General features: G+C 40.0%; 5 protein-coding genes and 2 pseudogenes across 7 annotated transcripts; 5 read left to right on the top strand and 2 right to left on the bottom strand.

Annotated features, from left to right (window-relative positions):
- Positions 1 to 40,977: 40,977 nt before the first annotated feature.
- CNOT6L (CCR4-NOT transcription complex subunit 6 like) lies at positions 40,978 to 111,042 on the bottom strand. The gene is given in 15 exon segments (XM_043970481.1): positions 40,978 to 42,771; positions 45,225 to 45,427; positions 47,401 to 47,628; positions 49,673 to 49,824; positions 59,976 to 60,130; positions 61,886 to 62,043; positions 65,047 to 65,115; positions 67,898 to 67,987; positions 69,886 to 69,971; positions 70,638 to 70,824; positions 71,793 to 71,914; positions 110,461 to 110,735; positions 110,737 to 110,784; positions 110,786 to 110,863; positions 110,866 to 111,042. Coding segments are annotated over 15 exon segments (2,241 nt in total). The 3' UTR covers positions 40,978 to 42,558.
- Positions 111,043 to 199,708: 88,666 nt separating this feature from the next.
- Positions 199,709 to 249,601, top strand: MRPL1 (mitochondrial ribosomal protein L1). 2 transcript variants are annotated; one of them, XM_043971540.1, is made up of 9 exons: positions 199,712 to 199,868; positions 205,836 to 205,944; positions 213,549 to 213,810; positions 216,441 to 216,524; positions 218,097 to 218,168; positions 221,464 to 221,575; positions 228,950 to 229,056; positions 245,235 to 245,316; positions 249,384 to 249,601. In XM_043971540.1, exons 1-9 carry the CDS (start codon positions 199,838 to 199,840, stop codon positions 249,503 to 249,505), a joined length of 981 nt encoding a protein of 326 aa, XP_043827475.1. In that variant the 5' UTR covers positions 199,712 to 199,837; the 3' UTR covers positions 249,506 to 249,601. The 2 variants fall into 2 exon arrangements, with proteins under 2 accessions (XP_043827476.1, XP_043827475.1); XM_043971541.1 differs by lacking the exon at positions 205,836 to 205,944 and having other exon boundaries at positions 199,709 to 199,868.
- Positions 249,602 to 307,632: 58,031 nt separating this feature from the next.
- Positions 307,633 to 823,355, top strand: FRAS1 (Fraser extracellular matrix complex subunit 1). The gene is given in 75 exon segments (XM_043971175.1): positions 307,633 to 308,007; positions 318,736 to 318,767; positions 449,660 to 449,767; positions 458,722 to 458,814; positions 470,879 to 471,038; positions 473,517 to 473,650; positions 491,987 to 492,070; positions 494,652 to 494,753; positions 495,085 to 495,276; positions 505,155 to 505,244; positions 508,413 to 508,560; positions 510,257 to 510,400; positions 517,762 to 517,896; positions 543,071 to 543,159; positions 543,161 to 543,208; positions 549,918 to 549,924; positions 551,136 to 551,276; positions 555,368 to 555,508; positions 556,814 to 556,987; positions 573,965 to 574,105; positions 587,278 to 587,421; positions 617,318 to 617,470; positions 617,694 to 617,840; positions 623,699 to 623,845; positions 628,068 to 628,208; positions 632,457 to 632,597; positions 636,130 to 636,270; positions 638,964 to 639,234; positions 641,995 to 642,079; positions 649,566 to 649,892; positions 665,165 to 665,318; positions 671,887 to 672,065; positions 676,993 to 677,109; positions 688,154 to 688,268; positions 688,801 to 688,938; positions 696,598 to 696,630; positions 703,738 to 703,869; positions 707,345 to 707,470; positions 709,312 to 709,559; positions 713,343 to 713,491; positions 715,588 to 715,750; positions 716,905 to 717,037; positions 719,133 to 719,323; positions 722,045 to 722,198; positions 722,683 to 722,946; positions 723,739 to 723,927; positions 726,238 to 726,357; positions 727,858 to 728,037; positions 734,925 to 735,049; positions 736,137 to 736,277; positions 737,719 to 737,946; positions 745,390 to 745,503; positions 753,428 to 753,578; positions 755,861 to 756,020; positions 759,331 to 759,499; positions 767,278 to 767,524; positions 769,848 to 770,192; positions 770,716 to 770,876; positions 771,246 to 771,393; positions 776,408 to 776,613; positions 780,317 to 780,473; positions 786,198 to 786,398; positions 787,893 to 788,080; positions 788,772 to 789,047; positions 791,286 to 791,518; positions 797,217 to 797,377; positions 798,545 to 798,759; positions 804,978 to 805,128; positions 807,188 to 807,295; positions 808,834 to 808,993; positions 810,934 to 811,050; positions 813,560 to 813,726; positions 815,366 to 815,571; positions 817,127 to 817,273; positions 819,819 to 823,355. Coding segments are annotated over 75 exon segments (12,000 nt in total). The 5' UTR covers positions 307,633 to 307,928; the 3' UTR covers positions 820,413 to 823,355.
- Positions 401,154 to 401,272, bottom strand: LOC122733056 (annotated as a pseudogene).
- A 12,041-nt stretch (positions 823,356 to 835,396) lies between the features above and the next one.
- On the top strand, positions 835,397 to 893,355 carry ANXA3 (annexin A3). 2 transcript variants are annotated; one of them, XM_043971303.1, is made up of 13 exons: positions 835,397 to 835,516; positions 840,235 to 840,290; positions 861,152 to 861,239; positions 861,640 to 861,734; positions 865,836 to 865,949; positions 870,167 to 870,257; positions 872,506 to 872,585; positions 876,123 to 876,179; positions 877,518 to 877,611; positions 881,752 to 881,847; positions 886,645 to 886,703; positions 887,770 to 887,892; positions 892,969 to 893,355. In XM_043971303.1, the coding sequence occupies exons 2-13, from the start codon at positions 840,273 to 840,275 to the stop codon at positions 893,026 to 893,028; spliced, it is 975 nt and encodes a 324-aa protein (XP_043827238.1). In that variant the 5' UTR covers positions 835,397 to 835,516; positions 840,235 to 840,272; the 3' UTR covers positions 893,029 to 893,355. The 2 variants fall into 2 exon arrangements, with proteins under 2 accessions (XP_043827238.1, XP_043827239.1); XM_043971304.1 differs by lacking the exon at positions 835,397 to 835,516 and adding an exon at positions 838,587 to 838,608.
- A 122,372-nt stretch (positions 893,356 to 1,015,727) lies between these two features.
- LOC122732275 lies at positions 1,015,728 to 1,017,176 on the top strand (annotated as a pseudogene).
- Positions 1,017,177 to 1,049,727: 32,551 nt separating this feature from the next.
- On the top strand, positions 1,049,728 to 1,152,965 carry BMP2K (BMP2 inducible kinase). The gene is made up of 16 exons (XM_043970356.1): positions 1,049,728 to 1,050,071; positions 1,082,343 to 1,082,461; positions 1,091,323 to 1,091,428; positions 1,093,888 to 1,094,030; positions 1,095,786 to 1,095,907; positions 1,097,523 to 1,097,604; positions 1,104,574 to 1,104,706; positions 1,108,564 to 1,108,667; positions 1,111,416 to 1,111,495; positions 1,119,547 to 1,119,707; positions 1,121,728 to 1,121,903; positions 1,126,997 to 1,127,089; positions 1,127,696 to 1,127,886; positions 1,129,912 to 1,130,066; positions 1,137,079 to 1,137,189; positions 1,145,951 to 1,152,965. Exons 1-16 carry the CDS (start codon positions 1,049,879 to 1,049,881, stop codon positions 1,147,396 to 1,147,398), a joined length of 3,417 nt encoding a protein of 1,138 aa, XP_043826291.1. The 5' UTR covers positions 1,049,728 to 1,049,878; the 3' UTR covers positions 1,147,399 to 1,152,965.
- Positions 1,152,966 to 1,153,433: the final 468 nt, after the last annotated feature.

The raw sequence follows: 1,153,433 nt of genomic DNA, 5'->3' as shown, positions 1-1,153,433 counted from the left end.
GGATGCTCTAAGGCCATCCAAGTAACTACATTGATGTCTTTGTATCTCCAGTGCTTAGCACAGAGCCTTGCACATAGTAGGCACTTAGTAAATGGCTATTAACTGACTGCTGACCAGATAAATTTCCTTATGGAGGTGAAGTAGGATATGTCTTCCTAAGCAAAGTGCTAAAGCATCCTTATTGAATCTTTTTCTATACTATGACTAAGTAAACTTCTTTTTATTAACTGATAAATGATTTACAAGTGTCATATTTCATTATAATATGGAATGTAATCTTGGACCCGGTAATAGGAATAGAATGTATATTGGTAGACCATGATCAAATGAGAATAAGCAAAGCAAACTACAGAAATGTAGTGCAGACTCAAAAGAAAAGGAACTCTGTGTGTGTTGGTGTGTGTGTATGATTGATTGAAAAAACACAAACTTAATTATAACTTTTAATGTGAATTGATTAAATTCCACTAATAAAAGAAATAGATAATGGATAATTTAACTCCATTAAAAATCAAATAATTTGTGGCATACAAGAAATACTTTTAGGGGCAGCTAGGTGGCACAGTAGATAGAGCACCAGGCCTGGATTCAGGAGGACCTGAGTTCAAATCTGGCCTCAGACACTTGACACTTACTAGCTATGTGACCCTGGGTAAGTCACTTAACCCTCATTGCCCCACAAAACAAAACAAAACAAAAAAAACAATCAAACTAAAGTTAAGGGGTAAGAGGAATGCTCTGGAAGAAAGGGAAAGGGAGAGATGGAAGATTGTAAAGTAGCTCACATAAAAGAAACAAGATAAAGCTTATGGAGTGGAGGAGAAGATGGGGGAGGAATGAGGGAGGGAGTGAGCCTTACTTTCATCAGAATTGGCTCAAAGAGGAGGCAGCTAGGTCATGCAGTGGATAAAGCACCGGCCCTGGATTCAGGATGACCTGAGTGCAAGTCCAGCCTCAGACACTTGACATTTAATAGCTATGTGACTTTAGGTAAGTCACTTGATGCTCATTGCCCCCCCCCACACACACACACAAAAAGAATTGGCTCAAAGAGGGAATAACATACACAGTCAAGTGGGTATAGTAATATATTTTGCCCTGAGGAAAAGTGGGAGGGGAATGGGATAAGGGGGGGAAAGGTGAAAGAAGGGAGGAAAATTTGGGGAAGGGGGCAGTAAAACGCAAAACACTTCCGAGGAGGGATAGGGTGAAAGAAGATAGAAAATAGAGTAAATAGAAAGGGTAATACACTTAGCAATAATAATCGTGAAAGAAATGATGAGCAGGATGCTGTCAGAAAGACAAATGAAAAATGCAAACCAGTAACAGAGAAAGAACTGATGGTATCTGAATACAGATTGAAGTATAATTTTATTGTTTAGTTCCTCTTTCTAAAGTTATTTTGTCTATTTTCTTTCACAACCTGACTAATGTGAAGATGTTCTGCATGACTTCTATTTAATTGCTTAATTTGTTAGGGAGGGGTGAGGAAGGAAGGAGGAAGAAAATTTGGAACACAAAGTTTTAAAAAATCAATGTAAAAAAAATTTTTTTTACATGTAACTTGGGGAAAATTCTAAAAAAAAAGAAAAAGAATCATTGCCAAAAAAGAAGAAAATCTAAAATTATGATCAAGTTGCATTCATATTGGTCTTACATGTATGCTTTTCATTATATTAAACAAACAAATCTTCCATGCTTAGCCTTTTTAAAGGTTTTTATAATAAATTAATGCTGATTTTTGCCAGAAGTATTTTATGTATTCATTGAAATGTTCTGTGATTTCTGTTATTTATATACCATGTTCTAATTATAATGTTCTTTTTTTCAAAGTATCTTGTGTTTTGAACAATGTCTCTGCCTTTTATTCAAAATAGTCTCCTGAGATTTGTTGATTTCTGTCTTTAAGGCTTGTTCTATGATTTTATAGAAAAATTTGTATTCAATTCATTCTTTGATTGCCTTTCTGAATCATGCTGATGGTTCTTGAAGTTGGTCCATAATTGGCCAAAAAAACTACAGTCATAAAAAAACAAAACCAACAAAAATTGTACAAGTATTTCTAAAAATACATTAGAAGCTCTTGATGAAATAACAGCCCTCATTTATATTAAAGACCTTAAAAAGCATAGGTATGGAAAGTCCTTAATGAATACAATCAAAAGCATATATCTAAATAAAAATGCCCATATTATCTCTAATGGATAAACACTAGAAAATTTTCCAGGACAAATAGAGGATTCCCCTTCTTCCCACTACTATTTGGCACAGTTCCAGAAGCACTAATTAGTGAATGACAGAAGAAATTTAAATGTAGTCAATCCTCAACTTTCATGAGGGTAAGGTTCCTAGAAAAACAGAGCAAAAGTAAAAGAGACAAATGTTATACTTTGAGCTTATAGAAGATGGGTTAGGTTTCCACAACCATCAAAAGCTGTAATCTTTCCCTAGAGATTACTGAAAATATACTCTTCTGAATACAATTCTTTCTTCATTTCTTTATTTTTGGTGAGGCAATTGGGGTTAAGTGACTTGCCCAGGGTCACACAGCTAGTAAGTGTCAAATGTCTGAGGTTGGATCTGAACTCAGGTACTCCTGAATCCAGGGCCGATGCTCTATCCACTGCACCACCTAGCTGCCCCCTGAATACAATTCTTTATAACAAAACATTAATTCTGATAATATTCACTTTTCCCAATAGTAACCAAGAAGTAACCCATAAAATGCAGTACACAAAATAAAATTGGTAACATGCAAAACATTGTTTTCCTAACTAGTAATTCCCTAGAATTCTATGACCTTTTCTGCCAACATCTCAATTGGAAAAAAAAAACAACTTTTATTTCAGACAAGATTCACTTTTCATAACCCATGAAATCTATAGTACCATAAATACTGTACAGCAAATAAAATTCTTAAAACCAAAACATATTTTAACTGAATCTTACCTTCGACTAAGTCAGATGGTGATGTGAATGTGTTGTACTATATACTATACTGCTGTAAACTTCTCTACCGTGGACACCTTCTGAAGATCAAGGGAGATATTGCTGGGATTTTAGTCAGTGCTGTTAGATGACACTGAGACTGACAAGGTCTTAACATCCCCTCCGACATTTTGTTCTTCACAGTTGATGAATGGCATTGGAAAGCAAAGGACACACCACCTTGAAATACTCTATCAGACATCTGCTTCAATGTCCTGTTTGAGATCCCTAAAGCTCTCAGGGTATGGAAGCATACTGGAGATGAGTTGTCATTTAACTTTGAGGCTGCAATCAATGATGAGATCAGCAGCCATGATGTTTCTACTAGCTGGTCAATTATGCCAAACCACCTTCAAGCTTGAAAAACATGAGTGGCACAATCTTGGGAGTTTGTTCGTTGTCATTTACTTTGCTGTCCTAAAGACCTTCCTAAGTCTCTCATTTTTTTCTCTACCACATATAGCTGTAAATGTGCATAGTTGCCAACTCAAAAGTGAAAACAAGGTTACTAATAAAATCACCAGAATGTTAAGCAAAGAGACAAAATTAACCTTATTTACCAGTGACAGGACAGCTTATTTAGAAAACCCAAATAATGAACCAATGGAGACAATTAATAGTTTTATTATAGTATACTAATACAAAATAAGCCCACAAAAGTCACTAGCATTTCTATGCAACATTCATAAAACTGAAGAAATTATTTTTTAAAACATTCAAAATAACTACAAAATACATTAACTTTTAAAGAATTCATCTACCAAGACACATATTGTTGTTTAGCTGTTTTTCAATCACGTCCAACTTTTCATGACCCCATTTGGGGGTTTCTTGGTAAAGATACTAAAGCAGGTTTGCCATTTCTCATTTTACAGATGAAGAAACTGGGACAAACAGGGTTAAGAGACTTGCCCGAGGACCAAGACACATACAAAATTTATAAAGAGAGGACTATGTCTATTGCAAATTATATATGTAGTGGACCTGATCCACCACATATTTATGCTATATAATCTTTTCTTTGTGGGTTGCTTTAAAGACCCTTTATGATCTCGTGCAAATCATAATAAATGACTTTTCCTAGATTATGTACACAAAAGACCTGGGTTCCAGTCAAGGAATCTGCCATGTTGCTTCCCACATGAGAAAACTTTTGTATAATGGAAAGAACACTGGACTTGAAGTCGGTCTCTTCATTTCTGAAGTCAAAGGCAAAACTTTGATTTTTTTTTACTAATGAACAAACACAACTTGAAAGCAAGGGTAGATGCAATTCTCCTGACTCAAGAGGAACAAACTTCCAGTAACATGAATGGTTCCCTAGCCACATTAATACTGGAAAGATCACTGGCTGTCAGAGTACCTGGGTTCAAATCCCAGCTCTTCCACATGCTTCATGTGACTTTGGTGAATTGCTTTCTCTCTGAGACTCAGTTTCCTCATCTATAAAAGTCAGAGTCAATAAATATTTGTGTCTACTATGTGCCAAGCACTGAGGATACAAAGAAAAACATAAGACAGTCCCTGCCCTGGAGAAGCTTACAATCTAAGAAGAGAAGATAACACATAAAAAGAAGTTGAAAAGTTGGGGGATGGATCAGTTTAGTAAATAATGAGGTGAATGTCCTGAGTGCCCCTCCTTAAGTGGTGGAGGTCCTGAGAGGTACTATCCACTCTCCACCCTCTCTAACAAGAAGGGAAGGAGGGGTGCTGAGCAGCTATGAGTTTCAGAGTTGATTCCATCTGGAAGAATGAATTTCTGGAGATCATTAAGTCCAGGAGAGCAGCCAGATAAGAAATGACTTGAAGATAAAGAGAGGTAGAGAAAAAAATGGAAAGAGGAATGAGAGTGATGCAGGAGGGTCATGAAAAAAAAGTCAATAGCTTGAAAAGCCAAATTGGCCAAATGGAAAAGGAGGTACAAAAGCTCTCTGAAGAAAATCATTGCTTAAAAATTAGGATTGAGAGAGTAGCTAGGTGGCACAGTAGATAGAGCACTGGCCCTGGAGTCAGGAGGACCTGAGTTCAAATGTGGCCTCAGACACTTGCCACTTACTAGCTGTGTGACCCTGGGCAAGTCACTTAATCCTCATTGCCCCACAAAAAAAAAATTAGGATTGAGCAAATAGAAGGAGGTGATATTTAGAGAAAACAAAGGCTTAGTAATTGAAAATGTACATTATTAAAGATTTTTTTCATGTATTTTTAACCTTGCTTCAACACTCATTTCCCCCCAGAGAAAGTGGGTTGTTTTCCTAAGGGAAAGCCCTCACAGTAAATGGAGAGAGATATAACTCCTAACTGGCTGAAAAAAATGCAGAACTTGACACTATATATCTGTCAAGGTCGATTGTGGAAGGCCCTTGGGAGGACTTGAGAAGAAATTAATTAAGAGAAGAGAGGAGAGCCCCCAAAGCCCCATGCATGTGGAGAAAACAGCCCACAGCATATCCCTTGACTTTGTGCTCACAACCCTAGGGACTGGGGGCAGCTAGGTGGCGCTATAGTGGATAAAGCACTGGCCCTGAACTCAGGAGTACCTGAGTTCAAATTTGGCCTCAAATACTTGACACTTACTAGCTGTGTGACCCTGGGCAAGTCACTTAACCCTCACTGCCCTGCAAAAAACAAAAACTAGAAACAAAACAAAAAAACCAACTCTAGGGACTGATGAGAGTAGACTCCCCTTGATGAGATTATTCTCCCTCTCTTGGATCAAACTGAAGTGTTTTATCCTGCTCCCAGCTAAAGAGCTTCTTTATTTTTGTGTATTCCTTGTCTATTTTAATCTGTATAACAACTCCTACTTCTGTTTGCTTTTTTCCTTAGATGAATGTGCTTTCTTTCTATTGTGTAACCATCATTTGGTAGGAGGGAGAGAAGATAGCGGTATTAAGCTATCACCCTCCTCTTGAAAACAATTATCAGAGAAAGCAGCATGTGCTCCTCCCCAACAAAGTACTATTCTTCTACATTTAGTAAATATTAGAGATATAGTGAAAAGATAAAATTCTATCCCAATATCCCTCTTGGAGACATGCTAGGGAAGCAGAAATGCTTACTATGACCCTCTTCTGGATCTTCTCAAAGGCAGAAATCATAATTTCCCATAGCGAAGGGTGGGCCAAATCCCAGACTGTATATCTATCAATGCCTCATGTGAGCCAACAATCTTTCATATTTACATGGTTCACACAAATGTTACATATTCATTCTTTCTTTCCCCTGCTTTTCTCAGAACACATTACTAGGACAATTTCCACCTAGGATTTAAATCTCAATTCTCTTCTTTGGAAATTCCAGAGAGACTGCCTGGGAAAACAGAGTAAGAGGAGAAAATGAAATGACACTATTTATGTGTCTGACTACAGCTTTTTTATTCCATGTTTGAGTGTTCATTTATTTTTGTTTCTATGTTACTTAAAACTAATAAATCACATGTTCATTAAGAGTGATTTTGGCAAAAAAAAAAATTTTAAATAAGAGTGATTTTGTAGGGGCAGCTAGGTGGCGCAGTGAATAAAGCACCAACCCTGGATTCAGGAGGACCTGAGTTCAAATCCAACCTCAGACACTTGACACTTACTAGCTGTGTGACCCTGGGCAAGTCACTTAACCCTCATTGCCCCACCCAAAAAAAAAAAAGAGTGATTTTGTATAAACCTATAAATTTATAGCTTAAGAGAAAGGAAAGTATGATATAGAAGAAAAGATTTCCCTGGTTTTACTTTGGGCCAGGGGACAAAGCAATTGGAGAGTTTTAGTCATTTTGATAACTTACTGAGTAATAATCCAGAACATATATATTAGACTGCCTCTGAACCTGGGAGGAAGAATTAATAAAGAGATAAGTAAGTAGTGAAGAGAGATGGAGGTTGGTGTGGTTGTTCTTGAGTGTACTTGGAAAGCACTGTATCACTTAACATATCCCATATTACCAAAAGTTTATACTGGAAATGACAACCTAACATTATCTACAATGGAGAAACATTTGAATCATTTCCATTAAAAACAGGTGTTAAAGAAGGCTATTCACTTGACATTTCCATTTAACACAAAGATTTAGAAATTGTAGCAATAGGAATAAGGTCTGAAAATGAATTTAAAGTCTGGCACAGTGGTCAGAGATAAACATTGATCAGCTGAGACCACAGATGCTGGTGACCTGCGCCAATCTTTGTTCTTTACCTGCCGGGGAGGTTTGCATTGGGTTCATTGCTCTTGTTTTGTCTGACTTCCCAACAGAAGGCTCTCCAATCCTCACGCTTGTTGGCTCTTCATCCCCACCCCAGCTGCTCCGTAGAAAGTTTGCTACTTATTTATATAGAATTGCTAATTGCAGAAGTAGTTATGGGCTGAAAATGGTGTCCGACATACAAACATGAGTCAAGTATAGAAGAGGTATTTATTTACTCCCACAAAGAGAATGTACAGTTTAAAAAAAAACAAAACAGGACTGTTAGATCAGAATCTAGTAATGTATTACTATTAATAGTAAGTTGAGGGGCTAATGTTTAAGCTTCTTGGAACATAAACAGTTTGTACATGACTGTTAATTAGCCAGTTCACATTACATCTCGAATGACCACAATCCAAACAAACATCAAGTGTGACCTTTTCCAAGGGCCTCCTCTAATGCCAACATTTTCCCTTGTCACAAGCCCAAGCCTGCTATTTCTGCAGCAATTGTGACTGCTCCCTCCTTCTTGATGGCAAATACAGGCCAACGAAGATTTGTAGATGATCCTGGCAAATGCCGAAGGAAAGATGGTTGGGGTCTCCTATACAAGACTGGCCAGTTGAATGCGCACTCCACATGGTTAGCACAGAGTCAGAGAAGGAAAGGACTATCCCTCCCTTCATCACCTAACCAGAGTCTCATATTGTCTTCATGAGATCTACCTTCAAGAGATCTACCAGCCAGAATCTGACTCTTCTTCTACCTCATGTTATCAGCACAATATAAACCCTTGAGTCATCGTGACTGGCCAGAAGCAGTCAGAGGGTAGATGGGAATGCTCTGAATGGTGAGGGAGACTGAATTTGCTTGTCTGGGAATATGTAGTGAGCATGATATAAAGGAGACCTCTAGGGAGAATATTTAATGGATAATCACTAGCAATCACAAAGATAAAGTAGTTCTTTGTACAATACTGCATATTTATAAAAGTCAAGACAGCCAACAACAAATAAATAATGGTGATGTTAAATATATTGAGCAAAGAAGCAGGATTTAAGATAAACCAAAGAAATCACCCGAATTTCTATGTGCCATCTATTGTTACTATTCACCCATTTTCAGTCATGTCTGACTGGTTTTCTCAGCAAAGATACCGGAGTGCTTTGCCAGTTCCTTCTCCAGCTCATTTTACAGATGAGGAAACTGAGGCAAACCGGGTGAAGTGACTTGCCCAGGGTCATACAGTCAATAAGTGTCTGAGGCCTTGAACTCAGGAAGATGAGTCTTCCTGACTCCAGGTCCAGCATACTCTCCACTATGCCACCACCTAGCTGCTTCTATACACCATTATCAAGTATTAAAAGAAAGTAATCAATCAATAAGTATTTTAAACACCTATAGGCCTGGCACTGGTGATAGAAAAACAAAAATTAAATACTCCCTAACTTTAAGGAATTTACATTCTATCAGGGAAAATAACACATAAGTTTAAGCAAATACAATGTATATATACAAACACACATATATAATGTATGTGTGTATGTATATGTATACTATGTGTATATTGTATATGTGTGTATATGTGTATACATGTATATGTATGTATTTATATACACACATATTATATATATATATATATTATATATGGAAAGCACTAACAGAAAAGACCTCTTATAAGACATGGTACTTCTTCTGCTGGTCTTTGAAGAAAGATAGGGATTCTAAGAAGAAATGAGAAGGAAGTTCATTCCTGTCATGGAGGACTGTGAATGCAAGGGTATGGAGAGAGGAGGTGGGATCCCATGTATGGGGAGCAGCGAGTGGACAAGGGCAGTTGAAATGTAGAGTGCATAGATGATGATGATGTTCAGTAAGCCAAAGAGGGGGTAGTCTGGAGCCAGATCACGGAGAGATTTAAATGACCAAGAGAAGAGCTTAGGTTTTATCCTCGAGGTCATGGAAAACTAGATGAGTTTTGGGGGGTTGGGTTTTTTGGTTTGTTTGCTTGTTTTGAGCAGCAGAGTTCTATGGTCAGTTTGTGCTTTAGGAAGATCCCCTAGTCAGTTGTGTGGAGAATGCATTATCAAAGGAAGAGACTTGAGGAAGGAAGACCAATTAGAAACCTATTATAATATCCCAAGCAAGAGGTGATGAGAGCCTGAAATGGGGTAATGGCTGTAAGGGGAGAGAAGGGACCAATGAAAGATGCAACATTGTGGAGGGAGAACTGACAGGCATTATTAGAAACTCCTGGGGCAGCTAGGTTTGGGAGGAAAAATCTTTTTTTGTTGTTTGTTTTGAAATAATGAGTTCATGGAGCATTCAAGGTGTCCCTAAAGCACTTGATGAGGTGAGACTAGAAAGAGCTCAGGAGAAAGATTAGGGCTGGATATAGAGGTCTGGAAATGATTTACACAGAGATTGTGGCAGGGGAATCAGTTACCAGGAAGCAGCAAGATGGCATAATGGATGCAGTACTGGGAACACCTAAGTTCAAATCCTGCCTCAAACGCTAGTGTTATGGCTAAATGGCCAAGCCACTCAGTTTCCCCATCCATAAAATAGAACAGCAGGGAATTGCTGCAACATTCAGATGAGAAACAATAATGTAACTATGAAGGGGGGTAACCATGGCCAGACCATATAAACACGTGCAGCATGCAGAGCTAGAGCAATCACCATTTGATAAGCCAGAGAGAAACAATACTTCTGCTGGCTCTGAATTGGGGAGCAAGGTCTTTCCATTCTATGTCATCACACCTTCCTGGAGGCTGCCTCCCCTGGCCTTGAAGGGATTGCATCAGCCCAGCATGCTTTGGAAACCAATTATATCCATCCATCTGGACAGGACTCCACACAAATGACATCAGGCTATACCCTGGGAGGTGGGGAGCGGCAGGGTTTAAATGGGAGACCAGCACAGCTGCAGCAGCAGCTGTCTGCACAAATAAGGCCTTAAGGAGGGTGAGAAAAAGCAGAGCACCAGGAACCCCACTAGGAGGGAGGAGGGTGATGCCAGGAGTGTGCTGGAGCCAGTTCCAACTGGTTCTCTAGAGCTGAGAGTTTAATTTTCAGTGTGCACACTTACACCTTGGAAATTAGCATATGCTACCAATTAGGGCTTGTTCATTGATCATTTAGACTTAAGAAAGTGAAGGAGAAATGTTCATGTAAATTAAACCTTAAAATGTGATGCAGGGGCAGCTAGGTGGCACAGTGGATAGAGCACCAGGCCTGGATTCAGAACGACCTGAGTTCAAATCCGGCCTCAGACACTTGACACTTACTAGCTGTGTGACCCTGGGCAAGTCACTTAACCCCCATTGCCCACAACAAAAACAAAAACAAACCAAGAAAAAAAAATGTGATGCATGCTTTTTTTTTTTTCCAGAGAGCAAGTTGTTAAACATTTACCAGAAACACCACTGGATAACAACTTCCCTCTAAAGAGCTCTTGGTGTGGCTTCTGAAACAAGAAATTAAGATCTAAGACCCAGGGTATGCTAATAATATTGTACCTAGACATCTGACACTGGGCAGTTCCACCCCATTTGGTAGTCCTGAGCTACCCAAATCTCTGTATCCACACTTGAGGGACTTTCAGGATGAGTGCCCATAGAAAGAGAGAGAAGATTTCTCTTAAAATGGGCTATTCTAACTGTAAGAGCATGGTGGAGATCAGAGGCCATCTGTCTGAATCATGGCAGCCAGTGACCGAATATATAAGGGGCTTTTGGACACTGGCAAACAAGTCACTATCATAGCAGGAAATACTTCATCCCAACAGGCTCACTAGGGCAATTTCTACTGTGGGGTTGAGAGAGCAGATCCCCAAAAGGACCAGGGAGATGAAAAAAAATGTTATAGGGATAAAGTGAAGGAGTCAAGTAGAGAGACTGATATGAATACACAAAGAATTCACCAACTTAGATTTTTTAAAAAATACAAAGATTGGGGCAGCTAGGTGGCAAAGTGGATAAAGCACTAGCCCTGTATTCAGGAAGACCTGAGTTCAAATCCAGCCTCAGACACTTGACACTTACTAGCTGTGTGACCCTGGGCAAGTCACTTAATCCTCATTGCCCCACGAAAACAAACAAAGAAACAAAAGACAAAGATGGAAACAAGGGAAGACTAAAGAGGATGAATATTAAGATGTAGCATGGCCTTATATAGTGAGTCAAGAACACAAAGACAGAATAAGCAGGCTGGAAAGTTAAGGGGGAAAATATTTTTAAGCCATATTTTTAAGCCATGTAATAAAATAGGAGCCCCACCTCAAAAAAAAAAAAAAGTCTGTAAAAACTACTGCCTTGGGTTGATGTGGTGATAACATATAACAAAAGAGAATTTTTTTTTAGGCGGGGCAATGAGGGTTTAAGTGACTTGCCCAGGGTCACACAGCTAGTACCTGTCAAGTGTCTGAGGCTGGATTTGAATTCAGATCCTCCTGAATCCAGGGCCGGTGCTTTACCCACTGCACCACCTAGCTCCCTGCAAGGAGAATGCTTTTTGGACTGTAAAGGAGAATAGAAATAGCTAATAGGAGAACAAAACACAAGAAAAGTAGCGAGCTGGTTGTTGCTGTTTTTCCTTCCTTCTCGAAGAGGATCATGACATTGGGGTGATGCCACAATTTGCAGTGAATTGGATTTAAGTGACAGAGGGCTGTGAAAGGTCACCAACCTCATTTTCCTCCAGAGCCATTTGGGTCCAGTGGCAAGACAGATATCAGAATGACTCTAGATAGATAGCCCTGGATGTATAAGGCAATTGGGATTAAGTGATCTGCCCAAGGTCACACAGCTAGTGTCTGAGGGGACATTTGAATTCAGGTCCTCCTGACTTCAAGGCCAGTGCTCTATCCACTGTGTCATGTAGCTGCCCAGGGAGATAGTAAGAACTAATTAGAAAGAAGCACCTAGTTAATTATAATTGGCAGGTTCAAGTCACGAGGCCCAGACAAAATGCATTCCAGTATACTGAGAGAACTGATGGACACAATTTTTGAAGATAAACCACTATTATAAGATTTGTTGGCATATAACCATGCAGGATAAGTTCTGTTAATGATGGCTTCTGGCCTTAGAATTTTAACTTCTTATTTATTTCCTTGATTTGATTTCCTACCTTCCTTTGTAACTAGGATAGCTAAAGGTTTATCAAATTTTAGTTCTTTCAAAAAATCAGTTTTTTAGTTGGATCAGTTGTATGCTTTTATTTCCATTTTAACTATTTTTCCTCTAATTTTCAAGATTTTCTCAAATTGGCTTACTTTGGATTTACTTAACAGGTAATTGTTTAAAAAGCACATTTCGTTAATTGATCTTTTTCCTATTTTATTAATATGTTTTCAGAGATCACCATTGCAACTTCCGCCTTTTTTATTTACTTGACCCAAAGTATTATTCCACCCTTTGGGGTTTGTTTTTGTTTTTTTTGTTTGTTTGGGGGATTTGGTTTTGGTTTCTTGGGGTTTTTTTATGCAATCAGGGTTAAGTGATTTTCCAAAGGTCACACAACTAGAAAGTGTCTGAAGCCAGATTTAAATTCAAGTCCTCATGATTCTAGGGACAGTGCTCTACCCATCACACCATCTAGCTGCCCCTCAAATGTTTCTTGTAAGCAACATTACAGGATTTTGGTTATCCAGTTGCTATTCTCTATTTTCATCATATTGTTTAATTTATTTACGTTTAAGAGTTGAGTTTATGTTTTCCTCCATTTATCTGTCTAATATTAATTACTTTTTTTGGTTCTTTCTCTTTTAAGACAGTACTTTGCCCCTGTGATTAGTTTTGCTTAATCTAATTTGATGCAACCCAGTTCACACAGGGTTTCTTCACGTTGTCAGTTCCTCCATCCTGTTTGTCAATCCTTTCCTTAGTTTAAGTTTTTCTCTGGGTTCTTTGTTATCTAAATCTTCCCCTCTTTTTCCCCCTGTCCCTTGTCACGTTATTTGAAAATCCCAAGGCAGCTAGGCGGCACAGTGGATAGAGCATCAGCCTTGGATTCAGGAGGACCTGAGTTCAAATCTGGCCTCAGACACTTAACACTAGCTGTATGACCCAGGGCAAGTCACTTAACCCCAATTGCCTCTACCCCCCCACCCCCCAAAAAAATACAAAATGAAAATCTCCTGATCTTTTGGTTAGTTTCCTCCTTTGAGTCTCTTGTTAAGTTTTTCCATACCTTGTTATCTCCATTAATTCTCTTTCTTTTCTGTTCCTAACTTTTATTCTATGATTCATGGTCCATATACTTCTTTCATTTGGGGGTTTCTCATGGAAGTAAAGGTTCTGAAGCACTGTTTCCCTCTCCAATCGATTTCTGTTAATGCCATTGTGGATCTGGCCGCCTTTTCTTCTGTTAATGCCTAAGTCTTAGAAGTATCGATTCATGAGGCCAGTGAAGAGGATAGAAACACTTCATTTCATGTGTGTAATTTAAGATTCTAAATGTGGATTCTAATCTGTTCCCCCAGGTTTGGGGGAAACTGACTAAAATCACTAATAAAACGAGTTTAGGTTTTTAAGGGTTTATTGAAAAATAGAAAGAAAAAGATTGAGAACAGAATTCCAACAGCCTGGCATTCCTATCTTTCCTCAAATTTCCTATGAAGTCCTCTGCCGCCACCACCACCAAGTCAGGAACCCAAAAGAGCGAGAGCTCTCCACGCAGGCTCTCTTTCCTCCTTCCTGTCTCCTCCCAGAAAATAGGAGGCTCCTCAAGTTGATTGGCTGGTAGCCTTGATAGACAGCACCCGTGAGCAAACGTCATTTCCTGACGCCAAGAAAAAGCCACATGGCCTTGCCCTCTGAGGCATTTTTCTCATGGTGGAGCTTTCCCACAGCAAGTCTCCAGTAGGTGGCATCATTCCAATCATTACACATGGTAGAAATTATCCATGTCTCACACTGTTCTAATTCTATCCTCTGACCTCCCCTTCCTACTTTTATCCATCACTCATGTATTCACCTCTTTGAGGTCTAAACCTAGTCGGAGCATTGCTGGGTCAAAAGGGTATGCTCAGGGGCAGCTAGGTGGCACAGTGGATAGAGCACCGGCCCTGGAATCAGGAGTACCTGAGTTCAAATCCGGCCTCAGACACTTAACACTTACTAGCTGTGTGACCCTGGGCAAGTCACTTAACCCCAATTGCCTCACTAAAAAAAAAAAAAAATGGGTATGCTCAGTTTTATTCCTTTTTGGACATAGTTCCAAATTGCTTTCTAGAATGGTTGGACTATTTCTTTTTTTCTTTCTTTTCAGGTCTTTATTGAATTTTATTTTCCCCATAATTACATGTAAAAACAATTTTAACACCCACTTTTAAAACTGTGTTCCAAATTCTCTTCCTCCCTGCCCACCCCCCATCCTTAAGAACATAAGCAATTCAATATAAGTTATACATGTGTGGTCATGCAAAACATTTCCACATTAGTCAGGTTGTGAAAGAAAACAGACCAAAAAAGGTAAGAAAAAGAAACTAAAATATATACGTGTGTATATGTGTATATATATATACATGTATGTGTGTATATATATGTATGTATATATATATGCTTCACTCTGTATTCAGACACCATCAGTTCTTTCTTTGGAAATGGACTGCATTTCTCATAAGTAGACTGGACTATTTCATAGCTCAAACAACAATGCATCAGAATACCTATTTTCCCACATCCCCTTATATCATCAAATACCTATTTTTTTCAATATCCATAATACCTTTATTCGTTAATGATTAGAATTATGCAAGGCACCTTATTTTGTGTAACACCTTGATCTCTTTGCTTTTCAGAATGTTATCCCATTCCTTGCTAGTTTCTGGTAGGTACACTAAAATAATCTATTATTTGAATTTCCTTCCCTTTTACACCTAAAAGTCTTTATCCAGGAAACTAGTTGACTCTATTGCTTGTCACTGGAATTCTTTAATTTAGCCAGTTTGTATCTTGGAATATGAAGCATAGGACTTTTTTTTTCCTCTGGTGACAATCTGGATTTTTTTTTAAATCAGTGTAATTTTCTATATTAAGAAGTTCTGAGACTTGACACTTACTAGTTGTGTGACCCTGTGTAAGTCACTCAATGTCCTGGAAGAAGAAAGTAGTAGTAGTAGTAGTAGTAATGGTTCTGGGCAAGATTTTTGTATTATTTTCTGCACTGTAGCACCCAGGTTTTTCAATTTATCATTTGCTTCAAGACCTATGATCTTTAATTTGTCTTAATGCATCCTGTCTTTGAGGTCAATGGCATTTACTTGTATAGAGATCATGTGTTTTTACTTCTTTTTTGCTTCTTCCATATTGTCCTTTATTTACATTGCAGATCTGTTGTTTCTATTTCATATCTTTGGCTAGGCTCATTAACGTACATAAGCTTCTGTTCTGTTTATTATTGTGTTCTGCAAAAATGGGAAGTCATATGTTTGTTCCCTCCTAATTTATTTTCTTACAATTTCCTTTTTTAGTGAACCATTCTGAAACATTTCATCATGCTTCCAAGCCTTTCAGATTTCCACACAATTTCTCATTTCACTATACATTGCTTCAGTTTCATTTGACATGACTTCATAAATTAAATCTGCAATCTTTTTGAGGTCAATGTACTTAGATAGCTTTCTAATTTTAGTATACCCTCTCTTGCATTATCTGCTTAAGCTCTAGGTTTTAATTGAATTTTATTCCTCCTTAAATCTGCTGGTTTTAAAGCCTTTTTTCTTTATATTCAACTCTTCCATTTATGGTTATGATTTCTGTTCCATTCATGGTAGACATATCCCCAGGACTAGACCACAACATTGCCCCAACATTCTTCCATGGTGGGGAATTGACTTTTCAACAGCCTTGATCCCTACTCCAGGTGCCTTCTGGGAAAATAGAACTCACTATATGTCAGTCCCCTCTTCAGATCTGGTATAGTCATGTATACTGGACCCTTGCCCCAGTTCCTTACTACTCTGACTGGATTGAATCAGAATCCAATGCTTCTTGCAAGACTGGGTGTGATAAGGTGTTCTGGATATCTCTGGAGTCTTAAGGTTACCAATCCCAAGGGCTACTACCCCAGGCAGAAGGAAACCGAAGACCAATTTCTGCAACTCCCCCTTCAACACGGATGGGCAGAGTCAATGTCAGCCTCTGGTTAAAATTGGGCGGGATCCTTATAGTCTCTATAACAGGAGAAGAAGTGTGATATGGATCCCAGAATATTTATTTGTAAAGGGGCGGGGCTCCAGCAGAATTTTTACAGTAGGAGTAATTCCTACGGGGATCCCTAAGTACAAACATATGAATCAGTTTGGGCACCTGACAAAGCAAGCAGATTGTTGAGGAAGAGGTGCTCCAGAAATGCCTTAAGGGTTACCTTGATATACATACATTTTGCTTTCTTGTCCTGTGGATTCAGCTGGAATTGATCTATTGCTGGAACATAATTCTCTTTCCTTTAAAAAAAAGAAGAAGAAGAAGAAGAAGCCTGGGATAGTTGTGTATGTAATCCCTACGATCACTTGAGCTCACAAAGAAGGGCTAAAGCCAATCAGATGTCCATCTTAAATCAGGCACAAACACGGTACCATGTCCAAGAACATAAAGTGAGATGGGAAAAGAGAGAAAAATAGACAGAGATAATGGGGGTGTCAGTAAATGTATGGTGTTCCATCTCCTTTGATCACATGACTAGGAGATCCTAAACTCATTAATTAAGCCATTTTCACTGACATCTGAGAGGCGAATAGCAATGACGGAAATGTTGCCAACATCGAAGACAAATGCTTCTCTGACACTGAACTTGAGTTTGATTGCTGACAGAACCCTAGAGCGTATTGTAAGAAGAATGATTGGTGGGGACAGCTAGGTGGCACAGTGGATAAAGCACTGGCCTTGGATTCAGGAGGACCTGAGTTCAAATCTGGCCTCAGACACTTGACACTTACTAGCTGTGTGACCCTGGGCAAGTCACTTAAGCCCCATTGCCCCGCAAAAAAAAAAAAAGAATGATTGGTGAATGATAAGGGAGTGGCAAGGCATCACCTTAATAGGACAGGTCAAACTGGCCTGCCCTCGTTTTCTTTTTTGACAGGATTAGGAGATTTGTAATCCGTCTCTAGCACATCATGGTCCTAAGAAGATTGCTAACACTAAAGTCAAAGGGTATGTTCAGGGAATTTCCGTCTTTGGGTGTGCCCTATTTCAATGAAATCACAAGTTCTGTCTCTATACCTACTAGGCTGGCAGATCAAGGAAATGATGTGCATATAGATTAGCTTAAATTTTAGCAAAGCATTTGACAAAGTCTATCATGTTTCATTAGTTGGGGATAAGATATAAGCTGAAGAGGAGTATAGGCAAGTGGATTCTAAACTTGCTAAATGGCTATACCCAATGAAGAGTTATTGATGGCTTGATGTTAGCTTGAAAGGTCTACAGTGGTGTGGTCCTGGTATCTGTTGTAACGATTGGAATAACGCCACCTGCTGGATACTTACTGTAGAAGAGTTCTGTCCATGAAGGGAAGGTCTTTGAGGGCAAGACCAGGAGTCTTTTCTTCAGGAGTCAGGAAGTGACGCGGACTAGTGGGAGGAGGAAGGAAGAGACTGGCGCTCAGTCTCGCGCTCTCTTTCCTCTGGACTATGGTGGAGAGCGGAGCTAGAAATGTGCTCTCCCTTTAATAGATAGGAATATAGGCCTTTCTCTCTCTCTTTACCAAATTCTTATTCTCCTTAATAAATGCTTAAAAGTCTAACTCTTGCTAAAGCTTATAATTTATTGGCGACCACTCATTGGCTATTTTAGACAGACTAGCTAGAATTTTAGCCCTTAACACTGTGTTGTTCTGTGGTACTGAATACTATTATCACTAATTTGGAGAAAGTCATGGATGGCATGCTTATCAAACTTGTAGATGATTTTTTTAAAGGATAGACAAGTAAAAAAAAAAAGAAAGAAAGAAAAAGAAAAATAAGGAGCAGCTAGGTGGCCCAGTGGATAAAGCACTGGCCCTGGATTCAGAAGGACCCAAGTGCAAATACGACCTCTGGCACTTGACACTTACTAGCTGTGTGATCCTGGACAAATCACTTTACCCTTATTGCCCCACAAAGAAAAGAAAACAAAAATAAAAAGAAAGGAAAGGAAAAGGAAAAGAAAAAAGAAAAAGGATAGTGAAATCTACAAAGATTCACACACTCAACATTGAGCATAACACTTACATAGGGTTTTAAGGTTTACGTAACACTTTTCACATAAACCATCTTATTTGATCCTCAAAACAATCCTGTTAGGTATCGGGTATTATCGACATTTAACACAAAAGGAAACTGAGGCTGAGATAGTGACTTGCTCAGGGTCACACAACTAATTTTATGTGAGGCAGAATTTGAACACACATCTTACTCCAATTGCAAGCCACAATGCCACTAAGATAGTTTAGATAAAAGTAAAGTCTGTGGGCAGTTTTTTTATCAGTTTTACATTGAGACAAACATGAAATTTCTGGGAAAACATTCAGAAGTGATATGTAAACCAAAAAAAAAAAACCTAGTGTGATTTTAGACTGAATAAGAACTAAGGAGGTGATTGGCCCCTCGTATGTAGTGCCTAGTCAGATGTTCAGTTTGAAGATGCTGAATACCAAGAACCCAGAGAATGTCCAGAAGATGGTGAAAGGCCTCGAGATTATACCACTTGTGGGAACTTGGTAGCCAGTGAGCTCCCCAAGCTCTTCACAAGTCTTCAGGCAAAGACTAGATGGCCCCTTTTTGTTGTTCTATCATTTCACTCGTCTAATTCTTCATGGCCCCATTTGGGGTTTTCTTGTCAGAGATATTGGAGTGCCTTACCATTTTCTCCTCCAGCTCATTTGACAGATGAAGAAACTGAGATAAATGGGGTTAAATGACATACCCAGGGTCACACAGCTAGTAAGTTTCTGAGGCTAGAATTGAACTCCTGAAGATGACTCTTCCTGATTCTAAGCCCAGTGTTCTGTGCACTTACAATCATAGCTCTAGAACCAGAAAAAACCTGAGTCAATTTAGTCCCCACCCAACCCTGACTATAGAGATGAGGCCAAAGAAAGTTAAGGGAATTGCCCAAAGTCACACAGTGTGAGAAGAAAGATTTAAAGCCTGGTCTTCAGGCTTTCAAGTGAATATTCTATCCATGGTATCATGCTGCCCTGTATATGTTTTGTTTGTTTGTTTGTTTGTTTGTTTGTTTGCAGGGCAATGAGGGTTAAGTGACTTGCCCAGGGTCACACAGCTAGTAAGTGTCAAGTGTCTGAGGCCAGATTTGAACTCAGGTCCTCCTGAATCCAGGGCTGGTGCTTCATGAATTGCGCCATCTAGCTGCCCCCTGTATATGTTAAAGATGGAATTCTTATTAAGTGATGATCTTTTATTAGAGAGCATCTAAAATAGCGTTCTTCAGGACTGACCAGATGCCATGTACAAAATACCTTTGTAAAAAACCCAGCACCGGGGCAGCTAGGTGGCACAGTGGATAGAGCACCGGCCCTGGAGTCAGGAGGACCTGAGTTCAAATCAAGCCTCAGATACTTAACATTTACTAGCTGTGTGACCCTGGGCAAGTCACTTAACCCCAATTGCCTCACCAAAAAAACCAAAAACAAACAACAACAACAACAAAAAACAACCCAGCACCAAACAAAACAAAAACAAAAACAAAAACAAAAAACCCAGCACCCTGGGTACTCATCTCTAGGTCGTATTTATAGAATTCAATCTCAGGCCCATTTTGCTCTATTCAGAGACCCTCGGTTCAACTCCACAAACACTGATGGAACATATACTATTCAAAAGTTATGAGAGGGTTGTGAGAGGGTGGGCAAGGAGAGGCAAAGCAGGGTACAATGTGAACACCAATTAAATCACAAGGAAAGCTGAGAAAAGAGAAAGCTTTGACATTGGGGCTATCAGGGAAGGCTTGAGACTTGGCATCTGAGGCAATGTGAGAGCACATTCCAGGTATTTGGGGGCTGGTCAGGGCAGGATATGGCATCTTAAGGAAAGGAGGGAACTAGTTTAGATTGACTAAAAAGTAAGTAGTGATCGGGCTACTATGAAATAGGCTGAATACATGGGATGGGGATTATTGAGAGACTTACATTTCTAAATGTGTATTTTACTAAGTGGGTGATGGGGAATTATTTAAGATTTTTGGAGGTGATGTAATCAGGCCTGTAATTCAAGAACATTCTTTTGACAGCTGTATAGAGGGGGGAGATGCTGGAAATAAGCAAATAAATTAGAAGGCTATTGAAATATTAGTCCAGGGAAATAACTGTTGAGAACCCTAACTAGTCTAGTAGCTGCCCGAGTGGAAAGGGGGGAAATGTGAGATATGCTATAGACCATTGACTAAACTCAGCCAAATCACAGAGGTAGGGGGTAGAGGGGTGCAGCTGGTGGGGGGGGGGGCTGGTCCAAAAGCAGTAGAAATAGAGCCAAACACCACTATTCTTCCACACAGATCTAGAAAATGCGCCAGCCTGAATCTCAAATAGGAAATCCAAGGGAAAAAATTTGGTGGAACTCTACTGCAGACTAGGTTAGCAAAGGGAGGTAAAGAGGGTTGGAGACGCAGGGTTTAGGCAGGAACAGCTTTATGGAGCATTCCAAGCCAGGGAGAGGCTGTAAGCCGGTGTAAGAAGAGGCCCCCAAAATAGAATGGAGAAGCATAAACATAAGCTGGGTACAGGAATAGGTGACAACTGGCTGCTCTATTGCTCACTACTCAGCTCTGGGTCATTGATTCAGAGCTTGGGGGGTTGCAGAGGAGAGAGAGGTTCCCAGATGTATTCTAAGCAAGCAGCAGATCAGTGGCTCTGACCCCAGGAATGGAGTTGGGTATCAATTCCAGTTTTCAACCCAGGCTAGGCATCCCAGATAAAAAGGGAGCTTGCAGTGCTGTTACTTTGAACCTGGAGAGTTTTCTGGATGGATGATAGTGGCTAGCTGAGTCCAAGAACAGGCTAGTCAAACTGTAAGCAGGTAAATCCCACAGTCCTCTTAATCAGACCAAAAGCCCAGATCATGAACTTATAGACCCAAGACCAGGGGGCAGCAACCAGACGTTGCTGGGACAGACCACTTTGAGAACACTGAAAGTTTGCAAGTTCCCAGCATGAACTAGCCCTAAGATCCTGGAAGAACACAACACTCAATATCTCAAGAAAGCAACAGGTCTAACTGACATTCCCTCCATAGGCAAAGAATCCAGGTCTAATACAAAATCCTCGATTAGGAAGCAAACTGGAAAGAATCTCAACACAAAAACTATTAATGTGACAGGGACACTCAAGACATAAAGTATAAACAAAGTCTCAAAGAAAAATACAACTTGAGAACAAGGAATAAAAGTTTTAAATTTTATTAATTCTTTGAATGAATGAAATGAGTTACAGGAAGAAAAAACAAAAAAGAAATAAGAGTTATGGAAGAATTAAACTGAAAGGAATCCAAGAGACATGAAACTTGAGCAAAGCAAACAAACTCTCTGGAAATTTTTGTTGTTGTCGTTTTAGTCATGACTGAATCTTTGTGACCCCATTTGGGGTTTCTTGGCAAAGTTACTGGAGTGGCTTGCCATTTCCTTCTCCAGCTCATTTTACAGATGGGGAAACTGAGGGAAACAACATGCAGTGACTTACCCAGGATTACACAGTTAATAAGTCTTTGAGGCCGGCTTTGAAATCAGGTCTTCCGGACTCAAGGCCCAGCACTCTACCTACTGTGCTACCTAGCTAATGATTGCAAAAGAAAACAAGAAATACCAAAACAAAGCCAAAAGGTTCTAAAATAGAAAAAAAAATGCAAAAACAATTTCAACCACAAAACAGATTGAAGAGAAATAAATGAAGAATCATTGGACAACCTGAAAGCCAAGACAAAAAGTGAGGGGGGGAGGGTGCCTAGACGTCATGCTTCAAGAAAAACTGCCCAGATCTCTTAGGACAAGAGAGAAAAGTGAAAATGGAAATGAAAACTCCCAGCAACATTACAGCCCAAAGCCGGAGCTCCCAAATGAAGGGGGGAAAAATTTGAAGCAAAATAAAGAAAATCATTTAAGTGCTACCATCGAGTTCTCATTAGATCCAATCAAAATCCAGAATTCTCAATTCAAGGAAAAAAGTATTGTAATCAGCCAGAAAGAAAGAATTCAATTACGTGCTAGATTATGTGTGACTCAGGATCACAAATGATTTAGCAACCACCAGTATAGAAGAATGAAAAATTGCAATGCAATATTCCATAAAGCAAAATGATCTAGGCTTACAACCAAGAATAACTTACCCAGCAAAACAAAATATGTAATCCTACATGGGGAAAAATGGACCTTTAATATAATAGATCTCAAAGCATCCTGGATGAAAATACCATAACCGCTGTGGAAATTTATTTTGATTTGGCGACCCTACCTTTAGGCTGAGATTAGAAAGCCTTAGGCCCTCAGGGTCTCTTCTGTGTGGGAGGTGCTGGTGTCCCTCCCCCTCTGCTTCAGCTGAGCCAAAAAGCCCCGTGGGCTGTACACCACCCCAGGTCAGACAGCTGGGGGGAGGGAGAGCTAGCTCCCTCCACCCTGAGCGGAGCTATCCCAGACATTCTGGGCTCATCCAGGCCTGGACTCTGGCATAGGCTGTGCTGAGGCACGGGATACTTGAGCATCCCCCCAGCCCCAGCCTCAGCCCTGGTTGGCGGATTAGCTTAGGGTGTGTGGGAGCAAAAAGCCCTGAGATTTGAGTGGAGAAAAGGAAAATATATATAGACCTGGGAGTTATACGGGGGGGGGCAGCAGACGAGAGACGGGACAGACAAGGGAAATGGGGGGCTACAAGGTACAAAGGCGCAGGAGAAGGCAAAAGGACTAGGAGCAAGGAGGAAAGGCCAGCAGACGAGAAGGAACAGGAACAGAGAAAAGAGAGGCCAAAGGGCAGACTGACAGAGCAGACAGGCAGACAGAAGGTCGGTGAGAAAGAAACACAGGGGTTCAGTGGTGGAAGTAAGGAGAGGAAAGTTAGAAGCAGGGGCATTTACAGAGTGAAAGGGGCTCAGAGTTAGAATAAAGGACCTGAGTACCCTAAGGCAAGAGGCAGCTAAGGCCCTTATTGTATTAAAAAAGTTCCAGGGGCAGCAGATGGAAGCACCAGAACAGAATGCAGTCAGGTTGTACATTTTATTTCCCTGTATTCTTAATTTTAAATAGTATTTCATAAATAAACTCTGCTTTGATTATTTGGTTAAGAGGCATCTTAATCTTTTGCTCATCAATTTGGGAGTGGAGCAATGTGGTGGAACTTTATAAATGGCCCATATTAAATTAATAGCAGTCACATAGCCAGTTAGTCAACAATCCCCAGATTAGTCCTCCATACATTAGTCCCCCCAAATTAGGTTAGTCATCAAAAATATTTTCACATTTGAATGGCAACTGCGGCAGAACTTACGGCCGAATTATAATTTTTCTGAAGCTTATAATTTTTCATAAGTCCAATTATATATTTTTTCAAATTAGATAGTTATTAATAATTTTTTTCACACCACTTAGAAACTTTGAAATGCAAACACGAGGAATCAAGAGAAACATTAAAAGGTAAAACATGAAGTGTCTTCCTGAGTTCTTTTCACCTACAGTCCTGTGAACACATAGGGGAATCAGGTCAGGAAAACCCAAGGCCCTGGGTAAAGCAAGAATGTAAGAGTGGATTACTTGATCAGGGGACCCTAGGTAAATGACCAAAACCTGAGAATCTGCTTTATCAGGACGGCCTAGGGACACCTTTTCCAAATACTCCAAGTGAAGCACAGCATCCAGGGGCAGAAGGGCTTCTTGGCTCATGGAGAAGGAAAACCAAGTGGCATCCCTGTTGCTGTGATCCTGGTGCCATCCTTAGCTGTTGCCATGGCACTGCTCTGGGCAATCATGAGATAGCAGCAGCAGCTGTGATAAAAGCCTGTTTTCCTTCAGTGCAACCCAATGCTAATCTCATTTTCTCCATCTCTCTGCCTACTCACTTGTCTACTTATGTACAAATGCATCCCATTTGATTAGAGAAGGAAGGGGACATTCTATTCTGGACAGGTGTTGGGAAGGGCATGTCCATCTATTGAGAAGGTATCATTGTTCTTCTGATGAGGGTGAAGAGAGATTGACTGGAGACTAAAGGAGAGATGCCAGATGTCACTAAGGTAACCAGCACTTTCACCTCTGACACTGTTCCCGACCAGGAAAATCCTGGCAATCCAGTCATCCTACATACCTTTTCTCTTGCCTGGTTTGTTTCAAGACCAGCTGTGTAAGTTGAGAGGGGGGGGGATTTTTCTATTGTGATTGGTCTTACTTGGGAATTTTACAGTCATTACTTTCTCCCTAACCACAACCCGAAGTGCCTACACTGAAGAAATAACCGTGATGGGATATTTTTGTCATTTAGGAATAGTATATGCGAAGGAGAGATAAAGCTTCAAAAAAAAAAAAAAAAAGGTAGCCATGAGCAAACAATCATGAGTCCCTCTAGACACATTCTGTAGGGTCTTTTGTTTTTTTGTTTTTGGTGGGGCAATGATGGTGGGGCTGCCCCCTGTAGGGTTTTTAAGAGTCAAAGAACCCACTATTCTTTGTCAAAGGCCTGTTCAGAATCAATTAAGATGATCAAGTGATCTTGGATGTTTTGAATTTTGATGATTATTTCCTAATGTTTTACTCTCCTTGAATGCCAGATATTAATCTCATCTGTTCATAATGATTTCTTGGATAAATCTTTGCAGTTTGACAGGCTACTGTTTAAAATTTGAGTCAATATTAATGACATTGGCCTATAGTTTATCTTCTGTGCTTTCTCTTTCCTGATTATTTATAAAAAAGTTTTAGGACTATATTTGTCTCATTAAAAAGAGGTCAAATTAGGGGCAGCTAGGGGGAGCAGTGGATAAAGCACTGGCCCTGGATTCAAGAGGACCTGAGTTCAAATCCAGCCTCAGACACTTGACACTTACTAGCTGTGTGGCCCTGGGCAAGTCACTTAACACCCATTGCCCCACAAAAAAATAAATAAATAAACAAAATAAAAGAGATCTAATTGGGAGGGAGGAGGGGGAATCTATTGACCAAATTTCTCTGATAACAATTTAGAACCTAAGATACAAAAACACATTCTCATTCTCTCTTCATACATACATACACACGTGTACATAAACACAGTGTGCTTATGTGTGTACATGTACACATATGTGGGTGTGCGACCAATTTTTATATACATGTATATATCATATGTGTGTGATAGATAAATTATATGTGTATATAACAATACATTAAATATATTTTATAACATATCCACACGTGTGTATACAGATGCATGTGTATGTGATATTTAAGTTATATATAATATAAAAATATATATGTCTATGACGTATAGGCATATATAGGAGAATAAATTTATAAAATCTATAAATACATATGCATGCATATACATACATATATGTATATAATTATAATTATATATACATTATATACACACCTCAGTAGATGAGTGTTCAAAAGATATGAATAATTAATTTAATAGTTCATAGCTGGTAGTTCTCAAACGGATCACAAAATTTATAATCACAAGAAATGACCAAAAAAAGGCAATAATCAATGTTGAAGGGATCAACAGGTATATGATTGCATTTTTTGGTAGAGCTGTGAGATGCTGAAGCCATTTTGGGGAACAATCTGGAATTATTCAACTAAAGTACTAAAATTTTCAATATCCTATGAACCAGAGACTTAAATACTGGGCTTATACCCTAAGGAAATCATCAATAAGAAAATCTCCATACACACCAAAATATTTATAGCATGATTTTTGGTGATATTGTCTATTGACCAAGGGAATAAAGAAATTGTAGTATTTGAAAATAATGGAATGCTACTGTGCTGTAAGAAATAGTGTGTGATGGATACTAAGATGCATGGAAAGATCAGCCTGAACAGATTCAGGGAAATGAGCAGAGCCAATAAAACAATAAACACAAAAATCATAAAAACAGGAAGCGGAATTACACACCAAAAATGTTTAAATTAATGTAACAAAATTATAAAGACCATGCAGAACTCTAAAGTACAGATATGAGAAGACACCCCCAACCTACTCCTTTAGAAGCAGGAGATCACAAGTGTTACACATTGCACATTTGCAGACTTTTTCAATGTGTTGATCAGTTGTGTTGATTTTCTCCCTCTAAAATACTGTTCGTTATATGGGATAGCTCTCATAAGAAACAGAAGACATAACAAAAATAATCATCACAAGGGAAACACCTTCCTACATTCTAAAATAGGAAAATGATGTGTCCCCTTCAGAAACCAATCTCATCAGCAAGTCTTATAGTGTCTGATTAGACACAAGGCATCAAAGTGGTTCTCTTCCACTTAGGTGACCTTAAAAGAATAATAAAGAAGGTGAAAAGGAATACATGGGAGGGAAAGGGTAGGGGAAATTATTTTCCATAATTGGAATTCTAAACAGAAAAGTGTAGGAAGAGTGGGTAACATCATTCATCGAAAGTGGTTAAAGGAGTAAAGAGTTGGTTACAAAAATATTTTCACTTAACTATTGTTGTTTGTCCTTTGTTCTCAAAGAGGACCAGGATATCAGGTCGATGTCATGATTTGCAATGAATTGGATTTAAATGAGGAAGGGTTGTGCAATGTCACCAACCTCACTCTCCTCCAGAGCCATCTGGGTCCAGTGGCATGATGTAGATCAGGACAACTGGAGATGACCCTGGTTTTAAGGCAACTGGAGATAAGTGACTTGTCCAGGGTCACAGAACTAGTATCTGAGGCAAGATCCAAACTCAGGTCCTTCTGACTCCAGTGCCAGTGCCCTATCCACTGCACCATCTAGTTGCACCCCCCTTTTTAGTTTGTTTTGTTTTGGCTGTCCCTTTTCACTTAACAAGGGAAGAGGAGAAAATTATAAGGGCAAATTATTCCTAAGCAAAACACATTCTAAGGATGTATATAAATATAGTACACCTCTTTTTAAGGTGGTAAATATTTGGAAATTGTGGAGGTGCCCAGTAACTGGCAAATATCAGAACAAATTATAGTGTATGTGTGATAGAATGTTAACCTTTAAGAATTAATGAAGATGTTTTCAGAGAAACCTAGTAACACTTGCATGAACTGATGTAGGCAGAACTGGAAACATAATTTCTCCAATAACAATACTGTATAGACAAATACCTTTGGAGGGCTTAGGAATTCTGATTAATAAAAATGACCAACTATGAATCCAGGACTCATGAGGAAAAACATGGAAAGACTCATATGAACTGATATATAGTGAAGTGAGCAGAACTGGAAGGACATTGTGCACAGTGACAGCAGTATTGTTCAATGAACAATTGTGAATGACTTAATTACTCTCAGCAATACAATGATCCAAGAGAATCCCAAGGAACTAATGACAAAGCATACTATCCACCCCCACAAAAAGAACTGATAAAAAGAGCACCTGTGGATTGTACATATATAACCTGGTTGATGTCTTGTGGACGGGAGAGGAAAGGGAGGGAGAAAAATTTGGAACTCTAAATCTTCGGAAAATGAATGTTGAAAACTACCCTTACATGTAACTAGAAAAAAATAAAATAAATGTTGCAAAAAAAAAAATTAATGAAGAGGATGTTTTAATAAAAATGACCAACTATGAATCCAGGACTCATGAGGAAACATTTCTACCTCATGACATAGATGTTAGAAACAATCATCTTCCGAAATGGTCAAAGAGGTCAGTTTCTTTGGCTTGACGATACATTTTTGTAAAGGGGGCTTTGTTGTCCTCTATTTCTCAATAGGGATGGAGAAGGATGGAAGAGAAAGAAATCGTCATTGAAAATATAAACAAAGAGGCAGCTAGGTGGCACAGTGGATAGAGCACTGGCCCTGGACTCAGGAGTACCTGAGTTCAAATCCGATCTCAGACACTTAATAATTACTAGCTGTGTGACCCTGGGCAAGTCACTTAGCCCCACTTGCCTCACTTAAAAAAAAAAGAAAGAAGATGGCAGAGGAAAGACATTAAAAATGCACCGGGCTCCTGATACAATCACCCCAAAAAGAGCAATAAAATAACCCTCGGGGCAGAAAAACACACAAAAATATGGGCTGAGAGTTTTCTCCAGCTATAGATAGATTTCAGGGGGCCATGCTAGGCCACAAATAAAGCCTAAGCCCGCAATCGGCCAACACACCAGACGAATTTGCCCCAGTGCCTCTGAATCGGTTGCAGCACCCATGTCTTCTGGAACCGAGCGTGCGGTCAGGCTGAACGGCTGGCCTGGGGGGTAAGTGCAGGGGTACCAGTGGACTGGAGGGAAGGATTCGACTGTCCCACCCCAGCGGGCAACCAGGAAGAAATCCTGAGTGGCGGGAGACCCAGGTGGGGAAGGGGAGCAGGGGAATAGTCTCATTGGAAGCTGAGAACCACACCACAGAAAGCTTTGCTGGTTGGTTTTTTAGTAAATAGGCCTGAGGTTATCTCTGGACCTGAGAACAGGCCAGGTGAGATTAAAACCTGCCCCGCCTCAACCCCAAACACCTGGGACCCTCTGAAGCTGAGAACAGGAGCATAGCCAAGAAGCAGGCCGCAGCCCCCCCCCCCCCCCCCCCCCCCCCCGGCAGTGGAGAGTTTAAAATCAAATGAAAAAGAGGCCAGGCAGGCTGAGAAGAAGCCCAATCACCCCCTGGGCCACAGTGTGTCCTGGAAGCAGTGCAACACTTTAAGAAGGAGTTAAGGGGCAGCTAGGTGGCGCAGTGAATAGAGCACCAGTCCAGGATTCAGGAGGACCTGAGTTCAAATCTGGCCTCAGACACTTGACACTTACTAGCTGTGTGACCCTGGGCAAAAAAAGAGTTAAAAGCCAAGAAATAGTAAGCCAGGATGAGTAGGCAGAGAAAGCTTCTTTGGGATAAGGTAGACCACAATACAACCTCAGAAGAAAACAACAGGGTCAAAGCTCCAACATACAAAGCTTCCAAGAAAAATATGAACTGGTTTCAGGCTATGGAAGCTCTTAAAAGGGACTTTGAAGAGAAAGTAGGAGAAATAGAAAGAAGATGTAGAGAAAAGGAGGAAAGAGTGGAAAGGGAAATGAGAGCGATGCAGGAGAGTCATGAGAAAAAAGTCAACAGTTTGAAAAGCCAAATGGAAAAGGAGACTGAAAAAGCTGTCTTATGAAAATAACTGCCTAAGAATTAGGATTGAACAAATGGAAGCTAATGACCTTATAAGAAACCAAAACACAGTAAAGTAAATCTAATTGAATGAGAAAATAGAGGGCAATGTGAAATATCTCCTTGGAAAAACAGCTGACCTAGAAAACAAATCTAGGAGAGAGAATTTGAAAATCATTGGACTACCTGAAAACCATAACCAAAACAAAAGCTTAGACAGTGAGGGAAAATTGCCCTGATATTCTAGAAGCAGAAGCTAAAATAGAAATTGAAAGAATCCACCGATCACCTCCTGAAAGAGATCCCAAAAGGAAAACCTCCAGGAATATTATAGCCAAATTCCAGAACTCTCAGGTCAAGGAGAAAATATTGCAAGCAGCTAGAAAAAAAGAATTCAAATACTGTGGAGCTCCAATAAGGATAAAGCAAGATCTAGCAGCTTCTACATTAAAGGACCGAAGGGCATGGAATATGATATTTCAGAGGGCAAAGGAACTGGGACTTCAGCCAAAAATCACCTACCCAGCAAAACTGAGTATAATCTTTCAGAGGCAAAAATGGGATTTCAATGAGAAAGAGGTCTTTTTTCAAGCATTTGTGATGAAAAGAACTGAACCGAATAGAAAATTTGACTTTCAAATACAAGACCCTGGAGAAGCATAAAAAGGTAAACAGGAAAAAAACTTCATGAGGGATATTAAAAGATCAAACTGTTAACATTCCTATATGGGAAGATAATACTTTGAAATCATAAGAACTATCTCAGTAAGCAATTCATAGAAGACAGGACTGAACTGAATATGAAGGGATTATTTTATCTGTAAAGCATTTATGTTTTGTTATTTGTAGGGCAGACAGGGTAGGGTATCATGTCTGCGGCTGGATTTTGGCTTGGGGCCTCCTGGGTCCAGGGCTGGTGCTTTGTCCAATGTGCCACCTAACTAATCCATGACATCATTAAAATAGGGTTGAGGTGTAGGAGGAATAAACTGGGGAAGGGAGAAGGGGAGAGATGGTCTGGGGAGAGGTAGTTCACATGAAGGAAACAAGAAGAAAGCTTACGGAGGAGAGTAGAAGAGGGGGAAGGAGTTGGGGAGTGAGTGAACCTTAATATCATCAGAATTAGCTCAAAAAAGGACTAACATACCTACTTAAGTAGGTATAGTAATATACTTTTGCCCTGGGGGGGAGGGAGAAAACGGGGTGGGGGGAAGAAGAAAAGGGCAGATTGGGAGAGAGAGCAGTAAAAAGCAAAACACTTTCAAGGAAGATGAAGATGTTCTGCATTACTGCACCAGTATGACATATTGAATTGCTTGATCTCATAGGGGAGGGTTGATGATGGAGGGAGGAAGAACAATCTAGAACAAAGAATTAGCTCAGAGACCCTGATCACATTGGAGTGGGCTCATGGAAGGAATAGCTTTCATACCCAATTGGGAGGAGCAATCTATTTAACCTGCAGGAAAACAGGAGGGGAAGAAGATAAGGAAGGAAGGGTGAAAAAAGGGAGTGCAGAGCGAAGGAGAGGATAGTCAGAAGTAAAACAATTCTGAGGAGGAATAGGAAAAAAGAGTAAATGTGATGGGAAGGGAGTGGGATGGAGGGAAATAGTTATGAAGATTGATTATAATGGCAAAACATATGGTACCTACTTTGCTGGGCTTTTATGAAGAAAATTCTCTGTCAAGTTTAAGGTACTATACACAGGTTATGATGAACAGGATACTATCAGAAAAACCTGCGAAGACCTACATGAACTGAAGCAGAGTGAAATGTACTGTATACAAAATAACAGCAATAGTGGGGGATGATCTGCTGGGAAGCATGTGATTATTTTCAGCAAGGCAATGATCCAATATAACCCTGAAGGACTTATGAAGATTGCAGCCCATCTGCAGAGAAAAAACTGATAGTATCTGAAAACAGATGGAAACACATTTAAAAAGGTGACTAGGAGGGCAGGCTGGCGGTGTGGGAGGAGAAAGTGAAAGGTTGGGATCACGAACTATGCTTTGGTCTTGTTGGGTTTGAGATGTCCATTGGACATCCAAAGATAGCTCAAAAAAAGATGAATAGGAATGATGAGAATTCAAGGGATGAATTAGGGACATATTGACATAGACTCACAAAGACATTATATATACATGTATGTGCATATAGACAGACTCAGGAGTCACCTACCTAGAAATCCCTGAGATGAAATGAGCTAATGAAATACCCCCAAAGAGAAAATAACGAAAAGAGCCGTGCTAAAGGAGGCGTCAATTCATAAAGATCCAGCAAAGACAGAGTCGTGATTGAGATAGAATGTTCTAGAAGTAGGGCCATGAAAGTAAGCAAGGAAAATGTTCTTTTGCAGACATAAAAAGTTTTGCATATATTTGCCAATGTAGCAAACACTGAAAGCAGAGGAAATTGTGAAGTGAATGGGTGGTGAGAAGTCTTTTTTTTTTTTTTTAAGTCTAGGAGTTTGTTAGAGAAAAGGATGGCTGATATAGGATGGACTGAGGGGATGACAGGGTCAAGTGAAGAATAATGGGGCAAAGGAAAATTGAAGAGAAGAGGAAAAGGAAAGGACAAGGAGGGAAGGGGAAGGGGAAGGGGAAGGGGAAGAGAAAAGGAAACAGGAAGGGAAAGGAAGGGGTGAGCTCCTGGAGATTTCTGAGGATGGTATTGGGAGCAAACAGGTGTACAGCAGGAGAGAATGAAGACAGATGGGGTTTGATATGGATTCAGAAAGAGGGAAATTAATGCTGAATATAAGGATGGTTGGTCTTTAGCTCAATAAGGCAGGAGGCAAGGACATCTGCAGAGAGGAGAGACTAGGGCAACGTTGGAAGTAGGTTTGGAATAGCTGCTGGGGAAGAAACAAAGTCAATAAAGAATAATTTTCTGTGCCTTGCAAAAGCAGTAAGGTTAGGCCTTCATAACATGAATCTGTTAAAAATCCATTCTGGAGGCAGCTAGGTGGTGTAGTGGATAGAGCACCAGCCCTGGATTTGGGACCCAAGTTCAAATCCAGCCACAGACACTTAACACTTATTAGCTGTGTGACTCTGGGCAAGTCACTTAACCCCAATTGCCTCACAAATTTTTTTTTAAAAAAATCCATTCTGCATGTGAAGCAACGGTAGCTCAGGACAACCAAGGGAAATGACGGGGGCAAACCAGAGCTTGATTGTAAAGGCATGACAAATGTTGTCGGGTATATAATGTTAATGGGTTCAACTAACTATCCTGCTTCTCTTGCTTTGTTTCCGTTGTCTCATCACCACAAAACATGGTGCTGGGCACATCCTAGGACCTTAATAAATGCTTGGTAACTATAGGGCTAACTGCAGAAAATAAAGAGCTAAAGGACAGCCTGAGAGAACAGAAAGGGATAGAGTCTGAAGATTGTAGTAAGGACAGGAGATTTGAGAGGCAGAGGGGCGAAAGGACAGATTATTTTAGGAGCAGAATTTCCTATTTCAAAATCATGGAGGTGGCAGAGGTTATTTCAGCCAATAGGCATTTAAGTGATTCTATTGTACATGTGTACATGTATATACAATCCACCTCATACTTGTTTTGTTTCTTGGTTACTAGTCTTTTGATTTCATGATCATTTCACCGTTTTACCTTTCACTGATGACAGATATAAAGATACAAACTGCCTCATACCCTGAAGCTCACACTTTATTGGAAAAGACATTTTAGTAACTAGATACATCTAGGATACACAGAGAAGATGGTGAAACGTAGGTCAAAGAGGTGGAGGTTAAAAAAACACCAAGCCAAGGTATTTGAAGGGAATGTCAACATACATACAAGGCTTTGGCCTAGTGGGTCATGTAGGTTCTTAACTCCTTAAGAAAGAAAAAAAGGTGGGGCAGCTAAGTGGCGGAGTGGATAAAGCACCAGCCCTGGATTCAGGAGGACCTGAGTTCAAATCCGGCCTCAGACACTTGACACTTACTAGCAGTGTGACCCTGGGCAAGTCACTTAACCCCCATTGCCCTGCAAAAAACAAACAAAAAAGATAAAAGGCAAAAGATTTATTCTATCTTAAGAAAAACTAGAGTATAACTCCTTAAGAAAGGAAACAGAGTTAGCAGGTTGCTAGGAGATGACCAAAATACCTACACTTATATGAAAAAGAGGTGAGCCTCAAAGTAGGATGGCTGTTTGAAGTGGGGAGCAAGCATGCTAACCCTCTGAGTAGTCAGTGAAGGGTAAAACAGTGAAATGATAAAATAAAAAAACAAAAAACCCAACTTCCAAGCATCAGGTGCATAAAGCCAATGCTCTTCACACTGTATCATGGGGACCAAGAAGCAGCACAGAAGAGACTAGAAGGAGTGGGTATCAGTTGGATGGTGACAAGAACACTGGGAACAATAGAAGAGGAAAAGGAGACATTTGCCAACTCCTGAGATGAGCAAATCAGATAAATTGCCCAGCCATTTTGGTTGGGGCTTCTCCCTTCCCAGGTCCTATAACAGAAAGCATCACTGGATTTCCCCATTCAAAGGTTCATGTTTCTGGGGTGATAGCTGTAGGGAGATTATGCCCAAAGTCTGGGTAGCAAGGGCTTGTCCTCCCTCAACAGTAAAATCCAAAAACAAAAAGGCAAAAGAATAGGGCCAAACTAAAAAATAACCAAGAATTAGGTCATGCCTCTGGTTCCAACAGGCCCTAGTTCTGTCTGGAGCAACTGAGGCCCAGAGCAGCAGTGCTTTCATAGCCTGTGGCCTTCTTTCTCCTGATACATGTGGGGAGGAAGGGGCCCCATTAATTCAAGCAATCCCCAAATAACCCGATAATTCTTTGTTAATCACCACCAAAGGTGATGAAATGTTAAGAGATGTACACCAATACAAAAAAGGGACACAAAGATGGCAACGTTGGGGTTTGGTTTGTTCATGGCATGTCAGAAAGGGTGTCTAACCTAATAAGAGATGCTGTAAAGACCAAGCCTTTTCCTATATGGCATGGCTGAGGGACTCTACACCTCCTACTAAGTGATTATGGGGCATATTATCTAAGTCATTGACTCAAATGCCCTAGGTACTGTGGTAAAATAATGGAATTTGGCAGACACCCAGGGGTCTGCAGAGTTTGAATTGGGTATGAATGAGAAACTACTAAGTACCCACTTAGATTTTAGCCACACCTGGCCTGCCCTGTTAGCCACCTAGTTTAAACTTGGCCAACCCTGAGGAGTATCCTCAGAAGCTGTGGACTGTGTCATCAACAGGGAACCAGTCTCAGCCATACTACTTGAAGGACCTCCCCTTTGGCCCAGGGAGATCAAGGTACAAAAGGGGACCAACAGGAAGTAGTAACACATTCTGTCTCAGGCCTTGAAGCTGGCTGATTCCCACAAAAATTACAGACCCCTGGTGGTGAGTTAAATGCAGCCCTTTGAATTAGCTGAGCTCCAAGTGAGTTTGGGTTTTTGTTTGTCAGAGCCAGGGAGATTATCCATTTTCCTTTTTCCCTATCCCCTTGTCCTTGACTTTATTAATTTCACCTTTGCTGTGTATTTTATTCCCATTCAGTGACACCTCATTTGTTTGTGGAAAAGAAGCTGTTGTGTTCCTTTCTTATTGGCCTGGGAGAAATAACTAAAAAAAAGCAGTTAGGAGGGGAGGAAACCTAGAGGTCCCTCGTTATTTTTCTAAAATGCACTATTACGGCGAGCCGCCCAATTAACTTTCCCCATATTAAATTTGGCCCTGCAGTACAAAGGGGCAATATGGAAGAGGGAAGGGTCTCCAAATTAAGCCATGCTAAGGCTGATTCTGAAAAACCGTTATTTCTTCCTATGCAGTGTAAAGATTTTTCAAGGAATGATCTATTATTTTTTCTCATAACTACTCTATCACTTAAGTATGGAGTAGTGTTGTAGTTAGGACAATTAACAAAAATATCTAACATAATAGCACATTAGTTTCACAAAAGGTTTCCCACAAATGATTTCATTTTTCAGAACAGTGGTGAAGTAGGTCCATTTTATAAGTCTGAAGTGGCTTGTTTAAAGACACACATTTGCTCATTGAGACAGGACTTAACCCCAAGTCTCCAAGTCTAGCACTTTATCCACTGCCATGCACCCAGCTGCTTCTAATTATACCATAAGCATAGCTTCTTAAAAAATAACCACTGTGATTTCCAGTCAGAAAATAAAGTAACACAAACCTTAATGCAACAGAGGGTGAGTCCACCCACCCACCCACCCACCCCTGGAATCCACTGACATTCCATCACCTGGGTTTTCTGTGGTTGCCAAAATTCTCCACTAGGCCTGAATCACGGCCTATTCGGGAAGAGACATCAACGCAGAAAAAGAGAAGCAACAAAAAATGGAGACCAAGAGTGTGCAGTTGCAAAACGGCCATTTATTGCCTACAGGGTGAGAAGAGGGCAGGGACAGAGGGGGGTACACGGGTGCGAGGGAACAAGCAGATATTTAGCCCTAGACAGCGTGTGAGCAGTACCCGATCTCCAAAAAGGAAAAAAAAAAAAAAAGAAATGCATTGTCATCTGACAGAGTAGTTAAGGTTCATAAGCACCTCCCTTCTGAGCTGCCACAAGATTGAAAAGGCTTTTTGTTTAGTCTTTCACATTAATGATAAAAAAGATCAACAACCGACTGTGTCTTCTTGCACTCACACATTGTACAGTATCCACTGTGAAAAATACCTTGGTTGATCAGCGTGGTCAATAGTTTCGAAACCTCATCAACTGGATAAATATAATAAATAGAAAAATAAAGCAGCTGGTGATTTAGTCTGAGTGTTCAACAAAAAAAGTAGAAATACTGTTTCTCCAGAGATGACACCGAGTACTGAAGTGAGAGCCCCACAGAACCGTTCTGTTTAACAGAGAAAACTACCAAGCTACAATTACATGGCACTTCAACTTTATTTCCATTTTTTTAAAAAGAAAAGCTAACATTTAAAACATTACTGCAACATTTTATGACAAATCGGGGTGGGTTTTTTCCCCCTAAAAATCAAAGCATAACTTTTAAAAACCTTTACATTTTATTTTGGAGTACTAAGTCATTAGACTCTGCAAGTGCTTTGTAAACTGTAAAAACAAATGAAAAACCTTACTCAGTTCTTCTGTGCTTGGCTTTCCAACCATTAGCTCCCCTAAAGTTACAACACTTTACAATCCACAAAAATGACAATTGTGCACAACATGAATTCTTCAATGCTAGGCAATGAAAAAGAAAGGTCCCCTTTCCCCTCACACAGAATGGTAAGAAGTTGGAGAGGCCAGCTGGCTTCATGGGGACAATCTGTTGGCACTTTTTAAAAAATAAGAGTTGGAAAAGATCACAATGGAGGAAAAAAGTTGATTCGTGGTTCTGTTTTTCCAGTGCCTGGCCTTTTTTTCAGCAAGAAAAACACACACTCATATCCCAAAAATACAAAACCAAAACAATATTAAAAAAAAAAAACAACCATTCACTGCTTTCAAAAACCTACCAATAAGCCCTAGGGAATCTAATCTTCAGCTCCTGAATGCAAGAAGATGGCCTGCATTTGGACAACTGTACGAATGCCCATAGTGCACTTCTCAGTGCTGCTGGTGTTGAAGAATTTGCCACTTACAACACTGAACAACCTCGGATCCCAGTGTGCAGTAATGCAGGAGTCCAGATGCAGGGCTACAGGGGCTGAAACCATGACACTCCCCCAGCCAGCAAAGCACTGCTTAGGGACTTCACAGGTAGGAAATCTATTCTTAGCAAGTTAAGCAAGGAGAAAGGATAGTGTAGTTTCCAGTGAATATAAACCAGACACTGTTTCACACACTGAAACTAATAACAACATATCAGGACTGCCCAGTAAAGAAGCAAAGCCAAAGCTTATTAAAACACATCACCACCGCCAATCTTATAAATTCAGAAAATCACAAACTAAGGAAACATGGCACAAAACACCACTAATTGCTTGAAAGAAATAAAAACCCACACTATTAATTTAAAATTTTTAAAATGTCAAAAAAGGATGAACAAGTGTCACTTTAAGAAAGGGCCACCGTGATCGTTACTCTTTAGAAAGAAAATAGATGCAAAGCAGGTTATCACTTAAAAGCTTGGGAATCATTTAACACCAATAACAAAGCATTAGAAGCAGAGCTACTATGACTTGGGAATTCTGTAAGCTCATACATAATGTGACCCAAAGAATCACATCACTTGGCACATCTCGCCATTGCCAGACTCCTGAAATAAATTCCCACTTGAGAATTTTACCTCCTCCTCCCATTTCAGGTGCTTTTTGTATTGTGTGTCATGTATGCTGCTAGTATTTGCTAGGCACAAACGGTCTCGGGAATTATTTTTGAAAAAGAAACTTTTTGTTCTCAGAAATGTTTGGCTACTAATAGGCTGCTATAGGCTCGTGCTGATTGAAATAGAATACTGAGACCAATAGTTACTGGTGAATTTTATGAAAGCACCACTACATCTAGCTAGACTCTTCATCGTTCCCACATTTTACTATGCTCCTGAAAGATCTACTCACTCGATAAAATGGCTCCGAGATAATGTTGGCCATGCAGGGTCAAAGGGGATCTTTTTACCCCCTTGCCCTACATTTTTTTTTTTTATGGTAACTCAATTTGTGAAGAGAGACAAGAAAAGAATCCTTACTATGGGCAGTAGGGTTTGCTTTTGAAAAGATTGAAAAGCAGATTATTTCCGGACAAGATGTACCAATTTCATTATTTCTTAACTTGAATGAAACATGTTAACGTACTGTTTATAGAGCATTCTAAGCATTTAACAGTGAGAAGGCTTCTATATTGGCAGTCACACAGGTTTTATTTTTCTCTTTCCATTTGTAGTTGGTCAGATACAGGATAGATATGCCAATAAATTGAAATATATGCAATTATCTGAGTTTTCTACTTATTCTTTGGAAAAAAGTTATCTTCAACTATCAGAAAGGTGATATAAAACAGAAAGGGAGGTATGTGAGAATTCACATATTTCAAAAGGGTTATTTCCACATAATTCTGTAAGTTCTTTGCTCCATCCTGTGACATTGCTACTGAATCAGTAACTTACTCTAAAAAACTGCCATAATAGTTCTGACTGGATAAAACATAAATATACTAGTAAATTATATTGCTTTTGAAAATAAAAACAAAAAGCTGGCCCTCAATTAGGCATGACTTGATTAGCCATCATTTTCTATGCATTTAATTAACACTGTCCCATCCACTGTTTTCTATGCTATTCTCCCTTGCCCCAACTATTTGATTAATGTATGTCTAATGTACTAGTGATTTCAGAAACCTTGTAAACGTCAATTTCAAATTTTACTCATCTAGTAACAAAATTACTAGATATGGTTTTAAAATATTTGTAGGCTTTCTGGTTTTCTGTGCCACAGCCTCTATCTAACAAAGTCACTATGGAACCAAGTGATATGAGCCTTCATTATCTTCCATTCCTTGTTTCTTTGTGATTTGATTTTCAGGAGTCGGGGGTCAAGAACTGGAATTTTATATTTCTGAAAACTAAAAAGCACACAGCGGCTTCTAAAACATTTACAAAGGATGCTTATTAGTAAAATTAAATATCTGCTTGTGAAAGGAATTTTAACAAGAGAAGCTTAGAACAAGGCAAATTGGGTAGAGGGGGTGAAGGAGCTGGTCTCAGAACGCATTGTGCCATCCCTGACTTCAATGTGTGATATCAAATGCTCACCCTCCTTACATCAAAGTAATGAAATGAAAATATTTAGCTACTTCATACAAAATTCTTTTTTACATAAAACATTGTAAATCTTTAACCGATTTTCTATATCGAATTTTAAAAAGTTGCCTATATAGAATGGTGTTGGGATTCTTTTCTCTGCTTGCTTTTAGGCAGTGCTGTTGCTTAAAAGTTGACACCAGGCACATTTTTAAAAAACAAAGTCAACAAGCAAGGAGCAGTATAAGGACATGAGCCTTTTTCAGATGTCAGTCCTGAGGATGCTGCGATATTCCCCATTACAATGAATAAAGCTATGAGGTGGGCACTGAGGCCCAATAGATATGGTGATGCTACATGCTCTTAAATGACCAATGATGGCAAATGGTACAATTTCCCTTTCCCAAACACTGTGTTCTATCAGATACACTTTGAAACCACATCTGACAACTTAAAAAAGCATAAATCACAAACTAAAAATGCCCCAATTTTTCGTCTCTTCAGAAGATCTGCAGCTCAATGGCATAAAAGCTCTTTTATTCGAAAAACTGGAAAGCATCTGGGTGTATGTTTTACTTCCAGAGAATACACACGTTTTGTCATTCTCTTCTTTTACACTAGGTACTGTCAAAGATCCAAAGGACCTACATTGTATTTTAGTAAGACAACACTGAGGACAGCAGCATTTCTGATCACCTGAACAGGTAGCTCAAAACAGATACTACTCCTTTTACAAAGGGAACTTATTAGGACAAGGGGTTTGTGGGTTTAGGGTAGTGAGGGACTAAAGGGAAACCGTACACATGAAGCTTGGGATATCAGGTCCCAAGGGCATGTGTGCCACCAAAAACATAATACAATTTACCCATTTCAACATGAGTTGCTACACATCTACTCAAACCGTGTTAAAAATTACACAGGATAATAAATGGTCTGAATGAGTGCATTTGGAAGCAGAGAGAACCCAATTACACACCTTCCTGCAACAGAGTGCCTCGGTCATACACAAAATAAACTTAAGCTGTTTACAATGTTTCCCAGTTTTTTTATTATTTTCCCCATAACATTTAACTATTAAAAAAGTTTATTATTAATAAATGGGCTCCTCTGTGGTTCATATACAATCATAGGTGAACGTTAAATTCCATTTTATACAAACATCTCAAAAATATTGGGAGTGAAGTATGGTAGGAAATATTGCTCACATTGCTAATTAACATGCGTCTATGAAAGGAGTAAAAGTGTTTTGTTAGTGCATACCTCCAGAGCAGAAAAGCCACCCAAAGTACAAGATACAGGAGCTGATGAAAAAAGGCAATGTCCACAAAATTAAGTTTTTCATGCTATTCTACTTTCCAGTACTATACTTTAGTTACTCTCAATTACTTGCATGGCTAAGATGTTGAATGCTTGAGGTATATAAGAAGGGATACCTGGAAAATCTGTTATCTTAAGGATTTTTTTTGGTGCTATAACATTTTTAAAATAATAGTTTATTTACATCCAACTTCACTCAGCTACGACGACGTCCAATTTTAACAGATGACAGACAAGGCCTCTATCACCAGGCACTTTTGAAAAGGGAGTTTAAGCTTCAGCAAAACCATCCGATGCAATCCCACAGCTGACATCACATAATCCCACCAACCCTCCTCCCACAAAAATAAACCCATCAGGGAATAATATTTTTATGTAGCCTGATTAATTTACTATGGATTAAATTATTATAAAACAAAGGAAATGCATCATTTCAAGACTAATAAAACAGCCTAAGATATCAGATCTGGAAGAAACAAATTGTATATATATATATATATATATATATATATATATATATATATATATATATTTAAAACTAATTAATTTAAATTTTGACCTACATGTTTTTATACGGAGAGACAAATATAGGCTATTTTAAAGTTTCACTCACATAATGGAAAATTTTTTGTTTAATAAAAATATCACATTTTGAGACTAGAAACAGTAAAGTGCATGAAAAGTTTAAAATATAAATTTCAGGAAACTCTTATAGCAGCAAAAAAGCAGAATAAAGAAAAACTTAAAAACACAGACACGACCTTTTCCTATTACTGTGCCATAATTAACATCAAACAGCCAACTAATTCTTCCCCCACCCCCCAGAAAATTGCATTATGTTTACTGCCTCCTGAGGCACAGGTGTTTTTTTTGCACTGGCCCCGCCTGGGCATAAATCACACATTTAAAGAGCATCAACAGTCGGGAACGAACCAGCAGCTTCTTAATTCAACCCTGACAGAGAACAGAAACAAGGATTTTGTAAAAGCATATGATGGTTATTTGGCAGCTAGGGTCAGGAAAAATAATCCAAGGCATGGTCTGGAGCTACTCTCCCTGTTGTAAATCTCCCCAAATCCTTCTTAAACCAAAGAGGTCACCTGGCGGCTACTTCCTCATTATATATACACCCTGGGCCATGCCTAGCATTCCTGTGACTGGATCGTTGTCCTCTTGAACCTGAGGTCTCTGGCTGTGTCAGGGAGATGGCCGATAGGTCATATTGGCAACGCTTTTGATATTCAAGGTCTGCTATGCAGCAAAGCAAGGAGGAAAAAAAAAGTTGGATAGGACTAGACAAAAAAAATCGCCATCTATAGGAAGTATGCACTCCACCATCAAACGGATCAAATTTTATTTTCAAGCCATGTGGCAATGTGTATTTCCCACTGTTTCCCCAGTAATCAAGTTGAGAGACAGCTCTAGGTCTCACCAATAACCTAAGACCTACAAATGTATAACAGGTAAGGGGGTCTTATTTGTGTTCGTCCCAAAATGCCAGAAAGTTTGCCCAACAAAACACTGTACTATTAAGCGCTTTATTTTCAAAGCGTGTATTTGTGTGTGTAGATCACAGTTATATACATAGATACGTACACACACAGATGTATTTACGTTAAGTATGATATACTAATGTGCAGAGTGAGCTGGAGAGGCAAACCGGTTTGTAGTAAAGAACAAGCATTTCCTTGCAAGAGAAACCGTTCCATTTTCCAATTTTCTTAATGTAATTAAAAGAAAACATTTTATTTTAAAAGATGGATAGCTCATTTTTATATAATTAGGCAGAAAATGCTTCTTGGAGCAATAAATACATACTGTTGGACCTTCAACTGATCATTTCTCCACTACGAAAGCTAACTCTTTAATAAGAATACGAAACAGGCCCAATATTTAAAACACACTAAATTAAAAACGCAGAAAGGGAGCAATACTTTGGTTCCAGCCCTAGTGCCAAATGATACCACTATGCACCAAAATGTGCAAAATCTTATAGCAAACACATAATGAAAGGAGCCTGAAGAAGCAGCTTAAGGATGGCCATACTTCACTCCTACACACTTTGATTTACAACTGTACAGGTCCATAGATCCCCGCCTCGGCAGGGCTGGACGCCACTACCTCCGATTGGGCAAGTGAACACCATTGACGAGAGGCAGGAGGGGAGGGTGGAGTTCAAGTTGTGTTAACAGTGAGAAGTGGTCTGAAGGGATGTGCGGGTGTGGACACCCAGTGATGTTGTTCTCAACCAGCCACTGAGGATCTAAAGGCCCCAGGACACCAAGCACGTTCATATGAGTCTTGGAATAGAAAATGTAGTCAATCACACCCTGTAAAGAGATTGGGGTAGGGGATGGGGAGACAAAAACAGGCTTTGAAATAAAACCAACACAAGATACAAAAACAATACACAATTCTTAGAGCAAACTGAATTTACAGCATCTCTTATTTAGAATAGGGGCTCAAAGACATTTTAGATTTTCCAATGTGGAGATTTTTTTTTTACATGACACCACCAAATTTTTAACTACAAAGCTTTACATCTTCAGAAACTGGGTATAGCTATATTTACACAAGCACATCTAGCCCTGTAAGCCTGGCTGGTGAAACTAGCAAGTTTGTTTATAAAAAATTTGTAATTTGAAAAAAGTAAACTAGATCCTAGACTGAGACCTGAAGGGGCCTGTCTAATCCAACTCCCTCCTATTACAAATACAGACAAAGATATTAAGGGCCTGGGGAGACTTATCAGCTGCCCAACATCATATACAGGGAGGTTTACGCTCATCCTGAGATGACTAAAGGTTCTTTCCACTTTATCACATGGCAAAGAGTCAAGTCATCTATCAAACTACTTCCAATCAGTGTTTAGAAACGCAGAAAGGCACAGCTGGGTTTCAAATAGCATGTGCACATATCCATATGTATGCAGGTATATATTATAAACAATGCTACGGAGTGGGTATAATTCTCCAAATAGATGCCAGGCTGAAGCCTGGCTTGGGGGAATCAGTCTATGCTATCCATCACAATGCCTATAATAAAAGTAGGATCCAAATAGCTCCAGACTGAATAGCAATGACTACGAGGAAGCCCAATGGCTGCAGGACCTCCTGGCTCCCACATGGCATGTGGGACAGTGCTGGGTCTATGACCAGCCATTAGACACACGCACTACACTGGAGGTACTCACTGAATGCTGAGAAGCAGCTTGTATTAGGGCTTCTAAGACCTGCGTCCAGAACTAGCTCACACTGGGGTGGAAAGTTGTTGTGGAATCCCCTTCTTCTCTGAAATGAGGTCCCACAAACTCCAAAGCCACATGGGGCACCGCCTTTCAGGGCAATGTTTCCATACACATAAAACATGATGGGAGGAGTCTAGACCAGAAGAAGGAGTGAGTCTACAGTGTTCTCTCTCTCACTGGGGAAGGACAGAATCTTCTTTTGTCTGGACCAGCTGATTTTATCACTAAACACCATGTCTGGTGCTTGCATTATTTAACTTCCTGACTGTTTTCAAACCAGCAGCTAGCTGCTGCAGTGGATAGAGCACTGGCCCTGGAGTCAAGAAGACCTTAGTTCAAATCCAGCCTGAGACACTTAGCACTTACTAGCTGTGTGACCCTAGGCAAGTCACTTAAAGCCAACTGCCTCAACATAAAAAAAGAGAATAATTCACTGCTTTCAATGAATAATCTCTATAATTGCTCCATATAATTTTACAACTTTATCCTAATATTAAGTTTAAAAAAAGGCAATAAGGACAGGTTTGAATTTGATAACCTTTTGAACATGGAAGAATGATTGCTCAATAATAAAAAGGGTAAAAAGCTAAAAAGGACCCAATTCAGAAATCACTTTCTTTCTTTTCAACACTGCTATGCTGGATATCTTAAAACTTCCTCTCCTTCTATTTTAAACATACTCCTACCAGATGCACTTTGAGAGACAGCAGGCGTTCTACAAGTTTAGTGACAACTATGGACAAACTGTGACTGAAATCTTTCTCCAAGTTTCTCCTGGAAGTTAGGAGTGTGCTGGTAAGAAGGACTTCAGGGCTGGGGAGGATAAATAACAATGGATATACTGACATCCATTACCCAAGAATAGTACCCATGCTATGATCTCTTCTAGCTATAGGAAATAAACATTTTATTTGTTGGGGTTTTCCATACCCTGCCCCAAATGAACACATTCTAGAAACCACATCTGAAATAATCTGTTATCACTTTTGATTTAACTCAAAAATAACTTGAGGAGTAAAAACCTGACATTTCAAAGGAGAAGTAAAAACAGTTGAGTCAAGTCTCAAACGTTTCTTGTCCTCACTGGAACAAATCTGAGAGCAGAGGGGGTGCGTAAAGGGAAAAAATGCCAGGGTTTTTTTTGGTTTTGTTTTATTTTGTTTAGTTTTGGGGTGTAGGTGTTGTTGGATCAAATTCTGTGAGCACATGTAAGGGCTAAATGGGAAAAAGGATCTTATTTAGGCAATCCTGAAGCTATGTCAAAATTATGTTTCTAAGCTGCTTATTCCTCAATTTAGGGGTTTCCACCATTCTATCAAGGTACCAGTTATTTTAAATCTGAATAACTGAAGGTTCAGCATAAAGTTTTAAAATGCTATCCAAGTCATTCCTTGCAATTTTAGCCTCATTTGTGGCCCACGAATCTGAAGTTTCTCACATGCAATCTGGCCAAACACAATAATGTAAAGTCTTATCTTTCAGGACACGTGCATAAGCATAAAAAATTTGCATGCCAAGCCCAAAGTTGTCACTCACTTTAAAGTCAAAGGTATAATTTGTGTAAGGCATCAAGTTATTTTCATAGGCGCTCTGGAGCTGGAAGCCATGCGTGATTCTTCCTTCTGAGGTACCGTTTTTCCCACTACAGCTGAAGTTCATGAGACACTCGTTATAGCGCAGTTCCTTAAAATCCTTATGGTTGTCGGCTACTCCTCCACTGCTCAAATATTCCACAACACCTGGTGGAGGGAACAAAGGAAGGCTACCATTTCTATTTCTGTCCTTTCACAAGGGGCTGCCCATCTCATAACCAACCCCAGCACAGAGTTAGCAAGATGAACAAACTTGGTTCACAGTGGTTTCAGCTGAACCTAGGGGTGGGACAAGTGTATTTAAGAGCAAGCCCAGAGCAGTCTTGGAAATGCCCCAGGTTTCTTGTGATTCCCCAGGCTGGAAGTAGAACCACGACTAGACTAACAAAACAATGCTCACTCAAGCTTTCTCCCAGTGTTTTCAGAGTTTTGCCAAAAAGGACCTCTTGAAAGAGGTGTATATGTATTCTGGCACTAACCATTCGTGGAAGTAACATGCCAAACACACAATACAACCTCAAATCATCTACGCAAAAAAAATTTTACAGCAAGGAAGAAGACAAGGTTCTTTTTTCTCTTGAAGGCTGAGAAACCAGCCTCTATTTTATGACTCAGCTTAGCCAGCAACATGTCTATTATCTAATAAATGGGCAATTATACAGAATAGGCTATTTATTAGTAAGCTAAAAATTAACAAACACAGCATTTCCCTCAAAATTTATGGGTTAACTTAATATACACCAACAGAAAAAAACATTTTTTAAATGGAACTTAAATTGCATTGGAATCAAGACAAAGAATTCATATCCATAGAAACTGGCTGTTACAGATGGCTTATATATACATTGTCCTGCTAAAATGATGGAGGGAATGTGAAAAAATTAAAACACTAATGTGCTGTTGGTAGAGTTGTGAACTAATTCAACCATTCTGGAGAGCGATTTGGAACTATGCCCAAAGGGCTATAAAACTACACACACCCTTTGGCCTAGCAATATCACTTCTAGGTTTGCATCCCAAACAGATTTAAAGGAAAAAAAAGGGGGAAAGGACCTACATATACAAAAATATTTATAGCAGTTCTTTTAGTGGTGGCAAAGAACAGTAAAATGAGGGGATGTCCTTCAATTGGGAAATTGAGTTGTGGTATATGATTGTAATGGAATACTATTTTTCTAGAAGAAATGCTGAGCAGGATGCTCAGAAAAACCTGAAAAGACTTATATGAACTGATGCAAAGTAAATTCAGAAGAACGATGTACACATGGACAGTAATATTGTACAATGATCAATTGTGAAGGACTTAAAATGAAATGTGCTATCCATCTCCAGAGAAAGAACTTATGAATTCTCAATGCAGACAGAAGCATGCTTTTTAAAAACTTGCTTTATCCTGAGGTTTTGGTCTGTTTTCTTTCACATGATGATTAATGCAAAAAATGTTTTTCATGACTGCACATGTAATTGGGGGAAAATAAAGTATTAAACACAAATTTTTAAAAAACAACCTCCTCGGGGCAGCTAGGTGGCGCAGTGGATAGAGCAGTGGCCCTGGATTCAGGAGGACCTGAGTTCAAATCTGGTCTCAGACCCTTGAAACTTATTAGCTGTGTGACCCTGGGAAAGTCACAACCCCAATTTTCTCACCCAAAAAAACCCAAAACAAAACAAAACAAAAACAAAAACAAAAACAAAAACTTCCTCCTGAGGAACTGGTACCATATTTGGATCTGACATTCAATAAATAAGTACTTAGTAATAGCTAACAAGAAAACCACCCAAAATACTGCTTTTATGTCATAGGTTTAATCAGCAAAACACTCAGGGTTAAAATTTTTACATTTAAATTTAAATTCTTTAAATGATATATTCCAAGGATCCAATCAAATTCTTTAAATAAAGGCTTCTAAATTACTTTACAGAAGATAAAAGTTTTATTGCCCAGCAGAAAATTTTCTTAATGGCCCTCTGATTTCAAAGTACACAACAGTTAACCATTATACCAGAGACCTAAATGATATGGAAGATGAAACATCTCTCCAGATATAGACATATCTGTATCTAGATTAACCAAAAGTAAAGGCAACATTTATGGCAAAGCTGAGACATGTCATAAATACCTGAATCTGGCAATGAATTAAGATCCGCACATAGCACCAGCGGGATGGAATTAGGGTCTGCAGATGGACTACCAGGTCTACTAGAGGCTTTCTCCAGGATGTTTTTTACTTCCGAGACAAACATCATAGTTTGAATGAGTTTCACATCAGAATATTCTGGATCCCAATGCATATGGGCATTTGCCACAATAAGTAGCTGTTTGTCCACAGCATGAATAGGCTTCATACCTAAATTCAATTATTTGAAAAAGACAGAAACAAAAACGTCACAATCCCTATGGACATTTAATAGTACAATATCCAAACAACTGGTATCCAAAGGTTTCTCAAAAATACCTATTGAGATCTTTTGGACTACTCTCATTCATTGAATTATTTAATTTCTACCTTCCTTCTTCAACAGTGAAAATGCATGTTTTCAAATCAGAACTGCTGAATGCCAGGGAATTTTGCTCTGGGAAATAATGTTCTGGAAACCAATAGTGGCAAATTGTTTTAATTACTATTTATGGCATCTTAGGACTCAAACTTTGCTAAGTAACAATCCACGTGCCTCCAAACATACAATACAGTTAAAAAAAAAAATCCAGTCACAGACTGGATGGATAAACTAATTTAGAATATAGGTTTACAGAGAATCATAGTATATTAGTCTACGCGTCTTGAACCACCAAAGTAGGACTTTTGTTTCCATAATAAAAAGATCCCATTCATAAAAAAAAGTCTCATCCCATACAGTGCACTGTACATGTGTAGGGATAAAATATTGATACCCAATTATAAAATTCCACTGGCTAAGCTGTTCATATCATTTTAATAGCTTAAATTATATCTATACATCTATATATACATACACACATACGCATATATAGACATGTAAGAATGCCAATAAACAGGATTTCCATAAAGTTCTTGTGCATACATATTCACTAATAATCTAAATAGGGTGATGTGACAAATGAAAAGGGACCCCCATAAATGAGAATACAAATGGTGCCCTAAGGCTAACAATACTGGTCAAACCACTCGTACAATATGACAACCACAGGTACCATTGTAGCATGTTTGTGACCTCTAACCCAGAAATTCCATTATTGGGCATTTAGGTCAATGGGAGAAAAAAAAAAGTCCCAAAGAACAAATTTTCAAACAGCACCTTTTTTAGAAGCAAAAAAACCTACAATCAATCAGAAGAGGTAGAAGGAGCTTGGTATGTGGGATAAAGTCATGATCCCAAAGGACAAACCCTTGCTTTGCCACTTATCTGTGAGCAGAAGTGTTACACCTCAGTTTCCTTATCTATAAAATGAGGTTTGAATCCGGTAAGTTTTATAATCCATTCCAGCTCCATTATAAAACCGAACTGGGCCTTAATCTGTCTACTCACAGCCGAATGCCCAAAGAAACTGATATGTGAAAGCTAGGGCCTGAAACTGTGCTAGAAAATAACCAATGAATATTAAGAATTCAAAGAAATGTACAACTGATATCAATTGATACTGCGCAAAGCAAACCATAATAAGTAACTAATGGACATGGAAATGGCTAAGATTAAAAGCACTGATCAGAGATCCAGTAATTCAGATGCATTACTAGAACACATTTATGAGTGAAATTTTGCATAAAGAATACTCAACTTGAGCAGCTAGGTGGCTCAGTGGATAAAGCCCCGGCTTTGGAGTCAGGAGGACCTGAGTTCAAATCCAGACACTTGACACTAGCTGCATGACCCTGGGCAACTCACTTATAACCCTCATTGCCTGCCCCGCCCCCCCCCCCAAAAAAACTTGAAAAAAGTTTGAACTCTCACTTAGCTAAACTGAGAGAAAGGCTAACATCAGACAGAGAAGGTTATGGGACGTTTCAACTTGCTACTTATAAATAACAAAAGGTGTTTCTCTTTTCCCTTTTCCTGCCCAACCATTCCCAGTGATCTTTAGAAGGCAATCAAAAGCTAGGTAGCAGGAAGAAGGGCAAAGCAAGCAACCAGTTCAGAAGGGCAGTGAGTTAAAAGACCTAAAAAGAGTGACTCACCAAAAAAGGTAATTGAACATACAGGGTTAAACTGAAAACCGTAAGCTAATGCAGCTACAAAAGGGAATGCTCATGTTTTCTGAATTTGGTCCCATTTTCGAAGGACCTCTTCCACCACCCTTGTTAGCCAGTCTTCTATTCCCTCATAAAATGTCATTTTGTTCGCACCAGAAATTTGATCACAAACTGAAATCTAACATAATGAACCAATCAGTTGTGATGTTCCCTGAAGTCTCACCTGCTCCAAATAATTCTTTGTGGACCTCTAAAACCACAGCCACGCCAATGTTATCCTTCGTCATGACTCTGTTCAGCATGGCTTCTGATCCATCGGAATTCGCCATGGCAACCTGGTTAAATTCCACCGTGTGCTTCTGCACCAGCGTGAATCTGGAAGGCACAATTGCATTTGAATAGCATCTGGGGCAATGACTATGTCAAACCTTACAGCGGCTCCAGAGAAAAGTGCTTTAGGGATGGAAGAGATTCTCAAACAAGGGTCACTTTTGAAGCCTATTTATCTTATTGTGTGCATTTAAAATTGTGATTTTAGCATGACGTCCACAGTCATCAACCTGCCCACAGGGTCCCATGAACATCTTGGACAGAGGGAGGGCATTGTACAGGGGGAATGTTTATGTTCTTATAACTGCCTCCAACTGAAGGCAGACTTCTCACTCCCCCTGCAATGGTCTACCTATGGAAAGTCTCAAACATCTGGGTCACAAGCACTCTTCTTTACCAAGTCAAATCCTACCTCAGACACTTGACACTTACTAGCTGTGTGACCCTAGGCAAGTCACAACCCCAACTGCCTCACCAAAAACAAAAATCCCACTACATCTTGTTATGCCTAACACATAGTAAGTGCTTAAAAATGTAATTTGACTTGACCATATAATACATTCAACATGGTAGATCCAAAGTGTCTTGCTTAAAACTTTTTTGAAATATAACACCAAATAAAATAAGCATTTCCACATGTGTCGTGTAACGGAGAGTAGGACAGGAAAATGTGGAAATCCAGCAGAATTTAAAGGAAGTAAATATGGAAAAAACCAACAACAACAATAATCACATGAGGGAACTTTTCCCTCATTTTTTAAATTCTGGTGACAAAGGTCCTTCTGACCCAAGTCCAACCCCTATCCTGAGGAAAGCAAACAAAAGCCTTTATAATAAATGTGCGTACGACAGAAAGCCATACCACATAAGGAAACTTTCTGAATCCTGTGTTTGGGGAGGAACATGGCTTGAAAGATGTTTTTCTTTACAAGACTATTACTGGACAAATCATTCCCCTGAACTGTTCTCTTCACCCTCCATTAGGTTCATACAGTTTTCAAGGTTTCTCTGAAACTGTCCCCTTCATTATTTGTGCCATATAATCCCAAGTCTCCAATTTTATTAAAACAGAAAGAGCTAATACAGGGGGTTTAGGACATGAGGATTCTTTTTGAGGTACAGGCCTAGAACTGTCAAAGCTTTGTGGGGTACCCATAACCTAATGAGTTTAGAACAGAGTTACAAACAACTCCAAAACTGCATTAAGTGCACCTATTTTCATGAATCACTTTGCCTTTTTCTGGCCATCTTTGCCAATCTGATGGATATGAAAGAAAAAACTGAAAAAAGCTGAAGAAAAATGAGACACCTATGAGCCTTCAACTGACTTGAACAATTGTGAATGACCTAACTACTCTCAGTAATGCAATAATCCAAGACAATCCCAAGGGACTATTGACGAAGCTTACTATCCACCCCCATAGAAAGAACTGATAAAAAGAGCACTTGTGGATTGTACATATATAACCTGGTTGCCATGGGGGGGGGGGGGGGGGGGCGAAACACGAGGCAGAAAGAAAGGAGAGAGGGAAAAAATTTGGAACTCTAAATCTTATGACAATGAATGTTTAAAAGTACCCTTACATGTAACTGGGAAAAATGTTTGTTGTAAAAATGCAAAAAATTGGGGTGGCTAGGTGGCACAGTGGATAAAGGACTGGCCGTGGATTCAGGAGGACCTGAGTTCAAATCTAGCCTCAGACACTTGACACTTACCAGCTGTGTGACCCTGGGCAAATCACTTAATCCCCACTGCCCAGCAAAAAATAAAAAAAATAAATAAACTACCCTTCAGTGGGATTCCCATTGTACTTGGAGTTTTGTGGTCAGTAGGTCTGCCACCTCTGATGCAGAGCCCTTTTCTGCTCAGATTGATGTGTCTCTTCATATACATTTTCATAACTTATCTACTAAGGAATGGCTACTTCCTATCCAATTTAGGAATCCTTTCTATTTCATCACTTACAAGAGTCACCTACCTCTATACTTGAATATCTCCATGACATTCATGAAATTGTAGTGAGCATTTCCCAACTTATATTAGTTTTCTTATGTCTTCTGACCCCTAGCCCAGTCATGGATCTTCCTCTCTAGATCATGAAAATGTTAGCCAACTACTTTGTATCATAGTTTCATAGCAGTGCTACTGAGTCTTCATTCCACACTAACGTAGGCCTCCCTTCTTTCTCCTCCTTCACCCTAGGAACAACTGACTGCACAATTAGTCATACAGATCTTTCCAAGTGCTCAAAGAAATTGGCCTCGGAGATATTTTACTTACTATTCCATTAAAGGTCCCTTCCCCTGTAGAGTCACACTGTCCTCATTACAGGCTTTTATCTCTTCAAATGCTATCTTCCAAGGCTGCCTATGATCTCGAATAGAAGGTCAGGTTCTAGGACTTTTTCACCCGGATCACAGAGCCACGGTTTATGAACTGCTTCTGTCTGGGTGAATTCCAGAGTTTTCTTTTTGGTGAGTGGAGCTCTTACTTTTGGCTATTACTTTCTAACCCTCTTCTTTTGGGAGTTCCTTTCAGGCAGTTATTAGTGGATTCTACCTTTACTTTTTTGTGGTCTGGCCAATTTTCATTTGTAAGTTTTTGAAACGCTGTTCTATATTTTTTTTAAACCATGGTTTTCAGAGAATCCAAACAATGACTTCTTCGTAAAATTATCAGTCATTCGTCTCTCTTCAGGCCGAGATGTTTTGCTTTTTTTTTTTTTTTTAATTTTGGGGCTAAGTGACTTGCCCAGGGTCACACAGCTAATAAGTGTCAAGTGTCTGAAACCACGTTTGAACTCAGGTCCTCCTGAATCCAGGGCCAGTGCTTTATCCACTGCACCACCCAGCCGCCCCTTGCTTTTTCTTTAAATATAAGCTCTTACACTTTGTCCTACTTTTCAATCTTTTGTTCTACTATTTCTTGCAGCCTCAAAGAATCACTCATATCTACCTGGAATATGCTAGCTTTGGAGGAATCTATTCTTCAGTAACACATTACTTTATATTCTAATTCTGTCAAGCGCTGACCTGTCTTGGTCTCCTCCATCCTCCATCTCAGAGCCACTGAGCCTGGGCAGTCACACTGGTGCTGCATTCATTCTGTCTTTGCTCAACTTTACAAACCACTGTATTTCCAGGATTTCCACCCTTTCTCAAGGGAGCTCAAAATTCCTTTGACCTAAAACAAGGTATATAGAGGCCAGTGTGCAATTTGCCATTCCTTTTTAAAAAATTTTTTATTCAATTATCCCACTGAGTTAATTATTTCCATTATTATCATTGATAAAAATGTTGAACAGAAGCAGGTAAAGTACAGAAGACCTTCTCTGCCAAACACCAGAGAATGCTGCATGTGCACAACATGAACAGCTCAATTAGGATCATAGAATGATTGCATCCTAGATAAAAGGTTGTAAGGAACCTTCAGAGACAAGAACCTCAGCAACCTCTGAGAAGGCAGAGAAAGCAAAATGTATCACTTTGTTAGCAAACATTTCATATTTCCAGAAATCAGCTCCTGGAGATCACGGCTATGATTGGAGCCCATTTCCTATCTCTATATCCACACAGCTAGTCATCCTAGCCTACATGTGGGATGGTCCTGATACTCCAGTAGTAGCTGGAGACTCAAGGGGCTGTATTCCTTAATTCTGACGGCTGCCCCTCAGGAGTGGCCTCTCTCAATTGAACATCATTCCTTTGGAATCAAGACAGAAGCAAACTAAGAGCTAAGTAAATCTCCTCTCTGCCTGTCTTCTGTTGACATTTTAACCATCTGTCTTAACACATTATTTCTTCAACAAACACCAACTAAACATGTATTTGAGGCATAATGTTGGGCACTGGAGAAAAAGGTACAAAATTTCAATAAGGAACTTAAATTCTACAGGTTCTATTGATCCCCAACATCATTAGTGGCTTTCTAGTAGTCCTTGGTGTTTTTTCTTTTTAACAGCTAAGTCTCAGACCATTGTGGACATTCTTTGACGCCACACCCTTTAGGGTTTTCTTTCTACTGTACTTACTCTTGGTTATAAAACCTCTAGAGTCAGAAAGGCCTGAGTTCTATCAAATCCAGCCTCAGATACTTATTATCTGTGTGACCCTGTGCAAGTCATTTCACTCTGTTAACCTCAGATCCCTCACCTGTAAAATGAGTTGGAAAAGGAAATGGCAAACAATTCCCGTATCTTTGCCAAGAAAACCCCAAATTGTGACATAACTGACTTAACTACAAATATCCCATCTCCTTTAATTTTCTACATGTACTTTTTTTAATAAACATTTTTATTTAAAGTAAAAAACAAATGGGGGTAAGTAGCAGTACAGAACTAGAAACAATGGGTCCAAATGTTGGAGAGCAGATCATCTGTTGTAAAGAAAATATACATTATAGTAACATGACAAAATGAGATGCTTTGGAAAGCAGTAGGTTCCCAATCACTAAAGGTCTTCCAAAAGAGCTAAACTTTAATGCTGCATTTAAAAAGCAGAGAGTTTCCATACAGAAATCAAAACATGCAAAAAATAGGACTGTATATGAAATTGTGAAATCTCATTTCATTTTTAAAGTTCTGCTTGTCATGTATTTGATCTTCCCTTGATTGAATCTGAAATATTACAACGCTCCTTAAGACGATTATTGCTAACAAAGCCTCCCATTAACTTTCCTTTCTTCCTCCCAAATTCTCTCCTCCACAATGGGGAAGTGGAGGTTAACCTACACTATGGCCACGTCTAAAAATACGGCCACGTCTAAAAAAATGAAAAAGAGTAGCATATTTCAAGTATTTTCAGGTCTCCTGGAGGCTTGATTCTTTGTATTTATTAGTTTCAGAATTGTTTTCCCTTCATCTTGTCCTTATACCGGTTTAATTTCTTCTGACTCTGCTTATTTCACTTTGTATCAATCAGTTCATACTACCCAGGATTCGATGAAGTCAACTCTCATTGCTTGCTATAATGAAACAATATTTGTCAAACCATTTTCCCAATTACCTAAGGCACCTTAAGACCACTTAACTTTTAATCGCTACATTAGGATAAGGACATGTTTTTATGACGACTCTTCTTAATGAAGTGCACCCTGTTCCCACCAATAACCTTAGTTTTACATACTCCTACCCCCCAAATTTTTACATCTATGATCAAGCTCCTTTGTGTATTTATATACACCTCACGTACCCCAATTATGTGAAATAAAAAGGTTCACCTTTCCTTTCTATTATGTTTTTTTTACCTGCCCCTGGGTCTTATCACTCTTCAAAACCATGTCCTTTTTCAAAGTTGAAGTCAAAATACTGCTTGGGTAGGCACATTAGTTTCTTTAAATCTTAATGGTTTCTTGTATTCTTGAACTAAAACCTTGTGGATGTGATGAAGAGATAATAGTGAGGGAACTACTCTGATACATAATGAAACCAACAGTTTGTCTACAAATGATTTAACACCAGGCATCCCTAAGTGTACTATCCATGGCTAACCAAGGTTCAAGAGGATGGTTTTGTTATGGTTGGCAGAGATGGGGAAGATTCTTTTCTTATAAGCCTCAAGAATAAGGAACTTTTCATTCTTTGTATTTCTATCCCCAACAACTAGCAGCACAAAGCACATAGAGGGTGCTTAATGCTTGTTAACTTATCAATATTTCCGATAATATTCTCAAAATGGTAGTTCCTATGCCCCTGAAATCTTAACAACCATGTTGGGGGCAGTCAGATGGCATAGCAGATAAACCCATCTCAGTGCTGTCCCTATGGCCAATGCTACCGTCACCATGTCTGGTAGTACATCACTTGTTGGCAGATTATCATGATTTTTAAAAAGATTATTGTTGAACTATTTTAGAATCAATACTATGAGCTTTATCTTGGGGGGAACTGAAGAATTTTTTGGATTACAAAAAAGCGGATATACATTTTATATTCACAAGTCTGCTTTGTAAAACCAAACTATTATACCCAGTCATCCATCCTCTCCTCTCTTCCCTTCCCGTTTATCCCCACATGCATCTGTCATGTTAGATATTTAGATGTATGTACACATACAAATACAAACACAAACATACATGTCACACACATGAGAAATAATGTGGTAAAATGGATGGAGACCTGGGCTTGGAGACCAGGTTCAAATCTTGCTTCTGATATTAGCTGTATGATCAGACAAATCATTTAACTTGTTTGTGAGCCTTAGGGAGGCATGGTAGAAAAGACCTACACCTAGAGGACATCTGAGAAAAGAATTTCAGAGACTTTAAATGAACAGTTTTGTTTTGTTGGGGTTTTCTTTTTTCTTTTTCTGTTGCAATATACACCATCTGCAACATGTACTCTCTGCAGAGACCCTCCCTTTGCAAGACCAATGTCAAAGTTCATGAGGACAAAAAAAAACCCTGCCACTCTGGACAAAACTTTCCTCTCTCCCTTTTCTGTATTGTTATTAACATATTGTTAGTTAGCATAGGTTATTATATTGCGTTATTTTTGACTGTTTCATCAAGGAAATGTCCCATTTCTTGAGGAAACAAAGCAGGGAACTGTAACGATTGGAATGACGCCACCTGCTGGAGACTTACTGTAGAAGAGTTCTGCCCATGAAGCGAAGGTCTTTGAGGGCAAGACCAGGAGTCTTCTTTGGCTTCAGGAAGTGAAGTTGGCTAGTGGGAGGAGAAGGGAGCTAGAAATGTACTCTCCCTTTAATAGATATGGATCTAGGCCTTTCTCTCTTTAGTCCTCTAGTCATTTTACAAATGAAAAAACTAAGGCCCAATGGGATTCAGTGAGTAGCTCAGGGTCACACATGTCATTTGCAGAGCCAAGATATTTTGGGGGGGGGGGGGTCAGTGGGGGTTAAGTGACTTGCCCAGGGTCACCCAGCTTATAAGTATCAACTGTCTGAGGCAGGATTTGAACTCAGGTCCTCCTGAATTCAAGGCCGGTGCTTTATCCACTGCGCCACCTAGCTGCCCCCAATATTTTTTTTTAAATCAAAGTATTTTAGTATTTTTTAGTTACATGCAGACAAAGTTTAACATTTGTTTTTATGAGATTACTAGCTCCATATTTTTCTCCCTCCCTCCTCCCTCCAAGACAGCAAGCAATCTGATATAGGTTATATACGTACAATCACATTAAACAAATTTCTGCATTAGTCATGCTGCAAAAGAATCAGAACAAAAGGAAAAAACCTCAAAGAAAAACAAAAAAAGTAGAAACAGTATGGTTCAATCTGCATCCTGATTCCACAATTCTTTTTTCTGGATTTAGAGAGCATCTTCCATCATGAGTCCTTTGGAATTATCTTGAGCCACTGTATTGCTGAGAAGAGTCAAGTCTATCACAGTTGATAGTGGATTCAGGAGGACCTGAGTTCAAATCCAGCCTCAGACACTTGACACTTACTAGCTGTGTGATGATGGGCAAGTCACTTAACCATCATTGCCCCGTCCCCCAAAACAAAAAAACAAACAAAACAAATAACAAAAAACGCAGGTCTAACTTGGTCTGATTTTCTGAAGACTCCTTCTAAGCAGAAGTTAGTTTTCTACTTATATGTACATTCTCTTCCCTCACTATACAAAATCCAAGAAAACATGATCATTATCTGCTCAAAAGCGACTTGACTGACCAGTTCTTCCTTATGGGTCAAAATTAATTCCAGAATAGGAATTTCCTTAAGCTTCTGAAATGTGAAATTATCAGAAAGACAAGTCAATAATTTAACAGATGCTCTCCTTTTAGCAAAACAAACAATTCTGCCTAACATTACCTTCTTACCGGGAATCCTAGTTATACTAAACGTCAACACAGCAAAGAGACCTCAACCTGAACGTGTCCAAATCAAGTCCCCCCCCCAAAACCATTAAAAAAAAACCCATCCCTGCCTTCTCAATGTACCACCAGCGTGAAAAGGGGTATCCATGCCAAGCTCACAGTAACATCACTTCACTATCTCAGCATCATTCTTAATTCTTCTCTCTCCCTTACTCCAGATATATAATCATTTGAAAAATACTGTCAGTTCTACAAATGTGGCTCTAATCGAAGAAAAGGCTTGGTTAAGGGTAAGCCCTATTCAATCAGGCAAACTCAGGAAAATTCTAAAATAAAAGCTGTTTATTTTAACATGCATGCAAGGAAAAGGCATTCTATGAGCAAAGGTTCTGAGCTCCCTCCGCAGCAGAATTGTCCTACCAAGAAAAAACAAAACCTGATAGGTTCACATTTCTGGGGGCCTTGTAGGGGGTAGGGGATGGGGGAAGAGAAGCTATTGTTTCATTAAAGGCAGGTTTACAATCCATGTAGGATGCGGATTTCGAAAAGGGACTGAGGCAAAGACCTAACTGGTAGGAGACACTTTTACCAGTGCAGCTCCCTCCCTCCACCCATAACAAGAGGGCATTAAAAAAAAAAAAAAAAGGGGGGGGGGGGAGGGAAAAGAGGGAGGAACAGAGGAGAGGAGAGAGAGATGGAAAATCATGAGTATACTTGGATTTACTTAGCAGTACTGGATAAAGTCCAGAATAATTAAATTGCGTGGTGGATACAACACTTATCCTGGCATCAAGGCCTCAATTATTCATTCACCACCTGTGTGAACCTGGTCAAATCGCTTCACTCCTGTCTGCCTCCGTTTCCTGAACTGAAAAAGAGAGATAACAGCCTACCTCCCAGTATGTAAAGACAACCATGGTAAAGTGGTTTTTAGTACAGTTCGAGGTTGGAAAAGATCCAACTGAGGTTGAGCCCTAAAAACCCATCTCCTCCCTCTGCCTTTAAGTCTACCCCCAAGCCTTCCCTTATTATGGAGAGGGCGGCACAGACTCAGTCTCAGTTTTCCCACTGCCTAAACTCAGGCGATGGGATCAGGATAGATCCGCCATCTTCAACTTTCTCCTTGTGTGACCAAGGATATGTCTTTGCAACCTCCATTTATTCATAACAGAGTGGGGTAATAATACACCATCAACACCAGAGACTTACTATAAACATGGGACTGTGCATTTAGCACAAATGTAAAGATATAGTGTTTTCTTAAGTAACCAAGAATACTCGTGCTTTTGACTACATATGCTGGTCAAATCCAGCCTCAGACACTTGACACTTACTTGCTGTGTGACCCTGGGCAAGTCATTGCCCCTCCCCCCCCAAGTTAATTGTTTGACTACATATGCTGCTGTTATTGGCAGCACAAAAACAAAGCTCACATTCTCTGTATGCTGGGTCACACTTCCTATAACCACCATCACAACCTAATGCAGGCCTTTGCCTCAAACCATGGACACAGCCAGGGACACTGTGACCAAAAATCAGCATCCCACAGAACACCACCCTTCCATCCTCCAAAGTAGCAAACGCTGCCTGAGAAGAGAGGCCCTATATCCTCAGCTTAAACACTGTGGCAGGCAACAAAGTCAAGCCGACTGAAGTACCAAGGCACCTCAAGGGGGGGAGGGGGAGAGACGGGAGAGAGGGAGAGAAGGGAGGGAGAGAACACCACACCGGGACAGGATGTGCAGCATGTGCTGGGCTGGTTACTCACCACCACGGACACCATACCCCTCACATTGCCCTGTATCCCAGAGCCCCAGAAAGAACAGCGTGCTATGGCAGGCCCCAGGTCCTGCCTCCAGCATTCATCTAGGAGAACCACTCTGGTTTAAAGGGGCCCAGTAGTCACATCAAGAAAAATCCAAGAATTTGGCTCCAAAGAGTTTGCCATCCTAGGCACCAGGAAAATTCAACATCAGACACAGGTGTGTTTTTGCAAATGACAGGAAAGAAGCCGTCCAACATCGGCCTTGTCACGCAACTTCTGGGCAGAGAATCCCAAGAGTAAACTCTGATCCTGTCGGGGCAGGGGCTGCCTGGTTCTTTTCTGTTGTACTTCCAGCACTTCTTCATATTCAATAGGAATTTTTTTCATTTTTTGATGTACTTTACCTATTTAGCTCCTAAAAACCCTTACTCCTATATTCTCCTGGCATAGTACCATGAGCTCAGTGAGAACCCAATCAATATCCACGGAGGAGTAAAATAAAGATAGTCAAATAATCATTTCGATAATAGCCAAGTGCCCCAAAGCCCCAGCGGAACCCCATGGTGGCCATGGAGGTGAGCAGTCTATTGTCCTTGGAATTCTAGGTATAGGAGAAGTAAGAAACTGCCTGGCTTCTTCCCTTTACTCACTTTTCTGTTTTGAAGAATATTGCACAACCGTCCACATGTTTTCTCTCCTGCTCAGACATGATTTTGGCACGTGACTTTGGAGAAAAAAATCCATCATATCCACGCTCCTTTAATGCTGGCAGAAAGAGGGTAAAGTATTGCTCTGTTTCCACTTCCTACAAGGGGAGAAGAGTTATCATCAACAAGACACTGAGGACAATCGAACTACGAAATATCAGAGCTCAGGACCATGAGATGAGGAAGGATTAATCCAAAAATTTTACAAGAGTCCCCATACAAACTACTGTTTTTACCAACTAAAATCTGAAGTACATTGGAACCTCATGGGTTTGTTGTAAGGAAATCTCTCTTTGAATTATTATATGAATGTAGTTTACTATTTAAAAAAACAACAACAATGAGCAGGATGCTATAAGAAAAACCTGAAAAGACCTACATGAGCTGATATAAAGTGAAATGTACTATATACAATGTAACAGCAATATTGTAAGATAAAAATAGCAATTAAAAAAACAAAAATCCTATGACAGAGTAGGTGTTGAATGAATAACAAAGATTTCCAGTTAATGGGAGAACTTGTTTTTAATAATGATTATGCATTTTCTCATTTTCCAGTCTCATGCACTGACCCAACAAAATTTTAAAGATAAGGTTGAGTGACTTGCCCAGGGTCACAAAGCAACAAAGGCATGATTTTAGCTCAGGTCTTGCTGCCTGCAGGGCCCAGATACACACATACTGCGCTCCTTTATCACACAAATTACTCCAGTAAATAGAGGCTGGCTAGGAAAAAGGGAAGGATTTTATTTATAGGTAACTAATAAAAATCAGAAATCATCTCTAATAAAAGCTCATCTATATATCAAAGGGTTTCAAGACTGAAGCTTGTTACTGAAAACCTAAGGAATATATCATTTCACTAGGGCTAATTTTCCTTTTCCCTCCTTCTGTCCTTGAGAAAATCTGGCTTTCAAAAGCATTTTGGGCAGCTAGATGAAGCAGTGGATAGAGCACCAGCCCTGGAGTCAGGAGGACTTGAGTTCAAATCCGGCCTCAGACACTTAACACGTACTAGCTGTGTGACCCTGGGCAAGTCACTTAACCCCAATTGCCTCACCAAAAAAAAAAAAAAGAAAAGAAAAAAATTCAATAAGCAAAAGCAGCATTTCAACCAGTGGCACTTGTTCTCCCCACCAACCCCCATCAAGTAGGAACAGAAAAGAATAAGAAATAGAATGGCAACTTAAAATTGTCATTTTTACTCCCCAGACTTGAAATATTGTATTTATGGCCTGTCTTAAATTTTGTAAGAATTTATGGCTGCAGACATTTTATAACCACTGGCAAAACCTGACCAAGAAGAAATTACATACAAATACTATAAAGTATTGAGAAACTATCAAACAAAAGAGGCCACAACAGTGTAGTTTCATTTCAATTAAATTTGCTTCAGCAAAATGACAAAAAATGGGGGGAAATCTAAACCTCATCTGAAAGAGTAAGGGGAGCATAAGCAATTCAGAAGCATTCTCCTTTCCTGCTAAATGCCACTTCTAGACATGAGCTTGCTTATCCATCTTCCTGGAAAGTATAATTTCATAATTATTCATTGATATTATATTATCATTTCATAATTTTCTGTCTTGTTGCTCTCAATAATGATTTGTTCCACATACATTTATTAGTCGGTCTCAGAATGACATACAATCAAGACAAACAAAAGTGTCTGAGACCTGCCAAATTTTGTATTAGCATGAAAATCTTCTCTTATCAAAATTACCCCTTAGAAAAAAAGTAAAGAAAATTATGTATAGTTTCCTTTTAGGCGTAAAGTGTTCATTCTGAAGTTTTGCTAAATTTTTTTAACCAATTTGTCTTTAAGTGAAAGACAATTTAATCTCTAGTGTTACCTGAAGACTAATGATATCTGCATCACAGTTAACAATTTCTTCCATAATTCCCTTTTTCCTGTACTCCCAGTTTAATGCCCAGGATGGGCAGTAGCCATATAGCTGCCGGGTGGCGTATTTATCACATAACACATTATAACACATAACCGTGAATGATGCTAGGAAGAAAAAGGAGAAAAAAAAACAAGGGACAAAAAGGAGAAAATTAGGCAGCTTGCTTTTGAAGAAATATAATGTATATGCACATATATGTACATACGAGGTAGAATTTATTCACCAAGGATAAACCAAGAAATTCATTAACACCCTAAACAAGATTTTCTATTAACTGAAATACACTAAAAACTATGCAAACTAATGGGACACTGATTTTGTAAAAAGTTTGAATTACAGAATCTTGTTAAAGAAATTCTACTTTTTTACTATAGTCCTGACCTGGACCAATAAAGCTCTGCCTAAAGCAGTTTCTTAAGCAAAACATACATTTTATTTTTTTGCAGAATAACAAATGTCTATAAACTTAAAAAGTGGTTTAAATATTCCTAATAAGATGTTATTTCTATGACTCATTTGCTTAGCAAAATTTTCCCACATAAATCTGAGTTACAAGTTTTGAAGAAAATTGACAAAACCTTTTTATCATCCAAAAGTCACTACACTTATACTCTAATCTCTTCTGCTGAAAGGCAGAAAGGGAGGAAAAGTCCATAAACCTTAGAGATCTGAAATAAGAATTTCAAGTGTTTGACATCGAAAATCTAATCTCGAGACTGAATTTACTGATACTATTTTCTAAGTTAAACCCTCATTTCCATAAAAAGTAAAAGGTCTATATCCAAACCTACAATGCTAAAAAAAACTATTTACCTTATAATCATGGGATAATAAAAATAACTCAGTCAGGCATATACAGCTTACTTCTATCTTCCCCACTCTGGGCATGGAGTCTGTGGTGGCCCAAGAGGTGTTGGCTAGGTCCATCCTTAAAAAGCTACCTCACATGCTGTGGACAACCTACACCTTCACAAGAAGTAAATATACTATACGAAATAAATATAAATATACTATTTATAGCACCTAATCCCTGGACAATTTCAAAGCCAATTCAGACAAAATACTTCAATGCTGTTAATACAAGTTGAAATCTTTCTACATTGCTAGCCCACAAAAACCATATCTTCCTAATTAGAGATCATATAAATAATTGTTTCTATCTAATAATTTTACTATCCCATGGAAGGTGAGTTGGCTTTCAGCCCAATTTCATGATTACACATCGTGTTTCTTAAAAAAAATAAAAATTTTGGGGCAGCTAGGTGGCGCAGAGGATAGAGCGCTGGCCCTGGAATCAGGAGGACCTGAGTTCAGATCCGGCCTCAGACACTTAACACTTACTAGCTGTGTGACCCTGGGCAAGTCACTTAACCCCAATTGCCTCACTAAAAAAACTAAAATAAACTAAAAATTAAAATTTTAAAAATCAGTAGTCTATCACAAAATGAACTATGTATAAACAAACAGAAAGGTTTACCTAAACCAACTGTCAATATTCAGAGGACTATCAAAAACTTCCATGACCAACTAAGAAACATAACCACAGATGAGAAACCAAAGTCTTAAAAGTCTTTCAATAAGAAATATCAGAAAAAATACTTTCTGAAGCTGACAAGCTAGTATCATTTCTGTTGTTCACATTATTAATCATTAATTATTAATCCTCTAAAGCCAAGAAACTTGCTGTGCAAAGCCTTAGTTTTTCTGATATCTCCAATGTTTAATTGGGGGGGGGGGGTTGGAGAAGAGAGAAATAAAGAGATAATTAGATATTCTGAACTCAATGTAGAACCTAAGTGCTTTTTAGGAAAGAATCATTATTACTGTGCCTGAATTTCTGGGAACTGGCCTCCCCATATTAATGGAAACAGTGACACAATCCAGCTAAGGAACAATTTCTTTTATAACAATACTGTACAATTAAAATCCATTCTATTACCCAAGTTAAGTTACAGATGTGTTTTTAGAAGCACAAGGCAAAATGACTCATTCTTGAGATATCTTCTCACTCTTACTCTTAAACTAAGTCAACTTGATAATGGAAGGTTTCATGACAACTACACACAAAACTAGTATTTCCTAATAATTACTTAGTATTAAAAAGGCAAACCCTTGCTCCTTTGATACTCAGGAGGAAAAAAAACCTGGGAGATAGGTGCTATTGCTATCCCAATTTTATATATAAGGAAATTAGGGCCAATAAAAGTTATATGACTTGTCCAGGGCCACATGGACGATCATCAAGTGACAGAGAAAAGAACAGTATTAGTTCTTCCCGATTCCAAATTACAATCTGTCCTCTACACTACGCAGTATTTTAATGAAATAGTGGCATCAAATGCTTGATAGGTGCTTGTGAGTCATCTGATTTTTTAAATTTTATTATGAATATTTAATAATTGTATTTTATTAAATTTTAAATGAAAATTATAAGCAGCTCTACATCACATTAGTCCTGCAGGATAAGTAATCTTCAAGAACAAGTCCACTGTTTTCAAAAGACCCCAGGAACAGAGAAATTAAAATATAGCCTCAGATACACACCCATGCTTTATTGCCAAACCATCAGTTATCTCACAATCACAGTAACAGTTTCTATTTTGGGGAGAATAACTAAAAGTCAGTGTTTAGTCATTTTTCAGTCTTGTCTGACTCTTCCTAAACCCTTTCTTGGCAAAGGCAGAGTGCTTTACCATTTCCTTTTACAGCTCATTTACAGATGAAGAAGCTGAATCAATTTGACTTAAGTGACTCGCCCAGGGTCACACAGCTAATAAGGGTCTGAAACCAGTTTTGCTGACTCCAGCATCTATCCACTGCACCACCTAAAAACTCTGCATTAAACTTTTTAAAAACACAGTGCAATCGATATAATTTATCTTTTTCCTGCCCTGGTTATCTAAGTCATTACTCATTATAGAGGCAATACTATAAAGACTAAGACATCTTCTTTTGAATCCATGGGTGACCTACTTATAAGAAGCATAACCTGTTAGTGAAATGGATGAGAGGCACAGAAATAAAGGAATGGCATACTATTAATTATGCATCACAAAAAGACCAAAGAATTTAAGGTAAAGTGAGAGGAGATAATAAAATCTTTTTACCTGAGGGCAGAATTTGGTCTCGTTCTTTTAGTGTAATCCATGGCCTCGGAGGAAGCTGCTCTGGATGAACTGAAAGATATATACACATTTTGAAAAATTATCATACATTTTAATACAAATTACAGATACAAGATCAAATTCTCATTTCCTGCTTAAATACAATTCCACAGAGAGGTAGTTTTAAAATTTGGGTTTCAAAATTCAATGAGACAGGGGAGCTAGGTGGCGCAGTAGATAAAGCATCGGCCCTGGATTCAGGAGGACCTGAGTTCAAAACCGACCTCAGACACTTGACACTTACTAGCTATATGACCCTGGGCAAGTCACTTAATGCTCATTGCCCAGGGGGAACAAATTCAATTAGACTTTGAAAACAGAGGCAAATTCCCTGTAGGTTTTCAAAAACTATTCATTAAATCGAATGCCATCACTGAAGTGATCCACTTATTGCCAAGAATTGTTATTTTAATACACTTTTAAAATATTAATATTCTTTTCTTAAGGTCATGAATTATAAATAACTTCCATACATTCTTTATAATATTTAGATTCAAAATATCCTCATTTTCTTCCCATTCAAACTTGAGGCAATGAAAGCACATACTGATTCTACCAGTATATCACTTACAAGCTGTAAAATATCTTATGAGGTTTTTAAAGTAGTGAACTCAAACACACTGGCATTCATGGGCCAAAAAGGAGTGAAATGTAATTTATAACTGGAGAAATTCATGAAACCAGGTATCTGAAAATTGATTGAAGCATAATTTTTTTCAGAGTCCATTAACATCAAGTTTTGTTTTTATCTGTTTTCTCTCACAACCTGGCTAACGTGGAGATGTTTTCCATGACTACTCATGGATAATTTATATTGAGTTCTTGGGGGAAGGAGGGAGGAAGAGAAGTTGGAAGACAAAAAGTTTTTAAAAATTGGTGTTGAAATTTGGTTTTATGTGTAATTTGGAAAATAAAATTCTAAACAGACAAAAAGAAAAAGAAAAAAAGAAACCAGGTTTAAGAATTTAAGAATCTATTGATCGATCCTCAATATCTACTATAGTGCTCTGAACAGTAAGGTCTTAGTATTTGCTCAATTTCTTGAAGATTAATATTGAAAAAAAGGGCTGAAAGACAAGAAAAGCCAACAGACTTCAATAAAGGACTGTTCCTAAGAAGCAGCACACCAGAAGATTTTAACTCTATACAACTGTGTAAAGAGAGCCATTTCCCTTCGTTCCCTCCCTTCCAAGAGGGCATTTAATCCAACCCAGGCCTACAAACAAGACTCTGTGCAACAACATACCCACCACACGGTCACCCAACCTCTGCTTTTTGAAGCCTTCCAGTGAGAGAGATTTGAAGCCAACTGAAAAAAGCTTAGTATTTATTCCTAGTAAATTTACCCTTTGTGGATTCAGTCCAATACTGGTTCTCTGTTCTAAAAATTATGAATAAATAATCTGGAAATGCTGTTGGACATAGATGAGCTAATTCAACTTACAAAAATAATATAATATGAAGGGGTGGTGTGGAGAGACTATAGGCAGAATACCACACGTAACGTCAATCATGGTTATAAAGTTTTGAGAAACTTCCTTTTTTCCCTTTATCTTTGTTACAAGAAATACATGGTTCACAGGATAGCAGAGAAAAAAAGAATATATTCAAAAATTACGGCACTACAAAGTGAAAAGGTACTGGCTCAGCATTTAATTCCTCAAAAATGAAGGCAACTGCTAAGGACTTAAACATTTTGGCAGCATTGGCATCCCTTCCCTTCCTTTTGGGAGGCAGCTAGGGGCTGCAGTGGAGTACCCAGCCTGGAGGCGGAAGACCTGGGTTCAAAAAATCACCTTCACACTTATTAGCTGTATGACCCAATTCAAGTCACTTCACCCTGTTTGCTTCAGTTTCCTCATAAGTAAAATGAGCTGGAGAAGGAAATGGCAAACTGCTGCTGTCTCCTTGCCAAGAAAAGCCAAATAGGGTCATGAGAGTCAGGCATAACTGCACTACCTAGCTGCCCCAGACTATATTTAATATGTCACTGATTTTACATCTGAGTGTTGTATCCCTTTGAGTAGTGCTGTGATAAATTTAAGAAAGCACATGTTATAGCAGAAACAACTGTAGTAAAGAATTTAATTGGGGAGAGAATAAGGCAGGAGACTAATGCAAAAATTAAGGTAACTGTGAACAGAAGTATAAATGAATATAAGAGATATAATTGGTGTGGAATCCATTTGGAAAATAGCCAACAAGACATAATTTTGGGAGGGAGATGGGCAGCCATTCAGGAATTGTATCGATATCCCCAGTGCACAGCACCAAGAACAAAGTACTTCCTAAATTCTTTTGTCTTGCATGTATGAATAAGCGAATACTGGTACCATAATCGATGTCTGTCAGAAAAACAACTTGAAAAGATCAAGACATCACAGGTTCACAGACTGGGATGGTATCAAGGGAGAATGGGGGCCAAGACACTTGGCTTGCCAAGAGTTGCACAGTAACTGAGAATATGAAACAATTTGAACCCAAGTCTTAGTGTCTCTGAATTCAGGACTCGCAGCCACTGCATCAAGCTTCCAAGTTTAAGGTGGCCTTATATAGCTAAGAATCAGATGGCTCCAGCGGGTTATTGGGGCAGGAGGTTTAAAGGTAAATAGGGCTCCACATGGGGAGGTTGAAACCATTCGATACTATTACAGAAAAGACTACAGGAATAAGAGATGAAGTGAAGAACAGAACCTTGAGGAATGCTTTGATTTCAAAGCCAAACGAACCCGCAGCAGAGGATGGTATTGTCCTAAAAGCCAAGAACAGAGAGAAAAGGACAGGGTCAAGTCACCTGCTAGATTGTCAAGCATGTAGTTCAGTAGCTTTCGGGTTCCATCGGGGTCCTGGTATAAGCTGAGAATATCCTGTGATAGAGGATTGCCTGAAACAAAAGAGCAAAATGCCATGACTTCCCATGGCTTGACACCATAGAACCCCAAGTAACAATCCTCTAAACTTTCTTCAATTGCATCACAGGGCCATTATAATCAAATGAGAACAAAAGGAAAAATATCTCATTAAAAATGGTCATGAATAGGGGGCAGCTAGATGGCGCAGTGGATAGAGCACTGGCCCTGGAGTCAGGAGTACCTGAGTTCGGATCCGGCCTCAGACACTTAACACTTACTGGCTGTGTGACCCTGGGCAAGTCACTTAACCCCAATTGCCTAACCAAAAAAAAATAAAATAAAATAAAATAAAAAAATGGTCATGAATAAAATTTGTCCTTTCTGGTTCAAAGTTGCACCTTTTTTCCCAAGATTTTTCAATGTATTGATTTATCAGCTGTACTGATCATTTTCCCTCTCTAAAAAATAGTCCTCATATGAGATGGCTCTAAAGTAGATAGGAGAATAATCAAGAACTATAATGATATAGTAACACTGAAAATATCAATAACTTGTTTTAAAAAAAACTCATTGAGGTCACAAACTGAAAAATTCTGACCTTTGCTTAAAAAGAAATTTTCTGAAAAAAATGACAAAATGACAAATTCAAGAAGAGAAACCTGGAATGGTTTGCAGATTACGAAAATTATTCACTGGTGTAATTATTCACTTTTCATAGAAAATGAACCAGAGATTTTAAAAAATTAGAAGTAAAGAAAGAGGGGTAGTAGTAGGAAGACTCCTGTGACCCAGAGATCCATTAGTGAGTTTATACTCCAACCAGGTCTGTATTTAGCCTAATAGGGCTAGTCAAAACTTGCCTCTCCATAAGCATGCCCTGGTCAAACCCCTCCATGGAGGTATGACAGCCATGCTTGTAGCCCAGACATCTTACCTGCACTCTTTCACAAGGAGTTAAGTATGTGTTTATTTAATGTCTTTTTGGCAAACTAGAAAAGGGCAACACATCCACAGCAGATAATGATTAACAGTAGAGAGATGATCCTGCTCTGCCTATAACATAGCTTAAAACCCATGTAACTTGAGGCGTTTTCCCACAAAAACACGCACCATACAAGTTAGATGCATCATATAATTCATGTCACATTGCTTATCTTCTCAAAATGTTAAAAAAGGAATGTTAAAGTGCATTTAAAACCTAAAAAAGGCACATGTATACTTAAGAACTTAACAAGCTAACTGGCTAGACTGTCTGTGTCACACCACTCCAGCATTATGCAGTGTTAGAAGACAGCTCAATTCTCTACCATAATGCACTACAGTGATGTAAAGGGAACATGACTTGGGGTCTAAGCAAGTTAGGGTATTGTTTTGGGTTTTATTGCGGGGAGGGAGATGGTGTAATATCAGAATCAAATGGAATATTTGGCTCCAGAAGCAAGATAAGAATTATTATCCAGGAGTCATTTTTAACTTATTTTTAATTTGAGCTTATCATAAATCTAGATTTTTACAAATAAATAAATTCATACCAAAACATAATGAAACTACTCTTAAATAAAATAGTTCTTGGTGGATCATGCAAAATGCATCATTTGGAACTCCACGGAATCCATGTACCTTTGTAATGTGTTTCCCCTTGTAACCATATACGTGCAATCTTGTCTACTCTGTCATATTAGAAGTAGGTTTCAAGTATAGTTTTATAAACAGAAGCAATATTTTAAAAAACAGATATGACTTAGAACATATCACCAAGGGAAATTCTATAATCCTATATTTCTATTAATTAGAAAACTGAAAATTTTTCAAACAAGTCACATATATCAATGATAAAACTATCAGCCTTCAGTCAATCCATTTATCCCCCAGGAGTAACTAAAAAAATTCAATACCTCATTATTTAAAAGGGAAACAAAAAGCTACTCACCTTTCAAACCTAACGTTTGTAGCTGGAAGAGCCGACCAAGTTCATAAGGCAAAACCCGTAACAGATTGTTATTTAAAAGCAATTCCCTATTAATAGAAAGAGTTTTTATGTGACGTTTAAGAAAGAAAATATAAACAACTTAATTCTTTATTACAAGCAAAAAAATAAAACCCTGAAATGAAACACTAGATTACTATTATAGAATTTGGGATACACAAAAATAAAAAACAGTTACAAATAATACATTTGAAGCAGTAAGAGTTTTCTATTTTAAACAGTGTAAAATTCTGAACATTTAAACTTTACTTATTGTTTCCCAAGTAAGACTAAAAAGAGTAATGTCTATAATTCAATTCAAGGTGAATTTAGAAGAACTTACAAAATTTTCTTAGACGCGGAAATTCTTTAAAGCATACCAAATAAGAAAGAAGCAGTGGAAATAAAATTTAATTTGAATATTGAATAAGATCAAATTATAGTCCATGTAATAAATATGTACTTAGGGGGCATCTAGGTGGCATGGTGGATAAAGCAACATGCCCTGGATTCAGGAGTACCTGAGTTCAAATCCGGCCTCAGACACTTGATGTGTGACCCTGGGCAAGTCACTTAACCACCCATTGCCCCGCCCCCCCCAAAAAAAGATGCACTTAACTATATAAAGCATATTCAATATCTCCATATGAGAATTAATACCAACTTACCATCTCATGATTCCAATTTTGAGAAAGAAAACTTTTATATTTGCTCACCTGAGAGACACCATGTTTCCTAGTTCTGCTGGTAAACTTCTGAGTTTATTGGACGACAAATCCAAGTAAACTAGATTATGAAGCTTGGCAATATCAGGTGGAATGCGAGTAAGATAATTGTCATTTAGGTGCAGAGCTGTCAAATGTGTCAATGACCACAGTGCTGGACTTAAGCTCCGCACTCTACCTAAAAAGCAAAATGTTAAGAGGTTCATTCAATGTACATTGGAAGTGAGGTTTTAAAGAAACACAACAGACTGCCTAGCTATAAAAACATTCTGACCCCCTTTGACACTCTAGTCTCCTATATGCCATGCAATGAAACACAACAAAAGGGAGAAGTAAGGAGACAACTGAACATTGTGACTCCAACACAACACTGCTTAAATTTACCACACAATCCTCATAGCAACGGATGTCATTACATTTTTGAAAAGGACCATCTTTAAAAAAAGAACAAAAACAAAAAACAACTTCCATTTCCAGAAAAAGAGAGAGGCCTGAACTTTTTTTCTGGTCAAGGCTGATTTGATACAATTTTGAGCCAGTCATGCTTTTCTGGTGTAAGAAGGCATTTTACTTAACGATTTCTTTCTGGTTAAAATGCCAATGACTGAGGGTGAAGATGGAGTAGGTCTTACTGTGCATAAAGGGAAGCTAAATATACAGTAGAGGAAAAGGAGAGGGGGAAAAAAGAGAAGAAAGCAGAGGCTAAATGCAGCAAACTAAGCTGCAAAGCAAAGTAAGGTGCTAATACTATGCACTTCACAAAAAAGACCCAAAATAATTAGTGAAAACAAATCACACATTTTCCATAATTAAGAAGTCATATGTTTCTTCTATTCACACTGGGTGACAGTTTGGTTTAGGAATGGCTCCAACTACTTTTTTTAAAAAAAACTTTTCTCAAAGTTCTTCGAAGCGGCATCCTGGTGTATGATAGGCAGCTCCAGTTTTTTTCCTTCATCTCCCAAAATGGCCAGCTAAGCTATTCAATTGTAAGTTGGAGACTAACAAATCCAGACAAATGTATGCATGCCAGAGTTAAATTTCTACAGAATAGTCCTTCTAGTTGAATGTGTGGGAATAAATACATATGTTTATTGCTTTGACTGCCAATGTTTGGGGGTTTTTTATCCTTTAGATGTGACTCACCAGAGATTTCTAATTCTGTCCAGTGAGATTTCTTTCCGTTGGCTACCTCCTCTGCTGACATGATGGTGTAAATTCTGCGAGGATCTGGGGGATCATATTTTTCTTTTGGCATCCCTGTTAGTCTGAAAAAGGTTTAGGGATTATGACAATGTATTCTATAAAACAAATGCTTTTCTTCAAGTACCAACAAAAGAAAAACAAAACAGAACTTCTTCGTGGTTGTTTTTATATGCTATCAAAATAAATTCTATGTAAAGCACTTGGAAAACCATAAAGCACAACATAAATGGTGGTTATTATTAATTTACATTTGATATGCCATAATAAGTTCTCACACGGGGATACACACACTGCCTCTGCTACCCTAGAATGTTGCTGGTGCTGAGCCGGGAAATTTCCAGAAGTAGTGACAATGGATGCAAAAGGATGACAAGGAGCTATCCATCAGAAACTAAGTGAGACTCAGAAAGGTCATTGTTTTGGGTGGGTCTGATCAGACCTGATGGGTCTTCTGGTTCCTGACTTCCTTCAGACTTGTACTTTGTGTTCCACTCAAATTGGAACTTAACTCTGAACCTCAGCACTCCATCTCCCTCCTTCCTGTCTTTACATACATAGTCCATCCTACATACATACATCTTCCCTCCTACATACTTGCACCTTTTAGCATCTCTAACTTTCCTCAAGATTCTTATCAGGAACCATCTGATAACCATCTTCCAACCCCTCCCATGTTTACTGCTACTGTCCTGCAATTCATGCCTGTGTGTACACATAAATAGCATAATAAGCAAGTATTCATTCTATTTTATTAATTTTCTATCTAATACAGTACCTTGACCACAGCAGGTGCAAATGCTGATGAATTATGCTGGATGAATACTTAAAAGAGGCTTCAAAGTACAATGGCAAAGAAAATGGATGCCCTATAAGTCCAAGGCCAAGTGAAAAGCCAATACACCAAAAGGCAGGTACCAAAGACAAGCTATTTATTCACACACAGACACACACCCAGTGAATAATCTGGAACTACTCAGGAGAAAGCTCAAAGTGGACACCCACTTGGCCTTTAGGATCACTAAATTTTAGGTTTCTCTAGAATGAATGAGGGGGCAGCTAGGTGGCACAGTGGATAAAGCACTGGCCCTGGAATCAGGAGGACCTGAATTCAAATCAGACCTCAGACACTTGACACTGTGTGACCCTGGGCAAGTCACTTAACCCTCATTGAAACTGGGAGCTAGAATGACTGTATGAATGACATACAGAATTATAAAGAACAGAGCTAACTGCTTATATATCAAAAAAAGTATATATAGGTATGTATCCAACAGAAGTCATCTCCTAAAATATTTAAGAGTAATTTCCTCCCTTTTCCTTAAATGGCCAAAGGGGTAGTTTTCCAAACCAATGTCTTTATTTTCACAGCAGTTCACTTACAGGCTTAATATTCTCATTTCAACTATAATTTATCATCAAATATGGATAAATGCTAAACCAGCTTAAGTGTCCAAGCTGCAGATGTTTGTAAAGCAAATTTCCAATTCCAAAGACACACAAACGGGACAGCTAGATGACGTAGTGGGTAGAGCACTGGCCCTGGATTCAGGAGGACCTGAGTTCAAATCCGGCCTAGCTGTGTGACCCTGGGCAAGTCACTTAACCCCCATTACCCCTCACCAAAAAAAAAAAAAAAAAAAAAAAAACCAACAAAAACACATACACAAAAAAACAAAACGCAAAGACACACAAACTCCATGACCTATGGCAAGATTTCAAACCTGTGCTAAACTGAAAAATACATACCTACTATGAAACATATACCTTGCTGTGTCACTCACTTCAATTTGCTTATTTTCTCTGAAGACAATGTTTCACATACAAAAAAGTAAAGCAGAGTGAAAAGGCATCAATAGCAAAGGCAATTAGAGTATTGTGGGATATTTGAGGCAGGGAGCGCACACAGGGGTTAATTGAAATTTCAGTAGTGGAGATACCAAGTAGACCAGCTTGGGTGGAAAACCAGAAAATAATGGAAAAAGCACACAAACCCAAGAAAGCATATTTTATCCCAAAAACAAGAAAGCTGCTAAAAGCTTAATGTCTCCTCACAATGACCATGTAAGAACACAACTGCAAACACACTTTAGTTTTATGAGACATAAGGAAATGAATGGAAGGAGCATGGCAGCATTAACAAATACACTGGATAGGTCATCAGGAGCACTGGGTCCTAGTTTGGTGACTGCCCATGTGGCTTTTGCCCTCGGTTGCACAGAAATAAAGTTAGGTCTTGAATAATTGGAAGGTATGGACAACAAAGGAAAACATGGGAAAAGGTGGAAAGAAAAATCTTAGTGCCAGATCTCAAATTGTATTACACAATGATTTGGAACTACTAGAGAAATATGGACAGCTGGGTGGTAAGAGAAATCTAAGTGTCACACCATAAGAATGCTGTTCTCAAAAACAAGGAACAAGGAGGGAGTCTGGGTAAGGAAGGAAGGTTGCAGAAGAGTTGGTTTTCAAGGCCAGAAGTCTAGTTAGTTAATTAAGTATGCCAAAGGTTAAGGCTAAGTTTGTACTGCACTTGCTTATACATATTAACTGGAAGGGGCAATAGCTTATTTAACATATATGCCATGTATCTAACGGGAGAGGAGACATGATATGGGGAAACATGTAGAGACGCTATGGGAAGATTGTACACATTCTAGTACTCAACCAATGATGATCAGAGGGGAGAGAACTTTGACTTAGGATTGGGGGTAAAAGAAACCTTGTCATGGCAAAAGAGCGCACCACTTCTTTATAGTGTGTGCCCATTCTTTCAAGGATGAAATAAAGCCTTCTTATATTCACCAAAAGGTAAAGTCCAGAATTTTATTTCTCACAGTGGTGCTGCAGTGAATTGAGTGCCAGGTCTGAGGGCAGTAAGACTATACTTCTTGAGTTCAAATCTGGTTTCAGACACTTATGAGCTGTGTGACCCTGTGGAAGTCCCTTAACTTTGTCTTGGTATCCTTATATGAAAGATGAGCTGGAAATGACAAACATTCCAGTTGCCAAGAAAACCCCAAAAGGAGTCACAAAGAGTCAGGACTAAAAAGACAACTACAAAAAGAAAAAGAACTGTCAGTAAGTGGAGTTGATACAGAAACAATTGAGAACAATAGCAGTGTTAAAACAAAAACAACAACAACAAAATAAAAAGAACCAAGAATTAGGACTTACTAGATGAAAAAAGGTAAAGTTTGAAAGCCACTTGGCAGATATGGTTTAAATACACCATAAAATAAATATATATACTCTTTAAAAGAATATTAATGGGCAGCTAGGTGGCGAAGTGGATAGAGCACCGGCCCTGGAGTCAGGAGAACCTGAGTTCAAAACCGGCCTCAGACACTTAACACTTACTAGCTGTGTGACCCTGGGCAAGTTGCTTAACCCCAATTGCCTCACAAAAAAAAAAAAAAGAAAGAAAAAGTATTAACTAGGTAAAAATTTTTGCAGTTAATATCTGCTACCTAAGACATGGTGAATAGGTCCAAATACACAGTGGGTAAAAAGGTCCGAATATGAAGTCTGTTTGAGAAGAGATAAAAACTATCAACCAAAAAAGGAGAAAGACTTAAAGAAGAGGATGATAAAAGCATGATAAAAACGGCTGATGGGGCTGTAAAGGGGCAGCCACGATTGAACTGGGTTACCAGTGCTTGTTAACTATTAGCACTGTCACTATAATCCCACTCTCCTCCCAAATAATCACGACTTGCTTGGTAACAAATATAACCAACCCATGACTGATCAGAGTTCAAATCTTTCTGAGTTGCTTTCCCCTACTGTTTATTATTATTAATATAATTAGAGAAACTATTCTGATTCCACAGGCTCACTTCAAAGTCAGACTCACAGAAGACATGGAAGAAAGCTCAGAGGCCATCTATTTCAGCCTAACACAAAATGAATCCTTTAATTAATAATGCCCAACAAGTGGTTGTCCAGACTCCTCTGAGCAGTCCAAGCTACTTTTTGTCAGGTCTAAATATTTAGGAAGTTTTCCCCTAAATCAAAACTCAAATCTCCCTGCAAACTCTCCCCATTACTACTACTGGCTCAGACCCCTAGCCTATACAAGTATAGATATGACAGGCAAATTAGGGACGGGGGGAGGGAGTTTACTTGTCATATCTATGGAGAGGGGAAGATTTTATGACCAAACTGGAGATAGAGAACATTATGATGCAAAAATGGATCAATCTGATCAATGCAACCAAGATTAGAAGGAAAGCAGAAATCTGGGAAATCATTTTTACAGCCAGTGTTTCTAATAAAGGTCAAATTTATAAGAATATAAGGGGGGGGGGCAGCTATGTGTCGCTCTGGATAAAGCACTGTCCCTGGGTCCCTGGATTCAGAAGGACCTGAGTTCAAATGTGAGCTCAGACACTTGAAACTAGCTTTATGACCCTAAGCAAGTCAACCCTCATTGCCCCACAAAAAAAAATTTTTTATGTGTAATTGGAAAATACTAACAAAACATTAAAATTAAAAAAAAAAAAATACAAGTCTAATCCCTGATCCACCAAATAACCTTTCAAAACCGTGAAATTATTATGGCCCCCCTTGGACCACCTTTTCTGAGGCTAAACATGCTGCCCTTCTGAATGCCTACCCATGTCTCTCTACATAAAAGTCGTATTACAGTACAAGATTATCCAATGTTTTTATGCCATTCACTTCTTGGATTATTCCCAAACTAATGAACATCCACACCATTTCCAGTACCTTTTTGTGTTTCAGAGTATCTTGACCTGCTGTTTCCTAAGGTTGTTTTAGTTTCATAACAAATTCACTGATCTGTTCTCTCTTTTCCATTTTCCCCTCAGTGCTGCTGTAATGTTTAGTTCATACAGGCCTTTTCCGACCTCTGATATACTTGGCATACATGCCTTGGAATGGTGCTATCACTGGATCAAAGGGTTTTGTGGACTTTGTTAACTTCTAGAGATAGACTCAAACTGATATCCAGATGATTGTTTTCTGCAGCAGTGTACCTCTTAGAACAACCATTATTGTCATTTTTCTCTCGTTATCCCTGCAAATCTAACAGAATGGGGAATTAAGAGCTCTTTTAATTTGGTTTCTCATATTCTTAATTCTGGATGTCTGTGGTAACTGATAGCTTAATATTAAATATTTGTTTTTTACATATTGTAATGTATGATCCATATCAGATTGCTTGCTGGCTTCCAGACACAGGAGAGGAGAGGGGAAGGGGAAGGGGAGGTAGAGGGAAGGAAAGGGAGGATGAAAAATTTGGAACTCAAAATCTTACAAAAATGAAGGTTATGGGGCAGCTAGGTGGCACAGTGGATAGAGCACTGGGCCAGGAGTCAGGAGGACCCGAGTTCAAATTCAGCCTCAGACATATGATACTATCTGTGTGATCCTGGGCAAGTCACTTAACCCCAATTGCCTCACCCCCCCCCAAAAAAAAGAACATTAAAAACTATCTTTACATTTAATTAGGAAAAAAGTTACTATTTTAAAATATCGAATATTTGTCTTCTGGGGAGTTCTTTATATGTGTGGATCAATTCCCTTATGTATCTTTATTGTAAATATTTTCCCCCGGGGTTAACTTCACTGCCAAACTAACTACATTCCTTGTTTGTAGACAAGAATTTTAAATTTTATGCTTTCTCTCCTTTGCTCAAAAATTCTTCCCCCATTTGTATTTGTGCCAAGGATCATGCCTGCTCCTCCAGTTCATATGGCTAGAGCATATAGCCTTTTGGAGCTTACTATGATTGGGATTTAAGAGAAATACCAAACTGCTTCCAATTTTTCCTGGCATTTTTTAATCAAATAATAAATCCTTACTATAGCCATTGATGTCAATGGGTTTATTCTGTTCTTTTACTACTAAGTCATTCTGATGAACACAATTACATGGTATAATCTGAAATCTTTTAGGACTAGGTTCGCTTTCCCCACTTTGTTTTTTACAAGATTCTGGTATAATTCTCTATTTTTATAAAAGAATATTTCTTTTGTAGTTTTGTAGCACAGCACAATCAATACTTGCCTATTCCTCAAAGTGTTTAAAATGATATAAGTCATACATCTTAAAAAGTGGACTCACATCCAAAATAATGTTGAATGGCGATTATTTTCCCCTCCTTCTACAATTTTAGGAAGCATAAAGAAAAGTTGGTGTTTTCTGGGGCAGTTTTTTCTTTATTTTTAGTTTTCTAATTATTTAGGCAAAATGTTTGGCTTTTCTTCGTACTAATACCAACAGTTTAATTTTTGTCATTGCCATTTTTAAAGTTATATTCTAGAACTCTTTCTAATTATTGTAGGTAACAATGGACATGCTTGCTAGACCCAATCTAACTGGAAAGCTCGCCTGCATTTCTACATTACTGCTTACCATGTTTGTATTTGTCCATTTGTTCCTTTGTTTTCTTCTTTGACAAAGACTTTTTTTTCCATCCATAAATGTGTTCAGTCTTCCTAATCCCAAACCAAGTCAGCATACCTCATATTGTTGGTGCAGCCTGTCACAGTATCTTCAATATTTTGCATCAATATTCATTAAAATATCTATTTCTAGAGCTCCCTGATTTTAGTATCAGGACCATATTTGTCTTAAAGGAGAATAGTAGAATGTTATTATTCCTTGGTTTTGAAAACTAAATGTCTTTTTCTGTCCTAATAAACCTCAGTTTTTAATTTGCAAAATGCTCATTTAATTTTTTGCAGTAATACAACTGAATAAAATTTCCTTTGTTATTACTAACACATCTTTGTTTCTATATTGGTTATTTGGTTTCCTCCTGCTTTTTGCCAATGATGCCGAACTTGCCTGTCACTCAGAGCATGAATTGCAGCCCTTGATGGATCGCTTCTCCCAAGCTTGCACGGACTTTGGCCTAACAATTAATCTTAAAAAGACGACAGTCATGTGTCAGAGTGCTGTGTCGCCTCCATTGATACACATCGGTAGCTACCAGTTGGATGGTGTAAGCCAATTCTCTATCTTGGCTCTATTGTCAGTGACAATTTGTCACTTCATTCTGAGATCAGAGGATTGGGAAAGCTACTTCAAGCATGGCTAAGCTTGCCAAGCACGTCTGGGCAAACAGTAAACTGACGAGATGAACCAAATTTGTCTGTAGAGCATGCGTCCTGAGTACCTTACTGTATGGCAGCGAAACATGGACTATGTATACTAGACAAGAGAAGAAGCTTAACAGCTTCCACATGCGCTGCCTTCAGGGCATCCTTGGCATATCTTGGTCAGATAGGATCCCCAACACAGAAGTGCTCTAAGGCGCGCAACTTCTGAGCATCTACACACTACTGAAACAAAGACGGCTGCGCTGGCTGGGTCACGTGCACCGCATGCAAGATGGGCACATTCCTAAAGACCTAAAGTTCCTAAAGCATTCCTAAAGTTAGCCACAGGCCAAAGACCTGCTGGACACCCCCGGCTTCGCTAGAGATGTATGCAAGCGAGACTTGAGGGCTCTGGGAAGAGACACTGGTCTCAGGCCACAGAGGGGCTCAAAAAGGACTTTGAAGATAAAGTTAGAGAGGGAGAGGAAAAAATGGAAAGAGAAATGAGGGGGATGCAGGAAAGACATGAGAAAAAAGTCAACAGCTTGAAAAGTCAAAGTGGCCAAACAGAAAAGGAGGTACACAAGCTCTCTGATGAAAATAATTATTCTAACAGAAGGAGAGGAGCCTTTGGCCTGCTTGGCGGGACTCCTGACGGCGCGGAACAGATTCTCCCTCCAAAGGTGGCCTTGTCGGTTTGGTGAGTTGTTATAAGGAATATAGACTAAGCTTAGACTTAAGACGATTTGTATTGTGTTTCTACTTTCCTATCCTTCTAACCAACATCACCTTGTGACTATCATAACTATAAATAAAAAGGTCTATCTAGAAAACCAAAAGCTGCTTCCATTTACTAGTTTGGGAGATAAATTAAGGGAAAGGTTAAGTAGGGGAGATTTATGATCTAATATCCAATTTTAAATCTCACAGTTTGGAGGGCAATGTGAAATATCTTCTGGGAAAAACTGCTGACCTGGAAAATAGGTCCAGGAGAGATAATTTGAAAATTATTGGTCTACCTGAAAACCACGATGAAGGAAAGGGCTTAGACACCATCTTCCAACATATTCTCAGGGAAAATTGCCCTGAAATTCTAGAAGCAATGTAGGAGTGGGTGGACCTGCCCCAGCAGCTGGTGGTGGTGCCCCTGTTGGAGGTGCTGCTCCTGCTGGCACAGCTGCCTCAGCTGAGGAGAAGAAAGAGGAAGCAAAAAAAGGAGTCTGATGATGACATGAGCTTTGGTCTGTTTGACTAAAGAATCCACCAATCACCTCCAGAAAGAGGTCCCAAAAGGAAAACTCCTAGGAATATTTTAGCCAAGGGGAAAATATTGCAAGTTGCCAAAAAGAAAGAATTCAAGTACTGTGGAGCCCCAGTCAGGATAGCTCAAGATCTAGCAGCTTCTACATTAAAGGACCGGAGGGCATGGAATGATACTCCAGAGGGCAAAGAAATTGGGATTACAACCAAGAATCACCCACCCAGGAAACTGATCATCTTTCAGAGGAAAAAATGGGACTTTAATGAAAAAGAGGACTCTCAGGTATTCTTGATGAAAAGACCTGAACTGAATGGCAAATCTGACTTTCAAATAGAAGCCCCTAGAGAACCATAAAAAATTGGAGTTGGGAGACTTTTAAAAGTATTCGAAATTTATTTAGTTCAAGCAGATGATTTGCATTTTCTATTATGGCAAAATACAACCTACAAGGTTTCTCACCTTGTCATGTTGGTCAGAACACAATACACTCATAAGATTAAATAACTGGGGGCAGCCGGGTGGGGCAGTGGCTAGAGCACCGGCCCTGGAGTCAGGAGGACCTGAGTTCAAATCCGGCCTCAGACACTTGACACTCACTAGCTGTGTGACCCTGGGCAAGTCACTTAACCCTCATTGTGTGTGTGTGTGTGTGTGTCTCTCACACCCACACCCACATAAAGTTAAATTAAATTAAAAAGATTAAATAATTGGCAGGAGAGAACTTGTTTTTATTGCCACTCACTTAGTGATCCAACTTTTTTGTAGCACAACCTGTATCTATAACTTCCCAATCTTCAATTCTATGGGAGGTAAAACTCACCCTACCTCTCTTAACACTACATTAATTAGGGCAGCTAGGTGGAGCAGTGGATAAAGCACAGGCCCTGGATTCAGGAGGACCTGAGTTCAAATCCAGCCTCAGACACTTGACACTAGCTGTGTGACCCTGGGCAAGTCACTTAACCCCAATTGCCCCACCAAAAAACAAAACAAAACAAAAATCAAAACCAAAAAAAAAAAAAAAAAAGAAAAAAAGAAAAAAAGAAAACCACTGAAAACAAAAAAACAAACCAAAAAAAGATTACATTGATTTAAAAAAATTTTTTAACATTGGTTGCCTAAAACCATTAGTTTCTCTTTGCCTTTGCTAATTACAATGGTGGTAAAACCTAATGTGAATTAAAAAAAAAATTTTTTTTAACTTTCAAAGGCACAAGTTCACTACATAAGCATGCTACCCATAAGCTTCTTCCTTACTTCTTTCAATGCTGATTTTTATATTTTTCAAGCATAAACTGGAGGATGTGTATGGGAGGACAGATTTTAAAAGCATATCATAAGGGAAATACAAAATTATGTCTGACACAGCTATGGAGAAGGAAAGTAACTTGCCATTCTGCACACCCATTTGAATGGAAGCATAAGCTTCTCTCTATAGACACCCCCAAGTGACACTTCTTGCCCAATACATATAATGTAATTAAAAACACTAATTTATGAAAGCTGCTCTAGCTGGTGATTTAGGCATGAAATAAAGAATCCCTTTTATAAATCAAACTTATAACTCAGAAGACCCAGACAAATTAATTTTCTACAAAGCTATTTCAATAACACTTTGCAGAAGCAAATTTAAGCAGAGATTCAAATGCTGGAAGAGTTCCTGCCTGGAGGATTAAAAGTCTAAAGTCAAGCTTGCACTTTTACTAGGGCATCAGAGTAACCAGCAGAGAGTGTGCTGGGCCTGGACTTAGAAATCCCAAAATGTCCTGTGCCTTACAACAACCAGTCCTGATTTTTTTTTTTTTACAAGACCTCTATTCGTGAAAGAATTTCAGATGTTTTAAAGCATGGATTTTCTTTTTTTTTTGGGGGGGGGGGCCAAGGCAATTGGGGTTAAGTGACTTGCCCAGGGTCACACAGCTAGTAAGTGTTAAGTGTCTGAGGACGGATCTGAACTCAGGTCCTCCTGACTCCAGGGCCAGTGCTCTATCCACTGTGCTACCTAGCTGCCCCTAAAGGATGGATTTTCAATATTAATCTAGATTTTTGTTACCAAAATTTCCTTAAAGAACCTGTGAATCACAGAAAATGTAATGCAACACAATAAAACTTAAAAGTCAGGGGGGCTAACCCCAGAAAATGGAGATCAGTATAGGAAACTAAGCTGAGTCTGTGCAAGACCAAGAAAACCACCTCTACTCAATAGCACAGCAGAGCCTCGACCTACATAAGTGCAAACTTACATTTAGTGCATAACTTCAATTCAGGAATTAAAGCTGGAGATGAATAAACCAAATAAAATTCCAACCAATATAAAAATTATAAATCTAGTAATTCTCCTAGAATATTACTGTGCTGTGAAAACTGGTGAATACAATCAATACCTAAGTATGAAAATATGACTACAATGAAATGAAAAAACAAGCACATAAAATATGTCAATGTCAAGTTAAAGAATGAGCTTGACACTCAACAAGATATGAGACAAAAAGTTCCAAGGGAGGGGGCAAAAAAAAAAAAAAAACCCAACACCACCTCCAAAAAAAAAACCCACAAGGGAGGGGGCACCTCGGTGGTGCAGTGGATAAAGCACCAGCCCTGGATTCAGGAGGACCTGAGTTCAATTCCAGCTTCAGACGCTTGACACTTACTTAGCTGTGTGACCCTGGGCAAGTCACTTAACCCTCACTGCCCCGCAAAAAAAACAAAAAAAAGTTCCAAGGGAATAGAACGCTTAAAACATTCAGAGTTTTTCAACGTATTGATCAGTTCTGTCAATTTTTCCTCCTTTAAAAATATTCTGTTACATGTGATAGCTCTCCAAAACATTACATAAATGAATGAATAACTTGAAATTGGACATGGGTAACCTATATCTAATTGCTTATCACCTCATGGAGGGAGATGGGGGGAGGGAGGGAGGAAATGAGAGGATAGAATTTGGAACCCAAAACTTTGAATGAATGAATGAATACAGGTGCTGGCTCTCTGGGATGTGGAAGAAAGTTTGGGGGTTAAGCAGAAAAAGTGATTTCATAAAAACTGCCAGGAAAACATGGATTTTCCACAGGGACCATACAAATAACCAGGGGGAAAATAGATAAAAATGGAATAAAAACATCAGAAAGAAGAACTCAAAGAAAAAGTAAGTCATTTAGAAGAGAAAGTGGCCAAGGCCAACTTGACCCAAATTAGTATAAACCAAACAGAAATCAATCATCCATGAGACAACAGGCTGAGAGAAAATGGAAAATATTTGAAGCTTCAAAACAGGTCAAGGAGAGAGAAATTTAAGGATTACTTGGACTCCCTAAAAACAATGATTTTTTTTAAAAGACTAGGACACTATTTCAAAACATATTAAATGAAAACTGCCCAAATTTATTAGAACCAGAGCAGAAGTCTGACCAGGACAGAGTATATATAGAAGGACTAATCACTTCTTTTTTCTGGAAAGCCATTCACTTTTATTTTTTAATAAACTTATTGTTTATTTTTAGTATTTTTAAAATTGAATTCAGAATGAGCTCTCCCTCACTCCACCTCCTCCCCTACCCACTGAGAATTGGTAAGCAATACATCAATGATACATGTGAAATCATGCAAAACAGAAAATGAAAGACAAAGTGAAAACATTATACTTCAATCTGTACTCAGTTCATCAGTTCTCTCTAGAAGTAGCATTTTTCAGCACGAATCCTTCAGAACTGTCTTGGATAACTGTATTAATCAGAACATTGTACAATGTTTTCCTTGTTCTGTTCACTTCACTTGGCATCAGTATACAAGTCTTGGGGGGGGGGGTCGTCTTTGCAACCACAATAGTATATATCATACACCACAACTTGTTCAGCCATTCCCCAACTGATAGGCATCCCCTCAATTCTTTGTCATGACAAAAGGAGCTGCTATAAATATTTTTCTTTATCTTTGATCTCTTTAGGATATAGATGTAGTAATAACAGCATTGCTGGGTCAATGGGCATGCACAATTTTATAGTCTTTTGCACACTGAGTTAGAACTGTTCTCCAGAATGACTAGACAAGTTCACAACTCAAACAACAGTACATTAGTGCTCTACTTTTTCCACATTCCCCCAAGCATGTCATTTCCTTTTCCTGTCATGTTACTCATTCTGATTGATGTGAGGTAGTATCTCAGAATCGTTTTAATGTGCATTTCTTTAATTACGTGATGGGGCAGTTAGGTGGCACAGAGTCCAGGCCTGGATTCAGGAAGACACAGCTTCCCAAGATCAAATCCAGCCTCACACATTTACCATTTATGGGTTCTGGGCAAGTCACTTGACCTCGTTTGCCTCAATTTCCTCATCTGTAAAATGAGCTGGAGAAGGAAATGGCAAACCACTCCAGTATCTCTGCCAAGAAAACTTCAAATGGGGTCATGAAGAGTCTGACATAACAAAAAACTGAACAATTAGAAGTGATTCAGATTATGTTATTTTTTTCATGACCATAGATCAAATCACACTTTGCCAAACAAGAAACCAGGATTGCTCCCACCTATTCTAGCTTATTCTTGGTGCAGTGCTTAAGATACCCAACTTTAAAAAAAAAAAAAGACAAACCCACAGAGTTTACTTCAATTTTTTTAAATTCTAGTCTCAAATGAACTCTATTCCTGATAAAAAATACTACAAAGAAAAAGAGCTGGCAGAGACACAGTCTCATAATTCACAACCTGGGGGGGAAAAAAGCCATTTGAATACCGACAAAAAAGGTATTCAAAGTATTTTTAGTAAAGAGGATAAGGGAATATTAATGCTTGAGAAATCACAAGAGCATCACTGATGAGGAAGTTACAATATATTACTACGAAATGGTTTCCACACACCAATAAAATTCAAATACATGCAGCATACAAGACTGCAACTTGCCAAAAGAAAAATCAACATACTATCAACTTAAAATAAACTAGGGAAAATGTTAAAATGCACTAAAACAGCAGCGTCATTTGGACAGGACACTGATGACACAAAGACTCTTTATAAAAAGAAATAAGGAGCAGCTAGGTGGCGCAGTGAATAAAGCACTGGCCCTGGATTCAGGAGGACCTTAGTTCAAATCCAGCCTCAGACACTTGACGCTATCTGTGTGACTCTGGGAGTCACTTAACCCCCACTGCCCCGGCAAAAAAAGAAAAAATAAAATTTCCCTAAGGATCCCTGGCCCCTACCACTCAATCCTTACAACGATATAATTTTGTTACACTGAAGCTACAGCTATTAGTGTAAGCTACTTTTTTCTCTTGGAGCCCCAGAGCTTAACAGTGTTTGACACATTATAAATGCTTACTAAAAATGTTAAAATGCTTATTCTTTCTCCATCATTCAACTCTCCAAAAGATATTATGTAGGGGCGGCTAGGTGGCGCAGTGGATAGAGCACCAGCCCTGGAGTCAGGAGTACCTGAGTTCAAACCTGGCCTCAGACATTTAACACTTACTAGCTGTGTGACCCTGGGCAAGTCACTTAACCCCAATTGCCTCGCTTAAAAAAAAAAAAAGATAGATTATGTAATAGAATAGCTTTGAATATTCCAATGATGTAGAATAAACCCACCTAGGTGACCATAATTTGAAATGCTTTTTACTTTACACTTCAGTGTTAAGACCACTAAGAAGTAGTGATAATAATAGCAGATATTGATTATCTTATCTGATCCACAAAACAACCCTGGAATGGGAGCTATAATTATGCCAGTTTTTAAAAAACTGAGGCTAACAGACTAAGTGATTCACAAAGGTTGATGCACTTCAGTGCCTGAAGCAGGATTTGAACTTTGATCTTCCAGGCTCTAAGTCTTTTATCTGCTACACTACCTAGTTACCACCAGAAGAATATTAGTATTAAAAAGTGGTCTAAGGTCACTGAAAGAATTTAACTGTGGAATATCACTTGTGAAAGCTTAGCTATTCACTTTTAATACCTTGACCACGGATGCTCCAAATGAATATGATTCTCGTTAAACTATTGTATACAGGAAAGTAAGGAAATAGGGAGTTATTGATGTTCTTTCATTTTGGGGAGTAGTAATAATACATGCAGATTCCCCAGTGCTTGACAAATGACTATAATCTCTATTTTATCCTGGAACAAAGATATTAATCTAAATTTCTAAGCACAAATTCTTAACACCTTTTTGGTGAACCTACATTCTAACCCCCAACCAGTGCTATTTGTGAACTTCAGCATCTTATCAACAGCCCCCCCCCAATGATTTACAATGTACTTTTCTCACAGGAAGCCTGTGTAACATATTGAGAAGTAGTCTAATTCCCTATTTGACAGATGAGAACACTGAGGATCACTGGGTTAGCCTGGGTCTTCTGACTGAGTCCACTACAACATGCAAGAAGGCATTGCTAGTTTCTTGGTGTCAAAGGAAATAAAAATCTTTGGCCTCCCTCCAAAAATAACCTTACTTAAGCAATTTTTTAAAAATACAAGGATTAGGATTCAAGGTAAAAGAGAGGCAACACCTAACGTGAGTCAGAGCTATAATGTATATATAGGTCACTCCACTGGTTTACATATTAGAACTCAGAATAGGACACAAGTAACATCACTAATGTAAAGGAGTATTCCTGAAGCTGGAGAAGAGTTTAAATCCTTGTAGTTGGTTCACAGATTAGAACATTTATAATTCACTAAGACTGCTTTCAGAGGAAGTCCTTATTGATTTGTTTGAAAGACACTCAGCTTTTTGCTTTGATACTGAGGTGTTAAAACAAGGTTGTACAATTTGAGTTGGAGGGGGTCTTTGAGATCAACTATTCCAACCACCACTTTTAGATGAATAAATGTAAAACATTAAGTGCTTATATTAGGTCTCTAGGTTTGTCTTTCATTTTTACAAATAAATACCCATGCCCATACAGGTAAGAATTTTGGTATTATTTTGGTTATGTTTCAGGATATCACCTTTATTTCAATTTAGTGACCTGTCAATGAGCAAATGCTCATGGGAAATTAGTAATTGCATAGTACTTATATGTTCTGTGGTCAAGTTTCAACAAAACTCAAATCTTCAACTTGGGAATCATACATAGAATGATAAGCTGTTTAACTTTTGGATGTGCTATCGTATGAACTAGACACTTGGGGGGCTTTTCTTGGCTTGAAAGTCAGGAGCTTTTCATGGACAATCAGCAAAGGAAGTTTCCTTTTTCAGGAGATCCACTAGACTAATCAACAAGCACTGGTAAATTTGCCTGCTGTGTGATGAGCACAAGGGATGGAAAGAAAAGCTTGAATAAAACTACTTTGTACAAACAAGATATGTACACTTTGAATTGTAGAAAACCTCAGCAGGAAGGCACTAAAATTAGAGACTTCATGACTTGTCCAGAAACACTAATCACAAGGTCACACAATCTGATTAAATTCCGTTTTTAAATAATGCCTTTCTCTCCCCACTGTATCCAACAACAGATGCCTCAGTTCAAGTGGAAGAAACTAGAGCAAGGACATTAAAATTATTCCCCTGAAAGATGGATAATAGAATAAATCAAGGGGAAGGGAATAGAATGGAAGGGAAACAGTTAACAATAATAATCATGAAAAAGAGAAAAGAGGGGAAATTGTACAAAAAATATTTACAGCAACTCTTTGTGGTGGCTAAGAATTAAGAATCAAGGGAATGTCCATCAATTGAGGAATGACAGAAGAAGCCGTGGAATGATTATGGTGGAATAGTCTTTTGCTATAGGAAATGACAAACAGGATGATCCCAGAAAAACCTGGAAAGACTCATGAACTGATGTATAGTGAAGTGAGCAGAGCTGCGAGGACATTGCGCATAGTGACAGCAGTATTGTTCAATGAGCAATTGTGAATGACTTAACTACTCTCAGTAATGCAATAATCCAAGACAATCCCAAGGGACTACTGAAGAAGCATACTATCCACCCCCACATAAAGAACTGATAAAAAGAGCACTTGTGCATTGCACATATATAACCTGGTTTTGGGTCTTATGGAGGAGGGAGGAGAAGGAGGGAGAAAAATTTGCAACTCTAAATCTTATGAAAATGAATGTTGAAAACTTAAAAAAAATCATTCCCATGTTTGCCAATAATCTAATAAGACATTCAAAATCTTATAAAAGTGTCCTCCTCAAACAGTTTAACTGTAGCCAAGTGAAAGGACTTGAGACAAATGGTACCTTTTCTCCCAACTGAAAATATGTATTAATGATGAGCCAACAAGAACCTACAGTACAGCTGGTTTCTTCCAAACAAGCAGAAAAACATCTTTGTTGTTCTAAACTAAATCGAGAATATGTTTAAACTCACTGAGACAAGTTGCAAGGGTGACTGTAGAATTATTGCCAATCATTAGAACCAAAGCCATTGTTAAGTGCAAAAATCATCAAAAATATGGAAGTACAGACACTTTTAAAAATCCACTAGAAAAATTGGAACAGCCATTAAAACTTAATTATGAAAAAACTAAGGGCCTTTTAAAAAACATTCCCCAAAACCATGCTATATCCTTTATCCCCCTATAAACTTGAAAATTTTGCTGGGTAAACACTTTGCTTTATAATTTGAAGAATAAAAAGCTTCAGATAATGTATTTATACTTTGATCATAGAAGAAATATCAAAACATATAAGTGTAAGAACAACAAATTTAACAATATTGTTCCAAACATTGCTTGGTTTCTCCCTTCTCTGTACTATAGAATACACCTTCAGCAAATTTTTTTTCTAATCACAATGAATAATGTGACAACTTTTCTATTCCTTGGTAAAGAAATGTTTAAAAATATTAAATACAAAGGACTATCTATAAAGACCTTCAAAATAATCAAACCATGTAAATTATCCTGAAGACCACTAATTTTCAGGTCAAATAATGCCAATAGCCATAACTGTTTTACTTCCTTTTAGCCTAAAAAACATCAAGGTGTTAACAGTAAAAACTCAAGAGACCAGGAAGAAACACATGAAACATGTAAATAAAATGAATTTTTTGTAAATTGGTCTTGTTTTACTAAGTCGGTTAATATTCATTAAAAAATCAGTACATGCCAAGCACTGTGCTGAAGTGCTGGAATCAGTGAGCCAGTCCCTGCCCTCAAGGAGCCTGGTCTAATGGGGTAGACAGTATACAGACAGTTATGCACAAACAAGCTATATAGAGAATAAATAGTCAAGAACAGATGGAAAGTGCCTAGGTTAAAGAAGGATCTGGAAAGAGTTCCTCTAGAAGGTGGATTTTATCTTAGGACTTGAAGAAAGCCAGAAGGTGGAGCTAACAAAGCACCCTGCAGTCATGGGGAATAGTTGGGAAGTGTCTTGTTCATGAAGCAGCAAGGAAGCACAGTATATTGGGGGGGAGGGGGGTATAATGTATAGAAAACTAGAAAGGTAGGGGAGGGCTAGGTTATGAAGGGTTTTGAACAGTAAATGGTGGAGCCACTGGAATTAATGAAAAGGAAAGCCACCATCAGACTTAAAAGAGATGTAGACTCCTTTCCTTAAAAGGGAGGCAAGTTACTACTGTTAGCTTGGAAAAATGAGTGGAGGATGGACTGGAATGGGGGGAGGCGGGGACACTTGTGTCAGTAGACCCACCAGCAAATTACTGCACCAGGGTGATGGCTATATCAGGAGACAAAAGGGGTATGTATTAACAAGTAAAAGAACAGGGGCAGCTGGGTGGCACAGTGGATAAAGCCCCGGCCCTGGATTCAGGAGGATCTGAGTTCAAAACTAGCCTCAAACACTTGACACTAGCTGTGTGACCCTGGGCAAGTCACTTAACCCCAATTGCCTCACCAAAAAAAAATAAATAAATAAAATAAAAGCCCTTGGCAAGATATTAATTATGTGGAGAGAAGAGGTAGAAAAAGTGAAGACATAAGGGAGACACAACTTAAGTTATAAGAATGAATGACTGGGAGGATGATGGTACCTTGAACGATAAGAGGGACGTTAGGAAGAGGAAAGTGTCTGTCAGGTAAATATATTAAGTTTAATATGTCTACAGGAAACATCTAGTTCAAGACGTCCAAGGTGTGAGTATTAGAGTATGGTGGTCAGTAGAGAGGTTAGCATATTTGAAAATCAGCATAGAGGTACTAAGTGAATTAAGAGCTGATGAGATCAAGTAAAGGAATTAGAGTTCAGAATTTGTGCTTAGAAATATACACGGGTAGTTTATGAATACCATGTTTGACTTGGGGTCAGGAAAGACCTCAGCTGTGTGACCACTGGCAAATTGCTTTACCTTGGTCTCTCATCTGTTCTGAGACTTATATGAATTAAATGAGATAATGCTCAAGTGAAATGCTTTGTAAGCCTTAAAGGTTTATATAAATGCTAACTAGAAGCTTTGATATAGGGGCAGCCAAGTGGCACAGTGGCCTTGGATTCAGAAAAGAACTTGAGTTCAAGTCCAGCCTCATACACTTGACACTTACTAGCTGTGGGACCCTGGGCAAGTCACTTAACCCTCACTGCCCTGCAGAAAAAACATAACAAAAAAACATAGAAGCCTTTATATTTCAGTAAACTACACAAGGAAACCAGATAAACCTTAGTAAGTGAGCTGAGACCAAACTTGAAAGGCAGCAGAGAAAAGATCCATCCAGGAAAAGGTTGGCAAGTTCCAACAACTGAATTATAAATGAATTCAAAAAAAGGCAGGGGCCAATACTGATCACATTCAGCTGACTAACTTAGGCATGAATTAGTCCTGAAACACTAACCATTCCACACATGATTCAACTACCAAAAACCTGGTGTGCTTTATGTTACACAGAAAAGGTACCGTAAAAATAGGGCTGAAAATACAATAATTGCATTAAAAGGTAAAGGAAATTTAAAAAGCTCTAAATGAAGCAAAAAGATGGTTTGGTTCATTTGAAAGCATAAAACCATGGTGAAATACAAGTACTCAGGTTTTGCTAGGAGAAGAAACAGCATTATCTGAGGCAAGAAAAACCTTTAACTAAGGGTTCCAGTTTTTAGGCAATCAGATATGCAGACAAACTAACAAAGCAAACGAATGCGCATTCTAAACACCAATTCTTAAACTGCCAACTGAACAATTAGGAGTTCACAAGAGCAAATCTCCTACATTATAAACTTGAACCAGTGCCTCACTCTCAAAGCTCACTGCCACACATGCTTTCTCCTCAGTCTTCCAAGCTGACAGAACCAACTGCATGTTTGTTTTTTCTTTTTCTTCTGATTCTTTCACAATGACTAATGCAGAAATGTTTAATATATAACCTAAATCAGATTGCTTTCTGTCTTGGGGAGGGAGAAAAAGTTGAAACTAAAAATCTTAGGAAAACAAATGTTGAAAACTCTCTTTATGTAACTGGAAAATAAAATATTTTTTGATCTAAAAAAAAAAAGAACCAAAAAAAATTAAGCTAAGAATTCCATCTTTAACATATACAGGGGGCAGCTAGATGGCGCAGTGGTTAAAGTGCTGGCCCTGGATTCAGGAGGACCTGAGTTCAAATCCAGCCTCAGACACTTGACACTTACTAGCTGTGACTCTGGGCAACCCCCATTGCCCCGCCAAAAAAACAAAAAAACAAAAAAAAAGGAAGAACCTACTCAATGACATGTCAGAGCACCAGGAAAAGAGAAGGAATGCAATGTTGTCTCATTCGCCAGCATTTCTTCAGAACCCTCTGAAATGGTAACCTGGCACCACTGACCTTGGAGTGAATTGTTACTCTAAATTATGCTGTCCCCAACTAACTAGCCAACATCAGTAAGTTCCTTAAGGATCTTCTCAAAATGCTCCTGTTTCCTATATATTACAATAAAGCAAAAACGCCAACATGACCTAAGTTAGCTTACAGATTTGGTGTTATTCTAATTACCACGCGATTCTTTTTACAGTCAGATAAAAAACTGTAGGCTATGGGTTTCTAGAGAAGACAAGCAAACATAAAGTGGTTCTATAGAATACCCAGGCACCAAATGATACACAACAATAATTATAAGAACTGGTTAAAAGAGACAAAAGGAACACACTAAATGCCATAAATAATTAAACTCAATAACTTAATAATAAACTAGTATTCAACCCCAAGGCTTGATAGAGGACTCCCTATGTACCACAAAATTCTGGTGAAATAAAATCAATTTGGCAATTCGGCACAGACCACCATCCTACATCCTACGCCACCCTGGTACATTTACATAAAGGCTGCGTCATGCAGGAATCAAATTAATAGGAGAACAAAGTTATGTTTACCAACTATGAGAAGGTAATCCTTAACTAAACAATGGACAGAGAAGATCTAAAAAAAATACTAGCTTCAGCACACTTCCCTGGCATCTCTATACATGATGCAGTCTCCACTTAACTTCATGGATCTCACTGCATGCATTAACAGCAACACTGTGTGATGACCAACTACGACAGACTTAGCTCTTCTCAGCAATACAATGATCCAAGGCAGTTCCAAAGGACTCGTGGAAAATGCTCTCCACAACCCAGAGAAAGACCATGGAGTCTGAAAGCAGATGGAGACGACTATTTACAATGGGGGGGGGGGGGGGTTTGTCCTCGTGCTTTTTCCCTTTTGCTTTTTCTTTCACAACATGACTCATGGGGGAAAATGTTCTAACACGATCATACAATATAGCACATATCAGATGCTTGCTGTCTTGGGGCAGGAGGGGGGAGGGAAGGAGAAACATTAGGAAGTCAAAACCTTACCCAAAAAAAATCAATGTTGAAAACTACATGTAATTGGGGGGAAATACTATTAAGTGAATAGACAGACACACAGAATGACACACAGAATGAGTAAATGAATAAATTATGGGAGCGACTACCTCCTTAGGGTTACTGGTAAGGATCAAATGAGATAGTATCTGTAACATGTTCAGCACTTAATTAGAAGATGATAGAAGAAAGCAGTACCTTCCATAACTATGGCAATGGGGGAGAATCCTTACCTAAAAGAGGAACTAAAAATGAACAAAAGAGAAAATGAAGTATTTAGATTACGAATTACAAGCTTCTGCATAAGCAAATTAAATGCAGTTGGAATCATTAAGGGAAAACATTTAGAGAAAAAATTCAACAAAAATTTGTTGAGAGCCATTCCTTTCTTCTCAGGTGAAGATATGCTCTAAATCACTAATGGTTCCATTTTACACTCATCGTATTAGCACAGATGACAAAAGAAAAATAATCACGGGAGCAGTAGGTGGAGGACAGGTAGATAAGTATACTATTTAAAGAGCTAAGAATTGGTTCAAAAAAAAAAAGTTGGTTCAAGTGTTCTAGAAAACTTTTGAAATGATACCCAAGAAAGACCAATCACACACACACACACACACACACACACACACACACACACACACACACACCCTTTGATCCTAAAGGTCAGACAAGAAGTGCAGGACTTGTATAGACAGTTCTGTGGTCTTCTTAGAGTTGTTTCCCCTCCTGAGTTATTATGGTCACTGAGTAAATTTTTCTGATTCAGAATCTATTTCTCAGAGTCTGTTATATTCCTCATTTCTCTTGGTGAAATAAAATATCATTGTGTTTACATGGATTCCTGTTTCCAGTACTTTGTAATAACAAAAAGGCATGGCTCAGAACTTCAAGGTAAACAGTAGCCAAACAGTAACTGAGAATAAAGCATTTTGCCCCACTTTTGTAAAGAAATAACAGACAAGGTACAGAATCAAATTATGGTTTCTCGGATGTGGCCAATGTCCTGATTTCTTTTCCTTGACTGGAGACTGAATGGTTGGTGGATAGACAAATATGAAATAGATCAAAAGTATTTTAAAAGTTAAAAAAAAGTCAAAGCAAAAAATACTAATAACAATTTCTGATAAGATCAAAGACTGTAAAAGACTGCTAAAGGGGGCAGCCAGGTGGCGCAGTGGATAAAGCACCAGCCCTGTATTCAAGAAGAGCCGAGTTCAAATCTGGCCTCAGACACTTGACATTTACTAGCTGTGTGACCCTGGGGCAAGTCACTTAAACCCCATTTGCCCTGCAAAAAAAAAAAAAAAAAAAGACTGCTAAAGAGTTGTGCCCATTTGTAGACTAAGAATACAATCAAATACTCCATCAGTATTCTGTCAGTCATTGGATCTGGCTTAACTCTACTATCCCTCACAAAGTGACAGTGGGGGATAAATAGCTACAAAAACCCTCTGTATAGAGCATTCATTTTTATGTGGAAGAGTTAGTGTGCAGGTAAATCAGCAGAAATATTTAGACATAAGTTTAAATTAAAACAAGATGCATCACATATAAGAAATATTGAGTAAATTTACTACATCACAAAACTAACCTAGGAATCTTCTCTTTCTCATGAGGAAATAAGGATGGGGTTAGAAATGGAGATAATGTCTAACCCTTAAAACAGTAATCATAAACTCAGATGACAACAATATACTAAGACCACAACCATCAAGATTAAGTAAAAACAGAACTATCTTCTGTTTAGAAATGTGGGCCAGAAGAAGCCCACATCTAAGGAAACAGGATCAAGAACAAAAAACAACAGTCTAAGACCAACTTATCAAGAAATGAAGCACAGTGACAGAATTTTGTTTAAAAAAAAAACCCTGTGTTTTCCAAAACCAATGCATCCTAGAAAGGAAAGCAGAAGCTGGGAAACCATTTTTACAGCCTATTTTTCTGATAAAGGTGTCAATTCTAAAACATATAGAAAACTGAATCAAATTTATAACAAAAGTCATTCTCAGAGCAGCTAGGTGGCACAGTGCATGGCCCTGGATTCAGGAGGACCTGAGTTTGAATTCGACCTCAGACACTTGACACTAGCTGTGTGACCCTGGGCAAGTCACTTAACCCTCATTGTCCTACAAAAAATAAAAAATTTAAAAATTTAAAGGATATGAACAGGCAGTTTTCAGATGAAGAAATCAAAGCTATGAAAAATTGCTCTACATCACTAGTGATTAGAGTACAAATTAAAACTCTTGAGGTACCACCTCAGTAAATGACAGAAAAGAAAAATGATAAATGTTGGAGAGATGTGGGAAAATTCGGACACTAATGCACTGCTAGTGAAACTGAACTGATCCAACTACTCTGGAGAGCAATAAAACTGCCTACCTTTTGCCCTGCAATACCACTACTAGGCCTGTATCCGAAAAAGATCATAGGGGCAGCTGGGTGGCACAGTGGATAGAGCACTGACCCTGGAGTCAGGAGTTCAAACCTGGCCTCAGACACTTGACTAGCTATGACCCTGGCCAAGTCACTTAATCCCCATTGCCTCAATCCCCCCCCACAAAAAAAAGAGATGATAAGAGGAAAAAGGACCCACGTGTACAAAAAAATAGCAGTTCTTATTGTGGTGACAAAAAATTGGAAAATATTGGGATGCCCATCAATTGGGGAACAGCTGAACAGGCTGTGGCATATGAACGTAATGGATATGCTATAAGAAATGACAAGCAGGATGACTTCAGAAAAACCTGTGAAGTGAAACAGAAACCAGGAAAATATTGTACACAGTAACAGCAACATGGTGTGATGATCAATTATGATTGATTTAGCTCTTTTCAGGAATACAATGATCTAAGACAATTCCACAAGACTCATAATGGAAAATGCTCTCCACACAAGAGAAAGAACTATGGAGTCTGTTCTTACATGTTTGTTTTTTTCCTTTTTGTTCTGTCTCTTCTTTCACAACATGAAATATTTTAAATGACTCCAAATATTACCTATGTCAAACTGCTAACTGTCTTCAGGGTGTAGGGAGAGAAAAAACCTGGAACTCAGTTTTAGCATCTTGAGAAATGCTGCTTTGCATTGCAATGTTTATAGTAGGTTACATTAATGCTGATTTAATGTACCCCAACCTATTTTTATGAGGCTTAAAAAAATATTTGCCCATAAGGAGAAATGTAACAATATCAAGAGTCTTAGACAGTAGTAATGAAGAGCTAGCTGTGAGTACCAAGGCTAATTCAATCTTACAGGATCATTCTTATTACCATCATTATTTTCAAAGATGTTTTTCTTCTTGCTTGAAGCATCCTGAGAAATGAGGCTTTAGATTGCAATATTTATTGTAAATTATATTAATGCTGATTTAATGTACCCCAGGCTATTTTTTTGGAGGCTTAAAAAATATCTGGCTGTAAGGAGAAATGTAACACAATCTCCAAGAGGCTCTCAGACAATAAGATATTGTTACTAAATCTTTTAAAAGGGAATAGAATCTTGAGATTGGCAGTTTATCTTTCTTAGAGACATTTGTGTTAGTTGGAAAGACTGAGAGGGCAGTGTTCATGAGAAGAAACTCTTATTTCCCAAAGAAATAAGAAGAAAATTCTTGAAGACTTTAATTGGCAACCCCAGAGAGCTAGACGTATGTATTCAGAATTGAGAATTCAGCAGTTAACAGTAAATAGGGGTGACTGGCTAACAGCTTATATACTATAATTGTCTGTTTTATTGTTTGTTACACTGTTGACAAACTACACCGTCAAGAACCTTAGGAAATTAGGGGGGTTGATATAGAGGAGTGGAAGCTTGTTGAAAAGGTTTCTCTTTAATAGACTGAGGGCTCAGAGCTAATTGATAAGAGATAAGAGATATCTGAATACACACTTTGCCTTGGGCCCCAGATGTGAGAACAGGTAGGAAAGATGAACAAGCAGTAGTAGCACAAATCCTTTACTACTGTGTTTCATAATTCAACTCAAGTCCTACCTCCTCCATGAAGACAAGTGGTATTTTGTGTTGGAACATGACAAATCTGATCATAATATAATCAAACTAATCCAACCTGTATGTAAACAATTACCTTCCAACCAAACTCACTACTATTGTTTGGTTCTAACAAAGCATTAAGCATTTACAATATCTAAGTGCTAAACCCAGCCTCAGACACTTGACACTTACTAGCTGTGTGACCTTGGGCAAGTCACTTAACCCTCATTGCCCTGTAAAAAAAAAAAAAGAGAGAGAATATGTAGTCTTAAGTGCTATGAACAGGGGATACAAATAAAAAGACAGTCTCTGCTCTCAGAGATTCCTTTCTAATGGGAAAAGACAGTATAGGGGCTGGGGGGTGGGGGGGGGGGAGAGGCCTGGCTATAGGTACAGGGGCCAGTTAAGAAGAAATCATGAGATATAGTTTCAGTACATCTTCCCCCACAAGTCTTTCAGATACTTGAAAAAAATGACTTTGGAAAGCCCTAAAATTCCATAATCCCACAAGTTGTGGTATATGAATACAATGGAATACTACTGTGCTGTAAGAAATGATGAGCAAGAGGAGTTCAGAGAAACCTGGAGGGTCTTGCGTGGGCTGATGATGAGTGAGATGAGCAGAACCAGAAGAACATTGTATACAGTATCATCAACATTGAGTGTTCATCTACTGTGATGGACTAGATTCTTCTCACCAATGCAATGGTACAGAAGAGTTCCAGGGAACTCATGATAGAAGAGGATCTCCAAATCCAAGGGAAAAAAAACAACTGTGGAGTATAGATACTGAATGAACCATACTATTTTTGGTTTTGGTGCTGTTGTTTTTTCTATTTTGAGGTTTTTCATCATTACTCTGATTCTTCTCTTATAACATGACTAATGCAGAAATAGGATTAATGTGATTATGTGTATATACACATATATATAACCTATATCAGATTACCTGCTATCTAGGGGAGGGGGGAGGGAGGGAGAAAAATCTTAAATTGGAAAGCCTGTATAAACAAAAGTTGAGAACTATCATCTTTACATGTAACAGGAAAAAAATAAATACTTTATTAATTAAAAAAAAAAAGTACTTCATCTACTTCATCTAAAAACTAGTCTCCAGTCCCCAACTTCCCTTGTTTGTGGCCCTCCTATGGAAACTCTAGCATGTACCTAGTCTTTCCTAAAATACAGACCTGAAGGGGGCAGCTAGTCATGGTGACACAGTGGATAAAGCATCAGCCTTAGGTTCAGGAGAACCCGAGTTCAAATCCGGAGTCAGACACTTGACACTTACTAGCTATGTGACCCTGGGCAAGCCACTTAACCCTCATTGTCTTGCCCCTCCCCAAAGGGCATCAAAAAAAAAAAAAAATACAGCTCTGGAACCAACAGGACACAGGTCAGAACAGAAGATACTAAAAACTTCCCTCTGAAGCACAAAATTCTGTTCTAAATCAAGAGGGTTTTTTAATAGCCTTATTCCTGGAACAACTAAATTTCCCTCATTTCTCCTAAGGAATGGCCCCAACTTGTAAGCAAGTGATTTCTTCTTTGTCAGAATTCCTGCATCAACTGTTGACTCATTTAAAATTTATGTGATGAAAGATGTCTTCTTTTGGGTCTACAATCTTATTCCTTCCAACTATACATTAAGTATTGAAGTTTTGAACTTTTCGACTCTCCAAGAGGACCTTAGGCCTTACTTACCTTAATAGTTGCTTATTCAATTTGTTAGTTTTTTATCCCACTGTGTCTCTCACTGTTCAGTACAATAAATGTAATAGTAAGGCCCTATTAGAGCTAAATCTCTAGCGATCCCAGGCGTTTGAATTTTTTAAATGAAGTCATGGGGGCAGCTAGGTGGTGCAGTAGATGAAGCACCAGCCCTGGATTCACGAGGACCTGAGTTCAAATTTGACCTCAGACACTTGAGGTTTACTAGCTGTGTGACCCTGGGCAAGTCATTTAACCCTCATTGCCCTGCAATAAATGAATAAATTTAATTAAGTCGTAATTCGATGAGATTAGTTTTAATTATGTGACCAAACCCAAGCACATTTCATATAAATAGGCAAAACTGGTTTTTAATCTTAGATTTTGTTAAGGGTTAAAATTCTAGCTAAACTGTCTAAAATATCTAATGAGTGGTCGCCAATAAATTATAAGCTTTAGCAAGAGTTAGACTTTTAAGCATTTATTAAGGAGAATAAGAATTTGGTAAAGAGCGAGAAAGGCCTAGATTCCTATCTATTAAAGGGAGAGCACATTTCTACCTCCGCTCTCCACCAGAGTCCAAAGGAAAAGCGCTCCAGAGCGAGCGCCAGTCTCTTCCTTCCTCCTCCCACTAGCCCGCGTCACTTCCTGACGCCAAAGAAAAGACTCCTGGCCTTGTCCTCAAAGACCTTTGTTTCATGGGTGGAACTCTTCTACAGTAAGTCTCCAGCAGGTGGCGTCATTCCAATCGTTACAATTTGTAACTTCTTTTAGAGGTGGTATAAAAAATGCTATCTAAGCAATGAGGTGACTAAGTAAACAGCACAGTGTGACCATCCATCTCTCAGGAAGAAAAAAAGGGCAACATGTTACCAACTACATAGAACAAAACTAACAAATTATGATAGTATAAAAAGATCAGTTTCTCTTTTTACTGAAGGATGAGTGAAGCTTATACAAGTTAAATAACTGATTTAGCTCCTTCAAATAAATTAAATATTGTCTATAGTGAAATTCAAGCATCCAGGCCTCTAAAAAGCTTATGAAAGTTAATATCAAACAAAGGATTCTACTCCCATTTCCCAAATTTGCCTTGAACAAGTCGATTCTTAGCTGATCAGAAAGTTATTTTAGCCTCCAAAACTCCTGCCTTAATAGTCAGAAATGAAACACACAAAATACTCACTAGAATCAGAATCTAAATGCATAGTTCCAAAACACAATTAAAAGCTCAAACAAATATTTTACAAGGAGAGACTCAAAGAAAATTATTTTATTAGCCAAGAAAAGATGTTATAAAAAACCAAAACAAATAAAAACATGGCTTTAGACATTAGAGGGGAAAAGGGGAAAATAGTCACAATAAGCGGTCAAATGAGATGAAGAATTTTCAGAAGAAAATATTGGAATGATAGAAAAATTCTCCAAACCACTAAAAATGCAAATCATGACCGATGTTTCCTCTCATACTCAAATCAGCAGATACTAAAAGACAGAATCTGGAGAGGCTGTAAGAAATCAAAAACAATATACTTTTGGTAAATATGTAAACTGATCCAAATTATCTGAAAAATTACAAACTCTTCTAATCAAATGACTATACTGTTAATATATTTGTGGTCCCACAAGGTATTTCACCAAGAAGTCATAGATAAAAAGATTGTGTCTGTATGTGTGTCACACCCATACCCATCTATATGTTATATTGAGAATGATCAACTCTGAGAAAGATGGAAGATGTCCTTCAGGTGTAAAATGAGGGGGTTACTTACCCCTTAGTCCCTTCTGTCTCTAAATCTAGGATCTTATGATCAACAGTGAAGAAAGCAGAAACCAAAAAGCAACTTTATCAATCAACACACATTTGCTAAGTGACTACAGAAGAATACCAGGCACAGAGGATATAAAGAGCAAAAGTGACTACATACAGTAAAGTAAATGAAAACACCACTAAAAAGATAAACAATGGGAGCAGCTAGGTGGTGCAAGCACCGGCCTTGGATTCAGAAGGACCTGAGTTCAAACCCGGCTTCAGCCACTTGACACTTGCCAGCTGTGTGACCCTGGGCAAGTCACTTAACCCTCATTGCCCCACCCCCCCAAAAAAGAAACAGTATAAAAAAGGGGGGGAGGGGAATAATACTAGTTGAGAGAAGAAAACACAAAATCTACCTCTAACTATAGGAAATTGGGGGGCTGCAGTTAGAGAATGTTAGGTATGTTATCAAATGTGGTTGCTTTGTCAAGTTTTCTTTAGAGGCTTTGTGATCCAACGGATAAAGTATGGGGATCTGGAGTCAAGAAGACCTGGGTTCAAATGAGGCAAGGACATGCTAGTTCTAGTGTGACCCTGGACAAGTCATTTAAACCTGTTTTCCTCAGTTTCCTCAATGGGGATAAAAACTCGGTTGTGAGGCTCAAATGAGGTAGTACTCAAAGTGCCTCCCTACATTTGTTTCAATGGAGGACTCATTGAAGGACATCCCATAAGTAAAATTATCCATTTGTAGTAATAGCTAATATTTAGCATTTTTAAGGTTTGCAAAGTGATTTGCATATTTTATATCATTTAATTCTCAAAATCTACCTGTGAGGCGATATTATCCCCAATTTACACAATGAAGAAACTGAAGCTATGAGAACTTAAATGACTTGCCCAGTATCACAGTGGGCTACACTAAATGAGAAGATTTTCTTGATTTTAATTACAATGGTCTACAAGGTCACCTAGCTACCTATGAGGAAATAACTGAGGCTTTAAAAAGGAGGGGCAGGAGTAAAGAGAGGAATTTTTTTAAATTTTCATTTTAAGCTTAATTGCAAAACAAGAAAAAAAGACATTTCCATGTAGGCAGCAGAACATGAAGATTCAATATAAAACAATAAATTTCCATTTCATTTCCAAAAAAACCTATATAATAAATACTGCAGATTGTTTTACTTCCTTGTAGATTTTCTTTTGTTCTGTTATGTACTTTTTACCTTATTTTTCTCTCCCACCCCAAGAAAGCTAAAAATGTGAATTTTATATATGTATACATATACATAGATATCTAAAAACCATAGACATATAGACATATACACACATACATATATATAAGACAGACTATGCATATTTACACTTGTTATCTCTTAAGATATGGATAGCATCTTCAAGTCTTTCCATGTTTTTCTAAATCATTTCCTACACCACAGCAGTATCCCAACCCAATCACATCTTATGTAAGAGACTGTCCATGAAAGTTTTTCCCCAACTTTTCTGCATTCCTTTTATTCTTGGCTACACTGGTTTTAATGATACAAGAAATGTTTTTATTTAAAATAATCAAAATTATCCATTTTACCCTTAAACCATGTTCTCGCCCTCTAATATATACCTTAAGGTCTCATACTGCTCAATCTTCCTTTACATATTTTCCCCCTAGTTTCTTTGAAACCCCTGACCTTTTGTTATTCCAAAGGAACTTTATGATTTTTTCTAATTCAGTAAGATAATTGTTATTAATTTGAGATGTCATTGAATAAATAGATTAGTTGAAAGAATAAAAACAAAATTCTTGGGACTAACCTCCCCTCCCCTGCTGCTCCCATAATCAGATGTTCTTCAATGATCATTTCCCCCAATTTCTCCAACATAAGAAGCTCAAACAGCTCGTTGGATCAAATTCATCAGCAAAGGTTTTCCTGCTCACCATAGTAAATTACTGTTACCTAGCCCTCTGCAACAAACAAGCTAATTTTTGTTATCCACACACCAAGTTCCGTCCATGCCCTCTGCCTTGCCTTTCCTCCTTCCCTTGATAACCATGACTTAAAAGCTCATCTTTGTATGGTCTCCCTTACCTAATCCAATCTCCACTCTAATCACTCCTTTAGTTTTCTCCTCTGTATTTATGTAAGGAGCTTATGTTTATTTTGAACTTATTACTCCCATGTGTTTTATTTTACCTTCTATGCTTCCTAATTAAAGGTCACTGAACTTGATAATTAAAAACAGTTGTCAAATAATACTAATTAATCTTCCTCTCCAACAACTTCAATTGAACAAACCCCTATTAAATACCTTTATGTGCAAGACATTGTACTAGGAGCCAGAGATGCAAGGGGGGGGGGGGGGGGGGGGGGGGAACAGAGCCTCAGATTTAGAGCTACAAAAAACTAATAATCACCTAGGTAATTCCTGATTTTATAGTTGAGGAAATGGAGGCTGAGGGGGTTTAAAGGCAATAAATGCCAAAAACATTTTCTTTTCTGAATCTTCACCCTTCTTTTGTCCTCTCTGCAGTCTCTGACACTGTCAAATCACCCTCTTCTAATTTCTGTTGTTTTCCAGTCATGTCTGACTCATGACCCCATTTGGGGTTTTCTTGGTAAAGATACTGGAGTGGTTTGATATTTCCTTCTCCAATTCATTTTAGAGATGAGGAAACTGAGGTGGACAGGGTTAAAGTCCAGGGTCACAGCTGGTAGCTGTCTGGAGTCTTCCTGACTTCAGCTCTGGCACTACCCACTGTGCCAACCCGGCTGTCCTCGTCATTCTCTTTTAGTGACAATCTCTCCTCCTCTGTCTGTCTCCCTGAACAGGTTACGGTTAGGCTGGCTGACTAGAGTTCTGTCCCAAGCCCTTGTCTCTTCTTCCATAGTACTTCATTTGGTCATTTCATCAGCTGCCATGGACTGCTTATTGCTGAGGATTCCCAAATCCACGACCGACAGACTTCTCCCACCGTCTGGTCAATGGCTCCACTAACTGGACGTCTCAAACTCTGCAGGTCCAAACCTGAACCCATTATCTTTCCCTTTCCCACTTTTCCTATTACTGTAGGAGCACAACCACTCTCAGTCACCTAGGCTCCCAATCTAAGCGTTGTGCTTTTTATTCTCTCGTGTCACCCCCACACCATCTACTATTACCAAGACTATTGATTTCTGCTTTGCAACACCTCTGGAATAAGCCCCCTCCTGTTGATGCCACCCGAATGACTGCAACAGGCTGCTTGGGGGGGGGGGGCGGCACCAGTCTTCTGCCACAAGCCTCTCCCCACTCCGGGCCATCCCTGATTCAGCCACCAAAGTGATTTTCCTAAATCAAAGGTCCCCCTCACAAGATACTCTTAACTCTTGCCTGGAAGGCTCTCCCTCCTCAGCTCCACCTCCTGGTTGCTTCAAGTCCCTGCTCGAATCCCACCTTCCCCAGGAAGCTTCTTCTTCCAACTCCTCTCACCTGTAATGTCTTCCTCCTCCTCTGCAGTATTTTCTGTCTCCACTTGATAGCTTGTTTTTACATCGTTGTCTGTATGTTGTCTGCTTCATTAGACTGAACTCCTTCAAGGCAGTGCCTGTTTTCTAACTTTCTTTGAATTTCCCAGGACTTAGCACAGCGTCTGACACACAATAGCATTTCTAAACAATGATCATTGACTGCCTGGCATAGGAACCCGGGTCTTTTGAGTTTGTTTTTTACAAATATATGGCCTCAAAAAAAAGTCCTCATCTTCAAAAACAATACACAGTGTGCAAATCCCTCTCTGACTGTGTCCTTGGCTACTTAGCTTCTCTGGGCCTATTTCATCATCTACAAAATAAAGTGTTCAGACTAGATCAGCAGTTCTACTTTTTGGTCTAGATTCCCTTTACTTCTTAAATATTATGGAGGCTTGTTTATGTGAGTTACATCTATTGATAAATAACACTGAAAATGAAAACATTTGGGGCAGCTAGGTGGCGCAGTGGAGAGAGCACCGGCCCTGGATTCATTGCCCCACCAAAAAAAAAAAAATTTAGTTTTATGGAAAAAAAAGGTTTGACCTCAGACCCCCTTTGTAAGGGATTTTGGGACAACCCCAACATACATACACATACACACACACACACACACACACACAACACCCAGCAGACCATGGTATAAGAACTGCTGAACCACATGATTTTTAGGACTCCATTTGATTCTTACAACTGCGAGGTAAGGAGTGAAGGGACCCATTTTCTAGGAAAGGAAACTAAAGCTCAGAGAGATTAAATGATTGCCTAAGGTGACCCAGCTGGTTCAATGGTGAGATTTAGAACTAAAGCACTGCATTTCTGTTTTCTAAGGGACTAACCCAGTGTTCATTCTGCTATGCCTATGCCACCCTGCCTCCCACTTCTAACAAGTGTCTGATGTCCACATTAGCATTATAAAACCTAAGACATTTCCCTCATTGATAGTTGCTTTTTGTGTTGCCCTGGTTTCTTCAAGGGACTATCCTAACTTCAGTGAATTTCCCTTTCCCAAAACTTAAATATTTTTGTCTGCTAGATTCACAGTGACTGTCATGAAATGCACTACCCCAAAATGGAAGGGGACAAAAAGGCATTTACAAAATATAATTGAAATAGCTTATTTACTAATGACTTGTATTTCATTCCCCAATTGAGAAATGGTCAAAGGATATGAACAGGCAGTTTTCTGATGAAGAAATAAAAAGTTATCTACTCCCATATGAAAAAATGCTCTAAAGAGGCAGCTAGGTGGTACAATGGAAAGAGCACTGGCCTTGGATTCAGGAGTACCTGAGTTCAAATCTGGCCTCAGACCTTTGATACTTAACTAGCTGTGTGACCCTGGGCAAGTCACTATTGATTAGAGAGATGCAAATTAAAACAACTCTGAGTTACCACCTGACACCTATCAGATTGGCTAATATGACAAAAAAGGTAAATAATAAATGTTGGAGAAGCTGTGCAAAAATTGGAATACTAATGCATTGTTGGTGGAGCTGTGAACTGATCCAACCATTCTGGAGAGCAATTTGGAATTATGCCCAAAGGGCTGTAAAGCTGTGCATACTCTTTGACCCAGCAATACCACTTTTGGGTCTTTTTATCTAAGAGATCATGGAAAGGGGAAAAGGACCCACATGTACAAAAATATTTATAGCTGCTCTTTTTGTGGTAGCAAGGAATTGGAAATCGAGGTGTTGCCCATCAATTGGGGAATGGCTGAACAAGATGTAGTATATGAATGTAATGGAATTCTATTGTGCTGTAAAGAAACTGAGCAGGAGGAGTTCAGAGAAACCTGGAGGGACTTGCATGAACTGATGATGAGTGAGAAGAGCAAAACCAGAACATTATACACAGTATGATTAACATTGTGTGTTGATCTACTGTGATGGACTAGATTCTTCTCACCAATGCAATGGTACAGTAGAGTTCCAGGGGACCCATGATGGAAGGGGATCTCCAAATCCAGAAAAGAAAAAACAAAACAAAACAAAAAAAACGAACTGTGGAGTAGAGATACTGATTGAACCATACTATCTCTTTTGCTTTTGGTGCTGTTTTTTTTCTTTTTTAGTGAGGCAATTGGGGTTAAGTGACTTGCCCAGGATCACACAGCTAGTAAGTGTTAAGTGTTTGAGGCCGGATTTGAACTCAGGTACTCCTGACTCCAGGGCCGGTGTTCTATCCACTGCACCACCTAGCTGCCCCCTGTTTTTCTATTTTGAGGTTTTTCCTCATTGCTCTGATTCTTCTCTTATAACATGACTAATGCAGAAATATGTTTAATGTTATTATGTATATATGTGTGTGTGTGTGTGTGTATTTATATGACCTATATCAGATTACCTGCTGTCTAGGGGAGGGGACAGGGGGGAGGGAGAAAAATCTGAAATTGGAAAGCTTGTATAAACAAATGGTGAGAGCTATTTTTACATGTAACTGGAAAAAAATAAAATACATTTATCAGAAATAATGACTTGTATTAACACAACTAATTCTAAGATCAAAAACATTTGTTCATTTAATGACTGTCATACATCTTTGTCATTAATAGTTTTGAGTAGGGATTCTCAATTCAGAATCTAAACCCTATATTCCAGTCAATTAAAAAAAAACCACATAGATTAGCAGAAGCCTGACATCTTGCATTTTATGATAAACAAAGCTGTTCCAGTACTTGTCAGAATGTGCATACATAAATGATGTGCTGAAACCTCAATGGTTTACTGGATTAACAAAAATTAACAACCAATGTTAATGTTACCAAGGCCTAACCTTGTTTTGAAAAACATTTGAGAAATGCCAATTCCAAACTTATACTATCTCCTTACATGTCCCCTACACTGATAACCTTTCTTCTCCCCCTCCAAAAGAAATTAGATCCCTGAAAATCAAATGAGCTCCTTTAACAATTTACAGAAACTATTAAAGTCCATACAGTTCCTTACGGTTGAATATAACCAAAAAGGACAAGTCACTTTAACATTCCTGATTAGGTAGGGAAAAGGAATAAGCATTTACTAGGCACCTACCATGTTGCCAGGTAAGTTGCTAAGCACTTTTTACAAATATCTCATCTGCATCTCACAACTTTTGTTTTCGTTCAGTCACATCCAACTCTTCATGACCCCATTTAGGGTTTTCCTGACAAAGGAAACCACTAGAGTGATTTGCCATTTTCTTCTCCAGCTCATTTTACAGATGAGTAAACTGAGGCAAACAGGGTTACGTGACTTGCACACATCTAAATAACCTTCGATTCCAGGCCCAATAATGCTCTGCCACCTTGCTGCTCTTCACAACTGTCTTGCTGCTATGCCCACTTTACAGTGAAGTCAAAGAGGTTGAGACCTGCCCCCAGATTGCACAGTAAATGTCTCAAGCCACATTTCGCTCTGTGCACCTCACCACCACTGCACCTCTGATAACTACATGATGGTCTATTTTCAATACAAACCAAATCTTCGATGCCTTTCTGACTCAATTACTATGGACACGAACTATGCTATATACACTTCTTATACATATACATATCTGACTCAAAATTACTCTGTAGGCAAACTGGTGTTACTCTACTGTATAATATACTATCTATACATCTGACTCAATCAGCATGAAGGGGAACTCATGGACTTATGGACTATATTTCTTTGGTGCATTTGTTCATTATGGGTATGTAAAAATAAACTATTTCCCTTTTTTTAAAAGAATTTTAATCAGGCAGCATTGTATACTGGAAGATCTGGTTTTAGTTCAACCTCTGTGGCTCTGTGACCCTGAACAGTCACTTAAACCTCTCAGGGCTACAGACAATTGTTGAGGAATAAGTTGCAGATAAGGTACCAGATCTGCATTTGTAGAGGGAATTTCCTCATCTGAGAGTTTACAAAGTCAATTAAATCACAGGTCCTGCCCTATCTTAAGGGCAGCAGTTTTCAAAAGTTTTGGTCCTAAGACTTCTTTACTCTCCACAAATAGATTTCTTCCACGAAGAACTTTTGTTTATGTGGGTTATAAAACCCAGGTATTATTGTGAAAAGAGTCTCAAAGACCTGGTTAAAATCAACAGTTTTAGGTTATAACTTAAAACTGCTTCATAAACAAAGGAAAAAACTTGTCAACTGAATAACCAAACCAAGAAATGGGGTTCCAAAAATAAATGTTTAAAATAGACTGTTGTTACACAATGTGGAGCTATTAACTTTTTGCTCCACATTTTTAACAGTTACATGATTATTTTGTATCTATATAATGTATGTATAATATACATATATGTATATTATAAATACACATCATATAAAATTTAAATATGCAAATATAATTTTATATATTTGTATATAATATGCACATGAGATTTATGTTACACGTTTGTGTATGTTTGCACTAATAAAACTAGGCTAAAATGTATATTGGATGGGACCAGTGATGGACCATATACCAGTTTTTTCTGAGACAGTCTAAATATGGTGGGGTTCATCACTAGGTTGAGTTAAAACAAATAAATCTGGGAGTGCATCTACCAAATAAAAAATAGACTGTTGTTCAGTCTATTTTAAGAAAGGTGTTAAATAGACTAAAACAATAGCTAAAGACTTTACACAAAACCGTCTAAAAAAGTTAGGACCACAGACAAATAAGGAATACTACAAACAAATATGACTTTACAACTAAATCAGTACAACTGGGGTTTTTCCCAAAAAAATTTCTACCACTTCACAACCAGATAAAGTAAAACTGATTGGAAGTTTTAATACTTACTATGCAAGAGGCACAAATATTAACATATAATAAAAAAGGGGCTGGTTGTGGTCTTGAGGCTAGAGAGCTGGGTCTGGAGTCAAAAGTCCTGAATTCAAATTTGCCTCAGATGCATAGTGAGACCCTAAGTAAATCACTTAACCTTTCTCTAAACGAGCATATCTGCACCTACGTGAAAAGGGTTGTGGTGAGGATCAAATGAGATAGTATTTGTAAAATGCTTATCACAGTGCCTTGCACAGAGTAGCCACTAGCAAATGTTAAAAATGCCAGAGGGAGGGGGCAGCTAGGTAGAACAGTGGATAAAGCACTGGCCCTGGATTCAGGAGGACCTGAGTTCAAATCCGACCTCAGACACTTGACACTAGCTGTGTGACCCTAGGCAAATCACTTAACCCCAATTGCCTCACCAAAAAAAAAAAAATGCCCCGTGGGGAAGGGGGGCGAAGAGATTCTTTTTTAAAAAATACAGGAGGCAGGGGCAGCTAGGTGGCGCAGTGGATAAAGCACGGGCCCTGGATTCCGCAGGACCTGAGTTCAAATCCGACTTCAGACACCTAACACTTATTAAGTGTGTGACCCTGGGCAAGTCCCTCAACGCTCACTGCCCCTTCTTCTATCTTGGTTTTGTAACCTAGAACAAGCCGCGTGGAAATCCTTCCTCTCCGCGTTGATCAGCCATAGCAATACTGCATCGACAAGTTGTGGGCTGTGATCTAGGGATGGCCGTCTCCCCGGTAGTAGTTACGGAAGCCGCCTCCCTGGTCCCTCTAGCGACCCGGGGTTTAATACCAGGTCGGCGGTGCCATCTCTGTTGTCTATCACACAGAGGCGGCCTCGTCAGAAACCCTTCTGCCCACCTGAGCTGAGCCGGCCACGAACGCGGGAGAAGCGCCAGGGCCGGGCCCCCAAGCAGCCTCCGACGGGCATCTGGGGGCTGGAATTAGGATTAAGCCGGCGTCAGAAAGCCCCCCGCTCGGGGGGCAGCCAAGATTCCGAGCCGGGGCGTCGGGGGGCCCCTCGCCCCCCCCTCGGCCCGAGTCCCCCCCCCTCGGCCCGAGTCCCCTCCCCTCCGCTCTCCCCCCCTCCCCCCAGGCAGGACTCGGCAGCCTCTCAGCCTCATCAGCACCGGGGCCGAGGGCACCCGCCCCCCGCTGGGAGCCCCCCAGCCGCGCCTCCCCGACGCTCCAGGATGGGGGGGGCTCCCCACTCCGCCCCACGGGGAGCCCGAGCGGGGCCCCTCCCAACAGCCCTCCTCTCCCCGTTTTCCGCTCCGACCCCCGCCCCCGCCGGCCCCCCTCAGGGGCAGAGGGGGGCGGGGGGCGGGGCGGGCGCGGTCCCGGGCGGTTAGGCCGCGCTGCGGGCGGGGGTCCGGCCTGGACCCGGGGACGCCGCGCCTCGCGCGTGCGTGTACCCCGGACACGCGTGCTCACAACACACTCGCCACGACGGCCTCGGCCCGCAATTCCGAGGCCGGGGCTACCTGCGCACCCGCGCGCCGCACACGCACATACACACGCACACACACACGCACACCCACGCACGGGGAGGTAATTCCACAGGCCGCCGCCTACGTTACACACCCACGCACACTTCCCCTCGGTCCCGGGGCCAAACCGCCCCGCACCCCCGCGCACTCCCCCACACGCACACCGCCCCCCAGGACCGGCCGTACCTCGCTCCCTCCTCCCCAGCAGCCATGAGCGCGGGGCTCCGAGCCGGGCGCGGGCGGGCGGGCGCGCGCGCTGCCCGCGCCTCCCGCGCTCCCCGCGCCTCCCGCGCGCCGCTCCCCTCCCCCGCCCGGCCCCCCGCCCCCGCCTCACCTGCATCCAGCGCGCCGGGCTCCGGGCGGCGGCAGCGGCAGCGGCGGCGGCGGCGGGGCAAGCGGGGGAGGCGGCGCGGCGGCGGCGGCGGGGACGGCGGGGGCGGCGGGGCTGAGGGCAGCCAAGACATGCAGGCAGCCCGCCGGCGGGGACAGGCACCGGCCGGGAGGGGCGCGGGGCGGCCGGGCCGGGCCGGGCCGGGCCGTGGGGAGGGCCGAGGCGGAGGCCGCGGCTGGGCGGCCCCGCTCCGAGGGCTGGCTGAGGCGGCTCCGCGGGGGCCCGGCTCCGCGCCTCCGGCCTGGGCCCGCCGCCGTGAGCTGAGGGAGCTCGGCGCTGGGCTTCGCCTGCTGGCTGAGGCCGCGGCCTCGGCGCCCGCCGCCTTCCGGTCCTTTCTCTCACTCACACGCCGCCCACGTTCCGAGCCCCCAGACCGGGGGAAGAGAGGAGGCGGCCGCCGCGCGAGCTGCGGATGGAGATTAACAACAAGGTGCCGAGTGTGGGAGAAGGAGGGCTGATTGACGTGGAGGGGCTGGCGGGAACCGGGCACGCCCCCGTGGCTCGGCCGGGGGCGGGGCCGCGCATGCACGCGGGGCGGGGGCGGGGCCGCGCCTGCGCGTCGGGAGGACGGGCGGCTCGGCCCTTCCCTCCCTACGCACACGCACACGAATACATACACACACGCAGACCTTCCGGTTGTTTGCAAGCATTGCGGGGTGTACGGGGTGTACGCGCGCCTGGGGGCGGGGGGGGGGGAAGGGAAGGAAGGAGGGGAGGCAGAGCTGAGATCACCCCGCCGTCTATTTTTACTGCGAACTATTTTCCGCAGTCCCTTTGGAGGCCGGTCTCGGGCGGAAAGGCCGGGGACCGCTCCTCGGCATCACCGCTGGGCTCGGATGGGTCAAGTTCAAGAGATGCTGCTGCGGCTGCAATGGGTTATGGGAAGCGCCGTCTTACCTGACGGAGCTCCCGCACCCCTCCCTTCCTTCCTTCCAAACAGTGAACGAAAGTAAATGCGCAGCCTTCGGCTCCCCCGCCCCCATCCTCCCTACTAGGGTTAATCCCGGCGAGTGCCGTGATAAGGCACCTCCTGCGGCCAGGAATGCCGAGCCTAGCCGAGCAGCATTTATTTAGCACCCACTGTGTGCCGGGCACTGCGCTAGAAGGTGCAGACAGAGACCAAGGACAGCCCCTGCTCCCAGGCTCCCAGTGTGATGATGAGAGAGTGTGCAAATACAGACGATCTGGAGGGAGGGTACCCCTAGCATTCCTGTGGTCCCCAAAGTCTAGAAGCATTTATTAGTCTCCTGTGGCGTGCCGGGCGCTGCGCTAAGCACCGAGGCTACCAAGGGAGCCCGTTCTCTAAGAGTTTATGGTCTAACCTCGCCACCAACCAGATACACCCTAGATAACGCGAACGGCCCAGCCAAAACAATCGTAATTCTTTTGAACTCGTTTGTGGTTTGGGTGTTTAAAGTTCCAAGGCTTTTTAATGGTATTAGTTTTGAGGGTCAGGCAGTACCCCGTCTATGGCAGATTACGTAAGGGGTGTAATATTGCTATTCAGATCTGACTTTAAGCCCCTTTGTCAGGGCTTGTTTTGGATTTATCAGTCATTATCAGGTTTGGAAGATTAATACACATTCACTATTGTGATGTTATTTAGCACACTGTTCTCATTGTGTTTATTTCAGTTAATCTTAAGCTTTATTATTGGGTGTAAAATGCATTCACCTTCCTCCATTAATAAAACATGCTGTGTAGGTGCAAATTATTAACCAGAGCTAAAAGAATATCATGTCCATCATTGCACAGGCCCGACTGCTCCTTCTTTTGCTTCTTTCAAGCAAGTGTGCTTGTTAGTGATGGAAATAGCCTTCAGGACAGAGAAGGGAACAGACATTTTTTTCCCCAGTACCGAGCTGGAGGATTCATAAAATGATTTTAAATTTCTTGGGGCTACCAGATGATGCTGGTGTTAATCCATGAAAATTAGCACTCCAATCCCCAACAATCTGGTTTGAAAGACTAAGAATTGACAATCACTATTTGGATTTGTAGACAGCAAAACCAAACCAATCACTTCGGAACTCCAGAATTGAATCGCCTATTTTCTATAAACCATCACAATTCTCCTTAGCTTATCCCAAAAAGTAGAGCACCACGTTAAAAAGAAAAACAAACCAAAAAATGTACATGCCTGAAAGCTACAGGTCAGATTTTGTTTAATCTTACCAAGTTGTTCATTTCTGTCATGTGACAGAAAAGCTAAACTGTGACTAACTGCATCTCACTCTTAAGCACTGTAGATAATTGTTTTGTATCAGCTAAAAAGAAACTACCAGATAATAGCTATAATAGTTAATCAACTCATCCCTATCTCATCTTTTTAATGCCAATGTTGCATCAGCCCTATAACATCTAGCCCACCTAACCCTATGAACTGTCAGGCTTTCAATGGAGAAGACTGGCAAATACAAGCAATTTACTTATCCCAGGAATCAAGAATCCCACTGTGCCTAACCGGCTGCAGATGCCAGTGGCATCTGAGAACAGGGACTCAGATTCCATTTCTCTCTCCAGAGTCATTCCACAAATCAGGAGTTACATCTCCTTCGAGTATGCTTTATGCAATGTAATGGGCTCTTTCTCAGCCATTCAGAAGTCACATGTTGCATGGTGGGCCTATCCTTCAGGCTACCCCCTGCCTGGCATTCAAATGTTATATAAGTAATTACAAAGTGATTTTTAAGAGGGACGATTAAAAAAGTCAAGGAAGGTTTCCCTGAGAAGATGGATAGAATCATCCATTGTTCATCTGAAAAACTATCCAAAATATACTTACTTAGGGGGCATAGTGGATAAAGCACCAGCCCTGGATTCAGGAGGACCTGAGTTCAAATCTGGCCTCAGACACATGACACTTACTAGCTCATTGCTCCACACAAAACAAAACAAAACAAAAAAACAAGTTGACTAGATGTGTCATATTCTGAACTATTGGTAATTGATTCATTTGCTTTGATCATTTACAACTAATCCTGGAGTTTGGTGAAAAAGCTCTGTAATATTCTAGGGCTTGATGAAATCACCATGATGTCATTCACAAAGAGGAACTCCAAAACAGGGGTCTCCAAAAATTGGGCCATAGCCCAACCAGTGTATGGTTGGCCACTAAACGATTCTTGTTTCCGACACTGCAGCTCCCCTTGTTCCCAGTCACCCCCTTGGCTGCTCTGTGCAAGATCCCAACCTCTCCCCCTTTGGATGGGCATTAGCCACTCAGGGCAGTTATAACCTGCCCACTCCCCTGACACCCACAGCAACAGAGCATTTCCTACTCTGCCAGATGCCATGGTGGCTGAAGTAGATGACCCTCTGGACATTAAGTGACCAGTAAATAGGAATCGTATTCCTCTTCTTTTCATTTTCAGTGGGACAGAGTGAGTTACAAGAGGATGAGGAAGTGCACATCTCACCGCATTATCTTTCCCCTTCCTGAGGAAGACAGCGGCTTCATAACATCAGTGTTATCTTTACTCTCCCTCACTTCACATAACCAGGTCACTGACAGATCTCCTTTTTACCTCCACACCTCTAGCATCCATCCCTTTCCCCCTTCTTTGGGCAGCTGGTGGCTCAGTGTTACCACAGGTCTGGAGACAGGAAGACGAGTTCAACTATGGCCTCAGACACCAGCCAAGTGGCCCTGGCCAGGTCACTCCATCACTGTCTCAGTTCTATCTGTAAAATGACAATTGTAATGGCCCCTACTTCCCCGGTTGTTTTGAGGATCAAATGAGATATTGTTTGTAGATCCTGCCACCCACGTAGTAGGCACTTTATAAGTTCTTATTCCCTTCCCATCCTCCCTCCTCACCTGGTCTCCAACCTAGTTCATCGCCTCTTCCCTGAACTCATACAAGGAACTCCAAATCAGTCTCCCTAATTCAGGTCTCTCCCTACCCCACACAGCTGCCAAAATGAGACAGATCCAACCCCATCACTCCCCTACTCAGTGGAATCTAATGGCTTCCTAGCATGGTCAGGATCAAACATTTCATCCCACCCAGCCAGCCTGGCTGACCCAGCAACACACCCAGAGGAAGGAACTGGAGGTGGCCTAAGCCTAGTCAGTCAAACCAGCAGGGCTTTGACCACCCCTTCCCTCAGATCCTGGTAGAGAGAGCCTGAGTCCTGGAAATCCAAGTCCCCCTGCCCCCATACCACTGGTCCTGCTTCCAACCTAGCATCAGAACTCTCCTCAGAGGAAGCAATGCCGGTAAAATCTGGAACTGTAAATCCTATGAAAATGAATGTTGAAAACTACCCTTATGTAACTGGAAAAAATAAAATAAATGTTTGTTGCAAAAGAAAGAAAAAATAAAATGAAAGGAAGCAATGCCGGCAGAGAAGGGGCCCAACAAACCCCCCAACAACAGTCATCAACCAGTTGCCCAAGAACCACGAGAAGTGCAGCTCTCCAAAGACCTTGCTACCAGCCCAGTTCCCACAGCCTTCATCCAGAACCACCCTTGTGGTGCTGAAATCCCCTCCTCCCTAAGCACTGAAGACTCAGAAAAGAATGTTCTCACCCACCAAAGTTCTTGGTATTCTCGCGTCATTTAATATCAGAAATAGTAAAGGCTTTATCAAGGGAAACAACATTAAAGAGTTAAATGAAGAGGCAGCTAGGCGGCTCAGGGGATAAAGCACTGGCCCTGGACTCAGGAGGACCTGAGTTCAAAATCCAGCCTCATACACTTGACACTTACTAGCTGTGTGACCGTGGGCAAGTCACCTTTTTTTGCGGGGCAAAATGAGGTATCTGTCCAAAAATAAAATAAATACAGAACCTCCTCCTTGAGTCCCTTACCCCCTCCCCCCCTCCCCCCGCCCCTGCCATCTGTATAGGTTATAAGGTATAACAAGCAATGGAGGCAAAAGGACAAAAATGAAGCAGCCCTTGGCCTCAAAGGGCTTACCTTCTGCTTAGGGGGAGGAGTACCATAGAGACACAGATCAGCGTCGTCTGCGTGGGACTGATGTGGGATTGGGGAGTTTAGGGAAGTCTACACAGAGGACACGGCTTCCCAGCCTCAAAAGAGAACGTGGATTCTGAGAATGCGCCCTTCCAACACGAACTTTAGTCAATGAGAGACTCTTAAACTGACTGGTCCGATGGGAAGGACCAGCTTTCTTCCTAGCTCTAGATCTAGCTCCTGGCATCTAGTATGAGTTAAAAAATCATAAATATAGATGCATTTATTAGTATTAAGGAATATAAGTTTATTATTTTGATTTCTATTTCAAAATATTTATTTGATTTCTTAAATAGCTTGACTAAATTGACCATTTTCCAAATGCTATGAAAAAATGCTACCTATTTCATTCTTTAGCTCAGACTCCTCTTACCTTTTGGTTTCCATTCCCTCCCTTGTTCACTTCCTCAGATCTTCCATTGCTGATAGAGCATCCCCTCTGGGGCCACTCCCCCAAATCTGCACTCACCTTGGCAGAGTGGATTCTCAGATGGGCAGCTACTGCCTTGGGTTCCAGGTATAGTTCGCTGTTGCCTATTCTCTTTACACAGAAGTTTCAGAGTCCCCACCAGGATCCTTCCCATTAATAATCAGCAGTTGCCTCCATTACTTTTTAGTAAAGGCATTTACCAAGATAGTATAGTAACAACAGTTGGTACAAAACATTCTCCCCACCCCCAAAGTCCAGGGAGCAATCACCCACACAGACAACGTACATGAGAGAGTGGACTCAGACTCAAAGTAAAATAGAAGTGAAGCACAGGAGTGAAGAACACATGTGTGTTCTCCCAACTCCTTACCCTAGAAGTCCTTTTCTCCTTTCTTGGAGTCCCCCCGAAGTCCCATTTAGGTGAACTTTCTTTCCTCTCAGCCAGGTAGGTTATTCAGCCAGACTCCCAGGACCTAGGCCTTGCTTAACTTTAGAGCCAGCAATTCTCTGGACCATAAAGAGGCATCCTTCCCAAATCTGTCAGTCCTTGGTGTGTTTCTCCTCCCAGTTGAGTTAATTCTGCAGTCAGTCACCGCCAAGCCCATTGATACCACTGCTGACACCATGGTTGCAGACTTCCAATACTTTGTCAGCTCACAAAATCACTTCCTGCCCACTACCATCTTGTGATATTTGTTTGCCTCAGATCAGAAAGAACAAATCCAAAGTGATGGAGATGGCCATGTGCTCACAAGCACCATGCTTACATAAATAAGGTCAGCATCCCTTCTCCCCACCTGGCTATGAGGATCAGCTCAAAGCCGACCTTCCTCACTCAGAGCTATGGAGGAAAGGAGAGTCAAGGAGGGCCCGCTGTTGATTATTTCTATTTTGTCTCGTCTATAGCTTGTTCATATGTAGTTATTTGAATACGGTCTCCTCTGTTTGGCCGTGAGCTCTCTTATCTTTCTTTGTATCCCTAATGCTAAGCACATAGAAAGTGCTTAATAACTATTTATCGACTGACTTTCATGTGTGTGTCTATGTGTGTACACACACATGGCTCTTTATAGTATGATGAAAAATGCCCTCCAATTGAGTTCCAAGTGTGAAGAGCCCCGAGTCACACATGGTCAGAGCAGGCCCCCAAAGTTCTACATGACTGACTAGAACCAGAGACTCTCTGCACATACTCTTTATAACCCACCAAGAAGGGTAAATCTGAGAATCCCCCCTCTGCCTATTATGCTGATGACCAGGCCTTAAAAGGCAACCATACGTGTGGCATGATATGAAGGGGGTTCTCCCCACCCACCCAAATGTCTTTATCACTTCCTACCATGGTTTCTGAATTTTCCCCACACAGGAACTTTTCTTTTTGGCATTGCCCCCCACCCAAGTTAAAAAAAGACCCAGGTATTTATTTCAATGCCTTGTCCAAGATTACATAGCTAGTTAATTGCAAAGTTGGGGCTAAAAGCCAGATTTCCAGTCTCCTGCTGAGTTTGTTGTTGCTTCCAGGAAAGGACCACAGGATAGACTAGCCCTTGAGGTGGAATCAAAAGGAGACAGGACCAAGCATCAAAAATGAGCCATCTCCCAATGAAGTCCTCCTGTCTATTCATGAAGTATTTGTGTTAGGGACACCAGTGGTTAGGGGTAAGAGGAAGTGGAAAATAAGGGGAAGGATAAGATAGATAGCATCCTGTTTGGTTCTCTGTTTCAAGGTAGACTAGAATATTCTTTCCATCTTCACTGTAACCAAATTAATATGCTTTTAGAAGGAGAAGAAATGTAGAGATCAGTCCCCATGTCTTTACAGGTGAGGAAACTGAGTTCCCCAAAGGTTAAGGTCATTTGCCCAAGGACACATGGTTAATAGTAAAGCTGAGACCAGGCCCAGACCTTCTGCATGCCAAAATAGGTGCCTACTTCCTTAATTGTGCAGTGCAAGATGATAAGCAAACCACATGAATTTTTGTTGCTTTTTCTTTAAGGAACCTGCCAAGCATTATAGCAGACAGTTTAATGAACAAAATGAGGTATTTGTGAAACTTTTTGTAAGCTTTAAAGCACTCTGTGGACACTTGCTAGTATTATTGTTGTTGATAGTATTTTTCTTAGCTACTGGCTGTAGAGGGTGTCCCGAAAGTCCCAAGATCATAGAGTAGGAGAGCTTAAACTAAAGGAAGGAAGGGAAAGAAGGAAACAAGCATTGATTAAGCACCTACTATTTACCAGGCACTGTGCTAAACACTTAACAAATATCATCTCTTTATTTCTCTGGGCTCTCAGTTTTCTTATCTGTAAAATGATGAAGGGGCTTGGACCAAAGTATGTTTTTTGATTACTTCCAATTTTCAGATCCTGTGGTTTTGTGGAGATTTTTATTTTCCCTAACAGAATATATTTCTCTAATTTTTGCTACCAATTTATTTTGGGGGCTTCTGTTTTGAAAAAGATTTTTTGAGACAATTTAGTGTTAGTAGGAATAGCACTAGATTTGGAGTTAGTCTGGATTCAGATCCTTGCCCAGACTTTACCTGGGGCAAACCAATTAGCCTCCCCAAGCCTTAGTTTCAACATCTGTAAAAATGGATATAAATACCCATTTCACTACCTATTTCCAAGACCATATCTATGAATCTTGGCCCATGAGGACAGCAGCACAAAAGGCACCCTCACACCAACGTTGTAATTCATGATGTGAAAATAATGCCAAAAAAGGGAAAATAATACAAAGGGAAATAATACAAAAAGCAATAAGACAATTCCATTGGAGCAGAAGGGGAGAACTTCAGGCTTGGGAGGAAACACAAGGCCTCATGTTGGGAATGACCCCAAGAAACTGGTCCATAGAGGAAGGGGAAAGAGTCAGGGGTTGACAGAGACTTTGGGATAGAATTCCTATGTTTGGAGACTTCAGATCATAAGACTAATGCCCAAGGTTGAGGGGCGGAGTTGAGTCAGTAGGAATTCACCTAGGCTGGGAGAAAGAAGAAGCACAGCTTTCTACTTTAATTATTTTTGCTAACTAGGTGCTAAGCTCATTTGTTTATCCACTGCAAAAATAGCACAAATGGTATCAAAATATAAATATAGGGGTAGCTAGGTGGCGCAGTGGATAAAGCACTGGCCCTGGATTCAGGAGTACCTGAGTTCAAATCCAGCCTCAGACACTTGACACTTACTAGCTATGTGACCCTGGGCAAGTCACTTAACCCCCATTGCCCCACCAAAAAAAAATACACTAATATATATAAAACATTTTTAAATTGTATGATCTTTTAAAATCATTATTTTAAATTTGTGTGTCCTTTAAATTTCAGTGACTGGGGCAAAGCCCTGCCTGCTTTGCCTTAATATTTTTCCAGCCTATATCATAGGGTTATTGGAAAGGACTTGGTAAAGCCTCATATAAAATATGTTACTGTTATTAAGTTTACTTGTAAAATAGCAGAGTTTACATAGAAGGGAGAATATTTACATATAAATGATGTTTTATTTTTAACAACAAAACAAATTAGCTAATTCATCTATAAACTTAAATAAATAAACCAACAGGGGCAGCTAGATGGTGCAGTGGATAGAGCACCGGCCCTGGAGTCAGGAGTACCTGAGTTCAAATCCGGCCTCAGACACTTAACACTTACTAGCTGTGTGACCCTGGGCAAGTCACTTAACCCCAATTGCCTCACCAAAAATAAATAAACAAACAAACAAACCAAAAAGTACCAAGTCGATAGGGATAGGTACCCGACATCGGGAAGGCATACAGAATGACAAGGCTAGGGATACAAATAAAAGTGAAATACACCCCAGTATCCAAGGAGCATACATCTTACTGGAGAAAACAATATACACAAGTAGACATCTACAGATATGGAGGGAAGGAGGTCACTAGCAGCAAAGAAGATTAGGAAAGGTTCCCTGTAGATGGTTGTTCATGACCTGAGTCTCCCCCCCACACACACCTCCTTGGGGCAATATGGGTTAAGTGACTTGCCCAGAGTCACATAGCTAATAAGTGTCAAGTGACTGAGGCTGGATTTGAACTCAGGTCCACCTGACTCCTGGGCCGGTGCTTTATTCACTCATGACCTGAGTCTTGAAGGAAACTGAATTCTAAGAGGAAAGGGGAAGGGAGAGTGCACTCCAAGCATGGAGTTATGGGATGATTTCATGGATGCAAAGTTGCAAGGAACTTCAGAGGTCATCTAGTCCAACCCCCTCATTTTTCTTTGTAAAATGAAAAAACTGAGACCAAGGGAAGTTAAGTAATTTGCCCAAGTTCACGGTCAGAGATTTGAAAAATTTAAACTCAGGTCCTCAAACTTCAGGTTCTGTGTTCTTTACCACTCTACCACATTAAAAAAAAATGACAAGGGGCAGTTAGATGGTGCAGTGGATAGAGCACCAGCCCTGGATTCAGGAGGACCTGCATTCAAATCTAGCCTCAGACACTTAACACTTACTAGCTGTGTGACCCTGGGCAAGTCACTTAACCTCAATTGCCTCACCAAAAAAAAAAAGACAAGGAAAATCCCCAGACACAAGCAGGGGTAGACTTTGCCACAAATTACCATTCTATCATCGAGAGAGAAATGTATAGCTTGAACAGCTCACTGTTTTAGGATTGAATCTGGTTTGGAACATCCCTCTTACTTCAAAGCTGCTGCTTGCTAATTCTCTGCACAGCTGCTGCTGATACCTTGTCTGCAAGTCTACTGGTATCACCTGCTGGGCTGCTTTCTCCAATGACCTGCTGAAGTCATTAACTGAGTTGCTCTATCTGCTGCTCTGCTTTAGCTACTTCTCCACTGACCTCTATCCATCTCCTGGTTTTCTAGTCATTTAAAGCTGCTACATTTCCTCTTCTCCGTGTGAGCATGTACATAGCCTATTCCATGACCTGAGAGTTATTTTAGCTCTTTTGTGAGTCAAACCAATAGTCATAATTAGTTCCCACGTGGAGAGAGTTCCTTGGGCTATTTGTCCTTTGCTTCCCTTTCAATGCAAACTCTCCCTAGACCCAAGTGATATTTGTGTTTCTGCACATAAATTCCCTTCCATTATAAATTCAGCTTCCATTATGATCCTGTAGGAAAACGTAGCTTCACTCAAATTAGCAGTTCTTCTCACAAGAAACTTGGCTGTCTGGATGAAGGGATGGATAGACAGACTAATACAAGTTTAAATAATAATTAATTAAATATAAAGAGATTTCTCCACAGGGAATATAGATTGGATCTTAAGGGCTCAGATTGGGAAAGTGTCCAGTGATCTGTTGTTTTTCATACCATACTCAGGTGTTTTTTTTTTAGGAATCCTGGGCTCAATCACTCAATCAGTTAGCTAACCTATACATAGTGAGCATGGTGCCTAGAATTGTTATGAGACAAAAATTAGATATATACAGTGCTTTATATTCCCATTCAAAGGACCTTTCTTTTTTCCTTCTTTCTTTCTTTTTTGTTTGCAAGGCAATGAGGTCACACAGCTAGTAAATGTCAAGTGTCTGAGGCCAGATTTGAACTCAAGTCCTCCTGAATCCAGGGCTGGTGCTTTATCCACTGTGCCACCTAGCTGCCCCCCAAAAGGCCTTTCAAAAAATCACAAAATCTCAAGGTTAGGAAGGACTGCAGAGCACAAGTCTAACCTAGTCCATCCATAACATGACCAACAAGTGGTAGCTTGAAGACCTTCAGAGAGAGAAAATATGCCACCTCCCTGGACAGTCCATTCTACTTTGGGATATCTCTAATTGTTTGGAAATTTTTCCTTCTAACAAGGCCAAATTTGGACTATATGAGTGTCAGCCATTATTACTTTGGCAAATTCTCTATAGAATTCCTCTATATCATCTGCTGGAACATAAGCTTCAACTATGGCACAATGATGATGGATTACTGGGCTTGGAATCTAGATACTTGGGATCGAAGTCAATCAGTTGCTGTCTATGTGACCATCATCAGGTCATTCTGGGGAGCTTAGTTTCCTCATCTGGGAAATAATAATAATAGCAATAGCTAACACCTTCATAGCACTATGTGCCAAGCACTCTACTAAGCACTTTACAATTATTATCTCATTTGATCCTCACAACAACCCCAGGAAGTAGGTGTTTTTATTATCTCCATTTTATAGAAGAGTAAACTGAGGCAAACAGAGGATGAGTGACTTTCCCAGAGTCCAGAACTCCCCCACAGAAGAAAAAATACTACAGGCATCTAAAAAGAGGCGGTTCAAGTATCAAAGAACTACATCGTTCAGGTTAAGGGTACTGCACCCCTGTGACCTTGAAAATCTGTGTAAAATCTTTTGACTCTCCTTTTGTACCAGAGAAATCTGAATAATTATGATATTAAATGATAAAATATGTAGATACTATACACTACTATGCATTTCTGAGTTTATGAATGTTTGCTGTGTTGTCTGTGGCTTCTGCAAAATTCCCTAAAAATTCTCATTTAATTTCTTATGCTGAACTCCCACAATATATCAAAACTGTGATGGGTAAAGTTACAATATGGAAGGGTTAACTGTAGTCCAGTGGTCACCAGATACCTCTCCTCACCTCTTACTTCTGCAAGAACTAAAAATTATAATAAGTAGGGGTTTGGGGCCTCTCTCAGACCAAGGTTCCTCATCAGTAGAATGGTGTTTCTGCTGCTTGTCTCCAAAGATTATTGAGAGGAGTACATTTTATAAACTATAAAGGGTTGCCTATACAGATGTGAGCTGTGATTAGGGTTATTGATCAGTCGTGTCAATCATGTTCATCAGATTCTTCTAAATAAAGGAGCACTTTAGTTAAGTTGCATTCCCTTCAAGAAACTACAGGGCCTAAAAAAGAAAATAAAATGAAAAATAAAATATAAATAAATAAAAACTACAGGGCCTCCCTGCACCAAGTCTAGATTACGCCTCTTGGAGGAAAGGTAATACACCGTCAGTGCAGAATGTGAAATAATTTCCAAATAAGACCAATACAAACAAAATTGTTTTACTTGACTATACTTATTTGTTATTGTTGAAGGCTTTTATTTGGGTTGGGGGATAGTAAAGGAAGAGGTGAAAGGTTAGTGACAGTGATGCAAAAAAAAAAAAAAAGGAAAGAGATAAAAGTGTTATCAATGAAACATTTAAAAAATACACAAGAAACCAGAAAGAAATTCAGAAGAGAACAAAAATAGACAGGATACTGTTAGAACTATCAGGTACACACATATGTACATGTGTGTATATATAGGCAAATACATACATGCCTATATATACATATAGATAACCTGTATTTAAGAAATCATAATTTCATATACAAGCCTTTGTTTCTTGTATTGTTTGTGTGTATATATACATACATGTATTTATACATGTATATGTATATATATATTCATGTTTGTTGATGATTCTCCAGTTCATAATAAAACAAAAATTTGTAGCCTTTCCAGATAGATAAAACCTTGACATCTTCTTGACATCTTCAAGAACCTAAGACTCTTATCCCAAAGAGATCATAGAAAAGGGGAAAGGACCCACATGTACAAAAATGTTTATAGCAGCTCTCGTTGTGGGGGTAAAGAAACAGAAATCAAGATAATGCCCATCAATTGGGAAATGGCTGAACAAGTTATGGTATATGAATGTAAGGGAATATATTGTGCTGTAAGAAATGATGAGCAGGAAGATTTCACAAAAACCTGGAAAGACTAAAGTGGACTGATGCTGAGTGAAGTTAGCAGAACCAGAACATTGTACACAGTAACTGCAACATTGTATGATCATAAACTGTGATAGACTTAGCTCTTCTCAGCAGTGCAATGATCCAAGACAATTCCAAAGAACTATGATAGAAAATGTTCTCCACATCCAGAAAAAAGAACTGTGGATTCTGAATGCAGATTGAACCATACTGTTTCTACTTTTTGGCTGGTTTTTTTTTTTTCCTTTTTGAGGTTTGTCCCTTGTGTTCTGATTCTTTCACAATATGACTAATGCAGAAATATGGTTAATGTGATTGTATGTATATAACCTAAATCAGATTGCTTTCTCTCTTGGGGAGGGGGGATGAAAGGGAAGAAGAGAGAAAAATTTGGAACTAAAAATCTTATGAAAAATAATGTTGAAAACTCTCTTTACATGTAACTGGAAAATAATAAAATACTTTTATGATAAAAAATAAACACATATATAAAATCACACACACATACACAAAAACAAACCCAAACCCTAACACTCTTGGTTCAAACTCCCTTGTCTTTTTTTTTTTGTGTGAGGCAATTGGGGTTAAGTGACTTGCCCAGGGTCACACAGCCAGTAAGTGTTAAGTGTCTAAGGTCGGATTTGAACTCAGGTACTCCTGACTCCAGGGCCAGTGCTTTATCCACTGTGCCACCTAGCTGCCCCTCAAACTAATATGTATAATTATATACTTCAGCTTTATTAGATATTTTTGAGATGACTTGGGTTTGGGAAATCTGACTTTATCATTTTGTCTCATGTAACTTTTTCTTTTTTTCCTTAAAAAAGCAACATAATTGGTGAGTAGTTATTTTATTAATAAAATATTTATTGCATTCTTTCCCTTGCAAACCTAAGATTGGACACTATCCAAAAAGTTAAAGAACGAGCAACACACAGTACTATAAAACTTAAAAGAAACAGGAAAAATGCAAACTTGAAAGACAATCAAAGGAAAGGCTCCAGGAAAAGTCATTTTTTTTTTAGAAGAGCAAAATTCAAAGCTTACTCAAAAGAGAAGTATAAGCACTGAGAATATCTAAAATAAAGTTAAGAATGGTACTAAGAAAATAAATCAAGCAAAGCAGACAAGTATCAAACGCACAAGCATTCATGGAATAAGAGATTGAAAACTGCCTATGAAAGAACAGAAAAGGTAAAGAGTAGGAGAGAATTATAAATCCCTCCAGTTCTGAGCCAGTTGGCTTGACTTCAGATCTTTTCAATATTCTGGTATCTGCTATTAAAGGGATAGTCACTGAATGCCTACTTCAGTCTCCAGTTGAGGTAGAGAGTACCTTGAATGGGTGAGACCTAGGAGAAAGGGACCTCATTATGAGTGTATGTGCCTTGCTAATGGCAGCCACAGCCAAATCAGTGCCAAGATACCTTCAGGCACAAACTTCACCCCCCCACTCCCAGCACAACATGACTTTTCAACTCATTTCTTTTAAGTCTTTCTGTCTCTCTAAGTTCAAAAGGAAAAGATTTGGCTTATGAGCTGAACATATATTAATGCTCTCTGGAAAACTAATATTAATAACAAATGTTCCCTTGATGACTCTGTCCCTCACTCAGCCTGGACTGGGAAAATTTCCTCTCATGTTAGGTTTGGCTTCTCATCTCTTAAACTTGTTGCACTCATTCATAGTGAGACAAACTCATGTTACATGTTCATGTGGGTTTGGGGATTTTTGTTTGTTTGCTTTTAAAGTGTAATATTTCAAATAGCACAGAAATGAAATACAGTTCTTAAAGGAAGAATTCCTTCAGCCAAAAGGGAACAGATAGTCAAAATGACTGCAACTCCTGGGATAGAATGTGTCACTGCTCCCATATCAACCCCATTTGCTCTGAGTCCCTTTCTCTACTAGGCTATCCACACCTGGACATCTCCACTGCCTTGTTCTTGGCCCCTGTTATTCTTCAGTTGCATCATTCAGGCCACTGCTGAGCTCTACATGTAGACAGTCCCCATGGACGTTCTGGATAGACAGTACTCTGTCCTGCCTGAGCTATGCTTGTCTTTGTGGCTGCCACTTCTCTACAGAAGTTCCTTCTAGGTCAAAAGCCACAAACACTTGGAAATTCCTGACCACCTACAGGCTGACAATTCCAACCCTGCATGGTAATAACTAGGGGAGAGATAATCTAGACTGAGGCAACAGCTAGATCTGGAAAAGGATGTATCCTCATGTGATCACATTTGCTGTCATGACTTCATCATGAATAGGTCATGAAATAAATTGAGCTATACTGATCTAATGAGATAGGATGCCATTGGGATCAACAAATGTGAAAAATATAAAGAAATATGAAAAGACTTTTATGAAGTAATGAAAAATGAAAGAAAAAAAACAGTGTCAATCAAAGGGAGCAGCCCTAACCATGACCATATAAGAAGAAAACTGGAGAATTAATAGACAAAGAATCTTCATGAGGACTAAGGGAATGTGAATGAAAAGTGGTCATAATACTTGATGCATTTACAGGAATATGTTTAACGTGATTATACATATATAACCTATATCAGATTGCTTTCTGTCTTGGGGAGGGAGGGAGAAAAATTTGGAACTCGAAATCTCATAAAAACAAATGTTGAAAACTATCTTTACATGTAACTGGAAAATAATAAAATACTTTTATGATTTAAAAAATACTTGATGCACTTCAATTAATTTTGAAGTAGGGGCAGCTAGGTGGCACAGTGGAGAGAGCATCGGCCCTGGAGTCAGGAGGACCTGAGTTCAAATCTGACCTCAGACACTTGACACTTACTAGCTGTGTGACCCTGGGCAAGTCACTTAACCCCAATTGCCTCACCAAAGGAAAAAAAAAGAAAAGAAAAGAAGAAATGAATAGTAAAAATAAGAGCTAATATTTGAAAAAAATTAATTTTGAAGTAAATAGTTACTAAGCAAGTTTAGGTTGTGATCTTCCATCATAAACTTTTAATTTAACTTTTTTGAAAAAAAGAGCAGTTATGGGAAACTAAGTATATTTCCTTTAAAAAAAAAAAGTAGGATTACTAGACTGATATATAAGGGTAATACTGTGAATATAGTTTGCCTAGATTTGACCAAAAGATTTTACCAAGACTTTTGTACCATCTTTGTACATAATCATAAATGAAAACTACCCAGACCCATGAGAACTAGAGGGTCAGTTAAAGATACAAGAATCTACTAATTCCCTCCTGAAAGGATTTTCACAAAGAAAAGCCCTAGGAACGTCTTGGCATCGACAAAATCAGGAACTCCCATAGCGAAGAAGTAAGAGTGCAGGCATCTCAAAGAAGCAAGTTCAAGTATCAAAGAACTACAGTCAAGGCATCACAAGATTTGGTAGAGTCCGTCCTAAATGAGAGGAGATCTTGGAATGCAATATTCCAAAAGGTAAAAGGTTTAGACTTCCAAACAAGCATCGCTTACTCTGCAAAGTCGGGTAAATCCCATGGGGAAAATAGATCTTTAGTGAAATAGAAGATTTAAATCATTTCTGATGAAAAGACCAGTGCTGAGGAGGAACTTTGAAATACAAGCACAGGAGCCCTGAGAAACCTGAAAAGGTCATTGTATTTCAGAAATTGGAAGGAGCTGTATGGTGATGCCAAGCAAACTTCTAATGAAGGAGAAGAAATAAGTAATGTTCTTGCCAAGGAGGCCAATCGCAAATGGCCATGGCTGTTTGTTACTTTCTATGAGAAGAGGCTTATGTGGCATCAATTAGAGTATGAGCGTGGAAACAAGAACTGATTCTATGTTCAGTCAGCCTCTGGGTTCCTGGGTCGATGGATTTGAAATGGATTGAAGGAGCTTTGTTTGTTTAGAGGACACAGAGATGGGCTGAAAAGGTGTCATTAGACAAAGGAACTGGTGCTTTGCTTGTGTCCTGTGGCATCCCAAGTACATTAAGCAGTTCTGGACTGGATAAGTTTGCCTACCCATTCCAAGGGAGGGAGAAAGTGATTCAGGCAGTTTTTTTGTACTTGTGCAGGGCAAAACTTGTAGAGTTAGGTGTGTGGGAGACCAAAGAGAGACTACAGCTCTTCAAAGACTGTCTCCAAGGCCTTCTATATAGTGTAATGTCTTCATTTTTATCCCACTGCTTTGTGTCATTTGGGCATCTGGCTGAAGTCCTAGGGGTAGATTATTTCTGATCTGAGGTTTAAAGTGAGAAGGAGAAAAGAGGAGAAATGGAGAAATACACTAGTGTATAAAGAAGGAAGGAGGGTGTAGAATTTGCTGTTTCATAATTTGGGTGTGTGAGAACAACCTATAAATATAGAGTAGAGGCTGTGGTGTAACATATAGGTGAACCTCACAATGGACAAAGGGAGAGTCGAAATGGACAAAGGAGGGTTGAACATAGAGACATATTCAAAGGGAGAATCATACCAGGGAGGTAATAATCTCATGGAAAACAATCGTCCTGCTCCTGAATGGGGGATTAAAAGTGGAGGAAGAAAGGCAAAGAATTAGAATCTACAGGAGTGCCTTAGATTGCCTCTTAGACAATTGGAGAAGGGCTGTTTGAAGTGTAGCATATGATTGTGTTGGGTGGTTATTGTGCTGGATGAAATGACAAAAGAAATCATTTCAGAGGCTTGTGAATAGTATGAAATGACTCAGTGAACTGAGCAGAAATGGGAGAACAATTTATGCACGGTTAGCAGCTATGTAAAGAAAAGCAGCTTTGAGTTTTGATCAATGTAATGACCAATCATGTCTTCCAAGGACAAAGGATGAAGCATGTTAAGCTCCTCCTAACAAAGAGATGATAGATACATGGTACAGACATACATTTTTGACATGACCATTGTATGGATTCATTTTGCTTGACTCTGCTTATTTGTTAAAGGGGTTTTTATTCTCTTTCTTTCTATTAGTTTTTAATTAAGGGGAGGGGTGTTAGCAATCATGATGCCAAAAATTAAAAGGGGACATTGTTACTTTATTTTTTTTTAATCATAGAAGAAACTGCTCTTCAATGTGGACTGAAGAGTCTCTCTTGGGCAGTTAATAGCTAAGAACTGCTGCACAGCCATTTTTCTGGGGGTCACAATTCAAAATCCCCTCTGTTCTGATGCAATTAAACACTAATTCTCAAGTAGACTATCCAGCAGTATTTTACCCAAGCAGAGCAGAAAGATACTGATGAGTGCTTCTCTCCGTGCCTTTCATTGTCTGCAAGGAGGTGCACTCAGTAGCCTAGTCAGAAGAAACCCACACAGAGAGAGAGGTTTGTTTCATAGTATCTGTGGAGCTCTTGAGGGCCAATCTGATCAGCCCCATATGCTCAGCTAAAAGACTCCTCTCCTCCAGATGGTCATCCATCAAATTATCCACCCGGGGGGAAATTCCACATCAACTGCACTAAGATTGAGACAGTTTCTAGCCACACTTCATCAGACTCTAACTCCCCTGAGTGACCTGGATTCAAAACAGGTGTGCTGCAGTCCAGTCATCACTAGTTGAATGGCTTCACCAGGCTACTATGGTGTTTTGTTTCTTTTCAGAGACAAGCAGGATTGAGTGACTTGCCCAGGATCATGTAGCTAATAAGTGTCTGAGAGCAGATTTGAACTCAGGTCCTCAGACTCCAGGGCAGGTGTTCTATCCTTTGGACCATCTAACTGCCCCTTTCAACAGGCTACTACAGAACTGAATTTTTATAGTTTTTCTAAAGGCTATCTTGTTATCTAATTGGTCTTTTCAAACATTGTCATTTTTCTACTCACTGAAGAATTTCAAACCTGCCCTTACAGAACATTCAGGTAACAGAACCTTGGTCTTAGTCAGGGCAGGATGAAGAGCAAAGTTGCTTCTTTAGTATTGTAAAGCCCATCTTTACAATACTAATAGCTTCTCAGGTCCATGTGGGCAAGAATACCTTGCTGTTTTACTGTGACCCTATCTGTCTGCCTGCTTGCCTGCCTGCCTACCTACCTACTATACTGGCCTTTGTTTTCGTTGTTTAGTCATTTCAGTTGTGTCCAACTTTTGATGACCCCATTTGGGGTTTTCTTGGCAAAGACACTGGAGTGGTTTGCCATTTCCTTCTCTAGCTCATTTTACAGGTGAGAGAACTGAGGCAAACAGGGTAAAGTGACTTGCCCAAGGTCCCACAGCTAGTGTCTTGGCCTTGGTCAATCAAATAGAAAATGGTGGTGGCACATGCCTGGGCAGAATTTTCTGACTGGCCAAATTGTATGTTTCAGTGGTACAAGGACCACAACAATAAAATGCATGGGATAAATATAGCATGGGTCCAGTTCCTGTTAGTTTACTTACTCAATAAAGAGGGTCTGTGTACTTTATATTTCATTAGATGCTACAAAAAAAGAGAGATCTAAAAGCTTTTCTGTTGGAAACACCAAGTACTGGGTGCCATAAAATTCAGGTTTGAGAACTACTAATAGCAACATCTTGAGCACCAGGAAATTGGGACCATATTGAAAACTTTAGCTTCAGTACTTTTGTGGGCGTTCCTCAGTTGAGGTGATTCATTTGTGTGTCTGTTCAGCTTATTAGTGAAAAAGGGTACCTGGTAATATCAGTTCCATTCACAATTCGAACTTGATGAAATATTTAAATAACTTTGTCATGCCCGGTTTGTTTTGCATTAAATAGATGGATTTTTTTTTTTGGTGGGGCAATAAGGGTTAAGTGACTTGCCCAGGGTCACACAGCTAGTATCAAGTGTCTGAGGTCAAATTTGAACTCAGATCCTCCCTGAATCCAGGGCCAGTGCTCTATCCATTGTGCCACTTAGCTGCCCCCAAACAGATGGATTTATTATAAATTTCACAACCTAAGAAGTTTCAGTGGCAGCAATAGAGAAAAGAACAATTATAATCAAGCCCCGCCCAGGAGGAATTCCTTGAATCTTGGGTGGTTTTTTTTTCATGTTAAACAAATTTCCACATTAGTTATGTTGTAAAAAAAAAAAAGAATCAGAACAAAAAACCATAAGAAAGAAGAAAAAAAGTGAAAATAGTATGCTTCAATCTGCATTTAGTCTCCATAGTTCTTTCTCTGGATGGGGATAGTATTGTCCATCATGAGTCTTTTGGAATTGCCTTGAATCATTGTATTGCTAAGAAGAGCTAAGTCTATCATAGTTGATCATCGATCAATGTTGCTGTTACTGTGTACAATGTTCAAGGTCTTCCTTGTATAGGAAAACGTTGCTCTCCTCCTCCCTCTACTCTCCCCCTTCCCCAGTTCGCTGTGACTAAAAGATCTTGTGAACTTCAGAGGGCTGGAGGATTTGGACGTTGTCATTAGCCTTCCAGCAGTTTCCCTAGAACTAGCAGGGTTAGGAGCTGAGTTCAAACTGAGGAAAGTGCTTCAGGACTCTTCAGAGAACCCAGATGGAAAGCTATACTTTGCCTGAGGGGAACATGAGAGTCCCATGAAAGGGAGAAAGAGTTTCAGCCACCGGAAGCTGTGATTTCACCCTTTGTGTTGCAGATATTTGGGGGGATATTTGTATACCAAAAAGCTAATTGAGTCTAGCTGGCTAATTGCTACCAACCCATAATTGTGGAAGAAGCACACTGGTAGGGGACTCTTAAACTAAGATAGCTCCACAATTTGCAACTATAACCAAAGGACTATTAGAACTCTTTGACTTAGCAATACCACTACTAGGTTGGTATCCTGAAAGAGATTTAAAAAAAAAGTTGAATTCGAAATTGGGGTGATACCCATCAATTGGGGAATGGTTGAACAAATTGTGGGTTGAGATTAGGATGGAACACTATTGTGCCATAAGAAATGATGAGCAGGATGCCGTCAGAAGGACTTATGAAAAAGGCAGTCCATCTACAGGGAAAGAACTGATGTTCTCTAAATATAGATTGAAGTATAATTTTTTTGTTAGTTCCCCTTTCTAAAATTTTTGTCTGTTTTCTTTCACAACCTGACTAATGTGGAAATGTTTTGCATGACTGCACATGTATAACTTATATTGAATTGCTTGAGTTCTTAAGGGTGGGTGGGGAGGGAGGGAAGAAGAGAATTTGGAACACAAAGTTTTAAAAATCGGCATTTGTTATGAAAAGACCTGAACTGAATAGAAAATTTGACTTTCAAATAAAAGACCCTGGAGAAGCATAAAAAGATAAACAGGAAAAAGACTTCATGAGGTATATTAAAAGATCAAACTATATTCCTACATGGGAAGATAATACTTCAAACTCATAAGAACTATCTCAGTAAAGATTTAACAAAGGACACAGGTCTGAACTGAATACGAAGGGATGTTATGTTTTGTTCTTTGTGGGGTGTCTTATGTCTGGGGCCGGATTTGGGCTTGGGGCCTCCTGGGTCCAGGGCTGGTGCATTGTCCACTGTGCCACCTAACTAACCCATAATGACATCCTTAAAATAGGGTTGAGGTGCAGGAGAAATAGACTGGGGGAGGGGGAAGGGAAGAGATGGTCTGGGGAGAGGTTGTTCACATGAAGGAAACAAGAAAAAAGCTTATGGAGGGCAGGGGAAGAGGGGGAAGGAATTGGGGAGTGAGTGAACCTTAATATCACCAGAATTGACTCAAAGAAGGACTAACACACATACTCAAGTGGGTATAGTAATATATTTTTGCCCTGAGGGAGGGGAGGGAGATAAGGGGGGGAGGGGAAGGAGGGAAGGGCAGATTGGGGGGGAGAGAGCAGTAAAAAGCAAAATACTTTCAAGGAAGGTAAAGATGTTCTGCATAACGGCACAAGTATGACATACTGAATTGCTTGATTTCATAGGGAGGGTTGAGGAGAGAGGGAGGAAGAAAATTTGGAACATAGAATTAGCTCAAAGACCTTAAACTCATCAGAGTTGGCTCATGGAGGGAATAACATTCACACCCAGTTGGGAGAAGTAATCTATTTAACCCTACAGGAAAGTATGAAGGAAAGAGGATAAGGAAGGAAGGGTGGGAAAAAAAAGGGAGTGCAGAGTAGGGGAGGGGACAGTCAGAAGTAAAACACTTTTGAGGAGGAATAGTTTAAAAGAAGATAGAAAATAGAGTAAATATCATGGGAAGGGAATAGGATGGAGGGAAATAGTTATGATGATTGAATATAATGGCAAAACATATGGTACCTACTTTGCTGGGCTAATATGAAGAAAAATCTTTGTCAAGTTTAAGGTACTTTATTTAGGTTATGATGAACAGGATACTATCAGAAAAACCTGGAAAGACCTACATGAACTGAAGCAGAGTGAAATGTATTGTATACAAAATAACAGCAATAGTGGGGGATGATCTGCTGGGAAGCATGTGGTTATTTTCAGCAAGGTAATGGTCCAATATAACCCTCAAGGACTTATGAAAATGGCAACCCATCTACAGAGAAAGAAGTGATAGTATCTAAAAATAGATGGAAACACATTTTCTTTTCTTTTCTTTTCTTTTTTTTTTTTTGGTGAGGCAATTGGGGTTGGGTGGCTGGTGGGTGTTGGGTGTCTGAGGCCGGATTTGGGCTCAGGTGTTCCTGGTTCCAGGGCTGGTGCTCTGTCCACTGCGCCACCTAGATGCCCCTGGAAACACATTTAAAAAAAATTTTTTTTTCTCTTTGACAATTCCTCAGTCTGAAGTTTTGGGAGTTTTTTTGACTGTTTTCTCTCACAACCCAGCTAATGTGGGAATGTTTTCCATGACTACTCATGTATAACTTATTTTGAAATGCTTGAGTTCTAGTGGGAGGGGAGTGGGAATGGAGGAGGAAGAGAAGTTGGAACACAATTTTTTTTTTAATTGATGTTAAAATTTGTTTTTACATATATTTTGGAAAATAAAATTCTATTCAATTAAAAAAAATCGATGTGAAAATTTGTTTTTACATGTAACTTGAGGAAAATTCTAAATTAATTAATCATTTTTTTAAAAAAGAAAGATAGCCCCAACCATCAGAGTTCCCTAGAACCTCAAAAAGAGAAATGCCCACCAAACTCTGAGGACCCAATTTAGCAGTATAAATAAGAGTTGTGGCAGTAACTCCAAAGCAAGGGGGAATCTTGTCTAGGATTATTTTTTCCCCTTGCTTTTCCTTTTTCTCTGGTAGGCAATTTAAATACTGGGCAAATTTTTTTTTAATTTTGTTTTGTTTCTTTTTACACAGCATTTCCTATATTATTGCTCAGGTATTGTTTTAATTTTTCCTTATTTTAAGCATTTTTATTCTAAGAATTTTAGTGTTGCTGTATGACTAAGAAAACACCAAGTATTTTATAATTGTCCTAATCAAATCTTAACTCTGGTGGATACTGCTATTATCATTCCTTGTTTGCACAGTTGGAATGGATTGAATTGTTTGTTTATTTGGGGTGGTGCTCTTTGGTGACTGAATAAGTCATATTAACATTGTGGACTGACTGAAAATGTGAGCGTGGTACTTAAAAATATTGCGATTTTATGGAAGTTCATATGCATGAGACACAACTGATACGTGAAATAGACAACTATTGCAGAGGAGAGATTGGGGAAAATATCTTCTACTCCAGAAAAAGTAACTTTTGAGCAAAGCTTCTTAAACTGTGGGTTGCAACCCCACATGGGGTCCTATAAATCAATGTGGTGGTTGAGAAAAATTCAGCAACAGTAAAAGGTTATGATTACCTATTTGATATGCCTATGTGGCCGGGGTCATGTAAAAATTTCTCCAGCAAAAAGGGGTTGATAGTGGGAAAAGTTTAAGAAGCCCTGCTTTAGAAGGCAAAGGAACAAAACTTATGTAAATAGAGAGAGACCTGGCCACTGTATTTTATTCAAAAGGATAAACCAGACTGATTCTATCTGGTAGAAGAACCACTATCATAAGAGATTTCCTGCTCCGCCCGGATATTCCTGTATGATTAACTACATCCCACTGGAACAAGCCTGATCTGGGGCAATTCCTCAGGGGCCAGGGCTAACATTTTCTAATGGCTGAGTAGCTTCACCTCATAGATACCTTTGACCAGCCACAACATTGACCTAAGACTATGTAAAATCCTATAAATGTATAGGAGGACATAACCATCCACCTGGCAACAGTCCATTAGTTGATGCTTCTCACACTTTTTATCTTATAGCCTTGCCTTCTGATATACTGAACACTAGTCAAACAAATGACAGCTGGGTGGCTCAAGGGACATGTCATGGGAAGATTATGGGCCCCGGTCACCCCAGCAATTCTCTGGGAGGTTCAAGGAACTTTTTCCTTGAAACCTCAGGGGTTTTCCCTTGAAATCAAGTAGGCCTCTCCTTGAACACAATCAAGGACACACACACTCACAGATGGAACTGAGCATGCTCCAGGACCATCACCCTACATTCGTCATTCTAAGCATCTGGATGAGGTAATCCAGGAGAAGACCACCTGGAACCGCCCATCAGCAGACTGCTTAGACCCATCAGGACAAAGTTGACACCCACCACCAGATCTCTCACGAGGGATTCTTCCAACCCCAGCGCAACTCGGGAAGACCACCAGCCCCTCACGCAATAAGAGACTCTTACCCACCCCCATCTAAACCCTATAAAATGGCACCCCACAAGTTAGCTGGGGGGGAAAGCGTTTTGTTCTGGCAAAACCTTCCTCCCGGCCGGTTTCTCTTGTACCCCAATAAACCTGTTCTCTTATTCCTAATTAGGTCTTGTGCGAGAGTGTAATTCTTTACAGAGGAATCCTAAGGACCCACATGCTTTCTCCTATCAGGTTTCCCCCCCATACCAGACAGAATGTTGGGTCTAGAGTCAGGAAGACTCATCTTCCTGAGTTCAAATTTGGCCTCAGACACTTCCTAGCTGTGTGACCCTGGGCAAGTCACTTCACCCTGTCTGCCTCAGTTTCCTCATCTTTCATAAAATGAGCTGGAGAAGGAAATGGCAAACGACTCCAGTATCTTTGCAAAGAAAACCCCAAATTGGGTCACAAAGAATCAGAAATGACTGAACAGTCCCAGCCAAACAGACCAACTTGGGAGGAATTCAGTTCCTGGGGGAGATCATGAACCTTTGGGTCTTGGGAGGGAAGTGAATGATGCTCTGGCTTTATTCTTCTGGAGAAAGGAGACAAGGGAAGCTAGGTGGCGCAGTGGATAGAGCACAGGCCCTGGAGTCAGGAGGACCTGAGTTCAAATCCAGCCTCAGACACTTAACACTTACTAGCTGTGTGACCCTGGGCAAGCAACCTCACCTCTGTTTTCTTCCGTTTCCTCATTTGTAAAAATGGAGATGATAATAACACACACCTTGCAGAGCTGTTGTCAGGATCAAGTGAGACCATATTTGTAAAAAGCACTTAGCCCAGTACCTGCACATAGAAGGTGATAGATAAATGCTTATTCCATAGCAGAAAAAGGCTATTCTCCAGGGCTATCAACTCAAGCCCTCATTCTTACGCATTCTCAGCCACCAGCGAATAGCACCCAAATTACATTTAAACAGTTAGCAGCAAACCGATTCAACCATTCTGTACCTCCTTTTCCATTTGACTTTTCAAGCTGTTGGCTTTTTTCTCATGTCTTTTCTGCATCACCCTCATTTCTCTTTCCATTTTTTCCTCTACCTCTCTAATTTTATCTTCAAAGTCCTTTTTGAGCACCTCTATGGCCTGAGACCAATTCATATTTTTCTTGGAAGCTTTAGATATAGGGGCCCTGGTGTTGACATCTTCCTCTGAGGGTGCCCCTTGGTCTTCCTTGTTACTGAAGAAACTTTCTATGGTCCTCACCTTTCTCTGTCGGCTCATCTTGCCTTTCTTTTACTTGACTTTTAGTTCCTTAAAGTGGGGCACTGTTTCCAGGCTACAGTATCCCAAACTTAAGAAGTCCCAGGTGGTATGATTTAAGGAGAATCAGGTTCTTCCCTCACCCAGCCTATTTCCTGGTCCTTAGATGACCCCAGACCAACTTGCCAATCAACCATCTTTGTGTGTTGTGGTTGTCAGCTCAGACAAGCCTGTGCCCCTCCCCCACTTGGGCCACCTCTACCTGAGCCTACCTCCTGGTTCTCAGCAGGGGTGCAAAAGCCAAGTTCTGCCTTAGCACCAGCATAGACCCCTGTAGTCTCCCCCCTGCCCAGGGCTCAGCCCACTCATCAGACTGTGAGCTTAGTTCCAGACGACACTGGTGCTTCAGCTGATTCAGAGGCTCTGGGGGTCTCCTTCTCTGGTGAGGACTTCCTGAGACTGGATCTGTGTCAGGGTGACTGTGGGGTTGGGCCTGACTCCTGTATCAACACAGTAGCTCCCTCCTTCTGACCTTCCAAGCCGTTCTTGGTTAGAAGATGATTTCAGCACATTCTTCTGTGAGTTTTGCTGCTCTGGGAATTTTCCTATGACCTTATTTTCCGATTCAACCATTCTGGAGAATAATTTGGAACTATGCCCAAAGGGTTATAAAACTGTGCATACCCTTTGACCAAGCAAATACCATTACTAAGTCTGTATCCCAAAGAGATCTTCAAAAAGGGAAAAGACACACATACAAAAATATCTATAGCAACTCTTTTTGTGGTAGCAAAGAATTGAAATTGAGGGGATGCCCATCAATTAGGGACTGTCTGAACAAGTTGTGCTATATGAATGTAAAATATTATTGTACCATAATGAGCAGGCCGATTTCAGAAAAACCTGGAAAGACTTACATGAACTGATGCTGAGTGAAGTGAGCAGAACCAAGAGAACATTGTACACAGTAACAACAACATTGCCTAATGATCAGCTATGATAGACTTAGCTCTTCTCAGCAATTCAATGATCCAACGCAGTGCCAAAAGACTTATAGTGGAAATGTTTTCCACATCCAGAAAAAGAACTATGGAGTCTGAATGCAGATCAGCAGATCGAAATACACTATTTTCACTTTTGTTGTTGTTTTTTGTTTTGTTTTGTTTCTTCTTTCTTGTGGTTTTTCCCTTTTGTTCTCATTCTTCTCTCACAACCTAATGTGAAAACATGTTTAACATGATTGTACATATATAACCTATATCAGATTGCTTGCTGGCTTCAGAAGGGAGGGAGAAAAATTTAGAACTCAAAATCTTACAAAAATGAATGTTGAAAACTATCTTTTCATGTAATTAGAAAAAAGTAAAATACTATCAAGTGAAAAAGAAAAGAAAACCAATTAACACTTTTCACAAGGGGCTATTTACTATCAAGTTATAGCAAGAACAGAAGTACAGTCATCACTGCCCACAAACCCCCAACACTTAGTGCCAGTTTTCCCTATGCCACCTCAGTCTCTGAGGAGAGTAAACTCAGATTTAATAGAATTCTCCTCATCGTGTTCATGAGTCTGCCTCTTTGCTGGTTACTTGAAGCAAATGATTCCAGACTTCACTCCTCACCATCTGTCTTCTAGCAAATCCTGCTTTGGACTACAGTTTCCATACTCTGCTGGCTCAAGCTCTTGACCTTCCAAAACTCAAAAGGCCACAGCCATTGTTAATCTCCTTCATCAAAACAGGAAAGAGTAAAGGCTAAGAGGCAAAGAACCGGGGCCTTCTATTCACGGACCAATCATCAAGTCAACAAGCATTTAAGTGCCCACAATATTCCAGCCACTGTACTAGACCACAGGATACAGAAAAAACAAACAAACAGTCTCTACTCTCATGGAGTTCATGATCTAAAGGGGAGACAACATGTACAGCATTAAGCTGGAGATAATCTCAGAGGGAAAGGGCTAAAATTATTGAGGACTCTGGGAACAACTTCTTACAGAAGGTGGGAATTTTGCTGAAACTTGAAGGAAACCAGAGAATCCAGGAGACAGAGATAAAGAGAGAAAGAATTCCAGGAACAGCAAGGCAGCCAGGGTTGCTGGAATACAGAATACATGGGTGGGGAGGGAGATATGGTAAGTAGGTTGGAAAGGTAAGAGAGAGGCAAATTATGAAGAGCTTTAAAAGCCACAGAGATTATACATGATGCTGGGGTTGTAGGGAGCCAGTGCAGTTCATGAGGAGGACCATGGTCAGGCCCGTGCAAAGATGAATTGTAGTGAGAGAGCCCCCCAGCAGTAGTCCAGTGCAGGTGGCAGCACCAGAGAAGATAAGGGGAGATACAGGACTCAAGAACTGATAGGATAGGGAGGAAGAGGACACTGTGAAAAAGTGAGGATTTGAGTTAATGGCCAGAGGCCTCTGCCCTCTCTCACCAGAACACAAGGGCAACTGGGGTGGGGGTGGGGGGAGAAGGTCCGGATCAATCAAGTAGGGGGCCAGGCCCTGGCAAGCTAGTAAGTTTTGACTATCTAGCCAATCAACTGATTGACTCATGCTGTGATCAGCAGACTAGAACCAGCTGTTTAGGTAATTCTGCTCCAGAGTGGGGAGCAGAGCATGTCCTTTTTGTATCATCATGCATTTCCAGAAGCAGGCTCCCCAGCCTCCTCCATATGAGGGATAGCTTGTCTTCTCCACACTCCCCCACCCCCACTCCCGGCCATTACAAGAATAAAAATCAGAAGACTATAGAAATATGTGTGTGTGTATATATGTATACATGCATGTATATGTGTGTATGTGCATATATGTGTGTATACACACACATACACATGAGAGTGAGGTCAGGAATACCTACTAATGATATTCTCTGTGAATAACCAAAGTCATGTGAATACTTAAGAATACCTGAAAAAATCCAGGTAGGAAATAGTATCTGGAAATTGGTTCACAATCCCCCATCTGAAGAGCAGTTATATAATAAACTTGCAGCACTAATGAATGGAAATGATGACTCAGATTCAATTTAAATCTGGGTTTAAATGTCATCTCTATGCAGAAGACTCCCAGATCTTCAGTCCTGTCTCAGGAAATATCCTGTTGTATATTTCAAAATGGGAGTCTTGGGCACATCTTAAATTCAATGTGTTCAAAAAACAATGTTGTCTTCTCCATGAAATCCTCCTGTTTTCCAAACTTCCCTTTTTCTACCACGAGCCCTGCGATCTTTCAAGAGTACATGTTGGGGAATAACATATAAGCAGACAAGAAAAGTAGAAGGGGGCTAGGTTATAAAAACCTTTGAAGGCCAAACATAGCATTTTATATTTGCTCCTGGAGACAATAGGGAAGCATTGGAGTTTATTGTATATAATCAGACCTTTGATTTAAGAAAATCACTTTAGTGGCTGAATGGAGAATGTATTAAAGGAGGAGAGACTAGAGGCAGGCCGACCTACCACCAGGCTAGAGCAATAACCAATGCCTGAGGTGATGAGGGGCCAAATCAGGGCAGCCCCTAGGTCAGAAGGAGAGATATGCAAAGGTGAGATCTGCAGTCCTTGGCAATAAATAGATTGGAAATCTACAGTGAAAGATAGTGAGAAGTTGAGGATAATAGTGTGGTAATAGGCACTTACTAAACACTTGGTTGATTGAGATATGAGATTCTTTTGAATCTTAAACTGAATGACAGTTCCTGAAAACCATGACTTGACAGTATAGTTGTTGGTAGAACGGATGATATTTTACAACTGAGTCAAGCACCACCTGGACCACTACAACTCATTAGTACCTGATAGAAATAGCCCAGCTCCCTAAACACAAGAGCCTTGAGAACTCCAGCCAGTCTCTGCCTCCTGCCCCCAACCCCTGAGGGCCAGGCTTTCAGGTAGGTGTGGTTTTAATTAAGTTAACTTTAAATGAGTTAAATCAGCAAAGTCAATCCAATCAATATTATCCCCTGGAGCAGGGCCTCTGGGCATCCCAAAACGCTTTATTTTCTCAGAGGAAGCATGTTTTTTAGTCATTCATACAAAAATAAAGGGAATCTTTATTAACTGGATCAATAACTTCATAATTTTCCCCTAATATATTAGCTTTATTATATCTATTATTCTTTTTTTTTTTTTTAGTGAGGCAATTGGGGTTAAGTGACTTGCCCAGGGTCACACAGCTAGTAAGTGTTAAGTGTCTGAGGCCGGATTTGAACTCAGGTACTCCTGACTCCAGGGCCGGTGCTCTATCTACTGTGCCACCTAGCTGCCCCTATATCTATTATTCTTTATTTGAAATTTTTATGAGTTTTTCAAAATGTTTAACTCAGTCACTTGCAGAAATTATTTTCACCCAACTTTAAGATATTCACAACAATTAATATTGGGTATCTACCAATATTAAATCATTAAAAACACAAATGGCATTTTCCTTATTTCTTATTCATCTGAATAAGTACACAGGTATTTGGCCAGTTATTCTAGAAACTATTTACACAGCCAAGCAAATTCTAGAAGACAAGCTGTGAACACATAAGTGCCAGTTAATGCCACACTGCATGGTCCTTATCCTTGTCTAAGCACAGACACTAATGCTGCAGAAACTACAGCTTTTGACTAATCTCTCTGGGTTTCAAGGCCTTTTTATGGCATAGATGTCCTTTCTAGTTTCTCTGTTTTTCTCTTCCAAAACTCACAGAATCACCGAGTATGAGAGTTGGAAGGGGCCCTATTTTCATCCAGCCCATGCCCATGAGGAGCCCTCACCAGTAGTTTCCAGCCTCATTTAAGTTCTTTCTTTCTGTTTCTCCCTTAGTCAAAAGAAACTGAGTGACTTGCCCAAAACTAGTAAGTGTCAGGACAAGGATTTATATCTAGGTCATCTGACTCAAATACACCATGCATTGTTATCAATGTCCATTTCATAATGTTTATTCAATTTTTAACTATGGAACAATTGCTCTTGCACATAGCCTGTGAGCCAACAATTTGATTTAATGAAGGAATTTCAAATGAAAATCCCTAAAAGCCTTTTGTTTAATGTCAAAACCCACTTAGAAAAGCCATCTCCTTTTCCTGTACAGAGATCCAGGTAGAGCAACAAAGTGGGGCAGCATGAATGTCCAGTCTCCATCCGAGTGGACCTCATGGGAATTTGGGGGTCCATCATTTGGCCCTATACGACTCAGTGATGGGTTAAATTCCTTGAATGCTTCCAGAGTCAAAATTCCATGTTTGTACTAATGGGGCAACTTGCCCCATAACTACTCTTTCCCTTCCCACTTTAAAATGTGAGAATGAGTGAGCTATCCAGAGATTCAGAGGGGCAGGTAGGAGAAAAGGAATTACCTGATGCTCACCTAGCCACATGTGGTGAACTAAAGTCTCCCCTAGGCAGACAGGTGCCTGAAATAAATCTACCTTTTTGTGTCTATTTTTATACAGAACCTTACCAGAACCTGGAAATATCCTAGAGGTCTGTGAATGCTGTGGGGGCATCTCCCACCAATAAGGCAGGAGTGATGGTATTCCTTGAACAGAGAACACGGTGAAGCTCTTGCATCAGGAATGGGCTGGAGCCAAGAAGAAGTCTGCATTAGAGAGAGGGCACTTGAAAAATCAAGTGTGGACAATGAAAAATGAAATATAACATGGCAAATTGCTTGTTGCAATTATACTTAAATATTAGTCTCCTGGCTGACTATACTAGTAGTAATAAGTTAAGCATCTGCCCTCTAGTCTAATCATGCTCTTATGCATGCTGTGATTCTCTTATGCTTATAATTCCTCTCCGTCTGTGGGAATAAAATGAACTGTTCTATACTTAATTCATATGGTACATTGGGTCCCTCTTTTACTTGCTCCCTTTCTGGGGAAACCCCTTAGATGTTCAAGCCCATAACTATTTTTAGAATTAGTAACTGTAGCTAGCAACTTTCCCCTAGGCCTGAAGTGATGATGACAAGCCTACTTTCTCAACTGAGAAGTCAGGTTCTGCCCAGCAGTGAACTCAATAGAGGTTTAGAAAGACCTGTATTCTGGGTACAGAGAACCCTGTGCAATTCTTGTAGACCCTTGTGAGTCCCAGCAGCAACCACTCCTAGCCATTGTACCAAAAGAAGAAGAAATATATTTAATAGTTTTATCCAGCCTCAGACACTTTGACACTTAACTAGCTGTGTGACTCTGGGCGAGTCACTTAACCCTCATTACCCTAAAAAAAAAAAAACAACACACAAGTATTTATGGTCTCTCCCTCCCTGTCCCCAAGTGTGTGTGTCGGGGGGCAGGGGGCAGGGGGAGGGGGGGACAGAAAAACAAAATGCTTGTAACAAATTTAAGGAGTCAAGCAAAGCAAAATCTTTCATGGACCCTGTCCAAAAATCTCATTCTTCATTTTGAGTCCATCACCTCTCAGTCAGGAGATTATCATAGGTCCTCTTGAATCATCAGATCAGAATTCTTAAGTCTTTCAAAGTTATTTGACTTAACAATGTTGTTGTTACTGTATAAATTGTTCTTGTTCCATTCTCTCCATCTTGCATCCGTTTATACAAGTCTTCCTAGTGTCTCTGAAACCCTCTTCTTATCACTTCCTACAATGAAATTATTTTATTACATTCATTCACATAAAATAATTTGTTCAGGCATTCCCCAACTGATAAATACTCCCTTGGTTCCCAATTCTTTGCTGTTGGGGAACCCAGGAGCCTCTCTGTTGCCCCTCTGACTGAGTTCCCCCTCCCCAGGCTTGGGCCATGGTCAATGAGGCAGCAAGTCACCTAGGAAACTTTGTGGTCAAGGCCTGAATTCCTGAGACAATGCTTAGCTGTCCTCCCAGGGGTCCAAAAAATCAGCTGTACAAACCTCGCTCTGTTAGAGCCTAGAACAGGTTCTGACAGGTCACGGCTGAAAGGTTGAAAGATTACTTTTATTCTCTAGAATTATTCTTGCAGAGATTTTATTTGATTAACTTTGTGGTTTTCTGCTATAAATACTGGGCTATCCTGGATAATAAAGTGCATGCAGTTTATCACACATAATGTGGTGCTGATGTGTCAATGATTAATCGTCTCCGATTCTTAACCCCCGTCGTTAGGGCATTGGCACACAACCCCGACAACTGGCTCCCAAGCAGGGACCCCACTGGGACCCTGGAGGGACAGTTGAAGCTGTGCCCAGAGTAGGAGGCTCTGTGTCATTGAAGATCACATAGGAGACCCCCGGGGAAAAGGAAAGCACGTACTACAGGATCTGGTGAGAAGCCAGGAGTGGGGGATAGGATCCAGAAGAACTCTGAGCACCTCCTAGCTCTGGTTAATTAATTTTCGCCCACTCAGATCCAAAATGGGACAAAATGTAACTCGAGGTTTAAAAGACCTCAATAAAGATGTATATACTCTGTAGTTAGTAACTGTAGGAAAAGGGATTAAGGTAAATCAAAAGACCTTAAAGCAGTTTATTAAGTTAGTATATGAACAGGCACCACTAACATTACAATGCAATCCTGGGAAAAGGTTGGGGAAGCTATCATAAGGTCGAAACAGGAGCTCCCACCTTCCTATGCCACTATATATAATGTTATAAAATTGTGTCTTGAGGATTCCCAATTCCTCATGCAGTTAGAAGAAGCCACTGATCAGAAGATGAGAATGAGGAACAAGGAGATGGGGGAGGTTACGGATGGGTCAGGAAATTTTGACAAATTGGGAAAAGGGGGTAAGGAGAAAATTGGATGTAGCCAAAAAGAAACATATGATAAATTGGGATAAGTCCAATTGCACTGACCTGAAAAAGAAAATGGCTGGTGTTTTGTTGCAGTGCTGTCTGGCCACAGAAACTCCCTTGTTCGGCTCTTCCCCAGGATGAGTATGCATTGTGTTTTTCCCCTCTGTTGCCTCAGAAACCTCAGTCACATTGGGTGGGCCCCCAAGGTCTGAAGTAGGATTTTTCACAGGTGTGGTCTTAGCCCAACCCACATTAAAGGGACAGGGAGAGAAAACATTCTGCATGACCCCTCGGGTGTATCTTTACAAATTTGGGAAAAAATAGGAAAAAGATTGGACATGGGTGAAAATGACTTTGCCACTACACAAAAGAGGTGCTATAAATACTTGGTCCATATGGGTCCTTCCTACCCCCCTTTCTAAAAATCTCTTTGGGGTATAGTTCTAGTAATGGTATCATTGGTTCAAAAAGTATAGAGTTTAGGGACTTTTGGGAAACAGTACCAAATTATATAATGATTGGACCCATTCATGGTTCCACCAATACTGTATTAATATGTGTGTTTCAAATCAATGAATCAGTAAACATTTATTAAGCACCTACTATGTGCTTAATACAAATACAATACAGAATACAAAAACAACGAAAGAAAGAAAATCCCTGCTCACAATGACCTTACATTCTAATGGGGGAGAGGTTAACCAGTATATATATATATATATATATATATATATATATATATATATATATATATATACATATACACACACACATACACATATATAAACTACCCAAACTAACAAAAGACCAAATTTAGATTTTAAATAATCTAGTCTCAGATGAAGAAACAGAACTAGCTGTAAAGGAAAAGATAGTAAGACATATTGTATGAGTTATCCACAAAAATTGAGAAAGAAAGCATTCTACCAAACTCTGGTTTTTGAGACAAAAATAGTCCTAATACCTAAATGAGGAAATGATAAAGCACAGGAAAACCAAAATTACACTTCCAGGGCCTGTGACCAGAGTAACTGGTTACCATAACAACCCAGCAGCAAGATACCACCCCTGGGCCAGACAATGAACAAGATCACTCCTCCAGAGTGTAAGGGGCTAAAATTCTAGCTATGATGTCTAAAATCTAATGAGTGGTCGCCTTAAATTAGAAAATGTATAGCACCAATCTTTGGGCATTACGTATTTATTAAAGTATATTAGGGGTTAGTAAAGAGAAACACATGGATCAAGTATGAAATTTTGCTTGTTCTCCCTATTCTGCCTGTCTCTTGCTCCCCTGCTGAAGTCTCCAACCCAAAAAGCTCTTCTCCTGGGGCTTCTCCCAGAAGCCTCCTGAGAAACTGGAAACAGGGCCTTACACACACACAGCTCCAAGCTAATTGGTTGGTAGCACCGCTTGACACAACTAACAGGTGGTAACTTCTGGACGCTAAAGTCACATGGTTTCCAAATCACATGCTTTCTCCTCATGGCGGAGCTTCCCTGCAGTATCTTTCCCAGCAGGGCCCTTCTCACAAGGGCCAACAACCAAAAAGACTTTATGAACTTTAGCAACTCAGCAAGTGGCTGGCACAAAAATGAGTAAAAAAAAAAAACATTGAAAAAAGTTTGACTATTTTGAGTACCCAAAAAGACAATTCAAGCACTAAAGAACAGTCAAGAACACGCAAAATTTGATAGCAGATTAAGAAGAGGAAAAGTTCAGAAGGTGATATTTCAAAAGGCAAAAGAATAATTTACCTAGAAAACCAAGTATAATCCTACAGGGAAAAAAAAATGGATATGAATGAGATGTCTCTATCCACAGTGTAGAGCTTCACACCTCTCACACAGGACATTATGTTTATCCACTCTCGAATGGAGATTTAAAGACTCCCATGGAATGACCACAGTTACAATTAGATTTTCTCAGAGTTCCAGAGGTAATCCTATATTTATTCCCCTACTCAGCACTTTAGTGCTTCAACATTTATATAAAATCCAGCTATTCACAATGATATCATGTTATAGTACTTAAGTCAAATGATCTCACAATAACACCAGAGGTATGTATGTGTGTATATACATGTCTGTATATACACATATACACATATATTTTATTTATATATATATGAAAATTCAGAAAAAAACAAAACCCCACAACATGGACACAAACCTCTGTAAGGTCAAATTTACAACAATAACCAGCCACAAATGGGGAGAATTATAGAATTTCTCTTTCACACAGTTCTGAAAGCTGTCCTTCCGCCTCTCTTTTATCTTTCTGAGTTCAGATCTTGGAGCTCCTCTGCAAGTAAATCCTCCTTGGCTTCAGTTAGTAGCCAAATTCTCATCTTCTAATTATGATTGGGTAAATTACATTGTGTCCCATAAGCATAGAACACTTCAGGTGTCCATAGTTCCCCAGTGATTAACCTAAAAGTTATTTGATTCTTTATATACCCATCCTTGAAGCATTGTGTTCCCCCATTTGCTCCATTATTCAACAGCTTGTCACATTCAAGTCAAGTCAAGAAGATTTATTCAGGTGCATCCTATGTGCCAAGCACTGTGCTAAGTGCTGGGAATACAAAGAAAGGCAAAAAAAACCCAATCCCTGCTTTCAAAAAACTCACAAATTGATGAGGTAAAAACATGCAGACTAGCTGGATACACTATAAATTGTAAGTAATCAACAGGGAGAAGGCACTCGTATTAAGGGAGATCAGGAAAGACGTCTTACAGGCGGAACTTCAGAAAAGCCAGTAAGCAGAGATGAGGAGCTAGAGAATTCCAGGCACAGGAAATAGCCAAAGAAAATGCCCCTGATTGGGAAGATGGATTGTTATGTGCAACGTTCAGAAATGAGGGACTGCTCTCTTGGAACTCCAAATCAGAGTGAATTGTTTCTCTTAGAACACACAGAACCTTTGAAAAGCAAACCCAGAAGACAAGACAGGCCTATAAAAGTAAATGCAGTGGAGCAATTGGAAGGAGCTCTAGGATAAGAAAGTGTTTGTATTCTAAGAGGAGGGGAAGAAACAAATATCCCTTCAGAACCCTAGTTTTCCAAGGAAGATAAAAAGCCTGGATTACATTTTGTACTGTTTGATGATTTTGAGGAAAACAAAGAGGAAAAGGAATATACTGTAGAACAAAGAGGGAAGAGGCAAGTGGAACTTAATAGTTTCACATAATCAAGTTGTACAAGAAAGTGATTATACAAACATGGAAGGAAAGGTGGGGGAAGCAGGCATCACATGCACCCTGCTTTCATCTGAACCAGACAGAGAATGGCTGAACATACATACAGACTTTGGTGAAGAAAAACATTCATTTGTATGTAGCAAGGCTTTGCATATCCCTAGATCACTTAAGATGGAAGCATCCATGTAGAAGGTACCAGGGATCTGATTCTGGGAGAAGGCATTCTGAGTTTCCCTACCACAAGAGGGAAAGAACAATCTCTTTCTATTAGCTGTGTAGCCTCTCTCCCTCCCTCTCCCCACTCCCGTCTCTCTCTGTCTGTCTCTGTCTCTCTGTCTCTGTCTGTCTCTGTCTCACTGTCTCTGTTTCTTTCTGTCTCCCTCCCTCTCCCCACCCCCTCTGTCTCTCTCCTCTGTCTCTCTGTCTGTCTCTGTCTGTCTCTGTCTCTCTCCCTCTCCTTCCCCCCCCCTTCTCTTTGTCTCCCTCACTGGAATGCAAACTTGAAGGTCTCATTCACCCACAATGTGGGTGCCATGCACTAAACTGTGCATAGGAAGGGTTTCTAACTCTGCCTTTAAGCCCCGTGGCCCTGCAGAATGGGCTTAGTGTTTGGTTTGTCTTTTTCAGTGCTAGGTATAGAGAGTGAAATTCCTGGACCCAAGAGCTCAATCCATGGCAACACTGGAACCAAGATTCCAGGCTGGATGTTGCTGGCAGCCCAGCTGGGGAGTCCTGAGCAGCCAGGGATGCTTTCAACTTGGAGCTTGATAGCCCTTGGACTCCATTAAAATTGAGTTAAACTGTGTACCTAATCACACCTGCCACCCCACCCCACCCCGGCCCCGAGGTATTGAGGGAGACTGTATATCTTTAGCGTTTGCTAAAGTTTTATTGATATCTTTTGAGGGGTTTCCTTACCACAGTTTTCCCCAGTGTTTGCTGTGCCTCTGACAAAAATATCCTTTGCAAAAGCTTATCTGGCCTTTAAGCGGTTAAATGGAACTTGGATTTGGGGGATCCCTAAAATTGAGAGAACTCAATTGGTGGAGACTTGAGCCAATGGCAAAGGCTAGACACTCCCAAACCTGTTAGGGTACTGGAAAACCCTGGAGGAGGGGTGAAATGTAATATCTGGGGCTCTCAGGCAGTGGGGCCCAGGGTAATCACTGTGACATATATGAATACAACTGCAAAACACTATTTACAGAAATTAAGATAGATGTAAATACCTGGAGAAATATTACTTGTCATGCCTAGGCCATGGCTGGGCTTGGGTAGAGAAAGGATGGGATTTTGCCCCTGCAGGAGGCTGGCGCACCAGAAGAGGGAAGATGAATTTGGTGAGGGCTCGTGTGACCGACTGAGGCCTTGTAGACCAAGAAACAGAGCAAAGCTTATCTAATAAAGTAGAAAGCAACCAGGCTTCCTGGGGTCAGCCAGCATCATTTTCTCTAGCAGACATACAACCAGACTGGAACACCCCAATTGGAGGAAGATCCTGAGAGATGCAGTGGGTTTTCCCCCCCAGATGCAGAGAACAGTGATCGAGGGTCATCTTCCTCCTCCTCCTCCTCTATTCCCTGCCTCCATTTATTTTGGTAGAGCTTAAAAAACAAACAAAAAACCCAACCTGGGTTTATTTTGTTATCTGCTGCCACTGCGGCCGGTGATATTTCCTCAGCCTGATTCTCTCTTTATAAATTAGTTCATTATCCCTGTTACTTTAGGTATCCGTGTGGCAGTGGGTAAATAGTTCCATAGCAACAATGTTATAAATAGGAGTTATGTTCCTGGAAATGAACATTCAAATGACAAAAGCTTTATAATCAGCTCTTTCCAGAGGCTGGAGAGAGCTCTGGACTGAACAAGGTGTGCTGAGGTGACTGTGATTAGGGTGGGGCTATGTCCTAGGGTTTGTGGCAGCAGAAGGAGGAAAGGAACACACATTTATTAAGAGCCTACTATGTAGGGGCAGCTTGGTGGCACAGTGGATAGAATACTAGCCCTGGAGTCAGGAGGACCTGAGTTTAAATCTGGCCTCAGACACTTGATACTTACTAGCTGTGTGACCCTGGGCAAGTCACTTAACCCCAATTGCCTCACATACACACAAAAAAAATAATAAAAGGAGCAGATTAAAGCTTTAAAAAAAAAAAGAGCCTACCATGTGCCAGGCAAGGTGCTAAGCACTTTACAAATCATATCTCATTTGATCCTCACAACACCCCTGGGAGGTAGGTGTGGTTATTGTCCCCATTTTATAGATGAGGTTAAGGGACTTTCCCAGGGTCACACAGTAAATATCTGAGAGGAAATTCTTCTTGGCCCAGAAGTCTATCCACTGTGGTACCTAGCTAACTCTCTATGCGTTTTTTTTTTTCGTTTGTTTGTTTTTGCAGGGCATTGGGGGTTAAGTGACTTGCTCAAGGTCACACAGCTAGTAAGTATCAGGTGTCTGAGGCTGGATTTGAACTCAGGTACTCCTGAATCCAGGGCCAGTGCTTTATCCACTGCATCACCTAGCTGCCTGCTAACTCTCTATGAAGGGAGAGCATAGAGAAGTGATTAGCTAGGTGATGTAGTAGATAGTGTTGGGCCTGCAGTCAGGAAAACCTCAGTTCAAATTTAGCTTCTGATAAGTACTGACTGTGTGACCCTAGGCAAGTCATTCAACCTCTGCTATCAAATAAAAATAGTAGTACCTATCTCCCAGGGTTGTTGTGAGGACCCATTAAGATAATAATTGTGAAGTGCTTAGAACAGTGCCTAGCATATAATAAGCACTATGTAAATATTAGCTATTTATATGAGATGAGATGATATTATAATAGTTAACTTTTATTATTTATTAACCAAAGGAAAAAAAGAGGAAAAAAAATCAATGACATCCTAGAAGAGGATAATGAAGGAAGACCAATTCTCTGATCCCTGGTAATTCTGTAATCCCTAACTTAAGATCTAACTGCAAAAAGGGGATTCTCAGATGAGCTTAAACTTTCTAAAGAATCTAATGTCCTCATCTGGAAAAGTACAGGCCATCACCATACTGGAAGGGTACTGAGTTCTTCTGTAACATGTGGAAGGGAGAGGATCATTGGAGGAAGTAGGAAAGTATAGACCAGAAGAAAATGAAACCAAGACTGACCTTGACAAATCTGGGCTTTTTGTTTTCTTGGTCGTATTTCCTTCATGTTCCAAAAAGAGCAAGGGAGACTGATGAACCTGGAGGTTTTTTCCATGCTGTTGGTGGCCATTTATTTGGGAATTGTTTATGTAAGGTGTTTAATGTTTTCTGAGATGTTTAAGGACCCTGAGGTCTGAGCTGGGTGGGTCTCATGAGTAAATCTGGAGGACTTTAGTGGGATCACAGATTTTTCAGATAGGGCTTGATTAGAATGTATTAATATCTTGATTGTGAAATGAAGCTTGCAATTGTTATAAGGACCATGGGGTATAACTCTACTGCACCAAAGCATCAGGTAGGGAGAAGGAAGGAAGTGGTGAATACATTTTTACCAAGTTGCACAATCCAAAGCTAAAGATCTTTTTTTTTTTTTAACATACCTTGAATTAGTCCCTCTTGAACACAACTGCAAATTTGTTCACAATAATACTCAAATGCACACTTTAAACGAAGGACTTTACATTTTGAAATTATGGCTTGCAGCATAAAGATGTTCATGAAGGAATGCTACATGTTGTGTTGCCATTTGCAAAGAGCCACATTAAACATTTATATGGGCAGATTCTACAAAAGGCCAACATCTTCTGATAGTACCGATAGACCCGAATGCAGCAGAATGTCAGAGCAATGCATCTATCTCTATGCTACCTGGACTATATATGTTCATTCATTGAGGAAATCGACAAAATGCCTACTATGTGCCAGGCACTGGGGATACAAAAAGAAGCAAAACACAGTCCCCAACCCCCACCAAGGAACTTATGATATAATGGGGGAGGCAATATGAAAACAATATGTAAGAAGCAAGCTCTGTGCGGAATAAATAGGAAATGAATAAAAGAGGGAAAGTGTAGAGGCCAGCTAGTTTTCAAAATTTTGATGACATAAATCAGAAACTAGGGGAAGCAAAATATCCTTTTATATGGTGATATAATTTAATATCATTCATATAAAATATTTAACATAGCTAACACATTCATATGTCATATATTAGAAATAATCTTACTATTATTTAAACATATATTGTCCTTTACAATTTAACATCTGCTAACATTTGATATGACATATTAATAATATGTAAATATAATTTTAAACTATCATACATTAATATATGCTATCCTTTATGTATAATTTAATATCCATACATATTTAATATATTACATACAAATATCTAATGGTCATATATTAGTATACACTTTTAATATTGTATAAATCTTTACTGTCCTTTAATAAATATAATTTAATATGTATTAATATTTAATATGTGAATGTTATAACATACTTTAAACTATCATATATTAATATAGTTTCCTTTAATACATAGATATAATTTATTATCCATACATGTTAATATATAATCTATGAATAGTAAATATTTTCTATATTAATATATGCTTTTTACTATTATAGAAAGCTACCCTGTCACTTAATATATAAATATGATTTAACATTGAATATGTATAAATATTTAGTACTTAATATACAAATATTTAGTATTATCAAAGGACAGTCTACTTCTTTCATTATCAAAGGGGTTTTTTTTAAATAGCCATCTTTTTTTTAAACAGAAATTACCAGTAAATTCGAGGACTATAGAAATGAGAAAACTTAATCTAAAAAAAATCTCCTGGAAAAGGAAAAAGATAATAAAGGGCCTATAACCCATGAAACAGAGAATCACAAAACTTCAGAAAAACAAAAAAGACCTCAGAGGCCATTGATCCAAGTGGCCCCTTCTAGACAATGCCTGACAAGTGGTCAACCCAGCTTTTCCTTAAAGACCTCCAGTAGAAGTTTTCCCTAACTGTGAAACCACCAAGTTTTTAAGCAGACCATTGTACTTGCATATCAGGAAGATTTTTCTTAGGTAGCATCCCTTTACCGAGAGTTGTAGTTCAGTTGTGATGTATGCCTACAGGACAGGTCTTAAATCCTCAGCATATTCTGATCCAAGGAGTATAAGGACTGTGATTTTCTCACTCTTCCTTCCCTTCCTCCCTTCTTTCCTTTCTCTCTCTCTGTCTCTCTGTCTCTGTCTCTCTCTCCCTCCCTCCCTCCTCCTCCTTCTCTGTCTCCCTCTCTGTCTCTCTCTCTCTCCATCTCTTTTCCTCCTTCTTTATCCCCCTGCCCCCACAAAGATACAGCCTTTATTTTAAGCATTTTGAATCAGAGACTTCAAAAGCAGATGTCATAGTCTTCAAAATATGTTAAGAGAAAATGCTTCTGACAAGGGTGACAAAAAGGGAATCTGTGAGAGTGGTACAGACAGCTCAAGGAAAATGTTTTTTGGCCTACTGTTCATCTCAGCAAAATTACCTCCATGCTCCGATGTTGACTCCTTGTTAGCAACAGCAATAAAAAGTTCTTGAAACAAAAAGGTAAATTCTAGGAGATAGGATTATCAGAAAATAATCAAATCTCTTGGATTTTGTAACAGAACTGGAATAGATATTAAAACCGACTGCTCCAAACAAAAAACAAACAAAAAACCGACTACTCCATCTGACACTACAATGATGTTAACTAATAATATTCAATCACTCCTCTGAATTTTCGTTGATATATAAAATTAAATTACCAATTAAAAATCAGTGTATGGGGGGGGGCTAGGTGGCGCAGTGGATAAAGCACCGGCCCTGGATTCAGAAGTTCCTGAGTTCAAATCCGGCCTCAGACACTTGACACTTACTAGCTGTGTGACCGTGGGCAAGTCACTTAACCCCAACTGCCCCGCAAAAAAAAAAAAAAATCCAGTGTATCTCCTCCTTGAACACCTCTCACTTTCACAATATTTTAAATTCGGTGTTGATGTCATTCAAAGACTTTGCCATTCATGAGTCAAACAACAATTCAAACAATATAACACATCCAGATCCAGAGGTAGATGTTAGTCTAGCAATCAGAACTGTAACATTTCTAAAATATAAAACAGACAAGGGACAGTTCATGCAAAAAGCTCTGGTAACCAGATGGTCACAAGACTAGAACACTGAACAAATTTAGTGGCTGATTCAGACATGAAGTTGATGGGTTCCCCCAAAGTGTCTCAAAGCTTCTTACACTAAGTTGCACCTCATGGTCTCACTAATTACAGGGACACGATTTAAATTCCTGAAATATTCATCATAGCCAAGGGTGTGTCTTAGGACAAATTTGTCTGGAATTTCAAATCCCACAAAGTCAGGTCTATGGCCTATGTTTTGAGGTGTCCTTTTCACCAATCAGCTAGCTTCTTTCACCATTTTGGGATTATACTTCTTGACCTAGGAAAGTAAAGCTTCTATCACATTGGCTGTGCCGATTTGAAGTGGCTAGGTGGCACAGTGGAGAGAGCCCTAGACCTGAAGTCAGGAAGGTCTAAGTTCAAATCTAGCCTCAAATCAGATTAGAATAGAACAACAACAGGGGCAGCTAGGTGGTGCAGTGGATAAAGCACTGGCCCTGAATTCAGGAGGACCTGAGTTCAAATCCAGACTCAGACACTTGACACTTACTCACTGTGTGACCCTGGGCAAGTCACTTAACGCTCATGACCCTGCCCCCCCCCAAAAAAGAATAGAACAACAACAAAATCAGACACTTAGTAGTTGTGTGACCCTGAGAAAGTCACTTAACCTTGGTCTCAATTTCCTCATTTGTAGAAAGGGCAATAATGACAGCACCTACTTTTCAGGCTTATGAAGATAAAATAAGAGAATATTTGCAAATTTTAAACTATTATGTGTGGATAGAACACTGGCCCTGGAGGTCAGGAGGACCTGAGTTCAAATTCAGCCTCAGACACTTGACACTTAATAGCTGTGTGACCCTGGGCAAGTCACTTAACACCAATTGTCTCACCAAAAAAACACTACTATGTAACTGCTACCTATTATTATTTTTATCCCTATTATTATTAATTATATCTTCAACAATTGCGATATTTTTTCCAGTTAAAGTGAGTTCTTGTGGGTGGGGGGGTGGAAAAGAAGGGAGGAAGAGAAGTTGGAACACAAAGTTTTAAAAAATTGATGTTAAAATTTGTTTTTGCATATATTTTGGAAAATAAAATTCTATTAAAAAAAAATTAGGGTCATTCCCATCAAATGCTTTTATGTCCTCGGGCCAGTTATTGGCCATTATAGTGGTTCAACAACCCTAGGAATTGATTTATCACTCTTCCTGTACAGTGCCTTGATATAATTCAGAAAAGAATTTATAGCTACCCTTGATAAAATGGTCTCTAGCCATTAGGCCCTGTCTACGATTAGTCTATAAGGAAAGAATACCTTTTCCAAATCTTCAGCAAAATGTTTAGGCACGCACAGTCAGCCCAGATCACAACCTGGTTCATTATCTATAATTATGATCTTGGGCTGAGGGTGGCCATGATGGCATGGGAATCTGGATGGCCAAAGAAGAAGTAGTGAGAGGCAGTGGAGGAATAAACAGGAAGGAAAAGTGGAGAGGAAGAAATGGAGAAATAAGACATGGCACCCAGCAAGCTAGGAAGAGTCTGAAATGGATCATCTTCTGAGTCTGTCTGCAATGGATGTCCCTGAAATGGATAATCTTCCTTTCTCCTTATTTTAAAGAAGGAAGAACTGAAATCTCTTAGGAGGTGAATGTACAAGCTTGCTGTAGGGCAAGTTGCCATTGCGACAGGGAGAGAGATCAGGGTGGCAATGGGATGGGGAGAAAGGGTTTCAGCCAGCTGCCCCTGTCAAGTGTCTCCAACTGTGATGCCCTGGCATCCTTGCTCAGACAGGCTACTTCAGATGAAGCAGAGCTGAGACAGAGCAAGGCACTGTCTATGCTGGCAAGCTGCCCAGAGCCACTGCTGTTCCTGCTGCTCCCACAACCACTACTGTTTACCTCAAATGGGAGAGGGGGCTGGAAAAAGATTGACTACACTATGGGGAAGATGTGAGGAGCACAGTGCTGAATGCTCTATTTGTTGAGCATGGAACTTGGAAACACCCTCTCAGCTTGGGCTTGTATCTATCTCCAACTTCTGTAAGATTAGGTCAGTTTTCTATATTTAGCAAACATTTAGAAAAACAACAGTTTTTCTAAGGTGTCATTCATGCTGCAAGTAGGTTAAGAGTGCTGGAATTGGAGTATGGAAGAACTGAGTTCAAATTCCACCCCAGACAACCTCTCAACCTCAGTTTCCCTGTTTTTAAAATGAATATAATAGGGGGTAGCTAGGTGGCACAGTGGATAGAGCACCAGCCCTGGAGTCAGGAGGATCTGAGATCAAATCCGGCCTCAGACACTTAATAGTTACTAGCTGTGTGACCCTGGGCAAGTCACTTAACCCCAATTGCCTCACTAAAAAAATTTTTTTAATGAATATAATAATATAATATAATAATAGCACCTACCTCATGGGGCCCTTGGGAGAATCAAATCAGATAACATATGTACAGAGCTTTGCAGATTTTAAAGTACTACATAAATACTAGCTCTTATTATTACAGTATTATCACCACCACCATCATCATTAATGTTTGGTTGGTGTTCTGTGGGATTAAATATACCAGAGAAGGATGCTTTGAGGGTTCTAACTGAACAAAAGATTTTGATACATAGTCATGGGGTACAGAGCACCCCAGAAGTTCTGGGGACACATCAAGGAATCTTCTCCTTGAGAAACTAAACCAGAGGACAGATACCCTAGACAGATAAGGAGAACCCCATTATAATATGATTATAGCTCCCCCAAAGCCAAGGAGAATAGATTAATCTGGACTTTCCTAGACATAGTTTCAATCAGCACTTTTCAGGTGAGAGAGAGTAAAAAGAAATCTTGATTTGAGGCTATGGATTTAGGCAAAGACTAGACCACACCCTCCCCACCTTGGAATGAAGGTGTGGACTGAAATGAAAATCACACCCACAAGGATCCTCAGAAAGCTCGAAGGGAGGATTAGGGAAATAGAGGTATGACCCAAATGGTTAGTTCCCCTCCTCGGCCAAAGCTCTCCTACCCCTAATCTCGACTAAATTTAGATCAAACCTAAATGGGAAGGCTTGTGCCCTCCACTCATTGCTTTTGGCTCTGTCTTCTGAGGCAGACAGAATACACCTAGCCCCCTTTTACCCCTGACGGCAACTATGTCTTCTGAGTCTTCTCTTTAGGTCCAAAAAACCCCATTCTTCTGAATCCAGGACTGGTGCTTTATCCACTTTGCCACCTTGCTGCCCCAAACCCATTCTTCTAGACACCAGAGGAATGTTAATCAGTTTCCTTCATAAAATGTGGCACCCGGTATTGGAAAAAAATACTCCACTTGTGGCCTAATCATAACAAAGCATTTTTTAGTCACTCAGTCATTTAGTATTTATTAAGCACCTACTAGGTGCCAGGCTGAGGTAGAGATACAAAAAGAGGCAAAAAAACCCAAAACTAATTCCTATGCTCAAGGAGCTCACAATCTAATGATTGCTAAGTCAAAATCATTAAGTTTTGACTATGTGCCACATAGTTGACCATGTGAAACATATCTTCAGAAAAAGTAGCCTTAGACAAGGAAAGAGAGCCTCTAAAACCATCAGACTGCATTTTATTCAACAGCAGGATGAGCCAGCCCGATTTTATCTGGAAGGAGAGCTCCTGCCCCACCTGGAGATAGTCTGACAAGATTAACTACCCAGCAGCTGATGCTAATTAATTATTTTATCTGCCAGCCTGTCTTCCTCCAGTAAACTCACCAAGGTGGGAAGAATAACTCTTCAGGAGGGTCTTAGGACCTCTGGGTGGAGGAATTACCCAAGAGTTTCAAATTACTTTCTATGATGGGTGAGCCACTTAACAGCTGTTAATATAACCAAAATTATATCCACCTGCCTGCCCTCCTACAACTCTTGCAAAAATTGCTATTTTCCATCTTTGTCATTCTGAAGATATGGTAACTATGAGTTAGCACATCAGAGTTTTAATTTCCATTTACATTTTTATTGGTCATTTGGAGGATGTCTTCATATGGTTATTGAAAGTTTGCAGTTCTTTTTGTTTGCTTTTTGCAGGGCAATGAGGGTTAAGTGACTTGCCCAGGGTCACACAGCTAGTAAGTGTCAAGTGTCTGAGGTCGGATTTGAACCCAGGTCCTCCTGACTCCAGAGCTGGTGCTCTATCCACTGCGCCACCTAGCTGCCCCCAATTCTTTTTTTTAACTCTGCCTTTTCATATCCTTTAATCCTATAGCTGGGGGAGGATGATTCTTGCTTTTATATAATTGCATTAATTTTCTATGTATCTTGTATATCAGACTTTATAAAAGAAATTTACTATAGAGATTTTATTTCCTAATTAACTGTTTCCTTTCTGATTCTAAGCGCATTGATTTCATTTTTTGCAGAAGTTTTTCAATTTTATGTAACCAAGATTGTTCATGTCATCTTTTACGATCTTTCTATTCCTTATTTTAATCAGGAACTCCCCCTCTACCCATTGTTGTGAAAAGTACTTTATTTCGGAGCAGCTGGGTGGCGCAGTGGATAGAGCACCGGCCCTGGAGTCAGGAATACCTGAGTTCAAATCCGGCCTCAGACACTTAACCCGTACTAGTTGTGTGACCCTGGGCGAGTCACTTAACTCCAATTGCCTCGCTTAAAGAAAAAAGGAAAAGTACTTTATTGTGACTTCTTTCTTTGAACCTAGAAGCAATACTGCAATCAAAGAATATGCACAATTCAATAACCTTTTTGGGAAAGTTCTTTGTGAATTCAAATACAACCTCAGATACCTACAAACTGTGTGACCTTGGGCAAGTCACTGCACCCTGTTTGCCTCAGTTTCTCATCTGTAAAATGAGCCAGGAGAAGGAAATGGCAAACCACTTCATTATCTTTGCAAGAAAACCCCAAATGAATGAGGTTATGAAGAGTCAGACACAGCTGAAAGGACTGAACAACATTATCATGATTTTATCCATTCTAACCTGAAGTCCTATGCATTTTTTTATATTTTTTCTTCAATATGATTTCTAAAAAAAAAACCCTAAATAAGCCTTTTGTTGTCCTTAGCCTTCCTCATCAGACTCAATTCATTCTGAAATTTAGCCTCCAGAAACTATTCAAAAAAGAGAATGCCAAAAGAATTAGAGATCCAGGAGATTCTCATCCACTGGGGGAATAACTGAACAAGTGATGGCATCTGATTGTGATGGAATACTATTGTGCTATAAGAGAGGATGAGAGGTGTGGTTTCAGAAACACATGCCAAGACCTATATGAACTGTTGCAAAGTGAAGTGAGTAACAGAAATATTATGATGATCAATTATGAAAGACTGGATTACTCTGATCAATATAGTGACCCGGGACAGGTTCAAAAGACATGAGGAAAAAAGAGAGAACTGATGAACTGAATACAAATTGAAATATAATTTTTCTTACTTTATTTTTCATGCCTTTTTGGGGGAGGTATAGTTAATATGGAAATAAGCTTTGCATGATTTCACATGTGTAACTGATATCATATTGCTTGCCTTCTCAGTGGATAGGAGAGGAAGTGTGAGAATTTGGAAGTTAAAATTGAGAAAGAAAAGAATGTTAAAAAGAAATAAATATTTTGAAGACAGAGTGCCAAAGGGTCTTTTTAAAAATATACCTTTGTTTCTATCTTTCTTTGTAGCTTTTAAAAATAAAGTTGGTTGGCAAGTTAAATATGTAGCCACAGTTGTCTCTTTATGAAATTCCTTGACTTTATGAAATTCCTTTATGAAATTCCTTAACTCAGGACAGTCGTTGGGAGCAATGGAAGGAGGACTGGAGTTGAAGTTGTGTGACCTAATGCAAGTCACTACACTTTTCTGTGCCCCAGTTTCCTCATGTTGAAAACGAGAGTTGAGGGGCAGTTAGGTGGCACAGTGGATAGAGCACCGACCCTGGAGTCAGGAGGATCTGAGTTCAAATCTGGCCTCAGACACTTAACACTTACTGGCTGTGTGACCCTGGGCACAAAGGTTTGTCATGCCAGGGTGGGAGTGGGAATACGCTCCCACTCTCTATAAAATGCTCCAATGTCGGCTCAAATAGCCTCTGACAACCGAAGCCCAACTCCTGGCCTTCTCATGGCGGAACAGTTTCTACTAACAGGAGAAGGGGCGAAGGCAAGTAGTGACTTAAAACTAGTCGCTTTGGGCAGGTGGGGCTTGTTAGCCTTGGCAGGCAACCCGCCTAGGGGAAGGAAACCCTGATTTTAAACCTCCACTGTCTTTCAGCTATACCCATATATGGGAAAGGCTTCAGGAGTTAACGAGAAAAAATCAGGAGTCAAGTCCCTCAGGCAGTTGGATGTTGGACATCACATCCCTCTGGCAACTCCTGCGGCGGCACTGGTACCAAACTGTACTGGCTCTGCCTCTCCTTTGGATCTACCAATGTCTCGGAGAGGGAAAACCTGCTGCATGGGCAACAGCTTGTTTTCCATATTGATCCGCCCAGGCCAGTGCCCTGGAGAGGACACTCCAGCTACTCCTCATGGGGTAGATACAACACCGGATGCGGCAGTTACTGGTTATAAGTCAGTCACTCAGGAGCTGCGGCTCCCGTATCGGACTGCACAGCCACACTGTGGCCTGTGGCTCTTCAAGGCGCTGATCCATGGTCCTCCTCGACTGGTGGAGGCCTGCTACTACTGACCCTGGGCAAGTCACTTAACCCCAATTGCCCCACCAAAAAAAAAAAAAAAGAAAGAAAGAAAGAAAGAAAATGAGAGAGTTGGGCTAGATGACCTCAGAAATTCATTCAAGTTCTAAATCTATGATCTTATAAAAAATATTTTTCCTCCTGACCAGAATTGTTTCTCTTTGAGTAATTAGAACTCGGTTCTTGTGAGCTCTCCATCTCTCCTTACCTTATAGAAGTGTAGCCTAGGGGTTCCTAAATATCCTGCCTGTGAATGCTTTGAAATCTTCCCTCCCTCCCTTAGCTTCACTTTCCTCCTCTGTTAAGAGATCTAAGATAAAGTGTAAAGTGGTCACTTTCCCTTAAGGTTCCCATCATTTTCATTTCACTGATCACTACTTGTGAGAAGAACAGAATTTCCCCTTGCTGCCTCCTCCACCTTTTCAAGAATAAAATTACCATTAAGGTAAGTCAAGAAACTGTCCCTGTTCTGCTTTTGTCAGAGAGAGCTCCAGCAGAGCCCAGTTAACTGAGGTCTATCCTCAGTGCTATACACTACCCCCCTGCCAACCTTGTGATTGGTTGGTCTCCCAAGTTCCTTATCTATTTCTTTCTGTTTGAGTGGTCTGAAATATTGCTGATGGTAATATTTTCTAATTATTTATACCTTGATCTTTACCCAAGTGTTTTTCATCGTGCTTCTCTCCCTTTTCTCCTCCCTTCCTCTCAGTTTCTGGATTTCTTCATGAGTGTATCTATTCTGCCTCCCCTCTCTTGTTTTCTTTTCAATAAACGATATCTTTCTGTTGAAACATCAAGAAACTATCACTGTCGTGATTCATCTCACAGTATCTGGTTTGTGATTTACATAACCCTTTTAATAAGGTATGTATAAGGATGTGTTTGCTTCTTAGAATTTTGTACGTGCAACTGACATCCTTCCTCTTGGGAATACAAATAAACTGATAGCATTTGCAAGAAAAAAACATAACCGATGCTGTATATACATTTATGCATTCAGACATGACTATTTTATTTTATTTTTTTAATTTTTAGGTATTTGCCTTTATTTTTTAGCAACAAACATTTATTTCATTTTTTCCAGTTACATGCAAGGGTAGTTTTCAACATTCATTTTCATAAGATTTAGAGTTCCAAATTTTTCTCCCTCCCTCCTTTTCCTCCCCCCTCCACAAAATCGCAACCAGGTTATATATGCACAAACATAAGTGTTCTTTTTATCAGTTCTTTCTATGGGGGTGGACAGTAAGCTTCATCATTAGTTCCTTGGGATTTGTCTTGGATCATTGCATTGCTGAGAGTAGTTAAGTCATTCACAATTGCTCATTGAACAATACTGCTGTCATTATGCACAACGTCCTCCCAGCTCTGCTCACTTCACTATACATCGATGTTCATTAGTCTTTCCAGGTTTTTCTGGGATCATCCTGTTTGTCATTTCCTATAGCACAAGACCATTCCACCACAATCATATAGCACAGCTTCTTCCATCATTCCTCAATTGGTGGACATTCCCTTGATTCTCAATTCTTAGCCTCCACAAAGAGTTGCTATAAATATTTTTTGTACAATTTTTCTCCCTTTTCTCTTTTTCATGATTACTATTGTTAACTGTTTCCCTTCCATCCTAGTCCCTTCCCCATGATATTTATTCTATTATCCATCTTCTTTCATCCTATCCCTCTTCAAAAGGGATTTGCTTCTGTCTGCCCCCTCCCCTACTCTGCCCTTCCTTCTTTAGCCCCTCTCTCTTTATCCCCTTCCCTTCCTATTTTCCTGCAGGGTTAGAGAGATAATCTTTCAGAGGAAAAAATGGGACTTTAACGAAAAAGAGGACTTTCAGATATCTGTGATGAAAAGACCTGAACTGAATGGCAAATTTGACTTTCAAGCACAAGACACTAGAGAACCATAAAAAATTGGAGTTGGGGGACATACTTGGGGTCATACAGTGGGTGATTGTCTTGTGTCTGAGGCTGGGTTTTGGCTGGGATCCACCTGGATCCAGGGTGAATGCTTTGTCCACTATGTCACCTGGCTGCCCCATGATGACATCCTTAGGGTTAAATTGAGGGGTGAGGGGAATGCTCTGAGGGAGGGAGAAGGGCAGAGGTGAAATCCTACATGAAAGAAACAGGAAAAGGCTTATAGAGTGGGAGAAGAGATAGGAGAGGAGCAGGGCAGTAAATTAATTTTACACTCTTCAGAAAATGTTCAAAGACCTTAAACTCATCAGAGTTGCCTCTAGGAACCACTAACACACACTCCCAAATGGGTGGAGTAATCTATTTAATCTGGGCAGTAAATGAGCCTAACACTCATCGGAATTGGCTCAAAGACCTCAAACTCATTAGAATTGCCTCAAGGAGGGAATAATGTACACACTCAACTGGGTGGAGTAATCTCTGACTATTTTAATAAGGAAGACCTTTCGCCCTTGTTTAGATACTTATATATTAGAAATTCATTCTTCACTTCCATTATAGAATCTGAGTTAGCAATTCTTGAGAAAATGACCCAAGGCCATATTCCACCTACTCCCTGAACTTCTGGGGAAGGCTCAAACCTAGGTTAATTGGCTATTGTTCTGTAAACCCACTTAGTTTTAATTGCTTCTCACTTTCTTTTGCTTACAAAAAACTAGCTGAGAAAGTTTCCCCCTGTTTCCCCAATTATAACTTTGTAGAAAAGTGTCCATATTGAATTGAATGACACCTGGGATAGATAAGATCCTCCCCATCCTCCTTGCTAGCTAACTTCCTATGGCATAGTCTCTTTCCCCACTTCAAGCAATTACTGTGCTCAAGGATCACCACATTTGAGATTCCCTACCAATCAATTGTCACTGGTGTCTGGAGGGGGAATTTATGTGGTGCAGTGGATAGAGCACTGGCCCTGAAGTTGGGAGGACCTGAGTTCAAATCTCACCTCAGACACTTACTATTAGCTGTGACCCTGGACAAATCACTTAACCCCAATTGCCTTAAACATCCAGGACCATCACCACTGGTCCTGATATATATCTTGTCACTGGACCCAGATGGCTCTGGAGGAGAGAGTGACATCACGTCGATGTCATCGTCCTCTTTGAGCATAAAGGACAAACAGCCACCAGGCTACTATCTTAGGTTTGAGATTGGAACAAAATGAGACACTGAACATTTAGCACTTGATAGAAGGAAGTTAACTTAGCCACAAAATGGAAAAGATATTCAAAAAGGTTGGGATATAGCTTCCTTGGCTGAGTGAGTGCATGGCAGTCTGAAGTTAGAAGCCTGAGGAAGCAGCCCAAGTTCTTCCTGCCCTTTTTGGACTCAGATAGCAAGGGAAGGATTTCAGGGGTCCCAGCCTTAGTCCTCTGAACCAGTTCAAGGACAGTCTTCACAAAAGTGAGACCAGTCTTTCTGATAAAAGAGAAGATACTGCTCCTGTCACAAGGGAAATCTCTTAAGTGAAAGAGATAAAACTTTTCCATTATAGGTAGCTTTTGGCTCGCTCCAAAGACAGTTTGGCTACATTTCCCTCCTGATGTACCGTGAGAGGGTTTGGGGTGTCCCTTTTCCAATTCCATAAGCTTGATCCCCTCCTGAATTTGCCTCTCATTGTTTGTTTGTTTGTTTGTTTTTTTAGTGAGGCAGTTGGGGTTAAGTGACTTGCCCAGGGTCACACAGTTAGTAAGTGTTAAGTGTCTGAGGCTGGATTTGAACTCAGGTACTCCTGACTCCAGGGCTGGTGCTCTATCCACTGTGCCACCTAGCTGCCCCGTTCCTCTCATCGTTAATTACCAATGACTAGCTTTTACAGAGGAATTTTGTTGTTGAAAAGTATATCAAGAACAAAAGTAAGGACATTCCTCCTCCAACACTTTAGGGGATCTCTCTCCCCTATCCTACTTCACTCTCTTGAAAGAGTTCAAACTTAGTTTAGTTCCTCATAACATTGTTCTCACCAAGGTCAAATCTATAGGATTGATTCTGCCTAAATCCTAGGCTCAATTGTCACTGGGCTGGCTTCTGAAGGTTGCTCCTTGCTCCTCTGGGCATCAATATTGAGCAGGCTACAAAGCCTAGATGATGTGAAGCCTGCTCTCTTGACCTTCTGAAACAAGTTTGGAGGCTCCAATCCCTTTACCTAGAATTGTTGTTGTTGTTGTTGTTTGTCCTTTGTTCTTGAAGAGGACCATGACCTAAGGAGGTGAGATGTCATGACTTGCAGTGAATTGGATTTTAGTGAGGGAGGCCTGTGCAAGGTCACTAACCTCATTATCTCCTCCAAAGTCATCTGGGTCCAGTGGCTAGACACACATCAGGCTGACTGGAGATGGCCCCGGATGTTTAAGGCAATTGGGGTTAAGTGACTTGCCCAGGGTCACATAGCTAGTAAGTGTCTGAGGCCAGATTTGATCTCAGAATGGAAAAGAGCAAATACAGACAATGAGAATCAAATGTCTTTTTCTCGGGGTCATATTGATGTGGGGTGTGGGTTTAATTAATCAAATTGATTGTGAAGTGTCCCAAACAATTACAAGACTCAGTGACTCAGTTTCCCAAGTTTTATTGGAATACTGTTGTTCACAGGGAGAGCACCATGGAGATAGGTGTCTCGAATAAGGGCAAGAAAAATAGTTATATTTATAGTGAGAAAAAGTCGGTAATTTCCTTATTATCTTAGTCTCCACCTTATGGAAAGTTTATGGGAGGTCATATCCTAATTTGGACTTCTTGGGGTCCTAAGACAACCTCCAATGTGGGTACCTTTTTCCTTGGAGGTGTGTTTTTGGGGTCTACACATCATAAAGTGAACCTAAGGACACATTTGGTCTTTTCTGCGTATGTTCCTAAAGACATGTTTAAAATTGTTAGACCCAGAGGGTCTCTGTGTTTATACCTCTTTACTTAAGATCTGGTTTCTAGGTGTTCTGCTGTTGGGGGTTAAGAGAAAAACCTAAGACCCAAGCTCTAATTTAGATCTGAGCTGTAAGAGGAATTCAGACCCCAGTTAATGGATAATTTAAGGTTTGGACCTTCATTAATACAAGTCAGGGCCTAGGTTCTTGCTACCCACATTAATCAGCACTCATAACAAGAACATAAAGAGGCAGGCCATAGAGACCTTGACTATAACAATGATACACAGACAGGGTACAGAAATTCTACTGATAAATGAAAATATTTTGAAACTAGGCATGGGAATGAAAAGGTGACACGTGCAGAAAAATGCCAAATTTGTCTCCAGATTCACCCTATGTATGATGTGTAAACTCCCAAAACACACCTCCATGGAAAAAGGTACCCGCCTTGGGAGTTGGCTTAAGCCTTCAGGAATTCCAAATTAGGATAAACCTGTACCTCCCTAAAGTGGAGATTATTAGAATGAGACTAATAATAATCAATTTATCCATACTATAAATATAACTGTCTTTTCTTTCCCTATTCAAGAGACACCCCCATAGTGCCCTCCCTGTGTTCACTCACAGTATTGCAATAAAACTTGGGAAACTGAGTCACTGAGTCTTGTAATTCTTTTGAGAAGACTCACAATGAATTTGATCCTAAATCCATCCCACATCACTGTCATCTAGGAATATTAATGGCTATTAATGGTTAATGGAGAGAGCGGCTAGTTGGCACAGTGGATAGAGTACCTGCCCTGGATCCAGGAGGATCTGAGTTCAAATCCAGCCTCAGACACTTGATACTTACTAGCTGTGGGACCCTGTGCAAGTCACTTAACCTTCATTGCCCCAACCAAAAAATGAACAAACATAAACAAAACAAAACAAAAAAATGATCCCTGGTTACTGTCTGTTGATGATGAGGGTTGATAGGGACAAACCATCTTGGTTACAGTAAGAACACAAACCTTAGTTTCTCTGTTAACCCTTTTAGGTACTATTGATAAGGACTCAAGCCTCAGTTTATCTGTTAACCCTCCTCCATCAACATGGCTTCAACATGGAGAAGGCCCCCTTCAGGCCTTTCCCCTTATAACACTGTGTCTCCCTGGACCTTTTCAGCAAAAGAATCAAAACACCAGAAGCAAAGAGAGAGTGGCTGAGGCCAACTGAGGGCTTTTCAAAGTTCTGGTTACTAAGCCATTTGAAAAAGGCTTCCCCAACCACATGGTTCGCAGCCTGAAGACAGCACCGGTTGTCCGCTCATGCTCCATGGCATCTCTAAGCCAATTCATTCCGTGTCATCAGGTCATTCTTGGAGGCAGCCTCTCCAGCCTCTCACATGGGATCAGCATCAGACAAGCACAAGGATGCACGCTCTGCATGGACCAATATCCTGGGATGCCTGTGGATAAGGGAGAACTGGAAAGCCATTTTTGGAGGAGCTGCCACAATCATGAGGCCGTGATTGAGATCATGACCTCAATCTGTGTCCATTCAGCTGCAAAGAACATGACTTAATAAATTCTTTTGGACACTGCCTCTGTGGCCCTCTTCTTCTGCTTTCTCTAAGAGCTTCCATTTTAAAGAAACCATCCAGGACTCAATTTTTAGTTCTGCCATATCTTTATGTGAGAATTCTCTCTCTCTCTCTCTCTCTCTCTCTCTCTCTCTCCCTCCCCCCCCCCTTCCCTCCCCCCTCTCCCCCCCCCCCTTCCCTCCCCCCTCTCCCCCCTTTTAGGCTTCCTTCTTTTTTTGTTTTTGTTTTTTAGTGAGGCAATTGGGGTTAAGTGACTGGCCCAGGGTCACACAACTAGAAAGTGTCAAGTGTCTGAGGCCAGATTTGATCTCAGGTCCTCCTGACTCCAGGGCCAGTGCTCTATCCACTGCACCACCTAGCTGCCCCCTAGGCTTTCTTCTATGTATAAGTTGTAGGTGCTTTGCTTCTTTCAGCTTCTATTTGTTTTTCTAGGGCTTTAACACAGGGCTTATTCCCATCACTTATTGAGCTCTTTTTTTGTTTTTGTTTTTGTTTTTGGTGAGGCAATTGGGATTAAGTGACTTGCCCAGGGTCACACAGCTAATAAATTGTCAAGTGTCTGAGGCCTGATTTGAACTCAGGTCCTCCTGACTCCAGGGCCAGTGCTCTATTCACTGCACCACCTAGCTGCCCCACCTATTAAACTCTTAATAAATACATGTTGATTTAAGTTGTGGTGTTTTCTCTTTTCCTCTTCCCTAGAGTTGTCATTGAGTCCCTCATTCTATTTCCAGAGTCATATTGCTGTCATGTTTCTCATACCACCAAATCTCAATATCTACGAGAGTCAAATTGTCTTCCTTGCCTTGTAGGCAACAGCTGAAACCAGTTTCTGTAAGACTAAATCATTTCTCTCTATTTGGTTAAACTTTTTCAGTGACTAAAATGAATGATGGGGGCAGCTAGATGGCGCAGTGGATAGAGCACCGGCCCTGAAGTCAGGAGTACCTGAGTTCAAATCTGGCCTCAGACACTTAACACTTACTAGCTGTGTGACCCTGGGCAAGTCACTTAACCCCAGTTGCCTCACTAAAAAAAAAAAAAAAAAAAAAGAATGATGAAGGAAAACCGAGCAATGAATAGAATATATTTCAATTTTAAAAGCCTTTCTAAAAATAAGGTTTTCTTCTAGAAATATTAAATAAATTTTATAATCATAGCATAAGGTGATTATACTTTTTTAGGGGTTAAAAACTTGAAGTGTTAGGAATCTAAGAGATAAAATTAAATGATTAAAACAAAATTATTAGCATTCAGATGAGGGGCAGCTAGATGGCTCAGTGGATAAAACACCGGCCTTGGATTCAGGAGGACCTGAGTTTAAATCCAGCCTCCGACACATAACACTAGCCTGTGTGACCCTGGGCAAGTCACTTAACCCCAATTGCCTCACCAAAAACAAACAAACAAACAAATAAAAAACATTCAGATGAGAGAGACTAATTAGAAATCAACTGGAAAGTCAGGTCATTGACATTTTCATTATAGATCTAGAATAGAAGATTAATAAGTAAGTCACAAAAACACTGCTGAGAATTATTTAGGCTAGAAGAGATTTTGAAAATTTTTCAATAGTTCCAGGAGAAACTAATAAGCCTTGGTAGTTGAGCAACATAGATGAACAACAGCTCATCTCACTGAAATATGCCAAAGGATTTTCATGTAATGAGTGCCCCTTGGATAGCTCCTATCTAATCTTTGTGGGCTGTAGTCATAACAACGACCCACACTAAATCAGACTTCTTGAATACAAGTGGCAGGGGAGGATTTATGTGGTAACAAATAATTTATAAGCTGGGGCTCAGAACCACAGCCTTGGGTTATGTGGCCAAGTTCATATCTGATGAACTCTAATAATTTTTACAGCTTGTTTTGCCCCCACACAGCACCTTCCTTGGACATATATCAGAACCAGCTTATGTCTTTTTCTTTGACTCAAACCACTAATCCACCAGGATCATTTTAGATGTCTATTTTATAGATCTCTCTCCATTTGTATACTTCTGTCCAATTTATTTCTATCTAACTATTTTATTTTATTTTTAGTGAGGCAATTGGGGTTAAGTGACTTGCCCAGGGTCACACAGCTAATAAGTGTTAGTTGTCTGAGGCTGGATTTGAACTCAGGTCTCCTGACTCCGGGGCCAGTGCTCTATCCACTGCACCACCTAGCTGCCCCCTCTAAGATTTCTAAGGCGCCGGCTTCAGCCAACTTCAAGACCATTGGAACAAATTGTTCTTATCCATCCATTTCCCCAAGGAAAAATCTTCAAATGCTTGGGGTAGACAACTCCCTAACTCACAGATGGGTTTGAGCCTGTCCATTACCCTGAACCTGGTTGAACCTGTCTGCCAAGTTTGTTTTACCCAGGTGCAGCCACTAAGAATGCTACAGCTTCTTGGAGCCACTGGTGATAGTTGCATGATAGGTAGACACCAAAGATGGATGAACAGCCCTGAAAAGGGCTCAGCAAGCCCTCACATGAGGATGCTAGTCCTCACTGAATACCCTATATAGCCCTGTCAACCTTAAAATATTTGTTAAGAGGGGGCAGCTAGGGGGCAGCTAGGTGGCGCAGTGGATAAAGCACCAGCCCTGGAGTCAGGAGTACCTGAGTTCAAATCTGGCCTCAGACACTTGACACTTACTAGCTGTGTGACCCTGGGCAAGTCATTTAACCCTCATTGCCCTGAAAAAAACAAAACAAAAAAACAAAAACAAAACAAAATATTTGTTAAGCATGAGCTATTGTTTCTAGCTCCCAGCACAGTGTTTAGCGCATAGCGGGGCCTTCATGTTATTGAATGCTTGAAAACAGTCATAACAAAAATGACAAAGGTGGTAGCTGATATAAAAAATGTTTAGGAAAAGAAATAATGCTATTATATACTGATGAACAGTGGTTCAGGAACCTTCAGATAAAAATAAGAAACAGGCTCGGACAAAAATCCCCCTGGGTTCCTTTTCCCAAATGCCAGTAGAAAGGAAATGCTAAAGTTAGACAAACAGCCTATTGTTTCTAAGGATGGAAGTTTGATGAAGGCTGAGGGTTAGTTTTTCCCCGTCCCATAAATATAGGAATCCATAAAGGTGCAAGAACTCAGAGTTTTGCTACAAGTCTGGGAAACAAAACAACAAAAAACACGAAAGTACAAAGGAGAGGAAGTGTGACAGTCATTTGTGACTTTTTATATGTCTTTAAACAAATTCTTCATTTGCTTAATTACTTTGATGAAAATTACAGGTCTGCCTTATGAATAGCATACACTCTTCCATATCAGGAAATTGGAGAAAAAAACATACATTTTACCGTGTGAATTGCTCTGTTACTATTGTTATTTTTTCTAGCCTTGAAAATGACTTTATTGTATCTATTTTTGTACCAATATTAAAAGGTTTTAAAATATATATTTTATAGGGGCAGCTAGGTGGCGCAGTGGATAGAGCACCAGCCCTGGATTCAGGAGGACCTTAGTTCAAATCCAGCCTCAGAAACTTGACACTTACTAGCTGTGTGACCCTGGGCAAGTCACTTAGCCCTCATTGCCCTGCCCAAAACAAACAAACAGAAACATCAAAGGAGGAGCACAGTGGAAGGGATAGCTTTTCTTTAGGACATGTGGGGTGGGGGTGGGGGATGGGAATTAGAAATTGGGCAGTTGGGGGGGCATGAAGAATGGGGTTTGAATGCTAATAATCAGAATCGTTGGGATAGGAAAGCTACGATGAGGGAAGAAAAAGTTCCTTAATCATTGAAGAATAAATACAGGTAGATTGGGATTATCCATAGGAGTTTAGCCTGAGAGTAGAATTTTCTCAGTTTTAGATGTTCAGGTTAGGGAAGAAGTGCGGGGAACTAAAGAAATGATGTTACTCTCCTCCCCCCAAACTAAAGATTAGGCTGGAGACTTGATGGCATAGTCTTATTCCTCTTTCGTGGAAGGGGATGAAGACCCCTGATTATAAAGAAGAGCATGTGGGATGGAAAACTAGAGTACTTGTGGGAAATGAGACTGCATTAAAAACTGGAGAATTCAGCTGCCAGAGTAACTATCTCCAGGAAGCAATGAAACCAGGGTCTGGCAGCCAATCCTTAGCCTGGCTGCTAAATTTTTTCCTGAAGGGGAGAAAAGAGATTTTGAGGCATGATTGTGTATCTCAGTGAGGCTCTAGAAAGAGTCATTCATTTTTTTATGAGCTGCTATAGGTAGGGACTTTTTTTACTCACAGTAATCCTTCTAGCCCAGGTTTCTCTGTCTCAAGAATAAGAGAGTCTAAAGGGAGAGCTTCAAGCTGCATGTGTTCTGTAAACATTTCAAAAGTGTAAGCCTAGCAGTTGGCCAGTGTAGATGGGAACACTGAGAAATTGAAGATGAGCTTAAAGGATTGTGGGAGTGGAGTGATATTACATTTCATCAAGCTCCTAGTTCCTCTCCCATCTTTAGCATACAGGGAGATCGAGGGGTGGCAGGCAGGGAGGGGAGAGTTAGGGATTCCAAGTATAGACTTCTCCACAAATACATACTGTCTGTGGGGAAATTAGGCAGAAACACTAAATACAAAATTAATGAGGCACATGTGGTAAAGAAGTTAACTCACAAATTGTAAGTGTGTATATGTGTGTGTGGGGGGTGTTGGGAAGTTCTTTTCTTCATCTGTAGAGTCCTAATAAAGTTTCCTTTAGGTGGAATTCTCTTTTGGGTCTGAGGATTTGTAGAATCCATAGACAACACTACTTTTTGTTATGAGGGGTCACATTTCTTGCCTTTCCCCATGTGACTATGACTTCCAACTACAATGTGTAGTTGTAAATCTCCTAAAGGTTTGGTCTCTCTGATCCCAACTGGATCAACTTGTCTGCTGCTGGTGTAGCCTTCCTGATGACATGGTCAATGAAGGACAGTCCTCTCAGACTCCAGCTCTTAAAATGGAGTCCTCTGAACTCTTCAACCATTAGAACATCTTGCTTCTTAACAGGCTGACTGATCTGGCTTGCTATTTTTACATGTCGTCCAAGAGGAGTGACCTGTTCTTCTCAACTAGTCATGAGATATTTCCTGTGAGATATCATCTGCCTTTTGTCTAAGAGCCAACATTCTATAAGCCTTTCAAACTGATTAGGTGCTTATTCACATCTAGTTTATGCTCTCCATAGACTGAAGAGTAAAAATTGGGTCGGAATTATAACACTTATAGTGTTATAATTATAATACCCATCTCCTTAGCTGTTGTGAGGATTTAAAGAAAAAATACATGTTGAATGCTTTGCAGATAAGAAAGTACCACGTAAATAAAAGTGCTCATCACTCCAATGACGTGAGAAAATCTCCCAGGTTACCTTCTGCTAAGGAAAGAGCTATAGAAGAATCATCCAATTCCAGCAGATCCAGCTGGTGACATCACTTCCTTGTTCAAAAATCTGTCCCCTGCTATGGCTAGGCAAATATTTTTGATTGCTAAATGACCTAGGAGTATCTCATTCTGCTCCAATACTAAACCTAAACTGCCAGGGGGCTGGCTTGTGTCAGGCCTAATCCAGAATGGCTTTTCTCATCATCTGAAATATTAAAGATATTGATGATATCTGAGATCACTTCCAACTCTAATTAGATGGTTGCTACTGAAAAGGGCAGGCCAATTTACTGCCCTGTGGACCTACTCATAATGACTGTGACCACTCACACCAAAAATTCCTGCTCTGTCCAACAATATCTCATATGTGTTGAATTCCCCTCTTAGAATACAAGTTCCACTAATGTATTGTTAGTGGAACTGTGAACTGATCCAACCATTCTGGAGAGCAATTTGGAATTATGCCCAAAGGGCTATAAAGCTGTGCATACCCTTTGACCCAGCAATACCACTTTTGGGTCTTTTTCCCAAAGAAATCATGGAAAGGGGAAAGGGACCCACATGTACAAAAATATTTATAGCTGCTCTTTATGTGGTGGCAAGGAATTGGAAGTTGAGGGGATGCCCATCAGTTGGGGAATGGCTGGACAAGTTGTGGTATATGAATACCATGGAATACTATTGTGCTGTAAGAAACGACAAGCAGGAGGAGTTCAGAGAAACCTGGAGGGTCTTGTGTGGGCTGATGATGAGTGAGATGAGCAGAACCAGAAGAACATTGTACACAGTATCATCAACATTGAGTGTCGATCTACTGTGATGGACTAGATTCTTCTCACCAATGCAATGGTACAGAAGAGTTCCAGGGAACTCATGATAGAAGAGGATCTCCAAATCCAAGAAAAAAAAAAGAACTGTGGAATATAGAATGAACCATACTATTTCTTTTGTTTTGGGCGCTGTTGTTTTTTCTATTTTGAGGTTTTTCATCATTGCTCTGATTCTTCTCTTATAACATGACTAATGCAGAAATAGGATTAATGTTATTATGTGTGTATATATATAACCTATATCAGATTACCTGCTGCCTAGGGGAGGGGGGAGGGAGGGGAGGGAGGGAGAAAAATCTGAAATTGGAAAGCCTGTATAAACAAAAGTTGAAAACTATCTTTACATGTAATGGAAAAAAATAAAATACTTTATTAATTAAAAAAAAAAAGAATACAAGTTCCAAGAGGGATGGAATGATCTCACTTTTATCTTTCTATCCCTAGTACCGAGCGCAGACTCTGACACAGAGTAGGAAGCTAATACAAGTTTACTAATGGATTGGAGAATTTAAAAATGAAGTCCATTTGCGTTATGTCATTTGGAAATGAACACAGTATCTGTGATTTTGTTGGTATATATGCTCTTTATTTCTCTTGGAGTCCCAGGAACTAAACTAAGGTTTCAATTTATTTGTATAATCAATACAATTAATTATATAGTAATATATTTCAATTAATTAGTATATAATTAACACAAGTACGTATACTTGTGAATGTATATCCATGCATGAATGTATATATGCAAATATATACACATACATGTATGTGTTTAGCCAAGATTTTCCACCTGGGGGTTCTTGCAGGTTGCTGCTTAGTCATCACTCCAGAATGATGTAGACAGTGTTGATGAAAGGCTGTCTACCTTCCTGAAAGGCGGAGTTGGCATGAGAACTTTGAGAGAAAGGAGACATTACTTCTTTTTTAAAAAAAATAAAAGTATTTTATTATTTTCCAGTTATATGTAGAAATAGTTTTCATCATTTGTTTATATAAGATTTCCAATTTCAAATTTTTCTCCCTCCCCTAGATAGCAGGTAATCTGCATTAGTCATGTTATAAGAGAAGAATCAGAGCAAAAAGGAAAAACCTCAAAACAGAAAACCAATAGCACCAAAAACAAAAGAAATAGTATGGTCCAATCAGCATCCATATTCCACAGTTCCTTTTTTTTTTCTGCATTTGAAGAGCCTTTTCCATCATGAATCCCTTGGAACTTTCTTGTACCATTGGATTGGTGAGAAGAATCTAGTCTATCACAGTTGATCAACACATAATGTTGATGATACTGTGTATAATGTTCTTCTGGTTCTGCTCATCTCACTCATCATCAGTTCATGCAAGTCCTTCCAGGTTTCTCTGAACTCCACCTGCTTCTCGCAGCACAATAGAATTCCATTACATTCATATACCACAACTTGTTCAGCCATTACCCAATTGATGGACATCCCCTCAATTTCCAATTCTTTGCCACCACAAAAAGAGCAGCTATAAATATTTTTGTACATGTGGGTCCTTTTCCCTTTTTTATGATCTCTTTGGGAAAAAAACCCAAAAGTGGTATTGCTAGGTCAAAGGGTATGTACAGCTTTACAGCCCTTTGGGCATAATTCCAAATTGCTCTCCAGAATGGTTGGATCAGTTCACAGCTCCACCAACAATGCATTAGTATTCCAATTTTTGCACAGCTTCTCCAACATTTATTATTTACCTTTTTTGTCATATTAGCCAATCTGATAGGTGTCAGGTGGTACCTCAGAGTTGTTTTAATTTGCGTCTCTCTAATCAATAGTGATTTAGAAAAAAAAATAGTGATTTAGAGCATTTTTTTCATACAGCAATAGATAGCTTTGGTTTCTTCATCAGAAAACTGCCTGTTCATATCCTTTGACCATTTCTCAATTGAGGAATGACTTGGATTCTTATAAATTTGATTTAGTTCCCTATATATATATATATATATATATATATATTTTTTTTTTTAGTGAGGCAATTGGGGTTAAGTGACTTGCCCATGGTCACACAGCTAGGAAGTGTTAAGTGTCTGAGGCCGGATTTGAACTCAGGTACTCCTGACTCCAGGGCTGGTACTCTATCCACTGCGCCATCTAGCTGCCCCTCCCTATATATTTTTAAAATGAGGCCTTTATCAGAAGTACTGGCCATAAAAATTGTTTCCCAGCTTTCTGCATCCCTTCTAATTTTGGATGCATTGCTTATATTTGTACAAAAACTTTTTAATTTAATGTAATCAAAATCATCCATTTTGCATTTCATAATATTCTCTATCTCTTGTCTGGTCATAAACCGCTCTCCTTTCCAAAGATCTGAAAGGTAGACTATTCCTTCTTCTCCTAATTTACCTATGGTATCACCTCTTATGTCTAAATCATGTACCCATTTTGACCTTATTTTAGTATAAGGTGTCAGATGTTGGTCTATGCCTAATTTCTGCCATACTATCTTCCAGTTTTCCCAGCAGTTTTTGTCAAATACTGAATTCCTATCCCAGAAGCTGGGGGTCTTTGGGTTTATCAAACAGTACATTGCTAATGTCATTTTCTACTGTGTCTCCTGTGCCTAGCCTATTCCATTGGTCCTCCACTCTATTTCTTAGCCAGTACAAGATAGTTTTGATGACTGCCACTTTATAATAGAGCTCCAGATTTGGTACAGCTAACCCACCTTCCTGTGCATTTTTTCATTATTTCCCTTGATATCCTTTTTGTTTTGTTTTGTTTTTAGTGAGGCAATTGGGGTTAAATGACTTGCCCAGGGTCACACAACTAGTAAGTGTTAAGTGTCTGAGGCCAGATTTGAACTCAGGTATTCCTGACTCCAGGGATGGTGCTCTATCCACTGTGCCACCTAGCTGCCCTCCCTTGATATTCTTAACTTTTTGTTTTTCCCGATGAATTTTGTTATTATTTTTTCTAGCTCTATAAAACAATTTTAGGTAGTGTGATTGGCATGAGACATTACTTCATAAAAAGGAAGCAATTTGATATCAGACCAACTCCCTTTACAAGGAGAGAGATAGACTTTTGGATGCTGCAAGGGAGCCAGGCTCCTCGATATGTTCCTGGTTTTCAGCTTGCCTCCCTAAAGACTGGTGATTTTCCCCCTGAGTGAGATTGGAGCCTTTCTCTTGGTTGAGCTGAGATCTCAACTCACTTCCATCTAAAAAGCTCATTCGCTCTTCTGCATTTCTGTACAACTTCTCTGATTTCTGTTTGCTCTCTGTTTACATAAGTGGGTTTACTTTCTATTCACCATTTGTGATGGTCTTTTGTGAAGCTAGTATTTGGTGGGAAAGGGTTAAACTTGAAGATATAATAAGCTTGGGGTTACCCTCCCCCCATTTAAGGGATAGCGACCAGGAAACTGGCTTTGTCTTAAACCGGGTTGTGCTCCTAGGCCAGCAATATTTAGGGGAACAGAGATATAACAGAGAATCTGGCACCCCCTCAAAGACTGGAGGAAAGTGTTCCCAGCATGGTGTTCTAGAGGCTTGTTCCCCTCTCCCCTCAACCCTGCAACCCCCACCCCAACACACACACACACATTCTCCCATCTATCAAACTGCCTTTCCTCTTCTCTCCAGGGGCAATTCAAACCCCAGATTGTACCTAACAATGTGAGCCACATTTAGACAATGCATTCATATCTTACATTCATATTCATGGAGACATACATACACCTCTTACATAAACGTCTATTTCTACATATCCACAAAAGTGTTACACTCTTTTAGATTCTCTCAACGTCATTCTCTTTTCATTGTACCCCATATTCAACAGCTCCTCTTGAATGGCCCATTCCTCTAAAAGTATCACAGAAAAATAGCTCAGAGTATGACTCTGGGACAATGTCTATTGATGCTTCATGGTGGAGGAACCTTCCTTTAGTCCTAAGTTCCTGGTCTACAGATAGGGTTACCAACATCAAAACTGCAAAAGGAAACCTGATGCATCAATAAGAAACAACTGTGATAGGATTCTAATTTTTTTTTTTTGCAGGGCAATGAGGGTTAAGTGACTTGCCCAGGGCCACACAGCTAGTAAGGGTCAAGTGTCTGAGACCGGATTTGAACTGAGGTCCTCCTGAATCCAGGGCCAGTGCTTTATCCACTGTGCCACCTAGCTGCCCCCCTGTGATAGGATTCTAACCCCTCAGGATCAGGCAACCCTCGCCATCCAAAATTATTCACTGGCGCTCTGAGATCAGATGTCTGCATTTGTGTCCCTCTTTTTCTTTTTTTTTCTTTTTGCAAGGCAGTGAGGGTTAAGTGACTTGCCCAGGGTCACACAGCTAGTAAGTGTCAAGTGTCTGAGGTCATATTTGAACTCAGGTACTCCTGAATCTAGCGCCAGTGCTTTATCCACTGCGCCACCTAGCTGCCCCATCCCTCTTTTTCTAGGAGACCAAAAGGCAGCTGACTGGGTCCACTTTAAATGAAAGTTTGAGTAGTTAGCTCAGATGAACAGAAGAAGAAGAAAATTTTATTCCTTATTTAGAAGGGTTTGGACTTATGAAAAAGGCCACAAATTTAATTGGAGAAGAGAAAGTTAGCAAAAATTTGGGGGGGAATTGAGGTCAATTTGAAAAAAAACAAACAACAATCTCTAGGTTCAAATTCTATTTCTAGTTTCCAGGAGACAAGAGGATTAAGGATTAGGGCCTGAAGAGAAATAAGAGTTGTTGTCCAGGCAAGATAAATAAGAAGAGGTAAGTAGAACAAAAGGTAGGTAAAGCAAATTGATAGAATAGATTAGTGAAAGAGATAAAAGCTGGGAGAGGCAACTGTAAAGTTACCAAGAGGTACAAAGAGTTTATTGAAGGGTTTAGGGATGAAATGTAAAGACACATGATTAATTTTTAAAAGGCTAAAAACTCTAATGACTATGGAGAATGGGGTACATTTTGTACTGATTTAATGAGTGTTGCAATGGTTATATTCCTACCGTAGTCAATGCTCCAAGTATTAGGCTAATCTTCCTCCTAGAAGTGAAGGGATTCAGGCTCCAGTTTGCCAAGAATGATGAAGTATTCCTTGGGAAAATGGAAGCACGGGTTTAATAGGAAAACAAAAAGAGGATGTGAAAAACATACAGGAGGGGAAGCTTGGTCCTTGTCAGGAGGCTGGAAAGCGGAAAAATGCCATACCGAGGTGTAAGTGGAGGGAATACTCTTCCTAGAGAGGAGGGAGAATTTGATGCTTTGAGGAGAAAGTAACTGCTTCTCTCTCTCTCTCTCTTTTTTTTTTTAAAGTGAGGCAATTGTGGTTAAGTGACTTGCCCAAGGTCACACAGCTAGTGTCAAGTGTCTGAGGCCAGATTTCAACTCAAGTCCTCTTGACTCCAGGGCTGGTGTTCTATCCACTGCACAACCCAGCTGCCCCTGAAAGTAACTGCTTCTCAAAACTGGAAAGATTTACATGAACTGATGCAAAGTGCAGTGAACAGAATCAGGAGAACATTGTACACAGTAACAGCAATACTGAGAGATGATCAACTATGATAAATTTAGCTCTTCTCAGTAATGCAATGATCCAAGATAATCTCAAAGGATTAATGAATTCTTCCAGAGGAAGAACTGATATTGATGGAACAGAGTGAAGCATGCTATTTCTTCTTTTTCATTCTTTTTCTTTTACTCAAGTCTTCTTATACAAAATGACTAATATGGAAATGTTTTACATGATTACACATGTATGACCTCTATCTGATTGCTCACTCTCTCAGGGAGTGGGGAGGGAAGGGAGGAAAGGAGGGATAGAATTTGGAACTCAAAACTTTAAAAATGTTTAAAAATTGTCAACATGTAATTGGGGAAAATATACATTTGTGTGTGCATGGATGTGTGTGTATATATTTGTATATACACATATATTTGTATGTATGTATTTATGCATGTGTGTATATAAAATCAGGTGATTAGAAAAAAAAAATAACTGGTTCTCTTTCCAGGCATGAAGCAGCAAGGTGGGAGATGAGTCAGTAAAGGTCAGAGGAAGGAATGAAGAATGATGTTTACTGGACAGCTTTTTGTTGGCCTGATAACTATGGAGAGGTCTGTTGTTTTCCTATAACCAAGACATTAGTCATTCAGTCGGTCAATAAACATTTATTAAGTGCCTACTTTGGACCGGGGGCTGTGCTAAGCACTAGGAATACAAAAAGAGACAAAAGACATTCTCTGCCCGTAAGGAGCTCACAATCTAAGGGAGGGAGGACAGCTAGGTGGTGCAGTGGATAAAGCACTGGCCCTGGATTCAGGAGTACCTGAGTTCAAATCCAGCCTCAGACACTTGACACTTACTATCTGTGTGACCCTGGGCAAGTCACTTAACCCCCATTGCCCTGCAAAAAAAAAAGAAAAAAGAAAAAAAAAGAACCAATGAATGTGAAAGATTCAGAGAAATGTGGGAAGGTTTGTAGGAAGCAACAGAGCGATATAAGTGCAGTTGAGAAGGCTCTATATGACTACTATAATATAAATTAAAGAACATTAAAAATAAGCAATGGAAAAAACAATTAAGGTCCCAGAGAGGAGGAATGAACTATACCTTCTCCCTCAATATAAAGAGATGGCAGACAGAATATTTTACACATTATCAGACAGTCTGACAAATTGTGTTTTTTTTAAACACTAAAACTATATTTTTAGATCCAAAGTTAACAAGATTTAAAAATTATAACTGTAGTATACAAGTAAAAAATACATTCTTCATCAATGGAAAATAAGAAGAGTTTATATTTCATAGACATTTTGGTTTTTTATAATTCTCTTCCCTGCTTCCTTAAAATATTTTGGTAGAAACAGAGACTTTCACACAAAGAAAAAAAGTAGAACTTATTTAATGAAATTGAAGATCCACAAGAAGAGACCACAGTTAGTCATGTATTTGAGAAACTTGTATTCAGTACCAGTTTTTTCATTTTTTTTTTTTTTAGGGCAGTGAGGGTTAAGTGACTTGCCCAGGGCCACACAGCTAGTAAGTGTCAAGTGTCTGAGGCCAGATTTGAACTCAGGCTCTCCTGAATCCAGGGCTGGCACTTTATCCACTGCACCACCTAGCTGCCCCCCAGTACCAGTTTTTACTTAATTGCTTTTTCTTTGTCAAAAAGGAGTGTTCTATATGGAAGACAGTTGAAAATCACTGTGATATGCAGACAAAAGCATCCAAAAAACATTTGTATTTTCTAAAAATGTATTTGCTGGGTGTTTTGCAAATCCAATCAAAGGGGTTTTACAGTAAAAAAGATAGGGAAGGGAGAAAACTGTCTCTACCAAGTTAGATACTGATGTAGGAGGCAAAAAGGGGTTAACAGAAAAACTTAAGACCCAAGCTTTAATTCAGATATTAGCTCTCAAAGGGAGTCAAACCCCAGTTAATGAATAACTTACAAGTCAGGATGCTAAGTGCTCACCCACAGAAATCAGTACCCATAATGGGAACAAAGTGAGCTAGGCCATGAAGACCTTAAATAAAATGACAAGGCTATAGAAATTCTAATGAAAAATGGGAGATATTTTGAAACTAGCCGTGTGAATCAGAAAGAGACATGTGCAGAAAAGGCCAAATTTGTCCCCAGATTCACCTTAGGACATGTAAACCCTCAAAACACACCTCCACAGAAAAAGGTACCCGCCTTGGGGGTGGGCTTAGGACCTCAGGAACTCCAAATTAGGATAAGCCCTCCCCTGTACCTTCCCAAGGTGAAGATTATTATGATGAAACTGATAATCAGTTTATCCATACTATAAATATAATTGTCTTTTCTTTCACTATTTGAGAGATACTTTTCCACTATTTTGGTTCTCTCCCTGTGGTCACCACAGTATTGCAATAACACTTGGGAAACTGAGCCACTGAGTCTTGTCATTCTTTTGGGATGACACAGCAATACCATAATGTAACTACAATGAAGAAAAGAATAAAAACAATAGAAATACCCAGAGGTTCACAAGAGACAAATTCCAAGAAAAGAACCAGGGGTAAAAATCTGTGAAAAGTAGGGTGGGTATAGAGAAGTGTTTAACAACTATCTCTCCAAAAAAATTTAAATGCAGTTATGGCATCCTTTTTTTTTTTTTTTTTTTTACATATAAGGTATTTTATTTTTTCCGTTACATGTAAAGATAGTTCTCAACTTTTGTTTATACCTGCTTTGCAATTTCAGATTTTTCTCCCTCCCTCCCCTAGACAGCAGGTAATCTGATATAGGTTATATCTATATATCTCTATACATATACATATATATATATATACACACACATATATATACACATAATAACATTAATCCTATTTCTGCATTAATCCTGTTACAAGAGAAAAAATCAGAGCAGTAATGCAAAACCTCAAAATAGAAAAAAAAAAACAGCACCCAAAACAAAAGAAATAGTATGGTTCAATCAGCATCTATACTCCACAGTTCTTTTTTTTTTTTCTTGGATTTGGAGATCCTCTTCTATCATGAGTTCCCTGGAACTCTTCTGTACCATTGCATTGGTGAGAAGAATATAGTCCATCACAGTAGGTCAACACTCAATGTTGATGATACTGTGTACAATGTTCTTCTGGTTCTGCTCATCTCACTCATCATCAGCTCACGTAAGACCCTCCAGGTTTCTCTGAACTCCTCCTGCTCATCATTTCTTACAGCACAATAGTATTCCATTGTATTCATATACCATAACTTGTCCAGCCATTCCCCAATTGATGGGCACCCCCTCAACTTCCAATTCCTTGCTACCACGTAAAGAGCAGCTATAAATATTTTTGTACATGTGGGTCCCTTTCCCCTTTCCATGATTTCTTTGGGGAAAAGACCTAAAAGTGGGATTGCTGGGTCAAAGGGTATGCACAGCTTTATAGCCCTTTGGGCATAATAAAATGGAAATTTTTTTTTTTTTTTTTTGCGGGGCAATGGGGGTTAAGTGACTTGCCCAGGGTCACACAGCTAGTAAGTGTTAAGTGTCTGAGGCCGGATTTGAACTCAGGTACTCCTGAATCCAGGGCCAGTGCTCTATCCACTGCGCCATCTAGCTTCCCCAAAATGGAAGTTTCTTAAAGATACCAATGTACATTCTCAGGAAACACTAATGATTAGATTTTTAAGATATAAACAGAAGGTAGAAGCAAAGAGGAGTAACAGGAAGACTATAGGAGGGTACCATGATTCTATAGTGTTAGGAGTGCCAAAGCTCAGAATGACAAAGCTCTTTAGAAAAACTGAGGCAAAAAAAAAAAGTTTCTCTGATATATTGTAGAGGGGGGAGGTGAAGGGACTGGACCTATTCTCTGGGTGAATGAATGAGCCAATGGTAACAATGGAGGAAAGGTAGAACTGCTCTTTTTTTTTAAGTTTGCTTCTGTTTTCAATGTGAAGTCCAATGACCTTTGCACTGGAAGCATCAGAACAGAAATTATTTTGAGGGGCTCCAGCTGCCCTTGATGAATTCAAGTGACCTGGACCATATAAACTACATCCTCATGAACCCAAAGAATTGGTAGGTGCAACTTCTGGGTCACTGTCAATGATATCTGAAAGATCATGAAAAAGATGAGAGGTATCCCAAGATTAGAGCAGGGCCAATGTCCCTATTTTTTTCCTTTCTTTTTTTTGGGGGGGGGGGGCAATGAGGGTTAAGTAACTTGCCCAGGGTCACACAGCTAGTGTCAAGTGTCTGAGGCCGGATTTGAACTCAGGTCCTTCTGAATCTAGGCCCGGTGCTTTATCCACTGTGCCACCTAGCTACCCCCAATGTCCCTATTTTCAAAACAGAGAAGACTATGTCATAATTTAAACACTGTAGGCCAATGAATTTGACTTTGTTTCCTGGGAAAATTCTAACAGATGGTTAAAGAGATGACAAGTCAGCATTGTGAAAATGGGTGCCTTGATTTGCTTGAGTACCCCCCAATTATCCAGGTAACCAGAACAACTGTATAAGGCCTGGCTGAACTGGCTAACACACCAACAACCCTTTGACCCAGCTGGTCTACAGGAAATCAGTAGCCCTGAAGCCAATGAAAGATTTATCTGATTTGGGGATATGCAACTATATGTATGGATCTTATCTTCAGTTATAATCCTTTTTTCTTTTTGAAGAGATCTCCACACCAAGACCTTGAACTGAACTGCCTATCTCCTAGAAAGCCAGGTGATTTGGGTTTCCAAGTCCACATCCTCACACACACCCTCCCTTTGGGAGTGGGCCTTTCTAATCACGCCTTTCCTCCAAATTCCTTACAGGTCTTTGTTTAAACTGTATATAAACCCTTGCAGTCTATTGCAGGGGGTCCTGTTTGGCAATTGACTGGGTAGCACCCATGATCTTGCTAGATTTTCTTCCCTGCTTAATAAAACCTTTCTTTTCATTTTTTTTTTTTTTAGTGAGGCAATTGGGGTTACGTGACTTGCCCAGGGTCACACAGCTAGTAAGTGTTAAGTGTCTGAGGCTGGATTTGAACTCAGGTACTCCTGACTCCAGGGCCGGTGCTCTATCCACTGCACCACCTAGCTGCCCCTCTTTTCATTTTTATAGGCATTGGCTTTCTCTGGTTTCCTTCCCTTTTTTTTTTTTTAAAGTGAGGCAATGGGGGTTAAGTGACTTGCCTAGGGTCACAAAGCTAGTAAGTATTAAATGTCTGAGGTCGGATTTGAACTCAGGTCCTCCTGAATCCAGGGCCTGTGCTTTATCCACCCTTCCCTTTTAAGAAGAATGGGATTTAAATCTTAAGAACTGGCCTTTGCATTCTCTGGAGAACTAGCTTTAGTGTTCCCAGGTTTTCCCCAAAGGGCAAAGAGATATAAAAATTTCTGTAAAGAAAGTGATTGTAAAATCTTGAAAAGAAAGTGGTGATTAGGAAGGAACAAATCTTATCAAACTAACTTTATTTCCTCTTTGACAAGGTTAGTAAACTAGTATGTTAACAGGATGCTATGGATCCAGTTTACTTATATTTTAACAAAGAATTTGATAAAAGAGCTTATCACTTTAGGTAGCAAAGTTGGAAGGGTAGTTAAATGGTTAGGTGGATAGAGTGCTGGGCCAGGAGTCTGGAAGACTCATCTCCTTAGATTCAAATCAGGCCTCAGACACTTACTGTGAGGAAATGGGGATTGGTCTCTTCTCAATAAGAATATAATAGTCACCATTCAAATGACAATCCTCTGGACCTGTTTGAGGAAAAAGGTCTCCTTATCTCCCCCCACCACACACACACACACACACACACCCCTCAAACAAAATCACATGGTTCAGGGAAACCCTGAGCTGGTCCAATTAGGTCTGCTCCTGATCTGTGTCCATATAAGGGAGGAATTGAAGAAGGAATCCTATATCACCTCTCCCATTGGCTAAGAAATACTGCATTTTGATTAGTTATTTTTTAAAAAATTTTTTTGGGTGAGGCAATTGGGGTTAAGTGGCTTGCCCAGGGTCACATAGCTAGTGTCAAGTGTCTGAGGCTGGATTTGAACTCCAGTCCTCCTGAATCCAGGGCTAGCACCACCTAGCTGCCCCCCATTAGCTAGTTTTTGGGTGTAGATTGTAACCCTTGATTAATCAGACCAATGGGCAGAGGCAGAGCCAAGATGGAGGAGAGGAGTCAGTAAGCTGCGGGAGCTCTCCTTCTGTTCCCTCAAAAAGAACATTAAATCAAGCCTCTGGACAGACTGTGAAACTACAGAACCTGCAAAGACACAAAGAGAGACACAGTCTTCCAACCAGAGATAATTTAGAAGACTTCAGGAAAGGTCGGTCTGACTCAGGCAAAAGGGCAGCACAGCGCAGAGTGGTGCCGAGGGGGTTGGGCCAAGTCAGCAGGAAGCTGTGGGCCACAGCCGAGCAACTGAGGCCCCTGGATCCTGGCTCAAAAATCTGGGAGTGCAGTAGGACAGTGGTGAAACCCACTTGCACCAGCCGAGAAGGCAGGATGCCAGCTGGAGGGCCACACACAGGGCAGGCGCGACCAGGCCTACTGATTCCAGCGTGCTCAGACAGGAAGTCCAGGGCAGGGGAAATCCACAAGCCACAGAGGCCTCAGCGTAAAAAGCCAGTGACACAGCCCCTATACGCCAGCACAAGAAGCTTGAAACAGGGACCCTGGTGCTCCCAGAGCAGATCTCAACTTTAAAAATAAATAAATAAATAAGCTGCAGTATGAGTAAGAAACAAAAAAGAACTCTCACCATTGAGAGCTTCTATATCAACAGGGAAGAGGCAAACACAAACTCAGATGAGGACAATACTCTCAAATTGCCTACATGTGAAGCCTCAAGAGGGAAGATGAATTGGTCTCAAGAACAAAAAGCCTTCTTGCAAGAGTTCAAAAAGGATTTTAAAAATCAATTGAGAGAGGTAGAAGAAAAAAATGAGAAGAGAGCTCAAAAAGGATTTCCAAAGTCAATTGAGGGAGGTAGGAGAAAAAATGGGGAGAGAAATGAAAGCAAAACAAGAAAATTATGAAAAAAGAATCAGCAGCTTGGAAAAGGAAGCACAAAGATTGACTAAAGAAAACAATTCCTTAAAAAATTCATCTGACCAAATGGAAAAAAAAGGTGCATAATCTCATTGAAGAAAACAATGCCTTTAAAAAAATCAGACCAATGATGAAAAAGGGGAGGGTTCGTTCCCATTAGGGATTAGGGGATAAAAGGGTGCCTGTGAGGGGGCAGCTAGGTGGCACAGTGGATAGAGCACAGGCCCTGGATTCAAGAGGACTTGAGTTCAAATTTGGCCTCAGACACTTGACACTTACTAGCTGTGTGATCCTGGGCAATTCACTTAACCCCCATTGCCTCACAAAAAAAGGGGGGGCCGGTGAGCCTCCATTTTTGGTCACCCCACCAGCTGCACACTGGGTTCCCCATTCTCACAAGAATGACCATAAATAAATGAGCCTTTGACACATCACTACTGCTGAGTTCCAGAAAATTATTGAAGGAGTCATTTTCCTTACAGTGACCTTAGGAGAGTCACTTAACCCTGTTTACCTAGGTTCCTCATCTACAAAATCAGCCCAAGAAGGAAATGGTAAACCAGTCCAGTATCTTTTTTTTTTTTTTTTAGTGAGGCAATTGGGGTTAAGTGACTTGCCCAGGGTCACACAGCTAATAAGTGTTAAGTGTCTGTGGTGGGATTTGAACTCAGGTCCTCTTGAATCTAGGGTCGGTGCTCTATCCATTGCACCACCTAGCTGCCCCCAGTCCAGCATCTTTGCCAAGTAAACTGTAACATAGGAGCTGGTTCAGGGGGCTGGATCACCCAAAGAATTAGAGATACATCAAATAATGCAAGATAAAAGCTTTATTAAGGGAAAAATATATGGCTGGGGGACAGAATCGCTATGGAAATTGTCCCACTGAATGGAAGAAAGGTTACCTCTTATACCATTACAGACAAAGAGGGCAACATGACAAGAGTAATGAAATCACAAAAACTATGAGGAAGGGGCAAAGGGAAGGGGCATTTACGGGTCAAGGGATGAGTTAGCCTGCTGATGTGTAAAAATAATTTATATCCCAAAAGTATGGAACTGGCATTTTATCTGTTTTTCTTACAGACCTTGGGACATTTATCAGTGTTTATACCATAGACAGAATTATCTCTAAATATTCTTTGATCTCCTTGCCCTTGCTTGGTCTATGCATTTTAGCAACATCACATTCCTGAGGGGGGAAACAAAGTTGTTTTCTTAATTCCAGGAGCCTTGGGTTTCGGCGTCTAAAGTTTAAGGAATACCCTAGGATTCCTTAGGGATCGGGGTCTCTAAGTTTCTTAGAGTATTGTGTCCCTTACAGTTGGGTTCAAAAAATCAGTTTCACAACTACAGGATGGAGAAGGCATAATTGGAAAGAATTTTTCTGAAAAAGATCCAGGAGATTAGAAGGAGTACAAGTTCTGGGCTTGGTGTAATGGACCAGTCAAGGAACTTCATGTCTTTTTGGACTGCATAAAGAGGGTCATGGTTTCCAGGAATAAGGAGCCAGTGGTCCCTTGGCATTCTGCCTTGGTCAGACTGCATCTGAAGTATTGTGTTCAGTTTCGGGTGGCACAACTTAAGGATGTTAAGAAGGACAAAATGTCCAGAGAAAGGCAGCCAGGCCATTAAAACTCTTTGCTGCAAATCTATGACTTATGCGGTGTATTTAAAGGCCCTGGGAACATTAGCCTGGAGGAGGAGAGATTCAGGGAAGACCTGCTAGCCCTCTTCAAGTATTTGGACGGCTTTCATGAAGAAGCAGGATTGGGACTTATTCAATTTGGATCCAGAGGCCAGAACCAGGAACAATGGTTGGAAGTTGCAAAGAAACAAATTTAGGCTTCTTGTCAAGAATACATCCCTTCCAATTAGAGCAGCAAAAAAAGTAGAATAGACTTTCTTGAGAGGTGCTGGAAATTTTTATTTTTATTTATTTTTGGAGGCAATCAGGGTTAAGTGACTTACCCAGGATCACACAGATAGTAAGTATCTGAGGTCAAATTTGAACTCAGGTCCTCCTAAATCCAGGGCCGGTGATTTATCCACTGCACCACCTAGTTTCCCCCCCCCCCCCCAATGAAATCTTTAAGCAAAGACTGGATATGTTCTTATGGATAATTCTTATTATAATGCGTTTAATAATGAGTATGTTAAAATGGGTATGGATTGACTTTATAAATGAGATCTCTCCCAAGTCTCAGATTCTCTTACTCTGGTCTTCACTAAGGCACAGCAAGAATTCAGAGCAATGAATAAAGTTTATGGTCACAAATGGTCCAAGTTCATACCTGTAAAATCTTGGTTGGCCGATGTTATAGTAGCAATCTTTGTTAGAGACCATTAAAATATAGGCCATTTCAGCTACTTTCTGTCAAAATCCATGTTCAAACTCAAGGCTTCTGCTGTTCACTAAGCTGTCACTGAACTTTCCATATTTTCCCATTCTCTGATTCCATTCTCAGTATAATTATATCTTCATTTGATCACAGCAAGGAGAATCATGCAAGGACTCCCTACAGAAATCCCAGTCTTTTCAGCCAGGGAAACACTATTGCTGGTAGACCTGACTGCTTGACATTGCTTATACTTATCAGGATTTTCCCTTCTTCCAGTCTTCCCAAGAAACACAACAAAGACCTCGGGGATAAGAAACCTTCTTTTCATCACTGTAATAGTTTAGATGGTTTCCTGTTTTACTTCTAGAAGAAGCAGTTCAGGGATCAGGGTTGAATATAAAATAGCCAAAGTTACAGAGGAGTCCCTACAATAAAGAGGGTTCTAGCAGCCTTATAGATTAGCTAGGGTTTGGCCATGTGTGTGTGTGTGTGTGTGTGTGTGAGAGAGAGAGAGAGAGACAGAGAGACAGAGACAGAGACAGAGACAGAGAAAGTTTGTTTGTTTGTTTTAGGGTAGAGGCATTTCTTTCCCTTAAAAAGGAGGTGGTAAATTTATGAAGGGGATCTTCCAACTATGTCATTCAGGCCTTGATGGCTGACGTAGACAGGCTTGACAGCTGCTTACCTGGTGTGGTTCCACAGCTGCAAAAAAAAAAGAAAAAAAAATACAACAACAGTCTGCCTAACTAAAAATAACCTATGCTTTCAGCTTGCCACAGTGCTTGAAATTCCTACCACCAAAGTCATGCCTTAAGAGAATTCTGAATGCTGCACTCAGTAGGTTCAGGATACAGAATGGAGAATTGACCAAAATTATCTGAGAGAATTGGTCATTTGTGAGTTAATTTCTGGATGGCATTTATAACACACAGATGAGAGGTACGTATTTTCAGTAATATTCAAAAACAGTCATTTACATCATTGCAGGATGTCAGTGTTTTATGACAAGCTTCTAAACAAAAGGCAGGTACATGTTTCTAATTCAGGATGTTTTAAAAAAATACATTTCCTAATCTATTTATTATAAAAGCCCTTGGATCAATTAATCTAGATGACACTTATAGTCTTAGGTGTCCAGGAATGATACTGCTTGTTAAACCACAGACCAGAACTCCTAGACAAGGAAAGTGGAAACCTGCCGATGAAGGAACTTCAATGGAAGATTGGTTGTTAAAAACACGTAGCACTCATCACGTTGTTAAATAGTGGCTTGCCTGTGTTAGCTATTTTGCCTCTAAAGATAATCTTGGGAGGTAGCCACTAAAGTAGTTAGCCTGTTTTATGGATGAGTAAACTGAGGTGTAGAGAGTGGGTGTTCTCCCAGTAAGCATAGAACCCAGATCTCTCTTGACTCAAAATCTCACCTTCTTCCTAATACAACCACCACCATCCCCCCATCCCAGCTTTGGCAGACAAGGAAAGGAGATCTCCCCCAGGGCTGACCAATCTGATGCTTCCTTGCCTCAGAAGTAGTGCAGGGGTAGGCAGCCCCCCTCCCCCAGCAGTCAGTCCCTTCCACAGCCCTCCATCCATGGCAAAGTTGCAGGTGCTTCTGCCAAGGCCAACTAACCATTCATATTCATGGAATGGATGAATTATTCACAAAACTCTGAGCTGACTCTTCCAAGAGCTTTGTAGTCCCGGGAAGTGAATAAGCTCAGGCTTGTCCAAAGACTTTAGGACCTCCTTTTCACCACTATTTCCAAGAGACTGTGGAATAGCCTACTCAGGACAGCTGGAGTTTAGGGTGTGGTAGAAACAGCTAAGATTAGATGCTGTGGGGATTGTTGTCAGACGGTCTCTCCTCTGACTCTGCTCTTGGGAGATGATAACCAGCTCTTCTTTAACACCCCTGAAACGGGACCATCTGCCTGTTTGACCAGAGAGAGTGATGAAAGAAGAGCTGTTGTAGAGTAAATAAAATATCTCAGAATTAGGCTTAGAGTTAGGAAGAATCTGAGTTACAGGAAAAGAACAAGCCTATTTTTTTTTTTTGGTGAGGCAATTGGGGTTGTGACTTGCCCAGGGTCACACAGCTAGTAAGTGTCAAGTGTCTGAGATCAGATTTGAACTCAGGTCCTCCTGAATCCAGGGCAGGTGCTCTATCCCTGCACCACCTAGCTGCCCCAACAAGTCTATTTTTCAGCAACAAACATTTATTTTATTTTTTCCAGTTACATGTAAGGGTAGTTTTCAACATTCATTTTCATAAGATTTACAGTTCCAAATTTTTCTCTCTCCCTCCCTCCCTCCCTTTCCTCCCCCCTCCACAAGACAGCAATCAGGTTATCTACAAGTGTTCTTTTTATCAGTTCTTTCTATGGGGGCGCATAGTAAGCTTCCTCATTAGTTCCTTGGGATTGTCTTGGATCATTGCATTGCTGAGAGTAGTTAAGTCATTCACAATTGCTCATTGAACAATATTGCTGTCACTATGCGTAATGCTCTCCCAGATGTTCATTAGTCTACAAGCCTATTTTTCAATTGTGCTAGGGATCTGTCTTTAAGAAAATCCTCAATATTTAATATCTAAAATTCAAAGGGCGCAGCCAGGTGGCACAGAGAACCGGGCCTGGAGTCAGGGTGACCTGAGTTCAAATCTGATCTCAGATACTTACCAGTGACCTTGGGCAAGTCCCTTAACCTGACTGCCCTCAAAATAAAATAAAATAAAATTCAGGAACTATAGTATTGAGGGCACCCTCTGTCATTCCCTGGAGATGGAGGTAGTACCAGGAAGTATAGCCAGTCCAGGTGCAATGCACTTTGTCTGTCTGTATCCCCTCAAATTACATCTCTCAACCCCCCCATGAAGTGGGCAATACTGGTTAAAAACAAAGACATTAAATGAAATGAAACAATTAGAAAGGTAGCACTAAAACATCCTCCCCAAACCTGGGGCACACTCTCCTGCAAATACATACTGCTCAAGTGGGAGAAGTGGGTACTAGTTACCCAAGCTATGAGGGCAGCATCTATTGCCAGTGGCTGTAAGTTTTGAGGTACACACTTGGGGGCTCTCATGGATGGGCAGCTCACCCGTATGAAAAGGCATAGCTGAGTCTTTCTTCTGCTAACATCATTTTACTATTTCTACTGGCTATTTCCTACTGGCTTTCTTCCCTTCAGATATCATGGTTGCCACTGGATACCACTTAACGAATTGTGTAATCTCTATTGGTCATTGTTTTGTTGTAGTACCCATGGCCTCCATCCTCTGGGTGAGGGAGGTAGAGGAGGGAATAAGCATTTATATAGCACCTTCTTTGTGCTAGGCACTATGCTAAGAGCTTGTTCTAAATATTATCTCATTTGGGATGTAGGGGCTATACACATCACTATTTTACAATTGAGGAAACTGAGGCCAAGAGAAGTTAAGTGACTTACCCAGGGTCACACAGCTAGTAAGTATCTGAGGCTGGATTTGAACTGAGGTCTTCCTGACTCCAGGCCCAACACTATACACTGAACTACTTACTAGTAGTCTCCTTTAAAAAAAACAAAAACAAAAACAAAAACAAAAAATGTAGAAATAGTAAAGTTAGGAATTTCATTTAAAGGAATCTAGTTTTTTAGATACTTCAAAATCGAATTACAATTTTTTTGTGGAATATAATTTTTTAAAGCCTGACACATATAATACCTTAAGGCTTACAATGCATTTGGAGGGGGGCGGGGCAATAAGAGTTAAGTGACTTGCCCAGGGTCACACAGCTAGTAAGTGTCTAGTGTCTTAGGTCAGATTTGAACTCAGGTCCTCCTGAATCCAGGGCTGGTGCTTTATCCACTGCACCACCTAGCTGCCCTACTTATAATGAATTTTAACAAATGTTATCTCACTTGAGCCTCACAGTGCTCCCAGGAGGTATTATTTTCTCTCTTTTTTTTAACCAATGAGGAAAACTGAGGCTGAGGTTAGTGGCTTGCCCATAGTCTCATACCCAGTAAGCATCAGTAGGCCTATTTGAAACCAGTTCTCCCTTGGCTCCCAGTCAAGAGCAAGGTCTAGTATACAACCCTACCTCTCTATGGTAAAATGCTTATTAAGGAAAATGGGAGGGAGTAAGAAAAGAGCCTTATTTTTCTGTGTTCCTGGATTACCTGGGAAAGCTCTGTTATTGAAGCTAGGATCTGCCAGTTAATTCACTCGATGTGACCAGAACTAATTGACCTTCAACAGAATGTGGAATGCTGTTGGGCCTAACTCAAGCCAGTTTTCTGATAGTTTATGGTCAATATCTGAACAAAATGGGAAACTCATAGGTCATTCAAAAAGAGATTGATTGGGGCAGCTAGATGGCGCAGTGGTTAAAGCACCGGCCCTGGATTCAGGAGTACCTGAGTTCAAATCCGGCCTCAGACACTTGACACTAGCTGTGTGACCCTGGGCAAGTCACTTAACCCCCATTGCCTGCAAAAAAAAAAAAAAAGGGATTGATTTAGCTGTATATGGACAGAATATTTGACAAGGCTAGGTATAGAGGACAGCTTGAGTTGATCCAGTTGAGCAAAAAATTCCTCAGTCTAAGTTGTCCAGGGGAGGAGAATACCTCCCCATTTCTCAAGGGGCTGCACTTATTTTTGGACTGCTTTGATTTCTTCATCACAACCAAGGGCACTTTCCTTTGCATTTTCCTTTTTTTTTTTTTCTCAGCTCAATGAGGGTTAAGTGACTTGCCCAGGGTCACACAGCTAGTAAGTATCAAGTGTCTGAGGCTGGATTTGAACTAAGGTCCTCCTAAATCTAGGGCTGGTGCTTTATCCACTGTGCCACCTAGCTGCCTCACTTTCTTTTGCATATGGTCTTCCTTCATTAGATTGTAAACTTCTCAAGGATAGAATGTAGCAAGGGTTGTTGTTGTTTAGTAGTTTCAGTCATGCCTGACTTTTCATGATCTCATTTGGGGTTTCCTTGGCAGAGTTACTAGAGTGGTTTACCACTTCCTTCTCCAGCTCATTTTACAGATGAGGAAACTGAGACAAACAGGGACTTGCCCAGGGTCATGCAACTAATAAGTATCTGAGGCCAGAGATGAACCCAGGAAGATAAGCCTTCCTGACTCTAGGCCCAGCATTCTATCTACTGAGCGGCCTAGCTGCTCCCTAGCACATGGTACTAACTTAATAAATGTTTCTTGACTACTGAGAACCTGGAGTTTCCTATGTCCACTGAGGCATGGGGATGGTCTTAGTAGCTTTTTTTTTTTTTTGGTCAGGCAATTGGGGTTAAGTGACTTGCCCGGGGTCACACAAGTAGTGTCAAGTGTCTGAGGCTAGATTTGAACTCAGGTCCTCCCGACTCCAGGGCCGGTGCTCTATCCACTGTACTACCTAGCTGCCACCATCTTAGTAGTTTTTAAGAAAAACTAACAACTTGCTTAGTGCCATTTTCATGTCCATAGCTCAGTCTAGGTAGGCTGCCTTGTACAAATGTGGGTAGGCTAGAGAGGGACCACAACCTGTTCCAGGGGGTTTCCAGGAAGTCATTTTGTCCCTGGGACATCTCTAGATATCTGATACCTAGATTGAGTCAAGGAGGTCTATTTCATCAGTAAGGATTTTAGACCCTCCTTTGAAAATTCCAAACCTCTGACTCATCTCCCAAAGGAAGAGGATCTCCAATGGCTCTCTGGACTTACCTAGAAAGGCTTCTTTGGCCTGAAACAGTCTGCGAATTTGTCCAAATTTGGATCTTTACCTCATGAAGCTGTCTCTTCTATTAATAGGTCCCTGAGTCACTAACATCTCCAGTTAAGCAGCCAGATAGGGGATTACACATGGCAAGTCCTTGAGTCACATATGGCTAGGAGTAGTTTTCTATCCCTCCCTCCACCCCCTCCTCCAGCTTACACATGGTCAACTGGAAGTAGTCATAGAATAAATTTGCCTGCTCTACGTTACAGTTGTAAAGTACTGAGCAATTTGGAATTATGACCAAAAGACGATAAAACTGTGTATACCCTTTGACCTATTACTGGGTCTATATCCCAAAGAGATCATAAAAACAGGAAAAGGATCTTACATGTATAAAAATATTTATAGCAGCTCTCTTTGTGGTGTCAAAGAATTAGAAATCAAGGGAATGCCCATCGACTGGAGAATGACTGAACAAGTTGTGGTTGGAATGGAATATTATTGTGCTATAAGAAATAATGAGGGGCAGATTTCAGAAAAACCTGGAAAGATTTACATGAACCAATGTTGAATGAAGTGAGCAGAATCAGAACATTGTACACAGTAACAGCAACACTGTGTGATGATCAACTGTGAAAGATTTAGCTCTTCTCAGCAAAACAATAATCCAAGACAACTCCAAAAGACTCATGATGGAAAATGTTCTCCACATCCAGAAAAAAGAACTGTGGAATCTGAATGCAGATCACATATAACCATCTGTGACTAGATTTTCACTTTTTTTTGGTTATGTTTGTTGTTTTTCCTTTCTTGTGGTTTCCTCCTTTTGTTCTGATTCTTCTTACACAACATGACTAACGTGGAAATATGTTTAATATGATTATTATGTATAACATATCAGATTGCTTGCTGGCTTTGGGAGGGGGAAAGGAAAGAAGGGAGGGAGAAAAATTGGGAACTCAGAATTTTTTTTTTTTTTGATGAGGCAATGGGGGTTAAGTGACTTGCCCAGGGTCACACAGCTAGTAAGTGTTAAGTGTCTGAGGTCGGATTTGAACTCAGGTCCTCCTGACTCCAGGGCCAGTGCTCTATCCACTGCGCCACCTAGCTGCCCCATGGAACTCAGAATTTTACAAAAATGAATGTTGAATACTATCTTTACATGTAATTGGGGAAAAAAATAAAATACTATTAAGAAAAAAAATTTTTTAAAGTACTTTGAAGGTCCTAAGGTGTTGTTATACATGACAGTATTTTATTATTAGCTTATAGATCTGAAACTGCAAGGGCCCCAGAAGTAACCACTAGGTTGCTTCAGTTTTCCCTACTGTAAATGGGATAATAATAGTATCTACCTCCCAGGATTATGAAGTTTAAATGAGAAGTCCAGAACCTGTCACATTGGTAGGTACTTAATAACTGCTTGTTTCTTTCCTTCCTTTCTTCCCTTCTTTCTTCCAAGAGCATCTAATCCAATAGCCCCCATTGTACAGATTAGAAAACTGAGGCCCACAAAATCTACTAAGACCATCCCCATGCCTCAGTGGACATAGGAAACTCCAGGTTCTCAGTAGTCAATAAACATTTATTAAGTTAGTTGCTCAAAGTCACAGGTGGGATTTGAATACTTTTCTCTATAGTATGCTGCCTTTTTAGCCTTTTGATTTAGATAAGATACAAATGATCCAGGGAGAAATCATTATTCTTCTAATGTTCTTTTGTGTTTAATGTTTGGTGGATTATTATACAGGTAGATATAATTAGTTGCTTTCTTTTTGAAATAAGACTGTTTGTTCTATGGTCAGGTGAATTTGGAATATGGAACCTCTGTATTAGCCAAGTTCGATAGTGCTGTATATATTGCAGGAACGTCGAAGGAATGTTTGGTTCTCCAGTTGGACAGCCCTATGTGTTTCAGGGCTGTTTGGAGAAATTGAAGGTATCCTGGATACTTCAGGGTCCCAAAGGGATTTATACTCAGGTCAATTTGGTTTCTCACCTACAGATGATGGAATGACTTCAAGGAGCCCTCATGTTCCTAATCTCTTTTGGGAGAGTTCTACATGTTTTAAGAACCTATTTCAGATTAGAGAGTTTGTGCTAGAGGGAGAAAACTCAGTTCTTCCTTTTCCTTTGTCCTACTTTTCACTTTTATTAATTTTTAAAAAGTATTTTTTTGTTCTTTGTTTAGATTAGGATAGACCTAAGTGCAAAACAGGTGGTAACCTCTCATCGGCTCTGTCATATGTTATTTACTTGTGAAATTTGCAGGATTTTGCATTTGGAGGTGCAATAAACAGCTCTTATCCCAGCATTCTTAGTTCAGGTTCAATGCTAGGATGAAATGAGGCACCTGAAAGCTACTGAACAATTAACCAAAGGTTTGCTTCACCCTAATAGCAAACATATGGAATAAAGATACAGTATTCATCAGTCTTCCTGGACCTGTTGCCGGCATCTCCATTTGGCAGGATATGGTGAAGGACATGGTGACTCTGGTGGTGTTCAGAAATCTGCCAAATTAGAAGGGACCCAACTGCACGTGCATGGGGTGATCAGAAAGCAAGTCAAGTGTCAAGGGAAAACTAATCTAAAGGGGGTTTCCTGGCCCTACCACAGAATGGGAATGTGATCTCTAGGCCCACCAACTGTGGGAGCTCTGGGACCCCACAAAAGGTTTTTTGTTTGTTTGTTTTTTTGCAGAGCAATGGGGGTTAAGTGACTTGCCCAGAGTCACACAGCTAGTAAGTGTCAAATTTCTGAGGCTGGATTTGAACTCAGGTACTCCTGAATCTAGGGCCCGTGCCTTATCCACTGCACCACCTAGCTGCCCCAAAAGGTTTTTTCTCAACTTTTGTTTATACAAACTTTCCAATTTCAGATTTTTCTCCCTTTTAGGTACTATTGATAAGGACCCAAGCCTCAGTTTATCTGTTAACCCTTTTAGCCTCCTCCATCACCAGGATCCAAGGAACTTGCTAGAATTGGGATATGGAAAAATTTGCTAATCATACCCGATTTTATTTGCTGAGGTCAGAAAATATTTAACCAAAGGAAGAGTATAATGAGAGTTACACCTCATGGAGCGTGTTTTGGGGTTGTGGAGTAAATATTTATTATTTATTTATTATTCTTTATGTATTAATATTATTTGCACCTAGCTTTATGTGGCTAGAATATTGTCTGACCCAAAAGCTTAGTGGAGAGGTGATTTGGGCCTCAGAGAGTCTGATAGTTTAAGGAATGCTTATGTATGGAGCAAACTGCCTCAGTTTACCCAAATAACTCGAGGAGACCACCAAGTCAAGCAGAGACAGATTTATTACATCCTCATGAGGACGGGCAAAACCCAATTACACATTGAAGTCTTGCAAAGATATGCCCAATCCTCTAGGTTTTTATAGTAATCTTGTCCCCACGTACACCTAGGGTGGATGAGCTCACAATCTAACATCCAATCCTGTCTCATCCAAGGTGCGTGTTCAGCTCGTGATCAATGTATGGAGACATGCATACGTGTTCCAGGAGCAAGGGGGAAAAGGGCAGGGGGAACAAGGTCAAAACAAAGGAAAAGGAAACAGGGGAGTGAGAGTCAGATGTTTCAAATCTCACAGTTCCCACTGACTCCCCTCTCCAGGCCCCTGTCTCTAAAGATAAGGATGACAGGGTTAAAATTTATCTTCGGCTATGTTGGGAAGTCAAAGAAATAATTGGCAATTAAACTTAAAGGAGACAGTGAGAATTTGACAAGCAATAAACTTCTAACAAACTATACTGGGGCAGGTCTGGGTACCTTCCAGACCCCATGGTCAGAGTTTAATCTGACTCAAATCCATAATCATATCATACACTTAGATCCCATCTCATGCTTGTTTTGGGTGTACCCAATTCTTTTGTTTTGATCAGTTTGACTTATCTGCTCATATACATCTCAAACTGGCCCTCCTTTGGTTATTACCTTCTGTCTTTGCCAGGTCAATCAAACAAATCTCTTTAAGTCCTTATCTAAAATATGTAATCTCACAAAGGAGGGGCCACTCCTTTCCGGCTCTCTTCCCTAAGAAAGGACCTTATGAATTTCTTTCTAAAACTATTTGTTTGTTTTGTTTTTTTGCTGGGCTATGAGGGTTAAGTGACTTGCCCAGGGTCACACAGCTAGTAAGTGTCAAGTGTCTGAAGCCAGATTTGAACTCAGGTACTTCTGAATCCAGGGCCAGTGCTTTATCCACTGTGCCACCTAGTTGCATTTTGATCATCGATTCATTTGCATTGAGCTGTTTTTAAGGAAAGGGAAGTTAATGAAATAGGCATTTACATAGCACCTTCTATGTGGCAGGCATTGTATTAATCACTTTTCCAAATATCTTCTTATTTGGTTCTCACAGCAACCCATTTTACTGATGGGGAAACAATGGAATTATATAGGTTAGGTAACTTGTTCAGGGTCACATAGCTACTGTCTCAGGCTGGATTTGAACTCATGTCTTCCTGATTCCAAGCCCAGTGCTCTATCCACTGCACCACCAGTGACCCCCTATTTTTAGAATTTTAAGGTTTATAGCGACAAAACTATGAATTAAATAACTGTTTGGGAACTGTAGGAAGGTTTTACAAAGACTGTTGGGTTCATACCTAAGAGAATGACTTCTTGAGTTCTGCCTTATAAAAGAAAGATGAATCATTGACCAGCAAAAGAAATTATAGGAAGAGAGAGACAAAGAAATAGAAGAGTGAGCTAAGCGAAGGAAGAGTCACTAGAAGCCGGGGACAGTAGTCATAGAAAACTTGCAGCTGGGACAGCTGCTCTGCTGATTAGAAGGGCAGCATCCCTTTGCTTACAGGTGGGAGAAAGGTCAGGATACCTGCTAGAAATTCATTGGAAGCAACCTGAGCTGCTAGGGGAAGAGCTATCAGGGCTTCTTGCACCACCTACAGCCGAGAGAGAGAAACCTCTCACAAGTGGCTCCTGAATAATGATGGCGGCTAGGCATTTCCATCCATCTCCTACCAATTCCCTCTCTGGTTTGAGCTGGAGAAACACAGGAGATACCGGCTTTACACCTTGTGGCTGTGAGATGTACTTTGTCAATGGAAAAGACTTGGAGCTGATTGGAGAAAGTAGAATCGCCTATTTTCAGATCTCTTCTAAAAGGTGGCTATGAGTGTAGAGTCTGTCATATGTAATAGGCTCAACAGCAGAAGAGAAACTCACCAGCAAAAACATTATGAAGGGCTGCAATTAGCAAAGAAGAACTCGGTGTGATACATTCTTCCTGAAGGGACCAAAGACATCAAAGCCTCTAGCCCGGAGTTGTGAATTGTTCTGAACAAATGGGTTTTCCCCGTAGTGTGTTTCCCCTAGGTTTCTGTATGCGTGTGCCCACTCTCTCCCCGGTCTACTGCATGAAATGGGAAAGTGTAACTCAGGTTTATGGTGGATAGATCTATTGTGATAATTCCTGCTCCTGTCGCCTGTTGAGTAAATGTTATGGTTACTAATGTTTTTGTTAGTAAATGATGTAGTCAAAGCCTCACTAGACAACACCCCAGCCAAATTAATTGATCTGCTGGGTGACTTCTCTTGATTCCTGCTTCTTCTAAGCTGTTCCGTCTCGGTTTACTCATCCCCAGCTACAATATCCATCACTTCTGGCTTCAAGGGTAATTGATGCAGTTCTGTGATGTATCCTTTCACCGGTCTCTCCTCTTTTGGGATTCAGCTTCCCTTTGGATAAATCCACCTTAATGGTTTGATTGGTGATCAGGTTCTTGTTTGTTTTTGCAGAAATCCCATGACGCTTAGTCATAAAACATAGAATGTTATTGTACCGGGTAGTAAATAGATTCTTTTAATCAGAGAAATTATCTCCTAATCATACTGTAATTCAGGTGTTCCTATTGGTTTAGGGACCAGATTCTTATTTTATTTATTTATAATCGCGGAAATTAATTGTTTTGCTGATGGAATGTAAGCTCCGTGAGGGCAGGAGCCCTTTCTAAACCTCTTATCTGCAAAAACAAAAAAAACCACAGAATAACTAGTTAACACGTGTTTAAACGATAGACTGTGGTTGGGAGCAGAAGAGGGAAGAAAATATTTTCAAGGGCCGCTGGACGCTAAACAACAACCGTCCATGCACGCTGCGGGTAGGCTAGAACGGAAAGAGGGATGTGGCCTGCTCCAGACCACGTGTTCTCTTGGTGGCCGACGATTGGCTCGAGCTCCATACTCGGTCGGCACGCGACACGTCCAGCACCCGGCCGGACGCTCCGACGCTCCGACGCTCCTTCGCTTCCGGCGTGCTTAGGTTTTCCCTCGGCGTCACCAGGTCTTTATCCTCAGTGGCTGACGACCCGGAAAGCGAAGCCCGAAGGGGTGGGGCCAAGGAGGAAGACCGAAGGTGTCGTCACCACAGAAGGGGAGGGGTGGATCTGCTCGCCCTTCCTACTTGGTCCTCGGCTCTTTTCGGTCCCCGCCTTCCGCTTCTCTCCGGCCGGAACCTTTCATCCTCCGGTCCTGGTGGAAGGGGGGACTGATTTTGACCTCGCGCACGCGTGTCGGTCAAGATGGCGGCGGCCACAAGCTGCTTCGGGAGAGGTAAGGAAAGGCGGGAGAGCCGGCCTTTCGTCGTCCTTTAGCAGGAGCGGCTCTTCCGGCTGTGCTGCCCGCGGGCAGGCCCTGGTCACCTCACACTTGGGCCGTCTCTTCTCACTGCAGTTCATTCTCCAGTCACGCCGTTGTCCTAAAGCGCAGGTCCGACCGTGTTACCCCTCCCCCGGTAACCCGACAGACTGAGCACGTCTTTACAGAGCCCGTGTCTGCACTGACCGTGATGACACCCCAGCCTAGCGAGGGCTCCCGCGTGGGGCCCTCCCTCTGCACCCGGAGGCAGGAGGACCCGAGTTCAATTCCATTCATCCCGCATTTATTTATTTAAATTAAAAAAAAAAGTTGGTGAGGCAATTGGGGTTAAGTGACTTGCCCAGGGTCACACAGCTAGTTCAGTGTCAAGTGTCTGAGGCTGGATTTGAACTCAGGTCCTCCTGAATCCAAGGCCAGTGCTTTATCCACTGCACCACCTAGCTGCCCCATAGCTCCACATTCTTAACAAGATTCAGAATTTTGGTGCTATTTTCTGTAGACAATTTCATATTATTTTATATATTCTGGACTCCACTAGTGTTAGAAGATGGGTAAATGCTGGTCTGTACAGCATTAAAACTGACTGCTATGATCACAGATTCAGTTTTTAATACTATTTATTATTTAAGTGACTTGCCCAGGGTCACACAGCTAGTTAGTGTCAAGTGTCTGAGGCTGGATTTGAACTCAGTTCCTCCTGAATCCAGGGCCAGTGCTCTATCCACTGTGCCACCTAGCTGCCCCAACTGCGTTATTTCACTGAGGAAAAAGTGAGATTTTCCCCACCCCTTAGTTATGAGTGATTTAATTATGGTAGTAATCGGTGTTATAGACTACAAATGATTATTTACTTAATTGTGAGTGTTCTCTAATCTTTTAGGTTAATAATAATATAGTACAATAATAATAATAATATTATAGTATAGAGCATAGATATGTATATTCTCTAGTTTAACTTGTCCTTAACTGATGTCCCTCTCCATGGTGGTTTCAAGGTACATTGTGGTTAACCACAATACTAAAAATAGTATCTTCTTTTTTTTTTTAGTGAGGCAATTGGGTTTAAGTGACTTGCCTAGGGTCACACAGCTACTAAGTGTTAAGTGTCTGAGGCCGGATTTGAACTCAGGTACTCCTAAATCCAGGGCTGGTGCTCTATCCACTGCACCACCTAGCCACCCCCAAAATAGTATCTTCTAAGGTGAAGTAGCCAATCAGCATTGAGAACCCTAAACATAACCCCATTTGGCTAACTGACTTGACCAAGTCCCTGACTTGGCAATCTGCCCCATGAGCCATGTGGACACCCTTGATCATGATTAACAAGTGGAAAGTGGAGGGCTTTGAGGGGAAGAGAGAGCTGGGAGCTCACATGGAAATGTTAAGTAGTAGGAGGTGAGGGAGGAAGTGTGGGAAGCCTGAGAAGAAGAGAGAGTGTTTTAAACTTCTTTTGTAGGGAGTGAGGGAGGAGAGAAGGGATTGCCTTGCTGTTAGCAGGTCCAGGTAAAGCTAATAACAGAAACTTATGTGAAGCCAGATGCCCAATTGGGCAACTTCTTACCACTCTGTTCAGCAGGTATAGAAGCTGAGGAGATGGGTGGTGGGTGTAATTCAAGGTTGGTTTTTTTTTCCTTTTTTCTTTTTTTTTTAAAAATTAATAAAGTATTTTATTTTTTTCCGTTACATGTAAAGATAGTTCTCAACTTTTGTTTATACAAGCTTTACAATTTCAGATTTTTCTCCCTCCCTCCCCCTTCCCCTAGACAGCAGGTAATCTGATATAGGTCATATATATATATATATATATACACACATAATAACATTAATCCTATTTCTGCATTAGTCATGTTATAAGAGAAAAAATCAGAGCAATGATGAAAAACCTCAAAACCAAAAGAAATAGTATGGTTCATTCAGCATCTATACTCCACAGTTCTTTTTTTTCTTTTTTTCCCTTGGATTTGGAGATCCTCTTCTATCATGAGTTCCCTGGAACTCTTCTGTACCATTGCATTGGTGAGAAGAATATAGTCCATCACAGTAGATCAACACTCAATGTTGATGATACTGTGTACAATGTTCTTCTGGTTCTGCTCATCTCACTCATCATCAGCTCACATAAGACCCTCCAGGTTTCTCTGAACTCCTCCTGCTCATCATTTCTTACAGCACAATAGTATTCCATTGTATATACCACAACTTGTCCAGCCATTCCCCAATTGATGGGCACCCCCTCAACTTCCAATTCCTTGCCACCACATAAAGAGCAGCTATAAATATTTTTGTACATGTGGGTCCCTTTCCCCTTTCCATGATTTCTTTGGGAAAAAGACCCAAAAGTGGTATTGCTGGGTCAAAGGGTATGCACAGCTTTATAGCCCTTTGGGCATAATTCCAAATTGCTCTCCAGAATGGTTGGATCAGTTCACAGCTCCACCAACAATGCATTAGTGTTCCAATTTTCCCACAGCCTCTCCAACATTTATTATCTTCCTTTTTTGTCATTTTAGCCAATCTGATAGGTGTCAGGTGGTACCTCAGAGTTGTTTTAATTTGCATCTCTCTAATCATTAGAGATTTAGAGCATTTTTTCATATGGGAATAGATAGCTTTGGTTTCTTCATCAGAAAACTGCCTGTTCATATCCTTTGACCATTTCTCAATTGGGGAATGACTTGGATTCTTATAAATTTGATTTAATTCCCTATATATTTTAGAGATGAGGCCTTTATCAGAAGCACTGGCCTCAAAAATTGTTTCCCAGTTTTCTGCCTCCCTTCCAATTTTGGATGCATTGCTTCTGTTTGTACAAAAATTTTTTAATTTAATATAATCAAAATCATCCATTTTGCATTTTATAATATACTCTATCTCTTGTTTGGTCAAAAACTGTTCTCCTTTCCAAAGATCTGATAGGTAGACTATTCCTTTCTCTCCTAATTTACCTATGGTATCACCTCTTATGTCTAAATCATGTATCCATTTTGACCTTATTTTAGTATAAGGTGTAAGATGTTGGTCTATGCCTAATTTCTGCCATACTATCTTCCAGTTTTCCCAGCAGTTTTTGTCAAATACTGAGTTCCTATCCCAGAAGCTGGAGTCTTTGGGTTTATCAAACACTACATTACTAGTGTCATTTACTACTGCATTTCCTGAGCCTAGCCTATTCCATTGATCTACCACTCTATTTTTTAGCCAGTACCAGATAGTTTTGATGACTGCTGCTTTATAGTAAAGCTCCAGGTTTGGTACCGCTAACCCACCTTCCTGTGAATTTTTTTTCATTATTTCCCTGGATATTCTTGATTTTTGTTTTTCCAGATGAATTTTGTTATTATTTTTTCTAGCTCTATAAAATAATTTTTAGGTAGTCTGATTGGCATGGCACTGAATAAGTAAATTAATTTAGGCAGTATTGTCATTTTTACTATATTAGCTCTGCCTATCCATGAGCAATTGATATCTTTCCAATTATTTAGATCTGATTTGATTTGTGTGAAGAGTGTTTGGTAGTTGTGTTCATAGAGTTCCTGGGTTTGTCTTGGCAAGTAGACTCCCAAGTATTTTATATTATCTACCGTTACTTTAAATGGAATTTCTCTTTCTATCTCTTCCTGCTGGACTTTGTTGGGCATGTATAGAAATGCTGATGATTTATGTGGATTTATTTTATATCCTGCTACTTTGCTAAAGTTGTTAATTGTTTCAAGTAATTTTTGAGTTGATTCTCTAGGATTCGTTAAGTATACCATCATATCATCTGCAAAGAGTGATAGTTTTGTTTCCTCCTTGCTTGTTCTAATTCCTTTAATTCCTTTCTCTTCTCTGATCGCTAAAGCTAACATTTCTAGGACAATATTAAATAATAGCGGTGAGAATGGACATCCCTGTTTCACCCCGATCTTATTGGGAAGATGGCTGAGCTTTTTATCAAGAAAGTGGAGCATTTATAGAGAATGGATGTTTCATAGGCATCTCAAACTCAGCATGTCCAAAACAGCTCATTCTCTTTGCCTTCAAATCCTTCCCTCTTCTGAGGAGGATTACTCTTTCTGTCGAGGGAGCTAACTTTCCTCTCAGTCATAACTCCATGCTGTCCTTGGCTCCTTACCCTCACAGTACATGTCTAATTAGGTACCAGATATTGTTGTTTCCACCTTCCCATCTCTCCTATAAATAACTCTTTTCTCCACTCACATAGTCATCTCCCTCGTTCAGGCCCCTTAATTGGCCTCCTTGCTTCAAGTCTCTTCCCTATTTCAATCTGTCCAATCCTATCGCTGACAAGGCCATTTTTGTATTGAATAGAATTTTATTTTCCAAAATATATGTAAAAATAAATTTTAACATCAATTTTTTAAAACTCCTCCACTCAAAAGAATCCAATCAATTTAAAGTAAGTTATACATGAGTAGTCATGGAAAACATTCCCACATTAGCTAGGTCGTGAGAGAAAACAGTCAAAAAAACCCCAAAACTTCACATTAAGAAATTGTCAAAGAGGAAAAAAATTTTTTTTAAATGTGTTTCCATCTGTTTTCAGATACTATCAGTTCTTTCTCTGTAGATGGGTTGCAGTTTTCATAAGTCCTTTAGGGTTATATTGGATCATTGTGCCAAGGCTATTTTTAAAAATTAGAGGTTTGACCACATTGTCCCTTCCCCAGTAAATTCCTCTGTTTGGCACTGAAAACTCTTCCTAAATCTGGCCCCTTCCTATATTCCTGCCTTTCCAGTCTTCCCTGCCTTCAAGTCACAACTAAACTTTCACCACTTTCCGCAGGAAATCTTCCCTGATCCCCCTTAATCCTAATGCTGACCATCTGTTGATTATTTCTAGTTTATCCTGCGTATAGTTTGCATGGATCCTCCCCCATTAATTAAGTGACCTTTGCCTCCTTGGTATCCCTAGCATATGGTAGGCAGACATTTATTGACTGACTCACTGACCAGTCTTCTTACACTGCCCCCACCACAGCCGCCCCCTGGACTACTTGCTGTTCCTCAGGTGTGATGTCCCATCCCCCCCCCCACCTGCAGCCGCACCTGCTGTGCTCTCCTTCTTAGGATGTACCCAGTTATTCACATATTATCTCCCCCTTTAGAATCTGAGCTTCCTGGGGGCAGGGAATTTTTTTTTTTTGCCTTTCCCTGCAGTTTCTTCTTGTTATTTTGAGGTTAGTCTTTTTAGTTTTGCAAACCAAGTCTTTTATTTTTATGTTCGTTAGTGTATCGTATCTGATAAATCATTTGCTGCAGCTGTATGTGCTAAAATAATAATGGACACACCTACCTGCTCCACCTGGGCCCTGTATGTGAAGGAATATAAAGTAGCTCCATAATAAAGACTTAGGGTATCATTGCACTGTTGTAAAGTAATGGACAATAGTAATAAGATACTGAACACATATGACCCAAATTACGACATGCATTTGGGCCAACAGTCTGTCAGATTTCTCTCTCAGTAGGTATTTCTTGGACAAACTGCAAATGGTTAATGAGCTGGGTCTGGACTTGAGTAGGAAAAAGAGATTGAGTTCAGCTGAATTTGGGAAGTTACACAGCGTTGTCTTTTGATACAAATGCCCATTTCCTTTGCCCCGGACAATGGCGTCAATCACATTCGCCAGAGCGCTGGAAACAGAAGGTCAGGCCATCCAGGAGCCCTGGTGCCCCAAGATACTAAAAATAGAAGCAGCCGGGCTCGAACCCAGGACAGACCTTCTGTGCAGGATGTATAGGAAATTGTGGATGGGAATTACATAGACCAGATGAGATGCTGGGAAGGAGTTGCCGTCTGTCATCTAGAACCCATGGGTAGTCATGAAATCAGGAGAGTTTTTTTGTAGAGCACTAATCCATTCTTACACTGAACAGACAATATGATTGTTTGATGTCGCTAATGTTTTCCTTTTCCAGTGTTCCTTCAGTGCCAGAGGCAGTGTCTCTCCAGGATCACATATAATACCTCTGTTGCATCTTGTGTTGTAAATGGTCAGGCAGCCAAAAGACATTATGTTGCTGCAAAGTAAGTACTTTTTTGGCCACTCATTTCAATGATTATTGGTTGGTTTCCATTTTGGGGAAGGGAGTTGTTTATTACAGAGGCTGTGAGGAAGTCTCTTCTTCAGATGATATCTCTCTCTCTTTTTTTTTTTTTTTTTGGTGAGGCAGTTGGGGTTAAGTGACTTGCCCAGGGTCACACAGCTAGTAAGTGTTAAGTGTCTGAGGTCGGATTTGAACTCAGGTCCTCCTGATTCCAGGGCCGGTGCTCTATCCACTGTGCCACCTAGCTGCCCCCAGATGATATCTCTTAAACACTACATCATCCAAATGATTTTATCTCCATGATTCCGAATTGAAAGTGTGGGACCCGGGAAGTACTCCTCTTCCCCTGTCTTGTCTTGAGTGACTATGTCACACCCCACACAACCCCCCATCCTCTCCCTGCCCTTTTGCTCAAGAAGCTTGAATGGATCCTTGCTGCCTTTAAGATAAAGTACTGACTCCTCTGACATTTAAAACTCCTCACAATCTGGCTTCCAGCCATCTTTCTGGGCTGACTCAAATTCTTAGCTTCACAGAACTCTACCTCCTCGCCAGGCAACTTTTCATGAGCAAGCTAGAATGCTCTTCTTTTTCACCCAAGCCTCGGGAATCTCTGGCTTCCTCCAGAGCTCAGCTCAGCTCCCACCCGATGCTGAGACCTTTCCTGATGCCCCAGATCCCTCTGTACAGATAGAAAGAAAAGGGGGGTGGTGGGAAAACAGCTCCTTCTCCAAAGGAGCTCACGTCTAGTAGGGGAGACAACATACAAACAAGATATATGGAAGATAAGCTGAAGGTGATCCTGGGGAGAAGGTTGAGGGGGGCCAAGAAGTGTTTCAGAAGGTGGGGAGTTAGCCAGTCAGGGTACCAGGACATAGAGATGAGGAGGGGGAGAATGTCAGAGGAAATGTATGGAGTTGGGAGACGTGTGTCTTGTACAAGGAAGGAGGAGCCCAGATTATGAAGGGCTTTTAAAGCCAAACTTATCCATTATTTATTTAATCCTGGAGGTGATAGGGAGCCACCAGAGGGTATTGAATGGGGGTGGGTGAAGGTATGAGTGTGACTTGGTCAGATTTAAGAAGATCAGTTTTGACAGCTGCGTGGAAGAAAGAGAGACTGAGCTCAGGACACCTCTGAAGGCTGGTGCCATAGTCTAGGCATGAGGTGTTGAGGGCCTGCACCAGAATGGGGGCAGTGTCCGCAGAAAAGGGGAGATATGCAAGAGGGATTGCAAAGGTGAAGCGGACGGGCCTTCTCAATAGACTGGACATGGGGGCTGAGAGAGTGAGAAGGGGGATTTGAGTCCTAGGCTGTGAGCTTGAGGGGCTGGGAGGGTTGGTATTGCCCTCCGGAATAATAAAGGAATCTGAGGCAAAAGATCATGAGTTCAGTTTGGGGCGTGATGGGTTTAAGATAATAGCTAACATTGATATTGAGCTTATATTCCAGGCATTGTGCCAGGTACTTTCTAAGTATCATCTCAGTGGGTATCTACAGGATACCTCATTGAAGATTTCCATTAGGCAGTGGGGGATCGTAATGCCTCAAATACCAGAACTGACTTCTGCCTCTCTTTGTATCCCCAGGGCTTAGTAAAGTGTCTGGCACATAGTAGGTCCTTAATAAATGTTTATTGAAATGATTCGGAGAGCTGGATATGCAGATTTGGTAATCATCATCGTTAGGGTGATAATTGTGTGTGGATGAGATCACCAATTGAAATAGTATAGAGGGAGAAGAAAAGTACGCCTAAGATAAAACCTCACCCTAAACTTGATGAAGATTCAGCAGAGGAGAAGGAAGTCAGACAGGTAGGTGAAGAACCAGGAAAGAGCAGTGTCACAAATACCTAGAGAAGAGAGTAACAAGGTGAGGGTGATCTGATCATGTCAGAGGCTGCAGAGGTCAGGAAGAATGAGGACACTGGATTTGGCAAGTAAGACGTTACTTTGTCCCTGAGATCAAAGAGAAAGGAAAAGGGCCTGGATGTACAACATGTTTATAGCAGCTCTTTTTGTGGTGGCAAAGAAGTGGTCGTTGAGGGGACTACCCATCGATTGGGGAACGGCTAAACAAGTTGTGGTACATGATTGTGATGGGACACTTGTGCTGTAAGAAAAGACTAGCAAGATGATTTTGGAAAAGCCTGGGAAGAGTTCCATGAACTGATACAAAGTGAAATGAGGAGAACCAGGAGAACACTGTGCACGGTAATTGGCCACTCTGATCGATGCAGAGATCCATCATGATGAAAAATGCTGCCTACTTCCAAAGAGAGAACTGAGAACAGATTGAAGCATATATATTTTTTTACTTCCTTTATTTTTCTTGCTTTTTTTTTTTTTTTTGCAACAAGACTGATGTGGAAATATGTTTTGTATAACTTCAAATATATAATGGGTATCATATTGCATGCCTTCTCAGTAGAGGGCTAGAAAGAGGGATAAATGAATGAATGAATGCACAAATAAAAAATGAATGTACAGTATTAAAATTTTTAAAATAATAAGTGGGATTTGAACACAGGTTCTGACTCTTTCCACTGTACCAGAGCCTTCCCCCTCTAAGGAAAAGAACCATTTTTGTCCTAGAGTAAGTTTAACCCATGCAGCACTCATTCAGTGAGTCCCCTGGGGGCTGAACCATACCTTTCCCCAGCTCCCCTCTCAGTTCCCATTCTATGTGCAGCTCAGCAGAAGGAGTTTTCCTCAATGAGACACCACATGAGAACAGATGGGAGGCATTTTAACGTGTCTTAATGAGACCTTCCCTAGGTGACCTACTTATATAACGCTTTAGCAGGTAATATGACAGGCAGGACTATCCATTATTTACCTTTACACAAATAAAAAATATATTTTTACTCAGACATAAAAAAAAAAGACTTTGGATAGAGCATTTTATTTTAAGTAAGGCAATTGGGGCCAAGTGACTTGCCCAGGGTCACACAGCTAGTAAGTGTTAAGTGTCTGAGGCCGGATTTGAACTCAGGTATCCTGACTCCAGGGCTGGTGCTCCATCCACTGCACCACCCAGCTGCCCCTGGACAACTTTATTTTTGAGTTAATTTTCTTCTTTCCCCATCAACCCAGTGTCACAGCATCAGTCTCCACATCTTTTCTGTGAAACCTCCTTTTTCTCAACCATTTTTGGCTTTGCCACAGCCCTAAATTTAGGCATTGAAACAGGAGATTAAAGTTGGTCCCACTCAATTTTCTTAGTGGCACTTGAGGTTTACAGAATGTGTAATTAGGGCACAATTTCATTTGTAGTACATGTGACCTTATGTAAGTGGAGTAGAGTGGAAAGATCCCAGGCTTAGGGTCTTGCTTTCTTTGCTGCTGATGGTCTTTGAACAAGTAACATCACTTCCTGTGACAGGAGGGAGTCATATCTGGTGATCTCTGGAGTCCTTGTCAGCTTTGAATTTCTCAAGTACCAACTATATGCCAGACACTGTGCTAGACACTGGGGATGCAGAGAGCAAAAGTGTTCTTGCCCTCAAGAAGTTTACATTGTCCTGAGGGAACAACATGTGCCCAGAGAAATAAATGGAAGAGATATATAAGAGACACACACAGTAGGACTTAATAAATGTTTATCGATTGATCGTCCTTTTCTCCGCCCTCATTTGACTTGGGCTCTGCCGTTTTTGACTCTTTCAGTCACCCACCTGGATGTTTATGTCTTCAGTCATGCTTTTCTCTTGATTTGTCTATCTGACTTGTGTTTCTCAGTCATTTTGGCTCTACATAGTCTTCTGGTTCCTGTCCACGTATGGGTATACCTCAAAGCTCTGTCCTCGGTCCTTTCCTTGACTCCCTGGGATTCAGTTATCCTCATTGTATAAATGATTCCCAAGTTTATTCAGTTCCAGGCTCGCATCATCATGTCTGCCTGGATGTCTCACAGGCACCTAAACAATTCAGCAGGTTCAAAAAACCTGATATTCCGTCTATTTTGCCCTCCTCCATCACCCTGCCCCAACCCTTTCTGATACTTCTCTCTTTTGCTTGTTTCTTGATGATGTTACCATCCTTCCATTCACCCAGGTTTGTTGCTTGCATTCAGGCTTCAGATTTCTCTCTTTCGTCTGCCGTACCCAGTAAGTTGCCACATCTGTCACCTCCTGAATCCAATATCCACTGCACCACCTAGCTGCCCTCCCATTCATTGTTCTTTTTTTTTTTTAAGTGAGGCAATTGGGGTTAAGTGACTTGCCCAGGGTCACACAGCTAGTAAGTGTCAAGGGTCTAAGGCCAGATTTGAACTCAGGTCCTCCTGAATCCAGGGCCGGTGCTCTATCCGCTGCACCACCTTAGCTGCCCCTCCATTCATTGTTAGTACCCTTGGGTTTAACTGCTTATCAGTGGTTGGGTTGCAGAGGGTGAAACCTCATTGCCACTAGGTTTGCTGCTTTTGGCAATGACTGTGGGTGCTGTGCTGGAAGCAGGGCTGGTGGTTTGGGGAACAGTTCTCTGGGCCCTTGGGCTCTGGGTCCACTGGCAAATCCACTGAAAAAAGGCTTTACCACAAAGAATGGGGGAGGGAGAAAATGCTGTCAGTGTGTATCTACCGTAGAGAGTAGCTACAGAGGAGAAATAGCTTGAAATTCTGAGAAGGCTCATTAAAGGCACAATTCAAGAACGGAGCCAGGAGTCAAATCTCCAAAGTTTAGGCCACTCACTACCCCTTCTCGCCTGAGAAATTTTTACGTGACCCCAGGTATATAGGTAGATAAATCAGACCTTTACTTCCAGATTCAGTTGTATGACTCCCTATGGGGGAGCCCACAGGTTAAGAAGCTTTGCTTTAGGAGTCCTGACGTAAGGAAGCCAATGTGATCATATATCCCTGAGACCTGGAGTCAAACATGTCATAGCAGCTTGACTCTGGGTGGATATAACTGACTCAGAAGCAACAGGATGGGTAAAAGGTGGAGCAGGATGGCTTAGCTCTGTTTATTTAGAAGTTACATTCATGAGGAGATGAAGGAAGGGGGGGCGGGCAGGGAGGGAAGCACCGTGGGACATTTCCCTGAAGATCCTGAGAGGGAGAAACAGTGTTCTCAGTGAACTTCAACCAGTGTCCTCAAGGCATCTCTGCAGCTGCACATTGACCTAGAAAATGACAAATCACGCATATCCATGTTGTAGTAACATTAATATTAATCACAAACATTTCCTAATTGCATTTTAATCCGGTGCTTTTGACATCTCTGGTGTAGACCTGCGTGGACCAAAAGAAGAAATAGATGAGGAGCTTGGGAAACAGATCCCAAGCCTGTACAAGATATAGGAGTGATGAGGGCCTGCACTTCCCTAGACATTTCTTTGTTAGCTTTCTCTCTGCCAAAAGCATAGCACCTAATGATTCAGTGACTTGCCTTAATAATTTCATCCATCAAAAGGTGAAGGAACCACTAAGGGGAAATTCTGGTTTCCAGCAACAAGAGGAACTGGATTTTGGGTTGGAAGTAATGGGAATCCTAGAGGGAAGTAGCCAGTCCCTCCTAGAGTTTGTGATAGAGAAGAAAGCCAGGCATAGTCTGACATAAACCCAGACTTCAAAGAGAAGATTTCAGCGGGTTCACAGGACTCAGTTTCTATAAATGAAATCAGCCTGGGAAGGATGGTAACCTAAAGAATTCAACTCTGGAGACACAAAGGAAACAAGTCCTAATGAGAGTTGAGAGTGGACCTAACTAGGCAGCTTTAACCAGTAAGCAATCTCATGTAGGTTTATACATGTGCACTCTTACCAAACATTTCCTTCCACATTAGTTATGTTGTGAAAAAAAGAAACAGAACAAAAGGGAAAAATGATGAAGAAACTAAAGTGAAACTAGTATCCTTTGACTTGGTTTCAGACTCCATCATTTCTTTCTCTGACTGTGGATAGCATTTTCCATTTAAAAGCTGTATTGGGGGAAAGGTGTCTCAAAGACGGGCTTGGACTGCTGGGGGCAACAGGATACCTGGCAACAGTTCTCAACAGGAAGTTGATAGTCAAGAGAAATATGCAGAGAATATAAGAGGTCATTGAGTTGCCTTTGATGAATTTAGGTTATATTGCTTAGATGAGCTCTGTTCTTTAGTGCGGAAAGAACTGGTGGGCGTGATTACTAAGCCATTAATTCCTGGACCAGTTTATTCTGGACTAGATCCTTAAAGAGATGGTTATCAAACATCTAGAAAGGAAATAGTGAATACAGAGAGCCATCTTGGCTTCATCAAGAACAGGCTGTTCCCTTTTTTTGGCAAGGCTTATCTTGCTAGTAGGTACTAGATATAGTTTATTTTTTATTTATCTTTATTTATTTAAAACTATTTTATTTTTTTCCAATTACATGGGGGTTTTTTTGGGTTTTTTTGCTTGTTTGCTTGTTTGTTTTTGGTGAGGCAATTGGGGTTAAGTGACTTGCCCAAGGTCACACAGCTAGTATGTATCAAGTGTCTGAGGTCGGATTTGAATTCAGGTCTTCCTGACTCCAGGGCTGGTGCTCTATGCACTGTGCCACCTAGCTGTCCCCTATAGTTTATTTTAATTTTGTCAAAACACTAAAACACCCTAAGCATGTAGAAAAGTTAGGGACATGAAATACAGTGAGATGGACTTGAATGGATTCCAAGAGTATTATTAATGGTTCAGTATCATTTCTCTGCTCGACCTTTCTCCTCTGCACTGATCTCATTGTAACTGAATGTTTTTATGCTGCTTTATTACCTGATCAGAATATAAGTTGCAAGAAAACGGGGCCTGTGTCCAGTTTCGTATTTTTGTCTCCCTACAGTGTTTCACACATTACAGTAGGGACTTGGAAAGCACTTGTCAAAATGAATTTAATGTTGTTACCATGAGAACTCAATAGCTTTCTCAATTTCATTTTTACACATTTATGTAACTCTTGAGAATTTACAAACATGAAAGAAAAGTGAGGGTATTTTTCCACAATATTTATTGTAGACAGGATAGATAATTATTTATACCCCATTTTCTGTTAACCCTGTTATTCCTGTGCTCAGTTAAAAATGAAATATGTTTTCTCAGGTTGGATATTTAAATATTTTGGAATAAACAAGGTGGGCGTAGAAAGACTTTTATGCCTCTGCTTGGGCATTTTGCTTGGATGTGTTCTGTTTTCCATCCAAAGGGCACCAGCAGACAATCAGAAATGAGTATCATCAGTATAACATTCTATTTTTTTAGCACTTATGTTGAATTACTTATGATATAGGAGGAACACGAGCAGTGATAAAGGTATGTAGAATATGGAATTTCATATTGGATTTGACTGAGTTTTCTCAGAATAAAAACTGCCTCATTTATTTCATGTCAATTTCAGTTCTAACTAGAGTAGCTATTCAGAAGAGAATTTTATTTTGGAGAAATTTCACTCTCTTAAAACTATATCTTTTTTTTCTTTTTTGTGAATTGATGAGCAATCTCAGAGTAAAAAGTCTTATGCTCAGCTTTTTTATTGTTCCTTTTCCTATCATGCATTTTTTAATACTTTTCTCTCTAGATATTTTGGAGTGCATGTTGTGATAGTTACTCTTCAATGTGTATTTTTTCCCACAGACCTGCAAAAAAGGAGAAAAAAGGCTCCAAAGTGCAAACTAAAGATGCCAAAACAGAGGATATAGAAAAACTAAAGACATATACTTACATGGAGGGTGAGCCTGAGGATGATGTCTACTTAAAACGCTTATTCCCAAGGCAGATTTATGAAGTGGAGAAAGCAATTAATTTACTAAAAAAATTTCAAATTCTGGACTACTCTAACCCAAAGCAGGGTGTCTATCTTGATTTGACACTTGATATGGCACTGGGGAAGAAGAAGGTATGGAATATCATTTAAAATAACTGAGTGAATGTGAACAAGAGGTTAAAGTGTAACTAAATGGTGGGTTTTATTGTCTGACCAAAAACTTATTAGCAAGAAAAACTTTTTATTTTTTTTTTTAAAGAAAATGTTATTTTGGAAAACAGAAGAAATAAAATAGCATAAATTTTCACCACAAATAATGGTTTTTGCTAACTTAGTTGTAGTATTCCTCTTTTACATTGGAACTGCTGATGGAGGTGTCATTTGTACAAATTATTTTGCAGAATCAAAGCCCAGAAGAGTTTATTTTCAGTACATTATTGTCTACTTTAAATGATTATAGCTTTAATAATGAATATTCGAAAGCACGCTTTTGCATTTTGTTCAGACGGTTCTGATACAATGCTGGGAAGAAAGGCTGGAGTAGCTTTTTAAACTGTTTTCTTTTTTTTTTTTTCCCTTTTTGTTTTTCTTAGTGAGGCAGTTGGGGTTAAGTGACTTGCCTAAGGTCACACAACTAGTAAGTGTTAAGTGTCTGAGGGCAGATTTGAACTCAGGTCCTCCTGACTCCAGGGCCAGTGCTCTCTCCACTGTGCCACCTAGTTGCGCCTCAAAATGCCTCTCTTTTAGAAAGCTCCCTGTTTCTGTCCCAGGCACCCAGGTTCATACCCTCGCTATTTCCCTGAAGTCCTCAGTCTTACCTCACAAAGCCAACGCTGTTTTTACCTTCGCGATATTTCTCCCACTTCCCTCTTCTCAGTACTAGCACTTCACTTCAGGTCCTCTTACCTCTTGCTTAGATTATGACAATAATGATGGGTCTACTTGGTCTCCCTGCTTCACTTTCCTCACCACTCCACTTAAGTGTAGGTCTGAGTGCTCGGCCAACTACAAAACAGAACTTCTCTTTAAAGGCCTTTCCCTTCCCAGTCTATCCTCCCAGCCTCCTCGGACATCGCTTCCCTTCTTACACTTGCCAGTCCAGCGTGCTCCCCACTCCATCTCCTGTTTTTGTGCCTTAGCATTCACTGACTGTCTCCCTTGCCAGAAATGCACCCTTCATTTCTTCCTCCTAATGGGCTGCTCTTTCTCTACCTTCTTCGTGAAGCTGCTTCTGATTCTCCCAGCTGCTAGTGCTCCCCTCCCAGGCTACCTTGTATTTATTTACTTTATGTTCTTGTTTATGTGCTGTGCATCCTTATCAGTGTACTTGTCTTCTCTGTTAGAATGTTAGCCCCGTGTCCACAGGGATCCTTTCATTATTTGTCTTTGTCCCCCTAGCTGCCCTAACGATCAGCTTGGTATTTTTTTTCTTTTTCATTTTTTCAGTCTTGTGCAGTCTTCATGACCCCTTTTGCAGTTTTCTTGACAAAACTACTGGAGTGGTTTGCCATTTCCTTTTCCAGCTCATTTTCCAGATGAGGAAAGTGAGGGAAACGGGGTTAAGTGAATTGCCCAGGGTCACACAGCTAGGTGTCTGAGGCTGGATTTGAACTCAGGAAGAGGAGTCTTCCTGACTCCACTGTGCTATTGACCCTTCCAACCCCCATCTCTCCCTGCCAGCAGCTACTTAATAAATACTTGTGGGCTGATTGATAGCTTCCCATGCATATCAATACCTCCTATCTTGCCTGTCTCTCTTTTAGTTTTCTGCTTTCTGCTTTAGTATTTAGAGGATCTGTGATTTTGTTGCTGAGGGCACTCATGTTGATTGCAACCCAGCTACAAATCAGTGTGTGTTCTTCAAGAATTTATGTGCCTGAAAAATTCCTGACCTACTGATGTGCCTTTGGATGACTCAGCCTTTCCAGTGTGTGTTCTGCTGGCATGGTGTCTGAGAGACCAGCGTTGTTCCATACTATATAGTAAGGCCTTAAGTGGAACATCCGGTATTTCAGAAAGGGAAAATACACTCCTCTATAAGAAAGAGTGTTGTCCTACCATTTATTGCATATTTCTTTTTTTCCAGGTACCAGTAGGAAAGTGTTATATAGGAACAGCACACGCATATATTCGAGCTATAGGGATGGAAGTGTGTGGCTCTCTTCCTTTCATTTTTCTCTTCCCTTCATTTGTAAAGACAATAGCACACCAGTTTCCAACTTCTTGCATTTTTGTAGGAATATTAGGAGAGTTGCTTCATGACTTTGATATATCTTATCAATGGCTGTGCACCCTCTGTCTCGACAAGTTGCTACCCATGCACACTTTCTCATCCTGTGTAACTGTTGTCTCTTTCTTCCCATGAGTCTTTTCAGTACCTTCCAAGATGGCCACCTGAATGGGAGGTGTGCCCCCTGGCTCCCACACACCTACTGTAGTTGTACTGTGTGACTTCACTGTGGCCATCTGTATACCATTTAGGACAAATTTGCTTTTTGGCTATTCATCCAAACATGACAGTTTGTCAGGATGTTTTGGTGTAGGGCCCCTCCCCATGTCCAGGAAAATACTACAATTCTAGACAATCTATGCAGCTTGAGTTTTAGAGAGGAAACCCTCTCCCATGATTATTTATGTAGATTACTTGTAGATTAATGGGGGAAGGGGGAGATAGGGTATATAGTGGAATATGTTTGTTGTGTGTTTATAGGCAATGGAAGATTTTTTAAAATCCTTAACTTTTTTTCTCTTATGCATTTTAGAAAAAGGTGGAGCCATTTGTCAGTGTCCTTAATTTCCCATATCCATTTATTTCAAAGACAAATAAAATTCTGGTATTCACGGAGGTAAGTAAACTTTATATAAAAAGATATTTAGTGTTAGAGATATCTAAATAATTATTTAGTCTGGTTTATTCTTACATGATGAAGTCATCTGTATTTTCAAGGACTAGTCAGAATGTTAGAATTTTTTTTAGGGGACCAAATATATAGAAAATTTTTTTAAAAAATTATTTTTATTCTTATGAATTAGATTTTTAAAAATATCTTCAGTTCAATACTAGGATTACAGGTGTGAGACAGTCACCGGCTCATGAACTTAAACTTTTCCTTGGGAAAATTGTTTCAATTTGAAGCCATAATCAAGTAATTAATATTTTCCATTTGGTTTTTTAAAATCCTTAGGTAATGTTCTGTTACTTCCAAAACTTCCTCGGATCCTCTTGGTGTATTCAGCTTCTTTTTCTCCCTTTTTTTTTTTTTGGCAGGGCAATGAGGGTTAAGTGACTTGCCCAGGGTCACACAGCTAGTAAGTGTCAAGTGTCTGAGGCTGGATTTGAACTCAGGTCCTCCTGAATCCAGGGCTAGTGCTTTATCCACTGCACTACGTAGCTGCTATCTTTTTCTCTTTAGTACTTTTGAACTTGTCATTCTTTGTTATATGAAGGTAGGAAATTAGAGAATAGACTTGAACAATTTATTTTAGTCCAGAAAAATCATGTTCTTCCATGTTTGAATCTTAAAAACTTTTATTCTAGCATATGTTTCATAGCTTTTCATTATTTGGTTTCACATCTCTATTAAAATCCTGCTCCTGCACTATGGCATGGAGGGGATCTTGGGTTTTGGAAGGGTCTGGCAGGTCACCCTTTGCTGGCCAGGCCTCAGATATCACCCTGAGTGTGTCCTGCCTGTCTGTGGCTCTCGAATTCACCTCCCTGTTGTCTCCTCGGTGCTGGGATGCAGGGGTTGGAAGGGGAGGGGCAGGGCTAAAACAACTCCTGAAGAACCATTGGCTAAGTAATAAAGGGTGTTGTGTTCTGTCACTAACAAAATCACAGGTTCTGAATACTCAAAAGGTATCGAAATAAAGGTGCATGATGTCAAGATGAAATAGGCCTTTGGTAATTGTGCATTTTAAATACCAGACCTTCAAATCTGTTCATTTACATCTCGTGCTTTCAATTTCAGGATTTACCCCAATGACATTTCCTACATTACTGTGTGATTACTCTGTGATGTTATTTGCTCAAGTTTATGTGGGAGAAGTTCTTGGAAATTTTTTGTCTTATCATTATTACAGAAAAACTTAGTTTAAAAGAAGTTAATATTTAAGAGAACAAAACGAAATAAGAGAATTAAAAGCTGTATTCCTTCTGGAAGATCACGCTTGGATAGTCCTTGAGACTTAGGTCCTGACATCCATTACGCTTGGTGTAGACCACTGAGGAAGCCAGCTGTGATTGTCTTTAGGAGATGTCATTTCTGTGTTGAAAAAAATGGCACAGTTTTAGCTTTGGTGTCTGAGTTGTTCATTTTCCAGTTTGGCTCAGACTGCTAACCTTGCTACCTTCGTGAGTACAACACGCCCAAACACAGATATGAGTTTGAGACAAACTTTTCTGTTTTTTCCCCCAGAAAGAGTCAGACATTAAAATTGCTGAAGAAAATGGAGCCGCGTTTGCCGGAGGATCTGCTCTGATTCAGAAGGTGCTGCCTTGCTTCCATGTCCAGTAGTTACTGCTGGATTAGGAAACTTCCCTTTGAGTTCATGGTTGGTTCTTGGGAGTTGTGGGACGTAGACAAAACGTTTCCTGTTCGTAGGCTTGGGTGAGACTAAGCGTCAGGGTGTTGAAGTCTGTAGTCATTTTAGCTTCATTTATTTAGTGATGTGTTTTTGTATGCTGTGGATAAGCAGACATTTTGCTGATAGAATAGGAGGAACATGACCAAGGAGAAAAGGCCTGGTAGGAGCAGCCAGGTGGCACAGTGGTTAGAGTGTTAGGCCTGGAGTCAGGACAGCTCAGTAGCATCATTTTATATTTCTTGGAGGCAGGAAGTTTTAAATAATGGTTTTAAATCACTTTACTTGGCTTTCATTATAAAGAACCTGCCCGTAGTTTTGAACCACTACTTGGAATTAGGTCTTTGGACTTTAATTCCAGTACTATTATAGCACATGAGTTTAAAATTAATCATTTTTTGGGTGTAACACTTCCATTTCTTGAATTAAATGTATCATCATTGAATAGACCACTTAGGACATTTCAAAGGGTTTAGCAATAGAAGGGCATTAGCAGAAGTATGTATGTCATCCTGAGGTCCAGTTAAAGAGGTCTTTATGTTAAATTCATGCTAACTGAGTTAGATTTGAATAGGGAAAGAATGGCCAACAAGAGGCCCAGGCTGTGAAGTGGTACTTGACTTACTCCTACCATATATACTTTTTTACCCCTTCTCAACCGCTCCATTCTTTTGTACTTTCCTTTCTTTCTTTCATTCGCTCTTTCCTTTCCTCTCCTCTTCTCCCTCCCTCCCCCCATATGCACACACAACTTTTCTTTCCGACATCTTAAGCCTGTCAGTTTTACCCAATGAATATTGCATAACCCCCTGAGCATTCAGAGCTTAGGAAGCTGTTGCACCCCCCCACCCCCACCCCGGCCCCCCCTTGGGAATTCTGTTCTCAGAACAGTTGCAGCAGGTGATCCAGAAGAGCAGCTGTCCCTGAAGTGTAGAATTCCTAGCTCTTGCTTTTGTTATATTTTTAGCTATATCTCAAAATCTCAAGATATGTAACAGAATTCTCAAAAAATAATTCATTTTAATTCACTTTAAAGACATACATTTCATGTGCACTTTTAGGAGCTGAGGGTGTAAAGTCAAATGAATAGAGGGTCAGGGTTTGATGATGTGACAACCCCCATCATTGGGAATTATTGCCTAAAGGAGTGTTCAAGTGAATGTGGTTTTGCCCCATTTTTAAAAGTCAAGGGTTTGAAATGTGTACTGACACAAATATTACTTGGCATTAGAAGCTTTAAAAATTGCATATGCTGCCTAGGCAATACCTTTTTTTTAAATTTTTTGTGGGGCAGTGAGGGTTAAGTAACTTGCCCAGGGTCACACAGCTAGTATCAAGCGTCTGAGGCTGGATTTGAACTCAGGTCCTCCCAACTCCAGGGCTGGTACTTTATCCACTGCGCCACCTAGCTGCCCTGGAAATACCTTTTATTTATTGATTGACTGATTGATTGATTGATTGGCAGGGCAATGGGGGTTAAGTGACTTGCCCAGGGTCACACAGCTAGTAAGTGTCAAGTGTCTGAGGTCAGATTTGAACTCAGGTCCTCCTGAATTCAGGGCTGGTGCTTTATCCACTGTGCCACTTAGCCGCCCCTGGCAATACCTTTTAAATGAATTATTTCATCTTATACATTCAAAAGGTAACACATCAAAAGGTAGCATTTAAAAGATAATAAAATGGGACACATTGTAGTACAATAATTTTTAAAAGTAACTGTTGTTGTATAGTTGTTTTTCAGTCATGTCCAACTCTTTGTGACCCCATTTGTGGGTTTTTTTGGCCAGAGATACTGGAGTGGTTTGCCATTTCCTCCTCCAGCTCATTTTGCACCTGGGGAAACTGAGGCAAACAGGGTTTGGTGACTTCCCCAGGGTCACACAACTAGTTAGTGTCTGAAGCCAGATTTGAACTCAGGAAGATGAGTCTTCCTTACTCCAGGTGGGCACTCCATCCACTGCAGCGCCACCTAGGTACCCAATGTTAAATAACCTCCTTGATCCATTTTGTCCTTTTTTTAGAGCACATGTTAATATTTTTGTTCTCTTTATAGAATTAAAGGGGAATATTGTCTGGAATACACAAAACAAACTTAAAAGTAAACTTGAGGGGCAGCTAGGTGGCGCAGTGGATAGAGCACCGGCCCTGGAGTCAGCAGTACCTGAGTTCAAGTCCAGCCTCAGACACTTGGCACTTATTAGATGTGTGACCCTGGCTAAGTCACTTAACCCCAATTGCCTCACTAAAAAAAAAAAAAAGTAAACTTGAACTTAATCTTTTTTAGAACTTAAACTTATCAAATATTGTATTTTATCTTCATATCTTCAGAATCTTTGTGAAAGTAATCACAAATTTAGTCTACTTGGTGCTCTCAAAATAGTATTGTTACTGATATCATCTTTTTTTTTTTTTTTTTTTTGGCGGGGCAATGAGGGTTAAGTGACTTGCCCAGGGTCACATAGCTAGTAAGTGTCAGGTGTCTGAGGTCAGATTTGAACTCAGGTACTCCTGAGTCTAGGGCCGGTGCTTTATCCACTGCGCCACCTAGCTGCTCTCTCTTACTGATATCATCTTAAGTGAATTTTGCAGTATGTATTAAGTTTTACTTATGATCTGTTAAATAATGAGCTTGATTCTCATATTTTGGGGCAAGCTTTTAAATTTAACTTCTTACGTTATACTTTATGTGATTACATGTGTTGCAAAAAAAATCAATACATTGTCCTGGCTTATACTACTTTTACCCATCTGAGACCCATATACCTGAATTTATCTGACCTTCACAACATTAAGGCTCCTTGAGGGTCTTCCTAACAGAAAGACAGAGCTGTTTTTAAAAAGATAGCAGCAAATTTTTGTTTCAGGGATAATATACTTTAGTAGGTTTTTTTGGGGGGGTTTTGGGCAGGGCAGTGAGGGTTAATTGACTTGCCAAAGGTCACACAGCTAGTAAGTGTCAAGTGTCTGAGGCTGGATTTGAACTCAGGTCCTCCTGAATTCAGGGCCAGTGCTTTATCCACTGCGCCACCTAGCTGCCCCAATAATATACTTTATTAATACACTTATCTGTATTATTCATATGAAAAGAAATTGTGTTTAGCATACATTTTCTAAGTGACTCATAAAAGTACTAATACTGAAACTTCACCAGGTTCAGTAGGCTCTAGATTCCTTATAAGACTGTGATCTTGTGATTTCCAGATTTTAGATGATGAGATCCAGGCAGATTTTTATGTAAGTGTTCCAGAAATGATGCCAGCACTTCAGCCATTAAGAAGGAAACTAAAAAAAAGATTTCCAAGGCCTTCCCAAAGTAAGATCACTTTTTCTTAATAGTTTATTGGTATCAGTAACTTCTCAGTTATGTTTGTTTAATTGCAAAATAGAACTGCTAATATGTATAAAGTAAGTTATACTGTACATCCCGCTGTTGAGTTTTGCACAATATTTAATTGTCAATGTCTAATTACTCCAGGGGTATTGTTGTGGGCAGCCCACTGTGCTTTTAAAATAAACCTATTTCATAGTAGTGCTCCAAAGTGAATAAATTTTACTTGTCATCCATTGGTTATCACTTAAAACTTGGTTTGTAGAATCAACAATGACAAAACATTTTAAATGGGCTCATTTTCCATTTTTCAGCTTTTAACTTGATTTGACAGTAATCTAAAGCAATCAGTGTACCACCACAAAAATATACAGTTTTCTTTCATGTTAATTTTATTTATTGGTAAATGTTTCTTTAAGAATCAAACAAATTTAAAGCCCAACCAAGGTGCAATAAATTTTCAATAATGCTTTTCAGTATTTCAATATTCAAATTCTTTCAATAATTCATTTCTTGCTACACTGAAATATTGTGCTATCTCATATACTGTCTAAAGGTAACTGTAAACTGAGGGTTGGTAGAATATTCATATCACATTCGCAAAAGTTAGATCAGCTTTTGTTTTATTGGTATTTATTCTGATTTATCCTGTACATAGCTTGTTTGGGGTTTTGTTTTGTTTTTTTAGTGAGGCATTTGGGGTTAAGTGACTTGCCCAGGGTCACACAGCTAGTAAGTATTAAGTGTCTGAGGCCAGATTTGAACTCAGGTCCTCCTGACTCCAGGGCCGGTGCTCTATCCACTGCGCCACCGAGCTGCCCCCATAGCTTGTTTGTATGTGGTTGTTTTCATTTTTATTTCCCGCTATACTATTAGGTTCTCAAGGACAGGGACCATCTCTTGCCTTTCTTTGTATTCCAATATAGTACCTGGCATGTAGTCCCTGTTTAATAAATACTTATTGACTGATGAAATTTGGTCCATGTTTTCTTGAACAAGACATGAACTTGGATTATTATTTTGAGATTTTTCAACAAGAAATAAAACTGTATCAGATAATAGCATATTTTGTGTTTTAACTAGTTCAAACCATCATTAGAGTCAGGACAAGACCAATTGTATACTAACTTTTGTCACCTATAACTGAATAGAAATTGGAACTGAATCCCAAAAGGTATTTTTTTTTTTACACATTATTACCCTGACTACTTTATTCAGTCCCACAACAATGCACCAAATACAGCAAAAGAGGGGAGAGGGAGCCCTCTTGTTCATTCCCAATACTGTAATATAGCAACAAGAGATAAGACTGGGGGGGGTGGTTAGCCTTCCTCAGTTCTCAAGGAGTATTGCAGAAATGGGTAAGATGAGGGTGAGATAATAGAATCCACCTTTTAGCTAGGTGGGCTTTGGAGTGGGTGGGACTGGGGAAGACTGGGTCTCCCCAACTCATCTCTAGTAGGCGGGTAACAGCAGTTATCTCAGGACCATGCCTCCAAGTCAAGATGGGAGCTGGGGTTGGTTGTGTCCAGACTGACATTATGGGGGGTGGGGCAAGAAGCCATCTAGACCTCTTCAGGATCTGTTGGGGAGGTTGGGACAGGCCAAGGGGAATCCGAGTCATGGAAGGCCAGGAGAGGGTCAGAGAAAAAGAAATCTTCAGAGCAGAGAGCTGGAAAACGTGCCATGGAGAGGTCAGAACAAAAGGCCCATCCTCGCCTTCCAGGGTGCTGTGTTCCCTTTGCTGCTTTGTCTATTCACTCATAGTTTTGACTTAACTACTTATTCTTTGAATTTTTCATCAGTGTTCTCACCTTAAAGTGAGTGGTCTGTGGCTTTGGTTTTTTTTTGTTTTTTTTTTTTGAGAATAAAAGCTTTTCAGACAATTTTTTCTCCCCTCAAATAATGAAAAAAATTTTTAAAAAAAGTATTTGCTTTCATTAACAGGCCTTAGTTTGTTTCTTACTTTCATAATAAGCCACATACTCCATGTAATTTGACCATTGAAAAAGACATCTTTCCTCTCCTTTAAAATTTTTCATTTTACCATAGCATAAGCAAAACATTTGATGTTTATGTGTGCCAAGCAAATGATTAACCCATCAAAAATGTTCAAATACATTGGAGCAAATGACTCTTGTAATAGGCATTTTCAGAGCTTATTCAGTTCTTCAATTAGAATCTTTGGATTCCTCTTATCTAGCAAAAGCCTTAAGGACAAAACATAAATTACATTTTGAACTAGTGGGTGAAGTGAAAAAAAAAAAACCCACACAACAAAACAACTCCCTGTAGCTGAGCTCCTCATATCCCCATTTTGTTCTGCTTTACTAATGATGGTGGGCAGAACCATGTTAGCTGAATTGAGTTGGCACATCTGCAGCATGTTTAATGCTACAGTTTTATTAGTTGTATTTTAATTATACAACTGCAGACAATCTCATGTTTTTCTCTTGTTTTTGAGGATGTCTTGTTCCACAAAAAACCTTTAAAACTGGTTTCTAATTGGAAAGGCAAAAACCGGTTTTGTTTGAATTTCGCCTACATAGATGTATTTTGACACAGACACACATCTACACTACTCTGAATTCCTTTAATTTCTAAATTAGATTCACTTTGTGCACAAATTATATTTTGCTTTGTTTCCTATTCATATTATTTGACATTTACTGAGTGTTGCTTTGAAAGAAATGAGTCACACATCACTGAATGCACTCTTTTCCCCTGTGTGTCACTTTTTGATGGTAATTTAAGCACTAAAAGAAATCTATTAACTCTAAAAATAAATTTTTTTTTGTTATTCTGTGCTTAAACACCTAATAATATGGGCATTTCCACATACAAAGAAGAGGGAAAAGGAGGGATTATTTATGAAATTGGATAAAAATAGCTTTCCACTTATTTTTTTCTCTCTATCTCTTTTTTTTTTTTTTTGGTTTGGCAATTGGGGTTAAGTGACTTTCCCAGGGTCACACAGCTAGTAAGTGCTAAGTATCTAAGGCCGTATTTGAACTCAGGTCCTCGTGACTTCAGGGTCGGTGCTCTATCCACTGCGCCACCTAGCTGCCCCATCCACTTGTTTTTTTGGAGGGCAATGGGGGTTAAGTGACTTGCCCAGGATCACACAGCTAGTAAGTGTCAAGTGTCTGAGGCCAGATTTTAACTCAGGTCCTCCTGAATCCAAGGCCAGTGCTCTATCCACTGTGCCACCTAGCTGCCCCATCCACTTGTTTTTTTAAAGACTATAATAAAGTTTGTATGTTTCAAAGCTTTCCTGTTTGTGCCCCTTCCAGTCTTTCTTTTGTTCTCTTCTGTTTTTTTTCACAATACTTTATCACTATCACTCATCCCTGTCTCCTTCCCCCACCTCTCTGCCTATTTATAAAACCACAGAAATGACAACAAACAAGCCAATAGAACTCTTTCTTGTGTCAAATAAGCCCTATCATATGAAAAAAAACCCACACTTCAACCATGTCCATAACTATTCATCTGAATTCTTTATGTCATGTCCATCACCTCTCTGCTGGGAGCCAGCTTTGTTTTAGGGTTCTGGACTCAGCGTTGTTTTTTGTATTGATCAGAGCTCTACAAAGTCGTTTTTTCTTCACAATGTTTTAGTCCCTGTACAATAGAAATTGTTCTTCTGGTTCTGCTCATTTCCCTCTTCATCAGTTCATATAAGTCATCCCATGTTTCTCTGAATTCATACCTCTTGTTTCTTATGGTGTAATCCTTTGCTCCCATATGAAATGCTCTTATAAATATTTGTGTCCATTTGGGTCCCTTCTCCTTGTGTTCAGTCTTTTTGCACTATAAATTTAATAGTGGTATTTCTGGGTCACCAAGTATGCTTTGTGACTTTTGTTGTATAATTGCAAATTACAGAATGGCTAGACCATTTCACAAGTGTATATATGCTAATCCTTCTGTAGCTAAAAAAATGATCATTTTGCTTTTTTAGTTGTATTTTCCAGTCTGATGGCTGTGAGTTAGGTTCCAGGATCAGAGTTGTTTTAGTTGTTCTTTGTGATTTGGTTCATTTTTTTCATTTAGTTATTGATAGATTCAGTTTCTTTCCTTGAGAGCTTCCTATTCATATCCTTTCAGTTCTTGCAAATATTTTCCCTAGTTACTATTTCTCTTCTTATTTTATCTACATTGATTTTGTTTGTGCAGAAGCTTTTCAGTTTTATGTTATCATTGTCTGTTTTATTTTCTATGATCCTTTCTATCCTTTGTTTGCTCAGGATTCTTCTGTCAATAGCTGTGAAGGGTTATCTCTCTCCTTCCTTTGCCAATCTGTTTATGGTGTGACCTTTTATAGCAAAGTTATGCATCCATTTGCAGAAACCATTAATTCTTTGGAGCGGTCCTTGAGAAACCACTAATTCTTTTAATTCATTTAGAAGCCGAAGAGAATACACTTTTCTGCATGTAATTCTTTACAACAAAACTGATAATAATAACTAACACTGTAACCATAAAATAACCCATAAAATGCAGAACACAAAATAAAATTAGTATCATGCAAAAACCATTTTTCTCTCACTAGTAATTTTTTAGAATTCTGTGACCCTGTGTGCTAATATCTCAATTAAAACCAACAACAACATTGCTTTCAGGCAATACTATACTGCTGTAAACCTGTCTAACTTGAACTCCCTCCGAAGACCATGGGAGAGGTGGCTGGGACTTTAGTCACTGCTGTCAGCAGATGCCATGACTGGCCAAGTCTTGACATGACCTCACACTCCAGATGCACAGGGAACTCTTTACAAGGGCAGAGTGAACAAGACCAGTGATGCCTCTCAGCATGGCTGAGAATGTGTGTGGTTGCCAATGTAAAAGTGAAAATGAGCTTACTAATAGTAAATTCATGTGGATGCTTGAACTCATGAAAATTAAATAGGCAAATGTTGAGGACTGACTGATTAGTGTAAACGAAATGGATTTTTGTCAACTTACATGCTATATTAAATTTTGTGGTCTTTGCTTAATTTTTTGTTTTGTTTTGCTTTATTTGCATCTTTGCTTAATTTTTTGAAACTTTTAAAGTTCTGTTTAAGATCATTTCTTCTTTTCTTCCTATGGACATGCTGATGTGTTTTCATCTTAAAACAAAACCCTTCATTTTATATTGCTAAGTAACTGCCAGCTCTCTCTTATCCTTCACAGCTTCTGGAATGAGTGGTCTGTATTCATGCTTCCACGATGGCCACTCTCAAGGATCACCATTGCTCTTTTCCTAGTTATCTTCCTTGATCTCCCTACATTTGCTTGCTCTCCTCCCTTCCTTGGCTTCCATGGTGCTTCCCAGCCTTAGTTGATTCTCTGACCATTCATTCCTTTGTGCCCTTTGCTGGTGTCTTTTCTTCCCAGCATTCTCACTGGGTGTCTCACACGTGCAGTCCTTGGGCTACTGATATTCCTACATTTACTCTTCCTCAGAGAGAAATCATTCTTTTTCTTACCATGGATTATAACTTCAATTGCTGAAGACTCAAAAATTAGCCCCCAGTCTCTTCCTTCATTCGAATTTCTTCTGTTCTGACTCTCTTCTGCTCCCTGTCCCCTAAATAGAGGCATTCTTCAAGGTTTTATTCACTTTCTTCATTCCCTTCTTTGACTGTCTCATCTCTCATGGCTTTCATTTTCATTTCTGTGATGATGAGGCCCAAATGGATATATTTAGTCCTGTGATCCGGGCCTTTATTTGCACCCGCCTGCTAGAGAGCTCTCTCTGGATATGTTTGTAGCATGTTTACCTTAGTACGTCCCATCTCTCCTCCCCTGCCCTCTTCTCCTTGATCCTTTTTTTCTCTGTAGGTTTTGGGGGCACCCCCTTGTCCTGGTTTTGCTCCTGCCTCTCTGACTGCTTCTCTGCCTCCTCTGCTGGATCACACCCTTGAGCCCTGGGTGTCAGTCAGGGCTCTGTCTGGGGCCCTCTTCTCTCTCTATGCTTGCTGGTCTCTTTAGCTCCCATGAATTCAGTTTTCCTTTCTGTGCTGATGATTCTCAAATCTGCTCGCCCAACGCTATCTCTCGACTGACTTCCAGGATCTTACATCTCTAGCTGCCAATAGGACACCCCAAACTCAACATATCCAAAACTTAACTCGTTATTTTTTTCTTCAACTCTTCTCCTCTTCCTAACTTTCCCATTACTGTATTTTTTTGTTGGTTTTGGTTTTGGTTTTTTGATGGGGCAATGAGGGTTAAGTGACTTGCCCAGGGTCACACAGATAGTTAAGTGTCAAGTGTCTGAGGTCAGATTTGAACTCGGGTCCTCCTGAATCCAAGGCCAGTGCTCTATCCACTGCGCCACCTAGCTGCTCCCTTTTCTATTACTATCAAAGGTACCTCCTAGTCACCAACCTCACCAGCTCACTCCCCATATTAAGTCTCTTGCCAAGGCCTGTCCATTTTACCTTCACAGCATCTCTTACATATATCTCCTCTCTCATTGCTGTAGTCCTGGTACATGCCCACCCATGTAGACTATTGCAATAGCCTTCTGCTTGGTCTCTCCCTACTCCATTTCATCCTCCATTCTGCTGTCAAATTTGTCTTCCTGGGGCAGCTAGGTGGTGCAGTGGATAGAGCACCAGCCCTGGATTCAGGAGGACCTGAGTTCAAATTCGGCCTTAGACACTTGACACTTACTAGCTGTGTGACCCTGGGCAAGTCACTTAACCCCCATTGCCCCACAAAAAGAAGAAAAAACAATTTTTCTTCCTGAAGTTAGGTCTGACCAGGCACTGCTCAGTACACTTGAGTGGTTCCCTGTCCCTTTTCAGGATCAGGGATTCCCAGAGGTGGAGGTGAGAAAGGAGGACATTCCCAGAATGCAGGAGCACCAGGGAGTACTGGGGAACAGAGCTAGGAGATGGAGGGTTGTTTGTGCAGAGGACGAGGGGGGGCTCGTGACTCACCCGGGTTTGTCTTAGAGATGAGGAGTTTGAGAAGCCTTTGCCTGTTAAGAATGTCCAGGAGGCAGTTGGTGAGTCAGACAAAAGAGGGCTTGGATATGCTCTGTATGTCTAAAGAGAGCAGAGCAGTAGCAGCAGGTAGAAGCCACAGAGGCCCACGGTTTAGCCTGACACCAGCAGAAACTTTCTAACGGTTAGGGCTGTCCTGGTGGAGAATGGGCTTCCTCTGGAGACAGGGTGTTCCCCTTGTTGAGAGCCTTTGGGAAGAGATTGGGTCAGGACCTGTCAGGACCAGTGGAGGTGGGCTTCAGGTCTGAACTGGACTAGCAGGCATTAGAGGCCTCTTCGTCCACTCAAAGATCCTGTGATGTTTTACCTCACATCTGAGAAACATTCAGTAAATGAGACTTTATATTTCTCACACCAGATTCCATCAATCATGACATTGTGAAAATGCTTCAGTTCTTTAAAGCTGGATATGAGATTGCGGTAGATGAAGAAAGAGAAAACTTTCTCCAGACCCAAATAGCATTGGTAAGTTACAGTGGGTATTATTGGTGCATAACTTTTTAAAAAATTTACAATAAAAAGAACAAAATGTAATAGTAACATCAGTAACAATTTTAAGACTCACATAACTTCTAAGGTACTTTCAAGAGTTTTGTGAAATTTTACACATTAAACTATTCATTAGTGAAAAACAAAACTGGAGGCCAAAGTAATGCCATATCTGATATCCATACTGTGCTTTGTGCTTTTTCCTTTTCTTTTTCCTTTTTATAATCATAAAAGCATTTTATTATTTTCCAGTTACATGTAAAGATAGTTTTCAACATTTGTTTTCATAAGATTTTTAGTTCCAAATTTTTCTCCCTTCCCTCCCTCCCCAAGACAGAAAGCAATCTGATAAAGGTTATATAGGTACAATCACATTAAACATATTTCTGCATTAGTCATATTGTGAAAGAAGAATCAGAACACAAGAGAAAAACCTCAAAAAAGAAAAATAAAACAGTCCCAAAGTAGAAACAGTATGGTTCAATCTGCATTCAGAATCCACAGTTTTTTTTCTCAACGTGGAGAACATTTTCCATCATGAGTTCTTTGGAACTGTCTTGGATCATTGCACTTCTGAGAAGAGGCATTTCTATTAGAGTTGATCATCACACAATGTTGCTGTTACTTTGTACAATGTTCTCCTGGTTCTACTCATTTCACTCAGCCTCAGTCTGCTTGTCTTTTTTTTTTTTTTTTTTTTGTGGGGCAATGAGCGTTAAGTGACTTGCCCGGTGTCACACAGCTAGTAAACATCAAGTGTCTGAGGCTGGATTTGAACTGGGGTACTCCAGAATCCAGGGCTGGTGCTTTATCCACTGCGCCACCTAGCTGCCCCAGTCCACTTAAGTCTTTCCAGGTCTTTCTGAAATCTGCCTGCTCATCATTTCTTACAGCACAATACTATTCCATTCCATTCCATTCATATACCACAACTTGTTCAGCCATTCCCCAATTGATGGGCATTCCCTCGATTTCTAATTCTTTGCTACCACAAAGAGATCTGCTATAAATATTTTTGTGCATGTGAGTCCTTTTCCCTTTTTTATGATCTCTGAGATACAGACCTAGTAGTGGTAATCCTGAGTCAAAGGGTATGCACAGTCCCATAGCCCTTTGGGCATAGTTTCAAATTGCTCTCCAGAATGGCTGGATCAGTTCACAGTTCCACCAACAATGCATTAGTATTCCAATTTTTCCACAGCTTCATATGACTTTCGTGTATATGGCTAATAATTTACCTTGTGCTTCTCAATCTCTTCCTCTTCGTGTTTGTCCTCCTTCCTTTGGAATCATACAAAATATGTAATACAATTATGCATAATAATAATTATAGTATCGACTACTATGTATTATCTTTTTTGTATAACTTAGGTATATGTTGTCATCATTATGAAATGGTTAGCTTTTTTAGGGAGGTTTATGCTTTTACACACACATTTGTGTTTGCATGTCTTTCCCAACCCCTATTTTCTGTATAGCCCTTCCGTAGGGTTCAGATTTGATTAATAAGTTCCATGAAGGCAGAGATTCTGTCTGTTTCTCCTGTTGATAAGGACAAAATTTTGTTCATAGTAGATATTTATTCTTTTTTTTTTTTTTTGGGTGGGCCAATGAGGGTTAAGTGACTTGCCCAGAGCTACACAGCTAATAAGTGTCAAGTGTCTGAGGCTGGATTTGAACTCAGGTCCTTCTGAATCCAGGGCCGGTGCTCTAGTCACTGCGCCACCTAGCTGCCCCCACAGTAGGTGTTTATTGAAATGAATTATTAAATCCACAGAATTGGACTGTAGTAAAGAAGGAGAACCTACCTCCTGAGGCAGGACATTCTACTTTTGGATAGCTGTAATCATTAATAATGTTATTCTTGGGGGCAGCTAGATGGCGTAGTGGTAAAGCACCAGCCCTGGATTCAGGAGGACCTGAGTTCAAATTTGGCCTCAGACACTTGACACTTACTAGCTGTGTGACCCTGGGCAAGTCACTTAACCCTCATTGCCCAACAAAAAACAAAACAAAACAAAACAAAAAAATAATGTTATTCTTGAACTCAATCTAAATTTGCTATATTGTAACTTCCAACCATTACTGTTAATGTTTTCTTCTGGGACCTAGAAGAAGTGTCTACTCCCTCTTCCACAAGACAAACCTTGAAGATAGTTCGAAGACTATACACCCTCCCTTCTTAAACAACTGCCATTGCTTGAACATGAGATCCATTGTCATCCTAATTGTCCTCTTCTGGACACTCTTCAGTCCATAAATGTCCCTCCTAAAATGTAGTTCCCAGAGTAGAACGCTCCAAATTGCTTCCCATAGTGGTTGGGTTTGTTCCCAGCTCCACCAGCACCATATTAGTGAGCATATCTTCATGCAGCTCTTCCTTAATCGACATTTCATCTTTCATAATCCTCTTTGCCAGTTTGTGGATGAGGTGAAAGATCAGAATTTTTTTGATACGTATTTCTCTCGTTAGTGATTTAAGCAATATTTCATTGTCAATATTCACAGAAATCTCTGATATGATCAAGGAAGATTCTCCACCAAATATTGTAGACTGCGGCCTGTTCTTTGTGACTTTGATCCATGTTCCATTGTCACTTCACCACCAGAGGGCTGTCCAAGATGCTGACATCTCTGTCACTATTTATCTGTGATTACTGGTGTAAGGGGCTAAAATTCTAGCTAGTCTGTCTAAAATATCTAATGAGTGGTCGCCAATAAATTACAAGCTTTAGTAAGAGTTAGACTTTTAAGCATTTATTAAGGAGAATAAGAATTTGGTGAAGAGGGAGAGAGAGAAAGGCCTAGATTCAGCTGTCTGTCTCAGGGAGCCAATGTCTCCAGCTCCTCTCCTCGCTGAGGTCCTTCAGAAAGAGACCGAGAGAACAAGCCTCTCCTCTTTTATAGACAGTACCCACGAGCAAACGTCACTTCCTGATGCCAAGGAAAACCGCATGGCTTGCCCTCAGACGCCTTCTCCTCGTGGCGGAGCTTTCCTACAGTAGGTCTCCAGCAGGTGGCGTCATTCCAATCATTACACTTGCCTTAACCATGTGACTGAACCATCTTTTTGTTGTTCTATTTTTATGATACCTTATGTGTCTCTTCTTGGAAGTTCCTTGTTAGTTATATGTCACAGCTTTGATGTGATATTTATTTTCAGTTCTTTGGATATTGCTGTGTTCCATTTTTCATGGCCATAGAGTAATACCAATAGAGTGTTAGCTTTTTTTTTTCTTTTTCTTTTTTTTTTGCAGGGAAATGAGGGTTAAGTGACTTGCCCAGCGACTCACAGCTAGTTAGTGTCAAGTGTCTGAGGCTGGATTTGAACTCAGGTCCTCCTAAATCCAGGGCTGGTGCTTTATCCAGTGTGCCACCTAGCTGCCCCCAAGTGTTAGCATTTTTAAAATAAACTTTTACTTTCATAGGAAGCTTGTTGTCAGTAGAGGATCACTGTAGTTTTCCAAAGGCAGTCCATCCTGCCCTCCTCCTGTTCAATTCTGGGCCCAACATGTTCTCTCTTTGTACTGTCTCTCCCAGGTATATCCATTGGCGAACAGGTTCTGTAGGTTTTCCATCCAGATACACGTTGTAATCTTACATTCTTCATCCACTTGGTCATTCTTGTGTGAATGGTTGGACCAAATTCTTTCTAAGAGCTATAGATCTCAGGAGGCTTTGAAAAGTTCTTGGTTTGGTGTGGCCAGAGCAGCAGTATCTGAATATAGTAACTTCTACAGGACCTTGTCATCCCCTTTCATTGGGCTGTCGTGCTACTTTTCCACCATGGTGATGGGGAGCATCTTTGTTGAGTGTGTGTCTCCTGTTTCATTGCTTATCTGGTGTTTATGATCAGAGCGGTGTTGATTTTATGTATGGTTTGTGGATGCCTTGTTGGGAGAGAACCTTAAAGGTGGCATTTTGTTGTATGGAACCAAATCTTTCTTATCGCTATTAATAGTTTGCAATTCTTTTTGAAACTGCTCATTTCCTTCAATTATTTTTCTATTGGGTAATGGCTCTTAGCCTTCCATATTCGTTTTCATTCCCTATTATCTTGGATTCCAGACTCTTACCAGAGATATTTGGTGCAAAGGTTGTTGGGTTTTTTTTACTCAATCAGCAATTTCCCTGTTCGTCTAAAGCAGCATTTATTTTATTATATGCAAAAGATTTTCAGTTTTATGTAATTGAAAGTATCTGTTTAATCTTTTCTGATTTATCTCTTTTTAAGTGAAAAATTCTTTTCATAACTATAGTTATGAGAGATACCTCTGTTCATTTTTTTTTTTTGTTTTGTTTTTTGTAAATTTTTTTTTTTTTTTTAGTGAGGCAATTGGGGTTAAGTGACTTGCCTAGGGTCACACAGCTAGTAAGTGTTAAGTGTCTGAGGCCGGATTTGAACTCAGGTACTCCTGACTCCAGGGCCGGTGCTCTATCTGTGCCATCTAGCTGCCTCTGTTCATTTTAATTTAATTTATTTTTTCTAAAAGAAAAATTACAAATGTAACTTTATTTTTAAAATTTTATTTACTTTAATTATTTTTCCTATTACATGTAAAGGTTTTTTTTGAGTTCCAGATTTTTCTTCCACCATCCCTTTCTTCCCCCATCCCGAGGACAGCAAGCAATTTGATATAGGTTATACATTACAGTCATGTTAACCATACTTTCACATTAGTCATGCTGTAAGAAAAGAATCAGAACAAAAGAAAAAAACTCAAGAAAGAATAAACAAGAACAGTAACAAAAAAGTAATAACAAAAGCAAAAATAGTATGCTTCAATCTGCATTCAGACTCCATAGTTCTTTTTCTGAATGTGCAGAGTATGCTCCACCACAAGTCTTTTGGCATTGTCTTCAATCATTGCATTGCTTAGAAGAGTTAAGTCTCACAGTTGATCATTACACAATGTTGTTGATACTGTGTACAATGTTCTCTTGGTTCTGCTTATTTCACTTAGCATCATTTTATGTAAGTCTTTCCAGATTTTTCTGACATCCATATGCTTATCATTTCTTTTCTTTTCTTTCTTTCTTTCTTTCTTTTTTTTGGGGGCAGGGCAATGAGGGTTAAGTGACTTGCCCAGGGTCACACAGCTAGTAAGTGTCAAGTGTCTGAGGCGGGATTTGAACTCAGGTCCTCCTGAATCCAGGGCCAGTGCTTAATCCACTGCACCACCTAGCTGCCCCCCATATGCTTTTCATTTCTTACAGCATAATAGTATTCCATTACATTCATATACCACAGCTTGTTCAGCCATTCCCCAGTTGATAGACATCCCCTCAATTTCCAATTTTTTGCTGTCACAGAAAGAACAGGTATAAATATTTTTGTACATGTGGGTCCTTTTCCCTTTTTTATGATCTCTTTGGGATATAGACCTAGTAGTGGTATTGCTGCGTCAAAGGGTAGGCAGTTTTATAGCCTTTTGGGCATGGTTCCAAATTGTTCTCCAGAATAGTTGGATTAGTTCAGAGCTCCACCAGCAGTGCATTAGTGTTCCAATTTTCACATATTTTATCCAGCGTTTATCATTTACATTTTTTGTCATATTAGCCAATTGGATAGGTGTGAGGTGGTACCTCAGAGTAGTTTTTTTTTTGCCTCAGTAGTTTTAATTCGCATTTCTCTAATCAGTAGTGATTGAGAACATTTTTTCATGTGCCTGTAGATAACTTTAATTTTGTCATCTGAAAACTGCCTGTTCATATCCTTTGACCATTTCTCAATTGGGTAATGACTTGTATTTTTATATATTTGATTCAGTTCTCTGTGTTTTAGATATGAGGCCTTTATCAGAAACACTGTCTATAAAAATTATTTCCCATCATTCTGTTTTCCTTCTTTTTAGTTTTTTAGTTTTTTTGTTTGTTTTTTTTTTTTAGTGAGGCAATTGGTGTTAAGCAACTTGCCCAGGGTCACACAGCTAGTAAGTGTTAAGTGTCTGAGGCCGGATTTGAACTCAGGTCCTCCTGACTCCAGGGCCAATGCTCTATCCACTGTACCACCTAGCTGCCCCTCTGTTTTCCTTTTAATCTTGTTTGTGCAAAAACTTTTTAATTTAATGTAATCAAAAATGATCCACACTGCATTTTGTAATGTTCTCTATCTCATTTTTGATCATAAATTCTTCCCCTCCACAGAGATCTGACAAGTAAATTATTCCTTCCTTTTCTAGTTTGCCTATGGTATCACACTTTATGGCTAGGTCTTGTACCCATTTTGACTTTACTTTGGTGAATGGTGTAAGATGTTTCTGCCATACTATTTTCCAGTTCTCCCAGCCATCCATTTAAATTTTAATATTTTCTATTATTTTGACCTTGACAAACAATAGGAACAGTTCCTTACATGAAAAGGGATAGAAAAGTAGGATTATCATGCGTGTATGTTACTGTTCATCTCAGTTGCAGCTTTTAAAAAAGTGTACATTAAATTTAACATGGTAATTCTAACATTCCTCTGCTTATGTGTTGCATTCTGAAATTGTTTTTCCCTACTGTGTGTTTTTTAAATATTTCACTATTCTTTTCTGGTGTTTTTTTCAGGGGCAGGAGTTGGTTTCACTATTACTTCCCCCTGTAGTTCTACCCTCAGTTAAAAAAAAAGCCTTCCCTTGTGATGAATAAGGTTAGTCAAACTAACCCACATATTTGTACCCCTGCCCCTTGAGGCTACTGTATGGTAAGCATGATCCATCTTCAGTATTCTGGAGATTGATTGTTACATTGGTTGTTGCATTGATAATAGTCCTTTTTTTTTTTTTTTTGGTGAAGCAATTGGGGTTAAGTGACTTGCCCAGGGTCACACAGCTAGTAAGTGTTAAGTGTCTGAGGCCAGATTTGAACTCAGGTCCTCCTGACTCCAGAGCCGGTGCTCTATCCACTGTGCAACCTAGTCACCCTGATCACAGTTCTTAGGTCTTTTTTTTTTGTTGTTTTTCGTATGATGGTAGCAGAGAATTGGAAACAAAGATGTTCTGGCCTTGGGAATGGCCTAACACACTGTAGTAGGAAATGGAATGGAATGGAATGTTGTTATTGTGCTGTAAGAAACCACAAGCATGATCCACGCAGGGAAGCACGGAAGGGGGTTTATAACACCTGATGAAAACTGAAGTAATAGAACCAGGAAAGCAATATGCATGGTGGCTGCTGCCACAGAAATGGAAAGAACCACCAGGAAACACCCCAAACTGGATGCCAAGTAACCAGTGGCCCAGGCAGGCCCCAGAGAAGAGAGGTGGCCTCTCCTAAGAGAAGACACACCCCTGCCACTGAAGAGCTTTGTGACTCCCGTGTGATGGACGTTCAGGCCAGATCTGAGGATAAGGGCATTTCACGCATCACCTACAGCTCCCACTGGCCCCGTGGAGCCGCGTCAGTCCCGCAGCTGTGGAGAGGAGGCTGACGGTTAGATGCCAGCGTGGGCACTGGCCGCTCCTGGTTCATGTTTCTGCACCGACTCACTGCACGGATGTTGGTGTTTTTTTCTTCCCCCCTTAGAGCTCTAGGGAGCAGCAGTTTCCTCCTGACCCATAGCTTCCCTTCCTGACCTCCTCTCTCCAGGACAGCCCCAGATGATCCACTCTTGTAGGAGCAGCTGTCAGACTAACAGTGAAGGTGTTGGCACCTGGGTCTGATTGTGCTGCTCCGTGAATGCTGCCGTGTTTTCTTGGCATTGCCACCGATCTTACCACTGCACCTGGGTCTTTCAGAAAGACATTGAAGCGGTTTAAAAAATCTGTTTGATTCAAGGGTCCAAATTCAATTCTGATGCACGGCAATTGCCCTGATGAAATTTGTTTTATTAGATAAAAGAGGCCTCGCACCAGTACCAATTCTTTTCTCATGAAGGTGGCCTGGTGTGATGCCGGTTTGGATGCCTGCGCTGGGGCATTTTGGTGGGCAATATGAGCGAAAAGCAGCCATCTTTTGGCTGGCCCTAAACTTGGAAGGATTAGCGGGGAACGGCAGTAAAGATAAATGATGATATAATTAGCCTATCAGCTGCTGTTGAACAAAGTGCGTAGAATCTTCCCCTAAAGTTATACAGTATTAATTTGTTTTACCAATTTTTTTTTACTGTATAGCTTCAGCCACGTCAGTTTTTGAGTTATTATTAATTCTGAATAACTAGGTCTTGGATTAATGAAGTTTTGGGTTTTTTTTTTTTTTTGATTAATGAAGTTTTTTTTTTTGTTTTGTTTTGTTTTAAATTTTATTTTATTTTATTTTATTTTATTTTATTTTATTTGCGGGGGAATGGGGGTTAAGTGACTTGCCTAGGGTCACACCTAGTAAGTGTCAAGTGTCTGAGGCTGGATTTGAACTCAGGTACTCCTGAATCCAGGACCGGTGCTTTATCCACTGCGCCACCTAGCCGCCCCCAATTAATGAAGTTTTAATGTAAAAAAAGGATCTCTTGCTTGAACATTGTGGAGCCTGACTATGGGATTGGCTTTATCTTGGATTATTGAATAAGTTTTCACCATTACACTATGAAATCCACTTTTAGTTTGTGAGGTCATAGAAATCATTCCAAAGGGCAATTCTGAAAAAAGTTTTTACTCTGTGTCGTGTGACCAGTATCCTAATGTCTTGCCCCATGCGGTTAAACCAGTTTTTCCTTCAAAGGAAAAGCTTGAGGTCTTAGTGACTTGGGGGAAAGGGGCTCAATGAGACTTCCTGGTTGCTTGAGTCTAAGAAGCTTTCCCTGGGCCCTGATACTTGAACCCAGGGGCCCCAGGAGCTTTCCTGAGCCACAGCCACCTCTTGTCCAGTCTTCCTCTCAGCACTAAGGCTGTGCTGGAAGAAAGAGGCAGACAGTCTCTTCCCCAACTCTTCATGATCCCGTTTGGGGTTTTCTTGACAAAGACACTGGAGTGGTTTGCCATTTCCTCCCCCAGATCATTTTACAGATGAGGAAACTGAGGCAAACAGTGAAGTGACTTGCCCAGGGTCTCACAGCTAGTAAGTGTTCATGGCCAGATTTGAACTCAGGAAGAGGAGACTCTAGGCCCAGCACTCTAGCCATGACGCCACCTGGCTGCCCTCCCTGAAAGAGTTTCTATTGCACATAAAAGGGGAGGGGAACCAGAGGGTAGTGGCACCAGGGGCATAGTGGGTAAATTGGGAGAGGGCAGAGACCCTTCCTCACTTGGAGCCTCCAGGAAGAACTCTTGTGACCGAAGGGGCTAAGGGAGCTCTGGCTCGCTTTTCTTTTTCTTTTTTTTTAAATGGTCAGATATTTTCCAAATGTTTCATTGAACATGCGTTACCATGTCAGCCTTGTCAGGCCTGGCCTGCAGTGCTTGGTCTGCTAAACACTGTTTCATCTTACAGTTAAAGTGACTTTTGAACCCGGGCCTCCTTCCACCAGAGGCATTGCTTACTAAGAAAACAATGACAGTGTGATCAGATTATAAAGCCTATAAAATTTATATGTAGGATTGAATTCCACAACCAATAAATGCAAAGAATTTTTACATATAAGGCTGTAAATCTGAGCAGTTACATTGCTGTGTGTATTTTTGTGTTTAAATAGACATCACTCAGACTGCAGAGCATTTGAAGCTGTCATTGTTTTCTGACCTTGCACATACTCAGCTCCTGAGAAATGCTGGAGTTGGCAAACCTGATCTTTTTAGACAGGTATTCAGGTGTACATGGACATGTTGGGGCCTGATCCAACTGGTCTCATAGCCATTTTCAAATCTGAAATTTTTACATGTGCCTGTCTTCCATATGGTCCATTTCTTCTGAAAGCAGTAAACAATTGGTCTCTCTATTGCATTTTGCTTATGTAATAAATAGCAACGTTGATATTTTCTGCCAAAAGATTATTGGCAGCCTAGCAACTGATAAAAACTGAAGTATATGTTGTAACAAAAGTAAATAAACGCAGGCCTGTGAATATAAGCATGATGGAATTAATTATATATGTTGAAATCTAAATGCCTTTAGTTTTAGTGAATGTGCTGGAATGGGAAAAAAGAACCTATGTCTCATGAGTTGAGAAAAACTACAAAATGTACATCTTTATTAGAGTCGCAGTTTTTGAAGGCTGCTTCTGCAAGACTGATGGGTGTGTGCATTGAGAAACACAGCCTGAAGGCAATCTATGGCTAAGTTAAGTTTAAAAAACCAAGAGTGGTTTACTTAGTCTTCTTACCCCTTTAAATTAATCATAAAACATAAAATTGTCATTTTTTTCTTTTAATACTATGGTATAATAGGTTTGATTTTCAGGAAAATATTCATAAAGGAAAATCTAAAAATGATGGAGTCACAAACCCCCCAGGACAATTCTGTCAGTACTCATTAGCACAAAGCAAAGTGAGTTAGTGGCAGTAGAATTTAGATATTTGAAGACCTGTGCCTCAGTGTCTCTTTAGGTAGACTGAGTCAGCGATCAGTAGTTTGCCTACCTCTAGGAAAATTAGAACAACGAAACTGCTTTTTTTCTCAGTGCCAATTTCCCAGTGTCTTAGAATATTATTCATCAGACCACTGGGGATTTCCCAGAATATTTGGGGATAGGAAGTATAACTGTCTCTTTTAACTTTGAAGCAAGACTTATATTCAATTCTTTTTGAAACAGGTAGATTTTAAAAATTTATTGATGTTGTCCCATCATTTTCTCCCAAGAAAGTGCTTCAACAGATTCTTTTTTTTTTTTGGTGAGGCAATTGGGGTTAAGTGATTTGCCCAGGGTCACCCAGCTAGTAAGTGTTAAGTTTCTGAGGCCGGATCTGAACTCAGGTCCTCCTGAATCCAGGGCCGATGCTCTATCCACTGCACCACCTAGCTTCCCCTAACAGATTCATTTTTACAGGAATGTAGTAAGCACCTACTTAATGAACAAGGCCCTCAGATCACCAAGGCAAAAACCAATGCTGTCCTGCCCTCGTGGCCTTGACGTTCCACTTACCAGAGCGGACCATTACATGTGGAAAGCAGATCACGTTTATGTGTCCCATAGGGAATTGAATTGTGTTTGCTAGTTGATGGACTAATGGTAACATGTCTTTTCTTTTAAAAATTTTTTCTTTTCTTTTTAAAAAATTTTTCTTTTATTTTAAATTTCTGGACAAAACAAGCGTTTCCATCACAGAATATAAGAATATAATTAAAAAGGTGCACATGAAACTCCAAATCTATTATGTACAACTTGCTGTTCCTTGTAAATATGTAATAAAGTTATCATGTACATATTTTTCTTTTACTTTCCCCACCCCCGTCCTAGAAATGGCTACCATTAGACACAAATAGTTGCCTATATAAAATTATTGCATTCATACTTCTATTTATGAGTTCTTCTCTGGATGCAGATAGTGTCTTTCTTCATATGCCGTGTGTGTGTGTGTGAGAGAGAGAGAGAGAGAGAGAGAGAGCGAGAGCGAGAGCGAGCGAGCATGCGTGGGGCCATGGAGGTAAAGTGACTTGCCCAGGGTCACACAGCTAGTGTCAAGTGTCTGAGGCCAGATTTTAAGTCAGGTCCTCCTGACTCCAGGGCTGGTGCTCTATCCACTGCACCACCTAGCTGCCCCTGCCCTTTATTTTATTTTATTTTTTAAAAAATTTAAAAATTTTTTTTTTTTTTAGTGAGGCAATTGGGGTTAAGTGACTTGCCCAGGGTCACACAGCTAGTAAGTGTTAAGTGTCTGAGGCCGGATTTGAACCCAGGTACTTCTGACTCCAGGGCCGGTGCTCTATCCACTGGGCCACCTAGCTGCCCCCCTGCCCTTTATTTTTTTTGTTTTTGTTTTTGTTTTTGCAGGGCAATGGGGGTTAAGTGACTTGCCCAGGGTCACACAGCTAGTAAGTGTCTGAGGCTGGGTTTGAACTCGGGTCCTCCTGAATCCAAGGCTAGTGCCTTATCCACTGCGCCACCTAGCTGCCCCCCCTGCCCTTTATTTTTAACTTGTGTATTGTATAATAGTCAAGATGACTTAGTCACTCAAAAGTTGTTTTTAAAACTATATTGCTGTTATCATATACAGTGTTCTCTCAGTTCTGCTCACTTCTCTCTCTTTCATGCAAGTCTTCCTGTTCCTTTCTAAGATCATTGAATTTATCATTTCTTATAGTGCAGCAGTATTCCATCAAAATTGTATACTACAACTTGTTCAACTGTTCCCCAATTGATGGGTATCCCTGCAACTTCCAGTTCTTTGCCACCACAAAGAGAGCCACTGTAAACATCTTATTCACATTCGAGCTTATAATCAATGCTTGTGAATTTCCCTCCATCTTATTTTTACTCACTGTTTTCCTTCTCAGCCTCTCTTTTTGCCCTATCCCTGTTACTTTGTCTTCTTTTCTCACACTCCTATTTCTTATTTTACCCATCCCTCTAAGAGTCCCTCCTTCATCTTCTGCCCCTCCCATGATAGTGGAAAAAAAAAAAAGATAGTCCTGAAAGGAAGGTAATCCTTTGTTTTCTGCAGTTAGCTTTGAGGAAGGTATGTCGTTCTTGTGAACTATTATTATTCTCTATCCCAACCCCAGCATTGTAAGGAGATGCCATTTTGTCTCACAAAAGCCAGAAGAAATAAAAGATTTCTTGATATCTAGGGAGATACTGCCTGTAATCTGTTGCCTCTTTAAAAATTGTTCTAAGTAGCTTTAGATGATGTCCTTAAAAACCAAGCTGTCCCAATCAAACATTTCCCCCCAAGGCAGATGGGCAAAATGTAGATGTGTGGGCATACAAACCTTGCCAAATCCTGCATAATGTGGTAACCTGGCAGTTCCATCGTGATGCCAAGTACTTTTTGGTGTGACTTTGCTAGGAAATACATTTTATTCTTCCTCCTTATGAAGGTGTTGGGTTAGCCAGCATGCCGTTATTAAACTGTGTGCGGGGCAAAAAACGGGGTTCCTGGCCCCAAGAACCTAGTGGAGTCCATGATCTCGCTCTGTATTATAACAGTTTGAGACACAAAGTCCCAGACTCAGTACCACTGAGTGTTTCCAGCTATGGGGCCTCACTGCGGGGTTCTCAGCCTTTCCATTGAATCCATTCAGTCTTTTCTCCTGGAGGTACTTTGTGGTCTGCTGCTTACACCCACTGGTACTGTATGGGGACCCTATCTTTCAGATTCTTAGGATATAAAGCATGGTGGAAATTGGAAACTGTTCAGGTTCTCCTGATCTTCAAGCAGTCTATTGCTTCCTATCATTGCCCCCACCCCCCCACCCCAATACTCCTTCAGCGCAAAGTAAAAACATCTGCCCCTAGGATTTCTGTCTGCTAGTGTTTTCTTCAGAGGAATTTGATAGACATATTGTATGAACTCCTATTATCTTTTTTTTAATTTTAATTTTAATTTTTTTTGGTTGGGCAATGAGGGTTAAGTGACTTGCCCAGGGTCACACAGCTAGTAAGTGTCAAGTGTCTGAGGCCAGATTTGAACTCAGGTCCTCCTGACTCCAGGGCCGGTGCTTTATCCACTGCGCCACCTAGCTGCCCAAACTCCTATTCTCTTACTAAACAATTTTGCCATTTAGTTAAAAATAATTTAATTTTAGAAGCTTTTTTCCCCCCTTAGGTGACTTCATTTTTCAAATCTTTAAATGTTCTGATTCACCTGGCTTAAGTAATTTGGTATCTTTACCCCCCCCCCCCAAATTCTTATTTGAATGTAAAACAAAAGAACTTCAGAAACATTTGATTTGTTTTTTAGGTTTTTTGTTTGTTTTGTGAGGCACTTGGGGTTAAGTGACTTGCCCAGGGTCACACAGCTAGTAAGTGTCAAGTGTGTGAGGCTGGATTTGAACTTAGGTCCTCCTGACTCCATGGCCGGTGCTCTATCCACTGTGCCACCTAGCTGCCCCTGTTTTTTAGTTTTGTGAACAGGACACATTCCTTGCTTATTTTGCCATTAGTATTTACTAAGTAGTGAAGTGATCCTTGTTTTGTTGCCGCAGTCTTTGGAATATAGGAAGATTAAGAAAACAGGAAAATGCATGGCATTGTATGTGGTGTGATTGGATGAATGATTCCAAGTTGTTTTGTGGAGGGGCTGATTAAAGTGCTGCCTAAATGTGAGGGGTTTTTTCCCTTTTCATTATTTTAAAAATATTCCAATAAACCGATTGATGCAAGGTAATTAGTATTGATTCCCAAGGGTATTTCTTGCTCTGCTGAAGTAAAGACTTGGGACAAATTGATTTGAAGACAAGGAATCTAAAGTTGAAACATTTTAGAAGGTTATTGCCAGTGTGGGTTAGGCCAGCCAAGTGTGGTTCCGTGTGTACGTCTCATTACTGTGGCATCAAAACTGCACGTCAACATGAGATTTATGTGGAGGGTTTTTTTTTTTTTTTCACAGTAGGATGTTTTATTGGGTAGTTTATAAGATTTAATTGTTTGTTATAAGATCGGGCCTGGTGGTCTTGAGACCACCGTGACAGTCATCCCTTAAGGGAGGCTATAGTTTATAAACACACTCATGGAGAAACACTGGCAGTAACATTTTTCAAAGTGTAATACAGCTCTGTCCCCCAAATAATATTGTTTGCCACCAGCTAGTTTTTCTGCCTTTTAGGCAACCCCCTAAGATAATATTTTGTCTACCACCATCTTGTTTTTCTCCTTGATAAGGAACCTTATAAATTATATTTGGCCCTGATCCCTCATATGCAACTTTATTGGCTCCAGGGGGGCCACCCGAAATCAGAGTATAAGGACCCCACCTCAGGCACTTTGGAGTATACCCGCCCCCTAGCAGAAGCATAGCTTCTTCCTGGAGCACTCTGTGCCTACTGACTGGATCCGTGACTGTGCTCCCCAACACAGCTACCCTCAGTGCTCTGTGTTGCTGTTATTGCCTGAATTGTACGTCAGGGCTCCTTTTCCTCTCTCCCTTTCCCCTTCTTCCCTGTTACTTGCAATAAAAGTTTGCATTGAAGGAATTCCCATTGTTTCACATGTTCTTAGCACCTGAACTCATTACGGGGTTCGATGTCTGGCAGGTCCCTGGGGCCTTTCCTTAGACATAAACTGGGTGTTCTGACAGGGACTTAGTCTGACCCTGCATCAGCACAAGAGAGCAGGGGACTGACTGGCAGGCAGCCCATTTGTACAAAGCAGTGGTTGGTCAGGGAGCCCCATGTCTCCCCAAGAGGGTCTCCTTTTTGCCAGAGTACTGTTACAAAATAGAAACACTTTGTTTAGTCACTGTATTTCCAATCATCTATTATCTCTCCTTGTTTCTTTTTTCTCACCAGCATGGATTTTATTTTGATACCACCCTTTACAGTAAATACTTCTCTAGTAACTTTCCTTAGCAAAAAAGAAAGTTTTATAAAACTGTTTAATATAGTAATTGAGGCTGGCAAAACATCACTTTCTACTCTTAGAGTCTATAATTTCTTTTTCTCTCTCTCTTTTTTTTCGAATCTATAATTTCTTAAATGAAAGAAAATATATTTAATGTAAGTCATCTGGAGTCAACATTGCCCATTGTATTTGACCTGAATTCTCTTGTCTTTTTTTTTTTTTTTGGTTGTTTTTTGGGGGTGGCGCAGTGAAGGTTAAGTGACTTGCCCAAGGTCATACAGCTAGTACTTGTCAAGTGTCTGAGGTCGGATTTGAACTCAGGTCCTCCTGAATCCAGGGTCGGCTGGTGCTTTATCCACTGTGCCACCTAGCTGCCCCTCTATTGTCTTTTAATGTAGTTTTTGTTTATATTGTTGTAGTTGTGCATATCATTCTTTAGATTCTGCTTTCTTGTTCTCTATCAGCTCATAAGTTTGCCCATATTTCTCTGAATTATTCATTGCTTAAGAGTGTAGCAGTCTTCCATTTCCAGTTGATGAGCACAGAGTATTTCCAGATTCTTGCCACTATAAGTAGTGCTGCCGTGATTATTTTGATGCACATGGAACTTTTCTTTTAGTTGACTGCTCTGATGTTTAAACCTCATCACTGAATAATTAGATTGAAGAATGGACCCTTTAGTCATTTTTTCTTAACTCCAAATGATTTCCCAGAACAGCTGGATCAAGTCACATCTGAGCCAACGGTCTGTTAAGAGTTTTTGTCTTTGCACGGTTTCTTTATTTCTTTTGCCATCTTTGCCAATTTGAAGATTGCTCTAGTCATGTTTCTGTATTGTTTATACTGTATCATTTTCTTTCAGCTGGATATGCCAACTAATGAGATAGCTGCTAATCTTCAAGCGGTTATCACCGATGTCTGCAGGCACAAACCACAGAGTAGTGGTAAGTTATCTGATGTGTGCAAACCTTAGGATACTGTGTATATACTGAAAATTTTAACGAGATAACTGGAATCTCTTAAAATTAGGATGGTGACGCAGATGAGAAGCATGTTGGGTCGGTATTTGTGGAGGGTCCGTGGAAGTACATAGTCTGGAGTTATCCATAATGAGAGAGCTTGGGTGGGTTCCGGTTTCTCGTCATCAGTAATAGCATGAATCCATTGAAGAACAGTGACTAATAGCCCTGGTAGAGTTGGGCGTTGGGGGACCACAGTAAATGCTTAATTGAATTCTACAAAAGATTCCTTTTCTCCTCCTCTTTGTGAATTCCAGTACACAGTTGGCAGGTTTTGTGACAATGTTGTTCTTGTTGAAAAGATGGAAGAATGTGGGCTCAATAATAGTACAGCTAAATGGACTCAGAACTGTTTGAATGGTTGGACTCAAAGAGCCTTGTCGGTGATTTGATGTCAGCTCAGGAGATACCCACGGGAGCACCTCAGGAATTGGTGCTCCGCCCTGCGGTCGCTCAGTGCCTTCACTCCCTTGTCCATTCACTTGTCCGTCCTTTGCAGTAAATTTTCCAGCCTCATCACTCAACTAAAACTGTTCTCTCTAGAGTTCCCATTGATGTCTAAATGGCCAAATCCAACAAATGGTCTTTTCTCAGAACGCGCCCTTCTGGGCATCTCTGCAGCACACACGGCTATGGACACCCTCCTCCCGGAAACACTCTCCTCTCTGTGTCTTTGGGATACTCCTGTCTATTCAGCCATGCTTCATGAATCTGCTTTGCTGGTTATTGTCCATATCATGCTGTCTCACTCTGAGTGTGCCCCACAGTTGTCTTTCCCATTTTTTGAACTCCTTATTTCTGTCAAGAGTACCACCATCTTTTCAGTCTTTCAGGTTCACAGTCTTGGCTTAGTCCTTGGCTCCTCCTTTTCTCTCACTTTTGTATCCAATCGGTTGAAAAATTCTGTTTTGCAATAATGTAACAATTACGTTTCTATTTATTTTGGGGGGGGCGGGGCAGTGGAGATTAAGTGACTTGCCCAGGGTCACACAGCTAGTAAGTGTCGAGTGTCTTTGACCAGATTTAACTCAGGCCATCCTGAATCCAGGGCCGGTGCTTTATCCACTGCTCCACCTGGCTGCCCCAACAATTATGTTTTATAAACAGATCATTATTTCAAATTCAGTCCTTCGATCTTCTGTCCTAACCAACCACTATCCTGTCTGTCTCATCTTTCTTGCTGTTTAATTTCTTGAAAAAGATGTTTGTGCATTAGAACTTTGATCGGTACATGACCAATTTTGACTTGAGAACTGACAAGGTCCCATGTCTCCCTCCCTCTTAGTAGAGAGAGGGTGGGCCAAAGTTATGGAATGAGACCTGTAGGGCATCTGAGATGGTAAGGGGCTTTGAGGTCATGTCGTATGACCATGAAGAGCTGGAGGAGGGAAGACTAAGGGCGGGGCGTGGTCGCTGCGTTCAGATAGGGAAGGCTTCTCTTACAGAGCCAGGAGCAATACAGGGAAGGTCCAAAGAGACAAATTCAGGATTGACGTCGGGAAAAACTTCCTAGTGGCTGATGTTCAGAAGCAGACTGGGCTGCCCTGACAGGTGGTGGTTCCTTCTCATTGGAGCTCTTCAGGCTGAGGCTAGATGACCATGTCAGGTGTGTTGGGGCAGGATTCCTTTTGTGTGTAGTTTGGACCCTGTATGGGGCCCCTGACTCTCGGGTTCTGCGACTTGATGAGATGCAGGATGTCTGGTTTGTTTGGCCGTCCCTGCTTGTTATAAGGGGGGATTTTATTGACCAAACTGGAGGAAGGGGTGGGATTTGTGCTTTTTTATGTTGGCGTCACTCCCCAGCGAGGGCAGCTAGGTGGCACCATAGTGTACAGAGCACCAGGCCTGGAATATGGCAGACTGACTCATCTCCCTGAGTTCAAATCTGGTCTCAGATACTTACTAGCTGTGTGACTCTGGGTGAGTCACTTCAACCTGTTTGACTCGGTTCCTCATCTGTAAAATGAGCAGAGAAGTAAATAGCAAATCACTCCAGTATCTCTGCCAAGAAAACCTCAAATGGGGGCACAGCTGATACAACTGAACAACAGCACTCCCCAGTGACATCCCCTCGACTTACTCCTATTTCTGACCTTACCAAGTCTGTGTTTGTGGCATCATTATTCTCCCAGTTGTCCACATTTGAAACTCTGGAATTATCTTTGACTTGTTAAAAAACTTTTATTTTACTTTTTTTCCTCAACTAATAAGTATTTATTTCTTCTCCCTCCCGCCTACTCCCCTCCAATTGAAAAAAGAAAAAACAAACCTTGTAATAAATTCATATAAGCAAGCAAAACAGATTTTCCTATTGACCGTGTCCAAGAATGTGTGTGTCATTCTGCATCTTGAATCCATCCCCCGTCAGGAGGCGAGTAACAAGCTTCCTCTTCAGCCCTCAGAATCCTGATTGGTCATTGCATTAATCAGTTCAGAGGTCTTAAGGCGTTCACAGCTGCCTCTACATTGTTACTGTTCTCTGGTTGATCATCTTGGACTCTTGCCTTTCACCTTTATGTCCAGTCATTTCTGCAGCATCCCTCCCTCTCCTCCTGCTGTCACTATGCTAGGATGGTCCCTCATTGCCAGCCGCCTCCTCTGTTGCCGTTCTGGCCTCCTCACAGATCATCCTGCTGTCTTTCCCTCTCCCAGTGCACAACTTCTGTGCTGCTACTGCTGGAATAAACATCCCGATACAGAAATCTGGTCGTGTCGCTTCTGACCAAAACTCTTCTGCGCCTGCTTCTTGCCTGCTGAATGAAGATCTGACTCCTTGGCACAGCATTCAGCCTTTCTGCAGTCTTGTGCTTCCGCTCCAGCCTCGCCTTGTTGTCCCACCCCGCAAGAACTCTGATCCAACCGTGCACGTGCTGAGTGTTTTCTGTGCTTGGAACGCCTTCCCTTTTCCCAATCCCAATTCTCACCCATCTCCACTGAAATGCCCCCTTCTACACACAGTTTTCCCTAATGTGTAGTAACCCTGTTGAACATGGATCTGTGATCTCATCAGGGTGGGTGTTCCCTGTAACAGCCCTTCTGTTCTAGCCCACTGATGCTGGGTCACCCATGTCCATGCCCTCTCATAAGTTTACCATCGATGGCCCAGCAAATTTCCTGTGGCCCTTCCTCACTTTCTCTTGCTTTCAAAAGGGTATTAGTGGAGTGCAGAGGCTGCCTGGTCATTATCCACCAGTTTGGCCACTTGACCTGCTCATCTTTTTTTCTTCCCATCATTCATTTCTTTAATGACATCATTTGCTTAAACTAGCAATCCGGTTCTGGCCAGCTCATGCTGACCTGCAGTCAGGTGTTTCCTTTGGGAAAATAGGCCATTTTTAAAGGAAGCTGTCACTTGGCTGATCACAATTCAATTTATCTATTTTTCAGGGAATCTTACTAAGTGGTGGCAAAGTAGCAGCTGTGCTGAATGTTTAAAATAAATATTTACAATCTTTTCACTTAATGTGAATGTCGCCACCTGCTCCTTTCTTTATTAACCTTGTCATAAAATGAGATTTGGGTGAATATCATCCGAGAAAGAGATGAATTGCTTGGTGAGCACAAGGATATTTCAGGACAGTTTGTCTTCTATGGTAAAAGGGAAGTCTTTTTTTTTTTTTTAAATGGGGGGAAGGGAAAGGTTTTTTTTTTGTTGTTGTTTGTTTGTTTTTTTGCAGAGCAATGGGTGTTAAGTGACTTGCCCAGGGTCACACAGCTAGTAAGTGTCAAGTGTCTGAGGCTGGATTTGAACTCAGGTACTCCTGACTCCAGGGCCGCTGCTCTATCCACTGCGCCATCTAGCTGCCCCCGGGAAGTCTTTCTTTAAAAAGACTTTTTAAAAAAAATTGTTTAGAATTGTAAACAATTCAGTAAAGAAGAGTACTTCCAGTTGAATACAGTTTGGTAGTCAGTGTTGCTTATTGCATATTAACATGTGGGTAGCAGGGCTTTGTTGAATGTAACACAAATCTTGTTTTGTTTTTTTTTTCTAGAACCTTTTGTGGTACGTGCATTTCTTCGTAGTTCAACAAGTGAAGGATTATTAATAAAGATCGAGCACTTAATGCCTCAAGAAAAAGTAAAAGCAGAAGAAAGCATTAAAGAAACTATTTAAAAAATTCCATCTTGTAAAATGACTTTTAATAGATTTAATAACTTGCAGATCACATTATTTATCATGATTTCAGAATAAAGACATGACTTATTTTTATCCTCGAAAGTAAATTTTTTGACTCAGATTATCAGATAAGAAGTATTTGAATAACCCAATCTTGGGGAAAAAAAATGAATGAGTCATAAAAGAATTCAGGACTAGATGGGCATACAAATTAATACCACTGGGGCAACTAGGTGGTGCAGCGGATAAAGCACCGGCCCTGGATTCAAGAAGACCTGAGTTCAAATGTAACCTCAGACATTTGACACTTACTAGCTGTGTGACCCTCGGCAAGTCACTTAACCCCAATTGCCTCACCAAAAAAACAACAAAATACCAAAAAAAACCCACAACCAAATTAATACCATTGAACATTTAGAGAGAAAAAATAAATTGCACTCACTTACTTTGGAATATATGAAATATATAAAGTAAGTATACTTACTAAGACATGGGAATTATGTTAATAAAATGGAAAATACTAGAGAAATAAAGGAAATCTTAAATATTTGATAAGGAATTATTTACTTGTGGTTGGAGTATGATAACATAATAATAACAATACTACCAGAATCAATTTACAAATTCCATAACGAACTAAGGATTATCTTTGAGATACCAAAGGATTATCTTTTAGAATTGCTGGGGGCTTAGTGACATCTTAAACTATACTACAAAGCAATAATCATTGAAACTTTTTTGGTACTGGTTAAGAAATAGAAAAGTTGATCAATGGAATGATTGGGTACACAATTATATTTTTAGATGAAAACAGTGGCATTCTCAAGGAAGTCAAATATTAGGGTAAGTATTAAATTAAATTCCACAAAACCTTCTGGAAAAATGGCACATGCAATCTGGCAGAAATTAGGTTCAAGTTAACATCTTACACCACATGCTTTATTGTGATAAGCTCAAAGTACATATATGACATAGCTATAAAAGGTCATGTATAAACAAATTGGGAAGTAGCGGAGTAGAGGAGGAGTACTTGAACAAGCAAGAAAGGAGCATGAGAAAAGTGGGCAGTTTTTAAATTGAAGTTTTTGCACAAATAAAAATACTCGTAAACAGAAGGGAAACGGCTGATTTAAAAAACTTAAATCCGGCCTGAGATACTTGACACTTACTAGCTGTGTGACCCTGGGCAAGTCACTTAACCCTCATTGCCTTGCCCCTCTCCCTCCCCCCAAAAAAATAAAAACAACCTTTCAAAGCAAATTTTTCTGATACAAATGTAATGTCCAAGATATGTAGAGAACCGATACATATGTAAGAACAAGAGCCTTTCCCCAATAGTTAAAATAGTCACAACAAATAAAAAGGAAATTTGCAGTAGAAAAAATGCAAGTTAACAACCGTATGGGAGTGCAGCTAGATGGTGAAGTGGATAGAGCACTGGCCCTGGATTCAGGAGGACCTGAGTTCAAACTTGGCCTCAGACACTTGATACTTACTAGCTGTGTGACCCTGAGCAAGTCACTGAACCCCAAATGCTTCACCAAAATAAAGCAAAAACAAAAAAATCCCAATTGTACAGAGGAAAAAAAAAGCTTCAAATCAGTGCGAATGAATGAAAGAGCATTTATTTTATTTTGTTTGCTTTTTGCAAGTGTCAAGCACAGTTTTATCTTTATATGAGCTTTTAGAGACTAGGTGACCAGAATTGTAAAGTAAACTTTAAAAAACACACAAATAAGTTTTGGAACTTAAATACTATCCCAGGGAGGAAGAGGAGAAGGGGAAAGTGGAGTTACCATCTTGAATCTGTTCCTCTGGCACGTTTAGTAAAAACAGTCCAGAAACTCCTCTTGGCCTTCATTGTTAGCGTCATCACTGCAGCTCTGGTCTCCCTTTAATGGCAATTGTTCTCTGCAGAAGATGCAGCATTTTTTAAGAGCTTACTGTATGCCACACTAAGTGTCAGGTATACAAATATAAGCAAGCCAGACAATCCCTCCCCACAGGAGCTTATATTCTAATGGTAGCTGGGTTGCACATTGAATAGAGTGCTAGAACTGGCCTCAGACCCTAGTTGTGTGACCATGGGCAAGTCACTTAACCTCTGTTTCACTTTCTTCACCTGTAAAATGTAAAGTGAGGATAATAGTAGCACCTACTTTCCAGGGTCCCTGTGAAGATTAAATGAGCTAACTTTTTTATTTGTTTTTGCAGGGAAATGAGGGTTAAGTGACTTGCCCAGGGTCACACAGCTAGTAAGTGGCAAGTGTCTGAGGGCAGATTTGAAGTCAGTTCCTCCTGAATCCAGAGCCAGTGCTTTATCCACTGCGCCACCTAGCTGCCTCCAAGAGCTAATATTTTTTTAAGTGCTTTGAAAACTCTATAGTACAATTTAAATGCTAGCTATCATTTCCTAGAAGTGAGCAGGCTGTGCACAAAATAGCATAGTTTGGAAGCATCTGAGAAATGAAAATAAAATTCTGAGATTTCATCTTATTCCTGTCAGATTAGCAAAGATAAGAAATAAGAAAAATTTAAATTGCTCAATAGTCATGCCAAATAGTTGTATAGATTTAATTAGAAAGGGCTCCATTCCCCAACTGATAAGTAGTCAAAGAATATGAACAGTCAGTTTTCAGGCAAAGCAATTAAAGCTATCTATAGTCACATGAAAAAATGCTCTTAATCATTACTGATCAGGGAAATGCAAATTAAAACAACTGCAAGGTACCACCTCACACCTATCAGAGTGGCAAATATAACACAAGAGGAAAATGTTGGATATTGGAGGGGAAGTGGGAAAACTGGGATACTAAGTCACTGTTAGAGTTGTGAACGAATTCAACCATTCTGGAGAACAATTTGGACCTATGCCCAAAGGGCTATAAAACTGCATGCCTTTTCATCCAGCAATACCACCGCTAGATTTATATCCCAAAAACGTCCCCCCCCCCCCCAAAAAAAAAAGATCTATTTGTACAAAAAGACTTATTTGTAGCAACTCTTTTTGTGATGACTAAGAATTGGAAATCAAAGGAATGCCCATCAATTGGGGAATGGCTGAACAAGCTGTGGTATATGACAGTGATGGAATATTATTGTGCTATAAGAAATGACAAGCAGGATGACTTCAGAAAGGCCTGGAAAGACTTAAATGAACTAATGTATAGTGAAGTGAGCAGAACCAAGAGAACACTGTACACAGTGACAGCAATATTGTTTGATGAAGAATTGTGACTGACTTAACAATTCTCACCAATACAATCATCCAAGACAATCCCTAAGGACTAATGATGAAGTATACACCTCCAAAGAAAAAACTGACATTGATTGAACACAGACTGAAGCAGGCTATTTTTCACTTTCTTTCATTTTTTCTTTTATTTGAGTTTTCTTGTACAAAATGACTAATATGGTAACATTTTACATAATTGCACATGTATAACCTATATCTGATTGCTTTCCACCTCAGGAAGACAGAAGGGGAGGGAGGGAGAAGGAATAGAATTTGGAACTCAAAACTTTAAATAAGAATGTTTATTATCAAAAAGAAAGAAGAGTGTTTCTGTCACGAGTAATACAGAAGTTCAGAACAGGGAAGGATTTTGGGGGGGGTGTGGCAGTGGAATAAGTAATAAGTTTTGTTTTGAACATGCTGAATTTGAGACGTTTGTGGGATGTTCAGTTCAAGATGTCCAAAAGGCAGATGGTGACACAGGACTAATTCAGAAGAGAGCCTGGGGCAGTATATATAGACCTAGGGATCATTTGTATAAAGATAATCATGCATGGGAACTGCTCACATCACCAAGAGATCTAGTGTAGAGCAAAAAGAGAAGAGTTAGGGGCAACTGGGTGGCGCAGTGGATAAAGCACCGGTCCTGGATTCAGGAGGATCTGAGTTCAAATGTGACCTCAGACACTTGACACTAGCTGTGTGATCCTGGGCAAGTCACTTGACCCTCATTGCCCTGCAAAAAAAAAAAAAAGAAAAGAAAAGAAAAGAAAAAGAAAAAAAAGGACAAGAGGGTAAGTCAAGTCAATAAATATTAAGTTACTACTGTGTGCTAGAAATTATACTAAGCACTGTGGAAAAAAAGAAAGAAAGAAAAAAGGTTGTGTATATGTGTAAATTGGTACTAGCATTTTGGTGGGGAAACCAAGATTGACTTGTTGAAAGGTAAGAGTTAAGCTGAGTCCACCATGACAACCCAGAGAGGAGAGCATTCAGGAGGAGGTGATCAATAGTGTCAAATGATGCTGAGAGATTAAGGATGAGGACTGAGAAAAGGCCATTAGATTTGGAAATTAAGAGATCATTAGCAATTTTGGAGAGGCAAAGATTATTTTGGGAGGGGTTTCTTTTGTTTGTTTTGGGGGGGGCAATGAGGGTTAAGTGACTTACCCAGGGTCACACAGCTAGTACATGTCAAGTGTCTGAGGCCAGATTTGAACGCAGGTCCTCCTGATTCCAGGGCCAGTTCTTTATCCACTGCACCAACAAGCTGCCCCGAGAGGGGCAAAGATTAACTGAGATTACCCAGGATTAAGAAGTGAAGGAGAGAAAAGGAAGTAGACACTTTGAGTGTAGATGGTTTTCTCAAGAAGTTTAGCTGAGAAGGGAAGGATGTTATAGGAAAGGAACTAGTAGTTACTAGTGATCAAGTGAGTTTTTTAAACATGGGGAATATATGAGCATGTTTGCAGCCACTAGCTAAAGAATGAAGAAAAGAGTGAGAATCATAGTGGAAGAAAATAAGAAGAGATAGGATCAAGAGTCCAGGGAGGAGGTTTGACCTCAGCGAGGAGAAGGGCTACCTACCTTAGAGAGGAGAGTGAGGGAGCGCTATGAGATGAGGAAGAGAGGACAGAGCTCTTTACAAATGGCTTCAGCTATTTTGGTTCTTTATGGTTAATAAAATATTTAACATTGCTAAGAGAATGGCAGCACTTAAGAGCAATGCAATAAAGATGACTTTTATTATTTTATTTTATTTATCTATCCATTCATTCATTCATTTATCTATCTATCTATCTATCTATCTATCTATCTATCTATCTATCTATCTATCTATCTATCTATCTATCTATCTATCTATCTATCTATCTATTTATTTTTGCGGGGCAATGTGGGTTAAGTGACTTGCCCAGGGTCACACAGCTAGTAAGTGTCAAGTGTCTGAGGCTGGATTTGAACTCAGGTCCTCTTGAATCCAGGGCCAGTGCTTATCTACTGTGCCACCTAGTTGCCCCCTAAAGATGACTTTTAGAGACTAAAATAAAATGTTTATTCTTCCAGAAATTACATTCTTAATATATATTTTAGTAAATAGAATATTAGACAAATCTCGGTCACCATTTTAATTTTGATTCCCAATAACCTGAATACATATATTCCAGAAATAGACTTGGTCTTTAATGCTCATGTGCTCTTACCTAGTTTACTATTCCAACAACTTGCAAAGAAGGACACCCCCTCAAGCAGCACTCATTAGGAGTCTTCAATCTTACCAGAACACCAACTCCAGAATGGGCTTGGACTCTATTTCCTGCATACACACAAGGGGATGGGAAAGAATGCTCAGCGTAAGGGGAAAAGTCATTGGCCACTGGGGCTTCTACGAGCATATATGGGCCAGGAAGAGCCCGGGCCATAATGACTTATATCTGCTTCTTTTAACTTTTCCAGATCTTTTCTTTTTTTTTTTTTTAGTGAGGCAATAGGGGTTAAGTGACTTGCCCAGGGTCACACAGCTAGTAAGTGTTAAGTGTCTGAGGCTGGATTTGAACTCAGGTCCTCCTGACTCCAGGGCCGGTGCTTTATCCACTGTACCACCTAGATGCCCCCCTCACTTGCTTTTTTTTTTTTTTTGCAAGGCAATGAAGGTTAAGTGACTTGCCCAGGGTCACACAGCTACTGTCAAGTTTCTGAGGCTGGATTTGAACTGAATCCAGGGCCAGTACTTTATCCACTGTGCCATCTAGCTGCCCCCTCACTTGCTTTTTATAAGAACTCAGTAATAATCCATTGAATACAATTTGTCAAATCATTACTATACAAAAAACATGCTTAAGCTCTGTATTATGCCCAGTTTAAGAGAATTTAATGGAAGTGATTAAAGTTATGTGAAATAATAGAATAGTTCAGGAGTGAGAGAACTGAGTAGAAGAGGGGAAAGGGAGATGGATTATAGGCCTTTGTATGTATCTTCTCCCTTTGAGATATAGGTCAGCCGATTTATCATTCTTTGAAAATTCTTCCAATTTGCAAAACTTTTAAGTTTTAAATGGCGCAACCAGAATAGCCCATGGAATGGAAATTACAACCAAAGAAATATTGGGAATCAGAGCAGTATCTAATCCCAGACAAGAGGTTGCCCAGTCCTGCATTAGATCAAACATATTTCTCTTTATGAGATAGAGATAAGGTTAGGATGGAGACCTTTGATTTCACTGGGGCTCAAAAATGAGGAAACTCCCTTTACCAATGTAGGTCCTCATTTTCTCATCAATTTATAGTGTTAGAGTTGCTTAGGACTCTGAGAGGCTAAGTGAATTACAAGCGGTCACAAAGCCTGTATGTGTCTGAAGTGGAACTGGAATCCAACATTTCCAGGCTAGCATTCTATCCACTCTGCCAAGATCATCTCGTTTGCTGGACAGAATTTATTTCATGTTTATGTTAGTATGCTTGTACAGGAGTAATAAATCATCCCAAACTTGCTTATAGTTTAAAAAAACCCCACAACCCTTGTGAAATTATAATGTTTTACTGGGGAAAAATTTACACATTAATGTTGTTTGCTAACAAAAGTAAAGTCTGAAAAAGCATGTCAGTTATCTAGATTGCATGATATAAATTTTAAATTATAATCACTCAAATGATCTCTCCTTTCTCCCACTCCAAGTTGTTTTTAAAAGTTTATCATCTTGGGGCAGCTAGAAGGCGCAGTAGATAGAGCACTGGCCCTGGATTCAGGAGGACCTGAGTTCAAATCTGGCCTCAGACACTTGACACTTACTAGCTGTGTGACCCTGGGCACGTCACTTAACCCCCACTGCCCTGCAAAAAAAAAAAAAGTTTATCATCTTGGGGGCAGCTAAGTGTCACAGTGGATAAAGAACTAGCCCTGGATTCAGGAGGACCTGAGTTCAAATCCGGCCTTAGACACATAACACTTAGTAGCTGTGTGACCCTGGGCAAGTCACTTAACCCTCATTGCCCTGCAAAAAAAGAGTATATCATCTTGATGCCAAATATGTAATTTATTTGTATACTACTATAATTTTCAGAAATCTTCAATTTTATGAGGCGATGCCCATCAATTGGGGAATGGCTGAACACATTGTGAGATGAGATTATGCTAGAACACTATTATGCTATAAGAAATGATGAGCAGTGGGGGCAGCTAGGTGGTGCAGTGGATAAAGCAACAGTCTTGGATTCAGTAGGTCCTGAGTTCAAAACCAGCCTCAGACACTGGACACTTGATACCTGTGTGACCTTGGGCAAGTCACTTAACTCTCATTGCCCCACAAAAAAAGAAAAGAAAAAAAAGAAATGAATGAGCAGAATGCTCTCAGAAAAACCTGGAAAGACTTACATGAGCTGATGCAAAGTGAAATATACTGTGTACAAAGTAACAGCAATATTGTTAGATGATCAGCTGTGAATGATTTAGCTATTCTCAGCAGTACAATGATCTAAGACAACTCTGAAAGACATGAAAAATGTGATTCATCTCCAGAGAAAGAACTTGATGTGATGAATTTAATTGATCAAATTGATCATGAGGCATTCCAAAGAACTGCAAGATTCAGTGACTCAATTTCCCAAGTTTTATTGCAATACTGTGACCACAGGGAGACCACCAGGGAGGTGTCTCGAAGAGGGAGAGGAAGATGGTTATATTTATAGTAAGAAAAATTTATTATGTCCTTATTATCTTAATCTTCTCCTTGTGGGAGGTTCATGGGAGGTCTTGTCCTAATTTGGAGTTCCTGGGATCTTAAGCCAACCCCCAGAGTGGATACCTTTTTCCTTGGAGGTGTGTTTTTGGGGTTTAAGTGTCATAAGGTGAACTTAAGGATAAATTTGGCCTTTTCTGCGCATGTTCCCAAGGACATGCTTAAACTTGTCAGTCTAAGAAGGTGTCTGTGTTTATATCTCTTTACTTAAGGTCTGTTTTCTAGGTGTCCTGTCATCTAGCATTATTAATGGCTATTAATGTTTAATGGTCCCTAGTTACTGTTACTGTTTCTGTTGATGGTAAGGGTTGATAGGGACAAACCCTCCAGGTTACTGTAAGAACACAAACCCTTTTTTGGGGTGGGGTGGGGCAATGAGGGTTAAGTGACTTGCCCAGGGTCACACAGCTAGTAAGTGCCAAGTGTCTGAGGCCGGATTTGAACTCAGGTACTCCTGAATCCAGGGCCGGTGCTTTAACCACTGCGCCATCTAGCTGCCCCCGCTTGCATTCTTAAAGCGGGGTTTGGGGAGAGAGGGAGGAAGAGAATTTGGAACACAAAGTTTTAAAAATGGACGTTAAAATTGTTTTTACATGTAAATGGGGAAAAATTCTAAATAAATGGGGGAAAAAAAGAAATCTTCAATTTTAGCATTACAGATTTCAGTGTTTTGGCCTCTGCAGACAATTATGTAACTAAGAAGGGAGTGTAGACCCTGAGTCAGAAGAGAAGTATGAATTCTCATGTCTTCTCTTCCTAACTAACTGCATAGCTCTAGGCAAGAAATAACAATCTTTCTAAGCCTCACCTCCAAAATGAGGGGGCTTAGATAAGAAATGTGATATGGGAGTGGAGAAAATGTGGGCTTAGAGTTTGAGCAGAATACATTTTCTGGTTCCAGCTCTGCCATTGACCTGCTATGATTTGGGCAAATGAATTCACCACTCTAGGTTTGTTTTTTCATTGTTCATGCAAGAGAGGCTCAGCAAGATAATTAACGGGGCCTGTAGTTCTAGCATTCTTTGAAGTTGTCTATATACATTAAGTAGGAAGTAGGCACTAATTTGAAAACTTGTGTGTTTAATTTTATGTTAAATGTAGCATGAAACAGGAATATAATGTTCCTTTGGCCAAATAAGGTTTGTCTTTCGAAAAATAAAACGCCATCTACGTGGATAAAAGCTTAATTGATATTTGTGACGCTTGGCCAATTGATAAGTCCTTTTAACAAGTAGTCAGTCATTAAGATGACCAGCAGGGGGTGATCTTTCTTTAGAAATGGTCACTGAGTTTTCTCAATATTACCTTGATTTTTCAGGTGAATGTGTAGGGAGAGTACAGTGCTAAAAAGGTCGTTTGATTTTTACTTTAGTTTATCATCATTTTTATGATTTCTCTACATACTCTGGTAAGCCTTCTTAGTCATTTTAATGAAATATCGATGTAGATGAAGACTTCCCTGTGGAAGACACCGTAAGTGCTTAATAAATTTTCATTTCCTTCCTTCCTCCCTCCTTCCCTTCCTTCCTTCCTTCCTTCCTTTCTCCCTCCCTCCTTTCCTTTCCTTTCCTTTCCTTTCCTTTCCTTTCCTTTCCTTTCCTTTCCTTTCCTTTCCTTTCCTTTCCTTTCCTTTCCTTTCCTTTCCTTTCCTTTCCTTTCCTTTCCTTTCCTTTCCTTTCCTTTCCTTTCCTTTCCTTTCCTTTCCTTTCCTTTCCTTTCCTTTCCTTTCCTTTCCTTTCCTTTCCTTTCCTTTCCTTTCCTTTCCTTTCCTTTCCTTTCCTTTCCTTCCTCTTTTCCTTCTTTTCTCCATCTCTCCTTCCCTCCCTTCCTTCATTTCTTTCTTCCTGTACCAGACTGAATAATGATTAAAAAATCTTATTAGAGGATCTCCAAATCCAGGAAAAAAAAAAAAAGAACTGTGGAGTATAGATGCTGATTGAACCATACTATTTCTTTTGTTTTTGTTTTTGGTGCTGATGTTTTTCTATTTTGAGGTTTTTCCTCATTGCTGTTTTTTCTCTTATAACATGACTAATGCAGAAATATGTTTAATGTTATTCTACATATATATATACATACATACATACATATATATATAAACACCTATATCAGATTACCTTCTGTCTAGGGGAGGGGGGAGGGAGGGAGAAAAAAATCTGAAATTGGAAAGTTTGTATAAACAAAAGTTGAGAACTATCTTTATATGTAACGGGAAAAAATAAATAAAAATTTTTTTTTAAAAAATCTAATTAGAAACTACAGTAAGTGACTTCTTACACCCCCAAACTGCCAAAAAGTCAGCAATAATAAGCTCAAGGGAAATAGGAAAAGGAGCTACCAACAAAGCCAGCACAGGCAAGGACAATTCAACGTTCAACCTTCCCACATGAGCAGAGACTGACCAGAGACAAGTGGAGACTTTGGATCTCTAAGTCCAGAGGCAGCAAGACCAGGACGATCACGAGAATTTCCAGGCAGTGGGAATCTCATAGGGAGAATCTTGGTAGCCCTGGGAAGGCACAGCACACAGGCTGGGCAGCTCAAATCTCCAGGAGTTCTAAGTTGCTAGATCTAGCCTTCTGTCCCAAGACACCATAGAGGGCACTGAAGACCCAGTGTCCTGAAGCACAAAGATCCAGAAGTGCCTAATTTGTGAATTAGAGGTTAGCACAGGAACCAAGGTGCCCCAGGTTGAGACCAAGCAGAGCTGACCTCCCCACCCATAAAGGCAGCAGGGGCAGAGCCCAGCACAAAGACCAAATTCAGGAAGATGGAGAAACATGTAAATCAAAGGAGACATAGACCAATATAAGAACTCATTGCTGTTCTAGAGATGCCCCAAAATCCAGCCTAGAAGAAGAAAGAAACTCTATAATAACTATAGCAGAGACCAAAGGAAAAAAATAGATTTTTTCCAAAGGAGTACATAGATATAGCTAAAAGAAATGAAGCAGGAGATTTTAAAAAATGACTTAGAAAACAGGTCCGGGAGAGAGAATTTAAAATCTTTGGACTCCCTGAAAACCATGAGAAAAAAAAAACAGTCTGGGCACTATATTTAATATATCATAAATTAAAACTCAGATCTATGAGGAGCAGAGGGAGAAGTAAAGTTACAAATAAACTTCCCAAAAGGAAAATTTACCAGGAATATTACAACCAAAATACAGGGTCAAAGAGAAAATCCTTTCAAGTATCCCGAAAAAGATTATTTGAAGAAACAAGGGACTATAATCAGAAGGACACAAGAAAGACCTGGTAGCTTCTCTTTTTTGTTTTTGTTTTTTGTTGAGGCGATTGGGGTTAAGTGACTTGCCCAGGGTCACACAGCTAGTAAGTGTTAAGTATCGGAGGCCGGATTTGAACTCAGGTACTCCTGACTCCAGGGCCGGTGCTCTATCCACTGCGCCACCTAGCTGCCCTGATAAACTCACTTTTAATGGAAGGGAGAACTATCAAGCATTTCAGATGAAAAAGCCTGAGCTAAGTAAAAACTTTGAGAAGCAAACACAAGAGTCCAGAAGAAAGTGAAAAGGTCAGTGTATTCAAGCAACTCCAAAGACCTGTATGGTAAGGTAGTACTAACATTCTAAGGTTCTTCAGAATCTTCATGTTTTCAAAAGCCTATTGAGGGAGTTGGGCAGCTAGGTGGTATTGCAGTGGATAGACTGCCGGACTTGGAGTCAGGAAGATTCATATTCCAGAGTCAAATCTGGCCACAGAAACTAACTGTGTGACCCTGGACAAGTCACTTAACCCGATTAGCTTCAGTTCCCTCATTTGTAAAATGAGTTGGAGAAGGAAATAGCCAACCACTCCAGTATCTCTGCCATGAAAATCCCAGATGGGGTCATGAAGAGTTGGACATGACTGAACAATGGAAAGTGGAACTGAGAGAGTTAAATCAGAAGAACGGAGAACCTGAGGCTGGATTAGTTCTGTTCTAGGTGTTTAGAGAAGGGAAAGAGAAGACAGGATAAAAGGAGGAAGGAAGGAGTAGAGCTTGCTATTTTTCCTAATTGGGTTGTATGAAAAGAACATAGAAGGTTAGAGTTATCCATAATGGACAAAGTGGGGCATGGGGGCAGCTAGGTAGTACAGTGGATAGAGCACTGGCCCTGGAGTCAGGAGGATCTGAGTTCAAATCTGGCCTCAGACACTTGACACTTACTAGCTGTCTGACCCTGGGCAAGACCCTGGGCAAGTCACTTAACCCCCATTGCCCCGCCAAAAAAAAAAAAAAAAGATCTGTAATTTAGGGGCAGCTAGGTGGTGCAGTGGATAGAGCACCAGCCCTGGAGTCAGGAGTACCTGAGTTCAAATCCGGCCTCAGACACTTAACACTTACTAGCTGTGTGACCCTGGGCAAGTCACTTAACCCCAATTGCCTCATTAAAAAAAAAAAGTGGAGCAGAACATAAATGAACAGTTCAGTGTAGAAATACATCATACTCAAAAAGGAAATAAGCATGGGTGGAGGAGGTGGGGATTAAGAGGGAGAGAAAAGCCACAAGCAAAGCAAATGTCTCCATTCTGAAGAGGAGAATAAAAAGGGAAAAAAGATAAGCAAAGAACTAGAATCTAAGGGGTGCCTATCAGTTGGGGAATGGCTAAACAAATTGTGCTATATGAGTGTAGTAGTATTGTTATTGAAATTTTTTCAGAGAATCCTGTACAGTAGGAACTGATAAAGAACGAAGTGAACAGAATCAGTAGAACAATTTCTTTCTTTCTTTTTTTTTTTTTGGTGGGGCAATGAGGGTTAAGTGACTTGCCTAGGGTCACACAGCTAGTAAATGTCAAATGTTTGAGGCTGGATTTGAACTCAGGTCCTCCTGAATCCAGGGCCAGTGCTTTTATCCACTGCGCCACCTAGCTGCCCTGTAGTTTACTGTTAATCTTCAGGTAGCATTTACCTTCTTTACTGACTACACAGAATTAAAAAGGGAATTTGTATAATGAAGTAGCTCAGTCTCTTTCATTTCCCTTACTAGGGAAGAAATATCCTTCACACACAACCCCAAGATCGGACATTATTTAATATTAACTCCATATGATAATTCAGGAAACTCCAAGGACTTCCTTTGACCCAAATCCACAATAATCAGCCTTGGAGCTACTGTAAGCACCCAGACAGATACTGGATTCCAAGAATTCTTCATGTCCATTCCCACATATATACTCCTTCGGGTCAGCCACTGTACCTGAGACCCAAGCAGGAAGTCTTCCAGTCACTTCCACCTAAAGCAAGGGTACTTCTTCCCTCAGTAGCTCATCCCGCTTGTCTCCACCATTAGAATGAAAACTTATTGTGAGAGGGGATTGCTTCATTCTTTGTTCTTGTATCTCCAATGCCCAACACAGTTCCTGGTGCATAGTGAATGTTTATTAATGAATACTTAATAAATGGATGAAAATTATTGATTGAGTTAATAGTAACTATGAAGTTATTAAGGGTCCTGTGGCATAATTGAAATTTAGCCACCTAGTTGCCTTATATTTGGCAGCCTCCTTCCCATGCCATGGAATTTTTAGAAATACTAAAATTGGGGCAGCTAGGTGGCGCAGTGGATAAAGCACCGGCCGTGAATTCAGGAGAACCTGAGTTCAAATCCAGCCTCAGACACTTGATACTTACTAGCTGTGTGACCCTGGGAAAGTCACTTAACCCTCACTGCCCCTCAAAAAAAAGAGAGAGAGATGAAGAGTGGGCCGGCGTTTATCTATATCTACATCTACATCTATACCTATACCTATCTCTATTTCTATCTCTGTCTGTCTCTGTCTCTATATTTATACCTATCTCTATCTCTTTTTTGTTTGTTTTTTGCAGGGCTTACAGTAGTAAGCCTGGGACTGTGCTAAGTGCTAAGGATACAGAGAAAGGCAAAAAAACCAGTCCCTGCTCTTCTTGAACTCCCAGACTAATGAGCGAGACAACCATGTACAAACAAGAAGTTAATTTTCTGTCTATACCCTTTTTTTTTTTTTTTGTGGGGCAATGGGGGTTAAGTGACTTGCCCAGGGTCACACAGCTAGTAAGTATCTGAGGCTGGATTAGAACTCAGGTCTTCCTGACTTCAGGCCTAGGCTCTAACTACTCTATCACCTAGCTGCCTTATAAAATAATAATAAGCTGCTTAATAAAATAAAAATAAATAATAAATTTAACAACAAATAATATAACTTTTACAATTTAAAATATTTTGTAATAAAATATTTTAAAATAGAAAATACTCCTCACCCATTTTTTTAAAGAGAAACCTTTTTTTTTTTATATAAGTGGGACAATGAGGGTTAAATAACTTGCCCAGGGTCACACAGCTAGTAAGTGTCAAGTGTCTGAGGCTGGATTTGAACTCAGGTCCTCCTGAATCCAGGGCCAGTGCTTTTATCTATTACATCACCTAGCTGCCCCCTGCTCTTCATTATTTCATACAAGTCTTTTCATGTTTTTCTAAAACCAATGAACTCACTTCTTATAGCACAAAAGAATTCCATCATGATCATATACCACAACTTATTTTGTTTTTGTTTTTTTTGGTGAGGCAATTGGGGTTAAGTGACTTGCCCAGGGTTACACAGCTAGTAAGTGTCAAGTGTCTGAATCTAGATTTGAACTCAGGTCCTCTTGGCTCCAGGGCTGGTGCTCTATCCACTGTGCCACCTAGCTGCCCCTATACCACAACTTATTTAGCCATTCCCCAATTGATAGGCATCCCCGTAGTTTTCAGTCCTTTGCTACCACAAAGAGAGCTGCTATAAAATATTTTAGAACAAATAGGTTCTTTTCATTTTTCCCTGATCACCTTGGGAAACAGACCTAATAGTGGTATTGTTGCGTCAAAGGGTATCGGAAGTTTAATAACTCTTTGGGCATAATTTCAGATTGCTCTACAAAATAGTTGGATCAGATTAATTAGTGTCCCAATTTTTCCACGTCCCTTTCAACATTTGTCACTTTCCCCTTATATCATTTTAGCCAATCTGATAGGTGTAAAATGATATCTCAAGTTTGGTTTAATTTGCATTTTTCTTATCAATAATGATTTAGAGCATTTTTCCATATGGCTATAAATTGTTTTGGTTTCTTCATTGGAAAACTGCCTGTTTATATCCTTGGACTATTTATCAGTTGGGGAATGATTCATATTCTTATAGATTTGACAAAGTTCTTTATATGTTTGAGATATGACTTTATCTGGGAAATTGTCCACAACATTTCCCCCCGTTTTCTGCTTCCATCTTTGTTATTTCCAGAATCATCTGATATTTGCCATAATTATTTCAGAAAACAATTATGCCTCTGGATATACAGGTACTTATTTTTAAAAAGTGAAATCAACCTTTTTTTTTTTGAGGGGTAGAAAGTTCTTATTACCATTTTTCTTTCCATTTTTGGATCTTTGCTTTGTCTGTCCACTTTGTGATTCATTTATTCTCTCCTGGGAAAGCAAAGATGACCGGGTGGATGACAGGTGGACAGGTGAAGTTGAGGGTGAAATGTACAACCCAGCCTTTGTTGCTGAAGAGGGAATCTCTGGAGCTCAGTCCAGGAAGCTTCTACAAGGAATGAGATCCTGATGGGAATACATGAAACATTTCCATTTATTGAACCAAGTTTTGTTTGTGTTTTTTCTCATTTTTGTTTTTATAAAGAGAGTTTTCCTAGAAAGAATTTCAAGAACAATTAATGCCAATACTTTTTTTTTGGGGGGGGGGCAATGAGGGCCAAGTGACTTGCCTAGGGTCACACAGCTAGTAAGTGTCAAGTGTCCAAGGCCGGATTTGAACTCAGGTCCTCCTGAATCCAGGGCTGGTGCTCATTCCATTGCGCCACCTAGCTGCCCCAATGCTAATACTTAACTGCAGTGTGGTCACTGGATTTTGAGTCAGCCCTTGCTGACTTGGGCAGTTCATTTAATTTCCATGGGACTTGATTTCCTTATCTGTAACATTACAGGTGTGGTAAAAATTATTTGTGGTAAAGATTAATATTCCCGTTTTTAGCTAACTCATTTGGGAGGGGCCACACCTGGCCCACCCCGAGGTTACATATGTTACTGAGCTCAGAAAGGCAGCTTTTGAAGGACCTCCCATTTTGGGGGAGGAGAGATTGAACACTCGCTGAAGGGAGGCAAGCTGCTTCCGGAACACTAAGTGTTTTCCAGAACTCGGCCTTTTCCTTCTGGGCCCTTGAGCTGGTGGTGTGTGTTCGTGCTCTGTCTTGGTGTGGCGACTGTGGTCCAGGTGGCACGGGAGCAACCTTAGACTGGCAGGCTATTCAGGTGTTTGGTGAGTTTAGTGATGGAAAACCCTAATAGGCTAAATTTAGAGTTAAGAGCATTTCTCTGTATTTCTATTGTCCTATTTCCTTATCTTTGATTTTTATTATTTTCACCTTTGTTGTTTAATTAATTCCCAAGTAATAAAATCTGATCCTTTTGTGAACTAAAGCTTAGAGGCTCCTTTTTTATTGGCCTGGGAGAAATATCTAAAAAGGGCAGTTCAGAGAGGAGGTTAAACCTAAAAGGGTCCCTCATATTTCCGGGACCCCAATATTAAGGCGAGTCACCCAAATAACGCTCCATATATCAAATTTTGGCCCTCACACAGGCTTGAACTAAATTTGTAAGCCTTTCAAGCAGGGTTGCCACTTCTTCCACCGTCCTCTTGCCTCTGATCTGGGAGGATGGAAACTACACTGAGGCCAGCTGCCATCCTGCCACCCCCTAAACTTTTTTTTCTAGGTCAATGTGATAGGATCGGCATTTTCCTGATGCATCTTCTTTTCTCCCACCCACAACATGGTGAGGCTTTACAAGGAAGAAGACGAAGCTGCCCCTGAGGCCTGTTCACCTCAACATCCCTCACCTAGCATCCCAGTCATCTCAAGGGTATGGAAAGTACCAGTAATGTGTAGTCTGGGCCTCTTAGACCACATGGGTCTTTAGCCTCCCACCCTGGTGACTTAGTGACCAGACACATTTCCAGATGGAGATGAAGGGGAATACACAGAGATGCTAAATAAGTGTCTCTGGACCCTTGTTGCATATTCTTGCTGTGTTAGGACAGTCAACCTCCTTTTCTAAATGCTCAGTGGCTTGGAAGGACCTCATTTCATCCCAACATTGCACCTAAATTAAGGGGGTGCTGATATTAGAGTGATACCACCAGTAGTCAAGAGCAAAAATGCCTGAAACTTGGGGAATGTTGGGCAAGCTGCTGTTTGCAGCAAGCTGCTGTTTTCTTCAATTGTGAAATGGTGATAATATCTAATTCCTAGGATTGTTTTGAGGATCAAATGAGATAATATTTGTAAAGGGGTCAACAGAGTTCCTGGCATATAGTATTCTTTTCTCTAACACAGCAAATTTTTTTGTTGTTCAGCTGGTTTTCAGTCACGTGTGTCTCTTCGTGATCCCATTTGGGGTTCTCTTGGCAAAGATCCTGGAGGAGTTTGCCATTTCCTTCTCCAGTTCATTTGACAGATGAGGAAACTGAGGCAAACGGGGGTAAGTGACTTGCTCAGGGTCACACAGCTAGTGTCTGGGGCCAGTTGTGAACTCATGAAGATGAGTCTTTCCGACTCCGTGCCTGGCGTTTTATCCACTGCAGTGCCACCTAGCTGCAACAAAGCAAGTAACACAGCAACAAGGACATAGTGACAACTGGCCTCTCTAGATGGGAGAAGGGCGTTGTCTTCTAAGGAAGCAGTTTGGTCAGCAGACTGGTCTGGTGTCTCCTGTGGTCTTCACACATCCAACAAGTGCAGGAGCACTGAATCCCTGTTGTTTTATGCCTTTAGGAAACCCAGAAGCTGCATTAAGGGAGTCAAGGTCCATCAGGTACCAGACACAGCTTTGTTGTCTTTTATGGAAAACTAATCCCTATTGTGTGGTGGGCTGGGAAGAGAGGGGATGCTTGGCCCTATCACAGATGATTTGTGAAGAGTGAAAAAGATGGCAGCTGACTACTATAGACAGCTCTGGGAGGGACCTTAGAGGCCAGTGAGTCCAACCCTAGAGAGGCTCAGTGAATTGCCCAAGTCACACAGCTGGTATATTTGTGAGGTTTGCAGAGAAGAAATCACACCTAAGTGACCTCATTTCATTTCAGGCCAATTCATTTCAATCTAAATCAATACTTTTGGGGGGGGCGGGGCAATGAGGGTTAAGTGACTTGCCCAGGGTCACACAGCTAGTAAGTGTCAAGTGTCTGAGGCCAGATTTGAACTCAGGTCCTCCTGACTCCAGGGCCAGTGCTCTATCCACTGCGCCACCTAGCTGCCCCCAATAATTTTTTAAAGAAGAAAAAAATCAGCATAACTGATCAATCCATTGAAAAAGTCTGAAACACGTGCCATGGTTAACACCTTGGACTTCCCATTCTCCATGAAGCGTTAAATTAGGGGACTCCTCTTGGATCTCGTCATTTGAGTTCTGATGGATCTTTATAATTTTGGTATGTTTAATTTTTTTTTTTGGATTGTAGTTGTTCTTTCCACTTACATTGTTGTGGTTACTCTGTATTTGTTTTCTTGGTTCTGTATCAGTTCATATAGATTTTTCCACGCTTTTTTGTCTTCATCACACACATCGTTTTTTATGGCACAACAGTATTCCATTACTTATGAACCACAATTTGTTTAACCATTCTCCAGTTATTAGGCATCTATTTTGCTTCTAACTCTTAGCTATCATGAAAAGTGCTGCTACAAATATTTTTGTGTATATGGGGATTTTCTTCTTCTTTTTAAAGAATTTATATACCTTTTATTTATTTACTTTTTTTTCTTTTGGTGAGGCAGTGAGGGTTGAGTGACTTGTCCAGGGTCACACAACTAGTATGTATCAAGTGTCTGAAGCAGGATTTGAACTCAGGTCCTCCTGAATCCAGGGCCGGTACTTTATCCACTGCAACACTAGCTGCCCTTGGGACTTTCAATCAGTGACTTATTGGGGTTATAAATCCAGAAATGAAGCTTCTGATTCAAAGGTTATGGACATTTTAGTCATTTTATTTGCACAATTCCAGGTTGCTTTCTAAAATAATTATGCCTTTTTTTTTTTTTTTTGCGGGGCAATGGGGGTTAAGGTGACTTGCCCAGGGTCACACAGCTAGTGCCAAGTGTCTGAGGCCGGATTTGAACTCAGGTACTCCTGAATCCAGGGCCGGTGCTTTATCTACTGTGCCACCTAGCTGCCCCATAATTATGCCATTTTAAAGTTTCACTCATAATGTATTAATGTGAGTTTCCTTTTTCAAGGAGAAAAGGGTTTTAAAGTTGTAAGGAACCACACATATCATCTAGGTCAGAAGTACCAAACATGGTTCCTATGGCCAACATGCAGCCCTCAACACTCCCCAGTGTGTCTGGAACCAGATTAAAATGTAATTGGAAAATATTTAACAAAATAAATAAAGATAAAATAAAACATAAATAACATTTTTTTTTTTTGTGGGGCAATGAGGGTTAAGTGACTTGCCGAGAGTCACACAGCTAGTAAATATCAAGTGTCTGAGGCCAGATTTAAACTCAGGTCCTCCTGACTCCAGGGCTGGTGCTCTATCCACTGCGCCACCTAGCTGCCCTGACATTAAAAAAAAAAAAATCAATAACTTGAATTGAAAATGTAGAGATCAAACTTATCAAGGCTAAAAATGACATAAATGTGGAAGGTTAGTTAGTATGTTAGATGGTAGAATTGGGGATTTTAAAAGACCTCTGTTACTCAGAATGCCAGACTAAAATCAATAGGAATAAATTTAATCGTGTTTCCAGTTAAGATGGCAACATTATGACTGTGGAGGAGGTCAGGTTTCCCACGTATAATCCAGCAATAGATCTCAAAAAGACATGAGCCAGAATGACCAAGACATCCAAAGAGAAACACTAAACTCTTCTATCAATAATAGCTCATATTCATGTAGTGCTTACTATGTGGCAGGCACTTTACAGTGATCTCATTTGATCCTCTCAGTAACACTGGGAGGGAGGTACTGTTATCATCCCCATTTTGCAGATGAGGGAACTGAGGGAGCCAGAGGTGAGGTAAGTTGCTCAGGGGGCACATAGCTGGTAAGTGTCTGAGATAAGATTTGAATTCCTATCCATCGCACTACCTTGCCACCTCTAAAACAAGATCAGTGCTCTGTAAAGACAGTCAGAATTCTGCCTGTGGGTACCAGGAAAAGGACCCTGTCAGTGATCTGATGAGTGATGCTCCAGGGGGTCTGCAGCATCTGCCTGGGGGCTCTATAGTGGAAATGACAGAAATCACCAAATATTATAATTTCCATATAAAAAGGAAATAAAACAGTGGCATATGAAAGCAGAAATCTCAATTATGTATAATTTTTAAAAATTATACAATAGGGACAGCTAGGTGGCACAGTGGATAAAGCACCGGCCCTGGATTCAGGAGGACCTGAGTTCAAATTTGGCCTCAGACACTTGACACTTACTAGCCGTGTGACCCTGGGCAAGTCACTTAACCCCCATTGCCCCACAAAAAAAGAAAAAAAAACATACAATAAATTTATCATGTGATTCCAGCTCTGTCCTGTTTTTCTGAGTCTCCATCCAAATTTCCCTCTTCTTTCTGGTCTAAACCAATGGTCTTTTGGCAAATGTTTAATACAACCAACTCTCCAAGAAAAAAAAATAGGAACATGAAACACTTTTAAGTTTAATTTTCATTATTAATATTTTCTCCAATACTTTCTTTCTTTTTTTTTTTTAGTGAGGCAATTGGGATTAAGTGACTTGCCCAGGGTCACACAGCTAGTAAGTGTTAAGTGTCTGAGGCCGGATTTGAACTCAGGTCCTCCTGACTCCAGGGCTGGTGCTCTATCTACTGTGCCACCTAGCTGCCCCTGTCTCCAATACTTTTTTAAGTCTAGTCAATCAACAAGACAATAAATCAAGCCCTGATTTGTAGCATTTGTCAATTTCTGAGGTATAAATACTCAGACTGAAAATTTAAGATTTGACTATCTTGAGATACTTTGAGCTGGCTCCACCACCCCCCGCCCTGGTCTAAATCAAAGTTTCCACCAAACTTCTTTCTACTTTTTCCAGCAATTTTTGTTAAATATGAATCTTTACTCTAGTAGCTGGAAATCTCTGGGTTCATCCAACACGGACATTAAATTCATTTGCTTCTGTATGTTGTGTTCCTTATTAGTTCTGATCTCTCTCTCTCTCTCTTTCTCTCTCTCTCTCTTTTTTTGGTGAGGCAATTGGGGTTAAGTGACTTGTCCAGGGTCACACCGCTAGTAAGTATCAAATGTCTGAGGCTGGCCCTCCTGACTCTAGGGCTGGTGCTTCATCCACTGTGCCACCTAGCTGCCCCTGATATGCTTCCATTTTGTCTTTGTATCCCTAATGCCTGGCACATGGTAAGTTTAGCAAAACAAAGAGCCAAGAGAAATTGACTGGGCGAATGGACTTCTTTGGGTCCTTTGGGGCTATCTCTCAAATATTTAAAGTTCTAGGAAATTACCCTCCCCTAGGACCAGGCAAGGCCAGACCTCCAGGCAAGTTCTCAATTGTTCAAAGCCCAAGTGACCCAGTAAGGAAACTTGCTAAGAAAGTGGCTTTCCTAAGCAAGTTTAAATTGTGCCGAAAGCCTCAAAACACTAAAGCTCAAAATAGACAGACTTAAAATATATTTTTTTTTTCTGACTCAGAGAAAACAACCCAGACCATTAAAGCACTTAGCTGTTTTTTTTGGTGGTGCAATGAGGGTTAAGTGACTTGCCCAGGGTCACACAGTTAGTAAGTGTCAAGTGTCTGAGGCCGGATTTGAACTCAGGTCCCCCTGAATCCAGGGCTGATGCTTTATCCACTGCACAACCTAGCTGCCCCTTAGCTGGTTTTTTTTTTTTAAGTGTAAAGTCCAGTTTATGGGAATATTAAACAGTAAAAGTGAAATAGAAATTCTTTTTCTCAAAATTGAAGAAAGATGTTCTTTGTCTTCCTCTCTCCTAGCATGTCTTTGCAAAAAAAAAAAGTAGTTTTGTTTTTTTTTTTCAAACTAAGGTACTGAGTAGTTTTTTTTCCCCACATGAGACCAATTTACTTTGGAAATGTGTGATTGCTTTTCTCTCTCAGACTGGTTTTTATTTACTTGACTTCTTCCTGGCTTTTTGTTGTTGTTGTTGGAGAGGAGGAGACTTCAGACTAGGTAATAGATAATTTGACAACATCCTACCTTTAAATTATGAAAGTCAACTGTGCCAGTCAGATGAGCAGTGGAGAAATGACAAACAGATGCTATTCAATCAGATCCATAATGCCTCCCTGGCTGTACTATATCTGCAAAGATTGATGGTAATTCTGTTTTTTCTCCCCAATAGCTCATCAGTAAGGGAGGCAGCACCCTCACAAGAGATCCAATCTATGTGATTTATCAAAAGAAGGTGAAGTTTCGGGATCACATCCTTCAAGAGCAGGGAAGGAGTCAAAGACAACTTCCAGTTCTGGTTTCTCTAAAAGGCTTTATAAATAAGAAAAGCAATCATTGTCACAAGTGTGGGTGTTCTGGCACCTCCCCGAAGTCCTACTCCTTGATGCTTCATTGCAGAGTAGAGGTGACCCCAAGTTCGAGAAAACTCTGACCATGGGGCATAGCACTGGCTCTACTATGCCACACAGGCTCTTCTTTCCAAGTAATAGTTTGACTAATTAGGGAAAGACTCATCACTGATTGACTGGCCACTTGAGGATGAATTCTTCAACTATGGCATCCCAAGAAACAAAAGAAAAAAATAGCCTGACTGCTTTCTGCTTCTGTGGAGTCAGAGAACCTGACATCTTCCAAGATGCCGCCAAGAATCACCTCATTTTTTGGATGATCTACAGATACTTACCTGACTGGTAGTGTTCAGTGTGAGATCTTTTTCCAGTGGACCTACCACCAAAGGGGGATGGGGAAGGAGAAGAGCAAGTGAAAGGGAATAAGCATTTATAGAGCACTTTCTATATAAGTAAAGCACTTTGCTAAGTGTTCTTGCAAATATTATCTCATTTGATCTTCGTAATAACCCTAGGAGGCAGGTCTTATTATCATCGCCATTTTACACATGAGGAAACAGGAAAACAGAGGTGAAGTGACTTGACCAGGATCACACAGCTAGCATGTGTCAAGTGTCTGAGGCCAGATTTGAAGTCAGGTCTTCCTGAATCCGGGTCTGGTGCTTTATCCACTATAGCGCCCCCTAGCTGTTCCCCCCACCCCCACTCCAGTATCTTTGCAAAGAAAACCTCAAATGGGGTCATGAAGAGTTGGACACAACCGAACAAACACAAACTTCCTGACTCCAGGCCCAGTGCTATTAAAAGAGCTAAATTTACAGATCACTTACTATCTGCCAGGTTCTGTGTTAAGCACTTTGCAATTATTCTCTAACCTAATCCTCACAACAACCTTGGGAGATAGGTGCTGTTATGATTCCCAGTTGACAGATGAAGAAGCTGAGTCAAAGTAAAGGTGAAGTGACTTGCCCAGGATCACACAGCCAGTGAATTTTTGAAGCCTAATTTGAACCCAAGTCTTCCTGATTCTAGGTCAGGAGCTGAATCCACTGTGCCACCAGGAAGGGAAATGTGTCCATCATGAAATTCTTGTAAAGGAAACCAGAAAACAAAAGGAAGCTACCACTAAATGAACCTCACAGGCTCTCCATGGAGAAGCAAATAAATCAGGTGTCACAGACAGGTAATTTGCCTTCAAAGGAAACAAGGAGTGCTATCTCATAGGGCACTTGGTCATCTCAAATTAAGCTTCTGCAAAAAGGTCACAATGAAAATAATTAAGCTACCAGCTGTTGCTGAAAATAAAAGACTCAATAAGACTCTCCAAATGAAATCTATGAAAATTTTAATATTCAATGACTTTAATGCAAAGGTGGGCATATGGGAGAGGCAGGGAGAAGGGAAGGGAAGGTAGGAAGGGGAACAAGCACTTATTAGGCACTGACTATGTGCCATGCACTGTGCTGAACAGCACAAAAATGATCTCATCTGATCCTTACAACAACACTGGTTTGTAGGTGCTATTATACCCGCTTTATAGTTGAGGAAACAGGCAGAGAGAGAGAGAGAGAGTAAATGACTTTTCTGAGGTTACGCAGTTCATGTGTGAAGCCAAGTATGAACTCAGTTCTTTCTGAGAGCTGAGGCTTATTGTTCTATTTACTAGCTTATTGTTGTTTTTCAGTTGTTTCAGATACGTCTGATTCTCCATGACTCCATTTGGGGATTTCTTGGCAAAGATACTGGAGTGGTTTGCCATTTCCTTTTCTAGCTCATTTGACAGATGAGGAAACTGAGACAAACAGGGTTGAATGACTTGCACACAGCTAGTAAGTGTCTGAAGCCAAATTTGAAATCAGGAAGATAAGTATTCTTGACTCTAGGTGTGGTATTCTATCCACTGTGCCACCTAGCTGCCCCCTACACCTTGGTGAAAAATATATTGGCAAGTATGGTTTAGAAGTAAGAAACAGGAGGCAGCTAGGTGGTACAATGGATAAAGCACTGGCCCTGGAGTCAGGAGGACCTGAGTTCAAATCTGACCTCAGACACTTGACAATATCTGTGTGACCCTGGGCAAGTCACTTAACCCCAATTGCTTCACCAATACCAAAAAAAAAAAAAAAAAAAAGGGAGTAGGAAACAAAGTAGGCTAAAAGGTTGTAAATTATAGGGAAGCAGAATGTGCTATCACCAAAAACAACAACCAAAAAACCAAAAAATTATTTGTTATATTTTAACTGAAAGGCTGTTGATATAGGACCTACTGATGTTGGAGCCATTTCCAAATTAGTTGTCTGTGTACAGTCAGACCATCAGCTTGTTGTAGCATTAATCAAAAGCAATGCCGGGGCAGCTAGGTGGCGCAGTGGATAGAGCACCGGCCCTGGAGTCAGGAGTACCTGAGTTCAAATCCGGCCTCAGACACTTACTAGCTGTGTGACCCTGGGCAAGTCACTTAACCCCAATTGCCTCATTAAAAAAAAAAAAAGCAATGCCAAATTAGAAAAAATAATTAAAATGGAAATAAGATATAGTATACAATTAAGTGAAATCCAATCTAACCTATTTAAACACACTCTTGATGATGAAAAATAAGAAATGAATAAAAGAACAGATATTGAAATAAACTGTCATCATTTCCTAAGGAAGTTTAACTGATAAAAAATTAATTACCACCAGAAAACCAAAGGAACTTGGGAACTAAGTACTCATGCAAACTTCTCCTAAGTGGACATATATGGAGGTGAAGGGCAACGCTAGTTTACAATATAAACTTGTTTATAAAATCTTATGAAGGAGGATACTGGAAGCTTATAAAACAACATGATCACACAAAACATTGAGAAGTAGAGAGAAAAGTCTAGAAACATTTGGTAGTGAACCTAATTAAGCCAGATCATTTTAAGGGCATTTAAGGATAAAACCAGAATGACAATGAACAAAGAGAAAATGGAAAAGACCTGTGAGATATATATTAAAATTTTTTCTCCATTAATGACAGTGAAGCCACCACATTTGAACTCCATACTGGGCTTGGTGCACAATACATTGGTCCTAAGTACAAAACTGGGATTTGGTGAAAATGAGTCAATGAGACAGATGGCAACAGCAACAACAACAAATTCCTGCTACTAGATAACAACCGAAAAGATATGGTTACTTAACAAGGACATATAATGACTTCAACTGATGGATGAGCACAGCTCTCCTTGTCCCCCACTTTCTCACGGAGATGAGCCCAGGTCAAAAATGGCAGTAGTTTGCCTAGGGGTAAGGAGCCCATAATATCTGATAAGCTATACTGTGTTCTTGATGCTGGCTTATATAGGTTTCTGATGTAACCAAAGGTGGGCACTCAATCCACTTATACCAACCTCCAAAGCAGGCAGTCTTCTATGACCAGGTTTGGAAATGGAGCAAACTACATATTTCTTTTTTGTTCAGATTTAATATTTTATTCCATTTTTAACATTCATTTAAAATTTTTTTAGTTTCAAATTCTCTCCCTCCTCTCCTCCCCCCCCCCACTTGAGAAGTCACGTAATTTGATATAGGTTACACATGTGCAGTCATGGAAAACATATTTCCATGTTAGTCATGTTAAACTACATTTTCCTTTTTGTTTTGTTTTGTTGTTTTTTGCAGGGAAATGAGAGTTAAGTGCCTTGCCCAGGGTCACACAGCTAGTAAGTGTTCAATTCTATTTTTTTTTTTTGAGGGGCAATGAAGGTTAAGTGACTTACCCAGGGTCACACAGCTAGTAAGTGTCAAGTGTCTGAGGCCGGATTTGAACTCAGGTCCTCCTGACTCCAGGGCCAGTGCTCTATCCACTGCACCACCTAGCTGCCCCTAATCTGCATTATTAATATTTTTCTTCATCACTTTATTAAATCTAAAAAATGAACAAAACAATAAATTAAGTCCTTATTTGTAGCATTTGTTGATTTCCAAACTATAGATGTTCACACTGAAAATGTAACAGCTGACTCTTGCAAGTTGGTTTGGGCTGGCTCCAGCCCACCTCAGCAAAGGCCCTTTTCATGCATTGGGTTAGTCCCCTAATGCTTCAGCTCCTATAAAAATAAGTAAAAGCCTAGAGCTGAAATGATATAGGGGCAACCAGAAAGCAAACTTTGGGAAGAAGAAGGAAGGGCAAAGGGAAGACAAGGTGGCAGCAGCATGGAAAGATGTGCCCCACCAATCCCCACCCGTTCTGGCCCATGGTTTTCCATATTGAGAATATGAAAGTGAGTCTGGGCTCTTGAGAAGAAGCAGGATCATGAGGCAAGTGGGGAGGCTGGAGAGGACGGAGGTGTGTCCAGAGCAGAGCAGTAAGTAATGAGGCAAAGCAGCTGGGAAGCAATTAGTATAGGACTCTAGGCTGGGAGGAGCTACAGGTGCAGAGGTCACAAAGGACTGGTGCTATTATAGTCTTTATTCCTTGTCTTTTACTTTTTTGGCCACGAGTAAAAGCCAGAAACAATCCATGTTTAGGGCCAACTCCATAATGTCTTGTTCATGTGATTAGAGTCCACTGAAATGCAGCAAACCAAGGAAGAAGATTGAATTTTCCTTGTGTGTAGTGCCTTGAGCAGAGATTCTAATTTGATAAGTCCTACAATAACCAATAAACTCCCCAGGCTAATGAGGTGAGTTACTACCTCTTCCAACAAGGAAGAGTTGGAAATAATAGCTCTCTAAACCATAGAGAAGTTGGGTTTCTCCCCAGCCATCCCATTGTGTAATAGTCAAAGGGAGGGACCCTATGTTTTTCCTCTTGAATAAGTGCCTCCGTCTCAATAAAACTAGAACAAGTTCCATGTGTTGGGATCTTCCTCTTACCCAATTCTTTTCAAGGCTTTATATATTTTTTTGTATTTTAGAACACTAGCTATAATATCAGACATTCAACACCCACTTACTGATTTCTTTATTGTGTACAGATTAATCAAATTAAATCTTGTTAGCTGCTCTGAATACTCCATCTGTTAGTTCTGACTTTCCAATTAAATTGTAAGATATAACTGAGGGCAAGGACAATGGCTTCCCCTTATTTTATCCTCCAATGGCACCTGGAAAAATACATCTCTCATGACAAGGACACTAGTAAATAATGTTCCTACCACACATATTGCTTCTATCACATCTCTGCTTTATGAAACAATACTCATAATTGTTCATCATCCTTCTTCATCAGATTTAGCAAATGAGTTTATATCCTAAACCAGCGCTCCCTTTGGCAGTAGTCATGTATCTTACTTTGCCAAGTAAATCAGATGCTTGCCGAAGATGACACTTTCTGGTCTGATTATGGAAATTAATTTACATTGAGTAAACTTCTGGATAAAATGATTATAGTTAGTGTTGATGTCATTTCTGTTGTCCATTTCCCATTTTTGAATTTCAATTACTTGCTTAAATAGTTCAGGGTTAAAGATGTTTCAATTGTGCATAATATTTTTTCTCATTACTATTCTTTTAAAAAAAAAACTAATTCTAATCTTAGCTCTGAGAAATCTGTGGTTTGACTGCACACAGTTCACTTAGGGATAACTGTCAATTCAGTGACAATCTTTTCCTGCGTAACAGGGCTTTGATGGATTCCCAAATTACCCACAATGGAGGCACTTATGTGGGAGATGCCAGGGATCTTCTTCTGGGAGAACACATTCTGCATTGGCTACTACATGTGTGGGAATAGCCCTGTTCTATGTTGCATCATCAGAATGGGCAGTATATTTAAAACTACCAGACTGGGATGATTTTTCTCTCTTTTGGAGAAATATAGGGTAGGTGTAGGTTTCATTAACAGACAGCAGAAACACCATGCATTAAGCTGTGCTGTGGAAAATACCTTCTTTACCCCTTTGGCCCTGTAGAAAAGAAATGGACTTACGGTTTTTTCTTTCTTTCTTTCTTCCTTCCTTCCTTCCTTCCTTCCTTCCTTCCTTCCTTCCTTCCTTCCTTCCTTCCTTCCTTCCTTCCTTCCTTCCTTCCTTCCTTCCTTTCTTTCTTTCTTTCTTTCTTTTCTTTCTTTCTTTCTTTCTTTCTTTCTTTCTTTCTTTCTTTCTTTCTTTCTTTCTTTCTTTCTTTCTTTCTTTCTTTCTTTCTTTCTTTCTTTCTTTCTTTCTTTCTTTCTTTCTTTCTTTCTTTCTCCTCCTACCTCCTCCTCCTCCTCCTTATTCTTCTTCTTGGCAAAGAGGGTTAAGTGACTTGCCCAGGGTCACATAGCTAATAAGTTTCAAGTGTCTGAGGCCACATCTGAACTCAGGTCCTCCTGAGTCCATGACTGGTGCTTTATCCACTGTGCCACCTAGCTGCCCATCCTTTATCCTTTTTAAAATTTTATTCTAGAGTACCAAGCATAATCTTAGTCTCAATAACTATTTGTTGGTTGGTTCATTATATACAAATAATCGTGTTATTGACTCTCATATTTTTATGTATGTTAGTTTCATCTTTCCAACTAGATTGCCAAATCTAGCTGAGGTCAAGGACAGTGACTCCTACTCATTTTATCCTCCTAGGACACCTGGCAAAGTAATTTTGTTAAAGGGAATCATTTCATTTTCTGTAGTTTCTTCTTTCTCCAGCAGGAGGAGCACAATGACCAATTGTTAAATTTATTTTTGAAATGGGGGAAAAAAAATCCTGAAAGACCAAACCTCCCCCCCCCCCCCCCAGGAATTGGAGAAGGTGAAGTATTGAGGAGATATCTAGGATTGTAATTTTTACTAATCCTGAGAACATGAAATGAAAATGGAGATGCCTGATAAAAGACAAATTCTAATTAAGCACTCAATTAGTCTGCCCTGTTTCTACCCCCTCCATTCAGAGACCCTCAGGAACTTTAGTGGAAAATAGGCAATGGGTGTCAAGGAAGGAGAAAATAGTCCTGGAGTCAGGAAGCCCTGGGGTTCTGATCCCAGCTTTACTGTTCACTAAATATGTAAACTGAGGCAAATAATTTTACCTGTCTGAGCCCTCTTTTCTTCATCTGTACAATACAGTTGACGTGCTAGATGATCACAAAAGCCATTGTTAGCTCTAAGATTCAATAATTCTAAGGAAAGACAAGGAATGGTTTCCAGTAGGAGTTCTTTTTTTTTTTTTTTTGCAGGGCAATGTGGGTTAAATGACTTGCCCAGGGTCACACAGTTAGTAAGTGTCAAGTATCTGAGGCTGGATTTGAACTCAGGTACTCCTGAATCCAGGGCCGGTGCCCCATCCACTGCGCCACCTAGCTGCCCCCTCCAGTAGGAGTTCTTACAAAGTGATAAATATGTAAACAGAAACTTAAATTTAACTCCGTGGCATGAAAGATTACCCAAGTATGAGAAGTTTAAGTAAAACAGAATTTAAATATTAAAAAATATTGTAAGATGGAGAGATCCAATATCTCTTTCTAAATTTGACTTTAGCAGCTACTAGATTTTTTCTGGGTTGGGGGCTCAAGCCAAGTGAGGTGCATTTATCAGAATACCCCCCCCCCACACACACACTATAAGCCCAAGCCTGTGATGAGTTAATGCCAATTGGCACACGGATGACTATAATGCAGGGCTAAAGGGATATTTGGCAAATGACTTTCTCTCCTGTATCCTCATCTTCAAATCCTAATAATTACTTCCTATTTGGAATCTTCTAGTAAAGAAGTATTCACCTTAATAGCCTATGCTTCAGTGCATCAGGAAGAACATTAAATGGGGAGTTAGAACAGCTGTACTGTGTAAACTTGAGCAACCTTTTTGGGCCTCTGAAGGGTCCTTCTAGTTCCAAAAGTCTATAATCCTCTTGGCGGCAGAAGATGGGTAACTGAAAAGATTAAGGATTCTATAAGATAAATGGGGAATATGAGAGTGAGAAACACTGTCTCAATTCATCCCACCAGGGAAGACATATTCCAAGGTGCCCTTCCCTCCCTGTCTACTACAGATACAAGAAGCACTGTAACTCAGGCAATAAGTTACAAAATATTTCCCCCCAAACTGGAAGTGCATTCCCTCCTGAATCTATTACTACTTGAGCAAATGCTTGCAACAACAATAACAACAACAACAACGTTAATAAACAAAATCCCTGCAGTCACAAACCTAACAGCTTATTGTTGTCAGCCATTTCTGATATTTCATGACCCCATTTGGGATTTTCTTGGCAAATATACTGAAATGGTTTGCTATTTCCTTCTCCAGCTCATCTGACAAATGAGGAAACTGAGGTAAATAGGGGGTAAGTGACTTGCTCAGGGTCACACAGCTAGGAAATGTCTGAGGCCAGATTTGAACTCGGGCCTTCCTGACTCTAGTCTCCATGCTCTATCCATGGAGACTATCTACCTTGGCCACCTCATAGCTTCTCCAATTTGAGATGGAACTGCAGATTGTGCTGAGATCAGCTGCTGTCATGATCGTGTTATTACCTTAGGATGACCTTCACCTCTTCCTTCTTCTTTCCTCATTCTCCTTTTTTTGTGTGTGTGAGGCAATTGGGGTTAAGTGACTTGCCCAGGGTCACACAGCTAGTAAGTGTTAAGTGTCTGAGGTCAAATTTGAACTCAGGTCCTCCTGACTCCAGGGCCAGTGCTCTATCCACTGTGCCACCTAGCTGCCCTAAAGATATTATGTAATCCCGACTACTTCCTTGGTACTTGAACTGCTTGGGGTTTTGGGGGTTATTTTTTGGTTTTTGTTGAGGCAATTGGGGTTAAGTGACTTGCCCAGGGTCACATAGCTAGTAAGTGTCAACTGTCTGAGGCCGGATTTGAACTCAGGTCCTCCTGACTCCAGGGCTGGTGCTCTATCCACTGCGCCACCTAGCTGCCCCTTTCCTCATTCTCCTAAAGAGTTCCCCAAACTCCTGCTACCATCACTGTAGAAACTTCCTACCTCCAGTTCAAGAGCTGTTAGTTTCCTTCCTTCCTTCCTTCCTTCCTTCCTTCCTTCCTTCCTTCCTTCCTTCCTTCCTTCCTTCCTTCCTTCCTTCCTTCCTTCCTTCCTTCCTTCCTTCCTTCCTTCCTTCCTTCCTTCCTTCCTTCCTTCCTTCCTTCCTTCCTTCCTTCCTTCCGTTCTTCCTTCCTTCCTTCCTTCCTTCCTTCCTTCCTTTCTTTCTTTCTTTCTTCTTTTTCCTTTCTTTTCTTTCTTTCTTTCTTTCTTTCTTTCTTTCTTTTCTTTCTTTCTTCTTTCTTTCTTTCTTTCTTTCTTTCTTTCTTTCTTTCTTTTTTGTTAGTTTCCTTTCTTCCCAAACTGGGGAGACCTACAAGTCCCAGGGGGTTTTATGGCTAACCAAACCCTTAACAGGGGGTATTATACACATGGTCAGGAACAGACTTCCAGAATTCTGATGGATATGTTGGATTAGAACCAGGCAGGAAATTATCTTTTCAGGCTTTCTTTGACCAATCAGGAAGGCAAATCTTAGCATGTGCTAAGGACTGGTTCTTAGTAGCCAGTCTTTCCTCCATTACACTAGCTAAACATTCTCCAAGGTGTCCAAACTTGTGCCGTTAATCTCAGAAGAATCCTGGAGAAAGTAGTAGGTACCCCAAATCCCTTTGAATAAAATAATATCCTAGCTGTATGTAGGTGTATGGTATAGGACAACCACGGTGCTTTAATTAAAAGCCATTGTGTTGAGAAATGAGACTACACGATTATAGGAAGGTTGCTAGTGAAAGCTGCTTATTACAAGGAGGGAAATTACCATGCATGACACTGAGAGAGAGCTCTTTTGCCATATATCATGGAGCAGATTAAAAGTGCTTCTTCCCTATGTCTCAGCTTTGTTTTTGAAGTAGGACACTTTTGCTGTTGAAACAAGGAGGAAGAAAGCCTTGCATCACAAATTGTGTACCTTAATTCACGTCTTCTTAGAAGTATGAAGCAAGGGGCAGCCAGGTGGCGCAGTGGATAGAGCACTGGCCCTGGAATCAGGAGTACCTGAGTTCAAATTCGGCCTCAGACACTTAACACTTACTAGCTGTGTGACCCTGGGCAAGTCGCTTAACCCCAATTGCCTCACTAAAAAAAAAAAAAAGTATGAAGCAGAATGTGCACTAGACTGGAAGATCATCAAACCTGTGTTCTAGTCTCTGGCATGCTGTTAATTAGCTGACCTTAGGCAAGGTTGTTTTTGTTGTTTCTCAGTTTCGTCTGACTCTTGGAGATGCCATTTGGGGTTTTCTTGGCAGAGATACTGGAGTGGTTTGCCATTTCCTTCTCCAGTTCATTTTTACAGATGAGGAAACTGAGGTAAACAGGGTTAAGTGAGTTACCCAGAGTCACACAGCTGGTGAGTATCTGAGGCCAGATTTGAATTCGGGTCTTTCTGACTCCAGGCCAGACACTCTATCCCCTGTACCACCTAGCTTTCCAAATAACTTAATTTGATAAATATTCATTGCATGCCTACTATGTGTGTTGTGAGTTGCTGTGTTAAGCACTGTATGTGCTACAACTCCATCTGGATAATTAGATAGTAGACCTCTAAGGCCCCTTCCAACTCCAACTTTCTTAGATTCCTTAGATGCAAGGTCTTTGGCAGGGGGTGGGGTGGGGTAGGTTGGGAGTTTGAAGAGGAGTAAGTATAGGGAAGTTGATACTTTTGATTTTCTGGAGGAGTTGAAAAATGTGTAGTACAAATGTATACAGCCACAAGGTGACTTGGGGATCATGTAATCCAACACCCTCATTTTATAGATAAGGAAACAGAGGCTAGAGTATTGAAATGACTTCTCCAAGGTCACAGAAGTAGCAAGGAGCAGTTGAGATTTGAACTTAGGTCTTCTAACTCCAAAGACTTGGGGCCTCACCACAGTTTTGAACTCTCCCTGGCACTTTCTTTTCTTTTTCTTTTTTTAAATTTTTTTTAGTGAGGCAATGGGGGTTAAGTGACTTGCCCAGGGTCACACAGCTAGTAAGTGTTAAGTGTCTGAGGCCAGATTTGAACCCAGGTACTACTCCTGACTCCAGGGCCGGTGCTCTATCCACTGTGCCACCTAGCTGCCCCACTTTCTTTTCTTTTAACCAAACTTTTCTCCAGGTTCATTTTATAATTTTCTTGTCTGTAGGATAGAAGAAGCCCTAATTTAGGTACTGTCACCCACAATTTTCCCATTCCCCTTTTGAAAGACAACTGACTTTGAGTGAATAAGTCATTTCGACTCTTATAAATACCCAACGGAATTGTAAAGGACATATGAAGAAAGATGCTCTCTGTATCCAGAGAAAGAACTGATAAATAGAAGTATGTATAGAATAATTTTACATATATGTATGAGTGTGTGTGTGTACACCTATTTGTATCTAACGGTAGCTATCTCAAGGGGTGGAGGGGAGAAGAAGAAAAGAAAAAAGAAAAAGAAAGGTACATGATAACGTTACTATATATTTAAAAGGAACAGCCAATTATAAAAATAGATATAAAAATAATGTAATAATAGATTTGCAGTTTCATGAGCAATCATCTTTTTATTATACATTATAGAAATGCTTGTTTTATCCCATAAATTATAAATTAATTCATTGATTTTAACAAAAGAAAAAGAAAGACAACCAACTGAAAAGATGTCCAGCAAATCTATTTTTATTCATCTAGCTTAGAAACTTTGGTAATGGATAGGATGCTTTGGTTTGCCAGCAAATCTAAATCCTCTGGTATCCTCTCAGCTTTCTTTTTTGTTTTGTTTTGGGTTTTTTTGCAGGGCAATGAGGGTTAAGTGACTTGCCCAGGGTCACACAGCTAGTAAGTGTCAAGTGTCTGAGGCCAGATTTGAACTCAGGTCCTCCTGAATCCAGGGCTGGTGCTTTATCCACTGCGCCACCTAGCTGTCCCCTCAGCTTTCTTACCATGCTTTCTACTCATACGCATACATACCTTTGGGTTTCTGGGTTTGAGCATTGCTGGCATGAAACTTGAAAATGCCTTCCTCAGAAAGCATTTTGGGGAGGGGAGAGAGACAAAAGGGGCGGGGAGAAGAGGGGAAGGAGGGAAGGGCAGATTGGGGGAGGGAGCAGTAAAAAGCAAAACACTTTCAAGGAAGGTGAAGATGTTCTGCATAACTGCACAAGTATGACATATTGAGAAATCATTTTCACTTAGTTATTATCTGCCTGTCCATCCCCGCCCCCCATATTCCCTTAGGATCTTTTCTAGCTTTAAATTCCATGATGCTATGATTCTTTTCAACCCCAATTTTCATGTATAAGGGACTCAAAAGGTCGATTTTCTCTTATCCCTACTCTGCTAGGGTTATAATTGTTGGTAGTACAGCAAAAGCATTCCGTTTTCTGCACTTCAGAAGGTTCCAGTGACTACAACTACATCAAGGCTGGTGAGGTTTCTAAGCTTTTCTTAAGTCTTTTTTGGGATTTTTGTTTGTTTGTTTTTGTGAGGCAATTGGGGTTAAATGACTTGCCCAGGGTCACACAGCTAGTAAGTGTCAAGTGTCTGAGGTCGGATTTGAACTCAGGTACTCCTGACTCCAGGGCCAGTGCTCTATCCACTGTGCCACCTAGTTACCCCCACCTTTCTTAGTTTTAATTGGATTTGTTTTGATTCAGTTTGGTTTTATATTCTTTTTTTTTTTTGGTGGGGGGCCAATGAGGGTTAAGTGACTTTCCCAGGGTCACACAGCTGGTAAGTGTCAAGTATCTGAGGCTAGATTTGTACTCAGGTCCTCCTGAATCTGGGGCCGGTGTTTTATTCACTGCACTACCTAACTGCCCCTTGATTCAGTTTGTAAACTAGAAAAAGATTCTTTCATTTACTCACATTCATTCATTCATCCATTCATTCACTCATTCATTCATCTATTAACAGTGGTGTCTACTATGTGAATTGCTGGTATTGACCTAGGTAATCTGGCAACTATGTCTTCCTGTTTCAGAGATCATTTATTTTCAGTTCTCCCCTATCCATACTTCAATCTGAACTAGAAAACTGTTCTTTCATTTCATTTTATTTTTAATTTATGGAATAAAACAAGCATTTCTATAACATCATCTAATAAAAAAGATGATTGTACATGAGACCACGACTCCACTATGTACAACTTGCTATTCCTTTTAAATAGACAAGGTTATCACATACATTTCTTTTTTCCCCTTTTTTCTTTTTTCTTTTTCTTCTCCCCCGCTTCCTCCCTTATTATACTTTCCATTTCTAACTTCCCCTCTGACTGGTATGACCTGGGGCAAGTTCCTTGGCCTCCTCTGTAGTTGTTTCATCATCTGTGAAGTAGGGAGGAATTTTCCCTCCCAGGAATTTTGTACATTGCAGTGTTCCTATTTGTAGTGAGAAATTCTGAAAGTGGACTATTGTTTCTATTCGGCCTGGAATGGGGCCAAGGACTGAACATTTTCTCTGAGGGCCATAGACTATATGTTTTGGTCTTGTACCACATTGACATGGTAGGTTGTTCAGTCTGGGAGTCAGATCTAATTTTCAGGTCATTTCCTGCAACAACTTACCATAGAAAATACGGGAGTATAATTCGATCCATACTTATTAAGGCTGAGAAGCTATAACCTTTTTGACATAAATACTACTTGATTAAAAAAACAACAACAAAAAATACTACTTGAGATCTAGGATGTATTTTCATTTCACTCAGCTATGGAACAAAAATGGCTTCCAATAACATGCCGTAGAAGGCTCCTACAATTTTATTATACTCTTGATATGATCTGATTCCTGTGAATTCTACCATTTCAACCTGATTCATTTAGATGTGGAATCTGGGCTCCAAAGTACAGATTGTGTATTAATCACACATGACCCTGTCAATCCCACACAACAACATGAGTATTGATGCCATTGGTATCCTCTGTGATGAAGTCACAGCTGTTCTTGAGTTTCACAAGTCTTCCTGTGGTTTATAATCACATCTGCTGTTGTGTGTGACACAAATACTAAGTCCCTTAAGATACCCAAAGAAAATCACAGTTTGCTTTTATTTAGTATTTTCTTTACTCGAGACCAAAAAAAAAGAAAGAAAGAAAGAAAGAAAATAATTTTGAAAGCAATAAGAAATATACTACTAATAAAGAAGACATTCTTGGAAGCCTTTGGGATAGGTTGGTTTTGTTTTGGCTTTGGTTTGGACCTCTGATTTTTGAAGTGTAGGAAACTCCCAGTATGGAAAGTCCTTTGACCATCTCCTCTATAAGTTATGGCCTCCAGGCACTGAGAGATTCAGTAACTTGCCTATGTTCACACAAACAGGATATGCCAGGGGTAGGGCTTCATCCTATATAATATAGCCCAATGGAGACTGGGCCTGGTGTCAGAAAGACTTGTTCTTCATTGATTTTAGAACTTGTTTCCTTCAAACCACTCATTTCATGAAACTGAAGAATAAAAATTTAAGTGAAGGGAGACAGGATGAAAAAGGAATAAAGGACACTGAAAATGGGAGTTTAAAGGCCCAATTTGATACCCTATTATGTCATTAACTCACTATGGGACATGAGGAAGTCACTTAACTTCTCTAAACCTCAGTTTCTTTATCTATATAATAAGGGCTCCAAAAAGCTATGATCCCACAACTTGTCACACTAAAAGTGAGGGGCAGGTTGTCCAGGGCTCCTACCTAAAAGTTAGGAAGAACAGATTTTTCCAATACAGCCTCAGAAATAGAAGGCACAAAAAGAGAAACTGAGGGTTAATTTTTACATAGATCTGTATTTCTATATAGCCCCATGCACACACACACACACACACACACACACACATAAACATAATACCTTTCACGGTTTTGGCTAATGTCTATACCTACGTCCTGATCAGTGCCAATACTGAATCCCAGGAAGTGGTCACATGTATTTGAATTTGTACTATTCAATGTTATAATTATGTAAAACATGGTCATTGGTTCTAGCCCAAAGGAAATGTGAAGTGCAAATATATTAATTCTTTTATAATTAACAAAAGATTGAATTGTATTTTTATTTATAATTTCATCACCATTTTGGGGGGTGGGGCAATGGGGGTTAAGTGACTTGCCCAGGGTCACACAGCCAGTAAGTGTCAAGTGTCTGAGGCCAGATTTGAACTTAGGTCCTCCTGAATCCAGGGCCAGTGCTTTATCCACTGTGCCACCTAGCTGCCCCCCTCATCACCATTTAAAAAAACCTTTTTGTCCTTTATTAAAGAGAATCTGAATTTCTTTAATTTTTAAAATTTCACAGCATGAAGTCAGGCTTTATATTTTTTTACACATTCATAATAACATGTAATATTCTTACACGTTCATAATGAACATTTTTATTTATAGTCTTGGGTTCCAATTTTTATCCTTTTCCCCCTCCCTCCTCTCCTCTTTCCCTGAGGTTGCAAACAATCAGATATTGGTTATACTTGTATGATTATGTAAAACATCACCATATTTGTAATTTTGTACAAGAAAACTTGATTGAAAGAAAGTGAAAAATAGCCCGCTCCAATCTGTGTTCCATCATATCGGTTCTTTCTTTGGAGGTGGATAGTATGTTTCACCAATAGTCCTTGGGGATTGTCTTGGATCATTGTATTGTTGAGAAAAAACAAGTCATTCACAGTTCTTCATCAAACAATATTGCTGTCTCTGTGCACAATGTTCTCCAGGTTCTGCTCACTTCACAATACATCATTCTTAAATTAAATAGACAGCCTTTAAAATAGAAGTGTAAATAGGAGTACAATGACTGAAATGACTAATTGTTCTTCCCATTGTGGAATATTAACTAGAGTTTAGTCTTGATCTATAATGGCATGGGTTGGTGTAATATGCTTGGGGGATTTATACTGGGGATTGAAAGGTGCTAATTCTTTTTTTTTTTTTTTTGGTGAGGCAATTGGGGTTAAGTGACTTGCCCAGGGTCACACAGCTAGTAAGTGTTAAGTGTCTGAGGCTGGATTTGAACTCAGGTTCTCCTGAATCCAAGGCCAGTGCTCTATCCACTGTGCCACCTAGCTGCCCCTGGGAGGTGATAATTCTAAAAGAGGATTTACAAAAATATTTTCATCAAACATTATTGGAGGAGGATGGAAGATTACCAACATCATGGCCTCATCAAGCAGGCACAAAAGCATGACATCTTGTAGGAAAATAGCTGGAAGGGAAATGAGAGATTCTTTAGTCCAACACTTTCATTTTACAGATTAGGGAAACTGAGGCTTAGAGAACTGACTTGTCCAAGCAGTAGATAGAGTGCTGGGCACGGAATCAAGAAGACTTGAGTTCAAATTTGGTCTCAGGACATTTACTAGCTGCGTGACCCTGGACTTAAGCTATGTTGGCTTCAGTTGCTCCAACTGTAAAACGGTAATAATAATGACAATAGGGGACAGCTAGGTGGCACAGTGGTTAAAGCACCGGCCGTGGATTCAGGAGGACCTGAGTTTAAATCTGGCCTCAGAAACTTGACACTTACTAGCTGTGTGACCCTGGGCAAGTCCACTTAACCCTCGTTGCCCAGCAAAATAATAATAATAATAATAATAACAATAATAATAACATCTACCTCACAGGGTTGTTTTGAGGATCAAATGAGATGATATTGGTAAAATGTGCTTAGCAGAGTGCCTTAATACATAGCAGGCACTAGATAAGTACTTATTTCATCCCCTTCCCCTTACAAGGTCACATAGATAGTATAGAAGGGTTGGGAATCCAGCCCATCAACTCTGCTTCCAAACCTCCTTTTGCTATACCATGCTAAGAGATATAATCATAACATGCCACTGTTCCCTAGACTGGAGGAGGAAGTCATAGGCACAGATTCATCAAGGTTGGAATGACACCGTCATGCTGCCTTTGCCACGCCTCTTCCAGGTATCACAAAGATGATCAGAACAGTAAATATGAAGATCAGCTGTTTGGGTGGAGATCCCCCAAGCTCTTCTTGTTTGACCCCCAGGTAATTTTGTCTTGATTTTGGGACTGGGAGAGGGGGCTGATGTGACTCCACTTTTTGCTTTTGATATTCTGGGAAAGAAGAGAAGGAAGCTGCCTGGATCAGGGAGAGAATCTCAAGAGAGTCTAGAGTGAGTGGAAGAGGTGAAGAGGCAGCTGTCACGAGGAGCTGGGATTCCTGAGGCCAAGTCAGTTTGATCAATTTATGTGGGAGACAGATCAGACTCTTCATTGCTGAAACAGGTGAGGACAACAGACCAGAGTCAGCAAATGCCATCCTTCCCAACCTTTCTCCTTACTCTGATTCTTCAAAAAAATGTTTTTCTCTCAATTGCCTATAAAGTCTTTTTTTTTTTTCAGAGCAATGAGGGTTAAGTGACTTGCCCAGGGTCACACAGCTAGTAAGTATCAAGTGTCTAAGGCTGGATTTGAACTCAGGTCCTCCTGAATCCAGGGCCAGTGCTTTATCCACTGAGCCACCTAGCTGCCCCTATAAAGTAAATTTTTTTTTTTTGGTGAGGCAATTGGGGTTAAGTGACTTGCCTAGGGTCATGCAGCTAGTAAGTGTCAAGTGTCTGAGGCTGGATTTGAACTCAGGTCCTCCTGAATCCAAGGCCAGTGCTTTATCCACTGAGCCACCTAGATGCCTCTAAAGTCAATTTTTAACATTCATTTTTTAAAAATTTAAGTTCCAAATTTTCTCCCTCTCTCACTTCCTGCCTCCCTTAGTAAGCAATTCGAGATAGGTTATACATGTGCAAATCATGCAAGACATATTCCATGGTCATATTGTGAAAGAAGACATAGACCAAAAGCTTTACTTTGATTCTTTGTTTTGTTTTGTTTTGTTTTGTTTTTTTGTTTGTTTTTTGCAGGCTATGAGGGTTAAGTGACTTGCCCAAGGTCATACGGCTACTAAGTGTCAAGTGTCTGAGGCCAAATTTGAACTCAGGTCTTCCTGACTCCAGGGCCGGTGCTTTATCCACTGAACCACCTAGCTGCCCCTTGATTCTTAAAAGAATTTTGTTAAATTTTTGGTTTTCGTTTTTTTTTTTTTAATATTCACTTGGTCTAATGTTTACTTTTCCCGAAGTGAGCATTTGTGTGTGGGGAAACTGCTAACCACCACCATTTCAAATCTGTGGGTATTATTGTTGGAATACAGTTGAGAGAAGGTGATTAGGGAGATTCCTGGGAGAGGAGAGAAGCGAGGTATTAAACTGGAGTATTTTTCTGAAGTTCACTCTCTGGCTGGGGTTAGAGCTATTGAAGAGAGTTTAATTAGTTTGTTTTTTTTTTTATAAATTTTTTTTTTTGAAGGCAACGGAGGTAAAGTGACTTGCCCACGGTCACACAGCTAGTAAGTGTCAAGTGTCTGAGGCCGGATTTGAACTCAGGTACTCCTGAATCCAGGGCCGGTGCTTAACCACTGCGCCATCTAGCTGCCCCATTAGTTTGTTTTTTAATAATTTCTTCAGGACAAAGAGGAAGTGAGATTTCTATAGTAGTAACTGGGCTAACACTGCAATGGAACTTCCTCCATTTTTCCCATTTGGTTTGAGAGAAAAGTCATTGAGAGTGGGGAGGCACCAAAGAAGGAGATGGAGAGAAAGTCACAAAAAAGCAGGAGCAAACCTAGACCACACAAAAACATGTGTGTGTGTGTGTGCAACTGAAAGCTCTGCTTCACAGCTAACCAGCTCAGCACAGCATCTTAGCCCACCACTGCTATAACCCAATGTTTAAAGCAACTGCTATCATTCTAAGTGGCATGTGTAAAGCAAAATATAATGTGTGTGTGTGTATTTCTTTCTTGCCATGATCAGTCCTTAACTATTCTTTTCCTAAGGAAAATACTCATCATCTAAAGGTATGATATGTCTTTATAATTTACATGCTGTTGGCCTCTTTCTTCCTAAACCACAGTTTCCCACATATTTCTCTCCATCCTCACCTTTTCCCACCTTTGCACTGAAGTCACCCAGTACCATAGCACATTTTGATTTCATTTGGAGGACCTTAGCAGATTTTTGGGTACAATTTCTTGACTTCATCCTCAGCCATCAAGACTGGTATGTAAGATGCAGTCATTTTCTTTTTTAAAAATTTAAAAAAATTTATCCAGTTACATGTAAAGACAATTTTTAACGTTAATTTTTAAAAAATTTTGAGTTCCACATTTTCTCTCTCCCTTTCTCACGTTCCCCTTCCTGAGATGGTAAACAATTTGATATCAGTTATATATGTTCCATCATGCAAAACATATTATCATATTGATCATGATGTGAAAGAAGACCCAGACCCACAGGAAAAATAAAACATGAAAAAATACAGAAAGTGAAAAATAGTATGCTTCAATCTGCATTTAGACTCCATCAGTTTTTCTCTGGAGGATAGCATTCTTCATCATTCAGAGTTGTCTAGCATCATGGTATTGCTGAGAACAGCTAAGTTATCATACACAGTTGATCATCTCACAGTATTACTGTTACTGTGTACAATGTTCTCCTGGTTCTGTTACTTCACTATATATCAGTCTTTTAAGTCTTTCCAGGTTTTTCTGAAATCAGCCTGCTCATCATTTCTTATCACGCAATGATATTCCATTACAATCACATACCACAACTTACCTAGCTATTCCCCAATTGATGGTCATTCCCTCAATTTCATTTGTTTTGTTTTGTTTTGTTTTTTTTAGTGAGGTAATTGGGGTTAAGTGACTTGCCCAGGGTCACACAGCTAGTAAGTGTTAAGTGTCTGAGACTGGATTTGAACTCAGGTACTCCTGACTCCAGGGCCGGTGCTCTATCCACTGGGCCACCTAGCTGCCCCCATTCCCTCAATTTCTAAGTCTTTGCCACTACAAAAAGAGCTGCTATATTTTTGTACAACTAAGTCCTTCCCCATTTCCTCCCCCCCCAACTTTTTTTTTTATCTCTTTGTGATACAGCCTAATCGTGGTTTTGCTGGATCAAAGGGTATGCATTATTTTATAGCCCTTTGGGGAGATGCAAGTATTTTCATAAGGCTTGTAGTAGGAACAATATATACCAGGGCCTTTGCCATGGAGTATAGGATTAAGTATTTCCCCCTAAAAGTCAAGGAAGATGTCCCTAGACTTGATTGACCCAAGGGCCTAAGATTTAAGTATCTTCTCAGTTACCTAAAGGCATAAAAGAGGACAGTCCACGAAGATGTCCTACAAATGAAATGGTCTCTTGGGAGTCTGTACATGTATCCATGCTAGTTGTTGTTGGTAGGGCCAAAGGGAAGAGTTTTTGGAGTCATTCTGTGTTAACACAAAACAACATTGGGTCCCAAGGGAAGTAAAAGGTATTTCCTTCCTAAAGATGATGATGAGGGAGGCCCTATTACTTTGCTATACCAGTTCCCCTTCCAATAATCCTGTGTGGCCTGTGAGGAAGGCAGATGATAAGATTGGCAGTTAGGTGACAAAGTGAATAGAACCCCTGACTTGAAGTCGGGAAGATGAGTTCAAATCTGGCCTCAGATATTTAACTACCTATGTGACCCTGGGCAAGTCACTTAACCTCTCTGCCTACCTCAATTTCTTCAACTGCAAAATAGGGATAATAAAAGCAACTACCTCTTAGGGTTATTATGAAGACAAAATGGCATAATAGCTGTAAAACATTTTGCAATCATTACAATACTACATAAATGCTAGTCATTAATATTATTATTATTATTAATTGGTGCTTTACAACAGACTATAGGGAGGTGAATAAGGTTGCCATGCTCACTACTGCAGCCATTTTAGATCATAGTGATGTCATGGACCAGGTTGCCCAGGTCCCTGGTAAGTGGTATGGGGCTGTCCACATCACTAGTAACTTTTTGTCTATTCCTGTAACTGAGGTTAGTCAGAAGCAGCCTGCTTTCAACTTTGGGCATTTAGGAGGCACAGTGGATAAAACACTGGCCCTGGAGTCAAGAGGACCTGAGTTCAAATCTCACCTCATGTGGCAGCTAGGTGGTGCAGTGGATAGAGCACCAGTCCTGGATTCAGGAGGACCTGAGTTCAAATCAGGTTTCAGACACTCGACACTTACTAGCTGTGTGACCTTGGGCAAGTCACTTAACCTCAATTGCCTCACCAAAAAAAGAAAAAAGAAAAAAAGGTTTTGTACAAATAAAACAAATGTAGCCAAGATCAGAAGGAAGAGAGAAAATTGGGGAAAAATTTTTATACAGAGATTCTCAGATAAAGGTCTCATGTCTCAAATATATAAAGGACTTTGTCAAATCTGTAAGAATACACATTATTCCCCAATTGATAAATGGTCAAAGGATATGAATAGGCAGTTTTCTGATGAAAAAATCAAAACAATTTATAGTCACATGAAAAAAATGCTCTAAATCATTATTGATTAAAGAAATGCAAATTAAAGCAACCTTGAGATAGCATTTTATACCTATCAGAATGGCTAAAATGATAGAAGGGGAATGTGACAAATATTGGAGGGGATGTGGGAAAATTGGGACACTAATTCACTGTTAGTGGAGCTGTGGACTAATCCAACTGCTTTTAGAGCAATCTAGAATTATGTACAAAGAGTTATTAAACTTCCTATACCCTTTGACCCAGCAATACCAAAACTAGATCTGTTTCCCAAGAAAAAAGGAAAAGAGCCTATATATTCTCAAATATTTATAGCAGCTTGCTTTGTGGTGGCAAAGAAATTGTGGGGATGCCTGTCGATTGAGGAATGGCTGAAGATGTTGTGGTATATGATTGTGATGGAATACTATGGTGTTTTAAGAAATGATGTGCTTGATGTTCTTAGAAAAAAAAACACATGGAAAGACTTGCACCAAATAATGAAGAGCAAAATGAGCAGAACCAAGAGAACCGTAGTAACAATATTGTTTTAAGAACAACTTGAGTGACTAAGTCATTTTGCTCTTATAAAATCCCAAATTAACTACAAGAGACATGTGAAGGAAATACTGTGTCCAGAGAAAGAACTGATAAGTAGAAGTATGTATAGAATAGTTTTACATGTATATGTGTGATATAGGCATGCACATACATACACATATATACATATACATACATACACACATATTTGGCAGCCATCTCTAGAGTGGAGAGAAGAGGAGAGGAAGAAAAAAGAAAAAAAGGTTACATGATAATTTTATTATATATTTACAAAGAATAGGGGCAGCTAGGTGGGCGCAGTCGATAAAGCACTGACCTTGGATTCAGGAGTACCCGAGTTCAAATCCGGCCTCAACACTTGACACTTACTAGCTATGTGACCCTGGGCAAGTCACTTAACCCCCCATTGCCCACCCCAAAAAAACCCCAAAAACAAAACAAAACAAAACAAAAAGAATAGCCAAGTTGTACATAATAGGTTTGCAGTTTCATGTACAATCATTTTTTTTCTATTCTACTATGTTATGGAAATGCTTGTTTTATTTAAATTCAGAATAAAATAAATAAAAATTTTAAAAAGAATATAAGCCCTTCATCATCATATAGCTCCTTTTATTTCCTCAAATGTATATTCATCTTTCTGCATTTCCCTCAACTCCTATGTTTGCATTTCAAAGTTGCTATTCATTTCTGGTCTATCTGGCAAGAATGTTTGTTATCATACAGAATCACAGATTTCTGTTTGGACCATTCTAATTTGGAAGGAATTGGGTAGGATCTTGCACTTCCTGTACTAAACTATTCGTTTTTCTTCCTTCTTTTTGTCTTGGCAGTCCAAATAGACAGGCAGACTGGAACCAGCTGTCATTTTTAGCATGTAGAAAAATTTATCTTATAGAATTCAAGGGGGGAAAAAGAGAGTTAAAAAGCAATCAACAAAAATCTTTTGTTCCTTTATCCTTTGAGCACAGCCCTTGAGCAGTCCTAGAAATCTCAGGAATCTCAGACATAAGTAGAGGGTAGGAGAGTGTTTTATTTATAATTGCAAGATTCCCTGAGTTGGCTCCTGCTTATTAAGGTGAGTATTGTCCTATAAGTTTTTCCACCCTAATCATAGCATATCAACAGGAATTGCTGAGTCAAACACATATCATGTTTTATAGAAGATTTGTTTTGTAATAAAGTGTGGGTTCAAATAAAAAATATATTTTTTTCCAAAGTAAGAATGTATTCCTATATAATCAGGACAAAATCATCAATTCTACAGACAAACCAGATACTTCTGTGTGATATATCTAACCATGATCAACTGTTTTGGGGCCATCAGAAGCTAGATTTCTGCACCATTCCCTTCTGTTTGGTCTGACCTAGGTATGTGGTCCAGACTGAATTCAGTCATGGGGGAGCCTACCTTTCTTTTCTTTGTTTCTTTCCTTCCTTCCTTCCTTCCTTCCTTCCTTCCTTCCTTCCTTCCTTCCTTCCTTCCTTCCTTCCTTCCTTCCTTCCTTCCTTCTTCCTTCCTTCTTTCTTTTTCTTTCTTTCTTTCTTTCTTTCTTTCTTTCTTTCTTTCTTTCTTTCAAGGCAATGAAAGTTAAGTGACTTGCCCAGGGTCACACAGCTAGTAAGTGTCAAGTCTTTGAAGCCAGATTTGAACTCAGGTTGTCCTGAATTCAGGGCCAGTGGTTTATCCACTGTGCCATGTAGCTGCCCCCAAGCCTACCTTTCAATGAGAGGGGTAGATGGGCTCCCTGCTCTCACACTTTCCTTCTCATTAACCCCCAACCCAAGCGCTGGAGGGATAATTTGTGTACAGCTTAGGTTTTGGCTCCTATTTTGGATTTTTCCAAAAGGGAGGGCCTTCCAAAAAGGCATTCAAAGTACAATAAGAATTAGTTATGGGGAAGATAGCTTTTCCCCTACACACAACAGGAATGCTAAATACAGAACACTCAGAAGTCAGTTTTTGAAGAAAAATAAAACAAACTGAAAGAAGGGTTCAGGAGAGCTTAACTTACAGCTACTCTTACATCTATTGGGAGGCTGACACGTGAGCCTCATGAAAGCATCAAGCAGTTTGTGTGATCACTGATGAGGCCTTTTACATTTTAGCTCACCTCTGTGCTATCCAAACAATTCCCAATAAATGTCTTCTGGTAAAAGGGCCAAGCTTGGCCATTCCTCTTATAGTTGGAAGTCACCTTGTGTGATGAAGGAATTTTCCTTGATACCAGTCAATTTCACTCAGCACCTCCAGATCACTTGAGCTCACAATGTTGCCTCCAAGCCTGGACATGCTCACCTTGGGAGAAACACACATTTACCTAAGATCAGGAAAGAACAGATAGAAAAGCAGAAAAATCAGCCTGAGGCTCAGGTACAAGTTTCCTTGGTAGGGTCTCCCTGAATCAGCTGCCACATGGTTGAGATTGCTAGGAAGTGGGAGTAGAGAAAGGCCTGTCCTTCTTACCTCTCATTGATAGTCTAGGGGCAGCTACATGGGGCAGTGGAAAGAGCACTGGCCCTGAAATTGGGAGGACTTAAGTTCAAATCTCACCTTAGACACTTACTAGCTATGCGACCTTGGGCAAGTCACTTTACCCCAATCACCTCAAACATCCAGGGCCATCTCTAGTTGTCCTGATGTATATCTTCCCACTGGACCCAAATGGCTCTGGAGGACAGCACGAGCTTGGTAACTTTGCACAGCCCTCGCTCACTTAAATCCAATTCACTGAAAGTCATGACATCATCCTGTCATGGTCTTCTTTGAGAATGAAGGACAAACAACAACAATCATTGATAGTCTAGGAACTACATATGATGCTACTCAGAAGGCTGAAGAGATTAAATTGGAGATTCTCTCTCTCTCTCTTTCTCCCCCCCCCTCTTTTTCTTCCCTAAACAGATGTAGCCTTCCCATGGGGCAAGGGGAAGGCTAAAGGACCACTCAGGGTTTGCTATGTCCTACTAAAGTGATAAGCCTTTGCTGGTTTACAACACATGTCTGGAAGCAGTCATGAAGCTGATTATCTGCAAAAAGGTCCAAGTGTTGAGTCCTATGTCCCTGGAATACTCAGAAGTTACTACCAGACATACATTTACTGGGATGACCCATAACTGAAATATTTCATATATTCATGTGTTCTAGAAATCCAATAACTTTCTGCTAAAAGGATAATTTTTTCTTTTATTTCTTCTTTTCTGGGGGACATAGGAGAATATTTGGAGTTAAGGAAAGATAAAAACATTTTGCAAAAATTTTGAAAAACTTTTATCAATGTATCTATAAAATGTCCTCAATTTTCCTAAGAGCTCATGAGAACAGCCCCAACTTCTGCCTAGTATTCTCTCACCCTACAGTGCTTGAACATAGCAGACAGTGAAACAAATATTTGTGAAAGGAAATCAGGATCCAATCTATTTTTTCTGGCCATATCTCTACATCCCAACCAAACAATAACTCTCTACACTTTTCTTCTCATCCTGCCCTCTTCAGTCTCTATGTCTTCACTTACATGGTCTTGCTTTTTGGGAGTTTTCCGTGCTGACTGGGGATGTGAGCTGGGCTTCAACGTTCTTGAGCTATTGTTTCAATGTATAAGTTTTTCTTCTGAATGGCTTTTAAATAGTTATTTTATTTCATTTCAAGGTGATAATTTGTTTCAGTTTCTAGATATCTCTTTATAATGAAATATTAATATTTGATTTCTTCTAAGTGTAAGATTTTTATTCTGCCAGACATCTGTTTCTCTCTTCATCTGAGATATCTTCTACTTTTTTTCTCTATGGTTATCATCTTTATTTAGTTTTTTCAAATCTCCCCTATATTCTCTGAACCCAAAGATTTCTTTTAGAAAAATATTGTCTTGCTTCTACTCTTCATAACAGACTTGGACTCATATCATAATTTGTTCCCCAATACTGGTTCCTTGAAACATTGTAGCCCCAATCCAGAGTTTTCAGGTCAAATAAACTTTCAAGCAGTCTTAAATGAAGAATTTAAGTACAGAGGTTCCAGTCAGGACCACCACATGATTTATTAGCCACAACCATGAAGGACAAGAGAGCTTGGGAACATGGTAATTCAGAAAGCAGAGGATATAGTCTCCAGCCAAGAATAATTACCAGCAAAATGGAGTATAGTACTACAAGGGAAAAAAGGATCATTAAGAAAACAGAGGACTTTCAAACACTAATGGAAAATAGCAGGAGCAGCATAGAAACTTTGAAGTCAGAAAACAGAGGTGAGAGGAACATTATAAACGTTAACATGAATGAAAAATCATAAGGGGATACAAGGACAAACTGTTTGCCTTCTAATACGCGGAGATTTAATACATTTATTCTCTTTTGAACCCTATCATCATCAGGAGTCATAAAGAGAGTCTAAGTAAACTGAAGTCCGCCTGTCTACTTAGAAGTACTTCTGTTATGTATTGATGATTTAAAAGAAAACTGAAAAGAGAGAAGGATACACAGGGATTATGCAAATAGAACTCTATGCCACCAAGGAGGAAGGGAAGGGAGTGTATGATATGGGAACCTCATTCTCATTTGAAATAGTCAAAGCAAAGAAGAATATATAAATAGACAGAGCTGGGTATTTTAGCATACATTTCACTCAGGGAAAAAAGAAAGAAAAAAGGGGGAGAAAAGGAGAAGGGGACTAGAGAGAGGGTAGAATAAGTGAAGGACTAATTCTAAACAAAACAAACTTTGAGCATGTATAAAATAATTATAGCTCTTTTTTAGATGGCAAAGAATGGGAATCTGAGGGGTACTCATCAATTGGTGAATCACTGAACAAGTTATATGTAAATATGATAGAATGCTATAAGAAATGATGAAAGGAATGGTTTTCAGGAAAACTGGGAAGAGTAGTATGGCATAGTGAAGTGAACATAATCAGGAGGATGATTAATACAAAGACAACAATATTATAAAAGAAAAACAATTTGAAAGAATCAGACCTCTAATCAGCACAATCACCAACCAAGATTCCAGAGGACTAATAATGAAACATGCTATCTACCTCCTGATAGAGAGGTGAAAGATTCAGAGTGCAGATGAGATGTGTGTGCATATATCTTTATTTGCATGTATGTATGACATATACACATTTCTTTAGTCATGGCCAATGCAGAAATTGTTTTGCCTGAGACTACACATGTTTGTAATAGAGATTTTGCTTTTTCTTTCTCAGATGTGGTATAAGAAATCAGGGAGAGAGAGAAGGAAGATTTTTGCTGCTTAAAAAAAATAAAATTCTATATAAAAAAACCCAAAACATTGGTTCCTTGAACATCAGTTTCCTTTGAACCAAGTGCTAATTTTCTTCCTCAGTTTACCTGACATATTATGGTCCTCAATTTTACATTTTTAAATCTTAAAAGTATTTAATTATTTTACGGTTACATTGTAAAGGTAGTTTTCAACATTTGTTTTTATAAGATTTTGAGTTCCAAATTTATCTCCCTCCATTTTTCCCCTCCCCCCAGAAAACAATCTGATATAGATTATATATGTACAATCACATTAAACATATTTCTGCATTGGTCATGTTGTGAAAGAAGAATCAGAACAAAAGGGAAAAACCTAAAAAAACCCACAAAAACAAAAGTAGAAACTGTATGGTTCAATCTGCATTCTATTCCACAGCTCTTTTTTCTGGATGTGGAGAGTATTTTCCATGATGAGTCCTTTGAATTGTCTTGGATCATTTTATTGCTGAGAAGAGCTAAGTCTATCACAGTGATCATCGGATAGTGTTGCTGTTACTGTGTACAATGTTCTCCTGGTTCTGCTCATTTCACTCAGTCCATTTAACTCTTTCCAGGTTTTTCTGAAATCTGCTTGCTTATCGTTTCTTTTTTAAAAAATTAATTAATTAATTAATTTTGCAGGGGCAACGGGGGTTAAAGTGACTTGCCCAGGGTCACACAGCTAGTAAGTGTCAAGTGTCTGAGGCCAGATTTGAAACTCAGGTCCTCCTGAATCCAGGTTGGTGCTTTATCTACTGCGCCACCTAGCTGTACCCCTGCTTATCATTTCTTATAGCACATCTAGCGTACATTTGTAATTGAAAATGTTTCTGTTCTCTGATTGTATCTTGATAGTGGTGATTTGGCATAAAATTGTTGTTCACTGAAGAATGATGAAGTAGGTCACATTTACTTCTGGTTCCATTCTCATTTGCCAATGCTTTGGAATTTAGCCTCTCAATAATCTTGCATGTCTATCCAGGACAGGGTTATAACAGAAGATAATTCTGCTTCTTCACTTGTATTGTACTGGTGGTGATCTTGTGTCAAACTGGTAGATTAGGTCCCCAGAAGGTGAGTGGCAACTTCTCTCTCTGCATTTTTTTTTAGTGAGGCAATTGGGGTTAAGTGACTTGCCCAAGGCCACACAGCTAGTAAGTGTTAAGTGTCTGAGGGCCGGATTTGAACTCAGGTACTCCTGACTCCAAGGCCAGGTGCTCTATTCACTGCGCCATCTAGCTGCCCCTCTCTTCTGGCATTCTTGAGGTAACCTTGAGAGACTGAGGGAGGGGTGAACATTCGAGTACTACTGCTCATGGGCCCCCATCTTGTCAATAGACCAGTTTACATCCCCACCAATTAACACCAGTTAGGTTTTTTTGTTTTGTTTTGTGAGGCTATTGGGGTTAAGTGACTTGCCTAGGGTCACGCAGCTTAGTAAATGTTAAGTGTCTGAGGCTGGATTTGAACTCGATTCCTCCTGAATCTAGGGCCAAAGCTTTATCCACTGTGCCACCTAGCTGCCCCACATGTCCTTATTTCTTAATGTTCATTATCTGAAATTCAGTCTCTTTCACACAAATTCTGCATTCTTCTTTTGGGAACATTCATTATTCATGTGTCCATCTAGGGCACCTATGAAATAAAAGAAAAACCTGCTTTTTCACTCATATCATGTGGTGGTAATTTGCACCAGACTCTTGCAACTTCTGTTCCCTTCTCATCTTCAGAAATCGCAGGACCTCGTCAGTCTTTCAATTATTTTTTCAACAGGCTGCTATAAACTTTTGTCTTTTAATTTTTAATTATTTTAGCAACTGAATTCAATTCAAATGTTTATTCTAGATATGGAATTTGCTAGACATCTCAGACCATGCCTGGCTATTTGGGTCATTGTGAGTCTACATTGACTCTTGGGTTGAGCCATTTCACCAACTTAAAAAGCAAGGTAGCCATTCGCATGGCAAATTTGGATGGCATATCTTCTTGTGCTATAATCACTGAGCTTTGTAGATGCCAGTTCCACACAGAGGCCAGCCTCTCAGCATCATTCTAGCTCTTGCAAACCTTCTTGATGTGTGATTGCAGGTTTCTCTGTCCTCACAGACCTCACACATTCAAAAGCATATCCTTCGAATCTTTCCACTAAATTAAACATTTTATCTAGCTCAGTTGCCTTCTAGCATTTTAGTCATACTAATAGCATGCCCTGTCCAAAGCTCTGGTGATTTTCCCCAGGACAGGAGTCCTGTCCCAAAAAGAATACTTACTTGAGCCTGTGATAATTCTATGATATAGGAAATCTATATTCAGTATGAGTTACATGTGAAGCATCTTTCTCTGATTTAAGCATACCTCTGAATTTTCCCACTGGCAAACCTTCTCTGTGCATGAAATCTTCCAGTTTTTTAATTAACTCCGCCTCCTCCTTGGAGGGTGATTTAGAGTTCAATTTTCACATACTCTCCCCTACTGTTACTTTATCAGGAATTTTTGAGTGAATAACTGAGCCTGGTAATTTGCAAAATACTGTAGTTTCTTCTGATCTTGCCCTGCTAATTATAACTTTACATTTTTCTAAAACGTGTTCAGTTCTTTTGAATAATCTTATAATGTCCTTATTCTTATGCTCAGGATACACTGAGACCAGATGCCCTTTGGACATTTTTACACCTCTTTGCCACACATGTTCTCTATTGGTGTGCCTCACTACTGTTGTATTTAATGTTTGTGCCCACACTTCAATTCATGGACTCTGAGTATATTTATGGGAGAATGTGCCCCAGACTTATTTTTTTGGGGGGGGGAGGGAACTTTCATTTTTTAAAAAAGTTATTTATTTATTTTAATTTTTCTTATTACATGTAAAGATACTTGTTGAGTTCCAAATTTTTCTCCCACTCTCCCTTCCCTCCCTGCTCCTGAAGCCAGTAAGTAATTCGATATAGGTTATACATTACATTGGGTCATTATGAGTCTACATTGACTCTTGGGTTGAACCATATTTCCACATTACTTCAGAACAACAGGAAAAAAAATGCAAGAAAAATAAACAAGAAGAATAATAAAAAAGCAACAACAAAAGTTAAAGTAATATGCTTCAGTCTGCATTCAGACCCCATAGTTCTTTTTCTGAATGTGGAGAGCATTTTCCACCATAGGTCTTTTGGCATTGTCTTGGATCACTGCATTGTTGGGAAGAGCCAAGTCCATCACAGCTGATCATCACAAAATGTTGTTGATACTGCATACAATGTTCTCTTGGTTCTGCTCATTTCACTCAGCATCAATTCATGTAAGTCTTTCCAGGTTTTTCTGAAGTCTATCTGCTTATCATTTCTTACAGCACAATAGTATTCCATTACATTCATATACCACAACTTGTTCAGCCATTTCCCAATTGATGGGCATTCCCTCAATTTCCAATTCTTTGCCACCACAAGGAGAGCAGCTATAAACATTTTTGTCCATGTAGGTCCTTTTCACTTTTCCATGATCTCTTTGGGATACAGACCTAGTAGTGATATTGCTGTGTCAAAGGGATACAGGGGGAACATTTTGTATCAATTTATTTTTCTTTCTTTCTTTCTTTTTTTTTTTTGGTGAGGCAATTGGGGTTAAGTGACTTGCCCAGGGTCACACAGCGAGTAAGTGTCAAGTGTCTGAGCCCGGATTTGAACTCAGGTCCTCCTGAATCCAGGGCTGGTGCTCTATCCACTGTGCCACCTAGCTGCCCCCAATTTATTTTTATTATGCCATATAAATAAATTCCTTTGATAAAAACAAATTGAGGATACTGGCTGATTGTTGATATGGAGCACACCAGTGGGGGATCAGGAAGCACAGTGTTGAAAGACAAGTTAAAAGTCAGTAGGGGACAGCTAGATGGCACAGTGGATAAAGCACCGGCCCTGGATTCAGGAGGACCTGAGTTCAAATCAGACCTTAGACACTTGACACTAGCTGTGTGACCCTGGGCAAGTCACTTAACCCTCATTGCCCAGCCCCTCCCCCTCAAAAAAAGTCAAGCCCTTTGTGGACCAACTTGTGAGTTTAGTGTAGATTGGGAAGAGTCACCCCAGAGAGGGTATAACATATATATATATATATATATATATATATATATATATATATATACACACACACATACATATACATACATACATGCATACATATATACACACACACATACTGGTTATTTCCCCTATGGGATGGAAGTTCCTTGAGGGCAGAGACTGTGGCTGATTTTTATCTTTTGTAACACCCACATCTAGCCTAGTGCTTGGCACAGAGCAGGCACTTAATAAATGCTTGTTGATCCAGAGGAGACTAATTGCCTTATTATTCATTCATTCCTACTCTGATGAGAGGGCACAAGATATCTCAGATCAAAATCTCAGTTTTCAAGATTTCTCTAAATAAAGAGCTGGATGTGACCTTAGATCATCTTCGGCACCTTCTCGTATGTATGACATTGGGTTCTCCGGTGAAATGCCAGCAAAAGTGGGCAGAGACAGAAATGTGAAGGTTGAATGCATTTCAGATCCCAAATGCCTTCCCTGTTTAGAAAGGGTTTGAGGCATGAAGAGCTCCATTACTTATGAAGAGGCTAGAGAGACAATGAATTTGTTTCTAGGGCACAGATTGCATTTATATCTCTTTGTCACTAGCTACTCATCTGCATGATCCCAAAAGGAGTCTGGGAAGTCTCTAACTGATTGAATTGGAACTGATTTACCCTAAGGCAAAAAAGAGTGCCTTACTGGGGGAACTGGCTTTGTCCCAGCAAGGATTGTTGATCAGGAAAGACTATTTCTTATCTCTTACCTGGAGGTGATCAACCTCTGTACTGAGGCCCTGAGGGAGTCACAGGGAAGAGGCTTTTGCCAATTCTAAGTCAAGGTTCATCATTGCCTTAGCTAGAAGAACCTAGTAGTATTTTAGCTGAAAAGAGCATGGCAACACATCAGTTGAGGAGAGTGAAGTACAACAAAGGCAAACCAGTGGCCAAATGTGGTGAGAGATTGAAGGTGCCCATCAAAGAGTAAGTACAGGGAATATTGACCCATCCTGTGGAGATGCCCAAGGCCTGCGAAGATTATGGTTGCCAAGTAATTGGACCAGTTTTGCAGCAATTTAGTAATCTACCTAGCCCATCCCATCATCTCTCCAGTGGCTGAGTGACCTGTCTGCTCTAGTCTGGAATCATCCAAGCCCATTGGCTGGACAGCCTGGTCAGTATAGCTCAGTAGCACCTAACTGACCTGTTCTATTCAGTCCAGTGGACTGCCCTGGGACACTATGCCTTGGGAGAGGTCAGCCCAGCTAAACAGTGGAATGACTTGCCCATTACTATTACCACCTTCACAACAAATGTTATGGGGACCCCTTGGAGGAAGAAATAATGCCAAGTTGGCCTTACATTCTAGAGTTATCAATTGCTCCGGTTATGTGTCTTCTCTGCAAACATATCTCACTACTACTATACTTTAAATGAATACCCATTCTTCTTCTCACTATGTGTATTTGTGGGAAAATGTGCCCCAGGAAATGCTTTGTAATTACTATTCTTGCTCTACCATTTTTAGCCTTTGCTAAAAAAATTGAGTATTTTTCTTTTCTTTACTTTTTCTGGCAGGGCAATGAGGGTCAAGTGACTTGCCTAGGGTCACACAGCTGGTAAGTATCTGAGGCCGGTTTTGAACTCAGGTCCTCCTGAATCCAAGGCCAGTGCTTTATCCACTGTACCACCTAGCTGCCCCCTTATGCCTGATTCTTGAGGAGATGAACACCTGTAGGGTCTTGTGAATGGCTGTCTTTTGAGCCATCTGGGTCCAGTGGTGAGATATATATTAGGCTGATGATTAAGGGCTAAATGACTTGCCCAGTGTTACACAGCTAGTGTCTGAGGTGAGATTTGAATTCTGGTCCTCTTGAGTCTAAGGCCAGTGCTCTGCACTATCTAGCTGCCCTGAGTTAGTGATAAAACCATAGTCACCTAGCAGGTTACCATTAGAACACTGAAAGTAGGGGCAGCCATCCTGCTGTGGGACTGAAATGGCTAGTACCGGTGGGAGTTGGAGAAGTCAACCCAGAAGATAATATTACATATGAAACTTCTCTGAGTCCCAAAGATGTTAAGCCGAGGTAGGGCTGGTAACTTCAAGTTCATTATTCTTTTCACTGAACCATATTGCTTCCCTAATGAAAGGAAATAATTTGTATATATAACACCCTTTGAACCACTACTATGTAGAAGAATATTGTTGGTGTTCAGTCATGTCTGGCTCTTTGTGACCCCATTTGGGGTTTTCTTGGTAAAAATGCTGGAGTGGTTTGCCATTTTCTTCTCCAACTCATTTTCCGATGAGGAACTGAGGCAAACAGGATTTAAAATGACTTGTCCAGGGTCACACAGCTAGTGAGTATCTGAGGATGGATTTGAACCCAGGTCTTCCTGATTCCAAGTCCAGCACTCTATCCACTGAGCCACCTAGCTGCCCACAGACAAGAACAGGACCCAGATATTCAGACTTCCCCCTCCTAACCCTAACTCCAATTAGAATGTAGACATTGTATACCCCAGGAAGAGGTGCTCAGAAAGTATATGAGCAGTATAGCTTACAGATATATATTATATAATTTTTATTTTTATTTATCTTACTTTTTTCATAATTTTAAATTAACACTTCCAAGTAATATTTGGATCAGCCAGAAATGATAAACCTCCCCAGGATTCATCAATAGTTATAAAATAAAGCTGGACAGCTAGTCGGAATGGAGTTGATTTACTTACTAGCTTAGTCTATAGCACTACTAAAAATGCTAACAGCATTATAGGCAAGTTGATTGCTAATTAGCAGAGATCTACAATAAGACTATGCTCTAGGGTTTAGGCCAATCAGAAGTTATTCTGATTCTTCAGCTTCAATTACATAAAATAATTAAGCTCAGATCTCTCATTTGGCATAATTAACAAAGCAGCTATAATTCAGCATTGGCATGGGATGAAGCCCTCTTATTTTGAAAACAAGTGGCTCAGAGTGCCCATGCCCAAACATTTCATTTCTTAAATCTTGGCGATTATGTTATAAACCAGATATCTTTCTTGGGACAATATCCTATTCCACTAACATTTTTTTCCTTGGATAAAGTAAAAGATGAATTTTATTTTAGATGGCTTAACAGAATAAAAAAACAACCTTTTTATTTTTAAAATTGCATTTATTTATTTTTCCTGCTTGGTAAAGCTAAATCTGAGCAAGGGACCTGTTTCTCTCTAGGCAGAAAAAAAAACACCTATGGATTCAATGACTATTTAAACTAAACAGGGAAGGGGAGAAATACAGTGCAGCTAAAAACACTGCCTGGACAGGTGGAGAAACAGCAGCAGTGGAAGGGAGGGGAGGTGTCAGGTCCTTTAGCGTGTCCTTTCTCGCCCCCAAACTTCTCTAAAGCATTGGGACCGTGTGGGGCACACACAAGTCGAACTCTCGTGTGCCAGGAAATCAGTAGGCTAAATAGTAAAGAACATGCTACCTTCCTCTCTTTTGCCTCGGTGGCACTAGTTTTGATCCTATCTTAGACGAAAGCCAAACTACAGCATGAATAAGGGGATCAGATTGCTGGTTCTCTTGCCCTCCCTCTCTCCCATCCTGCCTCCCTCTTCTGCTCCACCACGTGACTCTGGAATCTTGGCCAAAGCTCTCAGAGTCCTGAGTCCATTTCACACTGAGGGGGAAAGAAGAGCAGGAAGAAGGGGGAAAAGGAGGAGGAGGGAGGAGAGGCAGAGAGGAGAAGGGAGGAGGGGGAGGAGGGAAGGGAGAAGGCAGAGAAGGGAGGGGGGAGGAGGAGGAGGGAGAGGTAGATCGTCTTCCAAACTGGGAAATGTAGATGGTTTGATAGCCATCTACACGTCTTTTGGGGCAGCGCGTTCCCAAGCGCGCTAGACTTCCTAGATGGCGCTCACTCTCCGGGCTTCTCTTTGCCTTTGTAAACCTTCCCCCATGTGCATTTAAAAATTATGGTTCCCGTTCCGCCCCCCGATTCACTCGGCCGTGGAGGTGGCTGAGGCTCGCACACACAGGGTGGAGGTGGTGCGGTGGAAGCAGGTCGCGCCTCCCCGGCCCTGCTCCAGCACGCAGAGCCCGGGCAAGGCTGGGGTGCCCGCTTGGAGAGGGTGTGCGCGTGAGTGTGTGGGAGCGCACGCACGCGCGCGCGCGTGGGAGGGGGCCCCGGGAGGTAGCCAGCAGCACCTCCCCCAGGTTGTCCAGGAGCCGGGGAGCCGGTGGCGGCAGTCGGCTTTCGGCGGAGCCCCGGAGCCGCCCGCTGCAGCAGGAGAAAGTTTGCAGCTGGCCTGGGCTCCCCTGCGCCGGGAGCTCGCTAGTTGGTTCGCTCGCTCGCTCTCCAGCCTGCGGGGCTGCCGCGGGCTGCTGCCCCCGCGCTGCCGTCTCCCCCTCTCCCTACCTCCCTCGCTCGCTCTACGTAGCGCCCACGTAGGGTGGCAAGCGAAGTTTAAAAAGCTAGCCCGCAGGAGAGCGGAGCCGAGCGGAGCGGCGCAGCCCGGGGATCTCCATCGCCAGCGGGAGCGGAGCGGGGCGGCGAGGGCTGGGCGGCTCTCCCGGCTGGAGGACACGAACCGCGGCTCAGGCTCAGCTCCCGGCTCGCTCAGCTGCGGCGGGGGCGCGGGATCCATGGCAGCCTCTCGCCTCCCAGCCCGGCTCCCGGCGTCCCCGTGAGGCTGCGGACATCCCCGGCTCCTCGGAGCAGCTCGGCTGCCTGCGCCCAGGAGGGCTCCGCGACCCCCGAGCTGCCTCTCCCTCCCTCCCTGCCCGGCTCCGGCCGCCCTGACTATGGAGTACCTGCGAGTGTGGCTCGGCGTCTCGTTCGCCTTGGCGGAATTCACTCCCCTGCCTCCCGTGCGCTCCGGGGGTGAGTACGGGGGCTTCCCCAGCGAGGACCACCCCGACTGAGTTGGAAGGGGTCGGGGTTGGCGACGGGGTTAGGGTGCTTTTGGGGAGGGGCGGAGGTGGGCCTGGAGGGAGCTCCCTTGCACTGAAAAACCCTTCCCGGCTGCTTCTGCATTCTCATCACGCTCCCCGAAAAAAGCCCCGCGTGCGTTTTGGACCTGCGGGGAGGTCGCTCAGTGGGTTGGCATTTTCCGATTTCCCCAAAGGGAGATGGGGAGAGGGCTTCGGATGGGGGGGATCTCCTGTGAAATGGTCACACTTGTGATAAGAAAGGGATGCCCCAAACTGCACTACTCGCTCCTTGGGGGCAGGGACCTCAAGACTTTTGTCTTTGTGCCTCTTACACCTAGCTCAGTATCTGGTACCCAGAAGGCGCATAATACATGCCCGTTTAATGCTGGGAGAGTTGTCTGAGAAGCGCTTCCGCAAATCCCACCTATTAAGGAGATGCGAGATTTCCCTTTCTCCTAGAGTTTAGGCTCTGGTCCAGAACAATTAGAAAAATCTGAAAAACTACCCTGGGGCAGACCGTGCCAGACCCTCAGTTCCTGCCCACCCGGTAGATCCGGGTCCACTAGGAACTCCTTTCCCTTCTTAGCCTCGGGGTGTCTAGCAGACCCGTCTGATTTCCAGCCTCCAGGCGGCGGCCAGGGTGGCGGTGGCAGTGGGGAGAGCCTAGCTCCGGGCGGGTGGTAGTCCCCAGATATCGAAAGCATTCCACTTCTCCCCCCCCCCCCCAGATATAAAGCCCGAGCCGGGGGAGCGAGGGCGGGGGAGGAGAGCTAGTCAGTGGGGTGGTCGACCTGGCAGAAACTTAGCTAAACTGGCTTTTCCGAGCTCGGGGAGTGCGTGCACTGGGGAGAGGGGGAGGGGAGCGGGCGGCTTTGCAAGCGTGCAGGCTGAATTCCTTAGCTCCCGGCTTCCCATTCATTATTCATCATGCTGCGGGCGGGAGGGGACTTCACCTGCCAGTGCAGCCGAGGGGGGCTAACTCGGGCAGGTGGAGCCGGGGCCACCCCAGAGGCGGGGTCTCCGGGGCTTCTACCAATGGGGAAGCCCCGGGCCCCCCGAGGAAAGCCCCCTTCCTGCGATCTTGAGTGAAGCCCCCTGAGCCGGGCCGGGGGGAAAGGGCCAGGCACTTACAGTAAGGGTTGGAGGCTGGAGGTTGCAATCTTGGGAGACCCCGCACTGGGGGGACTAGGAAGTGAAGGACCGGGGCGGGGGGGAGTCAGGGCAGAATTCCGGTCCCCTTAGTTAAACAGAATCACAAGCATTTAAATGGCCATGGAGAAGTACGTGGTTGTGTTATCCTTGTCTTACTCAGAGAGTCATTCTGCAAGCTTTCATTCAAGTCATTCATTACCCAGCCCCAATCAATAACCAGGGCTCTTTTGAGTAAGAGGAGTTCCTGGTGGATGAAACTCGACCCTTGCTTTGGGTCATAGGATTATAGATCTTTTGTTATTAGTCCAACTCCACCCCACCCCCATTTCACTGATGAAGAAAATGATGCCCAAGAAGGGAAGCGAATTGAGCCATTTGCCACCGTATCAAATGCCCGTCATTAACCGTGTATTATTTGCTAGCTATTGGGTATATATAAGACTGTACCTACCCTCCAGGAGCTTCTGCGTTCTAACAATGATTTAAAAAACCCCAGTACTTTGAAGGAAGAGAAATGATTCGGAGACCTGTTATTTAGACACACCCACTCAGTCTAGAAAGTGATTTCTTGATGAAGGGGTGCGCTCTGAAGGATCAACATTTCACCAACCTAGATTCTCTTTCCAAGGGAACTCCTCCACCTTCCCCCCTACCCCCCAGTTTAGATGATTTGTCTCTGGAATGCAAATCCAGCCTCCATTTTTACTACCCTCGGGCCCTTACTTATAGGCTTCCTTTAGTTTCTTTAGGTTGCTTTTCCCTGAAGAAATGGCTTTTTTGTGTTTGGAGGGGGTGAAATTGATTCACTTAAACACGTAGCGGTTGAGTTGGGGCATTTGCTGTGGCAAAGAAGGCTCTCTCAAGATGAAAATGTAATTACAAAAGGTATTGGGAACAAAATGTAATTTGGGTTTTTACTTTTAGTGACAACTTATATTTAGAACCAAACACAGGAAGATCACAGTGTCTTTGAACCTCAGGTCATTGGACTATTCATGAAATACTCTCCTCCTCACAGCCTCCTGATTTTCTTTAGGGCCTGGCTAAAATCCCACCTTCTACAGGAAGCCTTTCCCAAGTCCCCTTAATTATAGTGCCTTTTTGGGGGGCAGCTAGGTGCCTTGGTGGATAGAGGACCAGCCCGGAGTCAGGAGGACCCGAGTTCAAATCCGACCTCAGACACTTACTAGTTGTGTGACCCTGAGCAAATCACTTACCCCCATTACCTCAAAAAGAAAGAAAGAAAATTCTAGTGCCTTTTCCTGTTGATTATTTCCAGTTTATTCTGTATATAGCTTATTTATACTTGCTGTTTGCATGTTATCTTGCCTATCAGATCGTGAGTTCCTCAACTGAAGAGATTTTTTTTTGCCTGTCTGCATCCCCAAAGCTTAGCACAGAGCCTGGTAAATAATAGTTTTTTGGGTTTTTTTGTTTGTTTGTTTTTTCGAGGGGCAATGGGGGTTAAGTGACTTGTCCAGGGTCACACAGCTAGTAGGTGTCAAGTGTCTGAGTTCAGATTTGAACTCAGGTCCTCCTGAATCCAGGGTCAGTGCTTTATCTACTGCACCACCTAGCTGCCCCCAATAATAGGCTTTCAATAAATGCTTATTGACTGACTGAATGGACAAGTTCTCTAAACCCCATCTGTTTCCACATCTGTAAAATGGGGTTAGTCCTACTTGTGCTAACTACCTTTCAAAGGCTATTATGAGGTGAGTGCTTTAAAAACCTTTGAAGGTTTTTAGAGGGGTGAACGGTTACTCTTAATTAACTGCAAAATGATGGGGTTGGACTAATTGATCTCCAAGGTGGTTTCCATCTGTAAGTCTTGTGCTCCTTACTGTGTCAGCTGGTTTTTGTTTTGTTTTGTTTTGTTTTTTTGCTTATAATAATAGCACCTACCTCCCAGGAGGGTTGTGAAGATCAAATAAGGCACAATTGCCCGGTACATGCTAAGTCCTATATAAATGTTAGCTATTATTATTAGCAAAGATGTGGGATGTATTATGTAAGTATTGTTTACAGATGGGGAAACAGAAGCCTAGAGAGAAACGACTTGCTCAGAATTACACGGCACTAACTAGTAAAGGCAGATCTTCAAAAGTTTCTAAGTTCACTGCTCTTTGCAACATATAGGACCTTATAAAACCCCAACCCAACAACATTAAGTACCTAGAATGTGCGTGCTTTATATGGACAAAATCTTTTCAGGTTTGATAGGTCTTTGGAATCTTTTAGAATTATATCTCTCTTTGACAAAGTTCTTTGGAAACCTACTCTACCTGGGGAGAAAATGAAGGCAAGGAATGAACTCATCTGGGAAACAGAGAATGATAGAGTTGCCAAAGTGTAAGGAGATTAGAAATCAGTCTCGGGGCAGCTAGGTGGCGCAGTGGATAAAACACTGGCCCTGGATTCAGGAGGACCTGAGTTCAAATGTGACCTCAGACACTTGATACTTGCTAGCTGTGTGACCCTGGGCAAGTCACTTAACCCTCATTGCCCCACAGAGGGGGAAAAAATCAGTCTCACCCTTGCCTGAAACAAGAATCTAAAGCAGGACATTGGCAACATCAGCTTCCACTTGAAGACCTCCAGTGATGGGGAACTCACTACCTACCAAGGCAGCCTATTTTGTGACCCTTAGAAAATCACTTCTTTGAGCTTATTTCCTTCCACTGCAAATGGGGCTAACAATGGCATCTATGTCACAGGGTTGTTGTGAGGTGCAAATAAACTACTATTGATTATTAGAATATTTTTCTTATATTGAACTGAATTTTATCTCCTGTAACTTTCACTCATTGATCCTATAGGATTTTTTGCTTTCTAGGGCCAAGGGGGAAGAAATCCAATCCCTTGTAATATGGAGCAGAACTAATTAAATTCTTATCTTTGCTCCTTACCTTCAGAGTATTTTCCACATTTCCTATTGGTTAGACACAGGGGTATCTGGAGTTTCAAGTCATATCTTAGGATACTTAAGGGTAACTGGGTACAATCAGTCAAATAGTCTGTTACCCAATGATTCTTTAACAGCTGCTGTGAATTTCCACATTCTTCCATTATTTCTTTAAAAAAAAATAATCCAACCAACCAAATTCCTGCTTCCAACTTCCCTGCTTCTCCACCCTCCCAAGCCCCACAAAAGCAAGGTTAAGAATAAGAATATAAAAATATCAAGATTAAAAATAGAATTAAAGGCTTCCTCAAGTTTTACAAATAGCCCTGTGGGTTACTTAAAAATGGACAATGCCATATTTATACTTTATAGTGATACTCTACTGTATTCTATTGCATTAAGCTTAATTGCAGCATAAAAATTACACTAATCCTTTTACAACGTTGTGATTTATAGGTAATTGCAACTTTCTCATTCTGAATTTTATTTTCATTTTAAGGAAAAAGTGGATTTCAAAAAGCATATACTTAGGCAATATCCTTTTACATTACCCTAGATTGCCAAACTAATTTAGGGCTAGAATTCGAACAGTTAATATCTCACAAGTTGGATTCCACTGGTAAACCTGATTTGCCTCTATAACAGTAAAACTCCTTAAGTCCCAAGCACTTGACTGGGAAATGAGCCCTTTGGTTTCCTTGTCCAACAGCAAAAGGAAGGAGGGACAGTTGTCTGTAGATTCCTGTGGCCCTGGGGCAGCTAGGTGGCACAGTGGATAGAGCAGCGGCCCTGGAGTCAGGAGTACCTGAGTTCAAATCTGGCCTCAGACACATAACACTTACTAGCTGTGTGACCCTGGGCAAGTCACTTAACCCCAATTGCCTCACTAAAAAACTTTTTTTTAAAAAAAGATTCCTGTGGCCCTTAGGTTAAATAGTAGTTCTCAAGTCATTGTCTGAGGACTCTTCAAAGTCCTTGAGACCTTTTTAAGGGATCCATGAGGTTGAAATTATTTTCATTATATTAAGACATTTAAAGTTCCAATATGGTAAATATTTATAGCTATAACCCACACAAACAAAAACTCTTTTTGAGGTAATGGGGGGAGGTCCTTAATCATTTTTAAGAGTGTAAAGGAGTCCGGAGACCAAAAAGTTTGAGAATTTATGGGTTAAAAGCATGGCCACTTGGCATGAAGGAGATAGCATTAGGTGAAGAGTTGGTGCTGACCGAGGTTCTGGCCTGGAATCAACCAGATTCTTCATGTGACTTTTGCTATGCCATTGGGAAGCAACATCGTCCAGTGGAAGGATTTGGAGTCAGAGTCTAAATTTGAATCTTGCCTCTGTGTTCTGTGTGAGATTTTCCCAGGTCAGTGCACTGGTAGTTTAGTTTTGATATTAAAACAAAATGAGACACTTCTAGGTCATTCGACAGTCACAAAAGGAGATTTACTTAGCCATAGCAGGAGAATATTCAATAAGGAAAGGTAACGAGGACATCTCTGAGTTGATTGAGCTGTTTGAGCTGTCCATCATGGTCTACTAGCCAAGTATCAAAACATGCCTGGGGTTCCTTATGGCTATTTTGTAGTCAAGTGACCAAAGAGTGTTGTCAATGGCGGAGTCTTTAGTATCCAGAGCCAATCAGGTCTTGAGTATGATTTCAGTAGCTTTTAAGAAAAAACAATTAGCCCAACCTGCAAGGAGATGAAGGGTTAGAATGTTGCTCTTACCATATTCTGTTAATTCCTACCAGTGGGACCACTTGCAAGTGACCTCTTTGATTGATCCCTAGATTTTCTTCTAGCTCTGAATCTATGACCCTCTGAACTTCTGTTTCCCCACCTATCAAAATAGGTTTAATACTAATTTCAAGGCTTTTTTTTTTTTAGCTTAAGATGAAGGCTCACTTTGAAAAGTGTATATAGGTATACTATCTCTTGAAGTAATTTCTTGTTAGTTTCCAGGGATGAAGTGGGAGGTTACTTTTGTCTTGGTACCTCTGTTGGCTCATGGGCCTTTCTAAGGGTGGGGCCTTCCAAACATAAATATGAATGTTACATGGAAGGAAACTTTGAATGGGGAGTAGGTCTTAGAGCAGCAACTTTAGTTTTGCTTTAGTTTTGTAAAGTATATACTGAATGGTTCATGGAAGGTTATGTGCTAAGGGTAATAGCCATTACTATCTTTACAGAGCTCTCTGTTTGCAGCTCCCCTCCTCCTTTTCTTTTAAGGAAGTCCCATTTCTCATTGTTCTCTGTAAAAAAAAATTTATTTATTTTATTTTTAATTTATAGAATAAAACAAGCCTTTTTATAGTATAGTATAGTAAAAAGATGATTGTACGAGAAACTGCAAAGCTATTATGAATAACTTGATATTCCTTTAATATGTAATATAATATGATAGATAACATATAATGGAATATATAGAATAAATAAATATATAATATATGATATAATAAAGTTATTACATACATTTCTTTTCTTCCAAAATTGCTACCATTAATCACACATATGTGGATGTAGATGTAAAATCTGTAACAATTCCCTCCTCTTCTTCCCCTTCACCCCCCAAATTACACAAAACTGAAATTCCCTTTAAAATCCAAGCAAAGCTAGGGGCAGCTAGGTGGCGCAGTGGAAAAGGCACCGGCCCTGGATTCAGGAGTACCTGAGTTCAAATCTGACCTCAGACACTTGACACTTACTAGCTGTGTGACCCTGGGCAAGTCACTTAACCCCCTTTGCCCTGCAAAAAAAAGAAAAAAAAATCCAAGCAAAGCTAGAAGAGCTAGCTTCTGGTGGAGGAGTATAAGCAAGGAAAAGAGGATAAGGGAATGAAGAACACTTTAGGGGTGGAAAGGAGTCTCCAACCTTCTTATTTTGTACATGAAGAGAGGCCCAGTGAGGTTAAGAGACATGTCCAAGGTCACACAAGAAAAAAGTAGCATTTTACTCTCAAGGGAATTTATGCCTCGAACCTCCAGATGGTTTATATTTGCAAAAACACAAATTGAGCTTATCCTTCCCCTCCCTAAGTGGCCTTTCCCTCCATTTCTCACCTAACTATTGGCATTCAAGTGAACGGGATTGAAACAGGTTTGAATGGCTGTTGGCATGTTAATACATTGCCACAAATATACTGAGAAACACTTCAAGGAGCACAAAATGGGACAGAAATAGCAAGTCTACAAGGAGCCACAGTCTGTTGCTGTAGGAGTGGGGTGGAAGAGCCGCATGGCTAGCATCTTCTTGATCCATCTATTTTTAAAGGAAAAAGTAAAATGAGGGAGTAAATAGGGCAGATGAATGAGGTAATAAGGTATCTCTGGAAAGCACAAGGGGCAATCTCTGAGTTGGTATCACTCATCCCATTCTATCATCTCCGATGGTTCTTGGATGCACCCATGGTTCTTTGCGACTCTCCACTATCATTGGGAAGTTGCAATGATTGATGCTGCTGTACAGAACCCACAGTGGCAGAATTCAGCTTGTATGGTCCAGGTGGGATGCTGTTCTGGCTCCAAACACCATCATTCTTCCCACATCTACCAATATCAAGCCTTCTTAGCCTTCTCATCTCCTTCTTGGCTTCTCTATCTAGGCCCTTCCCAAGGACAGGGTCAAAGGCACTCTGACTGGTTAGTTTTCACCTTAAGTCTGCAAACTCCTACTGAGCTTATGGAATGCTGGGTAGACAACCTCCTTTCCCCTCCTACAAGCCTTTTGGCTGAGCTCCAATAGATCTTTGATGTTAACAAGTCAGAAGTTATGGGGCAAAGATTCCTTTCTGCCCTGAATCTTGATTGGAATCATGATAAATGTTTCATGTGATTTAGGTAATATACTGAAAGGCTTACGAAGGGAGGAGAAATTAGGTCTTAGACATCATTCAGCAAGCATTTCTCAAGCATGCACTGCGGACCATCCCAGTACTGGCCCTAAGAATATAAAGACAAAAAGGAAACAATTCGTGTTCTCAAAGAGCTCATGTTCTACTTCAGGGTAGGGAAAGGGGAGTGAAGCAGATGTACATAGATGAGTAAACATTTTATGTTTATCTCCTCATTAATCTCCCAAGGAGTGAGAGTCACTCATTTAGTCAGTAAGAATTTTATTCAGGCTCTACTGTGTGCCAGGCACGGTGCTAAGTTCTAGGGATGCCAAGAAAGTGCTAACACATGGAGGAGGGGGTGGGATAAATAAGGATAGGCTTCCTGTAGGAGGTGGCATTTGAGCTAAGCATTGAAAGATGCTAGGTATTCTAAGAGATGGAGATAGTTTATTCCATGTATGGGAGATAGTCCCTGCAGAGGTACTGAGATGGGAGTTCCTGGGAGGGCCATTTCCTTTGAATGTAAAGTGTTTGAAGGTGAGTTATGAGCAATGAGCTTAGATGGAAGCCATATTATAGAGGGCTTTAACAAACAAAGGAGTTTATAGTTTCTCTCAAGGACAGTAGGGAGCCATTGGAGATTCAGTAATGTGGTCAGATTTGTGCTTTAGAAATATTAGTTTAGGGGCAGCTAGGTGGCGCATGTGGATAGAGCACCGGCCCTGGAGTCAGGAGTACCTGGGTTCAAATCCGGCCTCAGACACTTAACACTTACTAGCTGTGTGACCCTGGGCAAGTCACTTAACCCCAATTGCCTCGCTTAAAAAAAAAAGAAATATTAGTTTAGAAAATTAGAACTATTAGAAATATTAGTGGGGATTGAATTGGAGAGGGAGTCTAATAAGGAGGCTAATGCAAATATGCCAGGAAAATGTATGAATATGAATGATTGCTTCTTTTGAAAATATTTATGTTCTTTTACCTCTTCAAGAGAGAACTTTCTCTTCTCACTTTATTTATCCAAAGGTAAAAGCCTGTTCTGGTATGAGTTGAATGTACATAATGGATTTCTTTTTGTGTCATGGAGACAGTTTGACATAGTGGAGAATGCGCTGGATTTGTGCAGCCAGAAGTTTTATGTTTGCACCCCAGCTTTGTCTCTCACTGTCTGGGGGTGAGGGGTTTCAGGCAAGCCATCACTGAGCCTTGGTTTCTTCATCTGACTAATCCTCCTTCTGATTGGCATGGGAGCTCTGACCTACTCTGCTTCTGACCCGAGCCCATTTGCCCTTCCTTAGGCAACCTGGTAGCCCCTTGATCCCAGGAGTAACTACACTGATACCAAACTAAATGCACACACCCAATTGGTAGAGCCCTGTGCAGCTCAGAACTCCTGTGTTTAAGAGATGTGCCAGCCCTAGCCTCTCTACTAGCTGGGATTATAGGGATAATCCCATGCCCAGCTGGGATGTCTTTGTTTAATTGTTCTCCTTTGTCACAAGGGAGGTGAGTGGGAAATGACTATGATGTAAAGACAAAAGGCATTGGTAAAACGTATTTAAAATATTTATTGAGTGTGAGGCTCTTTAGTAGACACTGTGGGGAATACCAAGGATATAATTTTTTTTTTTTTTTAGTGAGGCAATTGGGGTTAAGTGACTTGCCCAGGGTCACACAGCTAGCAAGTGTTAAGTGTCTGAGGTCGGATTTGAACTCAGGTACTCCTGACTCCAGGGCCGGTGCTTTATCCACTGCGCCACCTAGCTGCCCCTCCAAGAATATAATATTAATGGTAATGGTAATGGTGATGGTAGTAAGCGTAGTAGTAGTTGTAGTAATAGTAATAGCAGTAGTAAAAGTAGTAGTAGTTATAGTAATAATAATAATAATAATAATAAAGCAGTTAGCATTTAAATGGAGCTTTGAGGTTTGCTGAGTGGTTTACAAATATTGTCTCATTTTATCCTCACAATCACTGTGGAGGGTATGTGCTATTTCTCCCATTTTTGTGGATGAGGGAGCTGAGGCAGAGAGAAGTGAAGTGACTTGTCCAGAGTCACACAGCCCATATCTGAGACAGGATTTGAATTTAAGTCTTTCTGACTCTAGGTTCATTACTTCACTCATTATGCCACTTATATTCTTATATGATACAGTCCCTGCTCCTAAGATGCTTATTGTATAGTTGTAGAGATAAGGCATTCATGGGGAATATTGAAATGATATTAGCATAAGAAGTGGTAAGCTATCACCAATGAATGGTTGAATTTAGAGGAGGATGTCAGTGGTCTGTCCTTGGGGAATGGAGGTGGGGGACTATCCATGAGCTGGAGGAAGGGGAGGCCATTATAGGCAGTGGTCATGGCCTTAGGGAAGGCCCAAGGGTGAGGAAAGCACATGGTGCATTTAAGGAGATGGAGAGTCTATCAAATAGCTGTTTTCCAGTAGAGTATTCTTGTGCAGAAGTAATGAGACACAAGGCTGGCAAGGTAGTCTGGGAACCAAAATCTTGGCAGCTTCTCCGAATTAATACCGAGGAAATTTTATAGTGTATTTAGAGCATGCCATTATAAATGAACTTGTTGAAAAATGTGAAAAATGAGTTTTAATGGCAGTTTTGCAGGGGTCAAGATGTATGGAAGTAGAAGGTAGTAAGAACCCACAGCTCCAGAGGGAAGAATTTCCTATCAAAGCCATTAATTCTCCATCTTCTGTGCTGATGCAGTATCCATCGCTATATAATGCATACTTTTTAATTCTTTGTTTTGTTTTTATCCCACAGGTGCATGTGTCTTCCGGGGCTCGTTCTTCTTGGTAGGTCATTTTTAATATACTTCGTCTGTTTATTTTGTGAGTAAAATAATTTCTGAAGGGTAACAGGTGAATTGGTTGACCTTATCAATTCTTAATATACATATTTTTCATCTGCTGTTTGAATATTATCTTCAATCGCAACACATTCATACTCATTTCCCTAGGGAATGTAATCCACTGGAAATGAAATTCACTGACTTTTTTTTCTTTGCATTATAAAGTGGCCCTGTTGTCTTCTTTCAATAATGTAGAGGAAATAGGGTCTACATATTGATGTCAGATACAGATTAGGGCACAGTTTGCTCACCCTCAACTTGCGCTGGTATTTTTCCAATCTCTCCTAATTCTAGTGCCTTCTGTCTATTTATTATCTCCTACTTGTCCTACATCTACCTTGTTTGGACAGATTCCTTTGCTCATTTCCCCCATTAGATTGTCAGTTCCTTGAGGACAGGGGTTGTCTTATGCCTTTCTTTGTTTCCCCAGTACTTTGCACAATGCCTGGGACATAGGAGATTCTTGATAAATGGTTATTGACTGATTGGCCCTTTTTGAAATGGAGCATTGAATTTATCAAGATTGGGAGGACTTTGGGGACGATACCATAAAGTTTTGTGTTGTTGTTGAATTGTTTTTCAGTCATGCCTGACTCTTTGTGTCCCTATTTGGGGTTTTCTTGGCAAAGATACTGGAGTGGTTTGCCATTTTACAGATGAGGAAACTGAGGCAAACAAGGTTAAGTGACTTGCCCAGGATCACACAGCTAGTAAGTGTCTGAGGCCAGCTTTCAACTCAGGAAGATGAGTCTTTCTGACTCCAAGCCTGGCACTCTATCCATTGCACCAGCTTGTTGCCCTAAAGTCTTGTATACAAACGTTAATATTTTACTTTGGAAACTTCCACACAGGGCATTATTCATAGATAATCTAGTAACATGATGATTTGGATCCAAAAGCTAACATTCACATAGTACTTTATATATATTACCTCATTTGATCCTCAAAACAATCCTGTGAAGTAAGTGCTATTTTTATCTCTATTTTATAGATGAATAAATTGAGGCTGAGAGGAATTAGGTGACTTGTCCAGGGTCACAAAGTTAGTAAGTGTCTAGGGCACGATTTGAGCTTGTCATCTTCCAAGAAGCCTGTTGCATTTGTTCCCTTTAATGGTGTTCTAGAATGAATAGTGGTGTGGACAAACTTCCTCTCTAATAAGTTGTGTCCCATGTCACTGCCACATTTGTTTTCTTAAACTTGACAATCAAGTTGATCTGAGATGCTAGGAAAGGTATTGCTCATTTCAGTCATTAGTGTTGATTAAAAAAAATTTACATTTTATATTGTGATATATATAACATCTAAGGGCCTAGAAAAAGCTAGCAATTGATAGCAACTTTACACAATGTAATTATTTCTCTGGGGATGGAGATTATAAATGAATGAATGAAAAGCATTTATTAAGGATTTAGTATGCTTAGCACTGTCTTAATTGATGGGATTACAAGCCAAAAAATCTGTCTCCCTTTCTGTCTCCGTTCAGGTATTTCACAGAAAAGGAAACTGAGGTTCAGACATTTCAAGACTTGCTTTAAGTCATATCATTTGGAGTTAGCATTAGAATCAAGGTCTTCCAACCTGTCTTTTTTGTTTTACCTCAGGAATATATTTTTGTATGTTTGAACATGGAAGTTAATGCTGTTCTGGGTGTTGCCTTCAAATAAAACAAAGGAACCATACCATTAAGACTTGATTCAGCAGGAGTTAATAAGGGGCTTGGGGGAGGGAGTCATTCCCCCTATTCTGGCCTCTGTTCAAATTTTCTCTGAAACTTAATCTGTGCTGGGAATAGACAGCTTATTTTTAAGACTAATTTGAAGGGCCACCTTCAATTCAAGTCAGCAGACATGTATCATGTGTTTATTATGTACAAAACATCTTGAGTAGAGATTGTCTCTCAAACCTTCCCTAGAGCAGAGGAGGTAGTTAAAGCCTTGATTTTCAAAGGGCTCTGTCTGGTATGAAGGCTACAGGCTAAGGGGAAAGTGATGAGGTTATTTGGCATATCAACAAAGCAAGTGATCAAGCTAGTAGGCATTATGTCTAGATAAACTTGAAAAGGAGATTTTCCAACGATAATAAATCCTCTGGATGGGCAACTGTATGTTATCCAAAACAACTTAGGATGAAGAGGAGTCACTGCATCTCTCTTAGTGTTGTGGAAAGAGAAATAGACTAGACTTGAAAACTCAGATCAAAACTATGACCAACCATGATTCCAGAGGACTAATGATGAAACATACTGCCATTGTTACCCATTATTCTGTCCAAGCCACCCATGATGAAACATTCTCTCTTCATAGAGACAGTGGACTCATATTACAGATTGAGATGTTTTTTTTTTTTCTGGCTATAGCCAATGGAGGAATTTGTTTTGCTTAACTATACACGTTTATAATAGTTTAATTTTTTCTTTCTTTCAATTGGGGGTGGAGCCAGTGGGAGGGAGAGAAGGCAGATCCTCTTTTGAAAATAAGATTTACTTAAAAAAAATTTCCATTCTTTTTTTTTTGTGGGGCGTTGGGGGTTAAGTGACTTGCCCAGGGTCACACAGCTAGTAAGTGTCAAGTGTCTGAGGCCAGATTTGAGCTGAGGTCCTCCTGAATCCAGGGCCGGTGTTTTATCCACTGTGCCACCTAGCTGCCCCTAAAAGGTCCATTCTTACCACTACGAATCTGGATCTCAGTTTCCTAAGGTCAAAATGTCAATGATTTGCCTATTTGAATGATAATTTAATGTGCAGTTATTGTTTTATGCCTACATAGACATCATTTTCTGATTATTTAGTATTTTATTTTTTCCAAAATCATGTGTAAAAACAATTTTCAACATTCGTTTAAAATTTTTTGAGTTCCAAATTCTCTCTTTTCCTCCCCGCAACCCCTCACTGAGAAGGCATGCAATTTATTATAGGTCATACATGAATGGTCATGCAAAACATATTTCCATATTAGTCACATAGACATTATTTTCAAGATACTCCTTTTTAAAAGGTACCTACTTTGATTGTTGGGGAGAAGGGAAAAGGAAGAAGTATTTATTACCCTCCTAGCATGTGCCAGTCATTGTGTTAAGCACTCTACCAAAAATGACCTGATTTTATTATCTCATTTTATCATAGGGATGTGGCAAAGGGCCACTTCACTTAAAGGACATTAAAATGTATGGGGTTGGAAAACTTGAGAATGCGTTGGTGGATTTTCTGAAATCATCAGATTTTTAATCTAGTTAGAAAACTCAGATCGATCTGGGATCTCATTGATCTGGGTCCTTTGTCCAATAATTCATCACTTCAAAAGGTATTTTATCAACAAACTACTACTGTGTTCCAGGCATTGAGGGTACAAAGACAAAAACAAAATCCTTGTCCTTAAGGAACTGAGGTACTATTGAAGGAAAACGATAGGAAAATGAAATGCAGGGAAATTCTATGGAATAGGGTATTAGCCACAATGGATGGTGTTGGGAAGGGAGGAGAATATTTGGACAGACTTCTTGTAGGAAGTGGGGCATAGCTATGCTGAGCCTTGAAGGAGTCATGAAGCAGGAGGGAGGAAGGAGTGCATTCCAGGCATGAGAAAAATCCTGAGTGAAGCCGCAGGAGGCAGAAGATAGGATCTCCTGTACCAGGAAATAGTACTTAGGCCACTTTATTTGGAATGTGGGAAGGGGAGTTAATGTACCTGGAAAGGTAGACTCCAAAGGCCTTTTAAACATAGGAGTTTGTTTTATTTTAGAAGTAGAAAGGAGCCATGGAAACTTCTTGAGCACAAAAGTGACCAGCTCAGAGCTATGATTTAGAAATACCATTTGGGCCACTCATGTTTACACATCCTGCAAGACTTTTCTTTATGTTGTAGGTGGTTAAGCCAAGTTTTTAATTTTATTTTTTAAAATTTTATTCATTCATTCATTCATTTATGTATGTATGTGTGTATATATATATGTATTTATCCATTCATTCATTCATTCATTTATCTATCTATCTATTTATTTATTTTAAGCCAAGTTTTTTAAAGTGAGGACAATTTGTTTATGAAACCAAGGAAAATACTAAAAGGAAAAGCCCTTACCTTTGCTTCTCCAGTGAAGAGGGCAGAATGTTGGAGAATGTTGAGAATCATAGAAAATGATCACTAGGTTATCATCATGGTCTTTCTTTTCTAAGGGTAATAGGCATGGTGATGTGACTCTGTATAAGGAAGACTTCTTAAGCTTACTTAAGGTTGACTGAATGTGGCTTCTTTCTTTTCTGCCCCCTCCGCCCCACTAATTCTGCTTCAGGAGTGTCCCTTAGAAGGATGTTAGCCTGGTACTTTTTTTTTTGTAACATGTAGAGCCAGATGGAGGGAACTGGGCACTGTGTACCTCAGGTGGTTTGGCATGCCCCTGCATTTCATATATCCTACATGAGTCATATGCTCTAGTCTCCTATTGGGTACCTGGATTTTGAAATTATTGGGAAGAAGAGAAGAAAAAGGCAAAAAGATTTTGTGTTTTTACTTGCAAATAATCAGTATGAATTTTAATGAGGTTTTACTCTCGTCCATTTTTCAATGTTAGAAGCAGATGTTTCAAGCCACCTAATAAATTTCTTATCTTTTGTTGTGGAATTAGAAGATGCTTCCCAGGCAGCAAGCCGTATTAATTACTTACGCTGTGCTTTTCATGGACATGAATGTTAGTTTTCTTGTCAAGCTGTGCACTCTCCTTTTTTTAGTCTGTTAATATTTCTGCCAGGTTTACAGTTTCCCTAGAAAATAGTCCTGTACCTTAATATCCTGCAGTTTTTCCTCTCCTTTGAAGGCATTTACTTATGTGAATGTTTACCATGTTAAAATTTTGTTCACTTTTAAACAAACCCACATTTAGTATTGCAAAGAAAATTATTTATTGATACTTATCATGTCCATCATAAGCCAAACAAGGGAATGTTTTAGGATCATAGGGGATAGTTTCTAAACTGGAACGAACCAATAAAGATCCAAGGTCCAAGGGTCCTTTGGCAGTCAGGTGACATCCATGGACCCTTTCTCAGGATAATGTTAAATGCATACAACAAAATACATAGGCTTACCAAGGAATGTAAAGGTTAATGAAAACAAAGACTTTTCCCCCCATTCAAACTCATAGATTTCCCCCCCCCCCACCAAATGTGTCCAGTTTAAGAAGTCTAGCCTCCCTCAGTCTGTAGTTAACATATCCTGAGGCTCAGAGATCTCAGATGATGTGCCTAATATTTCACAGGTGGAACCAGTATTTCCATCTATGTTCTCAGTTCCCAAGTCAATGCTTTCCCCACTCCCCCTCTGCTGACTATTTTCTTAGAATTTTAATGAGAACTACCTAAAGAAGGTCTCTCTTGTACAAGGAATGGATTTGAAAATTTCATGAGTGGCATTTTGATTCAGAGAGAGTGCTGAACTAGGACTGAGAACGTGGTAATTGCTTTTTGGACAGATATTAAATTGACATGCAAACCATCCATGCACGTGTGAATGTGATCTTTAGCATTTTTGTCCAAAATAGGTATATGGATTCCAGTCTCCTGGCTACATTAATATTTTTTAGCAACGATTTCTCAGAATCTCTGAAATTCTATTGTAGTGTCCATGAGAAGACCTATGACCCTTGTAAGCTTAAATGGAAAGGAGGAGAGTTGGAATATGTGTGTGGGAGGGGAAACTGCACGATGAGTAACAGTTCCCTGATTGTAGCAAGCAGGAAGACTAGATTTAAGAGTGACCTGCACATTCTTCCTTGACAGAGCCCAAGATTCTTCATTTATTAAATTAATGCCATGATTTTATTCCTAAGGGATATTGATTGGATTGGGGTGAGAATAATCCTCTACGTCTGAGGGAGGGTCACCATTCCTTTTACTTGCATTCTTGAAATGGTTTTGTGAGTTTGAAAAAATTGTTTAGCCTGTTCTCATTCATGCTTTGTAGTAAAATGGAGGAATGGATTGTAGGTTCCAGTGGGAGAGATTTGTCTATAGGAGGGAGAGGGAGAATGGAGGATGGGGGAGAGAGACAGAGACAGACAAACAGATGCACAGGGAGAGAGAGGGAGAGGGAAAGAGAGAAAATATAGAGAGCAATTTTAACCTGGAATAGTAGTAGAGAGTTGGAGATGGAAAAGGAAATGGCAAACCACTTCAGTCTCTCTGCCAAGAAAACCCCAAATGGAGGTTACATAGAGTGAGAGATGACTGCAAAATGACTTGACAACAACAACAAAAAGAGCTGGAGAAGACCTCAGAGAACATTTAGTCTGATCCATGGCATTGCAAGAATCCCTCGTACATTGTTCTCAACAAATCATTATCCAACTTCTGCATGAAGACCTCCATTGCCTCCCAAGGTAACACATGGATTTTTGTATACCTCTGAAGGTTAGGATACTTCTGACATCAAGTCTAAGTCTTCCAGACTACAATGTGTGTTCACCGTTTCTAGCTTAGCCCTCCAATGTCAAGGAGAGATCGTAATCTATTCTCTCTACAACTTTTCAAATCCTTCAAGATGGCCAGTCAAATTCCACCAAATCTTCTTCAGGCTAACCATCCCAAATCCTTTCAGCCGGTCTTTGGGTTTTTCAGAACTCTCACCATCCTTGTTGCCATCTTTTGTACACATTTCAGCTTGTCTATGGCTTTCCTAAGAGGTGGTGCCTAAAATTGAATGGGAAATATCAGAAATGTGGTTCTTCAGAATTGTCTTGGCCAGGGCACAATATGGTGTCTGGAACCCATACCTCTCTAACTTTTTTTTTGGGGGGGGTGAGGGAACTGGGTTGGGGAGGGGCCCACCACGTTATATTGTTGGTTCTTATGGAGCTCCATCAAAATTCTTAGAGCCTTTTCTTTCTAATTTCCTTTTTTGGTTTTGAAATTGACAAACATTAACAAAAAGGAATGTTTCAGTATTCAAAGAATGACAGGAAAAGAAGATTGACTATGAAGCTATGAATCTGTATGATGTTTAAACAGATGGCTTTATAATTTATAGTGTACTAAAATTAAAAAAATATATAATTATACATATATATATTTAATGCATGGTAAATATGTACTTAATATTAAATAAGAAAATATTTAAATTACATAAAATATGACATGGTAGTACCAACTCTGCTCTGCCTAAACCTCCTTCTGCTCTCATCCATGTATATTTTTAAAGCATCCATTGAGTCTTTTACCAGATCTTTTTCAGGGAAATTGGAATAGTTTAAGGAGTTATTTTTGAGCCATGCCTCCTCCTCCCCCTCCTCCTCTTTCTTCTCCTCATCCCTTTTGGAAATTTTTGTATTCCCCCCCCCCAATTATATGTAGTAACAATTTTTCCAAATGCTTATATTTCTCCCCAGTTACATGTAATAAATTCCCCCTCCAAATTTTGAGCTCTAAATCCCCCTATCTTTCCCCCCTTAAGAAGGTACTTTGACCTGGATTATACATGTACAGTCATGCAAAACATATTTCCCTATTAGCCATGTTGTGAAAGAAAGCAATCCTTCCCCCTTAATCCCTGCCCCCCCCCAAATAAAGTAAAAAATATTATGTTTTGATCTTCATTCAGAGTCCATTAATTCTTCCTCTGGATAGCATTGTCACCATAAGTCCTTTATAATTGTCTTGGATCATCGTATTGCTGACAATAGTTTGTCATTGATCATTATACAATATTGCTGTTACTATGTACAGTCCTCTGGTTATGCTCACTTCACTATGCATTAGTTCATGTAAATCTTTTCAGGTTTTTCCAAAAGCATCCTGCTCATCATTTCTTATAGCACAGTAGTATTCCATCACAATCATATACCACAACTTGTTTAGCCAGTCTCCAATTGATGGGCATCTTCTTCATTTCCAATTCTTTGTCACCAACTGAAAGAGCTGCTATAAATATTTCTGTATATGTAGGCCCTTTTACCTAAAAAAAATTTCTTTGGGATATAGACCTAGCAGTGGAATTGCTCAATCAAAGGCTGTGTACAGTTTTTTAGTCCTTTGGGTATAGTTCCAAAATGTTCTCCAGAATGGATCAGTTTACCACTTTGCCAACAATGCATCAATATCCCAATTTTTCCACATCTCCTCCAACATTTGTCATTTTCCTTTTCTGTCATATTAGCAATCAAATAGGTGTGAGGTGGTACCTCGGAATTGTTTTAATTTGCATTTCTCTAATCAGTAGTGGTATAGAGCATTTTTTTCATATAACTACATATAACTTTGATTTCTCTTTCTGAAAACTTCTTGTTCATATTCTTAGTAGACTATTTAAATATTGGTGTATGAGCCATGTGTTCTTTTTTTGGGGGGGGCAATGAGGGTTAAGTGACTTGCCCAGGGTCACACAGCTAGTGTCAAGTGTCTGAGGTCGGATTTGAACTCAGGTCCTCCTGAATCCAGGGCAGGTGCTTTATCCACTATGCCACTAGCTGCCCCCACCATGTGTTCTTAATACTGTATTTGTGAAGTTGATATTTACAATCCAAATAAAAAAATTTATATTTACATTTATTCAGTTTGATTTTATTAGGCTTTACTCATCATTCTAATAGGTAGATAGATGATATTGTGGAAAGAGTTTTGGACCTATGTTCAAGAAGACCTGAGTTCACATTTGGTCTCTGTTCCTTACTAACTCTGTGACCTTCGGTAAGTAGTTTAATCTCCGCTTCAGTTTTATAGGACCTGGGTTCAAATCGTGCCTCTGATGCTGTCTGTGGGACTATGAGCAAGCGACATCACCTCCCTGACCTCAGTTTCACCATGTATCTAGAGCTTGATGTATGATCCAAATAAATCCTGATACTCTTTGAAAAAAATTTTTTTTAAGAGTTTAGCTGACAATGTTAATACAAGCCACCAAACAGGAAATGATCTGTGAGTTCATTTTCATGGTGTCCTGAAAGTTGTAATTGAGTGATAGAAGGGAAGAGCAGCTGACTTGCACAAATGTCTTGAGATCATCTTTCAGGGAGCACAGGCTGAAGAATTGCATCCTCATCTCAAATAGTTGCTGGGATTTCTCTCCCACCCCTGTCACGCTGGTTGTGGAAAGGGAAGTGGTATTCTGGCTCCCCATTGTCACTTTCAGATTCTTCCTTTTGTATTTACTCTGTAACCTTTCCTTTTTTGAAAATGGCATTACAGATTTCTACCTTTTCCAAATAATGGTAGTTATATACTGTTCTATCCCCTCCCTGCCCTGGCCATTGTCCTATCTTTCTCCAGGAATTCAGCGCCTGGGTCACCATCTTCTTGCCTTTATTTCCTGTCCTTATATTTGTCATTGCTGTTCGGTTTTGTCTGACTTTATGACCTCATGGACCATTACTATCCAGGGGGATTTCTTGGCAGAGATTCAGGAGTGGTGTGTCATTTTCTTCTCCAGTTGATCAAAGCAAACAGAGGTTAAGCATTTGAGACTGGATTTGAACTCATGTCTTCCTGACCTAGGTCCTGCACTCTCTCCACTGAGCCACTTAACTGCCTCTTAGACAAACAGAGGTTAAGTGACTTGCCCAAGTTCACAGAGCCAGTATCTGAGGCTAGATTTGAACTCAGGTCTTTCTGACTCCAGATTCAGTGCTCTATCCACTGAGCCATCTAGTTGCCTTAGTTCTTTTTTTTTTTTTTAAGTGAGGCAGTTGGGGTTAAGTGACTTGCCCAGGGTCACACAGCTAGCAAGTGTCAAGTGTCTGAGGCCAGATTGCCTTAGTTCTAATACTAGAGGATTTTAATGTTCATGCAGGTTCTCCTTTAAATTTCCCAATCTCCCATTTCCTCAACTTCCTGAAATTCTATGCCTTCAAAATTCATCCACCTTAGCCACACATAGGTATGGACACACACTGGATCTTAAGTGCTCCATTTTCCTAATTAAAAGCTATAACAGGGGCAGCTAGGTGGTGTAGTGGATAAAGCATTGGCCCTGGATTGAGGAGGACCTGAGTTCAAATTTGACTTCAGACACTTGACACTTACTAGCTGTGCCCTGCCAAAAAAAAAAAAAAACAACACCAAAAAACCCTATAACATTCCTCTATCTGACCATCATAGCCCTCTATCATTCTGTCTCTCCATATGCTTAATCTCTTCTTTACCTCTTCTTTGTGGGGCAGTGAGGGTTATGTGACTTGCCCAAGGTCACATAGCTAGTGTCAAGTGTCTGAGGTTGGATTTGAACTCAGGTTCTCCAGAATTCAGGGCCAGTGCTTTATCCATTGCACCACCTAGCTGCCCCTCTTCACCTCTTCTTTATCCCCATTGTGACCTCCAATCCCTTGACCCTCGGCAGTAACTTAGGCCATTGCTAATACAAATTCTTCCCCTTCAAATCTTTTCTTTTTTTCAGCTCTCGGCCCTGGGTCTGAAGTTGGCTGACCAGCTTTTATTTCCTCTCTAGAGGGGACATTCCTGCGACCTTGTGTGTGGCCACAGGGCACAAACTTGAAAGGAGTGGACATATCCATTCAGGATGAGACCTGAAGAACTAGATAAGTTCACAAGGGCTCTTCCTGCCCCTGATTTTGCCCCTCTGCAGCAGGGGGGTGATTTCTGTAGCACTTCCCCTGGGAAGGGCAGCTATTCCCCTTCAAATCTTAACCTAGTAGTTAGCCGTCTCAACTCTACAGCGCCCTTTGCTTTTGTATCCCTTGTCCTCTGTCCAGTCCCTACCCTTTTCTTGCCTAACCTCAGCCCTGTATTATTCTCACTGTCCACTTCCTCTGATCCTACTCCTAAGCCGTGGATGAAGTGGCAGGAAATCTCACACCTGTAGTGACTGGGAACTTAATAAAGTCATATTTTCTAACCACAGTTGGGCCCTCACTCATTGAGGCAGTAATTTTATTCCTTCCTAATTGATTCTCTGACTCACTCACAACAGAACCTATTCTAAACCTTCTCTTCTTCCTTCAATGCCTCCATAACTCTCGTCTTCCTCCACCTCTCTTAGCTGAGGACTTTTCCTTTTACTATACTGAAAAAACTGAGGTCATTTGGCAAGAGCTCCCTTTTCTTCTAATCTCTTCATCTCTAAACTCCTTGACATCGTTTGTCACACTCTCCTTCTTTTCTCCCACTCTCCCAACAGAGACAGGCTGTCCTCTTTCCAAGTCCAATCCCTCTACATGTGCAATGGATGCTGTTCTCTCTTGTTTTCTTCAGATTGCAACCTCACTTAACCCCTTCTCTTCATAATTTTTCTAAACCTCAACTTCTTCCTCTCAATTGGTTCCTTTCTTCCTGCTTTCAAACATGCTTAAGTCTCCAACATCCTTTAAAAACTAACCATCCATCCACCCACCCACCCACATACCCCATTTCACACAAACTGCACTGGATTATACCATCCCCTCAAGCTATTATTATTATTATTATTATTATTTTTGGTGAGGCAATTGGGGTTAAGTGACTTGCCCAGAGTCACACAGCTAGTAAGTGTCAAGTGTCTGAGGCCGGATTTGAACTCAGGTCCTCCTGAATCCAGGGCCGGTGCTCTATCCACTGCGCCACCTAGCTGCCCCTATTAGCTATTATTATAAGAGACAAGGGATGTCTCTTCTCCATTTCTTAGTCAAACTCCTTGAAAAAGCTGTCTACACTCTTCCTCTCTTTTCCTTTACTCCTTAATCTTTTGTAATTTGGCATCTGACTTCATCCCTCATCTGAAACTATTCTCTCCAGAGTTACCAGTGATCTCTTAATTGCCAAATCCAATGGTCTTTTCTCAGTCCTAATCTACTTCTCAGTCTTATCTACTTTATTTGATGCTGCTTACTACCCTCTCCTCTTAGAGACTTTCTCTTTTCTGGGTTTTCATGACATTACTCTCTTATTTTACCTGCTGACTACTACTGAGTCTCCTTTGCTGGCACATCATCCATATCACACCAACTCTTAACCCAAGGTTCTGTCCTGGACCCTCTTCTTTTCTTTTATTTTCCTGGATTTGGAGATCCTCTTCTATCATGAGTTCCCTGGAACTCTTCTGTACCATTACATTGGGGAGAAGAATATAGTCCATCACAGTAGATGAACACTCAATGTTGATGATACTGTGTACAATGTTCTTCTGGTTCTGCTCATCTCACTCATCATCAGCCCACACCAGACCCTCCAGGTTTCTCTGAACTCCTCCTGCTCATCGTTTCTTACAGCACAATAGTATTCCATGGTATTCATATACCACAACTTGTCCAGCCATTCCCCAATTGATGGGCATCCCCTCAACTTCCAATTCCTTGCCACCACATAAAGAGCAGCTATAAATATTTTTGTACATGTGGGTCCCTTTCCCCTTTCCATGATTTCTTTGGGAAAAAGACCCAAAAGTGGTATTGCTGGGTCAAAGGATATGCACAGCTTTATCGCCCTTTGGGCATAATTCCAAATCGCTCTACAGAATGGTTGGATCAGTTCACAGCTCCACCAACAATGCATTAATGTTCCAATCTTTTCTTGTTGGATATTCCCTCCTTTATTAACTTTATCAGGTTTAAGGGGTTATAGGCAGATACATCACTAATTGCTTATTGGATGTTTACCACTAAATATCCTTGAGATTGATTTTATTTTACTAATTAATTAATTTGGAGGCAATCGGGATTAAGTAACTTGCCCAGGGTCATGCAGTTGGTAAGTGTCTGAGGTCAAATTTGAACTTGGGTTCTCTTGTCTCCAGGGCTGGTGCCCTATCCACTGTGCTATCTAGCTGCCCCCAAACCAAACTCATTACCTTTGTTCTGAAAACATATCCAATTCCAAAATCCCCCCCCCTTTTTTTTTGTAGAAAGTACTAGCATCCTTCCTGTTCACCAGGTTTGTAACTTCAGAGTTTTCTTTTTTTTCTCAATGTACTTTGCCCCATATATCCAATCAGTTGCCCGATATTGCCCTTTCTACTTTTATATTTCTCAAATCAGACTCTTCTGCATTCACATGACTGCCACCTTGGTTCAAGCCCTTATACCTTCTTGCTTAGATTATTGTGACAACCTCCTAATTGATTTTCTTGCCTCAAATCACTCTAGTCAATCCTACTCACTGCTCCCAAAGTAATTCTCCTTAAATGCATATCTGGATAGGTAATTCCCCTACTGCAATGGTGGCCGACTCAAATAGAAACAAGGGTGCTAATCCATACATATGGATCCCTGTTGGTTGCATAGTGACAATTTAAAAATATAATATCAATGTTTTGTTGTATTCTTAGTGAATTTAAGTGCTTCCCAATTATATATATATATATATATATATATATATATATATATATATATTTTGTGTATGTGTGTGTGTGTGAGGCAGTCCAGCGACTTGCCCAGGGTCACACAGCTAGTAAGTGTTTTAAGTGTCTGAGGCCAGATTTGAACTCAGGTCCTCCTGAATCCAGGGCCGGTGCTCTATCCACTGCGCCATCTAGCTGCCCCTTCCAATTATATTTTAATTTACCTTGGGCCATACTTTGGATTGTTGTGAATAACATGATTGACACCTCTGATGTGCTACATTAATTTCAGGGGTTTCCTATAGCCTCAAGATGAAGATATACCATGCTTTGCCCCTACCTCTCTTTCCATCATCAGTGGACGCCACTTCCCCATCTACCCTACTCCTTGGTGCTCCTCACACACGACTCTCCATCTCTGTGTCTTGGCACAGTCCTTCCAAGTTTTGAATGCGCTTCCTCCTTAGGTCTGCCTCACAGAGTCCCTCTCTTTCTTTAGCCCTTAGCTCAGGCATCTGCTTCTGCTCAAGCAGAAGCTTTCTTGATTGCCCTTCCCCTCCCTCTACTGCCCTCTTCTCCTAACTACCTTGGATTATGGGGTTTAAGGGGACATTCCAGGAGGACTAGCACCTCTGGAGGGAGGGCTGACTGAGCCTTTTTCAGGGCTCTTCATCTACCTTTGGTGTCCACCTGTCACCCGCCTCTCACCTGTGGCTCCAAGAAACCGTAAGAAGGCTTCGAGTGGCCACAGCCCAGTAAACCTGTTGAGCAGGGATTGTTCCATTCTTTGTACTTCTATCCCTAGCTCCTAGGACTGTACCGTGCCAGGCACAAAGTGGGCGCTGATTAAATACTTGTTGGTTGGTTTAAATGGCATCATTGAAAAGATGACTTCCTCTTTCCTTTTGTGTATTAGCTTAGCATAATTTTCACATGTAAAACTTGTAAGAGGGACATAATTTTGAAAATGTCAGAATTATAATTATGTGAGACATAAAAGAAATCTGCAGTTTCTAAATCACTGATATTAATATTCAGCCAAAGTCCAAGGCACAGTAAAACTCGAAATAATGGCACTCTTCAAAATAAATCGAATTTGGATCTTAGCAATTAAAGATCTGTTTAAGGATTTAAAGTTTACTTTTAGGTGGGACCATCTGTATCACCGTCTATGTCAGTGGCTCAAGTTTAGATTCTGGACCACAGTCAAATGTCTTAGAAGATATTTCCATCCTGAACAACCCCTGTTTTCTCTCCTCTTGCCACCCCATAATGTACCTGGGCTTTCCAGTCATGGATGGAGAAAAAAAGAAAACTGCTTTGGCCTTAGATCTAGAGTGAGAGGGGGCAGCTAGGTGGTGTGGTGAATAAAGCATGGGCCCTGAATTTAGGAGGACCTGAGTTCAAATTTGGCCTCAGACACTTGACACTTAGTAGCTGTGTGACCCTGGGCAAGTCACTTAATCCTCATTGCCCCACAAAAACCAATAAAACAAACAAACAAAAAAATGGTCCAGGTTCACCACTATCCTATCTACCCTGCTAGGCCATGGATAGAGTTTTAGACCTGGAGTCAGGAAGACCTGAGTTCAAATTTGACCTCTGACCCTTCCTATCTGTGTGACCCTGGTCAAATCACTTAACTCATGGCTGCCTCAGTTTCCTCAACTGTAATGGGGAATAACAAAAGCATCTACCTTCCAGGATACTTGTGAGGATCAAATGAGATAAAATTTGTAGAGTGCTTAATTAGAATAGTGCTGGGTACATAGTAGATGCTTGATAATGGCTTATTCTCTTTCCCCTTCCTTTTCCCATCTATGCCACTGAAAAAGGAAGTGTCAAGTTAATTGGCTTTCCGATTTTCCAGAGCATTGGACCCGAAGTTTTAGATTGGAATACTTTAGGTTTCTACTACCAGTTCCAGGAGAGCAAATCAATTATCTCCTAATCTCCTACCCTTTAATTATACAATAAACCTATCCCTGGCCAGAGAAGGATAATCCCATCAGAGGTTACTTAGGTGAGTCTGTATTTCCAGTGGAGGGGACTTGGTTTCCTTTGATTTTTTTCAAAAGTCCTTTGGTATTGAATAATTTAAGTGTATATCCTTAAATTCTCTGGTCACAGAGGGCCAAAGTTTACATGGCTCTCATCAAGGGCCTTCAACGATGTCCTATGACCCTATGATGTTGGGGTATAGCTTGGGGTTGCAAGCACTGTTTCCTCAGTGCCTACAGTTACTAGGAGGCTCTTGGGAGAGGTGAGTATAAGATACTCTATACCTAGAGTGCTTCAAATGACTTTTGCTCAACATTTTTATGACTACTTTAGGTATGGAAGATTCTCTAAGGATCAATGACCAGTGAACAGAGTTCCTTTCCACTGATGTCCTGGGTGGTCTGTGCCCATCAGCCAGTAAATGGGGTTACTAGAGCATGCTTCCTTATTAATGGTAGTTCTGAGAGAGGGAAAGACTTTGCAGACTTTTCTCTTTTGTGTTTGTGTGACTAAATTCTCTGCAGAAGATGATGGTGAATTACAGGAGACTTTCCTTCAGGTTCCCATTAGTTTAACTGTCATAAGCCGCTGACTCAACCCAAAATCTCTTTAGCCTTCGGTCACATTCTTGGGCCATGGGATCAATACAGAAAATGGAAGCCATTTTTTAGCAGTCTTGTATATGTTGTAAAACATTAGCAATATGATAAAGTAATTCCAAAATGGAAAAATACCACAGGTACTGACCTAAAACATTCAAATGCCTGTGCACAGACCATGAAAAAAACAAACAAAACAGTAATGGCCGAGAGTCACCCCCTAATGTCTAGGAGTCGAGAAAGAAAGGCCTATGGATAAATTGAAGTGAATCTCTATTTTTACAGCTGCTCTTACTAAGGTATGCTGCTTATGCAGAACAAGAAAAACAGTGGTCATTCTGCTATGGCAGCTGATTATATTTAATATCGATGGCCATGAAAATGGTAAGATTTCTGCAGAGCAGAGGATTAAATGACCAAGATCAAAATTATTTCTATTTGAACAAAAATAGCAGATATTTTGATGGACCTGAACAGCTGGCTTCCAACTTTTTAAGCTCTTATAAGGAGCCATCTGCCATCAGCTGGTACCCTTTAACTTTGTTGGTAAAGAAGGAATTGTCATTTGAAGCCAAAAAAGCAATGAAGACGACATCTAGGAAGATGACATTTTAAAAAAACCCCTTTGATGCCTCAACCAACACTTCCTGAAATTTCCTATCTAGGAGGTTTTTGTTTGTGTAGTAGTTGTTATTAGTGTTCTCTTAGTGGCTACTGAAGAATTTTAAGGATCATTTTTGTTTTTTGTTTTTTTTTTGCGGGGAAATTGGGGTTAAGTGACTTGCCCAGGGTCACACAGCTAGTAAGTGTTAAGTGTCTGAGGCTGGATTTGAACTCAGGTACTCATGAATCCAGGGCCAGTGCTCTATCCACTGCCCCACCTAGCTGCCCCTTAAGGATCATTTTTAATAGACATTATTATTATGCTATGCTTGATGGAAATGAGATCTAAATAACAACTTATCTCTTCCTGAGGTCTTGATGGTTACTTGGCAATAAGTGTGACATTTACAAATATCATATGAATGTGAGAGGAAAAAAAATAAGGCATTTAAGTTACCCAAAATAAGTTTTCTGCAGATATAAAATATGCATCCAGGAATATTCCTTACTTCCTTAACAGCCCCATCCTTTGGTGTGTTCTCACACAACTCTTCACCTACCATTTTATTATGCCCTCTGGAACCTCCTGTTTTTGTTATTGTGAACAAATTTGGTTTTTTTATATTAGACCTGTGCCCTTTCCTTGGAAATTACCTTTGTACACATTTTATTTTTGTATACAATTTTATTTTTACTTTGGCCTACCTATTTCTCCACAACAGTAGATTCCTGGAAGGCAGAGGCTTTTTTTTAAAAAAAATCTTTGTGGGGGCGGTTAGGTGGCGCAGTAGATAAAGCACCGGCCCTGGATTCAGGAGTTCCTGAATTCAAATCCGGCCTCAGACACTTGACACTTACTGGCTGTGTGACCCTGGGCAAGTCACTTAACCCCCATTGCCCCACCAAAAAAAAAAAAAATCTTTGTATTAATTGTGCCTGGAACATGGAATAACTTTAGAATTCAATTCAAGTTGTTAGTTACATTTTCAAAGAATGTCATTTAACATAACATTCATATTTTTAGATAGGAAGAAAAAGTAATGAGGTCAGAGAGCAATGACTTTTGGGTGGTTTACCAATGGATAAATTATTAAATTGTTATTTTAAAAAATAGCCTTTCATTCTAACAGTGTTTTGCTAAAGTATCTTTCCTAGAAACAATAGTTGAAGATAAAAACTAGGCTCTCTTATTCCAAATCCAGGATTCTTAATATAATGACAGAGAGATATCAATTAATTAGCAAATATTTATTGAATTCCTACTATATATTAAACACCTATATATATGATATATATATATATATATACATATACACACATATATACATTTATATGTGACATTGAAACAATTACTATAGACACAAGTTTTGGATAAGCTTATATTAATTTATCAATACTATACCAGTAAAGGATTGACTATGTGTCTCCCTAACTTCTCATGGTCCCATTCTGTGTGGTAGAGGAGGCAGAGAGAGAATTTCAGCATGCCAGTTAGCGTGAGCAGGAGAAAAACCCCAGAAACACATGTGGTCCTCCAGAGAGACAGCATGCGGTCCCAAGGAGACCCAAGAAGGAGAATGACCACGTGGCTACTTGTCCAGGTCTTTTTATCTCTTTTGATAAGAGGCATGTCATTATACATCAATTAAATCTAATTGGTTGACTTAACTTGAAGGTGGGCCATATTATAATGAAGTCCAAGGATGACATCAGAGGAAGGAATGCAAGACCCTCACTCAAAAGTTGTCAGAGCAAAATCCCTTTACTCTAAGTGTGGTTTAATCTCATCAGTAAGTGCTTGGGCTATCTAGACAAAAGAAATGATTTTCACTCCAAACTCCTTCATGAGCTTGAGTTTGACCTAGATAAGATTTGATGAAGTCTTTCAAGGACACTGGACTTTCTGGAGTAAGTGGGGAGAAAGGACCCGTCCTTGGGTCCCCCAAGAAATCTATTATTAATAATTATTTTCTCATATATATACACACATACATGCACATATATATGTGTGTATATAGAGGTATATATGTGTATGTGTGTGTGTGTGTTCTGAGTAAGAAACAGAAAAGTTTGATATGGTCCCTCCATCCAGAAGTGTTTCAGATATAATTAGGAAATATGGGAATTTGGCCAGTGGTCAGGAGGTATGTGGCCTGATGCTAGGCCTTGGAAGTTATATGAATATGTGGTGAATTGAACAGACTTTCACATCCAAATTCAGCAAAGTTTTGGGAGAAATCAAAAGAGACAATCGACTCTAATTTAAATTTGTTACTTTGTTTTCACAAAATCACTGTGAATTATTTACTCTGAGCACCTTTTTTTGGGGGTGGTGGTGAGGCAATTGGGGTTAAGTGACTTGCCCAGGATCACACAGCTAGTACGTGTTAAGTGTCTGAGGCTGGATTTGAACTCAGGTCCTCCTGACTCCAGGGCCAGTGCTCTATCTACTACGCCACCTAGCTGCCCCTCTAAGGACTTTTTAAAAAGATGATTTCTACTAGTTTAAAAAAAAAAGTCAAGTTACCTTGTTTTAGCTCAACCAGGAACAGTGAACTCATCATGTTCAACTTGGGAGTAATGTTTCCTCTGTTTCGTTTCAGGCTGGTGCCCAGGCTATTATGTATACAACAAATTAGAAGACATTATTGTATTATAGTTATTGGTGTATATCTCCCCCCAGCTTCCTTAGATGATAATAAGCTCCACTGGGGCTGAGAGAATGCTTTAATTTCATTCTTGTATTCTCACCCCAAGCACTGGGCCTCTCACATTCATCCCAGGTATTAAGATTTATTAAGATGTTTGTGGAATTGGATTGTTACAGGAGGAGCATGCATGTATGGACTCCGCCATTGTAATCAATTTAACACTAAGCTATTCCGACACGTATTTAATTATATACATAATTGTTTTGTTGCACAGCAATTAGGCAAGTAGTTTACATAAATGCTTGTATGTATCTGAATAAATTTTATTCTTCTCATTTTATTAATTCGGCAGTATAATGGTATGGCCTTCTACCTATGTCAACCTTGTCTAGTAAGTCAAGGTAGCACAATAGATAAGAGCACTGGGCCTGGACTCAGGAAGACCTGAGTTCAAATTTGACTTCAGACACTTACTAGTTGTGTGACCTTGAGCAAGTCACTTAACCTCTGTTTGCCTTAGTTTCCTCATATGTAAAATGGAGATAATAATAACCCCTACCTTTCAGGCTTATTGTGAAGATCGAATGAGATAATAATGGTAAAGGATTTAATACAATGCCTGGCACATAGTTGGCACTATAGAAACACTACAATCATTATTATTTTTAGTCTTTTGACCTCACAAGAACTCTACAGATAACTCCTCTCTTACAAGATAGTTTTTACCAAGCAAGTAAAGAAAGATGCAGATGCATTATACTCCTTTACTCCTGTAAAAGACAGAGTTTTTGAATCTGAGCTCCTAGTGGCTGTGTTCCTCCTTACTCCTGTGACTCAGGCCTGAATTCCCTGGAAGTCCTGGCCTGCTAGTGAGGGGTCTTGGAGCAGCTGCTCCCTGTCTTCACTCTGTCTTCATTAGATTGCTGTGTCGGTCTAAATGGTATTGGATTTTAGAGTACAAGTCTAAGTTGAGTCAATACTTCCAAATTAATGACGCTTGGAATGAACCTGTAACCAAGACCATAAGGTCTCGTGTCTTATTGCTTCTTCTGGGTACAACGTCCCTTTTTCTGCACTCACAGCTGCCCCCCTGGTTCTACCCTTTTGTTGTCTCGCACCTGGACTGTTGCAGAAGCAGCTTGATCTCCCTGCCTCAAGTCTCTCCCCACTTGAAGCTTCCCTTACTCAGTAAGACCCAGTGGCTCCCTATTACTTCCAGGGGAAGAAAGAAAATCTTTTAGGTGTTGAAAGCCCTCCACAGGCTGGCTCCTTCTTCCTCTTGGAGGCAGCTAGAATGTCAGGTACTTCTCTAGGTCAGGCTCCAATTTGGGAACAAGGCATGCATAAGTCACTGAACAATTAACAGAAGGAGAGCCCAGAGGGTAGGGGGACTCCCATGGGGTAAATTCCAGGCTTTTAGTGAGTCTTCAGGATGAAGCGGTTTCTGGGGCGTGGAATACTGCAGCCTGGAGAGGAACGTGTGCTGGGCACCAGGGCAGGGTGTGTGAAGGGCATGGTGACTCCCAGGGCCTTCAGGCATCTACCATGTTGGAGGGCTCAGATTGGATGGCTGGCACTTTTTAATCCCTTTAGGTGCCCAGGAAACAGGTCCCCGAGGACAGCTTTATCTCCTTTAAGGGAAAGCTCATCTCAATGGAAGGAGGGAAGGAGGAGAGGTCTGGGGCGGGGGTCTAATGCCATGTGATGGGTTGGGGAAAAGAGGCTACATCAGGGAAGTGCTGGTAACTCTTAGTCCTCTCATACCTCCCTTTCTTGTCTCCTCCCCCTTTACTCCCTTTCTTGGATTCTCCAACCCAATGATTTATATAATTCCTTCTATACTCCATCTCCCAAATCTGGATCTTGGGGCTGCCCCATCCACCTTTCCAGGAATGCGCCACCACCCCCCCCCCCACCTCCGTCAAAAAGGAAGCTTTTTTTTGGCTTCCTTTCAGACTCTACTCAAATTCTACCTAATTCAGGGGGGCTTTCCAATCCTTCCTCCCCCCTCTCGGTAGTGCCTTCTCTCTGAAGGTCCCTTCCATTTTTACTATCCATATCTTTTCTTGTAGATGGTTATTTCACATTATCTCCCCCATTAGACTATGAGCACATTGGGGCCATGTTTTGGCCTTTCTTTGTACCTGTAGCTCTTAGCATATATTAGCAAGTGCTTATAAATACTTGTAGAATTGACTGACTGGTAAATGATGCTTATTTACAAGGGGGCTATGAACTGGTATAATTGCAAATTTTTTCCCCCTCCTGTTCATAATAATGAAATGACATCTGATGTCCACCACTGTCAGTTTTAGGGACTGTGATCTTTTGCCAGAGTGTTTCCTAAATGCGATGCAATTGGCCCACTGACCATTTATTTCCCAGCTGCAAGTTAGCCACAAAACAATTTGATTAAATGAACTTCTTGGATTTCCAGGCAAACCTGTATTAGCTTGACTAGCTTGCTTCTTGAAGGGAGGGCCTCGACATGAATCGCATGTTATAGCATGCATTTGGCAGGAACTAACATGTAGAAGAAACATGTTTCCTAATTATAATTCTCTGGGAATATCTGTAAGTAAAGCAACCTGTGTAAAGTCTGTCTAATTGAGCAGAAAAAAAGCCCTGCCTTTTATTTTGAATTGGAAAAGCGTTGAAGTCCTTCCAGAGAGAAATCATATACCCTTAAGTGAATCGGGAAGGTCCTCCTTGATTAAATGTTAGACGCTGAGAAAGCCTCATTTAAAGACAAGGAATGTGTTCTCAGACAGTCTTTGCCACTGACAGTTTATCTCTGGAGTGTGTGGAGCCTGGGGCAGCATCCAAGAATTTATAACACAGTACCAACACCATCCTTGTCTAGGGCCTTTGCCCTCAACAGGCCCCCCTTCCCCCTTCCCCTCCTCTCTTTTTGTGGGGCAATGGGGGTTATGACTTGCCCAGGGTCACAAAGCTAGTAAGTGTCAAGTGTCTGAGGCCAAATTTGAACTCAGGTCCTCCTGAATCCAGGGCTGGTGCTTTATCCACTGCGCCACCTAGCTGCCCCCTTAGTTATTTCTTAGTTCTTTTGTGAATCAAAATTTACCTTTTGGTTACATGTAAAGAAAATTAATAGGTCATAGAAAAGTCTAAGGTCCAATAACTTCTGGCCTTGGGCCTATCTCTTGGTCTACCATCCAAAAAGCTTGATTTGGAAGTTGAAGGAGGAAGAAAGAAGAGGGAGTGTCTGGGTTTAGATTTAGATTGTAAACTTCTTGAGGACAGAGATTGTCTTCTGTTACTTTTTGTATCCCCAGGACCTAAGACACATAGTAGGTGCTTAATAAATGTTTATTGGTTGAGTGATTGATTGAGATGTCAATAGATTTTAACAGCATGTACTATATAAGTTAAATTCCTAACAAGATATGGGGGAAGATCTCTTTGGAAACAGAAAGCATAGCATTGCATGACAATAGATGCCTCTTCCCTTCTCTTGAGTTGACACTAAAATTTCTTAAGAGCAAAAGGAGGGGCAGCTAGGTGGCACAGTGGATAAAGCACTGGCCCTGGATTCAGGAGGACCCGAGTTCAAATCTGGCCTCAGATGCTTGACACTTACTAGCTGTGTGACCCAGGGCGAGTCACTTAACCCTCATTGCCCTGTGAAGAGAAAAAAAAAAAAGGAAAAGAGATATCACTAAGCACCCTAAATCCATGGCTATTTATTTTCTATCACAGTCATCATCCTCAGATGTAATGAATATAAATTAATTTTATTATTATTAATTAACATTTATTTATTAACATGTTAATATTATAAGCTTTCTAAACCATCTAACTTCTGGGGTGAAAGGCCATTGTAAAGGGAATACATTCTAGCTTCCTTTTACATAATAATAAAAATGATTATGGTGGTGATGCTGTTGATTAGCTAGTGATTTAAGGTTTTCCAAGCACTTTATATAGGTCATCTCATTTGAGCTAAACTGTTGAATGTGCCTCTTTGTTGACATTTTGGAAAAGTAGTGCCCAAACAGCTGCCAGACTCAAGTGCCTCTGTTCAAGAAAAGAAACCTTAGCACTAGAGAAGCCCCATCTCAATTTCTCCTTTAACTTGTGAAAAAAATGCAATAAGGGAGCTGAGTGCCCAGAATCTGTCAGACAGGTTGTAACCAGAGCGTGTTAATGGCTGCTTTCTTTAGTTATCAAATTGCCACTAAATATTAAATGAATGAACTCTTCATACCCATAGACTAATCTGATTTATTTTGTGAATGTTGGTCAAGATCATTATCACCTTGAGTGTGTACTTTAGAAAACAGTTCCACAAATTAACTCTAATTCTCCAAGTTAGGATGACAGATAGCATTCTTAAGAGGGAGGTTTTACTTTCCTGATAAATAACTTAGTTTCAGGAAAGACTTAGAGGAATACATGAGGCAAAATCCAAATAAAATTGGTAATGCAAACCAAATATATTTATTTCTATGAAATATTTAGTAAGTTCCTATTCTGTGAAAGACCTTTGCTAGGCAGTCAGTTTTCTTAGGATACAAATTAAATTAGTCAATCAGTAATCAATAAATATTTACTAAGAACCTACTTTGTGCCAGGCACACTGTGTAACTCAAGGAGCTAACATGTACATGTGTGTGTATGTGTGTGTGTTTATGATCTTTTATAGTGAGATCATGCATCCATTTGAAGCTTATTGTGGTATGTGGTGTGAAATGTTGGTCTAAGCCAAATTTTTGCCAAACTGCTTTCCAGGTTTCTCAGTAACTTTGTCAAATAATTTGTCAAGTCCTTACTCCAGTAGCTTGGGGACTTGGAACTCATCAGATATTAGGTTACTTCATTTTGATGATTATTTTTAATATTATAATATAGTTTGAGATCTGGTATTGACAGGCTCCCTTCCTTCTTTTTTATTTCTCTTGAATTCTGACTTTTTATTCTTCCACATGAATTTATTATTATTTTTTTCTAGCTGTATAAAATAATCCTTTGGTAGTTTGATTGGTATGACATTGAATAAGTAAACTAATTTAGGTATTATTGTCTTTTTTACTGTCTTGGCACAGAGCAACCATTAACAGTTACTATCTCCCCTCTTTTTTATGTATGTTTTTCTGTAAAGGGTGTTTGGTAGTTTTATTCATATAATTCCTATGTGTAGCTGGCCTTCTAAATATTTTATACAATCTATAGTTATTTTGAAAGGGATTTCTTTTATCTATATCTTCCATCTGAGTTTTGTTTATTATGTACAGAAATGCTGATAATTTGTACAAAAAGCAGAATTTCTATCCTGCTACTTTGCTAAAGCAATTATTTCTTTTTAAGTAATAAACATTTTTATTTATAGTTTTGGGTTCCAATTTTTACCCCTCTTTCCCTCCCCCTCCCCGAGGTGATAAACAATCAGATATAGACTATACATGTATGATTATGTAAAACATTACCATGTTAGTTATTTTGTATATGAAAACTTGAATAAAAGAAAAAAATGAAAGTGAAAAATAGCATGCTTCAGTTTGTGTTGCATCAGTATCAGTTCTTTCTTTGGAGGTGGATAGTATGTTTCATCAATAGTCCTTTGGGATTGTCTTGGATCATTGTATTGTTGAGAATAACTGATACGTTTGCTTCCTTTTTGCCTTTGCTTATTCCCTCAATTTTTTTCTTGTCTCATTTCCTGCATTTTTAGCACTATTTCAAATAGTAATAGTGATAATGAAATTCCTTGTGTTACCTCTAATTTTATTGGAAAGCTTTAATTTTTATCTTCATTGCATATGAGGCTGTCTCTTATTTTAGATAGCTAATATTTACCATATTAAGGAAAGCTCTTGGATTATTGGTCAAAGTAGTTAGGAATTTCATAGTTGACCATTGTTACAATATTGCTGTTACTGTGTTCAGTGATCTGGCTCTGCTCACTTCATTCTGCATCAGTTCATATAAGTCTTCCCAGGTTTTTCTGAAACCATCCCCTTTTTGTAATTTCTCATAGAAGAATAGTATTCTATCACAACCAACAACAAGCACAACTTGTTCAGCCATTCTGTAATTGCTGGGCAATCCCTCAATTTCCAATTCTTTGCCACCATAAAAAGAGATGTTATACATATTTTTTTACATAAAGGTCCTTTTCCCCTTTCTTTGATCTTTTTGGGATACAGACCTGGTAGTGCTATTACTGGGTCAAAGGGTATGTACAGTTTTATGGCCCACTTGGGCATAGTTCCATGCTGTTCTCCAGAATGGTCGTACAAGTTCATAACTCTATCAACAGTGCATTTGATTCCCTGTTTTTCCATATTTCTGCCAGTATTTGTCATTTTCCTTTTCTGTCATGTCAATCAGAGGTGTTTTAATTTGAATTACTCTAATCCATAATGATTTAGAGTATTTTTATATGAATGTAGATAGGTTTGATTTCTTCTTATGAAAACTGCCTGTTTGTATTGTTTGACTATCAACTGGGGAATGGCTCTTATTTTTATTAATTTGACTCAGTTCTATAATTAGTCTATATTTGAGAAATGAAGTCTTTATCAGAGAAACTTTCTATAATATTTTTTGATATTACTTCATTGTCTTTTAGCAAAATATGGTTTCCCCGGATTATCTCTTTTAATTAGGATTATTTTTGCTTTTATTTTGCCTGATATCATATACTAATTGATTTTCAAAGTATCAATTTTGTTTGTTTTGAAAATTGGTTGGTTCTCTAGTTTTTCCTTTCGTTACATTCTTGAACAGTTCTTATTCTTTTTTTGTTGTTGATGAAAGTGTTTAGAGATATAAAATTTCCCCTCAGGACTGCTTTGGCAGCTTCCCAAAAGTTTTGGTATGTTGTCTCATTATTGCCATTTGCTTTGAACTACCACCTTAGTACAGGCTTTCATTACATTTCGCAACAGTGTTCTAATTGGTCTTCCTCCCTTAAGCCTCTCAGTACTCTCATCCATCTGCTGGAAAAAAAAAATTACCCTATTGTAATTTTCCTTAAACTTAGATCTGATCAGGTCACTCTCCTAATCTACCAATGTCAGTGGCTTTCTCTTTCCTTTAGGATAAAGGAAAAACTCCTCTGTTTAGTTTTTCAAGCTCAACATAACCCGGCCCCAGACCTTTTTTTCCTAGTCTTATTGGACATTATTTTCATTCGTACGCTGTTTTCCAGCCAAACTCTCCATCTCTTTGTTTCCTCACACAAGGTACTCCATCTCTGGTCTCCATGCCTTTGAGATCACTTCTTGCTTGACTGAGTACAAAACAGACATTGTCCGATGCTTGGCTTGTAGAACACCAATGGCAACTTGGAGGAAGGCTTTCCTCAGCTGGACCAAATCGAGATGTCCTCAGTGCATTTCCTTGTTTACTATCCTTCCCCTACCATGAGTACATGTCTTTCCTATACTTCTTGAATGACCTAAGTGTTTAATTTTATTTTAATATTGAATTTAAGCTATAGGAGGGACAACCAATTAATTAATTAATATTGAATTTAAGCTATAGGAGGCCCAGAACTTTCTCCTCCTCTGTAAACCCTAGTGATTTCCTATTGCCCATATTAGCAAATAGAAACTCCTCTCTTTGGTTTTTGAAGCCCATACTTTGGCTCCAATTTCTATTTCCAGCCTCATTGAACATTATTCCCCTTCTCATGTTCTGCAAACTGGTCAGTCTAGCCTTCTTTCTGTTCCTCTCATGTGACCCGTCCATTATTTCCATGTCTTTGCACTGTCTATTCCCGTGCCTACCATGCGCCAGGCACTGTGGTAAATGCTTTGTAAATATTATCTCATTTATACCTTAGAACAGCCCTGGGAGGTAGGTACTGTTATCCCCATTTTATAGTTGAGGAAACTGAGGCCAACAAAGGAAATATAACTTGGCCTTGGTCAACATAGTTAGGAAGTGTTGGGGATTTGATTTAAACTCAGGTACACAAGTAAATACCCAAATGTTTGTTGATTGATCGGTTCAATCAGCCTCCTTAACTTTTCTTGGCAGTATCATTATTATTAATGGTCATTGTACTCACAGCTCTTTGGAAAGGATGGGAGGGAGATAATAATTCATCCGTTCCCCACTCATTTTTAGCTAGTACAATAGCTTTTGGCAAATGGGTTTTTGCATGCAAAATTAATTTCCTTGTTTTATGGATAAGAAATCTCCTTTCCCTTTTCCTCCCAACCCATTTTTTCCCCTCACAATCTTGAATTAATGTCTAGGAGAGACTAGATTAAACAAAGCTTTTCAAAGGGTCAAACAGGTGTTAATTCATCTAGACGTTGTCTAAAGCTTTTTTTAAAAAGAGCCAACTCATTTCACAGGAACACAAATCAACATGTTAATTAATCTAAATTAATACTTCTAAATTGGGTTTTTGACAACTTTATTTATTGTTTGGTGCATGCGAAGGAACAGTTGGCACTATCCTAATCTTAGCTGAGTTAGGGCAAGTATCTTTATTTGGAGATACAATAATAGAAATGATGAATCTGACTAATAACTACAGACATTTGTAATAATCTTTATAGTCCTAACAGGAGATTTTGGAATTAATTTGTACATTTAATGATCAGAGGTCCTGATTCAGTCTTTTATTGAATAACTAGCAATTTTTTTTAACTTCTCATCCCATGATTTATTTTACTTGAGTTTCTTTTACTATATGGTTATACTTTTCACATGGTGGAGGTTAGGGGTGTGGCGCCCCCTTGATCTGGTATAAAATTTTTTTGCCTTCCCTTTCATACCTGAGAAGGTTGAATTTTGTCTTTTTCTTTTATGGGTTATTTTTAGTACCTCACTGTAAAATTTGGGTTAAGTACTTGGTCATAAACTATATATAGATCAATGTTAAATAAAAATACTTTTTCTGTGTCATCTGCTGGCCTTTGAGTATTATCTGCGGCAAAATTCCCATTTAATTTCTTATGCTGACCCACAATATATCGAAATTTTGATGTAGAAGGAATAACTGTAAATGCAGGATTGCAATTTGATTCCAGATGAAACTCTAGTCCAGGCTGGAGCTATACCTGATGCAGTTCTTTTCTCATTAAACCTTGCCAGCACACCTTCAATTTCACTTGCTCCTAATTTTGTCACCATAATGATTAATATGAAACTCTCTTCCCCCAGCAAGGGAATACTATCAAATCCCATTACTTTGTGTGATTGGTAATAGCCTTGCCATGAGTATTAGCTCTATTAGTCTGAATAGCAATACTCTTGACAGATGGAAAACTTAATACTGTCTTCTTTAGTAAATCCTATTTTGTCTCAGCACAGATTTTGGGGATGTGTTGAAATCTACACCCTTATTCTTCCAGGGTTAAAAGAATTTCCCATATTGTTACTGTTTGGAGGAGGGAGGGAGGGAGGGAGAGAGAGAGAAAAGGAGAGAGAGAGGGAGAGAGGGAGGGGGTAACGAATAAAGATCCAGGGTAGATTTATGAAAACCTAGATTTAAATGTTGATTCTATCATGTAATTGGGTATGGGATGCTGGACAACTTATCTAACCACTCATTGCCCCAGACAACTTTTTTTTTTCTTAATCCCGCCTGCCAATTTTGAAAAATTCTGAACTTTCTAGACAACTTTCTAAGACTCATAATATGGGTTGAATTGTGGGTCCTGATCTGTATTGGTTTAGTGTCCTCATCAATGAAATACTAAGTCCAGAGTAAAAACAAATTCAGAAAACTTAACATTGGACAATTTATGAATAATTAGATCTGTAATATCAACTGGATTTTTAAACTTTATTTGTAGGAGCTCACCATATCACTACAGTAATTATTCAGTTAGAGTAATTGTTGGTCTTCCCACAGGAATTAACATATTTAGTTGATTTTATCCCCTTTCATGGGCATACAATTAATTAGCCTTTATCTTAACTTATTTGATATTGAAGGGTTAACTAGGATCTTAGGAGCAATCAATCCATTCACAATAGTTGATTGATTTTGCTTATTTAAACATAGTTTTATTCTTCCCAGGATACACATTCTGTTGTAGACCGCTTCTGTTAATGTGTTTTATCATTCCGAGCTGTTCTTGCTATTCTAGAAAGATTCATCCCCTCATTTCTTCTATTCCCAGGGTGTATACTTCTTTCATGCCTCTCTTTGGCATTTAAATCCCTTCATAATCTTGTTCCAGGCCACATTACATTACACATTACTCTTCCTTACACGCTCTACGTAGCAGGCAAAATGGCCTTCACATTATTTCCCACACATGATATTCCCTCTTCTTCCTCTGCACCTTTGCAGAGGCTGCATGTTCCATGCCTGGAGTATTCGCTCCTCATTTGTGCCTCTTAGAATCTCCAGCTCCAGCTCAGGCCATTTCCTTTCAGATGCCTTTTCAGATGCTCCCAGTTATTAGCCTCCCCTTCCCTCCCCTCTCCTATTGCTTTGTACTAATTTCATTTATATCTTTACTGTATTCACTTACTTGTGAACATGTTTTATCCACAAGTAAAATGTAAGCTCTCTGAGGGCAGGGACCTCCTTACTTTTATATTTGTAAATTGCCCTACCTCCCTCCAACACAGTTCATGGCTCATAGTAGATATTTAATTTAATAAAGACTAGTTGATTCATTTCACAATTATATTCCTTGGAGTACTTATAATTTTCTACTGTATTTTTTAGGAATTTTTTTTTACATACTACAGATTTGTTTATATTATCTGGATCCATGCACTATGTGAAATATATGACTCCTTAATTTCATTTTCTGTTGTAAAAGTTGTTGTAAAAGTTAGCATTTAAGGTTTGCAAAGTACTTTACAAATTCTGTCTCATTTGATCCTTACAACAACTCTGGGAGATAGGCATTATTATTATCCTTATTTTGTAGATGAGGAAACTGAGTCAGACAGATTTAAGTGACTTGTCCAAGGTCACACAGCTAGTAAGTGTCCAAAGGAGGATTTGAACTCAGGGTTTCCTAACTCCCAAGTCCAATGCTAGGCACTATGCCATCTGAGTCCCTTGAAAGAAGGAACAGGAAACTGAACTGAGCACAGAGGACTTAGAAGAAAATGGAAACCAAAACCATAGACTTCTAGTTGAGAGATGGATGATGCTTCCACAGTGAGTGCTTTATCCATTGTGCTGCCTAGCTGCCCCCTTCCAGCTGTTTTTTTAAGACCCTGCTGATTGGCTGGGAAGAGGCCAGAGTAGCTCCTGGAAGTTCATTGGCTGAGAACTGAATCCTACAGCTGTGTGAAAAGCTATTGAGCTTGTTGCTCTCAGGTACCATTTAAAGCCTGAGAGAGGGAAAACCTTTCATGGGTGGCTGTGTTGCTCTTTCCTCCCTTTCTCCTTAAGGAGGGACAAACAGAAGCAGAAAGACAAGGATTGCATCTATTTTGTTCTGAACTACGTAGTAAGATGAAGCTTGGAGTCAGTGGGTCAGAGCAGAATGCCCTGCTGTTTACATATCTGATGGATTTGGCAATTCTTTGGTATAAGGGAACTCCTTGTTAATTAAAGAGTGTAACACTTTCCTCAGTACTTTGGTAAAGGTGGCTGGGAATGAAAAGTGCTTGTTACCTCTTCATAGGGAGGAAGAAGAATAGTTTTGTCTGGCAGGAGAGTGATGGTGATCCAAAGGGGAGCATCCAATAGTGAAGTGGCTTTTGATTATGAAGGAACCAAGGACACTCACGCCTTCAGTTCACAGTTGTGAGTTGTCCTGTTGACATGGGTTTCCCCACTTAATTGTCTCCCTGCTAATTTTCTGGAAGTGTATATTCCCTTTCCTCTATGGACACTGTATGTATTGGTGAGAGACTGTGACCCAGGTCCCATATATGGAGGATTTTTCTGTCCTGTGATTTTATTATTGCTGTTTTTGTTTTCTCTAGATTAAATGCCATAATTTGTCTATGGATGAGTAAATGTTAGGATTACTTCTAATTTTCTCTACTGATGAGTAAATGTTATAATTATTCTTCCTTTTGCCTTATCATTTGATAAGTGTTTTGTGGTTAGAAGTTAATGGTGTCGGGGCAGCTAGATGGCAAAGTGGATAAAGCACCGGCCCTGAATTCAGGAGGACCTGAGTTCAAATACGGCCTCAGACACTTGACACTTACTAGCTGTGTGACCCTGGGCAAGTCACTTAACCCTCATTGCCCTGGTCCCTCCCCCCCCCCAAAAAAAGAGAAGTTAATGGTGTCATAGTGACTGATTTTATGTGAATGTGATCATATTGGTGGGGGCTCAGGAGTTGCAGTGACAAGTTATAGGAGTTTATTCCCTTGTGCTGCCTCCCTTCCCTACCCACAGAAAACAAGACTACACCGGTAATCACTGAACAACAAGCACTGATGAAGTGCCCCTTATGTGCCAAGCACTATAGTAGGAGCTTATGATTCAAAGATAGAAAGGAGACAGTCCATACTTTTTTATTTTTTTATTTTTTTTTGGTGAGGCAATTGGGGTTAAATGACTTGCCAAGGGTCACACAGCTAGTGAGTGTTAGGTGTCTGAGGCTGGATTTGAACTCAGGTCCTCCTGAATCCAGGGCCAGTGCTTTATCCACTGTGCCACCTAGCTGCCCCCCAGTCCATACTTTTAAGGAGCTTTACTTTCTGATGAGGGAGAGGGGTGGGTTACAAAAATCAAACGAGAGTGGTGGCCAAGAGATGGGAGTTTTGTGAGTTGAGCCACAGGGCGAGTAGATTGGCACAATCTCTTCAGTAGTATGATATTATTGATCTGATTATTCTTCCCAGAGAAAAAGCAAGATGTGGAAAGTGAGTTCTGGGGGACGCACAGGGAGGCAGGGCAAATCAACCAAGAAGCCTTTGTCAAGTACTTCTTTGTGCCAGGTAGAATACTAGTCCAGATATAAGTGTATACAGCATAAAGATAAAATGAATAATTAGAAGGTATATATATATGGGGGCAGCTAGATGGCGCAGTGGATAGAGCACCGGCCCTGGAGTCAGGAGTACCTGAGTTCAAATCCGGCCTCAGACACTTAGCACTTACTAGCTGTGTGACCCTGGGCAAGTCACTTAACCCCAATTGCCTCACTTAAAAAAAAAAGCCAATTTCCTAGAGGAAAGAGGAAGCAAGGAAAATGATTTTGGCAAGTGTGTAGAAAATAGATTAAAATGGTGAGAGGCTTGAGGTGGGTGGACCAATTAGGTGGCTCTTGTCATAATCTAAGCAAAAGGTGATTAGAGCCTGAACAAAGATGGTAGCCACATGAGTAAAGAGTTGGATTCAAGAGGTATTCACGGGGTAGAAAGAGCAAGATTGAGCAGCCATCAACAGCTGAACCATGGCCACCAATGGGCAGGTACCCCACCTCTCAAACCTACTTCTCACTCAGCCCCCAAATCCATCATCCTTGGAAGCAATTCTTGGGCAGAATGGTCCTGGCAACTGCTTGTGTGAAGATCCAAAAAAGAAAGTTCTCCCTTCCAAAGGTCTTGGCGTTGTCAAATGGTTTAATATCAGAAACTGATATAATTTTTCCATGGAAATGTCACTAAAGAGGAACCATTACCACCTGCTTTGCTGCTATACCCTAAGCACCATGGGGTGTTTCTATCTGATTTGCAGTTGAACCCTTCCATATGTGTTGCCTCCAACATTGGAATGTGAGCTTCTCCAGAGTGAGAACTGTATTGACTTCCATTTATAACCCCAGGGCTTATGTTCTATATATAATAGGTGCTTAATAAATGAATTTTTTGGGTAGGTACTCTATAAATGCTTTATGTTTTTCATTCTTTTTTTTTTTTTTTTTTTAGTGAGGCAATTGGGGTTAAGTGACTTGCCCAGGGTCAGACAGCTAGTAAGTGTTAAGGGTCTGAGGCCGGATTTGAACTCAGGTAGTCCTGACTCCAGGGCCGGTGCTCTATCCACTTCGACACCTAGCTGCCCCGATGTTTTTCATTCTTCATCTATTTACTCTCTTAATCCCAGCAACCTGCAAAAGCTCGACTTCAGACCTCAATCTTAGCCCTAAGGCCTACCAGTTAATTGCCTTTCCTAGTTCTCCCTGGCTCTGTGCCATTATCTTTTTATCTTCATCCTGGGCTATCTCGGTGCTTCAGACTCTCCCTAAGGGCCTTCCTTAGGACCCTGCACCAGCTAATATCCCAGATACCCATTTCTCCCTTTCTTTTGAAGGTCTTCCCAGGATAGGATCCATCTGCCTCTTGGAGACCCCATTCTTTGCCCAGTCTTCCCAGCTCCCCTTTGCCAGCCCAGGATACCTGACTTTGCCTCTGGCCTCGCTTCTCTGTCTGATTTTCTAAAGGCTCTTCATTCAGGTCCTACCCTCTAATTGTGGTTGTCTCCCATGTCTCTGTCCTGTATCCTTTTCTCTTTTTCTCTTTAGTTTCTTGTTTTATATTCCCTCCAGCTCCCAATTATTCTACAATCATCTCTATGCAGATCTATATATCTCTATGCTGGGTCTATATATCCAGCTCTAATCTCTTTACTGAGTTCCAACTCCCTCTTGGACATCTCCAGTTGGGTGTCCTGTAGACACCTCAAACTCAGCATATATAAAACAGAACTCCTCACCTTTCCCCAAAGCCTCCCCTTTCCCTAGCCTTGAGGGTACTGCCATCCTCTCAGGCACCTGTGCTTGCAATCTCTGTGTCATCCTTGACTCTCCTTGACTCCACACATTCAGTTGGCTCTTGGCAGGAGGCCTTTCCCAGTCTTCTCTCTCTCACATCCCAGGACCTTCTCTCTGAGATGACCTCCTCTTTACGTTGTATATCTTATGTATATACAATTTTTTCCATGTTTTCTCCTTCATTAGAAGGAGCCTGAGGACAAGAACCACGTTTATTAAAAAATAATCCTTAGAGCTTGGCACCTGGTTCCTGGTATACAGTAAGTGCTTAATAAATGTTTGTTGACTGATTGAACATCTGCCATGGGCTGGGTATGGTGAGAAGTGATGGTGAGGGTGGCACAAAGACAAAAACAAAATAGTCCTGCCCAAGAGGGTAGCTAGATGGCGCAGTGGATAAAGTTGCTGTGTGGCCCTGGGCAAGTCACTTAACCCTCATTGCCCTACAAAAACCAAAAGCAAACCTCCCCCAAAATCCAACCATCCCCCCAAACAGTCCTGACCTCAAGGAGCTTATAATCTAGTTGAGGAGACAATTCATAGGTACAAGAAACATATACAAACTAGATCCAAGGTAATCTTAGAGGTGAAGATACTTTGTTTCTCCTGGGGTGGAGTGAACTGGGCCTCTTCTAGAAGTTGGTGTTCAGTTGTTTCAGTCACGTCTGACTCTTTGTGACCTCATTTGGGGTTTTCTTGGCAAAGATACTTGAGTGGTTTGCCAGTTCCTTCTCTAGCTCCTTTTTACAGAGGAGGAAACTGAGGCAAACAGGGTGAGATGACTTGCCCAGGGTCACACAGCTAGTAAATGTCTGAGGTTGAATTTGAATTGAGGTTTTCATGACTCCGGGTCTGGAGCTTTATCCAGCATGCCACCTAGATGCCCTGTATGGTGCTTGAATTGAGTCTTTTAGGAAACCAAAGATTCCAAGAGGTGGAAGTTGGGAAGGAGTGGCCTGAGGGACGGCCAGGTCAAAGGCATAGGGATAATAGATGGTGTGTTAAGAACAGCAAGTAGACTAGTGTGGCTGAACTAGCTGCCTAAAGGACGGGAGAGCTTATTGCCTTATCTAGCTTCCTGAATTGGTGCCTTTTCACAGCCCAGTCACCAAATATTTTTCAAACAGTTCTCCTCACCCATCCCTCATGGGGCTCAATGGATCAATCATGACCTGTTGGTTGTTCGTGTTATTTATCAAGGCGATAGACCACGTGTCTAGCCTAGTCCCATGGGAAGTCCTATAATCCAGTTTGTTGCAATAGTTGTTTAGATTGTCCCTTCCCACCTCAAAAAAAGGTTCCCCCAGTGCATGTAGACTTCAGGCCATTGGACTGAGAACTGGGATACTTGGGTTATGGTCTTGAATCTTCCACTAAATAGCCAAATGATCTTGGGAAATTCATTTTACTTTTCTGTGCTTACATTAACTCATCCATGGTGATTTCCATGGTCTCTCTACAGCAATATTTGATGTTGTTTCCCTTTTTCTTTGTGTTAATAGAGGAAACTAGTTGACTGGAGATGGGATTAATCATTGACGTGAACATAAGGCCAATGAAATAAAAGTTTTGAGGCTCTAAGGAAAAGGAAATCTCATGATGGAAGCACAAGCTGTTTCTGTGAAGCTTGGGAAAATTCTCAGTTACACTGTTTGTAATAGCGAAATGATTAACTAGGAACTTGAGACTGCGTCTGCTGTGAGAAGTGATTTACGATGTGAATGCAGAAAGGATGTTTGCATCTGGCTATCTGATATTGCACTGGAGCCCTTTTAACATTATTTATCTTGGGGACACCCACTGCATAGACATTTTCCCTCCTTTATTTATTTATACAATTTATTGCCTTTCACAAGAGGTCAAGGCCAGTAATGTAGTTTTGAAGCTTCCATTCTTTAGGATTTTTCCAAGGGGGCTTTCATGCTGGTATGCCAAAGGACCCTGACCCCCCAGCCCCAAAAGACATTTCTTGAGTTTGTCTCCTAGCACTGTGTGTCTGGCACATTGTTTTCTTATTACTCACTCTCTTTAACAAAAGAAATGCCAATCAAAGTTAAACATAACTTTTGTTCTTCATGACTCTAGAAATGAGTGGTGGTGTCTGGGGTAAGAGCAAATAGTGTGGCAGAGTGGAAACAGTATGAGATTGGGCCTCAAAAGAGCTGGGATACCACTTAGTAGCTAAGTAGATGTGATTTTGGAAAGTCCTTTTCCCAGACCTCTCTGACCCTTGGCATCTGCATTTTTTAAATGGGGGCATGATCAATAATACTGGCGCTATCTAAATTACAGGATTGTAGTGAAGACTAAATGAGGCACTAAAAGTGAAATGTCAAATGGTATTATTGTTTTTATAGGAACTTTATTTCCATGGATCTTCTATCTTAAGACAATGTTTCTTGAGCGATTTATTTATTTTGAAAATATCATTTTCATTTTTCCAATTACATTCAATGACAGTCAACATTCATCTTTTATAAGATTTAACTTTTTTCCTTTTTTTTTTTTGCAGGGCAATGAGGGGTAAGTGACTTGCCCAGGGTCACACAGCTAACAAGTGTTAAGTGTCTGAGGCTGGATTTGAACTCAGGGACTTCTAAATCCAGGGCCAGTGCTTATCCACTGTGCCACCTAGCCACCGCCTTTTATAAGATTTTAAATTCCAAAGTTTTTCTCCCTCCTTTCTCCCCAAGTCGGCAAGCAATCTGATACAGGTTATACCTGTGTAATCATGTAAACATATTTCCACATTAGTTTTGTTGTGAAAGAAGAAACAGGATAAAAGTGAAAAAGCACAAAAAACCTAAAACCCCCAAAACAAGGTGAAAATAGTATGTTTCGATCTGCATTCAGACTCCATAGTTCTTTCTCTGGATGTAGAGAGCGTTTTCCATCATGAATCTTTTGGCACTGTCTTGGATACAATACAATTATTGTTGAGAAGAGCTAAGTACATCATAGTTGATCCTTGTACAATGTTGCCTTCATTGTGTACAATGTTCTCCTGGTTCTGCTCATTTCGCTCAGTATCAGTTTATGTAACTCTTTCCAGTTTTTCCTTTCCTTTCCTTTCCTTTCCTTTCCTTTCCTTTCCTTTCCTTTCCTTTCCTTTCCTTTCCTTTCCTTTCCTTTCCTTTCCTTTCCTTTCCTTTCCTTTCCTTTCCTTTCCTTTCCTTTCCTTTCCTTTCCTTTCCTTTCCTTTCCTTTCCTTTCCTTTCCTTTCCTTTCCTTTCCTTTCCTTTCCTTTCCTTTCCTTTCCTTTCCTTTCCTTTCCTTTCCTTTCCTTTCCTTTCCTTTCCTTTCCTTTCCTTTCCTTTCCTTTCCTTTCCTTTCCTTTCCGCAGGGCAATGAGGTTAAGTGACTTGTCCAGGGTCACACAGCTAGTAAGTGTCAAGTGTCTGAAGCAGGATTTGAACTCAGGTCCTCCTGAATCCAGTGCCGGTGCTTTATCCCCTGCTCCATCTGGCTGTCCCTTCCAGTTTTTTTGTCTTCTGAAATCTGCCTCTTGAGTGATCACAGCAAATTAAAATAACTGCCTTATTATTTTTCCCTTTCCCTTCCCCTTGATCCTGGTGAGGCAGCTGAAGCACATTGAGATTGACTTGACCAAGGTATTAGTTTAAATAAGTGAAAGAATTGACTTTCTTACCCCCCTTTGATTATCTGGTTTTTATTTTCATGTATTGAATTTTTGTTTTATTGTGTACTTACACACATATACATGGAGCATTTTCATGCACAAAGCAGAATAAAAAAAGAGGACTCTATCAAACAGTGATTCTTCATTTCATGTGGTTTCATTTTTTTTGTAAGTAAAGGTATAAAATAATAAATTCTACATTATTTTCAAAACTACCCTGCTTCCCTTTGCTTCCTTCCGAATTTCCTTCTGTGCATTTAAAAAATGTTACTTGTGGGGGCCGCTAGGTGGCTCAGTGGATAAAGCACCGGCCCTGGATTCAGGAGGACCTGAGTTCAAATCTGGCCTCAGACACTTGACAATTACTATCTGTGTGATTCTGGGCAAGTCACTTCACCCTCATTGCCCCTCAAAAAGAAGTTACTTGTATTGTGCTACCTCTCTATTCTTTATTCTTTGTTCCTTAAGTCTGTTTCCTTGATTATTTAGTGACATTGGAAACCATTTATATAAGGCTGCACAACAAGGTTTTATGGATATCATGTTATTTGGAGATATTTATTGCCCAACAGGATAAGATAGAATGCTGGATTTAAGCTGTGCAAATAAAATAAAATAATCTTTGATCCTGTAAAAAAAAATTCAGTAGCTTGTAAAACTTGCATTGGTTTCCATGTTTAAGGGTCTTTCCCTCTTCCTTTCCTAATCTTGGGTCCCATTTTCTGATGCTAAGAAACTTCAAATACTTGTTTGTACAGAGAAATGTATTATCCTGAATACTGTAGAAAGGTGACATTAGGGACCCACCATCAGACTATATGTGGCCTGAGGTGTTTTTTTTTTCTTTTTCTTTCTCATTAATGAATAGTAATGGATGTGACCCAAACTTGCTTTAGTTTTTCAGGTAGTACCTCTTATGATCAAGCAGGAGTTTATGGCAGAGCTGCCCATCATTAGGGATACATTCAGCATCCCCACACAAGTTTCCAAGAAAAAGGAAATAGAACGGGAAGCTAGAATGTAGTAAATTTCCTTTAGGGCTAGTGACTAATTTTTCTTTGCAGTATGCTCTGATTGTCTAGATGTAATTATTCTCATAACTATTTTCAAGTATTTTTCATTATAAGGAAACAAAAGGACATCTATTTTTATCTCTTTGGGAAAAATGCAAAAATAAGCAACCCAGACAGGGGAGAGCATAACAGATAATTAAAAACTAAAAAAATAAATCCTAGCCGAAAAATGATATTTGCAGTGCTCTTGTATTTCAACACAGGGCTTAATTTATTTTGAATTAAATATAGTTCTGTTTGTTCAAAGGCGGTTTATTCACTAGAGTTCAGGATTATCTCTACCCTATGGTCTCCACCCACTGTGCCCCGTTTTAGGAGTCTAGCAGACCTAGCATCTAAGAGGAGGGCTGAGGTGTGGGGTGGTCATGGGAGAGCAGTGTGAGTGACTTTATCTCTGTGTCCTGGAGCCCAGTGTAAATGCTCTGGGATTAATTGGAAGTTTGTGAAGTGGCTGGATCATTGGACCTGGAGTCAAGAAGACACGAGGTCAAATCCTGCTTCAGACACTTATTAGTTGTGTAACCCTGTGCTTGTCACTTAACCTCTGCTTGCCTCAGTTTCCTCAGCTATAACATAGAGATCATAATAATCCCCTTACTCCCAGGGTTGTTATGAAAACCAAATGCGATAATATTCGTAAAAAAAAAAAAAGCAAAGTGTGGTGTCTGGAACATATTAGGTTCTACATAAATGCTTATTCCCTTCCCTTCTCTTTCCCTTTTCAAATATTTTTCATTATATTATATGAAAACAAAAGGGCATCTATTTTTATCTTTTTGGGAAAAACATAAAAATAAGCAACTCAGATAAGGAAGAGCATAACAGATAATTAAAATTTTTTTGGAAGGGAATGAAGGGAACAAGTGTTATTAAACACCTACTATGTGCCAGACATTATGTTAAATGCTTTGCAAGTTTTATATCATTTGACCTTCATAACAGCTTTGGGAGGTAGATTCTGTTATTGCTATTTTACAGGTGAAGAAACCGAGGCAGGCAGAGGTTAAGTGACTTGTGCAGGGTCACACAGCTAGTAAGTATCTGAGGCAAGAGTTGAACTTGGGTCTTCCTGACTCCAGACCCAGTGGTACCAGGTAGCCTTTTTTCTTCTTAAAATCCGAAACCAGGGGAAACTAGGTGACACAGTGGATAGAGCACTGGCCCTGGACCTGAGTTCAAATCCAGCCTCAGACACTTAACACTTACTAGCTGTGTGACCCTGGGCAAGTCACTTAGCGCCAATTGCCCAGCACCCCCCCCCCCAAAATCCTAAACCAAGAAGCAGAAAATGAAACTGGCCAGTGTAATTTTAGTCTGCGAACAGTGCCAAGGGTAAAATAGTGTAGATTATAAAAAGGGAAAAAAAACAACACCCCAAATCAACACAACGGGACGCTCCATCTCTGCTCCAGGCATTTTCTCTGGCTGTCTCCCATGCCTAGAACACTCTTCCTCCTCCTCTCTGCCGTCTGGCTTCCCTGGCTTCCTTCAAGTTCCTGCTGAAATCCCACCTTCTACAGAAAGCCTTTCCCAACCTCTCTTAAATCTAATGCCTCCCTCCACCTCCCCCCTTCTTTTTTTAAGTTCTAGAAGTTGGATTTACTGCTTTTTATAATTTTTACACAAAAATGACTTGGGAAACAAGGGCATTTTATCTGGACAACTTTTAATGAGCTGCTGACCAAAATACTGGTTTAGTGTGGCATTAAAAATACATGTGTATGTGTGTGCACACATATATACATATACATACTTATTTAATTTATTATGAACCAATGTAGGATTTTGCTACTAAACCTTTTCTAAAGCGAATGCTGCTGCTTTTTTGCAACAGCTAAAGGTTTAGCTAAAACTGAGGCAAAGGAAACATCACCTTGCTCAGCTCATCTTGCAGAGCTCAAGCCTGTGTTCCTTCCTCTGCATGAAGGAAATGTGACAGACTGGGTGTATGTGTGTGGTCCACACAGGATAACACAGCTTGAGCACTGCATTATTTGCACGGCTCCTCCTATGATTTAGCTACCTGTTACCAACTGGTACTAAACGGATACTTTACTATAATTTCTGATAATATAATATCTGATTGATAGTGGCAAGGCTACAAAAGAGGAATCTTAAGATCCAAGTACTCTTCAACCTGAAACCTGCACTGTTGGTGCCCCATCCCTGAAATGGTAAAAATTGATGATGTATTTCCTGCTCCGGTTGACCTCCCCAGCAGCAGAGGGGCAGGTGGCTGAGCGATGGTCCCAGACTTTTGCCTCTGGCTCCACCCTTCCTGCCCCCTATAATGAGTGGTAGAGGGCAAAGTCCCTGTTGACCTCTGCTATCTTGTGCTGGTCTTGTTTCTTCTTGACCACAGGGCCTTGGTTATGGAAGGTATCTAGTAATTCATGAGATAGCTTCCTGGCATCAGCATTTGCTGGGGCTTATTCTTCTAGCATTCTTGAATTATCCATTTCATGGCTAGGAAGCGCTGGGATCTGTCACCCACCTAGTGGGTCTGGGGCCTGATAGAAGTGATTATCTTTTAGGATTCTGACCATTCCAAAGACAGGCTAACAGTTCTATAGGGCTTGGTGGGAGATGGCATATGGTACCTTCAATGACCTCCTGCTCCTCAGCTGGGGCTGTGTGGTACCTTTTACTGTTCTCTCTCTCTCTCTCTGTCTCTGTCTCTTTTTTTTTTTTGGTGAGGCATTTGGGGTTAAGTGACTTGCCCAGGGTCACACAGCTAGTAAGTGTTAAGTGTCTGAGGCCAGATTTGAACTGAGGTCCTCCTGCATCCAGGGCCAGTGCTTTATCCACTGCACCATCTAGCTGCCCCCTGCTTTCTCTTGAAGGTTTCCAGAGCCTGAGTCATCAGGGATGTGGTCAGCAGTTTGTTTCCTCCTTTCCTCACCATGTTGGTGACTGATCACTGGGTCCTTGAACCAAGAGCTTATCTTTGATGCTGGGGGAAGTTTGAAAATCTGTGTGATTCCAGGGTCCTACTTAAGCTCCTGCTCTTCAGTCACCTCCTTCAAGGAGGAGCTTAAGGTAATCCTTATCCAGTTGGGGTTCTTTGTAATTATCATCTCACCTGTGTCTTTCTGTCTGATGGTCTCTTTTGCCCCTTCTATTTTTGACTATTTCCTATTTATCTTTTACATAGCTTATTTTTACACGTTTCTTTTCTTTTTTCTTTTTGGCCAGGCAATGGGGGTTAAGTGACTTGCCCAGGGTCACACAGCTAGTAAATGTCAAATCTCTGAGGCCGGATTTGAACTCAGGTCCTCCTGAATCCAGGGCTGGTTCTTTAACCACTAAGCCATCTAGCTGTCCCTATTTTTACACATTTCTTGGCATGTTGTCTCCACCATTAGACCGTGAGTTCCTTGAGGGCAGGGACTGCCTTTTGTCTTTCTTTTTATCACAGTGCGTGGCATGGGGCCTGGCATGTAGTAGGCATCTAATAAATGTTTATTGACTGACTGCCCTATAAATATCAGGGAGAATTGACTAAAGGAGAAAGATATTTTTCAAAAACGCTATTTCAGTCTTGACCTTTTCTTCATGCTAACTGATGAAGCAGTCACTTGTGTTTTCCAATATAGAAACTTGGTGCAGCATTCTGACGACTTATTTATAACCTGCCTCAAAAGATTACTTTATATTCACGAAGGAAAAGCTCAATTATGCATTTAAAACAGTTGGTAGCTATGCTTAACAGTGTCAAGATGAAATGTTATCCTGCCTGTACCATGGTAGCATGCATTCGAACAAAATTACTCCTTGTTCCCACCCTCTTCCCTCTGTTTTTTTCTTTTTTTTTTTTTGGAAGTTCAGGAAATCAATTTGTGTTCAATTTCTTGTGTAGGGTAAAACCTGAGTCCATGTACAAAGCTGATGAGTGGAGTATCAATGGAATCTCTGTTAGCTCATTTTTCATCAGGGAGATACATTACTTCCCCAAAGCCGTGATCTAGGACCGTTGCCAAATGGAGTTTTAAAAAAAAATACGCAAACCCCAACAAACAACATAATTCTTTCATGTTGTGCTCTCTCTCTCCCTTTTTGCTTATCATGCTGCCGGGTGGCAAACCCATTTAAAACCCAAAATTCATTGGCACCTTTGCCTCAAGCCGTTTCTGGGTTTCACACTCTTCTAATCTTATGATCCATTCAGATATTTTTCCTCTGGTGGGGCTGAAAGGATAGAAGGAGAGAGAGGACCTTTGTATTTATAGATTTATGGAGAACCAGAAAGTAGAAACTTCCATGTAAGATTTAGCAGGGTTAGTTGGGTATGCTTAAGCTTTTAGTAGGCATCTGAATTCTGATATCATTAGCTGAACCTAAAGGTCGTCTTTAAAAATTTTTCCCTATAGAAATATCACTGCCTGTTCCTTTCAAAATATTTATATTGATTACTTTAAGATCAAGCTTTCGTTTGTTTGTTTGGTGTCAGTCCTTCAACTGAACTAGAAAGGAATAAAGTGCCCCTCCCATAGCTTGGTATTGATCTGGCTTATTTGAAAATAGCCTTTTTGGCAACATGGTCTCCTTATGACTGTGACATCATCATCCCAGTATGGGATGGGCATTCATTCAGTGGGCATTTTTTACCCTCTTAGGGGCATGTGGGTTCAGTTGATGTGTGAGATTCCTTAAAGAAGCAATGGTTTAGGTAAGATACCAAAAAAGATAGTGTGCACGCTCATTTTTAGCTATCTAAAAATGAACTCAGTTTCCAGAAGAGTGGATCCATTTTCAATGTATTGCCAGCCACTTGGGGACAAGGATAAAAAGTAGCCAGTAATTTCAGGTCGTCTAATTATTTGTCACCAAAATTATTTCATTGGTTTTTTTTGTTTTGTTTTGTTTTGTTTTGTTTTGTTTTGTTTTGTTTTTGCCGGTCAATGGGGGATAAGCGACTTGCCCAGGGTCACACAGCTAGTAATTGTCAAGTGTCTGAGGCTGGATTTGAACTCAGGTACTCCTGAATCCAGGGCCTGTGCTTTATCCACTGCTCCACCTAGCTGCCCCCACTTCATTGTTTTTGCTTTTATTTCCATGGACGTGGATCCCACACCCATTTTCGTGTTTTTACTGATACTTTATTCTTCGCTACTTCCACACAATTTCTCCTCTATCACTACTGTGGAGTAGTATGATGTTTTGCTGTATCTTTGCCTGGTTTCATATCTCTAGTAGAATTTTCTAGTTCAGCTTTTTCTGTATCATGCTAATTTTTCTCTGCAGTGAATGTGATAGCCTTATTTTGTAGAATATTAGAGCTGGAGGGGCCCTCTGGTTTAATTTCCTTATTGGAGCTTTGAGAGGGTTCAGGGTCAAATGTCTATGTAGGGAAATAGATATTAGATAATGTATAACTGGGGTTTTTTTGGGTGGGGCAATGAGGGTTAAGTGACTTCCCCAGGGTCACATGGCTAGTAAGTGTCAAGTGTCTGAAGTTGGATTTGAACTCAGGTCCTCCTGAATCCAGGGCCGGTGCTTTATTCACTGCGCCACCTAGCTGCTCCCTGTATAACTGTTTTGTAAACTACATAACCACCATGGAGTATGGGCTACAATTATTATTATAATCAATAGGTCTTGGATTAGAACTCAAGGGTCTTGGCACTCCCTAACATCCCTCATACACTGTGCTGAATCTCAGAGACAGAGGGAAGTTTGCTGCTCACTTAGGCTACTGATAGTGGGTGACATTTTCAAATAATTGACTGCCTTCCATTAAAATCCATAAATTCATCTATTTCAAACTGGAAGGAACCTTAGTGGTCATCTAAGTGAAACCCTTCATTTTATAAATAGGGAAACAGGTTCACAGAGGTTGACACTTGCCCAAGGTCATTTAGGTAGTAAGGTTTGGATATATGCAGAATATATACAAACTAACTGCAAGGAGGGAGGGGAATTGCAGTTGGAGATCAGGAAAGATTGAACATAAAAGATGATTCTTGGGGCAGCTAGGTGGTACAGTGGATAAAGCACTGGCCCCGGATTCAGGAGGACCTGAGTTCAAATTTGGCCTCAGACACTTGACATTTACTGGCTGTCTGACCCTGGGCAAGTCATTTAACCCTCATTGCGCCCCCCCCTCTGCCCCCAAAAGAGGATTCCTTTGATTCCACTGCGCCACCAAGCCGCCCTCCTGTCTTTGACATTTTGAGAGTATATGGCTAGTAATGGTCTCCCTGGGTCAAAGGGATATGCACAGTCTAGTGAATTATTTTGAATAGTTCCATATTTTTTTCTAGAATGGTTGGACCAGCTCATAGCTCTACCAACTACGTATCAATGTGTCTGTTGTTCCGTAGTCCCTCCTCCAACACTTATTTTCCATTTTTTGTTATCTTTGCCAGTATGCTGGGCATAAGATGGAATCTCAGCATTGTTTTAATTTGTATTTCTCTTATAAATGTTTTGTAACTTTTTTTCATAATTATTGATAGCTTGCCTTCTTTCTTTTCAAAAATGTCTTTTCATATTCTTTAACTATTCATCTTTTGGAAGGTGGCTCTTGTTCATGTTACATTTGTAATAGTTTCCTATGTAACTTGGATATCATACCTTTATTAGAGAAATTTGTTGCCAACTTTCCCTCAGTTGTTTTCCCTCTAATTTTAAACATAAATTATTTTTTAAAACAGAAAGATGTATTTTGTTAACTGATCTTAGAGTTTGCTTGTACGTTTTTACATCATTATTGCCTCGATTTTCTGATTTCTTCTTGAAGAGTATCTGAAGTTGCAGGTTCGGTTGATATGGAAGAATTGCAATCTAGTCTTGGTGTCCCATAGTGACCAACGTTGACCACTAATAGTCACTAATCAGTCTGGAATGATTAAGTTACATTTCCACTTGAAGACAAGAGCAGGGACTAAATGACACTTAGGAAAATGAGTCTTGAAATTTTTGGATTTCACCTTCTCATACTTACATTTATATTCTTTTCTTTCTTTCATTCTTTCCTTTCTTTCCCTTCTTTCTTTCTTTCCTTCCTTCTTTTCTTCCTTCCTTTCTTCCTTCCTTCCTTTCTTCTTTCTTTCTTTCTTTCTTTCTTTCTTTCTTTCTTTCTTTCTTTCTTTCTTTCTTTCTTTCTTTCTTTCTTCCTTCCTTCCTTCCTTCCTTCCTTCCTTCCTTCCTTCCTTCCTTCCTTCCTTCCTTCCTTCCTTCCTTCCTTCCTTCCTTCCTTCCTTCCTTCCTTCCTTCTTTCTTTCTTCTTTTTTTTTTTGAGAGGCAATGGGGATTAAGTGACTTGCCCAGGGTCACACAGCTAGTAAGTGTTAAGTGTCTGAGGCCAGCTTTGAACTCAGGTCCTCCTGAATCCAGAGCCAATGCTTTATCCACTGCGCCACTTAGCTGCCCCTCTTTCTTTCTTTCTTTCTTTCTTTCTTTCTTTCTTTCTTTCTTTCTTTCTTTCTTTCTTTCTTTCTTTCTTTCTTTCTTTCTTTCTTTCTTTCTTTCTTTCTTTCTTTCTTTCTTTCTTTCTTTCTTTCTTTCTTTCTTTCTTTCTTTCTTTCTTTCTTTCTTCTTCCTCTCTCTCTCTTAATCTTTTTTCTTCAATCTTAATAGTATTTTATTTTTTCCAGTTACATGTAAAGATAGTTTTCAACATTTATTTTTTATAAGATTTTGAGTTCCTCATTTTTCTCCTTCCCTCCCTTCTCTCCCCCCCTCCCCAAGACAGAAATCTGATATAGGTTATGTATGTACAATTACATTCCACATTAGTCATGTTGTGAAAGAAGAATTGGAACAAAAGGGAAAAACTTCAAAAAACAAACAAACCCCCCCCCCCCCAAAGTAGAAATAGTCTGGTTCAATCTGCATTCAGATTCCACAGTTCTTTTTTCTGAGGTGGGTAGCATTTTCCATCATGAATCCTTTGGAATTGTCTTGGATCATTGTATTGCTGAGAAGATCTTGCTTCCATTTCTTTTTTTATTTTTTCTTCCCCCCCGCCCCGGGGCAATGAGGGTTAAGTGATTTACCCAGGACCACACAGCTAGTAAGTGTCAAGTGTCTGAGGTCAAATTTGAACTCAGGTCCTCTTGGATCTAGGGCTGATGCTTTATCCACTGCACCACCTAGCTGCCCCTTTGCTTACATTTCTGAGAAAAATTTTCAAGTGGCTATTTAAGTTCTTAGTAGATACCACAAAGGTGAATAATAAGTGATAAAGAGAATTATGGTAGCTATTATTTCTATCTAGAGCCTCTATTCAAATGCACATCACTTATAGTTCTATAGTTATTTTTGAGACATATGACAAATGCTGATTTATTTGGATGGAAAAGACATTTGTGATTTGTTCCCAAGAACTGTAAATTGGGCCTCATGGGGGTGGAGGGGAGAGGAGCTTCCTTGTTATTCTTCCTGATGCTCCTGGAGAGGCCCACCCTAGGGAAACTCAGAAGCCCTGGGCCTGAGCGAGCTGAGATGCTACCAGACCTATAAGTTATGATGATGCTTCCTTCTGGACATCTCGCTCAACTGCTCCAGTGCTATGTTTTGGCTGAGCTTTGCCCTAGAGGCTGACCAAATGGATGACTACTTCCAACTTCATCAGGGAGATTATCTAGTTTTTACGTGCCTACTTGGTGATGCCCATCTCTTTGGACTTGAGTGTTCAGTGATCCTTTGTATCTGGCTGAAGGTCATTATGAGTGCCGTCTGATTGTTCCTCTGCATTAGATTTGTGATATAATACTATTTTACACATCTTTTGACTATTCAGCGTTCCTAATTTTTCTTTTTTTCTTTTTTTTTGTTGTTGTTTGTTTGTTTGTTTTGTGTGAGGCAATTGAGGTTAAGTGACTTGCCCAGGGTCACACAGCTAGTAAGTGTCAAGGGTCTGAGGCCTGATTTGAACTCAGGTACTCCTGAATCCAGGGCTGGTGCTCTATCCACTGTGCCACCTAGCTGCCCCCCTAATTTTTCTTGATTAAATATTTAATTTGGGTATATGAGAGAGGGAGATTTTGGAACGCTTCAAAAAGAAGGATATATCTCAGTAGTCTTTCTTGGAACACAGCTGTTATCCTTGGGAGATGCAGTCTATCACCATAAAACTGTGATTATGCCTGTCCATCTGATGATAATAACAATAATAACCAGCATTTATGTAATACCTTAAGGTTTTCAAAATGCTTTAAAATATTATCTCATTTATCTTCAAAAAAACCCTAGAAGGCAAGTGCTTTTGCTCCACTCTCCTTTTACAGCTGACAAAATTGAGGCTTATAGAGATCACTCAGGGTCACATAGCCAGTAAGTGTTTGAGGCTGGATTTGAATTCAGGTCTTCCTGACTTCAGGTCTAAAGCTCTGTCTACTGTACTGCTCAGCTGTCTTCAGCTAGATGATCGAACACTAGTCCAAAAGAATCCAGGACCCAAGTATTGGCTGTCAAAAGTGCATGGAAATTGCTAGGTAGATAAAGTAGATTTCATCTTATTTCACCACTAATTCTCCCAGACAATTTTGACTGGGGATGGGCACTTCAAATCCCAAACAAACCACACCACACAAACCTATTGCTCTTATTTATTGGGCAGGGATTGAATGTTACTGTTCAACACCTGTCCATTCCTGGGAAGCATGGAGCTCTATTTCACTTTGCTAAGTGAAGACGGAGTACAATGGGTTGCATTTGAAGATGTGCTTTTAAATGATTGCACAAACACAAATCCATCTTGTCTGTGGGCTCTCAAGTACGGAAATCCTATACATTTTCCCCAGCTGCCTTTGTCATTCTGATTGTGTTGATCCCCATTTTCTCAGTGCCTGATAGGTGAATGTTTTGCTTTTATCTGATAACTTCTGAGGCCCAAGTTATTTCTCTTGAAGCCAAAGGCAGAAGAGTTTTTATAGAGTTGCTTCTCTCTGAAGCATGGAGGGTATTTTTTCCCCTAAAGGGTAAAGAGAAGCTGTTAGACATTATTTTTGTCCTATGCTATGTTTGAGCAAACCATTCTCCATATGGGAACACAATGAAGCTGATCTTTGAGAGAGGGGAGCCTAAACAAATACTTATTTTTTTAAAAGCAAAAATATGTTTTCTTAAGTTTTTAGGGTCACAAAGCTAATAAGTGTCAAGTGTCTGAGGCTGGATTTTAACTCAGATCCTCCTGAATCCAGGACTGGTGCTTTATCTACTGCACCATGTAGCTTCCCCCTACCTCCATGCTTTTACTTTTTTCTTTTTTCTTTTGGTGAGGCAATTGGGGTAAAGTGACTTGCCCAGGGTCACACAGCTAATACATGTCAAGTGTCTGATGCTGGATTTGAACTCAGGTCCTCCTGAATCCAGGGCCAGTGTTTTATCTACTGTGCCACCTAGCTGCCACCCATGCTTTTGCTTTAAAAAAAAGTATATATATATATATATACTTTGCCCTCAGTTTTATAAGTTTTATATATATATATATATTACTTATAAAACTGTCCTGCTGGCCCATGCTTCTCTTTAAAAAACATTCTGTAACAAGTTTTCCATCTTAACTGCATAAAAAGCATGTCTGATTTGGTTGGAATGGATGAAAATGAGAAAGGCAAGTGGTCTAGGCGAGACCAGTATCTCTGGCAATGTGGTTGAATTTTCCATGGAGAATTCTAAGTGACTCCTTAAATGTGAAGCAATAGGCACATGCCACATATTTCATCATTTGTTCTCTCTGTCAGAAAGAGCATCGCTAGTTCTTGGATCTGGATGGAAAATTTTAGGCAGATGTAACATTAATTACTTGCTTTGGATGTGCTGGGTATTTTGTTAAGCCTCGGACAAACAAAAACACAAAACCAAAAACCATCCTCTCCTTTCAAGAAGTTTCGATTCTATTAGGAGAAGATAAATTTATAGAGGAAATCAGAAAGGAAGGTAGAACCAGTGGGTCCCTGGGTAATCTGGCTGGTGTGGAGGTGAAGCAGTTAGGTGGAAGTAAAATAAGCAATGTGGTTGAGGTTCCTCAAGATAGGATGATCCCATCCAGAGACTCACCAATCACTGAGCAGCCTTGACCCTTACAGGGTGGAGTTGGAACCCACTGGAGAGTGGAGAAGTAGGAGAAGTGAAATGAAATAAGTTTCATTGCCTTTACGGGGACTATTGAAGCAATTTCTAAACTAATGTAAAAGGTCTTATACATGTTTCTTCTCCAATTTTATTTTCTTCCTAATGAATATTTGTATAGTTGGGTCCGGATCTCTGAATCTCAGGGTTGGAAAGGCCCTCAGAAGCCATTTAGTCTAATTGCCACCTGATTGAGCTTCCATTGCATACCAACACAAGGAATCATTAAGGCTTTACCTCTCTGTAACCTTTGACACTATTGATCACCTTTTTCTCCTTGATATTCTCTTCTCTCTTGGTTTTTGAGACACCACTCTCTCCTGGTTTTCCTCCTTCCTCTCTGACCTCTCCTTCTCTGTCTCCTGACTGGTGGATCTGATCTTCCTGCCATATTCCATTCAATCACCAAAATTCTTTTTCTAAAGCAGAGGTCCAACTTTATCATCTTCCCCTACTCAATAAATTGGTTCCCAGTTGCCTCCAAGGATCAAATACAAAATCCTGTTTGGCATTCGAAGCCCTTTATAACCTAGCCTCTTTCTGTCTTTTTATACCCCACCATGTATTCTTTGATCCAGTGACTCTGGCTTCCTTGCTGTTCCTTGCACACATCACTCTATTTCTTGGCTCTGGGCATTTCTCTGGTTAGCCTCCATGCCCAGAATGCTCCCCCTCTCATCTATGCTTACTGTCTTCCATGACTTCCTTTTAAGTTCCAACTAAAATCTCATCTTCTTATAGGGAGCCTTTTTCAACTTTTAGTGTCTTCTCTCTGGTGATTATTTTCTCTTTATCCTGCATATAATGTGTTTGTACATATTTGTTTGTTGCCTCTTGCATTATTAGATTGTAAGAATCCTGAGGGAAAAAATTGTCTTTTGCCTCTTTTTGTATCCTTGGTGCTTAGCACAGAGCCTGACACATAGTAGGTGCTTACTAATTGTTTATTTTTATTTTTTTAGTGAGGCAATTGGGGTTAAGTGACTTGCCCAGGGTCACACAGATAGTAAGTGTTAAGTGTCTGAGTCTGGATTTGAACTTGGTACTTCTGACTCCAGGGCCGGTGCTCTATCCACTGAACCACCTAGCTGCCCCTACTAATTGTTTATTGACTGACCAACTGGACCATCTTATCTCACCATATCTGAACAACAATCCTTACAACACCCTAGTCAACAAGTGTTCTTCCAGCCTTTGTTTGAAGACTTCCAATGGAAGGAATAGGAAACCCACGCCATCCCAAGGCAGTCTGTTCTACTGTTGATTAGCTCGAATTTGGACATTTCCCCTCATATCAAGCCTCAGTGCAACTCTGCACTTCTCCTTATTCTGACATCTGAGACCAAGGAGAATAAATCTAAATCCTTTTCCAGGTGTCAGCACAGCTCACCAATTTTTTGAAGACCACTATCATATGTGTGTGAATATATATATATATATATGCATCTATCTATCTATCTATCTATCTATCTATCTATCTATCTATCTATCTATCTATCTATCTATCTATCTATCTATCTATCCATCTATCCATCTATCCATCCACCCATCCACCCATCCACTCATCCACCCATCCACCCATCTACCTATCTATGTAATTCTTCAGCTAGATCATATACTCCATGAGGGCAGGGATTGTTCAAGTATGTTTATATCACCAATAAGTGTGGCTTATAGTAGGACCTTAATTAATTGCATTTTATGATTTTAAGAAATCCTTTCCACCATACTTTCTCTCTTTCTTTCTTGGATTTCCAAAGACAGCTACATCTTTTATGTGCCTTTTCCTTATAACTAGATAAAATGGAGAATTAATCTGTTTTTTTTTCTCAGTCTCTGAAAAAATGTGTCTCTCCTTATACATTTTAACTTGAGCTTCACTGCTACTTAACTATAGGAGGCCTCCAGGCCAAGTTGTCCATCTGTGAAGTGAGGATACTAGAGTAGAAAATCACTACGTTCTTTTGTGTCTCAAAAAGAAAGCCAGGCACTATGAATCCAATTCCCTGAATGTTGTCAGGAACAAATCCTAGATAGTGTTTTCTATATTATGAAATCTGCTTCAGTGGAATGTTAAGGCGAAGCTTTCCACATGGTCTTTGGATCACTTTATTTTTTATTTTTAATTTTTTTTATTTTTGCAGGCAACGGGGGTTAAGTGACTTGCCCAGGGTCACACAGCTAGTAAGTGTTAAGTGTCTGAGGCCGGATTTGAACTCAGGTACTCCTGAAGCCAGGGCCGGTTTAACCACTGTGCCATCTAGCCGCCCCCTCTTTGGATCACTTTAAAATCCCATTGTCAGGGGGCAGCTAGATGGCGCAGTGGTTAAGCACCGGCCCTGGATTCAGGAGTACCTGAGTTCAAATCCGGCCTCAGACACTTGACACTTACTAGCTGTGTGACCGTGGGCAAGTCACTTTACCTCCGTTGCCTGCAAAAAAAAAAAAATTATTAAAAAAAAAAATCCCATTGTCAAATGATCATAAGCGCCAGTCAGATTTAGTAGTGCTTACTTAGTGCCCCCTCTTAGGTAGCATATGTCCAACTGGTCTTTCCATTGAGCACCTGGCTCAATGAGCAACAGACTTGTATGTTGGAAGGGCCTCCCACCTTCGACTTCAGAGCAGGTGCAATTCTCTTCCATTTCCCATTGTCCGTGAGGGCTTGGGGTGTGAACATACTGCGTGGTGACAAATATACTTGTCTGCAGAGCTGGAACTCCAAGCATGGACTAAAAGGGCAGTAGTGCCTGTCTCTCTGGGCCCCCTCTTCCTGCTGGCCTTGCAGTGCAAGGCTGACTTTGAAAGCTGCTTCATGGGTCAGGTTCTTCTAACCCAGCCACAGTCTGTAAGCTCATGGCCTCCTAGGGAAGCCTGTTCCTGGAATGGGGCCACATCTGTATGTGTCTTTTCTTTTTTCTTTTTCTTTTCTTTTTTTTTTAGTGAGGTAATTGGGGTTAAGTGACTTGCCCAGGGTCACACAACTAGTAAGTGTTAAGTGTCTGAGGCTGGATTTGAACTCAGGTCCTCCTGACTCCAGGGCTGGTGCTCTATCCACTGCTCCACCTAGCTGCCCCTGTGTCTTTTCTTTTTTGGTGTTGGAGTAGCAGGGTAGTGCTTTGGAGGGTGGTTTTCAGTGGTAAAAGCAGATGCAGATGCAGATGGAAATCCAGATCTAGATCTAGATGCAGATCTCGTATATAATATAATTCTGTATCCCTCGGTACATAGCTATGTTTGGTGCTTCTTTCTCACCATTGCATTGTTGAGTCGGTTTTTCAGTCATGTACGACTCTTTGTGACCCTATTTGGGGTTTTCTTGGTAGAGATGCTGTAGTGGTTTGCCATTTCCTTCTCCAGCTTGTTTTACAGATGAGGAACTTGAGGCAAACAGGGTAAAGTGACTTGCCCAGGGTCACATAGCTAGTAAGTATCTGAGGCTGGATTTGAACTCAGGAGGATGTCTTTTCGACGCCAGGCCCTGCCCTCTATCCTCAGCACTACCTAGCTGACCCCACTGTTGCATATAAAAATGTTTAGCTGTTCTTGTCCCTGATACCATATTGGATTAGGATTTTGTTGCCTTTATCCCGAAATTGCTGCATCCAAGTACAAATGCTACTACATTCCCCCACAGAGAGCTGGCCATGAAAAATGGTTTCGTATGTGGCCTTCTCCTATGAATGGACCATCATGCATTCTGTGATGTATGCTTCACTAACGCAGGAATCCATGATCCTAGGAAGCACCAATGTGGCGCGCCTATCATTGACCCAGGGGACAACTTTTCTTTATCTTAGTGGGTAGTCCTCATGAATTCCTGTGGTTGAGAAAAATCATCACCTGGTAGCCGTTGTTTCCAGACTTAGGTAGGGTGATCTTTGGATGATGGAGAGTCAGTAGCTGGATTCTTACTTGAATCCCTTCCAGTTTGGTTCCATCTGCTTGGTCTGCTTCTTGACCCACCTCTCCCACCCTCCCTCTCTCCCCACAGGGTACCAAAGGATCATGCAAAAAAAAATCATTCTATTTATCATCATCACATCAACATGTGTATGTATATATGAAGTTTTAAAATACTTATTATCTTTTTATATCGCCTTTATTTCAGAATATATGCCCCTCTCATTTCTGCCTAATAATTCATTCCTTGTAACTACCCTACCCCCCAAGAGAGAAAAAAAAGGAAAAGAAAAAGAAAAAAGAAAAAAGTTTAGCATAACTAACAAACCCATCCATTGAGTTGAACGAAGTCTCCAATACTTATGTTATCTTGTACCTTTGCAGAGGCAGGAACATTTTCTAGTCTCTTCCCTAGTGCCAAGTTTGGTCATTAAAATGACATAGCTTTAATTTATTTTTGTTGCTATTTATATTACATTGACTCAGTTGTACACAATTTTTTTTGGGGGGTGAGGCAATTGGGGTTAAGTGACTTGCCCAGGGTCACATAGCTAGTAAGTATCAAGTGTCTGAGCTCGGATTTGAACTCAGGTTCTGAATCCAAGGTCGGTGCTTTATCCACTGTGGCACCTAGCTGCCTCTAGCAATTTTTTTTTTTTTTTAGCAAAGATTTGGGTCTTGTCTAGGACTTTAAGAATTTGGAATTTTTGGGGGCGGCTAGGTGGTGCAGTGGATAAAGCACCAGCCCTGGATTCAAGAGTGCCTGAGTTCAAATTAGGCCTCAGACACTTGACACTAGCTGTGTGACCCTGGGCAAGTCACTTAACCCCTATTGCCCGGCAAAAAAAAAAGGAATTTGGAATTTTCAACAGGGAGAATTGTAATTTCTCTTAAAGAAAGTCTTTTACTAACCCCTTTTTTCATGATCTTTTGGTGGGGGATGCTGGGGTCAGTCTAGGTTCCGATTTTCCCATCCATTGCATGCCAAGCCCCTGCTGCTTTTGAGGAACGCCCCCAACGAAGAAAGTCAACTGGCACTAAAAGATTCTTGGAGGCTGGTCTCCCTCCTCTTTACAGCCATTGTATCTTGTTAATTCTGCTCATTGTTGGATTTTGTGAGGATGCTTTGTGTGTAAGATGGCTGGCACTATTAGTGGAAGACCGAATAGATAATGAACTAGCTGGTGTCAGTTTACATGTTGGCAACTCTTCATTGGGAAATTTAGATGCAAATTATGATCCGAGTTGTGACTGTAGCACCTAATTGAAGGAGAATTCTGAAAGCCTACTTTTCTTAATAAGGTTGTTAAGCTGTATCCTCTTGTTCCCCAAACCAACATGGGTTTACGGCATTAAGGAATCTGTAGTCATTTTCAGTCATCACTGCATTTACCCAATTTACTTAAACAGTGGACCTGAGATGGGATAAGAGGAACCATAGGGAACCATGAATTTCAGACTTTAGAGAAGAGGCCTTCCTTAAATTGCCATGTGACCTTTAGAAAATTGCTTCACTTTTCAGGTCTTCTCCCTGTGCAGTGAAGACAGTTATTGATTATAAGGTGCTTGGGTCAGTTTCTAAAGTAATGCAAGTGCACCCAGTTCAACAATTGGATTAGGAGAGAAATGGTATTGGGATATGTTACAAGAGGAGATAGATTCCTTTGATGGAAATCATTTTTATACCTAAATTGGGCACTTCTCTATCAATGAAAAAAAATGTAGATAAAAGAATATGAGTTCTTGTATCATTCTTCTATTTCTCATAAAGTAGAGAATTAATTTCCATTTCAATCACCAATTAATTGGTTTTTCACTAGGAAGTTTTGGATGGCATATCAATCAGCAAATATTCATCACATTCCTTTTCTGTGTCTTGTCCTCTGCATATGTATCTTGTTCCTGAATAAGGGATAAATGTTTAGAGACATGATTAAAAATATATATTTGCTCAGTGTAAAATGTATCTTCACTCTGAAAAAATGCTTCAAAGTATGTAAAACATTAAATGATAGCCTAGTGTTAGTTAGTTATAGACAGATAAATGGTGAGTGAAAAGAAGACAAAGATCGAAATCTGTAATTTGCTCCACTACCTGGTTTTCTCCCATAATCCTCTGTGAATAATAGCCTATTGACACCTATTAGTTTGACTTTTAAGGGCCCCAATTTTATTATTTGCTGTAAGTGTCAGACTGCTCCTCTGGAAGCTAGATTCTTTCCTCCCTGCTCCCAACAAGGTTTCTTTGTATTGGTTGTAGATTTATTTTGTATAGACCTAAATATGTACACGATGTCTTTTTCCTTTAAATGTTTTGAGGCAGGGACCGTTTGGCTTTTGTCTTTGTGTACCTGGCACCATGCCTTAATACTAGCTATTTAATAAATGTTCATTCATTCATTCATTCATTTATACATACATTTATTCATCTCATGAATTAAAATTCTACAGCAGAAGTCAGCCTGAGTGGGAGAGAAAGCTCTTTAAGAATGAGATGACTGGTATGAATTCCACTTATTTCCTTTACTTTCAGTATATACAGTAGACCAAAGAACAAAATCTATTTTAAAACAGACCCAATTTGATTGTCCTTCCCATCCCCCCTCCCAACCCCCCAGGTTTGCAACCATCCCCACTCTCCCACTCTCAGGCTTAGCTATTTTGAAGTGTCCCCCACCCCCCACCCCAGGAGTTCAAGGATGCCTCCATTTCCATCTCTATAAAGGTAAAGGAAATAGATTGTCCTGTGACAATCATGGTGGTTGGGAGCATGCCTCTCTCTTAGTCATTGCTGGCAAGATTCTTTTCAGAGTCCTCCTTAATAGGCCGATCCTTCACTTAGAAGATGGTAATCTACCTGAGAGCCAATGTGGCTTCAGAAAGGGTCGAGGAATGCTTGATATGGTGTTTTCTGCCCAACAACTCCAGGAGAAATGCCAGAAGCAGAACAGAGGTGGGTACACAATTTTCATAGACCTGACCAAGGCCTTTGATACTGTCAGTCATGAGGGCTTATGGAAAATTATGGTTAAAATTTGGTTTCTCTGAGAAGTTCATCAGTATTGTACATCAGTTTCATGATGGCTTGTTTGTCCAGGTTCTGGATGATGGACAATACTCTCGTGCTTTCCCAGTCACCAGTGGAGTGAAATAAGGCTGTGTGCCTGCTCTCATGCTTTTTACCATGATGTTTTTAGCCATGTTGTCAATGCCTTCAATGAGGACAAAGTCGGCATCAAAGTCAGCTACTGCACTGATGGTAAATTCTTCAACTTGAAAAAGCTACAAGCCAAGACTAAAGTGGAGGGAGTGTTTGTGCGTGATTTTTTTTGTTTGTAGATGATTGTACACTCAGTGTAGCCTCTGAAACTGAGATGCAACAAAGGATAGATTGATTCTCTGCTGCTTGTGATCATTTTGGTCTAACAATTAATACCAAGAAAACACAGGAGCTCATCAGCCAGCCCCGCACCATCTGTACAAAGAACCATCAGCTACAGCAAATCAAGAAGTTTTGAATATTGTGGATAAATTCACTTCCCTTGGCAGTGTACTTTCCAGGGATGTACACGTTGATGATGAGGTTGGTGCCTGCATTGCCAGAGCTAGCTCAGCATTTGGGAGGCTCTGAAGGAAAGTGTGGGAGAGGAGAGACTGACTACCAAACTGAAGGTCTGCAGAGCCATTGTGCTAAGCTCATTGTTGTCCGCCTGTGAAACCTGGACAGTCTTCCAGCACTATGCCAGGAAACTGAATCACTTCCATTTTAATTATCTTAGGAGGACTTTAAAGATCACCTGGCAGGATAAGATACCAGACACTGAGGTTCTCCCTCGTGAGATAAACTGCCAAGCATTCAAACTCTATTGCAGAATGTGCAACTCTGATGGGCTGGTTTCATTGTTTGAATGCCAGATGTATGCTTGCCTAAAAAAGTCCATTTTGTGGAGAAACTCACAGAAGGCAAATGCTCCATGGTGGTCAGAAAAAGCAATATAAGAAGGTCTCAAGGTCTCTCTTAAGAACTTTGGGATTTATTGAGGGACATGGGAGACACTGGCATAGGACCACCCAGCATGACATGCCCTCATCCAAGAAGGTGCTGTGCTCTATGAGCAAAGTAGAATTGAAGTAGCTCAAAAGAAATGCGAGATGCACAAATTTAAAGAATCCACCCCAAATGTTCACATGGATTATTTGTGCCCAACCTGTGGTAGAGCATTCCAAGCTCCTACTGGTCTGGTCAGCTATGATTGGACATACAGCAACTTGACTCTAACATAGTGATGTCATTTTGATCCTCTTCAAGAACAAAGGACAACAACATACCATTTAAGGTTTCCAGAAGCGTGGCTTATTTGTTTTCTTAGTCAGTTGCATTGGTGCCTTCTTGATTCAATCAGAAAGGTATTTGCATTTCCCAAAGGTATCAGTGAAAAAATTCATCTGTATGTCCTATTGACAATTTGCAATTTAATTCTTGGCTTTCTGTGACTACATTGACTTAATGTCACACGTGTGTGTGTGTGTGTATGTGTGTGTGTATGTATGGGGAACCCCTTCTCTCACATAAACAGCAAAGGATGAACCCAGAAGCATGGCACATTGCTGTCAGAATAATGTCAGGAGTGCTAAATCTCAGAATGAGGCAAAGCTGGAAAGGAATATTAAGGACAATGAACAGTTGATTTTTCCCAGGTAGTATAATGGATTTTTTAAAAAAGAGGGTCAAGGGGCAGCTAGGTGGTGTAGTGGATAAAGCACCGGGCTTGGATTCAGGAGTACCTGAGTTCAAATCCGGCCTCAGACACTTGACACTTACTAGCTGTGTGACCCTGGGCAAGTCACTTAAACCCCATTGCCCTGCCAAAAAAAAAAAAAAAAGAGGGTCAAAGGAAGGAACCATTGTTCAGGATGGATTGGATAATGGACACTGGAGGGATAGTTTTTCTTTTCCTTCTGTTTTCTTTTCCAAGGACAATGCTCTTTGGATTAGAATTGACAGAGTAAATATAGCTATAAAACAGTCGAAACCCAAGATAAGTAGTGAGATAGTAAGATATAAGGGTAAATGTAAAGTTTTATACCTGGGGCTCAAAGAGTCAACTTCTCAAGTATAAATGGGGGAGAAGTGGTGAGACAGCACTTTGAAAAATAGGTGAGAGTTTTATTGAACTGCAAGCTGATGCCAAAAAGTTTCATTTGATCTTGGGTTTCACTAAGAGAGGCAGAGCTTCCAGGAAAAAGGAGGCAATCGTCCCTTTGTACCTTTTCCTCATCGGAATCAGATTACATCCTGAGTATTTTGTTAGTTTCTATGTTCAGCAAGGACATTTATAAGTTGCAAAATATCCAGAGGAGGGCAATAGGGAAGAAGGGTGAAGGGTCTTGAGTTCATTCCATGTGAGGATCTTTTGAAGAAATGGGGGTTGGTGAAGTTGCTATGATGGTTGCTTTCTGACCCCTCTCTCCATCTCTCTCCATCTCTGTCTCTCTCTCTCACCCCCCAAAAAGAAAGGAGAATCAAGCCCTATGTCTCAAATATTCAAGGTCAAGCAAAACAAACTCATACATTGGCCTTATTTAAAAGTGTAGATCTCACCCTACATTTTGAGTTGAACCTGATAACAATCTTTAAGCATCTTATGGAAGAGAGTTTTGGCTTGGGTTAGCCATAGAGGGAAAAATCAAGAACAATGGGTGGCCACTGAAAACAGAGAAATTTGGTCTTGATGTCAGGAAAAACTTCCTAAGATTAATACAGTGACCAGTCATGACTTTAGAGGACTGACGATGAAGCATGGCACCTCTTGGCAAGGAGTGTCGGAACAATGTTGCAGAATGAATTATCCGTTTGCAGACGTGGCCAAGGTGTTGATTTGTTTCTATTGTTCCTAAGTGGATTGGGCTCCCAGAAAGGCCACTTTTAGTGATCTTTGCAAGATGATACCGAATGGAAGAGGTGCTCATCAATCACATCCTTCATACAGTCACAGAATTATAGAGTTGGAAGGAGCCTCAGCAACCATTAACTACAACCCAGAGCAGAAAATTCCTACTCTAACATACTTGACAAATGGATAGCCAGACTCTGCCTGAAAATTCCAATTGGGGGTATTTTTTAAACTCAGGTATAAGAAGGGGACAGTTGGTTTGAAAAGCTCCAGGTGTTTTAGGGAACTGTAAAGCTCAATCGTAAGACAACCATATGGTTTTTTATTTAGCAATAGTTTTTCTCAATGCTTTTTGTCTTTACTTTTTGCCATATTTATTTCAACAGCAAGCTCTCCCCTCCTTGAACCTGCACTTTGTTAAACAAAAGAAGCTAAGCAATGACCACGTATTTAATATTTCTACCTGCCTCTATCATGGGCGGGGATCAGGGTTCAAGAGGTGTGTTTTATCCTCAGTTCTGCGCAATCTTTTTTGGTTTTCTGTTACTTACAATTTGGTTTCCTTTTAGGAACCTTTTAATCGACATTGTAAAGTCATTATGTATATTGTTCTCATGGTTCTGTTTTATTTTTCTCTGTATCAGTTTATATATATCTTTACAACCCCCCACCCCAAGTCTCTTGGATTCCTTATTCTTAACTGCACAATAATATTTATTCATATTCATACACCATAGATTTTTCATCTGTTCCACAATTGATTAGGCACCCACCTTATTTTCAGTTCTTTGGTATGTGACAAAGAATGCTGCTATGATTGTTTTGGTATATATTGGACTTTTGTTTCTCTCTTTGACTTCCTTGGGTTATATGCTAAGTAGTAGCCCAGGCCAGTGCCCTGGAGAGGACACTCCAGCTACTCCTCATGGGGTAGATACAACATGGGATTTGGCAGTTACCGGTTATAAGTCACTCAGGAGCTGTGGCTCCCGTATCGGACTGCGCAGCCACACTGTGGCCTGTGGCTCTTCAAGGCGCTGATCCATGGTCGTCCGTGACTGGGTGGTGAAACCTCAGTGTTGTTTTGATGAGTATTTCTCTTACTCATCATGGAGTTGGTTTTCATGTAGTCATTAATAGTTTGTGATTTTTCTTTTGAAAACTTTCTATCCCTTGACCACTATCAACTGTGATAGCGCAGCCAAAAAATCAATGTGATTTTGGGCTGAATTAAGCTAGAGCCATTAGTTTCAGATTGAGGGAAATGGTTGTCTTAATGTCCTCAGATCTGTTCATACCTTGATGGAGTATTCATTCTGGGAGTTAATATTTTAGGAAGGTGATTTGTATCCCCTAATGCATGGAATAAGCCTTTATTCTTGCTCTCTGGGCTGGCTTATGCATGATATTCTGCCTTCACACTGGTAACCCTTTGATTCTCAGGGATAGAAAACCTTGCATCTACAACTCAACTATTCCATAGGGTCCTATGGGTAACTCTATTGGGGGCGTATTATGCTCCTTACTCCTCGCCATACTATCTCCTGAGCTCTGACTGGTGAGCTTCCCCATTTGCACAAAATCAGTATCATGACACTATACCTCAAACATAAAACATTCACTTAACGATAAGGCAAAATGTAGGAATAATCAAAATGTTACAAACCACCTCTAAACTTGAGTCATCCTTTGTGCACAGCGTCCACTGTGAAAGAATGAGGCACATGCTTGTAGAAGCCTGGTAAGAGGTTTGTACCAGTCGTGTGTACTTGTGGAATGCAGATCTTGATTTCCTCAGTCACTTTAGGAACAATCTGCAGGACACAAAATCACTTCTCTCATTAGCTCCCACCCTTCTAGTCCTTTCACTCTCCTTCTGGGGCAAAACTTCTCTTTTTCTGATATTAAGCTGATTAATTAGTGATGATCTTTTAAAACTTACTACCACTCTTGATGCTTAGAAAGTATTGTGCTGGGGGCAGCTAGGTGCCACAGTGGATAAAGCACTGGCCCTGGAGTCAGGAGGACCTGAGTTCAAATCAGGCCTCAGACACTTGACACTTACTAGCTGTGTGACCCTGGCAAGTCACTTAACCCTCATTGCCCCATAAAAAAGAAAGTATTGTGCTGCTGTAGTATAAGGCAGTTCCCTTAATACAAAGAAGTGAAAAACTCTTGCTGGCTCCCTGGGCAAGGAAGACAAGTCCAGCAAGCTCCTCATTCAACAGGATTCTGTCTGCTTTGTTCAATCATCTCTAACCATCTTTTGGAGTAGTTGTTTTTTCAGTCAATTCAGTCATGTCCAACTCTTTGTGACCCCATTTGACTTTTGCTTGTTTGTTTTTGATAAAGATATTGGAGTGGTTTGCCATTTCCTTCTCCAGCTCATTTTACAGATGAGGGAACTGAGGTAAACAGGGTAAGTGACTTACCCAGGGTCACACAGCCAGATTTGAACTCAGGAAGATCAGTCTTCCTGCCTCCAGGTCCTGCAGTCTCTCCACTGTGCCACCTAGCTGCCCAAAAATAGTAACAAAGGGTTCATTACACTTCATTGTTAAGTTGATCAGTCGTGTCTGATTCTTCTTGACCCCACTCTGGAGTTTTCTTGGTAAAGATACTGGAGTGGTTTGCCATTTCCTTCTCCAGAGAATTAAGGTAAATATAGGTTAGGTGACTTGCCCAGCCAGGGCCACACAGCTAGTGTGTATCTGAGGCCAGCTTGGAACTCAGATATTTTTGACAGAGCCCCGTGCTCTATCCACTGAGCCACCGACCTGCCTTCAAATGTTGTTGTTTAATCTTGTCTGACTCTTTGTGACCTCATTTGGTGTTCTCTTGGCAAAGATACTGGAGTGGTTTGCCATTTCTTTCTCCAGATCATTTTACAGATGAGGAAACTGAGGCAAACAGGATGGCGTGACTTGCCTAGAATCACACAACTAGTGTCTGAGGCTGGATTTGAACTCATGAAGATGAATCTTCCTGACTGGGTAGGCACAGTACTCATTGATTGTGCCATCTAGCTACCCTCTTGAAGCAGAGATAACAGAAAAACAGATGAAAAGCCTTTCATCTCTTTCTCCCTGTCACGGCAGAGAGGGAAGCAGAGAGAACCTCTGATGCTATAGATGGTCCTGGAGGGCAATAGCTCAGCCTGACAGCAGGGCTCAGTGTTTCTCCTAATGAGCTTCCCAGAAGCTTCTAACAGCCTTTTCTCCCGCCAATGTAGAAAGCAGCTGGTGGGCTCCCCGTGCAGTCTTCTCCTGCAGGTGACTTCATAATCAACACCTCCATTGCTGGCTCTTCCACCCTCCTGGTTACTTGGAATCAGATCAGGCAGACAGTAATTCATCTTTCTCTCACGATGCAAAACTCATGAAATTCACCTTTCTGTCAGGTCTTTAATCTTTCCACAGTTTCTAAAGATATTTGATTTATAATCTTGTCAGTTCTAACCTTTAGTTCTCTAAAAACAGTCACATGCAAATAAGCTGATGGTCCACAGTGCCCTGTAGGCTCAGTCATTTCTCTGCCTTCAAACAGGTCCATTAATCCGGGGTCTCTTCTCAGTTTTATCCTCTCCAGTCTGTGTCTCCATGTTTTACCTGTAAGCCGATTTTTGCAAGTAGATTTTTATCAGTTTTCCATACACAAAGTTCTTTTTCTGCCCCTTTGATCTCCAAACTGTCCCCATATGAAAGGGGCAGTACCGTATACCTGAATCTGCTGATCTTTTGAATAGGCCAGCCAGGGTAATGGTGAAGGGCTTGAGATCACCCTGTGTGAGAGGAATGATTGAAGCAACCTGGAGGTGTTTTGCTTAGAAAAAAAAGTCTTATGGGGGGGAATGTTGATCTCTGATGTTTCATGGGCAGAGGAAATCATCTTGTCCTTTTCTTGACCCCAAAAGCAATAAGAGCAATAGGTGGTAGTTTCAGAAAAAAAAACACCCCGTATTTTTGGTGTGATATCTTAAAAGAAGAATCCTAGCAGTTTGAGCTTTCACAAGTACAATGTGCTTTCTTGGGATGCCATAGTTTTTCCTTCACTGGAAAGTCATTGAAGCAGAAGAGATTATTGTTCAGGTAGAATTGAACCTTGGAATTTCTTTCAAACCTGAGATTAGGTATTGGGACAAGTACTTTTTGACTAAGAAAAAAAGACTCTGAGGGATTTATTAAATTTAACTCGGTCCCTTCCCCCCCTCCAATTAAATATGGAGCTGATGCCTAAGAGCTACACCCAAATTCAGGGCATGCTTGAGTTAGCATCTATTCAAAACCACAGCTTGTGAGCCTTTACCAACACTTTTGTTTTTCATTATACCAAAACAAAAGACACATTAATCCAAAGAAAAAAGTAATTCCTTTAACTAATAGCAAGGTAAATAACAAAGAAAATGCTTCCATATCGGCAGGGGCACTTACTCTCCCAGATTCCCTTGCTGCTGGTAAGAGGGACCATATGGAATGGCATTGATAGCAATGGAAGCTCATGTTCTAGGTTTGTACTGAATCCCCTCTTTACCATTGAAGTCATTGTTTGCCGCTTCCCTAAAGAGCTGCTGGTGTTATCTGTTGGCCTTCTGAGGTTGTCTGGGGGGCTACTTTCTCCACTGAAAATTTGAACTACTTTCCCCACTGAGCTGTAAGCAGCTGGTGTCATCTTCTGGGCTATTTTTCCCACTGCATTGCAACCTGCTGGCTCTTTGCTGATCCAATCTGGCCCTGATTATCTCCCAAGCTGCTATCTGCTGATTCTCTGCTCATTTTCAGCTGGTAGATGGCCTCTTCTCCAGAGAGAGGTGTTTGCATCTCTCTCTCTCTCTTCTCTCTTCTCTCTCTCTCTCTCTCTCTCTCTCTCTCTCTCTCTCTCTCTCTCTCTCTCTCTCTCTCTCTCTCTCCCCCCCCCTCTCCCCCCCCTCATCTCTCCCCCCCTCTCTCTCCCCCCTCTCTCTCCCCCCACTCTCTCTCCCCCCCTCTCTCTCCCCCCCCTCTCTCCCCCCTCTCTCTCCCCTCCCCCCTCTCTCTCCCCCTCTCTCTCCCCCTCTCTCTCCCCCCTCTCTCCCCCTCTCTCTCCCCCTCTCTCCCCCTCTCTCTCTCCCTCTCCCCTCTCCCTCTCTCTCTCTTTCTCTCTCTCATCCCCCCTCTCTCTTTCCTCTCTCTCCCTAGTCATCCCTTGCCAACCAGTTTAGATGCTGAGCTCAGGTCTGTCCTTTGAACTTCCTTGTGTTTCTTCTTCCAGTTTGTTTGCTATTTCAGTTTGGGGGAGAAAATTCCTTTACCTTCATGCTCTTTGGTGGCTCCATACAAATCAACCCATACTTCATTTAACAAGACCATCCGCATATTGTGGAGCTGGTGACTTGTATTCCTACAAAATAGACAAGCAAATACAAGTTCCTCAAGTTTTAGAGTAGGCTAAACTTGCTTCTTTAATAACCATATGAGGAAAATTATTGGCAAATGATCTGTGGCACTACAAGATCCAACATTGATTGTGTTCAGTAGAGAGAGTATGCTTTGTATTCTGTTTACTAAGGCAGGAAAACATATGCTTGTATTTTAGGAAAATTTTCATCACCAGGGTTTGAAATAGAAAAAGGTTTTGAATTAGCCCAGAGATTTAATTATCTAGAGTACTCCTATCCTCAAGTAATCTGGTTAATTAAGGCTTTTCTCTTCTTCTGGTTATATAGATATAGCAATATCAAAATAACAGAACAATGTGTTGTTTGCAGAGAGCTAATTCTGAAGGATATTGTTAAAGTATTCAAAACATAAAATAACCCACAGTATTTCCAGAATCTAGGGAATATGGAGTACTTTTCCCACTCTACATTGGTGATGTGTGTGTGTGTGTGTGTGTAGTGTGTGTGTGTGTGTGTGTGTGTGTGTGTATAGTTAGAATAAAATGATTTGGAGTTGAGGGGGGGAAGAGATTTTTTGTGCGTGTTTGTAGGGGGGGCAATGAGGGTTAAGTGACTTGCCTACAGTCACACAGCTGGTAGTGTCAGGTGTCTGAGGCTGGATTTGAACTCAGGTCCTCCTGAATCCAGGGCTGGTGCTCTATCCACTGTGTCACTAGCTGCCCCTAACATTGCTTTTACAAAGAAATATTTACTTCAAAAATGAAGCCCCCACTTCCCCCTAAAACCCATACCTGAGCTGAACATATGTAGTGTTTGCTCCCAAGCTGGACTCTCTGTGTATCTTTGGGAGTCAAGACAGGACCAGTAAGTCTGCACTAGATATGTGTAGTTGGGACCCTTGTAGATAAGCAGAATAGGGTCAGCTAGGTGGTACAGTGTATAGAGCACTGAGTCAAGAGCACCTGAGTTCAAATCTGGCCTCTGATACTTACTAGCTCTGTGACCCTGGGCAAGTCACTTAACCCCAATTGCCTTAAACATCTGGGGCCATCTCTAATCATCCTAATCTATATCTTGCCACTGGCCCCAGATGACTCTGGAGGAGAGTGAGGCTGGTGACCATGCACAAGCCTTCCCCACTTAAATCCAATTCACTGCAAGTCCTGACATCACCCAGATGTCGGGGTCCTCATCGAGATCAAAGGACAAACAATAACAACAGGTAAAGCAAACCCTTCTGCATTCTTGGTCTAGCAATTCCCAAGGGAAAAGAATGGGGCTTCTGCCCTTTGGGATGAGTTTCATCCTTTTCCTCCCTTTACTTCACTTTTCCCTCTCTCATGCCATGCCCTTCTGGTATTTCCTCCTTCCTGTGTCCTGCTGTCATAAATGTGCAGACTTCCATATGAATTGTGGACCTCTTTCCTATGGCTTTGGGTTCCATATGCATATTCACTTACAATTTTTTCATTTAAGTTTCATGAGGTTGTGATTGCCTGTTGACAAAGTGGGGGTGGGGGAGAGATGGAGTGGTTTGCTTTTCCTATATTACTCTTATTTCTTTCCATTTTACTTGAGGGGGAAACATTAGTGGAGGAAGACTCTTCCATAGTTTTTTTTTCTTTTTTTTTTTTTTCGTTAAAAAAAAAAAAAAAAGATTTACCAAATGCATTTGAGCCTGGCGTTTTGGATTGTATGTTGAAAAGTATCCTGTCGTGGTGTATGTGCTTGTTGTGCAATCAAAAGCTCATCACGGCCTCTCATTAAAAACAACACATTTTGTGGCTTTAATTTGAGTAAACAAAACATGGCTTATGGGTTAGGAAGAATACCACATTGTAATGAAAATGCCAAACTGAACAGCTCCTTTCCCAGGATGAAAGGAAAGATTTCACTGCTAGTAAACTTTTGGCTCTAGCTAAATGTTTGTTCATTTGTTTATTCACTGTACGATCTGGTGGGACCAACAGGTTTTCATCCAAGTGATTCCATTTACTAAATCACTTAACCCACTCGAGCTTGGGTCTTTATTTATACGATATGGATAATATTGCCTGCTCAGTGTAACTCACAAGATTTTCCTGAGCATCAAATGAAACAATAAGTGTAAATGGGGCTTGAAAACTCTAAACTTGGGTGCCCATCAGTTGGGTAATAGCTGACCAAATTATGGATGATCAGTTTAATGAATATCATTGGATCTTAAGATGTGATGGATTCGGAGAAAATAATAGGAAGATTTAGGAACTGATGCAGGGTGAATCAAGCAAAATTAGGAGAACGGTTTATATAATGATCATAATGTAAAGGAAAACAAACTTTGAAAGGTTGAAGAATTCTTATCAATACATGACTAACAGTGACTACAGAAGATTGTTGATGCAGCATGTTTTCTACCTCTTGGCAGAAAGAGGTAAACAAGAGGTACAGAAAAGACATTTTCAGACATACCCAATGCGTTCATTTGTTTTGCTCAACTATGCTTATTTGTTATAATTGTTTTCCATTATATAATATCTGTTATATGTAATTATTTGTTGTAATTTGTTGTAATTGTCCTCAATTTGGGGGCAGGAGAGTTGGTAAGATTGTGAGAGTGATTAAAAAAAGGTAGGCAAAGCAAAATAGATCGCCAATGAAACATTAAAAATAAATGAAAGGGGCAGCTAGATGGCGCATTGGTTAAAGCACCGGCCCTGAATTCAGGAGTACCTGAGTTCAATCCGGCCTCAGACACTTGACACTTACTAGCTGTGTGACCTGGGCAAGTCACTTAACCCCCATTGCCTGCAAAAAAAAACCCAAAAAAACAACAACAAACAACCAAAAAAAAAAATAAATGAAAGATCGTAGACATGACTCTTTTCAGAGAATCATGTGGCAAAATGTTTCCCAGTTAACTCCCCTCTGATTTTAACTGCATTTGATTTTTTTGGGTGCAAAAACTTTAAAATTTTATGCAATCAAAAATTTTTGGGTGGGGCAATGAGGGTTAAGTGACTTGCCCAGGGTCACATAGCTGGTAAGTGTCAAGAGTCTGAGGCCAGATTTGAACCCAGGTCCTTCTGAATTCAGGGCTGGTGCTTTATCCATTGCTCCACCTAGCTGCCCCCATAATCAAAATTTACTCTTCTGTGATCATATCTGTCTCTTCTTTGGCCACAAAGGCTTTCTCTTTCCATAACTTTTTAAGACATTTATTTCCAACTCCCCTACTTTGATTATGGTGTGTTCTTTTATAAGCAAGTCATATATTTATTTAGAGCGTATCCTGGAGTATGATATGAGGTATTGATCTAAGTCTAATTGCTGTCACACCACTTTCCAGTTTTCCCAGAAGTTTTTGTTAAATGTTGCGTTCTTAATTGCCAAATTTGGAGTGATTGTATTTGTGAAACACTTACCTATTTTTCTTTATGTTGTGTGTCTATTCTCCCCTATTTCTCAACTTTTCTATTTTTGTTGTTTGTTGTTTCAGTTGTATCTGACTCTTCATGACCCCATTTGGGGTTTTCTCAGAAGAAATACTGGACTGGTTTGCCATTTCCTTCTCCGCTTATTTTGTAAATAAGGAAACTGAGGCAAACTGAATTAAATGACTTGCCCGAGGTCACTCAGCTAGTATGTGTCTGAGGGCACAGTTGAACTCAGCAAGAGGAGTCTTCTTGACTCTAGGCCTAGCACTCTATCCACTGTGCCACCTATCTGTCCTTTCTATTTTTTTAACAAGTACCAAATAATTTTGAAAATGATTACTTCATAGATAATTTAAGACTTAGCCTTCTTCCTTTCTACTTTTTCATCATTTCCTTCGGATTTACAAGCCATTCCTCTTCCAGATAACTTTTGTTATTATTTTTTTCCAGTCAAGAAGAATTCTTTGGTAGTGTGATATGACACTGAATAAATAAATTGATTTAGGTCATCTTAATATAATGACACAGCATACTCAGGAGCAACTTATCCAGATATTTAGGGTTTTTTTTTGGTCTATTTCCATAAATAATATTTTATAGTTGTATTTATTTAATTCCAGTTTGGGTCTTAGTAAGGTAAATTCTCAAGTACTTTATCCATCCTATAGTTACAATTTCTCTATCTCTTTGTGCTGGGTTTTTTTTTTAATAGATAGAAATATTGATTTATGTACCTGTATTTTGTATTGTGTAACTTTGTCAAAGTTATTTCAATTAGATTTTTTAGTTTCTGCTTAAGGGTTTTGTAAATAGGCTGTTATATCATTAACAAAAAGAGAAGTTTTTTTCCCCTTTTACCTAGACATTATTATTAATATTAATATTATTATTATTATTTTGCAGGGCAGTGAGGGTTAAGTGACTTGCCCGGGTCACACAGCTAGTGTCAAGTGTCTGAGGCTGGATTTAAACTCAGGTCTTCTGGAATCCAGAGCTGGTGCTTTATCCACTGGGCCACCTAGCTGCCCATCAACCTGGACTTATTACCACTATTTCTTTTTCTTGTTTTATTGCGATCCTGGCATTTTAGCACTATATCAAATAATAGGAGTAAGAATGAACCTCCTTGTATTACCTTGGATCCTAGTCTTTTCTATTATATAGAATTCTAGCTTCATTTTAGATAGACTTTAATTACCTTATTAAGAAAAGTCTATTTATTCCTTTGCTTTTTTACTGTTTCTTTTTTTTTTTTTAGGTGAGGCAATTGGGGTTAAGTGACTTGCCCAGGGTCACACAGCTAGTAAGTGTTAAGTGTCTGAGGTCAGATTTGAACTCAGGTCCTCCTGACTCCAGGGCCGGTGCTCTATCCACTGCGCCACCTAGCTGCCCCTACTGTTTTTTTTTTAACCAGAAATGTGTGTTTAATTTTATCCAAAAGTTGCTCAGCCTCTATTACATAGTCATGTGGTTTTGAGTATTGTGGTTATTCATATGATATATTATGTTTATTGTTTTTCTTACATTGAGACAACCCTATACTCCTGATATAAATTCAGCCTGGTCATTGTGTATAATCAGAAGTGTATGATGTTTTGTTGGGGCCTCTTTGCCTACTGATATCAAATTTAATATTTTTTAGTGAGGATATTGGACCATAATTTTATTTCATTGTTTCATCTCTCCCTGGCTTATTATAGATGGAGTTTGGACCCTTCTTGACCTATTTTTGCAAATAGTTTATGTAAATATTGGGAATCATTCTTTGTTTGATAGAGGGCACTTATACATTCATTGGATCCTCATTTATGGTTTTGCAATTTTTTTCTGAAATTACATTATTTAAAAATTCCCCATTTTGTCTTCTGATTAATAGGACTATGTTATATTTTTGTAAATATTCATGTAATTCATTTATCAGTTTTGTTTTCATATAATTGGGCAAAATAGTTTCTGATAGTGTCTTTCACCTTTGTACTGAAGAGCCAAAACATAGTAAGAAAATGATTGATCAATTTCCCTAATGAATATTGACGCAAAATTCTAAATAAAATAATGTGTCCCAAAACCTTTATTTTTTTTTTTTTGCTTGGGGCAATTGGGGTTAAGTGATTTGCCCAGGGTCACACAGCTAGTAAGTGTCAAGTGTCTGAGGCCGGATTTGAACTCAGGTCCTCCTGAAATCCAGGGTCGATGCTCTATCCACTGTGCCACCCAGTCCTGTGTATTTTAGACATTTAAAAACATTATTCTGAGAGGGGCTCTTAGGCTTTCAATGAGGGTCCCATGACACATAAAATGTCTCCCTGATTTAAATCTTGTTGCTTATACTTATCAGCTTTGCTGTGTAGCCTCTCTAAGCCTCTGATTTTCTCATCTGTAAAATGGCAATAGTGATCCATTTGCAATTTACCTTACAGGGCTGTTGAGGGAAAAAGCACTTTGTTCATTCCAAAGCACTCTGGGAGGTTTAGGGGAATGTAGATGAAAAGGACTCTCTTTTAGGGATATGGGACAAATCCTGGTCCTGATCGCCTGCCTGTGGGGTGAAGAAAGTCAAAGCTGTGTGGGATTCCTGGAGGTGTTAGTGTGGAATTGGATTCAGGAATGGTGGCAGCTTTACTGACGTGTGCCTGCATGCCCCTAAAGTAACCCATTTATTATTTTTGTTGTTCTGAATTGCTTCCAAGTGACCACAAAAAATGAGAAGCACTTTTGGAGCCCAGTATAGTGTGAAGGGCCCAGAGTTAAGGCTGAGCTTGTGGGAATCACCAGTCTCTGGCCCTTGCCTCAACACACCAGCCATATGGAGCTGCTGACAGATCAGGCTATGCTCTTGTCATGTTCAATCCCTGACACGGATCTCTTGAAATAGCATCGCTGGTTAATATGAAACCAGGGCAGTCTTGAATGACAACAGTCTGTATTACACATAGAGGAAAATACATGGAGGGCAACTTCTAATGTCCATGTGGATGGGAGCTTTCATCTTTTTACCCCGGGCTCCTTTGGAAGGAGTGAAATGTTCTTTGGGATATTGACGATGATCTATCTGCTCAGGAAAGTCTTCTCTCTAGTCTTGTTTTGGCTCCCACAGTTAGATTTTTCAGACTGGTCAGTGAGTTAGTAGTTTGAGGAAACTTTTTTTTTTTTAAAAAGCAAAGTTCCATTTCTAATTCTTTACTCCGTTTGCCAACACAGCATTTTCTTTTATATCTCCAAGTAGATTTACTTCCTAGGGAGAAGTTAATACTTATTGAAAAGAAATAGATACCTGCTGCCTGATTTTTTTTTTTTTTGGACATGGCCAATGTGGGAATTTGTTTTAGTTAACTATACATGTTTGTAACTAGAAAATTGTTTTTCCTATTGAATTATAGCTAACCCTTGGTTATACTTTAATTCCACTATGGGCAGCCTCTTAAGGCTTCATAAAATAATTTTTCAGAAAAAAAGAAAATTTTTTTCTTGCTTTCTTATGGCGGGGAGGTTTGGGCTGGAGGGAGAGTATTTGGACTGGGAAATAAAATAAAACTTAATTTTATAAAAAGAATAGGAAAAAAATGTGACATATGCCCAGCCATAGACATGTCATAGTAAATGTAAGTGCACTATCTTTTTTTTAAATTAATAAAGTATTTTATTTTTTCCCGTACATGTAAAGATAGTTCTCAACTTTTCTTTATACAAGCTTTCCAATTTCAAATTTTTCTCCCTCCCTCCCCCCTCCCCTAGACAGCAGGTAATCTGATATAGGTTAAATGTGTGTGTGTATGTATAATATATATATATACACACACACACACATAATAACATTAAACATATTTCTGCATTAGTCATGTTAATAGAGAAAAATCAGAGCAATGACGAAAAACCTCAAAATAGAAAAACATCAGCACCAAAAACAAAAGAAATAGTATGGTTCATTCAGCATCTATACTCCACAGTTCTTTTTTTTTTTTTTTTTCCTGGATTTGGAGATCCTCTTCTATCATGAGTTCCCTGGAACTCTTCTGTACCATTGCATTGGTGAGAAGAATCTAGTCCATCACAGTAGATCAACACTCAATGTTGATGATACTGTGTACAATGTTCTTCTGGTTCTGCTCATCTCACTCATCATCAGCCCACGCAAGACCCTCCAGGTTTCTCTGAATTCCTCCTGCTCATCGTTTCTTACAGCACAATAGTATTCCATTGTATTCATATACCACAACTTGTCCAGCCTTCCTCAATGGATGGGCATCCCCTCAACTTCCAATTCCTTGACACCACATAAAGAGCAGGTATAAATATTTTTGTACATGTGGGTCCCTTTCCCCTTTCCATGATTTCTTTGGGAAAAAGACCCAAAAGTGGTATTGCTGGGTCAAAGGGAATAAGTGCACTATCATGAATTGATTTTTATCATAGGATAAGGGATTTTTGCCCCCAGATGGAGACAGCCGGGTGATGCCATAGTGCATAGCAGGCTGGGACTGGAGTCAGGAAGATCAAGAACAGTTCCCGCCTCAGACACTTAACTAGCTGTGTGACCCTGGGCAAATCACTTAACCCTGTTTGCATCAGTTTTTTCAATGGCCAAAGGGGGATAATAATAGTACTTACCTTTCAGAGTTGTTGGGAAGAGAACAAATGTGATAACTGTAAAATGCTTAGCATGTGGTTGGAGCTTGAAAATCCTTCTTCCCTTCCTCCCACCCTTCTTCCTTCCCTTTCTGGATGGGGAGACACTGTATACATGAATCAGTACATAGAAGACAAATACAGAACAGAGTCTTAAGGGAAGCCAGGAATTCGACCAAGAGAAGTGAGAAGAGAGAGTGTTACAGGCAAATGTTAGACTAGAAGTCTGAAGAACAGAGATGGAGTGTTGTGTGGAAGCAGTGGCATGTGATCCACCGTGGCCAGACTGTAGCATGTGTGGAGAAGAGGGATATAGTAAATATATGAATTAATATGTTAAATATGTTAGAATCCTGGAAAGATAGGATGGAGCCAGGGTGTAAAGAGCTTCCCATGCCCAACAGAGGAGTCCATATTTGGTCCAAGAAGTAGTGGGGCAGGCAGCTAGGTGGCGCAGTGGTTAAAGCACTGGCCTTGGATTCAGGAGGACCTGAGTTCAAATCCAGCCTCAGACACTTGACACTTAACTAGCTGTGTGACCCTGGGCAAGTCACTTAACCCTCATTGCCCCACCAGAAAATGAGAGAGCATCTGAGGATTCCACTGAGATCACATACCTGGATAACTGGGAGGATGGTGGTAATAGGCGAGAGGGATGAGTTTGGGGGGAGAGATAATCAGTTCTGTTTTGGATGTGTTGATTCGAGATGTCCATTAAGCAGAGGGTGATGTGGGTTCTAGAGCTTGGGAGGGAGACTGGGATCTATAAAGCTGAGATTCGTGGCATAGAGATAACAGATGAAATCATGGAAACTGTTGAGTTCACTAAGTAGGCTCACAGCGAGACCATTCAAACTGGAAGGACTCCTAGAAATTTTAGCCCCATCCTTTCAGTTTACACAGGAGGAACACTGACCGGCTTTGAGTTAAAATTTAGACATAATTCATGTCTATCTAAAGAGTGTGCTATGTTCTCTTTGGACTTTTCAGCATACGGCTAAGAGAGTTGTTGATGCTTATGGAGTTACTAAGGCCTTAAAAATTCTATTCAGATTTTAATTTTATTATGCAATATCCCATAAAAGATTTACTCAAGGATAACATGTCTAGAATTCTGGCCTCCAGGTCCAGCACATTATCTACTATGTCACCTAGCTGCCTCTGATGTCATGTTGAAGTATGATCATCCAGGCCAAGGATATTAAGAAGGATCCGTCAGACAGTTAGTGGAAGGAGCAAGGGAGAACACTTGTCAAAAGAACCCAGAGAGGAGAGAGTGAGTGCCCAGGAGGTCAGCAGAGTCAAATGCTGCAGAGAGATGGAGAAGGAGGAGGAGGAGGAGGGGAAGGAGGAGGAGGGGGAGGAGGAGGAGGGGAAGGGGGAGGAGGAGGAGGAGAGAAGGCTTGGTAATAATGGGATTAGTGATTACCTTGAAGAGAGTAGTTTCAACTGAGTGAAGAGTTAAGTATAAGAATTAGGTCGAGAACTGGGGAAACCATAGGATACAGTGGTCCCCTCCACTGAAATGGGGAAGTTCATAAGATGGCATAGATCTGGGACAAAAATAATGGAATCAAAACCCATCAACACCTGTTCATTCTATGTTACTCATTCTGAAAGGAAAAATAGTGTGTGTGTGTGTGTGTGTGTGTGTGTGTGTGTGTGTGTGAGAGAGAGAGAGAATGTGAGAGATTGAGAGTGAATTACTCAGTAGCCATTGACCGTCAGTGCAGATATGGTGGTCCAGGGACAGTGTAGGCATTTTGGGGAGGTGGTGGAAATTTGCCTTCTAGGTTGGATCAATTAGATTTGGTTCCAGGAGCAGCTAGTTGGCGCAGTGGATAGAGTACCAGCCCTGGAGTCAGGAGGACCTGAGTTCAACCGGCCTCAGACACTTAACACTTACTAGCTGTGTGACCCTGGGCAAGTCACTTAACCCCAATTGCTTCACAAAAAAAAAAAAAAAAAAGATTTGGTTCCAGCCTTGAAGAGCCGCAAACCTGATCCTGCCACGTAAGACAAGCCATCAGGGTGAGTATGGAGAGCAGGAGCAAATGTTAAAGGAGCTGGTGTCATTACATTGGAGACAAGCCCAGGACTGACTGTGGGAGGAAGAATGGGGTGTGTGACCTATTCTGTCACCCTCTGATTGGTTGACCATCCACCCCTCTGGGCCATTTCATGCCTACATTTGGAGATCACTGCTCCAGAAGGACAGTGAACAAGTATGAAAGGTCAATCGGTCAATCAACAGACATTTATTAAACACCTACTACAAACCAGGTGCTGTGGTAGGCACTGGAGATACAAAGACAGAAATGCAAGTCCTTGCCCTCCACAAAGTGCACATTCTAATGGACAAGCAACATATACACCTGTAAGCATGTACAAAATAAATACTAGGTCATTATTTTATTTTTATTTTTTTATTCATTCATTCATTTATTTTATCATTATTATTTTTAATACTAGGCCATTTTGAGGGAGGGAGCACTAGTAACTAGGGGATTCAGGAAGGTTTCATGCAGAAAGTGCCTTAAGTTGAGTTTTGAAGGAAGCAAGAGATTTTTAAGAAGCAGAGGTGGAGCATGGAATGTATTGCAAGCGTGGGGGATAACCAGTACAAGAGCTTGGAGGTGGGAAATGGCTTGGCAGGCAGTAAGACCAGTCTGACTGGATTGTAGAGTGTGAGAGAGGAGAGTACAGTAGTGTACGACAAGGCTAGAAAGGTTGGTGCTGAGGAAGGAAAAGGAGTTGACTGAGTAGGGGGTGACATGATCAGACTTGTGCTTTTGGAAGCGAGTCTAGGGAGACCTGAAGCCTGGGGGCCCTCTTTGGGTCTGAGATGGGAAGGGTTGCTCAGACTTGGTTGAGGCAAGGTGTGCTGCCATCCAAGCCAAAGCGAAGTCATCTTAGGGGAGGATTTCTATGATCAGCAAACATCTCAGTGCTGTCATTTTGCATTTTGTTTTGTTTATTCTTTTCCCCATTAGTTACCAAGTAGATTTCTTTTAGAAAAACCTAGTCTATGTCTCATGCTCCTTCCCACTTCCTGCTGTGGGGACCAATTTTTAATTGGGGAGTGTTAGCTAAGCAGCTCACCACAATATTGGGGCGAGGAAGGAGACCGGCAGCCTCCCTCAAAACAGAACAGGATTTATTTTAACAAAAACGAACTTAAAAAAACCAACCACAAACAGGATCAGTAGGATCAAGGAAAAGGAAATAAAATGGGGAAAGGGAAATTATACAACCTGAAAAATACCACCACCCAGGTATCAGTTGAGAATACACAGCAGAGCTCCTGTTGCCTTCCAGGTAGAATGGCGAATTCTCCCCGTTCCCAGAAACCCCACATAGCCCTCAACTAATTGTCTGGCTGCTCTGACAGTCACATGACTGCCCTCACTAGGCTTCCAGTCATTATAATTTTGCCATGCCCATGTAGGAGTCGGTGAGTGGTGATGATGTGAGGTGCCAGCGCCATGGCAACGGCTACAAACAGTGGGTGGAGCACCGTGCGGTTTGTGTAGCCCCAGGCCAGTGCACACTGAGGCATTAAAACCTCAAATAACAATTAATTCTTTAAACCACCTCAGCCTGTGGACTCCCCTTTTATAACATATTTCTCCTTGAAGACTTTCTTTGTTGTTGTTTTTAATCGAAATTTACTTGTATAAGTCCATAAGACTTCTAGACCAAATGCTTATTTGTTGTAAACAAATGTAATAACATCTACTCATTGGATTTTTGGTTTTTTTGCGGGGCAATGAGGGTTAAGTGACTTGCCCAGGGTCACACAGCTAGTAAGTGTCAAGTGTCTGATTTCAGATTTGAACTCAGGTCCTCCTGACTCCAGGGCCAGTGCTTTATCCACTGCGCCACCTAGCTGCCCCCAGACCAAATGCTTATTTGCCAGAGAACATGATTTGAGTCGTGACATAGCCAAATCTGGTCAAGCTAGGTTATAGAATTTTAAAAAATAAATTGTTTTTATTGTTATTCAGTAGTATCTGCCTCTTTGTGGCCACATTTGGGGTTTTCTTGCTAAAGATACTGGAGTAGTTTGCTATTTCTTTCTCCAGCTCATTTTACAGATGAGGAAACTGAGGCAAACAGGGTTAAGTGACTTGCCCAGGGTCACCCAGCTAGGAAGTATCTGAGGCTGGATTTGAACTCGTGAAGATGAATCTTCCTGATTCCAAACCCAGTGCTCTCTCTACTGTACCACATAGCTACCCAAAATTTAAAAAAAATTAGATCTGTAATTTCATTGATATAGAGAACTTCTATGGGGAAACTTACTGTATGAATGCAATCTGGCTTTTCTCTGCAATTTGTAGTCTTCGAGAGTTATTCTGGGTGTACTCTGAGAAATTAGGTGACTTTCCCAAGGTCACAGAGCTAGTGTTTGTTAGAGGTCAGGTGTTACTGACTCTGAGGTTAGCGCTCTATCCATTAGGTGACCTACCTCTTTGGCTTGGGATGACTTTTATTTGTAAGGAGGCAGAATTGAGAGACTGGTAAGAGGCTGCATCAAAGCTGGTATTGGGGATTGGTGCTCTGGTCCAATGTGATAGGGAGCAGGGAAAAAGCATCAAGACTGTGCTAAAATGAACGAAGCTCCCTGAAGTCATTGTGTCTGATGCTTGTTCCCATGTCTGCAGATGAAGATCAAGCTCACTAAGGGAATGAGGCAGATTAAAATAAAGAGGGTCTTTTGAAAGACATGATCATCAAGGAGATTTAAAAGCCATTTGGTTTGTTTTCAAGCACCCATGGAAGTTCCTGTGCTGAATTTTTGGCATCCTTCTGCTCACAGTTGCTCCATAAAATCCCATTTTGGCTTCCACAGAAGAGCCATTTCTCAGAACAGGGTGCGGAGGGCTTGGTGCTATGGGGATCCTTGACCTTCTGGAAGTGTGGCGCTTTTAAAATTTTAGTCTGGTGTTTGTGAGGAAAAAAAAAACCCTTTTTGGTAACGGAAACAAATTATGAAAGGTTGATGTATATGTTTAAATATGCATAATGTTTATACATTTAATTTTTAAATTATGAAGCAAATTATATATCAGATACATTATAAATTATATATATTATATATACTAAATTAAATAAGCATTTCCATATTCACAGTATGACAGAGTAAGCAGATTATATATGAGATGGAGAATCTCTCAAGTACAGCTTGCTTTTTCTTTAAATATAGAATAGTTTAATCCTGTAACTTCTAACTACTTCTTCTCCTTTTCCTCCTCCTTCTCCTCCTCCTCCTCCTCCTCCTCCTCCTCCTCCTCCTCATTCTTTTTGCGGTGCAGGGCAATGAGGGTTAAGTGACTTGCCCAGGGTCACACAGCTAGTAAGTGTCAAGTGTCTGAGGCAAGATTTGAACTCAGGTCTTCTTGAATCTAGGGCCGGTGCTTTATCCACTGTGCCACCTAGCTGCCCTGCCCCGAAAACTAATTCTATCATAGATTTCATTAAGAAGGGCATAATGTCTAGAACTTGGGAAGTATTAGATTTGCTGTGGACTTTGTTCTAGTCAGACTCCATATGGAATATTTCCTTTGCTTCTAGGCACCACATTTCAGGAAGGTAGAAGTGCATCAATAGTTAAAATAAAAGTAAAACAAGCTATCTACTCTGTGCCTACTATATACCAGGCATTGTGCTAAAACCTAAGGATACAAAAGGCAAAAGACAGTCCCAGGCCTGGACGAACTCACAGTACAATGAGGGAGATGGATATGTAAACAACAGCAATTGTCCTCATTCGTGATGTTATAGAAAGGATTCTTGGTCCAGAATGGGGTCAATTCATTGACCTCCTGAGGTCCTTCCCAATTTTGTGATTTGGTGATATAATGACTTTTAAAAAAACAGATAACTGAAAACACATAGCATTTATATAGTGCTTGAAGGTTTTCAAAGCACTTTACAAATATTGTCTTATTGGGGCAGCTAGGTGGCGCAGTGGATAGTAGGGTCTGAGTTCAAATCCTGCCTTAGACACTTATTAGTTGTGTGAGCCTAGGCAAACCACTTCCCCTGATTGCCTCCAAAACCCCCCCCAAAACAAAAAACAACTCCTCCACAAATATTTTCTTATTTAATAATTAAAAAAATTAAACAATTCTCATTCGATTCTTATAACAACCTGGAGAGGTAGGTATTATTATTATTATTATTATTATTATTATTCCCATCTTATAGGAGAGGAAACTTCAGCAGACAAATTAAATGCCATGTGCAGGGTCATAGATCTAGTAAGCCTCTGAAGCCTATTTTGAACTCAGGTCTTCCTGACGCCAGGCCCAGAGCTCTGTCTGCTGGCCACCTAGCTGCTTTTAGGCTGAGGTGAGGAGGAATAGCCAGAAGGTACTGGACTTCAGTGATGATTCCGTACAGTGTGATGAAATGAACACCGGACTTGAAATCAGGACAGCTGAATTTGGGTTCTATTTGATATATACTAGCTGTGTGCTTCAGTTTCCTAATTGGTAAAATGGAGATAATAAAAAAAAAATGTGGAGAGCTCATATTGGTGCAGTGCTTTAACTATAAGCACATTATTTCATTTCAAAGCTGTAATTATTATTATTGCCTCCATATCATAAAGAGGGTAAAGGACTTTCCCAGGGCCATATGGGTCATAGTATATCTGAGGTGAAATTTGATCTCTGCTCTTTCCCTTCTCAGGATTTTTGTATCCCCAGCACTTAGCACACTCCTCATCACACAGTAGGTGCTTAATGAATGTGCTGATTGTTTAATTGACTGGGGCAGGCAGGAGGGAAGGTGTAATGTTGGTCACTTGCTTAAAAGTCTTCTGATTTGCGCTTTCCCCAGCTGAATTTTGGCTCTCAAGATCTGCTTGGGTCAGCCTAATGTTAATGTCTTCAAATGAGCCACTAGTCTTCTTACCCAGTCTTTTTTTAAGGAAGGAGAGAAAAAGGAGAGAAGGAAGAGCTATGTACACAATCCCTTCTCATCCTACCACTACCACTCTATTATTGGTACCTGCACAATAGTGGAGATATTTGAGCCCATGGCACACATCAGTTTTTTGAGCCACTTGTCACCTCATCCATGTGGGTACACCCTCTAGAGACAGCTAGGTGGTTCAGCTGGACCTGGAGTCAGGAAGAAGTGAGTTCAAATTCAGTTTCAGACACTTATACCTGTGTGACCCTGGCCAAGTCACTTCCCATATATGGGCCCCTCAATTTATTTCAATTCCTCAATTTGGGGATAATGGCACCTACTTCTCAGAATCATGAGAATCAAATGAGATAATATTTGTAAAAAATGCTTCGCATAGGGGCTGGCATATAGTAGGTGCTTAATACATGCATTCTTATTCTCTTCCCCTTATCTGACTTCCCTCTCTCTGCATGCATCCTCTCTTTTCCCTGTTCCATTTTTTGTTCAAGTCCTCCCATCATTCTCAGGTAATTAATCTACCTAGGCAGAGTAGATCTTACTTTATTGCTTCCTTGCCATCACGTGGACGCCAATTGGGAATAGTGTCTGTCTGTGTCCACCGGTCATCCCCTTGTTCTCTTACTGCTTGCTTGGCCCACCTTCTTTTCTGGTTGTGGGGAACCCTTGTGCCTCTTGTTCTGTGAAGGTGAAAAAAGCCCAGGTTCCTCCCCACCAGCACTTCTGACCTGATTAAGGGAACCAACAAACCTTTGTGAAGTAAGAGAATTCCAGCTGGGGACGAGTTTTTCACCAAATATGTATTTATCAGTAAACCCCTCTTCACATCATGTTCATTAAGGTTTTAAACTGGATCCCAGAGTCAAATGAAAGGACCTTTTCTCTCCATGCACATTAAGTCCTATAATCTAATCTTACTCATCACAGCAAAGCCTGGAAATGAGATGAAATACCTTAAATGAGCTCAATTAAAATGTTTTCTTTCCCTGAATGCCAGGGTGCGGGGAGGGGGGGGGGGACGACGATGATGGGGACACGGCAGAGATCAAAACCATCCCTTCCAACTGCCACGCTCCCCTAACTGGAGACCGATTCAAACTTTTCCTTTTCTTTTGTGCTGCCGTCATAGATATACATATAAGATGAGAATCATAGAATCTGAGAGTTGGAAGGGACCTTAGCAGCCAGCTAGTCCAACCCATGCACAAAAGGAATCCTTACGAAAACATATCCAACAAGTAAGCGATTGTTTAGTTCAGCCCCTTCTAAAGACCTCCAAGGAGGGGGAACCCACCACCTCTTAGGTCAAGCCATTCTGCTGTTGGATAGCTGGAATACAACACAGCCCTTCAAGGCTTGAAGACAGCTATCTTTTCTCCACATTACTAAGCCATTAGCCACCATTTTAAAAAATTAAGTTTTTTGTTTTTCAGTGAATGAAAATCCACCTTCTCTCTCTCTCTCTAAAAAAAAAAAACAAGAATAAAAGTGAGAATAAAAAAAGCCATGTAACAGTCAATCAAAACATTCTCATTTAAAAAATTTAATTAAAATAAAAAATAAATAAACATTCTCACATTAGTTGTGTCCAAAACCAAACCAAACCTATGTCTCAATTTGCATTCTGTGTTCATCTCTGTCAGGAGATGGGCAGCATGTTTCATTCTGAGTCCTACAGAATCTTGGTTGGCCATTGCATCAATCAGACTTCTTAAGTCAGAGTTTTTTGTCTTTGTGATATTGTTGTTATTGGAGAAAATATTGTATAAGTTGATATATTGTGCTGTATATTTTATTGCATAAATTGGTTATTGTATAAAATATTGTATAAATTGGTATATTGTATTATTGTATATTTTACTGCATAAATTGGTTATTGTATAAAATATTGTATAAATTGGTATATTGTATTATTGTATATTTTACTGCCTAAATTGGTTATTGTATAAAATATTGTATAAATTGGTATATGGTGCTGAAAATTTTATTGCATAAATTGGTTATTGTATAAAATATTGTATAAATTGGTATATGGTGTTGTAAATTTTATTGCATAAATTGGTTATTGTATAAAATATTGTATAAATTGGTATGTGGTGCTGTGAATTTTATTGCATAAATTGGTTATTGTATAAAATAAGTGTATACAATATTATTGTATAAATTGTATAAAAAAAACCTCTGGTTCTGCCCATTTCTTTCTGTATTACTTTATGCAAGTCTTCACAGGTTTCTCTGAAACTATCCCTTTTATTATTTCTTATAGCACAATAATATTTAATCACATTAATCTACTGGAACTTGTTTAGCTATTCTCTCATTGATGGTGCCCATTTCTTTCAACACATCCATATATGTCATGGACTCAAGGCTCTTCTGACCATCTTCTGGCTTATAATTGTTGTTCTTGTGCTGCCTGGAATTGTACAGGGTACTGGATGAGGTCTGAGGAGAACAAAGCACAGTGGGATTATCACCTCCCTATTCCTGGAAGCGATGACGCTCTTAGTGCGACCCAAGATGTGATGATCTTTTTTGGGCTTCCACATCACACTGCTGGCTCATGTTGAACTGAATTCCTCCCCAATGTCTTTGGGAACAACTGTTGTCTTTCCTTCTCCCCTGTTTAATTTAATTAATTAATTTTTTTAAAGCCTACAGCACTTGGTATTCCCAGGTGGTCTCCAATCCAAGCACTAACCAGGCCCAACCCTGCTTGGCTTCCGAGATCAGAGGAGATCAGGAGCGTTCAGAGTGCTATGGCTGCAGATTCTCCCCTGTTTTATACTAGTGAAGTTGATTTTTTGCGTGCAAGTGAAAGACTTTGCATTTGTTTCTACCTAATTTATCTTATTACATTCAGCCCAGGGCTCTAGCCTATCATGATCTTTACGGGTCCTGGCTGTCCTCCTGCTTGTTAGCTCTTCCTTCTGGCTTTGTTTCATAGGCAGATGTGTTGAGAATAGAATCTATACCTTTATCTAAGTCATTGAGGAAAATGTTAAATAGCACAGATCCCTTGGGTCCCTTAGCTGGAGTCCTCCTGCCAACATGACTTGGAACCATTAACAGCTATTCTTTGGGTGTGACAATCCAACCAGGCCCAATCCCATTTGGTTATGTTTTCAGATGTTGGGGGAACCTTTAAAAACCTTACTTTTCCAAATGAGCCAAGTAGCAAATGAAAAAAAGACAGTCATTCCCTGCACAAATTTAATTGATAGGGGCAGCTAGGTGGTGCAGTGGAGAGAACACCAGCCCTGGAGTCAGGAAGACCTTAGTTTAAATTCTGCTTCAGATACTTACTAGCTGTGTGACCCTGGGCACATCACTTAACTCTGATGGCCTCAAACTTCTTTTGATTGCTATAAAGTACTTGTCACAAGTAGGGTGGGGGTGGCAAAAGAACCAAGATACCTACATAACTTACTGCTGCTTACTTTCTCTACAAAGTAGAGAGATACAACAGTAATGGGCAACGCTGATTTATAGAATCGTAGAATCTCAGACTTCAAAGGGACTTCAGAGAGGATCCCTTTGTGATCATCCAACTTTTGCTTAGACAACCTGCCACATTTGGAGCCAACTCATTGCACATGTATATGACTCTAATTATCGGGACACTTTTCCTGATGTCAAACTTAAATTTGCTTCTTTGTCCCTTGGCATTATATCTAGTTATGATCTTTGGGACCAAATAAAACAAGCGGAATCTCTCTACTGTGTGGTGACACAGCAGCCTTTCAGGAACTTGAAGACAGCAAACTATCATGCCACCCCCAGGTCTTCCCTTTGCCAGCTTGGAATGCCCAGTTCTTCAGTTATTTTTCTACTTAAATATTTTCTTTTGTTATTAAATTTTATAATTTTTATTTTATTAATTAATGTTCTGTTATTATAGTGTTATATTATTATATAGTATCATATCATATTGTTATTACATTGTTATATTCTTTTGCTATTTGTTGTTATTATATGTTATATTATCATATGAGCAGGTTTCATGTTGCTGATGGAGTGGCAGAGGGTAGGCAGTATAGTTCAGTGGGAAGCCCACTCGCTTTGGAGTCAGAGGACCTAGATCCAAATTTTGGTTTTAGTAGCTGTATGACTTTGGACAAGTCTTTCCTTGATCTTGGTTTTCAGGTAGTCCAATAATTTTCAAATTCTCTCTTCTGGATCCATTTTCCAGGTCAGTTGTTTTTCCAAGGAGATACTTCACATTGCCTTCTGTTTTTTTATTCATTTGGATTTGCTTTATTGTGTCTTGATTTCTCATAAAGTAATTTGCTTCTATTTGCTCAATCCTAATTTTTAAGCAATAATTTTCTTCAGAGAGCTTTTGTACCCCCTTTCCCATTTGGTCAATTTGGATTTTCAAGCTGTTGACTTTTTTTCATGACCCTCCTTCATCACTCTCATTTCTCTTTTTCTTTTTTCTTCTACCTCTCTTACTTTATCTTCAAAGTCCTTTTTGAGCACTTTTATGGCCTGAAACCAATTAATATTTTTCTTGGAAGCTTTGGATGTAGGAGCCCTGATATTGCTATCATCTTTTGAGGGTACACCCACCCCGTTCTTCCTTGTCACTAAAGAAACTCACCTTGCCCATTATTTACTTGATTTTTATCTCGTTAAAGTGGGGTACTGCTTCCAGGATGTACTGTCCCAAGCTTCAGTGAGTCTAAGGTGGTACAATTTAAGGAGGGGCAGGTTTTTCACTCACCTGGCCTGTTATCTGGTCAGTAGATAACCTCAGGCCAATTTTCTAATTAACAAGGCAGCAAAACTTTGTGTGCTGTGGTTGTCAGCTCCAACGAGCCTGTGCCCCTCCCCAACCTGGGCCACTGCTACTCAAGCCTACTTTCTGGTTCCCAGCAGGAATGAAACACCCAAGTTCTACCTCAGCACCAGCAGAGACCCCTGTAATCTCCCCCTGCCAACCACTCAGCCCTCTCACCAGACTGTGAGCTTAGTTCCAGACGACACTGACACTGCAGCTGATTCAGAGGCTCTGGGGGTCTCTTTCTCTGGCTCAGCTTGCCTGGAACTGGATCTGTGTCAGTGTGACTGCTGGTTTGGGCTCCACTCCTATCTCAGCACAGCAGTCCCCTCCTGCCGACCTTCTAAGCTGTCTTTGGCTGGGAAATTATCTCAGCCCATTCTTTTGTGGCTTCTGCTGTTTCAGGAATTGTCCTATGGAATTATTTGGAGGTTTTTTGGAGTGATCATGTTGTGAGTTCTGAGAGCTTACTGCCTTTCCTCTACCATCTTGGCTTTACCCCAGAAATCTCTACTCAACTTTGGACAAGGCTTGTGACTTTGTTGGACCTCAGTTTCTTCACCTATAAAATAAGGAGGTTGGGCTGGTTGGTCTCTTAACAGTCCTCCCTGCTTTAATTCTATGTTTTTGATTTTTTGTTTTTTAGTATTTGATTCTGAGTAAGCCAGAAAAGGAGCAAGGACTTATTTTAATTTCTTATGTGCCACTTGGGAAGTAGATATGGCTTTTAAAATTTTGTATGCCTGATTTTTATGCTTCTATGTGACTGGCTTTTGGGGGAGCATATCTTACAGGCTTACTATACCATTCTTTTTGTCCTATTTTTTTTTGTCACCGTTCTCACTCACCTTCTAATTTCACCTCATCTTCCTTATTAAGCAGTTGCTCATCTATTAAGCACCTACTGCGTTGGTAGGTGCTGGAGATACATACGTAAAAATGAAATCTTTCCTTCCCTTATGGAGCTAATATTTTAATGAGGACAGTCAACATGTCTATCTGTATGTTTATATGAGATAATTTTGGTGGGGAGAGGAGTCACTAGTGACTGAGGAAAAGTCTTATGTTGTAAATTGATCCTAGAGCTCAGTTCTAAGGAGACTGCTTTTAAACAATTATTGATCTCTTTGGTTTCTATGTCCCCTACATTCCCAATATATCCTTATCCTCTGTTCTTCCCATAAAGCTTTAACAAATAATAAAAAGAAAAAAGAAACCAGTTCAATGAAATTAACTAATACATTGGAAAAAGCTTCTCTCCTGTGCTCTAGAATGGGTGAGAAGGTTCCTTTCATATCTCCTTAGGGACAAGTTTGGTCTTGGTTATATCACAGCATTCGGTTTTGACTATTTTGTTGTTCTTTCCATTTTATTGTTGTAGTTATTATGTATATTGTTTTCTGAGTTCTGCTTGTTTCACCTTCAGTCAATTCATAAATCTTCCCAATGCTTTTCTGTATTCATAATTTCTTAAAGCAGAATAATTCTGTTACATTCATGTAACAAAGCCTGTTTTGCCGTTCCCCAATGGATGAAAATCTGCTTTGTTTCTTCTACAGGCATACCTCACTTTGCTCTATTGTGCTTTGAAGATACTACAGGTTTTTTGGTTTTGTTTTTTACAAATTGAAGGTTTCTGGCAATGCTACATTGAGCAAGTCTATCAGTGTAGTTTTTCCAATAGCATGTGCTCACATTATGACCCTGTGTCACATTTTGGTACTTTTCACAGTATTTCAAACCTTTTCATTGTTATTATTTTTTATAATGTTTTTTTATTCTTTCTTTTTTATTTTCTTTTTTATTTTTTTTTTTGGTGAGGCAATTGGGGTTAAGTGACTTGCCCAGGGTCACACAGCTAGTAATTGTTAAGTGTCTGAGGCCAGATTTGAACTCAGTCCTCCTGAATCCAGGGCCAGTGCTCTATCCACTGTGCCATCTAGCTGCTCAACACCTTTTCATTATTAATGTATCTATTATGGAGATCCGTGATCAGTGATCTTTGATGTCAGTATCATAATTGTTTTGGGGCACCATGAACTGTGCCCATATAAGACGATGAAGTTAATCTACAAATATTGTGTGTGTTCTGACCACTCCCCTGAAAGCCATTTCCACCTCTCTCCCTCTCCTCAGACCTCCCTATTCCCTGAGACACAACAATATTGAAGAATATTACATAAACTTAGTTGATAAAGTAGTGGCAAGGATTGAGAGGATGGATTCCAATTTTAAAAGACTTTCTACTGTGTATAAAATGCTGTCAAACAGTGTGGTGTGCTATAGAGAAATATTTCATGAAAGAAAGAGTCAATTAATGTAGCAAACATCATTGCTGTCTTACTTTAAAAAATTGCCATAGCTACCCCAACCTTCAGCAACCACCGCCCTGATCAGTCAGCAGCCACCAATATTGAGGCAAGATCCTCTACCAGCAAAAAGATTATGGCTCCCTGAAGGCTTAGATGATGGTTAGCATTTTCTAACAATAATCCACTTTTAAATTAAGGTATGTACACTTTTTTAGGGATAATACTATTGCACACTTAGTAGACTAACTTAAAAGTGTAAACATAACTTTTTTTTTTTTGGTGGAGCAATGAGGGCTAAGTGACTTGCCCAGGGTCACATAGCTAGTAAGTGTAAGTGTCTGAGGCCAGATTTGAACTCAGGTCCTCCTGAATCCAGGGCTGATGCTTTATCCAATGCACCACCTAGCTGCTCCTAAACATAAATTTTATATGAGTGGTAAACCAAAAAAAAATTGTGTTATTTGCTTTATTGTGGTGATTTGGAACCAAATCTGCAACATCTCAGAAGTTTCCTATACTTATTTATTACAAGTAGTGCTGGGGCAGCTAGGTGGCGCAGTAGATAGAGCACTGGCCCTGGATTCAGGAGGATCTGAGTTCAAATCTGACCTCAGACACTTGATACTAGCTGTGTGACCCTGGGCAAGTCACTTGACCCCAATTGCCTCACCAAAAAAAAAACAAAAAACACACACACACAAAATCCCAAATAGTGCTGCTGGTGAATATTTTGGTGTTTATGTGAATTTTCTTTTTGTCTTTCTTAACTGAGCAGTGGGATTTCTAGATTTCATAGGTATGGACATTGTAATCACTTCCTTAGTCACTTCTGAATCACTTCCCAGAAGGGTTGTTTAAACTCATAGCTTTAAGATTATTTCCTTAGTGTGCCTGTCTTTCCACAACCCCTCCAACATTGACTGCCCATTTTTTGAAATCTTTGCCAATTTGCTGGGTATGAGATGAAACCCCCAAGTTCCTTCTTTGCATTTCTTTTATTATTAGTGATTTGTAGTAATATTCAACACGGTTGTCATTATTTATAACTTTTTTACCCTTATTGATGGGTGAAGGGCTGTTGCTTTGTTTTTGTTTGTTATCTAAATATCATGGATTTTCAGGCCCCTACTAGAGATATTTGATAGGAAGACTTCTCTCCATTAACTACTGCCTTCTTATCTCAGTTGCCTTAATTTTGTTCATGCAAAAGCTTTTCTATTTCATGTCATTAAAATTTTACATTTTGCCTTTTATGATCCCCTTGTTTGACTAAGAATTCAACCTTTGGCCATAGGCAGGAGAGGCACCTAATCTTTCTTTTAATTTTTTAATGGTATGACATTTAATATCCAGGTGAACCTTGAGAGACAAAGATGACTCAGAGTGTAATCTCACAAAGGATTTGAGGCTATGCAGGCCCCTTTCTGAGAGACAACTGGATGGCTCAGTGGATTGAGCACTGGGCATGGACTCAGGAAGACTTTAGTTAGAAACTAGCCTACTAGCTGTGTGACTCTGAGCAAATCATTTGACTTCTGTTTGCCTTGACTTCTTTAGTTGTAAAATGGGGGAAATAATAGCACCTACCTCCTAGGGTTTTTATGAAAATCAAATGAGATTCTATTTGTAAAGTGCTTAGATCTTTGTAATTCCTGGTACACAGTAGTCACTTAATAAATGCTTGTTTCCTTCTTTTCCCCAGTTGCTTGATTTCCATGTATCTTATTACCATCTTAGATCCTATTTTTATAAATTTCCTATTTATAACTCTGGAAACGGATGGAAATCTTTTTTTCCCTTTTTTCTTTTCATTTCTTTCTCTTTCTTTCTTTCTTTCTTTCTTTTTTTTTTGCCTTCCTTGTACTTGTCTCAGCAGAAACCCAGTATCGCTAATTCATAAAATGCGACACCCACAGTTTCAGTGTCTGAGCCTCAGGAAGGGCAGAAAGCCCCTATTTCTTTTCATATGTACTGGTAGTAAGTCTGTCACTGGCTCCGTGCTGCTCACCCAGAGATCACTGCCTCGAGCAGAAACAGCCGCTTCCTTTCAGCCCTGTAGATTCATTCTCCTGCAAGGATGGTCGCCTTTATTGCCTTTCACTATGGGGGTAGTGGGGGAAGGCAGTAAGATTAAAAGCTATTGCTGTGGATCCTCCTGAGCTGAAATTATTGTGGCGAGTTTAGTTTTTAAAAGGTCAGTTCCAGAAAAATTTCCAATTTGGGAGTTGCAGAAACCAGGCAGGCGAGTACAGGTCTGGTCCGGGAATGTTTTAAGGCCATGTGCCTCTGAAGTGCCTCCCTTGAATGTGTGGGGTCACTGGGATACTTTGATACAGCATTGACTGATTACAGGGACTGTGGGACCAAAGGGAAGCAGGGCAACTTTGCTTCTTGCACCTTTGATTCTTTGTACCTTACTTCTTCTTTTTTTTTTATGAGATATTTTATTTTTTCTGTTACATGTAAAGATAGTTCTCAACTGTACCTTACTTCTAAGGTCTCCTCTCTCTGTCTGCTTCCAGTTTTCATACTATTCCCTGAAGAGACATTTAGGATGGTCCATCTTTGTAGGGTCTGCCTATTCCTTTTATTTTCATCTCCTTTCTATCTCCTCTCCCTCTACCCCATCCCAGCCTATCTCAAGCTCCATTTCCATAGTGCCTTGCTCCCAAGTAAGTAATTTGATAAGTTAATGTGGGGGTGGTGGAATGTAGAATTTAGAGTCTAAAGGCAGCTTATAACACCCCCCTCCAAGTTTTGCTTCTGACTTTTAGACTTTGCCATCATGCCTCAGTCCCTGAAGACGTCTCACTCTACAACATTCAATGGCCACCACAATCTCCTTGTCTTAGAACATCTGTCTACCAAGCTGTCTTCCATTATAGTGGGTGCTTTCTGGGGTCCTCTATTTTAAATAGAGACCCAGGACAGTCATTCTTCATTCTCCTTCTGGCTTTCCTTTTGTCTATCTACATTTTGCTGCCATGCCCCTTTGGAATTATTTCTCCTCCTCCACCCTCCGTATCCCTTTTCAGTTCCCTTTAGTGTGAAACAGAATCTACTTTCTTTTTTCTTGTATTTCTCTTGCCAGAGCTTACCACAGTACGCGGCACATTGAAAATGCTTCATAAATGTTACTAAAAGTCGTGTTTATGGATCTTCTAATTCAGTTCCCTTGTTTTACCTTTGAGGAAATTGAGGACCATGGATGAAATGATTTGTTTAGGGTCACGCATAAGTAGAATCAAAATTCAACCCCAAGACCATCATGCCTGGAAGAGCTTCAGAGTTTTAGAGTAAAATAAAGGAATGATCAGGAAAGGAGAATTTGACAGAGTGGAGATGGTGACCAGGACAGCTTCCAGATTGATTTTACTACATGGGTCCCTTACTTTACCAGAGGAAATGAGTAGTGTGCACGAGGGAAGAATGTGCTTGCGAAGATGGGGTGTGGGTCAAGTGCAACACAGGCTGCCTGACCAGTAGTGCTGTCTTTGTCCTTATTCAGGTTTAGTGCATCACAGGGTTATAGAATAAGAGATTTTGAACTGAAAGGAAACTTTGAAGTCATCATGTCCAACTTTTCTACTTTATAGACAAGGAAACCAAGGCCTAGTGAGTCATTGCAACTTGTTCAAGGTCACAAAACCCCAGCCCTATTGGGATGTTCGCCTGGATATCTAATACAACTTATTTTTTTCATGTTTATGGCATAAAGCCAAGCATTTCCATAAAATAGTATAATAAAAAGATTACTGCAGATGGCTAATGGACAACTTGGTGGTCCTTTTAAACCGATAAAAAAGTCATCATGTAAATTTCTTTTTTTTTTTTCTCCTCCCACTCCTCGGAACTAGAGATGGCTACCATTAGACACAAATAGGCATATAAATAAGCAAATAAGCAAACAAGCAAACAAATAAATAAACAAAATAAACAAATAAGTGTGTGTGTGTGTGTGTGCGTGTGTGTGTGTGTGAAATTATTCTATACATACTTCTGTTTATCAGTTCTTTCTCTGGATAATAAGACCAGGACATAAATACTTCTCACCACACTGTCAAAATCAGGGAACTAACTAACCAGCCAGTAGACGAGCTTTCTTAAAAGAAAAAAAAAAAAAGGAGTATGATTTTATCTGATTCTTAAAAGCTTCATTCCAGCTGCTGTGCTTCTAATGCCCAGGCAGGCTCATTTTGCTATTAATCAGTAAATGATCTTTCCTGGTCTTTGAAATGGAATGTGGGAAGAATGTCAGAAGTAAGTCAGCAGCACAACAAAGGGATTGAGTTGGTTGTCATGGACAAATTCAGAGTTTGATGGTTTTATTTCAGGTTATAGGAAGAAGGCTTGAAATGATTTCAAACACATTCAGCCTAAAAAACAGTTTTATTTTCTTTGAAAGAGGGAGAGGGAACTAAATGAGGTCTTTGTATGGGAAAAAAGTGTGGCTTTGGGGGGAAGCTGTTATTGCAGAGTGGCCTCCCCTGTAAGTCCTTGCATTCTGTGTGTCCGTGGGGAAGTCTTGTGCACTGGGTGGCCGGGCTAGGGACACTATGTGGCTTACCTTAGATGGGACAGTTTTCTCTTTAAGGAGGCAATGAGTCTATTCTGAGGATCTAACTGGACCAGAAGACTAAGGATTAAACCTTCGAGTTGGTCTAAACCTATTCCTTAAACCATATGCCCAGCCTGTGGGGAGTTAGTGTTTCTGACATTTGGTAGAATTTTCAATATCCTTCTGACCCAGTTTTGTTGATATTCCTGAATCTGAGAGGAGGAACAACTACTTTAATTAGTACTTGTACACTTTTAAATCTCTCGATGTAATTACACTTATTTTTATTGAATTTTGGAGTTCATCCATATTTCATTGCATCTCAGTCCGGAGCCTGAATCATTGGATTGGCTTAACTGAGATAAGACTGTCCAGGGGGGTAGGGAAGGAGGATTTCGTATTAGGATAGCAAGCGAAAACTGGGTAGTCTGGGAACAGGATTAGTTTTGGTCTGTGTGAGAACCTCTTTAGCCCCAGAGATGTTATCAGACACGGCCAGTATCTTTAAGTAATCCTTATAAGATTTGGACTCATGACTCTTCATCATCTTGGTGCCCATCTCTGGGCATTCTCTGCCATATTAATGTGTCTTTCTTTTCTTTTCTTTTTTTTTTGCAGGGCAATGGGGGTTAAGTGACTTGCCCAGGGTCACACAGCTAGTAAGTGTCAAGTGTCTGAGGCCGGATTTGAACTCAGGTCCTCCTGAATCCAGGGCCGGTGCTTTATCCACTGCGCCACCTAGCCGCCCCCCAGAAAGATCCATCTTAAAACAATTGAAAGTGAATGTTGCAAAATTATAAAGAATAAGCTTGGTGAGGCAGTTGGTGGCACAGTGGATAAAAGCACTGACCCTGGCTTCAGGATGACCTGAGTTCAAATCTGGCCTCAGACACTTGACACTTACTAGGTGTGTGACCCTGAGCAAGTCACTTAACCCCCATTGCCCTGCCAAAAAAAAAGGAAAAAAAAGAATAAGTTTGTTTTCAAAGAAAAACTATGAGAACTCCCCATCCCCATTTGCAGAGGTAGAGAGTCCACAGTCAGGTTTTTTGTTTTTGATATATTGATTGGTTTTCCTGAATTATTTTTCTTTTATAAAAAAATTCTTTGTTATAAAATGTGACTCTTTGGGAGGGGGTGGGGAGGACCACAAGGGAAACTCTTGGTGGTATATAAGCAAAAGGTAGCAATAAAACTCAATTTTTGGAAAAGGATAAAAAAATGAAGGTAGAGAAAGGATCATTGGTGATTTTGGAGCAAGCAAAATCTGACATAACCCATTCTTGATGAAGGTCTTCTGGCTCTTCACTATCTTTTTAATAATCCTAATAGCTAATATTTGGCAGTTACACCCACCATTTCTTTTCAAACAGATAAGATTGGTTGCAAGAACATGTTTTTCTAAGGGTTAGATGATTTTCGACAGCAGCATTCAATTTAATATAAGGACTGCAGAAAGTAGGGAATGGTTAGACCACTGCCAAGAGCTACCTATTAATGCATTCTTCCTTTGTGAACATGAGTCCCTTTCTCTCTCTCTCTAATTCATTTCCCTCTCCCAGCCCCACTCTGTGGCTTTCCAAGGTTAAAAGTTAATTGTCCATAAACTCAGGGGAACTTTCGAAGTTGGAAACATTCGTGAACATCATTGTTAGAGATCAGACATGCATGAATGATTTTAATACTGTTTCAGGTTCATTACTTAGAGTTCTTTATTTGTGTTTCTCTTTCACAGCATTGCCTGTAGAACAAAGTCCAAATTCCTTGACCTTTCGTTTAAAGTCTCCTATTATTCTGCTTTCATGGAAAGAGTGATGGCCTGGGAGTGAGGAGACCTTTCTCTTGTATTGGCTCTGCCCCTGCCTTATTGGACAGTCAATAAAAATGTATTACCAACCAATAACCAGCAATAATTTATTAAGTGCTTCTGTGCACCAAGGGCAGCTGGGTGGTGCAGTAGGTAGAATGCAGGGCCCGGAGTCAGGAAGACCCTAGTCCAAATCTGGCCTCACATCCTTCCTAGCTGCATGACCCTGGGCAAGTCTCTTCACCCTGTTTGCCTCAGTTTCCTCATCTGTAAAATGAGTTGGAGAAGGAAATGGCAAAAACCATTCCAGTATCTTTGCCAAGAAAACCCCCCAAAAGGGGTCGTGAGGAGTCAGATGTGACTGAAATGACTGAACAACAAAAATGGGCCAAGTAGTGTGCTAAACACCGAGGACGTCAAGAAAAGGAAAACCATAGTCCCTCCACCCAAGAAGCTCACATTCTAATGGAAGGAGACAACATGCAAATAACTCTGTGTGTGTGTGTGTGTGTACACATAGAAATAGAAATGTATGTATATATGTATATACGTATAAATATATGCACATACACACACATACATATCTATACACACACACACACACACACACACATACACATACATATGTAAAGTTTTCTCGGAGGGAAGGCACTGGGGAGAGGGACCCAGAAAGCAGGATTTCGGCCAAGTCCAGGGGAGCCAGGAGGTGCAGGTGAACAGAGAGAACCTTACAGGCATAGGGGATATAGTGTCTGTAAAATTGTGCACGGAACTGAGGGATGTTCTAGGAACAGTAAGAAGGTTCTGTGTTGTTGGAACATAGAGCTTGTAGAAGGGAATAAAGTAGAAAGAGGCTGGAAAGGTAGGAAAAGGTCAGCTCAAGAAGGCTTTAAATGCTAAACAGAGAGCATTGTGTACATGTATGTGTATATACACACATATATATATATACACACACACATATGTGTGTGTGTATATGTGTGTGTACATATGTATGTGTGTGTGTATATATACATATACATTTTGGGGGGCAGGGCAGTGAGGGTTAAGTGACTTGCCCAGGGTCACACAGCTAGTAAGTGTCAAGTGTCTGAGGCAGGATTTGAACTCAGATCCTCCTGAATCCAGGGCCAGTGCTTTAGCCACTGTGCCACCTAGGTGCCCTGAGCATCATATATTTGATACTGGAAGTAATAAGGAGCCACTGGAGGTTATTGAGTAGAGGGAGCGGCGTATTTAAACCTGTGCTTTACGAAAAGTATTTTGGCTTCTGAGTGGAGGTGGAATTGTAGGGGAGAGAGGAATAAGGGAAAGAGACCAACCCAAGGCTATTGCCAGAGTGGCAGCTGTATGAGGAGAAAGAAGGGGATGTATGTAAGAGGTGTTATGAAGGTAGAAACAATAAGAAGGAAGGAAACGAGCATTTATTAGGCACCGACTGTATGCCAAACACTGTGCTATCATCTCATTTGAACCTCACAACAACCCTGGGAGGTAGGTGCTGTTGTTATTCCTACTTTATAGTAGAGAAAACTGAGAGAGGTTAAGTGACTTCTCCAGGGTCACACAGCTAGCACATGTCCGAAGATGATTTCAGCACATTCTTCTGTGAGTTTTGCTGCTCCGGGCATTTTTGTATGGCATTATTTGGATGTTTTTTGGAGCAATCGTGTCATGAGTTCGGGAGCTTACTGCCTTTCCAGCTAGCACATGTCTGAGGTACACATTTGAACTCGGGTTAGCTGATTCCAGGCCCAGTGTTTTATCCATCTGCTGTGTCACCAACTGTAAGACTTGGTAAACGGGAAATGTTGTGTCCTAAGAAGGGGCTTCCTGCCTCAGGTAAAGGGTGTGGCCTGAGTGTGTCTGGATGGGAGGCAGGAGTTGATATTTCAAGGTGGGTCTGGCCTGGGTCCAGAGCACCAGAGAAGGCCAATGGGTGGAGGAAATAGGACAGGAATCAGGGCCCTGGGCTGAAGTAAAGGGGATTGAGGCAGGTGGCCTAAGTTAGCACTAATCCAGCCACTTGATTTTTCTGGGCCAAAGTTTCCTCATTCTCATAATGAAGAAATTGGACTCAGGAATGCTTAGGTCCTTTCTAGTGCTAATTTTCGATGGCATTCGCCTTAAGGAAGCCAAAGGAAACTCACTGTTCCTTTGCCTCTCTTTCCTTTAAGTCATTTCTTCTATCCCTTTTCGTCCTCTTCAGTCTTTGTTTCTTAAAACCCTACCCCTTCTTTTAGACAAATGCTATATTTGTCTAAACCCCAAATCCACACATACATTCTTGCTTAAAAATATTCTTATTTATTATGAATTTTGGCATCATCAACAAACCTGTATGTTTAGATGTTCAAAGAAGAACAAAAATAGTATTGTATATTAACTGGATCCTGTTACAGACAGGCTTTTTTTTTTAGAAAAAGAAAATCTGAAAAGGCAGTAACAAAATTGCCCTTTTGGTTTCCTCTTCTGAACTGTTGTTTTATTCTGTGTATTGTTTGTTTTTGGTGAGGCAATTGGGGTTAAGTGACTTGCCCAGGGTCACACAGCTAGTAAATTGGCAAGTGTCTGAGGGTGGATTTGAACTCAGGTCCTCCTGACTCCAGGGCCAATGCTCTATCTACTGCGCCACCTAGCTGTCCCTTATTCTGTGTTTTGTTAAACATTTAATTACGTATTCTTTCTTCTTTTCCTTTTTTGCCTCTCAGTCACCACCCACTAGCTCACCTCCCCTACTTCTCTCCTCCATTTCTTCTCCATCAAATAGTCAAGCACCATAAGTCAACATATTGGCCATGTTTGAAAACCCACATCTATTCCTGTCTCTCTAGTGCATGGCCTCTCATCACGAGTCTTCTAAAATCATGAGTAGATGATGCAGAGATCTGCATTCTGAAGACTTTTATAGTTGTTTTATGTGATTGTGGGCACTGCCAGTCTGCTGGTATCTATTAAATGTCTACTCTGTTAGGAACTGTACCAAGTATTAGGGATACAAAGAAAGGCAAAAACAAAACAAAACAAAACAAAAAACACAAAAACACAAACAAACAAACCAATCTATGCTCATAGTCCAATGGGGGAGAAACATAAGACCTATGTACAAACAAGCAGCGTACAGATAAAGTGGAGATGATTTCAGAGGGAAGGCACTAAGATTACGGAAGACCTGGAAAAAGTTCTTACAGAAGGTGGGACTTGAGCCAAGACTTGAGGGAGGCCAGGATACAGAGATGAGGAGGGAGAGTGTTCCAGACATGGGGGCCAGTCAGAGTCTGGAGTGCAATGTCTTGTTTGAGGAATAGAAAGGAGGCCAGTTTCACTGGACTGAGTAGTATATGGAGGGGGAGTAAGGTGTGAGAAGGTAGCTATCTGGTGCCATAGTGCATGGAGTGCTGAGCCTAGAGTCAGGAAGACTAATTTTCTTGAGTTCAAATCTGGCCTTTGACACTTGGTAGTTGTGTGACCCTGGACAAGTCATTTTACCCTGTTTGCCTCAGTTTCCTCATCTGTAAAATGGGCCAGAGAAGGAAAAGGCAAACCAGTCCAGTATCTTTGCCAAGAAAACCCCAAATGGGGTCATGAAGAGTTAGACATAACTGAAAATGGCTCAACAACAAACAGAAGTGTGAGAAGACGAGAAAGGGAAGAAGAGGCTGGGTTATGAAGGACTTTGATCCTGGAAGTAAGAGACCCACTGTAATTTATTCTTCTGCTTCTGCTCATTTTGCCCTGCATCGGTTGCTACAAGTCTTTTCTTGTTTTTCTGAATCCTTCTTATTTTTCATTTCTTTGGGCACAGTAATATTCCATCATTTCCATAGAACACCATTTGTTCAGATATTCTCCAGGTGATGGATACTCATTTTGTTTCCAGTTTGTTGTTATGAGAAAAAGCGTCATTCTAAATAATTTTGAACATATGAAACATTTCCTTCTTTCCTTGACTGACCTCTTTGGGACATATCTCTTGTAGTAGTTACTTTAGTCAAACGTGTGCATTCTTCAGTAGTCATTTGGGCTTAGCCACCATGAAAGATGGCAACTTTATCACCATTAAGTAATACCCCTTATTTGACTTTCTTTCTTTCTTTCTTTCTTTCTTTCTTTCTTTCTTTCTTTCTTTCTTTCTTTCTTTCTTTCTTTCTTTCTTTCTTTCTTTCTTTCTTTCTTTCTTTCTTTCTTTCTTTCTTTCTTTCCTTCCTTCATTCCTTCCTTCCTTCCTTCCTTCCTTCCTTCCTTCCTTCCTTCCTTCCTTCCTTCCTTCCTTCCTTCCTTCCTTCCTTCCTTCCTTCCTTCCTTCCTTCTTTCCTTCCTTCCTTCCTTCCTTCCTGCAATGAGGGTTAAGTGACTTGCCCAGGGACACACAGCTAGTAAGTGTCAAGTGTCCGATTCCGGATTTGAACTCAGGTCTTCCTGAATCCAGGGCCGGTGCTTTATCCACTGAACCACCTAACTGTACTCTCTGTGACTTTTTTTTTGATAGATACTGCCATTAACTTGTCTCATCCTATTCACATTTTGATAAAAACATCAACATATCGAAAAGTTAGCTGTCCTTGAAGAGTGGCCCATGAGAATGTTTTATATTTGTTCTGTTTAAAGTCAGTAGCTTTTTTGGACTGGCCAATCATGTTTTGCATTTTGAACAGCTGAAATCCGTGAGGGACTGTATGTAGGAGAAGGGCAGAAACCTAGCTTACCTTTTGTCCATCACTGATTTCCATTCATTTGACCACAAATAGCATTGTAGCCTGATTGCATTTTTACAATTCTGAGTGAATCAGGGGACAAGGAGGCAGAGTCCCAGAACTGGACACCTTCCTCCCAGCTATTGTGGTTCAGTAACAAAATCTCTTTGCATCAAGATAATGACTGTGGCAGAAGAGACTTTTCTTTCCTTTTCTTTAATAAAAATGGAGAATCCATTTGTAAACCTGCTTCTTGGAAGTTGAGATAAGTACAGAGGACTGGGGTTTGCCAAAAGGGTACAAGGAGACTGTGTCCTTACTTTTTAATTTTTTGATTCGGGAAGAGACGTGGGTTTTCAAATGTGGCCAATGTATAAGGTAGAGCTTGAATTGAGCTCCAAAGGGAAATAGGGACTCCAAGAGTTGGAGGTGAGAAGAGAGTGCATTGAAGGCATGGCAGGGGGTAGAGCAGTGGTTCTGGAGTCAAGAGGACCTGAGTTCAAATCTCACCTCAGACACTTACTAGCTATGTGACTCTGGGCAAGTCACTTAATCCCTATTGCCTTAAACATCCAGGTTCATCTCCACTCATCCTGATAGCTTGCCACTGAACCCAGATGGCTCTGGAGGAGAGAGTGAGGTTGGTGACCTTGCCCAGCCCTGCCTCACTTAAATCCAATTCACTGCAAGTCATGACATCACCCTGACATCACAGTCTTCTTTGAGAATGAAGGACAAACAACAACAAGAAGAAAGGTCTTCACCTTAGTACCTCTCCTACCAGTTTTTGGTTTTCAAGCTTATGGGCAATAAAAACAGATCTTTTTATAAGATGGTTGTGAATTCCTGGCCCCTTTACATCATTCTTAGAAGTCTCTTTCACACATTCCAACTTTCGGGGTGATACAAGTCATTAAGTAACATTCAATATACATTTATTACTATGGCCTAACAATGCTGAGTTCTGCCCTGGGAAGGACCGGGTGGAACCTGATTGTTCTGAGTGTACACATTCTCCTATTGGAGTTATTAAAGTGAATGGCCTTTTCTGAGGAATCATAGGATCCTAGACTATCAAACTCAACCCTGTAATTCTACAGAGGAGGCCCAGAGTGGAGGACTGACTTGTCCAGGGTCACACAGCTGATAGAATTCAAACTCAGGTCTTCTTGACTCCAAGTCCCACACTTTCTTTATTCGTCCACCCAGCTGCCTCTTTGAAAGCTCCTTGACAATTTCTTCCTACTTTTTTCCCCCCATGGGACATGAAATGAAAATCTTGGTTCATTTGGCCTTCACATCACTCTAAAAAAGTCCCTGGTTATGAATCTGCAACTCCCAGCTTCTTTCAAGTTGGGACAGTAGATTGTGAATTGGTAGAAGTGGGAGTGACATTTCAGGTTTATACTCTGCCCTCACTTAGATTGAACACAAAAGGAGAGTCAAAGGTGATGGGTTGTAAGAAAGAGCAGCTTTGTCTTCCCAATGCAGCCTGTCTTTATGTTCATCCTGTCTCTTTGTTCTGGACAAGGACAGAATCAGGCCAGTCCAGTCATTCAGTTTTTGGATTGGAATGTAAGGAGACACTCATAGACCTTTCATTGTTTAGCAAGAAGTTTACTTGACATAGGAAAGATATCCAGCGAGGATACGGCATCAATTTAGATGAGTATGATTCCCTTGCCTTTGTATTTGCTATAGTGGTCTGTCTGGTCTATGTCCAGCCTGAGGATTCCTGACTCTTCTTGTGTTGTGGTCACAGGAACTTCTTTCAGCAGTTTATTCCATAGGCCCTTTGACCACATAAACCATGGATAGTTTCATTGCCTTTTTTTGGGGTGGGGCAATGGGGGTTAAGTGACTTGCCCAGGGTCACACAGCTAGTAAGTGTCAAGTGTCTGAGGCTGGATTTGAACTCAGGTACTCCTGAATCCAGGGCTGGTGCTTTATCCACTGTGCCACCTAGCCACCCCTCATTGCCTTTAAAAAATATTTTTTTAGTTAGTTGCTTTTTTTTTTTAAGTTTCATTGACGTTTAGTTTGTTTTGTGGTTTTTTTTGGTTAGTCAATCGGGGTTAAGTGACTTGCCCAGGGTCACACAGCTAGTAAGTGTCAAGTGTCTGAGGCTGGATTTGAACTCAGGTCCTCCTGAATCCAGGGCCGGTGCTCTATCCATTGTGCCACCTAGCTGCCCCTTCATTGCCTTTTTTCCCCCCTTCATTGCCTTTTTTTTTTAATGTATAAGGTATTTTATTTTTTCCGTTACATGTAAAGATAGTTCTCAACTTTTGTTTATACAAGCTTTACAATTTCAGATTTTTCTCCCTCCCTTCCCTCCCTCCCCCCTCCCCTAGACAGCAGGTAATCTGATATAGGTTATGTCTATATATCTCTATACATATAGATATAGATATATACACACACACATATATATATACATAATAATATTAATCCTATTTCTGCATTAATCCTGTTATAAGAGAAAAAATCAGAGCAGTGATGTGAAACCTCAAAATAGAAAAAAAAACAACAGCACCCAAAACAAAAGAAATAATATGGTTCAATCAGCATCTATACTCCACAGTTCTTTCTTTCTTTTTTTTCTTGGATTTGGAGATCCTCTTCTATCATGAGTTCCCTGGAACTCTTTTGTACCATTGCATTGGTGGGAAGAATATAGTCCATCACAGTAGGTCAACACTCAATGTTGATGATACTGTGTACAATGTTCTTCTGGCTCTGCTCATCTCACTCATCATCAGCCCACGAAAGACCCTCCAGGTTTCTCTGAACTCTTCCTGCTCATCATTTCTTACAGCACAATAGTATTCCATTGTATTCATATACCACAACTTGTCCAGCCATTCCCCAATTGATGGGCACCCCCTCAACTTCCAATTCCTTGCTACCACGTAAAGAGCAGCTATAAATATTTTTTTACATGTGGGTCCCTTTCCCCCTTCCATGATTTCTTTGGGCAAAAGACCTAAAAGTGGGATTGCTGGGTCAAAGGGTATGCACAGCTTTAATGCCCTTTGGGCATAATTCCAAATTGCTCTCCAGAATGGTTGGATCAGCTCACAGCTCCACCAACAATGCATTAGTGTTCCAATTTTCCCACAGCCTCTCCAACATTTATTATCTTCCTTTTTTGTCATTTTAGCCAATCTGATAGGTGTCAGGTGGTACCTCAGAGTTGTTTTAATTTGCATCTCTCTAATCATTAGAGATTTAGAGCATTTTTTCATATGGGAATACCCTTCATTGCCTTTTAAAGAAAAACCAGCCAGTGTATGTGGAGTAGATGTTGTTCCTACCCTATGTCTCTTCTTCCTGGAATTTAGTGGCTGTTTGTATTCCAGATTAAGGCAATTTTTATAAGTCATTTCCTCAGGCTTTATTGCAGTGTTCATAGGATTGATTTATTGAAGAACCCTTCTTCAGAATATGATTTCTGGCTACCTCATCCTGATTGCCTCATTTTTGCAGATATTTGCCATGATATCATCAGTTTACTAAACTGAATTTAACCTTCTCCAGTACTTGTGGGAATATGGATAAGGATGCTAACATTGTGTTGTCCATGACACTTAATACTGAGTAATCCCCATGCACATACAACATCTTTGTGTACTGTGGTGACCTTCCACTGAATATCAAGGAACTTTCATTTAGAAAGGATGAGAGTTGTTCCCAATGAATCAGAATAATATAAAAAGATTTCCCTGAGAGTCTGTGTAAAGAACATCACATATAGATTGTGAATATTGTCAGCAAATGAACTTTAATAATGGACAGTCAACAACATCTAGAAAAACAAAAGGCTCATTACTGTGTCTTGAAGAAATATGGTTTTGTGGAAACAATGATGCACCTGGATACAGGATATCTAAAAGACTTGAATTTATGTCAAGATGCTAATTCTTGCTAGCTATGCTACTCGAGGGAAATAATTTGACCTTCCTGAGCTCCAATTTGCTTATTTGTTAAAACAAAACAAAGAAACAAGGAGGATGAGAATACTTGCATTACTTAACTTACAGGCAATATATTTTTCATACTGTGAGAATAACATTCTTTTTCTTTTGAAAAGTAGAATTTGAAAGATCAGAAATTGGGTAGCCTATTAACTAAACTACATTAGAAAGAACATATTTAGACAGGGCCTCAAATATACTAGACATTCCATAACTTCCTGTTGAATTGAACTTGCAAAAAAACCCAACCCCTTTTCCTTATCTTCCTGTGACTGTAGTAAACTTTGCTGAAAGGGTTAAAGTTCTCCAGCTTTTTCCAAAGTCTGTTGGATTTGCCACAACAAGTGATTGCTTTTAGCTCCATCATTTTATTTGGAGATTCTATTTGGTTGGGCTTAGGTTCTTTTGGTTCTTTTTTTTTGGCAGGGCAGTGAAGGTTAAGTGACTTGCCCAGGGTCACACAGCTAGTAATTGTCAAGTTTCTGAGCTCGGATTTGAACTCAGGTCCTCCTGAATCCAGGGCTGGTGCTTTATCCACTGAGCCACCTAGCTGCCCCTGGTTGGGCTTGTTTTGCCACATCTTGGATATCTGTCGAAGATCCTTACATTGGCAACAATTAATTGCCATTGTTTTTCTCTCCTGAGATTTATTCTTTCTCAATTTCACTGATAGGCAGGAATCCAAACTTGGCTCCTTTCCTTTCCATACTAGGATCAGGTAATGAGACCCATCCTTCTCACTGACAGGTTGGATGACAACCTTTTACGTTTCTTAACTTCTAGCACAGCTCAAGGACAAGGAGCGGTGGCTAGAATTTTATCTTCAGGTTCATAGATGAGTAGGCAGAAATGATGGGTGTTGGAGGGGATGCTGTTGATAATTTACTAAAATGGTGGGGAATTCTGGAGGTCAGGAGTGGAGTGAAGAGAACTTGGATAGCCTGGGCACTTCCTGAAATAGTAGCCCCAGCAAGGAATTGGTAGAGAAGTCTGTAGGGATGGGGGGGGGGCTGCTGGGGTCTTCAGGGTGAGAAGACTCCAGGCACAGAGATAGAAACATCCCAAGTGTTAGGAGCCAAGACCATGGCTGTTATTGATGCTCAGATTTTGGAATGCTGGCTTCCTTTAAGTCTCAACTAAAATCATACCTTCTGTAGGAAGCCTTCCCTGATCCCTCTTCATTCCAGTGCTTTCTATTTTTTTTTGTGGGGCAATGAGGGTTAAGTGACTTGCCCAGGGTCATACAGCTAGTAAGTGTCAAGTGTCTGAGGCCAGATTTGAACTCAGGTCCACTTGAATCCAGGGCCAATGCTCTATCCACTGCACCACCTAGCTGCCCCCTTGCTTTCTCTTTTAAAATTATTTTTCTATTTATCTTGTATATGGAGTTCTCTGTCTCTGTCTCTCTCTGTCTCTCTGTCTCTGTCTCTCTCTGTCTCTTTCTCCCTCCCTCCGTCTGTCTCTCTCTGCATTGTGTGTATGTATTTGGATGTTGTCTTCCCCATCACACTGTAAACTCCTTGAAGACGAGTAGTAACTTTTCCTCTTTTTGTATCATCAGGACTTTGTCCAGTGCTTGGCACATTGTTATTGTTGTTCAGTAGTTTCCAGCTCTTTGTGACCCCGTGGACCACAGTCTGCCAGTACTGTCTGTGAAGTTTTCTTGGCAAAGATACTGGAATGGTTTGACCTTTTCCTCTCTAGTGAACTAGGGAAAACAGAGATTAAATGACGTACCCAGGGTCACACAGCTAGTAAGTATCTGAGACCAGATTTGAACCCAGGTATTCCTGACTCCATGTCCAGTGCTTTATCCACTGAGCCATCTAGCTGCCTCCTGGAACATATTAGATACTTAATAAATGTTTACAACCACTCACTCATATTGCCTTATAAGTAACCGGGCTAATAATACATAATAATAATAATACATAATGTATTATTGTAGTAGTTATAATAGGCTACAGTTCTTAACATGGGGCAAGTCAACTTAAAAATATTTTGATAACTTTATTTCGTTGTAATTGGTTTCCTTGATAATCCTATGCATTTTGTTTTATTTTTTTAACACTACATTTCTAGAGAGAAAACAAAGGGAATGTATTCTAAAAAGGGGTCTATGGGCTTCACCAGGCTGCCAAAGGTGTCCATGATTCAAAAAAATGTTAAAGATCCTTGTCTTTGTACTTGTCAGACATTTACTCCCTTGAAGGCCCCCAACCTTAGCAGGAAAGGTCTTGGGTCTTTTATTTGCTTTATATAGTAGTGGTTCTGAGGTTGCCTGGATCACAACCTATTCATGGTTTTTTAATCCTATGTGATCCTTGTCCACAAAGTACCTACCTAATGTACTCCGCTGCCCCGAATGTCTTTTAACATTCCTCTCTGCCTCTCTATTTTTAAAAAAGTCATGTCAGGTCTTGACAGGCCCTCCAAAATGTTCTCTGTTCTAATACTTTCTGTCTGGAGTTGAGGATATTTTGGTACCATGGAAAAGAATCGCGAGCAGAGCAAGTTTTTGTTGCATTTTCATTAGGCCATGTGTTCTAGCCACATTTATAAAGTGGCCAAGGCAATAGAACATCAGAACTAAAGCAATAATAGATCGACAAAGCCAAATTCATTGGATTGCTCTACTGGTGGCTTATTTTAAGACTCATTATTTTAGAATTCTACATCCCCACCTGCTTTTTGATGCGCATTCTATTTGATTTGGGTGAAAATCTCAGATCTTCATGGCTTACTCATGAATTCATTCTGCTACAATTTCAAATAAAAAGGAAAATATTTCCTAAGGGGACTAACACTCATCCTAAGGAGAAAAAGGGTAACTTTGTATACAGAAATTTTTTTCTATTCAAAAGTTTCTCCACTTGTCAACTTCTTTTTTTGTCTGTCTTATGACCCGGTTATTCTTTCTGGAAACAGTTTTATTTCTTGTGGCAACCTGCCTTAGTCATTAGAGAGCTGAGCTTGGAGCCGAGAGGACCTGAATTTGAGTGCCTCTAATATATGTTGGCTGTCTGAATCAAGCCAAATCATCATCCTCCCAGAGCAGTTCTCTTAAGATTCTCAAGTTGCAGAGAAGGTACTGATCTGTGTTGGTAGAGAGAATTTCTGCTGGTGGAAGTTCCCTGTGTTGAATAATCTAGTTTGTATCCTTATCCAGTAAAGATGCATATAGAGAAATTGTGATGATGTGCAACTTCAAGGATTGGTTTCAAGGAATATGTAATAGTTGATGTAGTAGTAGTAGTAGTAGTAGTAGTAGTAGTAGTAGTAGTAGTAGTAGTAGTAGTAGTAGTAGTAGATGTAGTTATAGTAGTAGGTGTAGTAGTAGTTGTTTTAGTAGCAGTAATAGTAATAATAATAATAATAATAAATGTAATTGCTTTCCTATATATATATTACAAAATTATTTGGGTTGCTTGCATTCCGTCTTTGCTTATGATTTAGCATGTAAAAATAGCTCATCTTATAGGGTCTTCAAGAGGGTATATTGCTTATAACCTTTGCAAAATATTTGCTTCTAAAAAGTATCATATAAAAGATTGTTTCCCATATCTAATGGGAAGAGGAATGCCATTTGAAAGAACCGAGATCTTGTCTCCCATTCAGTGAATTGGTAGATGATAGAAAATGAAAATTTAAAGAACAATAAAATAAAGAGGATTGTTATAGGATTATCATAACCAGTCTGGTCTCTGTGAACCGATGATAAAATGAAGCACCCTTATTTTGTTGGAGTGGTGGTGGTAGTGGTGGGGAATATGGTTGTGGAACCTTGCATATACTCTCAGATATGATTGTGTTGGTTTAATTTATCAGATGTATGTCTGATTTTAAAAATTCTTTGTTGTGAGGGAAGTATTAGTGGGGGAGCGAAGCAAGGAACATTAAAAAATAAACATGATGTAAGAACACAAGTCATCAGTAAAACTTAAAAAAAATTAGACAAAATAGTGGGAAAAGCAATTTAAGTGTACTTGTAGGGTGTGGGGTGTGGGAAGAAGAAGAAATCTTGTTTGAGTTGTTTCTGGACCTATTAACATAAAGATGAAGTTGCTAGCCACATTGGCACAGAGCTTCCATGTTTCATAGAAGAGACTCATTTGCTTATTTCTCTATAAACTATGATCTGGAGCCCTAATAATTTCCATTCCCTTGCGGCACATAGTGACCATTTCTGTGTCTGCTCTGAATATGTTAGATTTTATCTCTTTCTCTTCTTTTCATTACAACTCTTATACCCTCACTGACCCTAAATTTTGTATTTGGTTAGTGTAGCTACATCTACATTAGGGATAAATTTATATTTGGAGCAACATAATCTGTCCCTGGGGCAGCTACTTGGCATGGTGGATGGAGAGCTGCGGCTGGAGTCAGGGAGATCTGAGTTTCAACCTGTCCTCAGACACTTCCTTGCTGTGTGATCCTGAGTAAGTCACTTAACCTCTGTTTGCCTCAGTATCCTGATCTGTAAAATGGGGAATGATACCACTTACCTCCCAGGATTGTTTTGAGGATCAAATGAGATAATAATTGTAAAGTGTTTAATACAGTATCTGATGCACAGCAAGTGTGATATAGACATTACCTATTATTATTAATTAATATCACAATGATACTCAATAATGAATTAAACATTCAATAATTAATAACTAATTATAATAATTAAATTATTACTAATGATAATAAGATAATAAGAATAATACCAATTCCTTGAGGGCAAGGACTGCTTTATTTTTGTTTCCCTAGTGCATAGCACTGTGCCTAGGCTGTAGCAAGTGCTTTGTAAATACATTCGCTTGCTTGCTTGCTTGTGGTGCCACTCTGGGATTCAGGCCACAGGCCACAGTACAAATGAAGAATCATTTATTAAGTGAATAGAATGTGCTAGGCACATGGGATACAAATTTTAAAAGTCTGGCAGTTCTTGCCTTCAAGGAGCTTACATGCTGATACAGGAAGACAATACATAAAGGGGAGAAATGGTCAGAAAAGGTGATTTTTTTATGTGTGTAGAAACCCACTGGGACCAGTAGTGGAGCCATTTAGGAACTGATTCTTTTCTTATCTTTGCTTCCTAGTGATTCTAATTTGGAGAGGGAGAAGGGAAAGGGGTGAGGGTTGCTTCCCTGTGCTGCCCTGCCCTGCCCTGCCCTGCCCTGCCCTGCCCTCTGTATTTGACTAGGCTAATTTTGTTGTATGAAGTCATCTTCATTTCCCAAGTAGCCAGTTGCTCTTTATTTATGCTATTATTATCACATTATTAAATAATATTGCTATTAATTTATTTCTGCTATTGTTGTCAAATTATTGAATACAATTTCTATGCTTTTATTTTTGCTATTTATCTACCCATCCATCTATTTTTAACATTTCCCCAATGTCCCTATTATAGTATCAAAGTTAGTGCTATAATCCCCAAGGCTGCTCAGTAAATGTCATTGATTGTTGGACAGAACAGTGACTGGGTTAGATGCTTTCACAAACCATTTTCTATCATCTCCATATAGTACATAAGTGTTCATGAAACCTGTCTAGACTGTGCTGATAGTGTTCCCCTACTGTCAATAAAACAAACCTGGAGGGTAAGATGAATCTTTTTTTTTTTTTTTTAGCCTTCAGTATATCTTGTGCACAGTTTAGATTCTAAATTCAATCTGTGGCTCTTTTGAGGTAGGAGGTTTTCTTAATTCTCCTCTTAGTCTCTTTCATCTCATTATTGTTTGCACAAAGGCCCAGCTCTGCAAACCACCCAGAAACCCTTCAGTTTGGCCCGATTTTTTTTTCTTTCTGCCAATTGACTGGTACTGTCAGCTAATTGGACTGGAAATATAAGATGAAAGCTGTATTCTTCAGCTGCCAAGTCTCCTCGCTTGGCAGGGAGTGGGTGATGCCAGTAATTGTACCAGAAGTGTAATTGCTTGGAGTTCAGACTTGGAATTTAACAAAGAGGCCTGGTTGTGGTCTTCCTCTGAGATCCTCAATTGCTGCTTTTCTTCAGCGTCTTCCTGGCAGTTTTGCTAGAAGCCTGGCCAATCAAAATGCTTGTGTTGTTAGGAAATACTGAAACTGTGTATTTTGCTTAGCTGGAGAGTGGATTTGGGGAGGGGGGCGCTCAAAAGACTTAGTTGACATGCTATTCTCGTCAGAACTGGCATCTAATTTTCTCTTGGTTTGAAATGGAGTGGGACCTGCATTCACCGGGGTGCAGATGCCACATGTCACTTGTGACTCAGGTTCATGGCATTCTTAGGAACAAGAAATGATGAAATACAGGAGCCCTTTTGGTGGAATATTTATGAATGGGGGAAAAGAAGCTACTACGTGGAAGAGTTTTTAGGAGCAGTGTGTCCTCATTGGTTCTGGAATCAGAACTCTTCAGTTTCCTCATTTGTAGAATGGATATAAGATAATAATAATGTCATATCGTGCTTTAAGGTTTGCAAAGCACTTGACATCTGCTATCTCAACAAATGCTTTTGTTAACTCCATTTTACAGATGAGAAAAATTGAGTCAGAGAAAGGATCTGAAGCAATACCTGATTCATGTCTTCCTGACTCCAAATCCAATATACCAGATATCAGTACTCAGGTGGCTTAGATATTCAAAGAAGACTGTATTTTGAAATAAACTCTGCTTTCTCAGGTGGGCTTCGGTCAGTAATGTTTGCCAACAAAGAAGGATTTGAATTCGGGGCTTCCTGATTCCAAGGGCATCTGTCCACTTTGACATGTTTCTACTCATTGCTAAGAAGACAATTATGCTGAAAAGGGGCTGTGTAAATAGATAATCCTTTGAGATCAGCGGGTCACAGGAGGCAAGGGTTCTTTGAGAGAGATGCTGTGTTTCTGTTTAGGTTTATGATTGTTCAATGCCTTCTTTAAATTTCATCCTTGGGGGAAAAAAAGCCAATCACCTTTGAAGATATCCCACTGTAAAAGTTGGCTTTCTTTTAAGCTGAAGACATCCCAGAAACCTGCCATTTTTGAGAGCATGAAGAATAGCACTAATGCTCTGGTGTTATCTTCAAAACTCACATATGGGTTTTCTTCCATGGTTCAGACTCGAGGCCATCACTGAATTGGATTCCTGATGTAGGCAAGCTAGCCATATAGCACATAGCCGGCTGGCTTCCTCACCGACTCTCTACAAATACTCCTTTCTGCCTCTTTGCCATTGCTCATGTTTACCTCTTCTTGGACTACCCTTCCTCTTTCAGTTTCCTTTCATACAGTAAGTGCTTAATAAATACTTGTTGATTGATCGATAACTCTGCTAACGACTGAATCAGACTGGACAGCTTAGCATTTAGTCAGGGATAGGGTAGCTTCTTGCAGCCAAGGTCATGGATGGGACATAAATTTTAAGAGACACAATGACAACCAGGTCAAGGTTCCGAAAATAGCCACAGTAATTGTACACCAAAGGCATCCTGACAAGACAATCGACTCCATAGCCATCTCTTTACCTTCCAAACAAAGGACATAAATTGCCTAAATGTCAAGGGTAATAGATAATTTTAGTTGGTGGAAATTTTGAGTTGTGTTTATCTTCCTTGCTTTAGAGAAGTGAAATAAGATGACTGGCAGCTGCAGTCCTCTGATGTCTCAAGGTGGCATGGAATTGACTCTAGATTCTTGAGGTCTCAGCCAGTGGGACACAAGTTCTGGCAAGCTCCGCCTTGCTGGAAGAAATAAACAAATAAATGAATTGGGGAATAGTCATTTATTAAATACCTATTGTGCCCAGGAGCTGCGCTAGGTGCTGAGAAGACAAATCCAAAAATGAGACAGTTCCTACCTTCAAGGAGCTTATGTTCAAATTGGGGCTATAGAACGTGGAGGAGTTTTTGTCTGAGGAATCACCGGGATTGAAGGAAGCCATAGGACAGCTAGTTGTCAGACCCTTTTCCATTAGCCCTGATTCCATTGGCTGTGATTATTCTTCTCAGAATGGATACAGAAAAGTGCTATGTTAATAAGGAAAATAACAAAACGCCTGGTATGCTGAAGGATGGCTGGATAGGGTGGGTTTTTTGTTTGTTTAGTTTTTGGCTTGGGATTTTTTTCCAGCGTGAGAAACCAATACAGTGGGATTTTTTTTTGGTTTGTTTTTTAATAATTGTAGCTCCTCATTGAATATAGCTCATTGGAGAGGTTGGAGGAGTGATATGATTGAAAACAGGTGGCTTATCCATCAGAGGTGTGGGGAAGTGGAGGAGAAGGAAGGATTGTCAAGAGGATCTGGATTGTGGTTCTTGATATAGTCAGATGGGTTGGTCTGGTGGCACATGGTTCCAGGGAACCTCTCTTTGTATTAGGTGGGTGGGTGGGGTTCATGGACCTGGATCAGGTCTCATGCCTGGCATTAAGGGAAGCCTGTATTATTTTGAGGGTTGGAACTTTTGTTTAACCTCGTCATGACTCAGATAGTGTTAGGGTAATGATTTTCGGTCTGGCCATTTCTAAGCTAGGTGATGTAGTAGATAGGGCTCCAGGGCTGGAGTCAGGAAGACTCATCTTCCTGAGTTCAAATCTGGCCTCAGATACTTGCTAGCTGTATGATCCTGAGCAAATCATTTAACCCCATTTGCCTCAGTTTCTTCCTCTGTAAAATGAGCTGGAAAGGGAAAAGGCAAAGCACTGTAGTATCTTTGCCAAGAAAACCCCAAATGGGGTCTCAAAGAGTTGGGCATCACTGAAAACTGACTTAACAACAACAAAAAGGGAAGGACACCCATGGGGCCAAGTGAATTGTGGGGAGGGGTCTCTGGGACCACTCTCTAAGGATTTTTTTTCTTTTTCTTAAGGCAGACATGAAGTACGATCTAGGGCTAGTTACATATAGTGAGTTTTTACTTACCCACAAATCAGCATAAATCAGACCCAGGAAGAGTGCTCCTCCAGGTTGGGTGTGACACACATGTATCGATGTTTCTTCTTTGAAGACTCTGGTCAGGAGGTCAATATTTCTGGCAGGGAGAAGAGTGGAAAGGTCCAAGGCAGATGGTGAAGTGCCCATGCTGGATACAACCTGGTTTCTTGGTAGATAGTTTGCTGGAGAGGATTGGAGTTTGATTCCAGCAGAAGCTTGGGTACTTTCCAAGGACCAGAATAGCTCAGAACAGGGAAGCTCAGCACCAATAGGCTGGTCATTTGGTGATGGACTTTTTTGGCCATGGTAACCTATGAAACAAGGAAAAATGCATAATTGCACCAAGTCCTGTGTGGCCTGATGGTGACAAAATGATGGAAAAGTAAGCAGAGGATGTTAAGAATCACACATTTTAAAGACCATTTGTAAATTGATGGAAGAAAAAAAATAACTGAAAATTTGTCTACTTGGAGCTTTCCCAATATTTGAATGGTTTAAGGCAGAAATATGAGGCAGATCATTTGCTCTGTCATATTTTCTTTAGTTACATTTCTGAAAAGTTATGGATATCTTTTTTTCTGTTTGTTTTGGAGAATTCTTGGTCTGAGGAAACACAATTATGTTAGAAGTAATGGAAAGGGAGGTACAGAAAAACAGGCATTTTGTAATCCATAATATGTTTCTTTGAAAGTACTATTGCTGGGGCAGCTAGATGGCGCAGTGGATAGAGCACCGGCCCTGGAGTCAGGAGTACCTGAGTTCAAATCCGGCCTCAGACACTTAACACTTACTGACTATGTGACCCTGGGCAAGTCACTTAACCCCAATTGCCTCACCAAAAAAAAAAAAAAAAAAAAGAAAGTACTATTGCTATCCATCTTCTTGACATAGAAGTGATTCTAGGTTGTTTTTGTTGAGTCATCTTCAGTCATGTCTGATTCTCCGTGACCCCGTTTGAGGTTTTCATGGCAGAGATACTGCAGTGGTTGGCCATTTCCTTCTCCAGCTCATTTTACAGATGAAGAAACTGAGTCTAACAGGGTTAAGTTACTTGCCCACTATCTCAGAAGTTTCTGAGGCTGGGGGGTGGTGGAGCCAAGATGGCAGGGGAAAGACATTAAATACACAGAGCTCCTGACACAATTACCCCCCAAACAACAATGAAACAACCCCTGGAGCAGCAAAACCCATAAAAAGACAGGCTGAGATTATTCTCCAGCCAAAGACAGAGAGGGCTGTGCTGGGCTGCAAGAAGAGTCCAACCCCACAATCATGCCCACATAGACCCCAGGCATGCTATGCCAGAGAAACTTATCCCTGAGCCTTCAAATCAGCTGAAGCACCAGCATCTTCTGGAACTAAGCTTATGGTCAGGTGAGAAGGCTGAATAGGTGGCCAGGGGTGGTGGTGGTGGTGGTGGTGGTGGTGGTGGTGATGGTGGAAAATACAGGTGTGTCTATGGGACCTAAGGAGGAATTCAGCTATCCCACCCCAGCTGGGAACCAGGAAGAAATCTTGAGTGGCAGGAGGCCCAGGTGGGGGACTGGTGCAGGCTCGTAGAAACTAAGAACCACCACAGCACACAAAGTTCTGCTCGATGGTTAATTAGCAAGTTGGTAACCTCAGGGACCGTACATCCAAAGCTTTCAAGAAAAATATGAATTTGTCTCAGACCATGGAAGTGCTCAAAAAGGACTTTGAAGAGAAAGTAGGAGAGATAGAAGGTTGAGAGAGGTGGAGAAAAGAATGGAAAGAGAAATGAGAGCAGTGTAGGAGAGTCATGAGAAAAAAGTCAACAGCTTGAAAAGCCAAATGGAAAAGGAGATACAAAAGCTCTCAGAAGAAAATAATTGCTTAAGAATTAGGATTGAACAAATGGAAGCTAGTGACTTTATGAGAAACAAAGACACAGTAAAGCAAATCCAAATGAATAAAAAAATAGAGGGCAATATGAAATATCTCCTTGGAAAAAGAGCCGACCTAGAAAATAGATATGGAGAGAGAATTTGAAAATCATTGGACTACCTGAAAACCGTGACCAAAATAAAAGCTTAGACATCATCTTCCAAGAAATTGTCAGGGAAAATTGCCCGGATATTCTAGAAACAGAAGGTAAAATCAAAATTGAAAGAATCCACCAATCACCTCCTGACAGAGATCTCAAAAGGAAAACCTCCAGGAATATTATAGCCAAATTCCAGAGCTCCCAGGTCAAGTAGAAAATATTGCAAGAAGCTAGAAAAAAGGAGTAAAAATACCGTGGAGCTACAGTAAGGACAACACAAGATCTAGCAGCATCTACATTAAAGGACCAGAGGGCATGGAATATAATATTCCAGAGGGCATAGGAACTGGGACTACAGCCAAGAATCACTTACCCAGAAAACTGTGTATAACCTTTCAGAGGAAAAAATAGCACTTCAATGAAAAAGAGGACTTTTAGGCATTTGTGATGAAAAGACCTGAACTGAATAGAACAGCAATAGTGTAAAATGATCTACTGGGAAGGACGTGGTTATTTTCAGCAATGCATTGATCCAATATAACTCTGAAGGACTTACGAAAATTGAAATTCATCTACAGAGAAAGAACTGATGGTATCTGAAAACAGATTGAAGCATAATTTTTTTTTCTTTTTTCTTTTTCTTTTTTGGTGAGACAATTGGGGTTAAGTGACTTGCCCAGGGTCACACAGCTAGTAAATGTAAAGGGTCTGAGGCCGGATTTGAACTCAGGTCCTCCTGGCTTCAGGGCCGGTGCTCTATCCACTGCGCCACCTAGCTGCCCCCAGTTTTTTGATAGTTCCTAAATCTGAAGTCGGGTTTTGTTTTTATCTGTTTTCTCTTATAACCTGGCTAATGTGGAGATGTTTTCCATGGCTACTCATGTATAACTTATATTGAATTGCTTGAGTTCTTGGGGGTGGGGGGTGGGAAGAGAGAGAGGAAGAGAAGTTGGAACACAAAGTTTTAAAAAATTAATGTCAAAATTTGTTTTTACATGTAATTTGGAAAATAAAATTCTAAACAAATAAAAAAAGACATATAAACTATGACCCCATCACCATTAGGGGTCTTTGGCTTAAGAGAAATGACCAAATGACTATCTTTTTTTTACTAATAATTTAATAAAATGATTATATCACCCAGGAAAAAAAGAAGTGTCTGAGACTGGGTTTGAACTCAGAAAGATGAATTTTCCTGAGTCCAGTCCCAGAACTCTATCTACTGTGCCACCTAGTTGCCCTTTCTTGGACACTAGATTCTAGGTACTGAAATAATAGAACTGAGGAGCACAAGTTCTGGTTATTTTGATAATATTAGAAGGACTTCAGGAATGGTCCTGGCAACAGCCTATGTCCACCATAGGGGACATCGTTATAGACCATGATGGTTGATAGGTTTATAATCAATAGGCTTCCACATGAGTTATGCAATTCATGAAACAAAGTGGACTGGGAAATTGCCAAGCAGACACTTTTTATAGACAGAGACTATCACAGTCTCTTGAGATTTCCAGACACCTACCATCATTTCAGTCAAGAGAGGCAATCTGTCTGGCCCTTGAGAGGAACTGTTACTTCATGTCTAGTATTTTTTAAAAATTAATTTAGGGGGCAGCTAGATGGTGTAGTGGATAGAGCACCGGCCCTGGAGTCAGGAGTACCTGAGTTCAAATCCAGCCTCAGACACTTAACACTTACTAGCTGTGTGATCCTGGGCAAGTCACTTAACCCCAATTGCCTCACTAAAAAAAAAAAAATTAATTTAAATTTTTTTTCAGTGAGCAAAAATCCCTTCTCTTCCCCGCAGTGAAAATGCAACCCCCCCCCAAACAAATCAAAATCCTTCTTACAAATGTGGGTAGTCCAGTCAAACAAATTTCTGACCACATAAAAAAGAAAAAATAATCTCATGTCTAATCTCCAAATCAACAAAAATTTATTGATCATATATTGCTTAAGCAAGGCACTGTTTTAGGTGTTGAGACCACAAAGACAAAAATACGACTCCTGGCCTTCTTGGGGAGAATACAAGGCAATTTTTTTTTTTTTTTTTGTGGGGCAGTGGGGGTTAAGTGACTTGCCCACGGTCACAGCTAGTAAGTGTCAAGTGTCTGAGGCTGGATTTGAACTCAGGTACTCCTGAATCCAGGACCAGTGCTTTATCCACTGCGCCATCTAGCTGCCCCCCAGAATACAAGGCAATTTGAGGAGTATTGGGGAGGGGCTTAGGATAAGCTTCATGGAGTTTGACTCATTCCACGGGTATTTACGATATGTGCTACATGCTGGGCATCCAAGTATAAAGAATGAAAAGCCCCTACTCACAAGAAGCTGATCTTCTAATGGGAGAGAGAACAAGAACACATCAAACTATATGCAGCAGAAATAGAAAGTTAAGAAATACAAATATATTCAAAGTTATTAGACGCAAGGCAAGAGCTAGGAGGAAGGGATGGGCATTGATGGCTGGGAGAATCTGGAGGGAGAGCATTTCAGGCATGGGGACTGGTCTGCCTTAATTCCAGAAGGTAAGAGAGGAATATACACTTTGTTAATTATTTTTTATTCATTCATTCATTTATTCGTTTATTTATTTATTAAATGACTTGCCCAGGGTCACACAGCTAGTTAAGTGTAAAGTGTCTGAGGCTGGATTTGAATTCAGGTCCTCCTGAATCCAAGGCCAGTGATTTATCCACTGCACCACCTAGCTGCCCCCAGGATAAACACTTTGGGGAATATGTGGCTAGCCCATTTTGGCTGGGGCCAGGAGTCGAGCTATGGGAGTGATTCAAAAGGAGGTTGCAATGGTAGGTTGGAGCCATGTTAGAAAGGCCTGAAAAGTCAGGCTTGTATGTGTGTGTTTTATCTACAGAAAAAAAGGACCCACTGAAGGTTACTCAGTCAGTCCATAATGATAACATGACATCTTAAAGTTCATATAGTGCTTTAATATGTTATTTCATTTGGTCATCACTTTGGTAAAAGTGATATTATTTGACCAATTTTACAGTTAAGGAAACTGGGACAGCCAGAGGTACAGTGACTTGTTCAGGGTCACACAGCTACTACTAGGTGTCTGAGGCTGGATTTGAACTTGGGTCTCCTTGGTTCCAGGTCCAGTGCTCTATCCACTGTGTCTGCTAGCTTCACTTGTCCTTGAAGACCCCTCTCACTCAGAAACTCTATCTCCTGAAGCCGTTATTTCACATTTGGACCCCTCTAAGTGTTAGGAAATACCGCCCTCCCATCAAAGCAGAATCTTCCCAGGCAACTTCTGTCCATTGTTCCTAGCTCTGCCTTCTGGGGCTGAGTAGAACAGTCCTTGAGTGTCAGATGCCCCAAATCAAGAAAATAAATGGATAGCAACTGATTCCCTTCCTTCAAAACAAAAGAATACAAAACCAACAACCCAAAATTCCCCCCTCACATCAGTTAGTTTCAGTAATAAACACTTTTATCTGAGTGCTTTAACCTCTTTCCAAGTCTCAATCACATCTGTTGAAACGAGGATGAAATACCTAAGCCACCTCCTTTTCTGAGTTGTTGACACAGGAAGATAACAGTTTGAGCACACCCTGAATTTGTGGAGTGTCCTTAGCGCGTCGGAGGTTCCGTTTGGATCTTCCTTCCTCTTGTCTCACCCTCTGTGATGCACGTGCCTCAGTGTACCTGTCTGCACATGCACACACTCTCACTTAGACCACGACACTGATGAATTTTATCCATTTTCCAGGGCTCCTTGTCAGTCAACAAAGCAAAGCTGCTTTGAGTTATATGCAGCAGCTGTCTGATTGTAACTCCTGCTGGCTCCATTTCCAAAGATGATAATCTGGCTGCCCCAGGTTCATTTTAGAGAGTTGGGGGAGGATTTCATTCCTGACAATCACTTAGGTGGTTTGGTGGGTCAAAAGGCAAGAAACTCAATGAAGACAATTATGTGGTATAGGGAAGTGGCTAGATCACGTCTCAAATATATGATTTGCCTTCTTCCCTTTTAGTTGGCATTTAACATGTGGGTGATACCCTTAAAAGGAGAGAATTTATGCAGTCAATAGCTATCCATCTTTTTTTTTTTCCTTTTTAAAGATCTGATCTGTGATTCGTTTGTTTTAGTTGTTTTTCAGTCTTGTCCAACTCTTCTTGACTTTATTTGAGGTTTTCTTGACAAAGCTACTGGAGTGTTTTGCCATTTCCTTTGCTAGTTCATTTTACAGATGAGGAAAATGAGGCAAAGAGGGTGTGGTGACTTGCCCAGGTTCACTTAGCTAGTAAATGTCTGAGGCCAGATTTGAACTCAAGAAGAGGAGTATTCCTGACTTCAGGCCTGGCGCTCTATCAACTGCACCATCTAACTGCCCCTGTGATTCATTATTTTGCTCAAAGTTGTTCCTTCTCCTTTTGGCAACTTGTTTGTAACTTAGAGAGTGACAACTCAGAGAGAGAGAGAGAGAGAGAGAGAGAGCGGGAGTAGAGTGAGAGTGAGAGAGAACGTGTGCTCAGAGGCACTGAGGTTTGACAACTTTTTTGTGGTCGGACACCTATTATATGTCAAGGCAGGACCTCGAATCCAGGTTGAAGGTGAGTCCTCTATTACACCACTGCCTGTAATTTAAAATAAAGATGAAGAATTAAACAATTAGTCCCTAAATTTTATGTAGATACCACACAGTAAATTATAATAACATTTAAAGGAAAACTGAATCTCCAGAAATAGTGTATATATCTCCAGTTGAAAAACATGAAAATTTCATTACACTTAAATAAAATCTGGAACGTAATTGCTTGTTGAAAACATTTTGATGGTTGGGGTGTGGAGCTTACCCACCACTAATTCCTCCAAGGTTCAGTGCAGTGGGCTCCGTGTTGTTCCTTGAACAACACACACCATCTCCTGACTCCAGGCATTTTCCCTAGCTATCCCCCCTGCCTAAAATTCTCCCTCTCCTCATCTATGTCTCAAGGTTTCCCTGGCTTCTTCCTAGTCCCAGCTAAAATCCTACCTTCAATGGGAAGCCTTTTCTGATACCACTTAATTCTAGTTCCTTCCCTCTGTTAATTATTTCCACTTTATCCTGTGTAGATCTTGCTCATATATCGTTTGGTGGTTATTTCCCCATTAGATTGTGAGTGTCTTCAAGGCAGGGACTGTCTTTTCTGTTATTTTTTGTTATCATTTTTTTTTGTGAGGCAATTGGGGTTAAGTGACTTGCCCAGGGTCACATAGCTAATAAGTGTCAAGTGTCTGAGGCCAGTTTTGAATTCAGGTCCTCCTGAATCCAAGGCCGGTGCTCTATCCACTGTGCCACCTAGCTGTCCCTGCTGTCATTTTTTTAGTTGCATTTTACTCTTTGTGTCTTTTATTTTTTTATGTCCCTTGCATATAATAGGCACTTAAATGTGCTCATTGCCAGACTGTGTTTGTGGATTCCTTTTCACCATTAGGCTCAGTTTTATTTTTTGCTTGGAACATAGTTGAGTTCCCTAAGTTCAGCTCCTCTTCTTTTGGAGAAAATGTGATTGCTAACCAAAGTTATGGAGAGAAAGAAGTCCCAGAAGTTTTTAAAGAGTGTACCTTTCTCATTTGCAGGCTGAGAAGCCCTGAGAGCTAAAATTATACATTTAATCAATATTTAAAGTACAGTTACTACACTGTTCAGTTGAAATAATATGTAGCGACAGTTAATACACCGACTTTGAAAATGATGCTTTATTTCCCCCAAAAATCCTTCCTGAGGGAAAGATTCATAAATTATTTACTACATAGAACTAATTAAGTGTTACAGTGAGCACTTAGCCTGGGAAGGCAAATTGAAAGGTTTTTAGCTGGTTTCAAAATAACTGACATGAATATAATGCTTGAAAGTTGTGAAGGCATTTTACATGGATGATGTCATTTGACAATTACAAAAAAGGCCATTCCCATTTTGTAGATGAGGGAGCTGAGACCAATGTGTTCTCTTTTCAGTGACCCGCCATGGTCACACATCTAGTCATAGGTGGAATTTGAACCAGGTTTCTTTTGATTCCTAAATGTAGCGGTCTATACTCTACCTCACTCAGCAGTTTTTTTTGGGGGGGGGGAGCGGGAAGGTGTTGGCAGATGGGAACATGTAGCGCTTAAGTAGAATTTGTTTATTTTTCTTAAAGAGAAATTTGATATAGATCACATTCTCATTATTTATCATGTTTTTTTCTATTCAGTCCCTCAATTTGTGCTTCATTTGAAGACTTTCTTAGCAAGATGAATTTACTAAAATGTTTTGGTTTTGGAGATAGGATGAAGTGGCAGAACTGTACTAATGACATGTAAAATATAACTTTTCCCTCAAGCTTTGCCTGTTGAGGCAATTCAGTCTCTGTGTCTATTATGAAGCACTATTATGAAGCTAGAAAAAGACCTGTAAAATTTCCATACTGTCTTAGAAATTATTTGGCAGTTCATTCAGCAGAAAAGTGACTCGATTTCTTTAACGTTAACATCAGACAATTAACCTGTAAGGTGACAGTAAGTTGAAGAATGCTTTAGCCATAGTCAGTGACCAGAAAATTTTTCTTCAAATGGTATTTATTTGAACAATGAAATATGATTGTAAATACAATCAAAATGGGAATTTGACATTTAATAAGAGATGTACAACAGATAGATACCCTTTGAAAGGAGCACAGGTATTTGAAATTATGTCAGTAAAATGAGAACGAGTAGAATATATGGAATATTATTCAAGTATCTGTTGTCAGTCAGAACACAAATAGTTACCCTCTTCCCACCTGGAGGCTCCAGTTCTGGGTTTGGTTGGAATGGATTTGTATCCTTGGTAAATCTGATCCCCAAAGTGAAGGGTTCCATCTGTTCACATACTCTCTAGCTCTTTACGTCTACAATCCAGAGTAGAAAGAACTATAGGGAAAATCCCTTAAACAAAGCTTAAGTATGGTTCCTGTCTAGGATTGCTCATAAAAAGATGAGCAAACGGGCAGCTAGGTGATGCAGTGGATAAAGCACTGGCCCTGGAGTCAGGATGACCTGAGTTCAAATTCAGCTTTACATACTTGACACTTACTAGCTATGTGACCTTGAGCAAGTCACTTAACCCTCATTGCCCCACCAGGAAAAAAAATCCCCACAAAATTTTGGGGCAGCTAGGTGGCGCAGTGGATAGAGCACTGGCCCTGGAGTCAGGAGGACCTGAGTTCAAATCCGGCTTCAGACACTTGACACTTACTAGCTGTGTGACCCTGGGCAAGTCACTTAACCCCAATTGCCTCATCAAAAAAAAAAAAAAAAGGTGAGCAAAGTCTGTTCTAGAAAAGTTATTTAATGTATAAAGTAGCAGATGTCAGGTATAGGACAGCTATTTATTTTCTCTATCACAGAAGGAATACTGTAAACACAAAACACCCTTAAGTGCACTTTGACAAATACTAAAAACATGACATACCCATTAATCCTACTATCATTTCTTTGGATATAAGAAAGAATCCCAGGGGATCGTGCTCTTGTTGAGTAAGCATTTTACTTTCACCTCAGATTTGTACTATCTGAGAGACTCACTCATGGTGTGTATCTTTTGACCATCCAGGCAGACATGGCTCATCAGATATCAATATAAATATTCCTGCAGAGCTGTAGTAAGTGCCTCTTTGAAAAAAAATGAACATTTTTATTTATAGTTTTGAGTTACAAATTTTAATCCCTCTTTACTTCCCTCCCCTTCCCCTTGCCTAAGGTGCTAAGCAATCAGATGTGTCTTATACATGTGCAATTATGTAAAATATGACCATTTTAGTCATTTTGTACTGGAAAACTTGAATAAAAGGAAGAAAACTGAAAAAGTGAAAAATAGCATGCTTCAGTCTGTGTTCAATCAATATCACTTCTTTCTTTGGAGGTAGATAGTCTGCTTCATCATTAGTTCTTTGGGATTGTCTTAGATCATTGCATTGCTGAGAATGGTTAAGTCATTCACAGTTCTTCATCAAACAATATTGCTGTCTCTGTGTACAACGTTCCCTTGGTTCTGCTCACTTCACTATACATCTGTTCATACAAGTCTTTCCAGGCCTTTCTGAAATCATCCTGCTTGTCATTTCTTAAAGCACAATAATATTCCATCACCATCATATACCACAACTTGTTTAGCCATTTCCCAATGGATAAGCATTCCTTTAATTTCCAATTCTTAGCCACCACAAAAAGAGCTGCATATATGTGTGTGTGTGTATTTTATTTATCAATTTATCTATCTATCTATTTATTTATTTTTGGTGAGGCAGTTGGGGTTAAATATGTCAAGTGTCTGAGGTCAGATTTGAACTCACTCGGGTCCTCCTGATTCCAGGTTCGATGCTCTCTCCACTGCGCCACCTATCTGCCCCAATATTTTTGTACAAATAGATCTTTTTCTCTTTTGGGGGATGTCTTTGGAATATAACCTAGTGGTGGTATTGCTGGGTCAAAGGGTATTCACATTTCTGTAGCCCTTTGGGCATAGTTCCAAACTGCTGTCCAAAATGGTTGGATCTTTTCACAACTCCACTGAGTGAATTAGTGTCCCAACTTTCCCACATCCCCTCTAATATCCAATATTTTCCTTTTTTGTTATATTTGCCACTCTGATAGGTATGAGGTGACTCCTCAGAGTTGTTTTAGTTTGCATTTCTCTTATTAATAGTGATCTGGTATTAAATTAAAAAATTTTTGTACAAACAGAAGCAATGCATCCAAAATTGGAAGGGAGGCAGAAAGCTGGGAAACAATTTTTGAGGCCAGTGCTTCTGATAAGGGCCTCATCTCTAAAATATATAGGGAATTAAATCAAATTTATAAGAATCCAAGTCATTCCCCAATTGAGAAATGGTCAAAGGATATGAACAGGCAGTTTTCTAATGAAGAAACCAAAGCTATCTATTCCCATATGAAAAAATGCTCTAAATCTCTAATGATTAGAGAGATGCAAATTAAAACAACTCTGAGGTACCACCTGACACCTATCAGATTGTCTAAAATGACAAAAAAGGAAGATAATAAATGTTGGAGAGGCTGTGGGAAAATTGGAACACTAATGCATTGTTGGTGGAGCTGATCCAACCATTCTTGGTTGGAATTTGGAATTATGCCCAAAGGGCAATAAAGCTGTGCATACACTTTGACCCAGCAATCCCACTTTTAGGTCTTTTGCCCAAAGAAATCATGGAAGGGGGAAAGGGACCCACATGTAAAAAAATATTTATAGCTGCTCTTTACGTGGTAGCAAGGAATTGGAAGTTGAGGGGGTGCCCATCAATTGGGGAATGGCTGGACAAGTTGTGGTATATGAATACAATGGAATACTATTGTGCTGTAAGAAATGATGAGCAGGAAGAGTTCAGAGAAACCTGGAGGGTCTTACGTGAGCTGATGATGAGTGAGATGAGCAGAACCAGAAGAACATTGTACACAGTATCATCAACATTGAGTGTTGACCTACTGTGATGGACTATATTCTTCTCACCAATGCAATGGTACAAAAGAGTTCCAGGGAACTCATGATAGAAGAGGATCTCCAAATCCAAGAAAAAAAAGAAAGAAAGAACTGTGGAGTATAGATGCTGATTGAACCATATTATTTCTTTTGTTTTGGGTGCTGTTGTTTTTTTTTTTTTCTATTTTGAGGTTTTGCATCACTGCTCTGATTCTTTCTCTTGTAACAGGATTAATGCAGAAATAGGATTAATGTTATTATGTGTATATATATATGTGTGTGTATATATCTATATCTATATCTATATGTATATGTATAGAGATATATAGATATAACCTATATCAGATTACCTGCTGTCTAGGGGAGGGGGGAGGGAGGGGAGGGAGGGAGAAAAATCTGAAATTGTAAAGCATGTATAAACAAAAGTTGAGAACTATCTTTACATGTAACGGAAAAAATAAAATACCTCATACATTTAAAAAAAATAGTAAATGAAAAAGAAAGAAAGAAAAAAAATAGTGATCTGGAACATTTTTTCATATGATTATAGATAGCTTTGATTTCGTTGTCTAAAAACTGCCTCTTCATATTCTTTGACCATTTATCAATGGGGGATGTAGTAAGCACCTCTTGTTACCACCTCTCACTGACTCTCGACCTTGTGAGCTCATGTTGCCAGGGCTGTCAACATCCATCTTAGGGTTGGTGTTGGGTTATCTTTGCTGAGAAGATGGACACACAAAGAAGAGGCAGCGGGGACTTGAGGTTACATCTGAAGCTCACCTGCGTAATTACATTGTCGATGCCATGTGTATGTTGCTGTTGGGGAGAGAACTAAGTGACATGCTGAAAGGAGAGGAAGAAATGGAGAGCAGAAGTTTCTCCTTTTCACCCTACTAAGTGGGTAGTTCTTTCTGCTCATTTACTAATTGTCTTCAACCCAACTTGCAGTGACAGGGTCCATGGGTAGCAATAAAAGGATTACTTCATTATTCCAAAGGACAAGTCCTTAAACACATAATGAGAACACATCTCTTCCTTTGGGTGCTGAGAATTTATGCTTAGTTCATGAGAAGCTGGCTTGTTATAGTAGGTCAGGACGACTCCCTTGGTTACCCCCATTATACTCTAAAGAATTCATATGTACAGTGTGGATCATTCAAAGGCATCATTTCTCTTCTCCCAAACCCACTGCCCCAAATAGACTAGATTGTATAGATTAACCAGAATGTTGTTTAGGTGAATTATTATGTACTTGTGAAATATGAGAAAAAGATGAACATACTTTTGTACACGTGTTATTTTGATATTATGCTAAAATTGATCTTTGTTTTTTAATTTAAATTTTTTTAAATTAACTGAACAAAGATCAACATTTGATGATATAAAGAATAGAAAAATGATTTTATATAAAGTGTGAACTTCTATTATATAGTTTTTCAAAGTGTATTTCCCCGCATTGCTGTGTCTCGTCTTTTCTTTTGTGTGCCTATTCTCTCTTTTTAAAATTCTGAATTTAACAAATGCCAAGTAAAATGGTCACTTCTATGTACCAGAGAGAATGGTACATGAAATCATAAATCTCTATTACATTCATAGTCGAGCAAGACATCTTATATATAGACTTCTTCTTCTTTTCTGTATATAGACTTTTATTGAAACTCACTGCAAAGATTTTTCCTAGTTACCTGTTTCCCTTCTTGTTTCAGCTGCTTTGGTTTATTCGAACACTTTTTCTGTAATAAAAATTGTCCTTTCAGTCTTCTGTGATTTCCTTATCCCTACATTGTCTACATTTGAAAATTTATGTCTTATTCTGAAATTTGTGTCCATCACCTTTCTGTCAAGAGGTGAGTAGCATGCTCCATCCTGTGAAATTATAGGTGTCCTGTGGAATTATAGTTGGGTTTTGCATTGAAGTCTTTGCCATATTGTTGTTTTATATAAATTATTTTCCTGGTTTTCCTCACTTAACTCCATGTAAGTTCACAAAGTCTTGCCTGGTTTCTCTGAAACCATCCTTTTTTCCCATCATGGTGCAATAATATTCCATTACATTTACATACCATAATTTGTTCAGTCGTGTGAATGAACCCCCTTAATTTACAGTTTTTTGATACTACAAAAAGAATTATAAATATTTTTGTAGTTACAAGTCTTCTTTTTTCATTCTTTGACCTTATTTATAAGATCTTTCTTTGATCTCTTTCTAAGATCTCTTTCTTTGATCTCTGTCTAAGATCTCTTACTTTGATCTCATTGTAAGATCTTATTTGGTTGTGCTATCATTAGGTTAAAGGGTATGTGAAATTTAATGACTTTGGGGGGACAGTTGCAAATTACTCTCCAGAATGGCTGGACCAATTGATAGCTCCACTAACAGTTGCATTTATGTGCCAATTTCCCCCAAATATTTCCAACAATTGTTATTTTTCTTGTCATGTTTGAAAGTCTGTTGGGTATGAGATGGAACTTCAGAATTGCTTTAATTTGTATTTCTCTAATAATTAGTGATTTGGAGCATTTTTCTTTTCTTTTACAATTAAATCTTTTTTTTAGTTGTTAAGCATTTTTTTCTCTTTCCTTTCTCATTGGGGGAAAAAGAAAAGAAAAATGAAACTCTTGATAAATACACAGTCAAACAAAACAAATTCCCATATTGGCTTTATATTTAATTCTGGATATATATTTAGTTCCTCACCTCTGTTAACGTTCTTCATCATCAGTCCTTTGGAATCATGATTGATCACTGAAATGATCAGAGCTCTTAAGACTTTCAAAATTTTTCATTTTTATAATAATCTTGTTATAGTATATATCTCCTGGGTTTGCTCACTTTTTCCTGTATCAGTTTATACAATTTTCCCCAAGGATTCTTTAAAACCATCTATTTCATTCTTTTAAATAGCATATTAGAATTATATTACTTTCACATACCATAAACTGTTCCATCATTTCATTCTTCAGTTCATGGGCACCCCCTTAGTTTCCAGTTCTTTGACACTACAAAAAGAGCTGCTATAAATATATTTGGGTCATTTTTATTTTCCTTTGATTTCTTTGGAGTGTCATTAGGTTACTGGTCTATGTGGGTCAGCTGGTATGCCCAGGTTAGCTACTTTTGGGGATGCTTTCCAGAATGGCTAGACCATTTAATTCATAATTCACAGTGCATCAATGAGTCTATCTTCTCATAGGCCTCGAACATTTGTAATTTCCTTTTTTTGGGTCAACTTTGCCAATCTGATAAGAATAAGGCAGAACTCCAATCTTGTTTCAATTTGCATTTCTCTCGTTGTTAGTGATTTGAAGCATTTTCCTTTAGCCATTTATCAATTGGGAAATGGCTCTTGTTCATACATCTTATATATAGACTACTTCTTTTTTTTTCTGTATATAGACGTGTTTTTTTTTTTTTTTTTGGTGAGGCAATGAGGGTTAAGTGACTTGCCCAGGGTCACACAGCCAGTAAGTGTTAAGTGTCTGAGGCCAGATTTGAACTCAGGTCCTCCTGACTCCAGGGCCGGTGTTCTATCCACTGCGCCACCTAGCTGCCCCCCTGTATATAGACTTTTATTGAAACTCACTGCAAAGATTTTTCCTAGTTACCTGTTTCCCTTCTTGTTTCAGCTGCTTTGGTTTATTCGAACACTTTTTCTGTAATAAAAATTGTCCTTTCAGTCTTCTGTGATTTCCCTATCCCTATCCATATATCTTCTCCTATTCATATACCTGAAAGGTATTTTCTTCTTTATTTCTCTTATAGGTTTATGATATGACCTTTTATATCTAAATCATGTGTCCATTTGGAGTTTATCTTGGTAAATGGTGAGAGTTGTTGGTGTGAACATAATTTCTACCAAATTGCTTTCTATTTTTCCCCAATAGTATTTATCAAATAAGGATATCTGAGGCCTGTAGGATTATTAAAACACGCATCTACTTTGTTAATATGTTTCTTATTTGGTGAACCTAGTATGTTACACTAATCATTCTTTCTTTTTAACAATTTTTTTTTGTCTAGTACCAGATAATTTTGATGATTATTGTTTTATAATATGGTTTGAGATCTGATGCAGCTACTGTTCACCCTTCTGTCTCTCCCCAACCCCCCCCCCCCCCATTATTTCCTTTGAGACTCCGAACCTTTTTGTTCCTCTGGATGAATTTTTTATTATGAGTAAATTAATTTAGGTAGTATTGTCATTTTTACTATATTGTCTAGACCTACTCATGAACAATTAACATTTCTCCATTTATCTAAGGTCTGTCTTTATTTCTCTAAAGAGTTCTTTGTATTCAGGTAGTTCCTGTGTCTTAGTAGATAGACTCCCAAATACATTCTATGATTGTTTTGAATAGAATTCCTCTTTTTTACTCATTTTGCTGGGTTTTATTGGTAATATGTAAAAAAATCAATCATTTATCTTGTGGGGACCAATTTTTAATTGGGGAGTGTTAGCTAAGCTGCTCACTGCAATATTGGGGCAAGAAGGAGACTGGCAGCCTCCCTCAAAACAGAACAAGATTTATTTTAACAAGAATGAACTTAAAAAAAAAACAACCACAAACAGGATCAGTAGGATCAAGGGAAAGGAAATAAAATGGGGAAAGGGAAAATATACAACCTGAAAAGATACCACCACTCAGGAATCAGCTGAAAATACACAGCAGAATGCCTGCTTCCACCTAGAATGCGCAATTCTCCTCCCCCAAACCTAGAAACACCCCATACAGCCCCAGCCAATGGGATGGCCGCTCTGACAGTCACATGACTGCCCTCATTAGGCTACCAATCATTATAATTTTGTCAGGCCCATGTAGGTGGCGAGTGGTGATGGTGGGAGGTGCCAGAGCCCTGGCAAAGGCTATAACCAGTGGGTGGAGCACTGTGCGGTTTGCGGAGCCCCAGGCCAGTGCGCGCCAAGGCATAAAAACCTCAAATAACAATTAATTCTTTACAATCTACATTTATCTTCATCCTGCAGCTTTACTAAATTTATTCACTTTTCATTTAATTTTTTATTTGACTTTTTCAGGTTCTCTAAATAGTCATCAGACCTTCATCTTTAAGTGACAGTTTTGTTCTTTCTTTGCTTATGTTTATTCCCTTGATTTCTTTTTCTTGTTTTAGTGCTTCAGCTAAGATTTTCTACCATGATGTTAAATACCAATGATAATGTAAATCCTTGCTGAATTTGTTTGGACTTTAACATTTCTACATTGTGCATAATGTAGGCTTTTGATTTTATATAGATACTAATAACCATATTAAGTAAAGGCCTATTTCTGTTTCCTAGTATTTTTTTTTTTTTAGTGAGGCAATTGGGGTTAAGTGACTTGCCCAGGGTCACACAGCTAGTAAGTGTTAAGTGTCTGAGGCCAGATTTGAGCTCAGGTCCTCCTGAATCCAGGGCCGGTGCTTTATCCACTGCGCCATCTAGCTGCCCCTCTAGTGTTTTTTTTAATGATAATGGGTGTTAGATTTTGTCAAAAGCTTTTTTTGACACACATAGATATATAAAATCATTTGGTTTACATTTTTTTTTGCTATTAAATATGATCTCTAAGAATTTTAAAGTTTCTTTATATTGAGCCAATCCTTTGTATATAACTCCCCCCTCAGACCTGTATCTGGGTCTAATGATGTATCTCTTGTGTTGGGTAGAGTGTTGCCGTGGCAAACTGATCCCCATTCCTCCCCCCAGCCCTGTGCCATGGCTTCAATACTATCTGACTGTCTGCCTCAGGTGCTGCTGTTGCCTTGTCCTGGGACCTGCTGCTCCTATTTTTAAAGGATTGCTATTTGAGAGTGAGAAAGCAGAGTACAATACTTAGGAATGGGTGATGGTTTTTCTCTCCATGGAAGGTGGGAGAAGCAGAACTAATTATAAAGAGATAGTCTACCTGGCCTGAGAGGAGCAGGAGCGATCTGTACACATGTGTTGGGATGGCTAGTGGCCTTCAGTCCTTTGGACACTGAAGGACTTCCAGGCTTTCTCATATGTTCCCTCTACAGACAAAATTTCCTTCCTCTGGTACTTTCATCTTTGGTGGGATCTTTCTCGAGACCTGGAGTTTGGCTAGAACTAAATTAACAGGAAATGTTCTGTTTCAAGGTAGACTTGGTACAATGCTTAAAGGGTTAAACCTAGTAATCACCTTTTTCATCACACTGATGTAACAATAACAACATCAATAACAGCATCTCTATAATGCTTTAAAAGCACTTTACAAATATCTCATTTTTATCCTCTGCGTAATTAAATTTTTTAAATGTAGGTTCTAATCTGTCCCCCCCAGTTTTGGGGGGAAACTGACAAAAATCACTGATAAACAAGTTTAGGTTTTTAAGGGTTTATTGAAAGATAGTAAAAGAAAGAGAAAGATTGAGAACAGATTTCCTATAACCTGGCACTCCTAACTCCCCTGTAAAGTCCTCTGTCACCACCTTGATGTCTCACAGTCCAAAGAGAGCGAGCTCTCTGTGCAGCCTTCGCTTCCTTCTTCCTGTTCTCCTCCCAGAAATGGGAGGTTCTTCTTTTGTTTTTGTTTTGTTTTTAATGAGGCAATTGGGGTTGAGTGACTTGCCCAGGGTCACACAGCTTGTAAGTGTTAAGTGTCTGAGGCGGGATTTGAACTCAGGTCCTTCTGACTCCAGGGCCAGTGCTCTATCCACTGAGCCACCTAGCTGCCCCTAAATGGGAGGTTCTTCAAGCTGATTGGTTGTCTGGGCCCGAAGGTGGTCAAAGTTCAAAGTTGCTAGCTTCCGAGAACAATTACTTTCTTAAGTACTCTTAAGTACCAGCCAGATGTGCTTAGAATCTAGTTAACTAGAATTCAGCCAGTAGTCCAGTCAAGCCAGCCACCATATCCAATTCAATCAGTTTAAATTAACCTCCAGGTGGGCTCCTGAGTATCTGCTAAATCTCATCTATCACATTTCATTATCTTGACAAACCTCACAACAACTCTGGGAGATAGATACCTTTTTTTTTTTTTTTTTTTGGTGGGGCAGTGAGGGTTAAATGACTTGCCCAGGGTCACACAGCTAGGAAATATGTCAAACATCTGAGGCCGGATTTGAACTCAGGTCTTCCTGAATCCAGGGCTGGTGCTTTATCCACTGTGCCACCTAGTTGTCCCCATATATACTATTTTTTTTTTTTTTGCGGGGCAATTGGGGTTAAGTGACTTGCCCAGGGTCACACAGCTAGTTAGTGTTAAGTGTCTGAGGCCAGATTTGAACTCAGGTACTCCTGAATCCAGGCCTGGTGCTCTATCCACTGCGCCATCTAGCTGCCCCCCCCATATATACTATTAATAACCTACTTTTACGGATGAGGAAATTGGGGCACAGAGAGATTAAGTAGCTTTCCCAAGGTCACTCAGCTAGTAATTGTCTGTGGCTGGATTTGAACTGAGGACTTAGTGACTCTAAATCCAAAATTCTGATTTGCAAAGATACAACACAAGCCTGAAGAAACTGATAAATCAGAACTATATAGGGCAAAGGTTCCATGGGTGCCTTTGACAGTCTGGTAAAATCTTTGGAACCCGTCCCAGATTTTTTTTTAGACTGTGTCTTCCTATCTGACCCAGGTTGGAAGTGAAGCAGCCACATATGGGCCCTATCCCAGGGATGTGGAGAAGCTTGTGCCTCCTTAGGCAGACTGGTGGAACCTGCTCTTGGGGGCTCGTCTATTGGTGCCAGGCTCACTGTGGACACCTATCTGATCAGCTTGAATCTTTTTTTTTTTTTTTGGTGAGGCAGTTGGGGGTTAAGTGACTTGCCCAGGGTCACACAGCTAGTAATTGTTAAGTGTCTGAGGTCGGATTTGAACTCAGGTCCTTCTGAATCCAGGGCCGGTGCTCTATTCACTGCGCCACCTAGATGCCCTTGATCAGCTTGAATCTTACCGAAGCTTAGCTTTCCAAGCTCAAGTAATCTACCAGCCTCATCCTTAGTGGTAGTAGGAGTTGTAAGCAATTGCCATCACATCCAATTAACAATGTTTTTAAGGGCATAGAGTTATAGAGGAAACCAGTTATACTGAAAATTCTAAAAATATTTTAACAAATGAGTTCATAGATCTCAGGTTAAGAGCCTCTGATGCAGGCATACATGCCACACACAGAGAGAAGCAAGGAGAAAGTGTGTCGTATGTACAAAACCAATTTTCAGGACAATATATTTCCTTCACTTGAGTTTTTTTTAGTGATTCATGGACACTGTTGTTTTGATAATGCAAAAAATTGGTGCCTGTGCATATCATTGATCATATTCCAATTCTGTGACATTTGAAAGGAATAAGAATAATTTTGTTTTTTAGAATCACTCCTATCTCTTTCTTACTTAAAAGTCACACACCTCCTACCTAGTTTCTTTTGTAGAGATGGGAAGTGCATGGTGTACTATGTTGCCCATATTTTTAGACTCTTATCGATGTATCGATCAGTTTTGCTGACTTTTTTCTCTTCTGTAAGACCCAACTTTCCCGAGATGGATTACTGATTTAATTGACTTTAATCACTGCCAAACAAATAATATAAGTGCTTGTGATTTATTATTATTATTTTTTGCCTTTTAATTTAGTCAGCCCCTCCTGTGGCTCCTGCTGCACCCATACTCTGAATGATTGGTTTTTAATTCAGAACTTATGTTTCTTTGCAGGATGACACCGTTTGGAAGCCTGATTCATGCCAGGATTGTCGTTGCCATGGTGACATTGTTGTCTGCCGGCCTGTTGTTTGCAAAAACCCTCAGTGTGACTTTGAGAAGGTATGATATCCACCTTATATATCAAAGACTGTCTGAATCACCAGTTTCCGATTTGATCTTTCTGGGGTTTTGGGAGTCTTTTAAGGCCCTAGTCAATTTCTGACTACTTTGTGTAGGGATGTTGTGGAATGATGTTAGTGTTTATTTTTTTTTTTATGTTTTGCATTCCTGTCATTATGTGATTTAATGATTTTCAAGGTAGAACCCACAGTGGCTTTTGCAGCAATAAGCAATTGTCCTTGTCCATTGTTATTATATTAAGAACCAAAAGAGTATCTTTCCTGATGATGAGAATGAGACCATGTTAAAACTGAACAGATAGGGGCAGCTAGGTGGCTCAGTGGATAAAGCACTGGCCTTGGATTCAGGAGGACCTGAGTTCAAATCCAGCCTCAGACACTTGACACTAACTGTGTGACCTTGGGCAAGTCACTTAACCCTCATTGCTCCACAAAAATTAAAAAAAAATGAAGAGATACTTGAAATATTACCAGACTTTGGTAAACAGTTAAAGATGATTACCATCTAAAGTATTTCTATTCTTTGAAATACTATTTTGAAGCGTTAGATATCAGTCAGCTGGATTCTCAAGATTTACATGTTCACTTTTTGTTTCTGTCTTTGTAATATCTCCTCAGGATTACTCTTCACCTCTCACTTGCAGGTTTGCAGATTGAGTGGTGGTGCTGGTAGCTTTTAGGGGTGTAACTTTCTGGGTTGTTACTGGTCCATGAACCCTCACCAAAGTGCTTCTCATTAAGAGTCAGCCAATGGGGGCAGCTAGGTGGCACAGTGGATAAAGCACTGGCCTTGGATTCAGGAGGAACTGAGTTCAAATCCAGACTCAGACACTTGACACTTACTAGCTGTGTGACCCTGGGCAAGTCACTTAACCCTCATTGCCCCTCCAAAAAAAAAAAAGAGAAAAAAAAAGAGTCAGCCAATAAAAAAATTCAATCATTCTGTAGAGTGATTTGGAACTATCAAATTGTGCATACCCTTTGATCCAACAACACCATTGCTAGGTTTATATCCCAAAGACATCTCCAAAAAAGAGAAAAAGAGTGATTTGTACAAAAAATATTTATAGCAGCTCTTTTTGTGGTGGCTAAGAATTGGAAATTGAGGGAATTCCCATCCATTGGGGAGTGACTAAAAAAGCTGTGGTCTATTATGGTGATGGAATATTATTGTGCTATAAGAAATGACAGCAGAATGATCTCAGAAAGGCCTGGAAAGACTAGTATGAACTGATGTATAGTGAAGTGAGCAGAACCAAGAGAACGTTGTGCACAGTGACAGCAATATTGTTTGATGAAGAACTGTGTATGACTTAACTGTTCTTAGCAATGCAATGATCCAAGACAATCCCAAAGGACTAGTGATGAAACATACTATTTACCTGTAAAGAAAGAACTGATATTGATGGAACACAGACTGAAACATGCTATTTTTCACTTTCTTTCTTTTTTTCTTTTATTCAAGTTTTCTCGTACAAAATGACTAATGTGGTAATGTTTTACATAATCATACATTTATAACCCATATCTGATTGCTTACCGCCTCAGGGAAGGATGAGGGGAGAGACAGAAGAAGGAATAAAAATTGGAACTGAAAACTATAAATAAAAATGTTTATTACTTAAAATAATAAAAATAAAACAATACCTACACAATAAAAAAAGAGTCATACAATAGCCACGATTAGTTTGCAGCATTGAAATTTACTGTCGTGGAATAGTAGCAAGCAGTAGCTTTAAAATATTCCTCCCTTAAACCTGAGGTGCTTTCTCTTTGAGATACATACAACATCTGTAGGAAGAGTAGACTCAAACTTAAGAGTACAGTAGGAAAAAAAAAGAAAAAAAGTGTACAGTAGTCAATGACGGATGTGTAGAATACATAGATAGTAAAAGTAACTCTAAATTCCTGGTACTGGAAGTTCTTTCATTTTCTGTAGAGTCCTCAGAAAACTCAAGTGGGTACAGCGTCTCAGCTGGACAGGTCGCACAATTGGGTTCAAAGGTTCTGCTCTTCTTTAGAGTCTCCTGTCTTCTGTGTTGCCAAGTAGTCTTGGTGCTGAAATTTGCTTTCTCCATGGAATATTTGTCTTTCTGTGTCTGTGTCTGTTTGGTCTATGTGTCTCTATTCCCTCAAATGGGTCTTGAACTCCCAGAGTTTTGAATGAGGTGCATCCCTTTCGGCAAGTAAGTACTAAATATGACGGCCAGTTGGGAAGAGGGGGTACAGAGAAATTACCTCTAAAAACCATGAAGGGTTTCCTTCTACAAAATGGTTCTGCTCCTGGAACTGATAGCCTGGAACTCTTTCTGGGCCTTAGCTTTTTAAAGCCTTGTAAAGGCCTACTAAAGTAGTCCCCTTAATTCCATAAAAGAAAGATGTTCACACTTTATTGAGGAATGACCAAAAATTTATAGTTAGCCTTAACATCTTGTCACTGCATTAAAACTTAATCCTGTGATTACATCAACTAAGTTGGAAGACAAATTGCATCTCACCTTGCTCATCTCTTAAAGACTTATTCCTCTTATGCTTATTCTGCTGAGATTCCACATAATTCTCTTCAACTAGAATTGCGATGAAGTACCAGATAAGATGTATCTCTCTTAGGTGTGAGATTTTTTTTCAGGTCTCTACTGGACTAAAAATGAGGATTGACTTTCTAAAGACCTTTAGGTAGCATATCAGTTTGAGCAATACCAATATTGCTTTGATATTGTCAGGCTGAGTGGAAATATGGCAATAACTTTATCTGTTTGCAGAAATCTATTTGTTTCAATTTTATGCAAATTACTATAACCCATGTTTCCATGCTCATCTCCTAAATATCAATATTGAGGGAATAATTGATAACAACCCTTTTATTTTTAAAGTAAAGCTATGTTACACATCTGATTTTGAATATCTGAAGCTCCTTGGTTTTTTTTTTTTGTTTGTTTGTTTGTTTTTTGCAGGGCAGTGAGGGTTAAGTGACTTGCCCAGAGTCACACAGCTAGTAAATGTCAAGTGTTTGAGGCCGGATTTGAACTCAGGTCCGCCTGAATCCAGGGCCGGTGCTTTATCCACTGCACCACCTAGCTGCCCCAGCTCCTTGATTTTTGTTTTTGTTTTTTTGCAGGGCAGTGAGGGTTAAGTGATTTGCCCAGGGTCACGCAGCTAGTAAGTGTCAAGTGTCTGAGGCCGGATTTGAACTCAGGTCCGCCTGAATCCAGGGTTGGTGCTTTATCCACTGTGCCACCTAGCTGCCCCAGCTCCTTGATTTTTAAAAAATGCTTCCCTTTCCCCCAGCAATATGGTTCTTTCCTATAATGTAGTTTAAATTTTTTAATAATACCTTTAAAGAGACTCCCAGTTAATACAGCAGTATGGAATATTCGAGGCATTTGTAGCTTCAGTGTTGCACACCTATTAATGATGAGGAAAGATGCAAAATTAAATTCCAAAGTCAAGCAGATATGCTACTAAGTTTCTCTACTTCCTAAAAAAATGGCACCACTAGGCGGGACCTAAGATGGGGATTGCTATAGGGCTCAAGGTCTCTTTTGGAAGATGATGCAAAGAACTGATGATGAGGCAGTGGGAGGGAATACTGGAGATGCCCCAGGAGATTAGTCTCAATCCTGTGTCAGCTCTGGTGGGGCTATTCCAAGGGCCAGAAGCTTGGCTGCACCCTGAGATCCTCCTGGTAAGTTACTGCCCAGTGAAGCAGGCAAAGTGTGAGCACGGAGCTGGGAATGCCCCAAGACACCAGACTATAGAGATTCCATGGCCACAGAACAGCATACACTGGATAGTACCAGTTGCTTCTTGGTACCATGTGTGGGATTAGTGATAGTATGATACAATACCCCATTTCATAACTTTAACTTTTGACATTTTCTCAACATGAAAGTATCTTCAAGGGACTGGCATCTTTTGTCATCTCCCCCTCACTTCTTCATTTACATTACTTCCTGCAGGACTTTATCAGCTCTCTATGTAGTCACCTACAGACAACTGAGGTTCGTTCTGTGAAGTATAATTTATGTCTGCTGCAGGCATGTAGTTAAGTAGAAGTTTCAGACTCTCAGCTGTACTAGCATCTGCTTATAATCCACCTCCTCGGGTGTTATGTATGGCTTTTATTCCTTTTTAATTACCACAATAGCTTTACTATCATGGCGGCCTTCAGAACACTCGTTTGAATCCATATAAGTCTTCCTGGTGCACATGTGCTGGAATTCTTAGTTAGCTAGTGTTACTAACTGGCTGTTGCAAGCCTGGGTATTGGTCAGGCTATCTCGGTGGATTGTTGTTGGCCCATACTTGCAACCTCACTGCGTACACTTTGCCTTTTAATTTCTCAGTGACTATCCATATCAAAACGAAGAATATTGGAGCAGCTAGGTGACGCCCTGGAGTCAGGAGGACCTGAGTTCAAATCCGGCCTCAGACACTTAACACTTACTAGCTGTGTGACCCCGGGCAAGTCACTTATCCCCAATTGCCCTGAAAAAAAAAAAAACAACACAAAAAAATGAAGAATATCAGTGTATATATGGGGTAATGAGTCTCACTGGTGATCAGACCTCTCGGGCACGTGCTTTCTGACAAACATCATTCTCTTGGTACAAGAGTACTCCCAAGCCCTCCAAGCTGACATTTGTTTGTATGCAGGACAAAGAGTTTGTTTTGATCTTTATGGACCAACACAGGTGCATGTGTGAGGCAAATAGCCAAGTTTTTGAAAATATGTTTACTTCTCTCTCTCTCTCCTTGTCTCCAAAGACAACTTTACATTTCCTGCCCTTTCAGCTTCTGATTCCTTTTGGTTACTCATATTTGAATGCGGTCATTCAATGGCTTGGCACTGGTAGTATAATTCCTGACAAATTTTCAATAATAATCTCTAAATCCTAGAAAAGTCCTTAAATCTTAAAGAACATATGGTTAGTACTCCCACTTCCTTGAGATCCTATGGTACAATGTATTTGTCAGAGACTCTCCATAAGAGGCACTGGTCAATTGGAAGCTTTAGGTCACTATCCTTTTATTTTTTTATTTTTTGTAGGGCAATGGGGGTTAAGTGACTTGCCCAGGGTCACACAGCTAGTAAGTGTCAAGTGTCTGAGGCCGGATTTGAACTCAGGTCCTCCTGACTCCAGGGCCGGTGCTTTATCCACTGCGCCACCTAGCTGTCCCCCACTATCCTTTAAGCTTATTCAATACTTGCATGATTATTTGCTCTTGTTTTTCCAGCGTCTCTTCAGAGATAATGATGTCTTTAAGGTATGCCAACATTTACAGGTAGTTCATGTCTAATTTCTTTCTCTTCTAGGGTTACAGGATCCTACTGTTGGGTATAGAATCACTTAAAGATATACTAAAATGACTCTAGGCTTTTAGTCCTCCACTCTTTTCTTTTTTAAAAAAGAGGAGCCATTCCTTTCTTTAATAGTTTCACTGCACATCGTCTGTACATCCATGCCAAAAATGGGACGGTAACTCCCTTTGGTGTTGAATGAAACTGCCAAATTCTGAAAACACCATCTACATCAATACTTCAGAGCCACAGAATATCTCAAAATCTTTGAAGCATTTTAGATAGGTGACTCCTGGGTTTCTGTACCTTAGGTTTCACCGATATTCAAGCACAATTTCTTTGTTACTTTGCATGAAATAATCCATCTTTTTCCCTTTCTGATGCTTGCCAGCCCTTTAACTGTTCTATTGCTTTCCTGGTTCTGATCATTGTAGACTTTTCCCCAGGAGGGAGAAACTCTGGTGATAAAGTTTATATTTGATCTTCTTTTTGCTGTGTATGCTATAGCATCTTGTTCTTTACCAGATCCCAGGTGGTGATTCTCTGTGCAACTCAGGGAACCTAGCCATTGTTTAATATACTAGTGAGTAATCTCTTTGTAGTATAGTGGAACCAACTTTAGGTCTTTTCTCAGGTGTCTTACTTTTTTTCTTATATAGGTAAGCTGGCCATCTCTCTAGGTACACATCTCCTCTTGGGAACAGAAAAAATGCAGTCAGAATCACCCAGAAATGAATATTTTGATTGTGATGGCAAAATTTAATTTTCTATGTAGGTGGAAGTTGAAGCTTGCTCCTCAACTGCTATATTGAGTCAGTCCTCTTTAATCATTAATATTGTGGCATATCTACAACTTTATTTTTCTTTGAGGGATGATTATGAACAAACTTTCAAGTACTGTTCATTGTCTTAATTTTGTTAGTTATTTTTAAGTATTTAATAGAGTTTGGTAATTTATAGAGCACATCTTTAGTGGATTCTCTTAACCTCATTTTAATAGGTACTATTTTATCCAGACTCTTCAGCTGTGCATTTCAAGACTTGTATAATATCTCCCGTTCCACAAGCAGAATCTATTCCAGTCATCATTAATTCCTTGAGAATGTTAACATTTCTGAAGTCACAGTATTTTGCAAATACCACACTCTTTTTTCCACAGTTGAGAGACATTGCCATTATCTAATCAGTCTTCAAAGAGTAGTTCAGTACTGACTAAATACAATAGCTAAACTCCTATTGATGAAATATCTAGTGAGAATCATTAGCAATATTAGCAGTAGCAAGTGTCAGTAATATATCAATTCTCAGCAGATTTTCAACAATAACACAAAAATAATTAGTTGTAACAATAATGTCATTCCCCTTGCACATTTATAGGCTATTATACAGTAGTCACTATTCACTTTGGCACAATCAGATAATAAGCAACAAAAGTATGCAATACATTCAACCCTCATACTTGGTCAATTTTTGTAAAGCTGCTATGCATAACTGTGAACTATGCATATTCCTTTCTGTTTCCATTCATTAATCACCAGAGATCTAGTACATCCAACTTTTCTATAACTCTCTTCAGGTTCTTATCCTCTCTTGTTTATCTTTTGGTTAGATTTGTTTAAGTTTGAGAAGGGTACAATGATATCTCCAACTGTTTTAGTGCCAATTTCTTCATGTAAATTAATTTTTCCTTTAAATATTTAGATACTATGCGATTAGATGCATATGTATTAAATATTAGTATTAATCTATTATGCCTTTAAACATGATATAGTTTTACCATTTATTTCTTTTAAATCAAATCTACTTTAGCTGTTACTATGCCTAAAGTCATGTTTGCTACCCACTGGAATTGTTAGAGAGCTAGATTTGTCCATTGATGACTATGTTGGCTGAGTGAGAGTTAAAAGTTGAGAATGACACTAATGTAGCAATCTTGGGTGAATGAAAGGATGGTGGTATTCTTAATAGAAAAAGGTAGTTCAGAGTAGGGGGTGAATATTTTTTTTGAGGAGCCAGGAATGATAAGTCCAGCTTTGAACTTGTTGAGGTTGAGCTGTCTATGGGACATATAGTTTAATATGGTCAGTAATACTTCGCGTTAGGGTGTTGGAGCTTATGAGAGACTGGGGATGGATTTGAGATTTGAGAGTCATCAGCAAAGAGATGATAATTAAACTCTGAGGAGCTAGTGAGGTCACAAAGAAAAGATGTAGAGATAGAATAGAAAAGAACTCTGGACAGAGCCTTGGTTGTTATAACTGTTAGAGGGTATGATATGAATGATGATCAAGCAAAGGAGACTCAGACAGGCATGGTAATAACCAAGAAAGGAGAGAACTTCACTTCTAATCCCATCTAGAGTTTTTTCATTGGGAAAATACTTTTTGGTAGATTTTTTTGTTTTAAAAGGATTAATTCTTCTATTCCTTCATCAAGCTAATAAACCTAAATCTAGTTCTCTCTTGATGATCTGTATATCGTGTACCTAGTGAAATAATTTTGGCAAACTTTTAGTTCATTAACTCCTTGTACTTACTTTTTGGTGAGGTAATGCACATAATCATCAACTCATAGAAGTCTCCTGTAAGTGTAACACTGTTTTTTAAGAACAGTTACTATTTCTTTTTAAAATTGTACTTTTTAATCTATAAGCATTTATTTTTTCTCTCTCCCTTTCTCATGTAAAAATAATGTAAAACCTTTTAGCACACACACACACACACACACACACACACACACACACACACACACATATATGTATGTGTCACACAAAACACACTCCCACAGTGTCCATATCTAAAAATGTGTGGCTCACTCTGAACCTGAAATACACCACTGTCTGTAACATATTTCATCCTTAGTCATCTGGAATTATCTTAGGTCAGTTCCCTGATCAGAATCCTTCAATCTTCAAAAATTGTCTTTACAGTGTTGCTGTTATTGTAGGCACCATTCTCCTGGTCCTGCTCATCTCACTCTGCATCTGTTCATATAAGCCTTCCCACCTTTCTCTGAATTCATCCAAACTATATGGTATATGAATGTAATGGATGCTGTTATTCCATTAGGAATGAGTACAGCATTTTCAAAGAAAGAGAACATGATTTTAAAAGCAAAGCAAAATGATTTAAAAAGTTTAATTTATACTCCTGTCACTTTCTATTTTGGCCCTTGCCATGCAGGCACATGAGAAACTCCTGGTTCAGGCATGGCCTTATGGTAACATTGGTTTTTCCTGCTTCCTGTCTCACCTTTTGTCCAGGCAAATAAATGAATATGAGGCAAGCCATTTAATCTTAAAAGACAGATTTGTTTTCTTTGCCCTTTATGTCCTATAAGCAGCAGAACGGATGCCTACACCTGACAACTGTAAGGGCAGGTTAATATGAAATGCAATAGACCAGCAATATTGTCATTAGAGTTTATGTGTTTTTAAGGGAAGAAGCTAATGAAGCAGTGTATTTTTTTTCTGTAAGGGTAACTCACCTTAAGAAGGAAAGACCTGTTTCATTACTTGGTGAAAGTTCTTACAAGATTAAGTGTGTACTTCCTGACACATGGTTCAATGATATATTCTGCCTCCTTACTTTTAAATTTAAAAAAATTAATGAACTGTTTTTAAAAATACTTAGGGAGAAGTGCTTCAAATAGCTGCCAACCAGTGCTGCCCGGAGTGTGTCTTGAGGACCAAAGGACTGTGCCACCACGAAGGGAAGGCCCATGGGGTAAGTGCTTTCTAGCATTTGAATTGTTTTCTGATTTTGTTGTTCTGCATGGCAAAGGGAAACAGATATTTATATGGAAGTTCATTAAGGTGCCATAGTGTAGGTCAAGAAATGTTAGGCTTGTTTGGAGGGGATTTAGGTTCAAATCCTATTTCAGTTACTTATGAACTGGGCGACCATGGCCAAATCTATGAACTTCTCTGAAACTTAGTTTTCTCCCCCGTGGAATGGGGGAATAATAATAATTGTGCTTGCCTCCTAACATTGGGCAGAAAGCACTTTGCAAACCTTAAGGCATTATATAAATGTGAATAGTTATTAGGTTGATGAGGGTAGCTTTCTTCCTTGTCTATGTTATGGAGTACCTGTGAAGAACTTGCATTTCTAGGCTGGGCTCTTAGGTTTCTTTTTTTCTTTTTCTTTCTTTCTTTCTTTTTTTTTGCAGGGCAATGAGGGTTAAGTGACTTGCCCAGGATCACACAGCTAGTACGTGTCAAGTGTCTGAGGGCAGATTTGAACTCAGGTCCTCCTGAATCCAGGGCTGGTGCTTTATCCACTGCAGCGCCACCTAGCTGCCCCTGGCTCTCAGGTTTCTTGAATAAAGTCTTCAGAATTATAATTTTTGTTTATTCTGTTGGTGTCCTCCAGCAGTGCCTCCACGTTGAGTTGTCTTTTTGGCTAGCAGGTGGTCTGGGACTATTAACAGAGAATGACTGTGATGTTTGAGATTGCCTAGATGTTGTCCCAGGTTTTTTTTTTTATCTTTTATTCTTAAATTGGTGGGCCCTTTTGGATGCAATTTTAGAAATGTGAAAAATGAAAGAAGAGCCTTTCTAAGAGTTTACAATAAAAATCACAAATAAATGGGTATATACCCCCAGGAGGTCAGAAACAGAAAGTCCTTTCAAAGTATTCATATTAGCACTTTTTATAGTTGTAAAAAATAGAAAAAGTAGATGCTCATCAGGTGTGAAACGGCTAAATAGTGATCCTGAATATAATGGAATATTATTGAACTGTAAGATATTGTGAATATGAGAAATTCAGAGACATATGGGAAGGTACTTATATGAGCTAATGAAGAATGAATTAAACAGACCCAGGAAAATAGTGACTACAACAGTACAAATGGGTTAAAAAAACAAAACCAAAACTTCCCCTCTATTTCCAAACCATGATTCCCAACCTCTGTCCATTGTTCTCTCCCCTTTCCCTCTCCCCCAACTTGGGCACCATTTTGGATTCTGTTGGGTAAGCTTTTGCCATATCTTTTTTCTCATTCATTCATCTACTCATTCACTTATTCATTCATTCATTCATTTATTTATTTATTTATTATTAATTTTGGGGGACAGGGCAATGAGGGTTAAGTGACTTGCCCAGGGTCACACAACTAGTAAGTGTCAAGTGTCTGAGGCTGGATTTGAACCCAGATCCTCCTAAATCCAGGGCCAGTGCTTTATCCACTGTGCCACCTAGCTGCCCAACTTTTGCCTTATCTTACCTGGATTCAAGCATTCACCTTACTTTTGGCCATCTCCAAACCATGTTGGGACATGTGAGTGTATCTTCACTCCCCACCCATTTTCAGTTCTTCATCATGTGTTAACCAATTAAATTAAATTCCTTGATGGCAGGGACTGTATTGCTTGCTTGTATTTATATTTCTACAGTGCCTGAAACATAGTAAACATTTAATAAATGCATTTTCTAGCTAATGAAATAGGGTTGTCCCCCCTCACTCCTGTCTTTGAAGAGTTAGGAGCCTATGGGTGTGGTGGTGGTTGTTGAATTGTTCAGTCATGTCCAACTCTACCTGACCCTATGGACCTTGTCTATGGAGTTTTCTTGACAAAGATACTGACGTGGTGTATATGTTTGTGTGTGTGTGAATATAGGTATAGGTGTGTGTGTATATATATATATATATATATATATATATATATATAAAATGGAGTCGTGTATATACATATACACACATATATTATACTTTTTTAAAAGTATTTTATTATTTTCCAGTTACATATAGGGATAGTCTTCAACATTTGTTTTCACAGAATTTTTAGTTCCATTTTTTTTTCCTCCTACCCTCCTTTCCCTCTCTCCTCCCCAAGACAGAAAGCAATCTGATATAGATTGTCACATATATTATACTTGACAAAGATACTGGAGTGGTATATACATTTCCTTCTCCAGTGTGTCCTCATTTTACAAATGAGGTAAACAGAGGTTAAGTAACTTACCCAGGGTGATATAGCTAGCAAATATCTGAGACTGTATTTGAATTTGGATCTTCCTGACTCCATGCCCGGAGAGCATGGACCATTGCAAATGTTGTCAGAATTGCTTGATGTGTTGGTTAATTTTGCCAAATTTCTTTTTTCCCCTCTATTTTTTATTTTCTGTTATGAGGGATGCCTTTCTGGGTGTGGGAGTGGGCAGGGATATGTTTTGAAATAAAGGGGATGTAAAAATAAGAACTATCCATTCAAATTAATAAAGGAAGTAATATGGGGTCATCGTTTTTCTTGCAAACTTTGACATTACCTACATCTAAAAGCAGCTATAGTAGGCCACGAATTGAAATTCAGTATGGCACAGAAAGACTTTTTGAGTTAATGCCTTACTTAAAAAAATGCCTTAGTTTCTGATTATGATAAAGGTGAGGGCATAGACTAGTTAATTTGCTCTGTCTGCCCCAGGCTACTCTTTAACCTGAGACTTATTATTACCTGAGTCATATTATCCATTTACCCAAGGGACTTAGTTGAAGCCTTGGTGTTTTGATTAGAGCTGCCGTTTTATAATTTTTCTAGGCACCAGTTTTCCATGCCTATAGAGGGTACTGCTAGAGAAGACCTCACTAGAGTTTGTTTTCTGGGAATTTGGGACCACCATGATACTGTATTCGATTCAGCTTGTAGTCTGTGTGTTACATGCAGTAGTATAGATTTGCAACACCGTGGACGTGCATGATGTGAAAAGAATGGGAAAAATAACACATGGGAAGAATGTTACTATTTGATGGTGATTGGAATAAGGGGTCAAGTGTAATGGGGGTTTTGGTGTATTCCCAGACCACTGAAGATGGTGTCACTCCTTTAGATGATGCTGGGACCTTCTTTTGGGAGACTGGAGATTGATTATTTGTGTTGGTCTACCATGCAAAATGTGGTTGGGTATAGCTTGATTTTGTTTTCCATTGACTGCGTAGCTATTATCTGGGTTTTTAGGCCAGCCTGACTGAGCTCCACAGAGGATTTTTGCTGCTCTTGTATCTCAGGTCTTGCTCTTGGGCCGGATTGAAGGCTCTACCCCCTGCACCTGTAATGGAAAAGGTCAAGACCCCAGGTTCATTTCTTGGGGCCACCTGGCCTCAGTGCTACTAGTGGTGAAATTACCAAAGGGTGTGAATGAAGAAGTCCTTCATCCTCCAATGGGAATGTAGCAAAAAATCCCAATGATGCTCAGTCAGATGCTGCTCAAGATGCAGCCACACAGCTAATGGAACAAAGCTATTCCCAACCACACCACAGGCCATTGTAGAATGTCTTCTACTGCCCTGAAAGGGCAGGAACTTGAGTCTTACATGTGTAAACTTAAATGCCCTTTCCACGGGGACTATAGGTACTGATAGGAAGAAGGGTTTCTAGGGGAGTTTTAATTTAACTTATTCTGGAGAAAGATAAGAGTGTGTGAGGCACAAAGAAAGGATTAAGAGAACTTCCTTCCTAAGAGAGAGAGTGAGTTAATCATCAAGGGGAACAAGTCTGAGGAAGCATTTTCTGAGGTTGGATTTGAATTCAGGGCTCCCTTACTCCAGCCCTGGGTGCTCTATCCACTGCATCCCCTTTTTTGTGGTGGCAAAAAGTGCTCTGTTATGGTGATGGAATACTACTGTGCTATAAGAAATTATGAGCTCATTGATTGTAGGAAAACATGGATAGACTTGCATGAAACAGTGAAGAGTGAAATGGGCGAAAAACTAGAAATTAAAGCGATGCCCATTGATTGGGAATAAGTTATGGTATATGAATGTGATAGAATGCTATTTGGCTACAAGTAATGACAAAAGAAACGGGTTCAGAGAAACTTTATATGAAGTGATGAACAGTGAAGTGAATAGAACTAGGTGAACAATTTATACAAAGGCAATGCTTACTGTTTGTTTAGACAGTAAAATTTTGAAAGATATAAGCCCTTTGATCAATGCAGGAATCCACCATGATTCTGGAAGACTGCTGATGAGTCATCTGACCTCCCAGCAGATAGGCAGTGGACTCAAGGTGCAAAATAAGACATGCACTTTTGGACATGGCCAATTTGGGAAATGGTTTTGTTCTACTACGCATGTTTGTTTTAAGGGGTTTCTTTTACTTTTAAATTGGGGGATAGGAAGGAGGGAGAAAAGAAATACTATTTAATTGGAAAAAAAGAGAAAATGTTGCCATTCTCCATGGAAAATTTCACCTAAATTTTGTATGAGGACCACAGTTGCTCCCAGAATAGGCATTGTCAAGTCAAGACAAGTCCTTCCTTGCATGAGCACCTTCTACAAGTCAGGGGGACACTTGAAACACTTGGCTGGCTCCGCAGGGCCACTTGAGATTCTCTGATGTTCTTGATTGGGGGATTGTTTCATACTTGACTGACCCCCAACTTTTGGACAGGTGCCCAACGTGAGATAGGGGGGAAATGGTGCACCACTGCCAAGCAGGTGATGGAGACAAGCCCCAGAGTGTTTGTTTAAAGAACCTTGGCAGGCTTTTCCCTGCTCCGTGTGCACACGTATTCTTGTGGAAGGCAAGGCCACAGGGGCCATTAATCCTCTTTTTCTCAGTGCTAATTTAATCCTAGCACCAGATAATATCTCGTCTGGGAAGATAGCTCTGAAAGTTTTGCCAAAAGAAAAAATGACAGGTGGTGATAGCCTCATCTGTTGGAATATAGGAATTTGGGTGTGGCCTGTTCCCTCTGCCTGCCTGGGAGGTTAAAAGGCAACTGGATTTAGGTGGGTGAGGGAAGAAACTAATGTGAATTCTGTAGGCTTGGTCTTAAAGTGGAAGCTTTAATATGTACCCGGAATTCTTAGTTCCTCATTAGTATTCTTGACCTATAACTTAATAACTGAAGGGAATTATACAAAGAAAGGTTGTTTTTCCTAACATCAGTAAGCAGGACAAATACTTTTATCTTTCCTTTAGATGTATGTTGAGAGCCAACTTGGCTCGTGTGCTCTCTACAGAGATGAATATTGTTTAGCCACAGTTACTTTTATCCAGTGAAAGCTCCTTTTTTGTTTTTTTGTTTTTTGGTAGTGTGAGTGGATCCAAGATGGCACCCAAAATATCTTGTGTTCTTAGAATCGTTGCTCTATTATTTGCTAATTCCCCCTCCACCCTCTGCCCAGATCTCCTTTCTTTCTTTCTTTCTTTCTTTCTTTCTTTCTTTCTTTCTTTCTTTCTTTCTTTCTTTCTTTCTTTCTTTCTTTCTTTCTTTCTTTCTTTCTTTCTTTCTTTCTTTCTTTCTTTCTTTCTTCTTCTTTCTTCTTTCTTCTTCCTTCCTTCTTCTTTCTTCTCCTTTCTTCTTCTTCTTCTTGGTGAGGCAATTGGGGTTAAGTGACTTGCCCAAGGTCACACAGCTAGTAAGTGTTACGTGTCTGAGGTGGGATTTGAACTCAGGTACTCCTGAATGCAGGGCCGGTGCTCTATCCACTGTGCCACCTAGCTGCCCCTGAGATCTCCCTCTTCTGTCCTAACTTCATAAAGGATGAGACCTTTTTTTCTTAGGAAGTTCTTATGAAAATTTCTTATGAAATGCCAAAAAATTAAAAATAACACCATATGTATATTGTGCCCCTAGAATTGTAGTGGAGGGCAGGAGTTATACTCTTTACCTCAAGGTCACATGCATGGTTAATATCAGTGCCTGTAGGGGATCCAGTCTTAGTTACCTTCTCTGTGCAGGCTTCCAAGCACCATCTTTGCTGTAGTTCTGACATTAAACAGTCCCTCTCCTCTGTGGAATGCACTCATTTTCCATAATTCTGAGGCTTATCGTGTAGGGAGCACACTGTTTAGACTTATGTCTCTTGAGTCTCCTTGTGATTGACAGTTAATTGCCAACGATTTGCCATTGTAATTAATTTTTATGATCTCTTTGGATGAAAGTTGGTATGAATTACAAACGGTTTACAAATGACTATAATTACTTCTTACAAGAAAAACTTAGCCCTTACTTTAATGAAGTGAAATGTCCAAACATTTGGAAACAGTAGTCCTAAGTTTTAGAGAATTAATATACAATCATATCTTACCTGAGGTCATTAATTGGTTGTAGAAAAACACAACTTGAGGCCAGTTAATGCTATAAAAACTAATATGACGGGGCAGCTAGGTGGTGCAGTGGATAAAGCACCGGCCCTGGATTCAGGAGGACCTGAGTTCAAATCCGACCTCAGACACTTGGCACTTACTAGCTGTGTGACTCTGGGCAAGTCACTTAACCCTCATTGCCCTGCAAAAAACAAAAAACAAAACAAAACAAAACAAAAAACTAATATGACACACAATGGCTCAGTGACCCGGGACAGTTCACTTCCTTATACTCTCTGTGCTCTACTCAACTGTCTAAAGCTCTAAGTTGTGAAGAAGGTGCCATCTTATATTGGTAGAAAGAATTTCCTCACCCTAAGTTTCCCTCTATCAGTGTAATGAAAGGTCTAGTTCCTAACCCTATCCCTATGAACACAGAAAAATGGATCATGGACAAAGGAAGGGATGATGACAGAGGTTCACAAATGCCCCCTTCCTCCCTCCTTCCTCTGTCCAGGTATTGTTATTACTTTCACTGATTCCAAGTTGTGTTGTATTTATCCCTTAAAATATTTTAACACTCCCTCCCACATACTTCCCATCCCCTTAAAATGTTTTACCCCTACTTCCCCTTATAGGCAGAGGTTTTGTTTTTGTTTTGTCTTTGAATCCCTAGTGTTTAACACAGTGTATTGTGTTTAGCAGCCTCTTAAAACAATACTTACTGAATGGAATTGAGTTACTGTTTCTAAGACAGTTCAACTAGTATAAATCAATTACCACTATGATGAAGCCAAAAAAGCATAGAAAAAGCACAGAAGCCAACAGACACTTGGTCTTCTTGCCAAGTGGGGAGATAGATGGTAGCCAAGGGCAACAGCAGTTTAGAATATAAATTCCCATGTGAAATCTCACCTTCATTCTTACAAGGCAGTTATAATACAGTTTGCAGACAAGAGGCATTATGGTATGGGCAGTGTTAATGACTGTGAGCTTCAAACTCCTATTGGTCTCTTCCTGCCTTCCTAGTCTTTTTATGCCTTACTTCCCTCCACATTTTCTTCAATCCAGGGACACTGACTTTCTTGTTGTTGAACATGGCATTCCAACTCCAGACTTGAAGCATTTTCTTGGGTTGTCCCATGTTCCTAGAACTCTTTCCCTCTTTCTCCTCCTTCTCTTCCTCCTCCCTTTCTCTTCTTCCTCCTTTTCTCTTTTTCCTCCTCTTCTCTTCCTTCTCTTCCTCCTCCTCTTTCTCCTCTTCTCTTCCTCCTCCTCCTCTTCCTTTTCTTCTCTTTTCTTCCTTCTCTTCCTGCTCCTTTTCTCTTCCTCCTCCATACTTTCTTCAAGTCAGTTAAAATCCCACCTTCTGCAAGCTTTCCCTGGTCCTTAATTTTAAATGCCTTCATTTTGAGACTACCTCCAATTTATCCTTTCTATACCTTGTTACGTGCATAATTGTTTACTTGCTGTCTACCCCATTAGACTGTGAGATCCTTACCAGCAAAGACTGCTTTTTTTTGCCTTTTTTTGTATCCCCAGTTTTTAGCATAGTGCCTGGCTCTTCATAAATGCTAGTTGACTGCCTGATGATATGTTTGTGGTGATGCCATGTGGCTGCAAATCATGGAATTCTATAGTCTTGGAAAAATCCACATTGCTGATCCCCCATGGGGCACCAAAGAGAAACAAAATGGGTATAAGTGGGATTTAGCATATTATCAAATAATAATTACACAGAAATTTGATTATAAAAGATGGTATCAGAGACTTATATGACTGAGAAAGGACTTGAAGAGGGGAAAGAAGAGGAAGGGGCAAGTAGGATTATAGTTTGCCCCCCAAAACATGAGAAGATAAAGAAGCCTAGAAATAATAACAGAAAACAAAGGACAACTTTTGAATAAACTTTAAAATGTTCAAAATTTGTAATCTTTTATTCTATAATGTATATGGAAAAGCACATTTTATTTGTTTTAAAAATTAATTTAAATTAAATTTTATTAAAATTAAATTAATTAGATAATTAAATTAAATTTTAATTAAATAAAAAAGAGAAAACCCATACAATAAAAAAAGAAAAGAACAGGACATGTGTAGGGTTACTGACTGATGGCCTATATGTCCCAGTGATATGGATGTAATGTCTTATGATCTAATGGTAATCACTGGTCCCTGTCCATTCTGGCAATCATTTTCTGATTGACTAGGCATGCCACTGTCCACCAATCACAGGGCATCCATACTGCTTTGCTGACATTACTTTAGATTTACCCAGCAAGCATTTTCTGATTGGTTGAATTTATCACTTTTTACCAAGTGACATCCTGATTGCTTTTACAGTTGAATGCCCCTGACTTAAAGATGGGGTGTTGTTATAATGTAATAAAGCTGTTATTGCCAAATGCTGATTAGGGCCAACTTATGGGGTTGTCCCTGCCATACGCTGCAGGTTATTTTGTTAGGGGGAGTTTTCAGATTTGGATTTATATTAAGAACTGTGCCTTGTTGTTAGATTTCCAAAATGCCATTTAAAATCCAAGAATTTTGTCTGTATCTGTATATGACCAGAAAATGCCATTCTCTGGGGAATGTCTTTCATTAAAACTATCCCTTATGAAATTTCCCTTTTAGTCATTTTGCAAATTTTAAAGTTTTAAAAATTTATTTATTTGTTCATTTGTTTATCCATCCATCTATCCATTTATTTATTATTTTTTTTGAGGCAATTGGAGTTAAGTGACTTGCCCAGGGTCACACAGCTAGTAAGTGTCAAGTGTCTGAGGCCAGATTTGAACTCAGGTCCTCCTGACTCCAGGATCAGTGCTCTATTCACTTTAAAGTTTATTTATAATAGAAATCATTATGCTAGGATAGATTACCATTGGAACCTATGTCTAGTCTTGTTGACTTGTAGTTAGCTAAATTATTATAGAATCAAAAAGAACAAGCTATACACGATAGAGTTGTAGTTTCATGTACAGTCTTCTTGTTCTATATGTATGAAAAAGCTCATTTTATGTTTTTTAAAAAAATTAAATCATAATAAAAAAGAGAAATGAGAGAGCCCATATGTTAAAAAAAGAAAAGGACACATCCCATCCCAAGAAGGATGGGATTTGGTCTGGTATTTATTAAGCACTCACTATGTGCCAGGCACTGGAATACAGAGGTAAGAAGAAAGATACCCCTGCCCTCTAATGGGTGGAGGAAAGAAGAAACTTGGAAAAAGGTTGGGAGAATGGGGAATGGGGAAGGAGGTAGAAAGAAGAGGGAAAGGAAAAGGGGGGCACCTATGATGGAGCATGGTAGAGAAAGACTGAAGAGTCAGGAGACCAGCCTAGAGAGGAATGAAGACATGGCTAGCCTGGGTGTCTCCTTTAAACTGGAGATTAGGGGAGGAGACAGCTGATCAGAGGAAGAGACTCTAGGGATGGAGGGTATTTTCCCTTGGTGAAGACATTTATTTGGCATGATAGAGAAAGTCTATAGAGTCAGGAATGCAGCCTGGAGAGTCTATTAAGAGGCATGAACACACTCATGGTAAGAACTTAATTTACTCAGTTTGAATTATGCTCGCTGAGTTGAATGGAAAGATAATTTCCATTTAGAATTAAAAATTATAGAATTAAAAAATATAACTGCAATAATTCTAATAAAAGTTAGGATATGAGTATGTAGAAAGATAATGAAGTCAAGTTGCCATATATTAATTTAACAAGTATTTGTTAAGTACTCATTGCCCTGTGTGCTGTGTTGCACAGAGGTAGGGGAAATACAATACATCTCAGCATCACCTCTGCCCAGGAGGGATTCCCAATTGAATAGAAGTGCTAGGACGTGTACAGAAATAAACAGAAATCTGAGTGGATAAGAAGGCAACAATGGCAGAGGAAGTTCTAAGGAAAAGCATTTGATGTGTCAACGCTTGGTTCATTCCACCTCTATTAACCCTGTGCATATGACCTGGAGCCAGTGAGTGAAAGCCTTTAGGGGGAGGGGAGTGAGGGAGCCAGGATGTGACACATGGTGACTGTCAGCTTGTGGTGGTAGTTGCTGTTGTTGTTTGTCCTTCAGTCTCAAAAAGGACCATGACATTGGGCTGATTCATGACTTGCACTCAATTGAATTTAAGTGAGACAAGGCTGTGCAAAATCACCAGCCTCACTCTCTCCCCCAGAGCCATCTGGGTCCAGTGGCAAGATATAGATCAGGACGACTGGAGATTGCCCTGGATGTTTAAGTGACTTACCCAGGGTCACACAGCTAGTAAGTGTCTGAAGTGAGATTTGAACTCAGGTCTTCTTGACTCCATGGCCAGTACTCTATCCACTGTACCACCTAGTTGGCCCATGGTGGTAGTGGGTAGGTAATGACTCCCCAATGGCCTGCTAATTGTATGTTGCGAAACATTTTTAAATTTTTTGTTAAAAATAAAAAGAACAGGTGGCCCATGTAGTAGACTCCTCAGGTTTCATGCTGTAGTATAAATGCCGTTTTTGTCTTAAAGGGTGCTTTAGCTTCTAATCTTCACTGCTATTTCTGAATGACCCTGACTTGGTCACTAGGTAATTAAATGATGGTACCATTCATCATCTAGCTCTGTTGAGCTTAAGAAGCATGTGCTGTGGGGGCAGCTAGGTGGTGCAGTGGATAGAGCACCTGCCCTGGAGTCAGGAGTACCTGAGTTCAAATCCGGCCTCAGACGCTTAACACTTACTAGCTGTGTGACCCTGGGCAAGTCACTTAACCCCAATTGCCTCACTAAAAAAAAAAAAAAAAACTTAAAAAAAAAAAAAGAAGCATGTGCTTGAGTGCAAGGCACTGTGGTCCCAGAGTCAGACAGCTACTAAGTATTTGAGACTCCAGGCTAGGCACTCTATCCACTGCACCTAGCTGCCCAATGATACTTCTACTCACACTATGTAACTAACATTTATATAGCGTTTTAGGATTTAGAAAGTGCTTTATATATTTTGTTCATTTGCTCCTTACCACAACCCTGTAAAGTGGGGATTATTCCCATTTTAGATACAGGAATTGAGTTTGAGAGAGGTTATATGACTTGCCCAGACTCATACTTTTAGGGAATGTCTGAGGCAGGATTTGAACTCAGGTGTTGATTCTAAGTCCAGGGCACTTGCCAACTATGTCACCTAGGTTCCTCTAGAGGGAAAGGCTGCTTTAAAGCAGATACATAGCTTTATGTCAGGAGGATTTAGCATTCCAGAAAAACCACAGTGCCTTGCACTCAGCACATGCTTCTTAAATGTTGAAATGAATAGTATTGAATAAAAATTAAGAAAAGCAAAAATGAAAGCCATACATAAACACATTACTCAGTATAGAGAGGAAGTGAATTAATTTTAATATCTGTTTTTGGAAGTCTTCTCTTTGATTTTGTTTATTTTGTGTTGGTTTCGTTTTGGTGGGGCAATGAGGGTTAAGTGACTTGCCTAGGGTTACACAGCTAGTAAGTGTCAAGTGTCTGAGACTGGATTTGAACTCAGGTTCTCCTGACTCCAAGGCCAGTGCTCTATCCACTGCACCACCTGGCTACCCCGCCTTCTCTTTGATTTCTGAAGCAGACTATGGAGTCCTCTAGTTCCAGTGGGCATGCTTAGTTTACACTTTTGCAAAGGAAGAAATTTACATTGAGCCATTAATTAATGAAGGGAGGGGCTCTGGTTGGTTGACTGAAAAATCTATGATCTTGGGCTAAATGTTCGTTCTTTCTTCTTTTCATGCAGCATGGGACAGAGTGGACAACCTCTCAATGCACCATTTGCTCTTGTAGTCATGGACAAGTCAGGTGCAACCAGAGGCCATGCCCACATCTTTCATGTGGGCCCCATGAGCTGGAATCCATCCCTGAAAACGCCTGCTGTCCCAAATGTGTGGGCCGGGGCAGTGAGTATCTCTTTGGGGAATGTTATTAAGGTGGGATTAGAGAGTTTTTCTCTTCCTTTATTGTCTAGCCTTATGATGAATTTTCCTGACTTCCCAGCTCATCACTGGAACCAATGTGCAGATAAACATTTCCTCAAGTAATTCTCTTCCATTGTACTGGCTTCCTGAATATTCTCCTTTCATAGATAAGGTGGGCCAAAAGGCAGATCTTCTGATAAGGCACTGGGAGCCGTGGTTGGCCCCAGCTACATCATGAGGACAGTTCAGAATATGGATCTCCTAACCTTCTCATCCTTGGCAAGATACTAGCTCTGGGAATTTTTTGTCACACACCTGAACTGTAGATACACTTTGAGAAATGAATCTGTTCTCTGTACAGCTGACTTTTTACACTGGTCATTAGTGCCTCAATGACTCAACTTCTTTCTGCAATACAAATGTGACATGGGATTGGTGTCTCTCATTTACCTTTTGTGGGGACCAATTTTTAATTGGGGAGTGTTAGCTAAGCGGCTCGCTGCAATATTGGGGCAAGGAAGGAGACTGGCAGCCTCCCTCAAAACAGAACAGGATTTATTTTAACAAGAATGAACTTAAAAAAAAAAACAAATAAAACACAAACAGGATCAGTAGGATGAAGAGAAAGGAAATAAAATGGGGAAAGGGAAATTATAGAACCTGAAAAAACACCACCACCCAGGAATCAGCTGAGAATACACCGCAGCGTCTTCCAGCAAGAATGTGGGGGGGGGGGAGACCGGACACACACTTCCTTCCTCCCAGCACAACCCACACAGCCCCCACCCAATTGGCTGGCCACTCTGACAGTCACACGACTGCCCTCACTAGGCTTCCAATCATTATAATTTGCCAGGCCCATGTACGTGTCAGTGAGTGGTGATGACATGAGGTACCAGTGGTTTGTGGAGCCCCAGGCCAGTGTATGCCAAAGCATAAAAACCTCAAATAACAATTAATTCTTTACACTTTGCTGCCTCATTTGTTTGTAACCCTGCAAAAATGAGGTGGTTGTTTGTCCTTCATTCTTTTTGTTCGTTTGTTTGCTTGTTTTTTTTTTTTTTTGTGGGGCAGTGAGGGTTAAGTGACTTGCCCAGGGTCACACAGCTAGTAAGTGTTAAGTGTCTGAAGCCGCATTTGAACTCAGGTCCTCCTGACTCCAGAGCCGGTGCTCTTCATTCTTACAGAGGACCATCACATGGGGGAGGTGATGTCATGACTTGCAGTGAGTTGGATTTTAAGTGAGGGAGGGCTGTCCAGAGTCACCAGCCTCACTCTCTCCTCTGTAGCCATATGGGTCCAGTGGCAAGATATACATCAGGATACCTGGAGATGATCCTGGATATTTAAGGCAATTGGGGTTAAGTGACTTGCCCAGGGTCACATAGGTAGTGTCTGAGGTTAGATTTGAATTTAGGTCCTTCCAACTTCAGGGCCAGTGCTCTATCCACTGCATCACCTAGCTACCCCACCAAAATGAGGTAACCAGCAATGTAATGGGCAGAGCCTGATGTAGGATTCAGGTTTGCCTTCTGTCCTCCCATTATCTCTTTGTTTCCCTCTCCGATGAAATTTCTGGGATATTTTCCACCTTCATGCCTCATAGACACTGTAACCACTCAGTTCTGATTTTTAAAAATCCACACCCATTTCCTTTACCATTCCAGGTTTCAGTTTTCTAGCTCCTTAGAAGAATATTCAGCCTTTCAACCCCCTCCCATGAACTTAGGAAGATACTCAGAAAGTGGTAGAAGTACAGTGTTCAGATATTAGCATTTACATAAAATGATTGTCAATTGGCTGAGGTGGAAGAACTCTGAGAGGAATGATGCTTCTGGAAACAATGGAGAATTTTGAATTTTGTCTTAGGTTTTTTGTTTTTGTGTTTGTGTTTGTGGGGTTTTTTGGGGATGGGGTAGGGCAATGAGGGTTAAGTGACTTACCCAGGGTCACACAGCTAGTAAATGTCATGTGTCTGAGGCTGGATTTGAGCTCAGGTCCTCCTGAATCCAGGGCCCAGTGCTTTATCCACTGCACCAGCTCCCCCTTAGTTTTTTTTTTTCTCCTCCAAATTCTTAATGCTTTAGATACTTTTCCGTTGGCCACAGAAGAGAGATTGATGTTTTGGAAACATGAAGGGGAGGGAGTAGGTAGGTAGGACATTGTTTCACAGTGACATTATTTGAGCTGCAGAAATTTCAGAGAAGGGGGCAGCTAGGTGGCACAGTGGATAGAGCACCAGCCCTGGATTCAGGAGGACCTGAGTTCAAATCCGGCCTCAGACACTTAACACTTACTAGCTGTGTGACCCTGGGCAAGTCACTTAACCCCAATTGCCTCACCAAAAAAAGAAAGAAAGAAAGAAAGAAATTGCAAAGAAGGATTGCATGAAGGAGGGGAATATGGGGGAGGGAATATGGCCTGATCATACCCATAAATCATGGTCATTGTGTCCTTTAGAGCCCTGTTCCTTTGATGGTCGTTTGCTTCTGGATGGTGAAGAAGGGCAGCTGAGCCAATGTTCTAAATGTGTGTGCAGAAACGGGACTCCCCAGTGCTTCACGGCTCAATGTCAGCCACTGCTCTGTGGCCAGGTAAGTGGGAGCCATGGAAGGAAACTGATATTTTGAAGGAGGAGTCTCATTTTAGAATGTTTGTGGGCCATGGAATGACTAGAAAAAAAGATATAAAGATTTTTTTTAAAAGATTGTTCTTTTAAAAGAAATCTATACTCTTGGCAAAAACAAAAGCCTTTTATCTGGGACATTTCTTTTACCCTTAATAACTTTAAAAAATAGGTCTTGTACTAATTGCATTGTGAAACTGGGTCTTAGGAATCATGGGATTTGAGAGCAAGAAGAGACATTAGAAATGATCTCATGCAATCCCCTCATTTTACAGATGAGGAAAATAGAGGGAAAAGTGACTTACCATAGGTCACACCGTTAATTTTTGATGGAGCCAAGTCTTCTTTCTACAATCCAGGGGCTTTTGTCTCCCATACAATGCTTGCCTTGTTTGAGTGGATACAGAAACAACCAACAAGTTGGTGAGATGCAGGAACTCACAAAGATAGTCTCAGAATGTTGGGGACGTTGTCTTCTAGTCAGTCTTGCTTCACTGTAACTCTCATTGTTTGGCATTAAGATACTTTAATATTTTTGTTTAAAGATATGGAGGGGGCAGCTAGGTGGCGCAGTGGATAGAGCATGGGCTCTGGAGTCAGGAGGACCTGAATTCAAATCTGGCCTCAGACACTTGACACTTACTAATTCTGTGACCCTAGGCAAGTCACTTAACCCCAATTGTCTCACCCAAAACAAATAAATAAATAAAATTAAAGATATGGAAACACTTGTAAAATAGGTAATTTTGTAGGTGATTATTTATATCATTTTAAACATTGAAGGGAAAGGAAGGGGATAAGCATTTATTTAATGCCTGCTGTATGATAGGCAATGGGCCAAACTTTTTTTTAAACAAAAATTATCTCATTTAATCCTCACAACAACCCTACGAGGTAAGATGCTATTATTATCTTTATTTTATAGTTGTGAAACCTAACTCATATGGAGGTTCAGTGACTTGTCCAGGATCACACAGCTAATTGATCTCTGAGGCTGGATTTGAATTTAGGTCTTCCTGACTTTAGGCCCAGACCTCTGTCCATTGCCTTTGAAGCTATGAGATCCTTTATTGCTTGAAATATGTTATTTCCTGATTCATAGGATCATTCATTTAGAGTGAGCAGTCATGTGGTCTGACACTTTCACTCTGTGGGTGAGAAAATTGAGTCCCAGGGAGATGGTGACTTTTCTTTTCTTTTCTTTTTTGGGCAGGGCAATGAGGGTTGAGTGACTTGGCCAGGGTCACATAGCTAGCAAGTGTCAAGTATCTGAGGCTGGATTTGAACTCGGGTCCTCTTGAACCCAGGGCTGATGCTTTATCCACTGTGCCACCTGGCTGCCCCTGGTACTTTTCTGAAAGTCATATAGAGTGTAGAGAATTTAGGTAATTTGAACCTGGATCCTGCTAGTTCAAACCCAGTGTTCTCTCCACTCCCAAATTTGATTTTCACACAACTTATAAGGAGATCAATCAGTCATCCTCAAAGCATTTATTATACACCTGCTATATAACCTACTATATGCCAGGCACTGAGGTACATATTGAAGATACAAGGAATGAAGTAATCCCAATAGAGTGAAAAATAGCTTGTATTTCACAGTTGGTATTCCCCACCATATCCTGCTCCCCCCCAGCTGTATGACCCTGGGCAAGTGACTTAGCCCCATGTGCCTCAGTTTCCTCATGTGTAAAATGAGATGGAGAAGGAAATGACAAACCACTCTAGAATCTTTGCCAAGAAAACCCCAAATGGAGCCGCAAAGAGTTGGATATGAATGATTGATTAAATGACAAAAACAATCCCTCCAAATGCTCCTCACTCCTAGAACCCCCCCAAACAAAACTCTCTAGTCTTTATAGTCAAGAGAGAGCCAGCCCAGCAACATGTCTAATGCCTCAGCATATGTAGCTGTACTCTAAAGAAAGAGCTCAAAGCCGACATTTCAGCTGATACAAAGCCCCTTTCTTTGTCAGATACAACAAAATCAATTTGTGTTTTACAGAGTGACAATTAGGCAATATTTTCACAGACAGACACAAGGCACTTAAATGAGATGCTAAATGCCAAATGGCAGGGGAGATGGATCTATTGGAGTGCCTGAATGGTGATGTTTACACCCTGCCAGCTGGTGTATGTGCAACATTTCCTTATTTCTTACAGAGTGGACCCAGCTGCAAAGTAATAGATGAGTCACTTGGTGGGGGTGCTCATTGTCCTTTATCATAGGCCTTCATTTCTTTGGGCAAGTTATTCCCCATTTATGCTGATTAAACACATTCCAGACTTAAGCCCAAGGTTTCAAACTGTTTGATGTATGAGGGATAATTAAGCAAGTTACCACTATAGTGTGTGTGTGTGTGTGTGTGTGTGCGTGTGTGTGTGAGTATATGTACATGAATCCCTGATGCCAACCTTTTACTTTGGGTTTTGTAACACTTAGCTGAGTGCCCATAAGGACACCCAGTGTTGAGACAGCTGAGAGCAACAGTATGTTATTAATTTCATTAATTTATCTATCTACGTACTTGCATATTTATGTACCTACCTACCTATGTACCTACCTACCTATCATCCATCCATCTATCTATCTGTTTGTCTGTCTACCTACCTATCATCTATATATTGATCTGTCTATCTATCTATCTATCTATCATCTATCTAATCTGTCTCTCTCTCTTTTGAATATATTGCTATACATCTACTTATCTATTTGCCTTTGTCCATCCATCCATCCATCCATCCATCCATCCATCCATCCATCCATCCATCCATCCATCCATCCATCCATCCATCCATCCTTCTATCTTTTTATTTTTCTGAAAGTGGGTTTCCTATTTCACCCATTCTGGAAGTACAGTGGCCACCCATGGGTCCAGCTCCCCCTTCCCCCCAGATGATCAACATGGAAGTTTGAGCTACTCTATTTCTAATCTGGCCAGGTTTGCCCTCCTTAGACAGCCTGATGTCTCTCTTCCTTGGAGCTTATCATGCTAGTGTCAGGCTTGGTGCCAATACCTGGCTGATTTTTGCCTGACTACAGTTTAGAACTCCCATACTCAAACAGTCCACCAGCCTCAGCTTCCCCAGTAGCAGGGACTACAGGCCCCTTTCCCAATTCAACAAATATTAAGAGTCTGTTAGGATTTGTGAATTCTGATCAGTTCAGTGACCAGTCATGACTTCATTAGACTAAGGACAAGACACGCCTCCTCCTATCTCTTAGCTCAGAGAGGATAACCCAGAAGTACAGGAGTTGTACGTTTTAGGATATGGCCATTGTGTTGATTTGTTTAGATTATACTTATCTGTTAAAGTGAGTGCATGGGATGAGTTACTGGGGAGTGATAGAGATGCAGAAGACAGAAAAGATAATTAATAAAACACAAAAAATTATGCAGAAGAAAACAAAACAAGTTCAGAATGGGACTCAAATAAATGAGGTGATTTTATTCCTACCTTGTTATTTTTAATTACACTTAAGGAAAAAAAAGGCAAATTCCAAGAGAAGCTGATGGTTTTCTATAAAATCTTTTTTGTTCTTTTTATATTAAAGTGTCTACGTTTTTTTAATGATTAAATTCATAATAAAAATAAAAATTTAAAAAGTCTTTTGTGTGCAAGGCAGCCTGGTATACTACATAGAGTCAGGTCCTGCTGCTGACACTTATTGACTGTGTGACCCTGGGAAAGTCACTTGACCTCTTAGGTAAGTCTCTAAGACTGTACTTTGCAGAACTCTTGCCTAACTGCATGGATAGGAGCTCCCATCGCCAATGAAATCATAGATCCAGATTGAAATCAACCAACCAACCAACCAACCAAACCATTTATAGAGTGCCTACTCCAGGCATTGTGCTAGGTCATGGCAAATAGATTAGGAAAACAATTTATGTGCAAAAACCTTGGCCTTATCTTTAAAACTGGTTTAGAATTCATCCATGGCTTATTGTGAGAATCAAGTGAGATAGTATTGGTGTTTTTTTTAAACACTTAGCATGGTTCCTGGCATGTAGTTGGCACTTTATAAATACTGCTGCTTCTTTCTCTTCCTCTTCCTCTTCTTCCTCCTCCTCCTCCTTCTTCATCCTACGATGATAATAATATTTATTCTGTGGCTACAGTGAAAAGCACAGACTGGATATATCTATGGTATACCTTTTATTTTAATCAGTTGAAATACAACCCGGAGACAGACGTTGTCATCCTTACCTCTAACACACTGTACAGTGTACTAGCTCAAAACCTTCAAGGCTTTTAGAAGGGCAATTTGACCCCATTTTGCAGATAGACATTGAGAAACCAAGCGAATTGTCCCAAAGGCAGGAAACAGTCTTAGCTGCTGTGACTCAGACTTCTGAAGTCCATTGTAGCTGGATAATAAGTAATTCATCCAGCTAGGTTTTGGGTCAGAGTCCTGTTTTCAAAATTAGGGAACTTCTGTGTTGAAATAGTGTTAAAAGTGCCTGCTATGATATATGAAGAGACCCCCTTCTTTTGAGATGAGAAAGGAAGCCCTTTCCTCCTGTGTCTAAGCTTCCGTGTCATTTATGTTATTCTCCTTCCCTACCCCCGTTTTAAAGTATTGTGTGTCTTCCTGTAGCTTCAGAAAAGCCAAGGGCAAGGAAAGGTGGGAACTGGTCTCTCTGATCTGCCAATTTTTGTCTGAGAAACTCCCCTTGGGACCAAAGAGACAAATGATTAGATGCCAGGGTGGGGAGGAACTGGGCAGGCTTGGGTATTGACAGATAACACCTACCTCTTGGCCTTGGTTTATTCCCTGGCATTTGTATGCCTGCTTGCTCTCCTGTGGACTTGTGCCAAGTGATTTGTAAAGATTACTCTAAATGAAACAGGGAGCTTAGTGCAGTCTTGCCTTCGAGATGAAGCTGCCTCTCCTAGATCACTAAGGAGGTAAAACAGGAGGGTTGCCATTAGCCTAGGTTGGAGTGGCTTTGGACAAAGAAGGCTCATTTATCCTTGCTTGGCAAAAAGATTACGAAAACAATTTATGTGCAGAAACCTTGGTCTTGTCTTGAAAACTGGTTTAGAATTCATCTGTAGTTTACTAACATTATTACCCTGCTCCTCGCTATGTCTGCCTCTTTCTCTTACTCATCGTTTTTCTAGGTTAAGAGTCTTCCCCGCCCTCAACCTAGGGAAGCCAAATCTAAAGGAACGTTAAGGAGAGGCTGAGTAATAGACATTTCTTTCAGGATCAGTGAATTTGTCATCCCATTACGATCCAACCGAAGGGCATTATTCACTATTCTTTCTTCATCCTGCTCCAATTTCCATGATTCAAATGAAATTTCCTCCCCACCTTCCTCCAGTCGTCTACAGGTTGAAATCCATATTTTCCTTCATGACCCAATGCATGCTCTTCAATAAAACTCAACACGGGTGCCCCAAATAGACACACAACAACTATGTGATATTTTAGGGAGGGGGTACTAGCTGCTTGGGAATCAGGAAAGGACTCAGGGTGTGGTGGCCGAGCTGAGCTCCCAGATTACATGACTCCCAGATTAACCTCTCCAGCTCCATTTTTGCCCCTGAGTTTTGGGATACAGTTCAAATTTTGTATGTCAGGGAGACACCTCAAGCTCATCATGCCTAAAACCAAACTCTGTTTTTTCCCCCCTAAGCCCTCCTCTTTTCCAAACTTCCCTATTTCTGTCAAAGTAACAATTATTCTTCTAAATGTCTCAGGTTTGCAATCTCGGCATTAACTCTGTTGTCTTACTCTCCCTCACTAAGTACACAATCGATCGCCAAATCTTGCTTTCTCTGCCTTCACATCTTTTCCATTGAATTCCTCGCCACTCACACAGCCACCTCTTAAATTCAGCCCCTCGTTACCTGTCACCTAGATTATCACAATGGGTTCTGAATTGGTCTTTTTGGCTTGAGTCTCTCCATACTCTACTATACACGGATTACTGCCAAAATAATTTTCCTTAAGCACAGATCTGACAATGCAACTCTCCTACCCAACCAATTCCAGTGGATTCCTATTGCCTTTAAGATAAAATATAAAACTCCTTTGATTACCTTTTAAAATTTTTTTATTTTTATTTATTTATTTTTTAAAATTAATAAAGTATTTTATTTTTTCTCGTTACATATAAAGATAGTTCTCAACTTTTGTTTATACAGGCTTTCCAATTTCAGATTTTTCTCCCTCCCTCCCTTCCCTCCCCCTCCCCTAGACAGCAGGTAATCTGATATAGGTTATATGTATACACACACACACACATACATACATATACATATATACACATATACACATATATACATATATATATACATAATAACATTAAACATATTTCTGCATTAGTCATGTTATAAGAGAAAAATCAGAGCAATGACGAAAAACCTTAAAATAGAAAAACATCAGCACCAAAAACAAGAGAAATCGTATGGTTCATTCCACATCTATACTCCACAGTTCTTTTTTTTTTTCCTGGATTTGGAGATCCTCTTCTATCATGAGTTCCCTGGAACTCTTCTGTACCATTGCATTGGTGAGAAGAATATAGTCCATCACAGTAGATCAACACTCAATGTTAATGATACTTTGTACAATGTTCTTCTGGTTCTGATCATCTCACTCATCATCAGCCCATGCCAGAACCTCCAGGTTTCTCTGAACTCCTCCTGCTCATCGTTTCTTACAGCACAATAGTATTCCATTGTATTCATATACCACAATTTGTCCAGCCATTCCCCAATTGATGGGCACCCCCTCAACTTCCAATTCCTTGCCACCACATAAAGAGCAGCTATAAATATTTTTATACATGTGGGTCCCTTTCCCCTTTCCATGATTTCTTTGGGAAAAAGACCCAAAAGTGGTATTGCTGGGTCAAAGGGTATGCACAGCTTTATCGCCCTTTGGGCATAATTCCAAATTGCTCTACAGAATGGTTGGATCAGTTCACAGCTCCACCAACAATGAATTACTGTTCCAATTTTCCCACAGCTTCTCCAACATTTATTATTTTCCTTTTTTGTCATTTTAGCCAATCTGATAGGTGTCAGGTGGTACCTCAGAGTTGTTTTAATTTGCATCTCTCTAATCATTAGAGATTTAGATCATTTTTTCATATGGGAATAGATAGCTTTGGTTTCTTCATCAGAAAACTGCCTGTTCATATCCTTTGACCATTTCTCAATTGGGGAATGACTTGGATTCTTATAAATTTGATTTAGTTCCCTATATATTTTAGAGATGAGCCCTTTATCAGAAGTACTGGCCACAAAAATTGTTTCCCAGCTTTCTGCCTCCCTTCTAATTTTGGATGCATTGTTTCTGTTTGTACAAAATTTTTTTAATTTAACGTAATCAAAATCATCCATTTTACATTTTATAATATACTCTATCTCTTGTTTGGTCATAAGCTGTTTTCTTTTCCAAAGATCTGATAGGTAGACTATTCCTTTCTCTCCTAATTTACCTATGGTATCACTTCTTTTGTCTAAATCATGTATCCATTTTGACCTTATTTTAGTATAAGGTGTAAGATGTTGGTCTGTGCCTAATTTCTGCCATACTATCTTCCAGTTTTCCCAGCAGTTTTTGTCAAATACTGAGTTCCTATCCCAGAAGCTGGAGTCTTTGGGTTTATCAAACACTACATTACTAGTGTCATTTACTACTGCTTTTCCTGTGCCTAGCCTATTCCATTGATTCTCCACTCTATTTCTTAGCCAGTACCAGATAGTTTTGATGACTGCTGCTTTATAGTAAAGCTCCAGGTTTGGTAGCGCTAACCCACCTTCCTGTGAATTTTTTTTTCATTATTTCCCTGGATATTCTTGATTTTTTGTTTTTCCAGATGAATTTTGTTATTATTTTTTCTAGCTCTATAAAATAATTTTTAGGTAGTCTGATTGGTATGGCACTGAATAAATAAATTAATTTAGGCAGTATTGTCATTTTTACTATATTAGCTCTGCCTATCCATGAGCAATTGATATCTTTCCAATTATTTAGATGAGATTTGATTTGTGTGAAGAGTGTTTGGTAGTTGTGTTCATAGAGTTCCTGGGTTTGTCTTGGCAAGTAGACTCCCAAGTATTTTATATTATCTACCGTTACTATAAATGGAATTTCTCTTTCTATCTCTTGCTGCTGGACTTTGTTGGGCATGTATAGAAATGCTGATGATTTATGTGGATTTATTTTATATCCTGCTACTTTGCTAAAGTTGTTAATTGTTTCAAGTAATTTTTGAGTTGATTCTCTAGGATTCTTTAAGTATACCATCATATCATCTGCAAAGAGTGATAGTTTTGTTTCCTCCTTGCCTATTCTAATTCCTTTAATTCCTTTCTCTTCTCTGATTGCTAAAGCTAACATTTCTAGTACAGTATTACATAATAGGGGTAATAATGGACATCCCTGTTTCACCCCTGATCTTATTGGGAAGGCCTCTAATTTATCTCCATTGTATATAATACTTGCTGATGGTTTTAGGTAGATACTGTTTATTATTTTAAGGAAAGCTCCACCTATTCCTAAACTCTCTAGTGTTTTTATTAGGAATGGGTGCTGTATTTTGTCAAAAGCTTTCTCAGCATCTATTGAGATAATCATATGATTTTGGTTGGTTTTCTTATTGATGTGGTTGATTATGTTAATAGTTTTCCTAATGTTGAACCAGCCCTGCATTCCTGGTATGAATCCACCTGGTCATAGTGTATTATCCTGGTGATCACTTGCTGTAACCTCCTTGCTAATATCTCATTTAAGATTTTAGCATCAATATTCATTAGGGAAATTGGTCTATAATTTTCTTTCTCTGTTTTTGCTTTGCCTGGTTTTGGTATCACCACCATATTTTGTGTCATAAAATGAATTTGGTAGAACTCCTTCTTCACCTATTTTCCCAAATAATTTGTATAATATTGGAATTAATTGTTCTTTAAATGTTTGGTAAAATTCACCCATAAACCCATATGGCCCTGGGGATTTTTTCTTAGGGAGTTCATTAATGCCTTGTTCAATTTCTTTTTCTAATATGGGTTTATTTAAGGATTTTATTTCCTCTTCAGTTAACCCGGGCAGTTTGTATTTTTGTAAATATTCATCCATTTCATTTAGATTGTCAAATTTATTGGCATACAGTTGGGCAAAATAATTCCTAATTATTGATTTAATTTCCAATGCATTGGTGGTAACATTATCCTTTTCATTTTTGATACTGGTAATTTGGTTTTCTTCTTTCTTTTTTAAATCAAATTAACCAATATTTTATCTATTTTATTGTTTTTTTCATAAAACCAGCTCTTAGTTTTATTGATTAATTCTATAGGTTTTTTGCTTTCAATCTTATTAATTTCTCCTTTAATTTTTAGGATCTCTAGTTTAGTATCTAATTGGGGATTTCTAATTTGTTCTTTTTCTAGCTTTTTAAGTTGCATGCCCAATTCATTAATCTCCTCTTTCTCTTTTTTATTCATGTAAGCATTTAGAGCTATAAATTTTCCCCTGAGCACTACTTTGGCTGCATCCCATAGATTTTGGTATGTTGTCTCATTATTGTCATTCTCTCGGATATAGTTATTGATTGTTTCTATGATTTGTTGTTTGGCCTATTCATTCTTTAGAATGATATTATTTAGTTTCCAATTGATTTTCATTCTACTTTTCCCTGGCTCTTTCTTACATGTAATTTTTATTGCATCATGATCTGAGAAGGATGCATTTACTATTTCTGCCTTTCTACATTTGACTATGATGGTTTTGTGCCCTAATACATGGTCAGTTTTTGAAAATGTGCCATGTACTGCTGAGAAAAAGGTATATTCCTTTCTATCCCCATTCAATTTTCTCCAGACATCTATCATGTCTAACTTTTCTAGTAATCTATTCACCTCTTTCACTTCTTTCTTATTTATTTTTTGGCTAGATTTATCTAATTCTGAGAGGGGGCTATTCAGATCCCCCACTAGTATAGTATTAGTGTCTAATTTCTCTTGTAACTCATTTAACTTCTCCTCTAAGAATTTGGATGCTATACCACTTGGTGCATACATATTTAATAGTGATATTACTTCATTATCTATAGTACCTTTTAGCAAGATGTAATTTCCTTCCTTATCTCTTTTAATGAGATCTATTTTTGCCTGTGCTTTGTCTGAGATAAGGATGCTACCCCTGCTTTTTTTACTTTAGCTGAAGCATAATATATTCTGCTCCAGCCTTTTACCTTTACTCTGTGTGTATCTCTCTGCTTCAAATGTGTTTTTTGTAAACAGCATATTGTAGGATTCTGGTTTTTAATCCACTCTGCAATTCGCTTCTGTTTTATACCAGAGTTCATCCCATTCACATTCACAGTTATTTTTACTGACTGTCTCTTCCCCTCCATTCTATTTACCCCCTTTGTACTTCTCCCCCCTTCTTTCACCCTATTCCTCCTCACCAATGTTTTGCTTCTTACCCCTGCCTCCCCCAGTCTGCCCTCCCTTTTTATCACCTTCCCTCTCTTTTCTTTACCCTTTTCTCCCTTGCTTTTGTCCTCCCTTCTATCAGTCCCCCCCTTTCCCTTCCCCTTTTGCTTCCCTAAAGAATGAGCTAAGTTTCTTTATCCCAATGAACATATATGTTATTCCCTCTTTGAATCAAATCTAATGAGAGTAGGGTTGAAACAATGTTCACCCCTCCTTTCTTTCCCTCTATTGTAATAGTTTTTTTTTCACCTCTTCATATGATATAATTCACCCCATTCCACCTCCCCTTTTCTCTACTCCCCATAGACTCCCTTTTTAACCCCTTAATTTTTTTTTGTATCATCACATCAAAGACAATTTATATTTATACACTCTGCGTAAAGTCCTTCTCTCTGCCCAAATACATTTACAGTTCTCAAGGGTTATGAGTATTATCTTCCCATGTAGGGATATAAACAGTTTAACCTAATTGAGTAACCTTTTTTTTCCCCTCTGTTTACCTTTTTAAATTTCTCTTGAGTCTTGTATGTTAAGATCAAATTTTCTGTTCAGTTCTGGTCTTTTCATCAGGAAAGATTGAAAGTCCCCAATGTCATTAAATGTCCATCTTTTCCCCTGAAAGAGAATGCACATTTTTGCTGGGTAGTAGATTCTTGGCTGCAATCCAAGCTCCTTTGCCTTCTGGAATATCATATTCCAAGCCTTGTGGTCCTTTAATGTTGAAGCTGCCAGGTCCTGAGCAATCCTGACTGTGGCTCCATGATATTTAAATTGCTTCTTTCTGGCTGCTTGGAGTATTTTCTCCTTCACCTGATAATTCTGGAATTGGCTACAATATTCCTTGGAGTTTTCCTTTTGGGGTCTTTTTCAAGAGGTGATCAGTGGATTCTTTCAATGATGATTTTATCCTCTGATTCTATGATATCAGGGCAGTTCTCCTTAATAATTTCCTGGAGTATGGTGTCTAGATTCTTTTTCTGGTCATGACTTTCAGGCAGTCCAATGATTCTCAAATTGTTTCTCCTGGATCTGTTTTCCAGATCAGTTGTCTTTCCAATGAGGTATTTCACATTTTCTTCTATTTTTTCATTCTTTTGATTTTGCTTGACTGATTCCTGGTGTCTCATGGATTCCTTATCTTCCAACTGTTCAATTTTAATTTTTAAGGCATTGTTTTCTTCAGTGAGATTATGCACCTTTTTTCCATTTGGCCAAATGAATTTTTTAAGGCATTGTTTTCTTCGGTGAAATTATGCACTTTTTTTTCCCATTTGGCCAGTCAATCTTTGTGCTTCCTTTTCCAAACTGCTGATTCTTTTTTCATGGTTTTCTTGTTTTGCTTTCATTTCTCTCCCCATTTTTTCTTCTACCTCTCTCAATTGATTTTTGAAATCCTTTTTGAGCTCTTCCAGGAAGGTTTTTTGTACTTGAGACAAATTCACCTTCCCTCGTGAGGCTTCACATGTAGGCAATTTGAGGGTATTGTCCTCATCTGAGTTTGCGTTGGCTTCTTCCCTATTGATACAGAAGCTCTCAATGGAGAGGGCTCTTTTTTGCTTCTTACTCATTATTACAGCTTGTTTATTTATTTATTTATTTTTTTTGCGGGGCAATGGTGGTTAAATGACTTGCCCAGGGTCACACAGCTAGTAAGTGTCAAGTGTCTGAGGCCAGATTTGAACTCAGGTACTCCTGAATCCAGGGCCGGTGCTTATCCACTGGTTTATTTATTTTTTAAGTTGAGGTCTGCTCTGTGGGCACCAGGGTCCCTGTTTTGGGCTTCTTGTGCAGGGGTATAAGTGCTTTTTGACTGGCTTTTTACTCTGAGGCCTTTATATTGTGTGCAGTTCACCCCCCTGCACTTCCTGTCTGAGTGTGCTTGGCCAGGCGCCTGATCCTGCCTTTCCCATTCATAGCCCTACAGCTGTCAACCTGCCCTCCTGGCCAATGCAGGTAGGTTTTTCCACTGTCCTTCTTGGCCACCAGATTTTTGAGCCAGGTTCCAGGGGCCTCAGTTGTTTGGCTGTGGTCTGCAGCTCCTGCTGACTTGCCTTGACCCCCTCGGTGCTGGGCTGCTGCCCTGCGCTGGGCCTCCCTTTTGCCCGAGTCAGACCAACCTTTTCCTGAGGTCTTCTAAATTATCTCTGGTTGGAAGACTGTGTCTCTCTGACTCTTTGCAGGTTCTGTAGTTTCGGAATCTGTCCAGAGGCTTGATTTAATGTTCTTTTTGTAATGGGGGAAAATGAGGTACGGGTTGGGCTAGGGGTTGGGGTTCTTGGGAATTCCTCTTTAAAGAATTACACCCTCTTGCACACAAAAGTAGTTAGAATAAGGTGGTAGTTTATTTAGGGCCAAGGGAAGGGAAGGGTGGGGGGAAGGGAAACCATGACAGAAATCCCTGGACTTCTCATGGGGAGATAGGCACAAAGCACATGGCTCAGAGGTACCAAATCTCCTCGAAAAGGAGAATGGAAGGTACTTTTATAGAAGACTGATGGGGGGAGGGGTGACCATTTGACTGTGGAAAGTTCCTTTAGTGAGGGAGGACCCTCCCCTACTGGTGGTAGCTGGGGGAATTGGGTGAGGAGTAGAGGACCATCCCCCGCTGGTAGTGACTAGAGGAATTGGGTGAGGGGTGGCTAAGGATCCCTCTTCAGAACACAAAGGCTGCAGCCACACCCAAACTCATCTCCCCAGGGTAAGGGAGACCAGAATGAAGGATGGGAATCTGAAGCTAGCTCAGTCCGATTTGGTTCCACTTATCTCTCTAGGCGTTATCTGTCCTCTGGTTTAGTTTCTCAAGGAGAAGATTCCTCAATGTGCCCCAGAGAAATTCTGGGGTGCTCTGCACCCTATGACATTTTTTTTCTCAACAAACATTTATTTTCCAGTTACCTGTAAGGGTAGTTTTCAACATTCATTTTCATAAGATTTAGAGTTCCAAATTTTTCTCCCTCCCTCCCTCCCTTTCCTCCCCCCTCCACAAGACATCAACCAGGTTATATATGTACAATCCACAAGTCTTCTTTTTATCAGTTCTTTCTATGGGGATGCATAGTAAGCTTCCTCATTAGTTCCTTGGCATTGTCCTGGATCATTGTACTGCTGAGAGTAGCTAAGTCATTCACAATTACTCATTGAACAATACTGCTGTCACTACACACAATGTCCTCTCAGCTCTGCTCACTTCATACATCGATGTTCATTAGTCTTTCCAGGTTTTTCGGGGATCATCCTGTTTGTCATTTCCTGTAGCACAAGTCCATTCCACTACAATCATATAACAAAGCTTTTTCCATCATTCCTCAATTGATGGACATTCCCTTGATTCTCAATTCTTAGCTTCCACCAAGAGTTGCTATAAATATTTTTTGTACAACTTTTCCCCTTTTCTCTTTTTCATGATTACTATTGTTAACTGTTTCCCTTCCATCCTATTCCCTTCCCCATGATATTTATTCCATTATCCATCTTCTTTCATCCCATCACTCTTCAAAAGGGATTTGCTTCTGTCTGTCCCCTCCCCGACTCTGCCCTTCCTTCTTTTGCCCCTCTCTCTTTATCCCCTTCCCCTCCTATTTTCCTGCAGGGTTATAGAGATTACTCTACCCAATTGAGTGTGTACATTAGTCCCTCCTTGAGCCAATTCTAATGAGATTGAGGTCTTTGAGCCAATTTTAATGAGTATTAGGCTCATTTAGTGCCCAGATTAAATAGATTACTCCACCCAGTTGGGTGTGTCTATTAGTCCCTCCTTGAGGCAGCTCTGATGAGTTTAAGATCTTTGAGCCTTTTCTGATGAGTGTAAAAGTCATTTACTACTCTGCTCCTCTCCCATCTCTTCCCCCGCTCCATAAGCCTTTTCCTGTTACTTTCATGTAGGATTTCGCTTTTGCCCTTCCCTCTCCCCCAGTGAATTCCCTTCACCCCTCAATTTAACCCTAAAGATGTTATCATCTAGCTAAGTGACACAGTGGACAAATCATCACCCCTGGACCCAGGGGGATCCCAGCCAAAACCTGGCCTCAGACACAAGACAGTCGCCCACTGTATGACCCCAGGTATGTCCCCCAGCTCCAATTTTTTTCTTTTTATGGTTCTCTAGGGTCTTGTATTTGAAAGTCAAATTTGCCATTCAGTTCAGGTCTTTTCATCACAAATATCTGAAAGTCTTCTTTTTCATTTAAGTCCCATTTTTTCCTCTGAAAGATAATGCTGAGTTTTGCTGGGTAGGTGATTCTTGGTTGTAATCCCATTTCCTTTGCCCTTTGGAATATAATATTCCATGCCCTCCGGTCCTTTAATGTAGAAGCTGCTAGATCTTGTGCTATCCTGACTGGGGCTCCACAGTACTTGAATTCTTTCTTTTTGGCAGCTTGCAATATTTTCTCCTTGACCTGAGAGCTCTGGAATTTGGCTATAATATTCCTAGGAGTTTTCTTTTTGGGATCTCTTTCTGGAGGTGATCGGTGGATTCTTTCAATTTCTATTTTAGCTTCTTCTTCTAGAATTTCAGGCCAATTTTCCCTGAGAATATCTTGGAAGATAGTGTCTAAGCTCTTTCCTTGATCATGGTTTTCAGATAGACCAATAATTTTCAAATTATCTCTCTTGGATCTATTTTCCAGGTCGGCAGCTTTCTGCTTCCTCTCCGCCATCTTGGCTCCGTCCCCTTTGATTACCTTTTAAACATTTTCACAACCTTGTCCTAATTGGCCATTCTAGCCTCATTGGATATTGTTCCTCCTCCCTCCCAAACTCTGGGAATCAGCCTTCTGTCTGTTAGTCAAAAAAAACTTCAGTTCCTGTCTCTGTGATTATCCACTGTTCCTTTAAGATGCAGTGCAGAACCATCTTCTGCATGAAGCCTTTATTTCGTGATCCTTTCTCCCCAACTACTACCACCCTCTCTCCCAGACTACCTTGTATTTAACTACTATATATTTGTATTTATTCACTTTATGTTTATGATGTAGATATTTTTAGAGGTACTTATTATCTCCCCCAATAGAATGTCTGCTCTCTGTGACTAAAGATTCCTTAGTTTTCTTATACTTGTATCCTCAGGGCCCAGAACACTGCCTGGCACTGAGCAAGAGTTTAATAAATACTTGGTGATTGATTGTAAGTAAGAGAGTGCATTCTATGTAAGGAAGACAGCCCATGTAAAGGCAAAGAAATATTGCTGTCTTGCCACTACATTTCCACCCAGACAACTTCTCTTCTGACATGCTTTTTAATTTTATTTTTAAATTCAAAATGTTTATTATTATTATTATTGTTGTTGTTATTATTATTATTATTATCTGACGATAGCTTTCTTTACAGATGGGCGTCCTTGTGTCTTCATGACCATAAAGCCTTTCCCTTTTCTCTTCTCTCCTTTTGTTTCTAAATATTTATCTTGAGATTTCTAGGAATGCTTCCTCTGATTAACTGTCAGGGTCAAGGTCCCTTCCTGCCTTGTTTTGGGGCACTGTCCCTACTTGTAGAAAGATGGTGGCAGATAGGATGATTGGGGGTGATGAGAGGCAGGCAGGAGATATATTAGCTAAGTCTGCTATCATCATGTGTCTGTTTCTATTTAGGGAAGAGTTGTGTTGAGGCTGAAAAAGGGGTGTAGAGAAAGGACTTTTAGCTTGTTGCTCCTGGCTTTCCTCTTGTAGAGGTAACAGAAATTAAGCGAGGAGGTTATATCACTGTGGAAATTATAGAAGAGCACAAAGATGGTATGAAACCACATGACCCCTTCCAGTCAGAAAAGGGACGCATCCTTTGTACTATTTTTTATCATAAAAGTATTTTATTATTTCCAGTTATATGTAAAGTTAATTTTCAACATTTATTTTCATAAAATTTTTAGTTCCAATTTTTCTCCCTCCCTCCTTTCCCTCCCCTCTCCTCAAGACAGAAAACAATCTGATATAGTTTATATATGTATAATCACATTAAACATATTCCTGCATTAGTCATACTGTGAAAGAAGAATCATAACACAAGGGAAAAACCTCAGAAAAGAAAAAAAAACAGCCAAAAAGTAGAAACAGGATGGTTTAATCTGCATTCAGAATACACAATTCTTTTTTCTGTATGTGGAGAACATTTTCTATCATGAGTTCTTTGGAACTGTCTTGGATCCTTGCGTTGTTGAGAAGAGTCAAGTCTATCACAGTTGATCATCATACAATGTTGCTGTTACTTTGTACAATGTTCTCCTGGTTCTGTTCACTTCACTCAGCATCATTTCACTTAAGTCTTTCCAGGTTTTTCTGAAATCTGCCTACTCATCATTTCTTACTGCATTACATTCCATATACCACAACTTGTTCAGCCATTCCCCAATTGATGGGCATTCCCTTGATTTCCAATTCTTTGCCACATCCTTTGCACTCTCAAAAAAATAGATGTTATGCCCTCACCTCTTCCTCTAAAAATACAACAAACCAGAAACCTCCACCTAGCACAGTACCTGGCATGTAACAAATGTTCATTGATTGAGCTTGACTAATTAGCAACCCTACTGAATGTTACTTGACTTTAGGTATAGCATTGTTTTTTTGTTTCTCTGTGGTTTCTCCTGGCAACTGTATTAGCATATAGTTCCTGAGAACTTATTTCTTAAAGTGCGTGTATTCCTGAGATTTAAAGGGATTTAGAAGTAGTCTTTTGACTTGATTTCTACCCGCCTCCCCCCTGCTCATATCCAGGGTTTACTTTTATGGTTGATTTATAAATGCCTGAAGGGCCACCCCCAAAGTCATATGTGGATATGTACACTTAGAGAAAAAGGCCAGGGAAAACTGGAGTAACTTAATTAAAGAGCTATAGTCCCACTCCTGGGTTTACCAGCAAATCTCATGAGAGCTGGTGTTGTTCTGAACTTGGCAAAGAGAAGGACATCGGACTCGAGTGGAGGGTCTTTGTACCACTTTTATAATGGAATTGGCCCTTGATACAGTTTCCTCATCGTTTTTTAATTTTTAATTTTTTCTTTTAAAAAAAATTTAAAATTTAATTAATTTTTTTTTCCAGTTTCCTTATCTTTAAAATGAAAGGAGTAGGGGCAGCTAGGTGGTGCAGTGGATAAAGCACCAGCCCTGGAGTCAGGAGGACCTGATTTCAAATCCGGCCTCAGACACTTGACACTTACTTAGCTGTGTGACCCTGGGCATGTCACTTAACCCTCATTGCCTCGCAAAACCAAAACCAAACCAAACAAAAAACCAAATAAAATGAAAGGAGTGGACCAGTGACCTCCAAATTTCCTTAAAGCTCATAGAATCCTGAGATCCCATAACTTTGATAGTGCTTGTTTCTATAAACACTTAGGGTCATGGGGCAGCTAGGTGGAGCAATGGATAAAGCTTGGCACCTGGAGTCAGGAAGACCCATCTTCCTGAGTTCAAATCCAACCTCAGATACTTACTAGCTGTGTGATGCTGGACAAGTCACTTGCCCCTGTTTGCCTCAGTTTCCTCATCTGTAAAATGAGGTAGAGAAGGAAATGGCAAACCACTACAGTATCTGTCCCATCACACCAAAAAACCCCAAATGGGGTCGCAAAGAATTAAACACAACTGAAATGACTGAACAACAAATGGATAGATGGATACTGAGAATAATTTTTTAAAAAAAAGAATGCTTAAGTATATATGATCAGGCTGATTGTGAATTAAATGAAAGAAAAGATGATTTTCCACCCTTTCCTTGTAAGGCCATCCCCACCCCATTGCACAATACAAGTACATAGTAGATAAATTAATAAATACGTGTTGATCTGACTGAGGACTTTGTTAATTTCTAACTTCTCCTTTGCTGTTTTCCCCATATCTTGGGTATTTAGGATGAAGAAGTGGCTCGCCTCCCTGGGAAATGTTGCCCGCAGTGTCTTCCCAGATCTTGCTCTTCAGCTGGAAAAGTGCACCAGGTAATCAATCAGTCTCTGGTGTACCCACCAAGGTGGCTTGACATGTGTTCTGACACCCTCCATGTGAACCTTCTCTCACCCTCTCACAGGCCTCCTGGCTGACTTTTTTGCTGGAATAAATAACTCCTAGAGAAGAAGCTTCCCCCCTTCCCCCCCTTCACAGAATCATTTTATGGGGGAAAAAGTTGCAGGGGATTAGAAATGTAAAGGAATGTTCTGGCATGTGACCCCTAGCACCATGTGCTAGTGGATGAGATATTTATTGCTCACACATTTTGAATCAGGAAATAAAATATTACTGGTGATAGCCACCTTATATGAACTGCTTTTCTCAAATCTCCTGGGACTTGGGCTAGATATATATGTGTATATATCTATCTATACACATATATTTATGTAGCTAGATGAGGATAATCTATGTATTTAAATAAATAATATACTTACATAGATATATGAAGATAAAGGGGCAGCTGGGAGGCACAGTGGAGCTCCAGGCTTGGAATCAGGAAGGCTTGTCTTCTTAAGTTGGAATCTGACCTCAGACACTTACTAGCTGTGTGACTCTGGGCAAGTCACTTAACCTTGTTTGCCTCAGTTTCCTCACTGTAAAATGAGCTAGAGAAGGAAATGGCAAACCTCTCCTGTTTCTTTGCCAAGAAAACCCCAAATAGGGTCACGGAGAATCAGACACAACCGATAATGACTGAACAACAAAATATGAAGATAAATATGTATACAGAGACACATATCTTTCTATATATGCATTAGCAGTACATAGAGGCCCTGTTGCACCATCAAAGTAAGTAGAGAAGTGAAGGTAGTATTTTTTCTATCAATCCCAAGTGCCTTTTACATAGTAGGCATTCATAAAATTTTGGTTGAATGAATTGAATTAATGAAGTCAAATTATTTCCCTTGAGTGTCTAGCAGACTGGGAGGTGATTCAAATTAATTAATGAGCCATCAGTTTCCTTTTGGCTGCCTCCGACTCTCAAGGCAACAGACTAAGAGCTGGACCAATGAAGCCTATTGGGAATTATTTTTTCAAGGGAGGTACTTTCAGAAATATCTTTGCTTTGGAAGGAGGTAAAGTTTTTTTGAAAATGACTGGTAAGGGGCAGCTAGGTGGTGCAGTGGATAGAGCACTGGCCCTGGATTCAGGAGGAACTGAGTTCAAATCCAGCCTCAGACACTTAACACTTACTAGCTGTGTGGCCCTGGACAAGTCACTTAACCCCAATTGCCTCACCAAAAAAAAAAAAAAAAAAAAAAAAAGAAAATGACTGGTAGATTAATGTCTTCAGTTGAGACTTAAAATTCCCTTTGAACATTTGTTTATTGTCATTCTGGAAGTTGATTTTACCTGGATGCTAACTGTTGTCCAGGAGTGGGTTCATTAAAATTTTATTAAGCAAATATATTTGAGGCAACCATGGTATAATGAGTTGGTCTTGGGGCTGGGAAGACCTTACCTCTCATACATCCTGACTGTGTGACCTTCACACAGTCACTTTACCTCTCATTGCCCTAGGTAACTCTCTGAGACTTTTAAGTTTCAGAGAAGTTGCTGATGTCCATTGGTATAGAGAGTTCCCTATTCCAATGTGGTAACAGCTCCCTCTCACTTACCCTCCACATGAGTGAAATAAAGTAAAATTCTTATCCCCAAATGATCAGTTTGTGATATCATACCTCCAGTGTTACTCTTTGCCATTTAACATTTCCAACAAGTCCTTGTGTGTCTTTGCCAAGGGGTTTTGAGTGGGATTTTCTTCAGCACTTAGGAAGAGCTTCATTCCTGTAATTCTTCCATGTAGGGCAGTCTGTTCTTATGCAAGCAGCTCATTTTATAGTCACCTTTCTCCAGTCAAAATGTGGTCAGTGATCTGGAGAGATGGGCTGCAGGTGCTATGTCACCTTAGAAATGCTTTGGATTTTTGGAAGGAATTTTTGCTGAGTTTTGTCTCTTTAGGGATATGAGAGAAGAAGAGGCATACTGACATTTTCTTGAGAATCTTCATCATTTGACTCTCTTTCTTTTTTCTTCCTTCCTTCCTTTCTATCATCCATCTATCTATATCTATCATCTATCTGTCTATCTATCTCTTATCTATATCATCTATCCATCTATCTATATCTGTCTGTCTGTCTATTTATCTATTTATCTATCTATCTATCTATCTATCTATCTATCTATCTATCTATCTATCTATCTATCTATCTATCTATCTATCTATCATCTTTCCGTCTACTTACCTACCTATATAGCTCTTTTTTCTTCAGGGCAATAAGGGTCAAATGACTTGCCCAGGGTCACACAACTAGTACGTGTCAAGTGTCTGAGGCCAGATTTGAACTCAGGTCCTCCTGAATCCAGGGCCAGTGCTTTACCCATTGTGCCATCTAGCTGCCCCAAATTATATATGTTTAGGTAAAGGACATTTCATCTTTCAGAACAAGTTTTGTCCCTCAAGGAGATAACCTTCCTCTCTACCAGCCAGCCCACCGTTTTCTTGGGTTCCCCTCCCCCACCCCCATTTTGATATTTAGCTGATACTTTTCTTTTTTCTCTTTCATACAGCATGGTGAGCAGTGGACTGAAGACGCTTGTACTACATGTGTATGTGACAGGGGAGAGACCAGATGCCATAAGCATGTGTGTCCTCTACTCACCTGTGAAAAGGTATTTGGGGGAGAATAGCTTCACCCTGAATCATGTTATTAATTTAAGAGTCGCGAGTACCTAGCCAATGTAGTTTACAGAGGAATCAAGCATATCCTTTCTCATCAACTCGATGCTGATGTATCTGCCCAGAGATGAGGAAAAGGTTGCTTGTGTCATTTGAACTGAAAACAGGAAATGAGTGGCCTAGAATTCTGGTAGCTTGTAGCATTATGATATGATTGATTCCTGTAATATACATGATTTTGTTATACTCAGGATTTTGACTTTCTCCCCAATCCCCAGTTCTTGACCAGTGATTCTTAGCTTTGTTCCTTTTTTTCTACCCTAGGGTCAGAACAAAGTACACCATCCCAGTGAGTGCTGTGACAAATGCATGTCATCTACGGGAAATTGCTTGTATGATGGGATTCTTAGGTATGATGGTGAAATGTGGAAGGGCTCAACGTGTGACTTCTGTACATGTGATCGAGGTCAGGTTGCTTGCCATGTTGGAGAATGTGCCGGTGTGAAGTGTACCCAGGTGAGAAACTAAGGTATTTTCCTTTAGCAGTATAAATGACCTTTACATGTAGTAAAGGTAGATATTTATCTGGGATGGGTTGAGTATTGTTCATCCGGAGGCAGGGGGGTGGTTTTGTTGAGCCTTCTGGGTCCCGTCTAGTCCAAAGAATCAATCTCAGACTGTTCATTACATGTTCAGACCAGGCTGACATAGGCCCAGGATTGCGATGAGTTTGTAGAGAATTTGGTTAGATGGGAAACCTGGACCAAAAAGGGCAGAACACAGTGGAACTAGTGCCTCTCTTGTATTCTCCCTTGTGTTTCATTCATCCAGACTGTCCATGGACAGACTACTAGATGAGAGAACGTGAAAGAGTGTAAGAAAATTATGTCTTTCCTGGTGGTAAGGCAGACCCCAGCAGGTCTCAACAGGCCAGCCTGTTTTATATCACCGTGGAAAGAACTATGACAAGATTCCCAACAATAAGGTGTCTGTGCCCTTGGAATGTCAGTAGTAACTCAGCATTTTTTCTCCCCACTGTTTTTTTTTTTTAAAGCAAAATTTTTTCCAAAGTTCTTGGGTTCTTACCAAACTTTGAATATTCCTCGTCCTTTTTAGTGTAAGGGGTTATAATTCTAGCTAGTCTGTCTAAAATATCTAATGAATGGTTGCCAATAAATTATAAGCTTTAGCAAGAGTTAGACTTTTAAGCATTTATTAAGGAAAATAAGAATTTGGTGAAGAGAAAGAGAAAGGCCTAGATTCATCTGTCTATTAAAGGGAGAGCGCATTTCTAAGCTCCCTTCTCCACCACATGTACACCGTCAATTTTTTATATTTCCCTGATTTCACCAAAACAGGGTATCCATTGCCTGCAATACCCAGGTACTCCCAGAATGGCCCTTAGCTGCTTCTTAGTTAATTCTGCCACTCTTTGGGCTTTTAATAAGTGATCATAATATGTGTCCTCAACCTTAAGAGTCACATGGGGTTTGTTACTCTGGGGAGGAGAATGGATTGTCCTTTCCTCCCATTCCAATCATTACATTAATCATATAAGCACAACTAACCTATATCTATATCACAACATGATGGTTTTTATTTTATTTTTGTTCTCAAAATTGACTTTTTTTTTGGGGGGGTGAGGCAGTTGGGGTTAAGTGACTTACCCAGGGTCACACAGTTAGTAAGTGTCAAGTGTCTGAGGCTGGATTTGAACTCAGGTCCTTGTGACTCCAGTGCCGGTGCTTTATCCACCGCACCACCTAGCTGCCCCAAAATTGACTTTTAAAATAAATTCTAAGGGAGGGGGGAGACCACATTAACTAAAAAAAAAAAGACTAGTATTCATACTTGTATTATCGAATGGTACATTATTTAGAGCAAAGTTTCTTAAACTGTGGGTCATGACCTCATGGGGTTGTGTAACAGAATGTGGGGGTCATGCAAAATTTGGCAACAGTAAAAGGTACCTATTTTATATACGTGGGGTAACATAAACATTTCTGGGGTAAAAAGGGATAATGAGTGGAAAAAGTTTAAGAAGCCCTGATATACAGCTCAGTTTACCTGCTACCTCCTCCTGTGAGGCCTCTTTTAATTGCCTCCAGCTGATATGATATGCCTCCCCCTCAGTAGTATCTTGTATATTTTGTATGTATTTAATACTATAGCTAGCATTTCTATAGTGCTTTAAGGTCATAAAGTATTTTACTAATTTTGCCTCTGTGACATTTAAAATTTAATGTGTGATCGCTGTATTCCTGTCCCAAGTATAGGGAAAATTAGCTAGGGTTACTTATAAATCAGAAGCTTTACCACCAGTTTTGGGCATTAATCATTTATTAAAGTATAGTAAAAAGAGAACACCTGGGTCAGAAAGTTAAGAAAAGGCCTATCTAGCCTAGAGTTCCAACCTCTCTTGGGTTTTCCTCAAGGCCTCCACTACCAGCTTGTTCAAGAGATGAACTGACCATCGCAGCCTCCTCTGAGTTTGGAGGAGAGATGGTCCATACACACTGCTTCAAGCTAATTGGCTAGCATCACCCAAATCCATTGGTTCACTGGACTTGAGGGTGGTCCCGTGTTGAAGTCCGAGTCCATAGACTCTGAGAACACACCCTCTTGAGAGCCAGGCAGGTGTGATTTTAATTGAATTAACTTTCCTTTTTTTAATGAGGCAATTGAGGTTATGTGACTTGCCCAGGGTCACACATCTAGTAAGTGTTAAGTGTCTGAGGTCAGATTTTAACTCAGTTCCTCCTGAATCCAGGGCTGGTGCTCTATCCACTGCACCACCTAGCTGTCCCCTTAGTTGAATTAACTTTAAGTGAGTCAATCAGCAGTCAGTCAATCCAAATCGATCCCCTCGAGCTGGGGTCTTTGGGTGTTGGCAAAACCCATTATTTCCTCACACCTTGCTTGAGGTAGTGTATTTACATTAATATATTTTATTATTTTTAATATAGTTCCATTGCCTCAGGTGAGGCAGCTCGGTGTTACAGTGAACAGAGCACTGACCCTGGAGTCAGAAAGACCTGAATTCAAATCCAGATTCAGATACTTCCTGCTCATGTGACCCTGGATAAGTCACTTCACTGCTACCTGCCTCAGTTTACTCATCTGTAAAATTGGAGTAATAATAATAATAATACCTACCTCAGGGTTCTTGTGAAGGACAAAAGGAGATAATACTTGTAAAATACTTTGTAAACCTTTAAGTGCTAGATGAATACTTGGTATCATTACGGCCAAATAAATAGACTAAGCAAAAATAAAATTAAAAAATAATAAATATAATGAATATATTTATATCGCAAGATTTCTTTGCATCCCTTGTGCTTAGAACAGAGCCTGACCCTTGTAAGTGCCTAGTTAAAACTTATTGAATGAATTATTGAATTGATTATGCCTTTTCAGAGAGACTATGAGTGACACTTGAATCAAAACCAAATTGGATTTGATGGGGGGGAGGGGCATGAGTTGAGAGAGGGAATTTCCCTCAGAGCATGGCCGTTGATTTCCCCCTGGGAGCTTCTGAAGGACAGAAGGCTTGGTGTGAAGTGGCTAAGGGGTGGAAAATGGTGGCAAAGGGTCAGGGGGACCATTCTGGGCTCTTCAGCAGATGTCCTCTTATAGCAGAGAGATTTAATTTTGTTTCACAGAGCAAGTTCTTGTAAGAGGCTTCTTGTAATCGGAGCCACACTCTCTATCCGGCAGGGTCCTGACGCAGTAGTCTGGGGCATTCAGGCCTTTTGACTATAAATAGCTTTCCTATTTAAGGTTTCCTCTCTCACCAGGCCTGAGTTGGCAGTGTTCTATAGGAGCAGGGACTGTTGTGTCCAAGTAGATTTTTGAGGGATGAGAAGAACCTTGTTGGTTTTTGCTGTTGAGGCACAGTTGACTTACAAATCTCCTTTTTTATTTTATTTTATTTTATTATTATTATTATTATTATTTTTTTTTTGCAGGGTAATGAGGGTTGTGACTTGCCCAGGGTCACACATCTAGTAAGTATCAAGTGTTTGAGGCTGGATTTGAACTCAGGTACTCCTGAATCCAGGGCCGGTGCTTTATCCACTGCGCCACCTAGCTGCCCCCTCCTTTTTTATTTTTAAAGAGATTTTGGGGACAACCAGGTGGCGCAGTGGATAAAGCACCGGCCCTGGATTCAGGGGGGCCTGAGTTCAAATCCAGTCTCAAACATTTGACACTTACTAGCTGTATGACCCTGGGCAAGTCACTTAACCCTTATCGCCCCACCAAAAAAAAAAAAAAGAGAGATTTTGGATGCATGCCTATTCGTCCTTGTTGATGCTCTGTTCCAAACATCTGAATAGCTTTCAGATATGGTGCACACTTTTTCAATGAGACATTTTATATATGTCTCCCATTGTAGAAGACTCTCTGATGACTTCGGGTCAACATTCATTATAATGGAGAATAAGGAAAATACTTTCTTTTTTCCCCTCTACAATTGCTTTTCAAGACCCCAGTAAACAGATGTTTCACTCATGCCCTTTGAAATGAATAAAGTGCCAGGGTCACAAAGAAACAAAATTAGGTCTTTGTTTACAAAATACACATATTTTGACTTAGATGAATCCTCAGATTAGTGCAGATGGCTAGCAGCACTAGGAAATTAAATTTATTGCAGACTGGAAAATAGACAAATACCTTTCTGGACCCCTACCTGCTTCTGTGCCCTTTGAAGTGGTTGAAGAGCTGAACAAGTTGTGGCACAGGATTGTGATGGAATACTGTGCTATGAGGAAAGATGAGGTTCATGATCTTAGAAAACCATGGGATAGTTTTGCACAAAATAAGGAAGAACGAAATGAGCAGAACATTGTATATGGTACCAACAATATTGTGGCTAATTTTCCCCCTTCCCTCCCCTCTCCTCCTTTCCTTCTTTTTGCGGGTCACACGGCTAGTAAGTGTCAAGTGTCTGAGGCTGGATTTGAACTCAGGTTCTCCTGAATCCAGGGCCAGTGCTTTATCCACTGTGCCTCCTAGCTGCCCCATGGCTAATTTTCTTAAAACAAATAGGAATCTGTTGGTCTTTGTGTTACACAGGATAAAATTATGTATCCAAAGATATATAACGATAATACCTGATCTAATATTAGGCCCCGATTATCATCCCAAGTGCCTGGATGCATTTGAAATATTTAAGGGAAAGTCATGGGAGGTAACTCAGTCTAGTCAGAGCCCTGTAGTAATGGGAATAAGAGCATGAATTTGATTCCTGTGCAGTTCTATGAATTCTGCCCTGTTCCAAGGCTGCAGACTGCACTGGTGATTGTGATCATTCATTTCATTTGTCTCCCAGATGAAGATAAAAGGATACTTGTCTCTTAATGGGTTTGCAGGGCTTTTGTCATTCATGGCCATCCATTTTTTCCAGTTATTCTCTCCCCCCCCCCCCCCATTCTCCGTGTTCCTGACACTGCTTTCTGGATTCTTCTCTTTTTACCTGCCTGACTATTCCTTTTCCATGCCCCTTCCCTGGATCATCATCCCTGTCCCACTCCTAGTGTGTGGATGTACCCCAGAGCTCTGTCCTGGGCCATGTCTTCTTTTTCTAAATTTTCTTGGTGAGCCAATCAGCTACCATGTGTTTAAGGATCATCTATAATCAAACAACTCCAAAATCTACATGTCTGTCCTCATTTTTCTCTTGAATTCTAGTCACATATCATCATCTGCTTGCTCAGCCTCTCTGCTTTGATGTCCCATTGGCTTGCTAGACTCAATATCTCCCACACAGAAATTCATTATCTTTCTCTCTCATTTCCCTATTTCTCTTAACTGTAGAACCACACTTCCAGTCACCTAAGTTTGCCACCTTGCTGTTATACCCAGTCCTTTCCCTTTAGCTCCATTGTTGTTATTTGTCCTTCATTTTTGTTTACATTTTTTGGGGGGCAGGACAATGAGGGTTAAGTGACTTGCCCAGGGTCACACAGCTAGTAAGTGTCAAGGTCTGAGGCGAGATTTGAACTCAGGTCCTCCTGAATCCAGGACCAGTGCTTTATCTATCCACTGTACCATTTAGCTGCCCTCTGTCCTTCATTTTTGAAGAGGACCAATGACATCACAGTGATGTCTTGATTTGTACATGAATTGGATTTAACGGAGGCAGAGTTGCACAAAGTTGTCAGCCTCACTGTCTTCCTGAGTCATCGAAGTCCAGTGGCAGGACAAAAGTTAAGATGACTGGTGATGGCCTGGGATGGCCTCAGCATCTTTGATGTCTGACCAAGCTCTAAGTGTTACACAGTGCCTGTTTTAGTTGCCTTTACGGTTGTTGGAACAAATTGTTCTCATCTGCCCACACAACCTTCTGTAAGGGCTAAAATTCTAGCTGTACTGTCTAAAATATAATGAGTGGTTGCCAATAAATTATAAGCTTTAGCAAGAGTATTTAAGTGTTTAAGTATTTATTAAAGAACATTAGGATCAGAGAGAAAGGTAAAAATCTAACTATTTCTAAGAGACCCCATCATCCAACCCACCACGATGAGGTCAGGAACAAAAAAGGACAAACACTTCCTCCTTCCTCCCAGAAGCCTCCTGTGAAACCGGGAACATCCCCATCACTCGCACACATAACTCCAAGCTAATTGGCTGGCAGCTTTGATAGACAGCACCCATGAGCAAACGTTACTTCCTTACACCAAGGACCTTGACCACATGGCTTGCCCTCAGATGCCTTTTCCTCATGGCGGAGCTTTCCTACAATAACTCTCCAGCAGGTGGTGTCATTACAATCATTACAGTCCCCCCTTTGTTTCTTCTAGGAACACTGTAGTGTTTCCTTAACAAAACAGTAAAAAACAACAGAATATACTACCCTATGCTAACAAACAATATGTCAATAACAATACAGAAAAGGGAGAAAGGGAAAATTTTGTCCAGAGGGGCAGTCCCTCATGAACCAGTGCTTTGACATTGGTCTTGCAAAGGGAGGGCCTCTGCAGAGAATACATGTTACAAATGGTGTATATAATAACAGAGGGGAAAAAGAAAAACAACAAAACAAAACTGTTCATTTAAAATCTTTGAAAGTCTTTTCTCAGATGATTCTTGGGATGTCCTCTGGGTGTGGTTGTGGAATGGAAGTCTTTTCAGGGGTTGATGTGTGGACGCTGGTAATCAGACAGGAAAATTTCCTACAAAATTGAGCTTAACACAACTTTAAAATAGCTTTGTCAATAATCAAATCAAACAATGAGAGTTCTTAAAAACATGTCTAAGGGAATTCAGAATCTTAGTTGTTACACATGAAACATATAATAAAACAAAAATTGAAATATTCTCTAAAACTTAATATTACTCTAGTCCCCCCTTGTGGAGGGTAAATTGAGAAGACAATTGCTGGGATATTAATTAAAAAATAATTTTTATCTTTGTTTCATCACTTTTTGAATCATCTGCCTAATTATCCTTATGCCATTATGAGAAATTAAAAAATCTAATATAAGTGGTAACAGATGTCAAGGCCAAATTCAACACTGTATTTATCATGACACCTGAAATAATTATGGGAGTTACCATAAAAGAACAGAGAAATGATGGGATATAAGCATTCCCACACTTGAGCAATATATACTGCTCATGCAGTATGCCAGGCTTAAAATAGGTGGATGTAATATACGTCCATGCCACCGAACATATTGGAAGAAACTGAGTCAGACTTAATCAAATGCATGGGATTGAGACGTCCATGGCATCAGGCATATAGGTGGGGGCATAGAAGCCAGGTGTAGAATGAGGAGAATAGGATGAAAACTCCCAGCCATCTGTAAGATATTGTGGGGGAAAATTAAACCAAGAGAAACCAACCTCAATATTTGTCAAAGCTATTCCCTTGGCCGTACCTTGACTTCATCCATGTCTCCCCTCATGTGACAGTTCAGTGTTTGCTCTTGCATGTATTCCTCTTGTGATCAGATGGCATCTTGGCCAACTGGCATCTGATAACTCAAAATGAAGGCGATTAATGTCTTAAATGATAATTTCCCATAATCCAAGTCTCATATGGATTTAAAAATTGAGGATAATAATGATCGCAAAAAATGTGAATGTACCTTGACTCAGAATACAGTAGAAAAGTCTCCACATGCTTGGGGTAGACATCCCCCTTAGTCACTGACAGGTTTGAGGCCTTTTGGATACCCTCAACCTGGTTTAGCCCATCTGACAAGATGGTTTTTACTGAGGTGTGGCCACTGTACATGCTGTGACTTGTTGCAGGTGAGAGTTGGGTGAAAGGTCACTCCTAAGGTAGAAAGCAGCCCTGAAAAAGGCTCACAATAGAGATGCTTGTCCTCAAACACCCCCTCATACCATGTTTCACTCAAGTGTCAAATCAATTGCCAAGGTTCTTTTCCTCAAGAATCTTCCATGGGTTCCTATTTAGAAGATTAGCATTTAAAACCCTTCAAACCAGTGAAAAATGCATGGAATCAGGAGACAGAGCAGTGCTTGAAGAATAGCAGTTAGGCCATTGTAGCTGGACCTAGGGGGTGTGTGAAGGAGAGTGGAAGATAGGAAGGTTAGGTAATGGAGGGCTTGAAACACCAAACAGAACATTTTTTATTTCGTCTTGGGGAAAATACGGAACCACTGGAGTTTACTGAGGTTGATGTGGGGACACACAAGCTTGAGGAAGCTCATTTGAAATTACTTTTTTTTGGGGGGGGCGAGGCAGTGGGGGTTAAGTGACTTGCCCAGGGTTACACAGCTAGTAAGTGTCAAGTGTCTGAGGCCGGATTTGAACTCAGGTCTTCCTGAGTCCAGAGCCAGTGCTTTATCCACTGTACCATTTAGCTGCCCCCTGAGGAAGCTCATTTGAGCAGCTAAGTAGAAGATGGATTGGAATGGGGAGAGTGTTGAGACAGAAGACTCCTTTTGTCCACTCCTTCAGAATGCTGTCTACATTAGATGCAGCTGCTTCCTAACCTCTTACTTGTCAACCTTCAGGAGTCTGGCCTCGTATCTCATTGCTCAGCCAAAACTTCCTTATCCAAAGTGACCCATGATCTCTTCATTGCTAAATCTAATAGAAGTACATATAGTGGAGGCTCCTAGTTTGTGGGTGAGAGTTGTGGAAGAGAGGAAGACCGTGAACTCACTGAGGGAAGAAGGAGACTGCATTGGGGTTTAGTAGATAATGGCTCTTAGGACCTGAATTAAATGATACAGTTCGATAGCAGGAACCTCGAAGGAATAGAGAGAGGAGATAAGGAAGGTACAGACAAGAGGAGACAGCTTTTTCTAGGAGCTTAATGGTGTGAAAAGGAGGAGGGATCTTTGAGTCAGGTAAAGAGTTTTTTAAGCATTGTGGAGATCTGAGAGATGTGTTTGCAGGCAGAAGAAGCGGACCAGTAGATAAAGTCTGCTTCAGAAGTAGGGAGTTATGGGTTATCGAAGGGAAGTGCTGTCTGAAAACACGGGAGAGGGCAGTATCATGATGTTGGTGAGAAGAACCTTTTCAACATCTGGAATTGGGGCAGAGGAACATGCTTAAGTGATTTGGAATATGGAATCACATGCTCTCCTTTCCAGCTAAACTGTCCTTCGAGAGCTTCCCAGATGTCAACATTCCAGCGCGCACCTCTGTCTCTGCACAGACTACCTCCCATGCTCGGAATGCCGTCCCTTTTGCATCCCTAATTCCCTTCGAGTCTCAGCTCGGCTGCCGCCTTCTACATGACACCGTTCCTGATCCCCACAGTTGTTAGCACTTGCATGTACCTGTAGAAATTACTTTGAACATCCTTTGTATTTAATTATCCTTGCACCTCCTGTGAAGTCATTGAGGGTAAAGGCTGTTTCGTTTTTGTCTGTGTACTCGCAGAGCCTAACACTGTCTTGTCTATCACAGACATTTAGTAAAAGCTTTTCGAATGAACAAATGAATGCGTGTAGGGTTTTTGTTAGAATGGAGACTGATTCCTGGTCAGGGAAAGATGTTTGGGGCAGCTAGGTAGTGCAGTGGATAAAGCACCGGCCCTGGATTCAGGAGGACCTGAGTTCAAATGCGGCCTCAGACACTTGACACTTAACTAGCTGTGTAACCCTGGGCAAGTCACTTAACCCTCATTGCCCTGAAAAAAAAAAAAAAGAATGGAGACTGAGGAAAGACTTGAATTTATAAGTGCAGATCCCATTCTCAGTAGCAGTAACACCTCACACTATAAACCATGGCCTGACTCTGCCAACTGGAGCACTCTTAAATAGGAAGGGTGGCCAGAATCCAGTCAAATGGACCATGGGGGGATAATTCAGATATTGAGTAATTTGTCCCAATCAGGTAACCGATTTGCTTCTCTTTTTGCCACTGAACTATTAATTTAATGAGTACTCCATCCTCCCTTTCTCTATAGGATGAAGAATTAATTCACCTGGATGGGAAATGCTGTCCTGAATGTGTTCCAAGACGTCAGCGCTGTATTTATGAAGAACATATAAAAGACGTGAGTATGAGAACAAAACAGAACTGATTTTCTTCCCAATATTTACTGAAATAATTTAATTTAGAACATGACAGTGATTATTATAGAACAGTGGGAAACTGCCACTTAAATTTTATTTTTTCCACCATTATTTACCATGTTTTAGTTCATTACACAGAGGGGAAAAAAATGAAAAGAGATTTTAGCCTCTCCAAATATTTCTCATTTCCATTTTATCAACTTTCTCTTAGTAAGGTGGGTTTTCATGGCACGCTTGATAAATTAAGTGAGATTTATTAGTTAAGACTTAGCAAGCATGAAAAAAATGCTTTGCTTTTTAAAAAAAAATAGTCATGGTAGAGCATATTTTTATAGCATTCTAGTGTTTATGAAGCTCTTTCTTCACAGCCTTGTAAAGTTACAGTCGTAAAGTATTATTACTAGAATTATAGGTTTTATAGCTGGAAGGGACCAGGGAAATCATTTAATTCAACACCCCCATTTTGTAGATAAGGAAAGTGAGGCCTAGAGAAATTGAGAACACACAAGAGCCAAACTTGGATTTGAATTCAGGTCATCTCCTAATCCGCTGTTCTTTTGTCTACACCACACTGAAACTGGCTCAGGGTAGCCCACTTCATCACATAGCTAATAAACACATGGCAAAACTGAGGCTGTGACGTGTTCTGATATGGACTCACTCTCTCTTGCTCCAGGGCTGATAAGGTGATACCTCTGTTGACTAGAAAGTTAGGATGAAAGAGTCTGATTTCTAGCCCAAGTTGGTTTTTTTTTTCTGTTTTTTTTTTTTTAAAACAACTTTACTTTCAGATTTGGGGTGGATCCTCTAATTCCCTTTCCTGTCTCCCAGTCCTATTATAGGGGGTTAGTGACTTCTATTTTTAAAGAAGTTTTGGAGATCCATAATTCTTTAAATGCTGAATTGTGGAATAGCCATAGGCTCCTCAGTCCTTCCCATCATAAGATAAGAATGCTAAGATTGTCTGTAGAAATATTGTAAACAAACACGAATCTTACCACTCCTTAGCATCCCATTTTTGGCATGTGATTTTAGATCCTTTGGCTTTACCTACACTTCACAGGAGGAAGAAGTAGATTTCACAGCAGGAATTACAATTCAGGTTTCTCCTGCCAACATTTTCCTTGAAATGTGATGTGCTTTTCTTGATTTGTATGTTTGTCACAGGCACTCTTAGTTTATTTGAGTAAAAATGACCCAAATTCCTATCTTTGTTTTATTTGCTGTAGAAATGATTTAGTGTTTTCTTCTCTGTATATTGAGCTCTTTATCAAATGTGAATGACACTAAATAGATTTCAGAACATGTTATATTTAAACATATAAACCTATGAAATTATTTAATAGCACAGGACATCTTAGGACAACCAGAAGTTTCAGTATGAGATCAGTTTTGCTGAAAATATGAGAGGGGATGAGGGAGAAACAGGATAATTAAGATTGGCTCAGGTTGGGGCAGCTAGGTGGTGCAGTGGATAAAGCACCAGCCCTGTATTCAGGATGACCTGAGTTCAAATTTGGCTTCAGACACTTGACACTAGCTGTGTGACCCTGGGCAAGTCACTTAACCCTAATTGCTCCCCCCCCCCCCAAAAAAAAGACTGGTTCCATTAGACATTGACTCTTCCCTTTATTCAGTGTATTTTGTTCTCAGCAAAATCCCTCATGCTACTGAAACTGAAACTCCTTATTTCTCCTATTCCCTATATGATGGAGATTTATTTGCATCTTTATCCTATCTTGGCAGGTTCTAGCTTGCCTGAGCAGATACAAAAGGGCGTGTGTGTGTGTGTGTGTGTGTGTATGTGTGTTTTGTGTGTTTGTGTGTACTGTGTGCGTTGTGTGTTCTGTGTATATGTGCATATTGTGTGTTGTATGTTGAGCCCACTAAAGTACATACCTGTGAAATAGTTGGGAAATGAAAGCATGGAGACTGTTGATACATCCTTCCATTTCACCTGGAAATTGATTTTTTTAAGAAAAAGTTTCTCTTTGAAGGGTGGTTTTTATTTTTCATCTGACAGACCAAGATAATGGTATCCAACTATTGTATGTCAGATTGGTTGGTTCAGTGGAGAATTTAAAACCATTTCATTTAAAAGCACTTCCTCATTCTTTCCACTTCTCTCTTTCTCTTTGCTTCCCGCATCCTGCTCCCAACCTCTGCCCCTCCCATTCTCACAGGGGTGTTGTGAGGATAAATGAAATCATCTTTGAAAAGTGCTCAGGATCCTAGGGCAGAACACTCACTTGCATGACCATCATCTGCTTGAGCACACAGAACATGTCAAGGTTGGAAGGCTTTTGGCACACGGCACATGCGGCGTACATTTCAAACCAAGCCTATAAAAGCATTTGCTTTAAGAGCACAGAGGCTTAAGGTCCCGGCAGAGCCAGGGAAATTCCCCTATGAAATTCCCCTCAATTATTACTGGAGAGTGCGCTTAACATGCTCTCCAGTTGGACAGGCTGAGAGTCACGTTCAAGTGGTTTTTGCTTATGAAGAGGCATCTACGATGGCTCTGGACCAGGGCTTCTTGGCTGCTTTTGTGCCATAGAAACTATTGGCAATCTGGCCAAACCTCTGTACTCCTTCTCAGAATCCTGCTTTTAAGTGCATAAAATAAAATGCATACAAGGAAGCCACTCATATTGAAATGTAGTCTTCTCTGTTTCTGCCCATCTGCCTTCCTCTCTTCTTTTTCCTCCTTCCCTCCCTTTCACCCCTTCTCTTTCCTTCCTTCCTCCCTCCCTCCCTCCCTCCCTCCCTCCCTCCCTCCCTCCCTCCCTTCCTCCCTTCCTCCCTTCCTCCCTTCCTTCCTTCCTTCCTTCCTTCCTTCCTTCCTTCCTTCCTTCCTTCCTTCCTTCCTTCCTTCCTTCCTTCCTTCCTTCCTTCCTTCCTTCCTTCCTTCCTTCCTTCCTTCCTTCCTTCCTTCCTTCCTTCCTTCCCTCTTTCCCTTTCTCTGTCTCTCACAGGTTTACAGATCCCAGCTTAGAAACCCTACCTCTAGGGGATGATATTTGGTATTTTTTTATGGTTTATTCGTGGATACTTATAGGTGCTCTCAGTCTGTACCTAAATTCCTGGGCAAATGAAGCAGGCATTGAAGGTCTTCTGGTAACATTGTTCATTCCTTTCTTCTCATATAGGAGGGAGAAAGGTGGGATGATGGTCCATGCAAAGTGTGTGAGTGCCGAGATGCCCAAGTAATCTGTTATCAACCCTCCTGCCTCCCGTGCCCAGTGGGTACATTGGCAGTGGAAGTCTCGGGACAGTGCTGCCCAGCTTGCAAATCAGGTGGGTACAATTTGGAAGCTATTTCCCCAGAGTGATGGGCATGCCAACAACATCCAGACAGAGTCCTCTGGGCTATTTGCCTGTCCTTGTTTCCTTAGAGTTTTGTTCTACCAGTTTATTTCTCCTCATTTTTTTCTCTTGAGTTGCTAACAGTCTTTGTGTAATTAAATTAAGTTGGCATAACAAAGGGCTTTTCTTTCTTTTGAAGATGCAGAAATGACTGCTCAAAGTCTTTTAGCTGCTCTTTTAAGATGAGCTATTAAACAAAGGCAATTTATTTAGGGAACCCTTATAATAACTTTTATAAGGTTATGAGACTTATAGATCTTTTAAAATGTAAAAGTTTATTTCTCCCAAAATAATGTATCTATTTGTTCTCCACCTCTGCTTTCAATTCACCAGGAGCTGAATCGCTTAATTAGTTCATGATAATTAACACACTAGGAGTTCCCCATGCTACTGAAATAACAGGTATAGACCACATGATGCAACAAAACAAAACAAAACAAAGCCCAACAAATCTTTTGGGAGGCTTGTTTATGTTCTCGCCAGGATAATTTGTCATTATATCACAAATGATTGCTAGCAATTTTTAGAATTGCTTTCTCCGCAACAGCATTTTGCTCATGTATGGATAGGTGGCATTTTCAATTTGCCTTTCACAGTTAATAGTTTTCATCTGTAGGTACTATTTTTTTTTATTGGCATCTGTTCTTGTTGTGTTTAACTTATTGTGGCTAATTGTAGTGTGTCAATATAGCGTGGAAAAAGGAAAGTAATTTTATGGTTTAATTAGGTTGCGTTCTCAAAAATGCCTCTAGTGGGCTTACCAGTAAAAACACACACACTTGTGTGTTTAGCATACAATTATTTCAGAGAGGCAGTCTTCCAAGGTGCCCAGAGCACTGGATTTAAAGTTAATAAGGGCTGGGTTCTAATCCTGCCTGAGATGTTTACTAGCTGTCTGCCTTTGGGCAAGTCATTTAACCTCTCTCAGCCTTAATATCTTCCTTTTCAAAGTGGGTGTGATAATACCTATAGCATTCACCTTACAGAGTTGTTGTAAGGCTCAAAAGAGATATAATATAGTAAATATGCTTTGTCAACTTGAAACTGCTATACAATACCAGCTATTATCCTTCCTCCTCCCCTTTTCATTCCTTCCTTCCTCCTTTATTCTGTTCATCCCCAGCATTCTCATCACCCCCCCATCATCATCCTCACATCCCCATTCTCCTATATTGACAACCAAGTACTTGCCGATTTCCAAATCCAAAGAAACCCCCGTGTAGATAGTGACACAAGATCAATAAGTTGCAAAATGCATAAAGTGGGTTTAGATATTAAAAACACATGTTACTTTTAAGCCCAAAGCTTAAGAACATCTAAACAAACAAACAAAAAATTACTTTCTAAATGACTTTAAAATCCTATCTGTTCAGAGGCTGGTCATTTGTAGTTTCTAGCATATCAGTCAGACAAAGCAGTATGTGTTTAGTGTTGTCTTCTGTATCTGGATGATCCTAATGCTCTTAGAGGGCATTAGGGGATCTGAGACAAGAGAGAGAGCATGTTGCAGTTTTTCTGTAGCAACAGATCTTTGTCACTTTTGCTCTTCTTCACGTTGTCTCCTGCCTGGAGAGCTAGGTTGCATGCCTTCTACTTACTGCTTCCTTTTCCCTGTCTTTGATTCCAGTCCCCTGTCACCCAGACTGCCTGGCTTGTTCTCAGTCCCCAGACCACTGTGACCTCTGCCGGGACCCCAGGAAGCATCTGCAGAGTGGCCGCTGTGTGCATAGCTGTGACCCAGGATTCTACCGGAGTGGGGGCCTTTGTTTAGGTATAATTGAATTCCAGTAGTATGGCTAGTACTTTTCACATTTGGGCATTAGTGCACCTGGGACATTATTAAGGCTGAGTGGATGGATAAATAAATGACATCAATGAGCGTTTATTAAAAGATTACTCTGGGGGGCAGCTAGGTGGCGCAGTGGATAAAGCACTGGCCCTGCATTCAGGAGGTCCTGAGTTCAAATGTAGCCTCAGACACTTGACACTTACTAGCTGGGTGACCCTGGGCAAGGCACTTAACCCCCATTGCCCTGCAAAAAAAAAAAAAAAAAAAGATGACTCTGGGCTAAGTCCTAAGAATATAAAAACAAAAGCAAGACAGTTCCTGCCTTCAAGGGGCTTACAAAGGGGAAATACCACACATATAGTGGAGTGTGAGATGTATGAAAACCCTGAGATACAGAATTTCTGGGTAATTAATAATCAATATATTAGTTAGGCTAGCTGGCAATCAATAAATTGATGGTCAGTGGTTTCTCTTGGTAACTAAAGATACCAAGGGAGATGCTGAAAGGCCTTAAATTTCTTCTGAAAGGGGACTCCCCTTACAAGTGAAAATCAACCTGGATTGGTGGACATTTAATGAGGAGTTGGGCTAAAAGTCTTAAGTCCCTCCTGCTGAGAATAGGGCTTGGTCATGAGATCCATCCGCTTCCAGCAATCCGGGCAGGGGAAGCCATTTCCATCTGCACCTCTCTCCTTCATGATCTGGGTCACTCTAAACTCTGATGGAGGGGATCAAGGACGGAGGTTCCTTCCCTCAGTGTAAGAGCTCACCCCAACTGGATTCTCTTTATATTCTAAACAGCAATTAGGTGTCCTCATGCCCAAAATTGATGAGCTAGGAGCAATCTCATTAGTCAGCCATGCCCTTCAGAGACTGATTGACCCTAACACGAGTTGGGCCTTTGCAGAAAATAGAAAAAGGGTGGATCACAATGAAAAATTAGCTTTCAATATGATAGTATAATATTAATTCCTCTCAAGTGGTCTGTGAGGAGGGGTGTTTTGTTTCAGACAGCCACAGGTATAACGAGTAGACTGATGCACCCTTTCCCGGAGCAGTGGCCAGATTGATTTGATTGTGGTTCTGTAGTTTAGAGGCAGGCAGGGGGGAAGGATCCATCAAGTGTGGCAGAGCAGATGGTAAACTGACCAGGGGACAAAGGGAAGCCTGACTGGAGCTCGCCTTGATGAGGCGCGCCCTGAGATGCGCTTTTGCATTGGGACCAGTGAAGAGGAGAGCTTTTACTTCTTCTCGTAGCCACTACTCCTGGTGGATGTAAGAAAGTGGTAAACTGATGGCTCCCATCCCTAATCATCCCTTTCCTTCCAACATTTAGACAAAGACTGAGAACATTAGTGTCAAAGGGGATCTTCTAGATTCTCTAATTGATTATCACTTTTGGTTGTTTTTTTTTTTTTTGTTTGGTTGGGTTTTTTTTTTTTGTTGTTGTTTTGTTTTGTTTTTTGGTGAGGCAATTGGGGTTAAGTGACTTGCCCAGGGTCACACAGCTAGTAAGTGTCAAGTGTCTGAGGTCATATTTGAACTCAGATCCTCTTGAATCCAGGGCTGGTGCTCTATCCACTGCGCCACCTAGCTGTCCCTGATTATTACTTTTGATGATGAGAGGCAGCATGACCTAGTGGTCAGAGCTGGCCTGATTGCTGGGAAGACGTGGGTGCAAATCCTACGTATGCCATATACTAGGTTTGAGATCATGGGCAAGTCACTCCACATCTCAGTGCTCTAGGCCACTCTCTCAGGCTGTGGTATGCAGAGAAAAGGTTGAACTGCATTGGTAGACTGAGTTTCCTCATCCTGGACTTCCTTGTACCAGTACAACCATAGGTTCCCATACCTATCCCTATCCCTATCTGACAATAGGAAGATTGCAACTGTGTATTAGCAGCTAGGTGGCGCCCTAGGGCATAGAGAACTAGGCCTGAAGTCAGGACTCGGCTTCCTGCGTTCAAATTTGGCTTCAGACACTTAGTAGCTGTGTCACCCTGGGCAAGTCACTGTGCCTTGTTTGCCTCAGTGTCCTCATCTGTAAAATGAGCTGGAGAAGGAAATGGCCAACCACTCTGGTATCTCTGCCAAGAAAACCTCAAAAGGGGTCACCAAGTCAGACATGATTGAAAACATCTGCAATAACAACAATTGATAAATTAACTCTTTCAGGGTATTGGATCTTATATATTAAACCACTACTCTAAGATGTAGGCTTTTCAACATAATTTTTAGAGTTGGAAGGGCTCTTAGAGATTTACTAGGCCAGTTATAGTTGATGAAATTGAACCCGAGAGGTTTTAAGTAACTTGTCAAAATGTCCCACAGCTTGTAAGTGGAAGGAGGTCAGGGGCTTGCCAGATTCCTTCACCTGCCTTATATATAACCTACCTGGTAAGAACTGACCCAATTGTAGTCACATCATAAAATGTATTATTGGAAGAATTGGACCACATTAATATTGACATCCTCTCCAAAAAAACCCACTAACCCAACAACAACATAAAACAGCCAAAGAATTTGTAGGTAAATAGAATGAGGGCTCACAGGTTTTCAAAACAACAACAAAAGATACAGCAGAATTGGCTTCATCATGCGCCAAAGGCAGTAAGAAATCATTCATGTGACACATGGTCATCTCATCTTGAAGGGCTAATAGTGCAATAAAGCATTTTAAATGAGGGAAAAGCAAGGGGATCCCTGGAAAGGTCATTGCAGCTTATGCATCAATGGAAGATGAAGACGTAGAGAAAATCTCTGGAGAGCTCAATGAGATTCTCTAAGTCAACATATACTGTGCTAGTTGGCAAGAAAACTCATTGCAAATGTGAGCACAGGGAAGGATGGTGAAAAGTCCTTTGGAGAATAAGTAAAGAAGTTCAAGGCTTGTAGACTACACAGAACCTTCATGTCTACATAGTAGAATTTATTTTCAAGACATCAGCCATGGAGAGCACTATATATCATCCCCTCAAATGAAACTGACTGTATCTCAGGAAACAGGATGTGATTGACAGCATCATGACGTTGCAAGATTGCTGAATTTGGAGGAAGAAGATCTGGAATCAAATGCCAGTTCTGCTGGTTGTGACGTTGGGCAAGCCTCTCTGGGCCAATCAACAAGGTTGGCAGGAGCCAAAGGACTATCACAAGCACACACCAAAGACATCCATACAAGATCACTGATAGCATTGAGAAATCATTTCATAGGATGTCCTAAAAAAGAGGGAAAGCCCCCTAAAGCATCATCAATAACATTAATACCCATTTAAAAAGGCATTTGAAAGGACTTCAATAAATGGCTGTTTTCTTATAAAAATCTTTATAAGGATCATTTATTTATTTTCATTATTTATTTATTTATTTTTGCAGGGCAATGAGGGTTAAGTGACTTGCCCAGGGTCACACAGCCAGTAAGTGTCAAGTGTCTGAGGTCAGATTTGAACTCAGGTCCTCCTAAATCCAGGGCTGGTGCTTTATCCACTGTGCCACCCAGCTGCTGCTTAGGATCATTTATTCTTGTAATGTATCCTTGATGAATCCATATGAAGGGAATAAGCAGGCTTTCACAAACAATTCCCTACAGTGGACCACATCTTTACAGTCACAGAACAGAGAAAACAGAATTTCACTATATTTATTGTTTGTTTATACCCCAAGTCCCTTCTCCCCTTAATTTGGACATAGCAGGAGAGATACCTTTCCACTGGAGAGATAGATACCTTTCCACTTTTCTGGTTCTCTCCCTGTGGTCACTCACAATATTGCAATAAAACTTAGGAAACTGAAAAAAAAATTTGGACATGGTGAAATGGAGACTTATCTTCTCCAACAAAGAGTCTTTCTTGAGTATATTAAGATCAGGCAAGGGGCAGCTAGATGGCGCAGTGGATAGAGCACCGGCCCTAGATTCAGGAGTACCTGAGTTCAAATCCGGCCTCAGACACTTAATAGCTAGCTGTGTGACCCTGGGCAAGTCGCTTAACCCCAATCGCCTCACTAAAAAAAAAAAAAAAAAAAGATCAGGCAAGACTCCTTTGTAAATACAACCAGAGAGATAACTTTGTTCAATGACCCTCTGACTATTAACATCAAATGAGGCATAAAACAGGGAGATGAATGTATGTGGAAGGTGGTTACAGAATGAGTTCCCTGCAGAGTTCAAGTAGAAGAGAGATTCCCTATAGACAGTGAGGTCTTCCAAATAGAATGAAATTTTGCTGTTTGTATTGGGCCTCAGAGCATGAAGTGACTTCCTAAATGCAATCTGTGATTATAAGAAAGTGACCTAATAATCCAAATGGGAAGAAAGCAAAGGGTAAAGACAGCCCCTCGTCCAGACTGTGACATGCAATTAGACAGTCCCAATTACATTTTTTTTTTGGATGGGGCAATGAGGGTTAAGTGACTTGCCCAGGGTCACACAGCTAGTAAGTGTCAAGTGTCTGAGATTGGATTTGAACTCAAGTTCTCCTGAATCCAGGGCTGGTGTTTTATCCACTGCGCCATCTAGCTTCCCCCTAGATAGACAATCCAATGAATGAATCAATCTATTATCTATCTATATCTATCCATCTATCCATCTATCCATCTATCCATCTATCCATCTATCCATCTATCCATCCATCTATCTATCTATCTATCTATCTATCTATCTATCTATCTATCTATCTATCTATCTATCTATCTATCTATCTATCTATCTATCTATCTAATCTATCCCTCCATCCCTCCATCCCTCCATCCCTCCATCCCTCCATCCCTCCATCCCTCCATCCATCGATCCATCGATCCATCGATCCATCGATCCATCGATCCATCGATCCATCGATCCATCGATCCATCGATCTATCCATCCATCTATCTATCTATCTATCTATCTATCTATCTATCTATCTATCTATCTATCTATCTATCATTTACCTATCTACCTACCTACCAATCTATCTATCTCCCTCCTTGCCTGCCTGTGTCTGTCTGTCTGTCTGTCTATCCATCCATCCATCCATCTATCCATCTATCTATCTATCTATCTATCTATCTATCTATCTATCTATCTATCTATCTATCTATCATTTACCTATCTACCTACCTACCAATCTATCTATCTCCCTCCCTGCCTGCCTGCCTGTGTCTGTCTGTCTGTCTGTCTGTCTGTCTATCTATCTATCTATCTATCAATCACTCTATCTCTTTCTCTCTCCCAGTCTGCCATATCCTTCCTTCCTTCCTTCCTTCCTTCCTTCCTTCCTTCCTTCCTTCCTTCCTTCCTTCCTTCCTTCCTTCCTTCCTTCCTTCCTTCCTTCCTTCCTTCCTTCCTTCCTTCCTTCCTTCCTTCCTTCTTTCCTTCCTTCCTTCCTTCCTCCCTCCCTTCCTTCCATCCTGTCTATGTACCAATCTATCTACCATATCCATTTCTCCATCCATCCATATATCCGTCCATCTGTCTGTCTATCTAGTGTATCTATTTGTCTTCTCTGTCTGCTCTCTGTCTGTCTATCTTTGGGACAAATTCAGTAGTCAGTGAGTTGGACCCAGAGTGGAATAAGTAAAACGAAGTGGGCGTATTTGGGAAGTTGTGCCTGGCTTTTCATGTTCCAAAGCTGTTCATTGGCACAAAGGCTCACCTTTTTTAACATGAATATTCCCTTGGTGTGATACCATGGAACACAATGGTCTCTGAGGAATCAGTTATGAATTCCCCAAAGGGCAGTGGAGAGGTGTGTGGAAAGTGTGAGTAGCTGGCAATGTATCTCAGACAATAACCCACAGTAAGGAAAATACTTGAGGAAATGGATGGCAATGAAAGAGGGTGGGTTGTCCAAGGCTTGATAGCAGTGGATGACAGCCAGAATTCCATAGAGATTTCCAGCAGATGTAAAAATAAGTCCATTAGCCCAATGGGTACATTTTCTTTAAAAGATCTATGGGAGGGGCAACTAGGTGGTGCAGTGGCTAGAGCACCGGCCCTGGATTTAGGAGGACCTGAGTTCAAATCTGACTTCAGACACTTGACATTTGCTAGCTGTGTGACCCTGGGCAAGTCACTTAACCCTCATTGCCCCGTTTTTTAAAAAAAATCTATGGGAAGATATGGAGAAGAATCACAAAGGAAGAGGAGGAATGGATGAGTTGTTATCTGCATCAATGAAGGGAATACTCAAATTGGTGTTTGATTCTCTGCCCTTGTCCTTGCCCCATGGTTTATTATCCAGTTTGTATATTGTCCAGATTCTTCTCTTCTTCAGAGGCTGGATTGTTGGGCTTGGAATTGAGACCTGAGTTCAAATTTGGTTTTACACCGTTACTGGTTCTGTGACTGTAGGAGATCCACTTAACTGCTCTCTCCCTCAGTCTTTTCCCAGGACTATTGGGGTGATAAAATGAAATAATGTTTATGAAGTGTTTAGCATAGTACCTGCCACTTAAGAAATGTTTATTCCTTTCTTCCTCCCTTTATTCCTTGAACATGTATCACCTTTAAGATTTCCCCCCTCCTTTCTTATGGCGATTAGTACTCCTTCCAGAGCTGAAGGAAAAAGGAGGAAAACCTTAAGCTAGTCCATTCTGTTACCGTCTATCGAATAAAATATGGCCGAAAGAAATTTGAAATTGTCAGCTGAGTTGTTTTTTTTTTAAGTTCTCTCGAATGTTTTTTTTTAAGCCTGGTTTTTCTTATCCCTCCATGATCACAGATAATCAGGGAGTGGCCCAATCAATCGGTGAATCAACAAGCATATATTAAGCTCCAACTGCATAGCGGGTACTATGCCAGAAGTACAAAAGGGAAACTGAGTCCCTGTTGTCAAGGTGCTTGCATTCTATTTTTTTTCTTCGGGGCACTGAGGGTAAGTGACTTGCCCAGGTTCACACAGCTACTAAGTGTCAAGGATCTGCGGCCGGATTTGAACTCAGGTTCTCCTGAATCCAATGCCGGTGCTTTATCCACTGCGCCATCTAGCTGCCCCAAGATGCTTGCGTTCTAATAGGAGAATACAACAGATGTAGGGGAATGGTGGCCAGCAAGGGAAGCTTTGGTCTAGGGAGTAAAAGGGATGGTGAATAGAGCCATAAAGTGGTAAATTGTCATTTCCTTTTCAGTTCCAATACTATTATTGACTTGATTATTGTTTCTGAAGCAAGAACAAATTGTGGAATGGAAAGTGCAGGGATGGATATTAATGAAAGCTGAGCAGATGGCACCTGTGTCGGATGGGGCATGGTATCTTGGTGGGATATGAAGCAGGGCCCTGGGTCATACATGGCTAGTCATTGAGATGAAGTCTTTGAGCTAATTGGATGTTTCTTCCTTTTTTTCCTGGACGTGGGCTGAGCAGCCTGCCAACGGGAGTGTGCCACTTGTACCAATGGGTTTGAATGCTCCTCGTGCCAGCCGTCCCTGCTGATGAAAGGAAGGCAATGTGTGGCTGCCTGTGGCAAAGGATTCTACCAGGATCACCACTACTGTTTAGGTAATAACTGGCAAGGAAGAAGGGTTGTCTGTGGTAGCAAACATCCGTTCTGCTAATGTGGTTTGTGCCAGCTCCTTTTTCTAGTTTCTTTTGAGATTAATAAGAAAAGATGCAAATGGATTTCCAAAAGATGAAAGAATAGAAGTATTGGGGGGAGGGGAGAGGTATGCTCACTGTAGGATATTTTTTATTGTTTTATAGATTAAAGAATATTAATGCAATGAAATGTGCCTGTAATATTTGTATAAGTCATTCTGTACATGCCTCAGGGCATTTGAACACTATTTAATTAAGCATATTCTTGGTCCAAACTTGTCATTTGGTTGTTAGTCACATTCCAGAGTGATGTAAGTACATGGTGTTTAAATAACAAAAGAATATTGGGAGCAAAAATCATTTTTATCAGATATGTGTATGGCAAAGCAAGAACTATGGAGTCAAAGAGTCCAGGGAAGCCGACTAAAGGATTGACACTGATCATTGCCACCCACAAAAGGACACGTCTTTTCCTTAGCTTGGTGTGTGAGGGAAGAGCGTTGTGTTTGGTAGACTGTTGTCCACATGGGAGTTGTTTTTCCTTTGCCCCTGTCCCTCATGCCCTATTGTGCTGTGACATGACGCTGGATTCCTGACAAGCTGTGCCAGTTGAGCAAGCTCTGACAGGTCCCGCTGAGCCGGGAAGGAAGCCCTTTCTATGCATGTCATGACACTGGATCCCCTTGCTTGGATTGGTGCCTTGGTTCATGATATTTGTCAAGTCCCTGAGATCTCCTAGGCCTCACGTTCTCCTTCTCTTGTCAAAGGAGCAATTTTGACTAGCTAATCTCTGAGGTTTCTTCAAATCCTAGGGCATCATCTCCATCCTGCATTAAGTGGTTTGCTCAAGGTTATAGAAATAGTGTGTGTTGAAACTGGGCCTCAACAATCAGATCTTCTAAACTCTGGTTTTCTGCCTGCGGTGGTCTTCCTTCCTAGTTTACTTCACTGCCTTTCTGATACCAGCCGATCTTAATCATAAGCATCGGCTCAAGCGACCTTCACCCAGGCCACAGGGCTCTTGGAAGGGACTTGGAAGGGCCAAGCAACTATAATTTTTTTTTTTTTGGTGGGGCAATGAGGGTTAAGTGACTTGCCCAGGGTCACACAGCTAGTGTCAAGTGTCTGAGGTGGGATTTGAACTCAGGTCCTCCTGAATCCAAGGCTGGTGCTTTATCCACTGCACCACCTACCTGCCCCCAACAACTATAATTTTTTAAAGCAACTATGATGTTCCAGTCACTGCTTAGCACTGGGGAGAGAAAGAAAGGCAAAAAATAAAAATAAATCGTCCCTTCTCTTAAGAAACTCAGAATCCAATGAGGGAGGCAGCATGTGAACACTTATGCTGAGATATCGCCGGGTAAATTGAGAGGGGGCACTAAGGAAAGAAGGGAGGGAGGGAAGGCACAATGATTCAGGAGGATTGGGAAGGACTTCTAGCAGAAGGTGGGACTTTAGCCGAGTCCCGAAGGCCTTTTCATTGGCCGATCTCTCTTGCTTCTTTATTCCTGGTTCTGCCCTCTGGAACCCGATAGAACAAGTGTAATCCCTCCTCCATGTGACAGCCCGTCACATATGTGAAGACAGCCTGACCCTCGGTAGCCAGGTGGTGCAGTGCATAGAGCGTGGGGCCCAAAATGAGGAAGACTCTTCTTCCTGAATTCAAATCCATCCTCAGACACTTACTGGGCGCACGACCCCAGGGAAGTCATTTAAACCCTGTTTGCCTTGGTTCCCTCATCTGTAAATTGGGCCTGAGAAGGACAGACCGCTTCAGTATCTTTGCCAAGAAAACCCCAAATGGGGTCACGAAGGGTCTAAAATGGCTGAACAACACTCCTGATCCTTTTGACCCTTATTCTCCAGGCTAAACATGTCCAGGGCCTTCACCCATTCTCCGTATGACATAGACTCAAAGCCCTTCACCATGCGGGTTGATTTCCTCTGGACAGTGTCCAGTTTATCACTGTCCATAAGCATTGGTGCCCAGAAATGAATACAGCACTTTAGGAGGTCTGACTGTAGAGTCCAGGGCAACTGGTACCTCCCATTTTCTGTAACTATGCCCCTTGTAAGGCAATCCAAGATTGTATTAGCTTTTTTGGCCGCCATGTTGATGACTTGTATTGATCTTGTTGTCTGCTAAAAAGCCCAGATCTTTTTCAGAACGACTTCTGTCGATCCGTGGCTTTCCCCTTTATTCTTGTGAAGTTGGTGCTTTGTGCCAAGGTGCGGGACTTTGTCTTCATGTCTAATGAACTTCATCTATTACATTTAGCTTAGGGGGTGGCAAACTCCATTTATAAAAGGTGAACATCATTCTTAGCTTGCAGGCTATGCAAAAATAGGTGGTGGGCTGGATTTGGCCCATGGGCAGTAGTTTGCTGACATCTGCTCCAGCCTGTTAAGATTCTTTTGAATCCTGACTGTATTGACCTGTGTGTTAGCTATCCTTCTCAGCTGTGTGTCACCTGAAAATTTGATGAGCCTTTTCCCTTCTGTTCCTTTTTTCCGAGTCATTGATGAACATGTTAAACACCCCAGGGCTTAGAATAGATTTCTGGGGTACTCCAGAAGAGACTTTCTGCCAAATTGATATTGAACCATTAGCAACTGCTCTTTGAGCCCGGCTGTCTAGGCTCATTTGAATGTTTTATTGTCCACTCTATAGCTCTCCTTTTTCTCCACAAGAAGAAACAGTCCCTATTCTTAAGAAGCTCACAGTCTGAGGGAGATAATATGTGAACAGCTAAGTACAGACAAGCTACAGATAGGGTAAATTGGGGGTTGTTGTTCGTCCTTTGTTTTCAAAGGACCAGTGATATCGCTGGTGATGTCTTGACTTGAATTTAAGTGAGGCAGACTTGTACAAAGTCATTGAAGTCTAGCGGGAGAATTAAAACATCAAGAGTGCCCAGGATGCAATGGATGACCCAAGCGTCTGCGATGTCTGAGCAAGCTCTAAGCACTCCACGTTGCCTTTATAGCTGTTGGAACAAATTGTTCTCATCCTGCCATTCTGCCAAGAGTTTTCACATGCTGGAAGTAAGGCTTTCTGAGCCCTTTTCAGGGCTGCTCCACCGTCTTTGGTGTCCATCTCTCTCACCCAACTCTCACCTGTGGGTCCAAGAAGCTGTAGCATGTGCATTGGAGACACCTTGGTAAATTATCTCGGCAGACAGGCTAAACCAGACTGAGTGAAACCAACAAGCCTCAAATCAGTTGGTGAGTTAGGGGAATGTCCACCCCAAAGCATGTGAAGAACTTGGGGGTAGTCTCAGAGGCAAGGCACAAGAATAGTATGAGATTCTTTCTTAAAAGCTTTGCTAAGATCTAGGTAAACTTCATCCATGCACAGGTTAATCTGGCATGGACTGTTCTCTCTTTTTTTTTTTTTCTTAATGGGGCAATGAGGGTTAAGTGACTTACCCAGGGTCACACAGCTAGTACGTGTCAAGTGTCTGAGGTTGGATTTGAATTCAGGGCCAATGCTTTATCCACTGAGCCACCTAGATGCCCCAGGCATGGACTATTCTCATTGAAAACATGCTGACTTGACGTAATAAATTACTTCCTTTTCTAGATATACTTACTTCAACTGACTCATGTTCTTAAATCTTTTCAGGAATCAAAGTCAAACTCACTGGGCTGGAATTCACAAACTGTTCTCTCCCCATTTCTGAAAATTAGAACATTTGCCTTTCTCCAATCTCGTGGTACCTCTTCTGTTTTCAAATATCATTGGCAGGGGACATCTGTGAATTCTTTCAGGACTTAATAGCTTATTTCATTTGGGCCAGGTGACTTGAATTCATCAAGGGCAGCTCTGCACTTTCTTATTCTTGCCTTATTTATTTGGATAGTTAAGTTGCAGAGTGGATAGAGTGCTGGTCCTGAATCCAGGAAGATGTGAGTTCAAATCCAATCTCAGACAATTAGTCAAAAAAACCCCAACCTCTAATCTGCTCCTCATTTGTAAAACTAGAGTAGCAATATTAAATAGAACCTACCTCCCAGAACTGTTGTAAAGATCAAATAAGGTAACATTTGTAAAGCACTTTGCATAGTACCTGGAACGCAGTAGGCATCATATAAATGCCTATTTCCTTCTCTCACTTCCCTTATTTATCTTTGGTTTCAGCTCACTGTAATAATTTTGCTTCTGCCCTTTCCAGACGTTCTCTGCAGCAGAGAAAACAAACAACATAAAATTCAAGTACCTTTACTTCTCTCTTTTGTAAGTTATTGTAGTTCCATCTACCCCAAGCAAAGATTTTGTCTCTATATGGAGTCTTCTTTTCCCCAATATAACTAAAGCAAAACAAAACAAACAAATCAAAAAGACCTTTCCTTCCCTTGCCAGCTGTAGTGCATTGTGAGCTTTTGCAGTCTTCATTCTATTTTTATTATATTCGTCTTTCTGTTGCCTGACCTTGCTTGAATCTTGTGTTTTTTAATCTAAGTTGGTTGGTGAGTTCCCTATGCATCCACATAGACCTCTTTAGAGAACTATTTTTTTTTCTTCCATATTGGAATTGTTCTTGTTTGCTTCTTCAGAATTTTATTCTTGAACACCTCTTATCCCTCCTGGGCTGACTTGCCCAGAGTGTTTAGTTTAACTGTCTTTGCTCTGAACCCTTTTGAAATTTGCTTTTCCCTAAATCTAGGGAGCGGGCATATAGACTATGCTTGGCTTTCTCCTCCATCTCTGTTACAAATTCTTGAAGGGAGGCGTCACTTCTCTTTTCACCACAGCTACCATTTCTTCCTTCTTAGTTTGATGCAAATCCAGGTTATATATTTTTTTCTTGTTGGTTCTTCTGCAAACTGATGTTTTTTTCCTTATCCCCCTTTTTCTGAGTTTTTTTTTTGGTGGGAGATTTTTTTTTTGTGGGAAATTTTTTTTAGTGTTAGGAGAGTATTTGTAGTTGAATGAGACAGTGAATATATTTGCCATTCTTCTCTCAATCGAATGGCATGGAGGAACAATGGGACAATATTGTGGGTGACTTGGGGGAAGAGAGTGGTATTAGTGAATATTACAGGCCTAATCTCATTTCTGACTATATGAAAGGCTTATGTAAAAGGGTAGCATACTAATTCATTTAAGTCGATTTAGTAGATATTTGCAGTTTCAGAGACCACAGATATTTCTGGTTATGTTTAATAGCTTTCTGGGAACGATGTTGATAAATGACAATTATGGTAGTGTTCATGTTAGTGAGATGTGAGAATTCAAGGTTGTTAAATACCTGCAACATTTGTATGAAATATATGCCTTTGTCTTGGATTTTTAGCTTTGGAACCTTTGTTGCAATGATATTCAAGTAGACATTCTCAGCAAAATGAGTCATACACCTGCTTCTTTTAAGTAGATACATGTGTTTTTCTTGATAAGCGTCTAAGGTTTGGGTAATTCTAGTAAACAGCCCAAATTCCAATTTGGTAAAGTTACTTAAATTGCTCTTTGCTGCCCCATCCCTTCTCTTCCAATAGATACCCTTTGAGCACCCCTGGGAGCCATTTTACCTTCAAAGGGTCATTAATTTTTCCAGACTTTGGTTCCCCCTCTCATTCATTTTGCTTTGCCACGTTCTTTCAATTCATGCCCAGGCTTTTGCCTGGTGGTGTTATACTCTCATAAGGCTAGTGTTTTGTTTGATTTCAGACGGAGGTGGTTAATTGCTTGTACATTCCATCCAAGAGCTCACGTGTGCGTGCCTGAAGTAGAAAGTTGCTGGGAAAATTTGTTCTTGTTTCCTCAAGGGAATTAAACCAATTTGCTTCAGTTCAGCTTGGCTGCATTTTTTTCCCTCTATAAAATAAGACCAGGAGGGGAGAGAAAGAGAGCTTCGAAAATAAACCCATAATCATTTTTCATAGATTGTCCCCTTTTTCAAACTTAGCAGTTCTGGCTACCTCTATTAGCTAGAAAAAACTTAACTGAAAAGCATTTGAAGACCCTGATCTTCCTTGTGATTTTTCATAATGAGACATTGGGAATCTGTCCAGTGTATTTTCAACTTTAAAAAAGTTTATCTTATTAAGATAAATAAACAATGTTCTTGGATGGATTTCTTTTAGTGGAGACTCAGCATAGCATGGTGCAGAGAGGACTAGCTTTGGCATCAAGAAGCTTACGAATATAGCATGGTGGAAAGTTCACTGATTCTAGGGCAGAGGCTGTGGGTTCAAATCTTACCTCTCATGGTTACCACCAGTCTGACCTTGGGTACACTTCCTTATCTACCTGTTTCCTCATCTGTAAAATGATGGGAGTGGACTCAAGGCCTCCGAGGTCCCATCCAGCTCCATACCTTCGATCATATGACGTCTTGCTTCTTCCACATGTTGTGTGACTAAGTCACTTGGCTTGCCAATGACCCCCCCCCCCCCCAGGCAACTCTCTGGGACTAAAAGTTGTTGATGAGTTACTGTTCTACATCGATGGAGTGATTTTCACATCAAGATGAAATCTGATGAAATCAGAAATCTGGCTTCAGTTTAAGTTATTTATTTATTTTTTTACTGTTAGTTTAATCAACATTTTTAATATTAATGTCCTTCGTAAAATTAAAGAATGTTGAGATTATGCCACATTCTGCAGGCCACAAGGAGAAACAAAGTCAAGGCACAGGACTGGCACAGAGTAGGTCCTTAATACATATTTGTGGGATTGAACCGCATTATTATGAGTTCCAAATAGGAAGCCCTTATAGCTGGTGGGGGTTCCATCGAAGGTGTAGACCTACCTTTTTTTTTTTTTTTGGTAACTTTTTTTCCCCTGTGTGGCAGTTGGGGTTAAGTGACTTGCCCAAGGTCACACAGCTAGTAAGTGTCAGGTATCTGAGGCCGGATTTGAACTCAGGTCCTCCTGACTCCAGGGCCGATGCTCTATCCACTGCGCCACACAGCTGCCCCATAGACCTACCTTTAACCTTTTCTAAATCAATATTTTTATATTCATCCTTTGTCAGGAGGGAATGAGGTTGCTTGACAAGTCACCCTATTACCACTTCTTCCACCCAGGCCTCTCTGTGTTTCTTTCCTCCCCCCTCCTCTAGATAGTGAGTGGGCTTTGTAGTGAGAGAGGAGGAGCTGTGCCCAGAATTCCTTGCTATTTAGTAGTGAAGCTGGGCCAAGAGCCCAGGATTCCTCCCTCCTTGCATTTTGGTGCATTAGATAAGGCTTTCACCTTCTTTTACAAAAACATAACAGTCCAAGGAATGGTTCTCGGTCATACGTGTTGCAGGCTCTCAAATTTTGGATCAAAAAAAATTTGGATCCAAGACTGGAGTCCTTAACCTGAGATCTGCGAATTTAAAAAAAATTGCCAACTGTATTTCATTGATTTGTTTTGCAATCCTATGTATTTTGTTTTCTGCATTGAAAATATTCTGAGAATGGTGACCCCAGGTGTCACAAGATTGCTGGTGTCTAATGAGACTTTCATTTAGGAAGTCAACATTTGTGAATTGCAGTTGTTTCATTCTTTGCATTTGTATGCCCAGCATGCAGTGTGATGCTTGGCACATAGTAGGTGCATAATAAATGTTTTGTAACTTCCCCATTACTGTCCAGGGTACTGTCATCCTCATAGCCACCCAGGCTCACAAGCCACATGATTCTTCACTGTTTCTGGTCTGTCATATTGAATCTGATATTAAGGCCTGCCAATTTTACCTTCATATTATCTCTTGTATATGCCCTCTTCTCTGCAGGCCTTATGACCCCATGCCTGGAGTATTTTTTTTTCTTTAGAGGAAATTGGGGTTAAGTGACTTGCCCAGGATCACACAGCTAGTGTCTGAATCCAGATTTGAACGCAGGTCTTCCTGACTCCAGGGTTAGTGCCTTATCCACTGCTCTACCTCCCTGCCCTATGCCTAGAGTATTTTAATAACAATGGTTGGTCGTCCCGCCTCAAGTCTGCCTACTTCAAACTGATCTTCCTAAAATTTGGGTCTGACCATATTACTCCCCTACCTTCTATTTTGTAAAGATGAGTGGCTCCCTATAACCTCCAAGATCAAATATGAAACCCCCTGTTTAGCTTCATGACCTGGCCCTTTCTTATTCTTCTGATCTTCTTATACTTTTCTTCTCTCCCCTCCACCGGGGCGGAGAGGGGGGGAAGAGGGGGAGAGAGAAGGGGGTGACGTATTCTGTGAGTCAGCAACTTTCTTGCTGTGTCTTGCACCAGTTGTCTCATCTCCTTACCATGGGGGATTTCACTGGTTATTATACAGTCTCTCTTCAAACTTCACCTCTTGGCTTTTCTCATTTACTTCAAATCCCAGCTAGAATCTCACCCTCTGCAATTAGCCTTTCCCAGCCCTTGGTCTTAGTGTCTTCCCACTGAGCCTGTCCCCATTTCATTTTGTCTGTGTCTTGTTTGTACATAGCTGTTTGCATAGTATCTCCCTCATTAGAATGGGAGCTCACTTAAAGCCAGGGCTATTTTATGCCTTTCATTGCATCCCCAGAGCTTGGCACAATGACTTGCACACAGTAGGTGTGTTTAATTAATAAATGTTTATTGACTGTGATGGATTGATAAAGGTTTAAGTCAAAGAGAATTATCTTTTAAAAATGACCTTTCTTGGTGGGCATTCTCAGTTGATATGAGGGGAAACAAGTTTTTGTTTTTAATACTTTGTATCTAAATCTCTGATTTAAAATAAATGCTAAAGAGATTCATATTTTTATAACTTAATACTTAGGTAAATGTATTGAAATATGGTTTATTTTATTATTCACAACTTATTTACAACCTTTTTAAGTGGGCTAGATTTTATGATGGGGGTGGTGGTTAGAGTTGTTTTTCTTTTCGTTTTTTTGTTATTTAGCATTTTATTTTCCCCCATTTACCTATAAAAACAATTTTTAACATCCATTTAAAAAATGTTGTGCTCCAAATTTTCTCCCTTCCTCCCTCCACACCCCTCTTTGAGAAGGGAAGCAATTCAATGAGTTATGTTTTTCTTGGCCAAGCTGGTGCTTATGTTTGGAAGTGAAAGATTACCATCTGGAAGCATATACGATGTTCAACCAGGTACTGATGTCATTGAGATTTAGGGACAATGCTTTTAGCAAAGGAGGTCTTAGTTACCTATTCCCTAGCACTGATGGTTGAGGGGAGAAGCCCAACTATTTGAGGTAACGATCAGCTGCTATATCTAGCAGAGGGAAGTCTTTTTTTTTTTCTTTTTCCTTTTGCGGGGCAGTGAGGGTTAAGTGACTTGCCCAGGGTCACACAGCTAGTAAGTGTCAAGTGTCTGAGGCTGGACCTGAACTCAGGTCCTCCTGAATCCAGGGCCAGCGCTTTATCCACTGCGTCACCTAGCTGCCCCCTAGCAGAGGGAAGTCTTAATGGGATGTTGCATTGAACTCCAGTATGGGGTTGAGTCCAAGATTGATCCTGCCCTAAAAGGCAACATTTGGAAATGTCAGGAAGTCTAGGATACATTTTCTTCAGTCGGGATATTCATAGTTTAGTTTTCTCACAGTTTCCCAAACATGTCATGTCTACTGTCATTCTATGCCTTCACTTAGCCTATTCCCCTTATTTGACATATACCCTCCTTTTCCCTTCTGTCTACCTGTCCTTCAGGGTTCAGCTGAAGTCTCCCTTTGTCCATGAAACCTTATTCAACTAGCCCTCCACCTTGTATTTAACTACTTTGTATATGTTGGATCTCTGTGTTCTTATTATTAACTTTATATTATCCCATATATATATATATGTATATATATATGTATACACACACACACACACACACACACACACACTTGTTATCTCTCCCCTTTTAATATCAGCTCATTATGAATAGGAATTGCTTCCTTCTTTATCCATGTATCCCTAGTTCTTACACGGTGCTGGAACATAGTAAGTGCTTAATAAACGGCAATTGATTGATTAATTCTGTTCCCCCTGAACTTCTCTGGCATTAAGTACATCACACAATTTAGCATTTAATGTTTTGATTATTTTGGGTTTAATCTTTTCCATCCAACTAGATTATAAGCTCAGTATGAACCAAAAAGGTCCCTTAGAGTTCTTATGGATTCCCCAAAGTTTAGTGTCGAAATATAATGCTAAGCACATAGTAGATATTGAGTAATCAATTCTTGATTGATTGATGCTATCAGCCATGGCTTGGAGGAGAAAGACTAGTGGTATGTAACTGTCCTTGGGCCTTGTACTCCTTGTATTAATAATAGGTAGCCTCCAGCAAAGTGTAGAGTCTCACTCACCTTCTCCTTGTATTTTATCTTTCCTCCTGTCTTTCAAGATGGCTGCACACTGTCAAAATGGCTACTGGGAGGCTATTAAAAATTTTAAAAAATAAACAATATCTGCTAGAAACAGCTGGTTGTGAGAACAACTAAGTCTGTGTACCACCATGCCAACTTTACTGGGCACTGACAAGTTAACCAGGGCACACCAGCTTAATTACCCGTTGCCATATTTACCTTGTCCCATTTCCTGCTGTATTTGGCATTTGGGTTTAGAATAAAGAGAGGACAAGAAACGTGAAGGATGTGGTAGGAGCCTTGGCCCATCTTTGCTTTAGCAGGAAGCTAGCAGGGTTAGGTATTTGTCTGGGCTGTTTATAGAGCCTTGATAAATGTGCCAGAAGACAAATCGGTGGGACCAAAGCTTCACAGGACTTAGCATGGTACTGGGTACATATTAAGTGCTCAATAAATTCATTCATTCATTCATATGTCAGTATAGACACTCCTTCACAAAAATAATTTTTATTTCAGACATATCCAATTCCTAGCAAATATGAATGCCAAAATGTTTCAGCTATGACTGAGAAATGGATAATAGACAGGTCTTTGGCATTTAGACCAGCATGTAGGGACCTCACTTATTTTAGCAAGGCTGTCCAGAGCATGTTCTTATCTCCCACCCTCCCTCATTCTCTCTCTCTCTGTGTCTCCCCCTCTCTGTCTCTTTTTCTCTCTCTCTTTTTTGTCTGTCTCTGTTTCTATGTCTCTGTCTCACCTCCCCTTCCCTTTCTCTTTCTGCCTGTCAGTTTTTGCTCTGCTTCTTATTCTTATTTTGTCTCTTGCTCTTGATCTTCTCTTTCTCCCCATCTGTCTCTTTGATTTTTTTCAATCTCTATTCTCTCTGTCTCTGTTTCTCTCATCTCTGTCTGTCTGTCTGTCTGTCTCTGTGTCTGTGTCTGTCTTACATTTCTACCCTCTGTACCACTGTCTCCTCACCCCTCTCTCTCTCAGATATCCAGAGCCGCCCTGAGTTTTGCAGGGAGCCGATGACTTTGAGAACGCTTCCATCTAAAGCTTAGTCTGGGCTGCTGTTTTCTGCCCTAGGTCTTTAGTTACTGTAGATATAGAATCCAGGTATCACTTGGAAATCAAGCAAGGAATCAGCTGTGTGCCTGGCACGGTGTTAGGTGTTGGAAATACAAATACAGGGAATGAAACAACTAACTTAGATTCTCAAGAGGAGAGGCCACAAATACACACAAAAGTCTACAGAATAAATGTGAAGAGAATAAACACAGAGAAATACAAAGTAGTTCAATACAAAGTAGATTGGCGGGCACTGGCAGCTCAGGAGATGAGGAAAGGCTTCCCGTGATACTTGTGTTTCATCTTGAATAAAAAGAAGGCTACTTTGAAGCGGAGGTGAGGAGGGCGTGCCTTCTGAGCACAGTGACTTTGTTCTGGCTCCCTCTCCCAGGGCCAGGCCGCTATAGCCATCCGCATCAGGGTTCCAGGCCCTAACGTGGAGAATTTGGAGTGTTTCTTTTCTCCTTCTATTGCTTGAGCCTCCACGGATACGTTCCCCACTGTTAGTGGATGGCAACTCAGTTCTATTTACCATTAATTAGTTTTCACAAAGGGATATTTGCTTCAAAGATATAGGAGGAATAAAGTACAAGATGTCTCTTGATACCTTATGGACACGTTCTCTCCACACCCCCATTGTCTCTGAAGGGTGTGGGCTCAAAACTTAGTTCCTACATTACATCAGTTCCACCAAGTTCATCTCCAAAAGCAGCACCGAGTCTTTGTCTCACCTACCACTGGGTTAAAGTTCTAAAGCTCATTCCTTGAAGGTCACTCCACGTTCCATGGAGCGTTGATGCTGTCCTGGCTGCAAACTGGACTCTAGGATGCCAGGAGGCTGAGAATCTCTCCAGGCTTTTTAGACAGAGGCTCCACTTGCTTCACTGATCACTGATCACCATAATTCAAGACTATGATTTACAGGCAGCTTGGTGGCTCAGTCAGATCCAGAGGAAGGAAGGCGGGAGATCAAATCTGGCCTCCAAAACTGATTAGCTGTGTGACCCTGGACAAGTCACTTAACCTCTGTTGGCCTCAATTTCCTCAAGTGTAGAATGGAGATGATAATAGCATCTTCCTCCCAGGGTTGTTTTGAGGATCAAATGGGATATTTGTAAAGTACTTTACCAACTTTAAAGTCCTTTATGAAGATAGTTATCATTATTTGCATTTTTTTCAAATTGTAATAATTCATGATCCAACTTGTACCACTAGGGAAACTTACAGAAGTTCAAGAAATTGGATTTTAAAAAATAATGGAACATAATGGTTGTCCTAGGCAATATGAACTGGTGGAAGGAGGTATTCTGCTGCAGCACATTCTCACTGTTAAGAAATGGTCATTGATTGTTTTAAAAAAAAAAATGAAAACCGAGGGATATTTTGAGAGGCACTTGTTTTAGTGAAGTTTAAGCAAAGTGATCACCAAGCTCTTTTTGCTGAGACAAAGAAGAAATGCCGGAGGCTGAGAGTCCTTCTTAAATACTTCCACAATTAATCAAAAAACTTTCTCCTCACCATATGGTTAGCCTACCAGAACAAGTTACAGGAAGTCTCTGAATGCTCTGAGACTCTTGAAGGCATATCTATACTATGTCATTGTAATTCTCCCCAGCCTCCTCATTGTGGAGAGATCCTCTCTGAGGAAGTTGGCATATGCCAGAACTTCACTACCCAGGTGTAGGGGACGGCCAGTGTAGAGACTGGAGATGGACAAGAGAGAAGTCATTTGGCCTCATCACAACATGCAGGAGGAGTAATAATGTCTGATGAGGCTGGGAAGATAGGTGGTAGCCAGTTGTGAAGGGTGTTAAAAGCTCAACAGAAGGAATAAAGAACCATTGGGGTCTGTTGAGTGGAGAGTGACACAATCAGATGTCTACTTAAGAAAAATCACTTTGGCAGCAGTATGTAGGGTGGAGTGGAGTGGGGAGAGACTTGAGGCAAGTAGTAGGCCTTTGCAGGAATTTAGGTGAGAGATGAGTGCCTGACCTAAGATGGTAGTTGTGTGACAAGAGGGAAGGGGTCTAGATTCAAGAGGTTTGATGGAGATAGAAGTGACAAGATTCAGCAACCAAATGGGAAATCAGTAGATATTTGATTAGCATGGGTTGGGAAAAGATCTTTGGGAGAATTACCTTAATATTGCTAACTTTTGTTTTTATGTCACTTTCATTTCTAAGTACAAACATCTCTTGTAACAAATATATACATCTTTTAAAAAGTCTGTTACTTATGGACTTCTTAGTTGAATTACTTGTTGAGTCTTATTCTGTAATAGCTATTTAGTGGGAAGTTAGCTGGTGCTATGTGATTTTTTTTTTAATTGGCAAGCACTCTATTTTAATTTGCAAGCAGAAAATAATAAAGCTGGCTGGCACAACCAAATGGGCAAAGCACAGAGAAAGAGTCTTGTTATGTTGCACATCAAGTCAAGTCAATAAGCTAAACAGCTATGGGTCCAAGATTGCCCAATAAACCAAATGAGGGAGAGGTCTGAGCCAATAACCAGTGGACCAGACCTCCTTCAATAAATGAGATCTCAGATCTTTTTTGTGATGTGAGATGCCTCCCTTCCCCAGGACCTTACTTTTATAGAGCTCAATACCCAGACACATAGAAGTGGCAAAATGAAATGCAGAGTCTCATTGGTTGATACACCTTGATTTTGACCCTAGGAGGACCAGAAGTGAGGCATAATCATGAGTGGTCACAGGATGGGCAAGGCAAGGGTCATCTCTGCTGACTCAGTGGTCCTAAGATGGGCCTTTCCTTGTGTTGGGCAAGATACAAAAATGAATTGGGGAACTGTCCATATCATGTCAAGATATCCCACCCATGCTGGGCATCATCATGTAGTCATCACCCAAAAGGGTAAAGGTCTTCTAGTCAGCATTCCTGTGGTTATGCAAGTGAACTTTATAATAGCTTAGTGAACAATAAACTTATAGCTTGCAGTTTAAAGTTTGGCATTTAATATAAGAAAGAATCTATTTAACATTATCTAATACATCAAAAGTATGTAAAATATGTATTAATATATGTAATTCCTATACTCATGTTAGTTGACTAGACTGATTAAATGTATATTAGTAGATAAGTATAATGCTAATAATTGATAACAATCACTACCCCTATGGAATCACATTAAGCTGATTAATACTGATTGGAGATAAGTCAGGAATAAAATAGAGGTTGAAATTAATCATTTCCCTCACTACTATGTGCCAAAGACTGTACTAAAAGTGGGGGATTTAAAGAAAGGCAAAAAACTCAAACAACAACAATAAAAGTAGACCCTGCTTTCTTCCTCCCCCCCCACATTAGTCATGTTGTCAGAGAAGAATCAGAACAAAAGAAAAAAAATGCAAGAAAGAATAAGCAACAAAAAAAGCAACAACAAAAGTGAAAATAGTATGCTTCAATCTGCATTCAGACTCCATACTTCTTTTTTATTTTATTTTATTTTTGCAGGGCAATGAGGGTTAAGTGACTTGCCCAGGGTCACACAGCTAGTAAGTGTCAAGTGTCTAAGGCCGGATTTGAACTCGGGTCCTCCTGTATCCAGGGCTGGTGCTTTATCCACTGCGCCACCTAGCTGCCCCGCAGATTCCATAGTTCTTTTTCTGAATGTGGAGAGCATTTTCCACCATTAAGTCTTTTGGCATTATCTTGGATCCTTGTATTGCTGAGAAGAGATAAGTCTGTCACAGTTGATCATCACACAATGTTGTTGATGCTGTTAGACCCTGCTTTCAAGGAGCTTGCAGTCTAATGGGGGAGACACCATGCAAATGATCATGTAGAAACAAGATATAGACAGGATGAGTTGGGGCTAGTCTCAGGCACTAAACTTGAGGACTGGGAAAAAGCTTCTTTCAGAAGGTGGGGTTTTAGCTGACACTTGAGGGAAGCCAGGAAGTCTAGGAGGTGGGGGAGATAAGGAGGAAGGAAGTTCCAGGCCTGATAGACCACAGTCCCAGGAGTTTGGAGATGGAATGTTGTACTGGAAGAAGAGCCAGGAGGCCAGTGTCACTGGATCATAGAGTTATATGGTAGGGGTTGGGGCAGGTCATGACTAGTTTTAAGCAATTTGGGTTATTGGTGTATTTTTACAAACAAAACTGTTTTGGCCATTTGAAAATCGGAACTAAGGAAGTATTCTTAAGATGTCAAAGCAACACTGTGTGACCCTGGGCAAGTCACTTAACTCTCATTGCCCTGCAAAAAAAAGAAAGAAAAGATGTCAAAGCAACAGCCAAGACAGTGTTAATGCTGCCGTAATGGCAGGGAAACCTTTCTTAAGAGCCAGATGGTCCAGGAAAGAAGGCCCCGGAACCTTTTCGCCTCTTATCTGAGCGGAGGGACTTTGAACAGAAGAATAAGACAAAGACCACCAGCCCATTGTCCCCCCGGTTCACAAGAATTTGTCATGAAAGCCAGATGCTGCCTATGGGAGAAGCTTTAGAAATTTCACTGGAAAAATATTTCATTTTTATCCTTTTGTAAGAGAAATTCTGGGTCTGATGTCTCTGCTTTTAGAATTACAAAGACAAAACAGTCATCTTTTCTTTTTTTTCTTCTTTTACTTTTTATTAAAGGGCCCTTCTGAGCAACATAATACCAAAATTATTTTCTTTTCTATAGATTGGATTTCAGAGCTTTAATAAGGTCACTGTAAGATCTATAGAAGGAAAAACCCCCAAAAGTACAATACTGCTAATTTAATTAAGAGTAACAAAAACCCTTATTAAATTAAGAATATAAATGCCTTTTCAAAACAGAGTAAAATAGTAACTAAGAATCTCAATTTAATATCAATAATTAAGATTTTAAAAAATCATGTATACTTTTAATAATCATCTTCAAGTTTAAAATACTTAGTTTTCTTCAAGCATCACACTATCATACATTCAGAACAGGTTCATTGTATACTTCCCCCCCCCCGGGGGGGGGGCAGTGAGGGTTAAATGACTTGCCCAGGGTCACACAGCTAGTAAGCATCAAGTGTCTGAGACTGGATTTGAACTCAGGTCCTCCTGAATCCAGGGCCTGTGCTTTATCTACTTTATCTACCTGGCTGCTCCCCATTGTATACTTTTTCTGACCTCTACCCTTGCATACTTTCCATTCCCTTCAACACTCATTTGATATTCCTTTGATTTCGTTTTTACATGAGGTAATTATTTTGCAGACATTGAGAAAAAAAAAACATTTTTCAATCATTACATGATATTTGAGTAAACAGCTTCATTAGTATTTTTGTAATCCAGATACCAAAGATTATGTGTCTCTTCAATTTATGTCCCCAAATATGCTTATACTTCATATGATACAAATGTTTTCAGAGCTTTAGGTGATAAAGGTATAACCGATCTTTCTTTTCAAGGCAGTTTTTATTTTGAGATATATATTGATATTGTTTGGATCAGAGTGACTCTTTCTTTTTAGGGTTATAGTGAGTTGTTCTATATGACAGTGCATAAAATTCTAGTTCTAGAGCTGCCAGAGACTACACGTTCTGTTTCATTCAACCTCTTCATTTTGCAGATGAGGAAAGTGAAATCCATAGAATTTCAGTGCTTTGCCTGGGGCCACACATGTAGGAGGTAACAGAGGTGGGATTTGAACCCAAGTCCTTTGCCTTCAGAGCTAATGATTTTTCCACTGTACCGCTTCTCAGATAGGGATCCTTTCAGATAAAGTATTGATGTGTTTGTTGTTTTTGTTCAGTCATTTCATTCATGTCTGACTCTTTGTGACCCCATTTGGGGTTTTCTTGGCAAAGATACTGGAGTGGTTTGCCATTTCTCACTCCAGTTCATTTTACAAGATGAGGAAACTGAGGCAGATATGGTTAAGTGACTTGCCCAGGGTCACACAGCTAGGAAGTGTCTGGGTCATATTTGAACTCAGGTCTTCTTGACTCCAAGCCCAGTGCTCTATCTGCTGTGCCACCTAGCTGCCCCATAGGTAGAAGAAGATGAGTTCTCCTTCCCTCGCACTCCCATTCAGTACCATGATTTATAGACAGCTAGGTGGCTCAGCTAGACAGCTCAGCTAGATCTAGTGTAAGGAAAACCTGAGATCCAATCTGGTTTCAGATACATAAGACCTTGGACAAGTCACTTAACCTATGTTGGCCTCAATTTCCTCAACTGTCAGATGGAGAAAATGATAGCATCTTCCTCCCAGGGTTAGTTTTTTTTTTTTTTGGTGAGGCAATTGGGGTTAAGTGACTTGCCCAGGGTCACACAGCTAGTAAGTGTTTAAATGTCTGAGGCCAGATTTGAACTCAGGTCCTCCTGACTCCAGGGCCGGTGCTCCATCCACTTTGCCACCTAGCTGCCCCTCCCAGGGTTGTTTTGAGGATCAGATGAGATATTTGTAAAGGACTCTGCCAACTTCAAAAGTGTTTTATAATTGCAGATATTATTATTTGTCTGTTTTAAAAATTATAATAATTCATGATCTAATATGTACCACTAGGGAAACTTGCATAAGGTCAAGAAATCAGATTTAAAAAAGAACCAAATATAATGATTGTCATATGCAACATGAGCTGGCAGAAGGGGTGTTCTGTTGTAGCACATTTCACTGTTAAGAAATGGTTATTGATTGTTCAGGGGGATATTTTGAGAGGAAGTTGTTTTAGTGAAGTAATAATTGGACCAGAAATTAGACAGACCCGTGTTTGGCTCCTAGCTTAGACTGTAGCTTGTGATGCTGTCAAGTCACTTAATTTCTATGAGCATCAGTTTCCTCATCTGAAAATTGGCATGATTATATATATATGCATATATGCTTACATATGTGTCTATATCTATATAAATTTTAATTTAATATTTTATTTCCCCCAATTACATTAGAACAAGTATTAACATTAGTTTAAAAAAAACTGTTGAGTTCTAAATTTTCTCCCTCCCACCCATTGAGAAGGTAAGCAATTTGAGATAGGTTATACATGTGCACTCCTGCAAAACATTTCCTTGCTAGTCACAGACAAAAAAAAAACAAACCAACAAAAAATAAAGAAAAAGTATGCTTAATTTGCATTCAGACTCCATCAGTTCTTTCTTTGAAGGTGGAGAGCAGTTTTCATCATAAACCCTTCAGAATTGTCTTGGATCGGGGGCAGCTAGGTGGCACAGTGGATAGAGCAATGGCCCTGAATTCAGCAGTACCTGAGTTCAAATCCAGGCTCAGACACTTAACACACTTACTTGCTGTGTGACCCTGGGCAAGTCACTTAACCCCCATTGCCCCGCAAAAAAAAATTGTCTTGGATCATTGTATTACTGACAATAACTAAGTTATTCACAGTTGATCATCATAAAATATTGCTGTTACTGTGAAAGATGTTTTCCTGCCTCTGCTCATTTCACTTTGCTTCAGTTCATAGAAGTCTTTCTAGGTTTTTCTAGGAACATCCTACTCTTTATTTCTTATAGTACAATTGCATTCCATGAAAATTGGGATGATAATATTTATACTAACATACCTGTATATGTGGTTGCCCTTTTGAGTTAATGCATTTGTGTAGGGTGTAGAGAACTTCTAGTAAGGGGGTTCCCCTGCCTACCTACACAGTGTGCAAAGTGTTGTTTTAGGGAGGTGTCTGGGCCACTCCAACTGTAGCAAAAGTGACTCTCTAGGTCAGGCAGACAGTATGCTGCAGAGGCAGAACTGAAGCTGAGATTGTGTTAATTCTTCTGGCACTCTTCTGCTTGTTATACCTCTCTGTAAACCTTAAAGGTCTGTATAAAGATGAGCTATTACTATGAGTAGTTAGATAACTGAAGTGCTGCTCTGATGGCTCTTTTTGGAGCGGGGAGGGGAGGCCTGGCTTATGGGAGGCCACGCTGGTCAAGCACAGGCTTTCACAGGTGCGGTTCACCTGGAAAGGATTTCAGACTGGGCCTTTAAAAAATCAGCTCAGATGGGTTTGGAGATGGTTATCACCTGAATATTGGCCATTGAGAGCTGGGCTCCTTTTTGTGGCTACAGGAATTCATGAAACAGTCTAAGGTGTGGTTTGGTCACCATCTATGTCATTGGAATAAGTAGCTACATTAATAATAATGACGACTAACATTTATCTAGCTTCTACTGTGTGCCAGGCACTCTGCTATGTACTTTATAAATACCTCATTTGGTCCTCACAAAACCCTGGGATATAGTGCCATTATTTAACCTCGTTTTATAGATGGGGAATCTGAGGCAAGTAACTTACCAAGGGTCTTACAGCTAGCAAGAGCCTGAGGCTGGATTTGATCACGGGTCTTTGGGGCTCTATGTCTGTTGCTCTATCCACTGTGCCATCTAGCTGCCCACATTGATGAAATAAAGGATTTTTTTTGAAGGCGATCCATAGTGAAGAATGATACTTGTTGTGTAGGTAACAGAAAATGGAGAGAACCATAATCAAATATCTACTTCATATTAGTAGCCCTCAGAAGATGATAATATGAGAGTAGATGAAAATGCAGAGAGAGAAAAGAGAGGGGAGGGAGGGGGAGAGAGAGAGAGAGAGAGAGAGAGAGAGAGAGAGAGAGAGAGAGAGAGGAGGGAGGGGAGGGAGAGAGAGGAGAGAGAGGGAGAGAGAAGGAGGGAGGGAGAGAGAAAATGGAAATGTAGGGATAGAAACAGATATGGTTTAAGCTTGGGTTCTAGTAAGGTGAGCTTCTTGAGGTCAGAGACTTTCACTTTTATTTATGCATTCCTCAGGACCTACCTAGCATGTAATAGATGCTTAATATACTTGTTGATTAATTGAGCAATGTCTCCAACAAAAGGATGGTGGGAGGAGGGGGGATAGCGAAGTTGCCAGGGAGCTAAGAAAATTCAGTGTTATTCAAGCTAAGGCAGGGGCAGAGTCTGAAGAAGGGGGGGTCAGCCTTGACAAATAGACTCCACGGAAATGAACATGGAAAAAAATCAATGCCCTTTGAATGAACAAGGGAGAAGGGACAGTGGCTTTAGTAACTAGGTGGCTGGGTAGGAGGGAAAATTGGCTTTTTTTCCCCCAGTGCTAGGGGAGATCTGGACATGTTTATAGGCAGGTGGAATTGAGTCATTTGGCAAAGTTATTGGGATGCTGGAGGTGGAGAGACACAGATTCAAGAGTACATGGTGTTGGGGCAGCTAGATGGCGCAGTGGTTAAACTGCTGGCCCTGGACTCAGGAGGACCTGAGTTCAAATGCGGCCTCAGACACTTGATATGTACTAGCTGTGTGACCCTGGGCAAGTCACTTAACCCCAATTGCCTCACTAAAAACCAAACAAGCAAAAAATAAAAAAAAAAACAAAACAAAAAGAGTACATGGTGTTAACTTCTGGGTCATGTGACTAGCAAACTGGAAGAATACATTTTTCTTCTGGTCACCATTACCTTTTTTTTTTTTTTTTTTGCTGGGCAATGAGGATTAAGTGACTTGCCCAGGGTCACACAGCTAGTAAGGTGTCAAGTGCCTAAGTTCAAATTTGAACTCAGTGCCTTCTGAATCTAGGGCCGGTGCTTTATCCACTGCGCCACCTAGCTGCTCCCACCATTAATTCTTAAAAAATACCCTCAAACAAACAATACCCTCCTCCCACCTCAAAGAGAGGTAAGATGCCAGGAATAGATCAATTGTACCTGAATATACAGAATAAGAAAGCAAGAGGCCCAACAAAATAACAGCAGTGAAGAACTATTATTCATAGTGTGCTCACTCAACACTCCTCCCCTACTAGCCTCCATGTTCTGGCAGATGAACAAACCAATCAATGTATTTGAGCTCCATTCAGACATTTCCCTCCTTCTGCAGAGATTTAACCTGCATACCCCACCCCTGCCTTTCTTCCAGTGCCCTGTTACAACTGACACAGGGCATCAAGTCTTCTACCACATGAGGAGAAGGGGAAGGTTTAGGAAAGGTGGGATGCAGGGTTTTATTAAAATTATTTATTTTATTCTGAACTTAAGATGATCAATGCTTGATGAATGATCAAGCATTTCCATAACATAGTAGAATAGAAAAAAAAAGATTGTACATTAAACTTCAGATCTATTATGTTACTATTTGCTATTCCCTTTAAATATACAACAAAGTTATCATGTAACTTTGTTTTTTTCCCTACCACCCCAGAGATGGCTACCATTAGACATTATATATATATAGTGGTTAATCTGGGTATTTATAATAGTCAAAAGGATTTAGCGACTCAAAGTTGTCCTTAAAACAATATTGTTATTACTGTATACAGTGTTCTCTTGGTTCTGCTCATTTTGCTCTTCATTATTTCATCCAAATCTATCCATGTTTTCTTAGATCATCGAGTTCCATTTCTTATAGCTTAGCAATATTCTGTCACAATCATATACCACAACTTGTTTGATCATTCTCCAGTTGAAGGATATTCCTCAATTTTCTAGTTCTTGGCCACCACAAAGAGAGCTGCTATAAATATTTTGTAATATATAGGTTCTTTTCCTTTTTCTCTAATTATATTGAGAAACAGACCTAGTAGTGGTATTGCTGGGTCAAAGGATATAGGCAGTTTAATAACTCTTTGACCATATTCCAGATTGCTCTCCACCAACAGTGAATGTGTCTACTCACTGCCTGAGTGTGGGGGTATATGGGGGTGTTTAAGAGGACTAGTACTTCTAGTGTGAGGGCTTGCTGAGCCTTTCTGAGGTCTGCTAATCCTCCTTTGGTGGTCTACTTGTCTCCCAACTGTTCTCTATGGCTCTAAGAAACTGTAGGATATGCAGTGGCCACACCCCAGTAAACCTTCTCGTCGGACAAGCTAAACCAGGTTGTTAGTAACTGATGGCCTAGCTCATCAGTGGGTTATGAGAATGTCTACCCCAATATGTGAAGACTTTCCCTGGCAGAATGGCAGATAAGAACAATTTGTTCCAGTGGACATGAAGGCAGCTGAAACAGGTGCTGGGGAATGCTTAGAGCTTGGCCAGACATCAAAGATGCCAACCTCAGCCACTGCATCATGGACCCTCACCAGTCACCTTGATTTTTGTCTTGCCACTGGACTTCAATGACTCTGGAAGAGAGAAGGAGGCTGATGACTGTGCAACTCTGCCTCACTTAAATCCAACTGAGGCCACAAGTCAAGACATCAGCTGAGAGGTTGTGGGTCCTCTTTGAAAACAAAGGACAAACAACTTGATTGTTGATCTTCACTACCCTTGAGCTGGGGAATCTACACCTTTCTACCCAAACAAAAGCATTTACAAAACTCTTGTTTATAGTCACCCAGAGGGCATTTAGAAAGTGTTACCTCTTAATGTAAAATAACAGTTGTTCTTTAAGTCAGAGCATTGTAAAGCTTAGCAAACAAACTCCCTTTGGGCCCAGCAGCTGCATTGTCCAACCAATAGCATGAATGCCTTTAATTAAGCTCATCAGGACACCAACATAGCCTTAAAGTCCAGTTGGCTTTTCCTTCTCAAGCCAGTGGTGGCAGCAGAGAGCAACAGACGCCTTTGTGAAGCCTCACCTCCCTAGACTTCTAGGTGTATCCAAGAGTAATGACTATCCTTGAAGTTCTTGACTGGTGAAGTCACTTCTCTCTCTGATCAATCAGGAATCACACAGCTAAAGGCTTCTATCAGCTGAATGCTTCTTAAGGTCACACAGTTCAGAAAGAGCAGCTTGTCAGTTCCACCGATGTGTCCTCAGGTTTCTAAGTGAGATTCATCTATGCTTGGTTCCTCTCCCATATTTTAAAAATATATTTCATTTGTTTAAATAACAGCTTTTTCTCATTGGATCAAATTTTATTCAAAATGCCACTACTCCCCAAACTTCCCCCTATCAAACTGATAATTGTTTTAAAAAGTCATGCCTTAGTCTCCAAATGTCTCATGATTTTTCATTTTTTAGTTTTATCTTCTTGAGTCAGATTATATATGCAAATTACTTTGCAAATTATCTGAAGTTCCATTAATGCTCTGGAACTGTGAAGAGTTAAATAGTCTTCTGTTTATTCAGTGTCTTGAAACTGTTTTCCTTACACTTCTATTTTCCCCCACTTTTTAATTAATAAAAGATCTTTTTTTTCGCCCCTTAAAAATATCATAGTGTTCCCACAAGAAGATTGAGTCTTTATGTTTACTTCACAGTTCATATTGTTTCCCAAACTGTTCAAATCACACCTGAAGTTATTTCTTCATACACATAGTAATATATGCATCTATTTCTTCATACTCGGATGAATATATTTGCATATAGTCTTTATTAAAACAGTTATTTTTCTATTGTTATTAGATATCAAATGTCCATCTATAATAGTGACAGTGTATCTTATTCTTTGACAATTAATATAAATCTCTTCCTTACCCCCAAATACTTTTTCTTGCTTCTTCATCATTAAATTGCTCCAAATGAAAAGAGACTTTAAAGGGATGATGTGCCTTATATCATCCCCATGGTAAACAATTGCTGTCAAATTTCCAGATAGGAAGGCTAGGCAACATCATTTAGCTACAAAAGGTCAAATATTTTATATCACAAACATATTTTATATTAGATCAACACTGCATAAATCTTTCTCACTCCAAACAATGTCTAAGCAAAAGTAAGCATCCCTAATATACATGATAATATCAAATAGGCAACAAATATGCAAATCACATATAAAATCTATATATGCAAAGATAACAATAACACACATAGATCAATATTTCATTAACCAATAAAATATATCTCAGTAAAACAAAAAGACAGCATCAAGGAAGGTACAAACGTGTCAAATTCATCATTAAAGTGGGGTGTTTGGTTCTATAACTACCTGTTGTCCTATATAGGGATTCCACAAGTGTAATATTTCTCTTACTTTTATTTTCTAAAGAACTGTGACTTAACTATTCCCAGTGATACCAATCCAAGATAATCCCAAAGGGCTATTGATGAAGCATACTATCCATCTCCAAAGAAAGAACTGATACTGATTGAACACAGACTGAAACATGCTATTTTTACCTTATTTCTTTCATTTTTTTCTTTTATTCAAGTTTTCTTTTACTAAATGACTGATATGGTGATGTTTTACATAAATTGCATATGTATAACCTTTATCTGATCGCTTTCCACCTCAGGGAGAGGGAAGAGGAGGGAGACAAAGAGGGATAGAATTTGGAACTCAAAACTTTAACAAAGAAGTTTATTATTTTTTTTAAAAAATTTAAAAAGAAGTAAACTTAAAAAAATAGTTAACTTTTTTGATGTCTGTTTTCAATCAATGCTTACCTTAGGAATTTCGGGTACCTCTTTTGTCTTGTGGGTCTCTCCATAGAAGTAATAATAAACAATTCAGTTTATATCATGCTTTAACAGTTTACAAAGTACTTTCCTTGTAATAGCTGTGGGAGCCAGAGTAGTAAGAGAAAATGTTTAGAAATCAGGTGTCCTGCGTTCTAATCCTATCTTTGATACTGTTTGACCTTGGGCTAGTAATTTATTTCTCTGGACCAAATCAAGGACTTGAGTAAGAGTTCCAAGGTTCTTAGCTCTGACATTCTATGATTTAAAAAGAATGAATCCTCATTTTATAGATGAGGAAACTGAGGGCCCCCTTTTTAAAGCTCATAGTACCAATAAATTGCAAAGCTTGGAGTAAGAGAGAGGTCTTTGGATAGATGAGGCACTTCATTTTCTTTTACACGTTGCCCCTTCTTAACATCTGAGGAAGAAAGGTTTCAGCATCCTAGTGATAATTCTAGACCTTTGAGATAAACATTTTAAAAATGGTGATTTTCATATTGTAGGCTGCTCAGTGATTGTGTGTTTTGCTTTCAAGGGTGCCACAAATCCTGTGCTACGTGCTGGGGACCAGCTGAGAAGAACTGCTTGTCTTGCCAGGATCGGTCTCAAGTGCTCAGAGACGGTTTCCTGTGAAGGCAGCTGTGGTCAGGGTTTTACAACAAGGACAGAGTCTGTGAAGTTAAGAAACTGTGGTGCCCAGTGTATCTGTGTCATCCACCGTCCCTCTTTTCCATTTCCATTGCCTCAGACACTTACTCTCTTTGTGACTTAACCCTATTTGCCTCAGTTTTCTCATCTGTAAAGGAGCTGGAGAAAGAAGTGGCCAACCACTCCTGTATCTTTGCCAAGAAAACCCACGGTGGGGTCACAAAGAGGCAGACATGACTGAAATGACTAAACAACAAAAGTTTATTTTGTTATCATTTCCTAATTGCATTTTAATCTGTTTGGAACCACACCTGAGATTGTTATTGGCCACATGTGGCTCGTGGTGTTTGACACCTCTTGGTTACAGTACATTGCCTCATGTGCGAGAGAAATTTCCACCATGCCATGCTTAACAAACAGCCATCCAGCCCCTCCTTGAAGACTTTGTTGGAAGGGACAACCCACCACCTTTTGAGACAGCTCAAAATTTTTTTTTTGAGACAGCTCGATTTTTTAGGCAGTTTTTCCTTACTTCAAGTTTTAAATTTGCTCTTTTGCAATTCCAGTTCCTGGGTTTTGCCTCTGCTGGGATCAAACGAAAATTCAATCCTTCCTCAACATCTAACCCTTCATGTACTTGGGAAGGGATAGGTGTCAGATCATCTCCTCTGAGGTTTATTTTCTCCAGGATAAACAGTCCTAGTTCTGTCAACCTGTTTATTATATGAACTCAAGGTCTTTCCCTGTCCTGGTTTTCCTACTCTGGGCATTTTCTGGTCCATCAATGACCTTCTTAAGCCATGGTGTCAAGAACGGAATTTGATACTCAAGTTAATATCTGGCTTGGGCACGATATGGGGACCGCCATTCCCCTCATTCTATATCGCACAGCTGATTCATTGAATTTGTCATCCACTCCAATACCCAGAATCAATTTCAGAATAATTGCTGTCTAACCCCCACCCCCATCTAGCATTTGTGAATTTGACCTTTTGTACTTATAAGATTTAACCCCGTTGAATTTCATCTTCTTAGGTTTGGCCCAGAGCTCTCGCTGCCCCAGAGCCTTATGGATCTCAGTCTTATCTAGTTTCTTAGCTCTCCCTCCCAGCTTGGTGTCCTTTGCAAATTTGATGAGTATTCCACCTGTGTTTTTATCCAAGTCTCTGTAAAAAATGTTCAATAGCACTGGGATAAATATAGACCCCGGGTCTCTCTCCTGGAGACATCCTGTCAATGTGACTTGGAACCATTAATAACCATGCTTCCAGTCCAGCCAGACAGCCAGGTATGACTCCTGAATTCTTAGAATAATTGTATTCTCATCTCATCCGCCTCTCTCTGTCCTCTCTTATGAGAACAAGAGTTACTTTATTTAGCACAGAGGTGTTCTGAGACACTCCTGAGTGAGGCCTGAATCAGATTAAAATGTAATTTGGAAATATTTAATAAAACAAATTACAGAGAACATTACATTTGAAAACTAAGCCAGTTAAACAGTCTGCATGGATCAGCAGCCCCTTGTTTCTATTGGAGTTTTACCCATTGCTTTAGCTGATGATTTCCCAAGATCTAGGCAAACTATATCCACATTTAGTAATTCTGGCAATAGAGGAAATGAGGTGAGTTTGACATTATTTTGAGGAAGTCATATTGATTCTTTGTCATCACCCCTTCCCTTTCTAGATCTTTGCCAAACTTTGCTGTTTAGTTATTTCCAGTTGTGTCTGACTCTTTCACGACCCCATTTGGGGTTTTCTTTTTAACTTTTTAATTGAAATTGAAAATTTTTAATTTTTTTCATTTGGGGTTTCTTGACAAGGATACTGGAGGTGGTTTGCCATGTCCTCCTCCAGTTCCTTTTACAGATGATGGAAACTAAGGCAAACAGGGTTAAGTGACTTGGCCAGGGTCACACAGCTAGTAAGTGTCTGAGCCATATTTGAACTCAAGTCTTCCTGACTCCAGCCTAGTGTTCTATCCACTGCACCATCTACCTGCCCCAACTGCCTGCTTAATAATGATTCTTCGGTTTTCACAATACATACAGTCAAGTTCACTGATGTAAGGTTTGCAGACTCAGTTCTCCTCTCTTTTTTTTTGAAAACGGGGACAACACTTGCTCTTCTCCAATCTTGTGGTATCTCTCTGGTTTTCCTGAACCTTTCACACACTATTGACAGAGGCCATCAGCCAGTCCTTTTAAAAAGCTGAGGATAGAGTTCATCTGGGTCAGGTGATTGAAGTTTTCCAGAGCAGTGAAGTGGCTTTCTTCCAATCTCCTTTCTTATCTCACTAGACATCTACGGACATTATGTTATCTTCCTGTGTATACATTTCCTGAGTAATGGTCATTCTTTGCAGCACAATAGAAATTTAAGCAACCTGCCTTATCTTTGTGGTTAGCTATCTCCTCAACCACCCCAAGCAAAGGTCCTATCCCTTCTTTGATCTTGTTTATTTCCTCAGGAATAACTTTCCCTCTTTTACCTTTTCTTTCCAGATTCAGCCCATTCTGAGCTTTTAGTATTCCTGACTATTTTTTTTAACAGTATCTTGGCACTTGAATTAATCTCTTATTATTTGGTATTGCTGACATCTTTAAAACTTTTCTTTTAAAATCTGAGGTGGATGGTGAAGTTTTATGCATTGACAAATCCTGTTGTTTTCCTCTGTCTTATCGGAATTTCATTCTTTTGCATTTCCCATTCTTCCTGTGTTGGATTTCCCTAAAACATTTTACTCCCAGAGTTCTTATCTTTTCTCTGAATTAAATTATTGGGTGTTCTACCTTTGGTAGGAAGAGAACTTCAGGACTTTTCTGATTAAGTGAAATTCCCCATCATTACTATATCATGCCCTTGGGGTTTGTGATCTGTTTCCCAAACTTCTCATCTATTTCTGCTTTCTGATCAAGTGGTCTTCAGTATACACCAAATAAAAATTCACTTTTTAAAAAATGCTCTATTGGCCTACATTCCATCCTCTCTATTGTGCTTCCCCTAAATCCTTCTTAAACTTATAGTGAAACCCAAAGCTCTCTCCACCCCCAGCTTTTTAATTGTGCGCGTGTTTTTTTTAAATCAGTTATTCCCATTCAGAGTCATGGGCCAGTCATGAGTTTCATCTCATCAATACCAGGGATGCCTATGATGTCTAATTGCTTCCTTTCCCAGAACTTCTAGATCTTCTTGTTTCTTGCCTGAATTTTGAAATTTGCACATAGGTATTTGAAGCCAAGGGTTTTACCACTAGCTCATTCCTGTATTTTTGGTTTTTTTGTGGAACTTATGAGTGTCTCAACTCTTATTCTTCCATCTTTCTGTCTATTCTTCATGGTATCTTATTTGGGGGATATGCAAAAGTAGCCTTCTGTTCCTTCCAGCCTTTTAAGTTTAAAGATTTTTAAAAAACACTCACTTGATAAACATTTATTAAGTACCTACTGTGTATTGGGCTCCATGATAGGTGTGACCTATCTACCCCTTGTCAGGTACATTTTATCTCTGTCTGGAAATCTGTCTTCCAGATATTTGAGGCCATGGCCTAGAAATTCAAGTCCCATTTTCAAAAGAGTCAGTTGTTCATATTTCAAATTTGTTTTTCTCATCTATATCCTTTCATTCGATGTGCAATGTGAGAAAAACTCAGCCTATGCCTCTTGGTCTTGAGTTTCTTACTGAAGACGTAACATCTGACTGTGCTTTCTAGGTTCCTTCTGCCAGTGTCATTTGTGTCCAGGGGAATCACAAGAAGTGAGAAATTGTTGTCTATTTTGATATTTCATGGCTGGCAGGTCCTTTGTTATATCTTAAGTATACATGACAGGAAGACAAAAGACCTCTCCATTGTTATTAGGTCAACAAATAGCTTTCTCAGAATTGGTGACAGGGAGTCACCAAGCGCTCCTAAGGGCAACTAGGTGTTATGGTATATCAGGTTGGGGGTGTGGAGTGGAGTGGTGAAAACAAGAAGACGTGAATTCAAATCCTGCCTCAGACACATAGCAGCTGTGTGACCCTATGCAAATTCTGTTTGCCTCAGTTTCCAATAACAGTAGCACCTGCCTCCCAGGGTTGTTGTGAAGATAAAAGGAGACTATATTTGTGAAGCATTTTGTAAATCTTAGAGTGTTATATCAGTATGAGTTGTTAGTAAATATATATTATTATCTCAATTATATAGTTATATAAATACCAGTAATTGCTATAGTTTGAATATTGTTTATTAAATATGTTATTATGAAAATATTAGTTATTATTGTTTATTCCATCTTTATGTTCATCTTCTATTGTTTACTGCACTTTATATCTTTTGTGGCCCCACTCTTCTCTTCAGAAAAAGCCATAAATTGATTTTAAAAATTGTAATTGTACATCCATCTCTCAGGATAGAACACAGATAATATTCATTTAACTATGATGGAAAAAGAAACAGTCCATGCTAGGTGCAAGGCACTGCATGATATCTTCTACCCTTCATAATGGTTGAGATTTTCAGCCTTGGGTTGTTTTTTTTTGTCTGCCATTGCTGTTTATAGGTTAATCCTAAACATCTGGTTACTACTTTTTTTTCTTCTGGTTGCTACTTTTATAGCTACCTCTTAATAAATTGACAATCCTATGCCTTCCTTTCCTTAATCTCAACAACTCTGGGTTCATACTCCATCAGTCTCCTGTTTAAGAAACCTATCTTTTTGGGGCAGCTAGGTGGCACAGTGACTAAAACACCAGCCCTGGATTCAGGAGGACCTGAGTTCAAATGCAGCCTCAGACACTTGACACTTACTAGCTGTGTGTCCCTGGGCAAGTCACTTAACCCCAATTGCCTTACCAAAAAAAAAAAATCCAATCCACAACAAAAGGAAACTGAGGCAGAGCTCTGAGCATGATCAGTTTATTAAGGAGACTGGTACTCCCTAAACAATTGGATCCAAGACCTTCCTCATGGCCGAGGATCCCTCTGCTCCTCTTTTAGGGCCTTTTATAGAATTGTAAAGGTCACAAATGAGTGTTAAATTCATGATTAGTCAATATCAGTAGTAGGGGAACTCCTGTGATTGGCTAAGGTAGATATCCATCAACCATTAATAGGTTGTCAGCAGAATTCTGCACTTTCCACAGGCTATATTGAACATTCACATCTATAGAATAAAGAGTCTAAGGAAGCTGTGGTTTTCTTAAGCACATTTCATTTAGGAGTTGGGGTTGGGGTGGGGAGGCTGGGTAGTGCTAATACAGCAAATTCCTAACACAAGTCGATATCAGGCCCAATATAGTATAGCTCTATAACTAATATATCAGGTAGAATTAATATGATCAATACACAGTGGGTTAATTAATCATAGCCTACATATCTTTTATTCTTGCAGTATTAACTAATGTAACTAAATAAAACTTAACTCTCTTCTACTTAACTCACTAATACAATCACCAATACCCATTAAATCACAATGAAGTGAGTAAACACTGATTAAATTGAGTAGGACTATCCAAATTATTTTCATGCAAGTAAGTCACATGATTTTTTTTTCTTTCATATTTGCTCCAGGTCCTTGTTTCTTGTAGGTTGCCCTCCCATCTAGCCTTCTCTCACAGAACCTGGAGCATCTTGGTTCAAGTATCAGTTCTCTTAGAGTCTTTGGCTATATCAGCCTGAAGCCACACAACCTTCCTGGGTCTCAAGCAGCTCTCTGAGATTGTAACATATTGAACAGTTGTTGGCCGGCTTTGGTAGAAGGAGTTTCCTTACACCACTAGACAAAAAAATCCCTCGATTAAGACATATAGTTGGGGGCAGCTAGGTGGTGCAGTGGATAAAGCACCAGCTCTGGATTCAGGAGGATCTGAGTTCAAATCCAGACTCAGACACTTAACATTTACTAGCTTGTGTGACTCTGGGCAAGTCAGTTAACCCTCATTGCCCCGACCAAAAAAAAAAAAAAAAAAAAAAGACATAGTTTTAGTTGCCTAGAACACTGTGATTCGTGTATAGCACCATACAAACAGTATCAGAGGCTAGGTCTGAACCCAGGCTTTCCTGATTTGAGCCTTCTCTCTATCCCCCATGCTAGGCTGCCTCTCTTGGTAGTGATTACTTGCCATAGTCTCATGGCTTCTATTCTGATGAATGACTTCAGAGACAGAAATACAATGGATGACAGGTTACAGGAGAATAACTGATATCTGCAGCAATTTCAAAGTCAAGTGTGGGGGGCATTCCAAAATAGCATGGCATTAGAACTGCAGAGTCTCACAGCTGAAAGAGGCCTCAGAGGCCAACACATCTGACCCTTATCAGGACGGGAATTCCCTTCTGTCTGACCCGACGACCTGTCCTCCAACCTTGAGCCCCTTGGGTAAGGTAGAAGCCTTTTCATCCCAAAGCAGCCAAAGCTTTAATAATTAGGGATTCTACCCCCCGCCACTTGAAGCCAACATTTGTCTCTTTGCAACATACACACATTGCTCCTACTCTGCAGTAGGTATTGTCATCCCCATCTTACAGAGGAGGGCGCGGAGTTTGGGAGAGATGAAGCCCCTTGCCTAGGGTCACATAAGTGGTTAGTGAAGGCAAGACTTAACCCAGGTCCTATTAGAACGTGTTGCCTTTCTTCCTACCCAGTGCAGGAGCTCAATAAATAAATCAGAATAAACCATTTGTGGAAAGGGTGGTTTTCTGAGAGTAAATGGAAGGGTTTTTTGAGATCCAGAACACTTTGTGAAACTCAGCAGTGTGAATGTCGTCTAAATCAAGTTTTGTTTCCAAGGGACATCGTGTTCATTTAGCCGTGAACAGAGCCCTAGACCTGCATTCAGGAAAACCTGAGTTCAAATTTGGCCTCAGATACTTACTTGCTGTGTAAGCCTGGGCAAATCACTGAGCCCCTCCCTGCCTTGGTTTCTTTTTTTTTTTTTTTCCTTTTTGCAGGGCAATGAGGATTAAGTGACTTGTCCACGGTCACACAGCTAGTAAGTGTCAAACGTCTGAGGCCAGATTTGAACTCAAGTCCTCCTGAATCCAAAGCTGGTGCTTTATCCACCGCACCACCTAGCTGCCCCCGTGCCTTGGTTTCTTTATCTGTAAAATGTACTACATAAACCTTAAGGTACCTATATAAATGTTCTCCATTGCATCTGCCACCCTGCCTGGTTTCAACTCCAGGGAGCAGGATGCTGTTCGTCATTCCTACACTCACCACTGCTAACTCAGGCCTCCTCTCCCTTCTGATTGGAGCATAGGCAGGCGGAAGACCAAACTCTCCCCCAGTGCCTTCCTCCAAAGAGGACAGGAACTAGACTCTCATCTCATTCCACTTTGTATCTGCTGCTTTACCTGGTTTCAACCCCATGGAACAAGATTCTCCCCCTACCACTCACCCCACCTGTGCCAGATACCTCCTGGTGTCCCATCTTCCCCCCATCTGCTTCCCTCTGCGTATTGTCTCCCCCAATTAGATCGTAAGCTCTTTGAGGGCAGGGACTGTCTTTTTTATTAATTGTATCCCCAGTGCTTAGTGTAGTTCCTGGCAGATAGTAGGTGTTTAATAAATGTTTATTGGGGAGGCAGCTAGGTGGCGCAGTGGATAAAGCACTGGCCCTGGATTCAGGAGGACCTGAGTTCAAAGCCAGCCTCAGACACTTGACACTTACTAGCTGTGTGACCCTGGGCAAGTCACTTAACCCTCATTGCCCCACCAAAAGAAAAATACACCAAAAAAATAAATGTTTATTGGATTGGAAACACGATTGTTATTCTTAGTTATTCTTGAGTTAGTAAGTCGCTGCTTCTCCTTCAGTCCTGACAGTTGAGTCAGCCAAGTCCTCTAAGAGGCTTGGATCAAGTAAATAGAATCTGGCCGGGTGGCCCAAGAGAATGAGATTGCTGTATTACAATCATAAAGAATCCCTTCTGCTAGTGAGTTTCCTCTATGGATTTTCCTCCCTCTTTAGCTTGTGACCCGTCCTGTGAGAGCTGTGGTCCGGAGAGTCCTCGCTGTCTGACGTGTGCCGAGAAGATGGTGTGGCATGATGGCAGGTGCGTCCCAGAATGCCCTCCCGGGCACTATCCTGACAGCACTGGCAGATGTTCAGGTAAGCCTTGTGGATCGTTCTTGTCATCCTCGTTAACATCACTGTGAGAAGGCATTAATGAGGGCTGTTGGAGGTGCCCCGTGCTATGACCTTCTGTGAATGGTCTAACCGTTTTGGGATCCTTGGACATAAAAGAATGAAAGGGGATGCTTTCCCCCTCTTTAATTTGGAATTCTGTCTGTAGGTTCTGAGGGGAGTTCGAGTGATTTAAAACAATGGCTTCTAAGAATATATATCATTTCAGGTAATAAATTGTTTCACTGAAGACTGAAGATGTGTTTTCCCTAAAGTCCTCATACACATTTAAACTTAAAAGCTTTCTTTCTGGCATATCTACAATAACTAACAATCCAAAGCAAATCTTTGAAAAATGAATCACAATTTGGCCTTATTTCCAATCTTTTTACTAATGAAACAATGCCTTTTTTTGAGAATAAATTGTGACTTGTGGTTGCTAAAATTATCAGCTAAATCATTATGAGCTGAGATGAAATTTCATTTCTACTTTAATGTGTCATTTAAAAATAGGTTGCAGGCATAGACATAGCAAAGTTTATTCAAGTTTCAAAACTAAAAGGCTGAGTTTATACATGGCCTGAAGATTTATAAAACTGAAGAGGCCTAATTTATGAAACTTCTCTTAGGTACTTTCCTTACAAATTAATGGCTGCCCTGACCAAGGCCCTCAGGAATTAATTCCACCCCCTCCCAGTTAAAGATTTCTCTCCCTTCCTTTTTTTTTTTTTTTCCTCACTTTTCTGACCCTTGTACAGCGTACCTCTCCACCCTCATCCTAGCTTCTCACAGCATCCCAGTGTGTGTTGGGAGCAGGATCATTGTGATTAAATGGATGATAATGCGAAAAAGACAGAGGAGGACATCTTTTTTTCTCTTGATCCTTAAAACTTTGTGTTCCAAATTCTCATCCTTCCTTCCTTTCCCCCCATTAAGAACTCAAGCAATCCAACATAAGTTATACACGTGCAGTCGTGTAAAACATAGCAGACCAAAAAAAACCTTTAGAAAAAGGAACTAACAACAACAGCAACAACAAAATATACTTCCATCTGTGTTCAGGTACCATCAATTCTTTCTCTGTAGATGGATTGCATTTTGAGAAGGACACTTTTTCTTTCTTTCTTTCTTTCTTCCTTTCTTTCTTTCTTTCTTCCTTCCTTTCTTTCTTTCTTTCTTTCTTTCTTTCTTTCTTTCTTTCTTTCTTTCTTTCTTTCTTTCTTTCTTTCTTTCTTCCTTCCTTCCTTCCTTCCTTCCTTCCTTCCTTCCTTCCTTCCTTCCTTCCTTCCTTCCTTCCTTCCTTCCTTCCTTCCTTCCTTCCTTCCTTCCTTCCTTCCTTCCTTCCTTCCTTTCTTTCTTTCTTTCTTTCTTTCTTTCTTTCTTTCTTTCTTTCTTTCTTTCGCAGGGCAATGAGGGTTAAGTGACTTGCCCAGGTTCATACAGCTAGTAAGTGTCAAGTGTCTGAGGCCAAATTTGAACTCAGGTCCTCCTGAATCCAGCACCAGTGCTTTAACCACTGCACCACCTAGCTGCCCCAGAGAAGGACACTTTTAAAATGCAATTAATTGGCTCTATCAAGGAGGGAAAGGAAGGAAAATTTATCCTGCTTCTCTACCCGCATTGCTTTTTCTTCCCCTTTTTTAGCACTGATACCTGATGACTCACATCAATTATTCTTCCTCTTGCCTTGGTGTCCCGTAGCTGGGAGCCTCCACTTTATTTCTTCTTACTCTCCTCTTAGCCCTTCATGATCTCATTCCGATGATTCTCAGATCTATCCAGCCTGTCACGACCTCTCGGCTGACCGCCAGTCTCCCATCTCCAACTGCTTTTCACACATCTTGAACTGCATGTCCAGTAGACATCTTACACTTGGAATGTCCGAAACAGAACTCATTATTTTTCCCCCCTAGAGCCTCCCTCACCAACTTCCTTATCATTATAGAGGATAACGCTGTCCTCCCAGTCCCTCAGGCTTATAACTGAGGAGTAACCCTCAACTCTTCAGTATCTCTCACCCCCCGCCCCCCATATCTAAGCTGTTGCCAAGGCTTGTTGATTCCATGTTTGTAGCATCTCTTGAATATGCCCCCTTCTCTCCTCTGACACTGCCACCACTTTAGTACAGGCTCTCATCACCTCATGCCTGGATTAGTACAATAGCTTGCTGGTGTGTCTGCCTGCCTGAAGTCTTTCCCTACTCCAGTGAGTTCTCTGTTCAGCCACCAAAGGGATTTTCCTAAAGCACACATCAGACCTTGCTAGCCCCGCCCCCATAAACCCCACTGTCTCCCTATTGCCCCATGATCAAATACAAAATGCTCTGTTTGGTATTCAAAGACCATCATAACCTAGCGTCCTCCTACCTTACTGGTATTCTTGTTCCTTACTCTTGGCCACATACTCTTTGATCCACTGACCCTGGCTTTACAACAAGACACTCCATCTCTGCATTCTGGGCATTTTCTCTAGCTGTCTCCCATGTCTGGAATATCCCCCTTCTCCCCCATCTCCTACTGGCTTTCCTGACTTCTATTAACTCCCATGTAAAATCCCATCTTCTGTAGGAAGCATTTCCCAGCTCCCTTTAGTTCTAATGCCTTCCCTCTTATTTCCTCTTTATCATGTATAGAGGTTATGTGTACCTATTTGGTGCTTTGCTGTCTTCTCCATTAGATTGTGAGCCAATCTCTAACAGTATTCTCCAACCCCAAGCCTAGCTTCTTTTACTTCTAGCCCCTGGATGGATGGAGCCTCTTCCTAGGTCCTGGAGCTTCCACAAGGAACTTAAGGTTGGGAGAATTTCTGAAACCTGTACCTAACAGGTATAGGGAAGGATGGTTCCAATCTCAAAGTGAAAGCTGCAATAGGAGTGTATTCTGGCAGATGTTTAGTCATGTCCAACTTTTCATGACCCCATTTGGGGTTTTCTGGACAAGGATACTGGACCGGTTTGCCATGTCCTTCTCCAGCTCATTTTACAGATAAGGAAACTGAGGCAAACAGGCTTAAGTGACTTGCTCAGGGACATATAGCTAGTAGGCATCTGAGGCCAGACCTAAACTCATGAAGATGAGTCGTTTTGACTTTAGGCCCAGCGCTCTATCTACCATGCCACCTAGCTGCCCTATATTCAGGTAGATTATAGGTCAAATAGGCTTATGTGGGTAGACCTAGGAAAGTGACTACCATAAATAACTTTATTTCAGTTAGAAAATATGTTCCTCATTCCAAACATCTAACTTGTGAGCTGACTTTTAGAACATAATCCATTTCTAAGTTGGGATCCATCTGTGTGTTTAGGAAATGTAATTCTTTTTTTTTAATTAAATTTTTTTTTTTTTAGGAAATGTAATTCTTAAAAGAAAATGCCATCACATTACTCTGTGTTGGTCCTATGCCCTTCCAATATTCATGAGTGCCTGTCATCTTCTTAGAGTCTCCTTGTACTTAAACAAGACATATGGTTAATGTGGGGATTTGTTTTGCTTGACTAGACATAATTGTTACAAGGATTCTCTTTTTCTTTTTTTATGGGGGTGAGGTGGGAGAAGGTGGGAGGGAGAGAAAATACATTTTTGTTAGCTGAAAAAAAAAAACCCAAAACTTTTAAAAGTCTCTTTGTACTCTATTCTCTTAAAATTCTGTTTCTTCCAAAGCTCACCTCAAGCTTTTCCCTCCCATGTGTTGAGACTTCTCCCGATCCCCCCAAAGCTAGTGCCTCTCCTTCTTTGTCCTTGTATCTATTTTGTGTATACGTGTTGCCTCCCTCAATGTGATTAAGATCCTTGAAGACAGGAACTGACTGATTTTTGTCTCTGCATTCTAAACCCCTAGCACAATTCGTGGGACCCTTATAAAATGTCTGTTGATTCAGAGGTTCAGTGGAAGTGGTTCATTGGTGAAGGGAAGTCAGGTTTCGTATCCACAGAGAGGCATACTTGGGGGAGATACATTGGGAATGCTATGGGATTGGTGGCTCTTTGCTCCATGCATCCATGTGGCTGGCCACCTTTCCTTCTTCGTAGGTGACTCACATCTCCTTGTATTTATTTCCCTTCTGTTGTCTTTTTCAGGTTGTCATGTTTCCTGTGCCAGCTGCAGAGGCCCCTCGGCTGCCCACTGTACTGCCTGTCCCCACTCTTGGGTTTTGCACCAAAACCAGTGTCTTTCCGACTGTGGACAGAGCTTTTACTCTGACCATGGCATCTGCAAAGGTATCAGAAGAACCCTTACTTTCAATTATAATGTCCTGCCACATGTCATTATTTCTCTCTGGGGATTTTCTGTTTTGAGGGGAGGGATTTGTGGTCACTGAATTTATAGGCACGAAGTTTACTTTGCCTCAGACATTTTCAAATTGTGCGACTTTGGACAAGCCACTTGTACTTTTCTTCGCCTCAGTTTCTTCATCTGTAAATGAGAATTACAATGGCACCTACTTTATAAGATTGATGAAGGGATTGAAAGAGATAACAGATGCAAAGTACTCTGTAAATCATGGCTCTTAATTTGTTAGCCGTCATTACTGTGGCTTTTAGTATTTTTTTGTGTAACTCTTATTCAAACAAATAGTTCTTTCCAAAGCTAGTTACCTAGCTTTGTGTGATAGCACAAATAACAGAGGTGTGCATTTTTTGTCTGTAGCCTTCGCTAAAGTAGCTGGTTTTTAGTTTTGTCCATGGATGACATGTGATTGTTTCTAGATCCACCCCAGCATGTCATGATTTTTCTGCCCATGTTCAGAGGAATGGATATTTTCTTTTTTAAAAAATTTAATATTTTGGGGGGACAGCTAGGTGGCACAGTGGATAAAGCACCATTCCTGGATTCAGGAGGACCTGAGTTCAAATCCGACCTCAGACACTTGACACTTACCAGCTGTGTGACACTGGGCAAGTCACTTAACCCTCATTGCCCCATTAAAAAAAAGACTTTAAAAATTTAATATATTTTTTCTCCCCAATCATGTTTAAACAAATTTTTAAATTTTTAAAAAGTTTTGAATTCCAAATTCCATTCCTCTCTCCCCTCCCTGAGACGGTAAGCAATCATATATAGGTTGTACATCCGCATGTGAATATTAGGAAATTAACATTTTCTTTATTAAACCCTCCCTCCACCTCAACTTTTTTTTTTGTTTGCTTTTTTCCCCATTTGCCCAACAAAGCATCTCAATTAATTATTAGTTTCCATTTTGTTCTCCTGAAAGGAACGTCAATGACTTTCATAAGCAAGTGGAATTTTTAATGATTTGCTCATTTGGGCAAAAAGCAACTTGAAAGTGGGCTTTGGCTAAAGGGTTTTTGTGCTTATTAGAAAGAAACTCATTAGAATTCCTGGCAACTTGAACATCACAAGAGACTACTGATAAAGAGACTGTTGGGAGAAATTGCATTAGTAAGTGGATTCATCCAGTGGGCTTTTTGAGTTGTTTTGGTTCAGTGAGGGATTTTTTCCTTCACTTAGGAGAAAACACCCCTGTATTAATTTTTACACAATGTTGTTATTCTTGGTTGCAGCTTGTCATCCTTCATGCCTGAATTGTGTTGGTCCAGAACCCTCCAATTGCACCCAGTGCAGGAAACCAGAAGAAGGGATGCAGGCTGAACGGGCATCTGGGGAAATCCTCTCTGGCATGTGTGTGGCCCAATGCAAAGCCCATTTTTACTTGGAGAATACTGGACTCTGTGAAGGTAAGCAATCCAAGAATATGTGGAGGGCAGGGGTTCTAGGTATACTAGTAGGCCCAGTTTTGCTGGGATTCTGGAATGTTCTGGGATGTTCTGGAGTGCTCCCAAGTTCTGGTTAGGTCTTCTTTTGTAGGCAGTGTGGTGTAGTAGGAAGAGCTCAGAACTTGGACCAGGTCCTGGGTTTGCTACTTAACTAGTTTTGAGACCGTGGGAAAGCCACTTAAGGCCTGAGTTTCAGTTTACTCTTCTATAAAAGGGTGATATTCATACTTCTTCTTGGTGCATCATTGGACTGTTGTGTTGAAATGTCCTGGAAAGCATTATGTAAATTGTTATTGTCCTAGAAAACCGGGTAGTTAAGTGAGCAGGGTATGAGGATAAAAGAAGAAAACAGAAAACTAGTGGAGTGAAAAATGAAAAAGAAGTGCAGTCCCTTTCCTCCTTCTGCTTCAGGCCAAGAAGACTATGAGTCTTTGTTCCTGACCTCTTCTCTCAGTCATCAAGAACAGGAATAGTTTTAGGCAGAAAATCTTGTTACTGGGAGGTAGCTAGGTGGCACAGTGGATAAAGCACCGGCCCTGGATTCAGGAGGACCTGAGTTCAAATCCAGTCTCAGAAACTTGACACTAGCTGTGTGACCCTGGGCAAGTCACTTAACACTCATTGCCCACCCCCCAAAAAAAAATAGAAAAAAGAAAATCTTGTTACCTCTTAAAAATGTCTTGTCAAGTACTATATAGATTCCCCCCCCTCCCAGAAAGCCATAGAGTTGGCAACTGGAATAAGTCATGTAGTTTATTCTACGAACTCAGTTGCCATGGATTCTAATTGCCTTTTAGAAACACACATTGGTAGCTTTTAAGCAAAATGTGGACTCATGTCAAAGTCAAACTGTGGTTGAGATGGTTCTTATGGTCAGTGGGCAAGATCGTCTTCAGGAATATGTCCAATACTGGGTGGCTGTCCTCTGTAGCTTGAAAGAAGGAAGATCATTGGAACTGTATTTCTGGGTTCATTTATGTTTTCTTTCTTTCTTTGATTGGTAAAAGGATTTAGAGATGGAAAATTTCTACTACATACTGAATCTGTCCACATCCCCCAAATTTTGGCATGTTATCTCATTGTTGTAATTATCTCTGTTGCTTTTGTGATTTGTTCTTTGTTCCCATCCCAATTCTTCTTTATTTAGTCTCTAATTCATTTAATACTTTCTTCAATGACCCTTTAATACAATTTTTATTCCATTGTGCTCATTAAAGGGTGTGTTTAATGTTTCAAGTTTTCTGAATATGTCTATGAAGTTTTTATGCCCTAATATATAGTCAAAATTTGCAAAAATGCTATGTAATGATGAGAATAAATGGGTAATTATATATAAATTCCTTTCTTTTCCTGTTCAGTAATTGCCAGAGAGTTATCAAAAAACCTAATTGGTTTTCTAAACATTTTTTTTAGGTCCTTAATTTTTACTTTTTTCATTATATTTGCCAAGGTATGAGAGGGATACCTTGTGGTTACCAACTATTATCATTTTACTGTCTATTTTTCCTCTAACTCATTTAACTTTTCCTTAAATATTTATATACTATGTTATTTGGTGAAAATAGTAAATATTGATATTAATTCATTGTCTGTAATGCCTTTAAGCACTTTGCCCACTTATCCCTTTCAATCATGTTTATTTTTGCTGCTGCCTATCTGAAATCCTGATTGCTACCTTTGGTTTTTTTAGTTTAAGTATAGCATAAGATTTTGTTAAAACCCATATATTAACTATGCGAGTCTTTATTTTTCAAATGTGTTTGTTGTAAATATATTTTTGGATTCTCCTCTGTCCTCTTATATTTAATGGTTGAATTCAACCCCTTGACACTTAGACCTATGATCATTAATTGTTTATTTCCATCTATCCTATTCTCATAATTCCCCTCTTTTCTCCCTCTTCCCATTATTTTTTAAAAAGGAAGAGAGGGTGGTGAGAAAGAAGTATGCTAAGCACTAGTGATCTATGCTTGGTACATTCTACTTTGACTCCCCTTTGACCAGTTTATATGAATGGGGCATTCAAGTGATGCACACCCTCTCCTCCTCTTTTGTATAGTCCTCTATTTGCAACCTCCTATTATATTTAATAGTAAGTTTTATCACCACTTTCTTCCCCTTTCTTCTCTAGTCTGTTTCTTCCCCTTCCTCCCCTTTTAAAATCATTAAAACTTAACAAAATTATTTTCAGGCCCTTGGTCTTATTTATTTACCTCTATGACCTTGAAGACTTTTGGGTGGAATGGGACACTTGTTTCTTTTCTTCCTATTAGAATATAAATACTTCATCTTCAAATGCTCAAATATTTATCTTTTTAAGAATTGTTTGTCTTGACTCCTGCATTTGCATTTCAGAGTTTCTACTCAGCTTTGGTCTTTTCATCAGGATTGCCCTAGTTTAACTGTTCTGGGGACCATCATTACATTAAAAGATTCTGATCCTGCTGACTTCACAGAGCAGATACTCTTTTCTAGTAATACAAATACTCACACCAGCACACAAATATTACATTTGAGTTAGTTCCCTGAGGCTATTGGTACTTTGCTTTTTGGTTTCTTTTCATGTATCAAAATCTAATTTTAAAAGGCAGCTAAGTGGCACAGTAGATAGAATGTTGGGCTTGGAGTCAAATCTGGTCTCACACACTTACTAGCTGTGTGGCCCTGGGCAAGTCACTTCAGTGTTGTCTTCCTCAGTTTCCTCAACTGTAAAATGAAATAATAGCACCTAACCTCCCAGGGCTGTTGTAAAGATCAAATGAGATAACATGTAAAATGCTTAGCGCAGTGCCCGGCACATAGTAGGTACTTAATAAATATTTGTCTCCTTCCTTCCTGAAAGAGGCTTTTATTTCAGGAGGGACATTTTTCTGTTTTACTTTTTAGTATTTTGAAATATACTGACAGCTAAAAAGAGCCAACAACATTCACAAGAAACAACATTCTGTGTCTGTGGAAACCTTGTGTTACCCTTAGGTGATAGAGCATACCTAATGGAACTTATACCTGAGTGTATATACTCCTAAGTACAAACCTGTGCTCTCATGGAATCTTAGAGAATACAGGTAGAAAACTTTTGTTAGAGAAGTCTCCCTTATGGCTAAACAAACTCAAATTTTTCTTGTGCTAGAATATATTTAGCCCATAGGAATTGAGGATATAATCTCCCTCTATCTTATCCATGACTATTCTTAGAATTCTGGGCTCCTCTTCTAAGAAATTGTGTGAAACTTGGATTGATGCGGAGGAGAATGAAAGAGAGAACCAAATATTTGGAAATCATGTTCAAGAGCATAAATCAGTAATGCTGGAATAATTCAGCCTGGAGAAGAAAAAGGATGATAAATAAACAACAAATGAGCAAAAACCAACCAACACACGCATGTGTGTATGCACACAAATGTACATATACATTGTATATATACACATATGTGCATCTATGTATGTGTATACATACACACATGTACAGGGTGAGCTAATAAGTCATGAAGGAGTTTTAATAAGTCCTTTCTTTTTTGTTTTTTAATTTTCCGTAGCAACATAAACTAGTTGTATATAGGAAATGAATTTATATTACATGTGAAAAATCAAATCTTATAAATGCAAAAAATAAAGAAAAAATAATTCCAAAGTTATTAAAACATTGTGACTTTTGGCCTACCCTGTATATCTCTCTTAAACATGTGAGGTATGTGATAGTCCTATGTCATGCCTATATACCCTTTCATAACATATACACAATATATGTCTGTGTATTGATGTTATAAGTATATATATCATACGTATACATATATGTATACCTGTGTGTGTATTTACATATTGCTACATAGATAATATCACTCTCCATCTTTTGTACAGTACATAGGAATTACTTAATAGTTGTTTGATCTACTAATCTATGAAGCAGATATAAGATACAGTGGAGAAGAGGGCAGAATTTGGAGTCAGACGGTCCTGGGTTCGAATCCTCAGTTTTTTAAACTTGCTACTTGTGTGTTTTTGCATTAGACCACTTTACTGCCTCTTTGGACCTTGGTTTCTCTATCTGTAACATGAAGGGGTTGATGGATTATGGTGACCTATAAATCTCTTCGATCACAAATCTATGCTCATATGATCTAAGCATTTTTATGCTGTAGCTTAAGGCCCTTAATTTAGTGTGTATAGGGATATTTGACAGGAATAAGTAAAGGGGGATATTTTGGGAATCTTGTGTGTAGGCTAAAAGATAAGGAAGTCCTATGGAAAATTACTTATTTGTGGTTTTGCTGACCTCTTTTTTTCTCCTTATCACCCCCGTGATTCTTGGCTGGTGGAATCCCCCTTTAGGGGGTCCTTGGCCCCCTAAAAAATGACCTTCTTAGAAATCCCCTGCTGCCTTCCTGCTGACCTACCTCCCCATAGGTAATTGAATCAATTGTGGCAATCAATTTATAGGTGGTGTGAAAGCCAGGGAAATCAGCTAATTGAGTTGCCTAAGCCCTTCAGGGAATTCAATTGCTCTTCCATTTGTCTGCTTGGTTTCCAAAATTCTGTTGTCTTTAATATTCCTTGAATATTGAGGTGACAGCTGATGAGGCTTGTGTCATTCATTCAATGTCTCTAGAAATCTTAGAAACTGTTTTAAACTGCTGATGATGCCTAGGAAATCAGGCCCAGCTACGCTTGCAGCATAGCTCTTTGCCCTGCCATATTCAGCCGACATGTCCTTGCCTGTTTGCAGAACCTAAAAAAGTCGTGTCATTGGGAGTTTTTTTGCCCCTTTGATCTCAGTGATTGTGCAAAGAAAAGGCAGGCAATGCTTCTCTGGAAATGTCTCACTTCTTTCTCCTACGGCAGCATGGAGGGATTAGAATTGTTCTCCTTTTGAAATAATAAACAGGGACCCTCTGTGTAGAAGCCAATTTTATGGTAATTGGAGGGGGACATATAATAATTTTCTTCTCCATCACACAACTATCATAGTAATATTCTGAGCTTATCTTAGGTCTCAATAAATTCCAAGTGCTCCTTGCCTTTGGGATGAAATACAGACTATCATGTCTGTCATTCAAAGCCTTTGACAACCCTTCTTCCAACCTTCATTTTAGCAGACTGGCCATCTTGCTGCTGCTCACATGTGACATTTCCCATCTCCATGCTTTTTGCCCAGGCTATTCCCTACAGCAAGAAGGTTCCCCCTCTTCACCTTTGCCCCTAGAATCCCAGCTTCACTTCCAAGTTACCCCCTTCTTCTCCTTCCTTAGGTAACCTTGTATTGACTTTGTGTGTTCTTATTTTGTGTGTATTTAAATGTGTCTATGTCTCCCTTCTCTAGAGAATGTAAGCTTCCTGAGAGCAAAGATGGTTTCATTTTTGTCTTTGTAGGACATAGTAAGAGCTCAATCACTGCTTCTGTATAAGTGATAGAATGCAAAAAATGAACAGTTTTCAACTCTGAGCAAAGTTACACATCAGAGAATTAATCTGGAAGATAGATGAATGTAGCAAAAGCTAAACAAAGTTATGGACTAAGGTTAGGCCACAATGGAAAGAGAGAGACGCATATAAGCAGAGACACTGGGCAAGTATACTAACCATGATTACCATGGGGCAATAGAGGGTTAAGTGACTTGCCCAGGGTCAACAGCTAGTAAATGTCAAGTGTCTGAGGTCAAATTTGAACTCAGGTCCTCCTGAATCCAGGGCCCATGCTTTATCCACTGTGCTACCAGCTGGTCTCCCTACCCCCTTTTTTATAAGATTGCTATACCTGGCCTTCATAATCGCTACTTTCTTTGCCTTTCTACCCCCCTGTCCTTGAAGCAGGAACGGTTTTTGACCTTTCTTTGTATCTCCAGTGTTTCACACAGTGCCACCCGTGTGGTAAGTGCTCAAAAATGCATTTTGATTGATTGATTATTGAAACATCTGCTTTGGGGAGCTGTACAGGTGATGTTTGAGGCCCCTTCCAGCTGGAGCAGGCAACAATTCTACATACTCCACCTGTTAAGCCTTGCATCTCACTCCGGGCTCAATTCTGAGGTTTTATTGTCTGTTGGCACTGACAGATTGAGATGTCTCTGGAATGAGGTTGTTTCATTTTTTCTTAACCTTTTTATTTTTTATACCCTTTGGAATTAGCCTCATGTATTTATTCATTCATTTATTTATTTTTAATTTATGGAATAAAACAAGGATTTCTACAACCATAGGATAATAAAAAAGATGATAGCATATGAAACTGATAAATCTAATTATGTACAACTTGCTATTTCTCTTTCAAATTATCATGTAAATATCTTTTTTTCCCTCCTCCACCCTAGAGATGGGCTACCCATTAAATGAAAGTGTGCGTGTATAAATTATTCTATACCTACTTCTATTTATCAATTCTTTCTCTGTATTCAGATAGCATCCTTTCTTCATATATCCTTTGAAGTTAATTTGATCTATTTATAATAGTCAAATGACTAATTCACCTAAATCAGTCTTATCGTCAATGTTGTCTGAAGGACAGGGACTGAATGTCAATGAGGCAGGCATTCTTAACCTTGGGTTGATGAATTTGTTTTAAAAATTTTCTTGCTAACTGTATTTCAATGTAATTGTTTTCCTTTGCAACTCAGTAATGTATTTAGAAAACATTTGGAGGAATTACTAGATTTTAGTATACCGCTAAAGAGACCCATGACATGAACCTGATTAAACACCCCTGCTCTAAGGTCGTTGGTGATGGGGCGTTGGGTCTCTGTCTCCCTTGTCATGTGAAAAGCATGATAGTTCAAACGTCAAAAACATCTGGGATTTGCTTCTGACTAGTTAACTTTATGACCTGAAGCAAGTTGCTTAATTTGTCTATATCTCTGATACCCCTGATGGAAATTAACCACACGACAGACACACACACACACACACACTCACTCACCTCACACTCTCATATTCTCTCTCTCTCTCTCTCTCTCTATCTCTCTCTCTCTCTCTCTCTCTCTCTCTTCTCTCTCTCTCTCTCTCCCTCCCTCCCTCCCTCACTGCAGTTTTTTCCAAATTGGAAAAAATTTCATTGAAATGTTCATTTCCAATGGAAACATGTCAATTATTTTTTAAAATCCCCAACTAAATACCCAGTTGGAAATCCTGAAAATCAAAGGAGAGATTAATAAAATTGAAAGTAAGAAAACTGTTGAATTAATAAACAAAACTAAAAGGATTCTCTCAAGATTTATTGAATATTTGTCTTTAATTAAAGAATAACCAGATCCCTCCTGGGTTTGGGACATTTCTTTCCAATACAGAAAATACAATGAACAGAGATCACAATTGTGTTCCCATGACTCAATCCAATTATTTTGGACATCCTAATGAGAAATGTGGATCAGTACTTAGAGTTTGGATGCTTTATTCAGAACTAATTATGAAGATAATGAGTCAAAGAGCTTGGGTTGGGCAAAATTAATGTGTATCTGGAGTTCAAAAATTCCCAAAGTGCAGTTTGAAGCCTTAATAGTTACTAAAGCTTTTTTAAAAAAACTTATTTGTGAACATGTTACTCCAAGGTTTGCTAAGTGCTTCACAAATATTATTTCATTTGATACCCACTACAACTCTTTTTTTTTTACATATAAGGTATTTTATTTTTTCCGTTACATGTAAAGATAGTTCTCAACTTTTGTTTATACAAGCTTTACAATTTCAGATTTTTCTCCCTCCCTCCCCTCCCTCCCCCCCTCCCCTAGACAGCAGGTAATCTGATATAGGTTATATCTATATATCTATAACATATATATCTCTCTATATATACACACACATATATATATCCATAATAACATTAATCGTATTTCTGCATTAACTCCTGTTACAAGGAGAAAAAATCAGAGCAGTGATGCAAACCTCAAAATAGAAAAAAAACACAACAGCACCCAAAACCAAAGAAATAGTATGGTTCAATCAGCATCTATACTCCACAGTTCTTTTTTTTTTTTCCTTGGATTTGGAGATCCTCTTCTATCATGAGTTCTCTGGAACTTTCTGTACCATTGCATTGGTGAGAAGAATATAGTTCATCACAGTAGGTTAACACTCAATGTTGATGATACTGTGTACAATGTTCTTCTGGTTCTGCTCATCTCACTTATCATCAGCTCACATAAGACCCTCCAGGTTTCTCTGAACTCCTTCTGCTCATCATTTCTTACAGCACAATAGTATTCCATTGTATTCATATACCACAACTTGTCCAGCCATTCCCCAATTGATGGGTACCCCCTCAACTTCCAATTCCTTGCTACCACATAAAGAGCAGCTATAAATATTTTTGTACATGTGGGTCCCTTTCCCCCTTCCATGATTTCTTTGGGACAAAGACCTAAAAGTGGAATTGCTGGGTCAAAGGGTATGCACAGCTTTATCGCCCTTTGGGCATAATTCCAAATTGCTCTCCAGAATGGTTGGATCAGTTCACAGCTCCACCAACAATGCATTAATGTTCCAATTTTCCCACAGCTTCTCCAACATTTATTATTTTCCTTTTTTGTCATTTTAGCCAATCTGATAGGTGTCAGGTGGTACCTCAGAGTTGTTTTAATTTGCATCTCTCTGATCATTAGAGATTTAGAGCATTTTTTCATATGGGAATAGATAGCTTTGGTTTCTTCATCAGAAAACTGCCTGTTCATATCCTTTGACCATTTCTCAATTGGGGAATGACTTGGATTCTTATAAATTTGATTTAATTCCCTATATATTTTAGAGATGAGGCCTTTATCAGAAGTATTGGCCTCAAAAATTGTTTCCCAGCTTTCTGCCTCCCTTCCAATTTTGGATGCATTGCTTCTGTTTGTACAAAAATTTTTTAATTTAATATAATCAAAATCATCCATTTTGCATTTTATAATATACTCTATCTCTTGTTGGTCAAAAACTGTTTTCCTTTCCCAAAGAATCTGATAGGTACACTATTCCTTTCTCTCCTAATTTACCTATGGTATCACCTCTTATGTCTAAAATCATGTATCCATTTTGACCCTTATTTTAGTATAAGGTGTAAGATGTTGGTCTATGCCTAATTTCTGCCATACTATCTTCCAGTTTTCCCAGCAGTTTTTGTCAAATACTGAGTTCCTATCCCAGAAGCTGGAGTCTTTGGGTTTATCAAACACTACATTACTAGTGTCATTTACTACTGCATTTCCTGAGCCTAGCCTATTCCATTGATCTACCACTCTATTTTTTTAGCCAGTACCAGATAGTTTGATGGACTGCTGCTTTATAGTAAAGCTCCAGGTTTGGTACCGCTAACCCACCTTCCTGTGAATTTTTTTCATTATTTCGCTGGATATTCTTGATTTTTTGTTTTTCCAGATGAATTTTGTTATTATTTTTTCTAGTTGTATAAAATCATTTTTAGGTAGTCTGATTGGTATGGCACTGAATAAGTAAATTAGTTTAGGCAGTATTGTCATTTTTACTATATTAGCTCTGCCTATCCATGAGCAATTGATATCTTTCCAATTATTTAGATCCCCACTACAACTCTTAAGAGGTAGGTGCTATTATTGTCCCCATTTTACAGATAAGGAAACAGGGAGACAGTGATTGAATTTGAACTTGGGTTTTCCTGACTTCAGGTCTAGTAGTGCATTATGCATTGCACTGTCTAGCTGCCTCTGAGCTCTTTGAAGGCATTTTCATTCTTGTCTTTGTATCTCTAGAGCCTCGTAGAGGGCCTGGCACATGGTAGGTGGTTGATGGATGTTCATTGAATTGTTTAATAGAATGTAATTGGCATCACTCAGTGGCCATTTATTGATACAGTCTTTTTTTGGGGGGGGCAGGGCAATGAGGGTTAAGTGACTTGCCCAGGGTCACACAGCCAGTAAGTGTCAAGTGTCTGAAGTTGGATTTGAACTCAGGTCCTCCCGAATCCAGGGCCAGTGCTCTATCCACTGCACCCCTAGCTTCCCCTAGGCTTATACTTTCTAAACAAGAGCTGGATAAATTCAGATTGTCAGAGTTTTGAGGAGCTTCAAACTCCATATTTTTTTTAAAGCCCCAAATTAAAGAAAATTTTAAAACCCCATTTTATGGACCTCCCATTTCAGTCCTGGCTTTTAAAAGAGAAATGCAAAGAAAACAAGAGACCCACTCTCCCAACCCTGTATAAACTCATGTTTTCAAGTTATCATACAACTTGGTTCAAGTAAACACTGCCCAACTTTCAGCTGTAAAGAATCATCCAACCACCTTCTTCTCCCTTCAAGTCAGTATTCCCTTCTCAAGCTGAATCTTGTTTTGTTGGGGCGCGGTTGGGTAAAGTAGCTACAGGCTTGGCCTCATTTCTTTTTTTTTTTTTAAATGTGTAATTTAACAGATGTTTTTTGTAAATAAATTAATTTGCTTTAGGTAAGAGGGAAGGACCAGAGTAAATTCTGGGTATTTTGATCTACTTCAGGGTTGCTAGGACGCAATGAGGGCCTCTGGTCAAAGAGTTTAATTATAGAAATCAAAGAAAACAGAGGAAACCTGCCAGCCCCCTGAGGGAATGTGGGGCCACTCACCTAGGTAGGCTGATATACCTCACTTTTATGTTAAATAAAAGATATAAAATTCACACCGTTAAGAACCTGTATTTCAAGAGAAATAACTACTTTTAACTCTACAGCCTTGGGATAAGAAGTACTAATAACTTTTAAAAAACGCCAGTCTTTGTCTTTCTTTTTTTCCCCATTGCTTTTTTCCCTCCAGTATAGGCGTCTTTTAAATGCCGCTGTTTCTCATCTTTTCTGTTGAGACTTTTCATCTCTCAGCTGTTTTTCTTTTTCATCTATCCTATTACTTTTTATGACCTCCAGAGGGTTAATGGCAACCTCCTTTTCACTTTTTTTCATCTTTTTGACCTGATTTCTCATAACCCCTTTGATTTTTCCTCTTACTCTATGAACACATCCTTGCTGCCATGGTGGGTTTCTCTTTGGTTCTTCTATTGATGAATTTTGTCAGATGAAAGGGATAAGCCTTCCGTTTTCATTCCTCCTCATATTTACACTTTTCCCAGTATAAACCAAATATTTCAATTGAGGCATTAGGGTGTAGTGGAGAGAGTGTTGGACTTTCCCCCAAGAAGTCTTGCTTCTAACAAGTAGAAGTTATATAATAACAATGGACAAATGCCCTTGTACTGACTTGACTGTCTCCTGTCCCTAGAATGTTATCCTTCTTCACTTCTGCCTTCTGACTTCATTTAAGACTCAACTGAAATGCCACCTTCTGGAGGTTTCCTTTCCAGGTCATCTTAGCTGCTAGAGCCCTTCCCATTTACTCTGTTGGTGTTTTTTTTTTTTTTCAGGGCAATGAGGGTCAAGTCACTTGTCCAGGGTCACACAGTTAGTAAGTGTCAAGTGTCTAAGTCCATATTTGAACTCGGGTCCTCCTGAATCCAGGGTCGGTGCTTTATCCACTGTGCCACCTACCTGCCCCCTTCCCATCTACTCTAAATGTATCTTGTATGAACCCATTTATTTGCATTTTATCTCCTTTATTTTAATATAAGGTCTATGAGGATAGGTGCTATTTTTACCTCTCTTTGTATCCATGTAATGCCTGGCTGTTAATGACTGATGGATCGACTTAACTTTTCTGAGTCTCAGAATACTTTCTAAGACTCTTACCTTTTACTGGTGGGTCTCCATCTGTAGGAGTGGAGGGATTTCTCCTAGCCAGGAAATCACCGATCCAAAATGGGATGAGCAAGTGACTAAAATCAGTTCTGAGATGGAGAGCCACAACATATACATTGATGTGGTTTGAATTGAAGGGTTTGGACCTTTTTCTTCAGGATCACTAACCAAAAAAAGGAGATTATGGGATCTCATTGAAGATTTCAAAGAGAGGTTGGAAACAAGTGAATAATGGATAGTTTAATTAGAATCTTTAGGGGATTCAAGGGTTTCACTAAGGAAGCATTTGCATCCCAGTAGAGGGCTCAGGGTCAGTAAAAATCCTGAGCCAGCAATACAAGGGTACTTTTTCAAAGCTACATTTAGTCATCTACTTCCTTCCTAGCCAGTCTCTGAAAGTGTAGGATGTGTGAAGGAGTCACTTGCTGAAACTCTTTCAAATATCTTTCATTATTTGCATGCTCATGGAGCCAGTCTCCCCTGAATGTTTCTGCCCCTCTGATGGGCACCCCTTCTACTTAATCTTGGCTTCCCTAAGAGAGCAGAACAAATAGAGTTTACTGAATGGTGGCAGACATTTTGAAAACCTCTACAGTGTTTGTGTCTTTGTATTAGGCAGATATAAATGGATATACTGGTAGTATCATAGAATCTCTTGGGAAAGGGATAGATTTTAGAAATGAAGGTGATGGAAAAATGAAAGGTAGTAATAAATTTTAAAAATTAACCAAAAAATTAAAGATAGGAAGACTTTATGAAAAGTTACACAGTCCTATGGAATACTTACTATGTAACAGATACTGTGCTAAGTGTTTTGAGGGGATCTTTATTCCAGATTACCAATCTTAATGGTCACTTTAGACATGGGAGCCTTTGACTTCCATTTTATTCTTGCTTTCATCTTCTCCTCTCTCTGTTTTGTAACCTCTGCTGCTGCCCTTGGCTACTACATCAGACTCTTTTGTATATTCTGGTGCTTTCAATGACAAGACTTGTATACTCAACCTCCTTACATGCTTCATCACGGCATGTAGGTGACCCCTAAGCTAATGCAGATTCTCTTAGGTGTTTAGCCTGTTCATCCTATTGGCTAGATTGCCATATGCGTCTGACTGGATGCTGGCCAACAGAGTACGTATATCTGTGACAGACAATACAAATTGGCCATGAGGTGGTTCTAGAGCTGAGGAGGAGGAGGAGGAGGAGGAGAAGGATCACTTTCTTTTGTGAAATTTCAGTCTTCCTTCTATTGATTATCTACAATTTATTCTGCTTTATGTTTTGTGCATAGTTGTTTGCATGTTGTCTCCACCATTAGACTGTGAAGTCCTTGAGGATAGGTATTGTTTTTTGCCATGATTAAGTCTATGCTTTTAAACCCCCCCATCTGAACTACCAAAGGAGCTATGGGGAGCCATGGCCCCAAAGGGATTATGATTATGTGGGTTCCGTGGAGTTGTTGAAATTTTCCTGTATTGAAGGGACAAGTGAAAAGGTTTCAGCTAGGTAACTAGGCAGAATGTGAGGGGACAGATTAGGATCATTTTGTTGCTAAGCAAAGAACCTCAGAGTTGTTTTAGTTTGCTTTCCTCTCATTACTAGTGATTTAGAGCATTTGTTTCTATGTGTATGTAGATAGATTTTATTTGTGTGAAAACTTTAATTTTATGAAATCAAGATTGTCCATTTTCTTTCCTGTAATCTTTTTCTAAGCTTGTTTTGTCAAACTTTTCTCCTGTTGATACTTGTAAAAGTTACCTCTTTTCCTAATCCCCTAATTTGTTTATAATATGACTCTTTATATCTAGATCATGTTTCCATTTGGACCTCATTGTGGTATATGGTATGAGATCTTGGTCTAAACTTAATTTCTACCAGATTGCTTTTCATTACTCCCCCTCCCCACCCAGTAATTTTTATTGATTATTGACTTTATCTCAGTAATTGGTGTTCTGGATTTTGTGTATTTAAACTATAACACTGATTTGCTTTTCCTCTTTTTAACTAGTACCAAATTGTTTTCATAATTATGGCTTTGTAGTATAATTTGATATCTGGAATTGATAGATCCTTTTCCTTTCCCCTCCATTATTTCCCTTAAAATTGTTTGCTTTTTTCTTCAGGAGAATTTTCTTTTTTCATATTTCTGTAAAATAACCCTTTTGTATTTGATTGGTATGGCACTAAATTCTTTGAAATAAACATTTTTATTTAAAGTTTTGAATTACAAATTTTATCCCTCCTTACTTCCCTCCTCTCCCTTCTTTCTGAGCAGTAAGTAATCAGATATAGGTTATACATCTCCAATAACGTAAAACATTACCATATTAGTCATTTTGTATAAGAAAACTTGAATAAAAAAATGAAAGAAAGTGAAAAGCAGCATGCTTCAGTCTGTATTCAGTCAATATCAGTTCTTTCTTTGGAAGTAGATAGTATGCTTTCATCATTCGTCTTTTGGAATTGTCTTGAATCATTGCATTGCTGAGATTAGTTAAGTCATTCACAGTTCTTCATCAATGAAGTTGTCACTGTGCACAGCATTCTCCTGGTTTTGCTCAGTTCACTATATATCAGTTCATACAAGTCTTTCCAGGTATGGCACTGAATTAAGTATTATCTGTATTAAGTATTATGATTCTTATTATATTGGCATGTCCCAACCATGAATAATTAATACATCACCATTTTTTTTGTTTGTCTTTATTTCTAGGTTTTATAGTTGTATTCATATAATTCCTATTCATTTTTGGGTAGGTAGACTCAAATATTATATATATGTGTATATATATATACTATAGTTATTTGGAATTGAATTTTTGTTTGTTTGTTTGTTTGTTTGTTTTTGCAGGGCAATGAGGGTTAAGTGACTTGCCCAGGGTCACATAGCTAGTAAATGTCAAGTGTCTGGGGCAGGGGGAGTGTCTGAGATTGGATTTGAACTCAGGTCCTCCTGAATCCAGGGCTGGTACTTTATCCACTGTACCACTTAGCTGCCCCTGAATTTTTTTTTTTAACCTTTTCTTTCTGGGTTTGGTGGACAATATACAAACAAAATGATCTTTTTAACTTATATCCTATTACTTTGTTAAAGTTATTGTTTTAATTAATTTTAACTGAATTTCTAGAGTTCTCTAAATAAACTATATGCAAAAAGGAATAATTTTATTCCCTTTTCATTTATTCTTATTCTCTCAATTTCTTTTTTCTTGTCTTATTGCTATAGAATTAAGTCAAATAATAATATTGACAAGGGATATCCTTGCTTCACATTTGATCTTATTGGAAAAGCCTCTACTGTTTATTCCTTAAAGGTTATATTAGATCTTAGTCTTAGATATTCTAGATTCCAGATTAATAAAGGATCCATTTATTCCTTTGCTTCTTTGTGTTTTTTAATGTAAGTAGATATTGAATTTTGTCAAAAAGCCCTTTCTCTACTGATGTAATTTTGTAATTAAAATTTGTCATTACTGTTATGCTTATAATTTTATTTACATTGAAACAATTCTGCATTTCTGATATAAATCTAACCTCATCATAGTAACTTTGTTGTCGATATTTTATTCAGTTTTTATTTTGATAGTCATTAGTTCTATTAGTCTATAATTCTTTTCCTCTCTTTCATCCTATTGTCTGCTTTGGTTTCCCCACCTTAAAATGGGATAATAACAGCACTTACCTCACAGGATTGTTGTGAGAATCAAATAAGATAATATTTTAAAGCATTTTGCAAACCCTGAAGTGCTATATAAATATGATTATTGTTGTTTGGTCATGGTTTTCAGGATGAGCAGTGTTTTTTTCCAGTTCTCTTTAACCTGTTTTCCGACTTGTTTTTGGTAATAGATACCTTACATTTCTTAAATTTTTTCAATCTTTTGCTTACGTTTTAACATTTCTAAATCTCTCCTGGGTTTACTCAATGCTTTTTTTGCTCCATTCTATTTTTCACAGAGTTAACCTTTTGTGTATAATTCCAAATTCCTTTCCAAAGTGGTTGTACTCTTTCACAGGTCCATGAAAAATGCATCAATGTGCCCATTTTTTTCTAAAGACCTTTCAACATTTATTATTTTCCTTTTTTGACATTTGCTACTCTGAAGGTTACTCTGATTTGTATTTCTCTAATTAGTGGTGATTTGAAGCACTTTTTCATATAAATAGCTTTGATTTCTTCCTTTGAGAATGGTCTATTCCTATCCTTAACCCATTTTTCAATTGGAGAATGGCTCTTTTTCTTATAAATTTGAATCAGTTCCTCATATGTCTTGGAAATGAGGCCTAACCTATTTATTTTTCTTCCATTTTCTTCCTCTAGCATTCGTAATTTTACTTTTCTCTTTTGCTTAGTTTCTTCCTAGTACTCTTGTAGTCCTCATGCCCCCCAGGCCCCCCCCCCCCCCCAGGCTCTTCTAGTCATTGTGGAGTTATATTTTTCTTCTGGCTTTACCTCTTGAGTGTCTCTTAACCCATAGGATTTCTGTATGTTTTACATTGTCTTCTTGCTCACTCTTGGCTTTAGCCTCAGTTCCCAGTTTGGAACTTTGTGCTAGTACTGGGCTTTGTTTCCTCCCATATTCTTGGATAGCATGTTCAGGTATAATGTGCTGGCAGGCATCCTGTCCCCACCTAAATAATTTCTGGCCGGTTTGCTTGCTGGTTTTAAGCCTGCTCACCTGTACTCACATTGGCTTCCCAGGTGGGACCCTCTCATTTAATCATTTCAAGCTTTTTGTCTTTTGGTGCAATCAGGGTCTGGATGGATGGAGGTGATTACTGTTAGGTAGTTGGCATTTTGTGATCCTTATTTGATTCAGTACCCTTTTTATATCCTTGCTAGGGTATATTTTGGAGAATTTGGCTACACTATGACCTTTTATATCACCATCTTAACTATAAGCCCCTGTTTTTCATTTTAACCCTATAGGCAACCCATGTTCTATAAATAATCATTTTGAAATATATTTTAATATCTCTATAAGGATGGATTGAGGAGGAGAGAGACTTGAGGCAATTGGGAAGCTGTTGCAGTAGTCCAGGTGAAAGTGAAGAGAGCCTGATCTTTGCTTTTGGCTATGTGATTAGAGAGAAGGGGATATATATGAGAATTGCAGAGACAAAATCAACAAGACTTGCTACCCAGTTGCTGAAGTAGGGAAGACACAGTTGCCTTGGGAAAGAGCTGATTTGAGTTATCTCACTCCAGAAGAATAAAAACATTGAGTATATTTTTACGTTTCTTTCCTTGTTAATCTCCACCTCTTTCTTTGTCTTTCTCCAGCTTGTCATGATTCCTGTTTGGCATGTCAGGGGAAGAGCCCAGACAATTGCACATCCTGTGTATCTTCTCATGTCCTCTTGGATGGCCGGTGCTTCCCCCACTGCCCAGATGGATTTTTCAGCCAGGAGGGTATCTGCTCCAGTAAGTGTTGCTCTGAATTTTTCCCATTGTTTCACTTGTGTGGTGTAATATTATTCCATTACATTCACTTACCACCATTTGTTCCACTGTGACTCATGATGGGTACCTCCTTGTGCTTCCAGTTCTTTCCTACTCCAAAAAATGCTGCTGTGAATATTTTGGTCTATACTTTTTATCTTTAACTTCTTTGCGTGGTAGTCAGGTAGATGGGTGAAAGGGTATGAAAGTTTATTGACTTTGGAAACATCTTCTCTAATGGTCCCTCTCCCTATCCTGCAAAGAGCTCAGCAAATGTTTTGGCAGTAATAATAACTTGTGCACATACAAGCATTCAATCCAACAAGCATTGATTATACATTTACTATATATAAGGTATTCTGCTAGATGCTGGGGCTATAAAGAAAACAAGGAAATATGACCTGCTTTTATGATGCTGATATTTGCTAGGGAGTAGAGAAAGGAAATACAATATGTTCAAAAAAGTATAAAGGAACTTCATTCTTGAAAAGGACACAAATGACATCACTCTGTTGGGGTCAAGGTACTGTGTGTCTGACTGTGGCTGACCAGACCAACACAAGCTCGGAAGGCTCTACCACTGGTTGGGCACAAATACTCCAGATATACCCATATTGAACCGTTTGGGATGGGAGAGAGCAATACTAGCCAAAGGAGCCAACAAAGACCCCACAAAAGAGGGAGTCCCTGAAGAGATCCTTGCAGGAAACTGTCTGGAAAGTGGCCTTAGTGTGACAGAACATTCCAGGCCTGGGGAATTGTGTAAATTCAGGGAGGCAGGAATTATAATACCAAGTTCAGGGAACAGCAAAGTCTAGTTTTGTTGGAACATAGAGTGTTTGAAGGAGAGTAATGGCAAATGTGACTGGAAAGGTAGGATCCTGATTTTGGAGGGTCTTAAAATGCAAGGCTGAAGGGTTTGTATTTTCTCCTTGATACAATAGGTGACCATTGACTGTTTTTGAGTTTCATAGTCAGACCTGTGCTTTAAGAAGATGATTTTGAGTGATGTTTGAACTAGAAAACAGGCTCCAGGCTGGGACAACCATTAGGAGTAGGTAATTACAAAAGTACAAGTGAGAGGTGATAATGACTGGACCCTAATGCTTCCTGTGTAAATAAAGACAAGGGGGCATTTAGTAATAACTGTGATGCAAATTAATTGTTTTTTTGATGTTCAGTATTGTTTATAGCAAGTCATTAAAATTTTTTTAAAAGGGAAAAGGAAAGTCGAGTCATCAAAACTTGGCGACTGATGGGATATTGGGAGTGAAGAAGAGGGAAGAATTAAGGAATGTCCCAAAGATGGGAAGGTGATGGTACCCTAAATAAAAATCGGGAAGTTTGGAGAAATTAAGGGTTTAGGGAAGGGATTCTTAACTTTTTGTGTGTATTATTCATCCTTTCTCAGAATAATATTTTTAAATGCATAAAATAAAATACATAGATTATGAAGGACACCAATTATATTGAAATAGTAGTTAATATAGCTGAAAAAATCAAGTTTATATACCCCATATTAAGGACCTTTGGTTTAGGGAAAATTATGAGTTCTGCTCTCTTGCTTGTCAATTGAAAAAGAAAAAGAAAAAGAAAAGGAAGTTGGGTGTGACTGTCAAGGTATAATGTGATGCTTGTGAGATAAGGAACCTATAAGGAAGAATGAAATATTAAAGTGATTGTTATGGGCCCAGACCACCCCAGAAGTTTTCTGGGGTACATCAAAGAAGTTTCTTCTTGAGAAACTAAACCAAAGGACAGATACACCTAAAGAGACAAGTGGCACCAGATCGGGACTGAACTAGTTCTGGGACCACCACCCTTCATTCCAGTCTCCCCCACTCCTGGGGAGATAAGATTAGGTGTGGCTGCTGCCTTTGTGGTGAGAGGAAGAGAGAGAGGGCTTGAGAGATCCGCAGCCACCCCTCACCCAACTCCCCCAGCCACCACCAGTGGGGGATGGTCCTCCCTCAATAAGGGAGCTTTCTACAGTCAGATGACCACCCCCACCAGTCCTCTATAAAAGTACCTGCCTGTCTCCTGCTCGAGGAGATTGGTATCTCAGAGCCATGCTCTGTGCCATGCCTTTCTCCCCATGAGAAGAACTCCAAGGGTTTCTCTCTTGGTTTCCCTTCCCCAGCCCCTAAATAAACTACTATCTTATTCTATTGGATTTGTGTGCAAGAGGGTGTAATTCTTTAAAGAGGAATAACTAAGGACCCCAACCCCTATCCCTATGCTAAATGCCCTATCCTATTTCCCTATAACATAACTGGCGCCCAACGTTGAAGGGTATGGGAAATTTCCTCTTTCCTCTTGGCACACAAAACCTGGAGGTGAGAACCTCCCTTCTGGGTTTCTTTTCTCCCTCTCCCACCTGACTCGACCTCTTGTTTGAGTCACGGAGAGGTAATATTCCCATAACATGATTAACAATAGGGAAAAAATTCCATATGAAAAATAAGAAGAGATGGAACCTGAAGAAGTCAAGAAGAATCCTACTGTGTGTCAGGAGGTTGAAAATAAGAAGAAAAAGGATTTGAATGGGCCAAGGCGAATCCTACTGTATGTCAGGCTAGGGGTGGGTTATGTCAGAGGATAGAAGAAGGTCACTCTGAGAACAAAGGGAAGAAGAAAGAACACTGAATGTTTGTAGTGAAGAAACGAAAAGGAGGCTCTTTCTGAAGAGATTGCAGCTGTATTCTGTGAGAGGAGTTAGCTCCTAGCTCTTTTAGGAATGAGGTACATGGATAGGTACCCTGAAGCAAGAGATCATCCAGTAAGAGTCAGAGGCAGAAGAGGCTTGTAGCAGTGATTCTTAATTGCTACCGAGGGTAAGTAAGGTAAGTTATTTCTTCTGTTACCCATAGAACCTACCAAGACTTGTCAAACAAGGTGACTAATACCTATTTCTGGTGATTCATGGGGGCCTGAATGTTATTGCCAGAAGGAACCTAGAAAGCATTGCTAAAAGTTGTGAAATCCTGGGCAAGAAACTCAAGACCTTAAGGCAAGGGTGTGTGGGAGCCAGCTCCAACTGGCTCTCAGGATGCAATTGTTAAATTTTCAGTGTGTGAGCATTTAGACCTCAGAAATCAGCAATCACGATAAAATAGCTTGTTTTGTTGATTGATTGTCTACACCCAAGGAAGTGATAGAAAAAAATGTTAATAATTCAGATATAAATTTTTTAAAGTATTTCTTGTATAAATGCACATTTTCTTCCCCAGAGAGCTGGTTGTTAAACATTTACCTACACACTGCTGTCTGAGGGATACAAGGTCGTATTTTAATTTTTCCTGCCTAACAAAAACAAAGGCTTCAGAAGAGAAAGACAAATTTGGAAGGTGAACATGTGGTTAAGAAGATGGAGTTTGAGAATGAGATTTGGATTTCTGATCTGTCACTTAAAATACAGGAATTAAAGTCTCCCAACCTTGGAAAGAACGTGCATAACAAGGGCTGGTATGAATATGATTACCTAGAATCTTAAAACAAACAATCCACACACTTTAAACTGAGATGAAAGGGATAGGGATAAAACTCCCAATGTGTAACCATACCCTAGAGAGAGGGAGTAGCTACATTGTAGGAAAATGAAATAAAAAGAGGTAACATGATGAAGTGAATAATATGTGAGACTTGGAATCAGGAAGACTGGGATTCAAATTCTGACTTGGACTTTAGCTGTGTGACCATGGGCAAGTCACTTAACCTTCGTGCCTCAGTTTCCTTACCTGCAAATAAGAGGATTGGATTCTAAGGTTCCTTCTGACTCTAAATCCCTGATGCTGTGATCCTATAAATATCAATAAAGATACCCTAAAGGTCACAAGGAACAAGATCAAATGTTTTTAAAATTTGATTTTAAATCATTAAACCTGTGGCTTTGGCCATCCCTACACAAATGCACAAAGTAGAGTGGGAGGGAGAACAAAAACAAATACTTGCCAATTAAAAATAATAATAAAATAATGAAAGAACAACAAAGTATAGGTAGCAAGCAAGATGAACGAGACAGTTTAATGCAAGCAGTCAAATATGTCCCATTTGGTGCCGCTGAGACTTGTTGAAAGAAAGCCCATGACAGGAATATGGCTTTTGAAGGGTATAATTTGTTCACGAGAAATAGGATAGCATCGGAGGAGAGCTTGTTGGAGAGCCTTTGGATGAAGACCAATGAGCAGAAACACTAGTTAGCAGTATTCTCATGAGAGTATATTCCGGACCGACTGGACAAAAAGAAGAAATAGATGAGAATTATAAGAAATAGACGAGAATTACGGGAAATAGATCTCAAGCCTAGAATAGTGGTAGATGGGGATGAGGTTGGGATGGGGCTTCAGAGATCCAGACATCTGCTGGTGTGAAAAAAGAAGAGCTGATAATAGTGTTTTGAAAAAGTTGTCTTAATGATAATTTCATCTGCCAAAAGCTAGAGTATGTAACATGGGGCATTTATTTTCTGGGTTTGATTTTTGTTGAATTGGAGACATTGACTACGGGAATAGAAATGATGGGGACCTTGTGGGGAAGTGACTACCCTGTTTTAGAATTTGTGATAGAGGAGAAGAAAACTGAGAGTAGTCTGCCATGGCTCCTAGATTTTGAGAGAGCTCATTTCCAGTATAGGAAGACTTCTATGATCTAAAATGCTATATAAGAAATTAGGCCAAGAAGGGATAGGAAACTCCAAGAATGAAATTCTGAAGACACAAAGAACATCATTTATGCCACTCCAATGAGGAAGAAAAGGGAAGTATTAGATAAAGAGACAGATCTGATTGTTGTCCATCCTTTGTTCTCAAAGGGGACCGATGACATCATGAGGGTGATTCCTTGACTTGCATGTGAATTGGATTGAAGTGAGGCAGAGCTGGGCAAAGTCCTCAGCCTTCGTCATGGTTTATGACTGATATGGAACAGGGCACTTAACCGCCTAATTGGATTTTTACTGGGTATATACATAAAATGGAAAATCACAGGATGAATAGAAAAGCATAGAATAACCCTTTAAGAAGAGATCCTCCATGAATTCTTCCTTCCCCTACTGAAAGTGATCTCTCCCTAAATTTCTCAGGACTCTTTACCTGAGTGTCACTTTGGCCCTTATCATACTTTTGCTGATTTCACAGTTGTTTGTGCTCAATGTCCTCCCTCCTCCCCTGTCCCCAAGCCCCATTGGATGGTTAGCTCCTTGGTTTGTCATGGTGCCCACTTATAAATGCTGATGGGCCAAGCTCTTCAAGGAAGACAGGATCACAAAAAGAGTGTCTAAAAAAACCTATATTAAGAAGAAGAGGAGGATCAGAGAAAGGACAAAACAATGGCAGCGGACAGAGAGAAAACAGACTTCCCTCGCTCTTAATCTTGCTTCTCTTTTTGTTTTGTGGTGTTTTAGGGAGAATGATCTTTGAATTGGAAAGGACAAAACAAAAAGGGAAGAGAAAATATCCATGAAATGTAAGGAGGTAGATAAAAAGTGGGCATCATTCTGGGGTAGTGAGAATGGGATTGCTTAAAATGGGGTGTTAAATTCAAATAAAAACGGGGGCCTCTAAACTGTACATAAGGATTCCCGTGGGCTACATATCGACTTAGAAAACCACATATGCTTAAACATTTAAAAAAAATTAATACATCAATCACTAAAATCACCTAGGAACTACATTTTAATCTGGTTCAGGCCATGCTCAGGAGTGTGTGTGAGCCGCATGTTTGATACCTTTGTTTTAGAAGATTACGGGGACAGCTAGGTGGTGCAGTGGATAAATCACCAGCCCTGGATTCAGGAGGACCTGAGTTCAAATTTGGCCTCAACACTTGACACTTACTAGCTGTGTGACCCTGGGCAAGTCACTTAACCCCAATTGTCTCACACAAAAAAAGATTATGGAGAATGACATACATGCCAACTGTATGCCAGACACTGCACTCAATCCTTTACAAATGTTATCTCATTTGATCCTCACAGCCACCCTGGGAGGTGGGTGCCATTATCACCCCCATCTGACAGATGGGAAAATTGAAGCAGACTTAGCTTAAGTGACTGGATATGGGTCACGTAGCTAGTAAGTGTCTGGGGCTGTATTTGGACACAGGACTTGCTGATTCCATGCCCAATGCACCATCCACAGTACCACCTAGCCACCTCAGCCATGCCACAGGATGTGAGAAGGTCAAAGGTACAAATTTTTAAAAGAAAGAGAATAGAGATTTTAAAACGACAGGCCCCTGAGCTTGAGGGATTCCTGGAAGAGGAACTATCTTTACATGTAGCTAGAAAAAAAAATACTCTTATCAGAAAAAAAAATAGAAAAAAAAAGAATATTATAGCAGAAGGTCTTAAGGGCTGGTATATTATATATACCAGGAGGTATTTGGGGCTGGTATTTTACATAAACTAGAAGGTATTTGGGGGTAGTATGATATAACAGACAATAATAGTAAAGGAATGACTAGTAAGCCTCTAGAAAAAGGCAGCAGAGGTGATCAGAAAGAGGGAGGCTGACTTTCTCAATGACAAGTCATGTCAGACTAACCTTACTTCCTTTTGTGACATGATTACATTGTAGACAAGGGTAGACACAGGTGGAGCTGAGACATGTGTGATATAGTCTATCTACATTTTTAGGAAGGAATTTGGTAAAGGCTCCCAACTTAATTCAGTTTAGATACTTAAAAAATTCAGTTTTATTTTATTTTCAGGGTCATGTTATCCCCTCCCCCCCCATATTAAGAAGTCAGGAAAAACAAATCTGATACAAACATTAACATGCATTTTTGAATCACGTGCCATGTGTCAAGCACTCTGCTAAGTATTGGGGATACAAAGAGGGAAAAAACCTAGTCCCTCCTCTTGAGGAGTGTGGAAAAGAGGGAAAGATGTGAATTGGATGATGTTATAATTAAGTGGAACTTAACTATTGAGTTATTAAGACCTTGGTGTTTGTCCAGGATGAGGTCCGCATTGAGGTGCCCCAGAAGTCTGCGTGGCCCTTTGGTCTTTGACTCTGCCGTGAAATCAAAGCCACTCTCTGGCAAGAGGTCAGATTGCTCAGCGTCCTTTATTGGACAGCTGGCTGGTGGGGAGACAGTCTCTTTATAACACTGTCCCCAGGGGCCTCGGCATCCCAGGGTTTTTATATCCTGGTCAGAATAGACAAGAAGAATACCACAAATGGAGTGTAAGATGTTTACGCGTCATGACTTCCTGAGTACAAAAAATGGGAACATCTTGTGGCTGCTGAGGCAGGGAGAACCAGAAATAGGAACAGCCTATGCAGGGCAGATTGAAGGACACTTTCTTACTAGGGAGTCATTGAAGCTAAGCCGGGTTCTACAGTCATAATTGATGACTAGGATAAAGGTAAATCACATCACATCTTTAGAGGATGCAAAGCCAACCCTTTGCACTATGGGATAAACATACACCAGAGATCTTGACAGGCTGGACCATTGGGCTATGTCAAATAATGTGAAATACAATAAATGTAAATTTGAAGCTGCCTTCTTCGGTTAAAGGTGGGTATGGCTAGGCAGTTGTCAATTTGAAGAGGGCCTGGTGGTTTTAGTGGACCACAAGTTCAATATAAGGCAATGGTGGCTGGAAAGCAACAGTGTGACCTCAGGAGGCATTAAGGGTCACAATGCCAGGAATTAAGGAGGGACAATCTGGCTGTATCTTTTTGTGTTTAGACCAGATTAGAACCATTGATTTCAGTTCCTGGGACCACATTTCAGGAAAGAAGCTTATTTCAGGAGACCTTCGAAAAGTGGGTGATTAAGATGGTGAAGGGCTTTGAGTTCATGTCCCATGGGGACTGGGTTGAAGGAACTGGCAATGTTTCTTGCAATTAAGAGAAGACTCGGGAGTGACAGGATAGTTTGTCTTCAAGTTCTAGAAGAATTTTCACAGAGAAGAGAGATTAACATTTGCCCTTCCTATCTCCAGAGTATAGAACTAGACATTCTAGGTAGAATTTGTAGAGGCAACTCTAGGTTTTAGGTTAGATAAAAGTTCTGAACCAGAAGAGCTGTCCAAAAGATAGCTGCCTTGGGAGATTCTGTAATCTGCTTCACTGGAGGGTTTTCAAGTAATGAATTAGTAGACATAGTTTAGAGTAAGGAATGTGCTGGAGCCAGCTCATGAGAGCTGATTGTTAAATTTTCATCATGAGTATTCACAATGTAATTCAAAGTATCCTCAGAAATCAGTAAATGCCACAAAGCAGGGGAGGTGTGTTCCTCAGAACTTTATTGTTCCATATGATGTGAATATGGATACTATGAGAAAATATTGATGCTAATGACATTTTCCCACCATTATGAGATATGAAAATATTACATACAGCAAAGTTTCCACAGGGAAATAACCATACTTTCTTCTTTTTTGCTCCAATGTTTCCCCAACTCCCATTTTCCTCATTAAATGCCATCATACTCCCAGGGTCCCTGGACCAGCAGTTATGGCTTACACCAATATATTTCATGCCCCAAAGTGATCCTGGACCACAATGGTTTGTGAAATGATACTTTATCCTATTTAAAATAAGCTAAGTATTAATTCCCTCCAGAACTTTCCTTGAAAAACATTTTTTAACCAAAGCATTTAAAAAGATGTTTATTCTCCAGGTGGGTTGTTTCATCTTTATGTAGGCTTAGCAGGGGAAAAATATAGTCCCCCTGCTTTCTAAATTTTTATGTCTGTTCAGAGCTATCAGTCTTTGCATATTTTCCCCCGAAAGTCTGTTTGGTTTCCCTGTGTTGTAATTAAATTTTGTTTGAAAGCGAAGTCAGAGTGCTCCTAGCACAAGCATTTGTGTTATACATCTTCTACCCACCCACACGAATTCTGGCAGATGGTACCATGGATCAGCGGTCTCCTCAGGTCACTGGGAGGGTGCTGGGAAAGGGGAGGAAACGCTTGTAGGGTTCATCCTGGGAAGATTGGAATCTGGTAGATTAGCTGCTTCCAAGTTCCATTCTCAGGAATGCAGAGTGAGTGACGACTGTTGCTGTTGCTAGCCTTTTGATCAGCATTCCACTTGCTTTTCTTGCCTTGCTGAACTCATCTTGGCTCTTTGCCTGAAGGAGAAAGAAGCCGTTGAGTTTCCCTGAAATCTCTGCTTTTGCTTTCCACAAGCCACCTTCCAGAAAAGAGGTTCTATTCCACCCCGGGTCTCATTCCTTCTCTCCCTTCCCCCCACTCCACTCAGTATCAGACTCCCTTAGACCTCCCTTGCCCTTGGCAAAGAGATCTTCCCATTTTCTCCCATGAGCTCAGCGCCTGCTGCCTGCTTTGGCAGCATGAGGTACCACTGCAGCTGTATTCTCTTTTTAGGCATTGCTGCCCTCCTTTCTTTATTACTCACATCCTAAGGTGACTCTTCTTAAAAAAAAATACAAGCTGTCTTGTCAGCTTGGTGTCTGTCATGTGAAGGGAGAGATAAATTACCTCATATCATTTTGATGAAATAATTGAATTTCAGATTCCGGAGCCCGTGTAGTGTAGTGTAGTGTGGTGTGGTGTGATGTGGGTGGAGTAATACTCTGCTCCCGTACTGTACTACTTTATGTGAGTCATGTGAAAAAATGCAACATTTTTTGCTCCATATAGTCTCCATCAGACAAAGCCAGGGTAAGGCATTTGTGCTCCCGAAGTGGAAGGGGGCAACAACTCAGTTCTACCTTAAGATCCATTTGGGGCAAGTAAAATTAAAAACAGAGCTGAAGAACTCATCTAGTACATACTCGACAAATGTTCCTAGGTAGGAACTAAGATCAACTGAGAAAGCCCAGAATCAGGACAGAATAGAGACCAAGAGGGAAAATTGAGTAGTGGTATCATTCTTATACACAGACACTCCCTGTTCACACAGGGGGAGTCTCCAACATATGTTCCAGATAAGTCCTAGTCTGAGATGACAAAGGGCTGTGTTGTTTATGGAACATGTGACTTAGATCCATCATCTTGTGGAAATTTGTGCCTTCCTGCTTCTGAGTATCTCTTCTCATAGTTCTCTTGGTGTAGTCCCAGAGGCCGTGACCACCACACTCTGCCTTCTCAGTCATCTTCTAATAAAGACCATCCTGGCTGAGAAGGTGGCTTTCTGGATCACAATATAGGGCTAGCTAGAGATAGGGTAGGTCTTGGGAAGTAAGTGATCTTGTAAATCTAAAGAATAGGACTTGAAACTAAAAAGGATTGGGAGGAAGGAGGGAGTAGACTGCTTCTTTCTATGCCCTAAAGTTAGATACTATAGAGAATAGATTGAATGAAGAAGATAACCAGGAGATAAAATTCAAGAGTGGAGTTAGTAATAACAAAAACAAAAACAACAGCACTTTAAGGTCTGCACGGTATTTTACTTATGTTAACTTATTTGACCATGTATATCCAAATGCCCAAAGTTTCAACATCAAACAAGAGGACCCAAGAGGACTTGCAAGGGGGGAAGTTTGGGCTTAAAGGCATCACTGAGACTTGGTTAAAGAAAGTGATGCCTCTGGATGGTTATACCTTATTCAAAAGGAACAAGACCAGTAAAAAGAATGGAGTAGGGCAGCTAGGTGGCACAGTGGATAAAGCACCAGCCCTGGATTCAGGACAACCTGAGTTCAAATCCAGCCTCAGATACTTGACACTTACTAGCTGTGTGACCTTGGGCAAGTCACTTAACCCTCATTGACTGGCCAAAAAAAAAAAAAAAAGAAAAGAAAAAAGAAAGAAAGAAAGAAAAAAGGATGGAGTAGGGGCAGGGAAAGAATTGTATATTCTGCCTAAAGACCTCCAAGGAGGGAAGCCCATCACCTCTTTTTTTTTTTTTTTTTTGGTGAGGCAATTGGGGTTAAGTGACTTGCCCAGAGTCACACAGCTAGTAAGTGTTAAGTGTCTGAGGCCAGATTTGAACTCAGGTTGTTCTGAATCCAGGGCCAATGCTCTATCTACTGTGCCCCCTAGCTGCTCCAGCCCATCACCTTTTGAGGCAGCCCATTTGTCCACTTTTAGAAAGCTTGAATTGTTAAAAAGTTTCTCCTGATAGCAACCTAAGTTTACATCTTCATAGTTTCAACCCCTGATACCTGGTTCTGCCTCCTGGGACCAGACAGAGAAATTCTAATCCCTCCTCCGAGCATAGCCTCTCCAATACTTGAACAGGGATGCCATTCTCCCAAGTCTCCTCTTCTTTTCTCCAGACTGAGAGTGTCCACTTCCTTTAATTGAGAGCTTGGTCTCATTAAGGCCTAGTAGTTGGAAGGAATGTATGCGAGAAAAAGGCTCAGGATCGAAGGAAGTTTGTTCATTATCGTGTGGTATAGTATGGAATGCTGTGGTTATGGTATGGTATGGTATTCCCAGAGGACACTGTGGAAAGGGACTTGGGTGCACTCGGGTTGAGGAGAATGCAGATTAGAGAATGCGTTTGGAGATGGTTTGTTCTTACGCGGCTGGTGATAGGGGAAAAACATTGATGGCAGAGGTGTATTGTTGCTGGGCAAGGGAAAGGGGGTGTAGGCTTTAGTTTCTCTACAGTTTCTCTACTGCTGCAGCTGGTGGTGGATGGAATGGACAGTCTCAAAGCTGGGCAGGAAGAGGACAGTGGGTCAGGCCTTGGTGATTACCTAGTTTGCTGCCCTTTCTGCTCTTCTCCTGTCACAGAGAGTGGAATTTTCTTGCATTAAAAACATGTGTGTTGGGGCAGCTAGGTGGCACAGTGGATAAAGCACCGGCCCTGGATTCAGGAGGACCTGAGTTCAAATCCGGCCTCAGACACTTGACACGTACTAGCTGTGTGACCCTGGGCAAGTCACTTAACTCCCATTGCCCTGCAAAATAAATAAACAAACAAATAAATAAACAAGTAAATAAACAAACAAACAAGTAAATAAACAAATAAATAAATAAACATGTGTGTTATAACAGTCATGTTTAGGAATGTCTCTTGTGTGGTTCCTACCTTTATGCCACTGACTGCCTTTGTTGTCTATCCTTGGTCCTGGCTCTTTTGACAGCTCTTTCTCAGGCAGGAATGGTTAGATTACAGGATTTGGTTTGTGGGGAGGGTGGTGGTGCTGGTGCCGGTAGTAGTGGTGAAGGGACAGTGGTATGTGAGATTGGTCACCTGCTCTATGACCTTGAGAACAGCGTTGACATTAGATACATCTAGCCAAATTTCCTTATCCACAGGATGAGCAAGAAAGTGCTGAATTGCAGCTCAACCACCATCTTCTACGTTAGGGGTTCTTAGTCTATTTTTGTGTCAGGGGACCCATTGGTCGATCTGGTGAAGCCTGTGGATTCCTCCTCAGAATAACGTTTTTAAATAACTGATGGAAATACTACATTTAAGTTAGGGGGTAGTGACAATAAGGGTGTATTTTTTTCCCCACATTCATTCAGTGTTTCCACATTTTCCATATTCATGAGGTCTACAGTTGGGCCCACAAGTGGTTTAAGGACTTCAGTTTAAGAAGTCCTATTATAGGGGGCAGCTAGGGGGCGCAGTGGATAAAGCACCAGCCTTGGATTCAGGAGTACCCGAGTTCAAATCCGGCCTCAGACACTTGACACTTACTAGCTTACTAGCTGTGTGACACTGGGCAAGTCACTTAACCCCCGTTGTCCCCCCCCCCAAAAGGAGTCCTATTATATGTGAAATCTTTTCAGATCCTCATAACTGGTAGTGCCGCCCCCCTTCAGTTCCCTCATAACTACTATAGATTATTTATTTTATATTTAATTATAATGTCTTTATTGTCTCTGTGGTTAAAATGTAAGCTCCCCTGGGAGAAGAAATTGTTTCATTTATTGTTTTTGTAATACCAACATCAAGTGCAATATAGTTGCTTAATAAATGCTTTTTGATTGATTGATTGATTGAATGCTGGGCAGCTTATCTCCATCTTGTTGGGGGTGGTGCTTGAATATTCCATCTGGAGGGGAATAGCTTCATGGGCATGAGAAATAGTCCAGCGAATGGTGAGGTCTTCCAAGGTGATTCTTGCTTGTCCAAGGGTCCTCAACAGTCTTTAAGTGGTCAGAGGACACACTGCCATCACCACTGTTAAGTATTCTGAGGAGTGTTTTTGACTTGTCTAGTAATGGCGTTTCTTTTTCCTGAACTTGACCCTGGAATTTTCTTTTCTCCAAGTGTGCCATCCCTCGTGCAGACAGTGCCAGGGCCCTACGGACTCTGACTGCATCAGTTGCCATCCCCATGCTCGTCTAGTGAGGGGAACCTGCAGGACCAGCTGTAAAGAGGAACAGTACCTGAACCTTGTGGGCTATTGTGTGGGTAAGTCAGAGTCTTGTGGAAGTCTCGGGAATCCATCGATTGTCCATAGTGAGTCCAGTGCTGTCCTAGGTCAGGAGATCAGTTCTTTCTCACTCATCTGCCAACAACATTCTGATACTTCTGAGAGAAGATTAGGTAGTCTGTGTTCATTTTAACAACGACAACAACAATAATGATGGGGGCAGCTAGGTGGCACAGTAGATAAAGCACTGGCCCTGGATTCAGGAGGACCTGAGTTCAAATCCAGCTTCAGACACTTGACACATACTAGCTGTGTGACCCTAGGCAAGTCATTTAACCCTCACTACCCTACAAAAAAAAAAAGAACCAAAAGTAAATCAGCTGCTATAAAACTGGTGGATTTCCCCTTTCTTCTTTAAACTCAGACTTCTGGAAGAAAAAAACTAGGAGAAATATAGAGAATCCAAATAATGACAAAGTCCTGTCATTGATTGTGTTATTTACCCTCTTCCTTGTCCTAAAGCCAGAGGTCTCTGAACTATTTTTACTCCTGTTAATACAAGTTTTTGAGCATGTGCCCCAATATGTGTATATTTACTTATTTCTAAGTTCTATACAGATACTACTCTATGAATAATTGTGAATATTATGAAACATGCAGAAAAATAGACGTCGAAACAGATGGGAGAAAAATGAAATAATATATTTAACATAATATTTTGCTTTTACTAGGCAACATTTTACTCTTACTAAAATATCACTCAATAATACCGATGATACTTTAGTAAACAGATGATTGAATACCCTTCATTATTCTTAAAAATCGTGGTCTAACACTTTGTGATAGAGTTATCCAAGGGTCTGGTTCTAAGTTTGGTTTATTTATTTATTTATTTTTTTTGGTGAGGCAATTGGGGTTAAGTGACTTGCCTAGGGTCACACAGCTAGTAATTGTTAAGTGTCTGAGGCCGGATTTGAACTCAGGTCCTCCTGAATCCAGGGCCGGTGCTCTACCCACTGCGCCACCTAGCTGCCCCCTAAGTTTGGTTTATTTTGATATTGGGTTTTAAGGCTTTTCAGAGCTGAAAAAGATGCTTCTTAAAGATTCAGATGGGAGATCCAACAAATATACAAAATGTTTTTGTTGAAATATAGCTTGTAAGTGTCCATTTTACCTGATGTCAATCCGTTGTTCTTGCCAGCTAATTGGAAGGTATTGTGTTTTCATATATTTTTTAAACACATGGGTTGAAAACCCACTGAGACTTCATTTGGAAGAATTTTAAACAGATTTGAAAGAGAGTCTGCACTGATGACACTCTTAAATTGTTTTTTGCAAGCCCAGGAAGAGCAAGTATGTAGGAAGAGACGGTTCTCAGTGATGTCAGATGCTTCATGGAGGTCAAAAAGGATGAGGATTGAGAAAAGGCCTTTGAATTTGGCACTTTTGAGATGAATGGATGAATGAGGCATTGATTGAGCACCTACTGTGTGCAAATAGAAAAGTGAGACAGTCCCTGCTCTCCCAGAGCTCACATTCCAATGGGGAAGAGAACACGTATGGAAAGTTTTAGTTATGTCAGATAGAAAGGTCCCATGGTCCTTAGGGTTGCAGACATTAGCGCCTCTTCTTTATTTCCACTGATAAAATCACATCAGTTTTTGATGTTGAACTATTTGACAATGTCAATGACTTTGGTGACAAGAACGTTCTTTTTTGGGTCTTGTGTACCTGTGGCTATGGCTCCTGTAGGAGCTGTTGCTAGGGTGCATGTCCCTAAGGATGATGGCTTAGGGCTCTGGGCCCAAGGCATATTGATTCCCAGGGCTCTTGGATTTAGTGCTCTCAGTCTTCCCCGATGGGGTCTGAAGGGAGATGGTGGTGGTTTGACTTGTGTGGCACATGCTGCTTCCTCAGAGTGGCTCGCTTCTTCAGCGAGGCTAGCTTGCCTTTTCTGTGAGGAGCAGTTAAGATGGTTGGCCCCTTCTGCATTGGAGTTGCTTTCCCAGATAATGGCTGTGAGGGTCTGGCTGGAAACAGACCTAGGGCTCTGAGGGCTGCACCTACTCCCAGAACTCCTATGCCCATATGCCTCTTAGTGGCAATTGGTTGATCCTTGTTACTGGTAATGATGAAGGTGGGTCCCTTCTCCATGCCGATTTCTCCCCTCATGCTTCTAGGGGCTGGGGAGGAAGCAGGTCTGTTTGTTTGGGGGACAATCCTTTTCCCAAGAATCTTGGACTCAGGGTCCTGGCTATTTCTATCCCATCATTGGTAACTTTGAAGAGAGCAGTTTCAGTAAAGTGTGACATGGAGGTTGAGAACCAACGGGAATGGAAGGATGGTGCCCTGGGCGCAAGTTTGGAAAAAGGCTTGGTTTGTGGGGAAAGATAATAGGATGAGATTTGTAATGTGGATCGCAACTCATCTATGCCTTTTTATCCCATGTGGCTCAATGAAAAGAAGCTTTTCTGAAGCACAGAGCCTACCCATCTAAGAGCCATAACCTACCTGCTACAGGTATGAGATGACCTGGGATGTAGGGTATGACACACTGGAGATGAGAATGGAATTTTGCCTTTACCACCCTGCTAGTATGGATATCTAAGTATGTATAACTTATTTTAAATTGCTTGAGTTCTTGTGGGTGGGGGGTGGAAATGGAGTGGGTAAGAGAAGTTGGAACACTGAGGTTTTAACCACTGCGAGGGGCCCACATCTCTAGAATTAGAGAGTTTATGAGAGTATGTAGCCAAGGATGCCACCTCTGGGAGGGGGAAGGTTTATGGGATAATAGGTTAAAGGAATGGTGGTGATGAAGTTGTATTGGAGACAAGCCCCATGATTGACTATCTTGGGGAGGATGAGATATGCCCCATTTTTCCACTCTTTAATAGGTTATCCCTTGGGGTCATGCAAGGCCAACTTAGGGATGTTAGGCTCTCACTTTGGAGACTGTAGGAGTGCTATAAGTGTGATCAGATCTTCATTAGAAACATAGAGCAGCCCCTTAGCTCCCTAATCATTCCATCATTCAACAACACTTACTGTGTGCTTATTATATGCCAGGCACTGGAGACACAAAGGTGAAAAATAAATGAGTACCTACCCTTAACTGTTACTGATTCCGATTTTAGAGGTGTTGTACTCTGAAGATAGTAGGGGCTGAAATTAACCAGTGGTACAATGGATAGATCACTGGGCTTAGAGTCAGGAAGACCTGAGTTGAAATCCTGTCACAGGCACTTGCTGCCTGTGTGATCCTAAGCAAATCATCTTCTGTGTTTATCTCAGTTTCCTCAACTGTAAACTGGGGATAATAATAGCACCTACCTTGTAGGGCAGTTGTTAGGATTTAATGAGATGATATTTGTTAAGTACATAGCACAGCACCTGGCAAACAGTAAGTACTTAATAAATGCACATTCCCTGCTATTCATTCAACCAGGAGAGGGTTTCTGAGTGCCAACATATAAGTCATTGTGCTAAATAATATGGGGGGGGGAACTCATGACATGATCACTCCAAAAAACATCCAAATAATACCCTAGGACAATTCCTGGAGCAGCAAAACCCACAGAAAAGTGTGCTGAAATCACCTTCCAACCAAGGTCATCTTGGAAGGTTGGAAGGAGGGAGCTGCTGTGCTGAGACAGTAGTGGAGCCCAAACCCACAGTCACCTTGACACAGATCCAGTCCCAGGAAGGCCTCACCAGAGAAAGACACCCCCAGAGCCTCTGAATCAGCTGCAGCACCAGTGTCTGGAACTAAGCTCACAGTCTGGTGAGAGGGCTGAGTCCCTGGCAAGAGGGAGATTACAGGGGTCTATGCTGGTGCGGAGGCAGAACTTGGGTTTTTCACCCCTGCCGAGAACCAGGAGGTAGGCTTCAGTAGCAGTGGCCCAGGTTGGGGAGGGGCACAGGCTTGTTAGAGCTGACAACCACAGCACACAAAGCTGGCTGATTAGCAAGTTGGTCTGGTGTCATCTATGGACCAGGGAACAGGCTGGGCAAGGGAAGAACCTGATTCTCCTTAAATCATACCACCTGGGACCTCCTGAAGCTTGGCACAGTGCAGTCTGGAAATAGTGCCCCACTTTAAGAAGCTAAAAGTCAAGTTAAAGAAAGGCAAGATGAGTAGACAGAGAGAAAGGTGAGGACCATAGAAAGTTTCTTTAGTGACAAGGAAGATTGAGGTGCACCCTCAAAGGAATATGTCAATGTCAGGGACCCTATATCTAAAGCTTCCAAGAAAAATATAAATTGGTCTCAGGCCATAGAGGCCCTCAAAAAGGACTTTGAAGATAAAGTTTGAGAGGTAGAGGAAAAAATGGAAAGAGAAATGAGGGTGATGCAGGAAAGACATGAGAAAAAAGTCAACAGCTTGAAAAGCCAAATGGAAAAAGAGATACAAAAGCTCTCTGATGAAAATAATTGCCTAAGAATTAGGATTGAACAAATGGAAGCTAGTGACTTTGTGAGAAACCAAGACATAATAAAGCAAATCCAAATGAATAAAAAAATAGAGGGCAGTGTGAAATATCTTCTTAGAAAAATTGCTGACCTGGAAAATAGGCCAAGGAGAGATAATTTGAAAATTATTGGTCTACCTGAAAACCATGATCAAGGAAAGAGCTTAGACATCATCTTCCAAGAAATTGTATGGGAAAATTGCCCTGATATTCTAGAAGCAGAAGATAAAATAGAAATTGAAAGAATCCACCGGTCACCTCCTGACAGAGATCCCAAAAGGAAAACTCCCAGGAATATTATAACCAAATTCCAGAGCTCTCAGGTCAAGGAGAAAATATTGCAAGTTGCCAAAAAGAAAGAATTCAAGTACTGTGGATCCCCACTCAGGATAGCACAAGATCTAGCAGCTTCTACTTTAAAGGACTGGAGGGCATAGAATATGATATTCCAGAGGGCAAAGGAATTGGGATTACAACCAAGAATCATGCATCCAGCAAAACTTAGTATAATCTTTCAGAGGAAAAAATGGGACTTCAGTGAAAAAGAGACTTTCAGATACTCATGATGAAAAGACCTGAACTGAATGGAAAATTTGACATTCAAATACAAGACCCTAGAGAACCATAAAAAATTGGAGTTGGGGGACATACCTGGGGTCATGCAGTGGGTTACTGTCTTGTGCTGGAGGCCGGGTTTTGGCTGGGATCCCCCTGGGTCCAGGGTGGATGCTTTGTCCACTGTGTCACCTAGCTGCCCCATGATGACATCTTTAGGATAAAATTGAGTGATGAGAGGAATGCACTGGGGGAGGGGGAAGGGCAGAGGTAGCATGGGGTGAAATCCCACAGGAAAGAAACAGGAAAGGGTTTATGGAGTGGGGGAAGAGATGGAGGAGGAGCCGGGGAGTAAATAAATTTTATACTCATCAGAATAGGCTCAAAGGCCTTAATATCATCAGAGTTTCCTCAAGGAGGGAATAACATACACATTCATTTGGGTGGAGTAATCTATCTAACCCTGCAGGAAAATAGGAGAGGAAGGGGATAAAGAGAGAAGGGCAAAAGAAGGGAGGGCAGATTGGGGGAGGGGACAGACAGAAGCAAATCCCTTTTGAAGAGGGATAGGGTAAAAGAAGATAGATAAGAGAGTAAATATCATGGGGAAGGGAACAGGATGGAGGGAAACAGTTAGCAATAGTAATCGTGAAAAAGAGAAAAGGGTGAAAATTGTACAGAAAATATTTATAGCAACTCTTTGTGGTGGCTAAGAATTGGGAATCAAGGGAATGTCCATCAATTGAGGAATGATGGAAGAAGCTGTGCTATATGATTGTAGTGGAATGGTATTGTGCTATAGGAAATGACAAACAGGATGATCCCACAAAAACCTGGAAAGGTTCATATGAACTGATGTATAGTGAAGTGAGCAGAACTGGGAGGACATTGTGCATAGTGACAGCAGTATTGTTGGATGAGCAATGACTTAACTATTCTTAGCAATGCAATGATCCAAGACAATCCCAAGGGACTAATGATGAAGCATACTATCCACACCCATAGAAAGAACTGATAAAAAGAGCACTTGTGGTTTGTTCATATATAACTTATATCAGATTGGTTGATGTCTTTTGGAGAGGGGAGGAAAGGGAGGGAGAGAGAAAAATTTGGAACTCTAAATCTTATGAAAATGAATGTTAAAAACTACTCTTACATGTAACTGGAAAAAAATAAATGTTTGTTGCACTGAAAAAAATAAATAATATGGGGTGGGGGGGGGAGAAAGTGAAGAACAGTTCCTTCTCTCAAGGAATTTATCATCTGGGTAAGGCAATAAGACCTTAAGATGAAAAGTTGCCTAGTAAAATAAGGCAATGGGAGCTTTTAATGATGAATACGATTAAGATTATATCTATTTTTAAAAATTTTTTAATAAATTTTTTCTTTCTCCTACTGCCACAGGGGGAAAAAGGAAATACAGAATCCTTGTAATAAAAAACTATAGTCAAGCAAAATGAATTTTCATTGACCACAGCCAAAGAATGTGTTTTTCATTCTCCATTTAGTCCACCACCTCTCTGCCAAGAGGTGGACAGCATCCTTCATCATCATCCCTCTGTGATCAAGATCAGAGTTCTAAAGTGATTAGGATTATATTTGTTTATGTCTGACTTATTTCTAAGTATGATATTGTAAAGCTTGTTGAACGTAAGAAATGTGTCTTACAGATCTTTGTATCTCCTCAAGTGCTTGGCCCCTAGGTAGCACAGTGGATAGAGTTCTGGACCTGGAGTCAGGAAGATTTGAATTCAAGTATGGCTTAAGATTAAGTGCAAGGCACTAACCCTTTCTTTGTCTCAGTTTCCTCATCTGTAAAATGAAAATAATAATCACCTGCCTTTTCAGGTGCTGTAAGGATAAAAGGAAATGATATTCATAAAGTGCTTTTTAAACCCCAAAGTGTTATGTGAATATTAGTCATCATCATTACTTAATAAATGTGTTAAAAGAATGAGTGAAATATGTGCAAGGAAGATGAGGGAAGGTATTCTCAGTGGGTAATGTCATGGCATTGGGTAGGAAGGCACATGTTGCATTTAAGTAGACCACCTTGGCTAAAATGGAATAACAGGCTGGGGTCAGATCGTGTAGGAACCATGAGCCCCTGGCTAAGGACTTGGGACTTTATCTAACAGGCAGTGGGTAGACATTAAATTATTTTGAGCAGGGGAGTGGTGCAGTGAACTTTGTGTTTCAGAAAGTTTAATCTGTTGGAAGGAAGTATGGAGGATGCATTGGGACAGCAGGTGATTGGAGGTGGAAGACCACTTAAAATGCATCAAATGACGTTTGTTGAGTAGGATAGTAAGTTCTGAAGTAGAGTGGTGTTCTATCTCTCCTCATCTTTAAATGTGGATTTTCCATTTGGAATCCATTCTGCATTGTACATACTTTTTTTCCCTGAGAAGTCAACCCTTTATTTTTTATTATAATAAAAGTATTTTATTATTTCCAGTTACATGTAGAGATAGTTTTCAACATTTGTTTTCATAAGATTTCTAATATCAAATTTTTTCCCTCCCCCCCTCCCGAAGACAGCAGATAATCTGATATAGGTTATATATGTACAATAACATTAAACATATTTCTGCATTAGTCATGTTATAAGAGAAGAATCAGAGCAAAAGCACCAAAAACAAAAGAAATAGTATGATCCAATAAGCATCCATATTCCACAGTTCTTTTTTTCCCCTGGATTTTAAGAGCCTTTTCCATCATGAGTCCTTTGGAACTTTCTTGTACCGTTGTATTGGTGAGAAAAATCAAGACTATCACAGTTCATCAATACATAATGTTGATGATACTATGTACAATGTTCTGGTTCTGCTCATCTCACTCGTCATCAGTTCATGCAAGTCCTTCCAGGTTTCTCTGAACTCCTCCTGCTCATCGTTTCTTACAGCACAATAGTATTCCATTACATTCATATACCACAGCTTGTTCAGCCATTCCCCAGTTGATGAGCAGCCCCATAACTTCCAATTCCTTGCCACCACAAAAAGAGAAGCTATAAATATTTTTGTACATTTGGGTCCTTTTACATTTTTTATGATCTCTTTGGGGAAAAGACCCGAAAGTGGTATTGCTGGGTTAAAGGGTATGTACAGCTTTATAGCCCTTTGAGCATAATTCCAAATTGCTCTCCAGAATGGTTGGATCAGTTCACAGCTCCACCAACAATACATTAGTGTCCCAATTTCTCCACAGCTTCTCCAACATTTATTATTTTCCTTTTTTTGTCATATTAGCCAATCTGATAGGTGTCAGGTGGTACCTCAGAGTTGTTTTAATTTGCATCTCTCTAATCATTAGAGATTTAGAGCATTTTTTCATATGGGAATAGATAGCTTTGGTTTCTTCATCAGAAAACTGCCTGTTCATATCCTTTGACCATTTCTCAATTGGGGAATGATTTGGATTTTTGATAATTTGATTTAGTTTCTGATATATTTTAGAAATGAGGCCTTTATCAGAAGTACTGGCCATAAAAATTGTTTCCCAGCTTTCTGACTCCCTTCTAATTTTGGATGCATTACTTCTGTTTGGTAAATACATACTTTTTTTTAAAAAAAAGAGATTTACACTGAAGCACATAAGGTACTTTTCATGAAGCAATGCAAATATTTTTTAATGTAAGGAGAAATGAGAAAGGTCAAGTTTCAAAATAACAGCATCAATGATGATGATGGTAGAAGTAGCTAACATTAATATAGTGCTTCAACATGCCAGGCAATTTGTTCCTTTTCCCATCAGTTAGGTGATTGGAGGAGTCATTAAGTCTCCAGCGCTGCTGGAGGTCAGTAATATAGAGAATTGTGGGGCTAAATTAAATGAAACTTCAGGCTTATGCGAGTCAAAATCCAATCACAGTCCAAGGAACTGAACATACGCTAGTGTTTCTGGAGATTTATTGTATTCAATACTGGTTTGGACTTTGGACCCCAATGCCTAGGGCTCAGAAATAATTTTCTTGTACAGAGATTATTGTAATCTTTTTGGTTATGGTGGGATTTGACTTGTAATTCTTTCTACTGACCTTTCCCAGAAACTCATTGACACCCAAGTATGTTTTCCTATTCAAGTAATTCCCCTCTAACCACATCCTCGCCTCTGTCCTTGGTACTACACTTCCTTCTTATGTAGAGGAATTTTAAAATGTTAGTCCTTTTCCAATGGTCCACTTTACTTGGTGTCTAGGATTCTGAAACCTCTTGTTAAAATAGGAGATGCTGGCTCAGTTAAGTTCATGGTGAGTCAAGTGGATTTTTAAATCTTTGTGTTTATAAGTGTCCTAAGAAGTACCACATTCTGATAGGTAAAGGAATAAACATTTATATAGCACCTACTATGTGCCAGGCCCTGTGCAAAGTGCTTTTAAAATTTTTTTAAATGTATTTTATTTTTGATTTACTAAATAAAACAACCGTTTCCATAGCATAGTATAATATGAAACTGCAAATTGATTATGTACAATTTGCTTTTCCTTTTAAATATATACTATAGTTATCATGTAAGTTTCTTTTTTTTTCTTTTTTTACTCCTCTACCCTAGAGATGGCTACCCTTAGTCACAAATTTTACATATATATGTATAGATGTATATATATGTGTATATGTATATATATATATGTATGTGTGTGTGTGTATATATATGAATACTTCATGGTCACCATCTGAATAGCTGTCTCTAAGGTGGCTAAGATTCTAGCTATACTAAAAAAAAGATTCTAGGTATACTGTCTAAAAATCTAATGAGTGGTCTCCAATAAATTAGAAGCTTTAGCAAGAGTTTAGACTTTTAAGCATTAGTTAAGGAGCATAAGAATTTGGTGAGGAGAGAGAAAGAGGCCAAGATTCCTTCATCTATGTATGTCAGGGAGCCAGCATTTCTAGCTCCACTCCCTACGAGGTCCTGGCGAAAGAGAGAGAGAGAGAGAGGGAGAGGGAGAGGGGGAGGGGGGGGGAGAGAGAGAGAGAGAGAGAGAGAGAGAGAGAGAGAGAGAGAGAGAGAGAGAGAGAGAGAGCGCGTCTTGCCTTTTCTTCATCCCACAAACCTCCTGCCAAAACTGGAAAACAGCCCATCCACACACACACACACAGCTCCAAGCTAATTGGCTGGTAGCTTTGATCAACAGTACCCACGAGCAAACGTCGTTGCCTGACACCAAGGAACCGACCTTCCAAGCCACATGGCTTGCCCTCAGAAGCCTTCTCTTCATGGCGGAGGTTTCCTACAGGTTTCTCCAGCAGGGGGTATCACACCAATTGTGTCTGTCTGTCTGTCTGTCTGTCTCTCTCTCTCTCTCTCACACACATACACACACACACACACACACACACACACACGCAAAATCATTCTACACATACTTCTATTTATCAGTTCTTTTTGTGGATGCAGATAGCATCTTCATTCATATATCCTTTGTAGTTAATTTGTGCATTTATAACAATTAAAATGACTGAGTTGCTCAAAGTTGTTGTTAAAACAGTATTGCGGTTACTGTGTACAGTATTCTCTTGGTTCTGATCATTTCTTTTTTCATTATTTCATGCAAGTTTAATCCATGTTTTTCTAAAATCAAATAGCTCATCATTTGTTATAGCACAGTAGTATTCCATCACAATCATATACCACAACGTATTCAGCCATTCCCCAGTTGATGAACATCCCCTCAATTTCCACTTCTTTGCCACCACAAAGAGAGATGCTATAAATATTTTAGAATATATAGGTCCTTTTCCTTTTCCCCTAATCATATTTGGAAATAGACCTAGGAGTGGTATTGCTAGGTCAAATTGTATAGGCAGTTTGATAATTCTTTGGGCGTAATTCCAGATTGCTCTCCAAAACCAGTTCACAGTTAGTATACCCATTTTTTAGTTTGAGGAAACTGAAGCAGAGAGAGGTTAAGTGAAATGCCCAGGATCATATAGCTTGTGTCTGAGGCTGGATTTGAACTCAGGTCCTCCTGACTTCAGGCCCAGTGCTCTATCTGCTGTTCCACCAGCTGCCTCTGTTGGAGACAGACCAGAGATTAGCGCAGCTCCTGGTGGCCCATTAATAGAATATGCTTCTACTCTCCTTGTTGAACTCATACCTTGTGGAGCTTGTAGGGTCCTTGAAGAATAGAATGCCCCTCATTCATTGTGTGCTGCATGTATGCTGGGAAACACTATTTCTAGGACTTTAACTCCTTGGATGCCGTATGAAAGGCTTTTCCAGAGACCTCTTCATTGCTTTTTTTTTTTTTTAATTGAGGCAGTTGGGGTTAAGTGACTTGCCCAGGGTCACACAGCTAGTAAGTGTTAAGTGTCTGAGGCCGGATCTGAACTCAGGTACTCCTGACTCCAGGGCCGGTGCTCTATCCACTACGCCACCTAGCCGCCCCTCTTCATTGCTTTTTTAACTGTTTGAAAAGGCATGTTACATTTAATTTATCCTGCAAATAGTGTCAATATCCTTAGGAGCAAGCCCAGTGACTCCACTGTAATTTTTTCTATGGACGCATAATCTCTTGCTATGATGCACCAGCTCCTCAGTCCCCAACTCCTCCCACTCTGATATATTCCAAGATGTATCCAGGAAAATTGGCACCTTGTGAAGCTTAGGCCACAATTGAAAAATTCCAACAAAAGACAAATGGTTCCAAAAAGAGGGAAAAATGCAACAGACATGATAATAAATGAAGCCATTTAAATGTTTTCATTTTCTATTCCATATGAATATTCTCTTTATAGCTTTTGTAAAAATAAATTATCTCTTTGCTCTTAGCAACCAGAAAAATATTTCAAAGCCTTGGGTTATTGCTACTTCGGTCTTGCAACTATAAGATTATTTCCTTTCTTCATAGAAAAGAGTAAGTTACAGAAGAAAGCATAGACAAGGGCAAGGGAGGAAAATGTCCGTGATTGAACGTGGAATTTCTCCTGTAAATATTTGTTAAATGTCTGCCATGTATAGGGCTCCAAGGCAGCTCCTGGATAAAGTTTGAAATTTACAAGTAAAACATGGTGCCCTGCTCTCTTGGGAGTAGTAGTAGGATATGCTACTTGTATGAATCCTTTCAATTAAAAATAATCCATTGGAGAGTTGTTGGGAAGTTGAAATCAAGTAGTTTGTGAAGGGGAAAAGGTCATTTCTGGCTAGGAGTATCAGGAAACATTACTTGGCAGATATGGCTATTAAGGTGTGTAGGCAGAGGTGGTAGCAGCCCAGCTGTAGAAGACATTGTGAGTGGACATATGGAAAAGTAAGCGACAGATGGATGACCCATGACCCATGACCTGTGGGAGTGATGAGTCATCTTTTTTTTTTTTTTTTTGGTGGCAATGAGGGTTAAGTGACTTGCCCAGGGTCACACAGCTAGTAAGTGTCAAGTGTCTGAGGCCAGATTTGAACTCATGTACTCCTGAATCCAGGGCTGGTGCTTTATCCACTGAGCCACCTAGCTGCCCCCGAGTGATGAGTCATTTAATAAGGTTCTAGTAGAGAGTAATATGGAGTGGAGTAACGTGAAAAAAAAATTGTGGAGAGGTACTGATTATGGAGGGCTTTGAATGCTCGGGCCAAAGGAATTTAGGCTCTACCTTTTATGTGAGAAGGAACCCTTGAAAAGTTTTGAGTAGAAGGAATGGACTCACCAGATCTGTGCCTCTAATGATGTATCCTTTCCTGTGACCTCCCATGTAGAAGGAGGGCTCAGGGCTCCTCCTGAATCAGGAGGCAGTGAGGATGCTCTTTCTTTGCAAGAAAGTGCTGTGAGCTGAAGAAGAATGAATGATGAGAGTCTGGACAGCACATTATCAAGCTATGAAAGGAGAAGGGAAATAAAGGTTAATTAATTACCCACTGATTACCAAGCACTGTGCTTAGAGCTTTAGAAATATTATCTCATTTGATCCTCCCACCAACTCTGGGAGGTTGGTGCTTATTAGTGTCCCCATTTTATAGATAAGTAAACTGAGGAAAACAGAGGTTAAATGACTTGTCCAGGGATATACAGCTTGGCTTTGACCTCAGATATTGATGACTACAGGGCCAGGGCTCTATCCCACACCAACTCGCTACCATTATAAGGGTGTATATATGTTGGGGGGGCTGTTAGGTGGCCCAGTGGGTAGAGCATTGGCCCTGAAGTTAGGAGAACCCAAGTTTGCTTTTCACATCTGACACTTCCTAGCTGTGTGACCCTGGGCAAGTCACTTAACTCCAGTTGCTTTAAAACATCCAGGGCCATCTCCAGTTGTCCTGATGTATATCTTGCCACTGGACCCAGATGGTTCTGGAGGAGAGAGTGAGGTTGGTGACTATGCACAACCCTCCTTCACTTAAATCCAATTCAGTATGAGTCATGACATCACCCTGATGTCACAGTCCTCTTCAGGAATGAAGGACCACCACCACCAACAAACAACATCAACATGTGCACTTGTGTGTGTGTGTGTGCGTGCACACACACGCGTGTGTATTTTATCCCTAAAAACCTTTTAGAACCTTGCTGTGATTTCCTCTTCCAATTCATTGTCATCCATGCTTCTAAAGAGAAAAGACCTGGAAAATTCAGGTACAGGAGAGATTTATTAGAGACAGTCAATGGAGTTTATCAGATTGAGATTGGGAAAGGGTTCTCCTTTCCTCCCTCTAGTTTTTGTCCTTACTTTTCTAACTTTTATTTGTAGAGAAAACAGATTGTACAAATGATTAACAAACATGCATTAAGCACTTGGTTTGTACAAAGTACTGTTCTTGGCTTATGGCTACAGTGATAACAGTCCCACAATCTCTGCCCAGAAGGGAGTTTACATTCTACTGAGAAAGATAAAGCCTGTTTGGTGAGCGAGTGCAAAGTGTACACAAAGCCTGTAGAAGAGAGACTATGCTGAGAATTCTGGAGAGCAGAGGGGGTCTCATGTGGGAGGTGGCAGCTGAGCTATGCTTTGAAAGAAGCTAGGGAGTTAATGAAGGTGGAGGTGAGACCAAAAGAAGGACATTTCCAGGAATAACAGAACCCTTGTACAAAGATCTGGAGATGGGAAGGGAATGAGTGTTTGGTGGAAGAGCTAGGAGGCTAGTTTGATGGAAATACAGTGTGTGGAAACAAGACAGGAGAGGTAGGTGGGATCCAATCCGCCAATGACTTTACATGCCCAAATTTTAAATCTGTATTTTATCTTTTTTTTTCTTGGAGGTAATCAGGGTTAAGTGACTTTCCCAGGGTCACACAGCTAGTAAGTGTCTGAGGTGAGATTTGAACTCAGATCCTTCTGATTTCAGGGCTAGTGCTCTATCCGCCGGTCTACCTAGCTGCCCCCTGCATTTTATCTTAAAGACAGAAGCAAGCCCTTGAAAATTTTTGAGCATGGCAGATCAGATCTGGGTTTCAGAATATTCTTTTGGCATCTCTGTGGAGGAAGGGAAGAGAATGGAAGCAGGGAGACCTATTAAGAAGCTTTTGAAATAGACCCCATGAGAGGTGATGAGGGACTAAAGTAAAACTAATCATGTTTTTATAGCACTACCAAGTCATGAATAATATTCTTCTTGTATTGTTGCTGTTTGTGTGTCTGTCTTACCCTTGCAACAAGATTGTATTGTCGGCTCCTTGGAGCCGAGGGCTGTCTCATTCATCTCTGTATCCCCTTCAGTGCCTCCCATAATGCCCTACTCATAGTAAGGATCCAATAAATATTTATTGAATTTATTAAATTTTAGAAAGAGCCTGGAGAGACCCCAAATTGCATTTCTCTGCCTCTAGACAAGGTCAGCTATGAGTCAAGTTAGTGTGTGCTTGTGTTTTTTTTTTTAAGACTGACTTACAGGTAGGACTGGACCACCATCCCCAGCCATGATGTCATCGAGTCAGCATTGGACTGGGTGGCAAGAGATCTGTATTCTAGTCTCGACTCTGTCACCAACTCAGGATAGAAGCACAAGCAAATGTCATTTCACCTCTTAGGCTCTAGTTTTCTCACTTGTAAAATGACGGAGTTTGACTGGTAGGTTTCTCGGACCTCGTTGGCCATAAAATTTTATGATTCTAGCCTGAGATGATGAGGGGAGAAATCGAAGAATGGTGATGGTAGCCATTATGGATGGGGCAGTGCCTCCTTTCTACCCTTTGAAAGTCGACCCATCCTATCCTAGAATACTGCCTCTTCTGTGCCTGCTGTGTCCTACCACAGTGAGCTCCGTTTCTCTGAAGAGATGCAGTATGGGAGGTTAGATTCAAAGCCAGTTTAAGAAGGGCTTTGATGACCTGCAAAGTGTCCGGGTTAACTGGGATGGTGTAGGATCTCCCGATCACGTCGTACTATATGATGATTGACCGAAGGACATGGGAATGTTTAGACTGAAGAAGATAAGGCTTCGGGGGAGGGCAGAACCTGAGAGTTGTATCTTTAGATGTTTGAATGACTGTCCAGTGCTCATTGACCCCAGTGGGCAGAAAAAAGAAAGGAGACAGGCATTTACTAAGCACCTACTAAATGTGCACTTTAAAAATACTATCTCATTTGAGCCTCACAACAACCCTGTGAGGTAAGGCCTGTTAGGACCCCCATTTTACAGTTGAGGGATCTGAGGCACATGGAGGTGAATGACTTGCCCAGGATCACAGAGGTAGTAAGTGTCCAGATAGGAGCTCAAATCTTCTGTCTCCAGGCATAGTGCTTTATCTTCTGTGCCACCTAAATGCCTCTGCATAGAAGCAATTATTGATGTAAAATGCAAATGTGGGCTCCATATAAGGAAAACATTTTTCATGATTAGGGAGGTGTCTAAAAGTGTAATGGGCTGTTTTGGGGACTGGGAGTCCCCTTCTATGGAAGTCTCCAAGAAGAGGCTGATGATCACTTGCTGGGCGTGTTGTAGAGGGAGTCAGGACTGGTGTGAGGACTTGCTGAGTCTTTTTCAGGGCTGCTCATCCACCTTTGATGTCCAACTCTCATTTGTGGCTCCAAGAAGCTATAGCATGCACAGTGGCCACACCCCAGTAAAACCCTCAAACCCATCAGTGAATTTGAGGGACGTCTACCTCAAGCATGTGAAGATGTCCCCCCAGGTGGAATGGGTAGATGAGAACAGTTTGTTCTACTGGCCAAGAAGGTGGCTGAAGCTTCAGACATCAAGGATGACAAGGTCAAACACTGTATCCCTGGCCATCACCACTCATCTTGTTCTTTTTCTGGTAACTGGACTTCAATGACTCAGGAAGAGAGAGTGAGGCTGACAACTTTGTGTAACTCTGCCTCACTTCAACCCAATACACACACAAGTCAAGACTTCACCCCAAGATGTCACTGGTCCTCTGAAAACAAAGGATGAACAACAGAGGGAGTCAGGTTGGATTATAGGACATCTGAGGTCCCTTTCATGGAAGGAATTGAGGATGACCTTGGAAAAGAGAACACCGGTGAGGAGATATGGAAACCCTTTCAAGTATTTGAAGGACAAAAATGTGGGAGGATTTGGTTTATTCTGCCTTGCTCCAGTGGGAAGGCATAGGAGCAGATATTACTGGAATTGTCAAGGGGCAAAATTTGGCTCCAACTTTAAAATTCATTATTTCCATTCCCTTACTTGGTGCTTACCATTTATTGCCTTGCATTATTGGAAGCAGCCTGGTGTTATCAAAGGAATGCTGATTTTAGAGACAGAAGACATGGAAATCTCAACTCAGTCACCTTCCTTTATACAAATCATAGATCCTCATTGGGCCTCAATTCTCTCATCTCTGAAAGGCAGAGGTTGGAACAGATGATTGCGAAAGTCCCCTCTAAACCCTGTGATCCCTGACTTATTTTAGAACTTCATCTATGAATAGTGTGCTTTGAATTCCTTAGTTGATGAACCAAGTGTTGCCCCTTCTGGAAAACATTCTTTCCATTCTTAAAAGCACTCCTTCTTGTATTTTCAGTTCCCTTCCTGCTCAGGGCTGTGAAAAATCTTCCTGGATTCCTATGTGGAGTGCCCAGTGGATTCTTTTTTTTTTTTTAGTGAGGCAATTGGGGTTAAGTGACTTGCCCAGGGTCACACAGCTAGTAAGTGTTAAGTGTCTGAGGCCAGATTTGAGCTCAGGTACTCCTGACTCCAGGGCCAGGGCTCTATCCACTGCGCCATCTAGCTGCCCCCCAGTGGATTCTTAATGATCAGAGCTCCAGATAATAAAAATAACACATCAGAAAGTAATACGACTTTTTATAAAAATTTAAAAAATATTTTGTCACGCATGTATCTTTTCTTCCTTTGTTGGAAGATTCACTGAAATCCAATAGATCAATAGAAGGTATCACACTAAGTGTCTACCAGGTTGAAGATAATAGGATGAGCTGACAGTCCAGTTAGATCTTTCCTCACCCAGTGCCCTACAGAGTGGGCACTCATCAGACAAGTATGTTTATTGAATGAAGACTGAAACTCATTGTTATTTATTAATGCTGGAGCAAAATGTGTGGCTGGGCATGGTGGTACCTACCCATAATTCTTCCTGCTAGGGAGGCTGAGGCTGGTATATTGCTGAGCTAGGGAATTCTGAACTATAGGAGGGTTAAAGCCAATTGGGTAGTCATGCTAAATACAGCACCAAAGTGAAGATGGGGGACCAGGCTGCTGAAGAAAATTGGAAACTGAGCAGGTCAGAGGTTCTGTGATCAGTGAAGTTGGGTCTGTGGATGGCCTGTGAATGGGCATTGCTCTTCTGGTGCCCCTCCTTGGCCCCATCCCTGCCCCCTCAAAAATACCAGAGAAACAAAACGTGTGGTGGCTTTGATGCTTCCTTCTACGTATCCTTGCTAATAGTTTTGAGATGGGAACGATAGAACTCTCCCAGTCCTTGCCTTCCTCAGTCATCACCTCTGTCTGACCTGCTGATACCACATCTGTATGCTGTGTCCCCCAGCTGTCCTGGCCTATGTGAGAGAGAAATCCTTTTTCCCTTTAGTCAATGGAGACGAGACGGAGGTTTTTCCAACGCAGCCTTTCCTAGAAAGGACGTAAAACACAAAACCTTCAAAATGAATGAAATCGAAGAGCACAGAATTTTCTTAATGTAACTGAGGCCTCAGTTTGTCTAGAATGTCATAGATTACAGACTTCTTTTCTTTGTCTAATTCTATCAAGGGAATCCTTCCCCAGAACCTGCTTTTTTAGCCATTAGATATTTCTCCCTTTTTCTTCCTTTCCCCCAAAATGCCCCTAAGTAACTTAGCCTGCTACTGGGCATATGGTACATACTGAATGAAAAGTGGTCAGATGTTTAAGGGACCATCTGCAGAGGAGAAAGAAACCATCTCTCACTTTTAGGGAACATGTATTTACAAACCCTTGAGCTTCTTACTGCCTTCCTACCTTATAAGGGGCACAGGTGCCAACCCCCTTCTTTCTAGTTAGGACATATTTGGTAAAAATTTTCTGTAATGTGAATAAATTCTGTGTCCACACATTGGGTATGGAATTTCACTTGCATTACTCCAAATAACCAAGCATGTTTGTTTTACTACATACATACATACATACATATACATGTGTTTAAGTGTCTGTCCTGAGTCCTCTTCTCCCTCCATAGTCTCTGTCTTGGCCATCTTAGCCACTCCCAGAAGTTTAACTATCATCTCTAGGTAGATGATTCCCACCCATCTCTACCCAGTCCCATTATCTCCCCTCAACTTTAGCTCTGCATTGCCAGCTGCCTATTGGCTATTTCAAACTGGCTATCCGGGAAATATCTTAAATTTAACATATCTCAACTGCACTAAGTAGCTTTCCCTCTAAACTATCATCTTATCTATCTATCTATCTTTCCATCCGTCTATCCATCATCTATCTATATCATTTATCTATCATCTATTTACTGATCCATCTTTCATCAATCTATCCATCCACCTGTCATTTTTTATCCATCTGTCATCTATCTCATCTTTCTATTGATTTGTCTGTCTGCCATCTGTCTAGTTTCTAGTTATAATTTGTGTGTATTGTTATTGATAATATTAACATTATTGTTATTTTGTAAACATGTGATTCATACAGTGTTTTTCCAAACACAAATAGCGTCCCTTCTTAATAAATCACAGAAGGGGTGTGTGTGTGTGTGTGTGTGTGTGTGTAAGGGGAGCTAATTTCTATTTTGCAGATGCAAGATCAAGGTTCAGAGATACCAAGTGGCATTAGATTTGGGGGTGGAAGGGGCCTAAGCCATGAAGATGTGTTGGACTCTAACCCAAGTTCATATATATTAAGTCATGGTTAGAGACAGAAGTAGAATCCAGGGTTTGATCTCCTTTGCAACCTTCTCCATTGCACCACGCTATAATAATGATGCCACAATGATGTTATTTCTTTCTCTTAACTCTGTTCTTATTATTAGCATTCTTTCTCTCTATTACTTCCTATTTAATTATCCATTGCCTTTTAAATTTCTCTTCTTTCCCTCAGGTTGTTTCTTCTCTTTCCATATTTCTTTCTCTCTCCCATCTGCTGTTTTCCTCCTTTTTGTTCTCTCTATTGTAATCTTTCCTCCCTTCCTCTTTTTTTGTCTCCTCTGCTTACTACACTCCCTTCGATCATTTGAAGGATGATTTGCATTCCTCTCCTCAATCTGGTACCTTCACCGATGGTCTCAACTCTGCTCCTCTGGTTTATATTTTATTTCAGAAGCCCTTCTTCCCACTGAAGACTGCCTGAATGTTTCAAAGCATCCCTTTCTTTCTGATTTTTTTTAAATAAATGGAATATGTGACCTTAATTTAAAATAGGGCATTTTTAAAAAGGTGTTTGTTTTTCTCTTGTATTTGATTTTTATAGAACAAGCATACCCACACATTTTTGGGGGGGGGGCCAATGGGGGTTAAGTGACTTGCCCAGGGTCACACAGCTAGTAAGTGTCAAGTGTCTGAGGCCGGATTTGAACTCAGGTCCTCCTGACTCCAGGGCCAGTGCTCTATCCACTGTGCCACCTAGCCGCCCCCATACCCACACATTTTTAAGTTTAATTGGGATTATTAATACTTTACTAAGTCTAGACAGTCCATAAAACAATAAATCAAACCCAGATCTTAAAGTCTATAGCTTTTGCTGATTTCTGAGGTGTAAATGTTCACACTGAAAATGGAATAATTGCTTCTCACCAGCCAGTTTGAACTGGCCCAGCCTGGTTCTACTTGAGGACCCTCCCAGTTCCAAATACACGATCTGATTGGTATCTAGTCCCTTGCAGACAGGTACCCACTGACATTGATGAAGGAGTTTCCATACCAGCAGTCCCCTTCACTGATGAAGTCCCAAGTCTGAATAACAACAATACCAAAGTCCACATTTATATCTAACTTTAATATCTCTAAAGAATTGCATTTGAAATAATCCCGGGGTAGACAGTACAAATATTGCCATTCTCATTTTGTAGATAAGGCAACCAAGCTTCAAAGAATTTAATCAAGATGCCCAAGGGCCTATAACTAGAAGGTGACTTGGGGCCTGGATTGGAGCCAGAGGCCCTGGCTGTCAATTTTGGCTCTGTTTCTTCCCAGGAGGCCGTGGGAGTCACTGGACCTCTCTCTTTCTCCATTTCCTCATCTCTAAAATAGTAGTGGGACAAGATCTCAAAAAGTTCCTTCCTGGTCTAAAATCTTTTATGCTTAAATTATGACTCTAAGCCGAGCTGCCTCTTAATAGCATTTTCATGCAAAAAAGAAACTGCTGAATGTGCTCTCAGGATGACAAGATTTCGAAGTCAGCCTTTCTGCGGCATGCATGTAGATTTCTCAGTGTGTTGGGGCATACCTGCAGGATGCAGTAAATTACTGAGAAACATGGACTTTTGCAGTAGTGATGGCCCATGCTAGGCACTTAATAAATACTTGTCAACTGTAACTGGCTGTAGTAGAAGGCCCTGCTGATCGTGTGTGCCCATGGTGAACCTGGAGCCGGGCTCCAGATTTATGAGAATATGGGGGAGGAAAACAGGATCCATGGGCCAGAATGGTTATGGTGCCGCCAGTCTGCCCATGATGCCCATATCCTAGGGCCATCGTCTGTAAAATCTCTGCAGCACATTGGTATGTAGTACCAGACTGGCTGGGAATCACTGCACTGACTCGATGCCCAGTGCAGATGATATGTTATATAGACACTCAGTCAACAAGCATTTATTAATCACCTACTGTGTACTGAGGGATGGATATACAAAGAAAGGCAAAAAAAGTATAAATTGGGAGAAGAATATTTTTGGAGAGGAGTGTACCAACCCAAATCTTCCATTGAAAAAGAGCATAGTTGGGAGTATGGGGGTTTATCAAGCAGGAACCCAAATCTACCAGTCAAGCAGGAAAGGGGAAAGGAGCAAGGCTTTATTTGTGTGTGTGTGTGTGGGGGGGGGGTGGCAATGAGGGTTAAGTGACTTGCTCGGGGTTACACAGCTAGTAAGTGTCAAGTGTCTGAGGCCGGATTTGAACTCAGGCCCTCCTGAATCCAGGGCCAGTGCTTTATCCACTGCGTCACCTAGCTGCCCGGAGCAAGGCTTTATTAAGTGCTTAGTATGAGGCGGGCACTGTAAAAAGCACTTTACAAAATGATCTCATTTGATCCTCACAATAGCCCTGGGAGGTAGGTACTATCATTCTCCCCATTTTACATTTGAGGAAACTGAGGCAGACAGGCAGAGGTTAAGTAATTTGCCCAGGGTCACACAGCTAGGAAGTGTCTGAGGCCAGATTTGTACTGGGGCCTTCCTGCCTCCAGGTCCAGCAATCTAGCTGCTGTACTACCTAGCTGAAGAGGGAGAGCCCCCTCCCCTCTGCCTCCTACATCTCATCAGTACTCATTTTTTTCATCCCCAATCCATAAAGAAGGACAGGATCAGATCACCTTTTGTGAAAGAGATGTGGGATCTGGCATTTTGACTTTATTCATTTAATTTATTTTTTTGGTTTTGTTTTTTTTCCTTTTTTTTAGTGAGGCAATTGGGGTTAAGTGACTTGCCCAGGGTCACACAGCTAGTAAGTGTCTGAGGCTGGATTTGAACTCAGGTACTCCTGAATCCAGGGACAGTGCTCTATCCACTGTGCCACCTAGCTGCCCCCATTTAATGTTTTTTTTTTTTTAAAGACATAACCCTTTCAATACTACAGTCTTTTTAGTCAGACCACACAGTTTAATTTCCCTGTGTTTGGACAGGTTGGGCAAGGAAGCTTTTCTTTATTAAGTAATCAGCAAACTTTTATTAAGTGCCTGTTCTGTGCTCGGTCCAGGGCATACAAAGACAAAAAATGAAATGGGCCCTCCCCTCAAAGAGTTTACATTCTACAGGTGGGACAGGGGATGCTTTGATGAGAACCAGTATCCTGTGTAAGTTCTCTTAATAGCTTGAAAACATCCAGTTTGACTGCTTCAGAAACCTAATCTACTAGCAGACCATCAAAAAATAGGTTACTACACACCTCAGCTTGTCTAAGCAGATCATCATTTGTCAGCTAAGGCATCATCAGCCCTTACAAACTAGCATCCAGGGCCATCTCAGTGACATGACACTTTACATGAATATCTTAGAGATTTCTTGATTCAGTGTCAGAAGCACAGAAGAAAGCATCTAGACCAAAGCAAGCTTTCATCCATCCATGCACACTGATCCTTGAAGCAAAACCTTGGTGACTCAAAGCAGGAATTGTGTTGGTGGGGGCACATGCTATTCCCTCACCAGCTACAGCATTATATATTGTTGGGTACCGCTCCTGTTAAGCCCAAGTATTATTCTTTTAGCCTATTTAAACTTTTATCTGGTGCCCATGTTTTGTGTGTTTGGGAAACAAATAGAATTGTTTGGCTTGCTTACTAGCAAGATGTATATCTCAGCTAGATCTTATGACATAATTCGTGATTCCCCCAATCATTTATTTATGCATTTATTTGTTCATAGTGCTAATTTATAGTGTCTATTAGGAAGGAGACACAGTTACCAATGGTTACAAATTTCTCCCCTTCCAAGGTAATCTATTATGATCTGTTAAAACGTATCCTCTCTTCTATTTTCCCTCTCAAATGTTAGGACAAATGCATATAACCACTCAAAATGCAAAGTATAGAAAAAAATCCAGAATCTACCTAATGAAGCAGAAATCTCAGGGTCATTTACTCAGCTTTTGAGATTGGTGTTTGTAGAGTTGCATGTTTTTTCCTTCCCTTCCTCCCTTCCTCCCTCCCTCCCTCTCCTCCCTTCTTATTCTTTTTCCATCCCTCCCTTCACTGACAGTTCAGAACCCCTTGGTTGATATTTTTGTGAATATATGTGAACAAAAAATATTATCATGGGCTGACCAGTCTTGGTCAACTTCTATACAATTAACTGGAATCAGTTTTCAGCATGGTAGGGCTTGCTAGAACTTGAACCCCTCTGGTAAAGTTTCCGAGAAGCCAGGGTCACCTCCTGGCTGTAGTAAAGCACATGACTGTAATTTGAGTGGGTATGGTTCTAGATAAATCAGTCGTTTCTTCTGTTTGTTTCCTGGTATCCATAGCTAGGCTTTTGCTGATGATTGAAACAATTGGTATGACAACCTAACCATAAATGGATGTTGCATTCCCACTGGATTTTTCTGATCACTGAACTATTGTCAAGTAGGGTAAATAACATTTGATTAGATATAGAGGATGCTATTAGATTCATTATCTTCAGCTGTAACAGCCAAAGCTATTGACTTATAGATAGAGATATATTCAGTTAGTCTCCCATGAGCTTTGGTCCTGCATCAGCGATTGCCTGTTGGACATTTCAAACTGGACATCCCAGAAGTATCTCGAACTCAATATGTTTAGAATTGAACTCATCCCCCACCACCCCAAAGCCTTTCTACTTCCTCACTTTATTGTTTCTGTTGAAGGAACCATTATCCTAGTCTCTCAGCTTCATAAACTTTGTATTAGTCATAGCACCTCACCCTGAATATCCAGTTACCAAATCTTGCCATTTCTACATTGACATTTCTCTCATCTGACACCCAACTCACAAGGCCTTACTTCAGGCCCTTGTCACTTCTTACCTGAAATATTGCAGTGTCTTCTTTTTTTTTCTTTTCTTTTTCTTTCTTTTTCTTTTTTGCAGGGCAATGAGGGTTAAGTGACTTGTCCAGGGTCACACAGCTAGTAAGTGTCAAGTGTCTGAGGTCAAATTTGAACTCAGGTTCTCCTGAATCGAGGGCTGGTGCTTTATCTGCTGCGCCACCTAGCTGCCACGCAGTGGCTTTTTAATTAGTCTCCCCACTCCAACACATCCTATGTCCTACTATCAGAGTAATTTTTCTTAAGTAATTTTTCTCTTACCTTGGCACTTCTCTACTCAGTCAATGCTAATGTCTTTCTGTTGCCTCTAGGATATCTATTCTAGGATATTGATCTATTAATTCCTCTGTTGAGCTTTTGAAGTCCTATCCACTCTGGCCGCAACCTGTGTTTCCAGCCTTGTTGGACATTAGTCTCTCTCCCACACTTCAGTCTGGCCAAACTGGACTTCTGCTTGTGCCCAACATATGGTGTTCCATCCCTTGTCTTTGAGAACTTGCCCTGACTGTCCCCTATGCTCGGGGGACAATCTTTCCTTACATCTGCCTCACAGGGTCCCTTTCTTCCTTTAAGGCACAATGGTTCAAGCCTCATCTTTTGCATTTGACCTTCCCTGATCCATTCCATCTTCTAGTGCCCTCCCCTTCAAAATACCTTGAATTTAACTACTTTATATGAATTAACTTCATGCATAATGTCCCCAAAGTCTTAGGGCAGTTTTAAGCTATTACAAGGTTCTAAAGCTTAAAACTGCCCTAAGACTTTGGGGGCACACTCTGTATTCATGTTATATGTAATCATTCAACATCTAGCCCATTGGAATGGAAGCTTCTCAAGAGCAGGAATTGTTTCATTCTTTGCCCCCATATTATAAGCACTTATCACAGTGCCTGGCACATGCTGGCTTCTCAGAAATCACGCCTGTTTAACGATTAGTTCTTATATATACATCAGAGGCGTTACCAGGAATTCTTTTTGCACCTTGGGAAAATTTAGTTTGGGGGTTTGGGGTTTAGATATATAACCCAAATGTTAGTCTGGTTCCCTCCTCCACAAAGATTATTTTGACAGTAACTGAAATGAGGAGGTTTTAGATTCTCCAAACATTAGGATTAGGAGAGTCAGTCTATATACTTATACACGTACATGTATGTGTACGTGTATGTGTATATGTACATATACACATATACATAAACATACATATATAATCTCTAAGTGTGTGTGTGTGTGTGTATACATACAGAGAGACTGAGACTCGTCTAACAGGGACACTATTTTACCTCCCTCAACTCTCAATTGAATTCTCTTTGGGTTCAAGATTGGGGGCACACCAATGGGAGAAGACCCCAATAGAGGGTTATTATAGCAGCAGAACTCTGAACATGGCAACCTGTAAGCAGATGGGGTCACAGCTATGGAAGCCGGCTGCTGGAAGCTGGAGGGGACCCGCTCCCCATGTTGGCGCCCAAGAACAAAGTCCAGCTGGCCTTTACCCTAGCTCTGGCTGTGTTTCACATTCTTACTCAGTTTGAGATGTGCCAAGAAACTCATTCCTATAAAGAGAATTTGACTTTTGGGTCCATCCCTATTGAAAAAGATATTGTTCTAGATTTAGCCATTTACTATTTTTCTTTTTAGTGAAGCAAAACATAACCCAATTAACTGCCTTAGGATAAAGATAGAAGAAGCCTCCACAGAGTTTTCTCATTGGTGCTCTTCTTCCCTTTCCCCCTCCCACTCCAAGGCTCCTCTGCATCTGGGCACACTCCCTTTCTTTGAAGCCAAGAACCAACAATTCTCCCCCAAGCCTACCTGAGTCGGAGAATTAACCAGCTTCTCATAGTTCCCATAACTATCCAGGACTCTGAAATTTACCCACTAGCCCGGTATGGAGTCCCTAGAACGTCATGCACTACATCCCCCAGACCAGACCAACCAAGTAGAGATTGTCCGGGTCTTCCAGAAAATTTCTCCCTCTCCTTCATTTCCTCAGTTCCTTTGGTGGGTAACCCCCCTGCTTGCCACGTCTGCTTTCCATTTTGCTTATTCCTCTCCTCTGACTTCCCCACCAGAAGCGTATTCAACAAAAAGCTGTGATCATGAAAAACAAGATCTGTGCTGGTTGATGGGATACTTCTCCACCAATGGAACAACAGATCTAATTCTAGAGACACCAGCAGACATTAGAGCATGGCTTGTAGTTTATTTAACCACCTTTTTAACTTGAGAGCTCCTTATATACTATGATATTGAGAGGCATAGGTTTGAATGAATGGGTTGGCATGTGATCCACTACGTTTTTCCTTTCTCTTTGACTGTACTCAGGACCAGGTGATTGGTATATTTTCTAATTTCAAAGAATGAACCACTAGTTTCCATAAGAAAGTGAGGTGCAGAGTAAGGTCTCTGGAAGGATTTTTACATGAGGAGATTAAATGTTCTGCTGAAGCAGCTGCTGTGGGGGTGGTTTGGGGTTTTTGTGGTGCCCCATATCAATTGTTTCTCCTGTAAAGTTCCTTTACTTACTGTGATCCATGTGCCATGCATAAGAAATCATAGAATCCTAGGAGATGGGGTCTTTTCTTTTTGGTCTACTTAATTCTGATCCCACTGGTTTTGGACAGCTCTGTGCCAATATCTCAACTAAATGGCCATGTCGAGTTTAAAGTTATATAATATCTCTATGGTGTAGTCTATTTTTCACTAATGTAAGACATTGTCCCCATAAATAGGGGATGATTTCTAGAGATCCCAAGGCTGGGAAAACCCGTGAGTGTTTGCTCCCAGTTCAGGATGTTTCCTAGTTGCCTTCTTTCTTTCCAGAGAGCTCCCCCATTTTTCATTGGTTTTTCAACTCTCCTGGTTGTATTATGGAAAAAAATAATTTGCTAATAATAGGCTCTACTACCTTCTAATCTACCTCTTAACTGGAAGGACATGTCTTTAGGGACCAGGAGACAGAGCAAGTTCAGAATAAATAAACTGAAATTCTCCGAATAGAAAGGTTTTAGCCTTTCCAGGGCTCCATATTCACTCACAATTTAAAGGCAGAGAGTAAGGAAACACTGGGCCCCTTCATTTCATGAACTGGTATCTAAACAAGTTTAATTGACTTGTGTATGAGCACCTCGAATTCACACTTCTGATGTGATGAAATGGAAACAGGCAGAGAAGAGCAAGGTATTTATTTTGTTTTGTTTTATTTTCAAATTGACAGTCAGCCAGATGGAAGGGAGCCTCCTTATTGTTTCCCCTTATAATTTGCTGAATTACTATAATGAGGATTAATTTGATTCACAGGATATCCTTCATTGTTCCTAGAGGCTGACAAAAGATTACTTGTAAAGTCTTCTTGAACTCTCCAAGTTCAGAGGAAGGCCAGGAATCATTAGTTTTTTGTGCTGTTGAAAAACATGTTTATGAGTCTGTCTTAATGCTTCCAAGATGGATACTCTTAAAGACTTGACTGGATTGGCAGGAAAAATCTGGATACTTCTCACCTGTGGGAAAGAGAGGACTTTGAATTTTTCAGGGGAAAAAGTGATCAGTTATTGAGAGAATTTTTTTTTTATTTTGTATTTACTTATTTATTTTTGGTGGCTCAGGAATGAGGAAGGCAGGTAATATATGTTTGGTTAAGGAAAATCCCATTACATTCATCTCAGAGGGCCTTATGAAATGTCTCATTGCAATGGCATTTTAAAACAATGAGAGTCTTGTTAGAAATTACATCTTCAAACTACGAGAATACGAGGTGATGATAGAATTAAAGATTAGGTTCTTTTACATGAATTAGCACATCAGTGCTTTGAATCTATAGTGGAAAGAAGAAAAAAAAAGGAGATTCCCAGAATACTCCTTCTTCCTAATACTTGGACCTCACTGGTGTTGTTTGGATGGATGCTTCCTGAGTTTAAGTGGATTCTGTTCCCAGATTGGAGTGTTTGTCATGTGAAGGCCTGAGATGAGTTGCAGGTAGGTAATCGCTACTTTAAGAGAAGACAGAAGTATAGAGAGCCCTCAGCTACAATAAAAACAGACTGCAATAATTATTTTTTTCCATTATAGAAAATGACTCTTGTGTGAGCAAGGAACAGAGTGGTGCATTGCTGTACAGAGGTCTTTCTTTGTCCATAGAATTAATTATAACCAGATCAATAGGACATTATTTGAGGTGGGGCAGGGGACCATGCCTCCTGGGATGTTGAATGAGCTTTTCTACATCAGTGCTTTTTTGGAAAAATGGTATTTATTGTCATGGGACTTTGCCTCTGGTTAAAAAAATATTGATATCTCCTTGTTTTCTATTACTTTCATTTCCAAATATATTCCCTCTCCTTTACCCAGCATCTCATCCCTTGTAACAAACAAAAAGAAAACAAAAACAAAAAAGAAAAAGAAAATGCAAAGAAAAAGAAAAAGAAAATCACTTTAGGAAAACTGACTAAATCTGATGCCGTATGAAGTTTTCCATATCCCTAACTCTCTGCTTCTGCAAAGAAGGGAGGAAGGTGTGTTTTCTCACCTTTTCTCCACTTTATCCAGTCTTTAGCTTTTTGTTCTCCAAAGCCAACCAAACATGTTAAATCTGAAGACTTCAGACTGTGGACTGCCCAGCCCTTTGGGAAGGGTAGAGTCTTGGAGTCTCTACTAAGGAGAGGCAAACTCAGCATCACCCTACAGAATGACAGTGGGTGCTCTCTAGTTCTTTGGGGTGCTGCTATTACTGCTTTTACCATTTTGATTGGTATCTTCTATTCTGATGACACCTTTGCTTCTCATTTTATGTCTCCTGTCACCATGCCGAGAGCTAGTCCTTATTACAAAGAATAAAAAAGAAAGAGGGGGAAACATGCCTGTTCAGCAAACCTAATCACCTCATCAGCCGTGTCTGATGATATCTGTAGTGTTGTGCAACGATTGCCCCTGTTTCCCCCAAAGGAGGAAGGGACATGCCCTTTCTCATGTCCTTTTCCTGGGCTTGGTCATTGAAATTACCCCAGCCTTTTGGGGTTCTCAAAAGGACCCCCAGTTCCTTTTGCCATAGCTTTTCTTCTTTCCAGGTAGTATTGTGAATGCCTTTTCTGTTTCTCAGGCAGATCCATGTCACACCTGCTCCTGTAGGGAAAGGCCAGCCAGCCTAGCGACAAGAAAAAACCCCATCATGGGACTGGGGGCCCAGTTATGTGATAAATTTTCAGACATAGAGTTGGTGCAAGTTCTAGGTATCTCATGGGTGGGCAGTAAAGGAAAACAACTTGTGCTACTTGCCTGCTCTCCAGGGAAGAATATTAGCAGTAGAAAATCCTTTTTTGGGGAGTATAGGGGTCACGAGATCATAATACTTTTAGATCTGGAAGGAACCACTTAGGTGTATAGTGCATAGGGTGCTGGGCCTGGAGTCAGGAATACCTGAGTTCAAGTCTGGCCGTAGACATACAATAGCTGTGTGACCCTGGGCAAGTCACTTAACCTCTGTCTGTCTCCATTTCCTCATCTGTAAAATGAGACTCATAGTCACTTCTACTTCCCAGGGTTGTTTTGAGGATCAAATATGATATTTGTGAAGAGCTTAGCCCATAGTAGACACTTAATATAGATTCCCCTTCCCTTTCATCCAGTCCCTCATTTTACAGGTAGGGAAACTGAGGCCAAGAGGTAAACTGACTTGCTCAGGGTCACATAAGCAGTGAGTAGTGGGGCTGGAATTCAAGCCTAGGTACTTTGACTCCAAATCCCATCCCCTTTGTGCTGTGCCAGGCCATCTTCAGGACCATCTGAGACTTCTGTGTGACATGGATATTGTCATTATCTTCATCATCATCATCATAATAGTTATTATTATTATTTTGTTTTACAGATTGCCACCCCCTGTGCCAACAATGTGTAGCTGACCTCCACAACACTGGCAGTATCTGCCTCAAGTGTCAGAATGCCCGCTACTTGCTGCTGGGGGACCACTGTGTTTCTAGTTGTCCCATTGGATACTATGCAGAGAATGGAGCTTGTAACCGTGAGTAGTCGCTGAACCCCAGAGCTAGAGATGCCCACAGAGGTGCCTGGGGCATCTTACGGGGTCTGAGACTCTCTCTGGACCTTCCTGTGTCCAGCCATGAGGTGGAAGAGGAGGGAAGCACGGTGTAGGGCTCTTGGGGTCAGATCCATGAAGCGATCCCCAGGGCTTGGTCCTTGGAGAGTTTGAGCTCAAAGATAACATCCCATTTTCTTTTTTTCAGGGTGCCACCTCTCCTGCAAAAGCTGCCATGGTTATGGCCCCTTTTCCTGCTCCTCATGTGATGCCAACCTTGTCTTGTCTCACAGTGGCTTGTGTACCAGCGCTTGTTTCCCAGGGCACTATCTTGATGAAAGCAACGCCTGCCAACGTATGTTTTCTACCAATCAGCTCTCTACTTTCTTTCTCATCTGGTACATTCCCCCCAAGGGTCATGGTATGGGGATCATGGCTCTAGGATTTATATTTCCTTCTCTTTAATCACCAACCTTCCTTTGATATTGTCATCTCTCTCGTGCTCCCCTCCCCGCAAAGCTTTATTCTTACTCCAGTCAAGAATCTTTGCTCTTTCTCATTGAGAGTGCTCCCTATGCCACTCTTGATTGCATCCCCTCTGACTTGGGAGATGTCTTTTTTTTTTTTTGGAGAGTTTCTATGGCCAAAGAATTCATCCTTTTGTGGCTGTCCTGGTAATGACCCCCTTTCAAAACAGGTTAGGCTGATCCCCTTACAACTACATACATATTGAATTATTGGACTTGTACTTGATGACTTTCCAGATTAGAAGGACCTCCAGAAATTTACTCCCCACTGGTATAGAATTTGAGAATCCAGGCCACCCACCTTCATGATAAAAAAAAAAAAGACACTAGAGGAGGTGTCCAGTGAAGGGCTGATTTTATGAAGTTTACCAATGAAAATTTACGTTTTATTTGTGTACCTATAATCTGTATAAAATATAATTGTATAGAAGATCAGAACAATAACCTGGAAGTGTAATCTATTTCACTCTAGCACGTGTGAGCAATTTTCTACCAGAGTAGGAATAGGAGGCAAGCAAGCCATTCCCAGTAAGTCCTTTTCCAGTTACCTTATTTCAATTTTCGAGATACTGTTTATTTGTTTTTAAAGCTATCCATTTTTATTTATTAAATAATGACAACAAGAATGATGCCAATATTCCCTTGGGAAACCAGAGAAGTTGAAGATGTCTGTTTTTGTTCATCCTTGACCTCTGACATTTGGGACATTTGCTAGGATCTGGTTGGGAACACATCTTATTTGATTATCTCAAGTAGTCTTGGGGAACTTTTAGGTTTTGTAAGATAAAAATGAATGTACATGAGTTTTCAACACACAAGCAAAGGTGCCCTAGTAGAGAAATAGTGACGGGGATGTCTTCCCAGTTGTGGCATTGTGGGAACAAAAAGTCGAAATGAAAAAATGGATTCCCTGCTATAGACTAGATGATAAAAATGCGTTGTATTAAAGTCATTCTCCTCTGGGAAGCTTCTTTTTATGTCCAATGTGACCCCTGCACAAGTCAAGTGTGTTTGGAGTGCTATCACATAAGTAGGGCTGTGAATTATAGATGGGATCATCTTCCATCCTGGGTCCTTTGCTAAAAATTAAGTGTCATCCTCTTAGGGGATAGAAAAGTCTGGCCCTGGGTTGGGAAATTGGGCTCTATTAGAGTGCCATACTAATATTCTCTGATGCCAGTTTGTGATTCTGACAGGTAGAGGCCATTGCGGTCTGAGCCAACTAAACGGATTCAGTGTCATTTAGAGGGTTATCACTCATCACTGATTACCTGAGGGGCAGTTCTATCCTCCCTACAGAAGGACGTGGGAACTGAGAGGCTGCCTCCCTTTGAGACAGTCTTTTGATTTTGATTTTTTAGAGAAAAGTAGCCCAATGCTTTGGTCTGTCAGTATGGAACTCTTTAGGAATTCAACACAAATGTGATGCTTTCTAAAATTATTGATTACAGTTGTGGTGAGAACTGAGAAACAAGTAAATCTAAGACTGTTTCAGGGCACTGGGCCCCAGAAGGCTTCTAGCTCAAGTTTCCACCCTGTACAAGATACTTTCTAAAGCATCCCTGATAGGTGGTTATCCAGCCTTGGCTTAAAGGCATAAAGATGCATTGGGAAAAAGCACTAGTTTATGACTCAGAAGACCTGGGTTCAATTCTTGTTCTTGATGTTTATTCCCTGTGTAACTTTGGACACTGACTGTCTAGACCTCATTTTCTTTATCTGTAAAATGACAGGGTTGGACTCAATGACACTTGAAATTCCTTCTTTCTCTAGGTTTATGATCCTATAACCTCCAGCCATGCAGTCATATGAAGCACTCCTCCCCCTCCTTGGTGATTCTTCTTCAAGTCATCTTTTCCACAATTTGCCCTAAAGAGCCCCACAGAACAAGTCCTGTCTTTCTTCTGTGACATCCTTCTAAACATTTGAAGACAGCTGCCCCTTTCCCCCCTTACCCTTATTTTTCTTAGACTAAGCATCCTCTATTTTTTGACCATTCCTCCTCTAACACTATTTCCATAGCTCTCTCTCTTGCCCAAATTCATGTAGACACTTATTTGTTAATATACATCTCCAAATATACTCCAGTAGTCAAACTTGATTTCATTCGATTTCCTTTCAATAATGTTGACATCAGGGCATCTAGGTAGCACACAGTGGATTGAGTTCCAGGCCTGGAGTCAGAAAGACTCATCTTCCTGAGTTCAAATTTGGACTCAGATACCTCCTAGCTGTGTGACTCTGGGTAACTCACTTAACCCTTCTTGCCTCAGTTTTCAGTTTCCTCATCTGTAACATGAGACAGAGAAGGAAATAGCAAACCACTCTAGTATCTCTGCTAAGAAAACCCCAGACAAGGTCACAAAGAGTTGGACACAACTGAACAACAGTGTTGGCATCAACCCACTCATGCACTCTCTTTATTTCACTACAGTGGTGTCCACCCAAAATACTAGAGGCTTGGATTTATTTTTCCTGACATTACTAGAGTACCAGTGGGAGATTCAGGCTGTCTTCTTCTCAACACTCTCACCTTGTGACTAGACCATCTTTTTTTCTTTTTAATCATATACAGCCAGGTCTCAATTCATTTGAGCAATGAATCCCCCTGGAGTAGTTGTATCATTCAAATTTCCATTACTCAAAATTATTATGATGTAAAATATGGTAACTGCTTAGCAGAAAGGAAATATGCAGTGCAAATTCAAATGATGTGACTACTTCATGTAGTTCCTTATTCGTACTATTCAGTACCTAACTGTATTTTCATTATTTCATCTTTTATTCCACTTTTTTCGGAATTCTTCCACTGTGACGTCTTAGGAAAAATCTATTCCAATGTATATCCCAAAAGAATCCATACTATGACATACCCAACAGGTGGACACCTAGACTCCATGCGAAGACCTCCCATGAGGGGGAACTTACCACCTCTCAAGGCAGCCTAGTCTACTTTGTGATAGCTCTAATTGGTGGAAAGTTTCTCCTGCCATCAGTCTCAAGTTTATCTCTTTCCATCTGTTGTACCCACAGCTTCTGTTTCTGCTCTCTGACATCAGACATAACTCCCAACCTTTAGCCACGTGATAGCTTTTCAAAGACTTGAACAAAGTTATTTTGGCCCCTTCCTTTCTTATTCTTTCCCTCCCACAATTCTTCCCTTCTCCACTTGTAAACATCCTCTGGGAATAGACTCAAGGCCCTATACCATGTGGTTGCCTCCTTTGAATACTCTCTAGCTTATCAATCTCCTTCCTAAATGATGGGGTCAAGAACTATATACAATATTGGGACGGCTAGGTGGCGCAGTGGATATAGCACCGGCCCTGGATTCAGGAATACCTGAGTTCAAATCTGGCCTCAAATACTTGATACTTAGTAGCTGTGTGACCCTGGGCAAGTCACTTAACCCCCATTGCCCCCAAAAAACAAACAAAAAAACAAACAAACAAAAAAGAACTATTTACAATATTCCAGATGTGGACTGATAAGGTCAGAGTACAGTGGGATTATCACCTCCTTATTCTTGAAAACTTTGCCTTTTTAAATACAGCTCAGGGTCTCATTAGGTTTTTGTTTTTGTGGGGGTTTTTTGGCTGTCATGCACATTGAGCTTTCAGTCCATTTCATCTTGTACTTTGAAAGTTGGTGCTTTGACCTCAAGTATAAGCTATTACATTCATCCCAATTTAATTTCATCTTATTGAGTCAAGTGTTCTAACTCCATTAAGATCCCTTTGGGTCCTGGTTCTGGCAATCTAATGTTCCTATTCTTTCCAAACTTTCTGTCTTCTGCAAATTTGATGAGGGTACTACTGATTAATTTCTCCAAGTCACTACTAAATATACTAACTAGTTCAGAAGCAAGGGGAGATACATGGAATGCTCCACTGAGGAGACCTCTTGCTAAGTTGTCATCCAGACATTAATGACTACTCCTTTAAGTCCAACCATTCAATCAATTCTGAATTCATCTTTTTGTTTTATCATGTAGTCTCTCTCCTCTCTCTCTGCCTCCTCTCTCATTTCTCTCTTCTCTCCTCTCTCCATCTTCTCTCCTTTTCTCTCCTCTTTCTTCAATCTTTTTCCCTTTCCTCTTTTGTCTCTTCTTCTCTCTCTCCTTTTCTCTCTTCTCTACCTCCTCTCTTTACAATCTCTCTCCTCTCTTTTCAGTCTCCCTTTCTCTTCCTCCCTCCCCCCTTTTCTCTCTTTTCTCTTCTATCTTTTCCACAAGAATGTGGTACTTTATCCAATGCTTTGCTGTAATCTCAGAATTCCCTTTACCTAGTATTTCTGTTAAAAAGGAAATAACAATAGTCTGGTCTGAAATAGTCTGGATGAAGCCATGCTGGATATTTGTAGTCACTTATTTCTTCTTTAGATGTGCACCAATCATCTCTTACCTTTTTTTTTTTTTTGAACATTGAAACAATGTTTGACCTTTTACAGTCTTGGGTACCTCTCCTGTTTTCCATGGTCTGTCAGATATTACTGGTAGTGGCTCAGTAATCACATCCATCATCTTGGTATCCAAGAATCTAGTTCATCTGGGCCAGGGCACTTGAATTCATCAAGGACAGCTAGGTGCTCTTGTACTATTTCCTTACTTATCTTGTCTGTCAATTCCCTATCAGCCATTTTTGTTTTGTTAGAGTATGAAAGTCACTCTTGTTGGCAAAGAAAACAGAAACAAAATAGAATTGTCCTATCTTATCAGTGTTGTCAGTTATCATCCCTGTGCATTGTTCCTATACTGTCTTTGAGCCTCTTCTTTTCCCCAGTAGAGCTAAAAACCAAACCAAACCCTTTTTTGTTGTCCTTAGCTTCCATAATCAGCTTCAATTTATTTTGAATTTTAGCACCCTAGACACTATTTTTATAGGCCTCTGCCATACTCCTAAGTTGATCTTTATTTACCTCGCCTTTCTTTCAGCTTCAGTACCATATATATATATATATATATATATATATATATATATATATATATATATATATATATATATGTATGTATGTATGTATGTATGTATGTATGTTTTTTTTTAAAAAAATGTAAATGATTGTTGAGTTCCTGGTACATCATCATTGGTCTATCCAGACATCTCCCAGTTTTTCTCCTCTTTACCATTTTTTCCTTTTGTGTCTTCAGAATTTCTCTTTTGAGAGTTTCCCTTCTGTCCTGGACTGAATTTCCATGTAGAATTTTTATCCATTGAGCCTAGTGCTGATTGTTTAAGCCTCATTTTACAAATGAGGGAAATGAAACTTATGAAAATCTCCCCAAAGTCACAAAGCTGCTACAGTTGGTACAGCTGGGCCTCATAACCAGGTTGCTGCCTCCACTTGTGGTGTTCTTTCTGGGATGTCTCATTTGTCTCTCCTAAGGGCATATTATTAATGAAAATAATGGGGGCAGCTAGGTGGCGCAGTGGATAGAGCACTGGCCCTGGAGTCAGGAGTACCTGAGTTCAAATCCGGCCTGAGACACTAGCTGTGTGACCCTGGGCAAGTCACTTAACCCCAATTGCCTCACTTAAAAAAAAAAAAAAAGAAAAGAATGACAAAGATAAGTTCTAACACACTTTTTCATATCTTTAGGGATAGTACCGTACCTCCTCATCCAAGCAGACTAGTGCTTGATACTTTTAGTTGTAATCATCTGGCCATTTCTTCCCCTGTGTCCGCTCAGCGTGCGATGCCCAGTGCTGGAGCTGTGATTCCCCATCAAGATGTACCTCTTGCCGGGACCCAGCGAAGGTCCTTCTCTTTGGAGAATGTCAGTATGAGAGCTGTGCCCAGCAGTACTACCTCGACTTGTCTACCAAGACGTGCAAAGGTAACCATAGCATTTCCCCGCCCCCCCAATTTTCTCTTTTGAAATTGTTAACTTGACAAACATGAATAAATATGAACATTTCCATATACAGAGAAGAGCAGAAAAAGCAGATTCCGTTTGAAGTGGTGAATATCTATTACATAGAGCTTTTGAAAAACATTATGTACATTTAACATAATGATGCCAACACTGCCCTGTTTGTCTTTGTCCCCTTCTGATCTCTCTTCTGCTTTTTCCTTTGTATTTTTATGTTTCTATGATACTCTTTTCTTTTTTTTTTCCATTTTGCATCTCTATTATTATCCTTCTTCCCTCTCCACTCCCCACTCTTGCAACAATTCTCTCATAAAAAAGCCCAGCCTTGTGATAAATAAGTACATCCAAACAAAACAAATTCACACCTAGGTTGTGTCTGCAAACACACATATTACTCTGTTAAGCAGTGAGAAGGAGCAGGCTTCATCATTACTGACAAAGGTCTTTTTCAGTGTGTGTTTGTATGTAAGTGATGTAAACAGTCCTTCACCAATAGTCCTACAAAGTTAAAGCCACCGTAGGGGGAAAGCAATTTTCTTGTACCTCCATGTACTTGGAAAGCACTGGTGGTACAGGGGTAGGGGGGGGTCTTCTGCCATCAAAGAATGTTTTCTTTTTTTATCCTTTTCTCCCAGTTATCTCCACAAATTCTGTAATTTTTATGGTGCCTTTTAGAAGGAATGAAGGGAATAAGGAATGAGAGACTCTTATTTTATTCCTGAGTGTACCTCTAAATGGTTTCTTTATTCCCTCTTTTCTACCCCCCCCAATCCCTGCTTCTAGGAGAGGAGCTGGAGCTTGGGTATTAGGGAGGTGGAAAAATTGGGGATACTCGAAAAGTTCACAAATGTGTGCTAATTCTCCTCCTGTCTACTTTCATGGTCAACTTAGTTTTGTTGTCCTTTGATCAAGAGCAGCATTTCCATTTCTTCCCTCCCCAGCTTGTGGTAAAAAGCCAAGACGGTCACAATTCTCCCTTGTAAATAATTTTGTAACTGAGCTGGCAGACTTCTTCAAGAATCTGTTTTACTGTTTAAACCCCCCTCTCCTTCCCCTGCCATGGCCCCTAGGTCTACATCAGCCAAATAAATGAATGAGATTAACATTTTAAATCTTCTTTGGAGCACAAGTACAGTCTTCCATGGTTACTAGCTTCTTGGGGACTTAGAAATATTGGATTCTGGACAAAAAGAAAGGTAGATAATGGGCTATTTCCACTATTTGGAACAAGGACTGGACAAGGCAGAATGTTGTAGAGCATTAATGAAAGTAGTACTCTGAGGATAAAGCACTTTCTTATCTGTTGCCTTGTCATTATTTGCTAGCTGGTTTATGGATGTGTCTTTCCTTCTCACCACCTACTATAAAAGATAAACCCAGGTTCCAGAGGCCACATCTTATGGGATCCTGGGATTTGGAGTTCAAGTGATCAATCAACAAACATTGATTAAGGACCTTCTACGTGCCAGACATTTTACTAGGCATGATGTAAATAATCTCTACTCTAAAGGAATTTATTTGAGAATGGGGAAGAGAAATTGGTGTAAAAGTTTATACCAAATAAATGAAAAGTAATGAAAGACAATGGAGAAGGACATGGCAAACAATTCCAGGTTCTTTGCCAAGAAAACTCCATGTATGTACGGGGTCACAAAGAATCAGACACAACTAAGCAACTGAACAACAATGAAAGACAAGGACTTTGGGAGGGAGGGCATTAGCAGTTGAGATGATTAGGAAGGGCTTCATGTAGAAGATGGTGCTTGATAGGTTTCTTTCTTTTTTCCTTTAAGATAGTATTTTTAAAATTTTCCTATTACATGTAAAGACTGTTTTCAACATTCATTTTTTTGAAAGATTTTGAGTTCCAAATTTTTCTCTTTCCCTCCCCTCTCCACAAGACAGCAACCAATCTGATATAGATTTATATATATACATATACAATCATGTTATACATATTTCCATATTAGCCATGTTATAAAAGAAGAATCAGAACAAAAGGGAAAAACCTGAAGAAAGAAAAAATAACAACAAATAAAGTGAAAATAGCATACTTTGATCTGCATTCAGATTGCATAGTTCTTTTTCTGAACATGGAGAGCATTTTTCACCATGAGTCTTTTGAATTGTCTCAAATCATTGTATTGCTTAGAAAAGCTAAGTCTATCACAAGTGATCATCACACAATGTTGCTGTTACTGTATACAATGTTGTCCTGCTTCTGCTTACTTCACTCATCATCAGTTCATGTAAGTCTTTCCGGGTTTTTCTGAAATCTGCTTGCTCATCATTTCTTATAGTATAATCATATTCCATCACATTCATATACCACACCTTGTTCAACCATTCCCCAATTGATGGGCATCTCCTTAATTTCCAATTCTTTGCCACCACAAAAAGAGCAGCTATAAATATTTTTGTACATGTTCATCCTTTTCCCTTTTTTATGATCTCTTTGGGATATAGACCTAGTAGTGGTATTGCTTATGCACAGTTTTATAGCCCTTTGGGCATAGTTACAAATTGCTCTCCAGAATACTTGCATCAGTTCACAACTCCACCAACAACGCATTAGTGTTCCAGTTTTCCCACATCTTCTCCAACATTTATCATTTTCCTTTTCTGTCATATTAGCCAATCTGATAGGTGTGAGGTGGTACCTCAGAGTTGTTTTAATTTGCATTTCTCTAATCAATAGTGATTTAGAGCATTTTTCATAAGGCTATAGATAGATTTAATGTCTTCATCTGAAATGATATGTTTGTTGAAGGAGGAGAGGAGGATTCTTTAAAATGGAGGTGAGGAGGGACTGTGCAGTCTAGGGATGGGGGACAGCTAATCCAATGGCAAATGGAAGCATGGAGTGCTGTGTGCTCTCCCAAGAAGAGAGCGAAGGCCAGGTTAGTTGGATCACAGGGTACAGAAGATGAGGGCCCTGTGAGCAGAGAGAAAGAGCTGGATGTGAAAGATTTTGTGGAGAGGGAAGCAGCAAGATTTGGCAACTGGATATGTGGAGTAAGGGAGAGTGAGGAACCAAAGATAATGTCAAGGTCATGGTCCTGGGAGACTGAAAAAATGTTGTGGCACCTTTGATGGAAACAGGGAAGTTTGGATCAGGGGGAGAGTTTAGAGTAGAGGAAGATGGATTCTGTTTTGGACATGTTGCAATTGAATTGTCTTCATGGTGTCCAGTTTGAAATGCCCAATAGGCAGTTGTTTACATGGAACTGAAGCTCAAGAGAGAGGCTGGAGATTAATATGTAAATCTAATGCACTTGCATAAAAATGATACATAAAACCATGGGAATTGATAAAGTTACCAAGAGCAAATAAAGAAAGAGAAGAGAAGAGGGTTTAGGACAGAACACATCTAATGTCATCTCTTCATTCTGCTGATAAGGAAACAGGTCCAGGGAAGTGTAAGTAAAAGAACCCATATTCATGTTCAAATACCCTGGCTCTAAATCCAGTGTTCTTTTTTCCCCTTTTTTTCTCTGCCTTCCTTCCTTCCTTCCTTCCTTCCATCTCCCAGAGTGCCTAGCACAGTGTTATGCATATAGCAGGTACTCATGGAACCATTTTGGAATGGATGAATTTGACTGCTGTAAATGATGGGTTTGTCATATCGTGCTGAACATTTCTCTCTGAATAGTGATAAATTCTACAAGATTTGTTCTCTTCAATAAAGTAACCAACATCCAGTCTTTGAGTAACATGTGCTAAATGGTGACAGCAACTGTATTTTGATCCTTGTTGTTGACATCCCAGTTAATTTTTTGGAAAAGCAAGAACAAATCTGTATGTTTCTGTGAGGATAGGGTGCTATAAATAAGTTTATGCTTGTATTGAAGCTCAAAATAAGGAAAAGGTACGTTGGAGCCTGGAGCACCAGAGAAGAGGCTTATCTCATGTTTACACATGCTTTCCAAACCTAGCAGAATCTGTAGCAGCCCTGATCCATCCACATCAGACATCACTAGGAAACATTTAATTATAGAAAAGAATCCAGGTTAGACATGCTCTTGTAAAAAAACTTTATTTATCTTAACCCTTTTATATTGCCCTCACTTTGTCTTCTACAGTGGAAGCTTTTAGCCACAGGTGGTTTCCAAGGGGTATTAAATGCTCACCTTCCATGTGTTCAGGAAGGTGGCCAATCTTATTTGCATTTGTTTCTTCTTTTTAGAATGTGACTGGAGCTGCAATTCCTGCCAGGGTCCACTGAGCACAGACTGCCTGCAGTGCATGGATGGCTATGTGCTTCAGAACAGTGTCTGCGTGGAGCAATGTTCACTTTCCTTTTATAGGGACTCCGACCATTGCAAGAGTAAGTCTCTATGTGCCTACCCCTGGCTTCTTCATTTTCACTCCGTGGTGGTCCTTCCATAGATCTCAGATACTGTCATAAAAGGGCAAATTCTTTACAAATTAGAGTGTGGGATCCTTGAGGGTAGAAACTTTTTCTTTTCTTTTGTTTTTTGGGGTTTTTTTGCAAGGCAATGAGGGTTAAGTGACTTGCCCAGGGTCACACAGCTAGTTAAGTGTGAAGTGTCTGAGGCTGGATTTGAACTCAGGTCCTCTAGAATACAAGGCCGGTGCTTTATCCACTGTACCACCTAGCTGCCCCCTTTTTGCCTTTCTTTTAAGCCTAGCACTTAGCACACTGTCTAGCATATAGTAGGTGCTTAATAAATGTGTATTTACTGACAGATTTTTTTACAAGCATTTATTAATTCTCTATCTCACTACCTCTTCTCCATATTGAACATTTTTTAAAAAAAGAAAAAGAAAACCCTGATGACAAGAATGCATATAGTCCAGGAAAGCAAATTCCTAGATTGGCCTTGTCCAAAAATATATATCTCATGTTACATTTGAAGTCCATCACCTCTCTGGCAGAAGACAGGTAATGTGAGTCACCTTCAGTCCTCTGGAATGGTGGTTTATCATTTCATTGATCAGAGTTCTAAAGTCTTTTGAAGTTATCTTTATAATGTTGCTATCACCATTCAAATTGATTGAGTTCTGCTGTCAGTATTGTCAAGTATTCAGTAACTTGTGTCAGGGCAGATCTTTGACCATCCCCTCTCCATGCCTTCACACCTACCCTTTGGCCTCTGGCCACTTCTAAATCTTCCTTTCTCTTTCCCTTTGTTCTTACTGAAGACCTCTTAGACCAAGGATACCCCATATCCACTGATAGCTGGTGGCTTTCTTATATGTTGCATTACTTAGAAAATGCCACTTATACTAAGAGGTATAAAAGAAAACTCCATGAGATCAGGTTCCCTGCATGCCATCCACAGTGCTCCTCTTCAAAGGGGGAGCTAGCGAAGATTTATATGCTAGTGAAATGATGATATAGGGAAGTTAGCTGTGTGGCCATCACGATTCTAGCTAAAACTTGATATGCTCATCAGCTTTAACCTTCTGGTGCCTAGGTCTCTGGTAATCCCTTTGAAATAGCAAGCTCTAAAGGGTGGAGCAGAATATATTATGCTTTCTTTTGAAGTAAAAAAAGCAGGGGTAGCAATCCTTATCTCAGACAAAGCAAAGGCAAAAATAGATCTAAATTAAAAGAGGTAAGGAAGGAAACTACATCTTCCTAAGAGGTACTGTAGATAATGAAGTAATATTAGTACTAAACATGTATGCGCCAAGTGGTATAGCATTCAGATTCTTAGAGGAGAAGTTAAATGAGCTACAAGAGGAAATAGCACAACTATACTAGTGGGGGATCTGAATCTTCCCCTCTCAGAATTAGATAAATCTAGCCACAAATAAATAAGAAAGAAGTTAAAGAGGTGAATAGAATGTTAGAAAAGTTAGATATAATAGATGTCTGGAGAAAATTGAATGGGGATAGAAAGGAATATACCATTCTCTCAGCAGTACATGGCACATATTCAAACATTGACCATGTATTAGGGCACAAAAACCTCATAGTCAAGTGTAGAAAGGCAGAAATAGTAAATGCATCCTTCTCAGATCGCGATGCAATAAAATTACTTGTAATAAAGAGCCATGGAAAGGTAGACTGAAAATTAATTGGAAACTAAATGATCTCATTCTAAAGAATGAGTGGGTCAAACAACAAATCATAGAAACAATCAATAACTCTATCCATGAGAATGATAATAATGAGACAACATACTAAAACTTATGGGATGCAACCAAAAGAGTGCTTAGGGGAAATTTTATATCTCTAAATGCTTATGTGAAAAAAAAGAGAAAGAGGAGATCAATGAATTGAGTGTGCAACTAAAAAAGGTAGAAAAAGAACAAATTTTAATTCCCCAACTAAATACTAAATTGGAAATCCTAAAAATCAAAGGAGAAATTAATAAAATCAAAAGCAAGAAAACTATAGAATTAATCAATAAATCTAAGAGCTGGTTTTATGAAAAAAACAATAAAATAGATAAAATATTGGTTAATTTGATTAAAAAAAAGAAAGAAGAAACCACATTACCAGAATCAGAAATTAAAGGGATGATTTCACCACTAATGAAGTGGAAATTAAAGCAATAATTAGGAACTATTTTGCCCAACTGTATGCCAATAAATTTGACAATCTAAATGAAATGGATAAATATTTACAAAAATACAAACTGCCCAGTTTAACTGAAGAGGAAATGAAATAGCAAGATCTTTGGGACCATGGAATGTATCTGTCTGTCTATATTCCTCAAGTCTATTCCTATATTCCTCAAGGGCATGTAATAGGTACTTCTGAAATGGATGTTGGATGGAGAACCAATGTTGTTTTAGATAGATGGTACTTATGCACTTCTAACAGTGTTAGATTTCACCCCAGTAATGCTTTCTCATCCTTTGGAGCTCCTCTTCCATAACCCCCCCAGTAAATATTCTTCTGGGGGTCTACCTAGGGTTCTGGGGAAGAGAGGAGTCTTCATCTGACCTCCTGACAGAGTGTATATATCAGTGTAATACCTAGAGAGTCCATTGGATATCCCTTACTCTAGTTATAGGAACAGGTACATGAACTCTAGTCACCCCTGTTTCTCACCTCCTAGTGTAGTTCTCAACTGGTAATGAATTATAGCCTGTTCATAGTCACCCTCCATTCCTCATTGGGTAAACCCCAATATTTTAATTCCCCAAAGACTGTCTTCCATGATGATCATCTTTAAACCATCATTGGAAGACTATTGATGCTAAAAAAAATGAGCCTTTATTTCAGGAAGAAGCTTAAGGACACTAAAGGAATGCTTTCCACCTCTTGTTCAATTTCAGGCTTGGCTTATTATCTATTTGCAGTGTCTAAGCTATATATATATGCTGTGCGACTAGGTGGTTTAGTGCTGATTGATGCTGGAGCCAAAAAGATTCTTCTTCCTGAGTTCAAATTTGGCCTCAGACACTTACAAGCTGTGTGATCCTGGGTAAATCAATTAACCCTGTTTGCCTCAGTTTCCTCATCTTTGAAAAATGAGCTGGAGGAGCAAATGTCAAACTGCTTCAGTATTTTTGCCAAGAAAACCCCAAATGGGGTCATGGAGAATTGGACAGGACTGAAATAACTGAACAACAAAAGCTACATGTACTGTGGACTGGCTTCATGTACTGTCTTTCACAGTGTGAACAATAGGCATACTTCATCCATTTGATGTATTCTCTGTGGGGGTAGTTAGGCTAGACTTTTGTTTTCTGTGAGATTATGGACATATTATGTCATTGACAAGGCTCTGTTCCAGGGCTTAATGCAGTCAGAACACTCATTCACAAACCGGAGCTTCTGGAGCATCTCATCATCTTTAAAGAATCCATTTTACATTTTATTTCTGCCCTATACCCTAGGTCAGTGACATACTATTGGTGAACATACAGGTCTTCCATTTTGGGCATCATTGGCATTAATAAGAAGAGAGTCATCAAAGTTATTATCTTATATATTATCTTTTATGTGATATTATATGATACTTAATTATATATTATACTATAAAAATTATGTCATATAAGTATACATTGTATAATTGTATATCATTTTATATAATTACAAAATTAAATTATATTATATATTATTTTATATATAATTATATGTTATCATATATAATATTTTATTACATACATTGGCCATATCTTGTTGGAGGAGAATATTTAGAGTAGACTTTTAATCTAATCAATTAATTTTTTTTTTTTTTTTTTTTTGCGGGGCAATGGGGGTAAAGTAACTTGCCCAGGGTCACACAGCTAGTAAGTGTCAAGTATCTGAGACCAGATTTGAACTCAGGTACTCCTGAATTCAGGGCCGGTGCTTTATCCACTGCGCCACCTAGCCGCCCCCATCAATTAATATTTTTAACAGTGAACAAATAATTAGTATAGGGGGGTTGTCTGTTCTCCATATGAGAATATAATTTAAGAAAGCTTGCCTCTACCTTTCTAAAACTAAGTTATCCTTGCAAAGATTTTGTAGACATGGGAAAGTAGGCATGTGAGTCAGTAGTTAGTGCTCCACCTTGATTTTTTCTTTGGGGAATTATATGACCCATGGTATTTTACAGACTAACTCTTCTAAGTTGTTGCTTCATTTGACTTTTTTTTTTTTTAGGCTGTGATGATCATTGTCTTGAGTGTCTGGGCCCCCATGAGTGTACTCACTGTGAAGAACCATTTTTCCTCCTTGAAGCACACTGTACCCAGAAGTGCGGCCAGCGATATTATGTAGACACCAGGACACAGAGATGCATGGGTGAGGCTTGTCTGAGGAAATGAAAATTGGCGGGGTATGGGAAGCATCTGTTATCTGCATGATAATTCTCAGGGAACCACTAGCTTTTTGGATCTAGGTATGGGAAAACCTAGGGAATAACCTAAAGTAATTGACAGCCTCCTATGCAAATTTGTCAATTACCAGACTGGAGAGTTTATAAAAATTCAATCCAGTCATTAATTCCTTTGTACAAATCATTTCTGCCCCAAAAGGTTGTTAGGGAGGAGGACTCAAAAGTAATGTATTATGGGGGAATTAGGTGGCTCAGTGCATCAAGTACTGGCGTTGGATTCAGGAAGACCTGAGTTCAAATCCAGCCCCAGACACTTGATACTTACTAGCTGTGTGACCCTGGGCAAGTGTCTTAACCCTCATTGCCCCACAAAAAAAATAAAAATAAATTTTTAAAAAGTAATGTATAATGGAATGAAAAGACTTCAGTCTATTGAGAGCATGATGTTGAAATAGATTTTAAAATAGCCCCTATTGTTGAGGGGCTAGAATTGTCAGAATATAGATTGGATCAGTTGGTAATCCATATAGTTACAGAATAGACTGGAAATTTCTTTTCATATGTATAAAAGTGCTTCTGGTTAAAACAGAAGAAACTAAATTATTTCTGTTGCCTTCTCTCTATGTCAGATGAGAGAGCATTTTTCAAGCTCATTTTTTCATATCTAGGAAAAACAAACAAACCAGCCAACTAAAAACATGTTCCAAGATCCATGATTTCATCATTGTGGGTGTTGTTCATCCTTTGTTCTCAAAGAGGACCAATGAAATCAGGAGGGTGATGTCTTGACTTACAAGTGAATTGGATTTAAGTGAACCAGGGCTGTGCAAAGTCATCGGCCGCACTCCACAGACACAGATCATTATTCCATTTAGTCAAGTAGACTTGGTGAATTGATGTGACCTTGTCACCTGGGGAACAGCCCTTTGAAAAGGAACCCCTTTAAAGATCGCCTGTGCTTGTCCTTAGATGGTAGAAATCTAGACTAGGGCAGAGTAGGACCCCACTGGTCAGAACGCCTGTTGCTCTGGTGTGGCTTTTGAGAAGTTGGCATTGGGCCCTTCCCTAACATGATGAGTGAGGCATCTGAGAAGGAGTTTAGTGGCAATTTGTTGTAGAATAATACCTTAGGTTTGTATGGCTCTTTAGAAAGTACTTTCACACATGTTTTCTCATCTAAGTTTGAGATTGATGTAAAGTAGAAAAGAGAGCTGATAGGTCTTCCTGCATTCTAACTCAGGAAATTGACTTGGAGACCTTTAGTGACTTGTCTAAAGTTATTGAGGTAGGAAGAGGCAGAGTCAGAACTAGAATACATGACTTCTGACTCCTGTTACAGAGTTTTTTTGAGTACCTAGACTCAGTACTTCAGTGGTTCTATGGTCTCAGTGTGTGTACCCCCCCCTCCAAGGGTCAGACTTCACCCTCCCAGACCCTTTTGTCTCTTTCACTTCTTTTCATTTTGCACAGAGGAGACTGAGTGATGCAGTGGATTGAGTGCTGGGTGTGGAGTTTAAATCTGGCTTCAGGGGGCAGCTAGGTGGCACAGTAGATAAAGCACCAGCCTTGGATTCAGGAGGACCTGAGTTCAAATCCAGCCTCAGACACTTGACACTTACTAGCTGTGTGACCCCGGGCAAGTCACTTAATCCCCATTGCCCAGCCCTCCCCCCAAATCTGGCTTCAGGTACTTACTAGCTATGTGACCCTGAGCTAGTCACTTAACCTCTGCCTGCCTCAGTTTCCTCAACTGTAAAGTAGGTGTAATAATAATACCTGCTCTGAAGGGTTGTGGTGAGGATTAAGTGAGATGATATTTGTAAAGCATTTAGCAGAGTGCCTGGCACATAGTAGGTGTTTAATAAATCCTTCCTTCCTTCCTTCCTTCCTTCCTTCCTTCCTTCCTTCCTTCCTTCCTTCCTTCCTTCCTTCCTTCCTTCCTTCATGTATAAAATCTACCCATGTCTTTTACTCCATGTCTTTTAACATGGCTTACGTACCAGCACAGCCCTCACTTAAGTTGTTCATCTATCATGCCTCACTCTTGCTGTATCACCAGCTCCCCTTTTTTTCTGATCCACCACTCCTTGTACACTGTCTTTTATGCTGTTCCTCATGCCTGTAAGGGCCAACTTTAATATGGGGAGAGTTAATTGGGTGGCTCACCATAATATTGGGGTTCAGAAAATAATGGGGGACCTCTAGGTTCAAAGTTTCCTCCCTTCCAAACTGCCTTTTTTAGTTATTTCTCTCAGGCTAATAAGAAAGGAGACTAACAAACTCTTTTCCACAAACAAATCAGGTTTTATTAATGGGAATAAAATATACAACAAAGGTGAAATGAATAAAGCCAGTGACAAGGGAATAGGTGAAGAGAAAAATGGATAAGCTCCCTGGCTCTAGCAAAGACTGACTCAATTCCCAAACCTGCTTCCAGCTCAGCTAATTCAAAGAGCTGGCCTCATTTCTATTAACTCACCACCTGGGGTCTGTAGTCAGCTGTGCGGCCCCTCTGTAGTCTGCTCTCAGAAGCTCACCAACAGGAAAATGAGCCCCCAGCCTCAGCGTTCTCTTTTCTACCTTTTCTCTCCCTCCCCCAAAAGGGAGGTCCTTCAAGTTGCAAAGCTGACATTGGTCCCCCTGGTGATGTCAGCAGTGTGTATATATATATATATAAATCTCCCACTCAGGGCAGGCCAGGTGTGGCCTATATCTAATCATCTCAAGTACTTAGTTTCTCAAACAATACTAGATCAAAATCAGGTGGGACCCCTGGGTGTCTGCCAAATTCCATTATTTCAAACAGAGTCTTAGCAGGTTCTACCAAGCAGAAAACATTTTTGGTCTTGTCCCAGTGACAGGTTGTTTCTTGTCTGTGGATCAGCCCAACTAAACAGGGGTGGACACATCACCAGTAGGTTGGTTACTGGGTGAAGCATTCTCTGACTATGGCAACTCATGAAATGAAGAGAGATGCAGCATGACTCCTGGTCCTGTGTGGTTCTCTCTCCACTTCTGCAGGGGTGTTGGAAAAGTGATAGGAAAGGGGTCCAAGGACAGAGAGGCACATGGGCTTCTGGACTATTTAAATAGAGTTACTAGAGATGTGAGATTCTTATCCAACCAAATTTATCTGTGTGATAGAAACTCAGAATGAGACACACAGCATGAGGACAGGGCTTTTATTTTATCTAAATGTTGTTTTCCTCTGCTATTTGTGCTTAGCATAATTAGCTGCTTGCAGTTAGGTGTACTAAGTGCTTGTTATGTAAATGCTGATATATACTGCTATGGGATGTTCAGTCTTGTCCTGTTTGGCCTCTGATTTGATTCCTGTTTGAGGTCACTGTAATTCTCTGTACAGTAATCACAGTCTTAATATTGGCTGTGGAGTCGTTTTCTCTTTTTTGCTTTAACTTTTGGCTCGAGACCTGGGAGCCCTGCAGAACCTCTGACAAGACTAATGGGGCTGCCTTGGTTGTTTCCTGTTCCTGACAGCCTGTCCCCCGGGGTGTTTGGAGTGTAACGAGAAGGAACGGTGCCATCTCTGTGACCATGGCATGTCTCTCAAGAACGGGCTTTGTGTTTCCAGCTGTGCCCCCAGCTTCTCTGGCCACCTTCAGAACGGAACGTGTCATGGTGAGTGTCTGCTGAGGGATTCTCCTCTGACAGTCTTGGGAATTCACCTCCAATTTCTCAATGGGCAGGCTGTGTTGTCAGCAGGAAAGGCAGCCTTTGTTAAGGAGATATCACTTACGGTATTCCCACTTTTGAGTGGGCATCTTGAGTTGCTTAGGAACAAAGGGCTTCTTGCAGATATTGGCAAAGGATGGTAGCTGAGCCAGTATACCCTAGGCTTTTTTTTTAAATGGGAGAAAATAATAAGCCACTTGTAACAACCCAATGTGTCAATATATAGACTGATTGATTGGGACACGATGGTATCTGCGTAGGGAACAGAATGCAGGCACATGGGGTATGAATGAATATCTGCAAAGTGCACATTTCTGAAACAAACAAACCAATTGTACATGTATAACCTATCCTGATTGCTTGCAACCTTGGGGAGGGGGGAGGGTAGGGAGGGAGGGAATGAGAGAGGGATGGAATTTGGAACTCAGAACTTTAAATAAGTAAGTAAATAAACAAATAAATAAATAAATAAATGAGCAAATGAATGAATGAAAGAAAGAAACAGACCAATTGCACATGTATAACCTATCCTGATTGCTTGAAACCTTGGGGAGGGGGGAGGGTAGGGAGGGAGGGAATGAGAGAGGGATGGAATTTGGAACTCAAAACTTAAATGAATGAATGAATGAAACAGACCAAGAAGTCAACTTTTCCATTATGAGTTCTCTGAAGAAACTAGAGGGTGGTGTCTCCAAATGCACAAATAAATGATTTACAATATCGAGAGAGGGTTGTTCATTTAAATTAAAACTGACACTTGAACACATCGCACTCGAAAGTGAGTAAATCTCTGAAGTTATTTTGTTATTGTCATTAATTTTTATCATTCTTGGCTGAATGACTCTCCCATTTGTAAATCCCACCGTAATTGAGAATTCAGCTTTCTCTTCTAGGCATGGAGTGGAGAAATCATCCTGTGAAAGTTAATTACATTTCCATCAATTAATAAGCATTCCTTAAGTACCGACTCTATGCCTGGCACCATGGAATATATTTACAGTATAAGATTTTCCACCCAAATTCTGCATTACAAAGCTGCCCCTTGTGATCTAGATCTAGAAGGGAGCCCTAGTCATTGAATTCCAAGTATTAGAGTTTGGGAGAGGGATATTGCATCCCTATATTTCATTCCTAGTAGTGAACAGGATTTTAGGACTTCTTAGCCCGGGTTAAATTTGCATCTTAACAAATGTGATGTCAGAAGTGGAATCCAAGCAGTGACTAATTAAGATGTGCTGCTCATGTATCCTTGCACCAAAAATACCAATTTTGAAAAAACATTCTGTTTTTGATTGCTGTCGACATTTCTCTTGCGTCTTAGTCTTAATGCAGGGGGTTTGTAGACTATTTTTGTCTAGTGAAGCCCCTGGACCTCTTATCAGAATGTTTTAAAATACACCAAATAAAGAACGTACTATTAAAAAGAAAGCTAATTATATTGCAATATAATTATCAATTTTTTAAAAATATTCATGGAGTCTGGGTTGAGAACCACTGCTTAATGAGATTTTTGTAAGGGTGACTTGGATTAGGAGGATCACATATCATATCATAGGAATATAGATTTTAAAGACTAGAAGAAGGAACATAAATTTGAAGGCTAGACCTTAGAGGTCATAGATTCCAATGCCTTCATTTTATTTTATTTTTTGGTGAGGCAATTGGGGTTAAGTGACTTGCCTAGGGTCACACAGCTAGTAAGTGTTAAGTGTCTGAGGTCGGATTTGAACGCAGGTCCTCCTGACTCCAGGGCCGGTGCTCTATCCACTGCGCCACCTAGCTGCCCCCCTTCATTTTAAATATAAGGAAACTGTGGCCCAGAGAGGTTAAGTGAGCTGCCTCAAGTCTAGCAAGTATCAGAGGCAGGATTCCAACTCAGCTCTTCCTGACTTCACATCTATCCCTTTCTTCACCATACTCATACTTCCCATCATGTTCATTAAGCTGGATTTTCATCCGAGCTAGTTCTGAATAAACATTCAACTATAGATTTGTGGAGTTTAAAATTATCCAACCTATAATAAAAGAAACTGAGGCAGAGCTCTGTCAATAGCACTTTATTAAAAGATCCACGGTCTCCTCTAATGGTGGATCTCGGCTCTTCCTCATGATCTGAGATGTCCCCTTCTCCCAGGGCCTTATTTTTATAAGGGTTGATAGCAGCTTTGATACCTAAACAGTCTTGAGGGGCTACACAAAATACAGAATCCCATTGGTTGCTAGACCTCGATTATAGAGCCCCAAATGATAATCAGCCCAAAACCAGTATAACGGGGGTGGGGGTCTCAGGTTGGGTGAAGCAGAGGGCACATCTGATGACTAATTGATCATAAAATGGTCACTTGGTCATGTCGGACAAGGAAGAATGGTCCAGAAGTACAGAAAAATGTTGGGGGAATTTCCATGTAATTAATTGAGTCACCTCTGCCACATTGAGCTCAGTCACCATGACAAGGAAGAGCAAGGATGCAGGACCCCTAGTTAGCTTCCTATGAACTTACAATCACTTCCCCAGTGGGAACATATCAGACTGCTTGGAATAGAGCAGGGGTCCAAATGAATCATTTCTCATTTATATGACACAGAAGCAGGGAATGTGGTCATGTCTGATGTTGCTAGTTTTGTGTTTTTTTTTCTAGGTGACACCTATACTCATATCCTTCAGCCCAATGCTTCCCTTACTCTGGGGATCGGCTCAGTGAGGCCCCTGGATTTCTCCTTGCTGCGTGCCCATGCTGTGGAAGGCAGGGGCACAGACCTCTTGTTCCATGTTGTCAGCGTCCCCACCAATGGCCAGTTGGTGCTCCTGGTGAATGGAAAAGAGGTCCCCCTGGGGGCGGCTGACCATTTTAACTGGGAAGACCTGAAAGAGAAGAGGGTGCGTTTTGTGCACAGCAAAGACAAGCCCAGGTGATTCAGCTCATGGTCTTTATCTTTCCTCCCTTTCTCTCCTTCCTCTCGACCTCACCTCTCCGTTTCTCCGGATGATAGATATCACCTAAGTACAAGGCAGTTTCATCTGACTGCCACCATCTCCCTGTAACTGCTCAGCAAATATGCTTCCGTTACAGACATTTTCACTTTATCACATAATTATGGGTAATTCTCTGATGTGACAGGAAAGTTCCTGGCACAATTACATAGCTGTGAAGTCCAATAGAGACCGAATCTATCATAGACACAGCTGTCCCAGCTGCTCTGTCTTCATCTATTTGAGTGAATATTTTATTTATTTATCATTTTATCATGAAGCATGCTCTGATAGGAGTTATTAATTGACAAGAATATTAAAAATGAGACCTAAAAGTACAGTCAACTCTTAATTCTTGAGTCCTTGGATTAATTGTGGTTAATTTTTCAAACTGATCCAGCTTTCCCCTGTCACTTGGCACACTCCTAGCCTTCTCCTCCTCCTCCTCTTCCCCCAGACAGTATATGTCCTGTGAATACAAACTGATAATTTAACATTGGGTGAAGCCAAGCATATTTCGATAGTTAAATTAAACCTGGCCATGCATGGTGGCTCGTGCCTGTAATCTTAGCTACTAGGGATGCTGAAGCTTGTGAATTTCTTGAGTTTGGGTGTTCTGGCCTGTGTTGCTCTAAGCAAATCAGGTGTCCCCACTCAATTCAGCCTCAGTGTGGTGGGTGTCTGGGAGTGAAGGGTCTACTAGGAGAAGTGAATAGGGGTAGGTTGGAAACTGAGTAGTTCAGAGCTTCCCTGTTGAGCAGTAGATAGGTTGGGCTGGTGAGAAGACCTTGTACTTCTAGCCTGGGCAACATAGGAAGACCTAGAGAAGGAAGGAAGGAAAAAAAAGAAGGAATGAGAGGAGGAGGAGGAGGAGGGAAGGATAGGAAGGAGGGAAGAAGGAAGGAATGGAGGGAGGAAGGAAGGAAAGAAGGAAGAATGGGAGGAAGGATGGAAGAGAGGGAAGAAGGAAAGATGGAGGGAGGAAGAAAAGAAGGAAGAAGGGAAGGAAGTGAGGGAGGAAAGAGAGAAGGAAAGAAGGAAGGAAGGGAGGAAAGAGGGAAGGAAGGAAAGAAGGGAGGAAAGAAGGAAGGAATGGAAAAAATGGAAAGACATCTAATCATTTAGACTGACTCTTCTATTGGATTATCCAACTCACTGCTTTTCATCCTCATATTTGTAGGTAAAAATAGGAATCTGGAATTAAAGGCATAGAAAGGAGATTAGGTGAATATCTATGGATACATGGATACATTCACTTACTCTCCAATTGAGTATTTCCCGTTCCAGGTCTGCCACAAAAGGAATAGGCAGATTGGAGAGGGGGGGGAGGGAGGGAGGGAGAGAGGGAGACAGACTTCTTTTTATATTAGCTCATTGTTGACAATACTGGGAACCTCAAAAAAATTCAATGTTAACTATAATCATAGCAGGAGTAATAAATGTGTCTCAGTCCTGAAGGAGGCCAAACAACACTTTGGGAAGAATTGCTGCAGATTCACCAATTCATTCTATGTGGGAGACAACATACACTTGTATAAATATATACACAACAAATATAGGAAATAAAAGGTATTTAATAAAAGAAAACATTAGCCTTTTAGCATCCTTAGCTTCCTTGAAGACTCAACTCAAATACCACCTTTTACAGGAAGCCTTCCCTCCACCCCCACCAGCTTCCAGTGCTTTCCTCTCCAAGGTTGCCTTCCATCCACTCTGTATTTTGTGTATACATGTGTATGTGTGTATATGCACACACATATATTATCTCCCTCACATACACATACACATACACACACACACATATATTATCTCCCTCACATACACACACACACACACACACACACACATATATTGTCTCCCTCTTTATAAGGTCCTTGAATCAGTCAGTCAATAAACATATATTAAGTACCTTCTGTGCTGAGCATGCAAAGAAAGGCAGAAGACGGTCCCTGCCCTTGAGGAGTTCACAATGTGTAATGGTTTGAGAGAAGGAACTGTTTTTGGATTTTCTTTTTATGCCTAATGCTTAGCTCAATGCCTGACACATAATACGTAACAAACTCTTAAAAGTTTATTGATTGACTGGAATTTTTAGCCTCAGAGAGTTGTCTGATGCAGTAAGAGGTTAAATGACTTACCCAGGATCACTTGCCTAGTATATGTAACCATCAGGACTTGAACCTAGGTCTTCTTGCTTCCTGGGCCCACACTTTATCTGCAACATCATGGCTGCCTCCAATATAATATGTACAGTAAATACTATTATTTTATTTGCTTTGTTGGAATCATTTTTGGTTTTTTTTTTGTGGGGTAATGAGGGTTAAGTGACTTGCTCAGGGTCACACAGCTAGTAAGTGTCAAGTGTTTGAAGCTGGATTTGAACTCAGGTCCTCCTGAATCCAAGGCTGATGCTTTATCCACTGCGCCACCTAGCTGCCCCATGTTGGAAGCATTTTTACAAATTTCACTGCCTTCATTTATATCAAACCCACCAGCCCCAAACATAACCCGTTGTATACATCATCATATTTATCTCCTGGCTCACACTGGTTCATGGTGAGTCAATGTCCACTTTGTCATAACCGCTCTTTAATCCAAAGCCCTGCTTTTGTACAGCACAAATAGATTTTGTCATGATCTCATTTAATGACTGACTTTATAACTTTTGCTTTGGTTTCTTTCTTGGATGCTTGTTTTAGGAAAGGCCATTTTTCCCTGAAAGTGAGTGACCAGCAATCCTTCTCTGAACCACAACTGATCAGCATCCAAGCCTTTTCCACACAGGTAATGACAAAACCTAATTTGGATTTCTTACGTCAGTTTGTTTGCGAAACCACAAGGGCCGAGCACAATTCCTGGAAATGAGATCATAAGGAATGGCACCAAATCGCTGCTTCCTTTGTTTTGTTTTGTTTTGTTTTTCCTCCAGGAAAAGGACAGTGCAGACAGTTTGCATTACTAGGGTCTTATAGACAAAACTAGCACTCTAGTCAAAGTTAGTAGACCTGAATTCCTCACTCTGCCCTATCCTTTATGTCCTCGGGCTAAACCATTAAGCTGTTTGAGTCTGTTTCCTCAGTTTCCTGACTCCAGGGCCAGTGCTCTATCCACTGCGCCACCTAGCTGCCCCCTCTTTTTTCTTTTTTTATGTCATTTACTTCTTAAGTTACCTCTAGCCTTAGATAATCTATTCAGAGAATTTATCCCCACCAAAATCTGAGTAGAACACAATGGCTTCCCCACCTGGGTGGGGTCTGGATAGAGAAGTTTAGCTCAACCTTCAGAGACTGAGGTCTTGAAATGAGGATAAAAGAAAAAGGGGCAAATCTGAGTCTTCTCAAATCGTTGGTTATTTATAATCATTTCTCTCAGTAGGATTTACTAGACTGTCAAAAGGGTCCAGGGCTCAGAACAGTTAAAAAAACCCCAGTCTAGTCCAAGACTTTCCTTTTGTAGAGGGGGACCCAGTGGATCAGAGATGGCCTCATATTAGGTCACATAATTACCTACATAGTAGAAGAAATGGAACTAGAGGGGCAGCTAGGTGGCGCAGTGGATAAAACATCGGCCCTGGATTCAGAAGGACCTGAATTCAAATCTGGCCTCAGATCTGTGATTTCATTAACAAAGAGCAGAAGTCAGCAAGCCATGAGGGCCAAGCCACCTGTTTTTGTAGGGCCCTGAGCTAAGAGTGGTTTTTATGTTTTAAAAACTTATACAATAAAATACTATTTTAAAATGTAAAGACCATTCTCTACTCACAGGCTAGATTTGCCCTCTGGCCATAGTTTGATGAGTCCTGCTCCAGGGTGATGATATGCATAAAAGACAAGAGTATGATATATATAAGACTAGTGCTGGTGAATATCATAAAACTCAAGAGTAATGACATTTTCTTCTCATAGTTCATCTCTGACAAGTTGCGTTTATATGTCTGACATAAATATTTGTGGTAGAAGCTTGATTCATTGAGGCTCATGCTCTTGAAGGGTCATCCACATGTGAACACAGAATGAGTAAAGACAGCCCCATGAACGACAACTGAACACCAAGAGAAGGCCTGTGTGGACATGAAAATGCCCTGTGATCAGACGCAGAATTAGCCCCAATTAGGGATGACTCGGGGATCAAACTATAATTAATTAGTTGCAAGCTAATTTCATTTGAACTCTATTCCATAAACGTTTTGAACCATGTAATGCCTTTTGAGCAGAGATAAGGTATTTCTTATGTCTGTAATTAAAATACCACATAGCTTTCATATAAACATGATCCCAAAGGGCCTCAGTCAATGATTGCCAATGGGTTTTCCCCCTCTTTCTCTATTTTTAACAAAATAATTTCTACTAAATGAGCCAAAGGATTAGGATTAGTGCTGGCAAAAAAACTTCAAACCGAGTTGAAACCTAAAATGCCCGGAGTTGGTGTTCTTAGAAACTCAAGCATCGATTGGTGAGAATGTTTTATGAGTGTGACATTTTCCAAAGATGGGATTTGGGGGGTGGGAGGTTATCGAGTTAATGATTTTTATTGCTTCCGGTTTTTGATCTCTTCTCTCTCTGGCAGACTTCTGAGTTTCTCTGAGATATCATCATGTAAATCAATTTGGTCATTTCCACTTTTATGTCTTTTTTTTTTCCACTTTCATGTTTTAAAATTGGCTCAGGCCTCTGCCGTCCACATCATAGTCTGCCAGGGTCATTCCCGTGCACAGACTCACAGCTCTGGACTTTTCCAACTGGTCTTTTCAGAAACGGATAATCCCCTAGCTTCACATCACATGGCTGTATTAATGCTGCATCAGTCAGACAGCTCTAATACCACTTTAATGGGGAGTGTATTTTGTAGAGGACATGGTGGGGGGGGGGAGCCTTGTGTGATTGCTAAGAAGGAGTTTTGGATTAAAGAAAGTAGGTTGTTAAATTTAGACATTTCTGTTTCAAAGGATACTGATATTTTTGTTGGCCCCTGGCCTTGGATTTTTGAAGAGATTTTACTGTTTTAGTTCTTTCAGGCTCATCTTGAAAGAACACTTGTAATCATGTTTACACTATGTTAAGAACATGACTTAACCCTGAAGAAAACAAACTTTGTGTAGTTGTTCTTTGTCCTTCATTCTCAAAGAGGATCATGACATTGGGAGGTGATGTCATGAATTGCAGTGACTTGGATTTAAGTGAGGCAGGGCTGTGCAAAGTCACCAACCTCGCTCTATCCTCCAGAACCATCTAGGTCCAGTGGCAAGATATATATTAGGACGACTATGGATGGCCCCAGATAGGCAGTTGGGGTTAAGTGACTTGCCCAGAGTCACACAGCTAGTAAGTGTCAAGTATCTGGGCGTAGTACATCCTATGCTATGGGGATTCACCAGGCCTTGTACCTGATGGCCTATTCCCTTCTTTCTACCCTAGGGCATGATCTTGTCAAGTGATAGTGGTAGAACTCTATTCAGATCATCATTATTATTATTTTTATTTAGGATGGCCCACTCACTGCTGAGTCCACTTGCAATGGGGAGATACTGAATTGGGGGAGGAATCGTGGTCCAGGGGAAAGATCGCTGGTTTTGGAGTCAGAGGACCTGAGTTCAAATTCTACCATTGATACATATTGCCTGTGTGACCTAGGGCATATCATCTAATTGCCCTGGGCGTTAGTTTCCTCAACTCAAAAATGAACTATGATAATAACGGTAACAGTAGCTGGCATTTACAGTGCTTTAAAGTTTGCAAAGTGCTTTACAGATTTAATCTCATAACAATCATGAGAGGTATTCTTCTATTAGTAAACCCCCCCCCTTTTTTTTTTTTAGTGAGGCAATGGGGATTAAGTGACTTGCCCAGGGTCACACAGCTAGTAAGTGTTAAGTGTCTGAGGCCGGATTTGAACTCAGGTACTCCTGACTCCATGGCCGGTGCTTTATCCACTGCGCCACCTAGCTGCCCCTAGTACCCCCCTTTTTAATAGATAAGGAAACACAAGGAGACAAAGGAAAAACACAAAAGTGTCTGAGGCTGGATTTGAACTTGGGTCTTCCTGACTCCACTCTATCCACAGTACTACCTAGCTACCGGACTAGATGGCCTCTGAGATCCTGTCTTGCTCTTGTTTTGTGATCCCGAGGGAAGAATTGCCCATCCCCCATTATTTCTTCCACTACCCCCCTATAATTCCCCAATTCCCCATCATACACATATAGGCATACATCTCTAGTGGCACTTTAGAGTTTCTTTATCACACCCAGTTTCATTTAAGCTCACCTCTAGGCTGTTTCCCAAGGGGGTGTGACTGAGTGTAGCATAAAAGGAAAATTAAAGGTTCAGAATCATGTAATCATGGATTTTTTTTTTTTTGGTGGGGATGTGGGTAGACAAAGGTAATCATTACTTCACTGATGAAAGACTTTTACCCATTTACCATAGATTTGCCCTACGGGTTAGTAGGCGGCAAGGGCATTCTGGCAGATGGTGATTAGTAGAGTAGAATCTTACTCAAAGTTTAGCTATCCGGAATGTAATTGAGAACAAGAAAGAGGAAAACAAAAATGGCTTCTGAGTGGAAGACATCAAGTTAATGCACTAGTCTATGTCCATGTCCACATGACTGAGGAAGGATGCTCCTTCTAGAATACCCTACTCAAGGTGAAACTAGGCAGCCCCTGGTTTTCCCAGCTCAGATCCTGTTTACTCTTACTTAACACACAATTCTGACAAGTTGTTGTCTGTTTTCCCAGTCTATAGCAGATTAGTAGCAACAAATTATAATGGGGAAGAGTGGCTCTTACAGGCAGGCCCATTTACAAAAGTAAAAAGTAAAACCTGGAAGCGGGAAAGGAGGTAGAAGAATTATAGAAAATAGGTGCAATGACTCAAAAATCACTAAGGTCATGGGATGAAACACTCCTCTCAGTAGGTCCCTGCATTGCCTGTATTACCAATCATACAATATCTGGGGTTCATAATGGTGACCTGACCCTAAGCCAATGAGAAAACATGAAAATTTCAAAAAAAATATGTTCTAAATAAGAAGGCAGGAAAAATAATGCATTTTTGAAAGATTCTCATTCCAAATGGTTATTTTTGTAATATATAGCACAAGGGACTCTGTGATGGACTTGTAGGTTTGTTGTCAAGACATTCATCACCAGGGGCAGCTAGGTGGCGCAGTGGATAGATCACTGGCCCTGGATTCAGGAGGACCTGAGTTCAAATCCAGCTTCAGACAATTGACACTTACTAGCCGTGTGATCCTGGACAAGTTATTTAACCCCAATTGCCTCACCAAAAAAAAAAAAAATGCTATTCATCACCAGGTTGGCCAAGAAGTGGGAAATGTTTTGGGTCACCCCAACTTTCCAGGTCCATCTATTAAGTCATAGAATTATAATCTACATCAGTGGCCCCATGGTGGTGGAATTGTAGAGGCATTTGTGGTCAGGGATGGGATGGGATCTATCACTCTTCTGATGATGGTTCCCTTCCCTTGGAGATTCTGTGATTCTGATGGAAATGTGGATCCCTAGGAATATTTGAGAAGCTTAAGGGGTCAAGTCCTCAGCTATGTAGAAACTTGAGATACTAGCACAAGTTTTATCCTAGGGAGACGAGGAGGGAGGTTTATTTACTTATTTATTTATTTTTGGTGAGGCGATTGGGGTTAAGTGACTTGCCCAGGGTCACACAGCTAGGAATTGTTAAGTGTCTGAGGCCGGATTTGAGCTCAGGTACTCCTGAATCCAGGGCTGGTGCTCTATCCACTGTGCCACCTAGCTGCCCCGGGAGGTTTTACTTTTGTGGGATAATTAATTGCATTATAGCACTTATCATAATTCAATGAGCCTTGTCCCATTTTTTCCTTTCCTGCTTCCTTAGCCTTCCTCTTATGATAGTCAACACTCCCTAAGTATCTACTGCTGTGGAGAGAGCCCTGTAATAGGGGCTCTGGGAGATAGAAATTACAAAGAGGATGAAGGCGCTGTCCTTGGAGTGCTGATCAACCAAACCCAAGAATTCTGAGATGTCTTCATTTACTAAGCCTAAAAATAATATTTTAAGGTGAAAATATAGCATGTCAATTTTTGCTATTCTCCCAAAAGGCTCTTTCAGTCAACCAACAAACATTTATTAAGCACCTACTATGTGCAAGGAAGTGTGCTAAATACTGGGGATACAAGAAGGGGCAAAAGACAGTTCTTGACCTCAAGGAGCTCGCAATCTAACGGGGGAGACAACATGTAAACAAGTATATACGAAGAAAGCTAGAAACAGGATAAATGGGAAATAATAAAAAAGAGGGAAAGCGCTAGAATTAAAAGAGGTAAGAGAAGACTTCCTGTAGAAGGCGGGATTTTACTTGGGACTTAAAAGAAGCCAGGAAGGTCAGCAGGTAGGGCAGAGGAGAGAGAGTGTTCTAGGGATGCGGGACAACCTTGTAGTATCTTGTCCAGGTAGCCAGTGTTACTGGATCAAAGAGTATATGTTGCGGAGCAGACATAAGAAGACTGGAAAGGTAGGAGGGGGTTAGGTTAGGGCTTTGAATGCCAAGCGGACTGTTTTGTATTTGCTCCTGGAGTTAATTAGGAGCCACTGGAAATTATTGAGGGTGGTGGTAGGGTGATGAGCCATTACTGAAGCTTTAGTGAATATGTCCTCCCAGGAATGTTCCTGGGCTGGGGAAGAGAATGCTTGGAAATATGGACAGTCACTGCTAAGATTTCTTTTTTCCATTCATACTCATGATTTCTTTGGTTTCGACTCAGAGTAAATGATGTTGAACGACCAAATGGAATCTCCCCACACCCAAAGGCCACTGTCTCCAAATTGCCATTTCTTCCATTATTTGGTAGAACATTTCATACCCTTGGCCAGGGAGCCTACTCCACAGGGTTATTCCAAGTAACCGAACCAGTGAAATGTCCAATGGAACATATGTTCGGAGAGTTTCCTGGAAGTGTATTAATGGTGTTACTATCCATAATCAAAGTTGGTGCCACCTGACAACACTTCAGGCATACAGAAGTAGATAATTGCATGCCAATCATGTGTCTCTGGGAACCTCTTCCATGAAGAAGCCTGTTCTAATTACCTGAGTTCTGTGCTATCTTGCTACTCTAATTACTTTTTAATATAAACATGTGAGAGACACCATGGGATGGTTGAGAGAAAACTACCTTCACTGGTAGGAAGAACTGGCCTCAGGGTCTGACTTTGATATGACCTGGTTGTGTTGACCCTGCTAAGCCTCTCGGTATGCCCTCAGGTAGCTTTCTAAGAATATGATTTTCAGAGCAAGTACCAGTTAATAACGAATGCGTTTTCCTCATGGGGAGCTTCTTGCAGCAGTGAAATCCTAGTTCCAGTCCCATCCCTACCCCCCCTCAAAAGACATCCATGGTTATGTCACTTAATATAATATCAGAGGGGCAGGTAAATGGCACAGTGGATAGAGTGCTGGGCCTGGAGTCAGGAAAACCTGAGTTCAAATATGACCCTAGACACTTACTAGTGGTATGACCCTGGGCAAGTCACTTAACCCTGTTTACTTCAGTTTCCTCATCTGTAAAATGAACTGGAGAAGGAAATAGCAAACCACTCCAGTACTTTGCCAGGAAAACCCCAGATGGGGTTACAAAGAGTCAGACACAATTGAAAAATGACTAAACAACAACTGAAACAACATAAGACCCTCAAAGCCAGCAGCCGTTTTGCTTTTGTATTTTTATCTCTGCTCTTAATACTGTAGGTTCAGATGGGACTGACCCAGAACATCCTCTGAGGTCCATTATTTCTCTGAGGACTCCTTTTCTGGACCTAGGGCACTTAGAAGTCACCTAGCTTAGAGTCTGGAGGAAACTTGAAAGTGTTGAGTCCAACTTGTGAGGAAACATTCTGGCCAGGAAGAGGGGACTTTTCAGTGGATCTGGGGCCCATCGTCGACTTCCAAGGAGGTCCTGGAATTGAGGATGAAAGGTTTCCTCAAATTCTAGAGGCCATGTGATCCTGGAGGACCCCCTGATTTCTAGACTGTAAACTTGACCTATTTGGGGTTTTCAAGGAATGGATGAGAGGTAGGTAGCAGTTCTATGAGGACAGTCGTCTGGATATGGTCTAGTCTTCTTTCTCACCTGAGACCTTTCTGGGGAACGTGGTCTGGCTGCTTGTGATGTAGTTGGTGTTTATCTTCATGACTCTTGACCCTACTATGTTCTTCTCTTGACTGTTAGACCCTTCTAAATCAACTGATCAAATCATTTCTCCTCCCTCTGCAGGCCCCTTACCTGCTGAGGAATGAAGCTCTTCACATCAGCAGAGGGGAGAGTACCGCCATCACTACCCAGCTTCTGGACATCCGAGACGATGACAATCCACAGGAAGTAGTGGTGGAGGTGGTGAATGCCCCTCGGTATGGACAGCTCCTCCAGCCGCTGCGTGATCCCGGTGCTCCTGTCCGTCAATTCCAGCTGGATGACCTGGCCAGAGGCCTTCTCTACTACTCCCATGATGGCTCAACTAGTACTTCAGATGCCATTCTCTTGCAGGCCAGTGATGGCTACTCCTTCCACAATATCCTCTTCAAAGTACAGATTGTGCCAAAGGTAAGCATCCGTCTTGAGACTGTTGTGCTCTAGCCTTTGAGCTAGAATACTGGTGCTGATAACATGTTCTCTTACGTTCTAGTCAATGTGCACACAAAAAATGTTTTATTGTGGGCCCAGGAAAGAAATGTCAGGCATGGTCCTTGTCCTTAATGGTATTACTGCCTATTTGGGAAGGGGATGTGGAGCATGGCCACAAACCAGAGAGCATCACAAGGCAGAACATAGAACAATTCTAACTTTGGTGGTACAGATTGTAAATGCTGAGGAAATTCTGGAAAGAGGAAGACCTCTATCCAACCTAGTCATCAGAGGTAGTTCCAACAATATTGGCAAAGGGTTAATGGAGTTTTTTGGGGGGTGTGTGGGGCAATTCGGATTAAGTGACTTGCCCAAGGTCACACAGCTAGTAAGTGTTAAATGTCCGAGGCCAGATTTGAACTCAGGGCCTCTTGAATCCAGGGCTGGTGCTTTATCTGCTTTGCCACGTAGCTGCCCTGGGTTAATGGAGATTTAACATTTTTTTTCATTTTTCAAATTTTGAGTTCCAAATTCTTTCCCTCCCTCCCCTCATTGAGAAGGCAAGCAATTTGATATAGGTTATACATGTGCAGCCATGTAAAACATTTCCATCAACAAGGATTTATTAAAAACCTACTATGTGCCAGCCATTTTGTGAAGAGCTGGGAATATGAATGTAAGAATGAAACAGTCCTTGTCTTCAAGGATCTTCTATTGCCTTCAGGGGAAACAAAATGTATAACACAAGTAAATACAGCATACAGACAAGGAGAAGAATTGACAAGCATCTTGTTTGAGAGAAATGATTTAAACAACAACTAAGGTTCTTTTGGTTTATGCACTTTGCAATTTACTGATCTGGGGTTTATTAGACTTTCCATTTATATGAAAGAAGTAGGCTAAGAGGGGATATGCCTTTCCAATTGTTTTAGCTCCACAATGAAGTAGTTTTTCATTACATGTGGCAATATAAATATTGTGGGTTTAGGAAATTGCTTCTGCTTTAGTTTCAAAAAAAAAAAAGAGCAACTTTTTTGTGCTTGTTGAAAATATTGAGGGTCAAATTGCTTCATTTTCTCCCAGTTCCTTTGTTGTCTGCCCTGGTCACAAAAATAGAAGAAGTCATGTTCTTGCTCTTATCTGCCTATCTGAAATAGTATATAAAATGTGAAGTTCATAGCTTATCCATATATCATGAATAAATAACAATTAAGTTACCCAGGGAGGAAAAGATGAGGGGACCTCATTTTGGGATCCAGTCAAAAATTCTTGAAAGACCTAAGATGGGCATAATAAGCTAGGAGTTGGGAAACCAAGTTCCATATTGAAGAGAATCTTTGTGGATTACATTTGATGAAACTGGTTGGAATCTCAGGGATTGCCTCTTGCTTGGTGATAGTTGAGGATTTCCTGACCTAGATGCAGCAGGGAGGTCTCTTTCCCATTCCCACAAGATAGAAAAAAAATTCATTCCGTTGGCACTTTTTACTCCCCAATAAGTACCTACTGACTCTTCCCTGGTGAGCAAGAAGAAATGTTGAGTTGCTGAAGATGTTTTATAAGTCACTAATCATTATCTCCCCAAAAGATCATTTCTATCTTGCAAGAGAGGATAATGAAGCTGGAAAGCTGAATTTAGGGTGGTTTATTAGTTAGTTTCTTAATCTCTTGTCTCTCATTATTTTAAAAAATCTTCTTTTGCCAACTCCGAGAGTGTCGGTGGTAGCATAATATAGACAGTAACACGGGGAGGTAGAGTTGGCAGATACCCAGCCACTCTTTCATCCTTATTATCGCCTTCCCGCAACAGCCCTGGGAGAAGGACTAGAGAAGCTGGATTTCTTAAGGAGACTGTCTAGACCCAGAGAAGGGAGTTTCTTTCCTTCCATTTTGGTTCCCGTCCAGAGATTGTTAGGACTTTCTTTCTTCCCTAGTGTTCGAATCTCTGCAAATAGAGCTCATTATAATGCACTGCTGAATAATTGTCTGTGGTGTGTCTTCATGTAAAGTTAGTTTGGGGATTTCAGCTGAGTTGGCTGTCCCACAAAGAAAAAATGGTGTTTCCATCTAAAGGGAGGGGCTTTTGATAGAGTGAAGATGGGAAATCAAGGACAGCTTGTGCCCTATAGCTCCTGAAAAGGAAGTTTGAAGTTGGCCCTGCAAGTCCTTTCCATGCTGAGTTTCACTGAGTTATTCACCTGACATCCTCTTGACATCTGTCTACCCTTTCTTTAAGTCCAAGGGAACCTAGAAATATTACCTCATTTTATCCTCACAGTGAGCCTGGGAGGTAGGTAATAATGCTATCACCATTTTACAGATGAGGAAACTGAGGCAAGGTATGGCTAAGTGACTTGCCCAGGGTCACTCAGCTAGTAAGTATGTGAGGAAATAGGGAAATACTGAGATCCTCTTTAGGAGACTCACTTTCTAGGTAGAGTTAACTCCTAGATTGAGGGTCAGAGAGGGTTCTCTGCCAGTTGAAAGACCAAAGTCTGGCCTTTCCAACCTTCCCCAAGGAACAAGGCAGTTGGTTGATGTTTCCTAGTATCTGGATTATCTTCTGGGAGTCCCTCCTAATGCAGAAGGGTACTGGAACCCTCCCCTGACTTAGTGTCTGTTTAATCCCCCAGCCCAGACTTATCCAGATAGATCCTTGAGCTCAGTGACAAAGTGACAAAGACAAGATAGAGCCTTGGTGAGATGGATCATAGAGCTTAACTATGGCTGTCAGCATTAGCTTATAGGGCCCCCTGGGAAGAATCCCCCCAAACAGACTCCTCCCTATAGCAAACCCAGGAAGTTATTCAGCCTTTGCTTGGAGACTCATTCTACTTTTGGATAATTCTAATTGTTAAGGGGGGGCGGGGAGTTTGCTTAAATTAAATCTAAATTGGCTTCTTTCTCCCATTGATCTTCTTTCTGACTGCTCTCTGGGGCAGCTGGTGGCACAGTGGATAGAACACTGGGCCCGGAGAGAGGAAGACCTGAGTTCAGTGGTGACCTCTGACGCTTACTAGCTGTGTGACTCTGGGCAAGTCACTTAATTGTTCCCAGCCTCAGTTTCCTCATCTGTAAAGTGAGAATAGTATTATTGTGAAGATAGCTTGTAAAGTGCTTTGCAAACCTTAAAGCACCATATGAATGCCTGTTATTAACATTAATCTCTTTATCTAGATCCTTGGTGACAGTTATTATATCCTCCCTAAGTCTTCTTTTTTTTGTGTAAGGCAATTGGGGTTAAGTGACTTGCTCAGGGTCACACAGCTAGTAAGTGTCAAGTGTCTGAGGCTGGATTTGAACTCGGGTCCTCCTGAATCCAGGGCCGGTGCTCTATCCACTATGCTACTTAGCTGCCCCCCTCCCTAAGTCTTCTTATTCAGACTAAGTATATTTTGTTCCATTCCTCCCATATGAGGGTTGCCTGAATTCCTGGGGAGAAGGGAAGGTGACTGTGCCCTTGTCTGGACAGATGTGAGAAAGCCCTGCACACCACTCTGGCCCAGGTGGAAGATGTGTCTCTTTCCTTTTCCTAATAGCTGAATTCTTTTAGAGTCCCCAGGGACAAGGAATCTGCTCACTTTAGGTTCCAGTGGATCTGTACTCATCTAGAGTTAGTAGGGAAAGCAAAGAAATCGGAAGTATATCCAAGGTTGTTGGTGGCGTTTCCATTTCCTTAGCAGTCTTTAGTTTTCCTAGACCCAGGATTGTGCTGGTACACATTTTAACAACCAGATCTCTAAAAATTAATGTATATAAAACATCCTTAACCTATGTCATTAATGTTTTCTCCATCACTTTAAACCTAGTCACTCATCAAAACAATAAATCATACCCTGATTTCTAGCATTTGCTGATTTCCAAGGTATAAATTTAACTATCTCAGCAAACTTAAAATTTAACAATCAGCTTTCTTGAACACAGAGCCTACTAGCCTTAGTAAATACCTTTCTTTTTGGGGTGATCTGGGTTGTTTTTGGTTCACTGTCTCTCTTTACTTCTCAATGTGATATTATCCATCTTTCCTTTATAGATATTTAGATCATTGATCCCAGCATTGAGGTCTATCAGTATGTACTGGGTGTTAATACTAATCTGATGATGAATATATATTATATAATAGTATAATAAAATTATATAATAATATAATAATGGAATTTATTTAGAGTCTTTCCCCACACATTTTCTTCATTTGTCTCCTTTACCCAAAAAAGGAGGGGGGAGGAGTGACAAGGGATTAAGTGGTTTGTCCAATATGTCATATGGCCACACTAAGTCTATGGCCTTTGATGAGCAAAGAAGACAACTTCCCTGAAGTTGTGGTCTCAAGTAGATGTGGCGCCAACCTTGGATGGTTAGTCATTTTTGTTTTGAATAGCCATCCGTGCATATGGGATGTGAGACTATGAACAATAAACAAAGCTGTTTGTTCAAGGTTGTTCACCAGCCAGTATCTGGCTCATGACTTAGTATGAAGGCAACGTGCTTTCAGTCTGATTCTCTGTGAGCGGCTGTCCCAGCCATTGCTGATAACACTCAGCATTTATCTTTGGCTGTCATTGCGAACAGACTTGTGACCATTCTGATCACAACAGAGACTTGTAGGGTGGGGAATTGACCGCCAAGGTGATACGTACCTTGGAGCCAAAGGGAGAAATATCCCATATACCTGCCACCCTCTTCTCCTCCAAACTCCAAATCTACATTCATAAAACTGTCATTTTTCATCTTGGTCTGGATGCAAACACTGTTGAATAACACCCAGAAGACTTCTGTTGGAGCATTTATGAAAATCAGGCTTCCAACTGGCAACCAATCATAGCCAACTGAGGTATGGAGCAGGAGAAACAAAATAAATCCTCAAGATTAAGGAGTGCTAAAGAGTGCTTTGCTGAAGAGTTTTGATTAATGGGATGGATTACTAAAGTAAAAAAGTTACTGGAGATATTCCTATAAAGCTATTTAGTATCTGACAAGGGTTAGGATGTGGCCAGAGGGAAGCTAGTTCTTGATGGTAAGGGCCATTTCCACTCTTTAATCATACCCTTTGTTTTAGTAAATGTTTGTTATTCTAGAAATCTTGCCTACTTCACGCATTTCTCTTTGGCAGTAAATCTGATAATCTTTACTGACTCCTTTTTTGTTTTTGTTTCAAGCTGATTACTTGCTACTCTTAGGTAGCTTTAATGTTGAAAAACCAATAAGTTCCATGTCATCGACTGTATGGAAAATTCTTGGGTTGCTGGGAGTATGCCTTGGCTATTTGGTTCTGGCTTTGTGCAGCTGGCTTCCTTGATTCTGTTAAATTGAACCACTCCCACTGGTTTTCCTGGGGAACGATGTTTTTCTTTGATCTGATGGTTGGTATTGATAAGGAAAAGTATGAGCAGGCTTTTTATATAATACTTTAGTGCTACAAAATACTCCGTGCTTCATACATCAGCTTGCTAGTTCTGAACTTGGCCACACTATCAGGTGTGGCCCTCATCCACTCACTCCCACGACATCTGCCTCCTGTATGGCCCATCTCTCATCTTGACTTTCTACCCCTTTCTCTTGGAGTGGGAATCAAATCATTGCTTCTAAAAGGGCCCAACATACTTCTATTTATTAATTCTTTCTCTGAATGTAGATAGTGCTTTCCTTTTATGTTCTTTGTAGTTAATTTGGGGATTCAGAATACTCAAAAAAGACTTAGTTACTCAAAGTTGTTATATGGTTTTACATATATAATAAATATATGTATACGTATGTATTTTTGTGCGTGTGTGTGTGTGTATATATATATATATACATATATATATATATATACATATATATATATATATATCCAATGGTAGCCATCTGAGGGGGGTGTTAGAAAAAAGAAAGAAGTTACATGATAATTTTCTTATATATTTAAAAGGAATAGCGAGCTGTACAAAATAGATATGCAGTTTCATGTACAGTCATCCTTTTTTTCTATCCTACTATTTTATAGAAATGCTTGTTTTCTTTCTTTCTTTCCTTCTTTCTTTCTCTCTCTCTCTCTCTCTTTCTTTCTTTCTTTCTTTCTTTCTTTCTTTCTTTCTTTCTTTCTGTGAGGCAATGAGGGTTAGGTGACTTGCCCAGGGTCACACAGCTAGTAAGTGTCATGTGTTTGAGGTCGGATTTGAACTCAGGTCTTCCTGAATCCAGGGCTTGTGCTTTATCCACTATGCCACCTAGCTGCCCCCTGTTTTATTTCTTAAGTTCAGAATAAAATAAATAAAATTTTTTAAAGGAGGGTGCATGACAATATAATGCCTGATGTCTCCACCATTCCTGTGACTCACAGACCAAAACTTCCTTTCCTGGACCCACTTCCTGATATGTGTTTTTTCCTTCTATTAGTGTTGAGAACAAATTTCAGAGAGCTCCAAGAAAAGATATATGGGATTTCATGCCCCAGTGTTCTCAATAGCAATGTGTTATAAGAGGACTCGGGTCTCAATTTCAAAAGTAAAATTCTGATGACCAACAAAAAATGATGGAAAAGGAAGCAAATGAGGAGGCGCCTAAAGATACCAATGTAGATGCACAGAGAACTTGACCATAGATTTACAAAAAACAGATACAGAGAATTTCTCACAAAGCTCTGACCTGAAAGTTTCCAGAGTAATGAAGCTCCTTCTAGAAATGCCTCAAGAAAATAAGAAACTGCCAAGCAAGGCAAAAGATCAACAAAGATCAGATGAATGAAAAACAACTCCCACATGGGAGAAAACCACAACCACCTTCACCAGAGCCAGTCTCCACCAACCACCAAGCAACAAGCCACACTGTCAGCCCAGGTCACCACTAGGTCCATTCTGGGCCAGTGCCAAGGTTCTGGAGGGCCTTTTGGCCAACTGGTGTCCTTCTCCTTTACAATCATGCTTCTGTAGGTCCCCTTTGCTGGCTCAGGCTCTGCCTCATGTGAACCTATGTCAGAGGAGAGTGGTTTGGAGACCACTTTTATCTGGTTAAGGCTCTACCTCAGAGGGAAATGGCCCAGAAACATCTGTCAACAGGGCTTGGCTACTACCTTTATCCAGCCTGAGGAATGTGCATTTTCTTCAGTTTTAGCCTTGGTCCTACCCTTAGGGATCAGCTTAACAGCAGAACCATCAATTTCAGAACCAAGAGAAATTTGGAAGAAACAGCAAAAGGGAGAGGATCGTCTCCTAGTCGAGAGAATGAAAAAATGTTCAAACTGAAGGAGAAAACCTAATGAAATAAATACTGTGTTATGGGAACCTGGGGATACAACTTCAGAAGGGAATAACTGCACACCAACAAAAACTTAGTCTTTGAGTCCATTAAAAAAAGAGAGGGTGGGGAAAGAAGGAATATACTTATGAAGAAGTGGGGCTCAGCGTTATTTCCTGGGGGGACTCTGCCTTGCCAACTCTCCCCTTCATGAGGCAGCATGATGTAGTAAATAGGACAATAGATGGGAGAGTTATGAAACATTACTAGCTGTGTTGTTGTTTTTGTTGTTCTTGAGTTGTTTCTCCATGACCCCATTTGGGGTTTTCTTGGCAGAGATACTGGAGGGGTTTGTCATTGCCTTCTCCAGCTCATTTTTTACAGATGAGGAAACTGAGGCCAACAGGGTGAAGCAACTTGCATACAGCTAGTAAGTGTTAAGTGTCTGAGGCCAGCTTTGAACTCAGGTCCTCTTGAATCCAGGGCTGGTGCTCTATCCACTGTGCCACCTAGCTGCCCCGCCTCCACCTCTTAAACCTCCTTCCCTGATTAATGACTTCCTCCTCAGAACCTCCACTTTTGAAAGTCCCCACACCACCATCTTCATCAATCATCCAGCTCACCTCCTGACTCCCCAGATTCATTTTCCGCTCTGTGTTCTCCTTCCTTACCCTTCCCCAACCCTTTCAGCACCACTTTTTTGTGTTGTCTTCACCCAATAGAATATAAGCTACTTGGTGACCAGAACTGTCTGTCTCTTTTGCTTGTATTTTTACTCAAGCTAGCATCTTGCTGGAACTATAATAAGTGCCTAATAAGCGTCTTTTCTATTCTAATCTGATAGCAGTAGCCAGCTGAAAAAAAAAAATCTTGCGCTAAGGACATTTGATCATAATTTAAACAGTGGTAAATCTAAACTCATTTAAGATGGGTTTGCTCAAGTACAACCCTGACCTCTTATGAAATTATGTTGTTACCTTTTATTATTCTGTACCTGACAAACCTTAACTAACACGAACATTTCCATATGCAAAGAAGCGGATTGTACGGGAAACCGTGCAGCTCTATTACCAAGAGGTTGCCTTTTTTCATAAAGCAAATAATAAATTGGTGTTAGTTTTAAGGCTTTCCAGCTTTGTTCTTCCCTACAAACCTCCTTCTTTTCCCTACTTTGCATGGGGTTTTTTTTGTTGTTGTTGTTTCTTTTTCATTTTTGCAAGGCAATGAGGGTTAAGTGACTTGCCCAGGGTCACACAGCTAGTTAAGTGTCAAGTGTCTGAGGCTGGATTTGAACTCAGGTCCTCCTGAATCCAAGGCCAGTGCTTTATCCACTGAGCCACCTAGCTGCCCCCTTTGCATGGGTTTTTAAAAATGCTTCACTGATCTGCTTATTTTGAGACATGACTTGGACACGGATTTAGGTTCCTGGTTATCGAGACTGGAAACCAGTCTAGCAGAAATTAGCTTTAGACCAAGATCTCCTAGTCCAAACTTCAATAAGCTCCAAATGGATATTGGTGACTTAGATATAAAAGGTCATGTCAGTAAAAAAATTAATGAGAAGAACTTGGAAGGAGATCTCGCTCACAGCTATGGAGACTGATAGAGAGTTCTTGATCAAACAAATTATAAAGCAAGTCAAAGAAGAATTAATGGACAATTTTGATTAAGCAAAAATGAAAAGCTTCTGCAAAAATAAAATCAATTCCATTAGAAATAGAAAGTAAGAGGGCAGATAGGTGGCACAGTGGATACAGCACTGGCCTTGGACTTAGGAGGGCCTGAATTCAAATTCAGCTTCAGACACTTAGTTTCTGTGTGACCCTGGACAGGTCACTTAACCCAGATTGCCTCCAGAAAGCCAAAGAATTAGAAAGGAAATAGTTAACTTTGCTGGGGGTGCGGCGGTGTTGTTGTCCAGGAGGGTGGAGTAGGCAGGGAGCCTTGTAACAGGTTTCTCTGAGATAGTTCTGATACCTAAGATACATAGGAAAATGATACAGATATATAAGAACAAGACCTATTCTACCAATGAAGAAGGGTATGTATTAATTATTTGGTTTATGTGCCTAGTAGTTGTATTACTGGGTCAAAAGGATATAAACAGGCAATTCTTTTTTTTTTTCAGGGCAATGAGGGTTAAGTGACTTGCCCAGGGTCACACAGCTAGGAAGTGTTAAGTGTCTGAGGCCAGATTTGAACTCAGGTCCTCCTGAATCCAGGGCTAGTGCTTTATCCACTGCACCATGTAGCTGCCCCCAATTCTTTTTTTAAAAGAAATTTTAATACATTCTTTTCTTTTTACATTTTGAGTTCCAAATCCTCTTCCTTTTGCTCCCCTCTCTCTTCCTTGAGAAGGCAAGCAATATGACATCAATATACATGAAATCATTCAAAAATATGCCTTGGGACTACAACCCAAGACTATGTATGGGCAATAGAGTCGCCAGTCAGTGTCAGCTATACCCAGTACCAGTCAGTGGTCCCCTTGAATCTCTTCCTTGACCAGTTGTTTGACTTCTTTTCTGTCTCTGGTCATGTGTGCGGGGGGAGGGTGGTGGTGGTGGTGGTGGTGGTGGTGGTGGTGGTGGTGGTGATGGGACACCTTCAGACACACTTCCACTCCTGTGTCATAAACTACTGACCACCTCCTAAGCTTTCTTATGCCAGAAAAATGTCTCACCATGATCTTTTGTTGGCTTTGCTGCTCCAAAATTTTTTTTTTGAGGCATTATTTTAAAGTTGTTTGGAGGGGAATGTTGAGAGAGTTCAGCTGTGTGGCCTCTAATTTGCCATCTTGACTCCTTCCCCTCCTAACAGGCAATTCTTTTTTTTTTTTTTTTTTTTTTTTTTTTTTTTTTTTTTTTTTTTTTTAGTGAGGCAATTGGGGTTAAGTGACTTGCCCAGGGTCACACAGCTAGTAAGTGCGTATTAAGTGTCTGAGGCCGGATTTGAACTCAGGTACTCCTGACTCCAGGGCCAGTGCTCTATCCACTGCACCACCTAGCTGCCCCGATAACAGGCAATTCTTAAAGGAAGAAATCAAAGCTATCAATAGTCATATTAAAAATTACCCAAATGACTCCTAATAAGAGAAATGCACATCTTGCCTCATGCATATCAAATTGGCAATGATGACAAAAAATGAAAATAGCAATTTGGGGAAGGAGTGTGGGAAGACAGGCACACTAGCATCATTGGTGAGCTATGAATTGGTTCAAATGTTGCAGAAAGCAGCTTGGCATTATACCCCTCAGTTCACTAATCTCTCGCCATCCAATGTTATCATTGCCAGGCAAATGGAAAAAAAGAGATACAAGAAAAAAAGGAAGAGATGTGCATATATGAAAATATTTCTTTCTTTTTTTTTTTTTTTTGGTGAGGCAATGAGGGTTAAGTGACTTGCCCAGGGTCACACAGCTAGTAAGTGTTAAGTGTCTGAGGCTGGATTTGAACTTAGGTACTCCTGACTCCAGAGCTGGTGCTCTATCCACTGCGCCACCTAGCTGCCCTGAAAATATTTCTAACTGAACTTTTTGTTGGATCAGAGTACAGGTACCATTATTTGGGGAAAGACCAAATAAATTGTCTCTTTTTTGAGAAACAGAGGCCATTAGATGTGAGCTTCATCTTCCCCCGTTTTCATTCTCTCTCATTCTGTCTTCTTTTACCTCCCTCTCTGACAGAGTGGTGGCACTTCTCCATGGCAAGGGCGACCCCTCTTCAGGTGCACTTGATCCCCTCTCTTCCTGTCTTCTCTAACAGATAGCATCCTCAGTTCATTGCCCCCCTCAAATTTTCGACATCTCTCTATATCCAGGTTCCTTCTAGCATACCTAAGTCTCCCCCATCCTTAAAAAACCCCCAAACTTCAGTAGACCTTAATATATCCCCAGGCTACTCTGTACTTTACACACAATACTCAAATCTCCCACCTCCAAGCGTTTTCTCTGGTGGTCTGTATTCCTGGAATGCCATTCTCCTTCCTTCAGCCTCACAGAGCCCTTCTTTGCCTTTGAGATGAAGTTTAAGGATTGCCTTCTGTACAAAGTCTTTCTTCATCTCCTCACCTTCTAATTCCCTTCTCCCTCACAAACTACCTGACATTTGACTGCTCTGTATATATTTGTTTATATTCCCCTTATATTCTTACTGTACATATTTATATAGGGCAGCTAGGTGACCTAGTTGATATAACACCATGTCTGAAGTCAGGATAGAACGCCGGGCCTGAGTTCAAATCTGACCCTGGATTGGTCACTTAACTTTGTCTACCTCAGTTTCCTCATCTTTAAATGACTCAGAGAAGAAAATGGCAAATTGCTTCAGTATCTCTGCCAAGAAAACCCCAATGGGGTCACTAAGATCAGACATGACTGAAACACCTGAACAACAACATATTTATATAAGTCCTTGTTGTCTCCCCCATTAGAATGTAAGCTTCTTGAGCAGCTAGGTGGCACAGTGGATAAAGCACTGGCCCTGGATTCAAGAGGACCTAAGTTCAAATCCGGCCTGAGCACTTGACACTTACTAGCTGTGTGACCCTGGGCAAGTCACTTAACCCTCATTGCCCTGCCCCCCCCCCAAAAAAAAGAATGTAAGCTTCTTGCAAGCAGGAATTATTTTATTGTTTTGTTCCTGTATCCCCCAGCTCCTAGGTCTTTCAAAGGCATTTGCTGGAGAAAAGGAGGAAAGCTTTCTGATAGTTGGAGGGAATGATGGGGTCTAATGAGGGTTTTCACAATTCCTCAATCAGCTCAACCTATCTGAACCTCAGTTTCCTTATTTGTAAACTGAGGTGATTGTACTAGATAACTGCGGAGGTCCTGTCTGGCTCTAAATCTGAGGATTGTCAGGCACCCTCTTGGTACTTGTCCCAAGGGGCCACCTTTCTTAACGGGACATATGAGAGCCTCCCTGGAAATGGAGGTGTGCATTTTATGGCTAAGGTGGGACAAAGCTTTTTGTGAGTCATCCAAATTCTGAATTTAAGTAATCCTTAGAGAGAAACATATATCTATATTTGTGCATATATATATATATAATCCTTTTATATATATGTTTGTGAACATGTATATAAATATATATTATTTAAATTCAAGAATTTGGATGAATTATATATATTTGCACAATGATTGATATACTTGTGTGCATGAGAGAGACAGACAGAGACAGAGAGACAAACAGATGGAGAGAGAATTGGGGAGAGAGGAGGAGAGAAAAAGAGATAATGGAAAGAAAAAGAATGAGTATAGGGACAGCTAGGTGGCACAGTGGATAGAGCACTAGCCCTGGAATCAGGAGGACCTGAGTTCAAATCTGGCCTCAGACACTTAACACTTACTAGCTGTGTGACCCTGGGCAAGTCACTAAACCCCAATTGCCTCACCAAAAAACAAAACAAAAAAAAGAATGAGTATGTATGTATATGTACACACATGTGCGCGCGCGTGTACACACACACACACACACACTGCCCAATAATGCATCTGTTGGTGAACATCCTATAACCAATGTAGCTTAGGCTGTTGCATGTATTAGAATGGATTATACTAAATCAGGAAGTTAGGACCAAGGATAACATTTTGGAAAATTCAGGAAATGACAGTCCTTTTTATATCATTGTAGTGGATAATTTCCTAATGTGCTGACATGTCTTTTAATGTTTTTGTAAATAAGATAATATAATAATTTGGAAAATTCCAAATTCCTCTGGATTTTTACTTATAATATTAATAAGTATAGAGCTGGTTGGATATCTATTCTCCCTATTCTCTTCCTGGCTCCCTGGTGCTGAATTCCACCAGCCCACTTAAGTGGCTCACTAGCCTGATTTGTGTACTGCGAATAGTCATAATTGCCTTCTGGGAAAGGACCAGTGCACAAATGTGGTGTGAGTATAAAGTGGTACCTGGTTTCTTTTTCATATGGGTATCCCCTTGTGAATACTGTTGGCTTTATTTTAGCTATCAATATATCTGAAAGTAGTGATAATAATATAGATAAAAATTCCTCCTGAAATAAAAGCCTTCCTTAAAACCAGATTTAGTGATTTTTTTCATCACTAAATCAATAAAACCAATGTTAACAATACTAATACCAATACTAATAATAGCTAGCATTTATATAGGACCCGAGCACCATGCTGAGCACTTTAGAAATATTATCTCATTTGATCCTCACATCTACTCTGCTAGGTAGGGGCTTTTGGTTTGTCAACTGATGATCTATCTGCATTCCCGGTTGGACGGAGGCCTGTTCAACGTTTCATGTCTGAGATCCAAAACCAGAGTGAGAGGTAGCGCCCTTAGAGACCTGCTTTGTGCCGATGATGCCGCACTTGCCTGTCACTCAGAGCATGAATTGCAGCCCTTGATGGATCGCTTCTCCCAAGCTTTCATGGACTTTGGCCTAATGATTAATCTTAAAAAAGATGAAAGTCATGTGTCAGAGCGCTGTGTCGTCTCCATTGATACACATCGGTAGCTACCAGTTGGATGTCATAAGCCAATTCTCGTATCTTGGCTCTATTGTCAGTGACAATTTGTCACTTGATTCTGAGATCAATCAGAGGATTGCAAAAGCTACTTCAAGCATGGCTAAGCTTGCCAAGTGTGTCTGGGCAAACAGTAAACTGACGAGATGAACCAAATTTGTCTGTAGAGCATGCGTCCTGAGTACCTTACTGTATGGCAGCAAAACATGGACTACGTATACTAGACAAGAGAAGAAGCTTAACAGCTTCCACATGCGCTGCCTTCAGGGCATCCTTGGCATATCTTGGTCAGATAGGATCACCAACACAGAAGTGCTCCAAGGTGCGCAACTTCCAAGCAACTACATGTTACTGAAACAAAGACAGCTGCGCTGGCTCGGTCATATGCACTGCATGCAAGATGGGCACATTCCTAAAGACCTACTCTATGGCGAATTAGCCGCAGGCCAAAGACCTGCTGGACACCCCCAGCTTTGCTACAGAGATGTATGCAAGCGAGACTTGAGGGCTCTGGGAATAGACACCGGCAGCTGGGAGGAGATGGCCAAGGACTGCGCCCAATGGAGTTCAGTACTGAGGAGCAGCTCGCTCTCAGCTGAGATGGGCCTTCAAGCTTAGGAGGAAGAAAAACAAATGAGATGCAGGAACCAACAGGTGGCAGAGAGTGCAGTTTTCTGATGTCCTTGTTGCGGCAGGAGCTGCAGCTCCTGTATCAGACTGCACAGCCACACTGTGGCCTGTGGCTCTTCAAGGCACTGATCCATGGTCGTCCACAACTGGTGGAAGCCTACTACTACTACTACTACTACTACTACTACTACTACTACTACTACTATTAGTGATTTTTAAAAAATATATAAAACAAGTCGAAAACCAGAGTACCAATAATTTCTTTTTTTGGGGGGGGGCAGGGCAATGAGGGTTAAGTGACTTGCCCAGGGTCACACAGCTAGTAAGTGTCAAGCGTCTGAAGTCGGATTTGAACTCAGGTCCTCCTGAATCCAGGGCCAGTGTTCTATCCACCGTGCCACCTAGCTGCCCCCAAGAGTACCAGTAATTTCACCAAGTCGGTTTCTGAAAAATGTAAAATATTCTATTTTAAATCATGCTTTTCTTTTAGTAGATTGTAAGCTTTTTGTTTTTCAATTTTTTATCTCAGCATCCAGCTTGGTACCTTGTACAGTTTTATTGCTTAGAATCAAGTATTGGGTTCATGAAATCATAATGTTAGAGCTTGGCGGGGGCGGGGGGGGGGTAGCCCTAAGGATACCTGCTACCACTCTGAGCATGTTCAGCTGAAGAAACTAGAATAAAAACACTTATTTAGTTGAATTCAATTGACTCGTAATACGTGAAACACTTTGTTCTGCAATATTAAAAGGAAAAGCGTCATGACTGTGACTTCAAGTCTATGGATCTTTTCTTTCTTGGCTGATGTCTTTGACAACTTATGGTAGTGCTGGCATCTTATTTGAAGTGAAGCCTTGTGGGCAGGTCTGTCTCAATTGCCCCTGGACTTAACCCTTCTCTTTCTCCTTTGTAGATTGAAGGAGACCTTCAGCTGGTGGCTAACTCATTGGTGTGGGTCCCTGAAGGAGGAATGCTGCCAATCACCAACAGGATCTTACGGGCTGAAGTGCTTGGGGCCAGTGACTCTGAAATCATCTATACGATTTCTCAAGACCGTCCAAGATTTGGTAACTTCCATTTATTTATTTATTTATTTATTTATTTATTTAAATTTATTTTATCTATCTGTCTAATTAATTAATTAATTAATTAATCCTTTGAGATGATAAGGATGGCCTACCATGACTCACTCCATCAGGGCATTCATATTACTGTGGTGTTAACAATACTCATACCAATAGTAATAATAGCTAGCATTTATATAGGACCTGAGCACCGTGCTGAGCACTTTAGAAATATTATCTCATTTGATCCTCACATCTACTCTGCTAGGTAGGGGCTACTATTATCCCCATTTTAAAGTTGAGGAAACTGAGGCAAGCAGAGGCTTAAGTGCCTTCCTCACGGTCACACAGACAGCATATGGCTGAATGTGGATAGGAACTTGTTTTCCTGATTTCTGTGCTCGATCCACCTAACTGCATCTCCTAACAGCCGTGACAAGGATTCCCTTGGTATATGTGAAGGACTTTATGGTTTCCAGAGCTCTTTCCTGTACCATACCTCCATTAATCTTCACAGTGATCCTTTGAGGGAGGTGGGGCAGGTATTCTCATCTCCATTTTACAGAAGAGGAAACTGAGGATCACAAATTAAATTGCTTTCCTGAGACCCCATTGCAAGCAACTAGTTAGAGATGGTATTAGAACTGAGGTTTTCTGAGATCCAGTGTGATGTTTTTTTCCCTCTTACATATCCCTGACTTTGGGTTTATTGATTATATCTATTTTTTTTTACATTTTTAAATGGATTAAAAGGGTTAATTATTTTCTTTCTTCAATTAAACAACTTTTTATTTGGCAAAACTCAGAGAGACAGAGACACAGAGATACACACACACAGGGGGAGAGAGAGAAAATGACAGAGAGAGAGAGAGAGAGAGAGAGAGGAGCTAGGTTCAGATTAGTGTGAATAATGACTCCTATGAAGTGATTGCATTATTCAACTTTGAACTGCATGTTTCCATTGGGCTGGAACCAATGACCATATTTTACATAATTGTACTTTCAATAATATATATTCTAATGCATGTGCCTAGTTCACAGAATTCATTACTTGTACTAATTGAGATCTAACTGCACTTGGACAAGGCTGTTAGGAATACAGCCAAAGTACAGATTTCTGAACATCTCCTTTTACCTTCTTGAACTTGGTCCATGATCACCATTTTCCCATTGGCCAAAGCATTTCTTAATTAAGCTTTGAACCTGTCACTGTCTGATAAGAAATCTTTTCAGAGTCTTTATTCAGGAACCTTTTTCTGTTTTCTGCCATGGTTTTTTTTCCTTTTCTATTTTTTTCTGCCATTTCTGTCATGGTTTTTTAATATCTTCTGTGTGAAGAGGACAAATGACTTTATAGGATATCCTAGTGGAGAGGCCATATTACAGCACAGTGGCATTATAAACCCAAACTAATGAAAATATGCTAGTACTTTAATCTCCCAGTGAATTTATTGAAAGTGATGAATTAAAATGTTGCTTATATTTACCTTGATAGATAATTAACCTATCCCCCAATTAAACACAATCCCTTCTGTGATTTATGTACCCATCACTTAATAGGCCTTTATGTATCCTGAATATCTGAATCCTTAATAAATATGAATAAAGCATTCATTAACAGATGAAGACCTAGCATTTTAGCTGAAGGAGGTCACAGCAGGTTTTTATTATTGTCGTTGTTACACTTGACTTTTAATCTCTTAATTTGTTGCTTCCATCACTTAATTTCCTACTTTCCAGGCAGCTAGGTGGGTCAGTAGATACTGTTGAGTTTGGAATTATGAAGACTTTAAATCTTTCTGTAGATACCTACTAGATGTGTGACCCCAGGCAAGTCACTTGACCTGTTTGCCTCAGTTTCCTCATCTGTTAAATAATCCGGAGAAGAAAATGACAAATCACTTCAGTATCTTGGCCATGAAAACCTCGAATGGGGTCACAAAGAGTCAGCCCCAGTTGAAAATGACTGAACAACAATAACAAATTATTTCTCTACCTTACACCATTCTTTTAATATTCTTAGAACTCATATTAGTCATAGTCAAATCAAAATATTATTAAAAAGAATCACTCCAGAATGAAAATGGCAGGGGAAGCTAGTAGGATGAGAACTTTAACCCCCTGAAACTAATCAGATTGAATCAAGTGAATTGAATTCAAATAGGTATGGCAGATTTGCTGAGTAATCCTATTTGCATCAACTACTCCATTGCTTCCCTCACTTCTTAGAATAATTAAATTGAAGTATCCATTCACTACACCTTGTTTAGAGAACTGAATTTGGATATACACAGGAACAATGCATTTACAGTACATATGTGATACATGTATGTACATTTGACCACAAATATAGGTGTATGAACACAGGTATAAACATGTTTGTGTGTATGTTTATATGTAAATGTATATATTTATGTGTGTAGTCTGTGTAGGTGTATGCATGTCTGTATAAATATGTGTACGTGTTTATATATACGTGTGTCTGTGTGTGTGTTTGTATATAGACACCCATATTTTTTTACTAGGCCCATGATTTCAATGGTATGTGGCACCCCTAGTGAAGAAACTCCCTCTACCAATGAAGATTGGCACTTGCTATGAAGTATTTAGGCTTATGGGGGTGTCTAATGCAGAGGTGTCAAACTCTCAGAGGGCTACAAGCAGCCTGAAAAACTCCTGTGGAGTCAAGATCTGATTGAACTATAATTGGGGAAAATTTATTTATTTATTTAGAATAATGAACATTTTTATTTATAGTTTTGAGTTGCAAATTTTATCCTTCTTTCACTCCCTCCCCTGCAATCAATCAGATATGGGTTATACCTGTGAAATTATGTAAAATATTGCCATATTAGTAATTTTGCACAAGAAAACTTGAATAAAAGAAAAAAATGAAAAAAGTGGAAAATAGCATGCTCGAGTCTGTGTTCAATCAGTTATCAGTTCTTTCTTTGGAGATCGATCTTATGCTTCATCAGTAGTCTTTTGGGATTATCTTGGATCATTGTACTGCTGGGAATAGTTGTCATAGTTCTTCATCAGACAATATTGCTGTCTTTGTGAACCTGGTTCTGCTCACTTCACTATACATCAGTTTATACAAGTCTTTCCAAGCCTTTCTGAAATCATCCTGCTTGTTATTTCTTATAGTACAATAATATTCCATCACCATCATAATATACCACAACTTGTTTAGCCATTCCCCAGTTGATGGACACTCCTTTGATTTCCAATTCTTAACCACCACAAAAAGAGCTGCTATAAATATTTTTGTACAAATAGTTTTTTTTCTCTTTTTGGGGATATCTCCAGGCTATAAACCTAGCAGTGATATTGCTGGATCAAAAGGTATGCACAGTTCTTTATAAGCCTTTGGGGATAGTTAATTGGGAAATATTTTTAAAATAGACAAAAATACAACAAAACATAGATAATGTTAATTTGTGTTTTCTAAGAAGTACACCCCCCCCGGCCCCACCCCTTTCTATTTAAGTCTCACACCACTGGTCTAGGGCACTGGAGGGTTAAGTAGCTTGCCCAGTGTCACACAACTAGTATATGTTTGAGCCAAAACTTGAACCCAAAACTCTGAGGCCTAATCTCCATCTGCTATTCCTTCCTGCCTCTCAGAACATTTATATTGCTCATCAAAGTTCACAAATCACATTCCTTAACAATGCAGTTCTGTCATTTAAGTATTATTACCTCCTACTACAAACACCATGGTTAACCCCCATATTGCTCCTCACCTGAACTATTACCTTCATTCACCTCCTGACTGCTGTCCTACTCTTTAATGTCTGTCCATCTAATTCGTCCTGCACACCGCTAATCTTCTTCATGGTCTGGCTTGATCAGGTCACTCAAGAATCTTTAATAGTTTTCCTTTGCTTATTAAATCATATTTAAACTCTTTTAGCCTGGCACAAAAGAACTATCCACAGTCTATCTCTAACTTCTCTCTCTCTGACTTCCTTCTCTCCCATTCTCTACATGTAGACATCTTACCGATCTTTCAAGCCCAATTCAAAGTCCGGATTCATTTGTGAAGACGTCATAATTATGGATGCTAAAAAATGAATGTAAATAGATAAGGATTGAAAAATGTTTTTTCTGCCTTTGTCAATTCTTTCAAGTGTAATTCTTAACTTATGCTTTGTGGGAGAAGAAAAGCGGTTGAACAGTCCGGTTTCTTCACTGAAACAAGAAAGGTCTACAGTTAAAACAATAACAACAACCAAACCCTTTTTGGCTCTGTCTGTCAGCTGTGAAATAATTCTGTTTAACCAAGATGTGATCACATATCAAAGAACGTTTGTTGTCATATTTACATGTTGTGTATGCACTCACACATGTATATTTAATTAGATCCTCTGATTTGCTTAGGACTTTTTCCACATTTATTGGTTGTCGCATTTGTATGAGAAGATGATTTGTTAGTGGCCCATATATACCATATATATGTATATATGTGTATGTATAGATATAGATATATAGATTTTTATGGAATACTTTAAAGTTTGCCACACATTTTATATACTTTCTCTCATTTGAATTCCACGACATTTGAGTCACCCAGGGTTGTTACAAGACAAGTACTATAGTTATTTTGTTATTGATGAGGCATTTCAGTTGCATCGGACTCTCTGTGACCCCATTTCTTTGCAAAGGTACTACAGTAATTTGCCATTTCTTTCTCCAACTCATTTTACAGATAAGGAAACGGAGGCAAACAGGGTGAAATGACTTGCCCAGGGTCACACAGCTAGTGTCTGAGGCTGAATTTGAACTCAGGTCCTCCTGACCCTGGGGTAGTACTCTTTCCAGTGAGCCACTTCATTTTGTGGATGGGGAAAATGAGTTCCAAATGGGACTTGAGTTCAGGTCTTCCTGACTCCAGGTCTTTCTCATTACTCTTTATTGGATGGCATAATGCCCTACTTGTTATATCTTAGTTGTCTCCATTGTTTGTTTCGTAAACATCATCTCTATGAAAAGGATAGTGTGGAGAAAATTCAGAGCTGAAAATAGGAGAAAATTGACTTTTTTTTTTTAAAAAGAGGCTAATAGTTTCAGGTGGGGAAAGATGTTTTATTTAAAGGCACAAATTTCACATTTTCACTTCAAATAAGGTTCAAAGAAATTGAGTAGTAAGGAACACTTTTAGAAATTATACAAGGGGAAGCTAGGTGGTGCAGTGGATAGAGCACGGGCCCTGGAGTCAGGAGTACCTGGGTTCAAATCTGGCCTCAGACACTTAACACTTACTAGCTGTGTGACCCTGGGCAAGTCACTTGACCCCAATTGCCTCACTAAAAAAAAAAAGAAGAAGAAGAAAGGAAACCAATTCTATTGAAATAGAGTTGTCAGAAATTATACAAAATGGGGCAGCTAGGGGGCGCAGTGGATAAAGCACCAGCCCTGGATTCAGGAGGACCTGAGTTCAAATCTGGCCTCAGATACTTGACACTTACTAGCTGTGTGACTCTGAGCAAATCACTTAACCCTCATTGTCCTGCAAAAAAAAAAAAGAAAGAAAGAAAAAAGAAAAAAAAGAAATTATACAAAAAAAGAAACCCTAAATATTGGTGTGATATGCAGATCACAGAAAATTGTAATGCAAACTAAATTCTTTAAAAATAGATTTTCTTAGGGGCAGCTAAGTGACGCAGTGAATAGAGCACCGGCCCTGGAGTCAGGAGAACCTGAGTTCAAATCTGGCTTTAGACACTTGACTCTGGGCAAGTCACTTAACCCCAATTGCCTCAACCCTCCAAATAGATTTTCTTGAGTTTGTCTCCAAATTATAGCTAACTTTTTGGTCAGCCTCTCTTTTTTGGGGGGAAAAAACCCTTCCTCTCCCCTCTTCTGTTTTGTTTTTTTTAAGATAAAAGTTGATCAATTCATAACAACACATTTTCACAAATCTCCATATTCTCATTTGGATACTCTTTGAAGATAGGGACTAGATCTTTGATTTCATTGATAGAGGTAACTCCTGCATGAGAAAACTCCTACCAATGGGGGTGGTAATTTCTTTGCAACTTAAATAAAGTCTTAGAGAATTTCGTAGAATTCTGAGGAGTGAAGTGATTTGCCGAGGGCCAGACTCAGCATATGATAGAGATGGGACTTGATCCAAGGGCTTTCTGCTTCAGAGGCCAGTCCTTTGTCCACTGCACCCCTTCCTCTCCCTTTGTCTCTTTGGTTCTCCTGTCTGATGTCAGTGGACATAAGTCAATTGTCTCATACTTTGCTTCTGTTTGCAGAGAAGGTAGGGCATTTCTTAGACTTTTGTCAATGAAGTCTTTGGTTCTGTACTGATTACCATCTTTTTTGATACCTCATCCTTGCTGGACAGTCAGAAAAGAAAAAAAAAGTCTGCTCTCTCAGGGGAGGGAGATCCTTGGATGAAACATGGCTATAGTCTACTACATGGGCAGCAATATCTGCCTGGTGGAAGGATAGAAGCTCCTGGCAGCCCATCCACCCTGGATATTTTAGAAAAGAGGCTGTAAAGGGTTCACACAGCCTGTCTACCTCGTGGTAATTATGCTCTGTGCTCCTACAGGGGAGGTGGTTCTTTTGATGAACATGCCTGCAGGCATTCCAGTGGATGGGAGGCAGCACCTGCCCGATGGGAGAATGGCAACACCCACCAACACGTTCACCCAGCAAGACATCAACGAAGGAATCGTGTGGTACAAGCATTCGGGTGCCCAGGCGCAAAGCGACTCCTTCAACTTCCAGGTACCCTCTGGCTCTTATCTCAGTAACTTCCAGTGTGACTCCAGCAACAACAGCAATGTGTGTGTACAGATAAATGAGACAACAAAGTATCTAATATAAAAAAAAAAAGGACTGGGTAATTTTATGTCGATGTCGTAATGAACACAAGCATTCTTACAAGCCCTTAAGATAGGTAGCTCCATCTGCCAATTCAAAGTGTTCTTCCCAAGGGATTTTAATCTATGGTTCTCCAAATAGACCCCTAGGAACAAATAATTTTTAATTCATTCCAGAAATGTTTATAGAACAGATTTAGTTCAAAATACCAAGAAAAACATGGGACACACTATCCCAAGCTGTAGCTTAAGTGGCTGTGAGCATCAAGGACCAGGCATTTTTCTTTCTGGTGGCTCTGTTTCCATCTAGTTTTCACGGTAACACATGAAATAAACCATTCCTCCACAAAAACCTTTTTCCAGTGCCTCCCTGAGGTGTAGAGGAGATCTCAGGCTCTTGAAGACTAGGCCAGTAAAGTGCAAACTTTGGTAGTGTATGGGGCAAACTGCCTCAGTTTACCCAAAGAACTCGAGGAGACCACCAAGTCAAGCAGAGACAGATTTATTACATTCCCATGGGAATGGACAAACTCAATACCTGAGCCGCGCTAGCTGATACATGCCTTGACCTTTTATAGGGGAAGTCCCCACGCATACTAGGTCGAGCTCACAATCTAACATCCAATCCTGTCTCACCCAGGGTGCGTGTTTAGCTCGTGATCAATGTATGGAGACATGCATACGTGTTCCAGGAAGAAGGGGGAAAAGGGGAGGGGGAACAAGGTCAAACCAAAGGAAGAGGAAACAGGGGAGTAACAGTCAGATGTTTCAGATCTCACAGTTCCCACTGACTCCCCTCTCCCGGCCCCTGTCTCTAAAGATATTCAACCTGAATAACAGGAAGAATCACTCAGGTGCTTCAGCATTGTTCTGCAGTCGTGTCAATTCTAGAAGGATGACAGGGTTAAAATTTATCTTCGGCTATATTGGGAAGAAAAGAATAATCCATTGTTGGGACCCCAGGGCCAAGGGGATTCTGCTCTGAGAAAAAGAGACATGTCACTTAACATCTGGTCTCAACTCAATTGCTGCATCCTGTGCCGAGGCCCATCCTTTCTTCTTGAGTCCTGAGTATTGAATTGGTGGGCAAACTCCCTGACCCACTCAACAGGGACTGGGGTTCTGATACATGATAGATTGCAGACAAAACTAATATGTAGCTGACAAGTGGGGAGACTGAGCAGAAGTAAAAATACTGTTAATTGGCAATAAAACTTAAAGGAGACAGTGAGAATTTGACAAACAATAAACTTCTAAGCGAACTATACTGGGGCAGGGCTGGGTACCTTCCAGAACCCATCCTCAGAGTTTAATCTGACTCAAATCCATAATCATATCATACAGTAGGAAGATGTCCGCTACAGTTGTTGGGAATGTAGATTCTTCAGATGACTCATATGTCATGTCACCCAATAACTAACCAATACTGTACAAGGTCTGAGTATGAGGTACCATGGTTGATTTTTGACATGCGTAATACCCAGATTAATTTAATCTTCTTCAAATTATTCACCTTGGGAGATGATATACTTATTCAAGTAACTCCCCTTCCCCCAATTTTTAAAAAATCTTTTTTTTTTTTGTGAGGCAATTGGGGTTAAGTGACTTGCCCAGGGTCATACAGCTAGTGTCAAGTGTCTGAGGCCAGATTTGAACTCAGGTTCTCCTGAATCCAGGGCTGGTGCTTTATCCACTGTGCCACCTAGTTGCCCTAACCCTCCCCAAATTATTTTTTTGTTTGTTTGTTTTGGTGAGGTAATTGGGGTTAAGTGACTTGCCCAGGATCACACAGCTAGTAAGTGTTAAGTGTCTGAGGTCGGATTTGAACTCAGGTCTTCCTGAATCCAGGGCCAGTGCTCTATCCACTGCACCACCTAGCTGCTCCCCTTCCCAAATTCTTAGAGGCATTTTTGAAAATGCTTTTCTTTGGAATTTCCTTCAAAGTCTGTGTCACATTCTTATTATTAGCCTTGCTAGGCAGCTAGGTGGTGCAATGGATAGAGCACTGACCCTGAAGTTGGGAGGACCTGAGTTCAAACCTCACCTCAGACAGTTATTAGCTGTGTGACCCAGGGAAAGTCATTTAACTCCAGTTGCCTTAAACATCTGAGGTCATCTCCAGTTATCCTGGTATCTATCTTGTTATTAGACCCAGATAGCTCTGGAAGAGAGAGAGTGAAGTTGGTGACGTTTGCACAGCCCTCCTTCACTTAAATCTAATTCAGTGCAAGTCATGACATCACCACAATGTCATGGTCCTCTTTGGGAATGAGGGACAAACAACAACAGACGATTCATTGGAGAGAATGCGGACTCTGGAGAGCTGAGTTCTGTTTGGCCTCAGACTCTTACTAGCTTTGCGACCTTGGGAAAGTCCCTTAATCTTCATTCACCTCAGTTTTCTCATGTTTCAAATGGGGATAAAAATAGCATCTCCCTCCCAGGGTTATTGTGAGGATGAAATGGAATAATATTTGTAAAATTCTTAACACAAGTCATGTGTCTTTTGCAGTGATATCCAAACTTGTATTTGAGAAGACTTTGGCTAAGATCAGCCTAGCGTTAGGTCCCCCCAAAATAGAGGAGATGGATCTATCTTTTTGTGTGACTCATACCTTGGTTCTAGAGATGTTCCCCAAGGAGGAGCTATAGAAATGCATGGTGTAATGACAGCATCAGCGGAGGAATCATTGAGCCTCCCATAATATTTCTCTGAAGGGGACAGAGCTCATTGAGATATCTGAGTTTTGTGAATGTTGTTATAAAGACACCAGACCTTGTATTTTTTATCTAAACCAACTTCCCTAAAAGTGTCTGTCTAAACGTGGGCTTGTGTAAGTGGCCAGTCATTTTCCATTCACTGTGTTAGTGGTATTAAATAGATCTAAAATGAGATAAATGTTGTGCTTTTATTTATTCCTGCCCTTCTCTTTCACCTTTTTGTTTGGTTTATGGACTAAATGAGATGAACTGAGCTCCGCGGATTTAATTCTGTTTTCGTCCCGAAATGCTGTCATGAGCTATCAATACCTTCCATCTGTTAGTCTGTGTGTTAAGACTCGGCATTTCTGTAATGTGTGTCCTATTAAAAGACACCGTGACTTACTTAGGGGAGAGCATGCCCATTCAATCGTCTTTGGCATGAGGAAGCTGCTGTCGTCTGGGGCAGACAGAACAGGATGTGCAACCTGGTCAGACCTGGGTTTGAATCCTGACTCTCACGTTGTATTTGGTGGGTAGGGGAGAGGGGAATAAAAAAGGAAAGAAAAATCAAATGCTCTCACTAGCAGCACCCCGCCCCCCAAAATAGATTTAAACAGTCTTGGAAGCAACAACCCCTCTCCTCCACCAAATCACTGTCACATACACCATCAGACTCACTTGATGCCTTACTTAATTTTTTTTTTTTAGTGAGGCAGTTGGGGTTAAGTGACTTGCCCAGGGTCACACAGCTAGTAAGTGTTAAGTGTCTGAGACTGGATTTGAACTCAGGTCCTCCTGAATCCAGGGCCAGTGCTCTATCCACTGCGCCACCTAGCTGCCCCTGCCTTACTTAATTTTGCTTCCTTCCTTTCCTTTCCTTTCCTTTCCTTTCCTTCCTTCCTTCCTTCCTTCCTTCCTTCCTTCCTTCCTTCCTTCCTTCCTTCCTTCCTTCCTTCCTTCCTTCCTTCCTTCCTTCCTTCCTTCCTTCCTTCCTTCCTTCCTTCCTTCCTTCCTTCCTTCCTTCCTTCCTCTTTCTTTTCTCCTTTCATCCTTCCCTTCTTTTTTTCCTTCCTTCCTTTGAATACTTCATTTGCAGTGGAAAGGATATATTTAACAAGGAAGGTGATGTTAAAACAAAAGATATCACTAAAATGAAAAAAAAATTAACAATAACAAGAGAATATGATGAGTGAACTGGAGGGCAAAGGGTGAAACATTGAAGAAACACAAGAAATTTAGAAAACCCACAAATATAAACGTGTATTTCACAAGCCAGAAAAAGATTCTCTATTTTGTGCCTAGTTGCCCTATTTAACCTCATCTCATGGTTGACCATCCTGGGTGTGTGTGGGTGTGTGGGTGTGTGGGTGTTAGCTGTCATGGGAAATGAGGGAACCTGAAAAACTCTGTTGCCTGAATCAGTAACCATCTCTGACCAAAGTCAGAGATGGAAGATGCTGTGAAGCCATTGACCAGGAGGGCATTTTTAAAAATCTACCATCACAGGCTCAGTCACTGAGCTATGAAGTGATGGTATCAAGTCAGAAATGAAACCGTCTCTGTTCTCAAAGAGCTTACATTTATCACACACACACACACACACACACACACAAACATATAAAAATACAGTGTAATGTGTGGGGGAAGCACCAGCAGCTGTGGGGATCAGGAAGAGCTTTGTATTGGCATTGAAGTTGGAGCTGAGCTTGGAGTAGGCAGAGGAAAGCACAGAGTGCATCGCTGGCACCAGGTGACCGATGGTATGAAGTCACAATGTGTGAGGAAGAAAAAAACAGTAGGTGATAAATATTAATAACCTACTGTGTACCAGACTCAGAGTGCTAAGTGTTTTACAAATATTGTCTCATTTCATTCACAATGACTTGGGAGGTTTTATAGTTGAAGAAACTGAGGCAGGGAGGGTTCAAATGACTTGCGCAGGATCACACAGCTAGTAAGTGTCTGAGCCCACATTTGAACTCAGGTCTTCCTGACTCCAAGCCTAGCACTCTATATCCCTCAAAAGTCTATCCATTGTGTCACCTCGCTGGCTCAAGTGTGTCTTGACTATCTCAGAGGGAATCTGTTCCCATCTAGTAGAGTCTTAACTCTCTGTCCTGCCGTCACAGGTATCCAGTCCAACTGCCCCCCAGGCCCATCTGGAGAACCAAGTATTCAACATCGCCATCTTGCCAAAAACACCGGAGCCTCCAAAGCTCTTCCTGGGAGCCAATCTGCATATGACCGTGAGTTTGGCGTGAGACGTTTCCTTGCCATTCCTTTCTTTAGACAATGCGATGAGAATGAAATGAGAATGAAAGTGTTGCTTCCTTCACACTAGGTGAACTCCTGACTTCACAGTGATCTTATTCATCGCCCCTTTGTCACTTAGGGTATCCACATATTTTTCCATTGGCTGCAGAGAGAATCATGGGATCTCAGAGCTTTGAACTCATTATGCAGAATGTGTAAGAATTTCTCGGTAACCCGTCTCGTGGGTGTTTATCCAGCCTCTCATCGAACACCTTCATCATAGGGGACCCATTAGCTCATAAGACAACTCCCTCTATTTTTAGGACATTTTCCCCTATGTCAAGCCTAAATCAATCTGCCTCTTTCAGCCATTTTCCCATTGCTCTTAGTCCTGTCTGTCCTCTAGAGCTAATCCCTTCATGTGACTGTTAAGCTGCGGGATGTCTTCCCTTCTGCGGATTTAGACCGCTGTGCTCTTCTTAAATGTTGGATTTTATATTTGTGCCGATACCATGCCTGCCAGTTTTTGTTCGGGTCCATTATTTCAGCCTGTCGAGATACTTTTGAATCCTGGGTATTATCAAATGACTTTGTTCTCTGTCTTTGCATCATCTGCAATTTGGTAAGCAGTTCTTTATCTGAGTTGGCACAAAAGCCAGTCTGGAGCCTTGAAGGATAGAGTGATTTGCTAGTCATAAAATATTCTCTGCATATGCATCTATGTGTATGTATACAGACATATATTTGTGTATCTTTATGCATATATGTATAGTTACTATTGTTCAAGACCTCCCCACATATTGATATTAATAAACAGTTTGAGTAAGTTTTTTTTTTACTGCTCTAAGTCCACATGACTGCTGTTATTCATCTCACGTTTTTCCTTCTTGTCCACAAGAATATTATGACTTTGCCTTTTTGAAATCATAATATGGTGTAATTTGCAGCTGCTGTCTAAGGACAGAGGGGCATCAGGAAATGAACATAATACTCAGATATTCTAAATATTGTCTTCTCAGCAGGGGATATAATGAGGCTATTGCTTGCCTTTGTTACCTCCTGCTGACATCAGGAAAGAAAGGAGGAGATTGACGGAGAGAACGCATTCAGATCTGACTGCTATTGAGAGGAAGAAAGCCGGAAAGATGGAGATTGAGTAAGAAGGGGAAAACTAAGAGGAGAAGAGGAGCTTAAGCCTGGGAATCATGCCAGAAAAATCACTGTGCCCCCTGAATTTGTCATGAAGGACTTATGGGGAAAGAGCACATCAGTGTGCTCTTGAGGGAGCTTTGAATGAGTCCAACGCACCTAGAATTATGCATGAAAGTTACCAGACAGTGCAAGCCCTTTGGCTTGGCTATATGGCTGTTACATCTGTATTCCAAAGAGATCAGAGAAAGGGCAAGAGTATGTACAAAAATATTTATAGCAGCTCTTTGTGTGGTGGGATACCCATCGACTGGGGAATGGCTGAACCAAATATGGTATCGGGATGTGATGGAACAGTACTGTGCTATAAAAAATAAGAGAAAAAATGTAATTTCATTGAGGCATAGAAAGTCTTACATGAACGGATACAGAGTGAAGTGAGCAGAACCACTGCAATATCAGTATTATAAAAATGAACCAGTTGGAAAGACTTAAAACTTGGATATTCTGATCACCTAAATGAATGCTACTATTCTAAAGAGGACAATGAATACAAGAAAATCAGAGCAACCTTGGAAATTGCTTTACTAACAGGAGAAGAGCTGGCTGGAAATGGCAAAGCTTGTCTCATGACTGATCCCTGGCTCTTCATGAAAGTACACCCCATTTTTTCACCACTAACATTTTACCAGCATTGTCATATGATGAGACATGGAATATAGTCATCTCTATAAATTTTTAAAATGAGTCTCACAGATATGAACAGTCTGGGACACATAATCAGTGAGGAACTCCAAAGAACTGGAGCAAAAGAAGTTATCAAAGAATTGTATGATAGTTAGAGAAGATGAGGGAGACCCAAACAAGGTCAGGGGAGGCCTCGTTCATCCAAGTTGGCTGGACCCCCGTGCAAGCTTATGGGAAGACAGAGACAAGTGTGATGCTTTTTTTTTTTTTTTTGGTGGGGCAATGAGGGCTAAGTGATTTGCCAGGGTCACACAGCTAGCAAGTGTCAAGTGTCTGAGGCCGGATTTGAACTCGGGTCCTCCTGAATCCAGGGCCAGTGCTCTATCCACTGTGCCACCTAGCTGCCCCCAAGAGTGATGCTTTTTTATTGTGCTGTTGTGATCTGCGTCACAGAAGGGAATCCCCTAAGCAATGAGCTCACAGATCAATTGAATGTTGAAGAAATAATAAAAACTAACATCTCCTACCATGTGCCAGGCACTGGGCAGAGCACTTTACAATTATTATCTCATTGGATCCTCACAACAACCCTGGAGGGTAGGTGCTATTATTCTTCCAATTTTATAGTTAAGGAAATTGAGGCAGACAGAGGTTAAATGACTTGTTCAGGGTCACTCAGGTAGTAAGTGTCTGAGGCCAGATTTGAACTTGGGCCTTACTAACTCCATGCCTGGGTAATCTATCCATTATGCCATCTACCCTTCTTATTAGAAGACTTGTATGCACGGGAACAGAGTGAAATAAACAGACCAACAGCACAAGAGCCATAATTTCAGTGAAAACAGCACTAAAAAGCAGCTGAACATGGATTCTTTAGAGTAATTCATCTTGGTCCTGGAGAACAAATGATGAAACACACCTTCCTTCTTTCTCTAGAGAGGCGGGGGACTATGGGATGTGTGGGATATGGACCGTGGGCTCTACCAGATACGGCTGCTTTGACAGTAGGCTTTACTGAACTCTTTTTCTCTCTTACAAGGGAGAGTTGAGTGGTGATGGTGGCTTGAGGAGGCCAAGGATGTAGGGAGTATTTTGGAATGTGACAATAATGTCAAGTTTTTAAAAGAAATGTAGGGGCAGCTAGATGGCGCAGTGGATAGAGCACCGGCCCTGGAGTCAGGAGTACCTGAGTTCAGATCTGACCTCAGACACTTAACACTCACTAGCTGTGTGACCCTGGGCAAGTCACTTAACCCCAACTGCCTCACTAAAAAAAAAAAAAAAGAAATGTAAGCAAGTGCAGTCCTCAATTCTTCTCTCCTGCTTCTCAAGGCCTGAAGAATCAGGCTGGAGCTGAGACATCCTGCTCCTTATGTCATTTGTCACCCTAAATATGATGGAAGAACCCATAAATAGTCTTGAACTCTTGGGTACCGTAAGGCCATGACCCTGCACCCATTGTTCCTGAGGGCCAACACTTCTTTGTTGTTGTTGTTGTTGTTGTTTTTGTTGGTGGGGCAGTGAGGGTTAAGTGACTTGCCCAGGGTCACACAGCTAGTAAGTGTCAAGTGTCTGAGTCCGGATTTGAACTCAGCTCCTCCTGAATCCAGGGCCGGTGCTTTATACACTGTGCCATCTAGCTGCTCCTGAGGGCCAACACTTCTGAAAGGTCTTCCCTTAGGCTTGAAGGCCTGGTCATTCCCCAGCTCTTCCTGGTGTCTACACTGCCCCCTGAGCATTCCAAGACAAGTAGGATCATATCATTATGTTCTCAAGGCACAATAGATGGATGAGATCAGAAAAGTGCTGTCTGTCTTTGAAGAGAAAGCCTTCCTTATGATCTGAACCTCCTGCTCTGCAATATTATAACCTTTTACTCTTGGGCAGATGCTGACTCTTGTTAAGCCCTGGAGTGCATGGAGCATCTGTTAATGATAATGCTGTCTTGCTAAATGTATAAGCAGGATGCCTTCCAACAGGATGCCCATTGAGTTGGTGCTTCCATATCTGTACATAATTGAACTCCAAGCTTGCAGGCTTGAACCACAACAAAGAGAAGACCTACAACTTCAGCAATGATGGGTTTTGGACAAGACAGAGACAAAAAGGGGAAAGAAAAGCAGGGTGTTTTTAATGAATAGGTAGTATTGACATTCACACTGTACGTCATAATATAAAAGAATTATAATTCATCAGCACTATAGAATCTATAATTTGTCATTCTGACTAGAGGAACTTGGGTTAATTTTTTTTGAAACTTTAATATATACTCATACACATCATTTTCTATGTAAACACACATGCAGGCGCAGTACTTACCCAATGACAATAAACAGTCTGATTTAGGGTTTAAAAAAGAATAGGTTAGGAGACATAGAAATTAGCTACCTTTCCTGATGCCTGCCAGGCTTCTAAAGTGGGCAAATGAGACACAAAGATCTGTATACATGTGTGTCCATGTGTATAGATTGTGTAAGGTCTATCTATCTATCTATCTATCTATCTATCTATCTATCTATCTATCTATCTATCTGTTTATCTATCTATCTATCATCTATCTGTTTATCTATCTATCTATCTATCTATCTATCTATCTATCTATCTATCTATCTATCTATTTTTGCGGGACAATGAGGGTTAAGTGACTTGCCCAGGGTCACATAGCTAGTAAGTGTCAAGTGTCTGAGGCTGGTTTTGAGCTCAGGTCCTCCTGAATCCAGGGCTGGTGCTTTATCCACTGCGCCACCTAGCTGCCCCATGTGTAAGGTTTATTTTACCTTTGAACCATCTCCAGTTATAACGTGCATTCTATATTTATTTTTGAATAATTTATGAAAAATTAGATATTTATAAGTTATATATTTTTAAGTATACCAACATTGATTAGTAGTTTTACTTATCTCACAAGTGATTCAGAAATTTAGCATAGTACCTGACACATAGTCAGATCTTAATAAATGTTTTTCATTCATTTTCATCCACATTAGATAATGCCTTTTGGAACCACTCTGGTTATGTTTATACACATTATATGCATAACTGTCTGAGTGTGTATGTATCGTTACATATACACGCTTATATTATTGAGACACAGTGTAGTCAGAGTACCAGCTTTGTATCCAGGAAGACTTGGTTTTCTGTCCTATCTCTGATCCATGCTGGCTCCACAACCCTGGGCATGCCGCTTAAACTCTCTGTACCCCAGGCAATACTCTGAGGCAGGAATTCTTTTTTTTTTTTTTTTAGGCAGGAATTTTGGTCATTGACTTGTTTGACAATCTAATGAATCCTATGGGTTCCTTTTTTTTTAATGGAAGGAAATACTCTTAGTGGCTAGTGACAATAAAGATGTAAATTTTTCCCCATCCAAGTTTTTGGACCCACGAATTTAGCACAGTGTCTGACACATAGTAGGTGCTTAATAAATGTTTATTGGTTGTTTTACTGATTGATGGACCACCTGAAATTTATGCACAAATCCATGGTCTGTGGAGCCCAAGATAAGAATCTGTTCTTTAAGGCCGTATGCGGCAGAATAATTGATAACCTGCATTGGTAGAGGTAATTTCCTCACTAGGAGTTCCCAACAGGTCTATACCAACAATAATAGCTTATACATAGATAACTTGTTGGTAAGATTCCTCCCTTGTAAAATCTTGTGAAAGTGAGAAGTCACGAATGATACAAAGTAGCAGGTCTAGATCAGAGGTGTCCTCATTGGTAATAGGAGAATTTGGAAGACAGATGAGTTTCAGAAGAAAGATCACAGGGGCAGCTAGATGGGGCAGTGGATAGAGCACTGGCCCTGGAGTCAGGAGAACCTGAATTCAAATCCGGCCTCAGACACTTAACACTTACTAGCTGTGTGACCCTGGGCAAGTCACTTAACCCCCATTGCCCTGCAAAAAAAAAAAATTAAAAAAAAAATCACAAGTTCTGTTTTGAGAACTTGAGTTTTGTTTCTGAGTTTGAGATGCTTCTGGGACCTCTAGTTTAAAATATTCAATAGGCAGCCTGTGAAATGGGCCAGGAAACTAGGGCTGGCTATAGAGAACTTGGAGTCGTCTGCAGAGATTCTAATTGAGCCTATGGACACTGGTAAGATCACCAGGTGAGAGGTTATAGAGAGAAAAGAGAGAGCCCGGGGGAGAGCCTTGGGGTATACCCATAGTTAGTGTTCATACATGATATGGATAAAGATCCAGTGAAGAAGACTAAGAAGGTATTGGGGGAAGAGAAAGACAGACAGACAGACTGACAGATAGAGACACACACACACACACACACACACACACACACAGAAAGTTGTGTCATGAAATCCCAAAGCTAAGAGAGTGTCTAGAAAGATTAACTGTGTCAAGTGTCAGAGAAAGGCCAGGATCTGGCACTGAAGATAATTTGTTGAATAATACCAAAAGATGTTTATCTCTGTGGGGACCCTATGAAATAGCCAAGACCCAAGGGCATAATCAAAAGGGGCTTCGTGGGTAGCAGCCACATGAACTCAGACAACAGTTGGATAAACCAGCATCAAACAAATGACTGAGCGGCCCAGATTTGTTTATAGAAATGCAGGGGTTTGTAATACTGATTCGGCATCATATCATTGCCACCAGAAATTACAGGAAGGTTATGCTTCAAGAACCAAGACATCTTGATCTTTACAGATTATGGAATGACTTGGTGGAAAATATGCTACATGTCAAGGCAGGTTGCAGAAATTTAACTCTCCACTCTCCAGAAGAACATGATCAGGGGGCTAGAATTATATACCATGTGATGACCCTAAAAGCCACCCTGCCCTGCTGAATGAAGAAACCCCAGGAAAGTTTAAAAAAGAAACAAACCCTGAGTCACCATGTCAGAGTGAGAGCAGCTGTAACAGCCCAAAGCACTTTTTCTGATGAGTAAGAAATATGAATATCAACCAGCCACCAATTCTCCACTAGCATGAATCAGCCCAAATTCTAAGTTCCAGGCTCCTGAGTCCTTCCCCCAATTCAAATAAGACCCCTATAAAACCCCTTAGAGGTTACTTGGGTTGCAGGTCTCCATTCCTTCCAGGGACCAACCCGTGTCTATTTTTCTTCGAAGGCCTAGTGGGCTTGTCCTAGTCCTGCCTTTCTTCCTCACTGGCCTTGTTAATATAAATACATTTCAATAACGCCAGCCTGCTCTTCTGTCTTCTGGGCTCCGTGATTCTTTGCATTGGATCTTGGTATCCTGAACCTTTCCAAGGTCCTACTGAAAGCTTACTACTCTTGACCAACTAAGAGAAGACACCTTCCTGCACTATAAATACAAATTCTAAAAATCCCTTTGAGAATTCAGCAGATAAACTGCACTGAACCAGATCATCAATACTGATAGAACTGTTGCTCACAATTACATGGACAGAAAATTGATCCTTACAAATTTAAGAACAGTGTAAGAAACATAAATATTATCATACTGAATGCTCAATAATCTCCCAACTATGATGAATGGAAAACTTAAAAAATATAAACACCCAGTGGAAGAAATCAGTGCCATATGGATGAAGACAAGATACTTCCGAGCAACCTTAAAGACATTGGACCCAACCTGTCTCGTCCTATGAATGAGGAAACTGAGCTTAAGCAGATTGGCCAAGGTCATGCAGCTCTTTGGGGTGTTATTTGCACTCATGTCTTCCAGACTCCTTAGTCCCATGCCCTCTCTGCTACACCATCCTCTCAAGCCATTCTTGTTTATTTTGCTGCTTACATTTTCCTGAAGATGCCTTTCGCCAAGGAGGTTATCTGGTAATCCGTAATCAAACAGTGCTGCCCGCCACTGAAAATAGACTGCCTGAAACTGAAGTGTGGATAAATGCAAGAACCAGACCTAGTCTTATCCTAGCTAATCTTAATTGTGCCCCAAGAACAGGCCGATGGTTGGGTCCTCTGGTGGAATTAAAAAAATATATTTCTAGTTATGTGTGTTCTTAAGTTATTTACCACATACTTTGATTGGTAGACTACTAATAAAGTTGTTCATAATAGTTTTCTATTGGTGGTCACTCTTACCAGAGAGTTCACCATATTATTATTGTTATTAGCTATTATTATTATTATTATCATTACAATATCACGTAACTGCTTATCTTAATAAATGCTTGTTGTCTGACTGACTTGGTGAACATTACCTCATTTGTGCCTCATGACAACCTTGTGAGGGGGATGGATACTTATTATCTTATCACCATTTTGCAGATGAGGAAACTAAAACAGATTTAATGACTCATCATTGGTCACATTTATAGTAAGTGTAGAAGACAGGATTCAGGTCCTTATCCTCTTGATTCTTTCTTGGTTCCCCCATGTTCTTCTATGCCCTAAAGTCTTTCCTAAGGTTACTTGGGTTTTTAACCGAGGGCATTTCAGGTTTTCAATTATCTGGAGTAAAAGGCTGTACAGGGAATATCTGAAGCCGTTAGGGTCGGTGCTTCATTGGACATTATAAAGCTAGTCCCGGCCATGCACATGTATTTTTAAATTTGTTTTTGTTACTTGACTGCTTTTGGGATGAAGGACTAGCTACTGTTTACTCTGTCGATTTTCCTAGCTCATTACATTCCAACAACCTGAAATATGACCCTTTACCAACGGGAATTTGTCCTAGCCTGCAAAAGATGTTTCTTTCAGGGACAAGCATACCTTGGGGGCAGCTCCAAAGCAGCTGGAGCATTCAGTCTTTTCTAATAGACTGCAGCCCCTCTCCTTCAGTATGCCTGAGCCCAGCTTAATCCTTCTTAAAATGAGAAAATTCCTTCTAAATGAAGCTCGGTTTTTAAATGGAGAGGAGTGCGTCTTGTTCACGTAGATGGTGGGATTAGAAAAGTTTGGAATGGTCTCCCCCTCCTCCACCTCAAGGCAGTTTGGGTAGCTGAGTTTTATTTCTTTTTCTGTGCTAATTTGCACCTTCACTCCTACCCCACAGGGTTAAAACTGGCTACAAGAACTCAAAATTTTGTTCAGTAGCGGGTGGGGAGGTGAAGAATAGGGAGGGCTGAGTGGCAAAGGGTGAGGAAACTGCTTTTTGGTGAAATGAAGCTTTACAAAGCTAGCTAAAACAGAGAGGGTTGGAACCTGCCTTTCAGAGAACTGCTCCCCAACTCCCTGCACAGTATCCACTAAGGGTTAATAGAGTGCACATATGTATAGGTGGCCTGGGGAGCTGAGACCGCTAGAGAGGGATGACAATTTTTAGCTTCTTTTAAATTTAAAAGTCCGTGGAGGGGGTGGGAAGGGGTTGGAGATGATAAGAAAATTTAGCTATTATAAGTGTTTGGTGTTTTTTTTAATCCGATTTACAAAAAAATCCCTGAAGTGTGGAAGTGCAGTTAATAGTGAGCCTGGTTTTGTAGTTAGGGGCAGTTTTCCCAGTTTTCACATTAAAACCACAAGTAATTAAATTTCCAAGTAGAATAGCTGGAGGGGAGAAGAAAGTGAAGCAGTAATAGAGCCAAAGAAAGAGGAAGGAAGGGAAGGAAGGAAGAAAAGATGGAAGGAAATAAGGACAAATTAGTGAAACATGAAACAATATACAAAAGGGTAATAATAAAAGTGAGACTAATAATAGTAATGATGATAATAGCCAGCATTTATATAGTGCCTACTATGTGCCAAACGTTTTATGATATTATTATGTTCAATCCTCAGCAACTCTGCGGGGTGGTTGATGCTATTACCGCATTTTACATTTGAAGAAACTGAGGAACACAAGTGAAGTTATTTGGTAGGAAGTGTCTGAGGACACATATGAACTAAAGTCTTCCAGACTGGCTTACTCTTCTATTTACTGCTATGCACCTGTGATAAACAGGGCAGTGTTAGTACTACTTTACTAAATTAAGTCTAATAATTTAATTTATGTATTAAATAAAGAAATAATATTTATGTAATAAATACACAATCTCTAAGTAATAAATTTCATATAGAACCTTCTTTTTCTCTTCTTTTTATATGGACATATTCATGCTTATTAATAGTTGCCACATCTGTAATTTTGAAAAAGAAAGGACTTTGGGAGAGTTAGCCCTACAGCATCTTGGTCCTCATAGAGCAGGGCTCTCAGGAGCAACCAAAGCCTAATTAATAATAGCTGAGTTGTCGCTATCAACTGCTAAGTCTTATTTACACACTCCTTAGCAGTCTCAGCCTTACGTAGATAATAGCTGATCAAAAATATGCCTCCCTGGAGTGGGCACCAGCAGAAATTGAAAGGAGAAAGCAGAGGTAAGAATTGTGGCCATTCGTTTACACTTCTATTAACTGGAATCCATCAACAATTTGTGGACAAAAAGTACTATCAAAGCCATCATTGAGGAAATGGATGTCTTGAAAAAGAGGGGGGCCAGCCATGAAGGGAAAATGAAAGTTAAATATTAGTACCCTTGAGATTTTAATGGGATCAGAACAAGGACAAGCACATTGGGCAGCTCCTCTGAAGATAATTTGTGGGAAGACCATAGACATGAATCATATAAAATAAGGAGAGCATGCAATTTGCATCAAGGGAGGGAGGGGTATACACGATTTTAAAAAGCAAGGAGCCGGGGCAGCTAGGTGGCGCAGTGGATAAAGCACTGGCCCTGGATTCAGGAGGACCTGAGTTCAAATCCGGCCTCAGACACTTAACATTTAACTAGTTGTGTGACCCTGGGCAAGTCACTTAACCTCAATTGCCTCAAAAATAAAATAAAATAAAAAAACATTAAAAAAAAAAGCAAGGAGCCCTCAAAGCATCAAGTCAACTGGTAAGCAAATAAATTAGGATTAATTGGGTTCTAAATTAAAAATTAAGCTTAATGCCCTTGTCACAGTGTAGGTGACAATCAGTCTACCGTGTTCTTAAACTACCTACCTTGTGCCAGAAAGTGATGAGAAATAGGCCAGGATGAGGGATATGATAGAGAGAGCATTGGACTTGGAGTCAGGATGACCTGGGTTCAAATCTAGCAAGTTTCGTTTGCCTCAGTTTCTTCATCTGCAAAAACGGGAAAATAACAGCACCTACTTTTCAGTGTTGTGAGGATTAAATGAGATAATATTTATAGAAGTGCTTCGCACAGTGCCTGGCATGTAGCACACATGATATAAATATTCATTTCCTTCTCTCGTTTCTGCCCCGTGTTTTGGTTTTCGTTGAAAGCCCTGTTTTCTTTTCTCTGTGTTTTAGGTTCAGGAGGATCGGCTGAGTGTGATACAACCCCGCCACCTCTCTTTTGTCGACTCCAAGAGTCCAAGTGGAAGGATTGTATACAATATTACTGCCCCTTTGCGGCCCAATCAAGGCAAGTGTTGCAGCAAAGGGGGCTTCCAGAGGATACTGGTAAGGTCCAGGTGCTGCCTGGTTATTGGTTACCCCCTGTGAAAAGCAACATTGTATTGTTAGCTTGTCCACAGTCAGAAGCTCGTGTCCGGTTATCTTGTTCTCGATTCTGCTAAAAGAGTGGAGCACTCTGCTCACCTTTTGTAAAGAGGAGAGTTTCGATGGGGGAGTGCGTGATTGTGGGCTCCGCAGCTGTGATAAGGCTCGGCTGGGCAAGAAGCGGCTCTCCTTTCTGCTGCTTGTGTTCAGAGCTTCTTGGGCAGGACTCTGCCTGGAACCAGGCAGGGCCTCCAAGTCTGCCTCTCCTAGATAAGAGTTGTCATGGAGATAGGCAGCCTTGGCCATTTGGTCTCCTTTGGGAGCCTAGTATATGACACCGTGGAATGAGGTCGTTGCCTTGTCGGGGAAGGCTCTGTGCCCGTTGTGAGGTGATGGTAGGTTTCCCATCCAGGGGCAGAATTGGTGGTAAGGATGCTTTGTGCTCTCTCTTGCAGGTATCATCGAGCACAGAGACAGGCCTCACTTCCCCATTCAGTATTTCACGCAGGCAGATGTTAACCAAGGAAAAATCATGTACCGGCCTCCCACTGCGGCGCCCCATCTCCAAGAGATCATGGCTTTCTCCTTTGCCGGTAACGTCCCTGCCCTGCTCCCCAGTAGATAGACACACAGCTCACAGTTGTTACCAGTGACAGGCTCATACTGACCTCTCCCTTAGCCCCTTCTGTGCAGTTTTTAAAGCTATTTTTCCAGATATTCTAAATAAACCTTGAAGCCAACAGGTCACCTAGAGGTTGATAGGTGGTACAGTGGATAGAGCTCTCTGCGTAAGTCAGAAAGACCTGAATTCGAATCTAACCTCAGACACTGACTAGCAAGTCAGAACCTCTGTCTGCCACAATTTCCTCAGCTATAAAATGGAGACAATAACAACATCTATTTTGCAGGATTGTTGTGAAGTGGGAATGAGATGATATTTGTAAAGCAGCACGGTGCCCAACACGTAGTAGGAACCTGTTTCATTCCTTCTTCCTTCAACACTGTGTTCAAAAGATGTCACCCTAGCAGGAGTGAGAATTTCATGTAAGATTTGAAACAAATCTCTGAACATCTTGGTGTCATCTGCTTACTGAAGGACTTGAGTCAATTATAACTTCATTTGGATACAAAGGATACCTGTTTAGATGGAGAGAAGACAAGAATTTAAAAAAAAACCAACAACAATGGAAAAGAGAGTTTTCAGTTGATTCATTTCTTATGTTTGTATCTTATTCCAGAGTGGAATTTGCCATTAAAATCAACGTGTGTACCTCCATTTAAACCCAAAGGACTTTTATCCTTGATAACATTCCACCTGAAACTTTTTCTCCTCTCAGTCTCATAAGAAGAGCTGCTAACTAAAGGGTAGCAATTATGAGTTACCACCCATTTTTAGTTCTGTGATTTGGGGCAAATCTGAAACCTTCCAATCCTGTTTCCTTGTCGACTTTATGAGAAAATTTTCCAATCTTGTTCCCATGTAGTCTATACAAACGTAAAGACTTTCTTGTTCCACCTGTGGGGAGAAGCAGTAAGCATGTGAGGACAGCTGGTTATTCGACTATGTGACCCTGGGTAAATCACTTAGCTTTTCATTGTCCCAGACACCAACTCTCCAAGACTAAATTTCACAGGAAGGGCCAACCAATAGTGTTACTTGGAGTTTCCTTAACAAAAATTCCCTATACCAATGAAATCACAGGTACAACCATCATGATCATTATAATCACCATCAGAAACTTCATTCCTAAGCCCTGATTATTTAAAAGAATTGAAATTGAAGCATTACTTAAATTTCAAGAGGGAAAAGCAGAAAAAGCCTGAAATTATTGAAAATCTACTTTTAATACAAATTCCAGAAGGGCTTCCTGGTAATGAACTGGAAAAAATGACACCAGTGTGTTGAGTGCCTTTGAAAAGAAGATGGGCCTACTTAGAATTCAGTTTTGAAAAGCCTTTTTGGAGTTATTATTAATAGACTTCTTGTTGCTGTTCATTCATTTCAGTTGTATCATTGTATAGATGAAGAAACTGAGGCAAACAGGGTTAAGTGACTTTCCCAGGGTCACACACATAGGAAATGTCTGAAACCAGATTTGAACACAGGAATTCCTGACTCCAGCGCCAGCTCTCTATCTACTGTGCCACCTCGATACCCCAAAATAATGTAACTAGCTACCAAAACATTATTTCCCTCCTGAAATGATTGTGAATGAACATATTCTCACAAAATTTGACATTGTATTTGACAAACATTTCCAGATTTGCACATAACAGGACATGCTGTGGCTGTTGCCATGGTAAAGACCACAGGAGGAAAGGAGTTATTGAGGAGTTTTCCCAAGGGCAAACATCAAATACCATCATAGAGAAATCTCTGAGAAAACTATTGAAGACCTGTGGAAAGAAATTGGAAAATTATATCAATATCTAGCCAGTTCACACAGAAGAATGCCTGAATACTATATTGTGAGAGTAAAGGCAATAGAGGAAATAGGCTGAATGGGATCTAGGAAAAAAAATATTTTATATATATATATATATATATATATATATATATATATATAAATTCTTGACAATTAAAAGTGAAAGCTAAAAGATGAATGTGAATAAGGAATCAAAGTAGAACAGGAACAAAATAATTTAGCATCAATAAAAACTATTATTTGTATAGAATTTATATATAAATTCATAAAAAATATATACATACCACACATAAAATCATGAAAGACAGTAGAGAAGAAAGAGAAGCCCCAAAGAAGAATATGGGAATTTTTTGTTTGTTTATAGTCTTGAAAGAAGTCTGTGAGATCTAAAATTGGATATTAGATCATAAATCTCCCCTACTTAACCTTTCCCTTAATTTATCTCCCAAACTAGTAAATGGAAGAAGCTTTTGGTTTTCTAGATAGACCTTTTTATTTATTGTTATGGTAGTCACAAGGTAATGTTGATTAGAAGGATAGGAAAGTAGAAACACAATACAAATCGTCTTAAGTCTATGCTTAGTCTATATTCCTTATTAAAACTCACCAAACCGAAAAGGCCACCTTTGGAGAAAGAGCCCGTCTGTGCCGCGCCGTCAGGAGTCCCGCCAAGCAGGCCCAAAAGCCCCTACTTCCGTTCTCTCCACCCCGGAAGTCAAGTGCCCCGCAGGCAGTCTGACATGCGCAGCAGGCGGACTGTTCATCTCCTCCCCAAAAGGGTGGTCCTTGAAAAACTGGCATCTTTCAGTTATCCTAACCGACTGTTAAAAACTTTCATATTTTACCACATTTCCCCCCTTTGCTTCCTCAAGAAACGGAATGTTTCCTTGATGGAACAGTAAAAAGAATATAATAACTATTGCTAACTAATAATATGTGAACAACAATATAGAAAAGGAAGAGAGGAAAGTTTTGTCCAGAGGGGCGATTTTTTTCTTTCCTCATGAACCGACGCTTTGACATTAGTCTTGCAAAGGGAGAGCCTCTGCAGAGAGTACATGTTACAGATAGTATATAACAGAAAGGAGATAGTAAAAGCTAATAAAGCAAAACAGTTCATATAAAGTCTCTGAGTTCTCTTGTCTTCTTGAAGTGGTAAGATGTCATCAGGAGGAAACTGGATTCTGGTCTGGAAAACTGGATTCTGGACTCTGGTCTGGATTCTGGACTCTGGACTCTGGTCTGGAATTCTGAAATCTCATTAATTTCACCAAAGACAGTATGATGGTAAAAATTGCGTGCTATGCTGCATAACTTTGAGGTAGTTATGCAATCTGTAACACTTTTTACCACCATGTGTCTGGATCAAAGCCAAATTTAGTATGTGTTCATGACACTCAACTGAGTGAGATAAAAAGATAATTAAGTTCAGTTAAATTAGTCGGTTAGGATAACTGAAAAACTGGCGTCTTTCAGTTATCCTAACCGACTGTTAAAAACTTTCATATTTTACCACAAGTCCAAAATACTAAAAACACAAACTGGATGGAAAGATACAGTAGGCTTGTGTACCATTAATATAATAAACAATATAATGGTTACATCAAGGGAAATGACTCTGGAAGCTTCTCTGTACAACTGGACAGCAGAGGGGCCAAATAAGATCAATAATCATTGGCTCAAACACCGCACAGTGGCAGATGAAGTGCCAGCTTCCTCTCTTTTGCAAGCCTGATCCCATATTTCTTTTTTTTCCTCCTTCCTTGCCCTCTTCTTCCTCTGTAACACTGTAAAAAATTTGACATAGGTTATATATGAGGAGTCATGTACAAAATATTTCCATATTAGTCATGTTGTAAAAGAAGAAAGAGAACAAAAGGGAAAAACAGTGAAAAAAAGAATGCTAATATAGCGTGCTACAGTCTGCATTCAGACTCCATCAGTTCTTCCTGTAGATGTGGATAGAATTTGCCACCATGAGTCTTGGAATTATCTTGGATCATTGTATCTCTAAGAAGAGCTAAGTTCTGGTCCCATCTTTTTTTTTTTTGTGGGGCACTGAGGGTTAAGTGATTTGCCCAGGGTCACAAGCTAGTAAGTGTCAAGTGTCTGAGTCCGGATTTGAACTCAGGTCCTCCTGAATCCAGGGATGGTGCTTTATTCACTGTACCACCTAGCTGCCCCCCCCATCTTTCTTAATAGAAGACATCCTATTTTTTATAAAAAGATGAGAACATCAGTGACCCCCTCCAAATGTAAGCCAGCTGCGTGATTTCATACTTGAGATCAAACATTCTTGGACTGTATCACTCAAAGAATCTATAAACACAAGAAAACAGTACGTTGTTTGAAGAGTAAAAAGAGTATGCCAAAATGTTTCAGGTGTGTAAAGAACAACTCATTATCAATTCCATGATTATTGAACAAGCTACCAGAGAAAGCTAAGTGACATTTATATTGCCTTTGTCAAATGTCACAAAGCCTTTGACTCATTTACACATTCATGGCTTAATCAACTGCTGCAAATATTTAAGATAGATCTGAGCATGGTGGGAACTCTAGCATAGTTGATGTCCACATGTAAAACTGTCCTCAGTTTAAAATACACTACCAACATACAAATGTCCAGAATAATTGATAGAAAGTATGACATCATTCAGAGAGATAGTTGAAGCCCACTATGGTTCTGCTTCATAGCATTAATCCATTAATATCATTCATGAATAGAACTGAATATGGCTTTCAAGCCAAAAAGGAAGTCCTACCAAAACACTAGATTAATCATTTCATGTATGTGAATGACATCGAGTTATATAGCTCAACTGAAAAGCACATTAAACACTTTTTACATCTTGTGGGAACTTCCCCTAATGTTATCAAAATATCATTTAGACTTGATAAGCACATAATTCTTAGTGTTCCCCAAGGAAGAATAGAAATGGAAGGATTTGAGCTTAAATACGAACCAGTGAATTTTGGGGATACTTAAAAATACCCTGGCCCTCCTCAGGCAAGACACACTCAATATAAGAGTATCAAGGATATTCTGCCTGTCATTGTTACTATACTGAGTGGCATGCAGAAGTCAAAGCCTAATGGGATAACGACACTTAGAGGAATTAACACTTACATAAAACCAGTCTTAACATATATTCTTGGCTCAATAATGTGCACAACACTGGAAGCAAAAGGCATTCCAGAACAACCACTCAACCGCTACAATGGCTTTTTTTTTTTTTTTTGGTGAGGCAATTGGGATTAAGTGACTTGCCCAGGGTCACACAGCTAGTAAGTGTCAAGGGTCTGAGGCTGGATTTGAACTCAGGTCCTCCTGAATCCAGGACCGGTGCTCTATCCACTGCGCCACCCAGCTGCCCCAATGGTTTTTTAATTAAATTAAAAAGCAAAAAATGAAAACCCTCATAATAAATATAAATACATTATATATAAGCATATATATTGGACAGGGCCAAAAATATGTGTTTCATTCTTCTTTGAATCCTTCACTTCTTTGTCAGGAGGTAAAACGTGGAAAAGGGTAAAAAGTTTATGGGAAAAATTTTTGTAACAAAAAGACAATTTCACAAAGCAGCTGTAAAGATTAACAACAAGTATACACTGTTGGATTTGTTGACTGTTATTGAAAGTGGTTTGTCTTCACAGAGGGTCTGTGAAATGACAAAGATCCCAAGGTGGAATTAAAAGATACTCAATGGGTGACATCCACATGAGCTCAACTAGCAGTATGTTTATAAAGAAGCAACAAACAAATAATTGAGTCATGCAGATTTATTTGTAGAAATGTAGGGGGTTGTGATAATGATTTAGGACTAAGTCATTGTCACTAGAAATGATGAAAAGATTGTCTTTAAGGATCCTAGTCTTAAATATGAATACTGATGATATAAAGAAGTAGTGGCAAGATTGCAAATATTTAGCATCTATCAAATATTGAGCAAGCCATAACCTGTTGGTGAGAATTATACCATAAAATCTCACACTGGTTTATAAAGTTACACATGACAGATCTCCCTGTTCCACAAATACAAACCCCCATATCCTTGAGAATTCAGCCCACAAACCGAACTGGAATGGAATATCATTACAGAAAGATGTATTGCCATAACTACCCAGGAATAATACTGATCCATAAAAATTTAGGACTGTTTTTAATCTCTGTCACCATAGCAAGTCAATTCAATTCAGTAAATATTTATCAGTCACCTACTAGGTGCCAGGCCCTGTGCTAAATACTAGGGATGCAAAAAGAAATAGAAAGTCCTTGTCCTCAAGGACCTTATAATCTAGTCGGGGTAGATACATAAAGGAAGCTGGGAAGGGGATACTGCAGAGGGGGGATCTTATTCCATGGAGTTCAAACCAAGTAGAGCTTGAGATAGAAAGTGAAGAGTGCGAATATTCATCTCTAAGCTGCACAGAATGAAAGGATTTCAAAACATAGAGGCCCAGAATGGGAGTTCAAAGCCAGGTAGGAACAGGTACAGCCTTTTGTAATATCTTCTACTGGAATTATATGGAGAATGCTTTCCATAACCTGAGTTCAAATTCAGCCTTAGCTACTTTTTACCTGTGTGATCCTGGACAAGTCACTTCATCTCTGTCTGCCTCCCTTTCCTCAACTGTATAATGGAGATCATAATAGCACCTGTCTTCCAGGTTTTTGTGAGATTTAAGTGAAATAATATTTGTAAAGCACCTAGCACAGTGTCTAGCATATAATAGGTGCTTGAGAAATACGTATTCCCTCCCACCCTTTCCCGTAGGTCTACATAGGATGAGGGGTGTATGGGGTTTTCAGAGAGGACTTGCATCTCTGGTAGGAGGGCTTGTCAAGTCTTTTTCAGGACCGCTCATCCACGTTTGGTGTCCACTTCCACCCCACTCTCACCCGTGGCTCCAACAAGCTGTAGCCTTTGCAGTGGCCACACTCTTGTGGACCTTCTCAGCAGACAGACAAACCAGGTTGAGGGTAACTGACAGGCCTCAAACCCGTTACAGAGTGACATCATCAGATGCTTTATTTTTCTGAGACTCAAAGAGGAGGAAAATGAGACATTAGTTCCTAAGATTTCTGTAACACTTTAAAGTTCTCAAGGGGCTTTTGCATATGTATGTTCTCATTTGGGTCTCACTATGTCTGTGGGATAGATCTTATAAGCATTATTAGCCCATGGTAGTTACTGATGGGGAAATTCATGGGGTTGGGGGAAGCCAAGTCACTTACCCATGATCAAATAGCTGTTAAGTATGAGCCCTGGAATTTGAACCTGGGGCTTGCTGACTCAAGTCTAGCACTGCCCATGATTCTAAGCTATATCTTGGAGAAAATAGGAGCCTAGATTATCTTGGGAGTAAATGACATGCGTTAAATCTCCTCTTTCTAATTTAGCGCATAAATCGAATTTTCAGGCATCATTCAATTCTCTAGTGAAACTGCCTCATTGGAATCCCTTGTCTTTGATATATGCTATTCTCCAGCATTCACTGGTTTGTAGGATTTTATGTACTGATAAAATGGAGTCTGAAAGGATGTGCTGTAAATCACTGTAACTGCCATGATGTAAAATTATCTGATTGTGGGATTTTGTTGTTGGTTTTACTTAATATGCAGTGTTAGCATTGAGTTCAGCATGATGTTGGTGAAGGACCTTGTGATTTCCCTTAGGCTAGGACAATTTAGGACAGCCTTCACTTCTCCCCTCCTCTACGCCAGTTTTTTCAATCTATCCCTCCTTAATCCATAATCCCCCCCCACCCCCGTCAGACGTAATGACAACATTTACATGCATATCCTTATTCTTTCAGGTCTTCCAGAATCCGTGAACTTCCGTTTCACAGGTATGACAGCCAAGTCCCCTTTTGTTAGATGATGCCATTTTTGTTGCCCGTTCCTAACCTGCTCCTTCTTTTTCTCCCCTGTTTTACCTAAAACGATTTTCTGGAGCTTAAATAAAGGCCATGTAGCACCTATGTCTTCTGTTCTAAAACTGATGATTTAAATGAATATGCATGGAAGAAAGTAAACCAACAGAAGGACCTATGAGTCTATTTTGTTTATGTCTGTCTTTTGCTGGTTTTCAGCAGCAAAAAAAGCGTATAATAAGCTTGGTCTAACCAATAGTTTATAGTTTTATTCTTTAAAATCCATGAGGCATGCAAAAATTCTCTTTGGCCCAATGGTTTTTGTGTTGGACTCTGCCCTATTTATTGCTATGACCTCTTGCTCTTGCTGACTAAGCCCACCTGATTCTACTTCTCTGTGTCTCAAAGCTAAGACAAAGTGTGTTTCTGCCGCAAACATACTCCCCTCATAGACACAGATTCTCATGATAGCGAAACAAAGTCAACCTAATTTAGGCTGACCATGATGGCTCCATCAGTACAGAATACTGATTTCTATAGCTGAGTAAGCTCTTGCTTATGCAAGTAAAAAACATGCAGTACCACCAAAGTAGTCACTCAAGGAAAAGGCAAGGCCTGATATTGGTGGTGACGTGGGGAGACACATGTGCTTGCTCATTATGGTGGCATTGTAATTGGGTCTGTCTTTCAGGAGAACCGTCTGGCAGTAGGTGGTACAAACTGTCTTACTATTTATTCCTTTGTCTTAAAAGTACAACTTTGGGGAATGTACAACAAGGAATAATCTAAAAAAATAGGGAAAGTAATTTATACAAAGATGTTCATAGTAGCCCAGATGCCCAATAATATGGAAAGGTCTAAGAAAACTATGGTGTATTAAGATAGTGAGCTACAAATGGCTTTTTACCAGTGATCTATATGTGGACGTTATCAATATTTGGAAATGTGCATAAGAAATGTATGTATATATAAGTATATGTGTGTGTATCTGTCCTCTAGACTCATGACTTGATTGTTGTAAGGAACTCCCTCTGTCAATATAGATTAGCACTTGTTGCCTGGGGCATTGAGATATTAAGTGACTTACTTGCCCACTATCATAAAATCAGACGAGGGACTTAAACACGTCAACATAATTCTGTAGCTAGTTCTTTGTCCAATACCCAGCATTCCAGAGAGACCAACAGACAAGGGGAGAGAGAGAAGAGGAGAGAGAGAGGAAAGAGAGAGGAGAGAGAGGAGAGAGAGGGAGAGAGGGGAGAGAGGAGAGAGGAGAGAGGAGAGAGGGGAGAGAGAGAGAGAGAGAGAGAGAGAGAGAGAGAGAGAGAGAGAGAGAGAGAGAGAGAGAGAGAGAGAGAGAGAACCACTTTAGGTGTGGGTTACTATCAATGCAATGCAAAATCATAAGATCAGCAAATGGAATGTTATGTGTGAGGAACAAGAAATCATTCCAGTATCACTGGGAAATAGATGGTATGGAAAGGAATATGCCAAACAGAGGATTTTCTGTTCTGATCCTGGAGAAAATAGGGAGCCATTGAAACTCAGTGACTTGGGGAAGGGGAGGAGGGTGATATAGTCAGATGTGTGCTTTAGGGAGATTACTTTGGCATCTGAGTGGAGGATGAATTGGAATAAGGAGAGGCAAGGAGACCAAAAAGGCTTTTGTCATAGTCCAGGAAAGAGGCGATGAGGGTCTGTAGTGTCTGTGTGAACAGAGAGAAGGTGGTACATTTGAGTATTAGGATGGTAGAAATGACACAATTTGGCAACAGATCAGATAGGTGATGTGTATGCAGAATCAAAGATGACATTGGATTTCAAACCTGCCTAACTGCAAAGTTGTTGGTGCCTTCAACAGGAACAAGATAGTTGGGCAAAGGGGAGAGTTTGGGGGCAAAGGTGGGTTCAGTTTTGGACATGTTGAGTTTGAGATCCTATGGGATATCCAATTGGAGATTTCCAAGTTAATGCTGCAGAGCCAGAGGTCAAAAGAGAGACTAGGGAAGGATAGATGGATCTGGGAATATCTGCATGGAGATGATAATTGAACTTGTGGGAGATGTTGAGATCACCAAGTGAAATAGTTCAGAGGGAGAAGAGAAAAAGTCCAGGACAGAGCGTTGGGGGACACCTGTGATTGGTGGATAAAGATTCAGAAAAGGAGCCTGAGGAGAAGAGCCAGGATAGCAGTGTCATGAGAACCTAGATATTAGTTAAAGTATCCAGGAGGAGATGATCATCAATAGTGTCCGATGACGCAGAAGAGTCAAGAAGGATGATCATTGAGAAAACGTTTGCATTAACAGAGGAAGAGAATTAGGGGTGATTTCAATAAGAACTTCCATTTCCCCTATAAAATCACTTAAATTCTTTTTTAAAGTGGTGCTCAAATCATGGAGAGGTTACACTTCAGAGCAGGGCTTCTTAAACTTTTTTCCACTCATCACCCCTTATCATCTGAGAAATGTTTACACCCCCCCCCCCCGGTATATAGGTATACATAACTTTTGGGGGGGGGCAGGGCAATGAAGGTTAAGTGCCTTGCCCAGGGTCATGCAGCTAGTAAGGGTCAAGTGTCTGAGGCCAGATATGAACTCAGGTCCTCTTGAATCCAGGGCCAGTGCTTCATCCACTGTACCACCTAGCTGCACCCATAACCTTTTCCTGTTACTAAATTTTTCATGACCCCCACATTCAGTTATGTGACACCACGTGGGGTCACAACTCACAGTTTAAGAAGCTTTGCTTTAGAGCAATGGTTTAGGGTCTTCACAGGTGACAGTGTTCATATAAATAAAGCCACATAATGAAAGGTTGCTGGGGAGAGAAGAAAACATAAGAACTTGACATTTGGAGTGCTCAGTGTCATGTCCCTTTGGATGAACAAGTCTTTAGATCTTCTTGAGATAGTAAGCAGCATTGGAACACCACCCAGGTCTTCTCTCTATCCTGACCCCATTAGAGATGCCGGGCCTCCCCGCTTTTCCTAAAAAGAGTTACAGCACGTGGTAGCCATTTAGGAATAGTCCAAACTAACCCCATCATTAGGAACTGTATAAATTGTAGCAAAAGAGGGGTTAATTTCTGAAGACACAATAAGGTAAGGAACAGTTAGGTGGCGCAGTGGATAAAGCACCAGCCCTGGATTCAGGAGGACCTGAGTTCAAATCCGGCCTCAGACACTTAACACTTACTAGCTATGTGACCCTGGGCAAGTCACTTAACCCCAATTGCCTCACAAAAAAAAAAGACACAATAAGGTAAAGATGAAGAAAAAGATTTTAAAGAGAGATGATTGATCTCAAAATTCATAAATCATTTTTTCTCTTCTACTTGTCACCTTCTCCCTCTCCTTCCAGTCTAGCAAGGTCTCCAGGATTACCATAAGGTCTAAAGAAATATGGCAGAAGGTGTTGACTCCTAACAAGTGGTAGCAGAGAGAGATGAGCTGCAAGGGTGTGGAATTGAATCTTAGGAAGAGAAAGGATCCTGTGCCTAGCAGGTCCTGGCAACTCAATTTAAGTTCCCATTATAGTAAAAAGCCATAGATTAGCAAGAAGTTGGGTCAGAATGAAGACTGCTGCCAAGGTCAACACAAGGATGAGTTTGCTTACTCTGGGCCAGGGCAAAAATAAGCTCCAGTGATAACCCTGGGTTTCTAGTAGCAACTCAGTACTAGGACCTGTGGCAATTAAAAAGGTTCAAGGGGGCAGCTAAGTGCCACAGTGAATAGAGCACTGGCCCTGAAGTCAGGAGGGCCCGAGTTCAAATCCGGCCTCAGACACTTGATACATACTAGCTGTGTGACCCTGGGCAAGTCACTTAACCCCAATTGCCTTACCAAAAAAAAAGGCTCAAGAGGCATGATTTCTAAGTAATTTAATCAGTTGATTAATGATGCAAGCATTTTTTTTGGGGGTGAGGCAATTGAGGTTAAGTGACTTGCCCAGGGTCACACAGCTAGTAAGTGTTAAGTGTCTGAGGCTGGATTTGAACTCAGGTCCTCCTGAATCCAGGGCCGGTGCTCTATCCACTGTGCCACCTAGCTGCCCTGATGCAAGCATTTTAATAAAAGGATGATCATTTGGCCATTTTTCTCTTAGACCAATGACAATCATTCCAGCCAGGTCATGGCTTATGTGTATTTTTGGAAGCGGAATTTTCAAAAGTATGGCATTCCACCTAATTAGCTAACAATTAATGAGAGGTGGACTTTACAAAAAGAAGTGGGTTACTCCAACGAGAGGCTTGAGAGTGATAGCATGTCATCCTTGGATAGGGATACTATCTCTATATTCAGACCACCCCAGTGTTGGGCAATTTAGACAAAATGATCTGTCTCTACCCATGGAATGGAATGCACAGATTCCTTGTAAGGTTGGGTGGGTTCTGCTAGAGGAGAAGGTTAGCTCAACCTTCAGAGACTGAGGTCTCAAAATGAGGATAGAGAAAAGGGGAAACTCTGAAACTCCCCAAATCATTGGTTATTAATGATTATTTCTCTTAGACCATAGTATGTTTGTTACCTTTCTATTCAATACATTTGGAGATCACCCATTGTAATGTTATCTTTACTGAAGATGAGTGACATCTAACTTTGTTCTGATATGAGTCAGTGTCCATGGTTTGCTTGGATCATTACTCTGTTGGTGTTCTGGCATCCTTGGTAACATAAACCTAGCAGTAATTTTATTTTGAGTAGACTTCGAGAACTCAAGGAAATGAAATCATTGATTGAAGAAATGTAGCTCACATAGCCTAATTCATAGAATCAGGAAAATTTAGAACTGGAAGGAGCCTTAAGGATCATCAAGTTCAATGTCATTTATTGATGAGAAAGCTGGAGCTGACATTGTGACATGACCAAGGGTTTTGTTGTTCAGTTGTTTTCAGTTGTGTCAGACTCTTGATGACCCCATTTAGGGTTTTCTTGGCAAAGATACTGGAGTGGTTGGCCATTTCCTTCTCCAGTTCATTTTACAGATGAGGAAACGGAGACAAACAGGGTTAAGTGACTTGCCCAGGGTCATGCAGCTAGTGAGTATCTGAGACTGGATTTGAACTCAGGAAAATGAGTCTTGCTGCCTCTAGACTGGGCAGTTTATCTTCACTGTGCCACCTAGCCGCCCCGTTTGTTGCTTAGGGAAAAAACAAAACCAAACCAAAAATCTAGCTTTCTATGAACAGAAACCCACTCACCTATTTCTCATGACTAATATTTCTTTATCAGCATATGACATTTCAAATGCTTAACAGTAGTTTTCTCCAGTCCTAATGGAGCAAATGGTCTTATTTCCATATACCAGTGGGGACTGTCTAAGTCTTCTCATCCTGTGGGATGTTTAGCACTGTTCTCCCATGCATCTGCCATTGGAGCTCTGTCCAGGGTGCTGGATGCCCTTTTCAAGACTTGTTCCAGGTCTTTTTACCCATATGTGGGTGCCATTGTGACATTTGGACTGTTCATCTTTTATCTGCTTTAACTCTTTCTATATGATCTCCCCACCTCCTTTTCTCTTCAGCCTTCCCCCTCCCCACACCCCCAATATATCTTTATACCATAATTTGTGTCATGTATATCATAGTGGTAATGGGCTACATGATTAGTAATGCTGGCATATACGTGGTTCTCTGTTGCTTTTTGAGTCACCCACCATTTTGATTCTTCAGAAATTGTTGTATTACATGCCTTTGAGCCACAGAGAATCACTAGGAGAACATCGGTCTTAAAATATGTGTTTTTGTCCAAGGGGGGAGCTTAGATTTGAAAATGTTGATTAAAAAAAGGAAAATGTTGTTCAGTACCCCAAATGCAATCTAACTTCTTCTCAAGTAATTTTAATATTCTTTAAAAAGTAATTATTTCAGGATGTATAAAACCTTCTTCTTAGAAAAAACTTACGGAAGGGCAGTGTTGGCACTAGTATATTAAATTTATTTATATATGTATATATGTATATGTGTATATATGTATATGCTCATATGTGCACATTTGGAACAAGCTATATATATTACATACTGCTCATATACAGTCCTCTTTTATTGCCTCCTTTGTATAGGAAAGTATTCATGTTTATTGATAATTTTCTAGTTCATCCCAGCTAGGTAGTGCAGTTGATAGAGTATTGGTGCTAGACTCAGGAAGACTTGAGTTCAAATCTAGCCTCAGACACATAGCAGCTCTGTGACCCTGGGCAAGTCACTTATCCTCTACCTTCCCCAGTTTCTGCATTTGTAATATGGGAGTCATAATAACACCTACTCCCCCAACCCAGATTGTTGCGAGGATCAAATGAAATAATATTTGTTCCTGACCCATAGCAAGTGCTTAATAAATGCCTGTTTTCTTCTTTCCTTAAAGGCAAGTCCATGCTTTTTGATGAGCAGGATAAAGAAAGTGCTAGCAAGAACTCTTTTTTTTCTTACAGGAGATCAATACTTACTTGCTTTTCAGGATATCCAGGAAAAGTAATTATTATCCATTATGTAGCATATAGAGCATGATAAATAAATGAAAATTGCATCATCCCTGTTTTCTTGCCTTCAAAATGATTCATTTGTGTACACTCCACCACAACCTTTGTTGTAAATGTTGAATTTTTGTTGTTGGAACAACGCTTCCCTTCATTATGGAAACACCTGCGTCATTTCAAAAGAAGACTATATGAATGAAAACTCATCTCTAGAGATCCAGAGGAATGAGCCAATCCAAAAGAATTCCATGAATAAGTAAATAAATGCCTTTTCTCACCTCCTCAGTGAGAGAATACTTTATGTGGATATTTTTTCATAAACATTTATCAGAATAACCTCGTTATAGAACTACCAGGCTGGTCTGATTGTGTCATTATGATCTTTTCAGCTATTTCTTCCCCAATTAAAAAAAAAAAACCCAACAACTTTGCTGGCTTGGTTCAGACTATGGTATTCTTTGTTTGCCTTCTATCCTGATTTGTTAGGTTCTCTCTTCAAAGTGCTGAAGCAATCTCAAAAAGATATGGGCTACATACACACAGAAACAACCTGTGTGCCATCAGGCTACAAGGTGATTTATTTACATGGGCTTTTCATCCCTTCCAGTTTCAAATGGAGAGCACACAACGGAAGAAATGATGTTTACCATCCACTTACTTCCCATTCATCAGCAACTCCCGCTGTTCCAGATCACAGTTCCATTTCTGGAGGTCAGCCGAGGAGGCCAAGCTAATGTGGGTAAGGAAGATCAATCGGGTTGTGGAGAGAAGCGGTTGTTGAAATGCAGCTCTATTAAGACACCGATCCCTCTGAATGTATTGAGTCTGTCCCAACTGGCACCAGCAGGCTATAACTATCTCCTTTCAGAAGATACAGGCACTGGTTTGTTCTCACCTTTGACCCTCCACTTTCCCATATACATATAAATGGGATGGAAATAGACCCTTCCGAGGACAGCTCTCACTGATGTAAGGCAGTATAGAATGTAGTTCCACGTTTCCACTTATTTGATTTATTACCTTCTCTAAAGTCAAAGAGAGCAGAGAGGAGAGAAAATTTCATGATGAAATATTCTTTTTTTCTCTTCAGCAAAGTAAAAAAAGTATAGATGGAAGAGAAATAGAGTAACTTAGGAGGGTATGAAGTGTCTAGGGGACCAGAGCCACCATCAGATTCACATTTGATCATGCATTTTCATTAGGAGTTTGTGTATTTTCTTTGATGGGAATGCATTTTGGTAATAAAGCAATGAGCGCCATGAGCCAGGAAATGTGTCTCAGCAGCCATCTTTTTTGGAATATGTAGCAATAGCCCTCAATATATCAACCCTTGACTTGGAAAGAGTTTATGACCATCATTGGCTGCCAAAATGCTACCATGCACACTCACAGAGACCTCACTACATTTCCGAGGGAGTTAAGATGAAAAAAAAGAAGTGAAGCTAGTTGGGAACCTGTGGACTAAAGAGATAGAGAAAGAAAGAAAAAATGGACAACGGAAAAATTTAAAGGGGAGCTGATTCCAAAAGAGGATTCCTATACAGAATGGGCCACCTGCATGTTGACTTCCCACCTCAAAATATCTTCCTCCATATTGCTCAGAACTCAGAATTCTTTAATTTTACTTTATTAAAAGTCTATGGGGTGGGGCAGCTAGATGGTGCAGTGGATAGAGTACCAGCCCTGGAGTCAGGAGTACCTGAGTTCAAATCCGGCCTCAGACACTTAACACTTACTAGCTGTGTGACCCTGGGCAAGTCACATAACCCCAATTGCCTCACTAAAAAAAAAAAGTCTATGGGGGGCAGCTAGGTGGCACAGTGGATAGAGCACCGGCCCTGGAGTCAGGAGTACCTGAGTTCAAATCCGGCCTTAGACACTTAACACTTACTAGCTGTGTGACCCTGGGCAAGTCACTTAACTCCAATTGCCTCACTAAAAAAAAATTTAAAAATTAAAAAAAAATAAAGTCTATGGGGGCAGCTAGGTGGTTCAGTGGATAGAGTACTGGTCCTGGATTCAGGAGGACCTGAGTTCAAATGCGGCCTCAGGCACTTAACAGTTACTAGCTCTGTGACCCTGGGCAAGTCACTTAACCCCAACTGCCTCACCAAAAAAAAAGTCTATGAACTTCCACCAGTTAGTTAAGATGTATCTTTTTTTAAAAATTCAGTCACCACTTGAAAGTTTAGGGATTAAATTATACCAGTTAATTAAAGAACTAATTAGTAAATTGATGCAATAAGGTTTTTTCTTCCTAATTGATGTAGACTAATTGCCCTCTGAGGTAGAGGTATAATTTTGAAGCATGTGATCTTAGTTGGTGTAAGGTAAGGCTAAGTTTATGTAGCTAGGTGGAGCAGTGGATAGAGCAGGGTAGACCTGCAGTCAGTAAGAACCGAGTTCAAATATGACCTTTGTTACTTACTACCTGTGTGACCTTTGATAAGTCCTGTCATCTTTGTCTGCTTTTATTTCATTTGTAAAATGGAGTTAATAATAACATCCAGGGATGTTGTGAGGATACAGTGAGATAATGCATGTAAAGTGCTTTGCAAACCTTAAAGTAATATGTAAATACCAGCTATTATTTTCATAGTTTGGTTTGTAGAGAACACCACAGAGAGGGACTCAAGAAACTGGATGAAAACTCTTCTTCTCTTACCTTCTTTCCATCCCTTCCTTCCTGTCCTGTCTTTTCCCCTCCCTTCCTGCCTCCTCTTTTTCCTCTGTTCCCTTCTTCTCTGTGTCCCTTCCTTCCTTCTCCCTGTCAGCATCTTGTGACCTCCTGTTTCCATGACCCTGCACTCAGAGTGAAATTGCTTTAGTCATACATAGTTCAGCTACATTGCGGCCTCAGTGGGTTTTCAAGACAAGATGGGGAGCTTAATCCACACATATTATTTCCATAGAAGAATGTATTTTGAATTCCCAATAACTGGCTTGCAATTGAATTTTTGGTATTTAGCTTGTTGGCCAAGTTGAAGGCTGCCTATAAGATCCAGGGATCCCAGGTTTAGAAATAGAAGGTGAGGAATTGAGGCCAAAAGATGTTATGACCTCCCTTATGTTCATATAAAGCCACATAGCTGCTAACTATCTGAAACGGGATTTGAGTGCAGGTCATCCTGACTCCGAGTTTGGGCCACAAAATTCCAAACTGTAAGAAAAATCATTGAAAGAGAGTTCGGAGCACAGTCATTTTATTAGAGATACTGGCGATTCCTAATCAATCGAGTCCAAGACCTTTCTCACAGTTAAGGACCCCTCTGCTTGAGGAAAAATTGCTTTCATAGCCATTACAGGAGTCCCCAAAAAAGAATGAGGTAGCATAATGCTATGATTGGTCAATTCCAGAAGTAGGGAAATGTTATAGTTGGCTCAGGGCAATATCCACCAATCATAACCACTTTGTCAACAGGCTTTTCACAGGTCATTAGTTATAGGTCATCAGCTAAAGGCTGTGAACTACTAGGCATCTCAGCAGGGGATTTCCAAAGGTCATAAGATCCTGTTAACAACATTTTAGAGTCTTTCACAGGTCATATGACCCTGTCATCAAGGTTTTTGGCCTTGTTGAGGCCTTCAAACACTAGTCTTTGGCCAATGGTATCATAGGGTCCAAGGAGGTTGTAGATCTGAAGCAAAGGTCACTAGAAAGTGAGTGGAAATGATTCCTGAGGGCAGAGAAGCGAACGATCCTTATCACAAGTATGCTTGTGGTGGGGGTGGGGGTGGTAGTGTAGCAGTTTCATTCTTATGACAGACCTAGCTAACAGTATGACTCTCTCTGATAAATCAAATGTAATTAATAAAATCATCAATACATGGTAGATTAATTGATCGTTATTCTCTTCCTAACAGCATTATCCAACATAATAACTTTACTCGTAATTCTATTCTGCTTAATTTGCTAAGACAGTCATCAATACCCATCCAACCACAGTAAGCTGAATAAATTTTGATTAAGTTGGGTAGGGGTATCAAAATGATCATCACCCAAGTTCAGCATTCTATCTGTGACGCCATTTTATTTATTTATTTATTCAGGGTGGATAGGAATTGAATCTGACACAGACCAGAGAACTCACAGTCCCTCTCCTGCCCAACATGGGAATTTTGGTCCCTGGTTCTTTGTGGGTTATTTACAGAAGACCCTTTACATGTTAGAAATTCTGAGAAAATATCATATCATCCTATCCCACTCTCTACAGGGATTCAGCTGGCAATGAGTGATGACACCATGACTCCTGAAGACCTTTCCTTTGAGCTGGTGAAGCCGCCCCTGCATGGAGCACTCTTCAAGAACACAGCTGAATTCCAAGGACAGATGAACACAGGTAGGAGGGAGGTCTCTTCTCCTCATGGCCTGCTGGGTGGACACTCTGGCAGGGTGATCATGAATCCAGTCTTGTATGTTTCCAAGGCACAGAGAGATAATTAATGAGATCCAGTGTGAGAGCTGTTTGGAGGTACTTGGAAAACAGGAGCTATCTGAAGGCCAATCTTGCCATGTTTAGCAGGCTTGGATTTGTGTTAATTCCCTTTCCATCCACAAAAATGTTATTAAGACATTTCCCTAACTTGTGTGAAACTGGCTTATTTTAAATGTATGTGTGGGGCAGCTAGATGGCACAGTGGATAGAACACCAGCCTTGGATTCAGGAGGACCTGAGTTCAAATCCAGACTCAAACACTTAATACTTACTAGCTGTGTGACCCTGGGCAAGTCACTTAACCCCAATTGCCTCACCCCCCCCAAATATATATGTGTGTATATATGTGTGTATGTGTATGTATGTATGCATGCACGCATATATATATATATATATATATGTACTTTTTGTGGAGTTTTGTGGGTTTTTGTATTTTTTTTTTAGAATTTTTGTTTTTGTTGTTAGAAAACCTTGTTTTTAGAATTACCTGGTCTGGGGGCAGGTAGGTGGGGCAGTGGATAAAGCACTTGAATTACCTTGGTTGAGGTATCATCTAGTGTTTTCCTATGACTGTCCCTCTACCCTTGAAGAGAACATGGGTAGAGAGCCTCCCATGATCCCAGCAGGCTTTTGAGAATCTGAGGAAACTTTGGTCCTTTTGGACTATGCTGAGAAGTTGGGCTGCAGAAACAGAATTCAGGGAGCTACCTCACCTCTGACCCTGCTTTTCTCAACTGTCCTCAAGGAGAAAAAAAAAACACCTGAATGAGTTCCTTGTAGCCTGCAGTGCCAACTGGCATCATTGTAGAATGTCTAGAGTTGAGAGGGATTTCAGAGTGTCTCTAATCCAGTCCCCCCCTTTTTATCAATGAGGAAATTGAGGATCACAGAACTTAAGTCATGTGCCCAAGGTCACCCAGCTGGTTAGCTTCAGAGGCAGGATTCAAATCCAGGTCCTCTATCTCCATATACTGAGCTTTCTCCACACCACCACACAGAAAATGAGCACTCAAACTCATGAACCCAGAGAGGGATGAATTGTGCTATCTATATCCAGATTCTCTGAGAGTACTGAATATCCTTTGACCAACTGGCACAGTGGACAAACCAAAGTCCTTCTTATAGGAGTCTGGTTGCCCAGAAAAAACATTCAGGCCACTTGGAACAACTCTGATGGTGTCTTGTCGGTTTTCCCAAGTTTTAGATCTTTTATTTTTAAACATTTAGACCCCAAAATAATTTGGCTTCTTTGCTTAGAAAAAAAATGCCTATTTCCAGGTCTCAAATTTTCTCTCATCTTCCTGTAAAAAGGAAGGGAGCAGGGGCAGCTAGGTGGCACAGTAGATAGAGCACCGGCCCTGGATTCAGGAGTACCTGAGTTCAAATCCGGCCTCAGACACTTAACACTTACTAGCTGTGTGACCCTGGGCAAGTCACTTAACCCCAATTGCCTCACTAAAAAAAACCAAAACCAAAACCAAAACCAAACAAAAAAGCCAAAAAGAAAAAAAAAAAGGAAGGGAACAAAGCACTGGCCCTGGATTCAGGAGGACCTGAGTTCAAATCCAGCCTCAAACACTTGACACTTATTAGCTGTGTGACCCTGGGCAAGTCACTTAACCCTCATTGCCCCACAAAAAACAAAACAAACAACAAAAAAAGGAAGGGAACAAGCTCTAGGCTTGTCACATGTTTTGAAATCTTGGTTCTAAAGGTAACCGTTGTCATTTTCTTGTTCTTGGAAGGCGACCCCTTCACCTATGAGGATGTCACTCACAATGCGCTGCAGTATGTTCATGACGGCTCATCAGCCACAGAAGACAGCATGGAGATCTCTGTCACTGATGGTGTGGCCACAGCCACCACACTGGTGAATGTGGAGGTGTCATGGACTGACCGCAGTGGTCCCCGGCTGGCCCCGGGCTCCTCGCTGACCACCAGCGTCCCCAGCAGAAGTTCCATTCCTCTCACTAGATCACATCTGGCTTATGTGGTAAGTTCCTCTTCATCAGTGATCCTAACTCAGATCTCTACTCCTTTCTGCAGTATTTCCTTCAGTCACTCATCAAGCATTTATTAAGCACCTATCATATGCCAAGCACTGTGCTAAATACTAGAGATACAATAAAAGGTCACCTTCTTGTTGGGGAGACAACTCACAAATAAGATCTATACAGAATGCATGGGAGGTAGTCCCAGAGGGAGGTCACTGACTTTAAGGGAGACTGCGAAACTCTTCTAGTAGAAGATGAGATTTGAGCTGAGATGAAGGAAGCCAGGAGATGGTAATGAGGACTGAGAGGACTCCAGGCATGGGGACGGCCAGAGAATCATCATGAAGTCAGGAGATGAGGGGGATCTGGTCTCATTGGATTGTAGAGTATGTGGAAAGGAGTGAGCGGTGAGCAGACTGGAAAGGCAGGAAGGGGCCACCTGAGTCCTTCTCTAGGCTTAGGTTTAAGCCTCAGAAGACTGTTTCTCTTTTGGCCTAGTTACCTTTTTTTGTTTGTTTGTTTTTTTGTTTTTGCAGGGCAATGGGGGTTAAGTGACTTGCCCAGGGTCACACAGCTAGTAAGTGTCAAGTGTCTGAGGCCGGATTTGAACTCAGGTACTCCTGAATTCAGGGCCGGTGCTTTATCCACTGCACAACTTAGCTGCCCCTAGTTACCTTTTTTTAAAATGGGAAATGTCACAACCGTGTCTGGACTATAGACATTGCTCAAATTATCATCGTCAATCAATCAATTAGGCACAAAAATGAATTAAAAATTTTTTTTTGTTTGAGTTCCACTTTCTTTGTATACCTGGGACCAGGAAACAAAATTATTTATATGTAATAATATTAATATATTCTTTTTTTGTGGTACAGTGAAGGTTAAGTGACTTGCCCAACGTCACACAGCTAGTAAGTGTCAAGTGTCTGAGGCTGGATTTGAACTTGGGGTCCTCCTGAATCCAGGGCCAGTGCTTTATCCACTGCACCACTTAGCTGCCCGCATATTATTATATTCTTTCAAGCTATGTTTTACCTGCCAATATATACACATATACACACAGATACACACACTTTGGCTGTGGTGTTCTTAGGGTTTCCAAGGCTAAAGGGCTTTAAAAAATTTGTTTATTATAGGTAAGTAATATGGATTAGAAAAATGAACCTGGCTCAAGACACCTACTTTTGATTTTTCCCTCTCTGACTGACTTAATTAATGTTGCTGAGGGAAGGAAGGAGATATGTTTCTTTAATCCTGTAGCTTTTACAAACATACACACATATGTTAATTAAATACACATGTATATGTATGTTAATAATGTATTAATTTATATATACATGCATCATCTTTTCCTTTAACTAAAATAACCTCTGATTATATGGAAAAATGTGTGTATGTGTGCATATATATATATATGTGTGTGTGTGTGTGTGTGTGTGTGTATGTGTCCTTTAACTAAAATCACACACATACATATATGTGCACACATTTTCCTGTATAATCAAAGGTAGTTTTAGTTAAAGGAAAAGATGTGGTATGATTTCCTAAACGTTAGTTCTTTGAATACTGAGATTTTTTCTTCCCAAATATGAAACCACAATCAATTATGATCTGACACTTTAAAAAATCATCCATATGTTTTAAATAACATTTATAGCTTAACTATAATTTCTAGTTCTGAACAGAAAGAGGGGAAATAAAGTGTTGGTCTGGGAGCAATTTCTTTTGCTCGGTTTTTATCCCCCGATTGTCTTTTTACATTCTGGGAAATCACTCCCCTCTGACACTACTGGGGGGCCTCTCACAGCTCAAAAGGAGCTCTCATTTTCTGTTTTTCTAATTGACAGGTGATTTTGGCCATAAATTCTGGCCTTTTGAATCTTATGAAACTCATGAATCCATAATGACATCTGAATATAGATTTAATCAATAGACCACCAGGGCTCGAAAAGTCACTGTCTCACATCCCAGAACATCTCTCCGGGAGAAGTTCCTGCCCATTAACCACACATCATATCCTGCATATCAAAATGCAGTCCTATTGGGCACTTAACACTGGTTTTAAGAAACTGATTGAATGTGAATTTGCCCAGCAGAGCAGAGAAAATTCAAAAGAACTATTTCAGGCTGGTGGAGGCATAGCATATATTCTGAAGACTTGCTTAGAGTTATTTAATAGGTTTTCTTGATAGCCTCTGAGGAGTCTTGTCTCATGGGAAAGCCTTTCTGGAATTGCTTTGCGGTGGCCTGCAAAGAGAATGCAGCAAGGTGGAGAAAGCCGTCATGTAAGCAGAATGGGCCTGAAATGAAGCAGATGGGTTGGGAACAACTCATGACACGTCAGTAGATTTGCAGGAGCACGGAGGGGTACAAGAGTGGAGGAAGGAGGCAGAAGGTGATGTTAGGATTCAATTCTGTTCAACACAAGCATGTATTAAGTACCTAGAAGCTACTTAAAAGACAACAGAGGAGGATAGAGAGATGAATCGGACATGGTCCCTGTCATCAGTGAGTTTACTCTCTAAGTGGGAACTATACGGGAGCTGGGTGGTGTTGGAAAAGGCCTGACCTCGGCATCAAGAGGCTTGGAGGTAGCAGAATAGAATGGAAAGAATATGAAACTTGTCATTGAGTTTGGAGTCAGGCCACCTTGTCTATCTGATGCTTGAGCGAGTCACAGAATTTCTCTGAGCCTTAATATCTTCATCTCTACAATAAAGGAGTTGGGCTGAATGGCCTCTGAGGACCCCCCCCCCCCCAGCTCATCAAATCTCCTCTTTCTCTTTTCCATCTGCTGGTGACAAGACTTAGAACATGTAACTTCCCTCTCTGGGCCAGAATTTCTCCATTGGTAAAATGAGGTGGCTGAGATCTTTCAAGTCTCTACCACTTCGTGAGGCACATGTATAAATACATATGAACCAAGTGAAGCAATATGTATGATAGATATACAAACAAAATACTCATCATGGTTCAGTGGAGGAAGACCTCTCTGGAAATCAGGAAGGAATTCCTAAGAGGAGGTAACATTTGAACTGCACCTTGAAGGATCAGATTTATTTGGTACGACATGGTAGACACAGGGAGCATGAGCAAAGGTAAAGAACTGGAAAAGTACCCAGGAGTGGGTAGGGATATAGTTTGGCCAAAACCTGAGCCTTGTGAAGAATAGTGATAGTAACTGTTCAAGGCACTGATTCAGTTATGGTCAACAAAGGATCGTATAATAGCCACTACCAAACTTGGAGCTAAATACATAGAATCCAAAAATAGCTCAGACACAGACTCTGTTCTCAGGGAGCTTAAAATAATACAATGTAAATAGTAGTCAGATGGTGAAATCCCCCCTGGCACCATGCAAAGAGTTGACCTGTGTTTCTGGAGATGGATAACTCCAGGCTTCTGTTTTCTACTGGGTAGGAAGCTTGAATAGTAGGTAGGACCTTGCATGGATAATGTCAGAGCCTGGTGCAGCCTTCTGTCTTCCATCTCTTATCCAAATTCCACTTTACTTTGGTTACTTTGACTAAGTCGGCATGGAGGTCCTAGAGTATTTTCAATTAGGTATTCTGGGAAGGACAAATTTGGAACCTATCAACAGCTGAGAATGATTTCTTTTTATACCAAAATAAATGACAACCTTTTAGTGAGTAAAAGGAGAATATATACATACATACATACATATATACATACATGCATATATATGTATAAAAATGATCAAATGTGCCAAGTTTTGCAGAATTATGGATTCATGTGTTATCTTTTTTTTAAAACTCAATTAGGATAATTCTTCCCCTGACTCAAAAATATGGATTCATTTACTTTCTTTACCGATGTATGGGACTCTCACAAGAACATCAGGACTAACGGTGGAAGAGCTTTCAGAGATTTCTAACTTCACAATGGAGGATATCAACAACCAGAAAATCAGGTAACTGTTTTGTTTCCTTGACCAATTTTGCTGCTGCTGATATTTTTTCCTTATTCTTGAAGACTCCATTTTCTTCCTCTTTGTATATTCTGTAACAAATCGAGGCTGTCCTTGGAGTGAGGAGTCTTCCACAGTTATTTCCGCTTCAGGTTTGAGTGTTGCTGGTCACAATTAGCCTTTGGGGAACAGTAATTTTAGTGAAGTGGAAGGAGAAATCTGACTTGGGTCATCTAGTGTAAAGCTTTCATTTTACAGAAGAAACTAAAGGTCTCACATGAGACAAGTATGAATTGCTAAAGCCAGGATTTTAATCCAGCTCCCCTGACTCCAGAGCCAGTTCTCTTTCTGCTAGATAACTGATTTGTCATTCAATCTCTCATTCACTCATTTACATATTCATTCATATTTGAATTGAGTGATGAATTCATTGGCTAATTAATTTCTATCATACAAGGGTACACATGATACAGAAGAAATGGTACCTATTCCTAGGGAGTTTGCCATCTAATGAAGAAGAGGCAGTGTGTGGAGTGGCTAACAGATTGGCTGTAGCGTCAGGAAGTCCTGGGTTCAAGATCTGATTGACGCATACTGTCTGCGTTGACCCTGGGCACATTGCTTCATTTTTCAGTAGCCCCAGCAGCTCTCTAAGACTTTAAGTTGCAGAGAATGCACCAATCTGCACTGAGAGAGGGAACCATTTTTTGGGAAATCCCCTCTGCCAATGAAACCACAAGTTCAGTCCCTCAAAAATAGCATAAAGATATCAGAGATGGGGGAGGGGCACGGAGGAAGAGAGAGAATTTAGAGCTAAAAACTTTTTAAAAAAACTTTAAAAAATTGTTTAAAGATGTAATTGGGGGGACAGCTAGGTGGCGCAGTGGATAAAGCACTGGCCCTGAATTCAGGAGGCCCTGAGTTCAAATACAGCTTCAGATACTTGACATTTACTGGCTGTGTGACCCTGGGCAAGTCACTTAACCCTTATTGCCCCACCCCCAAAAATGTAATTAGGGGAAAATAAAATATTATGTTTTTAAATAGCATAAACAGGCCACAAATTCAAAATAGAGAACACTGAATGAATGAATGTGAGAGCATAAAGCATTTATTAAGCACTTTCTGTATGCAAAGCAGTAGGGATAGAAATAGAAAAGCAAGACCATCTCTACTCTCAAGAACCTTACAGTCTAATGAGGGAAACAACACATAAGGAAGGTTTCAGCTGTAAGTCAAATGAAAGGTCCCATGAGAGCTAGGTGGCTCTTTGGATAGAGAATTGGGCCAGGTGTCAGGGAGACCTGGGTTCAAATGCAGCCACAGACACTTATTAGCTATGTGACCCTGGGCAAACCACTTAACCCTGTTTGCCTCCATTTCCTCACCTGTAAAGTGAACTCTAGAAGGAAATATCTTTCTGCTAGATAAATGATTTGTCATTCAATCTCTCATTCGCTCACATATTCATTCATACTTGAATTGAGGGATGAATTCATTGGCCAAGAGAACCCCAAATGGGGTGATGAAGAGTCAGACATAACTGAAAATGACCGGGCTGAAAATGACCATTCAGCAATATGGTCCTTAGGATGCGTCATCAAAGCAGGGGATAATGCTTTTTCCTTAAGGTCTTTTCCACTATCAAATGATATCAGTTTCTGATCTTGAGCTATTTTGACAGTGCCAAGAACTTTGGTGGCAAGAATGTTGCTTTTTAGATCTTCAGTAGCTACTGCTGTAGCTAACTTTTAGAACAGTTGCCAGGACTCATCTCCATTGAGGTTGCTTCCCAGGATGATGTCAAGGGCTGGATGCATCGCTGCTCCCCACACTCTTGGGCATTGGGTCCTGGGCCGAACCTCTCAGGGGTTAAGGAGAGATCAAGGTGGTGTTGCTCTAATTTATCTAGCATCCGTCAAGGTGCCCTGCTCCTTCAGCTAGTTTCCTTGCCTGTCCTGTGCAGATAATTAAATAACTAGTTGCTTCTTCCTTCAAAGGATACTCTGTGACTGGGGGCATTTTGAAACCTGAGTGTAATTCTTTTGCCTGTCTTTTCCTGTGACTTACTAATTTTATTCTTATTTTGACTTACATAGGTACTCAACTTCATTTGAGACAGACAGTCAACCAGTCACTGATATTTTCCAATTCTCTGTCTCTGATGGTGACAACAACCAGCTGAACAATCAGAAATTCACCGTCATTATCACCCCTGTCCAGAATCCGCCTCCCATTTTCACTTTTGCTGACCTTATCACTGTAAGTAATTTTCAGGACAATGGACAGTGCCATCAGTAGCCCTCAGAATAGACAATGTGTGAATGATTCATTTTCTGGCTGAATAAGCCTTGTTCCCTCTCCTTCCCTGAGCAGTCCTATGTTTCTGACACTGGATTAATGGTAGAAATGACTGTCTATGTCAGGATGGGGTGGCCAGTCTGTTACTCTCTTTTGAGACAAGGTTGACATGCCTTCTTCAGGTACTACCACAGCAGGGGTAGAGAAACTTGGAGAGGCTGAGAGATCTGATCCATCGTATGAAAGCTCAGAAATGTTCTACAAGCTCTCACTCCCTCTGTAGCTGTCTTCTGAACCCCTTGGCCCTTCTTCCTTCCCAGGCAGTCCTCCTGATAGCAGAGTGTGAACCTCTGCCCTAAGGCTTCAGGCTGGTTCTGCAGAGAGGCCAGGAGACCATCACTTGTAACCACCTTGAGGTCAGGGACTGACTTTTGTTTTGGTGCTTGATAAAAATTGCTTGATCACCCAGAATACTAATAGAGAAAAACACATGGCCTTAGGCTATGGAAGAGAGAAGAGAATAAGCATTTATACAGCACCGGCTGTGTGCCAGGTAAGCTGAATTCATACAGCTTGGGACACAAGGAAGGAACTGATTTTGAGAAGTGGCTTGTATTTATTCCTCCCTCTGCCTCGGCTTTAAGGCCTGATGGAGTCAATCCTTTCTTCCTTTTGACCCTGACATTTTAAAAAGCACAGAATTTTTATACTGAAAGCAGTAAAGATAGAAACCTGAGCCCTTCTCTCCCAGTCCCTAGGAAACAAGGCCAGATGGTCACTTTTCAGATGGGATGCAGGTTTTTTGTTGTTCTTTTTTTTTTTAATAGGATGGTTGCAGAAAGATGGATGCAAGGACTGGAAATCCTGATGGCTTTAGAATTAGCTTCATTTTGTAGTGTGACCTGGGTTTGAAGAGAGGTACTGACTGCATCACGTGTCATCTTTTTAACTGTGGCTTGGAAAAAACTTTGATGCATTCACAGTTTGCAGCCTCCTCTAGCCTGCAGTGGGTCTAATTCAGTTTTCACTGCAAGGTCACCCCAGGTGGCACATTTTTTTCCTCTCCAGTACACAAGACTATCCAAAGTGTCCTTTTCCCTTTTTCTCTTACTTAGGTTGATGAAGGAGGGAGAGTACCACTCACATTTCACCATTTCCTGGCTGTGGATCCAGGGAACCTCCAGGGAGATACAGAAGTCAAAATAAGCACTTTGCCTACATATGGCTTCATTGAGAACACCAGGACAGGTACCCGAGAGCCCTTTGACTCATGGATCTTTATTGGTTCATTATTCAATAGTGAGAAGGGAGGAAGTATTGTGTTCGCCTAATTGGAGCCTGAGATGAGATGTCTGGGTGAAATCTTTGAACCGGCTGTGTCAGTGAAATTGGGACTCCTGTTCTGTTACCAAGAAACTTCTCTAATTATTCAAAGTTATTCCTCAGGCATATGCCAGGTTGTCCTGAGAGTGTGGCCTGAATAGAAAGATGTAATGAGCTATCTGGATTTCCCCTGACCCCCTCTCTTACCCCCCCATTCCTAGTCTCTTCTGGGGCCCCTGTCCCAGGTGGCTATCCCGGATTAGAAGAACTGAAAGGTGGGAAAGTATTAGTTGGCCCCAGGTCCTTTCCTTTCTGATGGTACCTTTGTGATGTCAATGATGGGCAGAGATGAGTGTGCCTAACCATTGTTTCTCAACTTGGCCATAATTGGAATGTTTGCTAGCAAGCACAATTGCTTGGCAATCTCAACAGCCTGGCAACAACTGGAGTGCTTGTTAGCAGCTCCCACAAAGAGGCAGTTACCTGAATGATCTGGGATGGAATTCTGACCCCCTCCAGCTTGCTTGGACATGGTCACTGTTTTCATAGAAGAAGGTTCTGTGTCTTTCCCGGATATGTTTGCTTTAACTGTGTGGAGGGTGAACTGGAGAGGGAAGAGACCTGAGGCAAAAAAAAAAAACAATTAGGAGGCTATTAAAATAGTCCAGACAAGAGATGGTGAGGGCCTAAGCTAGGATGATGGCCAAGTGCACAAAAAGAAGGGGATGGAGATGAGAGATTGCAGAAGGAGACAGGATAACATTTGGCAACTAACTGGATAAGTGGGATGTGGGAGAAGGAGGAGACAAAAACAAACATGACAGGAAGACTTCTTCAGGAATAGGCAGCTGGGTGGTACAGTGGGTAAGAGTGCTGGACTAGGACTCAGGAAAGCCTGCGTTCAAATCCCACCCCAGAAAATTGCTAGCTAAGTAACCCTGAGCAAGTCACTTACCCTTCATCAGCCTCAGTTTCCTTATCTGTAAAATGGAGATGATAATAGCACCTACCCTACAGGGTTGTAAGGATCAAATGAAATGATCTGTGAACAGCACTTTGCAAATCTTAAAATGATATATAAATCCTAGCTATTATTAATAGGGATGGATTAGGGGGAGCAAAGGTTGTTTGGTATCAGGGAAGAGAATTAGCTGTTTTGTATATATTGAGTTTGAGATGTCTATAGGAAATCCAGGTTCAAAATATCCAATAGGCAGTTGGAGATGTGTTCCCAGAGCTCAGGAGACAGACTGGACGTTCTGAATTTTAGCAATAATAATTATGATGATGATAGCACTTATAAAGTGCTTTAAAACACTTTACAAAGAGTATCTCATTTGATCCTCATAACGACCTTAGGAGGAGGGTATTATATATTACCCTCATTTTACAGATGAGGAAACTGAGCCACATAGAGATTAAGTGTCTTGCTCAGAGACACACAGTAAGTGTCTGATATGTAAGAATCAATAATAAGAATATAATTAATTATATTATAAAAATACATTATAAATAATAATGCCCAGTCACCAAAAAAAAGAAAGGTGCAGAGAAAACAAGAATCCCCTGTGTTTATTTTTCTTTTTTTCAAAATATCATTCATTGATTCATTAATTTGTTCATTCATTCATTTATGTTTGTGAAATAAAACAAGCATTTCTATAACAATAAAAAGATGATGCAATGAAATTGCAAATCTGTTATGTATAGCTTGCTTTAAATATAAAATAACATTATCATGTAAATTCCACCTCCTTTTTTTCTTCCCTCCTCCCCCCTCCCTGCCACAGTTCCTGGCACATAGTAGGCATTTAATAAATTTAATAAATACTTATTCCTTTCCCTTCCCTTCTCTTCACTATGCCATCCAACTACCTGGTTTTTGGCTCCTTCCACTATGACATACTGCCTCTCTTTAAATGTTAATTCAGTCCTTTCTGATCATCATGTTGTCTTTCTAACTTGGTTCAATAAGTAGGAATTGCTCAGCAGGGTTTAACACCTCTCTCCTGTTATGTAGGTAGTCGTTTTGGCCCTGGAGGCAGCGGTGACCTGGAAGCATCCTTCCCCTTTCAGGATATTCTAGAAAACCACATATACTACTTTCAGAGTGTCCATGAGAGCATTGAGCCAACCAGTGACGTCTTCAGCTTCTATGTGAGCGATGGATTTGGCCGTTCAGAGATTTACAGCATCAACGTCACCATTGAGGTAAAGACATTAGGAGCTCGGCCCCTGGCCACAGGCATCTGGCCCTTAAACTAACAAGTAGAAATATGTCTACAGTAAAGATGATTGGGTTTGGCTTTCACCTCTGATTGTCAATATTAAAATGACACCACCACTAGCATAGAGAATGTCAAAGGACTTGAGTGACAATATTGGGGACAGTGGGACTCAGGAATCTAAATGTCTGCTTTCAGAGCCCAGTTTGCTAGTTTAGTGTGTTCAAGAGGATGCAAAACCTCTCTTTACATTAAAAATATAGGTTGCAGGGGCAGCTAGATGGCACAGTGGATAAAGCACTGGCCTTGGATTCAGGAAGACCTGAGTTCAAATCCAGCCTCAGACACTTGACACTTAACTAGCTGTGTGACCCTGGGCAAGTCACTTAATCCTCATTGCCCTAAAAAAAAAAATATATATATATATATAGGTTGCGGGGCAGGTAGGTGGCGCAGTGGATGAAGCACTGGCCCTGGATTCAGGAGGACCTGAGTTCAAATTCGGCCTCAGACACTTAACACTTACCAGCTGTGTGACCCTGGGCAAGTCACTTAACACTCATTGCCCCACAAAAAAAATATAGGTTGCCAGAGGAACAAGGTATACGGTAACAGCGATATTGTATGATGATCAGCTGTGAATGACTTTAGCTATTCTCAGCAAGACAGTGATCCAAGACAATTCTGAAGAACTTATGATGAAAAATGCTATCCAGGGGGCAGCTAGGTGGCACAGTGGATAAAGCATCAGCCCTGGATTCAGGAAGACCTGAGTTCAAATCCAGCCTCAGACACTTGAGACTTACTAGCTATGTGACTCTGGGCAAGTCACTTAACCCTCACTGCCCCATCAAAAAAAAAAAAGAAAGAAAGAAAGAAAAGAAAAATACTGTCCACCTCCAGAGAAAGAACTGATGGTGCCTGAATGCAGATTGAAGCATATTTTTCTATATTATTCTATATTGTATATTTTTATATTAAATTGCTTGCCTTCTCAATGTGGGGAGGGGCGCAGTGAGGGGAGGAAGGAAAGGAAAGAGGAAAGGATTTAGAACTAAAATTTTTTTAGAAAACATGTTAAAAGTTATTTTTACATATAATTGGGGGGAAAATAAAATATTAAAGTAAAAATATAGGTTGCTCCTTTATACCTGATATTTCCTGTGATTCTTAGTCTCACTTTTCTTGGTGGTTTATAAATCTACTTTAAAGTCAAAGAAGTCTCCTCTTCCCTCCTCATCATAATAGTGCCTACTATGTCCCAGCCTTGGACTACGTTCTTACAAATAATACCTGTTTGATTCCCCCAACAATCCTGAGAGGTAGTTGCTATTATTATCTTCACTTTACATTTGAAGAACCTGAGGCAAACAGGTGTTTAGTGACTGGCTTGAGATCTCATGGCTAGTGTCTGAGGTCAGATTTGAACTTTTTGACTCTAAACCCAGAGCTCTAATCACTGTGCTACCTAGCCACAATTAATGTATTCTTTAAAATCAAGTCAAGGTATCATTGGATATATTGGAATGCTGATGGTTTGTGCGGACTTACTTTATATCCTGCTACTTTGCTAAAATTATTAATTGTCTCAATTACCTTTTTTTAGTTGATTCTTTGGGATTTTCCAAATATATCACAATTTTGTCTGCAAAAAAGACATGGTTTTGTTACCTCGTTCCCTATTCTGATTCCTTTTTGTTTTCTTATTGCTATTTCTAAGATTCCCACCATAGTACTGAATAATATTGGTGACAGTGGGCATCCTTATTTCACACCTGGTCTTACTGGGAAGCCTTCCAACTTAGCCCATTACAAATAATGCTTGTTGATGGTTTTAGATGAGCTATCATTGGAAGGAGTGTATTTCCTTGTATGTTCTGCCATCTATTAAGTGGTAGAGAGGATTCAAACCCACGTGCTTTGACTCCGAAACCAGAACTCTCCCAATTACATCACTCTGCTTTTTTTTTGTTTTTTTGTTTTTTTGTTTTTTTGGAGGGCAATGAGGGTTAAGTGACTGGCCCAGGGTCACACAGCTAGTTAAGTGTCAAGTGTCTGAGGCCGGATTTGAACTCAGGGAGTCCTGAATCCAGGGCCGGTGCTTTATCCACTGCGCCACCTAGCTTCCCCATCACTCTGCTTTTTTAAAAAATAGACCCACTTGCTACACACACACACACACACACACACACACACAAGTATAAGAAAGAATTGAAGACCTTTTCCCACCTTTTCCAATGCACACAGACCCATAACAGCAAGCATTTAATAGTTTGAGTATATAACTGTGCAAATAAAACCCGCTTCCTCTAGGAGACATCTGAAGACACACTTTGGTAGAGTGTTGGAATTCACTATGATCCAATTGAGAGCGCGTTGGAATCAAAGGCTCTCCCATCTACTCAATCCTTTTGTGACCTTGGGCAACCTACTTAAGCTTTTGAACTAAATGCCATCTAAAGTCTCTTTCAACTCACAATCCTCTGATCCTATTTATCCGATATTACTTTTTCTTTTTTTAACAAGGGGATATTTTGTGTGTGTGTTAACTCTACTCTCAAGTTACGTTGGTTTGATCATGGTAATTGGGTATAGATAAAATGTCAAGGGTGCAAATGGCTAGCATGATACTTTGAGCTGTGTGAGCGTTTTTTCCTCGAGTTTTTGATTTATGCATGTTTGGCATGTTGTGTTCTACTTTAATTAGAAGAAAAATGATGAGTCTCCCAAGATGACTATTCAGCCCATCAGGGTGCAAGAGCGCTCAGGAGTGGTGATCAGAAATACATCTTTGAGTCTGCAAGACCTGGACACTCCCAGTAACGAACTGGTGTTTGTACTAACCAAAAAGCCCGACCACGGTAAGACATGTATATCCTTCAGAGTGTTTCTTCTTAAGGGAAGTTCCTCATTGCCATTACTGTTAGTTCTAAAGGGATGACTTGGATTCTCCTTTGCATCTCCCATAGAAGCACCCCCCATTTTGCATAGGAAGAAATGAAGATTTAGCAATAAAGCCCATAGGGCAGGGTGTGGTCCTTGGGCTGTTGGATGGCCACATCCATCTGCTTCTTCTTGCAAGATTCTAACTTGGGCAGCAGAGATGGTGGGTCTTCTGCTTTGGTGGTGAGGCCATGGTGGGAAGATGAGGGTGGCAGCATTACTTGGCAAGATGTAAACAGCTACATTGTCATGAGGTTGACTCATAGTCCTAGAAATGTTCATTTGTATCATTGAGTGCTTTTGGTGAGGGTTTCCCGGAGTCATCCAGCTTCGATTTGACTCACAGGTTCTCAAAACGATAACTCGGTTCTTATAGCTGCCTCAATTTTTTTCCTCCCTCAGGTTATCTCCATCGAAGACAACTCTCCTCGGAGCCCCTTGAGAATGGCCGGATCTTATCCCAGGGATCCTCCTTCACCTACCAGGATATCCTGGATGGCTTGATTGTCTATACCCCTGGTGGCCCTGGTGTGACTGTGGATGAGTTCCGTTTCTCCCTCACAGATGGCCTCTACACTGAGACAGGGAGGGTAGAGCTATCCATGGAAATCCCCAAGAGCGAGCCTCCCCAACTGGCTGTTAACCGAGGCCTGCAGCTGTCAGCAGGTATTGAGGGGAAGGGTGGCCAACCAGCTACCAGGGAGAAAAATGGTAGTGGTGACCTTAATTCCTTATCCCTTCCTCATCTGGGTGTGTTACATCTTCCTCAATGGTCTTGTGGATATGCCAGATCAAAGTGTTCAAAATGTGTGACTTTTAGTTTGTGAATGAGAGAATTCTGCTCATGAAACACCATCTCAGAGCAAGTCGGCCTCTCTGGGGCCCAGCTTCCTCAACTGTAAAATGGGAATATTAATCTTTATTCCCACCTCACAGGGTTGCTGTGAGCTCCAAAGAGGTAATGCATGTTAAGCAACTTGCCAGATTGATAGCATCATGTAAATGTCATCTGGTATTATCATCATCTACCTTTTTATTATTATCAGAGGAAGGAAAATCTTCCTAGGGGATAATTAGCCAATTAGGGAGGTATTGACCTGTTTAGTGCCTGGAGAAATTAAATTTCGGTCTACAGGCCCTTGTGATCAACAGTGACCTTCCTCAGCATGTATGGTTTGAGAAGCTGTAAATAATAATGTCTTCCCTGGTTCCCAGCATGAATCTGGCAAGCACCTGAAATGATGGACCACTAATTTAGAGGGTTAGCATAGAGTAGAGATGGTTGGACTAGCAACCAGGACACCTGAATTCTTGTCTCAATTCTGTCACCAGCTATCATCGTGACCTCAGCCTAGTTTTGTGACCTCGGACTATTTTGTTTCCTCATTTGAAAAATGGGGGAAATTGGGAGTTAGCTCAAGTGACTGGAAGAATCTTAATCATCTTCCTCTTCTCTAGGTTCTGTAGCCCGGATCACAGATCAGCACTTGAAAGTGGAAGGCACCATTTTGGATGACCTGAAAGTTATGTACATCATGAAGAAAGATCCCAGTGTGGGGCGCTTGCAGCTGGCAAGGAATGACAATCTAGAACAGATCTCTGTTAAGGGACCAGTCAAGAGTTTCACCCAAGATGACATCAGCCAAGGTGAGCAGGTTCAGTCCTACCAGCCCACCTGCCTAGGAATGCTAACTTCTCTTGTAGCTCACTCAGAATTACAGTGCCTAATTACATCCTCCCTAATTCATGATAGAGAACAATGCTTTCTTCATGTCACCTCTTCTGTTTTGTGTTTGAGCTAGGTTATGTCTTCATTTTCTCCCATGTTTTTTTCCTTCTTGGTTTTTTTTATATTTTATTTTTAATTTATTTTTTTGTTTTTTGGCAGGGCAATGAGGGTTAAGTGACTTGCCTAGGGTCACACAGCTAGTAAGTGTCAAGTGTCTGAGGCCGGATTTGAACTCAGGTACTCCTGAATCCAGGGCCGGTGCTTTATCCACTGCGCCATCTAGCTGCCCCTTCCTTCTTGTTAAAGCAAAATTTTGTATAAGTGGGAGAAGTCTCTTTAATCTTGTTTGCTTTTCCTTAAAAAAAAAAACAACACAACTGTCTTCTTTCTGTCTGGAATTTACTGATGCTTTTGCCCCATCACTGATAGAATTCTGGTTTAATTGTGGAGGGAAATGAGGTTAAAAAGTTGTGTGTGTGTGTGTGTGTGTGTGTGTGTGTGTATGAGAGAAAGACAGACAGACACACAAGGACAGAGAGACAGATAGGTGGGATGAGGGGATAGATTAAGGTGAAAATGATGTCTTCCTTAGGTGGGCAATTTCTACATTTCCTGCTCCCCAAAGAGCACAAGTTAATGAACTAAGCAAAATGGAAGGACATAAATCAGAGCTGCCTAGGGGAAATTACCTGGTTCATTCCTCTGTTAGGAAATGCTGATGCAGTGTGAAAGCAGAAATGTTAAATGTTACCCTGTTACTGAGCAATGCTTTCTAGCATTTCGTTTTTCTAAAGTTGAGTTGCAGGGATAAGATGGGGTAAGGGCAGCAAGGTTTTGTGCTAATGGCAGGCTCAGTTTAGAAGTGAGGGCATCGGGGCAGCTAGGTGGCACAGTGGATAGAGCACCGGCCCTGGATTCAGGAGGACCTGAGTTCAAATCCAGCCTCAGACCCATGACACTTACCAGCTGTGTGACCCTGGGCAAGTCACTTAACCCCCATTGCCTCACCAAAACAAACACACAAACAAACAAAAAAGTGAGGGCAGCATCCCTGGGGGCAGGGGATAGCATCTCTCTTTAGGTATCACTCTCTGTGTGATGGGATGATGCATCAGCGCCCTGCACCTTCATCCATGCTGGTTAAACTGCATTGTACCCAACTCTGGGTCAGACGGATAGAAAGGAGGAAGGCCTCAACATGGGCATTGCTTTACCACTCAGTTTGAAGGTGGTCACGTCTTGACAGAAGTTGGACCACAGAAGATTGTTCTAAGGGACAGGGACAAAAATAAAGCTGCTAGTTTTTTTTTTAAGAGTCATATTTTTTATTAAAAGAAACACCCAACCTGGTCTTGATGAGCTGCCATTCTTTTGTGGGAGATAACATGTTGACAAAGCTACAATTTCAAGTTCTTTGGCATCTGGGTGTTAAGGCTAAAATTCTAGCTGGTCAGTCTAAAATATCTAATGAGTGGTTGCTAATAAATTATAAGCTCTAGCAAGAGTTAGACTTTTAAGCATTTATTAAGGAGAATAAGAATTTGGTAAAGAGAGAGAGAAAGGCCTACATTCATCTATCTATTAAAGGGAGAGTGCATTTCTAGCTCCCTTCTCCAGCAGCGTCCTCAGGAAAGAGAGTGAGTCAGAGTGCCAGGCTCCCTCTTCTTCCTTCCACAAGCAAATGTCACTTCCTGACGCCAAAGAAAAGACACATGGTCTTGCCCTCAAAGACCTTTACCTCATGGTAGAGCTTTTCTACAGTAAGTCTCCAGCAGGTGGCGTCATTCCAATTGTTACATGGGGACATCGACTACAGGCTCCTTTCTTTCTTTTTTTTTTTTTAAGTGAGGCAATTGGGGTTAAGTGACTTGCTCAGGGTCACACAGCTAGTAAGTGTTAAGTGTCTGAGGCCAGATTTGAACTCAGGTACTCCTGACTCCAGGGCCGGTGCTCTATCCACTGTGCCACCTAGCCGCCCTGACTACAGGCTCCTTTCTTCTGACTTTGCTGGGAGAATGACTTTGGTTGGGACAGAATAGAAAAAAAAAAGTGGGAGGAATTGCGAATTGTATTCCTCTCCATAAAAAACTTCTATCTCAGAAGTGAGGCACCCTCAGTCTTAAAATTGAGGGGAAAGGTTAGGAACGATCCTCTTGTCAAATTGTTGTAAATAAGGGGAATGCTACCAGCAAATCTTTACTCTCCGACATTTTTCCTCTTCTTTGCAGGATGGGTCGAATACAGACATGAGAAGGGAGAGTCTGGTGGCAGTTTTGCTTTTAAGTTTGATGTGGTTGATGCTGAAGGCAACAAGCTGACTGACCAGTCATTCTCCATCAGTGTCCTAGGTAAAAAGAAGGTATTGGGCTTCTGAAAGACGGATTGTTTAATGAAATTATCTAGGTTTTACTTACTGGGTACTTTTGGCAGGTCTCAATTTATGGTGGGAAATGTAGACTGTGAAAACCGAATCGTTTTTCTTCATCTGAGGGAATCACATGCCTACTCTTCAGTGGAATCGATTGTAGCTAGTTTTGGTGGGGCCTTCTTGTCGTGCCTGAGGACTTCTGCGGAGGTCAAGGCTGGTAGATTGCTTGAACTCAGGAGTTCTGAGCTACATTTGGGCTAAAGCTGATCAGGTATCCACATTAAGTCCAGCACCAGTACAGTGAACCCTTAGGAATGCTAGTATATGTATGGAGTGGCAACCAGCCCAGGTTATTAAAGGAACAGCTTAAAGCTTTAATATGGGGAGCAGGCTTGTGATTGGCCACTGCATTTAGAGCTTGTAAAGATGGGGGAACCCCGTCTCCCCTCGCCATCTCCCCCCAACAAAAGGAACAGGATTGTCACCTATTACTGCATCAGACACTTAACTAGTTATATAACCCTAGACAAATCAGTTCCCTTTGCTGAACAAGTTTTCTTATCTATAAAATGGGATAACAATATTCATGCTATCTACCTTAGTAATAGTTAACACTTATAATGTGTTTTAAGGTTTGCCAAAGCACTTTTCAAGGATTATCTCAGTTTTGTTTCACGATGACTCTGAGAGGAAGATACTATTATTATCCCCATTGTAGAAGAAAGTGAGGCAGACAGAAGCCACTAATGAAGTGTCTGAGGCTAGATTTGAATTCAGATCTTTCTGACTGAAGATCTGGAGTACTTTTCTCTGAACCACCTCCCTGTCTCAGTTGCCTACCTTCCACCATTGTTTAAGCACTTTGCAAACTGTTAAAGTAAACTGTTGGCATGATTATTATCAGGAATGAAAGGCAATGTGGCCTGTGAGAGAAGGACTGCAAGATCAAAGATATACACTGGCCTTGTCACCTTGGTCAAGTCACTTAATCTCTTTCCAATACTATAAATTGCAGAGGAGTTGCCAATCTGCATTGGTAGAGGAATTTTACTCACCTTGGAAATCACCAGCCAGGACCAAATGAAAAAAAAAAAGATCAGGAAAGCACTTATTTGTTGTTATTGTTCAGTCATTTCTGCTTCTTTGTGACCCCATTTGGGGTTTTCTTGCCAGAGATACTGGAGAGGTTTTCTATTTTCTTCTCCAGCTCATTTTTACAGATGAGGAAACTGAGGCAGAAAGGGTTAAATGATTTGCCACATAGCTAACATCTGAGGTCAGATTTGAACTCAGATCTTCCTGATTTCAGGCCTGGCACTCTATATCCACTGCTCACTTAGTGTCTTGTATTCTTGGTAAACAGTGTGAGTATAGTTAATCACTCTGGCATAAATATTTGATACAGAAGTGGTGCAGCAATCATTGAGAAAAGGTCAAAATGGCTTTTTAATTCTTGTCACTTTGTTCCCAATGTTTTCAGAAGACAAATTCCCACCTGTCGTCATAGTTAACAAAGGACTGGTCCTGGATGAAAACTCAGGAAAGAAAATCACGACTCTGCAGCTGTCAGCCACTGACCAGGACAGTGAGCCTGGGGAGTTAATCTTCAGGATTACAAAGCAGCCCCAGCTGGGATACTTGGAACATGCAGCATCACCAGGTTCTTTTTTTAAAAAAATACATTTTTTGTGCTTGCCTTCTCAAGGACGGGGCAGGAAAAGGAGGGAAGGAGAGAATTTCAAACCCCAAAAGTTTAAAAATTGTTATTACATGTAATTGGAAAAATTTATTTTATTACTACTAATTGTTATTAATTACATTTTATTAATACCTTTTGTTTTTAGATCACAAGGAAGAATGGAGTGGGGGGGATCAGCAAAACTATCTCAGGTCATTTCTTGGCTGACTGTTGTGGGTATTGTCGCAATGAAATTTTGAATTCCTTTTTGTGTTTTTCTTATCCTCTGGGTCTCTGAGAAAGGTCTGGAGACAGCAGGAATGGTTGTTATACTGAAAAGAGCTTTCTCTTAGAGGTAGTATAGAGGGGAAAGCCCTGGAATTAATGTGTTATGTGTCTCTGGGCAAGTCTCTATGTGTAAAATAAGCAGACTGGCCTAAATGATCTCTCATTCCAGTGGCCTGCACTCCTAGGATCCAATAGCATCCAAGAGAAAGCCCTTCTGTCTCCAGAGTTTATGGCCTTAAATAGAGCCACGTTATTGCTTCATTTCAGCCGTGTTTCTATGTCAAATATAAGCAAATGTGTCTTTCCACTCACATGCCACGTGGTCCCTTTTTGATTAAGAAAGCAGAATATGACTTGTGAGAGTTGTTGCCCCCAGGGGCCAAAGGATTATGTGCAAGGTTTACTTACCAAATGTTCCAGAAACAGCATTAAATCGGGAATTTTTAAAAAATCAGGAATTTAACCCAAAATACAGAGATGAGATAGAAAAACAAGGTCTGGTATCACACCTTAAATGATACTCTGATAAAGGCATTTAAAGCAAGAGCCACCATGTTGTTCCTAAGTCATTGCTCTCTGGCCTCTGTGATTTCATCTGCTTATGAATTAATGGCCATGACCTTGAAACCTTCAAAGTCCCTTTCTTACCCTTAAGTTCTGTGATATTGTTTAGATAATTAGTCATTCACACAACCTCCATGGCCATGTGAATTGTAGGATCATCCTAGTCTAGATTTTAAAATAATCTAGAAGCATTCATTCAACAAGCATTTATTAGTCAACTGTCACTATGCTAAGTAAATGCTCTGGATGCAAAGAAAGGCAAAAGAAAAGTTCCTGCCCTCAGAGAGCTCCCAGTCTAATGGGAGAGACAATATGCAAACAACTATGTAAAAAGATACAGATGGAATTAATGGGGGGTGGGGCAATCTTATATGGAAAGTTCATTGTCCTCATAACAGGGATTGGAAAAGTCTGCTTGTAGAAGGTAGGATTTTAGCTGGGACTGGAAATTAAGTAAGCTTGTTAGGTACCTCTTATGTGCCTTGAACATTGCTAGAGACTAGGAGAATAAAATATGTGTCTGTCTGTCTATCTCTCCAGTCCCAGTCCTGAGGAACTTTTGTTCTGTTGGGGGTAACAGTATACGTAAATATGCACAGAAAACAAAAATAAGTACAAAGTATTTTTGCATGGGAGGGTCCTATGGGTATCAAGATAAGTTTCGGGATAGGGTGGTACTTGAACTGAATCTTTTTTTTAATATCATAAAAGTATTTTATTATTTTCTAGTTACATATAGAGATAGATTTCAACATTTGTTTTCCTAAGATTTCTAGTTCCAAATTTTTCTCCCTGCCCCCTCCCCAAGACAGCAAACAATCTGATATAGGTTATATATATACAATCAAATTAACATATTTCTGCATTAGTCATGCTGTGAAAAAAGAATCAGAACAAAAGGGAAAAACCTCAAAAAACAAAAACAAAAAAGTAGGAATAGTGTGGTTCAGTCTGCATCTAGATTTCACAGTTCTTTTTTTCTGGATTTGGAGAGCATTTTCCATCATGAGTCCTTTGGAACAATCTTAAACCATTGTATTGCTGAGAAGAGTCAAGTCTATCACAGTTGATCCACACACAATGTTGTTGATACTGTGTACAATGTTCTCCTGCTTCTGCTCATCTCACTCGGCATCAACTTGAACTGAATCTTAAAGAAAATGAGGAATTCTAAGAGGTTATGGCGAGGAGGGAATGAAGTCCAGGCTTGACAGCCCGCCAACCCAAAGGAATGAAGATGAGACATCACAGAATCATAGAATTTGAGCATTGAAAGGGACTGTTGGGCCTGATCTCTCCAGTCAGCCCATTCTAGCCCAAGACTAATCCATCCACATGGCAGCCCATCAACTAATTCAAGACAGTCCTCAATACCACCCTGAGTCTTCTCATCCTCCTATGAAATGATAGGATTGGAGCACTATGCACGAGAAACAGCAAAAACATCACTTTGGCCAAGTCAGAGAGTAGGGGAAAGGAAGTAACGTACAATAATTTTGGATGGGCAGGTTGGCTCTTGATTGTGAAGGGCTCCAAATATCAAACAGGGAAGCTTCTATTTTATCTCAGAGGCAACAGAGTCCCTGGAATTTGCTGAGTAGGGAATGACATAGCCAAGCCTGTACTTAATGCATATCACTTTGGCAACTTTATGAAGGGTGGATTGGAGACAGGGAGGGAGATGAAATTTTTTTGAGGCAATAAGGGTTAAATGACTTGTCCAGGGTCATATGGCTAGTAAATATCTGAGGTTAGATTTGAACTCAGATCTTCCTGACTCCAGGGCTGGTGCTCTATCCACTGTGCCACCTACCTGCTCTCAAGGGAGATGAATTATGAGGCGACTGCAATAGTTCAGGTGAGGAAAATGATGATGACCCGAGCTAGGGTAGGGACCTTCTGAGTAGAGGAAAGGGGTCAGATAGAAAAGATATTGTGGAGGCAGAAATAATAAAATCTGGCAACTGATTAGATATAATGAGATGAGGGAGGCTGAAGCATCCGGGATGATACTGAGGTCACAAGCCTGGGAGACTGAAAGGATGGTGGTTCCCTTGATAGGGAAATTTAGATGAACTGGGTAGGTTTTGAGGGAAAGATAACTAGTTCTGTTTGGGACATAGGTTTATTCAGCTTGGAACGTTCACTATACAGTGACGTGGGACTGGAAGTGGGGAGAGACACTAAGGCTGAGGATAAAGATCTGGGAGTCATCTCTACATAGAGAGAACTAGCCTCTCTTGAATATTTTATCAAAAAAAAAGCATTAACTTTCAAGTGGCTTTTTATTAGATGACATTTCCATGATTAAAAGTAATCCCGAAACCAGGAATCACATTACATGCAGTGGGTATAAAACATGTTACGATGACACTGCAGGATGCATATTATCAGGGAGACCAGGTTGATGTTGTCTGCATCTTTTCAGTTTCAGTGAGTTTTCATCTTAAGCTCATTTTTCTGAGTTAGTCAAGACTGAATCAAAATTGGCTCCTTTTATTCCTCACGGAACAAATGTATTTTCCATTTGTGCCTGTGGGTATTGGACCCTAAATCTATTAAATCCATCCCTAAACTTGAGCTCGGCTGTTTCTGAGGCATTTCTTGGGATTGGATCGTTTGCCCTTGTTGGTGTCAGCAAAAAAACAACTTAGCTCATTCATAAAGAGCAAAAGGAAGCCCTTTGATTTAAATGTTCCCTATTTGATTCTGACATGAGCAGCACTGCTTTTTATCATTAGAAAAACAAAACAAAAAACACCACCGCAAAATCCTACCAACTTCCACAGTTTAAATTCACATCCCTACTTGGCGTTAACCATTTCTTAAGAAGATAGAGCAGCCTCTTGCTCTGCCGGGGCATTAGCTTCCCGATGAGGCATTTTATATTTTCTGTGTTTGCAGCATCAGCTCTTAACAGGCTGGAACCGAAGTGGTCTGTCTTATAGATTTCTGTCTAACCCTGCAAGGCAAAGCTATATCTCTCTTGGAAGATGTAATAACATCAGGCTAACCGCATTGAGATTTCAAATGTTGTAGGATCCTAGAATGTTACAGCTAGAAGAAACCGTAGGGATCATTTAAGAGAAGCCTCTTGTTTTACAAATGATTCCAAAGCCCAGAGATAGGAAGTGACTTATTCAGAGTGTCAACTCTGAAAATAAATGACTGAAGAGTCACAGAGGTTATACAACTGTTGTTAACTCTGAAAATATCAAAGAGCTCCCACAGGTTATCACAAGCACAATTAACTATAAGCAATAAAATCAAATAAAAACACAATAAAATCAAAGCATATAGACAACAGTGGTCATAAGCAAAAGGCTTTCTTTATTCCTTTGAAGGAGGGAAACCAGATACATGTTCCGGGGCCTCCTCTAGGCGGGGACCCTCTTTAGCGAGGCTAAACCTTGATGCATATAGCAATGGCTACACTGTGAGCTGTAGTCCTGACAGTGAGGAGTAACAGCAATAATGAGACGAGTTTGATTCGTAGCAGGGCTTCATGACCAGAACATGATTTCTACAGGTATTGGTCTGAGCTCAGAGACCACCTGGTACTGGTGTGAAACAACAGTTCTTTGGTTTTATTCATCCAAGGGGTAAGCTCAAAGGATTGTTGTTAGGCCAATCTCAGGCTACAGCTTGATGGCTGGGCCTTAGCTCTGGAAAACAGGGCGTCTCCTAATAGTAAAAAGAGAGGGTGTAGGGGGCAGCTAGGCGGCACAGTGGATAAAGCACCAGCCCTGGATTCAGGAGTACCTGAGTTCAAATCTGACCTCAGACACTTGACACTTACTAGCTGTGTGACCCTGGGCAAGTCACTTAACCCCCATTGCCCCGCCAAAAAAAAAAAAAAAAGAGGTGTGGGTAGTCTTGGCACAGGGATCCTGACAAGAGTCAAACCATGACCAGTTAATGACAGAGACAGGGAACAGGCCTCTTATTTGTCGGTCTAAAAGCCAACAATTCTCATTTTGAACATACTCCTTTATATATCACCTAGAACAATCCATATGGATTCCCAGATTAACCCTTCCACAATAGCACACAGCCACATGAAGAAGAGAAGTGCTTATATGAACTTGGATTACATTGAGGAGGGTGACAAATCTAATATGAAGTAGATGATAGTCCCTCAGTACTCTGCCCAGGTCAAACCATGTCTGGAGTTTGGGGTCCCATATTTGAGAGGACATTGCCAAACTGAGGCATTTCAGGAGAGGGCCGCCAGGATGGTAAAGGAAGAGGAGATCATGTCACATGAGTATAACCAAAAAAACCCAATGATATTTAGCCTAGAGAAGTCCAAAATGAGTGTGGTAGCTGTTCAGCTCTTTCTTAAAAGAGAAATCAGATTTGTTCTGCTTGGCCACAGAAGACAGAATTAGAATCAGTACACAGAAGATTCAAAGGGGCAAACTTGAACCTAATATAAGAAAAGATTTTCTCCCAGTCTGAGCTTTCCTAGGGGGAATGGCCTGCCTTGGGAAGTAGTGAATTTCTCCTTATTGAAGCTTTTCAAGAGAAAGTTGGACAACCACTTGTTTTTTGTTTGTTTGGGGTTTTTTTGGTGAGGCAATTGGGGTTAAGTGACTTGCCCAGGGTCACACAGCTAGTAAGTGTGTAAAGTGTCTGAGGCCGGATTTGAACTCAGGTCCTCCTGGTGTAGTGCTCTATCTACTACACCACCTAGCTGCCCCGTGACAACCACTTGTTAAGAACATTATAGAAGGCAGTTAGGTGTCATAGTTCATAGAGCACAGTGACTTGAAGTCAGGAAGACCTGAGTTCAAATTCTGCCTCAAAAATTACCTATGACCCTACAAAAGTCACTTGATTTCTTTGTACATCCGTTTCTTTATCTGTAAAATGGGGATAATGATAACACCTACCTCCTACAGTGGTTATAAGTGGTTATAAGGATCAAATGAGATTACCTGTTTAAAGAATTTTGCAGGGCAAAGTTAGTACTTATGCAAGGTTAAAAAATGATGAGAATGGGGGCAGCTAGGTGGCATAGTGGATAAAGCACCAGCCCTGGATTGAGGAGGACCTGAGTTCAAATCCAGCCTCAGACACTTGACACTTACTAGCTGTGTGACCCTGGGCAAGTCACTTAACCCCCATTGCCCCACGAAAAAGAGTCTTGCAAACCTTTGAATGCTCCATATAAATACTAGCTGTTACAATTATTATTGTCATCTTCTTCACAATTATTATTATTACTCGTTTAGATGTGATTTGAACTCTGAGGTCCCTCCCAAATTGAAGATTCTGTCTCACCTTACCAATATAACTGGGGCAGCTAAGTGGCAGGATAGAGCATTGGCCCTGAAGTTGGGAGGACCTGAGTTCAAATGTCACCTCAGACACTTACTAGCTATGGGACCCTGGGCAGGTCACTCAACCCCACTTGTCTTAAACATCCAGGGCCATCTTCCATCATCCTGATGTGTATCTTAGCACTGGACCCAGATGGCTCTGAAGGAGAGAGTGAGGCTGATGACCTTGCACAGCCCTCCCTCACTTAAATCCAATTCAGTGCAAGTCATGACATCCCTGCAGTGTTATGGTCCTCTTTGAAAATGAAGGACAAATGACAACAATAACAATAACAACAACATATGGTTGCAGGCCAAATGGGAGATGGTAAAATTATATAAAACATAGATGAGATGCTTTTCTTTCTTTTTTGGGGGGGGTTGTTTTTGGTTTGTTTGTTGGTTTTTTGGTATGTCGTGTTTTTTTGGTGGGGCAATGAGTGTTAAGTGACTTGCCCGGGGTCACACAGCTGGTAAGTGTCAAGTGTCTGAGGTCACATTTGACCTCAGGTCCTCCTGAATCCAGGACTGGTGCTTTATCCACTGTGCCACCTAGCTGTCCCCGATGCTTTTCTATTATCTTGATTTCCAGAGGTGGGGCTGGCCCCCATTTCTCTTATCAGTTCTTTTTCTTTCTTGTTTCTTTCTCTTCACCCTTGGTCATTGAGTGTTTCTCTTTTCCCCTTTTGCCAGGCATCCAGATTAGTTCCTTCACTCAAGCGGACCTAACTGCTCGAAGCATCCAATATATCCACACCAGTGAAGTGGAAAAACACAGTGATGCCTTTACCTTCACAGTCTCTGATGGAGCCAACCTAGTGAGTGATGGAATTCTTTCTCTCTCCTTTCATAAGGGATTTCTAACCAGCTACAGTTTTCTGTTCAGTATTTCAATGGATTCAGGTGGGCATTCCCTTCCAAGGACAGTTTTACAAGGAGCTAAAGCCAAAATATTTGAGTTCCATTTCCAGGACTAAAATCACTGTTTTTACAGATTAATAAGCTCTACTAACAGAGACTTTAACAACCCAGGCAGCTAGGTAGTATAGTGGATAGAGCATTGAGCCCAGAATCTGGAAGATCTGAATTCAAATCCAGCTTTAGGCACTTACTAGCTGTGGGACCCTGGACAATTCACTTGACTTCTATTTGCCTCAGTTTCCTGAAGTGCAAAATGGGGATAATAATAGCACTACATCCCAGGGTTGTTGTGAGGGTCAAATGAAATTATATTTGTAAAGTACTAAGCACAATGCCAGGCACAGAGTAGGCTCTGTATGAATGTTGGCTATTATTATTGTTAATATTATCATCACTATAATCCATAGTGCCTGCTGCCGGATAGCTGAAGTTGGCAGTTCATTTGAGTTTGGAAGTTCTGAGCTGCAGTGGGATAAAACCCATGAGTTGTTTGCCCTAAATCTGGCAACAAGGTGGTGAACCTTTGAGGGAGACACCAGGTTGTCTAGGGAGGGATGGGTCAGCCTAGGCTAGAAAAAAGTTAAAAAATATGCTGATCACTGGTGGGATGGGACCCATTAGTGGGAACTGTATTTCCAATCTGGGCAAAATAGGGAGACCCAGTGTCAAAAAAGAGAGAGAGAAAACCCAGCATCACCTTCACACCACAATACAGACACACAGTGAGCACCAAAGCAGTGATTTAGTGAAAGGTGGTGTGATAATAAAAGGGTTACATTTTCTTTAGCCTCTTTTGGACCCATAACTATATCTCCTTGAGGACGGGTAGGTTGAGCTATAAAGACTTCCTTGAAAAACTTCATGCATCATAGGTTTTGTCCTAATAATCATTCTAGAATTCATATGTTGGGTTGGGGGTGGGTGAGTGAAGATGAATGTTGAGAAAGGAAAAAACCCACCCCCATGCTTTTCTCCTCATTTTAGGTGAGTCAAACCTTTCCCATCACCATCAATGCTGTGGATGACTCATTACCCATTGTACAAAACACAGGGATTCGAGTGCAGGAAGGAGTGCGGAAAACCATCACAGAGTTTGAGCTTAAAGCCGTTGATGCTGACACAGAGGTAAGGCCAACTCTTGTCTGGTGATGCTGAGAGGGTGTGTGTGTGTGTGTGTGTGTGTGTTGTCTGTGTATTTGTGTCTGTTTTGGGAGGAACTGGGGGGATGGGAAGAGGGGAGTTGGTGATACTCAGTTTCCAAGTTAAAAACCATGGAATTTATAATTACGATTTTTAATCAGGATGTTAGGAATATGTGACCAAACCTATCTCTTTCATTGTTTTTGTTATATTTTGGGGGGGAAGCATGAAAAATAAACATTTAATAGAGGAAGGGTATTGATAAACTGGAGAGGAGCCAGGGTGCTTCCGGGCTTCAAGGATATGGCTTGGGAAGTTTAGTTGTAGAACTTGGAAATGAAAGATTGGAGGAGAGAACAGCTAGGGGCTGTGATAGCTTCCTTTAAATATTTAAGGGTTGTCAGTATGGTAAGTAAAACTATATGTGGTAGCCCTATTACTGTCCCAGGTTTAGGGAAAATTAGGGGGGGGTTATTATATATTTGTTACTTAGAAATTAGAGGCTACTCCACCAGTTTGGGGGCATTAAGCATTTATTAAAGCATATTAGATATTAATAAAGAGAGCGCTCATGGCTCTGAAAAATGGAAAAGCCTCGCTAGGAGAGAGGAGAAAGAAAATGGGGAACCATAGTGAGCTACCTCTGCTCTCACCAAGTTCCAGGGCCAAGAGCGAGATCCTCCAGCGTTAGCTCTCTGAGGGAAGGGGGAGAGGCTGCCCTTACACACTGCTTAAAGCTAAGTGGCTAGTGTCATTCAAGTCTATTGGTTCACTGGATTTGAGGGTGGTTCAGCATAGCCGTGCTGATGTCAGAGTCCAGAGAACAGATCCTCTGGTGGGAACAAGGCTTTCAGGTGGGTGTGGTTTTGAGTGAGGTCACTTTCTGACTCTGGGCTGGCCTTAAGAAAGGTCAGACCATAGGGGCAGCTAGGTGGCACAGTAGATAAAGCACTGGCCCTGGATTCAGGAGGACCTGAGTTCAAATCTGGCCTCAGACACGTGACACTTACTAGCTGTGTGACCCTGGGCAAGTCACTTAACCCTCATTACCTCACCAAAAAAAAAATAATAATAATAATAAAAGAAAGGTCAGGCCATCGGTTTGTGGGCTCCTTGAGAGCAGGGACCATCTTTTACTTTTCATTGTATCTCTACACATAGCAGTCTCATGGAAAAAAAGTAATATTAAAGGGTTATACAGTCACCATTGAAGGGACTAGAAGGAATTTCCTGGGCAGAGGGAGGGCAGCTAGTACCATTTCTTCTTGCTTTCCCTTTTAAGGTACTAAAAGGAAATCTCAATTTCCACTTTATAAAGACCCTTGGACCCTTTTTTATTCTCTCAGGATTCGTTAGGGAAAGCAACAATAGCGAGCCACTTGTCTGAGTTGTTTCTTTTTCCCTCTCCCCTTCTTTGCCTCCACAGGCAGAATCGGTCACATTTACCGTAGTTCAGCCCCCGCGACACGGCACTATTGAACACACCAGCAATGGGCAACATTACCGCCAGACCACCACGTTCACCATGGAAGACGTCTACCAGAACAAGATTAGCTACAGCCATGATGGCAGCAACTCCCTCAAAGACCGTTTTACCTTCACTGTATCTGATGGGACTAACCCCTTCTTCATTGTCGAGGAAGGAGGGAAAGAGGTAAGAAGAGAAAGTCTGAACAAAGATTCTAAACACTGACCCAGAGGTTTTTTCTCTCCTTTTCCTTCCTTGTGGCCAGTGCTGTGGTCTCGTCTCTCGTGGCTGTGGTATTTCTTTCCCCTTTGATGTCATCCTTCAGCTGCATAAATGGTTCTCATTGCTAGAATACATCTTCTTAAACTAGCAGAGGAGCCGTCTCTATAGGCACAGAGCTAGCAAATCAACTTCCTTCAGGGGGATTATTTTGTTTGAATGGCCAGTTTTTCAGTGGAAATTATAAGATGCCCCATAAGCCTTCATTCTATCTTTAGCTAGTACCCCATAGCAACACCGTCCTTCCTCAGAGGGCACATCCTCTTTCTGGATATGACCAAGGAGAAGCAATATTGATAATCCCCAGGATCATTTTCCATAGTGCCACCAAGAAGATGTGACTTGTTTGGTTATTCTTCTTTAGTACTGTGCAGAGTGAATGACACTGTTTTTTCTCTTAACTTCTCTCTGGCTTTTGATCTTGACTACAAAAGTCCCTTTCTCTTGGATATGCTCTGCCTAGTTTACATGACACTGCTCTTTCTGTTTCTCCTTCTTTCTGTCTGTTCCTCCTCTTCCTCAACCTCCTTTGGTTTGTTAGCATCCTTCTTCTACCTCTAATTCTCTGCCCTGGCCCCCTCCTTTTCTCTTTCTATAGTCTCTCTCTTAGTAAACTCATCGGCCATCAAAGATTTAATTATCTCTATACACATGACTCCTGTAGCCATCTCCCACGTTCTAATTCTACATCATTGCCTACTTATTAGACATTTCTACTTAGATATTTCCTGGCCCATCTCAAGCTCAGCTAGTCAAAAATGGGAGTGGTCATCTTCCTTGCTAAACCTCTACATTCTCCAAACTTCTCTAATTCTGTTGAGAACATCAGTGACCCAAAGTTTGCAACCTTGCAGACATCCTGACTCTTTCTCCTCATTTTTTTTTTGTGAGGCAATGAGGGTTAAGTGACTTGCCCAGGGTCACACAACTAGTAAAGTGTCAAGTGACTGAGGTCAAATTTGACCTCAGGTCCTCCTGAATCCAGGTCCGGTGCTTTATCCACTGTGCCACCTAGCTGCCCCTCCCCTCATTTTTTACCTCTCATCACTTGCCAAGTTTTGTTGATTCTCCTTCCACAAATTATCTGGCATCTGTATCTCTCTCTCCATTCAGAGAGCCAACATTCCAGTCCAGGTAATGTCTCACTTAGACTATTGCAGTAGCTTCCTAATTCGTCTCTCTGTTCCCTCTCTCTCCCTCTCTCATCTAGTTTCCACAAAACAGCCAAAATAATTTCCATCAAGCACAGGTCTAACTATACCTCTCTACTCCTCAAAAAACTCTCAGTTGCTTATAAAAGAAAATTTAGCTTGATATCGAACACCTTCCACAATCTGGCTTCAGCCCACTTTTCCAGTCAAACTCAGCAAGTTTTTGTTAACTCAATGCTACAGAGCACTAGGAAAATAAAAAGAGCAAGGATAAGAGTTTTTGCCCTCAAAGAGCTGACATTCTTCTTGCCGATCACAATCGACTGAAAGGTGCTAAGAATACAGAATGTCTATTGTCTCTTGACTATAAGAAAAACATTTGATTCATTGGAGCAAAACAACTTTTCCAGACCACGACAGGTTTATCATTTTTTAGATAATATTTTATTTTTCCCCAATTCCATGTTAAAATAGTTTTTAGTGTTTTTTTTAATGTTTTGAGTTTCAAAGTCTATGCCTCCCTCCCTCCCTTCCCCTCTCTTCCACTGTCCTTGAGATTGTAAGCAATCGGATATAGGTTATGCATGTACAATCATGTAAACCATTTTCATATTAGTCATTTTGTACAAGGAGACTTGAAGAAAAAAGAAAGAAAAAGAAAAAATAGTGTGCTTCAGTTTATATTTAGATAATATCAATTCTTTCTCTGGAGGTGGGATAGCATGTCTCATCATGAATTCTTTGGGATTGTCTTGGATCATTGTGTTGTTGAGAAGAGCCATGTCTGTCATCTCTGTGTTTCTGTTACTGTGTACAATGTTCACTATACATCAGTTCATATAAATCTTTCCAGGTTTTTCTGAAATCATCCTGCTTGCCATTTCTTATAGCACAATAATATTCGATCACAGTCACATACCACAACTTGTTCAGCCATTCCCCAACTGATGGACATCCCCTCGATTTCCAGTTCTTAGCCAACACAAAGAGAGCCACAGCAGGCTTATCTCATATCACACTCCTTCATGCGTCCTCTGTTCTGGCTAAATCAGCCCACACTCTTCCCCAAACCCTGTGTTTCATCTCTCATCTCCGAGCGTTTGAATTTCCTTCTCATCTCTACTTCTTTGAGTGCTTCTCTTTCTTTAAGACTCAACTCAGGTGCAACCACCTCCATGAAACCTTTCCTGATCCCTCTTGCTGTTAGTGTTCTCTCCTTTCTTGAACTATCTTATATTTGCTCATCCAATTACATCACAAGTCCATAAGCATTTTTTTTGCAGGGCAATTAGGGTTAAGTGACTTGCCCAGGGTCACAAGCTAGTAAGTGTCAAGTGTCTGAAGTCAGATTTGAACTTGAGTCCTCCTGAATCCAGGGCTGGTGCTTTATCCACTGAAACATTTTTAAGTACTTAATATGTGCCATGTATTTTCTAAGGGCTGTTGAATCTTACAAGAGAACATTAGCTTTCTGAAAGAGGGCACCATTTTTTCTTGTGCTTGCATCCATAGCACGTGGCACAGTGCCTTGCCCTGATAAGTGGTATGTGTGTGTGTGTGTGTGTGTGTGTGTGTAAGTGTAATTAATCTGCGTTTGCCTCAGCAGAGAATATGACAAGGGAAGGAACACCTGCTGTATCTTCTGTAGAGCAATCAGCCTGGGAATGGGTTATACTAGGTTAACTTTGTGTTCCAGTAAAGTCTCCTGGGATTATCTCTGCTATTTGAACACCTGCATTGTCATTACTGATCAATCGTCGGTTTCATTTTCCCCTCTCTCCTAGTCTGCACTTTTTCTGCAGTTGGTTTGTTTTTCAAAATATCAGAATGGCCCAGGATGTGGCAGTGAGGGACCTATTTGTCCTCTGGTTGACAAGGGGGATGCAGTAGGTCTCCAGGGTGATTCTGGGAGATGAGGAAGAATGAAAATTAAAAACCTGACTTCTCAACATGATGGTAGAATAAGTCATTCTATGCAGCTTATAATCATACCACCCTTGACATGTTTTGATAACTGCATGGATCTATGATCACCTCAATGTGGTTGTTCACATACAATGCATCTCCATTTTCTTACCCTGTATGAGTGACTCTTGTCCATATTCTCCTACCATGCTGTGGGTCTTCTTTTAGATCTCTTTGAATTATGTAGCTACCATTGGAGCACTTGACTGGTTGAGTCAAGCCAACAAGTATTTATTTGGTACCTACTATTATCCAGGCACTGTGCTAAGCCCCGAGAGTACAAACAAAGGCAAAAAATGAATTTTTTCTAGATGTCTAGACTGCATCTTTTCAGTACTTCATCTACCTACTGATATACTTTATGTCATTTCTCCTATGCAAATCTTGGTTAATATGCTATAGCCTATTTACACCCACCATAGACCTCTCTTTGTTGTCCTTTGTGTGACTTACGACTTTAATGCTTTTCAGACTGTGGTGTTCTATGTCTTACAGCTATGCAGTATCACTGGATGAATAATGGAACTTATTAAAACCTCTGTGCAACTTTCCTAACTGTAATATAGCTCATGTTCCTTCTCCTGTTCATTCTGAATCCAGTTCACCATCACCTACAGCATCTGGCCCAAATCTCTTCCATGACACTTGCAAACACATCTTCATCTTTTATAGCTTCCATGATGTTAATGAAAAGGTGATTGAACAAAATCATCTATCTTGTTCCATTGTTCAAGGAATCCGGTATGATTTTAATATATGCATGAGAAACCTGTGCTTGAAGAACTTTTAAGACATCATTTTCTTCCACTGAATCAAATGCTTTTATATTGTCATCAGACTTATAAGCATTGTGAAATCTTGTGTCCTACCTTTACATCAGTTATGTGACCTCAAAAATACATCCTTGCAAAAGTCTTCATCGTCCCTTTCGTGCCTTCAGGAAGGAGACCCCCCCATATATGTAGATTATTCTCATGAAAATTTATAAATATAGGATAGTAGACACATGACTTAATATTTACTGATATTTTCTCGAACATTTTGTCAGTAATAAACTCTTTCTTTAAACAAGCATTCAGCTCTCTTCTTTTAAATATCTTGAACATCAAATCCCCGATGCTCTCAAAAATTGAGTTGCAGCCAACATAGAACTTCTTTATATTTATTTGCTCTAGTCATACTCCTTTTTGCTTTTTTATTTTCTTGAGCACCATTTTTCCTTCCTCATGCAGCACTTTGGGAATGATAATATCCAGGTGGTTTTAGCTCTTCTTGATGGAGAAAAGGGTTTGTTATAGAAATCTTCACAAATCTTTTTCAATTTTTCAGCTGTTTGCTCTCCATTTTTCAGTGTCATGCATGAATGCCCTCAGGATAATCTGGGTTAGTTGTGACTCAAAAAACTCTCTATAAGTTTGTCCTTCCCTTATTCTTTCTTTTCATTTTGGCAATTGATTTGCATTCATTACAATTCCTTAGGAAATTGTTAATCATAGGTTTCATTTCTTTCTATCCATTTCTCATTATTTATCATCAACAGCTTGTTTAAATAGGTCAGCTTAGAGCGACTTCTGTTCCATATCATTTTCTTCTCATTTTTTATTCTTTCTTATAATTGGGTAATGATCGATGGGGCAGCTGGTGGCACAGTGAGCTGGGCTTGGAATCAGGAAGACGAGTTCAAATCTGTCCTCAGACACTTCCTAGCTGTGTGATTCTGGGCAAGTTACTTTACCTTTGCTCACCTCAGTTTCTTCCTCTGTAAAATGGGGATAATAGTAGCAGCCTCCTCCCAGGATTGTTGTGAGGATCCCATGAGGTAATATTTGTAAAACACTTAGCACAGCACCTGGCAGCATATTTACTTCCCTTCTCCCTTCTCTGGTTTTGACAAGACAATGATCTGTTTGTATACAGACAGTTGATTCAGAAATGACAGCCACTCAGTATAATTTGCTGTCTGCTATAAAAGTTTCATTTCTTTTAGCATTTTGTGTGACATTGTTTGTTATCATCCTGTCCAGTGACGGCTGCCTGACCCTTTCTTAAAGAAAATACTCATAGCAAAGAAATAAAACATCTCTGTAACCTCCAAGCTTTTACTTTCTCCCATTTTTTTATTCCTAAACCTATTTTAAAGGCACTTTTCACCAGCCTCCCCCGTGACCACTTTTGCATCGAAGTCCCCAAGGATTAGAGTATATATGGATATAACTTAGAGGGTTTAATCACTTTTAAAAAGAATCTCTACCCATATCTTCTACAATACCTGTTGGTTTATGGGCAGAAGTTATTTTCATGATGACATTTTGGCAAATGATTTTTTTCAGCCCTACAAGTCAAAATGACTGAGTGTCCTACCAGATGATGTTTCTTGTCACCTTTGAATATGTGTTAAAACCAAGGCCACCAACATGGAAAGACCTCAGGCCAGTGGAAGGATCTCTGGATTTAGAAGCAGAGAATCTGTGATCAAATCTTGGCTCTGTCATTTACTACTTAGACCAGTAACTTCCCCCATCTTGACTTCATTTTTCACATCTGCAATATTAGGAAATAAGACCTTGATGGTTTCTAAGGCCCCTTCCATCTCTGTGTATCTTATGAGCCATTCTTCCATTAGCTTCAAGTTCACTTAGCCTTCTATTTCCATTTAAAGTCATCATTTAAAGTGAGAATGTCAAGACTGATAGGATTCAGTCACCCTAGTAGGGTGTCTACTCATTGATTGATTTCTTGGAATATGCATAACAAAGTTAATGTTTATGCAAGGTCAGAAAATGATGAGATTGGGGGCAGTTAGGTGGCAGAGTGGATAAAGCACCAGCCCTGGATTCAGGAGGACCTGAGTTCAAATCTGGCCTCAAACACTTGATACTTACTAGCTGTGTGACCCTGGGCAAGTCACTTAACCTCATTGTCCTGTCCCCCCACTCCAAAAAAAAGAGATTCTTAGCAACCTGTATCTCCTTTTTATTGTATCCTATTTTCATTTCATTTTCATCCTCTTCTTTCATTGACCTAAACTGAGAAACTTTTTGTATTTTTTTCTTGTTCTATGAGTTGTTATAGGCACCCCACTGGTGATTAATAAGCATTTCTATGCTGAAATCTAGAGTTGGAAGGGACCTCAGAGGACATCTAGCTCAATCCTTCATTTTCAGAGAGAAAACAGAGACTAGGAGAAGTTAGGTGACTTTCCTGAAGTCACATAGATAGTAAAGATCAAAGGCAGGATTTGAACCCAAATCCTTTGACCATTGAGCTAGTTCTCTTCCTATTATATTCCACAGTGAAGCCTTTGTTAGGCTAGACCATGGAAAGCAGGTCCAGTTCATGGCTGTTACTGTACTCAAAGCCTCACCATGGTGGTAGAGCCTTGAAGAACCCAGGGTCACCTCCGTGCCACAAGGGGGCATCAGAGTTGGACTTTGTGCAGGTAGCTCAGGCAAAGTAAAGGGAAGAACCATTGAAATCTACAAGCTGAAATAGCCCAAACATTTATTGTAAAATATTATTATGAATTGAATGTTTTCATTCTTCGCCCTAATGTTTCTTCTACTTCCTTTCCACAATTAGGTGCTCCCCCCCTCCCCACCAGAGACAAGGAAAAAAAGCCTATTCCAGGAAAAACAGGAAGATTTCCCCCAAAGAAATTTAACATTGCCATTTTAACACTAGAAAGACCAGAATTTAAGAATACCTTGAGGGACCAAACTGTGTCAACTGATGTAGTACATTGTGTTTTTTATTCATAGAGATAGTGGAATAAAAAATTATTTCAAAGTAAAATTATAATAAATATATTATAATAGGTTAATATGATACTGTTATATAATAAATTATAATTTATTTCAAAGTAAAATTATAATATTTTTATATTGATTGATATGCCTGGCCCTTTGTATTAATAATAGTTGTGCTTAGCTTCTCGTGAAAGAATGTTATGATTTATAAAAAGGGAAATGTTTATTTTTTTTTGTTCTTTCCCTGAATGATAGTAAAAGCCACAAAAAATCCAGATGGTTAAAAAAAATCTGCACTGAAAATGGAAACCCCATGAGTGTGTATCCTTGGTTCCTTTTGTCTCAAACTCTTGCCCCCAACTTGCTACTGTCCTCATTGCACAATGCAAGCTGGTGACCCAAGTTCCTATTTTCCACTCCCAAAGTGTCACCAGTTCAGAAGGGTTCCATTTCTCCCATCCTGAATGTTTTTGGCTTCCCTCCTTTAGATTGTGACGGCAGCACCCCAGCGGTTTAAAGTGGACATCCTTCCAGTGGATGATGGTACCCCAAGAATTGTCACCAACTTGGGCTTACAATGGCTGGAGTACGTGGATGGACAGGTATGCCCTTCCTAGCTCTGTCTGCTAACTTAACTTCCTTAAATCACTCTGTTTCTCTTTCTGCTCTGCTATATAAAGAGTGACTTCTGAGTGTACAGGTGTGAACCCTACCCAGCTCATCAAAAATGTATGTCCTCCTGAAAATGAACATCTGGTGAACAATTTAAATCCTTGTTGCCCTATTTAAGGAGAAGGCAAAAGGATACGAAAAATTTCTTCTTTCTTCCCTGATTTATTAGGGAAAATGAAGTGCTCTTAGATAGGATAGAAGAAAGAATGTAAGAATGGACCACAAAGTGAAAGACTTTGAAAAGACAGAGGAGAATCAAAACTAGGACCAAACATTTGGTGAGCAGAAGAACATGACACAGGAGGTGAAGAGGTGCTGAACCCCTTGAGCTGCCTGAGATGGGTGTGTGCCTTTTCCTGCAGGACATGGAATTGGAATTTCAGAGAAAGAAGCATCCTCCTGTGCCTTATGGGACAACAAGGGCAACAGGTAGCACTGTTGTGGAGAGACTTCTTAATGGCTGGGGACAGGCTGTATAGGGGCACATGGCCACTCAGGAGAGGTGTGATCCTTTTAAATTATTTAAAAGCCTTTAGAGATTTTTTCAGTCCTATTCACTGTGACCTATTTCTGGTATTTCGCATGAGGTTGAATGACAAAATGATATTTTTTTATTGCATTAGAAAGAGGGCGAAAGGGGGTAGCTAGGTGGTGCAGTGGTTAAAGCACCGGCCCTGGATTCAGGAGAACCTGAGTTCAAATCTGGCCTCAGACACTTGACATTTATTAGCTTTGTGACCCTGGGCAAGTTACTTAACCTTCATTGTCCTGCAAAAAAAGCAGAAGAAGAAGAGGAGGAGGAGGAGGAGGAAGAGCAAGAGGAAGAGGAGGAAGGAAGAAGGAAGAGGAGGAAGGAAGATGTTGTTATTGTTGAGTCATTTCAGTAATGCCTGACTCTCTGTGGCCCCATTTGGAGTGTTCTTGGTAAAGATACTAGAGTGGTTTGCCATTTCCTCCTCTAGCACATTTTACAGTTGATGAAACTGAGGCAAACCAGGGTAAAGTGACTTGCCGAGAATCACACATCTAGTAAGTGTCTGAGGCCGGATTTGAACTCAGGTTTTCCTGACTCCAGGGCTGGTGCTCTATCCATTGCACCAAATAGCTGCTCCTAAAGGAGTATATAACAGGTGAATAGCTATGTGGATGGCATTGAAGGACAGAAATTGTTTTATGGAACAAAATTTTTTAACATGAACAAAAGACTTTTTGAATGAAAAAAAAAAAAACCAAACCACCAGTTATCTAGTACTTATCATGTACCTAGTTTAAGATGGAGAATGTCCAGAGGAGAACAAGCAGGATGTAACGGGGGATATCTAGCCCGGGGAAGAGAAGGCTGAGGGATGACATGGTAGCTGTCGTCAAGCATCGGAAGGGTCATCATGTCAAAGGAACATTAGACCTATTCTATTTGGACTCAGAAGGCAAAACAAGGAACAGTGGCTCAGAGCTGAAGAGTGGGGGGGAATGAGGCTTGATGTCAGGAAATACTTTCTGCCAATTAGAGTTTTCCCAGAGAAAAAATGGTCTGTCTCGAGAGGTATCTTTGGAAGTCTTCAAGCACACACTGGATGACTAAACACCAGTTCTCTGTGAGCAATCCTGTATGTCGTCTGGTCATGTATGGGTTGGACTGGGACCTTTCCCAACTCTCCACTTCACTGAGTTCTGTCTTCTCTCTTCTCTGAGATGGATCAGATTTTGACTTGTAGTCAAGTTTGCCTCTCAGAAAGCAAAGGAAGAAAATGAGGTAATTTTGGTATCAGCTTAGTAGGGGAGGAAACCTGCTTGATGAAGGGAAATCACAAGAGAGGACATTTTAATGATGGAAGAGAATGCTGAATTTCATCAGCCATTATTCACCTTAGATGTTGGAGAGGCAGGTTGCCTGAAAGGGAGTTGGGAAAGGGTGGAGCAGGTATATGCAGGACCACAGGGTTTGGAACTGGTGACTGGGAAGTGAGGTAGATGCTTGGTTCTGGGTAATCATTATTATGAACCTAACTGGATAACAAAGCAAAAACAACAACAACAACAACAACTCAAGCAAAGACTCAAAGGAAATAAAAAATTTTTTTGACAAGGACCTTATGAATATCTAGAAGACTTTAATCAAGAGATGAATGGCTGAGTTGGGATTCAAGGGAGCAGCTGGGTGCCACAGTGGATAAAGCACTGGCCCTGGATTCAGGAGGACCTGAATTCAAATCCGGCCTCAGACACTTGACACTTACTAGCTGTGTGACCCTTGGCAAGTCACTTAACCCTCATTGCCCTGCCCCACCCCCCAAAAAAGAGTTGGGATTCAAAACCAGGGCTCCTTCCCAATATACTACACTGTTCAATTGAGTGAAATACATATTGGACAGCCAAGGATATGAGCCACTACTTGAACTCCAGTGTGGTTCACTTTCCTGCATATCGGTCTGTTTACCATCACCAGTGCTGACTGTGAACACATAAACATTATTCTTTTGGAACACACTACCCCACAAAATTATTTTTTACCTAAGCTTAAGTTTTTGCGTACAGTTAATGGCCTTAGGTGAAGTCATGTCTTTTTGTTTTGGCTAAAGAACAAACTCTCGCTCATGTCGTTATCCAGAAAGACCTGACTAAAGCCCACCTTGCAAAGAAGCATGAAGAAGGGATTTACTTGAGTAAGGACATTCATCCAATGCCAGTGGCTACAGCCACTCTTAAAATATTCATACTTGCTGGTCATTAATGGTAGCAATTTTGTAAGTGATTTGAATTCTTCTTGTAGCTGTACTAGATAGATCTTTATATTGGGAGTTCTGTGATGATCGTGGTCATGTCACTTGTGGCTCATAAATGTCTTCCTCACAGCTTGAGGAGAAAGAATTGAAAATTTATTGGACTCTCCCTGAAGACCATGATTTTTTTTTAGGTAGAGGGTTTTTGTTTGTTTGTTTTTTTGCAGGGCAATGGGGGTTAAGTGATTTGCCCAGGGTCACACAGCTAGTAAGTGTTCAGTGTCAGAGGCCGGATTTGAACTCAGGTCCTCCTGAATCCAGGGCCAGTGCTTTATCCACTGCGCCACCTAGCTGCCCCGATTTTTTTTTAGAAAGCCTGAGAAATATGTTTCAAGAATTCATAATTTATATGATCTGGGAGCCAGTATACAAAAACCACTCTTATCTTGATTGGATAAAAATTCTAATTGAATGAAGATGAAAGAAGGAGGTGGTTGCTGAGTGATAGCAGTAAAGGGAGGGTTTTGCCTCTTCCTCCAGAGCAGTATGTCAAGGGGTGTGACCATGCTCTGGGGTAGAAAGGATGGCCAGGGATGCTGGGCTGTGAGTGGGGAGCCTGCTCTCAGTGAAAGCCAATAGATGAAAGGAATGTGAGAGAAAGAGGTTCAGAATGAAGGAAAGGTTATTGGCTATGATATGATAACCCCAAAGGGGTTTTTGGAAAGGGTGGGCAACATTGGAGCAGGTCATGAGGTGGGAAGACTGTAGGAAGATGTAGATGAGAGTGGGAAGCAAAGATTTTGTTCTAATGTGGTCAGTGATTAAGTGATCCTGGAGAGAAAAAGTGTTGGCAGATAGGCATAATTGTACTAGATGAATAGTAATGCTCATTGTCTCAGAGGTTTTTTTTTTTTTCTGTGCAAAGACTAAAGAGTATAGGGCTCGAGTCATTGCATTCTGTTTGTCCTATTATATGTTTGATATGAGGTGATGCTGCAGAGTCTCTTACGATGTTCAGGGACTGAATCCAGGTCATTCCCTTGGCATCCATTCCTTTCAGTGTGGCTGAGGGAACGATACATGGACGGGTGTTGTCGCAGCAGTCAGAGATCCCCGAAAGACATGAATTAAATTTTAAAAATCATAAACAGACTGAGAGAATTAGGAGACTTTGGAGTAAATAACTACAAGATAAAGGCAAAAGGGGGAGAAAAGGAAATTAAAGCACTTCACTGGTTTCCTCAATATATTTGAGAAAAAAATTCCCCCATACTTCTTAGTAGGGAACACCCTAGTCTTACTCCCCTTTCACAATGCTTTCATTTTTCTCTTCCATCAGAGTTCCTTCTCTGTCCATACTTTTAAGCAAAAGCCCCTTCTCTGCTTCAGTTCAGTTAAAAAAATCCTAGTAATGTGGGACTTTATCTCAGGGCTATTCATTCATTCATTCATTCATTATTTCATTCTCCCTTTCTCCTCTCTTCTCCCTCCCTGCCCCCCCTCTCTCCTCTCCCCTCTCTCTTCTCTCCCCCTCTTTTCTCTCCCTCTCTTCTCCCTGAGGATGGGGAGGAAAGAAAGCTGTTTCTCCAGGATTACAATTCCTAGGATTTCTACTTAGGTCCTGGATGTCTCCCTCTTACCCAAAGAGGGCTTGGTCTCCCCCAAAGGCCAAAGCTAGAATGGAAGGTTTTCTTTGTGAGGAGAGGAGAGTTTGGGGGTAGTAGTAGTAATGCAAAAAATGATAAAATAGTATTGACAACACATTTAAAAATATATAGAAGGAAGTTCAGAAGGGATTATATGCAGGCAGTATGTGGGCCATTGTTGGTACTAATGTTAAATTTAATATTATATATGTATACAATGTATGTGTATTTTAACAACAAGATGTATATAATAGATTCATGGTTTCTTATACAATTTTTTCTGGCTGCCTTTGTATATGGAAATGTTCATGTTTATTGATGATTTTCTATTTCATAATTTTAAAAATTAAATATGTTTGGAGTAGGTGAAAGAATAAGTTAAGGAATGAACCCCTAGCTTGGAGTCAGCAGTGTAATGTTAATAGATGACAGAGAAAAGGAAACTACTCAACTCTCATTTTTAGTTTGTCTTTTCTGTCAAGGAGAGTGATCATCAGACCGGAAAGGGCAAAACAAAAATGGTTAAGGGGAAATTGAAACCTTGTTTAGGCAAAGAGTGGGAAAAGGGCCCCTAGGTGCCTGAAATGAGTTCAAGTCTTCTAACCCAGACAGATTCTCCCCAGGATACTAAAAGAACTTGCAGATGTGATCACTGAACTACTTTCAGTAATCTTTGAGGAATCCTGGGGAATGGAAGATGCTTTGGAAGACTGAAGACACAGTGGGCAGGTGTCCTAAATACAATTTTTTTAAAAAAGCAAGAAGTTAGATTCTGCAAACTGTAGACACCGTTTATAACACTGCTCAAATGCTAGAACAAATTATGAAATCTATGGTTTGGTGAGCACTCTAAGGGAGAAACTATGCCTTCATTGAGCCAGCATGCTCGACTGACTTCACAAGAACAAGTCATGGTGGACCAATGTTGTTTCTGCCCACCCCCCTTTTTTTTGGACAAAATTACTTGTCTACTGGAGCAGCTAGGTGGCACAGTGGATAGAGCGCCGGCCCTGGAGTCAGGAGTACCTGAGTTCAAATCCAGCCCCAGATACTTAACACTTACTAGCTGTGTGACCCTGGGCAAGTCACTTAATCCCAATTGCCCTGCAAAAAAAAAAATTACTTGTCTACTTGATCAGGCGATTGAAGTAGATACCATTGTAGTTGGATTTCAGGAAGACATTTAACTAAGGCTCTGACAGTATATTTGTGGAGAAGGTAAAGGAGCATGGTATGAACAATGTATGTTAAAATTAAGTGGATTTCTGGGGGCAGCTAGGTGGCGCAGTGGATAAAACACCGGCCCTGGATTCAGGAGTACCTGAGTTCAAATCCAGCCTCAGACACTTGACACTTACTAGCTGTGTGACCCTGGGCAAGTCACTTAACCCCCATTGCCCTGCAAAAAAAAATTTTTTTTAATTAAGTGGATTTCTAAAGATAGAGAAACTGTGGTCATTGAAATTTTTGGTGACAGAGCTGGAAGAGATTGACATCACATTGAAGGACAAAATCAAGATCAGCAAAGATCTTAATGGACTAGAAGAATGAGCTAAGTCTATGAAGATGAAATTTAATGGATGCATATACACATATATACATGCATACACATATATATATATAAAAACATATAAATTCTTTCACAAGTTCAAAAAGTCAGCTGTACAAACCCAAGATGGAAGAGACATGGCTAGACAGCATGATTGCTATTCATGTGATAAAGGAGTCTAGACACATTACTCCACCACTCTCAGCCTCAGCTTCTTTATCTATAAAATGGGAATGATAACACTTACACACTTTACCCCACATGGTTGCTGTTCAGGAAGCACTTTGTAGACTTTAAGGTCTGGGAGTTATCACCCGCCCCCCATCCCCATCCTCATCACTATTATTCTGCCTCATCAGGCCACCTCTAGAGTTTTGTGTTCAGTTCTGGACACCTCACTTTAAGAGAGACATTGACAAACTGGGGTGTATTTATGGGAGGAGGGGGAAGGGAACAAATGTGACAGGCATTGTGCTAAACATTTTTGTGTGGTTTTTTTGTTTGTTTTTTGCGGGGCAATGGGGGTTAAGTGACTTGCCCAGGGTCACATAGCTAGTAAGTGTCAAGTGTCTGAGGTCAGATTTGAACCCAGGTACTCCTGAATCCAGGGCTGGTGCTTTATCTACTGCGCCACCTAGCTGCCCCTGTGCTAAACATTTTTACAGATATTATCTCATTTGTTCTTTAAAGTCATGTTATATAAAAATTGAAGTAAACATCTATGTGTGTGTCTAATATATACACATATTTGTATACACTTCTTATTTATTATATGTATGTATGTATATAGCATGGAGGAGAAAAGACATCACTGTCATGAACGGTCTCATGATTTTGATTTAGTTTTTCCCACTTTAAATTTTCAGAAGGATGGTAGAGGGATTAGACTGACTCTGTGACTACAGAGAACAAAACTACAAGTAGTGGGTGAAGGTTAAAAGGAGGCACTTGTCTCAATATAAGGAAAATTTTCTGCCTAAGAATTGATGTTGCTGTTGTTCAGCTGTTTCAGTTGTGTCTGACTCTTGGTGATCCCATTTGGGGTTTTCTTGGCAGAGATACTGAAATGGTTCACCATTTCCTTCTCCAGCTCATTTTACAGATGAGAAAACTAAGGCAAACAGGGCTAAGTGACTTGCCCAGGGTCACACAGCTAGTAAGTATCTGAGGCTGGATTTGAATTTAGGTCTTCTCAATTCCAGGCCTGGCACTCTATCCACTGTGCCACCTTGCTGCTCATTGCCTAAGAATTAGAAATACCTGGAAATGAAACAGCCTACCTCATGAGCTAGTTAGCCTTCATCACTAGTTATCAGGGACATTGTAGGAGGGATTCACAAATCAGTTGTCATTAAATTCTATAATTTCTCGGGTCCCTTCCAACCCTGAGATTCTACCATTAATGGATAGCTAGGTATCTGAAAGAATATTCTCATGAGCCCTTCATAGAGTAGTAGGGAAGAAGGTTTTGGGATTTTTGGGGGGGTTTTGGTGAGGCAATTGGGGTTAAGTGACTCGCCCAGCATCACACAGCTAAGTGTCAAGTGTCTGAGGCCAGATTTGAACTCAGATCCTCTTGCATCCAGGGCTGGTGCTCTATCCAATGTGCCATGTAGCTTCCCTGTAGTAGGGAAGAAGGAAAGGAGGATTTATTAAGTGCCTACTGTCTACCAGGTGCTTTTCACATATGATACTATTCAATCCTCACAACAATTTTGGAAGGTGGGTGCTATTGTTATCCCCAGGCAGACAACAGTCAAATGATTTGGAGAGGGTCACAGAGCTCATAAGTTTCCAAGCCTGGATTTAAACTCAGGTCCTTCTGACCTTAGGACTAGTACTCTATCCTCTTCACCACCTAGATGCCCTTAAAGAAGGAGGGAAGAACCCTGTTTAATTCTCCCTCCAAGAATAAAATTGTTTGGGGTTTGCATTCTAGGCAACCAACTTGATCACTAAGAAAGAGCTATTGACCATGGACCCAGACACAGAGGACAAGCATCTCATCTATGAGATAACAACTGGACCCAGACACGGCTACGTGGAAAACAAGCTTCATCCAGGCCGAGGTGCCACAACTTTTACTCAAGGTAGGAATCTCCATGTCCCCTGTCCTGTTTGGACCTCTTCCGATCCTAGATAACGGAGGGACTTTTCCCATCCATCAGCCTCATAGCCACTACATTTATTTCTGAGCCTCTGATGAGCCAGTTTATATATTCTTATTATCTCTCCTTCTCCTGGGCCCTATACCTATGATCCAATGTTTCCCTTCCTTTCTCTACTGGTTGCTTTATATCATGGCCATGTTTTAGAACAGTATTCCTAACCCAGGCTCCATGAACTTTAAAAAAACAAATTGGATAACTGCATTTTCATAGAATTTGATTCCTTTGCGATCCTATATATTATATTTTATGCATTTAAGAGTATTATTTTGAGAAGGGGCCCGTGGCTTCCCCAGAGTGTAGCCAAAGGGATCCAGGATCTGCAAGATAAAGAAGTCCTAATGTATGCAGCAAGGGCCTCATATTAGGGCTTTGGGAATTTATTTCTTCCACGCTCATCTTTTACATCTTTTCCTTTGTTTACCATGGCCTGATTTAAAGATTTTTTTGTTTTCCCATGAGGTTTACTTTTCTGCCTAACAAAAACACAAATGATATGGGGTTTTTCCATTCCTAAGAAAAGCATTTTTAAAAAACCACAGTACTTTTTAAAAAAAACCTTTTAAAAACAAATGATTTGGGGGTTTTAAATTTTTTTAATCTTAAGGTATTTTTGTCATCTCTTTTAGAAACAATAAGTTTTTTAAAAAATTTATTTGTAGCATTCTTTTTTTAAAATTTGTGTTCCAAATTTTCTCCCTCCTACCTCCCATCTATTGAGAAGACAAGCAATATATCAGTTATACACATGAAATCATGCAAAACCTATATCCATATTAGCCATGTGGCAAAAAAACACCTAAAAAAAATAAAGGGAAAAATATACTTTAATTTGTAATTAGAGTTCATAGGTTTTTTCTCTGCAGATAGATGGCATTTTTGATCATGAGTCAGAATGAAAAACAATACTTTTAAAGAATACTTTACAATATTGCTGCTATTTTGTATACAGTACATTTCACTTTGTATAAGCTCATGTAAGTCTTTGCAGGTTTTTCTGATAGCATTCTGCTCATCATTTCTTATAGTACAACATTGTTATATCATATTCTCATCCCACAATTTGTTCAGCCATTCCCAAATGGATGCACATCTCCTCAAGAATGACTTAGCTATTCTCAGCCCTTTATAATCACTTTTAAAAGAATATTTCTTGGGGCAGCTAGGTGGCACAATGGATAAAGCACCGGCCCTGGATTCAGGAGGACCTGAGTTCATATCCAGCCTCAGACACATGACACTGACTGGCTGTGTGACCCTGGGCAAGTCACTTAACCCCAATTGCCTCACCCCTCCCAAGCATATTTCTTAAAAAACATAAATGATGTCGAATTTTTTTTTACTTTTAGGAAAAGCTTTTTATAATCTCTTAAAAACACAAACACTTTTTCAATAACCCTTTCAAAAAATTAATATGTTTTTAACTCATAAGAAAAGCATTTCATAATCACTTTTTATTATTCATTCAACAGAAATAGTTTTATGTTCATAGTTCTTTCTAGTGGGCTCATTTTATTAAACAACCATTTATTAATCACAAAATGCTAGATGTTAAGGGCTGGGGATGTGAAGATTTAAAAATGACATAGTTCCAATCAAGAAACTTTTCCATTTGAGGTGGGAGGGGGTACAGCATGACATGTACAAGGTCAAGGGTAGAATGTAATGGGGACAGAACAGGTACAAACAAAATGCACTAGGAAAATTTGAGAAATCAGAGAATCTTTTCAGCTTGAGGAGGATAGAGTGGAAATGGGGAGAGAGGACAGGTGTTGTAGTTCAGGGAAGGCTAAATGGAGGAAGAGGTGGCTGAGCTTTGGAGGAAGCTGAAGCTAAAAGGCAAGATGACAAGGGATTGAATCCCATATATAATTACATAGAGAGATTTTCTTCCTGTTTTTTTTTGGGGGGGGGGGGCAAATCAAGTTGTAGCTGCTTTTGCAAAGCTAATAACTCATTACGTTCTATTTTTTTTTGTCCTGCTTCTGCGGTCCCCATAACCATTAGCTGAGCACCCCCTCTCCACCAAGCTGTTACTGTTTTGGCTTGAAAATTCTATAGAATCCTTTCTTTTTAAGATCCACTGACCCTTTCTACTGCAATACTCTCTGTAAGTCATTCAAGGAAGTAGACTTGAGCATTTCATTTCAGAGGTGTTGCCATTCCATGCTTGAACTGACTCATGGACCATCTTTCCCCCACAGAGGACGTGAACTTAGGTTTGATACGTTATGTGCTAGATGAAGAGAAGATCCATGAGACGATGGACAGCTTCCAGTTCCTAGTGAAAGACAGCAAACCCAATGTCGTCAGTGACAGTGTCTTCCACATCCAGTGGTCCCTGATCAGCTTTAAACATACCAGGTACCAATATCATTTTGTTTCCCAAAATGGAAGAATACCTCAAGTAACCCTGGAAATCAACCTTAAGTCATTCAATCTGTCAGCATTTATAAAGTGCCTACTATGTGCTAGGTACTCTGCTAAGTCTTTTGAGGGGCATCTCATTCAAGAGACATACACTGAATTTTTGTTCCACGTATGTAGGTTTTGTTGGCACGGTGAGTAGATTTCTGGGCCTGAAGTCAGAAAGTCTCATTTTCCTGAGTTCAAATCTGGCCTCAGACACTTACTAGCTGTGTCACCCTGGGTAAGTCACATAACTTTTTTGCCTCAGTTTCCTCATCTGTAAAATTAACTGGAGAAGGAAATGGCAAACCACTCTGGTATCTTTACCAAGAAAACTCCAAATGGGGTCATAAAGAGTCGGACATGACCGAAATGACCAAAGAGAAATATATAGGTTTTGTTTGGAATTAATCTATGGAAGCTGGTTAAAAAAAACAAAACACAACAACTCATGACCTAAAAATAAGCATTAGACTCTGTGGTTAAGGCATGAAAGAAATCAGAAATGAGGCACAGAGCCCAGTATATTTAAATAGATTGTCCTTCCCATTCCTCTGTCCTTGGTGCTGAGTTTTCAAAAGGATTTCTGGAAGGAGGGGGTGTGTGTGGGGGGGTGAATTCTGAGGCTGCAGATATTATGGTAATAGGAGAAGGTAGAGGTATGCTGCCTAACATATGTAGCAGGTATAATCCAAACCTACCACAGTGAATAAGAGCTTGTGATGTTTGAATCATTTTGCAAGAAGAGTGTTGACAATTTATACTTCTAAGCACTAAGTGTGAAATCAGAGTATAAGGAAATGAAACTTGCAGAATAATTAATGCCATGGACTCCAGGTATGGCCTACATCCTTCATCCACGTGCACTTACAGAAAAGCAGTTCACAATAGAATCTGTAAGCGAAACTGTGTAATAATGTGCTGTTTGACTCTTTGTTGTGTTTTTCCAAAATAATGTTCGCTATTCTGAATTAAATGAAATGGGTCAATTGGTGCATTCTGCATGGTTACAAAAGCAGTAGGGGTTGTAAGAATCACCCTAAGGAGGTGGACAAATCCCCGCAGTGTTTCCTCTCTAGGTGAATCCTGTAGCGATATTCAGAATCTCCCAGGGCCATTTGTCAGGTTGTCTTCAGGGGTTAATGTGAAAGAAGAAGGTAGGGAGCATGTGACGGAAATATAATGTAACAAATGAAGATGAAGCACCTGTTTCATTTAAACTTTTATCTTTTACTAAGTGACACAATGCCCCTGTTACAAAAAGAGTTAAAAGAAGTCACTGCTTAAAAGTCTTCTAGAACTCCAGCTGTCCAAATCTTTGGGCTGATAACCAGCTTCACTGATCTTTTCCCCAAGTCCGGAGCTGCCCGAGGTACTATCCTTAGCTTCTACCTGGTCTGCTCCATGTTGTTCCAGATGTTCATTGGAGGAAACATGTTTCATTTGTCCTCTTAATACCTCCCAACATTCTCTGGGCTCTCCCTGTGGCACATTTTCGCTAGGGTGAGATAATCCTTAGTCTGCCAACTGGGACAAACCCACATGCACTAAATGCCTGCCAATCTCTCAACGTGGTGGTTTATGACATATCTACGTTGTTGTTTAGTCATTTCAATTGCATCCAACTCTTCGTGACCCTATTTGGGGTTTTCTTGGCAAAGATACTGGAGTGGTTTGCCATTTCCTTTTCCAGCTCATTTTACAGATAAGGAAACAGGCAAACAGGGTTAAGTGACTTGCCCAGGGTCACACAGCTACTAAATATTTGAGGCCAGATTTGAAGCAGGAAGATGAGTCTTCCTGCCTCCAGGCTTGGCACTCTGTGCACTATGGCGCCACTTAACATCCCTATACCATCTCTGTATCCATGACCTAATTCATTCACTTGGTAACCTTGACTTTCAAAGACTAGTTCCTTCACTTAACAACTATGCTTCTTAAAGGTGCCGAGTTATTTTTCTCTAAATGCTAGTAATCAATTAAATCCCATACAAAGAATGTAGTGGTATAATGGAAAGAGAGGGCCTCTTAGTCAAGAATTAGTCACTCACCAAGGACAAGATGTTCTCTATTGACAAGGGGCTTTCATTCTAATGGAGGGGACAATAAGGATGTGTAAGATACATATAAAGGATAACATCCAGAGCAAACAAATACAAACACATATAAATTTCCTAAGCACAAAGGAGTTTGGGAACAAGGGCACTAATTGGTTGATTGCTATCCTTCCTGCTAGAAGAGGTCCAAAATGACGCGGTCAAGGGACAGTGTGTCCAATTATGGCTGATCTGACTGATATGAGTTCAGCATTTGGAGGGGAGATGTCTCTAAATGTGCACATCTTGCATTTCTTTTGAGCTACTGCAATTCTGCTTTGCTCATAGAGCACAGCTTTTTCTTTGATGGGGGCTAGCTCCCATGTCTTGCAATCGGTTCCAAAGTTCTTCAGAGAGACCGTGAGAGGGTCCTTGTACTGCTTCTTCTGACCTCCTTGTGAGTGCTTGTCTTGTGTGAATTCTCCATAAAATAGTCTTTTAGACCAGGGCTTTTTAAACTTTTTCCACTCATGACCCTTTTTCACCCAAGACATTTTTACCAGACCCCGGGTATATATAAGTATATAAAAGAGGTAGGCCAATCAACAAATTTTTGAGACCCTCCCACATTCAGTTATGCAGCCCCATATAGAGTTGGAACCCACAGTTTAAGAAGCTTTGTTATAGGCTTTCGAATAACATGGCCGACCTTTTGGATTTGCGCTCTCTGCAGTAGAGTTTGAATGCTTGGTGGTTCAGCTTGAGAAAGGACCTCAGAGCCCCATAACTTATCTTGCCAGTTGATCTTCAGTTGTTGGGGGAGAGGGGGAAGGAGATTAGGAAAGGTTTTCATGCAGAAGGAAGAAGATGATGCTTGAGCTGGTTCTCAAAGGAAGAGGACTATGAGGCAAACACAACTATGAGGTCCTCACAACAGCCCTGGGAAGTAGGTGATGTTATTATTCCCATTTTGCAGATGAGGAAACTGAGACAAACAGAAGTTAAGTGACTTGCCCAAGGTCACACAGCTAGTAAGTGTCTGGGGCTGGATTTGAACTCAGGTCTTCCTTTTTGTAGGTGCACTGCACCATCTAACTGCCTATGCCAATATAATCACAGGTCCAATTTTTAAACATCATACAGAATGTGCATGATTCTTAAACAAATTTATACTGGTGCCTCTCATAATGACAGAAGAGATTTATAGCCACTTGTTCTTATATTCCAAGCTACAACGTCAGTGAGAAGGCCGGCTCTGTCAGCGTCACCGTGAAGAGAACCGGGAACCTCAACCAATATGCCATTGTCCTGTGTCGAACTGAACAGGGGACAGCCATCTCCAGTTCCAACCCAAGCTCAAAACATGGGCACCAAGACTACGTGGAGTATGCCGGCCAGGTGAGTGGATAAGGACGGCAAGAATCTCATTCTTGATCCTGAGCGGCAGAGACGCCCCTCACCTCCGTGGGAAGTTTCCTTTGGCCCTCTTCTCCATCTCCTTTCTGACTCCCCTGCCCTCTCCTGGTATCTTCTGCCTTCTCTGGTCCTCCATCTTAGCTCTCAGATGAGCATCTAATTGCTACTATCTTGTCAGCTTATCATTGAGAGAAATTATTAAATAACAAATTACTGGGGAGGTGGAGGGAGTTTTTCCCTCCTTTATCCTCATCCTCTACTAGGTAAAGTCAGCATTTGAGAGACTTTGCTGATGAGATCGGATTAACTTTCTCCTCAATCTTGTTTGTCCCCACGCAAGTTGGGAAACCCATTTGTGTTCTACTCAGGCTTGGGGACAGGGAGGGGGTGGGGATAGATCCTTTGTCTAGATTGTCCATGGCTGGGGTGGTCTGGGAACTAGAGTGATAAGTCCTCTAGCCCTTCATTTGAATAAGTCAACCTCTCATGATATTATTCTTCTCATTACTTGTTAACCAATCAGAGGTGATTGTCACCCTCAGGAACACCCACAGTTCCAAGGCCATGTAAGTGTTTAGTGGGTTCCATGAGAGGTCTTTGCATTTGAGAATGTCACTGGCCCCTTTTATTAATTATCTGCTAGCATAATTAATAAAATCATTAATTACCTCCAAAACTGTATCTCTCAGACTTTTTTATACATCACATACTTATAAGATGTAATAAACCTTACTAGGGAAATTTTTGTTTTCTGGAGACTGAAAAGTCTTAAAGATTCAAAGGGATGAATAATGTTGGAATCTCAGGGAGTGTGAAGGTCAAGGAGACCTTCCCAATGTCTCTCAAATCATGTTACATACATAGGCCCCCACTTAAACCACCTAGACACAAGTCTCACCCTCTGCTCAAGCTCCTGTGAAAAGGGTCACTCTGTCTGTCAAGTGGAATGAGTTACTCTAATTGATCCACATCCTTCTAAAAGGGTCTGGGCTCATGTTTCACTGCAGTGTTTTTATGATGCCATTGACTTTGCTATATCTATGAGACTTAAGTGAAGAGAAGAGTGAAGCCAAATATACATTAATATATAACATGACATGACATAACAATGTACATTATCTAAAAGATTAATGGGTCAGATTACATCTTTTAAAGAGAATATTGAAGGGCTAACTAGATTTAGGCCTTATATTTAGACAGGCAGATATTTCTTTTCTTTGAAAGAGGAAATGTTTTGAAATAAAAACAGAATTCGACTTGAATTGTTATGTTTTTGAATTTTTATCAAAATAATTTCTTTTGTGGATTTTTAATGACCCTAGAGGTTTATGACTAAAGACATATAAACCACAGATGTTTCAGTTTATGCCAAGGTCAAGCAAAACCCATTTCCCCATTTCCTTCTGTTTTTTTTTTTATTCATAAAGCTCCTCATATGTAGGTTTTAGTTTTCCATTCAAAGTAAAACTGGAATAAAGCCATCAAATTCTCTCATCATTTATTTTATTTTATTTTTAATTTATGGACTAAAATAAGCATTTCCATAACACAGTACAATAAAAAAGATGATTGCACTTGAAACTGCAAATCTACTATGCACAAATTGCTATTCCTTTCAAATATATGACAAAATTATCATGTAAATTTCTTTCATTGTTTTATTTTTAAAATTGTGCTGATATGTTTTGTTTTACATTATCTACATGACCCACTGTATCCCCACTCCCTCCTCTAGCCCCTGTAATCAAAAATTCATTTTTAAGAAAGGAAGACTAGGGGCAACTAGGTGGCGCAGTGGATAGAGCACTGGCCCTGGAGTCAGGAGGACCTGAGTTCAAATCCGGCCTCAGACACTTGACACTTATAGCTGTGTGATCCTGGGCAAGTCACTTAACCCCAATTGCCTCACTTTAAAAAAAAAAAAGGAAGACTAAATGTTCCCCCAAACTAACCAACATATCAAACAAGTCTGAGGTCATATGGAATGTTTCCTCCTCCTCTGCAAAGAAGCAGGGAGAGTTCCTTCTCATTTCTCTTCTTTGGGGCCTGGCTATGTCATTGTAAGTCTGAAGAATACAGCGTCAGCTGTTCTGTTGTTTCCATTTACGCTGCTGTCATCATTGTATTTATTGTTTTCTTGTGTCTGCTTACCTCACTTACTTCTGCGCTCTTCTGTCAGTTCATATGACGTTTTCCATGTTCCTCTATTGATCGCATTCGTCATCTCTTACAGCACAGTAACGTTCAGTTATATCCATGTGCCACCATTTGTTTAGCCATGCCCCAGTTACTGAGAATGTATTTTGTTTCTAAATCTTTGCTAACATAAAAACTGCTACTATAAATATTTTTGCTGTAGAAAGGCTTTGGACACTGTTGGAGCACACTGTTGTTCAGTCATTTTTCAGTCGCATCTGTCTCTTTGTGACCCCATTTGGGGTTTTCTTTGGCAAAGATACTGGAGTGGTTTGCCTTTTCCTTCTCCAGCTCATCTTACAGATGAGGAAACTAAGGCAAACAAGGTTAAGTGACTTGCCCAGGGTCACACAGCTATTTAGTGTCTGAGGCTGGATTTGAACTCAGGAAGATGAGTCTTCCTGACTCCACGTCTGGTATTCTGTGCACTGTGGTACCACCTAATTGCTCTGTTAGTTTGCCTGTCTTTCCACAATCCCTCCAACATAGAACATTCCTATCTTTTACAGTCTGTCAGTTTTCTAGACAAAATGTCAAACCTCAAGGTTGTTTTTATTTTTGCATTTTGGATATTATTAATGACATGAAGCATTCTTTCACATGATTGTTAATAACACGAATGTGGTAAAATACCATGCTTTCAGAAATGTAGTATAAGAAATGAGGAAATAGATCAATTCAAAGAGACTTGGAAAGATTTGTATGAACTGATAAGAGTGAAATGAGCAGAACAAGCAAAAAATTCATGCAAAACATCACTATTTTTTGTTTTTTGGGAGGGGCAGGGCAATGACGGTTAAGTGACTTGCCCCAAGGTCACACAGCTTGTAAGTGTCAAGTGTCTGTGGCCGGATTTGAACTCAGGTTCTTCCTGAATCCAGGGCCAGTGCTTTATCCACTGCACCACCTAGCTGTCCCCTATAACATCACTATTAAAAGTGAATAATTTTGACAGCACTATCTAGCTCCTGATAGAGAGGTGATTTATTCAGATGCAGAATGAGAAATATATATTTTTGAACTTTTCAAATAAAATTATTCATTTGGCTTGCCTATGCATATTTGTTACAAGGAATTTATGGTTTTTTCTCCAATGGGGTACATGGTAGGAGGAAGAGAAAAAGAGATTTCTCCTAATATTTGCAATTCTTTTGAGAACTGTTCGTTCATATCCTTTGAGCACTAACTCAGTGGGGAATGGATTTTGGTTTCATATATTTCTATTCATTGACTATAAATATTGGCCATCATACCCCTCTCGAAAATATTTCATACAAAGATTTTTCCCAGTTGATCATTTCTCTTAAGTGAATTTTTTAATTAAAATTTTTTATTTTCAGTTCCACATTTTCTGTTTCCACGCACCCTTCCAAAGCAATCATGCAAAACATATTCCCATATAAACAATGTTGTAAAAAAGAGAGAGAGAGAAAATGCATTAATTTTGTTTGTTCAAAAGCTTTTCAACTTTATGTAATCAAAATTTTCTATTTCATCTCTTTAAACTGCCTCTGTCCCTTATTTGGTTAAACATTCACCCCCTACCAATATATGTGCACATATATTTTTTTATAGTATGGCCTTTAATATTCAGTTCATATGTCCCTTTTGAATTTATTACAGAATATGGCTTAAAATGTTTGTTTAAACCTAATTTCTTCCATATTCGTTTACAGTTTTCCTAGAAATTTTGATCAAATAGGGAATTCTTTCATAGGTAATTTATGCTTTCAAGTTTATCAAACACTATTACTGAATTCCATTATTTAGGATTCTTCCTGGTCCAGTCTCTTCTACTGAACTACCTTTCTATTTTTTCAAACAGTTGTCAGTAGTTTTGATAGTTACTGCTTGATGATATAGTTTTAGGTTTAGAAGTTTTATTCCCTCTTCATTCCTATATTTTTCATCATTTTCCTGACATCCTTGTTTCTACAAATGAATTTTGTTATTATTTTGTCTGTCTTTGTAAAATATCCCATTGGTAGTTTGGTATAGGATCACATCTGTGAATTAATTCCGGTAGCTTTTTTTTATTATGCTGCTGTGGTCAGTTCATAAACACTAAGTATTCCTCCCAGTATTTAAGCTCTTTATTTCTTTAAGAAGCATTTTGTAAATATACCTACACAAAAAATTTTTATGCTTTGGTAGGTTGAGTGACTACCAAATATTTCATATATTTTATGGTTTTTTTGATAGGATTTTTCTTTCTATTATTGATCCCTGGTTTTTATTATTGCTATATAGAAATGCTATTTATTTTTGTGTATAATTTTGTAGCCTGCAACATAACTGAAACTACTATCTCAATTAGTTTGTGGTTTTTTTTTTTCTGATTCCTTAGGATTTTCTAAGTAAGTCATTACATCATAAGCGAATAGGGATAGTTTTGTCTCTTCTTTGCATCTCTTCAGTCAATCAATAAACATTTATCAAGCAGTAACTAGGTGGCAGATACTATGCAAAGTTCAGCAGTTACAAAAAAGGGCAAAAACAGATCTTGATCTCCAGATATGATTGAATTGGGTAGATTTCATCCACATTATCACTAGGTATGTACAAGATACAGGCAGAGTCAGTGGAAGGTAACCTTAGAGGGGACACCTCAACTTGAAAGGCTTTTGGCAGGCTAAAGGGATTTAGCTAAATCCTTTTGTCAGTGTTGAGGAGCTGAAGTGGCCTGCTGCGATCAATCACAAAACTCCAAAAGAGCCAGATTAAAATGGACCCGGGAAATGTTTAACAAAATAAATATAAATTTAATACAACATAGATAATGATAATCTGTGATTTTCTAAGACACTAAAAACTCAGCAGGTATCTGATTCTTTTTGAGTTTGACACCACTGGTGTTGTGGATAGGATTGGAGTGAGAAGCAGAGAAATCGATTAGAAGGCTATTGAGAGTTAGAAATACCAATATATGACAACGGATATCTTTAAGCTTTTGACTTACTGCTTTTGTTAGCATTTCTAGAATTGTGTCAAAGAATAGCAGGGCGAGGGAACATACTTGATTTATTTCTGTATTTATTGGGAAAGCTTCTAATGTTTATTTAATGCAAATAAATGTAGCTTTTAGTTTTAGATAGGAACATTTTAATCATATCATACTTTTGAAGTTTTTTTTAATTTTTAACATAAATGATTGTTGGGTTCTTTGATTTTCCTTTCCTTGACATTTGAAGGTATTTTTCCTGGACACATGCAGAATTTCTTTATCATCATTGGAATTGTTAAAATATAATCACTATGCAACTTGGAGTTTGAGGTGCACAAGTTCCTTCCCCCTTTCCAGGAATGATTTGTGGGTTTTTTCTATTGGTATTTTGTTCTCCATATTCAGAAATTCTAGGTAGTTTTCTCTTATATAATTTTCTACAGTGTGATTTTCAGGTTTTTCCAATCTGTCATGTTCTTTTGGGAGATCTATGCTCCTTAAATTGTCTTTACACATTTTATCTTCAAGGCTATGTAAGCACTTTTGGCTTTTATAGAGTATGTGGTGGTAGTCTTGCCGCTGTTTTTTTAAGATTACGGCATTTTATTTTTGCAAGATTTTTCTCTACTTCAATATTTTTGTATTCCAGATTTGTTAATATATCTCCTACTTCCTTGGAAGATTCAGAGTTTTTTAATAATCACTAATTATTTATATTTCAAGAGTAGTAAATTACAACTTTTGCTCTTTTCTAATTTTTATTTTGTGAGTATCTTTTCTTTTATACCTTGTATATATACACTTTGGACTATCTTCATCCTGTTGTTCTGTGTTCTCTTATGATTCCACAAGGTTCTGACTTTTATCTGGCATTGGTTCATTTTTCATTTGTCATATAATATTTTTAAAGAGAACATTGTAATGTCTTTAAGAATTTAGTGCTTGGGGCAGCTAGATGGCGCAGTGGTTAAAGCACCGGCCCTGAATTCAGGAGTACCTGAGTTCAAATCCGGCCTCAGACACTTGACACTTAACTAGCTGTGTGACCCTGGGCAAGTCACTTAACTCCCATTGCCTGCAAAAAAAAAAAAAAAAAAAGAATTTAGTGCTCATCTTCTCTTCTAATTTTAGGATCTTTTCTGTTGATTTATCTCCTCGTTCTCTGAAACTTTCTTCTTCAATCTTTGAATTTCAGTCTTTTTTCCTCGCATTCACCCATCACTCACTTTTTACTTTCTCACCACTTTGATAGTGGGTACAATTCTCCTGATGTCATCTCCAAAATTTCCTCAATCTCCTCCCACCTTATGGGATTTCTGGTTCACCAACCCTATATAGCCTCTGGTGGTGGGGAAGGGGGGCAGGACTGGCTCCAGAGAAGTTTCAGTCCCTTTTCCATAAGTTTTCCTAGCTTGACCTGAGTCTGCATCTGCCACTTTTTGTAGGGTTTGAAAGGGTGTTCTGGAATTTCCGTAGTCTTGGCAGGTCTCTGACTTTGGGGTGCCTGATGTAGAAAGCATCATGATCTTTCTCCCCCACATGACTAGTCAGACTAATTGTTGCTTGCTTGTTGCCAGTAGGGGATTTGGGGGTAGGGAGGGTTGGCAGAGGCTGAGGTGTACAGGAGAGGATCTCAGAGTGCACCCCAGGAATAAGCCCATGGATGCTTTCTGTTGTTCCCTGCAACCCTGCTAGAAGTATAGATACTGGTGAAGGAGTAACCTTGTATGAATTGGCATTCTTTGGTGGTAATTGATCATTACATCCCTCTTTTATGCTGTGGATTCAATTGTAATTTCCCCTTTTAGGAATTTTTGAGAATTTGGGGGGAACTGTGGGAAATGTCTCATTTATCATCATGTTGCTTACATGATAATTAGTTCCTCCATTATGTTCACTGTAGGAAATAATTCCCCAAGTTTGTTCCAATTGTATTCCATCTATTTTAGACCCAGCTTATTTTAATAGTGAAAAATTAGCTAAAGATTCAACCTATCTTATGCAAACCCATTTCTGTAAGTTTGTGCTCCATTTTCCTTTTGTTTTAAATGCCAAAGCTAGACAAGTCTTATATAGGGTTTGGGGAAATAAAAAAAAAACATTCCTTTGAATCTGGCACTCATGTAGGTAGCACTAACTATTTCAGTGCAAGAGAGAAATTTTCTAGACTCAAAAATATCCAGGGTTACTCATCAAAGAGTAAGGTAGTAAAGTTAATTATATATTTTTCATTACTTGAGGATTGAAAGGTGCCCTCTTATTTTTTATAACTTTAGGCTTAGAAGGTACCTTCTTATGTTTTTATAACTTGAAAATTGAAAGATATCTTCTTATATTTTTCATAACAAAAATTAGAGGGTCCATGTAAAGCAGTTTCCATTTTTCAGAAGAAGTAACTGAGATGTAGAAATAGAAACCCCTTTGTGGATGGATGCCAGGTAAGTTGGTGTCAGAGCTTAACCTAGAACCTCTTTTTTTTTGGGGGGGGGGTTAGTGTTTCATCTACTAGACCTCTTTTCAGGTGGTACCTGGAAAGGAGGAGGGAACAGGAGATGCTTATTACTCAGGGCAACTATTACGGGCTTCTAACGTGGACCCCTTGTCACTCTCTCAATGACAGGTACAGTTTGATGAGCGAGAAGATACAAAATCCTGCACCATTGTAATTAATGATGATGATATATTTGAGAACATTGAAAGCTTCACCGTGGAGCTCAGCATGCCAGCTTATGCCTTGCTGGGAGAGTTCACCCAGGCCAAGGTCATTATCAATGACACTGAAGATGAACCTACGTTACAGTTTGATAGGAAGATCTACCGGGTCAATGAGAGTGCTGGGTTCTTGTTTGCCCCTATTGAAAGAAAAGGTCTGTACATTAGCCCCCTTGTTAATTCTGTTGTTGTTGCTCTTATGTGTGGCCCTGGTCAAATCCATCTTATTAAGCCAGATTCCTTCCTGTGCCAAGGGTGTTCTTGGGAAATTAACCTGGCCCTCAGCATTCACTTCAGTGTAGCTATTCCCACATAGTCCCTTAGTGGATGCAAAGAGGATTCATCTTCTTCAGGATGAATGAGTCAGTGTTGCTCCCTTCAGTATCTAATAATGAGTAGGAACGTCAGTATAGAGAAGAGCGGAGCTTTCTGTGTCCCAGTTTCTCAATCTTTAAAATAGCACAGAAAATATTTATCACCCGCCTATCTCAGCAGCATAATGATATTTCATCCTAGGCCTTTCAGAGCCTTACATAAAAGGGCCTGGATTATACATAATAGAAAATAATAGCACTGGGCTCTGAAAATGCCATTCTTTCCTCAGTTATTGCCCCTCAACAGAATAAGGGGTATGCAGAAGGCTTCCATTCTGTGCATGTTCTTACAGGTCCTCTGTAAGCTTAATTCAGCCTTGCAGACAGGCTTCCCTGGATGAGTGCCTATCAAAAATGTGTACAAGGGGGCAGCTAGATGGCGCAGTGGATAAAGCACTGGCCCTGGCTTCAGTAATACCTGAGTTCAAATCCAGCCTCAGACACAACACTTACTAGCTGTGTGACCCTGGGCAAGTCACTGAACCCCAATTGCTTCACACGCACACAAAACAATGTGTACAAGCTTTCTAGTCCCACCCCAGAAGGCAAATAGAAAAATCAGTAGAATCTACTCCCTATCAGCAACCTGAATCACAGATTGTTTTTGCCTTGGTCTGAGAAGGGAAGTAACTATTTATAAAGTGACCTGACCCTCCGGGGCTTGGAGGTAAAAGAATGCATTCCAAGATAACCCTGTGAGACTGAGCTCAGTGAAGAGAGAATAAAATCAAGGATAAGGTCAACCCTATGTCTATGAGTCCGTCATTTTGGGGTCTCCTTCCATCAGCACAGATTACAAGCCCTTTATAATTTAGTGGGTGTCTTAGAAGGTTGCCTAAGGGCAAAGGCTGAAAAACTATGGCCCCTGGCTTGTCATCACCTGCTTTTGTATGACCCTCAAGCTAAGCATGATTTTTACATTTTTAAATAAAGTTTTATTATATTTTAAAATGTTAAAAAAAATCCTTTCTTGAGACTTATAAAAACTGACTATAGCCAGATTTGGCCCTGGGGCCATAGTTTGCTGACCCCGGACTTTGGGCTCAGAGGGATATAGTGATTTACCCAAATGTTAAAGGCAGAATTCCTTGAGATCCTACCTTGAGATGCAGCACTTCCTCCACAGCACCATGTTGCTCTTTCTGAACCATTCCTGGTAGAAATCAAAACAAAAATTATGGGGATGTATGATTTTATGATGGTATAAAATAAAAATTCTTAGGAATTAAATCCCCTTAAAAGACATGGAGTTGCCAAGAGAATGAGCATTTTTCTTTAAATGGTTGTTAGGTTCATTATTGAATCCACTGACTAGAAATTGATGTAGCAAATATTGTATGCTCCATAAAGCCATGGTGTTACCATTTGGAGAACAAGGTGGGTTCATTGATTTCTTTGGGCGAAAAACCAGACCTGATCATGGGCTGATAAAAGAGAAACAATAGAGAAGATAAGTAAAATTATTTCTATAAACATGCATTTTTTTTTTGCAAACTCGTTCCTTTATGGGAGTTTAACTGCAGAAGTAGATTCATAAAACCTGTGAACTGAGAACTAACCTCCAGGAGACAAGTACTTTGCCTCTTTTAAAGCAATGAATATATCCCTTATCTCTCCAAGCACTGTGCTTGTAGATAGAGGGTGGGCCAGGAGTGGGTAATGAGTCTTGTGAATTAACAGAGCACTCAATGGGAAATCTTTCTCTGTCACTTGGGTAAAATAGTATGGTACAGAGTCATTTGACCTTAAAAGAACTGACAGTTTAGAAAATGTCCCAGCAGACCTTTGAAGGAATTAGCTATGGGAGGAAGACATCCAGAGGGTGGCAGAGTTATGCAACAGCTATCAAAAATTTACATGAAAATTTAAGAAATATTCCTCCTCATGGGCAGCTAGGTGGCACAGTGGATAAAGCTCCAGCCTCGGATTCAGGAGTACCTGACTGAGTTCAAATCTGGCCTCAGACACTTGACACTTACTAGTTGTGTGACCTTGGGCAAGTCACTTAACCCCCATTGCCCCACAAAACAAAAACAAACCAACCAAAAAAGAAAAAAGAAATATTCCTCCTCACATTTTGGTTGTCCCAACCTTTCCATTTCAGGAGATTCCAGCAGTATCATATCTGCCATTTGCTACACCATCCCCAAATCAGCTAGGGGAAGCAGCCTCTATGTTCTAGAATCAGGATCTGATTTTAAGTCAAGAGGAATGTCATCTGAGAATCGTGTGATATTTGGACCTGGTGTCACTACTTCCACCTGTGATGTCATGCTGATTGATGACAGCGAGTACGAGGAAGAAGAGGAGTTTGAGATTGCGCTAGCAGGTGCTTCTGACAATGCCCGAATTGGGAGTGTGGCTTCAGCCAAGGTGTTCATTGGGGGCCCCAATGATGCCTCCACTGTGTCCCTGGGCAATACGGCATACACTGTCAGTGAAGATGCAGGTAAGTAATGCCAAAATCCCACTATGTCCTTCTGCCTCCCTTCATTCCTTTTTCCTTACAATCAAAAGTAGCCATGAGAGCAGTCAGCCTTCTCTAGTGTAATATGTTGTTGTTCGGTCTTTTCAGTCGTTTCCAACTTTTTTGTGATCCCATTTTGGAGTTTCCTTGGCAAAGGTACAACGTGGTTTACCATTTCCTTACTACTTAAGAGTAGAATACTATTTGTGTCTAATGGTGACCATCTCTGGTCAGGGTGGGGGAACGGAAGAAACAAAAGAAAAAAGAAATTTACATGATAACTTTGTGGTACATGTAAAAGGAATATCTAATTATACATAGTAGATTTGCAGTTTCATGTGCAGTAACCTTTTTTATTATACTATGTTATAGAAATGCTTGTTTTATTCCATAAGTTAAAAAATAAAATACAATTTTAAGAAAAAAGAATAGAAAGGCCATTCTATTAGAAAAAAACATTGAGTCTCAAGGCCATTACCAAAAATCTATATTGCTTTCCTCTTAGGCACAGTGGAAATCCCTGTGGTCCGGCATGGGACTGATCTCTCCACTTTCACATCAGTATGGTGTGCTACCCGCCCTTCTGACCCGCCTTCTGCTACTCCCGGGGTCGACTACATCCCAAGCTCTAAAAAGGTGGAATTCCGACCTGGTGACACTGAAAAGGTGCGGGGACACAATGATCACCAGAGAATAAAATAAAAAAGTTGGAGAGCCCTGATGGAATAGACCCTTAATAATATATATGTGTTAATTGGTTGGTTAATGAAGCCATCTTTTATCTTTGTGCTCCCATTTGGCCGCGGTGATATTCTTTTTGCATCTTTGCAGTCTGTACTTTCTTTAGAAACAAGGAACAAGGACTCCCCCTTTAGGGATAGCCAATGATGTATTTATATATGGAAACCCTAGAAAGGATGTAATAAAGAAAACCACCTTCTCAAAGGTTAAGATCCAAGAGCGCCCACAGATGAACTGTCACCCAGCCTTTGGTCTACCAAACTCAAATATATTCTTGTTTTTATCTTCTTTTAGCACTGCACATTGGTCATCTTGGATGATGCTCAATATCCTGCAATCGAAGGATTGGAGACATTTGTGGTTTTCTTGAGTTCAGCACAAGGGGCAGAGATGACCAAACCTTTCCAAGCCATTATTGCCATCAATGACACATTTCAGGACGGTAAGATCTAGGATGAGCTTCCTCAAGCGGTGACTCTCATGGCATTTCCATACTTCCTTCAAAGTTTTCTTCTTTGAGGGTGAATGAGATGGAAAAAAAGAGTTTTATTTCATGGCCAAAACAAAACAAAACAAAACAAACCAGAACACAGTGTTTTTGTGGAGCAATAGCTGTAACAAAAAAGGCTGAAGATTAGAAGGGGGGAGATAAAATGATTTTTTTTTTCCATTTCGCAGAGGATTTAAGCATTGTTTGTCCTTTTGCAGTAAGGGAAAATTCAACTTTCTCTCATTTTCCTCTTCCTTACTTCCTTTTATTTTCATCTCTTAGAACACATTAGTAGTTGATCAAATGCTTCCTACATAATAGTGCTTGTTATATATACCCACTCATGCCACTGTAGTCTCTGTCTCTCCTTTTCCTTCTCTCCTTCCTTCCCTCCCTCCCTCCTCTTCTCTCCTCTCCTTTCTCTCTGTCTCTGTCTCTGTCTCTGTCTCTCTCTCTCTCTCTCTCTCTCTCTCTCTGTCTCTCTCTCTTTTTTTTTCTCTCTCTCTCTCCCCCTGTCTCTCTCTCCCCTCTCTCCCCTTCCTGGTGTTTAATATACACAGCATATGCTGTTTTATTGCTTATTGATATTCTATTGAATATTGACATTGGTGTTTACTAGACTCACAAGGTTGATAGAGCCCAAATTATGAACCACTCAGGATAGAGCACTGTGTCTTATTTATCCTGGAATTTACCATGAGCACCTGGCATACATGGCGCATTGTACACACTACATGTTACATGCTTAATGAGGCATTGAACTGAAATTGGTTTGTGTTCTAAGCTTCAAGAAGAATTGCACCAGTTTCTCAACAAAAACGAATCTGTACAGTTTCATCTGGGGCCTTCAGAGAAGAATATTCTACAATTTCTTTCAATGGACCCTTGGATTCTATGAAAATAATCTCTGCTAAGTTCTTTGATTTAGCTAACCTAAATCTACATTGAAAAAGGTCCTGTTTTAGCCCATTTTCTCTCTAGTTCTCACCAGAGGTGGATAGCCAGCCTCTGGTCACCATCATGCTCCTCTTAGTCCTCATTGTTGTCCATCATCATTATTACGATCGCATATGTGTGTGTGTGTGTGTCTATGTATGTGTATGTGTATGTCTGTGTTTGTGTATTTGTATGTATATACATGCACACATAAAAATACACAATATACACACCGCAAATATACAGTGTCCATGCACATTTGTGTGTACACCTGTGTACAAATTGCTATAATGCGTGTGTGCATGTATGTGCATGCACTGCATATATAAATGTGTATGCATGACATACATATTAGCACATGTCTATATATGTACTTGTGCATATGTGCTTATGAACATGAATGTGCATGCAGTATTTATATAGACAATACATATATTCATATGCACACTACATATACATGTTCATGCTTGTGTATATATGTATTCATGAAGATATGTATTTGTGTGTATGCTTTTATATATATATATATATATACAGAGAGAGAGAGAGAGAATATGTGTGTATGTGTGTATTTTGTCTAGACCTGTGATTTTACTGATATTTTGAACTACTGAGGAGACTACCCTTACCAACGCATATTTTGGCACCTCTTCTGCAAACCATTACCTTAGAGACTTGCTAGGGCATTGTGAAGCTAAGTGACTTAGCCAGAGTCACTCAGTCAGTATATGCTGGAGTCAAGATGCAAATCCAGGGCCCTTCTTACTCCAAGTTAATATAGTTAGTGCGAATATATCTAAAGACCACTAGAGTCACCTCCAGATTAAACAACCTCATTTCTTTTTCATCTTTTTTAAAAATAATAAACATTTTAATTTATAGTTTTGGGTTCCAGTTTTTATCCTTCTTTCCCTCCCTCCCCTCCCCCTTCCCTGAGGCAGCAAACAATCACATATGGGTTATACATGTATGATTATGTAAAACATTCCCATATTTGTCATTTTGCACAAGAAAACTTGATTAAAAGAAAAAAATGAAAGTGAAAAATAGCATGCTTCAATCTCTTCCATCAATATCAGTTATTTCTTTGGAGATGGATAGTATGTTTTATCATTAGTCCTTTGGGATTGTCTTGTTGAGAATAGTTAAGTCTTTCACAGTTCTTCATCAAACAGTATTGCTGTCTCTGTGCACAATTTTCTACTGGTTCTGCTCACTTCACTATACATCACTTCATGTCTTTCCAGGTTTTTCTGAAGTCATTCTGCTTGTCATTTCTTATAGCACAATAATATTCCATCACTGTCATATACCACAGCTTGTTCAGCCATTCCCCAATTGATGGGCATTCCTTTGATTTCCAATTCTTAGCCACCACAAAAAGAACTTCTATAAATATTTTTTGTACAAATAAGTCTTTCTCTTTTTGGGGGGATGTCTTTGGGATATAAACCTAGCAGTATTTCCTTTTCATCTTAACCCCTAGGTCTTATCCCAAACCCTTTAATCATCTTTGTGGCTCTCCTTGAACCATCTCCAAATCCCTCTGTAGCTGTAGAGTCCAGAGCTGGAAATGATGATGATGTTGGTGGTGGTGATGGTGGTGGTCGTGATAGCAGCTAACATTTATGTAGCATTTTAAAGCTCACAAAGCATTTTACAAATATTATCTCATTTGATTCTCGCAATGACCCTGGGAAGGACGTGCTATTATTGTCCTCATTTTACAGATGAGGAAACTGAGACAGAGAGAGGTTAAAATAACTTGTCCCAGGTCACACAACTAGTATGTATATAAGGCAATATTTGAACTCAGGTCTTCTGGACTTCAAATTCAGGACTCTATCAACTGTGCCACCCAGCTGTCTATAGTACCCAGGTTCTGGTAACCTCAGAGTTCCTGCATGTGATCATATTTCTATTTATGCAACCGTACTGTCTACCACCTATTTTCCCTAAACCTTGAAGGAATTTTGAAAATGTCCTTTCAATTCACACTGACTAACCTTAAAAACCTTACAAGTTTCAATATTACCGTGGGTATCGGAGTTGACGTTGACTCAGAATATTATTAAGAAAATCTATGAATTATTGATTGAACGAGCCCCTACTGTGTACAAGACTTTGTCTCAGTTCTTTAGCAGACAGCAAGAAATTTAAGGATGAGCCCCACCATCTGGCTGGTTCATTGATTAAACACCATCGACATTCTCACCTTCCTTTGCCCTTGTCTTTGATTTGATACCAACCAGCTCAGCTCTGCAACAAGCAGGGCCCTACATAAATTATTGTGAGCAAAGCTCTCTCCATGAGAGCTTGGGCTGATTTCAATCCATTTGCTCATCCCTTTCAAGGTGGGAGTTGGCATCATCACCACAAACCTTTCGTTTTACCTGCTATTTTCATGTGTCATGGCCAAAATTTATTGAATTGAAGGTACTACTAATAATACCTAATGCCATTACTTTTCTTTAGATGATAGTCTTCTTTGAAGAAGAGTCTTTTGAATTTTTTTAGGAGTAAATTTTATCTGGTAGGTTTAATTTAGATACTGGATATATACTTTTTACTAATGTCAGTAGTCTTGGATGCCATGCATGTTTTAGGTAAATCAAAGAGAGTGTTCCCAATGCTTCTAAACATCACTGGATTAGGTGGTACTTGGATATTCCTCCTCACCCCACATTTCCAGGTTTGGCAGGCTCAAGAGGTCATAATGGGAACGGATCAAAAGCTGTTCTAGAGACTAGACTGGATACAGGGAATATTAATGTTTGTCTTGGCAATCCCCACAAAGCCCTAAGCACCCCCATGGGCCAGTACCCTCAATGATTACTTCTTTCAAAATGCTTTCAAACTGAAAGGATAGCCAGGAGTCAACAGCATGTCAATTAGTCATTAGTATTGATGGATAAGCCATGGGCAGATGGCAATGTAGAATGAATACTGGTATTGGAGTCAGAATCTTGGTTCAAATCCCAGACCTGTTTCACATACTAGCCTTCACTAAGTCATATCTATTACCTAGACTTGAATTTGCTCATCTAAAATGAAAATATTCTATTTGATGCCAGCTCCAATCTATGAGTCTAGAATCCATACAACTTTGTATTAGGGATTGTTAGGAAGAAAAGAAAGGAAATATACAGTCACGACTTCCAAGGAGCAGACAAACAAATGAGAAAAAGTGATCATAGAAATACTGGGAATATATAGACAGAAGTGTTTGTGGGTAGCTGGATGGCATAGTGAATGGAACATTGCACCTAGAGTCAGGAGGACCTGAGTTCAAATCTAGCTTCAGATACTTACTAGCTGTAATCGTCAACAAATCATTTAAGCTTCTCTCAGCCTCAGTTTCTTTATCTGTAAAATGAGGCTAATAATAGCACCTGATTCTCAGAGTTTTTGTGAAGCTAGATTGAGATGATTGTCAAGCACTTTGTCAACCCTAAAGGACCATTTAAATATGACCTGCTGTTATTTGTAAGATATACATCATCTTTCCTTAAAACGATGCATAAAAGTGTATGCTAAAAGTGTATGTGACCCTGAGCAAGTCACTTGACTTCTGTCAAGTGCTGGGGGGCAGCTAGGTGGCATAGTGGATAAAGCACCAGCCCTGAATTCAGAAGGACCTGAGTTCAAATTCGGCCTCAGACACTTGACACCTACTAGCTGTGTGACCCTATGCAAGTCACTTAACCCTCATTGTCCCACAAAAAAAAAAAAAGTGTATGCTAGAATGCAAACCTCCCAATGATAGCGGCCTATTTCCCCAGAGAGCCCCTTGTTCTTAAGAAACCACATCCTCTTCTTGCCCCATTTTATTCCAGAATAAAATGTTCCTCATTTTAAGAACAAGCACTGTGCCTTGCGGGCCAGATGTGGTGCATCCCATGTCGCTTCTGTGGGTTTTCATTGCTGCTGTCCCACTGTGCAGCTGATGAGTTCTTTCTTCATTCAGTGGCCACAGAGAAACTCCCGGGATGCTAATGAGGATGCTGTTCTTCCCTTCATCCTTCCACAGTGCCCAGCATGCAGTTTGCGAAGGATTTGTACCTAGTGAAAGAAAAGGATGGTGTCTTACACATCCCCATCATTCGAAGTGGGGACCTGAGTTATGAGTCCTCAGTGAGATGCTATAGCCAGAGCCAAACAGCCCAAGTCATGGCGGACTTTGAGGAGAGAAGGAATTCGGATGATTCCCGTATCACATTTCTGAAAGGGGAAAAGGTGAGTGCACCACAGAGACCACGTGAGACATCACTCCTCTCTGCCTTGATATGCTTACTTTGGTAAAGTCTGGGAACTTTGACAAATTCTCAACCCTCTAGGAACTTATTGTTAATACTTACTCCTAATATGTGGTGGCTGGTTGACACAGTGAATAGAGCACTGGGCTTCGACTTAGAAAGACTTGAGTTTAAATCCCAAATATCAGCAGTGACAAGTGCTACAGAGAAGTCAAGAAGAATATAAGGTTTGAAAAAAAGTCCTTTTCTAATATCTGGCAATTAAGAGACCACTGTTAGCTTTGGAAAAGCAATTTCAGTTGAGTAATAAGGTCATAAACCAGATTGCAGAGAGTTTAGAAGAGAATAAGACAAGGGGGAACAAAGCCTTTGATTGTAGCCAGCTTTTTCCAGGAGTTGTGCTGAGAAGGGTCAGAAGTATGTGGGGTGAGAGCTATGTGGGGATGGCAAGATCTACTGAGGGTTTTTCAGGATAGGGGTGACTTGGACATGTTTGTAGCCAGCAGAAAGGATACCCCTTCATCCAGTAAGTTGGTGGTTGTCGTCCATCGTTCTTAAAGAGGACCAAAATGACATCACTATGTTGGAGGCAAGGTATAGCATGTCTGACTGTGGCTGATCAGACCAATACAGCTTGGACAGGTCAGGGGCAAATAGTCCTTATGCACATTTGGAGTAAAGATGTCTCTAAATGTATGCATCTCTCCTTTCCTTTGAGCTACTGCAATTCTGCTTCATTTCCAGTAGATAGGGAGAGAGTGAAGCTTTTTTGGGTAGTGGGAATGACTGGAGGAAGTCTTCTGAAGGAGATGGGAGGGGATGGGATCAAGGGATTATAGAGGGATTAGTCTTGGCCTCCATCAAAGACCAATATGAAAGATGAGATAGTTAGAGATGCTGTCAGATAAGAATGACCTTGATCCTTTTGCCTCCTCTAAGGCTAGGTCCTCAGCTGAAAGGGGGGAAGGGAAGGGAAGGGAATGTGCCATTGGAGGCCTGAGGAGATGAATGCTTTGGAAAAGTGAGTGAGAATTAGGAAGGAATCAAAGGATTACCTTGCTATAGTGGAATTGATATTGAATGACTTAATTTGTATTCGATGGTTTATGATATTCTCCAGCTTCATTCAGGAACATATGAGTTGGAACGATGGAAGCAGATACCGAGTCATTTGGAGTTGAGATTTGGCAAGGTCAGATTGTTGATAGGGCAAGGGAGCATAACGGAGAATGTCGAGTTGAAATGGTCAAAATTGTGAAAGGAAGAGAGGATAGAGAAGGGTTGATGGCCTGGAAAAGTTCTGAGAGGTAAAGAGCTCATTGAAAGAAGAACAGGTTTAAGAGTAATGAGACAATCTTGGCTGATTTCACCCAGGAACTATAGCCATTTTCTCTTCTCTTTCAAGGTGGGAGTTGGTAATAAGGAAAAGGGAGAGATGGAATAATAATAAGAGATTATAATGGAAGAATTTTGGAATTTATGAACATAGAAGTGAAACACTTGTGAGTAATGACAACATTAAGGGTATGACCATCCATATGGGAGCTGAGGTGCCGTGGAAGAGGAGTATTTCATAGGGTAGTGCAGGAACTGGGAAGTAAGGGTGTTTGAGGGAGCATCAACATGCATGTCCAAGCCCACTAGTTTGACAATAGTTAGAGTGGAGAGGTAGAGGGAGTCAAGCCCTGAAAGATTAAAGAAAAAAGGAGAATGTCCCAGAAGTCATTAAATGATGCCACCAGGATTTGGATTTTGTGATAAATTTGGATAAATGTGAACCTCAAAGAAAGAGAATGTGTTGAGGCGGGGGTAGTAGAAGAAGAGTCTAGAAGTATCAATAGGGAAGCAAAGAGTATTCTACCCACTCCACTGTGACCAGTGAGTTGGAGAAAATAATATATTATTATAGATATTATTATACATTATATATTGTTATAAATTATGTAGGAGAAAAGACAACTGGTACTGTAAAAGATAGCCAGAGTCATTGTTACACTGAAGAATTCTCTCAGAACCACTGAGATAAAACTATACCAGTAACCCACAGAAGAATATTTCTTTTGTGTATTCCTATCCATGTCGATTTTTACTGAGCTATGTCCTTGGCAACAGCTAGTGTGACTTAGAAAGTGCCAGGGCTGGATTTCTCCATTATCATCTGAAGTAATTTTTTAAATCAAAAGAAGTCTTTTCTCTTAATTGTAAAAAATCTCTACTGAAAGAAAGGAAAAGTAATTCATTTTCTAACAAATGCATTATGACCTGTGTGTAGAGACTCAGCCCTCAGCAGGCCCCTACTAGTGTCTAAACCAACCTGGCCCAAATGGAGAGGAGCCATTTTGGGCTACTCCTAAGAACCGTTGACTCTGGCTTTAGTGGGAATTTCTTTTTCTGTGTCCTCTCCTGCATTTGAATGTGGGTTCTCTGAGATCAGGGACCATTTTGCTTCTCTGTTTGTGTACCAACTGCTAAGCATGGTGCTTTATGCATAGTAAGCAATTAATAAAGACTATCTCCCCAATTCATTCATTCTACCTTTTAAAGTCATCAAAGACTGAATGTCTTGTAACCATCTCCCTTCTAACACCTAGAGGTAACTGGTGGCAGAGTGCATAAGTGCTGGGCCTGGAGTCAGGAAGACCTGAATTCAAATCCAACTTCAGATATTTATTTACTTGCTATGTGACCCTGAGCAAGTCACTTGACTTCTGTCTGCCTTAGTTTCTTCAACTGTAAAATAAATATAAAAATAATACCTATCTATCAAGTAGGTGCTTAATAAATACTTGTTTCCTTCCTTCTTTGTTCTTTATGAATTTGAGCTAAAAATGAAAAAAATCATCATCCCCATAGCTGCCATTTATGTAGTGATTACTATGTGTCAGGTACTGTGCTAAGTACAGTTCTCATCTCATTTGAACCTCACAACAACTCTGGGAAGTAGGTGCAATTATTATCCATTTTCCAGATGAAGAAATGGAGGCAGACAGAAGTCAAGTGACTTGCTCAGGGTCACACAGCTAGTAAGTGTTTGGGGTCAGATTAGAACTCAGGTCTTCCTGACTCTAAGCCTGGTCTAGAGTCTATCCACTGTACCAGCTGACTCCCCAAATCACCAGTAGTTAGGATCTGGCTCGAAATTTCTGATGCTTTCTATCTCTATGGTTCAGTGGTAGGGAAGTCACTTAATCTCCATGACCCTTAGTTTCCTCATCTAGAAAATGAGCCATGGGTGGGACTAGAAAGCTTCTAGGTCCTTCCTGCTCTAATTCCATTATTTTTTTAATTTTTTTAATTTTTTTAATGGGGCAATGGGGTTAAGTGACTTGCCCAGGGTCACACAGCTAGTAAGTGTCAAGTGTCTGAGGCCGGATTTGAACTCAGGAACTCCTGAATCCAGGGCCGGTGCTTTATCCACTGCGCCACCTAGCTGCCCCGCTCTAATTCCATTATGAATCTGAGCTGGAAGGATCCCAGCATTGAATCTGTGAAGTAAGAAATATACCAAAGTGTGTTTATGTGTTCTCTTCTACAAATGGATGCATTTGGCTCTCTCCGCTGTATTTCTGAGGAAATAGATCTCTGCAGCACTTCCGGCATCTACTGAATAGGATAATCTTCTAAAAATGTCCAGGATGTTGTTGAACTCTCTTTTCCTATCTGAATCCATGTGACCGATATAGGTGAAGAACTGCACTGTCTATATCAACGATGACTCCATCTTTGAACCAGAGGAACAGTTCAGAGTCTACCTTGGCAATCCTCTTGGAAACCACTGGAGTGGAGCAAGAATAGGGAAAAGTAACATGGCCACCATCACCATATCCAATGATGAAGATGGTAAGATAAAATAAAGTGCCTTATTGATCTCTGGCTTGATCAGGAATGTGATGGTGTTTATATAATTAAGAATTAGAAATACTTTGGAATCAGAAGGTTGTTTTAAAAATACATAATGAGAACATGTTTATATAACTTTGGGCAACAAGTGACACCTTTTTTGAAGGTTCATTCTAAATGACTACAAAGAACTCTAAGAACATTGTAGCTATTACCTAATCACTCTTCACCATGTTCCTGACAACCACCAAGTTCCTCAGTGACATTTTTAAGCCCTGAAAAGCTGATCTAAAGACAAGAAAAAATGGGCATTTTCCAAACATATGGTTTTTCAGTCATGTTGCTAAAAATAGAATTCACCTACTGGAGGCCAATATTTCCTTTGCTTCGAAAGATTGTGCAAAGAGTCTTGGGTAATGTATTAGCTTTCCTCTTTCAAAGTGGTTCATCTGATGACTTAAAAATAAAATGCTTAAGCAAGTTACTATTGTAATGATATAAGCAAGTTTGTTTGATGTGTAATTACCATTTTCTATCCCTAGTACTGGAGGGGAGGGGACATTGAATGAGTAGGTATCCATAGCCAACAGGGAAAGATTTAGGTATTGGGGAGAATCAGGAAAATACAGTTTTGGAGTTTGAAGGGCAATTTAGCAAGGTCAAACATTTATTAAATGTCTGCTGTGGGAAAGGTACTATGCTAGGCACTGAGAGGGATGCAGTGATGAATAGATGGATCATTTGTGGTTCTTGCCTTCAAGGGAGATCCATGTTTGAATCCTTGTCCTAATCTTTGTCCTCCCCAAAGGCAAGATAGTTTGACAACTTGAGGGAGAGTCGATCCTAAGTGCTTGGGATGGGGTGCGTGCATAAAAGAAGTGTCTCTGAGGTATTGCCCTTTGAGGTATTTTCAAAGGTATTCTCATGGTTGAAGACCATGACATTATAGCAGATAGAAAACTGAAGAGACTTCCAGAGAGGGTGTCTTTCCCTCTCTCCTTCCTAGTTCCCAATAAGATTGTTCTTTCAAACTTGAGCTATATGATCTAGCCAGTTAGTAGTAAAGATAGGTTTCTATTTCATCCTTGGTACTATATAACTTTATGTATAACCATCTTTGGTATTATTCATTCATTCCACAAACATTAAATCCTTCCCATATATTGTGTACTTTATGAGGGTTGGGGAAGATCGTTCATTCATTCAAGAAACATTAAGTGCTTCCTATATATTATGCACTTCGTGAGGGTTGGGGAATCAGACATGGTTCAGTAGAAGTTTATAAGCTACTAAGACATAAACACACACTCTTTAAAAAAATTATTTAGGGGGCAGCTAGATGGCGCAGTGGATAAAGCTCTGGCCTTGGATACAGGAGGACGTGAGTTCATATCCAGCCTCAGACACTTGACACTTAACTAGCTGTGTGACCCTGGGCAAGTCACTTAACCCTTATTGCCCTGAAAAAAATTATTTAGTATTTTCTTTTCCCCCAGTTGCATGTAAAAATAATTTTTAATATTCATTTTTAAAATTTTGAGTTCCAAATTCCCTTCCTCCCTCCCCATCCCTCTCATTGAGAAGGTAAATGATTTGATATTGGTTATACATTTGTAGTCATGCAAAACATATTTTTATTTTAGTCGTGGTTAAAAAACAGACCAAAAAAAAACCAAATTTAAAAAATATGTTTTGATCTATATTCAGAGATCATCCATTTTTTTTTTCTCTGGGAATGGATAGCATTCATCAGAAATCTCTCAGAGTTGTCTTGGATCATGGTATTGCTGAGAAGAACTAAGTCATTCACAGCTGATCATCTGACACTACTGCTGTTACTGTGTACAGTGTTCTGATTCTGCTCATTTCACTTTGCATCAGTTTAGATACACATCCATTGCAAAATAAATAAGTGGATAAGGGAGGCATAAAGTTCTATGAGATAAAATGGAAGAGAATTAACGTTCTATCTATGGCAGGGGTTCTTAACCTTTGGTTGTGTGTCATGGACTCCTTTGGCAATATAGTAAAGCCTATGGACCCCTTCTCAGAATATTATTATTAAATATAAAAAATGCCCAGGAAACCAATTATATCGAAATACAGTAATCAACTTTTTAAAAAAGAAACAAGGTGGTGCAGTGGATAAAGCACTGGCCCTGGATTCAGGAGGACCTGAGTTCAAATCCGGCCTCAGATACTTAACACTTATTAGCTGTGTGACCCTGAGCGAGTCACTTAACCCCAATTGCCTCACCAAAAAAAACCCAAAAAAACCCAAAAACCCAAGTCCACAGACTGCAGATCTTTGGAGATCTAGGAAGGCCTCCTAGAGATGATGACATTTGAACTGGGTCTTGAATTGCAACAGGCAGAGATGGGGAGGGGAGACGTTCCAAGAAAAAAGGGAACAACACGAACAAAGGTTTTGAGGTGGGAAAGCTTGAGGTGTATTTGGAAGATGGTGATTAATCTTTTTTTTTCTGGGCAATGGAATATGTGATGACGAGTAGTATGAGACAGGGCTAGAAAGGCAGACTGGAATCAAGTTGTGGAAGACTTTGTCACGGGGCAGGTAAAGATCAGCATTTGATAGATTCTCAATCTCCTTGGCCATATCTCTTTGCTCAAATCTTATTTTACTTCTCTTTTTTTTTCTGTCAAAAAAGGAGTGATCGGAGCAGCTAGATGATGCAGTGGATAGAACACCAGCCCTGGAGTCAGGAGTACCTGAGTTCAAATCCGGCCTCAGACACTTAACACTTACTAGCTGTGTGACCCTGGGCAAGTCACTTAACCCCAATTGCCTCACTAAAAAACAAAACAAAACAAAACAAACAAACAAAAAAAGGAGTGATCTTTGAACTGGAAAAGATAGAACAAAATGGACTATTAGGGAATCAGTGCCTAAGATAATGAGGGAGATAGTAAGAGAACACCAAGTTGGCCTGAATGAGTTCAAGTGGTTCAACCCAACAAACTATACCCCAAGGTTTTCAAAGAGCTGGCAAACATGAGACCTGGTAACTGATCTTTGGAAGATCATGGGGAACAGGAAAGGTCTCCTAAGATTGGAGAAAGAGAAATGTCCCAATTTCCAAGAAACAACAATTACAATCTGAAAATGTAACCGAGCTTGACTTCAGTTCTTGGTCCAGATTATACAATTTATTATTATTATTAGCAGGGCAACGAGGTTTAAGTAACTTGCCTAGGGTCACACAGCTATATACAATATATTATTAAAGGAATGGTTAGTACACATCTAGAAAAAGACATGATGATCACAAAGAGCCTTCATCAAGAAGCTATCTTGCCAGATTAACCATATTTCCTTTCTCTTTCTTTCTTTCTTTCTTTCTTTCTTTCTTTCTTTCTTTCTTTCTTTCTTTCTTTTTGCGGGGCAATGAGGGTTGTGACTTGCCCAGGGTCACACAGCTAGTGTCAAGTGTCTGAGGCCAGATTTGAACTCGGGTCATTCTGAATCCAGGGCCTGTGCTTTATCCCCTGCACCACCTAGCTGCCCCCTCCTTTCTTTTAATAGAGTTCCTAGACTTGGTAGTTTGGGGGTAATGCTATAGGTTAGAGTATATGTAGATTTTAACAAAACTTTTGAGCGTTTCTTGCGATTTTTCTGGTCAAGATGGATGGTGTGGGCTTGCTGATGGTATAATTAGGCAGTTCAAAACAAATTGAAGAGGGAAAGGGCAATCTTGGCTTCCAGGGAGCTCACAGTCTAAGGAGGAGATAACAAACAAATGAGTATTTACAAACAAGTTATATACAAGACACATAGAAAACAATGAACAAAAAGAAGGCACTAGAATTGAGAGGGGTTGGAAAAGTCTTCCTAGAGAAGATAGGACTTTAGCTGGGACTTAAAGGAAGCTAGCAGAAGCCGTAGACCTCATCTTTTGAGAAAGGAGCACATTTCAGGCATGGGGGTCAGTGTAGATGTCCAGAGCTGAGAGATGGAGGGTGGAACAGCCAGGAGGCCAGTGTCACTGGATTGAAGAATTCACAGTATGGAGTAAAGTATAAGAAGACTGGAACGGTGGGAGGGGGCTAGATGAGGAAGGTCTAATAACTCCAAGAAGATTTTATATTTGATCCTGGAGGGGATAGGGAACTGCCGGTGTTTATTGAGTAGGGGAGGGGTGGTCAGATGCATACTTTGGGGAAATCACTTTAGAGTCTAAATGGAGGATGGATTGGAGTGGGGAGAGACTTGAGGCAGATGAAACTAATTAAATGATTTGCCTAAGTCCACATGGATAGTAAGCGACAGGGCTATCATTTGAACCAAGGATTTTTGTTTTTGTTTTTTGGCAGGGCAATGGGGGTTAAGTGACTTGCCCAGGGTCACACAGTTAGTAAGTGTCAAGTGTCTGAGGCCGGATTTGAACTCAAGTACTCCTGAATCCAGGGCCAGCGCTTTAACCACTGCACCACCTAGCTGCCCCCTGGAGCTCAAACTCTGAATCCAGCATTCTTAGACTACCTTACAGGCCCAGTTCCCAAATTGTGTGCTGCAGGTACTGCAAACTCACAAGGACACCATGGTGTATTTAAAATGTTTGAGGGAAACACAATGATAGGAATGGTTTAGGAATCTCTTTTGACCAAGGGGCACTTTGAAAAAATTACCGAGACATCAAGCATACTGTGAACTGAGAAATTTTGGGAACCTCTGCCCTAGTCATTTGTACTTGGCCCTGTCCTCTTTAACATTTTTATCAGTGACTTGGATAGAGGTACATAATGAATGCTCATCAAATTTGTAGAGAGCATAAAGCTGGAAAGAATTGCTAACACACTGAATGACAGAATTGGAATCCACAAAAAGGTCTTGGCAGGCTAGAGTGTTGGGCTGAATCTAATAAGATGAAATTGAATAGGGATGAATTTAAAGTCTCACATTTGAGTTCAAAAAATCAGCTTCGCAAGGACAAGATGAGAGAATCATGACTATACGACATTTCATCAGAAACAGATTTGGGGGTTTAGTAGATTATGAGTTTGATATTAGGTAACAGCATTATATGACAGTAAAAAAAAAGCTAATTTAATGTCCAAGACCAGGGAGGTGGCAACCCCACTGTGCCCTGCCCCAGGCAGACTGCATCTAGGGTATTGTATTCAGCTCTGGGAACCATTTTAAAGGTATTTTATTTTTAATTTATGGAATAAAACAAGCATTTCCATAACACAGTATAATAAAAAAAAGATTGCACATGAAACTGAATATTCCAGAAAATTCATTGAAAAGCTAGAGAGCATGCAAAAGAGGATAACCAGGATGGCGAGGACCTCAAATTCATGCCATCTGAGGGATGGTTGAAGGAACTAGGGATTCTTAGCCTGGATAAAAGGATATGTGATGGTCATCATGAAATGTCTGGAAGGCTTTCACGTGCAAAAGAGATTGTACTCATTCTCTTTGGTGTCAGAGGGGAGAAGGAGGAAGAATGGATGAGAATGGGGAAGAGTGAATGTAGGCTCGATGTTGGGGAAAATGTCCTAACTGTTAGAGCTGCCCCAAAGTTGGGTGGGTTGCCATGGGTGGTAATGGGCTCTTCCTTCCCAGAGGTCATCAAACAAAGACTGTCATGTTGAAGGGGATGGAGATGAAGAAATCAAATTCACACTGATTTGGATTCAATGATCTCCCAGCTCTGAGATTCTGGGATTCTTACCCCCTTTCCCCCAACCTTGTTTCCTTAGCCCCAACTATTGAGTTTGAAGAGGCTGCCTACCAGGTCCGGGAGCCTGCTGGGCCAGATGCTCTGGCAATTCTGAACATCAAAGTGATACGAAGAGGGGACCAGAACAGGACTTCCAGGGTCCGCTGCAGTACCCGCGATGGATCTGCCCAGTCTGGTGTGGATTATTACCCAAAGAGTCGTGTCCTGAAGTTCAGTCCTGGTAATGAAAGGGAAACCACAAGAAGTGGGGTTTATTCTTTGGAATGGGGTGTATTTGGCATTGGAAGAAGGGATTAAGCAGAGGAAGGAAAGAGAAATAAATTATATCTAAAAAGCATTTGCATATACTGAAAAAGTTTTGATAGTGATTTAGCAAAAATAATGAGGATTTTTTTAGCTCCATTGTATTAAAACATGCTCTCTCTTTCTTTCTCTCTCCCCCCTTCTCCCTCTCTCTTTTCCTCTCTCTCTCTTTCTCTATGTACATTATATATATATATATATACATATATATATGTATATATGCATATATACACAGGGAGAGATAGCATGTTTTAATGTTCAGTAAGTTAGTTCAGTAAAATGATATGCTCATGAAATTGCTTTCTTGGTCAAAATTGTATATGTTTGTGTGTGTAGGTATATAATTTTGGCCAAGAATACAACTTCATGAGCACATAATTATATGTATATATATATACACATATGTATATATGTGTATATGCAATTATATGCATGTGTATATGTTTGTGTGTGTGTGTATATATATATATATATACTATTATATATATACACACTGTTTTATATATATATATATATATATACATACACATACATATATAAAATGTTGGCCAAGGATGCAATTTCATGAACATACAATTTTACTGAATAATAAAAGAACATACACAGCTTCCATCTTCCATGCATTTGTTGCTCTCTCAGGTTTACAAAGAAATATAAGCTATGATGTTAGGAGCTATTTCATTAGGGGTTTTGTGCACAGTATTTATCACAGGAGGCCGTAATGGAGACAGGAGCTGAGGGAGGGTGAAGAATGAGTGGGGTCAAGCTAGTAAGATCAGCCAAATTAACTGTGTGGTTTAAAATGACTCATCAGGATTATTTAATAATGAGGTTTGAGTAACCCAGGCTTGGTGTCAGTGCTGCCAACATCTGTAGAGTAGTGGGAATGGGCAGCAGTGGTATGGGGAAGTTTCAGGTAATCCTTCCTAGCAAGACAAGGCTTGGAGGAAAGGAAGATCTTGCTTTGCCTTGAGAATAGAAATCTAAGTCTTGGACTAGAACTACTGCAAGGCCCCCACAATTTCACCCAATTTTCCTATTTGGGTAGTCTAGCACTGTAGTTCAAAGAATTGATGCTCTTCAGGGGACGGATGTGAGGATGTGTGTCAGTAAAAGAGAGAAAGAATTAAATGAAGACACGTATCCAGGGTGGAATCTCTTTCAAGCCATAGATTTTTATTACATCCAACGATCATCGGAAGAGCCTCATTAATCCTCATATGGTCTTGAATAATACATCTGCAGGTGAATGTTTCCGAGCTTCTACCACAGTGGGGGTTTTGTCTATCAAACGGACTCTCTTCATTTTAAGTAGTAATAAGGCAATTAGCAAAAAACAGGTGAAGATAAAATGGCTCAGTGCAGAACCATCCAGGGCCTCTCCAACATTCTCTTTACCTCCGTGGTACAGGCGTGGACCACATGCTGTTTAAAGTTGAGATTCTGTCAAATGAAGATCGAGAGTGGCATGAGTCCTTCTCCCTGGTCCTTGGCCCTGATGACCCAGTGGAAGCAGTCCTTGGTGATGTGACCACCGCAACGGTGACAATCCTAGACCAGGAGGCTGCAGGGAGTCTCATCTTACCAGCACCACCCATTGTAAGTGACTTATCAGAGAGAAAGCAGGGGCAGCTAGGTGGCCCAGTGGATAGAGCACTGGCCCTGGATTCAGGAGGACCTGAGTTCAAATCCAGCCTCAGATACTTGACGCTTACTAGCTGTGTGACCCTGGGCAAATCACTTAATCCCAATTGCCTCACCAAAAAAAAAAAAAAGAAAGAAAGAAAGCATTCCCCCCAGGTGGCCCTTGGGGAGAATATGGGAGGAAGGTGGAACTTGTAATTTAATGGGGTTTTTGGACCAGATTTGTAATTTCATCCACTTAGGGAATTCCTTGGTGAGGAAATTCCTCCCACTGACAGATTGCCACCTTCTCTACTAGTCTTAGAGCCTGGAGATCTGAGAGGTTAAGTGACTTGCCCAGAGTCACACAGTCAGTGTGTGTGTCAGAAGTGGGACTGGAGTCTAGGGATTCTGAATCTAGTTCTCTCTATACACTACATGATGGATAATTTAATAATTGGGTTACAAATACATTTATCTGTACTTCATCTCTTGCTGTTCTGTATTATTTTCTCAGGGAGCCCTCTTTTCATAAATTCCCATGAGGCGTAACAGTTATGCTGCCACCAAAAGCAATGCCATTTCTGGGATGCTTGTGGGAGGTAGCGCCCAACTCATCATCCTGTTGTCTGGGCTCCCCTGAAGCTTTGTTGCTCTCGTTTTGCAGGTGGTTATGCTTGCTGATTATGATCATGTGGAAGAAGTGACTAAGGAAGGGGTCAAAAAATCTCCTTCCCCAGGGTACCCGCTGGTCTGCGTCACTCCTTGTGACCCTCACTTCCCCAAGTATTCCATTATGAAGGAACGCTGCATGGAGGCAGGCATCAATCAAACCTCTGTCCGGTTTAGCTGGGAAGTAGCGACACCCACGGATGGTAATGGGGCAAGGTCTCCGTTTGAGACCATCACTGACAACACACCATTCACCAGTGTCAACCACATGGTATGTATGATGGCCAGGGTGGGATGAGGAAGTGTAGACTTGCTTCCGTGATTCCTTTAGAGAGCTATGAAATAAAGTGGTTGTTGTTTAGTCTTGTCAGTTGTGTCTGACTCTTTATGAACCTGTGGACAGTAGCACGCCAATACTATCCATGGGGTTTTCTAGGCAAAGATACTGGAGTGGTTTGCCATTTCCTTCTCCCAAGAATGAAGGCAAACAGAGGTTAAGTGGCATGCCCAAGGTCCACTGAACTACCTACCTGAAATAAAGTAGCTAGAATTAAATTCTTTAACATACATGGTATGAGGGGTTAAACACAAACAAGGGGATGCAGTCTTTTATTTACTTTTTTTTTTTTGATGAGGCAATTGGGGTCACACAGCTAGTAAGTATCAAGTGTCTGAGGTCGGATTTGAACTCAGGTCCTCCTGACTCCAGGGCCAGTGCTTTATTCACTGCGCCACCTAGCTGCCCCCTTTTCTTTACTTTTAACTCATCAACATGTATGTATTGAATATCTACTATGGACCTCTTCCATTTTAGAAAGCATGGGAAATTAAAAGGAAAGTAAAATGTAATCATTGTAGGGAAAACAAGATTATTTGGGTAAACAATTGAGTGATAAGCAACAGGGTTGGTTTCCCTATATTAATGAAAAATAGACCTTTTTGTCACTTTCTCACAAAAAGAAAAGTTGCAGGGAGTACATAGCAGTACACACAAAAAATATTGTGCTTTACCTTTGGAATTGTCTTGATCTGAGTCTAGCCTCTTCTAACACAAAGGAAGCAGCAAGGTGATACTGTTGGGCTTGGAATCAGGAAGCCCTGAGTTCAAATCTGGATATTGACACTTTATTAGCTGTATGACCATGGTCAAGTCAATTAACCTCTGTGTGCCTCAGTTTCCTTATCTGGAAAATGAATATTGTAATAGCACCTCCCTCCCAGGGTTGCTGTGAGAAACAAGTCACAACATCAATGATATATTAATTGCTATCCAGAGCTTAGACTTCTAGTACTACAGCTAGGAGACCATTTTTTCTTAGTATGTGATCTTAGCTGCATTTTATTCATCTTCTCTGTTATTGGCCAGTGACCTATCTCTTCTTTCACCTTGCATCAAAATTGACATGAATGGTATCTGACATTTATCTCTCTGGTCTACAGTAACTTTCAAGGGAGTTTAGACTGCTCTTAAGGAAACTTGGTTCATTATTATAGGACAACAAATTCAATTTGTGATTCAGTCTGCCATCTTGAAGCAAGATAACAGCTGATCCCTTTTAAATGAACAAATCGATAGCCTTTAACGAATTTCAGCAAAGACTTTAAAATTGGTCTGTAGCTAACAAAAACATGAGTTTTTTTCTTCGTAGAGCAGGGATTCTTGGTATGAACTTCCTTTTTAAATATTTTGATACCTGTATTTCAATATAAGTAGTTACCTTTATATAGGCATCTATATACATAGAATTGTATTATATAATATAATATTATGATATATTTTATGTTATATGTTGTGATATTATATTATGAAATACTATATTATATGATACCATGATATACTGTGATATATTCTATTGTATTATGTTTTATTGTATTATATCATGTGATGTGATGATGTGATATGATAAATACAAAGGATTCTGTGTATTTCATCTTATGCTTTTAAAAGCATAATGGGGGGTAGCTAGGTGGTACAGTGGATAGAGCACCAGCCCTGGATTCAGGAGGACCTGAGTTCAAATCCAGCCTCAGACACTTGACATTTACTAGCTGTGTGACCCTGGGCAAGTCACTTAACCCCAATTGCCTCACAAAAAAAGCATACTAGTCTGAGAAGGGGTCCACAGGCTTCCAGAGCACAAAAAAGCCAGGTTCTGAACCTGCCTGTCATCAAATTCCGATACACTCAATAAATTGACCTGATGAAAAAGAGGATGCTGGTGTCTCCATCCTGAATGTGAAGTAACAACACTGTTCCCACTCTGGCAAGGCTGATGGTTAACATGTCCATGGCAGCCGTTGGCTTTGGCCAATGTACCCTTTAACTGGGATGAAGCTTTGAGCAACCATGATGCTGAACTCAGTGCCTGAAAACACCAACTCTCAATCGTAGAAGCCTTGGAGTTGAATGGAGGTTACCGAGGATGAGACCTTTGTGAACCACCAATTAGACAGGCTAGAGAGCTTGCTTTGGCCAGTCTGGCTGAGCTGCCTTCTTGTTCCTTTGCAGGTACTGGACAGCATCTACTTCAGCCGGAGGTTCCACGTGCGCTGCGTGGCGAAGGCCGTGGACAAAGCGGGGCACCTGGGGACCCCGCTGCGAAGTAACATCGTCACCATAGGGACAGACAGCGCTATCTGTCACACGCCTGTCGTGGCGGGGACCGCCAGAGGCTTCCAGGCTCAGTCCTTCATTGCTACCCTGAAGTACCTTGATGTCAAACACAAAGAGCATCCCAACAGGTCAGCCAGGTGTCACCCTCTACGGAGAGAGGTTTGGCCGAGTCCAGCACCTTTCTCGTGTTTCCTACAACACTGTTTTACTGAGCATGTGTGTGTGTGTGTGTGTGTGTGTGTGTGTGTGTGCGTACTTAACCAATGAGAAAGCATTTTTAAAGAACCTACTGTGTGGTAGGCACTGGGCTAGATGCTGGGAATGCAAAGATAAAAATGACACAGTCCCTGCCCTCAAAGATCTTACATTCCATAGGAGGAGAGATTACTGACACAGTAAGTAAACATTAGGAACTGCCTAGGGATACAAAGAAAAGTGAAAGACAGGCCCTGATGTCAAGGCACTCACAGTCTAATGGGGGAGACAAGAAGCAAACGACTGTTTGCTAGATGTAGGATATATAAGATAAATCAAGGGTTGGGAGAAACTTCTTGAAGATGGTGGGAATTGAAGGAAGCCAGGGAAGTTGGGTGGCAGAAATGAGAAGGGAGGGCATTCCAGGCATGGTGGATGGCCAGAGAAAATGCCCAGAGTCCAGAGGAGTATTTTTTTTTTGTTTTTTTTTGCGAGGCAATGACAGCTAGTGTCAGGTGTCTGAGGCCACATTTTGAACTCAGATCTCCTGAATCCAGGGCCAGTACTTTATCCACTTCACCACCTAGTTGCCCCTTAGAGGAGTATCTTGTTTGAAATATGTACAAAATGGGTCAGATAAGTGGCGCAGTGGATAGAGTGCAAACCTCAGAGTCAGGAGGGCCTGAGTTCAAATCCAGCCTCTGACATTTACTAGCTGTGCAACTTTGGACAAGTCACTTAACCCTGATTGCCTCCCAAAAAAATTTCTTCTATGTATATGTACAAAATAAATAAAAGATTATTTCAGTGAGGAGACACTAGTAATTGCTGTGCAGATCAGGAAAAGCCTTATGTGGCAGATAGTGTTTGAGCTGAGCTTTAAAAGGAATTAGACATTATAATGGGCTGAGGAGAGCAAAGAGTGCGTTCCAGGCAGGGGGAACAGCTCAGGCAATAGCATGGTGTTGGGAGAGAGGAAGTGTCATGCGTGAAGAACAGAAAATAAGGCCTAATTGGCTGGCCTTTATATTTGTGTGTGTGTGTGTGTATTTGTGGGGCAGTAAGGGTTAAGGGACTTGCCTAGGGTCACACAGCCAGTAAGTATCAACTGTCTAAGGTCAGATTTGAACTCAGGTCCTTCTGAATCCAGGGCCAGTGCTTTATCCACTGGGCCACCTAGCTGCCCCCTATATATTTGTGTTTACACTCAGAGGTACTTAAAGTATCCCTTACATGTGGTAAATATCCATTATATTGCAGTATGCTTACATCCATATGTCAACTGAGCCCAGAAAAGTTAGTGTATCTGCGTAACTATTGTGAACAATAATAACTCACATTTATATGTAACATTTTAAAGTTTACAAAACACTTTCTTCATGCTAGCCCTGTGAGGTATATAACATGAATACCAGTGCTGCCACCTCCACCATCACCACTCCTCCTCCCCCTCCTCCTCATTTGATTACCATCACCATTTTATGGATGTAGAAACTAGACTCAGGGAGAATTAGTGCCTTTCCTAGGTTCCTGCGCTCTAAAGCATCAGAACCAACACCAGGCCAGCCCTTCTGATTTTGATACTTCTCTTTATATTGTGATGTCTCTTAGTACTAGAACTAGTCTGGGTACCAAGGAGACTCGAACCCTGATCTACGTTCCTAACAGAAAGAAAATAGGTGACTTTGGTGACAGGGCACCAGCAGCGCCATCCTAAGACACTGGAGATGTTTCAGACCTACCTGAGGATGAAGCTTGGTCTTTCCAGTGTTTTAAAAATGGCAGGTATTCAGGGGTAGCTAGGTGGTGCAGTGGATAGAGCACTGGCTCTGGAGTCAGGAGTACCTGAGTTCAAATTCGACCTCAGACACTTAACACTTACTAGCTGTGTGACCCTGGGCAAGTCACTTAACCCCAATTGCCTCACTAAAAAAAAATGGCAGGTGTTCACTGCAAGGCAGTCATGCTAATGGGTGGTGGGCCTGTGATAGACTGCAAAAACAAACAAAGGAGGGGCAGCTAGGTGGCACAGTGGATAAAGCACCAACCTTGGATTCAGGAAGATCTGGGTTCAAACCCGACCTCAGACACTTGACACTTGCTCGCTGTGTGACCCTGGGCAAGTCACTTAACCCTCATTGCCCTGCAAAAACAAACAAACAAAAAAACCAAAGAAAGTAAAGAGTCATAGAAAGAAGGGAGTGGTGGCAATTGAGGAAGAAGAAGGTGACACTGGAGTTTTTGTTTTCATCTGACATGAGGAAGATAATCACTAAACAGCTGAAAATGCCAGTAGTTTAAGGTTTGCCTTCATCTTGTCTGATAACCAGTTAGACCAGATGGCTAAGCCATGAGACAGTGATGGGGACAGAGGGAAGCCCCTCCTCACCTCCTTCTCTACTAGAGGTCTTCCCTCCCCATCACAAGCCCTGCCCTGGCCATGCTGCTTCTTGATGGTTAAAGTGAGGAAAGCGGATGGAAATGTTTCTTCTCCCAATTCCCTGCTATTCCATGCAGCTAATATACCAAGGCCACCAGTTTTTCAGACAAGAACGATGATGTCAACTTGGTCCAAACTTTTGGTGCATCTTCCCCATGAGAGGTGAGAGAAGAATCTCCAGAGGCCCCATTGGTTACTCTCAGAAATCCCCCCAGCCAGGCGCAGCTTCCACCACACACTGTTTATTCCCCCAGTTACTCAAGGTGGGGAAAAAAGGATAAAGGGAAAATATCCCAGCTACTACTGTATAAACATTGCTACCAGTTTGGAGAAAGATAGACTAAGCCCAGAAATTCTGCTGCTCTCTGGAAGCATGCTCAGATTTTTGCATTTGGTTGTGGAAAACCAGCAGCCAAAAATTAGTGCAAATCACAAAAACGATTTCCTTTTAATTCTGGCTCAGCTCAAAAAGCATTTTTTAAACATTTTTTTTTTGCAGGGCAATGAGGGTTAAGTGACCTGCCCAGGGTTACACAACTAGTAAGTGTCAAGTGTCTGAGGTCGGATTTGAACTCAGGCCCTCCTGAATCCAGGGCCAGTGTTTTATCCACTGTACCACCTAGCTGCCCCCATTTCTTATAATGATGGCAACTCTGTGCTGGAGAAAGGATCCAGAGTTTGAAGACTTGTATTCCAAATTGTACTCTATGACTTCATCTCTCCAAGGCTATTGTTCACTTATCCATAAAATGAGGGGTGAGACCACAGGGCCTCCTGAGGTTCCTTCAAAATCTAAAATTATAGGGTTCCATCTATCTCTCTTTGCATTAGAGTATTGCACTACAGAACAGTAGATATTGCACTGCATAGTATTAAACAGTTTTGTGCAGGGTACTGTACTGGGCACCCTATAGAAGGAATGTTCATCTGTTTTCAGTAGCTTATAATTAAGCTGAATGACAAAATAAACAGTGACAGTTTGTTATAAAGTGTGTTTATAAACATACGAGGAACAACAAGAGGTTATAATTGAATGAATTATGCCATAGTACAAATGCTATGCTGGAGAAGGAAATGGCAAACCACTCCAGTGTCTTTGCCAAGAAAACTCCAGATGGGGTCACAAAGAGTCGGACGCGACTGAGACGACTGAATAACAAATGCTATATAAAAATGCTCAGTGCAATATGCCTCTGTGCCTATAACCTCTCCCCACTTCCCTCAGGTAGAGAGCCCTAAAGCCCTCCATTCAGAGGTTATGCCACCAGACACAACCTGCTCTTACAGTCTTTTTCTCATCACTCATATACTCCTGATGTTGTGTGTTGTTTGTCCTTTAGTTTTGAAGAGGACCAATGACAGCACAGGTGATGTCTTGACTTATGCATGAATTGCATTTAAGTAAGGCAGAGTTGCACAAAATTGTCAGCCTTACTCTCTCTTCCTGAGGTATTGAAGTCCAATGACAGGTCAAAGGTCAAGACTCACCCTGGTCATGGCCCAGGATGCAGTAGATGACCCTGCTGTCTCTGATGCCTTACCAAACTTTAAAAGCTCCAAGGCTCCCATTTCAGCCACTTTTGTGATCACTGGAGCAAATTGTTCTCATCCACCCATTCCACCGGGGAAAGTCTCCACATGCTTGGAGAAGACGTCCCATCTAACGCACTGACCAGTTTGAGATCTGTCGGTCACTGTCAACTTGGTTTAGCCCATCTGCCGATGTGTGTGGCTTCTGTGTATGCTATAGCTTCTTGGAGCCACGGGGGAGAGTTGGGTGAATGAAGCGGACACCAAAGGTGGATAAGCAGTCCTGAAAAAGGCTCGGAAAACCTGAATTCTTCCTGAATTCCCATACACCCCATACTCTTAGTATATATTGGTGGGGGGAGGGGAACACTAGTGACCAGGTCACAGCCCAGCCCCCACATATGGCCTTCCTTACAACAAGGCTCTTCCCCTAGTGTGGGCTTCTCAACCCCAAACTTATCCTGACCTAAATTAAGTAATGGCCTTCCTCACTATTCCCGCATGCAATTTGAGAAACATTTCTCACACTGAATGTGTCTGTCCCTACCATACCTGGCTCACTCTCCCACCTGCCTGAAAATTTCTTTTCCCAACCATCACTCATCTTTTTCTGTTCTCTTGATGACTGCTCCCTGGCTAGGTCCTTCACCTCCAAATTGCCAAATGGGAGCTCAGCCTACTCCAAAAGATCCCCATGGAATTTCGGGCATACACATTCCCTTTTAGCTTCTAGGATACACCTGTTTTTCCTTTTTATATTCTTGGCTCCACAGCATTCTAACCTCCTGATACAAGGTAGGGTTGGTACTTATTTAGTTAGAGATGAAATGAGTCTTGAAGAAGGTGATATGGAATAATAGAAAGGAAGTAGGAGATCATTCCAGAGAGAGAGAGGAGGATGAGTAAAAGGTTGGCTGTGGGAACAGGTGAGATATGTAGCAGAAAACTGAATTCACAGTATAAGAGCTTGGTGGTATCCTGAAATTCATGGAGAGGGAGGAGAGACAGAGACAGATAAAAGGAGAGAAGAAGGGGGAGAGAGGGAGGGAGATGTTGGGAGAGAGAGAAAGAGAGAGAGAGAGAGAGAGAGAGAGAGAGAGAGAGAGAGAGAGAGAGAGAGAGAGAGAGAGAGAGAGAGAGAGAGAGAAAGAAAGAGAGAGGGAGGGAGACACAGATTCATCCTTATAAGGGAGCCCAGTACAGTGGGGAAAAGTGTTAGCTCTGTGGTCACATGATTGGAGTTCAAATACTACCTCCAATGTTTGTTACCTAATAAATCTTAGCCAAGTCACTTAGCCTTCTGGTGTCTCAGTTTTAATGAACAGAATTCACTTAATAGTTTGACTCTATAAGGAAGAAATTTATTTCTGACAGGAAATAAAAATAGAAAGTAATCTGATCTAATCAAGTAAAAATTCTTTGTCTTTCATGGCAGTATAATTCTAGAGGGTTGAAGATACTTTCAAAGATTGGATTCCATAAATATAGACATTACCTTTGCACACGAAACCCAGCTTTAAACATTATAGCTGGGGATCATTTCTGACATTCATAAGGGAAAGGAAAAAGGTAGTTATGAGAGGGAAATCTGCTGTCCTACTCATTAACTATAATGAAGATAAATTTGGACTTGAGCCTAATCCATATTGACTTTTCCCCAGGATCCACATCTCGGTCCAGATCCCACACCAGGACGGTATGCTGCCTCTTATCTCGACAATGCCGTTGCACAATGTGCATTTTCTCTTATCGGAGTCCATCTACAGACATCAGCATGTCTGCTCGAATCTCATCACCATTGGGGATCTGAAAGGTATCTCAGGTAAGCCCAGGGAAAGCCAATACCTTGCTTGCTTGACTCAAGCCTGGAGACTAAGTGCTACAAGGGATTAAGTTTCTTCTGCTTGGCTCAAGAAAACAGAAGTGGGTGTAAAGGATGGTGATTCCCTGCAAAGCAGCAGATATAGACTGGATAAAAAAAAAGATCTTAACAATTTGAGTTATCTGAATTGAGTAGGCTGCATTGGGAGACTGTGGGTTATCCTTCACCAAAGTCTGATGGTGACACAGTGTATAGAGCACTGGGCCTGGAATCAATCAGACCTGAGTTCAAATATGGCCCCAGACACTTAATAGATGCGTGACTCTGGGCACATCACTTAACCTTGGTCTACCTCAGTTTCCCAACTGTAAAATGGGAATAATGATAGCACCTGCCTCCCAGGGTTGTTGTGCAATTGTTACGAAGATCAAATAAGGTAATAATTGAAAAGCATTAAGCATAGTGCCTGGCACACAGTAGGCACTTAATAAATGCTTGTTTCCTTCCTTCCTGATGGTTTTGATACCATGGAGACTATTCTTGTCTAAGTTAGATTAAATTACTTTTGACATCCTTTCTATTTCTGAGACTCAGTAATTCTGAGTTTCCATGAAAGCATTCAGAAACTATAAACGCTGACGCAAAAAAGGACAATTTTCTTGCTCTCTGTTACAGTAATTAAAAAAAAAAATCAGTATTTGGAAAGTTGAGAATTGCCGCATCGATGCATTTCCCCTGCTGTCATTTTGTTGCCTAGTAACTGAGTCATGAGGCATAACATCACATATCTGACCTCTCGGGGTGGGCAGCTGGCTGTTAGGAGAGAGCCAGTGTTGTTTTTTTTTTCCTTTCTGCATATCTGGCTACCAATTTTGCTTTCTTCCACCCAAGATCATTTGTTCTTCATTTCTTCCCAGCTTCCTGCTGTCTCTTACAGGATTAAATGAGCCAAGCTAGTGTTTATTTTGGCAGCAAGCACTGCATTTAACACATGGCAATGGGCACTTAACAAGGCTTGCATATCATTATCTCAGTACGTTTGAAGTACACACATTGTGCTATTAATAGTCACCCGGATAGAGGAGGAAAGATTGGAGCGGTCCCTGATGACACCGTTGCCTAATAAAGCTCCCTTGCATCAGAGATGGCTCCTTTTCTCGCCCACAGAAGCGGGATTCTTGGATGAAGTCATCTATGACGACATCGCCCTGGGCCCGGGCTATGATCGTCCTTACCAGTTTGATCCCACCGTGAGGGAGGCCAAGACCATCCAACTCTACAAGCACTTGAACCTGAAGAGCTGCACGTGGACCTTTGATGCTTATTACGACATGACTGAATTGATTGATGTCTGTGGGGGATCTGTAACTGCTGACTTCCAGGTGTGTTTCCACACTTTTCTCTCTTCCCCTCTCCTGTTTTCTCTCCTCGGTGTCATCTTTTCAGACAAAATCCACGTCTGATGATGGAGCACCTGATTTAGCACCTGACATGGCTCTTTCTCCATTGGCTGAATAATGTCGCCTTGCAGAGAATGAGTGTGGGAACATCACTCCCATAAAATGAATCAAAACTCCAAATAAAGGAGACAGGCAGCAATTATACAAGTTGTTATCATTTTTTGTTGTGCATAAAATATTTGAGAGGCAACATGGTACAGTGGATAGAGAGGCTCACCTTGGAGTTTAAGAAGAGCTAAGTTTGAGTGCTGCCTCTTGATACCTCTTGGCTATGTGATGAAAAAAAGAAGGAAGAAAGGAAGGGAGGAAGGAAGGGAGGAAGGAAGGAAGGAAGGAAGGAAGGAAGGAAGGAAGGAAGGAAGGAAGGAAGGAAGGAAGGAAGGAAGGAAGGAAGGAAGGAAGGAAGGAAGGAAGGAAGGAAGAAAGGAAGGAAGGAAGGAAGGAAGGAAGGAAGAGAGGGAGGGATGTGGAAAGCAAGGGAGGGAATGAAGGAAAGGAAGAAGAAAAGGGAGATGGATGAGGAAAGAAGGAAGGTAAGAAGAAAGGGAGGTAAAAAGGAAAGGAGAGAGAGGAAGGATAAAAGGAAGGAAGGCAAGGAGGGAGAGGCAGATGAAAGGAAGAAAGACAGGAAAGAAGGGGGAGAGATGGAGAGAAGGCGGAAGAAGCAGAAAAGAAGAAAGAAAATGGAGGAAAGGGAAGGAAGGCAGGTAAGGACAGACTTTCTAAATGGGAGGTAGTCTAATGTAGGAATAAGTGTGAAACCAAGATTCAGGTTTGCCACTAACTAGTTGTTGAATTTGGTCAAATCACCATAATAGCCTGGACCACAGTTTGCTCAACTTTAATGAATGGGGCCAACATAGATGATCTCTGGGGTCTTTCACGTGCTATAGTCGGAGTTTCTCAGTCTAAGAGCAATCAGTGATCCTTCCTAAGAAGGGACCAGAAAGAACACTCTCTCAGCGGCCATCTTGTCCAACCTACACACCCATGAATCCATCATGCCTGTACACACCTGGCCAGTCTGTGCTTGAAGACCTCCAAGGAGGAGTAACCTACTACCTCTTAAAGAAGCCTGTTCCCCTTTGGGGTACCTCTAATTAGGAAAGAAGGAAATTCTTCCTGGCATTGAGCCAACACTTATCCTGGTTAGCAACATCCATATAAATAAGTTCTTTGCCCAGGCTATTCTCCCTCCTCGGCCCCCTGGGATATTTCTCCCTTATTATCACCTTGGCATCTCATATAATAATAACTCACATTTCTCTGGCCCTTTACAACTTACAGAATACTTTCCTCATAACAGTCCTATGAGGTTGAGAGTGCGTTTTCATCTCCATCTCCTAGGTGAAGAAGTGTAAAATGTAAAATCACTTGGGGTGGCCAGGGTCACAAAATTAAGAGGCAGCAGATCTGGATTTTATTGTTTTGGGTTTTTTTTCCCCTGTGTGGGCAGTGAGGGTTAAGTGACTTGCCCAGGGTCACACAGCTAGTAAGTGTCAAGTGTCTGAGGCTAGATTTGAACTCAGGTCCTCCTGAATCCAAAGCTGGTGCTTTATCCACTGTGCCACCTAGCTGCCCCAGATTTGGATTTTAGCATGGACTCCAAGCTCTGAGTTCACCATACTGTGATGATTCCGTATTATAAGTAAGAGTGTCCCATGTTATGTGATGTTCAAGCCACCCTCGTGTGCCATAGCTAGACCGTCATCTCCAGAAGAGTGGAGGCATCATCCTATTCCATCATCACCCTCAATATCTATCCCAGTGCTTTGCACAAAGTGGGCCTTTTAGAAGTGTTCCAAGCTGAATTCAGTAGACAACTGTATGCTTTGTAGACAGAAGTCCAAGTCATAGGAGAGGAATGTCATAGTCAATACACATTTGAAAGGCATGCAGAGGAAGGCATGAGACCTTCCTGCTCCCGAGGAGCTCATCTGATGGGGGAATGCCCTAAGCTGTTCCTGTGAGGAAGTTCATTTCCAAGGTATCCTTGAGCAGAGCAATTAGAGGGAGTTTTTTAAATCCACTATTTGCTCCCCAAGTAACAGCTCACGCTTTTCAGCCAGACTTTGGGCAGCCCATAGAGGGACTGCATAATGATTATTTAGGGAAAATATCTTTAATTAGAGTAAAATATTTCATTTGTACAGCAGTGATTTTCCTCATTTTGAGTGTGCCGCTGCCCTCTGCTGGAGAGAATTTAACACTTGCACGAATGGTCAGTTCCTTTTTTTTTTTTTTGTGGTAATTAATCATAGAATCATAGATTGAGGACTAGAGGGGATGCTCATACAGTTATCTCAATTTATAAAATTATCTCCCATTTACAGGAAACTGAGAGCTGGAAAAGGTATTACTTGTCCAAAGTGGCAGAATTGTGATTCAAACCCAGGGCCTTTGATGCTAAATCCAGGGGTCTTTCCCAATAGACCAACCACACGGTTCAATTAACTGAAAAGCATAATGGACTGTGAAAGATAAAATGAGCCAGTCCTCAAACTCCATGTCAGTCTTTTCACTGTCACCATTGCTGAATGTGACTGCATAAACATTGTTCCTTTGGAACGTGCTACCCCACAGAATTATTTTTGTCTAAAGTTAGGGATTTTTGTATACAGTTAAGGGTTCCAGGTGGGGTCTTTGCCTAAATAAGAAACTCTAGCTCCTGTTGTTATCCAGTAACAGCTGACTAATGACCAGGAAGGATGTTCATGGAGAGCTGGTGGTTTCAGGTTTTTCTTATAATACTCACACTTGCTGGTCATTAATGGGGCCAATTTAGTAAGTGCTGTGAGTTCTTATTGTATCTATATTAGACACATCTTTCTATTGGGATCCATATGACCATCACAGGGCTCATGTCACTAGTGGATCATAAGTGTTTTTGTTGGCTGTGGTCACTTACAGTTTGCAGGTCACCCCATGACTGGCCTTTGACAAAGAGTAGCCTTTTCCTCCTTCAACCTCATGTAGTCTGCCTATCCTGTTCTGTTCTATTTTGTATTATGGGCATTATGTAGCTGTTTTATTTATTTAATATAATTTTTAATTTTTTCGTATGGGGCAATGAGGGTTAAGTGACTTGCCCAGGGTCACACAGCTAGTACATGTCAAGTGTCTGAGGCCAGATTTGAACTCAGGTCCTCCTGAATCCAGGGCTGATGCTTTATCTACTGCGCCACCTAGCTGCACCCCCACACAATATAGTTGTTTTTTGTAGTATTGTATATTTAATAGGCTGATAGATTTAATTCTGGGAAGGGACCTTAAAGGCCATCAGAGTCCAACCCATTTATTTCACAGATGAGGAAACTGAGGCACAGAGTGGTTGCATTACCTGCTCCAGGTCATGTTATAGCTAGTAAACACGTGAGGCAGAATTTGAACCCTGACCCTAAGTCTAATGCTCTATCCACTGCATAATACTGTATATCTATTATGACCTCCCAGTTAAATTATAAGCTTTGTGAGGTCATGGGGTATAGGTCTTACCTATACGTATCCTCAGTCCCTCGCATATAGCAGGTACTTGTCCATTCTACTGAGCATAATTAGGAAACAGCGAGATCTTTCCTTCTCTGTCTGAAGTAACTATGAATAGTGTTAATGCGTGTACTTCAGACAAATGGAAGACTTGTTTGTGCCCTTGTCAGCAAATGATTGTTGGATGATTTGAATGAATAAATATATCCCTACACCGGGAGAACACATGAATAATTCTGGACAACTTAGGGGAATCCCCTGGGCCTAATTAAAAAAATCCCTAAACCACTGATTCTTACAAGATTGGCTGTATGCCCAGCAAGGCCCTGACCTCAGTGACCTTATGCTATATTGCCAACCAGCTTATTCTGTCAACTTTTGACTTTCACCTTTCTTTGCTTCTGTATGATACTAATTTCACTTTTCCAACAGCATTCTTACTACTCACTCCTTGTCGCTGAACTTCATATTCTTTGAGGAGTATTGATAGACATGCTATGTTCCCAGGCCCTCAAGGATAAAGACCTTTTTTTGAGGTTTCCCATTCTATAAACCAGCACCAAGGGGTACACAAAGCTATTCAAGGCATATATTAAAAAAAAAAAAAGGATAGAGGTAACCAATCACATCGACCCAAATTTAACCCAAGCAATAACAGATTTAGAGAGTTTATGAAGAGAGACTTGACAGGGCGGGATAATTTTGCTGGTTAAGTAGAGTAGAGAGTGGCTAAGCCTTTTGGGACGGCCATCATGGAGTTGTGTTAGACACAGAGAGATTGGTGCTAAGTGAGTTACTGGAAGGAAGGAAAGAAAAATGCGTAACAAGACTCTTGAGGCAGGCTGGAACCTGTGTGAGGAAAGCAGAATGAGTAATTCTGAACTGGATCTTGGAATTAATAGAGTCAGAAGAGGCTGGTGAGAAACTTTACACTAGAATCTTAAATTCCGGGCAACCTGGGATGATGTGAAAGGCGTCTTGGGACGGGGGACTCGTTCTCTCCACGTTTTATTGGTTTAAGCACCGAACAGGCATATAAATCTTCCCTTGAAGTACCTCTGTGAGGTCTGAATGTTCAGTGTTTCATTCTAATTTGAGACACAAGAGAATTTGAAAGCAATTGACGTATTAGTATATAATAACACCTTGCCAAAAATCGAGTGATAACATTTAACATGATATGTCTTGTTCATTGAGCCTCTGGAGGAGATGTAGGATTTTCTTTTGCATTAAATTATTCCAATGGGGCCCTTCTTAATTAGGGAACCTCTTTGCCTTGAATAAAGTGGAAAATTGACCCAAATGTATGGCATAAGAAGATAGCTTGCATAGCATTTTATCTCCACACTTCAGTGGGTGCCTTCTTAGGAAATCTCTTAGGTGGGTTATCTAAAACATCTCATCCTGGAGGAGGAAATGGAAATACTCCACTAACACACAGCGTTCAGACTCAGGCACATAGGCGATGTCCTGTATCTTCTACCAAAATGTGCCCTAATTTATGTAGACCCTTTGTAAGGATATTCGTTCTTTCTGGCTGTTAGAGAATGTGTGAAAATCACATTATGTTGGTATGCTTCCTCATCTATAAAAAAAAATAAATAAAAATAGGAGATTTGACATGGTCTAAGAAGTCTAAATCCTAAACCCTTTCCAACTCTGAATCCCATGGCTTTGTAAAGAAAGGCATGGGGGCAGCTAGGTGGCACAGTGGATAGAGCCCCAGCCCCGGAGTCAGGAGTATCTGAGTTCAAATCCAGTCTCAGACACTTTGCGACCCTGGGCAAGTCACTTAACCCCAATTGCAAAAAAAAGAAAAAGAAAAAAAAGGCCTGAGTTCAAGTCCTGCTTCAGGTCCTTACTAGCTGTGCAACCCTGGGTAAGCCACTTGACTTGTGCTTGCCTCAGTTTCTTCATCTGTAAAATGGGGGTAGTAACATCACCCACCTCCCAGGATTGTTGTGAAGATCCAATGAGATCATTGTAAAGTGCCTTGTGCATACTAAATGTTATATAAATGTTGACTATCATTCTGATTATTAAAATTGACTAACAATCTTTTATCAAGCATGTGTTATGTGTTGGATACTACTCTCGGCACTGGGAATACAAAGGAAGAATAAAATGGCCCTTGCCTATAATGAGCTGACATACTATGAGGCAAAAACTATATACCAGTTAACTGAAAGGTAATTTGTGGGGAAAGTATTAGTATGACTTAACATAGCCATCAGGAAATAACTTAAACATGGAGGGACCATTTGGCTCATCTTTGGGATGCAGACTGAAAAGGGGCCCTAGAGTTCATCACATCCATCTACGTCATTTTATAAACAAAGCGCTAAGCCCCAAAGAGTGACTGGCACATAGTAGGTGCTTAATAAATATTGATTGATTGGTTGCTATTGATTAAGTGACTTGCCAAAAAGCAAACAGGCAGTATGTAGCCCAGAGTTCAAGTTCTTGCTTGAACTCTTTAGCCAATAGGTAAAAACCAGAAAGCTACTAAAGGTGAAATCTAAGCATTACCTGTACATTTACAAAGCACCTGGTAACTTAGTTTTGCCTAATGGATGTAGATTTATGCCTGTTTCTCCTCCTCCCCTCCCCTGAGTGTTCTAAAATCAAGTCTCTTCTCTTTTTTTGTTTGACAGGTGAGAGACTCTGCTCAGTCGTTCCTGACAGTCCATGTTCCCCTGTATGTGTCATACATCTACGTGACAGCACCCAGGGGCTGGGCTTCCCTTGATCACCACACAGAAATGGAGTTCTCTTTCTTCTATGACACTGTTCTCTGGAGAACAGGTACTCATATTTCTCTCCTCCTGCCTCCCATTCCTCAGCTTGGGGGTGCCATGGTTTTACCCAACAGCCTTCAACAGGGGCCAAATCCTTCTCTTCAATACACTCTGTGCATTGTCCAAAGGAATAATCCCATGGTTCTGTACACTGGATGCATCGAAAAGTACACATCCATCTGGGCCTTGAGAAAGCAGAGTATCCACATTTGTCTGATGCTAGGGGAGCAATTGTCAGATGCCAGGGCTAGCTAATGCCATAGGATAACAAAGCGGGAGGTCCTAACCTGCCCTGCACTCAAACACAAAGGCTCATACAATTCTGGACAGGAAGATATCCATCCTCTGTGACTTGAAAACCAGAAACAAAGCATGTTGCTTGAATAAAGAGAATGTCCTTCAAACCTCAAGAGACTTCTTGAAATTGAAAAATATGTCAGAATTTCTGTCTTACCCAGATGAGTCCCAGAGAGCATTGTTTTCTTTCATTCTCACATGCAGAAATTCACATCCTCGGACCAAAGGGGGCTGGTGGACATTGGTCTCGGCCTTTGTTTAATAGTGTTAGCGCTGGTCTTCCATTTCCTCTAATTACACTCATTTTAGGGATTCGGGGTTTCGTCATGTATATATTCCTTTCACCAGCATAGGTTTCTTTCTGTACCTTAGCTTATCTTCATGAGTTTCCATGGCTGGACAAATTCATCACCTAATGGTGAGTCTTTTGGGAATGAGCTGCTTAGCTAAGTTGGCCCTCAGACAGAGGACCTGTCTCTGGGTCTCTGGGCTAGTACTTGAACCGTTTCTAGCTCAGTAGGGCCCTGTGGGAAAGTTTTCCTTTGCTGAAATGACCATCAAACACTCAGGTTCCCTTTGTCATTATAGTGAGTCATCAAACTAAGGGATCACTCAAGGCTGACTTACTTCATTTTGTTTGTTTGTTTTGTGGGGCAATGAGGGTTAAGTGATTTGCCCAAGGTCACATAGCTAGTAAGTGTCAAGTGTCTGAGGAAGGATTTGAACTCAGGTCCTCCTGAATCCAGGGCCAGTGCTTTATCCACCGCACAACCTAGCTGCCCTGACTACTTCACTTTAATAAAACTCAGTCAAGGAAGTTTTCCCAGAGTTATACCTGAAATTTTCCCATTTTAAAACCCCTTTACCCCCCGCCCCCACAATGATTCAGTTATTAAAGCTTTTGTGTATCATGATTCAACTCGCCAATATTAAACTGTGACTTAGTAATGTTCTATTGCTCATACATGACTTGACTTTTATAAGCTTCCCTTTGGATCTCTCATGGTCTGCGCCCTCCATTTATCCATCAGGTCTCTATTAACCCCTCAGAAATTGCCATTGAGGGAATAAAGTAAAGTATACAAATTGCTACCATACTTTACATTATTATAATATGAAATCAGCTATTTCAGAGCATGGGATGGACCGGAGACTGTTTCTTGGTGGTAAGGGGATCATGACGGTATAGAGAAGGCATATTAACAAGAGTGGATTTATGAAGACAAACCAAATGTTATTTCTCTTTCATGCTCGAAGACGACCAAAATGACATCATGATATCAGGGTCAATGTACAGTATGTCCAGCTGTGGTTATTTATTTGTTTTTTGTTTGTTTGTTTGTTTTTGTTTTTGCGGGGCAATGGGGGTAAAGTGACTTGCCCAGGGTCACACAGCTAGTAAGTGTCAAGTATCTGAGACCGGATTTGAACTCAGGTACTCCTGAATTCAGGGCCGGTACTTTATCCACTGCGCCACCTAGCTGCCCCCTGTGGTTATTTATTTTGTTAAATATGGAATGGGGCAATAATGAGTAATGGTGGCCTTCACCTGGACCATCATAAAAGGTTAATTAAGAGCTCATCTATGGATAGAGTGCATAGTCTGTGTAGGTACAATATATTACAGTGAATTTAAATATAGTCATTGTTCTCTTCAGCATTCCATAATTTAGATGGGCCCCTTTGGAAGATGCTAATGTTGATCAGTGTTTTCCTTTGTCTCCCTCTATCACCTGACTTGAATTGTTGTGTGTCATTTGCCTTGCTAGGAATTCAGACCGAAAGCGTGCTCTCCGCAAGGCTTCAGATAATAAGGATCTACATTAGAGAGGATGGTCGTCTGGTCATTGAGTTCAAGACCCACGCAAAGTTCAGAGGTGGTATCTGTTGTGTTTTAGAGTGGAGGCTTCTGCCCCATCCGTCTTTCCCTTTTGTATGAAATGGCCTTTCTTGGTCTGAGGCTACACACAGGCTATCAATAATCCCAAATGTAATTATTAAGCAGCTTTGACCTTTCAGAGAGTCAAGGCTTATGTTGATATTTTAATCAATATGAAATTGGCGAGGAGTGAGTCGACCTTCAACCAGGGAATCCAATATTATTACACAAATAAGAGCTAACCCAACTCCCCAAATCACTGCCACATGCAAGTAAAATAAAATTACTAATAGCACACCCTCCTATTCATCTCCCACCCAACTGATCTCTGTAACAAGCAGTCCCCTTTTGCATTGTTGTCTGTGTTACATTTGTGAATATGATAATGCCTTGAGATACTGTTTTTTGTGGTTGTGGTATCAAGAAAAAAATTGTTCCTTCTTTTTTTTATGGCTATAGTGAGTCCTAGGCAGAGACTAGGAGTGGAGGATAGAGAGTAAAACTAAAAAACTAATATGACATGGTCCTAGAGGAGAAGTGAGATCCATTAGGGTGCCAATTCCAATTCCATAGTTTCAATGGTAATTCTTGGAATATAAAGAAAGGACAAATGGACACAGAATGAGCAGCATTTGGAGAATGGTCTAGTTTATCTCTTATGTGTTCACATAGGACTAGGAGGAAGATGATGAAGACAGTTCATTGAGATGCTATATATCTGGAATTCAGGCAGCCTGATGTCTGTTGTCAAATGTAGACGGACATGTTAAGGGGTGAAAAATCTGGCAGGTCTTACTGGACAACAGTCAGTTTGGGGCCTTGCTTAACAGTCGTTACCATCTCTAGTGGCCTCACCCAAAGCTTCAGGGTTGTGTGGATTAATGGTTACATCTTATATGAAACTCCTATCCACACATACCCTAAATTCATTAGACTCCATTATGGAAATGTTAGCGGCCAGCAACCCTCATATTGCAAATAATAGACACAGAACTATGACTGTTGCCACAAAGCTCAGGAACGGAGCCTTCTGAAACATCGATGTATTTTAAATCAATATATATTGATACATTGATCACTATCAATACATTGGCAAATCAAAATCAATATATTTCAGCAGCTCTTTTTCCTAAGGATATGTTGTCTAAGTTTCAGAGCTCAATTTTGCCTATAAATGGCTACTATTAATCTCATTAGCATCTCTGTGAAGCACATTCATATCGTTTATACAAATAAAGAGAATTGTGATCCCTGTAAGTATTTGTAGGGTGATGGTCCGGTGTGAGATCTCACATTTTTCCATCTAGTAAAAGGAACATTCTAAACTCTGGAAATAATATGTGGTTTGCAGTAATATTTAACAGTTACAGTAAATGCAGTTACTTTATGGTAACAATCACAGCAAACCCCATGATACAATTACAGCCAAGTTCTGGGCCCCATCACAGCTCCTAGAGTAGATGATGATATAAAGTGTATTTCTTACTAAGACGCTACAATCACATAGTGAGTGTGTTTCCCCCCTTCTTGGTACAGGATACTTTGTCATGGAGCACCACACCCTCCCAGATGTGAAGTCTTTTATAATGACTCCAGACCACCTGGGAGGAATTGAGTTTGATTTACAGCTTCTGTGGAGTGCCCAGACTTTTGATTCGCCATACCAGCTGTGGAGAGCAACTAGTTCTTATAACAGGTGAGTAGCTCTCTGATGTTTACAGCTATTGTTTAGAAGTGGGGGCAAGAAGACTTAGTTTCAAGGTTTAAAGAAAGATGTCTGTGAACAAGGTGGTCCAGCCGAAGATTTTGGGCAAAAGAGAGAATCTGGAGAAAGTGGCCCAGTGGATAGAGTGCTGGGCCTGGAGTCAGGGAAGATTCATCTTCTTGAGTTCAAATTCAACCTCAGACACTTATTATCTATGTGACCCTGGACAAGTCACCCTGTTTGTCTCAGTTTTCTCATCTGTAAAATGAACTGGAGAAGGAAATGGCAAACAAGTCCAATAGCTTTGCCAAGAAAACCTCAAAATCGGGTGATGAAGACTTAGCAGAGTGCCTGGTACACGGGAGGTACTTAATAAATGTTTATTGAGTAATTGACTGGCCCAACATGGCACTTAATAAATGCTTCCTGACCTAATAAGAATACCATTTAGAGTACAGCAGCATTTAATTAGGCTCAACAGGTATATATCGAGTACCTATTACATGCCAGGCACTGTGCCCTCAAGGGCCTTACACTCTGCTGGAAGGAAAAGTACATGGGTAAATAAAGAGAAAATAAATATGTAATAAAGATATTGGGAGTGAGTGGATAGGAGGGAAGCCATATGTTCTAAAGAGCCCAGAATTTCATCTGTGTCAAAGCAGGGGAGGGGGAGCATGCAAACTCTTACTCCGGGTCCTTTCCAACCATTGGATTCCCTGTCAACATCATCAGTTTCTCTTATAATCCTATATATATAAATGCATATATATGCATTTAAAAAAATAATTCTGAGAAAGGGTCCATAGGCTTTATCAGTCTGCCACTGGGGTCTATGACACAAAACAAGTTAAAAAACTATAGTAAATATAGTAAATGTAGCTCTACAGGGATTCCTTCTCTCGTTTGGATTCTCTCCTGTCCCCCTATGATAGTGACACCTTTGGCAAACGTGTATCTCCTTATATTAGCCCTTTCTTGCTATTTATATGTAGAAGGTACATCCAATTCTTTTAAAAAAAAATTTTTTGGTGAGGCAATTAGGGTTAAGTGACTTGCCCAGGGTCATACAGCTAGTAATTGTTAAGTGTCTGAGGCTGGATTTAAACTTAGGTCCTCCTGAATTGAGGGCCAGTGCTCTATCCACTGTGCCACCTAGCTGCCCAGGTATATCCAATTCTGTGGCCTGGTCTGTTGACCCAGGAAAGTTGCCCAGGTTTTAAGAAATCTTATCGGGATTGGCTAAATGGATGGTTAACTTCTGAATAATGGACCATAGGTGGTAGCTTTTATTTTATCCCATTAGGAAGTGGTAGAGTGAGGTACCTAGAAGATACTGAAGGCAGTGGCTCCAGCCAGCAGGGATCCTTAAGGGCAAGCAGGGATCCTTAAAGACTAGGGGAATTTTCTGGGGGAGGGGGGTGGGGAGTGTTACAGGCTAGCCCATTGATAGATGGTAAGTCTCAACGCTCCCCCCCACAACAGTGAGGGCAGGGAGATCTTGCATGCAGTGTTACTAATGGTATGGTCACACCTCTTCTCTGCCATGGTTTTCGTGAATTTGGCTTAGTAAATAAAACCTATCTCAACCCACTGCTCCTCTGTTGGTGGGTTCTCAGTCAATAAGCAACACAAAGTAGCAATTATGAGGGAATTTTCACCAAGAACCAAAAGAAATGGCCAAAATTTGTGTCTCTCTGTGTGTTTTTCCCTTCCTCTCAGATTGTAAACAATTTTATTTTCTCATCTGTTATGGTAGGAGCTCAAATAAATGGAGGAAGCATTATTTTCAAGTCTCTGAGTGATGACCTGAATGTTAAAACAACAGCCTCTGTTCTACAGAATTTGCTGTGCATGAGTTCTTCAAACGCAACTCTTTATTTAGTGAGGTCCACCTCTCTTGTAACTCTGCTTCCTCTTTGTATTTCCAGGAAAGACTACTCAGGGGAGTACACGATCTACCTCATCCCCTGTACTGTACAACCCACACAGCCATGGATTGACCTCGGAGACAAGCCGCTGCCCTGCACAGCACATGCTCCAGAAAGGTGAGGGAATGCATTGGCCTGGCCCTTTATTAAGCCAACAGCGGGACTGCCAAGGCCTGGATGTGCAGACCATCTGAACCTGGGAGTGGGACTACAGAGAAAATGTCTGTAGGAGAAAGGACCTAAAGAGTTAATTTGAAGGAATGCTGATTAATTAATTAATTAGGGTTACAGGCTTGGAAAGCAATCCAGAGGTCTTTGGTTTAAAACAATATGTTGGTGGATAAAGCACCAGCCCTGGATTCAGGAATACCTGAGTTCAAATCTGGCCTCAGACACTTGACACCTACTAGCTGTGTGACCCTGGGCAAGTCACTTAACCCCCATTGCCCCGCAAAAAAAACCAAAACAAAACAAAAAATAATATGTTGGGGGCAGCTAGGTGGCTCAGTGGATAAAGCACCAGCCCTGGATTCAGGAGTACATGAGTTCAAATCTGGTCTCAGATACTTGACACTTTCTAGCTGTGTGACCCTGGGTAAGTCACTTAACCTTCATTGCCCCACCAAGAAAAAAAAAGAAAAGAAAAAGAAAAAAAACCCAAAACCCCAATATGTTGTTCCCATGCCATTACAGACAAATCTCTAGGACCTGAGAAAAGAAGAACTAGTGGTAAGGGAAGCATGGGAAATGTTGAGTCAAGGTTGGAAAGTCTGAAGAGACGATGGACCACAGGAACATGATTGAGACTTAATGTTGGATGGAAAATAGAGACAACCATTGATTTTCACCAACACTCAGTAATCTCTCTTCTTTTGATCCACATCTTCTACACAATCAAAATCCTGAAATTACTGTCTGTAGTGATAGTGTTGAATTCAAATAGAAATGGGGTCCACTAAACCTTAATGAAGGATACCTGTAGGCCACATATTGACTTAGAAAACCACACATTAACATTATCTATGTTTTGTTATATTTTCATTTATTTTGTTAAATATTTACCAGGTACACTTTAATCTTGTTTAAGCCAGTCAAGAGTGTCATGGGCCACATGTGACTCTTCTGATTTACAGATCTCCCCTTCCTTCCTCAATGACTTCAATACCTGGTTTATAATCTTACTTTCCTCCCCAACTCCTGCCCTCACAACAGGATATTTCAACATACATACACACATACATGTCTGTATACGCATATACATAGATACACACACACACACACATATATATATATTTATAAAAATAGATACTGTCCCTCAAGTACCCTAATTGCTCAGTTTCTCAACCTTCTTACTTTCCACAATCGGCTTCTCCATCTCACCTCAGCCATACACAAAGATGGTCATGGCCTTCATCTAGCCATCACCTACAAATGCACCACTTCCATGCTCAAAAATTCTGAAATTCCCTTACCTGTTCAGGGAAGGGACTTTTGACCTAGATGGCTAATAGCTCAAAATTCCAGGGCTTCTTTTTTTTTTTTTGCGGGGCAATGGGGGTTAAGTGACTTGCCCAGAGTCACACAGCTAGTAAGTGTCAAGGGTCTGAGGCCGGATTTGAACTCAGGTCCTCCTGAATCCAGGGCCAGTGCTTTAACCACTGCACCACCTAGGTGCCCCCTCCCGGCTTCTTAATGGAGCCATAAGTGGATAGGTTGTCATACCTTTCATGGTAATAAGGGGAATGTTGATTGGATTGTTAATGCCTAAGAAAAAAGTATGTTTGGATCAGGGTCATATTATGGCAGGTCAGAAAATGGATTCCTCCCTGGTCCTGCCTAATGGTCAAAGCAGGAGTTGATGAAATCCTGGGGAAAGATTTGACTATTGAGTGGTGAGGCCCACCAATCCTCACCAATTCAACTCTGTCCCAGGACTCATATCAATTACTGAATAGCACCAATTATCTCCTCCATGGGGAGAAAGACTCAATACCCTGGTCCTTTAGCCTCAATGACTAAGAATGTTTCTGTATTAATTCACTGTTACGTGGAATTGTTAGCAAAATTTTCCTTATATTGAGCTAAAATCTGCCTCTGTTTCCTTTCTACCCAGAGTTCTTAGTTCTTATCTCTGGGACCAAGAAAAGCAAGTGTTCTTCTATGTTATAGTCTTTCAATAACCTTAAGTCAGTTATCAGTTAGTTATCAGCTCTTCATTGGTCCTGGAGCCAAGAACACCTGAGTTCAAATCCAGCCTTAGATCTTAGCTGTGTGATCCTAGACAAGTCACTTAACCTCTATCTGCCTTAGTTCTCTCAAATGCAAAATGTGGATAATAATAGTGTCTACCTCACAGGGTTGAGGTGATGATGAAATGAGAGAATATTTGGAAAGCACAGCACCTAGCATATCATAGGCACTTAATAAATGAGTATTCCCTTCCCCTCTCCCCCAAGTCTTCTCTTATCCATGCCTCCCCTCCCTGCTTCCTTCTACCAGTCCTCTCATGGTCTCATCTCCAGACAACTCAACGTCTTGGTCTTCTATGCTCAGAGCTGTGATGAAGTCAGAATTGTACAAAGCATGGTCCACCCCCTCATGGAGCTCTCATTTCTCTTCCATTTAGATTTTTGATACCCATTGCATTCCAGCAGACTAACCGTCCGGTGCCCGTTGTCTATTCCCTCAACACTGAGTTTCAGCTCTGCAACAATGAGAAAGTGTTTCTGATGGACCCCGGCACATCTGACATGTCGCTGGCAGAAATGGATTACAAAGGGGCTTTTTCAAAGGGTAAGCTTGTCATACAGCTAGACCTGGATCTCAGGGGAAAAAGGAACAAAAACGAGACAGACATCCCTTCACCTAAGCTTTCACTTTGACATCCTAAGAAAAAATTCCCCTAAGAGTGTTTCTACGGAGGCTAAAGCAGCTTAGCATAGTGGAAAAAACACTGGAGTCAGAGGAACTGGATTAAAATCTCGCCTTCCTCTAAGGCCTTTAATGACATCTGATAGGTTACTTAACTTCTCTGAGCTGTGGTGTCCTCGTTTTCAAAATGAGGGGATTGGACTAGAATAGTGGTTCTCAAAGCTGTTGGTCTCAGGACCCCCTTTGCCCTCTTAAAAGTTGAGTACCCTGGGGCAGCTAGTTGGTGTAGTGGATAAAGCACTGGCCCTGGATTCAGGAGGACCTGAGTTCAAATCCGGCCTCAGACACTTGACACTTACTAGCTGTGTGACCCTGGGCAAGTCACTTAACCCTCATTGCCCTGCAAAAAAAAAAGAAAAAGAAAAAGAAAAAAGAAAAGTTGAGTACCCCAAAGAGCATTTGTTTGTGTGGGTTAAATCTATTGATATTTAACATTAAGAATTAATGTTGATAAATGTTAAAATATCCATTAATTCATTTAAACCATAATATATAATAATATTTAATACAACAATATTACAGACAATATAATTATATAAGCATAATAAACCCATTGCATGTTAAGACAAAATTTTTTTATGAAAAATAACCATATTTTTTCAAAGCAAAAAATTAGTGTGAAGAGTGATATTGTTATATATACTTTGGCAAATCTCTTTAGTTTCTGGCTTAATAAAAGATGCCTAGATTCTCAAATCTGCTTCTTTATTCATTCTGTCATGGTAATGTTGTTTTGGTTGAAGTGTATAAAGACAGTCTGGCCTCACAAAGATATGATGTTAAAAAGGGGGAATTATTTTAATGGGCAAATAACATCTATTGTTATGAAAATGATTATAATCTCATGGATTCTTTGAAAGAGTCTTGGGGACCCCAGTGGACGCATGGACCACACTTTGAGAACTGCTGGACCAGATAGCTTCTAAGTTCTCTTCCAAACATCCATCTCTCATTCCTCTACGTTTTGACCAGACATCCTTCTTTTCTGTTGATTCACCTCAAGGTAGCACCACCTGGTATAGCCCCAAGTACTGATTAGCAGTAAGACCTAAACCAGCCTCTGCCATTAATTCACTGAGTAACCTCAAGCAAATCACTCAGTCTCTCAGTGCCTTAGAGAAATAACGCCTCCCTCCTTTCTACTTCTTCAGTGTATTTTAATTTTTTTATTTTATTTTATTTTATTTTATTTTTTTGCGGGGCAATGGGGGTTAAGTGACTTGCCTGGGGTCACACAGCTAGTAAGTGTCAAGTTTCTGAGGCCGGATTTGAACTCAGGTCCTCCTGAATCCAGGGCCAGTGCTTTATCTACTGCACCACCTAGCCACCCCTTCAGTGTATTTTAAGACCAATGACATAACACAGGTGAAAACATTGGAAGAAATCCAATATGCTATTATGTAAATTACACTATATCCTCTCTACCTCAGTGTCCTTCCTGTGGTTTCTTTCTCTCCTAAACTGAAATCCCAACCCTGTTCCTACCTCCATGTTTTTATAGGTCAGATCCTTTATGGCCGTGTACTTTGGAATCCTGAACAGAACCTCAACTCAGCTTATAAACTGCAGCTGGAGAAAGTCTATCTGTGTACTGGCAAGGATGGCTATGTGCCCTTCTTTGACCCCACTGGGACGATCTACAATGAAGGGCCACAGTATGGATGTATTCAACCTAACAAGCACTTAAAGCACAGATTCCTGCTGCTGGTATGAAAATTACTGCAGGCCAGAATATGAAAGTTCTGGCTTGGTCCATTCCCTGAGTTTCTTTTATTTCTTTTTCTTCTTTAACCAGATGAATTTTTTTCACCTCATCCTTCAGTAACATAAAATATCAACTCTCGGTAAGGCAGAAATAGTGTCCGTGGGTGATGATAAAAGTTCCCTCCATTTTGACCTGAGAGAGATATAAAGTTCCACCCCCTTGAAAAGAACATCCATATTTACCATCCAAATGCTGTGTGTTCATAGTGCAAAGCCTAACCCCAGGACAGGAGCCCTTATGGCAAAAGGCTCCGAGGCTGGTTAAGAGGATGGTGTCTGACAATAAAACTTTGATTTCTGTACTGCTGTTTAAAATACAGACACACTGGGCTCCTGGCTCAGGAACAGAATGCATCTAACAAGGATTTTCAAGTATGTTTTTCTCTAGAGTTTCTAAGATCCAATCAAAAGGAAACAAACTTTATACTGAAAAGATTGCCCACCATTGTAGAGTAACTGAAGTATAGGAAGAAGGCCAGTAGGAGAGACACCAAAAATTCACAGGAGACAAACTCATAGAAAGGAGCCATTAATAAAAAACACAGATGCATATGTGTATATGTGTATATGTATATATAAATAGCTATGTATACATACATATATATATATATATACATATACACACATACAGATTGTCAAAATATGCTTACCAAGAAGCTCAGCTTGAAATCCTAAGGCAAGAAAAGAAATTTGAACTCAATAGATTTGGTGATATGAAATCTATGCCTGGAAAATGGCTCATATGGGTTGCATTTTATTCAGACAAAAAAGGGCAGGGAATGAAGTAGCATTCTATATTAAGAATGTATATACATTTGAGGAAAGACAGTAATTGGGAGTGAATTGTGATGGAGGTGAGGCAAGGATATAATTTAATATGTCTAACAAAGGCTTTGATAGAAGTATGGATGGCATAGTTACCAGATTTGCAGACAACACAAACTGGTCTGCTTGTTTCCCAAATTCAGTGTTCTGTCATCTCTCACCATTGCCCCAGCTGTCCCAAATGCCTGGAATGACCTCCCCCCAATTCCCTCCCTCCCTCCTACCCTCCCTACCTCTTTCCTTCCTTCCTTCCTTCCTTCCTTCCTTCCTTCCTTCCTTCCTTCCTTTCTTCCTTCCTTCCTTCCTTCCTTCCTTCCTTCCTTCCTTCCTCCCTTCCTTCTTCCTCCCTTCCTTCTTCCCTCCCTTCCTTCCCCCTAGCTTCTTTCAAAGTTCAGCCCAGATGTCATCTCCTCCAGAAGGCCTTTCATAGTCCTTTTCATGGTTAAGGCTTCCTCTCTCAAGTTATATTGTATTTATTTATCTTATTTAAATGTCACATCTTCCCCACAGGAAAAATGTAATCTCTCTGAGGTCAGGGCCTGATTTTCATTTTATCTTTGTTGCCCCTGAACCTGTTATAATACCTTGCACAAAGCAAGTGTTTAGTAAATGCTGATTAAGTGAATAAATATTTCTGTTCTTCTAAACTAATTGTTTCTCCTGTAAATTCTAGGATCGAAGTCAGCCAGAAGTCATCGACAAATATTTTCACGATGTTCCTTTTGATGCCCACTTTGCATCTGATTTATCTGATTTCCACATGGTCAGTAGCATGCCAGGTGTGGACGGATTTACCCTGAAAGTTGATGCACTTTACAAGGTAGGTTTTATGAGAAATAACAAAGTAGGGAACTAAGTTTCTTTTAAGCACCACAAGAGGACTTGGATTGACTCTGAACTTGGTTTTTTGCGGGGGTAATAATGACATCTATCCCAGGATTTACATGAGGATCAAATGAAGAATTGCCCAAGACATTGATATAAAGGGTGTTATAAAGAAATAAGTGATGAGACTAACCAATGGGCATCCCATCTGCTCTACCTGCAACATCATGAGGGCTAAAAGAAGGCTCCTGGCACATTGGTAGGACCACTAAAAAGGACTGATGGGAGGGCATGGACAACAACCTCATAAGGTATGGATGAGATATGATGGGGCAGCTCTATCAATGAGATCATGGGTCCATCCAAATATGGAAGTATGCTTGATTTGAAACAATTACTAGTTCAGAAATGGAAGATGGAAGTTTAATTTTAGTCAGGTTCAATCATTTTTTACAGCATTATTTTGAAAGTGCCAAGAACTCTTTGTGTTCTCCAATATGTACTGTGTAGTCATGGTTTCTCAAATCTAAAATTATTTTTTTAAATCATTTCTATATGAAGTAGAGATTATGTAGTAATTATACATTGAGACACCATGGAATAACAATCATAATAAGAAAATGTGGACTCCGTACGGCTCCACCAGGGTCCTTCTTTAATGCCTTATTATGTTGGCAAGATGGTCCTGGCTTCCCCAAGTCAATGCCTGGGAGTGTCAGTGTCAGCACTGAGGTTTTCTTCTGCTGGGAAAGGTGTCAAGTATAGCCACAGTAATGAACTGTCTGCTGTCTGAACTGAGTTTGGAGGTCAGAGATTTAGAGCTGAAATGAGCCTTAAAGATGATCAATTTCCAACCCCCTCTTTTTATGGATGAGAAAACTGAGGCCCAGAGATTTTAAGTGACTTTTCCAGAGTTATGAGGCAGGATTCAAGCCCAAGTCTTCCTGACACCAAGTCCTGCATTCTGTACACTCACTCTACCATGTTGCATCTTCACATAGACCTGAATAATTTCAGGATGGTGAAATTATTTAGCCAAAGCAAATTTTCCTATCTCATCTAGACTGGAAGTGTGGCAACTACTCATAGGCTGCATCCCTCTACTGATTAGCAAGGGAGCTTGTCTGAACTACTCTGTTTCCAACCTGGACCTGTTCACCCCTTCTTGGACAACCTGGTGCCTGGACTCTTGGGCGCTCACCATATCAATGCCAGATTAGTACAAACACTCAGTTGGCTTAACTCTACTACAGCTCACAACTCTGGAGCTTAAGAGATCTGTCAGCGATAGCCTCTCCAGGAGTTTGGATTATAAGTATCCCACAAATCCCTTCTCTATCCCCATTCCTATCCCTAGACATGGCAACTTTCTTTCTTGGTAGTATTTTATTTTATTTTCCAATTACATGTAAAGATTATTTTCAACTTTCATTTTTGTAAGATTTTGAGTTCCAAATTTTTCTCTCTCCCTCCCTATCCTCCCCCTTCCCCAAGACAACAAGCAATCAGATAGAGGTGTGTGTGTGTATGTATGTGTACATATATATGTATATACACAATCTTGTTACACGTATTTCCATATCAGCCATTTTGTGAAAGAAGAATCAACAAAAGGGAAAAACACAAGAAAGAAAAAGAAATAAAGAGGGGCAGCTAGGTGGCACAGTGGATAGAGCACCGGCCCTGGAGTCAGGAGTACCTGAGTTCAAATCCGGCCTGAGACACTTAATACTTACTAGTTGTGTGACCCTGGGCAAGTCACTTAACCCCAATTGCCTCACTAAAAAAAAGAAAAGAAAAGAAAAAAGAAAAAGAAATAAATAACAACATGTAAATAAAATGAAAATAAATAAAGTCAACAACAAATAAAGTGAAAATAGTATACTTTGATCTGTATTCAGACTCCATAGTTCTTTTTCTGGATGTGGAGAACATTTTCCGTCATAAGTCTTTTAGAATTTCCTTAGATCATTATATTGCTGAGAAGAGCTAAGTCTTTAACAGCTGATCACCACACAATGTTGCTGTTACTGTGTACAATGTTCTCTTGGTTCTGCTCACTTCACTCATCATCAGTTCATGTAAGTCTTTCTAGGTTTTTCTGAAATCCTTAGCCATGGAGACTTTAAAAGAATATCTACCAATTTGTAGAGAAGGCTTATTATGTTCCAGTAAAGTAAATACATCCAATAATTGACAACAATCATGGGTCTTTGAAGTGATGAATCAGACTATATAAACACAGAAAAAAAATTTAAAGGGAAAAAACCTATTTCTACTAATAAATATTAATGTGGAAAAAATAATGTTAGGGCATAAAATAGGGTCCAGGCTCTCTGATCCCACAATTCCATAAATAATTGTGAAAAACCACAACTGTTCCTATTGCTTTTCTTCCAGCTATTTACTATTTTATCTATAGTCTATTATCTTTTATACCATTATCCAAAATTTTTCACGTCTTATGTCGTTTTCTCTACCACTCAGAGTTACTCCTTTGCTTCAGTTGAAATGAGCTCTTTGTTCTTCTCTCCTTTCAGGTGGAAGCAGGACACCAGTGGTATCTCCAGGTCATCTATATCATCGGCCCCGACACCATCTCCGGGCCACGAGTGCAGCGTTCTCTCACCTCCCCAGTAAGGCGCAGCCGCAGGGACTTTGTGGACCACACAGGCCGACTAACCCTTGATGATTCCCTCATCTATGACAATGAAGGAGACCAAATTAAGAATGGCACCAACATGAAATCGTTGAATCTGGAGATGCAGGAATCAGTTGTGGCCGCTTCTCTATCCCAAACTGGAGCGTCAATTGGGAGCGCCCTTGCCGCCATCATGCTCCTGCTGTTGGTGCTTTTGGTGGCTTATCTCATCACCAGAAAATGCCAGACACAAAAGAAGAAAAGGGCTCCAGAGGACATCTTGGAGGAATACCCTCTGAATACCAAGATAGACATATCCAAGAGGAACCCAGACAGGCTGGAAAAGAACACAAACAGGCAGTACTGCACCGTGCGAAACATCAATCTACTGAGTGAGAATGAGGGGGCCTACAAATTCAAAGGTGCTACGGTCAAAAGAGTGAACCTGGAAGTCAAAGTTCATAACAATTTACAAGATGGAACTGAAGTTTGATGGCAGCGACCCATCTGTATTTTTTCTAAGAATCTTTTTATAAATGGTTAAAAAAATAATAATTAAAAAAAGGTTACTGGTATTTTTATAATCTTGTGGAAAAAGGGAAAACTAGAGCTTTGAGTGGTGGCCTGCACTATATCACGTGCTTCAACTCACAGCTGAGCTACCTCATCCAGGGATAAACCAAGGGAGGCCCTCAGGACGGGAAACACTGAGTAGGGGGTATTTCTGTGGATATCCACATTCATTTTTTTTCAACATCAGGAGATGAATCTTTTTGTCATGGTGGCCTTGGGAGACTAGGATATCATCTATAAGTTGATAGGGATATGATGATTTTTTTAAAGCGATGTGGTATAATGGGGAAAGCATCGAATTTGGAGCTTGGAAGACGGGGGTTCAAATCCCAGTTCTGCCATTAACCCCCTGTATAAATCGAAGGAAATCACTTCATTCCTCTAGGCCTCCATTTCTATAAAATGAGGGATTTGGACTAGATCACTTCAGTGGCACCTTTCAACTCCAAATCCTGTGATATGAAGGTATTCACCTTCATTTCCCCTCTGCCTTTCCTAAGCCCTTGGATGGCCCAGCCTGGATTTGCTGACCCCATGCACTCTCATTTGGATTTTTTAAAATGTGTTTATTGTTTCCAAGCATGATTACCATTTATAATCGCTATTCATACTTCACACTGATAGTGCACTTTTCTCCAAGATGTTTCAAAATGCTTTCTAGCCCTTTTCCACAGCCCTGATGAGAAAGCTTCAGGCTTCCCTGGGTAGCTAGCAGGCATAGGTAAGTGCCCACTTTCTAGTGCAAAAATTGGGATCTGGAAAAGTCAATGGCTTGGCCAACATCTCAGAGCAAGTCATTGTTTGTTAGTTAGATCAGAGTTTTCATTTCCTGACTCCTGTGCTATCATGATGCTATCCAGAGAGATGCATCGATGAATATCCAGAGGGATGTATCAATGCGCCAAGTCCTTCTTTGTCAAATGTCTGCATGCATTCCCATTCAACAGCAGTCCATGTGGTCATGGATGCACTTTAGACTTGAGTCTCTCCTAGAAAACCCACCATGATATCTTGTTCCCCCAGGTTTTATCTATCTACTACCTGATAATGGAATACCCTGTGCTCTTACTTGCTGTGGATTTTAGAGTTACTCGTATTTCAGGAAATGTATATGTTGTATTTAATTAGGACAAATTACAGAAAAGCCAAGGAGAGAATCCAGTTAGAATTGAGCAGAGGACAGCTGGGTGCTTCCTGATTCCTTTTGCTATTTCCATCTGTCCTCCCTTGGTGTCTCCTGACAAAGCAAGTCAGGAATTTCTTTTAAGGGTTTCTTATCTGGTAGCTCAGGTGCGTGATTTGGCCACATCTGTTCATGGTAAAGTCAGGGATACGTGGTTTTAATATAATGCTATGGCCAGAGGTCAGTTTAACTACTGTAGGTGCATCATATGCTCGGCTTGCTTTTTTGTTGTTGTTGTTGTTTTTAATCTTTGACGTAGCCTTCTTGGCAAATAAATAAGCATGTGTGCCTGAGGCAACTTTGAATTAGAAACCACATACTTATCCAGGTTTAGAAGGATGAGAGCCACTCACCCTTGATGCATGACTTCTCACAAGCACGTCTTATAACCCTGGTGATCCTATTTGTACTTGGAAGAGCCCAGCTATGGGTGAATCTTCAGAACTGGAAGCAGTGTACTGAAAGCATTAGTAAGAACTAACTGTGAAAGGCTTTGAGGCATTTAGGGAAATGATGAGGAAACAAAACTAATCACTAACACGGTGTTATCAAGAAGGCAAGTAGAGGACACTTTTCTCCATGCATGATGGAAACATCTCACAGTTGGGCAAAGACAAGACAGTGTCAGTGAGCTGGATCTGATAGCAGCACCACTGGAGGATGAGCAGAAAGCGAACCCATGGTCTATCTGATGGCAGCTTGGGTTAGGATTATGGACCAGGTCCAGATGCCTCCGATGCCTATATTCTTCAGTAAATTACATGTGCACGGGAAAGAGGAGACCAAGAGGTGCTGGCATCCATATCTAATGTCTGAGATGCTGAAAATACTCTCCATGCTTTGCTTTCATGTAACAACTTCCATGTCAATGCACTTATTAAGCACCTACTGTGTACAAAGCACTGAATACCGAATAGCTGAAATGTGTTTGCTACCAGCATGGAGATTATCTTGGAGAAAAGAAACCCCCCCTCCCCTGAAATATCCCTCCCTGCCTTCTTCCCATTACATACTCAGATGAAGGGTATGGCTTCCTCTAATAAATGGACACACTGAATGTAAAGTGCTAAGATATGTGGAACTGAGATTTTTCTTGTTTGGTTCACCGCTCTCAACATTTATTTTTATCGACTCGGGATGTGATGATCTCTATCATACAAGGGATGACTTTCATGGTATCTGATTTCAACTGGGTCTATGCCCTTGTCTTGTTATTACTTGTTGCACATCTCTCTGTATTTCACCATGCAGGTCAGGAGGAACAAAGACCTATCTGTACTGTGTTTCTTTCCATGTAAGGTACAGTGCTAGTTAGCTTTAAAGAGGAAGAGGGTGACCCTTTGCCCTGGTTGTCCTTTGTTGTCCTTTTGCTGAATCGTGCACACATTGGAGGACTCATGGATTCTTCTTGTGGGCAGTTCAGTTGCCAGCAGTTCCTCGTCTAGTGAGTTCTGGAGTTCTCTGTCTCGGTGTGTGGAAGTTGATCTTCCTCCATGATTGTTACTCAGAGTATTACCCTATCACCCACAGCCCTGATCTGATGGTGTGACCCATTTGTGGTGCTGTCTTCCTGGTTTCTTGAATCTCTTGTGATTTTTGTATTTTCATTGCTAATCTATGTGTTACAGATTTCTGATTTCTCCAACAGCACATACCATAATATGGATTTTTATTAATAAATGGCATTTTGATTGCTTATTTGCTACATGTTCTCGTTCTCCTTTTATTTATCTCAATGCTATATCAATTCTGTAAAGCAAAGCTATTCTTAATACAGAGGGAAAGGGTTTGGAGAGACTTTTAAAAACTGGCCTCCTAGAAAGAACTCTTGGAGAGAAGAGCCCATTTTCATGGGGGCCTGTAGCTGATTCATACCCAGACTCCTAGCAATAAATTAAAGCACACTAAAATGAAAGAAGCACTCACTGGCTCAGAATTCAAATCTAACCTCTGATGCATGCTATCTATGTGACCTTGGGCAAGTCATTTAACTTTACTTGGCCTCAATTTCTTCATCTATAAAATTATGGGTGTGGACTAGATTATCTTCAAGGTCTCTTCTAACTCTTAATCTGTGATCCTATGATTTTTATCTAACAGCCTATTAGACCCAAACATAAGAAAAATGTGAATACTTAAAATCAGATATATACTTTATCAATTTTCAGTGAATTTAAAAGTATGAACAATTATGGGTATGGTTTTATGTCCATGAAAAATTCTGTATGGGAGTTGGAAGAAGTATACGGAATAATTAATATGTGCTTGATAGGAGCCAGAGAGGAGGGTGTTGCAGTGAGGCTAAACCCAATGAAATTCTCTCCCATGTCCAAGGCACAATGCGTCCTCTGCCCTACATAACTAGATATATGGACTGAGAAAGCAGACTGCGGAATACAAGCAAATAGAGGATTTCAAACTTGCCTATATCTTGCAGTGTGAAAAGTTGGAAATTTTGGATGCTGATGGATATGGGATATTACTGCAGGCAAAGGAAAAAATCAAGGATGATGACTAAGAATACCTTATTGTCACATCTTTTGGCAACCAAGAGGAGCAGCAATGAGACTGTATTTGGCAGTACTCAGACTATTACAACTCAAGTTCAAGGACTATGAAGATCCATGGTGCCCTGTCCTGAGACACCAGAGAGTAGGCTGAAGATTCAACTCTCGAACTCAAAAAATTCAGGGGATCTGGAAACCTACTAGTGATCTTAGTGTAGACATACCTGGGGAAGTTAAGGTTAGCCCAGGAATCCACTCTACCCAAAAGCACAGCATGTGGCAGAACCTGGGACAAAAACCCCAATTCAGGAACTAAAGCTGGAGCTTTATGAGTAAACAGAAGAAGACACTGAAGAGTATTTAAAAATATTTTAGAGCCAGAGATATCCCAACCTAGAAAAGGAAATCCTTTCACCCTAATAATTCACTATCCCACTCACTACAGCAGCTTTCATCCCTCCTCAAAGTTCTCATGGCTTCCTCTCACCCTACCCTCATAACTGAGAACCTTGCCTCATATTTCACAGAAAAAATAAATTGAGGCCATTCACCAAAAGCTCCCTCTTCTATCACTCAGATGTCTTCCTCTGCTGTCTTTCACCCCTGTTTCACATGAAGAAGAAAATTTTCTCTCTGCTAATGAAAACTCTATGTGTACAAGTGACATTGTCTCCCCCAATGATAACCACTTTCATAAATTCTCAATCTCTCCCCCCACTTTTCTTTTACAATCCTCATACTTCTTAACCTTTCTGTTGCCTCTGACAAAATTCATCATCTTCTTCTTCTTGGTACTCTTTTCTCTCTAGGTTTTTGTGATGTTGCTCTCATCTAGTTCTACCTTTTAGCTGTCTGACCAATCCTCGGTCTGCTTTGCTGGGTCTTCATCCAGGTCACACCCTGAACGTGATGCTAACCATGTGTCGTAGGCTGCTCTAACCCCAGAATTCACATGTTTCAGATTTGATGTTGGTATAAAATGAAGCACTTGCAAGTCATCGAACAGTTAACAAGACGAGGTTTACTTTTCTCTAAGACAGCAAAGATGTACCACAAGGAAATAGTGGCACTTTGATTCTCTGGATGCATTCCATAGAAAAGTTCATCTTGTCAGCAGGGCAGGATATGGTGAAGGACATGGTGACTAATGGTCTTCCAAAATGTAATAAGTTGGGGCAGCTAGGTGGCACAGTGGATAAAGCACTGGCCCTGAATTCAGGAGAACCTGAGATCAAACCTGGCCTCAGACACTTGACACTTACTAGCTGTGTGACCCTGGGCAAGTCACTTAACCCCCATCACCCCACAACAAAACAAAAAAAGAAAAAAGAAAAAAATGTAATAAGTCAGAGAGAACCCAATGCATGTGAGTGGGATTTTTGTTCCCTTAGGTGTCTTGGGGAAGTTGTGTCAGAGAAGAGAGGTTAATCAAATGTTAGAACCACTTTGTTTCTTTTTAGGGAATTCCTATTGTAGGAGGGTTGTGTCTAAACTATGTTGTAGGGAAAGTATCCCCCAAGGATCTGTCCTAGGCGCTCTTCCTATATTATTTTGCTTGGTGATCTCTTCAGTTCCCATAGATTCAATTACAATCTCTATGCAGGTGATTCTCATATCTATTTGTAAGACTCTCCTGACTTCCAGGCTTACATAGCAATATGATTATTGTACATCTCAAACCAGATGTCCTGTAGACAACTTGATCTCAAGCATGGCCAAAACTGACTCATTTTCATTCCTCCTAAGGCTCCTCTCTTCCTAACTTCACTATTTCTGTTGATAGTACCACTATTCTTCCAGTCATTCAGGCTTGCAACATAGGTGTCATCCTTGACAGCTCATTCTTTCACACCCTCCATAAACAATCTGTTGTCAAGTCCTATCGATTTTACTTTCATAACATCTCTTATACGTACCCCCTTCTTTCCTCTGATACTGCCACCATGCTAAGACAAGTCCTTATTGCCCCACACTTAGGCTATTATTATGACACACTTCTGATTCATCTCCCTACCTAAGTCTCTCTCTACTCCAGTCCATTATCCATACAGTTGTTCTTAAAGGCCAGGGTGTTACATACAGGCACACCATGCATTCAATAAATGCCAATGGCTTCCTATTATCTCTGTACCCAAATATAAAATCCTGTTTTGCATTTAAATCCCTTCATACCCTGCCCATTCCTATCTTTCCAGTCTTCTCATGTCTTCCTTTCCTCCATATACTCAAGTTGGGCAGCTAGGTGATTCAGTGGATAGAGCACTAGCTTTGGAGTCAAAAGGACATGAGTTTAAATTTCACCTCAGACACTTAATAGCTGTGTAACCCTGGGCAAGTCACAACCCCAATTGCCTTAATTTTCTGGGGTCATTTCCAGTCATCTTGATGTATATCTTGCTACTGAACCCAGATGGCTCTGGAGGAAAGAGTGAGGTTGGTGACCTTGCACAGCCCTCCCTCACTTATATCCAATTCACTGCAAATCATGACATCATCCCCATATCATGGTCCTCTTCAAGAACTAAAGACAAATAACAACAACTCTGAAATCTGGGGACATTGGCCTCCTTGATATTCTTCATATCTGCTATTCCATCTCCTGACTAAGCATTTTCATGGGCTGCTCCCCATGCTTGGAACTCTCTCCTCACCTCTCTCTCTCTTTCTTTCTTTCTTTCTTCCTTTTTCTTTTGTTTTGGTGGGGCAATTGGGGTTAAGTGACTTGCCCAGGGACACACAGCTAGTAAGTGTCAAGTGTCTGAGGCCGGATTTGAACTCAGGTCCTCCTGAATCCAGAGCTGGTGCTCTATCCACTGCACCACCTAGCTTCCCCCTCCCCCCAGTCTTTCGTAATCTTAGTGCCTTCCCTCTGAGATTATTTCCAATGTTTCCTCTCTGTTTCTTGTTTGTATACAACTGTTTGCATGTGGTCTGTCCCATTAGACTGTGAGGTCCTTATGAGGAAAGACTATTTTTTGCCTTTCTTTCTATACCCAAGGCTTGGTCCAGTTCCTGGAATGTAGAAGGTGCTTAATAAATGCTTATTAACTAGCAAACTACAAGCAAACTCAAGGGAAAAATGGATTTTTTCTCATAGGAACTATACAAATACCTGGAAGAAATGAAGCAACAGAGAGAAAGAAAAGAAAAGAAAAACTCCAGAAAGAAATGGAAGAAGAAGAAATACATTAGAACAGAAAGAGATAAATCTTACCCAAGTCATAGGTAGAAATGACTAATTCCATAAGACAACAACTAAACAGAGTTCAACCATATCATAAAGCTATAAATCTAAAGATTGGAAAAGTAAAAGATGAAAAGTGCCTGCCACCAGAAACAACTAACCTAGAAAATAGGTCCAGGACCTTTGAAAAGCATAGAGGGGGGCAGCTAGGTGGTGCAGTGGATAGAGCACCAGCTCTGGAGTCAGGAGTACCTGAGTTCAAATCCGGCCTCAGACACTTAACATTTACTAACTGTGTGACCCTGGGCAAGTCGCTTAACCCCAATTGCCTCACCAAAAAAACAAACACACACACACACACACACAAGCATAGAGGGAGGGAATTGGGGGGGAGGGGTCATATTTCAAGAAATCATAAACCAAAAAACTGGGAATACAGGCACATTACTATACTAAGGGTGAAGCTATCAATTGCTCCAGCCATTCTCAAAACAATTTGGAATTCTGCTTCCTAATTTATTTAACTATACATACCCTTTGACTCACTGATCCCACCTCTAGGCCTTTACTTCAAAGAGATACAGAGGAAAAGAACCCTCAGGTACCAAAATATTTATCGCTTGTCAATCACTACTTTTGTTACTAATAAATCACCATTACATCATACTTTAAAGTATACAAAGCATTTTCTTCACAAAAACTCTATGACAGAGGTATTGCTGGCATTATTATCCCGACATCATAACTGAAGAAATGGAGGTCGAATTGAATTGTATAGGATCACATAGCTGGCGGTAGAGTTGGTATTTAAACCAAGTTTACAACCCCATTGTCCAGGGATCTTTCCACTACACCAAGTTACCTCTCCCCAAATTAAAACCCTTTTTATCCTATTGTTTTTCCAACGTGTGTTCATTAACTAGAGGATTCATGAAGGCAGATCCTAGCCTCTCTACTATTTCTTCTTTCTTTCTTGGGAGATAAGATGGTTTGAGTAAACGACGGTCTCTGGCAAGGATAAAATATATCAAATAGCTCCAGGACTGTCTGTGTCCATCATCAGAGAACAATGACAAAAAGTCCGTCTGCCGTGGTAGGGGTAGAAACCTCCATGCCAATTATTATAAACAACAGTAGGCCTAGACTTCTTAAGTGAATCAACTAAAGGCATAAACTAAATTCAAACAAATCTTTAATCAGTTTGGGAGGAGTGAGTAGTTGTGACCTTTGGATGAAGATATATGATGCATGGAATGTCTTGTGATTAACCAAAAGAATGAGACGCTCCTTGGGGCCTGTGCATAACACAGAAAAACAGTCTGAAGTTGTGAATTCCAGTCTCAGTGGAGCAGTTATCTTATCCAGTGATGAAGAATCCTGAGAGAGAGGGGTGGCGAGTGTTGTTTCTCTTTCCCCTACCCCCTTATGTTCCATTGACTAGGTCAAGATTTTATGAACTTTTGAAGGATGGATGTTTGGAGCTTTCATTGCCATCAGTAGCAGCACCCCCAGAGCAGTGGTTGTTGATAGCAGCATCTCCCTTGGGAGCTATAGTCTTCATGAGTTCCTATGGAATCTATATCTCTATATCCACATATATATCTCTATATACACATACACACATGTAGACATACAGGTATGCATATAATTATATTTTATATAATATGTACATACATGTACGTGTGTATATATGAATTTGGATGTATATCTGTATTGTGTATATATGTATATATGTATATGTATGTATTTATACACACACACACACCTTGTGACCAGTTCTCTGGTGAGGAGCCTTATACTTTATTAGACTGAAGCTTGGACAGTAGATAATTGAAATCTTTCCAGCTGGGGAGGACCCACTCAACCAAATACTCAGCAGCATACATTGTCTGCAAGGTGCTATGGTCATTTCATTATCATAGTGAGACTTCAGAGGAGGATTTTGGTGGAGGCTATTCCCATTAGGGATAGCTAGGTGGTTCATTGGATACAGCACTGGGCCTGAAGTCAGGAAGACCTGAATTCAAATACAATCTCAGACGCTTAGTGACTGTGTGACCCTGGGTAAGTCACTTAACCTCTGTTTGCCTTGGCGGCAGCTAGGTGACTGGGAGGGGGGGGAGAGAAAGAGAGATATGATAGAGATAGAGAGATGACAGAGAGATTAGATAGATAGATAGATGGATAGATCGATAGATATTAGATAGATAGATAGATAAATAGATAGATAGATAGATGGATAGATATTAGATAGATAGATATTAGATAGATATTAGATAGATGGATAGATAGATAGATAGATAGATGGATAGATGGGTAGATAGATATTAGATAGATAGATGGATGGATAGATAGATAGATTTATGGATAGAGATAGATAGATATAGATAGATGATAGATAGATAGAGATAGATAGATAGATAGATAGATAGATAGATAGATAGATAGATAGATAGATAGATAGATAGATAGATAGATGGGTAGATAGATAGATGGATAGATAACCATTGAGGTCAGGATAGAGAACTGGGTCTAGAGTCAGGAAGTCAGGATGACCTAAAGTCAAATCCAGCCTCAGAAACTTACTAACTGTGTGACCCTGGGCAAATCACTCAACCTGTTTGCCTTACTCTACTGGAGAAGCAAATGGCAAACCAAGAAAATCCCAAGGACAATATGGTCCATGGAGTCACAGACAGGACTGAACAACCGAACAACATTTCCATTACTATTTTCAAATAAGCTTACTGTAATAGTTCCTTCCTTGTCTGCTGGTTCAATGATGATGAAGATTCCATCTCTGTTACTGTTGTGAGAAATAAAGATATGACTATCCCTAGCTTATATGAAAAAGTTTTCAAAAATATACTTAAATTCATAGTACTTTTGCAACTGGCTAATTTCAGTGCTAGGCTAGAATATAAAGATGCAAGCCTTTTCTATTAGCATGATGTGACTGGCTCGTGGATGTACATTTATAAGTTTTTCTTTGTGATTTAGCTCTCTACATCCTTGTTACAACTCACTAACACTATTACACGATTCAATTCCATTATAAATAATCCAAGACCCAAATTCCAAGGACAGTATTACAATGATATTTCAATGTATGCAGTTAGGATTTCAGCACAACTTTGTTAGAGAATCTCCTAGATGCAGGAGTAAGTGGTCCCTTGATGCATAAATTCACAAGTCTTTGAAGAAGCTTATGTTTCTCCATTGCCTATAAATGTGAAAGAATTCAACTTACTCAAAAGTGTAATTAATGCCTGAATAACATCATTAGACTGTGATTGTCTATATTACTAAAGCTTGTAGATGATTAGCATTAATGAGACTTCAAAAGGCTTTAAACCAATTGATTTCAAAAGACTGACAAGATTATTATAGGCTTCCAAATGACCTGGATTAACCTAAATGTTGTCTCCTTAATTTTTCCCTTTACAACAAAATGACCTGTGCTAGAAATTGATCAAGCTTAGTATTTAAACCACCTCCCCACTCAGATGCCAGGAGATGTTGCACTAGGGGAATATTCCTCTAATGAACATTTCTTTTCAGTCTTATTTTCACATCTGGGAAGGTTGGGGAGGAGTTTTTTGTTTTTGTGGGATCTAAGAGTTTGATAGTCCTAAGACATAGGAAAGCTTTACAACAAAGCTCTAGCATGCTCTATGGATGTCATTACAAATTGGTAAAGGAATCTTCTAAGGATGAGAATGAATATGAGGATGGGAATATTGCCTCCAAGAGTCTGAGATGAAATCTCAGAAGTCATTTTGTCCAAACTAACTGAAGAAGACACTCAAATTCATCATTTCTTAGACCATCCCATTTCTTGTCTTTCTTTATATGTGCTTATATGGGTTGATGAGGGCTATGTTCGCAATAAAAAAAGAGAACATTTTAAGTGAAAAAAGAAGAATGCCTTCTATACCAACCCTCCCCCATAAAGTGATCTCTGCTTTTCATCCACACTGGGGGGGAATTCTGAACCAGCTCATTTTACTTAGTAGCTCTGGATATTAGAACCATTTGCCTTAAATCAAATTGAAATTTGACTTTCAGTAATTGTACATACGTAAGATATCAGATTGCTTGCCATCTTGGAGAGGGGGGTGGGAAGGAGAAAAAATTTGGAACTCAAAATCTTATTAAAATGAATGTTGAAAACTATCTTTACATGTAACTGGAAAAAAAATACTATTAAGAAATTTGCCTTTCAGGGGCAGCTAGGTGGTGCAGTGGATAAAGCACTGGTCCTGGATTCAGGAGGACCTGAGTTCAAATATGGCCTAAAGCACTTGACACTTACTAGCTGTGTGACCCTGGGCAAGTCACTTAACCTTCATTACCCCGCCCAAAAAAATTCCTTTCAGCAACTTCCACCCATTGCCATTAGTTCTTCCCTTTGGGGGTCAAGCAAATATGATTGTTCTTGCACATGGCATAATTTCAAATGCTTAAAGACAGCTATAAATACATGATCTCATTGATCCTTATCACACCCCTATCAGGTGAGTAGTAAAGGTATTATTTGTCCCCATGTTACAGATGAAGAGACTGTGATTTATCCAGGGTCACATAGCTAGTATATGGCTAACAACATCTGGCATCATTTGAACCCAGGTTTTCCTGACTACTTTCTATGCTCTATCTACTATACCACACTGCTTCTCAAACAACAACAATGCACAGTATTTCCCAGTGGTCTCCAAAGAGGGAAACTGTGGCCTGATTTCAATGGGCATCTATTTTCCAATCTACCAGGTGGAAGAGGAGGAAAAGGGTTGCAAATATTCCCTACCCTCATAGCCAATGTGGAGCTTGTCTCTAACACTCCTTCCCTCCTTTTTCTCTTTCTCTTTTTCTGTGTCTCTTTCTCTCTGTCTCTCTTTCTCTATGTGTGTGTGTCTTCCTCTGTCTCTCTCTGTCTCTGTCTCTTTCTAGAGTCTGTCTCTGTCTCTCTATCTCTGTCTGTCTGTCTGTCTCTCTGTTTCTCTCTATGTCTCTGTTTCTGTCTTTCTGGCTCTGTCTATCTGGCTCTCTCCTGTGAAAATTCTAAGATTCTCTCATTCTGAGCTGGCCTTTGCAAGGTAGTCATACCTAACCTGGGTACCCATAGTAGCAGCAGCCCTTGGCAACTGTTTGGATATGGGGTATGAGAGAGTGGGGAGTTGAGGATGACACATAGATTGCAAGCCTGTGTGATTGGGAGGATGGTGCTACTCTCAAATGGATAGGGAAATTAGAAAGAAGGAATGGTTGAGGTTCAAGATAGAGACCCACAAATGACACATTCTCCTTCCATCTCTGGTAAGCCTCACTTTGGGGTGGCTAGATGGCAAGTGGCTAGAGTGTCAAGCCTAAAGTCAGGAAGACTCATTTCATGAGTTCAAATCTGACCTCAAATCTGACTTACTAGCTGTGTGACCCTGGACAAGTCACTTCACCCTTTTTGCCTCATTTTTCTTCACCTGTAAAATAAGCTGGAGAAGGAAATGGCAAACCACTCCAGTATCTCTTCTGTAAATGGGGTTACAGAGAGTTGGACACAAATGAAATGAATGAACAAGAAGCCTCACTTTCCCCCAGGACCTATATAAAGTTGAGCTTAATCATCAATGTAAAAAGATAGATCTTTTGAAAAGAAACCTATTTGAGACATTCCTTCATGAGCAATGTCTCACAAAGCTAAGCAGAGCATTTGAATTGAAAATATTCCCTACAAGGAAAATAACTACAATTATTTAGAAAGACTACGCAATGAAATAAGTTTTTAAGCTATTTTTAAAAGAAATTACACAAAATAGGGACCATCAAGAGTCAAAAAGATTTAGTGAGACCTTAAAGAATGAAGACAAGGGAAAGAAGAAGAACTGAATTATTATTCTTTGGACCAAATCCCATGTTCCCTTATAAGTGATCCAATATCTTTTGTTGGGGAATAACAGTCGAAAGTTTGGGAGGAGAGAAAGGAGGGAGGCAAGAGATAGAGAGGAGCTAGATAAGAACTTTTACCTAGCCTGGAGGTGAGCAGAGAAAGTATGATCATTTCTTCATCTCTCATTGAGTACAAAGGTAAGAAAAGTGGAAAGAATTTAATGGGGGAAAATGAAAGTTTTCTCTTCCCCTAAAAGAGCAAATGCTAAGTTGCCTTTAAAGAATAATTCTTGGGGCAGCTGGGTGCCTCAGTGGATAAAGTACCAGCCCTGGATTCAGGAGGACCTGAGTTCAAATCTGGCCTTAGACACTCAACACTTACTACCTGTGTGACCCTGGGCAAGTCACTTAACCCTCATTGCCTCCTCCCCACCCCCCAAATACTTTGGAACTCATTATGGATAAATGTTCTCCAGAAAAAGGAACTGTGGATTCTGAATGCAGATTGAATCATACTGTTTCTACTTTTTTGGTTGTATTATTTTTCTTTTTTAAAAAGTTTTTTTTTCTTGTGTTCGGATTCTTCTTTCACAACATGACCAATGCAGAAATATGTTTAATCTGATTGTACATATATAAACTATATCAGAGTGCTTGCTGTCTTGGGGAGGAGGAGCAAAGGGAGGGAGGGAGAAAAATTTGGAACTAAAAATCTTATGAAAACAAATGTTGAAAATGATCTTTACATGTAACTGGAAAATTAAAAAATACTTTTATGATGAATAAGGAGAAGAGGGAGAAAGAGGAGAAGAAGAAGAAGGAGAAGAAGGAGAAGACGACTTTGGGATGAGGTGGGAAGGTATGTGTATAGTGCTCAGAGACAAGGGCCTTACCTACTGGGGTAATGGGTACAATAGATCACCTCCTCTAAGGAAGGATTGTGCTTCCCAGGACTGTATCCTATGCTGGGAGATATATGGGAGATGATGGCCAGCACCCAAGGTTTTGGAGGGGTGAATCTGTGAGAATAGACTAGCATCAACTTAATATAACATAAGCAAAACTAAGTGTTGTCTTCAAAGAGGAAAGGAATAAATAGCAACACAAAGGAAATAAATGGAATTATAAGCCTGGGGTGCAAATATCAAATTACCATAAAATTAAAAGGAAGAAGTTCTAGACTTGCTGGGATCCTTGCTATTTTTTAATGACAATAATTTACCTTAATACCCTAAAATTCCAGATACCGTTGAAACGTCATATATCTTTTAGGGAGCCTTTCTCTCTCTTTCCTTTCCTTTCTTTTTCCTGTAATTTTTTTTTTTGGTGGGGGGAGGTGGGGCAATGAGGGTTAAGTGACTTGCCCAGGGTCACACAGCTAGTAAGTGTCAAGTGTCTGAGGCTGTATTCGAACTCAGGTCCTCCTGAATCCAGGGCCAGTGCTTTATCCACTGTGCCACCTAGCTGCCCCTCTTTCCTTTCTTTTTCGGCAACATGGCTAACATGGAAACGTTTTGCCCAGCTTCCCATGTATAATCGCTTTCATATCGCTTGCTTTCTCGGTGGGTGAGGGAGGGGTGGAAAAGAGGGAGAGAATTTGGAATTCAAAATTCTAAAAAAAAAAATGAATGTTAAAATAAAGTATACTTTTTAAAAATTTTAGTGCCTTCCCTCTGTTGATTTCTAATGTACCCTTTCTATAACTTGTTTGTACATTAGTTGTTCACATGTTGTCTTCCCCGATTAGCTTGTGGATCCTTGAGGACAGTTTCCGCCTTTTACCTCAGTATCCCCATCACTTAACAGTAACTTTCCAGTGTCAGGTACACAGGAGGGGCTAAGAAAACGTTGATTCACATACTTGAGGACAAAGAGCGCTTCACTCTCGTCTTTGAAAACCCAGAATCTAGCATGCAGCAGGTGCCTAATGAATGCCTGAGGTCTGATTAATTGCTAGATTGAGACCGTGCAGCACATTAGCTTAACGAAGAGTCCTGGGGAGATGTCATGGGGAGAGGCAATAAGAGAGGCGGGGAGGGCAGGAAAGCCGAAGGAGGTAGCGGACGGGGCCATTACCGGCAGGATGGGAGAGGCCGGGGTTCCTGGCCCAAGCAGGTGGGGCCGGAGGGGGACGATGATCTCACGGAAGGGGAGGGGCGCTGGCCCGGGAGGACTGACCCAGGCTGCCTTCCTGCCCTTCTCTGCTTCTCCTCCGCGCCTGCAGGTCCCTGAGAGTGAATTCCTGAGCCCCGTGGACGCTTTAAAGGGTAAGCGGGAGCGTTAGAGGACTCTAGCGGAATCCCGGGCGGGGCTTTGGCTGCAGAAAGCTCCCGTTTCTGCCCCCTGGGGCTCCGGACTGGGAAGCTTCCCTTCTCACCTGAGAGCTTCTGTTGGGACACCGCTTCTGACCAGCAAGTGTGGAAGTGCTACGGTGTGGACGTGATGGGGGGGGGGAGAAAAATGAGGGGACCCCAAGGTCATTCCGGGGTAAGAGAAGCATCGGAGAATCGTAGAATTCCTTTAGCTAGACTTACAAACTGGCTGGTCACCTCCCGGACAGCTAATGGATAGATGTGCTTGCTTAACTGGAATAGGGCACCCTTCAGTGTAGAGGAAAGAAAAAAAAAGGGGGGGGGGTGTGAGTGGAAATTGGGAGATAAGACCTTTTATTCTTGGAGAAATTCACTTTTTAAAACAAGTTGCAGGAAAATCAGCCACCAATGATTTCCCTGTGAATTACTTAGTTGAAAATTGTTTTGTGGATTACTGAGTTTGTAAATTTGAAAATCAGGGTAATTGACTGCAACTGATGGCGTTTGGGAAGCTGTAGGAGGGTCTGGGATCCGGCTCGTGGAGAGTAACGGGCCGGGACCGGGTCCTGTTGTCATCCCTTTGACAACATCCACAGCAGACTGGAAAAGGTTCCCCTCAAGGGAGAGGAAGAAGCTAAGCCGCTACCATTCAGCCTGCCCCTCCTCGTCTGTTGCATCACTGCAGAGAAACTCAGCGGGGAGAGGAAGGGAGTGTGAGAATTTAACAACCAAAAAACGAAAGCCCGGAACAAAACCTCATTTTCTAACCCAGCCAGGTTGTGAAATAAGGGTGGAGGAGGAAGTAAAAGGACGTTTATTTTAGCATTACCTGTTCATGAACTTACCAAATACAAATATTGAGCTAATTAAAATTTTAAAAAATTTATTTGGCCTTTGCTGACTTGGAATTATCCACGAGATTTTAACTCTTTAGTCCTCAAACGGGAATAACATTTTAGAGGGTAAAGCTTCCAACATAAGCTTATGGTTTCAATGTATTTCCATTTCCATGTGGTTTCTTTATCCATTTGTGCATTGGTTCAACATTTATGAAATACTACTATGTACTGTCGCTATGCTAGGTGATGAGGGAGATTGGGTTTAGAGGTCATCTAAGCCAACCCTCTTATTTTACAGATGGGGAAACTGAGGCTCAGGCAGATTTTTTTTTTTCCTAAGTGACTTGCCAAATGTCTCCCAGATGGTTAAATGGCAGAGCTGAGATTTGAGGCCAGGTCCCCTGACTTCGAATCTAGCACTCAATGTAACAGTTGAAAACTTTTTCATATTTTCACCATTGATTCTTCATTCCTTTCTATCTGGAAGAAAACAGGTGCTTTTTCTTTTATTTTTAGGCAGGGTAATGAGGGTTAAATGACTTGCCCAAAGTCACACAGCTAGTAAGTGTCAAGTGTCAGAGGTCTGATTTGAACTCAGGTCCTCCTGAATCCAGGGCCAGTGCTTTATCCACTGAGCCATCTAGCTGCCCCCACAGGTGCTTTTTCTTTACCAACTCTAACCTCTTTTTTTTTTTTCCTGGGCTCTTGATCCCATCCTTTTCCATGTTTGTTTGTTTGTTTTTGTGGGACAATGAGGGTCACACAGCTAGTAAGTGTCAAGTGTCTGAGGCCAGATTTGAACTCAGGTCCTCCTGAATCCAGGGCCGGTGCTTTATCCTTTTCCATGTCTTTTTCAAGGACCTTTCTAGTGATTTTTTAAAAATCTGAAGTCTCTCTATTGTCTTTGTTCCTGTTTGTGACTTATTTGGTGATCTACTGTAAAAACCCTTAATCTACCCTAAAAAACCTCTCCCTCAGTTCTACTACCCAGAAGTACTATTGTGCCATCCCTTTCATTCCCTTAAAATGTAGCCTGGCTATTTTCATGGCACATGCCTGTAATCCTTGCTATGGGGTGGGGAGGCTGAGAATGGTGGATGTCTTGAGCTTGGGACTTTTGAGTTACAGGAGGGCTAAAATTGGTTGTCTCCACCAATATAGTAAGCCCCCAAGAGCTGGGTACCAGCAGGCTGCCTAAGGAGGGGCAAATCAATCCCAAACTAAAAATGGAGCCCATCAAGTTCCCATGCTGATCAGTATTTGGATAGGACCTGTGAATGACCACTGAATTTCCAGTTTGATGAGATAGGGGGACCAGTCTAAAATTTTTTTAAAAGATTGTTTTTGCTTCCTCTTTTTCTCCGATTCTGTCCTCTACCTGTTGCAGAATAATAGACCAGATAAATAAAGGGAGGGACTCAAAGTCAGGAGGAACTGGGTTTAAATATTTTCTCAGATACTTTCTAGCTGTGAACCTTGGACAAGTCACTTAAGCACTCTAGGCCTCAGTTTCCCCATCTGTCAAATGAGAGGGAAATGACTGGATGACTCCTATGGACCCTTCCAGTTCTGTTCCTATGATCCTCCTACTCCTGCCTTTTTGCTGAAGCTATGCTTTTTTTTGGGGGGGGGGTGGAGACAATCAATGTTAAGTGATTTACCCAGAGTCACACAGCTAGTGCCTGAGGTCAGATTTGAACTCAGGTCCTCCTGACTCCAGACCAGGTGTTCTATTCACTGCATTTCCTAGCTGCCCCTGAAACCACTTTCAAGAGTTAGCAGTGACCTAATAATCACCAACCCAGTCCTTACCCTTGTGTGTTGCCTATAGAAGTTGGCACTGTTGGGGCAGCTAGGTGGCGCAGTGGATAGAGCACCGGCTCTGGAGTCAGGAGGACCTGAGTTCAAATCTGGCCTCAGACACTTAACACTTACTAGCTGTGTGACCCTGGGCAAGTCACTTAACCCCAATTGCCTCGCTAAAAAAAAAAAAGTTGGCACTGTTGATGCTCTCCATCTTGGTGCACTCTCTTTTGGCTTCCATGATATCCCATTCCATTGATGCTTTTCATACTTCTCTGGCCACTCCTCTGCCTCCTTCCCCAGTTTCTTTCATTCTTCCCACCACCTGTGTTATCTCCTTGTTCTCTTATCTCTCTTCCTAGTCATCTTGCCTGGCTCCCCTTAGTCCTCATGCCCCTGACACAGGTAAGCACGTCATCTTATCTCTCTCCTTGGGTAATCTCATTCTTCTTATCAGCTTCAGGGATCATATCTGCACGAATGACACTCATATCTCAACCTCTCTTCTGAGCTTCTAACATGAATTTTTAGCTGCCTCCAGGACATCTTATTGTTGCCTCATAGTTGGCTATCTGAGACTAAACATTGTCATTTTCCAAGCCTATTTATTCTCCAGGATTTCTGATTTCCATTAATGCCATCTCTCTCTCTTAATGACCTATATTTATAGGCTCAGTGTCATCTCTGACTTCTCATACTCACATCTCGTGTGCAATGTTACCACATCCTATCAATCCTACTCTTTAATCCTTTAATATCTTTTTCATTTCTACTACCACCATTGAGTTCAGTTCTGTTACCTGAACTAATGCAGTAATGTTCTAGCTCAGTAAGACTAGAAGTGGGGCAGGTTATAAAGGCCTTTAAAAGCCAAATGTTGTTATTGTTGAGTCATTTTTCAGTGTTGTCCGACTCTTCATGACCCTATATGGGATTTTCTTGGCAAAGATACTGGAGTTACTTGCTATTTCCTTCTCCAAGTCATTTTCCAGATGACGAAACTGAGGCAAACAGGGTGAAATGACTTGCCCAGGGTCACGCAGTCAGGAAGAGTCTGAGGTCTGATCTGAACTCATGAAGATGAGTCTTCCTGACTCCAGAACCAGTGCTCTATCCTAGCTGCCCAGTGTTTGATTAGCATTAGACTCAAATTCTTTTCAACCTTCCAATTCAAAACTTATTTTATGCAAAGGATTTACAGTGCTGTTTCCTGTCAACTTTTTTTTTGGGGGGGGGGGTGGTTGGGAGCATGGGCAGAAAGGGTATGATTAAACATCATTGGATATTTGGATATTTTAAAATAGTTCCTCGACCAGGGAGGAGGTATTTTAATTTCTCAACCAGACCTGAAAATAACCCAGTAAGTGTATTTAAATAATGGATCCTCATGGGAAATATGCCTTGGATTCTTTGCCAGGACTCCTTCCAGGAATTGTGCCTTTTATTAGCATGGTAAAAAGCCTTGTGAGAATCAGTACTGGGCATCTTCCTACTGAAAAATTTGACTTTTATTTGATGTCATAGAATTAGACATTGAGGAAGAAAACACATGTATTGCACCATGAGAATTATTAATAAATTTTTTAAAAATCAAATCAGAATACTATCAGTTTGGCCCCAAAGGAGTCGAAGTAAAGATAGCTGTGGCCTTAGCAGACCTCATGGGCCTATTTGGTCCGAGAAGGTCTGACCCATGAGAAGGGAAGTAATGGCTAAACATAGTTTAATTGGATTTTATAGAAGAAGGATAATTTGAAAACTCCTCAAAGTCAGGGATTATATTTTCATCTTCTGTGCATGGGGTGATTATGCAATAAATATTTTGTGAAATTAATAAATGGAGGAAGAAAGAAATCAATAATATACTATTTCAGTTGAATGCTTCAGTTAAATGTCTTCTGGGAAAAAAAGTTACTGTAATTTTTGTCTTGTGATTATTGGGGGGTAAAGAGAAAAAGTTGATGTAGGGATTAATTTAGCCTGGAGTTATAGTATTTATACTTAATTTATTGAGTTTCTCTTTTTTCATAGGTGTGCAAGTCCTCAGCTTGAGGTGAAAGTGGGATATCATGGCATCGTCAGTGTGGGTGAGTAAAGACCAAAGCCTTCTTCATAGCTCAGATTTTCTGAGATCTTTGACCAAAGGATCCCTTTCTTTCTGATCCTTGTTTCCACTCGGTGCTCCCCTTGCCCATGCAGATTAAAAAAACAAAACAAAACTGAGAAGTCTGTAAGGAAGCCTCTTTGGGATAATAAACCAGAAGTACTTCCAAGAAAGCCAACCACAAGAGAGCAATTTTCAAAACAAAAGGAAAAAAAAGCCCACTCTGTGAGATGGGCCACACAGGATAAAAACAAGAATGTCCCATAAACTCAAGTTAATTGGCATTTGTTAAACACCTACTCAGTTCTATAGGCATTGTGCTACCTGGCACCCATGTTCCCATTTATTTCTATCTTTCATCTCAAGAGAAAGAAATAGATGGAGGAAAGGGAGTAAATGGGTTAGAAAAACTGCAGAAAGTGGGGATAGTTTAAAAAAAGGTAATGGGCTAGAGAAGGAAGTCAAAGGGGAGAAGTGATAGTAGAGGAGAACAGACATTGGGAAAGAAGTGGAACAGCAATGGAATGATTGTAAAGGGATATTGGTTTTACTCTAAGTCACTAATGTACAGAGCAGCAGACTTGGAATCTGGAGATCCATTTGCCCTGATACTGACCATGGGCAAGTCATTTGATTCCCCTGAACCTTAGTTTCCTTCATAATAAAATGAAGATAATAACATTGGTACCCTGCACTTCATGACATTTTTTTCAAGGACAGCACTTGCTAAACCTTAAAGCACTATGCAAATGTGAATTGTTATTATTATTATTATAAATTAAAATGTTGAAAATAAGGCCATGTGTCAAGCTTTATTATTGGATTCCTTTCACCTTACATTAGAGTCAGTAAGGTTTAGGGGATGGAGCATAACAAATTTTGTCACTGTCTCCATTTTTCTTAGGTTTGCACATGTATAGTGGTCAAACACAATTGAAATTTTTCTAATTCTATTCGTTGAATTATGATCTGTGGTTAGTTGGGTAATGACACCACTAAGAACACTTGTACCATTATTGACATGGACAAGGCCAGTGCAGATCAAATTGTGAAGCAGAAAAGATTTCTCTTCGTGGCTTCTCCTTCCTTTGTGCATACCCTGGATACCCCACCCTTGGGGGGTCTACTCTCCTTGTCTCAGAATATACTGATGCCTAAACACTCGGGTTGAATCATAACCAAGTGGCTGTCCCCCTTTCTTCCCTTCCGACTAGCTTTACCTATCCTGTATCTCCTCATGTTCCCTATGCCTTTCAAAACACCTCAAGTTTCCATTCAATTTCAACACAAGTCATGAGGTAGATGTGAAGGTCCTGTAATGATTGGAATGACCTGAAAGGGCTTACATTTGAGGGAGTACAGTTTGAGGGAGAAATAGAACATTACACAAATGAATAAGTGTATGTACAAAATAATAAAAAAATGATTCACAGAGAGAGGGAGGATGAGAGAGAGAGGAAGAAATAAAGAGAGGGAGAGGGAGAAAGAAGAGAAGAGGGGGAGAGAAAGAAGGGAGGGAAGGAGAGAGAGAAGGGAGAGAGAGTGTGAGCACTTTAGTAAGTGTCTGAGTTCGTATTTGAACTCCAGAGGTTGAGTCTTCCTCATTCCAGGCTTGGCGCTCTAACCACTGCACCACCTAGGCTACTTTCTGTCCATATGGCTAATTTAAAACTTATACCCAAACACTGACTATGTTATATGCGTATGCATACACTAAATGTTCCCTTTGGGTTCTAGTGTCTTTTACCCCGGGGCTGAAAGATCTATATAATCAATGGCTTTACATAGACTTTGCTTTTTTTTTCATGGTCCAGCTAAGAGGGGCATTTTCCCATTTTGATTAGGACTTTTCTTATCAGGGTGGTTGCAGCTTCCTGTCTGGTGTACCTACAAGCAATGTTTCTTCGTTGGGTAAATATTGGAAAAGAGCAAAGCTTAGACAATTACACAAAGGGTCCATACAGGAAGTTGAAGAAGTGTTGGGTCCAGACTTCAAGTCCAGGAAAATGTCACAGATGATCATGAGGCAGGGGCTAGGAAGAAGCTTGGAGAAAGCTGGGAGTGACAGAGGAGGCTTTGAAGGAAGGATTCAAATGAATTCATCACACAGTTCTTAATCTTTTTGGGTTAGTGGCTGTCCAAATCAATCTAAGGCCACCCCACAGGAGCCCAAACTGCCTTCACGGCCACTGCCATCATTGTCACTTGCTAGGACAAGTCACAAAACCTTTTGAAGCCTCAGTTTCCTCATCTCTAAAATGAAAGGGTGGTGCTGATGGCCTGCAAGGTCCCTTCCAGCTCCGACTCTACAACCCAATGATTCTGGGATACTATGATCATCTCATCTGCTTCCATTGCACTTCAAGGTTTCATAAAACATAATTTATTCCTCATGACACCATGAGGCAGATAATGCAAGGATCCCTAGTTCAGGATTGAAGAAATCAAAGCCTTGAGAGGTCAAGGGACTTAAAGAGGGACAGAGTGATTGTTATAGGACCTGAGTTCAAATCCCAGCTCTGCCACTTACTATGGGTGTGAGCTTGGACTAATCAGGACCATTGATTGCATACCTACTATGTGCCAGGCAACTGTGCTTGGTGTTGGGGATACAGAAATAAACATGGAACAGTGCCTGCCCTGGAGAAGCTTGGGTTCTCTCGGGGGAGACAATTGTATGTGCGCGCACATGCACACACACACACACACACACACACACACACTAATTACAAGATAAATCATGAAGTTCCAGTAGGAAAGTCCTTGTGGAAGAGATGCATAAGCTCGGCTTTGAAGGTGCCATTGAGGAGGGAATGCGTTCAGAGGATGGAACAAATGATGGAAAGTACATATGAGGGATAGTGAGGTAGCTAGTTTGGCTAGAGAAGAGTGAGCCAAGGGGAGTCATGTACGAGCCTGAAAAAGACAGATCGGAACTGGGCTCTGAAAGACGTTGAATGCTAAACAGAGAAGTTTGTATTTGATCCTGCAGAGAATGGGGAAGAGAAGAGTGACAGGGTCAGCCCTGTGCTTTGGGGACAATCACTTTGGCAGCTGTGGGTGGGGAGGAGGGTGGAGCGGAATGGAAAGAGCCTTCAGGAAGACAAACAAAGAGCCTATGGAGATAATTCAGGCAATAGGTGGCAAAGGCCTAGCCTGTGGGGGTGGCTTTGTGAGTGGAGAGAAAAGGATGGGGTGCAAGAGGCTGGAGAATTGCCATGATCTGGCAACTGAACCTCATCTGTGAAATGAGAGGATTAGACTAGCTGGTCTCTAAGGTCCCTTCCTGCTTTAAATCCAAAGAGAGGGGGTGGGGGAGAAGCAAAAATACAGTCCCTGCGCTCAGGGGAAATGGGAAAGATAGGATATAGTCCTTGTACATACAAGGTCTATATGTATTATTATTATTATTATTATTATTATTATTATTTAGTGAGGCAAGTGGGGTTAAGTGACTTGTCCAGGGTCACATAGCTAGTAAGTGTTAAGTGTCTGAGGCCGGATTTGAACTCAGGTCCTCCTGAATCCAGGGCTGGTGCTCTATCCACTGAGCCACCTAACTGCCCCATATATGAGAAACTGCCCCATAAATAGAAGGGAAACTCAGAGGGAAAGCACTAGCCGTGGGGGCAATAGGAAGAAGGGACCAGAAAAGGCCTCCTATAAAAGGTGAGGAAGGAGAGCATTGTAGCTTCCAGAAATGGGGGGAAGCCAGTGAAAAAGCATTGAGTCAGGAGACGGGGAATAACCTTTGGCAGGAACAGCAAGAAGGCCAGTGGTACTGGATTGCCATCACAAGTAGGGCTATAGAAAGACATAGTCAGGCTACCCTGAGACATCCCCTCTCCATTTAGAAAATCAAGAAAGCAGTTGAGATGAACTTTGGGATTTGTTATTTTTTATTATTATCGTTATTATTATTGTTATTAGTTTAGTAAATCATTTTCTCCATCTTGCCCAGTCATTGGAGCTTTTGGGAGGGGCAAGATTCACAGTGGAGCTTTTGGGGCCACTGTCCCCAAATTTGCAGAATGTAGAAGCATTTCTAGCATCTCCCCTGAGCTCTCGCCAAGTCACAGGTGCAGCCTCTCCTTTCTAGTTTGTCAATACTGGAAGGATGCTGAGTTCCTCCCTCGTGCTTTGTAAAATGGTCAAGGAGATATTTGGGCAATGACGGCACCCTTGTAGGAATGAGCTGACCAGGCCCACCTTAATTTTTTTACCCCATTCTCGCATCCTTCTCGAATCACATTCAGCCCTGTACTCTAGTCAGAGTGGTGCCAATTCCCTTCTCGATTCCTCACTACTGACACGTTTCAAACACTCATTCTAGGGTATTTCCTAATGAGACTCACTATGTTTGATCAGATTTTATATGAACCATTTTGCTTCCTGGTAGTTTGGAAACAGCCATTTAAGTACTGAAATGTTCACATTGCAGCAAAAACGAAAAAACCTCTCCCCAGATGTTATGGACTCGAGGCACAACCAAGTCGCTGGCAACCCATAGAACTTACACTGTAGAGTCGAATAGCAAACCATCCTGCTTTAAATCAATCAGTTAGCAAGTATTTATGGCTAAGCATTAGGAGCTAGAGATAATAAAATAATCCTTGCCTTCAAGCAGCTGACATTTTATCAGAGGAGATAACTAAAGTTTATTATACAAAATAAATTCATAAATACAGAATAACTTGTAAAGGTGGAAAGGAACTAGAAGCTAGTAAGAATGAGGAAAGGTTTCATTCCCATTTGTCGTGGAATTTCCTCTTTGGATCAGTGCCCTCTCACCCTTGTCAATTCTGGTTGCCCACTTAAGTGCTAATTTTCTTTCTCCTGAGACAGCATGTTATACATGGAGGTATAACACTCTCAGAGGAAGTGTTCTCCCTGTGCACACACTCTCTACAGCTTAAATCCATTGTAAAGTCCCCATCTCTCATTATAAACTGTACTTCTCCCCACATGGGAGTGCTCTTCAACAGGACCCTTTCCCATCACAGGGTTGAGAGTTCCTCCTTCACGACCTCCACCTTTCTTCTTTCTCAGAGACTAGAGGAATTCTCTTGCTTTCATTGCTTATCTGTCACTTGATTAGGGAACATCATATATTCTCCTCTATCCTCTCCTTCCCTTCTCCCCTTCACCAGTTCACCAGAAATAAGATTGAGATTTTAGGATTTAGCTGTGATGTTTCAAACCTGCTCTTTTATCATTACTTCTCCTGTTTCTTTAATTTATATTTTAATCTTAATGTTTAAAATCATCTTAATTTTTAAAAAGAAATCTGTTAATGGTCTTTCTTGTTGTTTTAACCCAATGGATGTCTTTCTGGATTTTTAAAATACTTTCTGGTGACAGGAATAATTAATCTTTTAACTTATTCTTTCCTTGGTTGGGCAAAATAGCTCCTAATAATTGCTTTAATTTCCTCTTCATTGGTGGCAAGTTTGCCTTTTTTATTTCTGATACTGGTCATTTGATTTTCTTCTTTCTTTTTTTAAAAAATCAAACCAACCAGTGTTTTATCTATTTTGTTGTTTCTTTGTCATAAAACCACTTCTTATGAATGGTGAAAACTATCTTTACATGTAATTGGAAAAAAATACTATTTACAAAAAAAAATTTCCTTTAAGAATTTAAAACAAAACAAAAACAACAACCCAGCTCTTTTTTAATTTCTTAACTCAATGGTTTTCTTACTTTCATTTTATTAATTTCTCCTTGGATTTTCAGTATTTCCAATTTAGTATTTAATTGGAGATTATTAATTTGTTCTTTTTCTATTGTATTTTTAGTTGTCTGCCCAATTCATTGATGTTTTCTCAATTTTATTGATGTAAGCATTTACAGATATAAATTTTCCCCATAATATTGCTTTGACTGCATCCCATAATTTTAGTATGTTGTCTCATTGCTGCCACTCTCTAATGAAATTATTTATTGTTTCTATAATTTGGTTTTTGTCCCACTCATTGGTTAGCATTAGAGTAGTTCCCAATTAATTTTTAGTCTGTTTCCACTGCTCTTTGATGAATCTAATTTTATTGCATTATGATCTTACAATAATTATCTCAAAAGAATTTCTACCTTTCTACCTTTCATTTTGAGGGATTTTGTTTGTTTGTTTTTGTGGGGCAATGAGGGTTAAGTGACTTGCCCAGGGTCACACAGCTAGTAAATGTGTCTGAGGCTGGATTTGAATTCAGGTCCTCCTGTATCCACTGAGAAAAAGGTATATTCATTTGAATTACTATTCAGTTTTCTCCAGTGGTCTATCATTTCTAACTTTTCTGAAATTCTGTTCATCTCCTTAACTTCTTTCTTGTTTATTGATTTATTTTTTTGCTTAGATTTATCTAGTTCTGAGAGGGAAAATTTGAGATCCCCCATTAGTATAGTTTCATTGTCTGTCTCTTCCTGTAACTCATTTAACTTCTTTAAAAATTTGGATGCTCTACTTTTTGGCAAATATATGTTTTGTATTGATATTATTTCATTGTCTGTAGTACCATTTTAGCAATATGTAATTTCCTTGTTTGTCGATTTTAATTAGATCTATTTTTGCTTTTGCCTGGTCTGAGATCATGATTGCCACCTGCTTTTTTTGCATAATAGACTGTGCTTCAGCTCCTGTATGTATCTCTCTGCTTCAAGTGTGTTTCTTGTAAACAACATATTGGAGGATTTTGTTTTTTAATCCACTCTGCTATCTGCTTTAGTTTCCATTCATAGTTATTATTACTTTGCATTTCTTTCCATCCTATTATTCCCCCTGTCTATCCTTATTTTTTCTCCTTTCACCCTGTTCCCCCTCACCAGTGTTTTGTTCTGAACACCACTTCCCCTTCTGTTCTTCCCCACCCCCACCCATTTCTTAATCCCTTCTTCTCCTATTTCATTATAAGATAAGAAAGATTTCCATATCCACCTCAGTGTGTTATTCCCAATTTGAGCTCATTTCAGTGAAAGTAAAGGTCAAGCATTGCACACCCAAAATCTTCCCCTTTACTGTAAAAGCCCTTTCTTGTTCTTTTATATGAGATAATTTATTCCATTCTATTTCTCCCTTCCTTTTTTCTAATGCATTCATCTTTCTCATCCCTTATTTATGTATTTATGCATTTATTTATTTATTTTGGATATCATCCCATCATAGTTAACTCATATCCATGCCCTCTGTTTATGTATACTCCTAATAGCCATAATAATGATAAAGTTCTTAAGAGTTACAAGTATCATCTTACTGTGTAGGAATGTAATCAGTTTAAATTTATTGAATCCCTTAAGCTTTCTACTTCCTGTTACCTTTTTATGTTTTCTCCAATCTTGTATTTGAGAATCACATTTTCTATTCATCTCTGGTCTTTTCATGAGGAATGCTTAAAAGTCCTATATTTCATTAAATATCCATCTGCCCCTGAAAAATTATACTCAGTTTCACTGGGTAGGTGGTTCTTGGTTGTAATCCTTGCTCCTTTGCCTTCCAGAATGTCATATTCAAAGCCCTCTAATTCTTTAATGTAGAAGTTGCTGAATCTTGTGTTTTCCTGATTGTTGCTCCACAATACTTAAATTGTTTCTGGCTTCCTGAAGTATTTTCTCCTTGGCCTGGGAGATCTGGAATTTGGCTATACTATTCCTGGGAGTTTTCATTTTGAGATCTCTCTTAAGAAGTGATCAGGGGATTCTTTAAATGTCTATTTTACTCTTTGCTTCTAGGGATCAGGGCAGTTTTCCTTGATAATTTCTTGAAAGATGATGTCTGGGCTCTTTTTTTTTTTTTTGATCATGGCTTTCTAATAGTTCAATAATTCTTAAATTATCTCTCCAGGATCTATTTTCTAGGTCAATTGTTTTTCCAATCAGATATTTCACATTTTTTTCTATTTTTCATTCTTTTGATTGTTTCTTGATGTCTCATGGAGTTATTAGCTTCCACTTGCCCAATTCTAATTTTTTTTTCCAATTCTAGTTTTTAAAGAATTATTTTCTTCAGTGTACTTTTGTACTTTCTTTTCCATTTGACCAATTCTTCATTTTAAGGTCACTGTTCTCCTTGCCTGTCCTCTGGTTTGTAAGTGACCACAAGCACTCTCTTGAACTGTGACCTGGATCCCTGCTTATCTATAGTCACAAGTTTTAGTGTGGTAATGCTCCTTCTCACCCTTTTGAGTGGGATGGGAAGTACACCCACTTACTCCTGTAATAGAGACTCGAGGAGAAAGGAGGCCAAAGCACTGATTTTATTTCTTTCAAAAGAAAGGTGTAACACACTCACTGGGACAACCAGGAGGTGTGACACACCGGGATTAGGAAACCAAGCAGTTTTTATACTCTTTACAGACATCTAATTTGAGCAAAATCCGGTAATTGGGTTCAGCAATAAATCATTTTCCTGGAATGTTCAGTGATAAGTCTCTCTCCTAGTGATCTGATCTCAAAGTCTTAAAGCCCCTTAGAGCCCCCTATTTCTCTCTCTCTGTGTTTTTTCTCTAGAGAGAGGCAATAATGGGAAGCTACTATCCCCCTTTCTAAATATAGGCATATCAACTTAAAAATTGCTTCATAGAGTCTGCACCAAGACATTATGTAGACATGATACATTGTTGCAGAAACAGAAAATTTTACAAAATAATCTAACAACCCAGGAGAGAGATAAGTTGTTTTGTGCTAGAAAATTGTTTCACCTCATCATTTTGTTGGTTCTGCCACTCTAGAATGTGTTTTAAGGTATTATTTTTGAGTTGTTTGGAGGGAAATGTGTGAGAGCACAGGTGAATTCTACCTTTATTTCACCATTACTTTATTTTTTAATTGAGGCAATTGGGGTTAAGTGACTTGCCCAGGGTCACACAGCTAGTAAGTGTTAAGTGTCTGAGGCCGGATTTGAACTCAGCTACTCTTGACTCCAGGGCCAGTGCTCTATCCACTGTGCCACCTAGCTGCCCCTCACCATTACTTTTAACACTGACCAAGAGCATTTCATGTGTTAGCTCATTTGATCCTTGCAACAATTCTGTGGGGTAGGTACTATTATTATCCCCATTTAAAAATGAGGAAACTGAGGTTTAAGAAGACATGTGATGGGCAGCTAGGTAGTGTAGTGGAAAAAGCACTGGCCCTGGATTCAGGAGTACCTGAGTTCAAATCCGGCCTGAGACACTTAATACTTACTAGCTGTGTGACCCTGGGCAAGTCACTTAACCCCAATTGCCTCACTAAAAAAAGACATGTTACAGAGATGCTGTAGTGATTATATAGTCTAGTCTCCTTATTTTTCAGATGAGAAAATAGAGGTCTAGGAAGGCTTCCCTAAGCACTCTTAATTCCAGTGCATTCTCTTTTAATTATTTCCTACTTATCCTGTATATAGTTGTTCTGCAAATATTTGTTTGTCTCCTCCATTAGACTGTAAGTTCCTTAAGGGCAGGAATTATCTTTTGACTCTTTTTGTATCCCCAGTATTTAGCAAAGTTCCTGACCCATCGTAGGTGCTTAATAAATATTTGTTGCATGAATGGATGCAGTGACTTGCCCAAGTTACAATGGCTTCAAGTTGAAGGAATAGTCTTCAAATACAGGTCCTCTGATTTCAAATCCAACAATCTTTTTGCTACCCTATATGAGCCTTCCCCTCCACCTTCATCAAACCTGCCTGAGATGCACTCTTTGTCTCAAAAAAAAAATTAATCTAAAAAGACAATTTAGAGATCGGTGGAGAGGGGAGAGAAGCTATGTCTTCAAGAATAAAAAAGAGCCTTAGCTGTTACTCTCTCATGCATTCCTTAGTTTATTTATTTATTTATTTATTTTTGGCTCCAGTTTCAGTATTTTCCCTAGAGCATGGAGAGTTCTGGTGTAAAGAAGGTGGAGCTTTGCCTAAATATGATTTTATTTTAAATGATTGTTTCTGGGAATAATACCAACTTAGGTCACTACATGAGAATCCAGTGATCTCAGGAATGTGCTATCCAGGAATTTACTTTACAGTGAATAGAGGCTAAAAGCTGGCTCTGAGATCCGGCATGATAGTGAGCAAGAGAGAAGACAGCAGTGCAAAAAGCTTTGTTTGCTTTTCAATCAGCCAACATTCCTGAAACAATGAGTTCATCAGTTATCTCTCCTTCCTCCTCACACAGAAAGGAATTTATGATTTGTTAGGTGGGTTTGGGTGGTTTTTTTCCTCGGAGCGGGGGGGGGGGGGGGTGTTGCTAAAAGCATCCAGAGTCAAAAATTAAGAGATGCCCTTTTACCATTAATTTTTTGGGCATAACATGTTATAAATATTTCAAACATTTTGCAACCAATATGGCATAATAGAAAGAACTCTGAAGGAGTGAGGCTATCTAGTTTTTTATTTAATTATTTAACTTTCCCAAGCCTTATTTTCTTCATCAACAAAATGAGAATGAAATATTGGACTTGTTGATTAAGGTCTCTTTCAACTCTAACATTCTCTGATTTTGTAACTCTATCTAAGGAACAATTTTGCTAATTTAAGACAGGGTAGATAGAGTGATTGATGGATAGATTTTCGGGGTTAGGTACATCTGCATTAAAATCTGACTTCTGCCACTATTTTACCATCAGCACGTCACTTGACTTTTCTATTTTTTTTTTTTTGTTTTTTAGTGAGGGAGTTGGGGTTAATGACTTGCCTAGAGTCACACAACTAGTAAGTGTTAAGTGTCTGAAGCCAGATTTGAACTCAGGTACTCCTGACTCCAGGGCCGGTGCTCTATCCACTGTGCCATCTAGCTGCCCCTCACTTGATTTTTCTAAACCTCAGTTTTCCCACCTGTTCAATGGGGGTAGTACCTATAGTGCCTGTCTCACAAGATTTAGGGGTGAAGGTTGAGGAAAAAAAACCCATCTAGAATTAGTATCAGATGTTTTATGCTTTTTCCTTGAGAGTGTTCCTTGTTTACCTTGATAAGACAACAAAGTGGTACAGGGCTTGCAGTCAGAAAGACTTAAATTCAAATCCTGATTCAGACATTCCCCTAACCATATGACCCTGGGCAAGTAACTTATTTGTTCTATGTCCTTAGTTTGCTCATCTACAAAACGGGGATAACAATAGCACCTACTTTCCAGGGATGTTGCCCAAAATAAATGAGTTGGCATATGTGCCAAGCACTTTATAGACCTTATGCTACATACATATTAACTGCTATTGTTATTCCACTTTCCCTCTGGAAGACCATTCTCTATTTAAAACGTGCCACCAACACAAAAATGTCAACAATAATTCATATAAAACAATTTCTCACAAAGACTATTGAAGTCCATTGAGGTTCTGCCTTAAGTCTACTATCATCTTAGTCTTAAATCCGTTAATATCTCTTTAAACAGAACTAAATGTGACTTCCACATTAAAGAAGAAATCAAAACAGGATGTCTTATTAATCACTTGATGTAAAAGGATGAAATTAAACTATATGATTCTACTAAAAACACTATATGGCTCTCCACTTGTGAAATCTTTCTCCAATGATATTAAAATATCAAAGAACAATTAACTTGGATAGTGCATAAACTGTTTGGGAAAAATAGGAAAAGAAGTAATCCTACAAAATTATTTCCATGTTACAAATGTAGTCTTGTCCTATTTGTACAAAAAATATTTATAGCAGCTATTTTTGGTGTGGCTAAAAATTGGAAATCAAATGGATGTCCATCAATTGGGGAATGGCTAAACAAGCCGTAGTATATGATTGTAATGGAACATTATTGTGCTATAAGAAATAACAAGCAGTGGGTCAGCTAGGTGGCACAGTGGATAAAGCATCAGCCCTGGATTCACGAGGACCTGAGTTCAAATCTGACCTCACATACTTGACACTTACTAGCTGTGTGACCTCGGGCAAGTCACTTAACCCTCATTGTCCTGCAAAAAAAAAAAGCAGCAAAATATATCAATTGGACTCAGTAAGCACTAAGCACAAATTTCTTAAGGTAGGCCCAGAAAAGAGAATGAAAGCTTCCAGTTTGAATCTGAAAGTTGGAATGGACTAATAGATGAAGAGAATAGCAACAAATACTTTGGTCTTCTTCAGGCACTGCTTATTTAGTATGAACCTATAAAATGATCCACAACAGATTTGGAAAACATCCTTTTCAAAATCTGTATAATATTAATGAAACACAGGATCCATCAACCTAAGGCAACTATACAAAGATTAATAGTTTCCTTACCAAACAAGGAAAAAAAGATTTATATATAGCCTCAGAGAATATTATAAATAGGTGATAATTCTCTTCTTGTTATATATTGGGAACAAACAGATGACACCTCACTGTGCAACACTAAAGGCTAATAACAAGTACATATCCTGGATTGTTTGATGTAACTGAAAGCAGATTATCTCCAGGTGGAAACCTATACATTATGGTCACTAAAAGGTGTGGTTAATATTTCTGTTTTTCTGAATTTATGAGGCTTTTATGCCCTAATATGGTGTTGTTTTATAAGAAGCCAGTACTACATAGCATGCAGTAGTAAGATTTTTTTATTTTCCTTTTTATTTCCATTTAATAATCGCTAGAAATCCAGCATATTCAACTTTTCTCAAATTCTTACTCAGGACTTTCATTTCCTTCTTTTTGAATTATTTTATGTCTGAAAGGTCTACATTTAAGTATTATCATTTTCTTTTCTATTTTTTTTTTCATCTAGGTATTCACAAGATTTTTCTAAATCTATCTTGCTTGTCATTTCTTAGAGCACAATAGTATTTCATCACATTCATATATTATAACTTGTTCAAACCATTCCCCAATTGATTGACATCTCTTCAATTTCCAATTCTTTACCACTACAAAAATGAGCTGTTACAAATATTTTTGTACAAATATGTCCTTCTCTCTCTCTCTCTCCTCTCTCTCTCTCTCTCTCTCTCTCTCTCTCTCTCTCTCTCTAGCTCCTTGGGATACAGACCTAGTAGTGGTATTGCTGGTCAAAGGGTTTGCACAGTTTTATACCCCTTTGGGTTTAGTTCCTAAATTGTCATCCACAATGATTGGACCAGTTTACAACTCTACCAACAGTATATTAGTGTCCTATTTTTCCACATCCGCTTCAATGCTTGTCATTTGTCTTTTCTTTTATGTTAGCCATCTGATAGGTGTGAGTGGTATCTCAAAGTTGTTTTCATTTTCATTTTTCTAATCAGGAATGATTTACAGTATTTTATGTGACTCTAAATAGCTTTAATTTCTTCTTCTGAAAATTACCTGTTTACATCCTTTGGCCATTTGTCAACTGGAAAATTACTTTTATTTTTATAAATTTGACTTAATTGTATATTTGGGAAATGAAGCCTTTATCAGGGAAACTTGTTATAACACCCTCCCCCCATTTCTTGCTTTACTTCTAAATTGGCTGCCTTAGTTTTGTTTGTGCAAACCTTTTTTTAAATTTCATGTAATCAAAAGTATCCATTTTACTTCTCATGATCTTCTCTATCTTTTGTTTAGTCATAAACTCTTTCTTTATCCATATATCTGCCAGGTAAATTTTCCATGTTCCCCTAATTTACTTATGATATTATCCTTTATTTCTAAATCATTTATCCAATTTGACATTATTTTTATATATTTTGTGGGATAATGGTCTATGCCTAGTTTCTATCAAACTGCTTTCTAGTTTTCCCAGCAATTTTTGTCATATAGTAACTTATCCCCAAAGCTTGGATCTTTGGCATTATCGAATATTAGATTATTCTGGCCATTTACTACTGTGTATTGTACCTAAACTATCCCACTGATCCACCACTCAATTTCTTAGCCAGTACCAGATTGCTTTGATGATTACTGCTTTGAAACCTAGTATGAAATCTGGTACTGATAAGTCAACTTCCTTAACATTTTTTTCAGTTGATTCCCTTGAAATCCTTGACTTTTTGTTCTTCCAGATGAATTTTTTTTTTCCTAGCTCTATAAAATAACTATTTCATAGTTTGATTGGTATGGAATGGGATAAGTAAATTAACTTAAAATATTGACATTTTTATTATATTGGCTCAGTCTGCTCAAAAGCAGTTAATATTCTTCAGTTGTTTATATCTGTCTTTATTTGTGTGAAAAGGGTTTTATAATTATGTTCATATAGTTCCCAGGTTTGTCTTGGCAGGTAGACTCCCAAGTATTTTGTATTGTCTGTAGTTATTTTAAATGGGATTTCTCTTTCTATTTCTTCCTGATAGGAGTTGTTGGTAGTATATAGAAATGCTGATGATTTGTATGAATTTGTTTTATACCCTGCAACTTTGCTAAAGTTGTTAATTGTTTCAACTAGTTTTGTTTGTTTGTTTGTTTTGTTTTGTTTTAGTGAGGCAGTTGGGATTAAGTGACTTGCCCAGGGGCACACAGCTATTAAGTGTTATGTGTCTGAGGTCGGATTTGAACTCAGGTCCTCCTGACTCCAGGGCCGGTGCTCTATCCACTGCACCACCTAGCTGCCCCTAAACTAGTTTTTTTTTTTTTTTAGTTGATTCTCTAGGGTTCTCTAAGTATTCCATCTTATCATTTGCAAAGAGTAATAGTTTTGTTTCCTCATTACCTAGTTTTATTCCTTTAATTACTTTTTCTTGTCTTATTGCTACAGCTAGCATTTCTAGCACAATATTGAATAATAGTAGTGATAATGGGCCTCCTTAATTAACCCTGATCTTAGTGAGAAGTCTTTCAGTTTATCCCCATTACAGGTAATATTTGCTAATAGTTTTAGATAGTTACTACTTATCATTTTAAGAAAGTCTCCATTTGTTCCCATGCTTTCTAATTTCTGCTGGCCTTTGCCCCTGTCAGCTAGTGGGAGAGGTCAGCAGGTTCAGAGTAACAGAATGGAAGCCTCCCCTATCCTGGTCATTCAGAGACAGGTCTTGGATGAGACTGAGTATTAAATCTGTGGCCCTATCATTAGGGGGTTGGTGCACACAGATACTGTTCCTCTTGAACCTTTCCCAGTGCACATCTTCAGGCCAGGTCTGAGCTAGATCCATGCCTGCTCCTTACTCTAGCTCATAGCTGAAGGTCAGCCCCATGTCTTGTTGTAGGTGCCCTCCTCAGTTCACTCTGGATCTACCACCCAACTCTGGAGTTAGAACAACAAAGCTCCTGGTTGTCTTCTGTTGCTGCTCCCGGCTCTTTCCATTGGATCTCACTGAGAAGGTCCAAGTCCATTCATAACAGATTCATGAATCCAGGCACACAGCCTTCTTTCTAAGACCTCTGCTTTGGGCAGAAGTGAGAAAATGGGTGAGAGAGAGGTCACATTATTGAACAATGTGGTCCTGGAATTTCTGAGAAGAGGCATGGTCGAGAGAATAGGGATGGGCTCAGAAGGTTTTGTCAGAGAAGGAGCTGTTGACAGAGGGTCATCATTGCCAAATGACTTGGTGTTTTCTATGTCCTCAGACGGTTTGCATTATTTCCTGTTGCATTAAACCTACCCAGGGAGATGTGTAATATAAGGAAACAAAGATACATGACAAAAGCTAACTAGGAGAACAGATGTTCTGATACTGTTAGCATAGCACAGGAGACAATCTATGTCATCTCATGATATATAATATGGACAAGTAGATATATAGCACAATATAGGATAGGAGTAGTTAATATATTTTCTTTTTTATATGACAATCTACTTTAGTATGAAAAGATTAAAGGTTTTAATCAGAACTTAGAGAAACATGTAGTATAATACCTTAAGCTATTTAAATGTAAGGCATGGAATGGGAGCCATTCAGTGGATTGGTTATATGTTGTGGGCTACTTCAGTCTGCATTTGTCAATATTCTAAAAAAATAGCTGTAATACCAGTCCAGAGGCTCTGAGTCCTTCCTCTCTGCTTTTATCTATTGCCCAAAGACAGCTTTAGAAGGGAAAAATTGTTAGACCAATATCTCATCCTATATACTAGAATAAGGTCAAAATAGGTACATGATTTACACATAAAGGATGATACCAAAAGCAAATTAAGGGAGTATGGAATCATTTATCTGTCAGATTTATGGGCAGGGGAAGAATTTAGGACCAAAGAAGATATAGAGAACATTACAAAATGTAAAATAGATAATTTTGCTTATGTAAAATTAAAAAGCTTTTCCACAAACGAAACTAATGTAACCAAGATTACAAGGGAAGTAGAAAACTGGCAAAGAATTTTTGAAACAAATATCTCTGATAAGGGCTCCATTTCTCAAATATATAGAAAATTGAGTAAAATTTATCAAAATACAAGTCATTCCCCAATTGATAAATGGTCAAAGGATATGAACAGGCAGTTTTCAGACAAAGTAATCAAACCTACCTATAATCATATGAAATAATGCTCTAGATCATTATTGATCAGAGAAATGCAAATTAAAACAACTCTGACGTATCACCTCATACCCATCAGAATGGCAAATATAACAAAAATAGAAAACATTGGATGTTGGAGGGGATGTGGGAAAGCTGGGAGGCTAATCCACTGTTGGTGGAGTTGTGAACAGATCCAACCATTCTGGATAGCAGTTTGGAACTATGCCCAAAGGGCTAGGGAACTGTGCATACCCTTTTATCCAGCAATACCACTGCTAGGTTTATATCCCAAAGACATCCCTAAAAAGAGGAAAAAAACCCCTATTTTTAAAAATATTTATAGCAGTTCTTTTTGTGGTGGCTAAGAATTGGAAATCAAAGTAATGCCCATCAATTGGGGAATGGCTAAACAAACTGTGGTATATGATAGTGATGGAATATTATTGTGCTATAAGAAATGACAAGCAGGATGACTTCAGAAAGATCTGGAAAGACATGTATGAAATGATATATTGTGAAGTGAGCAGAACCAAGAGAACACTGTACACAGAGACAGCAATATTGTTCACAATAATACAAAGATCCAAGACAATCCCAAAGGATTATTGATGAAACATACTATTCACCTCCAAAGAAAAAACTGATATTAAAATGGAACAGACTGAAGCATGCTATTATTAATTTTCTTTCATTTTTTCTTTTAATCAAGTTTTCTTATACAAAATGACAAATATGGTAATGTTTTATATAATCATACATGTATAACCCATATATGATTCTTTGTCAGCCTCAGAGAGAGGGGAGAGAGGAAAGGAGGGTAAAAATGGAACCCCAAACTGTAAATAAAAATTGTTATTATTATTTTAAAAAAAGATTGTTGGGGCCATTGGCAAAAACTGCCCCTTTCTGCTCCCCTATCTGCTCCCCCCATTAGTCCAGCCTCCCTGATTATGTGAATGTTCCAGGCTAGGAATGATTCAAAAGTAGAAACCTACAGCTGAAGTGTTGGTGGTGTTAACAGACTCTTTTATATTATATAGTCAATTAACAGCCATTATCTTCTAGCTCTTTGGAAGAGGGCACAACAATGTATCAGGATTATGGAATGCAAATCTCAGAACTGCTAACAAGTAGCAAAAACCCATTTCTGTGGCCTCTTCTTTCTCTAGTTCTGTATATTCTGTTACGTTTGGCAAAAAACAGTGAAAAGGAAAAAAAGTGAGAAGCATTGCTTGTATAATTTTCAAATAACCAGCTGCTGATAATGGCTTTGTTTCCTTGTACCAAGTAACATTCTGTACTAGATAAGTAGAGAATGACTAAATAATGCAGATGGAGGCACAACCTAACCACCCAAGCATAGGGAGATTATAGGACATCATCATCAAAGGGAAGATGTAGCAGTGTATGAGGAGCCATTGTAAGTTAGTTCCACACTGATTTTATTGACAGTGCCAGCCTTTCACCTGTTCTCTGTTCAGAGCACCTTGACAGACGGTTGTTGAATAATTATAATTACCTTAGTATCTAAAATTCTGTATTTTGACTGGTTTAGGTTTTTCATCAATTAGATTGTATTGAAACAGATTGCTCAATTTAATCTATTGACTGAGCAGACATAGTATCTCATTTTTGTCTTTGTGGGAACATTAATTCTCTATTCACTTTGAAATGACAAGATAATAGCCTTTCACAGAAATGATATTAAGCACTTGAGGAGAGACCAAATGAAGTCATGTTAATACAAGACAACAGTCAACCTTAGAGAGATATATAAAAGGGAAGTCACATCTATAACAGCTTGAAAAAGAAATCAGATTATGCTAATGAAGGAACAGCTACACTATGAAAAGGGATTGAGGAATGGAGAAAACCCATCAAATGGATATTTATTTTCATTTGTCTTACCTTTTTTTTTAACGTATTGTTTTTCCTTTTTAAAAATGTCATTGGGGGCAGCTAGGTGGTGCAGTAGGTAAAGCACCAACTCTGGATTCAGAAGGACCTGAGTTCAAATCCAGCCTCAGACACTTGACACTTAACTAGCTGTGTGACCCTGGGCAAGTCACTTAACCCTCATTGCCCCGACCCCAAAAATGTCATTGATATATTTTATATTACCTTCATTTATTTAAATAGTATTTAAAATTTTTTTTTTACAATTGCACATAAAGATAGTTTTTGTAAGATTTTGAACTCCAATTTTTTCTCCCTTCTTCCCTTCCTCTCCCCCCACTCTGAAGCCAGCAAGCAACCTGATATAGGTTTTACATTACAATCATGTTAAACATATTTCCACATTAGTGAGAGAAGAATCAGAACAAAAGGAAAGAACCACAAGAAAGAAGAAATAAGCAAACAAAAAACCCAACAGCAACAAAAGTGAAAACAGTCTGCTTCAATCTGCATTCAGACTCCATTGTTCTTTTTCTGGATGTGAAGAGCATTTTGCATCATGAGTCTTTTGGCATTGTCTTGGATCATTGTATTGCTAAGAAGAGCTAAGTCTATCACAGTTGATCATCAGACAATGTTGTTCCTGTATCACCTTCATTTGTGAATACATCTCCTCCCTACCCCTAGCCAGACATTCCATATAACAAAAAGTATAATAAAAAAGAGGAAAATAATTTTAGCCAAACCAAACAATGCACCAACCAAGTCTGAAAGTATTCACAGTGTTCAACCCCTTTAATTTCCCACCTGTACAAAAACGTAAGGAACATGCATTTCTAATCTCTATTGTTAGTAGCCAAGCTTGGTCATTAAAGTATACTATTTCAGGGGCAGCTAGGTGGCACAGTGGATAGAGCACCGGCCCTGGATTCAGGAGGATGTGAGTTCAAATCCTGCCTCAGAGACTTGACATTTACTAGCTGTGTGACCCTGGGCAAGTCACTTGACCCCAATTGCCTCACCAAAAAACCCCCAAAACAAAAGCATACTATTTCAAAATTAAATTTAAAAAATTATTCATCCCTCTTTTCTGTAACATATATTATTAGCTGGTAATAAAAGGGTTGTCTAAGTAAACACTGTAATCTAGTGGTACACGTAGTGGAATAATGCCTAATCAACAATATTTTGAGAAAAATGCATTGAGGAAAATCACTTAAACACGAAACTATTTAGTAAAACCACTAACCTTATTGTTCTCTGTAGGTGAGAACTATCCATCTCTCACCTCTGTACTTGTGTATAACTGGGTTTCCATGCTTGGAATGTGCCTCTTGAAATTCCTTGCTCTTTTCAGAGATTAACAGTATTAACAGTAAGAAACTTTAAAATGTTTATTTATTTGTCTTCTTCTCTGGATGAGTCTTTTCTAGCCGACTGGCTAGATTTTTGTAAGTCATGGGTCTGGGAGGGTGCTTAAAATGTGTGCATACCATTTTCCCACTTGTTTGCTGTGCCAAATAATTCACAAAGTCAACAAAGCCATTCAAAGGGGCTTTCTCAGCAGATACTACACATCCTTTACAAAAAAAAATACAAGGATCCTTCTAATTACCCCAATTAAATATAGAAGAAAGGGAATGAAAATGTGCTTATGACATGTATAATTCAGGCTTCATAATTCTTGGACATGCATGATAACAAGTGGTAGGTACATCCTACATATTGCTCTGAAGAAATGTTTAACTTTGGTGAAGGTATTTAAGAGGCAAAATGGTGTAGTACAAAGGTGTCAAACCCCCAAAATTCCTCAGTGGGATGGGAACCAGATTAAAATGAAACTGAGAAATATTTGACAAAATAAATAAAACTACAATATACCATAGACAATGCTAATATGTGGCTTTTTAAAGTCAATATGCTGTCAGTAGGGATCCTTATGTACAGTTTAGTGGCTCCTATTTTTATTCAAGTTTGACACCACCAGTGTGGTGGATAGAGAACTGAGCTTTGAGTCAGGAAGACAACTTCAAGGTCCAAATTTACTGTATGGTGGCTTGTGACCTTGGCCGAGTCACTTAACCACTCAGTCCTAAAGTCTACTCTTTAAAGCTATTAAAAGTAAAGTGGGGAAAAAAAGGGGGGCAGCTAGGTGGCACAGTAGATAGAGCACCAGCCCTGGAGTCAGGAATACCTGGGTTCAAATCGGGCCTCAGACACTTGACACTTATTAGCTGTGTGACCCTGGGCAAGTCACTTAACCCCAATTGCCTCACTTAAAAAAAAAAAAGTAAAGTGGGAGCAGCTAGGTGGTGCAGTGGATAAAGAATGGGCCCCAGATTCAGGAGGACCTGAGTTCAAATCTGGCCTCAGACACTTGACACTTATTAGCTGTGAGACCCTGGGCAAGTCACTTAACCCCCATTGCCCCACCAAAAAAAAAAAAAAAGTAAAGTGGCCACTGCATCTGCTTTTGTAGAAGTACTTCACTGTGACCTACCTTCACTGATAAAAATCACAGTTTTAGACCAAAAAATAAAATTTAAAAAGGATCCAAGTTAAGCATAGGTTGAGGGTTTGTTAAACACATACTTTGCAGCTAAAAAGAATATTTCATTTTTCTGTGTTCTCCTGTAGACTGGGAACAGAGGGACAGTCCGAGATTACGCAGGCTTTAACCCATCTGCTGATGCTGACACTATCCGGAAGGCCATTCAAGGAATTGGTGAGTAATGTTCCACATTTTATATTACCCCTCTCAATATTAATGAGGCCAGAGGTGTCTATATAGGTGCTGTTTGGCAAGTTTATTTTCTGTATTAGACAGATAAAGACAACCTTTATTTTGCTCCCACTGATGACATATCCTTATGCTGTGAAAGGACATGTCTCCTTTACCTCAATGCAAGCATGACTTTCTTTGTTGTACTTGTGCAAAGAAAAAAAAAGATATGGATAGATGAACATCTAGATGAAACTAGCCTGATTAAAACTTGGAGATTAAACTGGAAGTGCTCAAGTTTCTGCATTATTTATAATCATTAATCATTATCAGTGTTTTCAAGATAGATATTTAGCAAGCTTGAGTTGAAGTCTTGTACAATTATTTTTCTTCATGAAATTAGGTACCGATGAGAAAACTCTAATTCACATTCTGACAGCAAGATCTCATGCACAGAGGCAGTTGATTGGCAAGGAATATCGTGCAGCATCTGGAAAGGTAAGACTTAATAGTGGAAATGAGTGAAAAGATAATCACATATGCGATATGGAAGGTAATGAATGAATGTGCCTATAAAACCCTATATCTCAAGTTTGATATGTGGTAGGAAAGAACGTTAGACTGGGAATCCAGAAATGGGAGTTCTTTCCCTCGTTCCACCATTACTAACTATGAGCTATTTAGCAAGTCACATAACCTTTAGTGTACTCTTTGATAAAAATGTGAGTTGGCTCTGGAATCATCTGTATGTAAAAATGATCTCAACTGACGCATTTTTGGAAAAGATAATGCACATGTAAATAAGTAAGAATGTCATATATTGATGCCAAAGGGTGCTGTGGTAGTGTTGGCATATTTTATTTTCATGAGGTTCTGTTGGTGTTTTGATCCTTGTGACTTCCTGTAGTTATATGTTATAGTGATTTTTATTTTGCAGCATTTTATTTGTTTCATCCATACCCTTTACTATGATATTAGATTCAATTTTGAATAGATCTCTTCCCTCAGCCTAATCACTGAGCATTCCTTTAAAAACAAATAAACAAACCCACAGCAGGTTATCAAACCCAACTGACATATCATATTACTGGTGTATGTCTATCCACATTTATAACATTTCACACCCATCATTCTCTAGCTCTCCAACAAAAGGAGGGAGGAGCATTTTCTCACTTCTTCCCTAGTATGCTGTCCAGATTTGCCATAGCTTTCCTTCTAAGGAACAAATATATGTTTTTTAGTTTTATGGCTTCAGTTGCCCTGTTATCTTTGAAAAGTTCAAGAATATAAAATCTGACACTGCTTTCATTTTTTCTGCTCCTGTTTGCTAGGAAGTGATGGAACCAGTTCCTAGGATCTTGATTTTTTTTTTTTTGGATGTTGTTTTGTTTTTTTTTTTTTTTTTTGGTGAGGCAGTTGAGGTTAAGTGACTTGCCCAGAGTCACACAGCTAGTAACTGTTAAGTGTCTGAGGCCGGATTTGAACTCAGGAACTCCTGAATCCAGGGCCGGTGCTTTATCCACTGCGCTACCTAGCTGCCCGGATGTTAAGTTTCAAGCCAGCATTAACACTCTCCCCCTTCACCCTCATCATGAGGCTTCTTAATTCCTCTTCACTTTCTGTCTTCTGAGTGGTATCATCTGCATTTCTGAGATTTTTGATATTTTCCCCATCAACCTTAATTCTGGCTTTTGGTTCATCCAGCCTAGCATTTCTCATGATATCCCCTTGCATATAAGCTACATAAATAAGGTAACAATATATAGCCTTATACTCCTTTTCTGATCTTAAACCAATGAGTTGTTCCATGTTCAATTCTAACTGTTTCTTCTTGGCCTTCATACAGGTTCCTCAGGAGAAAAGTAAGATGAACTTGTTCTCCTGTCTCTTTGAGGATTTGCCACATTTTGTTTTGATCCACATAGTTAAAGGCTTTAGTGTAGTCAATGAAGCAGCAGTTGATGCTTTTCTAGAACTCCCTTGCTTTTGCCATAATCCAGTGAATGCCGGCAATTTGGTCTTTAGTTCCTCTGCCTCTTTGAAAACCAGTCTGCTCTTCTGGTGATTCTCAATTCACAAATTACTGAAGCCAAGCTTGTAGAATCTTAAGCTTAACCTTGTTAGAGTGTGAAAGGGTGCAATTCTTCAGTAATTTGAACATTCCTTAGCATTGTCATTCTTTAGGATTGGGACATAAATTCATCTTTTTCAGTCCAGTGGCCACTGTTGAGTTTTCCAAATTTGCTGGCTTATTAAGTACAGTACTTTAACATTATCTTTTAAGATTTTAAATAGCTCAGCTGGAATTCTGTTACCTCCACTAGCCTTATTGTTAGCAATGCTTCCTAAGGTCCACTTGACTTAATTCTCCAGTATGTCTGGCTCTAGATCAGTAAGCACATTATCATGGTTATCATTGATGTTAAGATCTTTTTTGTATGGTTCTTTTGTTCTTTTATCTTCTGATAATGAAATATCTATTTCTATGAATTCACACCTTCACTTATATCTTTTGAAAATGTTGCACTCTTCATAGCTTCTCTGCTGGTCATCTCTGATCTCCTGGTAACCAATGAGGCATGTAGTCTAGTTTTGTGCTTATTGCTTTTGTGACCACTGAAGTATTGCTTCTTGCTCTTAGCTTCTGGGCTCATCTTTTCAGAGCCACTTGCTGGTCATTTTGACTTCAGTGTGCTAGGGCAGGGCTTCCTAGACTTATTCCACTCTCGACCTCTTTTCGACTGAGAAATCTTTATGCAACCCTGGGTATATAGGTATATAAAACAGGTGTATATACAACCTTTTACTGTTACCAAATTTTTCACTACCTCCACATTCAGTTACATGACATCATATGGGGTCACAACCTACAGTTTAAGAAGCTTTGTGCTAGGGTATAGTGGCTAGAACCTCTCTTTGATTAAAAACAAACAAACAAACAAAAACCCCTGAAAGTCATAGGTGCAACCACCAATTAACAGAACTCAGGCAAGGTGACCCAAAGCTGAGATTGAAGGTCTTCTACCTTTATTTTTATTATTATTAATTTTTTTGCAGGGCAATGAGGGTTAAGTGACTTGCCCAGGGTCACACAGCTAGTGTCAAGTGTCTGAGGCTGGATTTGAACTCAGGTCCTCCTCAATCCAGGGCCAGTGCTCTATCCACCGTGCCACCTAGCTGCCCCCAGTCTTCTACCTTTATTGCCCCTGAAATTAAAGCCTGAAAAGATAAGTAATTTAGTATCATATAGTTCCAAGATCCTCTCCTTTGGGACTTCTCTCACTGGTTTTTCCCCATAGCCCAGGAAACTCATTATTGGGTTGATTTCGGTATCTTGTAAGATCTCATCAACCTTGGGGATATGACCTCCAAACCTCCATTAAGGAGAGAGCTCAGCTCAGATAGGTTTTGTGACTGACTTTATCATGTCCCTGATTTGGGTACCTCCCCGCCATTTTTTCAGCTTCCACTTGTATGTTTTCTTTCCTTTTGACATTGTAGGCTCCTTTTGGAGAGAAACTTCCTTCTTCCTTCCCTTCATTCTTTTACTTCCTTCCCTTCTTCCCTCCCACCTTTCTTCCTTCCTTCTCTCCTTAATTTCTTCCCTCCCTCCTTAATTTCTTCTCTCCCTCTGTACTTCACTCTTTCTTTCCCCTCTTTCCTTCCCTCCTTCCTTTCCTCCTCTCTCCTTCCTTTCTTCCTTCCCCTCTTTTTTCCTTTCTTCTTTCATTTCCTCTTCTCTCTTCTCCTTCCTTCCCTCCTTCCCTCCTTCCCCTTAGTACTTAGTACAGTGGCCTGGCACACAGTAAATGCATAATAAATGTTTATTGGTTTAACACTCTAATGAATTTGAGCCAAAACAAAGAGTAAGTTAAGTAGGCAATATCATTGTTCTCCATGCACCTATCCCATTTTCCTCTTTATTATTTGTATGTCAGAAGCCTGATTGCATTGGTGCTGTATCTTTGATCATCAAAAAAACCTTAGTTCTTGCACATGTATAACCTACATCAAACTGCTTGCCCTCTCAGGGAGGGTCAAGGGGAGGGAGAGAGAGAATTTGGAACTCAAAATTTTGAAAAACAAATGTTAAAAATGTTTACATGTACTTGAAAAAAAATTTTTTTTTAAGCCCAAACTTAGTCTTTCTATGTGGAGTAGACCCACAGTCAAACCAAATCTTTCCTAGTATAGGAGGAACATTAAGAGAGAGAGAATATGGAACTCAAAATTTTGAAAAACAAATGTTAAAAATTTTTACATGTAATTGGAATAAAAAAACATTTAAAAAAGCCCAAACTTAGTCTTTCTACGTGGAGTAAACCCACAGTCAAACCAAATCTTTCCTAGTATAGGAAGAACATTAAGCAGAGTTCTCTCTCTTCAGAGATTTTCTTCCTGAGCCCAGTCTAGTAGTAGATTAAGGAGGAAATCTTCAAATGTTAGGCAGCAGTAACTAAACACCGACAAGTGAGTTGGGTGTGGATGGGTGAAGGGTGTGCCATCCCCAGAAGAAAATATTGCCCTTCTCTTCTGGGCCAACCCGTGAGAAGGAATGTCCAGTATTTAAAATGTTTTATTCTGGGTGATTTGTTTTAGGATCTGAAAGATGACTTGAAGGGTGATCTGTCTGGCAACTTTGAACGTCTGATGGTGGCTCTTGTTTATCCACCAGCTGTATTTGATGCGAAGCAGTTAAAGAAAGCCATGAAGGTATGAGTCCAGTGGAAATCTAAACAACCATGTGTGCTTGCTTATAATCTGCATGACCTCAGGAAATAACTCTTTGAAAAAATAACCCACAACTTTAGTCATTGAAAAAACATTCAGTTAGGAGAATGTGGATTCCTACAGGATAGGAATGCTCTGCTGTCAGCTTATGTTTTCAAGCCTAGCACAATGTTGAATTTACTCATTGATTGATTCAGACTTGACTTTTATTCGGCTGTTCTGCAGCAGTGTGGAGAGTGGAGAATCCTACAAAGTGTTCTTCTGAGTTCAGGTCCTTCATGGGCTAAAATGGCAAAAGGTTGCTTTAGCTCAATGTCATTTTAATTTGCCTGCCAGGGAACTACGTCCTACTGAGGCAAGGGTGCTTGTGAATTATTGATTTGCAGCAGAAAAAGCTTTTCTGGGATTGATCACCACAAATTTCACAAGCTTATCAAGTCAAATAAAAACTCTTCCTGGTTTTATTATGAAGGAGATGTGTGATCAGAAGCCCTGCTATCAGTAAAATGTAAGCTCACTGAGGGTAAGGGCTGTCTTTTTAAAAAAGTTGTATCTCTGGGCAGCTAGGTGGCGCAGTAGAGAGATCACCGGTCCTGGATTCTGGAGGACCTGAATTCAAATCTGAACCCAGACCTTAACACTTACCAGCTGTGTGACCCTGGGCAAGTCACTTAACCCCAATTGCCTCACTGCCCCCCCCCTGCAAAAAAAAGTTTTATCTCCAATACAGAGTAGCTATTTAATAAATGCTTGTTGAATTCAATGAAAATGTAGAATTCAGACCCTGAAATGTGAGCCATTACTTCATTTTCCCTAGAGTGATTTTCATCACTCATTTACTTCTCATGAAAGTATTATAATTATAACAATTAGGAGTATACATATTGTTTTTCAGTTCTTTCAGTTGTGTCTGGCTCTTCATGACTCCATTTAGGGTTTTCTTGGCAAAGATACTGGAGTGATTTACCTTTTTCCTTTTTTTTTTTTTTTTGGTGAAGCAGTTGGAGTTAAGTGACTTGCCTAGGGTCACACAGCTAGTAATTTTTAAGTGTCTGAGGTCAGATTTGAACTCAGGTCCTTCTGAATCCAGGGGCGGTACTCTATCTACGGTACCACCTAGCTGATCCTACCATTTCTTTTTACAGCTCATTCTACATATGAGGAAACTGAGGCAAACAGGGTTAAGTGACTTGCTCAGGGTCACACAGCTACCAAGTGTCTGAGATTAGATTTGAATTCAGTAAGATGAGTTTTCCTGACCTCAGGCCCAGACCTCTATCCACTGAGCCACCTAGCTTCCCATTGCTGTATTATTAGTAGTATTATTAGTGATAGTAGTAGTAGTATTGGTAGTATTAGTATAAATAGTAGAAGTAGTAGTGGTAGTAGAACTATTAATAATAGTGGTGATGGTAGTGGTGGTGGTACTAGTAGCATTAATAAAAGTGTATTATTAGTGGTAATATGAGTGGTAGTATTCATAATAATAGTAGTAATACTAGTAATAGTAAGATTGATAGTATTACTAGTGGTGGTAATATTAAGGATAGTAGTACTACTAGTAGTACTATTACTAGTAGCAGATTAGTATTGGTACTATTACTAGTAGTAGATTAGTATTAGTACTAATACTATTAGTAACATTCATACTAATACTAATAGTATCTGTGATATTATTTTGATAGTAGTCTTGGTAAAGTTAGTAGTAGTATAAGTATTACTAGTAGTAGCAGCAGCAGTAGTAACAGTTAACATATTATAGCTTTTAAGTTTTATGTAGCTCATTCGATCCTCACAATTACTTTAGGCAAGTACTATTATTTCCATTTTGTAGAAAAGGAAACTGAGAGATTAAATTAAAAGAAACTGAGAGACCGAAAGAAGTAAAAGTGACTTGCTCAGTGTAACACAGAGAACTGTCAGAGTGGAATTTGAACTTGGGTCTTCCTCATTCCAAGTCCAATTCAGTTCTCTATCTACAATGCCATTTATAAGGACCCTAAGAACCATTTGTGTCTGAGTCTGATGCCACTGCCCTATATCATCCAGCCCTGAGCCAATAATCCCATTCCCCACTATTGTTCTTGTAATGACTGTAACTCAGTGGGCTCAGTTCCCACAACGAGCCTGAGCCTCTGACAACCTGCCTTCAACATAATAGTACTGTGATACTGCCCTGTCTATAGAGCAACAGGGATAGAAAGAGGAATCATTTAAAATATTTCAAGACCCCTTTAAAATAGTGTGGATTATTTACATGCTTGAGAATAACAATCTCACAGATTCACATAATTTTAGAGTTAGGAGGGACCCAGTGATCATCTCAGTCCAGTTATACATAAAAGAAACCCTCACTATTTCACACCCAGAAAGCCTCTCTGCTTGAATACCTCTAAGGAGGTCACATCCTAAGGCAGACCCTTCCCCTTATGGGCACCTCTGATCATTAGCATGTTTTTCCTGACATCAGTCCTCAATTTTCTTCTTTGCTCCTGGTTCTGGCCTCTGGGGTCAAACAGAACAAATCTAATTCCTCCTTCATGTGACAGGCCATGATTTCTGATTTTAAGGTTCATGGTCCTTTCATATTAAAATGATTTATTCATATCTAACATTGAAGAACCACTGGTCACACAAGCTGAAATACTGTACCACTCCCTTCCCTGATAATGAGCCTGTCTCTGAACCCAAGCACATGGTTTGGATGGGTTTTAGTCCTAGGGAAATCTATCCTCTACTGAGAGGAGTCAGGCTTCTTTTTCTCACATCTTTTGGGCTCATTAAACCACCACTGCAGTGCCTTGGGGGGAAATTTTACTGATAGCTTAGTTTATGGCTGAACTACAGTGTTTTTCCCCAAAAGAAGTGTTGAAAGGTACTTGGTGTACAATATAAATCAGGTATGTAATAGATATTTTATTTCTACACACAAAATGCTAATATATATACATATATACATACATACATACACACACACATATATACATACACCATGTACATTAAAAGAATAGCTTAAAACAAGATTCACTAACTTAATTTAGAGCTACTCTTATAATCTGATGGGAGGCTGATACTTAAACTTAATCAGAAAATAAAGTGGTTTTTAAGATTGTCAATCAGATATTTCACATTTTACCTTGGCCCTGGTCTGTCCAAACAATTCCCACTATATGTATGCTGGGAACATGATCAAGCTTGGGCAAACCTCTTTTCAGTGGCTGGCCTCTCTGAGAACTTTGGAGTAGTTATTGGAGCCTCCTCCCTGATAACCAGTCAGCTGTGACCTAATGGAACACAAGAACTCTAGCACTTTCAAACTCACAAGGCTACTTTCAAGCCTGGACAGCTCCATCTCAGGATAGACACTTGTTTGCCTAAGGTTAGGAGAAAACAAATTCAAAAGAGGCAGCTCAAATGCAGGCTCAAGTTTGCCTAAGTAACAGATGTGCTTTGGGGACCGTGTGCTCACGGCCGCATGGGGGCCAGTATGTTGGGAGAATTGAGAAGCAACATGTCCATTTTCCCCAGCTCCATCTTGGGAAGAAGCTCAAAGTAGTGCTGACAAGGTTTGTGGCCAGAAAGCAAGAGAAGAGCTGAGGGTGGGGTCAGTTCTTTTAAAATAGCTACTGAGTCATCCATTTTTCCAGCTCTGCATCCTATGAGAACACCCTTTGTCATCTCAAAGTATAAGCATTTTTTTTGTAGGGCAGTGAGGGTTAAATGACTCACCCAGGGTCGCACAGCTAGTGTCAAGTGTCTGAGGCTAGATTTGCACTCAGGTCCTCCTGAATCTGGGGCCAGTGCTTTATCCACTGCACCACCTAGCTGCCCCACAAAGTATAAGCATTTTAGCCTGAGTCCCACATGGCCCATAGCACACCTCCAAACTCCCATGTAATTGACTGGACTTAAAAATGGCAGCTCTGAGGTATGTACCAGGGGATGGCCAATTCAACCTCCCCTACACTTGGAATGACTGTTTTCTTCTTTTCTAGAAGCTCGTTATTTTTTAATGCTAGCTAATTCTGGAATATTTGTGTTATGTTAATGACAAAATGCATTGAGGCTTAGAAAGCTATTTTAGTGTGATATGTGATATAATTAATTTGCTGGAAACTATTTTTCCCTTCTGGGAAGACTGAAATTAAAAGGATGAAAATAAAATTAACATTCTTAGAAAATCCATACTTCTGTTTCAGGGTTCTGGAACTGATGAGAGTGCACTGATTGAAATTCTAACTACCAGGAACAGCAGACAACTGAAGGAGATCTCCCAGGCCTATTATACAGGTAATGGGATTTTCCATTGCGTGGCCAGTTTAGGGGTAAGTGATCAGGTATATGTTGGAGGAGAAGCTGTACTTGGGAAAGAGAATTGTATTTAGAATAATGGGATAGAGAAACTTGAATATGACTTGAGTTAGAAGCTGTTACATAGGGTTAAGAGGGAGAGGAATAAGAATAAAAACTTATATAGCACATAGTATGGGTCAGGCCCTGTGCTAAAAGCTTTTACAATATTATCTCATTTAATCCTCACAACAACCCTGTGAGGCAAGTATTTTTATGATCACCATTTTACAGTTGAGGAAACTGAAGCAGACAGAGGTGAAGTGACTTGCCCAGGGTCACACAGCTAGTAAGTGTCTGAGGTTGCATTTGAACTCAGATCTTCCTGACTCCAAGCCCAGTGCATGCTACACTGTACCACCAGCTGCCATAATTTATGTGTTTGAGCCTATAGTTAGAGCAGCTTCTACCCTATAGAAACATTGTTTAATTGAACCAGCTGTCTGGGTTAATGTGAGAAAAATTATATACTAATGCATATAATCATAAGACCAGAGTTGAAAGCAGTATATTAATTAATATGTCATCAGAGAGGAGGTGAAAACAGTATAGTTAGGCCTATAAAACTCTAAACAGATTTTAAAAAATGCACGAAGCCAAATCCTGTTGGGGAAATCCAAGAAAAAGTCACAGTGAGTCACTTTTCCAGCCCAAGTTGGCATAGGAAAATAGAGAGATCTATAGACATGGGGGATGGGTTCTGACCAAGAATACCACAGGGAGCATTCGAATTTAGGGAGAACCTGTGTGCTTGGGTAGGCACAGCTCCCTTACCCATACCTGGGCACCCCCAGAGCCACATGAGGGGCCTGTAAACAGAGACAGGTAAAGGCAGCTTTGTTGCCCACATGAAGTTGAGACAGTTTCAAATAAGCTATTTCAAAAGGCAAAGGTTATAGACTTCCAGCCAAGAAGTAGTTACCCAGCAAAACTTGAGTATGATGTTACTGGGGGAAAGTGGATTTTTAATGAAACAGAGGACTTCCAAGCATTCCTGATGAGACAATCAGATCTGAGTAGAAATTATGAACTTCAGAGCAAAGAGCATAAAAAGCAAATCCAAGTGATCTATTAGAAGACATATGGATGAAGTATTTGCATTCTAATGGGAAAGGGTGGTTGGTATGTGTCAGCAGGAGTCACAGAAGAGAACAAATAAGACAGAAGACCTGGGAGTGATTCTTGTTATGTTTTGATCATTTTAAAAGAAGAAATGATTCAAAATTTTAAAAAAAGAAGAAAGGAGGGGCATCTAGGTGGCTCAGTGGTTAAAGCACCAGCTCTGGATTCAGGAGGACCCGAGTTCAAATCTGGCCTCAGATGCTTGACACTTACTGGCTATGTGACCCTGGACAAGTCACATAACCCTCATTGCCAAGCAAAAAAAAACATCAGGGGAAGGAAAGGGGAAAAATGGGGGTGCCAAGAGAACTTATCTTGCACATTTGGGATAAGTTGAAGTCTATGCTAACGAAGAAGAGGTAGAGAAATGGGCATCCTTTGAACTGATATAGAGTGAAGTAAGCAGAAGCAAGAGAACAATTTAGAGTATAACAACATTGTAAAAATGAACAATTTTGAAAGACTTAAGAACTCTGATCAATGCAGTGATCAGCCACAATTCCAAAGCACCAATCATTTCGAATGCTGCCCACCTCTAGAGAGAGGGAGAGGTAGCTAGGTAATGGAATAGCTATGCAGAATGAGGCATATACATTTGGAGATGGCCAATGTGGGAATGTGGTTTGCTTAACTATGTATATTTGTTGCAGAAGCTTGTGTGTGTGTGTGTGTGTGTGTGTGTGTGTGTGTGTGTGTGTGTGTTAGGAGGAAGGTGGGGAGAAAGGACAGATGCTTAATTGAAAAAAAATCTCAGGGGTCCAAGGGAAAGAATATTTGGAGGAGAGGGAATACCAAACTTCTTTCATTTTAAAAATTCTTTTAATTCTTTCTTTTTGATTCCCTGCTTTAAAAAAATAAAAATAGTTTTGATTTTGTAAAAATGAGCAAAAAAGAAATAGAGTGAAGGTCCTAATACTCTTCTCAGGCAGAATAAGGTCAAACAGTTACCTAATAGCCTATTTTTTTCTCTTCCATTAGATTTTCATATTATTCTGAAAGTTTTCTATGCATTACAATTGCATTTTCCAGTTCACAGCAGCTTCATTTTATTTTTGTTTGGTTCTAGCCTATAAGAAGAGTCTTGGTGATGATATTAGTTCGGAGACATCCGGAGACTTCAGGAAAGCACTGTTGACTTTGGCAGATGTAAGTTTCTGCTTCTTCAATATCAATCAACAAACATTTATTAAGAATTGGTTAGGGGGCAACCAGGTAACGCAGTAGATAGATCACCAGCCCTGGGGTCAGGAGGACCTGAGTTCAAATCAGGATTCAGACATTTACTAGCTGTGTGACTCTGAGCAAGTCACTTAACCCCAATTTCTCCCCTCTCCCCCACAAAAGAAATAATCACCTATGTGTCAAGTTCAGCTCTAAACCCTGAAGATAGAAATACAATGAATGAAACAATCTCTTCTCTCAAGCACCTTACATTTTAACAGAGGAAATAAATACAGATATAAGTATATGCAGAATAAAGATAAAGAGAATAAATTGAAGGTAGTTAGATACAAGGAGGCAAGCCCAGAGTCAGGGAGACTTATCTTCTTGAGATCAAATCTGGCCTTGGATACTAGCTGTGTGACCCTGGGCAAGTCACTTAATCCTATTTGCCTCAGTTTCCTCATCTGTAAAATGAACTGGAATAAAGGAAATGGCAAACTATTCCAATATCTCTGCTAAAAAATAAATTGGAGGGAGAGAGGGAGAAGCTAGGTGGCTCAGGGGATAGAGTACAAGCCCTGGAGTCGGGAGGACCTGAGTTCAAATCCAGCCTCAGATGCTTACTAGCTGTGTGGCCCTGGACAAATTGCTTAACCTAAATTACCTCAAAAACAAAAACAAAAACAAAACTCCAACCTCGAATGGGGTCACAGAGTTGGACATAACTGAAATGACTGAATAACAACAAAAAAGTCACAAAGGTGTTGGGGAGGGAGGGTGTCTAAGAAAATCTTCTCATAGAAAGCGGTACCTAGGGGCAGCTAGGTGGCGCAGTGGATAGAGCACCGGCCCTGGAGTCAGGAGTATCTGAGTTCAAATCCGGCCTCAGACACTTAACACTTACTAGCTGTGTGACCCTGGGCAAGTCACTTAACCCCAATTGCCTCACTAAAAACAAAAAGAAAGCGGTACCTAAGCTACATTCTGAGGGAAGGGAAGGATTCATCCTACGAGGGCACAGGGAGGAGGAGTGCCCTCCAAACATGGGGGACAGCCAAGATTTTTTGATATACATCCTCTGAAGTTCTCTATGAATGCTTCATGGTGATGTGAACGTTACCTGATGTTCTTGAAAGCTATGCAGGCTCTGGTCCCACCAACCTGAAAAGGCTTAGAGTAATAGGTTTAGAGGCCTGGTCAAAGATAGTATCCCTTTCATCAGTGACTAGATTAGACCAGTTGAGAGAGGCTAATCACAAGTGGTTGGTCACCAAGTATAGATTTTTTTAGCCCCCAGCAACCTTTGAGGGTCATCTACTAAGGCAGAGAAGGGTCAATTAATGATTTTGTGGATGCTTAAAATATATTTTCCATGTTGGTCACCAAGTATAGATTTTTTTAACCCCCTACCCCGCCCAGCAACCCTCGAGGGTCAATTAATGTTTTTGTGGTTGCTTGAAATTTACTTTTCATATGTATATAGTTACATAGTATGCTCATAGACAGAATTACTGTTTATTGACTAGAACACTAAGGTTTACAAAGTGCTTTCCTCTAGAGGTGAGATAGCTAGTTCAGATATTATTATCCCCATTTTGCAGATGAGAAAATGGAAGTTGAGAGTGATTTGGTCATCCAGATAGTCACAGACCAAAGATCCAGGGCTTTGTGTTTGTCTAGTCCAACTTCCTCACTTTACAGACGTGGAAAGTGATGTCGGTGGAGGTCACGTGATTTGTGTGAGGTCACCTAGGTGATAAATCACAGAACCAGGATTCGAACTCAGTCCTGAGAATCCAAATTCAATAGAGCCAGCGGTTCTAACCCTAGGTTCCATGACTCCAGGCCAAGGCACTTTCTACTAGATCAGACTGCCTTCCAGCTATTCAAACATTTGCTTGGCTGTAATTAGTTTCACATCAGTCGTGTCCTTCAATCGATCTAAAAGTCCATTAATACTTGTACAATCCTGCTCACCTGATAGTGATTCCCTTTACAACCCTCATGGTTGGACCTTACAGCCATGGCTGAGGTACTAGCACCACCTGGTGGCCATCTACCCTAATTTCAGGTTCTGTTCTGTTGTGAAACGAAAAGACTGAGGACCCCATATTTATTTATTTATCTATTTAATTATTTAATTATTTAATTTATTATTTTTGTTTTGTCTTGTGGGGCAATGAGGGTTAAGTTACTTCCCCAGGGTCACACAGCTAGCAAGTGTCAAGTGTCTGAGGTCAGATTTGAACTCAGGTACTCCTGAATCCAGGGCCCATGCTTTATCCACTGCGCCACCTAGCTGCCCTGAGGGCCCCATATTTAGAGCTGAAAGAGCCAGGACAGCAAATGCATGCGCCAACATACACATCCTATGGGTATTTTTTTTTTATTGAAATGCTTGACTTGATGTTTTATTTCAAATATAACATTCTTATTCCAAAGTTGTCTGCATATTATTGTCTCCCCGTTAGACTGTCAGCTAATTGAGGGCAGGGATTCTCTTTTCCCTTTCTTTGTATCTCCAGCATTTAACACAGTGCCATGCACACAGTAGGCAGTTAATAAATGCTTATTAAAATGGATTAAAAATATTTGTAGCCTTTTGTTTGCTCAAGACCTGAGTTCAAGTGTGACCTCAGGTGTGCCTCACTTTCCTCAATTGCAAAATAGAGATAATAATTCTACCTCCCAGAGTTGTTGTGAGGATGAAATGGAATACTAATTGTAAAGCATTTAGCTCAGTGCCTTCACATAGTAGGTGCAATATTAATGTTAGCTGTTATTGTTGTTGTCATTATCTATAATCAAAGGGAAAGTCACCAGACCATTGAGACTTTTCTTGAAGATTCACACATCATGCAGCAAATCAGAGACCTAATCTATATAATGTATTCCAAATTTTCTGCCCCATTGACCTCTTCATACACTCTTCAATCCTTCACACACACACACACACACACACACACACACACACACACACACACACAAACCAAACGCCCAAGAGTAGAGTGTGTGCCAAAATCAAAATTGTCTGACGTCAAACTAACCTTAGTCTTAGAAGAACTAAAAGTAGGATAGATAAGAAGAATCTAACGTGCAAATTGTCAGCCTACCATATCAGCAAGTGCCTATTGTTGGAAATGGGAACAATATCACTTAGGAGCTATTGGTTTCTGAATGTGGCATTCTGATAGAATTTTCTCAGTAACCAAGCATGACCAGTCTGCTCCAACAGACCTTTACCAGAATTGATCATATATGAGGAAAGATCACAAGATGACTTTCAAATAATCCAAAGTGACTGTAGCTGCTACCGATCCATGGAGCACATGGACCAAATATCCAGTTGACTGTGTGTTGGGTAGATGTGGCACTAGAGGGACCCTCTGAAGTCTCTTGCTGGTTCAGAGTGTGTTGATAACCACATGTTCTATGTAATAAATGTATTTTGGATAGAGGAGCACTAGGGTTTTCTCTACTTTAATGAATGCCTCCTTATTTTGTTTGTTTTTGTTATAGGGCAGAAGAGATGAAAGTCTGAAAGTGGATGAACATCTTGCAAAAAAGGATGCCCAGGTTAGAAAGAGGGAATGTCCCAGATTCTGATTCTTCCCCTCACCTGCTTAACATCCCTTCTATTTCTGCCTTTGTGGTGACAGAGGGGAGGAACCTTCATTAATTAGTGATGGATTTAGTTTCTCTTCCTTTAAAGGAGAGCACACTGGGGAATTCGGTGTGCATAGCATGAGCTTCCCCACTGTCCCTTGTGGCTCCCATTACTTGCCTTGTCTCATAATGCATTGTTTCACAGATCCCCGTAGAGAAAAGTCTTACAAGTTGTGGCTAATAAAAGAAAAATTAGAAAAATGTTGGTCTGAAATTGGAAAAATCTGTTATTTCTTTAAGTAGTTAAACTGAGCAATTTTTATTGTGATGGAATACTATGTTATAAGAAATGATGAATTCAATGATCTTAGAAAAACATGGAAAGATTTGCATGAAATAACAAAGAGCAAAATGAGCAGAACCAAGAGAACATTGTATACAGTAACAGCAATATTGTTTTAAGCATGACTTTGAGCAAATAAGTTATTTTGTCTATCACAAATAACCCCAATGGCAGCTAGGTGGTGCAGTGGATAAAGCACCCACCCTGGATTCAGGAGCACCTGAGTTCAAATCCGGCCTTGAACACTTGACACTTACTAGCTGTGTGACCCTGGGCAAGCTACTTAACCCCCATTGCCCCACAAAAAACAAAACAAAAAATAAATACCCCCAAAGAACTATAAAGGACATATGAAGAAAGATGCTATCTGCATCCAGAGAAAGAACTGATAAACAGAAGTATATATAGAATTATTTTGGGGCAGCTAGGTGGCACAGTGGATAGAGCACCAGCCCTGGACTCAGGAAGACCTGAGTTCAAATCTGGCCTCAGACACTTAACACTTACTAGCTGTGTGACTCTGGGCAAGTCACTTAACCCCAATTGCCTCACCAAAAAAAAAAAAAAAAGAATTATTTTACATATGCACACATATGCCTATTTGTGTCTAATAGTAGCTACCTCTAGGGTGGGGAGGAGGAAGAAAAAAAAAGAAATTTACATGATAACTTTATTATATATTTAGAAGAAAAAGCAAGTTGTACATAATAGATTTGCAGTTTTATGTGTGGTCATCTTTTTTGTTATATGATGATATGGAAATGCTTGTTTTATTCCATAAATTAAAAAAAATAAAAGGGTCACATCAACCCTTCTTCCAGTTCCTCCCATATCCTTTTTTTTGGTGGAGAATGAGGGCATCCCATATCCTTTTGAAACAAATGTTTTTGTTTTTTTTAAAAAACCCTAACACACTTTGGTATATGCACTGTAGCACTGACATGATTATCTCCCTCTTGCAATAGATTCTTTATGATGCTGGTGAGAAGAGGTGGGGCACGGATGAAGACAAATTTGTGGAGATCTTGTGTTTAAGAAGCTTTCCTCAACTGAGACTAAGTATGAAAGTGGTTCATCTCAGACCATATTTAAGTGTTTTTACCCAAGTTGGTCTTGATTTTGACATTCAGAGTGCTGGTGAATGAAGATGAATAGACAGAGTCATGGTTGCTTGTATTTTTATTCATTACTTTTTTGGGGGGAAACAAGATAGGAAATTGGAGCCATAGCCCTAGGTAAGAGGGACCCCATTTGTCTGAAAGGTGGGTAGGTTATAGTTTAAGTGATGGTATAAAATTAATTGTAGGAGAGACTGGAGGAAGAGGGGAACTCTTTTCGTGTGGTCAGTTAGGATATAGATGAGGAAAGGGCTCAAATATAATAGGCAAAGGATTCCCCCAGAGCCATCCCATCCAGGGAGTCAGAAATTGTCAATGGATTTTAATGATGTTATAATATAGCTTTAACATATGCCAAAATTTAATCCTTTCTGGTAGGTACAAGATGGGGGTGGGGGGCATGACTAAATAGTAATTAATCTAAAAAAGGTCTCTCAGTTTTAACAGACTGAAAAGTTCAGCTGTGTAGGAGGTATTTCTACATCAAACTCTTTGTGTGCCTGTATTCTATGCTCTTTTAACCAGTTTACATGCAAGTGAGACTCAAATGATGCCCACTTCCTTCCTTCTTGTTTATATAGTTTTCAATTTTGCACATCCTGATTATGTGAGATAGTCATTTCCACTGCCTTGCTCTCTCTTTCTTCCCTAGAGTACCCCCTCTCTGTTCTTCTTTTCTGATCATCAGAACACAATGAAACCATTTTCAGGCCATTTAATGCTGTCTGATAACCCCTGATGATATTAGGATTCCAAGGGAACACAGCTATGATTTTTCCTTTTAGAATGTAAACACTTCATCCTTTTAGAATCCCTTTTGGTTGTTGAGTCAGATCTACCTTTTTCTGTTTCTCTTGACTACTGTGTTTGTATTGCAGTTTCTGTTCATCTTTGGTCTTCTTATCAGGAATGCTTAGAATATACAGAAGGAAGGAAGATACAAAAAAGAAAGAAGGAGGCAGGGAGGGATGGAAAAAAAGAAGGAAGGAAGGAAACAAGCATATACACTGTGATAAGTGATGTGGATACAAATACAAGCAAAAAGAAAAACTGTTCCTGCCCTCAGGGAGCTGATATTCTAACGTGCACACAAAAGTTTAAAAAAAAAAAGCTGGCAGTGAGGGGAGGGTACTTGCATGGGAGCATGGTTTTGAAGTCCAGAAAATCAAGAATAAGACTGAGATAGGAATGAAGGTAGGCCATCTTGGGCCCCTCCACAAAATACAGGCTCTAGAAATAATGGGGGGGGGCAGGCCCTGTGCAGAGACATTCCAGGGTTTTCAGGTTCTAGGAATGGTAGCTGTTCCAAGGACAGAAGTCTCAGGTGCTAAGGGAAGTTCCAGGTTGAGCCAGAAGTAAAATAGGGCATGGTTTTGAGGTCCAGAAAGTTAGGAACAGGGCCAGGAAGTGAATTCTACACACACACACACACACACACACACACATATGAATGTATATGTACATATACATATGTATGTATGTATAAGTTTATATACAGGGTGTACCAAAAGTCACAAAGGGTTCTGATGTTTTAAAAATTTTTTCAAAATTATTTTTAATTTTTCATTATTTATAAGATTTAATTTTTCACATATAATATAAATTTATTTCTTGTTTATACTGTATATGATGTTATGGCACTGTAAATTAAAAATGATAGAGGTGTTATTAGATATTCACAACTTTTGGTCCATCCTGTATATAAACACATGTGTGTGCATGTGTGTGTATATACACAAACATATATGTATACACATATATTCACCTTAAATTTGTTCTGTATATATTGTATATGAATTTGTTGCCTCCCCATTAGACCATAAACTCCTTTTGAGCAGGGACTGGTTCATTCATTCTTTTTGTATCCCAAGCACCTAGCACAGTGCTTGGCACATAATAAGTAGCTAATGTATATTTGATGGATTGATGGACTTCCTTGTTTATTGGCCAAACTTCTGGTGGAAAGCCTCACTTTACTTGGGTAGAGTGGTACATTGACAGCAGAGTTCTTTACAGGGACTCTACTTCAAGCTATTCTAGCTGATAGGGCTGACCAGAGCTTAGGTTTTTTTTTTTTTTTAACAGAGTCTTTAAGAACCCCTGGTCACTTCCAAGCCACTAAATGCTTCCAAGAAGGAATTTTGTGAAGACTTAACCTGATGAAATATGCTGTTCTATCAAATCCAGCCATAGAAGGAGGTTCCTATCTGGAGGTGTGCAAGGGCTCCATTGTTAGTCCTTGTTTCTACCAGTGATACCATGGTGGCAAACCTGCTCACTGTAGGTGTGGGTGCTGACAAATTAAGTTCTAGCTCAGGAATCTGGTTTACGCCTTCAAGAAGGAGACCACAAAGGGGTTATCAGTCAGGTCAGAGCAAAGAAACTCCTTTCTTTGGATACTCACTGGGAAATCATGCTGGCAGTAAGCAGTAATGCATCAATCAGACTTTAATAAGGCACAGGGGGTAGAGAGGTGGATCGCATGGGGATGGCTCAGGCAATGGGCCAGGGAAGAGGGAGGTAGATAGTGGGGAGAAAAAGTTGAGGGAGGGAGAGGGGCACATAAGGTTATGTAATTGCAGATGAGTTTGGAGCATTTGGGCAGTATGAGCCCTTAGGACTCCTTGAGGGTTTGGGGGTCCCAATCTTATAGAGTAGGGGAGGGTGGCCCAACTGTTGTCTGTACCATTTTTAGGTTGGTTTATTAGCATATCATTTCAGTTATCAATACTACCTGAGGGATTCCATGTTAGCATAACGTTCTTCTGGTTCTACTGCTCATATCTAGTGCATTTTGTGGGGAAGTTCAAATGTACCTCAGACACTCACTAGCTGTGTGACCTGGGCAAGTCACTTCACCCTGTTGGCCTCAGTTCCCTCATTTGTAAAATGAGCTAAAGAAGGAAATGGCAAACCGCTCCAGCATCTTTGCCAAGAAAACCCCAAATGGGGTCACGACTGAACCACCACAATAAAACAGGTGCTTATCTGCAGTTTGTAGGTAAAGGGTCATTTATTAGGGCCTCCTAGCCGGCTCCTCTTAATTTAGTACATAGTGTCTGGATGTGGCCTTAATTAATTTAGGAATGGCTTCTATATTCCCCCTTACATTCAGTTCCCATTTCCTATTTATTGTTACCTTACACTGGCTACCAACATAATTATTATTTTTTTTAATATTTTTTTTATTTTTTTGTGAGGCAATTGGGGTTAAGCGACTTGCCCAGGGTCACACAGCCAGTAAGTGTTAAGTGTCTGAGGCCGGATTTGAACTCAGGGCATCCTGACTCCAGGGCCGGTGCTCTATCGACTGCACCATCTAGCTGCCCCCCAACATAATTATTACACTAAGTGGTGGAGTGGCTGTGGGGACCATAGCGAGATATAGTTTCAACATACATATATGTGGGAAGATACGTATTTTCTCAAACCTGCTTATCACAATGCCTGGAACATAGTAGGTGCATAATAAATGCTCAGTCCCTTCTCCAACTCTCCTTTGCTTGTACATAAATGATTAAGGGGAAGACATTTACAGATGAGGAAACTGAGGCGAACAGGGTTAAATGACACAGCTAGTAAGTGTCTGAGGCCAGATTTTAACTCAGGAAGATGAGTTTTCCTGACTCTAGGCCTGGCACTCAATCTACTACAGTGCCACCTAGCAGGCTTATAGTAGGTACTACATAAATGCTTTTTCCCTTCCTCTTCCACTGTGTACATAATATTTAAGTTACTGTGCTGCAGTTTGAAACAATACAAAGTCAAATGTATTCATTGTACTTTTCTTTAACCTTTCCAGCTAATCTTAGTAAATAGCCTTAGGAAAGCATTTGCCTTGAAAAAAATGTAGTTAGAATTTTGCCTCCTGATCTTTTCCACAAAGAAAATGTTAAATGACTGTAGATGCTGATGGCTTAGAAAAGCAGTTGTGGCAATTGGCTGCTTATGAGCTTTGCCTGATGCTGATGAGGCTCAATAACGGTAATGACTTCTAGTTTTCCAGCAAACCTGGGATGATTTGTTATTGTACTCCTGCCTTTGTGTATTATTTTTATTCATTTTTAAATTTATTTTTTAGCATTTGAAGAATACAGAAACATCAGCCAAAAGGACATTGAGGACAGCATTAAAGGAGAGTTGTCAGGTCATTTTGAAGATTTACTGTTGGCTATAGGTAAGCACCTGCTTGGCATTTACTTAGATCTTTGTACTTATTTTAAAATTATCTTCATAGGTTGTTTAATTTGTCTTATCTCTCCCTTAAGAACAGAGGTTCTTAACCTTATTTGTGTCATGGACCCCTTTGGCAATCTGGGGAAGCCTATTAACTTCTTCCCTGAAAAATGTTTTTAAATGCATGAAATAAAATATACAGGATTGCAAAGGAAACCAATTATATTGAAATGCAGTTATCAAGATGCTTTTTAAAGTAAATGCCACAGGGGACAGCTAGGTGGCTCAGTGGATAAAGCATTGGCCCTGGATTCAGGAGGACCTGAGTTCAAATCTGGCCTCAGACACTTGACACTAGCTGTGTGACCCTGGGCAAGTTTCTTAACTTTCATTGCCCTGCAAAAAAAAAAAAAAAGTAAATGCACAAATACAGATTTAAGTTATTATTGTTGTTGCAATAATCAACCTCATGGGTGTTTTGCTATGAGATCTCCCTTTAAAGTACTATATAGTACTTTAGTTTACTATAAAGTACTATAGTTTACTATTTAAAAAAATGAGCCAAGGGAGCAGCTAGGTGGCCTAGTGGATAAAGTACCGGCCCTGGAGTCAGGAGTACCTGAGTTCAAATGCGGCCTCAGACACTTAACACTTACTAGCTGTGTGACCCTGGGCAAGTCACTTAACCCTAATTGCCTCACTTAAAAAAAAAACAAAAGAAAACAAACAAACAAAATGATCCGGATGCTATCAGAAAAACCTGGAAAGACTTACATGAGCCGATGCAAAGTGAAATATACTGTCTACAAAATAACAGCAATATTATGAGATGATCTGCTGCAAATAACTTAGTTATTTTCAGCAGTGCAATGATTCAAGACAACTCTGAAGGACTTAAGAAAAATGCAATCCATCTACAGAGAAAGAACTGATGGTATCTGAATACAGATGGAAGTATATTTTGTTGTTGTTAGTTCCTTTTTCTAAAGTTTTTTTTTTTGTCTGCTAGGTTTTGCATGACTGCATATGTATAACTTAAATTGATTTGCTTGAGTTCTTAAGGGGGGATAGGGAGGAAGGAAGAGAATTTGGAACACAAAGTTTTAAAAATCGATGTTACAATTTGTTTTTACATGTAAGGTGGGAAAATTCTAAATAAATAAATATTAAAAACAATAACATGAGCGGTATGGACAAGATAAAAAAAATAAACTCACAGAACTTAGTTTAAGAACCTTTGTTTTAGATTGTAAAGTTCTTAAGAGCTGGGACTATTTCTTCTATCTTTCCCCTCTGTGCCTCTGTAGGTAGGCAGGTAAGAAGGATGGAAAGAAGGAAGGGAAGAAGGAAAGAATGGAGGAAGGGAAGGAGGGAGGAAGTGAGGAAGGAAAGGAGGGAGGGAGGGATGGAAGAGAGAAGGAGGAATTAAGGAACAAAGGGAGAGAGGGGAGGAGAAGAGGAGGATATAATTTATTAAGTGTTTACTTTCTGTCAGTCACTATGCTAGGCCAGTCTTTTTTTGTTGTTGTTGTTTTGGTTTTGGTGGGGCAGTGAGGGTTAAGTGACTTGCCCAGGGTCACACAGCTAGTAAGTGTCAAGTATCTGAGGCTGGATTTGAACTCAGGTCCTCCTGAATCCAGGGCCGGTGCTTTATCCACTGCACCACCTAGCTTCCCCCATAGGCAAGTCTCTTCATTTGTGGATAAATAAACAAGCCAAGAGGGGTGAAGTAATCTCTGCAAGGTAACATAAGTAACAGACAATAAAGCCTGGATTTGAACCAAGAATCCAGTCCGTCCATCAGGCCATTATTTGTGAATTTTTTTCCTTTGTATTTTCTTGATTCTTAGCACATTTTGACTATTTGTTTCTCAGCCTATTGTTGCTAAGCAGTAAGATTAAAGGAACTAGAGTGAAAAGTCAATGAATTCTGGCATAACAAACATCCTTAGAAATGTTTTAATTTTTAAGGAAAAGATGAGGCGAGAAGAACCAAAAATTCAAATGTGGATGTGGGATGGGCGAGATAACTATTAAATGTCATAGAATAGCAGGACTTACTAGGTCCCTCAAATTTATCTTGAGCAAAACTTGCAAGTGTTTGATAAAATATTAAGGCCATTAAATTTGTGATGCCTTGGGACTTTGGACTTTGAGCTGAAAAGGAACATTGAATCATCATCTAATCCAATCCCCTCACATGACAGATAAAGAAATTGGGGCCCTGAGTGATTAAGGAACTTATTCATAATCACACATTGCCTTGGATCAAGGAAAGACAGTTTGTACACTAATCCTAGGTCTGTCATATTTGTCATTTTTTTGGGTAAAAGAAACAGACTTTAGAATTGCTGATTTGAAATTCAAGTAGCTTCACCCCATCAGGGTTTGGGGTTTTTTGGGGGTTTTTTTGGAATTGAGAAAGTCACTTTTGAGATTGTCTAACCATGTGATCTGCATGTCCCAACTTATAGAGAGACTCCAATGACTAACTGTCATGTATGTAAGATCTCCCTGTTCTGCAAGATAAGCTACTCTAAGGGGAGAATATAGCAATCTAACCACAAAAGAAACACACACACACACACACACACACACACACACACACACACACACACACACATCTTAAAGAGCAAGAATAAGACTGGTGGCACATAAAAGTTTTGTCATGATTAAAGAGGTTTGAGAGACATAGTTTTGTGTAATTTAGTCATTTTATTAATAAGGCTAACGTTATTAATAAAAGGAGAGTCATTTGGCCATCTCTCTTAGAGCAAAGACAATTATCATGATGGGCTTACAGTTTATATACCCTTCCAAGAGTAGGTGTTCAATGAGGGGCTGAGAATAACAACTTGTCGAAAGTATCTATATACTCAGACCAAGCACAGCCTTGGGCTTTGTAGACAAAAATATCTGTCTTCACCCAAACTTGAGTAGAACACAGTGGGCTTCCCCATCTTACCACTTGTAAGGTTGGGTGGGGTCTGACCAAGATTGAGGAGAGTTCATTCAATCTCATTATCAGTAATGTCCTTCCAGAGACTGAACTTTTTAAAATCAGGAATTTGGATTCTCCTCAAGATATTGGTTATTAATAATCATTCTCTCAGCTTGAGGGTTATCTGGATATTTCATTTTAAGGCAGAACTGTTTCTATTGTAGACACTGGCTTAAGCTCTCTTTGGTTAAGATTCATGGGATACTGGGCCTGTAAGTACTATATCTGAAAGGGATAAGAAAGACACATGTATTTTCTTTCTTTTTTTCTTTCTTTTTTTTTTTTTTTTTTTGGTGAGGCAATTGGGGTTAAGTGACTTGCCCAGGGTCACACAGCTAGTAAGTATAAAGTGTCTGAGGCCAAATTTGAATTCAGGTCCTCCTGACTCCAGGGCCGGTGCTCTATCCACTGCGTCACCTAGCTGCCCCAACACATGTATTTTCAAACCTTAGTAAGGGTGGTTAAGTTTCAGGAGACCTGGATTTGAATCCTGCTTCATTTCTTCCTATATGGGTGACTTTGGATAAGTTCCTTCATCTCTCAGAGTGTCAGTTTCCTTATCTGCCATGTGAGGAGGTTAGACTAGATCAGGGCTTCTTAAACTTTTTCCACTCATAACTCCTTTTCACCTGAGAAATATTGACACAACCCAGGGTATATAGGTGTATAAAACAGGTACACATAACCTTTTACTGTTGCCAATTTTTTTGCAACACCCATATTGACCTACACAATCCCATAAATCAGTTTAAAAAGCTTTGGACTAGATGACCTAAGTCATCACCAATTTTAATGGCCTTCATTTTTTAGCAAACACTTGCAAGCTTTACTCAAGATAAATTTGAGGGATCCATTAAGTCATACTATGCCGTGACATTTCATAGTTACCTCATCCTTCCTCTATCTACATTGGAATTCTTAGTTCTTTTCTCCCCATCTTTTCCTTACATCTCTAGCAAAAAATCAAAAGAATTCTAACTTTTCTCCCAGAATATTTACTTTCTTCATGTAATTATGGGAGAATTATGCTTCCTGATCTCGAACTGCTCCTCCGAATTCATTAACTACATAATCTATTCACTGCTCTGCCGATCAGATTTTTAATATTTCAAGAGTAAAAATGTCTTGTAATAAATAATGGATTTATTTCTAGCAGAATTTGGTGGCACTTATGATTTCATTGTTATTCAGGGGGAATTCATTTCTTCATGTTTTCACCCATTTATTTCTCATATGTTGTCTCTACTTGCATATAAGATGAAGAGCTGGAGACTATGGTATTTTTCAGATGACTTGTTCTAGATCTAGTCTAATTACTGTATCCTCTTTACAAATACAAATCGTATCATTTAAAATAATATGTTGGCAGTGGAAAGTTTCCTTTTTAAATTCAACATTCATATCTTGCCTAATGAGATATTTGGGTGAATACCTTTGTAGCTTTTTGTCCCAATAAGATTGCTTTAATGGAAAACCCTGACAAATTTTGGAGTGTAATCAAGATAAACCCAAGTGACTGATACCTTGAATAATAAGGAACATTGAGTCATCTAGTCTATCCCTTTCATAAGTGACCCAGGGAGTTGGTGTGACTTCGGTGAATGGTCTCATGATTCATGCGGCCGATTAGTGTCCTGAGGATTCATGTAAATGGGTCCGCGTAGAGTTCTGGAGTGACTTTTTAAAGCATAGTCCTTTCCTAGTTGTATACAGGTTGGCTCCTAAAAGTCTTGGGAAAGCATTACCATAGATCAAATTTGTTTACAAACTGAACCATATTTTGCTTTTTTAAAACAGTTCGTTGTGTGAAGAACACGCCTGCCTTTTTAGCTGAAAGACTGCATAAGGCTTTGAAGGTTGGTCTCCAATTTAATCCTGAAAAGGAGAGAGGAAAGGAGGAAGAGATAAGAACAACACAAATGTGGGGTTCAATTCTTGAGATTTTTACATTTATTTCGTATTTGAATTAAGTTACCTTCTCCATAGTTAATTTGCATAGTATCTGTTACTAGATAGAAGAGGTGTGTGTGGGGGGCAGAAGTCATTATACCTAATCTCAAAGTATATGTGTGTGCATATGTATGTAAGTATATATATGTGTCTATATATAAAAATATATATAGTATATGCATCAATATATACACATATGTGTGTGTTAGTATCAATTGATATAAAAGGAAAAAATGAAGTCCCAAGTAATGGTACACTTCAAATATAGTAAGAATGAAAGACTTATTTCCCTTTAATCTACCTCTTTCTGTCTTGATCCATTATGCCCTGCTGCTTCTTGCTCAGCGAAATGTAATAATAAAAGTAAGCTCCACCAGAAACATCATAGAATTCTAAGTGGGAAGGAGTCTCAAAGGTTCATCTAGTTAGACCCACTCAGTTTATAGGGGAGGAAATTGAGTCCTAGTGAGTTGAAATGGCTTGGTAAGATGGTCACACTGGTCATTGTACTGATTATAATACGACTTCAATAAACATTTATTAAGAGCCTACTATGTGTCAAGCACTGTTCTAAGCACCAGGAAGAAAAAAAAAGGAAAAGAAAGACAGTCCCTGGCCCCAAAGAATTTATAATCTAATGGGGCACAATACACAAAAGGAAGCTAAAAAAGTGAGGTAGGGAGAAATACGAAGATTATGGAGTCAAATCCAAGGAGTGCAGCTGGTTGGATATGAAGAGATGACTGGTCTTGTGAGCCCTTTTTATATGGAGGTTCTGAGGAGTACCTCAGAGGAAGCATTTGAACCCAAGTTGTTTCACTGCCGAGTTAGTGCTTATTCTATGGAAGGTAGGTATCCTGGTGATTCAATATCTTATAGCAAATTTGTTATTTCTTCTCCATATAGATGAGTATAGATGTTGGTTTTCTGTCTAGCGATATTCACATTATTAATATCTTTATTTACTGACAGGGTGCTGGCACTGATGAATTGACTCTGAGTAGAATAATAGTTTCCAGATCAGAAATTGACCTTTTGGATATTCGAGCAGAGTATAAGAAGCATTATGGAGGCTCCCTCTATTCAGCCATTAAGGTGAGACTTTGACATCATTTAAAAATACATAGATTAATTTTTTCAACATCTTCAATTCCAAATCTGCCTTTTCCTTAGAAAGTCATTCCTAATAACAAAGAATAAAAAAGACTAAGAGAGATGGGGGAAAGGCAGTTCAACTGATCATCTAGTTTGACAGTGCAGTATTCCTTACTCCTACAAAGGAAGTAGGGAGGTGCGTTTTATTTTGTTAATCATTAAAATTACTAAGTCTTTATTCTGGGTCTTGTGGTGGTTGTTGTTCCCATTTATGTCATAGTCATTGTGCAGATCATTTTCCCAGTTATTCACTAAGACTTTTTATTTTTTTATAAAGAAATTCTCCTTACCTCTTTTTCACTGCTCTGAACCCTGCAAAAAGGAATTTCCTTATCTATATTAGTGTGTGAACTTGTGATCATCCAGCTTTTTTTTCAACTATCTTGAACTTTTTTGTTGTTGTTTTGTTTTTGTTTTTGTTTTTGCTTTTTTGTTGTTGTTGTTGTTGTTGTTGTTGTTGAGGCAATTGGGGTTAAGTGACTTGCCCAGGGTCACACAACTAGTAAGCGTCAAGTGTCTGAATCCGGATTTGAACTCAGGTCCTCCTGAATCCAGTGCTGGGGCTTTATCCCCTGCACCACCTAGCTGCCCCATCATAGTAAAGTTCCAGTTTCAGAAGTGGAACTCCAACTAAGGGAAAACAGGTGAGAACAGGCTGAAACATAGGCTTCTATCTAAAGGCTGGTTGGTTGTTGTCTTTCATTCTCAAAGAGGACCAAAATGACATAAACTACATTAGAGTAAAGTTATAGTATGTCTGACATGGGCTGATCAGACCAATATGAGCTCGAAATGCACTACCACAGATCGGGCACAAATAATCCCTGTGAACATTCGGGCTAGATTCTCTAAGTCTGCACATCTTGCATTTCTTTTGAGATCTTCCATTCTGCTTTGCTCATAGAGCACAGCACCTTTTCTGATGAGGGCACACCATGCTGGGTGGTCCTGTGCCAGTGTCTCCCATGTCATGCAATCTATTCCAAAGGGGTTTTTTTGGTCATTGTGTGTGTGTGTGTGTGTTTTGCTGTTTTTGTTGTTGTTGTTGTTTTTGCAGGGCAATGAGGGTTAAATGACTTGCCCAGGGTCACACAACTAGTAAGTGTAAAGTGCCTAAGGCCAGATTTGAACTCAGGTCCTCCTGAATCCAGGGCCGGTACTTTATCCACTGTGCCACCTAGCTGCCCCTAATTCCAAAGTTCTTAAGAGAAACCTTGAGTGTTCTTATATCACTTTTTCTGACCACCATGGGAGTGTTTGCCTTCTGTGAGTTCTCCATAAAATAGTCTTTTATTTTATTAATTATACTGTATGTACAATTAGATGATAATATATGCAGAGAACTTTGCAAACCTTAAAGTACTAAATATTAGGATTGTTGATGTTGCTATTATTGTTGTTATTGTTATAGTTATTATTATTGCTATCCTCTTTGTTATCATCATTATGCTTAGAATAATAATCCTGCAAGCCCTGCAGTATGCTTAGGAAACACTCAATCAATAAACATTCATTAAGCACCTACTATGTGCCAGGCATTGTGCTAAGCAAAGAAATATTAAATTAGATTTGCTCTCATGTACTTACTAATTCAGTTCAAGTCAGTTAAATTCAACAAATAAATATTAAGCTCATGTTATGCTCAAGTGGGCCCCAAGGTAGCACAATGGAGAGAATGCCAGGCCTAGAGTCAAGAAGACTCATCTTGGGGCAGCTGAGGTGGCGCAGTGGATAAAGCACTGGCCCTGAATTCAGGAGGAGCTGAGTTCAAATGCAATATCAGACACTTGACACTCACTAGCTGTGTGACCCTGGGCAAGTCACTTAATCCTGTTTGCCTCAATTTCCTGATCTGTCAAGTGATCTGGAGAAGGAAATGGCAAACCACTGCAGTATCTTTTCCAAGAAAACACTAAATTGGGTAATGAAGAGTTGAACATGACTAAAAAACAACTGAACAACATGTGTAAATTCCTACTATATGAAAGCTATGTCAACGTATAAGACAAAAGTGAACCAGTCCTCAGCTAGCTTAAATTCTACTTGGAGGATACAACATACACATAGATGCAAAGATATTTTAGAAGGGAGAAAGTACCAATGGATGAAGGTATATGAGGACCAGGATGCTAACCAGAAGGCTTCAGTGGCAAAATACCACATGAAATGAACCTTGAAAGAAGCTAGGGCTTCTGGGAAAGGGAGGTGAAGATGGAGTGATTCTAGACGTGGGAGAATAGCTTGTGCAAATGTATGCATTTGAACCCAGGTCCTCTGACTCCAAACCCAGCTTTCTTTTCACTTTGCTTCAATGCCTTCTTTATATATGATTACATGTTGTTTCCTTAGATGGAATGCAAGTAACTTGAAGGGAAACTTTTTTGATTTTTGTCTTTATATTGCCAGAATCTTCAACAGTACCCAAAACATAGTAGGTGCTTAATAAATGCTAATCAAAGGATTGGTTGATTCTAAATATTGCTCATGCCTAGAATGCTTTCTTTCAACAAGGAATTCGGGTTTTTTTTTTTTTTTTCAGTATTGGGTGTTTTTTTTGTTGTTTGTTGTTATTGTTGGTTTTTTGGCAGGGCCATGGGGGTTAAGTGACTTGCCCAAGGTCACACTGCTAGTAAGTGTCAAGTGTCTGAAGCTGGATTTGAACTCAGGTACTCCTGAATCCAGGACCGGTGCTTTATCCACCACACCACCTAGCTGCTCCCCAGTAGTGGGTGTTTTTCTAAGAATAAACAATGGCTTAAGGCATCAAGGAAGAACAAAAATATGTAATGTTTTATTATTTCCTTAGAACCCTGATTCTAAAGGACCAGTGTTGGCTTTTTTAGTGAAATCGCTTAGGAGGCACTGAAAAAATTGCTTAGCTGCTTCTAATTCAAGAGAAACTTTACCGTGTAGAAAGGAAATAAGAATAAAAGACCAGTGAGCACCAACCTTAAATGGTTAATGAATCTGCCCAAAGGAAATCTATGTGCTACCCCTGGGAGTCATTCTAATTCAATTACATGTTAATGATTTTTATGACATCTCTTGTCCTTGCCCCATTTCTAGTGACTTTTCCCACCTTGCTCCTTTCCATTGGAAGTATTGCATTTATACAACTTGTCAGATAATGAGATTTTCACCCATTGGTTTAACCTCCAATAAAATAAAAATCACAGGGGATTTCTAAGTAAGACAAACAAAGATGAGACTTTTTTCCTAGATAAAACCTTGCATTCTAACAAATCTAGTGTCCTTTTGGAACCAGAATGATTTGGGATGATTTTAGAGAAAAGAGACTGGGGAATCTACTTATAGAATGTGTTTTTTAAAATTAGCTACTATTGCTAGAGATATCAGTTTTGGTGGTGAGTATATATTATTATTTAATATGATATACCAGTAAAGGATTGACCACTTGTCTTCCTAACTTCTCATGGTTTCTGGCCACGTGGTAGAAAAAGCAGGGAGAGATCTTCAGCATGGCAGTTAGCACAAGCAGGAAAAAAGCCCCAAAAGATCCATCCTGTCTCCCAGAGAAACAGTACGTGGTTTCAAGGAGACCTATGAGAGCTCAGAAGACCTAGAAGACCCAGAAGACCTCTAAAACCCAAAAGGGCTCTAATGGTGTGTTCAAAGGGTTTTTATCCTCTTTTGATAGAGGCAAATCATTATGCATTGATCAAAGCTAGTTTGTTAGCATCATTCGATTCCATTGGTTGACATGATTTGAAGGTGGTCTACATTAAAGTGAACTCTACAGATGACACCAGGGAAAAGAATGCAATAGACCCTCACTGAAGTTGCTCAATGCAAAGTTCATTATCTAGGTGTGGTTTAAAATTAAAAAAAAATTTATTTTAATTATTTTTCCAATTACATGAAAAGATTTTTTTTGAGTTCCAGATTTTTCTCCCACCTTCCCTTCCCTCCCTCCTCCCAAGGACAGCAAGCAATTTGACATAAGTTATATATTACAATCATATTAAACATATGAGAAGAATCAGAACAAAAGGGAAAAATGCAAGAAAGAATAAACAAGAACAATAACAACAAAAGTAACAACAAAAGTGAAAATAGTATGTTTCAATCTGCATTTAGACTCCATGGTTCTTTTTCTGAATGTGGAGAACATTTTCTGCCATAAGTCTTTTGGCATTGTCTTGGATCATTGCATTGCTAAGAAGAGTTAAGTCTATCCCAGTTTATCATCACACAATGTTGTTGATATTGTGTACAGTGTTCTCTTGATTCTGCTCATTTCACTCAGCATCAATTCATGTAAGTCTTTTCAGGTTTTTCTGAAATACATCTGCTTATCATTTCTTACAGCATAATAGTATTCCATTGCATTCATATGTCACACCTTGTTTAGCTATTCTCCAACTGGTGGGCATTCCCTCAGTTTTTAATTCTTTGCTACCACAGAAAGAGCAGATATAACTATTTTTGTACATGTGGGTTCTTTTCGCTTTTTTATGATCTCTTTGGGATATAGACCTAGCATTGGTATTGCTGGGTCAAAGGGTCTGCACAGTTTTTTGTTTTGTTTTGTTTTGTTTTGTTTTGTTTTGTGGGGCAATAAGGATTAAGTGACTTGCCCAAGGTCACACAGCTAGTAAGTATCAAGTGTCTGGGGTCAGATTTGAACTCGCGTCCTCCTGAATCCAGGGCTGGTGCTTTATCTACTGTGCTACCTAGCTGCCCCATTGGTGTTTAAAAAAAAAAGTCTCAGGGCAGCTAGGTGGCGCAGTGGATAAAGCACTGGCCCTGGAGTCAGGAGTACCTGAGTTCAAATCTGGCCTCTGACACTTAACACTTACTAGCTGTGTGACTCTGGGCAAGTCACTTAACCCCAATTGCCTCACTAAAAAAAAAAAAAAAAGACTCCCTTATACCACAGAGAGTCATACCTCTTCCCAAAGATCTAGTGTTTTGCTTTTGTTTTTGTTTTTGTAAAAATACTCTTTTATTAATATTCTCTCCATTTCACTCCCTACCTCCACTTTGTCCTTGCAGTCAGATACTTCTGGGGACTATGAAATTGCCCTTCTGAAGCTCTGCGGGGGAGATGACTGAGGAAAGATAATCTCCAAATGCCTCTCATCTTCCTGTGATGTCTCCATCATCTGCAGTTAACTGCTTCCTTGGAGCCAGGAAATGCATAAGCCAGTGGAAACAGCAGCTTGTTTTCTTAATTACAATTTTCATTGTTTCATAACAAATAAAACCTTACTTTCAGTGCATGTCATATATCATGGAGCTGTTTCTAAAAAATGAGCTTTAAAAAAAGTCAGATCAAATCATTCCAAAACGGGCATCTGCCTGGGAAGTAGGAATTCAATACTGCATTTGGAAAAGCATTATCTGTAAAATGGGGCAATAAAAGTTATCGTTCTCACTAAATATCATTTGTCTGAGTTCAGTTCTTTTCAAACCTGTTGGGCTATTCCTGCTAGAAACAATTTTTTTTTTTTTTTTTTAGTGAGGCAATTGGGGTTAAATGACTTGCCTAGGGTCACCCAGCTAGTAAGTGTTAAGTGTCTGAGGCCGGATTTGAACTCAGGTACTCCTGACTCCAGGGCCAGTGCTCTATCCACTGCGCCACCTAGCTGCCCTAGAAACCCTTTTTTAAAGAGCATTGTGTTATAAAATGATTACTGGGGGGAAAGAGTCTAATGAGCATGAAAAAAATGAAAGGTGATCTGGTTCAACCCGATTCCTCTAAAGTGCTGGTGGCTATATTGGAATGGTAGAAAAACATGTTAATTTGACCTTTGGTAAGTATCGTCTAAATTATGCAATTAATTGTTCCCGTCCAGAACTGTGCTCATTCATTGTAGCTCGTTTAGATTCAATAGTGTTTTCCCCAGGATAAGAGCTTAGAACTCTTTTTCATCTCTCTCCCCAGTGATTTGGCAAAAATAATTTATTTGGAAAAATCCCATGTAGGGATTTGTAGTTCAGAGGCACAAGTGTTCCCTTTCGGCCCAGATGGAGATTTGGACGATTTTGATGGTTGATCTGGGAGGTGGATTTGAGTCATGTCCAGGAGTTTTCAAAAAGGGACCCGGTCTGTGGGAAGAAAAACAAAGCAGGAACTGAAACTACTGCTTGAGCCCAGCAGCCGCAATAGTGGAATCCTCAGCATTGCCACCACTCCCCTCCCTATCCTGCAGCACTGGGACCTATGAGAAGTGGCGTTTGAGAAGGGTGGGAGAGATCAGAGAGACAGAGATGGAAAGAAAGGAGACAGCAAGGCAGGGGGTGGAGGGAGGGAGAGATGGAGACAGAGAGACAGAGACAGGAGAGAGAAACAGAGACAAGAGAGACAGAAAGAGAAAGAGGAGAGATGGAGGCAGGGGGTGGAGGAGAGAGACAGAGACAGGAGAGAGAAACAGACAGAAAGAAGAGAGAGACAGAGAAAGAGGAGAGAGACATGGGGTGTCGGGGTGAGAGATGGAGAGAGAGAGAGAGAGAGAGAGAGAGAGAGAGAGAGAGAGAGAGAGAGAGAGAGAGAGAGAGAGAGAGAGAACAAAGATCTTGAACTAAAGCTGCCAGTTGCAACCTCCCTTTCAAAGATTGAAGAAAAGTCCTAATAATAGGCACTGCTGTATACTCTATTCTGTTTCTTTTATCTAAGATGTCTCCTTTATCCTGATTTTGTCTTATATAGAAATCCGTGGTCAGTCATAAAGGCTTACATTACATGTCTCTATACTTTTTTTTTTCTCCTGAGAAAAAAGGGAATAGAGGAAGTCATGAGTTAGCTAGAAATAAACAAAATTTAAATTAGGTCAGGGAATGAAATCTTTGGGTGAATGTTAGGAATTTTCCTAAGAGTGTGAACTGTTATGATCACAATTAAATTCTATAAAATGACAGAAAATGGGGCCAAGTGAACCTGAAGACCACCATGTTGTACCTAAATGTTGTAAACTAAATGTTGTATTGTGGTTTCCCTATTACATCTCTAATATCTTACATGAGAGACGAAGGAGGCAGGTAATCTGGCTTCCAACTTTATCTTTCCACTGAAAATGTTGTCTCCAAAATTACTAATGATATCATTTCCAAATCCAATGACCTTTTCTTTTTCATTTCCTTTTTTTTTTTTTTTTGGTTTGTAATGTTTATTTAAACTTTTTCCCCCCACATTAATTTTTTTAGTTTGAGTTTCAAATTTCCTCCCTCCCTTACCCAATGACTTTTTTCTCAATCCTCATTGTCCTTGATCTCTCTGTCCTGTTGACATTGTTGATCACCCTCTCCTCCTTAATATTCTCTTCTCTCTAGGTGTTTGTGACACCCCGCTCTCTTGGTTCTCCTTCTACCTATCTGACCACTCCTCTGTCTCCCTTGCAGGATCCTCCTCCAGATCATGCCTTGAAATTGTAGATTTCCCTCAGGATTTGGTCCAGAGCCCTTTTTTCTTCTCCTATAATAACTTCACTTTGTGATTTTATCAGCCCCCAAGGATTTAATTACCATCTCTGTGTTTATGATTCTCACATCTACCTATCCTCTCCCAACCTCAGATCTCCAGTCTCACTCCTTTCAGATATCTCAACCTGGATGTCCAGTAGACATCTTAGGCACAATATATCCAAAATCTGGCTCCCTAAATCCTCTTTACCTTCTACCTTCTGTAACGATTGGAATGACGCCCCCTGCTGGAGACAATGTAGAAAAGCTCTGCCATGACCTCTGCCAGAGGGCCTCTGAGGGCAGGGCCATGTGGCTTTCTTTGGCATCAGGAAGTGACATTGGCTTGTGGGAGGAGGAAGGGGGAGGCTGGCACACTGGCTCCCTCTCTTTCCTGAGGACTCTGGTGGAGAGGGGAGCTACAAATGCTCTCTCCCTTTAATAGAAAGATGAATCTAGGCCTTTCTCTCTCTCTTTACCAAATTCTTATTCTCCTTAATAAATGCTTAAAAGTCTAACTTTTGCTAAAGCTTATAATTTATTGGCGACCACTCATTAGATATTTTAGACAGTATAGCTAGAATTTTAGCCCTTACACTTCCCTATTACTGTAGAGGACAACACCAACCTTCCAGTCCCATAGGTACACAGCCTGGGAGTCATGCTAGATTCCTCACTATTTCTTTTATTTATTTTTAGTGAGGCAGTTGGTGTTAAGTGACTTGCCCAGGGTCACACAGCTAGTATGTGTCAAGTGTCTGAGGTCGGATTTGAACTCAGGTCCGCCTGACTCCAGGGCCAGTGCTCTATCCACTGTGCCACCTAGCTGCCCTCCTCACTATTTATTAATCCCCCTTACTCCCTACCCCATATTCAATCTGTTGCTAAAGCTGGTGGGTTTCACTGTTGCAACATCTCTCTTTTTTTTTTCAAATCTCTCTTTTAAAAAATATTTTTAACATTTTCTTTTCAGTTTTCTTTTTAATTTATAGAATAAAGCATTCATTTAAAAAAATTTTTTTTGGTTTCAAATTTTCTCCCTCCCTTCAGCCCCTTGTCCACCCACTAAGAAGGATAATTATATGATGACCATTATATGTGTGAATGCAAAACAGCTTTTTATTTTAGCCATTTTGCGACATCTCTTGAACACACCCCATTCTTTCCTCAGACTTTGCCAACACCCTAGGGCAGGCCCTCTTCACCTCCTGCTGGGATTATTGCAATAGTCTGAAGGTGTGTTGGCCTTAAATCTCTCCACACTCCAATCCATCTTCTGACCAGCCAGGAAAGTGATTTTCCTAAAGCACAGGTCTTAACTATGTCACCCCCTTACTCAATAAAAATTCAAAGACTTCCTATATTGCCTCTAGGATCAAATGTAAAAACCTGTGTTTGGCACTCAATGCCCTTCATAACCCTAACCCCTTCTAGCTTATTATATCTAGTTCCCTGCCACAAACTCTTCAATTCAGTGACACTGGTCTCCTGGCTGTTCTGTGAACAAGACACTTCATGTCTCAACTCTAGGAATTCTCTCTGGCTGTCTTCCATGTATGGAATTTTCTTCCTTCTTCACTCTGACTTCTGACCTTCCCAGCTTGCTTCAAGTCCCAACTAAAATCCTGACTTTTTCCTGGAAGCCTTCCCCAGCCTCAATTAATTCTAGTGTCTCCCTCTGTTAATAATATCCTATTCATTCTTTATATAGCTCACTTCATATGTTTGTTTGCATGTTGTCTAACCCATTAGGGCAGGGACTGCCTTTTGCCTCCTTTTGTATCCCCAGTGTTTAGCACATTGTCTGGTACACAGTAGGTACATAATAAATGCTTATTGATTTTTGAGATAGGAAAGGACAGAGACCAAAGGAAAGATCATGCCTTGAACTGACTTCATGGGAGGAGATAGGCATGATCTGTAAAGTCAATGCTGCTCCTTTCCAGAAAGAGGGAGAGAATAGGAAGGAGATAGTACCAATTAGTCAATTTTTCTGTCCTCTATGACACCTGATGGTTCCACATATCTGAACAGGAAAAAGCTTCACTTTGGTGGATTTGTGAACTATATGGGTACTCTGACAATCAGTGTGGATCACATTCTACCCTTGCCTTTGTTATCTTGGGTGACTTTGTGTAGATCCTTCCCAGAAATCTTCTGTGGAGAATCTAGAGGCTCCCTCTAGGTCTCTTCTGCTGAAGTGAAATCTATGGAGCATCACAGTAATATTTGAGGTTTAGCTCTTAGTGTCATATGGCAAGAGCAGGAAATAATGCTTCTCCTTCCCTCCATATCGTCTCAATGTTGTTACTTTTGTTGCTGACTCTTCATGACCCTATTTGGGGGTTTTCTTGGCAAAGATATTGGAGTGATTTGCCATTTCTTTCTCCAGATCATTTTATTGATTTGGAAACTGAGGCAAACAGGGTTAAGTTACTTGCCTAGGGTGATTCAGGTAGTAAGTATCTGAGGCCAAATTTGAACTCAAATCTTCCTGACTCCTGACCTGGTGCTCTATCCACTGTGCCACCTAGCTATAAATTATTACTCAGGTTTAAATAAATGTAGCAATTAAAAATAAAATAGAGGAGGCAGAAGCTGTTCTGAAAAAAAGACCTGAAGGTTTTAGTGTGAAGGTTCCATAGGAGTCAGTGGTATGAAGAGGCAATCACAATCTTGAACTGCTTCCAAGAAAAGCAAGGACAATTGTCATTGGCTTGAGTGAGACCACATATAGCACTATTGTTGTCAGTCTGCATACCCATGGTTTAGAAAAGAGCATGTAAGTCAGTGGTCGTCCTGAGAAGATAAACTGGGATAGTGAAATGTTTTGAATTCATGTTATGGATAGATAGGTTGAAGGAAGTTAGAACATTTAAGGGGGGTGTTGGTGGGGCATCATATTCGTCATCAGATGCTTGAAAGGCTGTGGGAAGGGGGAATTAGTGATCGTTCTGCTTGACAATGGGCAGGAATTGCAAAGACAAAAATTTAGGCCTGATGTCAGGAAAAACATCTTTATAATAAGAGCTATCCAGAAGAAGAGAGGGTAGACTTACCCTCTTGGTTGACTTTTCATTAAATATCTGACCGTTTTGGGGGGGGGTGTTGGTGTGGAGATTCATTTTTAGGTACTGGGTTGAATTAGATGGGTCGGGTCCTTCCAACTCAGGAATTCTGTGATTAAATACCAAAAGGCAAAAGAGATATGCCTATAACCAAGAACAACTTAACCTGCAAAGCTGAACATAATCTTTCATGACCAAAAAAATGAACATTAAACAGAGAACTTTGAAACATTTCTGATGAAAAGATTAGCACTGGGAAGAAACTTAGAAATACAAACACAAGATTCCAGAGAAGCCTAGAAAGAGAAATTTATTTGAACAATTAGAAGGGGTTATGTGATGATCTAACATTCTATTAGCAGTGAAGAAAGCTGTCTTTTCAAAATCTTGATGTCTTCAAAGGATATTGAGGGAGTTAATTAAGAACTTGAATGAGATTGGTTCTATTCTGAGGGTTTGAAGAGGGGAAAGAGAAGGGAGGGTAAAAGAAGAAATACTCTTGTCTAGACTGAAGAAGAGGGTGCAATTTGCTATCTCTCAATGTGAGAAAAAAGGCAACAAATATTAGGAAAGGGGTGGGTGGAGCAGCCATCGAATGAACCTCCTCACACATCTGAAATGGACAAAGGAAAGATGATTTGCATGGACCCCATACACATAGTTTGGGGTACACATACATCAGACTCCATAGGGAAACTAATGGGGATTGAGAATTGTTAGGAGAGAAAGGATTATACTGAAGGAAGCAAAACAAACCTCCTGATCCTGAAATTGGGAGTTAAATGGGGGTGAAGAAGAAAAAACAGCAAAATCTAGTATCTAAGAGCATGCCTTAAGCATTTGGGGAATGGCTACATGAATTCTTGCATACAAACGCAATGGAATATTATTGCACCATAAGAAATGATGAAAGAAACTATTTCAGCATATTCTGGGTATTGTGAAGTGATGTAGAATGAAGCGAGCAAAACCAGGAGAACAATACATGCAGATATTGCAACTTTGTACAGGAAAACAACTCTGAAAGCTGCTGATCAATGTCATTGATCATTGACTAAGCCTGGCTCTCAAGTACTTATGCTGAAGTGTGTTACCAACTTCTTCACAGAAAACTGATAGGAGAAAGGGACAGAGAGATAGAGAGAAGGTGAGAGAGAGAGAGAAACAGAAACACGCAGAGAGACACACAGAGAGATGTGGACATAGAGAGAAGGAAGAAGAAGAAGGAAGAAGAGAAGAGAGATGGATGGAGATAGATAATATAGAGAGATGATGGTTGACAAGATAGAGAAGCTAGAGAGATGGAGATAGGGTATATATAGATATAGATAGTTTAGATAGAGATGGGTAGTTATGGCAATATTGATAAAGATATTTGGTTGCTTTGCTTACTATGCCTATTTTTTGGGGGCAGGGCAATGGGGGTTAAGTGACTTGCCCAGGGTCACACAGCTAGTAAGTGTCAAGTGTCTGAGGCCAGATTTGAACTCAGGTCCTCCTGATTCCACAGCCGGTGCTTTATCCACTGCACCACCTAGCTGCCCTGATACCCATTTTTTAAAGGTTTCTTTTCCCTCCCTTTTCTTGACTTATAATCAAGGAACTTGGGAGGGGTTGGCAACCCCTCAAAAAGGAGTCATAGAAGGAAGTTTAGAAGACAGCCTAACCAAGTAGGGCAGTTTTGAAAATGATCTCATCCCATCCTTCTGTGGGCGCTGCTGCTCCAAGGTTGTCTTATAGCATTATTTGAAGCAATTTGAAGGCATTTGGGGGAGAGCTTCAAGAAGCCACTGCCTGTCTTCTGCCATCTTGGCTCCCAAGCAGGGCGGTTTTGAATGTAATATGTGGAATTATTTTTTAAGCAAATGATATGATTTTTTTCTAATTTTTAAATCTTTAAAGAGAATTCTCCTTTTTTCTGTTGTGTACATGAAAATGCTCACTTTTTGCTGATTAAATTCATAATTTTAAAAAATTAAGACTAGCCAATAGCCTTTAGTGTGCTGTTTTGTCTGAGAATGCTTCTGACTTCCACTAGGGGGCAGGTCTAGTTAAGGGTAGATTGTCGTAGATCATACTGGTAAATCCTCCTTGCTCCAGAAATGTTCAAAGGAGAACTTTAGGAAAGTCTTCCTTATTGGATACTTGTAGAATGATTAGCAAAGATCAATTTCCAAAGCATTTTCTTGTTACAGTGAATGCCCTTTCAGTCGATAATCCAGAGACCATTTATTTCTGTTTTTTCTCAACATCATTTGCATATGGGGGGAAAACCCCACTTAATTCTAGGAGTGTGCTTAACTTAAAAATGCAAGGCAATCTATCTTAGGGAGTGGAGTAACCACTTAATTTAGCCTTTTAAAATAGCAACTGGAAAGAAAATTGATTAATTAAAACTGTAATGTGCCTGAATACGTGTGGTTTATCAAAAAAGGAAGGCATAACTGATTTGGAGTGTGAGTTCAGGGTTAAATGCCACAACATTTGTCCTAAAGGTTAAAGCTTTCCAGAAAATGAAACTCAAGACATTTAGATAAGAGAAATGAGCACTCCCTAAACTCACTGCTAGGGGAGAAGTGGGGGAAATTTTAAAGAATCCACAGCAATCTTTGTTCTTTTTTTCAATGTACCTTTTTCTCTGTCTCCCCTAACACTTTTAATATCACCCTTAATGTCACATCAATTATCTCCATCTCTGCACTTTTGCTTTTCCTATAGCAATGGCTAGAAACGCTTATGAAAAAGGAAAGTTCCTTTCTTTTTTCTCCCTGAAATCAGCAGAAAGTTATCTAATAGATCCTAAGAGAACAGGAGAGGGGGATATAGTAGAACTTGGAAGTTTATAGTCCTTCCTGCTCACATAATTATTAAAAACAAACCAGGGGCAGTTAGGTGGCACAGTGGATAAAGCGCTGGCCCTGGATTCAGGAGGACCCGAGTTCAAATCCAGCCTCAGACACTTGACACTTACTAGCTGTGTGACCCTGAGCAAGTTACTTAACCCTCATTGCCCTGAAAAAAAAAATGCAAACCATCTTGGTTTATAGTTGAAAAGGATGATAAAATAGACTTCTTGTTGATCCTTTACCAATGGCACTTTGTGTCGTTTTAATGAACTATGGAAAGTACCCAGTTTTTTTCCCCCAAACTTTTCAAATTCCAACCTTCAACAGAAACCTGACAAAGATATATCTTTCCAGCCCACTTCTGGCACCATCCCCACAAGTCTCAGGGACTAAACAGAATTGAAATGCATATTGGTTGTTCCTGTCTAACAGCCATTTTCCTGGTGCTGTAGATCTTCTTTTGCCACAAAGATCAGCTTGTGTCAGTGTGATCCATTGGTGTCAGCCCTGTTCTGAGAAAAAATTACTGGTTGCCATGGATTTTACAAAGCCAAAGAACTTTGTTTAATCCTGGAAGATGGTAGCAAAAGGGGAAAAAATGAATTAGTTAAAACTACAGTGTTCCTAGATCTATGTGGTTTACAGACCAAGGAAGAAATAATTGATTTTTAGACGCGAAAGGAAACAATTTTAGAGTGTGGGAGATAGGGGGACCTCCTAAGGGGATTTTCAGAGAATAGGGGATTCACTGAAATGACTCTGGATGAAACTTTACATAATCATCAGTCCTTCATTCCTTTCCAAGCCCCACTCCTGATTTTCTGAACTACTTTATATATCCTTTTCCAGTAGCCACCTCAACCCAGGAAGCATCTTCACCAGCATGATCCAGCAGCCTTCTTACCTAGAAGAATTCTTGTGCCCTTATGACTCCTTCCTTTGATTAGTCAGTTCCTCCTAGAACATACTTTGTTTGTTTGTTTTTGTGAAGCAATGAGGGTTAAGTGACTAGCCCAGGGCCACACAGCCAGTAAGTGTCAAGTGTCTGAGGTCGGATTTGAACTCGGGTCCTCTTGAATCCAGGGCCGGTGCTTTATCCACTGCACCAACTAGCTGCCCCCTAGAACCTACTTTTTTTTTTATAGCGAGGCAATTGGGGTTAAGTGACTTGCCCAGGGTCACACAGCTAGTAAGTGTGTGTTAAGTATCTGAGGCCAGATTTGAACTCAGGTACTCCTGACTCCAGGGCCGGTACTCTATCCACTGCACCACCTAGCTGCCCCTAGAACCTACTTTTTAAGGAAGGGTATTCAAGCCAGCCATGTTCAGTCCATTCTTCCTTGGGTCAAGTTCCTGACTCTCCATTTCTTCCCCTCCTATTGTTTTTCATCTTCTTTTTATTTGTTGTAGACCTGTTAGAGCGTAAACTTTTTGCAGTCTACAACAGTCTTTCTCTTTGCTCTCATGCAAATCTCCAGAATTCAGCCCAGTGTTTGGCACAAAGTAAGCAGTTAATAAATGCTTCTTGTTGTTGACTAACCCCACTTCCACAGAAGTCTAGGGTGGTTTTCTTGAGGGACAGTTTTGTGACCTGAACAGCATATGGTGTAAAGGGATCCTACTCTTGATTGGCAGACATAACATCGACCCATCGTGCTGTACGAGTAAAGTAAGGACTTCAATTTGTGGGACAAACACTTTAAGACAGGGTCTCGAGAAGCAGATTATGATAGAAATAGAGGGCAGAATGTTTCATGGCAGCCTGGAGTACCAGGGCATCTGACATGCAGAGGAGCCCCCTCATCTACCTTGATACCTGAAGCCTTTAGAGACTAATGACATTGGACTCCCTTTCAGTAAGATCATTCTCTCTCCTGGTTTGAATTGAAGCTTTATTTCACTTCCAATAACTTTTCTAATTTTTGTTTACTGATTTCTTTATCAAAGATAAAGATTATCTTTATCAAAGAAATCTTTATCAAACCTTTGTCTAGTCTTGACTGTTTTGAACCATTCTCTCCCCTCCCTGCCCAGGAGTGTTGGTTGTGACAGCACAGTCCTCTTCCTACTCTCTGCAAAGGTGGATCGGACCTCAGGTCATATCTAATCATGCTACCCACAAGCCACATCTTTTATATTTAGACAGTGACACACACACACACACACACACACACAGAGTATAGATAGAGTGCTAAAAGTATTGTTTTAAACTTTCATGGTTTAAAACTGCATTAAGGGGCAGCTAGATGGCGCAGTGGATAGAGCACCGACCCTGGAGTCAGGAGGACCTGAGTTCAAATCCGGCCTCAGACACTTAACACTTACCAGCTGTGTGACCCTGGGCAAGTCACTTAACCCCAATTGCCTCACTAAAAAAAAAAAAAAAAAAACCTGCATTAAGACTTTTGGGATAGGGGGGCAGCTAGATGGCGCAGTGGATAGAGCACCGGCCCTGGAGTCAGGAGGACCTGAGTTCAAATCCGGCCTCAGACACTTGACACTTACCAGCTGTGTGACCCTGGGCAAGTCACTTAACCCCAATTGCCAAAAGAAAGAAAAAAAAAAGACTTTCGGGATAACCTATATGTGCTCTCAAATACAGATATCCATACTTAAATTTAAAAGAAATATCACACCTAAGAAACTGGAAGACTAGATGATTTTATTTTTGATATCACTATTACAGACTTTTCCTTTTTCACTCCCCATTAAAATCCAAGAGAAAGATGGAAACAATGAATTGTAACAAGTAAGCCTGGTCCACAGGGTGGCTATGTCCAAAAAATGTATATTTCTTTCTGCATCTTCTGTCATCTGTCAGGAGGTAGGTAATGTGCTTCATCTCTGAAAAAGCATTAGTCATTGCTTTGATCAGAGTTCTTGGGTGTTTTAAAGTGGTTTTTGGTGTTTTGTTTTTTTTTTAGAGCAGGAAGATTTCTGTTTACTTATTTATTTACCTGTCTATTTATTTATTTTTAGGCAATAAACATTGTTATTTATAGTTTTGGGTTCCATTTTTTTATCCCTCCTTTCCTCCCTCCCATGCCCCCTCCTTGAGGTAGTAAGCAAAAGATAGCATGCTTCAGTCTGTGTTCCATCAATATCAGTTCTTTCTTTAGCAGTGGATAGTATATTTCATAAAGTGTTTTTTCTTTACAAGGTTGTTGTCCTTACAGAAAGTGTTCCTCTAGTTCTGCTCACTTAACTGTGTCTCAGTTTGTACAAGCCAGTATTCTTTTAAATAGTCTTTTCATCAATAGTGTTCCATTACATTCATATACCACAATTTTGAAGGGACACTTGCTTCTTCTCTTCCATTAGAATGTTAGCACTACATCATCATACAGCTCTTTCCATGTGCTCAAACACATTTTCTAGGTCTCTCTGGACTTTTCTGCTTGTATTTCAAACTTTCCTCCAACCAAGGACAGAGGTTTTACCCGAAACAAGACAAAGTTGGCCCCTGCAGCTTGCCTTCACTAGTACAGCTACCTGGTCATCTAAGGGCATAAAAGTCCCAGAAACATGGAGTTTATACCTCTTGCATTTGGTGGATTTCTGAAGACTATATGGGTTACCATGTCCTTCACCATCTCCTGCCCTATTGACTAGAAGTGTTTCCATATGTAGAAAAGGGGGACCTTGTTTAGAAAAACTAAATACCATTGTTTCCTTGTTGCATTTCCTTGCTGTGCTAGGGTACACCAAACCTCCCTTACTTAAACTGTTCAATGACTTGTGAAGGCCTCATTTCATCCCAACACTCAATTGGAATAAAAGAGTCATGAAGGAGAGTGTTGGTAAATATTTAACAACTGACTCTCTGAAAAAAAATGTACACATCACACCTTTTGGTTTAACCTGAATAATTAACATTCTCTCTATCACTTCCTTTAGGCTAAAAAGCAACCAAACAATAAATCAGACTTTGATTTGTAGTATTTGCTTGTTTATGAGGTATAAATGCACACACTATAGATTTAACAATCAGCTCTTAAGAGCTGTTTTGAGTCCACTTGAGGCAGCTCCAGGACAGTTCTGGAGCCACACCTCCAACAAAAGCCTATATTTTTGCTTTTTGAAATATTGTATTCTGAGATCTTTAATTAACAATAAAAGCTGCTTACTCTTATATGATACCGACTTGGTATTTTACCTGCTTCTTTCTGGATGTTTGCAATATTTTTTTCTCTGAAATATGAGCTCTGGATTTGAGCTATGAAATACCTTCAACTTTTCTTTTTGGAAAAAGGTGATTAGTAGATTCTTTCTCTTTTTACTTTGCCCTCTGATTCATATATATGATGTCATGTATACATATATATGTATATATACACATATGTATGCATACATTCATAAATTTGTAGATATATGTGCATATATATACCACATACACACTGTAAATATACACTCCCCATATCTGTACATGTGTGGGCAAATGCCTATATGCATATACATATATATTATATACATGCATGTTCCAGAGCCATATTGTATATATTCTTCTTTGCCAGACAGGGGCAGTAACACTGGTCAGGTATGATTTCAGTATACAATGAAGGGCCTGAGAAGACTAATGTGGATGAAGATACCTTGTCTAGAATCTCATGTGACACCAGAGCTGTAGAGATCTCAGGAGAGGCAATTATGGTAGCTAAGGAGGGGGGCTATAGCAAAGATGAAGTCTGTCTGAGAACTTGGGAGCAGACAACATACCAGTTGGGCAAGTAAACCTCATTGAAGCTATCTTTCTTGGCCCTATTGTCTGTGGCTGACTGGCAGTGAGAACAGATGGCCGATGAAGGGAAGTGATACGAGCCAAAAAATAAGGAACTGCTACTAATAACTCTAAATTCTAGTCAGCAGGGAGCACCTTACTGCTGAGACAATTGAGGAACTTGGAACTATGCAATGAAGTGCTGTAATGGGTTGTGACCGATTCCATGCACGGAACTAGGATGCTACTGGTGCTGCCCAGAACATAGTGCCCAGAAGCCAGGAATGCCTGAAATGATAACTTCATATGCATGAGTCCAAGAAAGACCCTAGAACTGATAGGAGATAGATTTTACTGATCAAGATGTCTACAAATATTATCCACATGAAATATGTGCCCTATGTGTGCAAAGAAGAACATTACCAATTCATTCTTCCTATTTGGAGAACCTAATTCCCAGCAAGCCTTTGGATTTTTTCTAGATCAACTTTCTCTATAAGAAGACAGTAAAAATGTGTGCCATCTTAGTGGTGACTGAGTATTTCACCAAATTACTGTAATTTCCCATAGGGTTCTATCCCATGCCCTCTTATCTTCTCCCTTGTTATACTTGTTTATCTCATAAATTCCTATGGATTTAATTACCATGCCTATGCTGATGATTCTAAAATCTACCTATCCTACCCTAACCTCTCTGCTGATTTCTGATCTTGCATCTCTGCTTTTCAGACATCTCAAGCTAGATTGCCAGTAGACATCTTAAACTCAATATGTCTAAAACCGAACTCATGATCTTTCCCACTAAACCCTCTCTGCTTCCTATCTTCCCTATTATTTTAGAGGACAATAGCATTCCCTCAGATCCATAATCTAAGTCTTATCCTTCAATCCTCATTATCTCTCCATATCCAATCAGTTGTCAAAGCCTGTTGATTTCACCTTAGCAACATCTATTGAACATACCCCATTCTCTCCTTTCACATGGCCACCACGACATGTCAACATGCCCACCCTCAATATCTCATGTCTGTTCTACTGCAGTTTCCTGCTGCTGGGCCAGCCTGCCTCAAGTCTCCCCCTACTCCAATCCATTCTCCACTCAGCCACCAAAGTGATTCTCCCAAAGTACAATTACTACTATGTCACCCCCTTCTCAATAAATTCCAGTGGCTCTCCATTGCTTCCAAGATCAAATAAAAATCTTCTTTTATCATTTAAAATCTTTGATAACCTGCCTCCCTTTTATATCTTACTCCCCACTACCTACTCTTTGACCCAGTGACAATGGCATTCTCGGGGTGGCTAGGTGGCGCAGTGGATAGAGCACCGGCCCTGGATTCAGGAGTACCTGAGTTCAAATCCAGCCTCAGACACTTAACACTTACTAGCTGTGTGACCCTGGGCAAGTCACTTAACCCCAATTGCCTCACTAAAAAAAAAAAAAAAAAGAAAAAAGTGACAATGGCCTTCTGGCTACTCCTTGCACAAGATACTCCATCTCTTGGATCTGGGCATTTTCTTTGAGAGTCTCCCATGGCTGGAATGCTCTCTTTACATATCTCTATCTATCGACTTCCCTGGCTTCCTTTAAGTTCCAACAAAAACTCTACCTTCTGCAGAAAACCTTTCTCTATCTCTCTTAATTCTAGTGCTTTCCTTCTCTTATTTATTTCATATTTATACCTTGTTTTTGTATATTTGTTTTCTTGCTCAGATGGTGGTTCCTTGAGGTTCTTTTTCACCTTTTTTTAATCCCTATAAATTAGCACAGTTCATGGCATATATGTGCTTAATAAATGTTTATTGGTTGACTGACTACCAGATATACATAAACATAACCAACCAGAAAGCATCCATTGTTGTCGAAGCCTTGTGAGTTTCAGTGTATGGATTACCTTCTAGAATCCATCTTGATTAAGGTAGAGACTTTGATAGCAAGCTACTCTAGCAAATATTGACTTTACCAAGTATAAACAAAGTCTAAAATAACTCCTTCCCATAGCCTGAATGTTTCAATAGGGAAAAGGGAGAGAAGAGAATAAACATTTATATAGCTTTGACTATGTGCCAGACACTATGCTAAGTGTTTTACAAATATTATCTCATTTATCTTCACAACAACTCTGAGAAGTAGGTGCTGTAATTATCCTCATTTGACAGTTGAGGAAACTGAGGTAAACAAAGGTTAAGTGGTTTGGCTAGGGTCATACAGCTATTGTCTGAGGCCAGATTTGAACTTGGGTCTTCCTGACTCCAGGGCTGCATCTACTGTACCACCAGTTGCCTGCAAGGTGCTCACTTTTGAATACATTGGGAACTCTGAGACCAGTATAAAAAAGCTCAGTGGAATCAACATGTGTCATTTCTAATACCTGATATAATTCTACCAGGAATGATGCTCTGGGCTTTATACCAAACTTGCTCCTACTTGGCCAATAACTGCTAGATGCAGTAACTTGTGTTTTGATATTTCAGATGAAGATGTTGATGAATCTATTCACACTGAGTATATCAAGAAAAACCCCAAAGAGACCTATCAAATATTCATGGCTGGAGCTCAGAAAAGAGATGACAGAAACTAAGGGTGACATATTGCTAAAATAAGTTATCAAGGTTTTCTATGAGGAGATAGTTTTACTGAAAAACCTTGATATTCAAGGGACTCACAGGTTAGCTGACTGATGGAGCTAGCCTATACAAAGTTGTTGAGGGAATGAGAACAGAGCCTACTAGAAAGAAGGGGCCCTATCAAGAATACTCGCCACGACCACCTATTGGGTGTAGGAGCAGGTTAGCCAGACTTTCTAGTGGAGAAATGTGATAGATACTCACCTCTGTGAATGCCAGCTCTCTACCAATTGTAAAAGACTCCGTGAGCCATATGGAAACATTGAAAATGATTTTTCTAGGCAGATTTCAGGAAAAACCTAGAAAGACTTACATGAACTGATGCTGAGTAAAGTGAGCAGAACCAGGAGAACATTGTACACTGTAACAGCAACATTGTGTGATGATCAGCTGTGATAGACAGCTCTTCTCAGCAATGCAGTGAGCCAAGACAATTCCAAAGGACTCATGATGGAAAATGCTTTCCACATCCAGAAAAAAGAACTGTGGAATCTGAATGCAGATTTCTACTTTTTTTGTTTTTGTTTTTGTTTTCTTTTTTTGAGGTGTTTCCCTTTGGCTCTGATTCTTCTTTCACAACATGACTAATGTGCAAATATGTTTAATGTGATTGTACATATATAACCTATATCAGATTTCTTTCTGTCTTGGGGAGGGGGGAGGGAAGGAAGGGAGGGAGAAAAATTTGGAACTCAAAATGTTATAAAAACAAATGTTGAGGGGCAGCTAGGTGGCACAGTGGATAAAGCACCAGCCCTGGATTCAGGAGGACCCGAGTTCAAATCCAGCCTCAGACACAACACTTACTAGCTGTGTGACCCTGGGCAAGTCACTTAACCCTCATTGCCCTCATTGCAAAAAAAAAACCCAAAAACAAAAAACAAAAACAAATGTTGAAAACTATCTTTGCATGTAACTGGGAAAAATAAAATACTATTAAGATTAAAAAAATGAATTAATTTAATTTAATTTTTTAAGTGATGTTTCCATTGGAGACTGTGTTTATTATTAAAGTATTATTAAAGGTCAGGAGGACTGAATCCAAAGGTAACTCCTTTCTTCCCTAGAAATGCTAGAGATTCTTCAGGGGGTACAAAGACAATTCACAGATTACAAAGCTAATGAGAGCCAACCTGCTTCTGCTCTCAGCCTGGGCAGGGGCAAGCAAGTCTCTACTGATCTTGAGGGTTAGCTATCTGCTTTCTCAGATCAGAAGGGACAAGTTACTTAGACTGGTCATTAGACCAATCACTAAACTAACTTACGATGCTAGAGATGAACCTGATACACATGTATCCAGGTAACAATACTTGAGAGTGTCTACTGGATATGTGCCTTTCGTATAATTGCATATTGTTCCTGATGCATAGGTTCATGAGTATACTTGTTTATTATTTTGCCACTATGTTCATTTGACTATGTTGTGATATGTTTATGCTATAGTAATATCTGTTAATGATTTGTCCATTATGTGTGCATGTATATATGTACATATGATCATATCTACTGTATATTTTACATACACATATTGATTGTGAAATTGTTACAGTTAGCTAAATTTGCTTTGTTAGTAAGCCATGCTTTCTTGGTTGTTTATGATTAATTGCTGTGTATATGGATAGGAAGGTACTTTTGATATATGCCTTGCTGTTTTTCTTATAACTTAGACACATTGTCACTGAAGTACTCTACCAGGTTACATATATTGTATAATGCCATGTCTACTACATGTAAACTGTGTATTAATTTATTTGGTTTTCATTGATTGCTTATCTGGGATGTGAGGAAAATCACTGATGAATACTGTATTTATTCATGAATACTGTAACTGCATAGTTACAGGTTTCAAGCTTGCTCCAGATACATTTTAGTTTTTTGTTTTTGTTTTTTGTGAGGCAATTGGGGTTAAGTGACTTGCCCAGGGTCACACAGCTAGTAAGTGTCAAGTGTCTGAGGCCGGATTTGAACTCAGGTCCTCCTGACTCCAGGGCTGGTGCTCTATCCACTGCGCCATCTAGCTGCCCCCAGATACATTTTGGAAGGGGCCACAAAAAGTTTCAGCCCAAGAAAGGAATGTAGTTCTATTCCTATATGGACTTAGTGGGGGTCAGGCCTGTGATACTGCAGTAGCATGTGAGGGACATTGACTCCTGACTGACTGAGTGATTTCTGGGAGAGAAAAGCAAAGAAAGAATGAGAATTGGAGTCATGAAGAAGTAAGGTATGGACTTTGAACAGCAAATGGAAAATCCCTTAGAGCAAGGATGTCAAACTAAAATAAAAATTTGTATGTAACAATCTCTGTAACTTGCATGTTGACTTAGTTTTAAAATATGTTTTATTGCATTTTATTTATTTTGCTAAATACTCTCCAATTGCATTTTAATGTATTTGGGCTATGTGGGGCTTGACCAACAAATCATATGTTTGGACACCCCAGCAGGCATGTAGGAAAAACTTGGCATCCCAATGTGGTCATTGAGTTGCCGTGCCTATTCCCCCAGAAACTACTGAGAGTGGACTTAATGAGTGACATCATGTTTTCTGTAGTCGAATGGAGATTTCAGCTCACTAACTTTTATGTAATACTATCATCTAAATGATGTGGCTTTCCCAGTTATTATTTTACCTGATTTCTTTAAAATATACATCTGTTGGGGGCAGCTAGATGGCGCAGTGGATAGAGCACCAGCCCTGGAGTCAGGAGTACCTGAGTTCAAATCTGGCCTCAGACACTTAACACTAGCTGTGTGACCCTGGGCAAGTCACTTAACCCCAATTGCCTCACTAAAATATATATATATATATATATATATATCTGCTTGTTCTACTTTAGTACTGTAGTAGAATCATTCCTCGCACTGCTTCCCTTTGTATCCATCTTGCCAGAAGCAGGCATGAGAGAAAATAATTTAGAGTAACTAGGAAAGATGGTTTTAATACCGAATCCTAAAAGAATCAAATGATATAGTAGAGATATTTAATTCTAGCCCAATGCCCTCTTAAAAATAGAAGAACAAAAGAATAATCACTCAACTATGGCTATCTTCCCAGAAAGGCGAAAATCCAGTTTCTTCAGAAACATTAGGTAGGGCATTTCCATAGGTATCAATATGACACTGATACATATAGGTCTTCTAGCATTTTTATTGTATTTAATTCTAGCATTTTTATTGTATTTAATTACTTTCCGCCTTTGTTTTATAAGTTTATTATTTATGTATTTTTAACATTCTTTTAAAAATCTTAATTGCAAATACTCTCCCTCTCACCCCTGCCCCGCCTACTAAGGCAAACAAAATTATATCAATCATACACGTGAAATCATACAAAACATATTTCTATATTAGCCATATCACTCCCCCAAATCAAGAAAATTATACTTCAGTTATACACAATTTTATTGTGTTGTGATCAGTAAATGATGTTTTTACTGTTTCTGCTTTTCTATATTTTTGGTGTTCTAATATATGGACAATTTTTGGAATGACACCAAAGTTATTCAGACAAATTGACATTCTTCCTTCTCTGCTGTATTATCTTCATGTGGGACCATTTGAAGTTGTTTTGCTTATAATTAGCTAAGTATCATTTCAACCACGTCAATAGCTAAAGATAGTCTAATAAAGCTTTTTACACTTAGCAATTTTGTGAGCAATCTTATGTGATACAATCTATACTTTTGACACCACAAACATGGTTTTTGAAAAAAGAAGCTGGTTTTTGCTTAGTAAAAGCATCTATTTTCCCCTGAAAAGAATACTCTTGACTTGCTAATATATTTTGCAAGTATACTTTTAAGATGTCATTTCACTTTATTGTTTCAGGCCATCTGCAGTCAAAGCTATTGTACAAAATTAACACAGTAGTCTTTCTTCTCCATCAATAACAGTACTGGAGAATCCTAATGATAACTATAATGTATTGTTTTATTTTTATTTGGGTTCTTTAATTTGTATTTATGCTACTTAAACTGTCTCCATTGTCTGTTGTATATATCAGTTCAGCTGTTCCAGTGACCTTTCTCTTCAACTGGTTATATATATTTGTTCATTACAAAGAGATATTATCTTTTTAAATGATAAAAGTTACAGCTTTCAAATCTATAACTCTTCTCAAATTATTGCAATTTTAAAAGTTTCAGTTTTAAAATTAGTTTATTATATGAAAAATTTTAAAAAGATATCTTGGTACTTTTAACTTCTGCATAAAATTGCTTAATTGTAAATTTACATACTTCTCATTCAAATACAGCAGTCAATGTGATACCACAAATCATCTGGTGGGAACCTACTTTGATCGGTGACTGGCAGACAGGAATGGTGGTGGATTACTCTTATTTTTAAATTTTAATTTAATTTAATTTTTTTGGTGAGGCAATTGGGCTTAAGTGACTTGCCAAGGGTCACACAGCTTATACGTGTCAAGTGTCTGAGGTCAGATTTGAACTCAGGTCCTCCTGAATCCAGGGCCAGTGCTTTATCCACTGTACTACCTAACTGCCCCTAGATTACTCCTATTTGATCTTGTTTATGTACATAGTATTAAATTATCATTTCATTGCATCCACTGTCCTTTGGAGCAAAATCACCATGTTAGGTCTAACTTTTGTTGACTTTGGTTCAAACTTTGTTTTAGTCAAAGTCATGTCCCTTTCTCCAAACTCACACCTCTTCAAAGCTTCCATCTTTCTTACAAGGTACCACCAGTCACCCACGTTTGTAGCTTTGGTGTCATCTTCAGCTCGTCTCTTCTCTCAGGCACTGCACATATTCAATTAAGTGGCCACTTCTGGTTTGGAATTCTACAATAGCTCTTGGAACTTCCCCTTGCATTCATGTTGTTTGCCTGCTCCAAGTTTGTGACTCCTACAATCCATCCAACATATAGCAGCCAAAATGTTCTTTTTTTCAAAGTGCAGGCCTGACCTCCTTTCTCTCCATAAACTCCAGTATCTTCCAATTATCCCTAGGGTCAAGCACCAATCTCTGTGCGGCATTTAAAGCCCTTTACATCCTGAACCCAACTTACCTTTCCAGTCTTTTTACACATTATCTGCCTTCATGAACAATATGGTCCAGACAAACTGTGTTCTTACTGTTCTTCATAAATAGAACTTCATCTTCCCTCTCTGTACCTCTACAGTGGGTGTACTCATTGCTGGAATGTCCTACCTCTTAGAACCACTCAGTTCTTTGAAGGATCGCCTTCTATGTGAACTCTTTTTGGATCTTCCCAGATGCTAGTGTCTTCCGCCTCCAAAAAATTATCTTATATCAATCAATCAATGTGAAATTATACAAAACATGTTTCTATATTAGCCATATCATCCCCCCAAAGCAAGAAAATTATACTTCAATTATACACAATTTTATTGCATTGTGTGTGTGTATAAACACACAGACGCACAGACATTTGTCACTTTAAGTAAATCCACATTATGAAAATTCAACTTTATGTAAAGAATTCTACTGAGGGAGAAGGGCAGACAGAAAGGGCTACACAAGGGGTTTCCACTTCCCAAGAGGAATTAAAGAGAAAGTTGCTTAAAGGAAAAAAAAGATATAACGAGTATAACAGAAACATGTACAATGAGAATTTTGGGCGGAAAAGTATGCCCCAAATTCATTTTCCTGACTTTTGTTAATTTAACAAAGATGAAATTTTTGAGGAGTAACCAGATTGTAAAATTATCATAAGAATTGGAGCTCAAAGTCAATGAGAATGATGTGGAGGAGTTGATTGAGTCTCATGGAGACCTGTCCAATGAGGATCTGATTAAACTGCTGCTTGCAAAGATTGCAGAAGAAGAAAGGGAAATTTTGGACCCCAAAGACGAACCAAAAAGGTTCACAATGAAACAGTTGGCAGAAACATTATACTAGTTGAGTGAAGTTTTTCTTTCATTGAAAATGTGGATACAAATTGGAGCTGGGGGATATACCTGGGGTTGTACAATGGGTGACTGTCTTGTGCCTGAGGCCGGGTTTTGGCAGGGATCCCCCTGGGTCCAGGGGTGATACTTTGTCCATTGTGTCACTTAGCTAGGTGATGACATCTTTAGGGTTAAATTGAAGGATGAAGGGAATTCCCTGAGGGAGGGGGAAGGGCAGAGGTGAAATCCTACATGAAAGAAACAGGAAAAGACTTATGGAGTGGGAGAAGAGATGGGAGAGGAGCAGGTCAGTAAATGAATTTTACACTCATCAGAATTGGCTCAAAGACCTCAATCTCATTAGAATTGGCTCAAGAAGGGAATAATGTACACACTCAATTGGGTGGAGTAATCTCTCTAACCCTGCAGGAAAATATGAGGGGAAGGGGATAAAGAGAGAGGGGCAAAAGAAGGAAGGGCAGAGTAGGGGAGCGGACAGACAGAAACAAATCCCTTTTGAAGAGTGATGAGATGAAAGAAGATGGATGATAGAATAAATATCATGGGGAAGGGAATAGAATGGAAGGCAAACAGTTAACAACAGTAATCATGAAAAAGAGAAAAGGGGGGAAAATTGTACAAAAAATATTTGTAGCAACTCTTGGTGGAGGCTAAGAATTGAGAATCAAGGGAATGTCCATCAAATGAGGAATGATGGAAAAAGCTGTGCTATATGATTATAGTGGAATGGTCTTGTGCTACAGGAAATGACAAACAGGATGATCCCAGAAAAACCTGGAAAGATTAATGAACATTGATGTATAGTGAAGTGAGCTGAGCTTGGAGGACACTGTGTGTAGTGACAGCAGTATTATTCAATGAGCAATTGTGAATGCCTTAATTACTCTCAGCAGTGCAATGATCCAAGACAACCCCAAGGAACTAATGAGGAAGCTTACTATGTACCCCTATAGAAAGAACTGATAAAAAGAACACTTGTGGATTGTACATATATAACCTGGTTGCGATCTTGTGGAGGGGAAGGAAAGGGAGGGAAGGAGGGAGAAAAATTTGGAACTCTAAATTTTCTGAAAATGAATGTTGAAAACTACCCTTACATGTACCTGGAAAATAAAATAAATGTTTGTTGCTGATAAAAAAAATGTGGATATAGATACTTAAAAGATTTTTAAAAGTTCAAACACACCAAGAGAACATTATATACAGTATCAACAACATTGTGTGATGATCAACTGTGAAAGACTTAGATCTTCTCAGCAATACAATGACCCAAGATAATGCCAAAAGACTCATGGTGCAAAATACTCTCCACATCCAGAAAAAAAGAATTGTGGTGTCTGAATGCAGATTGAAGTATACTATTTTCACTTTTGTTTTTATTTTGTTGTTGTTGTTTCTTCTTTCTTGCATTTTTTTCCTCTTTTGTTCTGATTCTTCTCTTATGACGTGACTAATGTGAAATATGTTTAATAATATCACATTGCTTTCTGGCATTCAGAGGGGGGAAGGGAGGGAGGAGAAAAATTTGGAATTTAAGATCTTAGAAAAATGAATGTTGAAAATTATCTTTACATGTAATTGGAAAAAAATAAAATACTATCAAACAGAAAAAATAAAAGTTCAAACACTAGCAAGAATGATATTACTCACTATCATTGTCAGATATATGAGGAAAAAAAAAAGAGAGCCACTCTTCAAACATCTCCTGATAGCATTGTAAAAAAGGTTGCATACCTATCTACCAATGATAAAGGCCCTAGGTACAGCGGGTGGGGGAGGAACAATACACTCCACACTTATGTTAACTTTACTGTACAATACCATCCATACTTTATCATTAGCTTTGCTTTTTATTTTTTTAATTCTGTTTGTCATGGTACAATATTTATTATGTCTACATTTTAGCACATTTATAAAGGTATTTTGCATAAAGGTATTATGTTATTTTGTGTGTGCCTTTGTTAGACAGACTAATTAGGTGATTGGGGAATATTCACATTATATAAAAATTGCTTTACATAGAAGTCTGTGGAATTGTTCACTTATATGGAGTGAGAACTGTGTATTTTGTATCTCATATATATTTTCAGTAACTTTTGTTTGTTTTTGCAAGGCAATGAGGGTTAAGTGACTTGCCCAGGGTCACATAGCTAGTAAGTATCAAGTGTCTGAGGCTGGATTTGAACTCAGGTCCTCCTGAATCCAGAGCTGGTGCTTTATCCACTGGGCCAGCTAGCTGCCCCCTCTCATATATATATTTTCTAGATAACTATTTAGTCTCCTATTAGTTTTTACTTCTTCCTCTTCTCACTTATTCTCTCTCCTCTCTCCCTTCCTATCTCTCTCAACACAATTGATAAAATATTTGCTGATTGAGTTGAGTGTATGAAAAAAATTAATATATTTATGTGAACTTGAAAATATCTGATCATTTTGGCCATTGTTTCATGCCACTCTCCTCCTTCCTCCACAAAAAATGGACATACATTTCATAAGGGAGGCATTAGCTCAAGTTTTGAAACCATTAAAAGGCAGAACTTTGGAAAAAATTATTTTGAAACCTCAAAAGTCCTCTGAGATACCAACATCTTCAAGAATACCTCACCCTTTGTTCTCACTCACCTCTTATCTCTTCCAGTTCTAGGAATCTATGAATCTAGGCCTGATTTATTCCCTAGAGAATATGAAGAACAATACTAGCCTGACTACCTCAAGTTTATACAGTGGTGCTTCTCAGTAGTTAATAAATATTTGTTGATCTGATTTTATTTGAGACTACTTTATATTTGCCGAGATTTTTGGCTGATGCCCATGTGTATTTTTTTTTTTGCAGGGCAATGGGGGTTAAGTGACTTTTCCAGGGTCACACTGCTAGTAAGTGTCAAGTGTCTGAGGCTGGATTTGAACTCAGGTACTTCTGAATCCAGGGCCAGTGCTTTATCCACTGCGCCACCTAGCTGCCCCCATGTGTATTTTTTAAATCGAAAATTTGCAGATCAACTGAATAGTAAAACATTTTACCAGTCCAAAACTGCCAAGGTAATAGAAGGCAATTTATGACCCAAGGGCTTCAGGCACATATCACACACCACTCCTAGCTTTATTTAAGTAGAGGTTTTACATGTTTAATTATATATGCATTGGGTTTATAATGATAATGGCTACCACTGACTCTCTACTCTCCCTCATATTCAAGTCAAATATTGTTAAAGCAAATGTTATACATTTCCTTCCTAGAAATATACTCAGATCAGATAGAAAACCAGACAAGCTTTCCTATATAATCTTTACTGTGCTAGCTTTGGTGCTTGGCCTCTTCTTTGCCCAAATCAAATGAGATAATATTTGTAAAGTTCTAAGCACAGTGACTGACACATAGTAGGAACTATATCAATGTTTATTTACTTCCCTTCCTCTTTCCACAAAGGAATCTTTGTATAATGGGGGCCAAGCCATGCTCTCTTCATTACAACCTGACAGTAAAGGGTGATATGATAGGACTAATATTTATATATTATTAATAACGATATATTATTATATTAATTGCATATGTTAATTATATATTATTTATTATTAATAATATTTATGTATTATTATTTTACTATACCACTTGCTAGGGCTCTGTAATCACCCTTTTCCCTCTCCCCCTTACTTGGATCAAGCCCATAACTCTTCCCTCCATCCTTCAACAGGGATTAGTTTTCCCTAAAAGGAGACACGTGTATCTTTAAGATCCTACTTTCCTTGAACCAGCTCACTGATTGCCTAAGGGCATAAAAAGCCCTCAGAATTGATGGAGCCCTGAGACCTCTTGAGTCACTATACTGTTGACCAGATGAGTTTCCATAAGGACTTTAGGATAGTTATGTGTAAGTTAAGTGTCCCATATCTTTTATTGTATATTCTTTCGGTGTTACAGCAAAGCAAACCTCCTTTTGTTATCTGCTTAGTGATATACAAGTGACTCATTTCATCCAAAATCAAAACTCAACAGAGTGTTGGCATTAGACCCTAAACAGAAGGCCTCTGTTGGTTTTATTATTGTAGGCTCACATTATTCTTTTTTAAAATATTATTTATTTAACTTTAACATGTAAAACATTTTGAGTTCCAAATCATCTCCCTCCTGCACCTCCCCCGCCCATAGAGAATGCAAGTAATGTGATATCAATTATATGTGTGAAATCATGCAAAATATTTCCATTTTAGCCATGTTGCAAAAAAAGCAAGAAAGAGTTTTGGAAAATTATACCTCGATCTGCACTCAGACTCCATCAGTTCTTTCTTCCCTTTTTTTAGGGGGCGGGGCAATGAGGGTTAAGTGACTTGCCCAGGGTCACACAACTAGTAAGTGTCAAGTGTCTGAGGCTGGATTTGAATTCAGGTCCTCCCAAATCCAGGGCTGGTGCTTTGTCTACTGCGCCACCTAGCTACCCCCACCATCAGTTCTTTCTCTAGAGGTGGATAGCATTTTTCATCATAAGTCCTTTACAACTGCCTTATATCATTGTATTGATAAAAGTAGCCAAGTCTTTCACAGTTTATCATTGTTACAATATTTCTGTTGATGTGTACAATGTTTTCCTGGTTCTGCTCACTTCGCTTTGCATCAGTTCAAATAAGACTTCTTTGGTTTTTCTGAAATCATCCTGTTCATCTTTTGTGGTAGCACAACAGTATTCCATCACAGTCCTATCCATACCACAACTCCTGGAAACATTCCCCAATTGATGGGCATCCTTTCAGTCTCATATTCTCCTTAAGAGATTTCATGGCCGTCGTTCTGATGGTAGCCACCAGTATCTCCTTTCTAACTCCTATCTTTCAGTGACAGTCACATAAGGAGAATTTAATCCAAGCCTGACTACTGGCCATTTACTAAGCCTATAATTTACAAGAATCTGGACAAGAGTTCATTCCAGCTACTTGATAGAATTCTGTCTCATCATCCCCTTGGAGTTTCATTTAAAAAAAAAATCCCTAATAATTAAAAAAAATAATATAGTAGCTTTTTGTATTTTATCCCTAAATAAAAGCACTTAATAATTAATTAACTATTAAGGTAATTATTAAGACAATCATTCACATGGCACTCATGAGTGATTCCATCCCTTGTCCTTTGTTAATCATGATGAGGCCCTGCTTTTAGCCCAAGTAGCAACTCGATGAAGTCATGCTGCAAAAAAGCAAAAGCTATGGAAATTGAGTTTTCAGAATGACAAAAATCACAGGCATTCACTTTCTACCCCCTCAATCTTTATTCTTCCACTTCTGCAGGCTGAGAACAAGAGCAGTTCAAGAACTTGGGAAATAGTAGCACTTTTGAGATAGCCACCCCTACTTACAAACATACTCCTCCCTCATGACCTCATGCAAGCCAGATAATATCAAAAAGACAATGACAATCCTTTAAAGCTACATGTAATTCTGCAAAACTCTTGGTCCATTGCAAATAAAAAAAAGGGATGGTTTGATTTCACTCCCCACATTTAAAATCAAAATAAAAAAGCATCAATCTAGAAACTAATTAAAAATCAGTTGATGGCATTTAATAATGGCATTTTTAGGATGGTTCCCAGGCAGATGGACTGGTGACAGTGCACCAGGGAGCTGACAAACTAACCAGGCTCCTGGAGGAAATGGGAGGGATCAAAATCATGGCAGAAAGCAAATTTGAATTTCCAGGGGGAAGAGACATTGTTTGCAAAAAGTCAGGGTAATCTCACCTTTAAAAAAAAAGAGAGCTACAGAGACAGACACAGGGAGACAGAGAGCTCAGCCTTGAGAGTTTGTAGTACCAACCTACCAAAATACTTTATGATTTCTGAACAATAAGAGGAAGAAGTCCATACAGGACTCTTATTCCATACTAGATTATGAAATTGGGAATAGGAGTCTGTGGCCCATGTGATAAAACTACAAGGACAGCAGAAATGAGCTCTTTCATCTTTACTGTCTGGCAGAAAATCCTCTTATGAATTCGTTCTTTGCTCTTAACTTCCAAGTGAGCCTGTTAGCAACTTGTACCATACTGCGAGCCAGCCTTCCAATCCAAACCTGCCCCTGATACACGGAATCTTGGGAGTTGGGAACATCCTTAAAGGTCATCTAATAAAACCTCTCACCCAATGTATTTCGTTAATATAAAACCCTTCTCTAAGAAAGATTTTTGTTTGTTTTTATTTTAAATTTTCCATTAGAGACCATCAACCAAGAAGCACAAATTGCAGCTGGGTGGTTCTGAAGATGGAGCCTGGGCCTGGAGTCAGGAAGATGCAAAACATGAATTCAAATCCAGTCTCTGACACTTACTAGCTATGTGATCCTAGGCAAGTCATTTAAGCTCTGCCTGTATCAGTAGTACATAACTCTGTGGGCTGTTATGAGGATAAGATGAGAGTATTTGTAAAGCACTTTGCTTTTTAAAAAAAAAACACAGGGGGGGCAGCTAGGTGGTACAATCGATAAAGCACCAGCCCTGAATGCAGAAGGACCTAAGTTCAAATCTGGCTTCAGATACTTGACACTTACTAGCTGTGTGACCCTGGGCAAGTCATTTAACCCTCATTGCCCCGCAAAAAGAAAAAAAAAAGCACAGTGTTATAGAAATATTAGTTGTTATTATTATTGTTATTATCTGCTGTAGCAACTGTGTTGTTGTTGTTAATATTCACTTGGTATTTATTATTCCTTGCAGAAAAGATACAAAAGATTAACATCCATTTAAAAAAATTCAGGGGGTTTCCTATTTTTACAAGTATCTCCAAGTCTGTGAGTGATTCTAATTAACCCTCAATCTGTTTCATGAAATTTAAATCTTCCCAATTTTCCTGAATTAGTAGTAACTATTAAGAGGTACAAGCCCTGAGGCAGATGCACAAAGGCAGCCCACCTCCCACCACTGCAAATAATACTATATGGTTAAACTGGGGAAAGGTGATATTGGGACAGTTCCTTCCCTACCCCAAGAATCTCGTGACATCTAAATTAGGAGTTGGTAGCAAATTAAGGAGATTTAAACTACTTTCCAGCAGAAACCTCAAACTGCTTGCTTGGGGGTGATTTCAGCTATAAAAACATGAGCTGAGATTCAATTGGAAGCCAGTCAAATCCTGAAATAGTTGAAGCAGAAACAGTCATTGTGCCAGGATTTTGAAGGTTCAAGGGAGGCCTGGAAGGGAAAAGGAAGGAAGAGAAAAAACTGAATTCTTCAGCAAGAGGTACTCTAGTGTGGCAATAGCCATCCTGAAGGGAGATGTTGGTAACATCCTCTGGGGGGAAGGGCCAACTACTGAAACTCCAACAAAACAGGAAACAAGACTTTTGCCTCAAATGAACAGCACAAAGTGGAAGCACAATTAAATCTTAAAGACACAGAGCCAGGAAGGAGGAAAAACAAACAAACAAACAAATTAGGTCTTTTTTCCATTTTAAAGGAGCATCTGAATTCATTCACCCCTTTTGATCTATTTTCTTACAGAGATACTTGAACCTCAATTATCCCTGTGAAAAGGACATTAAAAACAACTCAGATCCCACTCTCATCAATTCCAAGGAAGTTCTGTTGTACTGGAATTTTCTTGACCCAAGTGAATCAAGAAATGGACCTTGAAAATTTGTTCTACAAAATATTTCATATCAAAAATCTTTTTTATTATGCAATTTGGTTCTCAATATTTGGTTCTCATAAGGTATAACTTTCATCTCATTTATAACCATAATTTCCTTCCCTGCCTTTCACAAAACCATTGATTAAGTTACATTTCAAGATGCTTTCTTTTCCCTCTGAGCTAGGGGTTAGTTGAAAGGTAAAACTGTCAGAAAAATGGGCTAGAAAACAAGAGAAGCAATGTGACTTGGTTACTGGGAACAGCTCTTTTGAAAAATTGATAGCTGTCCATACTGTCCTTTTCTAATGTGGTATAATAGTAACTAATGGATGTGTAATGTCATGCTATTAGTCCCCTGTGGTTACTGTGTAAATACTCTACTATGACAAATGTCACTGTCTTCTGAAGTGCCCCACGTACTTCACAGAAGAGTGATCTTATCTCATTTTTACAAAGAAAGGATTAATGCAGCTAGTATTTTTTCCCTCCAGGCAATAGAATATGTGCGCACACACATAAACAATACATATATGCACACTTGTGTGCATATATACAAATATACATGCATGCACACATGCATATACACATACATGCATACATACATAAGCAATGCTTAAATTTCCCAAGCTTTCCTCCCTAAGGAGAGAAGATCAAAGTGGTCAATAGAATTTACAACATTCTGGGACCCTTATGACTTGTCAAGACAGAGAAATTTTTACACCCAAGTTTAGAAGTCTTATTTCTCATTAGATGATCATCCCAACACTTGGGCAGACAAGTCTAGACAACAAGGGCACTTAAGGATGACCCAGGGCTATGTAGACTCTTCTTTGACTCATGTGAATTGACGTGCTCAGCCAGTTTAGGAAATGATTACACAAGTAATTTTGGTTCCACTTACAAATCTGGTTTTTCAAACATCGGGACACAAATAGATGCATAGGCATGTCCACACAAGAACACTATAGGGATTAGGGAGGAAAAACATTAGCCTATTTTTCTTAGGGATCTGTGAGATAATTTTGGAAGCTATAAATGCAGTAACCTAATCTGGTGCCATTCTTTCTTGTCCAGCAGTAGTCAGGGATACCTAATGGGTCCTTCCACTCTAGTCATGCTTGTGTTATGGTGAAATAAGGGTAGAGGGTTTGGGATAGGGATGGGGTTTGGGGTTGGGGTCCTTAGGAATTCCTCTTTAAAGAATTACACCCAGGGCAGCTAGTGGATAGAGCACTGGCCCTGGATTCAGGAGGACCAGAGTTCAAATCTGGCCTCAGACACTTAACACTTACCAGCTGTGTGATCCTGGGCAAGTCACTTAATCCCCATTGCCCCACAAAAAAAAAAAAAAGAATTACACCCTCTTGCACACAAAACCAATTAGAATAAAATAATGGTTTAGTTTCTCAAGGAGAAGGTTCTTTGATGTACCCCAGAAAACTTCTTGGGTGCTAGACCCATAACATTTGTATGAAGGGATATGCTGGAGATCCTAGTGTTAAATTTTCAATGTGAGCAATTATACCTCAGAAATTAACAAATGCTACAAATAAGGACTTGGTTTATTTATTTTTACTGTCTAGACTTAAAATGATAGAAAAATGTTAATAACACAAATTAAACTTAAAAGTGTTTCATGCTGCCCTCACCCCCACCCCCTTTTTGTTTGGCAGAACATGGTTCCAGCACAGCCTGCTTATAGGTAAAATTATTGAAAGGACTAATGAAAAGAATTTATATTATATTTTATACAGTGATTCACCAGACTAGAATTATGATTCCAAGAATTTTGGGGTTATTAATATTCATAAATTGTCTTTGAAAAATTTTCAAGAGGACTAATTAATCTGATGATCATTTGCATATCTAGAAATCTTTCCTTCAGCAAAGAAAGCTAGCAGAAGAAAATTGGCTCCGAGGATTACAAGTAGTGAGTTGTAATCCCTTAAGAATTTGGGGGGGATGTGAAAGAAACAAAAATGTGAAGGGCATTTGCAAGCTTTTACCTCTTGAAAAATGCTTATATTTCTCCTGGCCACTGAAATGATACTGTTACTTAATATTTTATGAAACACCACAGAGGCCTTATTGCTATATATTTAAATCTATATCTCTGTTTCTAATCTCTCTCCTGAATTCCAGTCACATTTTGCCATCTTCTTGCTGGAAATCTCTTGGATGACTCCTTGGAATCTCAAACCCAATGTGATGACAACAAAACTTGTTACATTTTTGTAAAAACTCATTTCTTCCCCAAACTCCCTTATTGCTGTTGAAGGTACTACAGCCTTTCCAGTCACTCAGGTTCTCAAACCCAGGCTTATTTTCCTCTCCTGTACCCCACAGATCAAATCAGTTGCTGAGTCTGGTTAATTCCACCTGTTCACTATCTCAAACATACATTCTATTTTCTTTACTCACACTGCCTCTGTCTTAGATGATGTTCTCATCATCTCTTGCCTGGACTAGTCTTCTTTATTTTTTTTAGATTAGAACAGTGGTTCCCAACAACTTTTATCATGTGAACCCTTTTCAATAACAACAACAACAACAAAAAGTGTTGTGAACCTCCAGGGTACTTTAATATGCTACTCATAAAATTCTTTAAAATTTATTCATAAGCGTTTATAATAACCATAATGATAAATTTTGCCCCCCAAAATCCAATTTAAATTTACATTACATAATTTTGACTATAAGATAGATAATCTTATTTACCTATAAGTAAGAAAGCTCTAAATAGAAAATTATAAAACTCCATCAAATAATTACAAATATTTTATGTAGGACATCCTGTTTTTTGTTTTTTATAATTTATTTAAAATTGTATTTTATTTTTAATTTATGGAATAAAACAAGCATTTCTATAACAGTATAATAAAAGATGATTGCATATGAAACTAAAAATCTACTATGTACAACTTTCAAATTTCTTTCAAATATACAACAGTCAACATGAAATTTTCCTTTGTTCACTTTTTTCTTCCCTTCCCCTACCCTACCCTAGAGATGGCCACCATTAGAAACAAATAGGTATATATATATGTAAAATTATTCTATACATCTATTTATCACTTCTTTCTCTGATAGCATCATTCTTTTTATGTCCTTTATAGTTAATTTGGGTATTTATAATAGTCAGAATAATTTATTCCCTCAAAGTAACTCTTAATATTGCTATTACTGTACCCAATAGTCTCTTGATTCTGCTCATTTCATTCCTACTTTGTGTAAATATTTCCATGTTTTTCTAAGGTCATTGAGCTCATCATTGCTTATAGCACAGTAGTATTCCATTACAATCAGCTACCACAACTTGTTCAGGTACTCGGCAATTGATGGGCATCCTTGCAATTTCCAGTTCTTTGTCACCACAAAGAGAGATGCTATAAACATTCTAGAACATATAGGTTATTTTCATTTTCTTCTAATCATCTTTGGAAATACACTTAGTAGTGGTATTGCTGCATTAAAGAGTATAGGCAGTTTAATAACTCTTTGGGCATAATTCCAGATAGCTCTCCAAAATACATTACATTAATTCTAACATTCTGTAAGAATTAAAAGAAGCAGTCCAGCAAGACCTCATTGGCTTTACTATTATCTCTAAGACCTCATACTAAATTTCTTTGTTTTAAAAATTTTTGTCAAATATAAACACTATTTTTATTAAATAAATTATAACTTGAGAGCTGTTTAACATAACAATAATTATACATAAACTGAATTTCAGTTTATGTATAATGCTTCAAGGGCAGCTAGATGGCGCAATGGTTAGAGTGCTGAACCGGGAATCAGGAAAACTGGAGTTCAAACGCAGCCTCAGACACTTCCTAGCTATGTGACCCTGGCTAAATCACTGTAACTCTGTTTGCCTCGGTTTCCTCATCTGTAAAATGAACTGGAGAAGGAAATGGCAAACCACTCTAGAATCTTTGCCAAGAAAATCCCAAATAGGGTAACAAAGTGTCAGACATGACTAAACACTGAACAATACAATGCTTCGAGCATTAACATGCTTTCTAACAGAGGAAAAATATATTTGTAACATAATTGGGCAACTATTTACTGGTTATGGGGTCATTAAAGAACTTTTAGTTCAACCATTTTAGCTTGGATCCTTTTCTAGGATATAGGGAGTTCATTAACCAGTCAATGGGAACCACTGGCTTAGAAAAAGAGGGTGTGAAAAAAGTGAATTTCTCTTGCATACTTTTTAGAAGGTATATAATAAATTGAACATGATACTTTCAAAACTGTCCTGTTCCTTCTGAACTTCAGTTCTTTTTTAAAAACTGATTTAATGATGTTCTTTTCTTCTTTTTTGGTTATTTTACCATTAGCTCCCCTCTCCCATCAGAATCTTCATGCTCTTTACCACTCCCTGCCCCATACAAAAAAGAAAATAAAATCCTTGTTACACCGAAATACAATCAGGCGAAAAAAAAGTCATGCAGTGGTGATGTCCCCAAAATGTAAGCCTCATTCTCCATCTTGAATTTATCACTACCCTATCAATAAGTGGATAGTTTGCTTTGTCTTTTGTTTACTGGAATCCTGGTTCATCCTTGTATTGATCAGAGTTTGTAAGCCTTTCAGAGTTGTTTTTCTTTACAATGTTGTTGTTACTATAGAAATTGTTCTTCTGGTTCTGCTCATTTCACTCTGTGACATTTCATACAAACTTTTCCAGGTTTTTGTGAAACTATCTCTTTCATTATTTCTCATGGCACAATAGTATTCCATTACACTCAAATACCATAAATTGTTCAATTATTCCCCAACAGATTCTTTGCCACTCCAAAAAAAAAAAGATCTACCACAGATATTTTTGTAAATATGGGTCTTTTTCTTCCTTTTATCTCTTTGGGGTAGAGGCCTTGTAGTAACACCACTGCGTAAGGGGCTAATAGCCCCTGTAACTTTGGGGTTAAGTTTTTGGAAATAACTTTGGGGGACATATATTCAAATAGATTTCCAGAATGGCTGCACAGACCCCAATTACACCCAAAACCTCAGAATTATTTTAAATGAAATTTCATTTGGAGCATTTCTTTATGTGGCTGTTGATCAACTAAAATTTCTTCTTTCTTGTATTTGTGGGTGTTTGCAAGTTGAACAATCTACTCAGGTTTGTTTGAATTGCCCAGAAATGCTTCACATACCTCAATCGCCATCTTCTTTCATTATTGATTAAGTTCAGGTTTACAGGGAATGTCATTTCAGATTGTAACCTGAGCTCCTTTGCTTTGCAAGAGGTTATTTCATTACTTTTGGTGGTTTCTATCACATTCAGAATAATCATTTTATGTGGATTTCCTTTATATTCTAAGTAAATGCTAGTGCCTTCCCTTGAGATTATCTCCCGTTCATCTTGTATGTATCATGTGGTCCCAAAGCCCACTGATATGGGATTCTCCTCATTGGTGGAGATCCATCCCCAACACCTGCATAAGAGGCAGAGCAGAATTGATAAGAGAGAGAACCTGTCTCTTCAATCTCTTCAGGTTTATCTGGCTTCCAAACTTGAGAAAGAAGATGTGTGATGCCAGCCTTTCTTCGGGTCACTGAATGAAGAGAAAGACACTAGGAAGAAGCCAAAGTAAGACATGCTGATGGTCTCTATCGTGTGTCTGTTCCCAGCTGACTGTACTAGAGACTTCAAGTCATTTCTCTTTGGTTTAGATCTGGGACCCTCTGTGTCTCTTGGCTGAGGTAAGTTACCTCACTCCTAATGGGAGAGTTCCTTCAATTTGTATTATCTGGCATATATTCTCACATATATACTTTCTGCTATTTCTGGTTTAGTATCGACATTGATAAATGGATTTATCTGCTTTTTGCTATGTATGTTTGTTTGTTAAGAAGGGAGTTGAGCCTTGGATATAATAGTGGAGATCCTCCTTTTCCATGAAGATATAATGATGGGAGTTTGGCTTAATCTTTTTTTTTTTTTTTTTTGTGAGGCAATTGGGGTTAAGTGGCTTGCTCAGGGTCACACAGCTAGTAAGTGTTAAGTGTCTGAGGCTGGATTTGAACTCAGGTACTGCTGAATCCAGGGCCGGTGCTCTATTTACTGTGCCACCTATCTGCCCCAGCTTGATTTTTAAAATTACATTACCTAGACTAATAATATTTAAGAGAACAGATAGAATTCTATCCTGGTACCTCCTCTCTCTGAGGAGAAAAATGTGACTGGCTTTTGACCCCAACCTCCTGGCAAGAATTAAAGCCTCTCTTTGAGAAAGGTGGGAGGAAGATATTCTAGAGATACTTTTTCTTGCTTGCCTGCCCCATGTCAATACCTCTGGATATATTTGTATATGATATTTGTATACCCTCTCCCCTCTGTGAGCTCCTTGAGTACAAGTGCTTTTGCTTTTCTTTATATTTCCAGCATTTAGCACAATGCATGGTACATGGTAGGTACTTAATAAATGCTTGTTGAATTGATTTTAATTGATTTGAAGGTCTCTATCCTAGTCACTTGAAGAATTTGGTCTTTGTCATTGGAATTGTTAAATTTAAACAATATGTGCCTTTGAAATTTGGATTGTAAAGTGGTTGAGGTCCTTGAACTTATTGAATATATGCTACTGTGTTTGCTTGTTTGTGTATATATGTTTTGTACCTAACCTGTTCTATTGACTGCTCTCTATTTTTAAAACAATACTAAATATTTTTATGATTACTGTGTTTTAATACAGTTTGAGATCTGGGACTGTTTTCTATTTTCATTATTTCCCTTGAGAATCTTAACTTTTTGTTTCTCCAGAAGAATTTTTGCAGGGCAATGGGGGTTAAGTGACTTGCCCAGGGTCACACAGCTAGTAAGTGTCAAGTGTCTGAGGCCAGATTTGAACTCAGGTACTCCTGAATCCAGGGCCTGTGCTTTATCCACTGCGCCACCTAGCTGCCCCCCAGAAGAATTTTTAAAATTACTTTTTCCTAACTCTTTAAAGTAATTAAAAAAAAATAGTTTGGTTTAGTACTGAGTAAGTAAATGGAATTAAGTATTATTGCCATTTTTATTATTTTGGCATGGCCCAACCATGAACAATTAGTATGTCTCTAGTACTTTGAAATAACTTTCTAATTGGCCTCCCTCTGCCTTCAGTCTCTCTCCTCCCTAATCCATCAAAGCTGCAAAATTAATATTTTTTAAAACCACTTCAATTTCCTACTCAGTGACTCCATATACCTTTTAGAATAAGACACAAAATCCTCTGGCTGGCATTTGAAGCCCTTCACAATTTTGCTCCAACCTGTCTTTCAAGATTACTTTCACAAGATTCTTCTCCGTGCCCTCCTTATTTCATTCAAACTGGCCTTCTGGATAGTTTACAAGGAGTGCTTTTCACTCCCACCTTTGTATCTTTATGCAGGTGGTCCTAATTGTCTAGAATGTACTCCCTCCTTCCTTTGTCTCTTAATCCTTAGCTTCTTTCAACGAATGTCTTAAATGCTACCCCCTACATAAGGCTTTTCCTGATGTGTTATATTTATTAGTGTTCTCTTCCTCTTGTATTTACTTTGTATGACTTTGCATTTGCTTTTGTATTTTCTTATCTACGTATGTTTTGTACACCTGAAATATAATGTAAACTTCTCTAAGTCAGGAACCATTTCTTTTTTGTTGTAATAGTCTGGCTATCTGGCACAGTGCCTTGCTCATAGTAGACCTTTTAAAAAAATGTTTGCTGAATTGAACTTAATACATCTCTTACCTCATTTTAGTTTAATATCCCCATTTACATATACACCAAAGAAATGAAATGTCCGCGATAAGCACTGTGCTTTGCACACCATGCGTCTTCTATAACTATAGGTTGAATGAATACATGAAGAAATAAATGAATTAATTTTGATTTTTGAGGCCCAGAAAACCCAGTGACTTTCCCCAGGGTCTGCAAACCAAAGTCTAAGTTGGGGTTAAAATACAAGTCTTTTGACTTGTAACCCAATCTTCTTTCTGCTATATCATAAAAGTTCACTTTCCATCTTGATGCCACTTTCTTGGTTTATTGATGGTTAAAGGCCTTTTTCAGAAGGCCCTTAATGGAGAACCTAAGCTGATGGCCTAGCATAACATTGAACATGCCACAAAAGAGTTAGCATTCATTGGCACCTCTCCCAGCGCTCCCATAGCAATGCTGGGCCAACAGCTATTGTCCTTGACAAGTGACTCTATTGGCAACCCAGGATTCCTGTAAACAAGTTCTCTACATGGATAGCCAGTAAGGAGTTCCATTTCAAACAGTGCCCAGTTCTCTCACATAAGCAAAGTAGTTATTTAATCTTGGAAAATGTACCAGAACAGGTTGGTGCTATGGTCATTGTGGTTGTCTAACTGGAAAGGTTAAAGGCTTAAGGTTAACAAATGCAATTTATTTTTCCGAGAACATTTTGCCAAAGGAGGGGATTTTTCTTTTGAGAAGTCTGAGAAACAGTCCCAGTCCTGAGAAACTAGAAATCTGTTTGAGCAAATGACTCAAAGATGTGTTTCTTGGATGAATATATTGTATGGAGAGGAGGCAACTATCTATTGCAATAGACTGCTGGTGGGTTTCTCTGCCACAAATCTCTCCATACTCTAAACCATCCTCCACTCAGCTGGAAAAATGATCTCTCTAAAGCATAGACCTGGCTGAACATATCACCCACCCACCCTCACTCCCATTCAATCAACCCCAGTGGCTCCTTATCACCACCAGGATCAAATGTCAAATTCTCTATTTAGCATTCAGAGCCTTTCACATCATGGCCTCCCATTACCTTTCCAACATTTTTACACTGTTCTCCCTACTATGTATTCTGGGATCCAGTGACACCAGCCTCTTTGTTGTTCCTTGCATGTAGTAGTTCACTTCCAGACTCCAGGTGTTTTCACCATCTGTCCCTCATCCCTGGAATATTTCCCCTCCTCATCTCTGCCTCCTGGATTCCCTGGCATCCTTCCAGTCTCAGTTAAAGTCTCACCTTTCCTCATCCTCCTTATTGCTAATGCCTTCCCTCTGAGACCACCCCCAATTGATCCTATCTGTATCCTGTTTGCTCACAGTTCTTTTCACATCTTCTCCCCTGTTAGACAGTGAGCTCCTTGAGAGCAGGGACAATATGTCTTTTGCCTTTCTTTGAATTCCCAGCACTAAATACTGTACCTGGAGCATAGAAGGTACTTGCAGTGATCCAATCATTCACATCACTAAGAATACAATGTAGGTCCTTTGATAATTGATCCTTTCTTATACTCCGTCTCTCTACTTGTAGCTGAATCTTGGAATATATCATGAGGAAGCCCAATATAATCTTGGTTATTAACTGCCGGGAAACAGTATCTCTTCTATTTGACAGAGTAGTTTTACCAGGCACATTCGTGTGCCTCTTGTAAATTTCGTAAGGTGGTACAGTTGACAGAGCACTGGGCCTGGAGTCAGAAAGACTTACATTCAAATTTGGCCTCAGACACTAAGTCATTTACCCTCTATTTGCCTCAGTTTCTTCAACTATAAAATGAGCATAATAATAGCACCTACTTCTTAATTTTGTGAGGATCAAATGACATAATGTCTGTAAACCACTTAGCACAATGCCTGGCATATAGTAGATACTTAATAAATGCTAGATCATCTGATAATAAATACACAAAGAATACTTAATTAAACCAATAACCTCATTCTATTAAAAAAAAAAAACCCAAACCAAACCAAACCTTGGTTCAGCCATTCAACTAATGGAAGGAGACTTGCTTTCAACTTACTTTCTCTCCCCCCACCCTATCTCTGTCTTACGCTTTACAAAGTCAAAGCATACTCAATCAATGCACATGTATAACCTGTATCAAATTGCTTACAATTTTAAGGAGGTGGCAAGTGAGATAGGATGGGAGAACACTTGGAAATCAAATCTTTAAAAAATGAATATTAAAACTTGTCTTTACATGTAATTGGAAAAAAATTAAGTACAATTGAAAAAATAATAATCAAGACAAATTCTAGAGACAAATTAATTCATCTGTTACTGGGGACCATCCTGTGACTTTGTAGATGTACAGTGTTCTCTTACACAGACACTTGACCTTAATCTCTGATTTTAACAATACTTCTTTCCCCTCAAATCTGAATACAGGTGGTGTCTCCTCCATGTAGTATTTCATGATCTGCCTTACTAAAAGTGTGTGTGTGTATGTATATGTGTGCATATATATATATATATGTATATATATATATACATATACATATAGTCAGGGGGGAGAAACAGAGAAATAGACACAGACATAGACACATGCAGGCAGAGACAGACAGACAGAGAGATAGGGACAGAGAGATACAGAGACAGAGAGAGACAGAGAGTCTATTTTCTGAGCATAATAAGCCAGTTTCTTCATATCTCAGTGCCATTGATCATTATGATTGGTAGCAATACCTATCAATGAATCCCAGATGAAACAATATTCAACAAAAAGTATATTTTATAAAAGTACATCAGTACTTCTTGCTGACTTCCAAAGCCTGTCTTGGTGCTAGAAATGCTCCTCCAACACAAAGGCAACAATGAAGAGACAAAGACAAAGAAAATCCAATTTCGTGTCTCCTAAGGAAAACTGGTTTCTACAGAGCTTCCTAGGACACATGGCACTCTTTCCAAAGGGATTTAGAGTGCAGGGGTCTCAGCTACAGTTCCCTCCTCACCTTCAGATAAAAAACCCAATTCTGTTGGGCTGGAGCATTGTTAGCACTTTCCCTCTTTGTCCAAGTCCCTCTCTGGACCTCTTCTCTGAGCCTACACTCATAGAATGAGTTTAAATGTTATAAAGTTTGGCACTTCAGAGCATCTGCAGGGATTCATGGCTGTTTCCTATTGGCTGGCTCTATGATAATAGTCTTTGGGCCACTTACTAAGACAGAATGGACGGTGCACACAAAAGTATCCATCCAGTGGTGAATCTTTCTTTTCAACTGTAAAGATGACTCTCTGAGCTTTGGAAAGTCCTTGGAGGGTCGGAGTTGAGCCTCCTCTCCGTGGTCCAGTGCATGAGTGCATGGGCAATCTTGTATCTGGGATGGGACTATCTGCCTTCTATTTATGTCTTCTTTTCAAATGCTCACATGGATTATTTGTGCCTGACCTTTGGTAGAGCATTCCAAGCTTGTATTGATCTGATAAGCCAGTGTTGGACACACTGTAACTTGCCTCTAACATGATGATGTCATTTTGATCTTCTTCCCGAACAAAGGACAACAACTATCCCTGTCTTCTTTCCTTTATTACAGGGCCTCATGAGATTGTGAAAGGCACGAAGATTTGTCAAACACCTGACTGGGTGCCCTGCTCATATTCCCAGGACCAAGCCCTCATTAGCTAGACCCTTGTTACATAAGTTTCTTGAGGGCAAGGAAACTTTTCTTTTTGCCTTTGTAATCCTAGTGCCGAGCACAGTGCCTTGCAAATGGTAGCTGTTTAATGAATATTTGTTAAATAGAATTTGAACATAACTAATGAATTCTAACTCAGATAGTAGCACTTAGTAATTGGAGAACAACTGGGGACAAATATCCTATGCATTATTTTGGAAGAATCCTATAGGAGGGACACGGTTCTTGCTCCGATTATGAGAAAATTTGGCATACAATTCCAGCAGTCCCTCCTGACTTTCCAGGAATCCAATGAATCCTGGCATTTTAACCTCTTCTATCTATGCAAGCAGAAAAGGATCCTGGGCAATATCGGCCTTGGGAAAGTTCACCTCCTCAGTACCAGTTTCTTCCTGTGTAAAAGGAGGAATTGGATTGGAGAAGCTCTCAGGTTCTTTCTTTTTTTTTTTTAAGTGAGGCAATTGGGGTTAAGTGACTTGCCCAGGGTCACACAGCTAGTAAGTGTTAAGTGTCTGAGGCCGGATTTGAACTCAGGTCCTCCTGAATCCAGGGCTGGTGCTCTATCCACTGCGCCACCTAGCTGCCCCTCTCAGGTTCTTTCTTGCTTCCCTGTAAATTTTATCCTTATAGTCATTTACACTCTGAAACGTATTTATAGTAATATATTCTATTGCTCAGGCTATTTGCCTTTTTATTCAATTCAATTCAACAAGCATTCATTAATGTCATCTACTCTGTGGGCCTGTGGGGAAACCAAGAAAAAATCCGATCAATTTGTTTTCAAGAAGTTTCTACTCTACCAGGGAAAGACTCACATGCATATCAATAAATACACACTATATTCAGGGTTTGGTGGGGTTGATCCAGGGACCCCTTATCTATTAAATCTCCTGCAATTACTTGATGAAATTACAGGTTGTCAGAATTTGAGTGGCCTATTTGCACACTAAAGGCTCTGGAAATTGTTTGCTAAGAATTGTCAGTCAAAGGATTTGTCCCATTTTCTTTTTTTTAAGACTGTTCTTGGAACAAACTGAAAATACAGAAGCCCTTTTCTGTGCAAAGGTTCTATTCCAAGTATGACACTCTAATTTCATAAAGTGGATTGGGGGACCCATTTGATGAGGACTCCCTTGATAAAACAATTTTCTCCACCCAAAATAGTCATTTGGGGGCAGAAGGAGAGCACTCACAACCCAGGAGGTCGGGAAAGGCCAGATGAAGAAGTGGTCTCTTACCTGAGCTTTGGGGGGAGTTAAAGACTCCTAGGGGAGGGATAATATTCTAGTCCCAGAGGACAGCCCACAAGCAAGTCGAGCAATCCAAAGGCACAAATGCAGGAAACAATTTTTATTGTATGTGGGGAGCATCAGGTCAGCCATTGGACTGGAACATAGAGTATATAAAGAGGAGTTGAGAAATCAGTCTCAAAAGACAGGTTGGAGCCAAGTCACAAAGGCCTTTAAAGGCCAAGTAAAGGATTTTATTCTTGAGGCAATAGGGGATCATAGATTTTTTTTTTGAGAGAAGTGAGACAGACAGAGAGAAAGAGAGAAAGAGACAGATGTATGATATGAGAGCTGTATGGTAGGCATATCAATTTAGTAGCTGGATGGACAATGGGATGGAGGAAAGTGGAAAAATTGGATGCAGATCAATTAGAAGACTATTGTAATTCTCTGGGTTAAAGGTGATGAATGAACAGAAGGAATATTTATTAAGTGCTTACTGTGTGCAAACAAGGACTTGGGATATGCAAGGTATGATTCAAAAGTAATGAAAATGAATCCAAGAGACATACACCTTTATAGCCCTTCAGTGAATGCTCAGTCTTCATAATCCCATAACCCATTGTACATGCAAGTAACTTTTTAAAAAAGGAAACACTGCTTGTATTTAACAAGTCCTTGGATAGGAACTAGCCCCACTTATGTTTCCTGACATTTTGTCTTATGGGTTTCAAGAGTAACTAAGAACACTTTGAATATAGATCCTGGATATTTTAAAGTGTGCAAGAATGAGTAAGTGGACAAGAGACACAGTATGCTAAATAGTCAATTAAAAGAGTTCTACAAGTTGACCCTGGATTAGAGTGGTCCCAAGACGGCAAATTCAGTCTTGGGGGAAGCTGAGCGCAGATGAGCCATAAAACCCAACTTCTATTCTGGAAATAAACTGGGAATAGAGGTTTGCTAAAGAATGGTCCAAGGGGCCAATTTCATTCATCCCAGGAACACTCTTAATATGGATTCCACATCTTCACAACAGACTTCCTTTAAATTGCTCCGTACCATTAATTCTGTGATCATGCTTTTCCTTTTTTTATTGTATCATTATTCACCTTAACCCTGATCTAACTGAAATTTAGCATTTTCCTTAATCATTAATATCTTTTTTTGTGGGGCAATGAGGGTTAAGTGACTTGCCCAGGGTCACACAGCTAGTAAATGTCAAGTGTCTGAGGTCGAATTTGAACTCAGGTCCTCCTGAATCCAGGGCTGGTGCTTTATCCACTGCACCACCTAGCTACCCCCCATTATTCACCTTAAACAACCACTGTTGTGATATCTCCCCTGGTATCAAGATAACTCAACCTTTTAGCACTTACAAGACTAACAGGGGTTTTCAGGAACTCAGCTGAAGTTATAAATTAGATAAGAAAAATCATGAGCTTTGGCTCCGTGCCACAGTGATCTGGAAAAGCAAGATTGATAAGTTTGATTCTGACCAACTCCTCAAGAACCTGGCTTTTTTGATTTTTCCCCCAGATATCTACCTTTCTCCTTGCTGCTTCCCCATGTTTATGTCTCTTATCCTAAAAAAAAATCAAAATAAATATAAATATGGCTTGTTTGGACATGCCCAGTTCACCTAACATGGAGGTGCCTTTGGAGCATGTCCTGATTACCAAACATGGAGTCCTCTTCATTCATTACCATGTGTGGTAGCTTCCTTTCATTGGTTGCCTGCATCTTTGAAATGGGAGAGACTGAACCGGTTACCACTCTCTATTTGGCCATTCTTATTTACTATATCTAGAGCATGAAGGTCTCAGTTCACTCACATTATGGGCACCATGAACTTAAGTTCCTCTTTTACCTTGGCTCTGAGAAAGAGGTCCTGGAATGTTTGTTTCTGTTCTGTCTTTATTCTCCTTAAGTTCAAGTGCCAGAAGTGATCCTCGTGGGATCCAAGAGCTCAAGCCATGACGACCTTGGAACCAGGATTGTAGGGGGGATGGTGTAGCTAGCTTGGCAGGGAAGTCTTGTCCAGAGAGAGCATGGTGCCTGGGACTACAATCCAAGGTGCGGTTTTGGACTTGTAACTGGGGCTATGCTCTATAGAAACTGAGCTAAGCTATGAATCAAATCCCCTTCCCTTCCCTAAAGTCTGAGGTGGTATAAAGGAGAGGGCTTCCAGCTCCTGCATGTTGGGGGAGTGAGTATGTATATTTGTGATAAACTTTTTGAAGTAAGCATTCCTTTGCAAAAGTGAATCTAATTGTTAGTTGCTAAATAGAACTAGGGTCTAGGCAACCACCCCCTATGATTAAGGAAAAATCATCAATAGGGGCTAGAGTCATTCACTAGACACCCCCAAACTCCTTAAAGGGTACCAGAGAACATGGCAAGGGGTGAAATAGGGTTTGTCTTTTAAGGAACCAGTCACGGTTATCTTCTCTATTAGATTATAAATTTCTTGTGCATAGGGATTATGATTTATTTTTTAGTCTTTATATCCTTAGAACCTAGTTTATTAGAAAGGGATTACCAAATATGAGAGATAGAATTCTTTGTTTGAAATAAATCAAAACCTAGGTAAAAGGGGTCTGAAGTTACTTCCAAGAGACTTGGTTGGGGGAAGGTATTTGTTAAGTAAGAAGAGGTAAACATGTCTATTTCTAAAAGTACAATTTGGCTCAGACTGGGAAGGAAATGTAGCACTGCATTTACTCAATATTTTCCATCTTTACACATGTCTATCCTTTCTGCTCCCATAGGAGAAAATATGTAGTATTTTTATGGCATATTTTCTGTCTTGGGAAATTTCCATATACGTTGATGTACTCGAAGAGAAATAAATCATTTCACTGTTGTGCTGACCTCTCTGGTGGGGCCCAAGCTAATTCTTTCAGGAATGGTAGGACTCAGTCAAGTGGAGAAGCAAAGGAAATAAAGTGAATGACAATGTGGAAACAGGAATGTTCATAGCTTGTTCTGGAAAGGGTATGGCTGAAAGCTCTTCTGAGTAAGAAACTGGTTCAGTTGGTTCAAGGGTTGCCTAGGAGGTAAGTTATACATAGGTACAGAGCTACTGTAAGGGGCAGAAATAACCAGTTTTGCTGTTTAGTGATTGCTCAGTCATGTCTACCTCTTTGTGACCCCATCTGGGGTTTTCTTGACAAAGATACTGGAGTGGCTTGCCATTTCCTTCTCCACCTCATTTTACCTATGAGGAAACTGAGGCAAACAGGGTAAAGTGACTTGCCCAAGGTCACATAGCTAAGAACGTGTTTGAGGCCAGATTCAAACTCAGTAAGATGAGTCTTCCTGACTCTAGGCCTGGCATTCTACCCATTGCACTACTTAAGTGTCTGAAATAGCCAATAGCCATCTCAACTTATATATGAATTGGGGAGAGTAGGACAAGAGGGGAGTTGTGGGAACTGGAAGTGATACGAGCATAAGTTCCCTTTCAAGAAAGAAAGAGAGTGGGGGAAATCCAGTCATTATACAAGAGAAAATGAAAATTAAGAAGCAATCAAGAAAGGGAAACTACAATGGGGAAGAGACAACTCAAGATGAAATGGAAATTAAAGGCATTAGGGGGAAAGAAACACAGTATTTTTTGATTGCTCACAGAAGGCCGTTCATAAATCCAACCAAAGATATTTGCCATTAGAGAAAAGGATAGTTTGGTGAGGTGTTTACCTTAGAAAGGAAGTGGGATTATTTTTTACTCAGCATTAGATTCCACTGCCAAATTCTCCTCCTCCTGGCCTCAGAAGCAATGTACACCTTTCAGAATCAAATATTTGATGAGTTTCTACAAAGTTTCTAGCCAGAGGTAAGGGCTATGAGGGATATATAAGCTATATAAAACTTGCCTTCTTGTTGGAAAGACAAAGAAATAGGAATAAATAGGAATAAAAAGGGCATTTAAAGACAAGATATAAGAAATAACATATACCATAGAATTCAGAAGAAGGAGCAATCTCATTTAACATATGTCAGTCAAGGATTTCTAGAAAATATTTCAATCTCTTTCTAAATTAGAAATGTTGACATCCATTGAGATCTTTGTCTAAACTTCAGGAACCAGGATCTGCCAGGAAGTCCCTCTGGAAACAGCATTTACTATTCTTGGAGTAGAATCTAATCTGGGGCAGTGCAATTGCCAAAGAAAATAATTTGACAGGGTTCAAACATAACACTACTTTTCCTGTTCCAAGGCTTTGCCACATTCCACCCAGAGTATGGTATGAGGTTTTCCTGTGTAATGAGAGGACCCAGTTTTGGGGTGGGGAGGATTATACAGAGAATGCATAATATTCCCTTCCTGGTTAACCCAACAGGTGGCAACTTGGTATGTTAGCTTTCTTTCTATTTTTTCAGGGTGATGAGGGCTAAGTGACTTGCCCAGGGTCACACAGCTAGTAAGTGTCAAGTGTCTGAGGTCAGATTTGAACTCAGGTCCTCCTGAATCCAGGGCAGGTGCTTTATCCACTGTGCCACCTAGCTGCCCCAGTCCATTAACTTTCAGCCATGAGTAACTGGTGCAGTGTGCCGAAAATTTTCTGGTTGGGTAAATTCACATTCAAAAGGATCCATAACTCAATACTTTAATCCATATTATGCACTCTTCTTTATTGGCTTTTGATTGAAATAGGACTGCTGTGAGCCAGTGAGTAGGGAGAAAGGACATCTGCTCCTCCATGGAGATGGTCTGTGTCCCTGAGAGCATGATGCCTGCCTCTCTTAGTCTTTCCTGATCTTAGGTGAATGAGTATCAGGATATACAACTGACCAGGTGACAAGACTGTGAGCTTCAACCATCAAATGGCCCCTCAACAACCACCAAAGATGATATCAGCAGCAGCTGGGGCTAGTGAGGGGCCAGCAAAGCAGCTAAGCAATCTGCTTAACCCACCTCAGTTGTGAACTGGCCCATAAACTAAGACCCTACCGACTGGAAGATGCTAGCTCAACTGAGCAAGCAGGCAACTTGGCTGTCAGCAGTTACTCAACCCAAAAAGAACTTGGTGGGGACTCCACAAGAAGAGGATTACCCTCAAGGATCATTCTAAACCTACAACCTCAGTACTAATGGACTAGAAACTTAACTCCTGCACACTTGAAGTATTTTTTGAGCATCAGGAGAAACCAGAAGAGTAGGAATACTCAATAAACACTTTCAAGGTGTTTTTATTAAAGACAGCATAAGCTAAAAGAAATAACACAAATATTATAGGGGACTTTGGATATTACATTGACCTTGGTGGGAAAGGATAACTACAGGAGGATTGGGGGACATTAAAATGTTTGACAAGAGGAGAGAAATTGTTTGGCACACCCCAAATATTTTCACTGGAAAGTCTGCCAGAGGAGATCATGTGGGAGGCTAAGCTGACATCACTATGAAATGAGTCTGTGTTTTGTCCTTTTCTGGTCTCAATGCATAAAAATGGTTGAGAGGCACTCCACTCTCTAGGCCCATCTGACAACTCTCCAAAGAATCTAGGCAAGTTATTGTTTTTGTTCAAGTTGTACTTCATTGAAATTCCTTCTAGAGGGTCCCTTTTGATTACAAGGTCTCCATCCTGTCTGGTAGCCAAGGGCATAATTTGGTTCAGGTCCTGCCCTTTTTTTAAATTTATTTTTTTTATTTCATGGCTCTGGCACCTCCACTTGGGCTATCACAACCCTAAACCTGTCTTTCTCACAATCAGCCTTGTGTCTTGGCATTAGTATGCAAGACCTTCAATAAGGAGATCATGAGAATAAGTTATACTCTTAGTTCTTTCCCACCCCCTTTGGGTCCTTCCCATTTCCTTCTCTGGGTTACCTTTAGCAGTTGGCTTTATCTAACTTCTGTGCTACTAAATTCCAAAGAGAGCAAGGCCACTGATTTCAATAATTTTATTGTGAGAGTTAACTTCCTTCTCTGTATAATTATTTTTATCATATTAAGATAGAGAATAGAAATAGAATGAAGAATCCCTTTGAAGGCACTATTCCGATTCTGGAAAAGCTGAGTCTGGAACACTGTAGTTCTATGCCTGTCCCAGATGCAAACACAATGGGGAAGAAAGAGCAGCTATTAAAATAGAGGATTATTGTTTCTCATTCAACAGCTTCTGTTCAGGGATCAGTCCCACTGAAGCTTCTGTTTCCCCCTTTTCCCCTTCTATGGGGCCATCCATCAGTGCTTGGGAATATGGAGTCAGAGACCAAATGGCTTATTTGAGTTAGAATTACAGCATTCCATATTTTCAAGGAGCTTCTATATTCATTGTCCATTTCATTTTCACAACACCCATACAAGGTAACTAGGCAAGCCTATTTTGTTAATGAGGGAAATGAGACTTGGAAAAAATGGTTTATCTAAATTCACAGAGCATGTTAGTGGCTGGCCCAGGACTGAATCCATGTGCCACACCACTGAGGCCAATCCAGAGACATGTTCTCAGGGCAATCATAGGACAGGCTCAGGGTTTGGTGGGCTCAGAAATCAACTATCATAGGTTTAATAGTCAGGAAAATGATGAGTTAATGACTAAATAACAGGCCATAAATGGGGCATTTTTGCTTAAATGAGCCACAGTGAAAATATAATGAGGGTAATGTTAGGGTTAAAGGCATAAAAGAGGTGGGATTGAAGTCAATTATTCCTTAAGAGATAAGAGAAGCTGTGCAAGGAAGGTCCCACACAGGAACCAAGCAGAGCCAAAGCGATTTAGGAAACTCATGGGTGACAGGCTATGACAAAGAAGGGAGAAGCTAAAAAGGTTACACATTAGGAGCTTGGTCAAAGCCAGGAACAATTAGATGGGTATAAAGTTCTGATGTTGACATCTCTTCCTATCCTTTATTGGTCTCACTGTTCACCTGAACTGAATGCTATAAGGTATCATTTTTTTCCATTGCAAAGTTTCCCTTAAGCTGATAATTAGATGATATATCCACTGTATCACATTGCTAGGCTACTGTAGTCTGTCTAAATCCCTCAGAGAGTTGAGGAAAGCTGAAATGTTTTTGTGAGAGCTCTAAAGTAACCAGAGGAGCTTTATAAGGCTTCTATATAAGGATTTAATTCATTAGCAATAACAAAGAACAGCACCTTTTCTTTAAGCTATCCAGGAATAAATCTTATTCCCATCTCCCTTCACTTCACCCCATCTTCCCACTACAAATATGATATTTCATTTTTCCAATGCATGAGCTAAATTTTCTGGGTTTTCCCCCCAGTTTTTTCAATTAACAAACATTTATTTTCTAGAAGAAGAGGAAGAAGACAACGAAGAAGATGAAGACAAAGAAGAAAAACTAAAATCCTTATAACAAAAATGCTAGTCAAGAAAAATGAATTTCTGCTTTGGCAACATCCAAAAAAAATAGAGGACTTTATTCTACATCTTGTAGCCATCTTGTAGCCACTCTCTTCTGGGAGTAGGTACCCTGCTTTATTATGGATCCTCTGGAATCATGTTTGCTCATTGCATTGATTAGAGTTCTTAAGTTTTTCAAAATTGTTTATCTTTATAATGTTGCCAAGATATACATTTTTGTCCTGGTTCTGCTCAATTCATTATGTATCAGTTTATAAAAGTCTTCACAGGTTTCTCTGAAATCATCCTAAATATGATAATTTGGAAGTTAACCCTACTCCTAACCTCTCACTTCTTCAGATCCTTTAATAATTGCTTATCCTGAAGGCTGATGACCCTAATGCCTTCAACTACATTTAAGATACATATATCCTCAAATAACTGTCAATCAACCAGCATTTATTAAGCACCTACTATTTACTAGGTATTATATTAGTCTCCAAGGATAGAGATGAAAATAAAACAATTCCTGGCTTCATGGAGAGAATATTCCATAAAGACTACAGGTAGGATCATATATATGTTTTGGAGAAAATAGGAATTCATTAGGCATTTGTTATGGTCAGAAAAACTAGCAAATTTTTCTCATTTACCAAAATGGTAGCATTTTCATTGTTTTTGTTTTATTTTTGTTTTGTTTGTTAGGGGTTTGTTTTTGTTTTTGTTTTTTTGGTGAGGCAATTGGGGTTAAGTGACTGGCCTAGGGTCACACAGCTATTAAATGTTAAGTGTCTGAGGCCAGATTTGAACTCAGGTCCTCTTGACTCCAGGGCTGGTGCTCTATCCACTACAACACCTAGCTGCCCCTAAAATGGTAGCATTTTCAATTCAACTCAGTAAACAGCTATTAAATATTTGCCAGGAAGGAAGCACTGGGGGTAGAAAGACAAAAACAAAAGAATACTAGATTTCAAAAAATGTATATTTTATTAAAGGATGAAACAAAGTATAGCATAAGGAAAAATGAGGAAGAAGAGAATGCTACCCAGTAGGGGCTTCAGGAAAGATTTCATAGAAATGGCAGTGCCTGAGTCAAGCCTTACAGGAAAATAAGGATTCTGAAATTAGAACTAAAGAAGAAATGGATTCCAGGCCATGAGAGTGGTCTGTTCAAAGCCAAAGAGGTAGGAGATGCAATGTTGAACTGGTAGAACATCTAATAGTCCAGTTTGTCTGGACATTAGAGTTCATCAATAATTCTACTAAAGGAGGCAGGAGGCCGACTGTGGAAGGCTAGAGAGTTATCTTATGGAAAGTCTGGAGTCACTGAATGTTTTTAATATGGAAGTGACATAGTCAGGCTTAGGGTGCAGTAGAGGATGGAAAAACTGGAAGCAGGAAGACCAGTTAGGTTATTACCATATTCCACGTGAGAGGTAATAACACTCAGCTGATGATTACATGAATAGAGAGAAGGAGGCAAATGTGAGAGATGTGTTATAGGTAACATTGACAACAATTGGCAACTCGTTAGATGAGCTGGAGTGGAGAAGGTCAAAGATGATTCTGAGGCAGTGAACCTAGGTGATTAGGAGGATAGTGGGCCCTCAAAAGAAACAGGGAAAGTTGAAGGAAGGGAGAAGACAGTAACATTGAATTTCAGATACCCATGACATCCGTGAGGCAGCTGAAAAGGCATGCCTCGGGTGAGAGAGAGAGAGAGGGAGAAGAGAAGAGAAGAGAAGAGAAGAGAAGAGAAGAGAAGAGAAGAGAAGAGAAGAGAAGAGAAGAGAAGAGAAGAGAAGAGAAGAGAAGAGAAGAGAAGAGAAGAGAAGAGAAGAGAAGAGAAGAGAAGAGAAGAGAAGAGAAGAGAAGGGATTAATAATACATTCATGAATGCATACATACACAAATATGTTTGGACATATGTGTATCTATTCCTATATCTCTCTGTAGATAGTATTTATCTAAACCTAGGTAGTTATAGTATCTAGTTGTTGATGATTATGTTTTTCAGTCGTTTCAGTCATGTGACTCTTTATGACCTCATTTAGGGGTTTCTTGGCAAAGATACGAGAGTGGTTTGCCGTCTATTTGTAGCCAGCATTTATCTTTCTATAGATAGATATATGGATATGAATCATCTGTATAGAGATGATACTTGAACCAATGGGATCAGATGAGATGAGAGAGAGAGAAAGAGAGAGAGAGAGAGAGAGAGAGAGAGAGAGAGAGAGAGAGAGAGAGAGAGAGAGAGAAGGAAGAGACAGACAGACTAGAATAATTGTTTTCCAATAGAAAAGGAAAGAGCCCAGGACAAGAACATTGAAAATCACTGACACTAAGTGGAAAGGACATAAATGATTTTTATCTAGCAAATGAAACTTAGAAGAAGAGAGCAGAGAGTGAGTAGAACCCAGAGAGAACAATAATGTGAAAGGCAAGGAAGGAGAAAGTATCCAAGAAGAGCATATGTTCAATAGGATCAAAATCTTCAAGATCAGTGAAGATGAAGCCTGGAGAAAGGGCACTACATTCAACAGTTAAGATATTGTCACGCCAGTAGCTAACGGTGCTTAATGAATTTGATGTGGAACACTTTATAGACATTCAAGTATTTTTTCACAATATCCCTGAGTTAATTAGTGCAAATATTATCACCCCCATTTTATATGAGGCCACTGGGCTCACCTCCAACTCTTTTTTTAGATGTAAAAAAAAATTCTATATATTAAATATGCATATAATATATATGTAATATGTACTATATTTTTAAAAATCTTCCCTCTTTTCCAGTGTAAGTTTAACTACAGGTATGTGCTATTCTCTATTAAAATTTTATTTTGGGAGGAGCTAGGTAGTGCAGTGGATAGAGCACTGTCCCTGGATTGAGGAGGACCTGAGTTCAAATCTAGCCTCAGACACTTGAGGTGTGTGACCCTGGGCTTAACCCTCATTGCCCTACCTGGAAAAACAACCAACCAACCAAAATTTTATTTTTAATTTATGGAATAAAACAAGCATTTCTTTAACATAGTCCACTAAAAATGTATATGAGAGGGTCAGCTAGGTGGCACAGTGGATAAAGCACTGGCCTTGGATTCAGGAGGACCTGAGTTCAAATCCAGCCTCAGACACTTGACACTTAACTAGCTGTGTGGCCCTGGGCAAGTCACTTAACCCTCATTGCCCTACAAAAAAAAATGTACATGAAACTGCAAATCTATGATGTACAAGTTGCTTGTCCTTTCAAATGTACAGGGAAGTTGAGTTCCCTAAAATGGGGCTGACTCCTTTTTTCACCAGGGTTCTAGGGGTAACCTTGAGTGGTTGAGGCTTTTTCCAGCAAGGTCATTCACAAGTCATCCTGTGTGCTCCCCATGGATCGCCAAATAGCCAGCCAGAGGTGATTATCTTTTTAAAATGGAGTATTTACTAACCAAGTATAGCAAGGACAGTTGTTATAGAAACATTTCCCAAAGAGGGAGTACAGTCTCCCCTTGCTCATAAACAAGGTCTCTGGAGAAAATGGGATTATTCTTAACTCTTAGCCTTAGAAACCTCATATGTCCAAAGGGTAAACTCACAGTTCAAGGCCTTTGGAAGTATCTCTTCATTGAATCCTCATGAAATTCCTCTTTGGTCTAATTTTCTGCTTATTCTTAGGTTGGCACCCTTACAGAGAGCCCTGAATCTACCTTTCCTAACTGTCTATTTTGTCTCCAATGTGTTTCTCAGTGCAAATGAAAATGCTGCCATTGGCCAGTACTGTCCTGTGAGACACCATCACAGGCTCCAGTGAACACTGCTACTGAGGTCAATGAAAACTCCACATTTTCCCACCTTTTGAAGTTTACAAGGTTATCTTCTGGTCAAAGGAGAGGGGGTATGTTTCCACTGGGCTTGCTCATAAATTCCCCTTTTGGGCAACCCTCTGGTGCAGGGTTTGCTCACTCTCTGGAAGCTTGAATAACTCCTATTGTTAATCCTTTCTCTTATAGAAATAGGCAGATAAGTAGGTTTAAGTCTTTCAACCAATCCATATACATTTTTCTGTGTAGGTAGAATCTGATTTACTCCATTTGGAAGCTCTCAAATTGATTAAGGAATGGTTCATACCAAATTTACATTTTGGATGGATTCTATAACTAAATAATCAGAGATGTTCTTACCTGACAAAAGCACCAGGGAGTAGAGAATCTTCTTGGTTCCATTAATTGGGGTTGAGGGATGTGGAATGGGCCTCATATATAGTAGAACATACTCTCACATATAGATGAGCTCAGAGAGTTAAAGGAAAATGCAAGAATGTGGACTCAAATCCAGTTTTGCTTGTTTTTATCCAAGGTCTAGAGCTTTTTCCTTTTTTTCCTTTTTTTTTTTTTTTAGTGAGGCAATTGGGGTTAAGTGACTTTCCCAGGGTCACACAGCTAGTAAGTGTCAAGTGTCTGAGGCCAAATTTGAACTCAGGTCCTCCTGAATCCAGGGCCAGTACTCTATCCACTGCACCACCTAGCTGCCCCAAGCTTTTTCCTTTATGTCATACCTTCTAGTCAGTAATGGCTAGCCACACCTTTGTTAGCAGGATTTATTGAAGGTATGCTTAGCAAACTGGTAGGTAGCATTGATCCTTCTACATAGAACACAACCTGAGATAAACTGCTAAGACAACCAAGATAAACCAAGCAACTTCTCTTCTACATTTATACCATAGAGCAGTGGTGTCCAACTCAAATAGAAAGGGATGTCTGTGTGCTATGCATAGACTTAAAAGATGACAAATTAACATCTGTGATTTATTGTTTTTTAAGCTTAAACAATTTGGCCACATAATGAAAAGAAAGGGGTCATTGGAAAAGACCTTGATGTTAGGAAAGATTGAAGGCAAAAGGAAATGGGGATGGCAGAGGATGAGATGGATAAATGGTGTCATGGAAGCAATAAACATCAGCTTGGACAGATTTTAAGAGATAGTGGATGGGGCAGCTAGGTGGCGCGCAGTGGATAGAGTACCAGCCCTGGATTCAGGAGGACCTGAATTCAAATCTGACCACAGACTTACTAGCTGTGTGACCCTGGGCAAGTCACTTAACCCTCATTGCCCCACAAAAAAAAAAAAGAAAAGAAAAAAAAGAAGAGAGAGATAGTGGAGGATAGAAGAGCCTGGTGTGCTATGGTCCATGGGGTCACAAAGAATCAGAAATGACTGTATAACAACAAGCAAAAAATATAATTTTTTCAAGCATTTCCCAATTACATTTTATCTGGTTTGGGTTGCACTCAAGGAGTTTCACAGCAAGTTTGCTCTGAAATCAGAGGTCCCTGGTTCAAGTCCCATCTCTAGTGCTTGGATCTTTCCTGAAGCCCCTGCTTGATAGCATTCTCTTCTTCCTCATTTTTCCTTATGCTATACTTTGGTTCATCCCTTAATAAAATACAAATGTTTTGAAATCTAGTATTCTTTTGTTTTTGTCTTTCGAGCCCCATTGCTTCCTTCCTGGCAAATATTTAACAGATGTTTTACTGAGTTGAATTGCAAATGCTACCATTTTGGTAAATGAAAAAAATTACCAGTTTTTCTGACCATAACAAATACCTAATGAATTCATATTTTCATCAAAACATATATATGATCCTACTTGTTGTCTCTATGGAATATTCTCTCCTTGAAGTCAGGAATTGTTTTGTTTCCATCTCTATTCTTAGAGACTCATATAATACCTAGTAAATAGTAAGGGATTAATCAATGCTGGTTGATTGATAGGTATTTGAGGAGATATGTATCTTAAATGGAGTTCACCCTCAAATGAGGGAAACATCTCTTTACAAAAAAGACAGGATAAATTGGAGGTAATCATCAGAGCGAAGGCACTAGAACTAAGGGAATCAGGAAAAGCTTCTTGTAGAAGGTATGATTTTAGGAAGCCAGGAAAGCCATAGGCAGAGATGAGGAGAATATGCTAGGCAGGGGAATAGTTGGTGAAAATGCCTGGAGTTGGGAGTTGGGGTGTTTTGTTTCAGGAAAAGCAAGGAGATCAATGTCACCACTTGGAAGAACACATTATTAGGGATGGGGGGGGAGAGATATAAGATAACTGGAAGGTGGGTAGGGTATGAAGGGTCTTGAATGACAGAGGAACTTATTTTTGATCCTTAGCCACAGAAGAGAGGAAGGAAAGCTAGCAGGGATGGACTGATCAAGTAAGAATTATTTGGGGATGGGGGAAGAGATGGGCTTGTTTCTAAGCAGTAAAGAAGCAGCTGATAGGCAAGAAGGAATTGAAGATGAATGAGAAAATGGGATAACAAAGGGGATAATCAGCTGGAGGAAATGGGATGGACTGGGATCACTTATGCAAGTAAAGGGGTTTGCTTTGGCAAGGAAAAGGAGCCCCTCACTATGTAAGACAGAAATGAAAGAGGAGATAGTGGGGGCATGTATCTGTGAGATGTGAAATGAGGAGGGGAGAGATGAAGGAACTGTCAGCAAATGACCTCATTTTTTTTCAATAAAACATGAGGCAAGGGGCAGCTAGGTGGTGCAGTGGATAGAGCACTGGCCCTGGAGTCAGGAAGACCTGAGTTCAAATCTGGCCTCAGACACTTGACACATACTAGCTGTGTGACCCTGGCCTAGTCACTTAACCCCAATTGCCTCACCCCAAAAAACCCAAAACAAAACAAATAAAACATGAGGCAAGTTTTTCTGCTGAGAGAGAGGGGCAGCAAGAAGCCATGGGATGTTTGAGGAAGGATGAAAAGGTTTGGAAAAAGCAATGTGGTGACTTGGAAAGACTCACTTAGGGTGGTGTAAAAGAATGATTTCCTTAATGCAATAAGGGCCCAGTTGAAATTACAGAACATACGTTTGTTATTTATGGTCAAAATTGGCAAGAATCTAAGGATTATAGGCTAAGTTAAGGATGGTTGCCCTAGCTTAAAGAGCCCTGTACCACACTAGATGAAGAGACCACACTAACCCTCAGTTAAGCCAGTTGTTGAAGGTGGAAAAGACTGCAGTTGCCCATCAAAGAGTGAGCCCAGGGAATCCAACAGATTGGCCCATCTTGCACAGATATCATCCCTGAGAAGAGCCCACTGGCCAAAGATCCTGTCAAACCCAGCTTGGCTGCAGCTTTCTGGTGGTAGCACAGTCTGCCTGGCAGTGTACGGAGGAAGCACAGTGACCAAGAGGTCTGCTTAAGTCAGTCCGGTCATAGATTGGCTGGCCCAGACAAAGCACCACACCTGGGAGGAACAAGCTGTGTTGAGCTGCTGGTCTTCCAGAGACACTATGCCCCATGAAATGCCAGCCCAGGTGAATATCAGAGCAATTAGGTGTCTGTCCATCACTGCCACTACCTCCCTCACCAAACCTTCCAAGGACTCTTCAGAGAAAGCAGACTTTGAGACTCTGCAGTTCCAGAGTTGTGAATTGCCCTGGCTCTCTGTGTTTTCCCTAAATAAGGGCTTCACTCTAGTTTTCCTCTAAATCCCTATCTATCCTCCCTACCACCTTTCTTTTGCATGCCCAGCCTCTGGGTGTACTTGTGGGAGAGTATACCCTTGGTGCTGGGGAAAATGCTTTGTAGCTAGTCAAGTAAATAAATATTTATTAAGACCCATTATGTTTCAGGCAAAGAAAGGCAAAAGACAATACCAGCCCTCAAGTTCTTCACAATGTAGTCTGTGTGTGTGTGTGTGGGGGAGAGACAACACATAAACAACTGTGTGTGAACAAGCTATATACAAGATAAATCGCATATAAGCTTAGAGAGAAAGCACTGCTATTAAAAGGGAAGAAGAGGGGCAGCTAGGTGGCGCAGTGGATAGAGCACAGACCCCGGATTCAGGAGGACCTGAGTTCAAATCTGACCTCAGACACTTAACACTTACTAGCTGTGTGACCCTGAGCAAGTCACTTAACCCCAATTGCCTCACCCCCCCAAAATAAATAAAATAAAAGAAAGAATAGGTACTTTAAAAGGGGGGGAAGAGGAGAAGACTCTTACAGGAGTTAGAATTTTAGCTGGGATTAGAAGAAAACCAGGGTGGTCAGGAGAGCAAGATGAGCAAGGAGAAAATTCCAGGCAGAGGGGACAGTGCATGAAAATACTCAGGCAGAAGATGTGGTGTCTTGGGCTGAAACAGTAAGGAGTCTGGTGTCGCTGGATCACAGAGTACACGAAGGGAGCAAGGCATAAAAGGCTAGGAAATTGAGGCAAAGAGGCAGATTATAGAGGACCTTGACCATGAAACAGAGGTAGTCACTGGAGTTTATTGAATAGAAGTAGCTGCACATGACATAGTCAGGCCAGGTTTGAGGAAGATAAATATGACAGCTGAATGGAGGATAGACTGGAGTAGAGAAAGACTTGAGGCAGGGAGACCAACCAGAGGCTATTGCAACAGTCTAGGGAAAGATGATGAGGCCCTGCATAAGAGTGGTGGCAATGTCAGAGGAAAGGGAAAGGAAGAAGAAGCATTTATTAAGTGCCTACTATGTGCCAAGTACTATGCTAAGTGTTTTATAAATATTATCTCGTATGCCCTTCACAGCAAGTTTGTATGTTAGGTGCTTTTCTGTTCCCCAATTTACAACTGACGTAACTGAAAAGTTAAGTGACTTGCACAGAGTCACACAGCTAGGAAGTATTTGAGGCAGGTTTTGAACTCAAGATTCCTGACTGCAGGCCCAGTGCTCTGTCCATGGTGCTACCTGGATGCCTGATAAAAGAAGAAAGCAGCTCATAGGAGAAATGTAGAATTGATAGGAAGTGAGGCAGGAAAATGCAGCCATGTCAGAAAGGCCGGCTCTAGCAGGGACTCGTGGTTAAAAGAGGATCGCCAGAAAGGGATAAAGTTGCACCAGGCAATCTTGGAGAAAAGATAACTACACAGTAGAGTAGAGCAGTACTGGTTAACCTCCAAAGGAGTCAGGGGCATGGCAATGAGAAGAACACGAGGTTTCAAATGGCAGCACATTCATGGATTCAGTTTCCCTTCCAGTAGGGAAGGTGTGCATGTCAGATGGACTCCATGGCTCCAGTGAGTTCAAACCCACCAAACATCTCTGGAGAGGTGGCATTGATTGGAACTAATTCCAGTCTATTCAAAGTACTGGCAGAGATTTTTTTGTAGGGCACGAACTGAGCTCAGCTCCTGGATTCTTTGACAATTCTCCTGTGTGGAAACTTAAAAGGAAATTGAGGCCAGCGTCATAGAAAGCACCAACACAGTCTAACAGGTTATGAAATGAGAAGTGTTTAGGTCAGCAGAAAACTTGCTCTGGGGAGGGGACCCCACCTGTGGAGGTGGAGCCACAGGCAGGCCCAGCAGACCTTTCCCTTAGTCAAAGCCTCAGCTCCACTCCTCACCCTGGGGCCAGCTCAGAGAATGTCCAGGGTATTAAACTCATCTGAAGCACTGGCCTATTTACTGAGTCTCTCTCCCCTAATCCACTGTTTTTTGTTTTGTTGTTGTGGTTGTTTTTCCCCCTAATCCACTGTTTTAACTTGTTTGGTCCCAGGTAGAAATCAGGAAGTCCTGATTTCTCTGCTTTGTTAGGGAGTTCATAAAAATATTTAAAATATAGGTCTTGAGCCCACTGTGGGATAGTACCCCCTGTCATCAGTATACTTTCTCTTTACAACAGTTGGGACATTCAGATCAGAGAGAGTAATGCCTGATCGCTTTCTCTAACCAACAAATTCAAAAATGATTCCACTGGAATTCTAAATGACATTTTAAAGACCAGAGATAACCTTTAGAATGAGAATGTGCTCTCCCTGGAGAAGGGTGGAGGAAGGTTGCTCTTGGTCCTTAGAAGTTGTCTGCCAGGAGAAATTCAGTACCTAAACCAGGGCTTCTTAAACTTTTTCCACGCCTGACCTCTTTTTTACATAAGAAATTATTAAGCGACTCCAGGTATATAGGTATATAAAATAGGTATATATGACCTTTTACTGTTGCCAAATTTTTCATGACCCCCATATTCAGTTATGTGACCCCCATAAGGGATAATGACCTGCAATTTAAAAAGCTAGGGCCTATACTAACCACACTTCTGAAGTGTCGATGGTGTAAATGTTGTTCTCAGTGCCTATGGTCCCTCTCCAGCTTCCACTATTTCTCCTCTCTGGCTCATAGGACTCTCCACTGAATGGCTGGCTTAACATCTTAGCTCACACTCACACTGTAATGTACAATGCATCCAGATGGCTGATTTAACATTACTTACGCTAACAAGGAGACACAAGTATTCATTAAGCTGAGACTTCTCTATGCAAACAAACTATTTCAGTCAAATGTCCTCTTCAACAAACCACCATCCTGACATTTGAAAGGTTCCAATTAGTTTCTTACTTGTCTCAACAAGGTTCACTCTCTGCCCAGTCACAGGTCTTGTATCTCCCTCCTGGGAGGTCATCTGCCATTATCCATCAGCCCCACCCTCAGATTGATATGGGCTGCTTGAGTCTGAGGTGTTACGAACACAGGAGGCAGCTCCAACCACACCCTAGGCTAATTATGGCGGTGGCCTGGGGTAGGTTTCCAGACTTTTGGCTACCCGTGTTCCTAAGTTGTTTAGCTCCTCATTGGATTGGTGGTTTACTTCAATATTAGTGATAAAAGTGTTCATAATACTGTTTTAATTGGTGGTCTTTCTTATCGGATGCTTCACATGTGTTTATCAATTTAAAAAAAAACCACACAGGTTGTTAACGATATCACACCACCCAGATGTTTCTTGTTTTTGAAAAATATCTTAAAGGAAAAGATCTTCCTCAAAAGATGTCAGTGACAAACTAGTCTTAAAACAAAATGGAGTCAGTTATACTTAGTTGAGAAACTTTTATTAAGGTACTAAAATTTATTCTCACTACACACACACACACACACACACACACACACACACACAGAGTTCCCTGCGAATACTTCTCCTTTCTCATGCTGAGATTTCTACCCTCTTCCTCCTTCAGGAGAAGGGAGGAACAACCTATCTTTCCCTCCCTGCCCCCCAACTCAGGGCAGTGACAGCCTCACTGTTTTTAGGAGCTCTCACAGACAGATGCTGAAGACTTTCTTCACTCATTTCTCTGGGTCTGTAGTCAAAAAGACTAGGGTTCAAATCTAGCCTCAGACACTAACTAGCTGTGAGACCCAAGGGAAGTCACTTAACCTCCATCTGCCTCAGTTTCCTCAACTGTCAAATGACGAATAGCCCCTTATAGGATTGTTGTGAGGATCAAATGAGATTATATTTGTAAAGTACCTAGCATAGTTCCTGGCACATAATTTATTTTTAATAAATGCTTATTCCCTTCCCTGTTCCCTATCCTCCAGAGAACTGACCCCATTACATAAGCACTGAAATCTCTAATATAAGGGTGGAGCAACAAAAAGTTTGATTTAGTTGACTCTCCAATGCCAGAAAGAGAAAGAGAGAGAGAGAGAGAGAGAGAGAGAGAGAGAGAGAGAGAGAGAGAGAGCTCAAAGCAAAAGATGGTATGTTCTCTCTACATTATTGGTTGTGGAACATGATCATGAAGAAACATATCATTCACTTCAATGACCCAGAGCATTCTAGGAAAATTCTACATAGCACAAGGATCTGGACAAAATCTTGTACACCCACTAGCATTGGCAGGTTGGGTCTCTAGAGTCCAACTACTCTCCTTGGGCTTCTAAGAGTAAACTGAGGGACTAGAGGTGTTTCCTAGTACCATCACTTACAAGCCCCCATTGGATGAGTTTCCTTTAATGATTATCAGTTGAAATCAATTAACCAGTCTGAGTTAATTGGTTTTTACAAAGGAATATTTACTGAAAAGAATTGGGAGTCTTCTCTTCTCTATACTTCTCAAGGTAGAGAGTGAACTCCAACTTAAAGTGGTGTTTACAAAATATTCCCTTCGCCAAGTCACTTCTGGGAGTGGCGTGGGCAATGGAGCCACCCTTCAGGTCTGGCTTGTCATTTAGCTCAGCTTTTGCAGCTATTAGCTGACTCTGCCGTGGACTCTAGTTGTTAGACTTCTGATAACTGATCTAACCTTTTGAAGCTCACAAGGTTGTGACCTGATCCGATCCATCTCTGGATACTCATTCACCTAAGATCTAGAAAGAATGGAATACCACACGGGGGCAGCTAGGTGGTGCAGTGGATAAAGCACCAGCCCTAGATTCAGGAGGACCTGAGTTCAAATCTGACCTCAGACACTTGACACTTTACTGTGTGACCCTGGGCAAGTCACTTAGCCCTCATTGTCCTGAAAATTAAAAAAGGAAAAAATGAATGAAATACCACAGAGACAGAGACAGAGGCAGAGGTCGCACTATTGTATCCATGACCATGAGGCAACTGTTGAGGGAGAGAAAGAGAGAAGCAGAGTCCTTTTTTTATACTTTAAAAAATATTTTTAGTGTAATAAACATTTTTATTTATAGTTTTGGGTTGCAATTTTTATTCCTCCTTCTCTCTGTCCCCTCCCTCCTCCCTGAGGTGGCAAGCGATCAAGTATGGGTTATACATCTATGATTAAGAGAAGCAGAGTTCTGTCACTCCTGCCATTGCTATCTCCTTCCTTACCCAGAAGCTTATAGCAATTCTTGCCTCATTTGCCACCAGGGAAGATTAAGAGCTTTTGTGTATTTAAATGTTTTATAAACACTCTACTCTAGCTCAGCAGCCAATTAAGACAACTTTTTCTTCACTATGCAGTAAGTTCATAGGAAAATAGCATATGTCTGGATACTCTGAATCAGAGAGAGAAAAGGCCCTTGCACCATACACTTACTAAAGCAGACTCGCCAAGGTTCCGCATGGATTGGAGTAGGCAGAGAATACTAAGCAGAAGTAGGGCTTCATTGGCCAGTCCCGTCACATCCACATATAGAATCCTAGCCTAATTTTATACCACCCTACTTGTCTGACCTCATCTTCTGTTTTCTGGCTTATTTCTCATCCTTAATTGGGCATTTCCAAACCAGATCCATGCTCTGTGTGTTGTCAGGGTGATTCCTATTCAAGTATGGGTTGAACTAGATGACCTTGGGGGTCCCTTTCCATTCTTAGATTCCAATTCTGTGATAAAGAAGTCAATTTAATGGTGGCATCTAAAATCAATCAATCAATAAGCCAGCTGTGAACATGCTGGGATAGAAACACAAAAACTAAATAGTCCCTGACATTAAAAAAGCTTATTTTTGCTCAGCTCCAGAATCCTTTCCTTACTCTCCAGTCATCTTTCTCCACTGTGCCATAGCAGCCTTCTAACCCCAGAATTTCACTCCAGCCCTGTGGACCCTTCCTCTGCTCAATTTCTCCAAGAACACCTATTTTTTGGTGGGGCAATGAGAGTTAAGTGACTTGCCTAGGGTCACACATCTAGTAAGTGTCAAGTGTCTAAGGCCAGGTTTGAACTCAGGTCATCCTGAATCCAGGGCCAGTGCTTTATCCACTGTGCCATCTAGCTGCCCCAAAACACCTGTTTTAAGGAAAGTGCACAGGCTGGCCATGTCATCATTCTTCTCCTAGGTCTTTAAGGCTTCTTTCTGCATTCCCCACTTGGCTAACCCCCCATTACCCACAGTCCCCTTTTCAGTTTCCTTTTATGTGACATATTTCCCCATTAGAATATAAGCACCTTGAGGACACTCTAGCATTTGACACCATCGAACACTTATTCTTTCTTAATATTTTCTCTCTTCTTTGGCTTACATGTCACTGTTGCAGTTACCCTAGTTCTCCAGCCTTTTTGACCTCAACTTTTGTGTCTTTTGCTGGTCTTCATCCTCTTCCTCCTGCCTTCATTGTGGGTATTTCCTAAAGTTTTGTTTGGTGCCCTTTGTCCTTTTCTCTTCCTCTATTCACTTGCAGTTTTCAAAGTCACCACAAACCAGACAAGTCCCAAACCGAACTCATCAGCCACCTCACCTTTAAAGGTTGCTAGACTTGTACAGCTGCTTTGTCTTCTGACCAGCTGTTGCTGCAGTCAGGGCCAGAGGGGAAATGAACAACAAAAAAAAAAGATTTGTGTATTTCCCCATAAAGACTAGAGAGTGGAAAAAATACAGTTGTGGAAATCACATGAGTTTATACAGCTTTTCAACTATATCCTTTCAACCATCCCTTTCCTCTAAATGGGCTGAAATGTTCAATGCTCTCAAATACAGAACTAAGAACTAAGTAGGTACCCATTAAATAGTTTTTTTTTAATTTAAGAGAAGCCTCAAATTCGGAAGAATTATAATGACCAGACTTGATCCCAGAGAAGAAGCAGTGCGGTACAGTGGAACGAGTGGTAGATTTGGAATCAGAGCACCTGAGTTTGAATCTCAACTCTGCCATTCGTTAACTGTGACATAGAACAAGTGATTTAATCTCTCTGGGCCTCAGTTTCTTTTTTTGTTTGTTTTTGTGGGGCAATGAGGGTTAAGTGACTCGCCCAAGGTCACACAGGTAGTAAGTGTCAAGTGTCTGAGGCTGGATTTGAACTCAGGTCCTCCTGAATCCAAGGCTTTATCCACTGTGCCACCTAGCCGCCCCTCAGTTTCTTGATATATTAAAAAAATGAAGGGATTAGACCACAAGATTTCTAAGGTTCCTCCTGGCTTTAATCTATGATCCTATAACCTTTCCCCTCTGGGTAGAGATTCTGGGGAGTGTGGGTATAGGATGTCTGACACTATTACTTAGGTTTTGGTTTTGAATGTTAGGAATTTGGTTTTGAATGTTAGGTAAGGAATTCAATTCAATGTAAAGGTTGGGCAACTACGTGGAGCAGTGTATAGAGCACTGGCCCTGAAGTTGGGAGGATCTGAGTTCAAATTTTTCACCTCAGACACTTACGGGATGTGTGACCCTGGGCAAGTCACTTGACCCCAATTACCTTGACCATCCAGGACCATTTCCAGTCATTCTGATGTATACCTTGCCACTGGACCCAGATGGCTCTGGAGGAGAGAGGGAGGCTGGTGACCTTACACAGCCCTCACTCACTTAAATCCAATTCACTGCAAGTCATGACATCATCCTGATGTCATGGCTTTCTTCAAGAATGAAGGCCAAATAACAAAAACAGTGGAGAGGTAGATTGGAAAATGATTCTAATACAAAAAAGGGGCTTAAATGTGAGGGAATGAATAAGTGTTAAGGACCAAGTACTGTGCTGAATAAACACTTTATAATCATTATTTCATGATCCTCATAACTACTCTGTGAGGTGGATTTCATTATGATCCCCACTTTTAGTTGAGGGAACTAAAGCAGACAGAGGTTAAATGACTTACTCAGGGTCACACAACTAGCTAGTGTCTGAAGCTGGATTTGAACTGATCTTTCTGACTCCAGGTCCAACGATCTATCCATTACACGATCTACTACCTCCAAATAAAATTTATTTGTTGAGAATAGGAGAAAGGAAAGAAGGAACTGTTTCTGATGTTGAATCCACAACTCTAACTCCCTATGCTCTAGACCCAAATTTCTAAACTTATTTATCCTGACACACCTACAACATTAGACTGAGGTTGTGTTAGGGTTATGTCATTGTAGAAATCACCCAACTTGAACAGTTTCTGGTGATGAAATCATCTCTGTTCTGGGAATCTCTAGCATCATCTAGGCATGTACCAATGTGTCATGGCGGGTATTTTACTGCTTAGTTTTTGGAGCCTGCTTGGTCTCTCTCCAAACCTTGATTATTTTACTCATTTATTTATGATCATTCAATGGACTCCTAAGCTTTTGGGCTTTAAGGTTACTAAGATTCGGGGCAGCTAGGTGGTGCAGTGGATAGAGCACTGGCCCTGGAGTCAGGAGGACCTGAGTTCAAATCCGGCCTCAGACACTTAACACTTACTAGCTGTATGACCCTGGGCAAGTCACTTAACTCCAATTGCCTCATTAAAAAAAATAATAAATTTTTTTAAAAAGGTTACTAAGATTCTGAGGAACCCCAAATGTGGCAGTTAGACAGGCTAGTGCTGAGGGTGAGCCTTCCATGTGGGACCCTCATTGTGAAAGCAGCTGTGCTAATCCTTACCTTTACTGAGCTGCTACCAATTCCTCCTCATGAAGTGAGAGTGACATGGTCAACAAGCATTTGTTAAGCTCTACTGTGGGCCAGGTGATGGGCTGAATACTGAGGATAGATGTGTGTGGTGTGTGTGTGTGAGAGAGAAAGAGAGAAAGAGAGAGAGAGAGAGAGAGAGAGAGAGAGAGAGAGAGAGAGAGAGAGAGAGAGAGAGAGGAGAAGAAGAAGAAGAAGAAGAAGAAGAAGAAGAAGAAGAAGAAGAAGAAGAAGAAGAAGGAAGAGGAGGAGGAGATGGAGGAAGGAAAGGAAAGGAAGAAAAAAGAGTAGAAAGTAGGAAACACAAATACATAGACCCTTCTCTCAGGGAATGTATATTCTAATGAAGGAGAGAATGTGAAAATAATTAGGTACATACAAGGTGTTTACAGAATAGGTGAAGGTATCTGGGGAGATCAGGAATGGTCTTCTGCAGAAGATGGGCTTTGAATTGAGTTGTGATGGAAGCAAGAGAAATTAAGAAGAGGTAAGGGGACAGAGCATGGGAGATAGGCAGTTCAAAAGTATGGAGTATTATGTCCAATGCAGACAAGCATAGCTGAATCATAGGCTATGTGGAGAGGATTGACACATGAGAAGACTGTAACAACCCTTGGTTTGGCCACCCGTAAGGAGGTCTGGTTCTAGAGACCATGGGAGTCTTATTTCTTTCCAGGATAGAAAGAGAGTAAGCGATCAGGACCAGAGGGTAAGTTTTTCCCCCTAAGTGGAAATTTTAGAGGAACTGTGTAGTGGAAGCATGGAAAGGACAGAAGAGTGGGACTTTCTGTTGACACATGGACCTAACGTCGACCTTTTCAGATTTATTATATGTGGCCTGATTCTCTTCAATTGCTTGTTTCTTCTCCCTACCAAATTACCTTGGGGGTAGAGGTTGGGAGATTTTTTTGTACCAACTGTTCTTCCTATATCAGCTTAGTATAATGCTCCTTTCTAAGAGTTAATCTTCCTAAAATGATTCTCTACTGACAGTATTGTAGGGAGTGGGGTAAGAGCATACTGATGGGGGCTCAAGCTGACACATTAGACAATAACTCTAGACTTCTCAGGGCACCCCTAGACTACTGAGAGGGAGATGTAGCTTTCCTCTGGGATCTGAGATACATCTTTGAGAATGAGAAGTGGGAGAGGCATTCTATAGGCAACACAAACTCCCATATTTCTTTTGAGGTCTGCATTATTCTTTCAGTTATTCAGGTTTGAAACCTTGGTGTCCTCCTTGATATTTCACTCTCATTCCACAAATCCATTATGTTGTCAGATCTCACTTCTGTCTCCATATTATCTCTCATATCCATCCTCTTCTCTCCATACACAAAAGTATCACTCGAGTTCAAGCCCTCAACACTTCTAATCTGGACTATTTCAATATCTTTCTAACTGGTCACCCTACTTCAAACCTTTCTTCTCTACAATCCATTCTCCACAAAGCTGCCAATATATTAGTCCTAAAATAGGTCTAACCATGTCATTCCCCTATTTAATAAACTACAGTGGTTCCTCTTGCCTCTAGTATCAGATATAAATCCCTTTTATGCCTTCAAACCCCTTCACAACCTGGCCCAATATATTTATTGTCATATGTATTTATTTTGTATGTTTCCATATATATGCAGCTTTTCCCTTGCTAGACTCTTCAAGGACAAAGAGAGTTTTACTCTTGTTTATGTATACCCAGAGCTTAGCAAAGGTTCAGGCACATAGTAGGGACCTTTTGGATGCCTGTAGATATGAAGTAAATAGAGAAGTAGACTTGAGAAGTGGGTTCAAATACAGATTCAGACACTTCCTAGCTGTATGAAGTGAGTCACAACCTCTGTTTGCCTCAGTTTCCTCAACTGTAAAATGGGGACAATAATAGTACCTCTCTTTAAGGGTTGGTGTGAAAACCAAATAAAACAATATTTGTAAAGTGATTGGCAGTGCCTGTCACACAGTAGGTATTTGATAAATGCTTTTTTCTCCTCTACTCTTTCCTTTGATGATTGTTGAAATCAGTGAGATCACAGATCCATGCAAGTAACTTTTCCAATACTTCTAACACTGCTCTAAGGGACATCCCTAACAATTGGAATGATTCAAAACTGGAACAAGCTATTCTAGGAAGTAGTGTAGTCCTCCTCATGACAGGTCATTAAGCAAAGACTGGATGCCCATTTGCTAGTGGTGTAGAAAAGATTTTTCTTATCATGAGCCGGTGGATTTCAGAAAAACCTGGAAAGACTTACATGAACTGATGCTGAGTGAAGTGAGCAGAACCAGAACATTGTGCATAGTAACAATACTGTGCAATGATCAACTATGATAGACTTAGCTCTTTTCAACAATACAATGATCCAAGACGATTCTAAAAGACTCATGATGGAAAATGCTCTCCACATCCAGAGAAAGAACTATGGAGTCTGAATGCAGATCAATGCATACTATTTTCACTTTGCTTTTTTGTTTCTTGTGGGTTTCTTCTTTCACAAAACGACGAATGTGAAAATACGTTTACCATAATCGTACATGTCGAACCTATATCAGATTGCTTGCCAACTTGAGGAGTTGTGGGGGAGGGGGAAAATTTGGAACTCGAAATTGTATAGAAATGAGCATTGGAAACTAGCTTTGCATGTACTTGAAAAAAATAAATTCCTATTTAATTTTTTTTAAAAAAAGGAAAAGATTCATCTTCATGTATAGGATACATTAGATCAAGGGTTGCAAACTACTGCCTGAGGCTGCCTGCTTTTGGAGGCCCTGCAGCTAAGAATGGTTTTCATATTTTAAAATACAAAAAGCTTTATATTAAAATGTGTAAACCATTCTTAGATTGAGCACCAGACCTGACAAAAGTAGGTGGTAGACTTGATCTGTCCCTTAGGCAGTAGTTTGCTGACCCCTGGACTAGTTGGTCTCAGAGAATCAGACACCTCAGATATATGTGTGCATGTGTGCGTGTGTACGTGCATGTGTGAGAGAGAGAGAGAGAGGGAGGGAGGGAGGGAGATCCTTTTAGTTACTCAGGTTTACAATGTTGACACTGTGTATATATATATACACACACATATACATATACATGTATATCTACAGATACATATACACATACATACATGCACACATGCACATGAATAGTTAACCCTACCATATTGTGACTTTCTCCAACATTGTTTTGATACATTGTGGGTTGGCATCAGAAATTAAACAGGATTTTGGGGGGAGTTTTGTGGAAGCCACAGATGACACACAAAGGCTAGCAGTTTACAGAAAATGTTTAGAAACTCAGAAATGCATAAAATATGTGTGTAGTTTTGTATAATATCAACCCGAATTTTACTATAAAGTACTGTAAGCATCCCATAAAAGAGAAAAGAAAAAAAATCAGACTTCTTCTCTGGTACTAATGGAGGGCCAAAAATTTTATATGGATTTTCCAAATCATGGGGGCATCACACCCCTACTCCCTATGATGTAGAAGGGATAATTGTGTGTGTGTGTGTGTGTGTGTACACACACACACACATATATACACACACACATATATGTATATATATATATATACACACAAGACACCCCCCACACATATGTATAGCCCCCTCATACTGCCCTTCCAACTTAACCTAAACAATGAAAAGATTAATGGGAGGACATATGCTTGGGGCTCTTTTTAGGGGTCTAGATTAACTGAAGCCAAAAATATAATTGTGAGAGGTGTGCTTTGTCCTCCCTATGTCTCATCAGATGCTATGGCTCTCCCAGCTGTTAACCCAGGAACCCCAGTGTGCATATCATCCCTAGATCTGATGGTGCCTGCAAGTGCTTGCTTCCAAAGTCCTGGTGGGAATATTGTATCTCTGCTCTGGATCCAGGTCTCACCTCTGGCTGATCCCAGGTACAGCAGATAATGGCTCTGGGGACTGGTGAAGCAGCATCCAGACCAAGAGTCAGTTTGAAAGCTTCTGTGTTGATTATCTCTGCATCTCTCTTTTTTCTGAGATACTTATTTTTTCTGTCACCCTGGCTCATTTGACATAAAGTGTCTTTAAGGGCAAAGGAAAAGGAAATTTGGAGTTGAGGGAAATACACACGCATACATCTCTTCTTATTTTCTCTATTGACTCACTCATCTCTTGCCCTTGGTTAAAACCAAAAGGGTTAGAGCCACTAGGAAGACTTACTGTGTAATAATGGAGGCAGTTTGTTTAATGGATAGAGGATTGGCCAGGAAGACCTGGCTTTGGAACTTGTCTCTGATGCCTTGCAATTACGTGACCACTGGGAAAGTCTCCCTGCTCTAGATCACTCATTAAGACTAAGTCACTGCTGAATTGCTGATGACTCACTCTGTAAGGGTCAGGATGACCGTGGTAGTAGTGACAGTGGCCACGGAGGTTTTCACCACCTAATATGACAATCACATTGTAATTCCCCACCTGCCTGTGGTAGGGAAAAGCACAGCCTCCACAGTTTTGCTTTCTTCCTGTAAGTCCTGAATTCTAGGGTTACGAAGTCATTCGTGGCCCTGCCCCACCTACCCAAAATGGCTCCCACCTGAATAGAACAGTCATGATTCATTTATGTATCTGATCATCTTTAATCAAGGCAGATGAATTATATCAGGACAAAAGCAAAGTAATGACGTGAAGCATTGTGACACTAGCCAAAAATGTCTTGTCAACATTTCAACGGTAATGATAGCTCATCATTTCCTCCACTCCCCAGGGTGGAGTTCAGTCTCTTTGCTCTCACTGTCCCTGCTGTTCCTGAGTTGCAAGACATCTGCAAGGTCAAAAACGCATCATAAAACCTCCTTTCCTTAGAATGTGAACTCTTTAAGAACAAGACTGTCTTACCTTTCTATTTGTACCCCAGGGCTGTTTTGTACAAAGTAAGTGCTTATTTAATACTTTATTAATTCATTCAGTCTTTCATTTCTCCCTCACAACAGTAGCAGAGATGGCAGAGCAGCAGTGCCAGGCTCAGGTTCAATAATTTTCCTAGGGGATCAGATTTTGATCTCTTTGAGAGCAGGGACTGTCTTCTGCCTTTCTTTGTATCCCTGGTGCTTATCACAGTGCCTGATGCACAGTAGGTGATTAATAAATGCAGTGACTGGCTAGGAGAGCTATTGTGTGAAAATTACTTCAGTACTGGCCTTTTGCAGCATTTCCTTCAGAGTCCTCGAAATTCTAGCTCTCTCTGGTGCACTCCTAACTTGGACCTTTTCAGCACAGAAGGCCATAGCTTCACACCTGGGGTGTCCTTACACAGGAAGTTATTGACTGAGAGTGTTCTGAGAATCTTAGATAAGGAAGGAATAGAAAGAAACCTCAAGACTGGCAAACTGGAGGATTCATGACCAGTGGGAATCTAGGTCTGCACGAACCCTTCTTTAACTTCTCTTTTCCTTCTGCCTCCTTCCTTGTTCTTCAACTTATCCTTCCCACTGCTCACCACTCATCACTCTTCTGTCACTTTGACCCAGCCAACCAATGGGATCTGGGCTGGGACTGTAGCCAATACCAGTGACGTTGAAGTACAGGGAGTTGCTAGGGACACATTGCCCAGAGACTCCAAGGTTGCATGCAAACAGATATGTCCTTTACCTGGGACCATGCATTTTAGTCCATGGCAGAAAAGAATCCTCAGTAGTCTTGAGAGCTAGAAATAATAAATGCCAGGGTCCCTACCCTGTTAATCAGGATAGTTTTTCTCCCCAAAATCAAGGGAAATGTCTCTGAAATTTGATTGATCTGGAAACTAAAAGATTCAAGTCATTAATGGGACTTTCTTGTTACTTAACAGTAATAAAAGAGGCCAGACCATGATTGGGTCAGTGCCCTTCACATGTCCAATTGCTCTGTGAGTCACCACACTCTGATGACCAGATATATTTCTGTATGGAGACAGTGGGGCCAGGTCTCCCCTGAACTAATGCTATGTCCAAGGTGAATGCACCTTCCATGCTAGAAGACTAAGTCAGTCATCTTCCCTTTGTTAACTGTTAGATGGCCTACAAGTGTCTCATTTCATTTCAATCTCAAACCTTAGTCACCAGACTGGCCTGAGTTAGACCTAGTTTATAACATTATCTTGTAGTGGAAAGGATTGAACAGAAATTACTTATATCATGGTTGAAGTGGGGGAAGGGCAATGTAGATGCAGAGGATGGGGAAGCATGGTACCATGTAGCAATGGGACAGAAGACTCTCCAGTGACCTGATGTAATTAATTGAGTATAAGTTAAAGGAGACTGAATAGGAGGATAAAACTGATGTCAAGGGGAGCATCCTCCAGTTATTGCTAATAGTGCAAGAGAAACTAAAGTACCAGCATGAGAAAAATAAAAGCTGACCAAACATGTTTAGCAACTAGACTAAGAACTTTTGATTTTTTTAAAAGGACCATTCCATGAAGGCAGCTGATTGACTTAGAAACAGGGCAAGTTAAAGGGGTGGCATTGATGAAGGCTGGGACCACTGGGCTGTGGGCAGGAGGTTTGCCTCCAGCTCTGGTTTTGCTGGAGAACGTGTTCAATCCTGATGATTTATTACAGACATAAGAAAAGAGAATGGGAGCCAAAGTAGAGAGGAGAATGTGGAGCCATATGTCGCTAGTGGTAAGAAAACCTTGGGTTTATCCTTCTAAGTACCCACCCAAAGCATGATTTCTTCCACAATGGGCTTGGCGGTTTTCATCACCAAAGAACCAGGGAGGTCATAGAATTTTAAATGACAATGTGAGTCACCAGAACATGGTTGTTGAGAATGTGTTCCAATTGAGCCAATTTAAAAATCCTCTCCCCAGCAGAGTTCCTTGTACTTGGAATGCTTGCAAAAGACTTACTATTGCAAAGCAAACATACAGAGGTTCCTTTTTCTGAGGACATTAATTCATACCACTGTATTAATGACCTAATATCAAGCAGGCAGATGAGGTCATGCTGGCAGATACCCTAGGATGTATGGGAATGGGGACAACCCAGATACTTCTAGTTTGAATTAGTTCTTTATCTATCTTGAAAATACGAGATCAGAGAAACTTAAAAAAAAATTCCCCCTAGTTACCTGTTTTGTTTCTAATTTTTTTTATTCCTTTTCTTTTTTTTTTAAACTTTTTTTTTTTTTAGTGAGGCAATTGGGGTTAAGTGACTTGCCCAGGGTCACACAGCTAGTGAGTGTTAAGTGTCTGAGGCCGGATTTGAACTCAGGTACTCCTGACTCCAGGGCCAGTGCTCTATCCACTGCGCCATCTAGCTGCCCCAGTGTTAGGTTTTAATAAGACATCAGATTATAATAAAACTGAACAGATGCTACTTAAAGTAGCTGCCCCTGTTTCTAATTTTAACTGTATTTGTTTTGTTTGTGCAAAACTTTTTTAACCTCGTGTAATCAAAATTTTCAATTTTAGCTTTTGTAATTCTTACTATCCCTTATTTCATCAGACACTCTTCACCATCAATAGATCTGAAAGGTAATTTCACCTTTCCCTTTCTAATTTGTTTATAATATGACTACTTATATTTCAGTCACACATCCATTTGGAACGTATCTTAGTATGTGGTGTGAAATGTTAGATCTAAAGCTAATTTCTGACAGACTGCTTTCCAGTTTTTCCTAAGTTGAAAGTGTGGTGGAACTATAGGCACATGAATGCATTTTTTGTGTAGCTGTCCATTTGCACAATTATTTTGGAAAGCAATTGGGAAAATTTGCAAACAAAATAACTAAAATGACCAAAAGATTCCATTACTGAGTACATACCCTAATGAGGTCATTGACTTTTTTTTTTTTTAAGACCCCATATACACCACAATATTTGTAGCAGAACATTTTGTGGTAGCAAGGAACTGGAAGTAAAGTACAGATTCATTATTGAAGGAAAATTTAAACAAATTGTAGTACATTAATTTAATGGACTATTATGCTGTAAGAAATAATATGGTAGATACAGAAAAGCATGGACTTAAGTGAACTAAAGTGGAATGTAGTAAGCTGAGCAAAGAAAACCATATAGATGTTAACCCCCAACAATGTAAATTAAAAACAACCACCACCACCACTACAACAGAATGGAAAAAGAATATTTCAAAATTAAAAAGAGTAAGAATGTCCTTTGCAGAGATGGGAAATCTTGAATTTATTTTCAGACTTTGGGGGTACATTGATCAGTTTTTCTAATTTTTTGCTCTTCTTTCCTTGCTTTTTTTTTTTGCTTTTAAAAATTATGTTATATGGAATAGCTCTCTGAGAAGGAGGAAGAGCAATGTGGGGGAAATATGGACAATAATAGTTTATCATTGTTCAGTCCCATATGATTGCTTATTCATAGTTCCTTTTTTGTGTTTCTCTTGACGTTTTGCATTTCCAAGTGTCCTTTTAAGGTTTGGAAGTCCTCTATTTCATTAAAGATCCAATTTACTCTGGGTTGTAAGCATATATCTTTTGCCCTTTGAAATATTTTCCAAGTTCCCTACTCTTTCAGGGTAGTAGCTGACAAATATTATGTGATACTGACTATGACCCCTCAGTAATTGAAATCTTTCTGACTATTTGCAGTATTTCTTTTTTAATCTGGAAGCTCTAGATCTTGGTTATGACATTTCTGGGAGTTTTCATTCAAAGTTTGTTTCAGGAGGTGGCCAGTGAATTTTTTCTATTTTCATTCTGCCCTCTGATTCTGGGCAGGAATCAAGGGCATCCCTGGAGCACGACATCATAGGAGAAGAGCCACAGAAAGAGAAGAATATAGGGAGTGGCCTGAAAGGTCTGTTAAAGGGGTGGGGAAGGTTAGGTAGAGCTTAAAAATTGGAAGACTTGGATTTCTCATTTACATCAAAAAGAGTTCCAACCAAAGCTAAGAGCAGCTTGTAGAATCTGCTTTGGGAACTGAGAGCAACACCAAAGGGAAGCTGGACACACACTCTTTAAAAGAACTGATTCTGGAGGGGGAAAGAGAAATTGGAACTCAAAGTTTTTTTAAAAAATTGATGTTAAATTTTTGTTTTTACATATATTTTGGAAAATAAAATTCTATTCAAAAAAAAAGAAAAAAAAAGAACTGATCCTAGGAACCCAGCAAAGAGCTATGGGAAACTTTATGAGGACTCTATGAAGGGAAAAAAGAATTTCCTATGGCCAGGGGCTATGAATTTTTCATTTGGTCGCACATACTCTAAGTTTGAGCCCATGCTTCTTTGGGTATCTTGCTTGTTGAAGGGGAGAGTAGAGCATATTTCTATAGTAACTATCCTTGTTAAACCTGTCTAAATGCTAATTATCTGGCTGCTAATTAACAGAACATATACTTACGGGGATTTGTGGTGACATGATGAGAAACACCAGTTACAAATTCAGAATATGGCTAGCAATAATACGTGATACCTTATAATTATACTTTTCAAAAACACCCTCATATATATTATCCCATCCAGTCTTTGGCAATAACCTTATGAATCAGATATTATTCTTATTTATAGACAAGGAAACAGGGGCATATAGAGCTCAAATAACTTATCTAAGGTCTTTCATTTGGTTGGTAAAGGAGTTATAGTAAGAAGCCCAGTGGAAGAGTCCAATATCTTCTATACTGCCTCAGAAGTAGTTAGATGTGCTTTTCAAGCTTGATTATACTCAATCTCATCTTCAAGACTGTTGAATAGTCTTTGAATAGTCTTCATCATCTCAGGTTGCTCTTCCTTTAAAAGGGAAAAATGGAGGGAGGTACAAACAGATGCAGAAACAGAGGGAGATTAAGATGGTGATGAAGGCAGAGAGAGACAGAGATAGACAGAAATAGCAATAGACAGAGATAGACATCTATTGATCTTTTGACAGATGAAATGAGATAATATTTGTAAAAAGAGCTTAGTACATGATCTGACATACAAAAAACACTATATAAATGTTTATTTCTTTTCCTTCCCCACCCCCTCTACTCAACTCTAAAACATAACATCTTCTTTAGGTGTTGTTATTTCATGTATAGCTTTTAAGAGAGAGCATGGTGGTTCACACACTAGATATAGAATCTTAAGGTAATCAGAAGGGCAGGATTTGAATACTATCTCAGACATTTGCTAGTCATTTGACCATGGGTAAAACACAACATCTCACAACCTCTGTCTCCGCAAAATAGAGAGAATATCATGCATACAACCCACTTCATAGAATTACTATGAGAAAAGTACTTTGAAAACTTTAAAGCACTATCCAAATGTGAGTTCTCATTAAGTTGTTGAGGCCTTAAATTATAGACCCTTAGAAGGAAGATCAACCAAGTCATCTTTGTGTCCTGATTGCCACTGAAGTAAAGGGTGGGACTTGATAGAGAAATTACATTAGTGAAAAGAAACGCGCCCACACCCACATGTATGGATATCTTTGCAGAACAAATGTGTCTTTTTTGAAGCCGAGCATTCAAACTAATAGGGAAGCTAGAATTGAGTTTACAGATAAACCACATTCCAAACTAAGGGAGGAAATGTGCTTGTCGAATGCTACCCACAAGATATAGCTCTCCAGGAAGGATAGCTACCCATGTCATAAAGGAAAAACTTGCATGGTAATACAATATTTTTTTTGCACAGATGGGAAAACATAGACTCCTTGTTAACCATTTAAGCAGCTTTTCCCTGTAGCTCTATTATGTAAGGATGAGGGTCTCCCAACTAATCACAAAAGGCCCAGATATCTTAACTGAATCAATCAAAAGTTGAGTACTCAAATCCTTAATCAGTTTGAAAGGATCATAGGAGCTTTGGGCCATTGGATGAAAGTACATGATGCCACAAAGGAAATATCTTCTGATTGGTTGAAAAGAATCAGTCACTTGCTATGGGGTTGTGTGTAAAACAAGACAATTCAAGAGTCCTGCCAATCTACCAATCTGTGGTACAAGCCAAGTCCCTAAAAGAAGATCTCTTACAGGGAGGAGAGAATTTTTCCTCTCTCATCCTTCCCCCACAAGATGGTCTTATTAGTTCAAGAGATCCAGTGGTATCATTAATAGTCAATAACATTCATTAAGTGCCTACTATGTTCCAGGCACTGTGCTAAGTAGGACCATTAGAAGTCCCGCCAACAAAATAGAGGTCATAGAAATGACCACTAGAGCAGTAATGGCCTTTGACAGAGGAAACACCCACAGACAGATGTGGAAAGACAGCTACAGGTCTTCAGTGAGTAAAAGCCCTGAGAGAAATAAATACTAACTATGGATTCTAGAAAGACTCTGATATTCAGAATCCAGCAGAGAATTTTACTTAAGGGAAATTCACTAAAATTCCATAGAGAGAGAAAAGAACTCATAGTTCCAGGACTTATGAAGTACCCATTTGCCTTAAGTGTTTGCTATGCGGATATACTTCCTTTGTACTTTAACTTCAAGCCCACTGTCCCCAAGATAAATATATATACTTGTGTGGTTATTTTCTTCTTTAATGTGTCAAGCTGTAGTAGACTGGAAAGCAATGGATATCAGAACTCTTTTTTTAATGATTAAAGGACAAATGTAATTTATCTAATTGTAGATAGAAAAAGAGATTTTTGGTTACTAACCAAAAGGTAAAATGAAGTCATTCGCAGACAGAACCCAGAAAAAATGAACTCAGAAAAATGAAGAGAGAGTGATGAAAGATAGATTTCAGAACTACATCAGTTGAAAGCAATGAATACCACAGTTGCCACTATGGAATAATTCCAGCTGAATAGAGGAACAGGCTGTTAGCAAAGAATAAGCAACATCACCTAGCAGATTGACTAGTTTGGCTGAGACATCAGGGCCAGTGAGGTGTTAGCCAAGCACAGCACTGATCAGCAGAGCTTTACAGCAGAAGCATCTGTTCAACAAAGAAGCTACTATTATCAAGGATTTTTTATGGAGAGTTCCTGACAAGAAAGAGAACATCAAACTTAAAAGTGCCTTCCCTGTGAGTTACCTCAAGCACATAGGTTTTCTTCATTCATATGTCTCCTTGGGAGGTTTCTGTAAATGTCTATCTGCTCTAACCCATAGATACTGAATGCACTGATGGGAGAGTATGACCTAAGTTTATATGTGGCATTATTATTTCACAATCACTTTAATATGTGAGTACAGTACCTATCATATTATTAATTTTCCTTATTGCTAAGTAAATGATTATGCTTAAGATCTAAAAGTATCATTATTATGGTACCATTTCATTTTTCCATATCAGTGGGGGCTTGATAATTGAAGTGATAGATCAGAATGTGTATTCCCCCATGACAGGGTTACTCCTAGGACCCTGAGAAAATTGGAATCTGACCATTTAGTGGTGATTATTTTGGGGCTACCTAGAACTGCCAATTTGAGAACAGGTTGGTGGGGAGAGATCCAGCCTGGAATGAATACGTGTCCACACACCTGAAATGAAAAGTGTGAAGGACGGTAATGCATTCCTTGTATGTCTTTCTTCTTCTTCTTCTTCTTCTTCTTGTGAGGCAATTGGGTTAAGTGACTTGCCCAGGGTCACACAACTAGTAAGTGTTAAGTGTCTGAGGCTGGATTTGAACTCAGGTCCTCCTGAATCCATGGTTGGTGCTCTATCCACTGTGCCACCTAGCTGCCCCCTCTTCTTTTTCTTTTCTTCAGCCCCTTTGGACCTATATTCTTATTAATAAACCATATGCCTTCTTTTTCCAGGGTTAATATGGTGGCTCTGGACCCAGTATTCACAAAAGATAGCAAATACAGAATCTGGACACTCAGAAAAGCATGTGGAAATGAATAAATCCCCCACCTCTTGTGATGAGAGATCATTAACTCGTGTTCTGCCAGAGTTTGTATGACTTTATTCTTGCCAGCTAATCTCTTTGAACCTTAGTTTTAGGAAGATATTTCTCAATGTGAGCTATTTACCAGCTGGAACTCTGGGGCATACTTTCAGGCTCGATGAGATAGTACATGTGAAGCTCTTTGAACTGTTTATACTAGGAGCTATCAATCTCAAGTATTGCTCCTTGACTTCCAGGTACACTATGAAGATTAATGAGAGATAGTAACAAATGCTTTGGGCTTCTCAGATAAATGGTACCACATAAATAGAAACCCTTTTATTGTCTTTTAAAGATAGAATGCTAACAACGAGTTATACAACATACAACATGGGCATATGATCTCTCAAGGGTTGGGGGATGACTGATTATTACTGCCTCAATGCTAAGGCAAGTGATACTGTGAGTTTTTTGTATGTGGTTTTTCATCACAAGTCAAAATATCTTGGTAACCAACCACAATACATGGTATGTTTACCCTAGTCACTTGCATAGAATTTTGGGGAGGAAACTGATTTCATAGCTCTGTTTTGGACACATATTTGAGATGCCTATTCAGGGGAGTGGGTGATATGGAACTGGAACTGAGGAAAGACAATAGGACTAGATCTGGAAGGCATCCGAATAGAAATGATTGTTGAACTTACAGGAGCTGATGAGGTCAGCAAGAATCTATATAGGGGAAATTTTAAATGCCCCAAGTTAGAGCTTTGGGACATGCTCACAGTTAGAAGATGCAATCTAAATGATGATCTGGCAAAGAAGGCTAAGAAGGAAGTGTCAGAGAGGAAGGAGGAGAACCTAGAGAGAGCCTTTAGAAGGGGAGGGTGGTCAACTGTATCAAATGTAGGAAGATCAAGAAGAATGAGAACTGAGAAAAGACCAATGGATTTTATCATTGAGACCATTTGGAAGGACAGCTAGGTGGTGCAGTGGATAGAGCACCAGCCCTAGAGTCAGGAGTACCTGGGTTCAAATCCGGCCTCAGACACTTAAAACTTACTAGCTGTGTGACCCTGGGCAAGTCACTTAACCCCAATTGCCTCACTAAAAATAAAAAATAATAATAATAAGAGACCATTTGGTAACTTTGGACAGAACAGTTTCAAGAGAAGGTAGAAAGTGTAGACAGTAAGTATGGACAATTTTTTTTCTAGGACCTTGGTTGTGGAAGGGATAGGAGTGTCAAGTGAGGGTTTCTTTCAGAATGTAGGCAACAGGGAAGGAGCAATTCGATAGGGACAGACTGAGGTTTAGAAGGTGAAGGAACAAATGGAAGTCAGTGGAAGGATGCGGTTCCCAAGATCCCTTGGCCCTCAGAAGTGATCCATACAACTGCAAGTCTAAGAACCTTTTGTCTATACCCTTGTTATCACAGAACATAAGCTCCTTGAGAGCAGGGATGGTTTATTTCTTGCCTTTGTATCCCTCATGTCTAGCACAGTGCCTGATTTATGGTAGGTGTTTAATAAATGTAATGAAGGAAGTATCTTCAGTACTTAAAAACATTCATAACTTCTTTTATATTTGAGCCTCTTGACATCTGGAAATAAGATGGCTAAAATGCTAAGTGCTCAAGAAATAGGGGGTAAATTCAAGCAAAGAGAATGGTAGCATCATTCATTAAGAAACAAGAGAAAGGGGGCAGCTAGGTGGCACAGTGGATAAAGCACTGGCCCTGGAGTCAGGAGGACCTGAGTTCAAATCTGACCTCAGACACTTGACATTTACTAGCTGTGTGACCCTGGGCAAGTCACTTAATCCTCATTGCCCCACAAAAAAAGAAAGAAACAAGAGAAAGTAGACTACTAGGGAGGGAAGTGAGGGAAAGGTGTCTCTACACAAGGCAAACATAAATAAAGGTAGTACAAACCCCAGAAACTGAAGGTATCTGAAGAAAGCAGAAAAGGGAGTTGAGATGAAGAGAGTTTGTGTAGCATGACAAGGACAGGGAGCAGACATTAATATAGTTAATATTAACTATATTAAAAGAAAATGAGAGAAAGGGAGAGAATGGGGGGGCGACATAATACTGTGCTTCCTCATGAAATCAAGATGGCCCCAGGATTCTTGAAGGTCCTACGTATAGGGCTAGCTCTGGTAGATTCTACCAAAGCTAGAATGAATGATCTGGAACAAGGAAATCGATTGTCTGTGCCGAGCTGAGTGCATAGACCCTGGCCAACAGAAGGCTGGCTGTCAGGTGACAATTTTTTGGCCATAAAGATCCATATAACAGTTTTTTTTCCCAAAATTGCTCCCTGCAGACTAGATGAGATGGTGAAGTAGAGGAAAACAATTTGGCCCAGCTTTCACCAGAACTATTCCAATGGTGATCTAAGAAGAATGTGGGACCTATTAGTGAATGGGGAATAAAAAGAGAAATCACCAATTTGACATGCAGGTGAGTGACCAGGGGAGGAACTTTGTAACAGGGATTAGTCTGGACCCTTGATGCAGCACAGAGCTCTGAGCTTGACTAGTGGGACAAGGACACCTAGAGCTGATCCCCTGGGCCCAAGCCCAAGCCAACAGGGAAAAGTCTCCCAGAGGGTCCAGAATCCTAGACTCAGCATCAAGAGCTCCAAGCTAGGCCTGTAGTACAGAGACACCTAGAACTCATCTTGAACTAAGGCCAATGGCTCAGGATTGGGAGCAGCAACTGAACATGGGCTAAGTGCCCAGAACCCCCAGCATGAAGGGTCCCTCAGGGCAGATCTTGTACTCGGCCCACTGCCCAGGAAAGCAGCTCAGAGGAAAAGGATAGGGGAGCTTCCAAATGGGCTCTGGCCATTTGAAACAACTCCCAGCTAAGCCAGAAACACTGGGTTGCTCAAAGTAGATTTCTATAAGAATGACTATTTAAAAAAAGATAGAGAGTTGGCATGGGGCCAAAGATGCCCAAAGAAGAAGAGAAGATTCCCAAGAACCTCCCAGCAAAGCCTCCAAGAAAAACATAATGGCCACAATGACAAATGGAATTCTTGGGAAAGATGATGCGAAAGCTTTTAAAAATTAGTTTTAAAATGGTATTACAAGGGGGCAGCTAGGTTGCACAGTGGATAGAGCACCGGCCCTGGACTCAGGAGTACCTGAGTTCAAATCTGGTCACACTTACTAGCTGTGTGACCCTGGGCAAATCACTTAACCCCAATTGCCTCACTAAAAAAGTTTTTAAAAAAGGTATTACAGGGCAGGTAGATGGCGCAGTGGATAAAGCACCAGTCCTGGATTCAAGAGGACCTGAGTTCAAATCCGGCCTCAGACACTTGACACTTACTAGCTGTGTGACCCTGTGTAAATCACTTAACCCTCATTGCCCCGCAAAAAAAAAATAAATGGTATTACAAATGAAATGAGAATGAAAAGGGAAAAAATTGGAAAAGATCAATAGAAGAAAGACTTTGAAAAATAATTAAAAGCTTGGCACAAGAGGTACAAAACCTTCTCCAAATAATTCCTAACATTTACATAGTGCTTAGTATGTGCTAACCCCTGTGCCTTAACAGGCTTTACAATTGTTACCTCATTTGATCCTCACAATAACCCTGGGAGGTACATAACTATTTACCTTTTGTTCTAGATCAAATTCATTTGACTGCTAGAAAAGGAAGAGGAAGGAGGAGGAGGAGGAGGAAGAAGAAGAAGAAGAAGAAGAAGAAGAAGAAGAAGAAGAAGAACAAGAAGAAGAACAAGAAGAACAAGAAGAAGAAGAAGAACAAGAACAAGAACAAGAAGAAGAAGAAGAAGGTGGTGGTGGTGATGGTGGTGGTGGTGGTGGTGAACTTCTGCTCAAATTGGTAGTTTGGGTCCCCAGAGGTCAGTGACTACTATCCTCAGATAACTTAATAAAGATAGTTTATACAAACCATTTTCTAAGAATCTAGTTCATACCTTCCCAGGCTCTGTGCTTTATCCACTGAAACATTTGGTTATCTCAGTAGAGATTAATAGGCTCAGCAGGCACGTTCCACCATGAGACCCTTTGAGCTATGAATGACCAGTAGAGACTGCCATGCCCAGCAGTCACCACAAGACCAGCAGAGCGATGTCCAAGTGAGACCATGTGTTCAACAATCACTGTCAATCACTATGAGACCAATGGAACAATGTGTCTATTAAAGACACAACCCAACAGGCCCAGTGAGAATACAAATGACATCACTAAGAGAAATTCACAGTCCTGAGTTATCAAAGTCATACATGACCCTTCCAGCCACGTGCCCTGGTCACACATGTTCCCTACATGAGTGCCTCTCATGCCTGATCCCAATTCATACTCAGTACTGTTAGTATGTGTATTTGTGGGGGAAAGTGCCTCAAGTTAATGGGAATATTTTATTGTGAATTTTCTTTCTATGCTTTCTTATTAAATGCCTTTGTTTTGAACCAACTGTGCTGGCTGACTACAGATAAAGTAAATACATCAGTAGAGCTCGTGAACTATGGTTCTGAATGTGTGTGAACCCACAGAGAACCTTGAACCTAGGGTAGTTATTGGGGGAACCCCACATGGGAGCAGAGGGTGGGGTCTTCCAGAAGTTCCAAATGTAAGGACAGTCAGAATGGGGAATAAAATATTCCTCATGGAGAAGTGGTCAGAGTATCCTCTCCAATTCTACCCCACCACCATTGCTCTATCAGGAGATGTTTTCTAGACCTAAGAGCTGATCGCATGCTTTAGCATAACTTTGTGGAATAGACCACCACCATAGAATGTTTCTTCATGGATAATCATCCAAGGAGGGGGGAATTAGATATGGTTAGGAATCAAAACAGCTTTCTAAATCTCACTGATAATACTTGAGGTCAGAAAATGGACAACTTGAGCAACCATCCTTCCTACCACCCCCAAGTCACACCAAACAAAGCCTTATTGTTCTGGCTATGGTGCTTGTTTTGGGAAAAGACAAAGCTTTAGCTGTGAGTTTGTGTTTGTAGGGCTGCCTCTGGACTTATTCTGTGCGCGCAGAAAAGATGCTGAAGGGGCCAGCATCGGGCAAAGGACAAAGGATCAATATGCAGTGAATGCCCCCAAAAGAGAATACGCCCCCATGGCATCTTCCCAAAACACGGACCTATATTTGCTGGTTCTCCTTAGTTTCTGATTCTTGGTTCCCTGGTACACACAGCCAGAGATCATAATGGTATTCGGGCAGACAGCCTATGCCTGGTACAGATTTCTTCTCCAAGATGTAAACTCAAAAAGAGTCTGCAGAAAAAAATCCTCATTAAAAATACTTAATCATCATATTAAGGTGGCTTTGAGTATAAATCTCCCACCTTAGTAATATTTTCAGGTCCATTTATTTTTTATAGGGATGTATGTCATCAGGAGTGAGGGGAAACTGGCAAGGTGCTAAGTGTGTCTTTCACTGATTCACAATAGTTATTACAATGGTGTTATATTACTGAGAAGTTTATGAGAATTATTTTAAAATGAAATCTATTTCAAATAAGTGTTTTAATGGCTTAACCCTATTGTTCTGGGTTAGATCTAGCTGAGCACAGTCCTCTTGTAGTTTAGTTTTAATACTGGAACAAAATAAGACACTCAGAAATTGCCCATAGCTCAATAATCAATAAGGATAGACATAGAAGACATTGCAAGTCAATTCAGCTGAGAGAGGCTCCCTTGACTGAATTGCCCATCATGGTCCATCAGCCAAGCCTTGGTAATCCCCTGTAGATCCTCATGACTGTTTTGTGCTTGGACAACCTGGGAGTGATATCAACAGCAGAAATCTTTAGTCCCCTGAGCCAACCAACACTCAAGCATCATTTCAATACCTTTGAAAGAAAAAAACTAACCTAATTTTCATGAGGGGAGGGGCTAGCATTAAAAGTGCTAATCCTGATGAGCAGAAAAAATCTCTCTACTTTCATGTCTCCTTTCCTTTCAAATTATTCTACTTGATTCTTCCTGATTATAGAATGAAATTATAGATTATGATTCTGCTTGATTGTAGAATGAAAAATCAAAGAACATTTTTTCAGTTGCCCAAAGGGTGAGCTTATGACCCCCAAGAAGGACATTTTGTTGAGACATTTCAGTTGTATCCTACTCTCTGTGAACTCTTTTCAGATTTTCTTGGCAAAGATACTGGAGTGGTTTGCTACTGGAGAGAAGTGACTTGCCTAGGGGCACACAGTTAGCAAGTGCAGGAAGATGAGCCTTTCAGATGTCAGGTTCAGCACTCTATCCACTGTACCACCTAATTGAAATCAAGATATAATTCTTATTTTAGTACTTCAATGATCTGTGATAGCATGGGCATGAGTTTTCCCTCTGATACATATTTTAATTCCTATACAGCTTTGAAGACTGCTGTGGAGTGTTTCTGTAGTTCTTTTTTTTTTATTCTGAAAGTTCTACATTTGAAAAAAAATAAAAATAAAGCAATAACCTAAGAGGTTTGTACCACTATCCTTCCTCATTCATTCCCTTCCAGTGTAAATCCCCTCAAACCTAAGGCACTGCTCAGCTAGGACAATGAATGTGCCAGGGATGCTGGAAGTACCAGTGGTGGTCCCTTGGCTCATGCTCTAGGTGCAGGGAAACCCCTCCCTCATTCCGCTCCCATTGGGGAATTAATAAAGACAGGGAAAGAAGGAGGCACCCTTTACTCTCACCTTACCCTGTCTCCTATCACCACCACAAGTGGGGAAGGGAGAGAAATAGGGAATATCTGCCCTAGGATCACAACTGGGGGGGCTAGCAACATGAGAGGGGTGCATGGTTCATAAAGATAGTTTGAGGTTGTATGGAGGCAAAGCTAGTGAGAATAAAGGACCACAACAGAAGCATCACCTGGACCATAGTTTGGGCCAATTCCACAGATGAGGGGCAGGAACAAGTGAGCTATGGGCAAGGCTATGGGGAGAGCAACCATTACTAGGAACCAAGGGCAGTTACAGTGAGAGTGAGGAAACAACAAACCATGGGAAGTTACCTTGGTAAATAACAGAAGTGAAAGGTTTGGTAGAAAGAGGATTGGTGGGTAGGGGGAAAGATAGAGGAGGAAAAGGATTGCTGAGCTGTGAAGCTGGAGTGATCACCCATGGTGACTGTTTCCAGGAAGTTACCTAAACACATTCTCTCTCTGTCTCCTCTTTCTCCCCAGACTTCATGGGGTAGGGTCTTAAAGCTGGGAGTGTGGCCCCTTCTCTCCCTTGCCCATGCCTTCCAGTCCCAAGATATCCTGAGCTACAGTGGACAAACCTGGCTTGACTTTCTTTAAGGAAGGAAGAGCTCTTGAGTTGGGGCCAGACCCTGGGGTTTGGTGAACTGCAGGAAGGAGATGATGTCTGAGGACTAGCCTAAATCGTCATGAGGTTGGATGCAGGGCGATGAAATTTTCACCTACAGAAACACTGCTGGCAGCTAAGGTGGCACAGTGAATAGAGTACTGGTTCTTAAGTCCAGAAAAGTCATCTTCCTGAGTTCAAATCTAGCTGTGTGACCCTGGGCAAGTCACTTAATCCTATTTGCCTCAGTTTCCCCATCTATAAAATGAGCTGGAGAAGGAAATGGCAAACCACTCGAGTATCTTTGCTAAGAAAAACCACAAATGGTGCCTGCTTTGGCATAATATATACTAAAATTGGAACAATACAGGGAGAAAAACACAAAGGGAGTCATGAAGAGTCAGAAGCAATGACTGTACAACAACAACAATAAAAAAATCCTCAGACAGTAGACATACAATTATACATTCCTGTCCCCATAATTAAAAGACAATGAGTTTCTTCTGGTTTTCCATTCAAGAACCTAGGGTTACCTCCACAAAGAGGCTTCCAAATAGGACCTTAGTAGAGGAAATGTAAGATAAAATGATAATAATCATAACTCTTGAAATTTAAAATTTTTAAAAAGTGAATTCAATATGGTCAATATTCCTCCTCAGAGTAAGAGAAGGGTCAGAGTCCTGGGAGCAGCTAACGCTGTCCTATGGGTCTGAGCTGTGGAATTAGGATTCTTAAATGAAGCCCAAGCAGACTTGTCAAACTGGTTTGGGCAGCACCCAGAACTGTTATTTATGACTTACTTGCTTTTGTGATTTCTCACCCTTACACAGGACTGGAGGGAAGCCTGGGACTGGCTTTTATGGGAGATAAAAAGCTAGCATTTATGAGACAACTCCCAAGGGAGAGTAATTCACAATTCCACAAGTGAATAGTATTGGATGGGGGAAGAGTATTTCATGTCCGGATTTGGTGCATTATAGAGAAATTTTATTGGGCCCAGAGCATCCAGAAGGTAACCTTTCCATAGTTTTTGGTGCCGATGCTTTGGAGTCCTCTCATTTCCCCTGATGGTGTAGGAACTGGATTAGAATCCAGGAGGCCAAAGGTAAGAGGCCAAAGGTACTCTACAAAAGAGCTGACGATAGACACCATTCCCAGTTCTGTCTCCAGGTTTTTTTGTTGTTTCCCCCTTATCTTTCTCTTCTTCCTGGCACTGTTCTGGCTTTTTTTCAGGGTCATTTCCTGAGGGGAACCTCTGTCCTGCCTTTCCATTTCCTTCCTCTTCCCTATACAGAGTAACTGAACTCTATTTGAAAATTACTCAAAGTGGGAACAGCTGAAGGCTGTAAACAACTGTAGCTTTAAACTTGGCCTGCAAAGGACAGAAAGAAGAGTGGGCCAGAGGAAGAAGTCATGTCAAGAGGGGCTTAAGGACAAGAAACAGAGAATGAATGATGAGGTTTGAGGTTCAAATGGCCATCTGTTTATCAGGAATGCAGGGATACAGCAGAAAAGGTTTCCTGAAGCCATTTGAAATTTCAAAGGATCCAGTACACTCCAAGATATCCCTTAGGCAATAGAAAACACCCCCTTACTCAAAGCTTGCAATTCATGTGACCTTAACGTAATTATATGTATGTATGTGTGCATGCATGTATTCATATACATTTAGGACATATTAATATGTCTTATGAATAGACAATTGCTAAATATTATATAATAGTAAACTATATATACACTATATGTGCTACAATATACTCTTTATTATGTCAATATAATATCTACATCTAGATATAGGATATAATATTTATATCTAGATATTATATGATTGTTTATGTCTAGATACTATGATATATAATGTTTATATCTGGATGTTGTATGATATAATATTTAGAGGCAGCTAGGTGGCCCAGTGGATAGAGCACGGGCCCTGAAGTTGGGAGGACCCGAGTTCAAATTTGACCTCAGATACATATTGACTGTGTAACCCTAGGCAAGTCACTTAACCCCAGTTGCCTTAAATATCCAGGGCCATCTCTAGTCATTCTGATATATAGCTTACCACTGGACCCAGATGACTCTGGAGGAGAGAGTAAGGTTGATGACTTCTCACAGCCCTACCTCGCTTAAAGCCAATTTCATGCAAGTTATGACATCATCCTGATGTCATGGTCCTCTTTGAGAATAAATGACAAAGCAACAAATTCTATATTTATATCTGGAGATTGTATTGATATAATATATCTAGTTATTATACTGATATAATATTTATATATAGATATCTAGATATATTTATACCTAGATAATATACCTAGATATTATCTTGACATAATATTTATATTTAAATACATTTCTGACATTCATATAGAGCTCTGCAGTTTACAAAGTGTTTTACAAAGCTCATTGTTCTCTTGTTAATTGTAACCTTAATCACTAATAAATATAAGCTTTTTAAGATACAAAGAACAAAAGGATTGTGTATGAAACCATGAACTTCTATTTAATTTTCACATATATGGGTCCTTTCCCTCCATCACTGACCTCTTTGAGAGGCCTCTGCCTCAAAGTGGTACTGCTGAGCCAAAAGGTATACACAGTTTATCAACATTTTGATGTAATTTCAAACTGCTTTCCAAAATGGCTGGACCAATTCACGGCTCCACCAACAGTGCCCCCTGTGCCTGTCCTCCTGCAGCCCATCTGAAAATTGCCATTTTCCCATTTTGTCATTTTATTAGTGGTGTGGAACATTGCCATTTGATTCTCACAAGAGCCCTGTGAGAGAAGTGATAAAAAATATTATTATCCCCATTTGACAGATAAAAAGACTGAGGCTCTGACTTGCCCACTATCACACAACTAGTTGTGATTTGATCCCAAGTCTTCTGGTTCCAAATCTACTATAATACCACAAGGAGTTTTCCTGAATTGATCATGTGTTATATATATGATTTAATAGAGTTATAACATTAATTATATTATAACAGAATTCAATGTATAATTCCCATTTTAAGGCATTTTAAAGCAATCATCTTTATTTTTCACAACAAAGTTATGGTTTTCCTGTTATTGTGACTCACAAGGCTCACTGTTGCTTTAAAAAATAATAATAATTAATAAATATTCCTAACTAATCCAATACCTCATTGAAACACTAACTAAATGCTTGGCTTATCACCAGTAAACAAGCACTTTTCTTATGTGAGAATAAAAGGAACTCTTGGAAAATAAGGTTCTTCTATAAGTAACATTCTTTCTCCATTACCCAGGCGATAAAATACAAGAAGAGGACATCAGAAGGAAGTACTGGTAACAGATGAAAAAGGGGAGAGAGGGGGAACTAGGTTTTGCAGTGGATAGAGCACTAGCCCTGGATTCAGGAGGACCTGAGTTCAAATCTGATCTCAGACCCTTGACACATACTAGCTATGTGATCCTGGGCAAGTCACTTAACCCCAATTGCCTCATCAAAGAAAAGAAAAGAAAAGAAAAGAAAAGAAAAGAAAAGAAAAGAAAAGAAAAGAAAAGAAAAGAAAAGAAAAGAAAAGAAAAGAAAAGAAAGAGAGAGAGAGAGAGAAAGAAAGAAAGAAAGAAAGAAAGAAAGAAAGAAAGAAAGAAAGAAAGAAAGAAAGAAAGAAAGAAAGAAAGAAAGAAAGAAAGAAAGGAAGGAAGGAAGGAAGGAAGGAAGGAAGGAAGGAAGGAAGGAAGAAAGAAAGAAAGAAAGAAAGAAAGAAAGAAAAAGGGGAGAGAATTGGTCATTGAGGTCCACGGCCTTCCAATGTTGGAAACATCCCTCTAACTTGCCCCAAAGTGTATGTGGGCATGGGTTTGTGTATTTACTTTGCCATCTGGTTATTAGTTCTAGCCGTATGAAGAATATTGAACTAAGAAATATAAGGCACACAAACATTCCTTCTTGGAAAGGGGTGATGTCCCAAAGATTAATAACAACACCAGCCCTGGAGTGCTTTGTGTTTTACTCTATAAGTTTGCACAGGTGTTTGTAATATTGGTGTGACTAGCTACACCTTTACTTGCAGACACCCATTCAAGTCATCAGAAGCCATCAAAAGGAACAAAGGAACCTGACAGCCAGATTAATGGTTGTTTCCTAAAAATATCAAGAAGTTGGGGGCAGCTAAGTGGTGCAGTGGATAGAGCATTGGCCCTGGATTCAGGAGGACCTGAGTTCAAATCCAGCCTCAGACACTTGACACTTACTAGCTTTGTGACCCTGGGCAAGTCACTTAACCCCAATTGCCTCACACCCCCCCCCAAAATGTCAAGAAGCATTCAGTAAGCACCTATTATGTGCTAGAGATTGTGTCATACATAACCTAGACTTCCACTCAAGAGGTAGGCCAACATCTCCCTGTGAGGGTTCTTGGCAGTATTTTGCAGGGTATCTCTTTTCTATTGCCATCAGCTTAAGCCCCCACCAGCAGGTAGTGCAGCAGATAGAGTGCCAGGCCTGAAGTCAGGAATATTCAGCTTCCTGAGTTCAAATCTGGCTTCAGACACTTACTAGCTGTGTCACCTTGGGTGAGTCACTTCACCCGGTTTGCCTCAATTTCTTCCTCTGTAAAATGATTTGAAGAATGAAATGCCAGACCACTCCAGTAACTTTGCCAAGAAGACCCCCAAAGGGGTCACAAAGAGTCAGACACAACTGAAACAAGTGAACCAAAACACTGCTCTTCCTTCTGTTGTTATGGGGCAATAATAAGGGACACAGTTACATTTATACACTTAACATGGAAGGACTTTTACAAAGAGATTATTTGCTTGAAAGATTTAGAAAGAATGACATATAAATACTTTGGAGGGCATGCTCTACTACCTTAGGCACTGGGAGAGTAGATTCAACTTATCTCAGTTCCTATATAACCTAGCTTCTTAAACTGTGGATCTTATACCTGGGGTTGTGTAAAAATCTCTCGGGCAAAAAGGAGTGGAAAAGGTTCAAGAAGCTGTGTTCTAGAGCATTGGTTCTACAGAGTTCATGTTCAGATGTGGCACAGCTGGATGAGTTTGCATCGCAGCTACCACAGGCCTACATCTCCAATGTTACTCCCTCCAAAAGGGACTTTGACTTTTCCTGATCCTAGAACCCAGACTCTGGAACACCAAGATACTCCAGACCTTTCAATCTCACAAGGTCATGAAGATTCTGCTCACTTCACCCAGAATGAAAAAACAAGCAAAGAGAGGCCACAGACTGAGGCTCTTCTCAGGTACACATGACCTCTAGTGGGAGAAGACTCAAGGCCTATCCTTTTGTCCTGTGGTCTCTCAAGGAGTCAGTCACTGAGATGTCCCAGAAATGAATGAGGCAAAAAGAAAGGATGCTGCTGCTGAGTCTCTTAGGGTGTCCCTGTAGTAAATCAAAGACCATCTTAGTCACCCTGTACTCAGCTGACTGAAACCAGTTACAGAGAATGTCCACATACTCCACAGTCTATCTAGCACATTTCCCTTATATATCATCCCTAGTTTTCCTGGAATCCAGCTCCATAGTCCCTTCAGTGGGGAGAAACCATCCCAAGTGTTCTGCATATGCACCAGAGCCCCATTACACATTAGTACTCACAAGTACTAAGTACCTACTAATTGCTATGGGGCAGTTAGGTGGCACAGTGGATAAAGTACTGGGCCTGGAGTTGAGAGGACCTGAGTTCAAATCTCACCTCAGACACTTGTAGCTGTGTGACGCTGAGCAGGTTGCAACCCCAATTGCCTTAAACATCTGGGGCCATCTCCAGTGATCCTGATGTATATCTTGCCACTGGACCCAGATGGCTCTGGAGGAGAGAGTGAGGTTGGTGACCTTGCACAGCCCTGTCTCACTTAAATCCAATTCACTGCAAGTCATGACATCACCCCAATGTCATGGTCCTCTTTGAGAATGAAGGACAAATAATGATATAGTCCAAACTTCATGTTAGGTGCTGTTTATATAGCTCGAACCCTGAAAAAGCTAGCCTCTTTTTTTAACAGCTTGAGAGAGTACAGGTCTTATTTTTAAACACCCCAATTTTTCTTTCACCATTTCCTTTCAAGAACTATTTCTCATCAGTCAAGCCTGCACAGACTCTTCCTGCCTCATTGCCCTGCTGATCTGATGAAGGACAAGATAAGCCCTGTTTAGAAGGCAGATCTTCATCTCTACGTCCTTAACAAGTCTCTTAAGGGTTGCATCACTGGATTTCTGGCATGTGTGTATGCCTGCAGTTTCATGTAGCCCCTAATAGGCACCCTGAAGGACTTTCAAAGTTGAGAGATGGATTCCTGTGTTTAAAGGGAAAACAGAACACTGCAGGCTAACTAATTGGGAAAAAAAATATATCCCAAGAGGCAGATCAGGGAGAAGGGGTTACAGACAGAGGGGGGTGGGTGGGGGGAACAATGGCAGCCAATGAGGGGCATTCTCTGGAGCGCTACTGTTACCTGGCAACCTGGGGTATGGCACTCATGTCCCAGAGCAATGTCAATGCCTTGAATGAGGACAAGCACTAGTGCCCATTTCAAGTGGGTGCAAAGTTTATTTGTGGGGTTTTTTCAGGGCTGCCCCAGTTTAATCAGAGACTCAAGTAAAAGAGACTGAATACATTGGGTGCTAGCAACTGAAGAAATTGGCAGACATGTTATGTCTAATTTGCTTTCAGAGTTTAAATAGGTAGAGATCTTCTGGCATCTCAGAAGTTTTGTTTAGAAAAAATAAGGGAGATTCAGTACTTTCCTCTTTTTTTTTTAACAAGGGTGTGTATGAAGGTATGAGAAATGTATACTCTACCAGTAAAAGAAGATGGGGATCTGATGTATGTGAACAGAATAGGAATAATAACACTGTATGCACTAGAATGCAATGATTATTCAAAGAGGCACTTGTTTTGCATTAAAAAGTGACTTGTCTAGCGGGAGTCTCCTTCCAGCAGAATAGAACTCACTGCTCCAGAAAAAAAAAAACTGTCATTGGCCCATTGGCCACTGGAATAATCTGCATTTTTTTCAGAAGAGAATCACAGAATGTAGAGTTTAAAACAAAGTTCAGCAGCCATTTGATCCATCCCATACCTTAATGGAACCTCCAAAAATAGCATGCCAATTGGACATACAACCTCAGCATGGATTTCCAAGGAAGTTATTCTTTGTATTATTAACAGTGGCCTTGGGAAGGTTGGGGAAGCTTGTCCCTGGTAGTAGGGCAATCCTGTCATGCAAGGAATGTTTAAAATGCCTAACTTGGTAGAGGAGTCTTCCCAGCTCTAGAAGACAATTTGGGACTGGTGCACTGCAAAGAAGCCACCAGAGATTACCCTTTCCCCATTTAATCTAGTCCTCAAGTCTCTAAATATTGTTGCTATAATCAGGATGCAGGATCTAGGAGGGTACAAATGCAGTTAGATGAATTCTCCCAAGGAATGTCCTTTCCACAGTGGGAGGCCAGGGATAAGAGAAGGGAGGATCTGGTAGCAGTTTTAGAGATTCCATAGGCTTTTAAAACATAGGGTCAACTAAAAAAATGAGGGGTGGAGCTAAGATGGAGGAGAATAGGTAGGAACTTTCCTGAGCTCTCTTCCAAACCCCTTTAAATAAGGCCCCCAAACAAATTCTGGAGCATCAGAATGCACAAAAGGATGGTGTGAAACAATTTTCTAGCCCAAGACAACTTGGAAGGTCACCAGAAAAGGTCTATCACAAGAGGGTGAGAGTGGAGCACAGGGCAGTGCAGGCTGGGCCAGCACAGATCAGACCCCAGAAAACCAGGCCTTGGAAGCCACTGAATCATCATCATCATCATCATCTGCTTTTGGAGCTCTCAGTCCTCAGATGGTAAGGGGTAGAACAACTGATTGGAAGGAGATTGCAGGGGTCTCTTTGCTGGACTCTGTTGCTTTGCCTATACTTGGATCTGGGTTGAAGTCCTAAGTGGCAGTCCAAGGGTGAGAAGGAGTAGTAGCACACCAGAACTTGAAGCCACAGTGGAGCAGGGACCCATGTCACAGTTCCAGGGCAGGAAAGAGTGTTTGTGCTTGCTCACAGACCAGAGCACAGGCCAGGAGAGTAGTAAACATGCTTCTCTTTAGATCATACCACCTTGGAAGAACTGAAAACTTATAGGTCCTTAGAAGTATCTCTGAAAACAGTGGCAGAAAATCCCTGAAGCTTGAGACAGAACACTATCCACCCTAGAAGCAGAATTCCACTTTAGCATAGAGTAAAAAGTCAAGAAATAGACTAGAAAAATGAGGAAACCACAGAAAAAAATCTGACCATAGAAAGTTACTATGGTAATAAGGAAGATCAAAATACACACTTAGAAGAACAAAGTCAAAGCTCCTACATCCAAAGCCCGAAAGAAAAATATGAATTGGTCTCAGACCATGGAAGAGCTCAAAAAGAATTTTAAAAATAAAAAAGGATTTTTTTTTAAAAAGAGAGAGTAACAATTGGTAAGAGAAAGGAGAATGGTGGAAGAAAATCATGAAAAAAGAGTGAACACCTTGATAAAAAAAGGCGCAAAAAATACTGAAGAAATTAACAACTTAAACAGACTAGGTAAAAGTGGTACAAAAATCCAATGAAGAGAAGAATGCCTTGAAAAGCAGAATTGGACAAATGGAAAAGGAGGTACAAAAGTTCACTGAGGAAAAGAATTCCCTAAAAAAGAATTGAGCAAGTGGAAGCTGATGACTCTATAAGACATCAAAAAACAATCAAACAAAACCAAAAGAATGAAAAAAAGAAGACAATGTAAACTATCTCATTGTAAAAACAACTGATTTGGAAAATAGATCCAGGGGAAATATTTTTTAAATTATTGGACTTTCTAAAAGCCATGATCAAAAAAAGAGAACCTAGACTTAATATTTAAAGAAATTATCAAGGAAAACTTTCCTGACATTCTAGAAGCAGAGGGTAAAATAGAAATTGAAAGAATCCATTGATCACCTCCTGAAAGAGAACCCCAAATGAAAAATACCAAGAATATTATAGCCAAATTCCAGAGCTCCCAGGTCAGGGAAAAAATATTGCAAGCAGCCAGAAAGAAACAAAGTATCATGGGGCCACAGTCAGGATAACACAAGATTTAGCAGCATCTACCTTAGAGGATTGGAGTGTTTAGAATATGATATTCTGGAGGACAAATGAGATAGTATTACAACTAAGAATCACACACTCAGCAAAACTGGGTATAATACTTTAGGGGAAAAAGAAATTGAGGACTTTCAAGAATTCCTAAGGAAAAGACCAGAATTGAATATAAAATTTGACTTCAAATGCAACATTCAAGAGAAGCATAAAAAGGTAAACAGGAAAGGGAAATCATAAAAGGAACTTAATAAAGATTAAGCTGTTTACATTCCTAATGGGAAGATGATACTTTCATTATTAGGGCAGTTAGAAGGAGTATACATAAACAGAGGACACAGGTATAGATTGAATATGGTATGATAATATCTAAAAAAGTAAAATTAAGGAATGAGAAAGAAGAATGTACTGAGAGAAAAGGAAAGGGAGAGGTAGAATGAGGTAGATTATCTGACATAAAAGAGGCACAAAGGAGAAGATGGGGGTGATGGTTGGGAATGCTTGAACATTACCCTCATTGGAATTGGCTCAAAGAGGGAATAACATACACAATCAATTGGGTATAGAAAAATATCTTACCATACAAGAAAGTAGGAGGGGGAAGAGATTAAAAGAAAGGAGGGCAGTGCTCATAGAAGGGAAGGAGGATTGGGGGAGACAGTAGTCAGCAGCAAAACACTTTTGAGGAAGGATAGGATAAGAAGAGAGACAGAATAGAATAAACAGGGGGGAATAGGATGGAGGGAAATACAGTTAGCAATCATAACTGTGAAAAAAATTTTGGAGCAAGTTTCTCTGATAAAGGCCTCATCTCTAAAATATAGAGAGAAATGAGTCAAATTTACGCAAATAAGAGCCATTCCCCATTTATGGAAATAAGAGCCATTCCCCAATTGATAAATGATCAAAAAATATTACAAATAGTCAGTTTTCAGATGAAGTAATCAAAGCTGTCTATAGCCATATAAAAAAATGATCTAAAATCTCTATTGATTAAAGAAGCACAAGATAAAATCATCTGAGGTACACCTATTAGATTGGCTAAGAGGATAGAAAAGGAAAATGACAAATGTCAGAGGGGATATGAGAAAATTGAGGCATTAATGCACTGTTGGTGGAATTGTGAAATGATTCAACTATTTTGTAAAGCAATTGGGAACTGTTCCCAAAGGACTATAAAACCCTTTGTTATTTTTTAATTTTTTAATTATGTTTTTGTATTTTATCTTTTTCCCATATAAATATTTTATTATTTTCCAGTTACATGTAGAGATAGCTTTCAAAATTTGTTTTTATAAGATTTCTTGTTTCAAATTTTTCTCCCTCCTTCCACTCCCTCACCCCTCCCCAAGACAGCAAGTAATCTGATATAGGTTATATATGTACAGTCACATTAAATATATTTCTGCACTAGTCATATGAGAGAAGAATCAGAGCAAAAGGGAAAAACCTCAAAAAAGAAAAACAACAACAAAAACAATAGAAATAGTATGGTTTGATCTGCATCCATATTCCACAGTTGTTTTTTTTTCTGGATTTGGAGAGCATTTTCCATCATAAGTCCATTGGAACTATATTGGACCATTGTATTGCTGAGAAGAATCAAGTCTATCACAGTTGATCAACACACAATGTTGTTGATACTGTGTATAATGTTCTCCTGGTTCTGCTCATCTTACTCATCATTAGTTCATGCAAGTCCTTCCAGGTTTCTCTGAAATCCACCTGCTCATCATTTCTTACAGCACAATAGTATTCCATTACATTCATATACCACAACTTGTTCAGCCATTACCCAAATGATGGACATCCCCTCAATTTCCAATTCCTTGCCACCACAAAAAGAGCAGCTATAAATATTTTTGTACATGTGGGTCCTTTTCCCTTTTTTAAAGATCTCTTTGGGAAAGAATCCTAATAATGGTATTGCTGGGTCAAAGGGTATGCAAAGCTTTATAGCCCTTTGGGCATAGTTCCAAACTGCTCTCCAGAATGGTTGGATCAGTTCACAGCTCCACCAATAACATGCATCCCCTTTGATCTAGCAAAGCACTAGTTCTGTATACCGAAAGAGATGAAAAAGAAAAAGGAAAAGGACCTATATTTACAAAAATATTTATAGCAGCTCTTTTCTGGTGGCAAAGAATTGGAATTGAGGAGGTACCCATCAATTGGGGAATGACTGAGCAAATGATGATATATGATTGTGAAGGAATACTCTTGTGCTATAAGAAATAATGAGCTAGATGCTCTTAGGAAAACCTGGAAAGACTTAAAAGGTCGAAATATAGACAAGGAATGACTGTAGGGTCTGGGAGGAGCTAGGTCACAAGGGGACAATGTAGTTTCCATCTCTGCAACCCACAACACCTAGAACAGGGCCTTGGGTATGGCAGGTACTTGGAAAGCAATGGAAGAGTTAAATTAAAAACAAACAAAAAACAACCAGTCTTTGGCTTCTGTTCTTGCTGACACATTTTAATCTTGGTCCCCAGTAAACAACAGCACCCTTGGGAAAAAATGACGAAATGGGGAATCCCACCTAAATTCATTGTGGAGCTTAGTTTCCTAAATAATTAAGCAAGAACTGGTGTTAAAAAAATAGAAAGCAGTGCCTACTGAGCTAACTAAATTATCCCATTGGGGCTTTTCTACATGATCTATTAGAAACTTACTTGTGTATTCAATCACTCTTGAGCTGAGCAATGCTTTTTTCAGTCTCATTCCCTTTTCTCTTGTAATGTAAATAGATTCCATTTAACTAGCATTTGGTGAGTGATTATTATATCCTCAGCATGGTGTTGCATCAAAGGCCAGAAGTCTCTCTCTTGGTTCCTCTTTGCCCTGGCTTTGGAGGTCTCCTCACCCTCAAACACATGGGAAAAAAAAAGACACTTCCATCCTGGGTCGCTAAACTTTCTGAGAATACAATTCCTCAGGTCACTATTACTGTACTCTAATATGTTTTTGTTTTGTTTTGTTTTTTTAGTGAGGCAATTGGGGTTAAGTGACTTGCCCAGGGTCACACAGCTAGTAAGTGTTAAGTGTCTGAGGTCAGATTTGAACTCAGGTCCTCCTGACTCCAGGGCCGGTGCTCTATCCACTGCGCCACCTAGCTGCACCTCTAATATGTTTTAGTGGGCTGATATATGTGAAGGCAGCACTGGCTCTTTTCTCTCCCCGTCATTATTGTTTGAAAAAATAATGTTTTTTTAATTATTATTTTATTTTCCCTTCCAATTATGTGTAAAAACAATTTTAACATTCTTTTTTCAAATTTCGAATTCGAAATTATCTCGCTCCTTCCCTTCCCCCTCTCATCGAGAAGGCATTTGACATAGTCTATATATGTGTAGTCATGCAAAACACAGAAAAAACAATGTTTTAAACCTTGACACTGTTCCCCCTCCCCACCATAGACACGACTGCCTTGACACTTGGACCTTTGCTGAGCGCCTGTTCCTCAATTATCTATTACTAAACTGCAAAGGGTGGCAAAAACCTTTAATAGGGATTGGGTTTGGAAGACTCCTCATCCTGACACCATCTGACAAAAGCGATATCTCAGATCTTTGTCACCATCCCCTCCCAGTTGTTAGGCCCCTATCCAAAAATAGAGACACATTCGCCAAGTTTTTCATCACTAGGAATCAGTTTAAGAACAAACTACGGGGGCAACTAGGTGGCGCAATGGATAAGGCACGAGCCTTGGATTCAGGAGGACCTGAGTTCAAAACCCAGCCTCAGACACTTACTAGCTGTGTGACCCTGGGCAAGTCACTTAAACCCCATTGCCCTGCCAAAAAAAAAAAAAAAAAAGAACAAACAACATGTCTCTCACCCTTATTCAAGATTAGATTCCAAACCAGGCCCATCAACCAGGAGTCATGTGCAATGTACCTCTTGTGTGCGTGTGTGTGTGTGTGTGTGTGTATTAATTCTACCACAATTTGGGATTGAAACAAGGGAATTGGCACCAAATGAGAGTCCAGTAAGGTCCCTAAGGATTCACTGTCCCAGATGTCTGACCTGGTATTCCTACTCGTTGAATCCCTTCTTCCCTTGTATTTGAAAAAGAAGGGACCAACGCTGAGATCTGTCAGTGCGGGATCAAGGAGAATGGATGCTCCAGTCAACTCATACTTGCCCCAGGAAACTCCTATTTCTTCCATCCCTAATCCTTGAAATACAGAGTTGCTGTATGCAAAGACAAAACTTCTTTCCTTTACTACTACTACTCCTTCTCTCATCCCCACCTATCTCAGCTCTACCGCATCCCAGGTACTGTCTCCCTTGTCCTCTGCTTCCATTTTGTCCTCTGCGGCCCCAATCTATGATTAACAAGTTTCCCTTTATCCTAAGCCTCTATTTTTCTACAATAATGGAAACCTGGTTTATTCGTTCATCCAACTATCCATTCATTCATTCCCCCAGTATTTATTGTGCAATTGCTTTGTGCAAGGTTCTGTTCAAGGCAAATGGGCACACAAAGAGACAGAAAGATGTACAGATAGACAGACACATACCAGTCCCATAAAGAGCTTGTTGTCTATTAGGAAGAATGCAACATGAAAACAGATAAGGAATATATACATATATACACACATATATGTGTATGTAAGTATATGTATGTGTGTATGTATATGTCTATATTGTATATATATGTGTGTGTGTGTGTGTATGTATCTATCTACTTATCTATTTATCTATCTATGAAATAGAGGGTCTGATCAAGGGACCTTGATCAATCAAGTGATTGACTAGGTACTCTTAAACCATTGGATGAAATTATAGGATGTGATGACTAATATGGAAATATGGTTTACATGAGTGTGTGTGTATGTGTGTGTGTGTGTGTGTGTGCAAAACCTATGCTTACTGTTTTTGGGGGGAAAGAGGAAGGGAGAGAGAGAAAATTTGGAACTCAAATTTAAAAACCTAATGTTAAAATTTTTCTTTATGTGTAATTGGGGGGAAAATATTAACAAAAAGAAATTACAGAATGCAAGTACCCCAGCAGGCCCCACTGCACAAGATCGTCAGCAGGAGATAGGGCCAAGGCTCTGCACAGACCAGCTACCACATTAGAAGACCCCATAGAAGACAGTCTTCCTTAGGGCCATCACAAAAGACATTGCCAACAGAGCAATCAGGATGCCACAGCTCTTGTGGCCTTCCAGAGAGGCCTACAGCCATTGAAATGAACAATATCTGGGTAAGATCTGTCAGAGCTATAGCAGGAGACAGAGCCAACTCATGGTTGGGATTTGAGCAAGAAGGAGAAAAGCCAATGACAAAATAATTTAAAATAATAGTTGAAATTCATATAGTGCTTACTGTGTGCTAGGCACTGTTGATCTTCACAACAAACTTGGGAGTTAGGTGCCATTATTTTCCCTATTTTGTTGCTGTCGTTCAGTCATTTCAGTTGTGTCCAACTGTCTTTGATCCTCTTTGGGGGTTTCTTGGCAAAGATACTGGAATGGTTTACCATTTTCTTCTCTAGGTCATTTTCCAAATGTGAAACTGAGACAAACAGAGCTAAGTGACTTGTCCAGGGTCACACAGCTAGTAAGTGTCTGAAGCCAGATTTGAACTCAGGAAGATGAGTCTTCTCGACTCCAGGCCTGGCACTATTTTATAGATCTAAGCTGCCCCTATTTTATAGATGAGGAAAATGAGGCAAAATAGACCCTTCCTCAGGGTCACCCAACTACTAAATGTCTGAGGCTAGATTTGAACTCAGGTCTTTCTGACTCTAGGTCCACTGTGCTGCCTAGCTTCCCCTTCAGCTGTGCTAGGCCGCAAGGAAACATAACCAGAAGCCAGGAATTCCAGCACAGGTTGAGGCATCCTAGATACTTGATCCTGATGCAGAAGCAGTGGCAAACAGACTACAAGATAGCAGGAACCCGGGGCCTACCTGCCCCATCCAGGAATACAGCACGGATCAGAACCTGGACCTTGTACAAAGATCCAACCTAGAAACGGAGGCAGGAAACATAAGTAAGAGAAGAAAATGTAAAACACAATGAAGAAATACTATGGATTAAGAAGTCCATGAGGTAAATCCAAAAGAAGGGAATAGCTCCACAACATTTGAGAGCCTCAAATTTTATAAAAAGAAGAAAGAGATGCAAAGCTATCAAATAGTCATTTGAAAAAATGCCTCAAACCATCAATTGTTAGGAAAATGCAAATGAAAGAAACTTTGAGGTTCTACCTCATACCCAACAGATAGTGAAAGATGACCCCCCCACACCAAAAAAAAAAAAAAAGGAAAATGATAAACACTGGAGGGGATATTGGTAATCAGGAATATCAACACACTGTTCCAACCATTCTGAAAAGTAATTTGGGAATTTACCTCCAAAGTTACTAATCTGAATACCCTTTGACCCAGCAATACCACTATAGGCATAGAACCCAAAAAAAAAAAAACAAAGAAAAAGCTATGCATAAAATATTTATGGCACTATTCTTTTGGTAGCAAAGAACTAAAAACAAAGTGGGTTACCATCAATTGGGGAATGGCTAAACAAATTATAGTGCACAAATGTAAGGGAATATTATTTTGCTATAAAAATGACAGAAAGAGCTATTTCAGAGAAATTTAAGATGTTTAGAAACCAATACAGTTAAACGAGTAAGAACCAAACAATTTGTACAATGGCTACATCATAAAGGTGGAAGATGGATATAATTCTCATCAATAATAGGGGCAACTAGATGGTGTTGTAGTGAATAAAGCACCAGCCCTGGATTCAGGAGGACCTGAGTTCAAATCTGGCCTCAGACACTTGACACTAGCTGTGTGATCCTGAGCAAGTCACTTAACCCTCATTGCCTTAAAAATTTTTTTTAAAAATCTCATCAATAAATGACCCAAATCAACTCCAGAAGAAGGGTATTGAATCATGCTTCCTACCAGAGAGGTTTTGGATTAGAGGTACAGAGATGTAAATATTCAGACAATGCCAGTGTGTGGATTTGTTTACTTATTTATTACCAGAGAAGTATTTTTGGGGGGTTGTTTGTGGTTCGGGAAACTCATGGGCGTGTATAGAGGGTTAGTAATAGTAATACCAAAGAAAGAGAAATCATCATTGAAATATTTAGAAAAACAGAGAAAAGAGCAGTAGGAAGTTAATATGTGTGTATATATATGTATATCTATATATGCACATATATACAGAGACATACTATTTATATTATAGTATTTATAATTATGGAATATATTGTATATTATTTCTTTAATATGTATATTACATATATGCACATATATATGTAAAATAGAGATTTACAGTTTCACTTATGTAGCATCCCTGACTTTCCCCAATTACCACAACCCATTGGCAGTTGGATTCTTCTGGATCGAGAGGGAAGAACACCATTTCTCTCTCAGGGTCCCAAGGGTAACCAGGAGGGTCTGTGGCTCTGATATCATCACTTGCAACCCCATCCCCACTAGGCATGTGAGATTTTTTTTCTCAGTCATACTCAAGTCAATTCTCTTACATTTTTTCTGACCTCTGTTCACTGTCATTGCCTGTTGTCTGAACACATAGCCCCCTTCTTTTTCACCTGAATTGTTTCTCTTCTGGATCACAATTTCAGCAGTAACTTCCCATTATCAATCAAGGAATAGACAAGGAATAGACCCTTTAGAAAGGGTATTTATTAAGGTGTGGTGACCAGAATAGTTGTTATAGAGTACCCTCATACTGGAACACTTTCTTCTTATTCACACAAAGTGCTTTCAAAGAGAGGGCTAAAACTTAAGAGTTCAATAGGAGTGGGACATACTATAGAGGACACAGGTGCACAGGGGTCCCTTCTGACTCCTGGGCCTGGGAGTCCTTTTTATGCTTTTGTGGAATCCTCATGTCTTCCTTAGATATAACCTTCTGCTGATTGCTCTTTTTCTAGAATCCATAGCTAACATTTTGCTTTATCATGAGGAGAAACAATCCCAGACTAACCTTCTACCTCCACCTGCAGGTGCTCAGGCGGTCTCTCCTAGCAACCCTGACACCTTTGAGGGATCTTTCCATTCTCTGGGCACTCACTCCCTTCTTGAACCATTCATCAGGAAAGAATAAACACAAAAGAATATGGTACCAGCTACTTTGAGATAAGTGGTGGCTGGAGATGGGGATAGGGAGGAGGAAAGTGTCAAGCTTCCCCTCAAGCAGGACCTCAGAACAATCAAACCTTCCTTCTCTCCTAAGGCACCAGGGAGAGGGAGAGTGACTGCTCTCATCTTTTATATTCATGCTTATTTCCAGTTCAGACTCTCCTGAATCATCATCAATTGGAAGACTTCATTATCACAGGGAACTAATCCTGAGTCATCATGGCCAAAGCTCCTTTTCTGCAAGTTTCCGCATGATATCTTGGCATGAGACAAGGCAGGGAACACACATGCTTTAGGAACTGGAATGCTGTTTCCAGTCCTGAGCCCCCCGCCCCAATTTAAAATATAATATTCTTTTTATGGTCCTTGTGAAAGCGGCGTGTGCTGTGTTTTGTCCACAAAAGTTATTCTGTATGTCCACATTGGTCTATCCAGCTGTGGTTCACTGGGAGGCATGAATAGATATTTCTAGAATCTTCTCCTCCCACCTATCTCCGAGGAAGATTTTGATTCCTGCTAGGAGGGGGAGCAGGAAGTTGGTACAAGAAGCCAACCACTTCATTTTCCTCAGAGAGAGGGTACCAGGCTAGACATATAGCTGTCTGCTATCTCCCGGAGGGGAAATAATGCTTAGTTTCAAGCTGTATAACCTGCTCATTATCCCTCAACAAAGAAGGAGTACCTGAGGCTTGCCTCCTTCCCACTAAATGCCAGTTCCACAAAGAACACATGTCACAAATAGCAAATGAGTACATTTTTACAAGCCAACTGCAGACAGAAATCAAAGAAGATATTCAGTTGAAAATAACACCAGATAAAACACAGAGTGAATGAGCTTTCCCATTGGGAGCAAGATATCTCATCTCAACCAAGAAAGTACCAGATCTCACCCAAAGGGAAATCTCCCAAAGTCTCCAGTATAGCAAGCTGGAGATGGTGACATGATTTAAGTTCTGGCTTCTCTACATGTTGGCTGCTTCCCAGAGTCCTTTTTCTCCCTTCAAGGCAAGAAGTCCCAGATCCAGCATTTCCATTTATTTGCATTCCCAATCAGTTATTGTCTTTTTTATTTCTTTAGTGAAACTGGACACCTGACCTTCACATTTTTCTTTTCTGTTAACTCTTTCTGCTGTGCTGGCCATAAATTCTTTCATAATTCTTATTTCTCTTTTAAACCACTCGATAACATCCTGTTATAATTTCATGCATGCTCTCTTGGCAATCCAATAGTCCTCTGCCTTATTAGGTGTTGATTCATTTTTCTTTGTCTCACAATACTTATTCATAGATGCCTAAACTCTTTTACTTGATCCGGAGTCCATATTTCCTTCTGCTATTAATGTCTTCTCTGTTGGTTTATCTATTTAGTCTCAAGGTCTTTGAGTTTTCTTTCTTCTGAGATCTTCTGCAATTTCAATCTTTTCCCCCTTCATGTTCCTTTATTGCTCACTTTCTGAACTCATCTCAAAAAGTATTAGCCTCCTTCCACACACGACAAGTCATGGTTGTCCATCCTTAGTCTCTGCCCCAGGAGACTTATAGGGAGACACAATTGTCCCTAGCTGGATAATGGGCTTTTCCCCCTCCAGCTAGGTGGAGAGCCACACAGCCTCTCCTATGATGTTCTACCATGGATCTGGCTATTCCTCTGTTCTCTGGCCAAGTTCTGCTGTAGCACAAGATACTGCCATGCTTCTTTCACAGCCTGAGCAAATTTCTGCTGTTTGGATCTCCATGGCACTGGGACTGAGGGGGAGATGTTGAGGTGTCAAGTTCAGTTTTGTTGCAAGCCCATGGGCTGGCTTGTGCAGTCTTGCTACTGGAAGCATTGTATACAGTGGGAAGGGAGTGCTCAGTGAATTCTTTAGGGGTTAGTGTTTACCTTTCCTGTTAATCCATTGGGTTTTTATCTTCTTTGGGTTCTTGGTGTCCTAGACCATAGAGACAGCTAAGATTGCTTTGTTATTGTGTATTATTCCTACATTAGAGAAGTTTGAGAAATCTCGAGATCAGAGAAAATGTCTAGTTCTCCATCTTATTCTAGATACAACATAGACGAGCCTCAATTTCTGTAGGGTGCAGTAACAAGTACCATCTGGGGCTTTGTTGCTTACTTCAGAGCTCCAGGTTGGACTAAGGAGGGGCCCTGCACCTAGGGGTGGTGGTACAGTGTGAGGAGCAGTCACGGGACCTAGGTTGTAAGAAGAAAGTTTAAAAGGAAGCAGCAATTGTGTGGCTCAGATCCCAGGACCTGAGCAGGTTCTTAGTTTCAACTTCCAGCCCAGTCTGAAACATGCCGAAGAATAACCAGGGCAGCAATTTCAGACCAAAGGGAAGCCTATCCTTCTGCCATTCTGAACCAGCAGAGCTTTCCAGCTAGTGGCCAAAGATAGCAGCATTCTACTAGAATTCCAAACAAGGAAAGCTCAAGTATTGCTCAGACCCAAATCCAGGTCAGGAACTGGCAAAGCTCAGAACAAGAAGGCAGTAATCAGAATTTTGCCTGGATCGGACCACTTTGAGAGCACTGAAAGCTTACGGGTTTCTTAAATGAGTTGGAGAAGGAAATGGCCAGTCAACATCTTTACCAAGAAAACATCCAACACACAAATCACAAAGAGTCAGATGTGTGAAAAACAACTCAACAACAACAAATTAAGGGAGGAATTAGACCTAAATAAAACAAATCCTAAAGATGTATAAAATCCTTATAGTAGCTCTTTTTTTCCATAATAATTATATATTTTTGATATAAACCAATTACTCTTTTTTTACATGTTTTTTTTTTGCTTTTTTGGGGGGGGCAGGGCAATGAGGGTTAAGTGACTTGCCCAGGGTCACACAGCTAGTTAAGTGTCAAGTGTCTGAAGGTGGATTTGAACTCAGGTCCTCCTGACTCCAAGGCCAGTGCTTTATCCACTACACCACCTAGCTGCCTCCCTTTTTTTCCATAATAAAGAATGGGAAACAGGGGATGCCCATCAATTGGGGAATGACTGAAGAAGTTATGGTGTATAAATGTGATAAATACTATCATCCTATAAGAAAAGTCGAAGGAGGTGGTCTCAGAAGAACCTGGAAAGAGCTGAATGAACTGATGTAGAATCAGGGAAATGGTTTATGTAATGACAACAATACCCTAAAGACAAACAACTTTCAAGGACTTGGAAATTCTGATCAGCATAATAAACAATCACGATTCCAGAGGATCCATGATGAAACACGTTACCTGCGTCCTGATGGAAAGGTGAAGTCACAAAAGAGCAAAATGAGAATCTTTTTTGGACATGGTCAATGAAGAAATTTTCTCTGCCTGACTTTATCTGTTTGTTGCAGGAGTTTTATTTTTCTTTCTTTCATTCTCAATTTGGAGAGATGGGTGGGGGAATGAGAGGGAGAAAAGGCAGAGTTCCATTGAACTGAAAAAAAAATAAATCAAAAGTTTATGTAACCTCAATTTCCAGAACTGGATCATTATAGACATACAGCTCAATGTCTTACCATTTTTTTCTAGAAATAAGAGTATGCTCTGGGTTTTTAACTCTGGTATATTTTGTGAAGAATATAAGAACTGATGCTCTGTGTCTGAGAGATACACATGTGGTTTCATTCTCTCTTCAAAACTGACTACAGGGAAAAGAGAAAGTATTTGGATGCTACAAATGTGTAGAGAGGGGAAGTGGGTTACTCAAAATGTCCTTCATTTCCAATTTGTCTCCCTAGAGACTTTAGTGAATTTCTTATGAGTGAGAAAGTAGTCTCTTTTGGTTGGAAGGTGAACCATCTCACTCCAAACTGGAGAACTCTTTCACGTTTGTGTATTTTCTGTTATATTCTAATATATAGGATTTCTCCAAATTCTATTGGTTATTTTGCAAAGATAAATGACTTTATTCACTATACACTGTGATTTTGCATAAAGACGATTTGGAACTAAGAGGACAAGTCAATGGCTATGAGCAAGCTTGGGGTAATCCTCCACCGTTAAGAGTAGGGTAGGGGCAGCTAGGTGGTGCAGTGGATTCAGGAGGACCTGAGTTCAAATCCAGCCTCAGACCCTTGACATTTATTTGCTGTGTGACCCTGGGTAAGTCACTTCACCCCAATTGCCTCACCCAAAAAAACCCAAAACAGCTTTGTTTTGGATTTATTGTACTTCATGACCAACAATATTTAGGTGGAAGATGGATATAATTCTAGACCAATATCTCCTAGAAATAGGTCATGGAAAGATCAAGCATCCAGACATGACCCTTCTATGGTTTTTCTCAAGTTGAATATTAAAATTTGCCTCACAATCTGAATCTTCAGATTCCAGATATATTTATTATGATAATACCTAGCATTTACAAAGCAATTTAAGGCTTATAAACCATTTTATAAATATCAAGTTATTTTATGCTCAGAACAACCCTGGAAGGCAGCTACCATTATTATCCCCATTTTACTGATAAGGAAACTAAGACAGACAGAGGTTAAGTGGTTTGCTCAGGGTCACACAGTTCATATCTGAGGCTGGATTTGAGCTTAGATTTTCCTGACTCCAGACATGATGCTCTATTCCATGAGTCACCTAGCTGCCTCTATTTATTCATGTTTCCCTGTAAGCTATGTTTCTATATGTTTAGACAACCCATTTATAGATACATGACCTGCATAGGTACACACACATTTTATAGGAATAAAATCACCAAATAATTAAGTTTTTCTAAGATTTTTTTATTCCCTACTTATAACAGATATTTCCTGATATTTGCTCAAGCATTTAGTATTGTGGAAAGGAAGATATAGCTTTTTGTTTGTATTATTTATTATTATTATTATTATTATTATTATTATTATTATTATTATTATTATTATTATTATTTTGCCAGGCAATGAGGGTTAAGTGACTTGTCCAGGGTCACACAGCTAGTAAGTGTCAAGTGTCTGAGGTCGGGTTTGAACCCACTTCTTCCTGAATCCAAGGTTGGTGCTTTATCCACTGTGCCACCTAACTGCCCCCTTTTTGTTAATTTTTACCTCAAATGTTTCATATCTTCATTTTTTGTATTCTAAACTTAATAAACCACCAAAAATTGATCATTTTCATATATCTATATATATAGTAGAACAGATTGTATATCAAACTACAAACTTCTATTATATAGAAGTTGTTTTCCTTTTTAAGTATATAATAAATTCAATATGTAACTTTCAAAGTTGTCCTGCTTGTCTCTGATTTGACAGGAGAGAGGACCTTATCCTTAGTCACCTTCTCCCTCCCACATACTCCTCCATTTGAAAAAAAAAAAGAAAAAGAAACCCCTTGTAAAAAAGATACATAGTCAAATAAAACAAAGTTCCCTATTAGCAACATCCAAAAATTTATGTCTCAACCTGAGTCTTGAGGTGATCAACTCACTATTAAGTAGGTAGCTTACATTATCAATGTTCCTTTGGAATCATGGTGGGTCATTTCATTGATCAAAGTTCTTAAGTCTTTCAAAGTTGTTTTTCTTTATAATATTGTTCTTTTGGTCTGCTCATGAAACTGTATCAGTTCATACAAGTCTTCCTGAGTTTCTCTGAAATAGTCTCCTTTTTTGTCATTTCTCACATTGCTATAATAATATTCCATCACATTCCTATGACATAATTTGTCCAGCTATTCTCCTATTGATGAATGCTTTTTCATTTTCTAGGGGGTTTTGCCATTCCAAAAAGAGTTGCTATAAATTTTCTTCTACACATGGATCCTTTTCCTCTTTCTTTGATCTTTTTGGAGTATAGATGTGATAAGAGTATCAACAGATCAAAACATACACAGAGTTTAGTGACTTTGGGGACTTAATTCCCAATTACTTTCCAGAATGGTAGGACTAATTCATAGCTTCACCAACAATACATTAATGTGCTTTTTCCCCTCATGTCCCTTACATTTGTTATTTTCCTTTTCTGTCATTTTTGCCAAACTGAGTATGAGGTAGAGACATTTCAAAGTTCCTTTACTTAGCATTTCTCTAATTATTAGTGATTTGAAGAGTTTTTTCAATGAAAAATATTTGATTAAAAATTGTTAGATAAGCATTCCAGGGGCAGAGCCAAAATGGTGGAGAAAAGCTAGGAAGTTGCCTGAGCTTTCCCATATTGCCTCAAAAACAACATTAAATCAAGCCTCTAAACAGATTCTGCAACTACAGAACCTACAAAAAAAGAGACACAATCCTCCTACTTGAGATAATTTAGAAGACTTCAGGAAAGGTCTATCTCACCTGGGTGAAAAGGGAGGGCAGCTCAGCACTACTTATCTCAGCTGGCAGCTCAGCTCAGCTCATTGAAAGAATCCACTGAACACCTCCTGAAAGAGACACCAAAAGGAAAACTTCAAGGAATATAGTAGCCAAACTCCAGAATTATCAAGTAAAGGAGAAAATACTCCAAACAGCCAGAAAGAAACCATTTAAATATCATGGAGCCACAGTCAGGATGGCGCAGGACCTGGCAGCTTCAACATTAAAGGACTGCAGGGCTTGGAATATGATATTCTAGAAGGCAAAGGAGCTTGGATTACAACACATAATCAACTACCCAGCAAAACTGAACATTCTCTTTCACAGGAAAATATGGACATTCAATGAAATAGGGGACTTCCAAGGCTTCCTGAGAAAAAGACCAGAACTGAACAGAAAATTTGATCTCCAAATACAAGACTCTAGAGAAATATAAAGAGGTACACAAGGTGGCGGGGTGGGGGGCGGGGAGGCTATTCAATGATGTTAAACTACTTGCATCCCTATGAGAGAGGATAATACTTTTAACTCTTGGGATCTGTATTTCTGTTAAGGTATTGTTATTAAATCAACTTTGATGTGATGATATAAAGAAACTTTAGGGGCAGAATAAAAGAAGACTAGGGGGAGGAGAGGAAGAGGGAGGTGGAATGGGGTTAATTACATCATATGAAGAAGCACAAAAAGGACCCATTACAATAGAGGGAAAGAAGGGAGGGGGTGAGCATTGTTGCAACCTTACTCTCATCAGATTTGATACCGGGAAGGAATAAAATACACTCCCATTTTTATCAAGGAATTTAGCTTACTCTTTAAGGAAACAAAAGGGGAAGGGGAAACGGGGTGGTATTAATAGAAGGGAGAGCAGAAGTGGGGGGGAAAAGGGACAAGAAAAAGAAGGGCAGCTGATAAAATTGAGGGCAGATTGAGGGAGTCAGTGGTCAGAAGCAAAACACTGGTCAAGAGGAATAGGGTGAAAGAAGGGAAAAATGAGTACAAACAAAGGGGAAAAGAGGATGGAGGGAAATAGTTAATAATTTTAACTGTGAATGTGAATAGGATGAACTCTCCCATAAAACGGAAATGAATAGCAGAGTGGATTAAAAATCAGAATCCTACAATATGTTGTTTACAAGAAACACATTTGAAGCAGAGAGATACACACAGATTAAAGGTTGGAGCAAAATATATTATGCTTCAGCTGACGTCAAAAAAGCAGGGGTAGTAATTCTTATCTCAGACAAAGCAAAAGCAAAATTTGATCCAATTAAAAGAGATAAGGAAGGAAACTGCATCTTGCTAAAAGGTATGATAGATAATGAAGTAATATCAATATTAAACATCTATGCATCAAATGGTATAGCACCCAAATTCTTAGGGGAGAAGTTAAATGAGTTATGAGAGGAAATAGACAGCAAAACTGTATTAGTGGGGGATGTGAAACAGTGTAATAAAGTAGACCTTTTCACTTGTTTATAAAACTTTGTACAAATTAAGTTTCATCTGATGCTTTGATATAATTTTAGAACCAATTTGATTTTTTTACTCACCTCTGTACAAAATGCACTATTTTACAACTGTGTGATTTTTTTGTCATTTAAATTGTTACTTTATTATGTAATTTAACAATTGGGTTGATCTTTTAAAAATATAAATCTACTCAAGTTAATTAAAAGTAAACTTTTCAAGAAATGTATTCTATTTATAGAAAAGGTATTTTAAATAAAGCATGTCATATTCAAATTTTAAAATCATTAGATTAAAAAAAAAGAAAATAGCATGTTCACATCTTTTGGCCACTTATCTGTTGGGAAGACAAAGCTTTCACTAGGAAATTATCTTGAACAGTCTTACTTTTCCCTTCTTGAAAACAAAAATTACATACTTGTCTTGTTCAGTGTCAGTCCTCCATTCCTTTCTCATTAGAGGCTTGGCAGCCAGAGGCTAGACTAAGATTCATTAGAAAATATTTGTTAAGCACTTTGATATGTCAGGTGAAAGAAGCATGCACTGATATAATTTCCTTGCTCTGTGTGTGTGTGTGTGTGTGTGTGTGTGTGTGTTTGTGTTGGGGTTGGAGAGAATGATGTATTTATCAAAAGACTTTCTTGGAAGCTTAGGTCAGGAAATCTCTTGCTGAATTGAAAGACCAAAGACAACACAGATGTGATGAGGATATGATATCTCCAGTCAGCCAAATGTGAATGTGCACACCACAGTGAGGGCAGTTTTAGCAATTGTCTAACACTGGCTTTGCCAAATCTATTTATTGTTTAATTGGGGGACAGGAAGATCACTCCCAGTTTATTATAGTGGGAAGAGCACTGGGGTTGGTGCCAGACCTGCAGTCTGATTCCAACTTTGCTTACCTGCTACTTGTGAGACTAGGACAAATCATTGAAATGAATCCAGTGAAAATGTTTCACTCCCTCAACTCCATGCCTCATTGACCACATGCATTTGTTGCTGGTTTTTAACAGTAAAATGAAAAATAAAAATGTTAAAGGTAAAAAATAACATTCACTGCCATTTCAAAAAAGCATTCATATTATCCATTCTCATCCTGTTGTGTGTGGGGCAGCGAGGTGGAACAGTAGATTGAGCATTGCCCCTAGAGTCAAGAGGATCTGAATTAAAATCTCACCTCAGATACTTACTAGCTGTGTGACCTTGGGCCAGTCACTTAACCTCAATTGCCTTAAATATCTGGAACCAAGGTTCCGGGGTCATCTCCAATTGTCCTGGTGTATATCTCACCACTGCTCCCAGGTGGCTCTGGAGGAGAGAGCGAGGTTGGTGACCTTGTACAGCCCTCCCTCACTTGGATCTAGTTCAGTGCAAGTCATGACATCATCCCAATGTCACGGTCCTCTTTGAGAATAAAACATATGGCAATAACAAGAAATAGTGATTCTCCTTCCATACTATCTTTTTTTTTGTGAGGCAATTGGGGTTAATTGACTTGCCCAGGGTCACACAGCTAGTAAGTGTTAAGTGTCTGAGGCTGGATTTGAACTCAGGTCCTCCTGAATCCAGGGCCAGTGCTCTATGCACTGCGCCACCTACCTGCCCCCTTCCATAGTATCTTAATGTTGCTGCTGCTAACTCTTTGTGACCGTATTTGGGGGTTTTCTTGTCAAACATGCAGCAGTGGTTTGCTTTTGTCTTCTTCAGCTCATTTTACAGATAAGAAAACTGAGGCAAACAGAGTTACGTGACTTGCCCAGAGTCAAACAGCTAGGAAGTGTCTGAGACCAGATTTGAACTCAGGAAAAGGAGTTTCCTAACTCCAGGCCCAGCACACTATCCACTGGACCACCTAGCTTCCCCAATAGAACCATCTCAATAGAAAAAAGTTGAAGTTTTATCTTTGCTTCAGAGAGATGGTTTTTCAGAACTCCTTGAAATCCAAATACAATTTTTTGTTATGATTATGCAAAATAGACTCAGCTGATTTTTTATTATTTTTCCTTCAGTTTATGGTGACATAGGTGTTTGCCATTCCCCTAGGGAAACCCGTCTCTCTGCTGACCACAAGTTTACAAAAGTGGCTTTGGAAGCTATGATAAGAACAGAAAGGAGATCTGTAATAACCACCAACTAATTAAACAAGTGAAAACTTATCCACGCAAAAGAAAGGGTAGCTAAGCCTTCTGGCTGCAAATACCAAAATGTAGAATGTTTCTGATTGGATTGAAATTTGCTGTCTTAAAAAAGATGGAACGAATTCAAATTGCCTTCATGTGTAGGAATTAAAAGTGCATTTTGAAACCAATCACCCTTAGTTGTAATAGTTGAAATACAGCCACCATGCTTTTAAAAGCCCTCTTTCTCCTGCTGTTAGAGGGCAAAACAACTTTATTTTGTGTGCTTGGCACATAGTTGGTATTTAATAAATGATTGTTTCCTTTTCTAACGTATGCTTGATTGAACCATCAGTCAAGATGTAGGTTTGATATTTGTTTTTGGTTTTTTGGTTTTTTTTTTCAGGGCAATGGGGGGTTAAGTGACTTGCCCAGGGTCACACAGCCAGTAAGTGTCAAGTGTCTGAGGCCAGATTTGAACTCAGGAACTCCTGAATCCAGGGCCGGTGCTTTATCCACTGCGCCACCTAGCTGCCCCTGATATTTGTTTTTAACTAAATATTTTTTAATTCAGTGGACAAAACAGTTGAACAAACTCAGAATGTTATCATTTCGGTTACAATACATTTTGGCAGTTGTAATCAGTTTTGGCAGGGCAGCTAGGTGAATAGAGTGCTGGGCCGAGAGTCAGGAAGATTCCTCTTACTGAGTTCAAATTTGGCCTCAGATGCTGTGACCTTGGGCAAGTTGCTTGATCCTATTTGCCTCAATTTGCTTATCTGTAAATGAGCAGGAAAAGAAAATGGCAAACCACTCCAGTATCTTTGCCAAGAAAACCCAAAAGGAGTCACAAAGAGTTGGATATTATTGAAAAATGGGGGACAGCTAGGTGGCTCAGTGAACAAAGCACTGGCCCTGGATTCAAGAGGACCTGAGTTCAAATATGACCTCAGACACTTGACACTTATTAGCGGTGTGACCCTGAGCAAGTCACTTAACCCTCATTGCCCTGCAAAAAACACCAAAAAAACAAAAAACAAAAAACCAACCCCCCAAAAAAAATGACTGACTAAAAATTATTTATGATAAAGGGGGTTTCCTAATGACATGGGGCTTAGGACATTTGGAGGAATTAAGGGACTATTAAAGTTTAAACTGGTCAACTAATCAGGACAGACATACCTAAGAATCAGGGGAGATAACATTCTATGGAAGTAGAGTCAATTAGGCACAGCTACTACCTGGGGCCGAGCCAGGGGACAGAGAACTCCAGAAGTCAGGACCACCACCCCTCATTCAAGCTTTCCACACCCCCAAAAAAGAACTTTCCATTGTCAGGTGGTGGTCACCCCATCTATCCTCTATAAAAGCTTTTGCCTTTCTTCTGTTCTTGAAGGAGAATGTTGCTCCTTCCCTAGAGGCAAAGTCTTCAACTTCCCCCTCAATCACTTTCTCCAGGGTCCAGATAAAAGACCATTTTATTCTAATTGGACTGTGTGTGAGAGTATAATTCTTTACAGAGTAATTCTTAAGGACCCCCAGCACCTATTTCCCCTTGAAACTAACCAAGGACCTACATCAACAAAATCAAATGTAAATTATTGAATAATTCTAAAGAAATGAAATTTTGTTCCTATAGCAAAAAACAAACCAAATCAAAACAACTGACCCTCTGGAATCCCATATTCTCATCTTGGTTTTGTCACAATTTGGTCGTGTCTATAGAGTCATCACGTCAACGGGCAATTAAGAATGTTCTTCTGAGGGGGCAGCTAGTTGGTGCAGTGGATAAAGCCCCAGCCCTGAATTCAGGAGTACCTGAGTTCAAATCCAGCCTCAGACGCTTGACACTTACTAGCTGTTTGACCCTAGGCAAGTCACTTAACCCCCATTGCCCTGCAAAAAAAAGAGAAAAGAAAGGAAAAGGAAAAGGAAAAAGAAAAAAAAAAAGAAAAAAGAAAAAGAATGTTCTTCTGTGTGCCAGAAGCTACCTGCTAAATGCTGTAGATACAAGGAAAGACCAAACTAGGCCCCATCCTCAAGGAGTTCACATTCATTTTTTAAAAATAGTATTTTATATTTATAGCTGCTCTTTACATGGTGGCAAGGAATTGGAAGTTGAGGGGGTGCCCATCAATTGGGGAATGGCTGGACAAGTTGTGGTATATGAATACAATGGAATACTATTGTGCTGTAAGAAATGATGAGCAGGAGGAGTTCAGAGAAACCTGGAGGGTCTTGCGTGAGCTGATGATGAGTGAGATGAGCAGAACCAGAAGAACATTGTACATAGTATCATCAACATTGAGTGTTGATCTACTGTGATGGACTATATTCTTCTCACCAATGCAATGGCACAGAAGAGTTCCAGGGAACTCATGATAGAAGAGGATCTCCAAATCCAAGAAAAAAAAAAAAGAACTGTGGAGTATAGATGCTGAATGAACCATACTATTTCTTTTGGGTTTGGTGCTGTTGTTTTTTTCTCTTTTGAGGTTTTTCATCATTGCTCTGATTTTTTCTCTTATAACATGACTAATGCAGAAATAGGATTAATGTTATATGTATATATGTATATACATATGTGTGTGTGTGTGTGTGTGTGTGTATATATATATATATATATATATATATATATATATATATATATATATATATATATATATATATATATATATATATAACCTATATCAGATTACCTGCTATCTAGGGGAGGGGGGAGAGAGGAGAGGGAGGAAGAAAAGTCTGAAATTGTAAAGCTCGTATAAACAAAATTGAGAACTATCTTTACATGTAACGGAAAAAATAAAATACTTTATTAATTTTTTTAAAAAGTATTTTATTCCCCCCGCCCCCCAGTTACATATGGAGTCAAGCTGAACATTCCTTTTCAAAAAAAATTTTGACATCCAAGTTTTCTCTGTCTCACTCTCTCCTGTCCCCTCCCCGACAGTAAGCAATTTGAAATTTGAATATTGTTGTTGTTTGAAATCCTTTATTCTGAAAGAGGACTATGACACCAGGGTGATGTCATGACTTGCAGTGAATTGGATTTAAGTCAGGCACAGATGTGTAAAGCCACCAGCCTCACTCTCCTCCTGAGCCATCTGGGTCCAGTGGCAAGATATACATCAGGACAATGGGAGATGGCTCTGGATGGAGTGGGAAACCTTGGCCTTTTGAAGCTGAGGCCTTTCACAGCCCACAGTTTGCCTGGGGCAACACCCTCTCAGTGATTAAGTCTAGGTAGGAAATGAGATCAAAAATGGCCTCTTTTAACCTAGTTTTTAAAAAAAACAATCTAGGAGGGGAAGACCCTCAAGGTTTCTGGCCAAAAGAAAAATAATTGCTATTTACACCCATCAAAACCCAAATAATGACCAAGTGAGGCTTGGGCTAGACCCTATTGTTGACCAATCAGTGAAAGCCTGAGCGATTTGGGTTTGAGGCCCTTTCAAATAGCTCCATTTGAATCCAAAAAGGCTTTATCAAAGCCTGGGTTTCCAATGCTGAATTTCAAAAAATCAAAAATGAAATTATGTGGGGTAAAAGAATTAATTTCGAATATTCCTTTTAAAAATTTTTTGACTCCCAAATTCTCTCTCCCATTCTTACCTCTCCCCTCCCCAAGAGTGTAAATAATTTGATATTTGATTATACATATGAAATCATGCAAAACATATTGCCATATTAATCATCTCGTGAAAGAAGACATAGACCCAAAGGGAAAAAAAATGAAAAAAAATACAGAAAGTGAAAAATAGCATGCTTTAAACTGCTTTCAGATGTCATTAGGTTCTTTTTTGGAGACAGCATTTTTTGTCATGAGTCTTGCTGAGAATAGCTAAGTCATTCACAGCTGATAATTGTACAGTATTGCTGTTCCTATGTACAATGTTCTAGTTCTGCTCATTTCACTCTGCATCAGTTCATATAAGTCTTTCCAGTTTTATTTCTCTGAAATCAGCCTGCTCATCATTTATTGTAGCACAGTAATATTTCATAATAATCATATGCCATGACTTGTTCAGCCATTCCCCAAATGATGGGCATACCCTCAATTTCAAATTATTTGCTACCACAAAAAGAGGTGCTATAAATATTTTTGTACAAATAGGTCCTTATATCTCCCCCATCCTTTAAAAAATCTCTTTGGGATATAGTCCTAGTGGTGATGGTAGTGGATTACTAAATCAAAGAGTATGCATAGTTTTACAGTCCTTTGGGCAAAGTTCCAAATTGAGGAGCTCACATTCCAATGGTGGATATGACTTGCAAAAACCCCCCAAACTGTGTATTAACAAGATATAGACATGTTAAATTGGAGATAATTTGGTGGGGGGAGGCACTAGCATGATGCAGGTTGGGGAAAGACAATAAAATGAGGGGATTGACTGTATGATCTCTGTTATGGGGTTAGGATTAAAGTTTAAACTGGCCAGCTAAACTAAAGGACACGGGGCTGGGTTAACTCTACTTGAGAAGCTAAACTGAAGGATGAACACACCTTGAGAAGCAAAAGAGATAAGAGATAAAACGTGGCTGCTGCCTGAGTGGTGCCAAGGGGATAGTTCCAGCCACCCCTCACCCGACTTCTCCCAACCCACCCTAGTAAGGGGCATTCCATCCTCAGGTGATCACCCCCATCAACTATCTATAAATCTTTTGCCTTTTCTCCTGTTCGAGGAGATAGGCATCTCAGAGAATCATCTCTGAACTATCTCCTGGTCTCCTTTCTCTAGTGCTTAAATAAAAGATTATTTTATTCTAATTGGATTTGTGTGCAAGAGGGTGTAATTCTTTACAGAAGAATACCTAAGGACCCCCACCACCAATTTCCCCCATGACAATCTCTAAGGTGCCTTTCATCTCTTAACATCCTACGGTCCTATTTTTAGGTACATATCGTGTTTGGGCTAAGTGTTGCTTCTTTGAATTCCTACTTGAATGAACATATAAGAATGATTTGAAATTACCATACCAAAGTACCAGCCTAAGCAGCACTGATCTCTGCTTAGAACATAATTACAGTATTTCTTGATATGTAAGTGGATAATTCTAAAGTGCTCAAAAAGAGTTTGTTCTCTTAAGTGTATGTCTTATATGAGTTATTTGCGTAGCAATTTTCACCAAAGTTCAACTCAAGAAATCTCATCCTGAAGTTAAAATGACTGGTTTCTTAATGACTTTTCCAGTGGAAGACATGCCTTGACAGGTGCTAAGAAATTGGACCTGGTAGCTGATGGTGAATCTGTTATCTGAGGACCAGCCTCCTGGAGTTTCGACAGGCTCGTCATGAGAGATGGTAGGTGGGGCAGAGGATGAAGTTTTTCTATCTACAGTGACCTATAAAACATCTACTAAAGTGAGGAGAAATTGTGCTCGACACTAGTAGAGGGAGTACTCAATATAAATGAACTCATAGATGACTTCAAAGTATTGAAGTTAGTATCTGCTTAGCAAGTTTCAACCCCCACCCCCTGCCCCCTGCTTCCATAGATAGCATAAAGGTAGATTTCAACCCAGTTTCTCAGTTACCTCTTTCTTTTTTTTCTTTAAAAACATTATTATCTTTAATTATCAAATATTTGGGGGTTTTCCCCCTTCATCCCACTTCCCCTTAGCCACTGGGGTGGGGGAATAGAAAAAAATACTTCTGTATTATGGAACTACAGTCAAGCAAAGTCTCCATGTTGGTCATGTCCAAAAAAGTCTTTCTCATTGTGCATTTTATTCCATCATCTCTCCGTCTTGAGTTAGGCAGCAGTCCTCTGGAATAATCATGGCTGATCATTTAGTTGATCAAAGTTCTTAGGTATTTCAGAATTAGTTGTTTTTTAATATTAAATATTAAAATATAAACTGTTCTGGTTCTTCTTATTTCACTCTGCATCAGTTTGTATAAATCTTTCTGGGTTTCTTTGAAACTATCTTTTCCCTCATTTCTTATAGAACAATAATCTTCCCTTCTATTCATATATCCTCATTTGTTCAGCCATTTCACAATCAATGAACACCCCTTCATCTCATTTTTACTGCCCCCTCACAAAAAAGAGCTGCTACGTATATCTTTTTTGCATATATGGGACCGTTTCTTCTTTCTTTGATATCTTTGTGATAACTGGGTCAATGGGCATGCACTATTAAGTAACTTTTTTGTGCAAAAATATCAAATTGTTTTCCAGAATAGGTATATCCATTAACAATCCCACCAACAATCCACAAGAGTGCTTGTTTTCTCCCAACCCCTCCAACATTTCTAATTTTCTTTTTTGTCATCTTTGTCAGTCGCATCTTGCACAAATTTAAATTGGTGAAGTTCCTTTTACTGAGATTTTACTGCATTCATTTTTTTTCCTTTTTCCTTTCTGGTTGGCTAAAAGATCCCATGTTTTACTTTTACATTTTAGCCGTTTCTTGATCTGTTTTGTTTTTACATCACCTTTATTTCTAAGTATATCTCTCTCCATTTTCCTATTCAGCAAAATGATAAAGAATTAAAATAAAGGGGGGGGCAGCTAGGTGGCACAGTGGATAGAGCACTGGCCCTGGAATCAGGAGTACCTGAGTTCAAATCCGGCCTCAGACACTTAACACTTACTAGTTGTGTGACCCTGGGCTAGTCACTTAACCCCAATTGCCTCACTAAAAAAAAAAAAGATAATAAAATAAAGGGGGGGAGCAGTCTAACAAAAATAAGACTACACACACACACACACACACACACACACACACACACACACACACACGCACACACACACATACACACAGAGTTGCTTCATCTAGCCAGGGGGTTGAATCTGTCAGTGATATCTTCTCTGATGCAGAAACTTCCTGACTTCAGTCAATTCTAACCAAGAGATACAAGATCTCCCAATCTCTTATACTCATAAGGCTCTTCCAAGGTTGGACACGTTAATCTTGAAATTGTTGGTTAGTCATCTATGTTCAGGAAAGAAACACAAAGCATAAAAAAAGGCAGCGAGGAACCCCAAAGTCAGAACACACACATATGTGCTTATATATGTGAATATATAAATGTAAATACACACGTATATTTCTCTGCTTATAGGCTCTCTTACTTACAGAAACTTGTGTTTATTTAGGGATAGAATTTCAATATTCTTTTACTGTATTTGGGATATTCAAATAGAGAAACTGTTTACTCCTGTGCCTCTCATGTCTCAGTGATATTGAAGCAGAAATTTGTCTCTTGTCCCTCTACAGAGGTCTCAAACCCTCCCTTAGTATCTATCTACATTAATTTCACACCAGAAAAGGATTCAGTGACAGTTGGATTTTCTTTTATTTAAAATGAAATACAATTGTAAAAATGAAAATATGGTGGGGGGGGATGAGAAGTTCATTAGATAGAAAGAAGAAAGAAACTTGTCACTTAACTTGTCTAAAAAGGCTCAATCCCTTTTCCTCACTTTAATTTCCCCCACACACACACAGGTAGAGAGGAGAGACAGAAGTCTAATGAGTTTGGCAGGTAATGGAGAGTTGCTTCCTTGTCTAGGACAGAGATAGGAAGCTAGAAAGATGTGTTAGTACAATGCTCCTATCAGTTAAATCCAACCATTATTATCAGCTCTCAGTACTGTTTCTGGTAGCTTATCTCATTGATCAATCTGTTCAAGAAGAGCAACCCACCAAAATCTCAGAGGAAAGGGGAACATCTATCCATATATGGAACAAGCCCCTCATTGTGACACTCGTAATGTAAGATGGGCAACCAGCTTCTTATGGTTTCTCTCTACCAGTATTCTCAAAAAAACCCAACCTCCCCAAACCCACTGTTCCACAAGGCCAGTTTTGGAAGATGCCACCATACTGGTGAACTCTGGGATAGTGTCTGCCTAAGTCTCTCATCTCCATAAAGAGGTTATCTAGGCTAGGAGCTCAAAAACCCAGAGCTACATGTCCTTTCCTAAATTACCTTATTATTACCTAAATTACTTGCCTTAGAATAAGTAGGAAAAATAATTTAAAAAACATATGGTAGGTAATATTAAGGGAAGACATGTCAATTGACCTTTATAAAAAGTTTTATTGAGTGGTTCAATGCAATGGAAAGAGTAAAATCTCTACTCTGAAGATCTTCATTTAAGTTAAAGCTCTAGCACTTATATGACCCTGAGCAAGTCACTTAACCTCTGGATGTTTTAGTTTCCTATCTGAAAAATAAGAGGGCTGGACCAGATGAGCAGAAAGGTCCCTTCCAGCTTGCAATCTATGGTTCTATGATTTTCTGCCCAAAATATAACATGTATGCTCATCCTTTAGACAGGAAAGCTTAACAATCACTGCTTAGTAATTACTCACGCTTCTAGTCACTTTTAGGTTACAGAAGAGAAGGAGATTCCTGAAATAAATGCCACTGCATTTACACCTTTTTTTTTTTTTTTTTTGCCAATGCTGATGCAAAGTAAGTCCAAGCAAAAACTAAGCAAGTGACCCCATGATTTGAGAATGTTTTTCAGAGTTGTGGAATTTTCCATTATGAAACATTTGTCTTTGTGCTGATCTTCTGGGGATCCCATACCACTTTGCATTTATTCACTGCGCTACTGGTCCGCTCACTGCTAACCAAAGATTTAGAATACTCCTTCCCTTATGAATATTTTTTCCTTTTTTTCTGTTTAGAGTTTTATTTTCCAAATTACATGTAAAAACAAATTTTGACATCAATTTTTTAAAACTTTGTGTTCCAACTTCTCTTCCTCCCTCCCTTCCCACCCCCCACCCCCAAGAACTCAAGCAATTCAATATAAGTTATACATGAATAGTCATGGAAAACATCTCCACATTAGCCAGGTTGTGAGAGAAAATAGGCAAAAACAAAACTTCAGGTTAAGGAACTATCAAAAATTATGCTTCAATCTGTTTTCAGATATCATTAGTTCTTTCTCTGTAGATAGATTGCAATTTTCATAAGTCCTTCAGAGTTATATTGGATCATTGCATTGCTGAAAATAACCACATCCTTCCCAGCAGATCATCTTACACTATTGCTGTTCTTTTGTATATAGTACATTTCACTCTACTTCAGTTCATGTAGGCATTTCCACATTTTTCTGATAGCATCCTGTATATCATGACCTTTTTATAGTACCTTAAACTTGACAAAGAATTTTCTTCACAATAGCCTAGCAAAGTAGGTACCATACATTTTGCCATTATAATCAATCATTATAACTATTTACCTCCATCCTATTCCTTCCCATGATATTTATTCTATTCTATCTTCTTTTACCCTATTCCTCCTCAGAAGTGTTTTGCTTCTGACTGCCCCCTCCCCCACTCTGCTCTCCTTTCTTTCACCCTTCTCTCCTAATCCTCCTCCTCTCCTACTTTCCAGCAGGGTTAGCTAGATTACTCCTCTCAATTGGGTGTGCCTAATGAATATTAATATTCACAATAATGTAATCTGCTTCACTACTCTGTTGTCCAAAATTTATTGGTTTTCCTTACAGTTGCTAGAATACAACTTTATTTGTTTTAATTTCCCATGAATTCTGTAGGAATTTCATGAGAGGAAAAATTAATTCTGTATGAAAGCTGTTAAACAGATGAAATTAGTAACTTGACTAATTTTTTGAAAATCTACTAGATAGTAGCAGAACTGAGACTTGGGAGTATGCAAAGTAGATAGCAGTATGGGGGAAACAAGGAGGGGGAGAACACAATTAGACACCCACTTAAATGGTAATTTTATAATAATGTTTTTATTGCCAGAAAATTCTCTCCTTGATAGCTATGTACGTTTGGGTATTGTTGTTGGTTTTTGAGGGGGTCAGGTGGTGAGAGTAAGTAAAATTCCAGATGTTACAGTACTTACTGCTTGTGTGACCTCTCTCTCTTTTTTTTTTATTTTAGGCAATGGGGGTTAAGTGACTTGCCCATGGTCACACAGCTAGTAAGTGTCAAGTGTCTGAGGCCGAATTTGAACTCAGGTCCTCCTGAATCCAGGGCCGGTGCTTTAACCACTGTGCCATCTAGCTGCCCCCCTGTGTGACCTCTCTTGACCTAGGTTTCCTCACGTGTACAAGAAGAGGTTTGGACCAAATGCCCTCTGATGTCTGTCTAGCTCTAAGTCTACATTATGAAGTAGGACACCTGGGATGGAAGCCTCCAATTGATAGTAATACACACACACACAGAGACAAATCACGATCTCTCAATTTCATGGAGAAAAGAAATGTCTTTCCCTAGTGGGTCTCAGTTATAAGTGGGGCAGGATGAGATGGCTCAAAAGTGGGAAATACAATGTAATGCAAGTGTTCTGCACTGGGGATTCCAAACTCACCCCAATGTTAGCCAAATGCTGATTTTTTTCTGATGGCAACTTGCTCAGTGGCCCAAGTCTTGTTCATAGAAGACAGGAGTTCTCTTTTCATCACAGTAGATACTAACTGGAGTCTTTGGGGGGGGTGCATTTTTAGTATGGAGGCCATGGGGGTCGATGAACCTGGGTATTAAACTCTTTTTCTCCCTTTTGTAAAAAAAATTGAAGCTGTCAGAGTAAGCAAAACATATCCTGGTTTGAAGCATACATTAGTCACAACACCATCTTTTATAAATATAATGCTCAAGGGAAATAGAAATTAAACTTTCAGAATTTAAAAATGGCTAATACCCCAAATTTGTCTTGGAAAATAGTCCTCTCAAAAATGCCATCTATTGTGCTATTGAATCTGAAAATTGCATGAATATGTAAAGAGTGTCTAATCAGTGAAAATTTTTAGGCTATTTCCTAATACCTGTATGCCATTTAGAAACCTATTCCCAAAGAACATGGATATAAAGGGAAATGATGAAGCAGAAAATGCTCTCTAGATTTTGTATTCATTCTAAGACAACAACGAAGAAATGAAAACCTCCAGTCCAATGTTGGCAGTGTTCTAAGGAAATGAGGTATAAGAAAAAAGTTTCCATGTGACTGGAAGAGTACCTAGAACAGTGATAAAAAGAACTATTTGTACAAATCTTTTTGACAGAGCCAGTAATAGTTCCATGTAGATCCTTGGAGTCTACATTGAATATTTCTTCACTACACCTCTGGACCAATGTAGCCATGATCCCAAAGAGCATCTGAAGCATGAAGCATCACCAAAGCACCAGTTGTTAGACAAGTTAACAGAAATTTTTGCCCCAACATCACTCACAAGTCCACACAAGCTGAGAGAATGCCTCCCACTCATCACCTTCCTTCAAAACAGACTCAAGCACATCCTGGCAGCAGATGAGGTAAGGAAGATCTGAACACAGTGATTCATCAAGACTGATGGGAAGGTTTACATTGGTACCCAGCTGGATTCATAGATGTCATCAGCATTGAGAAGACGCCTGAAAATTTCTAGCTGGTGTATGACACCAAGGGATTCTTTTCTGTTCATATCACAGCTGAGAAGACTATACATAAGGCTTTGTGAGCACAAAAATCAACCTCCACCTGGTGACCCTTGATGTCCGTACTGTGCATTATCATAAAAGTGAATGACACAGGGGCAGCTAGGTGGTACAGTGGATAAAGCACTGGCCCTGGATTCAGGAGGACCTGAGTTCAAATCCGGCCTCAGACACTTGACACTTACTAGCTGTGTGACCCTGGGCAAGTCGCTTAACCCTCATTGCCCTGCCCCCCCCCAAAAAAGTGAATGACAGCATTCAAATTGATTAGAGACTGGTAATATCACGAACTACAAGTTTGGTAACCTGTGTAAAGGGATGAGTGAAGCTAACTTACATCAAATTGATACAGTCACAACCAGAGAGAAACACTGTGGCATCCTGTATGCCAATGGCAATAGTTTCTTGAATAGGCTTTCAAACAGTTTCATTATTAGCAGAGGAAGCCTTAGATCTCTCTTCCCCAAAGAAGCCAAACAGAGCACTAGATAGATGATTGCAGATTCAAATTAGCAGAATTTCTTCAAATAGGATATTAAAAAGTGATTTTTAACAATAAAAAAGAAATGGATAATTACCTGAAAACATAAAATTTACAAATGAATAAAACAAGAAATAGAGATATTAACAACCTAATCTCGTAAAGTGAAATTGAACTAGCTATAAATGCACCTCTCCTTCTTTCCTTAGATTGAGAGGACTGTGGGTGTAAATGTTGCATAACATGGCAGAATATGTTGTTGGTGTTAGTCAGTTTTCCTTAATCGCTTTTCTTTCTTACAAGCAAGATTTGCTGGGTGAAAGAAAGATGGGCGATTCTTCTCAAAATTACTAATGGAAAAATGAAAGGGGTCAATAAAACTTTTTTTTAAAAAACAGTTGACTGAATTTTTAGTTTCAGTCAGTTGCTTTTAGTAAATAGAGGACAGTTACAGAATGTTTAGCACACAGAGGTAAAGGGTGATATGATGGATGAGGAGAAAGCCTGCTGTATTTGGAATCAGAGAATCTGAATTCCTCTCCCAGTGACCTATAACTGGGTGACCTATAAATTTTCTTCCAACTCTAAAGCTGTGACTTTTTTAAGACTGACATATTATTCTATTAGTCAGTAGGATTCATTAAGTTATCAGAGATACAACATTAGAGAATAAGAAAAAAATTTCCAGTGAGGTGAAGGAGGACCTAGAAGAGTAATAATAATAATGACTCATATTTATACAATCCTTTGTTGTTACAACACATTTCATAAGCAGTATCTCATTTGTTCCTCACAGCACACTGTAGAGGTACAGATAAAGAAACACACAAAGGCTAGAGCTGGAAGGGACTTTGTGGTCCAAATCACTGACGCTCAGAAGAGTTAGCTGACTTATAAAAGGCCACACAGCTAACAAACAATAAAGTCCATATTCAAACCCACGTCAATGTATAAGTCACAGAATATTAGGTCCAGAAAAGACTCCCATTGTCTGAACAGTTGTGGGGAGGCAGTGCAGAGGTACTGGGCATCTTTGAGAGAAGACTTCATGGTATTGCCTAGGTTTACCTTTGTCTCTCAACCAAAGTGTATATTTTCCAAGAGTGTTATACACTGCTGCCCCAAAATCCCCTTGACAAAAGAGGTTTGACAGATGTAAATGATGGATAACAAGATATATTTACATAACCTCTCTATGACCAGTGCTTCTCTCAAATTGGTTTAGGATGGGCTTTTTCAGAAACCAGTGATAAGCATGCCATTTCAATGATTAGAAAATGAATATAACTTCATTAATAAAATCTTCACAAAAACTGCTGGGAAAACTGGAAGATAGTATGGCAGAAATTAGGCTTAGACCAACATCTTACACCTTATACTAAAATAAGGTCAAAATGGATACATGATTTAGACATAAGAGGTGATACCATAGGTAAATTAGGAGAGAAAGGAATAGTGTACCTATCAGATCTTTGGAAAGGAGAACAGTTTTTGACCAAACATGAGATAGAGTATATTATAAAATGCAAAGTGGATGATTTTGATTATATTAAATTAAAAAATTTTTGTACAAACAGAAGCAATGCATCCAAAATTGGAAGGGAGGCAGAAAGCTGGGAAACAATTTTTGAGGCCAGTGCTTCTGATAAAGGCCTCATCTCTAAAATATATAGGGAATTAAATAAAATCTTCAAGTAACCCAATTGATTCAGAACTGTAATTTTAAATTTTACTTTTCTTTTGTCTGCAACAGAAACTAGAAATACCAGTGTACAAACTGGAGTCTATTGAACTTCTACCCAGAAGTTTTTTTATTATTTTTTTTAAAAAATAAGCCATCTTGAAATAGCCAGATATCATAACTTAGTTTATACAGTATACCTAGGTGGAACAATATGCATTACTACAATAATGCAGCATTAAAAGACAACGAAACTGAGATTAACTATAATGATAGACCTTGGTCCAGTAGTGGAGACAAGGAAACTCACTTTCCATCTCTTTGTGAAGAGGTAAGGGATTATGGATATGCAATGTATTAAGTTTTAATTAACTATCCTCTGGGTGTCTCTCATACTTGGAATATTACTGTCTCCTCACCCCTGTCTTTTGGAATCTCTGGTTTTCTTCAGTCTCAACTCAAGTATCACTTAGAAAAAGCCCTTCCTGACTTTTCTTCTTTTTCTTCTTCTTCTTCTTCTTCTTCTTCTTCTTCTTCTTCTTCTTCTTCTTCTTCTTCTTCTTCTTCTTCTTCTTCTTCTTCTTCTTCTTCTTCTTCTGCCACTTCCATCCCAAATTAGTTTGGTTTGGGTTTTTTTTTTGTTTATATAATGATAATAATGATGCTAATAGATAGTATTTAAGGTTGGTCAAGTACTTACATAAGCAATTTCATTTGGTCTTCACAGGACCCTGTGGTAGGTGCTATTATTACCCCCATTTTATAGATGAGGAAACTGAGGTTAGGAGTGGTTAAGAGATGTGTCCAAGGTCACACAGATATTAAGTGTCTGAAGTAGGATCTCAACTCCTTCCTGATGCAATATCCAGTACTCTATGCACTGTGTCATCTAGATGCTTCATATATATTTTGTATATTATTTATGATATGCATGAGCAAGTTGAAAAATGTGATGAACAAGGATCCTAAGAGAAAAATAGGCATAAAGGATATCATGAAAGACTTCCATGACAGAAAGAAAAGATGAGTTGGCTGTATGGAGAGAACTAGGGATGATAGGTAGATGGTCAGTGTTCTCCAACAGTACCCCCCTCAAAATGTTGGGAGAAATTGAAGACCTCCAACATGTTAGGGGGAACTTTTTTGAGGACATGGATAAGAGTTTCATAGAATAATCAGGAATAGGTAGCATGTGATCTGTATTATTGGGATTTTTTTGAGGGATATGATTTTTAATAACTATCCCAAAAGTATACATACAGAATTTGTGCATATGGAAAATGACTGCTTTGCCAATGCAATCCCATCTCTTTTTATTTATTTATTTCTCTTGGTAGTATTTTATTTTCATTTCCAATTACATGTAAAGATTGCTTTCAACATTCATTTTTTTTTGTTTTTTGTTTTTTTGGGGTTTTTTTGCAGGGCAATAAGGGTTTAGTGATTTGCCCAGGGTCACACAGCTAGTAAGTGTCAAGTGTCTGAGGCTGGCTTTGAACTCAGGTCCTCCTGAATCCAGGGCCAGTGCTTTATCCACTGCGCCACCTAGCTGCCCCTCAACATTCATTTTTATAAGATTTTGAGTTCCAATTTTTTTCTCTTCCTCCCTTTCCTTCCCCTCCCCAAAACAGCAAGTAATCAGATATATGTTATCTCTATCTCTCCATCTCCATCTCTATCTCTGTATCTATATATACAATCATGTTATACATATTTCCATATTAGTTATATTGTAAAAGAAGAATCAGAACAAAAGGAACAAAGCACAAGAAAGAACAAAATAACAACAACAAATAAAATGAAAGGAATCTGTATTACTGGAAGAGAAATTCCAAATCAATGAGATTATGGATGGGAATTTGAGCGTATGGAATATGCTTATTTGTCAATATGTCTCGCCTGATAGTTTGCACATTTATTGTGGGCAGACACTGTTTTGTTTGTGTCTTTGTATCCACAAAGCCCTGCACACTGTCTAGCATATAGTATGTGTTTAATAAATGCTTGTTGAAGTCATTCATTCATAAGAAAGAAGAGAGCAAAAAAGCCTCAGTGAAAATTAGTTACCTAGTAAAGGGATTTCCAAGCCAAGCCAGGAGGTCATTTATTATTTCACAAAGTTCTCAGACAAATCTATTTAGATTTACTCTAATGCATAATAAAGTATGCCATGTGGTACTTGCGGGTGGAAAGGAAGGATATGGGGGGGGGAGGGCAGTGTGAAAATGTGGTGAAATGCTTTCCAAAAGTAATTTTTGTAGAGTTCCTCATCTGTACCACAACACAATTTTGCGCTTTCTTTTTTGTACTATTTTAGTATTGTTCTCAAACTGTACTGTGATACTTAAAGCACCACAGAAACACGGGGGCACAGGTGCATGGGCTGGATCCTGGGCTAATATAGTGGAAAAGGCAGAGGGCACAGGTGGATGGGCTGGATGCAAAGGCAGAAAAAGCAGCCACAGGCAATAACAGGGGTTGAATCAAGGCAAAGAAGCATTACTTGGGAAGTCTCAGAGGCAAGATAGAAACTATAGGTGGCAGGCTCTTACATCTTAAATCTATAGTCATTTACCGAGCATTGTCCTTAGCTATTCTATGACCTCAGACCTGATGCTGGGCATTCTGGTGCTGATTGCATGACCAGGCTAGCTGACATAGCTTCTGAAACTTCCCCTTCTCTCCACATGCATGAACCTGAGTCTTCCTATCAACAGATATGAAGGAAGAAGGAGGGTTGGTTATCCATTTTGGTTTCCTCTCTCTGTCTTATGGCAATGATGGTAGCGTAAGATGAAAAAACAAAAGGCTTTGCTCACGGGCAGTCTCAAAGTACAGGTTCTGAGAATGGTACCTACTTATCAAGGCAAGCCTTTTTTTGTTTGTTTGTTTTGGTGAGGCAATTGGGGTTAAGTGACTTGCCCAGGGTCACACAGCTACTAAGTGTCAAGGGTATGAGGCCGGATGTGAACTCAAGTCCTCCTGAATCCAGGGCTGGTGCTCTATCCACTGCACCACCTAGCTGCCCCTAAGGCAAGCCTTTTTTAATGATATACATGATTAGCCCCAAGGCCACAGATAGAAAACTGAAGCTCAAGAATTTCAAAGTCGATTTATGAAATAAAGAAAAGCAAGAGGAGGTATGGACTAATGAGCTAGAGTGACTCCTCTCAGCTTAAAATGAAATCTCCCCATTGGAATGACGCAGAAGTCTCTCTACCAATTTCCATCCTGGTAACTATTGTCTTCCCAACACAGAGCAAGATGAATGTAGGAGGAGGGAGAATGAGGACAGCAAAAGAGGGGAAATGAACTACTGGATTGGGTAGGAAGGATAAAACAAGTATAACCAAGAGTGATTGATACAACAAGTTGTGAAACAGTCATTCAGCTAATCAAGAAACATGAAGTACCTGTCTACATGTGGCCTAATTGTTCAGGGTGAGCAAAAATTATGGCAGCTGAACATAAAGGAATGCTAATTTATTCCAGTTTACTATCTAGGCACTTCAAAACAGAGCCTACTCTTGTTAGAATTTTAGCTTTCTGGGAGGCCAGAAAGGTATATAAAGGTATATAATCAATTAATGGGGAGGAGGGAAAAAGTAGTTACATCCCAATTTCTGCAGGATAATTAGCCAAGGGCCTTGTCTCTGACTAAACCGCCAACCCTTCCATTATCCTAAATACTTCCCAACTCGACTCCTTCCCACTGCTTTGAAAACTCCCAACCTCTCCCTTCACTGGGTTTGTTGGCTTTGTGACTCTTAAAGCTTTATAAAAGTCATTATTACTTAAAAACAAAGGTCTTTTATATTTGTATAGATAATTGAATGTCGGCTATAACTGTGAAAATGAATGATTGTAGAAGAGGCATGAAGGATGTCATTAAAGAATCGTATGATAGGAAGAGAAAGTGAATCGGTCATATTGACAAGAATGAGGGAACTTTCTAGGCCTTGGGAGAAATGGATGAAACAACACATTTGGGGAATTCCAAATCAATGACATCACTCATCTATTTAGGTATTGAGAGACTATTAGACAATTCCAGGGGTGTGCTAGTAAATTTTTAACAGCTGGATTTCAAACAATAAAAATAATGTTCTTTAAAAAATAAAAATAATGTACGCAAGGTTATACTTTTAAGTTTGATCTGCATCATTAATATTTTCTTCATCATTTAAATCTAGATAATCAAAAAAACAATAAATCAAGCCCCTATTTGTAGCATTTGCAGATTTCTGAGGTGTAACTGCTTATATTGACAATTTAGAAATGAGCTTTCTTTCTTGTTTGAACTGGATCCAGCACACTTCTGGACAATTCCCTGAGATTTTATTTTATTTTTTAAGACTTAATTCATATCCTCACTATGAATAGATATCTTCAAAGCTAAATAATTATCTTTTTTTAAAAAAAGCATTTCTAGGGGCAGCTAGGTGGCACAGTGGATAAACGCCGGCCCTGGAGTCAGGAGTACCTGGGTTCAAATCCGGCCTCAGACACTTAACACTTACTAGCTGTGTGACCCTGGGCAAGTCACTTAACCCCAATTGCCTCACCAAAAAACAAAAAACAAAACAAAAAAAGCATTTCTAAAGGTTAAAAATATGACATAAATGACAATATTAAAAATAATCTCCCTTTCCCTCCTCCCCCTCTTTCTTGGAAACAAGTTGATTGAGATGGGGCAGAAGTAAGCAATAAAAGAGAAGTGAAAAGGGATTTGAGGAAGTAAAATGAGGCCCAGTGTGGCTGGAATACTTCATCGGAACTTGTTAAATGGGGAACTCCAAGATACCCTGTTTAGGGGCAAGAGCTGTCCTTACATTTGCATATTTTGTACAAGGTTGTTCTAAATAAAATGAGGAGTATATTTAGTAGAGCTAACTAGTGAAGTGAGCAGAAAAAATGGGCACACACATACCCTGCACAGTTTCTGATCAGAATCCAGCTACACAAAGAAAGGTTGTTCCCATTCCCATCCAATGTCTGAAATGATTAGGGGAAGTCCTTGGCCCACAGATCCACCGGCTAATCTAATGGTCATAATGTTCTTGCTCTTAGTCTTGGAAGCAACATAATGAGTTCATTTCTCCCCAGGAAAGTGGTTGATTGGGAGTTTTTGTAAAGGCTTTGTAAACTGATGATACTTGGCAAGTGATTAGATTGCCAAGGTGAGGAGAGTAGAGAATGACTCCCAGGTCACATATATATGGGTAGCTAAAGCGGATAGCAGCTTCCCCGACAGAAAGAGAGAAGGTTGAAGCAATAGAGGGTTTGGAGGGGAAAATAATGAATTCTTTTGTGTTTGGAATGCTAAAGGAACATGGAGATGGAGGCATATGATAGGTGGATACAGGACTGAAGTTCAGGAGAAAAATTAAAACTAGATGCTTTAACCTGTGGTGGCTGATGTAATGAGGAGAGAAGACATACATGGCTCTCTTGGGGACATCCCCAGTTAGGAGGCCAGAAAATGGATGATGATCTAGTAAAGGAAACTGAGGCATGCTTAGACTGACAGGAGAACTAAGAGAAGACAGTGTCATGGAACCCAAAGAAGGAGAGAATATGAGAGAAGAGGGTTCCACAGTATCAAAGGCATCAAAGAAGTCAAGAAAGATGAAGCTGGAGAAAAAGCCATTGTATCTAGCACCTAAAAGAGATCATTGCTAGCCTTGGAGAGAGTAGTTTGGGTTGAGTTGTGGGGTTTTAGGAGGTTAAGAAGGGAGTAGGAAGGGGCAGCTAGGTGGTGCAGTGGATAGAGCACCGGCCCTGGAGTCAGGAGTACCTGAGTTCAAATCCGGCCTCAGACACTTAACACTTACTAGCTGTGTGACCCTGGGCAAGTCACTCAACCCCAATTGCCTCACTTAAAAAAAAATTTTAAAAAAAAAAAAAAGAAGGGAGTAGGAGGTGAAGAATTGGAGGTAATTAGCCTAGATGGCATTTTCTTAGGGTTCCTCTAGTGAGAAGTTCCAATATCATAGTCATAAGGAAGACTAAAGCCAAGTTTGGTTCTTTCCAGAGTGGGTAGTCTAAGCATTATAAAGTGAACTGTGCCAATGGCCCAATTGTCCCCCCCACCATCTGCTATTTATACTTCCAGAGGCAGGAGTATGATGGGGCTAGCTCAAACCAGCACATGCACCCATTATTAAAATTTCAGTGTGAACATTTATATCTCAGACATGACTATAAGTAAGGAATTTATTTACTGTTTTGGCGATTGCCTAGACTTAAGAAAATGATAGAAAAAATGAAAATAACATAGGTTAAACTTAAAGGTATGCTGTGCATTCCTTTTTGTCCCTGAGGGAGCACACCTCTGGTTAGAGATATTTCTTTGCACTGATCTTTCCCTCCTTATGCCATTAGTAGTTCTCAGTGCCCTCTTTGTATTCTCATTTACATGAAGATGGAATGTGGTCAGGCTTGAAGTCAGGAGGACTGGGTTCAAATCCTGGCTCTGTCACACTAGCCAATAAAACCTTTGTTAAGGCACTTAAACTAGACCTCAATTCCCTAATTTGTGGCGGGGAAAGGACTGTAATAGTCACATTATCTTTATTGCTCAGTTGTGAGGAACAAATGATACAACTCATGAAAAGCACTTTGTAAACATTAAGGAGCTAGCTATGTGAGCTATCATGGTGATTTGTGTACATAGATCATTGTATCTCTTTCATATACTTAATTAATAGCCCCCCATTTTAATGGATCTATGATCCCACTGATATGGACATTCTTTTGTGGTTATTTTTGTTGTTTTAGTCATGTCTGACTCTTGGCGACCCCATTTGGGGTTTTCTTGGCAGAGATATTGGAGTGGTTTGCCATTTATCTCTCTAGCTCATTTTACAGATGAGGAAATTGAGGCCAATGGGGATAAGTGACATGCCAGGGTCACACAGCTAGTAAGTGTCTGAGGCCAGATTTGAACTCAGGAAGATGAGTCTTCCTGACTCCCAGCCTGGCACTCCATCTACTGCACCACCTAGCTGCCCAAACATTGCTTCCATTAGTATAAATTACAACCCACTCTCTTCCTCTTCATGATTATCTCATGCATTTCCCCTATAGATCCTCCACATAGCATGGGTCCAATGGGATGTGAGCCTTCCCGAGGCTTCTCCTAGACATTTTTTTTTATATTTGCCGTACTAATATATCCTCCTACATACTCATCTGTCACCTCTTGTTTTGGAAACACAACCAGCCAACAGCCTTTACAATCATACATTTCCTTCTGCCACTTCTTGTAGGCTGGTCATTGTTGGAACTGAGCCTCCATGGATTTGTGTGTGCCCACTGAGTCTCTCCACTGCACTTTAAGCACTGCAGCAATCGCTTAGAATTTTGGAGTTTATGGTACTTGCAGTACTTTGAGGTTACAAGGTATTTCATCATCCTTTTCTCATTTTTGCTTCACAACAACCTCATCAAGATGGTAAGGCAAGTATTGTTCTTCCCATTTTGCAGATGAGGAAATGGGTATTCAGAGGACTGGCTCATAGTCATTGTTGTTGTTTGTCCTTCCTTCTCAAAGAGGTGCAATGACATCACATGGGTGATGTCTTGACTTGCGGGTGGATTGGATTCCAGTGAAGCAGGGCTGTGCAAAGTCATCAGCCTCACTTTCTCCTCCAGGGTCAGCACAGTCCAGTGGAGAGACATAAGTCAAAATGACTGGCGATGGCCCAGATGCTCACAGTCACATGGCTAGTAAGTGTTAAAGTCAATACTTAAGATCCAGGTCCTCTAACTCCAAGTCTTTTTTAAGTGTAAACCAATGTTGGAGTTCTTTAGAAAAAATATTTTTTTCAATTAACAAAAATTTACCTTCTTTCTCTCTCATTCTCCCCCTCCCTCCATGTTTTGAAAAAGAAAGAAAAATAAAACCCTTGTAATAAATGTGCATGGTTAGGCAACAAAAAAAATTCCTATGTTGGTCATGTTCAAAAAATGTATGTCAGACTCCAACTTTCATGTTATCTCCATTACAGAATGCTGCCTTACATCTACTGCCCTAAGATGAGGCTAAAGGAAGATGTGGCCTTAGAGATAAAATGCTTTCACTTTCCAAACTTTTTCTCCTATTCAGGGAAAGAAAATGTGGAGACCATGAAAGTTCTTATCCCTGAAAAAGCACTTTAGAAGCGACATTATTTAATTGAGTAAAAACAGATTAAAAACAAATTAATAAAATGCTACAGAAAAGAAGTGGAATAGACCCACACAGGTGGTAAGCTAAGTTCAGCAATATTAACGTGTGCTGGTTTTGGTTTGTTTTGTTTGCAAATAGACTACTATCTACCCTCTGAGATTACCTTTCCTTATACTATATACACCTCTTGCATGTACTTCATGTAACAGACACTTCCTAGCTGTGTGACCCTGAGGCAAGTCTCTTAACCCTGTTTGCCTCAGTGTCCTCATCTGTAAAATGAGCTGGAGAAGGAAATGGCAAAGCACTCTAGTATCTTTGCAAGAAAACTCTAAACGGGGTCACAGATTGTAAGACATGACTGAGAAATGATACAACATAGTATAACATCTATGTTCTGGCTCCATTTCTCAGGGCCAGACAGACTATATTTGCCCCTAGGGATTCTAGGGTCCCCTGAGGGCTTTGTGGGGAGTCTCTTTTCTCTGCTAGTCCTTGAGCCTCCACTAGCTATTCCAATTTGGGGGGGGGGCAATGAATGGCTCTCTAGTCCCATTTAACCCCTTGATGATTGGCTGCAACATTTGGCCTGGCATTCTGGACTCACATATCCTCATGGATCTTGCTCTCAGACCAGAGTGGAGACTCTACTCCCTTCTCCTAGAACAGAAAGTGCAAAGACCCTGGCTTGTTTCTTGGGAACCATATGGTCTCAGGGTGTAGGGAAAGGCCCATAGTTTTCCCACGGCATAATACTCACCAGAAGCCATTAGTGAAAGATTAACCTCCCTTCCACAGATGTGAATGCAACCATGAAGGCCCATCAGCAGTTCTGGCTAAGCAGCCAATGGAAAAACCATGTAGCCAGACCAATCAGAAACAGTTACAGAATGTTCACCCTTGCTCCAGTTTTCACGATTCTCCCAGAAGCCATTCTCTTGTGTCCTCTATATGGATGATGCCATGTTAGCAAAATGTTGAGGTCTGCACATTCACCAGACCCTCTTAAAAGAGGTATTTACAACTGCAAACGCATACACACACAGAGCTATGATAAATATTCTGTTATCAGTAGAATCTTTCTGTTCAAATATCTTGGTCAAAGGGGATGGGCATTTTGGTCACTATCTAAGCATAATTCCAAATTAGTTTCCAGAATAACTGAAACACTCTACAGTCTTTCCACACTGGCTTACCTTTTCAAAGTTAAAGAGGTTAAGTGTTCATATAGAGGGGGACAGGGATTCTCTTTGCTAGACAGATGAATGTTTTCCACTTACCTACTTCCCAGGAACAACAGAGGTAAGTCATTTAAAGTGATTTTCCATAAGCACATTTCTGACCATGTCACTTCCCCACTCACTAAGCTCCAGGTACTTCCTATTCCTTCCAGAATCACATATAGACTCTGTCTAGTTTTTAAAGCCCTTCACAACCCGACACCAACCTAGACTCACTGCACATGACTCTCCCTTCCATACTTGGCAATGTAGCCAGACCTGGCCTTTTCTCTGTTGCTCACATACAACACTCCATCCCCTATCTTTCTCTGCCTTTTCTCTGATTGTTCTCAGTCTCATGATCCCTCTCTTCCTTGAAGATGGGCCTTAAGCATCCCTATCTCTTGGTACCTTCCTTCTCAACCACTTTGTATACAAATAGGAATTGCTCCATTCATTGTATTCATGGCTCCAGTGTATAACTCAGTTCCTGACACATAGTAGGCATTTAATACATACTTACTGATTGATTGATAGGATAAATTTAAAAATAGAAAAGTTGTCTATTCGTGCAAATAATATCATTATAATTTCATCATTAAGTCATAGAATGGGAAAAGACCTTAGAGTTTATCTAGTCCATTTTACAGATAAGGAATCTAGGGCTTAAGAAGGCAGAGTGATTATCCCAATGTCACACAATTAGTGTAGTGGTAGAGACAGGGCCACTTGTCTTTCTGCTCTCCCTTCCTCTTCATGCCATGCCCTCTCCTAGTTTAATTGGAAGAGATAGTACAGTTCTATTGAATGCACTAGGTTAAATGAACCATAGCTATTTGCCATTTGGACTAACAGATTTGCTGATTTGTTTCAGTAAGGTAATTTTTAGGTGGAAAATGTGGTAAAAATTTTCTATCTACATGGTCAATTATACATATTGAGCATAATTAGGATGTGAATTGAAGTTTTTAAAAGGACAATAGAGTCAAAAAGAAATAAAACAAATCACCAATCCAATACTGTTATTTTATTCTTCTCAGTTTTCCGTTAAAGGAGATAGGCAGGAAAATGTTCCAAGCAGTTCAATATTTTCTAAATTGTAAAAATGTCTAAAGTCAGCGATAGCCTACAAATTAATACTTTCAAAAATAAAATCAAAAATAAATTGCACAGAAGAGAAATATCAAATTTTTTTTGCATTTGGGGCACAAACCTGCCAGAGACAATTTTGTTAATTAAATTATTCTGATTCTAAGCATTTGTGCTTATAAAAAGAGAAAATCCCAAGGGACCCAAGTATATCCCTTCTTCAAAAATCTCTCTCTCCAACTAAATTCCAGTCACTGTGCTAAATATTTATAATATTCCCAAACAAAAGCCAGAATTCTATAAGAGAAAACAGCAACAAGGTTTAGGTAATGATTTATTATGGTTTATTTTTTGTTTTGTTTTATTTTTTTGTTTTTGGTGGGGCATTGGGGGTTAAGTGACTTGCCCAGGGTCACACAGCTGGTAAGTGTCAAGTGTCTGAGGCAGGATTTGAACTCAGGTACTCCTGAATCCAGGGCCAGTGCTCTATCCACTGAGCCACCTAGCTGCCCCCTTGGGGTTTTTTTTTGTTTGTTTTTTGTTTTTATGAGATAAAGGTGTTCACTTTGGTACCATAAGACATGTTGCATTTATTCAAAATATGTCTCCAAATAATGTTGGACATTCATTAAATATCATTTCCTTGCTACAAAAGATGCAACTTTTGTTTTATTTTGGGTTTGTCCAGAAATCTAAAAAAACCATATTGAAATACCACACACTCAAATACAGAGTAATACAATTAAAAGGAAACCCATCTAAGAAAATTTTTAAAAAGGAGAAATAGTTATTTGTGAATGTGACTGAAAAATGATAGAATTTTTATAGCTTTATTTAGATATAATTAAGTCCATGTTCAAGATGTGATATATGCATCATAATTACCATAGTTTATAGATAAAGAAATAGACACCCAGTCCTTCACTTAAAATAAGCTCTCCAGGTATTGTTGGGACTAAAAAGCAACTTCCTTGACTCCCAGCCTACTGCCACTTTTTCCACTACCTGGTGGAAAGTTTTAAGAATCACATCAAACCACCAGCTCAATGCAAATAAACAATATAACTGGTTTGTTCTTTCTTCTTTCCTGTGAATATACCATGTAGGAATTGTTTGGTAATCATTTGGCTTGTTGAGTGTTTTTTTTCCTTGATTTTTAACTCATACTTTTCCTAACATTATCATTAAATTTAGAAGTCTTTTGTTTTCAGCTCCTGCTAGCTATTCCAGTAAAAACAAAAACAACAACCCCCACACACAAAACACAAATATATAAATCAGATCATGGTATAACCAACAAATCAAACATACGGTTAGCACTATCATTAAGAACTTGAATGTGTCCTCAAATTCATGTGACCTGAAAGTTAAATGTCCTAACTTTAAAATGTTATTAAACACAATTGCTGCATCTGAAATCACTTCAATTTTGTTCATTCAAAACTAATTTGTGCAAAATGGCCAGAATTTTTTCCTTTGTTATTTTGCTCTTAAACAAAAATGTAGTTAATAATTTCATGTAAGTTTGTAAAATCGATTTAGTTAGGGTACATATCCAAGTAATTTTATTTATTTTTCTTGTGCACACATTGATTGGATAATCAGTCAGTAAAGACTATTCTTTCTATTCACCAAATAAACTACAAGAATTAAAATTAAAACTAAAATTAACAAGCCAGGGGCCTATAGGTGATGCAGTGGATGACCTGCCAGCCCTGGATTCAGGAGGACCTGAGTTCAAGTCTGGCCTCAGACACTTGGCACTTACTAGCTGTGTGACCCTGGGTAAGTCACTCAACCCTCATTGTCCTGCCCCGCCTCAAGAAAATTAACAAGCCAACCATAAAAATGCAAACTTAAAACATTGAAATGAGGATTTCCATTTTTTGGAGACCCACTGTGCCTGGCTCACTTGGCAGAGCCTGTATGCATGTCCACAGATCTGCTATATTTTCATTTTTTCTTCTTCATAAAAATGGGACTTCCTTTCATGTCAGAAATGGGGTAGTCCTTATTCATTGAGAAATTTCATGTCTTACAAGATAATAATATAGTATCTTGAAAGTGATTTATAAACAATATTTACTGTATTCATAAGTAAAGAATAAAATGTAGATATGAATTTTAGTTTGATTATATACTCTGTAGGGAATGTAGTGAATTGGTATGAATAAAAGACTTCACATAAGCAACAGTATAACTAAGTCAAATGGGTTTATCCATTTGACATATTTTTCTCCTCAGTTTTAGCATTTCAAGGTTTTGTTAGTGCCAGGTTATAGAGTATTTAGCAATTCTGACTGGGTGGAATAGCAGAATTGGTGATTAGTTTCTCATTGCTTTGGAAATGAGATGCAACATTATGAGATATTAATGTGATGGCCTAATTGCTAATATACATTTTTTCTGATTAAGAAATTAAAATATGCTTCATTTTCATTTTGGAACGTCTCTGTATTCTTTTTTTTGTAAGGAAAAAATATTAGTCTTTTCATTAAAGGCATTTAGTTATATCCAAAAAATTGATAGAACAACACTTCAATTAAATATAAAATGTGGGTCATTAGCTAGGGACTGATTGGCTCAATTTAAGAGTAGTGTTGTTGAAAAATAAAAATGACACCATCAATATCATTGCTGTTATTATTATAGGATTAGTCAATGGTATATTTTTTATCCAAGTTCTTTGATTAAACTCTAAATAATCTTTTTTGGATATTATTTCAATCCATTAAGTATTATTTTTGGATGTCAGTGACTGTAGATTTCATCCCATATTTTCTAAATTAAAATCATATCTTTCATTGGTGTTCTAGAAATAAATTCCATGATGTTCAACTTTGTTTTGTTCTGTTGTTCTCTTTGTGTTTAAATACCAAATCCTAGGATTTAGTGAATTTGTATGTCTTAGAGGAAATTTTGCAGGAGAAGATGGGATGGAATGAGATCACTTGGGCATATAGTGGGGTTTGTCTTGGAACAGAGAAAGGCCATCTCATCATGTGAAACTGAGTGAAGGAAATAAGTGGGAGAAGTTATCTGAGTGATGTGAGTGGAGGAGGCTAGAGGGAGATCTAAGTGAATGGCCTCAATTTTTTTCAGTGAAATGTGGGACAAAATTAACATCTGTAAAGGTTGGGGGAGGGGAATTCATGTGTAACTTGAAGGATGGAAAGGTTTGGGAAAGTTACTGTCGTGAGTGACCTAGTCTATCAACTAAGGTTTGATAGGTTCATTGAAAACTTAATCATGGTGGGGCAGCTAGGGGGCACAGAGGATAAAGCACCAGCCCTGGATTCAGGAGGACCTGAGTTCAAATCCAGCCTCAGACACTTGACACTTACTAGATGTGTGACCTTGGGCAAGTCACTTAACCCTCATTGCTCCCCTCCCCCAAATTAATCATGGCTAGAAGGTTGTATTCCAGAGTTAACCCATTAGAATTAGTATACCATAGAACATATCTATTGGTCTATAGCAGATTATAATCACCTGGATAACAAATTATCTGGACTTCAGAAATGTTTAACCTGGGTTAAAATTATTTTCTGGTTGAGGGGCAGCTAGGTGGTGCAGTGGATAAAGCACCAGCCCTGGATTCAGGAGGACCTAAGTTTAAATCCAGCCTCACACACTTGACACTTACTGTCTGTGTGATCCTGGGGAAGTCACTTAACCCTCATTGTATCGCGACAAAAAAGAAAGAAAGAAAGAAGGGTAAAAGAATTATTTTCTGGTCTTTCTAATCTGAGAACTTTCTTTTATCCACAATAGACTTTTGGCTCTTGTCCTTTGATATTGAATGTTTGTCACACACTGTATGTTTAATAGATTTAAATTTGTGAGAAATAAATATTACTAATTGATATCTTGGGGGACCCAGTGATCTCCCCTGCTTTCTTAGTCTTTATCCCTCTCCCCCCCACACATCCAAAGGCCAGTTCTCCTTGAAAATGAGATTCATTTGTGTCAAAGGATTCTTGAGTGGAGATAGATATGTTTGTTTAGACAGCTGAAGGACTTCACTAATGAGATTTAGCTGCACCAAACCATACCTATGCAGAAACCATTGTGCCCCCATTAGCTTGGTTGGTGTCTACATTCTTTCTCTGATGTCATTATTACCAAGATTTGAGTGAAAGAAATCAAATGGATTTCTTTTTTAAAAAATTGAATAGATTTCACTCAGACTTCATTTTATTATAATATACCTCCAAATGATTTCAACCAATTATATTTGATTGCTATGTGATGGACCTTATAAATTGTGACCCTACCACCATTAGGGGTCTTTGGTCTGAGAGAGATGGCCAGTGACCATCCTTTTATTACAAACCTGCCAGCCTAAAATGATTAAATTACCAGGGGAAAAATTGTATGTCTTTCATGATTGTAAATATAGTGCCAAAACTCTGGTCACATAATACAGAACTTTAAAAACAGCTCTTTATGGTCATTTTATCCTTCATATTCCACATCCCAACACTTGGTATTTTTTCTGCTTAAAAAATGCTAAAAACACTCTTTAGCAACTGAGAAATGGTAAGATGTGCATAGTCTCTTCTAGTTTATATTGGAAAATGAAAAAAATCAATCTACTTGGACTATTTTCCATTACTTGGGGCCCTAACTCCCATTAGCTTGTTTACCCTCTTTGGACATACTACCCTATTTATAATTGTAATGTGTTGGGGCAGCTAGGTGGCGCAGTGGATAGAGCACCGGCCCTGGAGTCAGGAGGACCTGAGTTCAAATCTGGCCTCAGACACTTAACACTTACTAGCTGTGTGACCTTGGGCAAGTCACTTAACCCCAATTGCCTCATTAAAAAAATAAAAATAAATAATTGTAATGTGTTTTTAGATTTTGGGATAACTTTAAGAATACTGAATAAAATGTGAGCTTTTCCATCGTCCTTTGTCTTCAGACAAGAAAGTTAAAGTTCCCCCTCCCCCTTTTTAAAGCTTTCCATGTTCACTTGCCTGGCCTTGAAAGAGAAAGAAAAGGATCATGATAGCATAGCTTCTTGTCAAATCTATTTGGATATTGAATTTTCAATGTCTCCATTTCTTCTGTAGTTTTTCTTAAGGCCATGTTTTTAGCGTATAATTCCTTCTTGCTTCCTTTAAATACTAATAATATCTGACATTTACATAAAGCTTTTAGATACACAAAAGATATCGTGCATGTTCTTTCCTTTGAACCTGACAATAACCTTGTGAGGCAAGTACAATGGGTATAATTCTTACCATTTTATAGATAAGGAAATTAAGACTCAGAGAGGAGTCACTTGACAAGGAGCAACTTGCCTACACTCACATACCATTGGTTCTTTCTCATGTGTCTACAAAGTCAGGCCCTCCCATCCTAAAATAAATCCCACCAACCAAGCTATCTTCTCATCATCCTTTTCATTGCCAAACTTTTTTTTTAACTAATGAAAATGTTTTATGCCTTTTATTTTATATCACCACCACTTTCAGATGTGCTCCTTCATTCTCCTCTAATATTCTAAAATATTTACAGCAGCTCTCTTTGTGTTAGCAAAAAATTGGAAATTAAGCTATCCATCAATTGGGGAATGGTTCAACATGTTGTGGTATATGATTGTGACGGAATAGTACTGTGTCATAAGAAATGAGAAGCAGGTTGATTTTAGAAAAAGCATGGTATGACTTCCATGAAATAATGGAGTGAAATGAGCAGAACCAAGAGAATGTTGTATACAGTAATGGCAATATTGTTTGAAGAATAACTGTGAATGATTACATTTTTCTGAGTATTATATTCCCATCAACTACAAAGGACCCATGAAGGAAGATGCTATTTATTTCCAGAGAAAGAACTGATAAAAGGAAGTATGCATTTTATGGTTTTACACACACACACACACACACACACACACACACACACACACACACACACACACATACACTTAAATATTCTCATACTTTTCACAACCTTCCCACTTCAGTGATTCTGAAACCCTGGCTAGAATTATTCAAACCCTGCTCTCCTACTCACTGCTCCATTATTTCCATTCTCTTCTATCCAGGGCACTGATTGTTTCTCTACCTTTAGAATGTTAGCAGCCCTTCATCATCATAGAGCTCCTTCCAATAACTCAAATACATTTGCCTTTCTAGGTTTCTCTTGAGTAGTGGAGTTTTTGTGTTTTCAAGTCCCTACTCCACTCTATTTTTCTTCTTCAGCAATGCTTGAAAATCCATTTGTTTTCCTGTGGGATTATACTCATCTTTGCAGGATACATTATTTTTGATCGTATAGATTAATGTTTTTGTTTTGGGGAATATTCTATTCCAAAGTCTCCTCTTATTTTTAGTAAAAGCTGCCAGGTTTTATGTGATCTTGACTTGGTACCTGAATTCTTTCTTTCTGGGCACTTGGAATATTTTTTCTTTGATGTGGAAACTTTGAGCTTTGACTAAAACTTTCCTGGGACTTTTCCTTTGGTGGTTTCTTTTAAACGGTAATCAGCAGAGACTTTCTATTTTTAATTTTGCTCTCTGGCTCTAATGGATCTGGGAAGTTTTCGTTTATGATTTCTTGAAACACAGTGGCCAGTCTTTTTTTATTCATAGGTTTCAGGGAATATGATTCCTAGTTTTCCAGTTCAGTTGTTTCTAACAACAAATGTAACAGTTACAATAATTAGCTTATTTTTAAGCCTTGGGGCAATATAATAGACCCTAGGATACAAGTGGCTACTTCATTTGTGTCTTTAGGTAGTTTATTTTATATAAAATGTTATTAGTTTAATATCAATTGCTCTGAGCCCCCAGCAATGAAAATTCTTAACATTTGGATAGAAGTTGGGCTCTCTGTATTAATTTACATTTATGTCACTAATTAAATTCTGACTTCTTTGAGGTTGAGGTAAAATTCAGATTACTGAAATGTTTGGGTAAATTGTAGGTTTTATTATAGTGTATGTAGACAGGGAGTTACCAAGAGGAGAAGGAGAAGACCTTTTCTTGAGACTTTTCACAGTCATTGAGTAGGTCGGACATTGTTGGCAATTACCTGAGTAGTCTGCTCTTAGCTGCCTACAGAGTTAATAGCCCTCCTCAGTATCTCCCTTTTCTACCATACTTTAGCTTACTTCTACTTTTCTGGTTCTTTTCATCTCAGCTTTGTATGAGCCAACCTCATTTAGTTTCCGGACCCTTGGAATCTCTATCTGATCTTGAGATATTTTTTTTTCCTTCCTTTTATATAGATTTGCTACAGGGTGAACAGTTCTCTCACAATAGTTTTGATTGATTCAAAGAGGTGCAGAGACCCTGTTAACACTTGGTTTTGATTCATTCAAGAAATATTCTTACCCAACAAAGGTCATTACTTTTAATGGCCAGGATAAAGAATAGAAATACACCTTGCATTTTCTCCTGCCTTTTAATTTTAAATTTTATTTATTTCTTTAACCATTTCATGGAGTCATTGAATTCTGTTTAGTCTATGCTAATTTACAGGAGTATGCTATTTGGATAAGGTTAAATACTTTCAGTTCTAAGCTATTTATCCAATTCTTTCCTCTAAAACTTTTATTGAACTTTTTATCACTTGCTTCATTTCTTCAAAGAATTAATGTAATCTTTGTGGAATTTCCATCCCTCCCCACTTTTGAATCTCTGCTTATAGGTATTATGGAGTTACTTTCTCTTTCTTGTTTGTTTGTGTTTTTATTATTATTATTATTATGTTGGGATGACATTTCATTTGGTTCCTCATCTCTCCAGCCTTAGTTCCTGAACTGGGGATTGTGCCAAGGCCAAACTCTGACTTCTGCTGCAGTTTCAGGAGAATTAGCTCCAGTTAGCCTTGACTTGGGTCACCTAGGTTCTTGAATTAACACATCTCTTTGTGTTAATGCCCCTTGGATTTTAGGGTTCAGAGAACTGGATTTTCAAGGCCCTCTATGAACCTGGGCCTGGGATATCCGGGGCTGAGCACTGTCAGGCTTACACTTGTTGATGGCATTCCTGGTCCCTTTCAAGGTCCTTACTGTAGGTTTCCCAGCATTGTACTGCTGTCTTAGGGGATCCCTTCACTGTTGCTGCTTTCAAATATAACCTTTGCAGGCTATACGTGTTTGGTTAGTCTCTCATCATGTCATCTCATTTGCTGTATTGGCATTGGCTGGGCTGGTGCCTCCCCTTTGCAATTGCCTGTAGACTTCTGCCTGGCTTTTTATGTACTTTCAAGATAGAAGGAGCCCCTATAATTTCTCACTGGATTTCTTGATCATTATTCAATCCTGTGTAATATTAGTTGTTTGTTTGTTTGTTTTTTGGAATAGGTATAGGGGAGCTGACCTACCTATCTCTATTCAGGTAGTCACATTGCCCAGAACCTTCTCTAATTAAGATTTTTACAAAGGGACAGTGCATTTGCATGGGACCCTGGTGAATATTTGAGTTGACTTGTTGTACCTTGGAGATTATGTGTACATGGAATGAATACCTATGGGGCTGGCTTCAAGTTTTAGGTACTTTATAGGTTACAGTGTCCATTTTCAAAACCTGGTTGTCTAATGGGAAAAGCAATAGACTTGGAGTAAGGAGACCTGGATTAGAATTCTCTCTCTTACAGTAGCCATATGACCATGGATAAATCATTTAATTTCTCTTAATCTCAGATTACTTCTTCATTTTTTAAAAATGGGGTTACTTACACTACCATGCTGACATACTAAAATGTAAAGTTAGAAGGCTTTAGGAATTTCATATTCACACATTTCATCTTAAAGCTGAGGAAAATGAGACTCTAAGAAATTAAACAATTTACCTAAGGCCAAACTAACAGTAAGTAGTACAGGCAAGATTTGAAACTAGGTCCTCTGACTTTTACTATATTATTCCACTCGTAGGTATAGGATGGGTCCTACACAACTCTGAAACTTCTTGATATCAACCCAGGCTCACTGTAGGGTGTTAGGAGTAATTATCAGTCAGCATTAATTGTGTTGAGGTAACCTAGTTGGTTGGAAAAAGAACACTGAGCCAACGGCAGGAGACCTGAGTTTTGATCTTGGTTCTGACACTAGCCAGCTGTCCTACTGGATTAAGTCACTTAACCATCTTGGGCCAGTTTATTCATCTGCAAAATGAAGGTTATATAATAAATTATCCTTAAAATATCTTATAGCCCTAAAATTATAAAATTATATACTGCTGTTATGGCAAGTTGAAAAAAAATGTGTGTCTTCCTACATCCAGTGGTGCATTGCCATCACCAGATAAGACAGAAGGGAGAAATGTGAAGTAGTGATAAGGCACACAGAACCTTTAAAAGCTAAAAAGGACATATTCTAGAGATCTATTTCTTCAAAAATGACTTTCTTCACTTTACCATTCCAATAAAAGGTAATCTTCGCATCTGTAATTAAAACAGTTCCAAACAATTTTTGTATTAGCTGGAATTATGTGAAGATGTATTAAATTTCAATTAATATGGAAAGAGTAAAAATCGTTTTTCTATCTTCCACAAAAGTCTATAGAGTATACCCACACAAATATATGTGTGTGTATATTTATGTTCTTATACATAGACACATATGTCATATGCTGACAATAAGGGCATATGCATACATATCTGAATGTTAACTATATGTACAGTATTTTTATGCATATGTATTATGTATAAAAATACTACATACCCATACATAATCAACTTTAGCATGGAAAATTAAATGTGGATCACGGGTAGACACTATATATTTATGTGTGTGTGTGTTTACCAATAATTTTAGTATGCAAGCATCTATACTAATGATTCATTGTGGATAATAATGATACTATAAATAATCAGAAACCACAAAAGATCTCCCCCATTTGGGCCAGTTTCATTCTTTATGGCAGAATTCTCTGAGTTTCCACAACCTCAATTCAGTTCAGGAGTAGGCGACCATAGCTTTATTATTGATCACAGGATTCTCCCCCATCATGAGACCCAATAACTTTTTGGATATGTGGGTTTAGCAACAATTTTCTGGCATTTGAAATTACCCTCAGAGGAATTTCATGACCTTCAGCAGCAGCAGCTAAAGGGACACATGATTAAGTTTTTTTTTGCTCATATCATTATCTGAAATGCAAAACTAATTTGACAAATGTGCCACATTTCACATATATTTCTTTACTTCCTTTCTTCCCTTCCTTTCCTTTCTCTCTTTCTTTTGGATACAAGGCCATCTATTATTCCTTACAGTGTGATACTCTGTCACTTCTGAATGACCTGAAAGTTTTTGGTGATAGCTGTGTTCACATAGCAAAAAAACTGTTTTGACTTAAAAAAAAACTCAACTAATTTGATTAGCGGAATCTCCCCTCCATAATAAGCCTGACTGCTTATCAGAATCATTTGGGTACTAAGAAAATGTAGATGGTTGTTTATTGTCACATAGTCATAAATAGGTGCAGCTAAGTGGTGAGGTGGATATAGAGCACTGGGTCTGGAGTCAGAAAGACATCTTCCTGTTCAAATCCAGCCTCAGATATTTACTAGCTGCGTGACCCTGGGCAAGTAATAGAACTCTGTTTGCCTCAGTTTCCTCATATGTAAAATGAGCTGGAGAAGGAAATGGCAAACTACTTAAGTATCTTTGCCAAGAAAACCCCCCAAATGAGGTAGTGAAGAGTAGGACATGACCGAAACAACTGAACAACAACAACAAAAGTACTAAATAAGAACGTGAAAATAATGTAGTTGCCATCTGAAAGCATGTTGACTGTCATTTTGTTTTGAAATAACAGACATTGGACTTACGGTATATCCTGAGTTCCTTTTTTATTTTATCTTTTATAATTATGAACTTGATGAACAAAAAAGATCACTTCCATAAACAAAGGACAGAAAGGGAGACTTGTATAAGAAACTGAAAATCTCCATTACATACAGATCTTTTTTGAAAAAGTATATAACAAATTCTAAAATCATCCTGCTGTTCCATCTCCTTCGGAACTTTCTTTTGCCCTCTTCTTTGAACTGTTAAATGTTTCATTGATTCTCTTTTTTTGTCATCACTATCATCTCATTTATCACATTAGCTAAGATTTATCAGTTCCATTGTTTTTTGTTAATTTCTTCCTCTATTTTCAGAATTTCCATTTCTCTACTTAGTTGGGTTGTTGATTTGATTTCAATTTGTTGTTTTTCTAGTGTTTGGTTGTTACTGTTGTTGCACGCACAATTTTGTGATCTTTCTTTTTATTGATGAAAGTATTAAGTGATGTAAATTTTCCCCCAGGTACAACAATATTGGCTGTATCCCAACGATTTGGGGAATTTTGTTTCATTTCTGTCATTTGTGCCTTAAAAAAAAAAAACAAACCCAAACATATTGTTGGATCCATCTTTCTAATCCATTCTGCTATCATCTCCCATTTTATAAGTTCATCCCATTTATATTCATGGTTATCACTGCTAACTGTGAATTTATGCTTTTACATTTTTTCCTTTCTTTGCTCCTAGCTCCCCCCTTTTCCTTCCCAACTTTTTTTTTTTTTGGTGAGGCAATTGGGGTTAAGTGACTTGCCCAGGGTCACACAGCTAGTAAGTATTAAGTGTCTGAGGCCGGATTTGAACTCAGGTACTCCTGAATCCAGGGCTGGTGCTTTACCACTGCGCCATCTGGCTGCCCCCCAACTTTTTTTTAACATAGTAGATGGTAAAATAAAAGGGCTATGATAAGTACTAGTGATCTGTAGTTGGAATGATCTTTCATTTGATTGCTCCTTCTCTTTCTCCTGCTCCCAAACACTGGTTCCTTTTCATAATGTACTTGAAATTCGCTTAGCTTGCTACCATTCTTTTGATTTTTCTTAAAACCTTCTCTCCCATTTCCTGTTTGGTTGAATATATTGCTATATCTAACTCTGCGTACATGTGTGTATTTCTGTAACTCACCTTTGAACAGTTCAGATAAAAGTTTATTTCATGAAATGCCAATCCCCCAAACTCCTTTACTTTGCATCCTCATGCATCCCATTTCATCAGACAAGTATATTTCTTTTTTTTTTTTTTTAGTGAGGCAATTGGGGTTAAGTGACTTGCCCAGGGTCACACAGCCAGTAAGTGTTAAGTGTCTGAGGCCGGATTTGAACTCAGGTACTCCTGAATCCAGGGCCGGTGCTCTATCCACTGTGCTCCCTAGCCACCCCAGACAAGTATATTTCACTTCTTTCTTCCCTGCCCTTTTTTTCCCCTCATAGTATTCCTTTGTCCATCCTTTTTCTTTTCTCTCTTAATCAAGAAGCATTTATTAAGGTCATACTATGTGCCAGGCATTTTGCTAGGTTCAGGGGATAGAAATACAAAGAATGAAATAATCCTTTTCTTTTTCAAAATGTTAAAATTTTAAGTATTTCATATTTTTCAATATCTTTTTTTTTTTTGCAGGGTAATGAGGGTTAAGTGACTTGCCCAGGGTCACATAGCTAGTAAGTGTTAAGCCTTTGAGGCCAGAATTGAACTCAGATCCTCCTGAATCTAGGGCTGGTGCTTTTATCCACTGTGCCCCTTAGCTGCCTCCTCAATATTTTGATATGTTTTGTTTCTTACATATCATAGTCTTCCCCAGTATTCTTCCTCCTCCCATGACAGCTATTCTATACAAAGAATAATAGTATTTTTTTTTGGCTTTTTTTAGTGAGGCAATTGGGGTTAAGTGACTTGCCCAGGGTCACACAGCTAGTAAGTGTTAAGTGTCTGAGGCTGGATTTGAACTCAGGTACTCCTGACTCCAGGGCCGGTGCTCTATCTGCTGTGCCACCTAGCTGCCCCAAGAATAGTATTTTAAAAGATAAAATAAAGAAAAATAAAAATAAGAGGGAAAAATCAGCACAACTGATCATAATATATGCAATATGCAACACCTGTGGAACTTCCACCTCCAGGAAGGGTTGTGAAAGGTTGTACTTTCAAGGAGAAACAAAACCACAGCAGTCCCTTTGTCTTATTTAGTTCCTTCCATGACCTTGAAGATATCTTTCTGAAGCATCATTTGTCTCTTCTCCTCTATTAGAATGTAAGTATTTTATCATTTAGCCCTTGTCTCATTGCTCGAATGTATTTGTCTCTCTAGATTTATTCTGACTGTTGTGTTTTACAGTTTCTTCTCAGCTTAAATGATTTCTTTCTTGTTACTTGAATTATGTTTAGTTTGATCAACAACTTTATGTTTTGGTTATGACTTTCCTGGGGGTTTTCATTTTGCTCCCCCCTTCCCCAACTGGCACCAAATCTGAGCACTCTTCATTTATGCCTTTTTTTTTCTTGCAGGGCAATGAGGGTTAAGTGACTTTCCCAGGGTCACACAGCTAGTAAGTGTCAAATATCTGATGTCGAATTTGAACTCAGGTTCTCCTGAATCCAAGGCTGGTGCTTTATCCACTTTGCCACCTAGCTGACCCACATTTATTATGCCTTCTTAAAATGTGGAATCCAGTCCCCATTTCCCTCCCCTTTTTTGGGGGGGGGGGAAGGTATCATAGTTTCCAGGTAGTTTGGTATTTCTTTTTTTTTTTTTTACTTTTTATTTAGAATTTTATCCCCCCCCCCAATTTACATGTAAAAACAATTTTAACATCCATTTTTAAAACTTTGTGGTTCAGGGGGCAGCTAGATGGTGCAGTGGATAGAGCACCCGCCCTGGAGTCAGGAGTAACTGAGTTCAAATCCGGCCTCAGACACTTAACACTAGCTGTGTGACCATGGGAAAGTCACTTAACCCCAGTTGCCTCACTAAAAAAAAACAAAAACAAAAACAAACAAAAAAAACCTTTGTGGTTCAAATTCTCTTCTTCCCTCCCTCCCCAACCCCCCCTCCCACTTAAGAACACACACATTTCAATATGTTATACATGTGTAGTCATGCAAAACATGTGAAAGAAAACAGGCAAAGAAAACTTAAGAAAAAGAAACTAAAAAAATATGCTTTCTCTGGAGATGGATGGCATTTTTCATAAGTCCTTCAGTTGTCTTGGATCCTTGCATTGATGAGAATAGCCAAGTCATTCACTGCTGATCATCTTACAATATTGCTGTTACTTTGTATACAGTATGTCTCACTTTGCATCAGCTCATGTAAATCTTTCCAGATTTTTCTGAGAGCATCCTGCTCATCATTTCACAGTTACTATTGCTAACTGAATTTCCCTCCATCCTATTCCCTCCCCATGTCATTTACTCTATTCTCTATCTCCTTTCACCCTTTCCCTCCTCAAAGCTGTTTAATTTGGTGTTTCTTAATCTCTCTTCAACCCATTTCCCAGTTCAGTTGACTTTCAGATTATCTACCCTACATTTTTTTCTATTTAAAAATCTTTTGATTTTATTGTATTTTTTTTAGTTGTTTCACTAAGTCACTAAGTTCTGTTTGGTCCACTCTAGTTTTCAAAGATTTTGCCACTTGCGTAAGGTTTACCACCTAAGCTATTTATTCTTTCTGTTGTTTATTTTCCCTCCGGAGGTCTTATTTCATTTTTTTCTCTTTTGTTTCATTTCCTCTAGGTACTCTTGCATTGACCAAGCAATTCCTTGGTGGCCTCCCCCCCCCTCCCCCACCCCCCACCCCCAACCTCTCTGCTTATGCTTGTTTTGGACATGCTTCTTTTCTTCTGAGTTTTCTTTTTGGGTATCTCGATCAATAATTTCTTTATTTTTTTTTATGTGCTCTGTTTATTCCTATCTCTGGTCTCAGTTCCTGATTTGAGTCTCTGAATCTGAATCAGGTTCCTTTCCCTTCAGAACTCTCAGATGCAAGAGTGAGGCCCTAAACTTGATTTCTTGGGGTCTGGTAGTTGATTTTCATCTTTCCCTCATGTTTGGGCTCAGAGTGCTTGCAACCTACAAAAATCCTGGGCTGTGTCTGGTCTGGGTGCTGCTGTGGTCTGGCTGGTCTGATCACTTGAGTTCATGCTGGTTTTCCTGGGGATCCCTCTCTTGTGGCTTCTTATTGTCTTTTTGTGCAGTCCCAGGTCTTTGGATTTCTTTGTCCTTTCTTTTATTTGGTTCTCCATTTTCTGAACTATAAATTAAGGGAGGTGCAAATACCTAACTTTGCCCAACTTTCCAGGGTGTGCGGACAATAAAATGTGATAATAAATGTCGAAGTCCTTTGGTAGTAAAACCAATCAATCATCTAAATGTATGATCTTATAGTAATGAGATGGTTGATACTGATTGTTATATCAATATTGTAGTAGTCAAGCAATGGATATGGTAAGAGCTTATAAAATTTTTACATGATTATGGGAAAATTAACGAACTTTTTACTTGATACTACTTATGGTTTGGGGGTGGTTTATGGCTTTAACTGATCAACTGCTGATCTGACCATATGGTTCCCCTACTAAATAAACTTCAGGAGTGGCTTACAGCCTCCAGGATGAAATAAAAACTTATTTATAAATAGAAACTTTTAAAAATATGAAATATTTAAAAATATAAACTTCTTTGGCTTTTAAAGCTCTTTACAACCTGTAACAATAATTATGTTATTCTTCCTATACTCTTTGGTCTATTCTAGTCAAACTGCGTTTCTCTCTGTTACCCACACATGGTACTCCATTTCTGACTCTATACTTTTGTATTAGTTGCCTGGGAAGCTCCCTCCTCATGTCTACCTTAGAGAATCTCTCTCTTCCTTCCAGACACAACAAAGCATCACCTTCCACATATAGACTTTCTTGATCTCCCCAATTGCCTTGGAAATACCATTCTTTCCTAACCAACTTGTATTTATTTAGTATGCCGTGATTGGTTCTATGCTTGTACGTCTTCCTGGATGGAATGTAAACTTGAGTATAGTGAAGGTTTCCCTTTTTGTATTTATATTCCCACCAGCTCAGTGCTTGACACTTAATATATACTTAATGTTTGTTGATTGGTGATTGGCTGGGTGTGGTGCTTCTTCTGGAATCAGAAGACCTGTGTTCAGAATTCTGACTCCCTTATTTGTTGCACTTCTCTGGGTCCCATTTTTCTTCCTCTCTAAAATAAGGGGGTTGGACTTGATGACTTCTGACCTATCTTCCAGTCCTGGATCTATGGTGTAAAACTTGTATCATCAGATCAAACATCTCAGCTTATTTTGTCAAATTTTAAAAAAATGAAATAAAGTAATAATGCTGGCAAATTTATTGTAGAAGACATCATGAATTACTATGTTGTGGTCAGATATAGCCTTAAAATAGAATAAGAGGAATTGAAATATTGGGTCTAAACACCTCCACCCCCTAAACCCATCCTTCTCCCCACTCCTGATTCTCCCAGGTGTTAGTTGCCTATTTGTGTCCTAGGGCAGCATGTACTCTCCTTGAGGGCAGGAATAATTTTGCTTTTTTGTCTTTGTATTTCTGGGCCTAGCATTGCAGGTATTTAATAAAATGCTCATTGAATTCAAAAGTAAATTTTGTCCAAAATTCCCAGTCATCTCCAGATTCAATCATTGAAAAAAAAAAGACAAAATTTAAAACAGTTTAAAAAAATTTCTTAGAAATACCTCCATTTGAAATTGTAAAGGTAATTTAAGAGCTTGTCAAGTAACTTAAATTGACTCATGTCAACTTATTTTTTTCTGCTATGTTAGGAAGGAAAGGGAATCACATTTATTTGCCTGTGCAGTATTTGAAACTGATTTGGCAGAGACAGATTATTTGCCTGGATGAGAGAACACATGTTTGATCACATCATTCTCCTAAGTAGCTAGATGTGAAGTGGATAGAGTATTGCTCTTGGAATTAGGAAAATCTCCATTCAAATCTAGCTGTGTGACCCTGGGCAAGTCACTTAATCTCTGTCTATCTCACCTTCCTCAACTATAAAATGAGGATAATAATAGCACCTATTTCCCCACAGTTTTTATGATGATCAAATGAGATATTTGTAAAGTGCCTGGTGCATAGTAGCTGCTTACTAAATGCTTAAAAAAAATAAAGCATTCAATGCCTTTCCATCCCTTACAGGATAATGTCCAAATTTCTTAGGCTGATTTTTAAGTCTTTCTATAATCTGGGCCAAGTCTACTTTTTTTCCCCCTGTATTCTTTTCTCACACTATCATGATACAAACCGTCTACTCTGGCTAAACTAGTTCTTCATACCACCTCGTATTTTTATTCAATCCGTTACTTTTCTTGTAATGAATGCTCTTCATTTCTTTTACCTATTGAAATCTCATCCATCAGTCCAAATCTAATTCAAATCCCATTTCAGGGAAATCCCAGTTGACTTCTCCCTCCTCCAAACTCTTAGAGCATTTGTCTCTTCTCAATAGCTTTGACCACCTATAATTTTATAGCTTGAAAGGACTTTAGAGATGATTTAGTCCAATTCCTTTGGCTGTAGTGAAGAACTAGCAGGGAGGCATGAGGGACTGGGGTTCTAATCTGATCTCTGTCATTTACAAACTGTCAGATTGTGATCAAAATCACTTAAGCAGTCTGGGCTTGTTTCCCTTTTTGTAAAAGGAAGATAACGATGCTTGTAATTCCCACCTCTATACCCTACCTTCCAGTAATATTGTGAGGATCAAATAAGTTAAAGTACTTTGCAAAACTTCAAGGGTTGTAAAAATATCAACTCTGAGCAAGCTAGTTAGATCGGCAAGATAGATCAGCAAGCACCTATTAAATACCTGCTTTGGGTCAGGCACTTGGTAGATGTTAGGGATATAAATGCAAAGAATGAAATTGTGCTTGCCCTCAAGCAACTAATAAATAATTCATGATTATTTCTAGACGAGAAAACAAAAGGCCAGAGAGGTAGAGACTTGCCTCAGGTCACACAGCATGGAATCCTGTTATTCCCAACCATAAGGCAAGCTCTTAAAAGGAAATTGCCACAAAGGATAGCCAGCCTGAGATTTAGGAAGACCTAAGGTTCAATCTTTGACATATGAAATGTGTTATTTTAAAAAGGAGATTTAGATGCACTTTTTAAACATTTCTCATAGTAAAACCTCCATACTAGATAGTGCCTAATAAATAGGACTGTTCATTTTTCAGCTATGACCACATTTTTTTCGGGGGGGGGGGGCGGGGTGGGGAGGGTTCTTGGCAAAGGTACTGGAATGTTTTGCCATTTCTTTCTCTAGCTCATTTTACAGATGAGGAAACTAGGGAAAACAAGGGTTAAATGACTTGCCCAGGGTCACACTGCTAGTGTCTATTGTTGTTTGTTCTTCCTCCTGGAAGACAACCATGACATCAGGGTGATGTCATGAGTTGCAATGAACTGGATTTAAGTGAGAGAGGGCTGTGTGAGGTCTCCAACCTCACTCTCTCCTTCAGAGGCATCTGGGTCCAGTGGCAAGATATAGATCGGGAGGACTGGAGATGGCCAAGATGTTTAAGGCAATTGGGTTAAGTGACTTGCCCAGGGTCACACAAAGGCCTGATTTGAACTCATCAAGAAGAGCCTGGGATTCTATTAATTTCACCACCCAATTGCCCCTAGTAATAGGGTTGTAGGTACTTAACATCTAAGGAACAAAAGAAAGGATAGATGAATAGCAATCATTTAAAGTCAGTCAAATAGCATTTATTTTTTATTCATTCATTCGTTTATTTATTTAAAGTAATAAACATTTTTATTTCTAGTTTTGGGTTGCAATTTTTATCCCTCCTTCCTTCCCTCCCCTCCTCCATCCTGAGACAGTAAGCAATGAGGTATACATGACTGATTATGTAAAACATTACCATATTAGTCATTTTGTATAAGAAAACTTGAATAAAAGAAAAAAATGAAAGTGAAAAATAGCATGCTTCAGTCTGTGTTCTGTCAATATCAGTTCTTTCTTTGGAGGTGAATAGTCGGCCTCATCATTAGTCCTTTGGGATTGTCTTGGATCGTTGTATTGTTGAGAATAGTCAAGTCATTCCTAGTTCTTCATCAAACAATATTGCTGCCTCTGTGCACAACATTCTCTTGGTTCTACTCACTTCACTGTTTATCATTTCATACAAGTCTTTCCAGGTCTTTCTGAAGTCATCTTGTTTGTCATTTCTTATAGCACAATAATATTCCGTCACCATCATATACTACCACGTTTTAGCCATTCCTCAATTGATGGGCATTCCTCTGATTTCCAATTCTTAGCCACCACAAAAAGAGTTGCTATAAATATTTTTGTACAAATAGGTCGTTTTATCTTTTTGGGATATACACCTAGCCAGTGGTATTGTTGGATCAAAGGGTATGCATGGTTCTATAGCTCTTTAGGCATAGTTCCAAATTGCTCCCCAGAATGGTTGGATCAGTTCACAACTCCATGAACAGTGTGTTAGAGTCCCAGTTTTCTCATATTCCCTCCAATATCCAGTATTTTTTATTTTTGTTATATTTGCCACTTATAGGTGTGAAATGATACCTCAGAGTTGTTTTAATTTGCGTTTCTCTGATCAGTAGTGATCTGGAACATTTTTTACATGATTTCTTTGTCTGAAAACTGCCTGTTCTTAGCCTTTGACCATTTCTCAAGTGGGGAATGACCTGTATTTTTATGAGTCTGACAGTTAGATATTTCAGAAATGAGGCCTTTACCAGAGATAGCTGTTTCAAAAATTCTTCCCCAGTTTTCCGCTTCCCTTGTAATCTAGTAGCCTTATGAAGCTCCTACTACGTGCCAGGCACTGTCACTGGGGATACAAGAACAATCGAAAGCCAGCCCCTGCTCTCAGGGAGCTCACAGTCTAAGGCGCCCGGACCTCAGTGTCCTCCCATGTCAAATGAGGGGGCTGGGTCCTTTCCAGCCTGGCCCAGCTTCTCGGACCAGCGCAAACTCTGAACAGAGGTGCCAGAGTCAGAGATCCGCCCCTGGGATTTCTGGCCTCAGTTTCCTCAGCTGTAAGTTGATGGGGCGGGGGCAGGAGGTGGGGTTTTGTTGGCTTTCGGGGGCCTAGCTCTGGGATCCTGGAGAGAGGAGGGACCGCGAGCTCAGGCTGGGTCCGGGAGGCCTAGGACACTGGACTCGAGCCCATGAAGACCACGCCCCACTGGAGCATCCCTTCCTCAGTGGAGCCCGAGGTGCCCGGGGCGACCTTCCCTCCTCTCCGCCTCCCGCGCCCCGCCCCTGCTTCTCCACGTGACGCGGAGGCGGGCCGTCACTTCCGGCGGAGGGGCGCGAGCGGCTGCGCCTGCGCGGAGCTTCGCTCGGAGCAGTTAGTCCCAGCGCCGCGGTAGCCGACGGCACATCCCCCGGCTGGCAGGCGGGAGGGCGGGCGGACGGGGAGGCAGGCAGCTCGGGCCCGCGGGGAGGGCAGGAGGCGGCCCCGCCAACACCTCCAGCAGCGGCGGCAGCAGCGCCACAGCCCCGCTGCGGGGCGGCCGTGCTCGGTCCGCTCCCTCCTCCCCCACCTCCTTGTTGTCCTCCGCTCAGGCCCCCCAGGAGCCCGCTCGCCGCGCGGGGCAGCGGGGGGCCCTCGAGCCGCGGGCCTCGGTGTCCCCGCGCGCTCGCGCGGGATGTGAGGCTCCCGGCGCCCTCTGACTGCGCCTCCCGGGGCCGCGGGGGCCTCGCGCCGGCAAGACCATGAAGAAGTTCTCCCGGATGCCCAAGTCGGAGGGCAGCGGCGGCGGGGCCGGCGGAGGGGGCGGCCCAGGCTGCCCGGGCGGCGGCGGCGGCGGCGGCGGATCTGGAGCCGGGTCCGGAGCCTCTTCCGTGGGAGTCCGCGTGTTTGCCGTGGGCCGCTACCAGGTCACCCTGGAGGAGCCGCTCGCCGAAGGTACCCGGGGCGCGGGGGCCGGGGCGGGTCGGGGCGCGGCGTCGGGGCGCTCCCTCTTCTCGGAGCCGGGCGCCTCTCCTGTCCCTCCTCGGACGCGAGAGAGCGAATGCAAACCGCGCTACCTCCAGGGATCGAATTCAGCCAACACTTATTAAGCGCCTACTGTGTGCCTCGAAGCCCCGTGCTGAGCACGGGGGTACAAGAAGAGGCAAAAGACGACCCCTGTCCACAAGGAGCTCCCAGGCTTGGGACTGGTGAGGGAGCGCGTGGTTACCTGGGACCCGTCCAGTCCAGCACTGAGTCCCGGGATACCTAGGAAGGTCAAAGACCCGCCCTCAAGGAGTTGACAGTCGGCTGGGGGAGGAGGGGGAGAAAAACATGCCAGTAACTATGCACCAGCAACTCATGCAGGATGAGGGCATATAATCCACAGAGAGATTAAAAAAGTCCGGGATGACGACCCGGGGAAGGGACTGGGCCAGGGTAGTACAGGTGGGGTCTTCCGACTCCCAGAGCCTCCAGTCTTCCCCCCACCCCCTCCTGCCACGCTGATGAAAGACAAACAATGCCGAAGGCGTGCTCTACCGGTTGGTCTGTGTCTTGTGTTAGCCCTGGAACTTGGTCAAGTCCATCTCCTGCGGATCTTGATGTCATACGCTGACCTCAGATGATCAGTGATAGCTTGAAATAACCGCTTTCCACATGAATCTTCTCCCCCTCGAAAACTTGCTTTTTTGGGGGAAGCGGTCACGAAACACGTGCCCTGAGCGTGGTTTTAAAGTGAGTCTTTAGTGGGATGCACAGTTATGGTCACTTTTAAAGCTGGCTTCTTAGCAGCTCTTAAAGGATGTTATGAAAGAGCTGGCTGGCATCTCCTTACTGAATAAGCATTTTGCTCAGCACTCCATTGTTGTAGACGACTGAGTGGATCTGACACTTTGACAACACCACCCATTCTATTCACTTAAGTGGTTATAGATCACCGGCTTTCCGGTATTGTAATTCGCAAAACCTATGAAACTGTAGAAAACTTTCTGCTGTGTTGCTAATTCCTGTTTTCACTGGCCCCTGCAGGTTTGTTTGTTGTTTGGTCTTATAGTAAATTTTATTTTAAATCAGTGTGATATTACTATTCGAGCAGCTAGGTGGCGTGGTGGATAGTGCCTGGATTCCAGAAGAATCCTCTTCCTGAGTTCAAATCTGGCCTCAGGAACTTCCTAGCTGGGTGACCCCCGGGAAAGTCACTTAACCCCGTTTGCTTCGGTTTCCTCATCTGTAGAATGAGAAGGAGATGGCAAAATGCTCCACTCTTTTTGCCAAGAAAGCCCCCCAAAAAGGGGTCACAAAGAATCAGGCAGGACTGAACAACAACAGTATTAAAATTGAGGGTTTGAGATTCATAAGAACTAAATAGCTTTCTTTGTGGTAGCAAATACTTCCTTCAGAACCACGATGAAAACCATTATTGAGCAGAACAGATATAATGTATTTCGTTTCTGTAAATGTTTTAGAAAAGTTTTTGTATTTTGAAAATAATAGTTCTAAGGTGCATCATTTATATATGCATTTTTCAAATACCTTAAACAATGAGAAAGTTAGCGGTGTAGGAGAAACTTAACTAATTTGGATATTTAAAATCAGTGAGATAAATATGAAATAGTTTTGCGAACGATTATAAATATAAGGTGTCTAATTGAATGGTAGATGACAATTGAAAGAAACTTGTTAGAGGGGCAGGAGATCTTGGCCTCAAAAACAAACCAAAGAAATCCTCGTTCCCTACTCCTCTGTAAAAAAGTTTTTGATGGACTAGCTGAATTCATTCTGTTTTAAGTTTACCAAACTCTGCTTAATTTTAGGCATTGCTATTACTACATCTTTTCCTCCTTTTAAACTGCTACCTTAAATAATTGAAGTTTTGTAGAGCTTGAGCTTTGCTCTCAGATTGTTAAAGTTCTACGATTAAATTAGTCTTCGGGTTCTTTGGTTTTAGTCGTCGTGAATCATTTCAGTGGCCTTTGCTAAGTTATTCAGTTTCAGAGCAAATTAAAATGTGAATGTAGAATTAGAATAGTACAACAATTAAACAATCTATTGCAACTGCAATAGATTTTACTAATTGAGTACCATATGTAATCTCTTTTATGATACAGTGACACATTTGTCAGAATACTCATAACTAGAAGTAGAAATTATAAAGGAAGCATGGAAAAATCTTTCAGGACCTCAAAAGGATGGGTAGTACTGGGCCAAGAAAGTGACATATATTATTCCCCCCTCCAAAAACAAACAAAAAAACAACCAAAACCCACACCACCTCATAAAATATGTAACTGGTAGTCTTAGGGTAGAGATTGAATTCAAGTTGGAAGGGGAACCATTCTCAGGCAGAGAAGGTGAGGGAAGTTTGTAGAGGGGGCACCTGCTGACCCCATAAACTTGTATTAGTTTATTATGATCAGTGCCTGAGGCTCCTGGAGTTAAATCTTAAATCCTGGACTCTTATCAGAGATGTCTTCCTGGAGAGACACCTTTGATCACTCCCTTTCCTGGTTTCCTTCCCTTCTCAAAGCATTACAAAAGAGATTAAATCAGCTGAACCTTCAGGAGTAGTCCTCAGACTTTAGAACCAGAAGGGACCTTAGACATCAGTTAGTCCAGGAGTTAACTTTATGAATTTTGTCAGCCTGTGAGCCCTTTAGCATAAAGCTTTTTAATGTATAAGATTAAATACATGAGATTATAAAGGAAATCAACTATTTTGAAATATAGTTATCAAAATATTTTAAAAGCAAGTTCATGAGACCCAGGTCTAAGACCTTTTGATTTAATACAGTGTTTTCATTTTATACATGAAGAAACAGAAGCCCAGGGAGATGAGGTGAGTTGCCCAAAGTTACACAAGCAGTAAATAGCAGAACTGGGATCTGAGCAGAACACATCAGTTCGTCCTTAGTGTATGCACACTGCATTGTGGCTAAACTGAGGTGTGGAGTCGTAGTATCTCAAGAGTGGGAGTGACCCTTGGAGAGATCCTAGGCCAACTATATTAAATAAACCTGAATGTCATCCACAGCATCCTGGATGAAATGGCCTTCCAGCGCCTTCTGGAAGGTGAAAGACTCACTAGCTGCCTAACCAGGCCATTCTACTTTTTTTGGACAGCACTAAGTTGTTAAATTTTTCCTTGCATGAGCCTCACTTAAACTTACTTTTCCTCTCCTGATGCTTAGCTAACTACAAAGTGATCTTCACAGAGCAGTCACTTAAAATTTTTTGAAGGAACCAAGTCTAATCTGTCTTCTACGTAGTAACCCTTCAAGTATTTTAAAACAACATTTATGTCCCCGTGTAGTATTTTCTTATCTAGGCTAAACTTCCTTAGTTCCTTCAATCAACAGTCATGTGGCTTGGTTTCCAGTCTCTTTGTTAGGCAGTTCATCCTCCTTTGAACTAGTTCAGTTTGCTTCTGGCCTTCCTAAAATGTGGTGCCTAGACCCAAACAGCACTCTGAATGTGGTCCAACTGGGGCAGATTACAGTAGGACGGTAACCTAACTCATTATGCACTCATTTCTGTTAATTTGTTTTAAGATTGCATTAGCATTTTTGGTAACCACATCTCTGAACTAATTGGTTGTCAGTCCACAACACACCCTCTCCTCGTAACATTCCCCCCCCCCCCAACCTTTTTCACAAAAACTTTACCCTGTACCATATACCTGTGCACAAACACAATTTTTGAGGGGAAGCCAAGAAAACTATTATGGCTCTGGTAAAAGAAGACCTGGGTTTATATCTTGGCTATGCCTTACTATTCCTACCTCCTGGACCTTGGGACTTAGTGTCTCTAGGTTTCTGAGGGGGGAAAGAAATTTGGCAAATAGAAAACAAACTTGGGGGGCAGCTAGGTAGAGCAGTGAATAAAGTACCAGCCCTGGATTCAGGAGGACCTGAGTTCAGATCAGGCCTCAGACACTTGACACTTGCTAGCTGTGTGACCCTGGGCAAGTCACTTAATCCCCATTGCCCTGGAAAAAAAAAAACCCCAAAACAACAGAAGAAAACTTGGCTGACTTCAGAGGCTGGGACCAGGACAATTAGAAGTTGAGCACTGAGTTATTTTTGTCATGCAGATGTCTCTAAAGGAGCTATCTGTGCTGCTTCTACCCTCCCTAACCCCCCATTCACATAAGTTTTTTTTTTTTTTTTTTACCAAAGGATTATTCATTAATGGATGTAGCCGTGTACTGCATACCTGAATTGCTGCAGTTGATTCAACTCTGTAACATCATATACTTTGTATACATTGTAGCTTGTTTGTCCCATGATATGCTTTATTTTTTGTTTTTAATGTACAATACCATAGCATCATATATAGTATATACAGGACATAAATGTGTTCATATAGATAGGAAATAAAAATAATTTTCAAAAAGTTATTAAACTATTAAACCCCTACTTGACTTTTGGCCCACCCTATAATATATGTATGTGTATGTGGCTCTAAGGGCCAAGAATGACCCATTTTAATTTTTACTCTAAATTTTGAGGCACATTCTTTGTGATTAGTTCTTGTTGATGTATATAAAGTTTAGAATAAATTAGAGATACACATACAAAGAATCATGATTTCACCAATATGGTGCGCCTTCCATTATGGTACACAATATAGGTTCACCTTCCAATGGTACACAGTCATGCTTTCCAATTCTGTGCAATTTTTTTTCCTTCGTTTTTCCAAATCCTCAATAGATGTGCCACCCAATGCACTAGCAGTCTTTCTTAGGTCTTTTTGTTGGTACCAAATACTTCCTTCAGAAGCAAGAGTAGATATAATTTCATATTACGTAGGATATTATTTTAGGTAATAAACATTTCATGGGTACTAGTGATCACTTAGTGTATCTGTTGCCTGACTGCTTCCTGCTCCAGTCATAGATTTCATGGGTCATGTCTTTTTTGCTTGTAAGTCATTGGTAATATGTTGCAGCCCACTTAGTTAATCCACTGAAAGTCAATCTATAAAAGTTCAAGCTATGAAATAAACAAAAACTTTTAAAATGCAGTAACATGTAGTTTCTTTGTATGAAAAGAAATAGTTTCTAAAAAGTCAAATGCCCAACATTGCACAATATTTTTTAAATTTTCTTTTAAAGGGAAGGTTGTTATAGAAGCACAAAAATGGCTTTTTCCCTAAGGGATGGGGGGAATGAGGGAGATTCTAGTATATACTCTAGGCTTGAGTCCTATCAAAATTCTATAGATTTTTTTGGGCGGCGGGGGTGGGGGGTGGGGTTTGAAGCAACTGGGGTTAAGTGACTTGCCCAGGGTCACACAGCTAGTAAGTGTCAAGTGTCTGAGGCCAAATTTGAACTCAGGTCCTCCTGACTCCAGCGCCAGTGCTTTATCCACTTTGCCACCTAACCGCCCTAGTTCTATATATTTTTAAAGAGATGGTTGGTGAATATCTGGAAAGGGGAGCAGTTAGTATGGCTTCATCAAGAATAGATCATGCTGGGCTAACCTCATTTTGTTTTCTGACAGCATTACTAGACTGGGAGACCAAGGAAATCGCACAGATAGTTTTTCTAGATTTAGGTTAGTCATTTGGCTTCAGTTCCCTTTTGAAAATCAGCTCAGACCTTTTCATAGTTCAGGGAATGTGACAAGTCAACATGTTTATCTGACTGTAAAGATAGATACACAGGGAGGGGAGCTTTCAAGCATTCTGTCGTCCTGCTGCGTGTTTTGCAGGAATTACTGATGGCATTTAATCATTGGTCAGATAGGTTATGGCCGAGAACCATTGAAGATAGATGAAGATTCATTTAGTTCTCATCCACTGACATGGAGAGGTGCCTAATCTCTGTAAACATTTCTTTAGATAGCTGTATTTCCATCTCATGCTGTTCTTGTAGAAAAGATGTATTGTTATAGGCCAGATAACAATGAGTAAAATTAGATGATTTCTGAATTGGTTGAATAGTAGGATCCAAAGAGTAGTCAGTAGTGATTTGATGTCGGTTGGAAAGGAGGCATCTAGAGGCCTTTGCTGCAGATCTGTGTTTGCCCATGTGCCATGTAACAGTTTTCTCAGTGACTGATAAAAGCATAAATTCTCATCTCCGAGGGCAGTCAGTATTCAAAAAGACTACAGCATTGGGCTGAATCTAATAAAATGAAATTAGAGGTGGAAATGTCAGAACATCTCTGAAATCGATGATAGTAAAGCAAAATGAAATAATTTTTAGAAATTCTATTTAAACACTATTTCCCAGAAAGGAATGGCTTCTAGGCTTCATTGAAGGTTGTTTCTTCTCTTAAAAACCTGTGATCTTATGTGTGAGGAAAGAGTTGAGCATGACTTGGAGGAATAATTTATTTGACAGACATACTGAATGTCTGCCTTGTGTAAGGAATCGTATTGGGTACTGTAGGGACTACACAAGTGAATAAGATACAGGCATTTGCCCTCAGAGAAATTCCTATAGTAAAGGATAGGAAATATCCAGCTTTTGATACATTCTGTCTTATAGTTTATCAGAGGCATGAGGTGCTTTTGGTGCTCAGAAGAGGGACAGATCATTTCCATTTCCATTTTGGGTGTCAGGCTTTATGAAGGAGGTGGTATTTGTGCTTGGACTTGAGAAGGGTGGGTTCAGTTTCTACAGGAATAGATGAAACAGGGAAAGGTGTTCCATGTCAAGAACACAGTTCATTTTGGCTGGAAATACAGTGTGTCTACGTGGTGCAGTGGGAGATAAGGCTGGAGGAGGGGTAGGTTAAGGTTGTACATTAATGCTAGGCAAAGAAGCTTGGACTTTATTCTATAACCTGTGGAAAACCATTGCACCTGATCTTCAGCCCCGCCCCTCCCTGCCTTTCCCCAATTCTGTATACCAATGGTGGATGCTGTGTACAGTTAGTGCTCTGCTCAGAAATCTTCACAGGTAGAGGTAGAATTGAGCACATTTGGTAATTTACTGGACACGGGAATTTAGGGGAGAGGAAAGAATTAAAAGTGGCCGAGTTTTTCTTTTTTTTATTACCTAGGTAGTCAGAGATGAGTGGTACCATTAAAGAAAGGAAGTTGGAAAGAGGAGCTGCTTTGGGAGTGGACGGAGGGGGCACTGAAGCTTCAAGAGCTAGTGATGTGATACCTAGGCAGATACTGATGTCAGAATGAGTTTTATAGAAATGATAGCTGAGTTGATGAGCCTGAGAAGCAAGAGAGAAGTGAGTAGAGAAGAAAAGGCTGGGGAAAGAACCTTAGGAATTTTCTATATTTAGGCTTTGGTGGGAAGAAGACAAAAGTCAGATCTTGGATGTGTAGTGTCACAGATATCAAGTAAGGTAAGGCTAGAGAAGTGTGGTCAACAACATGAGATATTGTAGAACGGTCAAGGGGAGGTTGAAGCCTGAGAAAAAGCCGTTGGATTTGGTAATTAGTATCACCAATGCCTTCTGGTATTAGTTTGGGGAACATATTGACCAAGGTGAAATAGGAGCTACCCTTTTGATACCTGTAGAATAACTTCTTAATCAGATGTTGTGTTTTTTTAAATAGTCATTCACCATTTTTCTCATTAGATACATTTAAAGTAATGAACTTCCTTTGAATATTTGGTGGGTAGACCTTAAGGCCTTATTGTGATATTGAAATATTTCTGATTGCTCAAAGACTAGACCATCTAAATGCAAATACTGGCAAGTGTTTCCACCCTGGAAAGGCATTGAATACAAACTTCATGCTTTGGAGACTTATCTGGTTATAGCTTGCTTAAATTTTGAGAGACTTGTCCCCTAAGTTGGCTCTAGGTGATTTTTTTCAGCCTTAGATACTCACCAGGGACATCCCGTGTCCAAGGAGGACTTTGATCAAAATGAATGGTGTTAAAAGACCCAACACCTAGTTCTTCCTCCACACGGTTCCCAAATTGATATCTCAAAAGCACAATTCTGACCATGTTGGTTTCTTGTGGGAAACATATTCAGCAACTTCAGGTTTCCTTTGGATAAAATACAGGCTCCTCTGTTTGGCATTTAGAGCCGAACTCTGGCTCCAGGCTTTCTTTCCAGGCTAATCATACATTATTCCTCATGGACTCTCTGTTCTGGACAAACAAGTTTACTTCCCACCTCTCTTCTCCATACCTTTGCACAGGCTCTTTCCTCTGCCTGTGATACTTTTCCTTCTCACTTCTACCTCTGGAAATCGCTACTTCCCTTAAGCCTCAGTTCAAGTGCCACCTTTTTTCTTTTCTTTTTTTTTTTTAAACAGTCATTTTTTTTTTCTGGACAGACAGAGAGTTTGTTTTATTTTAAAGGCAATAGGGATGCAGAAAAAAAACCATTTTGAGTAGAGGAATAACATGCTCATACCTGTGACAGAAATGTCAATTTGGTATATGTATTGAAGAGGAAAGATACTGGAAGGAGGGAGTCCAGTTAGGGGGTATCCTAATAATCCAGGTAAAACACTCCTGAATTAGAGCAGTGCCATGTGAATAGAGAGGAGACATGAAGGATATGCAGATAGAATAGAATAGATTTAGCAACTAATTGGAATGAGGAATGAGGAAGAATAAAGACTTGAGTTGACTCTTGAGTTCATGAACCTGGGTGACTACCAGCATTGTGATAATCTCAGAAGAAATAAGGGAGTAAGGAGGAGGGGTAGACTTTGCAGGAAAGCTGAGTTCTTATTTGGACATGCTGAATTTGAGATGCTTATGGGACAGTTGAGTTCAGAATGCCCAGTGCACACTCAAAAGGGTCTAAGGCTAGATGTTTGTAGGTCATACATAGAGATGATAATTGAACCTGTGGGAGTTGATGCTATTCCCAGAAAGAATATAGAGTAAGAAATAAAATAGGACCTTAGAGTATACCCACAGTTAAGGGACAGTTCATTAGACAGTGATACAACAAAGGAGACTTGAGAAGGACTACCAAGGGAAGTGGGGAGGGGGAAAGTAAGAGAGCATTTATTAAGAGACTACAATGTACCAGGTTTACAAATATCTCATTTGATCTTCACAACAACCCTGTGAGGTAAGTGCTATTATTTTTTCTCATTTTCAGTTGAGGAAACTGAGGCAGACAGAGCTTAAGTGACTTGCCCAGGATTATACAACTAGTTAATGTCTGAGATTGGATTCGAACTTGGGTATTCCTGACTCCAGGCCCAGCTTGCCAATCCATTGAGCCACCAAACTGCCTAGAAATAGTAGCATCACAAAAATTCCACAAGGTAGAGTATCTGGGAGGGAGAGAGGGTGGTCAGCATTGTCAAACACAGAAGTCAAGAAGAATTAGGTCTGAGAAAAAATTCTGGGAGAATTGGCTGTTGTTTGGAAGGCTTCTTTGAATGGGAAGTGTCTTCTGGGAAACTTTTTTTTTTTTAAAGTTTGATTGCTTTCCAGGTGTTCATCTCTTGAAAAAGCAGTGGTGTTTTATGTTGTATTTCAGTTTTTCTGATTGTCCTCATTGGTGTCAATGAAATTGATGATTGTAACTTGGTATTGAACTTTTTTCTTCTTGAAGTATTGAGTCTTGGGCTCAGTCCTGCTGAAGTCTTGTGTAATATTTACTTGTCCCATATGTACAGTTTGGTCTCATGATTTCCTTGTCAGTGTTTTTGTATAGTTTCTTTGAATGTATAGGTTAGCCATTAATGATGCATCATAATATCTTATGTTTCCTTTTGTGTTAATTCTGGTACTGTGCCTTTTTCAGTTGTATTTTAAAACTCTGTATGAACATTTTGTTTTAGTCATTTTTCATTTCACCTAATTTTAATTTTCTTTCTTTCTTTCTTTCTTTTTTTTTTTTTTGGTGAGGCAATTGGGGTTAAGTGACTAGCCCAGGGTCACACAGCTAGTAAGTGTGTAAAGTGTCTGAGGCCAGATTTGAACTCAGGTACTCCTGAATCCAGGGTCGGTGCTCTATCCACTGTACCACCTAGCTGCCCCAATTTTCTTATTTTTTAAACCAATTTCTTAATTAAAAAATTAGGTGGGGTGTGTGTGTGTGTACCTTTGGACTTTGTTCAAGTCTAGTGCTCTATTCACTCTGCCACCCAGCTACAATAAATAAATGGCATTAAAGATTAGCATCTTTATTTTGCTTTTGTTCATCTTGCCACATTCTGGGATAGGATTGCAAAATGTAATTGAGGCACCTTCATATGTGCATCATTTACATTTTGGGGTTGGTGAGATCTCAGTTTGGGCTAAGATGCAGCTCAGTCGTTGAATTCCTTGCAGTAAGGAAATTTAGTCAGTGTAAGGAGTACTGAACTTGGCTATATGGGGTTTGAGTTTGGATCCCAGCTAAACCATTTAGTAGCCTATGTGACTGTGGGTAAATGATTTCCTCTTTGGGCTTTTGTTTCTTAATTTGTACATGGAAGAGGTTGGGTTTAGAAGACTTCTGTGGTCTCTTCCAGCACATAGATTTGTGATCCCATGATCCTCCTATCTGAAGTGAAAAGGGCTTGAAAAGGAGTTTAGAATCAATATTTACAATCGTCAGGAAACTTAAAGGTCATCTCATACACCCTCCATACAGATGAGCAAATTAAGGCCCTGAGTGAGTAGGCATGTTTGTCCAAGGTTAGGGAGTAATAATAAGTGACAGAGATAGGTTATGAGTATCTATTATCTAGCTCCACATTGCCCTTTCCACTGGTTCCATGTGGGTATTAGCAAGAAGCATAAATTAATTATAATTTGTGTCTGTGGATCGTGAGATAAGATGAGGGTTTACCTGAGGACCAGTCTTCAATTTAGGGCATTTAGGGGGGAATTATATGGAGACAGAGTAGTTGTTGTTTGGGTGGCAAGAATATTGGCTGATCATACTTTATAGTGTGAGAAGATTCCAGCCTGAGTCATCAGAGGATGGCAGAGGGATAGGTAGATTGGAAACTTTGGTGAGAATATTGTTAGTTAGAATTACCTGTGTGAGGATTGATATTAAGGTCTAGGTCTAGTTTATCTTGAATTATCTTTGTTCTGCCCAAGATATCAACCTGATTATCCATAGACATTCATTCCGTTCATTTTGCAAATGTTTATGAAGTTTCACAGTAGTAGACATTAACACTGTTAATTCTTACCTTTGCCCTAATGATTTTCTAATTCATGTAGGTATCTCTTATTGCCTTCCATTAGCTCCTCAAACTTGACATGACCCAACAGAACTTAACCTGTTTTCCCTGTAAGCCTGTTGTTCCTTCTGATTTTACTGTTTTCAGTGGCATCTAGTTTCTGATGTGTGAATCTTTGGTTTATTTCTCTTATTCATCTCTAACATTGTAAGGTATTAGGTTCTATTAGTTTTAGCTTTACAGTTATAACCTGTCCCATTTCTACTATTGTAGGATAAGCCTTCATTACCACTTTCTTGAATTATTGAAGTAGCCCTCTAACCAGACTATCCTAGTTCCTTTTTCTTACCCCTCCAATCTGTTCTACAGTTGCCTAATCCACCTTCATTATATGTAAATTTGAGTGAGTCTTACTGAATAGTTATCACTTTGTAGTCTCCATGGTATTGTATCACCTTAGCTTTCTAACCTCATCTTTCACCTATGCTATGCTTCAGCCAAATTGGATTACTTGTTCCTGTATATATACTATACTATCTTGACCCTGTACCTTTGTTAATACTTTTTCTCATCCCTGGAATGTGCCAAGGTTGCTCACCCCCATCCAATTACCACTTCTTAAAATCTTATTCATTTATGATACAGTTCAAATGTGATATCTTGTATTAAGCCTTCCCTTTTCCTAAAAATAAAAATGTTTCTCTTCCCTACCGCCTCTTAGTACTCATTTTGCACCTGTGAAGGGCCAGACACTGCACCCATCAAGTTCAATTTTGGGATAAAATGAGGTACTCATTGGTCATTGAACAATTAACAAAAGGTTTACTTAGTTGCCTAAGTAACAAGGAGAGAGTAGCTCTTAGTATAAACCCCCCACCCCGACAATGGAAATGGAGTAGGTTTGAAGGGTGTTTGACCCTGTGTGGGTCAGTCATCTTTTATGCCCTCAGGTGACTAGGAAGCCTTAAGATATGGACAGAGGGTTCACAAGCCTTTCCCCTTTCTTTAGGCCAGTCAAGTCCGGTTTTTTTTGGTTAACCTTTTTGGTAAAATCTAGCCTAAACCAGGAGGTGGGGAGATCACATATATCACATATCTTCTAGAGGTCTTTCCACCATTTATAAGCCATAAGAAAGAAAAAGAATTTACAGCTCTTATTCTCCTCCTCTCCCCCCTAATTGTAAAGAAGAAAGAAAAAAGAAAAATTGTGAAGTCAGAAATTCTAGGCTTTTCCTTCTCCTTTTGTAAAGATCAAATCTCAGATCTTAATGGTCTGGTTCATGTGCTTGATGATGTCTTCACAGTGGGTTTCCTCATGCATGATGTTGATGACATTTAGGAACACAGCACAGATAATGACATCTCAAGCACAGTCACATGTTCTTCTGATTGTAAGGCAATAATGATGAGGAGAAGCAGCACCAGGAACATCAGGGCTACTTCTGATAAGGCCTCTGGCACAGTTAACTCTAATGCATGACAAAGAATTGCTAACTGTAGAAAGTATATAAGAGGATGCAAGCCTCTTATGTGCAACCTGTCTTGGGATCGAGGTGGATCCCTAGTTCTCTCAATACCACCACCCATTCAGTTTTCACAGGATCACCCACCAAAGCTGCCCTCTCTCTGAAATAGGACGTTTTTGTCCCTTTAGAAGCGTCTGTTGAGGGGCTGCCCCTTCTTCCACAGGGGTTAATAATTAGACCCTCATACAACCCCCTTCAAGGACTCCGAATTGCCACTACGCCAGCTGGGGGCTCCCCTTCAACGTTAATATACATCCTTATGATTGTTATATAGCAACGGTTTCACTTTCCTCATGCTATTTGGGGGGGGACAGGCTTTCTTTAACAGTTAGTAGAACCAACCGTTCCTTGAACCACCCCTTAAGGCCTTTCTGAGAATGGAATTGTTCGTACCTTTCCAGTGGAAAGGAAGCATACTAAGTAAAGGGGACCTTAGCCCGTATGGTGCCCTCTGAGGAGGACATTGAGAATGACTGTGCCCTGGGGAAGCAATAAGAAAAAGCCAGATGTTTGTTGAAAAACAATCTATTCTTATCAATGAAGACCTCCTGGACTCATTAATGGAGAGCCTTTCCCTTTCCTCGGGTAGTATGTTTGCCACAACCATGGCTGCAGTGAGGTCGGACCCCTTGACCTGAGCCCCCCCAAGTACATACAGTTGTGGCTACTGTAATCACAGCAGGGGAATACATGCCCTATGATGGAGAGTGCCATTTTGCCAGCTGGGTGCTCTGACTGGCGTGAGAAGCCCATTTGGTCAGGAATAGCTGCCTTACCCTTAGTATCATATGCTTCTGTGCCTAGCACAGCATGGTATCAACACTGCAGAGTCTGTATTAGCAGTGGACCCATTCTGGAACCTGCGTCATTCTTGTAATGACTCCCACCTGGTTTGGCATGTGATATTTCTGATACATACTGACATGCCCCACAAACAGCTGTATGTGATGGGGGGAGGTGTTGGCAAAATTCCTCCATTGCTCCTGACCCCAAAGTAGAAAGTCTTTGATCGTCAGTCTTATTCTTTCCCAGCCCCAGACCATTTACCCAACCGCATGGTCACTGCTCAGAAATCAGGACGTTTGAAGATCTTCTCTGCCCCATCCATCTCTTAAGGCTTTCTCAGCCTGTATCTATCCGTAGCGGGGGCTTGTCAGGACTTCCATTCCCTTGTGTATCTCCTGCTACTGAATAAGTGACCGCTGAAGTCCATTTGCATTTGCCTGTCATAAAAGATGAAGTTACTGGTAGACTGCAAAACAGAATTCCTTAAGAACCGAGTCCTTACATGTGAGAGGGGAGAGGGGGCCCATCTGGTTGGTGGAAGAGGCAGCATCCCAGGGCTTGGATCTGAGGCGTAACTTGGGCACAGTTGCCACCTGTTTGAGAAGGTTGCTAACACTGTAGGGACCAGCACATCTAATTTTGATGGCATTGTTTCTGTTTAGCAGTAGGAGCTTTCTGTGCGCTATCTCAAAGAACAATCATCCGACCCATAGTGGGCAAATATGGCCCTGTGTTACCAGGGCCCAGTAACTGATAAGCAGCTGCTCTTCATTTTCTGTTCCTTTTCTGAAAAGTACTTTTCTCTCATTCTCTTCATTAATCAATCCTCTTCTCTTTTTGTATATTTTATTTTTTTTATTTGATGGATGATTCTTACAATTTATTCTTTCTTTAGTCTGTATTTCTCATGGAATTCTTCTAAAGTATCTATTTCGAATTCTGTCTTCTAAGCAGTTTCTATGTTATTGCCTTTTAGATCTTGCCTTCTCTCTTTTTCTCTTGTGTATTACTTTTAGCAGTCTTAATTCCTGTAAGGGCTAGAGAGGATAAAAGTATTATCCCATGACAGAAATTTTCCTCTTTCACTGATTCTGTGGTTCATTTCTAACCCTTATCTTCCATTTGCTCATTCTCCTTCCCAGATTTTATGAAATTTCTGTGTCCGTGCCCTCCCACTGTTGTGAGGCTGTATGATAGAAGCACATTGTAATTGCTCAGAGCTAGTGGTTTCTCTAAGCAACAAATCCCTGTAGATCATAGCAATTGTAAACTTCTCTATCTTCTAATACAGGAGGTCTCACTCCTTTCTTGGGAGTGTTCTTCAGTGGAATCCCCTCCTACTACTGAATCAAGAGACCCCCTCCTCCTCCACTCCCCTTGTATTCCCACATTGCTCACTTTCTACTCCCTTCCTCAATGTCAGAGGATCCCTAAGGACTGGAACTCAAAGCATTTTTGTCCTACTCTCGTGTTGGGAGGGACCTGCAAGTCTCTGCCCCAGATGACTTTTGAGGGGACAGAACCGAACTGGTCCTAGCTGAGTGTGCTAGTCTCCATTACTTCAAGCCTGGTGCAGCTGCCACCCTGTCCCAATTCCTTCTCTGGCTGAGGGCTAAGCCCCAGGCAGTACATGCTTCTGTTTTTTTCTGTACTCAACCTGAAGGGGTGAATGTCGGGTCACCACAGCAAGGTGGCACAAATTCAGGCGCAGAATGTGCAGGTAGAATCTTCAACATTAAGGAGATTGCTGAGTGGATCTCCTGTGCTTAGTTGTGCTCCAGTGTTAGTGTGAGGGACTGGTGGGACAGGATGCAGAGTGAGTATAGTTAGGGGATTAGAGGTAGCCTTTGTTACTATTCAACAGGTTTTCATTTTCTTTGGATTGTTTTGATTGGCTAGGTAGACAGCTGCAATTATTTGTGCAGTTATCTCTTGCACATAATTTTAAATATGGGGAATTTTAAGAGTTCCTGAGCATTGGAAAACTTAAGTCTTCATCTTGTTTGGATCATGTGACCTCTCAGGAATTGAGTAGTTATTTTTCAGAAGTGTTATCATGAGTGACAGCTTTGGGGAACTTGCAACTCCAGAGGTCTCAGAGTTGCTCAGGCCACTTCTTGGTGCCTTTCACTCCTTTTGATCTTCATGAACACGGCCCATCCCCGGCACAGTCGTGAGGCCCAACAGGAGAATCTGTTGGATAGCTGCCTTCAGATCTCCTTGGCCCTATTCTGGGGTCCCCTTGAAAGGCAGATTTTCAGATGACTCACTAGGGCCTATGAGTATATCCACGTGAGGAACAGTGGCTCGTCAATACCTAAGGAGTCCAGCAGGTCTCTGGGCTTGGGGAAGCGAGTATCAGTAACGTGTTTCAGATTGTGTCTGGCATCCACTGGGTTTTCCCTACCCACTGTATTTCCCAATCCTTGACTGGACAGTCTGGATCTTGGATTTTCTTAAGGTTGATTTATCCATCCCTTCTATAGACTACCATCTGATCTAGGACCTCTGCCACAGGAGCCTCATCTTGCTTGGCCAGCATTGTGTCATCTGTCTAGTGTGTGTCAGTGCCCTTCAGGGAGGCTGTTTTCAGGTCTTTGTCCTCCGTAATGTGCCAGTACCAGGGAGAATTCACATAGCCCTGGGGAAGGACAATGACAGTATACTGGATTCTTTACCAGGGGAAAGTGAAAGCCATTGATCGGTGAGGTTACTAACCCTGTACCACTCCTCTTAGGCCTGGCCTATCTAGTCAGGAGCAGCTGTAGGGATAGGCATGAAGACTTGTTCAGTTCACTGCAGTCCACTGTAAGCTGCAGGTGCCGCCTCCTTCCTCACAGGTAACACAGGGTTATTGTGAAGGGAGTTGGACTGATGAAATTCTCCAACTTCCTTCATCTTATTCTCTAGAGGAAAAAACCAAACATCTTTTCACCCCATGGAGACCTGATATTGTTTGCTTTTAACTCCATGGGATAATTAAAGCAATAATCTATGTGGAGGTTCCTGAAAAGGCGTGTGTAGACACTGACTGCCGAGAGTTCATGATACCTCTTTTCTCTCCATGGTCTCTTCCTACTGTAGCTTCCCGCAATGGGGCAGGGATTTCACAGGATGCTTTAGGCTTGGGTGAGCCCCACTGGTGCTGTTTTTTGGTCATCAGTTGCTTTTTTATCACACTCAGTGCTTCAGGAGCCATATCCAAAGCCTTCTCTTGAAATTGAAGAAATCTGGTAGATGGGACTTATTATAGAGCACCTCTCTCTTGTATTTAATTTATCATATGGCATTAGTTATTTGTGTTTATATTATGCTTTTCTACTAGATTGTCATCTCCATAAGGTCTGGGATCATGTCTTATTTAGTCTGTATATATTATGAGTATTTAATAATGTGGCATACTGAGGAGAATGCTGGTCTTGGTGTTAGGTAAGGGCCAGGTTTGAATCCAGACTCTGATAATTGTTAATTTATGTCTGTGGATAAGGCTGAGCTTCAGTATATTCAATTGTAAAATAGACAATAGGTGGCACAGTGGATCGAGTTCTGGGCCTGGAGTCAGGAGGAATCTGAGTTCTCAGGAGGATCAGAGTTCAAATGTGGCTTTTGACACTTCCTAGCTGTGTGGCCCTGGGTGCCACTTAACCCTGTTTTGCCTTAGTTTCTTCATCTTTAAAATGAGCTGGAGAAGAAAATAGCAACCACTCCAGTATCTTTGCCAAGATGACCCCAAATCGGGTCACAAAGAATCAGCTATGACTGAAACGACTGAACAATAACATCTATTTCACAGGGTTGTTGTAAAGTTAATCTAAGACAAAACTTGTAAGACATTTGGCAGACTCTTAAAGCACTGTATACAGATGGAGAAATTGAATTTAGAAATGAAATGATTTATAGCCCATCATGTGATTAGTCACTTTTGGAGGTATGACTTGAATCTTGTCTGTTAACTTTTTGCCTGGAGTTTCACTATGCTATGATGCCTAATTACTCATTTTTAGAGATGTTATGGGATGAATAGGGTTTTGTGAGCTGATCTAGGAATAGATAGCATTCCCATGGGAAAATGTATTCTGAGTTATATTTAATTTGTGGACAGACTTTTGGAACAACCCATTTTTGAATAGGGGAATACTTCTGTATAGAGAGTCTAGTATACATGGATAGGAGGCTGCTAGGTGGCTCAGTGGATATAACACTGGTCCTGGAATCAGGAAGACTTGAGATCAAATACAGACTCAGACACTTATTAGTAGCTCTGTGGCCTTGGGTAAGTCACTTAGCCTCTGTTTGCCTTAATTCACTGAGATGAAAATGGCAGACCACTCCAGTATCTTTGCCAAGAAAACCTCATGGACAGCATTGGTGTGCTATGGTCCAAAAAGAGTTGGACATGACTAAATGACAGAATTTGTAGACGTACCTGACAAGTGGTACCAGTTGAAATAGATTTAAGGATGCTCTGGAAGAAATGATAATAGATGATAAATGAATGATAGTTCCAAGGTAGAATTTTAAGGCTGTGCTATTAATGGAACATTTGTTGTTAGGGATGCTTAAGATTAATTTCTTTTTTTTTTTTCCTTTTTTTTTTTTTTTTTTTTTGGTGAGGCAATTGGGGTTAAGTGACACAGCTAGTACTCGTCAAGTGTCTGAGGCTGTATTTGAACTCAGGTCCTCCTAAATCCAGGGCTGCTGCTTTATCCACTGCGCCACCTAGCTGCCTCTTTAAGATTAATTTCTAACCTAAGGGATGATATGCATAAAATGGAATAAACATTGAGCAAAAAGCATTGGTTAATTTGGAGTAGTGAATAAAAAGCTATATAAATTTAGTTTTATTTTTAATGCTGTATACCAAGTAGATACTTTTCAGGAAGCTGAAAAAAAATTGGAATTGAAAGGAGAGGCTTTGAATTAGGTAAAACATTTTAAGCATAGCTAATCCAGCATTGCTTGAGTATGTGATTGTCTTTCCTTTCCATCTCTGCCTTTGTCTCCTCCCAGCCTACTTCTTCCTGGACTTTCCACTAACACTTATATACCTCTCTTGAATCTTCCTTTCCTCTTCACTTGTCTCTCCTTCTCTAGTTTAGGTCTCTTTCTAAACCTCTCTTCTGCACTGTGCCCTGTGGGTCTTCTTCTTTCAAGTAACCTTCTAGTATCTCTTACTTTTTTCTTTTTGTGGGCAAAACCTTTTTAAAGAATAGTCAAAATGTAGGTTTCTACTTGGACTTCCTCTAACTACTCACTCAATTCCTTGACTTCTTTCACCACTGCTTTATTAAAATTATTCTTTCAAAGGTTCAGATTTAATCCACTGACCTTTTCACAGAATCCCAGTTCATCTGGATCTCAGGCTAAATAGTTCAACCCATTGCTGAACTAGAATTATCTTTTTATAATAGATCTTTCCCTATCTTTTTTTTGGGGGGGCGGGGCAGGGCAATGAGGGTTGAGTGACTTGGCCAGGGTCAACATAGCTAGTAAGAGTCAAGTGTGTGAGGCCAGATTTGGACTCACTTCCTCCTGAATCTAGGGCTGCGCCACCTAGCTGCCCCCTCCCTATCTCTTTCTTAATTCAAAGACCTTGTGATTGGAACCTTTTTTAAAACATCAGCTATGTAATTAAAATGCAAAATGTTCATGTACCATCTGACAGAAAGAGGGATAATACGTGAAAGCTGAAGACCATAGGATTGCTGAATAGGAACTGTACTGTGGTCATTCTAGGCTTGTTGGCAGTGGGGATGTGCATGACGATCATGCATGCTTACAAAGTCTTAGTCGCTTTAGGTGTCTTTACTTCCTAAGACTCCCAACTTCTGATGTGTGTTGGGAGGGGATTGTTGAAAGTGATCCAAGTAAAACCTTTGCCATAACCATATTTTCAAGCAACTTAGCAAAGTTAATTCCTTGATACTTGGACCTGGACAGTCTTAGTTCTGAAAGCTACTGACCCAGACTATTTATGTTGATAATTTTTAGGACAACTAAGTTACTTGAGCTCCTTCTCCTCACAATGATGTCCCAAATATTTAGTAGGTTTTTTTTTTTTTTAACACTGAGGTTAAACTCTTGTTTTCTTTCCTAACCCCTTTTCTTTGGGAGGAGGAAAGAGATGAGAGACAAATTATTGACACAAATATACATAGTTAAATAAAGCAAATACCCAAATTACCCAAATTGGCTGTGTCTGAAAATGTTATGTTTTATTTTGCATCTTTTTGAGTTTCATCATCGGTTATCCTTCATATTGTAGTTTGTCATTGGATTGATCACAGTTCTCAAGTTTTTTCTAAAGTTGCTTTTAAGAATAATGGACAGATTGTTTTATTAGTTCTGCTCATTTCACTTTAGGTTTCTCTGAAACCATTCGTTTCATCATTTTCTCACCAATGGATGAACACTCCCTAAGTTTCTAGTTCTTTGCTCCTACAAAAATAGGTGCTATATTTTTTTCTATATTTAGGTCCTTTTTTCCTATTTTTTTCTTTCCCCCTTTCTTTGATCTCTTTGAGAATATTGGCATAATAGAAGTATTGCTGTGTCAAAACTGTTTAGTGACTTGGAGCATAGTTGCAAATTGCTTTCAAGAATGGCTGTTTAACCTATATCTGATAGCTTACTGCCTCAGGGAGAGAGGAAAGGGAGGAAAAGGTGGGATAGAATTTGAAACTCAAGGCTTTAAATAAGAATGTTTATTTTTTATATATTTTACAGTAGTTCAGAGCTATATCAAGAGTGCATTAATGTGCTTGTTTCCATACCCTCCAACAATTAATTTTCCTATGTTGCTAATGGTAGAAGTTGCTTCTGCATTTTAAAAAATATTTAATTATTTATTTGGAGTTGTTTTTTTTAATGGTTGATTGATTTTATTTCTTCTTTAGAAAACACTAATGGGACAGCTTAGGTGGTGCAATGGATAGAGCACTGGCCCTGGATTCAGGAGGACCTGAGTTCAAATCTGGCCTCAGAAACTTGACACTTACTAGCTGTGTGACCCTGGGCAAGTCACTTAACCTTCATTGCCTTGCGCCCCCCCCCCCAAAAAAAAAGAAGAAAAAAAGAAAACACTAGTTCCTGACCTTTGTTCGTATATCAATTGAGGACTAGCTCTTGTTCTTATAAATTTGAATAAATTCTTTATCTTAGATATGAGAACTTTATCAGACAAACTTTTGGCAAAGGTTTGTTTTCCTTCCAATTTTAACTACCTTAGTTTTGTTTGTGCAAAATATTTTAAATTTTATATAATCAAAAGCACCCATTTTATTTGTTGTGATTCCCTCTTTCTCCTTTTGTCATGAACTCTTCCCATATCTAAAAACGGAAAAAGTAGTTTCTTCCTAGCTTCTATATTTTGTTTTGAGACTAGGTCTTCCCATTTGCCCTGGCTAGAAGTAGGACAGGCATTCACAGACCTGTTCCTGATTTCACACTTCATACTTCACACACAGACCAGGCTCTGTGTACTTCTGGGTAGAAAGTCTGGATCGAGCTTTTTTGTCTCTTTTGGTCTTCTTGCTTTCTTGGGGGATTGAGCGCCGTGTTATTCCAGAACCTCAGGGACAGTTCAAGGTGGGGACTTGCAAGTTTTCAATGTTTCCTAAGTGGTCTGATTCACAGCAGTCTGATTATTCCCACCCCCACCCCCAATCAGGCTCTGCTTGTTCTTAACCTGGGTGGTGGATCTGTGCAACACAGCTGTGAACTTGCTCCTTGGTGGAAATTTCAGTTGTTGTTTGTCCTTCTGTTTTAAAGAGGACCAGTGACATTATGGGGTGATGTCTTGACTCGTGTGTGAATTGGATTTTAATGAGGCAGAGTTACACAAAGTTATCGCTTCACTCTTGTAGAGTCCTCAATGTCGAGTGGCAGGACAAAAGGGAGGATGACTGGCAATGGCTTTGGGATGCAGTGGCTCCACAGTGCCTGCTTCAGCCTCCTTCATGGCTGTTGGAAATGGTTCTCATCTGCTCATTCTGCCTGGGGAAGTTTTCACATGTGTAGGGTAGACACCCCCCTAACTCACCTGCAGGTCTGAGGTCTATCAGTTACCCTCACCCTGCTTTAATCCATTTGCTGAGATGGTTCATTGGGGTGTGGCCACTGCATGCTACAGCTTTTTGGAGCCACAGATGAGAGTTGACAGGTGGACATCAAAGATGGGAAGCAGCCCTGAGCAGGGCTCTGCAATCACTCACAGCAGAGATACTAGTCTTCCCTGAACACCCGGTAAACTGAGGATTTGCAGTAGACTCCTGTTGGAGTCGGGTGTGTTAGTCGGCTACGAAGCTTTTGAGGTTCAAAATGACAAAACTCCAAGTCTGTCCTGGTTTTCTGTTGATGCTTTCAGACTGAACTGGAGGCTGGAGCTGAGAGGGCCCTGCTCCTCCCTGAGGTCTAAGCTACTTAGCTGCTGTTGGCTTATCTGAACTTGCTCCTTGTTGGTTATACAGCCTAGTGTAGTGTTAGTGTGTGTAAACACTCCTCATCCCTGAATGCCTTCTCAGTCTCCCCTGGATCCATGATGCAGCACAACGGGTGGTGAATGCCAGATCTGTCAATTGGTGCCTGTGCCTGTAACCTTTATCAGGTAGGGGTCCTGCTGTCTTTCAGTTTCTGTGAACTGAAACCCAAGAATATTCCACTCTTGCATGCCCCTTGCCAAGTCCCCAGTGTTCACAGACACTCACTGTGTTTTCAGTCTTGAATTTGCCTATCAAGATTGGGACTGGTGCATTTTCTAGATCTTTACCCTGAAACAATAAATCACATCAAGGCTTTTTTAACTCTTACGTCTAGAGGTGGTTGGTTGAATTTGCATATTGTTAAATTCGCTTCAAAGTCATGATTTATTCCATCAGTTGTTGTGGAAAAAGTAACTGAAGTTTAGCCTTTTCATTTAGAAGAGTTTTGTTCTTTTTGTGTGTGTGCTCAGTAACATCAAGATAAATACATTTGAAACCCTGTAAAATGTACTTTTTGATAACGGTTACACTGAATGTTCAAGTATGTATCTTTTTTTTGAGCCAAGGTTTTTGTATCAGGCCTCGAAGTAATAGATAGACTGACTTTGTATTGCTACTTTTCTGAGCAGGTTTTTTGTTGGTACAGCATTAGTGTGCCACACTACCATTTGTTGTGCTAACTGCTGAAATACCAATGGTTCTGCAGTGACTATAAATTACTTCATATTTAGCTCATCCTTTTCTAATTTCCATTTTTGTGTAAGCTTTATAACATACACAACTCTGCCAAAGCTGGAGTGGTCAGAAGAGCTCCTGTAATTTCCCAGAGTGGAAGTGTCAGCGTCTCTCAATTTTCAGTATTCATTTTGACTTTACTATGAACCGCAGTCTCTTGTCCTTCCATCTCTCCTAAATCTGCCTCTTATCCTCAGCAGGATCCCTTCTTCCCTTTAATTGCTTCCTGCCCTCTCAGTCTTTCATCCTTTTTCTGGCCTCTCTTTTGACCCTTGAGGTTCTGGGTCCTATATATAACCATTTTAACAGGGCACTGCCTTCTCTCTTAATCTTTTGGCCTCCTTGTCCATCTGTTCTTCATGTCTGGCTAATCCTTAACCTTAACAGCCACACCACCTGTCTGCTCAGTTCCTATTCCAGAGCTTCTGAAAGCTGCTGGAAGGAGCTAGAGGAATTTATAATGAAATTATGCCCATAGGGTTCAATATAAATTCTTACCTAACCTCACATGGACCCTCCATAGTGCACAGTAGTTCTTTTATTCCCCTTTGATTGTCCATAGCTGTTTCTCACCTTCTCTTTGCTCAAGTTCCCAACAGGCTTCCGAGCCTTTCTTTCCATTGATTCTGACTCAGTGCTCTTGAATTTTTCATTGCATATCCTTATTAGTAACAAATTCTTGAGCATGCACTCCCATGAATTATATGTGTTCTACAGTATTCATAGTTATGTATGTTATAAAACTTACACAAAAATAGAAATTAGAAAAGGACGAGATAAATATGAAGTAATTTATAGTCATTAGGGGGCCTGTGGAATTGTGTAGAGCAATGACATGGTTAGACCTGCTTTTAAGGGAAAGTAGTCTTTGGGGGAAATTACTGGGATGGGAGTTCTATTGGAGAGTTGAGAGGTTTGAAGCAGGCATGACAATTAGGAGGCTATTGCAATTATCCAGGAGAGAGGTGATGAAGGCTTGAACCAGGGTCTGTATCTTCTTGAGCAGAGAGAAGGGAACAGATGCAAGAGTAGCTGTGGAGGTCAAAAGATCTGGCTACTGATTGGACATGTGGGGAAAGAGGAAATGAGGAGATGGAGACAGCACAGAGGTTGGGCTAAGCACCTTACACGTATTATTTCATTTAGTCTTTACAACAGTCCTGAGGGGTAGAGCCTGAGGAGACAGGCAAAAAAAAAAGACGTTAAGTGACTTGCCTGAAGTCACACAACTAGAAAATGTTTTAGGCTGAATTTGAACCGAGGTGTTCTTGACTCCAGGCCCAGTACTCTACCCACCGCGCCTTCTAGCTGATTCTTGTCTTCCTTGTCTTTATTTGCCATGAACACGTTCGGGTTGTCATTATCCAAGCTATATTACTGATGTTTCCCAGCCTCTCTGACCCTTGTGGTGCTGCTGGAAGCCTAGCAGGCCAGTCTCCATCTCTGGAGTGTACTCTTTTTGGCAGTGTCTTTTGGAATCCCTGTTTTCCTTGCCTTCCCACCTTGTGTTGTACCAGATTCATGTTACCTTGCCCATCACATACACTATTCTCTGTAGTCTTCCTACGCTACTTCTGATAGGATGGAAGGTCTTTGAGGGCAGGAGCTATGCTTGCTTCCTTCCTTCCTTGGCAGTGAGGGTTAAAGTGACTTGTCCAGGGTCACATAGCTAGTAAGTATCAACTGTCTGATTCTGGATTTGAACTCGGGCCCTCCTGAATCTAGGGCCTGTGCTTTATCCACTGCGCCACCGAGCTGCCCCCAGGAACTATGATTTCTTAAAGTTGTATTTCTAGTACCTACTACACTGGCGGCTTAAAATAAGTGGTTTACAAATGCTTGAGTAAGAATTGTTGAATACAGTTGGATAGTGAGGTGTTGCTATATATTCTTGCCCCTATTTACCTTCAATAGAAGCATAATTTCTTACTGCCTTTAGGCAGCAATAGTATATTGTTCATATCTTTCTGTCCACACACACACACACACACACACACACACTCAATTGTATGTGTTCAGCAAAAAAAACCCCAAAACTATTAAATTGCATGTATGTAGGCAGATATATTTGAGAACTTCTTGGTGGTACCGTAGCCTAATTTTGAATGCTGAGAAGAAAAATGTTTATTTTGTAACATACTTTAATTTGTTGCTAATATCTTGATTCCTTGATTGAAACTTGATTACATTTAACTTTAGTTGTAGCAATTACTTATGTAATATAATGAATGGTGAAGTTCAGTCTGTAAAAATGTCTTTGGAATTTTCTTAAAATAATACTTTGAGAAGTTCTTTCTAGTAAATTTCAATTCTAATTTACATTTCTACTATCTTCACTAGTCTGAAATATTTCACGGCAAAATAATTTGTCAAAGCATTTTATGACTCATAGGAATTTAGAGCTGGAATCACAGATTTTAGAGTTGGAAGGGATTAATAATAATGAAGATGATAATAATTGCTAGCAGATTTAGATAACCCATAACTCAAAGATCCCCACTAAGACATACCCAACAAGTGAACTGTTCATCTAGGCTGTGGTTGAAGATCTCAAATGAGGGTTGAAGGGTATGTACAGTTGAGTGACTTTTTGGTTGTGGCTACCCAAACCACTTTCTTCTTCTACCTCTCCCATTTCACAGGTGTACAGGAGTGCATTACTGTGCCTATTTTTTCACAGCCGCTCATTTCCATTTTTGACACCTTTGCCAATTTGATGGATGTGAGGTGGGACCTCAGAGTTGGTTTAATTTGCATTTCTTTATTAGTGGTTTGCAACAATTAAAAAAAAATTGCTGTTGATAGTTTGGTTTTCTTTCTTTGAAGCAGCATGCCCCAGACTACTGGTCCTGCTTCCAGCCCAGCCCCCACAACAATTCCTTTGGAGAAGGGGCCAGATCCCCACCAACTTCCTGCCAACTGCAGCTCACAGGGTAGGCACTCCAGCTTAGCTGAAGCAGCAAAGTCCCCTGGGAAAGAGATGGAAAGCAGCATGTAGCAGGCAAGTCATACCACCACAACCTTGACCACCATCTCTGCTCAGACCCAAGGGGAGTCAGCCCAGGACCCTAAACCCAAGAGATTTTGGAATAGTAATGTCTCCAGTCCAGTGCTCTCAGCCATCATGCCAGGAAGCACTCCTGTTGGAATGTAGTCTGTCCATAGCTCTTGAAGACCAGAGAACACAATTCTTGCCACTGCAAAGTTGCTATCTAGCTATACTGTCTAAAATATCTGAGTGGTCGCCAATAAATTATAAGCTTTAAAGAGGTTAGACTTTTAAGCATTTATTAAAGAGCATTAGGATCTAATGATCAGAGAGAAAGGTAAAAATCTAACTATTTCTAAGAGATCCTATCATCCGACCTGCCATGGCAAGGTCAGGAACAAAAAGGACCCAACACTTCCTTCTTCCTCCCAGAAGCCTCCTGTGAAACTGGGAACATCCCATCCACACGCACACACAACTCCAAGCTAATTGGCTGGTAGCTTTGATAGACAGTACCCACGAGCAAACATCACTTCTTGATGCCAAGGAACTGACCACATGGCTTGCCCTCAGATGCCTTCTCCTCATGGCGGAGCTTTCTCCAGCAGGTGGTATCACTCCAATTGTGGCACCACCGTGGTCTGCTAGTATTTGATGAGTGGAAATGACATTAAAGAAGAGACATGACCATCTGCCCAAGAACTATGGGACCTTTCCATCTGAATTGAACCTGAAACCTCATTAGAATGTGAGCTCCTTGGGAGCAGGAATTACCTGATTTTTTGTTTGAGTACTTGGTATTTTAGTCAGCGCTTTACATGTAGTAAGTGTTTAATAAATTCTTTTTTTTATTCATTTATTCATTTTCATTCATTCTGCCCCCTCCCAAAGCGTAGTAATATTCCATTACATTCATGTTCCACAGTTGGTTTAGCCATTTCCATTTGTTGGGTGTCTACTTTGTTTCCTTTTTTTTTTTTTTTTTTTTTGCTACCACAAAAAGTGTGGCTGTAAATACTTGGGTTTAATTGAGGTCTTTTTTATCTTTGGGATATAAACTTAGTAGTGGGATCTGGGTCAAAGGATATAAAAACATTTTGGTCACTTTATTTATATACTTCCAAATTTGTTTTCCAAAATACTGATTCACAGCTCCAGCAACAGGGTACCTTTCTTCTCCCTTCCAACATTGACTATGCCCATTTTTTCTCATCTTTGCCTATTTTGTGGGTATAAAGTGAAATATCACTATTGTTTTCATTTGCATTTCTCTTTTTGGTGACTTGAAGCATTCTTTGACATGGTTATTAAGTTTGTAGTTTTTCTGAGAACTGTTTATTCTTATCATTTGACTACTTATTTATTGGGGAGTGGCTTTAGGATTGATTGTAGAATGTGGAGAATGGGAGTAACTAGATTGTGAGGAGATTTAAAGACCATCTGAGCTTTGTAGAATATGGGTTGGAGTGGGGAAGAGGACTGAGGCAGGGTCCTTAATTAGAAGGCACCTTTTATGGTAGTAATGGTTCAGACAAGGAGCTAGGTGGTGGCTGTGTGAGTAGAGAGAAGGCATCATGTTTGAGAGTTGTTGTGAAGTGAGAAGGGACAAGATCTGCTTATGGATTGGACTCCAGGGAGTGAGGGTGAGGGCTCAGTGATGACACTTTTCTTGGCAGCCTGGGGACTGAGGGTGAGGCTGTGGAGGGCAATGGGGGTTAAGTGACTTGCCCAGGGTCACACAGCTAGTAAGTGTCAAGTATCTGAGGCTGGATTTGAACTCAGGTCCTCCTGAATCCAGGGCTGGTGCTTTATCCAATGTGCCACCTAGCTACCTCCACTCAGTGTTTTTTATCCATTATGCCATGATATATTGGTGCCGCCTCCCCCCATGCACCCCTTTTCCCTCCCCCCCAATTTGTGTGTGTGTGTGTGGGGGGCAATTGGGGTTAAGTGACTTGCCTAGGGTCACACATCTAGTAAGTGTCAAGTGTCTGAGGCCGGATTTGAAATCAGGTCCTCCTGACTCCAGGGCCAGTGCTCTATCCACTGTGCCACCTAGCTGCACCCCCCCCCCCCCCAATTTTTAGGAGTTTGAAAGAGGCTTTAGTTCATGCGGAGATATATACTCTGCAGAAAAGAATCGATTTCGTCAGTGAATGATTGTCTTTTAATATAACTATTTTCTTTGAATCTTGACAAACTATATTGTATCAAAATCCTTTAATGATAATTTGAAAGTTGTAGACATTTTATTTTAAATGCTTATTTTTAGTTTGGTATTTTTTCTCGGGACATTTCAATGATCTTTTGTAATGTTACATATGGAGCCTTCTGATTTTAGGGTTTGGCAGTTCTCTGAAATATTTGAATGCTTAAACCAAGGACCTGTAAAGTGCCGGGTATACAGACCTCTCTGTCATCAAGGAAATTAATTTGTATATGGGGAGATACCATTTGCAGTTATGTATATACACAGTATAGACCCAATAACTACAAAGCGGGTTAATATTAGTAACCAGGGGTGGAGAGGGTGAGGACCAGGACAGACTGTAGGTAAAAGTTGAATTTTGAAGAAAATGAGTGATTCTTAGAGGATGAGGTGAGAAGAAAAGTAGTGCTAAGGCATATGGTGATTGGAGAGAAGTGAGCCCTCGAAGTGAGGTCAGGGCCAGGCTGAAGAAGGGTTTTGAATAGCCATGTCTTGTTTATTGGGTAGAGATAATAGTGAAGCCAGGATGATGGGGGGTGGGGAGGCAGGGAGAGGAGAAAAGGGCATTATAGGCATGGAAGTAGGACATACATGGTGTGTACTGGAAACAGCTGGTGCGTCAGTTGGACCAGAATGAAGGAGAAAGGATATAAAAAATTCTGGAGAGGCATGTGGGGACTAGACTGAGAAGGAATCATTGAATATTTTTGAGTAGGGAGTGACACGGTCAGATTTATGCTATGTGAATATCAGTGAGAACCGGATGGAAGATGCATTTGGAGAGGCAAGGAGGATTGCTGTAGTCTGCATGCAAGAGTGACCTGGGGCCTGCCCCACAGTGGTGTGGCAGCATCAGAGAAGAGAAGGGGACCTACCTCATGGGAGAGATGTGACAAAGTTGTACAGCATTTGGCAACTGACTGTATATGGGGAGAGAGAGAGTGAAGCGCTGAGGATACCCCTGGGTAGAGAAGTTAGGAAGAAAGGGAGGGTTTGAAGTAAAAGATGACAGTAAAACGGAGTGGCCTTGAGGGACAAAGACTGCATTGTCACTACAAAGTTAGGTTTTATAGTCTTGAGAGAAAATTCGGCTGTTATATTTCTTATTTTGGAGAAATGTGGAACTTCCCATTATCAAACTGAACAAATTTTGCTCTTCATTCCTATGTGTGCATTAATTTTGGTGGAAATATAATTATTAAAATTTAAAAAAGTTAAAAGAAATTATACTTCAGTCTATATTCATACACAATCAGTTCTTTCTCTGGAGAGGGATCACATTTTTCATATTAAAATGTTTTCTAAAAATCAGATATATTGGTAACTGTTGCCATGGAAACAGTGATGCACTTGGAGTCACAAGATAGGAATTCAAATTCTGACTCCACTGAAGTCACGCTATCAAGGCCTCTGTTTCATTTGTGAAATGAAGAGGCCAGTGATCTCCAAGCTCTCTCAGCAGGTCAGGGTGGAAACTCCCTCCAATCTCTCTGCATAAATTATAATTGCTTGAGGGTCAGAGATTTCAAACAGCCTGCTCAAGGCCACACAACTCATCTCAAACCTTACACATTCCAAGCCAAAATTGTTGTTTTCCCTCCTAACTTCCTTATATATGTTGAAAATCGTTGCTATTCTTCCAGTCACTTGGGTGTGAAATCCCTTTGTAGCTAAACTCCTCCAAAAGGACTTCTATAACAGGCACCTCCACTTTCTTTCCTCTTATTCTCTTCTTAGCTCCTTGCCATCTGGCTTCTGACCCTTATCGTGCCAAATTTAGTTGTCAAATCCAGTGGCTTTTTCTCAGTCCTCATTCTCTTCCACCTCTCTGTAGCCTTTGACAGTGCTGATAACCATTTCCTCCTTTCTTTTCTCTCCTGGTTTTCTTCTCATCTGACTACTTTTCTGTCTCCTTTGCTGGATCCCCTTCCATATTATGCCCTCCAATCGTATGTGCCTCAGGGTTCTGTACTGGGTCCTGTTCTCTTCTCTTTCTGTAGTACTTCATTTCATGATCTCATCAGCTCCCATGGCTTCACCTACCATCTCTGTGCTGGTGTTTCTCACCTCTACCTTTCCTGCCCCAGCCTCTCATCTCCGACAATCTTTCATCCTCTTGGACTCCATGTCCAGTAGACATCTCAAACTCAGTATGCCCCAAACAGAAATTGGTATATTTTCCTCCCTCTTTCCCTGTTATTGTATAGGGCAATACCACCTTTCCAGTCTCCCAGGCTGGCAACCTAGGGGTCATCCTGGATTCCTCGCTATTTCTTATTCCTCCTATCCGAGCTGTCGCCAAGACCCGTCAGTTGTTACCTTTACAACATCGCTTGAATATGCCCCTTTGTCTTCTCTGACATTGCTCCTACTCTAGTGCATGGCCCTTATGGGTCTGCCTGCCCCGAGTCTTTCCCCATTCCAACCCGTTCTCCATTCTGGCACTAAAGTGATTTCCCTAAAACAAAGGTCTCACCTTATTCCCCAATATTTTCATACTCTTTGATCCAGTGACCCTGAACTCCGGGCTGTTCCATGAACTAGACACTCCATCTCCTGGCTCTGGGCATTTTCTCTGACTGTCCTCTTTGCCTGGAACACTTTCCCTCTTCCTCTCTGACTGCAGACCTCCCTGATTTCCTTTAAGTCCCAGCTAAAACCCCACCTTCTCATCCTTTTAAACGCTTCCCTTCTTTTGATTATTTCCTATTCATTCTGCAGATAGCTTGCTTTGTATGGATTTGTCTCTGCCTTTAGTCGCAAACTCTTTGAAGGCAGGCGCTGTCTTTTGCCTCTTTGTATCCCCAACTTTTAGCACAGAGTCTGGCACATAGTTGGCCCTTAATAAATGTTTATTGATTGATTATCATTCTGCACTCTCCCTCATTCCCTGTATCCAGTCAGTTGCCAAGTCTTATTGATGTCACTCTTCCTTTACGACTATCTCATGGGGTGCTGACAACAACCTTATGAGGGAGGTGCTATGATTATCCTTATTCTGCAGTCGCAGAATTGGAGACAGACTGAGGTCAAGGTGGTTTGCCCAGAGTCACACAGCTAGGAAATGTTTCAGGCAGTCCAGCACTCTTAGCTGCTGCAGCACCTGGCTGACTGTAGCACTTTTTCCATCTGCCCCTTCTTTCTGCTCCTGTTGCAGCTCTTCATCTCTCTCCTGGGCAGGACAGTAGCCTCCTAGTCTCTACCTCTACCCATCTTCCACATTACCTGCCAGAGGGATAATCTTAAAGCTTGGATCTGGTCCTAACATTTCCATATGAAAGAAACTTTAATGGCTTCCTGTAGCCTTTAGGGTCAAACACTTCTTTATTTGGCTTCTAAAGAACTTCCTAGTACTACCCTATCCAGCTCCCTCCCTCTCTGCTCTGTACTTTTGAGCTGCTGGCTGTGCACAAAGTGATGGAATTGACGTTAGGAACCGCTGAATTCAAATCTGGGCAAATCAGCGAACCTGTCAACGCCCTTGTGTCAAAGATTGAGATAATAATAGTGTCTACCAGATCAGGTTGTTGGGAGAATCAGCATATTATAAAGTGCTTTCCAGATCTCAAAGCATCATGTAAGAGCTGCTTCTCCTTTTCCCCCTCCTCCAGCTTCTGTCCTCATCCCCATCCCCATCCCCATCCCTATCCCCATCCCTGTCTCCCCCCCTTTCTGTCTGGTCCTCCAGGACTCAAATGGTCTCCCCTTGTACCTCTCCTTTCAGAAACCCCTGACTCCCTTTAAGGGAGTGCAAATAAGGAGCTCAGGCTCTCCTTCAAGGGTTCTTTCTTGATTCCCACAATTACTTCTTCACTTCTCATCACATATATCTTTTGTATGTATCTTGTATTTTCTTGTTTTAATATCTTTCTTCCAACCCCTCCCTGCTATTGTTGGATTTAACTCAGAAGATCTAGTGCTCTGGACTATCAGATATGTGACTTTGGTCAAATTATTTACCCTTTGTATGTATTTCTTCATTTATAAATCTTAATTTATAAAATAATAATACTCAGCAGTACTTATTTCAGAAGGATTTTTGTAGGGAAAACAATGTTAACCATAAAGGGAAATGTGAAGGTGAACAACCAATATCCTATCCTCGTAATTTATGTATAGCTGTAAAAAGTTTGTTGTTTTAAAACTATGATATTGTACCTAAATGGGAAGGAAGTCTTAGCATTTTACATGGCTATAGAAAGAATCATTATTTTAACTAAATAAACTGCTTCACAAATTGCAAGTGAATTGACTTTTAATGTTTCCAGGTTAAGATTTGAATTTCTTGATAAATAAGTCACAAACAAATGTTTCCCCTTCCTCTGCCCATAGCCATTATTTTAAAAAACACATGTGATTTTCAAAAATAATCTTTAGTTTATATGTCTACTTGTTTCTTTTGAATTAACTTTACCCCCTTCTTCCCCCCAGGTGGATTCTCCACTGTGTTTTTGGTACGGACTCATGGTGGGATACGGTGTGCATTAAAGCGAATGTATGTTAATAACCTGCCTGATCTGAACATCTGTAAGAGAGAAATAACAATTATGGTGAGTTAGAGATTAACTAAACTTTCAAATATATGTCGTCAGATGACTGATTAAAGCTCTTACAATTTGTGTACGTATACCCTGTCCCCTTACTGATGTTTAACGAATGCTGGAAGAACAGTTAACCAGCATTTATTAAATACTCACTTGGTGCCAGATACTGTGCTGTGAACTAGGAGAAAACAAAAGCAGTTGCTGCCCTCAGGTGCTTACATTCTAACAGAGCCCACATGTGCTCACAATCGGGTTTATACAAGATGTGTTGTTTTGGTAAAGGGGCAAACCCTTCCTGTCAGCTGGCACAGGCCTACGTCTCACGTACTGACTTTGGGCCGTCAGCCCTTGTTTTCAGAAAGCCCTGCCCATGAAGGTGCAGTTAACAAGAGGCCTCTGCCCAGCCTGGTCAATGATGCATGAGCTGAGGGGAGTATTGGTGGTCCAAGCTTGTCTTTGTCCTTGGAAGTGGTTTGGTTGGATTCTGACAGGAAAGACCTTGCTCCAAGAGCCATTACAGAAGGATTTATTAGTGCTACTCTGCTACTCACCAGATACCCAAGGCAGGTGGTAGTTGTGAAGAAGACCTGGAGGAAGATGAGTTTAAACCCTTCTTCTGACACTTGTGACCACTGGCTGTCTCCGTGATTTAGGCAGGGAGTTCCTGTCACTCATGAAATCAAAAGTCTTATCTTTTCCCCAGAACAAATAGTAGCAGTGACAGCAACAACCCACTATATCCAGTTAGGTACAGTCAGTCCTGAAAACTGCACCACGTTACAAGAGCTTGGAAGCTGTAACCCCACCAATGGCCAGTCCCTATGCACACTTCAGCTTTTTGTCACTGTAAAGGACCATATTTACTGTGTAGATTCTGGTGCAGGAGAAGCTGTGAGGGGAGGAGGAGGGCTGGTCCTCATCACCCCCTTCTCCCATGACCTCTCCCCAGCCTGAGGCCAGGAGGGCCAACCTACCCATCTTGCTCCTGAAGCCCTAGGCACAGTCCAGGGAGCAGCCCGAGGTGGCTGCTATTTGTTGTCTTATTTTTGCACGTCATAGCTGTTTAGCATGTGTAAAACTGTCTTAGCTGGTATGTTAGGTTCCTGCAATTAAAAAAAAAAAATGTCACTGGTGAAGTTTTTCAGAGTTGTTTCTTTACACTCATTTTCTTCATAAATCAGTATAGACTTGATTCATCCTGAGGTTGGCAGGGCCAATTATATAGAACCAGAAATTAGTCATTTAAAATGGGTTTCCATCTGTTTCTGAAAACTGATGTGGTACTTTTTTTCCATTTAAAGTACTGATTGGAAGGGAACTTTGAGGAGTTTATTAGGCATATTGTAGCTATCTTATTTGTTGCCTGTCTTATTGAATTTGAAGGGTGGTAGTTGATATACCAGGCTTTAAAACCTGCTTAATCAACTCAGAAATTAATATGACAAAATCAGAAGCATTCTAAAACCCTCCATTTTCAGTATTATGAAATATTTAGATGCTCAGAATTCAGTGTGTGGATGTTTTGTTAATTATAGGATAAAAAATTTAGTGTGACATGATTTGTACAATGGTAAATTTGGGAATTGGGGGCAGCTAGATGGTGTAGTGGATAGAGGGCCAGACCTGGATTCAAGAAGGCCTGAGTTCAAATTTAGCCACTTATTAGCTATATGACCATCAGCAAGTCACTTAACTATGTTCCCTCATCTGTAAAATGAGCTGGAGAAGGAAATGGTAAACCATGCTACTATCTTTGCTAAGAAAACCCCAAATAGGGTCACAATGAGTCAGACACTACCTAAATGATTGAACAACAAAACCTTGGGAATTAATACTTATATTTTATATAGTCTTAAGAAGTAAAAATTTTGGCTACTTTGGTTTGACAGAAGATAATAAATTGAACATTCATAGAAAAATAACAGTTCTAATATGGATTTTTTAAAAATAAATTTTAACTTAAGCTATTTTTAAGAGCTCCTAATAATGCACTCTAAAATATAAAGCCATTTTTAATTTTTAAAAATCAAAACAGTAGTCATCTCTTCTCTCCGCCCCCAATGTGGAAGGAGGAGAAGAACAAATTTTCTGTTGTGGATATGCAGTCAAGCAAAACAAATTCTCTCACTGCCGTTGTCTGAAAAATATATGTGTCATTCTTCAGCCTGAGCCTATCACCTACCAGTCAGGAAGTGGGATAGTATGCTTTATCATTGGTCCCTTGGACTCATGTCTTCCATCTTTCAAAATTGGTTGTTTTTATAGTATACTTATTATATACACTGTTCTGGTTCTACTCATTTCACTCTGTATCACTTCATGCAAATATTAACATGCTTTTTTAAAAAACTTTTTTTAAATTAAAAAAAATTTTTTTTTTTAGTGAGGCAATTGGGGTTACATGACTTGCCCAGGGTCACACAGCTAGGTTAGTGTTAAGTGTCTGAGGCCGGATTTGAACTCAGGTACTCCTGAATCCAGGGCTGGTGCTCTATCCACTGCGCCACCTAGCTGCCCTGCCCCAACATGCTTTGAAAAATAATTTTTTTTCTTTCTTTTAAAAACAGCACAGTAGTATTATGTTAATTCATATACCACTGTGTTTAGATCTTCCCCAGTTGGTGGACTTCCCCTTAGTTTCCAGTTTTTTCCCCCTACAAAAAAGTTGATGTGTTTTTGAACACAGAGGGTCTTTTCATTTTTCTTTATCTTTTTTGTGGTATAGGCCAGTGAGGTTAAAGGGTATATATTATTTAGTAACTTTTTATATAAATTCCAAATTAATTGATTTCTAGAATGGTTGGTTCCATTCACAACTTTTACGAACAGTGAATGTGCCTGCTTTCTTTTTTCTTGTTTTCTTTTAAAATAGTATTTTATTTTTTTCCAATGACATGTAAACATACTTTTCAGCATTCATTTTTGTAAGATTTTTGAGTTCCAAATTTTTCTCCCTCTTCTTCCTCCTCCTACAGCCAGCAAACAATCTGGTAATGACTATACATTATAATTATGTTAAAACATAATCAGAACAAAAGGGAAAAAAACCACAGGAAAGAAGAAACAAAAAACCCCAACAAAAGTGAAAATAGTATTTGATCTGCATTCAAATGCTGTAGTTCTTTTTCTGGATGTGGAGAATGTTTTTCATCATGGGTCTTTCAGCATCTTCTTGAATCACTGTATTGCTGAGAAGACTTAAGTCATTTACAGTTGATCATCATACAGTGTTGTTGTTACTGTGTATAATGTTTTCTTGGTTCTGCTCATTTCACTCAGCATCAGTTTATACAAGTCTTTCCAGGTTTCTCTGAAATCTGCCTGCTCATCATTTCTTACAGCACAATGGTATTCCATTACATTCATATACCACAACTTGTTCAGGCATTCTCCAGTTAATGGGCATCCCCTCAATTTCCAATTCTTTGCTACCACAAAAAGAGCTGCTATAATATTTTTATCCTTTTTATGATCTCTTTGGAATACAGACCAAGTAATGGTATTGCTGGGTCAAAGAGTATCTGTTTGTATTACTTAGGAAATAGTTTCAGATGACAATAGCCTACTACAGATAGAATCTACAGTGCCCTATGATTTTAATTATGTAAAACATGATATTATCTGTATTTTCCTGAGTGTACTATTTTTCACATTAAAGAAAGCTTTAAAGAAACCGTTGTATTCAAGATGAGGTCAAAGTGGGTACATGATTGAGACATAAAGGGTGATACCATAAGCACATTAGGAGAGCAGAGTATAGTTTACCTGTCATATCTACGGAGAGAGGAAGAGTTTATGACCAAGCAAATGATAGAGAACATCAGGGAATGCAAAATGGATCATTTTGATTATTTTAAATTAAAACCTTTTTTGCACAAACAAAACCAGACACAACCAAGAAAGCAGAAAGCTGGGAAACTACTTTTACAGTCAGTGTATCTGATAAAGGTCTCATTTCTCAAATATATAGAGAACTAAATCAAATTTATAAGAATACAAGTCATTCCACAATTGACAAATGCTCAGAGGACAATTAATAGGCAGTTTTCAGATGAAGAAACTAAAGGCATCTATAATCACGTGAAAAAAATGCTCTCAATCACTATTGGTTAGAGAAATGCAAATCAAAAAAGTTCTGAGGTACCATCTCACACCTATCAGATTGACTAATATGACAGAAAAGGAAAATGATAAATGTTGGAGAAGATGTGGAAAAATTGGAAAAAATGTATTCTTGGTGGAATTGTGAACTGATGCAAATATGTTGGAGAGCAGTTTGGAACCATGCCCAAAGGACTATAAAATATTTCATACTCTTCAGTCCAGTAATATCACTACTAGGTCTCTGTCCCAAAAAAGATCATAAAAAAGGGAAAAGGACCCCACATGTATAAAAATACTTATAGCAGCTCTTTTTGTGGTGGCAAAGAATTGGCCATCCATTGGGGAATAGTTGAACAAGTTGTGCTCTGTGTATGTGATGAAATACTTTTGTGCTTTAAGAAATGATGAGCAGATTGATTTCAGAAAATCACAGGAAGACTTATGTGAATTGATCCAAAGTGAAATAAGCAGAACCAGGAGAACACTGTACACAAAAACCAGCAACATTGTGTGATGATCAACTGTGAATGACTTAGCTATTCTCAGCAATACAATGATTCAAGACAACTCTGAAGGATTTATGATGAAAAATGCAGTCTGTCTCCAGAAAAAGAATTAATAGAGTCTGAGTATATATCAAAGCATGCTTTTTTAAACTTTATTTTTCTTGTTTTTTTTTGTTTATGTTTTCTTTTACTATACCTGTGATGATCAACTCTGAAAGACTTAGTTCTTCTCAGCAAATAAAATAATCCAAGACAATTCCAAAAGACTCATGATGGACAATGCTCTCCACATCCAGAGAAAGAACTGTGGAGTCTTCATGCAGATTGAAGCCAACTATTTACACTTTTTTGTTTTTTCTTTCTTGGGGTTTTCTCTTTTGTTCTGATTCTTCTTATACAACATGACAAATGTGGAAATATGTTTAACATGATTGTAATATGTAACCTCTTAAGTTTTTTTTAAAGGAACCATTGTATTGAAGGGTTGTACACATTCTTTTTTATATTTTGCATTAGTAATGGGTAAGATCTTGTAGAAAACACAGTCTTTATAAATAATATATGTATATATTTTTTTCTGGGGAAAAAATTGAATTCTAATTTAATTGCCTCTTACTAGTTTCTGTTAAACATTTAAAAAATTGAATTGTGCTCAAGTATTAACATGAAAGATGGTGGTGTTACAGTAGACAGAGACTGCTGGTCTTGAAACCAGGAAGACCTGATTGGACTGACAGTGGCTTAACCTCTTACTGTACTAGGCAGTTCTCTAAAACTAAGTCCCGAAGAAGGTGCTTACCCACATTGGCAGAGGGATTTTCCTCAGGGTGGGATGGGGATGGGGGGTGTTCTTAATAACCAAGAAACTGAAATTCCAGTCCCCATCTCTATCTTTAGTAATAATCATATGAAGGATTGTTCCAAATCACTAATGATGGTAGAAATGTAAACCAGAAAAAGTCTAAATTTACTTCTATAGAAAATTGGCAAAAATGAGCGAATATGTTGGTGCTGGTGGTTTTCGATTTGGCAAGGTCTTTTAGGAGCTCATGGTTGGATTCTCTCAATTTCCATTTTACCCTCTGGATCTAAGATATTGGGATTAGTTTGCTTCATAATTTCTTGAAAGATGGTGTCTAGTCTCTTTGATCATGGCTTTTACCTAGTCTAATAATTCTTAGATTACCTCTCCTTGATCTGTTTTCTTTCCTATGGTATATTTCATGTTTTCTTTTTTTTTCTTCATTCTTTTGACTTTGTTTTATTGTTTCCTAATGTCTCATTGAGGCATTAATTTCCACTTATTCAATTCTAATTTTTAATGAGTTTTTTTTTTCAGTGAGATTTTGTACCTCCTTTTCTATTTGACCTATTCTGATTTTTAAGATGTTATTTCTGTTTTGTTTTTTTGGGGTGAGGCAGTTGGGGTTAAGTGACTTGCCCAGGGTGACACAGCTAGCAAGTATTAAGTATCTGAGGTCGGATTTGAACTCAGGTTCTCCTGAATCCAGGGCCGATGCTCTATCCACTGTGCCACCTAGCTGCCCCAAGGTGTTATTTTCTAAAGTATTTTTTTTTCACTGTGTGTACTGTTTGATTATAAAAAGGATTTGATTCAGTAAAGGGAAATGCCACTTTTTTAAAGGCAAGAAAAAAACCAGCTGGATCCAGAATGATTGTACAGATGGATAGATAGGACTGGTTCATTTGTCTTGGACAATGCAAATAGATCACAAGCCCAGTCTGTAGTTGAACAAGAGCAAAACAGGCTACATTGTATTTGAGATATGCAAGATGGTTCTTTTGATGATCCCAGGCTTCTTTCTGAAACAAAGGCCCATTTAAAAACAATATATTCTCCTGGTGATACCATATGACTGATTTCTGAAGAATTAATTAGAAGTTGAGGATCACTGAAAGGGTAATGAAAAGGGACACAGCATAAGCAAGCAGCAACATATCAACAGATGAAGTATACAAAGGGATGTGAGAGATGTCATTGGACAAATACATGGCTAGGAAAAAAAATAGCCTGTCATGTGGCAAGAACGAAGACAACATGATATTGTCAAGCTGAAGGCCCACAGATCTAAAGTATTTTTTTGTGCTTCTTTTACCAAGCTGCTAAATCTTTTCATATTCTTGCACCACACATATTTCTTTTCACATCGTTGTCTTCTATTGAGTTTGTCTTCCTCTTCCCTGCCACTGTACCAGCCTTTTATGGTCAATGTTTTTAGCTCATTTTCCCAGCCTGTTTCTTGACTTTGCGCTTTATGTTAAACTTTGAGTCTGCTCACCTGGGAGTGGAAGGCATTGTTCTGCGAATTGGGCTTTTCTGTGTGGCTGTTTTCCAAGCTATTTTGTGGGGTTTTGGTGTTTCCAAGGTGATGTGATCCTGGTAGAAGTGTGGTTACTACTCTTCTGGCCTGTGCTCTGGTCTTCACCCAGGAATGACTCCTGCTTCCCTGCAGCTGCAAGTACCTGGTGCCCCTTCTCGACTCTGGCTTCAAGCATTAGTGCTGCTCTTTCCCTTGGAACTGAGATCAGGGCTCCTACTCCCTTGTAACCAAGCACCAGCAGTCCTCTCTGCCCTAGAACTGCTTATGGGCAATAACAGCGTTAGTGGTTATCACCAGCTATACCAAGGTTCCCCGTAATCTATTTCTGACCAGTTGTCTGAGCCCCTTATCTCTTGGCCGGGAGTTCCTCAAGCTGCTGATGGTGGCGCTGTCTGGACCTCCCAAGTCTGGCCTAAGAGAGGCCAGAAACAATGTCTCAGCTCGACCTTGTGTTAGTTCTGCTGCTTTAATAGGCATTAAAGTTCTTTGGAAGGGGTTGTTGCCGGAGTTTAGCCGAGTTGCTGCCTCTGATCCACCATCATCACTCGGCTCCCTACCAATATATTCTCAACATTTTTTATGGCGTGTTAGGAACTAAGGGCAGGTTATCCATCAATTGAGAGAATGGCTGGAGCATTTGTGAATGTATTAGAAGTTTGAGAGTGACGGGAGGATTTGTATCCACTGCTTTAGGATGAGGTGAGACAATAAGGTACATGACGATTGCAGCCATGTTCGGTGGAGGGAGCAAAGGGAGAGAATAATGTGCGGTTCTGGTGACTAACTGGGTGATGGGCGTAGGAAGAAGGCTTCCTCCTTGCCTTGGGTGAGTGGAACTTGGGCTGTCAAGTGGCCCACACATCTAGGACTCTTGGGCTCATTTATTGTGTTGGTACGTTTCAGGGTTTAGCTCTCTAGGTGGGAAAGAGTATATTTGGAAATGCAGGTGATGTTGGAGTGGTGGACAACAACGACAACAACAAACCAGCCCCTGCTCTGAAGGAATTCAATTTTAGCAGGGAGACAACTGGCAAAGACTTATGTAATGTAAACAGTATAAATGGGATATGTCGGAGCTAATCTCAAAGGAAGGCATGGGCATTGAGAAAGGCATGGGAAAGGATTCTTGTGGAAGATGCCATTTTAGTTGACACGAAGGAAGCCAGAAAGCAGAGGTGATGAAGGTGAACTTCCTAGGCACAGGGGGTTAGGTCGTCAGTTAAAAGTCACATACCGGGGAAATGTTTGAGGAACAGCAAAGAGGCTTAGTGTCACTGAATCCTGGAATCTAGGGAATGGAAGTAAGGATTGTAAAGTAAATAAGGTATTACGACTGGAAGGGAAGGAGAGGGCCAAATTAGAAAGGTTATGAATGACTTTGAAATCCAAACAGGATTTTATGTATGATCTTAGAGGTAATAATAGGGACCCAATGGAGTCTGTTGGATGGGGGGGTAGGGTGACACTGATAGCTGAGGGGAGGAAGACCATGTAGGAGTAAGAGCGCATTTAGCACCTCCTGAGTGCAGTTTTAAGAAATGGGAAACCTTCTAAAATGGTCACTGACAACAGTAGTGTAATTTCAGTTCCACACTATATTGAAATGGTTTTTATAAATTTCAGTAAACCCTTCATGTTTTGGTTAGCTTCTAAAAAACAATAAAATTTTCAAGTACTTCTATGATCATTGGTCCCTAGAAATTAACTAAACATGCCACATATTTTCAAATAAAACCACTGAATGGCATTGTATACTAAGACTTTTAATTTACAGTTAAAATCCCATCTTATAGATGGGATTCCATACTATTTTTATTCCCTAAATATGGGTTAATTTGTAGCAATTGCCTAGGACAAAGTTTTTAAAATGTGGTTTTCAATTCTTTCATTAATTGTGTTCATCTCTGTTTTACAGAAAGAGCTCTCTGGACATAAGAACATTGTGGGTTACTTGGACTGTGCTATTAATTCAGTTAGTGATAATGTATGGGAAGTACTCATCTTAATGGAATACTGTCGAGGTAAGTAAACCACTAAGTATTCCATTTATATTTTACAAAATAATAAAAAGGAAAGTTCTTTTAAAGTAGATTACTCGTTATCCTTGTTTCTCCATCCTCATGATTCCAGGTATTTATTATTTTAATTTTAGTTTTCAGTCTTAATTAAGGAGGAATATTAGTCTTTTGAATCTTAGTCATCATTACTGTGGAGATGACATTCCGTCAACATCCTGTTTTAAATGGATAATTAAAAATATAGAGGAAGTCTAAGCAGATAAAGAAAGTATTTCTTGGACCAGGAAGCATTCTCTTTCCATGGGGTCTGTAATTCTGTTTACAACACGACAAAAGATAACGAAGTTCTTTTGTGCAGGACTGACATATAGCATGAATTCCGCTAACTAAAATACCTGACTGAGGGGGCTGAGATTTGACTTAAAGTATCCATTCAGGGCTGTAACCAGTGATGTGCAGTTCCTTTAAGTTTCAGAGGGCTCATAAATGAAATTGTATTTTAACCTAATTATACCGTCATGCATTTGCAAGTCCCATAGTTAATGAAGAGCTTTTTAACTGTTTTTGGCTAATGTTTTTCCCATTGTACAATAGTTACGTGGCCCAGTTATCTCAGCTCCTGACTCCTGCTAGACTAAACTGGCCATCATTCTGAAAGTGTCCTTAGCTTGCTTAGCATATCCAGGAAGCATGAATTGATGCATGCTGAGGGATGATTCTGTTGTTATCAATAACTGTCACCGTGTTTTAAAAGCTGTATCTAACAGCATTATTTTGGGGGAAACCCAACCATTTATTTTCCTCTCTTAGTTAAAGGATTAAAAAAGTAAAGAATACAGAATGTTGGGAGTTAACATATTGTGAAAATTGGACTTTTGGGCAATGTAAAAATACTTCAGACATTTGAATTGAGCTTGGTTTTCTATTTTTTCCCCTTATTTTTGCATATTTTCACCATTATATAGATGTTATTGCTTTTTTTTTTTTAACAGATACTTTCACTTTCTTATTTCCCAGGTTTTTTAATTTCTGTAGCATTTCAGTTGCTGATCTTTAACTTGAGTAGGCCAGAATTTGACAACTATTATTTCTGATGTAATTGGGGAGTAGAGTAATTAATTACCTGTATAACTTTTTTCCACTGGCAAACTGGTATTGTAGAAATACTCTCTAGCCTGGTGACTGGGCTTATCTACTTTATGTTTTCTCTGATTTAATCCACCATTTGCATCCCCCCCCCTTTTTTTTTTTTTTGCTTTTTGCCTTCTGAGTTGATATTGCCACGTTGTGACTGGTTCTAATGAAGTTTCAATACTGTATTGCCTAATATTTTAATGTTCAGGAACAATCTTCTTCACTCCAGAGAATAATAGAAATATTTAGGTGTCTATGACTAAGTGAAATGTGGGAAGAGTACATGTGCATATGCTTCAAATGATCATGAGTTGTAGGCTGGAACTTCTTGAGACAGAAAGACATTTAAACAACCGTCCCCCCCATTTAGCAGAAAAGGAAGGAGACATATATAAACTTTTGAGTTGAGAATTTTACCCTGTTTAAAGCACCACAAGTTTAGAATTTATATTATTTTGATATTTATTTCATGTCTTTGTGTTTTCATTTAAAATATGTATGATATAATTTGAATTTTTTCTTGATTACTAAGGTAAGGATCAACAAAGTACCCAGGGTAGTTTAGCTTCCACACTAAATAACTCTAAATTGCTGCATTTTTCAGTTATTTTCTCTACTCTTAATGCTTTTTCCCCCATATATTGTGGGCTGATGCTGCATATGTAGCCTTATGCTACATAAAATCAAATAGGTGATGGGTCTTCAGGTATTTTTTTCTAAAATTGCAAGGGCTTAGTAACAACTATTTCTCTTGCAGTAAAGAAGCAAATTTTCTGTGTCTGCATTGGTTAAATTTGCCAGAAATCTGACTTCTAAAGAAGTGAGGGTATTGGTGTAGCAACTTTTAATGAAAATATTACTTTATTGAAATAATGAAAATAATTTATTAAAATATTGCCTATTTCTCACACAGATGTAAGTTTAATCTGTATAAATAAAATGAATGTCAATGACTTGTATATGCTATGGTGTTGACTTGGAAATTTGTTGGCTTGATTGAGGACTTCACCTTTCTTTTTAGTAAGGATTGTCAGTGAATACTTAATTCCAGAATGGACATTCCTAAATAGATGATCCTAGTTTTTTACAGCTGTGAGAAACTTAGGGACTGATTGGGCTAGGGAAAGAAAGTAAGGTTCAGGGAACTGAATTTTGTCTAGTATCATAGGACCCAGTTCAGTCAGCAGATTGTGATGTGAACATTCTGCTTTTCACTGCAGATCTTTGACTTTGTTACTCCTGTCGTCCTTCTGCTATTCTAAAACTCTTTGCACAGGTCAGTCTTTCTCTATGAAATAACTTTTCAGCATTTTCTCCTCTCTTGGCAGCTGGGCAGGTGGTGAATCAAATGAATAAGCGGCTGCAGACGGGTTTTACAGAGCCAGAGGTGCTGCAGATCTTCTGTGACACCTGTGAGGCTGTGGCCAGGCTGCATCAGTGTAAGACTCCAATTGTGCACCGGGACCTCAAGGTAAGATAGCTGAGCAGTCTTTCTGGAATTTTTGACCCCTCAAATGAGTGTGGGAACAACCACCTTTGGTGCAAATTTATGTAATTTCCTTTATTTTCTTTATTAAGTACATTTTTTTAAAGAGAAAGGAGTTTGTTTCTTTGTTATCGTTTTTATTTTCCATTGAACAAATGTGAGAACATTTATATGCCGTGTAAATCTAGCAGATTTATTTCTGAAAGTTGACATTTCTAAGAAATTTCAGATGAGAGTAAAAATCCTGAGGAAAATACTGTTTAATTTCACATAGGCCATGCTTTGAAAGCCTAATGCTATAATTCTATATAATCCTATATGACTATATAATTCTCTATATACATTTGTGCTATTTATAATTTTTAAAGATAATTTATGCAGATATTTACGGTTGGTGATTTTTTTACCCCTATGGTATGCAAAAACCTGAGGAGGGTGGTACAAATGATAAAAGAAGAAAATTAATTTGAAAGTTATGATTTAACTTGGGAACCAAAGGAATTATCCAGGAGAATTAAAACTGCAGTGTTTTTGTAGAGAAGAGAGAAACCTGTCATATAAATTAAATAGTACATATAAATATATTTCATATTTAGTGACACATCTTGGTTGGCCTTAAGTTTGAGTGAGTAAATAAATTTCTTTTAATGGTATTCAGAGTTTTGCTAAGAATTGTGGAAGAAGCCTATCATTATATACCCTGATGGATATTATTTACTACACATTTAAATTTGCCTGTGGTTAAGTGGATTTGAGCAATATTCTAGGTAGGAATTTTGCACTCAGACCTTTTAGAATTAGTTACAGGGCAAGAGAAAAGGAAACTTCTTCTGTGTCTTTGCAGACAAGCTATTTTTCAACATCAAGCAAGCTAATCATGATTTCAATGGGTTGTTAAGTGATTTTTGACCAACCTAATACTTTCCGATTATGCTGGAAACCTGGAGGATGTAGAAGTCTTAACTGATTCAACACAGAAAGGGTTTCAGGCAGTCCTCTTGAGTATATAGGCTATGAACAGCTACTCCAAAAATGCCTTGTCAGGAGCAATTTTTACCAGCTCCTCAGTTTACTGCTTAGGATGTTGAGAAATACTTCACATAACTGGGGTATATGATGGCTTTCATTTGAGACCTCTCCACCAAAGTCCTGTTATCTTTATGGGCTTAGTCCTTAGTAAAAGGAAACCTTTGAAGACTAGTGAAGCAGAGATGGCTAACAGTGGGGGGTCTTTACCTGCTGCTGCCCTTCCTTATTCCACAACACCTTTGTTGTCCCTGCCATCTGCTCTAGAAGTGTTGCCACTATGGTTTAAGTTTAAGTAAAACAGGAGAACAGACTCGTCATCAGAAGTAAGTAAAGAAGGACAGCACAGTAAATCTAATCTGGCTGACTTCTTCCACCTAGCCTCGTGGGGGAGAGCATTTTTAGATCCGGGCTATCCTGAACTATGATAGGATGACCACTAGAAGAAGTGCCTTTTAATCTTTATTTTGGCAAAGTCACTTGAGATTTCTCTTTAGCCATCCAGGTCGCTCTCAGCTCAAACCACCCTACATTCATCAGACATCTATGATCTCCCTGGTCCCCGCCCTCCAGAAACCGATGTCTTGACACGTGTGTGTGTGTGTGTGTGTGTGTGTGTATAAATGTATATAAAAAGTCAGAATGTAACATAAATTGAGAAGGAAGAGATCAATTTGAAAACACTTGTAATAATTCAGTTTTTTTTTCCTTAAGGTAGAAAATATTTTGTTGAATGATGGTGGAAACTATGTCCTTTGTGATTTTGGCAGTGCAACTAATAAATTCCTTAATCCTCAGAAAGATGGGGTAAATGTAGTGGAAGAAGAAATTAAAAAGTAAGTCTGGGGGGGTCTTCTACTTAATTTTATGGGAATATAAATACATTTTGATCTGTTTCTAATTCTTTAAATAAAACAAACCTGTTGGAATTAATTTTAGGAATTCTATTTAATGAATTAGGCTTCAGTAGGAAATATTTGATATCTTTGTTACTATTTTGAATGTAGCTTTTATTTAATATCTAATATTTATAAGCAAATTTGCTATGTATGATTCAAGAAGAATGACATCATTACAGATATTTTTAAGAAAACATAGAATGTAGTTAGTAACCTTTATTTTCATTGATGCTTATTGTGAGAACTTATACATGCAAATTATTCTTTGTCTTAATAATTTCAAACTATAAAGTCTCTTCCTTATGTTTTAATAGTAAGAAGGATATTTACTTGTTACATCACTTAAGATAGCACATAACAGACAGTTCTTAGGACTATTGGGTTTTTAAAATGGAATGCTACTACAGTTTTAGATATCTTTGGATTATGCAGGGCTTTGGTTAAAAATAAGAACCAACTTCTTAATCTTTTGTGTATCATGTATTAAACCTAATTAGAAAAATCTAGGCTCTATCACTAGCCATTTTCCCTACTTATAACATTTTCATTATCCATTGGTAGATGGAATTGTTTCATTATACCATACTACCTTCAACAAAATATACTTAAATATCACAGTATGAGTGGAGGTTTGTTATATCCCGAGTTATGTAATATATGCCCCAGCTCCCAAAACTCTGATATGCCAATTCTTATTTGGAGTATGTCATCCTAAAAAGGTGTTTAAGAGTTTTATTTAGTTGTGAGATATTAATAGTAAAACATAGACAAGACATATATTTACTTCATAATTACTTTTGATAACATGAGGAAAGTATACCTCTCATTAAAAGAATTTCCTTCACATAAAGAGATTTTATTTAAGTAGACTGGGTTTCAACCATTTTCCTTCCTTTCTGTTTGATTTCACATTTCCTTCTAAATAGCTTCAGCTGAATGTGGATTTCATCAGTGTAGATTTAGACCAGAGGATTACATGGTGAGAAAGAAGGTACAAGTGAGCTAGGTTATATATCTGTGTATATAAATATCTATGCATTCACATACAGACATATACATGTAGTATAAAGGAGAGCCCTTATTATATTTAAGGTACTTTATTTACAAGGTAATTCATTTCCTAGGTAAGATACTTCTCCAGTAAACATATAGAAAAGTAGTAACTAAAAAACAACATCAAATGTTAGGTTACATTTAAAGTTGAAAGTATCTAAGAATGTTTTCATAGAGAAATTATTATATAAATTTAAATAAGGAATTAAAGGGAACCAATCCCTTGCCATCATTTAAAGTTCTTCTGAATAAAGGAAATTTCGTTTCCTTCTTATTAGTGAGTTATATTTTCAGAATGAAAATTTTTTCAAATACCTTCTGTTGATTAATCCTTGGGAGACTGATTTTTAAAATCCTAATAAAGATAAGACTTTATTTAACATAGGTTTATTTGTAATATCTTATGGCATGTAGTTATTCAGTTTTATATTTGAGGGGAACCAATGTAGTATCTTTCTTTTGTTGACATCTCCATTCCAATTCACTTATTTACTGCCAGGTATACGACTCTGTCATACAGAGCTCCTGAAATGATCAACCTTTATGGAGGGAAGCCTATCACCACCAAGGCTGATATCTGGGTAAGGAAAAGGGAAGGGCACAATTTATTTCAGGCAAGTCAAGTAAGAAATGATGAGAGTCCAGCTCAGTATAAAGAAACAAAAGCACTAACTCCATAGTGAGTCGGAAAAAAGAAGGCACATGACTTCTATTCATGGAAATTAAGGGGATTAGGGAAACAGGGCCCTAATCTCAAACTTGAAATTAAGGACTTTTTGCCTGTAATGGTTTTCTTAAAACAGATAAGTTATTTCTGAATAAGTCAACCTTTGGACTTACTGATAAAATGTTTCCAATGCATTTTATTTTTTCTGGCCTGTCGGCATTTAGGCTGGTTCATGGTTCAGAAAAGGTGGTATGATTAATTAAAAATACAAGCTATTTTGGGGAGTACTTTTGAAGTCAGTTAATGGAAACCAACACAGTTAATGTTATCTATATTAACTCTCTATGTATGCAGATACTTTTAAAATGGAAAGATCAGCTTCTGTCCATTTGGTTTAGTTTTTAGAAATAGAATCGTAGAATGTTAGTTGCGAGGAATCTTTAAGGGCTTCTAGTTTGACAATTCAATATACAGGTGAGGACTATGGAGGGATTTGGTTTTCAGTAAGTTGCCATATTCCAAATGGCTAATATTTCGATCCCTTTCTAGTCCAGTGAGTTTGGTAGCTGATTTCAGTATTCTTCCTCTTTGAAAAGAGGTGTACACCCAGTTTACACTCGGGGTTAGTCATAGAATCAGTGGTCCGTAGAGCCTTATGTGCCTTCTTCCCTCTCTTCCCTTGTTTCATGTTAGAGTCTACATGTAAATAGTTCCTGCCCTTGAGGAATTTTAATTGGATAGGAGTTTTACATCTTTCGTATCCATTCTTCCTTTCATAACTTGCCAGAAAAGCCATACTTGGATATTTTGTTAGATCCATGATTTTATTGTTTTCTCTACCCTCTCCACCAATGCAGATGGTGAGTCCTCTAGGCCTTCTTACCTGGTGTGTTTTCATGTTGATCTTTCATAGAGTATTTTGGTCACAATAACTCTGTGACATAGGTAGTTTAAGTCAGCTATCAGACACTTGTCCTGCAACATTCCTGAGTGTGACCCACACCAGAGTAAAATGTAACTGACAGATATTTAACAAAATAAAAATACTTTTTAAAAGTAAGTCACCATGTGGCCGTAGGGCTGCCCGATGTATGTGTGAGTGGCTGCCATTGCTATTTGAGCTCGACGCCCCTTGTCTCAGCATTGTCTGTATTGTAAAGATGAGAAAACTGAGCTTAAGTGATTGGCCCAGCATCTCGCAGCTGCTGGCTGTCAGCCAGACCCATGCTCTTTCCACTGTGCCACAATTCTGAAAGCATTTTCCATCCCAGGTCAACTTGGGCACAAAAGAGAATCGCAGTGTAATATACCCAACAGAACCTGAAGCCGTGGAGCAGAAGAGACGACTGCTGACAGCATTTTGTGTGACTCGAGACAGGGTCCTTGATCTCTCTGCCCCTCGGCTTCTTAATGTAGAAATGAGTTTGATGACAGTAGATGGAGCATTGGGCCTGGAGTCAGGAAAATCTGAGTTCAGATATGGCCGTAGCGAGTCACCGGACCTTGATTTGTCTTAGTTTCCTCAGCCATAAAAGTAGGCAATGAACACCAAATGACTGCTATGTACCAGGCCTTGCCCTAAAGGAGCTCACAGTCTAGCGGAAGAGGCAACAAGCAAACCACTATGTACAGACAACTATGTACATGCGGGGTAAATAGGAAACAAGTCAGCTTGTTTGAGGTAAGGTGGGATTTTACCTGGGAATTGAGAGAAGCCAAGGCATGCATAATGCAGAGATGAGGAGGGAGAGCCTTCTAGGCATGAGGGACAGACGCACGAGACGATGCCGAGAGCAAGAGATGGAGGGTCTCGTTCAGGGAGCAGCCAGGACCAGTGTCACCGGGTGGAAGTGTGCACCTCAGGGAGGAAGGCGGACGAAGACTGGACATTTAGGAGAGGCTTAGGTTATGAAGGGTTTTCACAGGCCACGCTCTTCATTTTGTATTGGCTCCTGGAGGTGATGGGGAGCCACTGGAGCTGACTGAGTAGGGGGTGGCCTGGGTGCTTGAGGAAAATTGTGGTGGTGGCTGAATGGAGGATGGAGTGGAATAAATGGGGGTAATAATAATAGCATCTGCTTCCTAGGATTGTTGTGAAGATTAAGTGAAATAATATTTGTAAAGTGCTCTTCAAACCGTAAAATGTTATCTAAATGCTAATTGTTATTAGGCCAAATCTTCTAAAGTGTCCTTGAACTCCTAAAATTCTCTTACTATGACTGACTTCTATGCTACGTGAATATCATGCCAGTACTTAGTGGCACGGGAAATTGCAAGAGAGACCATAACTTTGATTTATTTTTAAACCAGAAATAGTATATTAGACCCATGATTCAACATGGTTATAGGATGCTGAAATCTTTTCAAGTTTAGAAAACTTTAGTACTCAGGTTATTGACTGTGTGAAATGAATCTTTTACTTAGCATTTTTAGCTTATACTTCATTTTAGATTTTGTTTTGATATTTTAAGGAAAGAGTAAGTAAAAAGTAAATTGCATTAAACTATTCTACATGGCTGGGTGGCTTTTTCTGGTTTTTGTTTTTTGTTGTTACTATATAAATAAAGTATTTATAAGACCAAGAAATAGAAAAGGGAAATGGAACTGAGAAATCTAGTTTAAATTATAAATTGCCCTATCTTTAGAGAATTGAAATTCAAAATTAACCATTCCAAGAATTATAAAAGTACTTTATTTACATTTTAAAAAGGGATTTGTACAACAACAGTAATAAAAATAGGTGACATTTATGTTGCATTTTAAATTTGGCAGAGTGCTTTAGGTAGGTTATGTTGCACCTCACAATAACTTTGTAAGATAAAGTTTATAGATGTTATTATTATTATTATTATTATTATTAATTACCATTTTTCATATGAGGAAACTAAGGCTTATTGTCATGTAACTGGTATGTGTCAGATGAAATTTGAACCCATGTCTACCTAACTCAGAATCTAACATTATTCACTGTTTGTAGTACCAAAAGACCAGTGTAGTTTAATACTAGACATCAACCAGAGTACAACTGTGAAATGACATAAAGCTAGCGTAATATAGTAGAAACCACATTAGACAATGATTCGGTGATTTGGGTAAGCCAGGTTCTCCTCTCAGCTGTGCTCCTTAATTCGCTGTATGGCCATGGGTGTGTCACCTAAGGGTGACTTCACCTCACCAGGAAAGTCAAGGAATTCCACTCAAGGCCTGGAAGTTCCTTCCAGCTCTAAGACCTGTTGTTTTGTTCAGGATAAACCCATGCGGTGGCAGACAGCTTAAGAAGTAGTGAAAAAGCCTTTAAGAGCACCACCCTTGGGACTGGCCTACATTAGCAGAAGAGATTGAAACTTTTTCCAGTGAATTCAGGACCATATAGAATGACCATGTCAGTAACAATAGATCAGTCAAAATCAGATTTTGTATTCGGGACAAGTGGTAGCAGCAGCATTCCATGATTCTGTAGTGATAATAGGTTTACAGTATTTGTTTTATTTTATTTTATATTTTTTTCAATGTAAATTTATACTGTAAACCTTGTGCTTCTTCTGTCATTGAGGTATAGAATAATATTCATTTTAAAAAATAAGAATGCAACACTGTTACTGCAAGTTGCCAGTTGTCTTTTAATGTGGAAAAAGGGGAAAAAATATATAGACAGACTTGCAAATCCACTCATCTTCCCCTTTTCTCTTCCCAGTGCTGCAAAGATTTTTCTGTGGTCCAGATAATGAAAGAAAACTTTCTTTGACATTTAAAAACCTGTAACTATGTCGAATTGAAGTATTTTTAGCAATTTTCTCCCCAATAGGCTCTCTCAGCACTGTAACTCATGTCTATAAATATTTGCTCTTAAAAATTTAACTACTTGGGGGCAGCTAGGTGGCGCAGTGGATAAAGCACTGGCCCTGGATTCAGGAGTACCTGAGTTCAAATCCGGCCTCAGACACTTGACACTTACTAGCTGTGTGACCCTGGGCAAGTCACTTAACTCCCATTGCCCTGCAAAAAACAAACAAACAAACAAACAAACAAAACAAAACAAAAAATTTAACTACTTAAGGGGAAAATAATGTAGATTATTAAAAATTAATTTGATGAAGCAAAACTGGCTGCTTGTCAATAATTTTAAAATTTAGACTGTATATAAACTTTTCTGCGACCTTGGCAGTCAGCGATTTTCTTAACACAGCTCATGTGCCATTAAGAAAAGTTTTGGGCATTATTCATAGCTTTACTTACACTGATCATTGCTCTTAGAGTGAAGCTTACGTTTAATTTGCTCATTGTTTTCCCCTAAAGATTTCTTTCTTGGAAGAAATGATGGTCTGAAGGTTCTTTGTAAAAGGACTTAAGGACTCACTTTCTTCTCTCTTAATCATATTATGTAATTTAACTTAGTATCAATAAAATATGTATTAAATATGAAATGATGAATTGTAATTTATAGAACTCTTCATTTTCTTATTAAATGTTTTATAATCAATAATACAAGAATCAAATGTTGCAAGCGAATGTTTATCTTGTTAGTGTGAATCTGTTTTTTGTACAGAAATAGCCAAGGGATGGTGATTTTTCCTCACCATGTCCATTAAAAGTATGAAGTGCACCTGTCTAATCATTGGTTGCATTTAATAGTTTAGCTTTGGGAAAAGTTGGAAAGTAAACCTGACTTGCTGTTTATAAAATAAAGTTAGGACAGTATTTTGGCATAGTTAAGTATGGTTGTGTACCATGTAATTGGAGAATGTTCTTTAATTTGGTTTGGAGTATAAAGTGTATCTTAAGATCTTTGGCCTTTTAATTGTTCCCATTTCTTAAAATGTGTTAAAATTGGGTAATTTTTTTGATGCCTTAATCTATTCTTTTTTTTTTAAGTGTAAGCAAATACTTTATTTAAATCAGTTGTCAAATCATGGTTTACCAAATGTATAGGGACATAATGAAACATTGTTAAGACAAGTGGGCATATGTATATGGAAAAGACATAATCTCTTATCTGTCAAAAACCACTTTCTAAAGAACTTGCCTCATTTCATGCTGTGTGTATATGGATAAGGTCCAGGATATAAGAACAATAGAATCCCCAAACTTCAAGCAGTACATTTTTTTCTCAGTAACATCAAAAAGCATTATTTTTAGCTTAGTACTTAAGCACACTCATGTCTAAACATCCATTCTGAAATAATCAGAGAAGGCCTAAAAATGTGTAGAATTTCGCATTGTTGAGGTATCTGCCAACTTTCATAGGAGCTTAGCGCAAAATCCATCAATAAGCTAACTTTCTTTGTTTCCACAATTTTCTCCCCACAAATTTTCCCTCTGTGCTGAGTGAAAAGCCCCGTTTTCAGAGTAATGATACAAATGGGAATGTAAACCTGAATGGATGTCTAAATAGGAGTTATACCTTTGTATTAGAAAGTGGCAAACAAAGCCCCACTTATCAGTTCCTTGTGGCTCAAAACTCCACATTGCTTTGCCACAGTCATGTGCGCTCGCCACTTCATATAATGTGTGATGGACACATGGGTCCACCCCTCATGGAATAAACCCTAACCAATAAGGGAAGGAAATGCTCATCATGTCTTTCCAGTGTCTTAGCATCGCATAAAGGTGACTCTGAGTTCTTATAGGCGGCTACTTCATTGAAGCATAAGCAGTAACAGGTTCCACCTGATCGGAAAAATTTCAGAAGGAGCAGATGATGACATCTGTTTCCTGACCAAGAATTACTGTTTTAATAGCTAGTTTCTTGTGGCCACAGCAACTCTTGGAGTAACCTTCAGAGGGCAGAAGTGTGGATGATCTTTGTCAGTGGAAGGGGAAGGACCACTTTAGTAGTGAATTCAGATTCATTCTTGAAATAGCAGTCATTTAATGTTGTATTGATGTTTACCAGACAACAGCTGTTAGGTGCTCCAATGCATGTTCTGTTGGAAAACTTACTCTAGCAAGTTATTACTCTGTAAATTAAAGATCCTCCTAGAATGGACCTGTCATCTCGCACACATAAGTGCTTTTCCCCCAATATGGATCCCAGATCACGTGGCCTGGCACTGGTCTTCCATAGCCACAACCCTGTGGGCTCCTCTTAATGCTGGGCCCAGACTGCACCCCCTCTGAAGGGTAGTGCCTGTTGACCATGTTGATTGTCCACATATACTCATGTCTTCCCCCCCCCCCCTTGGTGGGTGTGTGTGTGTGTGTGTGTGTGTGTGTGTGTGTGTGTGTGTGTGTGTGTGTGTGTGTGTGTGTGTGGCTATCCATCCATCTGTGTACCGTACAGGCAATTTGCATTCTTCCACTACTTGTTTTTTTCTTTGTGGATCGTTAGGCTTATTTCTGATTGACTACAGAAATAAATTTTCTACGTGACCCAAGAGGAAGCATCACAGTGACGATTTCTCACCATATTCTTTGTGTAAGGTTCTTTAATAATACATAGCTTCCTTTATTACCAGCACTTGGAGCCCCAGGATCTGCTGGCAGTTTTTATATCTAAAAATGTAGAGAAGGGTTTTTTTAATTAGAATTACAAAAGTCAAACTAGAACAATTTATATAGGTCAAGTATGTGCATTTAGATGTGAAGTAGCTGGCCAGATACTTTATGTATTAAGGATTATAAGTAACGAGTTTGTGAAAAGAATGATTTATCCATTATATAAAAATCAGGAATTTTTTCTTTCTTCAGTGAGTACCCAGTGCTTTAGGTCAGTAAGTGACTCTGGTTTTAAGTAATATTCTCATAGTGGGTGAAAGCAGCACCTGCAATGGAGATGAACACAAGTAAATTTGAGAGGTCGATGGTTGGCTCTCTGACGAGTGCTGCTGATTTATTTTATTCTTTGTCCTATGATGAAGCTTATGTCTGTTCTCTTTGTTTCCAGGCATTGGGATGCTTCCTCTACAAGCTTTGCTTCTTCACTGTTCCCTTTGGTGAGAGTCAGGTCGCTATTTGTGATGGCAGTTTTACCATCCCAGACAATTCTCGATATTCTCATCACATACACTGCTTAATAAGTAAGTATCTGGATGTAGTATGAAAATGGAAACTTTCAGAAAAGCTATGTAAAGAAACTTACCTCTAAAATACTGGGCGAATCTTCCTACCAAGAGATAATGAATCTTATTTATATCTTTTGTTCCAAATTTGTTTTTGCAGTTCTCATATATTATAATTTTGCATCACTGTAGGCAAGAAAATGTTATCTAGGTACATTTCTATAGGATTGTTGGAGGGAGGAAAACACCCTATTTGCTGATTGCTTGAAATGGTTCATTCGTCTTGCTGTAGAGAAATATTTTTAGGAGAGCAAATTTTCTGTGATAAAAGGAATAGAAATTTCAAGCAAATATTTTTGGTCTAAAATACTCAGCTAGTGTGTACCTGATACTTATCAATTACTTTTTGAGATTTTACTTAGTCTTTGATTGGAATTTATTTTCTCATTTATTTTACATTACGTTACGTACCTTATGTTATGTCATGTGGTGTGTTATTTATTGTGGGGCAATGAGGGTTAAGTGACTCACCCAGGGTCACACAGCTATAAATATCAAGTATCTGAAGCGGATTTGAGCTCAGGTCCTACTGAATCCAGGGCCAATGCTTTATCCACTGCACCACCAGCTGCCCTTCTCATTTATTTAAAAAATTATTTAGAGAGACCTAAGAAGAAGACATTTCATTTTCTATTAAAGTTCCCACTAGAAGAAAGTTTTAGTTGTTTTCTTTCCACAGTCTTCTAGTTGTTCTTAACATGACACTCTGCCCATAAAGACAAAAATGTAATTCCAACTTTTGAAATGGATACTTTAAAAAATATTAACTTGTTTAATTTTGTCTCAGTATGATGAGAAATGTTTGTATTAGGCTTGTGAATGTTTAATTGAAAGGCACGGTGAAAAGAGTGCTAAAGAGTAAGGACACTTAGTAGCTTTGGAGCTTAGACAAATCAATCACTCAAGTTTTAGTTATTTCCTCACTAAAATGAATTTATTAATACTTGTGCTACATACTTCCTAGGATTGTTGTGAGGAAAACATTTTGAAAAACCGTAACACACTAAATCAATCTTAATTCTTGTCATTCACTTATTATTGACTTTTCTAGTAGTATTAAATGGTCTTGAAGTGTCAGTATAGCTCTCTAATAGATGAAGAATATTTTTGAAGGTTATATGGAGTTTTAGAAGTTAATACAAATATGTCCCTCATGAATCTTGTGGCTTATATTTGTATTGACACACATATATTGGGGGTAGGGGGGAGGGACCATATTGTCAGTAACAGAAAGATAACCCTTGGAAGAATCCACTTCATCTATTTTTATGTATCTTTAAAAAAATGGGAAGCAGAGAGCTCCTTGTTTGTACCTCAGCAGATCAAGACCTTGTGATTTCAGTGGTGTGAGAACTCAAACTCTGTAACTTATAGTCTTAGAAATCAGTTAGCTGAGGCCCAGAAAGATGACTCAGTTAAGCAGAATCAGAGCCCAGGTTGGATCCAGGGTTTCCTGAGTCCAAGGCCATGGTTTTGTTATGCTGTCCTCTCATCTCCCACTTCCCCTTCCCTGCCCTCAAAAACCCCAAACAACAAACTATGTGTTTCTTTACTTACTGTATGTGTTGAATATAAGCTCCTTGGGGGCAGGGACTGTTGAGAGATGAGATTGGAGATTGTATTGAGTCTAAGCCCCTTTTTGGTGCTGTGTGATATCTATGTGGGGTTATGGTGGGGGTGGGATGGGGATGAGTTGATGGCTAAACCATAATCTAGTCTAGTTGTGAGAGCTACTCATTCTTCAGCAGTGGGTACTCAGGCTGACTGTACTGTACTGTTAAAATCAGGGGCGCATGGACAAGCTACCCTGGACAAGTCTTTTTTACAGGATATTTCTCCGATATATCACTTGGTGACAGTGTGGATGGTTAAATAAAAATACTTAGCTCAATGCTGAGGCTTTATTTTGCTTCATGTAGCTCTTTTTAAAATATGATAACTAAGGTGAACAGAGAAATGTTTCTTTGTTTTTCTCTATTTACATTGAGTAAAAGGTTATCTAACTGGTAGGTTAGAAGATACCATAAAGTATAGCTGGATTTTAGGAGAGCACTTGACAGTGGCCTGTGTGATATCCTTAAGAATATGAGAGATGTGGGTTAGATGTTAGGTGAATAAAGAATGATGATCAGTGGATCGATCCATAATGGCCTGGAGAGGGCTCTATCTTTTACCCAATTTTTTTATTGATAACTTCTATAAAGTCATAGAGGAAATGCTAATCCAGTTCATAGATGAACTGAATCTGGGAGGGATAATTGTTATACTGGCTGACAGAATCAAATTCATAAAATATTTGGACCATGGTCCTAATATAATCAGGGGACATGCAGTAGGGATTGATGTGAAAAAACCCTCATTTGGATTCAGAAAACCAAGTGTGTGTAAAAGGGGAAGAAAGACATGGCTAGGCAACAGTGAATGAGAAAAATACCCAAGATTTAGTGATCTGAAAGGTCCCTATGAATCAGTAGGGGTGTCATAGCTGTCAGAAAAACTTATTGCATCTTAGGCTGCATTAATAACAACAAAGTCTCCAGAACAGAGAAGGCTTGTATTCCCACTGTCCTTTGCTCTGGTCAGATGATATATAAAGCACATAAAAACTCTGTTCAAATTTTGGAAAAGCATTTTAGGAAGGACATTGACATGCTGGAGTGCATCTGGAAGAGGGTGACTAGGATAGTGAGGGAAATTGAAACCTTTATTGTACTGTACAAAGATCAGCGAAAAGGAAGATTATATGAATAGAGGAGTAGATGAACTGTGCTAGCTAGCTAGCCTTAAGGACCCTCCTGCTTTATATCAGGAAGGCGGTCACGTACAGGGAAGTTTAGAGTTTTTGTACTTAGATGCAACACTATTATTAGGTGTCTGCTTTGTGCCAAGATATGGCTTCTGGGCATAGAAAAACAACAAAATTAGATGTTTCTTTAATGAAATATTTAGAGAGATAATTTGAAATATGTTATTTTGAGGGAAAAGACTCCAAAGTATGTTGGGGTAGGGGGAAGATACGGGGGAAAATTGAACCCAGAGGGTTAGGCAGATATATTGGGTAGAAACCCTCTTCCTACCAGAGCCGGTCCAAAAGCGAAATAGGCTCAGGAGGGAGGTAGTTCTCTTACCTGAGTCAGAGCCCCTGCGAACATTTTCCTGACAAGACTTGGGGTGCTACTTGTTTTCTGTCAACAATTTCTGATCATTGGAACTGCATCTGTAGTCCTTTATGTCTTTGCATTTGTTATCTTCCCTTTTTTATTCCTGATGTTTACATTGTTTACCCTGGGCTTATATTAGCTTTCCCAGCCAGTGGAAATATTCCTCCATGTCTATCTCATGGGTTTGGGGATCTTAGGGCTGTTTTTCTTAGTGATCAGTCCGCGGAGCTTCTTTCTTTCGATGTTTTCCTTTTCCATCTTGGATTCGACCCTATTCTTTCTTCTTCAGGAGTTATAGAAGAATCTGGGTAACTGACTAGATCTGTAAAACTTCATGAATAATTGATTGCTCCGTTGACTCATTCTCTGATTGGGAATGTAAGAGAGTTAAACACCTGCTTTCAGGAGTAAATGAATTGTTTAAAATACAATGAGTGATGTTCATGTTATATAATTAAAGCTGTATTTCTAACTTCTAAAAAATTATTAGAGGTTAACATTGGAGTTGTATTTTCACTTCATATATTTAAACTAATTACGTTTATATTAGTAGAAAAGGAAAGAGGTTTTATTTTTTTTCCTGTGAAAAATTACTGAAAAGTCATTGATTTCTTCTGTTTCTAGCATAACTCATTCTTTGATTGACTTTTACAGGGTATATGCTTGAACCAGATCAAGACCATAGGCCTGATATTTTCCAAGTGTCCTATTTTGCTTTCAAATTTGCCAAAAAGGATTGTCCCGTTTCTAACATCAATGTAAGTAGTTTTTTAAAAAAATATTTTTGTTTTTTAATTAATTAATTTTTTTTGGTGGGGCAGTGAGGGTTAAGTGACTTGCCCAAGGTCACATAGCTAGTAAGTGTCAAGTGTCTGAGGCTGGATTTGAACTCAGGTCATCCTGAATCCAGGGCCAGTGCTTTATCCACTGTGCCACCTAGCTGCCCCTGTAAGTAGTTTTTAAAAGTTTAAATCTTATCCTATATAGTAACTTTTTTTTTCCCCATTAGAGTACTTACTTGCAGAATGATGTGAAAATTTGACTGTTGTTACTCCAGTTGGTCAAACAAGCAAAACTGCTTAAGTATTTGCTACATGCCAAACACTGTGTTAAATGCTGGGAATACAAAGAAAAAGCACAAACAGTCCTTGCCTTCAAGAAACTCAGTCCGAAGGGGAGATAACATGCAAATAACTGCATAGACACATAATTTAAACAGAGTAGATGAAAAGGTGATCTGAGGAGAAAGCACTGGCAGCCAGGAAGCCCGAGGAAGCCCAAAACGTGCTAGGCTCTAAGGGCCTGCAAATTGGTGGAGGAGGAGAAGGAGGAGGAGGAGGAGGAGGAGGAGGGCTGGATTTGAGAAGTAGCAAGCAGGGCCAGTGGAGATGAGTTGAAAAGTGCATTGAGGGGAGTGAGTGTCAGTAGATTTTCCAATCTTTCCAGGTTGTGAATCATTATACATATGAGACCAGACTTCCTCTTTGGTCCTTGTGCTACTGGGGGCCATTGCAATTGGTTGAGTAGCGAGACATGTATCATGGACATAGCTCTTTGTTTTTGACAGGGCAGTGAGGGTTAAGTGACATGCCCAGGGTCACCCAGTTAGTAAATGTCAAATGTCTGAGGGGGGATTTGAACTCAGGTCCTCCTGAATCCTGAGCTGGTGCTTTTTCCACTGTGCCACCCAGCTGCCCCTTGGACATAGTTCTTTGAAGAATTGTACCTTGTGCCTCAGATGGATGATTGCCCTTTTAGTCTTCTGGAAGAGAGCTTTGAGAGAATTCTGTCCAGTCATCTCATTTTACATATGAAGAAATGGAGAATCCTAGAGCCTGACTTGCACAGGATCATGCATATTATAAGTTCTGGAGTCAGGATTTGAATCCACATCCTTAGACTCTAGAATCTTTACTCTTTCTCTGCCTAATGTTTATACTTCTGAACGAATGTTAAGAGTTTGTGCTCTTAGCCTCTGGATCTTACATAGATAGCATTTTTAGAAGCTTTTTAGAGAGGAGTTTTATTCTTGCTGTTTCCTGTATTGGCTTTAACTCTGCTCATCATCATCTTCCTTGTAGTAGAATTGGGTATCAGGCAAGTACATTTTGAATTCTGTATACAAACAATCATAAATTGGTAAAAAGAAAACACACTGCGTTGTAAGGTGTTTTGGAATACCCTGCATGTTTTCTCATTAATGCTCTTTTGTTGTACTTCATGTGTGCTGGTGTTTTTGATAGTCTTTATGTGTATGACTCTTTTCTTACCCGGTAGATATATACTAATGTCTCTTAGGATTGTATTGTTTGAAAAAAGTCTTTTTACTTCCAAGGGCACACAACGCCTTTATTGAAAATGAGCCGCCCTGCCCTGATCTGGCACGACTTATTTCCTCAGGTTACACTGTTAGACTGAAATGCTAGGATCCTAGTCATAACTGGAAGGCGACTTGGAGGTGCTCTACTTCTACTCCAGACTGTTATCTTATAGAAAAGGAGTCGGAAGCCAAGAGAAATTGGAACTGTTCTCAGTGAGTTTCAACCTGGGTTAGGTACTGGTGCAGTACATGGAGTACTGGGCCTCAAGTCAAGAACCCTTTCATTCTAATCTGACTCCGGGAGTTTCCCAGCTGGGTGACCAGGCATGCCACCTTCCTTCTCTTTGCCTCATTTTCCTCAACTGTAAAATGGGAATAATAATCATGCCCACCTCCCTGGATTGTCAGGAAGCTCAAATGCAGTCTTTTTGGAATGCTGAGCACAGTGGACAAAGCATAGGCCCTGGATTCAGGAGGACCTGAGTTCAAGTCCGGCCTCAGACACTTGATACTAGCTGTGTGACCCTGGGCAAGTCACTTAACCCCCATTGCCCCAGAAAAAAAAAAAAGCATGCTGAGCACAGTGCCTGGAGTCTAGCAGGTGCCATGGAAATGAGTATTTCCCTCCTAGTGCAAAGTTATTACTGTTTCTGAGATAGTCAAGTAGTCATGGAAGGTTCTATCTCCTCCATGTCTCACTCTTGTTTATCGGTATTCCTGCTTTCCTCGTTAGCTGTCAGGCTAGCTTTTGGTCATGTGGGACCATGGATTTTAGCCCTTTTGTAGAAATAGCATCGAATGCTTGGTTGTCTTTTTTTTTTTCCTCCTAATTCCACAAGTAGGAAAATAAAATGATTCTTCTGTGATATAGAATTAAGGTCACCAAATTGGGGAATACCTTTGCCTAGCTGTTTATTATCTCTGTGTTGAGGTGGAAATAATGTTGACCTCTACCTACTTTTGGAGAGTGCTCTTCTTCTTGAAGCTCTTTGTATATACTGGGGGGCACTATAGGCTTGGCCGGACTTAGATGTTTAAGTAATGTGCAGATATCCAAAGTTAAATGATGGTGGTATTATATATAGACTTTAAAAAAATAAAATATTCTTATATGATTTAAAAATATGTAAACTTTATGTGATTAAAATGAAGATGAAAATAAAATGCTTCTTTTCTTTCCTTCAAGAATTCTTCTCTTCCTTCATCTCTTCCTGAACCTTTGACTGCTAGTGAGGCAGCTGCTAGGAAAAACCAAATAAAAGCCAGGTAAGCAACGCTAATGATTTAATATTTATCCTAATGACTCCAATACTCTTTTGTCCAGGTGTTATTTCTCTTAAAATATTTTGTTCTTTAGAGATGGGGTAGTAATTTTAGTCAGCAAGCACAAAATAAACTTTTTTATATTGAATTCAGTGTTTGACATCAATCCCTTTTGAAATGATCAATCCCTGAAATAAAGAAGTCCTTGTTTGTTATTAGTAGTTGTACAATGAGCCCTTTAAAAGGTCTCCTGATACTTTAATCACATGGGAGAGCCAGCTTGGAACTCAAATTCTTTCTTCGTCAATTTTTTTTAAAGTACATAACTAGTAAACAAATTTTCAGGAGTTTTTTTTTTTTTTTTCTTTAGGGGAAGGATGTATTTATGAGATTTTTAAAGGACAGCAGTCTTGTATATAAGTACCAAAACTGTACTGAACCATTAAACTTGTCATCCTTAAATAAAACAGAACAAAGATATAAAGCAATATCGTGACCTTATTTTTTCATAATTATTTTCACCTCGAAGATATTGTACAGCTAAGGACATGTATCTGCTAATAATAATCTTTCCTTTGCCTCTTTTTGGCCTTAGGAGGTCAATAATATTCATCTTTTAGATAGCCTGGACAAGTATAATACATTCTTGTGAATTTGGGGGAGTGTTATCTTTGTAGAACATTAAAAGTCATAGTACGTTAAAATATAATTTAATGACACTGTTTGGCACAGGATTGCATTGATGTGGTTTTATCCCCCTTCTCTTTTTAGTTTATTTTAATAGACATTTGTGAGATGTGTTAGGTGCTATGAAAGATGTAAAATATTATAAGCTCCTGGAGGACAAGGACTGTCTAGTGAGGGATTAAGATGTATTCACACAATCTAATAGGAGTTAAAATGTGGTAAGTGAATAGATAAAGTTCAACACAGAGCATTGTTGGATCAGGGAAGAAAGATCACTTGTAGAGAGAGGAAGCAGGGAAAATTTCTGGGAGGAGATGGGTTGAGGTTGTTGTTAAACCAGTCAGAGAGATGGATGGAGTCCTCTTCCTGATGACAATGAGAGCCTCTGGGGATGCTGGGATGCTGCAGAACAAGATGGTTGGAATGCAGAAGGAAGAATGTGAAGGAAGCCTTTACAGGGAGAGGATCCAATTGCCAGGATAGGGAGCTTCTGTGTGACCCAGTGGGCGGGGAGGAGCCCCTGAACGTATTTGCTTGTGATGATGAATAATCAGCATTATAACAGGTCACATTTGTGTTCTTTGAGGTTCCAAAAGCACTTCCCTCAAAGCAGCTCTAAGGTTTTAGGGAGGATTCTTGTTTTTATAGATGGGAGAACTGAAGTGTAAGCCAGAGTGACTGCAGGAGGGTAGTGCCCCTAACAGGTAACTAAGATTAGGGGTTTGGGGTACAAGATGAATTCCCTTGAAATTTTGGAGAAGACAAGAGAGCAAATGCTTAATAGGCATTTAGAAATTGGGGCTTGTAATTATTCATGGGAGAGGCTATAGTGGAATGGGAATAAAGGGCAATTAGGGAATTATCTACATAATTTAGTAAAGCATTGAGATAATTTAAAGCATTGACTTGGATGACAGTAAGGAAGAGAATGCAAAGAAAGAATACATTTGGAAAAATTCACTCTTGGGAGATAGGATTTGTGTGTGTCGTGCACAGTGCTCAGTATGGCTCTGAAAAAGGCATTTTCTTTTTTTTTATTAAAATGTGAATTAATATACAAAAGTATATCCGTATGTGAACTAGAGCCAAAAAAGAAAGTAGCTATGTGGTGTAGAGGTAGAGTTCTGGGCCTGGAGTCAGGAAGACTCCTCTTCCTAGCTGGGTTGCCCTGAGCAAGTCACTTAACTGAGCTTGTCTCAGACTCCTCATTTGTCAGATGAGTTGGAGAAGGAAATGACAAAGCGCCAGCATCTCTGCCATGAAAACCCCAGACGGGGTCATGGAGAGCTGGGCACGGCTGAAACGACTGAACAGCAACAGAGCATTGTATGGGAATCCTGAGTCTCCTTGGCTTGTAAAGCCTTTCACAGTCTGACTCCTTTCTTGTCTTTCTTCCTATATCTTACTCCCCTTCGTGTGCTCTGCAGTCCAGTTACACCAACCTCTGGTTGTTCCTAGCACAGGACGTCCGTCCCCGACTCCCTGAATTGTCACTGGCTGACCCCCATGCCTGGAGTGCCTTTCCTCTTAGCTTCCCTGGCTTCCTTCAAAGCCTAGTTCCAATCTCACTCAGTGCCAGTACTTTGCTGCTGTGTGCCCTGTATATATCATGTATGTAGATGGCTGATTGCATATTGTCTGCCTCATTAGCGTGTGAGGTCCTTGAACCAGGGATTGGTTTTGCTTTTCTTTTGTATCCCCAGTGCTTAGCATATTTTAAGCACTTAACAAAAGTTTATTGACCGGTTGACTTAAAACATTGCATTTACATACTATAATTTTTCAAGCATTCTACAGTTGAGGGACAACCCCTTTATTTTTAGTTCTTTGCTATAAAAAAGAAGTGATATAAATAATTGGACACTTGTGTTTTTCTTCCAAAAATTTTTTTCGATTCATAATTGAGAATTTTAAATTATCTCCGAAGAAGCTGAGACCCATAATATGAAAGTCCATTGCCCAAGGTCTATTGAGTTCTTCCTCTGCGTAGGCTGAGTGCCCTATTTCAGTGATTTGGTCATCGTACAGAGATGATAATGAGTTCCAAAAGGTTCCCCTATGTAAACAGGAGCAAGTTCTACCATGCTGGGAAGGCTTTGAGAAGAGTCCTGGTAGCTGTTGATATCTTTGAATAAAGAAGAATGTAAAATGTTTTTCAGGCCTGTGTCCCCCATTTTGGTTCTGAAGCAGTGGTAGAAAAGGGATATGAAGCTGCTCCTCTAGGAGTCCAGGAGAGGTGATGAACCTTTTTTGTGTCATAGATGAAGCTTATGAACCCCCTTCTCCAAATAATGTTTCTCATGCACAAAAGAAACTGTGCAGGATTACAAAGGAAATAGTTATAAAATATTTATTAAAAAAACAAAAAACGGGGCAGCTAGGTGGCACAGTGGATAGAGCACCAGCCCTGGAGTCAGGAGTACCTGAGTTCAAATCTGACCTCAGACACTTAACACTTACTAGCTGTGTGACCCTGGGCAAGTCACTTAACCCCAACTGCCTCACTAAAAAAACCAAAAAACCAAAAAACCAAGTTCATGGATCCAAGTTAAGAAACCCTGCTCAAAATCAATGAGTAAATACTGTAGCTTGATATGCTTGAATTTGGAAATACCCGAGTTTGAATATGACACTGGCAGTTTGACCCAAACTGTTTGCGTCACAGCTTCTTTCTCTGATGAATGCAGAGATATTGGGGAAAATGGGAAAATGAATAAAGGGACAAACATTGCCACAGACTTTACTATTTCTTAAGGATGTTTATAACCAGTTTCCAGGAGTAGATTGGCATGGGATCACCCAACAAACCCTTGATTTCCTTATCACTCAGAGATATATGACAACCAAGGGCAACACTGGTTTTAAATATAAACTAATTTGGAAAATCTTGTCCAAAAAGATAATAATAACTCACATTTATGTAGAATTTTGATTCCCTTAACAGCCCTCTGAGGTAAGTCATTTCCCCCATAAAATAGATGAGGATGCGAGGGGTGAAGTGACTTGCCTATGGCCAGTCAAGGTCTGGCCATACAAAGAAAAGGCCCACAGAGGAAGTACATGCCAGAGATTGTCGAGATTCCCTTTTCTGGGTGTCTTCCTTTTCCTAGTGTTTCTTTGATAATTCTAGGGTCTGTCCATTAATGCTTCCAGATGTCCCTTGTGTTAGGTCCTTTCTTTGCATTGCTCCTCTCATTTAGTTAGACGAATGGGAACTATTTTGTTTCCTTCATTTTGGTTTCTCCCTCATCCATTCAGATGAATCTTGCTAAAATTCTGCTTTCATCATGTTACATACATGACTGTTCAAAAAACCCCTAGTGGCCAACAAGCTATATTTCAGACTCCACAAGCTCTCTCTCTAGGCCCTGGCACAGCCTGGCATTCGAGGTTTTCAGGGAGACTTGTATTCAAATTCAGCTCTTTCTGGTAGCAGTGGCATAATCCACTTAACTTCTCTGGACCTTCTCTACCTTACCTGTAATTTTAGGATGATAATGCCTGCCCTACCTACCTCAGGGGTATTCTGGGAATGGAAAGAACAAGTTTTAAAAGCTCTCAAGAATTTAAAATAATTTAAATTTCTTAATTTAATAATTTAAGTCTTTACATTCCAACTATTACGATCACATTTGTGGTATAACCCCCCTACTCTTCCTCTACATAAAACCTCTACCCTAGCCCAACTGGTCTACTTACTATCCCTGTTTGATGTTCTGCCTCTTCTTCTTTATTCCTTCACCTGTTACGTTCTTTTCTATCAAAATTACACCCGTCCTTTAAGGCCTTCCATGAAGATTTTCCTAACTAAGCCAGATGAAGAACCATTTTCATCCTCTTAACTTGGCCAGCATACACTCTCTCTCTATCTTTTTTTGCTGCCTGTTTCTTGTGCTGTTTTGTAATTTATTGTGGCGTGTGCCTGTGTATTTTACGGTTAGGAAGCGTGGGGACTAATTGTCCCTTATATTCACAGTTCTGTGGTAATATCTGATTATTGGTAATGCCTAAGTGCACTTAAGTGGCAATCTGCATAAGCTTTTTTATGTGAAAAGATTGTGTTTCAGTAATTTTGAAAAAAAATCATGCGTAAAGCTGGAATTATAAGCAGATTTGGTTTGTGGGTACAAAAAATTAATTCTATGACTAGGATTTGGTGAGTCAGTCTTTATCTTATGCAAGAGAACATTGTATTAGGGCTCCCTCTTGTGGTGTGTACAGATATTAAGGAAGGCTTGAGAGATTGTCAGATACTTCACTTTAGGCTGTCGGTGAGAACTTTTTCTGAAAAGAACAATATAATTTGAATGTAGGAACTCAAATCACATTTTAAATCCAGTAATGCAGCTTAATTCTTTCTTTTCTGTCTCTTTTTTAAAAATATATTTATTTATTTATTTTTGCGCAGGGCAATGAGGGTTAAGTGACTTGCCCAGGGTCACACAGCTAGTAAGTGTCAAGTATCAGGAGGACTCAGGTCCTCCTGAGTCCAGGGCTGGTGCTTTATCCACCCCCAATGCAGCATAATTCTTAAAAGAGTCTTTTGGTGAATCCTTTGTAAAAATGAGTATAATCACCATTTATGTTATCTGTAAATGAGAGTTTGTTTAGACCAAGGCTCACGTGTTATAGCTAGCCTTGATGTTTTAAAAGAGAACTATGAAAAAACAAATATCTTTACATTCAAAAGCTTTTATGTTATTTTATGCCATGTGCTTCATTGCATATTATTCCAACTACTTTGCTGTCTACTTTAGAATCCTGAAAATAGCAAAAAATGAAGGATAGGACTAATGTGGTCATCAGAATTAGCAGTGGCAATTGCTGGAATCTTTCCCATGTTGTTACTGAGGAAGATCTAAAGTCAGAATTGGAAATGACTTAGTGGTTCAGCCTGATACAGTGCTTACATCTTGTATTTTAGTCATTCCAGGTCTGGTCCTCTATTTATTCCTTTAACCTCTAGTCTCCAGAATTGATTTTAGTACTGTGATCATGACCAATTCAGGACATAGTTAAGCAGACATTTTTAGGTATCTAAAAAAGACAAAAATGAAAAGAGAGAGTAGTAATAATTGAGATTAGGAAAGGATTAACATAACATTTGGCACTGAGCCTTGAAGGGGGTTATCAATTTTAAGAGGCAGAGGTGAAGAGGGAGTCTGTGCAAAGTCATGGAGACGGGATGGGTTTTGGAGGGCACAGGCCAGCCAAACAGGCCAGCTTGTCAGGAATAAAAAAAGACATTAAGGGGAGCCATCTAAAATACTTCTGGAAGAGTATGGAAGCCATGGTTTTGAGGGCTTTAAATGCCAGGCAGAGTTTGTACTTTGATCCTGGGGATGTTGAGAGCCATTAAGATTTTTGAACAGAGTGGCGCAGTGGATAAAGCACCAGCCCTGAGTTCAGGAGGACCTGAGTTCAAATATGACCTCAGACATTTGACACTTATAGCTGTGTGACCCTGGGAAAGTCACTTAACCCTCATTTCCCTGAAAAACAAACAAAGAAAAATCAAAACAAAACAAAAATAAGATTTTGGGGCAGAGCAATTAAATGGTCAGACCTGTGTTTTGGGGATATAAATTATGTGGTGGTGAGGAGCATAGGTTGGAGTCCACGTGAGAAGTGATAGGGACTTGAGCTGTGATGATATCTGTGGGTGGAGAGGGATGGAAACCATATGATTGAGGTCCTACTGAAGAGAATTGACAGATTTATTTGATATTGGAGGCAAGAGTGGAGGATGAATCCAAAGTTGTAGAACTGGTGGCTAGAAGAAACACAAGGCCACAGATCTCTAGATCAAGATGATATCAGTGGTTGGTCACATCTACCCGCCCTGTTATTTCCTTCCATAAAGCCACACAGGGGGAAAGTACCAGAGCTGATTATTCCACATTTACCTGTCTTTGTACTGAATCATCCTGCCTCCCCAGTGAGTGGCTAGCTTTTTCATTCCACAGCTTTGAATGATTTGGACTCTACTTATTGCCTCCAGTTTTCTTCAGAAATGTTCTGATGAAATAAGAATTCCACAGATGATTATTGTTGAACAAAGATATTTGTTAGATCATTCATGTTGGCTAGATGCTGAAGAGGTTTGTTAAAAATATGATGTGTGCTTTGGGGAGTTTTCAGAACTCTGTTGTCTGTTTCTACAAGCATAGTAAAGTACACGTGGATCTTTACTTCCTACACATTCAGAGAAATTCTTTAGGGAACGGTTTCCTGTTTTCTCCATCTAAGCTTGGCTAATCTTAGCTAATGTTTCCCCTAAAGCTGTACTTGAACATTGAACTGGGAATCAGGAAACGAGTTCCAGCCCTCCTACCATTCACCAGCTTTATAAGCCTGGATAAATAGCTAATCTCTGCACTTCAAATGCCTTTTTTTGTAAAATGGGGATGATATTTGCACACTCAGTAGAAAAGGGAAACTTTGGAGCATAATAGGGTTAGAGTGGAAGGTTATCTTGGAGTTTGAGATGCCAGTGGTATACATATCAAGGTGGAGACAGCCAGCAGGCAGTTGGCAGTATAAACCTGGAGTTCAGGAGAGAAATCAGCACTGGGTAGATCTCTGAGATACCTGTGCCTTGAAATGATAATTTGTTGAGAGGGTGTCTTATTGCTTCAGTTAGGCTGGATGGGAACACCTTTCATTGCTACCCCTAGCCCCAGACTGAAGTGGAATAAATGAAGAGATAAATGAGTGGGTGAATGAAAAAAAAAATTTTTTTAAAGCTCATACTATTTGCTGAGTGCTAGAGATACAAATAGAAAAAGCTAGAATGTCCTTGCCCTCAAGGAACTCACTCTAATTCAGAAAAAAAAGAACACATAAAAGATGCCAGGTCTCAAGGTAACTTACTGTGCTTCATCAGTAAGTCACGTGATTTACCAGAGCTTGAGGATAATACCTAGTCTGGTGGTCTGCCATATCACCAGAAGGAATAGAGTTGATGACTTGCTTCTCTCCAAGAAGTTGATAGGTTTGGGGCTTCCTGACTGGGGGAGAAGACAAGAGAGGACGACGTCTCTGGTGTTGCTGGTGGTGGGTCTTCTTGCTACCAGTCCATCCCTCGTAGGTTCAGGAAGAAAGGACAGAGGGAAGTAAGTCTACCTTCTTGACTTCTTCCTTGACAGTTGGTCTAAAGGATTTAGGTAACTCTAGTTTCCTTTTCTTTATTTTATATACGTAATAATTGAAACCCTGAAATGTAACCCCCAATTAGGTGACCTTGTGTGGTTGTCATATATGGCGTTAGTGGAGTGATGTATAAATAAGTAATAATTTTAGTAAAATTCAGACACATTGTCTGAATGTGAAATGAATGTGAAATGAAATGTATTCTTTTCTTATAGAATAACAGACACCATTGGGCCAACAGAAACCTCAATTGCACCAAGACAGAGACCAAAGGCTAATTCAAGCACTGCCACACCCAGTGTGCTGGCAATTCAGAGCTCAGCCACACCAGTTAAAGTACCTGCCCCTGGTGAAATTGGTAACCACAGACTAAAAGGTATGTGGCTTCCCCCATGTGACTGAACAATCAGCTCTATAGCTCCACTCTAGTTAGGGGCATCCACACATCCACACACATCCACATGTATATGTGTATAGATAGATGGATAGATATATACATGGGTAGATTGATTGATGACTGGCCAGACGGGAAGGATACTTTGAAAAGTGTGCCTTTCTGATTTATAAGCATTCTCATCTACTCAGGTTGATTAACTAATGCTTTAGGATAGTGACTAGGTCCAGAAGGGAGGTACCTGGCCAGAGCATTAGCTCCTTTCTTGCCTCAGCCTTGACCCCAGCACCGCAGGAATCAGGCTGGTTTCTGACTGTTTCCAATTGTAAATTACTCCTTTTTGAAAGAACTTACCACAGTTGTTTGTGATCGTTATGCTATTCCATTGCCCAAGTGGCACACTTGTGCTCAATGTAACTTTAAAAACTTCTTACTAATTGAGGACATTAGGTCTCGTGCCACCGAGTGACCTGAGACTGTTGATTTTACTGCTGAAGAATAGCGTCATACATCTCGCCCATTTCCCTCAGCTGCGTTGCCACTTTGTCCCCATTCCTGACGTCCTTCCCAGTGCTTTCTGTAGTGATTGAGCAAAGTGGCAAAGGTGTGATGAAGCTGCGTATGTGATACAGTAGCTATGGCTGCTTTACTTAAGCATATTTACTGATACTTTGTAACTGAAATAACTTGTTGTCTTTTCAGAAATGATTTCTTATACAATTATTTGTTGCCATTAAATCCATTAAGTTGTAGTTATATGAACAATTAATTTTTTTTTGAGGGGAGTAGATAAAAGACGGCAATTTAGAGGATCATGACCATTTTGTACCTAATAAAAGAAGATTTTTCAAATATTGTGTCCTTTGGGAGTAAGTTTTAACTGCTCCAGTAGGTTTATATTTATGAATGTAAAGCCTGTCTTCCCAAGAAGATAACTGTGAGGCATTACAATAACAATTATCAGATGGCTTTTTATTATGTGAAACTATGCTTGAGTTTCTCTTGGAATTAATTTAAGAAAAATATTTCTAGAGCATGAGCTAAATTAGTATTTTTAGCATAGTATTCTTTTGTTTTTTTTTTTTAATAAACAGAAATTCCTGTTCTTTAATTCTGAGCTTTATTCTGTTACCAAGGCTACATCATGAATTTCTGAACAAGCCTTTTTAAAAAATAGTACTTTTGGAGTGGAATTTTCACTAGTTTTTCTCCCTTTTTATCTAAGAATATGTTCTCTCCAGCTTACTTTAAAAAGAACTTTAGAAAATGTTTATTTACTTTAGAATCTTTGCACTTTTAAAATGTGCAATTTTACATTTTAGAAATGAAGAGTTGGGATTTGGGTTAAGTGTCTGCTTTTGTCTCTGAACCATAAGAAAGATTTGGGGAGTGTAAAATTGGGTCAGGAGGTCTAGAAACATTCTAAGCTCTTCCAGTAGTAGAGGCTTCTGTTCTGGAACAACCTTACAGAGACTGTATCTTAGAAGAAGCAAGGACCAAGGTTCCCTCCAATGTGATATTTCTTTTTCTCCTCTCCTCTCCCCTCCCCCCTCCCTCTCCCCCCTCCCTTTCTCCCAGCCCTTTCTCTTTCTTTCTCTTTCTCCCTTTTTTTGGTGATGAAGTTCACTGGTTGTTGCTGGGGTTTGGGAAAATCCTCAAAAGCCATTGTTTTGTGATCCAAGAATTTGAGAGTCATTTATTTCCAGCCACCAAGAGGTCCTAGCTCTGGGCATGTGGTTTGCCAGTGTGCAGGTGCGAAAATGTTTTTGATACTTAATCAAGAACAAAAGTGAGTTTGAAGACTTGGCAGCGATGAGTAGTCTCTCAATCATCAGTCTTAGTTATTGTGGAAGAAGTCTTTAGTGACGGCTACAATAAATGGGAGTTTAGGGAAAGTAAAGGTAAGGACAAGACTTGCACAGAAGGAGGAGTGGAGGCAAGGTGGAGGGACTGCATAAATAGGAAACAAATCAACAAATACCTTTGGAAATCTCTATTTTAGGAACATTGAAACTTGGAAGCAGTCAGGAGATGGTGCTGACTCAGGGTCAGCAGCCTCCGCAGCAACACAGAGTACTACAACAATTACAGCAGGGTGACTGGAGATTGCAGCAGCTTCATCCTGTGCATCGCCATTACCAGCAACAGCAGCTTTTTCAGGATGCATGTGTTCAGCAGGTAATAGACTGATTATTCGAAGATTTTCACTTGTATTGTGAAGTTGGTTGATTTTGTTCGGAATAGTAGGTGCCTGTCTAGTTATGGGTCGGTATTTTGTACATTTATTGTCTCAGGGACAATCTGCATTTGGTTTGCATTTCTTTGTATTTACTTTTAAAACTTCTGCTATCAGAAGAGGCATGTTAGAAGCTGCCTTTCTGGAGTGAGGGACGTCATAAACATTTCTCATACTCGTAAGCCCTCTGGTTTTATAAAAACCCAACAAACGAAAACCCGTTCATCTCGTTGTTAGTAGGAATGCATCTCAGCAAACCAGGAGGGTGTGTGCTTCCTTTGAGAGAAGATTAAAGCGGGTGTGGTGTATAGAAGCACCATCTCATCCTCTGTCTTACTCAGAAACAACCATATTCCTAGTGAAAACAATGCACTATTTTGGTGGAGGTTTTAATAATCACTATCAAAAATATTTGAGAGCTGATTGCATCTGTAAAGCTGTAGATATTAGTAATTCTTTTCCAGACTTTCCCACCCTGCCAAAAAAAAAAAAGTCTCTGACTTGTGCCCATATGAACAAGAGAGCAGAATAGGAAATCGCTCAGGGCAACAGTTAGGACATGATGTTGTGGGGAGCAGAAGGAAATGGGATGATGCTAGGGCAGGTGATCCTTTTTTTTTTTTTTTCCTGGTGATTCTACTTTTCAGTTGTGTAGGGAAAAATTTTTGGAGGGAGGGACTTTTAATGGCTTTGTTCAGTTCCAAGGCTGACTCACACTGGTCTGGTGGGTCCAGATTGGAATGAAATGAGACATTTATTGAACAGCTAACATTTTTTTAAAAGGAGGAATACTTAATAGCATGGAAAAATATTTTAAAAAATTGAATGATTTGGGGCAGCTAGGTGGCGCAGTGGATAAAGCACCGGCCCTGGATTCAGGAGTATCTGAGTTGAACTCCGGCATCAGACACTTGACACTTACTAGCTGTGTGACCCTGGGCAAGTCACTTAACCCCCATTGCCCCGCCTCCCCCCCCCCCCCCCCATGAATGATTTGAGCTTTAGTCCCCAAACTCTTTAAGTGCTTTATTGGGGGGGGGGGAGTAGTCTAGCCTTTGTGGAAAGGACATGGTTCTGTCATATGCCTGATGGTGAGGTAGTGCCACTCACCGCTTTAGGGCTGATAAAGGACAACCCTGACCTCAGAGATAAGAGAAAGCTACCATAGGCAACATTTGAGGAAGAGCACAACAAGGCTAATGGAGAAACAAAACCAGAAAAACAGCAAGTGGTAACATCCCCCTGAAAGGATAGCTGAATATGGAGGAGGACAAGGAGAAGGAATCCCAGGCCCTTGGTCTCCTCTTCAGAAGGACTGAACTCAGATCCTAGTGATCTGGTCCATGTTGGGGAGGGGAAGTTGGTGGCTTAGGGGCAGTTCATAGTGAAATCAGCAATGATGATTGGAAACAGCACTGGGAAGGGGCCACGACACAGGCAATGCCATTTCCAGCACAGTCACTAATCCATATCCTAATCCGGGATCATGACGTAGTTAACCCTGTTCTGGGGGCTTGAGTCGATAGCAAGGTTCTCCTCCCGGGCCCAGCAGCCAGAATTTTCACACTCCTGGTGACCCCTACTAGGGTGGTGCTGGTGCTGGTGCTGGTGGTGATACCAAATCTTTACCCTTTAGAAGCTTCTGCTAAGGGACCTCCTTTTGTGGGGACTGGGTAAAGATTCTTTCTCCCCTTTATTCAGAGATTTAGGATTGTCATCAAATAGATTAAGGGAGCCCCCTTCTACAAGGTAAATTAAAATTCCTCATAGTGATATAATCTCACAGATAGATTTCCCTTCCATTTGTCCTTAGAAGCAGGGTGTCTATCTTTGACTTCCCCCTCACCCCGCTCCCAAGACCTCAGGAAAGAAGACCTGCTTCTCATGGGTATATTAGGACCTGGAGGCCCGGCAGTCCTTGTAGGGAATAGAATAAGGAAGGTTTCCAGCATTCGCCTTTTTTTTTAAACCTTCTTCTAGATGTGGGTACCTTAGACCACGGGACCCCTGAGGTTGTTTTGTCTTCTCTGTTCTGGATAGGTTTGAGAGGTCATACAGAATGGAGGAAATGTCTAGTCTGCTCATGCGACCCGCAAGTCCCGCTAGTAGCCTTCATCTTAGTGTTTTCCCTCTAAGATTGCCCCCAGTGTATCTTGTGCAGACATTAGTTTGTTTGCATGTTGTCTCCCCCGTTAGGCTGTGAGTTCCTTGGGAGCAGGGGCTGTTTGCTTTTTGCCTTTCTTTGTCTCCCCAGAACTTAGAATGTAGAAAGCGCTTGTTGTTTTGGCTAATGCTTCAGCCCTGACCCACCCCTGGGGCCCAGAGCCCTGTACATCACAGGGAGAGGGGATCACTCGGCCAACATTCAGGGCTTGCTCTCCTCAGCAGACCAGCTGGGGGGCATTTGGCATAATTGTCCATGTCTTTGATTTGTAAAAGTTCCGTGGGTCCCTGGGGAAGTTCAGAGGCTGCTGATGCTTTGTACTCATGGGTCTCAACAAAGTTTGGAAGTAGGAAGGCATCCATCTTGTTTGTTGTCCAGCTGCTCCTTAAAGGCCTCTCAGGAGAAAACACATCTCCTCTTGAGATAACCTAGTCTATCTTTGAGGAAGTTTTTCCTCTTTCAGCCTAAATTCCTGTTCAGAACTTCCTCCCATCGATCCTGGTTCTGGCATCTGTGGCCAAATGTAACAATTCCAATCTCGGCTTCACATGGAACTTCTCAACGTGCTGGTTTCCTTCAGTCTGTTCCCATGTGACATGCATACAAGGCGATTCTCTACCTTATAATCCATGGCTCCTTTAGTTGAACACAGTACTCCAGATATGGCCTGATAAAGACAGAGAATGGGGAAACTGTCCCTTCTCGCCTCTCAGTGCAGCCCCATGTTGCAGTAGCTTTTTGGCCAGCATATCCCACTGCTGACCTATATTGAGCCTCCATTACAGTCCCCAGATCCATTTCAGAACCTGTGCTCTCTCTGCCTTCCTTCCCCATTGTAGACTTGGGAAATTGTTGCCCCCCCACCCCGCCTTTTTGTATGCAACTGCAAAACTTTACACCTAGTGAAATTCATCTTGTTCAATGTAGCCTTTGGTTTTCGCCTGTCAGGGTGTTCTCCGGATCCCCATTCCCACCCTCTTGTGAAAACTGCCATTGATAGTTTTGTGTTGTCTGCAGACTTGCTGGACATAACGTCCTGCTTCTCTGTCCACTCCTTTGTTTAAAACTGCTCAGCAGCATAAGACCAAGTAGTGATCCTTGGAGTCCTCCACCAGATACCTCCTTTGGTGTTGACGTTTAGCCGTTTACGTCTCCTTTGATTCCAGCGTCTAGCCAAATGATCCTGTCCCCATTGCAGGTCACAGGGGCAGAGTTTTAAATGGAAGCTAGTCTGGACAATCCTCAAATGTCAGGCTTTAGGGGAGGGCCTAAGTGTATCATAGCTGGACCCTGACATCATAATCACCCCAAACACAAAGGTTAAGCAAATTTAACAAATAGCCCTTTGAGAATTTTTTGGTCATCTTCCTGGCCCAATTCTTTATATTCCTTGAGTACGGCTACATTTGTCTCTTGTTGCTGCATTCCCGTGGTTAGTTTACTTCTTAATCTCAGGAGTTCAGTAGTCTCCTGCTCTCTGTCCCCTTGAGGAGACTTGCGGCATGTGGTAGGAGGCACTTTGCTAGAGGTGCAAGGTTTCTGTGTCTATGCATCTCATCTCCGGGGATCCCCTTCTTCCCATCACACCAACTAGCATCTAACAAAAAGTCTACTTAGCAGTAGCATGGAAAGACTTAAGCAAGTAGACAGTATTGGTCCGTTTGGGCCCAGGTTCCTTCCTCCACATGTACCACAGTAATAGACTTTGTCATAAGCATGTGTCGGATTGGAGGAATGCCTTACTGTCTCTGCATTTAGGTGACCAGGAAGCTCAGTCAGGGGATCACCCTGAGATGGTTAAATTATTCAGGGAGTCTGTCTAGTGTACGTTGTAGGGACCTTACGCAGTAGATGCTGCTTCTGTCACAGGTCTTAGATTTAGTAGAAGGAGGCTAGTCATGAGACTGCTTTTGCCTCAATTATATATAAACAAATCTCAACCAAAAAAAGTTCAGTTCATTCTTAATTCATTCCTCATTGTTAACATTCGATTGTTTTAAATATATTCCCGTGTACTCATGTTTCTTATTTACCTGTCTACAATATTTGTATATTTTCAGATCCGTAATTTTTTAGTGAGAGAGTTCCCTGATAGGAACATAGTTAGACCCGTGAGGGACTTTAGCAGGCCCTGGATGTGGGTATAAAACAGCTTCCCTCTTATAAATGAAGAAATTTAGGCCCCAAGAGGTTGAGTGACTTGGCAGCGATAAGAAGAGCCGGGCTCTTCTCCTTTCTGGCTTTCTGCTCTCCTGTTCCTCTGAGTTGGACTCTGTGGTACTCTGCCATGGGGCAGCATTCAGTCCCTGGCCCATGCTGGCTGCCTCCCTGGCTGAGTCAGGTACACTCTCCTAGTCCCCTTCTGACTATACTTTAAACATAAATCAAAGCTATAGGTAGCAGAGAAGGTGGTTCCTTGCATTGGAAGAGTGAGTTCTTTTCAGTGATGGTTCCCTGACTCACAGGTCTGATACCCATTTTCCTGTAAGTGTGCATGTACATGGTTCTTCTGATGGTGTACTACTGATAGCGCTGGACGTGGGATCAGAAAGACTTCCATTCAAATCCTGCTTCAGACATTAGCATTGTGATGCTGGGCAAGTCACTTTACCTCTGTCTAACTCAGTTTCTTAACCTGCAATGGGAATAGTAATAGCTCTTCCCTTCTAGGGTTGTTGAAGACATATGTCATGTGCTCTGCCAACCTTAAAGCTCTACATAAACTCCAGCTATTCCTATTTTGTTTTCATGTTCTCAGTTCCTAGCACAGTGTTTGGCAGGGTGCTTAATAAATGTTTGTTGGTGGATTGATTGGGAAATTCATTAGTTACCTATTTTTGCTTGTGTTTTTACTCTGGTATCTATCATCAGGCAATACAACAGCAGCAGCAGATAATCCAACAGCAGTTTTTAATGAATTCAGTGTATCAGCAGCAATCTTCTGCATCCCACTACCCTGCAATGGTAAGTGCTATGTAGTTTCTAGAATATTCTTTGTAAACTCGATAGATTGTAATTATATGTATACTTTTTGAAAGGTGTAAATCAAGATTTTAGAATTCACCATATATTTTTTAAACAAATTCAGGATAGTTACTTGGCAAGGATGCTTTCCCCAAAACAACAGTTTTGAAAAAAGATTTCCTTAAATTAGATTTTATTATCTGAACTTGACACATGAATTTGTACATGAGGCAATCAGTAAGCCAAGTATAACTGCACTTTTCTTATGGCAAAGGACCAAACTTATAACTTCATATTTGCGTGATGCTTTGATGGACATGATGGTACAAACACAAAGGAAAGTGTCTTTGTTTCAGAGAATATTTTGGTATTTTCCAACTCCGTTTTCTTATTATTTGGCTTAGTTCCATCGAATGACCCCCAGGCCTTGATTGGTGGCACTTAGAACTGAGGCTCTTCCCCTCAATAATAAGCCTCCTCCAAATACCGCTTACCCTGGTCTCATGTGGCCTTTGGTCTGTGAAGAACCTAGTGGGGTGACAGGCTGTTGAGGCTTTTTCATGGCTTGAGCATCGGTGTGTTTGTGACGGGGTGTCCTCCTTTCAGATGCAGCAGTATCAGCAGAGTTTCTTACAGCAGCAGGTGTTTGTGCAACCACAGCAGCAGCGGCAGCAGCAGCAGCATTCTCCTGAGTATCTTACCTCCCCTCAAGAGTTCTCACCAGCCTTAGTTTCCTGCCCTTCATCTCTTCCTTCCCAGGTTGGAGCCATAATAGACTCTTCTTACAGTGCCAATAGGCAAGTATTTTCTTAATAGGAAGTTTATTTGGAGGTAACCTTAAAATATTACTCCTGCTAAGTGATACAAGACAATTTCTTGAGTATACTTATCTCATTTAACATTTCCCTCTCCCTTTCTCTCTTTTTTAATCCTTCTTGTTTCTTAAGTGTGCTCTAAGTGGTACTTGTAAACAAGGTTTAACTGTCCCTACCACCACCTTGGCATTTGAGACTTAAATAAGTGACTCCTGTACTAATGCAGACTACAGAATCCAAAAAAGAAAATGGGACACAAGCAAGAACCTACCACTTTAAAACAAAACAAAACAAAAAGCAAAACTTCCATTAGTTAAAAACATGCTTTCTTTTCCATCCTAAATTATAGGCTATGCATTTCGTTTCACCTCGTTTATTCCTTAACCTAATATTTCAAGGTAAATTAATCTTATCTTAATCTCATTGTTTGTATTTACCCATGTTAATTTGGTGTTGAGAGTTAAACTTAGACCTTTTCTGCTATCATACAACTCTTTGCTATTAAGATTTTCTTATAAGTTTCTGTCTCTAGACCTTGTTCACACATGTGTATATGTTTATACACATGTTTTCCACTGTTGAAAAATATCCATACAGTTCTTGTTGGTACCTTGAAATTTTAGGCCTATGGCTCTGGGGAGAAAAGGTTGCTGTAGTGCATTGCTATTAGTTCGATTCATCAAACACTTACTAGATACCTCTTATGCACAAAGCCATCCCTTTTGTCCCATGGAGGTAATGGGGATACAGTGACAAAGTCAGAGATGCCCTTACCTTTGCCCTCAGGGAGTTTCCATTCTCTGAAAGAGATAGAACATAGGAAGATGGCCCACACGGCAGCTGGAGTGAGAGGGAGCCCCTGCTCATTGGGGCCCAGGGATCTGTCTCTCAATGTCTTCCGCCACGTTCACTAGCTGGGAGACAGTGCTTATGGCCATGCACCTCTCAGCAGTAGTTCCGTCCCAGAAGGATCAGACAGTCAATCAGAAGTGTGAGCTGAGTGTAAACTGGTCCTTGGGTCAATGTGAGGTGATACTACACAGAAGCCAGCTCAGAACCAGCTGATGGGAAAGTTCTAGCTCTAAGATCTGGAGGGACAAAAGCTGCCTCCTCCCTACTGTCTCTCCCCCCCTCCCTTTGCCTTACCCCCTCTCTCCTCTCACAAATAGCTTGGTACAGAAATGCAGTTTCTTCTTTACTGTTACCCCCATTTTATGAGGAAACTGGACCAGATAGAGGTTGAGTGACTTGCCCAGGGTCACACAGCTGGTAAATGTCTATAGTAGGATTTGAACTCAGTTCTTCTTGGTTCCAGTCCAGTGCTCTCCATCCACTGTGCCATTTACCTGACAAAGTTATTATTGAAGACCCCAAAGTGCCTTTGTTGCTATGGGTTCTATCTGTTGATATTTACTGTATTAGTAGTAGCATGAAAATAGTTTTGACCACACAGAGACTTTGAGGACCTAGTATAGAGTAATGTGGCCAGCAGTCTTTTTGCCTTAGTACAGATGTATGCCTAGGGATTCTTGCATGTAGGGCAAAATCGTTTCAAGGTTTAGGGAGGAAACAGACTTGCAGCCTTTGATCCTGGCAAACCCTCCTGGTATGAGCCCCAGGCTAGGTCTCGTCTGCAGCCTGGCCCAGCCGGGAACAAGTCACACTCGTGAACCCGGGGAGAGGGAGTGGCAGCAATGGGACCGTCCTGGGGCTTGGGGCCCGGCAGAGGGAGGGGAAGGAGCGCCTCCTTCCCCTCCATTGAGTGCTGACATCTGAGACGGAGAGAGTCCTCCCTGCCGGTACTGGACGCATCATGGTGGCCCTGCACTGTCCAGCCTGGGCACTCTCCACTTTCCCAACAGCATTTATGCCCGCGGCAAAGCCCTGGGGCCCGTGCCACTCTGGTTCTGGCTGTGTGCTGTCAATTTAAGGCTGAAGACTTTAAGTGTTAGGAGGGTACGTATTTGAGCTTTTAATGTCCCTTCCTCTTGCTTAATTGACTCATAGGTCGGTTCCTGATGCAGAGGCAGCTGCTACTTTCCCAACGCCAAACCTCAACAACCCCCCTGACATGTCAGGCTGGAATCCCTTTGGAGAGGACAATTTCTCTAAACTAACCGAGGAGGAGCTCTTGGACAGAGAGTTTGACCTTCTGAGATCAAGTAAGGGACGCTGGAAGGCTTATTTGGCTTCTCAGTAAAGGAGCCTCTGGTTGGGCCCCGTGGTCTGGGCACGTGGGGGAAGTTCTTTTGGAGCGTTTGAGGGCAGGCGTAGGTCCACCTTCTCTCCTTTGTGTCCGTCTCCCGAGTGCGTTGTATCCAAAAACAACCGTTTGGTATCAGTCTCAGACAGCAGAAAATCACCTTCATCTCTTAACTCTGAAATACTATACATCAATTATTGTTAAAATGAGACTCTCAGTATGGAAACAATGTTCAAATATAACTAACGGGGCACAAATTAGTTGCTTGCTTTATTAGTCATTTACAGCTCTCTTTTATTGTACATCTGAATAGGAGATTCAGCGGGCGAGCAGGGAGGGAGGTTCTGATATGCCCTTTGAAAATGCCTGAAAGAAAATATGGTCTACTACATTATGTTAATGTTTTGTAATGTCCTTTTGATGAGTAGCTACTTGTAAGGGCTGCTTTATTGTTCTGACATGGCAATAGTTAAATAAACTCCTTTCTTCTTCAAGTCAGATATCTCAATGTTTTTACTTAAATTATTTCTATATTTCTAAATGCTGCTGCATTATTTTAGGCTTTATAACATATGTGTCTAATCTTACTGGCAAGGGTTTTTTTGGGGGGGGATGGAGCAGGGTGAGGTAGGACATGACTGGAAGAATATTTGGTTCTTTTTTTTTTTTTTTGCAGGGCACTGAGGGTTAAGTGACTTGCCCAGGGTCACACAGCTAGTGTCAAGTGTCTGAGGCTGGATTTGAACTCAGGTACTCCTGAATCCAAGGCCAGTGCTTTATCCACTGTGCCACCTAGCTGCCCCCTTGGTTCCTTTTTTAAAAGCTCTGTTTGAATAGGTTGCAGAGGAGATACAATTCTCTTCCATGATTTTATTTATTTATTTTTTGATATCTTAGTACAGATAGGCATCATCCTATGAAAAAGAATGAGATTACATACAGTCCCTAGTTTTTGGTTATTTCTCTTTGGTCATTTGTCTCACAGCATAATTCCAACTTGAGTGTTTTGCTTACTATGTTAGATAGATGCACCCAAAATTGGTAGGCCAAGTGATCACCTTAAAAAGAACAATTTGGGATTAATTTTTTTTGTTTCATTGTACTTTGTACAATTTCACTGCTTAAAAACAGTGAAATTACCTGCAAAGTACAGTTGAGAAAATGAGTTCTATTTAGCAAAAGAAAATTTTCTAAACTACTATGGCAAAACCAGCGCCATGCAACTACATTTTGAATTCTTATATTAAAACAAAAAAACAAAAATGTGTAGGGTCTCACAACAAGTAAGGATTCTTTAAAGCAGAACTGGCAAAATATAGCCTTAGGGCTTTTGAGCTAAGAATGAAGTTTACATTTTAAAATCAGATAAAACTTTTTAAAAATGTCTCTCTTCTCCTCTTTCTTGGCTTTACAAAAATAGTGCCAATACCTGTATTAAAGGAAATAAACCCTTACTGTTGGGGAAATTTTAAGTCATTATGGTGAAATTCAGGATTGTTTTAAAAGGAAAAAAAAGACCAACTTAGAATTCTTATTTCTGGCATTCTGATAATAGTTTTAAACATTGTAAGGTTTGGTTTTGTTGTTTTTGGCAAAAGTGTTTTATGGTGTAACAGTCAATATGCTCTTGAACATTTCTATTAATGTAGAATGGCAAAAGTGTTATTAGTCTGTTACTATCTAACAACCTTGCTTCTTTTAGATTCTTGAGAAATTTTGTACACTCAGTTGCTTCATTCACTTGTTTTGAGCAAATATGTCATTAATGGGGCGCTAGGTGGCTCAGTGGAGAGAATGCTGGGCTTAGAGTCAGGAAGATCTGAGTGCAAATTTGACCTCAGACAATTATTAATTGTGTGACCCTGGAAAAGTCACTTACCCCTGTTTGCCTTAGCTTCCTCGTCTGTAAAATGAGCTGGAGAAGGAAATGGTAAACCATTCCGATATCTCTGCCAAGAAAACACCAAATGGAGTCATGTGGGGACACGACTGAAACGAATGAACAGCAACAATAGCATCATGACATGTCTATGAAATTATTTTTGTCGTGTAAAACTCAACTAAAGTCTTTACCTTGGGCCTAGAATTCTAGCATGTATTTGGTGGGTTTTGGCAGGACCAGATAATTAATATTTTATTTTAATATTTATTAAGAAAAATCATTAAGTTCCAAATAAAAGTATTTGTAAGCCAAATTTCTTTTATTCTGTTACACTCGGAACATAGACCTGAATGGAAAGAAACTAAAAAAAAAATTCAGAGCCTGTCAGAAGCTGGTAAAGCAAAACATACACATTTTATTCTGTATGAGAAGACCTCAGGCTTTGAGCCCATGTTTATTAATTGATAGTCCTGACAAACTGCAGATGAAAAGTTAAAGACCTTCGACACTCACAATAAAGGTCAACAGGCTATGGTAATGGAGGAAATGATGAATCGTGGAGAAAAGTTTCTATTTGGCATAGCCTACTAAAGAAGAGAAGGGTTCAGTCTATGAAAATATGTATTTAAGTGTAAGATGGTTGCTATTAACTGCAAGACTTTTTTGATGGGATAATGATCGTAGAAACCAGTTATTCTGTGCATAGTTTTCCTTTGAGGGATTCTAGAAGTTTAAAAATAGAAGTATCACCTAAAACATATGGGGAAATTTTAATTCATTGTAGGAGCAGTGACATTGTCATATAATCTTTTTACCTTACAAATACCACGTCACCTGGGAAAAGAGTATATTTACTGTGTTTCAAAGTATGGAAACATTTTCTAAATTTTAGTAGTGATCTAGCATATCAGATTTATAAATATACTTAGTGTCAATACAGCTGGTCTTGCCGATACATCAAAATAATACTTGATTATATGTGGTTTGACATTCTTATACTAAGTTGGATTTGTCATTGCTTTTTGTTGCTAGCTTAATTTAAGTATATATCTAATTGTAGGGTATGTAACATTTGATCTATGCTTACTTGAGTTCAAAATAATTAAATTTATCTCGTCAGTATAATTTAAAAAAAAAACAGAGCCTGTGTTTTTCATTGCCTTTATATTCAAGGACTTAGATTAAGTGAATTTGTAGAAACCCAAAGATAAATAACAAATGCATTAAGTCTCCCATAGGAGCTAGATTGATGCTTTGGGAACAGTTTTTTTGAACTTAAAACATATATGAGCAGCTGCAAATATTACAAGGAAACACCAGAGTATCTTTTTATTTCTTTATAGAGAATTTGGGTTTTGACATTTAAATCTTATGTAATTAAATACTGTGTAAAGAGTAAGTTTGGTTAATTAAAAGTGCATGTACGTGACATTTAAAAAAACAATTACATAATTGCATTTTTCTACAAAAATACTAGATGGAATATATATAAGTACATGCTTATGGGTAATTGGCTATTTTTGAAATGGACTTTCAGTTCTGAAAATTTTAGATATGAATGGCTTTTGTTACTGATGTGCACTAGAATAGAACCACACTAAAAATGTTAAATGTTGTTTATTCACTAAATCTTTTTATTCTTCTAATATTAAAAGTTGGCATTCTTTAATTTGAAAACAAAGACTTCAAATAGCTGAGAAATGATAGATTGTATTTGTAGCCACACCTCTTAGTTATATTCTAATTTTAATGTTTAGGTCATTTATACAAACTATTGAAATTGACTTTTTAATGATATTTAAATTATCTAGGCAGGAATTATATGCAACATGTTGATCTTAATACTTGTAAAGTTATAGCTGTATTTTATATAGTCTGTTACATAAATTAAAAATCTTGAAAAGGGAGTTGTTGTTTTTGTTCACCAACACAAACTCTTAAATAAATGATCTTCAGTTGAGGAGAGTGACAAGATCTCTGATTTCTGGTATTTAAAAAAATTATAGTTAGGGGTATTCCCTAGTATCAGAGAAATTAATATGTGAAATTAGGACTAAAAGCAGATAAATGGGCAGGGAAATTCGAGTTGGTATTTTGCAATACAAGTAAATTTCCTTAACCCTTAATTGAAGGTTTCTTTATATTTAAAGAAAATAAAGCTCTCTTAGTACTTTTAAGATTCTTTTTAGAACAATAATTAGAGCGATGGAGAGAGGCATGTGAAACTAAAGCTCCCCAGGAATGATGCTCCTGAGAGTGAGATTCAATTTACAAAAACGTAACCTTTGTGTGTTTTTAGGCAATGTTTATTGCACAAAGTACATGACTTTGTTTTAGATTATGTAGTGTGTATCTAGCTGCTAAGCCACCTTACTTTTTCATGACACCCAAGGAAAAAACACATAAGTACCATTGAAGATGGACTTATTTCTTCCTAAGGAGCCATCCCAGCAAGAGGCTGGATTCTAAGCCCAGAATCACGGGCCGTTTTTAAAAGCCTCACAGGCCTGGCTGCCCTCTGTGGAGTTGATTGGGACAGTAGGAAGTTAGTCTGAAGGGGACGGGGGTATGAGGGTAGGTCTTAATCGTCTCTGCCGCTCCTGGGCATTCCCAGTTTCCTAGCACTGAAACTGCCTGAGTACAATGTGATGGAATGGGGTCTTCAGATTGAGAAAAATTTGCAGCTCTTAGGTTTGTGTGTTCAATTGTACTATCATAACCTCTTATGGTACAAAATGAAATTTTCCTTTTCAACAATTCAAGGCCCAATAGGCAGCTTGATGTAATTAAAAAAAAAAAAAGCAGTGAACTTGAAATCAAAAGACCTGAGATTGAATCCTGCCACCACTTGGTAGTCATGTCACCTTGGACAAGTCAATTAACCTGAGCTAGTTTCCTGTTCTGTAAAATGGATATGGTTTTACCTGCCTCAAAGCTGTGAAAGTCACTGGAAGTCGTGTGTTTGTCCGTCTGGAAAAGCTTTTCTTGCAGCTCAGACAAGCAGAGAATTGGCAGCCTGGTCTGGGCGGGCGGCCTCGGCCTCCTTTTGGGCCAGTTATTCCTTTGTTCCAGCCTTGACTCAGGCTGTCTCCAATGATGGGCTTCTCCCCACTCCAGAAATGCCTATGGATTCTTGTCTTTATGTTCTATTGTGTTTTTATTTATCTTGATAAATATTCCCCAGTTACATTTTAAGTTGCAGTTTTCTCCCTCCCCCCATTCCCCTTCCCCAGTCTGGCAGACAGTTTGATGAAGGTTATTTGTGTAATGCCAGGGGATTCTAAGGCTTCAGACAACAATAGAGTTTGGTCATCAAAGATGTGGGGAGTGGTTTTCTCCATCCAAAAAGGCTTTTTATTTTTTCCTAGCCCTTTACGTGGCACTTGAAGACTCGTGGGAGGCTTTACAATTATTATCTCATTCAGTCCTCACAACATCCTTGTAAAATAGGTGCTCTTGTTGTCCCTGTTTGACACATGATGAAATGGCAGTTGTGAAAGATGAAGTGACTGGGCCAGGATTACATGAGCTTTAAGGGCCTAGGGCAGGATTCAAACACTGATCTTCTTGACCAAAACTTCTTAAACTGTGGGTAGAGACCTCATGGGGTTGTATAACTGAATGTGGGGGTCATGAAAAACATGGTAACTGTATGATGTTACATGTACCTGTTTTATTATACTTCTACACCCTGGGTCATGTAAAAAATGTCTCCGGTTTTATTCCCTGTTTCATGTAGCTGTCTTGGAATAGAGATGCTATAAGAGGAGGAGTATTTCAATAAGCAAATAATGTCATAATATTATTTTGAAAAGTTTTGAATTCATAGATCCCCTGAAAGTACCCTGGGAAGTTCCAGGCATCTGACAAGTACAGTTTGAGATCTGACACTTTAGGCTATTCAGTGCACCTCAGTAGAAATACTCAGGGGACAAATTTAGAAAATAAATTAACCCAAATAATTTTTGTGACCCAGAAATGGACACAGCAAAGTTAGCCCTAGGCTTAAAAGCTAACTTTTAACAGGTTTTTTATTAGTATTATTCCACAGGGGCATTTAAGTCCTTTCATGAAGCCAAGGAAATGTTTCATATCTCTTTAACTTCCTCCTTAAAATCTTGATCTTCGCTGGGAAGTCCAAGTCACATTAGCAGATCCATGCCTCTCGGGACTTAGAGTAGCTTAGAAGATTTTGTAAGAAGCTCACAGCCCCTTTTTTGTGGGATGTGTGAAGTCTGAAGTAGAACCAGTAACACGGGTATGAGCAGAAGCCATGGTGCCAACGATCTCTGTCTTGTTCAGAATATTGAGGAAGAGGGAAGAATGATCAACCAACCTTTCCAACAGAAGAGAAATTGAGCCAGGCACACTAATGCTGACCAGCGTGTGCCGAGGGCCCACCTAGGTATTTCACTTTACATGGGGCTACTGATCAGAAAAGGACTGATGAATGAATACTTGTATTGAAAGAACTTGGAGTGTAATTGGGGGAAACAAAACATATGCTAGTGAAATGACTTGTGAATGATGAAACAACACCTCAAGTCACTAGGTACAAAACAATTTCACTTAAAAGCCATTTTGAATTAGAAGACATGCACTGCCTACTTCATAGACTTTTATATGATGTGTTTTTATTTATGTGATTCTGGGAGGGGGTTTTAATTTGGTGTGTTATTTCCAAATTTGTGTAATAATGAACTGTCATAATGGGGATCCCATATATTATGTGTTAAAGAAAAGTATCAGGAGGCTTTGAACAAGTAAGGGCACAAAACAGATTTCTTGTGAGACAACAAGTTGTTTATTAAACATATCTGGCATACAGTAAGACAAATTGACCCTCCCTCCCCGCCCCAGACAGCTAACAATGGATTTCTCATTTACTCTAATTTTTAAGAATGGAAGCTCCCTGAGGGACAGGACTAATTCGTCTTTATGTCTTTATTCCCAGTGCCTGGCACATTGTGAGCATTTAATAAATACTTATTGATTGATTGTATTGACTTAGCACTTATTTGAGAAAAGGACCACCATTTTTGTTTTTATTTTATTTTATTTTTTATTCTGTTTCATTTTATTTTTACAGACAGGTTCGAGGAGAGAACATCCTCAGATAAGAATATAGACCCACTTTCTGCTTCACAGAACCATCCTCCGGAAGATCCTTTTGGTTCTGTACCTTTCATTTCTCACCCAGGCAAGTTTTGGTTATAACCACATCACTACCATTTAAGAAAACTAAGTAAATTCATTTAACTAAAGCAGTTTCAAATTGAATCAAACATGTAGCTACTGAAAGTAGATTAGAAAATCTTTCTCAGCTTGACATTTTCATCCTCTTCATTTTAACATAGCATAGAGTACTGTGGAGGTGCTAACATATTCAGTGGTGCCTTTGCCAGGATAGGAATGCTAATTGACTTAACAGAGCCTGTACTCTTTCATTCATCCTTATTGAATCGTGCTGGAAATGAAAAGTAAATGTGTGGAAAAAGCATCCCTTTGTTTTTAGATTTCTACCAAATGAGCCAGAAGGGATCCCAAATGCTTCTCTTTGTGTCACCGTCCATTCCCCAGGTTGAACATAAGAGAAGTCAACCTCGTTCCTTTCTGCCAGTCTCTTTAATCCCTTTTAAATTATGGAAGCATTCAGTTTTCACTTGTCCTTTTGAGTCTGTGTGTTTGTTTGCTCACACTCGTTTTTAAGTGTCTCCCTTTTGACCGTTAAATGTCATTTGCAATTTCAGTATTTGAGAAGTAGAGTACTTTGTATTCCCAAAACCATAACTTCCTTCTCTCTTCCACAGATGTAAAAGCTGTTATCTAAATATTTGTTGAGTTGATAAATTATCCAGTAAGCCTTTTTGGTGGTATAGATGGATGATAAAATCTCATCCTCTGACAGCAGTAAATTGTTTCTTAATATTATTGATAAAATGTAAATTAGTTAAGGAAAAGCCTCTGATTGCACGAAACAATGCTATAAAAGATGATTATGTTTTTGCATAATATATCCAAATGAGCATATTCTAACTTCTCCTTGTCTTGGGCTCCTTAAAGGGATGGGAATTGGACTTGTTATTCCAGTGCTTATAGGGAACTCCTAGGTGAGAAAAAGACCCCTCACCCAATGCAGGTCAGCACCTTATCTGAATTGTCTCGAGCAGCAGGAGGTTGTGATTTGCCCGGGTTATGTAACCAGAACATAAGCTCAGGTCTCCTGGTTGTGAGGCTGGCAGATCATGGGTGTACTGGGGGAGGGGGAACAGCGTTGTTCCTTTTATGACTCTGTGACTGAATCCTTGGGACCATCTCTCTACACAATAATACTGTCACCCCAATATTTATCCCTTCAGGGGAATTGTTGAAAACATTGCTTTCTTTTTCCCTTTGCTCAAAGTCAGCTTTTGGCATTGATGCTAAAATGGATGTCAAAATATTAACAGGGGAAAAAAATTACACTGTTAATTTACATCTCCATGAATATCATAGTTCTGGGTGGGGCACAAAACGTGTGTGAGCACGTTAATTAGAAATAATACATCTAAGTTCCCATGTTCACAGCTGCAGCTTTAAATACTGGGTGCTCAGAACACAGTAGGAGCGCCTAACCTCTTTCCCCTCTGCTTCAGATGAGCTGCTCTAGCCTGCAGGCTCGCTTGTTCACAGCCTCCTCATTCCTAGGGACTTCCCTCTGAGACTCTCCAATTTGTTCTGTTTGTATCTTGTTTGTACATAGGTGTTGGCATGGATTACCAGTAAACTAGGCAGGGCGGGCTTTTTTGCCTTTTTTTTTTTTTTTTTTAAATCTCCAGTGCCTACTTAACACAGTGCCTGGAACATAGTAGACATGTAATAAGTGCTAGCTGACTGACTCTTAAAGTAGCCTGGGGAAATAAAGATTAGTTTTAGGGACCTGAAGAACTAAAGCTCTTTTTTTTTTTAAATTTAGAATTTTTTTTCCAAATTACACGTAAAAACAATTTTAACATCAATTTAAAAAACTTTGTGTTCCAAATTCTCTTCCTCCATCCCCATCCCCCCTTAAGAACACAAACAATTCAATATAAGTTATACATGCGTAGTCACACAAAACATTTCCACATTAGTCAGGTTGTGAAAGAAAACAGACAAAAACAAACTTAAGAAAAAGGAACTTTTTTTAGGAAGAACACAAGGTAATAAAAAGCTTCTGACCTCATCACTCAACTGACCTGCTGTCTCCAGGGTTAGCAGGGATCTCTTAATTGCCAGATCTGATGGCCTTTCAAAGTTTTCTTTATAGTGCTGGTTTACCTTGTATAAACTTCATATATCTACCCCTATTGCCTCACTAAAAAACCCAAAAAGCCTCCCCAAAAAACCAAAAAACCAGATATATAGTCTAATCTGTCCTCTGACTTAAGGCAACTGCTTAATGATAACGTTGGCTTCTTTGGATGTCGTGTCACAGTCTGACTTACTTTGAGCTCGAAACCACTGAAATTCCCAAGTCTTTTTCATAGAAACAGTTTATACTTTTGAAGTTAATTTTCTGAATGTGGGGCTTAGACTAAGTGATTCTAGTAGACCTTCCAGCCCTACAACATAGGACTTTGTGGAAATACAGGATTCCTCTCTCCCAGTCCATTGCTCTTTCTACTGATTTTATTTTGAACTGGGCCTGTATTTCATTGTTATAGGGACTCCCCTCCCCCCACCAATGTACCCCTCCCTGTACCAGTGTAGATTTGCCTGGGGTACTGACTGGGAAGTTAAATGACTTCTTCAAGGTCACACAGTAAAATTTCAGAAGGGGATCTTGAACCCTGGTCTTCCATTGCCATGCACATCATTATTAAAAATGTAGGGAGAGATTGATTTCTTATAAAAAGTTTGTTGGCTTCAAATGGTGTTCTATAGGTCACTGAAAACTGAGCTGAAAGCTTTGGAGAGATTTATTTTTCATAACATTTGATTCTCAGTGAACTCACTTTAAGGAAACTGCAATAAAATATATGTTGAAAGAAAGCATCTCATGTCACAATTCCAGTTCAGTCTGTATTTGTCCCCCATCTCCATTCTTTATTTAAGTAAGTTAGTTGCAAAATAAATAAACTTGTATTTCTCTCCCAGAAAACAGTCCCTTCTGTGTTCTAGTGGGAGAAAACCAAAGGCCACAGATAAGTCGGTACAAAATATATGCAAAGTAAATACAAAGTAATGTCAGAAGATGTCAGGTGAAATAAGTACTCATTTCTTGACACTGTTCCTTTATCTGATTATCTTTTATAGTTCTATCTTTCCTTCCTTCTCAAGATGCCTAATTGTTCTTTGTCTCCACGATGTACCTGCAGCCCTGGCCATCACATCTGTCCTGGTTACATTCTCATTTTCTTATCTTGACCCCATGGTAAACCAGTTTAATTCTGCACTAATGATACTCCAGATCCTACCTCCTTACTCCATTCCCAGTCTTGCCTTGCCAAGCCTCAAAATGAGGAAACCTGACTGACTGGATCAACTACAGATATGTTAATAAGCTCAATTGGCTCCTCACTGCTACTCCTTCTATGTGTCTTTTTTTTGGGGGGGGGGGCACAGGGCAGTGAGGGTCAAGTGACTCACCCAGGGTCACACAGCTAGCAAGTGTCAAGTGTCCGAGGCTGGATTTGAACTCAGGTCCTCCTGAATCCAAGGCCAGTGTTTTATCCACTGTACCACCTAGCTGCCCCTCTTCTATGTGTCTTTAGTCAGTTAATCATGTTACTCACCAGTGTGACTTTTCATCCTTCCTCAAACCTTCCATGACACGCCCTCCCCCAGCTTTCAGCTAGGAATCTTGCCTCATACTTCACCAAAAAACATTAACACATTTATTAAGATCTCCCATTTTCCCCACCACCGTCATCTCATGTCACTCAGATATCTTCCCTCACCATGTCCTACATTACCCCATCTCACACAAAGATGTCCTTCCCCCTTGCCAACAGAGCCCCTTGCATGCCCCCTCTATCCCCATTCCTCCCATTCCTCTTCTCCAGCAGATTCCCTTCTAGTATTCCCACTGTCACTAATCTTCAGTCTCTTCCTATTTACTTGTTCCTTTTCTGTGGCCTATAAATATGCTCAGGTCTTCATCGTCCTTAGAACCCTTGTATGATCGAACCATCACCACTGGTTTATTGGCCTGTCTCTCCCCTCTTTTTATGGCTGAACTCTTTGAGAAATTTGTCTTTACTTGATTCTTCCACTTCAGTTCTTCTCATTCTTTTCTAAACCCAGTCTGGCTTCTGACCTCATCATTTAAACTTTGCTAAACTCTCTGGTCATCTTTTAATTACCAAATTTAATGATGGACCATTTCTCCATCTTTGATCTTGACCTTTCTGTAGCTTTTGTTACTGTTGATTATCTGTTTCTCCTGGGTATTCTCTCCTCTCTACATTTTCATGATCTTGCTCTTTATTGATTGTCCTATCTAGGTTTCCTTGGCTTTAGGCCACATCTGCTGACTGTGGGGGTCTCCCTCATGATCTGTGCTTGATCTGCTTTATACTATTATCTCTCAAACTCTTTGCCTTCCAAGCCTCTTTACACTTTTTTTTTTCTTTTTCTTTTTTTGCGGAGCAATGAGGGTTATGTGACTTGCCCAGGGTCACACAGCTAGTGTTAAGTATCTGAGACTGGATTTGAACTCAGGTCCTCCTGAATCCAGAGCCAGTGCTTTATCCACTGCGCTCCCTAGCTGCCCCCCCGCCTTACACTTTTAAATCTGGCAACCCCTAGAAAAGTTTTGCTTCTGTGAGTTATAGCGTGATATTTATCCTATTAGAAATTGCAGTGCCTTGGCAGAATTATAAAAATAGTTTTGACATTGTGGGTCCCCTGAAAGGCTCTCAGGGGCCCCTGGACCACACTTTGAGAATTACTGCTCTGTGATCTATTTACCTAGGCCCATTGAACACCTCAAACCCAACGTGTCTGAAGCAGAATTTATTACCCTCCCCCCAAACCTTTGATGAATTTTCTTATTCTCCCAGTCACTCAGGCTTGACTCCTCAGTTTTACTCATCCCACATATCCAGTTTTTGCCAAGTCTCGTCGTATCTAACATCCTGCTATGGGCTCTTGTCATTTTATACCTGGATTATTGCAGTAGCCTTCTGATGGGTCTCCTTCTCCCTGAGGCACTTGGGTGGAATAGTGAATGGAGAACACTGGGCCTGGGGTCCAGGAAACCCGAGTTCAAATCCAGATTCTTGTGCTAGCTTTGGGCAGGTCACTCAACCTCTGCCTCAGTTTCTTCAGCTGTAAAGTGGGGATAATAGCACCTGCCTGGCAGGTGGTTGTGAGGATGAAATGAGATCTTCGTGTCGCGCTTAGCACAGTTTCTGGCCCACAGTAGGCATTTTAAGAATGTTTCTTCCTTTCCCTTCCTCTCTTCACTTCTCCCTCCTCCAGCCTCTCCTCCATTCAGTTGCCAAAGTGCTCTTCTTAAAGCTGTCTGACCATATCACCCCCTTTCTTAATGAACTCCAAGATCAGCTCTTTACAACCTCCCCTGCTTCTCCTTATGCCTTGCTCTCCCCCCATCCTCGGCAGTAGCCCTGGCCTTCTGCTGTTCCTCACATTTCCAGCCCTGGCGTGCTCTCCCTCCTGGTTTCCCCAGCTCCCATCAAGACTGAGCTTCAATTTCTGCTTCTTCTGGAGGCCCGGGGTCTTTTCCCCCTCCCGCCCCTCCCCATTACTTCCTATTTATGTTGTATCTTGTATGTACATAGTTGTTTACATCGTTTAGCCCCTCTACGTGGAAGGTAATCGAAGTTAGGAACCATTTTGGCCTTTCTTTTTATCCTCAGCACTTAGCAGAGTACTGTGTATGGTAAGCCCTGGCTGATTATGGTCAGCATCACAGTTTTCAGCATGGAGTTGAAGCAAGTGATTTGCCCATATTCTTCTATCTTCTCCTAATGTCTAAATCCCACCAAAGGCATAGCTGGGAATCCAGAATTAAGTAAAAATGCTTCCAGCCACCTAAGGTAGTTCAAACACGAAGTCCTCATACAAAAACCCTTCACTTGGCTCTGAGGTAATTTTTTAGAACTCGCAGACTTTCATTTATCTATCTTTTCTAGCTCACAGCATATTCATCGGCATCAGAACGAGGGGAGAACAGAACAGCTAAAGAAATTAAAAAGAAACCTAAAACTCTTAGGTGATTCTGTTCCTTCAGTCTCCATATCCAGACAAATGCTAGGCCTGATAAATTCTAAAACTCCGATGCGTTCTTTCTTTATCTTTTAAATCTAAAACTTTCTTTTTGTCTTTTGTTTAACAAGATAATTTTTCAATAAATATGCCCGAATTCTGTTGAATCCTTCCTCCTTGAAAAGAAAAAAAGCTCAACAGGATCCAGCAGACAGAGCAGGAACATGTGGCGGCATCCGCCTCGCTGTGTATTTGTGAGCTCTTCAGCCAGTGAAGAGCAGCTTTCGTCATCTTTCCTTAAGACCAACGTTGCCCTTCGTAGTTTCTCTGCATTTAGCAGTTTATTGTTTTTGATGGTTATTTTAGCAATACATAGCTTTACCTCAGTCTCTCTCCTTTCCTCCAGAGCCATCTGGGTCCAGAGTTAGGTGCCCTTGCACAGCCCTCCCTCACTTAAATTCAATTCACTGCAAGTCATGGCATCATCCCAGTGTCATGGTTCTCTTTGAGAAAAGACAAACAACAACAGCTTTGCATATGTGAATATTATTTTAGTCACTGAACCGGTTCTCCTTTTTTTGGTCAGCATCAGTTTGTCTAAGTCTTGATGTCTTTTCCAGAATTCTTTGTATCTGCCGGTGAATTAATATTCGATTATATTGATCTACGCTTTTCTTAGCCTTCCTTCAGTTGATGGGCTCCCTGTTTCCTTTTTCCTATTTTCATAAAAAATGCCGCTGTGGGCAGCTAGATGGCGCAGTGGTTAAAGCACCGGCCCAGGATTCAGGAGTACCTGAGTTCAAATCTGGCCTCAGATACTTGACACTTACTAGCTGTGTGACCATGGGCAAGTCACTTAACCCCCATTGCCTAAAAAAAAAAAAATGCCGCTGTGAATGTTTTGAACAGTGTGGAACAGTGTGAAGCACACAGGCTTTGGAGTCCAGCTGCATAGTGAAGGGCCTTCAAATCAGGACGTAAAGACAGTGAAGGAAGTAGAGGTATTTAGCTTAGAGAATAGAAGAGTCAGGGAGGACGTGAAGAGGGATTAAGTTTGTGCTTCCTGGCCTCGGAGGTAGAACCAGGAAACATTTGTTCGTGTTGCAGGGGCAGCAGTATAGTCTCAGGAGTTAGAGTGTCTGAAATAGCTGCCTTGGGAACTAGAGCAGTGTAGGGTGAGAGGAAGCTAGCTATTGCAAAGAAATGAGTGTGTGTGTGTGTGTGTGTGTGTGTGTGTGTGTGTGTGTGTGTGTAAAACAATGACATGACATTTTAAAAAGAAAATATCTTTAGTATAAATAACCTAAAAATGGTAATTTTATACCTGCTACAATTATATCCATGTGATTATTTTTACACACAAAGTGCTTATATACTTGGAAATTTTTATTTCATCCTTTTAAAATTCTTGCATGCTTATATTTCATAATTAATTAGGACACTGCAGACTAAACATTATTGTAGTCATTTGATTATCTAGTAATAAAAAGCAGCAATGTAGGGACAGCTAGTTGGTCCAGTAGTTAGAACACTGGGCCTGGAGTTAGGGAAGACATAAACTGAAATATGATGTCATACACCTCCTAACTGTGTGACCCTGGACAAGTCACTTAATTGCTGTTTGCCTCAGTTTCCTCATCTATAAAATGAGCATAATTATAGCGTTTATCTCCCAGGATGGTTGTGAGGATCAAATGAAATAATATTGTAAAACACTTTGCACAGTGTATCATAGCTGTAAAAATATTAGCTTGTTAAGTAGCAGTGGTAGTGGTTCTGGTGCTGGTGGAAAATGTCATTGTGTTTCCAACATGATTTGTTGAACAATCATTTAAGAACGAGTGTTTGTATTTTGTGTCTCAGCATCAGGATTTAAATTGTAGCTGTTGACTGCTTAACACATATATAGCACATTGCTTGGATGATTTTCAAGGGACTAGCAGACCTTTGAATAATTTAATAAGTTTTAACAGGAAAAAAAAAGAAAATCCAATCAGGCAAAGAACTAAGCTTTTACTGTATTAATAAATGCCCAGCTAAAACACAAATACTTTTTCAAATTTAAGGCTTTAGTATGATGTGTAGTTCTTTTAGATCTACTTTGTGTGTGTGTGTGTGTGTGTGTGTGTGTGTGTGTGTGTGTGTATACACGTAGAGAAAATGTATATATATCTTCATGGCTAGTAAGGTCCATTGTTGAGCATTCTACTAATGAGGCCCAGGTCAGGTTGGATCATGTTGTAATCTAATGAGATTTGCTGTATTTTATGACACCCTTAGCCCTAGCCAGTTGTTTAGAAATATTTGCTTTTACTTACAAAGCAAAAGAATCAGTTTTATAGTGCCAGTCCATCAGTACAAGGGAGAAAAAAGATTATGTTCTCTCAGTGGTGGGTCAGTTATACCTTCTTTGTGCACAAGGGACAACACATTCAAATACATATTTGTACATGGATATACACCTATATACATACTAAGTGTTTACTAAATGGTTGTAGAATACAGTTACATATACCAATTACTCTGTAATGTCGATACATATTTAGTAGACTTTGGGCATAATTATATGCTAATAATCCCATCACTTAAATGCTGTGGAATCAATGGAAGTCTAATAAAAAACTCAATAAGGCATCCCTCCCCCCAAAAGTGACTGGCATGAAAAATTTTCAAAAGTTTGTTCCCTATTGAATTTTATACTGTTGGTGCTTAATGTAAACATTTTTATGCATTTGAAATGCTTTATTAATTTTTCTTTGGACCTGCAGGTTCTCCCGAAAAGAAGGTTGAACATTCATCTAGCAGTCAAGAAAATAGCATAGGGAACTCCATCAAAGAACTAAAAACAAACCAGGTATCTAAAGGTGACCAGAATGGAAGAAAAATTGAAGCTGTCTCTTCAGCAAGGGGACATTTGCAGAAGAGGAGTGATGACTCTGAAAGTGATTTTGAATCAGATCCCCCATCTCCCAAGAGCAGTGAAGATGAAGAACGTGATGATGAAGATGTTCTTCAAGGAGAACAAGATTTCAACGATGATGACACTGAACCAGAGAATTTGGGTCATAGGCCTCTTCTCATGGATTCTGAAGATGATGAGGAAGAAGAAAAACATAGCTCTGATTCAGACTGCGACCATGCCAAAGCAAACTGTGCTGACGGGAGCCCTCTCAGTAGCTACAGAGACCAAGCTGGTCGTGGCCAGGCCAGAGTGCCTGGGGTGCTGCTCCTCAGCCCGGCGCAGCTCCCTGCTGCTGGAGGAAGAGTCACCCCCAGACAGGAATTTGATGTGTTTGGCTCAGTCCCTTTCTTTGCGCTTCATGCTCAGCAGCCACAGCACAAAGAAACAAATGAAAAACACTCATCTGCACAGACTGTTTTTCACCGTATGGCTGCAGAACAGGATGACTTTGATGTATTCACAAAGGCCCCCTTCAGCAAGAAGGTGCCGGTGCAGGATGGCCTGGGGCTGAGGTCAGAGTCGCAGCCTCTTCCCCCGGGCCCCAGAAGTGTGGACATATTTGGTTGTACTCCCTTTCAGCCTTTGCCTACATCCACACAAGAAAGTGAAAGTAAGGAGGACCTATTTGGGCTTGTGCCATTTGAGGAGATAGCTGGGTGTCAGCAGCAGCAGAAAATGAAACAACGAAACCTGCAGAAACTCTCCTCCCGCCAAAGACGCATAAAGCAGGAGGTGTCAAAAAGTAATGGGAAACGCCATCACGGCACCCCCACTAGCACCAAGAAGACTTCCAAGCCCACCTACCGGACGCCAGAGAGGGCCCGCAGGCACAAGAAAGTAGGTCGGCGAGATTCGCAGAGTAGCAATGAACTTTTAACTATATCAGACTCCAAGGAAAACATCAGTGTGGCACTGACTGACAGTAAAGACAGAGGCAGTGCCCTGCAATCCGAAGAGAACCTGTTGGATCCTTTTGGTGCCAAACCCTTCCATCCTCCAGACCTGATACGGCACCCCTCCCATCCAGGCCTGAGCGACAACCGAGGGGACCACAGTACGGCATTGCCTGGGAGACCGAGGCAGAGCTCGCTGCATGGGTCCTTTCATAGTGTGGAGGGATTGAAAATGGATGACTTTGGTGCCGTGCCCTTCACTGAGCTGGTGATACAAAGTGTCACGCCACAGCAGTCCCCGCAGTCCCAACAAGGAGAGTTAGATCCATTTGGTGCTGCTCCATTTCCTTCTAAGCAGTAGACGCTTCTGACAAACTTTTTTCATTGACTCCAATTTTTAAGAAGTGAAGTTTGTTTTATGAATTTTCAAGAAGATAATTTGTATAGCTCTTTGTACCACTCATTACTGCAGGTCAATTAGAATAGATTTAAAGTTATTTGATTTTGTATAAACCAAATGGAAGAGGAAGTATTTCAACAGGGTAGTAACTTGGGGCCCTCTGAATGTGGGGGGTTTCTTCTGAAGAGGAGAAAGGGTAGCAGATATGAGCCCTAACAATCATTTTAGCTGCTAACTTTCTGGCACAGAAATGAAGGTTATTTCACTAAAACAGTGATAGAGCCTTTGGAGATATTAACTTCTGCACTTTGTGCTGCCTTTCCACTCCTGGGCCAATAAAGGAGGGTGGAAAAAAAAGATCTAACATTTTATATGTATAACAAAGTGATGCTTCTTGGATGCACAGCTCTGGCTCAGTCAGAATCCAGCATTAGGAATCAGATGTACAACCAAGCTGAGTCAAAACAAGTGAAATCCCTAAATGATTAGAAAGCTGTAGGTCTTTGTGTAGAACTCATTGGCTTCAGATCTTGTACATGCAGAGCCAGAGGTGACTGACTTGTGCCTGACATCTTTTATTCTTTACAGTAAGTGCCATTAATATATTTAAAAACTACAAAATGCCTAAAATCAAAACGAAAGATAAGGAGAATCCTTTGTTTTGAAGAAAACACAAAACAAAACAAAACAAAACAGTAGCAGGGAAGCCACCCACATAATCAGCACTTTTGAAAACGTATCCATTAATTATGAAGGGCTGATTTATCCAGTGCTTCAGTAATGCCCCCTTAATAGAGCAAAACACTGAGTGAGGACAAACAAAAGACAATTATGCAGATATTATATGAAAAATTAGGGGATGTAGCTAAAATAATTTTATTTCATGAGTGATTTTTATTGCAGAAATTTTATATACAAATCATGTTGCATTTAACATTTGTTTACTATCATGTTGCTCATGTGAAAATTATTTTATTTTTGGAGGGTAAAGTAGCATTTGCCAAGTGCACTAAGGTGAAGTGTACACCACACCAGTTAACAGACAGGTGCAGCAGGATAGCAGACTACAGGTAGTTATCAAGTCTGGTCCTGTTCAATTGGGCATCTTCATAGTATACCACAAAGCCTTACAGGCAGGACCCTACACCTGCAACAAGTACCTCCACTTCAATTCAAGTACCTCTTTTCCAAAAGATGCACACAGTTCTACTAAAAGTAATGCAAAAGCATCAGGCACTGAGAGGTTAATTGGTGTCAATCCACTTTTAATGAAAAGATCTTAGTTACCAAATTATTTTTCTCTACTGCAAATCCTGCTTGGAAACTTGAAATGTTCACAGAGATTTTCATCATGTCTGTAAAGTAGAAATTACAAATGTGAATGAATGAATAACCTTGTGAAAGTGTGTATATGTATCTCTGACATTTTCACTCCTCTTCTTCCCCTCATTGTCAAAATGGATGTAAACAACTTCAGACTCTTTTAAATGGCTCTTAACTGAATTTAGTATTGGATCGACATAGCAACAATTAGACATTTCTAGAATCAGTTCATATTCTTGATTCTTTTGCTTTTATTTGAAATTCAGCTCGTTTTGAGCCCTCTTCATGCGTTTCCATGAGTAATTGAGTGTAGCTTTATTGGCAGGAGTGCCCCTTTGGGATGGCCTGTTTCTAAGTTTTCATGGAAAGAATTCAGCTAACTTCAGAAAGAAGCCAAATGTATATATAATTTAATTACATATCTATCTCTTTCTTTATTCCTTCATTTTTTTCTATTTCTTAGAAAATGCCGAATAATATTAAAAGCTGTGCTAAGGTCAATATGCAGAATTATTTATAGGGTGGCAGCAGCAGGCTAGTATTCACTTACTACTTTGATTTGGAATTGAACATGGTTGCTCTGTTAGACTTTATCATTTGTTTTCTTCTTTGTGCCAAAGGCAAATGTGTTTGCACCTGGTTTTTTTTTTTTTTAATTCTCAGGTTGATTAAAATAATTCAACTTTATGTGGATGTCAGTTAAAAAAAATATACTGAAATTACTGAGTGAAAAGAATTGGATTCAACAAACAGCAAACACCCACAGTATCAAAGGCATTAATTATACTGGGCACTGGGATATGTAAAGTTAGGACGAAATTTGCAAGGGGCTTACAGTCAAATCAGGGAAAAGATGTACCCTAATAACCGAGATAATGGGTGAGACAGGTGCAAGAATTAATTGCTCCACATGGCAAATTCATGAGTTATACTGGATGAACAATGTCAGGCCAAATACATATGTATAGATACACATACACATTCATTAGTTGGGGTGTACACCATCCATCTCTTTGATGATAGCTTTAGATTTTTGGCTTCTGGGTATATGACAGAATTCGTTATTAACTTTAGAAAAGGGGGACAGCTAGGTGGCGTAGTGGATAAAGCACTGGTCCTGGATTCAGGAAGACCTGAGTTCAAAGCCAGCCTCGGACACTTGACACTTACTAGCATTGTGACCCTGGGCAAATCACTTAACCCTCATTGCCCGGCAAAAACAAAAACAAAACTTTAGAAAAGGGGGATTTCTTTGTCCTTAATAATTCTAAGTGTACTAGATAGAGCAAATCTTGCAGTCATCTCAATTTTTAGGTCCTGTTTACTTGCCTTTCAGTATGGAAAGTTTCATTAAGGTAGTGAAGGCCCCTCAGGCTTGATAGCCATGTTGAAAGGTCTTGTCGACAGCACAGCACATACTGTTAAACTTTTTATGAAATATTTATTCAGTGTAGAGTAGTGACCCAACAAGGGCTTTCTCTTTTTAAAGGTAAATCCTAAATAAAATTCGGCCTACCAGTCAGGGTCAACTTACCTTCAAAGACCTGGCAAGTTCCCTTGGTGTTGGGGCATCAGCCATTTTCTAAGGACAGATGAGCCACTGTTTTCTCTCTCCTTAGTCTTGCCCCCCAGAGAAGGGCCTAAGTGCAGATTATCTCACTATGCACAGTCCACAGATAACATATAAGGTGGTTGCTTCAAGCAATTCTCTATCAGTTCAAGGAGTTCTCACTTGGAGTTCACACAACTGACAAAAGTCACAAGTTCTGGAGTTAGTCCAACCGTGGTTACAGCAAGAAATTTAAGAAAATTTATTCTTTTTTAGTCTCTTTTTTGCCCTCTTGTACCCCTTTCATGATTAAGAAAATTGTCTTAACTCCAAACTTTTGTGCATTTTAGCAACATTGAGGGATGCAAAATGCTGTCTCTTTTAAACCGACAAAAGTCACCAGTCAGAGTTGTCTAAAAGCTGTAATAAAAGTTGCTTGTTATGTTTTTTTTTTTAATTGACCCATTTACCTAGGTAATGTTTCTGTGATTTTCACCGTAAAAACAGCCTGACATAGTGGATAAGAAAGCCTGTCTTGGATTCTGGTTCTGCCTTGCCATACTGGCTTGTGGCAATGGATGGGCAAGGCCCTGAACTTGTCGGTGCCTCCGAGCAATCCCCTAAGACTGTTTCTTGCCCAACAGTTGATGATCTCTATTGGCAGGAGTTTCCTTACGGAGAAGTTCCTAATAACAGATCTTGACCTCACTCCCCAAACTATATTTTTATGCTAAAATTGTTTTACTGAAGTAATATTTACAAAAATGGACTTTTGTTGGTTGTGCATTCAGGTAAGGACAATGATGTAGATGTTGGTAATGATCAAAATTTTAACCGAGTACTGTTACTGTTCATTAGAAAAAAAAAGACATCAGTACAGAAATACTGCAGCTTTCTTCCTCTCCTCCTTCCCTTCCCCTCAGTTTTATGTGTATGTATGTGTGTATATATGTATAAAATGTTGTGTGACCATACCTGGGGAAAAGAGGTGGATGCAATATTAGTCATGTCCCCTTTAAAAATGAGAATGAAGTGACTGTCATCCTTTCATCAAGAATTGTAAAAGCTTATTTTTTTATTTTAAAGCTCATTAGGCCTTGAGTATCTCAGTCACTCTGCTGACTTTTTTCTTATTGCCCATTGGCACTGGGTATCACAAAGGTACAATGGTACTAGAATTCCTTAGATTAATCTGTTTTAACTGTGAGCAAAAAGTACTAGCTCTGAAGGATTTGGGGTGTGTAACTGACATACACAATGGTAGTGACCTTTTCATTTCCCCACTAATTGTGTGTGTGTGTGTGTGTGTGTGTGTGTGTGTGTGTGTGTGTGTGTGTGTGAGAGAGAGAGAGAGAGAGAGAGAGAGAGAGAGAGAGAGAGAGAGAGAAAAAACCCTTGTTGGAAGTACTTTTCCCACCGTTAATCAGATCCAGGTATTGAGATGACACATCTACTGTGAGAATGAGATGACATGTTTACTGTGAGAACAACATAACTCATATTGTTTATCTGAAAATTTTTATACTAGTTTTATTTATAAATATATATACACACATGCATGCACCTATCACATTTTACTACTGTAGAGTTAATGTGAATTTAAAAAAAAATGTCATTGCAACAACAATCATTTTCATATGACTAGGAGAGAATCAGTTCCTAGTGAGTGAACAAAAAGCCACTAAATTAAAAAGCAGGACGCAAATGCAGAAGGGTAATGTTAGGTATGTTTTTTTGGTTTTGTTTTGTTTTAAATAGTGCTACTATTGAAAGAAAAAATAAATGTTTATATTACTAAATTGTTTCTGTGATTGAAATGCCATCAAATAGTAAACTGCTGAAAAGCTACTTTAAAATTGCTGGCCAACTGCTTTTAAGTGCACTTTCTTTGATTACATGTCCTTTTTTGTTGTTAAACTTGAAGTTACTGGAGATTTTTTTGTGTACCACTAAACTTTGACTTCTAGACAAAATTGCTATGTGTATAAGCAACGGAAAAGCATTTATTAAGTGCTCACCATGTGCCAAGCACTGTACTAAGCACGAGGAATACACACAGAAAAGCAAGATGCTCCACGCTCTCAGGAGCCCCCATTCTAATTAGACAAGACAGCACATTCAGGAGGTTCTAGCTGGAAGGCAGAAAGGCCCAGTAGTCCACCATCTTGACAGTATTTCTGTCTTTACACTACTTGTGAGCATTAAAAACATGCCAAAGTGGCTTCAATTATTAAATACAACTGGGAAATAACTAGGGCTCGTGATCAGCTAGTTTTCTCTAAGCACTAAATAGAAAAAAGTTTACTATGTACTGTCTTAATTGCTTGCCAACATGTCTTTCATTTTATTTGAAATTTAAAAAATTATTTTCTAATTGTATTTATCATATTTGATGACTAATATTCTATTTCCTTTTAATGCAATAAATTTCATTTGGATTCTGTATTCTATACAAACAACCAACGAGTAGTGTTTTTGATTGAATTTATCCTAAAAATAAAAGTTTTCTAGTGTAAACTTTGAGGAACTAAAATGACCAAGTTGGATTTTCTGACAGTTGCCGGACATTCTTCTGTACTTTGCTAGCGCATACTGTTATAATTGGATGTTCATAACGATAAAGCACAAGTTCTTGAAGTGACTTTTGAATCAAAGATTAAACAGTATCATGTATAACTTTAGTTTCTCATAGTTTTAAGTTTCTTTAAAAACTGATAAACCACGACAGAACAGTTGACCAGAATTTAACCAAGACCTGCTGACCATGCCAGCATTCTATTTATATTCAAGGTAAGATATCTGTTAGTTTGGTGTGTTGGTTATGTGTTAAGTCCTGAAACTTCATATTCAAACCACAGGTGATTTTTATATTGGTTACTCATGAAAGGCACTTGTGTTCAGACCAAAGACCTGGGGCAGAAGCAATTATTTTTTCTTTTAATAGTTCTTAGATTTAATTAGATCTCCATGTTATTCAAGTGATAATAGTGAAATTTAGGCAAGGTTACTAGCTAGGTTGGTAGATAAGGGGAGTGCTATGGGTATTGAATGTTAGCAAGAAAGTTCAAAAAAATTTCTTATGGTATGGGTATGACAGTTTTGTTATTAGCCCTTTTTTGGAGGG

Source organism: Dromiciops gliroides, chromosome 6, assembly GCF_019393635.1.
Source record: "Dromiciops gliroides isolate mDroGli1 chromosome 6, mDroGli1.pri, whole genome shotgun sequence".
In the NCBI taxonomy this organism is placed as follows: domain Eukaryota; kingdom Metazoa; phylum Chordata; class Mammalia; order Microbiotheria; family Microbiotheriidae; genus Dromiciops; species Dromiciops gliroides.
This window is presented reverse-complemented; position numbering and strand designations above follow the sequence as displayed.

Excerpts from the sequence above, each read along its gene's own strand:
- MRPL1 (XM_043971540.1), top strand. The coding sequence starts at position 199,838 with ATGGCGGCGGCCACAAGCTGCTTCGGGAGAG. Across the intron at positions 213,811-216,440 it reads TGGCACTGGGGAAGAAGAAG|AAAAAGGTGGAGCCATTTGT; the intron begins GTATGGAATATC and ends TATGCATTTTAG. Across the intron at positions 218,169-221,463 it reads GATCTGCTCTGATTCAGAAG|ATTTTAGATGATGAGATCCA; the intron begins GTGCTGCCTTGC and ends TGTGATTTCCAG.
- ANXA3 (XM_043971303.1), top strand. Across the intron at positions 872,586-876,122 it reads CACTGTTGACTTTGGCAGAT|GGCAGAAGAGATGAAAGTCT; the intron begins GTAAGTTTCTGC and ends TTTTTGTTATAG. Across the intron at positions 887,893-892,968 it reads CCCTCTATTCAGCCATTAAG|TCAGATACTTCTGGGGACTA; the intron begins GTGAGACTTTGA and ends TTGTCCTTGCAG.
- BMP2K (XM_043970356.1), top strand. The coding sequence starts at position 1,049,879 with ATGAAGAAGTTCTCCCGGATGCCCAAGTCGGAGGGCAGCGGCGGCGGG. Across the intron at positions 1,050,072-1,082,342 it reads GGAGGAGCCGCTCGCCGAAG|GTGGATTCTCCACTGTGTTT; the intron begins GTACCCGGGGCG and ends TCTTCCCCCCAG. Across the intron at positions 1,108,668-1,111,415 it reads GTCCCGTTTCTAACATCAAT|AATTCTTCTCTTCCTTCATC; the intron begins GTAAGTAGTTTT and ends CTTTCCTTCAAG.